General features: G+C 41.0%; 12 protein-coding genes, 1 long non-coding RNA gene and 2 pseudogenes across 92 annotated transcripts; 8 read left to right on the top strand and 7 right to left on the bottom strand.

The window, feature by feature from the left end:
• Window positions 1–31,753: 31,753 nt before the first annotated feature.
• Window positions 31,754–95,414, top strand: SYT6 (synaptotagmin 6). 5 transcript variants are annotated; one of them, XR_010117513.1, is made up of 8 exons: window positions 31,770–32,013; window positions 45,998–46,346; window positions 47,903–48,461; window positions 82,192–82,312; window positions 86,649–86,820; window positions 88,037–88,187; window positions 92,113–92,181; window positions 93,844–93,925. XR_010117513.1 is itself a non-coding variant. In XM_063625836.1 (7 exons), the coding sequence occupies exons 1-7, from the start codon at window positions 31,851–31,853 to the stop codon at window positions 93,913–93,915; spliced, it is 1,587 nt and encodes a 528-aa protein (XP_063481906.1). In that variant the 5' UTR covers window positions 31,754–31,850; the 3' UTR covers window positions 93,916–95,414. The 5 variants fall into 5 exon arrangements, 4 of the variants coding, with proteins under 4 accessions (XP_063481906.1, XP_063481907.1, XP_063481908.1 ...); XM_063625836.1 differs by lacking the exon at window positions 92,113–92,181 and having other exon boundaries at window positions 31,754–32,013; window positions 93,844–95,414; XM_063625837.1 differs by lacking the exon at window positions 92,113–92,181 and having other exon boundaries at window positions 88,037–88,166; window positions 93,844–93,915.
• An 18,164-nt stretch (window positions 95,415–113,578) lies between these two features.
• Window positions 113,579–182,225, top strand: LOC134734843 (uncharacterized; annotated as a pseudogene).
• A 20,568-nt stretch (window positions 182,226–202,793) lies between these two features.
• Window positions 202,794–205,619, bottom strand: OLFML3 (olfactomedin like 3). Of its 2 annotated transcripts, none has more exons than XM_063624638.1 (3): window positions 205,402–205,619; window positions 204,411–204,696; window positions 202,794–204,084 (listed from the first exon to the last, which is right to left on the bottom strand). In XM_063624638.1, exons 1-3 carry the CDS (start codon window positions 205,513–205,515, stop codon window positions 203,264–203,266), a joined length of 1,221 nt encoding a protein of 406 aa, XP_063480708.1. In that variant the 5' UTR covers window positions 205,516–205,619; the 3' UTR covers window positions 202,794–203,263. The 2 variants fall into 2 exon arrangements, with proteins under 2 accessions (XP_063480708.1, XP_063480707.1); XM_063624637.1 differs by lacking the exon at window positions 205,402–205,619 and adding an exon at window positions 204,904–204,994.
• Window positions 205,620–207,359: 1,740 nt separating this feature from the next.
• On the bottom strand, window positions 207,360–257,105 carry HIPK1 (homeodomain interacting protein kinase 1). 7 transcript variants are annotated; one of them, XM_063625792.1, is made up of 17 exons: window positions 256,983–257,105; window positions 244,702–245,779; window positions 232,567–232,690; window positions 230,686–230,805; window positions 229,800–229,886; window positions 228,626–228,810; window positions 228,151–228,313; window positions 227,154–227,379; window positions 223,037–223,158; window positions 221,958–222,092; window positions 219,214–219,356; window positions 217,232–217,414; window positions 216,535–216,741; window positions 215,000–215,241; window positions 213,228–213,358; window positions 211,667–212,158; window positions 207,360–211,432 (listed from the first exon to the last, which is right to left on the bottom strand). In XM_063625792.1, the coding sequence occupies exons 2-16, from the start codon at window positions 245,775–245,777 to the stop codon at window positions 211,670–211,672; spliced, it is 3,633 nt and encodes a 1,210-aa protein (XP_063481862.1). In that variant the 5' UTR covers window positions 245,778–245,779; window positions 256,983–257,105; the 3' UTR covers window positions 207,360–211,432; window positions 211,667–211,669. The 7 variants fall into 7 exon arrangements, with proteins under 7 accessions (XP_063481862.1, XP_063481863.1, XP_063481867.1 ...); XM_063625793.1 differs by lacking the exon at window positions 256,983–257,105 and adding exons at window positions 246,691–246,789; window positions 256,576–256,682 and having other exon boundaries at window positions 207,360–212,158; XM_063625797.1 differs by lacking the exon at window positions 256,983–257,105 and adding an exon at window positions 256,576–256,715 and having other exon boundaries at window positions 207,360–212,158; window positions 213,228–213,283.
• A 53-nt stretch (window positions 257,106–257,158) lies between these two features.
• Window positions 257,159–292,471, top strand: AP4B1 (adaptor related protein complex 4 subunit beta 1). 8 transcript variants are annotated; one of them, XM_063625799.1, is made up of 11 exons: window positions 257,159–257,289; window positions 282,794–282,982; window positions 284,709–284,933; window positions 285,689–285,819; window positions 286,192–286,339; window positions 287,174–287,670; window positions 288,725–288,808; window positions 289,584–289,687; window positions 291,062–291,269; window positions 291,489–291,770; window positions 292,035–292,471. In XM_063625799.1, the coding sequence occupies exons 1-11, from the start codon at window positions 257,225–257,227 to the stop codon at window positions 292,460–292,462; spliced, it is 2,361 nt and encodes a 786-aa protein (XP_063481869.1). In that variant the 5' UTR covers window positions 257,159–257,224; the 3' UTR covers window positions 292,463–292,471. The 8 variants fall into 8 exon arrangements, with proteins under 8 accessions (XP_063481869.1, XP_063481874.1, XP_063481875.1 ...); XM_063625801.1 differs by lacking the exon at window positions 257,159–257,289 and adding an exon at window positions 282,416–282,555; XM_063625802.1 differs by lacking the exon at window positions 257,159–257,289 and adding an exon at window positions 282,446–282,598.
• On the bottom strand, window positions 272,876–282,450 carry DCLRE1B (DNA cross-link repair 1B). Of its 3 annotated transcripts, XM_063625808.1 has the most exons (5): window positions 281,813–282,438; window positions 280,448–280,613; window positions 279,435–279,617; window positions 275,134–275,841; window positions 272,876–274,840 (listed from the first exon to the last, which is right to left on the bottom strand). In XM_063625808.1, exons 1-5 carry the CDS (start codon window positions 281,999–282,001, stop codon window positions 274,815–274,817), a joined length of 1,272 nt encoding a protein of 423 aa, XP_063481878.1. In that variant the 5' UTR covers window positions 282,002–282,438; the 3' UTR covers window positions 272,876–274,814. The 3 variants fall into 3 exon arrangements, with proteins under 3 accessions (XP_063481878.1, XP_063481877.1, XP_063481879.1); XM_063625807.1 differs by having other exon boundaries at window positions 272,876–275,841; window positions 281,813–282,450; XM_063625809.1 differs by lacking the exon at window positions 280,448–280,613 and having other exon boundaries at window positions 272,876–275,841; window positions 281,813–281,930.
• Window positions 292,472–300,538: 8,067 nt separating the features above from the next.
• On the top strand, window positions 300,539–318,731 carry BCL2L15 (BCL2 like 15). The gene is made up of 4 exons (XM_063625791.1): window positions 300,539–300,872; window positions 301,463–301,584; window positions 313,561–313,785; window positions 314,420–318,731. The coding sequence occupies exons 1-4, from the start codon at window positions 300,746–300,748 to the stop codon at window positions 314,435–314,437; spliced, it is 492 nt and encodes a 163-aa protein (XP_063481861.1). The 5' UTR covers window positions 300,539–300,745; the 3' UTR covers window positions 314,438–318,731.
• Window positions 318,732–324,198: 5,467 nt separating this feature from the next.
• Window positions 324,199–382,877, top strand: PTPN22 (protein tyrosine phosphatase non-receptor type 22). Of its 35 annotated transcripts, none has more exons than XM_063625734.1 (21): window positions 324,199–324,600; window positions 338,378–338,486; window positions 338,760–338,836; window positions 339,259–339,354; window positions 340,058–340,096; window positions 341,230–341,301; window positions 341,408–341,467; window positions 342,788–342,930; window positions 343,300–343,366; window positions 345,741–345,818; window positions 349,110–349,196; window positions 358,185–358,261; window positions 358,398–359,215; window positions 361,799–361,882; window positions 362,357–362,487; window positions 363,648–363,675; window positions 366,736–366,816; window positions 367,061–367,176; window positions 371,414–371,444; window positions 377,018–377,095; window positions 381,722–382,877. In XM_063625734.1, the coding sequence occupies exons 1-21, from the start codon at window positions 324,514–324,516 to the stop codon at window positions 381,784–381,786; spliced, it is 2,424 nt and encodes an 807-aa protein (XP_063481804.1). In that variant the 5' UTR covers window positions 324,199–324,513; the 3' UTR covers window positions 381,787–382,877. The 35 variants fall into 35 exon arrangements, with proteins under 35 accessions (XP_063481804.1, XP_063481816.1, XP_063481808.1 ...); XM_063625737.1 differs by having other exon boundaries at window positions 324,300–324,600; window positions 343,261–343,366; window positions 362,357–362,403; XM_063625749.1 differs by having other exon boundaries at window positions 324,301–324,600; window positions 342,809–342,930; window positions 362,357–362,403.
• Window positions 382,878–384,260: 1,383 nt separating this feature from the next.
• Window positions 384,261–435,329, top strand: RSBN1 (round spermatid basic protein 1). Its single transcript, XM_063625769.1, has 7 exons — window positions 384,261–384,963; window positions 398,618–399,291; window positions 419,426–419,563; window positions 419,879–420,021; window positions 428,765–428,932; window positions 429,952–430,060; window positions 430,699–435,329. The coding sequence occupies exons 1-7, from the start codon at window positions 384,261–384,263 to the stop codon at window positions 431,170–431,172; spliced, it is 2,409 nt and encodes an 802-aa protein (XP_063481839.1). The 3' UTR covers window positions 431,173–435,329.
• A 1,795-nt stretch (window positions 435,330–437,124) lies between these two features.
• Window positions 437,125–500,364, top strand: PHTF1 (putative homeodomain transcription factor 1). 20 transcript variants are annotated; one of them, XM_063625771.1, is made up of 19 exons: window positions 437,248–438,137; window positions 438,426–438,500; window positions 439,443–439,499; window positions 458,646–458,715; window positions 459,170–459,328; window positions 470,772–470,928; window positions 472,461–472,595; window positions 484,177–484,336; window positions 485,213–485,386; window positions 485,491–485,580; window positions 486,854–487,075; window positions 490,617–490,745; window positions 491,480–491,752; window positions 492,841–492,972; window positions 493,468–493,554; window positions 496,678–496,833; window positions 497,821–497,916; window positions 499,199–499,324; window positions 499,848–500,364. In XM_063625771.1, the coding sequence occupies exons 2-19, from the start codon at window positions 438,456–438,458 to the stop codon at window positions 499,866–499,868; spliced, it is 2,289 nt and encodes a 762-aa protein (XP_063481841.1). In that variant the 5' UTR covers window positions 437,248–438,137; window positions 438,426–438,455; the 3' UTR covers window positions 499,869–500,364. The 20 variants fall into 20 exon arrangements, 18 of the variants coding, with proteins under 18 accessions (XP_063481857.1, XP_063481851.1, XP_063481852.1 ...); XM_063625770.1 differs by having other exon boundaries at window positions 438,311–438,500; XM_063625772.1 differs by adding an exon at window positions 454,084–454,212 and having other exon boundaries at window positions 437,248–438,500.
• An 11,210-nt stretch (window positions 500,365–511,574) lies between these two features.
• On the bottom strand, window positions 511,575–792,433 carry MAGI3 (membrane associated guanylate kinase, WW and PDZ domain containing 3). 5 transcript variants are annotated; one of them, XM_063625726.1, is made up of 22 exons: window positions 792,103–792,433; window positions 639,210–639,326; window positions 611,438–611,557; window positions 606,498–606,707; window positions 601,444–601,618; window positions 598,181–598,260; window positions 575,960–576,017; window positions 570,797–570,891; window positions 567,636–567,824; window positions 554,696–555,301; window positions 553,437–553,468; window positions 550,563–550,719; window positions 547,871–547,962; window positions 545,987–546,179; window positions 543,148–543,336; window positions 537,892–538,077; window positions 525,670–525,772; window positions 524,768–524,894; window positions 524,042–524,185; window positions 516,181–516,319; window positions 515,207–515,325; window positions 514,502–514,612 (listed from the first exon to the last, which is right to left on the bottom strand). In XM_063625726.1, exons 1-21 carry the CDS (start codon window positions 792,416–792,418, stop codon window positions 515,216–515,218), a joined length of 3,438 nt encoding a protein of 1,145 aa, XP_063481796.1. In that variant the 5' UTR covers window positions 792,419–792,433; the 3' UTR covers window positions 514,502–514,612; window positions 515,207–515,215. The 5 variants fall into 5 exon arrangements, with proteins under 5 accessions (XP_063481795.1, XP_063481797.1, XP_063481794.1 ...); XM_063625725.1 differs by having other exon boundaries at window positions 511,575–515,325; XM_063625727.1 differs by having other exon boundaries at window positions 511,575–515,297.
• Window positions 792,434–974,460: 182,027 nt separating this feature from the next.
• On the top strand, window positions 974,461–984,925 carry LOC134734174 (uncharacterized). The gene is made up of 4 exons (XR_010117511.1): window positions 974,461–974,652; window positions 978,875–978,944; window positions 981,978–982,068; window positions 984,748–984,925. It is a non-coding gene; the product is annotated as an uncharacterized lncRNA (long non-coding RNA).
• On the bottom strand, window positions 981,407–981,843 carry LOC134734172 (small ribosomal subunit protein uS19-like; annotated as a pseudogene).
• A 26,106-nt stretch (window positions 984,926–1,011,031) lies between the features above and the next one.
• Window positions 1,011,032–1,013,835, bottom strand: LOC134734657 (small ribosomal subunit protein eS19-like). The gene has a single exon (XM_063628032.1). The coding sequence runs from the start codon at window positions 1,012,156–1,012,158 to the stop codon at window positions 1,011,736–1,011,738; it is 423 nt and encodes a 140-aa protein (XP_063484102.1). The 5' UTR covers window positions 1,012,159–1,013,835; the 3' UTR covers window positions 1,011,032–1,011,735.
• Window positions 1,013,836–1,057,268: 43,433 nt separating this feature from the next.
• Window positions 1,057,269–1,128,897, bottom strand: LRIG2 (leucine rich repeats and immunoglobulin like domains 2). 3 transcript variants are annotated; one of them, XM_063625729.1, is made up of 18 exons: window positions 1,128,423–1,128,897; window positions 1,102,116–1,102,181; window positions 1,100,212–1,100,286; window positions 1,099,922–1,100,056; window positions 1,098,915–1,099,058; window positions 1,098,642–1,098,785; window positions 1,097,381–1,097,524; window positions 1,097,034–1,097,177; window positions 1,094,017–1,094,097; window positions 1,092,524–1,092,595; window positions 1,092,318–1,092,386; window positions 1,085,034–1,085,197; window positions 1,082,239–1,082,559; window positions 1,080,045–1,080,326; window positions 1,077,925–1,078,374; window positions 1,076,373–1,076,522; window positions 1,073,279–1,073,569; window positions 1,057,269–1,065,291 (listed from the first exon to the last, which is right to left on the bottom strand). In XM_063625729.1, exons 1-18 carry the CDS (start codon window positions 1,128,659–1,128,661, stop codon window positions 1,065,065–1,065,067), a joined length of 3,198 nt encoding a protein of 1,065 aa, XP_063481799.1. In that variant the 5' UTR covers window positions 1,128,662–1,128,897; the 3' UTR covers window positions 1,057,269–1,065,064. The 3 variants fall into 3 exon arrangements, with proteins under 3 accessions (XP_063481799.1, XP_063481800.1, XP_063481801.1); XM_063625730.1 differs by lacking the exon at window positions 1,128,423–1,128,897 and adding an exon at window positions 1,109,410–1,109,463; XM_063625731.1 differs by lacking the exons at window positions 1,102,116–1,102,181; window positions 1,128,423–1,128,897 and adding an exon at window positions 1,101,267–1,102,094.
• Window positions 1,128,898–1,153,433: the final 24,536 nt, after the last annotated feature.

Here is a 1,153,433-nt window from a genome sequence, read left to right as displayed (position 1 = left end):
TTGAAGTTCAAATGGAACCAAAAAAGAGCCCACATTGCCAAGTCAATCCTAAGCCAATAGAACAAAGCTGGAGGCATCACGCTACCTGACTTCAAACTATACTACAAGGCTACAGTAACCAAAACAGCATGGTACTGGTACCAAAACAGAGATATAGACCAATGGAACAGAACAGAGCCCTCAGAAATAATACCACACATCTACAACTATCTGATCTTTGACAAACCTGACAAAAACAAGAAATGGGGAAAGGATTCCCTATTTAACAAATGGTGCTGGGAAAATGGCTAGCCATATGTAGAAAGCTGAAACTGGATCCCTTCCTTACAACTTATACAAAAATTAATTCAAGATGGGTTAAAGACTTAAATGTTAGACCTAAAACCATAAAAACCCTAGAAGAAAACCTAGGTAATACCATTCTAGACATACGCATGGGCAAGGACTTCATGTCTAAAACACCAAAAGCAATGGCAACAAAAGCCAAAATTGACAAAAGGAATCTAATTAAACTAAAGAGCTTCTGCACAGTAAAAGAAACTACCATCAGAGTGAACAGGCAACCTACAGAATGGGAGAAAATTTTTGCAATCTACTCATCTGACAAATGGCTAATATCCAGAATCTACAAAGAACTCAAACAAATTTACAAGAAAAAAATCAAACAACCCCATCAACAAGTGGGTGAAGGATATGCACAGACAGTTCTCAAAAGAAGACATTTATGCAGCCAAAAGACACATGAAAAAATGCTCATCATCACTGGCCATCAGAGAAATGCAAATCAAAACCACAATGAGATACCATCTCATACCAGTTAGAATGGCCATCATTAAAAAGTCAGGAAACAACAGGTGCTGGAGAGGATGTGGAGAAATAAGAACACTTTTACACTGTTGGTGGGACTGTAAACTGGTTCAACCATTGTGGAAGACAGTGTGGCGATTCCTCAGGGATCTAGAACTAGAAATACCATTTGACCCAGCCATCCCATTACTGGGTATATACCCAAAGGATTATAAATCATGCTGCTATAAAGACACATGCACATGTATCTTTATTGTGGCACCATTCACAGTAGCAAAGACCTGGAGCCAACCCAAATGTCCAACAATGATAGACTGGATTAAGGAAATGTGGCACATATACACTATGCAGCCATAAAAAATGATGAGTTCATGTCCTTTGTAGGGACATAGATGAAGCTGGGAACCAGCATTCTCAGCAAACTATCGCAAGGATAAAAAAACAAACATCGCATGTTCTCACTCATAGATGGGAACTGAACAATGAGAACACTTGGACACAGGAAGGGGACATCACACACCAGGGCCTGTTGTGGGGTGGGGGGAGGGGGGAGGGATAGTATTAGGAGATATACCTGATGTAAATGACTAGTTAATGGGTGCAGCACACCAACATGGCACATATATACATATGTAACAAACCTGCACATTGTGCACATGTACCCTAGAACTTAAAGTATAATAAAAATATATATATTATTCCAAAAATAAATAAATAAATAAACCTAGCCTGCATTAAAAGAGCTGTAGGCTTCTATGTAATTAAAGCCTTTAATAAATCAATTATTCTTTCTGAAAAAAAGAAAAAAAAAGAAATGTTTACTCATTGAATCCTCATAACAAGCAATGAGGTAGTTGCTATTATTATGCCTATTTTATAGATGATAAAACAAAGGCACAGAGAAGCTAGGCAACTTGTCCAAGGTCACACAGCTTGTAAGCAGCAGGGCCAGAATTCAAACCCACCAATCTTGTCATAGATTCTGAGCTCTTAACCACTATGCCATACCATATCTACCATAGCACCTAATGTTTTATAAAATACTCCTTTTATAAATTTTTCTCCCTCACAACCCATGAGTTCTGTGAGGGCTGGATTCAGTACCAAGTGCACAATAGATGCTCCAAAGCTTCTGGGAATAGCATGCCCCATGTGAAGTCCTACCCTGAGTCAGGAAGGAGCACACACCAGCCGGTTGTTTTCCCTTGGCACCAAGAAGGGAGCTATTATGGATTGAACTGTATCTCCCCAAAATTCATGTGTTGAAATTCCAAGCCCTGGTACCTTAGAATGTGGCCTTACTTGCAGACAAGGCTTTTATAAAACTAATAAAGTTAACTGAGATCATTATTGTGAGCTCTAATCAAATATGATCTGTCTTTATAAAAAGAGAAAATTTGGACACAGACAGACACACATAGAGGAAAGTTGATGTGAAGGCACACAGGGAGAAGATGGCCATCTACAAGCCAAAGAGAGAGGTCTGAAACAGATCATTCCTCACAGGCCCCAGCAGGAATCTTCCAACACCTCAATTTTGGACATCTAGCCTTCAGAACTATGAAACAATAAATTTCAGTTGTTTAAGCCACCAAGTTTGTGTGGTACTTTGTTACTGCAGCCTTAGCAAACTAATACAAGGACTGAAAATCAGTAGAGGGGCGGTAGCCTCAGGTCAGGATCAGCAAGGTTGCCTGGTGGTACGAACTGTCCTCCTTGTCTTGTGCTGACTTGCCTGGCTCCTGCCTGCTGCCCTCTCCCCTCCCCCATCTGTAAGCTCAGCCCCATTCCTGTCTTGGGAAGAGAGAACACAGGGACTCCTGAGCTGGCCTCTCAACAGTGCTGCTGCTGGGCTTTCTCTGTCTATGTGCCTCCATCACAGGCACCGGACTCTTGCCAGATGATGTGTTGTCCTTCAAAGAATACCAGCTTCCAACCACCCTGGGTTCAAACCGCAGGGCCGGCACTTACTGTCTATGCAAACACGGGGTAAGTTTTCGGGTCAGCCTGAGCCTCAGTTTCTTTTTTGATAAATGAGCGTAACTCTACTTGCTCATAATGGACAGGTGCTGTTTCTCAACTGCCCATTCCCATCAGCAGTTGCAATTCCTTTGGAGACACCACCTCTTTCCTATTGGAAACATTTTTGACAGGGTTATAAATGAAGGTGACCTGTCCTCCCCCAGCCAAAGGGGCCATGAACCTTAAGTTAGGTCAACTGGACTCCGTTTTCCTGGACTTTGAATCTGGACTACAGTCACACATGGATGGAAATGACCAATGGATGGTGGCGGGTGGGTGCATGCCTGCTCCCTTTTGCGTGATCTGAGCCCTGCCTGGATGTGTGGACTCTGTGAACGCCTTCTTCTCCCTGCCCAGTCGTCACCTCTGGACTTTGACCCAAGCCTACTTGGCACTGGGCCTCTTTGGTCTGGTTAGGTCTGATACCTTGCCTCCCATGAACTTGTACCACTTTTCATCTATACCACCAACCCCAAGGAGTGACCCTTACTGCGGATCCCTCTGCTCCCTGACCTGCTCTTGCTCCAGACCTCCAGTAGCCAGCATCCTGTTTTCTAGGCCTTCTCTATCCTCTTTTCCAGGAAGAGTGTCGTGCTGTGTTCTCTGAGTTCAAGGATACATGCACTGAGGGGCCCAGGGGTCAGGGGAGAGGCTGAGCAGAGGAAAACTGTTGGTGCCACTATTATGTGTCTTATACATTCAAAGAAAATATAACTTAAAAGGAAAAAAGCTCCCCTACATTAAAAAAAAGTTTGAAACTGTCATCTTGGACGTTTCCGAAGTCATCAGATTGTTTCTGTAGCCCTCTAGCATTCAAGAGTTCTGGTTTGTTCAGAAATCAGTTTACTTAGTACTTCCTTAGTGCCTACTCTGGAAACTTTAAGCCCTACTACCTTGCAATGTGGCCTTACTTGAAGATAAGTCTTCTGTGCCAGGCACTGTGTGGGGTGCTGGGGATTCCAGATAAGGAAACCGAACTTCTGTCCTCAAAATGCTCAGGAGCTAGCATATTGCTCCCGAAATTTAGTGTGCATACAAATCACCCAGGGATCTTTTTAAAATGCAGATTTGTGTTGTGCAGATCTGAGTTATGGCCTGAAATTCTGCATTTCTAACAAGCTCTTAGATGATGCTATTGCAAGGTTTTATAGTATTGTTCTCAAATGGAATCAGGAGCCCCAGGCTATTTCTGCCCATGCTTCAAACAATCGCAGTGCCTAGGCCATGATAAAATCAGAGTCTCTCCTGGAAGGATCCAAGAATCTGTAATTTTAAAATAATCCTAATGATTCCAATTAAGAACAGATTCTCAATCTGTAGCCAAGATTCAGAACCACTGACCTATAGGAAGAGACAGACTATATTAGTTTTCCATAGATAAAGTGACAAATTGCCACAAACGTAGTGACTTGAAACACCACAAATTTATTATGTTATAGTTCTGGAGCTCAGCAGTTCAGAATGGGTCTCACTAATTCACCCTCATTAAAATCAAGGTGTTAGCAGGTCTGCATTCCCTTCTGAAGTCTCTATGGGAGAACCCATTTTCTTGCCTTTTTCAGCTTCTAGAGGCTACTGCATTCTTGGCTCGTGGCCTCTTCCATCTACTCTGGTGGAGCCTTTATCACATTGCATCACTCTGACTCTCCCACCTTTCTTTTTGATTTATAAGGACCGTGGTGATTACATTCGAACCACCCAGATAATACAGGATAATCTCTGATCTGAAGATCAGCTGATCAGTAATGTAGCATAGCATGTTTACACATTCTGGGGATTAGGATGGCGACATCTTTGGTGGGGGTGGGGGCTATTCTGCTTACCACACAGATACTGAATAAGTAGCACAATGTGGTTCTGCCTTGAAGAAGATATGCACAGGTGCTGTGGCTCTCCCCCAATACTGGAAAAGGGAGAGGAAGAGGGATGCGGAAGGACTTTCTGGAGGGCATGCGGTGATGGACATACTGGCTCTAGAGAACTGGTTGTCAAATTTCCAGGAATGCTACCTAAAATAACCATTTGTGGTTTGAAATCAGCCATGGGAGGAAGATTTATGGCATGGAAATTGACAAATGTGACAAATCAGGGTTTTTTCTTTTTTCTTTCCCAGAGAGCCAGTTGTTAAAAATTTATCAGCACACCACTGACAAGGTGGCCCCAGAGCTGAGTCCTAAAAGAGTAAACATTAGCCAGGTGGATAAGCCATTCACCTCTGAAATATGTGTGCCAGCAACAAATATAATGTAAGCTGCCACTGGACATATTCCAAATTTCAATATCTCTAACGCAGGGCTTTTCAGACCTTAATGGGCACATGAATTACCTGGAGATCTTGTTAAAATGCAGATCTGATTCAGGAGGTCTGGGGCGGGGTCTGGTAATCACAAACTCCAAGGTGAAGCCCATGATGCTGGTCCAAATACCACATTTGCTTGGAGCAGCAAGGCTCTAGAGCACTGGTCTCTAAAAGTGATCACAAAACAATCCATTTGGATCAAGATGAGAAGATTCTAAAATTTTTATTTACCATATTTTATCTACCAAAAATGCCACTAATTACCATTTTTTAATGTACATTAGGAAAAATGTTTAAAAGCTCTCAATTAAACTATGTCATGCTATGGTTGAAAAATGCATTCTAATTTCAGAGGTATTAAAACATAAAGAAAAGAATGTCTTCAAATCAATAAAATTCAATGTTTATATTTTTATAATTACAAAAAATAAGAAAGAAATTGTACTTACCAATATTTAATATATGATCTGACACCTGAGCCCCTGCTTGTTCTATGTGTCGGATGGTTCCCAACCATGTATGATCTAGAGAGACACAGAGGCAAAAGTGGGAGACCCACACCCAGAAGGGTTAATATAGTGCTCTTTTCCATCAATGCATTTTTTCGTATTCCTGTAATTTTTAATTTTTATTGAGTTAGAGATTATGTAATTTAGCTGTAACTAAACTACTCTTCATAAAATGGAAAAATGGCTTAAAAGAATCCCTGTTGTTTGAGCTTAACACCAATAATAATAAGCCTGAGTGAACAATAGGAAAGAGGTAGAACTGACATTTCTACCCCGATATGAGCTCAGCATCTGTCACATTATCCAGCAAAAAAATGACAATCCAATCAAATCTGACAAGACATTGGCCAAAAAAAAAATTAGAAATTATCAAAAACACCTTTTGAAATGTGAGTTTATTTTTCTTAGAGATGAATGTCACCCAAAGGACCTTGAAGAATGAGTTAATTATGGCAGTGCATGTATGTAGTTTATAAATAAATAAACACACTTTGGGGAGCGGGTCTGCTCATCGTAGTCACCCTGGGGCCCATGGTAAGATGCTCGTGGAGCTGCCACCCACTCGATGCTCTCACACCAGCAATTAAATGCTCCAGTCTGAAAGTGTCACTTTTGTTTGTTTGTTTGTTTGCTTACAAGTTATTGGCCCAAACTAAATATATGGGCCCAAACACAAGGAGAACAGGAGTTGCCATCTTGGCAAACAGTATTAATAACCACGACTCCTGATTCTCACCAGGTCCCCTTTCTCCACCAATCGTGCTGTCTTCTGCCCATTTGGGGTCACGATTGTTGCAAAGCACAGACAGCCCTTGATTCTCCATGCCAGAGGAAGCTGCCTGGGTAAGCCTGTTTGGCCCAGAAAAATCTTGTCCAGGCTTTGAAATGCATTAAAATCTGAAGATTTCTAATATTCAGAGAAATTGCTAAGCTCTAACCAGATAATAAAGCCAAACTATGAAGAAATAATCTACAAGGGTTTGAACATTTGCCTAACTCTCCCAGGTCAGCAGGTCAGCTCTATTCTGTGCTAGGAAATGTCAACATCCTCTGCTAACCTTATGCCAAGAACTGAACTAAGGAGGTCTTTTCTCATCCTTCCCATCCTGGCTGTAGTGAGCATGAAGAGTAAACAAAGCTGGTCATTATCACATGGAAGGATTGTGACAAGGAAAACCTGGAAAACAAGAACCTGAAAGTAAGGCTCATTCAGAAGAATTCCCAGTGCTGATCATGCATCTGAAGAGAATCCAGAGTTACAGAGAACATTTTCCACCTACCAAGGTTATGTATAATCCTGATTTTTTAAAAGAGCACCAAGTGGTATAATAAGCACGATGAGAGAAAGGATTCCTTGCTGACTCCGTAGGAATGTGTCTGAGCTGACTTTTGCATGATGCAAAACTCATTCACATCTAATACTGAATAAATGAATGGAAAACAAAAGGCAGTGTTTAATTAGGGTGTAATTATTCATCTTTAGTGGGCTCCCAGCACCATGTCCTGTTTTCATTACAGGAACATCATCTCTTCATTAGCAGCAGGAGCTGTGTCCCAATTTTACCTGCCTGGGGGCCAGTACAGTTTAGAAGGATCAGCAGCTGTGGGAAATCACCACCATATGTCCCAGGGAGGAGATAGCGGGATGGGCAAGGAGAGGTGGGTTCTTGGAGTATTTACAGTGAGGCTGCAGGATGGGCAAGGAGAGGTGGGTTCTTGGAGTATTTACAGCGAGGCTACAGGGTGGCAGCCTCCGCAGCAGATGGACAAGGAAGTCTTTGCTGTGAGGAGTTGTGCTGTGCTGAGAATGCACCCAATTTGGCCTGTTGAATTAGTACCACATCTGGTATTTTAAAATATTTTTAAAATCTAATATGAAACCTTTTCAGGGCTTAGCAACCTCCACCGAAAAGTCCTCCTAGAAACCCCTAAGGCTGAGTTAGGTGTCTCACTCCCGCACATGCCGTGTCCTCATCCCTATTATAGCACTGTCATTGTAAGAGTGTTTGTGTAAGCATAGTTGCTCCTGCTGTCTGCCCTAGGCCACGAGCTCCCTGAGAATGGAGACTGTGTCTTGTTCAGTGCCATACCCTTGGTGTGTGAGACATATAATACATACTTGGTATATTTGATTGAAAGGAGGGGTGAATTAAGTGAGTCATTTTAAGCCCTCAATTGAAAACCCTTTGAAATACCATGGAGGACATAGTGCTGGGCTGTGTAGGCTTTGTTTATAGCAGGGATTCTTAGTTTGGATCCTTTGCACCCTGCGGAAGGGGAATGCAGTTCATGAATGGGATTCAGGGTGGGATGTCTAAATTTGATGAAGTCAAATACAATATTTTATGTGTTTGTTCATATTTCTGAAGAGGGCACCCATAGCTTTTATCAGCTTTTCAAAATGATTCATGATCCCCAAAGCATAAGAAATTCATATGCTTGGGTAATGTTTGGGCCTTGGCCCTGGTGGAAGAAAAGGAATGGGAGTAAATTCTCGTTTTGCAGGGCAGCATCAACCATCTGCTGGAGAGACTGGGTGGTAGATAGTCACTCCCAATCCCTTAGCCTCTGCAGATCATGTGTCACTCTGCTCAATGTTTCCTAAACACAATGAGATAAAAGTATGTCTGAATTTGAGTAACAGCCTTGAAGTATGACCATGTTGGATTTTAGAAGGCGATTTGGCTGGAAAAGAGACATCTGAATGCAACAATTCCAAAGAAGCAATCAGGGATGTTGAGCCCAAGGCAGACAGGAACATTGTCTTGTGAGACATTAAGAATTGTGTGCAGGAGTCTCTGGAGGGTAGAACTGGGATCAATAGATGAACGTTTCCGGGAGTCAATTTCTACTCTTACAGAGAAAGAAATTTTTTCCAGCTAGATTGCTTTAAAATGCAATTGTGTATCTTAGGAAGTAGTGAGTTCCTTGTCACTAGGGAAATTCAAGCAAAGGCTGAATGAACAGACATCGGGGATACAGTGTGGGTAAAAATTCTAACATTTTGAGTTTTCATCTCAGTTTCTGCTTTTCAAGTAATTCAGTTCATTTTGAAAGGCAGTTCGCATTTATTAATTTTGTCCTGTAAGAGATCCCCTTTCACCAACCTCACCCATAGTTTCTACCCTTTTGTCTCCAAGTTGAAATCAAGAGCTTCTGTAGGCAAGCGGACTCAAAACACACTGATGAGATTCTGAGCAAAATCCCTCTGGATAATGTAGTGAAATATATTCTTCTAAAATATAAAACAGATAAAGCAAAATAGCTTTTATTCTTTGTTTTCTCAAACATCCCAGAAGCAACCACTCTCAAAGATTGAGCTGTCGGAGTCAAAGGCTCTGAAATTAATGGAATGCAATTTTCTGCCATTTGTGATAAATTTCTGGCCTTTTATGCATATGAAAGTCAGGCATGAACAGAAGCAAAACTACTAAACAGGAGGTTATTTTGACAAGCTTCCTCCAGCCATCCCTCTATTGTCTTTTTCCGATCGCAGCTTTTTGTTTTGCACTGAATAACAATAAAATAAAAAACGAGAACAAGTGAGAGAGGAAACCAATGATGCAATTTTAATGTTCAGCCAACTTTGCAAACAGAATAAAAATGTTCTTCGATTTGAGACAAAGGAAGAATAATTTGGTTAAGCGCAAAAAGTATTGTAGCACTTTATAGAAAGCAGGTATTGGGAATACTGTAACTTTTCTGAGCCACACAAAGGGATTCATCTAGAATGTTACTTTCACTTCCCATACCTCCTTAGGCATTGTGGACTAACAAGTCTGGTTCAGATTCTAGTTTCTTGGAGGCTTTGTTGAGCGAATTTCTCTTTCAGACTGGAGCGCTGTCCCTTAAGCCTAGAGGAATCCTATTCTTGCTTTTGAACTTGGCTTTATACTTCCTTTTCCCTCCGCCTGGGACTTCTGACTCCCACTCCCATCTTGTTCAGACCACCTGAACGAAAGCAGCCCACCCCCACTCTCATGGCCAGATACCATCAAGAACATCACTTTTTCATTTTCTTCATAACACTTTTCATTATCTGATACTATCTTGTGTACTTATTTATTTACTTCCTTAATTGAAATGTGATCTCCATAAAATCAGGGTCCTTGTCTGTCCAGTTCATAACTCACTCCCAGCACCAGGAATCACACACTACTTAACTTTCCTTGGACCTGGAGCTAGGGTTAGTGCTCTCATGCCTCTTTGCCACTCTCAGCCTATTTTTCTCCTCCTGCCCTGCAAGAATTGTTCAACTGCTTTGAAGCACAGGCTATCAGATTAGACACCCGGTGTCCTCCCTTTTTGCGATTATCTACAATCCTCCCAGACACCACCACTTGCTGATTATTTCATCACCTGGTTTACCTGTCATGGATCTTGGTGACTTCTATAGCCATCTAAGCATCCCTGGCCTTTCAGTCCCTTGGCCTGCTCACTGTCCAGTACTGTCCTCCTCCTCCTTAGCTGCTGACTTCCATTCAGCATTGCCTACGGTGTCATTATGCCCACAATCAGCATCTCCAAGCCACTCATTGTTACCCATTCACTCTCCATTCCTCTGCTCATGCCCACCTCCCTCTTTACCCAGCATAGGTTCCCACATCCATCAATATAATCACTGCCCTGCATCATTATCATCAACTCTGTTGCCCCTGTCTCATTCTTGGCAAAATTCCAATCCCGATTAAATCTAACTCTCCGCCTGCTCTTCACCTACAATCATGGCTGGAAAAAATACACACCCACATTGATTTGTCTCACTTTAAATTCATGACCACAGACCGCAAGTGAGCCCTTGGTGCTGTCGGGCAATGCTCCTACATTCACTCAGTTAATTCACTCTCCTGCTCTCCAAGAGGACTATTGCTTACTTTCTCCTCTCTCCTTAAACCCCCATACCTGTGATGCTCTCTCCACTCTCAGCTGATGGTCTAGCATATTATTTCACTGAGAAAATAGAAACTCCCACTGCCATATCCATCAATCTGCTGATACGCTGAATCCACACAGGCTGCCTTCCTCTCGTTGCAAGGAACAAAGTGTCCATGTCTCCATCAAAGGCCAAAACCTTCACCTGGGCAACGGATCTCTCCCTTCTCCTATTCAAGGCCATTGATCCTGAACTAACTCCTCTTTCTTTTGCCTCATTACTTTGCCCTTCCTGTTGGATCACCCTTATCAGCATACAAACATGCTGTATCATCTGCCATATTAAAAACAAAGTTATCCCTAGACCCCAAAATTGTCTCCAGTAACTGCCTGGCGGCACTGAGAGCTGCCCCTTTATAGCAAAACTCCTTGAAAAACTTGACCTTATGCTTGCTGTCTCTACAACCTCACCTACTGCTCTCTCTTGCATGCTCTCTAGTCACATTTTTCTCCCAATCTCTCCATGGATAGAGTCATCATCAAGGTTCCCCCATGATCTCTATGTTGCCATATTCAGTGGTTAACTCTCAGGTTCCCTGTTACTAAACCTCTTAGCTGCTTTGGGTATGGCTGGTCCTTCTTGAAACAATCATTCTACTTGGCTGCCATACACCAAACTCTCCTGCTCTCCCACCTAGTGGGCTGCTCCTTCATAGTTATTTTGTGGATCCTCTTCTCCAGCATCTAAATGGTGCCAGTACCAGGCTCTGTTTGTAGACCTTTTCTTCCCTCTTCTCTCTCTCTCTCTCTCTCTCTCTCTCTGTGTGTGTGTGTGTGTGTGTGTGTGTGTGTGTGTGTGTGTCTCAGTCCTTTTGGGCTACTATAACAGAACATCATTAACTAGATAGCTTATAAACAACAATAATTTGTTTCTCATAGTTCTAGAGGCTGGGAAGTCCAAGATCATGGGCTGGCAGATTCAGTGCTGGATGAGGGCTGATTTTTCATAGATGGCACCTTCTTGCTACATCCTAATATGATAAAAAGGTCTAGCTCTCTGGGACCTTTCCTATAAGGGCACTAATTCCATTCATGAAAGTGAAGCCCTTAAGACCTCATCGCCTCTCAAAGGCCCCATCTCATCACCATGGGGTTAGGATTTCAACATATGAATTTGGTGCATGGTGGGAGGAGACATAAACATTCAGACCATAGCACCCTGGATGAGCTCATTCAGTCTTACAGATTTAAAGATCACCTCCCAGATTTTTGGCTTCAGCCCTGACCTCTCCCCTGAATACCAAACTTGAATATAACTTGTATCTCTGCATGGATGTCTAATAGACACCTCACATTTGACACATACAAACTGAATGCATGATTTCCATGCTACCTTCACTCCCACCATAACCTCTCTTCCTCAGCAATCTCCAGCTCAGTGATTGGTGCCACACAATTCATCCACTTTCTCAGATCAAAAACCTGTGAGTCATTGTTGATTCCTTTGTCTCACATACACCCCACATCTAACCTATTGGCAAATTCTTTTCAGTTCTATCTTTAGAATATACCCTCAAATCCACTAAATCTCACCACCTCTACCACCACCATCTCATCCTGGCCACTATCATCTGTCTTGGATTATTGTAGCACTCTCCTAGTTGGTTTCTTCACTCCCACCCTTGGCCCCCTAAACAGTATTCTCCACACAGCCAGAACGATCCTTTAAAATGTAAATCAGACCCCTCCCAGAGTTTTCCATCACTCTTAGAATAAAATCCTAAGTCCTCACTGAGGTCTACAAGGCTCTATACCAACTCTGTCCAATACAGCTTTCTGCAGTGGCATCCAATATCTGTGCTGTCCAATATGGTAGCCACTGGCCATGTGTGGCTATGAGCACTTGAAATGAGGCTACACCAACTGAGAAATTAAATTTCAAATTGCAACCCATTCTAATTAATTTAAATTTAAATAGTCATGTGTGGCAACTCCCACACTGGACAACACAGCCTACATAACCTCTCCGACTTTGCCTTCTACCCCTTTCCCTTCTCTCACTTGGCTCAAGCCACATTGGTCATCCAGATGCTCCTTGAACATTTCAAGCACATTCTCATCTCATAGCCTTTGCATTTGTTCTTCTCTCTATCTAGAATTCACTTCCTCTAGGTATTCAAATGTCTCAGTCCTTCACTTTATTCTGGTCAAGGGCCAAAAATTTTGCCCTGTCTCTGTCTCAGGGAATGTTGCCAATGATACCAATAAAGGCATCACCTGTTACTCTCTCTTTGCTTATGTTTTTGTTGTTGTGACAGTTATTGCTACCTGATTGATATGGTTTGGCTCTGTGTCCCCACCCAAATCTCATCTTGAATTGTAATCCCTACATGTCAAGGGAGGAACCTGTAATCCCCATGTGTTGAGGGAGGGAGGTGATTGGATCATGGGGGCGATATCCCCCATGCTGTTCTTGTGATAGTGAGTGAGTTCTCTCGAAATCTCTTGGTTTTACAAGTGTTTGACAGTTCCTCCTTCACACACTCACGCTTTCTCACCACCTTGTGAAGAAGGTGCCTGCTTCCCCTTCTGCCACGATTGTAAGTTTACTGAGACCTCTAAAGCCATGTGGAACTGTGAGTCAATTAAACCTCCTTTGTTTATCAATTACCCATTCTCGGGTAGTATCTTTATAGCAGTGTGAGAATGAACTAATACACTGACATCATATTACACACTTGTTTATTTGTTCATTATCCACCTCTGTCATTGGTTTATAAGCTTCATGAGGATGGGGAGCCTGTTTTTGCTCAGTGCTATATCTCCTGTGATTAGCTGGTGATTTAGTTATTAGTTGAATGAATGAATTAATGAGACAGGCTCTGGTCAAGGGTAAACACCTTTGCAAAGCACTGTGGGGTTACAAAAGAAACCCCAGGGCAGGGACAGCCATCCAGAAGTTCACAAGAGATGACTTAACATTAGCAACAAGAATTTATGTCATGTGAAAAGGTCTGTGTGAAAGGCTAGGGGCTCAATGCCAGGAGATCAAGTGTGTGGTCAGGGGGTAGACTTTGAGAGTGGTGTGGATGAGCAGGTCTGCAAAGGTTGACATTGGAGAACAAGAGGTAATGAAAGAGAAGACTTCCTGAAGAAGAGCAGGTGAGGGACATGATTTGGCTGAAGAGATTTGAGCAGGGTCCCCAGGCCAGGAGAACACCTTGAGCAAGGACTTGGAGGCCACAGACTGAACAGGAAGCCTTCTTCTCTACATACATGAGGCCTCCCTGAACAGACCCACAGATTCTCCTGGCTTACTTCGTAACACTCTCCAGCGTCCACACTAGTGAAGGTTTGACCTGTTCGCATAACATTTTACAAATGGTGTGGTATTTGTTTAAAGTTTCTTGTGGGCCAGTCACGTTGGCTCACACCTGTAATCTCAGCACTTTGGGAGACCAAAGCAGGCAGATCACCTCAGGTCAGGAGTTTGAGACCAGCCTGGCTAACATGGTGAAACCCTGTCTCTACTAAAAATATAAAAATTGGCTGAGTGTGGTGGCATGCACCTGTAATCCCAGCTACTCGGGAGGCTGAGGCAGGAGAATGGCTTGAACCTGGGAGGCAGAGGTTGCAGTGAACCAAGATTGCACCACTGCACTCCAGTTTGGGTAACAGAGCAAGAATCTGCCTCAAAATAAGTAAATAAATAAATGAATAAATAAACTTTCATTGTTTTGGCTGCATCCCCATCCCTTCTCCCATGGCTTTTAATTTAACATCACCCCTGACTGATGAGGAGCAGGGAGCTGTTTTGGGCCTTGGATCTAAGTTGTTTTCCCCAATTCAGCAGATCTTTTATCTCATTTTTATTTCCGTGTCTGCTTCTGCTTTAGATTGGGAGATGTGACTCATTGGCCCCCTCAGCAACCTCAACACCCCCAAAATCAGTTCAAAATGTCACGTTTTCTGAAGTCTTCCTTGATTCTCAGCATATTCATGGGTTCCTCCTCTGGCTTCTGCAGCTCTTTGCACACACTTGACATGGGCTTAAGGCACTGTCTCTGGACTGTCATGGTACCAGACAGGAAACTTGTAGCATCTGACCTGTCTGTTCCTTGCTGGCTCCCCCAACTCTCAGCACAGAACAGGTGCCTAATAAGCGTTTAGTCAATCCATGACGAACAGATAGCCACGGCTACTGAGACAGGGGTAGCAGAAAGGCATTGGCAGAGCCCCAAGCCAGTTTGGTAGTGATCATGAGAGGCCTATCCCACAGGATGGCTGTTATAATATCCCAAAGGGATATCTCTGTACCCAAGGCTCCAAGCCACATCTCCAAGAAGCCCGAGCTTAAAACAGAATTTTCTGGGGCCCAGGCCCTGTCTTGGGAAAATGTAGGTTTTTCCCTCATGTCCCCATCCCCACTCTAATGACTGCCCATGCCTGACTGCTGTCTAGGTTATCCCATTCAGTTATCAACTTTGGAGAGCGGAAATCAGAAGCTGCTATTAAAAACCGACCACATTAGATCCTAATAAAAAAAATGTGCCCACTATAAAAAAATTCTCAAATAACTGCACAACTTCAGTGTGGACAGGGTAATGTTAGAGAATTATTGTTTTGCTGGTTTTGTCAGGGGTGATGAGTACTTGTTTATAGGTAAGGCCGTGGATATTTAGAGTCACACATTTAAAGTTTTTATCAGAAGTATGTGCAGAAGAATAGACAAGCGAAGTGATATAATGTCTGGAATCTGTTTTAAAATACTTTAGGAAAATAAAGAGGTCAGAAAGACATGAAACAAGATTGGGATAATGTTTACAATTTTTGAATCTAAGTGACAGGTATGTGGGATTTCATTTTATTATTCTCTCTGTGTATATTTGAAAATATTTTATTAAAAAAAAAAGTCATCCTCTTGGTCTCTCCCATCTCGAGGCTGTAAACAAACAGCAGCCTCTCAGGCCCCAGGGGGTCACCTCCTCATGGAGTGCCCTGTGTTCTTTTTGTCTGAATGTGATTGTTTCTATGTATCAGTTCAATTAGAAGCCACAGATCTACTAGTGTGACAGCTTTATTAATACAGTCAGATTCAGCTTTAAAAAAAAAAGGATGGATGGTGTCAACAAGCTTAGAAGAAGATAAGGTGGTTCTGCAAAGTCAAAGGGATTAGGGGAGCCCATAGCAGGCCTGCCGCTAGACTAGAGCATGACCTTCATCACAGTGAGAAAATTTTCCTGCCACAGAAATAGCCACACGAACCAGGGGCGATGAAAGCAAAAGCACCAGGCCCTGGGCTTTCCCAGCTGTGAGCAGAATTTGCCCCCCACCGGGGCTAGTGCCAGAGCACAGACCACCCAGCAGTGGGAGTAATTAAAGCAGCAAAGGTCACCGATTCATAATTTATGTCCCAAGGGCTCAGTTTAACCATCAGCCCCTCCTCGCCCACTAGGGCCCACCTCAGCTTTGAAGTGAAGGGGACCATCTGAAGGTTTCTAGGGCACAGCGACACCTGTTTACCTTACCTGGAGGCAGACTGCTGTCTGGAGCTGAGGGCAATTTCTGTTCTCTTGTGTTTCAGTTGGTGACCCGTAATGGGGGATTTTATTAAGGTCATACTTTTAGATTAGAGGCCACTCAGTAAGGACTTATCAAGTTCAAATAATAATAATAGAGCTTTCAGTTATTGAGCATTTACTGTATGCTAGGCCTTTTTGCAAGTACTATCACATTCAATTCTCCTGGCAATTCTAACAGGTGCTTGTATTATCCGCATTCTACAGTTGACGAAATGGAGGTTTGGAAGTACTGTATACAGAGAGAGAGAATAAGTTACACAGACACGATTTACATCCACCTTTTTCTAACTCCAAGACCCATGCTCTTAACTTTCTCTGTGTCTTGCCAATTGGAATTGTGTTGGGCTAAAAATGAGGGTCATCCAACTTTCTGAGTGACAGTTGACTGTGGTCTTAAGTTTAAAGACTAGCTGTGGCTAGAAAGAAGGGAAGCTCTCTGCCTTGCCCCCAAATCCTTTACTCTTGCTCAAGCCACTCAGCCACAGAGCACACCAGAAACATCCCCCTAAACGTAAGCACTGAACATCCACAAGTGTCTGTGGTGGTTGCCCTGGGACCTGACCAGCTTTGTGTTGACCCCACCCCTAGCTGTCCCTGACATTCTGGGTCTGCAGATGGAGCCTCAGCTCCTGTCTCTGGTGCAGGTGGCCTTTAGCTTTTGTTTCTCTGGTATTGCACAGGTGACCTCTTGGCTGCTACTGCAGAGCTTGTGGTAAATGTCAGGATGCCTCGTTCCTGCTGCTAGTTGGGGAGCTCTGAGAACTAGCTCCAACCCCCCGCAACAGGGCCAGGACCCAGGCAAGATGCCTGAGATGTGGCACCTGCTCTTTCTGTCTAGAGTGTGACGACTCTTGGATATCCAAAAACTATTTATATGAAAGGTAATTCCTTCCTCAGTCATTCTTAAGGTTCTTTTTCAATTGCCAGGCTGCCATGGCATCCTGAGGAGAAACGAGGAAGAGGATTCTGTCTTCACTTGGGTGGGAGCAGCAAGAGAGGGAGCAATGCCCTGGAAGAACATGGAGGAGGCAGCAGGAGTGGTCAGCTGCTCCCCAGTGAAGGAGAGGGAGCGAGGCCACTGGTTCAAGGAAGAGGATTTCCAGAGCATGGAGTCAGTCAGGCAGCACCTGCCTGGAGGTTCTCTGGAGGCACCGAGTACCAGCACCGCAGAGGTCAGAGAAAGGAGAGCAAGAGGTCAGAGAAAGGAGAGCAAGGCCTCCCAGGAGGGTGGCCCCTGGTGGAGGAGATTGAGCTCTACGAGAAGATCTTGAAGCTTTACCTGGTAGATATTTATAGCAGTTGTTCTCACCCTGCGGCCCAGGTTTTAGGAATTCCAGGTGAGAAGGAAGACATGCCCCTCTCCTCCTCTGTGGTCAGCAAACCTTCTCTTTGCTTTTAGACACTTTGTGGTTTTTCCCTCCTCTCCTTGGCAAGCAGGAATTGATCTACCTAAAAATGACTCCCCAGCTCCCAAACTTCGAAACTCCTATCTCAGCTAATTCACCCAGTTAAATTTTCTTGAGCACCTACTAGATAACAGACAATATAGCAAGGGCTGGGAATACCAAAGTGAACAAAACAGAACTTGTGGTCTAGTCCCTGACGTATCTCTCTAGGAGATGGAGAAGTAAATTAGCAATTACCGTAAAATCTGAGGGCAGTGACAGCAGCAGAAATGGAGGGCTCAGAGGGCATCTAACCCAGATTAGGAAGATGGGACCCTCTCCCAAAGGAGATGCTCAAAACAAGGCACGGCTCAATGTTGGTATCTCTGGGCCTGGCCTGTGTGGGAACGAGAGGTTCTTCAGAATTGAGGGAGGTCACCGAGTACTTTCTTGTCTGCGTGAGGGTGACAGAGGAAAGCATTGTCGAAGTTCCGCTCACAAACCCAAAGGTAGAGTGAAGCCACCGTGAGCCTCCCAGGACCCCTCACTCACCAGCTCAGTTAACAATTAGAATGGCTTTCAGAGAAAACAGTGGACCTTCCATTCGTTGTGCTGTTTGGCTCTAACAGTTTAATCCAATGAATAATGAAAAGCCTTTGCCATCCTCCCTACCGCCCCCCACCCTAGGTTAGCACAGCTGTGAGGAAAGTGATTGGTTTTTGTCAATTTTCATGCGCAAGAATCATAAAGAATTGGATGAGAGGCAGGCCAGGCCGTCCAATCCAGTCCCCATTGGGGCTGAGGCATTCGTGCTCTGTGCTGTCCGTGGCTTCCCTGAGCCATGCAGCTGTGACCCTGCGGTCATGCCCATGCCTATTCTCCTTGCAAGCATCCTCTGCATCCAAGCCCTGCTGCAGCAACCTCCTGCCCCTGAGCCCTCCTCCTGAAGCCACAGGCTTCACTATTGCCCCTCTTTGCTTGTCCTCCTTCCCTCATGGGCCTCTTCTGCCCACTCTCTTCCCCAGGCTGGGGAGGTTGGGCTCCATCAGCCACAGCTGACTTCTGCTCACCAGGTCAGTGGGCAACTCTACAGCCCACCATGGAGATGCCTACTCAGGAACAGAGGCCTCAGTGAGCTCCCAGCCTCCCCTACATAATTTTCTCGCAGTTTTTAAACTCTCCATCTTATAAAGGCTGCTGAGGTTTCCTAAAAGCTCAACAGCCACCTGGGAGGAGGAGAGCCTGTCAGAGAACCTGTCAGGTGCTTCCAGGAGCAAGGCTGAAAAATCCCCCTGGGGGTGTGTGTCTGAATGTGGTCTATGTATGTGTATCTAAGAGTGTGTGTGTAGGGAAAATAATTACTCAGAATGAAAGAAAATATGTTCCCATCAAGCTTAGCTGCTGTTCCCACCAGCAGCCTAAACAAACACAGCATCACCCACCCACAGCTCTGTTACCTAGCCCTGGCACTGGGCTGTCTCCTCACTGCTGGAGAAAATTCTACTATTACCAGGGCATTAGACAAAGTCTCTAGGGTGACAGATCACTGCTGCATACCCTGAAGGGTAAGTTGCCACCCCGCACCTCCCCTGGCTACTGCTGCTGCCCTTATTTAACTTTCTTTCTTTCTTTCTTCTTATTTTTTTAGAGACAGGTCTTGCTCTGTCACTCAGGCTAGAGTACAGTGGAGAGATCATAGCTCATTGCAAGCTTGAACTCCTGACCTCAGGTGATCCTCCTGCCTTAGCCTCTCAAAGCGCTGGGATTACAGGCAGGAGCCACCGCTCCCAGCCCCTTGTTAACTTCCTGGTGCCCAGCTCAAGGCCAGCCTCTCCCTCCTCTTCATTGGCACCCCTTGGTTCTCTGCCCTCTCCCAGCTACCTGGGCACTTTGCTAATTTGAGAGACTTGAGAGTCAAAATCCAATGTCTGACAGCCTCACCTGGGGCCCTCCTGTCTCCCACTACCAGCTCTGTGGTTGGGAGGGAGGAGTGTGAGAAGAATGTGTGTGAATTGGGGAGAAAAGAGCAGAGAGAGGTAGAAAGGGCGGGGGAAGGAGTGGGAAGCAAACTTTGCCTACCTCATTAGCAGCACTAATTGTGCAGTAATGACTTGGTGTTATTATCAGAAATTTATCCTGGAAAACAGTCAGCTGCCCCAGCAGACACACGCGTGCTTCACAGCGATGGCTTGACATGAGAAAAATCAGCAATTTCTTTTAAAAAAATTTATGAATTTATTTTTCTCCTCAATCAACACTTTTGGTAAGCAATTTATTCTAAAAAAGAAATTTTCATGACCCCAACTCTGGAGTGCTTGCAGAGGAGTATTGACTGGGTGCCTCCCGGCTTCCTGTGGCTTCACTGGAATCTCCTTGAGGGCTGGGGTTGGGCCTCCCTCTGCCTTGGCCTCTGAGGCTGGAACAAGCCCAGCTCTTGATAACAACCCAGCTGAGTAAGATGAGCATCAGAGCAGTGAACTGGGATTCCTGAGGGTCCAGGGTCCTCTCTCACTTCTTGTCCTTTGCTCACTCCTTCCTGTGAAAGGTTTATTTTTGCCTGAGCTCCCTGTGTCACAGGTGTCCTGCAGCCTAGAATGAATGTGCTCCCCCATTCCTTCCAGTTCCAGACAAACTACTCTGCTCAAAACTCTACTCTTCCAAGAAGCCTTCCCTGGCTTGGCCCGTGGAACTGTCCTCTGGGATTCCTCCTGCACTCACACACTCACTTTGCATTGCATTACACTCACACATTCAGCCTTCTTCAAAGTGATAGGCATTTGCTATGTGTGGATCAGGTGTGAGGCGCTGAGGGTGTAAAGATCAATGAGAGATAGATGCAGCTCAGCAGCTCATGGCCTAGTAATAGTCAACAGTATGGTTTGTTAAACTCTGTGACAAAGAAAACCATTGGGTGCCATGGGCTGTCAAGAAAGGGAATATCTGAGTCAGCTCTAGAAGTCAAAGAACGGGATATTCTGAGTGCTTCGTTCATATCAACTCATTTAAACCACCCAGTAAACTAATGAGAGAGGTATTACTATTATCATCTCCATTTTATGGACAAGAAAACAGAGGCACAGAGAGGTTTAGTAACTTGCCCAAGGTCACAGAGCTACTATGTCATTCATTCAATTGGATGGCAGATCCAAAATTTGAACCAAGCAATCTAGCCTACACATTTTTTTTATTAATTTTTTTGCACACAAAACAATAAACATTTTCTAAAAATACATACAAACAAAAAGATGCGTATCAAACATATTAGGAAGGTTGCACATGGGAAGCTGGGGAATAGAAATGGGGAGTGGGAATTAAAGAAAATAAATGAGAGAGGGACTTTGTATGGATCAATGATAATAACTCAATCCTCTATTTGACAAAGAAGAAGGAGAAGGAAGAGGAAGAAAAAGAAAGTGGGATAAAGGATCAGAAAGGGAGGAAAATAGAAAAAATTAGAGTATGACTCCAGGGTAGACCTGTTTTGCTGTCACTGGTTGGTTGGTTGGTTTGTCTGTTGTATTTTTCATATGTTTCGCCATGTTGGCCAGGCTGGTCTCGAACTCCTAGCCTGAAGTGCTCAACCCGCCTCGGCCTCCCAGATTGCTGGGACTACAGGCGTGAGCCACCACGTCCAGCCCCCACATTGCTTCTGGCCTCCGTGGTAGACCTCCCAGCCAGGGCCGTCGGGCAGACGTGCTCCTCACTTCCCAGATGGGGCGGCCGGGCAGAGGCGCTCCTCACTTCCCAGACGGGGCAGCCGGGCAGAGGCGCTCCTCACTTCCCAGACGATGGGTGGCCGGGCAGAGGCACTCCTCACTTCTTCCCAGACGGGGTGGCCGGGCAGAGGCGCTCCTCACTTCCCAGACGGGGCTGCCGGGCAGAGGCGCTCCTCACTTCTTCCCAGACGGGGCGGCCGGGCAGAGGCGCTCCTCACTTCCCAGAAGGGGCGGCCGGGCAGAGGCGCTCCTCACTTCCCAGACGATGGGTGGCAGGGCAGAGGCGCTCCTCACTTCCCAGACGGGGCGGCCGGGCTGAGACACTCCCCACCACCCAGACGGGGCGGGGGCCGGGAAGGGGCTGCAATCCCAGCAGCCTGGGAGGCCCAGGCAGGCGGCTGGGAGGCGGAGGCTGCAGCGAGCCAAGACCACACCACCGCACTCCAGCCCGGGCAACACCGAGCACCGAGTGAGCAAGACTCCGTCTGCAGTCCCAGCACCTCGAGAGGCCGAGGCGGGCAGAGCAGTCGGGGTCAGGAGCTGGAGACCAGCCTGGCCAAGTTGGCGAAACCGTGCCTGCAGCCAAAGGAGAAGAAGCAGGCAGCGGTGGTGGCGCGCACCGGCAATCCCAGGCAGCCCGCAGGCCGGGGCAGGAGAATCACGGGAGCCGCAGGCAGGGAGTCTGCAGCGAGGGAAGAAAAGAGAAAAAAAGGAGAAGAAAGGAGAGGAAAGGAGAGGAAAGGAGAGGAAAGGAGAGGAAAGGAGAGGAAAGGAAAGAAAGGAAAGGAAAGGAAAGAAAGGAAAGGAAAGGAAAGGAAAGGAAAGGAAAGGAAAGGAAAGGAAAGGAAAGGAAAGGAAAGGAAAGGAAAGGAAAGGAAAGGAAAGGAAAGAAGGAAAGGAAAGGAAAGGAAAGGAAAGGAAAAAGGAAAGGAAAGGACTACACATTTTTTTTCCTCCAACTTTTAGGTTCAAGGGGTGCATACACAGGTTTATTGCATGGGTAAATTGAGTGGCTCAGGGGTTTAGTGTACAGATGATTTTATCACCCAGTTAATCAGCATAATACCCGATGTGTTGTTTTTCAATTGTCACCCTCCTCCCACTCTTTACCCTCAAATAGACCCCAGTGACTATTGTTCCCTTCTTTGTGCCCATGTGTACTCGGTGTTCAGTTTCCACTTATAAGTGAGAACACGTGGTATTTGGTTTTCTGTTCCTGTGTTAATTTGCTTAGGATTATAGCCTCCAGTTCCATCCATGTTGCTACAAAGGCCATGATCTCATTTTGTATAGCTGTGTAGTATTCCATGGTATATATGTTCCATATTTTCTTTATCCAGTCCACTGTTGATGGGAATCTAGGTTGATTCCATGTCTTCGCTATTGTGAATAGTGCATACACATGCATGTGTCTTTATAGTAGAACAATTTATATTTCTTTGGGTATATACCCAGTAATGGAATTGCTGAGTCAAATGGCAGTTCTATTTTAAGTTCTTCGAGAAATCTCCAGACTGTTTTCCACAGTGGCTAAAGTAATTTCTATTCCTTCCAGCAGTGTATAAATGTTCCCTTTTTTCTGCAACCTCACCAGCATCTGTTACTTTTTGACTTTTTAATGGTAGTCATTCTGACTCACATGAGATGGTATCTCATTGTGGTTTTTATTTGCATTTCCCTAATGATTAGTAATATTGAGTACTTTTTTCATATGCTTGTTGGCCACCTGTATGTCTTTTGAGAAGTGTCTGTTCATATTCTTTGCCCATTTTTTAATGAGGTCGTTTTTTGCTTGTTGATTTATTTGAATTCCTTATGAATTCTGGATACTAGACCTTTGTCAGATGCATAATTTGCAAATATTTTCTCCCATTCTGTAGGTTGTCTGCTTATTCTATTGATAGTTTATTTTACTGTGCAGAAACTCTTTAGTTTAATTAGGGTCCCAGTTGCCAATTTTTGTTTTTGTTGCAATTGCTTCTGGAGTATTTGTCATGAAGTGTTTGCCAGGGCCAATGTCTAGAATGGGTATTGCCTAGACTTTCTTTTGGGTCTTTACAGTTTTAGGTTTTACATTTAATTCTTTAATCTACCTTGAGTTGATTTTTGTATATGGTGAAAGAGAAGGGTCCAGTTTCAATCTTCTGCATAAAGCTAGCCAGTTATCCCAGTACCATTTATTGAATAGGGGGTCCTTTCCCCATTGCTTGTTTATCCTGGCTTTGTCAAAGATCACATGGTTGTAGGTGTGCAGCTTTATTTCTGGGTTCTCTAACCTGATCCGTTGGTCTTTGTGTCTGTTTTTGTACCAGTACCATGCTGTTTTAATTACTGTAGCCTTGTAGTATAGCTTCAAGTTGGGCAGTGTGATGCCTCCAGCTTTGTACTTTTTGCTTATGATTGCTCTGGCTATTCAGGCTCTTTTTTTGGTTCCAGATGAATTTTATATATATTTTTAATTCTGTGAGAAATGTCATTAGTAGTTTGATAGGAATAGCATTGAATCTGTAAATGGCTTTAGGCAGTGTGACCATTTTAACAATATTAATTCTTCCTATCCAGGAGCATGAAATGTTTTTCCATTTGTTTGTGTCAATTCTGATTTCTTTGTGCAGTATTTTGTAGTTCTCCTTGTAAAGATCTTTCACCTCCCTGGTTAGCTGTATTCCTAGGTATTTTACTATTTTTATGGCCATTGTGAATGTGATTGCATTCCTGATTTGACTCTCTGGTTAGATGTTATTGGTGTATAGAAATGGTACTAATTTTTGTACATTGATTTTGTATCCTGAAACTTTGCTAAAATTGTTTATCAGATATAGGCCCCTTTGGGCAGAGATTATGGGCTTTTTTAGGTATTGTATCATATTGTCTGTGAAGAGAGATAGTTTGACTTCCCATCTTTTTATTTTGATGCCTTTTATTTCACTCTCTTGCCTGATTGTTCTGGCTAGGACTTCCAGTACCATGTTGAATAAGAGTGATGTGTATGGGCATCCTTGTCTTGTTCTGGTTCTCAACGGGAATGCTTCCAGCTTTTGCCCATTCAGTATAATGTTCAAAGCCTACAGTCTTAACCTGCATGTGCCACTGCATCCAGTAGGAACAAGCTGGGTGATGAGAAAAAGAGGGAAGGTGTTTGGAGCGGAGGGACAAGCAGTCACAAAGTTCTAGACTCTAGAATGGAAGAGAAGAGGAACTGCAGGAACAAAATGAGCAAAAGTGCAGATGGTGGGGTGGAGAGTGAGGACAAGGGACAGGGATTACCACTCTGTGACCACAGCATAGGTGGCCCGCAGAGGATACCCAGGAGTGTCTAGAGAGAAGGCTACATAGGTGGACAAAGGCCAGATCTGGAAGGGCTTTGTTTGCCATACTGGAGGGTTTCAACTTCATCTCAAAGGCCCCAAAAATTCTATGAAGGATTTCAAAGGGGAGGGTGACATAATCATATTATCCCATAACGTAACTGCCATGATCTGGAAGAGGGATGTTGGGTGCTGGAGCTAGGGTAAGGACAGTGAATCCAAGGATGAGGTGGACAAGGGTTCAAAACACTTGAGAAATAGAAACAGCAGAATTCAGTCATGGATGAATGCAGATGAATAAGGGAGAGGGACGCATCAAAGAAGCCTCTGAGATTTTTAGTTTAAGCCACTAATTTGGTTTGATTATAGCCTTCTTTAAGGAGGGAGGTGGAGCAGGTTTGCGAAGGAAAATATAATTTCTGTCTTATGTGTATTGGATTCAGAAGGTCTAGGGTCAAGTTGTTCAGAACAGGAATTTATAAATGCACATGGAGAAGCAAGGAGAGATAGATGAGTCAGAGATACAGAATTGGAAATCCTTAGGGTGGGCGCTGGAGTGAGACTGCTTGGGTTGAAATTCTGGCTCTATCATTTGGTACCTGCAAATTGCAGGCAATAATAGGATTGTTTTGAGGATAAAATTATGCAATCCATATTAAGCAAGCAGCATGGAGCCTGGAAAAGAGCAAGTGCTCAGTAAATGTTTACCATTACTATTAATGTTGGCATTGTTTGGTATCTGAAGACCTATAAATGGATAAGACCATTCAGAGAGCACTGAGATAGAAGAAAGAAAAGCTGAGAGCTGAACCCTGGAGAAAGCAGAGGGTTGACAGGAGGCAAAGGAGAGAGTAAAACAAACAGAAAGGGAGGGAAATCCAGAGGGAATCATGTCAGAATAGAATTTCACAGTTCATGTGGGTTGTGCAACTGTGCATCAAGGAGGTCAAAGAACTCATTTTCAATCAATTTCACACACAGCCTCTTTACACAACTGATGGTGTGCACTCCCCAGGACAGAGCCCATATGCTCAGGGCTCTGTATGCGGTGTGGCTGAAGGCCATTGTATACAGGAAACAGCACAGGATTGCATCCCATGTGCCTGGCACAGACTGGGTCTTAGTAGGACCTCAATAAATGTTGAATGAGTGAATGAGTGGCATGAAAAGACAGACTTGAGCTCTGGCTCGGCCACTCGCTAGCTGTGAATCCTGAGCCAGTTATTTCTAGCCTCTCTGGGACCTCACCAGTGAAATGAGAATAATAATGTCCAATCTTGGGGTTGTTGTATGCAATGAGATAACATACAGAAGACTGTTGTGTAAACTGTGCCACGCTTTACAAAGGTATAGAAGTATTAAAAGTTGGGGGCTGACTCATTAAAACCATTACTGTGGCTCTAGCAAACAGCAGAAATGTATATAAGGCTTGGGGGCTGGGATAGAAAAGGATTTTTATTCTACCAAATGGATGGAAGCTGGAATTTGGTAAACAGATTTGTTCTCTCCGGGGACTCCAACACCTCAGTTCTGCAGGGGTCTTCAGTCCACTGACACAAAGCATGCTCTGTTGATTCTTCCTACCTGAATTCTGTTGAAATCAAGAATTAAGACTTCCTAGTTTTGACAGGGACTTTTCGGGTTTGTTGTTTTAATTAGTTTTGGCATTTTATCTGGTTTCCTTTCATTAGTGGAACAGCCAGAGACCTAAGATTACAAACTCTCTCCAGGCTCCTTGGTGAGAGCTCCAATCTTTGGGGTCCCGGTCTTACAAGAATCTTGGCTTGGCCCTTTCCTGGAAGCAGGGCTCTGACCACAGGACACGGTCCAGGCACAGAGACACCCCAAACTGCTCTCTGAGGAGTCCTACCTCTGTCAAGAGTGAAGCAACCAAGCACATCTGGAGCCATGAAGCTGTCTGGCCCCAAACCCGTATTTTATCAATGACACCATCTTTCCTCTAGACCAGTAACTGGGTCCAAGAGGCAACTGAAATGGCTAAGGTCAAAGAGCCAAGAGCATTGCAAAGAGGCACAGGAAAAAATCTTTCACTGCATTGCAATTTATTTCTAAAATTTTATTTATTATAAAGGCAATTTAAAAATATTGTAACCTTTTGTAAGAAAATAAGAAAAAGTATTCACATCCCCACCATCTTTCTGAAGCATGGTGAAGAAGGAAGGAGCACTGATCTGCTGTCTGAAGGCCTGAATTCCAGTTCTCTGCCATCTCCTCGCTTGTGGACTAGGAACCAGTCACTTAATCTCCTCATCTACTAGATGGACCATTAGGATCCACCCATTCTGCCTCTCAGTGTTTTTGTAAGAATTAAATGAGATAAATTCCTTCTGGACAATTTGCAGAGACTTGCCCCATGGAAGAATACAGGTTAACCTCTGAATAGTACACCTGCTAAATTTTCCTCTACATTCTGAAAAAAGGAAGAAAGGGAACAGGAACCGTCATTTGTTTAACACTTGCCATGGATCAGTCACAGTACCTTTACCATTTAACACAACTTATGTAATCCTTGCCTTGTACACTGTGAAGCAGGCCCTATATGTCCCATTTTACAAATGAGGAAGCTGAAGTTCAGAGAGCTAAAGTATAGCACCTAAAGCAATCCAGTTGGTAAATAACAGACCCAGGATTTGAACACAGATCTGTCCAACTCCAAAGTCATGCTGTTTCTTCTGCACAAGGTCAGTGAGAAGACGACTATTTGGCTCCCTTCCTAGCCCTTCCACTCTGACATCATCTTCACTTCTCAGTAATGAAGACAGACCTCGACCCACCATGGTTAGGCCTAGCTCTAAAGTTGTTTGAAGGATGATACTGCCTTCTAACCTTCAACCTCTCTCTGCTTCCCCAAACTCCAGCCTGCTTTTGTCCACAAAGCCAGGCTGGATGCAGAAAACATTGCCCAGTCTTCCCAAGTCTGATGTGGAATATTGTGTGCTTGAGCAGAGAGCACAGAACAGAGACGAGACTGCTGAAATAGTGGAGGAACGGGAGAGAGGCAAATATACCCTGGTTCAGGATGTTTGAACTGCCAAGCATATTTCTTGGAATAAAAGCAAGAATGTACTCTTTCAAAAAGCACCTAGGCATTGACTTTGAGCTCTGCAATGTCTTCTGCATCTTCTCAGGTAAGTAGGAATCCCTGAAAACTCTGATGATGGCTTGAGACGGCATGATTTGCAGAAGTCCCCCAGCTTTGGCTAGATTTGCTATCTTGGTATAGGGACTAGGGGAGAGAGTGGCATCTGCAGGAAATACTGATAAAGCTGTTCTGGCTGAAACCCCATAGGGAATCCATAGTACCGTTTATTCCATATAATGATATGAAGTTACACCCTCAAATACAGGACCTCAACTTGATTCTCCTTTGGCAGTAGACTAGGTTCAACTGATGTCTGTTTTCTTGAGTAAATTAACACTTCTGCAGAAGGCAGCTACATGCCTCAGTAAGCAGAGGATGGGGGCGGTGGGGAGAAGAGACCAGGGGCCCTCGGGGTTGGGTCAGAGCCTCCTTAGCTTCTATCCACGTGGCAAAGCTGTAGGAGTGCTTGTGTGTCTATTCCTCTGTGTCTCTCCCTGCACGTCAGACAATCCAGCTACAATCGTCAGATTGCTCCCTTTACATTTCTGCTGGGGACTTGGAGGGAGGAGGGAATGGGGAAAGGGCTCCGTATTTAGAAATTGCATTGAGATGGAAAGACAATATGACACATCGGCTCATGTCAAAGGAGCTCATTCTTCCCGCCTACAGCATTAGCAATTTCCTACCAAGGTTCAATTTTTTGAAAGAAATTATTATTTGGTTTTAATTTATTTTATTTGCAACATAACTCAACAAGACATTGCTGCTCAGAGCAGAGTGGGAGCCTGCCCAAGGGCAGAGACTTAAGTTGGGGGCAGGGGATGAGCACATTGGCTATTTCTGAAGAGAGGAGGGCACAGGAGTGGGAGGCCTCTTGTTTCTGTCTCAAACCTCCTCTCATTCTGCCTCCCATTCCACCCCAGCTCCTCTTCCTGCATCTGAGAAGTCTGGCCTGGAGGTGCCCAGACTTGGGATGCTCCATCCCTGGCTTAGGTGCAATGAGAATGATGGGGGAGGGGGGGCTGAAAGTGAGTTGGCCTCTGTAAAACCACCCTCAGCTTCAGAGCCAGGAAAGGCTGCCTCCCTTCTCCCTTCGCCCCAGCCTACTTTCTCCCTCATGTAAAATCCTGGAGTGCTGTTGCTGGAAGGAGCCTCAAAGAGCTCCTAACCCAACTTCAGATAGGCACACTGAGCCCCAGATAGGGGATGTGACAGCCTCATGGCTGCTTTGGTGCACCAGCCCTGAATCCCAGCCCTCCCAGGCCCTGTCCAATGTACTTATTTGCCACCACTCCAAGCTTACTGTCTCTGCTCCTGCTTCTCTCCTCCCCACCCCTAAACCCAAACTCAGAATGGGATTTCTCTGAGAGATAGGATTGAAGGGCAACAATTCCACTTCTTTCCACCTCTTTCCCTCTCTGGGTTTGAGTGGGATCCTGGATCCTCCCTCCCAGGTCTTGGTGGGACCCTGGGACTCTGAATTTTATCTCTTCATATGGGAAGAAGCAAAGGCATGTTTTGGGGTTGGGTTTGCAGGGCAAAGGCGTTTGAGAGACAAAAAAGTTTCCATCGTTACATGAAGAATTTTTTCTGCTTTGTGGCTGGTTATGTGACCACAGTGGTATCAGCAATTGATCTGGGGGCAGGGGGAGGTAGCAGGCTAAAGAGGACAACTAGGGTGAGGCTTTATCTTAATGTTAAAAAATACTTTTTAAATGTCTCCTTCTGAATGTGTGTTTCTTTACCTGTACATCTGTCTCCCTGTCTGTTTCTCTGTTCTCTATTTCCTATAACTGTCTCTCTGTAGCTCTGTCTCATTCTCTGTCTCTCTCATTTGTATATGTCTCTTGCCTCTATCTCTGTCTCTGTTTCTTTCTCTCTGTCTCTCTCATCTCTGTCTCTCTCACACACCCTAACTCCTACAATCCAACTTCAATAGCTATTGACTGAACCAGGGGCCCTAACCTGTTTCTGCAGCCCTATCAGGGCAGCAGCTCCTTCACACTGTCAGATTGAGAAATGCCAGGTCCGGAGCTGCTGCCGGGGCGCCAGAGACGCTGCAGAACCGCCTGCCGAGTGTGGAGGCTGAATCCGGGAACAATGAGAAATTATGTTAATTCTCGGCTCCTGCCACCTGCTCTGCTCCAAACAAGCTCCTTTGCCTTCAGTTTAGATGCAAATTCCCCCACTTGATGTAAGCAAAATATTGATTTCCCTGCATCACAGGTCTGGACCCTTGGAACGGTCCCGTGTTTTTTCATTCTCTGCAAAGGCAAAACAAGGCGCTTTGTTCTGTGAATTTCCCCAGGAACTCGCGAGGGGGAGCGAGAAATAGCAGCGGAGTGACAGAGTTGCCATAAACACGGGCAAAGAGCAGTTCTCCATTTGTATTTTACACAAACACAAACCTGCCACTTGGGAAACTGCTAATAAGCGTGTAACCAGAGGCTCTTCTGGGTGCTGAGATCTGCATTGGGTGATGGAAAAGAAGTTAATGGGGCCTCTAGTCTCCTCAGGTGGGTTTTCAGAAGCACCAGGAAGGTGAATAGGGATGCCAGAGCCCCACCTGTTCTTGGAACAGCAACCAAACACCTCCCGCAGGAAGGCAGCCCGGATTGCACAGTATCGCCTGCGTCGTGTCTGCTTGGTCCCTGCCTGAGTTCCTAGCCTTCTGCTATCACAGGCACAGGGGTCAGGGTGGAAGCTGCGAACCTTCAACAATTGCCTCTCTCTCGTCCCCTAAACTTATGCCCACGCAATGGTAACACCAACTGGGTCTTCAGCACCGTGGACAGAGCCAGGGAGCGCCTCACGGTGGAAAAGCCGCCTGGCTGGGCCAGGGTCCTCACAGGCCTCGCCTTAGCCCTTGGTGCCCAAGGGACTAGCTGCTAGGGGATCGCAAGTCCAAGGGCCGGTTGGCACAGATGACGCGCAGTGGAGACCGCCAGGAGCTAAGGCTCCAAATCTCCTCCCTCCGGAACGTGAGTCACTGCCCGAGTCACTTCCAATAAGCGTGTTAATTAAGAGGCAAGACCCTTCTCCCTCGCCAGCCACTCGGGCATACACCAACCCAGCGGTTTCCAGGGGCTGCAGCTAAAGTTTCCTTCCCAGCTCCGGGAGAGCAAACGGACCTGAGTCTGGGGCTTCAGGCGAGCCCCACACAGAAGGGGCCCCATCGCCGACAGGTGTAGATCAAGAGACTCCCGTGATAGGCCCTGCAGGGCGCTGGTCCCCAGGCCTCCCTGACCATGGCTCACAGACTTCCAGCGCTGAGTGAGGCGGCTTGAAGCCCCTCAGCCAATCTGTTCCTGGGCCTCACTCCACAGTTTCTGAGGGGATCTCTACTTTAAGTCTAGCCTCAATCCTCCAGTTGAGCTTTCTTTCTTTCTTTCCTGTTATGCTTAGCAGAAAGATACATGATCTCTGGTGCGATTTCACCGAAGCAAGGAGGTGGGTCGGCGGAACTGAGCGCCTTGCGCTCCCTTGAAATGACCCCCCATTCCTGTTCGCCTGAAACTTTCCCCTCCCGTTGCCATGGAGAGAGACGGCCGCTGCCTCCTGTCGCCATAGCAACATGCGGGTACCGCGGACCGCAGGATTGCGGAGCTCGGAAAGTCTTGCAGTTCGCATCGCCCGCCTGTCTTGGGGTCTTCTACCTCCGAAGCTGGGACTCGGGGGCCAGTCTAAATGCTCCCGTCAGGAACCTCGGCCAAGGTCCTCCCAGCCCCTGCCTGACCGTCGCTCTTTCTGTTACGGGGTTGTCTATTTCCCTATCATTCGTGTGGCATGTAGTAGTTTACCCAGTGTTTTCACGAACACCATCTTTCTATCCCCAGGGAGTCCGTGAAGTACTTAAAATCATTACATCTCCTTTACCGAGAGGAAAATTGAGGCTCAGAGATGTCCAAGGTCACACCAGGCAGTGAATGCGGAGCGGGAGCCAGGATTCTTTCCTGGCCTTGCACCTTCCGAGATTAGGGACAACCCGGCTCCCTGCCTCGAAACCCCCAGCCCCCGGACTCAGGCCAGTCCCTGAGTGTAGAGGGGGCGGCCGCGAGGCGCCAGACTTGCCAGCTGCCGCGGGATGCCACGTGAGGGGCGGGTACCCTGCGGGGAAGTGATTAAAAGCAGAGCAGAGCCGCAGGGGGCCGCTGCAGGGAGGGTCTTCTTGGGGCCGTCGTGCCCCGCCCCAGTCCGGCCGCGGCGCGGGTTCGAGCTGCTGCTCGGCAGGCCTGGGTGTCTGGGGCATGAGCGGAGTGTGGGGGGCCGGCGGGCCTCGGTGCCAGGAGGCGCTCGCGGTCCTCGCCTCGCTGTGCCGGGCCCGGCCGCCCCCTCTCGGGCTGGACGTGGAGGCTTGTCGGAGCTTCGAGCTGCAGCCCCCCGAGCGGAGTCCCAGCGCGACAGGCGCAGGTAACGGGAGACCCAGGGCCCCCTCCCTTCCTGAATATCCGTCCTGCGGTCTCCCTTCCCCAAAGCCCCGGTCCCAGGAGCCCCAGAACCTAGAAAGAACTCTCCAGCTCGGGATTCTGGATTGGGAGCCAGCCTCATCCAGCCCCCTGGCCCATCGATTGCACAGCCAGGAGAGACCCGAAGGGGACCGGGGGTGGGGGTAGAACCCCTCCTGGCCCTCCTGTAGTACTACTGCGGACTGCGGGGGACCCCGCAGACAGCCAGGCTCCCAGGACGGGGCACCCTCGGGGCTTCAGTTTCCCTCGCATCTCCAAGCTCGCTCTGCGGGCGATTTGCCAGGAGAGGGGTCCATGGAGAGAGCGGGAGACGAGGGGCGCCCGGTGAGGAATAGAGCTCGCCTCCTAGCGAGTGTCGAGGTCCCCGGGTCCGCGCGTCGGTCTGTCCGTCCGTTTGTGTGTTCTCGCGGTGAACGCGGGCGGACCCCCGGTCTCTCCGGGAGAAACTTGGGTCTGCGGCTGGCACGAGGTCTTTGTGTCCGGGTGTCTCTCCGGCTGCGAGTGGTTTTCCGCGTCTCCGCTGGGGGGCGGGGGACAGGGGGCGGGGTGGGGGAGGGTATGAGGGTGTTGCGGCGTCCTTCCCCCACCCCCCTCGCCCCTATAACTCGCTCCCTCCGTCCCTCTCGGACTCGGACTCCGGGCGGGTGCGCGACTAAGCTGGCGCCTCCAGCCGACTTTGCCAAGAGGGCGCCTCCTGCCCGAGCCGCACGGACCCTGCGCCGGACGCAGCCCCAGGCGGCCGCCTAGCCGAGGCGGGAGCCCGAGCTGAGTCGAGCTCGCCGGAGCGGGTGAGTCTCCAGCCGGATCCCCGCCGGGCTGCACCCCGGCGCGCAGCTGCGGCGTCTCCGGGGAGTTGCGACAGGGGGAATGGCGTGTCGCGCCCTGGCGGCGGGAGCTGCGGGAGGGTCTGCGAAGTGGCGGCCGGCCCCGGGTATTTACCTGCTGCACCAGTGCCCTGCAGCCACGCTCGCCGGCTGCCGCGGGGCTTCTTTGTCCCGACGTCTGGAGGGTCCGGGGCGGCAGGGAGTACTGGGTCGCGTCCCCTCGGTGGGGGAGGGGCTGGGGGAGTGAGAGGCCTGGAGATAATGCGGAGTGGGGGTGGGGAGATCCTGCAGGGACCAGGGCGCCGGGGTTCCAGGAGGCTCTGCAGGCTCCATCCCTCCTTGTTCCCCCACCCCGACCCCAGTAGCTCTGGGCCTAGGAGTACTCCGGAGTTGCTCAGCGGCTCCGCACCGCTGGCGCGGGAAGGGGAGAAAGGGGCTGCCAGAGGCGGGAATTTGGTCCCCACGCGCTGCTCCAGGGAAGAGAAACCAGAGACCAGCGGTTCTGGGAGCAGGTACAAGTGGGGTAAACTCCCCAGCGGCTGCAGGTCCCAGGGTCCTATTTTCTTTCACTTGAGGTTAAAGGTCGTATATAGAGGTAGATACCTGTGAGGAACAGTTCGGGGGAGGGGGCAGTGGGCCAAGGGGAGGCTTGTGTGAGGGAGCTGTATCCAGCCTTAGGGTGAGCGGAGCCCACCTGAGCCCTGTGAGGGTCGTAGGAGGCGCTGCTGTCCCTAGTTGTGGCAATGTTTAGTCAATGGTTTGATCACTGCAGCAGAAGAGACTGAGGTTAGACATAAAGAACTTTTAGAGGGTGGTACAGAGATGGAAGTTGGAGAAGTTGATTTCCTGCCTTGGAGATTCGCAGAACACATTAGGCCTAGCAAGTTATTATTATAAGACTCTGGTTCTCTGGTGCCATCCCCTCCTACACGACGCATATCCACCAGACACAGAATTTTCCCTATTAGGGAGTCTCTTCCTGCCTCTCCCTACTCCCCAGCTCCCTTCCAACTTTTCCACCAATGATCCATCTCCAGTGGAGCCTTAATGCTGTTCCTGACCCTCAGAGCCTAGAGGGTGAGAACATACCTGTGGAGTTCCATCTGGGATGGAAGCTGACTCTCCTGTCTGTTCAGGGCAGAAATGCTGGGGGTGAGGGTGGAAGTTGCTGGAAGTGGGGCAGGGCTGTATGTGCACAGCACACCTTGGTAGGGGGAGGCACAGGTGTTCTGACTCCACAGGGATACCCATAATCTGGAATGACAGGTGCCTGGATGGCCAGGTTGAGGGTGAGAAAAGCCTGAGGGGTGAGAGTCAGCAGGCCCATATGAATTACTATGCCTTCCATGCAGGCTGCATCAGAAGATGAGTTCGAGTTGTTAGCTCAGGAAGACTTTAACTTTGGCTGCTGAGTCACAAGTCCCAGGAAGCCCAGGGTCCAAGCTGGGAGGCTGAAAGGGATGTGGGGAGGCAGGAGCAGACCCTTTGATCACAGCAAGAGAAAGATAGTGGGTGAGAGTGGCCTTGGGATTTTGAGAATTTAGGTGACCAGAGGGTCTGGGGAGATGCCATGGAGTTCAGGACCAGGCCCCAGCTGTTCCACCTCCCGGCCTGCAATCTGGGTCCAGATTCTCCAGCCAGCAGAATGCTAGAGCTTTTCATTTGTTGCAGTTTTATGAAAAATGCAAGTGGCTAGAGCATGCCCAGCTCTGTTTACCATTTTATGTTTTCCCTTGACTTCTTCCTGTTCTAAGTCTCTAGCTTACAGATTTCTAGTAACACCCTGAGATTCGACAATTGAGATTCAGACTCCACTGTCATTTGCTGAGACTCCTCTATAGGCTAGAGTCTGTGCTAGGAATTGCACAGGAAGTCTCAGTTAATCAGACCCTAACTTGGAAACACCTGTACACAAACTGTCCAAACTAAAAGCAAGTTTCCCCGTTATCTTTAAAAACTCTGAAGCCATAGGCCTGCTATTCTCCTTAATACACCCCAAGTGAACACTAACAAGCAGCTCTCCACCTTTCATTGTGTCATTTGCCTTGTGGAAATGAATGAACTTTTTCCATAAGCCAAGTTGCAGAGGTTTGGGTATGGTCAGCATGGGTTCTGGACTTAAGGTAGCAAGCAGAGGTCCAGAAGTGCTCCAGAAAATGCAAAAACTTGACAGGAGACCTCAAGCTTCCCTGTTTTTCTTAGGCTGGCAGCCGGGAGTGGTTAACTCCAGTTTACTTGTGGCCATGAAATTTATGTGATGTTTGTCCTTCTCACTGGAAGGATGGAATTCTGCAGATTTTGCCCTTTTTTGAAGAAAGGTACAATGCACAATCCTTTAGAACCCAAGGAGATGATATTCTGACTAGTGTGTTTTGAGCTTTAGAGTTCTAGAAGCAGGGTCCAGTATCTAGGAGTTGTAGAGCCCTTAGATTTACAGTTCTAGAAGTTTTCTTCTCCCTCTGACTTTGATGAGAATGTCAAGTAGGGATGGTGGTTTCAGTATGTGTCATCCCTCTAAGCTCTGTACAAAAGACATGTTCTCTTTTAACTGTCTGAAGTTTATCTTCCCTGTCCACAGAGTTGGGGTGTAACATGTGGCTGCAAATAGTGAGGAGTGGCATTGAGGCATCTGGATCAAACCAGGTTTCTTCATGGTCTGTATAGGGTTGTCTGGAGTGGGAAAAGCATGCTAAGACAAAGTCCCGACTAAACTGGGTGGCACCCTTTCTAGTCTTGCTTAGGAAAAGAAGCCTCTAAGGACTGAGTCACACTTACGAACTGAAGTCAGAGGAGTCTCTGAAAGTAGAAATAAACAGGGGCATCCGGATCTGGACCTTCCAAGTATAATGACACAACCTCATCCTCCCTTCTTTCTTCTAGGAGCACTGAACTCTTTCTTGCTCCCCGAGGACCCAGGCAGACCCCTCCTCTCACTAGTTGCAGGTACAAACAGAGAGAGGAGCATAGAGGGAAAAGAATTTCTGGCTGTCTGCCCCCCACCTCCATCACTCCAGCCTTGATCCCACATTCAGAAGGGCCACACGCCCTGACCCCTCCAGCAGAAAGGTACAGTTACCATCCACCAAAATAATAATATTAATAATTGTTAAATTAGTGCCAATGTTCTATTAGCTATAACACTCCACATTAGTCTCCGATTTAGCTCTGAATCCCCTAATGATGGTGGAAGTGAGCGCCCAGTCATAAAGCTTGGTGCGGCCGTAATTAGCTTGGCATTATCTCTCCGCATCACAGCTTTTTCAAGAGCACTAATTCCTTCTCTGTTTGGACTCTGCTAATTATCCCCATTGGTAGCTCAGGCTGGATCTCTGAAAGAAAGAAAGGAAGCAAAAGCCCTCTGCTCGCCTCCCCCCAGCCCTGAATTTTAATTACACCGGTTCTCCTAATAAACTTACAAGCCCTGGCAGAGCTTATTATTAATGGGCCACGTCTGAGCCTCAGTACAGAATAGCTCTGTTCTCCCAACACACACACACACACACACACACACACACACACACACACACACAATCTCTCTCTCTCTGTCTCAGATATTCCTCAGGTACACCTTTTCCAGAGGCCACTGGTTACTTGCCTGGTGGCTGGTGGGCAACCTGAAGTCTCAGCTTTCCAGGGAAGAAGTAAGATGGGGCAGGTGGTGACCAGCCTGGTCATAATCCGAGTCTCTGGGGCTCTGTCCAGGTTCATAGGGTCAGGCCAAAAAGTGGGAGTATCCCTCCCATCCTCTCCTGAGTACAACTAAGAAATGCCTGCCCCCACTCCAACTTCTCTGTCCAGCCTGGAACTCCACAGCTCAATCTGTAGTCCTCCCAGATATCTGATTCAAGAGCCCAGATTTGGGCATCAGAAGGTCCTAACTTCGAATCCCAGCTCTTCTCCTTAATGCACTGTACCCTTGAACAAGTTACATGGTTAACATATCTACGCTTAGTTTATTTATCTTTAAGGGTGTATACCAATTTCTTAGGGAGGCTAGAAAGGTTAAATTAGATAATGGAAAGGGCATAATGCTCACTATGTATCAATAAATAAATAAATGATATTATTAGTATTTTATGAGTGGTTCTGCCCAGAATCTCTTCCCTTCCCAGGCTAAACGCTCTTCTTCCAAGCTCCTGGGCCTCTGCGTCACTTGCTCCCTGGCCTCTGGGCTGTGCTTTGTCTATGTCTCTGTCTGTGTCTACACCAGAGCTCTTGGCCGAGGCAGCTCCTGCTCTCCCCAGCCTGAGCACTGACCATTTCTGAGGGTCCACCACCAATTCCAGGCTCTGAAGCCAGCCTTCTCTGGCTTTGGGGTGAGTGGGGAAAATGGTTCTTTCTTTTTTCTTCCTCTTCCCAGTTTATCTCTTCAATTACAATGTGTTAGCAAGAACGCCTGTTACTGTTACAAAATGGATTTTTCTGACGTGGGAGCCCATTAGAAAAATGGGAACAATAGCAAGCAATAAGAATTGCTGGTGAATTCTAACACTATGGGTGGAGAAGAGGGGAGGGGGCACTAGGGCTGTCTTTGGAGAAAGAAGTGTCAGTGGGGGAAGATACGAAAGCCCTGAGCTGCTAATTAATAACCCAGCATTTTCTGGAAGAGGAGGGAGACCATGGGCCATCACCCCAACAAGACAGTCTCATTTAAGGTGACAAGCAGATCCTACCCTGATGGCCTTGAAGGGGATCTCAACTTCCAGGAGAGAAGAGGGGCCTGATGTCCCTCGGATGCTTTGTCCTCTGATCTGGTGTCTCCCTTCCCTGCCTCAAAGACTTAGCTTAGCTTTGTGTCTGTTCTGTATACACAGTCAACTGTTATCCTCCACCAAAAAACAAAACATGAAGAATAACAGCAGCTTACATTTTGGTGACATTCACCGTGTACCAGGACCTGTGCTCAAAGTCTTAGCTTATTTAATATTCACAATGATTCTGCAAGGTAGGAATAATTCGAATCCTGACTAAATAAAAGAAAACTAAGATTTGGACAGGTTAAATAACTTGCTCAAGGTCACGCAATTAGAAAGCAATGAAGATGGTACATGCTGTGCTGTCGGTCATTCTGGCACTGCCACCCACCTGAGATGTCCATCCTGTGTCTGCACACCTGTGAGTTCAGTTTCACAGCCAGGGCTAGAAGCCACATGCCCCTGTACAAGGCTGTGTCACTGGGGTGTGATCCCAAAGCCTAGTTCCATAGCTGTTTTCTCTCCCATGGGACTACTGGATAGTTGGCTACTATGGTTTACCAAATCAGGTGCCCATGAAATACTAGAGCTCCTCTGATGCCTGAATGAAAACATTTCACAATGAATATTGAGCAATAGGCTTCTTTTCCCCAAATTTCAAGAAATTTCTCAAGAACATAGGATGTTCTCAATTATAGGTTTTTCTTCCATGATCTTCTTACTTCTTTGGAATTCATTCCTGTTCACCAGCTGGCTGGTGATGGTAACAACAAAACAACTGAGGAGGCAGCAAGCAAATGAGTATTAGCAGGAAAAGCCTGGAGATGTGTGATCTGAACCATAGTTTCTGTTACGTCTCAAGATACAGACAGACCTGGCTATGTCCAAAACCGTTATATTATTTCTGCTAGTAAGATTGTTCTTGGTTTGTAAAGACAAGGTTAAAGCTATCTCTGTTGATTCATGTTCAATGGTTTGCAGGTTTTCTGCCCACTAAACAAATTTCAAAACGAAGGACTGTTTCAAATTGGGCTGGGCATAACTAATTCTAATAAAAATAAGTAATATTTATTATATTGCTTATTATATCTTAGGCACTATCCTCAACACTTTTGGTCTCATTTAAACCTCACAATGACCCCATAAGATAGATACTATTATTACCCCCAATTTATAGACGAGGAAACTGAGGCTGAGAAGTGTACATAGTTTGCCAAAGTCACACAATTTAAAACTAGTAGAGGTAGACTGTGAGTGAGGCCAGTCTGACTTCAGGGCAATGCTTCCTTCTCTCTAAGCTGAAGAGGAAGTAAAGAAGAAGACAGGGAAGAAGAATCCAAATACTTAGGAAGTACTTTCTCTTTTTCAGTGCCAGGCTGAGCCCTCTCTCCTTTACTGGAGGCTTACTTCTCGCTTTTCCTGAAGTGAGTGCGTGGTGTAAATTGGAAGAGCACTGGATCAGGACTCAGAAACTGGCAGAGTTGCCCATCAAAGTTCTAGCTGCCTCAAGGGATCAAAGTTCAAACAAGATGTGAATGGGAAAAGGGTTTTGAAGGCTATTTGTGCACCTGTGATTTCCTAGGGGACACGTCCCAGTGGGTTGGCCCCAGGAAGCCCAGAGTGGGAAGGCACACAGCTTAGGTTATCTGGGCCTTTGTGCAGCCCTTAGGCTGTACAGAAGCCTACAGCCCTTTCTAATCTCAATGTCACTTAAACTAGGATATGAGTTCAAGGCCACATATAGTGGTTTTAAATGAGCTAAATCTTCTACAATCACCTCTTCCCTGCTGTCTGCTTCTGGTCTTACTAGCCTTGCTCACCAACCTTGCTCTCCAACCTTGCATCTCCTGTGAAGATGAACCCACTCAGTGTTTGAGACCTAATTCTCCTTGCACTGCCTGCCAGTGAGATGTCAAAAGCCCAGGCTCCTCTAGTCCTGGAATAAGATTCTTCAGGCATAGGACGGGCCTCCTGGTCTCATATAACCAGTATTGAGCACTGGGTGCTGATTCCAATAAACCAAGCCCTCTGCCTCCCGTAATCACAGCTCTGAGGGAACAGCAGCTGGGGGTCACATGGAGAGGCAATCTAAATAGCAACCACACTGAGGAAAACCTCATTCTCCTGCCCCACCCCCTTCTCCTACCTCTCTTTTCATTTACGAATTCAATTATTTGTCAGGCTGAACATTTAAATGCACTCTATGCTCTCTAGATTCCCCCTACTCCCCTTCTCATTAAAATTCTAATTATTACCAGAACAAGTAAGATGTATGATCAAAGGAAAGCAAAGCCCTAGAAACACCTTTTGTTTTGAGGTGACTCATATTACAGAGAATGCATCCAGAACAGCTGTAACAGAGAACAGATGTGAAGGGCTAGAGATGCCCAGATACGTAGAATAAGGACACATATAGCTGTGGTGACTTTCCTGGTGAGCCCACTAGGATAAAGACCTGAAGAAAGAGTCTCCAAATTATTTAGATCATGAACTCATAACAGGTAAAAAAAAAAAACCAACTTAGTACCTCCAATATATGTTTTTTTGTTCCCAAGTTACATACATGTTCCACAGAGGTGATAGTTCAGAACCAGACTGGCTGGGTTGTAGCCCAGTTTCACCACTCACTAGTTGTGTGACCTGGGTAATCTATTTAACCTGTGCCTCAGTTTCCACATCTGCAAAATGAGGATGATAATCATACCTTTTTCATTGGAGAGGAATAAATGAGTGAATAGATATAAAGCTCTTTGAACCTTAGACATAGTAATGTTGAATAAATTGCCTAAATCTAATAACATGCTATTATTCCTATCAACCTGTAAATTAAAAATTTGATTTCTTTGGCCGGGCGCGGTGGCTCACTCTTGTAATCCCAGCACTTTGGGAGGCCGAGGCGGGCGGATCACGAGGTCAGGAGATTGAGACCACAGTGAAACCCCATCTCTACTAAAAATACAAAAAAACTTAGCCGGGCGTGGTGGTGGGCGCCTGTAGTCCCAGCTACTCGGAGAGGCTGAGGCAGGAGAATGGCATGAACCCGGGAGGCGGAGCTTGCAGTGAGCCGAGATTGCGCCACTGCACTCCAGCCTGGGCGACAGAGAGACTCCATCTCAAAAAAAAAAAAAAAAAAAAAAAAAATTTGATTTCTTTTAAAGATTATAAATATTAAAATGGCTTGGTTTTTTTCTCTTGTGTCCCTCTGCCCCGGAGGTTCACCCCATTGGAGACACCACCACATTGGAGACCTTTAGTATAGAAGTGGACTTAGAATGAGCCTTCCCGGTGTCTGGCGGTCTCTAGGTGAAGGACTACCTCCAGCTCCTTAGGCCAGGGAAAAGCTCTAATGTTTCTGTGCAGGGAGCCAGGCGTTGGGAAGGCTTGGGAAGGGGGTGGTGGCAGGTGGCTCAGGACTTGAGGATTCTCTGCTATTATTCCCTATTCTCGGAGGTGATAACTGACCTAGGCAAGTAACTTGCAGCAAAGGAATCAAAAGGCAGTGCTGGCTTCCCAGAGAGAGTGGCTGACATCCTCACCTCCTTCTTGGCCCCTCTGATGTGGGATCTCTTTCCCTGGAGCCTATGTGCTGTGGGAGTACCTAGATCCCCTTAGCAGAGGCCTGGGCATTCAAGCCTAGCTCAGAACTTGGCACATGGCAAGTACTCAGTAAATGTTGCTTGAACTTAATTGAAATGAGAGCTAATTACAGCCTTCTTATACATCATTCTTTCAGTCCCTCATTCATTCCATGTGCCAGTTTCTATGTGAGTCCCTGAATCAGACAAAGAGGAAAAACACGTGTCATAGTAGCCTACAGTTTAACCAGAGACAGACAGGCCAAGGCAGAGGAAGGAGTGCCAGGCTGGGTGGTGGACATCTGGACCCTAGTCCAGGTTCTGTGTCTGACCAACCTGTGACTCCAAGCAAGTCCCTTCTGTGGACCACTGCTGCCATCTTTAAAGGCACAGCCTGGCCTCAGTACTTGTGGGGTCATTTCTTACCTTAAATAGTAAGATTTCTAAGGCATTTGGACAGGCTAATACAGAGGCTGCAAACTTACAAGCTTTCAGGGGCCAGACAGGGAACAGGGAGTGGAGGGTTGAGCTGGTGAGGACATACCCTTACAAAGAGAGTCACCAGTTCCCACCATGTGGGAGCCCATGTTCAATTACCAAGTCATTGGTTTTTTCCAGTGAATTCAGAAGTCTGAAGTGATGATGATGATGAAATTTCTTAAGGTTTCAATCATTAAGCAAGCCAAACAAAACTCTTCTGCTAGCTTGTCCACAGTAACCTTTTTGCAAACCCTGCAGGGTATGCCCTTGGTTCAGAGCCTTCTAACTTCTCTATTCCAAGCAAGAAGAGGCCCTGGGCTCAAAGGTTCATTCCCAAATTTGGAGAGGGAAGTGGGATGGGAGGTCTGCTTAATAATTTCTCACAAAGAGAGGCATCCCTCATAGGGGCATACCCCTTTCTTGGGATAATGGGCATCCCTGGGATCAGGGGTGGGCTGGGGGTGGGGGAGTGAGAGCCCACCTCCAAACCAATCACAACATTTAAAATACCAGTTTTACAGCAAAGCTCTTGAATAGCCACCAGAATGGAAGAGGACAGCTCTAGGAATCATTTGTACATGAATACCTTGGAGATATTGTAGGTTCAGTTACAGACCACTGCAATAAAGCACATATCAAAATAAAGCAAGTCACAAATTTTTTGGTTTCCCAGTGCATATAAAAGTTATATATATATATATATATACGTATATATCTATATATACGTATATATATATACATATATACACACACACGCACATAAGTTATATATAACTTATATATGTATATATACATATATAAGTTATATATAACATACATATATACATATGTATGTATGTATATATAGATATATATAACTTTTAAACTATACTACTTTTATACTATATATGTATATATACACACATAACTAATACTATACTACTTTTATACTATATAGACTTATATGTATATAAAACTTTTATGCATATAAGTATATGTAATTTATGAATGTACACATGTAAACATATATATAACCTTGTGTAACTCTATTGTACACTTAATAGACTACAATATATTTTATAAAAATAAGTAGAATTATTAGAATAGCACAATAGAATTAAATAAAATATATATACAGTATAAAGTATACTGTAGTCTATTAAGTGTATACAGTATATACATTTATGTATATATAAATATATGTGAATATATACATATACACACAGTATAAAATATACTGCAATATACTGTAAATATAATGGCATCAAGAACGGTGAATCCTATTCATATGGTTTTCAATTTACTGTGCCCAGATCCATTAGAGGAATCACTATCCATGGCAGCTAAAGCCTTACAAAATGTATACATTGTAATATATATACCTATATATATACACATATACAGTGTAAAATATACTGTAGCCTATTAAGTGTGCAATAGAATTACACCCAAAAACAATATATACACCTTAATTTTAAAAGCTTGATTGCTAAAAAATGCTAACAGTCTGAGCTTTCAGTGAGTCTTAATCTGTTTTTGCTGGTGGATGGTCTTGCTTTGATGTTGATGGCTGCTGACTGATCAGTTTGGTGGTTGCTGGTGGCTGGAGTGGCTGTGGCAATTTCTTAAAATAAGACAACGGTGAGTTCGCTGCGTCAATGGACTTTTCCTTTCACTAAAGATATCTCTGTAGCATGCACCCCTGTCTGATAGCATTTTATCCATAGTAGAACTTCTTTCAAAATTGGAGTCAATCTTCTCAACCCCTGCCACTGCTTTATCAACTAAGGTTATGTAATATTCTAAGTCCTTTGTGGTCATTTCGGCAATGTTCACAGCATCTTTACCTGGAGTATATTTCATCTCAAGAAACTATTTACTCATCCACAAGAAGCAACTCCTCATCCATTCTTTAGGCTCCACTTCTAATTCTGGTTCTCTTGCTATTTCCACCACATCTGCAGTTACTTCCTTCACTGAGGTCTTGAACCCCTCAAAGCCATTCACGATGTTTGGAATCAACTTCTTTTAAATTTCGGTTAATGTTGATATTTTGACCTTTTTCCCTGAATTAGGAATGTTCTTAATGGCATCAAGAATGGTGAATCCTATTCAGATGGTTTTCAATCTACTTTGCCCAGATCCATCAGAGGAATCACTATCTATGACAGCTAAAGCCTAAGATTTGAAAGTTGAAATTACTCCTTGATCCATGGGCTGCAGAATGGATGTTGTTTTAGCTGGCATGAAAACAACATTTATCTCCCTGTACATCTGCATCAGAGCCTTTGGGTGACTAGGTGCATAGTCAATGAACAGTAATATTTTGAAAGGAATCATTTCTTCTGAGCGGTAAGTCTCAACAGTGGGCTTAAAATATTCAGTAAACCATTCTTAAACAGATGTGCTATTATCCAGGTTTTGTTTTTCCATTTTTAGAGCATAGGCAGAGTAGATTGAGGATAATTCTTAAGGGCCATAGGATTTTTGGAATGATAAATAAGCATTGGGTTCATCTTAAAGTCATCAGCTGTGTTAGCCCCTAAAAAGAGAGTCAGCCTGTCCTTTGAAACTTTGAAGCCAGGCATTGACTTCCCCTTTCTAGCTATGAAAGCCCTAGATGGCGTCTTCTTCCAATATAAGGCTATTTCTTCTACTCTGAAAATCTGTTGTTCAGTGTAGTCACCTTCATCAATTATCTTAGTTAGATCTTCTGAATCACTTATTGCAGTTTCTACATCAGCACTTGCTGCTTCATCTTTGAACTTTTGCATTATGGAGAGGACTTCTTTCCTTAAACCTCAAGAACCAACCTCTGCTAGATTCAAACTTTTCTTCTGCAGCTTCCTCTCCTCTTTCAGCCTTCATAGAATGAAAGAAAGGTACTGTCTTGCTCTGGATTAGGCTTTGGCTTAAGGGAATGTTGGCAAATGTTGGGATTGGTTTGATCTTCTGTCCAGACCACTAAAGCTCTCTCCACATCAGCAATAAGACTGTTTTGCTTTCTTATCATTTGTGTGTTTGCTGGAGTAACGCTTCTGATTTCCTTTAAGATCTTTTTCTTTGCATTCACAACTTGGCTGCGAGGCACAAAATGCCTCACTTTTGGCCTGTCTTGGCTTTTGATATGCCATCCTCACTAAGCTTCATTATTTCTAGCTTTTGATTTAAAATGAGAGTCATGTGACACTTTCTTTGACCTGAACACTTAGAAGTCAAAGTAAGGTTATTAATTGGCCTAATTTCAATATTGTTGTGCCTCAGCAAATAGAGAGGCCCAAGGAGAGGAATGGCCAGCCAGGGGAGCAGCCAGAACACACACAACATTTATCAATTAGGTTGGCCATCTTACATGGATGCAGCTCAGGATGCCTCAAAACAATGACGATAGGAATATCCAAGATCACAGATCATAGATCACAGATCACTGATCACAGATCATAGATCACCGTAACAACCATAATAGTAATTTAAAAGTTTGAAATAATGTGACAATTACCAAAACGTGACACAAAGACACAAAATGTGCACATGCTGTTGGAAAACTGGCACCGAAAGACTTGTTCAAGGCAGGGTTGCCACAAACCTTCAATTTGTAAAAAACACAGTATCTGTGAAGCACGATAAAGTGAAGCACAGCAAAATGAAGTGTACCTGTATTTAGCTTTGAAGTGCACTGTGTAGATCAGATTCCAACTTAATAGAAGTATTTATTGAGCCTACTATGCACAGAGTTCTGGGAGTACAGAAGAACATAATCCTTGCCCTTAAAGAGATTATGCTCAATCTCATTCACTTGAAGTCAACTCAATGTTTATTGAGTTCCTGTCCTGGGCTCAGTGGGGATGGGATAAAGAAGAAAAAAGGATGAGTTAGCCAACCTATGCCCCCCTCCAAGGTATCACAGCCTGTTAAGGAAGTAGGCTGTAGACAAAAATGACTCTAAGTCTGGCCATAGTAGCAGCTTTCATAGAAATTCAAACAGCATCTGAACATGAATGCTTCACGAATTTGCACATTTGCTTAGGCTGCTATTTAAATTATTTTCCTTTCCCTGTCCACATGCCAATAGCCAGTAGAGACGACAGCCCAGGTGCTCCCCAAGCTGGCTGGGGGGATGGGGGAGGGCAGGAGAGAAGATGATGCTGGAAGAATCAGACTGAGGTGAACACAAGGCTGTAGATATTCCACCAAGTGGACAATCAAGAGTCAACCCTGAAACCACCTCTCCCTCTGACCTAGCAGCTTTCTCATGACCATTCTTCTCTCTTCTTCCGTCTTTGTCCCTTCTGTGTGCCCCCTCCTCCAACACCCTCACCCGCTTCTCCCCGCCTCTGTCTGTCTGTCCCTCCCTGCCTGGCTCATGCCGGGGGCAGGCACCTCTGTCAGCCTCCTCGCAGTTGTAGTTATTGTGTGTGGCGTGGCCCTGGTGGCAGTTTTTCTCTTTCTCTTTTGGAAGCTGTGCTGGATGCCCTGGAGGAACAAGGAGGCCTCCAGTCCCTCTTCTGCTAATCCCCCCTTGGAAGCCCTCCAGAGCCCCAGCTTCAGAGGCAACATGGCGGACAAGCTGAAGGACCCCAGCACCCTGGGCTTCCTGGAGGCGGCTGTGAAGATCAGCCACACCTCCCCAGATATCCCAGCTGAGGTGCAGATGTCGGTCAAGGAGCACATCATGCGTCACACGCGGCTGCAGCGGCAAACTACAGAGCCAGCGTCATCCACCAGGTGAGGAGTGGACCGCTCCCTTCCCTGACCCCCACACCTCCACACTCCCTTAATACATATATGGGATCCCAGCCTGTGAGGATCACAGACCAGAAATAATAATACATATCCTTTGATTGAGAAATATGTCAGATGATGTGATCCATGATGGGTGATCAATGAGGAGGTGGGCACCAGGAAAGACTTCATGAAAGGGAAACCTTTGAGGCAGGTTGCTGTATATGTGGTGTGCACTTGGGGTGTGTGTGGGTGTGAGGGGAACGGAATAGTGGAATAGGGGAGTGTTGGATGTTTGGAAGGAAAGGCTTCAGGCAGAAGAGAACAGTAAAGGCCTAAAGATGTAAGAGTTCATGGTGTGTTTAGGGATATGTCAGTAAAGCCTGATAGCTACAGTCTGCAGTGCATGGCAGATAAGGCAAAGGAGTCTTAATAGTTTGAGAATCAGGATTCCTTTAAAGCCTTTCAGAGTTCCCTGCATGAAAACAATTGTAAATACATACAGCATCCTTTAACTGAAAATAGCAACAAGAAACACATAACGACAAAAACCTACCCTAAATTCAGAAGCGCTTTTAAAAGATGTGGTGCAAGCATGCGTAAGGCATTGTATTTACTCAAAACTTAGGGCTCTGATGGACTCCTAGATCCCTGCAATGGTTCTCCAGGCCCTCAGGGGACCAACTAAAGAGAACGAGGCCTGGTCTTCAGACTGGAGGCCAGGAATGAACATGCTGGGGGTCACACTGACAGTTTGTCATATGGCCTTGGGCAAGTTCCTCACCTTCCCTTAGCCTCACTTTTTCCAACTGTAAAATAAGGCTGATGACTTTTATATGGCAGTTGTGAGGAGCCAATGGAAGAATCAATGTGATCGATAAGGAGAGCTAACACATATATTGCTTATGACTATGCTTGGCTCTGTTCTAAGCACTTCATATGTAATCAATTCATTTCACAGCAATCCTATGCAGTTGTTACTTTTATTTTCCTCATTTTTATGGCACAGAGAGGTTAAATAACTTTCCCAAGATCTCAGCTAGAAAGTGACAGAGGCAAAATTAACCTATGCAGTCCAACTCCAAAGCCCATGCTTTAACCACTCTGCTGCCTGCCATATAGCAAATGCTTGACAAATGGTGATGGTGATGATGGTGATGAAGTGGGTGCCACATTGAGGATAAGAAGGGATGGTCCTTCTCTTAAGGGATCTCATGATTTAATAAGGAAACCAGAGTCATGTCCACTAGGAAGTAAACCTAGAAAGCAGGTAACAGAAAAGCAGGAAAAAGTGATTATGATAGAAATGGCTAACATTTATTGAGCTTACTATATATCAGGCACCATTCCAGCTACTTTACATATATTAAGACATGTAATGCTCACCACAACCTTGCACACAAAGTGTGTGCAGAGGAAAAGTGGGGTCAAGAAGAGGAAGGAAAAGGGGGCTCAACAAGGGATACGATGAGCCAGGGCCTCCAGGCTCATGTTTGCCTTCATCTCCCTTCCCCTGAGCCCTGACCACACTCCCTGTGCCCCCTCCTGCCCTCTACCAGGCACACGTCCTTCAAGCGCCACCTGCCAAGGCAGATGCATGTCTCCAGTGTAGACTATGGCAATGAGCTTCCACCAGCAGCAGAGCAGCCCACCAGCATTGGCCGCATCAAGCCTGAGCTCTACAAGCAGAAGTCGGTGGATGGGGATGATGCCAAGTCTGAGGCCACCAAGAGCTGCGGGAAGATCAACTTCAGCCTACGCTACGATTACGAGACCGAGACCCTGATTGTGCGTATCCTGAAGGCTTTTGACCTCCCTGCCAAGGACTTTTGTGGAAGCTCTGACCCTTATGTCAAGATCTACCTCCTGCCTGACCGCAAATGCAAGCTGCAGACCCGGGTGCACCGCAAGACCCTGAACCCCACCTTTGATGAGAACTTCCACTTCCCTGTGCCCTATGAGGAGCTGGCTGACCGCAAGCTGCATCTCAGTGTCTTCGACTTTGACCGCTTCTCCCGCCATGACATGATTGGTGAGGTCATCCTGGACAACCTCTTTGAGGCCTCTGACCTGTCTCAGGAAACCTCCATCTGGAAGGACATCCAATATGCCACAAGTGTAAGTACAGCCCTGTTCCTTGGCTTCTTGAGGATTTGTGGTTCTGGGTTGGGTGGGACATGTCCCCAACCCCTCACTTCCTAGAGACAAATGGGCTTTTGCTATTTGGGATATGAAGAGGGACTCTGGAAACTGCCCAGTGGCCCAGTCTACCCTTGCACTCTGCCCCAGGTTGGGATGGCAGACAGCAGAGTCCCCATGTAGCTAGGAAGGGAAGGGAGTTTTTATCTATGGCTTCTGGTTGCATGTTCTGGGGTGGTTCTTTCTACTGAGAGTACTGATGTGCATTAGAAACTTGGCATACGCAATCGAAATAGGCCATATCAATCAGGCTGAACTAGGCTATGCTGCAGCAGCAAACAGTCCGAGGATTTTGTGGCTTTAGACAACCAAAGTTTATGCCTTGTTCATGTTTCATGTGCTTTGCAGCTGGACTGGGGACTGTACTCCACCTTGTTACCTGGGGACCCAAGCCAACAGAGGCTGCATTTAGACACGGGCCCCCACAGTTAAACATCAGGAGGAAGAGGAAGTGGCAAATCATGCACCGTTTATTAAAACTTCCACACAGAAGTGATACATGTCACTTCCACTCCCATTAGAACAAGACACAAGGTAACTCCTAATATCAAGGGAGAAGGGGCAAAGTAATCCTACCCAGTGCCCAGAAGGAGAGTTGGACATACGTAATGAACAGCACGAATGACGACACACAGCAGAGTCCCTTCACCTTGGGCATTGCTTTCCCAGTCAGGTATGGGAGATGGGGGAGGCCAGCCCAAAAGGAGACCTGACTAACCCCTACACAGGAGGTGGGTGCTGGGCTGTTTGCAACCAGCTGGAATTAACCAGGGAAGGTTTCAAGGAGCTGGGGCTCAAGTTGGCTTTTAAGAGAAGGGAGCACAGGTTTGGCATAGAGAACTGGAGAGGGCACATCTGGAGCCCTTCGGTCTTGCATAGCCCTTCGCTCCAGTACCCTGGGTTGAGGAAGCTGTGTAGCTGCATCCTGCAGGTATAGCTAGTGTCCTCTCTCTAAGCCCCCCAGGCAGCTGAGAGCTCAGCGGGGGCGTTCCCTCCAAGCTCCAGTGGCCTTGCATCTGCTGTCTTGAGTGCTAACAGGTTGAGCGGCAACCTGGATATTTCCTTCACCATATCTCTGAGGAGGGGCGACCCCACTCTGTCTGCAGACTCCCGCTTGGATAGTCAATACTCAATATCTCTGTGTTGAGCCTGTGAAGAGAGGGGCTGGGAAAATCAGCCCTGCTCTGGTGTGCAAAGGTCATAAATCTTGATTTGTTCAAAGAGGGAAAGCTTAGGGGGCTCTACTTACTTGAAGGGTCTGGGGGACACCCTATTCTCATAGCTTGTACTGACTTTGACCAGTCCAGCCCAATGGCTCAGTACCTCCCCCACCTTTGCTTTCCTGAAATGTCATCCCTAAGAAGAACATAAGTAGCCGGCTGGCCAGCAGGCAGACGGGGCGGGCAGACAGGGCGGGTTGGAACAGCAGCTGTGTGGCAGCCCCAGGCCCGAGCGCTCCACTCCATAAATCACTCTGAAGTTTACATTTGGTGCAGCTCTTCCCTGTGGTCTCCTTAGGCTGTGGCTTCATTGTGGTAACTGGACAGGCAGAGAAAAGCAGCTCAGTCCTCCTCACAGTGAGGTTGCCACCCAGGGAGGGGGGTGAGGGCCAGGGGCTGCAGGAAGCAGAGCTCAGCTCAGCCCTTCTAGAAGCCTCCTTTTCTCCTTGCCAGAGCCCACCATCTGGTGTCTTTGGCTCCAGGCATGAATGGAAGCCTCATGCCTGGGGTAGGCAGTCTGTGCCCAAGCACACCCGTCACCTGGATGTACCTTTCCATATCCGAGAACCCCGTGGCTGTCCTGCCCTTGTCCCATCCCCACTTCCCCAGCCTGGCTTCTGAAAAGGGCAGATCAACCAAAGAGCATAGGACAAATCACCATCATCCTCATCATCCTCAAATAGTATCATTATAGCCCTCCTCCATCTCCTCCTCCTAAGAACACTGTGCCAGGCATGGCAGTGAGGGTGGGGCTGGGGTAGAAAACAGCCTCTTTGACCCACAGAAACTTGTCATCTAATTACAGAGACAGGAAAAGTCCATGCAGTAGCTGGCAGTGCAAAGCAGCAAATACGATCCTCTGTGTACGGTTGCAGGATCCTTAGAGTTAGGACAGCTGGTGAAGGTCTCCTGGATGAGGAGAACTAAATCAGGCGAGGAAGGACAGTTATAAATAACTCAACAGGACAAGAGGAAGGGGGAGCATTCCAGCCAGTTGCAGAGGGAGTCCAGGTGCAGGAGTTTCCCAAGCTGCAGAGCCCCACCCATGCTCAGACGGCCTGTCTTACAGTCCGTCTGAGCTGGCTGTTCCTTCTCAAGTGAGCCCCCTGCCACCCTCCAACCCACAGCCCCACCAGCAGGTAGAGTTCTCAGGAGCAGGCTCATCACCCTGCCAGGTAAGGACTCAAGCAAAAGGGGGGGAAGAGGTGCAAGAAGGCTGATGCTTGTACCTGTTTGTGGTGCTGTCAAATTTTAATTATTTGGGGGCCAAGGAGACCCAAGTCATCACAGTCACCAGGAATGACAGGGCACTGGGTGTATATGAATTCCCATACCAGCACAATGAGGGACAGTAGTGACGAGCCGAGCGCAGCCAACAGCCAGCTCCCATCTCTCCCATGTGTCTGATTCCATTCCCAGAGCTGCCCTTTGGACCTGAGCTCAGGAATCCGGCAGCTTCTGAAAAACACCTGACACTTCTGCCTCTTGCCTTTGCCAACAAGGTTCTCCATGTCAGGCAGATCTGTTCCCACCTCTCTGCCTGGTGCAAACCAATCCACCTTTCAGAGCCTACCTGCCGTCATCCTCCACGTGGCCTCCTGGTCTCACAGCAGCTGCCTCTCCCATGTGTTCTCTGTATCCTCAAGTTATATCCTGAGTCACATTCTATCTTGTAAAGTCCTCCCAATGGCTCAGGAATGGCTTGTGACACACATTTGACTTTCTCTTGTATTTTCCCTCAGGGCTGAGTGTAAGAACCCAGTACTTTCTTGTTAAATGGCCAGTGGCTTACTTAATTCAATTAAAACAATATATGGGTGTCCAAGGAAAAGACTATTAAAGAAGCAGTTGGAATTGAATGGGGTTAACCTGGGAAGGCTTCTTGGAGGAGAAGCAGCTCAAGTAGTATTTAGAAAATGGCTTAGAGCCAGGCCTGGTGGGGAGAGACCCAGCCTGTGCACGCGTTCAGAGGTGAATGGGATGGTTTGTGTATGGGGTAACCAGCAAGATCGGGTAGTCTGGACGAAAGCAGAGAGCCTGTGACCCACATGCTGAGCAGAAGGAAAGGCACCATGAGAAAGGGGACTTGGAGGCTGCTCTGTGCTCACCAAAGTGATGTGAATGCTGCCTGTGCTGCTCCTTGAGTTTGTGCAGGAGAGTCGAATTTGGCCCTGGCAGGTGGCACCAGGCAGTCCCTTGTTCCCGCCCCCGCCCTGGTGCTTGACTTGAAGTACCGAAGCCCGAAACATTTGCATTGTTTTCTCACAGCCACAGAACCCTGAGCTCAAGGCTAGTGAGGGGGAGGTACACATCCAGGGAGTCTAGCTCTTTGTTAATTGCAAATCTTAAGCCTTAAGGGACACTCACCTCCCCAGCCCAGATTGTTCCAGAGGGAAGTCTGGGCAGCACAGCAGCTAATATGCCCCACTGGCTGGAGAGCCAGAGCAAATCGGGCCTGCAGGGCAGTCGGAGGCCTCTTGCATTGCATGGAATTAAGAAACTCAGGCCTGGGATGGAAATTTTGGGAGTTCACTGCACCCATATCAGCCCTGGGAAGCACTGGCCTACTGTTTCCCCCATCTCTCCTCCTGCCTGGCTTTCCCAAGGGCCCCTGATAGTCTTCTGGGCATTCCCAGAGGTTTGCCACTGTCTCTCCAACCAGAGCTTCAATTGGCTAAAATCACCATGCTCTTCCCTCCTAGCGTCTTCTGCCCCCAGTCTCATTATTTCTAAATAAAGCTGTAGATTTATCATTATAATAGAGCTGCCGTCACCCAGGTTTGCTAACATCTCTAATCTTGTAGTTGTTGCTACAGAGGACTCAGACCCCACCGCACACAACTATTCCTGTCGCTATTCCCTCTCCTTCACTGTGGCGGGAGATGAAGGCTGTAATTGGGGCCATAAATATGTGCTGTGCTTGGTGGTGCTAATGGATTCGGCCATCTTCCTGCCTTACCAGGTCCCTACTAGTTTAACGTATGCGTGTGTGTGTGTGCATGTGTGTTGTTTTTGGACTAGGATAGAGTGTGTGTGTGCATGTGCATGCATGTGTATGTGTGTGGGCATGCATTTGTGTGTGTGTGTGTTTTAGGGGTGATGAAGTGTTCCATATACTTCCAGAGAGCCTGGACTGAGGGTATGCAGGTAGAAAGGGAGGCCTTAAATGGTAGAATAGCCTCTGGCTTGGAAATGAGCAGAGTTGTGCAGAAGGAGTGCAGGCTTTATTGTCAGCCCAACCTGAATTGCATTCTCGCTTCCTTACTTTCTAGCTTTAAAACCTTGGGACATTATCTAAACTGTGCCTCAGGTTTGACATCAGCAAGATGGGGATAATAATGGCTTCTAGTCTTATTGTTATTATATGTAGTAAATGAAACAGAGTACACAGCCACCCAGGACAGCACTGCCACAGAGCAGCTTGTTGAGCCCTATTCCTCTGGTGCCCTTCCTGCTGGCTTAGCCCATGTTTCACTTCTGTACCATTCCCAGGCCTGACCTTCCCCTTCAGCCCAGGTCACCTGTCCTGACTGGTTGTTGGATATTATTATTCATTTTTTATTTCTTGTCTTGGCTATGCCATGTGTTTTCTGTGTGACCTTGAAAAAGTGATTTTCCATCTCTGGGCTGCATTTTCCTCAGTATTAAACCATCTCTAGAGTCCTGTGATTCTCAGCTTCTCCCACAGAGAAGTTCTTGGCTCTCATGCTTTCACAGAACAGGGCTACCCATTCTCCGGGAGTGTGGTCTCCATAGCAGAGGCCGAAACCCCACAGTGATAAGCCACTGGGCAGAATTTCCAGACATCCCCATTCTTCCGTTAAATGTCAGTAAGAGTCAGGCCTCTCTTCAAGCCTGTGGGAATGTCCTCTAGGAGGTTTCTGCCACAGGGGAGGCCCCGTCAACAACTCTTCCTCCTTTTTTTCCCATGAGCCACATTCCAATGCCGGCACTCAGCTCCCTCCCTCCCGTCTCCTTTCTGATCCCCATTTACTGGGATGTGCTGGTCATTACTTATTGAGCTCCTGCTAGCTACCAAGGGCACAACCTGCTTTGCCATGTTTCATCCTCACCACAACTCTTATGGTCATCCCCTATATGTAAATAAACAAATGAGGTTTGAGGTTAAGTGACTTACCCATTGTCACCCAAACAGAAATAATAAAGCCAAGATTTGAACTCATGATCCTTGCACCGCCAGAGGGAAGCGTGGTTACATTGTTTCTTGGGACAGAAAATAAACACTGAAATTGTGCAGCTCATCAGGGCATCCAGAAGAGTTTTGTTCTGTTTTTTCTTTGTGGGCTGGTTAGGTTCTCTCACTCATCTCAAAATCTGGTCATTTTGGGGAGTGGGTTCGGTGCTGACATTGGATTCCTTTACCCTTTCCCCCATTTCCTTTCTGTGAGCAGTGGGTTTGACATTGTTTCTCTTTAGTTTAATAGCTATTCATTGAATGCCGACTATGTGCTGGTCAGTGCATCATTGGGCACTTGTTGAATGCAGAGCCATAGGCTGGGCTATGGAAAGGAAGGCAAAGCAAGAGCCCTCCATATCAGGGTGCCCAGGCTGACAGGAACTGTAGGAGATGCCCTGTGCCCCCAAGTCCCCAAGCCCCTCATACACAAGGCACACACCTGGGGACAGACCAGGATGCTTACAACACAATTATGCAAGCTGCTGCACTGCAAGCCATGTGCAGAGGTGTTAGGAGACATGAAGAAAAGAAATCAGAGTCAGATGAGATTGCTCTGGAAAAGCTGCTTCTAGAAAAGAAAAGTTTTAGGCCAGGCTGTGTTGATGACAGTGAAGGACAGAGCATGATAAAAGAGGAAGTCAGAGGAAGGCGAGTATGTTCCTCTGTTCTCTTTGGACTTGGGGAAGGATCTAGAGAGAATTTCTCTCACATAAGATTGGGTTTCTTTTCTTTGTATAATAACTACTTGCAGAGTAATTACTATGTACCAGGCACAAGGCTGGGAATATGACTTCAACTCCAGTCCTGCCCTCAAGACCTTGCAGTCTGATGGGGGAGGCAGGAAATCAGTTCTGTTGTCTTGGGGACATGCAGGTCCCTCACTGGCCCAGCATGCTGGGGGAAGGCAGGCCTCCTGAAATGAAACTGCTTGCTTGCCTGAAAAAAATTTCGTTGCATCCTCTTCTCACACCCACACACTCAAGTCAAATGAGATCCCATAGTGGCCACAAAAGGCTTTTTCAAGTAGAGCAAAAGAATCAGCTAATTGATCCACTGTGACTCATTAAATCACCCGGGGGTGAAGCCTCCCAAAGCCTCATTGACCAGTAGTTTGATGCAATGCCTTCAAAGTGTCCATCTTGGATCTCAGGTTTCTAGGTCTGTCCTGGGCAGGAGACGGGCAGGAGTAAGAGGTAAGCGTATTGAATCTTCATCCACTAAACAGGTCTTCAATGAGCCCTCAAAGAACATACCTGGGTCCTAGAACAACCAACTGGATATTGAAGGGACAAACATAGTCCTTGCTTTCAAGGAACTCACAGTTGAACCGAGGTTTCAGAGCAAGTAAAAATCTAATGAAAGGAACACAATTATTTACATTACATTAAAAGGAAAAAGGGGGAGATAGAGGTGAGTATTGAAGCGAGGAGAGTGAGTGAGTGGGATGAGGGATACAGATGGCAGAAGGAGAATTCAGGAACAAGAACTAAGCTTTGGAGAACGCCCACAGCCAGGATGAAGGAGAAAGAGGGTCAGGCAGCAAAGAGCACCTAGCAGGAGGAGATCAAGAGAAAGGGAACAGAGGAAGTCAAAGGAGGAATTACTCGGGAATTATTCATTCAGCAATGACCTGTTTGAGCATCTGCTGAGTGCCAAGCATGGTCCTAGATGCTGAGGATGCAGCAGTCAACAAAGTCCCTGCTCTCGTGGAGCTTATGCTCTAGTGGAGGAAGGCAAATGACTAAGATAAATAGTATGTCTGAGAGTCATAAATGGCATGGAGTAAACGAAGCAGGGAAGTGTGATAGGAAAGTTGGGTTGGGGAGGGTGGGTTGAAGGGAGGACGGCAGGGCAAAACACGGTGGGCAGGGGAGACCTCCCTAAGAGGGTGCCCTTTGAGTAGACCTGAAATTTGGGAGAGAACGCTGCAGATATTTGCAGGAAGAGAGGTCCAAGCAGAGAGAAAAGACCCTGCAGTGGGATGGCATCTGGCATGATCAAAGAACAGGAAAGAGGCCAGGCACAGTGGCTCACTCCTGTACTCCTAGCACTTTGGGAGGCTGAGGCGGGAGGATCATGTGAGGCCAGGATTTTGAGACCAGCCCCCGGCAAAACAAGGAGACCTTGTCTGTACAAAAAATTAATTAAAAAAAAAGCCAGGTGTGGTGGTGCATGCCTGTAATCCCAGCAACTCAGAGGCTGAGGTGGGACAATTGCTTGAGCCTGGGAGATCAAGGCTGCAGTGAGCCATGATCACAGCACTGTGATCCATCAGACTGGCCAACAGAGCAAGAGTCTGTCAAGAAAGAAAGAAAAAGAAGAGAGAGAGAGAGAAAGAAAGAAAGAAAGAAAGAAAGAAAGAAAGAAAGAAAGAAAGAAGAAAGAAAGAAAGAAAGAAAGAAAGAAAGAAAGAAAGAAAGAAAGAAAAGAAAGAAAGAAAGAGAAAGGAAGAAAGAAAGAAAGAAGAAAAGGAGAGAGAGAAAGAAAGGAAGGAAGGAAGGAAGGAAGGAAGGAAGGAAGGAAAGAAAGAAAGAAAGAAGAAAGAAAAGGAGAGAGAGAAAGAAAAGGAAGGAAGGAAAGAAAGAAAGAAAAAGAAAGAAAGAAAGAAAGAAAAAGAAAGAGAAAGAAAGAAGAAAGAAAGAAAGGGAGAGAAACAAGAAAGAAAAAGAAAGAAAGAAAGAAGAAAGAAAGAAAGAAGAAGGGTCTAAGGTGTAGAGAAAGAGAAGAATCAAGATTTTCAGTCCGAGCAACTTGGGATGCTGAGTTGGGAAATCTTGGAGGAAGAACTCATATGGGGAGGAAGATTAGGAGCTCAGATTTGGACATGTCATATTTGAGATACCTTTTGGACATCCAAGTGGCGATGCTACGTAGGAAGCTGGATATAAAGTCTGGAGTCCAGGAGTGAGGTCTTGGCTAAAGAAACAGATTTAGGAGATGTCAGCATATAAATGGTGTCAAGAGCCATGAAACTAATTAAGATCCCAGTGGAATAAGTTTAGATAGAAGAGAGGAAAGGAACAGGATTTAACCATGAGGTACTCTAACAATTATGTGGGGCTATGAAGAAAACCCAGCAAAGGAGACTAGCAGCAGGGGAAAAGAAGGAAAGCCAGGAGGGTACAGTGTCTCAGGAAACAAAGGAAGTGTTTCCAGAAGGATGGGGGTAAGGCTCAGCTGTATTAGATGCTATGACCAATCAAGTAAGATGCAGACTGGGAACTGGCCAGTTTGTTCAGCATCAAGGAGCTTATCATTGGCCTTGACAAGGGCTGCTTTGGTGGAACCTGAGTGGGGAAGATCAACTGTGGAATGGGGACACGGGTCTTGTTATTCTGGGGAAATTTTCTGGAGGGTGCAGCTCTTGAAATGGGTTTTTAAAGGTCCAGGAGGGTTGGTTTGGCAGTATGCCAACAGACTGGTTCCATATATGGGCCATAGCTTAGGGAAAAGCTGGGGCCGGGACAGAGAGGTAGAGTGAGCAGCCCTGACTGAGAGCACCACAGAACAATTCAGGCCAAGACCACCCTTTTCATCAGAAATTTGCAGAAAGGCTCAGTATCCCTAGAATTCTGCCTTAAATTCCCAAGTGTCTGGACTCCTGCCTGCAGGTCCAAGCCAGGATGGAAGCAGAGAGAGAGAGTTTTCTGAAAGAGGCCAGCAGGGCAAATCAGGGTTACACAGAAGCCCCAGTAGGTGTAAAGGTGTGCCTCAGCCTGGGGGCCTGGGTGGCCTGCCCAAACCCATGAAGACTGCTCCCCAGGCCGAACCCTGCAGCCAGAGCACTCTGAATAATGCATGAAGATGGCCAGTCCTGCGGCCCTCTTTGAGCAGTCCAAATGAGCCCAGCAGTGGCCCTCCCAGCTGCCTGGCCCCCACCCGCCTGAGTCAGAAGCCACCGGGTCCTTGGTAGGGCTGCAAGGCTCCCTTGTGTGTTTGCTGCTCAGCGGGAGCTGTGCAGCTCCCCGGTTGTCTTTGGTGGATGTTCATCCGTCCCACGCGCCCCTGGGCCTGGTCTCATCATCTTTGTTGTTCTCTGGCACCCCCTCTCTTGGGCCAATGGCTGGAAATGTCCAGTGCATCCTACTCACAGTTTATTCCTTCCACTCCTGCCAATGCAGAGATGGGTGGGACCTCTCCTTTGTACCTCTTACCAAAGAGGGGAGGAGGTGAAGAGCCTGGTTGCCTCCCTGGAAGGATTTCTTGGTCAGATGGGAACATCAAGCAAGGAGCAGCTTTTCCTGCTCCAGAATAGTAACAGCAGCCCTAACCTCAGACCTAATGTCCTATAGTGACTAGGAGGAAATTGGGGGTTGGAGGGTGCAGGGAGGGGTCCCTCCATGCTCAAAGCTCAGATCCTGAGAATGTGCCTCACTGTGTCCAGCCCCAGGTTCTAAAGCCAACAGGACCTTGACTTTTCTGGGACTGCCCAAGGGGCCAAGGCTCCTCTAGAGAAGGATTGCTGAAAATCCACCAAGAACCCAGAAAGGAAAGAGGAGAGGTGTGGGTTCCACCCTCCATCCCATGGGCAGCCTTCACTAGGGCCTCCGTGGTCAATCCAGGAGTCAGGTCACACACTTCCACAGCTGAGCAGCAGCAGGCCCCTTCCACCACAGGTGAGGACTCCAAGTCCACAAACTGTTCCTGCTGCCGAGGTGATGGATGTGCCCCTACCCTTCCACACACTGTCACTTGAGCCAAAATTAGGACCTGTAGCTGTTCTTGGCTCCAGGGGGCTAAAGGTTTCCCATGTGATGCTGGAAAACAAAGCTAATGGTCCAGACAGGGCTCTGACCTGCAGTAAGCAGAGCTACTCAGCTCTGCTGGCCTTGGGTGTTCTTATTTAAGTTGTTTCTAAACTTGGCCTTTCACAAAAGGTCCTACTCTGCTGCTTCAGAAGAAATGGCCTTACAAAGCTGCTGGAGGCCCAGACAGTGGAGACAGTTCCACTTTCACTCTTGATGAGTTCCCTAGCCTCCAGACAGCCCCACTGCCCACTCAGGCCAGCTTCCTGTAGGGTACGGCTCGCACTGGCAACCAAACTACAGCCCTGTCTTCCCTCCCTCCCTCTGCTCGCAGCCTGCTTCAGCACAGAGCTGGTGGGCAAGCCGACCCTGCCCCCGGCCCAATGTGCCCCTCATTAGTATGCTGTGCCTCTGGATGGAATAAATATCTAATCTTTCCCTTACAAGAGGATGAATGGGAAATCATTAGGCAACAAGCTCATGCATCAACAAAAAGCGATTTCTCCAACACAGATGTACTTCCCATGCTTCCCCCCACCTTGCTCCCAGAGCATATGCACCTGCTTAGTGCTTCCACCACCTAATAACACACAGTGACATTTTCTCCTGGAGAGAGACTATTTGGTCGCAAGGAAAACAACAGCCAAACATCCCCTCTGGGCACTGTCACAGACTTTTGAACTCCAGGATTCATCCAGGAGGAAGGGAATGCAGTTTTCTAGATCAGCAGCAATTTGGAGAGACTAGGGTCATGGGGTGTAACTATGACCAGAATAGCAACCAACTCGGGAGAATTGGAGCAGTCCCTGAGGGGCTTCACATTTTCCTGCGGACCATGGTGTTATGACTCCATATTTTCATGGACTTGGGGGTGGTCAGAGCTAGAAAGAGCCTCGGAGATGACCTGGCTCAACCTCCTCCTGCCATAGATGAGCAATTTCAGACCAGAGAAGTCTCACACCTTGCTTGGGGTGGTTGGGAATCAATGCAAATCTGGGCTCCAAACCAGGTCTCATGAGACCCCGCCCATGCCCTTCCTACCGCCTTCCTAGTCTCTGGGTTTTTATAAGAAATTCTCTTGCCTTGTTTGTACTCTTTCCTTCCCAGGCCCCTGCCCACTCACTGCCTTCATCCTGTGCCTATGAGCCTCTCTATACTGTAGGGAAAAGGTGAAAGAGAGAATTTGGAGTTAAAGGCATTAAATGTCAAAGGGCACAGAGCAAAGACCCCCCTCGCCTCTCCCAAAAGTCAGTCTTTTCCATGCAAGGAAGATCTAAGACCAGAAATAGGCAAACCAACAAGCAACATCAGCAGGAAAACCAAGGAAAAAAGAGGCCATTTATCAAAGTGTTTCGATCCTGAGCCAATTAACCCCCACCCAAAATCTCCCCATGGTACGTAAATATTTCTATCTTAGAGGAGGTAGGAGACAAGGTGAGCTGTAGAGTATAGGTCAGCCTTGTCCAGTTGCTAGCATATTTTTATGGTGTTTTAGTGTCAGCAGCAATACAGAAAAATGTGGTCTCTACAGCAGCCATCCGCCTCCTCCCTCCAGCCCCCACGCCCCTGCCAACCCTGAGCCCATCTGGCCCTCATTCATCCTCATCAGCCATCCACTGTAGCCACATTTTCCTCTCATGTCTGAATTGACACCTACTTATTCTCCATGAATATTTAATATCTTCCTTTCTGGACAAAGTCCCTGAGACCTTGAGGGCCTCTCTAGGGCTGCACTGAAATCTGGGTAGAGAGCTTTCCATGGAGTCCACTTGGCCTTGGGATGAGGAAATTAGAGTAGAGAGTCAGCCCCCGGGACAGGGTGAGCCAGGGCAAGATGTTCACCCATGTCTGGCCAGCACAGGCTGGCATTGCCCTCCATCTTGATGGCCTGAAAAACACCAATAATTGCTTCAAAAGACTGTCATTTTAGAGTCCTACCCTGCTGATCGTCTGGATTTGACACTACTTGGAGTTCACCAACATCCTTGACCATGGGTCGGGTTTCCCTAGGAGCTATTTTATGTTTTCTTCACAAAACCTGTGTCTGATATACTTGAGGTAGGAGGGAATGGAGGTGAGATCAGGAATGGGTGCAAAAACAAGCCTCAGATGACAATTTATGTGCAGAATTCCAACTGCACGTCAAGCAGGGTGTCCGCCAGAGCTTCTTGGCCTCCTGTGTGCCAGGCTGTAAGTGCCATCGTTTATTCATTCCTCACCCCTGCCTTGCAGGGTAGGTACTGGTGTTATCCCCAGTCTCCAGATGAAGCAACTCAGGCAATCCGCTCAAGGTCACCAGGCCAGTGAGAGGCAGGAGTCCACCTGGGCCAGCCGGCTGCATGTCCTCCAAGCCCTCCCCCATCTTGCCACTCAGGAACTGGCTAACAGGGCCTCTCTCCATGCGTCCTGCCTCTTCCTGGGGTGGGGAGAGCATATATGATCATAGTCCCTTCTGCCACCAACGTTTCACCTCTTCTGAAATGTCATCCTCCTCTTGGTCTCCGATGGCTCTTCCTTCATTGACCCAGTGATGGAACATGGGCCTAGCTCCACCACACTCCAAGCAACACAAAGTGAGGAGCAGCACTTAACTGCAGGTCTCTTGTGATGGAAAGTGCCACTTCCCAGTGGCACAGCAGACTGCTGGTGGGCACCTGCCCCCAGCTCCCCACCGCTCCCATCATTCTATCGTCTTCCCTCTCCCTTCCCAACAAGTTCCAGGCCTCAAATCCAAACAACCACACGTCCCTCTTTAAATTGCCTGACTTCTGTCCAGCCCCAGCCCCATCCCCAGGTGTAGCTCAGTTCCGGCCCCTCTTCTCACATTTAAAACCCAACAAGATTTCTAACTGAATAACTGGCCATCATTTCCAGGAGCAGTGGGGACCCTAAGATTGTTAGATTACCAGGCTCCACCCTCTATAGAAGGCTTTTATGGCTTCAAATGGCATTTGCTTTCTCTGTTTCCTAAGAATTGCTAGGGCCATTGGCATCTCTGTGGGGCTTGTAAAGCCATTTTCCTATATATGCAGAGAGAGGCCCCTCCTTAGGGCTTGGGTGGAGTTGCCACCTGAGATAGGAAGGGGAAGCCACTTCTATCTCAACCCTCCCAGTTCTGCAAGTCTCCTGAGAATGAACCAGTCCTTCCATTCAAAATGAGGCCTGAGAAGGAGGCCCCAGCCAGGTGGAAGAATTGGATGGGGTCTCAGCCAGAAAAGAGACAGAGTGTTAGAGGTAAATGTCCATAAAAGAGAGGATGCCACTCCACGGGGACAGGCAGAGAGCTGCCAGGGAAAGAGCAGGGGAGGGGCCTGTGCAAGTGTCCTGGCCACCTGGGGCTGGAGACCCTGAGGCAGTGTTGTTTGCTTTGTCTGTGGTTATTTCCTTTTGTTCACCCTTAGTATTTGAAGAAATTCTTTTTTATATTACCAGGCTCTTTCAGGGACGTGATGGGAACCAGGAGCAGGGTTGCGTCTACACTTGAGTTGGAGCTTTAAAGAGAATTCAGGGACAGAACATGAAGGAGTACGTAGAACCAGAAAGAAAACCCAAAAGGAAAGACGGGGAATGTCCAGGGGGAGAGACAGAGGGTCCAGCTTCAGCCACCCTGGCCACCTGACAGCCTTCTCCAGAGCTCCTGTCTGCTGCCCCCAAAAGGCTTTGCACTTTGTTTGAATAAAAGAGGTCACCGCTTTGTAGAAGGAGAGGGGAGAGGACAGCCTCTCGCGCCACCCCTGCACCCACACGCACGGGAACAGCACTGGCCTGGGGCTCTTTCCCAGGGTGAGTCCGTCCCTCCTCAAGCCTTTGGTTGACTCACATCTCTGTAGTGACACATTGGACCATGTGCTAGGAACAGTCCAACTTCCAGAGAGAAAAAAACAGCTCTGGTGGTGTGTCATGACAACATGATAAGCATTTCCCTTCTTGAGAAGTTGGGGACAGGGCTAGTTTTGTGACTTGAGGCATCTGCTTGAAAATGCCTCCTCCACATTGTCAGAGCCATCTCCAGCTGAGTCACTCCTGCAGGGCCCTGTGAGACACTGCCGGGAGCCCTGCCCAGCCCCACTCAGGATCAATACATCAGAGGAACTAGCTGAAAGTCAGCTGGAAGCAAAAAGGCAGGAAGGAGGGCACGCGGAACAGCCAAGCTCAGAGTGCCTCGTGGGCCCTGGAGAAAAGGAGGTGTGAGTCAGGATTCTAACGCTGACAAGCTGTGCTGGGCGGGCAGGGCCCGGACAGGCATTTTGAAAGTGGGGGATTAGGGCTCAAGGTGACTTTTATGGGGGAAATTATGAGAACCAACCTTTCTTGGGCCTTTTTGGTAGGTTTGTGGAGAAAAAGAGGCCGGGGGAAAGGCTGGCAGTGAAGGCCTTTGTAACTCCAACTCCTGCTGACAGGGCGTTTTTAGTGAATCCTATCCAAGTGCAGGCAGCCATCCAGCTCTTTTTAGGGAGTGGGTGTTCCCTAGGAAAGTATTCCCCCAACCCTACTTGGAGAATTTTTACCAGAGAAAGTCTGGCTGCGCTCCTCTCTGCCTCGTGCAAGAGATAGGGAAGTAGAATCTCAGCAGAGCCCTCTGCCGCCCACCCTGAGTCTGGCCAGACCCCAGGCAGCCCCATGCGTGTGTGTGCATATGCTCATGTGCGTGCACACACACACACACACACATGAATGCCCATGCTGTGTCCATCACACGCCAGGGAAGCAGCAAGGGGCTCATTCCTGTTCCATCTTGTTTGATTGGCTTTCTGTCACCCCTCCTCCCTCTAGAGGACTCCTGTCCCCGAGAAAGGGACATTTTTTAGTTCCGCTAAGAAATTCTGTTTGGAAAAGAATTTCGAGGAGACCTCGCAGCCTGAAGATGATGCGGCTTAGGAATAACCTTAAGGGTGATTATAATAAAACCCAAACCACTTTCATGTCAGGTTGCGTCTCTCATGTGTTGAGAAGGGAGGACAAAGATTTCACTCACAGGGAAGCTGAGGCCCTGATAATGGTGTAGCACCTTCAAGGCCACGCAGTCAGCTCTGGGCTTTCAGTCAGGATCCATGAGACCCTGAAAGGGGCATGGATCCAATGGCAGACTTGGTGCCAGGCCCCAAGAGCCTGCAGGTAAGCAAGAGTTGGAGTCAGGAGGCTGGGGCTTGAAGGTGGCTCCGCTGTGTGGCCTGTCAAACCACTTCACCTCTCTCTTTCCCCCTTAGCCAAATGTGGACAAGAATCTCTACCACAGGGCTGTGACTAGGGTGCAATACAATTTCAATGAGACAAGGGCCTTCCTAGGTTCTTGCCATGGTTTATTGCTCTTGAATCTAACAACAGTAACTAATGTGTTTATAAATAAATTTCCAAAGACATGTTCTCATTTAACCTCAATATAGGAAGATACCAGTATTTCCATTTTATAGATGGGGAAACCGAGGTAATTCCCTGCAGTCACACAGTTTTAAAATGATAGAGCAGAGAACCAAAACTGATATCATTTTCCTTAAACACTATATAACTAATATATTTTACCCTTCTTTGCCTCAAGGTAAAGTATTACATTCTTATTTTAGATATTTTAGAAAATACAGAAAGCCACAAAAAATACATTTCACTATAAGCCCATACTCCCAAGAATACTGCAACTCGCATTTCGATGAGCCCCAGAGTCCTCCTGTTGCTTAGAAAACAATGTGAATGCAGTGAAGGGAGAGGATTACCATGGAGGCTGTGAGGGGTTGATGCACTGGCTGGGTTGGGCCTGCACATGTTCAGGATTAAGGAATTTTGGAGGAATGCTGGAAAGAAGGGAAGATGTGGAGTGAAGAACAGGAGGGAGGAGAGTGCGAGGTGTGCAGGGCCAAGGCTCCAAGGAGGGATAGTGAGGACAGGCCTGAAGATCTGGCAGGCCCCAAGCCAGCCTTCTCACCAAAGACCAAGGCCACTGCCCATCTTGTATCAGCAAGTCCCTGAGCATTCTGAGATGTTAGGAGTAGGAGGGGCTGTGGTCTTCTCAGATGATGAGGTTGAGATCCTAGAAGACTCTCTGGAGAGTCCTACAACCTCACAGGGACTGCCAACCTCCCCCTGGGGGCCTTGGTGGCTATGGAGACATCGCCTGTCCCTCTCTGGCCAGTTAGCTGCCCAGTGGGCAGGGCAGTAGGGACAGCTTCAACGAAGGCCCTGCCTCTAGGCAGGGACAGCGTGAGTTTTGATGCAGCTCTGTTCTCCAGCCAGGGCAGCATCAGCAGCTCCTTCAAGCCACACAACCCTGGGTGTCTTCCCAGTGACGTAGGATGGGGTCCTAGCCAGCCACACCCTCTTCACCAATCCCTGAGTGCAGGTGCCCCAGGGGCAGGGACCCCATCTTGTTACTAATAACAACAATATTAGTAACAAGTCACCTTGCCTTTATATAGCACTATTGAATTTACAGAGCCTTTTTGCACACATTGTCTCATTTAATCCTCAGCAGGTAGGAGGAATTATCCTAATTCTGTAGACAGAGAAAATTAAGCTAAGAGAGACTAAGTGAATTATCTGAGGTTGCACAGCAAGTAATAAAAACATTTATTTTTTGCTTGCCACTTTGTGTTGCTCTAGAAAAGATTTAACTAGCTCATAGGACATGCAACAAGATTAAAAATAAGTTTAAAACATCATTAAAGAGTAGCAAAAAAAATAAGTGAAAGAATGTAAAATTCTGGAACCCAGCAAGTCCCCTACACAATGTGCACGCCCTGCCCTCCAAACCTGCCACACAATTGACTTGAAGCATTCTGGCAGATAACACAATAAGGGAAAGATAGTCACAGAATTCAGTGTCCATTAAGTAAAGACAAACCAGAGGCTTAGGAAACACAAAGCTATTCCTGGTTCTAGGACAAGAGGAAATTTTCTACCGAGGGCATCACATAGTGAACACCATCACAGGGACAGATCATAGTGTGGTCTTTGAATTCTGAGACCTCATCAACACCTCTATGCCTTCGGTTCTTCAACTGCAAAGCGGGGGTAATTATAAAACCTAGCTCACAAATTTGTTGTGACAAATACATGAGAATCTTTAAAAGAGATTTTTTTTTTTTTTTTTTTTTTTTTTTTGAGACAGAGGCTTGCTCTGTCGCCCAGGCTGGAGTGCAGTGGTGCGATCTCGGCTCGCTGTAAGTTCCGCCTCCTGGGTTCACGCCGTTCTCCTGCCTCAGCCTCCCGAGTAGCTGGGACTACAGGTGCCCACCACCACACCTGGCTAATTTTTTTGTATTTTTAGTAGAGATAGCGTTCCACTGTGCTAGCCAGGATGGTCTCGATCTCCTGACCTCGTGATCCTCCTGCCTCTGCCTCCCAAAGTGCTGGGATTGCAGGCGTAAGCCACCGTGCCCGGCCTAAAAGAGGTTTTTAAAAACAAGTTACTGAGAGAATGTGTGAAGCCCCATCAAACCCTGCTCAGTCAGAGCTCCAGAAGCATTGGGTGAACAATTCTCAGGGACAACCTTTCAGAAAACCAAGTGGGCTTGGCAAGTGGCTGAGGTAGACCCTGGGGTCTGGCTGCCTGGGTTCAAGCCATATCTCCCCACTCTTTAACGTAACTAACATCTCCATGCTTGTTCTCTCATCTGTAAAGTGTGAGTAAAAATAACCCTTTTCCATAAGGTTGTTGTGAGGATTAAAGAGGAGAATTCACACAAATCTCAGCCAAGTGCCCGTCGGCACACAGCAAGTGCTCAATGAATGCCAGCTATGTGTAGTATCTTTAAAGTTCTTCCTTATCGTCATCCAGTGTTAGAGATAGGCAGTTCCTGGAATTTGGGACTGTCCATGTGCCCTGGAGCCCTGAACCCTGGCCTTGCATCCAGTAGGTACTCAATTTATACTTGTGGGATGGAATTGGAAAGTAAGAGAAAGGGATTCCAGCTTAGCCTAGGAGCTGGAAAACTCCAAGTAGAATCACCAGGGGCACACAGCCCTTCCAAGCCTCTGTTTTCTGATATGTGAAATGAACAGGGGCCTTTGTAATCTCTTGGGACCCTTGAGCTCTCACAGTGATCACCAGAGAGGTCTTTACACTTCAACTACTAACTGCAGAAGGGGCTTGGTTGGGAATTCTTTAAAGAGAAGCATCAGGCCGACCCATTTCCCACCTTTATCTCTAGGAAGGACTGAGCTGGGACTGAGTTGTTGGATGCCCTGCAGAACCATGGTGTGCGCGGAGGGCAGTGATCACAGAGACATAGGAGCCACCCCAGGTCCAGGAATCTGTGATTTCCCGCTGCTGGACCTGGAAGAAAGGGGCCTGGGTATGCCTGGGAATGGGCTATTTCCACTCCCGTTTAGGACCCTGCCCCCTTGAGGAAGCGTTGCCTCAGCTGACACCGACAGGAGATGGCTCTGTCTGGTGTGAGAGGAGAGGCAGATGGGGGTGGGGGAGGATGGAAGAGGTGAGAGAGGAAATGCTGACTGCTGTGTGGGAAGCCAGAGAAAGCCGGGCATCGCCTGGGAGAAGGAACCCGAGCCGTGGGGACAGCCGGGGAGCAGCAGACCCCTCTGCAGCAGCAGCAGGAGCCCCAGGGACACCCCGCTGGAGGGCCTGGCATAGCCTGTGGGCTGTGGCCTCCCCTGGATGCCAGGCAGTGCCATTCCTGAGCAGGGAGGTCTCCAGGTTCATACAGGGCAAAGAGGCAGTTTCTCTAAGCCAAAGGGAGGATCTGCCAACTTCTGCTGTGGTGCTCAGGCGACCCCTGGCACCAGGGCCGTCCAGTGCCTCGGCTTCTCCCTGGGCCTCCCTCCTCCCAGCCTGAGCCTCACTCTGTTTCTTCCACTCTGCGCTTGGTGCCTGGAAGGGAGGAAATAACTATTAGTGTCACCTGCTTACCAATGGGAGACATTAGCTGGCTCTGGCAGAACATGCGGCCTATAATTTTTGGAGGAGTTACAATAATGGAGCTAATTTGGCACTTCATCATCGTGCTCCTGGGTGAGCAGGGGGAAGGGAGGCCTGGGGCCTGGTTTAGAGCAACCTCCCAGCAAAGAGCTCTGTACTTCCTGGGGAATCTCTGGGATCCTGGCCCCATGCTCCCTCCTTCCGGTCCCCCTCTCCCACACCGCTTGCTTCTCCTTCCAGTGAGGCATTGTCAGGATGTAGTTTGGAGATGGCTGGAGCCAACCCACTAGCGGCCAGAGGCAGCTCCACAGCGGGATGGAACAGGAAGGGTCCCAAAAGTGTCTGAAGACTTTGCTCTGCACTAGATCCCTGCGAGGTGTCTTCAGTGCATACACTCATTGGGCTTCACGGTTCACCCTATTTTACTAATGGGGAGGCGAGGTCATCTGGTACAATGCGCTCATTTTACAGCTGAGGATGCACAGCTCAGGGAGGCACAGTGGCTTGCCCCATATCATTCTACTGATTCGCAGAACTGGGATTTGAACCCAGGCCTCCGGGAGCCAGCTTAATTTTTCCCTTAAGTTCCCTTACTGGGAACATCTGAACTGGAGCCTGAGAAGACACAGGATGCCCTCCCCAGTCCTACTGATTGAAGGTGCTGCTGGATAGGGAAGCCCAGGGCTGGGAGGGAAGAAAGAGCCAGCAAATCAGCTCAGCTTCCATGGGGCCCTGCAGGCAGGAGCTGGGGCCTCTGAAATCCAGGCTAGAAGATGTGTCATTCCCACCCTCTACCCAGGAACAACTCCAAGGCAGCTGCCTCTTCCTCCAACTTTTGCTGACTTAGACATCCATGGGGCACACCTGGCCCCTCAGCCCACCAGGCAGGCAGTGGGGACAGCACACCCAGTGGGCTTAGTGCCACCACCCACCTCCATGTGGCAGGAGAATGAAAGGCATACAAACAGATTGTATTCTTGCTATATGCACGTCTTGGTTTTCCTACTAGCAGCTGGCCACGCTCACCCCATGGTTTCCTCTTATGCCTGTAAATCAGGGTGAAAGGCACCTGCCTCACAGGTAGCCACCTCAAGCATGACAATACTGCCCATCATCAGAAAGGGTTAGAGACATTCAGTGAGTTTTACAGTCACACAGCTGGAAAGCAGCAAGGCAGGAATTTGAACCCCAGGTTCTGCGCCCAACTCCATGCATTGCTCCTTGGAGCTGTTTGTACTAAAACTCCTGTAGCAGAGTCATGGTTCTTCCCTTCTGGAATCATGAATCAGGAGTTCTTCGTTGATGATTAGTCATGGGTCTAGAGGAAGGCCACCAAAATGCCTAAAACATTATGAGGCCAAGGAAAGGTTGTTGGTTTTGGTGAAGAGAAGGTGGAGTCAAAACTGATACAGTCTTAGAAGGCATAACCTCTAAATTATGATGTAATAGTAGGTGGGAACTAGGAGGGAAGGTATAGATGCCCCAGGAACTGGGTCAGCCATTTGGGAGGACTTCCTGAATTCCGGGCAGGGGTGGAACACTGGAAAAGAGGCATTGATTGTTAAGCTGAATGTGGTCTTGCTGGGAAGCTGGGACTGGATAAGTTGGCTGATCACTTGGGGCCTCATGCTTCCTAGTGACATGTGATTGGAGTTGCTTTGCTCTGATCCTTAAATATCCCGCACCAAGGGAATGAATTCTGAGATCTGACACCTTCAACTCTCCCAAGAAGCCTGTAGAGATCACAGACCATCTCCTCACCCCTCCTCAAGACCTAAGGAAGCAAGGAGATAACAGTGAGGAATATAACTACACCTTTACAGGAGACAGGGGAAACACTTCACTAGCTCAAAACTTTTCCATATATGGGTTTCCTCCTCCCAGTCCTGGTGGCTGCTCCCCAGAGACCTCAGGTACAAAGATCTGTGCAGAGAGGGCCCAGGGTTCTTCCACTGAGCTGCTACGTTGCGGACAAGAGTTTTGGCCCAGGGGTTCTGCCCCTGCTGGCCTAGCTTCTCCCTCTCCCTCCTTCCCCTGAGGCAGTGTCTGCTGCAGCAGTTTGCCATTTGGTGAGACAATGACATAACAGGTGACTTTCGTGAGAAATGGTGGGCTGAGGCCAGGGTGCGGCACTAGCAGGTTTAAGTGAGCAGGATGGATCCTCTCATAGTCTGTAATGCAGGGTGACACCATCCATTCATCTTCTTTCAAGAGAGGCAGGTGGGGGCAGGCAGAAGGGAGGTAAATATTCTAAGTCTCAGAGCTTCCTCTCTCATGCTTCCTGCTTCCAGAACACCAAGAAATTTCACCTACAAAACCTACACAGTCCTCGGCAGCCCTAACCCTCAATAACCAGGGACAGAAGGTGGGATGGAGTGGGGTGGAGCATGAACAATCCCAGAGGAGGCTGGGTGGGATAGAGGAGAAGAGCGACACCTTCAGAGTCAACACACCTGCGTCCAAAGCCAAGCTTAGCACATGAGACCCTAGGCAAGTTACTTAACCTCTATGAGTTTCAGTACAATGTAGAGATAATTATACGTTCCTCCCAGGCATAGAATATGAGTAAAATGAATGTAATATGTGTTAAGGGCTGTGTGCAGTGGCTCATGCCTGTAATCCCAGCACTTTGGGAGGCTGAGGTGGGCAGATCATGAAGTCAGGAGTTTGAGAACAGCCTGGCCAACATGACGAAACCCCGTCTCTACTAAAAATACAAAAATTAGCCAGGCATGGTGGCATGCACCTGTAATCCCAGCTACTCGGGAGGCTGAGGCAGGAGAATTGCTTGAACACAGGAAGCCGAGGTTGCAGTGAGCTGAGATCGCACCACTGCACTCCAGCCTGGGAGACAGAGCAAGACTCTCAAAAAAAAAAAAAAAAAAAAAAGCGTTAAGTACCCAACGTAGTCCCTATAAACTAGTAGATGCTCCATAACTGTTAGTCTCCTCCTCTCTTGACTTTGGCTTTAATCACCAAAATAAGTAGATTCAAAGAAGTGGAAGAACCTTCAAAATCCTGTCCAGAGTATGTGTGTTCAATTGGTTCTTCCAACTAGACAAAAGCAATGGTTGTCAGTTCCTGAGACTTCCCTGGGGCTTGTTAAACACAGATTATTGGGCCCTGCCTTCTGGTGAGGGTAAGGCCCAAGAATTTGTGTTTCTGATTAGTTCCAAGTGATGCTGATCTTATTGGTCAGGAAAACATCCTTGGAGATCTATGGCAATAAGGAATATTTACAGAATGGTGTCAGATATCTTTGAAACACTGTCTTTGCTTAATACCTAATTTTCTTAAACCCTGTAAACTTGGATAAGGCAGCTTCTTACTAAAATATAGCTAGCCAGTGTGCCTTGTGGCGCACAGGAAAAAGGCAAAGGGAAGTGGTGAGGGCCAGGACCAGTCCAGTAGCCCACATGGCTTCAATCCTTCAGAACCCTTGCTTATGCCTAAAAAAAGAGAAGAGGCCTTTTTATGCCTTAACTTTTGCTTGGCAGCTCTGATATTTAGTGACTTCAGTTGCATTAGGACATGTTCCATGTCACAGAGATTCTAATAGGGTCTGACCTGGGGCAACCTCAGAATCTCGCCTTATATCACGAACTGAGGCTATGTAACACTCACCTGGGAAGCCTGTCAATAATGCAAACATCCAGGCCCCCCCCCTCCAGAGATGATGACTCAGTAGATCTTGGGTGCAGCTCAGGAATCAAGTCTCCACCTCCCAAGCTTCTAATGCAGGGAATATTCAGCCCATCCCCTGAGGAACACCCGTGAGGCTCCACCCTGACACCATCTCAATAACCACAGCAACCCTCCTGGGGAGACCAGAGGCTGAGGTTAAGCAAGGGCCTACTCTTGTCACCCATTCATTTTGCCACCTTAACCAGGTGAGCCCCACAAAGCTGAGTTGCTCATTAATTCAACAAACACTTGTCAGCATCTGTTATACACCAGGCACTGTGCTCAGTACTGAGAATATAGTGGTGAGTAAAATAAGGGGTTGAGATTAGGGTGAGGCGAGTGAAGTACCCAGGGGGCAGAATGGAAGGGGGCACTCACTCTTGGATACATGCATGAACCTGACAGTGAGCACCTCCTTCACTTTTGTACCTGGGCACCTGCTTTGCCTCACTCTTGTCCTGGCCCTGGCAAAACAGACCCAGATCTGTCCTTCGGGAACACAGCTGGCAGCAGAGGGAGACGCTGGAGGAAGTGGCCTGAGATGAGTGGGTCTCTGCCATGCGAAGAGCTGGGGAAAGAACGGTCAATCAGAGGAAGAGAAAGTGAAAGTCATGGGGCAGGAAGAGCCTGGGGCATTTGAGGAAGCCTGTGAGAAGAGCCCTGGCACAGGGGAGGCTGAAGAGTCAGCCCCGTTCGTGGAGGGCCCTGTAGATCTTGATAAGTGCTTTTGTTTTTATTCCTAGTGAAAGGGGATGCCATTGGAGGTTTTAAACAAGGAGTGGTACAATCCATTTTCCATCTGGGGAAGAGCACTCTGGCTGCTGTGTGGAGAATGGGGCGGGAGAGCAAGGGAAGCAGGGAGGGCAGTTAGGAGGCTGCTGTATGCGGGCAGGGGGGTAGGCTTTGGCCACCGTGTGGCACTGGAGATGGAGAGAGGTGGGTGGACTTGAGATGGAATTTGGAGTTAGAATTATCAGGGCTTGATGATGATCTAAATCCAAAAGAGGAAGGCAGATGTCCACAAAGATGTCTCATTTCTGGCTTGAGCAACTAGGTGAATGGAAGGGCCAGGTTGGGGAAAATTAGAGGAGAATGTAAACAGAAAAGGGCAACTTTGAGCCTCTGAGAAGTTCTAGATTTCCAGCCACATGGCCATGTCATTTTGGATATATGACTCTGGAGTCTAGAAGAGATGTCTGCGGAAGGGCCACAAACTCGGGAGCCATGAGTGGGGAGATGGATATTAACATTATGGCTGAGTGAGGAGAGGAGAAGCTTGACAAATGTCACTGTTTAGAGGCAGGGATGGGAGAAGAGGCTGGCACAGGAGACCTGAAAGAGGCAGCCAGAGAGGTGGGAGAAGAACCAGAAGGAAATGGAGTTGTCAAGAGCAGGGCAGTCAACTCTGTGAAAGGCTGGAAAGAGCTTCTCTACAGAGCATCTTGCCATGGCAAGACCCAGAGATTCTCGAGTGTGGGGAGCAGGAGGTGGGGAAAGACCTTAATCTTCAGGGTGACTGTCCCCAAAGAGATGATGAAGCTAAAGCCACTGTCACGCAGTGCAGGCATGTGCCTTTGGCTGAGACCAAAGCCCTGCCTATTTGGCACCCCCCTCAGGGCACTTGTTTGCAAGAAACATTCCTCAGCTGCCGCAGGAGACTCCTCAGGAAACCAGGACCAAGGTATCTTCCCTCCTGCTGAGAGTCCCAGCCCCCACAGCCCTGCGAGGGGCAGAGAGCAGGTCTCTCACCACGGAGATGCCTGCCCTCTCCCCAGGAGAAACTGGCAGCTGTTTGACAGCCACTCGGCAAGACAACTTGTGACAAGAAATTAAGATGGATTCTCACCATTAACTTCATTAATGTACCATTTACTACCCCCATCGCCCCTGTGGTTAATGAAGATGACAGTGGAAGGACCAGATCTGAAGTGAGGTGCTCGGCTCTGGGCTCTCAGGCACAAGCACCCTACGGCACAGACTTCCTGGCTTGACCAGGCATTGCTGCCATCTCTTCTAAAACTTCTCCACACTCCACTCCCCTCAAGCTCCTTTCCACCCTCTCATAGCCCCTCTTCTTCTCCACCCACCTTTTAAAAAGTCATTAGGAAGAGATCTGCACCTCCCAGTGTGTTCTCACTCACGGATATTTGCCCAAAAGTAATGGTGCATGTGAAATACTAAGCCTCTTTTCAAGGGCAAGTTCACGAAGGGGAGGCTGACAAAAAGTTTCCTAAATAAGACCATCTGTTTCTCTGAAGATGCTCAGATGCTGAAACATTTGCTTCCCGCCGATGTGCTTTAGTCTCAATGGGTCCCTAGGACAAACTCAGACTCAAGGATCTCACTCACGTCCTCCGTGCACCACTGCTCCACACCAGCTTGGGGGTGCCTGCTCCTCCATGGGGCAGTCCTTAGCTCTGTGTCCACACTGCAAGGTGAAGCTGGTGTATACTGAGTTCGCATAAGGAGCCTCAATTCTGGTTGATCATTTATTCATAATGCTGCAAGGCCCTTGGGGCAGAGCAGCACTTGAGAGTAAAAGCAGGCATGGAACCCAGAACAAACAGAACCTGCTCCAGCACCCAGCAGGAAGCCCCAAGCATCACAACAGACACATCCCACCCTTCCACCCCAGACACCCCCAGCATTCTTGCTGAAGCCCTAGGAGCCCGGGCCTGAGGAGCAGCAGGGAATCAACTGATGTCACCCAGGCCGGTGTTCACAGCAGGGGCCCCCTCTGGGCACCCTAGGAAGGAATGCCCACTCCCACAGCTCCTCCCTCCCAGGTGAGAGCTGAGCCAGCCATGGGGACATGGGGCAGGCAGAGCGTCAGTCTCCAATCTCCTCCTGCAGCCCCTCACCCGGCAGTTTAGCACATCCTGCCGGGTTCCTCTCAGAAGTCCCGACTTTGCCTTGGGGCAGTTGTAAGATTTCTCCCTTGGCCTTTACCACCCAAGGGCAATGGGAGCACAACCCCAGGCCAGACCAAGGGAGTCAGAGGAGGTGACCCAAGAGGGGGTGACAGGACAGCTGGCCTGGAAAGATAAGAGTTGTCCAGGATGGTCAGAGGGATAGAGAGGTTATTTCAGGCAGTAGAAAGAACAAGACGAAGGCATGAAGGTGGGACAGATCTTGGAGCATTTAGTGGACAGGTGTCATCAAGAGGCAGGATGGTGTAGTGGCTGAAAGTGGGAGCTCTCAAGCTTCTGTCCACATCCTGGCTGTGCCATTTAGTAGCTGTGTGCCCTTGGGCCACTTGCATAACCTCTCCGTACGTCAGTGTCCCCAGGTAAAAAGTGGGGATAATAATAGTAGCCATCTCGTAAGGCTTTTGTGAAGATTATATGACATCATACATATAAGCACTTAGGGCAGGATGGCACATAGTAAACACTCAATGTTATGGTTATTATGGCTGGAGTGTAGGGCACCTGGGGCAGAATAGTGGAAAGTGAGGCTGGCTAGAAAGGCGAGGGCCACCCCGTGAAGAAGCTTGAATGCCTTGTGATTGTGTGGATTAGTGATTTTTCATGCCAACTCCTAAAAGTTCCAAGGAGGGAGCCCAAGGGGTTGAAGGTACTCTGGGTGCCCTGTTTTTGAGCCACTCTTCAGCTGCTGTATATGATTGGATGATACTTCATTTGAAGAAGAGGCTTTCCAACTACAAAACAAGTGTGAAATGAGAAGCCACTGAAGAATTCTGAGCAGGAGACCAACCTCCTGGTTACAGCAAGGAGGATGGATTGGAGGGGGTGGGCAGGGGGAGTTGGAAAACTGCAGGGATCTGGCAGAGATGGTGCAGGCCAGAGCTGAGGTAGTGCAGGGGGGATGGGAGGAGAGGGCCTCAGAGTTTGGGGACACTCACAAGGGAGAAGCTGTGCAGCTTGGGAACTGAGTAGCTGTGGAGGCCGTAGCATCTGAGCTCATGCTCACTTTCTCCTGGCCCCTGCCACCCATTCTTTACAAGCTGCTGAAGTCCCAGACTGCTGCAAGTCCTCCGAGGGCTCTGCTTTTCACAGGAAGCAAAATCCAAGCACTTCCAAGTCCTCCCTTAACCTCCCTCTTACCCTTTGCTTACTCTGGCATCACAGCCACCATCCGCTTCCCCCAGCCAGACCCACAGCACTCTTTGCTAGCCTCTCTGCTGAGAGCTCTCCTTCCACTCTTGGCTGCTCCTCCCCATCTTTCAGGACCACTATGAGTAAAGCGGCCGCACACCCACTCACTACCCTTGGTCAGGTCCCTGGCTCCCTCGCTGCCCTTGGGTACCATCTTGCTTAGTGTACTTTTGTCTTCCTCTCTTAGAATACAAGTTCCTGGAGGGCTGGGACTTTGTCTTATCATTACTGCCTCTCCAGATCCTCCAACATTTAGTGGGTGTGTGACAAATGAATGACACACATGAAAATGGTCTCTGGTGTGGGTGTCTGGGTTGAAGGTGACACAGTGGACTGAGTAGGAAGTAGAGAAGGAAGGGCAGGGGTAGAGCCAGTCTCCCATTGTCTGCAGAATCAAGGACAAACTCCCAAGTATGGGCTACTAGGCAGGCAAGGCTGGCCCTTGCCTGGGGCCCTGTTTCTAGTCTCATCTGGGAGCTGTCCCCCGCTGTCATCACCATGCTCTCAGCCACAGGGAAACGCTCATGCGCCCTGAACACTCCCTGCCCCTTCTGCGTCTTTAGGCACTGTTGGTCCCTCTCCAGAGAAAAAAAGCAAAAGCGCTTGCTTGCTTTTTTCTGCCAGAAATCTACTTTTACTCACCTTTCTAGATCCTATCAAATATCACCCTCTTTGGGAAGCCTAGTTTGAAATCTGGGGCTGAGTTCCTTCTTCCTTGCTCTGCAGGCCCACATCTTGTCCACACCTCTATTACTGCACTGATCAAACCAAACAGTACTACCTACTGACGTGCCCCTGTCATGCCCAAACAGTACTTCTCTTCCCTGCCCCTGTTCCAAGACCGTGAGCTCTTTATAATAGTAGTAATAATTATAATAGTAGCCAATACTTACTAAGCACCTACTCTGTGCCAGCCACTGTGCTAAGTAAGCACTTTGCACAAGTTACCTCATTTAATCTCTGCAGCAACCCTAAGAGGTGGGTCCTATATTCATCCCACTGTACAGGTTGGGAAACCAAGATTATGAAAGGTTAAGTAAGCATACTACTCTCTTAGGACTACTTAACCTTTCATAGTCTTGAGAGCTGGAAGCTGGATCTGCCTGACCCCAAATCCACATTCTCAACCATTTGTTCATTAGCCAGTTCATTAGCTGAGCACTTACTACACATCAGGCACTGGGCTACACATGAGAGGTATAAGGATGAATAAAACCAGACCCCATTCGTGCCTTCAAAGAGCATACAATCTGGTGAGACACACAGTCATTCATCGTGTAATCCCCAGATCAACATAAAAGTTAGAGTTGCAGTGTGTGCTACGAAGACAAGGCCTGTGTTGCAATGGGAGGAGATATCACAGGGGCTGGCTCAGCTCCAGGTATCTGGCTTCCACATCTGACTCATCTCTGTACCACCAATACAAAGCCCCAGGCCTACAATGCGGGGTTGCTCAGTGAATGTTTCTTTAGCCATTGGAGTCCAATTGGCTTCTACCCCATCTCTCTTCCAGTCCCCCTACCGTCCCACAGCCCCTGGGGAACTTAACAGCACTTCCTGCCCAGTGCTTCTGAGATCTTTTTAGGTCTCCTATGGCTTTCCTGAAAGTGTAGCGGATGCTTCTCTGCTGATGATGAGAGATTCAGACAAGCCACTTAACGGCTAAGAGACTAGAAGTGTTCTGTAAGAAATGGGGAAGCATTGTTCTTGCTTTGCTTAGCCTGCATTCCCAAGATGGACTTAGAGGCACTGATGCCACTCACTGCTTATTCAGGAGGAAACATGGCTGGCCTTGGAGAAGAACAAAACATTTGAGGGGCAATGGGAACTAAAAAAATGGGAGCATTTGCATTTCAAAACGAATTTCTAGATTCCTTGAGGCAGGCGATAGACACCACTTAAGCATCTTTGGGTTATCTCAGCTGGTGATGCCTGACAGATTTTCCAGTTGGAATCTTGGGTTCTCATGGCTGGCAGGGACCTTGAGGATAGAGCATCTCATCTAGAACAACCCCTTCATTTTATAGCCCAAGGACCAGAGATGGGAAATGATTTGCTCAAGGTCTCACAGCTAATTGGGGGCAGAGGGTCTAAAGTCCAGGTCTCCTGATTCATGGTTCACTGCTCTTTCATGGGCAGCCCACAAATAGGATCTCTTTTTCTATGCCCAGGACTACGTGACTGCATCAAGGAGAGAGAAGTGCTTTAATCAGTTGTTGCAGATGGGCCTCTGGGAAGCCAGGGAGCGCAGTGTTGTGCTATAGATAGGTGAGCCTTTAAGAATCTTACTGTCCAGACGCCCTGGGCACTGCAGCCAAGGAGAATGCTACTAATATGGGCAGCGACATCAGGTGGACAAGTTGCACTAAAGGACAGATTTCTCCAGAAGCCAACATCCTGGCTTCCCCTCCCCTGCCAGCAGGTCCACCTCCTGCAAGCACTAGCCAAGACTTTCAGCCAGCTGCTACTGAGCTCAGACCTACCCTATCAGCTCCTAGGTTAGAAGTCTAGAGGGCTACGCTGGTTTCTGCTGCTTTCTGGACAGCAGTGACCTCTTCTGCACCAGAGAGCTCATTACCAGTCAGGGGCCCTAAGGCAGCCTCTCCTAACAGCAGGTGAAGATGAAAGCAATAATGTGCTAGCTGTTCTGAAGCCCCTGGTCACCCCTGGTTTTATTGAAGTCCAGTCTCAAACACCTGTAATGAGGATAAAAGGCTGGTAAGCCATGTGGGATCTGACTGAAACCTCCTGAGAGAGGGTAGTGCAGAGAGAGGACCTGGTGAGGGCCGAACTGGGGCCTGGCTTTCCAGGGAGAGAGAGTGACTACCAGGAGATGCTGACCCTCTCTGTCTGCTTAGCTCTCATCTCTTATTTACTCAAAATTAACCTGTTTATTTTCCCTTATTAAATAATCCAGTCCTCTGCTGCTTGTGTGTGCAGGGGAACAGTGAACCAAGAGCTGCTGACTTGCCTCCAGGCACAGTGAGGGCCAGCCACCCTCACCCCCATGCGAAGCCCGGAGCCAGGCTGTTGTCTTCTGGCCCTGGTTTCCTCTCTGCCTCCAGGTCTTAGTGGGATCTTGAGCGAGTCCTTTCACCTGGCTGCGCCCATGGATGGAGGGTGCAGTTCACTTTTGGGTGCAGGGGCCACACCACAATGCAGACTCAGCACCTGCATGTTGCCAGCTGCCGCAGTCCTATGAGAAAGAGCAGGGGTCCTGCAAAAACCAGGGAGGTCTGTGGGTCACTGCTGCCTTGGAGGGAGCCATCCTTGACAGCAGTTCAAAGAGCCTGGGGCAATGCTGTTTACCCCGAGGGACCCCTCACATCCCCAGGCAAGCCTCCCAGGTCCATAACAAATCAACTCAGACTCCCCTAAAAGAGACAGCCTGTGAAAGCGCAGGCAACTCCGCATCTGTAGGACATGGTGGTGGGGAAATGGTGATAGCGGCCTTTTGTTCGCTCCCTCTCAGAGGGGCTACAGGAGCTTCCAGAGTTCTTCCCAGGGCCCTAACTTGATCACAACACCGCGCGAAAAACCACTCCTTCCAGAGTTCTTTTACTAAAATGTAAGCGCCCCTTTCTGCAAGCATTTCTGTAGCTGCTTTTGTGTCCTGCTGGGCATGCTGAAGCACAAGCAGGTGCAAGGCAAGGACCCTGTCCCAAAAGGGGCTCTCGTCACTAGATGCTGGGGGGACACAGCTGCCGGGCAAAGGGGACTTGGTGACTCCTGTGAGCTGTGCGAGGACAGGAAGCCCTGCAGGAGTACTGGGGAGAGATGCTTACTGTGGGCTGGACCCTGGGGAAGGGTCCATGGTGGTGTGGTGTGGGGCCGTGATGTAGGTATAGGAGTATCCACGCAAAGAGAAGGGGAGGCATTTTGGCAAAAAGGACCAACAATATACCAGCCATGTGGAGCGGAGGGTTGGCATAGAGAAGGGAGAGAGCAGCAGGTGAGGAGGTTAAGACAGGGCCCAGTTGCTGAAAGCCCCAAGTGCAAGCTAAGAAGATGAGCCTTGATCCCAGAAGCCAAACAAGGGCAACCACTTAAGGTGTTTGAGCAGTGGCACTGATATATGAAAATCTGGCACCAAAGCACTCACTAGTCTAGTCGCACAGCCTTGGGCCAGTTATTTAACTTCACCAAACACTAATTTTCTCCTGTGTGCAATAGGGATGATGAGAGAGACAGCACCAACCTCATAGGGCTGAGGTAAGACTCACCGAGATAATCTAGCAAAGTACTTAGCAGAGGCCTGGCACACAGTCCATGGGCAATGGGTTGGTTCCTAGTACTGTGCTCACTGAATCTAAAGAGTTTCAGTAACTTGGGGCTTAAAGGGTTATTAAGGGAAATAAAGGGGCTTCTCTTTATACCTTAGTGCCTCTGTGAGACATGGAATATTTAGCCAGATGTGATGCTGATCTGCCCCCTGCCGCAGGACCCATGCCAGGGCACAGCGCTTGCTATGTGTCTCTCTCGACTAGAGGACTAGGGAGCCAGGAGATGCACCTGAGCGAGACGGGGACTCCAGCACCTTCTTTTAACTGGTTACGCCCCACTAGACCATCTGCATGTCGAGGGTGGGGACTGCATACTCTCCACAAAGCATGGTGCCTCTGGCAAGCACTCTGTAAATACGAATGGAAACACAAATGAACAAGTGGATGGAGTGTAAGCCAAGGTGCAGAAGGGTGAGGGTTCCCTTGAGCAGCTTCCTAGGTGAGCTGGAAGGGCATTGCTCAAAAGCGGAGTGCACGGACCACTCTCTCTTGAATCACGAGCCCAAGCAGCTGGCAAGGCTTCTAAACCTGAGCAAGTTCTTCATCTGTGAAATGGAGGGGAAAACGCCAACAAGCCTGCCTCGCAGAGTTGCTGAGAGCCTCACAGCTGGAAGTGATCTTCATGGAGGCGCTCCACAGGGGCTGGTGTGGGATGGCTGGCTCTGTGGAGGCCACGGGGTTCTGTGTGCAGGAGGGGTGGCTGTCTCCACAGTGTGCCCAGCCCTGGCCCCAGCCAGGCCCTTCCTGGGAAGCTGGGGGTATTCACTTTCTGCTATTCCTAGAAGAATTTGATTTGGGGGGTGACTTTATTTCGGGGGTCTGGACAAAAAGACAAATCTAGGGCTAGGAAAGGCGGGGGTGGGTGTCAGGGCCGCCTAGAGGAGAGTGTGGTGAGCGCAGGCTCTGGAGGTAGGGGGAGGCAGGGCCTTGGCTTATGCTCCAGGGGGGACCAGGGCTGTAGGCGTCTCCAGGGGAGGGTGGCTCTTTGCAAGGAGAATGGACAAAAACCCTGGTGTCACCCTCGACTCTTCTCTTTCCCAGAAGTCATTATCTCCTTAGAGAGGCCTTCTCTAGCTAAACATTCAACAACTATAGCCTCCTTCTGGTCATTTTATATCCCACTTCTCTGCCTTTTGTTCTCCTTGATACTTTTGACTATCTAATTTATATACTTACCTCTTTTATTGTCCTTTGCCCTAATAAAATGTAAGCTCCACTCGTAAAGATGGCAACAATAGACACTGGGGACTACTAGAGTCAGGAGGGAGGGAGGGAGGGGGCAAGGTTTGAAAAACTAACTGTTGGGTGCTATGCTCACTACCTGGGTGGCAGGATCATCTGTAGCCCAAACCTCAGCATCACGCAATATACCCATGTTACAAACCTCTATATGTACCCTCTGAATCTGAACCTAAAATAAAAGTGGAATTTTTTTTAAGTTGAAATTTATTTTTTAAGTTCCATGAAGCTAGGGATTTTTGTCTGTTTTGTTCTCTCCTATATCCTTAGCACTTAGATCAACACTTAGCACATAGCAGGTGCTCAATAAATAGTTGTTGACTGACTGAATTACTGAATGGATGGATGGATAGAGGGCCTCATCTGAAATCACCCTAAACTCTGACCTCTTCCTCCTCAAACCTGACTCTGGGAGCCCTATGGGAGGAAACGTCTCCATATCTTGGAGTCCCTCCTTAAACCTGCGGGAGGAGGCTTCACCATGACAGCGCACTCCTTCATCAAATGGAGGAAGCAACCTGGCAAGGCACTGTTTAATGCCACAGATGGGTGTGCTTATTGCCTTTGAGGTTTTCCTATTCTTTCAGAAACTCCCAGGAATCCCTGGCCATGACAATTCTGGGTCTGGAGAGGCAGCAGAGCGTGTGCTCTGTGCTGGGTTTGTTTTTAAAGGATGACCACATTTAAGGAGAAGAAAGTGGACCTGAGGCCTGGCATCAAACACTTGCTATCAGATCGGATGGCAAGTGTTTGCCTCCTTGGTTGGCTGTGATTGACAAAGAACAACTGCACTGAGGGCAGACGCAGAAAAGAATCATGGACCTGCTGGGAGAGGGGACACCTGAAGGCTAGAGCATGTGTCTTGCCCAGGACGCTGTCATGACCACATGCCTGGATGGGCAGGAAGTCAAGGGGGTCAGCGACTGAGAAGGGTGAGGTGGAGGAGAATAGGAAGAGGCCACAAAGGGGCTGGTGGTTTGAGGCTGCAGCCAAGGGGCACATGGAGAGCAAGTCAGGCCAAAAGCAGAACAGCAAGGACCAGGATCAGAATGTGGTTGACATTGAGAGGGAATATTGGAAGGGGCAAATGGTACTGAAGAGGCAATATTGTTTCCATTGCCTTTTATACCCGGTTACTCGCAGCATGGAGGCCAGTCCCTTAGTCTTAAAAAACCAACACTGTGTCTCCAAGAGCCTCCTCCTGACCCCAGAGAGCCCCAACAGATGCTGCACAGGACATGAGGCCCATGGTCTGCAAGCCCTTCATCTGCCCTCTTGTCTGCTTCTTTGCAGGAAAGCGTGGACTTGGGAGAGATCATGTTCTCCCTTTGCTACCTGCCCACAGCAGGCAGGCTCACCCTCACAGTGATTAAGTGTCGGAACCTCAAGGCGATGGACATCACAGGCTATTCAGGTACCTCTCTTAACCCGAGTGGCCTGCCAGCAGCCCAGACATTAGGATTTGGAAGGGTGTTTGGGGAGAAGGAGAAAGAATTGTCAGCATTCTTAGAATAGAAGCACCAGCTCTGGACGCAAACTGCCTGGATTCGAACTCCAGTTCTGCCACTTCTTTGCCGTGTAAATGATTTGGTTTTCTAGTCTGAAAAGTGGGAGTAATAATATCTTACATGGGTTGCTTTCAGGAGAAATGAGTTAATTCATGCAAATGTTCAGAATGGTGCCTTACACATATAAGCACTCAGTAGATATCATCTGTTGCTGTCATTCTTTTTCTTAGAAGAGGGAGATAACAAGAAGTAAATATATAGGATTTAAAAATTAAGGATAAGTTTTCTTATTTACATGAGGCCCCAGGACTTCCTGAAGGGTTATGTCAAGTTTGTGTAAATGTTTGCCGGTCTATGCAGGCTTATGGCAGCAATTCTGTGCACTGAGCCAAGGAAACAAATCCACTGAAAAGCAAAATGCCTTTGTATTTGAGGCTTTGCTGCAGGCCTCCTGGCCTCAGCCTCAGCACCAAGAGAGCTGCTAAGTACAGCAGGAACAGAAATATAGTCTTATTCTAGCGACAGAGGAAATGCTTGTTTGGGGGCAGCTGCACAGAGACCTGCAGGATGGACGTAGTGTCAGAGGTTTGAGTCTTTCCCCACAATTCTGCAAGTTGTGGAAGGAGGTATTTGAGTTTGGAAATAACAGAGGAGTAGCTTGAGTCTTGAGAGCCTCCTTCCCTCATCAGCTCAGACTGCTCTGAGGAGTGAAATGGGGTGAAGCCTCTCAATCTGGGCTGCACTCAGAATTGCAAATGTGGAAAAAAGCTCAGTTTGTTTCCCTAGATCCCCTGTCCTCCTGCTCAAGAGACTCTCGATGATTCAGATTACCAACATAAAACCACTCAGGAGGTGCTTCTGAACTTAGCTGGGAATATATTAAAGATTTTTCCTCATATTTGCTTTGTATTCTTTATTTATTTGCTGGAAACCCCCTAAGTTGTGGAAGAAGGTATTTGAGTTTGGAAATAACAGAGGGGTAACTTGAGTCTTGGGTATAATCAGTTGCTGGAAAGAGGTGATGGCCCAGCCAAAAACACCTGGGCTCAGGTGTGACCTGGTGCAGCTGGAAGAAGAGGAGGTATCAGGCCTTGAAAACTGAAGTTTCAGGACAAGGTGGTCAGGAAACCCTAGAGTAACATGTGTTTGTTGCAGCTCTGAGTCCCTCAGAGCTACCCACACACATCGGGACATGGGGAAGAGATTAACGGACCTCTTCTGGCCTGGGAAAAGCTTAGGCAGCAGCAAGTCAGCTTCCCCTAAAATACAGCCAATGTAGATTTCATTTTAATACCAAAATAAGTGCATAACAGGGAAGCAAATTCACTGAAGACTCTCAAGTCTGCTGAGGGAAATAGGATTTTGCTGCCTAAGTCCCCACACTATCTTCTCTGGTGTAATTAAATTGATGTGCTGGAGAGAAAGCCTATGGTGAAGCTGCTGAGGTCATCACAAAAGCTGCTCTGAGTCAGAGGGTTTGGGGTGTAAGTTTTTTTCATGCTGAGTTCTAACCTCCCTTTCACAATTGCCCCTCTTTTTGACCTGGGTTTGGAACCTGTTATTAAACCTTGGCTTGATTCCGAAGATCCAGGGGTCCTCTTTTCATTACAGGTTTCTGTCTATTTTGTTCATTGATGTAAGCAAGTATCTGGAACAGTGGATAAAACACAGTAAGCATTCAATAAATAGATATTGAATGAATGGATGGTTGAATTTACAGCATGAGGAACCTGGCCCAAGGGTGAAGCAGTGGGGGTGTACTTGCTAGGAGCCTCTCGAACTAGATCTCCTGTTCTTGAGGATGAGTTTGAGGTTTCCCTCAGCCCAGACTTATTTGATGTTGGACTAAGCTGGGGAGTGAATGGAGCTTATTAATTGCCTATTCTTGAATTGTGTGGTATTGACGTCTAAAACCCAGGATCTTCCTATTCTCCATGATCTAAACTAGCCCTGAATTAATTCTCTAAGCCTATCTGCTAGAACCGTGACACTAAAAATAGCACAAAATAATAATAAGGACCAGTATGCTACAAAGGGGTGGTGAGCGCATTCTAAATGCTGGATTTTGATGGCTCCCATGACAATGAGGCTGCAATACACTGCTGGTCTTTGTGTCCCCTCCCTCAGCTGCGTAGAGCATCATAGGCTGTTAGAGAGGAAAGGACCTCCAAGATCACTGGGGCCAGCATTCCACTAGAAACCACAGACTTTTGCCCCAGAAAAGCCTAGGGAATGGTCATCTGTCTGCTTGGCTTCATGGATGCTGGTGAAAGTGTTGGTTCCTGCAAGGGAAATATGTCCACTGAATTTTATAAATTTCATATCAGCCAGGCACAGCGGCTCATGCCTGTAATCCCAGCTACTCGGGAGGCTGAGGTGGAAGAATCACTTGAGCCCAGGAGTTCAAGACCAGACTGGGCAAAACAGCAAGACCTTGTCTCTTAAAAAAACGGATATGCCTTGTAGGGGTGAACAGAGCTGGGGAAGGTTGCTAAGACATTTGCTCAGTGGCCCATGGGACAAGTGGCTCTGCCTCTATTTTTCCAAGCCTCATGATATGGAAATCTGCCCTGATGTGGGAGTGTATGGAAGTAGATACAGCAGGGGAATGAGGCAGCACCTGAGCAACCTCAAGGCTGGAGCCACTTTGCAAGGCAAGGTACATCCTTATGGATTTTGTAAGCTGCTGTGTTAAAGACAGGTCTTGGGGCTAGCTCTGCCCATCTGTCTACCTGAACCTGAATAATGTCCTGGGGCATATCCATAGAGAATGGAATCTGTGGAAACTAGAGCCTCATGCCGGTTCTCAAAACTCTGACTTCCTTTTTACTGAAAATCCCTGAGAGAGGGTCCTTTCAAATGTGTAGTTAGAGACAGCAGGTTGATTAAACACCTCATGGTCTCTCCATAAACACAAACTCATGTCCCATAGTTAAGACATAGCTACTGCTGCCACATGGATTAGTCGGCAGCTCATTTAGGTGTCTACAAAAATGCCTTTCAGGCTCGGGGTTTCTGATCAAGTGTCACAGTTCTCTCTAGTTGCCACCATGGATGTGTGCCTCATCTGCCATCTGAATGATGCCAGGGAGTACAGGGCCCTAGTGGGTGCTCAATGTCCAGGAGATAGAACCATATGCCTATGAATCACAGAGCTGGGGAGCAGCTGCTTGGCTGGCACCTCCTGACAGATCCACAGGAGCCCTGGTTTCTGGGCAACAAGGTGTCTCAGCACATCAGCGTCTCGAAAGCTATTATTACCTGTGAGCCACCCTCCCATTTCTTGAGCTGTGCAGCATAAATAACAATTATGATGGTGACCGAGACACCTGTTCTAGGAGATACAATAGGTTTCACTTCACTTAGATGAGTACAAAATTTCAGGGTAGAAAGATGACCATGAAATACCCATTCAGAAAACTAAAGAAAACAAAAGGATGTGAGGCACATGGAAGTTCAATAAAAGCATCTTTTTGCAGGATGGAGAGAAACCAAGATCCCAATGAGAAAGGAAATGTCAACCAGCTGCCCTGAGTCTCCCCGGGCCGCAGCTCCCTCATCCTCCACTGCCCAGAAGTGGGCAGGAAACAGCTTCCAGGGAAGCAGAGCAGGGCCACTTCATGCCTTCTAGATGCCAAATGGAAATGAGATTATTGAGACAATGGGACCCAAAATTATGTTGTCAGGTGGGGAGGACATGAACAGCATTGTGATTGTTGCTGTTCATTTCACTCTGACACATTGTATCTCCTCGGCCATTGTTGAGTCCTATTTTTACCCCACCCCAAAACCTTTATCCTTTGGTTTATAATTCTGGTAAAACCAAAAAGCCATTCAAAGAAAAGCACTCCCCATAGGTAAAAGAAATAGTGTCATTGTTCAGCCTCATCACCTTTTTGAGTCAGCCAGCGATTGATGAGCTGAGATTTAGGGCTGTGAACTGCACACCCATCGGCAGGTATCATGTCTGATTTGGGGCCAGCTTCCCCATTAGTAAAAGTCCATTAGGCGCTCTCCCAAGAATACTGAGGTAGCTAAAGACTCTGCATTTATTAAGCACAGAGTGTCCTCAGAGACAGGTGTGCTACATAAATACAAGGTGGTTTAATTATTTTAACAACCCACTGATACCATCTGATGAGCAGCAGTAGGTCTAGGGCTTCGGTCCCTTTGCTGCAAATGATGTTTGCAGACATCTCTTTAACATACTCCATTCCCTTTTCTCTGTCCCCATTGCCACAGATCCCTACGTGAAAGTGTCCCTGCTTTGTGATGGGCGGAGGCTGAAGAAGAAGAAAACCACCATTAAGAAAAACACTCTCAATCCTGTCTACAATGAGGCCATCATCTTTGACATTCCCCCGGAAAACATGGATCAAGTCAGTCTGCTCATCTCAGTCATGGACTATGATCGGTAGGTAGGCGTCCTAGAGGGACATAATTCCACCCCTCACTCCCACTCCAGCACCAGCACAGAGCTCCTTGACCTTAGACCTTATGATTCAGGGCTCAGCTTTAGGGTTCAGGCCTCAAATCTATCTGTACCCAAGAAGGGTACAGGAGTTTGAGGAAGAGCATAGATTCTCCCTTAGCAAAGGTTCAAAGTTCTTTTCCCGACTGGCCTATTTCCATCAGGGGCGGCTCTATCCATCAGTTTCCCTGAATTCACCCCTTGCTATTCCCATTCTTCCATCTGGCACCAAATCCTATTATCTGGCCTTTGAAATGCCCCTCTAGCCTCTCTATTTCTGCTGTTGCTACTACTGTCACCCTGGGATGGCTGTGCAGCCTCCTAGCTGACCCCTGCCTCCATCAATTCCTGCCCCAATGCAGTCAACATACTAAAGACACATCTTCCTAAATGACAGCTTTCTTCCTGGACCTGCCCTTCTCAAGAATCATCAATGGCTCCTGTGATCCAGGCTTTTCCCTTGGACTCTGACGGGCTTCCTTAATCTGGACCCAGCATATCCATCCAATCGGATCTCCCCTTCCTCAGATATTTTTCGTCTCTTCCACACATCCTGCTCTTCCATCTAGGCTGGCTCAAAAATATTTTTCAACTACTCCATTCCCCAAAACTTCTTCTCTCCACTTGTCACTTTAGCTAAAGGAGAAAGAAACCATGCAATAAAGCCTCAATACAGGACTTTTAGCCCAAGTTCTCAGGCATAGTATTGATGAACATACTTAAGGGATAATTGATGTTCTTACTGAGTGAATAAATCACATTCCAGCCACTGGGATTTTGGAGAAATGGTGCTCAGAGACTGTCGATTTATGTGCAAATACTGATGTCTCAGTGAGGTGGTAATGTGTTGGCGGGGTCAAATAAGTGAAGAGACTTAGACTGTCTCACCTCCCATACTCAGGCTATCTGCCCACCTCTTCTTGAGATTCCAAACAAGTTTATAACCTTTGCTTATCTGCCTGTGTCCAGTGTCCACTGAAGGGGACTAAGCAAAGGCTTCACCACCACTGACACCCAGAAGCCCTGCCAAGCATCTGTTTTCAGAGCTCAGAGTTCTGAGTTAGACCCATCGGGCAGAGTCCTACCACTCCCCGCACTGGACCTCCTTTTCTGAGGGCATGTCTGGTAGCCAGTGCTGGGACTTTTGTTTCTCCCTCAGAGTGGGCCACAATGAGATCATAGGAGTCTGTCGTGTGGGGATCACTGCCGAAGGCCTGGGCAGGGACCACTGGAACGAGATGCTGGCATACCCCCGGAAGCCCATCGCACACTGGCACTCCTTGGTGGAGGTAAAGAAATCCTTCAAAGAGGTGGGTGAGGTCACCTGGCCCTTGGCATGTTTGCTGCATGGCAGTGTGGGCTGCAGAATGGCAGTCGGCTGCGGTGACACCCTCGGCCTTTTGTGGAAAGGTGGGCATGAGGGCCACATGCTTCTTCCCCAGTGTATAATAGGCCAAAAGGAAATGGAGGAAGAAGGTGGAGGCTGCCAACACAAAGCCCCTGGTGTTGGGCATTTTAAAAGCAACACTGAGTTCTTAATGAAAAGCAAGAACTTTGAAGAAGACTTCCCAGCAGACCACTGTGCCAGGTCTGAAATGCTTTCACAAAGCCCTTGGCCAAGTCTGTCCTTTAGGAGAAAGCCCCAAGGGGGTGAGATCAGAGCTTGGCAAGACATTCTACCCCTGTCAGAACAGTAAGGTCCCTGAGGCTCAAGCAAGGCAGTCACTTGGCAGTTTTCACTGCTTGGATAGAGATGCCAAAGAGCAGATTCCTCCTCTTATGAATGTTGGTTCTCGCCCTTGTTGGGGAAGGGAGCATGGCCTCAAGCTGTCACGCTTTCTGGCTAAAGCTGCGGAGCTGGGTTGCGTTGGGTTCTAACAGAGACGTAATGGAGAGAGCACTGGGCTGGGAGTCCCAAGACTTGGGCTCCAATCTTGGCCCCTCCTGACTCGCTGTATAATCTTGACCCTGTCACTTGTCCCTCAACTGCAAAGAAAATATCCCTTTGAGTAATATCTGCAAACTTCTCCACCCTCCACTGAATCCCACCGACTTAGGATCCTGTATTCTATCACCCTGGTGGTCCCCAGGCCTGCTTTTTCTCAAATGGATTGGAAGTATGGGCGACCAAACAAGGCTTAAATCTCACTCACAATATCTCATACCTTGGTCTGTATCCTAGAAAGCTGGGTGAATATTCTGTCATCTTAACAGGCTTCAAACCTAATAAGTCTAGACAGCTGTATAAATTGGAAATTCTACTAATACAAAATAAAGCTTTATCCCTTTCACTGCATGGCCCCTTGTCTTAAAATTGGAGTCACCTTCAAAACGGAGTCATCCCCTCCCCACACTCTATGATGCAGAGAAGTCAGGTCTGCAAACCCATAGAACCCGCCGGCTCCCTGTCCTCTCATGGAGGACAAGCCCATTTGCACCTGTTTCTGGCAGGCTGAGGTGTCTCAGGAGAGCCTGAGTGCCAAGGGGATTGGACCCGTGGAAACACAGGTGATAAGGACCTCAGTTGTGGGGGGATGGGGGACAGGCTAATTGAATCACCTCCCCAGACAGGAAGCATGTGCTCTGTGCAGCTTCTGTCCTGTGACCTTTGGGGCAGCATCAAGAGATAAAAAGAAGCAAAGTTTCTGGCAGTTGAGGCTTCATATTTCTGTCTTGTGGGTGCCTTGATTGTCCCATAGCTGTGGAGCTTTAATGAGTGAGGCCAGTCCCTCATCTCTCAGCTCCCCCAGGGGAGACCCTGTCCCTCTTTTCCCGAAAGCCCTTTCTACAGAGTGTGGGTGATGAACCCACAATACAGGAGGCGCTGCTGGGCAGAACGCTAGACAAGCTGCAGACAGCATCCAGCAACTCACTGAAGGCTGTGTTGGTTCAACCCAGGGAGAGGTCATGACAGCCCCATCCACCCCACCACCCCTCCTCCCCCGCTTATCATCCTTTGAAGATATTTAAGAGTAGAACAAGTATACTAAACTGTTTAGGATGGCTTAGCGGGAGGGCATGGAATGAGAGCTAAGAGGCCTCTGGTCAGCTGTACGGCCTTAGAAAACTCACTGCCCGGTCGGGCACGGTGGCTCATGCCTGTAATCCCAGCACTTTGGGAGGCCGAGGCGGGTGGATCATGAGGTCATGAGATTGAGACCACCCTGGCTAACACGGTGAAACCCCGTCTCTACTAAAAATACAAAAAATTAGCCGGGTGTGGTGGCGGGTGCCTGTAGTCCCAGCTACTCGGGAGGCTGAGGCAGGAGAATGGTGTGAACCCGGGAAGCAGAGCTTGCAGTGAGCTGAGATCACACCACTGCCCTCCAGCCTGGGTGACAGAGCGAGACTCTGTCTCAAAAAAAAAAAAAAAGAAAAAGAAAACTCACTGCCCCACTCTGGTCTTTGGGTCCCTTGGTAAAATGAGGGGATAAGCCCTTCCCATCTTTGCTTTTCTAGGAAACTCTAACCCTAAACAATGGCTGGGCCCATGAGCCCCCATCTTGTGCTGTGACTGCCTTTCTAATCTTGAATCTGCAATAACCCATCCCTGTTACCAGGCTGGGCCTGCCTGTGGAAAATGGAAAGTGACAGAGCAGCGGCTACAGCTGGGGGTGGGGTGTTGAGTACCACGGACGGGCCAGGACTTGGCCCCAGAATCACTCTCCTTCATGATGAATACAACCTAATTAAGCCAAATAATTGATTCCAAGTCCCTGTTTCTTTGAGAATTCTAACTCACTGGTTCAGACTACAAAAGAAAGCTAAAATAGAATCAAGCCCTTGAAAATGAATATTTGATGAAACAGTAAAGGGAAAGTAACAGTATATGGAAAACAAAAAGAGAATAAATTGATATCTTTTGGGTTTACTTTTTTCCTGACCTCGCAGGCCAAGCTCCCAGGAATGCCCCCTCCCCCACGCACGATCCTGCCATTTTCTGCTCAGCTGATCATTCTCTATATCAAGAAGCTGAAAATGACACTCATCTCGGCAACCTGGGATTTCCATAGTTCACGTTTATTTAAAATTGTCGCTGACACATTTAGCGCCCACAGCTTAAATATCTTTATTAAAATGCATGTAAACCCCCACAGGGCTGACATTAAGTAAGCACCTTGTGTCCACGCGATGCATTTTGCTTGGAGGCAAACCTTCCGCTCATCCTCAGAGCTCACATCCTACCTTCTTTTCATTCCTGTTCTGGATATTGAGCAAGCACTTTGCTCCTGAAACTTGTATCTCCCATTTGTATAATCATAAAGAAATTTCCTCCAGCTCCTGGGAAGATAAATGGCATCATATCTGCAAAGCGCTCTGTATTTATCTTGCACCTTTCTTAAGGGATTTTCAAGTGCTGTGATCATTTCTTTTTTATTAATGAGAACAGAGGGCATTATATTTGCTCACTTGTTTGGGGCTGAAAATAAGGCTGAGGGGAACAAATTAACTGAAAAGGTGTCTTTCCCTGCTGGGATTCTTTCATGAATAAAAATTCATTGAGCCATCACAAGTGGCCTTTCCCAGCTGCGGCACCAGCCCCCTTCCCTCTCAGCGCAGAGCCACATGTCTTCATTGTTACCACACACAGGGTTGACCAGCGCTCTTCTCCAAGGCATTTTATTACGGGGGCCAGGTTCAGATCATCTGCCAGAGATGTTAATCTCTGTTGGAACGTGACCCATTTCAGAGCCACAAAAGACCTTACTGGAACACAGGCATTCTGAAACAATAATCTCCCTGTGTGCTGGGGACAGGTATGCTGCTATTTCAGAGCCACTGTAAGCCTCCTGGAATCATTCGCCTTTCCATTGTCCACAAACCCCATCTCCTCCGTTTGTTTATCTTCATAGGAAAACTCGGACTAGCAGGGGAGCCAGTGTTCCTTCTTCATTTGTTCTGGATAAACAGTTATGTTCCTTGCACTACTCTTTGGGCTGTTACATAAAGGAAGAAAGACACTCTGTGTAGCCCTTTTAAGTTTTCTCCTCTGACCTGGCCTATCAGTCAGGTTGTTTAAGTGGCATGCTTCCTCGGGGAAGAAGCCAGTGATTATAATGTACCTTTCACCAACAGTAAAGGTTGTAACAGAAAAGTAGAACTCCTAAAATGAAGGTCTGTTAAATGAGAGCATTAGTAATCATCCGTTGTCACCTTCGGGTTAAGAAACACTTGAGTCAGAAGCCACAGTGGCCTCAACAACCAGGCATTTATTTATCTAAAATATTTCACCAGGGAAACCCTCGGTTGTGATTTCATTCACGTGGATGCTGCAAGCAGAGAGACTGCCACCTGGAGTTAGGAGTAAGTACCTGGTGTGGACCCAAAGACGTTAGGTTGCTTATTACCTTTTGTCTCCTTCTTCCCCTCGTGTGGCCAAATGCTGAGATAGCAGCAGGATGGAGTGGAAAAAACACTTGGTTGGGTGTTAGAAGACCTGGTTTCGGGTCCTGGCTCTGCCCCTAGCTAGCTGTGTCTTGACTTCTCTGTCTTCGTTTTCTCATTTGCACGAACAAGAAGGTTAGACTGGATCAGCTTCCAAGCCTGCCTCCAGTGCTGACATGCTAAGATTGCTTAGGGCTAGGTCACATAATGGTGGTCATCGGTACCTGATTGTCTGGCTTTTGGTTAGTCATAAAGATCTTCAGCTGGCCTGCACAGGGAGTCCTAAGAAGCCCATGAAGAACCGAGCCCAGAGAAGGGTAACAGAAGCTTTCCTTAGAATTGAAAGCGTTAAGGTAGTTTAGTAGGTCTGGGTCCTTCCTGAACTTTGTGGGTTTCCCATCTACTCCACAGGTGATGCTGGATAGAAAGTGATCTATTCCTCAGGTGGCTCAGCCCTTCTAAAAATGGCTGTATTGAGGGAGAACCACAACCTCCCCCAACCCCGAACCTCCATGTATGCACAGATGCATAGTTGCAGCTTCTACTCAGCCCCCTCACTCCACAGTGGAGACCCTCAACGCTCATGAGAAGCAGAAGGGGCTGCACTTCCAGATCAAGAAGGCCATCTTGACCACCTACCTACCTCTTATCTCTGGAGCTCTGTCCTGCAGACACCCAGGAGAGTACTGGGTCTCTTCAGCCCACTCCAAGGATGGGTGAGCAGTGGACACTGACTCACTTTGAAGTTATTAACATAAAGCCCCCAGGCAGGTCAAGAATATTCATGGGGTCAGATCCTTGCTCAGTAAACATTGCTGTGGCTATGACTGCTGCAGCGATGACTGGTTAAAGAAGGATTGAATGGCTCAAGTCCACCCAGCCTCAGCCCTCTCCTTCACTCCATTACGCCTCATTACATCACTCCTTTCACAGAAGGGTTAGAGTTGGGCTGATAGGAGGCAGTCTGTGAGCTAGGAGAACTGGGGAGGAGAAAGGGGTTGCAGAAGCCCAGAAGGGTCTGCTCACACCTCTCCTCTCCACAAGTCAGGTGCAAATGCCCATAGGAAGAATGAAGAGCAAAGGAGACAGCTCAAAGCTAAAGCAGTATCAGATTTTTAGCTGTACTATCAGCTCCCAGACAAATTGCTAATAATGCATGACCATGGGCTCTTGGCAGTAAGGACATATTCTGCACACTGCCTCTTTCGCTGCTAACATAATATGATTTTCAGTGTGAAAAATGGCTGAAGCACACAGAAATGGCCCAGTCAGAGCACCTCATTCACACACACAAACACACACACACACACACATACACACATATACACACAGAGAGAGAGAGAGAGAGAGAGTTAAGAAAGCTTTAATTATCTCTGCAGTAGGTCTTTTTGAAAATCAGGTATTCCAAACTAGAAACTCTAAGCTGTTTCCCTTATGTTTTCGCACGGCTGACAGCAAAATTCAAGAAAGCTTATGAGAAGCTGGGAAAGGTGAATTCAGTGCATTGGGCCAGTTCAGTTTTGCAAGTTGAAATGTAAATTCCTTTAGCAATTAATAAACAGATTGTTCTCCTCTTTGCAGTGGCAGGGCCGAGCTGCTAGCTTCGACAGTGAGAGCTCGTGCTCATCTCCAAAACCACCTCCGACACCATGAGATGTGCGGCCAAATAACACTAATGGGACTCAGCAATGTTCTCTTTGCACTTGTTCAACCGTCTAAACAGTGTTGTGCAGTTGCAGCGGCGGCAGCAGCGGCAGCCGTCCATCACTCCAGAGTCTTACCTGCTCCTGTGTAGGTCAAGGCTGAGACACTTGTCGTGTGGTCAGATCTGTCTTAGTCTTTTCTGTCTCCCAAGGTGATGTTTTTGTGGTTTTTCACTTTTTATGGGTCTGCTGGTAAGAAAAGAAAAAAAAAAAGAGTAGGAAAAGACAAAGGGTGGAAAGCCCAGAAGTTGGTTCTAGAAAATACAAGGTACAGTTTTTTGGAAAGAGGTGGATTGAGTTTCTGAAATGCTGTGTCTCCAGCAAGCTCCACAACCCTGGAAAAGGAGGAGGCGCGGTGGGACTGCAGCTGCATTTTCAGTGCCCTGCAGGAATGGGGTGAATCCATGGAAGAGCCTTTGTGAGGTGAATTACTAGTCTTTGAAGCTCTTCACTGGCGAGACATAAACCACGTTGGGACCCTCAGTCCCGTGTTGAAATCACAAGACCTCTGAGGCGCTTGTGAGCCTTCAGCTGATATGCAGGATTCCTCACTCCCCTTCCTCACTGGCTTTCCCCATGAATTGAAAATGTCTTGATTCCTCATGGGAACTTAGTCACTTTCTTTAGGAATGATTCCACCGAAACTAACCACGCCATATGTTTTCTGATGTGCCAGTTAATGATCATATTTGTTTGAAAACAGAATCTTTGTCCTCAGAAATAACCTTCATTGTAAAGTAAGAGAGAAACATATGTTCTGGAATGACTTCTGCGTTATACATAGCTTTATAATTCCATGAAATATCAAGCTGCTGTTTAAAATGCCTAAACAGATTAAAGAAAAACCTAGATTAAATGTTCTTTTCCAAATGGGGAGTTTTGAAATCCAAGTAGCAGTTTGAGTCCATCTTTCTATGAAGAGTATCTTTTTGATTGAAACCGAGTCAGCATAAGCCTATTTCAGCCCCTTTGGCTCTTTGACAATATTCATCTTAAACTTTAGTTCCATAAATTACTAAGTACTTCAGTGTTGTTTGTTTCAGTGGTTGTGAGGGTTTCTTGTTTCCTTGAGATCTTTACCTTAGGCCAAACTCAGTTTAGGAAAAAAAAAAATTGTTTGAACTATTCTGTGTTGTAATAGCACATTTCTGTTGAGTTAATAGTGGTCTTCCCACCAACCCCTAAAACCAGGTTGATTTGCTCAATCTCAGTTTGTATAACCCCAGTAAGCGCATTTAGGTGAGTTTCTACTTCGACTTGTGGTGACACAATGCCAGTTTCCAGAGCTGTGTGTACTACTTGCAAAAGGCAAGTCCGCTGAAGAACCCCTTCTTTTAACAGTGGAAAATCAAGAACAGAAAATCTGTTCACACACCTGTGTCTTATTCTTTATACATGTTACATGGTAGAGGAGCAGCGACCAATAAAGTATCCCTCATTTTAAACCAAGTTGTCAGATTTCTCTGCTGATAGAACTCTGCATGGTATCTTCTAGCCCTGAAAATGACCAGGTTGGGCATGAGTTAACAGGATATTGTGGCAAAAGGAGTTTTCTGCTTAGAAAAGTAAATGTAGATAAACCTAAACTCCACCCTGTACTGAGCCTTAGGCTAGGGACTCATGTGTAAAGATGACTTTTCTCCCAAGATATCTTGTCATTGGCAGGCCTTCCTAGTTCGGTAGTCCTGCATTTGGGTGTTCTCCTGAGAGTGAGAAAAAATTCAAGGTCATGACGAGATTCCTAGCAGGCAACAGACTTCATTATGATTCTGACTCTAGACTGACCCCATCAAGATAGTCATTTCCATCAGTGAACAGATGCTGTAGGCCTTGCAATTACAAAGGAGACAACTGGGTTTCTTGGGTCATAAGGAGTCCAGAAATTAGTGTGAGAAGGTCCTTCTGGAAGCGAACTCAAAACACATGTCCAGATGTCATCGTTAAACCCTTAGGCAGGTGAGGATAACCCATTCTAACCTCTTGGAGAAGGGAGTGTGATCAATGTGAATCACAATAGTATTGCTCATCTGAGACATTCCTCTTATATCCAAGCAGCTATCTCCCCTGAGTGAACATCCCAGTGGTTTCAGAAAATCATTTCCTGAACAGATTCTAGCCAGCCCCCACACCACCCTGGCCAACTGCAACCACTGCTGCTCTAGCAGTCTGGGTCAATTCCTACAGGCTTGGGAGCCCACCCCAGGGAGGCTTTTAGCTCCTGCAGCCTCATCCCCAGCACCCTCAAGGTAGACTAGTCCTCAGCCTGAATCATGAATGAAACCTGAACATCTGCCAACTTCATTATCTAGCCCAGTATCTCTTCCCTCACAGAGAAGAGAAAAATGAAATACAAAGTTGATCCATTTGTTGGCTTTCTCTGGCCAGAGAAACCTCTCGGGTTGTTGCTGTGAGCTTTGATGAAGTCGTGATAACCAGGGCCATTTGCACATAGGTTTTTTTTAAAAACATGAAAAGTTCCCTTCTCCTTTATTTAGCAGTGTTTCTGGGCTGAAAGATGCCCTCCTCTCCCTCTGCGCTTACCCAGGATGTTAATTAATTGCATTGTCATTTAAAATATTATGTTGTTAATTACTCCTTCGTGTCTTCCCACCCCTGTCACAGCCTGGAGTTTTTATTCAATTAAATCTCTGTCTCTTGCCCATTTCTCTTGTCATTTTATGTTCCTGGGGTTTAGCAGTCAACACACGCACAGGACATCTCAAAGCTTTTCTTTTCAATCTTTGCTTCACATGGATAACCACTTCCCTTCTATCAGAGGTAGAGCAGAAGGGCTTGTTTGTTTTTTGTTCTGTCCAAGGAATACCTGTGTACCTCATCAGGCTGGAATCCACCTGTGTTTTGTCAGGCTTGTGGCTCGGAATCATTTGGCGCACAGGGCTCTGCTGTTCCCTCAGCTGTTCAGCTCAACAAGCAGCCCCTGCAGATGCTGAAGCTCCCCTAGGGAAGTGGGCCACACACTCATATCTGGGAAGTACGATGCTGTAACCCACCAGTAAAGGAATCCTGCTAACCATCGTAAAACACAATTTGGCAAAGCCATGGGAAAATACTATTGCAGCCTCAAAAATTTAAAAAAAAAAAAAGAACACTCTAATGTAATAGAATATCTCTCTGCTCACCTGCAGCTTTTAATTAATTTAGAGAGCAGTCCGTAGAGAGGGGAGTGGAAGGGACCATCCATTTCTGCACATCTGCATCTAAATGAGGGGTGCTCCACCATGAGAGGCCCAGTGAGCTGAACTGCTGAGAGCAGCACTCTCCTGCCTGAAGAGGCAGCCTCCCCTTGCCAGTGGCTTCCCATCAGGTCACGCAGCAGCCAGCAGGATGCGGCAATGTACTGGTCACATCTAGAGCTGATAAACCAAAGGGGTCATCGTGTCTGTTAGTACGGGCTGGGCTATGCTGCAATTACAATCTGCAGATTGCAGTAGCTGAAAACCACAAAAGCCTATTTCTCATCCATGATAGGCGCCCATCACAGGTCAGCTAGGAGCTTTGCTCAGCTATCACAGGTCAGCTAGGAGCTTTGCTCATCGTATTTATTCAGGGGGACTCAGGCGGACAGAGCAGCTGACATCTCAAACACTGCTAGTTGCCACCCATGAGGGAAAAGAGCACTTGGAAGGGTCTCCTACTGGCCTAAATGCTCTAGTAACACGTCACTTTTCTTCACAGTCCATTGCCAGAACTACTGATAAGAGTCTCACAAAACATAAGAGGCTCGAGTTCCCCAGGGAAAGAAGAACTGGAAATACTGAGTTAGCAGCACCTGGGAAGACCCACAGTGAACGTAAACAGGCCTATGGAGGCTGACAGCTACTGAACGGTGGATTCAGAAACACTAACACAGGCATCCATGTGTTCTATTCATCGTCCAATGACTTGCCCACAGAAAGCTTTTAGTCTAGTACAATGGCACTGAGTAACAATAGTTCAAGGTAGAAAATGGAAGCGCAGTTAGGGAGGTGAAGTAAAAGGCTATGGAGGTCCAAGAAAGAACATCCCAGCTCAGCAGAATGAGTGGCAGCTTCAGGTGCGAAGTGGCTCTGATCTAGGCGTTGAGGCTGAGCGGGATTTGGAAGTGTGGAAATTGCAGGGAGGAGGCATACTGCAAACTGAGGGGCCCACACAAGTGAAGGTCCAGAGCCGGAATTCCTAGGCCTGCCACTACCCTGAATCTAGGGGAGACAGTGAACCCCCTGAGTTCAAGTGCTACCCTGCTTGTACTGGTCAGCCCAGGCAGAGTGCAGGACTTCTGCCTATGGAGCCCTGCTGTTCCCAGCCCTGGCCCCACCCCACCAGACTCTAGAGCTGGCCCCTGTGTAGCTCTTGCCAACTGCCTCCACTGGGAACTGGACCTGCTGCCCCACCCTCCATTGGTGGCTTGGCACCTGCTCCTCTGACTTTGAGACTCAGTCTAGCGGCCTCATCCCATCCACTTAACCAGCCTTTCTTCCCTGGACTATTTATCAGCCAGAAGCCACTTGGGACTTTATGATCTGTGCCACATCCTGCTCTCCTTCAGGGTGAGCTCTATCCAGAGGTCTGATTCCTTAGTAGAAGGAACAGGACCAGCCTCTCCCCAGCTTTCCCTTGGCTGGTTCATAGCAGCAAGCCCATGTGGAGAGACTGGAGGTGAAGAGACGGGCAGGCAGTTGTGGCCGTCCACTCAAGAGGGAGTGTAGGGCTAACCCAGACACAGGCAGAGCACCTGTACAACATGCGGTGGTCACAGCCAGATGTGGCGGTTCACGCCTGTAATCCCAGCACTTTCAGAAGCCGAGGTAGGAGGATCGCTTGAGCCCAGGAGTTTGAGGCCAGCCTGGGCAACATAGCGAGACCCCATCTCTATTTTTAAAAAATTTGATGGTCACAGAGGGAAAATGCAACACCACTGACAGCTGAGCTCATCTGAAAGACAGGGAGAGGAAAGGGGGTTTCCCGAGAGTTGTATGTTTTTATACCTTGGAAACTAAGTGTTCTATGCCTTCCACAGAAACTAGAAATTCAGCAGAGCAAGAAAAAGTGATGAGGCCCGTTTGGGCCAAACTGAGTTTGAGATGCTGGAGGGATGTCTAGCAGACAGCTGCAGCTCAAGACGCAGCCTGGCAGCGAGGTCAGGTGTGAGATGTTAGTTTATAGAAAGCTTACACCACAAAGCGATGTGAAGACAGGAGGCTGACGCTGCCAAGCGCGTACAACTAAGAGAGTACAACTAGACGAGGGAGCCTAAAAAGAGGTTCTTCAGGAACCATCAGCATTTAGAGGTCAAGGGAAAAGAAAGTGACGTGAATCATGATGGAGAGGTGCCCAAGCAGGGTGATTGATGCAAATGCTGATGAACAAAAACAGATCAATCAAGGGCTTCCTAAAATGATTCTTCATAACAAGCGAATCCAAGTTGCTTCAGTATAACTCGATTCACAAAAGTCCATTTTCACCTATGTTTGCAGGGCCTCAACTCTTTTTTTGTCTCCCATCAGCTCGGCTCTTGATGTTTTAAAAAGAACTATGTAAAATATACATAACATAAAATTTACCATTTTTAATTGTATGGTTCAGAGGCATTAAGTACATTCACATTGTTGTGCTAACATCAACATCATCCATCCACAAAGGTCTTTTCATCTTGCAAAACTAAAACTCTCTACCAATTAAACACTAACACCCCATTCCTCCCTTCCCCCTGCCCCTGGCCACCACCATCCTACTTTCTGTCTTTATGAATTTGACTACTCTAAGTACTTCATATGAGTGGAATACACAGGCTTTTTCTTTCGTGGCTGGCTTATTTTACTTAGCATCATGTCCTCAACAGATGTTGTAGTATATGTCAGAATTTCCTTCTGTTCTAAGGCAGAATAATATACCATTGTATGGATATGCCACATGTTTATCCATTCACTCACCAATGGCTATTTGGGTGGGTTCCATGTTTTAGCTTTTATGAATGATGCCACTATTGTACACTGTAGGTGTACAAACATCTCTTTGAGACCCTGCTTTCAATTCTTTTAGGTATATACCCAGAAACAGAATTGCTGGACTATACAGTAATTCTGTTTTTAATTTTTTTGAGGAACCATCATACTGTTTTCCATAGCAGCTGCACTATTTTATTACATTCCCATCAGCACTGCACAAGAATTCCAGTATCTCCACATCTTCACCAACCCTTGCTTTTATGATGGTAGCCATCCTAATGGGTGTGAAGTAGTATCTCATTGTGGTTTTGACTTGCATTTTCCTAATGGTTAGTGATGTTGACCATCTTTTCATGTGCTTAGTGGCCATTTGTGTGTCTTCTTTGGAAAAAATGTCGACTTAAGCCCTTTACCCATTTCGAACTGGGTTGTTTTTGCTGTTATTGTTGAGTTGTAGGAGTTCTCTGTATATTCTGGACATTAATCTTTTATCAGATATGTGATTTGAAAACATTATCTCCTATTCTATGGGCTGCACTTTAACGCTGTTGACCATGTCCTTTGAGGCACAAAAGCTTTTAATTCTGATGAAGTCCAATTTGTCTTTTTTCTTCTGTTGCTTGTGCCTTTGTATCCAGTAAATCATCACCAAATTCAATGTCATGAAGATTTCCTCTGTTTTCTTCTAAGAGTTGTATAGGTTTAGCTCTTTACATTTAGGCCTTTGATCCATTTTGAGTTAATTTTTCCATATACTGTAAGGTAAGGGTCCAACTTTATTTTTTTGCTTGTGGGTATCCAGTTTTCCCATCATCATTTGTTGAAAAGACTGTCCTTTCCCCCATTGAATGGTCCTGATACTCTTGTCAAAAACCATTTGACCATATATGCAAGGGTTTATTACTAAGCTGTCTGTTCTAATTATTTGGTCTACATGTTTGCCTTTATTCCAGTTCCATACTGTTTTGATTACTGTTGCTTTGAAGTAAGCTTTGAAATCAGGAAGAATGAGTCCTTCAACTTTGTTCTTTTCCAAAATTGTTTTGGCCATGTAGGGTTCCCTGAGATTCCATATGAATTTTGGGATGAATTTTTCAATTTCTTCAAAAAACATCATTGGGATTTTCAAATTGCCTTGAATCTGTAGGTCACTTTGGGTAATATTGGCAGGAACTCTTGAAGACACTATAATCACTCCACAAGGTGCCATTTGCTGACATTCTGTCCATAAATCCACCTCTGCTCTGAGAACCCTCCTGATATACACATGTTGTGATCCTTGGTACAGAACCAAGTACATGTGGAAGTCAAACCTAGCTAACCAGACCTTTTACACTAAACTCAACTGTTACCAATTCCCTGTGAAAGTCATTTCCTACAACTGCAAATGTCCTGGCCCAATTCCCAACCCAACAACAGAACTCAATCCTGAAGCCCAGTTTCTCTCTCCTGCCCTACCTCAGCCCCAGAATGCTCAAGAACTTCAACTGGGCTTACTCACATTATGGCAGGCTCACCTCTTTTTCTACATACACATGGGTATTTACTCATCTATTCACTCAAAACACATGTGTTGAGCATCTAATGTATATCAGGTATCATGTAAGCGATGAGGACATGAAAATTTAATAATAATAATAACATACACTAAGCAGTTACTATATGCTAGGCATTGTTCTAAGTGCTTTACACACAAAATCTCATCTAATTCTCCCTCCAGCCCTAAGAGGGTAAAGAGCTTGCCCAAGATCATGAAACTGAACCCGGGTAATTAAATCCCAGAGCTCACATGCTTAAGCATGATGCTAAGCTGCCTTCTAATAAAACATAGCTCTTTAAGGAGCTCACAATTCAGAGGAGGAGACAAACGAAGAAATAGAAAATTACTCTGTAATACAGTAAGAGCAAAGCTTGAGAAATACCAGAGATTTAAGACATCCTAGAGAAGGATTACCTAACCCAGACAACTATGCATATCCCTTCATGGTGTACCCCTAAATGTACCTTCTGAAACCCCAGCCTCATCCCTTCCAGGAGAGGGTCCCGTGATGGCCTCTTTGAGAACCATCAGTCATGCATACTAATTTGATCCCCTATAACAGTTACTCCTCCAGGAGCAGCTGAAGAGTTGTGGGATCTGTCTATCAAACCCAACCCTAGCCAGTAACCCCAAATGACAATGATGCAAATGATGGACAATGCAAGGAAGAATGAAGCCGGTATAACTTCACAGCTCTACTGAAAAGCAGTGTTGAGCTTCAAAAAGGCAGGAGAGCTCATCACGCTGTTACAATATGCAGCTCCAGACAAAACCTGAGCCATGAGATTTGACAAAAAGGGAAATTTGGTGATGAGCTGAAGAGCTGCCACAGGAGAGGGCAGACAATACGGAGGGTTCAGAGGAACCCTGCAAACTCAGGCACTCCCACAGGCTAGCTCAGCTCTCCTGCCTCCTTGCATCTCTTTCCTTTCAGTAACAGAGTGGTGAATCACCTCCTGCAGCAATCTCAGCTGAGGGCGACCAACTCACAGTAAATTAGTACTGGGGGAAGGAATGGAGGAGATATGTGACTCTTTTCCCTGAGGTGGCTCTTTTTTCCACACACTTTGGGGAAGTTTGGTGACACATCAGAGATTATCCAGAGATACACAGAGCACCAACGTGGGCAGATGCCCTAGGCTTTCGTGAGCCATGTAGCATTTCTGCTTTTCTCTGTGGCTTCACCTTGCAGTCTGTACCTAGGCTAGGTCTGTGGGAACATTTCAGGCTGGAGCAATAAGGAATGAAACCTGGGGCTAGACATTCTGTTTGTGGAAATGTGAGTCCCTGAGATGACAGAGGACTTGCTAATCACAGTTGAAAGGGCTATGGCCCTTTGTACCATGGTCTTTCATCTCCCTGGAAAAATTACCAACAATGACACACAGCAGTTAAAATGGATTGTGAAATCAAAGAGCCAGACAAACTTCACACATTGTCTTCCTTAAATTACTAAGAACTTTCTTTGCCGAATGATCCAAATGTAACTGACTTATTGTGCAGAGAGATTCTTCAACTGCCTCCTGGATGCTAACCTGTAGCTGTCCTCCTGCTCCTGGCTCTCCCTCTCCCTGACAAGGAAGTAGGGGCGAGAGGGGGGTGTGAAATTGTATTCTTCAGTTTATTTAATCCCCGTGGCTACCTAGCATGTGAAGATAGATTTGCCTCTTTGACACCAATACATTTGGTAAGCTCAAGAGCCTAGAGGCAGAAGACCTGGGTTAAATTCTGGCTCCTCGAGCCTCCCCAGTCTGCCCTGGATGCATCACTTATGCTCTCTGAGCCTCAATTCCCTCATCTGTAAAACAAGGGGATGACAACTTTCATGGCAGTGGTCAGGATCGGCTTCTGACTCCATTGTGAGAACATCCTGCAGCCTAGCTGCCTGGACAGTCTCCTCTTTCTCTGAGGGCCCCTGCTCAGCCTTTACAACCGGGTAACTTGGGCTGCTCTTAAGCCTGGAGAGGGTGGCAGGAAGCAGAGAGGGGGGTGTAAGGAATAAATCAAGTGGCTGGGTAATTAATTTAGCATAACTTAAGCACTGAACGTCGAAGAGAAACAAAAGTGATGACATTTAATGAATGTGTCAGTTGACATCTCACTCATTCCAGCTGTCTTTTAAAATGTCAAATATCCCATTCCTTTTCCTTGCAGCTGGAAGTTACGTGCTAAAAACAACAATTCTGTCCCAGTAGGTTAGCACAGGCACATAATTCAGAAGCAGGAGGTCCTAGAGGCTGCAGGAACAGGAGACAATGCCCATCACCCTAGACAGGTGGACGCTGCAGCTGCTCCTTGCGCCCCGCACCGGGCCATTCTCCTAGCTCTTCAGCTACCTTCTTGCTATCAACCATAAAAAAAACACACAAGACGTCGATGCCAAGAGAAAGACAGTCATTGTGCTTTAGGGTCCTTTCCCCTGTTTGTGTCTCTTCAAACTTCTCGGGGCTTTAAAGTTTTCGAGAGAAAACCTTAGCTGAACTCTAGGGAGAGAAAGCCAGGAGACGGTTGCTCCAGAGAACTCCAGGCTCAGGCATTTCCATTCTGAGCTGATTGGCCCTTGGCTCAGTCTTCTATAAATACCAGATACTGCTTCAGAGACAAACCAGGGGAACGAACCAGCTGGATTTTCACTTTGGGGGAAAATGTGAAGCCAAGCGGCACCAAACAGTTTTCATCTCAAACTCCAACCCTTACCCCCTAAAGGGAGCTTCCTCACTTTCAGCCACAGCTGAGCAGCGGCCTCTTCAACCTCACAGGGTGCTGAGCTACAAGGAGGAGGAGCCGCTAAAGAGCAAGCAAAAAACTGGCGAGTGGTCAGACAACCGGGAAGCGGAAGTGACCTCGGCAGTCCGAAAAGTTCCAGCAACCCCAGCTTATTGATCCGAGCGCAGCTCCTGGCTTGAGGAGCAGAGAGGGCCGTGGTCTTCTAGGCCATCTGGGGAGAAGCGCAGAGTGAGCTAGTGTGGGACAACTATGAACAGCTCAGCTTTGGCCAAGCACAGCCGTTCAGGGAAGACACAGTGACAGGTCAGAGCAGAGGCCACCCTTCCACTGTCCAGTTTAGAGCCAGGTTGTGCCGGGAGTCCATACCAGCCCCTCAGGCGAAGCCGGAGCTCCACTGCCGCAGTGCTCCCTTACTGAAGGAGCAGAGCCCAACCACGCCGACGCTCACCCCTGCTGACCTGCTCACCAATGCTCAAAGTCAATGGCTTATTAAAGGACGTGTTTCCAACCCATGTTGTCCTCGGCTGCCAAAGTGCCTCCGGCAGCCAATCAGCCCCTCCCTCCTGGAGGTTCTCTCCTTTTCTGACTCTGGGATCCTGCATGAGATCCAGCTTTGCTGCCATCCTGACTCTTCTGCACACCTCCTCGCAGTGAGAAGGCTCCTCCAGCCCTCCACCCTCTCCCTGCACACTCTTACCCACCTCACCTCCACCTCCACTTCACCTACCGCCTCCACGCCAGGGCTGATCTGCGTCCCCAGCTACCGTTATTCTTCTGAGCACCAGGCCCAAATTGTCACCTGCCGTTAGACAAGGCCCTGAGATATCCTGCCACAACCTAAACCCAACATATCCTTCAGAGCCGCCCCTCAGCCTCTGCAGACTTCAGCAGCATTGTCCCATCGGTTTAACCCTTGACTCCCCTCTCTCCCTCAATCCGCCAGCGTGTCCTATTTACTTATTTTGTGTTGTCTCCTTCTTTCTTATCTCACTGCCCCACTCTCTCTGGGCCCTCACTACTTCCCACTACTGTTATCTCTCCTACTGGAATTTCAACTTCTCACCCTCCTGTATGCCAATTGAGAGATTAAAAACTCTAATACCTTCTGGGGCTAAGCAGGTGTAAATGCTGTAAAACAAATGTAGAGTTGTAGGTTGTGGGAACTGGAAGGTAAAAGCTCTATTTAAAGACATTCAAATGCAAATTAAAAAAAAAAAAAAAAAAAAAAAGGCTGGGCACAGTGGCTCATGCCTGTAATCCCAGTACTTTGGGAGGCCAAGGCGGGTGGATCACTTGAGGTCAGGAGTTCGAGATCAGCCTGACCAACATGGTGAGATCACGTCTCTACTAAAAATTTTAAAAAAAAAGCTGGTTGTGGTGGCGGGCGCCTGTAGTCCCAACTACTTGGGAGGCTGAGGCAGGAGAATCGCTTGAACCCAGGAGGTGGAGGTTACAATGAGCCAAGATCGCGCCATTGCACTCCAGCCTGGGCAACAAGAGCAAAACTCCATCTGAAAAAGAAATTTTTTAATTTAAAAAAATTTTTTGAAAAGCTAACACTGTTGGGCAAACTATTCAGATTCAGCCCCTGGACAACTACTTCTGAACCCCTAAAAAGCTGTTCTCCACTTCCCTAGTAATTTATTCATCCTAAAATCTTTGCCAGGCATCCCACTATTACTCATAATTTTTTACTAACTCCCCTTTTGCCCACAGAAGGAGAAAGGAATGATTAATGTTTGCATAGAGCTTTAAAAATTACCAAGCACTTTGCCTTAGATGAAACTGACAATGCATTAATCTGGTGTTCAAAACACTGGGTCTTCAGCACGTGTTTCTATGGCCAAATGCAACGCCCTCCTCTCACCCTGCTTTGTTTATACTCTGTATCTTCAGGATGCCCTCCCTAGTCTCAGGAAATCTAATCCCACTTATTCTTGGGGCCTAACTCCAGCCTCTCCAGAAAAGCCTTCCAGAAGAGCCCCGCAGGGGATACTGCTTTTCCCTCCCATACCTTGAGCTGGTGCTGGGCACACTCCCTTATTAGAAGCTGGTGTCCTATTTCTTTCCTGCCCTTTCTCGCCTGGGTCCCTCCTGCTGCCCTGCACATCCAGGTGCCCCATCATGGGGAGCCTGTCAGAGAGGAGGCACCTACAGCCAAGAGGGGAGGACACATGAGCCAAAACCAGAGTCAAGTACCCAGATTCAGAATATCCAGCATTGGATTCAGAAAACAGTTAACAGAGTAACCCCACAAACGTGGTCTATGATGGACAATGCAAGGAAGAAGTCTTGGTGTGATTTAACAGAGGATGCTCTCCATCAGCGACTCAAACTTTACTGTGCATTTGAGCCACCTAGAAAGCTTGTTAAAAATATAAATTGCTACCCACAGAAGTTCTGATGCACTAGATTAGAGCCTAGAAATCTGCACTTCAACAAGCTGGCTGGTGATTCTGATGCATAACAAAGTCCAGGCACATGCGTCAAGGAACATTAAGCCCAGAATTAGAGATTTGGCTTTACCTGGCATGGGATGGTTGTTCCTAAGTTGAGAAGACCCTGACCCAGACAGAGCTCACAGGGGGATTGTGTTCCCCTGTGATGGGACTTGTGTGTCTACTTAGGTCTGTTCATGAACAGTTTGGGGGTGTGACTATTTCACCCTCTGGCATTTGGCTGGCAGCCCTATGAGCAACACACTGCCAGACTTGCACAGGAGGGGGTGTTAGCAAAGGCACCCCCTCTACGAGCCTTGCCCAGTGCCCTGAAGGTCACCCCATACCAATGTCACTGTAATTCAGTCCCCACTACAGCAGGGTGAAACATCTGCTTCCCATGACCACAGAGCAAAAGCAGAAGCAGACAGGTTGATCATGACTGAGAGCATCTGTTTTAAACCAGGCTAACTGCAGGTTGGGCAGAAGCAGGGCAGGAGGCAGTGGTGGAGCGCTGCCCTGGCCTGGGCACCTCTTCACACCCCTCTCCCTAACCCAGTCTTTTCTTTCCTGTAGTCAGCAACCCTTGCTTAAGCACTGAAAGACAGATACAGGAGAATGTTAGGAAGTAGACTCTAGATTATTGGGGTCTCATCAGGGCAGAAGGTAAGAGTAAAGGTGGGTGACTCAGGGGGCACTAGTCCTAGCCATTGGGTCTGAGGATGGAAGATTAAGTGAGCCTCAGTTTCGCTGCCCATGAGAAAATGTCTTGAGTTGCCCCACAGCGGTGTCCTTTCTCCCAAGCTCCCAACTTCCTGCTGAAGAACTCCATGTAGAAGACTGCAGTGAGCTCACAATCAGTGCATCCGCTATCAACTGACACTCCTTCCTTCTGGTCACCAGTCCCCTCCGGATCCCCTCTCATTAATATTCTTATCCCCAGGCCCAGAGGCTCTGACTCATTTTTTCTTCCTTCCTTCTTCCTTTCCTTTCCTTTCTCTTTCTCTTTTTATTTTTTTGAGACAGGATCTGGCTCTGTTGCCCAGTCTGGAGTGCAGTAGCAAGGACATGGCCCACTGCAGCCTCTACCTCCTGGGCTCAAGCTATCCTCCCACCTCAGCTTCCTGAGTAGCTTGGACCACAGGTGTCCACCACTGTGCCCAGCTAATTTTTTAAAACAATTTTGTTGAGATGGGGGTCTCACTATGTTACCCAGGCTGGTCTCGAACTCCCCTGCTCAAGTGATCCTCCCACCTTGGCCTCCCAAAGTGCTGGGATTACAGGCATAAGCCACCATGCCCAACCTTGATTCATTTTTCTATTCCTTCCTCACTTCATCCCCAATCACTCACCGAGTTCTGTCCATTTCACCCACAGAACATCTCATACCTGTCCCCACCTTTCAGAAACCACACCTGCCTTAGTTCAGGACTTCGCTTCTGTCCCAGGCATCCAGGAGTTTACTAAGGGGTCTTCAGACATCTGCTCTTCTACCTCCCTAGCCCTTTGGTTCCCGGCCTGGCACTCTTAAATATCTAGGGGTCTTCAGTATTTAAAAGAACTACTGGAAACTATACATTTACCCCAATAAAGCACACAGACTATTGATAAATGTAATGTGTTAAATGTCCAAAATCAAACTGCCAGATCTATGGGGGTAAATTAATGAAAGGGATTTCCTGGTAATGAACGGTTAGGATCCACTGCCAATCTACTTCACACAGCCCCAGTTAGCTATCTCTCTGAAACAAAGGTCTAATGTCACCTCTCTTAAGACCTCAGTTCCTTCAAATTCCCTACTGTGGCATTTGAGTCCAGCCATCATTGGGCCCTACATGGTCACTTTCTCTCTCTACCCAGGCTACATTTTCCAAATACCCATGCACTTTCACTTTTCCATGACTTTGCTAATGCCTCTCCCTCATCCTAGAATGCTCTTCCCTCCCTCCTTTGCTCCTTGAAATCTTTCTTATCCTTCACATTCTTGCTCAAATATCCCTTCTCTGTCTTTCCTGAGTTCTGCGTCTCTCAGGTCATAACTATGAGCTCCTTCTTGTTTGTCCTTGTAAGTCCAGTGTTTGTATCTTCTTTCTAGCACATATTTTATTCTGATGTATGTTATAGTAGGATCTCCCTCATCAGAGTAGAGGCTGCCTGAGAGCTGATGCCCATGGATGGCCCCACTTTGTCCACACTTTGCGTAGTCCCTGACACATAGTAAGTGCTTGATAAGTGTTTGTTGGATAAACAGACATGTGAGTGAATGAGTAGACAGGTTCTTTTACAGGATAAAATCCATATCATCACAATGACCCACAATGCTCCCACTGCCCCTGTGGTTTCAAGTGGCCACATAGGACCAGAATGGTCACTATCTTCCAGTAATACTAATCACAGCAGCTGTCATCTGTTACATGATTATGATATGCCAGTCACCATGCCAAATTCTTTACATACATTATCTAATTTAGTTCTGACATCAACCTTTTGAGGTAGGTAATATTAGTATCACCTCATTATATGGAAGAGGACAGAAGGAAGAGAAGTAAAGTAACTTGCCCAAGGCCAAGGGAAGGAACTGAGAGTCAAGCCTAGATGAGGCTGGTGTTATTTGCTTTATTTTGCCTGTGAAGGGCATGGGCACCACCTCAGCCTGTGCCCACTGACTAAGCCAACAGCACAGATGACAGGTTTCTCTCTTGCCAGGGAGACTGTGAGTTCCACAGGGCAGATTGGGCCCAGGCCACAAAGGACAGACCACTGACTGGGCTTGCCCTGCCCTGGCCAAACTGCAGGTGCTACCCAGGCCTGTGCCACTGACTGTCTCCAGACCGCAAGTGCTTCCTCTGCCCTACACCAGCCTTCCTCCCTCTGCGAGGCAGTACCTGGTGTCGAGCACCTCTGATGATGGATGCTTTCAATATTTTGGTCAGTCCCACTAAGAAGATTTGAATATAAACTGGGCTAGCAGGAAAAGGTAATTAGGCAGTGCTTTCCTGATGAGGGAAGAGGATCAGCAGGTGTCAGATCAGGGATCAGAGTCCTGGCGTGCATTTAATCAAGTATCGCTGTTCTGTTCACATGCTGGATGGCAAAGCTTGAAAAAGTCTTAACCCACCTCTTTCTTCCTAACTCCCAGTAGAGGTGGAGGAAGGAGCCCAACGGTGCCCTACCCCCAAAATCAGCAAAACAAAACCAAACTGAAGCAAAAAACAGAGCTGTCAGCATCCCATGCCTCCTTCTTCTGCATTCTCAGCCCTTGATTATGCAAAAAATAACCAAAAAAGAACAGAGAGAACCCTGGGGACAAGGCTCTAGACAGACCCATGGCAGACAAAAGGATTGGAGGAAAGGGAAGGAATGCTTAAAAAGCAGTCAGGCAGTAGCTTGGAGTCATCTTATTTAAATTCTAAACAAGACCAGTATTCTGAGATAACAAAAGCCACTGTGTTTAATTAAGGGCATAAATGGTAGAAATATGAGACAGGAGCTTTTACGAGCTGTTAATGAGGTGGATGAGAAACCTCTAAAAATAAACCACAGCAAGTTTAAAGGGTAATTAGGGGTTCAAAAATAAACAGAGGGTGTCAATTTAAGAGAAGTTCCCTGCGAAGGCTCCTCCAATGAGTCCTCAGTAGGTAAGGCAGACCAAAAAGAGAGCCCCCCAAGGAGTCAGGAGGCAGGTATACTCTTCTAACTTGGCCTTTGCTCCTTCCTAAACTTTTAAGAATCCTAATGAGCTCCCCGGCCCCACCACCACCCACAACAAGCAAATAAAGCCACTGTGAGGCAGCCTATGCCTTATTTAACATGCAGTCCCAAAAGAGGCCTGAGCAAATATTAGGGGATGAGAAACCTTAAGAGCAAAGTTATAAAAATCAATCCAGTTCTTGCATTTGAGTTGATAGCCAAGATTTGTGCCTACGTGTGTGGGTGCATGGGCACACAAACACACAAACCACACACTCACACACACAAACAAACTCCCACTTATAAATTGAGAGCTCCACTCAAGGCCATTGCACATGAATAGGGAGTAGGTGTTTGCTAACCCTTGAGGTGAAGTTCTTGTATGCCTCCCACCTCCTGCCTCCCACCTCCACAATCTTTTTCCCCTTCCCCACTACTGCTTAAAATGCTAGCACATTAGGAAGCTGTTCTGTGGTCGGATAAGTTGGGGAAGTTCTTCCCATAATATGCCCTTCTAGGAGATGCATGTTCATACATTTAATGGTCTAAGAACTGTGATCAGGAAATCTCTTTTTGTTTGTTTAACTCAGCATTTCCCAAATCCTTTGCTGATGTAATCCTTTTCCCACAAAGTACCATTTACCATCCCTCTCCACTACCTACCCACAAGTGGCAAAATTTGGGAGCATTAAACACTCCTCCAAAGGACCAGGAATTGGCCATAGGGAGGGATAACCGCAGCACAGGCCTCTTGCTTCTCCATGGATGGGGCAGGTCAGTGGTCTCCCTCAAAGGGGCTAGAGAGCAGCAGGGCTAGTCATTGGGTGAGGGAAAAGGAGACCCACAAAGGGAAACAAGGAGTTCTGGAATAAGCATCCTTCCTTTAATTCATTTAGTCTCCTGCCAACTTCTCTGCAAATATCAGCTAATATTGGTCTTTATGATTACAAAGTGGTACCCACCTCTGGAGAGAATTCTGGTCCAGATTCTGGTCCAGTGCATATAGCTCTGCCCTGTGAATTCTGAGTCTTTTCTCCTCCTAATGGGAGCTGAAAAGTGAACTCAGTCAGAAGACCTGTGCAACCCAGGCAAAGTATTAATAACTGAACCCGTTTTTATCACCTTTGTTCGTTTGTAAAATTAGGACAATAATAACAGCTACTTTACAAAGTTGTTTAGAAGAGTAAATAATATATGCAAACATTTAATATCTTGTGGTATACTATGCAATATGAGGTATTTGTAATGATCAGAATACAATATTTTCTCTTTCCCTCTACATCTCGTTGGGTGATTTCCTCCACTTCCAGGTCGTGATTCCACGGAAATGTGGATGGATCTGAAAAACATATTTCCACCTAGATCTGTCCCCTGAATGCTAGATTTCTGCCACAGATTGGGATGTATTGTAAGAAAGCAGAAATCCAGTGAAATCCAAGAACAGAAAAGTAAAATATTGCCAGATATGAGAGGTTCTAAAATCAGGAGAAACCCATTAAGAACAGAAGCAGCAACTCTATCTCTCCCTCTCAGGAGTCACCAGTCTCCAGGTGTCTGCTCCATTCTCCCCTGGCACCCCATCTCATTCCTGTCTACTCATCATGCCCCTAACTGAAGAGCTCACTGCAAGTGATAATAGACCCAATGTCTCCTTGTTCAAAATTCGGGAGAAAGAGTCTGCTTTGATGAGCCTATCCATTCAACCCTGACAATGTAAGTCATAGGATTTGATGCCCTGGGTTAGGTGTCCATCCCAAGTCCATGTGGCATATAATGCTGTCCCTTCCAGCATCACTGAACAAGACAAATAATGAAAGCCTGTCAGTTTCATTCTATTGCTTGCCTGGCGCACACAACCTTTTCCTTATTCGGACATTTTCAAAGGTGCTTTCGTCTAATTGATCACATTTACAACTGTAAATTATACATCCTGTCCCCATAGGAAATAACTTGAAGTCATATTCTGCTCCTCATTCAGAGGCAGTGAGTGTTTCAAGGCCATCTCAAAGGTTGCCTGCCTGCCTCAGAATCCACAATATTCAGGTTATATCCATTCCTCTCCTAGTTCTGTGAGACCCTGTCCAAAGGTGATGTCTCATCTTCCTACAATCTATGAACTAAATGGTAAACTTAACCTCTGCCATACCCCAATATTCAACAATGGAACAAAAATGGGAAGATAGCAGAAAACAATCATTTACTTAGAAAAACAGAGGAAAGAAAGAGATCTCTAGGATAAGAGCCATACAGTGGCTACTTGTCTAAGCAAATATTTAATCCTGAAGCTACAGGGAAGCCTGACTGACACTGTAAGGCCAATGTCCTTGGAAGCCTGCATATTCTTAATAGTTGAAATAAGCCCTGAGGACCAGGCCCATCAATTTTCTGTTGCTCAGAACCCAGGATTAGGTTATTCAATCTGACTGTCCTCTTAATGGCTGATGCCACTTAGTACAAAAGGGATGCAGGCAAAAAGTGCTAGCTATTTCTCTCCTAGTCTGTCTTTCCTTATTCATACTTCAGTCCTAGCTGTTAGACTTGCCTCCCAGTGGGAAGGGATCTTCTTGTTTTGTAGGGAAGGCAGAGTAAAAAATGCCTTGGAGGAGCTTGTGGGAGTGTCATGTTCCCCAGCAACTCCTTCTAGATAATCTTTTTCCAATGGCCTAAATATTCATCTTTGTCAATCACAGCTTTAGCTTTGGCACTAGAAACTCAATGAGACAGAAAATTAGGACTAGACCACAGTTTGGCAAGGCCCATTAGTTTCTGGATTTGAATCTAAGTAATCAGAGAGCTCCAGCTACAGACAAAATGGGCTTCCTGCCCCAGGATTACATAATCACCTTGCTTTTCTTATTTGCTGATAGACAGGCATTCTGGATAGAAACGTGTCTCTTTTGCTGCTGGCCTTAATCTAAGATTCTAAGCAATAAATAATCTGCTTCATTATTCTTACATTCAGTCATCAAGCCTCCCAGAGCTCCACCTTTTGTATGGTTATGTCCTGGGTCTCAATGGATTGCAGGTGACACTTAACTAGTTTTTCACCAAAAATCACAGGCTGCAAAATTCTCATCTTGTAATTTATTTTTAGATTATATCCCCTCCCAATGATACCATAACTGTCCCATATTTTAAGGCTCTGTCACTTGAAACCCCACTCCTGGTACCAATTTCTATTCTAATTGCAGGCTTTCTGGTCATATACTAAAAAGGATTAAAGTTTAAAATTTAAATATTTAACATTTAAACACACACACACAAAGAGAGAGAATGCACAAGAAACAAGAACAGCCAGGCTCAAGGAAATTAGAGCTGAAAGTCAGAACATAAACCAGGCATCTTCTCTTTCTCTGTCTCTTTCTCAGAGGTAGTGACATATTCTCTCAGTTCTTCATCAATTTGTGTCTGTTCCATTCTTTTCTCTTTTCAGGTCTTTCAGGAAGACAGTGGCCCTTTCAGCAACTTACATATGGGCCCAATGGCTATCACAGCCCCTGAGTTTGTAAGACCTTCCAATACCAATGTCCATCGGTTACTGGCAGTAGTCAGTGGCTTGGTTGGTTGAAACCCTCCAAAAACAAAATCTGATTGACATAACTCATTTGTTTGAGCCACATGTGATGGTTAATATTGAGTGTCAACTTGATTGGATTGAAGAATACAAAGTATTGGTCCTGGGTGTATCTGTGAGGGTGTTGCCAAAAGAGATTAACATTTGAGTCACTGGGCTGGGGAAGGCAGATCCACCTTTAATCTGGTGAGCACAATCTAATCATCTGCCAGTGAATATAAAGCAGGCAGAAAACCATGAAAAGGAGAGACTGGCCTAGGCTCCCAGCCTACGTCTTTCTCCCATGCTGGATACCTCCTGCCCTCAAACATCAGACTCCAAGTTCTTTGGTTTTGGGACTCAGACTGGCTCTCCTTGCTCCTCAGCTTACAGACAGCCTATTGTGGGACCTCGTGATCATGTAAGTTAATACTTAATAAACTGCACACACACATATATACATATCATATGTATCATATATATCCTATTAGTTTATACTTATATATAAACTAATTTTATATATATCCTATTAGTTCTGTCCCTGTAAGAGAACCCTGACTAATAGAGATTTTGGTACTGGGAGTGGTTCTAGAGGAACAGAATATTAAGGATGGAGTTCTTTCATTGATTTTGGGGTTTCTGGAGTCAGCTGCTTAATATATTAGACCCAAAAATGCTAAGGACTCTACTTCTAATAGTACGGAAAACACTGATAGTCCTTGGCATGAACTATTTAGACAGTTATGCAAAATGAATGCATTTGACACTCCTGATTCACTGCTCATGAGAGGCTAGTTTAGTAACTCTATACATAATACCTTTGACCATATGTGGAGAACCAAGGAACATAATGAAGCTGGTTGGTTGCTTCTAAGTTCAGTGGGCAAAGTGATAAAAGAAAGTGATGAACTCAGGGATTCTGTCGCCTGGATTCAGAAGCAGATACTGAGCCTCAAATCTGCCAAGATTGCCCTTAGTGAGAGTCTTATATCCTATAGAGAAAGAGCTGAAATTGTGGAAAAACAGACACAAACTCTTATCATGCGAGTGGCTGACCTGCAACAAAAAGTGCATGCACAGCCTCACCAGGTGTCTACTGTTAAAGTGAGGGCATTGATTGGAAAAGAATGGGACCCTGCAACTTGGAATGGGGATGTGTGGGAGGACCCTGATGAAGCTGGGGACACTGAGTTTGTAAACTCTGATGAAACTTTTTTGCCAAAAGGAACAGCTTCCCCATCCCCAGTAGTGGCAACATCCCCTCTCCCTGACCCATGCTGCCATCAGCCTTTCCACCTCTGTCTGAGGAGACAAACCCTGTGCTGCCAGAGGCAACAGTGATGGCCTCCCCTGAGGCAGTTGCCAGGCAAGATAATGTTGATTCTCCTCAGGAGCCACCCCCAACACACCTGTTTCCTTCTAGACCCATAACTAAAGTCTCAGTGGGCCACTAGATGTGAAGTTGATAGTGTGACCTATGAGGAGGTGCACTACACTTGAAAAGAACTGCTTAAGTTCTCTAATCTCTATAAACAGAAATCCGGAGAACAGGCATGAGAATGGACATTAAGGGTGTGGGACAATGGTGGAAGGAACATAGAGTTGGATCAGGCTTCATTTATTGATTTGGGCCTAGTAAGTAGGGACTCTGCTTTTAATGCTGCAGCTCCGGGAGTTAAAAAAGGTTCTAATAGTTTATTTGCTTGGTTAGCTGAAATATGGATTAAATGATGGCCCAGTGTGAGTGAGCTGGAACTGCCTGATCTTTCTTGGTTTAATGTACAGGGAGGGATCCCAAGGCTTAGTAACACTGGGATGGTGGAGTGGATTAGCCACTTTAGTCCTACTCATCCCAGCTGGGAGGGTCCAGAAGATATACCCTTGACCAATGCCTTGTGAAATAGATTTGTGAGGGCAGCACCTGGATCTTTGAAGAGCCCTGTAATTGCCCTTCTCTGTATGTCAGATTGAATGGTGGGAACTGCAGTTACCCAGCTACAAAATGTAAATACAAGGGAATAATTGGATCCTGAGGTGGCAGGAGCCAAGTGGCAGCACTCAACCATAAAAGGCAAGGTGGGCGTAGCTACCATAATGGACAGCAGAGGCAAAGTGGCAATCAGAATAGTCTGACTCATGTAGAGCTCTAGCATTGGCTAATTAACAACTGTGTTCCTATAGGTGAAATTGATAGGAAGCCTACTGCATTCCTACTTAATTTATACAAGCAGAAAACTTCTAGGTCAAATGGATAAAAGAATAACATGAATTATAAAAACAGAATCTTGGCCTCTCAATCAATTTCCAGACTTTCCAGCCAGTTTACAGACCCAGAACCCCTTGAATGAAAGGGAGGCCAGGTCCCCTTGAGGACAATTTATACAGTGAATGTCTCTCCCATCCTTCCCCAAGGAGACCTCCAGCCTTTTACCAGAATAACTGTGCAATGGGGAAAGAGAAATTATCAGACATTTTGGGGACTACTGGACACTGGCTCTGAGTTGGTGTTGATTCCAGGGGACCAAAAATGTCATTGTGGTCCTCCTGTTAAAGTAGGGGCTTATGGAGGTCAGGTAATTAATGGAGTTTTAGCTCATGTCCAACTTACAGTGGGTCCAGTGGGTCCCCGGATTCATCCTGTGGTCATTTCCCCAGTGCCAGAATGCATAATTGGCATAGACATACTTAGCAGCTGGCAGAACCCCCACGTTGGCTCCCTGACTGGTAGGGTGAGGGCTAGTATGGTGAGAAAGATCAAATGGAATCCATTAAAGCTGCCTCTACCTAGAAAAATAGTAAATCAAAAACAATATCACATCCCTGGAGGGATTGCAGAGATCAGTGCCACCATCAAGGACGTGAAAGACACACAGGTGGTGATTCCCACTACATCCCTGTTCATCTCTCCCATTCAGCCTGTGCAGGAGACAGATGGATCTTGGAGAATGACAGTAGATTGTTGTAAGCTTAACCAAGTGATGACTCCAATTGCAGCTGCTGTACCAGATGTACACATCTCCTGGTACCTGGTATATAGCCATTGACTTGGCAAATGCCTTTTTCTCCATTCCTGCCCATAAGGCCCACCAGAAGCAATTTGCCTTCAGCTGGCAAGGCCAGCAATACACCTTTACTGGCCTACCTCAGGAATATGTCAACTCTCCAGCTTTGTGTCATAATCTTATTCGGAGAGACCTTGATTGCTTTTCGCTTCTGCAAGATATCACACTGGTCCATTACATTGATGACATTATGCTGATTGGATCCAGTGAGCAAGAAGTAGCAAACACACTGGACTTATTTGTGAGACATTTGCATGCCAGAGGATGGGATAAATCTGACTAAAATTCAGGGACCTTTTACCTCAGTAAAATTTCTAGGGGTCCAGTGGTGTGGGGCCTGTGGAGATATTCCTTCTAAGGTGAAAGGTAAGTTGCCGCATTCGGCCCCTCCTACAACCAGGAAAGAGGCACAACGCCTAGTGGGCCTATTTAGATTTTGGAGGCAACACATTCCTCATTTGGGTGTGTTACTCTAGCCCATTTATCAAGTGACCCAAAAGGCTGCCTGTTTTGAGTGGGGTCCAGAACAGGAGAAGGCTCTGCAACAGGTCCAGGCTGCTGTCCAAGCTGCTCTGCAACTTGGGCCATACGACCCAGCAGATCCAATGGTGCTTGAGGTGTCAGTGGCAGATAGGGATGCTGTTTGGAGCCTTTGACAGACCCCCATAGGTGAATCACTGCGGGGGCCTCTAGGATTTTGGAGCAAGGCCCTGCTATCTTCTGTAGATAACTACTCTCCTTTTGAGACAGCTCTTGACCTGTTACTGGGCTTTGGTGGAAACTGAACATTTGACTATGGGTCAAGTCACCATGCGACCTGAACTTCCTATCATGAACTGGGTGCTTTCTGACCCATCTAGCCATAAAGTGGGTCATGCACAGCAGCACTCCATCATCAAATGGAAGTGGTTTATACATGAATAGGTTTAAGCAGGTCCTGAAGGCATAAGTAGGTTACATGAGGAAGTGGCTCAAATGCCCATGGTCTCCACTCCTGCCACCCTGCCTTCTCTTCCCTAGCCTACACCAATGGCCTCATGGGGAGTTCCCTATGATCAGTGGACAGAGGAAGAGAACATTAGGGCCTGGTTCACAGATGGTTCTTCATGATATGCAGGCACCACCCAAAAGTGGACAGCTGCAGCAGTACAGCCCCTTTCTAGGACATCCCTGAAGCACAGCGGTGAAGGGAAATATTCCCAGTGGGCAGAACTTCAATCAGTGCACCTGGTTGTGCACATTGCAAGGAAGGAGAAATGGCCAGATGTGCGACTGTATACGAATTCACAGGTTGTAGCCAATGGTTTGGCTGGATGGTCAGGGACTTGGAAGAAGCATAATTGGAAAATTGGTGACAAAGAAATTTGGGGGAGAGATATGTGGATGGACCTCTTTGAGTGGTCAAAAACCGTGAAGATATTTGTATCCCATGTGAGTGCTCACGAATGGGTAACCTTAGCAGAGGAAGATTTTAATAATCAAGTGGATAGGATGACCCATTCTGTGGACACCACTCAGCCGCTTTCCCCAGCCACACCTGTCATTGCCCAATGGGCCCATGAACAAAGTGGCCATGGTGACAGGGATGGAGGTTACACACAGGCTGAGCAGCATGGACTTCCACTCACCAAGGCTGACCTGGCTACGGCCACTGCTGAGTGCCCAATTTGCCAGCAGCAAAGACCAACACTGAGCCCTCAATATGGCACCATTTCTTGGGGTGATCAGCCAGCTACCTTGTGGCAGGTTGATTATATTGGACCTCTTCCATCATGGAAAGGGCAGAGGTTTGTCCTCACTGGAAGAGACACTTACTCTGGATATGGGTTTGCCTATCCTGCACGCCATGTTTCTGCCAAGACTATCATCTGTGGACTCACGGAATGCCTTATCCACCATCATGGTATTCCACACAGCATTGCCTCTGACCAAGGCACTCACTTTATGGCTAAAGAAGTGCAGCAGTGGGCTCATGCTCATGGAATTCACTGTTCATACCATGTTCCCCATCATCCTGAAGCAGCTGGATTGATAGAATGGTGGAATGGCCTTTTGAAGTCACAATTACAATGCCAACTAGGTGACAATACTTTTCAGGGCTGGGGCAAAGTTCTCTAGAAGGCTGTGTCTGCTCTGAATCAGCATCCAATATGTGGTACTTCTTCTCCCATAGCCAGGATTCACAGGTCCAGAAATCAAGGGTTGGTAGTGGAAGTGGCACCACTCACCATCACCCCTAGTGATCCAGTAGTAAAATTTTTGCTTCCTGTTTCTGCAACGTTTAGTTCTGCTGGCCTAGAGCTCTTAGTTCCAGAGGGAGGAACGCTGCCACCAGGACTCACAACAATTCCATTAAACTGGAAGTTAAGATTGCCACCTGAGGCCGGGCGCAGTGGCTCATTCCTGTAATCCTAGCACTTTGGGAGGCCGAGACGGGTGGATCACGAGGTCAGGAGATCGAGACCATCCTGGCTAACACGGTGAAACCCTGTCTCTACTAAAAATACAAACAAATTAGCCAGGTGTGGGGTGAGTGCCTGTAGTCCCAGCTACTCGGGTGGCTGAGGCAGGAGAATGGTGTGAACCCGGAGGGCAGAACTTGCAGTGAGTCGAGATCGTGCCACTGCACTCCAGCCTGGGTGACAGAGAGCGAGACTCCATCTAAAAAAAAAAAAAAGATTGCCACCTGAACACTTTGGGCTCCTCCTACCTTTAAGTTAACAGGCTAAGAAGGGTGCTGGCTGGTGTGATTGACCCGGACTATCAAGATGAAATCAGTCTACTACTCCACAACAGAGGTAAGGAAGAGTATGTATGGAATACAGCAGATCCATTAGGGCGTCTATTAGTATTACCATGCACTGTGATTAAGGTCAATGGGAAACTACAACAGCCCAATCCAGACAGGACTACAAATGGCCCAGACCCCTCAGGAATGAAGGTTTGGGTCACTCCATCGGGAAAAAAACCATGACCTGCCGAGGTGATTGCTGAAGGCAAAGGGAATACAGAATGGGTAGTAGAAGAAGGTAGTCAGTAATGACAGCTATGACCACGTGACAGCTGCAGAAATAGGGACTGTGATTGTCATGAGTATTTCCTCCTTCTTTTGCTAAAAACATGTTTGTGCATGTATACACTTGTGCTAAGAAAATATCTTTATTTTATTTCCTTTTCCTTTTTCATGTGACATAAGATTTATTGACTTCATATCAGCATTTAAGTATTGTTAACTTCATGTAATAGTATTTGGGTTGGGGACTGGTGCATTTCTGGTTGTAAAAAGGATACTTGTATTAAGTTAGATGCAATTATGACATTATTGTCTTTATTTGCAGATTATGAATGATCTCAGGAGATGTGTATGTGTTCAAGTTGACAAGAGGTGAACTTGTGATGGTTAATACTGAGTGTTAGCTTGAATGGATTGAAGGATACAAAGTATTGGTCCTGGGTGTATCTGTTAGGGTGTTGCCAAAGGAGATTAACATTTGAATCAGTGGGCTGGGGAAGGTAGACCCATCCTTAATCTGGTGGGCACAATCTAATCAGCTGCCAGCAAACATAAAGCAGGCAGAAAACCATAAAAAGGAGAGACTGGCCTAGCCTCCCAGCCTACATCTTTCTCCCGTGCTGGATGCTTCCTGCCCTTGAACATCAGACTCCAAGTTCTTCAATTTTGGGACTCAGACTGGCTCTCCTTGCTCCTCAGCTTACAGTCTATTGTGGAACCTTGTGATCACGTAAGTTAATACTTAATAAACTCCTATATATATCCTACTAATTCTGTCTCTCTAGAAAACCCTGACTAATACACCATATCACACATGAAAAATTACTGGCTAGCCAGTGTATTCACTGCCATTGTGTCTGACATTGATTCCATGTCCAGTCAGCATCTGCGGACATGTAAGAACCATGCAGTCTGTAATTCTGTCCCTTCCTAGAGTTATGAGCAGCCAAGCATCCTGAAACATACATAGCAGAATATCCATATATTATACATATCTCCACTTGGAATCCATAGTCCCTGAAAAAGAGTCACAACCCAAACTGAGATTATAATCTTTCCATATCCCAACTCTTCTCCTTCCATGATCCCAATCTCAGTGAGTGGCATCACCATCCATATGGTTCTCCAAACTAGAAATGAGGGTGCTACCCTCCACTATGTTTTCTACTCTATTCCGCACATCTAATTAAACATCAAAGTTTATTGATTTTTACCGCCAAATATCTCTTGAATTCATCCACCTCTCTTGAAACCACCAGAATTAGATTATGCTATTATAATCTCAACGCTAGTTAATCCCAATAGCCTTCTAACCGATCTCCCTCATTCCATCTTCCCTCCTCCCAAAACATTCCCCATATGGTATTCAGACACATCTGATCATGTCTCTCTCTGCTTAAAACCTTTCAGTAGTGTTCCAATGTTCAAAACCCTCCATAATTTAGCCTTCATTTACCTCTCCAGTCTTTCCACTTAACTTCACTCTGAGATAGAGCTAGGCTGAGCAATTTACAGTTCCCAGAAGCCACATTTTCCAGTTTTTCTTTCAGCTCACCTTTGTTCGTGCTCTGCACCTCTCAGGAAGCCTTCCCTGACCTCTCTTAGTCTACGTTATATGTGTTTTCTGTGCACTCTCATAAGGGATTTAACATTATCATAGTTCTTATCACTGTGTATTGTAAGTGCCTATTTCTTTATCTGTATATACCCCAAGACATTAAATTTCTTAAAGGCAGGGACTGAGTCTTTTTGATCATTGTACTTGACACACATTCAATACAGGTTTGTTGAATAAAAGAGACACATTTATCTGTAGGCACTTCTTTGTTATTACAATAATTGCTAGCTTTTGTGCAGGGTCTTCTATTTTGTAAGGGATATTCACAAGTCATGTCTCATTGGATCATCCCAGCAAACCTGACATAAAGTCTTCCCAGCTCAGACACAATGCCAAGAAAGGAAGAAAGAGGAGCCTGGGCGCGGTGGCTAACGCTTGTAATCCCAGCACTTTGGGAGGCCGAGGCGGGTGGATCACGAGGTCAGGAGATCGAGACCATGGTGAAACCCCGTCTCTACAAAAAATACAAAAAAAAATTAGCCGGGCGTGGTGGCAGGCGCCTGTAGTCCCAGCTACTCGGAGAGGCTGGGGCAGGAGAATGGCGTGAACCCGGGAGGCAGAGCTTGCAGTGAGCCGAGATTGCACCACTGCACTCCAGCCTGGGCGACAAAGCGAGACTCCGTCTCAAAAAAAAAAAAAAAAGAAAGAAAGAGGAATGTCACTCTTATTTACCTAAGAAGGAAATGTAATTCAAATATGTTAAATGACTTGCCTGTTGGCAAGTGTCTAGTACTGACTCCTATTGGGGAAATCCATAAGCAACACAGCTGGGGAGCAGGTATCTATCTCTGTCAGAAGAGAAATCACAAGAATGAGCATGTTCTAAAGAAAAATGTGCTATGAGTAGTGGCATTTGAGACAGGAGATGCTGAAGCTGATAGGAAGACAATGAGGAATCTATCCCAGGAGTTTGCAACTGCCACTTAGATACAAGGGAATGGATGACTTGGTGCTCTGGCAAGTAGAGTGGATATTATGATCCCTAAATGATGATTTATGATGTTCCCTAATGGCAGTGCATATGGCTGGGCTAGGCAAGGATTAGATACAACACAACGGGCTCAGTAAGCTGCTAAATATTGGCCAAGGAAAAGGTACGGGGTGACCTGATTTTCCATAGAACAACATGATGAGGTAGGCCAAGTAGAAATCAAGGGTCAAGGAGGGTGTAGAACACAGAATGGGCTTAGCTGCTGCTGCCTATGAGGGATGAGGTCTGCCACTCCATATGGCCCTGTTCCAGCTGTATTCCAATTACCATTCAGAGCCTACTCTCTTGATGATCAATAAGAGCACTATTTGTTACTGTTGTCATTTTTATTATTATTTTAGTACTAGGACATTAGAGCACTTTAACAACAACAACAAAATGCTTCACATGTAGGGAAAAAACTTAGGAAAAAAAGACCTGGCTCCATTAAATAAGATTATGTCCAGAAAACCTAAGCCATTGACAGATCCACAGTAACAGATGCACATCTCCATTTGTATTACCAGTCATACAGAAAGGAAAAGAAAAAAGTGACACAAAAAACAAATAGCTACAACAAACAGCTTTGCCTCTGGGCAGATCTCAGACAGTCAGGAGTTCCTTTGCTGGATCCAGTACTTGTAGTTGAATTAAAGCTCCCTAAATGCTGACAAAGTCATTCTAGCAGCTAAACACGTGTTTGCATAATTGATCTAACCAAAAGTAAATTAAGGATCTGTGTTTCTAGGATCCACTGTTGAAATGCACTGTGGTATGGCCTAGTGTGAAAAAAAATCATTAATCCCAGGAGCTGATAAGACAAGGGTTTTACCTGATGACTGAGAACTACAATTTTTAACAGGAAGTAATTTCTTCCAGCTGTCTGCCTTGTAGAGTTACAGAATTTCCAGCTATTTCAAACGTCTTAGCCCTTGCCCTGCTAAATTGGGCTCAGCCCAGCCCCAATTCCAAGAATGTAAATTTAATTTAAGACATACATGATTTGAAGATGGCTGGGTGCAGTGGTGCATGCCTGAAATCCCAGCACTTTGGAGGCGGAGGCAGGGAGATCGCTTGAGCTCAGAAATTTGAGACCAACCTGGGCAACACGGCAAAACCCTGGCTCTACAAAAAATTAACTATGTGGGTGTGGTGGCATGCACCTGTAGTCCCAGCTACTCTGGAGTCTAAGGTGGGAGGATCAACTTGAACCCCGGAAGTAGAGGTTGCAGTGAGCTGAGATTGCACCACTGCACTCCAGCCTAGGCAACAGAGCAAGACTCTCTCTCTCTCTCTCTCTCTCTCTCTCTCTCTCTCTCTATATATATATATATATATATATATATGTATGTATGTATGTATTAGTTCCCCATTTTCCCATCATCCTTTAATCTGGTGGGGATTAATTTGAGAATGCAAGCCCTAGTGTGGAAAAATGGGCCTCACATTGTGCTCAAAGTCACTTTCATTTTAGTCTTACCTGGGCCACTATTATATCCCTCACATCCAATCTACAAGTGCTGTTGGCTCTATCTCTAAACTCTCTCCATTTCCAGCTCCAACCCAACTCCTACCATTGCAGGGTTCTTGGGGTGTCACTCTTCTGGCCGGAAACCTCTGTGACCAGTGTTACCTTTGCCCAAGTTTTGCTCAGGCCCACTGGACTCATTCCACCCACTCAGCCTGGCACACTGCACTCAGCTCATGCTACCAGCCTGTATCCCACAACTGCCAAGGGGGAGCCACGCATAGAGCGGCGAGGAGTATGTAAGTAAGCAAGCATGGGGTCTGGCACTGCACACAATCAGGCATGCCAGCTGCTACAGGGGGACAGGCATCTCCAGGTGCTAGTATGGGTGCAGACTCTCTGCAGGGCTGCAGCTGGATCAGGTGCACAGCAAGCAGCTTCCACAACTGCCACTGGGGAACACAGTGGCACCCAGAAGCTTGGAGATGCCAGGAACCACAGGGCCCCAAAGAGTGAGTCACAGCTCTGGCTCGCAGCGTTTCCATGTCTGGGCTCCCCAAAGGGCTGCAGCTCTTCTCTCCTTCTCTTTACCTGCAATGTGGTGAGCAAGGGGCATGTTTCAGCCCTGTTTGTGTTATAGCCCTTTCAGCCTTGCCATTCAGCAGGTCCCAAGTTCTTGTCTTGAGTCCAGGAAGAATGAGGTACATGGACAAGTGGACGGTGAGCAAAGCAAAGAGAAGCTCTATTGAGTGACAGAATGGTTCAGAGGAGGCCCCAGAGTGGTAGCTCCTCTCTGCAGCTGGTCATCCTGACATCTGCTCAGCTTTGGCTGAGCCCAGGGCTTTTATGAGCCTCAGTGGGGGAGGAAGTGCATGCTGATTCGTCCCTGGGCAGCCATGGGCAGGCCCAGAAGAGGCACCACAAGCTCCCACTCTGGTCTGTGGGACTGGCAGCCTGGCCCCCAGCCTTCGGCCCTCTCTGGCCTGAAGGGGCAGGGCTCCCACTTGTCCCCAGCTCCTGCTAGCTCCATGGAGTGGGCAGCCCCAGCCACACCTCCCTGCTGCAGCCAGCATGATGGCAGTGGCAACTCCAGATGGGCTGCCACTGCCATGACTACCACTTTAAGTCACCATCATCTCTTCCCTCTCTTTGGCTTATTGTAAGGGCTCCTAACTGGTCTCTGCTTCCACTCTTTCCCCTGCAGGGCATTCTCCACACAACAGACAGATCCTTTCCTTTGTAATTTTTAATATGCATTTTAAAAATATATATAAAAGTATAGTATAATAAAGCCCCAATTATTTAATTATTTTCTGAAATAAAGCAAATCCTAGTGATCATAACACATCACCCATTGCCACTTCCACATTATGCATCTCAAATTAATAGACTTTCTTATTTCTTATTTTTCTTTTTGTCACTCTCAGTATATGCTTAACAGACTTTCTTTTAGCCCCAAAGCATGCTATTGTCACACTTAACAAAATAAATAATAATTATATAATATAATCTATCTAATACCAAGCCCATATTCAAATTTCCTAGGTTGTCTCAAAGATCTCTTTTTACAATTAGTTTGTTTCAATAAGGATCCAAACTAAATCTAAACATACTGTTTGCTTATGTCCATTAAGCCTCTTTCATTCAATACTAGTCCTCCCTTCTTTCTTTTCATGTCATTGATTATCCTCTTTAAAATATAAATCAATCAGGTCATTCCCTGTTTCAACCCTCCTGCCCCCCAACAGCTTGCCTTTGCAGTTAGAATAAAACCCAAAACCCTTACCATGCTGATATTATTTGGCTCTGTGTCCCACCCAAATCTTATCTTGAATTGTTATCCCCAGGTATTGAGGGGAGACCTGGTGGGAGGTGTTGGGTCATGGGGGCAGTTCCCCCAATGCTGTTCTTGTGATAGTGAGTTCTTACACCATCTGATGGTTTTATAAGTGTTTGGTACTTCCTCTTGCTCGCTTCTTCTCTCTCCTGCTGCCATGTGAAGAGATCCCTTCCACCATGAAGAAATTTCTGAAGAAAAGAAGTTTAATTGACTAACAGTTTCACAGGCTATACAGGTAGCATGGCTGGGGAGACCTCAGGAAACTTACAATCACAGCAGAAGGCCAACGGGAAGCAGGCAAGTCTCATGTGGCCACCAGGAGAAAGAGCAAAGAGAGAAGTGCTACACACTTTTAAGCAACCAGATGTCATGAGAACTTACTATCACAATAACAGCGAGGAGGAAATCTGCCCCCATGATCAAATCACCTCCCACCAGGCCCCTCCTCCACCACTGGGGATTAAAATTCAATGTGAGATTTGGGTGGGGACACAGAGCGAAATCATATCAATGTGCATACATGGGAGCCTTCAGGATGGAGGATTTCTTTGGAAGGAGTTATTGCTATCTTATGAGAGTCAACTTCTTCTACCCAAGGGGAAGGGTTAAAAATGGAGAAGGAGGGTGCTACCTCCTTCAATCCTGGAGTGAGAGGGCTTTAGAGGACCATTTAGAGAGCATCCTGTGTGTTCTCTCAAGTTGGTGAGATGGGAGGAGTGTTAGATATTGAACTTGGGCTTGACTCACTGAAAAAACTTAAGTGGTTAGTCTGGGAAAACAGGAAAGAGGGTGTTATATTGGTTCCAGTCTGCATTTTCAGAGCCTGTTATGAAGAGAGATGCTTGAATATATTCTATGGACTAATATGGACCATGCAAGAAAAATCAGAGAGCCGTTGTCTTGGGTTCTGCTCCATGTGGGCGCCTAGAAGATGCAGTAATTCCAGCAAGAAGAAGCTGAAAGTAGAGGCCTATTCTTCCTAGGGGCTAACAAAGAATAGCAAATAAACTCTCACAGTTAAGATGCATCCACCTGGCTTTAACCATCTACCAGGCCCAAAGAACACAAAATCTCCCAGGCCAGCCTAGCAAGGACTGCCCCATCCCCTTACCACCACCAGCACCCCCTCACACACACTACCTGTTTGAAAGAAGCAATATATCAGCCAGGAAGAGGGAAGATGGGAGAGAAGATAAAATAAGAGAGAAAAAAAAACTATCTTCGCTTCCTAGAGTCGGGATGCCATCAACTATAGGCCATAATTCAAAGGTGCTAACTCAACTTTTGGATAAAATAGAAGCACTTAATCGTTGTTTTCCATCAGACATTCCAGTTTTTAAACTGAGGCTGTTTTTACAACTTAAAGTGATCAAAGGATTGTCTATCACCTAGGAGTGGGCAGAACAATCATGGAATCTACCCACATTTCCATTATAGGAACAGATCACAACCACTGAGTATACTTCAAATAGACAGCGGATAACAAAATAAATTATACTTTGAGCCTACAAATCATGCATTTAGCGTGTCAGCTTGTTATCTGTCTCCTTTCACTGGCAGGCAAGCCTCACAACAGTGTGGACTTTGTCATCCTAACACTGTATCCTTAGAACCAAGAAGAAAGTCTGGCAGGTATTAGTAATAAATATTATCTAAGATTGATCAATTAGCTCATCTTTAGGTTCTCCAAGTTTCATGTCTCCAAATAACTGACCTTCTGCTTTGGGGCTCATTTAAAGTGTCTAAGATAGCTGTATTAGATAGGATAAGCTAACTGTCATGACAACAACTCAAAATATCACTGGGTTAACAGAAAACAAGTTTATTTCTTGCTCATGAAAAGTCTAATGAGAATATTTCTGGGCAACTCTCCTCCAACCAGTGACTCAGGGATCCAGGCTCCTTCCATCTTGTAATGCTATCATTTTTAACATGCAGTCTCTAAGTCTTGGAAGGGGAAAAGAGTGGAGTAAGGCACAGCTGATAATTCATCTCCTCAGCTTATAAATGGCACACATTATTTCTGCTTACATTCTTTTGCCCGGTGCTAGTCCTATGGGTGCAGCTGAAGACAGTGGATTGAGGAGCATGGTATATAACTAGACAACTGCATCCTAACAATACCTCTACACTGTGGGAGGAGAGCTTGCATCTTTGGTGGTCAGCTACCACTGCTGCCAGAGTAGCCACCTGGAAGGACTGATTAAAGGCTTGCCTTACTTGTATAAATGAGCCCTCCTCCCGCATAATGGAGCCCAGACCATGAAGCCTTGCTAGATATCTGGGCTTGACTAACCCCAGAATCACCTCTCTGGTGCCAGCTGTTACTTAGTCCAGCTTCCTCTCAGCTCTACTATCTGTTGAAATCCTGCTATTTCATCAGGAATCTTAGAACTGAATATCTGCCTGCCACATCAGTAATGACATCCATACCTAGTTCTGTGGGCGTAAAAAGGCCACATCCACCCCCCATAGCTGGGTCAGCTGCCAAGCACCAGTTCCATCCAATGAGGCCCCTCTGCTCTTGCCCATGTTGCTGTGAGGAAACACCCAAAACTCTAAGAGCCCTAAATACCTCCTTCTCTTTACAGATGGAGAACTGGCACCTGGAGCTGGTGGTTGGTGGACGTCCAAGGTCACACTGTCAGTGGCAGAGCTAGAATCAGAGCCCACACTTCTGGCCACACTTCACATCACACTACACATCGAAAGCTGCCACCTCCTCAATCCCCCAATCACTTGCTGTTTTACTCAAACTGAGCTTCCATTGTCCTCATATCCTTAGAGCCTTCCCAGGCCTTCTACTCAGCCTTACCTCCTTCACTTGACCCCCAAGACACGCCTTCCCTGGCAGTCTTCTCCTACCGGCTGGGATGGTACCCAATCCACCCTTTCTCCTTGGGTCTCATTTGGATGTTTTGTTCCATGCTGAGCATCTCCCTGGCCTCACCTTTATGGGTGAGGAAAGTTAACACACAGAAGGCTGAGGTGACCTGCGGAGCTCACACTGCCGGTTGTGCAGTTTGAAGAAGGCGCATCCACACACACCTCTTTTGCATCTCCCAGACACTCTTGGCCTTACCTCCCCCTTTTCATGCAGCCATCAGTCCTCAGTGAGCTGAGACCATCTTCAGCTCAAACCTGATCCCCATCACCCCAGCCCTGCTCTCTTCCCATCCAGGGCTCCTACCTGTGTCGAGGGGAACCTGGAAATGCCCGGGAGTTAACATTGGTCAGTTTGTGGAGGGACAAACCTCAACCAAAGAGGGATGGGAACTAACTGAATGCTTCTTTCTTTCCTGCAGATAGACAATTCTGAGAGCTTGTCAAATGGCTTCTCAGGCAGTCCTATGCAACCAGGCAATCAGCAAGTAGCTCACTTGCCAGTGTGTCTTTGAATGAGCTCTCTCTCCATCCTGCTTCACTCCCTCTGACTCTCACTCATGCAGTCTCCCAGGAAATCCTCACATTTCAGCCTTTGTCTCAGGCTTTTCTGTCCAGGGACCCCAGCCTCACACAGAGACAGAGCAGGGGAGCCACAGGAATGCCTGGCTGCCCAGTTGGGTCCCATGAGAGGGTGTTTGTCTTGGTTAATTTACCATCCCCTACATCTTGTCTTTAGTCTTGTTGGTTCAGAAACTTAACTTTTTCAGAAGCAAAAAGGGGTAGCTCCTGTTACCCAAGCCACAGGATACCAGTCTGTTTAGTTACCCTAAAAAACAGCTGTCAAACAAGACAGAGTCTTCTTGAGTGCACCTAATGGGGCATCTTCTCTCTGTAGCTGAGAAACTCAACAGGCCACATGGGCAGAATGTGCCTTGGTGAGCAGTGAAGCTCTAGCAGTTCTAGGGGATTTTCATCATCCTGGGACACCTCTCGGCTGAGGCCCTCTTAGTGCATCAGAAGAGCCTTGTGGAGGAGAGAGTGATGAGTTGGCTTGGCCAAGAGCTCTCCATGTTTGCCCTGTCACAGTCCTATTTTTCTGCTTCTATGTCATTACTATTGTTTTTATTATTATTGTAAAGAGGGCACTATTTGGAAAAATTATTAATGTGTTTTCCTCTTTTGCCTTTCAGAGAATATGACCTTTTCTCTCAATTGGCCCCAAGCATTCCTCTGCCTTGGGAGAGATTAAATTGCATATGCAGAATAATGCAAAAAGAAATAAAGAGCTAATATTCTGCTATTGACATGTAAAATGAGATTCCTCTGCAAGGCACTAATTTTTAGATTCAGGCTATTGTCTTGAGAGAGGTGGAATTACCAATTGACTAAAATGAGAAAATTAGAGGCAAAATATATCTGGGCTGAGTCCAGGTTCTGCCATTTACCAGTTGTGTGACCTTGAACAAGTTACTGAATTTCTCTAGGACTTAGTCTCCTTATCTGTAAAATGGGGTAATAATAGCACTGACCTCTGGGGATTGCTGTGAGAAGTTAATGAGCTAATACATGCAAAACATAATATTATTGAATTCTTTCTAGATGTCAAGCACTATAACACTTAGAAGCAGTTAGGAAGTATCAGGAACATAGCAAGTATTCCATAAACACAGGCTATCATCTTCGAAACTCCTTTATCTTCCCCTTTAGTGTTGCAGGAACCAGCTTTTAGAGTCCCCTTGCACCATGAAGCTCTCTCTATGGTAGGTGGAGGATAGAACCCAGTGAGGAAAGCCTTCTTTCAGTCCTGAGGGATAATGGGGAAAGGAGGTGAGAAAAAGAGAGGGAAAAGAAAACAGTCCCCCATCACACACGATCACACGCACCACACATACACACACCACACATACACAATATATGCCACATATCCACCACACCACACTACACATACCACCTACTACACGCACCATATATGTACCACACATCACATACTACACATACACACCATATACCACACATACACACACTGCACATACACACCATATACTATACATACAAATGCCATATACACCACACATGCACACACCACACACCACACATACACACATACCACACATACTGCACACTTACTACATATCACACACACCATATACCACATATATACGACACACCACACACACACATCATACACATACATACATGTACATACACACCACATATATATTATACACACACACACACCTCTCAAGCCACCTACCACACACACACACACACCACAGTTGGAACTGAGCTTCTGAAATATCCAGGAAATGAAAAGGGCTAAGCACACAGAGACCTCATGTGGCAGAGCACAGATATGAGGGCCCAGTAGCCTGTTAGGCAGAACCAGGCTGTAATTTGCTTCTCTCAGTTCCAGAGGCTTTGCCTTCCTGGAGTTCCACCACAGAGAAGACCATGAGCAGACCACTAGGGTTAGGGAGCTCAGCCCCACCGAGAACGCTAATGGACAGCTGAGTCTGCCAGGGAAGAATGTGGGGTCCCAGCCAGGCTGAGAGTCCAAATCACAAATCCCTCTAGCTGCCAGCTTCAGCCATGCAAGCAGTGACAGGGCTAGGGACAAGAGACAGAGCCCTGGAGACTCCAGGAACCAGTGGCACCATCACATGCTTCCAAGGGGGCAGTAGGGAATGGGGGGTGAGGGGCCAGAAGACTTTGAAAGCTGGGAGACCACATATTTTTACACAGAGAGACTGAATACTTCCTAGATGTATTGTTTACATTGTCTTGAATTGAACTGAATCTAGAGTTTTCTTCAAGCTACCCAAAGGCTGGAGACAAAAATAAGGATTCTAATCTCAGCCACTTGGAAGGCTGAGGCCTGAGGATCTCTTGAGGCTAGGAGTTCAAGAGCCAGCATCTCTAAAAATGAAAAATAAAAATAAATAGATCACAATTCCCTCTGGAAGGCCAAGGTATGGTATAAGTTTTGTGACCTTGACACTGTATTTATTGTTGTTGTTACTTATGGATATTATCACTCACTTCTAGGAATTGCCCTCTCCACCCACAGGGCAGTCCCAAAAAACAAAACATCTTTTTATTAAGAGGTCCTGCCACCTCTCTTCTCTACTCTCCCAACCCCAAAGAGGATTGGTCTGGAGTGGACGCCTGGCTCAAGCTGGATCCCTAAGAATCTCAGCCTTGGGAATTGGAGATTTTGATCTGAGGAAGATGAGCTGTTAGTTGCTCAGACAAGCTCATGGAAAATTTCCAGAGCAGTGATTCCCAAATTACTACAGGAACTTCCCAGTGAGCTTCAAACTAATCCAAAATGCAAATCCTCGTATGAAAATTATCATGTGCAAATGATTTTTATACATAGTCATAAATTTTTATATATCATGAGGGACTATTTCCTAATAATATACTAAATGGTCATTAGGGGTTTCTAAAATCTATAATTCATGAATTAAAATGATTGTTATAAGAGTGTCCTGATGCAAAGGAGTAAGAATGATACAACGGACTTTGGAGACTTGGGGGAAAGGGTGGGAGGTGGGTGAGGAATAAAAGACTTCACATTGGGCACAGTGTACACTGCTCGGGTGACGGGTGCACCAAAATCTCAGAAATCACCACTAAAGAACTTACTCGTGTAACAAAACACCACCTGTTCCCTAAAAACCTATTGAAATTTTTTTTAATGAAAAAAAAATAGAGTGTCCGGAGAACTCTAACTCTGTATTCTGCTATGGATGCTGCCTGCCAGTCCAAGGCCCTCAACGTCAGGGTGCTCTCACAGTGCACAGGCACACGGGGAGCTGGAATTCCTGCAATCAGGGGTAAAAACAGGACTTCATTGTCAGTGCTTCACCATTGTTGCTTTGAATTGGCATGGGTTTTGATAGCTTGGTTACACTGGTCATTAATTATAAATTATTATAAGTTTGGTTTCATGCTTATTCAGCTTCAGAATTACCAGTTTGTTGTGCATAGTGATCTTTTGGGCCTACAATTTTTCAATAATTAGACTTTGAAACTATCCATTACAGTTCAAATAACAATCATCACACCCTTTACATGCATATGTATGCATATTCCCCCTTGCAACTTAGTACAGTGATCATTCGTGTAATAGGACTTTATCTTCTGGAAATTGGAAGTAATTAAAAGTTTGGGACCTTTATCCTAGAAGGAGGACCCACAAATATCTCATGTTAAGCCCGTAAAGATGCCCTGATTCTTGCCCTTTCAGACAGCTTAGTCAAGCTCTTTTTTATTCCATGAATATATACAATAAATTGTTCTTTTGACTTTAAAGAGCTTGAGTTGATTTTGGATATTCATAACAAAAGAACCTCAACTAATAAAGTTCTTATATTTTAGGTAAGGACAAAAATATGAATGTCTTTAGTCTTTCCCCTTCCCTCTGCATTCTAAAGAAAATTCCTTGACTCTCTATTTTTGGGATTAGGCTATGAGTGAAATGGAGAGGGTAAAAGCTAATCAGGTTAACGTTACAAGACACATGGCAACGAGGGAAAAAGAGACTCAGAAGGCAAGAGGAGTTGAACTAGAGAGGAGTGTAAAAGGAGCCAGGTGGGTTGGAGTATTCTGGAAAGAGAGTGAGGAGAGCTTTGGGGGGAACAACTGCCATAATGAGCGGGGTGATAGATAGGTACAGAGGACTTTGAGAATGTTTTCCTGTGTGCAGAGACCAGCCCAAAGTGGCCAGCACTGCTCAGGTTTGAACCCGACCCATCTTCTTCAGTGTACACATATTTTTCCTATACAGGTGTAATGATTAGAACCTAATCACTAGATTACTACTCACCAAACTACAGTCACATTTTAGTCCTACCTCCTTGAGAGTCCACTTAAGGTGTTTTGGGTATTCCCAAATTCTTAAATCTCAGATTACAGACAATCTCTTGGTTTATTCCCATGGACATATGATTACATCTGCTGAAAGGTTTTTTTTGGTTTGTTTGTTTGTTTGTTTGTTTGAGAGACAGAGTCTCACTCTGTCGCCCAGGCTGGAGTGCAGTGGCACAATCTCAGCTCACTGCAACCTCCGCCTCCTGGGTTCAAGCAATTCTCCTGCCTCAGCCTCCTAAGTATCTGGGATTACAGGCACACACCACCCCACCTGGCTAATTTTTTGTATTTTAGTACAGATGGGGTTTCACCATGTTGCCCAGGCTGGTCTCAAACTCCTGAGCTCAGCCAATCAGCCCACCTTGGCCTCCCAAAGTGCTGGGATTACAGGCGTGAGCCACTGCGCCTGGCTAAAAGTCGTTTTTATTAGTTTATCTCTAAGGCAACCTTAGTTCCAAACTCTTAGAGGGTTTGCTCAGCCGATGCTAGCCCTCTTTTTTCTGACTCTAGGCCTCACTATACGGCCTCTGAGCCTGGTGCTCTTTTCACTACCCATGGGACCTCCCTACATTTCTGCTAATTACCTGATTGTCTGTGTTATCCATCCACTCAAATAGACAGCACCAGGAGGTTAAGACTTATTAGTTCAAATACTCTTGTCATGGTGGTGAATCAAAATAAACCAGGGAGCTTTTATAAAGTGTGGGTTCCTAGGGTTCCAACTCAAACCTACCAAATATGAATTTCCCTGGGAGAAGCTCAGTCATTTGGGGGAAAAAAAGAAAACGCTCCCCTGGTGGTACTGATAGGTACTTCCGATTTCAAAACACTGCTGAAGTGTGTATATTTTTTAAGGATAGTTCAATGTCTATGATGTTGTATATCCTACCCATAAATCCTGGAGTGTTAGGCACGTTAAAGATTAAAAATCAGTAAAATAAATTCCTGCCTGTTTGACTAAATAGCCTGTAAGTTAATAAACACTCTTTTGACTTAGTAAATATTTGTTTACCACATTACCTAGAGAAGTAGAGGCCCCTGTGAAAGTGAAGTTCTTGCAGGATTGTCCTATTAACAAAGATTTACAATGGCATCATAAGGGACACAAAAGAGACAAAAATCAGTGTTGTTAGTTGCAGACAACAGAATCCACTCTAACTAGTTTAAACAAAAGGAAGCTATTAAAAAGATTAGATGATTCAAAGATTCTCTAGAAGAGCCAGAGAGTGGGCTCAGAGGCTGCACAATTAAGAACAATCCTCCCAAACACTCTGCAGGGGCTCCTAAAAAGACATCACTGGCCAGATGCAGAGGCTCACCCCTGTAATCCCAGCACTTTGGGAGACTGAGGCGGGTGGATTGCTTGAGCCCAGGAGTTTGAGACCAGCCTGGACAATGTGGCAAAACCCCATCTCTACAAAAAATACAAAAATTAGCCAGGTGTGATGGCACATGCCTGTAGTCCCAGCTACCTGGGAGGATGAGGCAAGAGGGTCACTTGAGCCTGGGAGGTTGAGGCTGTCGTGAGCCAAGATCACACCACTGCACTCCAGCCTGGGCAACAAAGTGAGACGCTGCTGTCTCAAATTAAAAAAAAAAAAAAAAAAAAAAAGACAAAAGATATCACTGTCCCTGCCACTCGTCACACACACGGCAGCGCTCACTGAGGACTGGATGCAAACAGCTCCACCACCACTGTCTCTGAAAAGCTGAAACCTCCATCACCACACTCATCACAAAGTAGATGCTGCTTTCCCCTATCATTCACATCTAAACTAAAGCCTCATGTGAGTCCAGCTGTTGGCAGATTCACATGTCTGTGCCTAAGTTACAAGGGCTGCTGAAAGGGGGCATTGAATTCCTGGCTTCTGCCTTGGAGAGTCAGTTGATAAAGGGCTTACTCTTCCTTCTCCTACTCTTCTTCCTCTTCTCTTACCTTCCTGAACAATTCCATTCAAAAGCCATTAGATAGGGCCAAATTAGACCTCTGCACTGGGGAAAGGGAGGTAGTTGTTGTGTCCCAGAGTAGGCTGTCAGAGCCGGACTGAAGTGAGTTGTCTTCACAAGGGAAGAGAGGGCAGGTCCAGTGCAGAATATAAGAGCCTGAGTGGGGTGGGGAGAGCATAGGGTAATGGAGCCTGCGCAGGGTGAGGAGAGATGGTGTCCACACAGGAGGAAATGTCAGAATCCAAAAGAGTGAGGAAGACAGAGACTAAATATTTGCATCCATCAAAATTTATGTGTTAAAGTTTAAGTCCCCAGTGTGACGGCATTGGAGGTGGGGATTCTGGGAGATAATTAGGTCATGACAGTGGATCCTTCATGAATGGGATAGTGCCCTTATGAAAAAAGGAGGAAGCCAGGTGCCGTGGTTCATGCCTGTAATCCCAGCACTTTGGGAGGCTGGAGCTGGCAGATTGCTTGAGCTCAGGAGTTTGAGACCAGCCTGGGCAACATGGCAAAACCCTGTCTCTACAACAACACAAAAATCAGTCAGGTATATTGGCTCACACCTGTAGTCCCAGCTACTCAAGAGCCTGAGGTGGGAGAATTGCTTGTACCCAGGTAGTTGAGGCTACAGTGAGCCGTGATCATGCCACTGCACTGTAGCCTGGGTGACAGAGCAAGAGCCAGTCTCAAAAAAAAAAAAAAAAAAAAAAAAAAATCTGGTTCAAAAGTTTAAAAAAGAAAAGAGGAAGACATGGGATTGCTCTGTCTGCTTTCTGCCATGTAAGGATGCAAGTAAGACACAGCCACCTGCAAACCAAGAAGATCATCCTCACCAGACACCAGATCTGCAGGTGCCTTGATCTTGGACTTCCAAGCCTTCGGAACTGTGATCAATAAATTTCTGTTGTTCAAGCCACCCCATCTGCAGTATTCAGTTGAATCAGTTGAAGCAGGCTGTGATAGTCAATTTTGTGTGTTAACATTACTGGGCTAGGGGATACCCAGATTGCTGGTAAAACATGATTTCTGGGTGTGTCTGTTAGGGTGTGTCTGAAAGATATTAGCATGTGAATCAGTAGACTGAATAAAGAAGATCTGTCTTCCCCAGTGTGAGCAGGCACTGTCTAATCTGTTGAGGCCCCAGATAGAACAAAGTGGTAGAGGAAGAGCAAATTCTCTCTCCCTCCTTGAGCTGGGACATCCATCTTCTCCTGCCCTTGAACATCAGAGCTCTTAGCTCTTGGGCCTATGGACTCTGAAGCTGACACCAGAACCTCTCCCCACCAGATCCCAGGCTTTTGGCCTCAAACTAAGAGTTATACCATTGGCTCCCCTGGTTCTCAGGCCTTGGACTCTGAATGACACCACCAGCTTTCCTGACTCCAGCTTATAGATGGCATACTGTGGGACTTCTCAGCCTTCTGAGTCACATGAGCCTCACATGAGCCAATTCTCATCATATTGGTTCTGTTTCTCTAGATAAGCCTGACTAATATACAGCCCAAACTAAGACAGCACGCAAGTGGGGGTACAGCCCAGTGCAGGGTATTAAAACCTGAGAAGACTAAAGGGGGCATTTGCATAAAAAAGTGACCTGGAGCAGGGTGTCACAGCCTGAGAGGAATGAGAAGGATGTTTACATGGGAGTGGAACATTGCTGTATGGGTGTTGGAGCTTGAGAGGAAGAGGAGGATTTTGGTAGAGGGAGCAGCCTGATGCAGAGTTCTGGAGTCCAGGCAAGGTGAAGAGAGCATCATCACAGGCGGCAGTTGCAGTAGCTCCGTTGGGTAGAAGAGCTCAAAAAGGGTGAGAAGGGGATCCTTGCAGCAGAGGGGTGGCAATGGGAGGTGGCAACATATAGAGAAGTTGAACAAATAATACATTAAGAATAATAGAGCTAGGTTTCTTACTGTTAGACGTGGGAGTTACAAATATGGAAAGGGAGAAAACTAGAATGAACACTGTGGTTTGGGACTAGAATTGGAATTGGAGGTAGTGGAGTGGATTTGTGGTTTTTAATATAGATAAATAGATATAAAAATAAATACATATATATATACACACACTTGCATGTACATATATTCTCTATCTCTACCTCCCAAGAAAGCAGCAACATCTCCATTGTAATGAGTACATGCAGCACCCAGATTGTGGCTTCTAAATACCATTCTCAAGTAAAAGGAACTAGGGTATCTTGGAGAAATGATTAATTCCACGTGGGCATGATGGCTTACACCTGTAATCCCAGCACATTGCAAGGCTGAGGCAGGTGGATCACCTGAGGTCAGGAGTTCGAGACCAGCCCGGCCAACATGGTGAAATTCTGTCTCTACTAAAAATACAAAAAAAAAATTAGCTGGGCATGGTGGCACACACCTGTGGTCCCAGCTACTCAGGAACCTGAGGCATGAGAATTGCTTGAACCTGGGAGGCTGGGGGTGCAATGAGCGGAGATCACACCACTACACTCCAGCGTGGGCAACAGAGCAAGACTCTGCCTCAAAAAAAAAAAAAGAAAAAGAAAAAAAGAAAGAAAAGATAAAAGAAAAAGAAAAATGGCTAATTCCATGATGCCTTAGTGTGCTGGGGCTGCCATACAAAATGCTACAGACTAGGTGTACTAAGAAACAGACATTTATTTCTCACAGCTCTGAAGGCTGGGAAATCCAAGATCGAGATGCCAGTGATTCCATTCTTGAGGGTGCTGTCTTCCTGGATTGCAGATGGCTGACTTCTCACTGTGTCCTTGCATAGTGGGGGAGAGAGAAAGAAAAGAAGCTTTCTCTAGTCTCTTCTGAAGACACTAATCCTATTAAATCAAGGCCCTGCCTACATGACCTCATTTAACCTTAATTACCTCCTTATAGGCCCTATCTCCAAATATAGTCATACTGGGGGTTAGGGCTTCAACATATAAATTTTGAGGAGACACAATTCTGTCCATAGCACATGACTGGGGCAGGGAAAGTACAGAATGAGCCTATGACATCCTGTTTTGCCAAAAAGTAAGAAAATGTTCAAAGAATGACAAAAGATGTATCGAAAAAGACCCAAAAGCCAGCTTAAAGGGGATTCCAATGGTTAAATCTGGTGGAGAAATCATGAAAATAAATGATATTAGTAACATTATAACCCTGTGAATAAAATAGAAACCATGAGTCACTACTGATATAAATAAATAAAGGAATAAATTGATAAAAAAGAGGTATGTACATAATGACTAAGTACCTCCTCACAAAATGCTTATTAATTACAAAGGGAAAAAAGAATAACTTATAGGGGAGAGGTCAGGTAGATATCACTTTAATTAAATCATCAAAGTTAACATCATCAGTAATGGAACAAACAGAAATCATGCACCATCTGATAGGATGCAGTGAGAACACAGCATCACTCCTGTGATATTTGTACCCAAGGTGTATAACCTACTTATAATCATGAAGAAGCAACAGACAAGCCCACGGTGAAGAAGATTCTACAAAATAACTGGCCCATTATCTTCAAGGGAAAGATTGAAAGAGACATGACAAATAACGCAATGTGTAATCATAAGTTGAATCCTTTTGCTATATAATTAACATTGTTGGAACAATCAGTGAAACTTGAATACAGCCTGCGAATAGATGGTAGCAATGTAAAGAAGCCAGGAAACCATAATCAGACATATGGGCACTCTACCTCCTATATCATCACTTTGCTTTCAGACTTAGCCAACAACCTTACCTCCTCCTCAGCAGAGAATATAGAGGTCATCGAGATTGGATTGACTACCTCCACCTCCTGCATGACACCCATGCAACTTACCTTTCTTCATTTCCATCTTTACCGCTTTCCCTCTGGCCTCGGTGAAAGCAATGTCCCTCCACCTGTCCAAGTCCAGCCCTTCTGCCCTAGATTCCGCATCTCCTACCTCCTTCTCCTCAAGAACGTGGCTGCATCAATCAGTCATGCTCAGTGTGTGGTCTCCACCCTATCTTTCTGTTGGTTCTTTCCCTCAGCCATGCTCAACGATCTTCTATTATCAAACATTTTTCCAAAGCCCTCTCTTTTTCTCCACAATTACTATTTCAGACCTTCATCACTTTACTCAGGCTCACCATTTCATCAGAGAATCTAAATTTTATACAACAGAATCCATTCTAGTAGTTAACTAGAAAAAAAATTGTTATCAGATATTATTAGGTTACTCACAGTATCCCTGGAAGTACTAGAAATTTGGACTCCAAAGGCATGTGACTGAAAACAACAACTCCTGCATTTCTTTCTTACTAGCCCCTCTTCTTCACTTCACAACCAAACTTTGTGCAAAATAAGTCTACACTTACTGTCTCCACTGCCTTCCTTCCCCTTCACTGTCTGTCCCACATTCCACTGAAACTGTCCTCATTAAAATCACTTCTGACCTCCTAGTTGCCAAGTACATGGACTCTATTCCCCCCTGAAATCTCTACAGCACTTGAGACTATTGCTCTCGTCCCCTTCCTGACACTCTCCTGGTGTCCATGCTTTTGAGTAATTCCTTCCCTATGAATGCAGGTAGAACCTGTTAGTTGCTTCTAACCAACGGAATATGGGAAAAATGATGGGCTGTCCCTCTCTTAAGTTGTATTATATGGCAAAGGTGAGGGTATGTCATTCCCATGGGTGCCTTACCTTATGTAAGACTCTGCCATGGCAGGCTGGATCAAGAGATTCCTCTTGCTGGCTTGATGAAGTAAGCAGGCATGTTGAGGGAGCCCACAAGGCAGGGAACTGCAGAAGGGACCTGAGGGTGACCTCCAGCCACTAGCCAGCAAAGCCAGGCTCTCAGTCATTCAACCTCAAGTAAATGAATTCTGCCAACAACCTGAATGAACAACAACAAAAAGCTAATTCTTCCCTTGTCAAGTTTCCAGATGAAAATGCAGCCTGGCTGACACATGATTATAGCTTTAGGAGACCCCGCACAGAGGGTTCAGCGAGACCATGCCCGGACTCTTGACTCACAGAAACTCTGTGATAATATTTGCATGTTATTTTAGGCTGTTGATTTTTTTGTCATTTGTTACACAGCATTAGAAAACTAATACAGCCTTCCTGAGGCAGGTAGATCCCACAGTGAAAGAAGGCAAGTAGATTAGCCATTCATGCTCATTCCATCTCCTAAACTTGACACTCAAATCATTGAGGGCGGCCAGGACTGTTCATCTGATGGTGGTGCCTGCACATGGAAACATGAAGGCAACGGGAAGGAAAATCTCTCCCTTCACCAACACCTCTGCCTCAATACAAAGCAAGAGTGGAAGGAGAAAGAGAGAACTGTCAGGAGGATACAACCATAGTTCAGATAAAAGATGACAATGGCTTGAGTGGTACAGTGGCCAGGATGAGAAGTCAACAGATCTGAGACATATTTGAAAGGTATAAGTTGCCAGACTTGCTAATTGATTGGATACAGAGGGTGAGAGAGAAAAGATCAAGAACAACTTGTAGGTTTCTGGCTTGAACAACTGGGTATAGTGGTGCCACTTACCAAGCAAGGAAACACTGACAGAGAAACGGTTTGGGGAAAGAGTGAAAAATTGAGTTCATTCTGGACATGTTAAGTTTCAGTGCCTGTGAGACATCCAAGTAGAGATGTCAGTTAGGGGGCTGGATATGCCAATCTGGAGCTCAGAAGAGAAGTTGGGGCTGGAGATACGAATGTGTGAGTCACCAGCATAAAGATGTTATTGAAAGCTGTGGAGAGGGGTAGAAGCACCTTGGGAGGGAATGTAATCGTGCCCTTCCAGGCTCTCCCCCACGCCGCCCTCCACACTACTTACTGGTCGTTCTAAAATGCAAATCCCAATGTCAGTGCTAAGAATTATGCAATTGCAGTCAAAGGGATTTTTTCCCCTTCTTTTAAGTTTCAATTTTGCAGGAATTTTGTTTAAACTGTAAAAGGAAAGCTATGTTAACATATTGTACATTGACCTAGTTTCACAGAAGAAATTATATAGCACTGATTAAAAGCCAGTACAATATTTGGAAAGTGGAAGAGAAACAGAGAACACAAAGAAAATATAATGAAGGCAAGTGAATAATTAAATTATAGCAAGTGTGTTGCCTTTAACACTGCTTTCCCAGAGTAACTAAGATAATTTATAGAGCCAGCCAAAGATTTTAATTGCCTAAAAGGACACTCTTCAGCTGTGTGACCTTGGAAACTGCTTTGACCTTTCCATGTCTCTTCGCTTTTTCTGTAAGGTGGGGATAATGATGTTTGCACTGCTTTCCTGGAAAGGTCGCTGAGAAGGCCAGATGAGATAATGGAAATAAAAACACTTTGAAAAGTTTACAGGAGGAGGAGGTCATAAGCTCCTTGAGTTCAGGGACTGCGACATATTGTGCTTATATCCTCTCCACCCAGCAGAGCACCTAGAGTTCATCATAGGATTATTATCAGAAAGGGAAAAAATGCTTCCTGGGCTCCCTCTTGCCTTCAGAATAAATCTCAGTTGGGTTCCCTGAGAGCAGTCTAAGATTAAGACCTGGATGCAGATCATTTATGGGGTTGTCTGGGTTGTCCCCGGAGTGAGGGTGCAGGAACAGAGACCAACAGAACATGCCGGTGTGTGGCACAACAGGGACACCACTGTGGAAGGCAGTAGGGACTCAGTTCTGCAAAGGTGCCGAGATGCTTCCTGAATCACTTCCGGGACTGTCCACCTGAAAGGCGGGAGTCTATAACAGTGACCCACCACTCCAGCCCCTCCACTGCATGAGGTTGTCCTGGAGTATGTCAGCCATCGATCCTGTTCAAGGGAAGCCCTGTGGCCTCAGAGACTCCTGGGGCAGAAGGTGGAGTGTGCTTGTGGTAAAACTTCTCATTGAGCAGTTGGCTTGGGCTTGCATAGAACCCTCCACCACTGCAGCAACTAAAGCCAGAGGTAGGCCAAGGGAATGTGATGCTGGGCACCAAAAGCTGTCTGCTACCAGATCCAAAACCTTCTGCCTGCCATTTGTCCTCCTATAGCTCATAGCCCCACTTAAGGGGATTTTCCTGCTGTCAGACTGCTGCACAGGCAGCCCTAGGGGGCTATTTTGTACCTCATATCCCTGACCTCCCTGTGCCACAGCTGATTGGATCAAGGACAGGCACCTGTCCTGAAGGCAGCCAGACTTTAGGCACACTAGTAACCCATAATTAGATAAAACCAATCAATCAGATTCTCTCCCTGGGGAATTCAAACTGGGAAAGCCAAGAACGTGAGTCCATCAGCAGTAGGTGTTGAAACCAACAGGATGAAAGGTAAGGATAGGGCTGTAAGAATAGGTTGAGTCTACCAGGGGCAGACTGATCTAGAAAATTTATCATAAAAGAGATGATTCTTGATCTGAATCTTATAAGGTGATGATGTGTTAACCAGACAGGCAGATAAAATGAACCAAAGTATGAGCAGACCAAGATTATAGAAATTAAAAGGTAAGGTAGAGAAAAGGCGAGTGAGGATAAGAATAAGCCAGCTGGTGTTGGGTCAGGTGGAGATGCCTAAAGGGGGACTGGATTTCCTTAAAACACAGAACTACCTTGAAGATGTTCCTGCTGCTCCTGAGGCCAGGTCATGCAGCTTCCTTACACCTGTGTCTTCTGACCACCCCACACTCCTTCAAATAAAGAGAATAATGGATTCCAGGCACCCACAATGTAGCCACTCTCCATATACTCCATACTTTCTCAGGCCAGCCCTGCCTCAAATTCCTGGGTAACTCTGTTTATTCTTTAAAACTCAGCTTGGACATCAGATCCTTTCTTGAGTCCACTATACTCCTATAGCCCTGAATCACATGCCTTTCCTCTGTCCTCCAGATACCCATATCCATCTCTACTGTAGCATTCTTTGAGTTCCAATTATTGGTATTCTTATCTGTTACCATTACACTGAGAACTCTCTGAAGATTGGGAAAAAAATTAATTATCCATTCATTTAACAGATATATGTTGAGTGTTATGTGCCACACATTGTTCTGGACATTGGAGACATAAAAATGAATAAGAAAGACAGAGTTCTTGCTCTCATGGAGCATTTGTTGGATGGATGGATGGATGGATGGATGGATGGATGGATGGATGGATGGATGGATGGATGTATAGATGGATGGATGGATGGATGGATGGATGGATGGATGGATGGATGGTTTGGTAGTTGGGCGTGTGGATGGAAGGATGAGAGGGTGGAAAATGGATGGATGGAGAGATGGATGGATAGATGCATGTATGAGTAAATACATGGATGAAGCTTTGATGTGTAAAAGTCTACTATAAAGGAATAAAAGGTTTTGTCTTTGGTTAAACATTTACAGTCACCTCTTAGTCCAGACCTATCTGTATTCCTGTGTTAATTATCTATCACCATGTAACAAATTGCCCCATGACTGAGTGGCTTAAAATAATTATTATTTCACAGTTGTTGTGTGTCATAAATTGAGACAAAGCACAACAGGAACCCCACTCACATGGTCAGGGCAAGTTGGTTACTGCTGATGAGTGCCTCTCCATGGAGCTGCGTGAGTGTCCTCATGACATGGCAGTTGGCTTGTCCCTGAGTGAACAGTCCAGGAGGGAGCAGGGCAGAAGCAGCAATGCCTGCTATGACGTAGCCTCAAAAGCCACAGACCATCACTCTTACCACATTCTAGTCATTAGAAGCAAATTACTCAGACTGGTGCACATTCAAGGCAATAGGAATTACACTCCACCTTTGAAATTGTCTTCACAGCATTCACAAGAATCACATACTGGGTTCTGGGTAGAAACATAGTTATAATCAAGTATTAATCAGCTGCACTTTGGCCACATCCTTGTAACTAAAAGTCAGGTAACACTAGATACTGACTATTCACATCCCCCTTGCTCCCATTAGGCAGGATTTCTGACCTTAGAATCATAAGGCTTTTGGTTAAGAATTGCTTAAGATGTTCTTCAGATCCTGAATTCCAGTGGAAGTACTGAAACCAACCAGTTTGAAGACTCACCACAGGGGAACCAAACCTGAATGAGAATGCAGTTGCTTCATCTCCTTGACCCATGACTTCACCCTGCACTCTTCAACCAGTCAATGATCCCCACACCTTGGCCCACTCCAAACCCCTCAAAATCCCCAGCTCCAAATTCCCTGGGAGGTGGATTTGAGATTTCTTCCTGTCTCCTCGTTTGGCTGCCCTACAATGATTAAACTCTTTGTCTGCTGCAGTGCCTGGTATCTCAGTATATTGACTTGCTGCACATTGGGCAAATGAAGCTATTAAGATTATGATTACACTTTTGAAGGGAGTAGTGCCCAAGAAGTTGTGGACATATGTTAAAATAACACAATCCCTCTTCCTCAGGCCTGCAAATTAATTTGTTTTCTTTTTTCAAGCCATCATCAATTCCTATCAGACTCCTCCCTCCACAAAATCCCCACTCAACAGTACTCAGTCTTCCCAATTTAATTCCTACCAGACTTCTCTAAACAAGAATAACCTTTGCATCTTAAGGGTTTTACCACTAATCCTTACAGAAAAGAAAAGAAAACTGGCCAGGCGTGATGGTTCACGACTATAATCCCAACACTTTGGGAGGCCAAGGCAGGCGGATCACGAGGTCAGGAGATCAAGACCATCCTGGCTAACACGGTGAAACCCTGTCTGTACTAAAAATACAAAAAAAAAAATTAGCCAGATGTGGTGGCAGGTGCCTGTAGTCCCAGCTACTCAAGAGGCTGAGACAGGAGAATGGCATGAACCCGGGAGGCGGAGCTTGCAGTGAGCTGAGATCTTGCCACTGCACTACAGCCTGGGTGACAGTGCGACCCCATCTCAAAAAAAAAAAAAAATGTTTTGTAGAGACAGGCTCTATGTTGCCCAGGGTGGTCTCAAACTACTGGGCTCAAGTGATTCTCCTCCCTCAGCCTCCCAAAGTGCTGGTACCACAGGCATGAGCCACTGCTCCCAGCCTGACACTCCTTCAAAAAGTCTACAAGGCTATTCGTGATGTTGCTTTGGCTCACCTTCCCTGACATCCACTTTTGACCAGAAGGAACTAGGTTCACCATCAAGATCTGTCTCACCTGTGGGCCTTTATACAAGCTGTTTGCTCCACCTGGAAAGTTTGCCTCCCCAACCACCAACCCTCACCCTGAGACTGCCTCACTCCTACTCACTTTCAGGTGTCAGTTTGGATGCCTTCTTTTCCAGGAGTGTATGCCTGACTTCACCTCACCCCAAGCTAACATACTGGGCTTGCTCTCACTTTCCACATGCAATTATAGCTTTATTATTTATCTATCTATGCTGTTGACAAAAAGGGCCAAACTCTGTAAACTATTTGAAGAGATATGTTCTGAGCCAAATATGAGTGACCCATAATGGCCCATGACACAGCCCCAGGAGATTCTTGAGAACATGTGCCCAAGGTGGTTGGGCTACAGCTTGGTTTTATACATCTTAGGGGGACATAAGACATCAATCGATACATGTAAGCTGTACATTGGTTCAGTTCAGGAAGGTGAGATGGGGCAGGGGCCTGCTTTCAGGTCACAGGTAGATTCAAAGGTTTTCTGGCAATTGGTTGAAAAAGTTTATATAAAGACCTGGAATCAATAAAAGAAGTATCTGGCTTAAGATAAGGAGCTGTGGAGACCACAGTTCTTATGCAGATGAAACCTCCAGGTAGCAGGCTTCAGAGAGAATAGATTGTAAATGTTTCATATCAGACTTAAGATAAGGAGCTGTGGAGACCACAGTTCTTATGCAGTTGAAACCTCCAAGTGGCAGGCTTCAGAGAGAATAGATTGTAAAGGTTTCATATCAGACTTAAAGAGTCTGTTTTCTCGGTTTTAAGGTCTCTGTTTTAATGTTAATGCTGGTCAGCTATGCCTGAATTCCAACAGGAGGAAGGTACAATGAGGCATGTCCCCCACCTCCCATCATGGCCTGAATAGTTTTTCAGGTTAATTTTGGAATGCCCTTGGCTGAAGGGAGGGTCCATCAGCCAGTTGAGAGCTTAGTGTTTTATTTTCGGTGTACAATACTGTTAAAACCTGAAGGCATAAAACAGGTGCTCTATCCTCACCACCTAACACCATGCCTGACTCATAGTACTTGCTCAGTGACATTTGCTGATTGAATTGAGGAAAGAAAAATAGCTCAGAGCAGTCTGAGGTATGTAAGGTCTACAAAATTTATCAGGTCTAGAGAGACATGAGTATGGGAATTCAGTTAGGTGAGGAGGGTACCCACACACCCACACCTGCCTGGGGGCAATTGTTTAAAGGCATTTTGCTCCCGACTAGCTGCCTCACCCATTATCTTCATGTTTTTGTGTTCTTTGTATCACAAATTCCATTTAAAGGAATTCCATTTAAATTACATTCCATTTAAAGGAATGGAATTTGTGATACAAAGAATGACACATAGCCAATCAATCAATCAATCAATAAAGAAGAGGCAGTTCCTAAGTTGTTTACCAAGAATTTTTTAATGTAAATTCTGCCTCTTCTTTTTTTTGGAAACCTACTTGTAACTACCACTAGTTTGAGTGTATATTCATGGCAACTTGAATCTCTGCTGCCAGGTTGCAATCCTCAAGCTTGGCCAAATAACCTCTCAACTTGTATTAATTTTGCCTCAGCTTCTTCCTTTTAGGTCATCATGTTACAGTAGGTAGCTAGTCAGACATGAGCAGGGCGGGAGAGAGGCCCCCCAACCAGAAACATCAGGCAACCATCAGGTGATGGTCAGGTGGTTGTTACACTGTTTGTCTAAAATAATAATTGATCGCAGCCAGTGCCAGGGAAAGGCAGTCTCCCAACAGATAGAAAAAATCTGAAATGTGTGATCAGCATCTTCCCAATAAGATCTCGGGAGTTGGGCAAGTGTGCTCAACCATGTGCACTAAGAGGCAAAATGGCAGAGTTTAACTGGTATATAAACTTCTAGAAACATTTGACTGGCAAGAGAAGAATGCCTCAAGTGAGCATGTGTACAACTGCAGTAAACACACCACACATGTGGCCCCTCCCAAGTGCTGGCAGGCCACTGCGCATGTGGACAGCCCACCCCAAGGGAAGAATCAAGGGAGAAGGGATGCAAGACCCCAAAATATGCCAACATATAAAACCTTAAGTCAAAGGTCAAACTGTGCACTGGATCTTTTAAGTTGCCTGCTTGCCCTTCTTCCAAGCATACTTTACTTCCTTTCATTCCTGTTCTAAAGCTTTTTAATAAAGTTTCACTGCTTCTCTAAAACTTGCCTTGGTCTCTTACTCTGCCTTATGCCCGTCAGTTGAATTCTTTTTTCTGAGGAGGCAAGAATTGAGGTTGCTGCAAACCCATATGGATTTGCCACCGGTAATAAATATATTGAACAATTGATCGGAGGCCCTTCATTGCCCTCCTCCAGGTGTCCACATCTCTGTTCTCTGGAAGGCCTGCCTGGGCCCAGGCCTGTTTCTGTCACATGCACTTGCCTGAAGAGCCCTGACTTAGTAGACAGGTGGGTGGCTGTTAAGGTGGGTTTAGCTCTTCTGTGACTTTTTCTGTCCTGAGCCTCTATTGGAGCTAAGCCTCATTCACCGCCACGTGATGTGGCAGACTGGCACCACCCTCACCAGAGTTCCAACCTTGTAATCCATGTGACAGAGCCCTCCTTCCTCCAAATCTCCAAATAGCAGGGAAATTACTTGTCATTTGGTCATCCTCTGTGCCCAGGTAATCAAAGCTGTCACCTGGGGTGTGTCAGATGACCCCTGATTATGGAATCTCCCCTTTCCTAACACAGCCTAGCCAGTCTTCGCCAGACTGTATAGTCATTTTATTTATTTTCACCTTTTTCATTTTTTCATTTTTACGCCTCTGTTCTGGGCAAACACAAACTATAGTAATATCTCTGATGGCATTTGAAGCAATTCTTTATCAAAGTTCTCCAAAGCTAGAAAGACCTGGAGCACTGAAGGTTGTGATCATTTAGTCTCCATTTCTGAACTAGTGCAGTGTGTGGTTTGAGAGACTGAGTTCTAGAGCCACACTGCCTCAGACAGATCCTAGTTCCACCACTCGCTAGGGGAATGACCTTGGGCAAGTCACATGAACTTGTAATTGAAGTTTGTCCAACCTGCAGCCTATGGGCCGTATGCAGCCCAGGAAGGCTTTAAATATGGCCCAACACAAATTCATAAGCTTTCTTAAAATATTACGAGTTTTTTTGTAATTTTTTTTTTAGCTCATCAGCTATTGTTAGTGTTACTATATTTTATGTGTGGCCTAAGACAATTCTTCCTCCAATGCGGCCCAGGGAAGCCAAATGATTGCACACGCCTGTTTTAATCCTTTGGTTCCTCATCTATGAAATGGAAGTAGAAAATAATAGTGTCTTTTCTTAGTATTACTGTGAGGATTAAACAAGACCATCCAGGTAAAAGAGCTTAGAACAGAGTAGTTCCTCAAATAAAGGATAGCTATGATTAACTTTACATAAGGGAAGGCAACACCTTGGGCAGAATGTTCCCCATTCTCTAACTCCCTTCCTCATCCCACTCCATCCCATTCACAGTCCCCACTTTAAATCCTTCCTCAGTCAGGATATTCTTCCTCTCCTATAGGATGAGGCAAACCTCAGCCCACTCTCTTCTTGGTCCTGTCATTTCCTCAGGCGGGTGTCAGTATGGTCTTCCTCCATCCAAGGCTTTGCTAATCAGCTGAGAACTATGCATGTGACATGTATGTCAGGGTAGCGATGATGAGCAGAAATGGTGGATGTTTCACCTCCATTTCAGCTCCTCTCTATGAGCAAATGCTGCAGTCTGCTTTCCCTGAATGACCTAAAAGCAAATACCCCTTTGCAATTCATTTTCTTACAAAGACCTCAGTCTAGCATATGTAATGCATGCATATTCTTCCCATTAACACAGCTTTGACCCTACTCTTAAGGAAGTAATTATCCTGGCCTTATTATGCTAAAGAACCATTTGCCTACGTTCTGGCCTGGTTTTTATTACAAAGTATCTCCTCGTTAACTGCAAAGGCTTCCGTCTGAATTGGGAGATTAATGGTACCCTCTCCTTGGCATAATTTCTCTGATCCCCAAATTCCTCTTTTAATGATAGCTGTTTTTCTTGCTGCTCATTTTGCTGTTCACTTCCATCTTCCTATTTCGAAGCTCCAACCCCTTGTGGGAACTCCCACTCAGCAGCAGTTTCCAGCTGGATGGGCACCTCTTGGTCCCAGCCCACTGCAGAGATGCCTAACCCATCCTAAACTCAAAGATGAATCACTCAGATTACCAGCTCCCACCAATTTTTCACAGACCCCGTTACCTCCTAGGGTGCCTATCCCATCCCACCCTGTCCTCCTGGAACAGTGGTTCTCACCTTTGTCCACTCATCCTGCACACACTTGTGCTCACATTCCTAGCACCAGTGTTATGGGAGAGGGGTCCCAATCCAGACCCCAAAAGAGGGTTCTTAGATCTTGCACAAGAAGGAATTCCAGGTAAGTCCACAGAGTAAAGTGAAAGCAAGTTTATTAAGAAAGTAAAGGAATGAAAGAATCGTTGCTCTATGGACTGAGCAGGGCATTTCTGAAAGCAGGAGGAGTAAGGCACCCACCTTATCAGATGCAATGCGTGCTTATATATGAGATAACAAGGCAAAAAATCATGAGAAGGATGTGATCTGTTACAAAGATTCATGACAAAGGATTGTTAATCCTGTGTAACTACTGACTTTTGCAAGCATCTATATTACTATCTTTAAAGCAAAATTTAACACTAAACAAAGAATGCTTTTGTGCTTAAGATAGCAGGACGTCAAGACATTTCTTGGGTCTGTTAAGTCCTGGGTCTGCTTGGTTAACATTATTAACCTGTTCCCTTAACCGTAAACATCCTGTGACTGAGAATCCCTAACCTCCTGGGAATGCAGCCCAGCAGGTCTCAGCCTCATTTTACCCAGCACCTATTCAACATGATTCCAATGCTTCTGACACTAAGACACCCCTGGATTTTCTTTTTTTCTTTTTTTTTTTAAACTTTGTGTTTTGTGGCATTAATAAAACAGTCCTCAGGTAATGCTCAATCCCCAGTCCCAACTATTATTACAAATCTTCCCACAACCGAGCAACACTCCACCATATCCCGTTAAAAACCTGCATTCTCTACCTATTGTATTCCAGAGCTACAATTTCTAGAAGCTCCTTAAACATGCAATAACAACAAACACAATTCCTTCTAAGGGAAAAGAAGGTCCACCCCCATTCCAAAATTCCCCAAGAAACAGGTGAGTGTTAATTCCACCTAAATCCCAAGCAGGCAATAACCCAGTGCCCATAATGGGCTCTGCAGATCACCCCACCCCACCCTTTGCCCCAATTTCCAAAATCTGCTCAGCAACCAAAGCCATTAAATCCAGAAACTAATTTGTAAGGAAAACAATGAAAAGAGTAATAATCTCTCCGTAGGATGCCAACGGAAGGTCCCACGGGGACTGGTGCACTGTAGAGAAAGGAGAAGGGTACCTGGAAAGAAATGCCTATTAACATTCAAAGCCCCCTAGTGGAATGGAAGCTGACCTGCTGCAGAATGAAAATGCCCCAGCCCACAGGAGCCTGCACTCAGGTTCGCTTTATTTATCCTGCAAACAGGAGTTGCTAATAGCAAACAATCTTGGGCCTGCTCCCCACAGCTCAGGGGTAGCTCGCAGCGCTGTCCCCAGGACACGTGCCTGGGTTGCTTTGGAGCAATGCTATTTGCAAAAGGAGAAAAAGAAAAATAAGGCAGGGATGTGGAAGCGGGAGAAAGAGCCAGAAAGGCTGAAGAGTAAGCTGGCAGAGAGGCCAGTCTGGTGGTCTTTGCACAGTTGCTGCAGCGGAGGCCAACCTTGCTGAAGGGAAATACTGATGTGATCTTCTGTTCTTCATGGATGGGGGCCAGATACTCAGAAATGGGGAGAGAATCACCTTGAGTCATCCAGTGAGTCACAGACAGGAGGCAGAAATAGATCTTATGACCCACTGTTCCCTGTCAAAGACATCTTGTAGCATCTGTAACCAGGATTCCTGAGTGGGGATGGATTCAGGTGCTCCTTGCATTCAGATTGGTTCATTTGATGAGATGTCTGTTCTCTTCCATTCCAAAGGCAAGTGATTTAAAGTCAAGGCAGACCAGGATCTTCAAACAAACTTTCCTGGCCAAGGCTACCTCTCTACTCACATTAAGTATGTCTGTTTCCCATTGTTGGCAAGGTAGAACTCATTTGCTTCCTATCTCTCCTTTGCCCAACTGCCATCTTGCTTCCACAACACCAAGTCCATCTAGGACTTTTAGATCTCACTGGGGTCTCATGCATTCCAGAAAGCCTTTCTTGATTAGAGTGCCCCAGTTTTGTTCTTTTCTCTTACTTGTATTTTATTAGGGCTTGTGACAGACAGTGGGAACTGCCTACCCAACATCCAAGGTCCCTTCAGCTCCTATGTTGTCAGAAGTCAGATTCAGTTCTGATATTCACCATCCCCCTGTGCTCAAGGAGGGTGTTCCTTGTCACACACATCCGTATGAAGAGACCACCAAACAGGCTTTGTGTGAGCAACAAGGCTGTTTATTTCACCTGGGTGCAGGTGGGCTAAGTCCGAAAAGAGAGTCAGTGAAGGGAGATAGGGGTGGGGCTGAGATAGGGAAGTGGAGATAGGGGTGGGGCCTGACATTACTGTCTTCTTATATTAATAAGAAAAATAAAATGAAATAGTGGTAAAGTGTTGGGGCGGTGAAAATTTTGGGGGGTGGTATGGAGAGATAATGGGCGATGTTTCTCAGGGCTGCGTCGAGTGGGATTAGGGGCGGCGTGGGAAGCTAGAGTAGGAGAAATTAAGCTGAAGGAAGATTTTGTGGTAAGGGGTGACATTGTGAGGTTGTTAGAAGAAACATTTTTCGTATAGAATGACTGGTAATGACCTGGATACAGTTTTGGATGAATTGAGAAACTAAACGGAAGACACAAGGTCTGAATAAGAGAAGGAGAAAAACAGATATTAAAGGGCTAAGAATTGGGAGGGCCCAGGACATCCAGACATGCAGGACATTAGAGAGGGCCTCCGGGGATTCAGCGTAATTACTTGCTTGGCCCCAAGTTTAGGCTCTATCCTTGAGTTTTTTTATGTTGTCACATACCAAGTCAGATTGACTTAGGTAAAAACAACACTTTTGATTTAAAAAGATACAGAGTCTTTTTTTTTTTTTTTCAGTGTGTAAGTTGAGGCCTCAGTGATTTTGGAGGAAAGAGAAATGCAAAGCCAGCAATTGTTTGTTAAAGAAGGATTAGAAATGGCTAGGAGAGGGTGAGAGAGATTGAAAGTGTGGTGGAGAGAGCTGGGGAGAGAGGTAGAGAGTGGCATAAGAAGGAGAACGAGAATAAGAGTGAGTATAAAAGTAAAGAATAGGACTTCATCAGGGTGAAAGTATTGGAGCGTACCCTGTCAGCAAAGATTATCTATCCACTTTAAGAGAGACTTAAGGGTGGTGGTTTGAGGTAAAACCAGGAGATATCAGTTATGATGGTTCGAAGGAAAAGTGTAAATCGGCAATCCAAACAAGAGCAGAGCATTTATGAGTAGTTGAGAATGGCGAATAGGAGTATGACTAGACAGAAGACAGTAGGGATGACAAGTTTTTGGGGTGCAGTTCAAGTTGGGCTGGTGTCTGGAATGAGACCAGGGCCTAATAAAAAGGAGCATCCATACAGGAGCACAAATGGGCTGTACCCTGTAGCAATCCGAATTCTGAGAAGGGAAAGTGGTACAAGTACTGTCCAGTCTTTTTTAAGTTGGGGGCTGAGCTTGGTGAGGTGTGTTTTTAAAAGACCATTAGTCAGTTCTACCTTTCCTGAAGATTGAGGACGGTAAGGGGTATGAAGTTTCCACTGAATACCAAGAGCCTGAGAAACTGCTTGGGTGACCTGACTAGTAAAGGCCTGTCCATTATTGGACTGTATAGAGGTGAGAAAGCCAAACCGAGGAATTATGTCTGACAGAAGGGAACAAATGATCGTAGTGGCCTTCTCAGACTGTGTGGGAAAGGCCTCTACCTATCCGGTGAAAGTGTCTACCTAGACCAAGAGGTATTTTAGTTTCCTGACTCGGGGCATGTAAGTAAAATTAATTTGCCAGCCCTGGGCAGGGGCAAATCCCTGAGCTTGATGTGTAGGGAAGGGAGGTCACAGGGCCTGAACAATCCCTGAGGAGTAGTAGAATAGCAGATGGAACACTGAGAAGTGATTTTCTTGAGGACAGATTTCCACGATGGAAAGGAAATGAGAAGTTCTAAGAGATGTGCTAGCGGCTTGTAACCCACATGGAAGAGGTTATGAAATGACAACAGAATAGAATGGGCCTGTGAGGCTGGAAGGAGATATTTTCTTTGGTCTGAGAACCATTTGCCATGTGTGGGAAGAGATTGATAGGTGGAAGTTTCAGTGGGGGAGTAGGTGGGAGTGACCGATGAGAAGGAGAAAAAGTAGCAGTGAGGGATAGAAGTTGGAACACTAGTTGCTTCTTTAGCTACCTTATCAGCATAAGTGTTGCCCTGAGCAATGGGATCTGATGCCTTTTGATGGCCCTTGCAGTGAATGACTCCAGCTTCGTTTGGAAGTAAAGTGGCCTTGAGAAGAGTGTTTATTAAAGAGGCATTAATGACAGAGGACACTTGCATAGTGAGGAAACCTCTTTCAGCCCATATAACAGCATGGTGGTGCAGGATATGGAAGGCATATTTAGAGTCAGTATAAATATTGATGCGTAGTCCCTTTGCAAGAGTGAGGGCTCGAGTTAAGGTAATGAGTCTGGCTTGCTGAGAGGTAGTGGGGCGGGGCAGAAAGTACATGCATCAGGTATGAGGAAGAAAATAGATTTTGGAAGTTATGAGAACTGTAGAGAGTGAGTTGAACACAGTTTGTGATTTTGAGGGCCTCTAAAAGTATTATGGCGGCAACAGCCACCACACGGAGACATGATGGCCAGTCTAAAACAGTAAGGTCAAGTTGTTTGGACAAAAAGGCTACAGGGCGCAGTCCAGCTCTTGTGTAAGAACTCTGACCACACCGCCCCACACTTTGGCTGTATGTGATGAAAAGGGAGTGATGAGTTAAGGAGAGCCAGTGTGGGCACCACATGACAGTGAGGCAGAGTTAGCAGGCTTAGGATCAGCTAATTTCAATACTTTCAGTGGGCTCTGGGGCATAGGGACCATCCTTAGTTGCCTGGCACCTGACCCGGGGGTGATCAGGGCAGGTGGATAGTGGCCCAGAGTGTGAGAGCCCTGCGAGTGCCTCATAAAGGAGGTGGTTGGGGTGTGGGGTCTGGATAGGTTGGTTTGTATCTGAAAGTCACACTTCTGGGCAAGTGATTTACTGTCTCCAGGAATTGACTAGCCCAGAGAGGGACAGTTTCTCAAGGGTCAGCAAGGCCCTCAGAGGTCAAAGTATCAGAAATATGGCAAATAGAAAGGCATGATTAATACAATTACCCTTGGAGCTGCTGCCAACAGAATTCCTGAGAAGATACTCCAGGCTCCTTGAATTTGTTGAACTACCCTGAATTCTCTAACTTTAATGTTCTTATTATATGACATATCAAATCCCTTACTGTTTTAGCCATGTTATTCAGCTGTTAAGTTACTTGCAGCTGAAAGCATCCTAACTGATATGGTATTTAAGCTTTCAGTTTACTCCAAAGGTAAAAATCCTAACTCCAACTTGTTTTGTTGCACTAGAATTGCTTTTTCAAAAAATAATAATAATAAGTTGCTGGCCAGGTGTGGTGGCTCACACCTGTAATCCCAGCACTTTGGGAGGCCAAGGTGGGTGGATCACCTGAAGTCAGGAGCTCCAGGCTGGGTGAAACCCTGTTGTTACTAAAAATGCAAAAATTAGCCAGTTGTGGTAGTGTGCACGTGTAGTCCCAGCTACTCAGGAGGCAGAGGTAAGAGAATCACCTGAACCTGGGAGGCGAAGGTTGCAATGAGCCAAGATCATGCCACCTCACTGCAGCCTGGGCAGGAGAGTGAGACTCTGTCTCAAAAAATAAGAAGAATAAAAAATACAAAAAAAAATGAGTTGCTTGAAATAACATCATTCCCAGGCTACAGGAACTACAGATGAAGTCACAACAACTGGTCACATTTGTTTAGAGTTTTTTTTTTTTAATTTTTAATTGTTTTGTAGAGACGGGATTTCACCACATTGTCCAAGCTGGTCTCAAACTTCAGGGCTCAAGCGATCTGCCCACCTTGGCCTCCCAAAGTGCTGGAATTACAGGCATGACCCACCACACCCAGCCTAGAGTTTCATATTTTTCAGCCTCTCTCAGTTGCTGCATAACCTCTCCAGAGTTAAATAGGAAGTGTTCTGAATCGAGCTGAAGAAGGAGAGAGGTATCTTGTGTTCATCTTTTTCCCCTCCTGATTCCTGAATCTTCTTGTCTGACATTTCGTCTTGAAAATATGTTTGAACTTTAAGCAGGCGAGACGATTGGAAGGGGAGTTGTGATTAGGAAGGGAAGAAGGTAATGAAATTTGATGTTATTAGACTGTAGGACCAAATAAGCAAAATGGGGGGAAACATTCTCAAGCCTTAAGTTTACTCCAAAGGTAAAAATCCTAACTCCGACTTGTTCTGTTGCAGTAAAATTGCTTTTTCAAGCAATAACCTTAGAAGAAATAAGCTTTCAAGAAATAACCTTAGAAGACAAGGTTTCTATACTGGCTTGGGTGCTATATAGATATGTGTCCTCTGCCAAATCACATCACATTTCTAGGCTTAAGTTTTCTTAATCATAAAATGAGGTAATTGGACTAAATTAATCCTGGTCACTGCAAACCTACTAAAAATTCCATAATTATAAATATAAACAGATCATCTCAATCTTCTTTCTGCTAAAACGCCAACCACATACAATCAAGTTCTTTATTAGAGACAAAGACTGTTACATGAATTGAAAGGACTGGCTGTAAATGGTTCTGTTTGGCAGGGCCCTCTACCAAGATATGGAAATAAGTATTATCCATGCTAATACTAATACTGCTATTATGTGTCAAATTGTGTTCCTACTTTCCAATGCCACAGAATGTGATCTTATTTGGAAATAGGGTCCTTGCAGATGGAATTGGTTATGGTGAGGTCATATTGAAGTTGGGTGGGACCTTACTCTAAAATAATTGGTGTCCTTACGAGAAGAGGAGATATACAGAGAATACCATGTGAAGACACAAAGACACACAAAGAGAGTCAGCCTGGCATGGTGGCTCACGCCTGTAATCCCAGCACTTTGGGAGGCTGAGGCAGGTGGATCACCTGAGGTTGGGAGTTCAAGGCCAGCCTGACCAACATGGAGAAACCCCATCTCCACTAAAAATACAAAAAATTAGCTGGGCATGGTGGCATATGCCTGTAATCCCAGCTACTTGGGAGGCTGAGGCAGGAGAATAGCTTGAACTTGGGAGGTGGAGGGTGCGGTGAGCCGAGATCGCACCATTGCACTCCAGCCTGCGCAGCAAGAGTGAAACTCTGTCTTAAAAAAAAAAAAAAACACACTCATAACTAGAAAACAGCCATAAGATGACAGAGGCGGGAGATTACAGTGATGCATCTGCAAATCAAGGAATGCCGAAGATTGCCAGCAAACCCAAAGAACTAGAAAAGGCAAAGGAGGATTCTCCCCTACAGGTTTCAGAGACAGCACGGCCCTGCCAATACCCCAGTTTCAGACTTCCAGACTCCAGAACTGTGAGACAATAAACTTGTGTTATTTTAAACCACCCAGTTGACAGTATTCTGTTACAGCAGTCTTAGGAAATGAATACAACTACCAATAGTTCACATTCATTGAATACCAACAGCTAATATTCATTGAATATTAATATATTACTGTGGGCCAGTGCTAAGTATTCTATGTACAGAACCTCTTTCAACCGTCACAACAGGCTTACGAAGTTAATACTATTTTTATCTGTATTTTACAGGTGAGGAATGTAAGATTTGGGGAGTTAAGATCATGTCCACAGTCATCTAGGTAAGTGATGAAGTTGGAGCTTTGAGCTGCAGGATCCTTTGCTGTAAGGATTTAAGGGGATTTCATATACAATATTTGAGGCCTCTGTGGATACCAGGCTTTTTATAATATTCACTTTGTTCTGCCTGTTTATAATTTGTTTGTTCAACCAAATTGAATGAATAAAGCACTGCAAATTTAACATGTCCTATATGGTATTCTTCATTTTTCTCTTCCAAGCCTCTTCTTCAATTTCCCATTAAAACACCTCCTTCAGGTTGGGCATAATGACTCATGTTTGTAATCCCAGCATTTTTGAGGGATGGGCCACATAGTGAGACCCCACATCTCTACAAAAATCTAACAAATTAGCTGGCATGTGCCTGTGATCACAGCTACTTGGAATATTGAAGCAAGAGGATCACTTGAGCCCCGGGGTTCAAGGCTGTAGTGAGAGCTACGATCACGCCACTGTACTCCAGCCTGGGAGACTGTGTGAAACCCTATCTCAAAAACAAAAACAAAATCTCCTTCCCCCAGTCTCAGTTGGAGACTGCATTTGTTCAAGCCACAATCCTGAATCATCCTCACTTTCTCCACTCATCCCACCCACAGGAAAAACCAGCAGGTCCTGGCCCCTCGGACTGTGTATTAAATCAGATCCCATCTCATCATCCCCACTGCTGTCTGTCCATCCTAGCCCCCAGCCTTCCTCCTTTGAGTTTACTGCTATCAACAGAAAGAGTCAAACTCTGTAAAATATTTGAAGAGATTTATTCTAAGTCAAATAGGAGCGACCAGTGGTCTGTGACATAGCCCTCAGGAGATCCTGAGAACGTGTGCCCAAGGTGGTCTGGGCGCAGCCTGGTTTTTTGTTTGTTTGTGTGTTTTTTGAGACAGGGTCTCACTCTGTTGCCCTGGCTGGAGTGCAGTGGTGTGATATCGCTCACTGCAGCCTCAACCTACCAGACTCAAGCAATCCTCCCACCTAAGCCTCCAGAGTAGCTGGGACTACAGGCACACACCACCACACCTAGTTAATTTTTGTATTTTTTGTAGAGATGGGGTTTCACCACATTGCCCAGGCTAGTCTCTATCTCCTGAGCTTGAGTAATCCTCCCGCCTCAGCCTCCCAAAGTACTGGGATTACAGGTTTGAACAACTGCACTGGGCCACAGCCTAGTTCTATACATTTTAGGGATACATTAGACATCAATCAAATATATGTAAGATGTACGCTGGTTCGGTTCAGAAAGGCGGGACAACTCGAAGGGGTGAGGATGGGGCCTCCAGGTTATAGGTAGATTTAGAAATTTTCTGATTGGCATTCGGTTGAAAGAGTTAAGTTATTATTTAAAGACCTGGAATCAATAGAAAGGAATGTCTGGGTTATGATGATAAGGGGTTGTGGAAACCAAAGTTTTATTATGCAGACGAAACCTCCAGGTAGCAGGCTTCAGAGAGAATAGATTGTAAATGTTTCTTATCAGACTTAAGGTCTGTGTTGATGTTAAAGCTGATCAGCTTTTCCTGAATTCCAAAAGAAAGGAGGATATAATGAGGCATGTCTGACCCCCTCTCCCATCATGGGATCCCATTTGGGCACCCCTAACTCTCCCGCAAGAGAGAGAGCTGTTCTCCGTTCTTTCTTTTGCCTATTAAGCCTCTGCTCCTAAATCCGCTTCTTGTGTCTGCGTCCTCAATTCCCTTGGTGTGAGACGACGAACCCCGGGTATTTACCCCAGACAATGATGCCACTTCAAAGAGAGATGAAAAATAAGCAAAAAAAAAGCGCTAATTAAAATATATGTAGGCTGATGTTGCTATACTACACGTAGGCACATAACCCCAACCTATATAAGCATTAAGAAAATTGTAACACTTTGAGTTGGTCTGGTGGAATTATCTCTGACCTTCTCTCTGTATCTAGTTACAGCAATAATTCCTAGTTTATCTGCTTCTTGTTATTGGGCCATGAGAAAACGCAGCCAGACCCGGCTTGGTTCCGGGAACAGGATTACAGGAGTGAGCCTGTATGTAGGCTAACTCTGGAATGCCCTTGGCCAAGAGGAGGGTCCATTCAGGTGGTCAGTGAGGCCTTAGAATTCTACTTTTGGTTTAGACTGCAATCCTAACCAGGCTCCCTGCTGGTAGCTTCCACTGTGGCTCCATCCCCCACAAAGCAGCTGGCGTGGGCTTTTGCAGTTTCAATCAGCTCATATTACTCTCCTGCTTATAAACCCTGCCGAGGCTTGTTGTTAGGCTTTGAATGAAAGCAACTCCTTCCCTGGTCCACAGGCTCCTACGGTCTGGCCCTTGCCCTCCTCCCTCACCTCATTCTCACTCTCTAACCATACTGCTGCCGTCCTCTTTGTGATCCTCAAACATTCCTCAGGGCGTCTGTACTAAAATACATTCCCCCTAGAGCTTCACCTGGTGGCCTCTTCTCATTATTCAGGTCTCAGGGCCCTTCCCTGATCCCCAGATTTAAAACAACCCCAGTTCCTAGTGCCACTCTATCTCATTACTCTCCTTTATTTCCTTCATTCTCTGAAAATTAGCCTATATATATTTTAATCAGCTTTTTTTTTTTTTTTTTTTTTGCTTATTTTTCATCTCTCTCTGAAATGGCATCATTGTCTGGGGTAAATACCCGGGGTTCGTCGTCTCACACCAAGGGAGTTGAGGACGCAGACACAAGAAGTGGATTTAGGAGCAGAGGCTTAATAGGCAAAAGAAAGAAAGGAAAGCAGCTCTCTCTCTTGCAGGAGAGTGAGGGGTGCCCAAATGGGACTTGCGGCCTGCAGCAGAGTGCACTGGAGTTCACCGGATTTTATAGGCAGGCTTGAGGAGATGGTGTCTGATTTACATAGGGCCCACAGACTGGTTGCATCAGGTGTGAGGTTTACATAGCAGGAGGGGACGCTGGCCACCCCACCCTACCCTAATCTTATTATGCAAATGGGCTTTCCACTTGGCTGGTGCCATGTTGTCTGCTCCTTACTGCACACATGGCTGGAAAGGAAAAGGGAAGATGGAGCCGCCATGTTGGACATGTCTAGCCCCAGGTAGCCTATTGGCACAACTGCCGGCACTCACCTGTGCAAGTTTCTAGTCGGCCTTTCTATGTCTGCAGCTCAATTTTACAGGCTGCTCTTTGTCAGAAAAGAAAATGATTTGAGGGCTGCTTTTCATTAAAAGGAAAACCTTACCGAGGACTTCCTTACCCTATCTGCCTAAATAATTCATGCATCTCCATTAGGATTGAAACTTCATGGGAGCAGGGGCCTCCTCTATCCTTGTTTACTGCTTCATTCCAATGCCCAGAATAGTGTCTGACACATAACAGGTGCTTCATAAAGGCTGCATGAGTGAAACATAAAGGTTCTCACCCTGGGGTCCATGCTTTTGGTGTCTCTCATGTCTTTTGCTGCTGCTAGTTCAGTGGTGTGGCCCAAACAAGTGTTCATCGAATGCTTACTGGCTAGATGACCAGAGAATTCTTTCTTCTGGAATTTCTGATCTTCTCAAATATAAAATTTTCTGGGTGGTCCCAGTATTTCACATTCAGAAATCCATCACAGTGCACATAGATGAGACTCAGACATTTGTTTTCCGTTTTTTCTATAGAGGGTATCTCTGTGCAGCAAGACAAGGTCATCCTTCACATGCATGAAGGTTTGACCTGCCCCAAACTTGGGGCCTAACTGTGCAGCTGAGCTCATATATGTAAGTACTTCCTGGATTTTTAATTACTTCCAGAATAGAGCACACATTTGGAGCCCCTTCCCAGTCATTCTGCATGTCTTACCACTCCAGCCAAACTGCTTGGTATCTTGAGTTTTTCTGTCACAGGGGACAAAGAAGAAAACTAAGAACTATATATATTTTTTAATTAAGTCCATATTTGATGCTATCCTCAGATGTGTTGAATCTATTTGCAATAGATGAATGTGGATTTGTATTTCTTAAAAATTGATTTATCCACCGTGTACAGAGGCTCATAACTGTAATCCCATTCCCGGAACCAAGCCGGGTCTGGCTGCATTTTCTCATGGCCCAATAACAAGAAGCAGATAAACTAGAACCTTATTGCTGTAACTGGATACAGAGAAAAGGTCGGAGATAATTCCACCAGACAAACTCAAAGTGTTACAATTTTCTTAGTGCTAATATAGGTTGGGGTTATGTGCCTACGTGTAGTATAGCATTCACCTAAGTCTACTGGTAACTAATTTCATTTCAGCTAGAAGGTCAGAGGCAGAAAAATGCTTGCTAAGTCCAATTAAGCTGTGAGGGCCCTACTCCCTAGTACCTTCAAGGCCTGTCTGCTGTGGTACCAGAGTGATTATTTCTGTCTTATCTCCTTTACAGCTTGGTCTGGAGAGCTGCCTCAGACTCTCCAATGGATCTATTCAAACAGCTGCCTCTGTTACCTTGACTCGTCTCAGATTTTGTCAACCTGAGACAGGCCCTGGCACTAGGAATGTAAGGCCGTCTCTATTATTTTGATTTGCTCCAACAAGGGAGAAGCCCATGCAAGGCTCCTACAGACCATATGTTTCATTTCTAGCTTTGATGTCTGGACATCGATTTCCCTAGGTTTAACTGTTTGCTCAACGTTAAGGCAGCTCTGTGGAAATTTGTCTGTGTAACTGGAGTGCTATGCAGGCCTGTCTGTGTGGCTGTCTGTCATGCAGGCCTGTCTGTGTGATTGTCAGGGAGAAATGGCCTGCCACAGTCCCAGCACTTTGGGAGGCTGAGGCGGGTGGATCACATGAGACCAGGAGTTCAAGACCAGCCTGGCCAACATGGCAAAACCCCGTCTCTACTAAAAATACAAAAAAATTAGCCGGGCATGGCGGCACATGCCTGTAATTCCAGCTACTTGGGGGCTGAGGCATGAGAATTGCTTGAACTTAGGAGGTGGAGGTTGCAGTGAGCTGAAATCACACCACTGCACTCCAGCCTGGGTGACAGAGAAAAAACTCTGTCCTCCCCTAAAAAAATGATTTCTCCATTTCCCTCAATAGTCTTTTTTGCTGGCTGTATTAGTCCATGTTTACACTGCTGATAAAGACATACCCGAGACTGGGAAGACAAAGAGGTTTAATTGGACTTACAGTTCCACATGGCTGGGGAGGCCTCAGAACCACGGTGGGAGGTCAAAGGCACTTCTAACATGGCAGCAGCAAGGGAAAATGAGGAAGACGCAAAAGTGGAAACCCCTGATAAACCCATCAGATCTCATGAGACTTATTCACTACTACAAGAACAGTATGGGGGAAACCGCCCTCATGATTTGAGTTATCTCGCACTGGTTCCCTCCCACAACACGTGGGAATTATGGGAGTACAACTCAAGATGAGATTTGGGTGGGGACACAGCCAAACCATATCATTCCACCCCTGACCCCTCTAAATCTCATGTCCTCACATTTCAAAGCCAATCATGCCTTCTAACAGTCCCCCAAAGTCTTAACTCATTTCAACATTAACCCAAAAGTCCACAGTCCAAAGTCTCATCTGAGATAAGGCAAGTCTCTTCCACCTATGAGCCCATAAAACCAAAAACAAGCTAATTACTTCCTAGATACAACGGGGGTACAGGTATTGAGTAAATACACCCATTCCAAATGGGAGAAATTGGCCAAAACAAAGGGGTAACAGGGCCCATGGAAGTCTGAAATCCAGCAGGGCAGTCAAATTTCAAAGCTCCAAAATGATCTCCTTTGATTCTATGTCTCACATCCAGGCCACGCTGATCCAAGGGGTAGGTTCCCATGGTCTTGGGCAGCTCCACCCCTGTGGCTTTGCAGGGTATAGCTCCCCATTCCTGGCTGCTTTCTCAGGCTGGCGTTGAGTGCCTGCAGCTGTTCCAGGTGCACAGTGCAAGCTGTCAGTGGATTCTGAGGTCTGGAAGACAGTGGCCCTCCTCTCACAGCTCCACTAGGTGGTGCCCTCATAGAGACTCTGTGTGGGGTCTCTGACCCCACATTTCCCTTCCGCACTGCCCTAGCAGAGGTTCTCCATGAGGGCCCTGCCCTGCAGCAAACTTTTGCCTGGGCATCCAGACATTTCCTTACATCTTCTGAAATCTAGCTGGATGTTCCAAATCCTCAGTTCTTGACTTCTGCGCATCCACAGGCTCACCACCACATGGAAGCTGCCAAGGTCTGGGGCTTGCACCCTTTGAAACATTGGGCTGAGCTATACCTTGGCCCTTTTTAGCAAGGGCTAGGGCAGCTGGGATGCAGGGCACCAAGTCCCTAGGCTGCATACAGCATGGGGACCCTGGGCCCAGCCCATGAAACCATTTTTTCCTCCTAGGCTTCTGGATCTGTGATGGGAGAGGCTGCCATGAAGACCTATGACATGCCCTGGAGATATTTTCCCCATTGTCTGGAGGATTAACATTCAGCTCCTTGTTACTTATGCAAATTTCTGCCACCAGCTTGAATTTCTCCTCAAAAACTGGGTTTATCTTTTCTACTGCATCGTCAGGCTGCAAATTTTCTGAATTTTTATGCTTTGTTTCCCTTTTAAAACAGAATCCTTCTAACAGCACCCATGTCACCTCTTGAATGCTTTGCTGCTTAGAAATCTCTTCTACCAGATACCCTAAATCATCTCTCTTGAGTTCAAAGTTCCACAAATATCTAGGGCAGGAGCAAAATGCTGCCAGTTGCTTTGCTAAAACATAACAAGAGTCGCCTTTGTTTCAGTTCCCAATAAGTTTCTCATCTCCATCTAAGACCACCTCAGCCTGGACCTTATTGTTCATATCACCATCAGCATTTTTGTCAAAGCCATTCAACAAGTCTCTAGGAGGTTCCAAATTTTCCCACATTTTCCTGTCTTCTTCGGAGCCCTCCAAACTGTTCTAACCTCTGCCTGATACCCAGTTCCAAAGTTGCTTCCACATTTTTGGGTGTCATTTCAACAACACTCCACTCTACTGGTACCAATTTACTGTATTAGTCTGTTTTCATGCTGCTGATAAAGACATACCCAAGACTAGGAAGAAAAAGAGGTTTAGTTGGACTTACAGTTCCACTTGGCTTACGAGGCCTCAGAATCATGGTGGGGGGTGAAAGGCACTTGTTACATGGTGGCAGCAAGGAAAAATGAGGAAGATGCAAAAGCAGAAATCCCTGATAAAACCATCAGATCTCGTGAGGCTTATTCACTACCATAAGAACAGTATGGGGGAAACCACCCCCATGATTCAAATGATCTCCCACTGTGTCCCTCCCACAACACATGGGAATTATGGGAGTACAATTCAAGATGAGATTTGGATGGCGACACAGAGACAAACCATATAACCCATTAACTTTTAGGCTCTAAGAGTGGTTCTCAACTCAAAATCCAAGGCAGGGGTGGTGGAAGAGGGAGTCTCTCCAGGTCCCACAGTAAGAACTGCAGCAGTAGGGTTCCTGAAGCCCTTGAAAAGTCTGCAGAAGCAGAGATAGCTGAGGGAAGATCGAGCCTTAGATGGCAAGCCCCGGACTCAGTTGCTGCTATTATGAGAAAAGAACATCACACAGGACATAAAGTCTGCAGTGTAGCAGTTTGTATCCTGGCCCTGCCCTGCTGTCACCACAGTCACCCATCTCCATTCAGCATAATTACTCCAAACCAGAAAGGAGAAGGAGGAAAATGATTTAAATAGAATTAAGTAAACTTATTTATGGTATTTGCTTGTAAGAAGGAAGCAGCAGTATATTTTGAGCAAAGTTACCTTCCAACAAAACTATCCAAATTCTTCCTCTTTTAATCAAAGGTGTTGAGAAAGCAATCTGATTAAGCATTGTGTTTTGGCTAAGATTCTTTTGGTTAGGCCAGGTGCAGTAGCTCATGCCTGTAATCCCAGCCCTTTGAGAAGTCAAGGTAAACGGATTGCTTGAGTCTAGGAGTTCAAGAGCAGCCTGGGCAAAATAGCAAGACTCTGTCTCTACAAAAAATACAAAAAAAATAGCCGGATGTGGTGGCGTGTGCTGGTAGTCCCAGCTACTTGGGAGGCGGACGTAGGAGAATCACCTGAGCCCAGGAACTCAAAGCTGCAGTGAGCCATTATTGCACCACCGTACTCCATCCTGGGTGACAGAGCGAGACTCTATCAAAAAAAAAAAAAAGATTCTTTGGTTGTGAATAACAAAAATCCATTTGAGCTAGGCTAAACAAAATAGGAGAATGAATGATATGGATATACGAGTATCTTACACAACCCAAGATCAGGGAGAAGGTATGTCAGGAGAGAGTTAAACCAGGAGCTGGAAAACCTACAGAAACCACATCAGCCGTTTCTTGTTTTTCTCTCACTCTGGGTTCACAAAGACTCTCACCTCTGCTTCCCTCTGCATCCCTCTTCCACTCTTCTCTCTCCACAGACGGGCTTTCTCTGCTTCTCTCTAATGAGTAGATAGTGTGAGGCAGGGAGGATTCTCAAAGGTATTACTGAGGGCTAGGCATCAGTCCCCCAAAATATCTAATCCATGTCATTACCCCATAATATGGCCCCATGATACATATGGCCACCTTTTCATTCTGTCACTCTTGCTGCTCTGTTCCCTTAACTCCTGTGACCTCAGGTTGTTAAAAATGACTATAATCTGGCCCTTTATTCATAGCTTTTCTTATCTGAGAAAGTATCATTTGTTAGTAGAACTTTCTAACAAATACTAAAATCATTTTTCCAGAGTTGTTATTTTCATCTTCCCAGATGCCTGAACAGGTGTCTCCAAACTCCTAATGCATATTCACTCTCAACCTTGGGAACTGAGTCAGTGGTCCTGGGGCCATTTTAGTTAAGGCTAAGATATTAATGTAATAATAATAATAATAATGGGAAAAGGGAAGGAAAGAAGAAGAGGAAGTGGACATGGAAGAGGAGCTAGCAATTAATGAACATTTACAACTGCCGGGGATTGTAGCAAACATATTAGGGACTCAGTGGCCAGTCCCTTCCTCCAGCAATTTAGACACATTGATAGCTATAACTGTATTACACACCCACATTCAGGATCACTGTTTTCCCCTAGAAGTCTCTGAAGTGCTTGGTTTGATTGCACAAAATATTTCTGATTATTTTCATTTACACAAATAGCTTTCATTTGTACTTAATCACTATGAAGCACAAAGATGATTATGTGTTGACTAACTTTGCTTTAAGATTAATTTCAACATTAAACTCTGCCCATTATTTTAGGCTTCTTAATTTGTTGTGTGTATAGAATTGATTGTATATTCAAACTTAAAAACAATTAGGGGACACATCATATCCTGGAATATTAGGATACAATACAGAGGGCACACAAGTCCTTCCCCAAGCAGTAGAGATAATAGGATATTCTGAACAATTAACCTTAAGATATCTGAATATCTTTTTTTTTTTTCTTTTTGAGACAGGGTCTCGCTGTCACCCAGGCTGGAGTGCCATAGCATCATCTGTGCTCACTGCAGCTTCTGCCCCGCCAGGCTGAAGCATCAATCTTCCTACCTCAGCCTCCTGAGTAGCTGGCACCACAGGCACAAACCACCACACCCGACTATTTTGTTTGTATTTTTAGTAGAGATGGAGTCTCTGCCTTACTTCCCAAGCTGGCCTCAAACTCCTGATCTCAAGTGATCCTCCGAACCTCGGCCTCCCAAAGTGCTGATATACAGGCATGAGCCACAGAACCCAGCCCTGAATATCATTTTGAATTTTAGAGTCATGGAGGTATACAATATGGTCTAGTTGTATTTTTAAGGTGCTAAACAGAGAGGTGGGCAGTAAGATACTGTGGAGGAGTACTGGTACTAACGTCAAATACCATGGCCAGCCTGCCTGCAACATTACTATCTATGTTACCTTAGGGAAGTGGGGATGTGGGACTGTGTAGGGGAAACTAATATTTGTTGAATATATACTATTATAAGTACTAGCACTGTCAGATGCTTTAGGAATAGTAGTGGTAGTAATGAGAACAATCATACAGAAACCCAGATAGCTAGCATTTATTAAGGTCTTTGTGTAGGCCATTGATATGGTTTGGGTGTATGTCCCTGCCCAAATCTCATGTCAAATTGTAATCCCCAATGTTGGAGGTGGGGCCTGGTGGGAAGTGATTGGATCATGGAGGCGGATTTCACCTTTGATAAAGACTCTCACCTCTGCTAGTTCTTGTGATAGTGAGTGAGTTATCACGAGATCTGGTTGTTTAAAAGTGTGTAGCACCTCCCCCTCTGTCTTCCTCTTGCTCTGGCCATGTAAGGCATGTCTGCTTCCCTTTTGCCTTCCACCATGATTGAAAGTTTCCTGAGGCCTTCCCAGCCATGCTTCCTGTACAGCCTGGAGAACCATGAGCCAATTAAACCTCTTTATAAATTACCCAGTATCAGATATTTCTTTATAGCAATGTGAGAACAGACTTGTACAGCCAGGCAATATCCTATTTAATCCTCAAAATAACCCTAAGGGATTGGAGCTGTCACGATCCTCATTTTACAGAAGAGGAAACCAAAGCTCCAAGATGCTAAGTAACTTGACTAAGGTCACGTTGATAAATCATAGATAGTCTAGATTTGAATCCAAATCTGTTGGGCATCAAAACTTTAGTCTTTCCAGTTTTTCTAGATTATCTCCAAGGTTAAGTAATCCCTAACCTCCCAGAATCGGTTTCCTCATTTATAAAGTTGTATAAAAAATCTCACTTAAAAGATCTTTTTGTGGCTCAACAAGATCACATACCTGAAATAGCATATATTGTAAAATACAATAGAAAATGTAAACTTGCTAGAGACTTAGAAAAGTTACCTGTTTTCCTTAAGGCAAATAGGTACATGTTCCTCCCTTCCTCTTTTCCTCTCTCCCTTCCTTCCTGACATCCTGCATTCCTGCCTTCCTGCCTTCCTTTCTTTGCCTTTTGTTCTCCCCCTTCCATTCCTTTTGACCCCCTTTTTGTTCTCCTCTGCTTTCTTTCCATCCTACAACAACTTCATCCCCACCCCGACCCCTGCCTGGTTTGGGAAAGAATTAACCAGAGAGCCCGGGAGAGTGTGCATTTTAATTAGTCATCTATGATTCACTGGGAAATGGCTTTGTTACTCTGAAGAGAGAAGGAGACATGGATTTTCTCACTTACACAGAGCTGGTTGCACATGCAGCAGGGGCTCCAGGCACAGTTGCTAAATGATGAATGATAGCATACCCAGGTAGGTTACTCACTGGATAAATATGAGCAATTTCTTTTTATGGGATCATCTTCATGCTGAGTCTTGGACACCAACCTGAATTCTCCTACAGAGAAACTGGACATCTGCCCTTGATAGGGTGTAGTGGATAAGGCATAGCACCTGTGATCAGGAGATCTAGATCTGAGTCTCAGTTGTGACACTTTTTTGCTGTGTTACCTTGGGAAAGTTATTTACCCTCTCTGAGCCTCAATTTCCTCACTAAAAGGGGATGATGGTACCAACGTGTGTTAAATGAGTATTAAATGAGATAATGAGTACTTTGTAAACAATGTGTTTGTAATTAATCATGAATCTTAGGTTGATTATAATTATGTATTTTTTCCAGTAATGGAAAGAGGGCAGGGATAAAAGGCAGTGAGTGGCCTGAGCTTCTAAAAACTCTCATGAGTAGGATTCATAGAGGGTTCACCTGGTTCCTTCTAGGAGTTCACTCACAGCCTTATAATTTTCATTATTTAGAAAAACAAGCACAGATGTCATGTATCACAACTTGCAGAGAACACACCTGCCCCTGAGACAGAGCAATCATGATGATGGTGAGCAGATGGGGTAAATTCTGGGGAACTGGGATTCCTTGTGGGAATGGAGGCCATTTCCCCATGGGTGACTCACAATGGCTGAAGAAGGGAGAGGCAAGTATCTATTATACACATTTAGCAATCACCCCACAACCCTGGCTCACGTGAACCCCACCACCCCCAAAGCTATTGCCTTTTGCATAGTCCTCCACCCCACCTCCATTCTCAACTTCCCAGACACTCATTTTAACGTGCTTTCAGGAGGCAGGAACGCTGGTAGGAGGGAGATATCTCACGAGGTTTGCCCTGAGACACTCCTGCCCCTGACCATGAGGGCAGGCTCCTATCTCCTCCTCCTTGGGTCCAGGTCTGGCCACACCCACATGAGAAGGGAGTGTGATCCCTGAGCATGCCCTGAATGTGGTGTTAGATGATGGGACCCACATGAAGATTCTGCCACAAAAGTGCTGTAGAACTCAGGGCAAATCACTCACTCTCTCTGAGCTTCAGCTTCCTCTGCAGTAAAATGGAGATACTAATACTTGCCCTGACTTCCTCACATTGCTGATGTGAACATCAAATTTAAAAACCAAAACAATAAAACAAACAAACAAAAATCATGAGGACTAAAATACTGTTTAAATGTTTAGCTTTAGGAGAACAATGAAACAGTTAAGAGCAATAAGCCAGAAGTACACATAGCAATGTGGCTGAATCTTAAAACCATGGTCCTGAATAGAAGACAAGAAACATAATGAGCTATATCACAACCTATTCACATAAATTAAAAATCCGCGGCCACAAAACAATGATATGTGCTTTTTGAGATTCAACATTAAACAAATTAAAACAGTGATGGGATATAGGGGATGGGGATAAAAGGAATGAATGAATTAATTAATTAATTAATGGCAGAGTTCTTGCATGGACGAATGACGACACTGTGAGATGAGATGAAGGGCGGAATAATCCTGTGTACCTGAGATCCGAGAAAAATGTTTGTTATTATTAAGCATCAGCTTTGTGAAGTAAGGGAATTGACAACACTTTCTTCTGCAGTCTAGTCATTCTTTGATTCATTTATTCAACAAAAGTTGGTTGGGTCCTGACACAGTGACTCATGCCTGTAATCCTAGCACTTTGGGAGGCCAAGGCAGGAGGATTGCTTGAGCCCAGGAGTTTGAGACCAACCTGGGCAACATAGAGAGACCCCTCTCTACAAAAAGTGAAAGAATTAGCCAGACATGGCAGCTTGCGCCTGTGATCTCAGCTGCTCGGGAGGCTGAAGCAGGAAGATCACTTGAGCTCAGGAGTTTGAGGTTGCAGTGAGCCATGATCGCACCACTGCACTCCAGCCCGAGTGACAGAGGGAGTCCCTGTCTCTAAAAATATAAATAAATAAACATTGGTTGAATATCTACAACAGGCCAAACTGTGCAGAGTACCAGTATTATAAGCTTCCCCCTACCCCAAAAAAAGTCCTTCCTTTGTTTACAGACAAGAAAGCAAATGATCACAGTATGGTATGATAGTGTCTGACAGAGGTAAGGACAAAGGAACCCAGAGGAAAGGTCCCTCACCCAGCCTGGGGGAGAGGGAGGAGGCTGCATCAGCGAAGGCTGGAAGAAGGATGCTTGAGCTGTGCTGAAGTATGTGTATGGGTCAATCTGGTGAAGAAGGTAGGGATGTATTTTAGGTATAGGAAATAGCAAGTTCAACAGCACTGACACATAAAGCAGCAAGCAGCTCAGTACAGGCTAGCATGGACTGTCCCACAGCAGGGACCTGGGGAGGCTGAGGCCAAAGATGCAGCCCACTCTGAAAGGCCTTCAAGACCAAGACAGGGACTTCAGAGATTCCCTAAATGCACGGGAGCCAATGTGGTTTTTACCCAGGAGAACATCACACCCAGATATGTGTCTTTAACAGCCACCATGGCCACAATGTGGAGATGGGTTAATGGAGAGAATCTTGGTGTGGGGGAGGCCATTCAGGAGGTTGCATGAGCACTGGAGGCCTGAACGAAGGCAGTGGCTGTGGGGATGGAGAGAAGAGACTGAGGCTGTGAGACGGTAAGAAGTAGAGTCCAGGGTTATGTTGACTGGTGTCTGACTGGACATGGAGTAGAGAAGGGGTAAGAGACGGTCAGAGATAATGTCCAGGTTCCTGATTCAGAAATCAAAGCAGCTGACTATGCCATTCTCCAGAAAATGACATCCAGGAGGAAGGACAGCCTTGGGTAAAGGGTCAGAGGTGCAGAAGGTGGTTATGCACACAAACACAACTCGGTAGAGGGCCCTGGTCAGAAATATCTGTATTTGGCAGCACTGCCGTATAAAGCCACAGGAAGAGATGATACATCTGGAAACATTTAGAGGATGAAAAGAGAAGAGGATCAAGAATGAACCATGCATTTAAGGGATGGGCAAAGGAATTGTAACCTGCAGAAAAAAAGGAAAGAAAAGACCAGAAGAGATGAAATTACGAATAAGTGAGACCACTGTGGTGGCTCATACCTGTAATCCCAGGGCTGTGGGAGGCCAAGGCAGAAGGATTGCTTGAGGCCAGGAGTTTGAGACCAGCCTAGGAACCATAACAAGATTCTATCTCTGCAATATGTATGTGTGTGTGTGTGTGTGTATATATATATATATTTTTTTTTTTTTTTTTAATTAGCCAGGTGTGGTGGCACACACCTGCAGTCCCAGCTACTCAGGAGGCTCGCCTGAGCCCAAGGGTTCAAGGCAGCAGTGAGCTATTGCCTTTTGCATAGATCATACCACTGCACTCCAGTATGAGTGACAGAGTGAGACACTGTCTCAAAAAACAAGAAGTGAATCATGGAAATCAAAGAGAAGAACCATTTCAAGAAGGAGGAAGCAGGGGTCAACAGAGTGCAAATAAGTAACATCAAGACTGAATTGAGTAGAGCAACCAAAAGGCTACTGGTAACAGCAGGGAGCGTACCCACACCACCGTGGAGTGAGAAACAGAGAAAGGAGAAGCTGCAGGTGCAGAGAACTTTCAGGAGAGCTGTCTGTAAAAGGAAGGAAGAAGACAGAACTAGAGAAATCAAGGAAGAAATTGTCAAAGGATGAGAACAACTTGAGTAGATATGGAGGAAAGGATTTAGGAGAGAGGAAGAGATTGAAGATGTAGAAGAGAAGGGAAATTTGATGGAAGGGGGTCCTAGCAAAGGAGAGATATGAGGATGGAGGGAAGTGCACAGCTGAAGGAATTCACATGGACTGAAGAAGGGACACCTCCTCCCCTGGGTGCAATGAGTTTTCTAGCTTTCTTAAAATAATATGCCATACATAGCTCTATGCTCCCTGTAAAATGAGACTGGCATCTGTTAATGAGATTACTGTAAAGCTAATTTCACTTCATTCTTTACCTCATTTCCTCTCTCCTTAACTACCTCCATTAATGACAAGAGCAGTGAGGTGCCCAGAGCCAGCAAGGGTGGGGAGAGGAAAAAGGAGTCCAGCCTATGGTGGGACATGAGTGGCTTCAACACCCCTCAGAACCCAATGCCTCCGCTGAACCATGAAAGCAAGCTGAGAAGCCCCGCCAGCTTATGGGGAAACTGCTGGCTTCCCTAGAGTCTAAACCTGTTCTAACTTTCCCCTGGTTCCAGCTCTGGATCCACCTCTACATTTTTAACTCACACTTGCTCCCTTGGTTTGTGGGATTTTTTCTTTCATTGCTGACTTCTGATTCTTGGCTTCTCAAGAGTTTTGCCTTGTGTTCAATTCCTTGATATGCCAGCTTTTGACTACCTTGGCTAAAACTCATGTACTTATGCTCCTCCTCATTCAAAAGTGGATTCGAGGGTTGACAAGGGGGTCATAAAGATAAAAAGGGATTACGTCATTGTGCACACATCACAGAGTGTACTTACAGAAACCTAGATGGTACAGCCTACCACACACCTAGGCTACAAACCTGTACTGCATGTTGCCATACCGAGTGCTGCAGGCAATTGTACCACTATGGTATTTGGGGATCCAAACATATCTAAATGTAGAAACTGTAAAGTGAAGGTATGGCATAAAAGATAAAAACTGTACACCTGCATAGGGCCCTTACCATGACTGGAGCTTGCAGGACTGGAAGTTGCTCTGGGTCAGTGTGTGAGCAGTGAGAGAATGTGAAGACCTAGGACATTACTGTACCCTACAAGGATTAGAAACACTGTATGCTTAGGCTATGCCAAATTTATTTTAAAATTTTCCTTCTTCAATAATAAATTACCCTTAGCTTACTGTAAGTTTTTACTTTATACACTTTTTAAATTTTTTTAACTTTTTGACTCTTTTGAAATAACAGCTTAAAACAAACATATTGCACAGCTGTACAAAATGTTCCCTTTATATTCTTACTCTATAAGCTTTCTTCTACTTAAAAAAACTCTAAATATTTTTACTTTGTCAACTTTTTTTTTTTTAATTAGACACAAACACATTAGCCTAGGTCTACACAGGGTCTAGATCATCAATATCACTGTCTTCCTCCTGCACATCTTCTCCCGCTGGAAGGGCTTTAGGAAGAATGGCACACACAGAGCTGTCATCTCCTACAATACCAAAGCCTTCTTCTGGAATACCTCCCGAAGGACCTGTCTGCAGTGACGCTGTTTTACTGTTAACTTTTTTTTAATAGGTAGAAGGAGTATACTCTAAAACAATGATTAAAAGCGTAGTAAATACATAAGCCAGTAACACAGTTATTTACTATCACTATCAAGTATTACATACTGTACGTAATTGTATGTGCTAGACTTTTACATGCCTGGCAGTGCAGTAGGTTTGTTTACACCACATCACCACAAACACATGAGTAATGCATTGTACTCTGACCTCATTAGGCAATAGGAATTTTTCAGCTTCATTACAATCTTATGGGACCACTGTGGTCTGTGTGGTTCATCACTGACCAAAACATTGTTATGTGGCATGTGACTGTATATCAGTATATATGTTGATCAGATTTACACTATAATATATTGAGAGGAGATGAAGAAAGTGACTGTGAGAGATAATAAATGTTTATTGTTTTAACCTACCAAGTTTTATGGTAATTTGTGTTTCTCACTATAAAAATGGAAAAGTGGAAAATAAATAGACAATGTCTAAAACAGAAAAAAGTAGCAATATAAGCTTGTTATTTAGAGATATGAAAGTGACATCCCAAAAAAGCTGACAACAGTTGGAGCTGGAGGATGTACTTCTAAGATGGCTCACTCACACAGCTGGCAAGTTATTGCTGGCTGTTAGCAGGTGGCCTCAGTTCTTCACCACATGGACCTCTCCATTGTGCTGTTTGAGTGTCTTCACAACATGGCAGCTGACTTCCTCCTGAGCGGGCAGTACAGGAAAGGACATGGTGGAAGCCACAATTCCTTTCATGACCTAGATTGAGAAGTCACATTCCATCATGTCTGGTATATCTTATAGCTCCGCAGGTCAGCCCTGTTCTATATGGGAGGTGACTACACAAAGGCATGACTTACTAACAGGCAAGGATTGCTGGGGGCTATCTGGGAGGTTGCCACACAAGTATTCAAAAAGTGGAAATTTGCCTGACACACTGAACCTCATCCTTAATTCTCTTAATGATAAGTACATAAAGAGGGAGGCCAGTGGCCTAACTGCTCAGCCTTGTTCAATAGAGCTAGCCAGCCAGAGGCCAAAACCATATGTTCAGGTCTCCGAAGGTCTGACTTATCTGTGAATAAGACTAATGGAATCGAGAGGAATGGTGGGAATGCATGTCTTTTATCTCTATTAATGCTATTTTTTGCAACCAAGCATTTGATAAATTTTGAGCTGCAGGGAGTTCAGTGTTACGCTGACGAGTACATGGGGTTCAGCTCCTCCCTGTTACCAATTAAGGGCAGCCTTATTCTTTAATAGGCTGGGCTGGAGATGGGCTGTCAGCCTCCTGTGAAAGTGCAGGAGCTTGGCTAGGGCACATGCTTGGCTGGAAGGCGAGCCTCTTGCATGTAATACCTGTCCTAGATGCAGACAGTCTTGGCATTTAGGGCACTCCAACTTTAAATCCATGCCCCTCCTCCTTGCCCAAGATCAGAAAAATAATTTATTTCTTCTTTGTAATTCTATCAACCCTTCAAAGTCTAGCTCAAAAGTCCCCCCACCTCCCACCCCCCACATCCAGCCTCCCTCACTGCCTTCATACCTGCTCTTCTGCCCCCTCCAGACCAGTATCCAGGCCTCTTGGGCCTCTTTCCTGCTCCCCTGTGCAACCTGACTGATACGGAGGGAATTAACCAAGACTGCCAAGGAAAGTGGGTACAAAGCGGGACTCATAAGCACACAGATGTGGACATACTGACTCCAACAAACACCACTGTCTCATTCAGATATGGGACAAACCCAGATACCCCTGTCAGCTTGTACCTTCCCAGACCTCAGGTTTGCTCGGAAGCCCTCTCACCTTTACAAAGTGTGCCTTTAGAAAGGGATGATTCCAGTGGCACAGAGACACCCAGAAATGATACTCAAAATTATGTGTTTGTTCAGACACTTCTTTTTCCTAGAAAATGCCTGAACATTTTCATCAGATTCTCAAGGCCCAAAGAAGTTAAGATTCCTTGTCAGTGGACACAAACCACGGCGTGCAGGCCAGATGGGGCCCTGTGAGGTTACTGGTTTGGACCACATAGGGTTTGGGGAGTTTTGGCAACGTTTAAAAGTCAGATGATTTTGCGCAAAAATCCAGATTTCTGGCTTTTAAAAAATTTTGAAAAATGAAGCAACTTTGAGCCCACATCCCCTGGTGGCAAAAACTGGCTGGCCCAAGGCAGCAGCTGCCCTTCAGATGGGGCAGAGGCTCCCCACAGTCCCCAGTGGACACATTTCTTTTTGATGATTTTGCCTGCCATCTCCTATTTAGGTCCTTTGTTTAAGATCTTCAGAAACTGGTGAGTGTTTCTCCCAGCAGTTGGTTTTTATTGGTTTCAAGCCACTGTTCTCCATCTTGGGTAACTCTCCCCACCCAGCACCACACTTTCAACAGGAGCACACCCTCATGCACACCTGGGGCGGCGGGGAGCTCTTCTTTCTGCTGTGACATTTCATTACCTGTCAGAAAGGCCTACCTGAGCAGGGTGCTCTTGCTGGAGTCCACCTGGCTGGAAACCAGACAGGCACCAACCCTGAGAGCCTGTTCACCTTGGTTTCTGCGATGGACATTAACAACCTAATTTGCTCTAGATGTGACAGCTGTTGATATGGTTTGGCTCTGTGTCCCTACACAAATCTCATCTAGAATTGTAATCCTCAGGTGTTGAGGGAGGGACCTGGTGGGAGGTGATTGGATTATAGGGGTGGTTTCCCCTATCCTGTTCTTGTGATAGTGAGTTCTTGCGAGATTTTATGGTCTTAAAAGTAGCACTTCCCCTTCACTCTCTGTCTCTGTCCAGCAGCCATGTAAGACATGCCTGGCTTCCCCTTCTCCTTCTGCCATGATTGTAAGTTTCCTGAGGCCTCCCCAGCCATGCAGAACTGTGAGTCCATTAAACCTCCTTTTTAATAAATTACCCAGTCTCAGGTAATATCTTTATGGCGGTGTGAAAACTGAGTGACACTGCTATCTTCAGTAATAAGGGTGATACTCTGTTGTCCACCAGATCTCACATTGTCTATTTTCTCTCTTTAGCCTGTGGATTCAGGAATTGCATTGCTCTTCACTTACTAATTCTGTGACCTTAGAAAAGTCACTTAATCTCTCTTCTGCCTCAGCTTCCTGGACCATAGAAAGAGGATAATAGTGTCACCCTTATAGAACTGTCATAAAGAGGAAACGAGAAGATCTAGTTTTAAATGCTTAGCCTAATATCCAGAACATTGTAAGAACACAATAACTATAAGTTATTATAATTTCTGATCTCAGTGACTTAAAAATTAAACCAAACCAAAACAAGAAAATCAAAAACAAAATAAATACTGATTTTCTCTGACTGGAGCCTGGTTCCTCAGTTCGGCCCTTCTTCCCTTTGATAGTTCCCCAAAGCGGCTCTGGGAAATTCCCAGGGATCCTCCAGACATCATAGTTTGTTTTAATGTTTTTGGTTTTGTTGAGACAGGATCTCACTTTTTTTTTTTTTTTTTTTTCGATCCTGGTCTCACGTAGGCTGGAGTGCAGTGATACGATCATAGTTCACTGCAGTGTCAATCTCTTAAGCTCAAGCAATCCTCCCACATCAGCCTCCTGAGTAGCTGGGACTACAGGTGCATATCACCATGCCTGGCTATTTTTTTTTAACTAGAGATGCAGTCTCACTATGTTGCCCAGGCTGGCTTTGAACTCCTGAGCTCAAACAATGTTTCTACCTCAGCCTCCCAAAGTGCTGGGATTACATGCAAGAGACACCTCACCCAGCTGCACATAGTTCAAATCAGTCTCCTAGCTGCTGAAATGGCCCCCAACTGACCCTATGCTGGAGCTCAGACACCTAAGAGTAGCCCTTTACTCCTCTCTCCCTTCCCCCCACATTCAGCAATCCCAGGTCCTGTTCTCCACAATCCCTCCTAAATTTCTCCCTACCTCTTCACTGTTCCCAACCCCACTGCTACTACCCCTGCCTTTGTGGATTTTTTCTTTCACCTGTGAAATTCAATAATTCACTCATTTAGCCAATATTTATAGCCAGGCTGAAGGCACCCGGTAAGACAGCAGTGAGCAAGACAGACACATACCTGCCCTCAAGGGGCTTCCATTCTATTGGAAGGAGACAGAAAATAAAACAGAGAAGTAAAACTATAGTGAGGTAGATGGAGAAAACTACAACATGGAAATGGAACAGGGAATTGAGGGTAGGGGACTACTTTAAATAAAATGGCTAGGAAGCCTTCCCTGGAAAGGACACATTCCAGAGAGAGGCACAAAGGCCCTGAGGTCGACATGGCTGGCATGTTTAAGGATCAGTGTGGCTGAGCCAGAGAAGACTAGCTGGAGATAACGGGTCAGCCTGTGTGGCGCCTGATAGGTCCTTGGAATGGCTCTGGGCCTTTACCGTGAGTGCAATAAGAAGCCTTAAATAAGATCTCCCCATTTCTCACCTGCATTACCGCAAGAGCCTCCTATCTGGCCTCCCTGAGGTGTCTGCCCAGTCTGTTAACTTTTTATAATTCCTATTCTTAACACCTTCAACAGGTCGCCAGAAACTGCCTATTTCCCCGTTAAAGCTTCAAAACTTTGTGATTTGCACTTAAGCCTATCTCCTTCACTCTTCTACAGCCACTATCCAAGCAACACCCCCTGCCCTGGGTAATGTAGGACTGATTCTAATTCCCTGTGCAGCCCACAGCCTCTCACTCCCTTTTTGTTCCAGCTGTTTCCTCTGCGCTCAGCATATATCCCCTTTCCCCTCTGATATGGTTTGGATCTGTGTCCCCGGTAAATCTCATGTTGAAATGTAATTCCCAGTGTTGGAGGTGGGGCCTGGTAGGAGGTGTTTGGATCACGGGGTCAGATCCCTCATGAATGGCTTAACACCGCCCCCTTGGTGAGGAGTGAGTTCACACAAGATCTGGTCGTTTAAAAGTATGCGGCACCTCCCCACTTCACACTCTCTCTTGTTCCGATTATTACTATGTAAGATGCCAGCTCCCCCTTTGTCTTCTGCCATGATCGAAAACTTCCTGAGGCCTCACCCGAAGCTGAGCAGATGCCAGTGCCATGCTTCCTGTACAGCCTGCAAAATTGTGAGCCAATTAAACCTTTTTTCTTTGTACATATCCAGCCTTAGGTATTTCTTTATAGCCATGCGAGAATGAACTAATACACCTTCCCTCTCTGCTACTGCTCAAGTGCTTCCCTAACCACCCTGAGGTGGAGAGAAGAACATCCCCTGCCAGGAGGTTCCCCATCCTGTGCATATGTCATTGTCCATTCATTCATCTGTCTGCCCTAGTAGAGCTCTTTGAAGGCAGGACAGTGCTCAGCACAATTCCTTGCACAAAATAGAAGCTCAATCAAATCTCGGTTTAAAAATGAGTGATCCTACCCTCTTTGAATGCAATCCATTAAGCTAAAACATGTCTTTTCCTCTGTTCCTAAGCACTTCCTAGCACTTGGTTTCTAGCAGTAGTCACAGTCCAGTCTTTATTAGTTACATGTATATATGTGTTATATCCTCTTGTGGGTTACAAGCTAACTGACCGGGAATATTGGAGTTAATTTTTACAACCACATTCCACTCTCATCCCTGCACTGTCTAGAACAATGCCTCCCACAGGGAGAGCCTTATAAAATTAAGAGTATGGGCTTTGGTATCAGACTGGCATTTGCATCTTGGCCTCCTGGCCTGTGTGGCACTGGCCAGCCATTTTGTCTCTTAGCTTTGCTCTCCTTTTTTTGGAAAATGGGGATGCCTAGCTACTGGAGGAGTGAAAGGAGCCACTGCACAGGGTTTACCATTGATTACGGGCTCAACAAAGGCTGTTGTTATCATTGGAGGCACTGTGCGGTATTTCTCAAACTTGTCTAAAATTCAGTCCCTTTTAAAGGAGAAAAATTTTCACAGGATCCCAGGGAACATATATGCAAAAACACAGACTTAAGTTTTGTCTTTATAAATGGTATGAGTTTCTGTAAAGTTTATCGTAAAATTGAAAAGTCGAAATTCCAGCAATACTTGGAGAACTAGCAGAACATAAGACTGCATCCACAGACTCCAATCTAAGTTTTTGTTTACTAAGTTGACTTGGGGCAGAACCATAGGCAGAGGAAGGCAGGAGGCCACTTCCTTTGCTGGCAGTGTGGCTTCCCTTCGGATGACATTCTTCACAGTGGGCTGTGGAGACCAGAGATTTTTGTTCTTCCCATGGGGATTGGGGTAGGGGAAGTGGGAGGGGAACATGTGAGGAGGAGCCAAAAGGCCAGTGGTTTGTCCCTGGTGGCTCCAGCCTGGTGTGGGTCCAACCTGTGTGTGTGCGAGACCTCCCACACTAGCCCTGGAGCCAGCAGTGCCTTGCATAAGATGGAGGGGAGTGGGACTGTAGCAAGAGGAGGGCTAATGAGCAGAGGCAGAAAGAAGTTCAAGGAAAACTCAGAAATTATGTATCTCTAGCAGATGGGAAATTCACCACATCAAGAGAAGGTCATCCAAAGCAAAGAAGAACCGGGGCAGCTAAATGTAAAGAGAACCCCTGGCCCTCCTCCTTCCCTGCCCCAGACCCACAGGGTCAAAGGAAGCCTTGCAGGGGCTGAGGATCCCTTGGGGTCGGCTGCACAGCTGGTCTGTAAATGCCACTTCTCAACCCAGCCTCCCCCAACACACTCCTCCCCTCTCCTCTCCCCACTAGCACAAGCCAGTCTCTGGGAGTCACCCTGGCCACAGACCCAGAGTAGAAACATGCAGAGATTTTGCAACTTGGGTTTCAAAGAGATCTGTAGCTCCTCCCACAGAGACAGGCCAAGGCCTCCGTAGTAAACAGACCAACTGGTCACATCGCCCCTCACAAAAGCCTAAATAAAGGCCTAAATGATCATGACAGCCACTAGCAGACTCATTCTGTGAACGCAGGGATCGTGGACATTCAGAATGAATCTGGGAGACAGCAGCAGCTGCCCAGGAGCAAGGGCCTCCTCTGCAGCTCTCTTACCTCATTAGAGACCCCCACTAGAAACTATCACGCTTGGAATGCTATTTTTCTCCCCTCAGGAGACTTTGGAAAGAGCACAGTGACATTAAACCAAGCCCAGCACACTAAAATGTTCCCAGTGGCAACTTTGCAGGGGCATCAGTGCTGTGATCCCGCAGCGACTGAATGTGAAGCCGCTCCTGGGAGCTCCCCCGACCACCCGCCTCAGCGCTGATGGGGACAGGAGAGCGCCAGGGACACACTACTTCCACGAAAGAGTTTCGGATTGTGGAAGAGCGAGTTCTGCTCTAAATCACTGCAGTGCACCCCGACCAGTACTGAAAGAAAGAGAAAGTCGACTGTTGCCCACAGAGCCCAAAGCACCAAGCAGAACTCCTTTTCCTCCATGTCTCCTTCGCCCACCTCCTTCCTTCCGTAGCCACTGTAAATTGGAAGGGTTTTCCAGAGGGCAATTGGCAATGTATGTCTAAGGCCTTACTTCTAGGAATTCAACACCCCCAAAATAATCTGTTTTGTTTCCCCAAGCGGCTGTCGAAGATGGCGTAGGGGTGGGGGGCAGGTCCTGGCGCTTGAGGCCGACGCCACCTCTGGGGACGCGGGAGCCATCATGGCTAAGCAGGCACTGCTGGGCCGGAGGATGGGGGTCGTGCACAGTGAGGGCATCAGCATTTCTGACAATTTCTTTTTCTTTTTTCTATTTTTTTTTTTTTTCTTTTTTTTTGAGACGGAGTTTCGCTCTGTCACCCAGGCTGGAGTGCAGTGGCGCGGCACGATCTCAGCTCACTGCAACCTCCACCTCCCAGGTTCAAGCAATTCTCCTGCCTCAACCTCGCGAGTAGCTGAGACTACAGGCACGCACCACCACACCCAGCTAATTTTTGTGTTTTTAGTAGAGACAGGGTTTCACCATGTTGGCCCATTTCTGGCAATTTCTACAGAAACAAGGTGAAGTACCTGGCCTTCTTCCACAGGTGGATGAAGACCAACCCTTCCCGGGCCCCCACCCTTCCCAGGCCCCCATCTACCTGGTTTGGACCGCGGGAGGCCTCCCAGGACCGCCTCAAGGTGTGTGCTAGGATCCCAAGGCCCTGCGAGGAGAAACAGCTGAGGGTTGTTCCTGCCGCCCTCCAGGTGGTATGTCTGAAGCCTACAAGAAAGTTTGCCTGCCTGGGGCGCCTGACTCACGAAGCTGGCTAGAAGTAGCAGGCAGTGACAGCCACCTGCAGGAGGAGAGGAAGGAAAAGGCCAGGATTTACTGAGGGAAGGAAAAACAGCTCTTAAGGCCACAGAAACAGGCAGCAAAGAACGTGGAGAAAACTGACAGATACGCAGAGGTCCTCAAGACCCATGGACTCCTGGTCTGAGCCCAATAAACACTGCTTATTCCACAAAAAATAAATAATAAAATAAATAAACAACTAAATAAATCATATTTATTTAACATATATGTGTTATCTTTAGAGTGTTATTTGTAGTAAACATAAATGGCCCTAAAAGAAGGGATCATGTGAGTTAATGATGGCATTTTTGTGTAGTGGAATGCTATGTAGCTAACAACAAAAAAACTTTTGAAGAAAAGATATGGGGGAAATTCTCATGCTACGTTAGTAATCTTTAAAAAGCATTTTCCCAAACATTATTTCTGATATTTCCAATGATGTAAAGCCAGAACAAAACAGAAGTATGTATTAAAAGTCTAGAAAGCTACATCATTGTGTGGTGGGTGAATGGATAATTTTTTGCTTCTTCGTGCTTTTCAGATTTCCTACAATTTACCTGTATTACTTCTCTAAATGGGGTATAAAAAGCAACAGATTGTCTTCCTAAAAGATAGACACATACTTTTACATGATACGTATGCTTTTAGAGCAAACATCACTTTGCCCCTGAGAAAAGGCCAGAGTTGGGAAAGGGCAGATGAACGCAAGACAGAGCCATTGACAATGAAAAATCAACTGTCAGGGCCGGCTACATAATTCCCAGGCCCTGTGCAAAATGGAAATAAGGAGTCCCTTTTTCAAAAATTAAGAAATTCAAGACAGCAACAGCAGAACATTAAACTAAGCTCAGCCTCTTCTAAGTGCAGGGTTCTGTGCACCTACATAGGCCACATGCCCAGGAAGCTGGCCCTGGTCACTAGTTTGGAGCAAGACACCCTGACCCAGCAGGTGAGGGTTTATAAACAGGTACACACCTGGATTAGTTGACAGGAAGTCCCTCTGCCTCCTCACCTGTCACTGAGCAGAGTTTCATTCTTCATGAATTCAGCTTCCTGGCAATCAACCTTGAGAACAGGGGCATACTTTATTACATATATATGCAAATCAGAAACCAGCCCAGATTACTCAAACCCTAGATCAAAACCTCTTATTTTTTTTAAGGTGGCTGCCTATTTATTCTATTTTAAGAATACCGGAAAGATGCCAATCTTCCACCCTGAAATTAATGACAATCCCTAACTAGAACGGAATATGGGATTTAAAAAGAAAAAAGATTTCTGATTATTCTCTCTCCAGAATCATCAAGAATCCTGACTTGCAGAGAATTATGGTCTTTCTCTGGTCCAACATCCTCTTTTTCCAGTTTCTTCTTTTTGGGAGCAGAAAGAAAATTCATTAACAAATTCACTACAGAGCATTATTCATTTCTCTTGTCTCACTCAGAGGTTTTTAATATCAGGAGGTACAGTAAATCACCCCTAAGTAGTGATCACATGCATCGGAGATCTAACAAGGTCCACACAGCAGCCCTCCTGCTAATAAGCAAGCACAGATAAGATTGGAAGAAGCATGTTGATTGCCCTCATCTAAGGGGGAGCAAACTCATTACCTAACCCTTGGATTAAATTAGGTGCAAAGCAAATCTCTCCCTTTGTAACCAGTCACAGCAGCTGCCTGCCACAGAAATGCAAACAAATCAGATTCAAACCATAGCCAGCCACCTGACTGAGCCTGAGTTGGTGAAAAATGGATGCAGAATTGCTTAGGCAGAAACGTGCACACTAAACTTCTGCCTCTAACTTCTCCAGGAGACTTCACCGGAAGCCAAGTTGGGGTGGGCGGAATGAGGCAGAGCCTCACTTCTACTCTTCATCCCGATGGCCAGAAGAACCCCTCTCCTTTTCTAAATGCAGCGTGTGGAAGATTGCCACATGGCCAGCCATTCCAGCGTCTTTGAACCTCTTCCCTTTTTGACCTGACCTCTTTTTTATATTGCTAAAAAATGGAACAAAATTTGAATGTTGGAAAATATCAAGAAGGGCATCTAGTTCTACTCCTCATCTAATGCTTGCATTCTCTGTACAGCTTTGCCCAACATTCATTCAGCCTTTGCTTGAACACCTCCGATAACAGGGAACTCACTACCACCAAAGGTAACACAAAACATTTTGTCATATGGCTGACTGTTCTTCCTTTTGTTAAATGGAACTTCTTTTTGTGTGATTTACATCCATTGAGCCTATTTCTACCTTTTATGGCCAGATCAAACGAGTACTGTCCCTTTGCCTTATGATGCCTTTCTGCTACTTGAAGATACCACTCTTATTCCTTGGGTCTTTCTTTAGTAGGTGTTATTTTTCTCCTTTCTCTAAGGACATTGGCATGTAACTGAAACTCTTGGAGGCTAAGTTTTCTTATTTATAAAATGAAGATCATATTATCTACCTCTTGGGATTGTTTTGGGGATTAAAAAGAATGCATGCAAGCATCTCACGGGAGCTGGCACATAGTAGGTGCCTAATGAATAGTAGCAGTTATGATTATCACCCTTACCTAGGACAGAAAAGAACACTGCTTCTTTGGCCTGACCAGAGCAGAATAACACAGGACTGTTTGCTCTCCTTCACACTAATGTGCTCCTACTAACGTAGCCTAAAGAGTATCATCATTTTGAGCAGCCACACCACATGGTACCTACTTATAGGAAACTTACATCAACCAACATCCTTAACTCTTTTTTTGCTTCAAACCTATCATACGAGTAGTTGTGAATTGGGAAGATATCTATCAAGTGCACATAGTAAGGGCTCAAAAAAAAAAAAAAATAAGCAGCTGCTAGTTGTTAGTAGTTGACAAATATTGTCCAGAAGGAAGAGGAAACGGAGATGCTGGCAATGAGAAGACTGGCTATGGGTGCACTGCAGATTCCAGTGGCTCCTCGCCTCCTCTCTGCCATATTTCAATGATCTCTTGCTGGCTTCATGCCAAATTCACATCCTGCTCTTCTCTCTTCAGACTCTGAACCACTTCCCATCCTCTTCCCCTCTGCAGGTCATTTACTAGTCCCTTCTCGACAAGATTGGGATTCGTTCTGACATAAACTCCATTTCCACTTGCTATCTGTCCCCTTGCTCTGAGCTCTGAGAAGCATTGTCCCTTCTCCTTCCTCCTCTTCCTCCCTCCTCCTAAGCAAGCTCGTTTCATTCTCCTCTTTCTCTATTCCATCTTTAGTCTCTGCCTAGCTCCTACCTTTTCCCTTCAAAAAAAAATAAGTTTTCTTTTTTTGTTATATTATTGTCTGGTGTTGGTATCAGAGTTATGCTAGCCTCATAGAATGATTAGGAAGAATTCTGGCTGTTTCAATTTTTGGAATAACTTGAGAATTGGTATTAATTCTTCTTTAAAGTTTCAATAGAATTCAGTGGTGCAGCCATCCAGTCCTGGACTTTTCTTTCTTGGGAGGCTTTTTAATTACTGATTTAATCTCGTTACTTGTTATTGGTCTGTTCGAGTTTTCTGTTTCTTCTTGGTTCAATCTGAGTAGGTTTTATGTGTCCAGGAATTTATCCATTTCCTCTAGGTTTTTTTATTGGTGTGTAGCTATTCATAATAACCTCTAATGATCCTTTGTATTTCTGTGGTATCTGTTGCGACATCTCCTTTTTCATTTTTCATTATATTTATTTGGGTCTTCTCTTTTTTTCCCTTAGTCTAGCTAATGGTTTGTCTGTTTTGTTTATCTTTTTTTAAAAAGAAACCCTTTTTTTTTTTGAAATAGGGTTTCACTGTATTGCCCAGGCTGGTCTTGAACTCCTGGCCTCAAGTGATCCTCTCACCTTAGCCTCCCAAGTGGAGAGGGATTACAGGCATGAGCCACCATGCCCAGCTAAAGCCAACTTTTTGTTATGTTGAACAAAAATTTTTTTAGTCTCAATTTTATTTATTCCTGCATTGATCATTATTATTTCTTTTTTTAAATTTTTTTTAGACAGAGTCTCACTCTGTAGCCCAGGCTGGAGTGCAGTGGAGCGATCTCAGCTCACTGCAACCTCTGCATCCTAGGTTCAGAAGATTCTTGTGCCTCAATCTCCCAAGTAGCTGGGATTACAGGCGTGTGCCACCACACTTGGCTAATTTTTGTATTTTTAATAGAGACGAGGTTTCACCATGTTGGCCAGGTTGGTTTCAAACTCCTGACCTCAGGAGATCCACCCACCTTGGCCTCCCAAAGTGCTGGGATTACAGGCGTGAGCCACCATGCCCAGTCTATTATTTCTTTTCTTCTACTAATTATGAGTTTGGTTTGTTCTTGCTTTCCTAGTTCCTTGAGGTGCATTCTTAGATTGCTTATCTGAAATTTTTCTAGTTTTTTAACGTAGGTATTTATTGCTATAAACTTGCCTCTTATTGCTTTTGTGTGTCCCGTAGGTTTTGGTATATTGTGTTTTGATATTCATTTGTTTCAAGGAATTTTCAAATTTCATTTTTATTTCTTCATTCATTTCAGGAACATGTACTTTAATTTCCATATATTTGCATAGTTTCGAATGTTCCTCTTGCTATCGATGTCTAGTTTTATTCCATTGTGGTAAGATAAGATAGTTGATATGATTTCAATTTTTAAAAAATGTTTGAGACTTGTTTTGTGTCCTAACATATGGTCAGTCCTGGAGAATGTTCTGTGTGCTGATGAAAAGAATATTTATTCAGCAGCTGTTGAGAGAAATATCCTGTAAATGTCTGTTAGGTCCATTTTGTCTATGGTGAAGTTTAAATCCAATGTTTCTTCATTGACTTTTTGTCTAGATAATTTGTCTTTTGCTGAGAGTGGGGCGTTGAAGTCCCCAGCTATTACTGTATTGAGCTTTAGCTCTCTCTTTAGGTTTAATAACATTTGCTTTATATATCTGAGTGCTCTGCTGTTGGATGCATGTATAGTAATTTTTATATTCGCTTGCTGAATTGATCCCTTTAGTATTATTTGCCCCTTTTTACAGCTTTTGACTTGAAACTTGTTTTGTCTGATATAATTATAGCTATTTCTGCTTGGTTTTGGTTTCTAGTTTACAGAATACCTTTTTTCCATCTCTTCACTTTCAGTCTCTGTGTGTGTTCACAGGTGAGGTGAGTTTCTTGTTAGCAGAATATAGTTGGGTGTTGCTTTTTAAAATTTATTCAACTAATCCATATCTTTTAAATAGGGAATTTAATCCAGATACATTCAAAGTTAGTATTGATAGGTGATGACTTACTCCTGTCATTTTATTGATTGTTTTCTGGTTATTTTTTGTAACCTTTTTTCCTTATTTCCTGTCTTCTTATTTATTTTTACAATTGGATGGTTTTCTATAGTGATAAGGGTTTTGTTATTTTTGTTTCTTTGTTTTTGAGACAGGGTCTTGCTATGTTGCCCAGGCTGGAGTGCAGTGGCACAATCATGGCTCACTGCAACCTGCACTCCCTGGGCTCAAACAATCCTCTCACCTCAGCCTCCTGAGTACTTGGGACCACAGGTGTGTGCCACCATGCCTGCCTAATTTTTTCTTTCTTTTTCTTTATTTTTTTTTGTTAAGACAGTGTCTTACTATATTGCCCAAGTTGGTCTTGAACTCCTGGACTCAAGCAATCCTCCTGCCTCAGCCTCCCAAAGTGCTGGGATTACAAATGTGAGCCATCGTGCTTGGCCAGTAGTGATAAGGTTTGATTCCATTCTTTCTCTTTTGTGTATCAGCTCTACCAGTGAGTTTAGAATTTCACATGTTCTCATGATGGTGGTTATCATCTTTTCACTTGATGTAAGACTCCCTTGAGCATTTCTTATAAGGCCAATCTAGTGGTGATGACTTCTCTTAGTTTTTGCTTATCTGTGAAAGATTTTATTTCTCCTTCATTTCCAAAGAATAGCTTTGCTGGGTATGATATTCTTGGCTGTCTAGTTCTTTTCTCTTAGTACTTTGAATATATCATCCCATTCTCTCTTGGCCTGTAAGGTTTCTACTGAGAAATCTACTGTTAGTCCAATGGGGATTCTTTTATAACTGACTTGATGCTTTTCTCTTAGTGCTTTTAGAATTCTTTCTTTGTTTTTAACTTTCAACAATTTGACTATAATGTGCCTTGGAGAGGACCCGTTTGGGTTGAATCTATTTGGGGGTTCTTTGAGATTTCTGGACTTGGATGTCCATCTCTCTCCCAAGACTTGGAAAATTTTCTGCTATGATTTCATTAAATATGTTTTCCTCACCCTTTCCTTTCTCTTCTCCTTCTGGAACACCCATTACATAAAATTTTGTTTGCTTAGCGATGTCCTGTAAGCTTTCTTCATTCTATTTTTTTTTTTTTTTTTGAGACTGAAGTCTCACTCTAACACCCAGGCAAGAGTGCAGGCTCACTGAAACCTCTGCCTCCCAGGTTCAAGCAATCCTCATGCCTCAGCCTCCCGAGTACCTGGGATTACGGCATGTACTGCCACACCTGGCTGCTTTGTGTATTTATAGTAGAGATGGGGTTTCACCATGTTGGCCAGGCTGGTCTTGAACTTCTGACCTCAAGTGATCCACCCACCTAGGCTTCCCAAAGTGCTGGGATTACAGGTGTGAGCCACCACACCCAGCCTCTTCATTCTTTTTAATTCATTATTCTTTTCTGTTCCATCTGCCTGTGTTATTTCAAAAGGCCTGCCTTCAAGTTCAGACATACGTTCTTCTGCTTGGTCTAGTCTGTTTTTGAAACTCTCAACTGTATTTTTTATTTCACTTATTGAATTATTCTAGAATTTCCATTTGATTCATTTTATATCTGTCTCTGTTAAATTTCTCAAATTATGAATTGTTTTCCTGATTTCATTAAATTGTGTATCTGAATCCTGTATCTCATTGAGTTTCCTTAAGATGATTATTTTGAATGCTTTTTCTAGCATTTCATATATTTCCTTATGATTGGGATTTTTACTGGAGAATTATTATTTTCCTTTGGAGGTGTCATGTTTCCTTTCTTTTTTATATTGAATGTGCCCCTACATTGATTTCTATGCATTTGGTGGAAAAGTTGCCTCTTTCAATTTTATGGAGTAGGTTCTGTGGGGAAAGACTTATTCATAAGAATGGGTCTTGGGGTGTCAGTTCAGTGTAGTATGTTGGCCTTGGTTCTAGGTGGATGCAGTAGTGTAGATTCCATGCAGTTTCTTCAGCTGTAATTCACACTATGGTGTTTGCAAGTTGCTCAGTGGCCTAAGCTGCAATGGTGGTGCAGCTTTGCCACAGGTGGTCTTGCCAGGCTGTTTCTCAAGTTAAGGGTGCATGTGTGCACATGGTGGGTTGGCCAACTTGAGGTCTGGCTCACTGAGGTTTGGGCCATTGAGCTGTTACTCTGGCTGGAAGCACAGGCACATAGTTGCTCAGCCAGCCTGGGGTCGTGTTTGCCAGGAGCAGCCTGCTGGGCTGTTTCTCAGGCCCAGAACACAGCTGCACAGCTTCTTGGTTGGCCTGGGGGGATGTTTGCTGGGGACAACTCACAGAGCTGTTTATTAGGCTCAGGATGCAGGTGCACAGCTGCTCAGCTAGCCTGGGGGTATGCCTGCTAGAGGCAGCCCACAGGGCTATTTCTCAAGCCCAGGTCACGGTCACGTCTTCTCAGCTTGCCTGGATGCACGTCTGCTGGGGGTGACCTGTGGCACTGTTTCTCAGGTCCATGGTGTGAGCTCGTGGGTGTTTGGCTAGCCTGGGGATGTGCACACCAGGGGCAGCCTGTAAGACTGTTTCTCAGGCCCTTACTGGGGGCACAGGACCATTGGGCAGCTGAGGAACATATCTGCATGTGGTGGGGGGCTCTGCGGGGCTGATTCTCAGGCCTTGTGCATGGGTGTGTAGCCACTCTGCTGGTCCAGGGGTCTATCAGTTTCTTGGAGGCTTGGAGGCCTCTTCTGCTTAAGGGAGGGCATGCAGCAGCTTGGCTAGTTCAAGGGGGATTTATCCCTGAGCAGGATTGCCAGACTGTTCCTCCAGCTGGAAATGGGGCTGAGGGTCTGGTTTCCCTGCTGTGCAGGACCAGCATCACAGCCCAGGCTCCACGCAGCTAGTGCTGTGCCATTTAGCCAACCATGTGGGCTTGGTGGAATGAAGATGGAGCCCCAGTGCTGGGCAGGTGCAGTGGCTTTCGGCCCCTAGAGGAGGATGTACTCTAAAGGTTGGCTGCAGTCTCAAGATGGCACTGTGCTGCAGCAGCTTGTCTCACAGACGGTGGTGGGTGAGGGGTGGGAAGTGTATACCTTGTGCTCCTAATCTTGGGTGATACAGCCGCCTGAGTTCCTGACAGTTCTGCAAACCAGGTCTAGGGCTTGTGAGGACTGTGGGATTCTCCTGCAGTACGGATTATAAATGTTTGTAGCAGCAACAGGGGCTGGTGGAGACCTTCTGCTTCACCTTTCCTCATAATGGAAAGTCTTGCCTGACTCCGGACAGATCTGATTCAGATGCAGAATGTGAGGCTACAGAGGCAGGGTGCCTCCATGCTGCCCTCCTAGATTTCCCCTCACCACAGGTGCATCTTCACTTGCACACTGCACTACAGCTCTCCACTCTCTTCAACATTCCAGTCAGATCTTAGCTGTTTATTCATTGTGTTGGTCCTTTTGTGTGCCGGGGATGAATGCTAGGCATCACTAGCCAGCCATCTTACTGGTATCACTCCCAGAAAAAAAATTAAAATGTTTCCCTTTACCCTAAAAATTCTTTCACGTGATCGTTAATATAATAATAAGACACCACATTACACTCATCAAGCTGGCAAAAATCAACATGTGGTAACACTGGGTGTTAGTAGGCCACGAGGAATCAGGGATACAGAGTGGCACATTCACTTCGGAAAGTCTTAGAGCAATGTCCAGTAAAACTGAGGACAGACACACCAGTGACACAGCAGTAGCTTCCACTTCTAGGGATCCCCTAAAGGGACTCTCTCACATGGGCATGGGAAACACGGACTAGGTCATTTGCTCAGCACTACTATTTCAAGCAGTGAGAGATGGCAACAACCAAAACGACCAGCAGCAGGGAAGTAGGCTTATTCATATACAGATGGTTGAAATAGTGAGCCAGAGCAGTATGTGTCATCCTGGGCAAGCTCAAAAATAATGTGGCAATTTTTATTGCATGAATGATGTGAATTTTTTAAACATACAAAACAATTATATACATTATATTGGTAAAGATATACACAACAAACATGTTTTTTTAAGTCACGGGGGCTGAGCCTGGTGGCTCATGCTTGTAATGCCAGCACTTTGGGAGGCTGAAGGGGATTGCTTGAGTCAGGAGTTCGAGACCAGCCTGGGCAACATAGAGAGGCCCTGTCTTAAATAAAAAATAAAATAAATAAAAAATAAAATAAATAAAATAAAAAACAGTCATGGGAATAATATTAACTTAAGGATGGTGTTTACCTGTGAGAAAGGAGAAAGACTTTTCTTTTGCACACATCTTTCTGCTCTTCCTTGCCAGACAGGCTGCTGGCCAGTCCCATTCCTTGGCTGCCCAAAACTCAGCAGAGACACTAGACACTCAATGCTAGGTATTAAATCAATAATGAGAGCAGCTGGCATTTGGGTAGCTTATGATTTACAAACCACATTCACATGCATCATCTCATTTAGTCATCACACCACCCCGTGAGGGAGATATTAATATCATTGCTATCTTACAGATGAGGAAACTGAGATCACACAAGCAGAAAATAGCTTAACTGCAACTTGAACCTTGGACCTCTGCTCCATGCCCTTCAACAACATGGCCCTCAGAGAGACCGTAAGCCAGCCAGATCCTTTCCAGACCATGAATCAATAAGAGCATTTCTCTGCCTCATTTGCCCTCATTAAAAACCCACAGGACATAAATCACAATTGATGGCTAATAAATCTGAAATTTACAGGCTTTTGAGTGCATATTGAAGTTTGGTTTAAATGGAATTAATCTTATCTCAACTTGAAATCCAGTGATAGAATTACCATTTCTCTCTGTCACCCCTCCTCTACTTAATTATACTTGAGTGTTTTCAGTTTACGTTTTTAGAGTTTCCCCTAGATCTCTAATATATGGCCGTAAAAAAATATTTCACTTCAATCAGGACTAAAAAGGGCTAGAGAGAACATGGAGGAGAAAAGGAGGGAAGTTGCTAGGTCATTATTAGCAATCAGAGGAGAAACTCACATCTATGTATGTTTATCTCCTCCGTGCTGAGAGGAAAATTGCTTAAGAATCCAGATCAGTGGGTAGAAATTCCAAGGAGTGGAGCCATGACTTTCTCAACCATTACCCGCATAAAACATGCACCTGCTTCATAAGTCACTGAGTAAACTAACACCATGCATAGAAGGAACTGGACAGGGGCATGAGTTAGGAATATAGTTGCATGACTTAAAGAGGTCAGACCAGATGACCGTGAGGCCTCTTCCAGCTTAAAATAGTCAATGCTTCTAGTCTGTGGTCTGCTCCACCATAATCCTTGTGACTCCAATAAAGGTACCTGCTATGTGCGCCAAACTTTAAATCTTTCAAAGTCCTTTTACTCCTATTCTGCCCCAGACTACACTGGACAGCCCATTCAAAACAGAGACAGAGATTTCTTAAAGTGGATCCAGTGGCTACAGGGAGAACTGACAGCTGACAGTGAGGGAGAAGAGAGCAGGAAACATAAGTAGAAAAGCATAACGGCCACATTCTATATAGCATAATTGGTTCCAAAGCCAACCTGGCAGTGAGAGGTGACAGCGTGCTGGCAGCCCTCACAGCCCTCACTGGCTCTCGCCACCTTCTTGGCCTTGGCGCCCACTATGGCCGCACTTGAGGAGCCCTTCAGCCCACCGCTGCACTTTGGGAGCCCCTTCCTGGGCTGGCGGAGGCCGCAGCCAGCTCCCTCAGCTTGTGGGGAGGTGTGGAGGGAGAGGCGAGGGTGGGAACCGGGGCTGCACAGTGCTTGCGGGCCAGCGCGAGCTCCGGGTAGTTGTGGGCTCAGCGGGCCGCACTCGGAGCGGCCGGCCGGCCCGCAAGCCCCCGGCAGTGAGGGGCTTAGCACCTGGGCCAGCAGCTGCTATGCTCAATTTCTCACCAGGCCTTACCTGCCTCCCTGAGGGGCAGGGCTGGGGACCTGCAGCCCGCCATGCCTGAGCCTCCTCTTTCCCTCCGTGGGCTCCTGTGCAGCCGGAGCCTCCCTGACAAGCGCCGCGCCCTGCTCCATGGCGCCCAGTCCCATTGACCAGAGGAGCGCGAGCGCACGGCGCAGGAATGGCAGGCAGCTCTACCTGCGGCCCTGGTGCGGGATCCACTGGGTGAAGCCAGCTGGGCTCCTAAGTCTGGTGGGGACTTGGAGAACCTTTATGTCTAGCTAAGGGATTGTAAATACACCAATTGGCACTCTGTATCTAGCTCAAGGTTTGTAAACACACCAATCAGCACCCTGTGTCTAGCTCAGGGTTTGTGAGTGCACCAATCGACACTCTGTATCTAGCTACTCTGGTGGGAACTTGGAGAACTTTTGTGTGTACACTCTGTATCTAGCTAATCTAGTGCAGAGGTGGAGAACTTTTGTGTCTAGCTCAGGGATTGTAAACGCACCAATCAGCACCCTGTCAAAACAGACCAATCAGCTCTCTGTAAAACAGACCAATCAGCTCCCTGTAAAATGGACCAATCAGCAGGATGTGGGTGGAGCCAGATAAGGGAATAAAAGCAGGCTGCCCAAGCCAGCAGTGGCAACCTGCTCAGGTCCCCTTGCACGTTGCTGAAGGTTTGTTCTTTAGCTCTTTGCAATAAATCTTGCTGCTGCTCACTCTTTGGGTTCACACTACCTTTATGAGCTGTAACACTCACCGCCAAGGTCTGCAGCTTCATTCCTGAAGCCAGCAAGACCATGAACCCACTGGGAGGAACAAACAACTCCAGATGCGCCACTTTAAGAGCTGTAACACTCACTGCAAAGATCTGCAGCTTCACTCCTGAGCCAGTGAGACCAGGAACCCACCAGCAGGAACAAACTCCGAACGCATCTGAACATCAGAAGAAACAAACTCCGGACATGCCGCCTTTAAGAACTGTAACACTCACCGCAAGTGTCCGCGGCTTCATTCTTGAAGTCAGTGAGACCAAGAACCCACCAATTCCAGACACAGCAGGACGCACAGTATAGTGATTGATGTGGATAATCACTCTGAGTCATCAAGAGGGGCTAAATCACAGATACATCACTGGGAGCTGGTCACACAACTCATTTACAAAATATCTGTTGGACACCCAGTATGCACCTGACTGTGTCTGGATCCCGGGGATAGAAAGATGGATAAGGCATGGTCCCTGCCCTCAAAACGCTCTCTGAGCTTTAGTTTCTCCCATTATAAGAAGAGGAAGCCAAAGGACATGCTTCCTAAGAGTCCTTGATGGAAGTTCTGAATGCTTTATGCATTAGGGCTTGAACTGCAATGATCCCGGGCGATGATAATCCAGATAATATAATCCTGTTTTGCAAATGAGCAAACTGAGGCACAGAGGGATTAGCACCTGATTCAAGGTCACACAGTCAATGAGGAGCAGAGCCAGGACACTCAGCACGTGGACCAATTACGTAGGAATAGAAAGTTCATCTTACTCCCACCCGTACTCTTTCCACACTATCTTCCTTCCCCATAAAGGACAATAAGAATAGATAAAGAACAGCTCATGCATTTGACAACTGCATGGATTTAAAGATCTGGAACACAAAATTCACCAGCTACAAAACCAAAATTATGTGAAATTGGACAGTAATAATATCCATAAGATGAAGTGCACCAAAATGGCACCAAAGGATCTGCCAAAATCCACAGCAAGGTAAGTCCAAAAAGTTAGTAATGATGAATTCTAGGGACACAGGCTGAACAACTAAAATATCTTTGAGAGAAAATGTGATCGAAGGAAAAATGCAGCTTTGGAGCAGCACAATGTCTGTCTGTCTGTCTGTCTGTCTCTCTCTCTTTTTACACATACACACACATCATTGCTGGGAGAGGCGGTCCAGGCACAGAGAAAAGGAGGATGTTTCGGTGCACCTTACTTTCTTCCCTCATGGCTAGTGCAAGGCACCTGTCAATCCTGCTGTTACTGATAACACAGAGATCTGTGGTGGGAAAAAGGTGCCAGGTCTTCCTACAGAACAGTGTACAAATGGAGAAGGAAGGAGCAGCAGGGCCACTGGGTCAAGATAAATGGTTTATAATGCCTAGCAGAGATGATCACTGGCATGCTGTTCCACATCAAGATAGCAAAAGTCAAATTAGCCAGGTGTGGTGGCGTGTGCCTATGGTCCCAGCTGAGGTGGGAGGATCACTTGAGCTTGGGAGACAGAGGTTGCAGTGACCTGAGATCTCACTCCAACCTGGGTGACAGAGTGAGAACCTGTCCCTCTGCCCCAAAAAAATAAAATAGTAAGAGTCATGGGCCTAGGACTGAACATTTATTGAACATCTATTCTTCTAGATGCTCTGCTAGATATTTTATAAACACTAGCTGATATGGTTTGGCTCTGGTCCATACCCAAATCTCATGTTGAATTGTAATCCCCAGTGTTGGGGTAAGACCTGGTGGGAGGTGACTGGATCATGGGGGCAGATTTCCTCCTTGCTATTCTCGTGAGAGTGAGTTGTCATGAGATCTGGTTGTTTAAAAATGTGTAGCACATCCCCCTTGGCTCTCTCTTCCTCTTGCGAGCCATGTGAGACTTGCCTGCTTTCCCCTTCACCCTTCTGCCATGATTGTAAGTTTCTGGAGGCCTCCTAGTCATGCTTCCTGTACAGCCTGGGGAACTGTGAGTCAATTAAACCTCCTTTCTTCAATTGCCAGTCTCAGGTAGTTCTTTATAGCAGTATAAGAACGGCCTAATACACCAGCTTACCCATTCCTCACAAGTCTCTGAGATAGGGCATGGTTGCCCAGGATTACATTGCCAGCAAGTGGCAGAGTGAGGATTTGAAGGCAACTTGAGTTCAGAGCTCCAGCTCTTCACATCCCTCCACACGGCCTCCGTAGCATAGGTTCCAGCTCCAATACTTATCAGTTATGTGGCCTTAAAGGAATCATTTCATCTCTATAATCCTCAGGTTTCTGACACCTGCTTATCTCATGGGATTATTGTGCAGATCAAAGGAGAGAAAATATATGAGAGCACTTTGCTAACTGAAAAGACTTATGCAATGATGATGACATTAGTAACAATAAGAATAATAATATAGGCCGGGCGCAGTGGCTCATGCCTGTAATCCCAGCACCTTGGGAGGCGAAGGCGAGTGGATCACGAGGTCAAGAGATCGAGACCATCCTGGCTAATATGGTGAAACCCTGTCTCTACTAAAAAAAACAACAAAAATTAGCCAGGCATGGTGGCGGGTGCCTGTAGTCCCAGGTACTCGGGAAGCTGAAGCAGGAGAATGGCATGAACCTGGGAGGTGGAGCTTGTAGTAAGCCGAGATGGCACCACTGCACTCCAGCCTGGGCGACAGAGCGAGACTCCGTCTCAAAATAATAATAACAATAATATATATTGAGCACCTAGTGTGTGCCAGATACTGGGCTCACTGCTTTATAGAGATTGTTTCATTTAATGCTCACAGCAATCTGTGAAGTGAGTACTATTAAATCCATTTCATAGGTGAAGAAACCAGGCTCGAAGAGGTGGAGTAACTTGCACCACATCACACTCTGGCAAGTGGCCAGGCTGCGGTGCGAACACAGTTTCAACTACTCCAGGACCCTTGCTATGAACGTGTTCTGAACACCTAGGTCTTCCCCTACCTCCTGCAGCTTTGTTACCCTCCTCCCCTGTGGCCTCAGGGCATAAAGGTGCTGACCTAGCTTGAGTTTCCCCTTAGATGTTTGAACTGGAATCATGTGGGAAGGCCAATGCCTTCTGCAATTGAAAGGCGACTGTTTTCAGTTTTTATCTGTAGCTTGTCTTTGTCCAACTGATATGGTTTGGCTGTGTCCCCACCCAAATCTCATCTTGAATTGTAATAATCCCCACGTGTCAAGGGTGGGGCCAGGTGGAGATAATTGAATCATGGGAGTGATTTCCCCCATACTGTTCTTGTGGGAATGAGTAAGTCTCATGAGATCTGATGGTTTTATAAATGTGAGTTCCCGTGCACAAATTTCTTGCCTGCCTCCATGTAAGACATGCCTTGCTCTTCTGCCATGATTGTGAGCCCTCCTCAGCCCTGTGGAACTGTGAGTCAATTAAACCCCCTTCCTTTATAAATTACCCACTCTCAGGTATGTCTTTATTAGCAGCATGAGAACAGACTAATACACCAACTGACTTGAAAAATGCCACCAAGAACATGTACTGCTTGCCAGCAATGTGCCACTCCCAAGCTAGGTCCTGAGTTAGGGGACAAACATGCTCAGGGTTCCCAGGGTTCACAGCCTGATGGAGGAGCATGGATATATATAGCGTTTATACATTCAACGAGTAGTTATGAGTCAGGCTCTGTGTTAAACCCTGGGGACACAAACATGAGCAAACAGCACAGCACATTACAGGCTCCAAGTGGGCTATGCCCAGAGGGGAACAGGGGCCCATAGCAAAGGGTCCTGACACGTGTGGTTGGGAGTAGAAAGGGCCAGAAAATCCTCTCAAAGGAAGTGGGGTTTCAGAGCTACCACACACTGATTGCGTGCACTACTAAAGAATCTGCATATTTCATCCTTAATCCTCACAGCAACAATCCTATTGGGTAGATATTTTATAGATGAGGCCTTAAGTAACTTTGGTAAGTGGCAAAGCCAGACTCTGATCCCAGGGGCTCTGACCCCAAAGTTGATGCTCTTTCTAATACATAAGTTTGCCTCTGAGAACACTGTGCTACCAGCTCTAATGCGGGGAGATGGCAGACTATGAATGAACAGAACAGGAATGTGGAACTGACCAGGTCATCTGGAATGTGTCGTGGAAGAGGTGCGACTTGAGTGAGCCTCGGTAGAATGATTTGGGCCAGGCTTTGGGGAGATTCTTTCATTATTTTAGTGAGTCTTCTGGGTCATGTGCAGGGAAGAACACTCTACGGGCAAGCTTGTCTAACCCCCAGCCCGTGGGCCACATGTGGCCCAGGATGGCTTTGAATGAAGCCCAACATAAATTGGTAAACTTTCTTAAAACATCATGAGGTTTTTTTTGCGATTTTTTTTTTAGGTCATCAGCTATCCTTAGTGTATTTTGTGTGTGATCCAAGACAACTTTTCTTCCAGTGTGACCCAGGGAAGCCAAAAGATTGGATACCCCTGACTACGGGGCCAAGGCCATTTGCCTAGCAGTCCAGTGGACAGGGGATTTTTTTGGTGGGAAGGTAAAGATGAGGAGCTGCCTTTGGGTTTTGGGAAACAGAAGTCCACTCATATTAACTTACAGGCACTTTGCAGAACCCAAGAGCTAGAAGTGTGCCATGACCTCAGGATTGATGGCTGGGGACAGGGCGGGAACACAGGCCCGGGTCAGCTGCTTCCTCCCTTCTGCCCTGGCTTCTCCCTGGGGTCCACCTCGTCCTTTCCCCTCCAGTGGGCTTTCACTGCCTCTGGGTAGCAGGGCAAAGATGCCTCCAAACACTTCCTAAGGTCTAATATCTCTGACCTGCAATTCTAACTCCCCAGGAGGGAGTCTGATGTGTTCCCCTCTGGGCATACCGCTATGGCCAGGGAGTAAAGTTGTCTCATCTCAGAGAAGGGGGAATGTAAGCTGGGTAGACCCCCAGAGGTCATGCAGGAGTGTCCTGTGTTGGGAACAGGCCCCCCAAAATCTGGCCATAAACTGGCCCCAAAACTGGCCATAAACAAAATCTCTGCAGCACTGTGACATGTTCGTGATGGCCATGACGCCCACGCTGGAAGGTTGTGAGTTTACCAGAATGAGGGCAAGGAACACCTGGCCCACCCAGGGTGGAAAACCGCTTAAAGGCCTTCTTAAACCACAAACAATAGCATGAGTGATCTGTGCCTTAAGGACATGCTCCTGCTGCAGATAACTAGCCCAACCCATCCTTTTATTTCTACCTATCCCTTTGTTTCCCATAAGGAATACTTTTAGTTCATCTATTATCTATAGAAACAATGCTTATCACTGGCTTGCTGTTAATAAATACGTGGGTAAATCTCTGTTCGAGGCTCTCAGCTCTGAAGGCTGTGAGACCCCTGATTTCCCACTCCACACCTCTATATTTCTCTGTGTGTGTGTCTTTAATTCCTCTAGCGCCACTGGGTTAGGGTCTCCCCAACCAAGCTGGTCTTGGCAGTTCTGGAGAGGTATCCAGCTACAGGCATGGTCAGAACCCAAGTTCTGGGGAGATGGTGCTGAGAGTTTTGCATTTTCACTTTCTCACTCTGCCCTTTAAAGTAATACATTGGCTTCCACATTTATAATTCTATGGAGTTATTAAATCCAGAAATAAAGATTTACTCATTTAAGCTCTGCATTGTAAAAGCAGAAGTTAAAGACCAGGCAAAGGAAAGCTCACCAGCCAGGCTGAGGGGTCCACAGGGCCTGTGGAGGCCACAGCTGCCAAAAGGAGCTAAGGCCACAGGACGGACCCTGCTCTCCAGCTGGAGAAATAGAAAAGTTCTCCTGGACCAGAGACCACATTACACTGCAAAGGCAGACACAGAGAGGCTGGGTGGCAGGCCCTGAAGAGACCTATCCTGAAGGCCTGAGAAATACCAGAACAGTCTCAGCAGCTCTCAAAATGGGCATGCTTTCCTCTAAACCAGGTAGAGGAGGGGGGAGCAGTGAAAGGGGATGCCCCCAGGAGCCTCGGGGAAGGGGTGCCTGTTCAAGGAGAGATGAGAAGAGGCACAGAAGATCTGAGACTGGAGGAGGAGGAAAAGGAGGGCTTGGTTTCTGTTTAGCTCAGAGCCCATCCCAGAGGAAACATTGACAGCTGAATCAACAACTTCATCCTGTCCATCTCTGCGCTGTCCCTCTCCACCATCCAAGGCGCTCACAACACTGGCTCAGCTTCCTTGATTAAAATGAACAAGACAAACACTTTGGATTCTCTGGCAGGCAGATACTAAGACCAGCACTGGAGAAGAGAGGATATTGAGAACAAAGAGGGGAGCTTAGGAGGTAATGCAGGAAACCCTGAGGCCCAGTGTGGCGGAGAGGGGAGCCCTCTCAATACTGCCTTGTGATGGAGAAGCAACATCTGGACCTAAGACCTAGCAGACAGCTGCCTCCACCACAGCAGCCCCTCCTGGTTCTTGGTGCCCTTCCCACATCCCCATCCTTGGGTGTTTACTGTACCACCCAGTGGCCAGGCACTGGGGCATATGTGGGACTTCTCTTTGGGCTTTTAACCCCTCTCTCCTCTACTAGGCCCTTTGCCTTCCACTGTCTTTTGTTCAACCGAATCAGAAGTCATAACCTATTTCTGCCAAGTGATGGGTTTTGGAGGGTCTGAGGGGAGTCTGAGGCTACTTGTGGATGATAGGATTTAGCTACTGGTGCTGTCTCCTGGAGCAGCAGATAATTTAGTTTAATGAATTTGGACAGTTCACTGGATCTGCACACACAGTTCTACTCACCTTCCATAATGCTTCCAAAATAGCACTAGCTGTTGCACAGGAGCCAGAAAGAGAGAAGAGAAAAGTAATAAACGACAAGGCCCCAGAGATTTCTGCCCTTTCAGAAAAGCCTGAATGAACTTTTCCAGAGAAATTGCAAGCCAAAAAAAAGATGCTTTTTTTCTTTCTCATGGAGGAGGAATCAGGCAAAGATAGATGCCACAAAGAAGAGCACACACATGTAACGCAGAAGAACCTGGTTACCTGATTTTCATGGAAGTAACAAGGCATTAAGAATGTACTTCAAATACACATGCCTTGGCGTCACTTATACACACGGAGTCTCAGGTTATGCTCTCATCAAGGGCATCAGAGCCGCTCCTGGTGTTTGGTGCTCTAACAAGGTAACCCCAGAGACACAGCCTGACCCTACAGCCTCCTATCACACACTCATACAGCCACACAAGCTAGCAGACAAGCTCCCCTGCCACATGCGGGCACACATACACATACACACACACGCAGTCACACTAGGGAGACGACAAGCACCTCTGCCACACACAGGCACCTCCCACCCCCAACACACACACACACAGTCACGCCGGGGAGCAGACAAGCTCCCCTTCCACATGGGGCACCCACAGTCCCCACGCTGCACTGCCAGCCCTGTGGCCCAGACCCCATTCTCCAGGCCTGTGCTGAGAATGCCCTTCCCCCTCAACCCCTCCCTGTGCACCACGTGTGCCGCAGCCAGCTGTTCCGTGGGCAGACCCTTCCGTGGGCTGACAGGTGGTGATTACTGTTGCCAGCCCCACATTAGGAGAGAATTCAATGGGATAGAGCCCCTGTCCGCCCTGGGCTCCCTATAATAGCGCCTTTGTGAGGTGCTTCACTGTCTTTCTTTCCCCATCCTCATCAACCTACGTCTGGAGCAGCTCTGCCTGAGGAGAAAAGAAAAGAAGACAAAGGGAGGCTCACAGGGCCCTGACTGAGCCACCCCACCTGGGGCGGGAAGGAGGTCTGTGCTTTGGGGAGAAGGCTGTGCCCCTTTCCCATACTTGGCTAGGGCAAATAACCAAGAGGACCCCAGGGATGCCTGAGGTGGACTCCTCATGAAAGCAGTGGATCCTGCCCATCAGCCAGCCTTGCCCCTGCGAGCTGAGCACGCAGCAGTGAGGGTGAGGCTGGGGTGGGGGCCTGGTGCAGAAATCAGCAGATTCCTGGAGACTGGAGTCCAAAGCCTGGAGCCTTCCTCCTCCTCTCCCTTCTCCCTTCCCCACATTACCCACTGCAATCCAACGCCAGAGGCCAGGGTATGGGCCAGACAGGGTTAAGTTTCCAGAAGTCCTGATGGGCTTCAGCCAGGTTCAGGGCTGGAGTGGGTAGGTGAGGGTGATGATGGTGGAGAAGAGGAAAGCACGAATAGGCTGCGGACCAGGTAAGGCCAACATCTGGGACACGGTCACTGCCCCTCCTCCCTGCACAAACCGCAGACGCTGTGGCAGCAGGAAAATCAGAGCGGTTCAGACCAAGAATGATTGTGCAACCCTGGCCCTGCAGGAGCGCAACACTGGAGATGGGAGTGGAGGTCTGGGGTGCGGGGCAGAGTCCACTTTACAGGGGAGACTTCAGTTCTTACTAAAAACACAGGCATTCAGGGCTCTGGTTTCCACACTAGACTGCAATACAACTAACATGCATTTTGTAGTTCAAAATCCTCTGAGAATTGGAATTGGAATCTCTGCCCTGGGCCGCAGTGTCTCACAGCCAGAGGCACGGTGCCACGGAGGTTCTAGGATGGCTGCTGTGGATTGGCTGCTGTGGATGGCGGTGGGTGTGGAAGGAGGCTTTTCGTCCAGCCTCCTAAAGTGGCGGGATTCTGCCACTTCCCCCAGGCGCCTCACAGTAAACTCTTCCTCAGCAAAGGGAGCCCCGCCAAGTCTTTAATATGGCCCAAGGAGTGGGGATGGGTTGGGAGGGAGAAAATGGATGGTCAGAGGGAAGTTTGATCTGAGGGCTACCCCAAACAAACACAGGAGAGGAGTAGTGGATTTTCCTTTTAATGCAAAATGTTGCAATACAAAACAATGTGGAGAAAGTCCTGTTCCTCAGGACACTGAAGGGAGGAGTGAGGAAGAGAGGGCAGAGCTGGACGTCTCCTCCTATTTCTCCCTCCCCAAGTCACTCTGAGGGCAAGAACGCTGCTGCCTGCTCCCTGGGCCTGCCGGCATACAAGGTTAGCGCCCTGGGTCTGGGTCATCCTTAGCCTGAAATTTGTTGACATGGGGCAGGAGAGCAGGAGGGAACATTGAGGGTTTTGACTGAGCTCTAAAAGGATTACTCAGGATCTGGAGTTCTGTATAAAACAAAGGAGCTGAAATAATTTGATTGCCATTGGCTAAAAATATAGAGGATTTGAGCCACATTTGAAGAATGAGGAACAGGAAATTTAGTGGGGATATAATATAAATGTATGGGAGTGAGAAAGATGCAAAAAACAAGGCTAGCTCCTCAAACCTCCTCCTCTTTCTTCCTCATCTCCAGCTTATAGACAATCTGGTAGCCATCATCCCAGGCATAGAGCTGGCGTTCTCGGGGGTTATAGCGGAGGCTGGCATGGGCACCATATCTGCGGGGAAAATAAGGGAGTGCTGCCCGTTCAGGGGTCAGGGTGCCGCTGGCATCAAAGGAGCACTGGATGCGGGCCCGACTGGCAGGACGGGTGTTATAGACGACATAGAGGGTCCCACAGATGACAAAGGCAGCCTCAGCATTCTCTCTGGGACATGGCGTGTCCCACTGCTGCTCTGTGTCCAGTGTCTGTGGATCTAACTTGGCCAGACACAAGTGCCTGTCATCCTCCTGGGTGGCATAGACAGCCCAAAGACCTTCCTCATCAGCTGCCAGGTCGATGTAGGTGTCTGTTGTCAAGCCGTAGGGGGGGATCAACCCCTCTGCTGGGAATACTGAGCTGTCCACCACTGTTCGGTTTGCCAGGTGGAATTTGATGAGCTGCAAAGTGTTCTCCATCTCACCACCCCCGCCAGGTCTTCCAGGAGGCCTCCGGGCAAAATAAAGAAAGCCACCATATACCAGCTGCCCTGTGCCTACCCAGGGGAAGGGCACCCGGACTCGGGAAGCTTTCCGGGCAGCCATGGCAAGGGTGAAGTCACGCAGCCTTGGGAAGACAAAGGCTGTGTCATTCTGTGTCCCATCTAACACGTAGATCTTCTCTGTTTGCCCCAGTGGATCCTTGGTCCATAGACCAGCTGGGCCACCAAATCGCTTCAGAATCTTCATTGATCTCACTTGAGAGATTGTGTAGCCACAGTCTGATGAGAAAAGCACAGGAAAAGGAAATAGAGGCAAGAATTAGATGCCTCCAGCAGGAACTCCCCCAAGGTGGGTGATCTGGAGAATAGTGAGCATTTGCCCAGTGGATGCCTCCACTCTTAGGGAGAATTGAGAAAGAGTGGGTACCATAGCAGCCTGGATCCCCAGAACCTCTCCTTAATAGACCTGGCTTTACAGAGGTTTCCCTAAAACAGATTCCAGAAGACAGAGCCACAATGGACTGGGACAAAGCGAAAAAAAGAGTAAGAAGCAAGGAAGAATATCGGTTCTGAGAGAGTCAGGGGCCTGCTTTCAGATCATTTACCTGTCACCATATCGTACTTCTCATTCCTTCTTCCCTTGCCTTTGGTTCCAGGGCCTCCAGTCACCTTCTCATCAAACTCTACACAGGGCAGAGCTGGGTTCTGGGTCTCCAGATAGTCCACCTCCCGCTCCAGACGATCCACTCTCCCGGAGATGGTGTCGGCCTCAGTTCTGAGCGCCTCCCGCTCCTTCTCTGCCACCTCCAGCAGTGGCAGCATCTTGTTCTTGAAGTCCCGTAGCTCAGCAGCATGCCGACTGCTCTGGTCCTGGCACTGGGCCAACCGTTCCTGAAGGGATGGGGGATCAGGAGGGAGGCTGCAGGGTTACAACTCCCAGGCAGGGAGAGGCCCAACTCGGGAGTCAGGAATGGGAAAAAAAAAAAGCAAACTCAGTCAGGCTTCAATATCCCCTTCCACTCCTGCAGAAAAGGAAACCAGATGTGCAGAGGTGCTAAATGTGCAAAAAGCCTAGCTGAGATTCACCTAGGCCCCTACCCCGACTTCATGTCCTCCAGCCTGTGTTCTCTGTGAGCAGTGCCACTGAGCCATCTGAGCCTCTAGGCAGGTCTAAGCGCATGAAGGTGTGAAGAGGTCTCTGCTCCCTTAGCAATTATCCTCTCGGACACTAAAATGCTACAGATCTCTCAGCCTGTTAAAAAGACAGGAAGTTATAGATTCCCTGGGAACCTCCAACTTCAACAGAATCATCACCTCCTCTGGAGATGCAGCCCCACAATGTTGGCTCTCGTTTCCACTCTATCCCCTTATTCTATCTAATCCCAGAGGTAAAACGCAAAAGTCTATTTGCTTTGGAATCGTTCTATGTGGGGTAAGAGGAGGGCTTGTCATTCTGAAGGTCCTCTTATTAAGAGCGAATTTTCTGTAGACTCTTACAGAGCCCTTTCTTGTTATCCCCAGATCCCTAACAAACTGGTTGAACCAATAGACCTGGAATCCTTCTAGGCTGGGCTAGAAGAGAAAGGGGTCCCTCACCTCTAAAGCAGCTAGTCGGCGTTCCATGTACTCCACAAGGTGGTGCTGCTGTCCCTGAAGGGGTCCCGACCACGACAAAAGGAACAAGATGAGGAGAGGGGTGCTGGGCCCCATGGCAGCCAGGAGAGTGGTGCCAGAGTAGAAGGAACGTACAGTCAGCCTCTTCCCCTCAAGCCTGAGGGTTAGCTTTGGAGGCGGAGTGGGGGCGGTGCCTTCTCTCCTTCTGATCTCTGGGTCTCTCTCACTACTCTGGAATGCTTTCAGTCTCTTTACAACCCCCACCCCCTCCTTTCCGCCAGGATTGATCAAACACAGATGGCCCCATTGCACAGCAGCCAGAAGCCTTAACCACCTCCCGCCTAGGCTGTAGGCTCCTCTGGAGGAGAAAGAGATGGAAACCCGAAGGCAGAGGCCTTCTGGGCAGTCAAGCAGGGAAGCTAGCTGCAGGAAGCAGAGACCCCAGAGAAAACTCAGCAAACGCCATTCCTGTTTCAGGAAAGTTTCACCAGTGCTGACTTCTTAAGAAACTGACATTTTTCATTAATCCTTCCCTTTCCCTGCAATAGAGTGGGTTGTTTTCAGCCTTGTTCAGTAGAAGCTGGGAGCTGGGGAGGTGAGGCTTGAGGGGAGGAAGCAGGAAAAAAATGGCCCAAGTGGTCAAGCCCAACTTATTCTAAAGCTCATTGGCGCCACCTTGTGCTAAGCACCTGGTGTCATCTCTCATGATTAGTATAGAAACTAAGGCTTAGACTTCACCCCATGAGGAAAATTTTCCACAAAAGCCAAATATATTGAATTTAAAGGGGTTTTCACCACTAAAATGCATATTTCCCCCAAGACTATCCAATTACTACTTTGGGGGCTATGCAAATATCTCTCTGATTTAGCCCAAGAAGAAAATATAACTGAGATTAAAAAAAAAAAACACAAACAGGTCACTGAGAAGTTAGTAGATTAACTCGATTGTCTGGAAGGCTGACAGCAGTGCTGTTTTATATGGCTTTCCTTTGCCTGAAAGAGACCAGATACATTCTCTCACCAAAACTGAGGACTGTTCAGTGAGTTCACACTAATTTACTATACATTCATTTATTGCAGGGGGGGCCGGAATCTGATATATCTGAGACATATATATATATTTTTAAATTCAGTAATAAATTTTTAAAATATTTTTTGCAATTCCTACATGCACTTATTATATGTCTTAATAAGAGAGCATATAATATATATAATATATATATATTATATATATTATGTTGTTGCAGTCTAAATCAATGTATTCTGACCTCCTTACCACTGGGAGAAAAGACTATTGGTTATTTCTCTTGGTTGTGGTCCAAAAGGGTATTTCTGAGTGTTTCTCATTTCTGTATCCCAACTAAGGCTGCAGGAGCCCAAAATGAATTAATGGCCACCATAAGGTAGACTTGGCCTGACACACGGGCCAAAAAAAAAATCAAATAGAGCATTTACTCAGAGACCTGCAGTCATTAATCCAAACAAACTCCTATTTCTTTATCGGGAGAAATTCTATTCACTTTAGAATCAACAGAATCTGATTAGATGTTCCTTCTCTAAAAAGGACCATGACTCTAACAGTACAGCTTGAAAGGAGGGGAAAAATAGCAGCCTCCTGTGGTTACTCATCTTTTCATTCTGCTACTGCTACTTGGCAAAATACATGAGGAAATAAAGCTTAATTAGCCTGTCTCAGAAGTCTTCTACCTCTTTCAAAGGGTCAGATCCAGACGATGTGAAGTAAGGACCCTGGACACTGCATTCTTGGGAAGTATTCCCTGCCAAACCCTATTCATTTCCAGTATGGACATTTGTATGAAGAATGAAATTGTCTCTAGTACTCTACTGATGTTCAAATACAATATGCTTAGCCACTTTCAAAGATGTCATTTATTGATCCCCTTTATATCCTGTAACAGAAGTCAAAAACAGCCACATAATTCAGAAAATTTACCCATTTTATTGATGCATTGCAATTGCTCTACATTTTACCATATTATGTAGAAAATACTGAAAATACAAGCTACTTTGTAAAACCAAAGACAAACATTGAATCCAAAGATAAACTATGTTTTACACAATGGACCCTTTTCCCATAGTTAGTATTAAATTTTAAATATCTATTTCTTTTGTTAAAATGATTATTTTACATACTCCCTAAGTACATCTGCATTACAAACATAGCTCAGTAATTCTCAGAAACTATCTGTTTCTAGAGGCTTGTTGTAAAAGAAAGCGCACAACCAAAAAAAGGGAGAAAGCAAAAAAAGTTTAAATCGCACACAATAACTAGCATATCAAATACATTTAATAAAGTAGGAATTCCATTGCAATATCAAGGATTCAAAGCAGAAATACTAACATTACATATAATGTACATATAATGTACTGCTACATGTAGTGAGATTATTTTTCAAGCTGAATTGAAACCACACATTATATAAAGTTTAGCAACAAACAACCATGTAGACATGCTGCACCATCTATCAGTTTAAAAAAAAAAATCAAAATAGGAAGCAGGCTCGGGCCACTCCTGTCACTGAGAGGCAATTTCATTTCCTATCCTAAAACAAACCATCTCAACTAGTGAATTTTTGCATAATAATGCTGAATAAAACACATTACTGTGCTTGCCTGGCTAAGGGCAGTCAAGCTTAGCCCCTCTAGTGGAGGACAATGGATGAGCAATCACAAAAGCAGGCTCAGAATGGCCAGAACTGTTTGAAATGGAGTTCTTATTCCTGGGGTTGGTATTTCAGCTGAGCACTGAAAATAGTATCACCTCCTGGGAGCTATTAAAAACTCTGGAGTGACCAAGTGTCCCTATGAGCCCAGAGTGGCTACACTGAACCCTTCCCCGCTTCTTCTCTCACCCGGAAAGGAAGAAGCTGGAAATGCAAGTTCTGAGAGAGGACTTAAAGCCTTAAGCTGGTTTGAGGTCAGGTCACTGTGACCCAGGCCAGCTGCTCACTAAATTCACCAGGCTTCCTCCCTTCCTGTCGGGGCTAACAGGGCTAACCCCAGGGACAGAATCTAAAGCCACAGTGAGCACATACATACACATTCAGCAGACACAGGTAGATTTTTATGTTGGAAAATCAGAAATGCCAGTTTGCAGACTAAGACTGAAAAATCTCTAAGTTTTTAAAGCCACACACTGCTAGTCAAGTGATTAAGGTAACAATACAAGCTCTCGGTATTATCCTTTTCTGTGGAGTTTAGACTCCTATCTTAAGTGGTATCTGCTTATTGGACTGGGGTGCAGGAATGGGATTTGGTTTTGTTTCCTGCATCTCATTTTTTACAAAAACAACAAATCTTGTCCCTTACAGAACAAAAGACAAGGAACAAAAAATTTGTCCTTTAGACACTAGACCTGTGTTCCAACAAGAAAATCAGAATGTGGTTGGCAAAAAGGAGACACAAAGATCACACATGTTGACCAGAAAACTGTATGACACTAGTGACAGAAATTATACAAACTGCTTGTCTATCTTGACCAATATAGTGCTGAAAACACAACTCAATATAATGATTTTAAAAAATAAAGAATACACAACATGTTCCTAGTAGGCTGTACTGACTACCTGCCCCGTCTTGGAAGCCCTTACTCCTTACAATGAAGAAACTCCAAATACTTTGACAGCTCCTTGGTGTTCAACCTGGTACAGAGCTGGCTGACCAGGCTCCATGAAATCTCCCATCTCCATCCTGCACCTCCTTGACACCATCTCTATCGACATAGAACCAGTCCTAAAATTATATCTCAAATATATCATTTTCAATTCAGATGGAACACACCTGTATTTTAGGATTAACCTTCTTTCCCCAAATCCTTTATGGGCGGGAATGTCCCCATCCCCAGTACCTTCTACTTGACCCAGATCCATGCAGGAGCTGAGAGTACAAGGACAATTTCACAGCTTGAAGGGCCCCAAGACTATACAAGCTGTTAAAAAAGAAACCTCAAAAGCCTCAATGACTCAACAGGCTTTGGGTCCTTCTCTATATTCTTCACCAGCTAAGAAACCTTTCTGTGAGTTCCTTGTCACCAGTGGCACCACAAAACTCCTCATAGTATGGGGACATGGTAAGCAATACAACAGGCTCTTTGGTATAAACACATCTGTTACATGTTTTTTTCAACAAGCAAATATTTTACTAGGAATGTCAACTATGTGCAGGAAGGACTGCCACATGGGAAAAGGAAAAAAAAAATTCATTCTAAAATTGATTGCACATACTTTAAAAGAATGCATATTTAATATTGGCTTGACTCCTCTCACCTGCTTCCTGAATTCTCACAGAAGGTAGCAACGCACAGTGAGAGAGCCACATGGGGAAAATGCTTCTGTGAGAACTCAGCTGAGAATCCAAAATGGAAAGGGGTAGAGGTGGTGGTAAAGGAGAAAAGCTGCTGTTTTTATTTTTCAATGTTGGCGGGGAAACTGAGGACAATGCATTTACACAACACAGCTACTAATCCTGTTCTGATAAATCCCAGTGAACAACTTAGGGTCCACGGGGGCTTGCTGGTCCATCCTAAGGCAAGCTCACTGTAAACTCTATTAACCACTACATTATCATATAAGGCACTACAATAAGGGAATGAGGAAGAAAGGGAAGGAAGAGACACACACTGAAAAACTCCTCACCAGACACACCTGTGCAAAACAATTCCAAGGGTCTCCTCTCTTTGCAGGCAATGCCCCTGCTCATTCAGCACTACAGTAATATGCTCTAATATAATTGCAATTAGTTCACATACATTCCAACAAGTATCAGTTCATTTTGGTTTAAATACAATGGAGACATCAATCCATCTCCGGGATAACACTGGAGGATCACATACACACTAAGTACACAATTCAAGTGTAATCACTACACATTTGATTACAAATAACATTTTGGGTTAGCAGGAAAAATTGCTTGTTATATTTTTCTAATCAATATGTACATATTTAATTATGTAAAATATTAAAACACCACCATTACAAAACTTCTAAAATATTTTTAAATTCAGTAATAAATTTTTAAAATATTTTTTGCAATTCCTACATGCACTTATTATATAAGTCTTAATAAGAGAGCATTCAATTTGCTGCTGGCATACAAAGGAAGCTACTTTAAAATATAAAAGCTATACACAAGAAATGTTCTTATCTGGTTTCAGGTTTTTTTAGCTTTCTCCCCAAACAAATCACATAAAACAGAAGGGAGAGATGAGCAAAACAGAGGTGTATTATTGAAAATTCATACTAATCTTTAGGCAAAGCTCATCAATGCCAGTATCTCATAATAGACAGATTTTGCATATAATAAAACCACCACCACCATATAATAATAACCACCTTAATGGCTTTTTCAATAAAAAAATTTAAGCTGAATCAGAGAGAGAAAGACTTTTAAAAAATAATTTAAAAAAGAATTCATGGTGCTTCATTTAAAAAGAATACTTGGTGTTTTCACGTAGATATAGATTCTCTCACATTAAGTTACCAGCAAATGGTGAGCTGCCTTTCAAACACTACTTTATAACAAACACAGGAGCAATTGAGAGAATCCCAATAGTAACAGAGTAATACGTAGCCAGCTTTGCAAAAGTAACAATTGCCCATTAAGTATGACATTAAAACAAAACTGAAACTCTGTAAGTTTAAATGTCCAAAAAACAAATGTGAGATTTTGAGGAGAAATGCCTGATAGTAAAAATACAGACTTATGTAAGCCGCTTTTAAAATAAAATAGGCAAGTCTGAGTTTATAAACAAACAAAAAGTAATGATTTTTCTTTTCTTGTCATCAGATTTCAACTCCTTCTATCAGCATTTTTCCTGACCAGCAATCACAATAACACAAAATGAAATAAAGAGGGGCTTCATTTGTTTTTAAAAGCATTTATAGAAATCAAGTCAGAGAGACAAAATATTTTTCAGAGGGTAACTTCAGAACAATCTCTCTTCCTTGGTAACTGCAGAAGATGGGCATCTGAACTCTTCCAAGTACCAAAATTGCTGTCACAAAAATAAAGAATTTAAAAATAGGGCAAACTTTGGGAAGACTACAACAATGCAGTCAACACTGAGACAGGTTCCCCTAGAGAAAAACCTTCTGCTTCAGTGGGCCCCTGCAGAACAAGTTGCTGGCTAAGAAATTTCAAGAGGGTAAAGGAGGATCTCACCATAGCCCAATATTAAGAACTCAGGGCCAGGAGAAGGTAGCCATGACTCCTCCTCCCTCATGCTCACCAACTATAAGTAGGAATACTGGCTGATCTTGGTAGGACTCAGCGGGTATCCAGTGTAAATTGTTGAGCCTCGGGAAGACCCAATGTAGGATTGGGTGGCAAACTGGTGTTGGTACTGAGCAGGGGCCACGCTGGCAGAAGTGAGGAGGCTGGGCCCAACACTGACAGGGACCTGGTGCACCAAAGTGCTAGGGTGAGTGGTATAGGCTGCAGCATGCCTTGAGGAACCCTGTGGGGAGAAAAGATGAGCAATGGAGCTGGTTGAGCCCAGTGCAGCAGCAGAAGTCGGGGCAGCATACGTATACAGATGAGCCTGGCTTGGCAGGTGAGCAGGGGCTGGGGCAAGGTGTGGGTGTCCTGTCGAGTGTAGAGGGCTGCCATGCTGGAAGGCGTACGGGGCTTGGGAGAGAGGGGCCACAAACGCCTGCTGCCTGCGGGGAGCTGGGTTGCTGCTTCTCTCCTGAGAGGTTGGAGCCGCCGATGACTGCTGGTTCTGGAAGAAAGAAGGAGGAAGTGAGGAATCTTGAGGTCACTCCGGCTCAGGGCACCAAAGGCCAAGTTAAGAGCTCAGGTCCTGACTTGTACTGTTTCCGAATGGGTATAGCACATAATCTCCCAGACTGGCATTGAATGCTGTCAGAAATCAGCCACCCCTCCCTCTGCCTCTTAGCAATACAGATCCTAACCTGGGTCAAGTAACAGCAGTTTGCTTATAAGCATGACAGGAGGAGGGAGAATCAAGAGATCATAGGGTTCCCCACTCCTGCAAGTTAGTAACTGGTGACTCAACTCACCCTGTTCTGACGTCAGTAAATTTGAATTTTTCCTGACCTTTATTTCTTACCATTGCTTTCTTTTGTTCTCGTCCTCTAAGTTCTTCATACCCCTCTTGAAATGTGGAGCCTAAAATACATGCACTAACTCAAACTTACATTTTCACTCGCACGTGCTCTCTCTCACACACCCTCATATTGACACCTTCTCACTACTAGTGGACATCATACAAGCACTGGAATTTTAGCTTCTAAGAGTGAACACAAATAGAATAAAGTAATGAGAGAAGCAGAAGGGTGGGTTGGGGCTGGGGGTGTTCGGAGAGTAGGGAAGTCCCAAATCCCAGACTCCAGCAACAAGTAGGACCTAGAACCAGTTGAACTTGGTGGCCAATGAGCTTTTCACAATCTCTTGACTCAAGTAACCAATGTAAGGATCAGCTTACTTATGGCCTGGGGGATAAAGAGAATCTGGTCTCAAAGCATATGCCTATCACAGACATGGTTAAAGCATTCCAGGCTCTTACTAAATCCCAGACGTTTCTCTAACCTTCCAGGGTAGACTTAGGAAGGTCTGATGAAAAACCTAGAATGTACATCCCAAACACACTTTCAGAGTGAATGAAGAGATACAGTATATGCAGTACGACGTAAGCCATAGAACACAAAATTGTTTGACACAAAAGGGGCTTCATTTGGCTTTATTCAGCATCCAGCCAGAAGCAGGGTTCTCCAGAGAGTAACAATAGTGCAGGGACCAAACAGAAGGCAGTAGCCCGTAGCGCTTACCTGGCTAAGGTTGAGTGGTTGTGCTGCACTGGTCCCCCCGCGTTGAGCTCGATACCCTGTGGGGGTGATACAGCATCCAGATGACTGCCCACTTACTGAAGCTACTGGCTTGGTCTTATTGCTCAGGAGACCTAAAAAAGCATCAGGCTTAATAGTTATGAGTAGACATCACTGAGCTAACCTCAGATAGCATCATATTAATTAGCCCACATCTGTATGTAGTTTGCAAGCGTTAAGGTCTTATGTATGTCTTACTTCCTCAATTCTATTTACACCAGAAGAAAATAACCTGTTATCACCCATTTCTTTTCCGTCTTGGCACAAATCTCCATATGGGATCCTCAAAATGTTCACTTAAATAAATATTCTAAATATTTTAACTATAATCTCTTGTTATATACAAGGAACGACTGGAAATACAAATATGCTAAGACACCATCTCTCTCTCCAAGAGTTTACAGTTTTATGTAGGAAGGGATTAAACAAGCACAGAAATGATAATGTGAAGCTGAGAAAGCTATTGATAATTCTTAGGATATTAAAGTGTCAAGAGGGTTTAAAAGAAGGCAAAATTCTATCTTGTTGGGCATTTACTGTCTTCAAATTCTAAGAAATTACAGGACAGCTGAATGTGAAATTTTGCTTGCTTCTGTGTTCCCATTAGGAAAACCAGAGCATTTATTCAGTGTCTCATGTGATAGCCTATATTCCCTGGATCCAAGAGCGCACGGAGGTCCTAATAATTCTATTCAGTAGCCTAGCATCAGGAAGCTCTCTCCCTTGTCTGCAATGGGACAACTGTCTACTTCTGAAAAGAATCACACAGAGGCATAACACAATACCCTCAAATTACAACCCTGTTTATGTCTATGGCAGTAAGATAATACATAATAAAACATAACTTATACAAGTATGGCCCAGGTTTATGTTGACACCTAAACTTCACCAACCCCTTCCTTGGTATGAAGTTGTCACTGAAAAGCAGCTGCCTTGACAAGACTACATTGCCTGGGCTCCCTTGCATCTAGGTGGGGCCGTGTGAGAAGTATTCACTATTTCCACTTATTTCCAGCCTAAAGAGGTTAAGACATGTGTGTGCCTCCTTCAAACTTACTTTCTCCTTCTGACTGGATGCTCAGGAATCAAACACTTGTACCAAGAAATTATATGAGAGAGAAGTAAAATTCTACTATGTTACGCTACAAAAATCTAGGACTTGTTACTGTAGCTACTATTACTCAACTAACACAATAACTGAATCAGGGAGCCTAGAGTATCTAACAGAGCAAAGAAGATGGAAGTAATTGGGTTGGTAATAAAACCATCAAAAGCATCACTGCTATGACACTGGGTGAGAAAAAAAATCTAAAGAATATAGCTGTTTTCCAAAACACTTTTGCAGTCATTTTCAATATTATCAAGTCCTGTCTACATCTCGATTGCCAAATTCAAATCATCTGTGGCAAACCTAATTACCTGCTAATTCTTCTTGCAATATCACACATCTTGTCTGCTTTCTCCCATCAGCATTGAATGTGTTTCTGAGACTACAATCTCATTTGTATATTAATCCAAGCAAAATAAACACAGGAAGATAAAGTGACGGCCAAAAATAATTTCACATTGTGCAGGGAACTGATTTCTGAATTAAGGACTCTTTAAGAATGTCTACACCACTGGTCTGTACCACAGACATAAGTGGATTATGGCAAAATATTTAAGCATACACACATCAAAGGAGAATTCAACTCAAGCTGTGAAGATACACTCACCCGAGGCCTGGGTTGCTACAGTGCAGTCACCAAGCTGAGTTTTCAGTGGAGGCACAATAATGGTGCGGGTGCCAGTACCATCTGCCACAACTCTGCCAGGCCCCTCCAAAACGGGTCCACTATTGCCTCGGAGAGCACTCAGGGTATCAGTGGAATAAGGGCTGCTCAAAGAAGAGTCAGAGTCTGGAGAATCATTGACAGTGACATAACTGATGACATTAGACCTTGGCTTCAGGCCAGAGCTGAGGAAAAGAAAAATACATGAAAATTGAATTGTTCTTTTGTGTGTGTGTGACAGGGTCTTGTTCTGTCACCCAGGCGGGAGTGCAGTGGAGTGATCACAGCTCGCTGCAACCTCAACCTCCTGGGCTCAAGCTATCCTCCCATCTTAGCCTCCCAAGTAGCTGAGACTACAGGTGTGTACCACCATGCCCAACTGTTTTTATCTTTTGTAGCAATGAGATGTCACTATGTTTCCCAGGCTGGTCTCAAATTCCTGGGCTCAAGTGATCTTCCTGCTTTGGCCTCCCAAAGTTCTAGGATTACAGGCATGAGCCACCATGCCAAGCTTCAACTGCCCTTTTAAGCAATGTTTCTTAGATGATCTGTCTCTGGTTCTCCCATGATAACAATGATAAAGATGGTAATAATAATGGTAATACTAGCAGCAGGGTACTTATGTATCAGGCACTACTCTCATGCTCTACATACATCTCACTGAATCCTTACAACAACCCTATGAAGTAGGTACTACTAACCCCATTTTGCAGATGAGGAAACTAAGGAATAGGGAGATGAGGAACTTGCCCAGGGTCACACAAGAAGTGATGAGTGGTAAAGACAGGATTCAGACCCAGGACAGAGTGACTTCAGAGTCCACACCTCTAACACCTCCTGTATGTTGCCTCTACCATCTTACAATTGGTCCTTTTGAACTAACAGGCTCTAAATTCATTCTAAATTTTCTCTTCCAAGTTCACTTGAACTTCATTTCTGTATGACTCTGTAAAGTCTCCTAAGTAACTTTCATGTGTGAATCCTACCTTCTCAGGTAAAAGCAAGAGGTCATTCCCTCTTCTGTATGCCCAACACCAAAAGCCCCATCAAAGGCTATGCTTCCAAAATGCCTTTTTCTTCGGCCCTTTTTTTTGGGTGGAGGCAGGAGGGGATGCAGTCTTGCTCTGTCTCTCAGGCTGGAGTGCAGTGGCACGATCTCAGCTCACTGCAACCTCCGCCTCCTGGGTTCAAGTGATTCTCCTGTCTCAGCCTCCCGAGTGGCTGGGATACAAACATGTGCCACCACGCCCCGCTACTTTTTGTATTTTAGTAGAGACAGTGTTGTGCCATGTTGGCCAGGCTGGTCTCGAACTCCCCACCTCAGGTGATCTGCTGGCCTCAACCTCCCAAAGTGCTGGGATTACAGGCGTGAGCCACCATGCCCCGCCGGTCCTTTCTTTCACAGGCCAAACTGGGCCCACTTGCCTGAAGCCAACAGTCGAAAACCAACAGAGCCAGGAACCATTCACTTATCTTACCTACTGGGCTTGTATTTGTTGTCCTCTTCCTCATCAGTGTCACTTCGGATAGTGATGACACTCACAGGAGGGCTGGGAGTATCTGGAATGATGATGGGCTGATGCTGATCTTGGACAGGGACTAAGGAATTATAAGAAGATGTGGTGCGGAGGGGACTGCTCCCAACCAGAGAATAGACTTGGGAAGGCAGAACATCTAGAGAGGACCTGTAGGAAAAGTTCACATGGAAAGATGATTCAGTCCTTGGCCTTCCAAATTGTGTATCTTTTCCCCAGACTGCTTTCCAATTTACTCATTGATTCCTTTTTACATAATCATTAAGCAAATACATTTAACTATACAAGTTCCAGGGAAAATATGCACCATGCTGGCAAGAGTTTCCAGGGACAAGAGCACCAAAATACAAAAGACATTTTACTTTTATAAGCCCTTTATCCCAGGATTAAATTTCACTCTGTAAAGTAAAATAAAAACGTCATAAAATGCCCTAGATTCAAAATGGCAGCAGAGAGAAAGGACCATCATAACCAGGACACACCTGGTGTACATGCCCAGATGAAATGATTTGCTCTTCCTCAATTTGGCAGCTACTTGCTGCTTCAGAGCTATATTATATGTCTATACATTGTTCCAAATGCAAGGCAACTATCTCTCAAACTGGCACAGTTTTAACTACCAGCTGTAACACAGACTCACTTGGAAGAGACTGGAGCTGACTGCTTATTCTTCTTCGAAGGGAGGGAACTGGATTGTTGTTGTCTGACAACATGGGCAACACCAACATTCAGAGGCTGAGCAGTGGCCAATGTCACATGGTTAGTCAGCAAGGATGGCTGCTGCATGATAGTGCTGTACTGGTTGCCATGAGAGTGGGCATTCCTGTACCAACAGAAAGAAAGAGAGAAGAGTGAATTCCAAAACCACTGAAGAATCAGGACCAAACAGACATCAAAAGCAATTAGCCAAAATGCAGCTGCATTTTATTTTTTTAAAGTTGAGCACCTACCATCTGATAAGAGATTAATAACCAGAATATGTAAGCAGCTCAAACAACTCTATGGAAAAAAATCTAATAATATGATCAAAAAATGGGCAAAAGATTTGAATAGACATTTTCCAAAAGATGACTTACAAATGACAAACAGGCATATGAAAAGGTGCTCAACATCTCTGATCATTAGAGAAATGCAGATCAAAACCGCAATGAGATATTATCTCACCCCAGTTAAAATGGCTTATATCCAAAAGACAAGCAATAATAAGCGCTGCCAAGGATATGGAGAAAAGGGAACAACTGTACACTGTTGGTAGGAATGTAAGTTAGTAAAACTGTTATGGAGAACAGTTTGGAGGTTCCTGTGAAAACTAAAAATTGAGCTACCATATGATCCAGCAATCCCACTGCTGGGTATATACCCAAAAGAAAGGAAATCAGTATATCAAAGAGATATCTGCACTCCTATGTTGCAGCACTGTTCACAGTAAGATTTGGAAGCAGCCTAAGTGTCCATCAACAGATGAATGGATAAAGAAAATATGGTACATATACACAATGGAGTGCTACTCAGCCACAAAAAGAATAAGATCCTGTCATTTGCAACAACATGGATGGAACTCAAGACCATTATATTAAGTGAAATAAGCCAGACACACAAAGACAAACCACATGTTCTCACTTATTTATGGAATCTAAAAATCAAAACCATTTAATTCATGGACATAGAGAGTAGGATGGTTACCAGAGGCTAGTAAGAGTAGTGGAGGGCTAGTGGGGCGGTAGGGATGGTTAACGGGTACAAAAAAAAAAAAAAGAATAAGAAGTACTATTTGATAGCACAATAGGTGATTATAGTCAGTAATAACTTAATTGTACATTTTTAAATGACTTAAAGAGTGTAATTGGATTGTTTGTAACTCAAAGGATAAATGCTTGAGGGGATGGACACCCCCTTTTCCATGATGTGCTTATTTCACATTACATGCCTGTGTCAAAACATCTCATGTATCCCATAAATATATATACCTAGTAGGTAATTACAAAAATTAAACATTAAAAAAAAGAAAAAAGAACTTTCATTATAAAAGATAAAGTTGGGGACCTAGATTACCAGGCTTTAGGATCTCAGTGTATGGTTTCTAATCACTTAAGATCCTCTTTAAAAAATCTAGAAGAGCCGGGCGCGGTGGCTCACGCCTGTAATCCCAGCACTGTGGGAGGCCAAGGTGGGCGGATCACGAGGTCAGGAGATCGAGACCATGGTGAAACCCCGTCTCTACTAAAAATACAAAAAATTAGCCAGGCGTGGTGGCGGGCGCCTGTAGTCCCAGCTACTCGGGAGGCTGAGGCAGGAGAATGGCGTGAACCCGGGAGGCGGAGCTTGCAGTGAGCCGAGATTGCGCCACTGTGCTCCAGCCTGGGTGACAGAGCGAGACTCCGTCTCAAAAAAAAAAAAAAAAAAAATCTAGAAGAAATGATTCCTGACCTTCAGAACCTATTGCTTTCCTATATTCAAAGTTTTCTTATAACACCATCTCCTAGCCTGATATGGGTTCTTAAAGGATTCCACAAGTGTCAAATTTTCCTTTATTTTCTTACTAGTCTCTCTCCTTATTATCAAGTGCTCCCACCCTATGGGATCTGCCCTTACAAATCTCCTAGAGTAACATAGGACACTTGCCTCCAGTCGGCTAGCTGCTGTCCACTCCCCATGGCCTCTGGAATCATTGCTGTGGGCTGGACAGAGTTGTGTAGAGCTACCCCAGGCAACTGTTGCCAAGTTGAAGGCAGGAGAATTTGCTGAGTCCCTCCAGGCCACGCCTGCTGTAAGGAAACACACACAAAAAACATCCAGACTTGATTCATTCTTGGCTTTTTCTTCTGTTTTTCTAAAGAAAGAAAAATTCATATCTTAAAAGAAATTCCTTGTAGATTGTTAACTTGCAGAGATTAAAAAAGAAAGGTCAGAGGGACTCAAGCTACAAGTCTTATGAATGGGGAAAGAAAACATACTGCTTTCTCTTGCCCACCCCCATAACCTGACCACCCGGGTATTAAAGAAAAGAAGATCCCTGCAGTTAAGAGCTTCTATTATACTGTAGAGAAAAGGAGTCTGAGAGTTCAGAGATAAGAGCTGGTTAAATTTTTGCAACAATTCTAAAATATATTCCTAGAAAGAGTTAAGAGGACTCCCTGGAGATTAAAAATTTTTTAATCTGACTGCCACTCAGATAAGATATCAGATCAATTCAACCCATAAAACAAAGGGCAGAGCTGTTCCCTTTTTTAAAAGGGTAGTACTTGGAAAATGGAGCCAGAAGACGATGACCAAAGGCCTAATCCTTTTGGGAAAAAAATCTTATGCCAACAAGAAAAAGCTAACTTCATCATTTATAGCCACATAATGGAATTTCAAAATAAGACAAAAGTAAGATGTTTATGAAATAGAAGCAGAAAGCATCATACTTTGTTTCTAATAGTTACCTAAAATATGTTTTTATGTATCATTTGCAGGAATATTTCCACATAAAAACTAATCACTACAAGAAAATACATGATTTCTAGTTTTAAAAAAGCCATGTCACTTGCAATAAACTGAGCAACAAATGTTTTCTGTACTTCTTCCTCACAGAAATTCTGGCATTTTTTGAAAAAAAAAAATGAGAACAGATTTGGAAGTTTCCTTTTTAAACTTGAATTCTGCAGTATGATTACCTACAATGCTTGGGTACATATGGTTCTGTTTCTTGAATTTCAAATTGCAAGGCCATCAACACACTGTTTTAAAAATATTTCTGCAAGTAACAAATCCACTTGTTACAAATACTGGTTCCAAACAAGAAGCCTTCAAAGCAGAGAAACTGCAAACACGTCTGCTACCATAAACAGAATTTAAAACAAAACAAAACAAAACAAAAAATAAAAGAAGTATGTTAAGTCACACCATGCGTCTTTCCATAAGCCAACACCTGCACAAGACAAAGCATGTAGTTTAATACAAAGCAAGAAATAACATTCCAATGTGAGGCAGAAATCTGGCGTTCCAAGCGACGAACTGTTTTGACAGAGGAAGAACAAAAATATGCAAAGCTTAGCAAATGGCTAGTGCAAACTTAAGAGAAGCAGCAAAGGAGAAGTGTCAACTAACATTCCAACCTCGAAACTACAGATGAGTGAGTTAAAACCAGTGGCTTGGATCAATAAAGTTGGAAATATATCTGACTCCCTCACACTCAGGTTTTATGCTTACAAGAAAATTAATCTGGAAATGACAAAGACTTTTAAACTGAAAACCAAATTCCAACCAAAGTATGTTTCTGGAAGTGTTTTCACTCACATGAATACTTAAGAAACAACAAAAGAAATTTAAAGCAACTTTGAAAACAGAAATAACAGGATTCAATAGTGCCTTTCAGGTTTTTGGATGCTTACCTAATTTTAAATTTCAAATGATAAAATGCTCGATATCCAATAAACAATTCTAACTCCCCATATAAACCAAAACACATCCAAAAAATCACTCTTAAGTTTACAAATCCTGAAACACACCTCAAAGTCTTGTTTGTTTTTTCTATCTCTAAGCCCAATACTACAATTGGAGCTATATTAAGTAACTATTCCCCATGACTTTTAATAACAAAGATATTGTATTTGCATAGTTTGTTGGCCATACTTTCAACCTTTGTATAAAGACCTATTTGTAAAATAATTAATTCCTCCCAAAACTCCTAAAAATGTGTTCACTTTTAATTTCAACCAACAATATGACCTACAATATGATCTACATTCTAAAGGGAATATCTTTAAATGTAAGATATAAGCTGCCACTGATCATGAGTGGCAAAAAGAGCTATCTTCATGTGTCCATAGAAGGATGGTTAATATTAACTGACAAAGCAATAAATTACGAGCATCTTAAGCATTTCCACATGCAGAAAAGTTTTAGAACCTTAAAACAGCAAAAAAAGGAGAAAGCTATCTTGCCAAGGAGTTCAATTTTGGCCATCCGGGTACCTGTAGCTGAGCCAATTTAAGGCCATTTCCTTCATTCTCAAGGATCAGAGGGTAAAAGGCAGAAACAAGTAACAGTGTTGAAGCTCTTCTGAGGCTACATCGAGAGCTTTTATCACACTAGGCTGGCAAAGAAGAATCAAGGGATCTGGCTCCTTACAGAGCCGCATAACCATCAGTCAGACAGTGCTACAGCAAATGTTGGGGAGGAAAACAATGAGACATTAAAAGATGTAGCAAGAACACAGCCACAAGATGGCACATGCTTCCATGCCCTCTGCAAAGACTAAGCTAAAAAATTTTTTTGAAAAATAAACCAGAAAAAAAAACAGAACAAAAACAAACAGGAAAAAACAAAAAAGAAAGAAACCAAAGAAAACTCCGTTAGTAACACAATCAAGTGAGGGGAATTACCAGTACAGCGGCAGTCTGTTCAACCAGCGCCGGCCGGCCGGCTGCGCAGCTCAGAGTAAAGGGCACCGCATACTGCGGTGTGATGGTGGCTACTTGAGGGTGGAGAGTTGCTACCATTAGTGGTGTACAGCTTCCCTGAAACGTAGATTAGGCAGGTGAGTGAAACAAACACGGAGGCAGGATATCTGGATTCAGAAGGGTTCTCATTCCCCCCAAGTTATTACTGACAATGAACAGTAATTTGATAGCACCTAAAATGCATATACCAAACACAACCTTTCCCCTTCAACTTTGTACAGCATTGGCCCACAAAGTCAAATGCCAATGGCCTAAAACAAAGAAGTATAGGAATCCTCCTTGGGCTAGATTCAGGGGATCAGTTCTATGAAACAAAGACATTTATTAAGAATTCTTCCTCCTGTTCACAAAATAGGGTTTTTGGATTTGAGAATTTCCTATGTGTCATAGGCCACAAACATTTATATATAAAATATAAAATATGCTGTTTGTTGCTATTTAAATACTTTACAATTTTCTCTATCATCTTAGTCGAATGTTCCATAGCAAGTATAAAGTTTTAAAGCTTTCTACAATCTGGTTAAACACAAGGAATGAAGGAATGTAATACATGAAGAGGCATCCTGATGTGATCCAGCCTCTCAACTGTGATGAAATTTTAAAAGAGTGAGCAAAAGGGACACAAAGGGTGCAAAAGTGGAACCTTGTATTTTAGAATCAAAATGCTGCATATATACTTATCTTTACATGAGCTCCAACATTTAAAAAACAAACAACAACAAAAAATGCTGCATCCCGCAAACTTAGAGTAAATTTACTCAGAAGACCATTTCTCAAGAATGTCTGGATATTTTTCCCTGCAAATCTAAGGAAGACAATGGCAGAGTTGCAATAGTGTCAGGAATGAGTATATTGTTCCATAGAGATGTTTCATTTTAAGTCCACTGAATCATGACCAAGAAAGATCTTAGAGTCAAAGGAAATACCATTTTCTAGGACAAAATATCTGAATCTCAATAGTGTTTAGCAATATTGAGTATCCACATTGCTCCAGCTTTTACCTGCGTAAGAACTCCTGACTGAATCTGTAGTGGCTGAGCAGCTGGTGCCTGGGGTACAATTGGTACAGCATTATCCATCCTCACAGGGAATCCAGAATGCTTTGTTGTTGCTTGTAGTCCAGCTATTGAAAACAGCATCACAATTAAATAGTTTTGCAAGGTCTGGGAGTACTGTTTTAAGATTATTTTGTTTTCAGCTTTTCTGTTCAAATAATCCACTGTTCAGGTTTTAATCCTAGACACTTAAGACAAAGAAGTTTCATTCATAGAAGTCTTGGAAGTTAAGAAAAGGGAGACTTCCCCTCAGATTAGGTTAATGGAAAGATGTCTGATATAGCGAGGGTTGGTTTAAAGGAATTCTAAATTTTTTTATGCTACAAAATTTAAAACACAATATTCATCCCATCTCCATTAAGAGTACAGGCAAAAACAAAAAAATCTTCACTTTGGAAATTAAATTCACTTTTCTTTTTTTTTTTTTTTTGAGATGGAGTCTCGCTCTGTCACCCAGGCTGGAGTGCAGTGGCGCTATCTGGGCTCACTGCAACCTCTGCCTCCCAGGTTCAAGCGATTCTTCTGCCACAGCCTCCCAAGTAGCTGGGACTACAGGAGTGCGCCACCACACCCGTCTAATTTTTGTATTTTTAGTAGAGACAGGGTTTCACCATGTTGGCCAGGCTGGTCTCGAACTCCTGACCTCGTGATCTGCCCACCTTGGCCTCCCAAAGTGCTGGGATTACAGGCGTGAGCCACTATGCCCGGCATTATTCACTTTTTAATCCACTAGGGGAAAAAAAACTTGTTTTTAAAACTCTAATTTTTAAAAGCAAAGGCTTAAGTATAACTTTTAGTGAATTAGATAAGAAAGATTATGAAAAGCTCAATAATTTATAATCTAAGTTACCTTTTTATTCAGAACGTTTTTCCCCATTCCTCAAAAAATATAACCTAGTCCATAAATCAGTCATATATTTTATCCTTAACCAGGCATGAACTGAAAAAATTATGCCTAGGATAAGAATATTTTAAAAGCAGACATTCTGGTTTATAGAAACTTTCTTCAACTTATTTTAGAAATCTACTGTCATTGACATCTAATAGGGCTCTTTTGTAGTTAATGGACAGCTAGGAAAATCAAGAATTCTTCTTTGTAACAGTGCCTTTATAACAATAACCATGTCTTCTTTATCTTTTTATTAACAAATGTTGAATAAATCTTTCCTACAAATAGACTTCCTTCTGGGGAAAAGCGCAACTAAAGACAATTCTTTTTGTCAAGACTTGAGAGCCTTCAGTTGCTTCTGTACTTTATCAAAACTTGCAACATAAAGAATTTAAGTTTCTATTATATTTCCAATTCACTAATGTCTGCAATTTTGTTAAGTGAGGATATAAAGATTTTAATTAAAGACTCCTTCAGTGACATCTTCTCAACTATCACCAACTAATTTCTCTTAATATTACTATAGAGGTATCAAATGAGCATAACTCATAGACCTAATAGTCAGTCTTCTAATTTTCCACTTCAGTAATTTATGAGTAATTTAATAACAAGTTGTCATGAAGAAAAATACAATCCAGCAACATACAAAATAAGAGGGCAAAGTAAAATCACAATTAAAACACTAACAATCTTTTAAGTTCTACTTATATAAAAATAAAAAGTAACAAATTCATATATCAAGATTAAAAAGTTGCCAGCCATGCTTCCGTAGGCAATGTTATCTAATAAGAAGGCTAAGCCACACAAAATTCTTGCCTATAGTAGGACATGGATACATGCCTAACTACAAGACATTGGTATTGTATAATAATAGCCTCCTACAAATTGGTAAAATTTAGGAGGAAATGTTCACTTCCGAAGCTCATCTATAGCCCCCAGGGTGATAAAGCAAAAGGTGACAAAATTACAGAATAATAGTTACCACTAAGCAAAATGTGTATCTATTTTGGCCAACCAGGATAGTATGGAAAGTAGTATTTATAGTACTGACCTACAATTGTGACTCTAATGTATTAGATAGCTATCGTACTTTAGGCTGAGCCCAAAAGTGGAAAAAAAGAATTAACAAAAGGCAACACTGTTGGAAGGTTCTCCCTGGCTCCTGACCTAAAAGGGATTATAGTTTCATTTTTTGTTATTATTTTGTTTTATTGAACATAGTCCTTTAAATAAAGAATCAGGTAAGTATGGAAAGAATAAATTGCCTAACTGATGAGGATCTATCCTCCTGTAAGTATAGGCATCTTGTAAAAGAACAGATGGTCCAAGAAAAGTGGGCAACCTGGAATAGACCACTGTTGCACAGAAATGAGCAACTAGTGGTGGCTGGCAACTGAAGGGCAATAAGGAATAATACTTCAAAATACAGAAGCTATGAAGTCCCCTGCCTGGGTTCAAATCATGGTTCTGCAACAATTAGTTATAGGACTTTGGGCATATGAAGGAACCATGCTCAAAATTCTCATCTATAAATTGGGGATAATGACATTACCCTACCTGCTAGAATTGTTAGTGAAGATAAATTAATACATGTAAAAGCATTTGGAACATTATCTGGCATATAGTAATATGTATCAGGCATCATCATCATCACCTTAATTTTAAAACTCCCTTTTCATTTGGAAAATTTTAAATATGCTCTAATAGCTCCTTAGGTTATTTATACTTCCTAGATAGGAAAAATTTCAAAGCTTATACTTACCTAATTATACTAAAAAGGGTTATCCCACTTTTCCCCTCTAACTTCTTTAGTTTACATTTTGTTTTGTTAAAGGAACTCAAAAGTTCTTCTGTTTCATCTCGTATCATCTGAGAAGCAGCAGAAAACTTTAGGGTCCCACATCTGAAAACTGTTCCAATGAAACTCTTTGGAAAAAGTGGTGAAAAAAGTGGCTCATCTGCTAAGCTCAGTGGAAGAATCACTCAACATACGACAATCCCAACTACAGAATTTACTATTATGAAGCATATGCAGAAAATAATTTGGTAAGTTAGGCTAAATGTGCATTTACGGATTTTGAATCTGTTCCTCCGCTCTCCCTGTGGTTTCTCCCTGGTTTATATCGCTATTGCTTTCCTGTCCTCCTGGTAATCTCTCAAACTCCCCTAGCCCCTCTTTTCCTTCTGCTTGCTCCGACTCTGTCAGAAACCAAACAAATAAAGAGAGTCACGGTCAGTAAGTAATTGACGTAAAAAGGCAAAAATGCTACCTGCTTCTATGTAAAGTGTTATATGAGATACCTGAATCCTGGCTTATTCTCACAGGGTACTGACACTGACCTTCTCTTGGGAAAGTCAAATGTGTCATTGGATTTTAGCCTTAAAGTAACATTCTTCTAAATGGCTTACCAAATGATTAAACACACATTTCCCATATACAGAAAAAAGAAACTGGACAGACTAGATTACAGAACAACAATGTGAAAATTAAGAAGGATGGGAATGTGAAAATTAAAATCTTATTGCAACACAGGGACTCAGCCTCCTCCTTCAGCTATTCTGTTCCTCTGTTGACAGGAGTTTTGCAGGAACTATATGATTCATAAGCTGAAGAAGATAATCTTAATGCCTGCCCCACACAAGCACCTCAGCCTGTAGGATTTTTTAGTTCAATAAATAATGATTTTTCTTTCCTTAAGTAATTTAAGACGTTTCCACATTCTTAAACATGATTTTTACATTTTAGAATAAAATCACTTTTTATTGGGAACATAATTTTTATAACAGAATGATATAGGAAATAAGATCCAATATTTAGCAATTCTGCTTACAACAAATTTTTTCAAGTTGTATAGATTTTGCATATTGACAGATACATGCTTATACAAGACGTATGACATTGACACATGGACTCAATGGGCAAGAAGACTGGTATCAGGCAATTCAATTAAGGAAACATAAAGTGAGCTCTTATAATGCATCAGATAGCATCATAATTAGATAAATAGCCTATGTAAAAAGAGAAAATCTATTTTGTGATATTACCCAATTTTAGTTACCTTCTTCATCAGAGACAGAGTTTAAACTTGTAAAGATCAGAACTAAACAACTAGAGCTGCCTAAAGCAGGTTGGTCTGATACAATACCATATGATACAGGAGTTTCCCCACTTACTTTGAAACGCAGGTGGACATACTATAAATGTCTGTTGGAATGGATCTGTCTGAGTGCAAATCTGGGTGGTTCCAGGCTGCAAGGAAACACCCTGCTGGGCAACTCCAGGAACTGGTGCAGCAGATGATGGGTACAAAGCTGACTGGTAGTTTAGTAGTGAGACATCTGAATTAGCCAGAGAAAGAGTAGCAGCTGCTGCAGTAGAACTGGAAGCTAGAACACTGGCCTAAAAACAAAAGGATTATATTTGTACACTTGTATTAAGTAGAGACACACAATAATTTTATATATACAGAATTTATCCAGAAAAATTTAGAATAATGTTTTAAAATGTAATGTTAACTGCCTCTGAAATAACTCTGCTTAAGAAACTTTCCTAGTCCCTAAATCGAAGCCATATTATAAGGTCAAATAAGCAAATAAAAAAAAGAATGGTCCTATGTTGGCTGTGGCTACACAAACCCCAACTACTTCTGCACAAAAAATTACTGGATGGAAGATCCCACCAAATCTCACAGGCTCTTCCATTAAAAAAGTAGACCCAGCCAAGAAACTGGGAAGCTTACATCTTCAGAAATAAACCCAAATGCAAATATCACTGGCTAGCAAACAAATGCAAAACCACCCTTAAAGTTAATGACTGGAAACCTTTCAATACAGTAACAAGAGATACAAAATCCTTCTCCTAACAGGGAGAAAGTCATTTGGCTAAAGTTAGTACAACTAACAGCAGTAAGTAGCACAATAGTCAGACCCCATTTATTTGATGATGCTGAACATATGAGGGCATGGGTTAGGCCTTTATATTTAACTTTAGTTAGCCTGTGCCTGGTAAGTATTATTAGTCTACCCTGTTTTCCATCAACTTTTGTCAAGTGGAGAATTTCTAAGAAGCAACAAGACCACCAAAACAAAAATTGGTTCTTTACCTTGCCCCGTATTCTTACTAGTTTCTATCCCACTTAAGCTTGAATTTCCAAACTTATTTATTGAATACCTGATTGTGCACTGTATTGAGCTGATTGCTGAAGCTCATGGTTAGATTTGTGCTTGTATTTGGGGCAACATGTGTAGTGAAGGGACTCTTGATCTGACTCACTGTATCATACATGTGAACCCTCCGCTTGCAGATCTCCATGTTCTGAAAACAAGACTTAACACTGAAAAAGAGATTAAAGATTCATTAAATGAATGCTGAGATTTAAACAGACAGCAAATAACTCAAGATGAACATGGATCAAAGTTTTTCTTCCCAATCACTTTCAGATAAAATAAATCAAGAATCTGTATAATCATAGGGAAGAAAAATACACATCTAATTTTTATCTTACGATGTTTCAATGAGAAAGAAAAGCACTGCTGAGCCAGATTTATAAGCACCAAAGTGCCTGACTCATTTGATAGTGCCATTGATAAGGCTGTAACTCAACAAAGAACCACATGGCAAAAGCCCCAGAATATTCCATACTCACTGATTGCTATGTGGAAAATCCAAAAGGTGAGTCATTGTCACAAACTGATGGTTAAGAGTTTTTAGAGGGGTAATTCTCTTATCTGCATCAATTGTGAGCATTTTCTTTAACAGATCAATGTATTCTCTTCGGTCTGCCTTCTCTGCCAACATGTCTGTTCCCTCTAGGTCTGTAGACATATTCACCTTCCAAAGAAAATTCAGAATTATACTTCTTCAATTAACCTTTAGCACTGACACTACATAGCTGCTTTCCCTCCAAACTATGTGTGTATATATCTATGTAATGATCAAAAGAGAAACCTGGGGAAATTCTTTTTATGAAAATGTAATCATTTTCACAGGAGGAGGCTCTTTTATGCTGCTTAATTAAAATCTTCATCTAAATTTAGTGGTAGAAGAAAGCTAAACAATTCCTTGTCATAAAAAATTTGGGGGCTGGGCACAATGGCTCATGCTTGTAATCCCAGCATTTTGGGAAGCCAAGGCAGGTGGATCACCTGAGGTCAGGAGTTTGAGACCCAGCCTGGCCAACATGGTAAAACCCCATCTCTACTAAAAAAATACAAAAATTAGCCGGGCATGGTGGCACGTGCCTGTAATCCCAGCTACTTGGGAGGCTGAGGCAAGAGAATCGCTTGAACCCGGGAGGCAGAGGTTGCAGTGAGCTGAGATTACACCACTGCACTCCAGCCTTGGCAATAGAGTGAGACTCTGTCTCAAAAAAAAAAAAAAAAAAAAAAAAAAAAATGGAACAAGTAGCTAAGCAATAGTGATTGTTACTACCTTAATATAAAAGTTTCTACTGTTGAAAAAATTAAATGACATAAGTGTGAAGTGTTCAGTTTGTAACATAATAGGCGCTCAATAAATATAATTCTTAAGTATTTATTTAATAGAGAAAATGGGACAAGAAACTTTCATAAGTAATATTTTAAAACACTGCTATGTAACAAGACCAGTTAAGTAAATCAAGAGAGAAATATGTAATTCTAAAAATATACTTGGTTAGGATTTAAATGTTCCTTTAATACATGGTAGAATATTAATGCATTTTTTATAAAAACTGAAAACAAATACTAGAAAGATAACATTAAATTTGTCTTTAGTATAATCAACAGAAGTGTCTCTGATTAAAAATAAATGTCTGACTTTCTGAAACTTTCTGTACTCACCTGAGCCATGTCATCTAAGCAATTAAAAATGTACTTCCGAGCTTCTTTTGATTTTATTCCAGTCTCCAGTTCATGTTCTTCAGGTGTCTATAAAATAAAGATTTTCCTCCTTAAATTCCATCTGTATGTTATTTTCACATTTTATTCAAAACTAAAGCCAGAATACAAGAGACAAGTGTGGGCACCTTGCCAACCATAGATGGCAAACATGAAAGTAATTCACAACCAGAAAATCTTCCAGTGGAGAGATGTGACCTTGATATCTAGCTACCCTTTCAACAGTGATAAAATAAACATGCAAGTAATGATACAGCACAGTTCCTAAAGAATGTCACGTAAAAAAGGACACTACCATTGTTCTCTTAAAGCTACTTTGAAATGAATTGATATCTCAAATGCTAACTGTTCAACAGACTCAGATGCACAGTCACAGGGTTAGTCAAATTACTCAGATATTTCTGAACCTGACAGAGTAGGCTCAGAAGTAAAAAGCAGGTATTTGTTTCGAGAAAAAATACAGAAGTCCTGAATGTGGGCAGTTAGAAAATTACGTGATTTTATCATGTTCATTGAGAATTCTCTAAAAATCAGTCATTATTAAATGTCTCTAGTTCTATCGCTTAATGGTGAGGCACCACTCTCCAAACTTCCTATCAGCTGTGGATTGAACATATACAAAATAACCTCAGCCAACTGAACTAGCAATTAATGTTTTGTTTTTCAACTGAGGATAAGGCCAAACAGGTACAAAGAAATAATTTTTCAAAATGTTTCCCCCTCTCCTTTCCCTTCTCTACCTGAATAATTTAATAACTAAACTTTGAATTCAAAGTTGGGGAGTGAGGGGTGGAGTACAGGAATCGGAAGCATAGTAGGGAAGACAGACCTTAAGCCTCCACAGTGGGTACCCCAAATTAGGATCTCTGTTGAAAAACCTGGTTGTTTTTGTTCCGGCACTGAGAAGATATTCAGCTGGCAAGCCTTGTGTTTGTGAAATATAACGAATCTGAAACATCAAAACCATCAAACAACTATTTGGAGTGAAAAGGGAAATTATTAAAGACTTTTACACTAGAACATCATTAACTTTAGGCAAAGGAAGAAATCAAATGTTTAATCAATACTACTGAAATTTATCTGTAAATACCTATATATACTAATCCATCCACAGCTACTGTATCTATTATTTACAAGGAAATTCAGTTTTGAAAATTTTGGCTATAATCTTTTTTGCTTTTCCTGTTGACTTCTAACACTTCAAATCTGTGGAATCTACTACAACTCAGATAACTTCCTTTCTAATCCTGTAACTGGAAACCAAAATACCATGCAGACATTGTAAATGACAAGGTAGAAGTGTATTTATGGACAAGTAAAGATATTTGACAATATAGGCCAGGCATGGTGGCTCACACCTGTAATCCCAGTACTTTGGGAGGCCAAGGCAGGAGGATAGCTTGAGCCCGGGAGTTTGAGACCACCCTAGGCTGATATAGCAAGATCTCTGACTACAAAAAATAAAAGAATTAGCCAGGCAAGGTGGCATGCACCTATAGTCCCATCTACCTGGGAGGCTGAGGTGGGAGGATCACTTAAGCCCTGGAGCTAGAGGCTACAGTAAGCTGTGACCAGGCCTACATGCCAGCCTGGGTGACTGAGCAAGACTCTGTCTCTAAAAAAATAAAAACTTAAAAACCACAACCAAAAAACTGGTGTACTTACTGTGTACCAGACACAGTGTTAGAGCTGAGGATACACCGGTGATGGGAAACAATCTCTACCCTCAAGGAGCTTACATCATAAAGGGTAGAAACATTTTTAAAAAATAACAAGAAGGCCGGGCACAGTGGCTCACACCTGTAATCCCAACACTTTGGGAGGCTGAGGCAGGTGGATCACCTGAAGTCAGGAGTTCGAGACCAGCCTGGCCAACATGGTGAAACCCCGTCTCTACTAAAAAATACAAAAATTAGTTGGTCATGGTGGCAGGCACCTGTAATCCCAGCTACTCAGGAGGCTGAGGCAGGAGAATCGCTTGAACCAGGGAGGCAGAGGTTGCAGTGAGCCGAGATCGTGCCACTGCACTCCAGCCTGGGTGACAGAGCAAGACTCCATCTCAAACAAATAAAAAGAAAAAAGAAAAAATAACAAGAAATGAGAATTCACAATTTACTTCCACAGTAAAACATTTTCTCTTAATGGACCAATTCCTTAGGAAATTATAGCGTATCTCCTAAAGTTTGTCTATTTTGAGATACAGATCATATGTTACTACAACTCAGATGATTTCCTTTCTAAATCCTATCTTAGCGACCCAGTATGTCACAGCTTCTGGGACCTAAAGTGTTTCAGTCTGAACAAAGTACTTCAGTGTGTCATGTGTAAAAGAAAATTATAATAGCTCTGACTAAGTAGAAGTTCTCTTTTAAAATTCCAGTTCCTCATCCTTACTCTACTTTCCTAACTCACAAAGCACATTAGTTAATGAAAGTTAAGTCTCTAATAAATCATTACAGATCTAGCAAAGTATCAACCTTAAGTAATATAAAATAAAATTCTTTTTTTATTATAGAATTGTAAACATACTTTAGCCTAAGAAGCAGGAAGAGAAAATTATACCATTCTTTAAAAAGTTCTTTAGTAGTAATTGGACTACTCTTTCCCTATTATCTAAATACTTCAGTAGTACTTACTACTTCTCTTTCTCCAGAATCGAATTCACAAGTAACTATTTGCATTCTATTTCCATTCAAATAAACACTTTTACCTGATCATATTCTGAAGCACCAGGATAAAGAGGCCATCCAAGGAACAGCTCAGCTATCACACAGCCCAGTGACCACATATCAATAGCTTCACAAAATGGTAACCCAAGAATAATTTCAGGAGCTCTAGCAAAAACAAAAAATATCAGATAAAAAAAAAAAATTATTTGGGAAAATTAACTACATGACTAAGTCCTGTTTTATTATTAGCTAAAGGAACATTTATTCAATGAAATGGAAAAAAAATCTTTGGTATACAATCCATCATCTGAAGCTCAGGGCCAGATGTGTTTTGGAATTCAGAATATTTTGAATTTCAGAAAGGTAATGCAGAACACAAAGTACATATTATATAATAATCCCAGTGAAGTTCAGGGCAGTGCCCTATAATCAAACACATTGATATTGCTGCAACAAAACATGGAACAGTCATACTAAGTTGGCTAAATAAAGACTTCAAATAGCTTTACAATGGTTCAAGTCAGGTCGTGCCAATTAAATGAATTTATACCAAACTTAAAGAAAAATTTTCATTTATGAGAGCTTTCTGAATTTTGCAATCACAGATAAGGGATAATAGATTTTTTTATTATTATTCCTAGCACCTTTTCAATCATTAAAAAAAAAAATTCAATTAAAAGGCCTGGTCAGCTGGGCACAGTGGCTGTAATCCCAGCACTTTGGGAAGCCGAAGCGGGCGGCTCACATGAGGTCAGAAGTTCAAGACCAGCTTGGCCAATATGGTGAAACCCCGAATCTACTAAAAATACAAAAATGAGCCAGGCGTGTTGGTGGGCGCCTGTAATCCCAGCTACTCAGGAGGTTGAGACAAAAGAATCGCTTGAACCCAGGAGGCAGAGGTTGCAGTGAGCCAAGATCACACCACTACACTCCAGCCTAGGCGACCCAAGACAGTCCGAAAAAAAAAAAAAAAGCCCTGGTCAATAAATAACCCTTCATGACAGAAATGCCTTCTGGAGAAAAAAAAAAAAGAAATGCCTTCTGAAGAGACATGGTGTTGACAGCACACTCTCTAGAGCCAGCCTGTCAGGGTTTGAATCCTAGTTCCATCATTTAATAGCTGCAGGTATATTACTTGATCTCTCTGTGCCTCAGGTTCCTTATCTATAAAATGGAGACAGTTAAGAGTTCCTACCACACAGAGTTGTTGTGAAGCTTAAATAAATATATGAAAGCTTTTAGACCAGTGCATGGCACATGGTAAATACTAGTAAGTGTTAGATATAATAACATTATTATATTACCATTATTTTAAAACTTTGAACTCTCAGTGTGCTTTTTAGAAATACTCATTTTCATTAACAGTCCAAGTGAGAAATAAAATGCTAGGGAACCTTAAAGAGATGACTAAGGTAATCCGTAACTCAGACATTTATATATACGAACACATCTAAAATAGAATTATTATCCCCATTATAGAAGAAGAAACTGAGAAAAAGAAAGATTAAGTTATTGGCCTAGAGTCACAGTCAAATAAGTGGCAGAGCTAGGATTTGAATCCCTGCAATCTGGCTCCAGAACTGAGTATATTATATATTACACTGTTTCTCAATAAGTAAAAGTACATACTCATCTATATAAATTTATATTTGACATGGTGGAATACAAGGGCAATTGTCAAACTGTCACTAATTAGGCAATAAGTGGGTTCAAAAAGAAAATAGTAGGTAACACTAATAACAATAATAATAAATGACACATAAATAGTGCCTACTATGTGCCATGCACTAAGTTCTTTATAAATGCTGAGTCACTTAATCCTTACAACAATCTCATCAAAGTATTATTATTATGTCATCAATTCTAAGATACACATCTTTTTACACGTTAGCACCTCTGAAATTAAGAAGATTCTTACAAATGATGGTATATTTTAGTTTAATGGCAGTGCTTTTCCTTTTTTAAGTGGTACAAAAATAATGTATCTTATAATCGATGGCATCTTTGATTCTATGCAATAAAAGTATTACCTCCATTTTACAGATGAAGAAACTGGGCACTAAGAGGTTAAAGTAACTTGCCCAAGGCTACACAACTACTAAAAGATGGTGCCCTTGGCCAGCGCAGTGGCTCACGCCTGTAATCCCAGCACTTTGGGAAGCCAAGGTGAGTGGATTGTTTGAGGTCACGAGTTCGAGAACAGCCTAGTCAACATGGTGAAACTCCATCTCTACTAAAAATACAAAAATTAGCTAGGCATGGTGGCCGGCAGCTGTAATCCCAACTACTCAGAGGCTGAGGCAGGAGAATTACTTAAACTTGGGAGGTGTAAGTTGCAATGAGTTGAGATCTGCCACTGTACTCCAGCCTGGGCGACAGAGCTAGACTCCGTCTCAACAAAAGAAAAAGGATGGTACCCAAGTTATTTGGATCCAAGATTTCAGCTCTTAGGCACTTGATCATCTTCTCCAAATAATTTCCTTTCCTTCTTACAAATCATGGAATTATAATCTATAAGGACACTCCAGATCCAGATCCAGATTCAGATTCCTCATGTTACAGGAGTTAAATGGAAAATAGATCTCTCCATGAAGAACCATCTAACTGGCCATGTCTCCTCACAGAATACCCAGGTTTCTCAAACTACTTTCAAGTGATATGTGCTTATTTTGTGTATATGTGCAGGGGGTTGAGGGAAGGCAAGGATTAAGCAAGGAGAATATAAAGTAATTTCCCTAAATAAGAATATCCCTCCCCATCTAAGCAAACTAGGCATAGAAGGAAAGAAAAAAAATCCTCCCCTAGTATTTATACATAAATAGTAGCCCTTAGAAAACAGTAAATCTGGGGACTCCGCAGGGCCTGAAAGCTTTTCTGATCCTTAAATAGAAATAGCAGTCGACCCAGGCCTCTTCAGGCTTACACTTTTTAACAGCTATGGGTGGAACCACCAATATCATCAGTTTTTGTAGTATTTAATTTGAACTGTGGTTTTGTTTACCAAAGAAATAACTGGCCAGGTGCGCTGGCTCATGCCTGTAACCCAAGCACTTTGGGAGGCCGAGGCGGGTGGATCACCTGAAGTCAGGAGTTTGAGACCAGCCTGGCCAACATGGTGAAACCCCATCTCTACTAAAAATATAAAAAATTAGCCAGGCATGGTGGCGGGCACCTGTAATCCCAGCTACTCAGGAGGCTGAGGCAGGAGAATTGCTTGAACCCAGGAGACGAAGGTTGCAGTGAGCCGACACAGTGCCATGGCACTCCAGCCTGGGTGACAGAATAAGACTCTGTCTCAAAAAAAAAAAAAAAAGAAAGAAAAAAGAAAAAAAAATAAGTAACCCTCAAAAGTGATATTCCTGTTGCAGGTGGCTAGAGGCACATATTACTGATGGAATTTCAGAGTTCAATGAAATCTCAACCATAATGGCATGTTTTTAACACTGCACAAGTTTGACAGGCACATTAATAAGCTAGTAAGACTACCCAGAAACAACATAAAAGCTTTTCTAAAATTGAAAAGGAACAAAATTTTCTACTCCTAGTGAGCAGAATCATTAATTTCCAAGTTCATGACAGTGCCAAAAATAGCTGGCAGGGGGAGCACAACTGGCAATGCACCAAACTAAAAACTGGGTTTAGAACATTCCGAAGCATCAATTGGAGGGCAGCATATTGATTTTGCTATTCCTACCATACTAGAAAGACATTTTTAATGCCAAAAGGTAGGTCACAGAGAATGGCCAGGCCACTCTATAACTTCCTTCTTTAAAAGGTAGCAGTAATAGGCCAGGTGCAGTGGTTCACGCCTATAATTCTAGCACTGTGGGAGGCCGAGGCACGTGGATGGCCTGAGGTCAGGAGTTCAAGTCCAGCCTGGCCAACATGACGAAACCCAGTCTCTACTAAAAATACAAAAATTAGCTGGGCGTGGTGGCAGGCGCCTGTAATCCCAACTACTCCAGAGGCTGAGGCAGGAGAATCGCTTGAACCCGGGGTGGGCAGAGGTTGCAGTGAGCCAAGATTACTTCAATTCACTACAGACTGGGCATAAGAGCGAAACTCCGTCTCGGAAAAAAAAAAAAAGGTAACAATAATATATGATAACTGTCTAGAACTTCAAGTTTTCTGGGAAATTAAGGAAAATATCACTTCCACAGCCCCCAAGTCCCATTTAAAAAAAAAAATAAAAAACTGATGATTAGCTGAAAGTTTTTTCATTTGGTCTCACCCTGCTTTTGGAATGACAAAAGCAGCTAAGGACTTCCAGCAAAAGCTCGGTCAAAACAGCAACTCTACTGTATCTACCTTATAAAAAGGCAAATAGCAAAAGGAAAAACAAAAAAAGGAAAGCAGTTTAAAAATATATATATATATATGGCCAGAAACAGCGGTTCACACCTATAATCCCAGCACTTTGGGAAGCCAAGGCAGGAGGATCACTTGAGCAGGAGGATCACTTGAGCAGGAGTTTGAGACCAGCCTAGGCAACACAGCAAGACCCAATCTCTACCAAAAAAATTTTAAAAATTAGCCAGGTATGGTGGTGTTGGCCTGCAGTTCTAGCTACTCAGGAAGCTGAGGTGAAAGGATCACTTGAGCCCAGGGGGTCAAGGCTGCAGTGAGCCATGATTGCACCACTGCACTCCAGCCTGAGACCCTCTCTTAAAAACAAACAAGCAGTAAGGCTGCTTAGTTCACTGAGGGCTTTGTATTATTTGGGCCTATAAATGTTAGACTTACCCAAACTCTATGAAGCAAAAAGACAAGTTATTTTCTACTTTACTGAACAGTAAGGCATCACTAGAGCAGGTTCATCTCTAAGGACTGAATACTTTAAACTGTGAATCCAGATTATAATTATTAGAATTATTTTCATTACATCTTTCCTCTTGGCCTCATTATTTCTTAATCCTTCAATATAAATTCTATAGACATGTAAAACTCTGGTTCTACCTCCTTTGTATAAGGAAATGGAGTTAGATAATTACTCTTCTACGTTCCTTTCCAGCTGTAACATTCTAACAACTGGGCAGTAAAAAAGGTTATCTACAGAAGCACAGGAAAGTGAAAGAAACTGTTAAAAACTGGCAGTGTTCACTTCAGTAGGAAAATGGCATTAATTGTGCTTTGAACATGGCAAGTCTCCTCTTTGAAGACACATCCCATCCTTGAAAAACACTAAACAGGCTCTGGTTATTACAGCTAAGTGATAGAAACAACAATCCCTGCCTTTTGACTCCCCAACTTCAAACTTCTTTAAGTTGAAAAATTCTTCCAACCAACATTGTTGAGGTTAATTTCACTGGCACCCAGAGCTAGCTAAGGTTAGGATCACTTAACACAAATCACTCTGATTATTTTCATGAACATTCTCGTTTCTTTCTTCCTATCTCAGAGACATCAAACCTACTTACTTACCAATTAGAGAGGTTACATAAAACCTAACTTCCTGCATCAGTGGCTTAGGTGAAACTATAGTTTGACTGTCAGAGGAAATTAGATTATTTGTCTAGGATAAATGGAAGATACCTTTTCCTTCTCTAGACCTTTTCCTTCCATAAGTAACAAAGTGATTCAGCTTGAAATAAAGGCTGGCTAGTTTGTTCAGTAGGGAAAAACATTCAGCTTGTAAGCATGGCAAACCTTTGTCTCTGAAACTCAAGCCCCAAAGACAGGAGCTTTGCTTAGAGTCTGTGCACATTTACAGTGAGCCAGAGAATAAAGTATATTATTTCCACTGCCTGAATCATTTAGCCATGCCCAGGGCCAATGGACACAGCGAGGTGGCAAATTTATGTGAGCTGATAATACTGGCATATTATCAGAAAGACAAAGCAATGTAAACTAAAAAGGAGGGTAAGAGGAGGACTAGCTTTGGAGTCAGAATGCTTCACCAGCCAAACAGATTTCACAAAGGTTTTTTGAAAGACAGAAGGGTGAGGACTTAATGGATTCTAATATGGCAACAAAGCAACATCAAAGAAGCTTAAGAGGACCACTGCGGGTAAAACTAGTGATAAAGAAGGAATGCCTGAGCTGCTATTCCATCTGCCTTAGGCTCATTATCAAGTATTACTGTGACACAACAGAACACTCATGTTAAATCCTAAACACTGTCAAGCCCTGGGTACTGAACTTCAGTATACAGAGTAATTACTCAGTAATACACAGAATGAACTCCTGTTTTTAAGAGACAAACTTAGCTCCACTTAAAATTATAGTCAACAACTATAATGCAGTGAATTTAAAGAAAGCTTTGTTGAAGGGTAACTTTGAAGATTTGAAAATCTTAGTTTCTATAAAAAACAAAACCAAAATGAATCAATTGACAGCTTAAATTAAAAGGATAAAAAAATACAAAGATCAGCAACCTAACACTGAAAATTATTCAAATGAATTACATTACAGAAAGCTAAGCAGCCAAATAATTTGTTTTGTTTTGTATTAACATGCCCCAATTATAACAAAGCCAAATAATTTTTATCTCCTATTGCTCTCCCTTTTTCAATTTAAAAACTACTCTGTTATCACAAGAGAATGAACTTTGTCTTTGACAAGGCAAACAAATAGTTAAAGAACACCTGCAGGCACAGAGTCAAGACAGAAAGGAAGAGCTGATCAGCCCTCCTCCTTCAGCTGTGGTCTGCCTAGTCCCTCCTGAGGACTCAAAACGGGATGCTGCGCTGAACTCTTCAGTGCACCTGTAGAGTATGTTATATATATGTATGTAGGTGTGGCTGGTGATGAGACTGCTGAAAGGAGAGCATTAAAAAGCAAATGTAGTTAGAACCTAAATCTCCCAAGGCATAAATAAATAAATGGAGATGAGATTCTTAAAGTTAGCCAAGGTTGCCTAGGGCAGCATAAAACCAGAAAACGAAGGCTCTAAGAGTTTCTTTACCTCACCTCAAGTAAAAAATACCAGTTTTACAAAACTGTAAAAAGATACAAAGAAATAAGGATGGACTGACTTAATATTAAGCTGTCAATACCACCCAAAGCAATCTACAGATTCATCGCTATCCTTAATAAAAAGCAATTATGGTTTTTGTATAAAATAGAAAAACCCATCCTAAAATTTATATGGATTCTCAAAGACCCCAAATAGCCAAAACAATCTTGAAAAAGAACAAAGTTGGAGGTCTCACACTTCCTGATTTCAAACTTACTACAAAGCTACAATAATCAAAACAGTGTGGTACTGGCATAAAGACATATATAGATTAATGGAATAGAGAGCCCAACATTGAAAATGGGAAAGCAATAGAAGATAAGAATTATTTGTATACATGTTCAAATGATTCCAACAAGGGTGCCCAAACCACCCAATGCAGAAAGGACAATCTTTTCAGCAAATGGTGTTTGAAGAACTGAATAGTCACATGCCAAAGAATTACACTGGATTTGTACCTTGGACCATAGACAAAAATCAACAAAGAATCAAAGACCAAAATATAAGAGCTAAAACTACAAAACTCTTAGCAGAAAACATAGGGGAAAATCTGTATGATTTCGATTTAACAGTGACTTCTTGGATATGTCACCAAAAGCACAAGCAACAAAAAAAAAGTAGACAAACTGCACTTCACCAAAGTTAAAAACTTTTCAGTGTCAAACACTATCAACAGGTAAAAAGGCAACTCAAGGAATAGATGAAAATTTAGTATATAGAGTATACAACTCAACAACAAAAAGCCCAATTCAAGAAATGAGGAAAGGACTTAAATAGACATTTCTCCAAAGAAGATATACAGATGTCAGGCACATAAAAAAAATGCCAGGCTGGGCATGGTGGCTCATGTCTGTAATCCCAGCACTTTGGGTTGCCGAGGCGGGCATATCACTTGAGCCTATGAGTTTGAGACCAGCCTGTGCAACACAGCGAAACCCCATCTCTACTAAAAATACAAAACACTAGTCAGGTATGGGGGTGCATGCCCGTAGTCCCAGGTACCTGAAAGGCTAAGGTGGGAGGACCGCTTGAGCCTGAGAGGTCATGACTGCAGTAAGCCATGATTGCACAACTGCACCCCAGCCTGGGTGACAAAGTGAGACTCTGTCTCAAAACAAAACAAAATAAAACAAATGCTCAACATCATTAATCACTAGGGAAATACAAATCAAAACCACAATGAGATACCACTTCACACCCATAAGAATGGCTATTATTGACCGGGCCCAGTGGCTCATGCCTGTAATCCCAGCACTTCATCACGAGGTCAAGAGATCGAGACCATCTTGGCCAACATGGTGAAACCCTGTCTCTACTAAAAATACAAAAATTAGCTGGGCATGGTGGCACCTGTAGTCCCAGCTACTCAGGAGGCCGAGGCAGGAGAACTGCTTGAACCTGTGAGGCGGAGGCTGCAGTGAGCCGAGATCGTGCCACTGCACTCCAGCCTGGCAACTGAGCAAGACTCCGTCTCAAAAAAAAAGACTATTATTGGCCAGGCACAGTGGCTCACGCCTGTAATCCCAGCACTTTGGGAAGCCAAGGTGGGCAGATCACCTGAGGTCAGGAGTTCGAGACCAGCCTGGCCAACATGGTAAAACCCTGTCTCTACTAAAAATACAAAAATTAGCTGGGTGTGGTGGCAGGCACCTGTAATCTTAGCTACTTGGGAGCCTGAGGCAGGAGGATCCCAGGAGGCAGAGGCTGCAGTGAGCCAAGATCGCACCACTGCACTCCAGCCTAGGCAACAAGAGTGAAACTCCATTTCAAAAAAAAAAAAAACTATGGCTATTATTTAAAAAACAAAACAAGGCCAGCAGTGGTAGTTCATGCCTGTAATCCCAGAACTTTGGGAAACTGACACAGGAGGATGGCTTGAGGCCAGTAGTTTGAGATCAGGTTGGGCAACAAAATGAGACCCTCAAAACCCTGTCTCCACAAAAAATAAAATAATAGTAATTAGCCAGGTATGGTGGGGTGTGACTGCAGTCCTAGCTACTTGGGAGGCTGAAGTGGGAGGATTGCTCAAGCCCAGGAGCTGGAGGCTACAGTGAACTATGATTGTGCCACTGCACTCCAGCATGAGCAATAGAGGCAGCCCCTGTCTCTGTAAAAATAAACAATTTTTTTAAATTAAAAAAAAACAAATGTTAACAAAATGAGGAGAAATTTGGAATGCTCATCCATTGCTGATGGGAATGTAAAATAGTGCAGCCTCTGTGGAAAATAATTTGGTAATTCTGCAAAAAGTTAAACATAGAATTATCATGTGACCCAGCAATTCCACTCCTAGCTATACCCCCAAAAGAACTGAAAATAGGGACTAGGATACTTGTATACCAATGTTCACAGCAGCATTATTCACAACAGCCTAAAGGTAGCAACAACCCAAATATCTATCAACGGATGAATGGATAAACAATATGTGGTATATACAAACAATGGAATATTATACAGCCATAAAAGGAATGAAGTTCTGATACATGTTACAGCATGCATTAGCCTCAAAAGCATTATGCTAAGTGAAATAAACTAGACACAAAAAGACAAATATTGTATGATTCCACTTACATGCAGTATCTAGAACAGGCAAATTCATAGAGACAGAAAGTCAAATCAAGATTACCAGTGGTAAGAAGAAGGGAGAATAGGGAGTTATTGCTTAATGGTTAGAATTTCTGTTTTGGGTGATGAAAACATTTGGAAATAGTGGTGATGGTTACACAACATTGTGAATATACTTAATAGACAGCGGTGACAGTTACAAAACACTGTGAATGTACTTAACACACTGAGTGGTACCAAATGGTTAAAATTGTAAACTTCCTATTATAAAGATCTTACCACCATGTTTTTGAAAAAGGAAACATGCAGATGACATTTTTTCTGAGTTCTTGTATAGGTTAAAATATCTTCACATTATTTTCACACATAATATAAAATTCTTAATTCAGAATTTCTATTTCCTCAAATTTTATTACAGGCATCTGGCATGTATAGCTCCTTATAAACATATTTTATAGGTTATCTATGTTTTTGTTTATTATTTCACTTCTTGATTGGATGCTTACATGATTTGTATTTAATGTATGGCCATTAAAACTAAATATTAGATTCCTTAAAATCAAAACTAGGCAAGTAAGTAAATGGGTGCTGATAAAAAGCACATTTTAAAAGCCTTGGTTATGGTACAGACAAAATTGTATATATCAACATTTACATACTGTCCCAATAATTATTATATATTAAAACGGTAGCTATATGTAAAAGTATCAATCTAGAAATATATATCATTAAAGTATAAGGTACTTGGGTCAAGGCCATTCTAGGATAATCCATTAAGTTCAAAGTATTTAGAGAATGTTAAAACAGGGGGCCGGGCGCAGTGGCTCACGCTTGTAATCCCAGCACTTTGGAGGCCGAGGTGGGCGGATCACGAGGTCAGGAGATCGAGACCACAGTGAAACCCCGTCTCTACTAAAAAATACAAAAAATTAGCCGGGCGTGGTGGCGGGCACCTGTAGTCCCAGCTACTCGGAGAGGCTGAGGCAGGAGAATGGCGTGAACCCGGGAGGCAGAGCTTGCAGTGAGCAGAGATTGTGCCACTGCACTCCAGCCTGGGCAACAGAGCGAGACTCCATCTCAAAAAAAAAAAAAAAAAACTGGAAGAGACTATAGCAATCATCTAATTCAATTCATGCTACTACAGAAGAAAATGTAAAAGAATAAAATGTTACTAGAGTTAAACCTGGAGTTATTCCCAAGTTATTTTACCTGCCAAGATAAGAGCTTCGAAAAAACAGCAACATATGCTCAGATTCATTACAAATAAGTAAATATCTTTGTGTATTTCAAGACTCTTTAAAATGGGAAAATGGTCGGGCGCGGTGGCTCACGCTTGTAATCCCAGCACTTTGGGAGGCCGAGGTGGGCGGATCACGAGGTCAGGAGATCGAGACCACGGTGAAACCCCGTCTCTACTAAAAATACAAAAAAAAAAATTAGCCGGGCGTGGTGGCGGGCGCCTGTAGTCCCAGCTACTCGGAGAGGCTGAGGCAGGAGAATGGCGTGAACCCGGGAGGCGGAGCTTGCAGTGAGCCGAGATTGCGCCACTGCACTCCAGCCTGGGCGACAGAGCGAGACTCCGTCCCAAAAAAAAAATAAAAAAATAAAAAATAAAAAAAAATAAAATGGGAAAATGGCTGGGCATGGTGGCTCACGCCTCTAATCACTTTGGGAGGCCGAGGTGGGCAGATCACCTGAGGTCAGGAGTTCGAAACCAGCCTGGTCAACATGGTGAAATCCCATCTCTATTAAAAACAAAAAAATTAGCCGGGCATGGTAGCAGGTGCTTGTAGTCCCAGCTACTCGGGACAGGAGTAGCAGGAGAAATCGCTTGACCCCAGGAGGTGGAAGCTGCCGTGAGTCGATATCACACCACTGCACTCTAGCCTGGGTGGCGAGTGAAACTCTGTCTCAAAAAAATCAATAAATAGGCCAGGTGCAGTGGCTCACGCCTGTAATCCCAGCGCTTTGGGAGGCCGAGATGGGTGGATCACGAGGTCAGGAGATCGCGACCATCCTGGCTGACACGGTGAAACCCCGTCTCTACTAAAAATACAAAAAAAATTAGCCGGGCGTGATGGCGGGTGCCCGTGGTCCCAGCTACTCAGGAGGCTAAGGCAGGAGAATGGCGTGAACCCAGGAGGCGGGGCTTTCAGTGAGCCGAGATCGTGCCACTGCACTCCAGCCTGGGCAACACAGCGAGATTCTGTCTCTAAATAAATAAATAACATTGCAGATGGATACATATGTAACAAACCTGCACATTGTGCACATGTACCCTAAAACCTAAAGTATAATAAAAAATAAAAAATAATAAATAATAAAAATAAATAATAATAAATAAATACATAAATAAACAAATAAAATCGGAAAATGAGGTATAATGATACTAAAGAAAAGAACCAAGTGCTAGTATAATTCAACTAGTAACAACTTTCAGAATCAGACTGTTATTTTTCCAGTGCTAGATAAAATTTCAGAAATAAGAAAATGTCATATATAGGAATGCCACACACATAGAATGAGCTAAAACATATCCTATTTCTATCTCAGAATCTATAAACAAATTCATTGCTATATGTAGCCTACGGGGTATATGTTAAATATAAGGACAGAACTCTAGCCTAAGATACGATTTTCAGCATTTGCCACTTGCCTGTAGTAACGTGACTGTAAGTAGGTTGAGCACACAGCTTTGGAAACGTGACTAGCAGAACCAAAGTCAATGACCTTCACTCGGTAGGGTTGGCGAACTGGATCAACCAGCATGATGTTTTCAGGCTTAAGGTCAGCGTGGATCAGACCAAGACTCTTGAGCTTCATCAAGGCTGTGGCCACCTGCTGCAAGATTGGTCTGATGTACTTGAGTGGCAGTGGGCTAAATTTGTTTTGCTTTAGAAAATCATATAAGTTCTGCTCCAACATCTCAAAAACAAGGCAGGTGTGATTCTTATGCTGAAAGCACTCGTATGAACGGACAAAATTATACTCATCAGCATTTTCACTGCTTAGGCGGGAAAGGATGCTCACTTCAATCTGTCCTTGTCTGGCATAGGAGGGGTGGTTCTTCAAGATTTTAATAGCCACAATTTCCTTGGTGCTCCTCTTCCAGCACTTAGCCACTTGTCCAAATGTCCCCCGGCCTAGGAACTCCAAGACTTCATAGCTATTGGTCATAGAGCAAAGGATCTCATGCTGGACCAGCTGGTAATCCCCTTCTCCACTGGAACTGCTACTCTTTGTGGTCACAGTGGTGGTTGTGGCAGCAGCACCCACCACAGTCCTGTTTTGCAGCATGAGAGGGGGATGTTCTTCTATGATCTGCACACTACCGTTGCTGTCAACTTCCTCACTTTTTCGTTTCAATCCACATTTTTGATATGGCTCAAGCAAAGAAACGTTGCTTCTGTGAGTCAGGGTCTGGCTGCTTTGGAAGGTTGATGTAGCAGCACTGCCCGAGCTATCAGCGGCTGTTACAACAATATGCTCCACTGCAGGAGCCTGGAGGAGGAGGCCCTGGTCGTAAGCAGGGATGTTGAAATTTGCTACCTGGTGAGAGGAGTTGGCTTGCCCTTGTGTGGCTGGGAGGGTTTTGCTGTGGGTATAATATTTGTCGTTGCTACTCTGTCCTGAAACATCCCAGCCAGAGGGCTCTATTTTCAGTTTCTTCGCACTGCAGAAGGCACTCGACGACACTGATGGGGGCGAAAACACTTGCAGCTGTGATGCCATACCTATATTGAGAGAAAGGAAGAATTAAACCACAAGGGTAAGAGATACAAGGCTTAGATTTAAAACACACACAAACACACACACACACACACTTTACTTGATAAAAGAAAATGTAATAATGTTCTCCTCTTCTCAAAAACTAATTCAATCTTGACCTATATTCATAGAAACAGTGTAAGAACGTGCTGGACAAAGTGAAGATTATCTACTCTGCTCAGGTCATACATAAAATGCATTCAACTGTCTACCACATTTTAAGATAAAAAAGTAACCAGTATGGGCCAGGCACAGTGGCTCAAGCCTTTAATTCTAGCACTTTGGGAGGTCAAGGCAGGAGGATCTCCTGAGCTGAGGAGTTCGAGACCAGCCTGGGCAACATAGTGAGACCCTGTCTCTAAAAATACTAAAATTGAAAAGAAAAAAAAAAAGTAACCAGGATGATGAGAAAGCTGGAGTACATTCTGAAGAACCAAGGAAAGTTAGTAGAAAAATATGAGGAAAGGATGTAAGAACAGTCCAGCTTTCTGTCCCTGAATATCCCACAGACATTTCCAGCTCAATAAGCCCACAGATTAAACTGAAAGCTATTTTTTCAGAATAAAGTCCAAACATCTGACACAGCACACAAGACATTTCATATTTATCTTCTCCATTTTCAACCATCCGATCTCATATGCCTTGGGACTCTATAGTAATCCCTCTTTCCTTGCTCTACCCTTTCCCCCTTTTTAATAATTACTCCTCAAAATTAGTCATCTTCAAAAGACTAAAATCTCTATCTCTAACCCAGAATTCTCTCACTTTGAACTCCAAACCCTATATCCAAATGACTACTTAACACTGCAACTTGGACATTTTACAAACACCTCATATTCAATACATTCAGAATTAAACTTACGAGCCTCCACCCTACCTTCAGTTTTCTATCTTAATTATGAGATGCCATCACACATCCAACGCCTCAAGCCAGAAATCAGGGAGCTCCAGCCTGGGCAGCATGGTGAAACCGTCTCTAAAACAAACAAACAAACAAACAAAAACAGAAAAAAAAGTTAGCCAGGCATGGTGGCACATGCCTGTAGTCCTAGCTACTCAGAAGGCAGAAGTGATCACCTGAGCCCAGAGGTAGAGGCTGCAGTGAGCTGTGATCACGCCACTACACTCCAGCCAGAGTGAAAGAGTGACACCCTGTCTCAAAAAAAAAAAGAAAAAAAATCAGGGATGTCTGTTTCCTCAGCTACACAATGGTGATAGCAATACCTACCTCATGGGGTTGTTCTGAGAATTAAATAATTTAATACATGTAAAGTGATAGTGTCTACCACATATTTAATACTATTATCCTGACTCATTCCTCTCCCTTATTCCTCCACATCTAATCTCTATCTTATCCATTCCATCTCCTATGTGTGTGTGTGTGTGTATATATATATATATATATATATTTTTTTTTTTTTTTTGAAACAGTCTCACTCTGTAGCCCAAGCTGGAGTGCAATGGCACAATCTTGGCTCACTGCAACCTTCGCCTCTGGGGCTCAAGCAATTCTCCTGCCTCAGCCTCCCAAGTAGCTGGGACTAAAGGCGTGAGCGACCACACCCGGTTAATTTCTTTGTATTTTTAGTAGAGACAGGTTTTCACCATGTTGCCTGGGTGGTCTCAAACTCCTGATCTCAAGTGATCCACCCCGCCTCAGCCTCCCAAAGTGCTGGGATTACAGGCCTCAAGTGAGCCACTGCCCCTGGCCTCCTAAGTATATTTCAAATCAGCCCTTTTTCCCCACCCTTATTGGCACCATTCTAGTTCAAACTGCCAGTAGCTTCCAAACTAATCTCCTTAAATCCACTCAATAGATCTTTGCTTTTAAACAATGCAAATCAGATAACTGCTCTCTCTTCTTAACCAACTTGCTTCCCCTTCTCCCAGGGTTTCTCATTGCTTTGAAGATAAAGTCCAAGATTCTCAACTTGGCTGGCCATGGTTGCTCATGCCTGGAATTCCCGCACTTTTTTTTTTTTTTTTTTTTTTTTTTTTTTTTTTTTTTTGAGACAGAGTCTCGCTCTGTCGCCCGGGCTGGAGTGCAGTGGCGCAATCTCGGCTCACTGCAAGCTCCGCCTCCCGGGTTCACGCCATTCTCCTGCCTCAACCTCCGAGTAGCTGGGACTACAGGCGCCCGCCACCGCGCCCGGCTAATTTTTTGTATTTTTTAGTAGAGACGGGGTTTCACCGTGGTCTCGATCTCCTGACCTCGTGATCCGCCCGCCTCGGCCTCCCAAAGTGCTGGGATTACAAGCGTGAGCCACCGCGCCCGGCCAAATTCCCGCACTTTGGGAGGCCCAGGCAGGAGGATCACTTGAGCTCAGGAGTTCAAGATCAGCCTGGGAAGCATTAACAAAAAAAAAAAAAAAAAAAAGAAAGAAAAGAAAAGACAAGAGAAAAGAAAAGAAAAGAAAAAAATTAGGCCAGGCGTGGTGGCTCACGCCTGTAATCCTGGCACTTTATGAACCCAAGGTGGAAGGATCACTTGAGCACAGGAGTTCAAGGACAGCCAGGGCAACATGGGGAGACTCCATCTCTACGGGGGGGGGGAGCCAAGTATAAGTGGCACACACCTGTGGTCCCAGCTACTCAGGACGCTGAAGCAGGAAAATCATCTGAGTCTGGGACACTGAGGCTACAGTGAGTTGTGATTACTCCATTGCACTCTAGCCTGGGCAACAGAGCTAGATCCTATCTCAAAAAAAACCTGTCTCAACCTGCCTTAAAATGCACTCCAAAATCTGCTTGCTGCCTTCCAACATCTCCCCATTTGATTCCTCCCCCAACCCCCACTCTAGCCACACTGCCTTTCTTTAGTTCTTGGAAGGCCACTCACCTCCAGGCCCTCTAAATATGTTGAAGACTTTCTGCTGCAAAAACTGCCCTGACACCTCTGTCACATGCAGAAACGCTCCCTACGATCACCCCCTGCCCCCACCATGCATTCCCACAGCACCCTGTTAACTTGAAAGTATTTCTTTAATGCTACATTCCCAGCTACAGTATAAGCTCCAGCACATGTACCATCTCTGTCTTGCTCTTCTATCACCAAAGCCTTATACAGACTGACAATATATACATACTCAATTATCTGTTGGATGAATTATTTGACCCCTGCCTACCAATCTCATATCTATTAAATACAACTCCCTACCACTCACATTCAACTGTAGTATTTTCAAATGCTCGGTCCTTGATTTTTTTTTTTTAATGTCTTCCTTCCTTTTTATCTGTGTGGTCCTTGAGTCATAGGAGAAGTCTCTACTCCAATCCATATAGTATAACGTTACTAATCATAAGAGAATAAACACACACAACAAGAAAGGAAGGAAACATGACAAAGGATGTTACAGAACATCAAAAGGCAGTATGCACATTTCTTCGTGCCTGAATACAACTAGAAACCACCTGCACTGGACTAGTCAGCTGGAAAGAACAAATCCTCTGCCTTCAATTTCTAAAACCCAGTTGAGATTTACTTTAAGAGTTTCCATAATTTATATAAACTTTGAAGAGAAAAAAAGTACAAATTAAAAGCTAAGGTCAGTACAATTTAACTGTGAGGCTGAATTTACAAATCATAATTGTTCTACCTACTTCACTGAAATACCAAATATAATAAAAGAAAAATCTGAAACCAAGTAGCTCCTTTACAAAATGCACCTATTAAAATATATGTGTAAGTATTTATCATAAAATTAAGCCAACCTGTTGAACAACAAAAGGAAGCAAATTTTCTAAATTTGTTTTCCATTAACAATGTTAATATTGTTCACCTAATTTTAACAATCTATCAAAAAACATAAACACAACTTTGATGTAACAAAGTATTTAGTGAAAGAATCTAAATAGAAAATTTGCAGTTTGCAGCAGCTATCTAGGAATGGGGGGGTTATAAAGTAATACTGAAAAGAATTCATGAAATACCAAATTTTTAAAAATGTATTCATTTTGCGAGGCCAAGGCAGGCAGATCATGAGGTCAGGAGTTCGAGACCAACCTGACCAACATGGTAAAACGCCATCTCTACTAAAAATACAAAAATCAGCTGGGCGTGGTGAGACGCACTTGTAATCCCAGCTACTCAGGAGGCTGAGGCAGGAGAATCACTTGAACCTGGGAGGTGGAGGTTGTAGTGAGCTGAGATCCCGCCATTGCATTCCAGCCTGGGCGACAGAGTGAGACTCCATCTCAAAAAAAAAAAAAAAAGGATTCGTAACTAGATACTCTATAAAATTTTGCATTTAGCAGAGTAACATTATTGCCAACTTTTTACCCAAAAAACATAATAAAAGATTACTTATGATTTCAGATCTTCACATTGGGCACTGAAAAAAGTACAAGTTCTAGGACATTTTTCAGAATGTTTTAATATTAAATGATTATAATTCTTATCCATAAAGACAAATTTAGTTCACCCAAAGGGAAAGGACAACTCAGAAGTCTTTCACTGGTCTTTCCCACAGCAAGGGTGTGATGTACAAAAAGTCAGTATCAGACCACTAGGGCTCTTACAGTGTGGCTGAGACTCATTCTGACCTCAATTAACACAAGGTGAGAAGAAAATACAGAATCACAATGGCCTAGAAAAACCAACAGACTCTTATTTATATTCTACTCTGAAACTCAGCTAAAATAGCAATTTCTAGACACAGGATAAAGATACCATGTTCCATTAAACTTGCCTTTGCAAGTGGGGAGGCAATTGTCTTCCTAGGTGGAGAGCTTTCAAACAACAACAAAAAAAACAGAATTAACATCTGTGGAAAACTTCCTATATATCAGAATCTATGAGGCAAATTACAGATATTTTCAATTCAATGTGAATAGCAACTCAATAAATTAAAAAGCTATTTTTGACACACTTGCAGTCAACAAGCATATGAAAAATTGTTCAACATCACTAATCATTAGAGAAATGCAAATCAAAACTAAAATGAGATACCCTCTCACACCAGTCAGAATGAATATTACTAAGAAGTCAAAAAATAAGATGCTGGCAAGGCTGTGAAGAAAAGGGAACACTTACACTGCTGGAGGGAGTATAAATTAGTTCACCCATTGTGAAAAGCAATGTGGCAATTCCTCAAAGAATTTAAAACAGAATTACTATTAGATCCAGCAATCTCATCACTGGGTATATACCCAAAGGAATATAAATCATTCTACCATAAAGACACAAGCACATGTTCACTGCAGCACTATTCACAATAGCAAAGACATGAAATTCAACCTAAATGCCCATCAATGGTAGACTAAAGAAAATGTGATACATATACACCATGGAATACCATGCAACCATAAAAAAGAACGAGACCATGTCCTTTGCAGCAACAGGCAACATGGATGAAGATGGAGGGCCACTATCCTAAACAAACACAGGAACAGAAAACCAAGTACTGCATGTTCTCACTTATAAGTGTGAGCTAAAGAACAAGAACACATGGATACAAAGAGGCCAACCACAGACACTGGGGCCCACTTCAGGGTGGAGGGTGGGAGAAGGGAGAGGATCAGCAAAAATAAATGTCAGGCCCTATGCTTATTACCTGGATGACAAAATAATCTGTACACCAAACCCCTGTGACATATAGATTACCTATATAACAAACATGCACATGTACCCCTGAACTTAAAATAAAAGTTTAGAAAAAAAAAAAAAGCTATTTCTTTTCTTTCTTTTTTTTTTTGAGACAGGTTCTCGCCACTGTCATTGAGGCTGAAATGCAGTGGTGTGATCACAGCTCACTGTAACCTCGAACTCCTGGGCTCAAGCAACCCTCTGCTTCAGCCATCCAAGTAGCTAGGACTACAGGCACACACCAGGATGCTTGGCTAATTTCTACAGGCACATGCCACATTTGGCTTTTTTTTTTTTTTTTTTTTTTTCAGGGATGAGGTCTTACTATGTTACCCAGGCTGGTGTCAAACTCTTGCTCTAAAGCAATCCTCCTGCCTTGACCTCCCACGATATTGAGATTACAGGCATGAGCCACCGTATCTGGCATAAAAAGCTATTTTTGACTTCCTGAAAATGCTGCGCCTCTTGACCCCGGCAATAAATGAAGTCTTTACATTTCAAATCTGACTTTCCAAGGACTTAACCATCTCAATATAATGACAAATTTGCCCAGTGTATTAATACCAAATTAGCAATGATGGGCAAAAGATCATTGGTACTTGTATTTATTGCTAAAAGATAACTGCTAGAATCCAAGGCTTTCAAAAACAGATAAACAACTTTCCCACTCCCTGGCATGGTCACATCCATTTAACATCATTTACTGGGTGCTCCACACTATAAGCACTATAGGTACATAATCTTATTAAAAGGATCCAAATATTATAACCCTGAATGGAACAGTTGGATATGACAACCAAGGTAATCATTTTCCATTGATTTGTACTTACCCCTCAGTAACCTTTTTCCTGACACACCAGTAATAAATTCCTGTTGCTTTTGCTCAATGTCATCTTTGCCTCTTTCATACAATTTAACAGTTGGTTAGCCAAATGACCTAAAAACTGTACTATATATTGATTTCTTGCTCTAGCACTTATCCTCAGATGACATGAACACAGGTGTACATATTGTCTATCACATACTCTGATACATATTTTTTACAAACGATAAGAGTACATCTTCTGTAAAAACAAAGTGAGACAAGTTTGGGAAGAAAATTCTTTCCAACAGAACACCTAAATCTCTCTCTACTCTCCTAAGTTTTCTCCACCCCTACTGCACAATTCCATATTAACAGCTTAACTGGTTTCCTCCAAATTGTACTCTCAACTTCCCCCCTTTATTTGAGACTCTGTCACCCAGACCAGAGTGCAGTACATGATCATGGTTCGTTCACTGCAGCCTTGACCTCCGGGGCTCAATCCACCCTCCTACCTCAGCCTCCCGAGTAACTGGGACTACCAGCACACGCCACCACACCCAGCTAATTTTTTTGTATTTTTTGTAGAGACAGGGTTTCACCATGTTGCTCAGGCTGGTCTCAAACTCCTAGACTCAAGTGATCCATCTACCTCAGCCTCCAAAAGTGCTGGGATTACAGGTGTGAGCCACGATGCTAGCCTCAAGCCCCTTTTCTAAGCTCCCCTCTCCCAATTCATTATTCACCTCTCAACTGAAGCTTTTAAAAATGCACATCTGAAAAAAAAAAAAATGTGTACCTGTCCCCCACTTAAAACCTTAGGACAAAGACCAAAATTCCTAATTTGGATTACCAGGCCTTGCAAGATCTGGACCATGATCACTTGCATAGCCTTGTTTCATCTGCGCTTTTCCCCAGGCGCTTTCTCTTCCAATACTACCAAGTCTCTCTGAGTTCCCACAACAGACCTTGCCTTCTCTGGCCCTAGTTCCTTTAACATGTTTCCTCTCTGAACTTCATTTTCCCCCTTAGCCTTCTCTTTTCCTAACTTTTACTTACCCTTCTAGTCTCTGCTTAAAGCTCACTTCTTCAGTGTGGCAGAGGCTGTTGCTTTGTATCAAAATCAATAGTTCACTTAGATTTATTTGGAATGACTATTGCAACAGAACAAAAGAAAAGTAAGGGCTTTGTGTTTAGTAAAAAGGTACTACATTTCAGTACCTGCACATGACGGTCTATAGGTCTATAAAGCTTAGAATTAAGAAAACTATATGTTGAGGAGTTTCCAGGATAAGAAAAAGTTAAAATTAACAAAGCAGAGATCAATATGAAACATAAACAATATGCCAGCAAAGGCTGAAGGAAAATGGGACTTAAGTAAGGCAATAGCAGTTTGGAGAATGGAAGATGGAGGAGGCTCTTTCAGAAGAATGAGATGACTTTTGCTATGCTAGTATGCCAAAGGATGTGGAAAAATAAAAAACTGTGTAGAGTAAGGAGATATATTTAACTGGAGCAGAAGACACTAGCAAAAAAGTACTGGAACTCTTACAGATAAAAGAGATCTTAAAAGATTCTAAAACCCCCTAATTCCGAGATGAGAAAAAGGCGATCCAGGCCAGGCATGGTGGCTCACGCGTGTAATCTCAGCACTTTGGGAGGCCGAGGCAGGTGGATCACTTGAGGTCAGGAGTCTGAGACTAGCCTGGCCAACATGGCAAAACCCTATCTCTACTAAAAATACAAATATTAGCCAGGCATGGTGGTGCGTGCCTGTAGTGCCTGTAGTCCTAGCTACTTAGGAGACAGAGGTATGAGAATCACTTGAACCCACCAGTGCACTCTGGCCTGAACCCACCACGGCACTCTGGCCTGGGCGACAGGGCAAGACCCTGTCTCAAATCAAAAAAAAAAAAAAAAAAAAAACAGATCCAAAAAGGCCAAACAAGTTTTACCCAGAGCTAATGAGTAGCAATGCTGGCAAAGGTCTTCTCATTCTTTTTCCTTAAGCACTCTGGGAAAGCACTGTACCAGGTACCCTTAAAGAATCTAAAAGAAATGTAAGTTTCCTTACCTTCAAAGAACTTAAAATGTTGCTGAAATTATAATAACACATGAAAAAGAAAGAAAAATATGAAAACAGGATGTAAATTTTTCAAGTGCCAAATTATGCACTACAGGAATATATTAGGCATTTAGGACCTGGGTTCCAACAACTAAAGGGAAGATCAGGAACAAAAACAAAAGGAACCAAAAGACAAACCAGTGATTGCTGAAGTGGTACTTAAAGGAAAATAATCTTGATGACTTGCGTTCAGAATGGCACAAAGGGAGAGGAAGGGAAGATAACGGCAGGAATAACAGTAAATTTTTTTTTAAAAAGACCTAAAAAAATACAGACTGCTGTTATACACTCATGCAGGTGGCAGATCGAGCAGCTCATGTCTGCAAAATTACTTCAAATTACAAGACCAGTTACAATATATAACTAACAAGCTGCACAAGTTCCAAGTGTAAGAACTTTACAAGGCCGGTATGACTCACTGATTTGTACCAACAAATCATTGATGGAGCTGTGCTTATAAAAACAAAAGCACAGAATGAAAGAAGTCTATTTTCCAAAGAATTGTGAACTTTTGAGATTATCTCTTCTTTTTTTTCTTTTAGAAGGAAGTTCTGGTTTGGTTTGAAGTCTCAAGTTACCAACGAACTTGCTCAAAAAACCACAAAACTACAGTGTCGAGAGACAGGATAAACTATTCATGAAGGTATCACCAGCAAAAGTTCTACTTGCCAACCAGAGCCAGTATATTTATAAGATCTCTTTCACCATTTTATTCTAAGATGCTTTACTGGCTTGGCTGCCTCCAGTTCCAACCGCAAGTACTTTACTAAAATATCCTTCAAGCCAGGAACAGTATCTTAAAGTCAACGACACCCTTCATCATAACAGTATTATAACACAGAACCCTGAGATAATTACATGTAAAGATCCAAAATCACCAGCTGAATAATGAAAATTAGGTCAAATGATTTGTCAGATTTTAAAATGTTTTATAGAAAGTTTTAGGCTTCTATATGAAAAAACCTAGTAATGGTTTGCATTCTCTATAATCTTGCAAAAAAAAAAAAAAAAAAAAAAACCCTACAGACCAGAGATCAAAAATAGCTTTACACAAACAAAAGGAAAATTGTAGGTTTGCTGAGGGCATCAGCCACTTAATTTAACCCCATTTCATCAGGAGCAGGAAGCCACACTGCTGTTTTCACCAGTTACTAAGAAACAAGATAAAGGACAGATTGGGACAGAGAGTCTATAGCTGAAAGTATTATGTTGATGCAATTACTGAGAATTCCCAAAGTGTCACTAATAGACAAGAAAGAGCATCTAGGACTGCCTCTAAATGAGTCTACCTACAACAGAATCAGTGATTAAGTAAAGAAAAGACTTACTGGAGCTTGGGGGTTTTTCCCCCTCTTCCCTGTCCCCATCCTCCCATCCTGAACCCCCCTCCCCAAGTAGGAAAGAAAGCTCGCCCAGCATAAACACAGGCCATTGCTCACAGCTCGTCACCACAACAAACCGGAGGTTAGACCAACGCTCCTGGAGACGGAACTCCACGTCTTGGTTGCTAGGCACAAAAAGGGGACTCTTCCCCACAGACCTGTGAACAGTGTGGGCCTTACCAGAATTTTGGTTGTTTCTCCACCTTCCCCCCTCCCCGCACCTTTTGTTTTAACGAAAGCTTTGAAAGTGGTGGCAGCAAAAGTTTCCCTTTGGGCCAGACCTCCAGATCTGCCTTGTACAGATATACATTAGGTGGGCTGGTCTCACGTAGTCTCCACCGTCATTAAAAATTACAAGCCTAACGACTACAGAACATCAGCGGAGACGACAGAAACGCTTCCACACCCACCCCACTGTCGTGCTCTCCACGCACGGCTTCCTGGTCCCAAACAGCACAAATAACCCAAAACCATGGTGATAAGCGGAGCTGTGAAGTACACACGCACAAGCCACACACTGGGAACCTGCCACGACAGCCGGGGAAAAAACCGGCCGAGTGAGGAGACGCAAGGCGGTCCCCTGTCACTTAAGGACAACACGCCCAGGCGAGAAGTGGCCGGAGGCAGGGGGAGTTGCCCCGAAAACCAGCCCGGAGCCTCCCCACCTTGCTGGGAACTCAATCCCCTCAGCGGCCGTGAGCGGCCAGGCCGCAGGACGCGGTGCCCGGTCCCGGGCAGGGGCCCTCTGAGGAAGGCGCCCCCCGCAGGCTGGGCGCTCCAGGAGAGCCGGCGGCCGGCCCGGCCCCGCCTCGGGGAGCTGAGGGGAAGTCGCTCCCCGCCGAGGCCCCCTCCTGTCCGTCCCTACTCACCGCCGGTGTGTCTGGTTCTCAGCCGCGAGCTGGGGCTGCCGTGAGGAGGCGGCGGAGGAGACGAGATCTGGGGCCCCGCAGCCGGGTCATCATACCCCCCGCGCGAGCCGGCCCGGGCCCCGGCCCCCGCCCCCCGGAGCCGTCCCCGCGCCCGTCCCGCAGGGGGAGCCTCCTCAGCCTCCCGCCCGCTCCACCACCCAGCCCCTTCCCGCCGCCGCCGCCGCCGCCTCAGCCCCGCGCGCTCCCGCCTCGGCCTCCTGCTGCCGTCCGGGGCTACCGCCGGGCCCCTTGCTCCGCAGCCGCCGTTGTCGCCAGACCCGACGAGTGGAATGCCGAGCGGCCGCCCCTCAACGCGGCCGGCCCCGCCTCGCCGGAACTATTCACCCGCCCCGCGCCATGACACCTACTGAGGCGGAAGTGCGGCTGAATGAACTCTCTAGGACGACCGCATAGTACTGATCGCAATGGGAGTGGGTGGGCCTCGAGTGGGTGGGCCTCCGTAGGGAGCCAGCGTGGATCGAGTGCGGGGGCTGGACTTCCCGCCCCCTCTGCACTGTAGACTCCGCGGTGATTTAAAGGTGCCTGGCGGTGGTACGGGATCTAACTGTAAAATGTCATCCCAGCTAATGTGACATCACCACAGTCTAGTATGACACCCCCAGAGCTTGGACAGTGTACTGGAAGACAGTGCCTAGCAGAGGAGCTCCACTGCCGGTGAGGGATTACCTCAGGTTAGGCTTTAATGTTTCGTTGCCCTCTCGAGACGTTCTAGCAATGTGACATCTGTGTACCATATCTGGAAGTCTCCCTGTATGTCAAGAGCCCCTTAGGGGAGTCTCCCATTGCCGCCGTGGGAACCTGTGTTTACATCACGAGGAGAGAGAATAGCTGTACTCTGAACTCAAACGCTCAAAACATGCAGTGAGCGAATGCTAGCATAATTTTCTTGCCTCTACTAGAAGGAAGTAAGGCTGGGTATTTAGGAAACAGAACGCGTTGGGCACAACATTCTGAGAAAATGGACACAGAAAATTAGGTTATCCTAATAGAAAAGCAGTTGCGATCTCCCAAAGTCAAGAGATTCTGTAGGACTTCCGATATATCTCCTGCTGTGTAAAATATTCAGATTCCTGAAGTGGGGGACATTTTTAGGGCAACTGTAATCTCTTCATTTTTTCCATCCCACAAGTGCTGGAGGCAGCAGTGATCTGAGCTCTAGAAAGTGACTGTCCGTCACCATCGGTATTTGCATATACTCTGTGAGGAGAAGGGCAGATGTGGCTAAGACAAAATTCTACTATCAAGTTTTCTTTCTCAAATCTCACTCATTAACATCTTTGATTTCCTTGGATCCCCATAACACACACAGAAAACTATAATTTTTGTAAAATGTGCTGAAGTACCTTTTAAGGGAAGTCATTTGGCTTTCTCTCTAGCTTAACAACACGGGGAGCTGTTCCATTTTATCTGGAACAGGGAAGTTTATTTCCCTAGATTACTAGGGTTACCAAAAATGTTTGACCCCACAAGGGAGTTTTGTTTGCATATTTTCACAGAAACTTCCTTCTACTACTTAAAGAACTTAAAGTCCTCACATTGGGCTGACCTGGGAAACATGAAGACAAAAAGAGTGGGTAAACACGCCTGCTTGATGAGCCAGAAAAAAAGGCAGAAACCTGTGGTCTGGGTAGAACAGATCCTGCTCAGAATGTAAGCTTCAAACACACTGTTTATCATGCCTTGGTTCAGCCTAACTCTCTGACATGTTCCTAAACTCCTGCTCTCTCAAGTTATGTCCCCTTCCTCTTTTCAAATATCTCTCAGAATTCACCCTTTCGGGAACCTTTGCTGATTGACTTCTATTTTATTTGAATTCTGCATCATCATCTGATTACTTAAATTAACCTGTACCTTCTTTATTTATACTTGTTAACCTCTATTTTCATTGCTCTTAGGTCCTCAGTCTTTCTCACTATATGGAGAGCTTCTTAAAGTCTGTATTTTCTCCTCTTTAGTATCATTCACTCATTCATCCAGCAAACTGCTTGTGTGCCTGCTCTGTGCTATACACTCTTCTAGACACTGGGTCAGGTATGAATGAGATAGGTGAATAAGGCATGGTCTTTTCCCTCAGGGACCTTACAGTCTGATGAGGAAAAAACGTGTGCAGACATATATAAGTGAGAGAGTCAGAGAAGAACATCAGAAGTGATATTTGAGCATAGTAAGGTCAAAGAAGTTTCAAAGTTTAGTCATTTGTCCATTCAGTAACTATTTATAGAGCATCTTCTGTGTGCTAGGCACTATATAAGAAATTAAGGGGCTAGGTGTGGTGGCTCATGCCTGTAATCCCAGCACTTTGGGAGGCCGAGGCGGGTGAATCACCTGAGATCAGGAGTTTGAGACCAGCCTGGCCAACATGGTGAAACCCTGTCTCTACTAAAAGTACAAACATTAGCCAAGGTAGTGGCGCATGCCTGTAATCCCAGCTACCCCGGAGGCTAAGGCAGAAGAATCGCTGGAACCCAGGAGAAGGAGGCTGCCTTGAGCCGAGATTGCACCATTGCACTCCAGCCTGGGTGACGGAGTGAGACTCTGTCTCAAAAAAAAAGAAAGAAAGAAAGAAAAAAGAAATTAAGGCTACACAGAAGAAAAGGCATGGTCTGTGCCCTGAAGGAGCTTACAGTTAAGCAGATAAGTTGCACGATATGGAAGTAGTAAGGTAAATTGAGTCAGATTTTGAAAGGCAACGTAGAGCTGTTAGAAGTTCATTCGCACAGGTAGCCAGGCACAGTGGCTCATGCTTGTAATCCCAGCACTTTGGGAAGCCAAGGTGGCAGATCACTGGAGGTCAGGAGTTCGAGACCAGCCTGGCCAACACAGTGAAACCCCATCTCTACTACAAATACAAAAATTAGCCAGATGTGGTGGCGTATGCTTGTAATCCCAGCTACTTGGGAGGCTGAAGCAGGAGAATCACTTAAATCCGGGAGGCAGAGGTTGCAGTGAGCCGAGATGGTGCCACTGCAGTCTAGCTTGGGCAAACAGAGCGAGACTCTGTCTCAAAAAAGAAGTTTATTCAGACAGGTAATGTGAGAGAAAACTAGTGATGATGAAGGAAGAGGGCTGGCTGGAGTGGGTAAAGACTGGAGAAAGGGATCCTAATCAGAAAACTATTATGAGGGTTTGATTACACAGGAAAGAAGGCGAGAAAGGGGCAGATATGTGAAATATATCCTCCTAAACAAAGTCAGAGCAGCTGGAGAGGGAGATGGAGCAGTTAGCAATTGGAAGCATTCAAGTCTCATTCAGGGTATGACATCCTTCTAGGGCCTAGAGCCTAGATTCAGTGTTGCAGCCAAGAAGTCATTTGCCCAAGAGCGGCAGTGCTTAAGGCCAAACAGGAGAAGCTGACGAGAAGGCTGTGTCTTGAGAGAAGCTGAACCAAAAAGCTAGGCAAACTATTCAAACAAATAGTGAATCCTAGGGGCTAGGAAAAAAAGAGAATTTAAATAGAAGTCAACAGGTTGTGAAACTGGGAAAACCAGATTAGAGTGAAGGTCTGCAGTAAAGGATAAAAAGCAGAAAAGTCCCTTGAGCCAACAGGAGGAGAACCTCAATGATTTTTTTTAAATCCAGACCCGAGAATACTTTTTATTTGGAAATAATGTTAAACATACAGATATGTTGCAAGAGTGACAAAAATAGGACCCAGATTATTAACATCTTGCCCCTTTTGCTTTATCATTTGCAATTATAGATAGATAGAGTTATATTACACACATACATGCTTTTTTTTTTTTTTTTTGACAAGAGTCTCACTCTGTCACCTAGGCTGGAGTGCAGTGGCATGATCTCGGCTCACTGCAACCTCCGCCTCCTGGGTTTAAGCGATTCTCCTGTCTCAGCCTCCCGAGTAGCTGGGATTACAGGTGCCCGCTGCCACACCCAGCTAATTTTTTTGTATTTTAGTAGGGATGGGGTTTCACCGTGTTGCCCAGGCTGGTCTCGAACTCCTGAACTCAGGCAATCCACCTGCCTCAGCCTCCCAAAGTGTTAAGATTGTAGGTGTGAGCCACCGTGCCCGGCCTACATACATATTTTTTTTTTTCCGAGCAGTTGAAAGTAAATCGCATGCATCATGCTCCTTTACCACATAATACTTGAATATCCTAATAAGTACATTCTCTTATGTAAACAAAATACATACAATTAACAACTCCAGGAAATTTAACATTACTGTAATACTTTACCATCCATGTTCCAAATGTTGTCAGTTGATCCAATATCATCTTTCTTAGCATTTTTTCATTTTCCAGCACAAGATCCAGTTTAGGATCATATATTACATTTAATTGTCATGTCTCTTTAGTGTTCTTTAATCTGGCACAGTTCCTCAGCTTTTCTTTGTCTTTAATATTTTTGAAGAATACAGGCCTTTTTCTGGTAAAGGGGTAATAAAATGTTCTTCATGGCTGGGTGCGGTGGCTCATGCCTGTAATCCCAGCACTTTGGGAGGCCGAGGTGGGTAGATTGCAAGGTCAGGAGTTCAAGACCAGCCTGGCCAGGATGGTGAAACCCCATCTCTACTAAAAATACAAAAATTAGCCAGGCGTGGTGGCGGGCGCCTGTAATCCCAGCTACTTGGGAGGCTGAGGCAGAGAATTGCTTGAACCCAGGAGGCGGAGGTTTCAGTGAGCCAAGATCAAGCCACTGCATTCCAGCCTGGGCGACAGAGCAAGACTCTGTCCCCCCGACCAAAAAAAAAAGATCTGAGCACTAGGCCCACAATGATTTATTATTGAATGCTTGGATATGAATGTCAGCCCTTCTGTCTCCCTACTTATCCCTTTCCTCAGAGTTGCAAGACTTAGGTATCACCAAGATTTTTCTCTTAAGACTCCTTTTAAGTATCCTTAGCAGAGAAAGCTTGCATAGGGAAATTTGGCAGACACTGTTCATTGCCTATTCAAATGAATAGTTAGGTTTAGCTAACTTCTGTAGTAAACAATCCCCATACCTCAGGGGCTTATGGAAAGGTCACTGCTAGCTGGTCCATGATGGCATGTGCCTATAGGCCCAGCTTCTCAGGAGGCTGAGGCAGGAGGATTGCTTGAGCCCAGGAGTTCAAATCAAGCCTGGGCAACATATTGAGACCCCCATCTCTAAGGTAGATAGATTAGATACATAGATGGATGGATAGATAGATAGATAGATAGATAGATAGATAGATAGATAGATGATAGATAGTAAGATAGATAGATAGATAGATAGATAGATAGATAGATAGATAGTTATTACTGATCTTGGTGAGAGCCACTACTCCCATCTCTGAGATAGATAGATAGATAGATAGATAGATAGATAGATAGATAGATAAGTATTTGATCTTCGAGAGAGTGGGCAGAAGCTGTGTGGTTCCTATATAGGATTACTCATAGCATGAGTGATGACTGACAATCTGGGAAGAATGGCTTGGTCCAACTGAATGATAGAATCTATTCTGGTCAATACCCATATTCAGCTCTCAATATCCAAGGAATCTGCCTGGGTGCACATCAGCTACATCTGAGAAGTCATGAAATGAATCATTTTGACTACATTCTCTATCACTTCTCTTCTCACAGGAATAAACCAGGAAAAGTTGTTCTGGCCCCTCATCTGGTTTCATGAAGGACAATATCTAGCATGACAGTGACAGGGGTTAGAATAATGGACATTTTGGGGACTGGGTCCTAGCAGAAATGATGGAATAATGGAACAGGAGTTTGGATGAAGGGGCATATTATGGGATTAAAGAAGATTTGAATACAAGCTTTCCTAATAAATGAAAGGGGAGGTGAAACCAGAGCATGCTGATGGCTGCACAGCATTGTGAATGCACTGAATGCACTAAATACACTAACTGTCCACTTTAAAATGTTTAGTAATGTGTCGATTTTATCTAAATTAAAAAAAGGAAGCAACATAGTGAGTCCTCGTCTCTACAACAATTTTATTCAGATGTCTTGGAGGATAAAACTTTCTTTTTTTAATTAGCCAGGTATGGTGGCACACACCTGTAGTCTCAGCTATTCAGGAGGGTAAGGTGGGAGGATTGCTTGAGCACGAGAAGTTGAGGCTGCAGTGAGCTATGATCTTGTCACTACACTCCAGCCTGGGCAACGAAGCAAGACCCTGTCTCAAAAAAAAAAAAAAAAAAAAAGTGGGGTGGCAGGGAGGGAAGTTTTCAGGATTTAGAGACAAGGTGCAATTACCCTTAATTTTCCAGGGTCAACCCAGAGACTATTGTGGGGAAAGAACAAATGCCTTGACTCCTTATATAACCCATGTTTATGACTCCTCAGACCCTCCTTCCTCCATAATCATTTCTAATGTCACCCTTTTCTACACATAATGATCTTATTCTTTCTCACTTTTCTCGTATACCAACTGTTTATTTAGCAAAAGCAAAGAATAGTGCTTTTTCTCCCTTTCCTTGGGTCATCATTTCTCATTATTATGCTTCCTCTGTTATGTAGTTTCTAACCTTTTCTTTTTTTAAAAAATCATCCTCCCCACTCTACGATTCTCACCTTTTCTTTGGCCAACTGTTACACAGAATTTAGCATCTGCATTCCATATGTCTTTCCCTATCATCAATTTTAAGCAACATCTAAAACCAAAATAAATGGTTTGGGAAGGCACACAGAGACCCACCTGAAAAGGGCAATGGAGCAGAACAGGAACTTGAAATTTAATAATTGAATATTATTTGTGCTAAGTCATTTTGCACTTCCCACAAACTCAGAAATCAAAAAGCCCCAATGAAATGTCCCCTGCCCAACACAATTCCTTACACATGGTTGGTGCTATAACTGTTTTGATGAGTAAATTACTGAGCGCTTATTCACAGTGCTCAAAGCATCAGGATCAGTTAACTATAGAATAGGGATTAAGAAACTTCAAATGGACTGGGTACAATGGCTCCTACTTGTAATCCTAGCATTTTCAGAGGCTGAGGCAGGAGGATCGCTTGAGTCCAGGAGTTGAAGGACCAGTGTGGGCAACATAGTGAGACCTCATCTTTACAAGAAAAAATTAAAAATTAGCCAGGTGTGGTGGTGTGCACCTGTGGTCCCAGCTACTTGAGAGGGAGGCTGAGGTTGGAGGACTGCTTCAGCATAAGAGACTGAGACTTGTGCCACTGTACTCCAGCCTGAGTGACAAAGCCAGATCCTGTCTCAAAATAAACAAAAAAAAAGAGAGAGAAGGGAGGGAGGAAGGAAGTCAGGGAGGGAGGGAAACTTCATATTGGTCACGCCTGTAATTCCAGAACTTCAGGATTGGGAGGCCAAGGCAGGAGGATTGCTTGAGGACAGGAGTTCAAGACCAGCCTGAGCAACATAACAAGACCTCATCTCTATTGAAAAAAGAAGAAACCTCAAAATAACAATTATCATCATTGACTGTGAATTTAATTTTTTTTATTATTACTTTTGTAAACTCACTTTGATGAAACCTGTAAGCAGTCAACAAGTGGTTCTTTTCACTCAGGGTAGGATAGGGGAATGTGCTCTATGAAAACCCTAGAGGGTAAATTCGCTGATGTGAAATAGGCTTTTACGTGACCAACCTCACTGCTCCTAGGATGTCCAGTATAGAAAAATAGGAGCTTCAGAGCCTGACATCCATAGGAATCCTGACTCTGGTATGTATTAGGGTATGATGGTGGGCATCTTAATGAGCCTCACTTTCCTCATCCTGAAAATGAAGATGATAATACCTTTTCCTTACCTCCCTCATTCCATCCATCAGAAAATGTCTTCAGTGTTATTTCCAAAAGATACCCTGGCCGGGCGCGGTGGCTCAAGCATGTAATCCCAGCACTTTGGGAGGCCGAGGCGGGCAGGTCACCAGAGGTCAGGAGTTCGAGACCAGCCTGACCAACATGGTGAAAACCCGTCTCTACTAAAAATACAAAAATTAGCCGGGTGTGGTGGCAGACGCCTATAGTCCCAGCTACTTGGAAGGCTAAGGCAAGAGAATTGCTTGAACCCAGGAGGCAGAGGTTGCAGTGAGCCGAGATTGTGCCACTGCACCCCAGCCTGGGCAACAACAGCGAGACTCCATCTCAAAAAAAAAAAAAAATCCTGAATTTACTAATATTCATCTCCACTGATACCATCTGTGAAATTGGAAAGTCCATGAGAAGTGAAATATACAATAACAAATATAGATACTTGATACATCTATGTTGTGTGGGAAATATTTAAAAATTAAAAAATATGGCCAGGCGCAGTTGCTCATGCCTGTAATCCTGGCACTTTGGGAGGCCAAGGTGGGCGGATCACCTGAGGTCTTTTTTTTTTTTTGAGACTGAGTCTCACTCTGTTGCCCAGGCTGGAGTGCAGTGGCACGATCCTCGGCTCACTGCAACCTCCACCCGCCGGGTTCAAGTGATTCTCCTGCCTCAGCCTTCCGAGTAGCTGGGACTACAGGCATGCCCATCACACCCGGCTAATTTTTGTATTTTTAGTAGAGATGGGGTTTCACCATCTTGGCCAAGCTGGTCTTGAGCTCCTGACCTCATGATCCACTTGCCTCAGCCTCCCAAAGTGCTGCGGTTACAGGCATGAGCCACCATGCCTGGCCCTATAATAATCTTAATAATTTAAAAATAAAAAGTAAGGGCCGGGCGCGATTGCTCACGCCTGTAATCCCAGCACTTTGGGAGGCCGAGGCAGGCAGATCACCTGAGGTCGGGAGTTCAAGACCAGCCTGACCAACATGGAGAAACCCCGTCTCTACTAAAAATACAAAATTAGCCGGGCATGGTGGCACATGCCTGTAATCCCAGCTGCTCGGGAGGCTGAGGCAGGAGAATCGCTTGACCCAGGAGACGGAGGTTGCAGTGAGCTGAGATCGTGCCATTGCTCTCCAGCCTGGGCAATAAGGGTGAAACTCCATCTCAAAAAATAATAATAATAAATAAAAATTAAAATTAAAAGTAAGCATTGGGTGCGGTGGTTCACACCTGTAATCCCAGCACTTTGGGAGGCTGAGGCAGGCGGATCACTTAAGTTCAGGAGTTTGAGACCACCCTGGCCAACATGGTGAAACCCCATGTCTACTAAAAATACAAAAATTTGCTGAGCATGGTGGTTCATGCCTGTAGTCCCAGCTGCTCGGGAGGCTGAAGCAGGAGAATCACTTGAACCTGAGAGGCGGATGTTGCAGTAAGCTGAGGTCATGCCACTGCACTCCAGCCTGGGTGACAGAGTGAGACTCCGTCTCAAAAAATAAATAAATAAATATAAATAAATAAAAAGTAAGTACTCTCTGATTAATGAAGTTTTTTAATTGAAGATTCTTAGTGTCTCAGGAAATGTAACCTCTAACCCTAAGACTTGTGTTGACTCCAAAGCAAGTAAAACATGCTATTTCTTTTAAGAAGATAGTTACAAAACATGCCTATTATAGGAAATAATGTTAAATTCATAAAATATTCCAATTATTTACTTATAAACTGGCTTACTCATTTCTTCCTGTTTTCTCATTCCCCACAAATATGTGTATTTATATATTATTTGTGTGTATACATATGGTTACAGATACACTTTTTCTTTGTGAAAGCTTTGGTGGAGGAAAAGATATTCTTTTTCACTGTAGCTGCTTGTAATAAAAAGGTACTCTAAAAGATTCCTATCTAGACACAGTGTAAATCCAGCCAGGTGTGGTGACTCATGCCTGTAATCCCAGGACTTTGGGAGGCCCGGGCAAGAGGATCATAAGGCCAGGAGTTCAAGACCAGTCTGGGCAACATAGTGAGACCACATCTCTACTTTAAAAAAAAAAAAAATCAGATAGAATGTAAATCACCTTTCCCCAGCTCAGCTCACCAATATCTCTTATTGCTGTAAGAGCTTCCTAACTGGTATCCTGTTTTCATTTTTGCCCCATTCTCTGTTGTTTTCAAAAATATATAACAGATCATATCACTCCCCTAATTTAAAGCACTCCAATAGCTTATAAGTACACTTAAAATCAAATTTAAACTTCTTACTTTAAACTATTAAGTCACTTCTGATCCAACACCTGCCTCCCTCTCTGACCTCATCTCCTCTTCTTCTCCTTCTGACACACTCTTCTTTGTTTATACATATATATTTCTTTTTTTTTTTCTTTTTATTTTCGGAGACAGAGTCTCTCTCTGTCACCCAGGCTGGAGTGCAGCGGCACAAGCTCGGCTCACTGCAACCTCCACCTCCTAGGTTCAATTCTCCTGCCTCAGCCTCCCGAGTAGCTGGGATTACAGACACGCACCACCACGCCCAACTAATTTCTTGCACTTTTAGTAGAGACAAGGTCTCATCATGTTGACCAGGCTGGTCTCGACCTCCTGACCTCAGGTGATCTGCCCACCTTGGCTTCCAAAGTGCTGGGATTACAAGCATGAGCCACCGTGCCCGGCCCGTGTGTGTGTGTGTGTGTGTGTGTGTGTGTGTGTGTGTGTGAAATATATATATATTTCAACTTTTATTTTAGATTCAGGAGGTACACATAACAGGTTTGTTTCATAGGTATATTGCATAATATTGAGGTTTGGGGTATGATTGATCCCATCACCCAGGTAGTAAGCATAGTACCTAATAGTTTTTCAACCCTTGTCCCCTGCCCAGTTGTCCCCAGTGGCTGTTATTACTATCTTTCTGTCTGTGACCACCCAATGTCTAGCTTCCACTTATAAATGAAAGCATGCAGTATTTGGTTTTCTGTTGCCGTGTTAATTTGCTTAGGATAATGGCCTCCAGCTGCATCATTGTTGCTGTAAAGGACATGATTTCTTTCTTTGTATGGCTGCATAGTATTCCCTGGCATATATGTACCACATAGTCTTTATCCAATCTGCTGGGTTATCTTATTTTTTTATTTTACACATCACAAGTTACCATTAACCAATCCACTGTTGATGGGCACCTAGGTTGCTTCCATGTCTTTGCTATTATGAATAGTGCTGGGATGGACAGATGAGTGCAGGTGTGTTTTTAGTAGGATGATTTATTTTCCTTTGAATATATGCCCAGAATGGGATTGCTGGGTCAAATAGTAGTTCTCTTTTCTTTCAGAAATCTCCAAACTGTTTTCCACAGTAGATGAACTAATTTACATTCCCTCCAACAGTGTATAAGCATTCCCTTTTCTCTGCAGCCTCACCAGCGTCTGTTGTTTTTTGACTTTTTTTTTTTTTTTGAGACGGAGTCTTGCTCTGTTGTCCAGGCTGGAGTGCAGTGGCACGATCTCAGCTCACTGCAACCTCTGCCTCCCGGATTCAAGCAATTCTCCTGCCTCACCCTCCCGAGTAGCTGGGACTACAGGCGCCCGCCACCGTGCCTGGCTATTTTGTGTATTTTTAGTAGAGACGGGGTTTCACTATTTTGGCCAGGCTGGTCTCGAACTCCTAACCTCGTGATCCTTCTGCCTTGGGCTCCCGAAGTGCTGGGATCACAGGTGTGAGCCACCGTACCTGACCATTTTGACTTCTTAATAATAGCCATTCTGACTGGTGTGAGATGGTACCACATTGTGGTTTTGATTTGCATTTCTCTACACTCACTTCTTGATGTTCCTTAGGCACAAAGCTCATTCCCATCCTATCCCAGGGGCTGATTCTGCCTGAACCCTCTAGCTATTCCCTACTCTCAGCAACATAGTGAGACCTCGTCTCTACAAAAACAATTTTTAAATTAGACCTCCCCACCAGGTCTTTACCTGGCTGGCTCATCACTCAGGTCTCATTTTGTTGTCAGTCCCACAGATGTACTTGAGCAAATAAGCCAGGAGAAAAAGTTTAAAATTGGGGTTTCAGATGTAGTACAATTTCTGGTAATGACAGGGTGGTGAGGTAGAGGGAGAATAAGGTCTTTGAAGATGAGGTCAAGGAAGCTGAGTGGCCAGGGTGTTGAAATCATCCAGAATGATGACAGGGTGGTGAAGGAGGAGAAGGCTGTGAGTCAGTGACTCAAGTCTTGATAAGTGAGGATGGGAAGGAGGGGATGGTATAGCTAGATAGTATGCACTTCATGGGAGGAGAGATGCTCACAGGAAGAAATGGCAATAATGGTTAGGAGGCAGCAAGGAGAATAAGGAGAACATGAATGTCACCTTCTTACCTTGAGGTGGGGGGAGAGAAAAAAGAGCCTCTATGTAAGAAGCTGGCTGGAAAGCAGTGTGCTCAGAGGAGAGCCCGTCTTCAATTTAGGCAAGGAGGGTGATGGATACTTTCAGAAAAGATGCTGAGGACATAGAGGAATTTGCTGATCACAGAGCAGGAGACTTGAGAGCCTAGTGAAAGAGGGGAGGGAAGGCTGAGGATCCGGCCTTAAAGACGAACTCCTGACAATGACCGGGGTTTAAACAAGGTATAGGGGGATTCATTCTGCCACCTTTAGGGTGAGGCTGGGTGACCAGACCTGTTCTTATGGTCCAGGGAAGTTGCCCCAGGGTGTTGCAGCTTGGTATCCTTGATGCTCAAAGGTGTCTTCCTAAGGCTTCATATGTTGTAAGAATTTGAGTCATAAAGCTTTGTCATAACCACTGATGTACATGGGAGAGGAGGTGGATCAAGGACATAAAGAGATGAGAAGCAGCTTTGAAAATACCAGAGGCTGAAATCTGTAGTGATAACAGTTGTACGGTTCTTTTCTCCAGTGGCTCTGCCTTCCTTCTGTAGGAGTTGAAAAGGAGAATTCCAGGACTGATCCAAGGTTGTTGGTTTATACAGCTGGTGTGGCAGAAGAATCTAGAACCAGACCAAGCATAGTGTCTGGCCCTTAGTTTACCCACAATGTTTTGAAATGCACACCCAGACTGCTCTGCTCTGCACACCTCTTTGGATTCTCTGAGCCTCTGATTAACTACTTGCTCTTCTGAGGTGTTTTGGCTTTGCCTTAGGATTTTACAGTTAAATCTACTCAGCACAGCATCTGAAGCTTATCATGATTTCACCCTACTCTTTTTCCATCTGTACAAATGCATCCTTGGATGCTTCAGGTAACTGCCCTTCCAGGAAGTACCTTCATCAGCCAATCTCTCAGATTTTTCTGGGCCTGAAAGGTAGGATTAGCCAATGGCACTATCCAGGGCATGCAGTGGACATGTCAGTCACTCCTCTGTAAACAGGATTTAAGGTATGTCATGGAGTTTAAGGCCAAACATTTTCTTTTTCTGCGATAGGATCTTGCTCTGTTGCCCATGCCAGAGTGCAGTGGTGCGATCTCGGCTCACTGCAACCGCCTCCCTGGTTCAAGCGATTCTTCTGCCTCAGCCTCCCAAGTAGCTGGGACGACAGGCACATGCCACCACTCCAGGCTAACTTTTGTATTTTTAGTAGAGACGGGGTTTCACTATATTGGCCACGCTGGTCTTGAACTCCTGACCTCAGGTGATCTGCCCACCTTGGCCTCCCAAAGTGCTGGGATTACAGGCATGAGCCACTGCACCCAGCCAAAGGCAAAAACTTTTTCTTTCTTTCTTTTTTTTTAATGTATTGGATACTCTTGTGAAGTGCTTTAGTTGCTTTATTCTATTTCATTCTCCTCCAAACCCTATGAGGTAGGCATTATTATTCCCACTCTACAAAAAGAAACTTTATGCTGGAAAGCTGAGTAGCTTACTAGAGATTATATACACAGCTAGTAAGTCACAGGATCACTATTCCAACCCAAGACATCTAACTTGAAAATCCATCTTTTCCACTATGGCCTACTGTCGTGCACATTGGGAGAATCCTGGGAGATAAGGCCAGAAGGATAGGTTGGGCTTTGTATCATGTGGACCTAAAATGTTCTGAATAGCTTGGGTTCTTGAATGTGTATGAGCAGAGAAAATGTTCTCAGGAAGAGGTAATTGAAGGATTTTCATCCCACCATTGAATGAGCCTGGAAGATGGGTGGGAATTTGAAGAAATTCAGCTGATCAAAGCTTTCCTTTCCTCCTGAAGACATGTTTTCTCCAAACTTTGTATCCCTGACTCCCTAAACAGCAGGCATCTGCTCTCGCTCTGGTGCTTTGTCTCCACAAAGCCTAATTAGTAGGGTGAGTGAGCTTAACCCAATTTCCTTAGATCCTCAAAAACACACATTTCAATGAGCACATTGAGGATGGAATGGCACAGGGGACAAATTTTTCATCCCACACTCTCCAAAGTTGTTATTAAATTAACCAGAGGAGACAGGACTGGTAAGATAGCCATAATACAATAGTGTAAATAATGTAAGACACAGGCGAACCCAAGGCTAGCCAGAAGTTTTGTGTGATTGAAAGATGATTCAATAAGCTATTTATCCAGAAGAAGAACCAAGCCCAGAATCCTGGGAGCTTTCTGTGATCCAGTAGGTCAAGGCTATGTTCAAAGAAGACAGAGTTACCCAGGAATGAGACAGTCAAGATGGAAGGGTAGAGCTAGATGAAGGGTAGGCATTGTGGTCAAGATAAAGACAAGCTTAACCATTCTGAGAATCCCTCGCAGGCAGCTGTAGACTCAGATGTTTATAAGGGAGAGCAGCATCGTTCTGTTCAGGTATAGGTGGGATCCCCTGGGGAAGAGAAAAGGGAAAGCACCATGAGTCTAAGACAAAACAGCTTGTGGTGGTTGGTGGTGGCTGAGGAGCATGAGGGGTGGGAGGCAGCTAACACACTGACAGGTGCTCACTGATGGTAACATCGAAAATATATGCACATGGGCTGGGCTGGGCACGGTGGCTCACGCCTGTGATCCCTGCACTTTGGGAGGCCGAGGTGGGCGGATCACCTGAGGTCAGCAGTTCAAGACCAGCCTGGCCAACATAGTGAAACCCTATCTCTACTAAAAATACAAAAATTAGCCAGGTGTGGTGGTGCACGCCTGTAATCGCAGCTACTTGGGAGGCTGAGGCAAGAGAATTGAACCCAGGAGGCAGAGGTTGTGGTGAGCCAAGACAGTGCCATTGCATCCAGCCTGGGCAACAGAGTGAGACTCCTTTTCAAAAAAAAAAAAAAGAAAGAAAGAAAAATAAAAGAGAAGAACAAGTGGAGTCACTCATCTGTTTCCTACCACAAAGGGCAATCTGGGTCAAGAGTGAGAGATGGTCTCCCAACACCAGCCAGGCAGATTTTTTTTCTGTAAGGGGACTTAAGCCACTGTCAGTCACCTTGTGGAAAAGTACAAGTTCTCCCACAGATCATCCATTAAATAACTAATGGATCTCTAGGGAACCTCCTTTTTCCCAGCACCTTCAAGCCTAATTGCAAGATCTTCATACATCTATAGGATCATCTTTAGATTCTAAAAATAATTTAAATTGGCTATGTAAAGTATATGCAATGCAGCATTTTTATATGAGGGACTATTGAAAAATCAAACAACTGCTAATCTCTAGTATAAGAAGGCAGACATTTTTCTTTTAGAATAGTATGGAATTTTCCCATTTTGAAAACACAAACATGGCTGGGCACAGGGGCTCATGCCTGCAATCCCAGCACTTTGGGAGGCCAAGGTAGGGGGAATCACTTGAGGCCAGGAGTTCAACACCAAGACCAGCCTGGACAACGTAGTGAAACCTCATCTCCACCAAAAAAAAAAAAAAAAAAAAAAAAAATTAGTTGGGCATGGTGGTGCATGCCTATAGTCCCAGGTACTCAAGAGGCTCAGGTGGGAGAATCTCTTGAGCCTGGGAGGTCGAGGCTGCAGTGGGTTATGGCTGTGCCACTGCACTCCAGCCTGAGTGACAGAGCTAAAAATCTGTCTCCAAAAAAAAGCCAAACAAACAAACAAATGCAAACATGCTACCAACAACTAAATTCCTCAAAGTCTTTTGCTTCCCCTCCCCTATCTGAATGCATATAGAACCCACTTCAAGGAACAGGTGTGACACAGCATGTGCCAAGAGTAGATGGGCTCCCTTGTTGCTAGAAGATAACACCAATATGGGGACCTCTGTACTGAGAACTACCTTATCTCTCCCAGCCACCTTCGGCCGCACAGAAGTGAGACAGCTAGAGAATGCTAGAGGAAGTCTGGCTAAATTTGCCCACACAGTTTAGTAAATATTTATTAAGTTAATACATGAGATGATTTTCCATGTGTTAACATGTACTGTTCTCGTGATCTCATTTAAACTTAATGAGTCCTTCAGGGTATTTTAATGCTATCCTGTCTGCAGAAAAGATGGTCAGGAAACCTTTCTGGAGGGCAATTCAGCACAATTGGTATCAACAACTTAAAACTATAATCTAACTCCAGTAATTTACTTTAAGGAAATAAAAATGCAAAATATATGCATAAGGTTGTTCATTGTAATATATGTAATTAGAAAAACAGTACACAAAATGTTGAATATGGGAATGGCTTAGTTAAGGTATACTCACATGATAGGGTATTATACAAATATTAAAAATGACATTTTTTAATAACATCTAATGAGTGGAGTGCTTAAGATATCAAGAAATTAAAATGTAGGCTATAAAATTATATACAATATTACCTCAACTTTGAAAAACATTTACATATTTAATACATCTACATGCACAGAAAAAAAAAAAACTAAAAGAAAGAAATCAATTAATCTACGAGGAATTGAAATTTTTTCTCTATTTTTTTTGACTTTCAAAGTTTCTTGTATTATATACATATTAATTTCTTTCAAGTACCAGAAGCTAAAGAGAAACAAAATCTGAAAGACCCATCCTGTGGCAGTCACTGAGCTAGGAGAATTTTACCAATTATTTGATCTCCATAGTAATCATGAGAGGTAGGAATCTCAAGTCCATCTTACAGATGAGGAACTAGGCTCCACAATTTAAGTAATTGCTCAAGGTGCCACAGACGCGAGCCTAGGCAGTGCCCATGTTTCCTGCTGCACCAAATGCCTCTCCTGCTGTGGCTCCTAATAGAACGTTGGGAGACTTACAACAAAGGTCATTGACAAAACAGAGCTGTGTACAGCTTTCCCAAGAGCAATTGCTTTCTAAACTCTCCATTTCTCTCTCAAAGCAGAAAACTCTTTTAAATCCCCTGGACAAGAAACAGAACCTTCTTCATTGCTAGGGCTCGAGGTTCCATCCCGAAGCAGTTTTGATCCAGATGCCCAGCTCCACAAGTCTGTGCCCTCTCAGAACCTATTCCCTCCTAGCCGTGGTATCAGCTATCCTGCTTACTAGTTTGGCATTTTGTCAGGTTATGAGCAGAAGGACAGGGCAGACTGCACACCCCCACCCCTTCCCGCCAGCTGGCTCCTTGGTCTCTTCCTTGGATACTAAAACAAACAGGCTGTGTGCTCTGGCTCCCTACACAATCCAAGGGGCGGGGGGAGCAACAAATATCCCAGCTATGTGAACAATTGGAGGAATATCTGACAACACATTTGATATTTTGTAACTGTTTCAGCCAAATAGGGTCTCCAGGCCGGAGAGTCCCTTCACACCCAAAGCCTTGTTGTTCAGCTGGGTTCTAGGTACTGCCTTGGAGAGAGCTGCCCAGCCCCCCAGCTGGCTCTGTTCCACATGGATCCCAGTGATACTGGGATACTGCACATCCTCATGAAGGACATAGAGGTAGAATTTTCACTACTGTTCCAAGACCTCTTCATCGCTTCCTGTTCCCTCCCAGAGGCAGAGACAGGAAATTATTTGGATAGAGGTCACAGCAAGTCAGTGACGTTCAGGATTGAAGCATGCAGCGCCATAGTTCATAATTTTAAAAACAGAACTCCCTAGGGATTTTGAGCTGAGAAGAGGGAGAAGGGGACATGGAGAATGGCTCATGACACCACAAAAACAGCAACAGGAATAACCTTGTCCTTTTTGATTCAGATTCTTTACCTCTTTCTGTACATACATAAGAGGACTGCATGTTCACAAAAGTTTGAGAAATACTGGGTTAAACAAGGTCAAACAGATTAAGTTACTGTAGGACTTCAAAGAACTTTTAATTTGCTCACGCATACTCCAAAGATTTTATAACAAAAAGTATTTCTTAAACATACTCAATTATAAAATGAAGGATTCCATAGGCACGAGGACCCCAGTGAACAAGTTTTGGGAAGTGCTGCTCTGCGGTGGGCCCATCAAGAGTCTTGTAAAGATAGAAAAGCAGGCCCCAAAAACAAACTCTTTCCCACCAGCTATCAGTTACTATCTTCAAAACTGCAGTGTGGGCTCAATGTTGTCATTCTGTACTCTCCTGTCTTCAGCAGGGTTTATGGTATTTTTCCACTTGCTGGTCAAAGCTCCTGGAAGAATACCCTGCCTGGAAAAACTTCACTGGAGTCAGAAGGTATTTGAGTGCTAGACCCCTGAATTCAGTAGCTAGAAGAGGGGTGCCCTTGCTGCTGTGGGACAGGGGAGAACCAAGGCCCATCCAGGCACTTTGATTCCCTGTGGCTTCTGGACCTCCATCATCATCTCCCATGGGTACCAAGGGGGACCCTAAACCAATTTCCTCCCTGGTTTTTAGAGAAACAAACTCCTCATCGGTAGATCTTAAGTGCACTGAAAATCCCAATGGGGCCGTCAACATAGTCACCCTCTTTTGAGACTCACAGAAAGGCACTGCCTTGTTCCATTCTTTGCTATAGTGGTCTGGGAACAACTGCTTCTTGATCCGCAAAGGATGGTGGGAAGGCTTCTTTTCAAGGTCCACAGGCCAGGGAGAAAGTTTCTCTTTCTTGGCCTTCTTTGAGTCTCTGTCAGCTTGAGATTGATCAGCACTTTCCGCAGGGGATTCAAACACAACACCTTGGGTTCTCGGCCTCTTTAGCCTCCTTTCTAACAGCCAGAGAAAGCTTGGTTTTCTAGAGGAAGAACTCATGTATTGCTGTACAGAGTCCGGGATCAGGGGCACGGAGATCCTGGGGCTCAGACTGTCCTGAAAGCCTCCACAGGGCCGCCGACTGACAATGGGCACCACCTGGCAAGGTTTCAGTGCTGCGACAAAGGCACGAAGCTCGGAGTAGGAGGAATGGTCAGAGTAAGGGATGACGTGGATATCAGGGTGAGAGCTGTGGATTTTTCGGCTTGTGGGAAGGATAGCAATGGTAGGGTGGGTCTGGTTCCAACGCAGCATGTTGGAATGGCAGATCTCCATATGGTCTACGGCATGGATGCGGCCAGCCTTCTCCTCCACTGTGAACACATCTGCCAGGCCCAGTAGCTGTACCAACTCCAGGCGCCGAGGACTCAATACCACCCAGGTCTGAAACTCCAGGGCCAGCTGCTCCAGCAGTGATTCCTTTCCCAGGCTGTAGAGTCCTAAATTATGTTCAATGTATTGGGGAAAGTAAGAGAAGGAAGAAAATTAAGCTATTGGAAAATCCTAATAAGTCAACAAAATGTTTAACAAAAACAGATACAATTCATGGAGAAATCCAGGGAGAATATCAAGGAAGAGGTGGCATTTGAGCTAAGACATATGAAGGGGAATGACACAGAATCCACTCATTCATTTAGTTCAACAAAAGAGAGCATCTAGCAAGTTTCAGGCACCATGAAAACTAATAAAGAAAGCTGTCAGCCCTCAAGAAGTACAATCTACAAGGAGACCCAGAAAAACCACAGTTAAGAGCAATGTTAAAGATATGTGTACAGACGAGGCACTGTGGCTCGCATCTGTAAGCCTACCATTTTAGGAGGCTGAGGCAGGAGGATTGCTTGAGCCCAGGAGTTCAAGACCAACCTAGGAAACCTGGCGAGACCCTGTCTCTACAAAAATAAACAAATAGGCATGTTGGTGCACGCCTATAGTTCCTGCTACAAGGGAGGCTGACGCGGGAGATCACTTGAGTCCGGGAGGTCCAGGCTGCAGTGAGCTGTGATCATGCCACTACCCTCCAGCCTGGGCAACAGAGTGAGACCCTGTCTCTTAAAAAAAAAAAAAGTATACAGTATTGTATCTAACAGGTGATGGAGTTAGGGAAAGTTAGGCTAAATCTTAAAGGATGGGCAAGGTTAACCTGGCAAGGAAAGGGTGGAAAGGGTATAGTGGAAAACATTTTAAGAGGGGTCAGTTTGCTGTTACTAAAGTAAAGAAGGAATTGATAAGAAATGATACCAGAGAGGCAAGCAAGGGCCATATAATAGAGGGTCTTATATGTACCGCTAAGAAGCTCGGACTTCATTGTGTAAGTGAAGGCGAGCCACTCAGTCTGAAGCAGGAAAATGGCTAATTCTAATCATAAGAATAATATGCTCAGAGCAGGGCTTTAAAAAGAAAAATATGGTAATAATATTATTTGACTGCCAGGATGAGAAGAAGCTGGAGTGGAAGTTTCAATTGAAGGGCCCAAATAGTACTTACAGAGAAAGAAACGGAGACATTAATTTGGGTAATGGTTATGGTAACAGATATGGGAGATGTTGTTTAATAGCTGTTCTCAGACCTTTTCTGATGAAGTTTCAAATCCACAACCAGATTGTGAACGCCTTAAAAAGAAGTATGTATTATTTATATCCACTTTATTCCTGATTATGGTTCAAAATCTCACTCCTTGGGCAAAATGGAGCTGATTTTTCTTCTCTCTATATATATGTATTCCCACTTCCACCTCCCCACAGGTCCTTCCCTACCAGACTGTGAGCCCTCCGAGTCAGAGACTATATTTTATTCATCTTTATATCCCCACTGCCTATTGGATACTTGGTACTTAGTGGGTAGAGGCTTATTACATGTTTGCAAAATTAATCAAGGCTTACTATAGCATCCTCCTAGCCAGCTTTGCTTTTTTGAGAAAATTCTACATTAAAATATTAAGAATGGTTAGGTCTTTGTAAGTAGTTAAGCAACCCTGAGAGTAGAGGATATTTCTCAATCAATTTGGTAGTCACCCTGGAAGGTATATAATTTTTTCAATGCCTTTGTTTAGTCTCATTTTGAAACTCCTTTCAGAGTTGAGACATGTCCTTTTCAAATATTTATAATGGTGGCAAGTCTTTGTCCTTTTGTAGACTCACAAATTTGGAAACAACCAAAAAAGTAATTTAGAACCAAATCTATTACATTTATTTATTTTATAAAACAAAAATGTATTTTCATAAACTATTCCAAATGGCAACTCCAAGAAAGAGTCCTCGACAATGTTTTATACTATTTATAATCAGTAGAACAAGCACAAACCTGTTTTTTCAGTATACTTAATTTAAAGTACAACGCTCACTTAAATATCTATGTTCTGATAAATTTCATTCATTTGGCCGGGCGCGGTGGCTCACGCTTGTAATCCCAGCACTTTGGGAGGCCGAGGCGGGTGGATCACAAGGTCAGGAGATCGAGACCACGGTGAAACCCCGTCTCTACTAAAAAATACAAAAAATTAGCCGGGCGTGGTGGCGGGCGCCTGTAGTCCCAGCTACTCGGAGAGGCTGAGGCAGGAGAATGGCGTGAACCCGGCAGGCGGAGCTTGCAGTGAGCCGAGATCGCGCCACTGCACTCCAGCCTGGGCGACAGAGCGAGACTCCATCTCAAAAAAAAAAAAAAAAAAAAAAAAAAAAAAAAAAAAAAAAATTTCATTCATTTATATTGAATGCTTTTCTGTGTCAGGCATTAGTGTAGGCATTTGTGATATACCCATAATAAAACAGAGCCTGCCATAGTGGAATTCACATTCTAGCAGGGGGAATCAGACAATAAAAAGTCCAATAAATACATTAATTTTTTTTTTTTTTTTTTTTTTTTGAGACGGAGTCTCGCTCTGTCACCCAGGCTGGAGTGCAGTGGCGCGATCTCGGCTCACTGCAAGCTCCGCCTCCCGGGTTCACGCCATTCTCCTGCCTCAGCCTCTCTGAGTAGCTGGGACTACAGGCGCCCGCCACCACGCCCAGCTAATTTTTTGTATTTTTAGTAGAGACAGGGTTTCACCGTGGTCTTGATCTCCTGAACTCATGATCCGCCCGCCTCGGCCTCCCAAAGTGCTGAGATTACAAGCGTGAGCCACCGCGCCCAGCCCATAAATTATAGAATATATTGCAAGGTGATGAGTGCATATTGTCCCTCTTCTACTTAAAATCCTTCAATAGCTCTTGGTTGGGTTTAGGATCAAGTCCAAAATGGCTTAACAGCACTACAGCCCCTCTTGCCTTTTCAGCCTCCTTGCCCACTGTGTGCCTGTCATACTGGCTGCTGCTTCTCTGTTCCACAAACACACAAAGTCTCTTCCCATTTCCAGTGATGCTCTTAAGGAGTTTATGCTTGTGTGTGTGTGTGTGTGCGTGCGCGCGTATGTGCATGTGCCAGAGGAAGTGGGTGATAGGCAACAAGTAAGCAATAGCATATTTAAAAATGTATATAGTATATGAGTGCTATAAAAAAATGAAAAAAATGAATTGGTATAGGTGATCAGGAGTTGGGAATGGGGAGATGGTGGGCAGGTTGCAGTTTTACTTATTTCATTCATTCATTCATTCATTCATTCATTCATTCATTCATCTATTGAGACAGGGTCTTGCTCTGTCAACCAGGCTGGAGTGCAATGGCACTTACATGGCTCACTGCAACCTTGACCTCTTACTGGACCCAGGCAATCCTCCTGTCTCAGCCTCCTGTGTAGCTGGGACCACAGGCATGCACCATCATGCCCAACTAATTTTTAAATTTTTTGTAGAGACAGGGTCTTGCCATGTTGCCCAAGCTGGTCTCAAACGCCTGGGCTCAAATGACCCTCCTGTCTTGGCCTCCCAAAATGCTGGGATTATAGGCATGAGCCACCACACCTGGCCAAGTTGCAATTTTAAATAAGGTGGTCAGTGTAGGAGAAAGTGAGAACTGCACAAAGATCTGAAAGATGTGAGAACCCTTAAAGAATCTAGTTCACTATCTACAGGTGACAGGAAACTGAAAGGAAACAACTCACCAATCTTTATGTTATGTTGTGGGTGTTTTCGAATGAGCTGGACAATCTGGTGGGCAGCTTCTTGTCGGGAAGGAAGAACCAGGGCTGGGTTGCAATTGGTGTTGTCTAGGTATAAAGTATGGATCTGTTTCCCCAGTGTCAGGGCTGGCTCCTTTAGCATGGATGGTGTGTATCGAAAATCACCTGGAAGAATATGTATATGGGGGCAGAAGGTCAGAGACAAAAGAATAGAAGACAAGCCTCTCCTACCTCCAACAATAGACAGGCATTTGCTTACTAGTCTGTGAAAAAACTATTATGTAGCCTGGCACTGAACTAGGCAGTATAGCTGCATGGTTTCTTTGTTGTAATGTCTCCACCCTACTCCTATTTTTCAATTACTCTTTACAAGGTTCGGACCCTCAAAGAGTGGGAAATCAGCCAGGTGCAGTGGCTTACACCTGTAATCCCAGCACTTTGGGAGGCTGAGCCAGGTGGATCACCTGAGGTCAGGAGTTCGAGACCAGCCTGGCCAACATGGTGAAACCCCGTCTCTACTAAAAATACGAAAATTAGCTGGGCGTGGTGGCGGGCGCCTGCAATCCCAGCTACTTGGGAGGCTGAGGCAAGAGAATCACTTGAACCCAGAAGGCAGAGGTTGCAGTGAGCCACCATCACGCACTGCACTCCAGCCTGGGTGACGAGAGTGAAACTCCATCTCAAAAAGAAAGAAAAAAAAAGAGTGGGAAATCAGTTGAGATGCGGTCACTATGCTCATATGTGATGAAGTTAGAAGGCCTCCAGGGCCTCCAGACTTCTACTGAGTTAAGGCTGCTCAAGAAAAGTCTGCCAGGTGTGGTGGCTTTTGCCAATAATCCTAGCTACTGGGGAGGCTGAAGCGGGAGGATCACTTGAGGTCAGGAGTTTGAGACCAGCCTCTGCAACATTGCGAGGCCCCAGTCTACACATTAAGAAAAAAAAAAAAAAGTAACATCTAGTCTGGAGAAGTCACTGGGATTCCTTGAGAGGCCCACCTGTGTAGAGGATGGTTCCAAAATATCCTTCAAAGAGAAACATGACAGAACCAGGACAGTGATTGGCATCGAGGAGGGTTACGGTCATGGTCTCTTGTCCAATTTCATCTAGGGGTAATACATGGCTCTCACCAACCTCCAGGGCTTGGATCCATTGCTTAGATACCTGAGAAAACAGTTAGTCATCCCAGTGACCACTGACTCCCCTCCCTGTTACCTCCCCAAGTAAGGGACTATCCCTTACATGAATCAGGAAAGCTGACCAAATCCTGAGCCACCGGGAGCAGAAGCTGTAATGGGGATTCCCAAGCAATCTGCCCTTCCTCCTTCCACTCCCCATCCCACCCTTTGTACAACTTAAGAGTTCAGCTGGCCAGGCGTGGTGGCTCACGCCTGTAATCCCAGCACTTTGGGAGGCTGAGGTGGATCACGAGGTCAGGAGATCGAGACCATCCTGGCTAACACGGTGAAACCCCGTATCTACTAAAAAATACAAAAAAAATTAGCCAGGCGTGGTGGCGGGCGCCTGTAGTCCCAGCTACTCGGGAGGCTGAGGCAGGAGAATGGCGTGAACCCCGGAGGTGGAGCTTGCAGTGAGCCGAGTTTGCGCCACTGCACTCCAGCCTGGGCGACAGAGCGAGACTCCATCTCAAAAAAAAAGAGTTCAGCAAACAGTCTAGTCAGCAATTCTCAAACTTACTCCTGATCTTAATCTTTTGGAGACTTAAGGGTGGGATGGGGAGAGAGCTGGAGAAACACCCAGCACATTAGGTAGATTCTTAAGATGAGGCAAGTTTAGGTGGGGCGTGGTGGCTCACACTTGTAATCCCAGCACTTGGGGAGGCTGAGGCGGGCGGATCACTTAAGGTCAGGAGTTCGAGAACAGCCTGGCCAACATGGTGAAACCCCGTCTCCACAAAAAATACAAAAAATTAGCTGGGCGTGGGGGCGTGCGCCTGTAATCTCAGCTACTCAGGAGGCTGAGACAGGAGAATCGCTTGAACCCGGGAGGCGGAGGCTGCAGTGAGCCGATATCGCACCACTGCACTCCAGCCTGGGCAACAGAGCGAGACTCTGTCTCAAAAAAAAAAAAAGGCAAGTTTGGGAAACATCGGCCTAGCTTATGTATAAAGGTAGGAATAGTTTCCTTGGCTGGACTAAAATATCTCCTCAACTTATAGCTAACTATTTCAAGTTGGTCACTTGGAAAACACGTTCCTATTCTGGGTTAAAGATGCATTTTTGGGTTCAAACAACTTCCAAATCAGTCTTCGTGGCCCCCATTCTATGACTCCAAGAATGACACGTTGAAGTCCCAACCCAGATGCCTGGACCAGCTCTCGGAGACCGACTCCAGCTCCATACCTGTAGGTGACGATGCAAGAGGTGGGCTGTAATTGGGGAGCAGTAAAGGGGCCGGGCCCAGGTGCTAGACAGGCCCACGGTGTGATCCGAGTGCATGTGAGACAAGAAGAAGAGCCGTGCGGTGCCAGCCCGGCGCAGGCTCCAGAAGTCCACTGCGATGGGCGTATGGGGGATCAGGACCCCATTCATGGTGGTAGGGTTGGAGTCACCAGTGGGATCTTCTCCACGGGGGCGCGGCTCCTGCGTGAGGCTTCCACAACAGCGTCCCGATAAAAGTCATGCTGGGGCAAGAACAGGGCCAGAGACACTAAGGGAAAGAGCCCAGCAGAGGAATAAGTTACCAGAGTGGGCAGAAAAAGGAAGTGACCGTGCCCGCTGCAGCCTAAATCGCGGAGGGCGCTGGACACTCCCAACCGCGCGGGAGCGGAGGCCGAGCCCGGTACTCAAAGCGCGCGCTGCTGGGAGGAGACAGGCCAAGGTAGCCGATTTCCGATTGCCCGCCGCAGCTCCACCAGAGGGAACCGCGCGGCTGCGCCTGAAGGGTGAGAGGTTGGGGGAAGGGCATCCTAAGGTCGGAGTCGGACTACGCTTAGCGCTCGCTCGCGGGGAGAGCGGCAGCGCGCTTCTGTTTGGTCTCTTGACAAGGGGGCGGGACTTCCGCAGAAAGCAAGATTGGGCCTATCCGCGATGAGAACGGCGTGGAGGCGCAATTAAGGCTGGAACTGGAGAGGGAGGGGTCTACGGTCAGTCGGACGCGACGCTGGAAATCCGGCGGGGGGCCTAGAGGTAGCGGGAGCGATCTGTGGGCGGGGCGAAGGGCCTGCCGGGCGACGGTAGGGCCTGAAGAGCTTAGGGTGGGGCTCGCGGGGTCGCGGAGGGCGTGGAAGTGTGTCAGGGCCAGCTTGCCGGCCCTACGGAAGCCGAGCCTGAGGCGAGATCTCGCTATTAGTATTTTCACTGACTCATATTTCGTTTACTCAGGCTCCCACATCAGGACGAGAAGGAGCCCGCGAGTTACCGTGGGAGCTGTGGGAGCTGCCCTGTGACTGTTAGGAAGATGCCGTACCTTGGCTCCGAGGACGTGGTGAAGGAGCTGAAGAAGGCTCTGTGCAATCCTCACATTCAATCTGATAGGCTGCGCTACCGGAATGTCATCCAGAGAGTGATTAGGTATCACTTAACTCCCTTCGCGTGCTAACTGCCCCATTTGCAATCCCCATCAGGGCTCACTAGCCCCAGTCTCTCTGAAAGGGTAAATTAGCTTTCACGCGTGGCAGTTATATGGTTCGGTCTTCGTCCTGCTGCTTTGGAGTACCATGTCAGTCTCCGCTCTGCAGCATCTTTTACTCAGCTGGGTAGTTTCCTCCATATCACGGGCTTGAACAATTACTGGTGACTCCTGGATCTATAATATAGATGGTACAGACTTCCTTTTTTAGCTTCAGACCCACGTATCCCACTGCCTGCTTGGCATTTCCACGTGCATGGTTTATCAAAAGTATGTCCGAAATAGCACGGACATTCTTCCGTCTTCCTCAAACCTGTTCGGCTTAGATTTGTGTTGATGAATGCCACCAGCAGCCGACTATGCCTGGGAGCCAACCTTGAGGACACCTGATCCCTCACTTCTCATGTCAGATGGTTTGAATTCATAATTCTAAATATCCATCCGTTCTTGTTTATTAGCATTGTTGCTCTGGTCCAGGCCTTCATCAACAAAGCAATTGCAGCAGCTTACTAGTAGGCCACTTTGCCTCATTTGAGACAGAATTTTTCCATCATACATATCTGAACACATAACTCTTGCCTACAGCTATGGTTCACAAACTTTACTATGCACAAAAATCCCTTGGGGTGCTTTTTGTCATCCAGTCCAGGGACTGATTCTGATTTCAGTAGGGTGGGAGGGAACCCAGGAATCTGTATTTTTAATAAACATTTCAGCTGATTCCAGTAGGAGACCAGTTTGAGAAACAATAAAGTCCAAACTTATCACAACTCCCAAGGAACAAGCTGTTAATTCAACTACCTACAGACTCTCAAAAAAATGTGTGCCGCTCCTGCTCATGTCTATGTACCTCATAGCATGTATCTTTACCTTTCTATTACATCTGCCTAGTGAGCTCCTGCTCATTCAGCTAAAGTATTACTTCCTCTGTGAAGAAACATTTTCTGACTTCCTGCCAGTGTCAGACCTCTGAATCCCCTCTGCACCTTGTACAATACTTCTGTTTAAATACTTATCTATCATACTGTAATTAATGGTATTCTCATCTGGCTCATTAGTAGATTTGAAGTTCCTAGAGGTTTGAGACCACACCTTCTTCAAGCTTATGTCCCAAGAGCATATCCCTGGATGTAAAAGTTGAATTTCACCAAAGTACTAGGGATTCAATAAGTGTTTGTTGAGGCTGGGCGCAGTGGCTCACGCTGGTAATCCCAGCACTTAGGATCACCTGCAGTCAGGAGATCGAGACCAGCCTGGCCAACATGGCGAAACCCCGTCTCTACTAAAAATACAAAAATTAGCCGGGCGTGGTGGCACACACCTGTAGTCCCAGCTACTCGGGAAGCTGAGGCAGGAGAATTGCTTGAACCTGGGAGGCGGAGCTTATAATGAGCCGAGATTGTGCCACTGCACTCTAGCTTGGGTAACAGAGCAAGACTCCATCTCAAAAATAATAATGTGTTTGTTGAATGAATAGAAGAATAAATGTTTATTGTAGGCCTATGGTATGAAGTATTGTGTGATATAATAGACAAGGTAATCCTGGCTGCTACCCTCTAAGAGATCACAATCTAGTTGGGTAACCAGGAGGTATGTAAGTAAAACTCCCTCCGTTGTAAGTTGGGGATTTTGCATTTTACTTCTTTCTGTCGTGTGCATTGGTTTCAGGTACATGACTCAAGGCTTGGACATGTCTGGTGTTTTTATGGAAATGGTGAAGGCCAGTGCCACTGTAGATATTGTCCAGAAGAAGTTGGTTTATCTGTACATGTGCACATATGCTCCCCTGAAACCAGATCTGGCTCTCCTGGCCATCAATACCCTGTGCAAAGACTGCTCAGACCCCAATCCAATGGTGCGAGGTCTGGCGTTACGGAGCATGTGTAGCCTCAGGTGAGTACCCTCTTCTCTGTCTGGTCCTAAATGGCTGATGAATTCAAGAGATCACAGGGTAGGTTTTTAAAGAGGATAATTTATTTGAGCTCCTTAATACTGGGGAAAACATTATCGTACCCTGAACTCAGATTTTCAGCCACTGCTTTGGCTTAATAACCTGTATCATATAATTTTATTAGAGGGAGTTTTTGATTCTCACTCTAAGTAAAATAGTCCTCAGTTTTGGTTAAATATCTTTAAACAATTATGTGTATATGTTTTTTTGCTGCCTGTGCATCATTATTCCAAATGAAAAGTCAAATTAGGCTGGGCACAGTGGCTCATGCCTGTAGACCCAGCACTTTGGGAGGCTGAGACAAGAAGATTGCTTGAGCCTAGGAATTTGAGACCAGCTGGGCAAGATGGTGAGAGCCTATATCTACAAAAAATTAAATGAGCATGGTGACACGCACCTGTAGTCTCGGCTACTAGGAAGGCTGAGGCAGGAGGATGGCTTGCGCCTGGGAATTCGAGGCAGCAGTGAGCTATGATCGGGCCACTGGGTGACAAAGTGAGACCCCCATCTTGAAAAAAAAACAAGAAAAAAACAGAAAAGTCAAATTATGGCTTTTTAAGCTTGATAGAGGCTTTCTGCAATTCTTCATGATCTGATGGGTGCAGCATCTACTAAACCGTCTGTTAGGTGAATAGGGGCTGATGTATGTCAAAATTAGTATTTCAGAATCTGGCTAACTCCAGGATGTGTTGCTTAGGATGCCTGGTGTGCAGGAGTATATACAACAGCCTATTCTCAATGGTCTGCGGGATAAGGCTTCATATGTCAGGAGAGTGGCAGTCCTTGGGTGTGCCAAGATGCATAATCTTCATGGAGACTCTGAAGTAGGTAAGTTCAGTGTAATCCATCATGGTCAATGTGCCTCCATTATGTATAACTTTATAAAAGATTAAGTGGCTTTGGTAGAAAATAATAATGTGGCCCCAGTTCTGTACATATCTCTTTAAGTAGGATGCAGGGCTTGGTATCTTCTGGAGATGAGAAGTCCTTTCTCTGGGGCCCCAGTGAGATCCTTTGTATTAGCTGCTTAGAACAGTCTGGACATGGCAATTTTTCTTTTTGCCTTGCACTTTAGTGTGGCCTTTGTCATTTTTGTAGCAGAGAAGTTCAACTTTGTCTACCTGGAGCTATTACTCTGGCTACATCCCTGTTACTCTGAAGCTTTTCTTCTTTATCTAAGAACTTTGTTCTTTTTTATAGATGGTGCCCTGGTAAATGAATTGTACAGTTTGCTGCGTGACCAGGATCCAATTGTAGTTGTGAACTGCTTGAGGTCTCTAGAGGAAATTCTGAAACAGGAAGGAGGCGTTGTCATCAATAAGCCCATTGCTCACCATCTCTTAAATCGGTTTGGATGCCTCAGCACTCTTTATTATGAGATCTGCGACCTTGTGGGATCTTGTTGATGTATTGAAGTATTGAACAGCTTATGTGGGGTAGAAAAGAAAGTTCACCATTATTACTATTATTATTTGAGACGGAGTTTTGCTCTTGTTGTCTAAGCTGGAGTTTAATGGCGCTATCTCGGCTTACCGCAACCTCCGCCTCCTAGGTTCAAGCAATTCTCCTGCCTCAGCCTCCTGAGTAGCTGGGATTATAGGCATGTGCCACCACGCCTGGCTAATTTTGTATTTTTAGTAGAGACAGGGTTTCACCATGTTGGTCAGGATGGTCCCAAACTTCTGACCTCAGGTGATCCGCCCACCTTGGCCTCCCAAAGTGCTGGGATTACAGGCGTGAGCCACCGCACCCGGCCAGTTAACCACTATTAACTCCCTCACATTTCACTGAGAGAATTTCTTTCATTTGCCTTACTTTCCCTTATTGATATAGGGAAATAGAAATATACTGTGGGAATAGGTTCTACCCTTCTCTAGTCATGTCCCCCAAACTAAGCCATTTATAGTGTCTTAAAATGTAAGGAACCTGGACCCAGTGTATGCTGATCATGTCTTTGGTCTTAGATGAGTGTGCATTTGAATTAACAACTCATCTCGGAATTTTAAGCCTCTTTTTGTGTAAACTTTAAATAGTACATGAAAAGTGATTGAATTATGGCACAGCCTATTTTTAAGAATTCTCCCTTTGCTATGATGAACAACCACCTGGTCATATGGCAGTGGCATGGAAATGGTCCTAATTTTGTTGCTAAAATAGCTCTTTTGTTTTCTTTTTTGGATAGAATGTCAAAACTGGACCAATGGGGCCAGGCTGAAGTATTGAACTTTCTGCTACGCTACCAACCCCGCAGTGAGGAAGAACTGTTTGACATTCTCAATCTGTTGGATAGTTTTCTCAAGAGCAGTAGCCCAGGTGTGGTGATGGGAGCTACCAAACTTTTTCTGATCTTGGCAAAAAAGTTTCCCCACGTACAAACTGATGTCCTTGTGCGGGTCAAGGGATCTTTGCTAGCTGCCTGTTCTTCAGAGAGCCGTGAGCTCTGTTTTGTTGCTCTTTGTCATGTACGCCAGATCTTGCATAGTTTGCCAGGTCACTTTAGCAGCCACTACAAAAAGTTTTTTTGCTCCTACTCGGAGCCCCACTACATCAAACTACAGAAAGTGGAGGTGCTGTGTGAGCTGGTGAACGATGAGAATGTGCAGCAGGTGCTAGAGGAGCTTCGAGGGTACTGCACGGATGTGTCTGCGGACTTTGCACAGGCTGCCATCTTTGCCATAGGTAAGTGTCTGCTCCTTTTCCTTCTTGAGAACCTAGACCAGCCAGCAAGAAAGCTGTGGTTGAAGCGAAGTACTATGCACTAAATAATTGGGTCAGTGACTACAAACAAGGGGGAAGAGAGTTTTTTTTTTTTTTTTTTCGGTCAAGATTGGTGTTGCTGTATCTTCCGGGATGGAGAATACAGGTAACACAAACTACAGTACTTAAAATTTTTGTTGTCTTCTATCCAAAGTGCTTTCCTAACATCATCTTACCACAGTATCATGAGACAGTCAGGAAAAGTAGACAAATGTCATTAACTTCATTTTAAAGATGAAGAAACTCAGGCACAAAAACAGTTATCAAATTGCCAAAAGGGCATATAGTTTTAGAAATGGGACTGAAATCCAGCTTTCCTGACTCAAAGTCCTATGTTAATCCACCAGTCGTTTATTGAGCTTCTGCTATGGGCTATGTATTGTGCTGAATGTAGACCAACACAGAATAATTCCTAAATCTTACAGACTTTTTCATAGTACCCTGTCTGGAATTTAAAAGGCTGGAGTGACTCAAAAACTGAAAACAGCTGTTGAGCTAAGTTTTGAAGGATTTCAAGTACAGGAGGAGGAGCAAACCTCATATTTGGAATAAAGCATAGTTATTTTAGGGGCAGAGAAGAGGGAGCAAAGAGGAGACTAGAAATCCTTAGGAGACTGCTGTCAAGTGTCCCCCACAAAAATACTCCATTGCGGGTGTGCTGCAGCAAAAAGGGTGCCTCATATCTGGTTCTCATGTAAATACCTCTGTTACTATAAGTTTTCATCCTTGTTTAATGGGGAATTGTTTTGCTATGAGCTTTCAGTTTTCTAGTAGTCAGTGAGAAAAAATGATTTTTACCAAAGTTCCCTTTATAGCAAACTTATATTCTTAGTTCATCAAGTAAGGAGTGAATTTTTTTTTTTTTTTTTTTTTTAGATAATTCTGTTTCTTTTGTCTTTGACTGGTGGGAGATGATTTTAGATTGAGGTGCTAATATTTCACTTAGCAGTTTTCTCTGCTTTCCCTTCTTTTGTAGGTGGCATTGCCAGGACTTACACAGATCAATGTGTTCAGATTTTAACAGAGTTGCTGGGTCTTCGACAAGAGCACATTACCACAGGTAATGCCTGCCTTTTTAGGATTTTTGTTTTTTTTGTCAAGTGCCTGGCCTATAGTAGTTGCTCAAAACATGTTTGTTGTCGAATGAATAATATAGAGATTTGAACTTTTCCTTGCATCATCATCTGTTGCTGTTAGAGAAGCATAAGGTCTATAGATCTAATAGGATATTGAGTCTTCAGGCTGCCATGAATCTGTAAGGCTGTACTATAGATAATGAAGGCTACTAGGATGACCTTGCTTGATATTTCACCATCTTTACTTCTCTTTTTGTTTTATGGCAGTATGCCATAGGCAGTGGCTTCCAGGGTTGGGACTAGGGTAAGTCAAGCAAGATGCCTAGGATGCAAAATTTAAAAAGGCACTCACTCTTAGGTTCCTGCAAGAGCCAATCCTGCATGTCTTCTTCAATTTTGAACCCTAGGCACCTCACTTGTGTTATCATTTTCCCAGGCCTGGTGGTTCCATTTATACTGTCTTTAGTGTTTCATTCAACAGCAATACTACCCCACATTTGCATATGGCTTTACATTTTACAAAGTGCTTTTTCATACATTAGTTCATTTATCTTCACGTCAATCTGATAAGAGCAATATGCATTCAAGAAATTATTGCTCATTTCATTACATTTCTTAGATAACCATTGACCACACCTCCAAAACCCATTTTACAGAAATCCAGCCAGAACCATGAGTCTGAATACATGACTGTTCTTAAGATTCCTGCCTACCTGGAGGCTCTAATCCTGTGCTCTTGTACCTTGGCCTATACTGTAGTGGTGGTGCAGACTTTCCGAGACCTGGTTTGGTTGTGTCCTCAGTGTACTGAAGCTGTGTGTCAGGCCCTGCCCGGCTGTGAAGAGAACATTCAAGATAGTGAGGTAGACTATACTTCTCCTTTACTTCTAGGTAGAGGGAGAATGCTTGAAACCTTGCCCTTTGAAATAGAATCTAATTATTCTCTCTACCCTGTGTTTGAAGTGGACACTCTTTGAATTGATTGCCACCTTAGATTCTCCTTTGGATATAGATGGCATATAAATTATAAAAACAAGATTTATCTGACGGTTTTTACTACAAAATTCTGATACCATTGTTCTCTTGAACAGTTTTGTTTTGTTTTGCTTTGCTTGAGATAGAGTCGCCCAGGCTAGAGTGCAGTGGCGTGATCTCGGCGCACTAAAACCTCTACCTCCCAAACTCAAGTGATTCTCTTGCCTCAGCCTCCCGAGTAGCTGGGATTACAGGTGTGCACCACCACGCCCAGATAATTTTTGTATTTTTAGTAGAGAGGGTTTTGCTATGTTGTCTAGGCTAGTCTAGAATTCCTAGCCTCAAGTGATCCACCCGCCTCAGCATCCCAAAGAGCTAGGATTACAGGCATAAGCCACTGCACCCCACCTCTCTTGAACAGTTTTGAGTCAGAGATTTAGACCATGGAGTTTTTAGCTAGAATGAGAATTATAATCATTTGTGAAATTTTTACAAAGATTTGGATGTAATCATAGGTCTACTGACTTAAATATTCAGGGGTGGTGGACCTAGACAGATAGCACTTTTTTTTTTTTTTTTTTTTTGAGTCAGAGTGTAGCTCTGTTGCCCGGGCTAGAGTGCAGTAATGCCGTCTTAGCTCACTGCAACTTCCGCCTCCTGGTTTCAAGCAATTCTCCTGCCTCAGCCTCACAAGTAGCTGGAACTACAGGCATGCACCACCACGGCTGGCTAATTTTTGTATTTTTAATAGAGATGGGGTTTCACCATGTTGGCCAGGCTGGTCTCAAACTCCTGACCTCAGGTGATCCACCCTCCTCGGCCTCCCAAAGTGCTTGGATTACAGGCATAAGCCACCGTGCCCGGCTGACAGATACATTTTTAAGAAGCTTCACAGATGACTCTGATGTGCACTCTAGGTTAGTAACCATTTTTGTGAAAAATTTAGAGAAATTCTTTGAGCAGCTTCCACTGAAACACTAAACCCCAATTGGGCCAAAGGCCCCAAACCTGAGGAAACCTTATTTATTGCTTAATCCAACATAGGCTATGAAAGTTTTGAGTTTCCTCTGGTGTATTAGAATTTCATTCCTATTTGTTGTAGAGAGTATAGTAAGGGGAATCAGTAAATTAAATGAAGTAAACTAAAGATTATACCTTTTCTGCTGGCACTAAGCGAAAAGCAAAACCAGTGGCTGTCTATTATCTCCTGTGTTTTAGACAGTCAAGTGTTGAGCATTTGCTCATATTCCTTTATTCTCTAGGGGAAGCAAGCACTTATTTGGCTACTTGGTGTCCATGGGGAAAGAATTCCTAATGCTCCTTATGTGTTAGAGGACTTTGTTGAGAATGTGAAGTCGGAAACATTTCCAGCTGTTAAGATGGAGCTGCTCACTGCTTTGCTGCGCCTTTTCCTCTCCCGACCTGCTGAGTGCCAGGACATGCTGGGACGTTTGTTGTATTACTGCATAGGTGGGTTTTTCAGAAGGAAATAGTATTTGCCATGACCCATAGTAAAAATTCTTAATAGCTTTCATTGTTTAGTGAGTCACGTCTGGGACCCGAGAAGAAAATGTGAATGCTTCCTAGGGTTTCTTCTCTCCTTCATTTTTTTCTCCTATTATGGTTGGCATAAGAGTAGGAGGAAAGTGGTTTTGCTTTTAATGAAGTCAATCTGTTGTTTTACCTCAGAGGAAGAAAAAGATATGGCTGTACGGGACCGAGGTCTCTTCTATCATCGCCTCCTCTTAGTTGGCATTGATGAAGTTAAGCGGATTCTGTGTAGCCCTAAATCTGACCCTACTCTTGGACTTTTGGAGGATCCGGCAGAAAGACCTGTGAATAGCTGGGCCTCAGACTTCAACACACTGGTGCCAGTGTATGGCAAAGCCCACTGGGCAACCATCTCTAAATGCCAGGGGGCAGAGCGTTGTGGACCAGAGCTTCCTAAAACTTCATCCTTTGCCGCATCAGGTAAAAACAGTCCTTACCTTAAATCTTGTCATGATAAATCTTTACCTTTTCAATCATTGGTGGAAAGTAGATTATCCCAGCACTAAACCTCAGACTGTTGCCTGAATTTGAAGCATTTGTGAGCAAGAAAGAGGTTCGTCACTGGTCATTTCAGCCATTTGTCCAAAGATAAAAGTCACATTGTGTACATTTGGGAATTTGGGTAAAAAACTTAGCTTCTACAGATTAAGAACATCTTTCACACAAGTTTTTTGTCTCTTTTAGGACCCTTGATTCCTGAAGAGAACAAGGAGAGGGTACAAGAACTCCCTGATTCTGGAGCCCTCATGCTAGTCCCCAATCACCAGCTTACTGCTGATTATTTTGAGAAAACTTGGCTTAGCCTCAAAGTTGCTCATCAGCAAGTGTTGCCTTGGCGGGGAGAATTCCATCCTGACACCCTCCAGATGGCTCTTCAAGTAGTGAACATCCAGACCATCGCAATGAGTAGGGCTGGGTCTCGGCCATGGAAAGCATACCTCAGCGCTCAGGATGATACTGGCTGTCTGTTCTTAACAGAACTGCTATTGGAGCCTGAAAACTCAGAAATGCAGATCTCTGTGAAACAAAGTGAAGCAAGAACTGAGACGCTGAATAGTTTTATTTCTGTGTTAGAAACTGTGATTGGAACAATTGAAGAAATAAAATCATAATAGAGTCTTGTTGCTTGTCTAGAGTAAGACGAATAACTATTACAGTTTATTAGTCTTTCTTATTGGAGCTGCCAGTAAGTCCAGATAATATCAGATACAAAAGAGAGTGGAAAATCTAGAAATCAGGATTCTTGGCCGGGCGTGGTGGCTCACGCCTGTAATGTCAGCACTTTGGGAGGCTGAGGCGGGCAGATCACGAGGTCAGGAGAGCGAGACCATGGTGAAACCCCGTCTCTACTAAAATACAAAAAAAATTAGCTGGGCGCAGTGGCAGGCACCTGTAGTCCCAGCTACTCGGGAGGCTGAGGCGGGAGAATGGCGTGAACCTGGGAGGCGGAGCTTGTAGTGAGCCGAGATTGTGCCACTGCACTCCAGCCTGGGCGACAGAGCGAGACTCCGTCTCAAAAAAAAAAAGAAATCAGGATTCTTAAGTTTTTGGCCAAAGAACATTGATTCATTCATTTCATTCCTATTGGCAATGGACCCCACTTTTCAATGATGATGTTGTAGAGGTTAATGTTGGTAAGGGCATGGGTTGAGGATGGGATTTGGATGATTTCTTTTTTTTTTTTTTTTTTTTTTTTTTGAGACGGAGTCTCGCTCTGTCACCCAGGCTGGAGTGCAGTGGTGCGATCTCGGCTCACTGCAAGCTCCGTCTCCCGGGTTCATGCCATTCTCCTGCCTCAGCCTCTCTGAGTAGCTGGGACTACAGGTGCCCACCACCATGCCTGGCTAATTTTTTGTATTTTTAGTAGAGACGGGGTTTCACCGTGGTCTTGATCTCCTGACCTCGTGATCCGCCCGCCTCGGCCTCCCAAAGTGCTGGGATTACAAGCCTGAGCCACCGTGCCCGGCCAGGATTTGGATTATTTCCTAATCAATTTTAGGAATTGTGTTAGTAATTAAAGATGGCTGATGTGTGGAAACTGATAGGGGTCATCATTTGTGGGGGTCATCTTTTCTTCCCTGGATTATTATAGTAAATTCCTAACTGTACTCATATTTCCAATCGTGCTTTTTAGGCCAGATTCCAAAGTCCTTAATGTCATCTAAGGTACCTCTTTGGTGTCAAGTCTTGCCACTCCCAAAATGACTTCTTTTCTGGCAAAAGCAAACCATTTGCATTGCAGTTCCCTGTATACACCAGCTTCTTTCACCTCTGTGTTAACTTAAACCTGCTTTTATTTATTGCCTAGAACATTTTCTCACCCTCATATCTTCTTAAATTAACACCTCGTCTTTCAGTGTTCAGCTCACTCATAAGCTCCTTCAGGAAGTTTTCTTTAACCCTCACTGCCTTCATTAGGGGTCTCCCTCAAACTGTCAAAGTAGGCAGAGCATACCTCTAGCAGTAGTACTGTAATTGTTTTCTTGTTGCTTGTCCTCAATTTTTATTCTGTTATCTGACCACATTTTGTACATTGAAGCAACTTATGGCAAGAACAAATCTAATAAAATGATGGTAAAATATAAATAAGACTAGCAAATCCAGAATGGGAAAAATTAAAATACCAGTTAAGACCAGCTATGTTGGGGATGGGGAAATACACAAATGTTCAGGCTGTATGGGCCTATTAGGTGATATAGTTGAGCCTTGATTTGTCTCTATAGGTGATTTAGCAGTCAGAGTTAAGGGAAACAGTTATAATTGTCATCAGAGAGGAAGAAACGATTTCTAAAAGAAATGTACATGTAGTTTCACATAGGTGGTACTAAGATATGTGCAAGATCCTATGAGAAGTTAGTAATGGGTTTCACATGACTTTCTTACAGTATTCTTCAACGAAAGCAGAGAGCATGACTTTAATATAGAGCTTAGACTGGGTGCAGTTGCTCATGCCTGTAACCCAGCACTTTGGGAGGCCAGAGAGGGAGGATTGCTTGAGGCCAGGAGTTCAGGATCAGCCTGGGCAGCATAGTGAGACCCTGTCTGTAAAAAGATTGAGTTAGCCAGGCATGGTGGCACATGCCTGAAATCCCAGCTGCTCAAGAGGCTAAGGCAGGAGGATTGCTTGAGCCCGGGAGTTTGAGGTTACAGAGAGTGGTGATCACACCACTGCGCTCCAGCCTGGGTGACAGGAGACCCTGTCAAAAAAAAAAAAAGAACATACAAAAAAGTAGGCTAGACATGGTGGCTCATGCCTTTAATCTCAGCACTTTGGGAGACCAAGGTGAGTGGATCACTTGAGGCTAGGAGTTTGAGACCAGCCTCAGCAATATAGTGAGATCCCCATCTCTACAAAAGTAAAAAATTAACCAGGTGTGGCAGCGTGTGCTTGTAGTCCCAGCTACTTGGGAGGCTGAGGTGGGAGCATTGCTTGAGCCTAGGAGCTCAAGGCTGCAATAAGCTATGCTCATGCCACCGAACTCCAGCCTGGGCTACAGAGCAAGACCCTGTCTCAATAATAATAATAATAACATTGTGCTTAATGAAGGCATTTCTTCAAGGACTTAAGGTAACATGATCCAAGTATATGTCCTTTATCATCCAGCTTAATTCAAGGATTTCTACTACCTAGATACATAGATGAGCACATACCCTTCAGGTAATTTTTCACCTATCACTTCTCTCAACTAGGCTTTATTTATTTATTTATTTATTTATTTTTTAAATCTGAGACGGAGTCTTGCTGTTCACCCAGGCTGTAGTGCAGTGGTGTGATCTCAGCTCACTGCAACTTCCACATTGCAGATTCAAGCCATCCTCTTGCCTCAGCCTCCCAAGTAGCTGGAACTACAGGCATGCACCACCACGCCTGGCTAATTTTTGTATTTTTAGTAGAGACGGGATTTCGTCATGATGGCCAGGCTGGTCACTCCTGACCTCAGGTGTTACCCAGCCTCAACTAAGCTCTTAATAGGAGTAGATAACAGACAGTATTGAATTTTCTGGTAAGAGCCTGGGTTTTGTGAGTTGCTTATTGAATGGACTTCCCCATTGAACAACCCTTTTTTTTTTTTTAGGTGGAGTTTTGCTCTTGTTGCCCAGGCTGGAGTGCAATGGCGTAGTTTTGGCTCACTGCAACCTCCACCTCCCAGGTTCAAGCAGTTCTCCTGCCTCAGCCTCCCAAGTAGCTGGGATTACAGGTGCCCGCACCACACCCAGCTAATTTTTTGTATTTTTAATAGAGACAGGTTTTCACCATGTTGGTCAGGCTGGTCTCAAATTCCTGACCTCAGTTGATCCACCTGCCTCAGCCTCCCAAATTGCTGGGATTACAGGCATGAGCCACAACTTTTAAGAATGATTATTTCTTTCCTTTTATTTCCATAGTGCCTGCCACATAGTATTACTCAGTAAATCTTTATTGAATGAATGGCTGTATATAATTAGATTCTGATGTGTTTTGGGATTGATATTTGAAATGGGTTTTATGATATTGTATCAACTATATGGAAAATAATGGAATTTATTCTAGACCAGGATTTCTTAAAAGTGGCAATACTGACATTTGAGGCTAGATAATTCTTTGTTGTGAGGGGCTTTCCTCTGCACTGTAGAATGATTATTAGCAGTATCTCTGGCCTCTACCCACTGGATGCCAGTAGAACCCTCAATTGTGACAACTAAAAATGTCTCTAGACATTGTCAAAGGTCCCCTGGGACGGGGCAAAATTGCTGTTACTTGAGAACCACTGATTTAGACCATGGATCCTCAGGGACAGGAAAGGGAGGGATTAGAACAGCTTCGGAATTGCATTTTCTGTATTTTTATGGTTCAGTTAAATGGTGAATGTTTAATTAGGTACTAAGAGAAATAAAATTGAAGTGCTGCCAATTCAAAGTGTAGCAAGGGGCCGGGCGTGGTGGCTCATGCTTGTAATCCCAGCACTTTGGGAGGCCGAGGTGGGTGGATCACAAGGTCAGGAGTTTGAGACCAGCCTGGCCAACATGGTGAAACCCCGTCTCCACTAAAAATACAAAGAATTAGCTGGGTGTAGTGGCAGACACCTGTAATCCCAGCTACTCGAGAGGCTGAGGCAGGAGAATCGCTTGAACTCGGGAGGCAGAGGCTGCAGTGAGCCAAGATTGTGCCTCTGCACTCCAGCCCAGGTGACAGAGTGAGACGCCATCTCAAAAAAAAAAAAAAAAAAAAAAAAAAAAGCGTAGCAAGGGAACACGATGCAGGTGGTAGAAATTGAGTAAACTGATTGACTTTTTAAAATTAAAGACTATAACTGAAATGTTAATCTAAAGAAAATTAGGTATGACTAAGCAACTGAATAAATACTACTACTGAAGTGATCCCAACTATTGGAGCTTTTAGAAGACTATGTTCTACTTGTTTGCTTTTTTATAATGTAAGAGGCATACATAGAATATGAAATTGTTGCTTTTGGAAAATATACTTTTAAGATTATCTCAATGAAGAACTGATTTCTCCTGTAGCCTGGTTTTACTAATTTATAAGCAAAATGACTAAAGCTCAGGTATACTATGAAGTTAATTCTTTAATATTTGCCCCGCTAGGAACTCTGTATAGCTTCTGTAGACATAGGGTTTGATGATGTGATATAAGTAGATGTTTATATTTTATAATCCATGAAGGTAGTCGATACTGTGCTCTTAGAACAGCAGCCATCTAATGTCATTCTTAGTTGACAGGTAAACAGTATGTTATGTATGTAATGAGGTCCCACAGAGACAATAGTGTTTTGGAACACTGCAGAGGCAATAATTTGCATATTACCATCATTTTATAGTTATGAATCAGTGACTGTGATGTGTTTCCATTACCCCTATTTTTGAACAGGCATTCTGTTAAAAGTATTCTATTCCTTTCTTAGATATGGGATGTTTAGGGGAGAGGGGACACATTACTTGTTTTCTTAGTTACAAGTCTCCATGTTGAGAGGAGTTACACTCAAGGATCTTCATCCACATGCACATCTGGTACAGATGACAAGATCCTGGACTTTAAGCCAATGATATAATGAGACAAAGCTTTTTGGGGAAGGATGTAAATTGTGGTCAGAGGGTGGCAAGAGAAACAAGTGATGGTGAAAAAATTCTGGCCTCACCATTTTTCAGTAATAACTAAGAGCACAATATTACAACGGCAAGGGTGAAGGTATGTGGGCTGAGGGAAAGGGATAGTTTTGGAGGGTGCTATATTGAAGGTCCGGAAGAAGTAAACAAACATGGAAAAAATTTACTTCACGTTGCTGACAGCCTGTACTCTGTTTCTATAGCTTTACAACACTGACTATACAAGACAATGCAAAGAGTCAAAATTAGATTTTTTTTTTTTTTGAGACAGAGTCTCCTTTTGTCATCCAGGCTGGAGTGCAATGGTGTGATCATGGCTCAGTGAAGCCTTGATCTGGGCTCAAGTGATCCTCCTGCTTCAGCCTCCTGAGTAGCTGGGACTATAGGTGCGTGCCACCACCCCTCAACTCAAAATTCGATTTCAAAGATGGCATAAGCATATTGATAGTGAAATGAGGAAGGTGGTTTATTACTGTGGGAAAAGCTTGAGTTTAATGTAAGACAGACTTGGTTTAAAATTTCTATTCTGCCACTTACTGATGTGTGAACTTGGACAAGCTATTTAATACCAGCTGGATGGTCTCATAAATATTTTTGTTTTTTATATATTGTTTTGGGAGTATGTCACAAATGTATTTTTTAGAATCCTTCAACTGTCAGTGGCTAGCTCTAATGTGAAAGGAGATTGGCCTAGAATTTTCTCTGAGTGCCCTCCTGATGTTAAAGGTCTGAAGCCTACTTAGTAATAATGGAGGTTTCAGCCCTTTTGCCTCTAGAGAGAATGAGCAACAGATAATGACAAATGAAAATAGCACTTTAGCTACATGGGAACATAATTTTTGTTCTTACTCCAAAAGCAATTTACGATCATTTTTAAAAATTAAGACTTTTTAAGAGAAGTTTTAGCTTCAAAGAAAAATTGAAACAAAGGTACAGAGATTTCCCATATACCCTCTGCCCCAACACAAGCATAGTCTTCTCCGTTATCAACATCCTCAATCACAGTGGTGCAATTTGTTATAACTGACGAACTTACCTCATCAATTATTACCCAAAGTCCAATTACCACCCAAATTCCTCCTCATCTTTTCATGGCCTGATAGCTCTTTTTTTTTTTTTGAGACAGAGTCTCGCTCCGTCACCCAGGTTGGAGTGCCATGGTGCCCTCTCAGCTCACTGCCACCTCTGCCTCCCAGGTTCAAGCAATTCTCCTGCCTCAGCCTCCTGAGTAGCTGGGATTACAGGAGTGAGCCACTGTGCCCAGCCAGCTCATTTCTTTTTAGCACTAAATAATGTCTATTGTCTGTATGTATCACAGTTTATTTATTCATTTACCTACTGAAGGACATATTGGTTGCTTCCAAGTTTGGGCAGTTATGAATAAAGCTGCTATAAACAACCATGTGCAAGTTTTTGTGTAGACAAGTTTTCAGCTCCTTTGGGTAGATACCAAGGAGTATAATTGCTAAATCATATGGTAAGAGGATGTTTAGTTTTGTGAGAAACCGCTAAACTCTTCCAAAGTGGCTGTACCATTTTGCATTCCTACCAGCAATGAATGACAGTTCCTGCCCCACATTGTCACCAGCATTTGGTTTTGCCAGTGTTCCGGATTTTGGCCATTTTAATAGGTGTGTATAGTTGTATGTGTTTTAGAGTGGAACAGAAAACACAAGATTGGCTTTGATATTTTGCAAGACAGAAATTCCATTCTGAACAACTGACTTACTGTTTATGCTTGAATCTTTTTGTTTGTTTGTTTGTTTGGTTTTTTTTGGAGACAAGAGTCTTGCTCTGTCGCCCAGGCTGGAGTGCAGTGGCATAATCTCGGCTCATCGCAACCTCTGTCTCCCAGGTTCAAGCGATTCTCATGCCTCGGCCTCCCGAGTAGCTGGGATTACAGGCACACACCACCACGCCCAGTTCATTTTTGTATTTTTTAGTAGAGATGGGTTTTGCCATGTTGGCCAGGCTGGTCGTGAACTCCTGACCTCAGGTTATCAACCCGCCTTGGCCTCCCAAAAGTGCTGGGATTACAGGTGTGAGCCACCATGGCTGGCCTATGCTTGACTCTTTTATTAGTTGGAGCTGTTAATATTAATAACTTCACCAGGTCAGACAGGTTGAGTGGTAATTTTGCTGATAGGTTTGGTGGCTGCTTCTGAGACCCAGACCCAAAATCTAGGTTTAGCTACATTAAGAAGGCAACCACTACAGACAAGTGTCCAATCATGAGATCTCTTAAAACGATGATGGAGTCTAACCCTGTTAGGAAAATTCTTTTGCTAGAGAGAAAATCTCAGATCTCTTTCCTCTGGGTCATTATGTCTTGGGCTAAGAGGAGGACATTTAACATTCATTATATGCCAAACAGTGCTAGGCCATTCCACATGTTATCTTATTTAATCCTCATAATTTATCTGTGAAATATTTTCTATTGTCCCCATTTATAATTCCAAGTTGTTGGAGTTTTTTTAGCCTTCCCAGACTTTATATCTGCTACCTCTCCACCTAGAATAGTGTTATGCCTCCTTTTTGCATAATGAATGCCTGCTTATTCCTCAGAGCTCATCTCAGATGCTACTATTTTAAGGAAGCCTTCCCAGTCCCCTAGGTTTGTTTCCCTATTAAACTGATCAAAGGATTGATTCCCTATTACACTTCACTGATCAAAGTGCACTGATCTCAATAGCACAAATAACTATGTGATTAGTCATTTAATATCTGTCATTTCTGCTGAAGCGTAAGCTTCATGAGCACAGTAACTGTGCCTGTATCATTTTTCTATGTTACTTGTAGTGCCGACTATAGTTCCTTGTTCAGTAAATAATTATTATATGATTATGGCAAATACATTCCATAAACAGAAGTTGAACTCTGGTCCACTGTAACTTCAAAACCTTCCTTTGAATTATACCATATGCAGGACCTAAGAAGAGAAGGAAGTATTTCTTAATAAAATTACTCCAGAGGCTCTTCCTGAACTCAGTTCTAGATTGGCTACCTAACTATAAAAGTTAAGCATTAATTTTGTGTGGTTAGGGTGTGGTCTGAGATAGAGAACCTAAAGTCTTTAAAGTCTCCCCAGTTCCAAGTAGGTAATCCCTTCCAAGAAGTCCCACCTTTCTGAGCAGCTGTGTTTGAAGAAAGCTAGTGGGAAAAGTTCCAGGATTACATGTCAGGAAACTACAAGAGGTAGAAACATTTGTTGATTTACCAGTGTTTCTAACTTACTGCTGGGCTGAAAACTGCTTGTTTCGTGGAAAAGCAAAACTTGACAGCAAACATCTAAAATGAAGAGCCCCCAAACTTTTGAGGAACAAACGGAATGCATTGTGAACACTCTACTCACGGACTTCTTGAGCCCAACATTGCGGATTGCCAACCGGAACCTATGCTGTGTAGATGAAGTAGATTCAGGTAAGGTTCCTGGCCTAGGTGGTGATTGCAGGTCAGAAGGAGTATGTTTTCAGTTGGTCGCAGTGACTGACTCCCGTAATCCCAGCACTTTGGGAGGCCAAGGCGGGTGGATCACCTGAGGTCAGGGGTTTGAGATCAGCCTGGCCAACATGGTGAAACCCCATCTCTACTAAAAATAGAAAAATTAGCCAGGTGTGGTGGCTCACACCTGCAGTCCCAGCTACATGGGAGACTGAGGCACGAGAATTGCTTGAACCTGGGAGGTGGAGGTTGCAGTGAGCTGAGATCACGCCACTGCACTCCGGTCTGGGGGACAGAGACTCGGTCTCAAAAAAAAAAAAGGAGTATGTTTTATTTATTTCCTTTAAGTTTCAAAAGGCAAACTCTAAGTTTTCAGTAACACCTAAAGGGAAAGAGGTTCTCAATGAAGGGAAACTTTCTGACTATTGGTGTTGACAGAACATTTAAGCTCTTGGGAGATAATGATGTGAAAATTATTTAAAAGACAAGACAAATTTTTCTCATTGCCCAGATTCCTGGGACTTGCCATTGCTTCAAGCATTGTAACAAATGTGTTCCCTCTGTCGTAGGAGAGCCTTGCTCTTTTGATGTGACTATCATTGCTGGTCGCCTTCGGATGTTGGGTGACCAGTTCAACGGAGAATTGGAAGCTTCTGCCAAAAACGTCATTGCAGAAACCATTAAGGGACAGGTCAAGTTTCTACTTCATGCTATTGTTTGCTGCTTTTTTTTCTATTTCAAACTTCCTTTTCTTACTACTCCCACACTATGGTGACTAGGAATGTTCTATGAAAATATTTGGGGGCTTATATTCCAAGGAAGTATAGCAAGAATTCTCCAATTGCTAAAACCTAAGTGGTACAGAGATGGAAAATTTGGGGCATAGGCTGATGAACCTTCAGTTTGTCTCTACTTGGTCTTCATCACAGCTGTGCTTAGTGTGCATAGAGCACATTTATAACACTTTATTCTTGGCAAAGTGTAGTATCTTTTTTTTTTTTCCAGACAGGGTCTTACTGTGTCACCCAGGCTCAAGTGCAGTGGTGTGATCTCAGCTCACTGCAGCCTCCACCTCCTGGGCTCAAGCGATCCTCCCACTGTAGCCTCCTGAGTAGCTGGGACTTCAGGCAAGTGCTACCATGCCCATCTTTTTTTTTATTTTTTATTTTTAGTAGAGATGGGTTTTTGCCATGTTGCCCGGGCTGATCTTGAATGCCTGAGCTCAGGTGATTGCACTCACCTCGGCCTCCCAAAGTGCTGGGATTATAGGCGTGAGCTACCACACCCAGCCTATGCTTTTTTTTTTTTTTTTTTTTTTTTTTTGAGACGGAGTCTCGTTCTGTCACCCAGGCCGGAGTGCAGTGGCATGATCTCGGCTCACTGCAACCTCCACTCCCGGGTTCAAGCAATTTTCCTGCCTCAGCCTCCCAAGTAGCTGGGACTACAGGTGCGCACCGCACCGTCACACCCAGCTAATTATTTTTTGTATTTTATTTTATTATTTATTTATTTATTTATTTATTTTTTTGAGACGGAGTCTTGCTCTCTCCCCCAGGCTGGAGTGCAGTGGCGCGATCTCGGCTCACTGCAAGCTCCGCCTCCCGGGTTCACGCCATTCTCTTGCCTCAGCCTCCCGAGTAGCTGGGAATACAGGCACCCGCCACCGCACCCGGCTAATTTTTTGTATTTTTTTTAGTAGAGACGGGGTTTCACCGTGTTAGACAGGATGGTCTCGATCTCCTGACCTTGTGATCTGCCCGCCTCGGCCTCCCAAAGTGCTGGGATTACAGGCTTGAGCCACCACGCCCGGCCATTTTTTATATTTTAGTAGAGACGGGGTTTCACCCTGTTGCCCAGGCTGGTCTCAAAATTCTGAGCTCAGGCAATCTGCCCGCCTCAGCCTCCCAAAGTGCTGGGATTACAGGTGTGAGCCACCACGCCCGGTCCCAGCCTATGCATATTTTAATACTTATTTTGTTGGGGGTGGGCATCTTTTTTCCCCCAGGGTCCAGCAGTGAAGTATATACAGGAATGACAGACAGTCTACAAGTTTGATGCAATGAGGGATAAACCCTGCAGCAGCTCACTGGCTTTTCATCAGAATGCTGATTACTGGCAGTAGCACTTGGACTCTGTATTAGATGTAAAGACAATAAGGCAGTGTCTAGGAGATGTTGCTGATGTATATAAACAATGACAGCTAATATTAACTTATCACTTACCATGTGTGGTTATTATCTCATTTAATTATTATTCCCCTGTATGAGTTATCATGGAAGCCATTATCGCCACAGCAACCTCTCCCCATCTGCATGTAACACCACAAAAGCAAACATTTAACCTGTTTTGTTCACTGCCATATTCACTCGACCTGTAACAGTGCCTTATATATAATAGGTCCTCAATAAGAATTTCTTTTTTTAATTTTTTTTGGAGACAGACTCACTGCAACCTCTGCCTCCCAGGTTCAAGTGATTCTCCTGCCTCAGCCTCCCAAGTAGCTGGGATTACAGACGCTCGCCACTATGCCCAGCTAATTTTTGTATTTTTAGTAGAGATGGGGTTTCACCATTTTGGCCAGGCTGGTCTGGAACTCCTGACCTCAGGTGATCCACCCGCCTCGGCCTCCCAAAGTGCTGGGATTACAGGGGTGAGCCACCGCACCTGGCCCGTCTGGGCGGATCACCTGAGGTCAGGAGTTCCAGACCAGCCTGGCCAAAATGGTGAAACCCCATCTCTACCTAAAAATACAAAAATTAGCTGGGCGGATCACTTGACGTGAGGAGTTCAACACCAGCCTGGCCAACATGGAGAATCCCTGTCTCTACTAAAAATACAAAAATTAGCTGGGTGTGATGGCCCATGACTGTAATCCCAGCTACTCGAGAGACTGAGGCAGGAGAATCGCTTGAACCCGGGAGGTGGAGGTTGCAGTGAGCTGAGATCATGACACTGCTCTCCAGCCTGGGCGACAGAGCAAGACTCTGTCTCAAAAAAAGAACCACACTCTTAACCGTTATGCTTTATTTGTCCTACTATGCACAGCTTGGGCAGTGTGCCTACACTACATTCAGGCAGAGCTGGACCTGTTACTCCCAGTTGCTTGCCCTGAGGCTGTCCTAGGTAGATGATAGCTGAGTTGACTTTTTTTCTCATTAAACATTTTTTTTTTGGCTGGGTGCTGTGGCTCATGCCTGTAATCCCAGCACTTTGGGAGGCCGAGAGGGGCAGACTCTTTGAGGCCAGGAGTTTGAGACCAGCCTGGCCAATAGAATGAAACCCCGTCTCTACTAATAATACAAAAATTAGTTGGGCATGGTGGCACACACCTGTAATCCCAGCTACTCGGGACGCTGAGGTAGGAGAATCGCTTGAACCCAGGAGGCAGAAGGAGGTTGCAGTGAACTGAGATCTCGCCACTGCACTCCAACCTGGGCAACAGAGCAAGACCCTCTCTCAAAATAAATAAATAAATAAATACAAATACAAAAATTAGCCAGGCATGGTGGCACACAACTGTAATCCCAGCTACTTGAGAGGCTGAGACAGGAGAATTGCTTGAACCAGGGAGGCAGAGTTTGCAGTGAGCTGAGATGGTGCCATTGCACTCCAATCTGGGTGACAGAGCAAGACTCTGTCTCCAAAAAATAATAATAATAATAAACAAATAAATTATTTGACTTGAACTTGTTTTAATAAAAAAAATATATTTTGAAACAGCCCTAAACTCAGGGAAAGGTTGCAAGGATAGTACAAATAATTTCTCTCTTGAATCATTTGACAGTAAGGAGTTGACATGATATTTCATCAACTTCCCTCAAACAAGGACATTCTCTAATGTAATCACAATCTAACCATCAAAACCAGGAAATTAACATTGATTCATTATCATCTAATCCTTAGATCTCATTCAAGTTTTGCCATTTGTCCCGATAATGTAATTTTTAGTAAAAAGTTGTAGGCCAGAGTCACATATTGCATTTAGTTGTGATTTCTCTTTAGTTTCCTTCAATCTGGAATTTTTCCTTAGTCTTTCCTTGATTTTCATGACCTTGACACTTGAAGACTATGGTCTATCTTGTTGAATCTACCTTAACTTGGGTTTGTTTGATGTTTCTTCTTGAATAAATTAAGGATATGTACCTTTGGTAGGAATATCACAGAAGTATTGCTGTGTTCTCAGTGCATTGCATCAATTGGCACAAGATTTTATTTTATCCCAGTATTGATGTTGTTAACTTTAATCACTTAAGATGGTGTCTGTAAGGCTTCTCCTCTATAAAGTTACTCTTTTCCCCTTTGTAATTAATAAGTATTTTATGGAGAGGTACTTTGAAACTATGTAAATATCCCACATCTCATCAAAATTTCATTGCATTCATTTCTTATCAGCATTGGACCCATGAATTCCTACTTTATTCTGTGGATTATAATCTGTTAACATCATTACTAATTTAGATGCTCAAATCATCCTAGTTTTAGCTAGTGGGAGTCCTTTCACTTTAGACTGCATCTCTTTGATGTGTCTCTATTATTATTTGAGTACTTCCTTAATTTCTGACAGAAGATCTTATACTTCCCTAGCCCCAAACTGAAATCAACCATTCTCCAGAGAGCTCTGGTTTATTTTATTTTTTGAGACAGGGTCTCACTCTGTTGCCAGGCTGGAGTGCAGTGGCACGATCTCGGCTCACTGCAACCCCCGCCTCTCGGATTCAAGCAATTCTTCTGCCTCAGCCTCCTGAGTAGCTGGGACTACAGGCACACACTGCTATGCCTGGCTTATTTTTTTTTTTTAATTTTTTTTTTTGTATTTTAGTAGAGACGGGGTTTTACCATGTTGCCCAGGCTGGTTGCGAGCTCCCTAAGCTCAGGCAATCCGCCCACCTCGGCCTCCCAAAGAGCTAGGATTACAGGTGTGAGCCACTGCCTGCCTTTTTTTTTTGAGATGGAGTCTTGTGCCGTCACCCTGGCTGGAGTGCAATGGCGTGATCTTGGCTCACTTCAACCTCTGCCTCCCAGGTTCACGTGATTCTCCTGCCTCAGCCTCCCGAGTAGCTGGGATTACAGGTGCACACCACCACACCCAGCTAATTTTTTGTATTTTTAGTAGAGACGGGATTTCACTATGTTGGCCAGACTGGTCTTGAACTGCTGACCTTGTGATCTGCCTGCCTTGGCCTCCCAAAGTGCTAGGATTACAGGCCTGAGCCACTGCACCCAGCCTCTGGTTTCTTTTAATGGAGAATGATATTTAGAAATCAAGATCTAGGTGCCCTCCCACATGGATGTCCTTTTCAGCTTGTTTGGGCTCTGATATGCAGCTCTGACATGCAGCTCTGATGACCTTGGCCCCCCTAAATCCCCACAGATCTTGCTTGGACCCACCTAATGGCTTTTAGATCCCATTTTTGAAAAGGAAAGAGGAAAAGGAAGAGCTACTCAATATTTTAATTAATTATTATTATTTTATTATTAATTCTAATTAATAACTATTTTTGAGACAGTCTTTCTCTGTCGCCTAGGCTGGAGTGTAGTGGCTCAATGATAGCTCACTGCAGCCTCAATCTCATAGGCTTAAGTGATCCTCCCACCTCAGCCTCATAAGTAGTTGGGACTACAGGCATGTGCCACCATGCCTAGCTACTTTTTAGAATTTTTCATAGAAACAGGTTCTCAATATGTTGCCCAGGCTAGTCTTGAACTCCTGACCTCATGTGATCCTCCCACTTTCGTCTCCCAAAGTGTTGCGATTACAGGTGTGAACCACTGCACTCGGTCTTTTTTTTATTTGAGATGGAGTCTTGCTCTGTCGCCCAGGCTGGAGTGCAGTGGCATGATCTTGGCTCACTTCAACCTTCGCCTCCCAGGTTCAAGTGATTCTGCTGCCTCAGCCTCCTGAGTAGCTGGGATTACAGGCCTGCACCACCATGCTTGGCTAATTTTTATATTTTTAGTAGAGACAGGGTTTCACCATGTTGGCCAGGCTGGTCTTGAACTCCTGACCTCAGGTGATCTGCCAGCCTCAGCCTCCCAAAATGCTGGGATTACAGGCATGAACCACCTTTACTTTAGAGTTTCCCAGACATTTTTTAGTCATTCAAGCAATACCTTTACGATTTAACCAGCTGGACTATCACATACTTAATATTTTTCTTTCAAATTATTTTTCATTCATTTTGTTTAACCTAAGCAATAATACCTGAAATCATGGGTTTGATGGACTACTTATGTATTTTCAAGTGCCCATTAAGATAACAAAATATTAAGATGGCCGAATAGGAACAGCTCCGGTCTACAGCTCCCAGAGTGAGCGATGCAGAAGACGGGTGATTTCTGCATTTCCAACTGAGGTACCGGGTTCATCTCACTGGGGAGTGCTAGACAGTAAGTGCAGGACAGTGGGTGCAGCGCACCATGCGCGAGCCGAAGCAGGGCAAGGCATCACCTCACCTGGGAAGTACAAGGGGTCAGTGAATTCCCTTTCCTAGTCAAAGAAAGGGGTGACAGATGGCACCTGGAAAATTGGGTCACTCCCACCCTAACACTGTGCTTTTCCACGAGCTTAAAAAACGGCACACCAGGAGATTATATCCTGCACCTGACTCGGAGGGTCCTGCGCCCACGGAGTCTCGCTCACTGCTAGCACAGCAGTCCGAGATCAAACTGCAAGGCGGCAGCGAGGGTGGGGGAGGGGCAGTCACCATTGCTGAGTTAGTTGTTTGATTAGGTAAACGAAGCGGCCGGGAAGCTCGAACTGGGTGGAGCCCACCACAGCTCAAGGAGGCCTGCCTGCCTCTGTAAGCTCCACCTCTAGGGGCAGGGCACAGACAAACAAAAAGACAGCAGTAACCTCTGCAGACTTAAATGTCCCTCTCTGACATCTTTGAAAAGAGTAGTGGTTCTAAGAGCACGCCACTTGAGATCTGAGAACGGGCAGACTGCCTCCTCAAGTGGGTCCCTGACCCCCGAGTAGCCTGAGAGGAACCCCCCAGTAGGGGCAGACTGACACCTCACACGGCCGGGTACGCCTCTGAGACAAAACTTCCAGAGGAATGAACAGGCAGCAGCATTTGTGGTTCACCAATATACGCTGTTCTGCAGCCACCGCTGCTGATACCCAGGCAAACAGGGTCTGGAGTGGACCTCTAGCAAACTCCAACAGACCTGCAGCTGAGGGTCCTGTCTGTTAGGAGGAAAACTAACAAACAGAAAGGACATCCACACCAAAAACCCATCTGTATGTCACCATGATCAAAGACCAGAGGTAGATAAAACCACAAAGATGGGAAAAAAACAGAGCAGAAAAACTGGAAACTCTAAAAATTGGAGCGCCTCTCCTCCTCCAAAGGAATGCAGCTCCTCACCAGCAATGGAACAAAGCTGGGTGGAGAATGACTTTGACGAGTTGAGAGAAGAAGGCTTCAGACGATCAAACTGCTCCGAGCTACAGGAGGAAATTCAAACCAATGGCAAAGAAGTTAAAAGCTTTGAAAATAAAATTAGACAAATGGATAACTAGAATAACCAATGCAGAGAAGTCCTTAAAGGACCTGATGGAGCTGAAAACCAAGGCACGAGAGCTACGTGACAAATGCAGAAGCCTCAGTAGCAGATGCGATCAACTGGAAGAAAGTGCATCAGTGATGGAAGATCAAATGAATTAAATGAAGCGAGAAGAGAAGTTTAGAGAAAAAAAATAAAAAGAAATGAACAAAGCCTCCAAGAAATATGGGACTGTGTGAAAAGACCAAATCTACGTCTGATTGGTGTACCTGAAAGTGACAGGGAGAATGGAACCATGCTGGAAAACACTCTGCAGGATATTATCCAGGAGAACTTCCCCAATTTGGCAAGGCAGGCCAACATTCAAATTCAGGAAATACAGAGAACGCCACAAAGATACTCCTCGAGAAGAGCAACTCCCAAGACACACAACTGTCAGATTCACCAAAGTTGAAATGAAGGAAAAAATGTTAAGGGCAGCCAGACAGAAAGGTCGGGTTACCCACAAAGGGAAGCCCATCAGACTAACAGCTGATCTCTCAGCAGAAACTCTACAAGCCAGAAGAGAGTGGGGACCAATATTCAACATTCTTAAAAGAATTTTCAACCCAGAATTTCATATCCAGCCAAACTAAGCTTCATAAGTGAAGGAGAAATAAAATACTTTACAGACAAGCAAATGCTGAGAGACTTTGTCACCACCAGGCCTGCCCTAAAAGAGCTTTTGAAGGAAGCACTAAACATGGAAAGGAACAACTGCTACCAGTCACTGAAAAAACATGCCAAAGTGTAAAGACCATCAAGGCTAGGAAGAAACTGCATCAACTAACGAGCAAAATAACCAGCTAACATCATAATGACAGGATCAAATTCACACATAACAATATTAACTTTAAATGTAAATGGGCTAAATGCTCCAATTAAAAGACACAGACTGGCAAGTTGGATAAAGAGTCAAGACCCATCAGTGTGCTGTATTCAGGAAACCCATCTCACGTGCAGAGACACACATAGGCTCAAAATAAAGGGATGGAGGAAGATCTACCAAGCAAATGGAAAATGAAAAAAGGCAGGGGTTGCAATCCTAGTCTCTGATGAAACAGACTTCAAACCAACAAAGATCAAAAGAGACAAAGAAGGCCATTACATAATGGTAAAGGGATCAATTCAACAAGAAGAGCTAACTATCTTAAACATATATGCACCCAATACAGGAGCACCCAGATTCATAAAGCAAGTCCTTAGTGACTTACAAAGAGACTTAGACTCCCACACAATAATAATGGGAGGCTTTAACACCCCACTGTCAACATTAGACAGATCAGTGAGACAGAAAGTTAACAAGGATACCCAGGAATTGAACTCAGCTCTGCACCAAGCTGACCTAATAGACATCTACCGAACTCTCCACCTCAAATCAACAGAATATACATTCTTTTCAGCACCACACACACCTACTCCAAAATTGACCACATAGTTGGAAGTAAAGCACTCCTCAGCAAATGTAAAAGGACAGAAATTGTAACAAACTGTCTCTCAGATCACAGTGCAATCAAACTGGAACTCAAGATTAAGAAACACTCAAAACCACTCAACTACATGGAAACTGAACAATCTGCTCCTGAATGAATACTGGGTACATAACGAAATGAAGGCAGAAATAAAGATGTTCTTTGACACCAACAAGAACAAAGACACAACATACCAGAGTCTCTGGGACACATTCAAAGCAGTGTGTAGAGGGAAATTTATAGCACTAAATGCCCACAGGAGGAAGCAGGAAAGATCTAAAATTGACACCCTAACATCACAATTAAAAGAACTAGAAAAGCAAGAGCAAACACATTCAAAAGCTAGCAGAAGGCAAGAAATAACTAAGATCAGAGCAGAACTGAAGGAAATAGAGACACAAAAAACCCTTCAAAACATTAATGAATCCAGGAGCTGGTTTTTTGAAAAGATCAACAAAATTGATAGACCACTAGCAAGACTAACAAAGAAGAAAAGAGAGAAGACTCAAATAGACGCACTAAAAAACGATAAAGGGGATATCACCACTGATCCCACAGAAATACAAACTACCATCAGAGAATACTACAAACACCTCTATGCAAATAAACTAGAAAATCTAGAAGAAATGGATAAATTCCTCGACACATACATCCTCCCAAGACTAAACCAGGAAGAAGTTGAATCTCTGAATAGACCAATAATAGGCGCTGAAATTGAGGCAATAATCAATAGCTTACCAACCAAAAAAAGTGCAGGACCAGATGGATTCACAGCCGAATTCTACCAGAGGTTCAAAGAGGAGCTGGTACCATTCCTTCTGAAACTATTCCAATCAATAGAAAAAGCGGGAATCCTCCCTAACTCATTTTATCAGGCCAGCATCATCCTGATACCAAAGCCTGGCAGAGACACAACCAAAAAAGAGAATTTTAGACCAATATCCTTGATGAACATCAATGCAAAAATCCTCAATAAAATACTGGCAAACCAAATCCAGCAGCACATCAAAAAGCTTATCCACCATGATCAAGTGGGCTTCATACCTAGGATGCAAGGCTGGTTTAACATATGCAAATCAATAAATGTAATCCAGCATATAAACAGAACCAAAGATAAAAACCACATGATTATCTCAGATGCAGAAAAGGCCTTTGACAAAATTCGACAACCTTCATGCTAAAAACTCTCAATAAATTAGATATTGATGGGGCATATCTCAAAATAATAAGAGCTATCTATGACAAACCCATAACCAATATCATACTGAATGGGTAAAAACTGGAAGCATTCCCTTTGAAAATGGGCACAAGACAGGGATGCCCTCTCTCACCACTCCTATTCAACATAGTGTTGGAATTTCTGGCCAGGGCAATCAGGCAGGAGAAGGAAATAAAGGGTGTTCAATTAGGAAAAGAGGAAGTCAAATTGTCCCTGTTTGCAGATGACATGATTGTATATCTAGAAAACCCCATCATCTCAGCCCAAAATCTCCTCAAGCTGATAAGCAACTTCAGCAAAGTCTCAGGATACAAAATCAATGTACAAAAATCACAAGCATTCTTATACACCAATAACAGACAAACAGACAACCAAATCATGAGTGAACTCCCATTCACAATTGCTTCAAAGAGAATAAAATACCTAGGAATCTAACTTACAAGGGATGTGAAGGACCTCTTCAAGGAGAACTACAAATGACTGCTCAATGAAATAAAAGAGGATACAAACAAATGGAAGAACATTCCATGCTCATGGGTAGGAAGAATGAATATCGTGAAAATGGCCATACTGCCCAAGGTAATTTATAGATTCAATGCCATCCCCATCAAGCTACCAATGACTTTCTTCACAGAATTGGAAAAAACTACTTTGAAGTTCATATGAAACCAAAAAAGAGCCCGCATCGCCAAGTCAATCCTAAGCCAAAAGAACAAAGCTGGAGGCATCACGCTACCTGACTTCAAACTATACTACAAGGCTACAGTAACCACAGCAGCATGGTACTGGTACCAAAACAGAGATATAGACCAATGGAACAGAACAGAGCCCTCAGAAATAATGCCACATATCTACAACTATCTGATCTTTGACAAACCTGACAAAAACAAGCAATGAGGAAAGGATTCCCTATTTAATAAATGGTGCTGGGAAAACTAGCTAGCCATATGTAGAAAGCTGAAACTGGATCCCTTCCTTACACCTTATACAAAAATTAATTCAAGATGGATTAAAGACTTAAATGTTGGACCTAAAACCATAAAAATCCTAGAAGAAAACCTAGGCAATACCATTCAGGACATAGGCATGGGCAAGGACTTCATGTCTAAAACACCAAAAGCAATGGCAACAAAAGCTAAAATTGACAAATGGGATCTAATTAAACTAAAGAGCTTCTGCACAGCAAAAGAAACTACCATCAGAGTGAACAGGCAACCTACAGAATGGGAGAAAATTTTTGCAACCTACTCATCTGACAAAGGGCTAATATCCAGAATCTACAATGAACTCAAACAAATTTATAAGAAAAAAAAAAACAACCCCATCAAAAAGTGGGCAAAGGATATGAACAGACACTTCTCAAAAGAAGACATTTATGCAGCCAAAAAACACATGAAGAAATGCTCATCATCACTGGCCATCAGAGAAATGCAAATCAAAACCACAGTGAGATACCATCTCACACCAGTTAGAATGGCGATCATTAAAAATTCAGGAAACAACAGGTGCTGGAGAGGATGTGGAGAAATAGGAACACTTTTACACTGTTGGTGGGACTGTAAACTAGTTCAGCCATTGTGGAAGTCAGTGTGGCGATTCCTCAGGGATCTAGAACTAGAAATACCATTTGACCCAGCCATCCCATTACTGGATATATACCCGAAGGATTATAAATCATGCTGCTATGAAGACACATGCACACATATGTTTATAGTGGCAGTATTCATAATAGCAAAGACTTGGAACCAACCTAAATGTCCAACAACGGTAGATTGGATTAAGAAAATGTGGCACATATACACCATGGAATACTATGCAGCCATAAAAAATCATGTCCTTTGTAGGGACATGGATGAAACTGGAAGCCATCATTATCAGCAAACTATCGCTAGGACAAAAAACCAAACAGCGCATGTTCTCACTCATAGGTGGGAATTGAACAATGAGAACACATGGACACAGGAAGGGGAACATCACACTCCGGGGACTGTTGTAGGGTGGGGGGAGAGGGGAGGGAGAGCATTAGGAGATATACCTAATGCTAAATGACAAGTTAATGGGTGCAGCACACCAACATGGCACATGGATACATATGTAACAAACCTGCACGTTGTGCACATGTACCCTAAAACTTAAAGTATAATAATAATAAAATTTAAAAAAAAGACTTTGTGACTTGGTAAATTGGCCAATGCCACTTTTTATAATAAAGATGAACCACTTATCTTGGTTTTTAAAAAACTTAAAAAAAAAAGATAACAAAATATTAAAACGAGAAAAGATTATCCATCCACCCTCTAAGATTTCCTTAGTTACCACCAATTGCACATTTGGCACTCTAAGAAACAATTGCTTTACTGGATTCCTGCACCTGCAGCCTCCTGCACTTTTTGAGTGATACTCTGTTGATGTTTCCTTTGTCTTTCCTCAGGCAGGAGCTATACTCCAGAACACAGTGGAATCTCTCAGCAAGACCTGGTGTGCTCAGGATTCCAGCTTAGCTTATGAGAGAGCCTTTCTAGCAGTGTCTGTGAAACTTCTTGAGTATATGGCTCACATTGCTCCTGAAGTAGTGGGACAGGTGGCTATCCCCATGACGGGTATGATCAATGGGAACCGAGCCATCCGGGAGTTCATCCAGGGCCAGGGAGGTTGGGTAAGTGTGTTGGGGCTCCTGGTTTTGCTAGGTATTTGCACTGTTTTTGTACTAATACCTGGGATTCCAATTCATGACCCTTTTTGTAAATTGGAAACCAACAGGAAAACATGCTTCCCTATTTTGCTGAAAATGCCTAGATTTTCTTGCCATGGAAAAATGGAGCAGACAGAAGCTCAGCCTGTGGATGTTGGACTCCAGAGTCATGCTACCTTAAATATTGACTGCTGACTACTGTAAAGCTAATCTTCATTTCCTACACATAATCATCTATAAAGTATATTCATGGTAGAGTTCTAATTTCAGCCTGGCTTCACCCTGTTCCCTTGTAAATTTCTGGGTCTTTTTTTCCTAACATCTTTATGTGTGTGTTAGGGAAGTTAGAATCACCTTAATAGTATCTAAGAAAAAACAATCTTTGCTGTAGTGGTAACTACAGAAGGTATTCTAAGCCCATGTTTTAGTAATCATCAGAACTTATGCTGTCATAGAGCACTCCTTTCCATTTACAGGGTCAGTGAAAGCCTTAATAAGAGCTACATTTCCTGGAGCTATCTGCAGATCATTTCCTGGTTTCTTAGGAAGTTCCTGAAAGCAATTCCTTTGACTGTAGGATTTTCTCTGTCTTTCCTAGGAAAATCTGGAGAGCTGAAGAGGAGGAGCTATTCACGAGACTGAACATCACTTCCTTGTTGACTGGGTGATTGATTCCTGGGAATTCAAACAAACAAATAAAAAAACACTTTTTTCATTGTATCAGAACTGAACTTAGCTGAATAAGTCATTTTTTACTGATTGTTAAAGTTGGGAGCAGCTGCCAGAGGCCTACAGCGTTGGTTTTTGTTTTGTTTTGTCAACTTAATGCAAACTACAGAGATTTTCTACTTTCTGTTTTCACATGAGTTTTAATGAGGTTCTGTTGAAGCAAAGACCCCCAGACACAAAGTAATGACTTGTTAGTAGTGGAATTATAAGCTACAGGGCAGGCCTTTGCTGGAGGTATTTTGAGAGAAAGGGAGAACAATGGAAACTATTTCTTCAGATGTAGCCATGTCCTTTGGTAAGAATTGTGCCTACTAATTTTGCAATGTAAAGGATTTCAGGAAGCTTTTTGGTTGAAAAATCTTTTTTTTTTTTTTTAGACAGAGTCTCACTCTGTCACCCAGGATGTAGTGCAGTGGTGCGATCTCAGCTCACTGCAAGCTCCACCTCCCCGTTTCACGCCATTCTCCTGCCTCAGCCTCCTGAGTAGCTGGGACTACAGGCACCCGCCACCACTACATGCTACCTTAAATACCTGGCTAATTTTTTGTATTTTTAGTAGAGATGGGGTTTTGCCGTGTTAGCCAGGATGGTCTGGATCTCCTGACCTCATGATTCGCCCCCCTTGGCCTCCCAAAGTGCTAGGATTACAGGCTTGAGCCACCTCGCCCGGCCTAAAATCTTGTTATTTTAAGTTGAGCATTTTCGTTCAAAATCATCCCTAAACTTCATGTTAATTTCACCTGAGAAGGACTATTTTATGCATTTTAGAGGTTGGGAGCAAAAACAAACAAACAAACAAAAACAATTGTTTCTACTAGGAAGGTCAAAGAAAATAAAAGTTACTCCATTTTTACTGCCACAGGATGCAGGAAGTGCTGGCCCACATCTAGGACAGCAAGGCCACCCCAGCTTAGATGAAGCTAGCTGCATAGCACAAAGCTTTAAAAGTGTGGTTCACACACCACTTGTAGACCTTATTAAACTGCTGATTCGCATTCCTAGAGATTCTGATTCTGTAGGGGTAGGCTGGAGCCTAGGAACCTACCTTTTAAACTAGTTCCATAGGTGATTCTGATGTACATATAGAGTGTGACAGCCATCACTATAGAGAATAGATTGACAAATTACAACCCACACGTCAAATCTGGCTTGCTGTCTTATTTTGTAAATAAAGTTTTATTGGAATAGAGCAACATTCACTTGTTTACATATTGTCCATGGTTGCTTTTGTGCTACAATGGCAGAGTTGAATGATTATAGAAGGCCATATGGCTGGTTAAGTCCAAAATATTTACTAGCTGGCCCTTTACAGAAAAAGTTGGCTGACCCCTTCTCTAAATCAACATTTCTCCTTGGTAACTGAAACTCTATTACAGTCCTGACAATTCCAGCAAACACAGCTGTAGATAGGGTTTTAACTCAAAGATATTTAACTGTTCTTTGGGAACTTAGTCTCCATATGTTTGTTAGTTCTTGCATAATCCACAGTTTCTCTGGGTCTTCAACCGATCAGAGAGCTCTGTAGCTCCTGAGTAGTCCATTTCTCTGGCCCTACAAGTGAGAGTGATTGGAAGCAAAGCTTATGATTTGTATCTCAAAATAGTCCTTAATGATCTAATAGATTAGTAGGCAGTCATCAGGTAGAGACTCCAAAAACCAGACTACTTTCCTGAATATTAAGAAGAAAGGCATTGCTACAGTGATTCATGAAAAGCAGCATTAATAACTTTGGCTAAAGTTTAACAAAACTAACCACTTCCCCTCTATCAGCCAGCCATCTATGTATCTCCTCTAAATGCAGAGAAGTAAATATGTAGTGCTGTTAATATATTTTTGCTTTTTAAAGTTATGTTTTGGCCAGGCGTGGTGGCTCATGCCTGTAATCCCAGCACTTTGGGAGGCCAAGGTGGGTGGATCACCTGAGGTTAGGAGTTTGAGACCAGCCTGGCCAACATGGTGAAACCCTGTCTCTACTAAAAATACAAAAAATTAGCCAGGCTTGTTGGCACGTGCCTGTAATCCCAGCTACACAGGAGGCTGAGGCAGGAGAATCCCTTGAACCTGGGAGGCGGAGGTTGCAGTGAACTGAGATCATGCCATTGCACTCCAGCCTGGGCTACAAAAGCGAAACTGTCTCAAAAAAAAAAAAATGAAAACAAAGTTATGCTTTTTCCTCTATTCCTAGTTAAATCACAACAGGTTAATAATCCATAAATGATATGTCCTGTTTCTCTTTAGTAGAAATTATATTTTTGGCTACCAGTTAAGAAACTTGTACTCCTTTGTCCCTTATGTTACTATAAACTCAAGATGATGAGTTTTGTGATATTTGACTTCATAGGCAAAATCAAAATTTTTACTTTGTTACTATTCTGTTTTATGAAATAAACTTCGGTCTATGCATTTGAACTAAGTTTCAGCAAATTCAATCTAAATTGAATAATTCCAGCTCCCAGTTTTATCCTATGTTGCTCATAAAACAGTTCCAAGTATACTGCATTATCTTGAGATTTGAAGATATGGTGCCTACGGGAATTATACTAGGCAAATGCATTAAGCAGCTCTGGCCTAGGTGTTATGTATTTTAGGAGACTCTATCTTAGGAGAGCTTAAGTGATTGGGCTGCAAGAAGAAGACATTGTAACCCAGGAATTAAAAATGGATTCAGATTGCCTGATTTTAACACTTTAGTTTCACCATAGGCTAATTATGTGACACTGGGCAAGAGACATAATTCTTCTGTACCTTAGTTTCTACATTTGTAAAATAGAGATGATTTGGTAACTTATTAATAAGATTATTGTGAGAGATAAATAAAACAAATACACTTTGTAAAGGGTGAGTGCTTGGAATATTTTAAATACTGTGCCATTAGCAATTTGGAATTCTATGTTATGCAGCTCATAAGGTTCTAGCTTGACTTTTTTCTGTCTCCATTAACCCTGTCTCTCACAGATGCATACCACTCTTAATGGCTTTACTTTCACATCAATGTGAGTGATTCCTAAATATGATTGGTTTCCCTTCTCAATTCCATACCCACAGATGCTTATTATTTATATGTACCTTTCTTATCCCAATACTCTCCCTGTTTGCCATACAACTAGCTCAAAACTTCAGTCATTTTTACCTTGTCTCTCTCTTTCCAGTCCAACTCACCCAACTAGTTTCTCTCATTTGTTACTTCCTTTTTGTCCTGGTTCTTCTACCAGATTTATTAGCAACTGCCTGGACTATTAATAAAGCCTCCTACTTAGGCTTTCAATAGATTGTTCTGTTCCTGCTCCATTCCAGTCTGTCCTATATACTGCCATCAGATTGATCAAAGCTGTGGTTTCTTTGTCTATTGTTTTGATTCGTTTTTAGATATGGTGTCATTCATTTTTAAATGTAACATACCAATGAAGATTACAAGACTTAAACATCTTACCAGAAGGGGGCATTTATTTTTTTAAATCAAGAAATAACTTCCCAAAAGCATTGCTTTGAATGCCATTCTCTTAAAGTCCTTCAGTGGAACTTTTGAGTGTGATTAGATATGTTCATTATCTTGATTGTGGTGATTTTATGGGTGATGATTTCACACCAACTTATCAAACTGTATACTTTGAAATGTGTAGTTTATTGTACATCAGCACTACCTTAATAAGGTTGTTTTTAAAAAAACACCTTCAGCGGCTCCCTACTGTTCATCAAATAAAGCCTGACTTTCAGTCTGATATTCAGATTTCCCCAGTATCTGGCCCTAACTGCCCTATATAGACTTAATCAATCATGATTCTCCTCTACAATCCCAATGCTCTAGTAAAATCGAGCCAGTCAGTAAAGCTGCCCTCCTCCTACTGTTCTCTATGTTTCATATTGCTTTTTCTGAGGCTCTACCTGTAGACATCTTCAAGACCCAACCCAGTTGTCACTTTCTCCATGAAGGCTATCCGTATAACCAGAACAAGAAGTGCTCTTTGCCTCCTTGAACTTTTGTTTGTACCACTTTTATGTTTCTTATCCAAAAAATGGCCTTAAGTTGTAATTATCTGTATAGTCATCTTCCCCACTAGGATAAAGGATCGCTGAATGATACAATTTGTTGTATACTTCTGTAACACCCCTCCTCTTCATTATCTGGCATGTACCTCGATATTAAAAATATTCATTAAATGAATGAATAACTGATTGACTCAGATGAGACTTCAAGTTTGATTATATTTGAACAGGATGCTAAGCTTTAAGAGTCCTGATGCTCTTTATTTAAAAAAAAAATGCTTCAGGCTGGGCTCGGTGGCTCACGCCTGTAATCCCAGCACTTTTGGGAGGCCAAGGTGGGTGGATCACCTGAGGTCAGGAGTTCAAGACCAGCTTGGCCAATATGGTGAAACCCCATCTCTACTAGTAATGCCAAAATTAGCTGGGCGTGGTGGCACATGCCTGTCATCCCAGCTACTCAGGAGGCTAACGCAGGAGAATTGCTTGAATCCAGGAGGTGGAGGTTGCAGTGAGCTGAGATAGCGCCATTGCACACCAGCCTGGGTGACAACAGCAAAACTCTGTCTCCAAAAAAAAAAAAAAGCTTCAATTGCAAGTTATTGGTTGACCTTTGCTTCTTGAGGATTCTGAAACCAAAGGCAGAGTATGCTTCCCTGTGTAGTGGGAGGTTGACTATGAAGTCTGCAGCAGGTGAACTGAAGGACTTAGTGAAGTCTCAGAATGCAGAAGTGACAAACAGTAGATTGGAAGATGGGTAGGGGGACTTTTCCTACCGGGAATGATGAGAAAACATGAGAAAATCAAACAAGCTTCATTAAAGGTATTTTATAAGCCTCTTCTGTGTTCATTTATAAAAGGAAAAACAAGCCTACTATAGAGATAAAGGAGGTCATTTATTTCTGGCCATTGCAGTTCTTCAGAGATGGGCTCTGAAGCTCAGTATTGACACCATTCCTTTCCTAATAATAGCCCTGCTGGCTGGGCGCGGTGGCTCACGCTTGTAATCCCAGCACTTTGGGAGGCCGAGGCGGGCGGATCACGAGGTCAGGAGATCGAGACCACAGTGAAACCCCGTCGCTACTAAAAATACAAAAAAATTAGCCGGGTGTGGTGGCAGGCGCCTGTAGTCCCAGCTACTTGGAGAGGCTGAGGCAGGAGAATGGCGTGAACTCAGGAGGTGGAGCTTGCAGTGAGCCGAGATCGTGCCACTGCACTCCAGCCTGGATGACAGAGCGAGACTCCGTCTCAAAAAAAAATAAAATGAAATAAATAAATAAATAATAATAGCCCTGCTGCTTGGGCAGCAGCATTCAGGAAAGTACCCTTTGCCAGGTTCCTGTGCCTCCATGTAGGAAGGCCCATCTGCTCCTGGCATAATGAAAGTGCCTAGCTAGAGACAAGAAACATAGACTGTGCCAGACAAGAGACTTGGAGTAATTGATATAATGAGTAACCAAGTGAGAGTAGATCCCTCACCAAAGCGTAACCACATTAGCTACTTTATCACAACAGACTTATTTTAGATATACTCAGGACGATGGTAAGCACTGTGGGTTACACAAACGCGTAGAATACACTATCATTGCCTTTGATAAATCTGAAAATACAAGGGGCATCTTTTGAATAAACTCTTAAATAAACTTATAGGAGATAAGGAAATTGAATAAATGAAGAAAACTTCTATAGCCGAATATACAGATTTATACTGAAGAGATTCAGACTAAGGGAAGATCATGGTGAAACAGAGTTGGGACAAGATTTTTGAAGAAAAAGTAATTGAGCTTTATGGCTTTATTTTCATTGTGGTGAAACTTAGGGGTAAAGGTGAGAAGTAGAAAAAGAAGTGGTAGTAGGACGAACAAGGTCTGTAGGTGATGTGCTTGGATAGGTTGGGTGGGGATAGTTGACGGCGAGGGGCTTGGTAACAAGCTAAGGAATCTGGACTTGTTCCCATAGACCATCAAGAAGTATTCTGATTCTTTAGCATTAAAGTGCAGTTTTAAGAACTTTCATCCAGCCTTGGTTAACAGGAGATACTAGAATGGAAACATGTAGATAGGAAGATAATTTAAGTTTATTGCTATAGGAATCCAGGTGTGAAAGTGGGAATGGGGCTAAATGGGAATGGAAAAGACAGGTTGAATCTAAAAGACATTGAGGAGAAATTTCCAATAGGCCTTGGTGATCAAGAGAATGCTTACAAAGGACTGAATGTTTCACAGACAGTATATATATCCCATATCAAATCAGTGACCCTGGGATGTAGGAAAAGGCAAGAGTAGTGAAACTAAAACTAAGGTTGGGTAAGTATCTTCTCCAGGGTAAAACATATCTCCTCCTCATCTAAAAGAGAGAAGGATGTTCTGAGAATCCTGAATGTTTTTCCTATTAAATAGTTTATCTTACCCTATAGTCTTCCCTGAAATTCTCCTCGATGAATGTTTATTGTAATCTAATTCCTGACCTCCATGATACTGATATTTCCCCTTAAACTAGCATACTCCCCTCTTGTTGGAACAGGTGACATGGTGACCAGCACTCTTCTCTGTTGTGTTCTTCCTTCTCACCAAACACTACAGCCACATGAGGCAGCAGTGAGATGTGGCCTTGTCACTCCTCTTCAGGTGCTTATCCACAATTTACTTCCCACAATTTACTTGATGGTTCTGGCAAAATGTTTGTGAGTCTTTTTTTATTGCATGGAATTGTGTTCACTTAGGTTTTATGCCAGACTGGTTCAAATGATTCATCATAAATTCTGAAACTCTTTTAGGTATTTGCCAACCTTTACTGCATGTCTTGTTTCTCCTCCCCAGCTCTTTATCTTCCCGCAAGATACAAATGAGTCAACACAATCTAAATCAAAAAGCATTATGCTCTGTAGAAGGAAGTGTGATAAATTAAGTAGTAGCTTATATTTAAAAAAAAAAATAATAGTTCCAGCTACTTGGAAGGCTGAAGTGGGAGGATCACTTGAGGCCAGGAGTTCCAGACTAGCCTGGGTAACATAGCAAGATCCTGTCTCAAAACAAAACAAAAAAAATAATTAACGTTTTTTGTTTTTGTCTTCAGTTTGTTTTTTTGCTTGCTTGAGTGGTCTGCTCAGGAAATGGCTTTGTAGCTAAGTGGGTTTTGGGGGTTTGGTTATTTCACAATGTCTCTGTACCTTTTGGGTTTACAGTAGAATAGAATCTTAAGAATTGCTGCTTGCTTTTTTTAAAAAGTGTGAAGTTCTGCCAAGACACTATTTACAGATTCTTAGATTTTGAGGAAAAGGACTATGGAGGCATCTAAGCAAAATTTTTTTTGTTATCTCTTATTTATTTCTATCTTCTCCCTCATTAAGAAGAAATAAGAAAGTTAGTAAGAGATTGTTCTGAAATATAGGCTTGAGAAAAATAGATTTAAATTTTATTAGGCAGGTTTGCCTAATCAATTAATAAAAATTAATAAAGTTCTAGTTTTGGTGTAATTGAGGACATTCTAAGGGTACAGAGAAATTATAAAACTATATTATCTTCTTTGTCCAAACATAGAAAATCATTTTCCTTTTAGGATTATGCTTTGCTACTCTGCAGTTAAGCAAGTTAGTTTGGAATGTTTTTATTTTTATTTTCTTTCCCAAAGGTACCTAAGGAATGTTTTAATTTTTATCAGTAATCACGTCTATATCTTTAGTTCTGAGTTGCTTTATTAACTGGCTAAGGATTTTTTTTTTTTTTTTTTTTTTTTTTTTTTTACCATATTCTGGCTTTCTCAGTGTTGTATGCCAATCTCCTAAGATAATGTTTAGAATTTAGTGGGTACTCAATAAATTTGTTGAACAACTTAATGGATTTTTAAATGTTTATTTCTAATTTTAAAAACAGTATAATAATTTTAGAAAGCAAACTTTATCCCATCACACTTACACAATTGATTCTTTTTTGCATCTTTTAGTCTTTAGCTATGTACATACTTTTACATGGTTTTAGTTATTATAAACTTGAAATTTTGTATTTTTATAAATCAAAGATTTCCCGGGCCGGGCGCGGTGGCTCACGCTTGTAATCCCAGCACTTTGGGAGGCCGAGGCGGGCGGATCACGAGGTCAGGAGATCGAGACCACGGTGAAACCCTGTCTCTACTACAAATACAAAAAAATTAGCCGGGCGTGGTGGCGAGCGCCTGTAGTCCCAGCTACTCAGAGAGGCTGATGCAGGAGAATGGCGTGAACCCGGGAGGCGGAGCTTGCAGTGAGCCGAGATTGCGCCACTGCACTCCAGCCTGGGCGACAGAGCGAGACTCCGTCTCAAAAAAAAAAAAAAAAACAAAAAAAAAAAAAACAAAGACTTCCCATATTTTATGTTTTAAAATAGCCAAAGTAAACATCACATTATTTAGAGCAGCAAGAAATTCTCTCTTAATTCTAGATGGAGATAATTTGAGAAATGTACTATTCCCAACAAATATTGCTGAAGAATGAGGGTTTATTTTAATTTATGTGTACTAGGATTGAGTTTCTTAATTTGAAATACTGTCTTTAAGTTGTCTATAACCAAGATATCTCAATGATCTTTCTTTTCTTTTTGCAGTACTTAGTAAAGAGCATGCAGTATCTTTAATGTTCAGAATAAACAGTGTTCAGAATCATGATATCCTGAAGGAAGTTTGAATAATGTTGCAAAACAGAAAGGATTGCTAATATCTTAAATAGAGGAAGTCCTAACAACACATTTCCCAGTTTTCTTCAGGATCAAGACTAATTTTGTTAACATTTGTTGAACTTCTGCCTTCAACAAAGATGATATACTGATTCTGGGATGTTCTCACACTGAATTAGGCACTTGGGTAGACTTGTACCCATTGAGAGGTTATGCAAACTGAGATGTGGAAACTTTTTCTAGAAGAGCCTGCCTTTCAGGGCCAAAATGCCACAGGCACAGCATAACTTCCTGAAACAAATTTCCTAAGACATTGGTTGCAGAGTAGAAATGTGTTCTTTAGAAACAGTTCTTCAGGCTTTCTGCCCTAAAAGTTACAATGTTGTTAGCAAGGTGGTTGATTTTACTTTCTTTTTGTTCTATCACAGTTTACCAGCATTACATATGCAGGATATTGTGCTAACTGTCTGGTCAGGTGCTCCTTGAGGGGGCCACTTGCTCTAAATCCTATATAGACCAACACTCTTAGTCTTTATATCCAGAACCCAAGTGAAGCTTCAAAGGCTACTGGGAGGGTTGAAGAGGTGCTGAAATCAACACTTCCCTTAATGGAGGTCAGCACTTCCCCAGTCCTGGGAGAGACACAGACTGTCAGAAGCATCTGACTTTGCTTCCTTCAAAAGGGAGTTTGAGGTATATATAGCAGACTTAAAAGTTATGAATAAAAACACCTTCTGTGATGAACAGAAGTTTCTCATTGGTCACACTGACAAGAAACCTTTCGATGAACAGTCTGGGTAGAAGACATGTCACTCTAAACAGTGTCTGTTTTCTTTCCTGGGCCTAACCGAACTTTGCAGAGTCCATTTGGGACATAAGGAAACAGAAGGTGTCAACTTGGCCCTTGTGCTCACTCGGAAAATGGGGAGAGACAGAACTCATGCAGGAGACCTGTAATTCTGCTCTTTCTCTGGGAGGCAAGAAGAAAGGTGAGTTTTGCATACGGGTGATGGAATGGAATAATCTCAGTTAAACAGACCACACTTTATGTTCTGGTTAGCCTCTTGTTTGTTAAAACTTTGAATTGTAACTAGGTTCCTTTGCTGAGAAGGAAGGCGCTAGGGCCCTGGAGTGAGATGATGGCTGTGTTATGTGACCACAGAAGGTGGTTACGTACTAATTTCCTCTAGGGCTTGTGATGAAGTCAGTAAACCACAGCCTTCAGCATGCTCTGCTCAGGCGGCAGCAGTGGGTTTTTGGAGGTGTCTCGGCCATGACACACATTTGACATGCCCTCCCTCAACCTACTTATAGACTATTTTTCTTGCTCTGCAGCATGGACCAAAGAGAAATTCTGCAGAAGTTCCTGGATGAGGCCCAAAGCAAGAAAATTAACAAAGAGGAGTTTGCCAATGAATTTCTGGTGAGTCCTGTGTGTGACCCTCTCGGGGTAGTTACATACACTATTTAACTGACTATGGGGGTCCAATTTTCCGAGACCAAATTGCTCTTGGGATAAAGTAAATATTGGACCTTGGAGGGGAAGACAGAAAAAAAGGCAACCTAAAGTTTGACTTCTCTGAGTGGTTTGCATGTATTTTAGGTATTCTCTCAAAATTACTGGTTTTAATATTGTTTGCTAGTTCTTTGGAGTTTGGTTAGGAATCCTACAGAAGACATATACAACTCCAGATGTAAAAACACTAATATTAATTGAACATCCAGATTTCCCCAGGTATCTAAGTTGTGGTTTATGCTTTATATTACTAATTTTAATTAATATTAAGAAGAGACCAATGTTAACTTTTCATGCAATATTACATTTTTAGCTTCCCCCCCGGGATTCTATTTGGTTGACAAAGGTTTTTGAAGAGCACCAAAACTACCCACTGCCACAGTTTTTTTTTGTTGTTGTTGTTTGTTTTTTTTAAGATTCGGAATCTTATTCTGTCACCCAGGCTGGAGTGCGGCAGTGCAACCATAGCTCACTGTAGCCTTGAACTCCTGGCCTCAAGTGATTCTCCTGCCTCAGCCTCCTGAGTAGCTGGGGCCACAGGTGTGTATCGCCATGCCTGGCTAATTAAAAACAAAAATTTTTTTTCTTTTTTGTAGAGATGAGCCTTGCTTTGTTGCCCAGGCTGGTCTCGAACTCCTGGCTTCAAGCAACCCTCCCATCTTGCCTCCCAAAGTGCTGGGATTACAGGCATGAACCACTATGTCTGGCCATCATTTTTCTTTTCTTTTTCATATGAAAAATATATTATAACGTGTTTTTTCAATAACAGGGCATCCTTAACTTCTTTTGCTGGGAGAAGTGGAATGGCTAGGATGGAGAGTAGAGACAAGCGTAGGTCAAGGAGAGAAACATGAGTACAGGGTAGCTTCAGGTTGGGTGGATTAGATTACCCAGAAGAACAACCAATCTCCTTTGAGAGAATTGTGATTATTGATGCAATAGCAGCTGGGTAGGCCTCATTCACCCTACAAGCTGAGATATCAGATAACACAGGGTGTCTAATAGTACCTATCATGTATTTTAGAGTACTTACAGCTGGTGTTTCAGAGAAACAAAGAATTTTAAACCTTAGCTCTTCAGTTGTGAAGAAATGGGGGGAAAGGGGGAAACTAAAGTACAAACCTGAAATTAAATCATGATTTTTTTTCACCAAATTATCAAGTATTTGACATGTTCTTAAATCCTCTGTTTTCTAACTTATAAAATGGGGATAATAATTCATGTCCTACCTATCCTCACAGGATTGTTGTGATGATTAAATATCAATAACAATCATTAAATGTGGTCATTCATTGAGTACTATTTATTGAGCACTTAGTATGTACCAAGTTCAGTTCTAAGCACTAAAAATACAGCAGTGAACAAAAAGAACCAAAACCTTTGCCTCCTGGAGCTAACACTCTGGTACCGGATAGTAGATGTGAAAACACTCTGAAAGTCTTGAGTAATTAGATATTATTGAGTGATTAGATATTATGATAGGAACTCCGATGTCAGCTCAACATGAATAATCTTGTGGTACTATGAAAAATGTGCTCTCACTGCCACTGGCTGATCAGTCTGAGCCCCTCTGGTAAAGTACCTGAAAGGAGGTAAGTAGGAAGTTCTAGCACATGTGTTTACATGTCCCTGCCCCTGGACTGTAATTCCTAAGCCAAAGTAACCCAAGGCATAGGTGTAAAAAGTGGGCTGAGGGGCAGTTCCGGCCTCTGTTTTATTTTGGTTGTATTTTTAAAAATAATGTAGACTGGCCAGGGGCAGTGGCTCACGCCTGTAAACCCAGCACTTTGGGAGGCCGAGGCGGGTGGATCACCTGAGGTCAGGAGTTTGAGACCAGCCTGGCCAACATAATGAAACCCCATTTCTACTAAAAATACAAAAATTAGCTGGGCGTGGTGGCGGACACCTGTAATCTTAGCTACTCAAGAGGTTGAGGCAGGAGAATCGCTTAAACTCGGGAGGCAGAGGTTGCAGTGAACCGAGATAGAGCTGTTGCACTCCAGCCTGGACAACAAGAGCGAAACCCTGTCTCAAAAAAAAAAAAAAAAATGTAGACTATATCCCTAATATTTTACCTTTTCTCAGCTAAAGTCATTATAATTTCTCACCAAAATACAGCAGCTACCTCCTAACTGGCTTCTCTGCCTCTAGCCTTGCCCCACCTTCAATCAATTTTCAGTTCAACACCAAGGGATCTTTTAATCATACAAATCTGGTCTTTTTTTGGGGGGCGATGAAGTTTTGCTCTTGTCACCCAGGCTGGAATGCAATGACACGAACTCGGCTCACTGCAGCCTCCACCTCCCTGGTTCAAGCGATTTTCCTGCTTCAGCCTCCCAAGTAGCTGGGATTACAGGCATGAGCCACCACGCCTGGCTAATTTTGTATTTTTAGTAGAGAAAAGGTTTCACCATGTTGGCCAAGCTGGTTTGTCCAACCAAGTAATCCACTCACCTCAGCCTCCCAAAGTACTAGGATTATAGGCATGAGCCACCACGCCCAGCCAAATCTGGTCATTTTTTCCCTGCTTAAAAACATGTTATAGTTTTTTTTTAGCTGCTTAATATTGTGCAATATGATACACATTTAGAAAAGTACATAAAACATTTAAGTATAATTATAAAGCAACCATTAGCAGTGCAACCACCATCCAAGTCAAGAAACTGTCAGACCCCCAAAGCCCCACGCCCCATCAGGCCCTCTACCCCCATCCCACCCTGTCCTGTCCTACCCTGGCCAAGGGAATAGTCACTATCCTGACTTTTATATTAACCACTTCCTTGCTTTTCTAGCTCCTGATTTTAAGGACCTTGTTTTTGGGTAGTGATTAAGTGTAACCTCACTGTTCACTGACTCATGTCCTCCAGTGGAAAAATAGAGTCTTCCTCTCAGCTTCATCTAAAGGTTTCAGATGAGACACCAGATAGAGAGCTTTGGGGGAGTAGAGGAGTAGTGAATGAGGCTAGACTGCTTGCTTGGACAAGGTAAATACTGCCACTAAATTGGAGTTCTTTCCGTCTGGTCATGTTCTGTGTCCCATCTTAAGCCCTTAATGTATTCTCCCAGGATTTTATGTTTCCGAGGTTTGAGGACTGATTCTGTGACACAAGGCCACTGTTCACTTAACTGGTGGTATCTTTAGGGGAATTATCAAAAGTCATCTCTATTTCCAGGTAGATTCCCTGTGCATCCTAACCCCTTTACCCTCTCCCCAGGTCCGTGGTTCAGATTTCAGTCTCCACTTCCTTCTTGGCCATACATCTTTGTACAGAGAACAATACAGATGGCCCTCTGTATCCCCAAGTTCTACATCCTTGGATTCAACCAACTATGGATCAAAAATATTTGAAAAAAATACCAAAAATAACACAACAACAAAAAATAAAAAATATAAAACATAACAGCAATTTATCTAGCATTTACATTGTATTAGGTATTATAAGTAATGTAGAGATGATTTAAAATATACAAGAGAACATGTATAGTATGTGTAAATACTATGCCATTTTATATGAGGGACTTGAGCATCCACAGATTTTGGTATCTTGAAGGGGGTGGTCCTGGAACCAGTCCCCCACAGATACTGTGAGAGGATTGTTTGGATGTGGCAGTCCTGTTAATGGCAGCTGAAGCCAATGCCATGCTGCTTGGTCTTTTGCCTGTGCCAGGACTAAATTCAGTAACTTTTCTGTAGTTGAAACTACCACTGACCACCCATCTAAGGTTTTTATACATTCATATAAACATTCATTGAGTGCTTATTGTGTGCAGAGTAATGCGCTAGATGCTAGGAATGTAGTGCAGTGCACCATGCTTTGGTGGAGCTTATTTTATAAGACAATAGATATGTCTTAGAGAGGCAGACATTAAACAACTAATTGCTATATTAAATACTTAATATAATTGTGATAGTCTGGGTGAGGTGGTCAAGGAAACATCAACATTCATTTTCTTATTTACTACTCCTTAAGAAAACCCTGTGAAATAGCTACAAATGTGATTTCTGACTTACAAATGAGGAAACTGAAGCTCTGAGAAGTTAAATAATTGGCCTAAGCTCACTCAGCTGTTCAGTCATAGAGATGAAATTTAACTCAGATCTGTCTTATTACAGAGCTGTGAAATTAATCCTTATCCAATAGTGTTCTACTTCATCCAATGACACTGAGTCTCTCAAAAGACCTAGTTTTAGGGTAAGTGCATTGTGCATAGTTAGTATAGTTTCTACACAGCAGAAACAGCAGGATGCAACTATACTGTTGAAATTTCTAAAGGTACTTTCAAATATTCCTTATTATTGTTATTCTTATAAAACAATATTATTGAAAGTTAAAAGAAAGTAAACTCACCATAATACCAACATTCTAACAAATCAAAACTTTTTTTATGGATCTTGGCCAGGTGAGGTGGCTCACGCCTGTAATCCCAGCACTTTGAGAGGCTAATGTGAGCAGATGGCTTGAGTCCAGGAGTTCAAGACAAGCCTGGGCAACATGATGAAACCCCATCTCTACTGAAAATAAAAAATTAGCCAGACGTGGTGGCACATGCCTGTAATCCCAGCTACCTGGGAGGCTGAAGTGGGAGGATCGCTTGACCCCAGGGGGTGGAGGTTGTAGTGAGCTGAGATTGCACCACTGCACGCCAGCCAGGGAGACAGAGTGGGACCCTGTCATACACACACATGAGAACCAACAATAGCTTTTTTGTGTGGATCTTCTAGTTCTTGTCCATTTATATAATTTTTTAATATTATTGTAATTATAGCATAGATATAATTTTGTATTCTCATATTTTCACTTACCATTATACCAAAATTATCAGGCTGATTAAAATGTATATAATTTTTAATAGTTGATGATGCAGCATCATCACATGGACATATATTCGTCTATGTGGGTTTGTTGTTGTTGTTGTTGTTGTTTTGAGATAGAGTCTCACTCTGTCACCAGGCTGGAGTGCAGTGGCATGATCTCGGCTCACTGCAACCTCCACCTCCTGGGTTCAAGCTATTCTCCTGCCTCAGCCTCCCGAGTAGCTGGGACTACAGGAGTGTGCCACCACACCCAGCTAATTTTTGTATTTTTAGTAGAGACGGGGTTTCATCATGTTGGCCAGGATGACCTCGATCCCTTGACCTTGTGATCTGCCTGCCTTGGTCTCCCAAAGTACTGGGATTACAGGTGTGTGCCACCGTGCCCAGCCTGTCCATCTGGTTTTATAATGAAAGAATAATAATCATGATAGAGAATGCTTCTATACCTCTTATAGACACTGTTCTAAACACTCATATATCAACTCATTTACTCCATTGAGGAAGGTACTGTTTTCATTTCCATTTTATAGGTGAGGAAACAAACAGAGAGGTCAATTAACTTGCCCAGGGTCACATAGCTAGTAAGTGGTGGAACTGAATTTCAATTTCAGGTAGTCTTGCTTTATAATCTGAAGTCATAAAAACTTTGGAGTCATATAAATCTTGGTTTGAATTTAAGTTATGCCCATGATTAGCTGTGTGACCTTGGATTAAGTCAGTAAGATGTGGGAATAGTATTCACTTTGAAGAATTGCTGTGAAATTAATAAGTATATAAACTTCCTGAGACATAGTAATACCCAAATAATTTATTTCTCCATTGTTAGACATTTGAGTTATTTCTAATTTTTCATGATTATTGATAACACTAATATGAATATATTTTTCCATGTGGTTTTTCCCTTCTTTTGGATTAATCCTTAGGCTAGATCCCCAAAAATGTTATTACTGGGTCAAAGACTATTAGCATCTAATTGGTTAAGTATTACCAAACGTATTTCCAAAGGAGTTTTTCTAATTTGCAATATGTGAATTTATCATATTCTCTACCACCTTGCTAGACTTAATAAATATAAAAGAGAATAAAAGATGAAAACATTTTGCCTACTTACTATGCACTAGGCAATCTGCTAAGTGCTTTGCCGTATATGATCTCATTTAATCATTACAACAACCCCAAGAGGAAAATATTATGTTCATTTTACCCATGAAATGGCAAAGCCTCGATTTGAAACTGGTCTGTTTTTTTTCAAAGCCTCTTAACCTCTGTACTTAAACTGTATCAGGTAAAAATCATGATTTTTTTTCTGATATAACTAGCATAAAATAGTACTTTATTATGTTAATTTCATTCGATTTCTGAGCCTGAAAATGTTCCATGATTATTTTAAACCTGCATTTCCTTATATACGTTTTCTGTTCATCTACTTTCCACAGTAACAACAGCTAATCCATAGAACCGTTTTCCAGACTCTGTGCTAAAAGTGCTTCACAAATAGAACTTCATTTACCTCCCAAAGAACCTTTTAAAACGGCTGTCAATGTCCTACATAATGTCTCTCCAGCTTCTTACAGCATGCTCATTTTCTTGTCCTTGCCATGCTTCCTCTGCCATAAGGCCTTGCACACATGTTTTTTTTTTTTTTTTTTTTTTTTTTTTATTATACTTTAGGGTTTTAGGGTACATGTGCACAATGTGCAGGTTTGTTACATATGTATCCATGTGCCATGTTGATTTCCTGCACCCATTAATTCGTCATTTAGCATTAGGTGTATCTCCTAATGCTGTCCCTCCCCCCTCCCCCCACCCCACAACAGTCCCCGGAGCGTGATGTTCCCCTTCCTGTGTCCATGAGTTCTCATTGTTCAATTCCCACCTATGAGTGAGAACATGCGGTGTTTGGTTTTTTGTCCTTGCGATAGTTTACTGAGAATGATGTTTTCCAGTTTCATCCATGTCCCTACAAAGGACACGAACTCATCATTTTTTATGGCTGCATAGTATTCCATGGTGTATATGTGCCACATTTTCTTAATCCAGTCTATCGTTGTTGGACATTTGGGTTGGTTCCAACTCTTTGCTATTGTGAATAGTGCCGCAATAAACATACGTGTGCATGTGTCTTTATAGCAGCATGATTTACAGTCCTTTGGGTATATACCCAGTAATGGGATGGCTGGGTCAAATGGTATTTCTAGTTCGAGATCCCTGAGGAATCGCCACACTGACTTCCACAATGGTTGAACTAGTTTACAGTCCCACCAACAGTGTAAAAGTGTTCCTGTTTCTCCACATCCTCTCCAGCACCTGTTGTTTCCTGATTTTTTAATGATGGCCATTCTAACTGGTGTGAGATGGTATCTCACTGTGGTTTTGATTTGCATTTCTCTGATGGCCAGTGATGATGAGCATTTCTTCATGTGTTCAACAACCCTTCATGCTAAAAACTCTCAATAAATTAGGTATTGATGGGACGTATCTCAAAATAATAAGAGCTATCTATGACAAACCCACAGCCAATATCATACTGAATGGGCAAAAACTGGAAGCATTCCCTCTGAAAACTGGCACAAGACAGGGATGCCCTCTCTCACCGCTCCTATTCAACATAGTGCTGGAAGTTCTGGCCAGAGCAATCAGGCAGGAGAAGGAAATAAAGGGTATTCAATTAGGAAAAGAGGAAGTCAAATTGTCCCTGTTTGCAGATGACATGATTGTATATCTAGAAAACCCCATTGTCTCAGCCCAAAATCTCCTTAAGCTGATTAGCAACTTCAGCAAAGTCTCAGGATACAAAATTAATGTACAAAAATCACAAGCATTCTTGTACACCAATAACAGACAAACAGAGAGCCAAATCATGAGTGAACTCCCATTCACAATTGCTTCAAAGAGAATAAAATACCTAGGAATCCAACTTACCAGGGATGTGAAGGACCTCTTCAAGGAGAACTACAAACCACTGCTCAATGAAATAAAAGAGGATACAAAAAAATGGAAGAACATTCCATGCTCATGGGTTGGAAGAATCAATATCGTGAAAATGGCCATACTGCCCAAGCTAATTTATAGATTCAATGCCATCCCCATCAAGCTACCAATGACTTTCTTCACAGAATTGGAAAAAACTACTTTAAAGTTCATATGGAACCAAAAAAGAGCCCGCATCGCCAAGTCAATCCTAAGCCAAAAGAACAAAGCTGGAGGCATCACGCTACCTGACTTTAAACTATACTACAAGGCTACAGTAACCAAAACAGCATGGTACTGGTACCACAACAGAGACATAGATCAATGGAACAGAACAGAGCCCTCAGAAATGATGCCGCATAGCTACAACTATCTGATCTTTGACAAACCTGACAAAAACAAGAAATGGGGAAAGGATTCCCTATTTAATAAATGGTGCTGGGAAAACTGGCTAGCCATATGTAGAAAGCTGCAACTGGATCCCTTCCTTACACCTTATACAAAAATTAATTCAAGATGGATTAAAGACTTATATGTTAGACCTAAAACCATTAAAATCCTACAAGAAAACCTAGGCAATACCATTCAGGACATAGGCGTGGGCAAGGACTTCATGTCTAAAACACCAAAAGCAATGGCAACAAAAGCCAAAATCGACAAATGGGATCTCATTAAACTAAAGAGCTTCTGCACAGCAAAAGAAACTATCATCAGAGTGAACAGGCAACCTACACAATGGGAGAAAATTTTTGCAACCTACTCATCTGACAAAGGGCTAATATCCAGAATCTACAATGAACTCAAACAAATTTACAAGAAAAAAACAAACAACCCCATCAAAAAGTGGGCAGAGGACATGAACAGACACTTCTCAAAAGAAGACATTTATGCAGCCAAAAAACACATGTTGTTACCTCTGCCTTGAACATTCCTCATACTCCTCTTTACCTAGATAACATTTAGTAATTTTTTTTTTTTTTTTTTTGAGATGAAGTCTTGCTCTGTCACCCAGGCTGGAGTGCAGTGGCGCGATCTCTGCTCACTGTAACCTCTGCCTCCTGGGTTCAAGCGATTCTCCTGCCTCAGCCTCCTGAGTAGCTGGGACCACAGGTGCATGTCGCCATGCCTGTCTAATTTTTTGTATTTTTAGTAGAGACAAGGTTTCACTGTGTTAACTAGGATGGTCTCTCGATCTCCTGACCTCGTGATCTGCCCACCTTGGCCTCCCAAAGTGATTATAGGCGTGAGCCATCATGCCTGGCCTTTTTTTTTTTTTTTTTTTTTTTTTTTTAGACAGGGCCTCACTTGGTCATCTAGGCTGGAGAGCAGTGGTGTGATCATGGCTCATTGCAGCCTCAACCTCTGGGGTTCCCATCTCAGCCTCCCAAAGTGTTGAGATTACAGGTGTGAGCCACCATGCCTGACTAATAATTCTTTAGATCTCAATTTGGTGGTCAATTCTTCAGAGAAAGCTTTCTTTTCTTTTTTTTCTTTTCTTTTTTTTTGAGACAGGGTCTTGCTCTGTCACCCAGGCTGGAGTGCCGTGGCTTGATCATAGCTCACTGCAGACTTGACTTCCTGGACTCAAGTGATCCTCCAACCTCAGCCTCCCAAAGTGCTGAGATTACAACCATGAGCCACCACACCTGGCCAGAGAAAGCTTTTTGGCTTTGAATAGATCAAATCTTCTATTGTAAGTTCTTATTAGCACCATATGTTATTTTTCGTAGCACTTACCACAGTTTCAGTTTTTTGTTTGTTTGTTTGAGATGGAGTTTTGCTCTTTTTTCCCAGACCAGAGTACAATGGTGCGATCTTGGCTCACCGCAAGTGATTCTCCTGTCTCAGCCTCCCAAGTAGCTGGGATTGCAGGCAAAGTTGCAGTGAGCCGAGATTGCACCACTGCACTCTAGCCTGGATGACAGAGTGAGACCCCATCTCAAAAAAAAAAAAAAGGCATTTATTAAATATAAAGGATTCATTGAATCCTAACAGAAAGAAGATACCTAGTTCTGAAGGCCAGGTTTAAGTGCTAATGGTTTAAAATATACTGGAAGTCAGACTGGTACTATTGCAACTTCTGGAGATTCGTTAGAAGACTAGAGACATATCAAAGATCTGGCTACATCTTGGTTCTATAAAGGAGACATAGATACATCCTGGTTCTGTGTATATTATAGTAATGATACTAACCAAACAGTTATCAACACGGTACATCCTACAGAGCAAGTGCACAGACATCTATGAATTGACACTACTCATTCCTGCGAATCAGCCTATCACTTGAACATATTTATCAGCATTTCTTGACCTTTGTGCACATTAAGGTGCAATTTCTAAAAATGCCATCACCAGAATAAATGTATCACATCACCTCTGAAGCTGATTTCTCTAATACCATCTCCAGCCTCTCACTAGGGACCATCTAGTCCTACATTTTCATTTACTCACAAGACACTTAAAACACATTTCTTGGCTGAGCGCAGTGTCTCACGCCTGTAATCCCCACATTTTGGTAGGATGAGGCAGGCGGATCACTTGAGGCCAAGAGTTCAAGACCAGCCTGGCCAATGTGGTAAAACCCTGTCTCTAATAAAAATACAAAAGTTAGCTGGGCATGGTGGCAGGTGCCTGTAATCCTAGCTACTCAGGAGGCTGAGGTGGGAGGATCACTTGAACCTGGGAGGCAGAGGTTGCGGTGAGCCAAGATTGCGCCACTGCACTCTCTGCTGGGCGACAAGGCAAGATTCTGTCTCAAAAACCAACCAACCAACCAACCAACAAACAAACATACACATTTCTTGCCATTTTCTCACACTTTATGTATCTAAAGTTGAACCTCTTGGTTTACTCACCCCAGTTTAGCTATTGCCTACCCACCTACCCACTTGCCCTGCTATTGCACTGGAAACTAACCTCTATACGTTTGTCAGTCTTGTTGAAGATGATTGCGTTGCACGCTCGTACAATTCAGTCTTGTCCTCCATTCCTACTGGTAGTTCTCCTGATTACTGGATTTAGAAGCCTGAGCTCCTAATGCCATTCCTTACCACTTGCACTTTTTCTGTCCTAATTGAGGCTTGGTATAATACTGACCTATATTTGCAAGGCACTGAGGAACTACCTTGCAGGATTCTGGAGACAGCCAAACTTTGTGTTCTCCCACCTAGCACAGGAGAGCCAAGTTTGATTTTCCTCTCCCTAACATGTCTCTAAAATGCTACATCTTCTATCCAGTAATGTAGTCCTTCAAGGCAAAGATACCGTGGTCTTGTGCTTTCTTTTACTTTCTGTTCTCTTTTGGGAGTGACTTTATTTTATTTACTAGTCTATGAGAATAACATGCAAATGACTCAATCCGAATTTCTAGAATCTAATACTCCTTGTTATACTGGCCAGGATCCCCGTTCTCCCCTCCTTTCTTGAAATGAAAGGGGTAGTATCATCTACAAACCCAATGAACTTACTATTAGCTTATCAAGCACACACAGAATCTGGTTTCTCACACATTCCACTCTATTTCAGGGCCCATGAGGGATGTTGAGCTCTCTCTTCACTTTATTCTCTTTTTTATTTTTATTTTATTTTTTCCACCCTTTAGATCTTATATCTTTTCTTCCCAAACTTAAACCCATCCCCATGACCCTGCTTCCTCTTTTATACCCTTTTGCTTTCCACTCTCAGGGCTCCTCCTTTTCTGGTGTAGTTTATTACTTTTTATGCCCTAATTTTGCCCTAATTTGTTCTTTCTTGGGGTATTGGAGCCCGGGAGTCTGGCAGGAAGAGATGTGGAAGAGAAAAATGAAGCCTTCCGGGCTCGGTGGCTCATGCCTATAATCTCAGCACTTTGGGAGGCCGAGGTGGGGGGATCACTTTAGGTCAGGAGTTGAAGACCAGCCTGGCCAACAGGGAGAAACCCTGTCTCTACTAAAAATACAAAAAATTGGCCAGGTGTGGTGGCGGGTGCCTGTAATCCCAGCTACTTGGGAAGCTGAGGCATGAGAATTGCTTGAACCTGGGCAGCAGAGGTTGCAGTGAACCGAGATCATGCCACTGCACTCCAGCCTGGGCGATAGAGCAAGACTCTGTCTCAAAAACAAAACAAAAACAAACAAACAAACAAAAAACAGAAAGAAAAAGGAAGGCTTCACAGTGTTATGACCTTAAGATAAGATGTTTGAGGGAAAAAAATCAAATCTTTAATACATTACAAATGAATAATTCTGTAGGCATTTCCTGTGTAATGTTTTGTTAAGAGTGTCTGCTTTTGTCATCCAGCTAGATTACTCCAGGGGGAGGAAAGGAGTAGGAAAAATGAAAGCCATTCTGCCTCATTGTTGAAGGTGGCAGTGAAGGCAGCTACACAAATACCTATACACACATACACACACACCCATCACCTTTATCTATAACATTTTGCCAAATTAATTGAAGCATGTCTTACACAAAGGGCTTTGTGTATAGCATTCTCCCTAGAAAGCGTTCCACAAGCAAAATAAAACAAAAATAAATAAAAACAGTATTACAAGGAGTATGCACTGAGCTTAGTTCTGGAGACTCTTAAAAGAAACTGTTCTGGGACTTGAGATCTTTTCAGCAGCCCTGGGATCAACAGCAACCTGAAAATGATCATTCTGAGGTTGCTTAAGAGCAGGGAGATTTGAAAAATTGGTGTAACTTCAGCTGAAATTCAGCATAGTCTTTCATGTGTGCTTAAATTCCCAAATTAGTCCACTTGTATCCATATCCATCTTAAAGTAAACATATGCTATAAAGATAGTTCAGTAGCTTCTTGGGTTTCAAAGTAAAACAAACAAACAAAAAGATATCAGTTCAGTATCTCTAAATCCAGTTCTGAAAATCTAGAGGAATTCAAACTACAGTAGGCTCTCTTTATCTATGGAGGATGTGTTTGAAGACCTACAGTAGATGCCTGAAACTGCAGATAGTACCAAATCTTATGTATACTATGTTGTTTTTACCTATACATACATACATATCTATAATTAAGGTCAATTTATAAATTAGGCACAATAAGAGATTAGCAATAATAGCTAGTAATACAATAGAACAATTATGATAATATACAGTAATAAAAGTTATGTGAGGCCCAGGAAGGTGGATTGCTTGAGCCCAGGAGTTTGAGACCAGCCTGGGCAACATGGTGAAATCCTTTCTCTACTGAAAATACGAGAACTATCCAGGTGTGATGCTCACGCCTGTGGTCCCAGCTTTCAGGAGGTAAGGCTGAGGTGGGAGGTGAAGCTGAGGTGGGAGTTGAGGCTGAGGTGGAAGAATCACCTGAGCCCAGAAAGTTGAGGCTGCATTGATCTGTGATCAAGCCACTGCACTTCAGCCTGGGTGACAGAGTGAAACTTTATCTCAAAAAAAAAAAAAAAAAAAGTGACTGCTTTTGGAATTGAAAACTTTGAAATTTTGCTAGATATAGAGAGATTTTATTCAGCTTAAACTCCACTTCCACTTAGAAAAAACAGCGATCTGAAGTAAAAAGACTAATGGAACTTATTTTCCAGTTGACCATTTAACTAAAAAGCAGTTATAAAGTAAGTAAATTAAACTTTTAATATCTGCCTGTTGGGTGGAGCATATAGCTTGCTTCCAGAAGATATTTGGTTCTTAAAATATTCACAAGTTTCACCTTCAAATTCACGTTATCTATGGCTCAGCTGCAGTAAGTGTGATCTTTTCACTTCTCCAAATGTCACTGAACACAGGTCTCCTTATGCTCTGCAGCTCTGTCCTGAATGGAGTGAGAACCAGAAGATAATAAAAGGGTTGAGGTAGAATGTTTTGCCAGTGGAAAAGGAAAGCTCTTTAGAGATAGCTTCGTACCTCATTTCTCTAGGAAGATTAATTATTCTTGGAATCTTATTACAGAAGCTGAAAAGGCAATCTACCAAGTACAAGGCAGACAAAACCTATCCTACAACTGTGGCTGAGAAGCCCAAGAATATCAAGAAAAACAGATATAAGGATATTTTGCCTTGTAAGTTCCATTTCTCTCTATAAACTCATACTTTCTCCCAAACTCAATCATTACTATCTCTTTGTACCCATTGCTTACTGATCCTGATCTTGGAACATGGCATTGACAACTTAGTTTGTACTATTTATGACTGCAAAAGAATATTCATTCATTCATTCATTCATTCATTCACTTGTTCACTCATGAACATACACTATTCACAGTGTTAGGCCCTGATTTAAATCTGCTGACTAAGCCCTCTTAATTGTACTATGTCTGTCTTTTGTATTATAGATGATTATAGCCGGGTAGAACTATCCCTGATAACCTCTGATGAGGATTCCAGCTACATCAATGCCAACTTCATTAAGGTACAGTGAAAGAAAATAAAACCATTCCACATTTCTCTAGATACCTAAAAAAAGGGGAAGGCTGGCTGGACTCAGTGGCTCATGCTTGTAATCCCAGAACTTTGGGAGGCTGAGGCAGGAAGATCACTTGAACCCAAGAATTGGAGACCAGCCTGGGCAACATATGAGACCCCATCTCAACAAAAAGTTAAAAAATTAGCCAGGTGTGGTGGCATGCGCTTGTAGTCCCAGCTACTGGAGAAGCTGAGGTAAGGGGATTGCTTGAGGCCAGGAGGTCAAGGCTGCAGTGAGCTGTGATTATGCCACTGCACTCCAGCCTGGGTAACACAGTGAGACCATCTCAAAAAAAAAAGGAAGGGGAGGACTAGGTGAGAACAGGGTACTATTTGTAGTCACCCCATGTAATTTCTGTTCCCCTTTAGGGAGTTTATGGACCCAAGGCTTATATTGCCACCCAGGGTCCTTTATCTACAACCCTCCTGGACTTCTGGAGGATGATTTGGGAATATAGTGTCCTTGTAAGTATGATGTTGCTTTTGTTACTTTATTCTCTACTTTATTGAAAACAGTGCTTTTGAAAAATTGGTCAGTGGAACTTCAGGGTTCAGGCATCTTTTAGTCAGAATCACAATGCCATTCTTGTCCAAGGAAATGAAAGTTCTTAGCCAGTTGTACTCTGGGAGGCCAAGAGGGGTGGATAGCTTGAGCCTAGGGGTTCTAGACCAGCCTGGGCAACATGGCAAAATCCTGTCTTTACAAAAAATACAAAAGTTAGCTGGGAGTGGTGGTGTGCGCCTATAGTCCAGCTACTGAGGAAGTTGATGTGGGAGGATCGCTTCAGCCCATGAGGTTGAGACTGCAGTGAGCTGAGATTGTGCCATAGCACTCCAGCCTGGGTGACAGAATGAGACCCTGTCTCAAAAATAAATAAGTTTTAAAAAATAATAAAAATAAATTAAAAAATTAGAAAGTTCTTAACCTTGACAGGCTCATTTGGTAACAAGATTACTGGTCTGAACAGAGAAAGGGGAAGTATTGTCAGAATGAAGGAAGAGTAAGAGCAATATTTTATAAGTCACCAGGATTTATTTTTTGGTTAAAAAAAAAAGCGACAAAACAGAAAAAAGAACGGTTAATACTTTCTGACTCTGGGATCCATGTATTAACTGCTCTTTCTAACTGTATATGAATGTTTAAGTTTCTATCTATTTCATCCCCCAGATCATTGTTATGGCATGCATGGAGTATGAAATGGGAAAGGTAAGTTACTTTCTAGTACCTACTGACCTTAAAACACAGGAAAGAAGAAAAAGGAGAAGGAAATTGGCAGCAGAACTTACCTGAGTGTACCTAGATAAAACTTATGTCATCTTCCTAGTTTTCAGTTTGGGAATGCCACGTGATTCTCAGGGGATTTTTTTTTTTTTTCTCCTAAGAATCCTATTTATTTGTTTTCTCAGTAGACCCTATGTTTTACAGTTTAAAACAAGGTATGCTTTTAAGATTAACAAATCACTTGCCCATTTCTATTAATTAGATATCTTTAACTGCCAGCCGGAGCTTTTAATCCTGTGCTGTCCAGGATTATTATTGCATCCACCAGCCACATACAGCTATTGAGCATTTAATATGGCTAATGTGACTGGGGAACTCAATTAGTTTAATTGATTTAAACTTAAAAACTGACATGCAATTCAGTTATCAGAAAGCTGTTTGAATATGTGAAAATTTTTCAAATGTAAGTTTTATTAAATCTAAATGGAAATAAAGTATTTCCAAAATTTGGCATCCTAATTGAGATTAGCTATAAATATAAAATATACACTGGATTTTGAAGACTTAGTAAAAAATGCCAAATATCTGATAATTATTTTATATTGGTTACGTGTCAAAATGTTTTGATATATTGGGCTATGTTATTAAAATTAATTTCACCTCTTTTCATTTTTTAATGTGTCTATTTGAAAATTTAAAATTACATTTGTGGCTCACATTATATTTTTACTGGATATCACTGTTCTACTGTTGCCATTCTAAGTTGACAATTCTAATCAAAACCAAGGAAACTAGGTATTTCGCTTAGCTTGTGCAGCTGTTTTAGTAGACATATGATTTCTGTTAGTTCTTGTGAAATACTAAAAATAGGTCAAAGATTTCTATTTCTACTTTTTCAGACCCCAGGAAGTCTGTAATTTATATATCCTTTAATGTTTGTTTTCCCATCTTTGGAGATTCCAATAATGTAGGGGTTGAAGCCCAAGGGGGTTAGATGCACCTAACCTAAGGTGAAGGACATATTGCTGAATTTGCTTCCAAATGAGAGAGTGGGTTTTATTCCCCCAGGGGACTAGAATATATGGAGGGAAATCACTGTATTCTGCTTTGTGCAACAGAAAAAGTGTGAGCGCTACTGGGCTGAGCCAGGAGAGATGCAGCTGGAATTTGGCCCTTTCTCCGTATCCTGTGTAAGTGTAATGTCTGTTCTCGTGTCTGAGTAAAGCCTCCAGGGTCTACCTTATAGAGAGCTTGTCTTTGCAATCACTAATACTTGAGTCTTCTTTTTCTTTTTAGGAAGCTGAAAAAAGGAAATCTGATTATATAATCAGGACTCTAAAAGTTAAGTTCAATAGTGTAAGTATAAAATGAGAATGATAAACTCAAAAGCCTATAGAGATCAGGCAAGTAAATATAGACGTGTGCAGCTCAGGCTGGGCATAAGACAATGGGGAGTGGTAGGGTCTTTGATGTCGTGAATGAGTCTTCATATTCAAGAGAACTTTGAGCCTGGCCAACATGGCAAAAACCTGTCTCTACCAAAAATACAAAAAAATTAGCTGGGTGTGGTGGTGCATGCCTGTGGTTCCACCTAGTCAGGAGGCTTAGGCAGGAGAAATCATTTAAGCCCTGGAGGCGGAGTTTGCAGTGAACCGAGATGGTGCCACTACACTGCAGCCTGGATGACAGAGCAAGGCCGTGTCTCAAAGAAGAAGAAAAAAAGAAGAGACCATTGTTATAATATGTCTTCAGTCTATTCTATACCATGGCACACATATAAAATGATAATATTTGTAGGGTGAACAGAAGCTGAACAGTGCATAGAGACTGGGGACCAGTTTGAGAGCTTAGGCTGCCCTAGGCCCTGCCCAGCTTTTCTAAGGCAAAAAGATTTAATATATCAGCATGATTGTGACACATTTGAGGCATACCAGTTGGGAAACACTGGTTTGAACTATTTTCATATCCAGCTATTTCCTCTTGTGAATGGGGCAGATGGGGGCAAACCAATAGTAAGTGACCTGAAATCACTTTTAATGGTTTTCAGAAAGCATCTGGTCACCTGAGATCTATGGAGAAGAAATCGGAATAAATTTCAAAAAGGATACAGATAACAACTTAGTATGCCGGACTGATGTCTGGGTATAATGAGGTGGAGTCCTAACCACGAGTTGTCTTATTATCCTGGCTATTTTTAAAATAATTTCAACTTTTTTTTTTTTTTGAGACAGTCTCGCTCTGTCACCCAGGCTGGAGTGTGGAGTGTGCAGTGGTGCAATCTTGGCTTACTGCAACCTGAGCCTCCTGGGTCCAAGCAACTCTCGTGCCGTGGCCTACCCAGTAGCTGGGACTTCAGGTGCTCACCACCATGCCTTGCTAATTTTTGTATTTTTAATAGAGACAGGGTTTCCGCATGTTGGCCAGGCTGGTCTTGAATTCCTGACCTCAAATAATCTGCCTGCTTTGGCCTCCCAAAGTGCTAGGATTACAGGCATAAGCCACCACACCCAGCCTCAACTTTAATCTTATGAATATAAGACACAAGGGCATAAATGTGCAGGTTTGTTATGTGCATGCCACTGAATAATCCCATCACCCAGGTAGTGAGCATAGTACCCAATAGGTGGTTTTTCAGCCCTTGCCCCTCTTCCCCTCCCATCTGGCTACTTTTTATAGGAAACTCGAACTATCTACCAGTTTCATTACAAGAATTGGCCAGACCATGATGTACCTTCATCTATAGACCCTATTCTTGAGCTCGTCTGGGATGTACGTTGTTACCAAGAGGATGACAGTGTTCCCATATGCATTCACTGCAGGTATGACACTATATATAAACCTTCTACCTAAAATGAACCAAATGTCAAAGTCTGGCCAGGACTCAGTAATTGAAAGGGGAAAAGGTTAATAGCAGAAACAAGTGATAATAAATTCAACCTAAGCATTAAATTCATGTTTTTCTGATAAGTTACTTGTGAGTAGTACAGTTCTAGAGACTCTTGCTCTGAGATGTTGCCTAGGACCTCTTGCATGACAAATGGGCTCTGGGAAATGGTGGGGTTTGGAAAGTTTAATTGTCCCCAGGCATCTTCTTCCTCAAATCTGTTGGTGAAATTTTCTAGCTACTGTCAATGGTCCATTCTCTCTAGGTATACATGCATACATGCTACTGTGATCTTTCATTTCAGCGCTGGCTGTGGAAGGACTGGTGTTATTTGTGCTATTGATTATACATGGATATTGCTAAAAGATGGGGTGAGTTTCTCTCAGCAGGCACTTCCCATTTGCTTAGTCTACTGCTTTCATACTTAGTAATTGTTTGGTTTTTCAAAACATCTATCTTCATGACTCATCTTTTCTAGAAAATGTACTTGTAGACTCACTCTGCCAGATGATTAAATTAGTTCCCAGGTAGGTGGGTCTTAAAGGATGGTCCCCAGACAAGAAGCATCAGCACCACCTGAGAACTTGTTAGAAATACAATATATATTGGGCTAAGATATGTTATTAAAATTAATTTCACCTCTTTTCATTTTTGAATGTGTCTATTTGAAAATTTAGGCTGGGCACGGTGGCTCACGCCTGTAATCCCAGCACTTTGGGAGGCCGAGGCAGGTGGATCACGAGGTCAGGAGATCGAGACCATCCTGGCTAACATGGTGAAACCCTGTCTCTACTAAAAATACAAAAAAATTAGCCAGGCGTGGTAGTGGACACCTGTAGTCCCAGCTACTCAGAAGGCTGAGGCGGGAGAATGGCTTGAACCGAGGAGGTGGAGCTTGCAGTGAGCCAAGATCGCATCACTGCACTCCAGCTTAGGTGACAGAGTGAGACTCTGTCTCAAAAAAAAAAAAAAAAAAAAAAAAGGCAAAAGAAAATTAGCCAGGCTTGGTGGCGTGTGCCTGTAATCCCAGATACTCAGGAGGCTGAGGCAGGAGAATTGCTTGAACTCGGGAGGTGGAGGTTGCAGTGAGCAGAGATTGAGCCACTGTACTCCAGCCTGGGCAACAGAGAGAGACTCCATCTCAAAAAAATAAAAATAAAAATAAAAATAAAAATAAATAAAGGAAAAGAAAGAAATTTTTGGCCGGGCATGGCGGCTCACACTGTAATCCCAGCACTTTGGGAGGCTGAGGCAGGCTGATCACCTAAAGTTGTGAGTTCGAGACCAGCCTGACCAACATGGTGAAACCCTGTCTCTACTAAAAATACAAAATTAGCCAGGTGTGGTGGCGCATGCCTGTAATACCAGCTACTCGGGAGGCTGAGACAGGAGAATCACTTGAACCTGGGAGGTGGAGGTTGCAGTGAGCCAGGATTGTGCCATTGCACTCCAGCTTGGGCAACAAAAGTGAAACTCCTTCTCAAGAAAAAAAAAAAAAGAAAATTTAAAATCACATATGTGGCTCACATTATATTTTACTGGATATCACTGTTCTACTGTTGCCATTCTGAGTTGACAATTCTAATCAAAACCAAGGAAACTTGGCTGATTGCAGTGGCTCATGCCTGTAATCTCAGCACTTTGGGAGGCTGAGGTAGGCAGATCACCTGAGGTTGGGAGTTCAAGACCAGCCTGACCAACATGGAGAAACCCTGTCTCTACTAAAAATACAAAATTAGCCGGGCCTGGTGGCACATGCCTGTTATCCCAGCTACTCAGGAGGCTGAGGCAGGAGAATCGCTTGAACCCAGGAGACAGCGGCTGCAGTGAGCCGAGATCAAGCCGTTGCACTCCAGCCTGGGCAACAAGAGTGAAACTCCGTTTCAAAAACAAAAAAAAAAGACCAAAAAAACAAAAAGCAAAAATCAAAACCCAAGGAAACTAGGTATTTCACTTAGCTTGTGCAGATGTTTTAGTAGACATATAATTTGTTAGTTCTTGTGAAATACTGAAAATAGGTCAAATATTCCTATTTCTACTTTTTCAGACTCCCAGGAAGTCTGTAATTTATATATCCTTTAATGTTTGTTTTCCAATCTTTGAAGATTCCAGTAGTGTAGGGGTTGAACCCCAAGGGGGTTAGGTGCACCTAACGTAAGGTGAAGGCAAATTACTGGGCCCCACCCCATTGAATTGAATAATACCTCTAGAGATGGGGGCCCAGCAAGCTGTCCAGGTGATTGTGATGCATGATAAAGTTTGAGGACCACTGTCCTAAATTATATAGTTACCCTTCCTTTATCCAAACTGCTTTAATAGATGGACTCAACTTACTGCAATCATACTTTGCGTTCCAATCTATATATCGTTTTTTAATGTCTAATAGGAAATGGGAAGTTTAAAATATGGCCTTTAGACCTATGTACCAACCTCTTTTATTTTATACAACTCTCATACTTGTGCATCTACTGAATCCTGTCCCTCGTTATATCTATAGTTTTAGACATTTGGTTACACCGTGTGAAATCATTCTGAAGAGTTTCTTTAGTCTTTTCTAGGGAAAATACTAGACTCTAAATCATGCGGCAAGTGATTAGAAACCTCATTTGTTTTAAAAATGCATCATTTTTCTGATATTACCCCATGTTAGAAGAGCAGATGCCATGGAAGTACAAGACTATGAAAAAGTAGCAATAATTTATTAACAAAATATTGAAAGGAATATTTTCCCCTTTAATTTGATAGATAATTCCTGAGAACTTCAGTGTTTTCAGTTTGATCTGGGAAATGCGGACACAGAGGCCTTCATTAGTTCAAACGCAGGTATGAACTATAGTGAATGGATCAGAACATGTGTCTGAGTCTTGCTCCATCTCTATGTTTAATGATGAGGCGTCCAAAAACAGCTGATGGCTCAGTATAACACTAATTTACCATTACGTGCTCTAGAGTCCATTGCCGTTTTCTCTAACTCTGAATATCCCAATATTTTTCCTGTATCCCTTGTCCTGGGTCAAATTCCTTTCATTCCTTATTTTACTGTCTGTTCAGAAAATATTAAGACGCCAATGTAATATTACTTACTTCCTTACAAAGGATGTTGTAAAAGTATTCAACAAACTGACTTGTGGACTTGAAATAGCTAGGTCATGTTAACTTGACATTTTGTAGTGATAAAATTCATCTCTGAAAGCATAGAAAATCAGGGATTTGTAATTTCTACCTCAGGATGTGGTAACAGAATATGGAGAATTCAGTCTATGTGCTCATTTTAGGAAACACTGAAAAATAAAAATAAAAACCATATTCCTATTACCTAGAGATAGCCACCATCACTATTTTTCTATAGTTTCTCCTGATTCTTATTGCATGCATACTTAAAGAAAAAAACATAATTGGGCCTGTCGTGGTGGCTAACACCTGTAATCCCAGCACTTTGGGAGGCCAAGGTGGGTGGATCACCTGAGGTCAGGAGTTCGAGACCAGCCTGACCAATATGCTGAAACCCTGTCTCTACTAAAAATAAAAAAATTAGCTGGATATGGTGGCAGGCACCTGCTAATCCCAGCTACTCGGGAGGCTGAGGTGGGAGAATTGCTTGAACCTGCAAGATGGAGGTTGCAGTGGGCTGAGATCACGCCACTGCACTCCAGCCTGGGCAACAGAGTGAGACTCTGTCTCAAAAAAAAAAAAAAAAATTACAATCACACTCTATTTATGTATCACAATCTTTTAACCTACCCGAGAATACCCACACTTGTTCACTCCATTAGGAATGCTCTTCCCTTCTCCTAGCCCAAATCTCTCATTGTCTACAATATTAATTTCACCCATATTTCTACACGAATAGTTTTACCCAATAGTTTTAGTTTTCTAAGTGGTCTCCATTTTTAATATAGAATTTAGTATTGACCCATTCATTCATCAAACGTGTATTGATGTTTATTAACAGGCACTTTTGTGTAATTTGTTAGAACTACTTTTAACTACTTAAATAGCAAGACCTTAAAGTGTTTAAAACACAAATGAAGATGCAAATAGTTTTAGAGATAAAACAACTGACAATGGCAATTCAGATATTTTAGTCTAGAAGTTGTGAATTAAAGGGATAAAATAAAGAGCTATTATAATATAAAACTGTTTGGCCTGCACAGATTTTCCACTAATAACTGGTGGAAAAAAATAACTTCCATGTGTTGAGTGTAAGTGTTTTCTATATTCAACCTGTGAGGGAGAAAGCTTATGTGAAATGAAAGCATTAGCTGGTTTAATGCTGTCAGACTTGAAACAAGGCTGATCCATGTAAATGCATAAAGATTCCAGAAGTATGGAACCTAGTTATATAAATAGCAATACTAATTTAATAAAACCATACCCCATTTCAAAAACAAATTCCATTTCAGGCCTACTTTTAAGAGTTGGAAGACAGCTGAAAAAGCCTTCACATTTTGGCATTATCAAACAACTAACTGAACTTGACAGTTGTAGCTGTTTTTTCTGACACTGCTCTAACCAGGAAATGGCACTGTAACCAGATGAGAGCTTCCTGTCTAATTTTTCTTTTTCTTTCTTTCTTTCTTTTTTTTTGAAATGGAGTTTCACTCTGTCACTCAGGCTGGATTGCAATGGTGCGATCTTGGCTCACTGCAACTTCTGCCTGCCGGGTTCAAGCAAGTCTTCTGCCTCAGCCTCCCGAGTGGGTGGGACTACAGGCATGCGTCACCATGCCCAGCTAATTTTTTTGTATTTTTAGTGGAGATGGGGTTTCACCATGCTGGCCAGGCTGGTCTTGAACTCCTGATTTCGTGATCTGCCCGCCTCGGCCTCCCAAAGTGCTGGGATTACAGGCGTGAGCCGCCATGCCCCGCCCTAATTTTTCTTTCTTAAAAAAATTAGCCAGATGTGGTGGCTCACACCTATAATCTCCGCACTTTGGGAGGCTGAGGCAGGTGTATCGCTTGAGCTCAGGAGTTCAAAACCAGCCTGGGCAACATAGTGAGACCCTGTCTCTACAAAAAAATACAAAAATTAGCAGGGTGTAGTGGCAGGTGCCTGCAGTTCCGACTTACTTGGTAGACTGAGGTGGGAGCATCACTTGAGCCTGGGAGGCCGAGGCTGCAGTAAGCTGAGATTGCATCACTGCACTCCAGCCTGGGCAACACAGTGAGACCGTGTCTCAAAAAAAATAAAATAAATAAAGAGCATACTAATGGCTGTGTTGGATGATATAGACTCTGCATTGTTTCCTGCTAAAATTATCTTTGAAAAAAAATTGTTCCTTATTTGTATAGAAATGTGTAAAGTGTCAGGAAAAACCCTGAATAGGCCCTTTCAGATAAAAACTAAGTGTAAAATGAAGTGCTTGAGCAACTACAGGCAAAAACAGAGTAGTAATAACTCATAAACCTTGTAATAGTAGAGGTCTCATTTCTCTATGGTGAAATCCTTTTGTAACCACAAATTTCCAAACCTTATTTAGTGGTTTACCTTACTTTGGTATCTTTACTAGGACAAAATTTTAGCAACTTTATCTAAATGCACTGAACTAAGAGTGTGGAAATTAAGTTTCTAAGCTAAGTCCTGGAAATTCCTTCTGAATTACCTGGGATAAACTGTAAATAGGTATAAATAGCCTATCTACTTTATAGAGCAATTGTGAGGACCAAATTAAAGCATAGACATTGAAGTTATCTATCTATACACCAACCACTATCTCTTTTTCCAGAAAAGATGAAGGTTGCTTACTAAAAATCCATCTAGAATGAAATAATTTTTTTTTAATGTGAGCAAGGGAAACAGAATTAGAGAAATGATGGTGGAGAGAAAGATAAGAAAGTAGGGTTAGAACATAAAAGAAACAAGTCATAAGATTCTTGTACATTAGTTAGAGGTGTATCAAATATTCAGCTATTTTCAGCAGCATAAAAGTGCTTTGAAATCTGAAGTGAACTATGTAAGCATAAGGCAATTAGTAAGTTTAATAATGTGCTGATCGTCCTTTTGGGTCTGCTATATTAGGATTTGATTGGTGTTCATATTCCTAAAATCTCGTCCTGTAGTTCACCACTTTTTTTGTTTTTGTTTTCATTTGTTCTGGGTTGTGATGCTCTTCAGGAACAATATGAACTGGTCTACAATGCTGTATTAGAACTATTTAAGAGACAGATGGATGTTATCAGAGATAAACATTCTGGAACAGAGGTAAAATTTAAACTAGATATTATGTCAAAAAAATTTTCATACTTGCTTTTGGTCAAGGGATGTCAGATTTGTTGCAGGATTTATCTATTGTCACAACTAAATTGAGAGCGTCATGTGTGCATAGGGCTGCACTGAAAATTTCCTGTGGAAAATGACAAATTAATTTGATGTAATTTAACTTAAAAAATTAATCTCACTAAGTCCAGTGGCTCACACCTGTAATCCCAGCATTTTGGGAGCTCGAGGCAGGCAGATCACCTGAGGTCAGGAGTTCAAGACCAGCCTGGCCAACATGGTGAACCCCATCTCCAAAAAAAAAAAAAAAAATTTAGCCAGGAGTGGTGGGGCATACCTGTAGTCCCAGCTACTCCAGAGGCTGAGGCAGGAGGATTGCTTGAACCTGGGAGGTGGAGGTCGCAGTGAGTTGAAATGGCACCACAGCACTCCAACCTGGGCAACAAAGTGAGACCCTGTCTCAAAGAGAAATAAAAATTTAAAAATAATCTCTTGGCTGGGTGAGGTGGTTCATGCCTGTAATCCTAGCACTTTGGAAGGCCAAGGTGGAAGGATTGTTCAAGCCTAGGAGTTTGAGAGCAGCCTTGGCAACATAGCAATTGTCTCTACAAAAAAATTTTTCCAAATGGCTGGGCGCAGTGGTTCACGCCTATAATCCCAGCACTTTGGGAGGCCGAGACGGGGTTTTGCCATATTGACCAGGCTGGTCTTGACCTGGGATCAGGACTTCAAGACCAGCCTGGCCAACATGGTGAAACCCTGTCTCTACTAAAAATACAAAAATTAACTGAGCATGGTGATGTGCACCTGTAACCCCAGCTACTCGGGAGGCTAAGGCATGAGAATCATTTGAACCCAGGAGGCGGAGGTTGCAGTGATCTGAGATTGCACCACTGCACTCCAGCCTAAGTGACAGAGCAACGCTCTGTTAAAAAAAAAAAAAAAAAAAGCCCCAGCAAAAAGAGAAGGCTTAACTAAGATTCGGAGTCTCATAACAATGTGAAAATACCCACATTTCAGTCGAAAATCACTTATTATACCAAGAACCAGGAAGATCTCAAACTGAATTTAAAAAAGGACAATAGGTGACAACACTGAGATGATATAGACGTTGGAATTATCTGACAAGGATTTTAAAGCAGCCAAGATAAAAATGCTTCAATGAGCAATTAAAAACATGGTTAAAACAACAACAACAAAGACAATAAAAAGAATGAAAATATAAAAAAGGAAAAAAGTAAAAACATGCTTAAACCAAATTAAAAAATACAAAGCCTCATCAAAAAAAAAAAAAAGAGTCTCAGCAAAGAAACAAGATATAAAGAGAACCAAATGGAAATTTTAGAACTTAAAAATACAGTAACTGAAGCAAAATAGATGGGTTCAACAGCAAAATAGAGGGTATGGAAAAAAGAATTAATGAATTGAAAAGTAGAACAATAGAAATTGCAAACCTGCACATTGTGCACATGTACCCTAAAACCTAAAGTATAATAATAAAAAAAAAAAGAAATTGTCCAGTCTGAGCAACAGTGTTAAAATAGACTGAAAAAAATAAACAGAGCTGCAGGGAACTAAGGGACAAAAAAAAAAAAAAAAAAAAATCTAGCATTGTGTCATCAAAACCCCAGAAAGAAAAGAAAAAGGGCAGGGCTGAAAAAGTACTGGAAGATACATCATAATTAAATTTCTGAAAACAAAAAACAACAAAAAAGTTTTAGAAATCAGCCAGAAAAAGATGACACCTTAACTGTAGGAGGAAAACAATTAGAATGACAGCAGATTTTGCATTAGGAATCACAGAGGTCAGAAGGAAGTGGCACAATATTTTCCAAGTGCTGAAAGAAAATAACTGTCAATCCAGAGTTTTACACCCAGTGAAAACATCCTTCAGGGCTGAAGGGGAAATCAAGACATTCTCAGATGAAGAAAAACTAAGATAATCTGTTACCAGTAGACCTACCCTAAAAAAAATGGCAATGGAAGCTTTCTAAACCAAAAAGGAATGATGAAAGAAGGAAGAAAGAACATAATAAATGTGGGTAAATATAATAAACTTTCCTTCTCCTCTTGAGTTTTATAAATGGTGTTTTACAATTGAAGCAAAAATATAACACTGACTGATGTTGTTCTAAACATATTAAAGGAAATATTTTAAATGATTATAACAGGAGGATGGTAAGAAACATAAAGGAAGGTAAGGCTTCCACACTTGGACTGGTAAAATGATAACACCAGTACAGTGTGATACCATATATCTATATCTATATCTAGAGCCATGACTAAAAAAGGCTATACAAAGAGATATAATAAAACACACTATAGGTAAATCAAAATGGAATTCTAAAAAATGCAGGAAAGAGAAAACATCAAGAAAAAGAAAAGATCAATGAGAAACACAAAGAATAAAGAGAACAAAAAATAAAATAGCAGAATGAAACCTGACCATATTAATAATTACATTAAACATATAAGCCTAAATACACCAATATTTACTGGTGGTAGAGTGAATTGCCAGATTGGCATAGAGAATTAAAAAACAATTCAACTATATGTTGTCTATGAGAAACTCACTTCAAATATATAAGAGGGCTAAAAACAAAGGAATGGAAAAAAGATATATCATGTAAACATGAATCAAAGGAAAGCAGGAGTGGCTATGTTAATATCAGATAAATTAGACTTCAGAGCAAAGACAATTATCAGAGATAGGGAAAGATAATGATAAAAGGGTCAATCTGCCAGTAAGACATAATAGTCCTAAATGTATATAGACCAAACAATGAAGTTGCAAAATATGTGAAGAAAAACTCATAGAACTTAAAGGAGAGAAACAGATGATTCACAGTCATAGCCAGAGACTTCAATATTCTTCTTTCAACAATTTTGATAGAACTAGACAGAAAACCAGCAAGGATATAGGTGAACTCAACACCACTAACTGACAAAATCTAGTTGACACTTACAGAACACTCTACCTAATAAGAATAAACATTCTTTTAAAGTGCGTATGGAAACTATATATCAAGATAGAGTATATCCTGAGCCATAAAAATCTGAAAAATTTGAAAAATTTTTTTCAATTGAAATTAAGCTGGGAGCGGTGGCTCACACCTGTAATCCCAGCACTTTGGGAGGCCAAGGCAGACAGATCACATGAGGTCAGGAATTTGAGACCAGCCTGGCCAGCCTGGCCAAACCCCATCTCTACTAAATATACAAAAATTAGCCAGGTGTGGTGGTGGGCACCTGTAATCCCAGTTACCTGGGAGGCTGAGGAAGGAGAATCGCTTGAACCTGGTAGGCGGAGGTTGCAGTGAGCCAACATAGCATCACTGCACTCCAGCCTGGCCAACAAAGCGAGACTCTGTCTCAAAACAAACAAACAAAAAAACCAAACCAAACAAAACAAAACAACAACAACAACAAAAAAACAGGCCGGGCGCCGTGGCTCATGCTTGTAATCCCAGCACTTTGGGAGGCCGAGGCGGGCGGATCACGAGGTCAGGAGATCGAGACCACGGTGAAACGCCGTCTCTACTAAAAATACACAAAAAAATTAGCCGGGCGTGGTGGCGGGCGCCTGTAGTCCCAGCTACTCGGGAAGGCTGAGGCAGAATGGCGTGAACCCGGGAGGCGGAACTTGCCGTGAGCCGAGATTGCGCCACTGCACTCCAGCCTGGGCGACAGAGAGAGACGCCGTCTCAAAAACAAAACAAAACAAAAGAAAACAAAACTGAAATTATACAGAATATATTTTCTGACCACAATAGAATCAAATTAGAAATCAGTAACAGAGACCGGGCATGGTGGCTCTTGCCTGTAATCCTAGCACTTTGAGAGGCCAAGGTGGGAGGATTCCTTGAGGCCAGGAGTTCAAAATGATCCTGGGTAACACAGGGGGACCCCCATCTCTACAAAAGTTAAAAACTCAGCCGGGTGTGATGGCATGTGCCTGTAGTCCCAGCTACTCAGGGGGCTGAGGTGGGAGGATTGCTTGAGCCTGGGAGGTCAAGGCTGCAGTCAACTGTGATTGTGCCACTGCACTCCAGCCTGGGTGACAGAGCAAGACCCTGTCTCAAAAATTAATTAATTAATTAATTTAAAAAATCAGTAACAGAAAGGTAACGGAAAAGTATCCAAATCCTTGGAAATCAAACCACACTTTTCTAAATAATCTACTGGGTCAAGGAGAAAGTCTCAAAGGAAATAAACACACTGAATTAAACAAAAATGAAAATACAACATACGAAAATTTATGAGACAGAAGCTATAGCAGTACTGAGAGGGACCTTTATAGCACTAAGTGCATCCATTAGAAAACAGTATAGGTCTCAATAATCTGTCACTCCAAGAATATAGAAAAAGAAATAAAGAGCAGAAATCAATGAAATTGGAAACAATAATAGAGAAAAATCAGAATTGGTTTTTTGTTTGTTTTTGTTTTTTTGAGACAGAGTTTCACTCTATCACCCAGGCTGGAGTGTAGTGGCACGATCTTGGCTCACTGCAACTTCCGCCTCCCAGGTTCAAGCGATTCTCCTGCCTTAGCCTCCCAAATAGCTGGGACTACAGGTATGTGCCAACATGCCCAGCTAATTTTTCTATTTTTGTAGAGGTGGGGTTTTGCCATGTTGGCCAGGCTGGTCTTGAACTCCTGACTATCTGCTTGCCTCAGCCTCCCAAAGTGCTGGGATTACAGGCGTGAGCCAAGGCATCCAGCCTGGTTTTTTTAAAAGATAAAAAAAAAATTTGTTCTTTAACAAGATCTATGAAATTGAAAAACCTTTTTAAAAACTGACACAGATAAAAAGGGAGAAAATAAAAATTACCAATATCAGGAATGAAATAGGCGCTATGTTGCCCAGGCTGGTCTTGAACTCCTGGGCTCAAGGGATTTTCCTGCCTTGGCCCCACAAAGTGCTAGGATTACAGGTGTGAGTCACCACACCCGGCCCAGAATGGATTATTTTCTCAAACACAATCTACCACAATTTACTCCGCATGACATAGATAATTTGAGTAGCCCCTTAGTGATTAGAAAAATTAAATTTGTAATTTTAAAACTCCCAAAAAAGAAATCTCAGGCCCACATAGTTTCACTAGAGAATTCTATCAAATGGTTGAGGAAGAATTAACACCAATTTTATACAGTCTATACTGGAAATAGAAAAGGAAGAGGTACTTTCCAATTAGTATTTTTATTATTGTACAATATATCATTTTAATTTACTATTTTAGCCATTTTTAAGTGTACAATACAGTGGCATTAAGTATATTCACAATGTTGAGTGACTATCACTGTTTCTGGAACTTTCATTATTCTAAACAGACACTCTGTATCCATTAAACAATAACTCCCTATTCTCCCCTCCCACTGGCCCCTGGCAACTATCATTCTACTTTCTGTCTCTATGAATTTGACTACTCTAGGTACCTGATGTGGGTGGAATCATATAGTATTTGTCCTTTTGTGTCTGGCTTATTTCACTTAGCGTAATGTCCTCAAGGTTCATCCATGTTGTAACGTGTCAGAATTTTCTTACTCATTAAGGCTGAATAATATTCCATTGTATATATTTATACACACACACACACCACACACACATGCACACATTTTGTTTATCCATTCATCCATCAATGGATACTTGAGTTCATTCCACCTTTTGGCTGCTGTAATGCTGTGATGACCACAGGTATACAAATATATATTTGTATCTCTGCTTTTAATTACTTTGGGTATAACCCAGAAGTGGAATTACATGTGGTAATTCTATGTTTGGTTTTCTTTTAGAACAGCCATACTGTTTTCCATAGCAGCTGTGCCATTTTACATTCCCACCAACAGTACGCAAGGATTCCAATTTCTCTACATCCTGGCCAACACTTTTTATTTTCTGTTTTTTGTTTGTTTGTTTGTTTGTTTTTTGAACGGAGTCTCGCTGTTGCCAGGCTGGAGTGCAGTGGCGCAATCTCAGCTCAGTGCAACCTCCGCCTCCCAGGTTCAAGTGATTCTCCTGCCTCAGCCTCCTGAGTAGCTGGGATTACAGGCACATGCCACCACGCTCAGATAATTTTTGTATTTTTAGTAGAGACGGGGTTTCACCATGTTGGCCAGGATGGTCTCAATCTCTTGACCTTGTGATCCGCTGGCCTCGGCCTCCCAAAGTGCTGGGATTACAGGCGTGAGCCACCACGCCTGGCCTATTTTGTTTTTTTGATGGCAGCCATCCTAATTAGGTGTGAAGTGGTATCTCATTGTGATTTTGATTTATTTTTTCCTAATGATTAAACACCTTTCTGTGGTCTTATTGGCCATTCGTATATCCTCTTTGGAAAAACGTCTCTTCAAGTCTTGACCTTCCCCCACACACTCCCACTTTTTTTTTAGTCAGGGTCTTGCTCTGTCATTCAGGCTGGAGTCCAGTGGCACCATCATGGCTCACTGAAGCCTCAAACTCCTGGGCCTTAAGTGATCCTCCCACCTCAGCTCCTGAGTAGCTGAAACTATAGGTATGCACTACCACACCAAGCTAATTTTTTTTTTTTAACTTTTTTTTTTAGAGACAGGGTCTCATTATGTTGCCCAGGCTAGTCTTGAACTCCTGGCCTCAAGGACTCCTCCCACCTCAAACTCCCCAGTAGCTGAGACTACAAGCATGAGCCACGGTGCCCAGATTTTGCTCATTTTTTAATTGAGGCTGTATGCGGTGGCTCACGCCTGTAATCCCAGCACTTTGGGAGGCCGAGGCGGGCAGATCACTTGAGGTCAGGAGTTCGAGATCAGCCTGGCCAACATGGTGAAATCCCGTCTCTCCTACAAAGACAAAAATTAGCTGGGTGTGGCATGTGCCTGTAATCCCAGGTACTCGGGAGGCTGATGCAGGAGAATTGCTGGAACCCAGGAGGCAGAGGTTGCAGTGAGCCGAGATCGCACCACTGCACTCTAGCCTGGGTGACAGACTGAGACTCTGTCTCCCTCCACCAAAAAAAAAAAAAAAAAAAAAATTGAGTTGTTTACATGTTGTTGAGTTTTAGGAGTTCTCTATATATTCTGGATATTGATCTCGTATCAGATATGTGATTTGCAAATACTGTCTTCCATTCAGTCAATGGGTTGCCTTTTTGCCTTTGTGTCCTTTGGTGTGTAAAAGTCTTAAATCTCAATGAAGTCCGATTTTCCTATTATTCTTTTGTTGTTTGTGCCTTTGGTGTCCTATCCAATAAATCATTGCCAAATCCAATGTCATGAAGCTTGCCCATTTTCTTATAAGAGTTTTACATTTTACTTCTTATGTTTAGGTATTTGATCAATTTTTGAGTTAATTTCTGTATCATAAGATAAGGGTCCAACTTCATTCTCTCTCTCTTTTTTTTTTTCTTTGAGACGGAGTTTTGTTCTTGCTGCCTAGGGTGGAGTGCAATGGTGTGATGTCGGCTCACTTCAACCTCCGCCTCCTGTGCTCAAGAAAGTCTCCTGCTTCAGCCTCCCAAATAGCTGGGATTACAGGTGTGCACCTCATGCCCGGCTAATTTTTATATTTTTAGTAGAGATGGGCTTTCACCATGTTGGCCAGGCTGGTTTCGAACTCCTGACCTCAAGGGATCCACCCACCTTGGCCTCCTAAAGTGCTGGGATTACAGGCATGAGCCACTGTGTGCAGCCTTTTTTTCCAGTTTGAATGCTTTTTTTTTTCTTGCCTAAGAACAAAACTAATTTAAAAAATTACTTTGGCTAGAACTTTAGTACTATGTTGAATAGAAGTGGTAAAAGTTGGCATTCTTGTCTTGTTTTTGATCTTAGGGGAAAAGCTTTAAGTCTTTCACGTATGGATATGATGTAGTTATGGGTTTTCATATATGGCCTCTATCATGTTGAGAACATTTCCTTATATTCCTATTTTGTTAAGTGATTTTAACATGAATTTTGTCAAATGCTTTTTCTGCATCAATTGAGATGTACAAAATGGATTTTAACATCTCTGAAATGAAGATATATTTTATAATCAATGGTATTCTAAGATTCTATGAACCACAATAACACATTTCATGATATGATAATTGCTATAAAAAATAAGGATTGGGAAGCTGAGGCGAGAGCACTTGAACCCAGGAGGTCGACACTGCAGTGAGCCATGTTTGTGCCACTGCACTCCAGCCTGGATAACAGAATAAGACCCTAACTTAATTAAAAAAAAAAAAAAGGATTGAAGCCAGGCACTGTGGTACACACCTGTAGTGTCCCAGCTACTTGGGAGGCTGAGGTAGGAGGACTGCTTGAGCCCAGGAGTTTGAGGCCAGACTGGGCAATATAGCGAGGCCCTGTCTCTTAAAAAAGAAGAAGATTGAGCGTGACCGGACAGGGGAAGAAGTGTGATTTTAGGCTGGGTAGTCAGGGAAGTTTTCCTTATGCAGATGACAGTTAAGCAGAGATCTAATTACTCAGAAGGAGCCAGCCATGCAAAATTTGGAGCAAAAATATATTAATCAGGGGGAATAGTAAGTGTAAAAGCCTTGACTTGGAAATAAGTTTGGCATGCTAAAGTAATGGCAAGAAAACCAGTATACCTAGAGCATAGCGAGGAGGAAAAGAGTAGAACAAGATGAAATAGGTCCAGAGACCTAATAAGTACCTCTAAAGGGCTGAGATGCTGAAATTTCTAAAGGCAGAGTGTTTTTGAGACTAAAGTTACCCACCAAAGAACATTTTTAAAACTCCCACATTTGAAAAGATGATATAGACAAATCCTTTCTAATTTCTATAACACTATTAATCCTTTATTCTGGCCATCTCAGTATATGAACGAGTTCTTGCTGAGTTCAATATTTTGGAAGCTAATCTAAGCCTTTCATGAATTATTTTAAATCTTTTTATTTCCTGAAAAATTACTTTTCAGCCTTCTAAATGTTAAAGTATCTTATTGACATTGCTTCACTGAAAACCAGCCTCTGACTTATTTCTTTTAATTTAAGAGTCAAGCAAAGTATTCTATTCCTGAGCAACATCACACTCTCCAAGCAGACTCTTATTCTCCTAAATTACCAAAAAGGTGAGTACAATTTTATATATCTAAACGTTGACTAATTGTGTCTGGGAGATGAATCTCATGCTTACACATAATTGTGATGCTAGGAAGAGGCCTGTTTGGGGTATAGTGTCATCATTACGCTTTCTTTTTGTTTTAGTACCATAAAAGCAGCAAAAATGATGAACCAACAAAGGACAAAAATGGAAAACAAAGAATCTTCTTCCTTTGACTTTAGGACTTCTGAAATAAGTGCAAAGGAAGAGCTAGTTTTGCACCCTGCTAAATCAAGCACTTCTTTTGACTTTCTGGAGCTAAATTACGGTTTTGACAAAAATGCTGACACAACCATGAAACGGCAGACAAAGGCATTTCCAACAGTTGGGGAACCTCTTCAGAAGCATAAAAGTTTGGATTTGGGCTCTCTTTTGTTTGAGGGATGTTCTAATTCTAAACCTGTAAATGCAGCAGGAAGATATTTTAATTCAAAGGTGCCAATAACACGGACCAAATCAACTCCTTTTGAATTGATACAGCAGAGAGAAACCAAGGAGGTGGACAGCAAGGAAAACTTTTCTTATTTGGAATCTCAACCACATGATTCTTGTTTTGTAGAGATGCAGGCTCAAAAAGTAATGCATGTTTCTTCAGCAGAACTGAATTATTCACTGCCGTATGACTCTAAACACCAAATATGTAATGCCTCTAATGTAAAGCACCATGACTCTAGTGCTCTTGGTGTATATTCTTACATACCTTTAGTGGAAGATCCTTATTTTTCATCATGGCCTCCAAGTGGTACCAGTTCTAAGATGTCTCTTGATTTACCTGAGAAGCAAGATGGAACTGTTTTTCCTTCTTCTTTGTTGCCAACATCCTCTACATCCCTCTTCTCTTATTACAATTCACATGATTCTTTATCACTGAATTCTCCAACCAATATTTCCCCACTATTGAACCAAGAGTCAGCTGTACTAGGTAAGTTATTTTTTAAAGTTTGCATAGAATTTTAGATTGCACTTTGTTTCTATAGAATATTTGGTTTCTTCTCCTCTTCCCTCTTCTCCTCTGCTTCTTCTCTTTCTTTTTTTTTATTTTTTTTGAGATGGAGTCTCACTCTGTCACCCAGGCTGGAGTACAGTGGTGCAATCTCGGCTCAATGCAACCTCCGCCTCCAGGGTTCAAGCAATTCTCCTGCCTCAGCCTCCCGAGTAGCTGGGATTACAGGAGCGCACCACCATGCCCGGCTAATTTTTGTATTTTTAGCAGAGATGGAGTTTCACCATGTTGGCCAGGATGGTCTTGATCTCTTGACTCCATGATCTGCCTGCCTCGGCCTCCCAAAGTGCTGAGATTACAGGCATGAGCCACCACGCCTAGCCTGCTTCCTTCTCTTTCTTCTTCCTGCTACTCCTCAAATAAATACATTCCAGGAGTGTTTTAATGCTATAATAAGTTGAAAATAGCAACATCAAACATAATATCCCATGAAACAGGCAACAATGGAGGCAATCAAGATCTGGTACAGGATCTGTACCAGCAGGAGTGCTTCTAAAAAAGGCATGTCTCATTTCTAGAATTGTATATCAAAGGCCCACAATATACTGTTTCTTAAAAATATTTTTTGAAACAGAATCTCACTATGTTGCCCATGCTGGAGTGCAGTGGTGTGAACATTGCTCATTGCAGCCTTGATGTCCTGGGCTCAACCGATCCTCCCACATCAGCCTCCCAAGTAGCTGGGACCACAGGGACACGCCCATGCCTGGCTAATTTTTTTTTTTTTTAGAAATGGGGTTTTGCTATGTTGCCCAGCCTGGTCTCGAAAATCTGGCCTCAAGCAATCCTCCCACCTTGGCCTCCAAAAGTGCTGGGATTACAGGTGCAAGCCACCACACCTAGCTTCAGAATTTACTCTTAACATATAGAAGCAGCTTCCAAAGGAAGAGCAGAAAAAAATTTGATCAATAGCATCCAGAATTTTGGTTGCACAATTATGTGGCTAAAATGAGTTGAACATATTGCTAAAAATTCAATTCTCTTCCTGCAGGAGTTGGGAGAACCTGATTTCTTGCTCTTTTGTAGTAATTTCGTAGATGACAATACATGTTTAGTATTTTGTGTAAAAATTTTATCTTATGTATACCTTTATTTTCATGTTTTATCTCTTTTATAATTCTGTATTTTTGCATATAACACATATTGTTCTGTTTTACTGATTAGTTTGAAAGTAGAAATGAGCCTCCTGTTAGAGATGATGACAATAATTTGATGTGGAAGATGATGAGGGAAAGCAAAGAACAAGTTTAACCCTTAGGTATATCATCAAATAATTCATAAAGCACATTCTACATAGATAGGAGGTGGAGAAAACTTTTGCTCTATAACATTATTTATTGTAGAGTTTCTTAATAAATAGTTGTGTAGATCATTTGTAGCTTTGTTGCAAAAATATCTGGATCTAAGAAGTTCCTTCTGTGATTACATTATTTTATACATTTTTAACCATTTAAATGTATTTTCTTTTCTTAGATACTCAAAATACCTTAAACTTCTCTGAGCATCTGCATCATTAAAAAACAGAGCGAGACTCCGTCTCAAAAAAAAATTAATAAATACAAACAAACCCTTATTTTCAGGGATTGTAACAATATCGTCATGTGCCATCTGGTGGCAGTTTCTTGTAATAGCATTTAAAATGTTTAATAAAAACTCTGAATGTTTGTATAGAAATACAGACTATCCTATACTGTTGTTTTGTAAAATGGAAAAATACCCATATTCTTGGATTTTGTATAGAATGAAGAGATACTGAAATCTTTATGATTTTACCTAATGTATAACTGAACCTTTTACATATCAAAGCACTTTATAATGCTTTATTATATAGTCTACGTAAAACAAAAGGAGTTATGTAAAAGATAAGTCAAGTTTCCAAAATTAACATAATATTTTATGTTAACTGATACACCGTGACTCAATCAAAATACTTTTGAGCTTTTATGTATTTATTTTTTATTATTATTATTTTTTGAGACGGAGTCTCCTGCTGCCACCCAGGCTGGAGTGCAGTGGTGCAATCTCGGCTCACTACAAGCTCCGCCTGCCGGGTTCACGCCATTCTCCTGCCTCAGCCTCCCGAGTAGCTGGGACTACAGGCGCCCGCCACCACGCCCGACTAATGTTTTGTATTTTTAGTAGAGACGGGGTTTCACCATGTTAGCCAGGATGGTCTCCATCTCCTGACCTTGTGATCTGCCCGCCTCGGCCTCCCAAAGTGCTGGGATTACAGGCGTGAGCCACCGCGCCCAGCCCTACTTTTGAGCTTTTAAAACAAACAATAAATGTTAAAGAATAAGCAAAAACCTCCTGGGTTTGTACCTTAAGAGAATTTATTTTGCTTTTTCCTTGAATGAACAAGTGCCAACTTTACTGATAATGTTGCTTCAACGGAATTTAAATATAAATTATGGTAAATTTATATTTAATATTAGAGTATAAGAATTTCCTTTGGATTGTTCTAATTAACAATTGTTACAATATTTCTGACATTTTGGATAGCAACTGCTCCAAGAATAGATGATGAAATCCCCCCTCCACTTCCTGTACGGACACCTGAATCATTTATTGTGGTTGAGGAAGTTGGTAAGTACAGTTCAGTAAGTATAAAATAAAGTGTAGGTCGGGCATGGTGGCTCATGCCTTTAATTCCAGCACTTTGGGAGGCTGATGTGTGAGCCTTGAGTTTGAGGAGTTCATTGAGGCCAGGAGTTCAAGACTAGCCTGTGCAACATAGTGAGACCTCATCTCTAAAAAAAAATTTTTGTTTAATTTAGCAGAGCAATGGCAGCATGCATGTGTAGTCCCAACTACTTGGATGGTGGGAGCGAGAAGATCACTTGAGCCCAGGAGTTGGGGGCTGCAGTAAGCCATGATTGTGCCACTGCACTCCAGTCTGGGTGACAGAGCAAGACCCTGTCTCAAAAAATAAAATGAAGTGTGAATTAACTAGATTACTTCTCAGGTCCTTTCAATATTTTATGTACTATTTGCTGAGCAACATTTGATGTCTAAAAGAATACTACTCCTAAGAACTGAACCATATTCACTTTCTTCCAGGAGAATTCTCACCAAATGTTCCCAAATCCTTATCCTCAGCTGTGAAGGTAAAAATTGGAACATCACTGGAATGGGGTGGAACATCTGAACCAAAGAAATTTGATGACTCTGTGAGACTTAGACCAAGCAAGGTCAATAATTTTTTAATGACTCTACTCATTTAGATTCAATAGACTACAGTTCTACTCCTTGTGCTTTTAACACCCATCATTCAATAAATCCTAAGCACATACTAAATATAAAACAATGTGCTAGAGGATGTTGGGATAAAAAGGATGTATAAGACACAATTCTTGCCTGTAAGAAGCTTCTTGTCTAGTAGTAGAGATATAGGATGTGTACAAACCTTTATTTTTGCCTATATTTATTATAACAAAGCAAATATGATCAATGTCATATGAAAGATAAAGAATTTCAAGTGTAGGAGATGCCTCCAGGTTGGAAGTGATCAAGGAAGATTTAGTGAAAGAGGAAACATTTGAGCTGATTCTTGAAGGATAGTTAAGGCAAAAGTAAATGTTTCATACTTAAGTAGGAAGCTTGTTCACTGTAGTCATTTGGTAGTCTGTATCATGTTAGCTGTGATAATACGTTATAGAGAATGACAGGTGTGCATATTACTTAAGATAAACCTTTTGCAACAGTGTGGTTGATGGTAAAGTCAGTGGTGGTGGGGGGGGTTGTGGATTAAACAGAAACTAATTATTGAAAGTAGGTGTGCCCTGCTTCTGGAGGAAAAATAGAAGTGTATCTAAAAATGTTATGCATTTCTATATATTCTGTGAACCAATTCTCTTAAAATTTGAGAGATCGGAAAAATAAACATTTTAAAGTACCTACAATTGGAATGCTGATAGGCAAATATTCTCTGCCTTTTAAATTATAATTCTAATGTACTAGTAATTATTATTGTCATTAATAGGCACATATATTTATCTTAACAACTCCCAGAGGAAAGAACAATCACTCTTTCCAATGTTATGAAGTAACTTCAATTTCTGCAACTTATCTCTAATTAAATTTTCAGGGAAATGTTTCAGGTGGGACAGAAATAAGTCAGAAGGGGATCAATTTAGGACTAATTGCCATGGGATATAAAAATCATTGTAAGAGTGAAAGATGCCATTTCATAATTCAGCACACTTACAAATTAGGAAAAATAGGGTCTACATTTCATAATTATCTCTACAGCTATATTAAATATAATTTCAAAAATGCCATTTTTTGCTTTGAGTTTGTATAATTTGTATGCATATTCTTCTTTCACTTTTCCTTTCTTTTTTTCTTTTAGAGTGTAAAACTCCAAAGTCCTAAATCAGGTAAAAATTTCTCTTGGCTTTAGATGACATTTAGCCCTAAGATTGGAAGAATGGTTCGTTAAGTTTAGAGTAATTCACGTCAGGAAGTTACTTGGTTCCCATAATAACTTCCAGTATTTATTGATTTATTTCTGGCTTTCCCAGACTAGAAATTTTGTTAAGAGCAAGGTGAAGACAGGATTTTAGAATTCTGCTCCTTAATATATAACCATTTAAAAATTATTTCAGAGAGAATCTTTTAAAACTTTGCAGCTTTTCCACTATAGAGATTTTCCCACTGTTAACAGTGTGATTCAAAAAATTATTTCTGGCCACTTAATTCTTTAATTTGCTGTTGCCTCTCGAGTACTTGCCTAAGCTTTGCCTGTTTTATGCATTGAAGGACAAAAACTAACATTTATTGGGCACTTCCAGGTACTTTGTTTACATTATCACAAGTGGTAGTTGCCTTTAACATATTTATTCATATTGTCATATTATTCAAATACATATACCAATAATATAAAGGTTCAAAAACATGGGCTTTGCCAGTAATTTGAGGCTGCAGTGAGCTATAATGGCACCACTGCACCCAGCCTGTATGACAGAGCAAGATGCTGTCTCTAAAAAACATGACAACAAGCCAGGCGCAGTGGCTCATGCCTGTAATCCCAGCACATTGGGAGGCCAAAGCTGGCGGATCACGAGGTCAAAAGACCGAGACCATCCTGGCCAACATGGTGAAACCCTGTCTCTACTAAAAATACAAAAATTAGCTGGGTGTGGTGGTGGGCACCTGCAGTCCCAGCTACTGGGGAGGCTGAGGCAGGAGAATCGCTTGAACCTGGGAGGTGGAGGTTGCAGTGAGCCAAGATCGCACCACTGCACTCCAGCCTGGGTGACAAAGCGAGACTCCATCTCAAAAACAAAACAAAACAAAACATGACAACAAAAACAAGGGCTTTAGAGTCAGATAGGCTTTAAGTCAAATCCCTGGTCTATGAAGAATTATCAACATGCATAAACTTGGTTAAATTACATACTTTCTCCATCTATTTTTCTCATTTATAAAAGGAGAATAATAGAGTCCCTTAGATAATTTTTGAGGATTAAATACGATAATGTCATAAAGCTTTTAGCCCAGTACTTGTCAAATAAGTCCTCATTAAATATTATCAATTATAATTTTTATTAATCATTAAATAAGCATTTTACTAAGGAACTTCTGTGCACCTTACACAGGGTTAGAATAGGCAGGATGTATGAGAAAGAGTACTACTTAATGCTTATATTCAAATAGAGTAGACAAAATTAATATTCACATGGAATCACTAAGTGATAATCTGTGTGGCACTGACTGTAATCACCAGGAGTCTGGGAAAACAGGATGGCATTACTGGAGTGGTTAGGAAAGGTTTCGCTGAGTGGAAGAAAGAACTTTAAATAATTTGTATAGACAGATAGAAAAAAGGAGGGAATTCCAGCAGCAGGGATCAGCCTACCAATGACTCAAAGGTAGAAACGAGCATGATGTGTATGGAGAAATGGTGAGTAGGTTATTTTTTATTGCAATAGATATTCTAGTTTGTGAAATACAGAACAAAAATTTGGGTAAATAAGATGTGGGGCAAGATTCTGAAGGACTTAAAAAAGCTAGTCACATGAAATATCCAGAATAGACAGATCCATAAAGATAGAAGCAGATTAGTGATTGCCAGGGGCTGGGGGAAAGAGGAAAGCAGGGAGTGATGACTTAATGGGTGCAGAGTTTCCTTCTAGGGTGATAAAAATTATTCTGGAACTAAATAGTGGTGATGGTTGTACAATACTGTGAATGTGCTAAATGTCACTAATGGCAAATCTTATGTGTATTTTACCACATACACCCAAAGTTAGGCAGAGGAATTTAGATTTAATGTAGTAAGTAACAGGCATTATGGGTTCTTTGTTAGGGGAGTATTAAGATGAAATGGAATTTTAGGGAAATACTTACTAGAATACTGTTAACGAACAACTTTAGTTTTCAGAGTATTCCCTAACAGCAAACTGGAAGATGATGAACTACTTCAGAGTAGTTATTAAGTATTTATTAAATGCCTACTGTATGCCAGTTATTTTATTAGGTGCTAGAAATAAGTACTACACTTGTGTGTATTACCCAGCATGTAAGAAATAAGACAATTTATTGATAAGACAAATTCTAAGGACTAAACAAACCCAATGACCAATGACATGTAAACCTCTTGTACTTTACTGCATTTTCATTTTCAAAAGGAATTAATAATAATACTCAGCACCATATAATGAAATGCTTATGTCAGTAGAATACCATCTGTATCTTTAGAAATTTACATCATGGGAAAATATGTCCATTACTGAAAATCTTCATCATGGAAAATTTCAAACACACATTTAAAACCTACCTTATCACACCAATAAAATTAATAATAATTCCTTAATAGTAACTAATATCCAGACTGTTCAGTTTTCAATTGTCTGAAAAATGTCTTTTTACAGCTGGCTTATTCAAATCTGGATTCAAACAAAATCTAAACATTTTATTTGGTTTATATGTTTGTCTTCTTAAATCTGTCTTTTGAAATCTGTAACAGTTCTCCCTTTTTTTAATATTTTCTTTTAAAATATATAACCGTTCTCCTTTCTATACTTTTCACATCATTTATTTGTTGAAGAGAGTGGGTCATTTGTCTTAAAAGACTGCTTAACATTCTAGATTTGGCTAATTGTATCACAATGGTTTTATTTAACATGTTCCTCTATCCCCAATATTTCATGCAAAATGGTTGTTAGATCTAGAAGCTTGATTATATTTGGTTTCAGTGTCTTTGGGAGAATACTTCTGAAGTGAGCTATACATTTTTGATGAATTATAGGCTCATTGGCTAACGAGGTAGAAAAACAAAGTTCTTGAGGCTCCAGTCATTTTTCAGATAATATTTTATTTGGTGATTGTCGGTTAAGATTGATTGATTAAAAAATTATACAAAGAGAAAAAGGGTGTTGACTTATGACTTTTAATTGATGGATTTCTCTGGTTTATTGTATACTTTCTTATCACAGAACTACGTCAAGATCGTTCTTCTCCTCCACCTCCTCTCCCAGAAAGAACTCTAGAGTCTTTCTTTCTTGCCGATGAAGATTGTAAGTGGTAGCACTTTCTCTCAAAAAAATCGTAAAAGTGAAAATGTTAAAAGATTAACAATAAAGTAGGACCTAAATGGAAAGGTACAAAAATGATTACACAAAAGAATACATTTTAAAAGCCCTTAATATATAGTCAAAATAATGCCTATAAAAGCCAAGCTAACAATTTATTATATGTAACATGAAGGCTTAAGAAGGTATGCAATGGAACATGTTTTTCTCCTTTTTTTTTTCTTTTAAGGTATGCAGGCCCAATCTATAGAAACATATTCTACTAGCTATCCTGACACCATGGAAAATTCAACATCTTCAAAACAGACACTGAAGACTCCTGGAAAAAGTTTCACAAGGAGTAAGGTAAAGAATATAAGAGTTTTGGGAAACATGCCAGAAGCTTTCCCTTACTGAAAGTTTCCCCCTCCCCAGCATTAAGATGGAAAATTAGATTAAATATATTTACTAAAACTAATTGTTGATATTATAACAGTCAAAATTAATAGAAGGAAACCAAAAAGAAGAAAAAATACAACTTAAAGAGGCATTTGTCAGAGGGAGAGGACCAGAAAAAATACCTATTGGGTACTATGCTTATTACCTGGGTGACAAAATTATCTGTACAGCAAACCCTTGTGACACGCAGTTTAGCTATATAACAAACTGGCACACATACCCCTGAACCTAAAATAAAAATTAAAAAATAAAAATAAAAATAAATGAAGAAAAAAATCCACTTCTCCCTAAGGTTGATTTATAAATGTAAAAGATGCCCAGTGAAACTATCAACTTGTTTATTTCTGGAACTAGATAAACTGAATTCAAAGTTCATATGGGAGTAGGGGGAAGCAGGAATAGTCAGAAACCTGCAAATAAATAATAAATAAAAATAGTTTAGATAAATGTCTTTCTAAAATAATTTTTAAAAATAAAAATAAATAAAAAGAAAAGCAATGAAAGAGAGTCACCTTAGCAGATATTTGAATATGGCAAAGCCTCAATTAAAATGGCATGATAGGCCCGGCATGATGGCTCACGCCTGTAATCCCAGCCTTTGGGAGGCCAAGGCTGGCGGATCACTTGAGCTCAGGATTCGAGACCAGCCTGGGCAACATGGCAAAACCCTGTCTCTACCAAAAATACAAAAAATAAGCTGGGCATGGTGGTGTACGCCTGTGGTCCCAGCTACTCAGAAGGCTGAGGTGGGAGGATTGGTCGAGCCTGGAAGGTGGAGACTGCAGAGATTGTGCCACTGTACTGTACTCCAGCCTGGGTGACAGAGTGAGACATCATCTCAAAAATTTAAATATAAATATAAAATGGCATATTAGTGTATAAAAAGAAACATATACAAGCAGAGTAAAAGGGAAAGTTCTGAAATAGATCCAAATATATGTAGAAATTTAGTATATAATGAAGGTGGTGTCTCAAAATCAGGGGATAAAGATGGATGGTTTAATAACTGTTGTTGGATCAAATAGATAACCACCTGAAGAAAAGCAAGGTCTATTCCTTACATCTATACCAGATAAATTCTAAGTGGCTAAATGATTAAAATGTTAAAAAACAAAAACAAAAACCTCAATCCATAGAAGACCTAAAGAAACTTGGAAAGACTCTTTTATAACCTGGGAGTGTGAATGACCTTTATAACTGACTCAAAATCTGGAGGCCATAAGAAAAGAGATAGATAAATTCAGCTAAATAAAAGAGAAAATTTATGCATGGTAAAACAATCACCTTAAAAATCAAAAGAAAAAGAGCAAATTGGAGGAAAAAAAATCTGCAACTGGCACCACAGCCAAAGGGGTTATTACTCTAATATATAAAGAACTGTTAGAAATTCATAGAAAATAATAACCTCCAAATAAAAATGGGCAAAAATAGGTGATCAGATGGTTTGAAGAAAATAAATGAGCATGGTATGCCCTTTATACATTTGATATGTTCAATCTCATTCATAGTGAAAAAATTACAAATTAAAACCACAGTGACATATTGCTTTTCATCTATCAGAATGGTAAATTCCAAAAGTTTGATTACACTGTCTGTTAGGGAGGCTATGGGGAAATAAGCACACTCAATGTTGTTGGTGAGAATGTCAAGTGGTACAACTTCTTTTTACAATTTTTTTAAAAAAATTAGAGATGGGGTCTCCCTATGTTGCCAACTTCTGGACTCAAGCGATCCTCCTGCCTTGGCCTCCCAAAGTGCTGGGATTACAGGTGTGAGCCACTAGAAGTGAAATTTATCCTACAAATATGCTTGCATACACATGAAATGACATGTATACCAAGTATTCATTGCAGCATTATCTGTAAGAGCAGATGACTGGAAACAACATAATTAATAGCGTTAATTGTTAGGGGAACTGATTAAATAAATTATAAATCATGTTATATCCATACAAATGGAATACTGTTCTGCTAAAAAAGAATTAGGACTTTCTCAATATATTTATGTATAATTTATTAACTTTGACTTAAAAAGGAATATGAAAAAATATGAAAAAGGAATATGAAAAAGGAATATAAAAAATACATATGTGTATTTACTTATATATTCATAAGTAACTCTGAAAGGATACTAACTACAGAGGATAAAAAAATAACAGTGGTTATCTACAGGAGGAGCATTAGAAACTGAGTAGTAGATTGAAGACAAGGATGGGAGCATTTTTACTAGGATTTCCCGACTTGTAAATAAATCATCTATTTAAAAAAAAAACTAAAAATGTTACAAATAAATAATTTATTAAATATCTATTCCATGGAAGAGCACATTTCTGTTAGGTGTTAGGAAAACAGAAATGTCATAAAGGATAACTATTTGCCCTTGAAAATAGTATAGTTAATCTGCTGGAGCAGAACACCTTTGAGAAACATGAAAATTATCAAGAAGAATAAAATGCCATGAAGCAGATTAAAAACATACATGCTGAAGAAATGTGGAGTAAAGAAGAAATTTGGGTAGTTTCCTTGAAGAGATAAATTAGAAACTCCACCATACAAGTGGAGGAAAGAAGTATGGCTAAAAGTATGGAAGCCAGCCTTAGTAAATTGAATATAGAATATGACTGGCAAAAATTCTTGGCTAGAATGGAAATGGCTGTGTATCATGGATCTATTCAGAAGCCATTGTGGATTCTGAAATGTTCCTAATAAAGGAGAGAAGTGGGAATTTCATGCCCTCTACCCCTCTGAGTCCTGTCCCTCCTCTCCCCTCCCCTCCCCCCTCCCCTCCCCCCTCCCATGCCCTTCCCCCTCCCTTCCCCTCTCCCCGCCTCCCCTCCCCTCCCTCCCCTCCCCTCCCTTCCCTTCCCTTCCCTTCCCTTCCCTTCCCTTCCCTTCCCTTTCCTTCCCTTCCCTTCCCTTCCCTTCTCCCTTCACTTCCCTTCCTCTCTCTCTCTTTCTTTCTTTCTTTCTTTTTTAGACAGGGTCTTGCTCTGTTGCCCATGCTAGAGTGCAGTGGCATAAATATGGCTGACTGCAGCCTTGACCTCCTGGGCTCAAGTGATCCTCCTGCATCAGCCTTTCGAGTGACTGGGAACACAGGTCTGCACCACCATGCCTGGCTTTTTAAAAATTTTGGTAGAGATGTGGTCTCACCATGTTGCCCAGTCTGGTCTTGAACTCCCTGGCCTCAAGGGAACCTCCCACTTGAGCCTCCCAAAGTGCTAGAATTACAGGCATGAGCCACCTTGCCAGCATCCCACTGCTCCCCATCAATACTCTGATAGCATAATTTAAAAAAAAATTTATTGGCTGGGCGTGGTGGCTCACGCCTGTAATCCCAGCACTTTGGAAGGCCAAGGCAGGTGGATCACGAGGTCAGGGGTTCGAGACCAGCCTGGCCAATATGGTGAAACCCTGTCTCTACTAAAAATACAAAAAATTAGCCAGGCATGGTGGCAGGTGCCTGTAGTCCCAGCTACTCAGGAGGCTGAGGCAGAAGGATCGCTTGAACCCGGGAGGCGGAGGTTGCAATGAGCTGAGATCACACCACTGCACTCCAGCCTGGGCGACAGAGCAAGACTCCATCTCAACAATAACAACAACAACAAAATTTATTAATCTTTTTTAAAAGACATGTTCTCACTCTGTCGCCCAGGCTGGAACGCAGTGGTGGGATCAGAGCTCACTGTAGCCTTGAACTCCTGGGATCAAGCAGACCTCCTGCCTCAGCCTCCCCAGTAGCTGCTACCACACTCAGCTAATTTTTTTTTTACTTTTTGTAGAGATAGGGGTCTTGCTATGTTGTCCAAGATGGTCCGGAACTCCTGAGCTCAAACAATCCTCCTGCCTTGGCCTCTCAAAGTGCCGGGATTACAGGTGTGAGCCGCTGTGCTCAGCCTCTGATACTATTATTTCAAAATATGTAGTGTGATACTTGTGTGGGTGATATAAACAGCAAGATAAAATCAAGTGGAGGTTTTGCACTGAACTAAAAATGGCAAGATGGAAAAACAACTTTGTACATTTTCATAGCTATTTTTAAGGAAATTAATTCTTTTCACTTAAGTCTATATTTCTACCTGATTAAAGTATTTCAAGTTTCACAGGAAAAAAAACTAACATTTTCTATTTCTTTACTTTTGTAGAGTTTGAAAATTTTGCGAAACATGAAAAAGAGTAAGTTGGTACTTATGTGTAAAAATATCATTTTCTCAACTTTGTAATTTTTCTTTATATAACCAACCAATATTGTGGAAAGATTAACAATATTATTCCTAAACAGAGACTCCCTAGGGTCCTATGAATCAGAACAATCATCCATAGGCCTCCTATTTTTTTTTTTTTTTTTGCTAGGCTTCACAATGCTAATATTGGGCAGGGAATAGGCGATGAGAAGTCTTCTGTTTAATACACAAGAATAATAATTAGTACAATGGCATTTAAAAAAATTTAAATTTTTTTTAAATTTATTTTAATAGCAGAGATGGGGTTTCACCATATTGCCCAGGTTGGTCTCGAACTCCGGGGCTCAAGTGATCCTCCTGCCTTGGCCTCCCAAAGTGCTGGGATTACAAGCATAAGCCACTGCACCCGCCCAATGTTTGGTACTTTCTACCCATCCTAAGATGCTGTCATACAATTAGATTATTTAAAATTTCCAGCAGTCTAACCTCAGATGTATTTTCTTTGAAAATAGTCACAGCAAAGCATATTGTGAACAAATGTGTTGACTTCATGAAATAAGCAAAGCATTGACACATTTCCATTTTTACTAAGTATTATTAGCAATAAAAGTCTGTTGCTTACTATTTTTGCTATATTGTAATGAAAATAAAATCCATTGAGTCCTGAAACTGTGGAAAATTATCTTAGAAATCTTATTTACAAATATAAAATATAAAAACCATGGTGATGGCCGGGCGTGGTGGCTCACGCCTGTAATCCCAGCACTTTGGGAGGCCAAGGCAGGTGGATCACAAGCTCAGAAGTTCGAGACCAGCCTGGCCAACATAGTGTAACCCCGTCTCTACTAAAAATACAAAAATTAGCCGGGTGTGGTGGCGTGCGCCTGTAGTCCCAGCTACTCGGGAGGCTGAGGCAGGAGGATTGCTTGAACTCGGGATGTGGAGGTTGCAGTGAGCCAAGATTGTGCCACTGAACTCCAGCCTGGGCAACAGAGCGAGACTCTGTCTCAAAAAAAAAAAAAAAAAAAAAAAAGAACCATGGTGATATACTTAAAAAAATTTTTGATACATTTGGTTAATCACTGAAAGACCAGTTATTTGACATTAAACTGGTACTATAGGGAGAGACAAAAAGCACTGAGAAAATCTGATTTAAGGTATAGTCTAAGAAAGAAGGTTTCCTTTTGGGTTTTCATTCTCTCTCCCTACCCAAAAGCTCCAGGTTCTTGAGCTAGTTTGCTATCATTGCCATTATAGCTGATCTCTGACATGAACTCATGATGGCTGTAGTTGGAAAATATACCTTTTCTCCTAAAGAGAGCCAAAAGAGAATTTAAACATTTCAAATGGAAATTATGGTAGGAAACAGGGGAAATAAAATAGCCACGTGCAAAGAAATGAGTGACTTAAATGGTCAACCAAAGATTGGTTTGATCCACCTAACTCAGAAAACAGTTTTCTTTCTCTAGCTCTAACTCTGCCTAGAATATCAGATAAAGAAACAGAAACTTCAGGTAGATTTAGGTTGGCACAGCTTTGAAGATACAGTGGAACTTTCAGAGATAGAGTCTCATTTCTAAGTAAGAGCTCCCACTTCACTCTGGATCTAGGCTGTGCTGTATTTTTCAGTTACCTTGATCCTCTGGTCTTTTGCCCTTAAATGAAGAACATCTGGCTCCCAAAATTGATCCTGAAGCTTTAGACTGTACTTTATATGTGTCCTCAGCCCCTTCCAGATGGTTCATGATTCTGGAATTCCATGTGTTCTCCCTGTAGCCTGGATCTCCCACTGGTCTGTAAAGCTGGTCCTACTTTTAATGAAATTAGGATTCTTCGTCTGTTATTTTAAGCTAGTATCTAAGCCTAGTGTCATTCAATCATTCATTCAATGAATATTTGTTGAGTGTCTACTATGTTCCAGGCATTCTGTAAGGCACTTGGTATATGGTGGCGAACAGAACAGATATGGGCTCTGCCTTTGTGGAATGTAAGTTTGGTGAGGGATTCCAACGTTAAACAAACAACATTAAACAAAATTTGGTTGACCATATTCACAAATATATACTTAATAACACATGATAAATACTATGAAGGAAAATAAAAGGGTAACCATGAGAGGATAACAAAGGGGATCCACTTTAGAATGAGTAGTCCAAGAAACCCCCCCTTTTTTTTTTTGAGATGGGGTCTAGCTCTGTCGCCCAGGCTGGAGTGCAACGACGCAATCTCGGCTCACTGCAACCTCCCCCTCCCAGGTTCAAGCGGTTCTCCTGCCTCAGCCTCCCGAGTGCTGGGACGACAGGCACACACCACTATGCCCAGCTAATTTTTGTATTTTTAGTAGAGATGAGGTTTCACCGTGTTGGCCAGGATGGTCTTGATCTCCTGACCTTATGATCCACCCACCTTGGCCTCCCAAAGTGCTGGGTTTACAGGCGTGAGCCACTGCGCCCGGCCCAAGAAATCCTTTTTAAGGAAGTGACAATTGAACCCAAAACATGAAGGAGCAGCCAGCCAGCCAAAGGGTCCAGAGAAGAGTATTTCAGATAGAGGGAACAAAATCTCTGAGGTATGAGATTTTGGTGTATTGTAGAAACTCACAGGGAAGCCATCTTAGATGCAGTGTAGCAAGTAAAGAGGAGACAGGAGTAAGGCGAAGCTGGAAAGATCAGGGAGGAGCAGTTAGATTTTTACGGGTCATGCATGGTAAGTAGTTTAGTTTATTCTAAGTGTAATGGGAATCCATAAAAGGGTTTTAGGCAGAGATGTTACATGCTCTGTTTCCTATTTATTTTTAAACATGCTTCACAGAAAAGTATAAAACGATCATGCTGGCTGCTACATACAGAATGAATTATAGAGTGACAAGAGTGGAAGCTGTCAACTGTTGGTGGGAAACTTTAATTGCTCACAAATCCTTTAGTTACAAGTGACAGAAAACCTAACTTAAGCTGACTTAAGCAGTAAAGGGGAATTTACTGGCTTGTAACAATGGTCCAAATAATGTAATCAGAACCTAAATTCTCATTTCATGTCTCTCAGGTTAGTCTCACTCTGTGTTAACTCATTCATAGGCAGGTTTTTATCATGTGAGTTCAGGCTTATGATGGAAAAAAATAACTCTTTATTGGTTTTCAAGCCACATTGTGATGACTAGTGCCAACTGGGTCTGATTGTCTTGACTTGGTTCGTTTGCCCATACCTGAACCAATTATTGCCAGTATAGTCAATGTTCTGATTAGGCAGGATAGTGTCATGCCCTAATATTTAACACTTAGTACATGTGGACACTGTCCAATCAGGAATGAGGTCAGACCTATACATCTGGTGTGACCATGCCAATATACCAACTGAAAATCAGCCCCAGTTATAGGTCATTTCCTTAATCTAAAGGTACAATCAGCTCTAGTGGAAGCATGGGAACTGAAAACCGGGGAGGGGTAGTTTCCTAAAGGAAAATTCAAGTTCTATTATCAGAAGAGGGAATGAAGGTTAGGCAGGCAGCATAAATATATCCATGATAGGCCGGGTGCAGTGGCTCACGCCTGCATTCCCAACACTTTGGGAGGCCAAGGCAGGCAGATCACGAGGTCAGGACTTCGAGACCAGCCTGGCCAACATGGTGAAACCCCGTCTCTACTAAAAATACAAAAAATTTAGCCAGGCATGTTGGCATGCACCTGTAGTCCCAGCTCCTTGGGAGGCTGAGGCAGGAGAATTGCTTGAACCCGGGAGGCGGTGGTTGTGGTGAGCCGAGATGGTGCCATTGCACTCCAGCCTGGGCGACAGGGTAAGACTCTGTCTCAAAAAAAAAAAAAAAAACAGAACAAACAAACAAAACAAAACAAAACAAAAAAATCCATGATGAGCCAAAATAACAAAATAGCAGTTTCCTCTGACATATATGTGTGGAATCTGTGCCTCCTTTGTAAAAAAACAATATTCTCCTTTGAGACAATTTTGTTTTCTTTCTGAAGGATGTATATAACTTTCAGCTCCTATGCAGTATAGAGATTACTGATATCTCCTGAACTTCCTCACCTTTACTACTTTCTATTCATGTCTCTATCTTCAGTGCCTAGAGCAATGCTTAGCACATAGTATTTAAATATGAATAGTATTTTATACTTATACTTTATATTAAGTATTTTAATATATTAAGTATAATTATATTTACTATAGTAATATATTAAGTATAATTATACTTACTATAGTAATATATTAAGTATAATTATACTTACTATAGTAATATATTAAGTATAATTATACTTACTATAGTACTATAGTAAGTATAAAATAAATATGTATTTTAATTAGATCTGATTGAAATTCAGTGTGTGTTCTAGTGATTCATACTCAGGTACCTCCTCGAAAAGGAAGGTGTTTCTAGAATCCTAGTATTAGGTATGCATGTGCAAACACACATATGCAGTTCACACAGTGCATTCTGAAAATGTTGAAAACAACACAAAAATACTTAACAATATCTTCCCATTTATATGCAATTTGTTAGAAAGTTTATACAAAGGTGAAATTATCTTTTTCCATTGCCAAGATAGAGAATGTGCAAAATGTGGATAAAGTTTTTAAGGGACTGTTTTCAAAACTGCAGAAACTGATACATGAATATATCAATGCACATATATGACCTATAAGTAACTTATAAGTTAACTTATACCTATAAGTAACTAAAATAGCAAAACAAAGCAGCATAACAATGCTTTTGGGAGATTATTGGCCTAAATAATAATAATAATTATTATTTTTTTTTGAGACAGGGTCTTGCTCTGTCACCCAGTCTGGAGTGCAGTGGCACAATCTGGGCTCACCTCATCCCTCTGCCACCCAGGTTGGATCAATTTTTGTGCCTCAGCCTCCCAAGTAGCTGAGATTACAGATGTGCAACACCACGCCTCGCTAATTTTTTTTGTATTTTTAGTAGAGATGGGGTTTCATCATGTTGGACAGGCTGGTCTCGTACTCCTGGCCTCAAGTTATCTGCCTGCCTCAGCCTCCCAAAGTAATGGGATTACAGGTGTGAGTCACCGTGCCCAGTTATGGGCCTAAATTAGAATCACTTATAATTAGAAAAAAATCAGGCTGGAAAGTGGGATAAAAAAAGAGATTCCAGGGTAGAGGATTATATAATACAAATAAAAGACTTGTCATGGATGAATTATTGTGGAGAACAAATGATGTAAAAATGTACTAAGAGTGGTCAGAGGAAAAAGTAATACGAAGTCCAAAGCCAAAATGTGAATTTAAAAAAAAAAAATGCTGATTCATGATATATTGGATCTTATTTCTTTAGCAATTTTCTTTAGTGTTGGGCTTTACTATACAATCTGTTTGCAAAGAAAAGAAACCTTTTAAGAAAAAACCAGAAATACAAATGAGAATATTATAGTGTCAACCCATTTGTAAGCACCTACATTTTGTTAACATTTGACAGTGATATGTTTATTTGGGATTATTAATTACTCTTAACAATTATATGTGATCTGATCAACAGTCATCTGAGTCTGTCTGTAGTCTTTCCCTTATATTTTTTTCTTTTGATTCTAGGTATCTGTAATTCTTGCCCACCAAACAAGCCTGCAGAATCTGTTCAGTCAAATAACTCCAGCTCATTTCTGAATTTTGGTATGTGTGTTATTTTACTGAAGAGTTAAAAAAATTATCTAAATTACTCATTTACAGTATAACTGATACAACTTTAAATATGATTTTAGGTTGCATGTATAGGTCCTTATGTTTATATTCTTTTCCATGCAATTTATCTTTTTATTTTTAACCTTAACTACCTCTTAACATCTCACACAGAACTAAATTATCTAGTATATGTGGAAAATAAAGCTAGGTAACCAAATTATTGTGTTGGCATATAGTAAATAAATATGACTATCTAAATGAAGAAATTGAGATGCTGTGATATTCTGGTTTATATCTAAAGCAAATTTATAAAAAACATAGAAGTATGATAAAAAATAGCAGTTGCCACTATTTAATCTTATATAACTAATTCAATAGTAGGAAATGAAGCACAGTTCTGACGGTTTTAAGGTTTGCTTACCCAATTGCTCCTAAGTATAAGCTATAAACTTAAAACAATAATTTTATATTCTTCTAAGCATTCTATTATTCTATGTGATACATATTTATGTACTATTTAAAGTAGTATCAGGTATAATTTTTTGTAAGAATAGCAATTAGTGGTAGGCTATTACTACTGAAAATTATTATTAACCAACCCCCCTGAAAGAGTGTGAGGCCTCTAGGAGTCCCTGAATCACACTTTGAGAACTGCCACTTAATGGTATTGTCCTTACTTACACAATCAAAATTAGGTTGCTGCCACATGCAGACTGTAGGTGGCAAGAAAAGAGGAAAAAGTGGAGGTGCGGCTTCCTCTTCTTACTCTTCTGGTCTTCAAAGGCACTGGCCTGGAAATGGCCAGATCGTATCAGCTCATATTCCCTTGAAGAGAACTTAGACATGTGCTATAACTAAATTGCAAAAGAGACTGGGAAATGTAATACTGCTGGGCAGGCAGACAAAATTGCCTACATACAATTTTATTTGAGGAAGAAGCAAAGAAGATATTGGTGGATGGGGAGCAATCTCTGCCACGCCTAAGTTAAGAGTCCCTGTGTCATCTTCACAAAATGTTTAACTAAAATCCCTGGATCTGTCTTTTTTTGCCATAAAATTTTGTTTGGATTTCATTAACTCTAAGGTTTAAGAAGTTATAATTTAGGCTGGGAGGGGTGGCTCACATCTGTAATCCCAGCACTTTCGGAGGCTGAGGCGGGCAGATCATGAGGTCAGGAGATAGAGACCATCTTGGCCAACATGGTGAAACCCTGTCTCTACTAAAAATACAAAAATTAGCTGGGCATGGTGGTGCATGCCTCTAATCCCAGCTACTTGGGAGGCAGAGGCAGGAGAATAGCTTGAACCAGGGAGTTGGAGGTTGCAGTGAGCTGAGATTGCGCCACTGCACTCCATCCTGGTGACAGAGTGAGACTCCATCTCAAAAAAAAAAAAAAGTTATAATTTAAAAAATAAGTTATGATTTATATGAAATCATTTAGCTAAAACATTCACACAGAATATTGTAAAAACTATGAAAAAAGCAAGCCAGGCATGGTGGTTCATGCCTATAATCCCAGCACTTTGGGAGGTTGAGGTGGGAGGGTCCCTTGAGCCCAGGAGTTGAAGACCAGTCTGGGCAACATAGTGAGACCATCTCATTTAAAAAAAAAAAGGAAAAAAGAAAAAGAAAAAAGCTCCCAACTTTACCCAGAACATAAATGTTCTCTGCTTTCTTCTTTACTCTAAATCAGTGATACAACTTGAGTAACTCTAGGCCTACCTAGCTTAACAACAGTCTACATAATCTAATATGAGGATAAAATATTAGAGAGCTGCCTCCATGTTGCTTCCTCTCAAATATGCCTAGATTTGAACATTTTACCTACTTAAAAAGCAGCATTTTCATGCCTGTAATTCCAGCACTTTGGGAGGCTGAGGAGGGAGGATTGCTTGAGGCCAGGAGTTTGAGACCAGCCTAAGCAACACAGTGAGAATCTATCTCTACAAAAAAATGTTTTTTTTTTTAAACTAGCCAGGCATGGTGGCATGTGCCTGTAGTCCCAGCTACTCAGGAGGCTGAGGTGGGAGGATCACTTGAGCCCGGGAGGTTGAGGCTGCAGTGGGCCGTGATCATACCACTGCACTCTAGCCTGGGCAACAGTGCAAGACTCTGTCTTGGAAAAAAAAAAACCCCAAAAATCAGCATTTATCTTTTTTAGGCAATATCAATTTAAGTGCATGTTACTCAAAAAAGTACTTACATCTGAACGAAAAAATTTGTGATTCAGGTTTATTTTCCCTGAATTGGCCCACATGCAAAAAAAGGTAGCGCGAAACTGTTGTAAACTACTGAGAATTGACAGTGAAAGAGATCGAATATATACATGTATTCCTAAAATTTTAGGTACTCAGTACTAACATATGTCCTTATCTCTATTCCTAGTCCACTTGGGTTACAATCAAGTGATCTGTACTGACAGGATGATTCTGACCATTGTGTGTGAATCTATTTAACCAAAAGTATTCCTTCCATCTTCTTTCTTACCACTCGGAAGAGTAAAATGTACATCAACTAGGCTGTGTGTCCCCTCCACCAATTTTTTTTTATCATCACCATTAACAAATTTGAATGTGCTTTTTTCTCTTGAATCTTCTTTCCCCTTCCCTACTCTCCTTCTCTTCCAGTTCTGGCATAGTTTTCTAGGTTGGTAATTTTTTTTTTAAATTGAGATGGGGTCTCGCTCTGTCACCCAGGCTGGAGTACAGTGGCACGATCTCAGCTCACTGTAACCTCGGCCTCCTGGGTTCAAGCGATTCTCCTGCCTCAGCCTCCCCAGTAGGTGGCATTACAGGCACCCGCCACCATGCCCAGCTAATTTTTGTATTTTTAGTAGAGACAGGGTTTCATCATGTTGGCCAGGCTGGTCTTGAACTCCTGACCTCAGGTGATCCACTCACCTTGGCCTCCCAAAGTGCTGGGATTACAGGTGTGAGCCACCACACCTGGCTTCTGGGTTGAAATTTATGCAACATTTGAGTAGTTACCATATGCTTGAATTCCTGACCTCAAGCTATCCTCCATACTCACCTCCAAAAGTGCTGGGATTATAGGTTTGAGCCACCATGACTGGCCTGAGCAACATTTGAGTACTTACTATGTGCCAGGCATTGTGCTGGATGGTGTGTTTTTTTTGTTTTTTAAATTCTTTTTTTTTTTTTTTTTCCCTCTGCAGCCTTGACCTCCCTGGGCTCAAATGATTGGCCCACCTCAGCCTCCTGAGTATCTGGGACCAGAGGTGCAAGCCACCATGCCCGGCTAATTTTTTTGTGTTTTTTTGTAGAGACAAGGTTTCACTACGTTGCTCGGGCTGGTCTTGAACTCTTGGGCTCAAGCGATCCACCTGCCTTGGCCTCCCAAAGTGTGGGATTACTCAAAGGCGTGAGCCACTGCACCCTGCCCCATTCGCTTTTTACACAAATATCTCATTTGATCCTTACATCAGTTTTTTAAGGTAGATAATACAATTTGTATGATGATGAAATTAAAGGTTTAGGTATATCTTTGAGTTTTTCATTTTATTATTCCCCTATACTTCAAACATTTCATTTCTCACTTTAAGTCCCTAAAGTTGCTAAGTGTAAGATAACTTAAAAATACACTGCCATTAGGCCTGGCTCAGTGGCTCACACCTGTAATCCCCGCACTTTGGGAGGCCAAGGCGGGTGGATCACTTGAGGTCAGTAGTTTGAGACCAGCCTTTCCAACAGGGTGAAACCCCATCTCTACTAAAAATACAAAAATTACCCAGGCATGTTGGCTGGCACCTGTAATCCCAGCTACTCGGGAGGCTGAGGCAGGAGAATCAATTGAACCCGGGAGGCGGAGGTTGCAGTGGGCCGAGATCACGCCACTGCACTCCAGCCTGGGCGACAGAGCAAGACTCCGTCTCAGACAAAAAACAAACAAACAAAAAGACACTACCATCAAAAAGAAAAGTCATAAAGTCATATGTTGCTGAAATGACAAAGAACCAATATCATCAACCTGCACATCTTTTGAAAGCATCCAGAAATAGCCTTCATTAGTTGTGAAAAATTTTCTCATCCTCCTTCTTTGGGGTGGGGTAGAGGGTACAAGTTTGAAGAAGAAAGATAAATAATAACGATTACTTACCTACTTAGTTTTTCAGGATTGTTTATTTTTTCTAAGATTTTCAAACATAATCTCTTACTAAATTGAAGGATTTCTGGACCGACATAGAGATATAACTAGATGTAATACAATAATGTTATAAGTAACGGTGCTATATTTTTGTGAAATTAAAATTTCCTGACTTCATTTAATGGGATGGAGTGGATGAGAAAAAGTCATAGACAAATGATATTATATAGTAAATTATCAAAGGCTATATATAACCAGGGTCCTACATTCTATTATTACCATTATTAAATTTGTAAGCTCTTCAAATTTAAAGTGTTATTAGTATTCTGTTATCATTTAAGCTTTAGATTACTATAATCCCTTTATAATCTATTACTAAACTGGTCAAGATGCTGCCTAACCTTTAAAAAAGACCATGTATTTGCATATATTATAATATACTCTAAAATCCAAGTATTCATTTCTATACTTAAAACATCTTTCTTTTCATTCAACTTTATTTTTGTTCCCAGGTTTTGCAAACCGTTTTTCAAAACCCAAAGGACCAAGGAATCCACCACCAACTTGGAATATTTAATAAAACTCCAGATTTATAATATGGGCTGCAAGTACACCTGCAAATAAAACTACTAGAATACTGCTAGTTAAAATAAGTGCTCTATATGCATAATATCAAATATGAAGATATGCTAATGTGTTAATAGCTTTTAAAAGAAAAGCAAAATGCCAATAAGTGTCAGTTTTGCATTTTCATATCATTTACATTGAGTTGAAAACTGCAAATAAAAGTTTGTCACTTAAGCTTATGTAGAGAATGCTATATGAGAAACACTTTTAGAATGGATTTACTTTTCATTTTTGCCAGTTATTTTTATTTTCTTTTACTTTTTTACATAAACATAAACTTCAAAATGTTTGTAAGATTTGGGTCTCAACTAATTTCTACATTGCCAGAATGTACTATAAAAAGTTAAAAAAAAAAAAACTTACCTTGTGGGTTGCAATACAAACTGCTCTTGACAATGACTATTCCCTGAGAGTTATTTTTGCCTAAATGGAGTATACCTTGTAAATCTTCCCAAATGTTGTGGAAAACTGGAATATTAAGAAAATGAGAAATTATATTTATTAGAATAAAATGTGCAAATAATGACAATTATTTGAATATAACAACAAGGAGTTCAACTGCATTCCTGATAAGTTTTAACCAAAGTCATTAAATTACCAATTCTAGAAAAGTAATCAGTGAAATATAATAGCTATCTTTTGGTAGCAAAAGATATAAATTGTATATGTTTATACAAGATCTTTCAGATCATGTGCAATTTTTATCTAACCAATCAGAAATACTAGTTTAAAATGAATTTCTATATGAATATGGATCTGCCATAAGAAAATCTATTTCAACTCTAATTTTATGTAGTAAATAAATTGGCAGGTAATTGTTTTTACAAAGAATCCACCTAACACCTAATGCATTAAAAATATTTTTATTTAAATAACTTTATTTATAACTTTTAGAAACATGTAGTATTGTTTAAACATCATTTGTTCTTCAGTATTTTTCATTCGGAAGCCCAATAAGGGCAAATTGAATGAAGTATTATTATCTGTCTCTTGTAGTACAATGTATCCAATAGATAATAAACTTTTTTGTTTTTAAACTGACTTCATTGCAGTAGTGTTTAGGTAATACTTCTCCAGAAACTAGTTAAATCAAACCACAGTAATTTTATCTGCTGAGTATATATCATTGTAATCAATTACTTCCAAATGTCTTTATCAAGAAACATATTAAAAGAATCCTAGGTAACCATGAGTTACTTGGGGCGCCATGAGTGCATCTGTAGACCCAGCTACTCATTCCTTGAGACCAGGAGTTGGGGGCCAGCCTGGTCAACAGAGCGAGACCTTGTCTCTCTTTTTTTTAAGAGTCAGGGTCTGGATCTGTCACCCAGGCCAGAGTGCAGTGGTGCGACCACTCCTCCCACCTTAGCCTCACGAGTACCTGGGACTACAGGCGCGTGCCACGACACCCAGATAATTTAAAAAATATTTTTGTAGGGACAGAGTCTCACTATGTTACCCAGGCCGATCTGGAACTCCTGGCCTCATGCGATCCTCACGCCTCGTCCTCCCAAAGCTCTGGGATTACCAGCCTGAGACACCGAGCCCCGCCCCGCCCGTCTCTAAATAAATACTTAAAAGAACCCCAGGTAAAAGCTAAAGCGAGGATGAAATTCTAAATGAATTTCTGAGCAACAACTATCCGTAGTCAACAGTGATGATTTTTGTGTGTTCCCTGGTAGGCACACTTTTCAAATTTATGCAACCTTAAGATTTGAAAAAAAAAACTTGTAAAAAATCTTAAACATGGTTTTCCATCTACAATTTTTCGCAACTGTAGGGATATATTCAAAATAAATGCTGGACCTTTCCAGGCATTAGAGGGGATGTGGCCCGATGGCGAGGAGGGGCCGTCCTCACCAGGACTCCAAGCAGTTCTCGCACCTGACTTCGTAGGCCTGTAGTTGTAACCATAGCAATGCCCCAGATGCTTGAAAACATTTCTGAATTGCGGCCCTATCATATTTTTACAGCAAAACCACCCTTATTTTACATATTACTAAATCCTCTTTTCACCTTCATTTCATCAAAGTTAAAAGGATGAAGATTCTTTTACCTCACAAAGGTTATGAGAGAAATATTAAATTTAAAAGTCACTGTGGAGACCACCTCCTCCGTGTAAAATGAGGAAGGGTCACAGGAAGATTATAATGGGAACGCACCGCCAGACTCTGAAAGCCATTAACATTGTTTCAGCCGTTAGGGCGGTTGGCGGCAACTCACCGCCCAGCGGCGGTTGCGTCGCAGCCAGAAGCGTGACTTCGTGCACGCTCCCTTTCTGCTCCTCCACTCAGAGCCGGGGACGCGGCGCGGGGCGCGGCGGAACTACAGCTCCCATGACGCTTTGCGCGGCACAGGGTGCTTTACAATAGAAGCTCGGTTGGAGAGGCCTGAGGAGAAAAGCTGGGAACGGCCGCTTCCGGCATGTTCATCTCTGGACGAAGAACGGCCGACAAGTGGAGGGAGGAGGAGAGACTCCAATGCCCAGCGGGCAGTGCGCGGGCGGCGCTTGCGCGATGCGCGGACGGGGGGGCGGTCGGGCCATTTAAATGTGTGTTTGTGGGTGAAATGGCTGCGCAGGTCGGAGCGGTGCGCGTAGTACGGGCGGTGGCGGCGCAGGAGGAGCCGGACAAAGAGGGGAAGGAGAAACCTCATGCTGGGGTCTCCCCGCGGGGAGTGAAACGGCAGCGCCGATCTAGCAGTGGGGGGTCTCAGGAGAAGCGGGGGCGGCCAAGCCAGGAGCCCCCTCTCGCTCCCCCTCACCGGCGGCGTCGCAGCCGCCAACATCCTGGGCCGCTGCCGCCAACGAATGCAGCCCCAACTGTCCCAGGCCCTGTTGAGCCTCTTCTCCTGCCGCCTCCGCCGCCACCTTCGCTGGCACCCGCCGGGCCCGCTGTCGCTGCCCCTCTCCCGGCCCCGAGCACCTCGGCCCTCTTCACCTTCTCGCCTCTGACGGTGAGCGCGGCCGGGCCCAAGCATAAGGGCCACAAGGAGCGGCACAAGCACCATCACCACCGCAGCTCCGATGGTGATCCCAGCTCCTGCGGAACCGATCTCAAGCACAAGGACAAGCAGGAAAACGGCGAGAGGACTGGAGGGGTGCCTCTGATCAAAGCTCCCAAGAGAGGTGAGAGCAGGCAAACTGCCCGGCTTGGGTTCTAGGTCTCTCTCAGTTCCGATATCCCGCATCTTTAGGACTGAAAGACGCCAAACCCCTGCTTACCTCCTGCTGCTGTACTTCCCTAAGCTCACCGGGGTGGACCCTGGATTTCAGATCGTTGACACGGTTTGATCTAACTACTTGAGGCTTCTTGCTCCAAGGCCGAGCTGTCAGTTGCTAATCCCTTTACCAGTCCCCCGGAGCCTCTCAGCATTTGTTTTCAAATTCTGCAAGGTTTCCGCGCCGCGTTAGATTAGTAGGTGGGGTACTAAAAAAATGCCTTTCCAAAGAAAAGGCATGTTGCTAAAATCCCTTCTCCTTGTTTTGCTTGCTGGAGAGCTTTAGTATCTGCTCTCCCTTGCTCCAGAATAGTCAGGGGTATGGTTCCAGTCTTTCAGGAGGGAATTCATATAAAGGTTACACGACTCACTGGTTGACTTAGCTTCTGCAAGGTAAAATATCAGACGCAGTTTATATTGGTTCTTTTTAATCTAGAGGTAAAAATCATTTTAAAGTTTTCATATTAGCTATTTAAATTCTTAGAATAGGCATGTGGAAGGTTTTCTTTACCCTTTGATACTAGGAAATAGGACCAACAGTACCTCTGAAAAGTGGGAATTTGTGCAGTAGGTAGTAAGAGGCCGGAATTTCAGTTGCATTTGATTCTGTCTAGCACACTTTGTGAATCTGTTAATTCCAATAGACCTCAAGAATATTTTACTAGAAAATGTCAGAGTATCCAATTAAATGTGGGTTCTAGAAAAAGTAGATTGGCCAAAACTGATGTCTTCCTGTTCCCAAGTACCTGTAGCATTTATTTCTATTCTTTGTGGAAGAAATGTGATGCTTTTGATTATGCTGTATGTTTGTACTTTATATATTATTTTATATAATTTGCTAGTTGTTTTTCCTCGGGAATATTTGAGATACTCGTTTCTTAGTACTGGGTCAGTTAGGTTATTACATGTTAATGAGCCAATCTTTCAACCTAAAATTTTGTGAGTCTTGCATTCTTTCACGTGTTGAGTCTTAAGGCTAATCATTTTTTTTGGTGGTGCTATTTCCGAATAGTGTAGTTCGTTGCAAATAATCGCTCAATAAGTATTTATTGAATAGCATTAAATTTTTATTCATTTGGTGGCATCCAAATCTTATCCTTGTGAGTAGAACTTGTGGCAACATGACAGGACTGCCAGTTTTCACCACCAATATGCAATGATCTTGCTCTCTTTTTATTTTTACCTTTATTCCCTACTTTCTCATTTCGTGTGTGTGTGTGTGTGTGTGTGTGTTTTAACTGTACAGAACTAGAGGGAATCAGTGATCCTCTGGCTTAAATTTGTATTGTAGAAAAGGAAACTGAGGCCCAAAGTAGTAAAGAGGCCTGTTTAATCAAATCACAGTTAATTCGCACCAAGTGCAAAAAAATTAAATATTTTTTAAAAAGATGAATATTGGCATAACAGGGAGTAGAACCCAGACTCCTGAATCCTGCTTCAAGCTTCATCTCCAAGCTTCATGATGTTGCTTTCTCTTCCTGCTATTCATTTTTTCCACTCCTTTGTTTACCTTTTCCCTGTGCTTTGACATTACAGTGGCTTTATGTCATCGAGGATCTCTGACCTGGCCCCGTTTTATGGGGGATAGTGGCAATAACATGTGTAATAATTTACAATCTGTTTCTCTGAAGATTGCACAGGCCCCATGTTCTTTAAAAAACACACTTCTGACCTAATGCTGACTGATAGAACTTTCTCAGATGATGGAAATGTTCTGTATTTGTGCTGACCAATATGGTAGCCATATGTGGTTCCTGAACAGACTTGAAATGTGGCATGATTGAGGAACTGAAATTTTGATTTTATATAATTGTAATTAATTTATAATAGTCACATATGGCTAGTGGCTACCACATTGGACAACACCACTGTAGGTATCTGTAGTTTGCCAACATGTGAAGAAAAGTGGGTTAAGATAAGTCTATTTAAACATTTTAACTTTTGGTTGAGAAATTGTTGGATTATATACCCAAACTATATTTTGGGTGAAAAAGAATTTTTTGGTCAAATACATTTGAGAAAAACTGTATACTGTAGCCTTCTACATATGTAACATGAATTGGCAAACTGGCATTTTAAAAGTTTTGAAAACCCTACAGAAAATAAACTGGTTTAACTTTGTTTAATCCAGGCTTTTGCACATAGCTTGACTGATACCTTTTTTGTCCTCTGAACATCTTTATTGTTACAGTGGTATGCAGGAGGCATGCCTCTGGTATTAATCTGAGTTTAAATCATGGCTCTAACACTTACTGTGTGAACCTGAACAAATTGCTTTACCCTCTCTCAACTGCACTTTTCCTGTCTGTAAAATGGGGTTGTGGTATTTCATTTATAAGGACCTTGTATGGATTAAATAGGGCATTGTGTGAAAGTACTTAACAACAGTGCCTGGCTCATTGTAGGCACTTAGTTAAAACCAGCCTTTATTATTTTATTATGCATGGTCCTTAAAACAACTCTAAGATTAATAAGGAGAGTGGGCACATTCTTGTTACTTACAAAGCTATGTCCTTCCTTCTTCGCTTATCCTCATATTTTTGGAAACTATTTTAACTGTTTTTTTTTTTTTTTTGAGATAATTAATGATTCACAGGAAATTGCAAACATAGTCAAGTCCTTACCTTTTACCAGTTTCCCTCAGTGGCTACATCTTACATAACTATTGTATAATATCAACACCAGGAAATTGACATTGGTACAATGTATGTGTAGTTATATGCTATTTTATCATATGTAGATTAGTGTAACCACCACTACAATCAAGATACAGAACTATTCCACCACCACAAACCCTTTACAACTTTAGGCACTCCCTCTGTCTCTCTACCATCCCTGTCCCCTGGCAGCCACTAACCTGTTTTTCATCTCTGTAATTTTGTCATTTTGAGACTATTATATAAGTTGAATCATACAGTATGTGATCTTTGGAGATTGCCCTTTTTCACTCAGCGTGATGTCCCTGAGATCCATCCCTCTTTTTCATTGCTGAATAGCGTTCCATGGTATGGATGTACCATGGTTCACCTATTGAATCATTCCCGTATAAGAAAGGACATTTTGATTATTTCTAGTTTTTGGCTATTATAGATAACGCTTCTATGAAAATTGGTGTTCAGGTTTTTGTGTGCATGTAACTTTTCATTTCTTTGGTTGTATGGTGAATACAATTAGCCCTCTGTATCCATGGGTTCCCCATCAATGGATTCAGGCAACCTGGGACTGAAAATATTTTCAAAAAAACATTGTCTGTAGTGGACTTGTACAGACTTTTTTTTTCTTGTCACTGTTCCCTAAACAATACAGTATAACAGTTATTTATATAGCATTTACATTGTATTAGGTATAAATAATCTGGAGATGATTTAAAATATAGGGGAGGATGTGCATAGGTTATAAGCAATTATTATGCCATTTTATATGAAGGACTTGATCATCTTGGATTTTGGTGCCCTGGGGGGCTCTGGAACCAATCCTCCATGCATACCAAGGATGACTATATGTATTTATTTTGTTTGTTTGTTTTTTAAGATATTGCCAAAGTGTTTTCTGGAGTGTCAGTACCATTTTACATTCCTGTCAGCAATGTAAGAGAAATCCAGTTTCTCCACATTCTTGCCAATATCTGGTATTGCCACTATTTTTATTTTAGCAATTTTAATAGACGTGTGGTGATATATCATCATGATCTGAATTTGAATTTCCCAAATGGCTAGTGATATTATACATCTTTTCATATCATCATTTGCCGTCTATATATCCTGGTCAGTAAAATGTCTCTTTATACCTTTTGCCTATTTTCGAATTGAATTTTGTGTGTGTGTGTGTGTGTGTGTGTGTGTGTGTGTATAATTTTTTTTTTTTTTGGAGGCAGAGTTTTGCTCTTGTTGCCCAGGCTGGAGAGCAATGGCGCGATCTCGGCTCACTGCAACCTCTGCCACCTGGGTTCAAGCAATTCTCCTGCCTCAGCCTCCCGAGTCGCTGGGATTACAGGTGCCTGCCACCACGCCCAGCTACTTTTTTATATTTTTAGTAGAGACGGGATTTCACTGTCTTGGCCAGGCTGTTCTCGAACTCCTGACCTCAGGTGATCCACCCGCCTCAGCCTCCCAAAGTGCCAGGATTTCAGGCGTGAGCCACCGCGCCTGGCCCTTGAATTGTATATTTTTTATTGTTGGGTTTTGATAATTTTTTGTAGATTACAGGTGCAGCTTCTTTGTATGGTTTGCACATATTTTCTCCCAATCTGTTGCTTGTCTTTCCATCCTTTTTGTTTGCTTGTTTTTATTTTTGTTATTTTGGTTTTTTTTTTTTTTTTTTTTTTGAGATGGATTCTCACTTTGTCTCCCATCCTGGCTCACTGCAACCTCCACCTCCTGGGTTCAGGCGATTCTCCTATGTCAGCCTCCCGAGTAGCTGTGATTACAGGCATCTGCCACCATGCCTGGCTAATTTTTGTATTTTTTAGTAGAGACGGGGTTTTGCCATGTTGGTCAGGCTGGTCTTGAACTCCTGACCTCAGGTGATCTGCCCGCCTTGGTCTCCTAAAGTGCTGGGATTACAGGCATGAGCCACCATGCCCAGCCTGTTTGTTTTTGTTTTTTTTTGGGAGAGTCTCACTCTGTTACCCAGGCTGCAGCACAGTGATGTGATCATGGCTGCTCACTCTAGCGTCAACCTTTGGGCTCAAGTGATCCTCCCACCTCAACCTCCTGAGTAGCTGAGACCACATGTGTGCACCACCACACCTGGCTAATGTTTTTTTTTTTTGGTAGAGGCAGGGTCTCTCTATGTTGTCCAGGCTGGTCTCAAACACCTGGGCTCAAGTGATCCTCTCGCCTTGGCCTACCAAAGTGTTGGGATTACAGACAGGAGCAACTGTGCCTGGTCCTTTCTACCTTCTCAGTGGGATACTTCATAGAGCAAAAGTTTTAAATTTTATTGATATCCAATTTACTAAGTCTTTTTTTTTTCTTTAATGGATCATGTTTTTGGCATCATATCTAACATACCAAGTCCTAGATCCCAAAGATTTTCTCCTTTGTTTTCTTCTAAAAGTTTTATAATTTTAACTTTCGTATTTTAATTTGTCATCCACTTGAGTTAATTTTGTACAGGTGTGAGGTTTAGGTCGCCATTTTTTTTCTTCTTGCCTAAGGATATCCAGTTGCTCTAGCACCTTTTTGTTGAAAAGATTAATCTTCCATTGAATTGCTTTTGCACTTTTTTCAAAAATCAGTACAACCTGTAATGTAACAATGATTTTTTTTTTTTTTTTTTGTGAGACAGTCTTGCTCTGTGCCAGGCTGGAGTGCAGTAGTGCAATCTCAGCTCAGTGCAACCTCCACCTCCTGCGTTCATGGGATTCTTATGCCTCAACCTCCTGAGTAGCTGGGATTACAGACGCCCACCACCATGCCCGGCTAATTTTGTATTTTTAGTAGAGATGGGGTTTCACCATGTTGGCCAGGCTGGTCTCAATATGCCTCCCACAAGTGCTGGGATTACAGGCATGAGCCACTGCGCCTGGCCTAACAGTGGTTTTTACAATTTAAAATAGTTGGAACGACCTTGTAGCACATGGAAATCATATGAAATTTAAACTATGTCCAGAAATAAAGCTTTATTGGAATATAGCTCTGTTCATTCATATATATTGTCTATGGTAGTTTTTGCACTACAGTAGCAGAATACAGTAATTGAGACAGAGACCATAAGACCTGCAAAGCCTGCTGTTCGGCTCTTTAGAGAAGTTTGCCACCCTTGAGTTCACTTAAGAGACATGTTTCTTCCTGCACAGCAGTTCAACAGTTTAATCTGAATTCATGTGGAGACTAATTACAAATTATTACAATCTCAGACATTTGGAGTTGTTCATAAACAGTTGAAACAAAAATTTAATCTGTAAATGCTACAGTAAACTTGTTTATCTTTAAAACAGAAAGTAAAGTGATTTTCAGAGAGGTGAAGTGAAATGCTTAAAATTTTTTAATTAGTGATAGAGCTGAATACAGAACTCAGTTTTTTTCCCTCATGGCCCAGTTGACCTCTCTTTCTGCTATGCACACTGGGGTTGATTATTTAACAAAGAGATATTTAAATGTTGTTTTTATTTCATATAGGCAATAGGCTTGAGTCTAACTAAACTGGCAGTTACCTATGTGTTTTGAAATCTTAAAATTTTTCTCTCCCTCTTATTGCTCATAAAAACATAAGACAAGCCAGGCGCGGTGGTTCACGCCTGTAATCCCAGGCCAAGGCGGGCAAATCACGAGGTCAGGAGTTTGACACCAGTCTGGTCAACGTGGTGAAACCCTGTCTCTATGAAAAATACAAAAAATTAGCTGGGCTACTTGGGAGGCTGAGGCAGGAGAATCACTTGAACCCGGGAGGCGGAGGTTGCACCGAGCTGAGATTGCGCCACTTGCATTCCAGCCCGGTCGACAGAGTCAGACACCGTTTCAAAAAAAAAAAAAAAAATAAGACAAACATACTTCCTTAAGAAACCATGAAAAGAAGTAATGCTTCTTTTTAATTATTCTTAGTAAATTCATGATTTTAATATGTTGTTAAAAAGGAAAGAAAGGAAGGACAGCCCCCATGGGCTGTCTTCTCCGATGTCATTACATGACCGGATTGCTCATTTGTATGCTCTTCTGAGTCATCTTTCCTTTCTCATTTTTTTTTTTTTTTTTTTTTACTCTTGACCACTTGCCTAACTGCTATCACCGAGTGTAAGTGTTCCTGAGCCAGACGTTTAATGGAAATTTTCTCTCATGTCAAAAAGCAGGGATTTTAAGTCCAGAAACACTTCTTTTTGATGTTAGAAATGGAGAACTATCGGGATTATAAGGGAATTAAAATAAACAGATAATCTTATTTATCAGAACAACAACTGTAGGGACTAATATTTTTCCCTGCTCACCCTGAGAGAGGCAAAAACACCTTTAAGGGCACCAAAAATTTTGGAATGGCACTAAGTATTTGTTGAAGTAATACTCCCTTTCTTCCAAGCTACCTCAGGTCCAGTAATTGTAACCAGATAATCTTAGTTGATCATCTAATGGGAGTGTTGCAGGGAGATGTCTGATAGTGGAGGCAGAAAGGAAGAGAGTGTAGGGTGCAGTATGTTAGAAGAATTTGTTTTGGAGTCAGATAGGTGAGAAGTTTGAATCTTGGCTGTTGTCTACTAGCTTTGTGACCTAATATAAATTACATATCTTGTTTCAGGCTGTTTCTTTCTCCGTACTTCATTGGTTTGAGGATTAAAATAAAATAACATATATGGTTCCTGTTAGACACTTGGCAAATAAGTTTTCTTTCCTCTTTCAGAGATCTTTCTTATGTGTTTCTCTTGATAATCAAGATGATAAGAGACTTACTGTGTGTCACATATGATGAGGGCTTTATAGTCATTGTCTCATTTAATCCTTAAAATAACTCTGTGAGATAGACTCTAGAACTAATAACTTTTTTTTTTTTTTTTCTGAGACAGGGTTGCCCAGGCTGGAGTGTAGTGAAGTGATTATAGCTCACTGTAACCTCAAACTCCTGGGCTCAAGCGATCCTCGCACCTCAGCCTGTAGCTAAGCCTAGCTCACTCCTGCAGCTAGGACTACAGGCATGCACCACTAAGCCCAGCTAATTTTTTATTTTTGTAAAAATGGGGTCCTGCTGTGTTGCTCAGGCTGGTCTTGAATTCCTGGACTCTAGCAGTCTTCCTGCCTCAGTCTCCCAAAGTGCTGGGATTGCAGGCATGAGGCACTGCACCTGGCCTATTATAACATTTTAAGATGAGAAAATTTAGATTTAAAGAGATTTATGAGCTTACCCAGAGACCTTAGTAAACAATAGAGCGGAGACATTGACTTAGGTCTCTCTAACTGTACAGCACCTGTTCTTATCTTAAATAGTACACTCTACTGCCTCTAGAATTCAACTGTCTTTGGCAATAATAGTAGTTAAGATGTATTGAGTATTTATTATGTTCTAGGACTATTATAAGTACTTTACATGCATTTTTCATTTACTCTGCACACATTTTATGACGAGATACTGTTCTTTCCTCCAATTTTACCAATGAGAAGCAGTGCAAAGAATTAACTTGCAAAAAGATATGCTATCTCATTCATTATTATTGGGATTACAAAATGATACAGCCACTTTGGAAGACAGTTTGGCAGTTTCTTAACAAAACTAAACATACTATACAATCCAGCAGTCATACTCTTTGATATTTACCCAGAGGAGCTGAAAATTTATGTCCACACAAAAACCTGTAGATAGGTGTTTATAATAGGTTTATTCATAATTGCCAAAACTTGGAAGCAATCAAAATGTCCTTCAATAGGTAAATGGATAAACTGTGGTACATCCAGACAGTAGAATATTATTCAGTGCTAAAAAGAAATGAGCTATCAAGCCATAAAAAGACATGGAGGAACCTTAAATGCATATTACTAAGTGAAAGAAGCCATTCTGAAAAGGCTGCACATTTTATGATTCCAATTATATGACACTCTGGAAAAGGCAAAACTATCAAGAAAGTTAAAAGATCAGTGGTTGCTAGGGGTTTTAGAGAGGGATGCATGAATAGGCAGAGCACAGAGCATTTTATAGGACAGTGAATGCAACTTAATTAATGGTGGATACATGTCATACATTTATCCAAACCCACAGAATGTACAACACCAAGAGTGAACCTGAATGTAAACCATGGACTGCGGGCAGGCGGATAATGATGTGTCAGTGTAGACTTATCAGTTGTAACAAATATTCCACTCTGGCTGGGGGTGATGATAATCAGGGAGACAGACTATGCATTTGTGGGAGCCAGGTGTGGTTATAGTTCTAGGAACCTGAAACTGTTCTAAAAAAACAAACAAACAAAAAAGTAAAGGCTTAGGGGAAAAAAGTTATACTTCTAGAAAGTATACTAGAAAGTTATAGAATAGGGATTTAAACGCAGACAGTGCTCTTAAAACACCATAATGTAGAGAGATGGTGGGTAAAGTAAGGCAGTGTTAAAAACATACAATGATTCACAAATGTTTGTCTTTTAAAATGAGTAGTTTTTTGTTTTTCCTTTTTGGTCAGGTATTTATATAGAACTTGAAGAACTCTCAAGAAGACTGAAACTAATTTATTTTCAGAAAACAACTTTAGTCCTTTAAAAACTCATGAATAATAAGATGTAAGCAATTACACTTGTTTTGCTTTTGTTCATCTACCATGATTTTTACGAACTGAAGATACTACTTTTTTTTTTCCCCGACTTCTAAGCCATAATTCGAGTATAAGAATTGCTGTTAAGACCTGAAGTTTTGTAGGCTGGGCCTGGTGGCTTATGCCTGTAATCCCAGCACTTTGGGAGACTGAGGCGGATAGATCATTTGAGGTCAGGAGTTTGAGACCAGCCTGGCCAACATAGTGAAACCCTGTCTCTACCAAAAAATACAAGAATTAGCTGGGCATGGTGATGTGCACCTGCAGTCCCAGCTACTTGGGAGGCTGAGGTGGGAGAATCGCTTGAACTTGGGAGGCAGAGGTTGCAGTGAGCCAAGATTGCGCCACTGCCCTCCAGCCTGGGTGACAGTAAAACCGTATTCAAAAAAAAAAAAAAAAAAAGAACTTAATAATGTGGAAAGCTGTTTTTTTGCATTAATGAAAACTTTCAATTGTGTGAAATCAGATGACAATAATTGATAATATTGGTAGTATTAGCACATAGGATCTTATTAATAGTGTCATGTATTAATAATGACCTTTTTAAAGACAGCCAGCAATTTGTTTCTTAAGTGAATGTTTGTATCTTCCTCTGTAGAATTATGTATTTCTCTTTATATTTAATCACACAGTTGGATATGTGAAAGCTTTTCTTAATCACAGGTATAGTGTAGGTTGGCTCTTTTTCTATAAAGAACTGTAGTCAATAAATTTTAGCTTTTGCACTATGGGGAAATACTAAAAATGTGCTGAATAGATTCTCTGTTGGAAAGCTAAAACCAGAAATAGAAAAGTTGTGAAGAAGACTTTGGACCCTGACTTTCAACTAACGTTTTAAATTCAAGGCAGGACAATTGTTATTTTTCTCATAAATCAGCAGTGGCCAGCGTTTGATAATAACATTTAATAACTTGTTTATAAATATGCCATTCTCAATTAGTTGCCACCACGGTAATTCAATAATAAATTTTGTTTACTCATGGAGATTTGTTAGTCAGTATGAAATGGGTAGTCATAAATTTCTCTGTAAAATAAGTCAAGCTTTCTATATCTCAGCCTAAGTTAAATAAAAGTCAAAAGCTGAGGCTGGGTGTGGTGGCTCACGCTTGTAATCCCAGCACTTTGGGAGGCTGAGGCGGGTGGATCACTTGAGGTCAGGAGTTTGAGACCAGCCTGGCCAACATGGTGAAACCCTGTCTCTACTAAAAATACAAAAAATTAGCCGGGTGTGGTGGTACATGCCTGTGATCCCAGCTACTCAGAAAGCTGAGGCAGGAGACTCTCTGGAACGTGGGAGAGAGAAGCTGGAGTGAGCCGAGATCATGCCACTGCACTCCACGCTGGGCAACAGAGAGAGACTCCGTCTCAAAAAAAAAAAAAAAAATTGAAAAACAGGATTAGTGAGAAGATAGATTGAAATTTACTTCATATTTAAAATTTTTGTCATGTTGATTTATGAGATTACAATGTAAGGTTCTTTTCTTTATACAGTGGTTTTCTCTTTTTTTGTTTTTTTTTTTGTTGTTGTTTTTTTGAGATGGGCCATGTTGGACTAATTGAATGGTTTTCATATAAGTGAATTTTGTGAAACCCATGTAAGTGAAACCCACAGAGACTTGGCCATGTTAGAAATATCACTGGAAAGTTGATAGTAATATAGAAAATGTGTTACAGTCAACGCAGTTCTTTCTTGGTGCTAATTTCAGTGGCAGATCTAGGTCGCAATTCATTTTCTGCATACCAAATACCTCTTCTGAAGCTTAAAATAACAAGATCTATTTGGAGATATTTTCTTTTCTTGTTTTCCTGTGAAATTGCTAAAACATTAATGGAAGAGGGTAATTAGATGACTATTTTTAAATTGGTCTAACCTTTATATTGAATGGCATTAACATTTAGTTGCTTGGGAGAATTGCCTAAATTACTGATTTGATATTGAGGAAAGTATGCAGATGAATTTTATTTGGTAAGAAGTATAAATGACTATTACTAAGTGTTTAATTCTCAAATATCTCAAATATTTAGTTGTCTATAGAATAAAAGATGACTTTTTCTCTTGCCAGGTTAGCAGTATTCTGATTATATGTAAATTTTGGTATCTTATCACAGTTTAATTACAACTGATATTTGCAAATAAAGGGTTTTAATTTTATTGTTCTTAGAAGGAAATATTAAATACAATGAAAGTTATTTGGCATTAGTAAAGTCTTTGACTTGCTTTTGTAAGTATTTTCTTTAGAAGGTTTCGTAACCTTTGTAGTAGCTAATTGACTTGAAGTGATTTTATACAGAGTACTGGAACTGTCATATCTTTACATATTGTACCAAGTAAATTCTTAACTCTAAAATTTGTTGAACTTGTTTTTCTAGATGTAATAATAGGATTAATTGGAATATTTGTCTTAACTCCAAATTACTTCAATTATGTTAGAAAAAATGACTGTTTGGTGGGTAAATTCTATACAGTAAATACTAGACCAAACTTGAAAGTTCATCAGGACTGTACCTGGTATTTAATCCTGAAAGTTTCCTGCTAGGTGTATTTTCCAACTAGTAAACAAAAGATGCCATTCCATCTTGGGCTTATCAATCCATGATAATCCTTTAAAACTTAAAAATAAGTTTTTAAATTTTAAAAGTAATATGTTTATTGTAGAAAATTAGAAAATACAGATAAGCAGAAAAGAAGCTAGACATTTAGAATTCTACCACCAATAGATAACTACCATTAATAGCTTGGTATACATTTCTCCAGATATTTTTCTGTGTGTGTGTGTATAAAGCATCTATAGATCAGACAGACTTTTTCATCTCTTTAGGTCCTTCTTTCTGGGAATATTTTCTCCTAGACCTTTACATGCCTGGCTTGTCTTATTCTTTAGGAATCACTCTCAATGTTACCTCCCCAAAAGAGCTTCCCCCATACTTAATGCATCCCACTTATCACTATCTGGTACTTTCTTTTTCTTGTACAATTAGATCATAAGACCCAAGAGATGCCAGGCACCATGGCTCACACCTGTAATCCCAGCACTTAGGGAGGTAGAGGCAGGAGTATAGCTTGAGCCCAGGAGTTTGAGACCTGCCTGGGCAACATATCAAGACTCCATATTACTCAAAAAGCGGGGAGAAAAAGAACCAAGAGATTGGGGATTGTGTATGTCCTAGTCAGCACTATGGTCCTAGTGCTCAGAAGTATACCTAGCACTTAGTAGGTACTTAAATGTTTGGATGAATGAATGTTTATATAAAAATGGGATCAGAATGTACATGTGTTAAGTGCTTAGGAGAGAAAGGTAAGATATACATCCCTGAACTTAGATTGCTGACAGTCTAGGGGAGGGTGTAAATTGTAATGTTAATAATACAGAGTATAAGTGCTGAGATGGGGATGCAAAGCTTAACGGAGCCCGTAGCATGAGTAGCTATCCAGATTGGGTGGGGAAGAAAAGGCTTTCTGAAAGAATGACAATCTAAGCATTTTGTAACCTTCTAATTTTTATGTCAGTTTTTTCATCTATAATATAATTTGTAATGGCTAGGTAGTATTTTATAATATGTAACTACCAGAGTTTAATCAGTCCCCTGTTATTAGACATTTAGAGCATTCCCTGTTGTGTTGTTTTAAATAATACTATCATGGATATCTTTATATAATCTTCAATTATTTTCTTAGATAACTTTTACTTGGAAGTGGAATTTCTAGGTCTGAGGATTAGAAATATTTTTTAAGACTTTTGACACGTATCATGAAATTGCCCTTCAGAAAGTTGTACCAGTTTATACTTCAGCAGCAGTAGTTGAGAATGACCAGAAACCGCAAACTTTGCCAACTTGTTAGGAAAAAATGGTATCTCATGGCTTACTTTGCCTTTGTTGATTTGCCTGTATGTATCATAGTAATTCATAGGCTGACAGCAAAACATGCCTAGCTTAAATTTAAATTTTATGATGATAACTGAACAAAAGGATCTATGTTGTTACATAGATTTCAGAATCATCATATTTAGCTATCGTATAATGTTTCATACCATTGCTATATCATGATTTATTTAACCATTCTCTGTTTTTTGGATGTGTGAATTATTTCCGATTTTTCTCCATTATCAGTAATATACTGCTTTGAAAAATGGATACCTTCAATTTTATTCTTTTCTTCATTCCAGAATATTATTATATTTTAAGATCTCTGTCTCATTTGTTTTCTAAACACGTAAGTTGTAATAGCAAATTCAGAGAAATTGAGGATAGGCTATTTAATGAGATCAAGTACCTTAAGAAGCTTGTATGTTGACACTAGTCCTAGCAACTAACTTCTTTTTAATTATTATGGCCAGAAACACCAGATGAAAATGGTAAAACCCAGAGAGCCGATGATTTTGTCTTGAAGAAAATAAAGAAGAAAAAGAAAAAGAAACACCGAGAAGACATGCGAGGAAGACGCCTTAAAATGTACAATAAGGAAGTACAAACCGTCTGTGCTGGCCTGACCCGCATCAGTAAAGAAATTCTCACCCAAGGACAAATAAATAGCACTTCAGGACTTAATAAGGAGTCCTTCAGGTATCTGAAAGATGAACAGCTGTGCCGATTAAATTTGGGTATGCAAGAATATCGGGTACCCCAGGGAGTACAAACACCTTTTATGACTCACCAGGAACATTCTATTCGTAGAAATTTCTTAAAAACAGGTACTAAATTTAGCAACTTTATTCATGAGGAACACCAGTCCAATGGTGGTGCTCTTGTCCTTCATGCTTACATGGATGAACTCTCATTTTTGTCTCCAATGGAGATGGAGAGATTTTCTGAGGAGTTTCTTGCTTTGACATTCAGTGAAAATGAGAAAAATGCTGCTTACTATGCTTTAGCAATAGTGCATGGAGCGGCTGCTTATCTCCCAGACTTCTTGGACTACTTTGCTTTTAATTTCCCCAACACTCCAGTGAAAATGGAAATTCTGGGCAAGAAAGATATTGAAACAACCACGATTTCAAATTTTCACACTCAGGTAAGATAAAAATTGTTGTTAAAAATTATTTAGTAAATATGATTCTAAACAGAATTAACCTCATTCTGTTGCACAGCACATACCAGCACATTTTTGACAACAAATTTATGGTAATAAAGGTGCTTCAAATTGTTTGTCACTTCCTCTAATTGAAAAATCTTAATTACTGAGTTCGGGTGGGGCTTCTTATTTACTGGAAGGAATGCTTTATACATGTTATGCATCATTACAAATCTTTATGGAAAACTAGCTTGAAAACTTACCTGGTCTTTCACAAATCAGGTAATGTTAGTATGGAGGATGTGATTGAGATCTGTTAGTCTCAGGATAACTTTAGTTAAGATTTGCTTTTATATCATAATAAAACACGTGAGGGCACGGGCCTGTTTATATGCCAGGTTTTTGGAGTTTTTATATCTCTTTCAGTAACTTGTTGGCAGTCCATTCCCAGAAATATACCCCATTTATGTGACTTGGAAGTGTCATTAGGAAGACCGCCATAGCCTCTGCTCCTTCTGCCTATACATTGTTGTAGGTGAAGACATTTTTTGAAGCCTTGCATGGGCAGCTAGGCTTAAGTCAGCAGGGAAACGTCTGCTTCTTAACCAGTAGTTTTAACCAAACATTTTTTTCAGTGAAGCTATTTTAGTGAATAAGAAGTTAATAGTGTGTCCTAGTTTTTTTCTTACTTGCTTTTCTCGTAAGAATTGAATATAAATGGTCAGCTATAAGTTTCTGCAGTATATATTATAAATTCGACTTTAGTGGAGACTTTCACTTTTTAAACTTTTATGATTATATATTCTGTTTTTTCAGGTTGTCTAGTAATTTGCTGCTGTTCTTTTCCCTTAATATATATTTTTTTTAGGTAAATAAATGGTTGCCATAATAAGACTCAGCTGCCTCAATTATAGTGGTTTCGAGCCACTTAGATTTATTTGAAACCTCCTCTAACTTGAATCTTTTTAGTGAGTCTTACCATCTTTGCCTCCAATGAGGGGAGTATCCAGTTTAGATTTGTGAGCTTCAGAATTTCTCTAATTGAAGTTCTCTCTGCAGTAGAGAGAGCAGGAGCAGCCAATGTGGAGAGGTCGCAAGATGGGGCTGCCCAAGATGTTGGAACACCATGTGCAATAAAGGGCTTCGTCTTGGATTTTGGCCTTGTTACCACAACCAGGTACCGAAGTGCTGACTTTTGTAGTAGATTTTCTTTTTTCATTTTCTTTTTTTTTTAAGTTTTGCCCTTTGAAGGTCAAGGAATCCGATTTTTATAAATATTGCAGATGAGACTGAAAACATTTCTCCTAATATAGTCCATAATCCCCGTAAGTTCCCTATTTAACAAGGGAAGATATTGCTGAGAGCAGAATCAACATGTTCTATCATTTTTTTAATTTAGAAAAATGCAGCAAATTTTCTCTTTTGATAGACCAACAAGCATTTCTGAGAAATAAGCCAGAAATTTGGGGGAAAACTGTCCCAGTTTTGTAAGGGTGACTTTTTAATATTCATATTAGTTAAAGTGGATCAAATTTGTATGTCAACAGACAGTATCCAGTCTAAATAGTTAATAAAAGAAAATATCTTGAAATATTCCCTGCTGATTTTTGTCCGCCAATTAATTTTTTAAAATGGAGCTGAAATTTAAATGACTGTACCAACAACTTACCTTGATATTTACTTTGAGATTTAAAAACCACTTTTTAAGAACATTTCAGATTATGATTAAATTAGATATTAAACACTTCAACCACATAAGAATATTGAGGACTGTTGAATGAGTCCTGTGCTCTGGTGGTCCTGGAACTTAATTTTATTTATGAATTTTCAGTCATTAGAGAAGAATATGGTGTGGATCTGGGAGGTTGGATTAGCCCACTAAACTTTTAAGTTTGCAACTTTAGCAGATGGTATAGAAGTTAACACAGTAGCTCAAATTTATTTAGCACTTCATGGTTTATAGAAATGCTTTCACATTCATATCTGAATATTTGAAACAACCTAGTGGGTAGGTAGGTAAGCAATTTTATCTCTGTTTCCCATGGAAGAAACTGAGGCTGGGAGATGTTCATTGTTTGTTATCCAAGGTCATATAGCTAGTAAGTAGTAGTCCAGATGCAAACCCAGGCCACCTGAACAATGTTCACATCATTTTACCGTGGAGAAGAGATTAGTGCTTTTATTTGTCTAACACTGTGGTCAGTGAAATTAAAGTATCTTCGTGTGAAACAGCATGCAAAAGGCTTTGTTTCTCATATTTTTAACAAATCCCTTTAGATCGTTGGGAATTAAACAAATACCTAGGGCAGTTTGGACTTACGTGAAGTCTTTTGACATTTTGTGAAGTTCTGTTAAACCTAGAAATAAAGTCAAATAAATTTTTTATTGCTTTAGAGACATAGCTATTGGAAGTTATTTATAGTTTAAATATGTAGCCATATTTATTTTTGACTATATTTCAAGATAGTTTATTCAGCAAGCACTTACTGAGAACTACCATGTACTGGGCACTGTGTTCTTAAAAGGACTAATTGATGAGCTCAGTCTAGTGGGGGAGATGAGTAAACCAGCAATTATAATACAGAGTACTATTTGAGTAGAGGTATGCATAGGGAAAACCCTGTAATAGAGGGAGCACTGTCTCTGTTACCTAATGCAGACTTGAGGTAATTCGAAAAGGCATGTTAAGCCATGTGATGCTTGAGTACAGTCTTGAAAGCATATTAATATTTAACTTGGTAAGAACATTTTAAGCGAATAACAGCCTATGCAAATACACAGAGGCATTTGAGAATGTGGCACTTAGAGGGAGCTACAAATAGGTTAATATGGCAAGAGTATGCACTGACTGTTCAGGGGTGGAAGGAGTTGAGACCAGAGAGAGAGAGACATGATTAGGATTGTGAAGAGCCTTATATGAAATGCTTTTAAAAAGTTAGTACTTTTTCCTAAAGATAATTGGGAGTCATTGGTGAATTTTAATAGGGAAATGCTTGCTATCCATTTATGTTTGCAAAGATTACATAATAGTGTGGAGGATGGAATTGGTGGTGCAGGATATGAGATTGGAAGCAAGAATACCAGTTAGTTACAATAGTAACCACATCATAAATGCTCCACGTCCAAACTGGTACTGACATTAGAGAGAAAAGAAAGAAATTTGAGAAATAATTAGAAGGTCGAGATTTAACTAGTCTTGGTGAGAGAGAGAGATAGTCTTCAGATGTGGTTTGGACAAATGGGTGGATGGCGATGCTGGTCAAAGCCAATACAGGGTTGAAAAAGCTGGTTTCTAGGGCTAGAGGGTGTTGATGAGTTCAGTTTGAGATATTTTGAGTTGAAGGTACCTGTGGGAATTTACGGTTAGAAATAACTGTTAGGAGGCTGGGCATGGTGTCTCACATCTGTAATCCCAGCAGTTTGGAGGCCGAGGTGAACAGATTGCTTGAGATCAGGAGTTTTGAGACCAGCCTGGTCAAAGTGGTGAAACCCCATCTCTACTGAAAATTCAAAAATTAGCTGGACATGGTGGCGGGCGCCTGTAATCCCAGCTGCTCGGGATGCTGGCTTGAACCTGGGAGGTGGAGGTTGCAGTGAGCCAAGATCGTGCCACTCACTCCAGCCTGGGCGACAGAGCAAGTCTCAATAAAGAAAAAAAAAATAACTCTTAGGAATTGAATGTATGGATCCAAGTTTAAGAGATGTGTCTAGGTTGGAGATGCAGAAGTTGAACCCATTAATGCAGGAGATACAGAGATGCAGAAGATGGAACCAGCAATAGCAGTGGAAAAGAGATGAAACTAAGGGTGGAATCTTGTGATGCACCCACAAGTAAGTATGATGAACATGGGAAAAGACCAAAAAGAAAGACAGGCAGAAGAAAGACTAGAAATGTTCTACATTTTAAGAATGAAGTGTTTATTTCATCCATATGAAGGATCCAGTAAGTAAGGATGGGAAAGTGGTAGGTTTATCAATTAGGAATTGAATTGGAGACATTATCAAGATTAGTGCTTTGCAAACCGTGGACAGCTAAATAGTATTGTAAATTATGCCTTTTCTTTAGAACCTTGCTACTAAAAGTGTGCTCTATGTATGAATTTGGCACCACCAGGGAGCTTGCTAGGAATGTAGACTGGGCTCTTACCCAGATTTTCTGAATCAGAATCTGCATTTTTAAAAGGTGATTCATATGCACATTAAACTTTGAGAAGCTTTAGAACTCAGCTCCTCTAAGCAGGAGAAAGTAAAATGTAGATTTTGTGCAAGAAAAATGAAAACTTCTGTTATTTTTATATTTTTAAATTATTGTGATGGCTAAAGCTAGGATCCACATATAGGGTTTTCTTTTAACATTCTAGAAAACTCAAATGTTCTAATACCGGAGCAGAAAAATTTATATGTCCATTGAAACAGTAAGCCGATCCTTGTTTGATTACTTAACTCTCAGCAGTTGATACAGGATAACTTTATAAAGTTGAGTTTCCTTCCTTCCTCCCTTCCCCTTCCACTCCCTTCCCTTCCTTTCTTTCTCCTTTCTTTGATGGGGTCTCGCTCTGTGGCCCAGGCTGAAGTGCGATCATGAAGTGTGATCATGGCTCACTGAGGCCTTGAACTCCTAGGCTCTAGTAGTCTTTCTACTGTTTCTTACTGTACTGTACCCCAGTACATAAACTTCAGGAAGTGGTGGAACTCAACTTGTTCTTTGCTTTCAGGTGCTATTTCCAGTGCCTCAGCCTCCTGAATAGAGTAGCTAGGACTACGGGTGTGTACTACTACAACTGGCTAATTTTAAAATTTTTTTATAGAGCCAGAGTCTCACTATGTCGTCTAGGCTAGTCTTGAGCTCCTGGCCTCAACAGATTCTCCTGCTTTGGCCTCCTAGCGTGTTCGGATTACAGGTGTGAGCACTAGCTTTGCTTATAGTCTGCATTTTCTGGTGATTCTGATGTTGCTAGTAAATGGACCACCAAGGCCATATAGGTCTCAAAATCTATATGTAAATTGCAAACGCAAATAATAACAAACACTAAAAATACAGTGAAGTTAAAAGGGAATTGTTTTCAATATCATCTCTGAGATCTTCTGGCAACTAAGTAATTGAACGATGTACATGGAGAGGAGTGTGTGTTATGTGTTTGCTGGGGGGAGGGGAGATTGGCAAATCTGCATGTTTTAAGTATCTTTTTCAAAAATTTTCATGTATAGTTTTGAGGTTTCACTGAGAATCAAAGCTTTTTAACTTTAGGTAGTTTTATTTCTTGTATTACTTTTATTACTCTATAAAATGATAATGTTCTGTAGCATTGGCGTGTACAATTTTAGTGTCTATGGTTCCAGAGAAAAACAAAAAATGTTATTCCCTCATTGTGTGTTGGGACAAGGCCTTATATGGGCTTGTTATATGCGCTCTGATCATTGATTGATTAACATTTTATAATGAATTGGTAATACTAATAAGAGTAGAACTAGTAGAGTAGTATATAGCTTGGGAAATAGCTGAGAAACCCTTAAGGAACTGTATGCATTATTAGTGTATTATAGAAAAGGAGAAATAAACATTTTAAGTAGCAGGTTTTATAAAATAAAATGGCATAAATAAAAATGGTAGGCTTGATTCTTTTTTTTTTCTCTCATTTTAAGTACTCACTTTGACCTAGTCACACTGTTTTTTCACTATGTATTTTAAAGTAGGAATGCCTTTCTATTCACAAGTCACAAGGTTAGGAAGATTGCTGGCTTTTTCCTTTCTGTGTTTTAAAAAGTCAGCTTGAATAGGCTTCTTCCTGAAACATGAGTTCTGTGGAATAATCCACACCTCCTCTCAACCCCCATACACAGGGTTTTCCACATAGTGCTTTTTTAGCTTGGTGTTCTCCTGAGTTATTAACAGATTTATAATTGTCCTTTGTAGAAGCTTTATGTATTGGGGACACAATTGAGCTTACTTAATTCAGAAATTCATACAGGATAACTGTGAAGTTGAGTTTCTAATTTAAACACTACATATGTATTGACAGCAGTATATATATATTCAAAGATAATTGTTTAACATTTTATAGATATTATAAATATATTAAATTTTATGCAAAACTAACTACTATTTTTTTAATAGGCATATTTCTCTTTGATGCCACATCCTTTTCCCCTCCCCACTTTGCCTTCTGATTTTACCAAAGGCTGCGTTTTTCCTGTTGGCGTTATGTCTCCTGCTTCCATGGCAGCTTTAGTTTTTTCTGTTCTTTGGTCTCGTACTTACCTCCCTCCAGTCCTCCCAGTACTGTTTCTTCCTCCACTGTGCTGCAGTACATAAACTCTGGAAAGTGGTAGCATTCAACTTGTTCTTTTTTTTCAGGTGCTATTTCCAGGCCAGTTTCCCAAACTTGCCAGATCCTAAGAATAATTTGGGGTTGCTAGTTCAAATATACATTAGACTCTCAGGTTCCTCTTCTGGAAATTTTGGTTCATGAGGTCTGGAGTGAGGCATGAAATAAGTACTTTGACTGACTTGATTCCTATGATCAGGCAAGTTTAAGAAACACTGTTTTAAACCATATACCATCTACCATTACTCTAGTTCCTTTCATTTGACCTGTAGATAGCATCTTTTTAGAATTTCAGAGCATCATAAACTAAGAGATAATCTTATCTGACCTCTACAAAGTGCAAATTTTAAAAACTCATGTTTTGATTGGCTGTCACTGGGGACTTTGTCTCTTCATAACATTTTATAATGCTTCCCATTGAGTTGTCAACGTTGCCTGGGAAGTCTAATTCTTTTCTTTGGTTAGCTTGTTTACCTATTCTTCATAAATACTATTTAAACTTTATCCGTATACATCTTTTCCTCATTCTCTCCTGTTACAGTAGAGAAGATATTCTATCTCCTCCTCAAAGGCTAATTTGTCAGGCTAATTTGTCTGCTTGTGTTATGAATACCATCCCTTAGCCTGCTAAGGTTTTTAAAAAACTGTTGTCAAATATACACAAAATTTACCATTTTAACCCATTTAAATTGTATAATTCTGTGGCATTGGGTATATATATTGTTCTATTACCATTACCGTTTCCAGAACTTTTTCCTTATACCAAACAGAAACTCTATACCCATTAGCTTAGGATCTTTGATGTCAGTTACCAGCTACTACCCTTCCAACCTTTCCCTTCTCCATTCCCACTCCCCACATAACTAAAAGTATAAAATATATTAAGTGAATTTCTGCTTGGTGTCTTTCCCCCTTTTTTTTTTTTTTTTTTTAAATTTTTCCTTTCTCCCTAGAAGTAAATCTTTATTCCGAATTTGTGGCTTATCATGTCGTTTTATCTTTTAACATTTTACTAATACCAAATGAACATAAAAACAATATTTGTATCTTTGTATTTTTAAACTATAGTGTATTGTGTGTATCATTCTGCAGGTTATTTTTGTTCAACATTGTTTTTGAAGATTATTTTGATACATCTAACTCTATATTAATTTTAACCATTATATTTGGTGTTTTGTTGGGCAACTGTATCACTGTTTTTTAACACTTTACTTTTCCTCTGCTCTCAAACAACAACAATCAACACAGAAGACTTCTTTGTCCAAATGTGGGAGATTGCTCCCCCACAACAAGCAAGCAATCAGTTCTTCAGCAGACACCACCTGGGTGTCGTCCAATTCAATTCCGACACTACCCAGAATCAGTCTTGGATCCCAGATAGAGGGCTCAGTCCCCAGGATTGACCCCTCCTATCCACCAGTCACAAGTCCAGGCCTCTGGAACTTCTGACCAACTGGCTTCAAGTTGGGGTTCCCACGATCCCCTCTTTGAGTTCAGTGGATTTGCTAGAGTAGCTCAGAGAACTTAGGGAAATACTTAACGTTTATGGGTTTAGTGTGATGGATATGTTAAAGGGTGCAAATAAACAGCCATATGAAGAGATACACAGGGCATGGTCTGGAAGGGTCCCGAGCACAGGAGCTTCTTTCCCCGTAGAGTTGGGGTGTGCCACCCTCCCAGCAAGTGTATGAGTTCCTGTTCATCTTCCTGTCTGCTTCCACATGTTCAGCTATCCAGATGCTCTCTGAACCTGTTCAGTTTTTATGAAGCCTTCATTACGTAGGCTTGATTGATTAAGCCAGTGGCCATTGGTGGTCAGCTTGACCTTTAGCACCCCTCCCTGGAGGTTGGGGGTAGGGCTGAATGTCCCAACCCTCTAATTGTACCTGTATTTTTCAGGTGACCAGCCCCCACCCTAAAGCTGTTAGTCAATGTTAGCATACAAAATTAGAGCTATTTGGAGATAACAAGGAGTTTAGGAGCCCTACCTCAGGAAATAGGGATGAAGACCAGACATATATTGCACAATATCACACTCACTATTTATTCTCCTATTTTTGGACATGAGGTTGTTTACAGTTTTATAATACCATGTTACAGTAAGCATTTGTGTAAATGTCTTTTTTTGGGTCGGGGTGGGGGCAAGGTACAGGGTATTCCTGTGTTTTCCAGGTTGATGTCAATCTCCTGGCCAAGGGATCTTCCTATTTTGACAGGTCTTTTTATCCACGCATGTATCCTGGGGTTTCTATTTGTCCTTTCTCCTGTCTGGCATTCCATGACTCTTGCCTGAATTCAGTAGCTCAATCCTCACATCTGAAAAATTTTTCTTTAACTATAACATTTGATTGATAGGTCATTTTTCTTAGATTTATAAAGGCATTGCTTCAGTGCCTTTAAACTTACAGTATTGCTGTTGAGAAATCCGATGCCATAATGATTCCTGATCTTTTTTAGGTGTTCTGCTTTTTTCTCTCTGGAAGCTTTCAAAATTTCTACTACAGAATGTCTGAGTACCAAGGATAATGTGCCTTGAAATGGATCATTTTTCTTTAAAAAATACTATGAAATATTTCAGACGCAGATATAAAGAATAATAACAATCACTCTGGCCCAAGAAATAAAACATCATCAGTGCAGTTGAACCCTACCCCCCACCACCCTTTTTTATGTGGAAATCTATCCTTTATGAAGTTTTTTCTTGTATTACTTGTTAATTTTCTTTCTCAGTTTTTGTTTTTTTCTGAAACTTTTATTAATTGTATATTAGACCTCCCTACTGAACCTCAGTTTTCTTATCTTTCCTATTATATTTTTCATTGTCTTTTTTCCTGCTTTCTGGGGGTAGATTTAACTAGCTTCTTAATGTTGATTAATGTCAGCTGTAATATTTTCAGTTTGAGAGCTTGTTCTCTGTTCCTTTTTTAATAACTTCCTATTGTTTCATGGATACAATACCCTTTTTCATCTCTCTGATACTAATTATACTTGTTTTTAAGTTTTCTTTTATACTCTCAAGTTGTTAAAGTTCTTTTTTATTTTTATTTTAGTCTTCTGTTTATGTTTTCATCAAACGTGGTGATCTGTTCATATTGAAACATGAGTCGTTATAAAACATTAGAAACTCTGTGAACACATGGGTGGGATTTATCAGTTGAAGATTGGATAGGGAATGTGGTCATATTGTGAGAAAAGCTCTAAATGTTAGTGTTTAAAGATATTGTTTCTTGGGCCTTTAGTTTCTACAGCTAAAAATCTACCACATTTTTGTCAGGGGATGGAGTAGGTTATACACCTGTCTGCTAGAATTCTTGGAAGGAGGTAGGCGATTGCATTGTTAAATAACGGATTTTGCTTAATTCCCTGCTTCCAGTATAATGGTTCTCTCCCATACTTGTGCCTTGTATCCTTGTGTCTGTAGTCATTTGGTTCACTTTCACCACAAATAAGGTGAGGAAAAAGGAGTATGGGATAGGAAGGTAGAATGTAAGTGGAAGGGTCTCACTGACTCAAGCAGATTTTAAACCCACCTTTTTTGTTTTTAGTTGCATGCTTTGTTCTTGCCTTCTATAAAAGTTAGCCGGAGTTCTCAGTCTGCAAATTTCCCTGTGCATTTTTCACCTTCCAAAAACATTTTGATAGCTTGTATCTGTAGTTTTTACTTTTGTTCTCTTTGACTATCTGGGATTTATAGCCTTGCTATTTTATTCTCACTTGAGTGGGATTTTGATAAGGAATAGAAAAAAATCATACATCCAGTCTACCATGTTTAAACAGCAGTCCTCTTCACCTTTTCGTCTTTATCAGATTCTTCCTATTAGTGTTGAAACATGATCACACACAAGAGGACTTAAATGGAAAGATATATTACTGTGTTCCTGGGGAAGAAGAATCAATATCAGAATGACAGTTTCTCCTAGGTTATAAATTGAACACAATCCTAATAAAATAGAAATAGTTGTGTTTTGAGACAACCAAGCAGATATTGAAGTTTATATGCAAAAATAAGTAGGCAAGAACAGCCAGAAAAGAAAAAGTAATGATGGAGGAGTGCCTTACCTGGTACCAATATATTCTAAAGATTTAATTATTAAATCAGTATAATTAGTTTATGAGCTCTGTTCAGCAAGACAGAAAATTTAGAAATAGACTACAGGCACTCACCACCACGCCCGGCTAATTTTTTTTGTTTGTTTGTTTGTTTTTTTTTGAGACAGAGTCTCGCTCTGTCGCCCAGGCTGGAGTGCAGTGGCGCGATCTCGGCTCACTGCAAGCTCCGCCTCCTGGGTTCACGCCATTCTCCTGCCTCAGCCTCTCCGAGTAGCTGGGACTGCAGGCGCCCGCCACCATGCCTGGCTAATTTTTTGTATTTTTAGTAGAGACGGGGTTTCACCGTGGTCTCGATCTCCTGACCTCGTGATCTGCCCGCCTTGGCCTCCCAAAGTGCTGGGATTACAAGCGTGAGCCACCGCGCCCGGCCAACGCCCGGCTAATTTTTTGTATTTTTTTAGTAGAGATAGGGTTTCACCATGTTGCCCAGGCTGGTCTTGAACTCCTGGGCTCAAGTGATCCGCCTGCTTTGGCCTCCCAAAGTGCTGGGATTACAGGTGTGTGCCACTGCACCTGGCCCCCAAACAATGGCTTAAAACAACACAAATTTAGTTTCTTACAGTTCTGAAGGCTCTGAGGGAAAAAAATCAAGTTTTTGCCTTTTTTAGCTTCTTGTGTCTTGTATTTTCTAGCTTGTGGCCCCTTCCTCCATCTTCAAAGTATATTACCCCAGGCTATGCTTCTATCATCACATCGCCTTCTCAAATATCTCTCTGCCTCAGTCTTACAAAGACACGTGTTATTACATTTAAGCCCACCTGGATAATCCAGAATACTCTCCCCATCTCAGGATCCTTAATTTATTCACATCTGCAGAGTCCTTGTCGCCATAAGGTAACATTCACAGATTCTAGGGATTAGGTTCTAGGGGTTAGGTTCTTTGGAAGCCGTTTTTCAACCTATCACATACTTCTAGCTCATCATGTCCAAAACAATGAAATCTGATCCTCCTCCAGAAGAGAGAATAGTTGCTCTGTCAGGTTCCAAAGTACAGAACCTGGTAGTCATCCTTGATACTTCTTTCTCTTGTCTATCATATCCAATCTTTGTCCACATCTTGACAATTTTATCTCCTGTATAATTTTCAGATCTCTTTTTTTTTTCTTTTAAAAATAAGTCCCTATTTAAAATCAAGTTGTTAGCTTAGCCTAACATTTCTTATTTGGCATATTATAGAATACTCCTAGCTGATCTCTTTACTTTTTGTGCCCCTCTGAGAAAACTAAACAAACAAAAAACCAAAGGCAAATTGGGTAAATTTCCTTCTCTTCAGATCCTTTAGTGGCTTTCCAGAATCCTTGATGTGATCTTCTAGGCTCTCCATAATCCAGCCACAGCTGATTTTTCCAGTCTCATCTTTATTTTTCTGCTTTCTGTGTTTATTATCATTAGCTTTCTTTTAGATCTTGGAAAGGGCAATGCTTAAGAGATTTTGTTTCCCTCTGAACTTGTTCTTCAGATTTGAGCTCAATGTTACTTCAAGGAATACTTTATTCCCTGGATCAGGATCCCATGTTCTTTTTCATAGTGTCATACATCTTACATTCTGAAGATCACAGTTTATAATTAAATGTTTATTTAGATTAGTGTCTGCCTCTCCTTACTAGACTGTAAGCTTCAAGTGGCCAGGAATAGGTCTGGTTTGCTATACCTGTGTTGAGGACAGTGGCATAAAATATATGTTTATGTGCTATGTAATGACGTTTCAGTCAATGACAGACTGCATATGTAACGCTGATTCCATAAGATTATAATGGAGCTGAAAAATTCCTATCACTTACTATATTTACTATACCTTTTATCGTTATTTTAGAGCATACTTCTACTTATTAAAAAAAAAAGTTAACTGTAAAACAGCCTCAGACAGATCTTTCAGGAGATATTAACAGAAGAAGGCTTTGTTATCATAGCAGATGATAGCTCCGTGAGTGTTATTGCCTCTGAAGACTTTTCAGCAGGACAAGATGTGGATATGAAAGACAGTGATATTAATCATTCTGACCCTGTTGTAGGCATAGGCCAATGTGTACATTTGTATCTTTGTTTTTAACAAAAAAGGTTTAAAAAAAGTAAAAAAAAAAGTTTTTAAGTAGAAAATACCTTACAGAATAAGGACATAAAGGAAGTATTTTTGTATAGCTGTACAATGTGTTTTAAACTATATGTTATTACAAGTCAAAGAATGAAAAAACTCATAAAGTTTATAAAAATTACAGTAAGCTAAAGTTAATTTATTATTGAAGAAAGAAAAATTTTAAAAATCAGTGTAACCTAAGTGTACACTGTTTAAGTCTACAGTAGTGTACAGCAGTGTCCTAGGCCTTCACATTCACTCACCACTCACTCACTGACCCAGAACAACTTCTCATTCTGCAAGCATGGGAAGTTAAATGTGTTTGGATACATAAAAACTTACCATTGTGTTTCAGTTATCTACAGCAGGGGTCCTCAACTGTACTGGTCCCCCAGTATTGGTCTGTGGCCTGTTAAAAACCTGGCTGCAGCAAGCTATAATAGCATTGCTGCTTGAGCTCCAGCTCCTGTCAGATAACCTGCAGCATTCGATTCTCATAGGAGTGTGAACTCTGTTGTGAATTGTGCATGTGAGGGATCTAGGTTGCACACTTCTTGTGAGAATATGACTAATGCCTGATGATCTGAGGTGGGTCAGTTTCATCCAGAACCATGCCCGCCAACCCCCCACCCTTTTCCGTGGAAAAATTGTCTTCCACAAAACCGGTCCCTCATGCCAAAAAGCTTGGGGACCACTGGCCTACAGTATTCAGTACAATAACATGCTGTAAGTTTTGTAGCCTAGGAGCAATAGGCTATGTCATATAGCCTAGGTGTGTAGTAGGCTATACCACTTAGATTTGTGTAAGTACAGTCTGTGATGTTCTCAACCACAAATTGCCTAATGACATTTCTCAGACTGTATTTCTGTCATTAGGTGACACATGACTGTACAATAAACTTGTGGTAAATGAATGACACCTGCTTTCCTGTTACTCATGTTATAGGACTCCAAGTATTTGAAGACTGTTGTGTCCCTCCTTTAATCTTTTCAAGTTAAATACTTTTGAAATACTTTTGATTTCTTGCATTCTTCCTCCATTTTGTATGGTTTGCAAGTCCCTAATCACTTTAAATGTTCTATTTTGGGTGTGCCCTAGTTATAGGTATTTTTTAGCCCAGATTGGGAAATCACACCCCAGATGATATCTCTGTGCGATGCAGAATATTGCCTCCCTCATTACAAAGTATACAAGATATAGGCTAAAAAACCATAACAACGAGGACCAATGTGCAGTGGCTAGAACAAAAGTTTGTCTCTTGTTTAGCAGTCCAGAGGTAAGCAACTCTGTTCCTTGTTGTCATCCAGGATCCTAGTTTCCTTCTGTCTTTAATTTTTGTCATTCCTACTGGTGTTGTCACGTGCATGGTTGAGACTAGCTCTTTACCACTCGGTGTTTCAACCCTCAAAAGAGAAAAAGGAAGTGGAGGGCAAGCCACTTCCTTATAAAGGTATGCCCTGAAGATTGCATATGTAACTTATGTGACCGTCTCATTGGCCCAGACTTAGGCACAGGCCGCATTTAGCTGTCAGGGAGCCTAGCTCATTGGCCATATGCCCAGGAAATTTTCTTACTAAAAGGAAGGAATACTTTGCTTATTTGGCATTAGTTTCCTACAGTTGGTGAATGTTTTTTTGTTTTATTTATTTTTTCTTTTTTCTTTTCTTGTCAGCCATTTCAGGTTGAAAATTGGTGCATGTTGAATTTATGGTCATAACTACTGTTCATTATTATGTTGTTAATTATTTAAATGTATCACAAACATTTGCATTTATTAAATTTTTAAATGCAAGTGATAGACTGGTAGTCAGCAGTTCTTCTTCTCCCCCCTCCCTTTTTTTTTTCTTTTTGCCAGAGTTTGTGGTTGATTACTTCATTTCTAGCCTTAACATACAGAAATTCAACAAATATTTATGACTGCATACCAGGCACTTTGTATTACAGATATATAATATTGAATAATACAGATTGTTCTCTTTCACAAAGTTTTTATTCAAACATATTGCTTGATTTCTTTTGTGAGTGGTTTAAATTGGGGGTTGGCAAACTTTTTCCATTAGGGACCAGATAGTATTTTCTGCCCTGTGGCCTAAAATTTATGTAAATAATTCAAACAACCCAATAACAACAACAACGGAATAATCTGATTTAAAAATGGGCAAAAGACCTAAATAGACATTCTGAAATTTGAAGACATACAACAGGTATATGAAAAAATGTTCAACATAATTCATCATCCGGGAAATGGAAGTCAAAACTACAATTAGATATCACCTCACCCCAGTTCTGGCTGTTAACAAAAAGACAAAAAATAAATGCTGGTGAGGATATGGAAAAAGGAGAACTTTTATACAGTTAATGTCAATCTAAATTAGTACAGCCATTATGGTCAACAGTGTGGAGGTTCCTTAAAAAATTAAAAATAGAACGACCACATGACCAAGCAATTCCACTTCTTGGTATATGTCCAACTCAAGGAAATTTAATCAGTATGTTGAAGATCTGCATTTCCATGTTTATTGCAGCACTATTCATAACAGCGTTTGTTTTTCTTAAAAAATAGTTGTCCTTAGCCGGGCGCGGTGGCTCAAGCCTGTAATCCCAGCACTTTGGGAGGCCGAGGTGGGCGGATCACGAGGTCAGGAGATCGAGACCATCCTGGCTAACACGGTGAAACCCCGTCTCTACTAAAAACACAAAAAATTAGCTGGGCGTGTTGGCGGGTGCCTGTATTCCCAGCTACTCGGGAGGCTGAGGCAGGAGAATGGCATGAACCCAGGAGGTGGAGGTTGCGGTGAGCCAAGATTGCGCCACTGCACTCCAGCCTGGGGGACAGAGAAAGACTCCGTCTCAAAAAAAAAAAAAAAAAAAAAAATAGTTGTCCTTGACCATTTTTTGAAACGTTATTCTTACATCATTTTAATTGCATTACTTCTTACCTCATCCTTTCACAATTTATTTAGCTAACTCTTCCTCCTGTCTGTCAAATATCTGTTTTCCTTTAAGTGCAGTTCTTGGTTCTGTCTCTCTCTATTCTTTCTCTCAAGTCTTAGTCACTTAAAAAATTATATGTTATAGACAATTTCCAAATCTATGCATCTATTCCTTACCTTTTTTGATCTAGTTATAACTCCAAATCTAACTTATCTAAAATCTGTAAATGTTATGTACTTTCGTTCTTTGAGCTTGAAACCTTATTTTGAGTCATTTTATACCATCAAGGAAATATAGGAGTTGTAAAGGTGGACAATAACATGTGAAAACTTGTGGAGGCAGCAGAAATTATTTAGAATTTGCGAAATGTATATTTAGAATGTGGCAAATGTGGAGAATGTGGCAAATCTTGGTCTGTTATTCCCTTGGAATAATAGATCAGGAGGGGCTTTGTCTTCCTTAAAAAGGATTTTCTAGTTTGATGCTATAGGTAATATGGAGCTACTAAAGGATTTAAAATGGGAAGGTTGAATGATAAGATGTTTTTTCCTAGATTATTTGTAGCAGTATGTAGGATGGCTCTTGGGGATAGGAATCCTGAAGCAAGGATACTGGTTAAGAAGTTTTACAATTAGGTGAGAAATAATAATTTCCTGAATTAAGGCAGTGATACTGCAGATTTAGTTAGAAGGATAGATTTTGCTTTAAGTGATGATGAAGAGGGATTTATCAATTCCTGATTTAGGACCTGAGAAAGTGAATATTATTAACTGGCGAAGTACATACAGAAGGAGAAAAAGAAGGTTTGGGAGGGGAAGGGAACCTTACAAAAAAATGAGCTCTGTTCTGTAGGTATTAAATTTGAGGGTGTCTGTGGGCTGCCCAGGACGCATTTGTATGTTAAGATCTGAATCTGACGCACAGTTTTAAGTTAGAGATGTAGATATGGAATGTAGTAGGGTACAGGTGGTAGTTAAATCTGTAGTATAATTGAAACCACCCACAGATAATATGTTGAATGAAAACTGGGCCAACTCTGCAACAACCACGTTTTGGAGAGGAGGAAGCCTGGAAAGGGAAATCAAGAAAGCAGGTGATTGAAAAGCATTCCTTGAATTTGGCTGTGAAGAGGTCATTAGTGATTTGTTTCAGGGGAGTGGTATGGGCAGAAGCCTGATTGCAATGATGTGAGATGTGAATAAAAGGTGAGGTGAGGTAGTAGAGACAGGTAATACAGACTAGTATTACAGAAGTAGGATTCTTATGTGAAAAAAGATATATATATCTTGGTGCTTTTGATGGCAAGTTGCAGGATAGTCAATTTTAAAATGGGCTTAAATGATGAAAGAGATTTATTGGCCTATGGAATGGAAAAGTCCAGAGGTGGGATTGATAGTTTGAATGTTTCAGGCCTGGGGTTTGCAGGCAGAGCTGGTGGAAGGACTGGGATAGAGAATGAGAGTGTGTTTATGAGAGAGGGATAAACCTTGAGGTTTAGACTAGATATGGAAGCAGCTGAAAGAAGGAGGGGACTGATACTGAGAAAAAAACGTAGGTCACAGAAAGCTAGAGGTCTAATTTCATGTAAGTAAAGGAATGAAAACAGGAAGGTTGTGGTTTACTAATAAGGGCTTTCTCTAGCGAGGCTAAGTTAGCTACAGTTATCCAAATAGGCTTCATACATTGCAGCTTTCAAAATCCAGTCTTAGTATTTTGTAGCATAGTTGTTTACTTGATGGCTCTTCTGCCAGGAAATAAAAATTGAACATCGTTAATTCTTTGTCAGTCATGGATACAACATTGGTACTCACACAAAGGTGTGAACTTGAATATCCTCATAAGATGAGAAGCTTTTCTTTGTGTATATATGAAAATAAACATGTTGGTCTTGGCGAAATTATGAGGTCACTGTATTTTGTGGTCATACCCTCTCTTTGTCTTCTGTTGCTCCCGCCTTCCTCTTTTTTAGGTTTACTTTTTATTCTCTTCACAAATAGGAAAAGATGCTTCATATTTATTCATGTCACATGTTGATTATTCTAGGTGTTTACCTTTCTAAGTTGTCTTCAAGTTCAGTGCTGTTGAGTTCAGTGGTATTTGAATTAGGTAAACTTGGAGTGGTATGATATAAGAATATTAATTCAGTCTCACTTTGTGTGTAAAATTTAAAGTAATATGAATTCCTTCAAATTAATAATGCATTGAGTTGTATAATCTCAGGCCAAGTAAATTGAAAACTGCCACATGGCAGTGTACTTCTTTAGGATTGGTCTTGAGTTTTGGCTGCTTTAAATTATGATAGGTCTTAAGAGTCATTTCTGGCTGGGAAAAAGATTTTAAAAAGATTATGATAGGTCTTTAGGACATTTGTCCCATAAAATGCCTGTATAGAGTGAAAGCCTTTCTTAGTAAAGCAATTTCTGAGACTGGGAATAGTTGGGAGAGGTGTTTGGGGGAGACTGATATTTCTTTCTTTTTTTTTTTGAGATGGAGTCTTGCCCTGTCGCCCAGGCTGGAGTGCAAGTGGCACGATCTTGGCTCACTGCAAACTCCGCCTCCCGTGTTCAAGCAGTTCTGTGCCTCAGCCTCCCGAGTAGCTGGGACTACAGGCATGCACCACCACGCCTGGCTAATTTTTGTATTTTTAGTAGAGACGGGATTTCACTATCTTGGCCAGGCTGGTCTTGAACTACTGACCTCATGATACACCTGGTTCGGCCTCCCAAAGTGCTGGGATTACAGGCATGCCCCATCGTGCCTGGCCGAGACTGATATTTCTTATTACCCCTAAAAGCATATGATTCCTAGAAATGTTGCTGAAGGTTAAATCTACTTTAGTTGTTTTAGAGTGCTTAGAAAGGTTAGAATAATGATTTAAAAAGACTTACCTTTCTTCCCCTTCCTTACCTCTGTATCCCATGATGAGCCTTTGTTCCATGCTTCCACCCCTGGCTTTTTATGGCATGATGATCATACGAAACTTATGGAAAGTAATTCATATGAATATATATAAAGTAATTCTGGCCTGGGTGGCTGCTGCTTAAGAATCATCTAAAGTGATCTTGGGGGGAGGATTTGTAAGGGATTCCTTACAAATCCCTACCCCTGCTATTTGAGAACAAGATCTATGGCCTTTTTTTCCTGTGTATATATGTGTGGGTGATGTTAAATTGTCTATGGAAAAAAGTTGATTCTAAAAATGCTGCTAAAGAACAAATGGTGAAGAATTGTGGTAAGATATCCTAGATGGTCATTTATGTAGACTGTTTCCTATTAAGGCAAAATAGGTGGTATTTAAAACATGACAGTAGATTCTTTAAATTTTTTTAATGTTCAATAAAAAGCCATTTTATATAAAGGTACAGCTATATATTAGGCTTTTAAATTTAATCTGCATTTTAACAGAGGTAGAAAATGCTAGGTAACTGATCTGAAGTGGAAATTCTGGTTAAATACAGCATTTCTAGTCTAGTCCATTGCTATGTACAGGATCCACCTCTCTATCCTTGAGAAACTCTAAATTGGAGATTACGTAAGATAAGAACATACATGAAATGACTAGAGGAATAGTATCAGATTGTATGGAATTAATGATAGATTCCATTCAAATGCTAGATAGGATGCTCTGGGCTACATATTTATAGAGGATATGTCCTAAATTCACTGGAGAGTTGATATAGAGAAAATGTATGTTGCTCATAGGTAACATTAGACTTCAGAGAAGGGAGAGATCGTGGAGTGTGACCAGAAAGACTTCTGGAAAAAAAGAGCTTTTGAACTGCTCTTTGAAAGATGGATATTTGGGTTGACAGAAAAGAGGACATTCCAGATTGGGCAGATTCAAGAGAAAAATCACTGGAGGTAGAAATAAGTTTGTCATAAGTTGAGTAGAGAAAAAGATTGGGGCCGGGCTTGGTGGCTCACACCTGTACTCCTAAAACTTTGGGAGGCCAAGGCGGGTGGATCACTTGAGGTCAGGAGTTCAAGACCAGCCTGGCCAATGTGTTGAAACCCCATCTCTACTAAAAAAAATACAAAAATTAGCCAGGCGCGGTGGCACACACCTGTAATTCCAGCTACTTGGGAGGCTGAGGGAGGAGAATTGCTTGAATTGGGAAGTGGAGGTTGCAGTGAGCTGAGATCATGCCATTGCACTCCAGCCTGTGGGACAAAGAGTGAAACTCCATGTCAGAAAAAAAAAAAAAAAAAAAGATTGGCCTGTCTGGGTAACAGTGAGCCTGGTATACTGGTATCTGGGCTAAAGTGAAGACTTTGAAGCTAGGGAGTACAAAATGAACATGGAAGATTAATATGACCATGGTCTTTTTTTCTCCCTGCCCTGATGATTTTACTTTTATATGTTTTTTTCTTAAAGATCACACTCTAAAATATTACAAAGTTAAAAAAATCATTTTTAGAGAAGTTTAAGTATTAAATAGATATTAATGTCTTCAGTATTTCTTTGAGATGTTCAGGTTAACACTCACACAATGAAATTTGCTTGTGGCATATGTATTAGTGTATTTGTCAGTGTGCTTGGGTGCCTCTCTGACTTTATTCAAGGTATTGACCACTCAGTTCTTAGTTTGTAGAAGAAATGGCAACATTGGAAACAATAACCTATTTTAATTCTTTAATTATATTATAGTTGTACCTCAGTACATTTTTCCCTCTTTTGTTTTATCTTAGGTCAACAGGACATACTGCTGTGGCACCTACCGAGCAGGTCCTATGCGGCAGATAAGTCTCGTTGGAGCAGTAGATGAAGAAGTTGGTGATTATTTCCCAGAGTTCCTTGATATGTTAGAAGAATCACCATTTCTGAAAGTGAGTGTTAATTGAGATTATTAAAGTTTTGATCTTTACTTAAGTGGGCACTTTATATGTTGAAGAGTATTTAGCTAATATTGCCTATTGAAATTAAATTTATCCAGTGTTTTGCACAGAAATGTTTAGATATAATAATAGTACAAAGTACTTAAATTCAATTATTCTTTTTAATATAAATTACTATGTAAATAGCATTTATTTCTTTATATACAGTTGTAAAAAAGCCTTCTTAGAACTTTTATTTGGGTGGGAGGATTAACTTATAAATCATTGAAACAAATTTTTAATGTGACTAATCCATCTGATTTCTAGATGACTTTGCCCTGGGGTACACTTTCCAGCCTCCGACTCCAGTGTAGGTCCCAGAGTGATGATGGGCCTATAATGTGGGTAAGGCCAGGAGAACAGATGATCCCTACAGCAGATATGCCAAAGTCACCCTTCAAAAGACGACGGTAAATATTTCTTTTTCTCAAATAAGCAAAACTACTTTTTTTTAGTTGGTTGCTTATAAAAATGAGCACAGTTTGAAAACCATTTGTCTTGGGTTCCCTTAAGTAAATAAATGTTTTAGTTGTCAGTTCCTCGTTTCAGTCCAATCATCACAGTTATCACAGTGAGGCATTTTTCTAAAACACAAATTTAATTTTTACTTATTTTTTAAAAACCTGTGCCCTGACTGCCTGCAGGATAAAAGATCAAACCCCTTAGTGTGGTTTACAAGGAACTTTCATAATCTGGTCAACTGTACCTCTTCTAGAAGTATCTGTGTTTATCTTCTCCGGCCATACTGAATTCACTTTCCAAACCATTGTCTATCGTAACTCTTTGCTTTTGTCTCACTCTGTTGCCCCGAGCTAGAGTGCAGTGGTACAATCATAGTTCACTGTATTCTTGAACTTTTGGGCTCAGAAGAGCCTCCCAAGTAACTGTGGCTATAGGTGTGCACCACCATGCCCATCTGATTAAAAAAATTGTTTTGCGTATTTTATTTTTGTAGAGATGGGGTCTCACCATATTGCCCAGGGTGGCTTTGAACTCCTGGCCTCAAATGATCCTGCCTCAGCCTCCCAAAGTGCTGGGGTTACTGTCCCACAGCAAACTTAATACATTTTCAAAACTTAGCTTGAGCTGGGCACAGTGGCATATGCCTTTAGTCCTAGCTACCTGGTAGGCTGAAGTAGGAGGATCACTTGAGCCCAGGACCCCATGACAAGATCCTGTCTCAAACCAAAACCAAAACCAAACAAAACTTAACTTGGACGTCACCTCCTTTGTGAAATTTTTCTTTCCTTCCTTAGGTAATTAATTGTTCCCTTTTCTGTGCTACAATTTTCTGTTCATTAAAGTTCTGTTTACATGTTTTTATTTTTTACTAACATTTCAGGTGTGCTTTGGGAAGACAGGGACAATTTTATTCATCTTTGTCCTCATGACGTATACTAGGTAACAGTATTTGCTACATGAAACCAATAATGTACTATAGGACCGAGCCTCAGTAATTCATATTGTGCTAACATGTTCTGTGTTTCAGACTCTTAAGACAAATGTAGATTAACTCACTCTCTAGTACTTTGAAAAATCTAATTTAATGAGATTGAAAATGATTTATACCTGCTTAGACTATGAAAATAGCAATTCAAAATAAGTGCCCAGAAGTGAGTTTTAATGGACTAAGGCTCATAGGAGAATGATACTTGAGCTAAATATGGAATAATCTTAGGTACTTGAAATGTATGAAAATACTTTGAAAAAATTATGTATGAATGCAGGGTGATGGCATGGTAAAAACCGAGGAGTCATTTGAAAGTTCTGCACATTGTTAGATTATAGCAGTTTTTGTTGCAGGATGATGACGAATCTTGAAATCTTATTAAATTGTTAAATACTGTAAACATTTTTTGTTCTGTAATCTTTCCTCAAAAAATGACCATCATTTGTTTCCTGATTTTTATAAACTTAAGAAAAAAGTAATAGGAAAGAGTAAAAAGAGGGCGGGCACAGTGGCTCACACCTGTAATCCCAGAACTTTGGGAGGCTGAGGCAGGCAGATTGCTTGAGTCCAGGAGTTTTAAGACCAGCCTGGGCAACATGACAAAACCCTGTCTCCAGTAAAAATACAAAAATTAGCGTGGTGGCACACTCCTGTAATCCTAGTTACTGAGGTGGTTGAGGCATGAGAATTGCTTGAACTCAGGAGGCCGAGGTTGCAGTGAGCTGAGATGGTATCTCTGCACTCCAGCCTGGACGACAGAGTGAGACTCCATCTCAAAAAGAAAAAAAAAAAGAGTAGAAAGAAGGCAGGCTGGGTGTGGTGGCTCATACCTGTAATCCCAGCACTTTGGGAGGCCAAGGCAGGCGGATCAACTGAGGTCAGGAGTTCGAGATCAGCCTGGCCAACATGGTGAAACCCCATCTCTATCAAAAATACAAAAATTAGCTGGGCATGGTGGCAGCCATCTGTAATCCCAGCTACTCGGGAGGCTGAGGCAGGAGAATTGCTTGAACCCGGGAGGCGGAGGTTGCAGTGAGCCGAGATTGTGCCACTCCACTCAAGCCTGAGGGATAAGAGCAAGACTTCATCTCCAAAAAAAAAAAAAAAAAAAAAAGCAGAAAGCCACCATTTAGGCATATTAACCTTTCAAATTATATATACCCATAAATAATCTTTTTACAAAATCCATTCTTTGTGTGATGTTTACTTTAAAACTTGGGAATTTTTACTGTATGATTGTATCAAGATTTATTGAACCAATTCTTGGTTTTGTTTTTGTTTTTTCTTTGAAACAGGGTCTTACTCTGTCACCTAGGCTGGAGTGCAGTGGCATGATCAGGGCTCACTGTAGCCTACCTCCTGGGCTTAAGTGATCCTCCCACTTCAGCCCCACCAAGTATCTGGGACTACAGGTGCCTGCCACCATGCCTGGCTAGTTGTTTTTTGTTGTTGTTGTTGTTGTTGTTGTTTTTGAGACGGACTCCGTCACCCAGGCTGGAGTGCAGTGGCGCGATCTGAGCTCACTGCAAGCTCCTCCTCTCTGTTTCACGCCATTCTCCTGCCTCAGCCTCCCGAGCAGCTGGGACTACAGGCGCCCGCCATGATGCCCGGCTAATTTTTTTTTTGTATTTTTAGTAGGGATGGGGTTTCACCGTGTTAGTCAGGATGGTCTCGATCTCCTGACCTTGTGATCCACCCGCCTCAGCCTCCCAAAGTGCTGGGATTACAGGCGTGAGCCACCGTGCCCGGCCTGTTGTTGTTTTTTTTTTTTAAATTTAATTAAAAAAGAGTTGGCCCTTACCAACTCTTTATTAGTGTCATTTTTTTCCAGGTTTTCAATGTAAACAGTATTTTGAAAACATAATACTGGTGTGCTGGAGCCAGTTTGTACCTGTTCACAAAGACCATCATTAGCATCACTTTCTAATTCCACATTGCCTGATGTCACGTTAGTAACTGGAAATCATTCGTGTTAGGTGTATTTATACCATAGAAATCAGCAAATCAGCTAAAATCAGCCACCTCCCCTGACCCTCAAGTCAGATGTAAAATATATAGAGCATACCACTGATTGTATATGGATGGAAGTTTGGTAGATATGTATGTTTGTGCATATGCGTGTTTGTTTTCTTTTTTTAAATATTTTTTGAGACAGAGTCTCACTCTGTTGCCAGGCTGGGGTGCAGTGGCGCTATCTCAGCTTACTGCAACCTCTGCCTCCCGGGTTCAAATGATTCTCCTGCCTCAGCCTCCTGAGTAGCTAGGACTACAGGCATGCACCACCACGCCCAGCTAATTTTTGTATTTTTAGTAGAGACGGGGTTTCACCATGTTGGCTAGGATGGTCTCGATCTCTTGACCTTGTGATGCCTCTGCCTCAGCCTCCCCAAGTGCTGGGATTACAGGTGTGAGCCACTGCACCCGGCCATGCGTGTTTATATTCTTAGTAAAAATTCCTAAAGTCTCAAAGTATACACATTTCTAATGGGCTTCCAGAAATATACCAATTTATATACCCACTCATATAATACAGTTCCCTTTTTCTCATATTCTCCACTAACATTTTTAACTATATTGATCTGATTGGATAAAAATATCTCATTTTATTTTATTTTAAAAAATTGTTTTAGACAGAGTCTTGCTCTGTCACCCAGGCTGGAGTGTAGTGGTGCGATCTTGGCTCACTGCAACCTCTGCCTCCCGGGTTCAAGTGATTCTCATGCCTCAGCCTCCCAAGTAGCTGGGATTACTGGTGTGCACCACCACGACTGGCTAATTTTTGTATTTTTAGTAAAGAGGGGTTTCGCCATATTGGCCAGGCTTGTCCCAAACACCTGGCCTCGAGGGATCCAGCCACTTCGGCCTGCCAAAGTGCTGGGATTTCAGGCCTGAGCCACCACGCCCAACCCAAAAATGTCTCATTTTAATTTGCTATTTTTTGAGGAGTTTCTTATTTTGTCTTTGGTGATTTCCTTTTAATTTCCTTTATACATATTTCTATTTTGGTGTTTTTCTTTTGTAAAAATCCCATATATATTATGACTATTAAGCTTTTTTTCCCTTCTGTTCCAAGTTTTTCTTTTTTTGTCTTTCAGCTTCAGTGTTTTTTTCTTTACTCACAGAAGTTGTTGTTTATATGATCTATCTTTTCTTTTGAGGTTTCTCCTTTAGCAATAGGCTTAGAAGAGCCTTCTCTTATTCAGTGTTATAAAATACTCACCTACATTTTCTCTTAGTACTTCTGTTATTTCAGTATTTACATATTTAATCCACCTGGAATTGGCTTCAGTATAGAGGAAGAGATTTACATTTTTTTCCAGGTAGTTAGGCAGCTGTACCAATATCATTTATTTAATAATGCATCTGAGGTGCCATCAAATTTTATTTCTGTTGGGATTAAATATTCTTAAGTGAGGCATTCAGAAGCATTTTGAATTAGAATTGAATGAATCAAAGTGTAAATACTAATGTCCATCTTTTTGTGTTAGTGAAAACTTGTTGTGGAAAATGGTGGAATAAATGTGAGAAGCTGTTCAGTTACCAATGACACTGCTACTGAAGCTGATCTTTGGATTTACGAACTCTAGAATTAAAGAAATATGTGTACCGAGTTTTTTAAAAATCAAATAATACAGCAAGACTTAGAATGGAAAATCCTGCCCACTTTTCCTTCCCAGAGGCAAATATATTTTTAAGAGAGGCAAAACCCATTTGTTTATAATACTTTTTTAAAAAGGCTTTGGCAGGGTTTTTTTTTAATTAAAAAAATTTCTTAATCTTTTGTATATAATAGTTGTATATATGTATGATATACATGTCATGTTTTTATACAGGTTTTGATTTTTTGGTATGATAGCAGGTATTCCTTCCTCTTACCTGTTCTCTGAATAGTTAGATGACCCCTACTTTATCCTCTTCCTCCTCATTTCTTCTTTCAGTCAGCTGTCCCTACACATTGCTGGGGTTAATTCATATTCTGTTTTAGAATTATCATTAGGTCTTACATGCCTTGTCAATAAGTGGATTCTAAAATTTTATGGCTAGCTATGTTTACTGCAGACCCAGCTAGTAAGTTATTAATTCATATTCTAAGGTTTCAATGTTACGTCATCACTCAAAGGAAGAATATGCAAAAGCATCTTTCTTTTCTATATTTCACCTACGTACTTAAAACCATGTCACATTTTTTGAAAGTTTTATATTTGATATCATAACTTCTTTAAAAAAAAAGTCTTCTGTTTTTCCTGCAGTTTCTGATTGCCCTGTTTTTTGAGGTAGGAACATAAAAAAGTGTTCTGTTTTTCCTGCAGTTTCTGATTACCCTCTTTTTTTTTTTTTTTTTTGAGGTAGGAACATAAACTTTTCTTGACCATCCTAAATGTCTTCTGTTCTCTTTATTGCTCCCCATCTTTTTATTTATTGCTTCCATTCTCCTTACTGCTTATAGGGTTAGAGTTAAGGTACATTACTTTCTTCCAGAACCATGCTGACTTTCTCATCTGTTTGACTATGGCTTTCTTTTATAACCCTTTTTTTTTTTTTCTTTTAAGAGGGCATGGCTGTTGGTAGTTACCTAGCTTTCTATTCTTTTATCATATCCTCATGCCTTTTAGAATTTTTTTCATACTGTTTGCTGTAACATATCAGTTTTTTTATGTGGATATCTTTTGGAACTCTGTGTTCTGCCTATAGAAGGCTTATTTCAGTTATCCACCTAGGACTTCCTATTTAATGCTTTTCTGCATTAACCTATGGTTGTTGTTTTCCTAGATTTATTTCCTTCTCTTGCTTAAACACATTCTCAAGGAATAGTCTAAGAAAAAGGAGGTATTCTGAGTTATTATATATCTGAAAATTTCTTTTTCTGTTAATAAACATGATTTATAATTTAGCTGAAGTCCAGAAGTTGTGTTGTCTCTTAGTATTTTTAGCAGTGCTCTATTGTCTTCTGGCATCTAATATTATTTATGAGAAGTCCCAATGCTAGTGTAATTTTATTCTTTTGTAGATAGTCTATTTTTTTCTTGTCTGCAAGCTTATAGCATCCTCTATCATCAGCAGTCTGAAATTTCACAATGATATGTCTTGAGTCTTTCATTCTTATTTTTTTAATTATACTATTTGTTGTTTAGTAGTCACCTTAAATTGAAAGATTCATGTCTCCTTTCCTTTCTGATAATTTTTCTTACTTAATTGGTTTGGTAATTTCTTCTTCATTTTCTCATTTCTTTCTGAAACTACTATTGGTTGAGTAATAGATCTCCTGGTTTGATTGTCCTCATATTTCCTATTATCTTTTTGCTTTTGATTCTGAGACATTTACCAGACTTTTGTCTTCTAACCTTTCTTTGGTGTTTTAAAATTTTAGCATTGTTCATTTTGGTTTTTCTCTATCAGGCTGCTATCTTCAGATAGCTGGTGATTTTCGGTTGACCCATTCATATTTTAAAATAAAGCATTGGGTTTATTGCGAGTTCTATTTATATTTTGGTGAGTCTTGTCAACAGGTAGACAATTGTCAGTTGTCAACTTAGAGTGAACAGGCATAGAAATGGACACTAAATGACGTGCCCAAATTTCAGAGGATTATGTTCTATTTTTGTGGCAATTTCTATGTGTTTAGAGAATGTGCAGTTTTTCTGGCTGAAAGTTTATCAGGATGTTTTTGGCTATAAGCAACAAAAATTTTGATTCAAACTTGTCTATAAAATAAAATGTGTGTCTTGTATATTGAGAAGTCCAGAGAGGTTGGTTCTAGGCACCATATGGTCAGTGTGTCAATGCTGTTATCAAGGGACCAGATTCTTTCCTTTTCTCTGTTCTAACATTCTCTTGGGTTAGGCTTTGTACTTACACTAGCTCCCTTTATAGTTGCTAGATGGCTGAGGCAGTTCTAGACATCACATCTTGATCTGGCTATATCTAATAGAAGAAGATAGTATCTTTTCTTGTACTTCTTTCTTAGGAGCTAGGAAACTTCCCAGAAGTCTCTTCAGCATATTTCCTTTCATACTATTAGACAGAATCAGTTCATGTCTATTCCTAAATCAGTCACTGTCAGGGGAAATGAGCTTACCATAATTTACCAGGACTCATCAGAAATTAACTCTGGAGCTTGTGAATGAGGTCACATACAGGGCAGGATGAGATGCCTAATGAAAATTAGGGTTCTGGCAGGGAATTAAAAGGGGAGGAATGGATGCTGGGTGGGTAGCCATAGTCTACTCCAGGTGGGGCTAAATGACTGTCTACATTTCTACCTGCAGGGATGACTTGTTTATTTGCAGAATTTCACTTTAATTCCCCTTTTCTCGGCCTCACTTCATTTCTGTTCATCATTATTATGCCTGGCTTCTTTTTGGACTCAGGCTTTTCCAAGGTCTGTTGGGCAGGTCTGCTGCCTTTTTGGCTGCTGATCCCTTCTTGTGTATTCTATGCCTATGGCTTTCTCTGCTCAGTTTTATTAGTCTCAGGTACTATGATCATTTTCCATCTTGCAAAAGTTTGTTGATATTGCTCATTCATTAATTCATTTCCTTTGTTGCTTCTTATTCACTATCATCTTTAGATTATTATATTTAGAAATTCTTGAGCACATAAAAAAGCAGAAAACAATATAATAAACTGCTGTGTGTTTAATATACAATCAACAGCTGTCAACTCATGGCTAATTCTGTTTCATCTGTACTCTAATCCATTCTCCCATCTAATCCCCACTTCCCCTATTATTGGCTTGAAGACTTTTACTTTCATTTTAATGTAGAAGGAGATAACATGTATGCCTGGTTTGCAATCTTGAATCAGAACTCTAGTTTAACTATAAATAGGGTCATTGCCTGATGCACATGGCAAGTCAGTATACCAAAACAGCAGATTGCAACAGAGAAAGTTTAATTGTAGGGCCACTAAAGGAGGAGATGGGAGGAAATCTCAAATCTGTCTCCCTGAGGAGTTTGGGGGTTAGGGTTTTTAAAGGTTTTGGAATGGGCTGATGTGTGGAGATGTTCATTGGTCCGAGAGTACAAAGTGAAGTCATGGACAAAGAGATGAATAAACTATTCTCATGCTGATTAGGTTTTTCTGTGGGGGTCTTTAAATTGGTTGGAATTCTTTTTTTAAAAAAGTATATATATATATTTTTTTTGTTTGTTTGTTTGTTTTGTTTTGTTTTGTTTCCACAAAAGGGTTTTCCCACTTCAAGAAATTCTATCTGTAGGAACAATGGGAATGCAAATGATCAGTATCTAGTGTTACCTGACTTTTAGTTATAAGAAAGTGGGTCTAAGTGCAGCCTGATTAATGCTTAATTATAGCTGTATTTCCATCCAGAATTTTTGTTAACTGTGTGAGGGCAGCCTCACTAGTAGCATATTTCGAGAGTTGGAAATAAGATGAATGAGGGTAAAGAAGCCTTAAACTTTGACTTTTATTTTCTGTTGCTAGAACAGAAGCACTACATTTGAGCCTAATCTAAGATATATTTTCAGCTTTATTATGGCACACAGGGAGAGGAAGGTAATTACATTAAGCATTATAATATAGTGTGTTAAATGCTAATGATCATAATCATTGAACCCTTCTCAGTCCTCATCTTATTTAAATCTGGTATTTTAGCAGGCTTTTTTGCCTTACTGCTATTAATTAATTTTTTTGGTCTCTTTCTTCCTTGCTTACCCTTTGTTTAACAACCAAATCAACTCTAGATCAATGAATGAAATAAAAAATCTCCAGTACCTACCTCGGACCAGTGAACCCCGCGAAGTCCTCTTTGAAGATAGGACTAGAGCTCATGCTGATCATGTAGGTCAGGGGTTTGACTGGCAGAGTACGGCTGCTGTTGGAGTTTTAAAAGCTGTACAATTTGGTGAATGGTGAGTTAATCGAACTCAACTGCAAGGTTGGTTAATACTGTGTAAGACAATGTGGACTCTATTTAAAAGGTTTAGGACCAGTTTTTTAAATTGTGGTAAAATACACATAAAGTTTGCCATCTTAACCATTTTTAAATATACATTTGGTAGAGTTAAGCATATTTACATTGTTACGAAACAGAGCTCCAGAACCTTTTCATCTTGCAAGGCTGTAACTCTATACTCACTGAACAACAATTCCTCTTTTACTCTCACCCCCAGGCTCTGGTAACCATCATTCTACTTTCTGTTTCTATGAATTTGACTACTTTACATATTTCATATAGATGGAATCATATAGTGTTTATCTTTTTGTGACTGGCTTATTTCTCTTAGCATGTCCTCAAGGTTTATCCGTGTTGTAGCAAGGGTCAGAATCTCCTTCCTTTTTTAGGCTGAATAATAATTCATTGTATGTATATACCACATGTTGTTAATCAGTTTATCCATCAGTGGACACTTGGGTTGCTTCCACCTTTTGGCTTTTGTGAATAATGCTGGTGTGAACATGCGTGTATAAATATCTCTTCATGTCCCTGCGTTCAGTTATTTTGGCTATACACCCAGGAGTGAAGTTGCTGGATTATATGGTAGTTCTATTTGTAATGTTTTGAGAAACTGCCAGACTGTTGTCCATAGTGGCTAAACCATTTTATATTCTGTTGGGGCCCAGTTTTAACAAAGCTCAGGACATGGAGATACAAAGTGGTGAGAGGACTGCAAATGCAACTAGTTTAGAATGAAACTATTCTTTTTAGCCATTTTTGTTTTTAATTTTACAACAGCAAATCTGATTTTTATGGCTTTTTAAGTTTTAGTTTTTTTACAAATTTAAAAAAAAAATTGTATACCTAGTCCTTAGAAACTATGCATCTAGTTCTCTGCTAGTAGAAGCATTTACAAGAACAAAAAAACTGAAATTTGTCATCATTTTTCATTGTGAGATGTTTGTCTCTAAGACTTAATTTTGTTAATCTTAGGAGTGACCAACCTCGCATAACCAAAGATGTGATTTGTTTTCATGCTGAGGATTTTACTGATGTTGTACAAAGACTTCAGTTAGATCTTCATGAACCTCCAGTTTCCCAGGTAATAACTTTTTATTACCATTTGCGACATTGGAGGTAAATATCTATACTCATTTTATTTTGAATTTTATCTTCCAGTCTGATATGTGGGATAGTGAGTTTAATTTTATTACTATTAAAGACTGGGGTGGAGGTGGTGCTGAAAATCATTTAAACAGAGCTTTCCAAGCAGAATGCTTGAAATCCTTTCAATCTTTGGGATACCAGGTGGGCCTGGGATGGTTAGAGGTCCCAGGTAGCTCAGTTATGGCCATGAGCTGTCTCACTTGTTAACCCCATTGCACTGTGTCCCCTCAACTGCAAAAGGCTGAAAGACACACTAAAAGAAAAGAAAACATGTTGCCTTTATGTATGGTAAAGAATATTGATACTTAGCTGTACTTTGAAATATTTAAGTGATTCTCTAGGCCATTCTGATTTTAACCTGTACTTTGTTACTAAAGAGGTAGTAAAATAGGAGGAAAATAATTTCCCAAATATTACAAGAATTTTTAGAAAGTTACCTATCATTTAGTGTTGCTTAATTTTGATTGTTGTTATAACACATTTTGTTTCTACTGTTTTCCTTTGCTAATTATATTTCATTTGACTAAATTATTACATATTTTAAAGTCTCACATAACTTTTTTCTTTCTTCAGTGCGTACAGTGGGTAGATGAAGCTAAACTAAACCAAATGAGGCGGGAAGGCATTCGTTATGCTAGAATTCAGCTTTGCGACAATGATATCTACTTCATCCCTAGAAATGTCATTCATCAGTTCAAAACAGTTTCGGCAGTGTGCAGCTTAGCCTGGCATATAAGGCTTAAACAGTACCACCCTATTGTGGAAGCCACTCAAAACACAGAAAGCAATTCTAACATGGACTGTGGTTTAACTGGAAAGCGAGAATTAGAAGTTGACTCCCAATGTGTGAGGATAAAAACTGAATCTGAAGAAACATGCACAGAGATTCAGCTGTTGACAACTGCTTCATCATCCTTCCCACCTGCATCAGAACTTAATCTACAGCAAGATCAGAAGACTCAGCCTATTCCAGTTTTAAAAGTGGAAAGTAGACTGGACTCTGACCAGCAACACAATCTGCAAGAACATTCAACCACTTCTGTGTGATATGTACATATTCAAACACATTTTTTAACTTTTTTAAATTTTGATGTGAAGTTATAGTTTTATAACTGGCTTAAGTTAAGTTTTATTGGAGAAATCTTGCCTATAATTCTATAAAGAGAAATGACATTCCACAAATGTCAAGCATATCTTTTTTACACAGATTATGCAAAGTTAAGAGTTGTATCTTATCCCGTTAGTACAGTATGTAATAGTGGGTCTGCTGCTACTTTCTGTTTTAAGGTGTGAGGTAACAATTCAATCTCTTCTTCAAATCAAAATGAGAATTCTCTGGAATAACAGATTCTTATTTGGTAAATTATTCACTTCCCTTGATTTTATCTTGCCTTGTCTCTTGCCATATTTGCTGTTTTTATGGATAAATAAGATTTATGGTTTAGTACTTGTGTCTTTATGGCACAGGTTCAATTTCTACAGTAAAATGGCATAGGTTGCAGGAAAGAATTTCTGCATCTGGTACATGGGCAAGTAAGTTACTTAGTTCTAACCACAAATAACAAGTAGTTTCCAAGGAAATTTCAGCGGCTCTCTGGTTTCTTAACAAAAGAGAAAGCACAGCACTTTCTGATCCAAACTGTCTTTTTTTTTGTATCTGTTATTTAAAGCCCAGTGGATATTTCAATTAAAAAAAAAAATCTAAAGATGAATAGTCCTTGGTCATTCATTATCTATGGCTCATTAATCTCTTCTAGAATATATGCTAACTATGGAAGATATTTTGGGTAAAAGAGATAATGTTGACATGATACTCTATTGTTCTGCTTCCTGGCATCCTCACATTTTGTGGGGATAATTTTGCTTCCTAAACTGATCACAACTATTAAACTTAGAGAATAATAATAGTCTTTCTAATGAGGCTGCCATATTTTGAGCATCAATCTTATGATAAGCTGATAAACTATTCTTGTCACTTGGCATCAACCTCTTCATGATAAATATCTACTACTGAGACACTTCAATTCACAGTTTTAACTGGTGAATACCTGGGTTTATTTACTATTACTCTGTGTTGCTATTTTCTAAGAAAGAATACAGCACTAGACTTCATCCTAGAGTTTCAGGTAGGCTAATGCTTAGTGCCTGAGTATTTAAATTTTCTTTTCAAACAGGCACAGTTCACATTGCTAGTATGGTCCTTTCTGTTATTTTAGAATGTTAACATGATTCACATTATACTTTCTCTTAGTTAATAATACAGTAGGCCTTTTGTTTATTAATGGAAGAGTACTCCCCACACCTAAGACCAGATTCTTGTATCTCCCTGGTTATAGTGCAATTTGGAGATTTTTTTTTTTTTTCCCTGGATGGTAAGATTTGAAATATTTACATTAACATAGGCAAAAAAAAAAAAAAAATACAAGATGCTGCTTTATTATGTCTGTCACCATGAAAACTTAGCTGCATCTTTTGAAATATCAAATATGAATTTTCTCTAAAATATTCTGAAATAGGTTAAATCTTATATAAATATTACTTTGTGCAATATTGTTGTGTAGTTAAATGCATATTAGCAAAGTATAGAGGTCACTGTGTAAACCGATAGAAAAGTAACCATCAGCAAATACTGCAGTGATTAGTTAGAATCTGTATTATTCCTTATATATATGTATATGTATGTATTCTCTGTTACAAAGGATGAAGACAAATAGGGATACATTTCAATGTAAACCATTTATGAATTGGAAGTGATGTTGGCTTTAGTTATCTTTGTAAATAAGGTAATTAGAATGGTATGAAAGGTAATGTGATTATTGCAGGGGTGTTTTTAAATCTTGGGTATAAATTCTAGGGTAAATTCCAGTTTATCCAGACTAGTTTTTAACAGGACCTGCCTTTGAGGGTGTTTTTTGTTATTTTGTTGGGGAGGGGTTTAATCACAAAGTGTGTGTGGGGTTTGGGTTATTTCTTGTTTTTATTTTTCTGTCCAGAAGAGCTTTACCAGGCTGTGCAAAGTAAAATTCTTCTCAGGCAACATTTGCTTTTAAAAATAATCATGAAGAGAAGGCTGTTAAAGCAAAATTTTTTTTTTTAATTTTTTCTTGTCTTCCAAGATCCGATTTCCCCATCTCCCACTTGCCATCCAGCAGATGCCATCTGTCATCCAAGCTGGTCATTGCTAATAAACAAGGAGACTGTCTCCTGACAGCCAGCACTGTGTATTATCACTCAGGAACCAGCGGATCTGCAAAGACCTACAATCAAAAGCAAATCCCCATTTTCCTTTTATAAAACATTCTACCCTCACCTCCAATATAAACACATTAAAAGAGTACAATAAAAATGTTTAAAATCATGTACTAATAAATTCATTGTATGTTAGAATTGCAATAGAATGAAGAGAAACATTTAGCTAGTAACGTATCTGAAAACCGAATGTCCTATGTGAGTATTAGATTTTAATAGCATGCTTTAAAGACTGATGAGTATAAAAGCAGAAGTTTTGCATTTTTTACTGCTTTCAAAGCTGTATCCTAGTTTAGTGATACAAATGATTGCAATTTTTCTAAATCATTAAATTATTTGGTTTGGTGGAGTGAGGCATGGAGCAGTCTGGCGTCTTCTGATTTGTTAAAGTAGTGATGGCGGTGAAGTTGTAACTGAAATTTAAGCTTATCTTCCTTTTTGGTATATTATTCGTTGTGCCATCTCTTGAGATTACTTGCACAATGTGGCTATAAGTTTTAATATTTTGTGGAGCAGAGGGATGGTTTTTAAATGTGCTTATGGAAAGGGCCCAATAAATGAATATTCCTAACTTAGTAAAGTAGAATAATTTCATGGTATTCATTAAAAAGGATAAAAGTCTTCCTCTTGCCCCAGAAGTAATTCTCTATACCAAGATATGCTAGGAGTAGGATGATGATTCAAAGCGGTAACCCAAATTCATAAAGCAATAATAATAAAAACCTACATAGTATGTTCTCTCCTCCAAAGTTTTAACTCTAAAAATTGATTCCTACGTTTAATTGTACCTTTAATTTGCTTATTCAGTACTTAGAATTTGTTTAACTGGTACTTTTATTATTTTTTAGTGAAAGACTTTTGAAAAGTGCCCTTTCCCCTTAAGAGACAGTTGGAATACCAGTTGACTAATATTACAAGCTTTTGTAGGGGGAAAAAGGAGCTTATTAAAGTTCTTTACTAAACTTTGGGAAAAGATGTCTTGCATCAGTCTTACTAGGCATAAAAGTCACACTTAATGACTGGAAAAAACTTGCTTATTGCCTTTCCCTATATAAATATTAATTGTCTAGAATGAAAGCTAATATAGGAAAAAGACTCCCAAATCCATGAAAACCCTTAGTGAATATATTCTTAATCATTAATATTAGCCCATTATATTTTCATCTGTATTTGCCATAAAAAATTTATTTGCATTTATGCCTTCAGGATAATTTTGTATCTTTCTAATCTGTTTTATCATTGCTACAGGTTTTTAAAAAAACCTTTCACTAGCTAGCACATGCCAGAGGTTCACATCTGTGCTGTTTTGTTTTTCAAACAGGTTGTAGCTGTATTTATTGGCCATGCAAGTAGAGGAAATGCACAGTACAAATGTTTTTCTTTAACACGTAAGGGACCTATCCTTGTCTTGAAAGTTTGTTGCTTTAAAAGCAAGTATCTCTCCATAAATATTATGGCCTTCCATTTTCTTCATACATTTTTTAGGATCCACTTGTGCATGTAGTTGAGACCACTGTCTCTTAAAATATAGCACTTTTCAATTCTCTCTAAAGAAATACTTATGTACTACTATCACATGTTGTAAATTTTCATGTAATAGTGTTTTCTGTGACTAAACTCCATTTTGATTGGCAGCTAAGACTTTTTTTCCTGTGGCTTTTATTTATCTAAGAGGTCTTTGCATATAGATGAAATGTATATTTGCCTGGCGGACTATTTGCGTTGTGTGGCCTTAGTTTGTTTATTGACATTAACGAGTGTTTTAAAAAGGTTTTTAATGAATAGTCTTAAATCTAAATTTGTGTGAATAATCCTTTTAACACAGTGCTTTTTTGTAGCTGTCTAAGTGTGTTAAATTGTTAAGCTATTTCTTTGTAAAATAGGACAATGGAATGCATAGTTTTTTTTTTCCTGTAAAGTATTTTTTTAATAAAAAAAGTATGATTTGTCCTTTACTGGTGTTTCATTACAAAATGCATAGCATGTGTGAGTTCTAAATACCTGGAACCTGTTTTTAGAGGATGAATCCCTCACCTACTGTATCCCCTACTACTTCAAAAACAATTTTTGGAAAATCTTATGACTTTTCTTTCCTAAAGATGTCTGGGAAAATTCCATCCATATTGAAATGCAATTAGTTTGGGGGAAGAAGAAAAAATACACTTGACATTTGTTGTAGTTATGCCTCTTAATTGCTTAAATTGGTGTGTATCTACTTAAAAGAGGACAGTCTTAAATTTTTATTCTGGTGATGTGGATTTTCTTGAAAGTGCATTGAGTATTAATGAAGATGGTGTATAGACTTTTATGTCATTGATGTATTAATGCGACACAACAAAATGGATTTCTTTCCTCATCGGTTTTTGTGTGAACTTATCTTTAATTGAGGTACCTGTCCTAAGCACTGATAGCCTTTGGTTCTGTCTAGGAAAGGAAAAGAAAGGGACTTCACATTTTTTGAGTAACTGCCATGGGCCAGGCAGTTTATATGAGGGTTTCTCATTTAATCCTCACACCCTTAAGAAGGTAACTATCTCCATAATACAGGTGAGAAAACAGGCTTGTTAGTTGAATAAATTGCTTAAGATCACAGATTATTCGTTGGGAGCAAGGATTCAGACCTTGTTGACTGGTAGCCTTAGGAAGCACTGAATAGTTTCCAACAGGGCACCTGAAAAATGGTTTGCTACTTACCACTATTCTCTAATACTGCTTACCTGATTCAATTCCTCCACACACTCCCCAAAAATCTTGTGTGCCAAACAATGAAGTAAAGTACTTTTGCTATTAATGTAATTGAGGTTAAATACGTGTGCAAAATTCGACGTTTTTCACTTGTCATTTATCTATTTTTTCAAGTTGGCCATTTGTCTTGAAGCCCAACAGAATTGTAATGTTTAGCACTAAGGAAAGGAAAAGCTGTCAAGGAGCAAAAGCAGAAGGAAACCACTGCCAATGTGTGCAATATAAAAATAAGGGTAAAATAATTTTTACTTTATTTGAGACAGGTCTCTGTTGCCTAGGCTGAAGTGCAGTGGTGCAATCATAGCTCACTACAGCCTCGAACTTGTGGATTCAGACGATCCTCCCTCAGTCTTCGAAGTAGCTGGGACTACAGGTGCGCGCCACCACTCCTGGCTATTTTTTTTTTTTTTTTTAAAGAGACGGGGTCTGGCCATGTTGCTAAGGCTGGTCCCAAACTCCTGTGCTCAAGCTACGTTTCCGCCTCGGCCTCCCAAAGCGCCCAGATTGCAGGCGTGAGCCACTGCGCCCAGGCTGGGTGAAATAATTTGTAAAACTTAGTCCTGTGGGAGTTATTTTAGCTTAGTCGATTTTCCTCATCCGTGAAATGGGATAACTTCCACCTGGCGCCCACTTAATAGATGATAAGAAATTCCTGCAAAACCTTGAGTACCGCGCCTCTTAGGCTTTAAGTGGAAACTATCATCTGTCATTAGCTTTCTCTGACCCAGATGCTACACGCTGTGGGCCAGCAAGAACACGGCTTCAAATAAGGTGGGGAGAATGGCTGTAAGGGGACAGTGTTACATTAATGCCCCCCCCCCAAAAAAAAAGCAGCCTAAAAATCCTTTTAACGTATCCTTAAATATTCACTTTAGGGTTCAACCTTTCCTTTCTCCTGACCTCTATCAGCCCTAATTAACCTGTTCCTGCCGCCATCTAACTTTACCCTAATTTGGAAAAAGCTGTGACTGCCCAATACTTGTTCCTCTTTTCCCCCTACACCTTTGAGCACTAGAAAGCTCCAGACCCAGAGCTGCTGAGGGGCGGGAGAGGAAGGGAGTCACTAAGCCGCAGCCTGGCCCTTCCTCCCAGGGCAGCATAAATTCACGCAAACATTCGTTCGTTCGCTCAACAAACATTGGGAACCTAAGTGCCAGGCTTGTGCCAGGCCCCAGTCTCTGACCTCATGGAGCCCGCAGCCCACTGGGGAACAGATTAAGCCATGAAACACGAAGATGAGTGCCACAAAGACGTGAGGCGGGAGCTACTAGAGTATCAGGACCGACCTCCTTTAGACAGCTAGATGGGAGAGTCGTTTGTGAAGAAGTGACTTTTAAGCCGAGGCCTGAAGGGTGATCTGAGGGAGCTGCTCTTGGCCATCGATCGACGCGCGACTCCCCCAGGCCCTCGGACCCGGAGCCTGGACAGAGGCTGGGCGGGAAGGCCTGGGCCAGGGGCGGAGCCACCTCGGCGGCGAAAGCCGGAAAGCGGAAGCCGAAGGCTGCTGCCCGGTGGTCGGCTGAGCGGCTCTAGCCCAGATCGCAGACGGCTGAGTCACTGCAGCCCGGCGCGGCCCGGAGGAGACGAGCGCCGCCACCGCCGCCGCCTCTCGGGCTCCCGGGCTGTCGGGGTCCGGGGCCTTTGCACCTGTCTTTTCCAGCTGGGCACAAAGCCTTTTGCTGTCGCCGTGGCGACTGGAGGCCTAGCGAAGACCTCCTTCACTTTTAATCCCCCGCATTTTCTAGTTCATTCTCTGCTTATTTTCTGGTCAGTCCGTGACCCTGTAGGCGGGCTCGGACCGGCGATCGATTTTCCGCCCTCAGGGCGCTGGGCGGCCGGCTGCCTCCGAGGCTGGGGCGGCCTCTGCGGTCTCCATGGTAACGGCCTCGCCGGCGTCTCCGCCTAGAGGGGAAGATGCGGCCTGCCTGGCCCGCCGCCTCGCCCCCGGCCTCACGGTGGGACCCCGGGCACTGAGGACGAAGGTCCCGGGTGCCGGCCCGCGGGGCAACGGGCACTAGGTGAGAGCCGGACGCCGGCGAGCGAAGGAGGCGGGTGCCGGGCGACTCCAGCGGCCGCCCCTGCCCCTCCCCCGCACCCACGAACACGCTCGCCCGAAATACTGCAGAGGCTTCTCCGGTCGCCGCTGCGCCAGTTTTTTTTGTTTGTTTGTTGTGTTTTCCCTGGCAAACAGCTGGAGAAAGAGCAGCTCATGGAGAGGCTGAGAGAAGCGGTTTTCGCGTCCTACCCAAACTGGGAGAGTAACCTTCAGCAGCTGGACTCACCGATTGGTTTTCCTTCATTTTCAGTGAAATCCCATTCTCTGACTGGAGACACAGATGGCCTCAAATGAGAGAGATGCTATATCGTGGTACCAAAAGAAGGTAATACCAATATATATATATTTTTATTTATAAAGCGTTCTTCCTGCAAAAAGCTCCCACAAATAATATTACTTTCCCCCGAGTTTGGTAGTGCCAGGTGTTCATGTATACTTCAACATAAATGAAAAAAAAAAAAAGATGTACAAGGTCATTATGTCTTTTAAACCGGTTTCAGGTCCCAGAATAAGGTTTACAAGCCTCCTCCCTTCAGGCTGCATACACAATGCCACCGCAATGCTTTGAAAGTTTGCTTCTGATCAAACTGCTTAAAAACAAAAAAGACATGAAACCTGTATCTGCACAGCTCAGATTGATACTATCAACAATCTTATTGAGCTGTTCGTTATCTTTTATTCCTCTCTAGTTTTTCTATTGCTCTTTTCCTTAAGAAGTGGATTTTTTTTTTTTTTTTTTTTGAGACAGATTTTCACTCTTGCTGCCCAGGCTGGAGGGCAATGGCGCGACCTCGGCTCACTGCAAGCTCCGCCTCCCGGGCTCAGCCTCTGGAGTAGCTGGGATCACAGGCGCCCACCACCACGCCCGGCTAATTTTTTGTATTTTTAGTAGAGACGGGGTTTCACCATGTTGGTCAGGCTGGTCTCGAACTCCTGACCTCAGGTGATCCACCCACATCCACCTCCCAAAGTACTAGGATTACAGGCGTGAGCCACCATGCCCGCCCAAGAAGTGGAAATATCTTTTAAGGTAATATTTAATTTGAAATATTTTGGGCATTGCTTTTGGACTTACTTTTAGGTCCAGCTATTTTAGATTTTTGAAGGAAACAGTCCTTCGAAGTATTAATTTATTCTAACTCTTCAGAAGCACATTTTCCACATAGCATATTGATACTTAATAGGCTCATGACTTTTGTGAGGCTTGACTTAATAATGTAAGGATTTCCTTTGCATCGTTTAACTAATAGACTACTTCCTCTTTCAGATTGGAGCCTACGATCAGCAGATATGGGAAAAGTCAATAGAACAGACTCAGATTAAGGTAAATTGGTTTCTTTGATTCCGCCTATGTTTCACTGCATTAATATGAAGAGTGGAATTGTACTTACCTGGTAAACTCTGCATTTAACTACCACTATGGCATTCTTTAATCTTTGAAGGTTATGAGAAAAGCAGTGCAAGCATAATGAGAAGTGACACTTGATTTTTGGCCTCTATCAGGAAAACAGAAAGGAGTGAGTTGGTCTATAATGAATTAGACAGCAAATGTCCCATATAAATAGGGCTGGGGTTACTTAGCTCTGGCTAGTTTTTACTACATGGCAGTGCAAGTCCAAGTATTGCCAGAGTTTCAGATTTTTCAAGAGAAGCTGGAAATACACATTTTTATATGAAATATATTGTGCATTTTATGTGGGATTTTTAAGAGACTCTTCCTTCTCTTCCTCCTCCTCCTCTGCAAGCCAAATAAAATCCATTTGTGGCCTGAATCCAGCCTGTGGTCCCCCATTTTATTCAATCACTGGCTTAGAGTATGGGTTTTTGCTTGTTTGTTTGTTTTGTTTTGTTTTTGAGACAGAGTCTCACTCTGTCGCCCAGGCTGGAGTGCAGTGGCGTGATCTCGGCCCACTGCAAGCTCCGCCTCCCGGGTTCACGCCATTTTCCTGCCTCAATCTCCAGAGTAGCTGGGACTACAGGCGCCCACCGCCACACCTGGCTAATTTTTTGTATTTTTAGTAGAGACGGGGTTTCACCATGTTAGCCAGGATGGTCTCGATCTCCTGACCTTGAGATCTGCCCACCTCCGACTCCCAAAGTGCTGGGATTACAGGCGTGAGCCACCGCGCCTGGCCTAGAGTATGGTTTTAAGTTTTTTAGGTTCTTAAACTTTTTTTCTACACAGCTCTTAGAACTGAGAGGATTCTTATTTTATACTAAGTGACCAAAAACTGTTATGTAATTCAGAATGCCAGTTTACTAACTTATAATAGGGGAGGAGAGGGTTAAATTATCTTCTAATATTCCAAAGTCAGAGTTGTGGGGTTAAGCCATTTGGGGATGCTGGTACAAATTCGTCATGGAATGGTTGCTTGGTAACCAAATGTAATTGGATAGTCTTGAGATGTGGAAAAGCCTACAAGAACCATCCTTGGCCCTCAAAAGAATGTAACTCTCTGCGACTTTAATACTTATTAAATCTTATGGATTCAGGGCCTCACTTCCTTGGAAAGTGCTGATAAATGCCAGCTGATTCTTGTTTTCGGATTATCTTTCAAAAAGTCTTGCAGCAGACCCTTCATTAATATTTTAAAAAACTGGGTGACTACAACTTAATATTATCTGTTCTGTTAAATAGGCCAATCAACAGAAAGCTACTTGAACGACAAGTAGCCGACTAACTTTTCACAATTTGGTATAGTCCTTGATTATTTATATTAGTGGGAGATGGGGTTAGGATAAATAAGTCCCCAGATTTTATTTTGTGATTCTCTAAAGCCTGTCCTGTTATTTTTTTTGTGAGCTGCTAAACATCACTGATAGTAAGTATGGTATAATGGAAACAGCATAGAAGTGGAGTTTGATCTTGTTTTGTGATCTCTAGCCTTGTTATCTAACCTTCTTCCCCTAGCCAATTTAAAGATTTCCTTCACACCCCCCCTTTTTTTTTTTTTTTTTTGAGACAGAGTCTCACTCTGTCACCCTGGCTGGAGTGCAGTGGAGCGATCTCGGCTCACTGCCAGCTCCACCTCCTGGGTTCACGCCATTCTCCTGCCTCAGCCTCCCGAGTAGTTGGGACTACAGGGGCCCGCCACCATGCCCAGCTAATTTTTTGTATTTTTTTTTAGTAGAGACAGGGTTTCACCATGTTAGCCAGGATGGTCTCGATATCCTGACCTCGTGATCCACCCACCTCAGCCTCCCAAAGTGCTGGGATTATAGGCATGAGGCATGAGCCGCCGTGCCCTGCCTGATTTCCTTCACTCTTTTCCATGCCATTTAATACATACCTTCCTTTTAGTGCACCATATCAAAGTTATTTGTTAACCTGTGTGTGTTCATAGGCCTCAAGGGTAGGAAGTGTGTTTGTTTCCTACTCTTAGAACATCTTGATTCATACTAGGAACTCTTGTCTGTTGCTATAGTTAATTGAACCCCATTCATCATGCATATTTTTACTCATTGTTCTCTCATAGGGTAATCTACCTAACCACGCCTTAATGTATGCTTTTAAATTTAGCAGCAGTGGAAAGAATGAAATGTAAAATAACTATAAACATTTACTGAACTTTCAGTGTGATAGTAGAAAGCTGAAAAAAAAAATTACTCAACTAATGTGCCACTCTTGTACTAGGTACTGAGAATACAGTGAAAAAGATAGATGTGATTGTTGCCTTCGTGGGTTTCACAGTCTGATAGTGATGGGAGAAAAGCCCAGATATCTTTTTAATACGCTTAAGTCTTAAAAAATGACCAAAGTGTAGCATACAAAAAAATTAATGCTAAATTTAAAAATACATTAACACAAATACAATTTTTTGAAAACAAAAAGTAAAAACAATATAAAATAAAAAAGCAAAAAAAAATTTAAAATGAAAATATTAACATATCACAGTACTGTTATATAATTTAAAATTATATATGTAAAAGTATAATTCTGAGTTATAAAAGATAAATTTTGAAAATCTTAACTTGGGTCATGAAAAATGGTATGAACTCTTCAATAAGCATTTATTGAACTACAATGTTTAAGGCATTTTGTTGGGTGCTGAGCACAAGAGGAAAAGTATTAACAAACAGAAGTATAAGACTTGTTTAGAGGAAGAGCAAGTAAGTAGTCCAATATGATTGGAGAATAAGGTACATAGATGGAGTGATAGGCCATAAATCTATTTGGAGGTTACTTGACTGCTTTACTAAGAACTTTATATACTATTCTGTAGAAAATTGAAAGGTTTTAATGGTTTTTGAGTAGAGGAGTCACATCATATTTGTGTTTTTGAAAGATAGAAATAGATAGAAATAAAAATATAGACATTATAATAAAATCTATGGAATATTTCCAGAGTAGTACTTATTATTCTCAATGTCTATATTAACAAAAAATGTCTAGTTTGACTAGGAAGGTTTACAATGAATCATATTAATATTGAAGAATCTAGAGAAAGAAAATAGTAATCAACCAAAGTAAAATGGGGAAAGAAATACCAAAAATAAAATGAAAGCATCCATTACATATTTATTCAACAAATATTTGTTGACTGCTTACCTACCATGTGTCAGGCACTACCTATGCCTACATAATGGTGAGTAAAAACATTCAATCATTTTTTTTTTTTTTCGAGACAGGGTCTGGCCCTGTCGCCCAAGTTGGAGTGCAGTGGCATGAACACAGCTCACTGCAGCCTCAACCTCCTGGGCTCAAGTGATTCTCCCACCTTAGCCTCCTGAGTAACTGGGACCACAGGCATGCACCAATAGGCTTGGATAATTTTTAAATTTTTTGTAGAGACAGGGTCTTGCCATGTTGTCCAGGCTGGTCTCGAATTCCTGAGCTCAAGCAATGCTTCCGCCTTGGCCTCTCAAAGTGCTGGGATTATAGGCCTGAGACACTCTGCCCAGCCATATTCAATATTTTTATTTTCATGGAATTTATGACAAAGTGGGTGAGAATAATCAAAAGAATCTTTCTAATAAATGCAAATTACTTTGTGGCAAATACTGAGAAGAGGGCTGTTTACAAGCTTCTATACTTATAATAGGGGAAATAAATGAGCCTAGTTGCTGGGCATGGTGGCTCATGCCTGTAATCCTAGCACTTTGGGAGGCCAAAGTGGGAGGATTGTTTGAGGCCAGGGATTTGACACTAGCCCGGGCAACATAGGGAGACTCTGTCTCTACAAAAAATAAATTAGCTGGCCATGATGGCATCTGCCTGTGGTCCCAGCTACTCAGGTGACTGAGGTGAGAGGATTGCTTAAGCCTGGAGGTCAAGATGACAGAGACCCTGCCTTTAAAAAAAAAGGCTGAGCACTGTGGCTCATGCCTGTAATCCTAGCAGGGAGGCCGAGGCAGGCAGATTGCATGAGCTCAGGAGTTCAAGACTAGCCTGGGCAACATGGTGAAACCCCTTCTCTGCTAAAAATTAGCTGGGCATGGTGACACGCGCCTGTAGTCCCACCTACTTGGGGCTGAGGCAGGAGAATCGCTTGAGTGTGGGAGGCGGAGGTTGCAGTGAGCTGAGATCATGCGTTGCACTCCAGCCTGGGCAACAAAAGCGAGACTCTGTCTCAAAAAAAAAAAAGAAGAACCTAGTTAAGAAGGTCAGATAAGCTTTTGCTAAAGAATTGATTAAAATGAGATCTGAAGCATGAGTAGCAGTTAATTAGGTCAAGAACAAATATACTAATTCTACACACTTTTTCAGAAAACAGAGAAGGAAATATACTTCTCAGCTCATTCTATGAGACTAGTATTACCCTGAAACCTAAACCAGACAAAGACATCATAAGAACATTCGTTATGAATGTATGTGTGAAAATCTTTAACAAGATATTAACAAAACGAATTCAACAACACATAAAATGGCTCATCTACTGTGACCAGGTGGGAGTTATCCCAGGAATGCATTAATTTGAAAACAAAGTAATGTAATATACCTTATTAATAGGATAAAGGACAATCATATGATCTTCTCAGTAAATACAGAAAGAGCATTTAACAAAATTCAATTCCCATTAACGATAAGCTAGGTTCTTAGGGGAACTTCTTCAACGTAGTAAAGGTTGTCTAGGAAAAGCCTGCAACAAACTTCACACTTAGTGGTTAAAGACTGAATGTTTTCCCCTAAAATCAGGAACAAAGCAAGGAAATCTGCTCTTACCATTTTTATTTAACATTGTACTGGGAGTCCTAGCCAATGTAATAAGCAAAGGAAAAGAGATGAAAGGCATTGAGATGGAAAGGAATATGAAAACTGCCTTTACTCATGACATCATAATCCCATATTTAGAAAATCTAAGAATATATATAAAAAATTACAGTAACAAATGAATGTGGCAAGGTCTTCAAATACAAGATCAGTATACAAAAATCAGTTGTATTTCTATATACCAACAATGAGTAATTCAAAAATAAAATTAAGAAAACAATTTTATAATAGCAACAAAGAATAAAACACTTAGGAATGTTTGACGTAAGAAGTGTAAGATTCATACACGGAAAACTATAAAACATTGCCTAGAGAAATTAAAGAAGGTCTAAATAAATGGAATAGCGTTTCATGTTCATGTTCTGGAAGATTCAATATTGTTAAAATGTCAGTTTTCTACAAATGTATCTATATATTCAATGTATTCCCTTCGAAATTCCGGCAGAATTTTGTTTTTGGTAGAGATTGATGAGCTAATTCTCAAATGTATGTATGTAATACAAAGGATGTAGAATATTCAAAACAAATTTAAAAAGAATAGTGTTGGAAGATTTACATTACTGCATTTCTAATGCATCTGTTAGAACAAAATTAAAAAGATTGATGATACCACATGTTGGCAAGGTGATGGAGGAACTACAACTCTTCTACACTGCTGGTGGGCATGGAAAATGGAAAATAGTTTGGTGGTTTCTTAAAATGTTAAATATATACTTCTCACATGACCCAACATTTCCACTCCTAGGGTATCTACCTATATTTAGGGTATCTACTATATTTAACATTTTCTATCCAAGAGAAGTGAAAACATAAATACATGCAAATGTTCATAGCAGCACTATTCTTAATAGTCAGAAGTAAGAAAAATCCACGTGTCCATCAACTGGTAAATCAATTGGTATAAATAAATGTGTTATAGTCATACAATGAAATAAAATTCAGCAATAAAAACTGTTAATACATACTGCATCATAGATGAATATAAAAAATGTTATGCTAAGTACAACATATTGTGTGATTGTTTATATGAAATTTCTAGAAATCTATAGAAATAGAAAACAGATCAAAGATTGCCTATGGATTGAGGGGAACAGGGCTTTCCTGCAAACAGGCAGAAAGGAACTTTTTGGGGTGATGGAAATGTTCTAAAACTTGAGTGTGATAATGATTGCACAACTCTACAAATTTACTAAAAATCTAAATTATTTACTAAATCTGTAAAAATGGGTTAGTTTAATAGTATGTAAATTACACCTCAATAAAGCTACTTTAAAAATTATACCAATAGAAAAAAGTAGGGAAAATCATAATATAGTACACCAAAAATGTAAATGTATACATATTCACAATTAAAATTGTTTTCTAAATTTTTAAAAAATATTTTATATTTTGTAGAGACAGGGTCTCACCACATTGCCTAGGCTGGTCTTGAACTCCTGGGCTTAAGCAGTTCTCCCTCCCTGGCCTCCCAAAGTGCTGGGATTACAGCCCTAAATTTTTTTAATTGAGAGAATATATTAAATTCACACACCCAGCCCTAAAATTTTTTAACTGAGAGAATATATTAAATCTAATGTCTAACATTATTTTCAGTGATGGAGCGTAACTTAGTCCTCCAAAATAAGCCTAAAATAAGAATTTCCCCTTTTACTACTCTTTTTTTTTTTTTGGAGACGGAGTCCTGCTCTGTTGCCCAGGCTGGAGTGCAGTGCTCACAGCAACTTCCGCCTCCCAGGTTCAAGCGATTCTCCTGCCTGAGCCTCCCGAGTGGCTGGGATTACAGGCGCATGCCATCATACCCAGCTAATTTTTGTATTTTTGGTAGAGGTGGGGTTTCACCATGTTGGCCAGGATGGCTCGATCTCTTGACTTCGTGATCTGCCCACCTCGGCCTCCCAAAGTGCTGGGATTACAGGCGTGAGCCACCACGCCCGGCCCCTTTTACTATTTAGCGTACTGTTTGAGATACATTTGCTAAGATGAGCAAAACATTCTAATTAATATTAATTAATATTATCTTTTCTTTTTTGTATGTTTTATTTTTAAAAATTAATATTAGAGTGAACAAAAATCACTGTTTGAAGATAGCATGGTTTTGTATTTAGAGAATAAAAAAGGCTAATCAGAAGCACAGAGACTACTTCAGCTGTATTTATAATGTTTTATTTAAGCAGGATGGTGGCCATATGATAGATGACACTGACACTCCTCATTAAAGATGACAGTTTGAGGCCAGGCGTGGTCGCTCACGCCTATAATCCCAGCACTCTGGGAAGCTGAGGTTTTTGCTTGAGGCCAGGAGTTTGGGACCAGCCTGGGCAACATAGCTTTACAAAAAGATAAAAAAATTAGCTGGGTGTGGTGGGCATGTGCCTATAGTCCCAGATACTGGGGAAGCTGGGTCGGGGGGATCACCTGAGCCCAGGAGTTTGAGGCAGTGGTGTGCTATGATTGTGCCACTGCCCTCTAGACTGGGTGATAGAGCAAGACCCTGTCCTGAAAAAAAAAAAAAAGCCCAAAATGGTAGTTCAGATACATGAACTAATCTCTCCTAAAACCTCCTTAAAAGTACAATAAATAAGAAAAAATCATGGCAGCCCGCAAGGACTAAAAGAATGGAAGAAGAGGCTACAGTAAATGAGAGCTATCAATACAATTTCGAAGGTTGGAAAATGAAGAAAGTAAAACTCCTAAGTGTCTGCAATAGGGAAAGCCAATAGGAAACAAGTAAAACCCCTGTGATTAACATCTGAAAGACTCAGGAATTAGATGTATCAGGTATATCTGTAGGAGTGAGGAAGAACTAAAGACCGGATTGTTTGAGCATGTGTGTAAGGGATAATAGACCTACCCCCAGATCTTCCTTATTCCATGTAGCCACATAGTTACCCTTATCTTCCTCTGACAGAAGACCGGATTGAAGCTTGCTCTCTGGAGAGGCTGAGCCAGAGAAGTTCTGGATTCTGGAAGACCAGAAACAAATCAGAGTCTGGTGAGATGCTGTACTAATAATGGGGATTAAGTGAAAGTCTGGTCGTCAGATTTATAATCTGCAAACAGAAGACTGGAATTTCTTTTCGTCAAAACTGAGTAACCAAAGAGAACCTAAGGATACTGAAAAGTGAAATGACTGGCCACGCCTCTATAGTGAGGTCCACTATTCAAAATGCTTCACTCATTGCACACTGAGCTTGCATTCAGTGTGTTAGGACTGTTAGTTATAAATGGATAATTAAAGATCATCAAATATTTAAGACCTAAAGACAAAGAAGAAAACAGAAAAGAAGCAATGCAGGAATCATAAAAACAGTGTTTTTAAAGATATAATTACTACCTTTAAAGAACTGGATACTATAAAAAGACTGAGATATCTTCAGGAGATCTATTGTATAACATTGGTGACTATAGTTAGTATGTTGTATTCTTGAAAAATGCTAAGAGAGTGGATATTAAGTGTTCTCACCACACAAATAATAACCATGTGAGGTAATGTATATATTAATTTAGTCATTCTACAGTGTATATCTACTTCAGAATATGTTGTACACATTAAATACATAGACTATTATCTGTCAATTTAAAAATTAAGAATGCTTAAAAAATAGACTATAGATTAGAAAGTAGGAAGACTAGAAAATAAAAATAATCAGAATAAATTCAGTGGTGGCTGGGTACAGTGGCTCATGCCTGTAATCCCAGCACTTTGGGAGGCCGAGGCTGATCGCTTGAGCCCAGGACTTCAAGATTAGCTTGGGCAACATGGTGAAACCCTGTCTCTACAAAAAATACAAAAAGATTAGCTGGGCTTGGCGTTGCGTGCCTGTAGTCCCAGCTACTTAGGAGGCTGAAGTGGGAGATCATCTGAGCCTGGGAAGTCGAAGCTGCAGTGAGCCGTGATTGCACCACTGCACTCCAGCCTGGGCGACAGAGTGGGACCCTGTCTCAAAAATAAACACATAAATAAATAAAAATTAAAATAAATTCAGTGGAAAAGTTAGAAGATAAATTTGAGTCCATTTCCCAGAAAAGTAGTATAAAAATGAACGACAAAAAAGAAAATAGCAAAGTGAGTGCAGTTCATGCAGGAAATGTAATATCCAACTAATAAATGTTCCAGAAAAAGGAAATACGTGGAGAAGAAATTAATAAATAATTCAAAAAGAATTGCCCCAGAAATGCAGTACTGTGTATGTATTTCCAGATTAGAAGGATCTATTGGTTGGGCATGGTGGCTCACGCCTGTAATCCTAGCACTTTGGGAGGCTGAGGCAAGAGGATCCCTTGAACCCAGGAGTTTGAGACCAGCCAGGGCAACAAAGTGAGATCCCATCTCTACAATAAAATTAAAAAATCAGCTGGATATAGTGGTGTGTGCCTGTAGTCGCAGCTACTCAGAAGGCTGAGGTGAAAGGATCCTTTGAGCCTGGAAGTTCAAAGGTGCAGAGAGCTGTGAATGCAACACTGCACTCTAGCCTGGGCGACAAGCGAGATTCTGTCTCGAAAGAAAAAGGAAAATAAAAGGATCTTTTGAGTCATCAGCACTGAGAAACATTATCATGAAATTTCAGAACATTTGGAATTAGAGCTTGGGTTAAGCATGGAGTAGAGTGAAGGATCAAAACGGATCATGTAGACAAAAATTGGGAGTCAGAGATACTGCCCCTCAGCAGCAACTTCTAGCTCATTTGGAAGCTAAAAGATAATGGAATGTTCAGTGGAAGGTGAGGGACAATGGCACATGAGAGAAAGTGATTTTCAACCTGAAGTTTTATGCCCAGCCTAATTATTAATCAAGTGCAAAGGCACCACTGATATATTTTGAACTTCGAGTCTCAAAATTCATATCCCATACTCCCTCTCTCAGAAAGCTGTGGGAGGACATGTACTGTATTATAATCCATGAATAAGCCAGAAAGGAATTCATAGTATCAGAAAACAGGATAGCCAACACAGAGAAGTAAAAAGAATTCCAGGATAATTGCAAATGTCTCAGGATGATAGCTTATATCTGACCTAGAAAACAACCAGTCCAGAATGGAGTATGAGGACAGAAAATTGGTATAGACATCTTGAAGGGGAAAACTAAACTGATATATGTTGTGTTTGAGCATATTGGAAGCAGATATGTAACAGAGGGAGTTTAAAGATGAATTAGTAATAGAAGATTAAGTGAATGAAAAAAATGAGGCAATTATGGTTCTAGGACAAGCAAAAAATTTATGAGAGGAAAATATAATGGTTCACTACTTGGCTTAGCTGTGAACAATATTTATGTAATTATAACCCTCTGAACATTGATTTAACAAAAATTTGTGATAAAACTCTATTGGGGGAAAAAACTATAGTTTAGGAGGGCGTGCGTGTTTGGTGATGTTGTAATCATTAATAGTGTGTGGTATGTCTTGCATTGTTTTAAGCAGCACACACAATTGATCCTCATGATAATCTTATGAGGTATGTGCTATTATCTTTCCTTTTTTATAGGTGAAGGAATTGAGGCATAGAAAGGCTAAATAAGAGTTATTTCCTCATCTTCAACAGTAAGAAATGAATGGATAACATCTGAAATTGATGAAAGCACTGTAAACTTTTTTTTAGAAGTAAAGAGAAGAAATAGCTAGGATGTATGAATCAAGGGTAAGGAAGGGTGAGACTGGAATGTTATTTTTTCTTAGCCTTGTAATATGAGTATTATTTTAGTACAAATAAAGATTTAATTTTAAAACATTTTTCCTCCAAAACCAAATAATATATTAAATGATGTTACCTGAGTAATAGGATATACGTATATTTCCATATGCGATAGGTAGATTTAGAGGTATGTATTTACGTATATTGGCTATACCAATACGCTTTATTTATACCGGTGCCAAAACCAACAAATCTCCTTAGCATTTAGGCAAGAGCTTTAGAGTCAGATGGACTGAACTGTATATTATAGTAATTTTCCTAATTATTCACTACCTGTAGTTATTCTTACCTGTAAGAAGATTATATGGCTGCACTTACTGTCATGTGAGTTGCAGTGCCTTCCTATAAGAGAAGAATTCTTCCTGGCCCCACAGACTTCCACCTTGGTCATGGGATTTGCTTGGCCAGTGGAATGTGAGCTGAATGTGACCTTCCTCCCATGACCCAATACTTTTCGTTTTCTTACCTTTCCTATTCAGTGAATTGCTAAAGTACTAAAGTCAGGGTTTAGAGTTCTTCACCTTCTTTTTTTTTTTTTTTTTTTTGGGACAGAGTCTCGCTCTGTTGCCCAGGCTGGAGTGCAGTGGCGCAATCTCGGCTCACTGCAAGCTCCGCCTCCCGAGTTCACACCATTCTCCTGCCTCAGCCTCTCCAAGTAGCTGGGACTTCAGGCGCCCGCCACCATGCCCGGCTAATTTTTTGTATTTTTAGTAGAGACGGGGTTTCACTGTGGTCTCGATCTCCTGACCTCGTGATCCACTCGCCTCGGCCTCCCAAAGTGCTGGGATTACAAGCGTGAGCCACCGCGCCCGGCCGAGTTCTTCACCTTCACACTAATCTCACATTTTCAGTTACCAATACTTCTGGATTATACCTGCTAAATATCTTTTGAGTATGAGTACTCTTCCCGGTTCACGCTTCTAATTACCTGGTCTAACCTATTGTCTACTCATCTGGTTGGCAAACTATTGCTTATGTGCAAATCTAGCTGAAACACAGCCGGGTTTAGTGCTTTACATATTTATATTCAATGTCTGTGTCTGCTTTAGTGCCACAGTGGCTGAGTGGTTGTGACAGAGATTGTATAGTCCAGCAGTCCCCAACCTTTTTGGCACCAGAGACCAGTTTCATGGAAGACAGTTTTTCCATGGACTGGTGTGGGGGGATGGTTTTACAATGATTCAAGCACATTACATTTATTATACACTTTATTTCTATTATTATTACCTTATAATATGTAATGAAATAATTATACAGCTCACCATAATGTAGAATCAGTGGGAGCCCTTAGCTTGTTTTTCTGCAACTAGACAGTCCCATCTGGTGGTGATGGGAGACAGTGACAGATCATCAGGCATTAGATTCTCATAAAGAGCACACAACCTAGATCCCTCGAATGTGCAGTTCACAGTGGGGTTTGCACTCCTGTGAGAATCTAATGCCGCCATTGATCTGACAGGAGGTAGGGCTCAGGTGGTAATTTGAGCAGTGAGGAGTGGCTGTAAATACAGATAAAGCTTCCCTTGTTCTCTCACCTGCCCCTCACCTCCTCCTGTGCAACCCTGTTCCTAACAGGCCATGGACCACTATTCCATGCCCTGGGGGTTGGGGACCCCTGATACAGTCCATAAAGCCTAAAATGCCATCTGGCCCTTTATAGAAAAATTTTGTCCACTCCTGATTAGATTACTGGAGTAGGTTTTTTAACTTTCTTACTGCTTTCTCTTGCTTCCTATCTCTCTTTACCTTCCATCTGTTCTTTATAACAAAGCCAGGTTGTTGTTTTTTGGTTTCTGTTTTAACACAAATTTGATTGTTTTTCTCATATTTAAAACTGTTTCCTGACTTCCTAGTACCCTTACAATAAAATCATACTCCTAGCATGGTTATAGTTTTCACATTATGGCTTCTGCTCGTCTCACAAGTTCACCTCTCTCCCCTATGTCTTGACCTCTTTTCACTTCCACTATGTGCTTTAGGCTTTCTCAAACTTACTTTAGTTTTACCATGCTCTCTCTTATTCCTGGGTCCTCTCATATGCTTTTCTTTCTTTCTTGCCCTGCCCTGCCCTGCCCTGCCCTCCCTTCCCCTCCGCTCTCCAGCTCCCCTCCCCTTCTCTTCCATTCCCTTCTTTCAGGACAGAGTCTTGCTCTGTCACCCAGGCTAGAGTGCAGTGGCATGATCTTGTCTCACTGCAGCTTCCACCTCCCCGGTTCAAGGAATTCTCCTGCCTCAGCCTCCCGAGTAGCTGGGACTACAGGCTCATAGCCACTACTCCTGGCTAATTTTTGGCATTTTAGTAGAGACAGGGTTTTACTATGTTGCCCAGGCTGGTCGCCCTGAGCTCAGGGAATCTGCCTGCCTCAGCCTCCCAAAGTGCTGGAATTACAGGTGTGATCGTATGTGTTTCTTGATTCCTCATTTTGCTATATCCCATGTGCAACTTTACAAATTCTTATATATCCTTCAGGTATCAGGTTAGATACTATTTTTCTTTGTGGAAATCTTTCTTGGACTTCTTAAATGTGAATAAGGTGTCCTTTATGGATGTTCCTGTAGTGCTATACTTGCCTTGTAATTGTTATTTTGTTGTTCATCATATGCACCAAATCAGGGGTAACTTCCCTCTCTGTACCGACTGTATAGATAACTCAATTCTTTTGATGGCAATAAAATAGAAAATTTCAGCACAGTAGGAAATAGAGATTTGTCACAGGGTTTCACTTGTTTTTTATTCCTTGTTTAATACAAAGTCCAATTATATTGCATCAATACCTCCAGTGTTTTTGTTCCTCTTCCAAAAAGTGGGGACTTCATTTGTCAAGTGGTTCTGAGCTTGTGATGATGTTGCACAGTTATGTTGGGGGCAAACAATAGAGAGGGCTGCGTACAGCCTACAGCTGGGGATCTGCAGAGTTTCCAGACCGCTACTCTGGCAACTAGTGATTATTCTGATTCTCTCCTACAATCTTTTCCTGGGCTGCTGAGGTAGAGGTTGTGGCCAATAAGGAAATCCACTCATAATGCCCATTGAACCTCAAAGTTAAGCAGTCTTGTTTGATTTAAACAAAACCTCTCTCTACTTTGATTAGGGATGCATTTTATGTCATATAGCGAAAGGCAGGATAGTGTAGTGGTTAGAGTACAGACTTTGGAATGAGAATGACAGGGTTGGAATCTCTGCCTTGGTTGCCTTATCTGTAAAGTGAGGATAATAAAGGTACCAATCTCATAGGACATTTATGAGGACTAAATAAGTTAACTTAAGTACAGTCATGTGCCACATAATGATGTTTCTGTCATCAATGGACCTCATATACAACAATGGTCCCATAAGATTATAATGGAGCTGAGAAGTTCCTATTGCCTAGTGATTTTGTAGCCATCCTAAAGTCATAGCACGACACATTACTCATGTGTTTGGAGTGATGCTGGAGTAAACAAACCAAATGCACTGTCAGTCATAAAAAGTATAGCATACAGTTATGTATGGTACCTAACACTCGATAATGATAATAAATGACTATATTACTGGTTTATATATTTATTATACTATACTTTTAATTGTTTAATTTTAGAGTGGACTCCTTCTATTTATTAAAAAAAAATCAGTTAACTGTAAAACAGTCTCGGGCAGGTCCTTCAGGAGGTATTCCAGAAGAAGGCATTGTTATCATAGGAGATGACAGCTCCCTGTGTGTTATTGCCCCTGAAGACCCTACAGTAGGACAAGTTGTGGAGGTGGGAGACAATGATATTGATGATCCTGATCCTATGTAGGCCTTGGCTGTGTGTGCGTGTGTTTTAGTTTTTATTTAAAAAGTAAAAAAAAAAAAAAAAAAAATCTTATGAAGATATAAAGAAAATGTGTGTTTCTAAACTGTTATTACAAAAGAGTAAAAAAGTTAAAAAATTATAAAGCTTATAAAGTAAAAGCATTACAGTAAGCTAAGGTTAAGTTATCATAGAACAGACTGGGTGAGGTGGCTCATGCCTGTAATTCTAGCACTCTGAGAAGCCACAGCAGGAGGATCACTTGAGACCAGGAGTTTGAGACCAGCCTGGGTGACAAAGCAAGACCCCTTCTCTACAAAAACAAACAACAACAACAACAAAAACTCCTTGGGAGGCTGAGGTAGGAGGATTGCTTGAGCCCAGGAGGATGAGATTGTGGTGAGCTGTGATCGTGCCATTGCACTATATCATGGGCAACAGAGCAAGACTCTGTCTCAGAGAAAAAAAAGTTATTATTGTAGAAAGGAAGATTTTAAAAAATGTGTAGCCTATGTTTACAGTGTTTATAAAGGCTACAATAGTGTACTACAGCAGTGTCCTAGGCTTTCACTTTCACTGACCACTCACTCACTGACTCACTCAGCAACTCCCAATCCTGAGAGCACTATTCATGATAAGTGCCCTATACAGGTGTACCATTTTTTATCTTTTTTTTTTTTCTTTATTGAGACAGAGTTTCACTCTTCGCCTAGGCTGGAGTGCAATGGCGTGATCTTGGCTCACTGCAACCTCAGCTTCCCAGGCTCAAGCGATCCTGCCTCAGCCTCCTGAGTAGCTGGAATTACAGGTGCCCACCACCACGCCCAGCTAATTTTGTATTTTTAGTAGAGACGGGGGTTTCATCATGTTGGCCAGGGTGGTCTTGAACCCTGACCTCAGGTGATCCTCCTGCCTCGGCCTCCTGAAGTGCTGGGATTACAGGTGTGAGCCACCACACCCAGCCCCATTTTTTATACCATTTTTTTACTATACCTTTTTTAGGTTTAGACACAAATACCACTGTGTTTAAAATTGCCTAAATATTCTGCATAGTAATATGCTGGGCAGATTTGTAGCCTCGGAGCAATAGGCTGCCATATAGCCTAGGTGTGTAGCAAGCTATATCATCGAGATTTGTGTAAGTACACTGTATGATGTTCAGGCAACAGTGAAATCACTTAAAGATGAATTTCTTAGAATGTATCCCTGACATTAAGTGATGCATGACTATATGTAAAAGTGCTTAGGATAGTGCCTGGCATGTACTTCCTCTTATTATACATACATGCATGGTGGAAGATAAAGCAGAAGGATTCTAAAGTATGGAATGTGTTTTTTACTCTCCCTCAGTGCAAAATATACAACAGTATATGGTGACTTTTTTAATCTCCCTTAAGATCAGTAGTCATAAATTTATTAATGATTTCTATCCCTTTAGGAAATAAAAAAACGGGATTCAGAGGGCATTTTCCTGAGAAACCCTTGTACATTTGGCCTTATTGTTTGTCTTCCCTTCTGTACTGTACATTCTTTGAAGATAGAGCCATGTTTTGACTTATTTATACCTAGCTCAAGCAGATTATCTGATATATAGAAGATACTTGTCGAATATTTGTTGACTGAGTGAATAAATGTGTTTCGATTGCTAAGGGAGCTTTGGATAATTTTACCTCTAGTTAATGCTAATTCTAACTCTGTAACATTGTTGGAGAAAAGTCTAGAAAGCAAAGAAAGTAGAAAAATTATTTTGGCTCTAAAGTGATGGGGAATAGCACTGGTACAAATGTCCAGAAAGCTTAGCACTGGGACAAATGTCCAAAAAGGTAAAAAGTAATATTTTTACCTTTAAATTTTTAATTTCTGATTTTGAATATAGTACACAAGATAATTGTTATTCTCATGAAAATTATTCATGTTTCAAAAATTAGTGTACATGTTTCTTCAAAGGATTTTTTCCTTGAGTTGCCTCATTTTCTTTTTTTTTTTTTTTTGAGACGGAGTCTCACTCTGTCGCCCAGGCTGTAGTGCAGTGGCATGATCTCGGCTCACTGCAGCCTCCGCCTCTTGGGTTCAAGCAATTCTCTGCCTCAGCCTCCTGAATAGCTGGGATTGCAGGCGCCCACCACCACGCCCGACTAATTTTTTTGTATTTTTAGTAGAGACGGGGTTTCACCATCTTGGCCAGGTTGGTATTGAACTCCTGACCTTGTGATCCACCTGCCTCGGCCTCCCAAACTGCTAGGATTACAGGCGTGAGCCACCGCGCCCAGCAAAGTTGCCTTATTTTCAAATTTTGATTCCTTCTTTAATTTTATTACATTTAAGGTTTTAGAACATTTTTCTGTAAAATCTACAGCTTATGCTGAGTTGAATATATAAGATCCACAAGAGAAATTGACTGCATCTGTTTAAACAAAGCTAAAGATAAATACTGGTTCAATGTCCATAATAGGTAAACAGCAAATTACGGTAACCTTTAATTTTGGCATTAATTTTAATGATTGAATATCTAATTTTTAAGACGTAATTAAGAATTAGCATGTGCAAATTATTTTATTTTTATTTTTTAAATTAAGGGACAGGGTCTTGCTCTGTCACCCAGATGAGAGTGTAGTGGTGTGATCTCAGCTCACTGCAACCTCCACGTTCCCAGTTCAAGTGCTTCTCCTGCCTCACTCAGCCTCCTGAGTAGCTGGGATTACAGGCGCCCACCACCATGCCCAGCCACTTTTTGTATTTTTAGTAGAGACAGAGTTTCAGCATGTTGTCCAGGCTGGTCTCAAACTCTTGACCTCAAGTATCCTCCCACCTTGGCTGCTCCCAAAGTGCTGGGATTATAGGGGTGAGCCACTGCGCCTGGCCACTATTTCTCACCATATACAAAAATCAAGCCAAAATAGATTAATGATTTAAATGTAAGACCTGAAACTGCTAGAAGAAAACAGGGGAAATGCTTCAGAACATTGGTCTGGGTAAAGATTTTATGGAGAAGACCTCAGAAGCACAGGTAACAAACAAAAATAGATAAATAGGATTGTATCAAACTAGAAAGCTTCTGCACAGCAAAGGAAACAATCAAGATTGAAGAGACAACCTACAGAATGAGAGAAAACGTTTGCAAACTTTTCATCTGAAAAGGGATTAATATATATAAGGAACTCAATAGCAAAAATCCAGATACTTCAATTTTAAAATGGATGAATGAGCTGAATAGACATCTCTCAAAAGAAGACAATACAGATGGCCAACAGGTATATGAAAAAATGCTCGATATCACCAATCATCAGGGAAACGCAAATCAAAACCGCAATGAGATACCACGTCAACCTAATTAGAATGGCTATTATCAAAAAGACAAAAAAAAAATGCTGGCAAGGATGCAGAGAAAGGGGAATTCTTATATACTGGTGGTGTGAATGTAAATCAGTACAGCCATTATGAAAAACAGTCTTGTGGTTCCTCAAAAAACTAGAAATAGAACTACCATATGATCCAGCAGTCTCAGTATATATCCAAAGGAAAGATAATCTGTGTGTTGAAGGGATATCTGCATTCCTATGTTTATTGCAGCACTGTTCACAATAGTCATGACATGGAATTCAACGTACATGTCCATCAACAGATGAATGGACAAAGAAAATGTGGTATATATACACAATGGAATACTATTTAGCTGTAAGAAAGAATGAAGTTGTGTCATTCATGGCAACATGAATGAAAATGGAGAACATTATGCAAAGTGAAATAAGCCAGGCACAGAAAGATAAATACTTCGTGTTCTCACACATACATGGAAGCTAAAAAGTTGATCTCATAGAAGTAGAGAGTAGAATAGTAGTTATAGAGGTGGGGAAGTGTAAGAGGGAGGGAATGACAGATAGCCAACGGTTGGTTAACAAATACAAAAGTACAGCTAGATAGGAATAAGGTTTAGTGTTCTGTAGCACTGTAAGGTGGCTATAATTAACAACAATTTATTATATGTTTTCAGATACCTAGCAGGATGGATTTTGAATGAACCCAACACAAAGAAATGATAAATGTTCAAAGTGATAGATATAGTTTGATCATTACACATTGTATACATGTATTGAAATATCACATTCTACCCCATAAATATGCACAATTATAACGTGTCAAAAATAGTAGAAGCAAAAAAAAGATGAAAGTTATTTGTTTTTGAGGAGTGAAATTCAGAGGAGAGGAGAGATGGCTCAGGGGACTCTATGTTTTTCACATATTGATCTGTTGGCACTGTTTGAATATTTTAAAAAGTGATATTGATGCATTAGTGGAGAGGATTAAAAACTAAAACAAAATATGTATTAATGGCAAGTTCCTTTAAGAAGCTTTAGGATTAATGTGTCCCCAGTAAAAGGGAATCAGATATAGAGAAAAAGAAATGTAAGTTTATTTTTTGTATTTAAAAGGGCTTTTCTGGCTGGGCGCAGAGGCTCACACCTATAATCCCAGACTTTTGGGAGGCCAAGGCGGGTAGATCACCTGAGGTCAGGAGTTTGAGACCAGCCTGGCCAACATGGTGAAACCCCATCTCTACTAAAAATACAAAAAATTAGCTGGGCTTAATGGTGGGCACCTGCAATTCCAGCTACTTACAAGGCTGAGGCAGGAGAATCACTTGAACCCGGGAGGCAGAGGTTGCAGTGAGCCAAGATCGCACTATTGCACTCCAGCCTGGGCTACAAGAGCGAAACTGCGTCTCAAAAAAATAAATAAATAAATAAAAGGGCTTTTCTTTATTTCTGGTTTTGTTTTTGTTTTGTTTTATCCTAGGGTTTGAAAAACAAACCGAAAAAGATGGGCCACATAAAGCCAGACTTGATTGACGTTGACTTAATCAGAGGTTAGTCTTAAAATTGTTTTTTATGTACATTATTATTTCACAGGGATGCTTAATTTTCAATATCTTCTCTATGTGATGGTATACTTTAATTTCTAAACGTAACACTTTTATCATTCAGGCTTTAGCACTTTTTCCACCTCTGCCTTAGTACTGTGTGGCTCTATAAATTACATGCATACATGTAAAAGAGGGATGAACGTAGAGACTTGCTGTTGTGTAATTAAGATAAATATGTTGTTTAACATTCAAGTAAGCCTGACTTATTTTGAGCTTCTGTCCTAGTGATTGAGGCAAGAAGTGATTACATTTAACAAACATCTAAGAGGGTTTTTTTTTTAACTGAACAGGTTGTGTGCTGATTTTTGCACTCACCTGTTTTTAATGTGGTGCTACAGGTGGCCTTCAATACAGTGTATATAAATGTTTGATGTTTTGTTTTATTGTATGTTTAAAGGGTCAACATTTGCCAAAGCAAAACCTGAAATTCCATGGACATCTCTGACTCGGAAGGGGCTTGTTCGAGTTGTGTTTTTTCCATTGTTCAGCAATTGGTGGATTCAGGTTACCTCTTTAAGAATCTTTGTTTGGCTGTTACTACTTTATTTCATGCAAGGTAATTGGAGGAATTGGAATAAGCAATGACAGTTTCTTTTTACTGCTTTTGCTATTAAATAATGAAGACCTACTGTTTTTACATTTACCCTTTCATTTGACAGTTTAAAGTACACAGGAATGAAGAGACATATGCCATTCGGGGTTCATTATTAAAATTATCTGCTACAAGAGAGCAAACATACTTGTGTAACTCTTTCTCCTCACTTGACTTTGTTTCTACCTGTCTCACTGGCCAGGCCTTCTCAGTCTTTTCTTGTGTTTGACCTTTGAGCCTTTGAAATTGGGTATGTGTGTTTTTTGTTTTTGTTTTTGAGACGGGGTCTCTCTCTGTCACCCAGGGTGGAGTGCAGTGGCATGATCACAGCTCACTGCAGCCTTGACCTCCCAGACTCAAGCAATCCTTCCACCTCAGCCACCCAAGTAGCTGGCACTACAGGTGTATGCCACTGTGCCTGGCTAATTTTTGTATTTTTTTGTAGAGACAAGATGTTGTCATGCTGCCCAGGCTGGTCTTGAATTCTTAGGCTTGAAAGTGTTGGGATTACAGGTGTGAGCCACCACGTTTAGCCTGAATATTGGATTACCTAAAGTTTGCACCCTAGGTTCTGTTCTCTAAGTAGTCTCATTAAGGCCTATTGCTTTAAATACAATTGATATAGAGGTGATTCCCAAATCTATATCTTCAGGCCAGATCTCTCTGCTGAAATCTAATTGCCTGCTTTGACATTTCCATATGGAGATTTAATTGGTATCTTGAAGTTAATTATATAAAAAATGGAACTCTTGTGTGTGTGTGCACTGCACACATGTGCATGTGTGTGTAAACCTGTTCCTCTTTATGTCTCCAATTCATTAAATGATACTATCACTCACCCAGTATTCAGGTGAAAAATTAAATCTTCCTACTCTACCCTACCACCAACTCTCACACGTAATATGTCACCAAGTCTGTGAGTTCTTCCTCCAAATCTTTCACTCTGTTTATCCCAGTCTCTACTGCCATGATCATTGTCCACAGCACCAGCATTTCTTTGCTTAGACCACTAGAATAACATCTACTCTGAGCCTTCTTTCTACCAATCATTCTTTACATAGCAATTAGCAAAATCTTTTAAAAACAGAAGCCATATAATGTCATTTTCCTTCTTAAAACCCTGTAGTGACTTCTGTTGACCTTAGAATAAAAACCCAAAGTTCTTACCATGGCCTATAATGCCCTACAGGACCTGGTCCCTGCTCTCCTCTCAGACATCGTCTCCTACTATTTCTTACCACTCTGCTTGTGCTGGCTGTAGGCATAATGCCCTTTTTTTTGTTCTTCACACAGGGCTGTTTTGTTTTGTTTGAAGCATTTGGAGTTTGGTTCTTTTTTCCCAGGCTGGAGTGCAGTGATGCGATCTCAGCTCACTGCAACCTCTGCCTCCTAGGCTTAAGTGATTCTCGTGCCTCAGCCTCCCAAGTAGCTGGGATACAGGTGTGCGCCACCACGTCCAGCTAATTTTTTGTATTTTTAGTAGAGATGGGGTTTCACCATGTTGGCTAGGCTGGTCTCGAACTCCTGACCTCCGGTGATCCACCCGCCTCAGCCTCCCAAAGTGCTGGGATTACAGGTGTGAGCCACTGTGCCCGGCCGTTTGAAGCATTCTTAAGGCTTTTAAATGGCTGGCTTTTTTCTCACCTTTAAATCTCAACTGGGATGTAACTTTCATAAAGAGGCCATTCCTATCTATATATCTTTTTTTTTTTTTTTTTTTTTTTGAAGCGGAGTCTCACTCTGTTGCCCAGGCTGGAGTGCAGTGGCGCAATCTCGGCTCACTGCAAGCTCCGCCTCCCGGGTTCACGCCATTCCCCTGCCTCAGCCTCCCGAGTAGCTGGGACTACAGGTGCCCGCCACCACACCCAGCTAATTTTTTGTATTTTTAGTAGAGACAGGGTTTCACCATGTTAGCCAGGATGGTCTCGATCTCCTGACCTCATGATCTGCCCGCCTCAGCCTTCCAAAGTGCTGGGATTACAGGCGTGAGCCACCGCGCCTGGCCTCCTCTCTGTATTTCTAAGTAGTCCTAATACCCTCTAGTCACTATCACAAGAATCAATTTTAATTTCTGGGTTACACATCACTACCTGATGTTTTCTGTGTGCAGGGACCCAATATATTCTCTTTACGACTGTATCCCCATTGTCTACCAAAGAAGTAGGCAGTATATACTATGGTTACACCTGTGCAAAAAGACATGATTAGAACAAAGAGTAGGAGAAAGTTGGGTTAAGGTGAAAGAATTATGGGTTCTTTTCTTTTATTTGTGTCAGTTAAAAAATTTTTTAAGTTATAGAGTGAAAAATATATGTATAAATTTACAAATCTATAGGTTTAATTTTTTTAAAGTTGTGCAAGTGTCACCTATTAGAATATCTGTAATGGAAATATTCCGCATCTGTGCTGCCCATTATAGTAGCTACTTAGCCATATGTGGCTATTGAGTATTCAAAATGTAGTTAGTGTCAGTAAGAGACTGAATTTTAAATTTTATTTGATTTAAATTAAGTCTTCATAACGGTCATTTTAATGGCTGCATGATAATTCATCATATGGGCATACCATCATTTAAAACTATCATTTTAATGTCTGTACAGTCTGTCATATGTAGAGTCATATGTAGAGTCTATCATATGGATTTATCATAAATATCTTTATATAGCTGCCTTTTTTTTGAGACAGAGTCTCATTCTGTTGTCCAGGCTAGAGTATAGTGGTGGTGGTCTTGGCTCATTGCAACCACTGCCTCCCAGGTTCAAGTGATTCTCTTGCCTCAGCCTCCCAGGTAACTGGGACTACAGAGACACACTACCATGCCTGGCTAATTTTTGTATTTTTAGTAGAGACAGGGTTTCACTATGTTGGCTAGGCTGGTCTTGAACTCCTGACCCCAGGTGATCCTTCTGCTTTAGCCTCCCAGAGTTCTGGGATTACAGGTGTGAGCCACCACACCTGGCCTATATAGCTTTTAATAGTCCATTATGTAAGAGTACTGTAATTTACATAACCTTTCTGTGTGAGTCTGTTCAGGCTGCTATAAGAAAAATACCATAGACTGGGTGGCTTATCAGCAACACAAATTTATTTCTGACAGTTTTGGAGGCTGTGAAGTCCAGGATCAAGGTGCCAGAAGATGTGGTATCTGGTGAGGGCCTGCTTTCTGATTCACAGGTGTCAGTCATCTTGCTGTGTCCTTACATGGTGGAAGGGGCAAGGGAGCTCTTAGGAGTCAGTTTATAAGGCCACTTCTATAAGGGCACTTATCCCCAAACTATAACCAACTGGTTATATGTGACTGGGGACCTCTCTAACATGCTTTCTCACTTTTTACAATGTGGATAGGCTGAGAACTTTTCAAATCTTTAAGTTATGCTTCCTTTTTGCTTAACAATTCTGTCTTTTAAGTCATTTCTCTCTTCTCACATTTTACTATAAGCACATAGGAAGAGCCAAGCTGCACCTTTAACACTTTGCTTAGAAATAGCTCCAGCTAAATATGCAATTTCATCACTTGCAGGTTTCACTTTCCACAGAATCCTAGACCACAAATACAGTTCAACAAGTTCTTTACCACTCTGTAACAAGGATTGTTTTTCCTTCAGTTTCTAGTAACATATTATTTCTCATTTTTATCTGAGACCTCATCAGAATGGACTTTACCTCATATTTTACCAATATTCTGTTCATAGTTACTTAGGTATTCTTTAAGAAGATTGAAGCTTTTTCTCTAGCTCCCCTCTTTTCTTTCTTTGTTTTTGTTTGTTTTATTTTGTTTTTCAAGACAGAGTCTTTCTCTATTGCCCAGGCTGGAGTGCAGTGGCATGATATTGGCTCACTGCAACCTCCACCTCCCGAGTTCAAGTGATTCTCCTGCCTCAGCCTCCCGAGTCGTGGGGATTACAGGCACCTGCCACCATGTCTGACTAATTTTTGTATTTTCAGTAGAGATAGGGTTTCACCATGTTGACCAGGCTGGTCTCAAACTCCTGACCTCAGATGATCCACCCGACTTGGCCTCCCAAAGTGCTGGGATTACAGGTGTGAACCACTACACCCGGCCTCCTCTTTTCTTTCTGATTCCTCACCAGAATCTCTTTTAAAACTGTTTAAGGCAAGCTAGGCTTTTTCTACTATGTACCTCAGTATTCTTCTAGTCTCTACCCATTACCTACTTATAAAGCTGCTTCCACATTTTTAGGTATTTGTTATAGTAGGACCCCCATTCTCAGTACCAATTTCTGTCTTATGCCACTTGGGCTGGCACAACAAAAATATCATGGCCTAGGTGCCTTATGAATAACAAAAAGTTATTTCTCACAGTTCTGAGAAGTTCAGATCAGAGCACTAGCAGATTCAGTGTCTAGTGAGGGTCTGCTTCTCTCTGGGTCTTCATGTTGCTGAAGGGGCACAGGAGCTCTCTGGAGTCTCGTTAATAAGGTTACTAATCTCATTCATGAGAGCTCTGCCCTCATGACCTAATCAGCTACCAAAGGCCGCATCTCCTGATATGATCACATTAAGGATTAGGATTTCAATATGAATTTTGTTGGGGACATACTTTATAGCATCTTCCCATATTGTGGGCATTTAGGTGGTTTCTATGTTTTTTCTATTAATAATGCCACCAGGAACAAAGTTTTCCTTATTTTATATTATTTCTTTGGGATTTGTTCTTTGAAATAGAATTAACAGATCAAAGAATGTGGACATTTAAGGCTTTTAGTACATATAATGAAATTGCTGGTGGCACAGTCCTTTTGGAAAGCAATAGATGAGAGTACCTGTTTTACCATGGTCTTACCAGCATTATTATAATTTTAAAAATTGTTATCTAGGTGGGGGGCAGTAGCTCAAGCCTGTAATTCCAGCACTTTGGGAAGCTGAGGTGGGAAGACTTGAGGCCAGGAGTTTGAGACCAGCCTGGGAAACATAGCGAGATCCCATTTCTTAAAAAAAAAAAAAAAAAAAAAAAATTAGCCAGGCATGGTGCAAGCCTGTAGTTCCGGCTACCTATGAGGCTGAGGTGGGAGGATCACTTGAGCCCAGGAGTTCGAGGTTACAGTGAGCTATGATTCATCACTGTACTCTAGCCTGGCTGACAGAGTAAGACCCTGACTGCATCTCTGCCTGCCCCCTCAATAAAAGATTGTTACCTAATTTGACATGCAAAAAATATTTTGCTTGTTGAATATGCATTTCCTTGGTCACTTGTAAGGGTGAAATTAAGTATTTTTTCCACACATTTATTATTAAATTATTTATTCCTTCCTTGTTGATAGATACTGCATCATATCGAGAGAAAATTTCCATATATGCCATGGTCTGTTTCTGGACTGCATATTCTGTACCATCAGTTTTGGTTATTCTCATACCTATGCCATATATTAAATTTTCATATTTGCCACAGTATGTTTCTGGACTACATACTCTGTACCATTAATTTCTGGTTATTCTCATATCTATGCCACACTGCTTTCATTACTACAGCTGTTTAATATAGATTAACATTGAGCAGGAAAAAAATGTTTTTTCTTTTGAGATGGAGTCTCACTCTGTTGCCCAGGCTGGAGTGCAATGGTGTGATCTCGGCTCACTGCAACCTCTGCCTCCTGGGCTCAAGCAATTCTCCTGCCTCAGCCTCCCAAGTAGCTGGGATTACAGGAGTATGCCACTATGCCCAACAAATTTTAGTATTTTTAGTAGAGATGGGGTTTCCCCATGTTGACCATGCTGGTCTCGAACTCTTGACCTCGTGATACACCTGCCTCGGCCTCCCAAAGTGCTGGGATTATAGGCCTGAGCCACCACCCCTGGCCAAGTATTTCTTCATTATTCTGCTTTCCCACATTTTCTCTCATGCTTTCTTGTTTATCCTTTCCAAAATAGGTTGGCATTATTTTATCGTGATTAAAACCAAAAGACCCCCCAGAACCAACAATATAGGAATTTGGATTGGAATTCTCTGATTATCCCCTTTCTGCAGCGCACATACACAAATATAGATGTATACATATATTTTTGGAGGATGGACAGAAAATTTGACTTCTTTACAATATTCTCTTTGCTATACAGAAATATGATATTGCTCTCCTTTTAATCAGGACTTCCTTTTTTTTGATTGAGACGGAGTCTCGCTCTGTTGCCCAGGCTGGAGTGCAGTGGCTTGACCTCGGCTCACTGCAACCTCTGCCACCCAGGTTCAAGTGATTCTCATGCCTCAGCCTCCTGAGTAGCTGAGACTACAGGTGCGCGCCACCATGCCTGGCTAATTTTTTTGTATTTTTAGTAGAGATGGGGTTTTGCCACGTTGGCCAGGCTGGTCTCGAACTCCTGACCTTAGGTGATCCTTCCGCCTCGGCCTTCCAAGGTGCTGGGATTACAAGTGTGAGCCACAGCCGCTGGTCTTAATCAGGACTTCTGTTTATCCCTCAGTAAAGCTTTGCAGGATTTTTTCTTTCTTTTTTTTTTTCTTTTTAAATAGAGACAGGGTCTCACTCTTACTCCCAGGCTGGAGTGCGATGGCGTGATGGTATTTCACTACAGCCTTGAGCCCAGGCAATCCTGCTGCCTCAGCCTGTTGAGTAGCTGGGACTATAGGTGTGTGCCACCATGCTCAGCTGGTATTTTTTATTTTTTAGAGATGGGCTCTCGCTATATTGCCCAGGCTGGTCTTTGAACTCCTGGCATCAAGTGATCAAATGATCTTCCTGCCTCAACCTCCCAAAGTGTTGGAGTTACACATGTGAGCCACCACACCCAGCCCTGGATTTTTTTCTTATAAGGCCTGCTTAGATATTGTTAAATTCAATTTTTTTTTATTGTGGTAACATATACACAACATGAAATTCACCATCTTAACCATTTCTCAGTGTAGAGTTTAGTGGCATTAAGTATACTGATACTGGAATACAACCATCACACACCGTTTATTTCCAGAAATTTTTTCATCTTCTCAAACTGAAACTCCATACCCATTAAACTCCTTATTTCCCCTACCCATAGTCCCTGGCAACCACCATTCTACCTCGTCTCTATGATTTTGACTACTCTGGGAACATCATATAAGCAGAATTATATAATAGTTGTCCTTTTGCAACTGGCTTATTTCACTTAGCATAATATCCTCAAGGTCGCCCATGTAGAATGTTTCAGAATTCTTCCTTTTTAAGGCTGAATTGTATTCCATTGTATGTAGATACCATGTTTAGTTTATACATTCATCTTCTGAGAGATATTTAGAGATTTCCACCTGAAATTAAAATATTTTGTCTTTCTTGCTGCTGCTGAAAATACATGACTTTTTAAGTCTATGTTTACAAATTTTAAGTGGTTTTTGCTGTCACATTTGAAAGCTATTGATTTATAATTAAAATTGTTATAACCAGCCGCTTTATTAAACTCTTTGTCATCAATTCTAATAGTTTTTCAGTGCTTGTATTAGATTTTATAATGATACAACCATATGGTTGGCAAATAATGACAATTTGGTTTTCTCCTTTCACATACATTTCATTTACTTTCACCGAATCAGTCAACATTTCAGAGTATTGTTAAATGATAACAGTGAGTGGTCATCCTTGTTTTGTTCCTGATTCAGAATATCTTCACTAACATATAATATGTATTGATTTTACTTATATATTCTTTAGCATGTTAAGGAAATATTTTTATTCTTAATAGTTTAGAAAATATGGGCATTTGAGATGAATTACAAATCAAGAAGAAATGTATGTATGTGTTTTTTTAAATACAATGCTTTTTATTTTACTGTTACCTGGAGTTGGGCCAGACTTCACAGGTTTAGGGCACAATCCTCTACAAGACTGCTCTCCCTTCAGATATCAGCCTCCAGTTTGGGGGTCCCCAGGATCACTCTCACTTCTGACCAGGTTGCTATAGTTTTGGGTTGATTGGATGGAATGACTCTCAGAACTTCAGAAAGTGCTAAACTTACAATTATAGTTTCATTATAGCAACAGAATATAAATGAGAGGAGAGGTATAGGAGTGTTTGGGATGGTTCCAAACAGGATGCTTCCATTGTCCTCAGGTAGCAATATGCAAAATATTGCCACCCAGGGAAGCTCCCTGAAGCTTTGGTATGTAGAGTTTTTATTGAGACTTTATTATTTAGGCCTGATTGATGGAATCATTGACATGTGGTTGAATGCAGTCTCCATCACCCTTCACTCCTCAGAGGTCTCCTACTATGGCTCAAAGACCCAAGCCTTTAATCACATAGTTGGTCTTTTTGGGGTGGCCAGCAGCCGTCCTTAGGTACCTGGTTAGCATAAACTATCAGGCCTGTCACAAGGGGCCGACAATGAATAGCAAAGGTACTTCTGTCACTTAGGAAATTCAAGGGCTTAGAGGTCACCTCCCAGGAACTGGGATCAAATGCCAACCAAATTCTTTTTTTTTTAACTTTTTAATTTTTGTGGGTATATAGTAGGTATATATATTTATAAGGTAGATGAGATACTTTGATACAGGCATGCAATGCATAATACATCATGGCAAGTAGGGTATTCATCTTCTCAAGCATTTATCCTTTGTGTTACAAACAATCCACTTATACTCTTTTAGTTAATTTTAAATGTACAACTAAATTATTGACTATAGGTCACCTTGTTGTACTATCAAATACTAGGTACTTTTCATTCTGTCCCATGAACCATCCCCACATCCCCTACTCCACCCCCACTACCCTTCTCAGCCTCAGAGCCTTCTACTCTCTGTCTCCTTGAGTTCAGTCATTTTAATTTTTAGCTCCCACAAATAAATGAGAACATGTGAAGTTTGTCTTTCTGTGCCTGGTTTATATCACTTAACATAATGTCCTCTAGTTCCATCCGTGTTGTTGGAAATGACAGAATCTTATTCCTTTTTATGGCTGAATAGTACTTCATTGTGTATGTGTACCACATTTTCTTTATCCGTTCATCTGCTGATGGACACTTAGGTTGCTTCCAAATCTTGGCTGTCGTGACAGTGCTACAACAAATGTGGGAGTGACTCTGATGTACTGATTTCCTTTCTTTCTTTTGTTCTTTTTTGTTTGTTTGTTTGTTTTGAGACAGAGTCTCATTCTGTCACCCAGGGACTGCAGTGCAGTGGCATAATCTCAGCTCACTGCAACCCTCTGCCTCCTGGGTTCAAGTGATTCTCCTGCCGCAGCCTCCCGAGTAGCTGGGACTACAGGTTCCTGCCACCATGCCTGGCAAATTTTTATATTTTTAGTAGAGACAGGGTTTCACCATGTTGCCCAGGCTGATCTTGAACTTCTCACCTCAAGTGATCTGCCCACTTTGGCCTCGCAAAGTGCTGGGATTACAGGCATAAGCCACAGTACCCAACCACCATTTTCCTTTCTTTTGGGCATATATCCAGCAGTGAGATTGCTGGATCATATGGTAGTTCTATTTTTCTTTATTTGAGGAAACTCCAAGCTGTTCTTCATAGTGGTTGTACTACTTTACATTCCCACCAACAGTGTACGGGGGTTCCCTTTTCTCAATATCCTCTCCAGCATTTATTATTGCCAATCTTTTGGATAAAAGCCATTTTAACTGGAGTGAGATGATATCTCATTGTGGTTTTGATTTGCATTTCTGTGATCAATGATATGAGCACATTTTCACATGCCTGTTTGCCATTTGTATGTCTTCTTTTGAGAAATGTCTATTCAGATCTTTTGCCCATTTTAAAATCAGATTATTAGGTTATTTCCCATAGAGTTGTTTGAGCTCCTTTTATCTTCTGGTTATTAATCCCTTGTCAGATGGATAATTTGCAAAGACTTTCTCTTATTCTGTGAGTTGTCTCTTCTCTTGATTGTTTCCTTTGCTATGTAGAAGCTTCCCCCGGCCCAGCCCCCCGCCCCTCCATCCCTGAGACAGAGTCTTGCTCTGTCGCCCAGGCTGGAGTGCAGTGTTGTGATCTTGGTTTAACTTGATGTGACCCCATTTGTCCATTTTTGCTTCACCAACCAAATTTTATTTTTTTTTTGAGGCCAGGTCTCACTCTGTTGCCCAGTCTGGAGTGCAGTGGTGCGATCTTGGCTCACTACAGCCTCGACTTCCTGGGCTCAAGTGATCCTCCCACCTCAGCCTCTAGAGTAGGCTGGGAGTGGGACTGCAAGTGCGTGCCACCATGTTCGGCTAATTTTTTTGGAGTTTTGTAGAGATGGGGTTTTGTCGTATTGCCCAGGCTAGTCTTGAATTTCTGGGCTCAAGTGATCTACCCACCAGGCCTCAAAAAGTGCTGGGATTACAGGTGTGAGCCACCATGTCCAGCCGCCAACCAAATTCTTTATTACATAACTGTCAGTTGAGATGATTTGTATTGTATAGATGTGATCAAAATTACATTGTATGAAATTATTACATTAATTCAGTTGAGTCAACAAATACTTAAGCCTACTGTGTCTGTGCCAAATTTTCTTCTAGTTGCTGAGATACATTTTCCACTTTTAAATGTCAAATTCACTTTGATAGTATTTCAATCATTTATCCAACAAATATTGAGTGTCTATTCTGTGCTCCAAGTACTGGTTTCCAACAAATGTTGAGTGTCTATTCTGTGCTCCAGGTACTAGTTTTAGATATAGCAGTGAACAAACCAGACAAAACTCCTTGTCTTCATGGTGCTTACTTTTTAGTGGCAAATTTATATTTACATTCTCAAGTCAACAAGATCTGTAGTTTATTGTCTGGGTACTTTCATTATTGTGTTTGAGTACTGGGATTTTATTAGGGCATGGAATAGGTAACTTTCTTTTTCTCCGCACAGGAATAGTTTGTATAGCACAAGAATTACTATTTATGTGAAAATCTGAAATATGTTAAAATATGGAGATACTTTTTGATATTTTTCTATTTCATTTACTTCTTTAAACATTTTATATATATGCTTTGATTTGCATTTCATATATATATACACATATATGTATATTTCTTTTTCATTATATATGAAATGAAAAGGCAACACAGCATAGTAGTTAAGAGTGAGGACTCTGGAGCCTGACTACCTGGGTTCAGTCCCCATCTTTGCTGTTTGCTTTCTGTGTAGCCTTGGAAAATACTCTTCCTTTGAGCAACACAGCACTTCAAAATGTGTGTTGTATACAGCATCTAGTTGTTTTTGTGGTGGAAACCCTTTCAAAATACCTAAATTATCATGCTCCTAGAAAGGTAAATCCTTTTAACAGAGTATTCTTCACTTGCCGAGGGATCTAGGGCTTCAGTTTTTCACTCGGCTAATGTGCAGCTGGATGGGTATTGTAGGAAACTGTTTATTTGTGTACTTTTTTAAATGATGGATTTTTATAGGAACAGTTGGTATAGTTTTTAGAATTAATTTTAAAGATGAGCGCTAATGTTTTACATCTTAAAACCTCTTTTCAGTTATAGCAATTGTCTTATATTTGATGATGCCTATTGTGAACATAAGTGAAGTACTTGGACCCTTGTGCCTTATGCTACTCATGGGAACTGTCCACTGTCAAATTGTGTCTACTCAGATAACAAGACCATCAGGAAACAATGGAAATCGAAGAAGAAGGTAAGATGAGAAATTACACTGTAGTTGTATATTTTCTGGGAGAGGTGTTGTAGAGATTTATACAATCTTTGATTAATTTAAAATCTCCCTCTTTTGTGTTTTTCATTATTTTTTGGCTTAGAAAATGAATGCATTACTTTGCACTTTTCTCCTTGATGCTGAGAAACCTCGTTATAAACTTTCAGTTCCAGTTTGGGATTTTTGTCATTCAGTACAGTTGTTTAAAAGGAAAATTTCTATACTATATTATTCTTTATAAAATTTATCATATATTGGCTTTGAAGAAAACATTCTCTTTGAAATTCAGTCTTAATCAAAATTTGGTGAAAATTCACTGTAAACAAGGATCTTGGTACATTTGGTTAGTGCTACCAAAATTTTACCTTTTTTCAAAGATGTGTAATAAGAATTGATTTCTAAGTGGTCTAAACTTTTTTTTTTTTTCTTTTTGAGACAGAGTTTCGCTCTTGTTGCCCAGGCTGGAGTGCAATGACGCAGTCTTGGCTCACTGCAACCTTCACCTCCCGAGTTCAAGCGATTCTCCCGCCGCAGTCTCCTAAGTAGCTGGGATTACAAGCGTATACCACCACGCCCGGCTAATTTTTTTTTTTGAATTTAGTAGAGACGGGGTTTCACCATGTTGATCAGGCTGATCTAGAACTCCTGACCTCAGGCGATCCACCCGCCTCAGCCTCCCAAAGGGCTGAGATTACAGGCGTGAGCCACTGCGCCCAGCCATCTAAACTTTTAATAAGTATTTATTTGGCTTTTCATTACATATTGAATTCATGTTATATTTTAATCGATTATATGGTATATGTGAGTTTTGGAACTGTTGAAATGTTCTTAGCTCTATGCAGTGTTATTTTCTAAAAGTTATGTTATCTTCCCTCAGAATATCTGTAGATTTTTGCCTGTGTAAACAATTACTAAATAAGAATTTTCCATTAGGTGCAATGAATTTCAACATATTCTTATTTTTGAATGTTATTTTATAAACTTTTTGAAAAAGATTTCTTGTAAATTCAGTTAAATTGATGGAATGTTTTCTAAGGACATAAAATGCTATGCTATGTCTTATTGATATCTATAGTATATATCTTTTAATTGTCTAGGATATCAATAAAAAGTGATCAGTTGCTACTATTCTATGTTACCCTTATAAAATGTGCCATAAGAGGTAGATTCCTAACGTCCATATTTAAAGAAATTTCTCCTTCTGCTAGTGGTATTGAATGTGCCTGAACAGACTCTTGGTCATACAAGTGGACATATTTTTTTTTAGTAGATTCTGAATAGTGGTTCTATTTCTTTAATGACTGAACAACATTGTAGCATAGGACTTTGGTTTGGAATCTAGTTTTGCCCTCAAATCAGAAAGCTCTTGCATAATTTATCCTCAGAATATGAAGTTAAACTATACTCGATTTTAGGTAGTAATTTGTCAGTATAATTTTCTGTAGGGATATTTTTGGCAGAAATAGAAAGGGTCTTGAATAATCTGAAGTTACTGAAATTTTTTTTTTTTGTAGAAAATTACGAAAAACTGTAAATGGTGATGGGAGCCGAGAAAATGGAAATAACTCCTCTGATAAAGTCAGAGGAATAGAAACTTTGGAATCTGTACCCATTATTGGTGGTTTTTGGGAGACTATCTTTGGCAACAGGTGGGAGTCTTTTTTACTTGATTTTGTATTCACATGGTGTTTACAGAATGTATAGTATCATCAGGCCATAGGAGTAAGTAGTATAGACTTATCTTGGTGTGATTTTTAAGGGTTATCAGAGGGCTTGCTTACTCAAAATGTTGTCTTCACTGTCTGTTTTGTTACCTGTGAATGCAGTAATCTATCATGGAAGTATTCTGTTTTTTTTTTTTTTTTTTTTTTTTGAAACGGAGTCCTATTCTCTCACCCAGGCTGGAGTGCAGTGGCACGATCTTGGCTCACTGCAACCTCTGCCTCTTGAGTTCAAGCGATTCTCCTGCCTCAGCCTTCTGAGTAGCTGGGATTACAGGTGCCTGCCGCCACACCCAGCTGATTTTTGTATTTTATTAGAGACAGGGTTTCACCATGTTGCCCAGGCTGATATCGAATTCCTGACCTCAGGCCTCGGGCATGAGCCATCACACCTGGCCTGATTTCCTTTCTTTTGGTTATATACCTAGCAGTGGGGTTGCTGGATCACATGGTAGTTCTATTTTTCTTAATTTGAGGAAACTCCAAGCTGTTCTTCATAGTGGTTGTACTACTTTACATTTCCCCCAACAGTGTACGGGGGTTCCCTTTTCTCCATATCCTCTCCAGCATTTGTTATCGTCTGTCTTTTGCATAAAAGCCATTTTAACTGGAGTGAGATGATATCTCATTGTGGTTTTGATTTGCATTTCTGTGATCAATGATATGAGTACCTTTTCGTATACCTGTTTGCCATTTGTATGTCTTCCTTTGAGAAATGTCTATTCAGATCTTTTGCCCATTTTAAAATCAGATTATTAGATTTTTCTATAGAGTTGTTCGAGCTCCTTATATATTCTGGTTATTGATCCCTTGTCAGATGGATAATTTGAGACTTTCTCTCATTCTCTGAGTTGTCTTTTCACATGGTTGATTGTTTCCTGTGCTATATGGAAGCTTTTTAACTTGATGTGATCTCATTTGTCCATTTTGCTTTGGTTGCCTGTGCTTGTGGAGTATTATTTAAGAAATCTTTGCCCAGACCAATATCTGGAGAGTTTCCCTAATGTTTTCTTTTAGTCATTTCATAGTTTGGGGTCCTAGATTTAGTTCTTTAATTAACTTTTATTTGATTTTTGCATATGGTGAGAGATAAGGGTCTAGTCTCATTCTTCTGCTTGTGGATATTCAGTTTTTCCAGCACCATTTATTGAAGAGATTGTCCTTTCTCTAATATATGTTCTTGGCATCTTTGTCAAAACTGAGTTCACTGTTGGCCAGGCACTGTGGCTCATGCCTGTAATCCCAGCACTTTGGGAGGCTGAGGCGGGGGGATCATTTGAGGTCAGGAGTTCAAGACCAGCCTGGCCAAACCTTGTCTCTACTAAAAATACAAGAATTATCCGGGCATGGTGGTGGGCACCTGTAATCCCAGCTACTCGCGAGATGGAAGCGGGAGAATCACTTGAACCTGGGAGGCAGAGGTTGCAGTGAGCCAGGATCTCACCACTTTACTCCAGCCTAGGTGACAGAGTGTGACCCTGTCTCAAAAAAAAAAAAAACAAAAATGAGTTCACTGTAGATGTATGGATTTATTTCTGGGTTCTCAATTCTGTTCCATTGGCTGATGTGTTTTTATGCCACTACCGTGCTCCTTTGGTTACTATAGTGCTGTAGTACAATTTGAAGTCAGGTAATGTGATTCCTTCAGTTTTGTTATTTTTACTTAGGATAGCTTTGGTTATTTTGGGTCTTTTGTGATTCCATATAATTTTTATTTATTTATTTATTTTTTTGAGACGGAGTCTTCCTCTCTTGCCCAGGCTGGAGTGCAATGGCGTGATCTCGGCTCACTGCAACCTCCGCCTCCCAGGTTCAAGGAATTCTCCTGCCTCAGCCTCCCAAGTAGCTGGGATTACAGGCGCCCGCCACCACGCCTGGCTAATTTTTTTTTATTATTATTTTTAGTAGAGACAGGGTTTTACCATGTTGGCCAGGCTGGTCTCGAACTCCTGACCTCAGGTGATCTGCCCATCTCGGCCTCCCAAAGTGCTGGGATTACAGGCGTGAGCCACCACACCTGGCTGATTCCATATAAATTTTAGGATTTTTTTTTCTATTTCTGTGAAGAATGTCATTGTTATTTTTATAGGGATTGCATTGAATCTGTAGATTGCTTTGGTTAATATGGATATTTTTCACAATAGTCATTCTTCCAGTTCATAAACTATGGAATATCTTTCCATATTTTTTGCGTTCTCTTCAATTTCTTTTCTTTTTTTTTTTTTTTTTGAGACAGAGTCTCGCTCTATCGCTGAGGCTGGAGTGTGGTGGCATGATCTCGGCTCACTGCAGGCTCCACCTCCTGGGTTCACGCCATTCTCCTGCCTCAGCCTCCCAAGTAGCTGGGACTACACGCACCCGCCACCGTGCCCGGATCATTTTTTGTATTTTTAGTAGAGACGGGGTTTCACCATGGTCTCGATCTCCTGACCTTGTGATCCGCCCATCTTTGTTTCCCAAAGTGCTGGGATTACAGGCGTGACCCACCGCGCCCAGCTGCGTTCTCTTCAATTTCTTACATCTATGTTTTATAGTTTTCATTATAGGGATCTTTCACTTCTTTGGTTAATTGCTAGGTGTTTAATTTTATTTGTAACTATTAGAAATCGTGTAACTTTCTTAATTTTTTTGGATTGTTTGCTGTTGGCATATAGAAATGCTATTGATTTTTGGCTGGGCACAGTGGCTCACGCCTGTAATCCCAGCACTTTGGGAGGCCGAGGCGGGCAGATCACGAGGTCAGGAGATCGAGACCATACTGGTTAACATAACATGGTAAAACCTTGTCTCTACTAAAAATACACACACACAAAAAAATTAGCTGGGTGTGGTGGCAGGCGCCTGTAGTCCCAGCTACTCGGGAGGCTGAGACAGGAGAATGATGTGAATCCGGGAGGTGGAGCTTGCAGTGAGCCGAGATCACGCCACTGCACTCCAGCCTGGGCGACAGAGCAAGACTCCATCTCAAAAAAAAAAAAAAAAAAAGAAATGCTATCGATTTTTTTATGTCAATTTTGTATCCTGCAACTTTAATGAATTTGTTTATCAGTTCTGATAGTTTTTTGGTGGAATCTTTAGGTTTTTCCAAATATGAGATCTTATTATCTGTAAACAAAGGTAATTTGAATTCTTCTTTTCCAATTTGTAGGCCTTTCATTTCTGTCCCTTGTCTGATTGCTCTAGCTAGGAGTTCCAGTACTATACTGAATAACAGTGATGAAAGTGGGCATCTTTGTCATTTTCCAGATCTTAGAGGAAAGGCTTTCAGTTTTTCCTCATTCAGTATGATACCAGCTGTGGGTCTGTCATGTGACTTTTATTCTTTTGAGGTATGTTCCTTCTATACCCTGATTTTTGAGAATTATTATCATGCAGGGATATTGAATTTTATCAAATGCTTTTTCATCATCATTTGAAATGATTATATGTTTTTTTTCCTTCATTCTTTTGGTATGATGTGTCACATTAATTGATTTGTATGTATGTTGAACCATCCTTGCATCCCTGGTATAACCCTACTTGGTCATGATGAATGATCTTTTTATTTATTTATTTTGTCTTATTGTTATTCATATTTGAGACAGAGCCTCACTCTGTTGCCCAGGCTTGAGTGCAGTGGTGTGATCTTGGCTCACTGCAACCTCTGCTTCCCAGTTCAAGTGATTCTTGTGTGTGAGCCCCCCATGTAGCTGGGACCACAGGCATGTGCCACCACATCCCTCCCTAATTTTTTGTATTTTTTGTAGAGGTGCACAGAAGTCAAGTATTGAGATTTGAGAACCTCCGCCTAGATTTCACAGGATGTATGGAAATGCTTGGATGTCCAGGTAGAAGTTTGCTGCCGGGGCAGGGCACTCATGGTGAAACTTTGCTAGGGCAGTGTGGAAGGGAAATGTGGGGTGGGCACCCCCACATAGAGTTCTCACTGGAGCACTGCCTAGTGGACCTGTGAGAAGAGGGCCACTGTCCTCAAGACCCCAGAATGGTAGATCCACCGATAGCTTGCATTGTGCGCCTGGAAAAGCCATAGACACTCAACACCAGCCCATGAAAGCAGCCAGGAGGGAGGCTGTACCCTCCTGGTGATACTTGATATCATTTTAATTTTCTGGAATGTTTTAAGACTTGTTTTGTGGCTATAATATGGTATATCCCTGAAAATGATTCATGCACTGAGGAGAAAAATGTGTATTCTATAGCCAGTAGGTAAAATGTTCAGTAAATGTCTGTCAGGTCTATTTGGTCTGTAGTGTAGGTTAAGTCCAATTTTTTTTTGTTGATTTTTCTATTTGGATGATCTGTCTAATGCTGAAAATGAGGTTGAAGTCTCCAGCTATTATTGTATTGGAGTCTATCTCTCTCTTTAATAATATTTGCTTTATGTATCTGGGTGCTTCAGTTTTGTGTGCATATATATTTACAATTGTTATGTCCTCTTGCTGCATTGACCCCTTTATCATTATATAATGACCATCTTTAACTCTTTTTATAGTTAAAGTCTATTTTGACCAATATAAATATAGCTACTTGATATGGTTTGGCTGTGTCCCCACTCAAATATCAACTTGAATTGTATCTCCCAGAATTCCCACGTATTGCGGGAAGGAGCCAGGGGGAGGTAATTGAGTCATGGGGGCTGGTCTTTCCTGTACTAGTCTCGTGATAGTGAATAAGCCTCACAAGATCTGATGGGTTTATCAGGAGTTTCCGCTTTTGCTTCTTCCTTATTTTCTCTTGCTGCTGCCATGTAAGAAGTGCCTTTCGGCCAGGCGCGGTGGCTCATGCTTGTAATCCCAGCACTTTGGGAGGCCGAGGCGGGCGGATCACGAGGTCAGGAGATTGAGATCACGGTGAAACCCCATCTCTACTAAAAATACAAAAATTAGCCAGGCGTGGTGGCAGTCGCCTGTAGTCCCAGCTACTCGGAGAGGCTGAGGCAGGAGAATGGCGTGAACCCGGGAGGCGGAGCTTGCAGTGAGCCAAGATTGCGCCACTGCACTCCAGCCTGGGCGACAGAGCGAGACTCTGTCTCAAAAAAAAAAAGAAGTGCCTTTCACCTCCTGCTGTGATTCTGAAGCCTCCCCAGCCTCGTGGAACTATAAGTCTAATTAAACCTCTTCTTCTTCGCAGTCTCAGGTATGTCTTTGTCAGCAGCATGACAATAATACAGTAAATTGGTACCAGTAGAGTAGGGCATTGCTGAAAAGATACCTGAAAATATGAAAACAACTTTGGAACTGGGTAACAGGCAGAGGTTGGAACAGTTTGGAGCGCTCAGAAGAAGACAGGAAAATGTGGGAAGTTTGGAACCTCCTAGAGATTTGTTGAATGGCTTTGACAGCAATGCTGGTAGTGATACGAACAATAAGGTCCAGGCTGAGGTGGTAACAGATGGAGATGAGGAATTTCTTGAGAACTGAAGCAAAGGTGACTCTTGTTATGTTTTAGCAAAGAGACTGGTGGCATTTTGCCCCTGCCTTAGAGATTTGTAGAACTTTGAACTTAAGAGAGATGATTTAGGGTATCTGGTGGAAAAAATTTCTAAGTAGCAAAGCATTAAAGAGGTGATTTGGGTGTAGTTAAAGGCAATCGGTTTTATAAGGGAAGCAGAGCATAAAAGTTTGGAAAATTTGCACCCTGACTATGCGATAGAAAAGAAAAACCCAGGCCGGGTGTGGTGGCTCACGCCTGTAATCCCAGCACTTTGGGAGGCCAAGGTGGGTGGATCACCTGAGGTCAGGAGTTCAAGACCAACCTGGCCAACATGGTGAAACCCCATCTCTACTAAAAAAATACAAAAATTAGCCAGGCATGATGGTGGGTACCTGTAATCCTAGCTACCTGGGAGGCTGAGGCAGGGGAATTGCTTGAACCCAAGAGATGGCATTTGCAGTGAGCTGAGATCACGTCACTGCACTCCAGCCTGGGTGACAGAACGAGACTCTGTCTCAAAAAAGAAAAAAAAAAAAGAAGAAAAGAAAAACCCATTTTCTGTGGAGAAATTCAAACTGGCTACAGAAATTTGCATAAGTAGCAAGGAGCCTAACATTAATACCCAAGCAATGGGGAAAATGTTTCCAGGCCATTTCAGACACTTTTATGGCAGCCCCTCCCATCACAGGCCTGGAGGCCTAGGAGGAAAAAGTGGTTTCGTGGGCTGGACCCAGGGTCCCCATGCTGTGTGCAGCCTTGGGACTTGGTGTCCCATGTCCCAGTTGCTCCAGCCATGGCTGAAAGGGGCCAATGTACAGCTCAGGCTGTGGCTTCAGAGGGTAGAAGCTCCAAACCTTGGCAGCTTCCACATGGTATCGAGCCTGCAGGTGCACAGAAGCCAAGAATTGAGGTTTGGGAACCTCTGCCTAGATTTCAGAAGATGGATGCCCAGGCAATAGTTTGCTGCAGGGGCAGGGCACTCATGGAGAACCTCCGTGAGGTAGTGTGGAAGGGGAAAGGTGGGGTCGGAGCCCCCACACAGAGTCCCTACTGGGGCACCGCCTAGTGGAGCTGTGAGAAGAAGGCCACCATCCTCCAGACCCCAGAATGGTAGATACACCAACAGCTTGCACTGTGCTCCTGGAAAAGCCTCAGACACTCAACACCAGCCTGTGAAAGCAGCCAGGAGGGAGGCTTTACCCTGCAAAGCCACAAGGACAGAGCTGCCCAAGACCATGTGAACCCACCTTTTGCATCAGTGTGACCTGGATGTGTGAGACCTGGAATCAAGGGAGATCATTTTGGAGCTTTAAAATTTGACTCCCCCACTGGATTTCGGACTTGCAAGGGCCCTGTAACCCCTTTGTTTTGGCCAATTTCTCCCATTTTGAACGTCTGTATTTACCCAATACTTGTATCCTCATTGTGTCTAGGAAGTAACTAGCTTGCTTTTGATTTTACAGGCTCATAGGTAGAAGGGACTTGCCTTGTTTCAGATGAGATTTTGGACGCTGGACTTTTGGGTTAATGTTGAAATAAGACTTTGGGGGAGTATTGGGAAGGCATGATTGGTTTTGAAATGTGAGGACATGAGGTTTGTAGAGGCAAGGAGCAGAATGATGTGGTTTGGCTGTGTCCCCACCCAAATCTCAACTTGAATTGTATCTCCCAGAATTCCAGTGGGTTGTGGGAGGGGCCCAGGGGGAGGTCGTTGAATCATGGGGGCTTGTCTTTCCCATGCAATTCTTGTGATAGTGAATAAGTCTCATGAGATCTGATGGGTTTATCAGGGGTTTCCGCTTTTGCTTCTTCCTCATTTTCTCTTGCCGCCACCATGTAAGAAGTGCCTTTCACCTCCCACCATGATTTTGAGGGGCCTCCCCAGCCACGTGGAACTGTAAGTCTGGTTAAATCTCTTTATCTTCCCAGTCTCAGGTATGTCTTCATCAGCAGCATGAAAACGAACTAATACACTACTCCTGCTAATTTTTCTATTGGCATGGAATGTCTTTTTCCATCCCCTTATTTTCAGCCTGTGTGTATCTTTATAGGTAAAGTTTGTTTCTTGTAGGTAACAGATCATGGATTTTGTTTTTTTAATTCATTAAGCCACTCTATGTCTTTTGATTAGAAAGTTTAGCTCATTTACATTCCATGCCTTTATTGATAAATAAGGACTTACTCCTGCCACTTTGTTAGTTGTTTTCTGGTTCATTTGTGATCTTCTCTTCTTTCTTTCCTTCCTGTCTTCCTCTTAGTGAAGGTAATTTTCTCTAGTGGTATTTTTAAATTTATTTATTTTTATTTTTTATGTGTGTGTTATTATTTTTTTAATTTGGGGTTACATTGAGGCTTGCAAATAATATTTTATAACCTATTATTTTTAAACTGATAACACTGCATAAACAAGCAAACTCATAAACCAGCAAAGAGAAAAGTAATAAAAATTGTACATTTTCACTCTGTCCCCTTGCTTTTTAACTTTTTGTTGTTTGTATTTATATCTTATTGTACTGTCTATGTCTTGAAATGTTGTATTCTTTTAAATTGGTTCATCTTTTAGTCTTTCTGTTGAAGATATGAGTCGTTTACACACAACAATTACAGGGTTATAATATTCTGTCTTTTTTGTGTATTTACTGTTACTAATGAGTTTTGTACCTTCAGATGATTGCTTATTGCTCATTAATGTCATTTCTTTCAATTTGAAGAAGTCTCTTGCATTTCTTGTAGGCAGGTCTGTTGCTGATGAAATCCTTCAGCTTTTGTTTTTTTCTGGGGATATCTTTATTTTTCTTTCTTATTTGAAGTTTATTTTTGCTGGGTATAGTATTCTAGGATAAAAAGGTTTTTCATTTAGCAGTTTAAATATGTCAGACCAGCTGGACATAGTGGCTCGTGCCTATAATCCCAGCATTTTGGGAGGTCAAGATGGGAGGATTGCTTGAGGCCAGACGTTCAAGACCAACCTGGGCAACATTAGGGAGACCCAGTCTCTACAAAAATAAAAATAAGAAATCAGCTGGATGTGGTGACATGTGCCTGTGGTTCCAGCTATGCTGGAGGTTGAGACAAGAAGATCACCTGAGCCCAGGACATCGAGGCAGTAGTGAGCTGTAATTGTAACAGTGAACTCCAGCCTGGGCAACTGAGATCCCCATCTCAAAAAAAAAAAAAAAAAGGGAAAAATAAGTAAGTAAATAAATATGTCATACCACTCTCTCCTAACCTGTAAAGTTTGCACTCAGAAGTCTGCTGCCAGACATATTGGAGCATCTTTGTATGCTATTTGTTTCTTTTCTCTTGCTGCTTTTAGGATCCTTTCTTTATCTTTGATCTTTGAGGGTTTGATTGTTAAATGCCTTGAGGTATTCTTCTTTGTGTTAAATCTGTTTGGTATTGTATGACCTTCTTGTACTTGAATATTGGTATCTTACTCTAGATTTGGGAAGTTTCCTGTTATTATTCCTTTGAATAAACTTTATACTCCTATCTCTATCTCTACCTCCTCTTTAAGGTCAGTAACTCTTAGATTTGCTGTTTTGAGGCTATTTTCCAGATCTTTTAGGTGTGTTTCATTCTTTTTTATTCTTTTTCTTTTGTCTCCTCTGTGTCTTTTTAAATAGACTGTCTTCAAGCTCACTAATTCTTCTCCTGCTTGATCAATTCTGCTGTTAAGAGACTCTGATGCATTTCTTCAGCATGTCAGTTGCATTTTTCAGCTCCAGAATTTGTTTGATTTTTTTTTTAGTTATTTCACTCTCTGTTAAATTTATCTGATAGGATTCTGAATTCCTTCTGTGTATTCTTGAATTTGTTTGAGTTTCCTCAAAATAGCTTTTTTGTTTTTCTTTTTGAGACAGGGTTTCACTGTCATTGCTCAGGTTGAAGTGCAATGGTACAATCTTGGCTCACTGCAAACTCCACCTCCTAGGCTGAAGTGATCCTCCTGCCTCAGCCTCCCAAGTAGCTGGGACTACAGGCACATGCTATTGCACCCAGCTAATTTTTGTATTTTTTGTAAAGACGAGGTTTTGCCATGTTGCCCAGGCTGGTTTTGAACTCCTTAGCTCAAGTGATCCACCTGTCCCTTGGCCTCCCAAACTGCTGGAATTACAGGCCTAAGCCACTGTGCCTGGCTAAAAATAGCTATTTTGAATTTTCTGTCTCTAAGGTTGTATATTTCTGTCTCTCTGGAATTGGTCACTGGTATCTTATTAGATATTGGTGAGGTCATGTTTTCTTCGATGGTCTTGATGCTTGTGGATGTTCATTAGTGTCTGTGCATTGAATGGTTAGATGTTTATTGTAGTCTTCACAGTCTGGGCTTCTTTGTACCTGTCCTTCTTGGGAAGGCTTTCCAAGTATTTGAGGGGAATTGGGTGTTGTGATCTAAGTCTTTGGTCACTGCAGCTGTATCTGCATTAGGGGGCACCCTAAGCCCAGTAATATTGTGGCTCCTGCAGACTTGTAGAGGTTACTGCCTTGGTGGTCTTGGGTCAGATCTGGGAGAATTCTCTGGATTACCAGGGAGAGACTCTTGTTCTCTTCCCTAACTTTCTCCCAAACAAATGGAGTCTCTTTCTCTCTGTGTTGAGCTGCTTGGAGCCAGGAGGGGTGACACAGTACCCCTGTGGCCATTAATACTGGGACTGGCCTGGGTCAGGCCTGAAGCCAGCACAGCACTGGGTCTTGCCCAGGGTCCACATGGTGACCACTTGCCTGTCTACCACCCATGTTTACTCAAAGCCCAAGGGCACTACAATCAGCAGGTGGCAAATCCAGCCAGGCTTATGTCCTTCCTTTTAGGGCAGCAAGTTACCCCTGGCTCTAGGCAGATCCGGAGATGCTGTCAGGGCCTGGCGTTGAGAACCTTAGGAATCTACCTGTCATTCTATTCTACAGCAGCTGAGCTCACACCTAAACCAAAAGACAAACTCCTTCTCATTCTTCTCTCCCATTTCCTCAAGCAGAGGAATCTCTCCCCATGGCCACCGCTGCCCCAGGCCTGCAGCAAGTACTGCAAGGCTGTTGCCGATATTCACTCAAGGTCCAAGGGCTCTTTGGTCAGCTTGCGGTCAATGCTGATAGGCCTGGCTATCTCCCTTCAGGGCAATGGGCTCCCCTCTGGCCCAGAGTGGGTCCAGAAATACCATCCAGGAGCCAAGGCCTAGAATCAGGGACCTCAAGAGCACACTTCGTGTTCTACCCCACTGTGGTTGAGCTTGTACCCTGCCTGTAAGACAGAGTCCCCTTTACTCTTCCCTCTCTTTTCCTCAAGCAGAAAGAGTCTCTCCCTGTAGCCACCACAGCTGGGAATATACTGGGTCACTCCTGAGGCCAGCATGGCTCTGAGTCTCACCCAATGCCCACAGTGAGTACTGCCTGGCTACCACTGTTGATTATACAGAGCCCAAGGGCTCTTTGGTCAGCAGGTGATGACTCCTGCCAGGACTGGATCCTTCCCTTCAAATGTGCCGGTTCCATTTCGGTCCAAGGCATGTCTAGAAATGTCATCCATAAGCTAGGTCCTGGAATGGGGGCTTCAGGACTCTGGTCCCTTGTTCTACTGTGGCTGAGCTGGTATCCAAGTTGCAAGACAAAGTCCTTTTACTCTTCTGTCTCTTCCTGGGCTGTGAATATCACTGCCTGGCTTTGCAGTAAGGGTGGCAAAAACACACTCCCTGGCCACCCAGCTGGTGTCTCAGTAGGTCATGTGCACCCTAAGTCTACTGGGCTAGTGGAGTGGCAGTAACAGACGATATAAGGTAGGAGTTGCATCGTGTCTGAGAAGATGTGGAGAGGACTGTGAACCTACTTTTGTGCAACACTGAAAAGTATATGCTTCCTTTCAGTTAATTGACATGAGTCTTTAAAGAATAGACTCACATTCTGAGTCTGTGATTAAATATTTTGTCATTCTACACCCTTACTTAGCAAGCTAAAGTCCTGAAAAATATGATTCCTGAATTTTCTTGATTTCCAGAATAATATAGCGTATTCGTTAAAGGAAAGTGGTTTCATGAAAGATGTTACTTTCAAAAAACTAATCTTCTTTTCCTTTTTAAAAAAATAGGATTAAAAGAGTAAAATTAATATCTAACAAAGGGACTGAAACTGACAATGACCCAAGTTGTGTCCATCCTATCATTAAGAAGAGACAATATCGACCAGAGATTAGAATGTGGCCAACAAGAGAGAAAGCAAAATTTTCAGATGGAGAAAAGTGCCGTAGGGTAAGATTTAGATGGATTTAACACGGGGTTTTTTTCCCCATGTAACATTTTCCTATTAAGATTCTGTTAGAGATATAAAATAGGTACTAGTGGGTTTATAAATTTGTCCTAACAAGTAAAGCCACAGGATATGAAAAGAAGATACCACATGAAGACTGGAACTTAGTCTTAAAATTTCTAGTACTAGACTTGTTATTAATTTTGCGAGTTATCCAGCCTTAGCAGTAGGCTGGTAGATTTAATAAACAGATTAGTGAAGAGGGTGCTGGGTCATATTCCAGAGAAGCAGTGATAGTATAGTAAGAGTTTGAGAAATTATTTTGTAGGTTTAAGTAGAGATGGTCTGCTCTGTGTCTAAAATACTAGCTACACACTTTTACTTTATAGTCTTAAACTATTTTCTTATTGGTTAAATTGTGGCATTTAGTCTAATAATTATTGAGTCGTTACTATAACCAGGCATTGTTCTGAGTACTTTACGTATACTAACTTATCTCAGTTATTTTCAACAAACCTGTGAAATACATGCTTTTATTATCATTTCTTTTCAGATGAGGGAACTCAGCTCCAAACAGATATAGTAAATTGCTCAAGGTTATGTATCTAGTAAGTAGAAGAGCTATGCTTCAGGCATAGAGTTTGACTTGAGTCTTGGTTTTTGAATACTACATAACACTGCCTCTTCATTTAGGATATTTAGTTTCAACTTAGTATTTTTCTTAATTGAGATTAAGTAATATATGGATTTGTTCAGGTTTGGGTTAGTTTACTTTTGCTGCTTGGTAGTTTTTGTATTTTTTTTTTTGTGTTTACACATGCAGCTTATTAGAATATTTTGGGCTGTCCCCTGTGAAGGTATTGCTGTTCTCTTTGTAGGAGGCTTTTAGGCGTTTGGGTAATGGGGTGTCTGATGACCTGTCAAGTGAAGAAGATGGTGAAGCACGGACACAGATGATATTATTGCGTAGGAGTGTGGAAGGGGCCTCAAGTGACAATGGTTGTGAAGTTAAGAATAGAAAACCAATACTTTCAAGGCACCTAAACTCTCAGGTAATTTCTATTTTAGTATATGAAAGTATAGGACTGAATCATTTAAGTTAGTAACAAAGCATTTAACATATTTTCCTATTGCTTGTTGGTTTGATTTTTGGCAGGTAAAGAAAACCACTACAAGGTGGTGTCATATTGTGCGGGATTCAGATAGTCTGGCTGAATCAGAATTTGAATCAGCAGCCTTCAGCCAGGTAAAGTATCCCTTTGAGAAATCAAGGTATATTTTTGAGTGTAATAACTTTATCCATTCCTTTTTTTTATTGGTTGCCCTAAAGTAGCGTTTACATTAATATTTGCCAGCCCTTCCGTTGTCTCCAATTATCCATCTCCTTATCTAGCAGCTTTTAATGACTACACACATAGAAAGAATATTTTCCTACATTGACCCTAAGCTTAAAAGTATCACAGATGATGCCCAGCGGGAGGTTACTTAATCCCTAAATAATGAGATTATTAAATATTCACTTGGAATATGAAGTTTATTTTTAAACATCATAAATTGGATTGACACTGATGAAGACAGATTTTTGAGAAAGGAGTTCTGAAAGATGGGAGTAGTAGATCTCATCATGAGAGCTAAAGGGCATATTATATTATTTGGAAAATTGTTACTCAGAGGTGAGCAGAGTAGATGGTGGTGGTGTGGTTTTTTCTTTTATTTTGATTAACAAGGCAATTGTGGTCATGGAATAACTTTCGTATTTATGTTTGTACTTTTCTTTGCCTGATTATCCTTTAACATTTTGGAGCTGAGTCCTGTTCACGAGTAGGTCTGTAGTCAATTTCACAATATTTAGAGTTGGGGTCACTTTGTGTGTGTCAAAAAGCTCAGCTAAGCCAGTTGAGTGGGTCATCTTGGTGTGCTTACAGGAATCACTCCCCTCCCAGAACACCTTAGTTGATCAGTTCCATAACTTGGCAATAGCTTCTTAGAGGGAGTCCTGCTTGCTAGAGACATCAGTTTAACATTTAAATATTAAAATGTATTATTGGCTGGACATGGTGGCTCACGACTGTAATCCCAGCACTTTGAGAGGTTGAGATGGGCGGATAGCTTGAGACTAGGAGTTGGAGACCAGCCTGGACAACAAAATGAGACCCTATCTTTACAAAAAAAAAAAAATATATATATATATATATATATATATGCGGGTGTGATGGTATGCATCTGTAGTGCCAGCTACTCAGGAGGCTGAGGTAGGAGGATCATTTGAGCCTGAGTTTGAGGTTGCAGTGGGCTGTGATCATGCCACTGCACTCCAGCCTGGGTGATAGAGCGTGACCCTGTATCAAAAAATAAAAAAGCATTATTGTTACGTGAAGCCCTGTGAAAAAATGAATTCATGGTGATTGACTTTTGAAGGCTTTCAAGCCATTGCTGTAGATAACTTGTTTTAATTTTATTTCACATGTAATTATTTTTAAAGATGAATAACACTTTTTGCTTTTTGTTTTCCTTTAAAGGGCTCTAGATTGGGTGAGAGTGGTGGCTCTCGAAGCCTCAACATGTCAAGAAGAGACTCAGAAAGCACCCGCCATGACTCGGAGACTGAGGATATGTTATGGGACGACCTGCTACATGGCCCAGAGTGCCGGTCATCTGTCACCAGTGACAGTGAGGGGGCCCATGTGAATACCCTTCACTCAGGGACCAAACGTGACCCCAAAGAGGATGTTTTTCAGCAGGTCTGTGCAGGCATGATAAGAATAGCTAGTATTTATTGTGTTCTTACTGTATGTCAGGCACTCTGTCATCTCATTTAACTTTACAATAATCCTGTAGGGTAGATACTATTATTATCCCCAGTTTAGAGGTGAGGAAACTGAGCCTAGCCTATAAGTGAAGATGTTGGGATTAGAACTCAGGGAGAAGTAATCTAGAGTTGCCCTAACCTAAATTTTTCTGTATATTACTTTTTCTTATTATTTTCCTTAGAATGGTCCTTAATGTGTATTTTATATTTTGTATGAGTAGAGTTTGCATGTAGAGAATATACCTTATATTTTCATGAACATCACAGTGTTACATATGAATAACTAGGAAATGGTATTGCTTGCTTTTTGAATATGCATGAAATAAATAATGCTTTTAATTTCAAGTTTTATATTAATATCATAAAATCAGATAGCCATTAGAAGGTATTTCAACCTTCCAATCAATGTAGAGATTCATTCTACATCTGTAAATATTTTACCATCTGTTATGTGGTGATAATAGTTCCTACTTCTTAGGAATAGTGTGAAATAGCTAATGAGATAATATAAAGTACATAGCATAATACCTGGCAAGAGTAAATACCCAATAAATGTTAGCATTATTATTAATATCTCCATCAGATGATCAATTGGCCTCTTAAATACTTCTGGAGCTGGAGTGCTTGTTATTTAATGATACAGCTTATTCCACTTCTGGATAGATTGAATGATGAAGAAATAGTTCTCATATCAACCTTTCAGTTGCTTAATGTCAATGATTGTTATGATTCTTAGTTTTTTGTTCTTTAGGCTAAATATTTCCACATTGGCTTGCAAATAGTGGATGATGGATATATATTTGTTTAATTATCAAATATTCTCGATTCAAAGATACCATTTATTTAGATTATACATTTTCATTTAAAAAATCACTTCATTAAATGTATATAATTTTTAAAAAATGAACAAGAAATAGTGTAAATTTTCTCATTAAAGTTTTCTTTTTTGGGACAGAGCTCACTCTGTTGCCCAGGCTGGAGTGCAGTGGTGCAATCATGACTCACGGCAGCCTTAACCTCCCCAGCTCAAGTGATCCTCCCACCTCAGCCTCCTGATTAGCCACCATGGTTGGCTAATTTTTAATTTTTTTGTAGAGACAGGGTCACACTATGTTGCTTAGGGTGGTCTTAACTCCTGGGTTCAAACAGTCCTCCCACCTTAGCCTCCCAAAGTGTTGGGATTACAGGGGTGAGCCACCATACCTGGCTCTCATTAAAATTTTTGCTACTTTTTCTGATTTTGCAGTGAGGCTACATATTTTTTGCATTCAGTCTGAAGATTCATCTAAATTACATTAGCTTTCAGTAGTTATGCATAGTATCATGATGATCTTGATCTTCTTAGCACTCCCCTCCTTTGAGATTTGCAATATAATTTTAAGACATATATAAGAATAATTGAGTGTGGTAAACTCACCATGTCAAATGCAATAAATCATTTTCCAATCCTGTTCACCTAGCCTATTCTTCTTTTATTCCCTGTATTTCTTAATACCACATTACCCACCCAAGTCAAAAAGCTTGAAGTCATTCTTGACCCCATTTTTTTTTTTTTTAGATGGAGTCTTACTCTGTCACCCAGGCTGGAGTACAGTGGCACAATTTTAGCTCATTGCAACCTCCGCCTTCCAGGCTCAAGTGATTCTCCTGCCTCAGCCTCCTGAGTAGCTAGGATTACAGGCGCCTGCCGCCTGCCACCACACCTGGCTAATTTTTGTATTTTTAGTAGAGACGGGGTTTCGCCATGTTGGCCAGGCTGGTCTCAAACTCCTGACCTCAAGTGATCCACTCGCCTTGGCCTCCGAAAGTACTGGGACTACAGGCGTGAGCCACCGCGCCCAGCTGGCCCCATTCTTTCCACCCTTAACCACTTATGTTCTTTTGATTCAGCTGTCTAAATACCTGCATCTCTCTGTTTGTGGTCCCCTGCTTGGTGCAGGCCATCATCTTATCTCAATTGGATCATTACAATAGCTTCTGTAGGGTTGCCTCTGTTCCTTTCATTTTCCTTGCTACAGCCAGAGTGATACTTCTAAAACACAAATCTGATAATGCCACTTCCTTTAAAATCCTTTTTTCTTCTTTCTGGATTGCTTGCTTCTGTTCCTTTATTTGTTCTAATACAGTCTCATCTCTGACCATTCCCTCCCTGCTCCTCACATGGTGAACTTCGACTCGACTAACTTTCTTTGTTTCTGATATGTACCAGGCCTCATGTGCCTCTGGGCCCTTACACATACAGGTTTCTTTGCCTGGGACATAATTTTCTCTAATGCCAATTCTTCGGGTTCATTCCTTTTTATTTCCAGGCAGGTCTTGGCTTGAGTGATGCTGCCTTCAGGAAGCCTTTCCTATATACTCCTAAAGCACTCTTGCCTTTCCTTACCATGCTGTATAGTAACTTCCTTCAGAAGTCTATAAGCTCCTTGATAGCAAGGACATCTATCTTGTTCTCTGTTTTATCCACAGGCATGATACATAGTAGGTGCTTAATATGAGTTGTATAAGTCAGTGAATCAATCAAATCAGTGATTCAAATCAATAAATGCTTGTTGGCATTTTGCTAAGCATTGTGGTAGAAAGAGAAAAAATATGCCAGATGGTCCTTTTCTAGAAGGTTATCTTTTAGTTTGGGAACAAGATAATTATATAGGAAATAAATAGAGGACGACATAAAAGCACCATATAATAAGATGCTAATTTGTCTGATACAGACTGTAAAAGTTTTTCATTTCAGAGAAGGGCAAAGTTAGTAAGGCTGAGGCTGTCAGAGAGGACCATGTTGGTGAAGTGGGACTTGAGCTAGTATTTAAAGAATAAGACATGATATGGCAGAGGAGGAGAGGGAGCTGTTTTCATTGTGACTGTCTCTACTTGAGCTTTTCTAAGCCTCACTAATTTTCTGTGTCCTGGTTAGACCAGAAACAGACTTAACTCCTCAGTCATTCATGTGATCTATAAGGCCTTTTAGTATCTTTCTTCCTTTACTTTCTATTACTCTCAGTGTAATCTCGTAGCTCTAGAAATTCTTTCTTAATAGCCCATGACTACACTAAGCTTATCCTCACTTCCATACCTTTAGAGAGGGAAGCAACCTTGGAGATCATGGACTGCTATCTCTCCTCATAACAGAAGACATTTAGTCTCTCTCTAGGTGAGAGAATGGCTTAGTAAAGAAAAATGGACCTAGCGAGCCATGGTGGTATGTGACCATGGTCCTTGCTACACAGAAGGCTGTATAGAGGGAGGCAGATGGGAGGATTGCTTGGGCCCAGGAGTTTGAGACCAGCCTGGGCAACATAGTGACACCCTGTCTCAAAAAAAAAAAAAAAAAAAAAGAGAAAGAAAAAAAGAAAGGACCAGCATTATAGAGTTGGTTATTAGAGTGTTGGCAAATGAATGGAGCCTGGGAAAGAAAAACCAATGGAGGCAAGAAAGCATGGATAGAAACAATTTTATATTTTTCTTCTCAGAATCATTTATTCTGGCTTCAGAATTCAAGTCCTTCCTCTGATCGTGTTAGTGCAATAATCTGGGAGGGGAATGAGTGCAAAAAGATGGATATGTCTGTGTTGGAAATAAGTGGCATCATCATGAGCAGGGTAAGACTGAGTATGTTTTCAGATTTTTCAAAAAATATACTAAGTGATCAGGAGCTATTTTATAATAATCTCTTAGTGATTAAAACAGTATGACTCTGCTTTTGAAGCACATATATATATCATATATATAATAACATTATTAACATATATATGTAATTTTGTAGTCAGAGTCTTTACATGGTAGTATATACATTATTTGTTATACCTGGTCTCTATTAACATAATCAACTGTTCAGGTATGCTCTACAGATATTCCTTATCTCATTGAATCCCAATTTTTTTTTTTTTTTTTTTTTTTTGAGACGGAGTCTCGCTCTGTCTCCCAGGCTGGAGTGCAGTGGTGCGATCTTGGCTCACTGCAAGCTCCGCCTCCCGGGTTCACGCCATTCCCCTGCCTCAGCCTCTCCGAGTAGCTGGGACTACAGGCGCCCGCCACCACGCCCGGCTAATTTTTTTGTATTTTTAGTAGAGACGGGGTTTCACTGTGGTCTCGATCTCCTGACCTCGTGATCCGCCCGCCTCGGCCTCCCAAAGTGCTGGGATTACAAGCGTGAGCCACTGCGCCCGGCCGAATCCCAATTTTTAATAAGATTAAAAAGTCATAAATCTGTATGTCATTTGTATTTATACTTTTAGAATGTGTTTTTAATAGTCTAAATAGTGCTTGATAAATACTGCTTTGTAACTCCATTTAGCTAACACAATAATGGTGGAAATTTTAAATTAATTCACAGGTCAATGCCTATCATCAAGGAGCAGGTTATCAGATGCTAGGAAATGTTGTCACTATTGGATTAGCATTTTTTCCATTCTTACATCGACTTTTCCGTGAGAAGAGCCTTGACCAACTAAAGTCCATTTCAGCTGAGGAGATCTTGACTCTCTTTTGTGGGGCACCACCTGTTACACCTATTATTGTTTTGTCCATAATTAATTTTTTTGAAAGATTGTGTCTTACTTGGATGTTTTTTTTCATGATGTGTGTGGCAGAGAGAACATATAAACAGGTCAGTGGAGAAATAAGTAAAATTTTTTACCTGTTTTCGTATATGATATTCCATTGAGTTGTTTTTGTTCTCTTGATTTGGTCTCTCCTTAAGTTGATGTGGGCAATAAAGGATTGATAAGTGGTCTTTTGATATTTGTGGATTTATTGTTTGTGTTACTATTTACATATTACACGTTGTAATCTGAAATTTTGCCAGGCCCCATGTGTAGAATAAGTGGCTTAGCCAGTGAGTAAGCCTAGCTGACTGCTTAGCATCTGCACCTCAGTGTCCCTTTTTTGTTTTTTATCTATAGAATAAAATAATTATCTACATGTGATAATGTTTTTGTGAAAAATAGCCAAGTGAGAAATAAATTTATTAAAATTTGATAAAAATTATGGATGGAGGGTTTAAAATATTGGTGATATGCAGAAGAAGTGTGATTTATTTTATTTTATTTTTTGAGACTGGGTCTTGCTCTGCTGCCCAGGTTGGAGTGCAGTGGTGTGATCACAGCTCACTCCAGCCTTGACCTCCTGAGGATCAAGCAGTCCTTTCAGCTCAGCCTCCGCAGTAGCTGGGACTACAGGCCTGCGCCACCACACCCGACTAATTTTTTGTATTTTTGTGGAGGTGAAGTCTTACTTTGTTGCCCAGGCTTGTCTCAAAGTCCAGGGCTCAAGTGATCCGCCTGTCTTTCCTCCCAAAGTGCTGGGATTACAGGGCATGAGCCACCATGCCCAGCCCCAGAATTATGATTTTGAATGGAAATTTAATTTGAGAATAAGCCAGAATCATGTATAAACATTTGAGTTTGTGAAGTAGTGGATCCACAAACGCCAACCATTCTTTGGGGGTCTCCAAAGAATATTCCTTGCAAATGTTGAGTGTACCACATTGTGAAGAAGTATATTACTATGTAATGTGCTTTGGAAACAACAGGGTAATGAGCTATTAGTGAAAATTTTCACTGCCCATCTTAGTGATCACTGATGAGAACTTCGTTCTTTTTAACATTTTTGTATTCTGGGAATATCATTGGCAATTATATGAATACACAGACACATACATACATTTCACTGTGATGTTTTTTAAACCTCTTCTAGAGATTTTTATTTGCAAAACTCTTCAGCCATATTACTTCTGCCAGGAAAGCTAGGAAATATGAAATACCTCATTTCAGACTTAAGAAGGTGGAGAATATTAAAATATGGTTATCACTGCGTTCCTATCTAAAGGTGAGTTTTATCTGATTAACAGTAGAGTATGTGCAAGAATGTGCTCACTGAAGCTCCTGGCAGCAGTTACTCAGTAGACAGTGTAGTTCTCGGTGTCAGGCAGATTATATCAGCAGCTGACAGACTTGCTGGACAGCAAGTTGGATGTCATCTCTCTGCAAAGCTGGTAGGGGTAGGTAAAGAAGAGCTTAGAAAGGGAAAAGAAAATCTAAATTTCCTAGGGCAAAATGATAATTAAATAGTGCATATTTTTCTGACTTTTTTGGGAAATACTCCAGCTGAAAGTATGTCAATGAATCAGTCACCCTTAATTTGGAAATGCATGGATTTCAGTACTTAAAGTTGATGATGTCCAAAATATGTTAAAATCCTATCTCAGAAAATTCTTATAAACATTATTTTCACACGAATGTAGTACAGTTCAGTGTTAATAATGTGAGGGCAGTTGCTGTCTGCCAGTAACTAAAACATTAACACATGTGTCTCACTCCACAGAGACGGGGGCCACAGCGTTCAGTTGATGTGGTTGTATCTTCGGTCTTCCTACTGACACTTTCGATTGCTTTCATTTGTTGTGCTCAGGTAAAAGTTTCACATCTGCTTTAAGGAAAAATGAAAATTCTATTATAGAGTTCACTTTCTGTTTTAGACTTAGGTCACTGTCTTTAAGTATGTATTTTTAATGCATCTACATTTTTTACTATTTTGGATGTTTGGTAATTTTTCTAACTTTTCAAAATGGGAATACAAGTAATTCTGAAGTCCTTTCAAACTGTAAGATTGCTCTAATTTTAGTTGGTAATTATTAATTGATAATAAAACTATCATATGATTGCAAAATACTGATTTTCTGACTACATTATTCCTTCTGTATTTATTAGTTGTCACTCCAAGGTAGATCTTTCATTTCTTTCCCTCTCATTTATTCATTCATTTATTTATTATACTGTGGAATCATGTATTCTCATTTTTATACAGTGGGTTAAAATCTATTACTATAGGCTGGGCATAGCAGCTTAACACCTGTAATCCCAGCACTTTGGGAGGCTAATGTGGGAGGATTGTGTGAGGCCAGGAGTTGAAGACCAACCTGGGCAACATAATGAGGACCCATCTCTACAAAAAAAAAAAAAAAAAAAAAAAAAAAAAAAAAAAATCTGTTACTATATTTGCTTTGATGCCTACATTGTCCCAAATTTGGCCAGTGGGAGCCCCTAGAAACCCCCTCCTGTATCCGTTTGACAGGGTCTGCTTTTTGTAAAGCACTTCTGTGCTTTCTGCATTAAAAGAAGTTACAGGTTTATCTTATAGTTTTTGAATTTTATTGAATTTTAACGTAATTCTGTGGTCAAAGCATACTCTGAATATTTTCAGTCCTTTGAAATATGTAGAGGTTTACTTTATTATCCAGCATATATTCAGTTTTATTAAATTTTCCATTAGCACACTGACAAGATTTGTATCCTGTCATTGTTGAGAGCAGTGTCCTTTATGTGTCAAATTACCTACATCCTTACTGAATTTTTTGGTCTGCTTATTCTGTCAGCCATTGGTAGAGGTGTGTTTATGTCTGATTGTGGATTTGTCTGTGTTTCCTCTTCTGTCAGTTTTTGCTTTATGTGTAACTGGGTACATCCAGATTTAGCTTTGTTATCCATCTTTTTGGGCAATTGACTTTTATGTCCTTTATAGTGATTTATTTTTTTTTCTGAATCCAGGATCCAATTCAGAATTACATATTGCATATAATTGTCATGTTGCTTTAGTCTCCTTTAATCTGGAAAAATGTCAGGCTTTGCCTTTCATGACCCTATAAAATGTCTCCATTTGTAATGTTTCTTACTGATTTGATGTTAATTTCATTGCACCAGCTGTCTTGATTCATTTCTACATGTTATATCTTTGTCTACCTGTTTTTATTCTTTTGTTCTCATATTTTAGGTGTGTCTCTCATAATCAGCATTTCCTCTTATGGTTGCTTGGTGTTTGTTCGTTCTTCTTCTTCTTTTTTTTTTTTTGGTAGCTGGGACTAGAAGCACATGCCACCTAGCCTGGCTAATTTTTAAATTTTTTGTAGAAGTGGAGTTTGGCTTTGTTCTCCAGGCTGGCCTCGAACTCCTGGCTTCAAGGGATCCGCCTGCTTCGGCGTCCAAGAGTGCTGGGATTACAGGCATGAGACACTGTGCCCAGTTGGTTGCTTGTTTTTTAATACATCCTTACAGTCTTAGATTTTGGAGTGTCTGGCCCATTTAAACTTAATGTTGTTTCTGTAACCACAAATATATTTGGTTCTTACTTTTTCTAACTGCTAATTTTCCTTTTTCACTCCTCTCGTCATCTTTTTATTAACCAAATATTTTTAAATATTCCACTTAATCCTATTAACTTGTTATATATTCTTTTACTGTTGTTTTAAGTAGTAAAGAGATTACAACATGCATGCTTAATTTTTTATAGTCTAATAAAATGATTAATTTATCACTGTCTTGATAATGCTAGGCCCTTAGAACAGTTTATCCCATTTACCTCTTCACCTTTTGTATTATTGTCCTTCACCTTAATTTTACATATATTTTAAAACCACAGATGTAATTATTATTACTTTGTGTAATTAATCATATTTACTCACATATTTACCTTTTCCATTGCTTTTTATTTCCTGAATTTCTGTGTTTCTCTCTGGGATTATTTTCTTCCTACCTGAGTAACTCCTTTAGTATTTATTTTAGTGCCAGTCTGCTGATGATGAATTCCCTCAGTTTTTGTTTGTTTGAAAATATATTTTATCACTTTCACTTTTGAATGATTTTTTTTTTTTTTTTTTTTTTTACCAGGAATTGAATTCCAGGTTGCCAGTTATTTCCTTTCAGCACTTTTAGGATTCTATTGCTTTCTGATTTCCACATTTTATCTTGAGAAGTCTGCTGCTAGGGTGCCATGACAAGCCAAAGCTAATATGAGTCAAACTCAGTGGGGAGGCAGAAAACAAAGGTCTTGTAAGGCAATGGAGCTGGCTAAGAGGAGTGGAGATGGGAGCCTACGTAGCCCTGGGGGAAGCGAGATGGAGAGGGCAGCTGCTTGGTGACTTCCTGTTTTTCACAAGGTTTCTGTGAGCATTATCTGTATGTTTTTCAGTAAATTCCATCTTACTTTGGGCTTGAGTAAATTTCTTTACTTTTAAATCAACAAATTTAAAAACAAAAACAAAAACCTTTTACCAGAAAATTTGACACATAATAGGCACTCAATAAATGGTAGTTGCTGCTGCTATTGTTATTTGGAGCCTAAAACAGAATAAAGAACTGATCCTTAGGATTTTCTAGTCATACTAGTGGAATGAGCCACATGTTTTAGGGAGCTCAGTTGACATAATGCAAAGTTATTACTTTGAATAATGGTTGCCATATAGTTGTGAGCGGACACACTGATAGTTAAAGTAGCTGCAAATGCATTTGTCTTATTTTATTTGTGTATTTTCCTTCTTTGTTACTTCTAGACCCTTGCTAAAGGAGAAAATCTAGAAAACTTAGAGAAATATATAGAGATTAAATAAATAGGTAATACTTTATGAGTATTAAAGCTCTTCTGCTTTGAGTATTGAAATATTGGATTTTTGGAAATGTTCTTAAATTGACAGAGTAAAAGAGTAATTACATGATTTTAAGGTAAATGAAAAACTTAACTTTTTTTTGATCCTTTGTATAGGTTCTCCAAGGACATAAAACTTTCCTGAATGATGCTTATAACTGGGAGTTTTTGATCTGGGAAACAGCTTTACTACTTTTCTTATTGCGTCTGGCCTCATTGGGGTCTGAAACCAATAAGAAATACAGCAATGTTTCGATATTACTTACAGAACAGGTATTGATCAGTCCTGTCAATTGGGTTTAGTGGTTAGGGGTAGCGTAATATGCTGTAAGTTTCCTGCAGAGGATTCAGGGTTTAATCACTGTCTAGCTGTCACTTTCTAGCTACAGGACCTCACGAGTCACTTTGCTGCTCTGTAGTTGCTTATCCCTAATAAAATGGATGTAATATCTCCTCCTGCTCTGTGAGAATTAAGATCTAATGGATTGAAAAGACTTTGTATACTATAGAGAGATTTTTATTGGTGGTAATGGAGCATGCTTTTAATCTCATATTCTATGTCAAGTATTAGATCTTTAGAGTACTTGTCATTTAGCATGTATAATAAGCTTCTTGAATTCTGTATCAGACATAGAATACATTATTCAGTGTTTGGAAAATACTTGTTTTCAGTATGTGAATAGACACTAAGATTGAGAAATATCTCTTGTAAATACAGAGTAGTATAAAGTTTTTTTAATTTTGTTTTAAATTTCAAGTTTTTCCATAAACTTTGAATAAAAACATTTATCATTCTTTTTTTTTTGTCTTAGAATCATAATGGAGAATTCTTCCTACAAGGCAAAATATAAGGAATTAGTAAAGTAAAAGGAGCTATCTTCTTCCATTCCATAAATGTTTAATGAGGATGTTAGATTATCTAGGGGGATAGTGAGATGAATAAGATAGAGGTTTTGAAGTCAAGGTGCTTACACGCTAATTATGTTATGTTGCAAATAATATTAAAATTTTTCATTGTTTTGATATTTAAATTGCTTCATCATTAATTACTTGTTCATCACTAAGTAGTTTTTCTTTGCCAGAGGGAGACTGATCAGGGATGGGGGCTAGAGTACATGACGTATGTTCTCTGTAGCAATAGCTATTGGAATTTCAAAATTTATTTTACTTGAAAACATGACCTTTGAAATATGCCAGATTTTATGCAGTATATATATTTTTTTCTAAGAAATTTACCTTAATTTCTATTCCTTCCCTTAGATTAATTTATATCTTAAGATGGAAAAAAAGCCAAATAAGAAAGAACAGCTTACTCTAGTAAACAATGTATTAAAGCTGTCCACCAAGTTGTTGAAAGTAAGTCATAGGCTGTGATACACTTTTACTATCATTTGAGTTAAATCAGTCTCTTCTCTGAGAAAACATTAAATGGCAGATGATACCTTGGGTTGGGAGGGGTCCTGGAAGTGGACTCTTCCACAGTGGCATCAGGAGTAGGGGTCACAGTGGTGGTTAGGACCAGAGCTGAGGTCACAGAGCTCAGGAGGCAAGGTTAAGGACAAAGAGTGGCTCCCCATCACCAAGTTGGGCCATCTGGTCAAGGACATGAAGATCAAGTCCCTGGAGGAGATCTGCCTCTTCTCTGTGCATCAAGGACCAGGTTCAAGGCATTTGTCACCATTGAGGACTACAACGGCTGTGTTGGTCTGGGTGTTAGTGCTCCAAGGAGGTAGCCAGCACCATCCATGGGGCTATAATCATGGTCAAGCTCTTTATCCTCCCTGTGTGGGGAGACTACTGGGGGAACAAGATTGGCAAGCCCCACACTCACACTACCCTTGCAAGGTGACTGGCAGCCTGCATCTCTGTGCTGGTGGCCTCATCACTGCCTCCAGAGGCATTGGTATTGTCTTGGCCCCTGTGCCCAAGAACCTGCTGCTGATGGTGGATACCCACCACTGCTACACTTTGACTGGGGACTGCGCTGCTACCCTGGCCAATTTTGCCAAGGGCACTTTTGATGCCGTCTCCAAGACCTACAGCTATTTCACCCCCAACCTCTGGTAAGAGACATGTTGACCAAGTTTCCCTATCAGGAATTTAGTGACCACGGCCTAAAGACCCATACCAGAGTCTCCATGTAGAGGACCCAGGCTCTAGCTATGGCCACCATGTGGTGGTTTTATACCGGAAAAATAAAGTGAGTTAGCCTGTTTTAAATACATTAATTAATGTTTTACTTCTCAGAACCCAGTAAGAGATAGATGCTAGGCTGTGTAGATTCAAAATGCTGACCTGATGGTTTTAGGTTAATAACTACTATGAAAAAATTTACGATTTTGTTACCCAGGTTCTGATGATTGCTGATGTCTGTCATATTTTATATATGTGTGTGTGTGTGTGTGTGTGTGTGTGTATTTTAAACTACAAATGACATATTGCTCAAATCCACCTAAAAAAAATCTTAGTAGAAAAGTACGTGAGAACACGTTATGGATTTTTTGAAGGTAGCTCTTTGAATATTAAGGAAAGACAGCCTTAAGCATTCATCTATACCCAAGACAAAACACAGCAAGAAGTCACTGAGTAGCTATGAGAAAACACATATCTCATTTCAATTCTTTGATGTTTTTTGTAGGAGCTGGACACCCCATTTAGACTCTATGGACTGACAATGAATCCCTTAATCTACAATATCACAAGAGTAGTTATCCTTTCTGCTGTCTCAGGTGTTATAAGTGATCTTCTAGGATTTAATATAAGAGTAAGTATCCCCACCACTCTGTAGCATCCTAGTCTTAAAAATTACTATGTACAGAAATCTCTGTTCTTCACACGTGTGTGTGTGTGTGGGTGTGTTTCTAGCATGGAAATAACTCTTGAGGTAAAGAAATAGGCATTTTGATTGGTGGTCCACAGGCTTTTCAGCTTCGGTTTTCTCATTTTACACAAATATAACAGACAGTGCTCTTGAATGGAACAAAAAAAAATCAAGTTTGAATTTCATATCAGTTTAATAGCCTGAGCTGGGAAATGGTCTTACTCTGATTCTGGGGAATGTACAGATGTAGAATGAATGAAAACCAGTACATGAACTGCATTGTATTATTTTTGATCCTGGAAGTTTTAAATGTTTTTTCTCTATGATGTTCTATGGTTGCTATTGCCAGACTTGATAAATTTTCTTCTTTTATAAAGGATTCTTTGTTTATAGTCATGTAAGTGTACCTATAAATCCCACCTGGTTTTCCTAGAACAAACTTATTTTGGTGATTTTGTTTTCTTAGCTGTGGAAAATTAAATCATAAGCTGAGTTAAATGCCTGGACTCTCCCCTGGCTGGTATCAAAACTTACCTATCAAGGAAAGAGATGACTGCAGAAACCAGTGAGATACCCACCTGCTTGTTCACATGCACAGGTGCTCTCAGCTCTGCCAAAGCGAATGAATGGTGTTTCCGGAGGAACAAGTCCTTCTCCAACTGGGTGTGCATGCTAAAAACCTGTATTTTCATGCTTTTCAAACAACATGAATAGTCAGCCGACTAAAGACTGTGTGTGTTGTGGTAACACAAGGACAATTTTGTAAGTTTGCGCTTCAGTACTGTGACAGTTATGTTTACTGGACATAGTCTTTTGGGCAACTATGGTAGATGCCCAAAGCATGAAGCAAATATCTTTTATTGGAAATATGCAAATTCAATACTTTTCCATTATAGTCCATAGAACTGGAGATTTCTTTCTCTGTCAAAGAGAGATCAAGCAAACTATTTTAGGTTAAATCCGAATAAAAGAACTTTACTGGAGACTTTCAGTTTCTAGGTTTTCTTTGTTGTTGAAGGAAGAAAATTAACTTTTAAACTGTGAGTTTCTGTTAAACTGTGGAGAAATGTTTTGTTCGTTTACAATTTTGAGTTAATAACTGTATAGTTGTTGGCAAACAATGCATGCATACAATATGCCATGTAATTCAGCATGAAAAATTTAAGTATATGCCTACTCATCCATTTCCATCATACAACATGGTTTCCATGTTCTGTGTGGAAGCCATGGAAGCATGGTTTCCATATAGATCATCTGAGTTGTGGTTCCTAACACAGTGCTATGTGTCCTATCACAAGCATCATTGATAGTTTATCTGTTGTGCAACTTAATGTATTAAACCCTACATATATTTTCAGGTCCTCGGTGTCTATAACCGGCCATGCCATGCCTCTGATGATATAGGTTCTGTAATGCAGCATCCTGTTATACACATGCATATACATATGTTAATGAAAGCTCTAATAGTCTACTTATAATTCTTGCTCATTAAGTTACCTGCTTTGAAGAATCTTTTTTTTTTTTTTTTTTTTTTTTGAGGCAGAGTCTCGCTCTGTTGCCCAGGCTGGAGTGCAGTGGCACCATTTTGGCTCACTGCAACCTCTGCCTCTTGGGTTCAAGTGATTCTCCTGCCTCAGCCTCCCGAGTAGCTGGGATTACAGGTGCCCGCCACCACACCTGGCTAATTTGCAAGAATCTCTTGAGGCAAATTGAAAGCTTGAACATTTTAATGATAAGATTTTGTGAAGTTTTAAATAAACATAATTTAGAAACTTGGTTATTACATGTAAAGCATGTATTCATTCAAAATCAGAGGATCAGTTGCACATTTTCTAACAAGCAGGAATATTTGTGAGATTTAGAGGTGGATTTCTGAAGAGTCCAGAGATTGAGGTCAGACCTTTCTGGGTTCAAATCTTTGGCCCTGCCACATATTAGCTCTTTATATATCAATGTCCTCACTTGTTAACCCATTTATGGGGATAATAACTACATAATAGGGTTGTTAGGATTAAATGAGGTTGTCATGTAAGGTACTTGCATAGTGTAAAGTATTTAGTACTTAGCAAATCTACAATAAATGTGTTACTACTATTTAAAGTCCTTAAAAAAATCTCACTGATAATTCCTAACTGTGAAGATAGAAATGTAGAAAGCAAGGTTGCTGAACTAGAAGTTGGTTAACAAAAATATGCAGCCTTTTATACATGAGTTATAATTTTTTAAATGGTAAAACTCCATTATAGTGATCTACCTTTAGAAGGAAGTGTTCTGTAGCAGCACTTCAGCATCTCAACAGATGGTTCATAGAAACCATGCTTTTACTGTTTCCATAGGGAACAGTAGCAGCGATCTCAGATCCAAAATTGAGCTCACTGCAGATTTCAAATGAAAACTGATGCCTTCATCTTTTTCTTCTACAAAAATGCTGTTCTATTTTTATGTACAACTTTTACACAGTTAATCCTTAGTTTAAAAGCAGTATTTAGAGTATATTAATTCAATTGTGTGGATTGCTTCAGTTGTGGTTTTTATGGTGTATATTGGTTTAAATTATTTTTGAAGTGGGTAAAATTATATGTAAGTATAGTTAATCATATCAGAAACTTAGCAATGATTCTTGACTCATTTTTCTTCCTCATACCTCACATCCAATCAATCACCGAGTCTTTGAATAATTGTCTTCTAGATATCTTTCTAATCAGTCCATTCTTCTTCCTCCCCACTGCCACTGCTCTTATTTAAGTCAGCATCCTTTGTTTTTTGAGCAAGTTTCTGCTATCTCTGCTCTTATGTATGCTTGACTCCTCTTTCCCCCACACCTAACCCACTCATCTCAAAAATATGTCTTTTCTAGAATGTAAGTCTCATCATTTAGAATCCATTAGTGGCTTACTAGCACTTTGAAGATGAAAATCCAAAATCCTTTTAGCAAGGTGTATAGGTCTACCCTATTGAGAAAGATTTTAAATCTTTATGTTTGAAAGATACTTTTGCTGGGTATAAAATTCTAGGTTTAAAGATGTGGTTGTGCTGTTACCTCCTGGGTTGTTGCATTGTTTCTGACAAGAAGTCTACAGTCACTCTAATCTTTGCTCTTCTATATGTTGTGTCTTTTTTTTTCTTTTTTCTTTTTTTAAATCTGGCTACTTTTAAGATTTTTCTCTTTACCATTGAATTTGTGCAATTCGATTATAGTGTACATTGGTTTAGCTTTCTTCATGTGTTCTGTGCTTGGGGTTTGTTGAACTTACTGGATCTGTGGGTTTGTAATCATATTATTTTATATGTAGTTTTCTATTTTCACATACAGTTTGGAAAAATTTTTGCTATTCCTTAAAATAAATTTTCTATAGTCTACTCTTCTTCCTTCTGGGACTCAAATTTACATGTATATTAGACTGCTTGGAGTTGTTCCTCAACTAACTGATGCTTTATACATTTTTCCAGCCTTCTCTTTGTTTTAATTTTGGATGGTTTCTTTTGCTGTGCCTTCAAGTTCGCTTTTTTTGCACTAATTTGCTGTTGATCCCATCCTATGCATTTTTCATCTCTAGAAGTTTGATTTTGGTCTTTTTTATATCTTCCATATCTATCTTTAACATGTGTATTCTTTTCTCTACCTCATTTAACATAATACATTTATAATAGGAATAGTATATAAAGATATTAAAACAGTTATTGGGGTCATTTTCCCCCCTCATTTTGGGTCATTGTACTGCTGTTTTGCATGCCTGGTAATTTTTTATTGGCTATGAATTTTATACTGTTGGTTTTTGTGTGTATGTGTGTATTCTTGGTAGTCTTTTAAGTATTCTTGAGAGCTTTGTTTTGGAACACTGTAAAGTTATTGGAAACAGTCTGATTATTTCAAGGCTTTCTTTTAAGCTTTGTTAGGTGGGCAAGAGCAGCCTTTAGTTTTTCTCCATTTACTGAAGCAATATCCTTCTGAGTACTCTACCTGATGCTCTGTTCATTATGAGGTTTTTTCTTTGGCTGTAGTAGCATGAACTATTCCCAGACTTGTGTGAATTTTGGAATTTTTCTGCCTGCTTCTTGGAAGTTCTTAACCTGTTCTTGGGTATTCCCTCACATGCTTGTGCTGATCAATATTCAGCCAGAGACTTGAGCCCTCTGCATGTCTCTGGAGCCCTTCCCTCTCTGTGCAGCTGCATTCTCTCTGGTACTCCTACCTAAAATTCTAGACCCCCGGCCTTCCCCAAACTCTCAATTCTGTCTCCTCAACTCAGCAAGACTGCCTGGTTCTTTTTGGGTTCTCCCTTCTTGCACCACAGCCTAGAAACTGCCTCATTGTAAAACTGCCTGTATGCAATAATCTTGGAGCAATCATGGGACTCACCTTGTTTAATTCTACTGTCCTGTGCTGCCTGGTGTCTAATATCTAAAATCCATTTTTTCATATTTTTAAAATTGTTTTTCAGTTGTTTGAAAGTTGAAGAGTAAAACAACTCATCATTACCTTAGTAAATGAGTTTCTCCAATTGCTTAGGCCGAAAGCTCCATATCTAATCTACTATCATGTCATGCCAGTTCTACATTTCCATGGCTACTAGGTTAAACGTCCTTCACTCTCACCTGGACTACTGTGTGACCCACTGGTCTGTTTCCATTCTTGTCTCCTACAGTTAGTTGGTTTTTCATAGCCACATGAATGAGCTTCAAAATTTGGAAACTAACATTGTTCCTACTTAAACCTTTCCTGGCTTTCTCTTTGGTGGCCTCCAAGGCCCTTCATTGTCATGCTTACCTTGCCTTCCAGCTTCACCTCCTTTACTTTACAGCCTCACTCCTTTACCTCACCACCACACTGACCTCCCTCTGCCCTTCTGTTATTCCAAGTTCTTTCTCATATCAGGCTTGTGCAAGCTTGTTTCATCTGCCTGGAATATATTTTCTTAGGTTCATCTCTGGCTGGCTGCTGCTTATCTCTCAGCTGTCAGCTGTCAGTTCCTTAGAGGGCCTTCTTTGATGACCCTAGTTAAAGTAGTTACTCATTTTATCCATTATCAGTTATATCGCCTTATTGATTTCCTTCATGGCACTTACCACAATTTTATCGTGTTTATTTTTTGACTGTCTGTCATTTCCTTTCTCGCTAGAGTATAAGTCCCTTGAAGGCAGAGATGACTTCTTGTCCCCAGAACATATAATAGGTGTTCAATAAAAATCTGTTGAATGAAGAATAGACCTCAAGTAATTTACCATTTGTGTAGTTTTTTTTCTGTTAGGATAGAAGGGTCATACATTTGATTCTTGAACAATGCAGGGGTTGGGGCACCATCCTCCTTTCCTGTCAAAAATTCATGTGTAACTTTGATGTCCCCAAAACTTAATAGCTTACAGTTGACTGGGAGTCTTGCCAGTAACACAAACAATCAACATATTTTGTATGTTATTTGTATTATATACCGTATTCTTAAAGTGAGCTAGACAAAAGACAAACGTTATAAAGAAAATCCTAAGGAACAGAAAACATATTTCCTATTCATTAAGTAGAAGTGGATCATCATAAAAGTCTTCCTCTTTGTCATCTTCACATTGAGTAGACTGAGGAGGAAGAGGAGGGGTTGGTCTTGCTGACTCAGGGGTGGCAGAGGTGGAAGGGGAGGCACAAGAGGCAGTCACACTTGGTCTAACTTTACAGAAATACATTGTAATTGGACTTCTTGCTTTTTTCATTTCTCTAAAAATGTTTCTATATGGTACCAATCGTTCTTCTACTGTTTAATTTAGTTTCAGTGTCCATATCATAGAAGAGTCCATGTTGTAAAAGAAGTCAGAAGCAGCCTTGAATAATTGGAACCCTTCTGCCACATTGTCTTACATCAGCTTGTTCTTTGGCGTTGCTTCCAAGTTTTCTTCCTCATCATCTTGCACTGGTTTGGAAGCACTCATCTCCATCAACAAGTCATCTGTTAATTCCTATGATGTGGTGTTTATTAGCTCCTGAATTTCTCTTGAAACCCTTCATACCCCACCTTTTTTGCCACATCCACAATCTCTTTCACGATTTCCTTGACTGACTCTTTTGTAAATCCTATGAAGTTATGCACATCTGCACAGGTTTCTCCAGCCAGAATTTATTGTTTTGGGCTTGTTGGCTTTCACAGCTTTTTCTGTAACAATGATGGCATTTTCAGTGGCATGGCATAATCATTCCTTCCAGACTTTCATAATGTTCTCTCTCGGAGTTCTCTTTCACAGTATTGACAGTCCTTTCCAGAGTACTGTGTGTAATGGATCTAAAAAGCCCTTGTGACCCCCTTATTACTGAATTAAAGATGTTGTGTTTGGGAGCATGGAGACCACTTCATCGCTTTGGTGTTGAATTTATGGGGTTTTAGGTGGCCAGGGGCATTGTCCAGTATCAAAAGAACTGTAAAAGGTAGTGTCTTACTAGCAAGGTACTTCCTGACTTTAGGGGCAAAGCATTGACAGAACCAATCCAGAAAAAGAGTTCTCATTGTCTAGGACTTCTTGGTATACAACCAAAAGACTGTCAGCTGGTGTTTTTTTTTTTTTTTCTTCAAGGCTTGGGGGTTAGCAGCTTTACAGATATGTGTAGTCCTGATTGTAAACACAACTGCATTTGCACAGTGTTAGCTTATCCTTTCCTGCCTAAATCATGGTGCTTGCTTCTCTTTCTAATAAATTTCCTTTGTGGCATTATTTCCCAGAATAGGCACTTTCTTCTGCATTAAAAACCTGTTAAGGCAGATATCTTTTCTTCTCAGTTATCTTCTGAATGGCATCTGTGAACTCGTCTGCTGCTTCTTCATCAGCAAATCTACTTTCCTTTTGCTTTAAGTTGTCATATAACTTTGCTTTTTCTTGAATCACATTGGAATCTATAGATATGCCTTAGAGCACTCCCGTACTCACATGAAGCTGCATTTTAAATGCAAGTTAAAAGCTAATTTCACAAAAAGTACAAGGTTTTCGTGCCTGGTGGCATAACTGCAGCAAAAGCTTCATGAGTTTTTTTCTTTTCTCCCTTCCTTCCTTCCTTCCTTCCTTCCTTCCTTCCTTCCTTCCTTCCTTCCTTCTTCCTTCCTTCTTTCCTTGCTTCCTTCATTCCTTCTTCTCTTTCCTTCCTTCCTTCTTCTCTTTCCTTCTTTCTTTTTTTTTTACAATGGTCCTTATGCTGGACTCATTGATCTTGAAATGGTGGGCAAACACAGACCCCAATCTATGGTATCAAGCAATTGAACTTTTTCTTGTAATGTCATGACTCTTCTGTGCTTCTTGGGAGCACTTCTATGACTGGTGGTACTCATATGGGTCCTGCAGTTTTTATGTCCTCAAGGTTTACAGTGTTGCAGTAACCATGAAAAATATGCAAGAACCGCAAGGGATCACTTTCTACTGTGATCCACGGTTTATGGAGAGATGAACTGCTCACACAGGGATGATTAGCATCACATGGTGTTTTAAACAGATCTTTTGACACTTGAGTTCACCACAATAGCAACAGGAGGTAACTACAAAATAATTATAGTAGCTCAGTATGTACTACAGTTAATTTTATGCAGTTATGATTTAATACTGTATCTTTGTTTACATTTCTCTCAACTGTGAATGGTGCCATGTACAGTTTGTTTGTTTTTATAAATTTTAACTTTTTATAATAGATTTGTGTGTATTTTATAGTAAATGATAAAATAGGCTAGTATCTACATAACTTTTTAATTTTTCTATATTTCTAGGCTAAATGGTTTGTTTTTTCAAATTGCCACAAATCTCAAAAAAATTTTCCAATATACTTACAGAAAAAAACCTGTATATAAGTGGACCCACACCGTTCAAACCCATGTTGTTCAAGGATCAACTGTAATTTCATGGTTCTCCCACCTTCAGTGCTTCATTTATCCCTGTATAATAATTTCTAGGAACTTGGGCTTTTGTTTTGATTTCAAAAAGGAATGAGATTTTGGTGATAATTACTTGTTACTGAGAAATTAAACCAAGATGTAAAAACAGATTAGGCCATTCATACATTTAGTTGGAATAGTAATAACCATAGAAGGGTAAGAAAAATACCTGTTGACTTAATTTTATAATCTGCAGTTATATTGGGAAAAATTATCTCTCCTAAAGTTGCTATGGGTGTATAATATACAGCAGGGGTCCCCAGCCACCCACACTCATGCTGAACAGCAGGAGGTGAGCTGCAGGTGAGAGTGAAGCTTCATATGTATTTACAGCTGCTCACACTGCTTGCATTACTGCCTGAGCTCCACCTCTGTCAGGTCAGCAGCAGCATTGGATTCTTAGAGGAGCGTGAACCCTGTTGTGGACTGTGCATGCGAGGATCTAGGTCGTGTGCTCCTTATGAGAATCTAATGCCTGATGATCTGTCACTGTCTCCCGTCACTTCCAGATGGGACATCTAGTTGCAAGAAAACAAGCTCGGGGCTCCCACTGATTCTACATTATGGTGAGTTTTATAATTATTTCATTATATATTACAATGAAATGATAATAAAGTGCATAGTAAATGTAATGCACTTGAATCATCCTGAAACCATCCCCTCCCTGCATCCCTTCTCCCTGCCCCCAGGTCCGTGGAAAAATTGCCTTCCATGAAATCAGTCTCTGGTGCCAAAAAGGTTGGGGACTGCTGATCTACAGACTTTCTAAATATGTACAATATGGCTCATGTATAATATAAACACTTTGAGAAGTTGAATAACCAAATACTTGCCTCATTGGAGTATGGTTCTGACTTTCAGAGACAGGTAGAAAAATTCTAAATACCAGGATGTCTCACAAAGTATAAGTTTGTTTTTATTTTAGGTTCATTTTATTTAGAGGCAAGTGGACCTATGCAGTATAAAAATAACCTTTCAAATTAATGAAATTTATGTGTGAAAACTTTTAGATCTACACACTCATAATAGGCTAGATGAGTCTCTCTCCCAAATACAGTGTGTCACTTGGGAGTTAATTCATTAAACCTATTCATGTACTGGCTAGTTTAGTAATCCTTTGCTCCCTGCTGTTATTGGGGCCCAGATTGAATAGTGAAGTGTGAGTTTCACAAATGTGCAATAATTCTATACCTTTCCTGCAGCATATCCTGAGCCTATAAGGTATAATAGGGTATTACTCTAGTTAATAAATGGTTGTCTTTTATTTTTCTTTTTTTTTTTTTAATTTTTTTGAGATGGAGTCTTGCTCTGTCACCCAAGCTGGAGTGCAGTGGTGCGATCTTGGCTCATTGCAACCTCCGCCTCCCAGGTTCAAGCAATTCTCCTGCCTCAGCCTCCTGAGTAGCTGGGACTACAGGCATGTGCAACCACGTCCGGCTAATTTTTTGTATTTTTAGTAGAGACAGGGTTTCACCATGTTAGCCAGGATGGTCTCGATCTCCTGACCTCGTTATCCACCTGCCTCGGCCTCCCAAAGTGTTGGGAATACAGGTGTAAGCCACTGCGCCCAGCCGGTTATTAAGGACAAAATATGTCTCGATTTGTGTATTTGCTAATTGTTAGACTTGACTTGAATGCAATATTGCAAAATACCCACAGGATTATTTGTCAAGATATAGGTTTAGGCTAAATTAAAGCTCTTGGCTATGTTTTCCTATTTTAATGTATAAATGAGAAAGGTTCAGAGTTTTCTATTAAATAGAATTATTATTATTTTTTTTGAGACAGAGTCTTGCTCTGTCACCAGGCTGGAGTGCAGTGGCACGATCTCAGCTCACTGCAACCTCTGCCTCCTAGGTTCAAGTGATTCCCCTGCCTCAGCCTCCCATGTAGCTGAGACTAGTCATGCGCCACCACACCCAGCTAATTTTTTGTATTTTAGTAGAAATGGGTCTCACCATGTTGGCCAAGATGGTCTTGATCTCCTGACCTCCTGATCCACCTGCCTCGGCCTCCCAAAGTGCTGGAATTACAGGTGTGAGTCACCGCGCCCAGCCAGAATTCTAACTCTTTATAAGCCTTCATACTCCCTTACTATACTAATTAAAAAAAAATTTTTTTTTTTTGGCTGGGCGCAGTGGCTCACACCTGTAATCCCTGTGCTTTGGGAAGCTGAGGTGGGCAGATCACCTGAGATCAGGGGTTTGAGACCAGCCTGGCCAACATGGTGAAACCCCATCTCTACCAAGAAGTACACAAATTAGCCGGGTGTGGTAGTGCGCGCCTGTAGTCCTAGCTACTGGGGAGGCTGAGGTGGGAGAATTGCTTGAACCCAGGAGGCAGAGGTTGCAGTGAGCCAGGATCGCATCACTGCACTCCAGCCTGGGTGGTAGAGTGAGACCCTATCTCAAGGGAAAAAAAAAAAAGATTTATTTTTGAGATGGGGTCTCGCTGTGTCATCCAGGCTGGACTCAAACTCCTGGGCTCAAGTGATCCTCCCAGCTCAGCCTCCTGAGTAGTTTGGACTACAGGTGTATACTACCATGCCTGGCTTTATAATTCTTAAGGCTACTTGCCTAGCAATGTTGAAAAAATATCCAACTTAGTTGATATATTAATTCAGCTAGCTAAAAGCAAAGATTATAGATTCCATGTAATAATGACATGCTTTAAACAAGTCATATTCCCGATAAACTCTAATAGAACCAGAAAAGAGCCACCTGAATAAATAAATGTTATTGTTTCAAAAGCAAATAGTTTTTAGGCCTTGGAGCATGCCATGATGATATAAAAAGCTGCTCTGATGTATTCCTCATACCAGACTGAAATGTCACATTTTGTAACAAGTTTATTTATATCAATGTTCCTTAGCTCCACTGTGGACTAAGCTTCAACTTAAATACAGCTTTCTGGAAGTCATTAGTGAGACTGTTATACAGTTTAATCTGAATACTCCTTGCCTTATAAATCCTTACTCTGAATGGTGGACATATTAAACATAAAATTCTTTGTCTACATGTTTAAAAGCATTTGGTTTTACTTCTACATGATTACTTTTATCTCTCTTTTAAATCTTGCTATTAAAAAGGGAAGTAACAAGGTATTCTCATGTAGAATAAAAAGCCAAGTGCCTTTCTGGATCCAAGACTTCTGAAATAAGAGTTGACCCTGTTCAAAAGCTGCCTGGTCCAAGACTGATGTAACTAAAGACAGTATCATAGGATCTTAGCCTTCTAATCTCACTAGTGAGACAATGTAATAATATCTCAAAGCTTTTCTCCCTGTTGTGACCAGAAAGAAAATATGTTCACTAAAACAACAAAACGATTTTACTGCCAGTTTCCGCAGCCTCTGCTATGGCACATCTTCACTGTGGGGTCTGGGAACTAGAAGTTTGGGTTTACTTTTTTTTTTTTTTTTTGAGACGGAGTCTCATCTGTCAGCCAGACTGGAGTGCAGTGGTGTGATCTCAGTTCACTGCAACCTCCGCCTCCCAGGTTCAAGCGATTCTCCTGCCTCAGCCTCCTGAGTAGCTGGGATTACGGCACCCGCCGCCACGCCTGGCTAATTTTTGTATTTTTAGTAGAGACAGTGTTTCACCATGTTGGCCAGGCTGGTCTCGAACTTCTGACCTCAAATGATCCGCCTGCATTGGCCTCCCAAAGTGTTGGGATTACAGGCATGAGCCACTGCACCCGACCGTGGGTTTACTTTTAGTATGAGTTCTTGCAATGGTAAGTGGGAATTTATATTTCACCTTAAGAATATAAAATTAACCATGGTCTTGAAGTAGGTTTTAGGCACTTTTCATACTGAGTGAGTTAAATCAAAACATTCTAAAAGTAAGTATAAAACTAAATAAATGATCTTTAAAGATAATGTGAATCATTAGTCTGATGAAATGGGATTTTATGATCTTGTGGTAACTGGACTTATGTTACTATATCCATTATAAATGTCTAGTAGCTGAATTTCCAATAAGAAACTTTCTTCTCTCCCCAACAGTGTAAGAAAGGATTTTTAGTAGCAAATTATTTATCCAAAGCTATGTTCTTTACAACGAAAGATGAAAAATGGGTATAATGATATTCAACTCTAAACAATTTCAAACTCTATGTATAAATAAAAGTATAGCTATAGAGGTAAAATCATTATTATAAGAATCTTCCTGATTTTAGGACTTGGAAAGTTTGTTACTTGGAGGGACAAAATCTATTTGAGGACTCAGACTATGATGGGACCTAGCTCCACCATTAGAAAGCAACATTAAACCAATGTGACAGTAAAAGAAATGCAGGCCGTAAACTTTTTTTTTTAATATCTATATAAAAAATAACGAGCAATTTACAGATCTTTCTCTAATCAGAACCTCAAGTGTATATATAAAGGTACTGTACAATATATAAACATTTACAACCAGTACATCCACATTTTGCTCAGCATTCCAAGGCCACATTGCTAAGTCAGTATATAATCAGTACAGAGGTTACTTAGAAAGAAAGGAAGAACCACATAGGACAACATATGACATCAAAGTTATGTCACAGTTAACAAAAATAGGATTTGTTATCACTAATTGTGGACTACAGGGAAAATAATAAATAATTTCTGTGGTACTAAATTCTTAGTATTTATCAAGCCTCCTAATTTTGCTCTATTTGAATAGTTAGTTACAATAGGTGGTGGATAAATATAGTTCTGGATGAAAAGGGGATTTCAAAAATCTCACTCTGGGAAGCATATCTTATCTACAGGGGCTAATACAGTTGTTGGGTTAAAGAGTTTCACAGTCAGACTCCCAGAGGGAAGGACCTGGACATAATGTGCTTCACAACAAGATGAACCCAGGTGACAGAACAGGTGTGTTCACACACTCCATAAAATAATAGTTTTATTCTCAGAAGGTGCCTTTATTTATATAGATGCTACTGAATGCTGCTTCAGGGAACTGAAAAACCTGGATCTATTTTATGGAAGTTAACAGTCTCCAACTTCTAAGAAACATCTTTAACTAGACTTTTAAAAAGAATTCTGAAAATGTGTACAAGCTAAGCAGATGTTTAGTCTCCCTTTCTTGTTTTTAAATAAGAAAGTTAATGTAGCTAAAAGTTAATTAAGATCCAGTAAGTACTGTCTACACATTTGTCCTCACTTGCTGGGTATACCCTACACAGGTTGTTTCTAAACACCCAAGCTTGTACACCTGCTACCAGAAGAGTTGGTACTTGGACTGTGAAACTAGTTTCATGATTAAGTCCCTCATATAATCTATATAATACTTTTACTTTTCAAATATGTATTATGTATTAAGAGACTAATGACTTTAGTAGTAGGTACAGCCAAAATATCCAGAAATGGTGGTTTTTCTTCAAAGAGCAATAAACACTGTTTCCACATGCTTCTTTATGGTTTCATAATTAAATAACTGAAATAAAAAGGGTGACCTGAGATGCTGTAAGTATACATCGAGGTTGGATAACACAGCAGGAGATGAACTCTATTGCTTAAAGTACTAGCTCATTTCGAACATTCAATTGTAAGTAATACCTTTAACAGTTATTTGAAACAACTTATCCAGCCAAATTAAAATAAAAAGCCGTAAGAAAGCATCAATATTGGACTACATTTTTTTTTTCCTTAAAGTAGTGATGTTTGGGGTTTTGTTTTTAAAGTGGGACATCATCAGTAGCTGTTAGGAGAGACAATGGCCATCTTTAACGATGAGTTAACAGTCTCTTCTTCTGCAAAGACTCACATATTTCTCTCTGTAAACATGCAACATGCTATTGAGAACATCAACTTCCAAGCCAAACCTAACTTTTTCATTACTGTGGAAACAGCTGAACGAGAAGGATAAAAACAGGACATGATACAGTAGATAACTTGGCACAAATACAAAGTGAGTTGTGACCACATTGTTAATATCAACATATGTCATTTGTTCAGACACTCATGAAGACGAGCTGGGCAGCCTGAGCAGGGCGGGTCAGATGAGCGTGTGGATGCAGCTCCTTCCTGAGTGCGAGGGAGGGCAGCTGGCCAGGGGGACAGTTGGTTCTTAGCAATCCTAAAGGCCCTTCATGCAGCCTAGGTAACTTGATGCTCACATTAACATGTACTTATCTGTTTCAGAATATCTGAAAAAAAAAAAAGGCTTTTTCTGGAAAAATGGTGCTGTAAGAAAAGATTACAACTTGTTTTTCTTTGTTTTATACTAAAGGTTACTGCCGTTTCTCAGCCATACCAATAGTGCCTGTGACTTTATTTCCACTTGGCACCTTCCAGGGCCCTGGAGTTATCGGTGTTTTCTTAACTGGAGAACTACTTTCAGGTTTGAACCTTCCAGTCTCTTTGTTTTTGTCAACTGCCTCTTGTTCTTTCCCTTTGTGATCTTCTGTTTTGTTTGAAACTACCTTTTCTTCAGGTTCTTGCTTCAGCCTCTTTTCTGATAGCTGGACATGTTCTCCTATTTTATCGTTACTAGAACTTGTTTCTCCTGTGGTTACTTTCTTTCCTTTTTCATTTTCAGATGCTCCTTTACTTGTAGTCTTATTAGTCATTTTGGATGGAAGAGATTTATCAACCATTCTTTTGCTTTTTTTCTCTGGAGACCTTGTTCTGCTTTTTTCCAACTGATTCTGCTTTGCATCTTTCCTGATGACGTCTGATTTTTCCTGCCCATCTGGGATCTGCTCAGCATTACTGCCTGTATAGCCTGCTATTCTTCGACTCTTACCCTCTAATAATTTGGCTTCAGCATTTGATGGAGCTTTGCTTCCTTCAATTTTTTGCTGCTTTTTTGGGCTGGCCGACCGACCTCTGCTTTTTCTGCACTGATCTTGTCCAGAACCCCTCCTGGTGCTGACCTGACAACTTTTATTTTCCCCTTTGCTGGGGCTGAGGGATCGATCTCTGGGTCTTCTTTTGGGGTTATTTTTTAGAGGACGAGGAATCTTATCCAAATGTTCCTCTGAATGTTGACTGGCTGGCTTTTTGGGACTAACCGATCTACCTCTTCGTGTAACACCATTTTCTACTTTTAATAGATTTTTCTTGTTACTGTGCCCATGACTGCTGGGTGGATCCCTCTTACTCACATTTTTCTGGAGAAGAGACTGATGCTTTATCTCAGGCTGATTTTCATTTAAAGTGCTTTTCTTTTCAGGCACAATGTCCTTTAATTCTTCTGCCTTTTCACATATCTGAACTCTCAAAGATTCTTCAATTACTGGCATGTGAGACTCTTCAAATATGGAAGCAGAATGTGAAGATGGGGGTAATGGTGACTGTTCATCATAAATCACATTTGAAGATGAAGAATTATTAATATCCCAATCACCTAAAAAAGTGATTTGAATGGAACATTATTAAATTTTAGAATTACAAATAGGAACAATACATTTTGAACTTTGACAGCCATTTGAATTGTACTAACTGCTTAAAAAGCCTATGAGTATTTTATACAGTTTGTATATGTTTACAACATATCTCTCTATAAAGGCAGATGTGTACAGACATCTGTTCATACATGAAGAATGGGTTGTTTATATACATAAAATATTCATTTTTTCCAATTACATATAATTAGTGAGATAATATATGATCTGTAAATTCTCTATTAGTAAAGCCCAATTAGAACTTACAAGTTATAAAGTTGAACCAAATTACGTGGCCCAAGAAGCTCACTAATTATTATAAATTGATATAGTTTAGGATATGGCAAAATCACTAATTAATAAAGGAAACCAAACTGTGGTAACCAGAATGAGGCTCATGGGCATTTGTAAATAATTCTCTTGCATTAAGCTGTCAAATTTAATGTCAAAAGAAGACTGAAAAGTGCAGAAGATAGAAATAGATGTATTTAATAGCATCCTTTTTAATTTAAAAGAAAACAAAAGAAGAAAGTGATTTACAAGACATGCAAATTTACCAAGTCTTTTTAAGGAAAGACCAAGAAAAGCCCTGAAAGCCTTAATGTTGCTCGGGTTTCACGTAGGAGCACAGACCGGAAGGAGCCAAACCTGAAGAGGGAAGAGAAAAAGCCTAGGACTATGTGAAAAAAAAAAAAAAAAAAATCAGTGCAGTTAGCAAAGATGTCACTGGGAACGTATGATTTACAAGCAGATGGTGGAAGATAATACAGTCAGAGAATCATAAGCTGGAAGGGTACTGTAGGAGGTTATGTCTACACTTATCCCTCAAAAGCGGTGGGGTGGGGTGGGGTGGGGTAGGGCAGGGGGTGGGGAGCTAGATGAGGCAAGTACTGCGTGGGTGTGGTACTGCCTTTATTTCTAGAATAGTGCACTCAAAAAACAGTGACTTTCAAATACCATGATATTTCAAAACATGGAATGGAAACCCAGGAAGTTTAACATTAATACAGGACAGACATGGTCTCAGGTCCAACTCTCTGTCTCCAGGTAGGGTGATAGCAACTTGTTTTTGCCGAGTCCAGAAAAGCCTAAGTTTTCATGCTACGCATTCATTATAATATAAACTTACTTATCTTGCTTTACAGAAATAAAAATATTGGTTGGTAATGTGTAATTAGCTAAGTAAGAGAAAAAGCTAGGATATTTTGAAGAGATTTAAAATGTTTTTTATGATATTTAAATTGTTTGCCTCTAATACACTTCTTTTATAGGCACATTTCTCTACAAAAACAACTATGTTTTTTCTGATTAAATTTAAAATACATTCTATTCCAACGAAAGTCTTGCCTAAGTCACTTGTTTTCTAATACTATTTATGATAACTCTGCTATGTAACTAGCTTTTCATGGTTCTAGCATTCACCTCTGAATTAACTAGTAAAATATCTATCCTCTCCAAATATATATGCCTTTTTCTTCTGCCCCCTCCCTAATATACAACTATTCAGCTACTACTGGGCTACTTTACTTACCATGGTCAGGTATCAAGCCAGTTCCTGGCCTCAAAAGAAGAAGAACTTTATTTCCACCAGCCTGAATGAGCTCAATTGCTCGAGTATGTGTGATTCCTTGTGTAGGTTCCCCATTGATTTCAACAATCTGGTCACCAACCTAGACAGAGAACATTCGCAGGAACAACATGAAACTATGCATCCTTTGTAAAATTCTGCTTTTGTCAGCTCTTGCGCCATTCAACCTTGCTAAGTGATTCTTCGTTTGTAAAATACCTAATGTGTACCCAGTACTGCCATGTGAGAGTTGATGAGAGGACAGATGACAACAAACAACAGGAAGCGGCAATGTCCAGGTTTACTCACAAAAATCCTACACAAGAAAGTTTTATATGGCTAGTAACTAAGATCTGGACATCTTGAAATCAAGAATCAAATTCTAGAATCAGATTTGGAATTTTCTAAATTTATAGAAATCAAATTTAGAATGTTAATCAAATTCTAGAATTTGGTTCTTGATTTGAAGATGCCCAGATCTTTAATAGCCATATAAAACTTTTCCTGTGTAGGATTTTTTGTTTGTTTTGTTTTGCTTTTTGAGACAGAGTCTTGCTCTGTCACCCAGGCTGGAGTGCAGTGGCGCGATTGCGGCTCACTGCAAGCTCCGCCTCCTGAGTAGCTGGGACTACAGGCGCCCGCCACCACGCCTGGCTAATTTTTTGTGTTTTTAGTAGAGACGGGGTTTCATCATGTTAGCCAGGATGGTCTCGATTTCCTGACCTCGTGATCCGCCCGCCTCGGCCTCCTAAAGTGCTGGGATTACAGGCGTGAGCCACCGCGCCTGGCCCTGTGTAGGATTTTCATAAGTGAACCTGGGCACTTCCTGTGTAGGGTTTTTATGCGTAAGTAAACCTGGACATTGTCTCTTCCTGTTTCTGCCATCTGTCCTCTTATCAACTCTCACACGAGAGCACTGGGTACACGTTAGACATTTTACAAACAACAATCCAAATGATACTACAGAGCTATGTCTGAATGTGAAGAAGGGTACTTTCAAACTTGAGGTGAATTTTAAATGTATCTCCTAAAACCTGGGCAAAGGGCTCCTTATCTTTGAAGTCTTTCCTGGCCCTCAGGGAGAACTGCTCATTCCTTTGAGCTGCTGCTATGTCCTGTACATACATGAGGTATTTGAATAAATGACATCTTTATAGATTAAAATTCTTAAAAACTTAAGCTTGGAGAATAGATTAATATGAACACTTATTTAAAACCAGTAACTGGCATAAACTTAGTGATGTTAATGTAAAATCATTTCTCAGGGCCGGGGCGGTGGCTCACACCTGTAATCCCAGCACTCTGGGAGGCTGAGGCTGGTGGATCACCTGAGGTCGGGAGTTCGAGACCAGTCTGACCAACATGGAGAAACCCTGTCTCTACTAAAAATACAAAATTGGCCAGGTGTGGTGGCACACGCCTGTAATCCCAGCTACTCGGGAGGCTGAGGCAAGAGAATCACTTGAACCTGGGAGGCAGAGGTTGCAGTGAGCCGAGATTGCGCCACTGCACTCCAGTCTGGGCAACGAGTGAAACTCCGTCTCAAAAAAAAAAAAAAATCATTTCTCAGGAAAATAAACATAAAACTAGGGATCAGAATAAGATATACCTTAGTATCATTGTGATTTACTAGAAATGTCTGTGTTATTTTAAAAGAAAAAGGGAAAATATGTAAAAGTCAAGTATAACTTTGGAACAGACCTAATTAAACATAATGATGGTACTGATTTTAAATCTATTTCAAGCAAACACATGTTGATGAATGCGCATTGGATAAAGAAAATGTGGTGCATACACACCATAGAATACTATGCAGCCATGAAAAGGGCAAAATCATGTCCCCTTACAGCAACATGGATGGAGCTGGAGGCCATTATCCTAAGCAAACTAATGCAGAAACAGAAAACCAAATACCTCAGGTTCTCGAGTGTAATTAGGAGCTAAACACTGAGTACACATGGACACAAAGATGAGAACAACAGACATGGGAATCCAAGATGGGGGAGGGAAGGAGAGGGTCAAGGGCTAAACAACTGCCTATTGGGTACTATGCCCACTACCTGGGAGATGGAAACTCATTCATATTCTAAGCCTCAGAATCATGCAATATACCTGTGTAACAAACCTGTACATGTGCCCCACTGAACTTATAAAAAAAAAAAGTTGAAAAAAATCTATTTCAAGGTGACATGTAAAATGAAGGATACTGGCTTCAAAACAGAAAAATTAAACAATGGCATATTACTGAAATTCCAAAATGCAAATACTCAAATGTTTGTAAGCGCTTACTAAAACAATCCAGAAGTTCCTTTGAGTTGAAGCTAGCTGCAAGGTGACTAAAGAATAGAAATAATAATAAGCCAATCCAGAAGTAACAAAACAGAAGGACTCAATATTTAACAAAGGTCAGTGGGCCAACTCTTTCTACAGATCCAGCACGGCACAGGCAGTCAGGAGGCTGTGGTTCACATCTTGTGCTCCACCTTTCTAGTGTTGTGGTCTCATTTTTTTCATCTGTTAAATGAGGATAATATTAGTACCTACTTCGTGGGATTCTGGGAGGACTTAAGATAAAACATGATTATATACCAAGTGCAAATATTAGTTTTCAAGCTATTTTAAAGTGTATCATGAAGATTTAACTGTAGACTGCTCTCCATTCTATACAATGCAAAAAAATTCAACTATGAAATAGACTAAAGGTCTTATTGCATACTTATTTTAAACAAGGGAGGCTTACTCTTGAACAAATGGAGGATACCAGAAACAAGATTGATGGATTTAATATGTAAGATGAAAACACCTTAATAAAACCAAAGTAAGACAACAGGATGGAGAACAATTTAGAAACCCCTTACTATCCAGAATATATAAGTGAAACAAAAGCCAATACTTAGATTTCCCTTGATAAATGATGGAAGAAGAATCATTTTCATGAGGCAATGTAGGTAATAAATTAGCACTAGATATATAATCTTGCTGATAAAGAAAATTAAGTAAATATTATTTGGGCACTGCTTTGGGCATATCTTGTAAAACATGTCTGAGGTTATAATTTATTTCAATCAATCACATTCTTTAGCTTAAGCTCTCCAACCCAGAACACTTTTTATTCTTCTACTGCAATAAACTGCAAAAAAAAAAAAAAAAAAAAAAAAAAAAAATTGTAATTGAACAGACTTGCCACCAGGTGTCATTTCTGTTTAACTTTAAAACTGAATGGGGGGAAGGAGGGGGAGCCATTGCTTTAAGATTTATGGTAGACAGGCCCTCAGAGCGGGAGAAATTCTGCAGAGACCTACATACACAAAACTACAGATGAAAAAGACTCTTCTGAGAGGGAAATTCAGAGGAGTAAATTCACCCAGTAAACATCCTTTTAACATTTTAAGTCACTTTAAAAATGTGATAAAAAATAATTTGGAGAAAACATCTTTTGATAAATAGAACAAAGATTCAAGTTCAGTTTTGTATTATTGAAAAATAATTATGGGGACAGAGAAGAGAGAGGAAAGAAAAGAGAAAAGAAAAAGGAGAACCAAAAGAAAAGAAGTAGGAAGAATAGAGAAAAAGAATGTTCCCTTTTTTAAACAAATCACCATTTTTTTAGGCAGTCTTGTCGTTTTAAAAACAACATCCACTACAAATGTATTAAAATGACAAAATATTTCTACCACATGGCTTATATTATCTCACAACCTGTTAAGAAACTGTCTGCCTATCAATGAAATCCATTCCAAACTGGACTCAAGCCAAGACCCGACATAGCAGAAAGCACATGGACCAAGCTTCGAGGACGACGGACTACGGTCACACCTGGGTCACACTGTGGCCTGCACAGGCTGAGTGATCTCTGCAAGTGACTAAGTCTCCTTGAGCCTCAGTTTTAAATCTGTAAGTGGGGAAAATGTCACCTATCTCAAGAGTTTCTGAGAGACTAAAACTAATATAAGTAAAAACACATGTTGTGTAGGAAAATACATGTTGCCTCAAAGACAGCAAACACTTAATATTTTCTAAATCTGATTCTGTTCTACATTAAATATTTAAGTTTGACACTATTCCCTAATATGAACCTTTTCCATTCAGCTATTTCTCAGTTCCTTATCCCAGAACACTTTTTTCTCCCTTCTCTCTAAATCTTAACCAGACTGAAAGGAAGAACCTCTCAATGATTCTCAATACCCTTCCATCTATGTTACAAATTAACATTTCTTGTTTTCTTAATGACACTAAGATTGTTGCTAATTACTTCATATATCCCCAGTCATGTTCACCCAGTAATAAGTGCTGGGAACTGATCTTAAAAATAAAACACACACACACACACACACACAATTCTTTCAGTATCTAGAATTATTATCCATACATTTTACTCTTTCAACAAATATCTATGGAGCACCTGATATGAATATTCAAGGCACTGTATCAGGTGCTGGAGATATGGAATAATAGGTATAGGACACAAAGTACAGCTGTCAACCTAATAAAGGGAGAAGAGGGGAGGCAAGCGGGGGAGGCAGAGGGGGGACTCAGGTGGCTCCGTGGTGCGAGTGTCAGCTGGAGATAAACTCTTATCATTTGGACAGTGGCCACCAGAGAAAGTTGTCATCAATAACATTTTATTGAGCACTAGTTATATGCAAAGCCCTCATGAGCTTTATCAAGTCAAGATTTTGATAATTTAATAGCCCAAAAAGTGACTTCTCTGAAAAGCTGACATTTTCTTACAGGTTAGAGCACACTGGGGTCTAACAGTTAATTGCTCATTTGCTTTTGTTTTCAGAGTTTATTCTTGAAATAAAAGCTGATTTCATCGTTAGATTCTAAAGTTTCTGCTCATTCATAAAGCATGTCATGTCGTTTTTTAACTGAGGATGTTTGCTGTATTGCCCAGATTGGTCTTGAACTCCTGGGCTCAAGTGACCCTCCTACCTCAGCCTCCCAAGTAGCTGGGATTACAAGCATGTGCCACCACTCCTGGCTAAGAATGACATGTTTAGAACTAGACTTTGTCTGCTTTAAGGCCTGTTTGCCTTTTGTTTACTGAGATTAGTGGATCTGAGGGTTATATTTGGAACCAACATTTAAAACAATTATATCCTAATTTATCATTTAATTGGATTTTTGTGACACTATATACAATAGAAGAGTTGAAACAGATGTAAAGTAACTGAATAGGTTGTGTGTGTGTGTGTGTGAGAGAGAGAGAGACAGAGAGAGAGAGAAACAAGAGAGAGAGAAGAGAAGATAGGAGGGGAGGGGAGGGGAGGGGAAAGGACCAAGAAAACCAGGAATAAATATGCCATCCTCCGTAAACAGTGTCTCAAGATGCCCTTATTAGGACTTTAAGAAGTTTACTTGGACCATGTATTTTACATATGGTTCTGCATTTTGCAGATGAGGAAACTCAGGAGAATGTCCTGTCTGATTTCCAAACCCATGTTCTTGTCACCGTATGAAATTGTCTCTATGAGAAAGTATATTCAGCAGTTCTTGACGAGCTGTACTAAGCATTTGGCCATCGGTCCCTCTTTGTCATAAACACTCTGCAGCTTTGGCTCTGTGGCTCTGCATGCTGCACCTTCCCATTTTCTTTATTTTATCTAGTCCACTAATTACATGCCTTGCTCAGAGCTCTGCCCTTGGCTGAGTACTCTCTAAATACTCTTCCTTAGTGATCTTATCTACCACAAAGGTTTCAATCATCACTTCTCAGTAATGTCGCAATCTGGGCTTCTACCACTAGTAGTAATTGCCTGCTAAACATTTACACCTGCTCTACTAGCTGTTCCCTTCACCTCAACATGACTCCAACTTACTATACCATCAGTCTTTGCCATATCCTTCCTCCCCTTGGCCTCCCTGATGGTTTTCATAGTACAGATGGGGCAAGCCTTCTGAGTCATCCTTTACTCTTCCTTTTCCTTCATCCCTCATTTAAAGGATACTTGTTGGTCATCTAGTCTGGTCCTTTCTTCACTGACAGTTGAACTTATATGCATCTCTTATCTTCCATCCAAAGCGTTACCATTCAAGTTATACTCCCACCACTACCACTGTATGCATAAATTACAGCTACCTAGATTCCCTTCATCCAGCCCGCACACCACTAGCAGATTTTTATCAGCAGATTGCTCTGAGGGGAAATTCCTGGCTAAAAAGCCTCCCATGGCTTCCCACTGTCTAGGACCTTTATGCTTGTGACCCATCTGCTTTTATATTCTCATTTCCTCTATTCGTCTACGTATTTTCTAAATAAAATCTAAGTAAACTCAACCATTTGAAGTTCCCTGTACATGACTTATACTTCGTTAGTTTTACCCCATTGCTCATTTATTCAGCCTGGAATGTTTTCTCTCCTTAATTTCTCCCTATTGAAATCCCATGCACTTGTCAATGCCACCTATTCTGTGAAATCTTCTCTATTCACCCCTTTGAACTTGTGCATGTGTCTGGTCATTTTGAGGCAGGATAATATCTTATTTGTTTTGAGTCACTCTCCCAACTCATTCAGTAGCATGCATAAAGCTTTGGGTAATGCAAACACTCAATATGTGTTTATGAAATGACTAATGGGAGTGAAATGAAAAATTCAAAACTGCAATCACCCAGAAGTACCTTTTCTAATAATTACTAGAATACATGATCTAATAATTACCAGGATCATTTGCCTTTCTAATTGAATTACTTAGTTTAAAATTATAAAAAAAAAAAAAAAGTTCCTTTTCCCTGATGCCTACTGGTGGCAGGGAAAGGAAATCCAAAATTCTTTTGAGTAGTAGGGGGAAGGGTGTCCAGAAATTAAAATTTTTTAATGTATCACCTAACTGAATACCAGTGAGTTAAGTATTTTTTTTTTTAAATTGAAGACAGAAAATGTCTTTTTTTTTTTTTTTTTTTAGATGGAGTTTCGCTCTTGTTGCCCGGACTAGACTACAATGGTGTGATCTCGGCTCACTGCGACCTCTGCCTCCCGGGTACAAGCGATTCTCCTGCCTCAGTCTCCCAAGTAGCTGGGATTACAGGCATGCACCACCATGCCCGGCTAATTTTTATATTTTTAGTAGAGACAGGGTTTCTCCATGTTGGTCAGGCTGGTCTCGAACTCCCAACCTCAGGCGATCCGCCTGCCTCGGCCTCCCAAAGTGCTGGGATTACAGGTGTGAGCCACTGCACCCAGCAGCAAATGTCTTCTATATATGATTCCTCTTTAACATCCAGAGAAGAAGGAAAAACTATCTTATGCAGATCTATAAACAATTTGGTCTGCAGTGCCCTATACGAAGTCACAGTGTTTCAGAGTTGAGAACATCTATGATGGAATACTACTGATAGGAATTCTAGTCCTTCAAACAATAAGAAATGTTGAGAGCCACGCTTTCCAGCCTCTAGTTACCTCTCCAAGTAGCTAAGAGTGGGGAAAAAAAATCCTGGGCCTATTGCCTCCTGGAAAAAGTTAAAGATTCTATTTGATCCTCACTTTCTCAAGACTCTTATTAAGATGAAAAGTGTATTTATTAATTCGTTTACCCTCAGATGTTGACTATGTGAATAAGAAATGAATTTTCTTATTGACCAAGGTCAAGAAGGCAAAAGTAGCATAACTGCAATATGGTTTAGCACACTGAAGAGAAGAAATGAAATCATCAGGGCGTTAGAAAAGCAAAATGACAAGCATTTGCCTTTTTCAGCTACCAGTGATGACAAATCCTGCTTTTTAGATTTAGGAGGTTCCTGCATTCCCTTTAAATCAATTATTAATATCTTTTGAAGTTTCTAGTCTAGAGCCTGAACCTAAGGTTACAGACAGAAACCAACTCACATGAATTCTGCCATCTTTGATGGCAGGACCATCTTCAGCAAGACGAAGGATGAACAGCCCCATGTTGTACTCCTTCCCCCCTCGGAGGCTGAATCCAAAGCCCCGGGGGCCTCTCTCCAGCTCTACTGGGTAACAACCAAGGCTCTAGAGAGAAAGAAGTATAAGAAAAGCAAGTTCTCACGGACTGTTTATTTACATTTTGAAGAAAGATTACTTCTATAGCTGGGAGAAATGATTTATACTCTCAATGTGCATTTCTATATTGTAAAGAAGGAATGTAGGTTTTGGTTAAAAGGCTACTTAATGTTTATAAATGCAGCCTAAATTAATCTGAAGGTTACATGTCTTTTCTAGTTGGTCAATGTGCAATGGAACAATCAGAGAACAGAATTTTGGAAAGTGCTTCCTTTAAGTAGCGTTTGACTAATTTTCCTGAAAAACAAACAAGTAACAAACAAAAAAAACCCCAATTTGATTATCTAAAATACTATTTACTTCTAAGCACTTAACCAAGGGTTCAAAGTTCTCCTGCTGTAGGAGAAACTTTTCTTTCACTCCTGACATTCTCCTATGGATGCCAGCAGAATGCCAAACACATGGCAGGTCTTCGAGAATTATTAGTTTTGGAAACAAATTTATCTGAACTGATTTGCAATAAAAATTCACCAATGCCAGTGGTATAGTAACTCAAAATATCACTCCCCATCTGGGGAAATGTTTGTTTACCTGATTGTGCCGACTGCCTACAACTGAAATTACTGCGGTGTCAGGCTGTGCAAGGTGCTTGTGGTCTGACCAAGAATGTCTGTAAGAAGTGGAGACATCTTTTCCAATTTCACCTTCTAGGGCACTTCTACAAGACAGAGAAATCAAGTCACTCTCTGAACTGAGAAAATGAAAAACAGTCTAAAGGCAGATTAATTTCTTTTGTTTTAAAAGCTCAACCTTGCCATTTTCCCTCTGACAAACCACTATGAAGACAGACTATATCTAAAATCAGAGGGGTGCTAGGAGAAACCTGGTCATTAATTCCAACATACCTTGAAGTCTGTCAACATCCACAATTTTTTAAGGACATCTCAGAGCAGTTTATGTCAAAGAAAACTGCAATCAAATAACTATACCAGAGGGCAGTTAAGCTGACCCTGTCACAGTGAAAAATGGCTCTCCTGCAGCACCAATGCCCGTGAAGATGCTGGATTTCTGGAAATCTAGTTTTTGTTTCATGGCTAATATTTTCAATGAAAGAAGACAGAAATACACACAAAACCTGCTCTGCTCAGGTGGTCTGATAAGACAGCAATCCGTATGGGTCTGCGGCTTCCCTATGAAAACTACGAGGACCAAGAGTAGCAGAGTCAGATGCTACTGTCATTTCTTTCTAATCCTCGCATGTCAGGCAAGATTGGCTGTGCCTGGGATGGAGGCTGGAAGAGGGACGAAGGTACTGAATGGGTGGAGGTGATGGGGATGGTATTTGAGGAACAGGCAAGAGTTGTCATTTTGACCTCAACAGCTGGCATCTGCATTACTGTATGGGGGTGGATGATGGGGAGTGGGGTTATGAATAGCAGAGCAATAGGAGAGAATAAGAAAAAAACAAAATCAAAACCTGAGAATAGCCCCACCTGTCCCCAGGTATATGGTTGGCCTGTGACTGTCCCATGGGCCTGTGCTGCAGGGCTGGGCTTTGCCTGGCTGAGTTTGTTCCTGATGGTGGACCATGATGCTCTGTTCAAATGAGAAAACAATAGAAATAAGAATTTGTACATAAAAATGTGAAGGCCAAGTGGATCTGTGAAGGTGAGACAATAACAGATGGCTATTGCTGTACTGACTTTAGTGGCTTCAGCATGAACAGCACTATTGTCAGCTGTCTGGAACTGGCACATTAACATCTTTTTCCCTGTGGCTTTTGATTAATGTTTATGTCTCAGGAGAACAGGAATCATATTATGTCCCCATTTTCACCTGTGTTTTAGTCATCCATATAACATAAAATTCAGAAATGAACATAATATTTACCTAGAAGACAGAACTATTCTGTGGGTTTCCAGAGCACACACCTAATAATTGGTAACCCATTCTAGATAACAAAGCCGGGTCTCAGGAATGCTGGAACACGGAGGCCAGTCTGCAAACCACACTCACACCTTTGAACCTGCATCTTCAATATAGGAGCAGTTATTTTGCCTGACACTGAGAACCAAAGACAAACTTATAGAATCCTGAGTGCTAACAAATGTTTATAAATATCCTACTGCTTCTATTTTCTCAGAACACAAATATAGGTGAAAAACATTACATTTGTTTCTGTATCATTCCCAACAGCTCTGGACTCCCTGCTGTTCCTTGAAGGTAGCTTCCATAGCTAAGCATACTGACTGCCTACACCTAGAACTAGATGGCAAGGAGGGGACAATTAAACAAGATGCCTAACGCTGGCACTCATATTTTTGAAGTTGAAACTTTTGAAACATTTTATTATGTTTAAATATAAAAGCATAGGATATTTAAAGTATCAGAGAGAGGGAGCACAGCTTAATGATTAAGACCATGAACTCTGAGCAAGATGGACAGAGTTTAAGCCTGACCGCATCATTTACTAGCTGTGTGTTCTTAAGCAAATCTGTTATGTTCTCTGTGCTTTGAATTGTCTTGTCTGTAAAAGGGGAAATACAGTTATCTCATTAGGTTATAGTATCAAAGGAGCTTATAAATATACATGCTTAGAATAGTGCCTGGCATATAATCGTCACAATATAACAGTTTCTATTATAACTATCATCATTTTCATCATCACCATCATCTTCATCAAAATGATATCTCTCACTTGGGGTTGCATTTCTCCTTAAACATATATGCTGAAATCTTTACCTTGCTTTATGAAAATGTTAAATGTAGAGGATATTTTAAGTTAGAAAAACATGTGGAAGCTGACATAACCTGAATCTTAGAATACAATAGCGAAAATCTCATGTTAAAGATGAGAGATATGAATATTAAGATGCAGTCTCCATTGAGAAAGCTGAAACTTCAGGCTTTACTCTAATACATGCATCACTATTTTATTGCTTGGGTTAAGTTGTTACTTTCCAAAGTTCTGTGAGACTAAAAACACAGATAAATCGCTTATTTTTATTGAAAAATTTCTTGTATCTAGAAGCTAGAGAGTATTCTAAAAACACAGGCCAGAGAGTAGAAAGTGGCAGGAGGAAGAAATGGTATATGGCCAAGCCAGGTGGCCCCTGAGGGTTTCTACGCCCTCTGGCTACTGGCTTGGGTGTGAACATGGATTTAACAATGTGTACTAGACCTGGAGATGCAGAACCAACCTCTGGGCCGAACTTACCCAGAGGGTTGTGTTTCCTCTTTAAGTTCAAGTATTCCAGGAAGGGAGGGTGGGAGTACAGTGGGCTATGAACTTTTATTTATTATTTTTTTTTGGAGACCTGGAAATCTGTTGCTCTTTTATATTGCTATCATGAATTTTATTTTTCCTGAGTAACTTTAACAAGTTGCTTATACTGACCTCCTAACTGCTCTCTTTGCCATCTTAGACTCCAGTTTTAACACATAAGTTGAAACATGCCACTGCCTTGTGTAAAAAACCTATGGTGGGCTGGGCGCGGTGGCTCATGCCTGTAATCCCAGCACTTTGGGAAGCCGAGGCAGGCGGATCACCTGAGGTCAGGAGTTCGAGACCAGCCTGGCCAACATGGTGAAACCCCGTCTCTACTAAAAATACAAAAATTAGCTGGGTGTGGTGGCATGTGCCTGTAGTCCCAGCTACTTGGGAGGCTGAGGCAGGAGAATCGTTTGAACCCAGGAAGTGGAGGTTGCAATGAGCCAAGATCATGCCACTGTACTCCAGCCTGGGCGACACAGCAAGACTCTATCTCAAACAAACGAACAAAAACAACCTATGGTGACGTTTTCTTGCTTATAAGATACTTGTTACCTGGGCACTCCTGCCTTTCCATTTCACCTTATGTTCAAAATGTCACCTCCTCTGTGAAATCCTACCTGGCTCCTTAAGCACACTGTGATCACAATGTTCTCACAGCATTTCCCACATTGTGTCAGAGCTGGCAGAACACCTGTCTCTCCTACTAGTCTCTGAACTCCTTGATTGCAAGAATCACACCTCAGTTATCTCGATATTCCTGTACTCACTAGAAATTTCCAGAAGTTCTTCCACATTTGCTTCCTGGGTATGTCAATTTCAAGTTACCTGTCTCTAAACTTTACTGCCCAGTATAGAGTTGGATTCTCTTCAGTCACTGTAAATTCATGGTTACTATTAAGGGGATAGAAAATGATGGGGAAAATTCCATTTGCCAACGAGATGACTGGGAGATACTTGTACCTTTGCATGTGGTCAAGAGAGATAATTCATCGGCGTTACTAGCTTGGCTATTGTAATGAGTGTATAACATCAGAGCAGGACAATAGAAGTAATCTGATCAATTTCAAGTTTTCCTCTACCTTCTATTCTAGATGAGACATTTCAGTTCTAGGCAAAATGTACCACAAATTGGTGCTTACTTTTAAAGTTACATGTTTTTTGTTGTCTTCATCAAATTTAAGAAAAAATTCCTATCACTGGGATTCTTTTCATTTTTAGTCCTTCAACCCGTGCTACATGCTACACGGCTTCTCCATTTTTTTTCTGTTATAAGCTATTTTACTTCACAAAGTCAAATATTTATTCCATAATGTCAAATAGGCCTATCTTCTCTCTGAATTTTATTTGAAAATTCTTAAAATAGTAAAGCAATGGGTTAAGTATAGCTCTCCTTCGATGAGAATTACATTTTTGCTGGGCTTTCTGTCTGTAAGTATAGGTATGCCTTATTTTAGTACACTTCACTTTATTGCATTTTTTGTAAATTGAAGGTTTATGGCAACCCTGCATTGGGCAAGTCTATTAGTGCCATTTTTCCAACAGCATGTGCTCACTTTCATGTCTCTGTGTCACATTTTGGTAATTTTTCCAATATTTCTAACTTTTTCATTATTATTATATCTGTTATGGTGATCTGTGGTCAGTGATCTTTGATATGTATATTCTTGTACCATCTGGAAATTCCCAGGTTTTCCACCTTTGCTTACTGGGTATGTCAATTTCAAGTTACTTGTCTGTAATTGTTTTTGGGTGCCACTAATCACACCCATATAAAATGGCAAACATAATCGATAAATATGTGTGTGCTGACTGCTCCATCAACTAGCCTTTCCCCATCTTTCTCCCTCTCCTCAGGCCCCTCTATTCCCTGAGACACACAATATTGAAATCATGCCAATTAATAACCCTACAATGACCTCTATGTATTCAAGTGAAAGAAAGAGTTGCATATCTCTCACTTTACATCAAAAGCTAGACTTGATTAAGCTTAGTGAGGAAGGCATGTTGAGACCTGAGACAGGCTGAAAGCTAGGCCTCTTGTACCAGTTAGCCAAGTTGTGAATGCGAAAGAAAAGTTCTTGAAGAAAATTGTAAATATTACTCCAGTGAACAAATGAATGATAAGAAAATGAAACAGCCTTATTGCTGGATATGGAGAAAATTTTAGTGGTCTGGATAGAAGATCAAACTAGCCACAGTATTTCCATAAGCAAAAGCCTAATCCAGAGCAAGGCCCTAACTTTCTTCCATTCTGAGAGCTGAGGAAGCTGCAGAAGAAAAGTGTGAAGCTAGAAGAAGCTGGTTCATGAAGTTTGAGGAAAGAAGTCATCTCTGTAACATAAAACTGCAAGGTGAAGCAGCAAGTGCTGATACAGAAGCTGCAGCAACTTTTCCAGAAGATTCAACTAATATCATTGGTGAAGGTGGCTACACTAAACAACAGATTTTCAAGGTAGACAAAATAGCCTCTTATTAGAAGAAGATGCCATCTAGGACTTTCATAGCTAGAAAGGAGAAGTCAATGCCTGGCTTCAAAGCTTCAAAGGCAGCTGACTCTCTTGTTAGGGGCTAATGCAGCTGGTGAATTCACGTGCTCATTTACACTCCAAAAATCTTAGGGCCCTTAAGAATTATGCTAAATCTACTCTGCCTATGCTCTAAAAATGGAACAATAAAGACTGGATGACAGCACATCTGTTTACAGCATGATTTACTGAATAATTTAATCCCACTGTTGAGACCTACTGCTCAGAAAAAAAGATTCCTTTCAAAATATTACTACTTACTGACAATGCACCTAGTCACTCAAGAGCTCTGATGGAGAAATACAAGGAGACAAATATTGTTTTCATGAGTTCCAATACAACATCCATTCTGTAGCCCATGGATCAAGGAGTAATTTTGACTTTCAAGTCTTAGTATTTTAAGAAATATATTTGGTAAGTCTATAGCTGCCACAGATAGTGATTTTTCTACGGGTCTGGGCAAAGCAAACTGAAAACCTGGGAAGGATTCTAGATGACATTAAGAACATTCGTGATTCATGGGGAAGAGGTCAAAAATATCAACATTAACAGGAATTTGGAATAATTTGATTCTAGTTCCCATGGATGACTTTGAGAGGTTCAAGACTTCAGTGGAGGAAGTAACTGCAGATGTGGTAGAAACAGCAAGGAACAGAATTAGAAGTAGAACCTGAAGTTGGGACTGAATTGCTGTAATCTCATGACAAAACTTGAACAGGTGAGGATTTGCTTCCTACGGATGAGCAAAGAAGTGGTTTCCTGAGACGGAATCTACTCCTGGTGAAGATGCTGTGAACACTGTTGAAATGACCATAAAGGATTTAGAATAGTACATAACCTTAGTTGATAAAGTAGTGGCAAAGTTTGAGAGGACAAAGTCCAATTTTGAAAGAAGTTTTACTGTGGGTAAAATGCTATCAAACAGCATCACATGCTACAGAGAGATCTTTAGTGAAGGAAAGAGTCAATGTGGCAGATTTTATTATTGTCTTATTTTAACAAATTGCTACAGCCACCTCAACCTTCAGCAACTACCACCCAAATCAGTCAGCAACCATCAACATCAAGGCAAGACCCTCCATCAGCATAAAGAGTAGGACTTACTAAAGGCCCAGATGATCATTAGCATTTCTTAGCAATAATGTATATTTTAATTAAGGTATGTATATTGTTTTTTAAGACATACTGCTATTGCACACTTAAAAGACTACAGTATAGTGTAAATATAACTTCTATATGCACTAGAAAACCAAAAAGTTCATGTGATTCACTTTATTGCAATATTCACTACCTAATGGCAGTGGCCTATAACTGAACCTGCAGTATCTCCAAGGTATGCCTATAATAATACACTTAAAAGAAAGTGTATTTTCAAAAGATAAAAACAAAATCCACAGGTAAACTACAGCAATAAACATTATAATCTATTGAGAATCGCCTTACCAAGAGTAAATAAGAACCCTATGAGAGAACATTCTAGAACTCTAAAACTCTATTAAAGGACATAAATGATGATCTGAATAATTGGAAATACAGTCCATGATCTTTGGTGAGATGACTTAATATGTAAAGATATTCTCCCCCCCAAAATATATATACACACACACATATATATTTATATACACGTATACACAATATATCCCCAAAAAACTGCACTTTGATTTTTTTGGAGGAGCTTAATAATTTGCTCTAAAATTTTATATAGAAAAGTTCCATGAATATATAGTCAATTTCAAGAAACAGGGAGACAGATAGGTTTGCCCTAATAAGCAGATATATTAGGATGTATCACAAACTTATAGATAAAAAAAATAAAAAAAACACACACACATATATCATCAGTCCAAGAACAAATAAACTAATAGGACAGAATAGAGAACTTGGAGACTCATGTTTAAAGGGGAAGTTGATATATAGGAGAGATGGCATCACAAATAAATAAGGCAAAGAAGTGCTGGCTAATAGCTGGTGTTGGGAAATCTGGCTCATCTTAAGAATAAAAAATAAAACTACATCCCTCCTAAAACTACATACAAAGGTAGGCTCCAGATGGATTAAAGACCTAAGTACAAAAATCAAAATTACAAATCTGGTATTACATCATATAAAAGAAAAATCTCTGATGTGGGGAAAAAATGACTTAAATAAAACCTCAAGAGTTTAAGCTGTAGGTAAAAAGTGACAAATTTGATTACATCTAAATTAAGAATTTCTGTATAATAAATGGTACCATGGTCAAAGAACATACAGATGGCAGAAAAAGATATTTACAGTCTCTAAAACAAAATTGTACTACTGAAGTCCATACAATTCATGAGCATCCACTAAATTTCAACAACACAGAAATCCCACAAGAAAAAAACTCAAGCATATGAAGAGATGCTGAAATTCATGGGCAATCAGAGAAATGCAAATTAAATAATGAGACAACACCTTCATCCTTTAGGCTGGCAAATTCAAAAGCTGATAATACCAAGTACTGGTGGGGAAGTAAAGTATAAGAATCCTCAATGTTTTGCTGGTGGGAGTAGATGGATGCAACAATCTGACAATATTAAATCAAGCACCTGTATACCCTCTGATCAAGTAATTTCACTTCCAGAAATTCTCACACTGTTTTTTTTATTTTTTAAGAGATAAGGTCTTGCTATGTTATCTAGGCTGGCCTAAACTTCTGGGCTCAAGTGATCCTCCTGTGTAGCTGGGACTACAAGCATGTGCCAACAACGCCTGGCTTCTCACACTGTTTTGTAACATAGATATGTGAAGACGTGTATTATAGAATTGTTTGTAATACTGCAGTGTTGTAGGCAATGTGACTGTCTATAGGGAAGTAGACAGGTTATTTGTGGTAAATACTCATGGAAAACAGTCAAGCAGTTAAAAGCAATCAATTATGTTCACCCAGCAATGCAGATAAATCTTAAAAACATATGATGCTATGATACCAAAGCACAAGCACCGCCCCTGCAAATAGAGGAATTAGATTTCTTCAACACTGAAACTTTGTGCATCAAAGGATAGTATCAAGAAAGTAAAAAGACAAATGGAGAATGGGAGAAAAATACTTGCAAACCATGTATCTGATAAAGGTCTAGTATTCAGAAAACAATTCAACAATAAAAAAGACAAATAACTGAGTTATAAATGGCAAAGGATTTAAATAGATGTTTCTCTATGTAAAGAAGATTTACAAATAGTCAATAAGCACATGAAAAGATGTTCAACATCATTACTCATCAGCAAAATGCCAATCAAAACCACAATGAAATACCATTTCATACCCACTAGAATGGCTAGAAAACAAACCCCTGAAACAGAAAATAAGTGTTGGCAAAGATATGGGGAAATGGAAGCCTCATACATTGCTGGTGGGAATATAAAAGGGTGCAGCTGCTGTGGAAAACAGTTTTGAAGTTCTTCAAAAAGCTAAACATAGTTACCATGTAACCCAACAATTCCAATCCTAGGTATACGACCAGGAAAAATGAAATCATACAACGACACAAAAACCTATCAAACAGCGTTTGTAGTGGCATTATTCACAGTAGTAGAAACAACTCAAATGTCTATCAAATGCTTAATAGGTAAGCAAAATATATGTATGCATAATGAAATATTATTCATTAGTCATAAAAAGGAATGCAGTACTGATGCATGCTACAACTAGGACGTACCTTGAAAACATTTTGCCAAATGAAAGAAGCCAGACACAAAAGGCCACATATTGTATGATTCTATTTATATGAAATACCCAGCAAATCCACAGAGACAGAAAGTGGATAAGTGGTTGCCTAGGGATGGGGGTTTCAAGAGAATGGGAAGTGATTTCTAATGGGTATGAACTTTCTTTTTGGAGCAATAAAATGTGGAACTAGTGGTAATGATTGCAAAACCCTGTGAATATACTAAAAACCACTGAATTGCACATATATATATATATATATATATATATATATATCTTTTTTTGAGATGGAGTTTCGCTCTTGTTGCCCAGGCTGGAGTGCAATGGCGCAATCTCAGTTCACTGCAACCTCTGCCTCCTGGATTCAAGTGATTCTCCTGCCTCAGCCTCCTGAGTAGCTGGGATTACAGGCACGCGCCATCACGCCCAGCTAATTTTGTATTTTTAGTAGAGGTGGGGTTTCTCCATGTTGGTCAGGTTGGTCTCGAACTTCCGACCTCAGGTGATCCGCCTGCCTTGGTCTCCCAAAGTGCTGGGATTACAGGTGTGAGCCACGGCGCCAGGCCGAATTGTATGTTTTAGAATAATTAATTTTATAGTATATGAATTCTATCCCAATTAAAAAGAAAAAAAAAGACACAACAGCTAAATATCATGAGGAATACTGGATTGGATCCTAGAACAGTAAAATGGCATTAAAAGAAAACAACAACAACATGGTTCTGAGAAAAACCCAGTGTAAAATCTATAACATTTACATAACTCAAAAATAAATGCCAACACACAACAAAAAATGTATTTTAAAAGACGTACAAATAAAATGCAGTACATAAAACATACTAGAATGTTTGCCAATGGGAGCAGTGAGAGAAATGAGAGTGGAAAATGGAGACAAATGGGAATAAACAGATAAATCAATTGAAAACAAAACAAAAGTATTGCAACACTACCAGAATCAATTCCAACAGGAGTGCTTGGTAGCCTTTGGTAAGTTATGTTCACTCTTAAAATTAACAAGGCCTGACAAAAAATTTGAAATTAATTTTGAAAAATTATATAATTTAAGTTTCTTTTTACAGTAAGCAGGAACTACCAGATATAGTAAATTTATGTTCCATATTTAAAAAGAAGATACCATAGCGGAGGAAGAGGCGGTAGTGTTGTGGGGAATGCCATATGATAGAGAACAGTTTCAAGTCCTGGCTACAGTTTGGAAGTCTTTTATGAAACACGACACTTGCCTTACCATATCCTTGGCAACATAGGCACAAATATTAAACAGCATCTAGCAAATGGGGAAAAAAGGATGGAGGGACCAAGAGTTGTTCATTTTCTAGGTAACTGTCTTTTACCTGTCAATGGGGAATGGCTGATGGAGAGAAGGGGAGAAGTATCAGATGGGAAGCTCTGCTGCTCTGAGGTATTGATCTGAATGTGTGGTTTCTGAAAATAGCTTTAGAGTTATAAATATTCATTTGACTCGTTAGTGCAGTTGATAGATTTTATACTGAATTTTATAAGAACCTGGAAGACTTACAAACTCCATGAATGAGATCTTTATGGACAGAAGGAAGATTTTCTGTTTTTTCCTAAGAAAAATAAGAGATTCTGAATGTTTTCACAGTTTAAAAAAACCTAGAGCATAATAAAATAGTGTGTGATCACTGAAATGTGATTTAACATATAAAATGTGACTGTATTTTAAGAGGCTGTGGCTGCATACGAAATATACTTTAAGTATATATCTTCTAGGGAGCTTCCCTCCACCCTTCTCTTTTCTCTGAACACGAACTGACATTATACAGGAAATCTTAAGTGTCTGTCCACAAGTGTTTGGGCCAGAATGTGAAAGGGAACTTTTATTCTAAGAAAAATTCTGAACAATCTTGGATAATCTCTTAGAGAAAATACCATCAACATTAAACTAATTTTGGGGGAAAAGTTTCTGGAGAAAGAAGTAGTTTTTTTTCCTAACAATCTATCCCAAGGCTACCCAAAGTGTGGTTCACAGACGAGATACACAGATATTGAGAGTAAGCATTTAGAACATTTTTTAACCACAGGCAATTCATCTAACTGCTCTGTGACTCAGTTTCCTCATCTATAAGAATTGGAAAACCATAGTGCCTGCCTAGGATTATTGTATTAGTTAATATATGTAAAGCATTTAGGACAGTGCCTGTCACATAGTACACACTTACTAAATACTATTATTATTTCCTTGGGAAGTGAGATTAAACAGAGACCTGAATGAGGGAGCCAGTCATGTAGGTAAAATAATGATATTAGATGAGCACCGTAGGGTATTTATGCAGTTTATGTATATTTTCACCTTTAACCCCTGATGATAATCCTGAAATAGATATTACTACTCCAGTTCTACAGTTAAAAAAGTGAAGATTAGAAATATCATGTAGCTTTTTTTGTCATGTAACTAGCTAATGGGTATGTGTGGCCTTTGTCAAAAGCCTTACTTCTTTTATTGGGTTTAAATCGCCTCTGCTTAGGTAATGCGACAGAAGGCCTCAGAACTAACATCTCCTAACTTTTACTTTGTTCACTCATTCGTTTACTCATTCCTTCATTCAAAAAATATTTGCTGGCCAGGCACGGTGGCTCATGCCTGTAATACTAGCACTGTGGGAGGCTGAGGCAGGAAGATCGCTTGAGCCCAGGAGTTCGAGACAGGCAACACAGTGAGACCCCATCTCGAAAAAAAAAAAAAAATTAAAAATTATGTAGTCCTAGCTACTCAGGACGCTGAGGTCAGAGGATCACTTGAGCCCAGGAGGTTGAGACTGCAGCGAGCCATGACTGTGCCACTGCACTCCAGCCTGGGCAACAGAGTGAGACCCTGTCTCAAAAAAAAAAAAAATGCTGAGCATCTAGTATCATTGTCAAACAATATGTTTTTTTGTTTACAAAGAGCAGACCATTTAAATAGGGATAGAGTTATGTAAGAATGATGTCCAGTGAAGTGCAGAGATAGGAGGTGCTATGGGAGTTGGGGTTGGGGTGAAGGCCATGTACATAGAGGCCAGTGAGGCCCAGCTTAGAGAGGGTATGGAGAGAATACTGAGAAGTACATTTAAAAGGCAGGCTGAGAGCAAAATCACAGAAGACTTTCTGGGCAGAGAGTGGGGAAGCAGTGGAGGTTCTACAAGGGATTATTTTAGAAAAGAATCAGCAGAGTCTGAGAAGAGTATAGGAATGGAATGCAGAAGGGAAAGAACAAAGGCAGGGATGTCACAGCATCTTGGAATCCTGCCCAGAATTCGACAGGGCCTAAGGGAGCAGTGAAGTCAATTCATGTCCATGCAGAAATAACCCCTACAGCATCTTGAACAGATTTATGTAATACCTTAGAAATAAATGGACGAGAGTGGTGTGGTAGGAACAGAAACAAAAGGTACAACCAGGAAGTATAAAAGACTTGGAAACCAACTAGATTAGAGAGTCATGGGAGAAAATGGAACATGAATACACATTACAGTATGAGGAATTTTAATATCAAAGACTGACCCTTCATAATTCTGTTTTTGGCTTCTCCTTGTTAGTTTTGCAAAATCAGGAAAAATGAGAGCAGTACATAGTGGTTATGTTGTAATTCACAAAGAATATGGACTGGCTAAAGATGGTTCCTAATTAGAAATTCTTAATGATCAAAAGGCAGCTTTACAGCAAGGCAAGACATTAAACATGTTTGTAAGACTCCAGGGCTGCCAGTATGTGTTTTATGCCCCACTTACTAGCCATTCCCACACACTCCTTTACCCTGTTTACGAAGCAGCTGCCCAGAACAAAGCCCTGCCCCCAAGGAAAGGCACACTGTGGCATGGGCCTGACATAAAAGACTTGATATCACCAGTGACTTTCTTTGAACTGTTTAAAGGATTTTCTCTCACTGAAGCCAAGACTTAAGACATTATTTTAAGAAAATAAGATCTGAAAAGTACTACCCCTCTCTTTCACTTCTGGGTGTTTGCTTCTCTAGCACATAAATAAATGGTCCACACTCACTAGCTGGATTATTTTTCTTGAGCTGCTGGCAATTTTATAATAAGTTGTCTTTTAAGTTCATTAAATCGAAAAGGGGAAGAATGAGACTCTAGCATGCATACACAGTTCTATCCCTGCAGTGATTCTGGTAGTGCTGGAGGAGGCCACTGCCTCCCACAGGCTTTGTGCCTCTCGGATCAGCTTGGGGCAGGAGGGTCTACTGGCTCCTTACCTTCTTCAGCAATGACCGTTAGTGTGACGGTTACACCAGCATCTTTGATCAGCTGAACAATGTTATCATGAGACAGTTCAACAATGGACTGCCCATTCACTGCAGAGATATGATCTCCAACTTTCAGTTTTCCACAGCGGTCAGCCGGACTTCCTTCTATGACTCGGCCAATTTTATGAGGAATAACTATGGGAAAAAAACCCCCAGGTTTTTCAATTATTTAAGATTTCTGCTAGTGTTAGATTTATAATCAATGTCATTTAAAAATTCAACATAACATCAAAGAAAATTATTTAAAAACATAACAGAAAAGTACCACACGTCATCATCCCATCCAAACGGAACTATTTTCATACTTCTCACTTTTGCCCACATGCATAAATACTCTTTACACAGTTGTAATCATAGCATATAAACCTCTTTGCTATTTTCTACCTACCAGAAACCTTTTTCTAATTTTTACATTCTCATCCCAATTGTTCTGTTTAAGAGCTACTAATCTCACTGATACCACCTGACTGATCAGATGTCTCATTGTTTATTGTTGGCCATTTAAGCTGCAACAAGTTTTTAGCTATTTTAAAAACTGCTACAATAAGACTATCTTTGCTTCTGTTAAAGGGGCACTTGCTCCCATAAGGAACCTTGTAAATAAATGCAGGTCAAACTCAGGTTTAGCACTTGGTAGTTATTGGTCAGAAATTCAGGTACAGTGAAATGACTGACACTTAAAATGAATCATACTTAATTCCACATGTAAATTAATTCCTCTTATTTACGCCTTGGGCTCTTTTTAAAATTTGAAAAGCTGAGTGTGGAATTGGAACATTAAATGTTAACTGTTAAGACTACTTGACTCATGGATCAAATTCTAAACCAAATACACAAAGCTGAGTCTAATACAATTGCAAAGATGCTCTGTGTAGCTCTACTGTATCTCTAGCTTATAATGCTAAGGGCCTTCCTGGACTAACTATTAAGACACTCTGCTATTATTATAGCTTGAAATGAGTTCTCTTATATTCAGGAAATCTTGTCAAACAAAATATTTTCCACCATGCAACCGGCAGCATTTGTATTAGGAAACAAACGTTCCTTCTATGTTCTCCGAGAATTTCCTAGCCTAGGTCAGTAAACTTTAAACTTATCAGGTATGTGGGCTCCTGCTGACTACTGACTGATTTGAATAGGGATAATTCATATTTTTGAATGGCACTGTGAATGATGTTTAATTTCCACAGTAAAACCTGCTCCTTACTAGTATTTCTGAATCATATCTAGGAGTATGTAAGAGACATTTAAATAGACCTTCGTTTGGAGTAGAAAAGTTATTCTTTATGATGATTTATTTCCCTACAGGCAGTGCCCTGGCTCTTCTAGGAATACACAGTGGCAGATTTTATCTTAAAATAGTACATCAATGTTGGAAGGAAGTGCCTTTTAGCTCTGAATTATGTCAAGCACTTATTATTCTATTTTCCTTACAAACAATGTAATTAGAGAAATGCCAGTGCAGAAAGGGCCATGTCATATCAGGCATTATGAGTTGATTCACTAATTCTACAACAGGTGGCACACCAGAAACATATGGCAGGTCATACGGTGGCCCTGTGGTGACCTTCTAAATCATTATCTCAGTTATTCTCCTTCTTACAAAAGATTGACTCAAACATAGTGTTCTTTCTAGAGCCCCTGAGAAGAAAACCATTCAGTTCCTTGGCTCACTAAAAGGCGCTTGTTCAGACTTGGGAAAGCATTAAATAGAATTAATCTCTGAAATCTTAGTGGTCCCCTTTCTCAGCCTGCGAGCGATGTGGTAAAAAGAATTGGCGCATGGTGGTATACAGCTTCCTAAAGGGCTGGTTGTCTGGGTGAGGGAAGGTAAAAGTAGTCAGATTGTTCCTGTCTTAGTATTTATAGCAGTGTCACTAGAACAGTTAAAAATAGCAAACAGACCAGTAGAAAGGTAGCTTCTGAACATTTTCTAAACGGACTGGGAAACTGTTCAAGGTAACCCCTTAGAGTTCACATAGCTAGGGAAAAGCCTTCAGTCCTGCCTTGTTTTTGTTGATACACAAAGTCTACAGGCATTTGCCATAAAGCCAACTTATCCATCTTCATTCATCTTTGGCCTAAATCTGTCTCATAGCCTGGCTTGTCCAGATCCTGAGATCACTTTAGTGCTCTCAAAACATTTCTTTTCAGGAAACAAAGAACAGTAACTGGAAATGTTCCCTTTTCAAAGAAATCCTTTGCAACCAGAACTGAAAACTATATGATAAGAAGGAATAACACTAAAAGCTCTGAAGTACTGGTAAAGCAAAAACTAGCCAAGTCTTTTTAATCTTAAATAGAGGCCTTTTCTAAGTACTCCATTCATTCAGCACTTAGACAAATTGTGAGGATGCTAGACCTGGATCCCTGATCTTTGAAAAAGTCAACAGTAGAGAAACTCAGAATTCCATAACTGGTACCACAGATGCTAGTAGGAACTCTTCTTGAGACATAAGTCATCAGAAAATACCTGAGATGAGGTCCATAAAGAATGATCTGGCTGGGCACGGTGGCTCACGCCTATAATCCCAGCACTTTGGGAGGCCAAGGTGGGTGGATCGCCTGAGGTCAGGAGTTCGAGACTAGCCTGGCCAACATGGCAAAACTCCGTCTCTACTAAAAATACAAAAAAAAATTAGCCAGGTATGTTGGTACATGCCTGTAATCCCAGCTAATCGGGAGGCTGAGGCACGAGAATCACTTGAACCTGGGAGGCAGAGGTTGCAGTGAACCGAGATCACGCCACTCCACTCCTGCCTGGGCAACAGAGTAAGACTGTCTCAACAAACAAACAAACAAACAAACGAACAAACAACAAAAAAGAAAAGAATGATCTATTCTGACAGACAGGTTTCCTGCCTTTCCACCTGTGCTAACTCCTTTCTGAACCAAACCTTCTCTGTCATACAGTTTGCAGCAAGTGTTCAGTCTCTCTGAGTGAAAGCTCCTCATTGGAGCTTTCCCAGGACCCTTTTTCTGTCTATATGTGAAAAATAAAATTCTAGCAAGAATACTCTCAGGCCTCAACATTTTATGAGATTATTAACTAGCATTTCAGTGTGGTTTTACACCATGACTGAAAATCTCAAGTACTTTACATAAAACTCATCAACAACCTGAGCCTAATTTACCATTCAGCCTGATAATTAATGAGCTGCAAATACTCATCTCCTGCCACACGTTAGCTGCTGCCTCAATCTTACATTTTAATTGGGCTTTCTTTCCTATCTCATTATTAAGTATTGACGAACTTTTAAAAGTTTTTTTTAAAAGAAAAGTTAAGAGACGGTGACAATTTTCTAAATAATGATGATGATAACAATGGCAGCAGAAGCTACAACAAGCAACAGCAGCTAACATTTACTGAAAGCCTTGGCTAAGGGCTTCACATACCCTGTCTCCTTTAATCCTCACATTCGTGAGACAGGGAGTGTCTCTATCATCCTCATTTTATGGAAGAAACTGGAGCTCTTGGAGGGAAAGTAATTTGCCCAAGATCAGACAGCTATTAAAAGATATAAGCAGGACTTGAATCCAAGTTTGTTGGATTACAAGACACAACACTTAATGACACTATCTTAAAGAGATGAAGTACCTCCATAGGTAAAACCATCACAATAGTAAAAAATGATTGAAACAAGGAAATATAAAACTACTTAAAGATTTTTAAATTTTTAAAAATTTACCAATATATACAAATAAAAATACTTAATATATTAAAATTTAATATAACATGTTAAATATAAACAAATGTAAAAATATGCTTAAACATATTTAAGCAATGAAACTTATTTTACTGAATTCCTCTATATAGCTTAGTTTTATGGTGAACACCAAACTTTCCCCAAATTTCTGTAGTGCCAGAAAGGGAATATCTTCAGTATAGAAAGTGGTTAGCATCTATCTGCTAGAGTAATAGTCTTTCACTGTTTTAGTTAATCTGAATGCCTGGTGTTATTGTATGTTACGAGAATGACAATATCATTATCCTAAATGGTTATCTGTTTTTGGAAATACTGATTCCAATGATACAACATGAAAACCACCTAAAAGCTGCTTTCCTTTCATTTTTCTGACACAGGCCATATTATCATCCTCACAGCATCAGTGACAGTTCCAGTTCCAAGTGTTTCCATGGCAACTGCTTTGGGAAGATGGAAACTAGTATCAGTGAGCAGTGACCTAATACTATAGCAATAACTCATCCATGTCATGGACTCTTTTTCCCATATACACTTCCATTAATTTTAGCAAGATTTTTGCAAATTGATTTGGCTCACAACACTTTCCTAAAAGTGTTTTCTTTTTTTTAAACTAAGGTTTTAGCAACCACTTGGTCTAAAAGGATCTCATTATTCAAAATATAATCAAACTGACTTGTAAAGGCAAGGGCATATTTTCATGTGGTCAAAGATTTTTATTATTTGACTTGGAGCTGGTTCTCATATTCAACTGGATTTTATATTTATATTAAAAATTATTATTTTATAGAAACATCAAGACAAATATTTCATTTGCTGGATCGTAACAGCCCTGAATATATCAGATGTAATTCCTCCTTTGATCATGGAACTGATATAAATACGTCCATCTTCTGGATTAGAATATTCTGTTAAACTTGGTTCAAGATATTTAGATCCATTTTCCAATTGTTGACAAAATTTTTACCTTTCAATGAAACATTTATAAAAGGTATGCCTCTTATCATTCAACAAGGGTAATTTATAGCTGGACTACAGCAATTATTATTAAATAATAACATAAAATATCTACGACATATTTGGGTCAAGATTTTTCTATTAATCTGCTTTGCTTCTTCTCAATTGCTTCTAGTCTCTATTTTCTACATACACGATTTATCCTAATTTTCAAAACCTATATCCCCATTTTCTTAAAAGTCAGCATTATACCTTTCATTAAATCCGTATCTATGACATACTGTCTCCAGTATAACCTTGATGCAAATGGAGCTACTGAGACTTATTAAATATTTTATAGAATGTGAGATAATAGATAAACTTGAAGCCTGGAAGGTTCGGTTCAAATCACCAAATTTTGAAAATAAGGAAAGTATTCACCATTCTTAAAAAGATAAGTACCGAAGGCATTTTATACATAGTTCCTAATTATTTCATAAACTCCAGTGGGAGCCTCAGAAAACTGGACTTGCAGGGAGAGACAATAAGATACAATAGCCCTTACCTCCTGGAGGTGGTTTGTTTTTGGAGGTAAGGATGACAAAGCCAAATCCTTCATTTTCTTTTCGTTGCAAGACAACATCATAGGGCTCCTGGGGTGCAGGCCTGGCTGGGACCTCTGTCCGGTTCAGGCGGGGAGATCCATTCTGTGTTGAAATGAAGGCCTGAGAGCTGTCGTCCTCAGGTTGTTTTTCTATAATAAACATGATCAGTTTTGATATTTCTGGAACATCATAATTTCTGGTGACTAAAGCGTTTTTATGCTAAGCCTCTCACAGAAAAATTCAGTTTCTAATAACATAAAGAATAGAAAAGCAGCCCCACATGTGAGCTTCGGGTATAATCTGAGTGCAGATGTAAGCAACAGCAGTCCATCTGACTTCCCAAATCCTCAGAGTGGATTACTGAAAAATACATACAATCTCATGTTATCTCATTTTTTTTTTTTTCCCGAGATGGCGTCTTGCTCTGTCACCTAGGCTGGAGTGCAGTGGCGCGATCTCGGCTCACTGCAACCTCTGCTTCCTGGGTTCACACCATTCTTCTGCCTCAGCCTCCTGAGTAGCTGGGATTACAGGTGCCCACCACCATGCCTGGCTAATTTTTGTATTTTTAGAAGAGATGGGGTTTCACCATATTCGCCAGGCTGGTCTTGAACTCCTGACCTCATGATCTCATTTTAAAGGAAGCTTTTCAAAGTTTCTGTGAGATCTGATAGTAAAAAAATTCTTCCTAAAACTGTTTTAGTTCCATCAAGGTTTATAATATGGACCAATAATTTTAACGAAACACATAATGAGGAATGACACATGAACTTCCTTTTAAAATCAATTATAAATATAATTTAGTTCAGTGACTGATATTCATTGATGTCTGTCTTAGAGGTTAAAGCATCAGGGCAGAAATGCTGTCCCATTATAACAGTTTGATACCTGTACAGGATTTGTCTTATATGATACGTTTTGCAACTGCAGTTTCCTGAGTGATGATATGAGTTCATCATTAGCAGTTCTCAGCCTTCCACCTCCCCAACCTCCACCCCGCAACTTGCTGGGACACATAACAAGCTGTCCACATGAACAGCAAACACTTCTGGGCATAGACAGGGTCATATGAAATTGCTGATAAATGGCCAATTAACCTACACCTTTTTCTGCTCTTCAAGGATGACATCAGAACTTGAGAATGACACAAAGTCCTAACTGATTTTTTAAAAAGGCCATATTTTTTGCCATAATTTGGTACAAACCATCGTTAATAATAACCACAACACACTGCAGTCATGTCCATATTTATAAGGTCTCTTTTTGGCTGAAAATTCACATGGTTTTAAGAATATGTTTTTTTCTTTTTTTTTTTCAAAATGCATAGTTAGAATGTATTAGCTAAAATGTCTCCAATAATACCAAACTACTATGAAACTTCTTCATGATTCTTTCCAGGGAAGAGCATAGGTTGTATAACATCACAATTTTACTGTAAGTAGTTACGTTTGGCCTCCAACACAACCAAATTGAGGCAGTACTGCATTACAATCTACATGCATTCTAAATGCCTGGTATTTACCAAAGGAGGCAGGCCTTTACTTTGAATGTTGCAATAAAAAATACGGTGCCTCATTTTTAAGAGTGATGTAAATATTCATCCAATTAACAACATTTATTAATGTCCACTTTGTATCAGACTGGCACTCTTTTAGGTGCTGAGCTTACGGCAGATAACTGAACAAATAAAAATTCATACCTTCATGAGGCTTATATTCTTGTGCTACAGAGTTGTATTTTTTTAATTTTAAAGTGGAAAGAATTCACTTATAAGAATTCCTATTTAATTATTCATAAAGCTACTGATGAGAAACTATAAGAGATATTCATATCCTAATGCTATGGTTTAAACCCTGATCTCTGAATTAAACTGCAAGTTTTAATCCAGGCCCTACCTCTTACCAGTTATTTGTTTCTCAGCCTTTCTCTGAGTAATCATAGAACTAGATAATGACCTCATAGTGTTGTGAAGATTAAATAAAATAATCCATGCATCTAGGACATAGTAAGCACTCAATAAATGTTAAATTATACTAAAACTTCTCAAGTAGAAACATCCTACTTTCCTTTAGTAGTTCAGATTTCACTGGGATCCAAAAATCTTTGTATATTCAGCTAGTGGGATATCTTGGTATGACTCAATAATTGTGTATTTGTTATTAAAAAAACAAAACAAAACAAATTTAGGCTGGGCACAGTGGCTCATGCCTGTAATTCCAGCACTTTGGGAGGCTGAGACGGGTGGATCGCTTGAAGTCAAGAGTTCGAGACCAGCCTGGCCAATGTGGTGAAGCCCCGTCTCTACTAAAAATACAAAAATTAGCCATGTGGTGATGTGTGCCTGTAATCCCAGCTACTCAGGAGGCTGAGGCAGGAGAATCGCTTGAACCCAGGAGGTGGAGGTTGCAGTGAGCTGAGCTCATACCACTGCACTCTAGCCCGGGTGACGAGTGAGACTCTACCTCAACTCAACAAAACAAAACAAAACAAAACAAAACAAAACAAAACAAAACAAAACCGGATTTAAATCAATACTCCCACCTATAATACGTCTGCAAAATGCATCAATATATGAAAATAATCTTAATATAGAAGCCCAAAATTTATTTTTTTATAGTAGTATTATTTCTGAATCCTTTTATCTTTGCATAGCCTTCCACAGTGAGGCCCTGGATCACACCAAATGGGTTATCTTAGATACTACTGAATGTAATAAAATAACCTGCAAAACTACACAGGAAGTAGACTAGTATCTTTGTTTCTTTTTTAACTTTTCAGAGCAGGAACAAGTTCACATACCTCCATAGAAGATCTTTCGTCTGACAGTTAGTAACACATGGCCATTTCGAGCAGCAGTTGTCATGAGGTCCAAGACTTGTTTGTGTGATTTCCCTTTAACAGGAATTCCATCAATGCACATTAGTTCATCAGCTGCACGGAGCCGACCATCTTTCTCAGCTGCTCCCAGGGGAATAATAGCCCCAATATATATCTGATAAGATAACAAAGTATAGTTTGGTCCACAGTGTAAAGTTTAGCTGAAGAGTTAAGGAATTCCTAACTTAGCATTGTGCAAACCAACAGATTTTTGCAGTTCAACTATGAAAACAGTCATATTTTAGAAAGGTATTATCTGAGAAAGTGCCCATTCTCCAAAATGGCACTTCAAATAACCACATTGTATTATGTAATCCCTTATAGATCTTCAGGGCTATGTACAAAGAAAATAGAAAATACAAAGTTGTTCGATAACTCAAAAAGCACCACCATTATCCCCATCATTACAATGAAACAAAACACTAAACTCAGAAAATATAAGTCTGCAGAGTAGCTATTAAAAGTCTGTTCAATGTCATCAGGCAAGATTTTCTATATACTGTTCACAGCAACTGGGATCATTCTCAACGGTACTCCCATCACATATGACTAACAGTACAAGTTCAATATACACAGCACAGAGACATTTCTTGTTTCTAAATCTCAACAGGAACAGAGTGGCCTGAAGCTTCACTTGCATCTAGGTGAACAAATCTGGTTCATTTTGCTCACCAGCATTAGAATCCTATAATTAGGCAATCCTGAATGTTTGGGCTAGTTTCAGAGCTGCTAAAATCTGACATTTAAGAGAAAAGAAAGGTTTCTTCTAAGTTGTTTGAGACAAATTCTTAAAATGTCTAAGTGAACATTATAAGTATCAACAAAATAGGAAGCAATAAAATAAAAATACAAATACCACCAAGAACAATTAAAGTATCTAGTATTTGTTTTACATAGGGCAACCTGCCTTAAGTTTTATGTGTTTCCAATGACTGTTGTAACTGTAACCAATATGACCAATTAGAACAAATTTATACTACATAAATCAAATGTTCTATTCAGAAATAAGAAGCCTGTAATTTTTAAAGATTATTGTTCTTCACCTAACTTCCAACCATATTTTTTGATATATAATATATTGATATTATATAAAATAAAATGCAAATATGTTCTTAAAAATTCTACAGAACACATTACTTCTTTGTTATTCAAACCAAGAGCAAAACTTAGAAACAAAACCCACTACATTTGTTCTCTAAAACAAGTTTATGTAAGAATCATGTGTAAACAAAATCCTAGACTTCAAATGCTTTGCAAATATAACCCTTATGCCTCTGGACAAAAATATTAATTATTTTATATTCCTCTAGTTTCAAAGGTACAGATGAAATGACATGCAAAGTACTGACCATGAAAATGCCAACCTATTAATAAGACGAGGTGAAACAATATGCACAGGCTCATGCCAATCATTTATGGAGCATCCAGAAGATAGAGTCATAGTGGGAAAGACGACATGGGATTATAGGTTTCTTAGAGAAGGAAAATGTCTTACTTAGACTCTGTTTAATGAGGGCAAAGGAAAATATAAACTTAAAATGAGTTTTATGTAGTTATTCACACAGAGAAGTAAATAAATTAATCACTGTCTAATTTGCAGCTGACATATTCAGTTTTTACCCACAGTTTTTAGCCTCAGCTACACCACAATAACTGAGGGATTATGATACTAATAGAAATGCAGTTATTCTTCATATTAATGAAACTGTTAGAGAAAAAAAAACGTAAAACACACCATAATCCACCAAATCATCACTCAAAACGTTTGAACAGGAAACAGCCATGTTCCAAAGAAGTGACACTTACAGACTGGTCAGGTCCATCTCCTCCTAGCACCCTGAAGCCAAACCCTGACTCTTGTTTTCGAAGAAAAACATCCAAATCTTTGGTGTTTGGTGCTAAGGAAAATCAGAAAATATAAATACTATGATTTATTTTAAAAGGATTAAAACAAAGTCCAATATTTAGTAGGATATTATAGAGTAACTCAATAAACTACAATCTCAGAACTTTTTAATATGGCAAATTTGCACAAGAGTGTAACACACACACAATTCAACTATAAATCCTTGTTTTGAGCTCTAAAGGAAACTGTATGAAGACTGTTTAGAAACATTTACTCTCACTTCCATATACTCAGTATTACACTGCCATTAACTTCTAATGCTGTCCAATCAATATAACAATGTTGAATTCAGAATGATCAAACTTGAGTTTGATATTTGACAGGTGCAAATGACCTAAGTTAACACTTGGGTAAGGCACATTAAATCCTGTACATTAAATCTGTATAGGCACTCCTGTACAGAGTGCCTGTAAAATACCTTATTCCTGCTCTCAAGCTAATACCTTTCTCTCAGAAAAGTATTCCATATGAACTACTTACCTAGCCTAGTTTTGCAAAATGATAGCATTTTAAAGGAGAATAATTAAGAGCTAACATTTATTATTAGCCCCATTTTCTAGGTGCGAAAACTGAGGGTCTAGGTAAGTTGGCCATTGTCACCTAGCAAGTGGCGAAGCTAAGATTTAAATCCAGGTTGATTTCCAGGGTCTAACCTCCTAACCTATACTGTCCTACCCTCAAAGGGTAGGTTGTATTCCTTAGAATATTAAGCAGGAGGATTGCTTGAACCTGGGAGGCAGAGGTTGCAGTGAACTGAGATCGTGCCACTGCATTCCAGCCTCGGCAACAGAGCAAGACTCCATCTCAAAGAAAAAAAAAAAAAAAAGAATATTAAGTCACAAAAATCTATTTCATGACTAAAATTTTTTCTTTGGGAAAATATTAATGTTATTTACAGGTAAGAAGTATTTACTGTAAAGACAGAAGAAAACATGTCAGGGAACTATATAAAAAGTGAGATTAGTAAATTCCTGATAATATTCTACAGAAGCAATATCTTTTGATATATACTTCCTATTAAAATTGTAGAACTTTAGAGATTAAAAGAGTCCACTTTGGGAGGCCGAGATGGGCGGATCACGAGGTCAGGAGTTTGAGACCAGCTTGACTAACATGGTGAAACCCTGTCTCTACTAAAAATGCAAAAATTAGCCAGGCATGGTGGCATATGCCTGTAGTCCCAGCTACTCAGGAGGCTGAGGCAGGAGAATTGCTTGAACCTAGGAGGTAGAGGTTGCAGTGAGTTGAGATCGTGCCACTGCACTCCAGCTCTGGGTGACAGAGCAAGACTCTGTCTAGGGGGAAAAAAAAAAAGAGTCATCAGTTCAACTGACTTATTTTATGGACAAAGCCTGATGGGACTGCAGAGTTTATACCAGTATTAATAATGTATCAGGCTATGAATGGAAAGTATGAAGAAAGGGATTCTACATAGTTATGCTAATTTAAATTATTGCTTTGCTATGCATACAACTGGTTTTCATCTTTCCGAATATGGCTTGGGATTATTAAGATGTAGTTCTGCAACTAGTTAAATAAGCATTGAGTCAACTACACATATATTCCACTTGTACATATCTTTTCCAAGGTAGATTTACATCTATTTCTAAGAACAAATAAATTTTAAAAAATTATACCTATTTAAATCTGCAATTTTACTTTGGAAAAGATTTATCATTAGTAAGTGAATTAGTAGGAACATGCATGAATTTCTGCTTATGCAGTCTCTCTTTTTATCTCTCAGCTGGACTCCTTTAAGAAGTCAACTCTTTAGTTTCTTCTTCAAATTGCACACCCTTCCTCAAACTGCATACACCTCTGATTCATCCTTCATACTCCTGCCAGAGAAACCTTTCTAAAACATAAAACTATGCCTTCCTTATAGTTAAAGGCATTCTGTGGTTCTCTGTTATTTATATGACCAACTCCAGCTCCCTTGGAAGGGCATCATTGGCCTTCCTCAATCTGTTCCTGCTCTCCTCTGTGACTTTCCTTGCCAATTGCACCCAGTGAACGTGAACTACTTGCAGAACCCAAGTCATGCAAGGCCAGTGTGCACGTGCTATTCCTTCTATCTTTCCCTTTTATCTTCCTCATAGACACTTTTTTATCCCTGATGACTTAGTTAAAGCTTTGCTTCGAGTATGAAGCTTTTCCTGACACTTTCTACTGCCCCCGCTGATAAAACTGAATATTCCTTCTTTGGATCCTAATTTATCCATTTCATCTTTCTATCACTGTACCTGTTAGGCTTATTACATGTATTTATTTGTATACTATTTGATTACATATTTGTCTTTTTCCATTTAGTTCTAATAATATTTTTGGGTGCAGGTCCTATGTAACCTATTTATCTCTGTATTCTGGTTACCTAGTATGGCATCTGGTAGATAACTACCACTTAAAACATGATTTTGAAAAAAATGAATGTGTGAATGTTGAATATACATGGAAGAAGTCCAGAGTTCTATTAAAATGGTAATGAAGGAATAACTTTTCAATATGCTTCTGAAAGATGGGAAGGTCCTAGTCTAAAATAAATCCGAATTTATCTTGTTATATGCTCTCCTGAAATATTCCACAACTACTTACGTTTATCTTCATATAAAGTCTTAGATTTCAGGTAGACCTCAGAAGGATCCAATTTTGGGGATCCTGATCTGATAATGCTGGGTGGAAAAGGCATAGGCTGGGGAATAGGCTCATTTATGGCCTCCAAACTTCCTGAATTTTCCTTTTTATCTGTTTTCTGAAATGGAAAAGAGCCTTACTTAGTATTTTTAAAAAATCCGATGGTTGATTAATTCATAAAACTGATATCTGAAATGGATATGTCAACTGATTATAGTTGTATAGGTGGCAGGATCAAAGACACAGCAGATTTACAGTTACAGGAATTCATTTTCATAGCAATGTGTATTTGGTTGAAACATATTTAACTTAAATTAGAAAAAAGTTTATAGTAATATCAACTGAAGAGCCTTAGTTAGTCCTATGTTTAAACAATTTTGCCCTTTTCTCCACCACCAAGACACAAATTGACTTTGAGATGAAGATAAATAGAAATACAACACAAGGCAGCACTTCTAAGTAAAGTAAGAGGGAGATTCAGAGAATATCTTCATAAAATTCTTGGCACGGCCCACCTCCCATTCACTGAGTTTAATTTCTAAGGAAGATGTTTAAGATAATACTCTTTCTAAGAAAACAGAAGAGGTTAACTCTAATTTAGGTTATAAAGATGGCACTGTGAAAACCATGCCTGGCCAATTCACATATATTAACAGAAAATGTACCATGCATGACAATTAGATAAGGGAAAGCATAGTAGCATATTTTGTTATTTTTCCTATTCAGATAGAACTTTCCCAAGATAACAGCCAAGCAAAATGACTTATTTAATAAAATGTTAACAATGAAATCCAATAAATGGCCTAAGAAATATGGTTTTGAGAGCAGCTTGTTTTCCTGGATTATTGTTAGGAGAGGGAGATTATGGATGTTTGTGATCATTAACAATGACTAGAATGCAGGGGCACCAGTTTGTCAGGGAGTAATCAGGGTTCAGCCACTACAAAGTGTTGTGCTAGAGGGGACCCTTCAATCACCCAGACCCAATGACAAGGCAGAGAAGCTAACAGTAGTCTCCTACCCTTTCCCCACACATCTTAGCATTCTGTCAGAGACAGTTAAAGTTCATCAGACCCTTCCATCAATTATAAAGCATCACGGCCACTGCGGCTGCAGTGGCATCCATTATGAAATAGATATGGTAGCACAGGAGTTAAAAATGATTACTAGAGGAACAGAGAAATGTAGAATACAGTGCAATTTGAACTGAATGGACAAAAACAATTTCTGTTCACACTGGAACCAAGTAGTATAAGCAGTCAATGAAAAGGGCAGAAGCTGGCCGGGCACAGTGGCTCATGCCTATAATCCCAGCACTTTGGGAGGCCGAGGTGGGCAGATCACCTGAGGTCAGGAATTTGACACCAGCCTAGTCAATGTAGTGAAACTCCATCTCTACCAAAAATATAAAAATTAGCTGTATGTGGTGGCGTGCACCTGTAATTCCAGCTACTGGGAGGCTAAGGCACAAGAATTGCTCGAACCTAGGCGGCAGAGGCTGCAGTGAGCCAAAATCACACCACTGCATTCCAGCCTGGGTGATGGAGTGAGACTTTGTCTCAAAAAAAAAAAAAAAAAAAAAAAAGGCCAAAAGCTGAGTGATTCTTTTTAATCCATAAAACAGCAAATTTGCAGAGGATTCCTACTTGGTGGGCTAGAAAGAACTAATTCATTTAATATAACCGTCTATAGTTTATGGTTATGGAAGGCCATCTTTCGATTTTGAGATAAAAGATTCCAAATCAGCAAACTAGAACTAAATTACAATTTTAAATAAAATTGTCTTTATATCCAAAACATTGTGGATACTTAAATAGCTACAAATGTGCACCTCGTAGAGTTTCTTCCACAATAGCAGTATTTGATGCACTCCTTTTTAAAGTTCTTATTCTCTGCACAGGTCGTTAAACAGGCTACGTGATTATTTATAAGAATGCCAAAGAAGACACTGTTTCAGGTCTTTCACTTTGACAACAAGCAAATTTAGCACAGAAGGCCACAATTACTCTAGAAAGTCTTGTTTAGTCAGCTGGACATGGTAGTTCACGCCTGTTTTCCCAGCACTTTGGGAGGCCGAGGTGGGCAGATCATGAGGTCAAGAGATCGAGACCATCCTAGCCAACATGGTGAAACCCTGTCTCTACTAAAAATACAAAAAATTAGCTGGGTGTGGTGGTGTGCACCTGTAGTCCCAGCTACTTGGGAGGCTGAGGCAGGAGAATCACTTGAACCCGGGAGGCGGAGGTTGCAGTGAGCCAAGATAGCTCCACTGCACTCCAGCCTGGGTGACAGAGCAAGACTCCGTCTCAAAAAATAAATAAATAAATAAAAAATAAATAATAAAAAAAAGCTTAATTTAGTCTTAAAAGTAAGAAGATTATCTAAAGGGGCCTGCATATTTATAGTCCCCACAAAATTATGTGAATTAGTACATCTTCTCTTCGGGCAGAGGCAAGACGATGCAACAGTTTATCATCTGTCTTAACATTTAGGTCCTTCCTACCTTGTTTCTCTGAAACACAAAAGTAAAAAGACCTCTAGGTTGGTTCTTTAATGTGTTCACATTTTATAACTTAGAGAACAGGATTATTGGTACAATACTAAAGGCCTTTAGTAGTCCTCCAGTTGCAATACTTAACCAGTGGAGCACATCTCCTCACTAGGGGGATTTTTCAAACGCTTCCCTAGTTTCTAATATATACAAGCCAAGAGCAGCACGCCTCCTAACTTCTCCCAGTCGATAATCATCCCCACAGTGAGCTCCTCTTACAGAGGGGAGTGTGGCATCTCTCTCAGTGTGTTGGGGAAAAGATTTGAGCACCAGTATATACTCACCATTTTGGCAGTTTTGGTTGGTGAAGGAGGACCTTAAAAAAAAATGAGCCAAAGTTTAAAACCAGAGGATGCATTCCCAGATCACAAATACTGCTAATGTTTATGATAAAACTAGCTTCAATTTTTAGTAGGCTAGTAAATTCTGTGTCTAACCTCCTATGTACCAAGCATTATACATATATTATCTCATTTCATTTTTATAACATCTGAAGGCACAAATGTTATGACCATCTCACAGAGAAGGTAAACTAAGATTCTTTCCTATACCAAAGAACCAGTAAGTGGCAAGGCAGGAAACTGACATCAAACCTGTGTGACATTGAACTTTGGTGTCTTTGTTATACTTGTTGAAGCCCTGGATTACTCTCAAGCACTCACAAAGAGATTTCTACCTTACTCAGAGCACATTCCATCATCACTGAGAGAAGAAACCCATATGAATCAAAGAAACGAGAATAAGAAAAAACTCCCAAAGAAGCTGAAGTGCTCATTTGCCTCAATAGTGAAAAGTAAAATCCAGAGAGATAAAAGAGTAAGTGGCTACATTTTATTCTTTAAGATACTAGTCACTTATAAGTATGGATTTAAGGAAGCATATTAAAATTAAACTTTGTGATTATTCCTTGGAACTGAATTTGTAAATGTCTGGGAGGAGTTCATGTCAGCTGATGACCTTGGAAAATAAAAATTATATTTCTCTCACATAAGCACTTTGTGGTTTAATTAACATTTACAGGCAGATACTAGAGCTTAAGATAAAAACTTTATGAGCACACGCTATCATGATTGCCTCTGCAGAACAGATTAACACACCATCCAACATTTTACTTATCCACAGAGATGCTAGCTCTTTCAAAACATCTTTGGTGTATTACAGAGGTCCAGATGACGCACCACTGGTTGAAAGAGTCAATTTCTATTACTGTCATCAACAGAAAAATGAAATTAAGATGATGTATTTCATTTGAGGTATCACAATGCTGTGACTCTCTCTAATCATTAAAGCCATGAATCAGATTTTCAAAAGAATACAGAGGGAAATAAATCCATAATGGACGTGAATGAAATCACTAATAACTTTTTAAAAACTGCTGAAAAAGATACTGCTTATGGAAACAATTAGACAGAACCTTAAGGAAAATGCGCACTATTACTAGTTAAGCCTACTGGGAAAACACATTCTAAACTGTAAGGAAAGACAATCAGTAGATATAAATGCTTGAATATTGAAACTTTTTCTATGTTGTGCTTTTACTTACCTCCTCTTAAGATAAGCAATGGTACATCGGCACCTACTGGAAACTGCTTTAGCACCTCTACCACTTGGAGATGTGTTAAATTCTGCACATTTTGATGGTAAATTTCCTTAATTATATCTCCTTTCTGAAGGCCTTGACACCACTGACTATCCAGTATCATTTTCACCTTCTGTCCAGTAGGGCTGTCAGCAATTGCAAACCCAAACCCTTTAGGGCCCTTAATCAAAGGGATAGTCACTAATTCAGGCTGGGAGCTGCCTGACGATGCCATGGATACTCTCTGCTCACTTGTATCTGATGGTCCATTGAGACCATCACCAGTCAAAGTGTGTCCCGATTTTCCATTCTGCTCCAGAACCATTGCTCCTGGCTTAAAATCCTGAGGATTCATGCAAGTCTCTCCCTTGGTTAGTGACTGTCCATTGATGACAGGGGTAGCAGCAACAATGTCCACAACAGGATCTTCACTGTCATCAGGAAGTGGATAACCACGACATAAAGTGAGGTTTACATACTGATTGACAGGTACCAATTGAAACATCTGGACAACATCTGCATGAGTGTGACCGAGGACACAGTTGCCATTGATGTCTACAATAACATCACCTGGAAAAACATAATCATGTTAAAAATATTAAAATCAACAAATAAGTTAATTTTTTGCTAGAGGGGCAAAAATAACTACAATTTAGCCACTAAATTTGAATTTTGGAAACCTCTATTAACTGCTGAAAGATAGATTTCTAACACAGACATTCTCCCTTTTCTAACTCCTCTCTAAAAAGTATGTATAAATGTCTAAAATCCTACTTATTTCAGTAGCAAAGAATTTTCACTTCAAGCTCAAGTGAATCATTAAAAAAAAAAAAACTCTGATAATTTATATTATCATTGTTAGTATACCCTCTGAGTCATATCTAAGTAGCCATGCAAAGCTAGGCACATTGTAGTAGGTATTTAGTACAGGAGCAAATAACTCCACTGACTACTTGTACAAACTGTATTATATTTTTTGAATAAATTAATTTTATTTATATATGTGTATGTATGTATATATACACACACTGAAAAAGACGCTGTCCTTAACCAAACTCTAGACAGGTTCCTCTGAGATCTTTTTTCAGTAGGCCTCATCCTTGGCATGTCCTCCAGAGCCCAGCTTTAGCAAGAATCCTGCTAAGTTGGTTTAGCCAGAATCACCCACTCTTGATATATGATCTAAGTCCTCATTCCCCCACCATTCTCCAGGTGATTATCTGATCACCTCAGCCTGTATTCAGCAAGAATCCTGTCAAGTCCCTATAGCCCCTATAGCCAGAAATTCTCCTCCACTCCTTATATATATATATTTATATATATATATCATATATAATCATATATATTTAAATATATATATCATATATAATATATATATTTAAATATATATTATATATGTCATATATAAATATATATTTATATATATATCATATATATAATCATATATATTTAAATATATATATTTAAATTTTACTTTAAGTTCCAGGATACAAGTTTAGAATATGTAGATATGTTACATAGGTATACGTGTGCCATGGTGGTTTGCTGCACCTATCAACCCATCATCTAGGTTTTAAGCCCCACATGCATTAGCTATTTGTCCTAATGCTCTCCCTCTCCTCGTCCCCCAACCCCTGACTGTTTGTTGTTCACGGCCCCGTGTCCATGTGTTCTCATTGTTCAACTCCCACTTATGAGAACATGCAGCGTTTGGTTTTCTGTTCCTGTGTTAGTTTACTGAGGAAGATGGCTTCCAGCTTCATCCATGGCCCTGCAAAGGACATGATCTCATTCCTTTTTATGGCTGCATAGTATTCCATAGTGTATATATACCACATTTTCCTTATTCATTCTATCATTGACGGGCATTTGGGTTGGTTCCTGTCTTTGCTATTGTAAATAGTGCTGCCATAAACATACGTGTGCATGTGTCTTTATAGTAGAATGATTTATATTCCTTTGGGTATATATCCAGTAATGGGGTTGCTGGGTCAAATGGTATTTCTGGTTCTAGATCCTTAAGGAATTGCTACACTGTCTTCCACATTAATTGAACTAATTTACACTCCCACCAACAGTGTAAAAGCGTTCCTGTTTCTCCACAGCCTTGCCAGCATCTATTGTTTCTTGACTTTTTAATAATCACCATTCTGACTGGCATGAGATGATATCTCACTGTGGTTTCGATTTGCATTTCTTTAATAATCAGTGATGTTGAGCTTTTTTTCATATGTTAGCCGCATAAATGTCTTTTTTTGAGAAGTATCTGTTCATATCCTTTGTCCACTTTTTGATGGGGTCAGTCTATCTTTAAATACCACCTTATTTCTTGAGTTTAAGAAGCCATTGGCTGGGCGTGGTGGCTCAGGCCAGGTGCAGTGGCTCACACCTGTAATCCCAGCACTTTGGGAGGCCAAGGAGAGTGGATCACCTGAGGTCAGGAATTCGACACCAGCCTGGCTAACATGGCGAAACCCCATCTCTACTAAAATATAAAAAAATTAGGCCAGACGCAGTGGCTCATGCCTGTAATCCCCGCACTTTGGGAGGCTGAGGCAGGTGGATCACCCGAAGTCAGGAGTTCAAGACCAGCCTGGCCAACATGATGAAACCCTGTCTCTACTAAAAATACAAAAAATTAGCTGGGTGTGGTGGTATGTGCTATAATCCCAGCTACTCAGGTGGCTGAGGAAGGTGAATTGCTTGAACCCAGGAGGCAGAGGTTGCAGTGAGCCGAGATCGCACCACTGCACTCCAGCCTGGGCAACAAGAGTAAAACTCCATCTCAAAAAAAAAAAAAAAAAAAAAAAAAAATTAGCCAGGCGTGGTGGCATGCACCTGTAATCCCAGCTACTTGGGAAGCTGAGGCAGGAGAATCGCTTGAACTCAGGAGGCGGAGGTTGCAACGAGCTGAGATTCCGCCATCGCACTCCAGCCTGGACGACAAGAGTGAGACTTGGTCTCAAAAAAAGAGAAAAAAAAAAAAAAAACTAAACAAAACAAAAGCCATTGCTAACAATATACTTTAAAATTCATTCTAGTTTGAGAAATACTGAACTGAATTTATAAATGTATTTTCTTGTAGTATCCTTCTTTTTGCAGCAATTTTGAATTTGATGTATAAATCAGATTTCAAAAGGTGAAACAAGCAACAAAAAATTCAACAGAAGCAAACAATGCATTATTGAAGACACTGAAAAGTCAGCTTAATAAATCCCTCTAAAAGTTTGTTTTTGCTTTCCTGATTTGACATTAGTAAGACTATTTTGGTTGTAGAATCATTACCAGCTGACGGTCATCAGTTGGGTATTTTTTAATACAGCCTTGACTTAAAATTTGGCCCCTGTTGTCTCATCAATTTGCTTTTATTTGAATATGATTATTTAAAAGGTTATTGCCAAACAAAGGTGCTTTAATTTGTTCTGATGGCTTTTAAAAAATTCAGTCTGGTATTAAAGCTCCCAGAATTTTCATGGAAATATTGTATTGCCATGCAAATTAGATAAGCATATTAGGCAAATATGAAACTATATTTTGAAATCCTGGCAGCATACACAATAGCTAAGACATGTGTTTCATGGATAAAATGTTGAAAAGGTCAAAACTGAAAACAAAAGAACCTTACTATTAATTTTAATCTCTAAAGTTTGTTAACTTTATAAAGTAATAAAGTAGAAAAAAAAATAATTTTCTTTACAAGTATAACTTTTGATTATTTTAAGTTTTCTTGTTTTAAGTTTTTGTTACCTCAATGGGAAAGCATAATATGAGAGACCAAAAAATACTATGACAATTCAACTATCCGAATGTTGGTCCATATTTTCATGGTATGTGAAATAACAGAGGATTAGAAAAGTCTAGCAAACACTGCAAAAAGCAACCTCAGTATTAATACTAAAATCTTTCTGGAAAACAATGCTTAAACTCCCCCTGCAATCAGAAACTAGTCTTCAACCTTCTCCAAGTTACTGAACCACAAACACTGCCAGCCATATTAAAATACCCAGCAATTACCAAGTAAAGGCTTTAGGAAACTATAGAAAAGACAAGTTTACACTACTTTGTAAAAATGGTAATGTTACGTCTACAATTCTTAACATAGAAGTTCAATTTAATAACCAGTAAGATTAAGGAAGCAAATAAACTTGGGAAAAACGGCAAGATTTAACAATTTGATACCATGATAAACACCACATAGGACCTTTTTTCAAATAAGATTATAGATAAATGTTTGCTCCAAAAGTATCCTTTATAATTCAAGAAAATCAAACAGTTTTCTGAGATGATTAATAAATCTTTAGTTTTATACAGCAAAAGGACTATCTCAAAGTTATATAAAATATTTCAAAATATTAATAAATTTAATGTTTTCTCCAACAGCTTTCATCTGTTTGTAAAATGGCCCACCATCAAAGATAATATGCATTTAGTTTAGAGAATAGATGGTGACGTAGGGCAGAGCAAAGTGGCGGGATAGAAGCCTACACTACTCATCCCCTTACCTCCGCAGAAACACCAAATTTTAACAACTAACTACACACTAAAAGTACCATTACAAGAGACAAAAAGCAGGTGAGCAATCATAGTGCCTGGTTTGGACTTCATATCACTGAAAGAGCCACTGAAGAAGATAGGAAAGGCAGTCTGGAATTGCCAGTGCTACCCCTCCCCTATCCTCCCTGCAGTGGTGGTGAGAATCTGCATGCTTGGGAGAGGGTGAGCACAGCGATTGTCAGGATTTGCATTGAACTCAGTGCTCCCCTGTCACAAGGGAAAGCAGAACCAGGCTGTACTCAGCTGATATATGCCAACAAAGGGAGTATTTGGGTCGGCCCTAGCCATAGGAGAATTGCCCATCCCAGTGGTTGGAAACTGAGTTCCAGCAAGCCTCACCACTGGGGGCTGGAGTGCTCTGGGGCCCTCAGTGAAATGAGGGGCAGTCTAGGCCACAAGGATTGCAATTTCTAGACAAGTCCTAGTGCTGGGCTGGGATCAGAGACACCTGACTGCAACCTATGAGATACCAGCCAGGGCAGCTAAGGGAGTGCTTATGCCACCTCTCCCTTAGCTCCCAGCAGCAGCCACTTGGTGTGGAGAAATCTATGTGCTTGTGAGAGGGACAGCACAGTGGCTGACGGACTTTTCATTGAACTCAGTGCTGCCCTGTCACAGTAGAGACCTGGCAGGTTTCATCACCTGCCTGCTCAAGAGCCCCTGGGCCCTGAATAACCAATAGCAATACCCAGGTAATAAATACACCACGGATACTGGGCTCTGAGACATGATGGCTTTAGGCGTGACCCAGCACATTCCCTGCTGTGGTAACTAAGGTGAAAGACTGCTGCTTGAGAAAAGTAGGGGGAAAGGTGAAGGTGACTGTGTCTTGCAGCTTAGATACCAGCTCAGCCACAGTACGGTAGCTCTTAGGGTCCCTGGGTCCAGGCCTAGGCTCTTGGTCAGCATTTCTGGACCTTGCCTGGATCAGAGGAGAGCCCACTGTCCTGCAGGGTGAGTCCCAGGCCTGACAGCATTCATCACAAGCTGACTGAAGAGCCCTTGTGCTTTAGGTGAGCATTAGCAGTGGCCTGGCAACACCCCCACACACTCACATGGGCCAGTGTTGGTGGCCACAGGGAGAGGTTCCTCTGTCTGTGGAAGATGAAGAATGCGAAGAATTCTGTCTGTCTTGTGGTTTGAATGCCAGCTTAGCCAGAGTAGAATAGAATACCAGGTAAATTTCTAAGGTTTTTTACTTCAATCCCTGGCTCCCAGACAATATCTCTGAATCCACCCGGGGCTTGGGGAAACTCACTATCCTGAAGAGAGGGACACGAACCTAGCTCACTTTGCCACCTGCTGGTCATAAGGCTTCAGGGCCCTAAGTTAATTTAAGTGGCAGCCAGGCAGTGGTTACAGCTGGCTGTGGGCAAGATCCAGTGCTGTGCTGGTTTCATGTCTCACCCAGCACAGTCCCAGTGGTGGTGGCCACAGGGATGTTTATGTCCCCCAACCCCTAGTTCCAAGAGGCTCAGCACAGAGAGAGAGAAAGAGAGAGACAGAGAGTGAGGGAGAGAGAGGGAGAGAGAGAGAGAGAGAGAGAGAGAGAGAGACTGACTTTGTTTGGAAGAATGTAAGGGAAAAGAGCAAGAGTCTCTGCCTATTAATCCAGATAATTCTTCTGAATCATATCCAAGAATACCAAGGTGGTACTTATTGTTATTGGGTTTAGGACCTAGGTCCCTTCAAATACCTGGAAAGCCTTCCCAACAACGATGGGCACAAAGAAGCCCAGCCTGCAAAGACTACAATAAATGCCTAACTCTTCAATGCCCAGACAGCAACAGACATCTATAAGGACCAAGACCATCCAGGAAAACATGACCTCACCAAATGAACTAAATAAAGCACTAGGGACCAATCCTGGAGAAATAGAGATATGTGACCTTTCAGATAGAAAATTAAAAATAGTTATTTTGAGAAAACAACAACAAAAAAAAATCAAGATAACAGAGAGAAGAAATGCAGAATCCTGTCACATAAATTTAACAGACTGAAATAATTAAAAAGAATCAAACAGAAATCTAGAGTTGAAAAATACAACTGACATGCTAAACAATGCATCAGAGTCTCTTAACAGCAGAATCGATCAAGCAGAAGAAAGAATTAGTGAGCTTGAAGACAGCCTATTCGAAAATACACAGTCAGAGGAGACAAAAAAAACCAGAATAAAGAACAATGAGCACACCTACAGTATCTAGAAAACAGCCTCAAAAGGGCAATTCTAAGAGTTATTGGCCCAAAAGAGGAGGTACAGAAAAAATGAGGTAAAAAGTTTATTCAAAAGGATAGTATCAGAGAACTTCCCAAACCTAGAGAAAGATACCAATATTCAGGCACATGAAGGTTACAGAGCAACAAGCAGATTTAACCCAAAGGAGACTACCTCAAGGCATTTAAAAATCAAACTCCCAAAGGTCAAAGATAAAGAAAGGATCCTAAGAGCAGCAAGAGAAAAGAAACAAGTAACATACAAAGGAGCTCCAATATGTCTAAGAGCAGACTTTCCAGTGGAAACCTTACAGGGCAGGAGAGAGTGGCATGACATATTTAAAGTGCTTAGGGAAAAAACCTTTTACTCTATAATAGTATATCTGGCAAAAATATCCTTTAAGCATGAAGGAGAAATAAAGACCTTCCAGACAACAAAAGCTAAGGGATTTCATGAACACTAGATCTGTCCTACAAGAAATGCTAAAGGGGATTCTTCAATGTGAAAGAAAAGGACATTAATGAGCAATAAGAAATCATCTGAAGGTACAAAACTCACTGGTAATAGCACACAGAAAAACACAGAATATTAAACTGTAACTGTGGTGTGTAAAATACTCTTAAGTAGAAAGACTAAACAATGAACCAATCAAAATAATAACTAGAACAAATCTTCAAGACAAAGACAGTACAATAAGACATAAAGAGAAACAACAAAAAATTTAAAAGGAAGGGATGAAGTTAAATTGTACAATTTTTATTCTTTTCTTTTTGCGTGTTTGCTTCTTGGTTTATATAACCAGTGTTAATTTGTCATTAGTTTATAATTATGAGTTATAATATAGTATTTTCAAGCCTCCTGGTAAACTCAAATAAAAAAATACAATGGATACACAAGAAAATAAAAAGCAAGAAATTAAATCATACCAGAGATAAAATCACCTTCACTAAAAGGAAGACAGGAAGGAAGGAAAGAAGGAAGAGACGATCACAAAACAATCAGAAAACAAATAACAAAATGGCAGGAGTAAGTCTTTACTGATGGTTAATAACACTCAATCCATATGGACTAAACTCTCCAATCAAAAGACATAAGAGAGGATGAGTGAATAAAAAAAGCAAGACCTGATGATCTATTGCCTAGAAGAAACATATGTCACCTGTAAAGGTACACACAGAATGGAAATAAAGGACTGGAAAAAGACATTCCATGCCAGTGAAAACCAAAAAACAGTAGCAGTAGCTACATTTATATCAGACAAAATAGATTATAAGACAAAAACTGCAAGAAGAGACAAAAAGGTCATTATATAATAATAAAGGGGTCAATTCAGCAAGAGGATATAACAATTATAAATGTATATGCATCCAACACTGGAGTACCCAGATACATAAAGCAAGTGTTATTTGCTTTACTAGAGCTAAAGAGAGAGGTTTTTTATCATATATTACAATTATATATTTTATATATATAATTATTATATAATATATGATATATATTATTAGAGCTAAGGAGAGAGAAATAGACCTCAATACAATAATAGCAGGAGACTTCAACATCCCACTTTCAGCATTAGATCTTCCAGACAGAAAATCAACAAGGAAACATCAGACCTAATCTGCACTATAGACTAAATGGACCTAATAGATATTTATAGAACATTTCATCCAATGGCTGCAGAATATATATTCTCCTCAGCACAGCATCATTCAAGGATAGACCATATGTTAGGTTACAGAACAAGTCTTAAAACATTCCAAAAAATTAAAATTATATCAAGTATCTTCTTGACTGCTATGGAATAAAATCAGAAATTAATAACAAGGGGAATTTTGGAAACTATACAAACACATGGAAATTAAACAATAGTTTCCTGAATGACCAGTGACTCAATAAAGGAATTAAGAAGGAAATTGGAAAAATTTCTTGAAACAAATAATAATGGAAACAAAACACACCAAAACCTATGGGATACAGGAAAAGCAGTACTAAGAGGGAAATTTATAGCTGTAAGTGCCTATATATATAAAAAAAGAAAAACTTCAAATAAATAACCTAATGATGCATCTTAAAGAACTAGAAAAGAGCAAATTAAACTCTAGATTAATAGAAGAAAAGCAGAAAGAGTAGAAATAAATGAATTTGAAATGAAGAAAACAACACAAAAGATGGAACAAAAAGTTGGTTTTTTGAAAAGATACAATTAACAAACCTTAAAAAAAGAGAGAAGATCCAAGTAAATAAAATCAGAGATGAAACAGGAGACATTACAACTGATACTGCAGAAATTCAAAGGATTGTTAGAGACTATTAGGAGCAACTATATGCCAACAAATTGGAAAACCTAGAATAAATGGATAAATTCCTAGACACACACAACTTACCAAGATCAAACCACAAAGAAATCTAAAACCTGAACAGACCAATGACAAGCAACAAGATTGAAGCCATAATAGTCTCCCAGGATCTGATGGCTTTTGTTCCAGGATCTGATGGCTTTACTGCTGAATTCTACCAAGCATTTAAAGAAGGAGTAATACAATTCCTACTCAAACTATTCTGAAAAATAGAGGGAAGAATACTTCCAAACTCATTCTATGATGCCACTATTACCCTGATATCCAAACCAAAGACATATCAAAAAAAGAAAACTACAGGCCAGTATTTCTGATAAGTACTGATGTAAAACTCCTCAACAAAATATTAGCAAGTCAAATTTGACAATACATTAAAAAGATCATTCATAATGACCATATGGGATTTATCCCAGGAATGCAAGGATGGTACAATATATGCAAATAATCAGTGTGATACATGGTATCAACAGAATGAAGGATAAAAACTATAATCATTTGAAGCGAGTGGATCACCTGAGGTCAAGAGTTTGAGACCAGCCTAGCTAACATGGTGAAACCCTATCTCTACTAAAAATACAAAATTAGCCAGGCGTGCTGGTGAATGCCTGTAATCCCAGCTACTCCAGAGGCTGAAGCAGGAGAATCACTTGAACCCAGGAGGTGGGGGTTGCAGTGAGCTGAGATCACGCCACTGCCCTCCAGCCTGGGTAATAGAGACTCGGTCTAAAAAACAAAACAAAACAAAACAAACAAAACAAAAACAAAAAAACTATAATCATTTCAACTGATGCTCAAAAAATTTGATAAAATTCAACACCCCTTTATAATAAAACCCTAAAAAACCTGGGTATATAAGAAACATACCTCAATATAATAAAAGCCATATATACAACAGAGCCACAGCTAGTATCATACTGAATGAGGGAAAAACTGAAAGTCCTTCCTTTGAGATCTGGAAAATGAAGATGCCAACTTTCACCACTGTTACTCAACACAGGACTGGAAGTTCTAGCTAAAGCAATCAGCAGGAGAAAGAAATAACAGGCATACAAATCAGAAAGGGAGCAGTCAAATTATCCTTGTTTGCAGATGATGGGATCTTATATTTGGAAAAACTTAACAACTCCACACATAAAAAAACTATTAGAACTGATAAACAAATTCAGTAAAGTTGCAGGATACAAAATCGACATACAAAAATCAGTAGCATTTCTATATGCCAGTGAACAATCTGAAAAAGAAAAAAAAAGTAATCTCATTCACAATAGCCACAAATAAGATTAAATACCTAGGAATTAACCAAAGAAGCGAAAGATCTCTACATTAAAAATTATAAAATGCTGATGCAAGAAACTGAAGAGGACACAAAAAATGAAAAGATATTTCATGTTCATAGTTGGAAGAATCAATATTCTTCTCAATACTATGCAAAGCAATATAGAGATTCAATGCAATCTCTATCAAATCTCTATCAAAATACCAATGACATTCTTCACAGAAATAGAAAAAACAATCCTGAAATTTATATGGAACCACGAAAGACCCAGAATAGCCAAAGCTAGCCTGAGGAAAAAGAACACAACTGGAAGAATCACATTACCTGACTTCAAATTATACTACAGAGCTATAGTAACTAAAGGAAGATGGTATTGGCATAAAAACAGACACATAGACCAGTGAAACAGAATAGAGAAATCCATACACCTACAATGAACTCATTTTCAAGAAAGGTGCCAAGAACACACATTGGAGAAAAGACAGTCTCTTCAATGGTTCTAGGAAAACTGGATATCCACATGTAGACGAATGAAACTTGACTTCTATCTCTCACTGTATACAAAAATCAAATCAAGGTGAATTAGACTTAAATCTAAGACTTCAAACTATAAAACTAAAAAAAGAAAACACTGGGGAAACTCTCCAGGACATTGGTCTGGGCAAAAATTTCTTCAGTGATACTCCACAAGCCTAGGCAACTAAAGCAAAAATGGACAAATGGGATCACATCAAGTTAAAAAGCTTCTGCACAGCAAAGGAAACAATTAGTCAAGTGAAGAGACAATCCGCAGAATGGGAGAGAATCTTTGCAAACTATCCATCTCACAAGAGATTATGAACCAGAATACAGAAGAAGCTCAAACAACTCTTTAGGAAAAATCTAATAATCTGATTAAAAAACGGGCAAAACATTGGAATAGACATTTCTCATGAAGAAGACATAGAAGACATAGAAACAGGTATATGAATAAGTGCTCAGGACATTGATCATCAGATAAATACAAATCAAAAGTACAATGAGGTATCTTCTTGCCCTAGTTAAAAATGGCTTTTATCCAAAAGACAGGGAATAACAAATGCTGGAGAGGGTGTGGTGAAAAGGGAACCCTCATACACTGTTGTTGGGAATGTAAATTTGTACAACCACTATGGAAAACAATTTGGAGGATTCTCAAAACACTAAAAATAGAGATACCATACAGTCTAGCAATCCCACTGCTGAGTATATACCCAAAAGAAAGGAAATCAGTATATTGAAGAGATATCTGCACTCCCATGTTTGTTACAGCACTTTTCACAATAGCCAAGATTTAGAAGCCACCTAAATGTCCATCAACAGATAATCAGATAAAGAAAACATGGTACATATGCACAATGGAGTACCATTCAGCCATAAAAAGAATGAGATCTTATCATTTGCAATGACACAGATGGAACTGAAGATCATTATGTTAAGTGAAATAAGTCAGGCAAAGAAACACAAACTTTGAATGTTCTCATTTCTTTGTGGATGCTAAAAATTAAAACAACTGAACTAATGGAGATAGAGAGTAGAAGGATGATTACCAGAGGCTGGGAAGGGTAATTGGGGTTGGGGGGGTGGTGAGAGGGAAGTGGAGATGGTTAAGGAATATAAAAAATATATAGCTAGAAAGGCTGGGTGTGGTGGCTCATGTCTGTAATCCCAGCACTTTGGGAGGCCGAGGCAGGCGGACCACGAGGTCAGGAGATCCAGACCATCCTGGCAAACATGGTGAAACCTCGTCTCTACTAAAATTACAAAAACTTAGCAGGGCGTGGTGGCGGGCACCTGTAGTCCCAGCTACTCAGGAGGCTGAGGCAGGAGAATGGCGTGAACCTGGGAGACAGAGATTGCAGTGAGCCGAGATTGCGCCACTGCACTCCAGCCTGGGCAACAGAGCAAGACTCCGTCTCAAAAAAAAAAAATATATATATATATGTGTGTGTGTGTGTGTGTGTGTGTATATATATGTGTGTGTGTATATATATGTGTGCATATATATGTGTGTGTATATATATGTGTATATATGTGTGTATATATGTGTGTGTGTGTGTGTATATATATATATATAGCTAGAAGGAATGAATAAGACCTAGTTTTTGACAACACAATAGGGTGGCTACAGTCAGCAATAATTTAATTGTACATTTTATAACTAAAAGAGTATAACGGGTTGTTTGTAACACAACAGATAAATGCTTGAGGAGATGTATACCCCATTTTCTATGATGTGATTATTACTTATTGCATGCCTGTATCACAGTATAATATCTCATGTATCCCACAAATATATATACCTACTGTATACCCATACAACTTTTTTTTTTTTAATTAAAGGATAAGCTATTTTAATACTGGAATCTCTCTCTTTAGTTATATAATTTAATTCTTTCTCTCTCTCTATGTATATAAAATCTCTGCACTATAATTTTTGTTATAGTATCACTACTCTTCAAATAATTACGAAAAATTTGTCACCTGGTGCAATTTTCCCATCCTGAGCTGCGGGACCATCTTTCAGCACATTTTTCACTTGTAGGAATTCATCAGGTCTATCTCCGCCAATAATGGTAAAACCAAATCCCATTGCGCTTTTTTTCAGTGATGCTCGAACAAGGACACCTTTAAGCTGGGATGGATCTCTTGTGAAGTGTGATTTTTCCATATCTGTGCCAAAATGAGAAGTGGGTTTGAGAACAAAAATAATTACAATGAATATAGCACTCAAAGTCAATCTTTTATACGACTTTTTAATGTTATTCTCAACTTTATCTCTTTCTCATTGCCTTGTCTGCACTTACTTTTTCAACCCAGAGTCCATTATATGAAGTCAAAATGATACAACCTTTAGTACTAAATTCCTGAAAGTTTGGATACTATTCAACTGTACTATAAAACTCAGCATCTACTGAGTTTTATGTGCAAAATACTATACCAGGAAGATGAAGTCAAGTGTCACAAACTTATGAAAGGAGTATATTGAGAATTTTTATAATTCACAGCTCGGGCTTTCTGCAGTCTTTAATTTATAACTGATGGAAGGAGTGAATCTTTTTACTATCAGTAAATATCTTCATATTTCTATCCCTTTCACTCATGTTTAGTGGATAATTTAGGAAGAAAAATACATAGTTCTTTTGAAATGCCCATTTTTAGGGGTTAGATGACCCTAGTGATTCACATCTGCAAATAACAACTTCCTTCCAGAACCTCTTCTCTCTTCTCCTCAACCATGCCTGCCATTAGGGAAGTGACAAAAACTGAGAATCAAATTGTGCAGGTTTATAATTTACAAAGTATTAAATTAACTGTAAAAAAAGATTTTAAATGTTCTGCCATTATCTATTTTTTAACAAATTTATTGAGATATAATTCACATACCGTAGAATTGAGCCCTTTGAAGTGTACAATTCAATGTCATGTGACTATCAGCATACTCTAATTTTAGAACATTTTCTTCCCTCCTCAAAGGAAATCCCCATGCCCATTAGCAGTCATTATCCAATTTCTCCCCAACCCACATCCATATCCTAGCCTCAGGAAACCACGAATCTACTATCCACGTATAGACGTGCCCAATATAGGCATTTCATATAAATGGAATCAGACGATATGTAGTTTTTTGAATGGTTTCTTTCACTTGACAGTGTTTTTGAAGTTCATCTGTATTGTAGCATATGTCAGTACTTTATTGCTTTTTATTAATATATAATAAATATTAAATTAAATATGTACTTACTAAAGATAAAATATATTTATTATATTATTGCCAAATAATATGCCACTGTATGGATAAACATCACATTTTGTTTATACATTCATTAGTTGATGGACATTTAGGTTATTTCCACTTTTTGGCTATTATGAATAATGTTGATAAGAACACTCACAAGTTTCTGTGTGGACATATTTTCATTCATCTTGGGTATACACTGAGTGGAATTCCAGCAGTTACTACACATATATGGTAATTATGTTTATTATTTTGCCAACAGTTGTACTGTCTGACCTTCCATACCCTCTTCATTCTATTGCAATTTTACTTCACTCTCTACTTGCTCTTGCTGGAGTGACTAATGACCTCCCTACTGTCAAATCCAATATATATTTTTCAATCTTCAACTTCCTTGACATTCCAGCAACATGTGACATACTCAACCTCTTCTCATGGCTGTCTATCCCTACAACCTCATCGCTTGTTACTGCCGTACAAATACCCTACGCTGTAACCACACTTACTTGCCTTCTGGCCTTTCAGCACACCATTTCGTGCTTCTGTGATTTTAAACATTCTGTTCCTTCTACTTGGTATGCTTTCTTGCTCCTTTAAAATTTTTGTCTGCCTGCTTTAACTTTTCCTGACTTTTCAAGACCTAGTTCCTATCTCTTCTGCTTTGAAATTTCTCCTGCCCCCTTGACATTCTCCACCAAAGCAGAGTTGGGTACTCCCTTCTTTATGCCACCATTGTAACTTGTACATGTCTATTAATAACAATGAAACTATCATTTATTAGTCAACATGTGCTTAATACCATTGTAGGCACTTTACATCTGTTAATTTACATACTCATAACCACCTTAAAAGGTGGGTACCATTATTATTCCTATTTTATATATGTAGAAATAGGAGCATTTAGAGATTTAGGAAACGTACCCAAGATTACACAGCTGGGATTCAAACCTGCTCCTCAGCTTACCATTATAACTACTATTCTATGATGGCACCTATTTCCCTATATTATAACCATCAGTTTCCTGTATTAGACTGTGAACTCTTGACGGCAAGCCCTGTCTTACTCTTAGTCATTTTTGAATACCTAGTGCCTAGCAAAGCACTGGGGATATAGTCAGTGCTCAAAAGTATTTGTTACACTCAAAATGTTTGCTAAACGAAATGCAAAACTTTAGGAGGAGGATGATGTTTTTGAAGAGTAACTATAAGAAAGAACTATTTCTCTCATAGGTAACCGAAGTGGAGAATCTACTGGATTACTACAATATGGCCATATATACCCCTGGTTATTAATGACAAGTGAGTGCTGGAAAGGGACGGGGAGGGATAAGTAGAATGTAAGAACTTCCTGAGCAGTGTTTTCAAAATACACATGACTAGATTCATCGAAATTTCTGGATCTATATTTTTAAAAAAATGCTCCCTAAATGAGTCTGATGTTACTAATACCTACCATCCCACTTGAGACTCAATGATATAGGTAAATCATTTGATATATTTATTATTTATTAATATTGGTTAATGAAGAATCCTCAGTGGTTACAGATACCATACTTAAGCAACTAACTTGGGAAAAGCTAATGATGAACTAGAGACCTAATATTGGTCTAGCCTTAAACATATAAGGAAGCATTCCAATCTTCAAAACAAAATCTCAAATTCATAAAAAAGCTGCCCAAATCCCTTCTCCCAACAACTTCATGCTTTTTGTATACTCCTGAGAAAAATCTCAGTATTCTCATAATGTTCAGATGTTTTATTAAGATTATTCATATCTTTACAGTAACAACTAGACACTCTTTAGTGTCAAAGCCATAGAAATAAAAAGTTCAAACTCACCTTTATTAACTCAGCATACAAATTTCACAAGTTACTCTTAGAAGAAAAGATTGAGAAGAATGCTTACCTGGTTTTGAAGACCCAATTTCAGCCTGTCCTAACTGCTTTTTCCTTTTGGCTTCCTCCACTGGATTTTCAAACTGGGTTTTCTGGTTAAGGTGACTGTAGAATGCAGAAAAATATACATTTCAGTTTAAAATAAAACAGTAACATATTCTTAAATAGTCTATCATACTATTCCATCATCATCGATTAGGGGACAAATATGTATCTTTAGGCTACGGAACATGGAGAGACTGACAGATGATAGCAGAGGGGCTTTCTGTCGCTAAATAAATTCCTGCAGAAGATGCCAAGCTGTGAAGGTTTTGATATTATATTTACTATAGCTTCTTCATAAACCTACCCAACATAGCCAATAATGGTTTTCAAAACTATAGCCTTCTTATCTGATGTAATCAGAAGTACTTGTTCTTGGTAATTTAATTTTTTTAGAAAAAGGCAGTTAATGATAGAAGGGTTTTAATTTAAGTTTCTCCAAAATGAAGCAAGCTGTAAAGGCACTTTCAAAGAAATTTGTGTACAGAATCCTTTTTAAATTATATTACTATTACTTTTCCACTGACTCACCTATATCCGTTCAGTAGCAACTAAGAAAATGACTTGCTTTTATCAATTACAGTATAGAATAACTCTTTCACACTTAAATTTCTTCATAATTATATCATAATTAAATGAATAATTATAACATAGGTTCAACTGGCATTTATGATTTGGGAACATTCACTACAGACTCTTGGAATGCATACAACTCTGTGAGAGAAAGCAGGAAGCCTGGGGAGACTAGCCGCTAGGAGATTAGCCAAAACTATTCAACACGCTATGGGCAATAGTATGTTTTACAGAAGAAAAAGGGCACTATTCTTCTGGCAAGCCAGTTAAGTGAAAGTTGGTTAAGAAAGCAAATGCTGTAAAAAAGATGTTTAGGACCTCGAATAGGTCTAATTCAGAAGCAATGGAAATCATATTCTAACACTTCCATAGTACAAATATATTTCAGCATATGCCACAGTTTTCCACTTTAATTAAAGAAGTGAGGCCAGGCGTGGTGGCTCATGCCTGTAATCTCAGCACTTTAGGAGGCCAAGGCAGGCAGATCACGAGGACAAGAGATAGAGACCATCCTGGCCAACACGGTGAAACCCTGTCTCTACTAAAAATACAAAAATAAGCTGGGCGTGGTGGCACATGCCTGTAATCCCAGCTACTCAGGAGGCTGAGGTAGGAGACTCACTTGAACCCAGGAGTTGGAGGTTGCAGTGAGCCGAGATCATGCCATTGCACTCCAGCTTGTGTGACAAGAGTGAAACTCCCATCGCAAAAAAAATAAAAAAAAATAAAAAAAAAGAGGTGACATGAGTGAACACCAACAATTAAATACCAAATCATGAGAATTTCAGAACATGATTGCCTTTAGGTAGGCTGAATATTACAAAATGTACATATAAATAGTCACACAAGTTGAACATTTACTTTGCCTTTTTATTTATTTATTTTATTTTTTTGGAGACAGGCGCTCGTTCTGTCACCCAGGCTGGAATGCAGTGTCCAATCACAGCTCACTGCAGCCTCAACCTCTCAGGCTCAAGCAATATTCCCACCTCAGCCTCCTGAGTAGCTGTGACCACAGGTGTGTGCCACCATGCCCAGCTAATTAAAAAAAAAATTTTTTTTTTTGTAGAGATGGGGTCTTACTATGTTGTCCACACTGGAGCTTTGCCATTTGCAAACATTAAGAGTGGTGGTAGAGAAATGGGCAGCAGGGACTAAAATAAAAATTTAAAAATTTAAAAAACCACTTTCAAAAAAAGGAATGTTAGCTTTCTCCATGTCACTCAGGCTACTAGTGCATACCAGTTCCACAACAGACGTGGTTACTTATTAAATAGTTTAAGAGTTCTAAATATGGTAAGTGCCACTGGACATTCTTTGGGTTCTGATTTCACTAACACTTAAGTATGCTTCTGCTTCATAACATAAGGGGGACACCCTGTCCATTGAGTTAACTGTTTAACTCTGTGAAAATAAAAATCCTAGGAACTACTTTAAAAAATGTATTTAGGCACTGATTTTTACATATTCTTTTGAAAAACAACTAAAAATTAACACTCAGAAAAGAATAAACCTGTTCAGAAAGAACCTTGGCTCACTTTCACTTTAATGTCATTGGCTAGAATGACTCACTTTGCCACCCAGGCATTAGAACATAAAAAGTAGTAATTTGTATTTATACCCTTTGTAATGTGTGGGAGAGGAGAGTAGAAGTATGCAAATGAGTAATCCTTTTCCTAAAAATTTGACAAAAGAATATAAGATTTACTGAAGGAAGTTATTGTCTTCATTATCTTAGACTATCTAGACTAAAATGCTACTCAAAAAAAATCAAAAAATAAAAAAGTGAAAATACTGTCCTTTTCATTTAGTTACTTATACCTACACTATTATTAAGACACAACAAATTTTGTTTTCCAAATAACTAGCTATGGGAAATAAGAGAGAATATTACAGATTATCAGAAAGAAACAAAGCAAACAAGAATGATTAAATAGTAGTACACAATTTGGCACACTATCTGTATTAAAATTTGATGTCTAATATCTGGATTTAAAAATTTATCTCAACAAAATATTCTTTCATAAAGAGTTTTAGATGGCTGGGCACGGTAGCTCACGCCTGCGATCCCAGCATTTTGGGAGGCCGAGGCGGGTGGATCACTTGAGGTCAGGAGTTTAAGACCAGCCTGGCCAACATGGTGAAACCCCATCTCTACTAAAAATACAAAATTAGGTGGGTGTGGTGGCGCATGCCTATAATCTCAGCTACTCGGGGGCTGAGGTACGAGAATCACTTGAACCTGGGAGGCGGAGGTTGCAGTGAGCCAAGATCGTGCTGCTGCACTCTAGCCTGGGCAAGAATAAAATTCCATCTCCAAAAAAAAAAAAAGTTTTAGTTGTGAAAGCAAGTATATATTTTGACTTTGTCACCTAGGTGCATCAAGACATTTAATGCTTATTACCCTGATCTAATCACTATATATTATGTGTACTGAAACATCACTATGTACCCCCAAAATGTGTATAATTATATGTTAATTTAAAAAAGACATGTAATGCAATATAATCAAGACTGCATTTCTAAATATATAAGCAAATTTATAGATTATGCATATTTATATTTATGCATATTATAAGCATATTACATTTTTGGAACAATTTTATTTTAAAAAATAAATTCATCCATTTCAGAATCCCATCCTCTAAAATAAATACAAAGAAAAACTACCACTGCAGTTGGTGTTACTACTACAAGGCTCCTGCCAAGAGCAATCATCGTGCCATCTGGTTTGAAAAACTAAGAGAGCCAAAGAGTAGCCATTCAAGTAACAGCTTTTTATCTCCATCAGTAAACTCACTGCAGATTACTATGGTTGAGATTCAAAACCTAACTAATCTGGGAATCAAGCCACACTCCACAGCTCAGCTGACTCCATACTAATGTGCATCTTGAGTACAGTCTGCTCCTTCTTAATCTAATACAAAACCCTCCTGTAAAATGAGCTCATTCTGGGAATAATCATACAAAATCATGTCGCTGCTGCTGTTGCTTCTAATTCAGGCTATTTCATGTACCTCCCTGACAACTAGGAGCAGGTCGCTTCAGGATTTGCCCTAAAGTTGCTTTAATATTATATCTTTGCATAATGGGGACCAGATCATTCAGCTCAAGGTTTTGTAACAGGCAAATGACTTTCACCTTTTGACCATGTATTCAAATCCACTTGGAATGGATAATAAAGAGAATGAGAATCATTATCTCAGAAATGTTCAGCAGTGTCAATGGCAAATAGCTGATTAGAGCCCAATTTAAATAGACTAAACTTTGAGGGGAAGAAAAATATCCTGCAAAACCTTTTCAGTTGGCCCCCAAATACTCCTTTGATGTGAAAAATGGTTGTTTCTTCCTTTAACAAAATATGACTTAGGAAAAAATAATAATAAAAGACCTGCTGTATACTTTTTACATCACAGTATCAGCAAGACATTAAGTAACACAATAGAAACAAAATTAGCATAGCTTTCAAAGAAACCAAGATATTGAAATTCTGAAGTTATATACTTAAGTGTCAACTAACTGAGTCATTTCCTTAGGAGACACATTTAATTTTAAGAAGTCATTCCAAAAATCCCTCTAACCACAGTGACTCAGGTAACAACCTGCACAATAGAATAAAGATTACAGTTGCAACAGGAGTCAGAGATGCTTACTTTAGGGATAATTACCAGGAAATGGCATCGGTTTATGCCTATAAGTGTTGAAACATTAAGAAACAATCATAAAATTAAAGATGATTGTGTTTGTTACTTTTTCAGGTAATAATAACATTTTGTCTTTGCTACCTAGGCAGCAGGTTTAACTCCTAGTCTCCAGGTGAATAGTAATGTTTCTGATACAAGTATTTGCCTGCTGCTAGACGCTTGAGGTCAAATTCAATGTTTAGCATCTGGAAAGAAATCACTCCCAATGGTCATAACAATGTAGCAATTAGATAAAGAAAAGAGAAGGCAAAATTAGACATTGATATTAGCTTAATTTCTCTGGCTAACACAGGCAGGTGTCTGGCACTCCTCTCCAATATATATTTATGTTTAAATTTAACTGTAACAGCTGCCTAAGAAGCAACTTTCACCCCTAAAAAGAATACTAAGTTTTCCTTGAAAAACTCCTTAAAAGAGAGCATACCTTTAGGTGTATGCTTCAAAATTTTGGATAATTATGTTATAATGCCCTAAAGATCTTCCACTGCTTTCAGAAGCATACAGTGGTAGTGTTGGAAATGACCTTGATAATTCATCTAGTCCGTTGCCCTCATTTCAGTTTTCTATCAACTGACTTTCTCTTTAGAGGCTGTAGTAGTAACAATACCATCTCCAGCTATTAATCCTCTAGGCAACTTCCCCCTTATTCTCTATATTTAGAAATTCAAAGCCAACTTCTGGGAAGCCCAAGGTCAATGAAAGTAAATGCTCCCTGCCCCTGCCTTTTCATTCCCCTAGTTGAAAAACTCAACAGCTGGATCACGGAAGCATAAAGTGCTGTATCCAGTATTCTCTAAAGCTATATGCTGAAAGGAAAACATTTGGGAGAATATTAACTGAGGTAACAAACTTACTCAACATAGTATGTCCCATACTGAGGGTCCTCTATTTTCTCCCAGCCGTAAGGAAGCTCTGCAAATAAAGAAAATTGAGTGAAATGCCAGATTCAAAACTGACAGAAAGGAATTCACCAGTGAGTGAATTTATTATTTCATTATACTAATATTTGGGAGTCAGAAAGCTGAGGGCTCACTTTCAAGGAACAAACACGATTTAAGTCTGACTGGCTTCTTCACCAGCCAGTGAGAATTTCAGAAAGCAATTAGAAGCCCAGAACAGAAGATGGCATTAAACAAAAAGGTGTTCATGTGAACCACAAGCCATAAAAATGCTAATAAAAATTACTGTATATTTCATTCATTTAAAAACTTTGATCATGCTGACATGAGACATTTACCCTGTAGTCCAATACAAGAGGCAGGTACCTGTTCAATCTTTTACTATTATACATAATCATTTTTGATGTTATGTTCAGACCCACTTCTCCTCAAAGGAAACCCTAGCCCTGGACTTTTGTCATTTCAAGTGAGCAATCTAGATTTGCTTAAAACCTACAAAAGTACCTGCTTTCTCTTGGTGAACAAGATCTGAGTATCTGAAGGAACACTAATCTAACTACCACAGTGCTTTGTGTAATCTGTATTTGTGAATGATAACAAATAAATACCTTACATCGCATTTTTATATATTACTAATTCTCAGTAAGTGACCAATAAAATATAACCAGAAATACTGAAGGTAGTTGAATTTCTGAAAGTTAAAACAAATCTCTAGCCTTTTCAACATGAACTGACGTGAGCTTTCCAATGTGAATGTGAATCTTTTCCCTCCCACTTTGTCTGCATTCCTTGTAAAGTTAAGGTTTCTTAAGCACCATCTTATTAGTAAAACATGGATAAGTTGGGAGGAATGTTCCTAGCAGGTGGTTCTAGTCCTGTCCATTTTAGATAGCAGTTGAGCAAAAAAGAATTTTTTTAAAAGTCCACTGTTGTGCACTATGATGTCCCATGCTTTTATTTTCAATTTCTCTTAAGAGTGCTTCTGCTCTGCTGAAAGACACACACACAAAAAGTACGCTGGACAGCAAACAGGTTTAGAAAGCATCACAAGACTTATTAGTTTTATATCATTTAGCCTCAGTTATGACATACCAACTTTGTAAGTAAAAATTATATTATAATAAACTTGACAAGCTATACTGTTTTACTCTAAGAAAAATTATTGTTCTGCATTCAGAATATAAGAAAAGAACAGATGACTAGCCTCTTGGTGAAAACCTCTGAATTACCCCTACCCCATTTCTCCACCATACTTTTCTGCATATATATTGATTGGTGGTTTCAAAGTTTGATGAGTTTTTGTGTTTTTCCTTTGAAGGACCTGGTTGAAATGTCTCAGGTGGGAAAGATGAGAACAAATGAAATATTAAAATAGTTGAAATATGTGAGAAGAGAACAAAACATTAAAAAGAACTGAGATGTACTGTAGTTCACTTTAATCCTCCTTAGCTATGAAGCAAATCTATCAAATAGATATAATATTTTATCGCCAAACAACTGTTACATGGATAAGAGTATATTTTTGGAATATATCTGTAAAACTGCACTATAGCAGTTACGGATCTTCCATGAAAAATATATTTTTCTTTAATAGAAATTTTCTTGAAATAGCATGGGAACTGAATAGAGCTGAGTAAGGAAGAATTCTACAAATGTACCACAATTAGATTTATGTTTTGTCTTTAGAGAAGTTTGGAGAAATTAAGGACTATAGAAATAGCTGAAATAGTCCATTTGATATCTGAAAAATTCACTAAAAGGGATGTACTAACAGTAAGGATAAAAGATCAACATAAATATATTTTAATGTTAACTTGAAAGTTGATTTAGCATTTTAGTTAGCACTCAAGTTAATTAGCAACTAAGAGATTAGCAGTCCTTTCTTTAGGAGGACAAACAAATGCAGCCATTTATCTTCTGGGTTACTTTATTAATTTTAAACCTTTACCACTGATACCATTAGCAAGTTTTTTTTGTTTTGTTTTGTTTTCATGCAGGGCAAATTAATACCGATAAAGAAGTGGTTATTATTTGCTCATTTAAAATGAAGGTAATAAAAATCAAGACTAAAATACCTAGCAATTTTATACACTATTTAGTGGATCAATTCATTTATTCATTTTCTTTCTTTTTTCCTTCCTCCCTTCTCATCCTCCTCTCCCCATCATCCTTATGCAGAAATAAAAATTAGAAATACAACCCAATTCTTGACTTCAAGGAGTTTATAGTCTAGACAGGAAGACAGAACAGATAAATGATAAGATAAAGATAAACATATCTTTTTTGGGGAGTGCAGAGGAATAGCAATTGCCTGGTAAGATTGCTATCAGGAAAGCCTTCTAAAAGGTGATGTTTAAGCAGTCTTTAAAGATAAGCTGGCTCACGCCTGTAATCCCAGCACTTTGGGAGGCCGAGGCGGGTGGATCATGAGGTCAAGAGATCGAGACCATCCTGGCCAACATTGTGAAACCCCGTCTCTACTAAAAATACAAAAATTAGCTGGGTGTGGTGGTGCATGCCTATAGTCCCAGCTACTCAGGAGGCTGAGGCAGGAGAATCACTTGAACCCAGGAGGCGGAGGTTGCAGTGAGCCGAGATCGTGCCACTGCATTCCAGCCTGGTGATAGACCGAGTCAAAAAAATAAATAAATAAAATAAAAAGTTGGGATTAGGGAGAGGGAGATGATACCAGATAAAGGGCATTGAGGTATTAAGAATGCTTGGTATTTTCCATAATTACAAATAATTTGGTAACCTAGAATGAAAGTTGTATGCAAAGAGAAATGAATTTTATGAACAAGCACAAAATTACAACATTCTTAGAGTGCTGTATTGAGAAGTTTGATCTTTATTTTGATGATGATAGAGAATTAAGATGAACTGTGACATGATTTAATTTATATTTGAAAAAGATTATGGGCAGCAGTAATAAAGGATGAAATAGATGGTGTGCAATGAGAATAAAGGCAGACAAATAAGATAAACACTAATAGACTGCATAAGAACTTGTGAAGACTGGAACTAAGGCAGGGGTAGTAGAATGGATAATAAAACAAAGAAGGTAAAGTAACAGAACTTAATGACTACCATGAGGATTGAGGAAGGGAAGGGAGGAAAGAGGCAAAGATGATTCCCAGGTTTCTGGCTCTTGTGGCATAAAAGTGATACATTATCAAATATTTATTGAATAATTATGAAAATGGGCCAGCACAGTGACTTACACCTGTAATCCCAGCACTTTGGGAGGCCAATGTGGGCGGATCATTTGAGGTCAGGAGTTGGAGACCAGCCTGAGCAACATGGTGAAACCCCCATCTCTACTAAAAATACAAAAATTAGCTGGGCATGGTGGTGGGTTCCTATAATCTCAGCTACTCAGGAGGCTGAGGCAGGAGAATTGCTCAAACCTAGGAAGTGGAGGTTGCAGTGAGCTGAGATCTCATCACTGCACTCCAGCCTGGGCAACAGAGTGAGAGTCTGTCTCAAAAAAAAAAAAAAAAAAAAAAAAAAAGGAATAATTATGAAAATGGTTGTGGGAATAGAAATAAGAAATTAATGTGGATTTAGAGGAATTTAGGAGACAGATGATGTATTAAAAGTGCCTAGTAATGTGCCTACCACCAATGGACACTCAAGAAATGGCAGGTTTTTATTTTTTATTTTTTTTGAGATGGACTCTTGCTCTGTCGCCATGCTGGAGTGCAATGGCATGATCTCGGCTCACTGCAACCTCCGCCTCCCCAGTTCAAGTGATTCCCCTGCCTCAGTCTCCCGGGTAGCTAGGACTAAAGGCGGGTGCCACCATGTCCAGCTAATTTTTTGTATTTTAGTAGAGACAGGGTTTTACCATGTTGGCCAGGATGGTCTTGGTCTCCTGACCTCGTGATCCACCTGAATGGCAGGTTTTTAAAAGTTAGAATTGATAGAACTTGGTAGTTAACCGCAACAGAGAGGAGAAAGTGAGGAAAAGGCGAGGATGACAACCAGTTTTTGGCTCAAGCAGCTGGGGGGATGTCATATCTGTTGAAGGCAGGAAGGAAAGGTGTTACATTTGAGTGATCTGTAGAACATCCTGGTAGAGATAAATAACAAGCTCTTGGCCGTATGAACCCGGTACTCCAAAGAGAAATATAAGATAAAGATTTGAGAGACATTGTAGTTAAAGCTATGACAGCAGACATGATAACCTAGATAAACTGAGCAGAGAAAGGTGAAGAACAGAACCTTAGGAGCACTGACATTTTAAGGGGCAGATGGAGAAAGTAAGAATCATCAGGGGGAATGGTGTAAAAGAAGACAGAAGAGGAAGGGCATGGTCAGCATTAAAAAACGCTTTGTTCCGGAGGCTGAGGCAGGAGAATGGCGTGAACCCAGGAGGCAGAGCTTGCAGTGAGCTGGGATCGTGCCACTGCACTCTAGCCTGGGCAACAGTGCAAGACTCCATCTCAAAAAAAAAAAAAAAAAAAAAAAAAAAAAAAAAAAAAAAAACCACTTTGTAAAGCTGTTAAAGATAAGGGCTAAAAAGAGTCTATAAGATCAGGAGGTTTCTGGTAACCCTGAAAACGTAGGAGGCAAAAGTCAGAATATTGTAGTAACTGAAGAGAAAAATACGAGGTAGAGTCCTTAAGAATAGATGACTTAAAACAAAAATTTGCTTATGAAAAAGATAGTATAAAAACTATGGGGAGGGTTAGGGCCAAGAGAAAATGTGTTTGTTTATTTTTGATACAGGAAAAGACCTAACCTAACCATCTTTTCCTGTGTATGAAGCCAAAGTATTCCCCTAAAAAGCTATTTCAAGACAAAACTATTTTGGGCATAACAAGCAGCTGGTTGGTTCTAAATCCCATGAATTCATCTTTCTTTCCTCTTCCCAAAATAGGATTTTTCTTGTTTAAATGTAAGAATTACAATTGTTTTCTCATGGTGGAGCTCTATTAAGTTGATAATTTTTTTAATCATTCTCTAAGCTCTGAAATATCAACATTCAATATATTTGTAAGCTGCCTTTAGCAAAAAATTTAATCTTTCTTTCATCATAAGAGAAATGGGATGGGTTGTGGGTAAAATGAATTTCTAATGTTGTATTTTCAAGACAACTACCTAACCAAAACACTATTTTATTTGAATAGAAGATAAAATGTACATCAATTAAACCAAGCTGTTCAAGCTGTGTCCTTACACTGTATTTGAATACACAGCTGGGTTCAGAATATCAGAAGACTGGGAAGAAAAGGGCATGTTTTAGAAACTGTAAGGTCTTTCTAGAAGATCTTAAATGTTCAGCAGAATGTAAACAATATCTTAAACTATAAAACCTACATTTAAAATATTATTCTTCTCATTTCAGCATCTACTCTGTGCAAAGCACTGCAGAGAATACTAATGTGAATCACATATAGTTCATCCTGAAAATAGTCTTCCGTGGGGCTATTACGTGGGGAGACAAAGAGGAAAGTGGTAAAGGCTGGCTGAGCATAAAACAAATAGACTCAGTGTTCTAAATTGTACGCTCCCCCCAAGATAAGTACAGGCAATGTTACAAAGGTGTACCCAGTTGTGTAAATGGGAGAGTAGCCCATATTAAAGAGTTTCAAACATTCCCAGAATACTGAATGCAATTTTGATCATTCTATTTTAAGAAACATATACTTAGGATGATCATAAAATGTACTGTCCCCTTTTGAGAATAAAAGGGGATACTATTAATAATTATGCTGGGGCAACAGGAATAAGATGGATCAGTCCTGGGCCAACCAAGACGTATGTTCAGCCTTAATGTAAAGAGCATTAGGGGGAAATGTTCATCCAATTCTTCAAATTCCTTAAAGAATAAAGAATGGGAGGAACATTTCCAGTTTCTCGGAGCCCCTTCACTTTCTTCCCCAAGGAAGAAAGAATGTCTTATCTGACTGGGGAGTTTTACACAATGAACTCAATATGCTTGGCTCAGGGACTCTTGAGTTCTCTCACTGTTTTGGTTAACAGCCTGCCTGCAGAGGCGTATTCTGGTCTGTTCTCTGCCATGTCTGCCCGTTGGGAGGAGGCTTGCAGTTAAACACAGAGGCCAAAGACTAAGTACTTAGGTCTCCCTCCTGCAGGGGTAAAATAACAGCAAGGCCATGTACACGCAGGGCTAACATTCATTCGCTGACATTCTGACTTCATCTGTCTGTCTCTGGTGTCTTATTTCTCTATTGACTACAATCTAGTGAATGAAGACGGGCTTATTATTTATTGGCCCCTCAGAGCCTTATAGAGATTGAAAAGTATTTCCAAAAGGGCGACCAAAATAATCTGGAGGATAGAGTAGCTTCTTTCTTTTTTTCCCTTTCTTTCTCTTCCTTTTCCCTTCTTCCCTCCCTCCCTCTCTTCCCTCTTTCCCTCTTTTCAAACACTGAAGTCTCTACTGAAAGGATATACAGATGAATGTGTCAAAAATCACTGCTCTGAGTGTGTTATCTAGTTACAATGCAATATAAGTGCTACAAGAGAGACATGTCATATGGTACTACTGAGCACAGGGGAGAGAACATCTACTTCTGACTTGCAAGAAAAGGACAGAAGGGGCTACAAAGAAATTATACTTTAGATTGGAGCTTAGAAGGATAATAGGTATGAGCCAGGTAGACACAGGAAGCAAGACTGGTTCCTGGCAGAAGAAATGGGTATATGGCAAAGACAAAAAACATGTCAGATTTATGACATGAGAATACTTTGAAAAATATAGAATATGATTCAATTATAAAAAATCTTTAGTACTTAACCAAGGAGTCTGGACTTTATTCTGCTGACAATGGACAGCAAGGGAGAGACAGTTAGAAAGTTAGTTTTAGGATTCTTTACAGACAAGCAAACGCTGAGTGATTTTGTCACCACCAGGCCTGCCCTAAAAGAGCTCCTGAAGGAAGCACTAAACATGGAAAGGAACAACCGGTACCAGCCCCTGCAAAAACATGCCAAATTGTAAAGACCATCGAGGCTAGGAAGAAACTATAGCAACTAACGAGCAAAATAACCAACTAACATCATAATGACAGGATCAGATTCACACATAACAATATTCACGTTAAATGTAAATGGGCTAAATGCTCCAATCAAAAGACACAGACTGGCAAACTGGATAAGGAGTCAGGACCCATCAGTGTGCTGTATTCAGGAAACCCATCTCACGTGCAGAGACACACATAGACTCAAAATAAAGGGATGGAGGAAGATCTATCAAGCAACTGGAAAACAAAAAAAGGCAGGGGTTGCAATCCTAGTCTCTGATAAAATAAGACTTTAAACCAACAAAGATCAAAAGAGACAAAGAAGGCCATTACATAATGGTAAAGGGATCAATTCAACAAGAAGAGCTAACTATCCTAAATATATATGCACCCAACACAGGAGCACCCAGATTCATAAAGCAAGTCCTCAGTGACCTACAAAGGGACTTAAACTCCCACACAATAATAATGGGAGATTTTAACACCCCACTGTCAGCATTAGACAGATCAACGAGACAGAAAGTTAACAAGGATATCCAGGAATTGAACTCAGCTCTACATAAAGTGGACCTAATAGACATCTACAGAACTCTCCACCCCAAATCAACAGAATATACATTTTTTTCAGCACCACACCACACCTATTCCAAAATTGACCACATAGTTGGAAGTAAAGCTCTTCTCAGCAAATGTAAAAGAACAGAGATTATAACAAACTGTCTCTCAGACCACAGTGCAATCAAACTAGAACTCAGGATTAAGAAACTCAGTCAAAACCGCTCAACTACATGGAAACTGAACAACCTGCTCCTGAATGACTATTGGGTACATAATGAAATGAAGGCAGAAATAAAGATGTTCTTTGAAACCAACGAGAACAAAGACACAACATACCAGAATCTCTGGGACACGTTCAAAGCAGTGTGTAGAGGGAAATTTATAGCACTAAATGCCCACAAGAGAAAGCAGGAAAGATCCAAAATTGACACCCTAACATCACAATTAAAAGAACTAGAAAAGCAAGAGCAAACACATTCAAAAGCTAGCAGAAGGCTAGAAATAACTAAAATCAGAGCAGAACTGAAGGAAATAGAGACACAAAAAACCCTTCAAAAAATTAATGAATCCAGGAGCTGGTTTTTTGAAAAGATCAACAAAATTGATGGACCGCTAGCAAGACTAATAAAGAAGAAAACAGAGAAGAATCAAATAGATGCAATAAAAAACGAAAAAGGGGATATCACCACCGATCCCACAGAAATACAATCTACCATCAGAGAATACTACAAACACCTCTATGCAAATAAACTAGAAAATCTAGAAGAAATGGATAAATTCCTCGACAAATACACCCTCCCAAGACTAAACCAGGAAGAAGTTGAATCTCTGAATAGACCAATAACAGGTTCTGAAATTGTGGCAATAATCAATAGCTTACCAACCAAAAAGAGTCCAGGACCTGATGGATTCACAGCTGAATTCTACCAGAGGTACAAGGAGGAACTGGTACCATTCCTTCTGAAACTATTCCAATCGATAGAAAAAGAGGGAATCCTCCCTAACACATTTTATGAAGCCAGCATCGTCCTGATACCAAAACCTGGCAGAGACATAACCAAAAAAGAGAATTTCAGACCAATATCCTTGATGAACATTGATGCAAAAATCCTCAATAAAATACTGGCAAACCGAATCCAGCAGCACATCAAAAAGCTTATCCACCATGATCAAGTGGGCTTCATCCCTGGGATGCAAGGCTGGTTCAACATACGCAAATCAATAAATGTAATCCAGCATATAAACAGAACCAAAGACAAAAACCACATGATTATCTCAATAGATGCAGAAAAGGCCTTTGACAAAATTCAACAACCCTTCATGCTAAAAACTCTCAATAAATTAGGTATTGATGGGACGTATCTCAAAATAATAAGAGCTATCTACAACAAACCCACAGCCAATATCATACTGAATGGGCAAAAACTGGAAGCATTCCCTCTGAAAACTGGCACAAGACAGGGATGCCCTCTCTCACCGCTCCTATTCAACATAGTGCTGGAAGTTCTGGCCAGAGCAATCAGGCAGGAGAAGGAAATAAAGGGTATTCAATTAGGAAAAGAGGAAGTCAAATTGTCCCTGTTTGCAGATGACATGATTGTATATCTAGAAAACCCCATTGTCTCAGCCCAAAATCTCCTTAAGCTGATTAGCAGCTTCAGCAAAGTCTCAGGATACAAAATTAATGTACAAAAATCACAAGCATTCTTGTACACCAATAACAGACAAACAGAGAGCCAAATCATGAGTGAACTCCCATTCACAATTGCTTCAAAGAGAATAAAATACCTAGGAATCCAACTTACCAGGGATGTGAAGGACCTCTTCAAGGAGAACTACAAACCACTGCTCAATGAAATAAAAGAGGATACAAAAAAATGGAAGAACATTCCATGCTCATGGGTTGGAAGAATCAATATCGTGAAAATGGCCATACTGCCCAAGCTAATTTATAGATTCAATGCCATCCCCATCAAGCTACCAATGACTTTCTTCACAGAATTGGAAAAAACTACTTTAAAGTTCATATGGAACCAAAAAAGAGCCCACATCGCCAAGTCAATCCTAAGCCAAAAGAACAAAGCTGGAGGCATCACGCTACCTGACTTTAAACTATACTACAAGGCTACAGTAAGCAAAACAGCATGGTACTGGTACCACAACAGAGACATAGATCAATGGAACAGAACAGAGCCCTCAGAAATGATGCCGCATAGCTACAACTATCTGATCTTTGACAAACCTGACAAAAACAAGAAATGGGGAAAGGATTCCCTATTTAATAAATGGTGCTGGGAAAACTGGCTAGCCATATGTAGAAAGCTGAAACTGGATCCCTTCCTTACACCTTATACAAAAATTAATTCAAGATGGATTAAAGACTTATATGTTAGACCTAAAACCATTAAAATCCTACAAGAAAACCTAGGCAATACCATTCAGGACATAGGCATGGGCAAGGACTTCATGTCTAAAACACCAAAAGCAATGGCAACAAAAGCCAAAATCGACAAATGGGATCTCATTAAACTACAGAGCTTCTGCACAGCAAAAGAAACTATCATCAGAGTGAACAGGCAACCTACACAATGGGAGAAAATTTTTGCAACCTACTCATCTGACAAAGGGCTAATATCCAGAATCTACAATGAACTCAAACAAATTTACAAGAAAAAAACAAACAACCCCATCAAAAAGTGGGCAGAGGACATGAACAGACACTTCTCAAAAGAAGACATTTATGCAGCCAAAAAACACATGAAGAAATGCTCCTCATCACTGGCCATCAGAGAAATGCAAATCAAAACCACAGTGAGATACCATCTCACACCAGTTAGAATGGCCATCATTAAAAAATCAGGAAACAACAGGTGCTGGAGAGGATGTGGAGAAATAGGAACACTTTTACACTGTTGGTGGGACTGTAAACTAGTTCAACCATTGTGGAAGTCAGTGTGGCGATTCCTCAGGGATCTAGAACTAGAAATACCATTTGACCCAGCCATCCCATTACTGGGTATATACCCAAAGGACTATAAATCATGCTGCTATAAAGACACATGCACACGTATGTTTATTGCGGCACTATTCACAATAGCAAAGAGTTGGAACCAACCCAAATGTCCAACAACGATAGACTGGATTAAGAAAATGTGGCACATATACACCATGGAATACTATGCAGCCATAAAAAATGATGAGTTCGTGTCCTTTGTAGGGACATGGATGAAACTGGAAAACATCATTCTCAGTAAACTATCGCAAGGACAAAAAACCAAACACCGCATGTTCTCACTCATAGGTGGGAATTGATCAATGAGAACTCATGGACACAGGAAGGGGAACATCACGCTCCGGGGACTGTTGTGGGGTGGGGGGAGGGGGGAGGGACAGCATTAGGAGATACACCTAATGCTAAATGACGAGTTAATGGGTGCAGGAAATCAACATGGCACATGGATACATATGTAACGAACCTGCACATTGTGCACATGTACCCTAAAACCCTAAAGTATAATAAAAAAAAAAAAAAAAAGAATAATATAAAAAAAAAAAAAAAAGAAAGTTAGTTTTAGGAACATTAATTTGGTCTTACATAATTATCGCCAAGGTTTTTTGATCATGTAGCCTTTTTAGTAAAAAAATCTGACATCTGCCCCTCTTCTAATATGTATATAATAAAACATATACAAAAATAGATGTTTTTAAAAGAGGTGATTAAATAAACAATTATCATGATTTTACCTTGATGAAGTTGAAAAAAGCTTATATATGGTCATATGATACACAAACAGTATCAGCTCTTCCATTTTCTTGCTATTAGTCTGGGTTTGCATATTTGTATTATCTGCAATCAGTAGTGTTTTTGTAGAAATCTTTTAAAGTGACATTTCCATTTTATGTGAGGTTAGTTTAAAAACTATATAACTAGTCTATAAATCCACTTAACTGGGCACAAATCAACTGTAAAATTTCACAGTGTCCTTGGAAAAAGAGCAAAGATGTCTCACCCATTCCTCCCTCAAGGCACTCTGGTTAGAGTATGTGATAATCCGACATACAGAATCAGTAAGAATGCCATTACCAATCTGTATATAAAATAGTAGTGAAGCTTAGTTTGTTTCTTTTTCTTTCAGTAACAACATTATGAAAAATTAGTTCTAATATTTTCTACTGGGTACCAGTAGATAGTTTGAGTATGATCATTTTGGAAACCACTGGCATAAAAGATATATTATAGAGAGAGAAATAACTGGATGAAGAAAGACCAAGAATAATCCAAGTGTGTAGTGATTAGGAGAATGGAAAGGAATACATAACATAAAAGAAAAATCACAGATAGAGAAAGAATAAATGAATAATCATGTAAAGAAGCAAATATAGCAAAATGTTAATTGTAATATCCTAGTGGTGGGCATATGTATGTTCACTGTATGATTCTTTTCATTTTCCTATATGTTGAAACTTTTGCATAATAATATATTGGCAAAAAGAGAAAAAAAAAGCAACAGGACATGAAAACTAAATCAGGAAGTAGAGCAAGAAGAGAGGAACAGGCAAACATAATTGCAAAGATTTTGGCATAGATGATTATGAGAATGGTACCTATATGACAGAAAGAGGGACGGGGTTGTGTTAGGAGAAAGATGTCAATTTAGTTTTAAATAAGCTTATTTGAAGTCTTAGTAGAAAATCAAAACAAAGACTCAAAAGCAAGAGGAAACAGAAATATAATTCAGAACAAAGGACGATACTAGAGATTTTGATAATGGGGCAGGCTATAGTAAACTGATAAAGCTATGGGAATAAATACTTTCCACAAAAGAAAACAAGAAAAGGCAGAAAACTGAAATGAAACAATTAGGGACCAGGAAAAAGAATGGAAGCCAGTGAAAGCGACATGCTCTAGAAGACAAATACCATGTTCACAATCAAAAAAGTCAAATTCTATAGTATTATATATTCTAGTTTGCCTTTAGAATGGCTGATTTCACCATAAGAAGGAACTTACTATGGAAAGCTTTATAAACAACTATGGTATAAAAATTATTTTAAAAATTATTTCTTGGGCTGGGCATGGTGGCTCACGCTTGTAATCCCAGCACTTTGGGAGCCCGAGGTGGGTGGATCACTTGAGGTCAGGAGTTCGAGACCAGCCGGGCCAACATGGTGAAACCCCATCTCTACCAAAAAATACAAAAATTAGCCAGGCATGGTGGCATGAGCCTGTAGTCCCAGTTACTGGGGAGGCTGAGGCACGAGAGTCACTTGGACTCGGGAGGAGGAGGCTGCAGTGAGCGGAGATTGCACCACTGCACTCCAACCTTGGTGACAGAGAGAGACTCTGTCTCAAAAAAATAATAATAATTGAGGTATAATTTACAAACAATAAAATGTACAACTCTTAAGTGCCCTTTTAATGGTAAAAAAAAAAAAAAATCTGGCTGGGTGCAGTGGCTCACACCTGTAATCTTAGCACTTTAGGAGGCCGAGGCAGGCAGATCACGAGGTCAGGAGTTCGAGACCAGCCTCGCCAATATGGTAAAACCCCGTCTCTACTAGAAATACAAAAATTAGCTGGGCATGGTGGCATGTGCCAGTAGTCCCAACTACTTGGGAGGCTGAGGCAGAAGAATCGCTTGAACCCAGGACAGAGGTTGCAGTGATCCAAGATCGTGCCACTGCACTCCAGCCTGTGCAACAGAGCACGACTCTGTCTCGGGGAAAAAAAAAATCGAGTGCTTGTTCAATTATAAAAAGTGGGTTTTGGCAACTGGATGTGCCTGTGTCACTGTCACCTCAATTGAGATGGAGAATATAGCATTCCAGGGAATTATCTCACTTTACCCCACTTCTACTCTCCCCAGTCATTTTCTGATTTCTATTACCACACAGGAGTTTTGCCTGTTCTCAAGCTTTAAATAATGAGTAATTGAGAACCTACTCTTTGGTATCTGGCTTCTTTTACAACATGTTTCTGAGACTCATCCATGTTGTTGAGTGTTATCAACACTTTTTTCTTTTTACTCATGAGTAGTATTTTCTTGCATGAATATAACACAAATGGTTTATCCATTCTCTTCTTGATAGATATTTGGGATGTTTCCAGGTTTGAGCTATTAAGAGAAAGGCTGTCATAATCATTCTAGTTAAGTCTTTTGGGGAACATATGGTTTCATTTCTCTTTAGATATTACCTCATAGGAAACTGTCAAAAGTTCTAAAAAATGTTCAGGTAATTTTGTGTCCTCACAATAAATGAAAATGCTAGTTGCTCTAAAATCTCATTAATCTTTGGTATTGTCAGTATATTTTATTTTACTATATATAAAAATAATATTACATATATTATATATTATATATGTATATTTATATTGGGGTATAAGTGGTTTTTGGTTACACAGATGAACTGTATAGTGGTGAAGTCTGAGATTTTAGTGCACCCATCACCCAAGTAGTGTACATTATACCCAATATGTAGTTTTTATCCCTTCCCCCATCCGACCCTCCTCCCTTCTGAATCTTCAATGTCTATTATACCACTTTGTTTGTCTTTGTGTACCCATAGCTTAGCTCCCACTTATAAGTGAGAACACTGACTATTTGGTTTTCCACTCGTGAGTCACTTATAATAACGGCCTCCAGCTCCATCCAAGTTGCTGCATAAGACATTATTTCATTCTTTTTCATGGCTGAGTAGTATTCCATGGTATGTATATACCACATTTTCTTTCTTTTCTTTTCTTTTCCTTTTTTTTTTTATTATACTTTAGGTTTTAGGGTACATGTGCACAATGTGCAGGTTTGTTACATATGTATCCATGTGCCGTGTTGGTTTGCTGCACCCATTAACTCGTCATTTAGCATTAGGTATATCTCCTAATGCTGTCCCTCCCCCCTGCCCCCAACCCACAACAGTCCCCGGAGTGTGATGTTCCCCTTCCTGTGTCCATGAGTTCTCATTGTTCAATTCCCACCTATGAGTGAGAACATGCGGTGTTTGGTTTTCTGTCCTTGCGATAGTTTACTGAGAGTGATGGTTTCCAGTTTCATCCATGTCCCTACAAAGGACATGAACTCATCATTTTTTATGGCTGCATAGTATTCCACGGTGTACATGTGCCACATTTTCTTAATCCAGTCTATCGTTGTTGGACATTTGGGTTGGTTCCAACTCTTTGCTATTGTGAATAGTGCTGCAACAAACATACATGTGCATGTGTCTTTATAGCAGCATGATTTATAGTCCTTTGGGTATATACCCAGTAATGGGATGGCTGGGTCAAATGGTATTTCCAGTTCTAGATCCCTGAGGAATCGCCACACTGACTTCCACAATGGTTGAACTACTTTACAGTCCCACCAACAGTGTAAAAGTGTTCCTATTTCTCCACATCCTCTCCAGCACCTGTTGTTTCCTGATTTTTTAATGATCGCCATTCTAACTGGTGTGAGATGGTATCTCACTGTGGTTTTGATTTGCATTTCTCTAATGGCCAGTGATGATGAGCATTTTTTCATGTGTTTTTTGGCTGCATAAATGTCTTCTTTCGAGAAGTGTCTGTTCATGTCCTTTGCCCACTTTTTGATGGGGTTGTTTTTTTCTTGTAAATTTGTTTGAGTTCATTGTAGATTCTGGATATTAGCCCTTTGTCAGATGAGTAGGTTGCAAAAATTTTCTCCCATTGTGTAGGTTGCCTGTTCACTCTGATGGTAGTTTCTTTTGCTGTGCAGAAGCTCTTTAGTTTAATTAGATCCCATTTGTCAATTTTGGCTTTTGTTGCCATTGCTTTTGGTGTTTTAGACATGAAGTCCTTGCCCACGCCTATATCCTGAATGGTATTGCCTAGGCTTTCTTGTAGGGTTTTTATGGTTTTAGGTCTAACATGTAAGTCTTTAATCCATCTTGAATTAATTTTTGTATAAGGTGTAAGGAAGGGATCCAGTTTCAGCTTTCTACATATGGCTAGCCAGTTTTCCCAGCACCATTTATTAAATAGGGAATCCTTGAGATGGAGTCTCACTCTGTCACCAGGCTGGAGTGCAGTGGCATGATCTTGGCTCACCACAACCTCCGCCTCCTGGGTTTAAGCGATTCTCCTGCCTCAGCCTCCCAAGTAGCTGGGATTACAGGTGCATGCCACCATGCCCAGCTAATTTTTGTATTTTTAGTAGAGATGGGGTTTTACCATATTGGCCAGGATGGTCTTCATCTCTTGACCTTGTGATCTGCCTGCCTCAGCCTCCCAAAGTGTTGGGATTACAGGCATGAGCCAATGCACCTGGCAATACCACATTTTATTTAACCACTCATCATTTGATGGGTACTTAGGTTGATTCCTAAGTTGGTTCCATACATTTGCAATTATGAATTATGCTATGATAGACATACATAAGCAGGTGTCTTTTTGATATAATGACTTTTTTTTCTTTGGATAGGTGCCCAGGAGTAGGATTCCTAGATCAAATGGTAGATCTAATTTTAGTTCTTTAAGAATGCTCCATACTGTTTTCCATAGAGGCTGTACCAATTTACATTCCAACCAGCAGTGTGTAAGTGTTCTCTTTTCACCACACCCATGCCAACATCTATTGCTTTTCGACTTTTTAATAATAGCCACTCTGGCTGGAATAAGGTGGTATCTCATTGTGGTTTTAATTTACACATCCCTGACAATGAGCATTTTTTTCATGTTTGTTGGCCATTTCTATATCTTCTTTTGAGATATGCCAATTCATGTAATTTGTCCACTTTTTACTTTTTGGTGGCATTATTTGGTGGGTTTTATTTATTTATTTTTCTGATTTGTTTGAGTTCCTTGTAGATTCTGGATATTGGTCCTTTGTCAGATGCATAATTTGCAAATATTTTCTCCCATTCTGAAGGTTGTCAGTTTACTCTTATGATTATTTCTTTTGCTGTGTAGAAGCTTTTTTGTTTAATTAGGTCCCATTTATTTTTGTTTTTGTTGCATTTGCTTTTGGGGTCTTTCTATGTTCATCAGGGATACTGGTCTGTAGTTTTATTTTTTTGTTATGTCCTTTCCTGGTTTTGGTATCAGGGTGATACTGGCTTCATAGAAAGAGTTAGAGGGGATTCCCTCTTTATCAATCTTTTGGAATAGTTTCAGTAGGAATGATACCAATTATTCTTTGAATGTCTGGTAGAATTTGGCTGTAAATCCATTTGGCCTCGGGCTTTTTGTTGTTGTTGTTGTTGGCAATTTTAAAATTACTGATTCAATCTCACTGCTAGTTATTGGTTCAGGATTTCTATTTATTCCTGATTTAAGCTAGGAGGGTTGTGTGTTTCCATGAATTTATCCAGTCCTCTAGATTTTCTACTTTGTGTGCACAGAGGTATTCATAGTAGCCTCAAATTATCTTTTGTATTTCTGTGGTGTTTGTTGTAATGTCTCCATTTTCATTTCTAATTGGGCTTATTTGAATTTTTTCTCTTCTTGGTTAATCTAGCTAATGGTCTATAAATTTTGTATATCTTTTTCAAATAACCAGCTTTTTGTCTCTTTGATCTCCTGTGTATGTGTACATGTATATATATGTGAAGACATACACACACACACACACACACACACTTTGACTTTTTTTTATTTTTTGAGACAATCTCGTTCTGTTTCGCAGACTGGAGTGCAATGGGACAGTCTCGTCTAACTGCAACCTCTGCCTCCTGGGCTCAAGTAATCCTCCCACCTCAGCCTCTGGAGCAGCTGGGACCACAGGTGGGCACCACCATACCTGGTTAATTTGTGTGTTTTTTGTAGAAATAGGGTTTCACCATGTTGCTTAGGCTGGTCTCAAATTCCCAAGCAATCCGCCTGCCTTGGCCTCCTAAAGCTCTGGGATTATAGGCATGAGCCACTGTATCTGGCCTGTTTTTGTTTGTTTCAGTTTCATTTAATTCTGCTCTGATCTTCTGTTATTTCTTTTATTCCACTAACTGTGGGTTTGTTCTTGTTTCTCTAGTTCCTTGAGGAGTGACATTACATTGTCAATTTGTGACCTTTCAGACTTTTTGATGTAGCAATTTAGTGCTAAAAACTTTCCTCTCAGCACTGTTTTGCTGTATCTCAGAGGTTTTGATAACTTATGTCACTATTATCATTCATTTCAAATAATTTTAACACTTCCATCTTGATTTCGTTCTTAACCCAAAAATCACTTAGGAGCAGACTTTAATTTCCATGCATTTGTATAGTTTTTAGGGTTCCTTTAGGAGTTGATTTCTAGTTTTATTCCACTGTGGTCTGAGAAGATACTTGATATTACTTTGAGTTTTAAAAATTTATTGAGACTTGTTTTGTGGCCTATCATATGGTCTACTTTGCAGAATGTTCCATGTGCTGATGAGAATAATGTATATTCTGCAGTTCTTGGGTAGAATGTTCTGTAAATATCTGTCAGGTTTATTTGTTCTAGAGTGTCGTTTAAGTCCAGTGTTTGCTGATTTTCTGCTCCAATGATCTATCTAGTGCTGTCAGTGGAGTGTTGAAGTCCCCTTCTATTATTGTGTTGATATCTCCTTTCTTAGATCTAATAGTAGTGGTTTCATGAATCTGGGGGCTCTAGAGTTAGGTGTATATTTAGTATTGCAATATCTTCTTGTTGAATTGATCATTTTATCATTGTATAATGACCTTCTTTGTCTTTTTTAACTGTTGTTGCTTTAAAATCTGTTTTGTCTGACATAACAATAGCTACTCCTGCTCACTTTGGGTTGCCATTTGTGTGAAATATCTTTTTCCACTCTTTTACCTTGAGTCTATAGGAATCCTTATGTGTTAGATGAATCTCTTGAAGACAGCAGATATTTGGTTTGTGAATTTTTATCCATTCTGCCAATCTTTTTCTTTCAAGTGAGCATTTAGACCATTTACATTCAACATTAATATTGAGATATAAGGTACTATTCCAGTCATCATGTTGATTGTTACCTAGTACTTTGTTTTCTTCACTGTGTTATTGCTTTTTTTGGGGCGGTGGGGGCTGGGGGGTGGCAGGCAGAGTCTTGCTCTGTCACTTAGGCTGGAGTACAGTGGTGCAATCTCAGCTAACTGCAACCTCCATCTCCTGGGTTTAAGCAATTCTCCTGCCTCAGCCTCCTGAGTAGCTGGGATTACAGGCACCCACCACCATGTCTGGCTAATTTTTGTATTTTTAGTAGAGACCGGGTTTCACCATGTTGGTCAGACTGGTCTTGAACTCCTGACCTCATTATCCACCCACCACGGCCTCCCCAAGTGCTGGGATTACAGGCATGAGCCACTGTGCCTGGCAGTCCTGTAAGTTTCATGCTTTCAAGAGGTTCTATTCTGGTGCATATCAACTTTTTGTTTGAAGATTTAGAACTCCTTTTACCATACCTTGTAGGGCTGATCTGGTAGTGTCAAATTCCCTCAACATTTACTTGCCTGAAAAACACTTTATTTCTTCTTCTTTTATGAAACTTAGTATTGCTGGATACAAAATTCTTGGCTGACACTTATTCTGTTTAAGGTGGTTAAAGACAGAACTCCAATCCCTCTGGCATGTAAGGTTTCTGCTGAGCATCAGTGTACTTTAGTCCTTCTAAAGGATGTAGATGGTATCTCTAGCCCTTGTAGTGAGTGTTGATGGTATCTCATTGTAGTGATAACTAATGATAAGCACCTCTTCATGTTCTTCTTGACTCTTCTTTTATCTTCTTTTGTGAAGTGCATAAGTCCTTTGGCCATTTTAAAAACAACTTTATTGAGGTATAATTTACATATACATCTGTTTAAGTATACAGTTCAATAGTTTTTAATAATTTACTGAATTATACAACCATCACCACAATGCAGTTTTAAAATGTCTTCGTAACTCCAATAAGATTCCTCATGCTGTTAACAGTTATACTCTATTCTTATCCTTAGCCCAAGGCAACCAGTAACCTATTTTCTGTTTCCACAGATTTGCCTATTCTGGACATTTCATACAAATAGAACCATATAGTATCTGGCCTATTATGTCTAATTTCTTTCACTTAGCATGTTTTTGAGGTTCATACATATAGCATGTACTGTATTTTGTTCCTTTTTATTGCTCAATAGTATTCCATTGTAGGTTATAGCACATTTTATTTATCTACTCATTGGTTAATGGACAGTTGGGTTGTTTCCACTTTTTGGCTATTATGAATAGTGCTGCTATGAATATTTGCATGCAAGTCTTTATGAGGACTTTTATTTTCATTCCTCTTGGGTAGATACCTAGGAGAAAAATTACTAGGTCATATGGTAAATTTATATTTAACCTTTTAAGAAACTGCCATTTTCCAATGGCACAGCAATGTACAAGGGTTACCGTTTCTCCCTATCCTCCCCAAGATTACTTACCATCTGTTTTTTTTTTGTTATACTCATTCTAGTGGGTGTAAAGTAGCAGATCACTGTGGTTTTAATTTGCAAAGCACCTAATGATTAATAATTTTAAATATCATGTTTTTATGTGCTGCTTGTATATTTTCTTTGGTGAAATGTTTATTAAAGTATTTTGCCCATTTTAAAATTTGGCAATATTATTGAGTTGTAAACAGTTCTTATAGATTCTGAATTTAATTCCTTTGGCAAATATATATTGCAAAGTCTGTGACTTTGTCTATTCATTTTTCAATGGTGTCTTCTGATAAAGAGAATTTTAAAATTTCTATCACATGCAAAATATTAACTTTTTCTTCTATGGTTCATATTTTTTGTGGCCTGTTTAAGAAATCTTTGCCAATTCTGACATCATGAATATACTCTCCTATATTTTCTTCCAAAAGCTTTGTGGTTCTAGCTTTTATGCTTAGGTCTTTGATTCATCTGAAATTAACTGTTTGTATGAAATGAGGTATAGTTGAGGTTCATTTTTCCATAACAGTTGGCACTTTGGTTGAAAATAAAGTGACTACATAGATGTGTATTGATTTCTAGACTCTCTATTTTGTTCCACTGATCTATTTATCTATCCTTATGCCAATACCAAACTGTCTTTATCACTGTAGCTCTAAAATAAGTCTTCAATTCTGGTACCCTATGTCTTCCAACTTTGTCTTTTTTTTTTTTTAAGGTTCTTTGGCTAATGAACATAATATATCTTGTCAATTATTATTATTATTAGTAGTAGTAGTATTTTGAGACAGGGTCTCACTCTGTCACCCAGGCTGGAGTGCAGTGGCGTGATCATGGTTCACCGCAGCCTCAACCTCCTGGGCTCAAGCGATCTTCTTACCTCAGCCTCCTGAGTAGCTGGGACTATAGGCACATGTTACTACATCCAGTGAGTTTCTGTATTTTTAGTAGAGACAGGGTTTCACCCTGTTGCCCAGGCTGGTCTTGAACTCCTGGGCTCAAGTGATCCATCCACCTTGGCTGTGATTACAGGCATGAGCCACCATGCCCAGCCTCTTGTCAATTATTTTAAGTCTTCCTTAATGTCTTTCAATTATGTTTTGTAGTTCTTAGTGTGGAGAACTTGCACATTGTTCAGAAGATTTGTTCCAAGCTATCTAACTTTTTTGGTGCCATTGTAGAGAGAATTTTAAACAATTCCATTTTCCGATTGCTTCTTCCTAGAAAACTCTTAATATTATTTTATAATCATGCTGAACAATATATGTGGAAATTCTGTTTAATTTCTTTTTACAGATTGGACTTCAATACAAGGAGGACTACTATGAACCTCATTTTATGCCACTTATTTTTTAAAACTAATTAATACATAGTTTCTGATTAGTAATGCAAAAATGCAAATTTTATTCATCTGCAAAGGTAAAGACATAGCAAACAATTTTGGATGGAATAAATTCTATACTTATTTACAAAACTCTACTCTTTTTAACAATTTGTTTATTTATTAGTTTTTAGAGACTGGGTCTCTCTCTGTTGCCCAGGCTGGAGTGCAGTAGCATGACCACAGCTCACTGTGATCTGAAACTCTTGAGCTCAAGCAATCCTCCCATTTCAGCTCCCCATATAGCTTTAGGACTACAGGTATGTGCCACCACACCCAGCTCAAAACTATACGGTTAAATATAACCTATAATATATAAGACAGATAAGTGCTATTATCTGATGATTTTTAGAGAAATAATTTTTCCTTTAAGCAGCAAAAAGTAAGTGTGTATATGTGTAGGGGCCTATATTAAAGACTTTCATTGAATTTCTACTGCTGCTGTAAATGGCTAAGGAATAGCTATAGATACTTGCATATCTACTGTAATGTATACTAAATTAAATATACTTTAAAAACTTCAAAAGACATGATAAACCTAGCTTATGGTTGAGGATGTGCCTAATTTTTAAATATTTATTTAGAATTTTAAAAGTCTGTCTTCAGGACAGATATCAACAAAAGGGCAAATGTATTTTATTGTTGTTATTGTTTTTTATAGAGTTATGTAATCCTGAAAAAGAAATGAAATCTCTCATAAAGTTAGATTTAATGATATAATTACCACAGTCCATTGATTATGATATCCACCCACTGCTTTTTCGCTTGTGTACACTATGGTTTGTTTAGGGTTTTGGAAAACCCATTATCTGAGCAAAAAGAGCAAGAAAGGATTAAGAGAATAAGTATGATAGAATAAGTTTCTGAATCTCTACCTCCATCTTCACAGTCTTCAGGGGCTTTGGCTTTCTTACAAAGACGAGGATCCAACCAGGTGGTTGTCTTGGTATTGTGGCTGTAGAATAAAGATTTTAATTAGAAACAGTAAAATAAAGGAGGAGAAAATTATTTCAAAAGTAAAGATTAAAAGTGACTAAAAGGCATATGATGTTTGAACATTAATCTCCGACAGGCTCCATTTGTATTCCTCAGATTCATTCATTAACCCTATTGTTCTCAGTCTACTTCAAAATTTCCATAAAGGAATGGTAATGCTAGAGGCACTAACTTGAGAATCAAGAGACTTTAAAGAAGGCCTAGAATGCCAAGTATGGAATAACAGACACTATTTAAGCAGTTAAAAATGTTTCAAAAGGTGGGCACATAGCCACATACTGTGCATTATCTAGCCAACAATACTGCACTGAAAACCTTGTTTGCTCACTGGCTGAACTCCTTCCTCCTTCCCTTCAAAATTACTATGTTTCTTGTGTGCCTGTGATACATAGGTACTGTGCGGGGAGCTGGAATATAAAGACAAATAAACATCAGATAGAGCTCCTGCCCTCAGGGACTCTTTAAAATAAAATAGAATAAAATAAAACAAAGAGTTTTAAAGTGGCTGTTTCTGCCACATGCAAGTAAAAGCAACAGGTATAGTTAAACTCTGCTCTGCAAAACTAAGTTTTCATCAGCTTGATCCACACAGGAAAAAAGGGAGGAATAAAAATATCCTGCCCCTGCTTCATTTTATGATATAGGCCAAAGATGATTTTAGAGAGCAGTATCTGTTTAATTTCATTATATGTCATAGTCAGTTATTTCAGACCAGGTCACCATGCAGCAGATACTAATGTCCAAACGAAACTATCTCACTGCTTAGTGGACAAACAGTGTTAGTTTAAATATCTGAAATACAAGGATATTAAAGAAAGAAAAAGTCATGGAAGAAAATACATAGGAAAGGAATAAAATGTAAATTAAAGTTATTGTTATTATTATTATTTTGAGACAGAGTCTTGCTCTGTTGCACAAGTTGGAGTGCAGTGGCATGATCACAGCTCACTGCAGCCTTGACTTCCTGGGCTCAAGTGATCCTCCTGCTTCAGGCTCCCAAGTAGCTGTGACTACAGGCATGTGCCACCATGCCTAACAACTGAAAAAATTTTTTTTGTAGAGAGAGGCCTGGCTATGTTGCCTAGGCTGGTCTTGAACTCCTGGGCTCAAGTGATTCTCTTGCCTAAAGTTATTATTGGAATACCATGTCATACTTAACTGAAGTAATTAACTGTTATTAATTAGTAACAATGAATGTAAACAAGTTATATTTCCTGAGTGTGTTTAACATGAAATAAACTCACTAATCTGTACCTTGACCACTCTTAGAAAATGAAGCCAATAAGGTTTCAGGGAATTACTCACACATCTTCTATACTTTTTGTAACTGCTGAGCTACTTGCAGAGCTATGCAGCCATTGCCAGGTATAATACTAGCTGGTAGAATGTGTGATAGAAACACTTTTTTTTGTTTTTGTTTTTGTTTTTTTTTTTTGAGACGGAGTCTCGCTCTGTCACAGAGGCTGGAGTGCAGCGGACCGATCTCGGCTCACTGCAAGCTCCGCCTCTCAGGTTCACGCCATTCTCCTGCCTCAGCCTCCCAAGTAGCTGGGACTACAGATGCCCGCCACCACACCCGACTAATTTTTTGCATTTTTAGTAGAGACGGAGTTTCACCGTGTTAGCCAGGATGGTCTCGCTCTCCTGACCTCATGATCCACCCGCCTCGGCCTCCCAAAGTGCTGGGATTACAGGTGTGAGCCACCGCGCCCGGCCAAAACGCTTTTTAATATGCTGAATAATAGCTAATTTCTGTAGAAAAAATTGAGATTATTTCTAGAAAGTCTATATTACTCATGTATTAGAGAAATAATCTCCCCAAACTTAAAAGATTTTGCTTAAAAAAAAATTTTAGAAAATGAAAGGGATGAGAACTCAGGGACCTGGGAGCCACATAGATTGTTAGGAAACAACAATAACAACAACAACAACATGAAAAAACCTTGCTAAACCCAACTAAAAACTGCTACTTGAGAAAAGCTTAACTTAGGTTCCCATGATCCAAAAGTTTATTGCTAAATCAGCAGATGTAGGCAATTTGCTACAATTTTACCCAACATTTGGTATAACCAATATGGTTGATCTGTATTACTGCTGCTGTTGAAAAATGCAACTGTAAGAAAATAATGTTCATATAGGTCTATAGACTTTAGTTCTTATGTTCTGGGAATAGCCCCTATGGATATTTCTTTTCATTGGAAAAAGAACACTACACATCCAAAGATCCATGTCTTTTAAAAACTAGAATCCTATTTGGTATAGCAAGACGCTCACTCTTTTGGAAGGGTATGGAATTGGGACCATCTGAGGAAACAGATTCAAGACCCCCACTCCAAATTCATTTCTGAGTATATGTTCTTTGAGTATAGCGCCTAGACCCAAATATTTTAACCATTATTTAATTGTTATATTCTGTAACTTTACTATATTAATATTCTACCTTTGGGCAAATTACTTTATGATGAGAATTACGGTTACATGAGAATATAAAAGTTCTTCATGATAAAACTTCCAATAATTATTTGCATAATATTATTCTCTAGTACAAACAACATACAATTTTAGGTTGATCTAATAAATATGGTAATCAGTATCTCTATATATTATATTAATAGTGCTTTTCCATAAAAATAGTGTTTTTTGTGAACTTAAATTGGTACCAATTACTCTGATAATCAGTGATATTTTCTTCCTACATCATTCAACTATATTGCCTGAACACATCAAACTCAAATTCTAGGACTGAAAATATTTAATTCGGATAATAATATGCTCCTACTCATGATGACAATTCTTGAAATCCTCATTAAGCTGGACAATCTACCTAAAAGCTTTTTAAAAAGCAAAGCAAAATACCCTTTATTCTTTACATTTTTCCCCATTTGTGAACTGTTTTTAATCCTCCTGCTCTTATAAAACCAGAAGTCAAATACACTATACCTTTATCCAAGTCAAATAAAAATGAAGCGTCAGATTAAATCTGATTAAAAATCAACTGTCAGTTTTATGAAAAATATTTTTAAAGAAAGAAAAAAAAATGAGTCTTCTGAAAAAGGTATGTGTCCAAAATGAGGTTTAAAAAAATCTTAGACAATCCTCAAGGTGTTAGCGCACATGAGAAGAGATAGAGACGTTTGCTTACTCAATGAAGTAGATCATCCCTGTGTCAGTGTAGGCCATTTCCCAGTTTTTAGGCAGTGGTTCCAGAGTCTCATCTCTCATCATATAATTTCTAAAGTCCATGGAGCTATTTGTTTGGTTGTAACTTGGAACAGTCTTCATCCAGTCAGATGACTCAGAATGCCTTTCTCTGTTTTCTGCCATTGTTCAAAACAGAACAGTGTGAAAAGTAGGTAAAGTTATATTCTTCTTCAAACAGCACCTTTCATTTCTAAAAAAATTCCAAATACATAAATATTGCAAATTTCTTGTCTATTATGTCCACATTCTGCTATAAATTTTAAAATAACCAACATATTCAACTCTTTTCCCCTAGTAGTTGACAATTAACTCTGTATAGCACCTCTGATGCTAGTCTGGGAAAGAAGCAAAAAACAACACTAGAATTAATTCAGTATAAATCCTAATAAGCCACAGCAGCTACAGCAGCACTAATGTAGTCCTTTTATGTGTCAGGCTCTGTTTTAAATGCTTTCTATATGTTAACTCATAATCATCACAGCAACCCTGTGAGTATCTATTATTAATCTCCCTGTTTTATAGACTGAGAAAACTAAGGCACAGAGAGGTTAAGTTAACTTAGTCAAAATTACACTGCCAATAAACAGCAAAGCCATGAATTGAATCTAAGTGGTCCATGCTCTTACCTGCTATACTAAGCTGCCTTGTAGACATTTAACACTGGCCTTTAAATAATAGTAATTTTTAAAAATTACACTCAATAGCGTACCTGTTGTTAAATATAATTCTGTTTAGTAATATTAAAATCCTTTTTAGAGTCCCAAAGCCCATAATGTAGGTAAGAATACTAAAATTTGGGTTCTGTCTAGGGAGTTCACAATTCGTGTACTTAAAACTTGTTTCTAAAACTTAAACGACGCTATGTAATATCGCTATAACAACTTCAAATTGCAGGCAATGGCTCAGATTCAGAGAATCTGAGAGAGATCTTATATATCCTTAGATATCCTTCTCTATAGTATTTCAACTCCAACCATTCTTTATCTAACCATGCCCTACTATTTACTACCTTTCACTATTCTTTATCCTCTACCCATTTCCCCATTGCCCTGCTAACCCAACTTAAATTCCATGATGAACCACTATAATTATTCCCTTGTAAATATTCCTGATTCCTTTGCCCTAACCTTACTTTATAACACTGCCTGGCTAAATCAGAACTCTGCTTAAATCCTACTCTCCACCTACTCCATGTCAGCACATGCAGTTGAGTACAGGCAATGTTGACAAGTTTACTTTAAGTTCATGATCATTAACCTTAAGTGGGCATTTAACGATACATGATGATCACAGCACATTTCTTTAGTTGATTCACTCTGACATTCTACAAGATAATTATTTCATACCTTCTTTCTCTTTAAACCATCCACTACTTTTCCCTTATCCCTCATCTCATTTGATGACCTTGTGTCTTATTTCACTAACAAAATAGAATCAAGCAGAAGAAAACTTCCACAAACTCCCACCATCACATCTACACAGCAACTGTGCCCATTGACTCCACCATCTGTTACTATGGAAGAACTGTTTGTACTCCTAGCTAGGGCTAACCCTCCAATTATAAATTATATCCCATCCTCTCTTGCCTACAGCAACTCTTTCACTCTCCTTCCTGCATCACCAATCTTCTCTATCTATTAGATCATATCCATCCACATAAAAACATGTTCCCAGTTCAGTAAAAAGAAAATAATTCTCTTTACCCCTTGGCAGCCAACCTACTTCTCTCCTCTTTACACCAAACCACCTTGAAACAGTTTATATTTGCTACCTCCAGTTCCAGTCTTCCAGTTCTCTCTGGCCCTTACTCCAACAAGGCTTTTGAATTCCTATCATTAAACTATTCTTATCGAGGTCATCAATAACCTCTACATTGCTAAATCCAATGATCATTTCTCAGTTCCATCCTACTTGAGTTAGCAGCAGCATCTGATCACTTTCTTCCTTGCACATTCAATAACCTCCTAACTGGTGTCCCTATTTTGCCCATGTCCTCCTTTTGCCTATTCGCAATACAGTAGTCAGAATAAGCCTGTTAAAAACTGTTGTACCATGTTACTCTTTGAATCAAAACCCCATAATCGTTTCTCATTTCAGAATAAAAACCAAAATTCTTCCAATGACCTACAAGATGCTCTATTATATGCATTCTTCCCTCCTCATACCCATCATTATCTAAATGATCTTATTGGTTACTATTCTATTCTATTGCCTTCCATCACTCTGCTCCAACCACATAGAATGCATTGTCCACATTGTATCCAACCACTCTGGTTTCCTTGCTATTGCCTGAATATTCTAGGTATGTTCCCATCTCTGGGCATTTGTACCTCCAGTTCTGTCTGTCTAGAATGCTCTTCTCCCAGATATCCTGAGTTTACTCACTCAATTTTTTCAAGTCTTTTCTTCCACACTATCTAAAATTGCAAACCTTGACCACCACATCTTACCACCTCCTGCTCTGCTTTGTTTTTCTCTGTAGCACCATCTAACACACCATGTATGTTATTCATTTAAGTTGGCCACTTCTGTCTCTCCCACCAGAAAGTATAGTTCATGACAGGTTTTTGTCCGTTTTGTTCACTGCTTTATTTCTAACATTTAGCACAATGGCATTTAGTATTCTAGTAAGTGCTCACTACATATCTGTTGAATAAATAAATGAATCAAACACATGATTTATTTTGTATGCAGAAAAAATGATAGAAATGAAAAGGTACCTAATGTACAAATCAATCTGGAAAGGAGTTACATTCTTGGGAAATAACCATGTTGGAGAAAAGTAAAACCAAGTACATAATCTATAATACTTTTCTTAATATAGTTCCAAGCAATTGAATAAAGGAGTTTGCTTAATAGCCAAGGACTTGGGAAGATGTTCTTTATATAAAACCATTTCTTAGAAAAAAATATAATTATTACATAACATATGTTATTGTACATGGCCATTTTAACATTCTTTTGGGTTATTTCTTCAGCAAGATATAAAATAATAAACATACTGGTGTGCACAAATAAACCTCTACCTATCCTCTCCTCATATCCACTCCTGAACAATTTTCTGACATTTCAAGGCAGGGATTCAAAAGCGGTACACAGGCCGGGCACGGTGGCTCACGCCTGTAATCCCAGCACTCTGGGAGGTCAAAGCAGGCAGATCACCAGAGGCCAGGAGTTTGAGACCAGCCTGGCCAGCATGGTGAAACCCTGTCTCTACTAAAAATACAAAAATTATCTGGGCAGGGTGGCACATGCCTGTAATCCCAGCTACTTAGGAGGCTGAGACATGAGAATTGCGTGAGCCCAGGAGACAGAGATTGCAGTGAGCCAAGATCGCACCACTGCACCCCTGCTTGAGCAACAGAGGGAGACTCTGTCTCAAAACAAACAAACAAACAAAAAACAACAAAAGCAACATACAAAGCATATTTCCCCAACTTTGATTGGTTAACTAACAACTACAGTTCATACTTATTCAGAAGGTGAATTCTGTTTGTAGGCAGGTGCTTTGTATTTTTTCACTTAAATGTCCTGTATATTTCCTATTACAAAGAAATATGTAATTCAATGTAAGTGTCCTATGGTATCTATACATAAGAGGTAGTATACGAACTGCCTCCCACACACCCTTGGATATATTCACTTTAAATATTAACATCAAAGAGTATATAACATCAGTTTAACAACTAACTTACATGAAGCATAAACTATAGAGATTACAAACAAGTTTACCTCTAAAAGAACTGCAGTGATCACTTAAAGGCTCTGTATTAGGAAGTAAAAAAAGCACATTTTCTTTTCCCTTAAATCAAGAACATATAAATTCCCATATTGGGAAAGATTCATGGTCTCCAATCCTACTGTTTAGCATTTTTAAATGTTAACAGACTTAATTTTGTGGGATAGCAAAGCTGATATCAACATTAAAAGGCTCTACGGTGTGATGATTTCCCTTAGGAACTCCTAAAAATTAGATGTGAATTCACCTAAACCTTTTAAAACCTGTTTTTAGTATTTACATTTAAATACATTGGGGTAATCCATTTAACATTAAACATATTATGTGAAAGATAGGACTATAAAACAGAACTCACACTCTGGAGTGGGACATAAACAATGAATGTATTAACTCAATAAATATACATATCAAATTTTAATAATTGATGAAGAAAAAGATTAGGGTGCTTTGGAAAAATTATACGGAAATGTGTTCTGCAAATTTGAGGATTTTAGTTCCTATTACATGCCAGGCACTGTTTTTGATGGAAGGGATAGAACAGTAAACAAAAAAAGCAAAACTCCAGCCCTATGAAATTTACATTCTAGTGTTCTGAATGGAATTTTTGCAATGAATATCATTGAATAAGCTCAGCTGTGATTCTATGGTTTCCTAGTTATACTCTCAGTTATAAGTCTAATAACCCTCTAAGCAATCACCACATTAATTAGGGCTACTCAAAAGAAGCAGACTCTTCACCACTGAATTTCTGTTGGTTTTATATTTAATGAAGGGTCTCATATTTGAAATTTTTCTTAGAGTGAATCCAAAATTTAAATTCAAAATATTATAAACCAATCTTTCAGATAATTTTTATCAGCATACTTTCAAACCCTATTTACTTTGTTCAGGCTGAAGTCTACATTCTAAAACATCCATATATTGTTTACATCCTGTAAAGTAAGACATAGGCCAACAAGACTCCCATATTGCAACATCAGAGGCAAATCTCAAATATTTTAAACAGCAGGGTAATGGCATATATTTTATTACTAATGATAGCTTATCACTGATTTATCCAAATTGGAACAACTCACTTTAGCTTATAGGATGGTCTACAGAAATACACTTTGCTCCACATACAACCTTTACAAAAAAATTAAAATCCCATCACTTGCTCTCCATATGCTTTGTAAAAAACTTTAGTGCTTTTAATTCAACGTAATAGTAAAATCAATCTAGAAGATCAGTTAGAAGTTGTTCATCTATTTACAAACCTGCGTTTCCACTGCCATTAATAGCTTCCTTGTCCTCATCTTCTTCCTCTTCAGGAAGAGAGCTATCCATTCTTTCCATCTTGCTGACAGACGTAGTTCGTTTTCTTTGAGATTCTGCATCAAACTCATTATCAAAGAGGACTTGATCAACTGGATCTGGCTGAAAAGGGCTGGGTTCTGCTGGAGGCTTGGGAGTTCCATAGAAGTTTCCTGACGTGAATAAAATAGCAGCTGAAATTACTAATGTTGGAGTGAGAGTCAGAGCAATTTGACCTAGTGTATGTCTCTGCCCTGTTTTTCACAAAGAAGTTTTGAAATATCTACCATAGGGGTGGGCATGGTGGCTCACACTTGTAATCCCAGCACTTCGGGAGGTCGAGATGGGCGAATCATCTGAGGTCAGGAGTTTGAGATCAGCTTGGCCAACATGGCGAAACCCATCTCTACTAAAAATACAAAAATTAGCCAGGTATGGTGGCACATGCCTGTGAATCTCAGTTACTCGGGAGACTGAGGCAGGAAAATCACTTGAATCTAGGAGACAGAGGTGCCAATGAGCTGTGATTGTGCCACTACACTCCAGCCTGGGCGACAAGAGTGAGACTCTGCCCCCCAAAAAAAAAAAAAAAAAAAAATTGAAATATCTACCATTGGCCAAAAGGAGGCCAAAGCACTCAAAGCACTCATCTTAGGAGGAGAGCAAAAATAGGGGAAAGAACTAATTTCTCAAGTGCTCTTCACCATATATTATCTAATATCTTAATACTATTTGTTTAAGGCCAGGAGGTTGACTGTGTGTAAGTAGATTATTCATTCCTACAGGGATTGCCTTACATGGGTTCTGAATTAGGTCATAATTTGTGAATTTAAATGCATTGATGCTGTCATGTAAGACTAATTGGCATAAAAGGTGGGGGTAAATGAGGATAAAACTAACTGAAATAATTTTGTTCTAATGTGTAACATAATGAACTATTTTGGTAAAATGAGGAAGTATGTGGGTAAAGGTTAAGTTAAGAACTAACCAGATCGTATAAAAATGTAGGCTGTTTATGTAAGGATAATTTTTAAAAGTTTTTCTGAGCATTCTATTATTTTATCTGACAATTTATTGAACAAATAGAGACATTAGCAGGATAATTCAGTATTGGCTTACTCTCAGGAAAGCAAGAAATACTTCAATTTTCTCTTGAGAATCTGTAATTTTTGCAGTAAAAATAAATGTTCCAGAAAAGAATGAAAACAATTGAGTATCTTCTCAATTTGTCATGCAGTTCCCACTAGGCCGCCAAATAATATGGGAAAGCACTCAACACGTCTAGCCACATTAACAGTTTGTGGTTCCTACTACTTTTGACATTCTATTAATCATTATGCTAATGTTAGAAAAATATATATATGATTAGAGAGTAAAATACTCATGATTTTTCTAAAATCATACTTTCTAATCAAATTCCTTAGCTCCTAAGGAAGTAATTAAGATGCTCATTCACCTAAGGTAAATTAATGAGGTAGATAATTGACTGTTTTTTCCTAGATGGAAAATAGCATAGGTTCTTCCCCATAATGCTGAGACAAATCTAGATATTACATAGTTTACCTTAAATTGTTCATGTTTTGAGGGGGAAAACATTTAACATGAATTCTTTGGAAGTTTGACTTTCAGCAGTAATTGTCATTAAAATAATGAAGACAAAACAATAAAATCAAACTAAAAAACTTTTCAATGACATCTCTCCCTACTCACCTACTCCCTTGTTTCCAAATCCATATTTGAAATGGAGTTACTCCAGTCGTACAGATGGATGCAAAGATTTGTATGAAAACAGACTAAACTTTCTGCAAACTTTCTAGCTCAGAAGTAAAGCAAAGAACCAATGAAAAAGCCAGTCACGCTTTTCTGGGGCAGCCGGCACAGAAATACACCAAACAGAGATTTGGCTGGAGATTAGGCGGTTCGAGGGTCTCTATTTTTCCTGAATTATGCCCATTAATCACAGTATCAAGGAAACTGGATATACCATGACAGAAATAAAAAGTCCACTTTTTCTAAATAAGGTAGTAGTACTACTAGAAACACATCTTACTGAGAATTCTTGGTAATTATTATCTAACTCGAGAAAGTTTAACCTTTTTCTAACGGGAAAATATAAAAATGCAGGATATGATGACTGCCATCCATAATCACGGAAAAGATTTTAGGACTTCATAATAATTTTGGGCAGTTTCCTTGTTTAAAAAGATAATTATGGGGCTTAGATTAAAAAAAAACTAGCATTGTTTATAAATAAATTAGATCTGGGGGGAGGGATAGCATTAGGAGATATACCTAATGTAAATGATGAGTTAATGGGTGCAGCACACCAACATGGCACTTGTATACATATGTAACAAACCTGCATGTTGTGCACATGTACCCTAGAACTTAAAGTATAATAATAATAAAAATAAATAAATAAATAAAATAAATTAGATCTATTTTTTCTTGAGATGTTGGTAAATACCAAGTTTTCAGATACAGCATACAATTCCAAGGTTTGTGAACCCTAACTATAGTTACTGACAAAGTTTTTCATTGTTTTAGAGCTGTTTTGAAGTTTTTTTTATTTCCTGAAGGCTTTTTCATTTTGACAGAACTGCCAACTATTCAATATTTCAAACATATATAAAATTACAGACTGCAGTATCAGAATAGTATTAGAAATATCTATTTATAAAATTTACTTATATAAGTGTATGTACATGTATTTATTTATATACACATCATCTAGATATTATTGCTAGATTGCTTTCAAATCTCCCTTCTTTTTCTCTTTAAGGATATATACGTATATGGTCACAACTACAATTAAAGCCCTAACTTCCTGTCCCTATAGCCACTCCCTCCCTGACTGTCCTGAAGTTGATATGTGTCTTTCCTCCTGAATATACATCTAGGATATGTATATATGCATCTATACCACGTAAATACTATTGTTTTCATAAAAGCTTCACAGAGTATTTTCCTAATATTTCACATATTTTTTCATAAATGGTATAATGTACATATCCTTTTGTAACTTTCTTTTTATACAATTTTATACCTTTATATAATTTTATACTTTTTATGTCTCTTAAGACTTATTAATGTTGATACCTATAAATCTAGTACATTGAACTGCTGTATAGCAGACCATTTTTATGAACAAATTAAAATGTATGTTATTCATTCTACTAAAGGAGAGTTGTTTCCATTCTGTCACTGTTTCACACTATAACAAATATTCCCATATGTGTCTACATATGCATATGGGCAACAGTTTTTCTTGGGTAGATGTCTAGAGAGGGGCACTGCTAGATCAGAGTTATGTATATCTTCAAATTTACCAGCCACTGCCACAATGCTCTCCAAAAAGACTATACCATTTTATACTCTTGCCAGCAGTGTATGGAAATTTCCATTTCTTGCAATTATCAGACTGTAAAATTGTTGCCAATCTATGGATGTGAAATAATGTATAACTATTTTAATTTGCATTTTCTTTGAACTGAGCACACAGCAATTAATAATATGTAATATGCCACTTCGTCCATACCAAGCTCTTACATTTAATGGAAGAAAATGTAGAGTATCTTCATCATTTAAGGGGAGAGGGCTTCTTAAAAACAAAACAAAACAAAACAGAACAAAAAAACTTCAAAAGCACTTTAATCTTGTTCATTACAGTATTCCGAGATTCTCTTTTAGTGCTTGGCACATAGTAGGTACTTAATAAATGGTTGTTTAATGAATGAAACAGGATAAAACGAATGAACAAATGAATAAGTCATGGGCGCTAAGCCCAGAAAAGGTAGTTAGGTTAAACTTAGCAGATGAAAGGAAATCATTGAAAGTTCTGAATAGGAGAGAGACATGATAAAGCTGCTCTTGAAGAAGACTAGCATGGTAGCATTGAGCAGGGTGGAAGAAATTGGAACAAATGAGATCAGCAGCAATAGTCCACACATGAGCTCTTCTAGTGGGCCTATAATGAGGTGGTGAAAGTGAAAGAAGGGTATTGTGAATGCAGCTACAAAAGAAGAAATGATGAGATTTGGCAAATGGATGTGAAATGTGAGAAAAAGGAGAAAGTAAATAATGATTTCACTGTTCTGAGATCACGGTGCTGCTAAAGAGAGAAATGATGAAGAATTTCTCTTTTGGATAGAACACAAATGCATATTTAGATATGCTGAATTCCAGGTTAGATATTTATTGAACACTATCTTTAGGCACTGAAGATAATATCAAGTAAGAAAGACATGACCATTACTATCACAGAGCTTGTAAACAGGGAACTATAAAAGTATGAAAAAGCAATAATGGACCATAGCGTAGGGTGCTGTGGAAGTGGATGACCTTGCCAGGGAAGGGTATGTTACATAAGGGGAAAAATAGATCTAACAGAGTCATTTAAAAATGGAAATTGATCTCAAATATCAAATATCAATGGAATCAAGTGGGTAGAGGAAACAGAAATGAAAAGAAAACCAATTATTCTGTTTTTGTTGTTTTCTCCCCAAATTTTATATTCTCTTTTTTCCAGGATAGTCAAGGTACATACAAGTTTTTTAGAGTACAGATTTTGAATTCCTAACCACAAATAGAATGCAATCAACAAATACTCACTGAGTTCACATGATGAATGTGAATTACTATGAAATATATAAACTGGCCAGTTTGGCTGATTTTTAGTATATTGTTCACAATCAACTTTAAAATATGATGGATTTTTTTGCTTATTATTTAATCCCATTTTAATTAATAAATTACAAATCTCCCCATCAAAAGAAAATTTTCTCAAAAACAGAGAGAAAAAAGGTTTTTCAAAAAGTGGTACTTTACTAGTCAAATTCTCTCTGAAATAATTCCAGTCGTTCAGAAGTTTTTTGGGTGGTAGTGATGTTATTTGGGGACATACCATCATATGTCCCACTTTCTAACAATGCTCCACTCTCTTCCAGTGCTTTGAACTGTTCAACGGAAATGAAATTATAATCCACTCCTGGTACTTCCCCATCCCTGGGGGCCCTTGTAGTGCCTAAGAAAAAAGAAAAAAAAAGTAGGTTGTAAAGTACTTTTAAACTTACAAAATATTCAAAGTAATAGAATATTCAGTTTGTAAAGAACACATAAGAGATATTTCATTCCCCTGCCCCAACTTTATTAAGGTAAAATTCACAGATAAAATTGTATATATTTATAGCATACAACATGATGTTTTGATATATGTGCATACCTGGTGAAAGACAGACTTATTTTAAAGTAGTTATCCTACTTATTTTTTTCATTTCTAGCATAAATGTAAACATTCTACTTACTAGAGTCATGAAAGACAAAAAATAATATTTTTTATAAGTTATTTTAATGAACTTTATTTTTAAAAGTTGGACAAACACTGGTTACAAAGTTACTTTATACGTTAATAAAACGCTTAAGATAGGTATTCACATATGGCTTCTTAGCCATTATTCTCTTCAAGTAATTTTTAAAAATTAAGCAGTAAGTAAATTGTTTCATAAAATTAACTACAGTAACAGTAAGTAAATTGTTTCATAAAATTAACTACAGTAACAGATCACTAAATGCTAAAGTACAATCTTTGTTTCAGCTTCAAGGTATAAATTCAGGTTATGGCAGCATCGCTATATTTGACTGAATTTTACTAAACAAGAGTCACTTTTACAAAATGTCATTTCAAATACTACATAATACAAAGAGATCCAGGATTTTCACTGGGAATTGGTTGCAAGTCTAGGAAAAGAACACTTTCCTTCTCAAACCTGTTCCTCCACTTAGGCCCCTATTCAGTAATAGCGCTCCAGGTAGGAAATCTGAGAGTCAGTTGTCTTGGGCTCCTCCCTCTACTCCACATCCAGTCACCAAATCTACCTCATAAGTATCTCTAAATACTTCTTTTCATTCCCATAATCACTGAATTCATATCATTATCTAGGACTGGTATTGTTGGTACCCCGAGGTCAACCTTTACCTCTTCCCAGCTACACTCCTCCTAGTCACTGCAGTCAGTGACTTTTCTAAAACACAGTCTGAGGAAACAAACAAAATCTCTCTCTAAACCTATCAATAGCTTCCCATGATCCTTGGTATAAAATCCAGATTCTATAACAACACATTTTAAAAAGCCCTTTGCGATCTGGCCCCTGGAAACCTCCCTAACTTCTTTCTTGCCTCATTCCTTTCACATTAGGCTTTAGTATACTATACATATTTTTCAATTATTTTAATGTTCCTTTCACTCACATACTTTCAAAGCCGTTGTCATGTCCCCAGAGGACTTTCTACTCCCTTTCCCACTCTCACCTCAGCTAACTTCTACTCATCCTTCAGGTCCTGGCTTAGAAAGTTCCTTTAGAGAACCTTCCCTGATTTCTATCTAGGGTATGGCAACATGCAGAAACCATGTCGATTTAATTCAGAGTAATAGCCCCAAGTCTTGACACAGTGCAAAGATCACAGTAGGTGCTGAATATACATAGCTGTCAAATAAATTAAGTGAAATTGTAAACAAATGCATTTAGGACAGTGCCTGGCAATATGCTCTTATTATTATTGTAAGTTAATTCATGGGAAACTCTTAATTGCTCCTACTGTTTTTAGTCACATTACATTCTATTATATTCTGTAACATGCAAAAAAACAAAGATTATGATAACAAATTAACAGTAACAATCTGAGAAAATAATGATTATGTCAACATTCTGTGCAACAAAGATGAATTTTTCTCCCCCATTTTTTAGCCCAATTTTTTTTCTAAAAATAAGCATTTCTTTACCTGTTTTACATCATAGAGGATATAAAATCTGGAAAACAGCTTTTTTCCTTTAATTTTTAATACTTTTTTTATTTTCAAATTTTTATATTTCTCATATATTGACCAAAACTACATTGTTAGATTCTCTGAATCAACAGCTTCTTAGCTCCATATTAAATAAAACTTAACATTAGACATTAACTCAAGCCTGGGCAACATAGTAAGACCTTGTCTCTATAAAAAAATTTTAAAAATTAGCCAGGTGTAGTGGTGCACACCAGTAGTCCTAGCTACTCGTGAGGCTGAGGTGGGAAGATAAATTTGAGACCAGGAGTTCAAGGATGCAGTGATGCAGTGGGTTATCATTGCAGCACCACTGCACTCCAGCCTTGATGACAGGGTGAGAGCCTGTCTCTTAAAAAAAAAAGTAAATTCAATGATTAAAATTATACTTTGTAATTATCTATGACAGATGGAAAAAATATGATGACGATATTTTGCACCTCCTAAGAAGTGGGGCCTGTTGCCTCATCCCTTGAATTTGGACTGGACTGATGATATGCTTTGATGAATTTAATGTGAAGGCTGTGATGTTGTCCAAGTTTGGGGATCTAGACTTCCATCTTCACCCTCTTGGAATGCTCCTGCTACCATGCAAGGAAGTCCACGCTAGACTACTGAGTGATAAAGAGAGCCCAAGCCAACAAAAAGCAGCAAGGCCCCAGACACATGAATGAGACCATCTTAGCCCCTCCAGCTCCAGTTGAGCTGTCAATGACTACAGCCACATGAATGGTCCCAACTGAGCCCAACTCATGAAATCATGAGAAATACGCATCACTATTTTAAGCCACTAAGTTTTGGGGTAGTCTGTTATGCAGCAAAAGCTAATTGAGATATCCAAATACACTCCACTATAAAACATAATGACTAAAAAAAATTTAAAAGCAAGCCATATTATAGATAATACTATAAAAACAGCACTGATTGAAAGGGCAGGAGGAACTCTGTTTTGGTCTGCGATTATTATTAACGGCACAATTTAGACAACTACTTAATCTCTTTTGGCTTTCTCTTTCTGCAAGGTGGTGTTGAGCAGGATGTTGTCCATGATTCTTTTCATTGACAGATACGAATGTTATGTGTAACTCTACCACATATTTCTAAGACTAGAAAATAGTTTTAATGTTAATTCTCTTTACAAAGTATTATAAATTTTCACTCTCCCCACAAAACCATACAACCCAAAACACATAAAGTTATCTTCCTTCCTTCACCCCATTGCTTTTCGCATTCCATAAAATTTATTTTTATATTCTCCTGTCTACTTTATATAAAGCTTTCTACATCCCCCCTCACGCCCAGTTCTCACCACATTTCTCCTTTATACATAAAAATTCCTCCAAAGAGTTCTTTGGAGCCATACAGTCTCCAATTTTCCTCTCACTGTCTCCTGAGCCTATTCAAGTAAGATCTTTTCCCCAACCATTCACTGAGACAATGTGCTATGTTTCAACAATAGTCTCCACTTCGCTGAACTCAATGGCCAAGTCTTACCCTCATCTTAACTGACCTATGAATAACATTTGACATAACTGATCATTTACCCTTTCTGTTTAGTTATAAGCAAATCAACCCAAGCAAAAAACAGAACATTACCAGAACCTCAAAAACCTTCTTGTGTGTCTCTGATGATAAACCTCTCCCTCTCTCCATCCTCAAAAGTGACTACCATCTTGACATCTATGATGATGATTTCCTTTCCTTTTTAATGATTGTACCAACTAAATAATGCATTTTTTAGCAACATAGTTTAGTTTTGCCACTTTTGCAACCTCATATGAATGAAATCACATAACATGCATCCTCTTCTGTCCACACCAATACTTGTCATGAGGCTTCTAAGATTTTTCCAATATCCTGGGTGTGTAAAGTCACCTCACTGTGTATTTAATCCCATGCTTTCTTTAAAGCCATACTATTCATATGCTCCGGATGTATCATCCACAACCTCAACAATGAACAAGACATCCGAAAAATAGGAAGGCTACTCAAGATTTTACCCCGTACTTCAACCTCACAAAGCAACTGCTTTATGAGATTAAACATTCTTTTTAATACATTTAGAAGGCATATAGATTTCCTCTGTTGTGAAGTGGTTATTCAAGTCTTTCCCCATTTCTCTGTTGGGTTTGTGTCTTTAAAATTGATTTGTGGGAGCTGGCAAGATGCCCAAATAGGAAAAGCTCTGGTCTGCAGCTCCCAGCAAGACCAACACAGAAGGTGGGTGGTTTCTGCATTTCCAACTGAGGTACCCAGTTAATCTCGTTGGGACTGGTTAGACAGTGGGTGCAGCCCACGGAAGGTGAGTAGAAGCAGGGTGGGGCAGCGCCTCACCTGGGAAGCACAAGGGGCCAGGGAACTCCCTCCCCTAGCCAAGGGAAGCCATGAGGGACTGTGCTATCTGGCCCAAATACTATGCTTTTCCCACAGTTTTTCCGACCTGCAGACCAGGAGATTCCCTCGTGTGCCTACACCACTAGGGCCCTGGGTTTCAAGCACAAAACTAGGTGGCTGTTTGGGCAGACACTGAGCTAGCTGCAGGAGTTTTTTTCTTGTACTCCAGAGAGACAGAACTGTTCACTTCCCCGCAAAGGGGGCTGAAGCCAGGGAGCGAAGTGGTCTTGGTCAGTGGGTCCCACTCCCACAGAGCCCAGTAAGAACCACTGGCTTGAAATTCTCAATGCCAGCACAGCAGTCTGAAGTTGACCTGGGATGATCGAGCTTGGTGGGGGGAGGGGCGTCCACCATTGCCGAGACTTGGGTACGTGGTTTTCCCCTCACAGTGTTAAGGAAGCTGCCAGGAAGTTCGGACTGTGCGGAACTCACTGCAGCGCAGAAAAATGGCTGTGGCCAGACTGCTTCTCTAGATTCCTCCTCACTGGGCAGGCCATCTCTGAAAGAAAGGCAGAAGCCCCAGTCAGGGGCTTATAGATAAAACTCCCATCTCCCTGGGACAGAGCACCTGGGGGAAGGGACAGCTGTGGGTGCAGCTTCAGCAGACTTAAATGTTCCTGCCTGCCAACTCTGAAGAAAGCAGCAGATCTCCCAGCACAGTGCTCAAGCTCTGCTTAGGGACAGACTGCCTCCTCAAGTGGGTCCCTGACCCCCGTGCCTTCTGACTGGGAGACACCTCCCAGCAGGAGTCAACAGACACCTCATACAGGAGAGCTCTGGCTGCCATCAGATGGGTGCCCCTCTGGGACGAAGTTTCCAGAGGAAGGAGCAGGCAGCAATCTTTGCTGTTCTGCAGCATCTGCTGGTGATACCAGGCAAACAGGGTCTGGAGAGGACCTCTAGCAAACTCCAGCAGACCTGCAGAAGAGGGGCCTGACTTTTAGAAGGAAAACTAACAAACAGAAAGCAATAACATCAACATTAACCAAAAGGATGCTCACACAAAAACCCCATCCAAAGGCCATCAGCATCAAAGATCAAAGGTAGATAAATCCACAGAGATGAGGAAAAACCAGCGCAAAAATGCTGAAAATTCCAAAAACCAGAATGCTTCTTCTCCTCCAGATAATCACAACTCCTCTCTGACAAGGGCACAAAACTGGACAGAGAATGAGTTTGCTGAATTGACAGAAGTAGGCTTCAGGAGGTGGGTAATAACAAACTCCTCTGAGCTAAAGGACCATGTTCTAACCCAATGCAAGGAAGCTAAGAACATTGATAAAAGGTTACACGAACTGCTAACTAGAATAACCAGTTTAGAGAAAAACATAAATGACCTGATGGAGCTGAAAAACACAGCACGAAAACTTCATGAAGTATATGCAAGTATCAATAGCCAAATCAATCAAGTGGAAGAAAGGATATCAGAGACTGAAGATCAACTTAATGAAATAAAGCACAAAGCCAAAATTAGAGAAAAAAGAATGAAAGGGAACAAACAAAGCTTCCAAGAAATATGAGACTATGTGAAAAGGCCAAACCTATGATTGATTGGTGTACCTGAGAGTGACAGGGAGAATGGGACCAAGTTGGAAAACACACTTCGGGATATCATCCAGGAGAACCTCCCCAACCTAGCAAGACAGGCCAACTTTCAAATTCAGGAAATATAGAGAACACCATTAAGATACTCCTTGGGAAAAGCAATCATAAGACACATGATCATCAGATTCTCCAAGGTTGAAATGAAGGAAAAAATGTTAAGGGCAGCCAGAGAGAAAGGTCAGACTACCTACAAAGGGAAGCCCATCAGACTCACAGCAGATCTCTGCAGAAACTCTACAAGCCAGAAGAGAGTAGGCGGCCAATATTCAACATTCTTAAAGAAAAGGATTTTCAATCCAGAATTTCAAATCTATCCAAACTAAGCTTCAGAAGCAAGGGAGAAATAAAAGCCTTTACAGACAAGCAAATGCTGAGGGATTTTGTCACTAATAGGCCTGCCTTACTCCTGAAGGAAGCACTAAATATGGAAAGGAAAAACTGGTACCAGCCACTGCAAAGACATACCAAAATATAAAGACCAACAACCCTATGAAGAAACTGCATCAACTAATGTGCAAAATAACCAGCTAGCATCATGATGACAGGATACAATTAATACATAACAATATTAACCTTAAATGTAAATGGGCTGAATACCCCAATTAAAAGACACAGACTGGCAAATTGGATAAAGGAGTCAAGACCTTTTGGTGTGCTGTATTCAGGAGACCCATCTCATGTGCAAAGACACACATAGGCTCAAAATAAACGGATGGAGGAATATTCACCAAGCAAATGGAAAGCCAAAAAAAAAAAAAAAAAAAAAAGCAGGGTTGCAATCCTAGTCTCTGATAAAACAGACTTTAAACCAACAAAGATCAAAAGAGACAAAGAAGGGCATTACATAATGGTAAAGGGATCCATGCAACAAGAGCTAACTATCCCAAATATATATGCACCCAATACAGGAGCACCCAGATTCATAAAGCAAGTTCTTAGAGACCTACAAAGAGACTTAGATTCCCACACAATAATAGTGGGAGACTTTAACACCCCACTGTCAGTATTAGACAGATCAACAAGACAGAAAATTAACAAGGATATTTAGGATTTGAACTCAGCTCTGGACCAAGCAGACCTAATAGACATCTACTGAACTCTTCACCCCAAATCAACAGAATATACATTCTTCTCAGCACCACATCACACTTACTCTAAAATCAACTACATAATTGGAAGTAAAACACTCCTCAGCAAATGCAAATGAACAGAAATCATAACAAACGCTCTCTCAGACCACAGTGCAATCAAATTGGAACTCAGGATTAAGAAACTCACCCAAAACCGCACAACTACTTAGAAACTGAAAAACCTGCTCCTGAATGACTACTGGGTAAATAACGAAATTAAGGAAGAAATAAAGATGTTCTTTGAAACCAATGAGAACAAAGACAAAATGTACCAGAATCTCTGGGACACAGCTAAAGCAGTGTTTAGACGGAAGCTTATAGCACTGAATGCCCACATCAGAAAACCGGAAAGATCTAAAATAGACACCCTAACATCACAATTAAAAGAACTAGAGAAGCAAGAGCAAACAAATTCAAAAGCTAGCAGGACAGGGCTGGTGCAGTGGCTCACGCCTGTAATCCCAGCACTTTGGGAGGCTGAGGCGGGCAGATCACGAGGTCAGGAGATCGAGACCATCCTGGCTAACATGGTGAAACCCCATCTCTACTAAAAATACAAAAAATTAGCAGGGTGTAGTGGCGGGCACCTGTAGTCCCAGCTACTTGGGAGGCTGAGGCAGGAGAATGGTGTGAACCCGGGAGGCGGAGCTTGCAGTGAGCCGAGATTGTGCCACTGCACTCCAGCCTGGGTGACAGAGCGAGACTCCGTCTCAAAAAAAAAGCTAGCAGAACAGAAGAAATAACCAAGATCAAAGCAGAACTGAAGATGATAGAGACATGAAATACCCTCCAAAAAAATCAATGAATCCAGGAGCTGGTTTTTTGAAAAGACTAACAAAACAGACCACTAGCCAGAATAAAAAAGAAGAAAAGAGAGAAGAATCAAATAAATGCAATAAAAAATGATAAAGGGGATATCACCACTGATCCCACAGAAATACAAACTACCATCAGAGAATACTACAAATGCCTCTATACAAATAAACTAGAAAATCTAGAAGAAACGGATAAATTCCTGGACACATACATCCTCCCAAGACTAAACCACGAAGAAGTCAGACTCCTGAATAGACCAGTAACAAGTTCTGAAATTGAGGCAGTAATTAATAGCCTACCAACCAAAAAAAGCACAGGATCAGAGGGATTCACAGCCAAATTCTACCAGAGGTACAAAGGGGAGCTGGTACCATTCCTTTAGAAACTATTCCAAACAATAGAAAAAGAGGGACTCCTCCCTAACTCATTTAATGAGGCCAGCATCATCCTGATACCAAAACCTGGCAGAGACACAACACAAAAAGAAAGTTTCAGGCCAATATCCCTAATGAACATCGATGCGAAAAACCTCAATAAAATACCGGCAAACTGAATCCAGCAGTACATCGAAAAGCTTATCCACCACGATCCAGTTGGCTTCATCCCTGGGATGCAATGCTGGTTCAACATATGCAAATCAATAAATGTAATCCATCACATAAACAGAACAAATGACAAAAACCACATGATTATCTCAATAGACGCAGAAAAGGCCTTCAATAATATTCAACACACCTTCATGCTAAAAACTCTCAATAAACTGGGCATTGATGGAACATATCTCAAAATAGTAAGAGCTATTTATGACAAACCCACAGCCAATATCATACTGAATGGACAAAAGCCGGAAGCATTCCCTTTGAAAACTGGCACAAGACAAGGATCCCCTCTCTCACCACTCCTATTCAACGTAGTATTGGAAGTTCTGGCCAGGGCAATTAGGCAAGAGAAAGAAATAAAGGTATTCAAATAGGAAGAGAGGAAGTCAATTTTTCTCTGTTTGCAGATGACATGGTTGTATATTTAGAAAACCCCATCTTCTCAGCCCAAAAACTCCTTAAGCTGATAAGCAACTTCAGGAAAGTCTCAGGATACAAAATCAACGTGCAAAAATCACAAGCATTCCTGTACACCAATGATAGGCAGAGAGCCAAATCATGAGTGAACTCCCATGCACAATTGCTACAAAGAGAATAAAATATCTAGGAATCCAACTTAGAAGGGACATGAAGGACCTCTTCAAGGAGAACTACAAACCACTGCTCAAGGAAATACGAGAGGACACAAACAAATGGAAAAACATTCCATGCTCATGAATAGGAAAAACCAATATTGTGAAAATGGCCATACTACCCAAAGTAATTTATAGACTCAATGCTATGCCCATCAAGCTACCATTAACTTTCTTCACATAACTAGAAAAAACTACTTTAAATTTCATATGGAAACAAAAAGACCTCATATAGCCAAGACAATCCTAAGCAAAAGGAACAAAGCTGGAGGCATCACACCACCTGTCTTCAAACTATACTACAAGGGTACAGTAACCAAAACAATATGGTACTGGTACCAAAACCGATACATAGAACAATGGAATAGAAAAGAGGCCTCAGACATGACACCACATATCTATAACCATCTCATCTTCAACAAACCTGACAAAAACAAGCAATGGGGAAAGGATTCCCTATTTAATAAATGGTGTTGTGAAAACTGGCTAGCCATAAGGAGAAAACTGAAACTGGACTCCTTCCTTACACCTTACACAAAAATTAATTCAAGATGGATTAAAGACTTAAATGTAAAACCTAAAACCACAAAAACCCTAGAAGAAAACCTAGGCAATACCATTCAGGACGTAGGCATGGGCAAAGACTTCATGACTAAAACACCAAAAACAATAGCAACAAAAGCCAATACTGACAAATAAGATCTAATTAAACTAAAGAGCTTCTGCACAGCAAAAGAAACTATCATCAGAGTGAACAGGCAACCTATAGAATGGGAGAAAATTTTTGCAATCTATACATCTGGCAAAGGTATGATATCCAGAATCTACAAGGAACTTAAACAAATTTACATGAAAAAAACAAACTACCCCATCAAAAATTGGGTGAAGGATATGAACAGACACTTCTCAAAAGAAGACATTTATGTGGCCAACAAACATATGAAAAAAAGCTCATCATCACTAGTCATTACAGAAATGCAAATCAAAACCACAACAAGATACCATCTCACATCAGTTAGAATGGCGATTATTAAAAAGTCAGGAAACGACAGATGCTGGAGAGGATATGGAGAAATAGGAACGTCTTTACACTGTTAGTGGGAGTGTAAATTAGTTCAACCATTGTGGAAGACAGTGTGGCGATTTCTCAAGGATCTAGAACTAGAAATGCCATTTGACCCAGCAATTCCATTACTGGGTATATACTCAAAAGATTATAAATCCTTCTACTATAAAGACACACATGCACATGTATGTTTATTGCAGCACTATTCACAATAGCAAAGACTTGGAACCAACCCAAATGCCCATCAATGATAGAATGGATAAAGAAAATGTGGCACATGGACACCATGGAATACTATCCAGCCATAAAAAGGAATGAGTTCATGTCCTTTGCACGGACATGGGTGAAGCTGGAAACCATCATTCTCAGCAAACTAACACAGGAACGGAAAACCAAACACCACGTTCTCACTCATAAGTGGGAGTTGAACAATGAGAATACATGGACACAGGGAGGGCAACATCACACACTGGGGTCTGTTGGGGTGTGGGGGGCAAGGGGTGAAAGAGCACTAGGACAAATACCTAATGCATGTGAGGCTTAAAACCTAGATGATGGGTTGATGGGTGCAGCAAACCACCATGGCACATGCATACCTATGCAACAAACCTGCACATTCTGCACATGTATTCCAGAACTTAAAGTATAACAAAAAATAAAATAAAATTGATTTATAATTCTTTATATTCTGAATATTACAGTAAATCATCAAATCTAAGTAACCAACCCCTTCTAAACTGCATCATTATTTTATCTCTAAGAAAGAAAAAACCCTGGCAATTATAATTGAAAGATTTCATCTATTCTAAGATGCATCCCAACTGTAGAGATGTTAAAATGTGAGATAACTGTCTTAGTATTGATGAAGTACTATGATCCATTGTCAGACATATGTATTGCAAATGGGGGATTTCTGTGAAATATGTTTTCTTGAAACAGCACTTTCTGAAAAATCATGCACCCAAAATAATAGAGATTATGGAGAAAACAATGTCATGGTTGACTTCTCGAAACCTTTGCAACTTTGTAACCAGAACACTAACAAAATAAATAATGGTCCTAATTTAAAATATTAATACAGTTTAAAAGACATGTTAAATTCCCAATTAAAAATAATAGAGTAAATAAAATACTGTGTCTTTTAAGAAAATGAAAGGAATGAAAAAAGGTGGCTTGACAGAAAGGGGTATAAGAAAGGGTTAGGCTACTAAATAACGAAGATAGGGCAAATAGTGCAATAAAGATTTTTAAAACAGAACACATGGTCAAACAGAAAAGAGGGTAAATTGAAGTGTATAGGTATCATATACACTGCCATGTTCTTCCTCAGCTGCAATATTCAGTTGTGTTATTTTACTTACTTGTGGCTATTTGATGATAAAAAACATTAGCTTGCTGAGGAAAATGGCGTAGAAACTAGTATAACCTCAGTTAAATTCATGTCATTTTCTACATATGTGCCAATCACATGTAAACTTTTTTGTACTGCAGAAATAAATGTAGAGGAACAGAGAGTATCTTGTCACATTCTGATTTTTTCACCTTTTAAATAAATTGTATTTTGATGACAGAAGCTCTTAATTTTAATATAGTCAAATGTATAAATCTTTTCCTTTACAGCTAATGGTTTTTGTGTCTAGTTGAAAAAAATCCTTTCCTAAGGCTATGGAGATATTCTATATTCTTTTTAAAAAGCACTACAGGTTTGCCTTTCACACCGAGGACTTTAACACAAAAAGCAGATGGTGGGGATGGGGGAGCTGGTGAGAAGTACCAGTCCAATTTCCTTTTTTTCCAAATGACTACTCAAAATAATTTATTGAAAGTCATTAATTTCCCTTCTGATCAGCCGCAGCACTTCTTTCATGGAAATGTCTATATAAGCTTGGGTGTTTACTACTAGGCTTTCTATATACTGACCATTCCTGTATCATTATCAGTGTTATAATTATTCTATTTTCCTAATAAATCTTGATATATAGTATAGCAAGTCCACCTATCTTGCTTTTTGTATTCAAAGCCTGTCCATATACATTCTAGAATCAGATAAACAGGCTAAAAAGGCTGAAATTGTTATGGAATTACATTGAATCTATCAGTCAATTTGAGCAGAACTGATATCTTTGCCATACTGCCTTTAATTCATGAATAAGAAATCTCCGTCAGCATATTTAGATCTTCTTTAGCATCCCTCAGTTTCACACTATAGAGGTCTTATGTTTCATTAGAGGTTAATTTCTACATATTTTAAAAAAACTTATATGCTATGGTAATATTTTCATAAACTTTCATTTTCTAAATATTGATGGTATGAAAGAAATAATTTACCTACAATAGAATGCACTAATTCTAACAGTACAATTATGTGAACTTTGGAAACCATTATCCCCCAAAGTTTCCTTGGGCCTCTTTGCAGTCCTCCACTCTGGGCAGTTACTGACCTACTTTCAGTATAGTTTTGCCTTTAATATAATTTAATACAAATGGAATCATATGTTAATTTGATTCCAGTAGTTTTCTGGTTTCTTTTACTTAGCATAATGCTTTTGAGATTCACCCATGTTGCTCAAATTCTTTTTCCATTTAAGATGTTATCTGCAAGGAGAGATCTTTTAAGTCTTTTCTAAGTTGAATGCCTTTTATTTCTTTTTCCTGTCTTATTACTCTGGCTAGAATTTCCAGTACTATGTTGAATAGTAATGGCAAGACCGGGCATCCTTGCTTTATTGCAGGATCTCACAGGAAAAGCCTTCTGTCTTTCTCTGTTAAGCATAATGTTAGCTTTTATTATGTTGAGGTAGTTTCCCTTCTACTCCTAATTTGTTGAGTATTTTTAAAAATCCTGACAGGGTACTGAATTTTGCTTTTCTGTATTGAGATGTTAATGTGGTATAATATATTGACTGATTCTTATATGTTGAACCATCCTTGCATTCCAGGCATAAATTTTAGCTGGTCAAGATGTATGATTTTTTTAATGTGCAATATAATTTGGTTTGCTAGTATTTTCTTTAGAATTTTTGTGTCAAATATCCATCAGGGTTATTGGCCTGTAGTTCTCCTTCATTGTGTCTTTGTCTGGTTTCGTTATCAGGGTAATGAGTTTAAATGAGTCTGGGAGTGTCCCTTTCTCTTCCGTTCATTGTAAGAATTTGAGAAGGACTGGTATTAACTGTTTGGTAGAATTCTCCAGGGGACCCACCTGGTCCTGGGCTTTTCTTTGTTGGGAAGTTTTTGATTACTGCTTTAATCTCCACACTCATTATAGGTCTTTTCAGATTTTTTATTTCTTTATGATTCAGTCTTGGTAGGTTTATATTTCTAAAACTTTATCCATTTCTTCTAGATCATCCAATTTGTGGGTATCTAACTTTTCACTACAGCAGTCTTTATAATTCTTTCCATTTCTGTGACATCAGTTATAATATCCCCTCTTTCATTTTTAATTTTAGAAATTTAAGTCTTTCTTAATCTAAGTAAGGGTTTATCAATTTTAGTGATTTTCTTTTTTTAAAAAAACAACTCCTGGTTTGGTTGATTTCTTTGTTTTTTAATGTTTTCTATTTAGTTTATCTCTGCTCTAGTCTTTATTATTTTCTTCTTTGTGCTGACTTTGGATTTAGTTCATTCTTATTTGTCTATTTCCTTAAGGTATAAGATTAGGTTGGTGACTTGAGATTTTTCTTCTCTTTTAATCTGTTTACTGCTATAAACTTCCCTCTTAATACTGCTTTTACTATATTCCATAAGTTTTAGTATGTTGTATCTTTTCAAAAAATTTATCTCCAGGTATTTCCTAAATTCTCTCATGATCCACTGGTTGTTTAAGAACACACTGTTTACTTTCCATGTATCTGCAATTTTTCCTGTTTTCTTTCTGCTAATTAATTTTAGTTTCATTCCATTATGGTCAGAGAAGATACTTTGCATAATTTAAATCTTAGTATTTATTAAGACTTGTTTTGTGGTCTAATGTGGTTTATCATAGAGAATCTTCCATGCATGCTTGATAAGAGTGTATATTCTGCTGTTATTGGATGAAATATTCTGTATGTCCATTAGGTCCATTTGGTCTTGTATTGTTCAAGTCCTCTGTTTCCTCATTGATCTTTTGTCTTGTTTTATTCAATTGGTATTCCACTGTATGGATATACCAAAATTAATTATCCATTCACCAATGATAGAAATTCGTGTAGTTTCCACATTTGGGCTGTAATAAATAAAGATGCTATTAACTTACATGACTTTGGGTAGACATATATTTAAATGTATGTTGAGTTAATACCTAGGAGTGAAATTACTAGGTATTATGGTAAGTGTATGTTTAATTTGATAAGAAAACATAACATTATTTTCCAAAGTAGATGTCTTTGTATTCCCACCTGCAATATATGAGAGCTGCAGTTGATTTATGTTACTGTTTCTAAGTAGGAATTCTTTCTGGAGTTTCTTGGGTAATTAATTTTCTCTAAATCTTACAACAAATCAGTTGACAGGAAAAACGACAAAAAAAGTTCTAATTCTCCTGCACAAACTAAAGTTTAACAGTTTGATATAGAGACATCTGGCTTAAAGAAATCAGCTGATATCAACTGAAAGCAAGAGAAGGAAACACTGAAAGGCAGAATCAAAGGTTAAGGTTGGTATTTTCAGGAACCAGGACAGACGCATGTGGGAGAGTAGCAGTCACAATATACTCAAGTCAGTCTTACTTGCAGCTGTTACCACAAGTGTGTGCTCATGGCCATATCTGCTAGTGGTGGGCCTTTCTTACATAATACAATACTAATAAGATGATATGTATATTATACTTCGTATAAATCCTACGAGTTGTGTTCCAAGAAATAACAAGTTTGGAGGCTAAGTAAGTCCTTAAATTGGCAGTTTCAACACACAACTCTGTGTAATGCTGTTAACCATGCTCGGAAATCTAAATGTTAGGTTATTTGAATACCATCCAAATATTTTCTGGCATTTTTCACTGATTATTTGTTACAAGCTTCAGTGCTTTGTAAATATTTAACAGAAAAAATGCAAAGAGAGAAAGTGAATGCTGTTGTAGAACATTCCAACATGAAATAAGAAACGGATCTAAAATCTGAAATAAAAGCAATATATTTAATAGATTTCAATGGCAAAATCAAAATCAGGAGAAGCAGACAAAATGCTTTCACAATTAAAAAAGAAAATGAGATTATATGAAACAACATACTTTGTAATGCCCGATATGGGATGTTTTTGGATACATTCTTAATAATTTGATGAATGTCAGTGCAAAATGAAATATATTTCTTTTTCTGGCATATTTATCACCAAACAAAGATCAAGACCATCAGATAAAACAATTGATACTTTCTGCTTTAAAATTTCATTTTAGGGTTGGGCTCGGTGGCTCACATCTGTAATCCCAGCACTTTGGGAGGCTGAGGTGGGCGGATCACCTGAGGTCAGGAGTTTGAGAGCAGCCTGGCCAACATGGTGAAACCCCATCTCTACTAAAAATAAAAAAATTTGCAGGGCATGCCTGTAATCCCAGCTACGCAGGAGGCTGAGTCAGGAGAATCACTTGAACCTGGGAGGTGGAGGTTGCAGTGAGCTGAGATCACGCCACTGTACTCTAGCCTGGGCAACAGAGCAAGACTCTGTCTCAAAAATAAATAAATAAATCAAAAATAAATAAATAAATAAATACAATTTTAGGTATGAAAAATTCAAATACTAAATATGTATGTGATTATCTTTCAAATTTTAAATGATTTTTATTTGGTATTTATTTTGTGTTAATGCTTCCATTTATTCATTCATTCATTTTAGAGATGCAGTCTTGCTATGTTGCCCAGGCTGAGCTTGAACTCCTGGCTTCAAGAGTTCCTTCCGCCTCAGCCTCCCAAAGTGCTGGGACTACATTTGTGAGCCACCATGCCCAACCAATGTCTCCTTCTTTTTTCTGTTATCAAACATCTGTATCAAGTAGAGATCATTGAAAAACAGTAACAAAATCTTATTTTATTAGTTCATAATAATAATAACAATAGTAAACCATTTGATTTTATCTTGCCAGGTTCTCTCTGTAAGCACTTGCCACACAGGAGAATCCATCCTAAACTACAGTGTTCGTAGCCATAACTACTGCCATAACAGTCAAGTGCAGCAGTCATTTGGGCTCTCAAGGTACTGGGTTCATTTGTCATTTCTTCACAATCAACCATAAGTGATACTGTAATTAAATTGTGATGCCATGGCTTCTGATGAATTATCAACATCCCACCTCTCGTTGGAAGAAACTTAGCACTCCACGTAAGATCGGCCAAGACAACCAAAACCAATTCTGAAATCCCTTCTTAGAGGTTCTGTCTCCTGGGAGCACTACTAGTACTAATTCTGTATCAAGATCCAGAGAAGAGAGAGAAATCACATGGCATTCTGAACAGAGACAGTTTAATATATAGAATTGTTAACTGTTTACAAGGAATTAACTAAGTAGGAATAAACGAGGACTCTAAAGAATATCACCCTAAAGCTGAGGGAGAATATTTAAATAAGGAACAAACTTGAAAGGGAGTGACTTTCCCAAGGTCTGGGATTCAGACCTCATTGAAGAGAGTATGGTAACAGACCACCGGATGGTGCGGAATTTTCCTGGGTTGCCTGAGGACAGAGCTAGTTCACAGTTAGTGGGTCAGGGATTTAACAGGCAGGAAACTGCATGGGGTATCAGTGAAATTCACCAGCAAGCTACCTATGGTGGTGAGTGAGATTTGTAAATAGAAAACCAGCTAAGACACTGGCTAGACTTGCCAGAAACCAATAGGAAAACTGGTTCTCAGAGGATGTTGCTGAAAACTGGGGGACCAAATGGGATGTCACAGAACTCACCAGGAAACTGCTAAGTCAGCTGGTGCACTGCTGGTACTCATGAAATCACCTATGAGGGTGTTGCTGAACTTGCTATAAGGAAGTCTCCTGCAGGTGTGCCACTGAACTTGTCACTGGGAAGCTGACTGCTAGGGTACTGCTGAAACTTGCTGGGTGTCTTTTTGGATAGCAGGAGCAAAAAGAAAAAGATACACTGGAACCAGGAAAAGAACTCTTCTTTCTCCAGTATCCTTTCTGTGCCCTCTATTGAAAGCTTAACGCTGTGCCAATGGACAGGAGACAAATGTTACAGTATCACAAGCAGGCAAAAAAGTAGATTTATAGCCAAGAGGCAATGGGTAATAAATGGCAGAGTAGTTTTCTGAGAGATTCTATCATAAATGGGAGTTGAATTTTGCCAAATAATTTTTCTGCATCTATTGAAAAGATTAATTGGTTTTTATTTTCTAATATTACTATATTAATTTTCAAATGTTATACCAACTTGGCATTCCTGAAACAAACTCCACTTGATCACAATGTATTATCCTTTTATATATTGCTATATATATTGACTTGCTAAAATACTGTTAAGAATTTTTGAGTCTACATTCAAGAAAAATTTTAGCCTAACATTTTCTTTTAATATTTTTGTCTGATTTTAGAATCAGAATCATGTTCACAACACAGAATGAGTTGGGAAATGTTCCCTCCTATATTTTCTAGAAGAGTTTGTGTAGAATTGGTATTATTTCTTTCTTAAATGTTCAGAACAATTTACCAGTATCACCTGGGCCTAAAGTTTTCTTTTTTCCAACTTTTAAGTTCAGGGGTACATGCACAGGTTGTGCAGGTTTGTTACATAAATGTGTGCCATGGTAATTAGCTGCACAGATCATTCTATCACCTACATATTAAGCCCAGCATTCATTAGCTATTCTTACTGATGCTGTCCTTCCTCCCACCCCCCACCCTCCAACAGGTCCCAGTGTGTGTTGTTCCCCACCATGTGTCCATATGTTCTCATCATTCAGCTCTCAATTATAAGTGAGAACATTTGATTTTCTGTTCCAAATGAATTTTAAAATAGTTTTTTTCTTATTCTGTGAAGAATGTCAATGATAGTTTAATGGGAATAGCACTGAATCTATAAATTACTTTGGGCAGTATGGCCATTTTGATGATACTGATTCTTCCTATTCATAAGTACGGAATGTTTTTCCATTTGTTTGTGTCATCATCTCTGATTTCTTTTTTTTGAGATGGAGTCTCACAGTCTCCCAGGCTGGAGTGCAGTGGGGTGATCTCGGCTCACTACAAGCTCCACCTCCCGGGTTCACGCCATTCTGCTGCCTCAGCCTCCTGAGTAGCTGGGACTATAGGCGCCCACTCCCGCCACCGTGCCTGGCTAATTTTTTTGTTTTAGTAGAGATGGGGTTTCACCGTGTTAGCCAGGATGGTCTCGATCTCCTGACCTCGTGATCTGCCCATCTTGGCCTCCCAAAGTGCTGGGATTACAGGCATGAGCCACCACGCCCGGCCATCATCTCTGATTTCTTTCAGCAGTCGTTTGTAGTTCTCCTTGAAGAGGTAATTCACTTCCCTTGTTAGTTGTATTCCTAGGTATTTTATTCTTTTTTGTGGCAATTGTGAATGGGAGTTCATTCTGGATTTTGGCTCTCAGCTTGCCTGTTCTTGATCTATAGGAATGCTAGCAATTTTTGCACATTGATTTTGTACCCTGAGATTTTGCTGAAGTTGCCTATCAGTTTAAGAAGCTTTTGGGCAGAAACGGTGGAATTTTCTAGATATAGGAAATCGTGTCATTGGCAAACAGGGATAGTTTGACTTCCTCTTCCTATTTGAATATGCTTTCTTTCTTTCTTTTTCTTGATCGCCCTGGTCAGAACTTCCAGAACTATACTGAATAGCAGTGGTGAAAGAGGGCATCCTTGTCTTGTACTGGTTTTCAAGGGGAATGGTTCCAGCTTTTGCCCATTCAGTATGATATTGGCTGTGGGTCTGTCATAAATGGCTCTTATTATTTTGAGATATGTTCCTTCAATATCTAGTTTATTGAGAATTTTTAACATGAAGCGTTGTTGAATTTTATCGAAGGCCTTTTCTGCATCTATTGAGATAATCATGTGGTTTTTGTCTTTAGTTCTATTTATGTGGTGAATTACGTTTATTGATTTGTGTATGTTGAACCAGCCTTGCATCCTGGGGATGAAGCTGACTTGATTGTGGTGGATAAGCTTTTTGATGTGCTGTTGGATTTGGTTTGCCAGTATTTTACTGAGGGTTTTTGCATTGATGTTCATTAGGGATACTGGCCTGAAGTTTTCTTTTTTTGTTGTATCTCTGCCAGGTTTTGGTATCAGGATGATGCTGGCCTCATAAAATGGTTAGGGAGGAGTCCCTCCTTTTCAGTTGTTTGGAATAGCTTCAGAAGAAATGGTACCAGCTCCTCTTTGTACCTCTGGTAGAATTCAGCTGTAAATCCATCTGGTCCTGGGCTTTTTTGGGTTGGTAGGCTATTTATTACTGCCTCAATTTCAGAATTGGCTGTTGGTCTCTTCAGGGAATCAACTTCTTCCTGGTTCAGCCTTGACACGGTGTATATGTCCAGGAATTTATCCATTTTCTTCTAGATTTTCTAGTTTATTTGCACAGAGGTGTTTATAGTATTCTCTGATGGTTGTTTGTATTTCTGTGGGGTCAGTGGTGGTACTTCCCCCTTATCATTTCTGATTGTGTTTGAATCTTCTCTCTTTTCTTCTTTATTAATCTAGCTAGCAGTCTATTTTATTATTTTTTTCAAGAACCCAGCTCCTGGATTTGCTGAGTTTTTGAAGGGCTTTTCATGTCTCTATCTCCTTCAGTCTAGCTCTGATCTTGGTTATTTCTTGTCTCCTTCTAGCTTTGGGGTTTGTTTGCACTTGGTTCTCTAGTTCTTTTAGTTGTGATGTTAGGTTGTTAACTTGAGATCTTTCTAGCCTTTTGATGTGGGCATTTAGTACTATAAATTTCCCTCTTAACACTGCTTTAGCTGTATCTCAGAAATTCTGATATGTTGTCTTTTTGTTCTCATTGGTTTCAAAGAACTTCTTGATTTCTGTCTTAATTTCATTATTTACCCAAGAATCATGCAAGAACAGGTTGTTCAATTTCCATGTAGTTGTATGGTTTTAAGTGAACTTCTTTCTTTCCTTTTTTTTTTTGTTTTATTGTTTGTTTTGGTTTTTTTTGTTTTTGTTTTTGTTTTTTTTAAGATGGAATCTCGCTCTGTAACTCAGGCAGGAGTGCAGTGATGCATCTCAGCTCACTGCAACCTCTGCCTTCCAGGTTCAAGCGATTTTCCTGCCTCAGCCCCCTGAGTAGCTAGGACTACAGGCATGTGCCACCATACTCAACTAATTTTTGAGTGAATTTCTTAATCTTGATTTCTAATTTGATTGCACTGTGGTCTGAGAGATTGTGATTTCAGTTCTTTTGCATTTGCTGAGGAGTGTTTTACTTCCGATTATGTGATCAGTTTTAGACTAAGTGCCATGCAGTGATGAGAAGAACATATATTCTGTTGTTTTGGGGTGGAGAGTTCTGTAGATATCTATCAGGTCCTCTTGATCCAGAGCTGAGTTCAGGTCCTTAATATCTTTGTTAATTTTCCATCTCAATGATCTACCTACTATTGTCAGTGGGTGTTAAAGTCTCCCATGATTATTGTGTGGGAGTCTCTCTTTGAAGGTCCCTAAGAACTTGCTCTATGGCCAGGTACAGTGGCTCATGCCTGTAATCACAGGGCTTTGGGAGACCGAGATGAGTAGACCACTTGAGGTCAGGAATTCGAGACCAGCCTGGCCAACATGGTGAAACTCTGCCTCCACTAAAAAAACACAAAAAATTAGCCAGGTATGGTGGTGGGCACCTACAGTCCCAGCTATTCGGGAGGCTGAGGCAGGAGAATTGCTTGAACCCAGGAGGCAGAGGCTGCAGTGAGCCAAGATCGCACCACTGCACTTCAGCCTGGGTGACAGAGTGAGAATCCGTCTCAAAAAAAAAAAGAACTTTATGAATTTGGGTGCTCCTGTATTGGGAGCATATATATTTAGGGTAGTTGGCTCTTATTGTTGAATTGAACCCTTTACCATTATGTAATGCCCTTCTTTGACTTGTTTGATCTGTGTTAGTTTAAAGTCTATTTTAAAGTCTGTTGGTTAAAGTCTATTTTGTCTGAAACTAGAATTGCTTTTTTCCATTGGCTTGATAAATTTTCCTCCATCCCTTTCTTTTGAGCCTATGTGTGTCTTTGCATGTGAGATGGGTCTCTTGAAGACAGTATATTGATGGATCTTGACTCTTTAAACAGCTTGCTATTCTGTGTCTTTTAATTGGGGCATTTAGCCCATTTATATTTAAGGATAGCATGGTTATGTGTGGATTTGATCCTGTCATCATGATGCTAGCTGGTTATTTTGCAGACTTGTTTATGGTGGTTGCTTCATAATGTCACTGGTCTGTGCACCACAGTGTGTTTTTGTAGTGGCTGGTAATGATGGTTTTTCCTTTTCATATTTAGTGTTTCCTTCAGGTGCTTTTGCAAGGCAGGTCTAGTGGTAATGAAGTCCCTTAGCATTTGCTTGTCTGTAAAGGATATTAATTCTCCTTTGCTTATGAAGCTTGGTTTAGCCAGATATGAAATTCTGGGTTGGTAACGTTGACTACTGGGCCCAGTCTCTTCTGGCTTGCAGGGTTTCTGCTGAGAGGTCCACTGTTTTTATCTGGTGGCTTCCCTTTGTATGTGACCTGGCCTTTCTCTCTGGCTGTGCTTAACATTTTTTCTTTCATTTCAACCTTAGAGAATCTGATTATTAATTGTCTTGGGGATGATCTTCTCATGGAGTATCTTACTGGGGTTCTTTGCATTTCCTGAATTTGAACATTGGCTTGGCCTGTCTTGCTAGGTTGGGGAAGTTCTCCTCGATGATATCCTGAAGTATGTTTTCCAACTTGGTTCCATTCTCCCCATCATTTTCAGGTACCCCCATCAGTCGTAGATTTGGTCTCTTTATATAATTCCCTATTTCTCAGAGGTTTTGTTCATTCATTTTCATTCTTTTTTCTTTATTCTTGTCTGCCTGTCTTAATTCAGAAAGCCAGTCTTCCAGCTCTTAGATTCTTTTCCCCGCTTGGTTTATTCTGCTATTAATACTTGTGATTGCATTGTGAAGTTCTTGTAGTGTGTTTTCAGCTATAACAGGGGGTTATGTTCCTCTCTAAAATAGCTTTGGCTGTCAGCTCCTGTACTGTTCTATGATGATTCTTAGCTTCTTTGCATTGGGTTACAATGTGCTCCTTTAGCTCAATGAAATTCATTATTACCCATCTTCTAAAGCCTACTTCTGTCATTTCAGCCATCTCAGCCTTAGCCTGGTTCTGAGACCTTGCTGGAGAAGTGTTGTGGTCATTTGGAGGAGACGGGGAACTCTAACTTTTTGAGTTTTCAGCTTTTTTTGCATTGATTCTTTCTCATCATTGTGGGCTTATGTACCTTTGATCTTTGAGGTTGCTGATCTTTGGACGGGGTTTTTGTGGTTTTTCTTTGTTGTTGTTTTCTGTTTGTTTGTTTTTAACAGTCTGGTCACTCTTCTGCAGGGCTGCTGCAGTGTGCTGGGGGTCTGCTCCAGACCCTAGTTGCCTTGGTTCTTCCTGTACCTGGAGGTATCGCCAGTGAAAGCTGCAAAACAGCAAAGATGGCAGCTTGCTGCTTCCTCTGGAAGCTCTGTCCCAGGTGGGTACTGACCTACTGCCAGCCTGAACGTACCTGTAGGAGGTGGCTGGATACTCCAGTTAGGAGGTCTCACCCAGTCGGGACGAATGGCATCAGTGTGGCTGCTTTTTGGTAAAGGAGTTGTGTTGTGTTGGGCATCCCTTCAGCCCCCTATTGGTCTGGGCTCTCCAAGGCCTACAGGATGGACCCATTGACGAGCCCAAACGGCCAAGGTGAAGGCTTGCCCACCCCTCAGGCACTCTGTCCCAGGGAGAAATTGGAGCTCTGTCAGTTCCATAGAACATGGGTGGTGGCTGGAGGCCCAGGCTGGGAAGAGCCAGCTGGGAGGATCAGCTGAGATGAGGAGTGGATCGGAGTCCCGCTTAAAGAAACAGTCTGGCCACGCCTCCACAAAACAGCTGTGTCTTGGTGGAGAACCGCTTCTCTCCGTCAGCTTGGACTCTCCAAAGCCTGCAGGCTGGAACGGTTGAGTCATCCATCCAACCCAGGTGGCAGCCCTCCCCTCCCCGGGGCACTCCATCCCAGCGAGAGATCAGAGCTCTGTCCATAGTATGTGCCAGTGGGCATGGCGGGAGGGCCCAGCTGGGAGGTCCTGCCCAGTGAGGAGGAAGTGATCCAGGCTGCTTAAAGCAGCAGTCTGGTCATGATCTGGCAAAGCCACTGTGTTGTGCTGCTGGGGGGACCCTCCCTTGTCTGGAACTTTTGGACTCTCCAAAGCCCGCATGCTGGAATGGCTGAGTCGACCAAACAGCAGAGATGGTGCCTACCCCTCTCCCCTAAAGTTTTCTTTACAGGAAAGTTAAAAACTAAAATTCAATTTCTTTAATAGATAGAGGATTTTTCAGCTCACCTATTTCTTCATGAGTGAGCATTGGTAGTTTTTGTCTTCTAAAGAATTTGTCCATTTCATCTAAGTTGTTGAGTTTATTGGCATAAAGTTATTCAGAATATTCCTTATTAGGTCGGGTGTGGGGTCTCACGTCCGTAATTCCAACACTTTGGGAGACCAAGGCCAGAGGATCGCTTGAGCTCAATAGTTTGAGACCAGCCTAGGCAACATAGCCAAGACCTCGTCTCTAATAAAAATAAAAATAAAAAAATTAACTGCGCATGGTGGCACACACCTGTAGTTCCAGTAACTGAGGAGGTTGAGGCAAGAGGATAACTTGAGCCCAGGAGATGGAAGAAATGGAAGTTGAGCTATAATCACATCAATGAATTCCAGGACCTGGGTGACAGAGTGAGGCTATGTCTCAAAAAAAAAAAAAAAAATTCTTTATCATACACTTTTACACACTTAACATCTATAGGATTTTCAGTGAAGTCACCTCTCTCATTCCTGATATTGTTTTCTTTTGTAGTGACAGAGTCTCACTATTTGCCCAGGCTTGTCTCAAACTCCTGGACTCAAGCAATCCTCCTGCCTCAGCCTCCCAAAGCACTGGGATTACAGGCATGAGCCACTGCACCCAGCCTCCGGATAGCATTAATTTGTGCTTAATTTCTTCCTAAGCAGTCTAGCTAGAGGTTTATCACCTTTATTGATCTCAAAGAATGTGCTTTGGGTTTCATTGATTTTTTTCTATTTTCTATTGCACTGGTTTCTACTCTTTATTATTTTCTTCCTTCTACTTAAAATAAGTATTTTCCTCCTTCTTTTTAAGATTCTTAAGGTAGAAGTTTAGATCACTAATTTGAAATCTTCATTATTTTTTAATATAAGTATTTAATACTGTAAATTTCCATTTAAATACTACTCTAGCTACAACCTACAAATTTTCATATATTGTGTTTGATACGTTTGAATTTGTTGGTTGATATGTGTAATATGTTGTAATCTCCTTTGTGATTTATTCAACTCACAGTTTATTTAGAAGTGTGCTATTAATTATTAATTTCTGAATATCTTTCTGTTAGTAATTTCTTTTTCTCTATTTTTTTTTAAGAGACAGGGTCTCACTCCTGACATGATTATAGCTCCCTATAGCCTCAAACTCCTGGGCTCAAGGGATCCTCCTGCCTCAGCCTCTCGAGTAGCTAGGACTACAGGTATGTGCCACCTTGTCTGCCTCATTAAAACAAATTTTTTTTGTAGAGATGGGGTCCTGGTATGTTGCCCAGGCTGGTCTCAAACTCCTAGCCTCAAGCAATCCTCCCACCATCGTTAATAATTTCTAATTTAATTTCATGATGGCCAGATAACATGTTTTATATGATTTAAGTCTAAATCCTCTTAAATTTATCAGTTCTTGTTTTGTGGTGCAGAATATGGTCTATATTTGTAAATGTATCATCTGCACTAGAAAAGCATGTGTATTCTGCTGCTGTTGGGTGGCATCTTCTAATAAATAGTAACTAGGCTAAGCTGGTTGAAAATGCTGTTCATGTTTTCTATTACCTTACTGATTTTTTGCTTAATTTTAAAATTAATTACTAAAAGGGGATGTTGAAATCTTGAACTGTAATTATAAAGTTGTCTATTTTCCTTTCAGTTCTATTGCTCTGGTATCATTTCCCTTCTACCTGAAGAATTTCCTTTAACATTTCATTCTGTTTGTTGTCTGCGCATTTTGTCCAAACTTTAATATTTCTTACAGTGTACATCTGCTGCTGAAAACTTCTTTCATCTTTTTTTTGTCTGAAAATTCTTTATTTCTCTTTCATTTTTGAAGGATATTTTTGTTGTACATAGAAATCCAGGTTGGCATTTTTTTTCCTTGCAGCATGTTAAAGATGTTATTTGATGGACTCGCTTATACTGTTTCTGTGGATACTGGAGTACTGCAGTCCTTCTTTGTTCCCTTGCATATAATTTATCTTTTTTTTCTGTATTTTGCATTTTCTTTTTCAAAAATTTTTATTTGATTTCACTTTATTTAGAGATGGGGTCTCACTATGTTGCCCAGGCTGGATTTGAACTCCTGGGCTCAAGTGATCCTCCCACCTCAGCTTCCTGCTGAGTTGAGATTACAGGCACATGCTAGCATGCCCAGCATCATTTTCTTTTTATCAATGGTTTTTTATAATCCAATTATGATGTCCTTTGATATGGTTTTCTTCATGTTTCTTCTGCTTGGGATCTATTGAGCTTCTTAGATCTGTGTGCTTATTATTTTCATGAAATTTGGAAAAATTTCAGTCACTATGTCTTTTTTTTCTCCTTCCTCCACTTTGGCTTGATAGTTTGCCATGGGTAAATATAAATGCATCATAGTCCTGTTCTGCCTGTATTTCAATGTCTGAAAACAGCTGTTACATATTCCTCGTCCAATTTCTAGTTCTTTATTACAAGAGGGTAAATCTAGTACTAGTTATGGTGCTGGTACTTCATTGCAGAAGTAGAAATCTCTCCTCTCCCCATTGTCATCTGGTTGCTCAAAAAAAAAAAAAGTTCACTTTTTCAGTCATTTTCTTCTCTGTGCTTCAGTTTCATTAGTTTATATTGCTATGTGTTCAGGTTCACTGATCTTTTCTTCTCCAGTTTTGAATCTCCTGTTGAGTCCATTCAGTGAATTTTTAAGGTTCCACTTCATTCATATATATATATATATATACACACACACACACACACACACACACACACGAATATTTATATATAATTTTTCTCTTCATTATGTTGATACTGTTCTTTAAATCCTTGAGCATATTTCTAATAACTAAAACTCCTGGTATAGTAATGCCATCATGTGTCATTTCTGTTTCTTTTTTCTATCAGCTGACTTTTCTTTTGATTATGGGTCACATTTTCCTGCTTTTTGCAGGTCTAGTAATTTTATATTAGATGCTGGACATTTTGAATATTTTGTTACACAATGTTTCCATTTTGTTGTCTATTTTTTTGTTTGTTTGAGACAGAGTCTCGCTCTGTCACCAGCCTGGAGTGCAGTGGCACGATCTCGGCTCACTGCAACCTCCACTTCCCAGGTTCAAGCAATTCTCCTGCCACAGCCTCCCAAGTAGCTGGGACTACAGGCATGCTTGGCTAATTTTTGTATTTCTAGTAGAGATGGGCTTCTACTAGAAATGTAGTTGGCCAGGCTAGTCTCAAACCCCTGACCTCAGGTAATCTTCCCACTGCAGCCTCCCAAAGTGCTGGGATTATATAATCTTAAATTCTAGTCTTCACTTTTTAAAAGTCAAAATATAGAATCTTCCAGTTTTTCTACTTTCTACTTTTTTTTTTTTTTTTTTTTGAGACGTAATCTCACTCTTTCACCCAGGCCAGACTGCAGTGGCGCTATCTCAGCTCACTGCAAGCTCCGCCTCCTGGGTTCCTGCCATTCTCCTGCCTCAGCCTCCTGAGTAGCTGGGATTATAGGCGCCTGCCACCGCGCCCGACTAATTTTTTTTTTGTATTTTTAGTAGAGATGGAGTTTCACCATGTTAGCCAAGATGGTCTCGATCTCCTGACCTCGTGATCTGCCCGCCTCGGCCTCCCAAAGTGCTGGGATTACAGGCGTGAGCCACTGCGTCTGGCCTTTTTTTTGACAGAGTCTCGCTCTGTCACCCAGGCTGGAGTGCAGTAGCATGACCTCGGCTCACTGCAACCTCCTCTTCCTGGGTTCAAGCGATTCTCCTGCTTCAGCCTCCCCAGTAGCTGGGATTACAGGGGTGTGCCACCACGCCCAGCTAATCTTTGTATTTTTAGTAGAGACGAGGTTTCACCATGTTGGCCAGGCTGGTCTCGAACTCCTGACCTCATGTTCACCCACCTCAGCCTCCCAAAGTGCTGGGATTATAGGTGTGAACCACTGCACCTGGCCCAGTTTTTCCATTTTTCTACTTTTAAAAACAAAACCTCTGAAGTTCTTTGAAAATTTTTCTTCTTATCCAATTTTTGTTTCATTCTTGTTCCCAACTTAGTCTTCACAATTTCATGTGAAATACTCCATCAAACTATCTGTAGATGTTTAGTTAAGAAAGGACATTTCTGCTTCAGTTCTTTTATTCCATCACATACTTACATGGAATGGTTCTCAAGTAGAGATTATCTCTGATCACTTGCTGCAGTTTGTGGTCAATTGATCCTTTTTGAAACTGAAGACTTAGGTAATGCCGCAAATCTTTATTAATGACTTTGCCTGGAGCAAAGACAAAAAAACAGAAAATAAATGCATAATTTTTAGACATTCACTTAAATATAGAAGCTAGTAACTAAATACTCTTAAACCAGTTAGCTATAAACAGGATAAAGAAATCAGAGAATTTTACTAAAAAGAAAATAACACCAAATTATTTATAGGTACTATAATTAAAATATGTACCTGCAATATAATGTGGGAATAATTTTACATGGTTAGGGAGGGAGAAGGTACAGGTCAGAGAAGGTGACAAAAATATTCAGAATAATTTCATTTAGTCCCATGGCTTTAAATACTATCTATATAATGATAACTTCCACATTCATATCATGTATCCATCCTTGATCTACCTCTGCCAAGCTCTGAACTCATCAAACTGATGCATATATACTGCAGATACATTTGGAAGTCAAATAAACACCTCAAGTTTCAGATAGCCAAAACAGAACTTTTAATTCCATCTGCCCCCAATGTTTCCTCCCCAACATTTTCCCTATTGTAGAAGGCACCATCAACTTGCAAAACAATCTCGAAATCTAGAAGTCATTCTTGATTTCTCCTTTTCACTTCTACCCATCCAGATCCAACCCATTAGCAACTTTTGTCAGTTCTACTTCCAAGACATATTTGACCTTTCTTCATTTCCTTTGCCACCACCCTAATCTAAGCCACCACTGATTCCTCATCTGGAATTCTGTCCCAGCCTTCTAATCGGCATCTATTCTTGTCTCCCTCCTGCCGCCCACCACTTAGAAGCCAGAGTGAGATTTAAAACATAAATCTGATAATTACTACTCTGTTTAGGGTCCCCCAAGATATCTTGTACTTGCAACAAAATCTAAAATCCTGAACAGGGACTAGAAGGCCCTACATGTTCTGGCTCCAGCCATCTCTGATCCTAATTTGGTCACTCTTCCCACTGTCAAACACTGCTCCACCTATTCTTGGCCATCTTTCTGATCTTCAAAAAGGCCAAACTGGCCCTACGTTAGGGTCTTCCACCTATCACTAGATTGAACAGGCATTTTCTGTCCACTTGCTTGACTCCTAGATACAATGTGAATAATTAAGAAAGTCAAAAATGTTCTATTATTTGTGGGGAAAATGAGAAATAAACAGAGAGATATAAGGGCTCTCAAAGAAATATTAAGCAGAAAAAACAGGATTGCAGAAATATGATAGCAATGAATTTATAGTAAGGGTTGAACTTAAAATGAAACTCCAAGCAGTCCAAACCATTGTTCATTAGACAAGGCTTCAGATAATTAGAAAAAATCAATGCTAAGGCAAAATAGATTATTTTACTGAATAAGAACAGTTGATTAAAGTATACTCTTTTATTTAGAGCAACGCACTTATGACAAGTTTAGATAAACCAAATACTATAGATCAGCTAATTTTTTAAACTATTATTCCACAATATTACATTTCTAATTCCCTCTTTTTCTCTTCTCATATGTATAAATTAACATAACCTATGCAAGACGGTGTTAATATAAGCAGGAAATCAGTGTGGGTCAAAAGTTCAGCAAACATATTCAGACCCTAAACTAATAAACACAAACCAGAAAAAGTCCTTCTTTTGTCTTGCCAAAAATAGATGCTGAGGCAAGGGGGAGCCTCTGTGATTTTAATAAACCTGAAAGATATTTACCAGGATGAACACAGAAGAATCTCTGGTCCCAGAGGTTGTTTCTATTAAGCATTTAGGGATCCCACTAACCCAAGCCTTATTTAGATAAAAATAATATTATTTCATTTTTTAAATTTATAATACAGAATAATACAGTATACTATTCATCACTGGATAGAATAAAATGCTAATTTATAATCAATACTGTATAGTCTCATTGCTTATTGAACAAAAATATACCAAATAATGAATTCATTAAGTATTTTTAAAATCAAGTAAGAGATGTCTCAAATGTTTTGTAAATGTTATACAAAAGTTTTGGCAGATCGCTATATAGTTGTCTAAAAGTGTTTTTGTGATATTTGGGGAAGTTTGGTTAGGGTTTTTGAATGGACAGAGAATGCATCACTGTTTTTCCCCCCACTTAAAAATAACATAATGTAGGCTCCGACATCTAAAAATCTGCTATACAACATATTTTCAGAAAAAGACTTAATTTGGATAAAAGATAATACATGAATAATTTAAAAAGACAATCTGACTCAATACTTTGTTTTATTAACTCACAATTTCCTTTTATTTTAAATTTGAAGCTTTACTGTCAGATATGGTATAACTTACAAAGATAACTATAAAATGCTAAAAACTCAGACTGCATTTTAATCTATAAAATAACAACCATTAAATTAGATATAATTAAGGACAAAGCCACAATAAAATCATAAATACAGCATAATGGGTCTCTTAAGGCAAAATAATTGAAACAACGCAATTCTTGCTTTTTTTTTTTTTTTTTTTTTTTTTTAGATGGAGTCTCACTCTGTCACCCAGGCTGGAGTGCAGTGGCACAATCCTGGCTCACTGCAAGCTCCACCTCCTGGGTTCACGCCATTCTCCTGCCTCAGCCTCCTGAGTAGCTGGGACTACAGGCGCCCGCCACCATGCGTGGCTAATTTTTTGTATTTTTTAGTAGAGACGGGGCTTCACCGTATTAGCCAGGTTGGTCTCGATCTCCTGACCTCGTGATCCGCCCACCTCGGCCTCCCAAAGTGCTAGGATTACAGGCATGAGCCACCGCGCCTGGCCTTAATTCTTGTTTTAAGGGCCTACAAGATCTTAAGACTGAGAGGCCAAGGCTGGAATTGCACTCTTTCTCACCCTTCATTTCTACTGGGATTCTGGATGTAACACCAAGATGTAACACCAAGTTGCAAAGAAAAGTGTGAGGGACAATTTTGTAAGTGTGATATTTTGGCTGGGTGCGGTGGCTCATGCCTGTAATCCGAGCACTTTGGGAGGCCGAGGCAGATGGATTACTTGAGGTCAGGAGATCGAGACCAGCCTAGCCAACATGATTAAACCCCATCTCTACTAAAAATACAAAAATTAGCAGGGTGTGGTGGTGAGTGCCTATAATCCCAGCTACTCCAGAGGCTGAGGCAGGAGAATTGCTTGAACCTGGGAGGCAGAGGTCGCAGTGAGAAAAGATCATGCCGCTGCACTTCAGCCTGGGCAACAGAGTGAGACTCTGTCTCAAAAATAAACAAATAAATAAATAATTGTTATATTTTATGTAAACATCTGCAAGTATTCAAAAAAGTCATCACACTTTTTTGAGGCTAGAGACAAAATATTACAAGCATCAAAGAAATATCAATAATGAAAGTTAAATAAGTTAACCACGGGCTTGCATTCTCTAAAAGTAACAATTAATTAAAATATATATTGGATGTAGCAGTCATCATGGACTGCCAAAAGAACTTCCTAAGGGGACAAAATATATGGTTCTCTCTCTGATATGATTCCAGGGAATTTGTATTTTTTTAAAAAATATGTAAATATCTTGAACAGGCAGCTGACTGTGGGATTACCAGAAGGCCAACAGACACGTTAACTCAGAAAGATACCGCTGAATATATCTGTATTATCAAGTTGTATATGAACATCTGCCTTTTGTTTAGGGATAGTTCACAGGAATGACATTTCAAATGTATGAAAAACATCCAAGTGAGCTTAATATAGTTGTTACTGAACAAAGAAAAGATTCTTCATAACGTTAGCATTCTTAACATAGTCAGACTTTGCTCTAAATGCTAATATGACGCCTTGACTTCTAAGTAATTTATAAGTCAAGGTTACCTATGTAAATTAAAAACAGATTTATATATCTTACAAATACAGCTTGGTTGGAAAAAGGTCCCTAACAGAAACCTCAATCATATGAATAAATTCAGGTACTCAAGTTTCAACATACAAATCCTTAAAAAAACTCGTAACTACAAATCCATACTTTCTGAATATATGCAAATTAATGTTCACCACCAGTTCTCTGTGAGGAACCAGTATATAAAGTAACTATTATTTAACTAAACCCTGGGCATGCTGGCATGGGGATGGCAGGCAAGGCTGTAAATCAATCTAATTACAATCTAATTTCATCATGTTTCCACAAGGATAGTTAAGGAAACACTGTCAACCACTTGGCTAAAGTCAAGATACAACATGTCTTTACTATTCTCTAATCCAATAGCAATTATAAAACTCAAAATAAAGCAAACAAAAAAAATGAGGTCAGTTTGGCATGTCTTATTCTTATAAATTCATATTGATTCATGATGATCATCCCATTCTCTTCTAAAGACAATATTTCATTTTTTTACAATCTCTTCAAATTTTACCACAGTTTAAAGTAGGGAATTAGTCTTGGGTTTCTGCAATATACTTTATTCCTTTTTGGAAACTGGGACATTTGTCTCTCTCTTGTCTCCAAGTATTTACCCCATATTCTCAGTAATTTTGTAAAAAAAAAAAAAAAAAAAATACTGACAATAACCCTAAGATTATACCTGAGTCCCGTCAACTCCTGGGAGGCAATACATTTGAGTCTTGAAAATTTAAATTCATTTAAAGTGAATGATATTCCATCTTCTCATATTTTTTGTTTGTTTGTTTAATTTCCTCTGTTTCAGGTTGTTTGTTTTACCTTTTACTATAGGAAAAGGATTTCTGCTATTGCAGGATTATAGAAGCAAAGTAAGAATTGTATAGGTCTGATTTTTACCTGTAAACAGACATTAAGAATATCTTCTACAGACAGTGAACTGTCTCTTCCCTCTTGTTGCTCTTCTCCAAACACAACCTTAAAAGCTCTTTGTGCATTCTGAGGCATCTTAGCTCCTTTTAAATTTTGGCCTTTGAAAAGAAAATTCTTAAATGTCTATTTCTTAAAGTCTTAGCACTGTATAACTGTGTGATGATTGTGTGCTCCTTTCATCTACTAATCATGCACATCCTTTAAGAAACCTGAGCTGTTCAGGGCATTTTGTACACTCATAAGAATTTCTTCTAATAATTTTTCTTTTAGAACTCTCTAGCCTTCAAATCACAGCCATAGATGCTATAATCTTGCAAATATCTGTTTTCCTTAAAGGCAAAGGATGGGCATAACCATGTTTCAGTTCTCTTCTTTACAATGATGTCTGTAAGACAGCTTGGTGACTTTCCCAATAAACTGTTCAATACAACCACATCAACACACAACCAATGTTACAGACTAGTCCTTTTCCATTAGACCAAGACTCAGAAGAGCAGTCCATCTTATTACTTCTTCTACCTCATGAGATCTATAGCAGTAAGGGAAGGCTCCATGAAAGTGGTGAGATTAGCCTAATGCCAGGACTGGCTCCCTGGCTCAAGGAAGGGGATCCCTAAAAAAAAAAAAAAATAAATAAAACTGTCTACTTCTTTGTAAAAATAAAAGCATTTACAATGCTTTTCTAGATAATCAGTATCTATACATTTCATAGTAAAACATTCATTCTATGGCACAAAAGCTGTTCAAAAATATCATATACATTGTTAAACATAAACTGTCAGCTATCTAAAGGCCAAGGCCATGGTTTATTTTTATTGATTTAGTTTAGTTTTTATAGATTTAGTGTGTATCTAGAAAATAGAATAAGTGAATCAGCTTAATTTTTTTTTTTTTTAAGATGGGGTCTCACTCTGTCAACCAGGCTGGAATGCAGAGGTGCGATCTTGGCTCACTGCAACCTCCGCCTCGGGGGCTCCAGCAATCCTCCCACCTCAGTCTCCCAAGTAGCTGGAACCACAGGCACACACCACCAGGCCAGGTTAATTTTTGTATTTTTGGTAGAGATAGGGTTTTGTCATGTTGTCCAGACTGGTGTCAAACTCCTGAGCTCAAGTGATCCGCCTGCCTCAGCCTCCCAAAGTGCTGGCTGGGATTACAGACATGAGCCACCGTGCCTGGCCTTAATTTGTATTTTTAACTATTCATTTGACCCTCTCCATCCTTGAATACATGAAATTTTAGAAGACAGTACTCACTTAACTGATACAGCACTCTTTAATAGTCTATCTACAACTTTATGTTAAACTGTGTTTCTTCAACAATGAAACTGATTATATTTTGGCTCTGTCAAAACACTAAAATAAATTATTCACCAATTTCTTCAATTCTTCATTAAAGCAGGAAGCTCTATGAGTCTTTAAAGTAGGTTTTAATTATAGTTTATATGTCAATTCATCAAATTCTGTTCTTTATTTGTTAACATTTTAAAACATATTCACAAAATGGTATCTGGACTGAAATATAAAATAAGGCTAAACAAACCATTTGAATCTATTTCTTCTGGCACCATTGGGTATAACAAGTCTACAGCACGAAAAGCCAAAAACCCTTCTTTTTGTGGAAGAGGCATAGGAATGAGACAAGAACAAGAAATGGAAACGCTGATGACTAGGGCTGTTATTTTAGAATTATTATCATCATTATATACATATTAATTATATTTATTATAGTATATGCTATATGTTTTAACTCACTCCTCATGATAACCTTTGAAGTAGGTGTTATTATTATTCCCATTTTATAGGTAAGAAGCTAAAGTATTGAGAAGTTAAGTAACTTGGCCAAGGTTACAATGCTAGTAAGTGACAGACCTGGGATGTGAACACAGTCAATCTGTCTTCAGAGCCTACACTGTAAACACTGTAAGCGCTGTCCTAGAATATCCCTGTTTCTTTCCCTCTCTCCCTCTCTCTTTCTCTCTCTGTGTGTGTATGTGTGTGTGTGCACATGCGTATGTATGTGTGTGTGTAAGAGACACGGTCCCTTTTGATGAATTTCTTCTTTTGCATAAGCTTATAGAGTACAGGTTTCCTGTTTCATAAGAGCCTACTTTTCCATGACACAGTCTAGTCATTTTTGAGTTCTGAGGAGTAGGTACTTAGGGCTAAACGCAGTGAATGAGAGTGAGCCCAAAGGGAACTTAAAGTCTTGCAGGGAAGATAAACATTGAAGAGGAAATTTCAAACGTGGAAACATTATAAAAGAGAAGTACAGGAGTTCCTCTTTATCTGACGTTTTGTTTTCCACGGTTTCAGTTACCCACAGTCAGCCTTGGTCTGAAAGTATTAAATGGAAAATTCCAGACATAAACAATTATGAGTTTTAGATTGCACGCCATTCTGAGTGCTGCAATGAACTCCCATACCGTCCTGTTCCATCCCGCCTGGGATGTGAGTCATCCCTTTGTCCTGCTGTATCATCCCTATATCCATGCCATACCTGCTACCCACACATTAGTTACTCAGTAGCTATCTTAGTAGCTGTCTGGGTTATTAGATCAAAAAACATAGTATGTATAGGATCTGGTACAATTCATGGTGTCCGGCGTCCACTGGGGGTCTTAGGACATATCCCCCAAGAATTGGGGGGGACTACTGTACAGAGTATTGTGGGAATTTACAACTTAGATCCTAAATCTGGGGGTTATGGGAAGACTTCACTAAGTGCCATTGTAGCTGAAACCTGAAAGATAAATAGGAGCCAGCAAGGCAAAAAGGGCAGTGGGGGAAATGTTGGTAGAAGAAACAAGACATGCGACAGCACTTACTTGAGCTAGGGAAGAACATAGTGGTTAGAGGAACTGAGAGAAATCCAGTGTTGCTGGCTCTTAGAAAGTGAGGAAGAGTCCACACAATCTGAGATAAGAGGTCCATAGACCAGTAGGTTACGCAGAACCTTGTAACAATAATTTAAAAGAACATCCACTAACTCAGGTCTGACACTAAAACCCTTTGCAATTCCCATAAGCTAACAACTATCAACATATTCTTTCTGGTCACCTCTATATTCCACATCGGTGTTCAAATGCTTTCTCATTATTTCTAGTCTGTCTTCTACTTAAAAGAATATATCCAAGGTTTTAAACTCAGAAGGTTTGTATCTACACATTTCTCTAAGTATGCCACTCTCATTACAGGCAAGCAGGAACTTAATGAATTTTTAAAATAATTTATATAACTAAATTCCTCTCCAGTCCCAAGTGTGAAAAGCATTAAATACTCTGGAGTCTCCTGAGCCATTTCCATTTTTAAAACTAGTCAGTTTTTCAAGTTACAGTTTGAAGAAACAGACTAAAGCAATGAAGCAATGTTATTATCTTCTACATAACAGAGACACCACCTCAGCAGTCACAAGAAAGGCTCCTGCTAACAAAGGTCACATTCTTCGTCTATATTACGAATTATGGCAATAGTAAACGTTAAAATGGGAGTGTCCACTTTCCATAGGTTCCTGAAAGGGGCCATCACAAATATATTGGTCAGATTTCATCTGTTGCCCTGGGTCCTACATATTACTGGCATTTGAAGGTCAAGCCTGCTGGTTACCTTACACATGCCCAGAAAGGTTTTCTTTTCTCACTCCCCTCCTTTCTTATTTCTTACATTCCTCCTCTTCATCCTTCCTTTATTATTTTTAATGCAATTATAATCAGAAGAATTATAATCATAGCTAGAGAAAGAACTCTTTGGCTTAAGTAGCCTGTACATCTGGAAAATCCACGAGCTCTACCAAACTAAAAATATATATTCCTAAAAGTCTAACACTGTTTATCACATGTAGAACTCCATATTAATGCAGCATCAAAACTGCTCCCTTATATTCAAATTATGTATAACTAAAACCCATCATGCTGTGGACATTTTTTTGTTTTTATGATTTTTTATTTGCTTAAAAAAGCAAGTGTTTCTGTGTATGATGTATTTACAAATAGCAATCATTTCTCTAAAAAACTCTCAGATACATGGCCAGGGATCTGAGATGGAAAGAAGAAGAAGTGGTGCCCCAGAGGAAAATGCTATTGCATCTATATCTATATTCTCACTTCTGAGGCAACTACACCAGTCTGTCAACACCCAGCTCTACCCTTTTAACCTCCACATCCAATTGTTTTATCTACTGGTTTCAGCTTTGTGTCTACTCTAGCTAGTGCTCTACAGTGCTGTGTACACATAAATAAGGTTAAAGCAAAAGATCTGCACATTGACCACTTGTCCACCTGCTCTGAAAACAAGACGTGGGCAAAACTCTGGAGTCCACACTAAGAAGGTCCTCTTTTCATCTCTCCTCCCCATTGGTTCTTGCCACAGAACAGTGGGTACGTGTCTGCTTCCCTCACTGGATCTTAAGCATGTGTGAAGTCAGAAACTATGTTTTGTGTGTCTCTGTATCCTCCAAAATACCTAGCATAGTGTTGAATAAACACTTGTCTTAAACATGCAAAAATGACATTTTAAATAATGTGATCGTTATACTGATAGTGTTTCCAATTAATTCATATTAGAAAAATACTTTTACTGTAGCCTTCAAAGACACACAAACCCTTTCACTAAGCAACATCATTAAAAGTAATGTTTTGGCCAGGTGTGGTGGCTCACACCTGTAATTCCAGCACTTTGAGAAGCTGAGATGGGTGGATCGCTTGAGTCCAGGAGTCCGAGACCATCTCTATTTTTTGTAGAGATGGGTAAAATGCTGTCTCTATTTAAAAAATACAAAAAATTAGCTGGGCGTCGTGGTGCACACCTATAGTCTCAGCTACCTGGGAGGCTGAAGAGGGAGGATTACCTAAGCCAGAGAGGTCGAAGCTACAGTGAGCCATGATCGCACTACTGCACTCCAGCATGGGGAATAGAATGAGATCCTATCTCAAAAAAAAAAAAAAAAAAGTAATGCTTCAATACATGACAATGCAGTCCAATGCTCATGATATATTTTAAATGAAACAAAGCAAGTTACAAAATAAAATATTTGGTATGAATCCAAATTAAACATAATTGAAGATATGCAAATAAAAAATGTAAGTGACACACATAAAACAAACTCATACTTAAATACTTAACAGTACTTAAGGTATTATCAAAGGATGTAATTACCTTGTGATTTTGAAAAGCATTTTAAATAAACTTTTTATTTTATTTTTTTTTTTTGAGATGGAGTCTCACTCTGTCGCCAGGCTGGAGTGCAGTGGTGCGGTCTCAGCTCACTGCAACCTCCACCTCCCGGGTTCAAGCAATTCTCCTGCCTCAGCCTCCCGAGCAGCTGGGACTACAGACGCACACCACCATGCCCAGCTAATTTTTGTATTTTTAGTAGAGATGGGGTTTCACCATGTTGGCCAGGATGGTCTCGATCTCTTGACCTCATGATCCACCCGCCCTGGCCTCCCAAAGTGCTGGGATTACAGGAGTGAGGCACCACAACCGGCCTTAAATAAACTTTTTTTCTTTAAAAACATTTTTCTTCATAGTTTTTGTTTTTCAAATCTTCTGCAGTGAAAATATGTTACTATAATGAAAAAAAGAGTTTTACAAACTAGAAACCAAATTTTGAAAAATCATGCCCTTTAAAAGTCATTAATGGAAAAGGAGGCCTAACATAGTGGACCATTACGACAAAAAACTTCTAAGTTCTACATGAAAGCTGAGACTATTTGTGTAGGCTTTTCTTTGGTCAGCTGTCTTCAAAATAAATATTATTTTCACCATTCCTAGGATAAATTACAATCATTTCTCTTTTAACTGAAACTCTCAGTCAACGGATAAACTAAAGAACTAAAACCTATGTTTGAAAAATAAGATGGAAATCATCATTCTAGACAAGACACAACAAAATCACCACAACCTCCCCTTAAAAGGTCATATATCAGGGAGGGCAAAGTAAGATGGGATCTTCCTAGCAGAACAGAGTAGAAAAAGTAAACAAATAAATAATCAAAATTGGGTCCTTTTCTTTTCTAAACTTTTTATGGGATTATGAACATTTAGTACTTAAAGAAAAACAGCATTTTAGAAGTGTTATCCTGAGGCTATTTACAATTTTTTCTTTGTGACGCTCACATCAGGAATCATTAGCAAACCTGTCGTAATGCCAGATAACCAATGCCTGGCTGGCACACCGATAACTCAGTCATATTATATGCTTCATCCTTTTGACAGGAGGGTACAAAACCATCTATTGTGCACTGTCATTTTCACTGAAAACAGAATAACTGGGTTTAGTAGTCTTTACAAATCAAAGTTACCGTGCTTCAACAGAATGTCCAAGACGCGAGGTGGAAGATCTGTTACTGATATTTCATAACAACAGCTAGTAAAGAGATAGCTGAAAGGGAATATTGACCCAAAAAAGATGATAATTAGAGAATTCATAGTGTATTTTAAGAGACTTCATTATTGTAAACAATTTCAACCTCTGGATTCAGGCAGTAGGCTGATATAATTAACCAATATGAAAGGAACAATTTAATAGTCTTCTCTGATAGCTTTTAAAAATATATACTGACCCTCAGAACTTTTCTACAGTAAATGGTTAAAGATCCCCAAAATTCTATTACACATCAAAAGTAATCTGAGTCCAGAGAGAGTCAACATACATTCAACAAACAAAATAAATATTTAAGTATTTCCAATTTCCATTTCTAATCTCTCTTTAATCAATAACACATTTAAAATATTTTTCAAAATGATCCTTCAAAATGTAAAATGTCTGTTCAAGAACTGGAAGAGTCTTCTAGGCAACATGACATTGTAAGTCACTTTTACAAAAAGCCCTCTTTTCAACACAGAAAATGAGAAAAAATAATCAAAAATGAAAGAAAAAATGTATTGTCTCTTAAAAAAGTTATCAACTCCAGAAAATACAAAACAATTTGGACTACACTGAGGGAATGCCAGAAGCTGACAAGCAACTCTCTAGCTCATAAGGACAGTACGTTTTGCAAACTGAGTAGAAAATATCCGCAAGTTCTCCACTGACATCCCCAGTTTACATGAGCTATCAGAAAGCACGGCAGGACTGAAGGTGGAACTCACTGGCCAAACTCATTGGCCATTTTTCTTCTGCACAAGGTTCTTAACTGGGAGGTGTGATGTCAGTAGGCAAACCTACTTCAAAGCTGCAGACGACAGTAACTTGAGAGTGGAATGGTACATGACAAAAGGTGTATGAGCTGCGGCAGAGCACCTTCTAATTCACCATCAGTTCACCCTGAAGCAGAGGGAGCCAAATGAAGCCACCATGCCTACTCCCAACAAGGGAAAGGCAAAAATTCCCAATGCCTAGGAGCAAAAGACAAAAATTCTGAGAGAAACGGAGATAAAGCTACCAAAATGTTCCCTCGGCTCTAGCTCCCTCCTTACCCACTACTACCAATGCAGGCATTTTAGTAGCTAAATAGAGGCTATCTGCTATCTATATCAAGCTGAAGACTTCATGTGCTAATGGTAAGAGCCAAGCAGGACCAAGGTAAACTGAAAAGGTAGTCAAGAAATAGCACTAATGGGCTTTATGTAAAGAAGTAAGAAAATCAGACTGGCATATTAAAAAAGTAACTTTGTGTGGAGAATGTACACAGGGGCAAGAATAGCTATGCGGCATGCAATTAAACAGTGAGGGCCACTGTCCAGGTAACAGATGGTTTTGATTTACAGTGGTAGTGAAGGAGAAAGGAGATGGATTTGAGATTCACTGTACATACCCATATATATGAAGAGTTTTTCAATATCTAAAAACTATCCTTAGAAGAGGAAATCATCTTATATTTGAACCTTACAGTATTTCAGATTACAGACTGACATACAAATTATTTTGTTCTGAAAAATCACAAAGTACTGTCTGAAACAGGCATGTTAGCTTGAACCAACAACAATTGCTTCAAGAGATAATTTGACACGACTGGTAAAAAAAGAAAAAAGTAAGCAAAGTAAGAAGATTTAGTAATTATTCCATGACGTATTACCTCCCTGCTGTGTGTGTTAGATGTCACCATCAAGCAATATTTCAGTGATCATTTGAAAAAAGCGATTCATGTAAATTTGTTTGAGTTCTTTGTAGATTCTGGATATTAGCCCTTTGTCAGATGAGTAGGTTGCAAAAATTTTCTCCCATTGTGTAGGTTGCCTGTTCACTCTGATGATAGTTTCTTTTGCTGTGCAGAAGCTCTTTAGTTTAATGAGATCCCATTTGTCGATTTTGGCTTTTGTTGCCATTGCTTTTGGTGTTTTAGACATGAAGTCCTTGCCCACGCCTATGTCCTGAATGGTATTGCCTAGGTTTTCTTGTAGGATTTTAATGGTTTTAGGTCTAACATATAAGTCTTTAATCCATCTTGAATTAATTTTTGTATAAGGTGTAAGGAAGGGATCCAGTTGCAGCTTTCTACATATGGCTAGCCAGTTTTCCCAGCACCATTTATTAAATAGGGAATCCTTTCCCCATTTCTTGTTTTTGTCAGGTTTGTCAAAGATCAGATAGTTGTAGCTATGCGGCATCATTTCTGAGGGCTCTGTTCTGTTCCATTGATCTATATCTCTGTTGTGGTACCAGTACCATGCTGTTTTGGTTACTGTAGCCTTGTAGTATAGTTTAAAGTCAGGTAGCGTGATGCCTCCAGCTTTGTTCTTTTGGCTTAGGATTGACTTGGCGATGCGGGCTCTTTTTTGGTTCCATATGAACTTTAAAGTATTTTTTTCCAATTCTGTGAAGAAAGTCATTGGTAGCTTGATGGGGATGGCATTGAATCTATAAATTACCTTGGGCAGTATGGCCATTTTCACAATATTGATTCTTCCAACCCATGAGCATGGAATGTTCTTCCATTTGTTTGTATCCTCTTTTATTTCATTGAGCAGTGGTTTGTAGTTCTCCTTGAACCCCATCAAAAAGTGGGCAGAGGACATGAACAGACACTTCTCAAAAGAAGACATTTATGCAGCCAAAAAACACATGAAGAAATGCTCCTCATCACTGGCCATCAGAGAAATGCAAATCAAAACCACAGTGAGATACCATCTCACACCAGTTAGAATGGCCATCATTAAAAAATCAGGAAACAACAGGTGCTGGAGAGGATGTGGAGAAATAGGAACACTTTTACACTGTTGGTGGGACTGTAAACTAGTTCAACCATTGTGGAAGTCAGTGTGGCGATTCCTCAGGGATCTCGAACTAGAAATACCATTTGACCCAGCCATCCCATTACTGGGTATATACCCAAAGGACTATAAATCATGCTGCTATAAAGACACATGCACACGTATGTTTATTGCGGCACTATTCACAATAGCAAAGAGTTGGAACCAACCCAAATGTCCAACAACGATAGACTGGATTAAGAAAATGTGGCACATATACACCATGGAATACTATGCAGCCATAAAAAATGATGAGTTCGTGTCCTTTGTAGGGACATGGATGAAACTGGAAAACATCATTCTCAGTAAACTATCGCAAGGACAAAAAACCAAACACCGCATGTTCTCACTCATAGGTGGGAATTGAACAATGAGAACTCATGGACACAGGAAGGGGAACATCACGCTCCGGGGACTGTTGTGGGGTGGGGGGAGGGGGGAGGGACAGCATTAGGAGATACACCTAATGCTAAATGACGAATTAATGGGTGCAGGAAATCAACATGGCACATGGATACATATGTAACAAACCTGCACATTGTGCACATGTACCCTAAAACCCTAAAGTATAATAAAAAAAAATAAAAAAAAAAATAAAATAAAATAAAAAAGGAAAAAAAAAAACAAAAAAAAAAAAACGAAAAAAAAAAAAAAAAAAGAAAAAAGCGATTCAGTCCATGCTTAGGTAACAGGATCATGAATATATGCCAACAGAAAAAGTAGGGGGAAAAACTCTGCCCTAATTCTACTTGGAACTAAGACAGCATTATACACAGACTCAAAAAATACATTATCTCAAACAACTTAGATGGAAGGGAGGAGGAGATGATCTGGAAAACTGTATTAGATGACTCATTCCAGTGTTGACAAAGCACCAACAAAATTTTTGTATGACACAGTGGCAAACCCCGCATCTCTAAATTGTGAGCTTAAATATATGTATAATTAAATTAAATATTAGAAGTAGAAATTTGATTATATCCCTAACTGTTAGATTCATACTGTCTAGTCAAAATATTTTTTTAAAAAAACACATGTCTTCTAGTAATTGTGGACAGCTTAAGAACAGGCTTTTCTTGTATTTGGCTATACATGGGATTGTGGGTAGAAGCCATAATCCTTGGTGGTACATTTGACAGGAAGATTCAGGGAGAGAGGGAGAGACAAAAAATAATAATGACTCCAGGTTTCTCATTTGAGAAACCAGGTAAATTTAAGTTCTATTTAAAGAAAAATAGAAACGAGAAGAACAGGTTTCAGAATTGAGGCAGGAAATCAGGTTGGTTTGGGGCATGTTGTTTTGATATGTTGGTGAGATGGACACCTTGTAGAACTATCAAGTAGGTTGTTGGATATAACTGTGGAATTCAGAGAAGACATCTGAAGTTACGGCTGGAAATTGGAAGACTTTACCTCACAGAGAGTAACTGACAATAATCTAGCTTTGAAAGAGATGTGCGGTAATAAGTACTTTCATGCACTATTAATGAGGGTATACAGTTGCACAACCTTTCTGAAAGGCATTATGGCAATATCTATTAATATTTACTTGCATATCCTCTTAGAAAAAGATCTACTAAGGTAATAGTCAAATACAAATGTAAAAAAAAACGTGTCCAACTATAGGGAACTGATGAGTACACCATTAATAATGAACGTATCTTCAGCTACTGATTTATAATGTTTAAATATATTGTTGAGTTAAAAAAAGAGGAAGGTGCAGAATAGCATTTAGTATACAATATTTACAAATTGGTACACATTTCTTATATGTGTATGCAAAACCCATTCTAACATGTGCTTATTTCTCAGTGGCAAGACAATGAAGAATTTTTATCCTCCTCTTCATAACTTTCTATTGAGGTTTCTTTTTTAAGCGAACAACAAAAGTATACCAATTTTTAGAAATCTATAAAGCTTCTGTTTTTTCCCCTATTCTTTTAAGTGCTTAAGAATTAGGGCAAATATAATCTTTGAGGCAAACAATAAAAACAAGAGATGAAGACCACCCTGGCCGAGTACAGCTTGCTTTCAAATTTCAGAGCTGCATAACTAGGAACACATTGTCAAAGCTGAGCACCATCCCAGGCTTCAGACCAAACAATTAAGCTAGAGAAGTCAGTCCTGGTTGACCTAAGTCTGTAATTTGGTTACTGAAATGAACACTAACTGAGCCTTTTGCAGGCCACTTACAGAACTGGTTTCTCTACCCTGACCCAGTGATTGAATACCATATGGTGATTTAAGGCAATTTACTGTTAAGACAACATCTTAGGGATTAGTAAATTATGTACAAGAAAACATGGACAGGAGAAAAACAATTAAACAGTCTGATTCCAATAAAAATACTTCCCATAAAAAAGAAAAAAAATCACATGATAGAGGTGATCATTACTTTCTCCCTTAAAATAAATAAAACCAAGAGGACAGAAGGGTAATAAAACAAAATACCAAGCACTATGCTAGGCATGGGGGATATAAAAATCACAAAGTAATACCTGTCTTTGGTGTCATAATGGCCACCCCAGTGTTACAGTATCATAAACCAGTCTAAACAAATAACTACAAAAGCCAGTTAAGAAGCATGTACAAGGTACACAGGAGTATGTACCTAAGAGAAAATAATTGTGACTGGTAGGGGAAGCCAGGCAACACAGACTGGAAGAATGAATGGAGAGGATGGATAGAGGGAGCACAGTGGACATTCCAGGCAGGAGTAAGGGCATGCTGAATGGCATGGAAGGAAAGGCAAGGCTGCAAGGGATTATATGACTAGAGTGATAGGCAGGAGGCTTAGATGAAAGAAGGATCTAATTCATGACCTTAAAGGATTAGAGCATTACTCTGTGGTGAAGTCACTAAATATTTTACCAGGATTCAGCACATAGCCAGACTTGTGTTTTAGATGGATCATTCTGGCAACAATGTGGACTATCGGAAAAGCACAACAGTTGGAGGGCACTAACACCAGCACAGGATAAATTTAGCCACAAACCAATTAATACTGGCAGTAGAAGCAGTATTAGAAGAATCAACGCAGCAGAAAATTGTATTGGTGAAACAGGAGGCAGAGTCAAGAAACATACTAAACATAAGAAATTAGCTGAGATGTGAAGTGACTGAATGCTCACAGATGTGCAGGGGAAGTGCTGTGATTCAAACTTCAAATTATAGGTGTCTCTGCAGGAGAAAAGAGAATGAACTAAATGTTTAATAAACAAGAAGCACAGTTGAAGAAAACTCAAGAATTAAAAAGAAATTACATTTGAAATGAGAAGATTAATATTCACCATGTCCCAAGAAAAGGAAAAAACAACAGCATCATAAAGACAAATTTAAATTCTTTAGCTATGGGGACGGGGAATCTGATTCCAAAAAAAAAAAAAGAAAAGATATTTAAACAGTCCAAAATCAAGGGAGATTGAGACGAAAACTCTGTGATGAAAGACATGATGTGTTATCTGTATTCCGTTCGCTTGGCAACAAGGTCTTTCTGAGTTGTGGTGGTAATGGTGGTTTTAAATTAATAGATATATAGCTAAATTTCATCTATCTTTTTATCTTTATTTTTCAACTTTTACTTTAGGTTCGGGGGACACACGTGCAGGTTTGTTACATGGGTAAATTGAGTGACGCTGGAGTATGGTATACAAATTATCTTGTCACTCAGACAGTGAGCATACTACCCAATAAGTAGTTTTTTGACTCTCACTCTCCTCCCATCCTCCACCCTGAAGGTCTCGAGACCCCAGGGTCTATTGCTCTCCTCTTTCTATCCATGTGTACTCAATGTTTAGCTACCATTTATAAATGAAAATGTGGATTTGGTTATCTGTTCTTGTGTTAATTCATTTAACGTAATGGCCTCCAGCTGCACTGAAGTTGCTGCAAGGGACATGATTTTGTTCATTTTATGGCTGCATAGTATTCCATGGTGTATATGTACCACATTTTCTTTTATTTTTTTCTTCAGAGAGAGATGAAAGGAGTAATCCGGAGCTCTACGACCAAAGCTAAAAGAAAACCATATAACTTAGAGCTGCTGTAGGCAAATATTAATACTACGTTATTTAGCTACTGTGATGAAAAAATAAACAGGTGTCACATGAGAAAAAACAAGGCGCACAGGTAACGAGACCACTAGATACAGGGGAGAGGTACAATCCACACACCATCTTATTTTTCATGGTCAAAATGAATGGATGTCAAAAGTTACTGCTTTCTAGAGAGATGTAAATTAATCACAATTCAGTTGGAAAAAGTCTGTTGTAAGTTCAAGTAAGCACTAACATCAATTCTTTGTAACTCTTCAATAACATGCATCTTCATATATTATATGATTCTATTACCTTGTTTTTGACATGATGAGACAGATTCACAATACACACACTTAAAATTAACATTTCCAAACTCTCTTAACAAATAACTCACAAGTACCTTAACCTCAGTAAACACGAGATACTTTGTTAAATTTTAAATTCAAAATTAAAACCAAGTACACTTTTGTTGCTCTTGAAGAATACTATTGCATTTAAAAGAGGGACCAGTAGGCGGCCGGGTGCGGTGGCTCAAGCCTGTAATCCCAGCACTTTGGGAGGCCGAGGCGGGCGGATCACGAGGTCAGGAGATCGAGACCATCCTGGCTAACACGGTGAAACCCTGTCTCTACTAAAAATACAAAAAAATTAGCCGGGCATGTTGGCGGGCGCCTGTAGTCCCAGCTACTCGGGAGGTTGAGGCAGGAGAATGGCGTGAACCTGGGAGGCGGAGCCTGCAGTGAGCCGAGATGCGCCACTGCACTCCAGCCTGGGGGACAGAGCAAGACTCCGTCTCAAAAAAAAAAAAAAAAAAAAGAGGGACCAGTAGGCAAAAAGCACCACTGAGGGGAAATTATTCTTAGAGATCAGGATTTTTAAAGAAACAGATGTGACAATTTAGAAGAGACCTTAAAAAATAAGACAACTGACAATTAAAAAGCTGTTAGTGATAAGATTATGAGTGGCTAATGCTCTGTCTTTACACTTTTGTCTTAAATGTTGTTACCATTTTTACAACTTAAAAAAAAAAGTAGAAAAGGTCCAATATAAACATGTAGGTAATACTATAAAGACAAAGATAATATATATATAAATACTGACTGAAAGGGAATTTGCAGACATGGAGATAAAATTTAATGTTCAGTTCTGTTTCTGGGAAGTTGTTTATATATAATATAAAAGTTTACTAGAAAATCTAGAAGAAATGGATAAATTCCTCGACAAATACACCCTCCCAAGACTAAACCAGGAAGAAGTTGAATCTCTGAATAGACCAATAACAGGTTCTGAACTTGTGGCAATAATCAATAGCTTACCAACCAAAAAGAGTCCAGGACCTGACGGATTCACAGCTGAATTCTACCAGAGGTACAAGGAGGAACTGGTACCATTCCTTCTGAAACTATTCCAATCGATAGAAAAAGAGGGAATCCTCCCTAACACATTTTATGAAGCCAGCATCGTCCTGATACCAAAACCTGGCAGAGACATAACCAAAAAAGAGAATTTCAGACCAATATCCTTGATGAACATTGATGCAAAAATCCTCAATAAAATACTGGCAAACCGAATCCAGCAGCACATCAAAAAGCTTATCCACCATGATCAAGTGGGCTTCATCCCTGGGATGCAAGGCTGGTTCAACATACGCAAATCAATAAATGTAATCCAGCATATAAACAGAACCAAAGACAAAAACCACATGATTATCTCAATAGATGCAGAAAAGGCCTTTGACAAAATTCAACAACCCTTCATGCTAAAAACTCTCAATAAATTAGGTATTGATGGGACGTATCTCAAAATAATAAGAGCTATCTACGACAAACCCACAGCCAATATCATACTGAATGGGCAAAAACTGGAAGCATTCCCTCTGAAAACTGGCACAAGACAGGGATGCCCTCTCTCACCACTCCTATTCAACATAGTGCTGGAAGTTCTGGCCAGAGCAATCAGGCAGGAGAAGGAAATAAAGGGTATTCAATTAGGAAAAGAGGAAGTCAAATTGTCCCTGTTTGCAGATGACATGATTGTATATCTAGAAAACCCCATTGTCTCAGCCCAAAATCTCCTTAAGCTATTAGCAACTTCAGCAAAGTCTCAGGATACAAAATTAATGTACAAAAATCACAAGCATTCTTGTACACCAATCACAGACAAACAGAGAGCCAAATCATGAGTGAACTCCCATTCACAATTGCTTCAAAGAGAATAAAATACCTAGGAATCCAACTTACAAGGGATGTGAAGGACCTCTTCAAGGAGAACTACAAACCACTGCTCAATGAAATAAAAGAGGATACAAACAAATGGAAGAACATTCCATGCTCATGGGTTGGAAGAATCAATATCGTGAAAATGGCCATACTGCCCAAGGTAATTTATAGATTCAATGCCATCCCCATCAAGCTACCAATGACTTTCTTCACAGAATTGGAAAAAACTACTTTAAAGTTCATATGGAACCAAAAAACAGCCCGCATCGCCAAGTCAATCCTAAGCCAAAAGAACAAAGCTGGAGGCATCACGCTACCTGACTTTAAACTATACTACAAGGCTACAGTAACCAAAACAGCATGGTACTGGTACCACAACAGAGACATAGATCAATGGAACAGAACAGAGCCCTCAGAAATGATGCCACATAGCTACAACTATCTGATCTTTGACAAACCTGACAAAAACAAGAAATGGGGAAAGGATTCCCTATTTAATAAATGGTGCTGGGAAAACTGGCTAGCCATATGTAGAAAGCTGCAACTGGATCCCTTCCTTACACCTGATACAAAAATTAATTCAAGATGGATTAAAGACTTATATGTTAGACCTAAAACCATTAAAATCCTACAAGAAAACCTAGGCAATGCCATTCAGGACATAGGCGTGGGCAAGGACTTCATGTCTAAAACACCAAAAGCAATGGCAACAAAAGCCAAAAATCGACAAATGGGATCTCATTAAACTAAAGAGCTTCTGCACAGCAAAAGAAACTATCATCAGAGTGAACAGGCAACCTACAGAATGGGAGAAAGTTTTTGCAACCTACTCATCTGACAAAGGGCTAATATCCAGAATCTACAATGAACTCAAACAAATTTACAAGAAAAAAACAAACAACCCCATCAAAAAGTGGGCAGAGGATATGAACAGACACTTCTCAAAAGAAGACATTTATGCAGCCAAAAAACACATGAAGAAATGCTCATCATCACTGGCCATCAGAGAAATGCAAATCAAAACCACAGTGAGATACCATCTCACACCAGTTAGAATGGCCATCATTAAAAAATCAGGAAACAACAGGTACGGGAGAGGATGTGGAGAAATAGGAACACTTTTACACTGTTGGTGGGACTGTAAACTAGTTCAACCATTGTGGAAGTCAGTGTGGCGATTCCTCAGGGATCTCGAACTAGAAATACCATTTGACCCAGCCATCCCATTACTGGGTATATACCCAAAGGACTATAAATCATGCTGCTATAAAGACACATGCACACGTATGTTTATTGCGGCACTATTCACAATAGCAAAGAGTTGGAACCAACCCAAATGTCCAACAACGATAGACTGGATTAAGAAAATGTGGCACACATACACCATGGAATACTATGCAGCCATAAAAAATGATGAGTTCGTGTCCTTTGTAGGGACATGGATGAAACTGGAAAACATCATTCTCAGTAAACTATCGCAAGGACAAAAAACCAAACACCGCATGTTCTCACTCATAGGTGGGAACTGAACAATGAGAACTCATGGACACAGGAAGGGGAACATCACACTCCGGGGACTGTTGTGGGGTGGGGGGAGGGGGGTGGGACAGCATTAGGAGATACACCTAATGCTAAATGACGAGTTAATGGGTGCAGGAAATCAACATGGCACATGGATACATATGTAACAAACCTGCACATTGTGCACATGTACCCTAAAACCGTAAAGTATAATAAAAAAAAAAGTTTAATACTGCAATACAAACAGATTCATATTTGACTCTATAAAATGAATATACAATTTTTCTTAGCAAAGTATAAATAATCTTTAAGCAGTAGGGCTATATTTATGTGATAATTATTTTAATTAAATTACCCAACTCAATTCAGTGAAGAAGCCAATTTAACTGATTTTATTGGTTAAATTACTGATTTCTAATTATGTTGCTCTTATTGTATTATGGTATATTATAAAATTTAAAAGAACCACTGATATTTGTTCTCGCTTTATAGCAGTGATTCAAAGAGACTTAAGAACTGAATTATATCTTAAAAGAAACTGTGTAAGAAATTCCAATGTATAAAAACAGATGAAACTGCCAGTCCAATTTGAAAAGCTCTACTTTAGCAGTTTCCTAGGCTTATACATAAGAAGTTGTTCTAGTTCCTTAGCATGGCCGCAGTATGCATAAGCCACCTTAAAGGGAGACATGGTGATTTCTGTTGTGTATCACGTTGAGTACTAAGGTTTCGAGAAAGGTACCCTGTCCCCACCCCAGCCCTCTACCCCCGCCCCCGCCCCCGCCGCCCACAGTACCACTTATGTTCAAACACAGAGTCAAGGAAAAACTACCACCAAAACAAAAGGCAAAATAAATCACTAGGCAGTTTACAGAAAAAGAAATGCATGACCTTTAAACTTATAAAAGCCTTCATTCATAAGATGAATGCTAATTAAAACAATATGATTTCTCACCATCAGACTGATGAAACATTCAACAACACTGTTGGTGAGGGTGGGGAGAAACAGATATTCTCATACTTTGCTAGTGGATACAGTGGCATACCAAAGGTAGGGTGGTAGAAGCAGATCATCCTTGAGGCCCACAACAAGGGGGTGCACTCTACATAGAGAACTTAAAAATTAAACCTAACTAAAAATTGTTCTGCTTTTTATCATCACATGCCAGCAATTCTAAACAATGTCAGTGATAAAAATACTCCCTGAAAAAAAATTTGTGTTCTAAATAATTGTTCCAGTGACTGTTGAGTTTTAATAATCTGTACGTAAGCTTTAAATTAGCAGATTTTTATTGCTTATTTCTCAATAAACACTGATTTATATATGAAAATTAACTTGAAAAAAAAAAGAAAGCGGAGAATTCCCAGTTTAGCCTCTGATACACATGGACTCAGTTACGTTTATTTCAGAAGTTAATTTTGTAATGTTTCAAAATTATTCAAGCTCCCTTTGAGTACAGTTTATGTGTCTAGCCCCTATGATACCATATATTTCTGCATTTAAATAATATATTCCAAATAAATAATGATCAGTGTATGCTGTTTCTCTTTTTCTCTTTTCTTTTCTTTGCTTTTCGTTTTTTGAGACAGGGGCTTGCTCTGCTGCCCAGGCTGGAGTACAGTGGTACAATCATGGCTTACGGCAGCCTCGACCCCCTAGGCTTAAGCAATCCTCCCAACTCAGCTTCATAAGTAGCTGGGACTATAGGTGCACGCCACCAGGGCTTATTTTTGTATTTTTTGTAAACAAAAATTTCTGCAAACTTGGAATGAAACTTGGGTTTCACTATGTTGCCCAGGATGGTCTTGAACTCCTGGGCTCAAGCAATCCTCCTGCCTCCGCCTCCCAAAGTGCTGGGATTACAGGCATAAGGCCACTGCACCTGGCCTTGTTTCTCTTTTCTAAGTTGTCTTTTTTTTTTTTTAACTTTTATTTTAGGTTTCTGGGTACATGTGCAGTATTGTTATATACGTAAACTGCGTGTCATGGGGGCCTGGTGTACAAATTATTTGGTCACCCAGGTAATAAGCATAGTGCCCAACAGATATTTTTTTAAATCCTCTCCCTCCTCCCACCCTCTACCCTCAAATAGGCCCTGGTGTCTGTTGTTCCTGTTTGTGTCCATGTATTCTTGTTTAGCTCCCACTTAGGAGAACATACGACATTCGGTTTTCTGTTGCTGTGTAAGTTGTCTTTTTTTTTTTTTTTTTCCTTTCTGGTAGGAAGTTTTAGATGAGCTAATCAAACACAAAAATGTTTGCAGATAGCCGGAATCAACTTTCAACAATGGACAATAAAACATAAAGCTTTAAAACTGTTATTTAAAGAACAGTACATGGAAACTGTGGCTATGGTCATTACACAAAAATAAAATACGTGGAAATGGACATTTATATTGAGAAAAGAACAAAAATGTGAAGAATGCTAAGGGGAACAACAAAAGATGCTGCTTTTACATTACTAGAAGAAACCAAACGGCACTGTTTATGTGAATGCACTGTTATAAACTAGTGGGTCAAATAGCATCAATGTCCACTATCACACAGTCATTTTCTCTGCATTTTCCAGAAAAAGAAAAACTTTTAGAAGTTTTTTAAAAAACCAAATAGAAAAACTTAAGATGAATTTTCTGGTGAAAATATCTTAATAAACATTTTCTGTACTGTAATATTTATTTTATTTTTAATTTATTTTTATTGGCATGATTATATATTCAACATTCAATAAAATAAAATATTCAATGTTTATATCTCATTTCTACCCATTATTATATTTGTTTTATTTCATGGTTATTTTTGAAAATAATTTTGTCATGTAGGAGAGGTATATATTAAAAAGTTATCTGCTTTAGGCATCAAATATACTAGGCATGCCACTATGGAGTACAAGATGATACATCCAGTATAGAAGAAAAAATAAGGATAGCTAGAGTTGTAGTACTTCCAGAGACTAAATATTTATGTTCCCCCAAAATTCATATGCTGAAACCTAATCCCCAGTGTAATGGTATGAGGAGGTGGGGCCTTTCATAGGTGATTAGATCATGAGGACAGAGCCTGCATCAATGGGAACAGTGTCCAATAAAAGAGAACCCAGAGAGCTCCTTAACCTTCTGCCTCATAAGGACACAGCAAAAAGATGGCCATCTTTGAACTAGGAATTGAGCCCTCATCAGGCATCAAATCTGCTGGCACCTTCAACCTAGTACTTCCCAGCCTCCAGAACTGTGAGAAATAAATGTTTGCTGTTTGAACCACTCAGTTTATGGAATTTTCATTATAGCAACGCTAATTAACAAGGACAGTTACACAGTTATATCACAACACATAGAAACACACAAGGAGGCTAAACTAGAATGAATAAAAATGTTTGCCTATGACAGGGTGGTAAAAGGATGGAGGTAGAGGGTAGATATACAAAATATAAGCTAAACTTCTCCAACTATACTTTATAATACAGTGTGACTTCTCAACCAACAAAAGTTTTATAAATACAAGAGAATAACACTAAATAAAAGATCTAAATAAGCAAACTTTGACTGAAAACAAGTAGAAACAAACGAACTTAATTGTTTGTCAAATTAGTAACATAACCACATGAGAACAAAAAATATTTCAAGTCACTTTTGAACATAGTATTCTGACTTACATTCTTATTGGCATATATTCTAAGGACAATAAAAAATGTTAAAAATATTTAACCTCACATTATGCTTATAGTATTAACATTGGGTTTTGTCATTTTAAACCTATTTTTGTGTACTGTAGGATAAAGCAAATAAGTAATTATGTTGTTCATTTCCAGCTGCAAAATTCTTATTTACCTAAGAATGCCAGCTAACAATGTACAAGGAACGATAGAATTAGCAACTCCCGACGAAATAACTGATTCAGGCAAGAATCATCAATAAATGCTAAGCCATTTAGTATGAAATTATTCCCACCAATTTCCTGCCAATCTCCAAGGGGAAAATTATTTTATTACACAGAAGAGATCAAACTTATTATTGCTAATCTGATAGCCATTTGATACAATACAATATGAAGTTTACAGTGTCATCTATGAAGTCTTTTTGCCAAAACATTTAATCTGAATAGAATCAACTTGGTTTACATTCCAGTTTATAGGAATTACAAAGGATACAGGAAGAAGACAAATGATACCGTAAAGAAGCAATCAGACAAATTTAGAATTCAGAACATTCTGCTCTCTTAAAAAGTCTGTCCTCCTTTAAAAAAAAAAAAAAAAAAAAAACGTTGGGGGAAGTGAAGATTTTCAACCAAAAGAGACTAAAGAGGTATAACACCTAAAGGCAATATGTGAACTTTAGTTGGATCCTGTTTAGCAAGGGAAAAAAAAAAACCATAAAAAATATTTTTGTGATAACTGGGAAATTTTGACTATAAACTGGAGAGTAGCTAATATTAAGATATTACTGTCAATTTTCTTAGATGTGATAGTGGTGTTGTGAGGTATAATATGGAATACATGCTAAATATTTTAGGATTAAAGTGTCATAAAATTTGCAATTTACTTTGAAATGGTTTCACTAAACACACACATGTACACATACACACACATACTTATAGATAGGTGGGTATGGAATCTAGGTGGTGGTTATATGGGTATTCATTGTCCTGTTCTTTCTAATTTTCTGTATGCTTGACAATTTTCATAATAGTAAGTTGAAAAAATATAGAATTCCTTAGTAAATACAATATTAACTAATTCTAGCAATAGGTACTTAAGACAAATAATTTACAGAAAGACTTAAGAACTCATTCCTTGCTATTCTGCCAATTAGGAATCAATCTTTTATGTTTTTTCCTTAAGTCAGATCCAAAACAGAAAATAATCAGCAACATCTTCCTCGTGTTAGTAAAGTGATTTCTCTGCAGTTTCCTCAATAGGCAAATTATTTTTTTTCATCTAGCTGCCCATTTTACTCAGCTCAATATCCTCTGAAGACCAACCTAATTTAAATGAAGCTGTATTGAATGCTGAAAATTTTCTAAACTTTCCATTTGGCACCAAGTTTTATACTTTGGCTTCTGGCCTAAATAATAAATTCTTAAAGATAACACAATCTTTTATACGCCTTTCTCCCTATTTAACTAGTTCTTCATTTGGATGAATTCATTCTATTTCCACAGCTTAATTATCACCTATATTCTAGTAATTTTCAAACTGATATCCTCAACTCTTTCTCCCTACTTCCAAATTCATATGCCTATTGAGTGATGCCAACTGGGAAAGCCTGTCAAACTCAGCAAATCCAAATGTGAATTCATCATACCTCCCCCGCCCACACACACACACACACACAAAATCTGCCATAATTCACCTCTACTGCCATTTTAAAAATCTAGGAGTTAGCCTTGGCTCTTTTTCTCCCCCTCACTGACATATCAAATCAGTAATAATAATATTAACAAATTGCAACAATAACTATTATAGAACTAACACTTACATGATACTTACTATGTATCTGGCACCTGTTCTAAACTCTGTACATATATTAATTCATTTAATTCTCACAACAATCCTATAAAATAAGTATTGTTTTTCTTCCCATTTTACAGATGGGGAAAATGAGGCATAGGGAGGTTTAATAACTGCCCCAAATTTACAAAGCTACTAAGTGACAGACTTAGGACTTGAACCCAGATGTCTGGGCTCTACAATCTTTTTCTTAATTAATACATTATACCTCCTCTTCAATCACCAAATGCTGTTGATACCATCTCCCAAATATTTCTCAAACTCATTCAGTTCTCTCCATTTCAATGACTACTACCTTAATCCAGGTCACCAACATCTTTAGCCTGATTAAGCCAATAGCCTCCTAACTGGACTCCCTGCCACCAGCTTTGTTTTCCAATTTTCCAAAAGTACAAATCTGCTTATATCATACTTCTACTTTTGTACATAACCTTCCAATTGAGCTAAGAATAGCACTCAAATCCCTTAATGTGGTTTATAAGACCTCCGGCATTCCCTTTCAGCCTCTTCTCCTGCCACTCTGTAGTTCCTTCTCCATACTCCAATACCCACTATCATTCTCACATTCCTCAAATATTAGGTTCTCTCTCTCTCATACATAGAGCTTGGGATGTGATGTTCCTTTTCTCTGGAACACTCTTCCCCTAACCCCTTGTCTGGTTGTCTCATAAAACATTTATACGTACAGTAATATGTCTATACACAGATACTATATCTTTGGAGAGGTCTCTCTAATCTCCCAGTTCTAAGTTAGCTGCCCTTCTTATTTGCTCCCCTAGGACCCTGTAATCTCCTCATCACATATACCCACATGCCTTATCACACTGTCCTACACCTTCCTAACAGCTTGCCTCACTCCCTGGATTTCAAACATTAGGAGAACAACTTAGCAAGAGCTCAATAAATATTAAAGAATTAATAAAATGAGACTGAAATACTTTTAAAGCCTTTTTCAAATAAAACAACTTTTTTGGTCTAATTTTTTTTCTTTTAATCTTTTGGAATATTCTACTCAAAATATGTTTGTTTTGTTTTGTTTTGTTTTTATGAGACAGAGTCTCACTCTGTCACCAGGCTAGAGTGCAGTGGCGCAATCTTGGCTCACTGCAATCTCCGCCTCCCGAGTTCAAGCGATTCTCCTGCCTCAGCCTCCTGAGTAAGTTGGATTACAGGCATGCGCCACCACACCCAGCTAATTTTTGTACTTTTAGTAGAGACGGGGTTTCACCATGTTGGCCAGGATGGTCTCAGTCTCCTGACCTCGTGATCTGCCTGCCTCAGCCTCTCGAAGTTCTGAGATTACACACTTGGCCAATATGTATTTTATTTTTAATGATCTTTCACATAACCCAAATTATCTCCATTATTTATCTTCTCAAAACTTTAAAGTTTAATTAATTAAACCACGTTAGTTATTAAATAGTTAAATAATAAAATGTAGCCTTCATTTAATAAATTATTTCATATAATAGTTAAATAATTTAACTATTAAATGAAGGCTACATTTTATCATTTAATTATTTAGTTCAATGAAGAACACAGAGAGGAAATATAATTTAACAAAGTCTGTTATCTTTCAATCTGTATGTGCAGTTTTCAAAAGAACATGTTACAAAGCAAGCTACTGCCCTACAGTCTTCTAAAATGTCAAAGTCACAAGAAGACAGGAAAAAAGGAAGGAATACTGGTCTAAATTAACAGACGGAAGAGTCAGGACAACTAAAGCAAATGTGATTCTTGTTTAGTTCCTAGATGTTTTTAAAGAGAGAGAGAAAGAAAAAAAAGGAAAAAGCTATAAAGGAAATTTTAGGAACTGGGAAATTGTGAACATAGCCTGTGTATTAGTCCGTTTTCACGTTGCTGATAAAGACATACCCAAGACTGGACAATTTACAAAAGAAAGAGGTTTAATGGACTCATAGTTCCACGTGGCTGGGGAGGCCTCACAATCATGGTGGAAGGTGAAAGGCATGTCTCACACAGTGGCAGACAAGAGAAGAGAACTTGTGCAAGAAAACTCCCCTTTATAAAACCATCAGATCTCATGAGACTTACTCACTATCATGAAAATAGCATGGGAAAGACCCACTCCCATGATTCAATTTCCTCCCACAGGGTGTCTCCCACAGCACGTGGGAATTGTGGCAGTTACAATTCAAGATGAGATTTGGGTGGGAACACAGCCAAACCATATCATTCTGCCCCTGGTCCCTCCCAAATCTCATCTCTTCACATTTCAAAACCAATCATGTCTTCTAACAGTCCCCCAAAGTCTTAACTCATTTCAGCATTAACTCAAAAGTTCAGTTAAATGTCTCAACTGAGACAAGGCAAGTCCCTTCTGCCTATGACCCTGTAAAACCAAAAGCAAGTTAGTAACTTCCTAGACACAATGGTGGTACAGGCATTGGATAAATACACCCACTCCAAATCAGAGAAATCGGCTAAACAAAGGGGCTAAAGACCCCATGCGAGTCTGAAATCTAGTAGGGCAGTCAAATCTTAAAGCTCCAAAATTATCCCCTTAAACTCCATGTCTCACATCCAGGTCACACCGATGCAAGAGGTGGGTTCCCATGGTCTTGGGCAGCTCTGTCCCTGTGGCTTTGCAGGGTAGAGCCTCCTTCCTGGCTGTTTTCATGGGCTGGCATTGAGTGTCTGTGGCTTTTCTGGTGCAAGCTGTCTGTGGATCTACCATGCTGGGGTCTGGAGGATGGTGGCCCTCTTCTCACATCTCCACTAGGCAGCACCCCAGTGGGGACTCTGTGTGAGGGTGCCCACCCCACATTTTGCTTTGGCACTGCCTTAGCAAAGGTTCTCCATGAGTGCCCCATCCCTGCAGCAAACTTCTGCCTGGACATCCAAGCATTTCCATAAATCCTCTGAAATCTAGGCAGAGGTTTCCAAATCTCAATTCTTGACTTCTGTGCACCTGCAGGCTCAACACCACATGGAAACTGCCAGGGCTTAGGGCCTGCACCCTCTGAAGCCATGGCCCGAGCTGTACCTTGGCCCCTTTTAGTCACAGCTGGAGTGGCTGGGACACAGGGCACCAAGTCCCTAGACTGCATACAGCAGAGGGATCCCAGGCCCAGCCCACTGAACAATTTTTTCCTCCTAGGTCTCCAGGCCTGTGATGGAAGGGGCTGCTGCAATGGTCTCTGACATGCCCTGGAGACATTTTCCCCACTGACTTGGGGATTAACATTTGGCTCCTTGTTACTTATGCAAATTTCTGCTGCCGGCTTGAATTTCTCCTAAGAAAATGGGATTTTCTTTTCTATCACATTGTCAGGCTGCAAATTTTCCAAACTTTTATGCTCTGTTTCCCTTTTAAAACTGATTGCCTTTAATAGCACCCAAGTCACCCCTTGAATGCTTTACCACTTAGAGAGTTCTTCCACCAGATACCCTAAATCAGCTCTCTTAAGTTCAAAGTTCCACAAATCTCTAGGGCAGGGGCAAAATGCTGCCAGTCTCTTTGCTAAAACATAACAAGAGTCACTTTTGCTCCAGTTCCCAACAAGTTCCTCATCTCCATCTGAGACCACCTCAGCCTGTATTTCAGTGTCATATCATTAACAGCATTTTTGTCAAAGCCATTCAACAAGTCTCTAGGGAGTTTCAAACTTTCCCAGACTTTCCTGTCTCCTTCTGAGCCCTCCAAACTGTTCCAGCCTCTACCCAGTTCCAATGTCACTTCCACATTTTTGGTTGTCTTTTCAGCAGTGCCCCACTCCACCAGTATCAATTTACTGTATTAGTCCATTTTGATGCTCCTGATAAAGACATACCAGAGACTGGGCAATTTACAAAAGAAAGAGATTTAATGGACTTACAGTTCCACGTGGCTGGGAAGGCCTCACAGTCATGGTGGAAGGTGAAAGGCACATCTCACATAGTGGCAGCAAACAAAAGAGAGCTTGTGCAGGGAAACTTTCCTTTATAAAACCATCAGATCTCGTGAGACTTATTCACTATCATGAGAAGAGCATGGGAAAGAACCACTCCCATGATTCAATTTCCTCCCACAACACATGGGAATTGTAGTAGTTACATTTCAAGATGAGATTTTGCTGGGGACAAAGCCAAACCACATCAGACTGCATATTAAATACTTGTATTGTCTCTTTCTTACATTTCCTGGGTGTGCTTGTATAGGAAAATGTCCTTACTCTTAGTAGATATGTGCTGAAGTATCATGATATATGCAGTTTACCTTCAAGTAGTTTTGTTTAAAAAATTACACACACACTTATAGAAAGAAGGCAAATTTGGCATTAAGTAAAAAATTAGTCCAAGCAAAGGGTATGTGGATACTTATTCACTCTTACCATTTTTGAAGGTTTGAATTTTAAAAAAAAGTTGGGGAAGATAACATAACATTTATCAAGTGGGCTGGAGACATCATTCTAAGATATTTACATATATTAACGCAATCCTTACAAGGTCCCTGTGAGGTAAGTATTATTATCTCTGTTTTATGGGTGAGTAGCCAGAGGCATTAAGAGGTTAAGTAACTTACCCAAAGTCACACAGCTGGTTGTATAAATTGTGGTAAAAAAGCATAGCGTCTGAGAGGACAAAAGGCAAAGATATGCACATGAATAATTATAAAAAAGTATATGACTGTCCAGGTGCAATGGCTCACGCCTGTAATCACAGGACTTTGGGAGATTGAGGCGGGCAGGTCACTTGAGGCCAGGAGTTCAAGGCCAGCCTGGCCAACATGGTGAAACCCCATCTCCACTAAAAATACAAAAATTAGCTGGGCATGTGGTGCAGGCCTGTAATCCCAGCTACTTGGGAGCCTGAGGCATAAGACTCACTGGAAACTGGGAGTCAGAGGTTGCAGTGAATTGAGATCGTGCCACTGCACTTGCCTGGGTGACAGAGCGAGACCCTGTCTCAGAAAAGAAGGAAATAAATATACGACAGACCAAAAAATACACGTGTTAGTGTAAAAATTTAAAGCAAAGGGGAAGAAGAGTTAGTAAAGCTCCACACCCAGAGCTCAGGTTCTTGAGTTATTTTGTGGAGCTGTGGGCATGATAGAAGACTCTGATACATGGTTAGAAGATAGACTGAACAACCACCTAAGGCAAATTCCAAGCTCATTATATTAAGGAAGTCGTATCAAAAAGAGAAATGAAAGAAAGCAAAACTGACTAATAATTCAGTTATTTCAGAAGAAGAGGCAGGAATAAAAAGGCAGATTGCATGGGGGAAACAGGAAATGATGATAATTGATTTCTTTTTGTATAAAGCTTTACATAAAATTCAAAATATGACTACTACAAGTACTGGACATTAAGAATAGCACTAACTGTGGCCGGGTGCAGTGGCTCACACCTATAATCCCAGCACTTTGGGAGGCTGAGGTGGGTGGATCACGGGGTCAGGAGATCGAGACCATCCTGGCTAACACGGTGAAACCCCATCTCCACTAAAAATACAAAAAAATTAGCCGGGCGTGGTGGCAGGTGCCTGTAGTCCCAGCTACTCAGGAGGCTGAGGCAGGAGAATGGCATGAACCCGGGAGGCAGAGCTTGCAGTGAGCCGAGATCGCGCCACTGCACTCCAGCCTGGTTGACAGAACAAGGCCCCGTCTTAAAAAAAAACAAAAAACAAAAAACAAAAACAACAACAAAAAAACAGCACTAACTGGCCAGGCGTGGTGGCTCACACCTGTAATCCCAGCACTTTGGGAGGCCTAGCCAGGTGGATCACTTGAGGTCAGAAGTTCAAGACCAGCCTGGCCAACATGGTGAAACCCCGTCTCTACTAAAAATATAAAAATTAGCTGAGTGTGGTGGTGGGCACCTGTAATCCCAGCTACTCAGAGGCTGAGGCAGGAGAATCGCTTGAACCCGGGAGGCAGAGGTTGCAGTGAGCCGAGATTGAGCCACTGCACCCCAGCCTGAGTGATAGAGCGAGACTCTGTCTCAAAAAAAAAAAAAAAGAATAGCACTATTGCAAAATTTTTCTTAAGAGCAGTTGCTAAAATGTTTGTGATGGCTGATGTAGGGAGAGCCTAAATAGGTTCCAGCACAGTGGCTTACTGTGATAAACCACTTTATAATTAAGCATGTCCGCTCTCACTTTCTCTAGCACAAAAATCAAGAGAGTTGAAGAAAACAGGACACTATGCCAGGTGCGATGGCTCACGCCTGTAATCCCAGCACTTTGGGAGGCTGTGGCGGGTGGGTCACCTGAGGTCAGGAGTTCGAGACCAGCCTGGCCAACATGGTGAAACCCCATCTCTACTAAAAAGATAAAAATTAGCCAGGTGTGATGGCTTACACCTGTAATCCCAGCTACTTGGGAGGCTGAGCCAGGAGAATCACTTGAACCGAGGAGATGGAGGTTGTGGTGAGCTGATCACGCCATCGTACTCCAGCCTAGGCAACAGAGTGAGACTCCATCTCATAAAAAAGAAGAAGAAAGAAGAAAGAAGAAAGAAGAAGAAGAAGAAGAAGAGGAAGAAGGAAAGAAAGAGAGAGAGAAAGACAGAAAGAAAGAAAGAGAGAAAGAAAGAGAAAGAAAGAAACAGGACATTAAAGAATGTTTTTTTAAAAAGCCCTAAGATTACATAGCAGTGTCCACAGAATATACACAGACACATAAATAGTAGTATAAGTAAGTTTATTTTAAAATCTCTTAAAAAATACAATTTGACAAACAAAATAATGTTCCTTATACTAATCTATAAACATATATTTATTTACATTCCTGTCATCTTTCTTAGAATACGGGCTTCTTCATGGCAGGAATCATGCCTGGTTCATTTCTATGTCCCTAGTATCTAAAACAGAAATAGGCATACAGTGGCACTCAACTGTTTGCTGAATTTAAACACATTTATGGAACTTACACATGAAGAACTAAAAAAAAAAGTCTCAATATATTCACTCCTATTGTGATCATTTTGTAACATGCAGTTTTTTATTTCTATTTAAAAAAATAGCATCTGTTCCAAAAGTTAACATGCTTGATGTGTTGAAGTCTGAACTGACCGTGTTTATATTTATTTCAAACTATGGATATTAGCCATCACAAACAGGCATGGATGTATGATCACCTTCCAAAGCTGCAGTAATTATGATAGACAACCTTTACCTATAAGCATTCAAGTTACATTGCACATGCAGTGAAAAGACAATAAAACAGGGCTGAGATGCTATCCTTAGAAAAGCTTCCTTGCAAGATTAGCCCTTGGCTACCCCCTGGGATTCTGGATTTTGGGAGAGTTCCTACTATCCCCTGATAAGAATATCTCATTTTGCCTAAATTGTGCAAACAATGTGGTTTACTTTTCCTCTGGGAATCTGGAAATCTGGTATGTACTAGGCTAAGGGTGCCCACGTGACAAGCCTCCATAAAAATCCTGGCCACTGAGTCACTAATGAGCTTCCCTGGCATGTGACATTTCGTATGTGTTGTCACAACTCAATACTGGAGGAGTTAAGGGCATCCTGTGTGACCCCACTGGGAGCTTGAGCCTGGATTCCTTGGTCTTTGCACTGTGTGCCTTTTCCTTTTGTTGCTATAAATCAAAGCTATTAGTAGGACTATGCACTAAGCCCTCTGAGTTATCCTAACAAATCACCACACCTGGAAGTGGTCTTGGAGATCTCTGACATAGTATGCCATATCAGATAATAGTCTCATTATTTTGGGATAATGAAAATTATCAAACATTTAACAGATTTCCATAAAAAGTCATATCAAAAAGAAATTTAATAGGAGTCATTAAGATTTTGACTTTGAACTATGTTTTACAATAATTACTTCTATCCAATAGTTACTATAGACTTCTCTCATGGGGCAAGAAAGCAAAAAGATAATTAATTATGAGAAACCCACTCATACTTTAAAGCTATGAACTAGGTCTCAGCCTCAAAAGTAATGGAATTATTCTTAAGAAATCTCATTTCCACCCCTCTTCCCCCACCCCCAAGTTCACATAAATCCCAGTCAGCATACTTCTAATAACAGGTCTCTGGAGCTCAAATATTACATTTTAATAGCCCAAATTCTTGAGGCTTTGGTTTCTGTTTTCATAGACAGAATTAGGGTGATGTCAGAAAGCATCAGTGCCCCCTTTTATTTCCCTCCTAAAATAATGTGTACTTCGTAGTAATGGGGGAAACAAACTTGTTATTCATTCCTCTGAAGAAATATAACTTGGAGACAATATATATCCAAAAATTGTCTAGCTGCCTCTTGCATTACCTGTTTTCATTTTAAAATAAGCACTGACAAGAACTCTTAAACATTTTCTTAGAATAAGCATATTTTATACAAAATATTAAGTAACATTCTAGATAAATATAATTATTTTAAATTAAATGGATTAAATTTAAGATCCCTATGGAGACAAAACACAATACACATTTTTATCTGTTACAGAAAAATGTATTGACCTAAGGAGCTTCAGTAGCAGCTGCACTTTGGAACAATTCTGTTAGCTATAGAAAGAATAGGCGCATCATTCAAATTTTAAATCACAGTCTGAAAGGAAGCAACTAATAAACGGGAATGAGGATGGAGCAGAAGATCTGTTAATCTAATTATAGTTGAAAGGTTTCAATATCTAATCAAACATCTACATTAAAGATACTAAAAATTATGCTTTTATTGTACTATATGTAGACACAAAAAAACAGTAAGGTTCCTTTCTGATATGATTTTAACTACCTTGCTTTTCCCAACTCCTGAAATGTATATAAGGAATTAAGTATGAGGTAAATCATAATATTCAATGGAAGCCACTGCTAATATAAATCAAAAACATCTCATTACTACTATTGAATTTATAAAGCCATACTCAGAGAAATATCAAAACACAGGAAACCAGTCAAGTTGAACACACTGAATAAAATCTATAACCATAAATCTGAAACCACATTCACTCATTCAGTCATCATAAATGAACCACCATGGGAACACAAAGATAGACTCTTTGCACTCTAGGAGCTTAGGTAGAGTAGAAGGGGAGACAGGTCAGCAATGTCAGTGGTATGTTATTTGTATTACCACAGAAATCACTAAAATAGATTCAGGGGCTCAAAACTGGAAGGGGTCAGTTTTAGAGATATTGAAGTATATGACAGTAGAGAAAAAAGTTTCTTACATACAATGAGGAACCATTATAAGATTAGGAGAAAGGGTATTAGGAGGATGAAATTTCTGTTTTAAACACATAGATGTGGAAGATATAGTGGGAGAAGGAGGGTACAATAATTCAGGCCTTAAGGTAGAGGGAATCTAAGATGACCCCCATATATTCAGCTGGTGGAACAAGACAGAGAATGCAGGAGATATCAGGTTTTGTGACTCAAATCTAGTGAATTTGACACGTTATGCGACATAAAAGTATAGATAGATGCTTACTCTGAAGCCAGACTTAGAAGCTAAGATCAGCCTAAAGATTTTGAATTGGTAGTGTCAACATACAGATGATATGTGAAGCTACAGGCAAAAATGAGGTAATCCAAGACAGCTACCAGAATGAGAAAAGCAAAAATATAAAACCTTCAAGGACACTAAAATTTTAAGGGGGAAGGGGAGAGAGATTAGAAAAGGTAAGTAAATATGTACTTTGCACCTTTGTGCCTACTAGGTATCCTAGGCATTTCCATTAATGTTATTTCTTCACCGGGGACTCAACAGAAACAAAAATGAAATATACTTTTTTTCTCTATGGTATTATCTACAATGGTGATTTTCTCAACTAGGTGAAATTTTGCTCCCTAGGAGATACATGGCAATGTTTTGAGGCATCTTTTTAAAAAATAAATAAATAAAACTTTTATTTTAGAACAGTTTTAGATTTACAGAAAAATCATAAAGATAGTACAGAGAGTTCTCATATACTACACCAATTCCCCCTATTATCAATATATTATATTACTATGGTATATTTGCCACAATTAATGAACCAATATTGATATATTATTGACTAAAGTTCATATTTTATTCAAATTTCCTAATTTTTTACCTAAAGTTTTTTTTCCCCTTTTCCAGGATCGCATCCAGAATACCACATTACATTTACTTGTCTTATTTCCTTAGGCTTCCCTTATCTGTGACAGTTTCTTAGACTTTCCTTGTTTTCGATGATCTTGAAAATTTTAAGGAGTAGTAAACAGGTATTCTGTAGAATATCCTTCAACTGTAGTTTGTCTCATGTTTTTCTCATGATGAGACTGGGGTTACGTGTTTTTGAGAGGAAGACGAGTAAGGTAAAGTCCATTCTTATTACTTCATGTTAAGGATACATACACTATCAATATGATTTATCACTGCTGAAGTTAACTTTGAATACCTGGCTAAGGTAGTATTCATCAGATTTCTCCACTGGAGCATTATTTTTCCCTCTCCTGTACTGATTGTGCTCTTTGGAAGAAAGTCACTATGGGTAGCTCATACCTAAGGAGTGGGGAGTTATGTCCCACACCTTGGGGGCAGGTAGTTACATAAATTATTTGGAATTCCTCACATGAGATTTATCTACTTCACTCCAATTTATTAATTTATGAGATCATTTATTTATATCAATATGGGCTCATGGATATTTGTTTTATACTTTGGGTTATAATCCAATACTATTCTATTTTTTTTTACATAAATTATTCCAGATTTGGCAGTTAAGAGCTCTCCTGTTAGTTTCTGTGTCCCTTTGGCATACCCTTATAATTGTGGGGGATTTTTGTCTTTTTTTGTGTGTGTGTGTGTGAGCACTTCCTTAGTTTCTGGCACTACAAAATGCTCCAGGCTCATCTTGTAGTTTTTTCCAACCCAGTCCTAGAATCTGCCATTTCTAAAAGGAGTCCTGGTTCCTTGTGTTAGAGAGTATTAGAAACCAAGATTTGAATGTAAGGTCTGCTCACTGCTACTGAGCAGTCACTGCTACTGAGCAGTCACTGCTTCTAGACCTTGTCAGCTGACAGAACAAGGAAATATGTGTGTCTATTAATCTATGTACTATATGCATATTGGTAAATATCCCATCTGTACCTATATGAAGTTAAACATGAGTTCATCCTTCTGTTGGAGACAGAAGGATGATGATTTTTCTGAAAGTTGTGACAATTTTTCATTGTCACAAGGGAGTGGTATAGGCATCTAGTGAGTGCAGCCAGAGATGCTGCTAAACATCCTATGGTACACAGGACAGTCCTCCACAACAAATTAATTACCCAGTTCAAAATGTTAACAGTGCTAGACACAATTGATCTATAATAGTACAATTCAACAACCTGCACATGCCTACCTCTAATGGAATGATTTCAATAATCAGTACCACGGATCATCATGATACACAGTCACCACATATACTGTCTTTTAAACTGAAAGGTAAATGTAACTTAAGCCTTAAATAATTCCTTCACTCAAGAACTATGAGTTTGTTTTTGTAATAGTGACTAAGCACACAGACTTTGGAATCAGCCAAAACATGAATTTTCAGTCCTACCTCTGTCATATATTTACCAGAGGAGAAAATGGTCTTGAACAAAATACTTCTCTCTCTGAACCCAATGTTCCTTATCTGTAAATGAAGATAACATCTATTCCATAAGGTTGTTTTAAGGATTAAATGAGATAATCATGTAAAAAGCTGGTGTGCTGACTGGCACAGAATTTGTATTCAAAAAATATTCGATCATTTTTGGAAGTCATATATAAATTAAAAAACTTTAACTTTTTTAATGAAATGAAGTTCTTGACTAATTTTAGACAGACATTTGAGAAGAGATAGTAAAAATTTATTTCCTAGTCTTCATTCTCTCATTCTCTTTAGTCAAAGCTCTACATCAAGCCATGCTACTATTTTACAGATCAGATTCCAATACAACAAATGTCAAATCACAAAAATTCAATAGTCCCAAACATTATAGATTAGTCAACTATCACAACAAAATGGCAAACATCAAAGGCCTTTGAAGTTTGCTGCCATGAGATCAAAAAAAATTTTTTTTTACCATTTTTATTCAAGAAATGGTTTTCTTCTTCTCATATCTTCATTTTGCCACTGTGAGGTTCGTCAGAAGAGAAACTTTTATTCAGAAACCAAAATCAACATCTATTCAAAAAGCTAAATTGTATCCACACAGATTTACTTACAAAGATGCACAATATATGCCTTAAATGTCAGGTTAAGGGTTGGCAATAAGGGCACTGACCCAGAACTACTAGATGTGAGAATTTAGTGAAGTATGAAAATTCCTCTCTTAGTTGTTCTTCAAATTTTACACTGTAATATTATTCTTTGCCATCTTTCATATCCAGCAGTTACATTCTAGGTTTGGAATTTGGATTTGTGGTTTAAGAAAACTAAAAGGGTACAAATGTTTTGCCTCATCAGTCAGCAGACCACTCTGAAGAAGACAGAAAGAAAAGAACAGGCTTTAAAAATCTTAAAATTTATGCCCAAAAACATATTTTTATTTCTCTCCCTCACAAATGCAACAGACTACATGTTGAGGAGAAAGAATAAAAAGAACACAAAGATTTGTAGATGGTTTTGTAGTGACTAGTTCTCCCTCTAATTTTCAAATAGAACACTCCAAAATATTGAGATCTTTAAGTGGTTGCTGCAGCAATAGAGTTAATTATTCTCTCTTCAAGGCCTGCGATTTTACAATTAAAGCCAAGCTAAGAGAGGTCTAACCATTATAATAGAAGATTAATGTGCTTAAACATCTGTCTTTGTATGACTTTGATTTTATAAATCTAGCACTGGACATACAGAAAAAATGTTTTGCTTTATTATGACTCCCATAGTCCTGCAAATATATGAGTCATTTTTACCAATTTTGTCTTGCCCTAAGAATAATTATTTTACTGATTTTAAATGTGAAAAAAATGTTGGCATTTGAACGTTTTCAAACTACTGTCTTTTTCCCCTTAAAGAACTAAATGACCTCTACATTTAAAGAGAAATAAAGAAGATTTAAGAGGAAACCTTTGGTTATGTAAGGGAGTTTGGGGAAGATGTAAATATCATAATCACAATAATGCTATTTAATTTGCCATCCCTGGGAGCAAATGCTCCTGAAAGGTGACTTTTTCCTTCATTAACTCAACTTTCACTGGGTCAAAACCATTTGCGTTATAGCCCAATATCAGCTTCAGTAAATTCATTAAATGTCCTATGTTATAAATTAAATTTTATGGAACTACTATTTATCCAGGCATTTGTAACTATCCAATAAGAAATCTGCCAGATGATTTGACTCAATCTTTTAATTGTACAAGGACCTGTTCAAGGTTGTCTAGAAAGTTAATATATGGAAATTAACTGTATTCAATTTTAAACCTTGGCCAATTAAGTTAGCTTAGATTGTGAGGTCCAACCCCAGCCAACAGGGAAAGGACACAGAAGTGCTAGGAACTTTGTTAGGGATAAAAACCCCTGCCATACCCTGCTCGGTGTGCTCTTGCGACCACACCAGGTATGAGTGGCACCCTTCTGCAGAAGTAAATCGCCTTGCTGAGAAAGCTTTTTGCCAGAGTGCTGATCCTTCTTTGCAGCACGAAGCATTTGTTTCTAACAACCATCTTTTCATTCTTTCCTAACTTGTGTTAGTATAGATAACTCTCTTGGGCTATTTAACTCAGTTTTAAATATTTACTGTCAAGTAAATTATAACAAGATTTTATATTTCATACTTTAAGGTTACCTCCCCCTACCCACAACTAAATTACCAGAATATCCTTAACAGGTCCTACTTTGGAAGAATGTGATGGGGGAAAAAGGTACTATATTCCTTAGACACTTTTACAGTTCAAACAAGTTCTTTCAGAGGGAAAAAGTGTTTAAACCCTGCATCTGTACCCAATGCAATATATAAAGGCATGTCACCTACCGCATGACAAGGCCCCACAATGGGCACAGGATAAGGGATTTACGAAAATATTGGCTAGTTCATGCTTTTAAAGGGTCCCTAGTCTAGTGAGAAAGACATCAACAATTAACTATAATGTAATGTATTAATGTTATAGTGATCTAGGCACAGTGTTATAAGGATGCAGAATCCTAGAGAAATCAAGGGGACATTTGAACAGCAAAATGAGGATACTCAGGGCAAACAGTGCGTGTGAAGATGGATTCATAAAGGCAGGTGTGGAAACAGCATGCAGTTAAATGTGGCTTAATAATACGGTGGTTAGAGGAGGATCACTGGGCAAACTACGAAACTAGTAAAATTAGGCTAAGGACAGATTGTTGATGGCCTCTAAGTTCATGCTAGAGTTTAGAATTTCTCCACTATACAAGATAAGATGTTGGAGATATTTCAGCAGGAATGTGATATGACCTAGATTTTGCCTTTAGAAAGATAACCTGGCAACAGCGTGAAAGAGAAACAGTCTAAGTAGAGAAAAACGTAAGGGAGATATCTCAAAAGTTTATTTTTAGTCTTGATGAAAGATGAAGTTACTAGCAGAAGGGATAGCTACCCAAGAAGAATTACTGAAAAGACCAAGCAGATATTTGGTGCTTTGAATCATGTGCACATTTACACAAGTAAATCCACTTGAAATGCCATAGGAGTAGATAATATTATCCAGAATGTAAAAAAAAAAAAAAAAAAGTCAAGGCCTAGGATTAAATGTATTTTACACTTCTGTTTATCTTAGATGCTTACTGTTCTTATGTATAATGTTTAGAAGCATCTTATCAAATACTTGTAACATTTCTGTTACCTAAGTAGCACTTACAATACCAACAATATGCAGGAGATTATGGTTTACAAATGTTTGATTTTTAAAAATACTTAAAAATTGCATTTTTACGCACTAAAAACAATAGAAACCATAACTCTCGTAAACAATGATACAGAAAACACTACATTGACAATCTTTAAGAATTATTTTTATGGTGTCATGCTCATTCCAATGCCACAGAAACTGCATGTGTATAACAATGACATTATTTCTATGAAAAGATAATTGAATAGTATTCAATAGTGATAAAAAAATAAAACATTATCCTAATTTCAGCTGAGGGAATTCACAAAAAGAAGGTAAAAATAACTATGGAGTCATTCATTTTAGGGTTGTTAGTGGGGTTTTTTAAATAATAATGTTTTAAAATGAGTAAACGATTTTGTTGTTAATTGGGCTGGGAAAAATTTCTAGATCTCAAAATGGTAATTTAAGAACTAAAAAAAAAAAAAAAAACCCTTATATCAAGCTGTTTGGGTAAATATGCAAACAATGTAACAGTAAATTCCCCACAAAGATCCTCTTGCTTAATGTTAGGGTTGCCTAAGTGAAAATGGAATGGTTTCTAAATAATACCACCATTTACTCACTTTGTGTAATTTCTTCCCACACATTTTTAGAAGGAAAAAAATCAAGGAAAATATTTTCTCCAGATAATTTATGCATAATTGTTTTCCTATTTTGCAACAGCAATGGCAACATCCAACAAAGGCTCCTGAAGGTTTTTTTTTAAAAAAAAACAAAACATCAATTTCTCAGCAGAGAGCAGCAATGTAAGATAAGCACAGATCAATAAAGCTTAGATGTTTCCTGTTGCTCTGACTCCATTCTTTCATTAGGGAATACTTCCTGCATAGAGCAAAATGTGCTACAGGTACATTTAAAAGAACAAGGAATAGCACTAGAAGTTTATTAGTGATGGAGGGGAAAGCATATCAGCACTCACATCTCTCCCATTTCCCAAATGGTTCTCTATCCAATTCTGTTCTTTCTCTCACCCTCCATAGCTATCAGAAACAAGCTTGGCTTACTAGGAACTGTGATAACGGCCCCTAAGCAAGTTCAACTACACAAGGTGAGTTGTGATAGCTTCAAAGCACATTTATTTCCACTTCAACGGACCTTTGAGCCCACGAGGAAAACAGTGGAAAAATGAGCCAGGCCTGCAAAAACAACTTGGATTGCAGCCTTTTGACCAAAGGAATTAAAATCTCTGTATGGAAACTTGAAAAGAGAGGTGCCTATTCTTAAGATGTCTATTTTCAATCACTTCACAGAGTTCACCTCTGCTTCTCTTTCCCTTTAACAAAAATACTAAAATGTACATTTCCCATGTTTGCATACCATGTTTCTTTTCTTTTCAACTTGCACTTTTTCATAAATTTATAATTTTCATAAATTTGCAAACAAGAGTTGAGACTTGTCTGGAAATTTAAATTCTATATAATTTTTGTTGTGGATAATTACAGCTGCCATTCTTTGTTTGCTCAAGCTCCACATAGCTTTCCTTTCAGTAATGCAATATACCTCCGTGGCCATTAAAAGGAAAACATGACCTAGGCTTAGCTAGTTGTAATAGCTCACTTTTTTGGCAGTAATGATTGGTCCAAAGGGTAGGCACATGACCCCCAAAAGGGCCAGAGTTCTTCAATAAGGCTGACATGAATACTGGAAGATAGAACCTCTCTCTTTCCACTGGGGTGTCTCATCTGGGGCAGTCAGTGATCATATTTTCCCATCTTAGAAAGCAAACCTGTCTTTCTTTAGTAGGTAAGAATGAGATCACCACATTACACAGAGAAACTGTTCTCTCCATTCAGTCATTCAGTAAACATTCACTAAGCATTTTCTTTGTGCCAAGTGCTGTGTGGGCACTGAGGATACAAAGATAAAGTAATACAATGACCATATTCTGTCAATCAAAAATCGAGACATTATCTGTTGAAAGATTTTTGTGTAACTTCTAGAGGTGAAATGTTATCTGAGAGACACTGTTTAGGTTCAAAAGCAAGGTAATTTTCAAGATATTTGGGTGGTCTAAGAAAAAAATCAACAGGATATTCAAACTTGGAAGTATAAGAGAAAAAGGTTAGATTTACAGATGCCAAAATTTTAAAGCATTATCTATTCCCTCAAATCTTCTCCTTACAGTTTTTCAATACCATGTAAAACAGAAGAATATAAAAGATTAGTGAAATAACATAAATGCTATCCCCTTACAAGTAGTGGAGAGGATACTATAAAATATAATATGCCATGCTGAGCAGGCTTAGGTGCTCAGTTTATCTAATGCCACTTACAGTACATATATACTAGTAGCTTCCTCACATGTAAAACAGCTATAGCAGCTATCTCATAGTGTATCCCAATCTTCCAAAAGATAGTTTAATTATTTTTTCTCTCTCTCTCTTCTTTTATCTTCCCTCCTTTCCCCAACTTTTTACTTAGCTCTATTTTACTTCCTCTTTACCAGACATTTCCTACAGGGCAAGTTCATCTAACTATGTACTTAGAAGCTCCAGAGCAGAACTCTCACCCATCAGGAGGTTGCCTCAAGAGACAACAGTCCATCTACAACCCAAAGCATGCCCACTATGAATCTCTCTCCCATCTGGAGAGTTTTGGGGATGCTTTTTACATCCTAGGCCTGCCCAAGAAGGCACCAGCAGTCACCAGCTCAACTACCCAGTAGATAAGCACCAAAGCTAGTACATCGACTCCCCACCTGCTTGCTTTCTCCCCTGCATGCCATTCATGCCAGTGTGCCAGGCAACCCCTTTAAAAGCACCCTCTTTCTGCTCCAAAAGAGAAGTGGTACCCTTAAGGCAGGAAGCCTATGCTTCTTCCTATAAGCTACCTTTGGAATAAAAAGTAGCTGTCTTTATACCAGACCTTGCTTTTGTTAATTGGACTCTGTGAATGACAAGCTACTGAACTTGGTTTTTGTTACAATAGGGTTGTTTGAGGATAAAAGGATTTAGCACTTAATAGCAAAATAGCAAAATAGCAAAAGCACTTAAACCAATACTTTGCACATGATAAACAATAAGTGGTTTTTGTTACCTTAACTTTCATTATCATTACAACAGAACGACATTGAGGGCCAAAGCAAGTTCTGAGAGAATATGAAATGTAGAACACTGGTGTGATCTACAACCATTAGCAAAAAAAAAAAAGGGGATATGAGGTTTGGAGGGGTCTTGTGATTGCTTTGAGATTTATAGGAAAGAGAAGTTTTAACCACTAACCTCCTTTTAATTTATCTGCTTTGCTTTTAAACAGCCTAAAACATTCTGCATAATTAATGCTGGGGGCACTAAAGTATATTCAAAATTAAAAATAGTTTTGTGTGATTCCAAAGTGGACCCAATTAAAGTATATCAGTCCTTTCTCTCATAATCCTCAAGCACCCTTCCCTTAACCTTCAAACTGTAGCTTAAACCTGACCCCTTTCTCACTACTTCTACTAATTAATAGGGTCACCATCATCTCTTGCCTACTCTAGAGCAATAGTCTTTCTTGCTTCTCCTCTTATACCCTATAATCAATTTTCTACAGAGTAATCAGAGTGAGCTTTCTTAAATCCAAATTAGCACAGCCTCCAATGTCCATAATCTTCCAGTGCTCATAACCCTCCACAACTTCCCATCACAACCAGAATAAAATCCTATCTCTTTACAAGAATGACAACGCCCTACAAGATCAGGCCCTACCTACGTTTTGGAACTCATCTTTTCACACTCTATGTCCCTATGCTTTAGTCACTCTGGTCTTCAAGTTTCTAGAATAAGTCAAGGCCTCAAGGTCTTCTTACTTGTTCTGATTGAAAGGTTCTTCTCCCAGATATACAGTTGGCCTGGTTCTTCATTTCATTCAGATCTTTTGTCAAATTCACCTTCCGAAAGAAAAACTTTTCCTCACTACCCTATCCAAAATAGTTAAACCTCTTCTCCTTTTCCCTTCCCTGCTCTGTTCCTTTTTATCCATTGAAAAAATGCTTTTTCTTCGCAGCTTTTATGTGATCTGACATTATATATTTATTTATTATGTAGGGACCCTGTATGTCTTATTTGTCATTGTAGGATTTGTAACAATGCCTGCCAGAAAGCAGGTGATCAATAAATATTTGTTGAATAAATAAAAGCTGTTACAAGTTTTCAATTAATATGTGTTTATTTGAGCTAGTTAAAGCAGAAAATATTACAAAACCTATTGCTGAGCTTTTGCTGACCAAGGTGAAGCAGAAACTGATTAAAATATAGGACAAAAAATACAGATAGATGTTAAAGGGTTAGCCATTACATCCGGTTTTGTTAGCATCTAATATTGCCTCTATAGTTCACTCTCAAATTTAAATCTTGAGTCTTGACTTGCTCTTTGAGTTCCATTCTCACATCTAATTACCGGGTATGGGCCTACCTCCCTTTTCCTTCCTACTCCTGTTGTATTATTATAACTCTCTAAAAGCATGTTAACCACTGAGTATGAATTCTTCTCTTTTGCTACATACTGCCCTGCCATACAAACATATAAATGTGTAGGTTCACACACTCATACATAAACTCACACACAGGATTTTGGTCACTGTTCTACAAAAGAATTGGATATATTAATACATACTTCTGTATATCTTTCTTTCCTCATTCAATAGCACCTCACAGAAAGTCCCTCTAATTCATATAGTGCTTTTTGTGATAGTAATATAATGATCTGTGCTGCAATATACTATAATTTATTTACCCATCCCATTAATAAGCATTATTTTGTTTGTAATTTTTGATATTATAAACAGTGCTGAAATAAACATCCTTGTACATACCAGTACTTTTATTTCTTAGGGATATATTTCCTGAAGTGGAATTACTGGAGCATAGAGTGTGTGTATTTTCCATTTGGATACATATTGCCAGATTGCCTTCCAAAAAAGAGATAAAATAACTCTCACATTTCCAACAGCAATGTATTCAAATAACTTCCCACATCCCCATGCCAAAGTAAGAAGTGTTTTGACCATTTTAATCTTTGACAACCTTATGCATGTAAAATGATAGTTTGGTGTTATTTTAATTTGCATATCACTAAGTTAATAAGTCTGAGCATCTTTTGAAACATTACTGACCATCTAAATTTGATCTTCCAAAATTGCCTATTCATATCCTTTGCCCATTATCCATTGGGTTGTCTTCTAAACAAATTATAAGAGTTGTTTCCATATTATAGATACAAATTTGTTATCTGGCATCTCTGTTACAAATATTTGATTTTCTGAATTTTATTTGGACTATTAATTTTATGTTCTCTTTTGCAATATAAGTTTTAACTTTCATATAGCCAAATTCTTTTTTTCTTTGTCTAGTTTCTAGATTTCCTGTTTAATCAACAGGGTCCCCTAGAAGATGGTTCCTACTTAAATATCAAAGTTCCTTCTTTCCATGTAAAATATGAGAAATCCTCTTTAGCTGTATTTTGTTAAGAAATCTCCTTTCTAACGTCTGGTTCTTTTTTAGTTTTTTACTCTATGCACTCCAACATCTTAACCTTATTATTAAAGTAAATATACTTTTCATAGAAATTTGAAGATAAAAGATCCTAAAGGTCACTTTGAACTTTCTATCCATTATAGAGACTCTCTGCTTCAACATCAATGTCAAAGAATAACCTAACCTCTGCTTGTTCATTTCCAGTGATGAAATATTTACCACTTCTTTAGACCTTACCATTCCATTTTCCAGAAGTTTCTATTCATGTCATTCCCAGTCACATATATTTTTATATTCTTGTTACAAATAACCAAGCTAAGCAAATATGAGAATGCAAATTAGATTTAATAATAATTTGAGTGTAATGTTCTTAGTATCTGAAGATCATTCATTTCCTTCCTCCTTTACTTCCAATGAATATCAACGTGATGCCAAGTATTGGAAATAAAAAGATAAAGAAAACACAACTTCAAATTCTGACCTTACAGTTATAGAAAAGTAATGCTTGTATAATGTATGTGACTATATAAATATAATATATAGAGAGAAAAATTACCGTACTGTGAAAATGTTACTCAAGATCCATTTTAGGGAATTTTAGTACATGTCAGGTAATAATTGGGGTAATTTCAAATTATAGAAGTTAATGAAGCTGAAGATTGAAAAAGATATTTACAGTATTGAGAAAATTATAATTTAGCACTGTTTTCTTGAATCTGGTTCAATCAATTAAGCTTGCTTTTTTTTTTTTTTTTTTCCTGAGACAGGGTCTCACTTTGACACCCAGACTGGAGTGCAGTGATGTGATCTTAGCTCACTGCAACCTCCACCTCCTGGGCTCAGGTGATCCACGCACCTCAGCCTCCAAGTAGCTGGGACTTACAGGCATGCGCCATCACGCCCAGCTAATTTTTGTATTTTTGTAGAAACAGGCTCTCCCCACGTTGCCCAGGTTGGTCTTGAACACCTGACCTTAAGTGATCTGCCTGCCTTCGCCTCCCAAAGTGCTAGGACTACAGGTGTGAGCCACCACCCATGACCTCAGTTAAGCTTTAATTACATTGCTTTACCTAGATAATATAATATTCAAGTCAGGCAATATAATGCATTTTATAAGAGATCTAAGGAGCCTCAGTCAATAGACAATGTATCTTGAAGGCTAATTTGGCCTAGATAATAATTACTTAAAAAAAATGTATACAGCCTACAAATTTACTTGCTCATTAAAGGTCAGGTTTACCTTTGGTAATCGGTACTATCCCAAAACTGAGCAAAAATTCTGAAAATTACAAACACAAATATTTAAACATCCTGAAAGTTTAAACAATTGAAAATTGGCTCAATGTGGTTTTTTTAAAAAGGTAAAAAAAAAAAAAGTCCAATATAAAATGCAATCATAATTATACTAAGAAATAGATCAATAAGCAGATAAACAAAATGCTAGCAACAAACAAGAAACTGATTATCAAAGTTTGTTCCATCAAGGCAGAGGTTTGCTCCTTTTGTGAAATTCTAAGAGACTCTGCAGATCCTTAGGGTGGGAAAGTAATCTATTTACTGATTTACTTAGTGCTGACAGTCACATTTAACAAATACATATAGGATTTCATAGACAGTGAGCTATCATAAGCATTTATCCATCCATCTATCAATTGGCATTCCCAATTCTTAATTCAAACCTCAAATTCAGAAAACATGCAGCTAATTTTTTGGAGACAAAAACACATGATAATTCTATTTATATTGATGAGAAACCTTACCCTTGGCAAAGAAAAATTTCAGCAAATTTAAAATCTAAGTTGTAATCAATTAAAATATAATATCTACCTGAAAATATGTTCATTTTTCAACAATAAAGTTGAAATATTTGGAAATCATAAAAAGCATTAGCAACAAGCAAAAAAGAAGCAAATTAAACACAGTTCCTTTATCAGACTATCAGGCTAAAAATCAAAGATAAACAAAAAGCTCACAGAAAGATTTCAACCACTAAATGCTTCAAAATCATTAGTCAGGTTTATCTATCATATTAAAGAAAAACTAGGAATTCTTACATATATCACAATCACTTGTCAAAGGAAAAACCTCTTATCAATGATAGCAGGTCTAATGATGTCAGCTGTTTTGATTTATTCAGTCATAATACTGCTCTACTTTAACATGGCAGAGTTAGCTGAGCTGTTGTGCTTCTGTGATATTTTCTATAGTAATTATAGAGTTTACTATAAATATTTGTTTATACTACTCTCTTAGTCTCTAAGATCCTGGGAATAACAGACTTTATATCCCTAATAACGAACATAAACTTTTGTCCTAAATGCATTACTCTGCTTATTTGTTAAATTAATGATGTTGCATAAACACGATGATCTTTAGCAGGTTTAGTTCTTACTATGTATATCTTACCTTTATAGACTTAATGAAGTTAAAAGTTCAAACATGCATTATAAACTGGCATTAAAAGAAAGGTACAGTATCTTCGTACAATGGACTTTGGGGACTCGGGGGAAAGGGTGGAAGGGGAGTTAGAGATAAAAGACTACACATTGAGTACAGTGTACACTGCTCAGGTGATGGGTGCACCAAATTCTCAGAAATCACCACTAAAGTTATTCATGTAACCAAACAAAACCCATTCCCCGAAAACCTACTGAAATAAAAAAAAAAGAGAAAGGTACTTCAAAAACTAAAACAAAATGCCACATTCTTTGGAAGTCTACAAGCTAAAAATCTTCTTGAATTATAGAACAGGATATGTGCTTATTGTTTTAAGTGTTATATTTATATGAGAGCCTGACAAATGGGTTTTTAAAAAAAATTAGATCCTCTATGATTTAGTAGTCCACGTACTTTGCATTACTTCGAATCACTTAGCAGTTAAACTGGTTTCAATTTTGTTGCCTTTCTTGAAGTAAATGGAGCATCTAGCTGCCGACAAGTCTAAAAGGTGCTTTGAAAGAATTAATTCCTATGAAAACCTACAAAAATTAGGGTACTAACAATGAACTAAGAAGATTTTTCCAACATAAATGTATGTTTTGGTTTGTTTTTTTAAATGTGTGCCCCCTTTCTGAGGACATATTTAAATTAGCATAGATCTGGAATTGTTCGTTCTTAAAAATAACAAAAACAAGTAAACAAACAAAATCTAGCTAGTTTAAATCAGTATTAACAAACCTCATTAATCTGAATTAAGTATAGTATATAAAAGTACTCAAATCAGCTATCAACAAAGAACCCTTGGCTGAGCAATCAAAATTCAAAAGGGAAAAGAGCCCTAACTACAACAGAGTTGTTTACAGACACATTGATTGTCAGTGACCCATGCATAATATGTAAACAATACTTATGAATCCTTTGAGGCGGAGCTTGCAGTGAGCCGAGACTGCACCACTGCACTCCAGCCTGGGCGACAGAGCGAGACTCCGTCTCAAAAAAAAAAAAAAAAAAAAAGACTCTACTGGCCGGGCGCGTTGGCTCACGCTTGTAATCCCAGCACTTTGGGAGGCCGAGGCGGGCGCATCACGAGGTCAGGAGATCGAGACCACGGTGAAACCCCATCTCTACTAAAAATTAGCCGGGCGTGGTGGCGGGCGCCTGTAGCCCCAGCTACTCGGAGAGGCTGAGGCAGGAGAATGGCGTGAACCTGGGAGGTGGAGCTTGCAGTGAGCAGAGTTCACGCCACTGCACTCCAGCCTGGGCGACAGAGCGAGACTCCGTCTCAAAAAAAAAAAAAAAAAGACTCTACTACTAGAAAATAATTTCAGTTTCTGCCTAGTTTTATATTTTAAATAAACAGATATTGTGATACATCATTTAGCATGTGGGAACTGTTACTAATTCAGAGATTAAGATTTTTCAATAACCATTTTCACCTTAATAAACTTTTAAAAAATTTAAGTTCAAGGGTACACATGCAGGTTTGTTATATAGTACACTTGTAGCATAGGGGTTTGTTGTACAGATTATTTAGTAACCCCAGTATTAAGCGTAGTACACATAGTTATTTCTCCTGATTCTCTCCCTCTTCCCACCCTTCATCCTCCAATAGCCCCCAGTGTGTGTTGTTCCCCTCCCTGTGTCCACGTGTTCTCATCATTTAGCTCCCACTTGTACATGAGAACATGTGGTATTTGGTTTTCTGTTCCTGTGTTTGTTTGCTAAGGATAATGGCCTCCAGCTCCATCCATGCTCCTGCAAAGGACATGATCGTTCTTCTTGATGGCCACTTAGAATGCCATGGTGTATATTTCCTTTATCCAGTCTATCATTGGGCATCTGGGTTGATTCCATATCTTTGTAAACTATTGTGAATAGTGCTGCAATGAACACATAAGTGCATGTGTCTTTATAATAGAATGATTTATAAATCTTTGGATATATACCCAGTCATGAAATTGATTAGTCAAATGGCATTTCTGTTTTTAGGTCTCTGAGGAATTGCCACATTGTCTTCCACAATGGTTGAACTAATTTACACTCATTCCCATCAACAGCATATAAGTGTTCCCTTTTCTCTCCAACCTCACCAGCATCTGTTGTTTTTTATAATAATAAATAATAATAGCATTCTGACTGGTGTGGGACAGTATCTCACTGTGGTTTTGATTTGCACTTCTCTAATAATTAGTGATATTGAGCCTTTTTTCATGATTCTTGACCGCATGTATGTGTGCTTTTGAAAAGTGTCTGTTCATGCTCTTTGCCCACTTTTTAATGGGGTTGCTTTTTCTTGTAAATTGAAGTTCGTTAGAGATGCTAGATATCTGACCTTTGACAGATGTATCATTTGCAAATATTTTCTACCACTCTGTAGGTTGTCTGTTGATAGTTTCCTTCACTATGCAGAAGTCTTTCGTTTAATTAGATCCCATTTGTCAATTTTTACCTTTATTGCAGCTGCTTTTGGCATCTTTGTCATGAAAATTTGCCCACTCCTATGCCCAGAATGGTACTGCCTACATTGTCTTCCAAGGTTTTTATAGTTTGGGATTTTACATTTAAGTCTTTAATCCAGCTTAATTTTTTTATGTGGTGTAAGGAAGGTGTCCAGTTTCAATTTTCTGCATATCTCTAGTCAGTTATCTAGCACCATTTATTAACTAGGGAATCCTTTCCCCATTGCTTGTTTTTGTCAGGTTTGTTGAAGATCAGATAGTTGTAGGTGTATGGCCTTATTTCTGGGCTCTCTGATCCATTCCATTGGTCTATGTATCTGCTTTTGTACCAGTATCATGCTGTTTTGGTTACTGTAGCCCTGTAGTATGGTTTTAAGTCAGGTAGCATAATGCCTCCAGCTTTGTTCTTTTTGATTAGGATCACCTTGGCTATTTGGGCTCTTTTTTGGTTCCATATAAATTTTAAAATAGTTTTTTCTAGTTCTGTGAAAAATGTAAATGGTAGTATAACAGGAATAGCATTGAATCTATACAATGCTTTGGGCAGTATGGCCATTTTAGCAATATTCTTCCTATCCATGAGCATAAAATGTTTTTCCATTTGTTTGTGTCATCTCTGATTTCTTTAACCAATATTTTTTTTTTTTTTTGAGACGGAGTCTCGCTCTGTCGCCCAGGCTGGAGTGCAGTGGCGCAATCTCGGCTCACCGCAAGCTCCGCCTCCCGGGTTCACGCCATTCTCCCACCTCAGCCTCTCCGAGTAGCTGGGACTACAGGCGCCCGCCACCACGCCCGGCTAATTTTTTTGTATTTTTAGTAGAGACGGGGTTTCACTGTGGTCTCGATCTCTTGACCTCGTGATCCGCTCGCCTCGGCCTCCCAAAGTGCTGGGATTACAAGTGTGAGCCACAGCGCCCGGCCTCTTTAACCAATATTTTATAGTTCTCCTCACAGAGATCTTTCACCTCCCTGGTTAGCTGTATTTCTTTTTGTGGCAATTGTGAATGGGATTACATTCCTGAGTTGGTTCTCAGCTGGACTGTTGTTGGTATATAAGAAAGTTTGATATTTGCACATTGATTTTGTATCCTGAGACCTTGCTGAATTTGTGTATCAGCTGGAGGAGCTTTTGGGCTGGGACTGGGGTGTTTTCTAGGTATAGGATTATGTCATCTGCAAAAAGAGATAATTTAACTTCCTCTCCTCCTATTTGGATGCTCTTTCTTTCTCTTGCCTGATTGCCCTGACCAGGACTTTCAAAACTATGTTGAAAACGAGTGGTATTCTTTTCCAAGAGAATGGAAAAAGGATGCCAAGAGAGGGCATCCTTTTCTTGTGCAAGTTTTCAAGGGGAATGCTTCCAGCTTTTGCCCATTCAGTATGATGTTCCCTATGGGTTTGTCATAGATGGCTCTCACTATTTTGAGGTATGTTCCTTTGATAGCTAGTTTATTGAGAGTTTTTAACACGAAGTAGTATTGAATTTTACAGACAGCCTTTTGTGCATCTGTTCAGATAATCGTGTGGATTTTGTCTTTAGTTGTTTATGTGATGAATCACATTTATTGATTTGCATATGTTACACCAACCTTGCATCTCAGGGATAAAACCTACTTGATCATGGTGGATAAGCTTTTTGATGTTATGCTGGATTTGATTTGCCAGTATTTCCTTGAGGATTTCTGCTTCAGTATTCATCAAGGATATTGGCCTAAAGTTTTCTTTTTATGTTGTGTCTCTGCTAGGTTTTGGTCAGGATGATGCTGGCCTCATAGAATGAGTTAGAGAGAAGTTCCTCCTTCTTAATTCATTGGAATAGTTTCAGAAGGAACGATATCAACTCTTCTTTGTACATCTGGTAGAATTCAGCTGTGAATCTGTCTAGTCCTGGGCTCTTTTTGGTTGGTAGGCTATTTATTACTGAATCAATTTCAGAGCTTGTTATTTGTTCAGGGATTCAATTTCTTCATGGTTCAGTTTTGGGAGGGTATATGTGTCCAGGAAATTAGCCATTTTCTTCTAGATTTTCTAGTTTATGTTCATAGAGGTGCTCATAATATTCTCTGATGGTTATTTATATTTCCATGGGGTAACTGGTAATATCACCCTTATCATTTCTGATTGTTTATTTCAATTTCCTCTTTCCTTCTTTATTAGCCTAGCTAACAGTCTATTTTATTAATTTGTTCAAAAAACCAGCTCCTGGATTCACTGATCTTTTGAATGGTTTTTCATGTCTCAATATCCTTCAGTTCACGCTAATTTTGGTTATTTCTTGTCTCCTGCTAGCTTTGGCATTTCTTTGCTCTTATTTCACTAGTTCTCTTAGTTGTGATTTAGGCTGTCAAGCTGAGACCTTTCTAACTTTTTCATGTGGGCATTTAGTGCTATACATCTCTCTCTTAATACTGCCTTGGCTGTATCCCACAGATTCTGGTATGTTGTCTTTTTGTTCTCATTAGTTTCAAAGAATTTCTTTTATTTCTGCCTTAATTTCATTATTTATCCAAGAGTTTATTCAGGAGCAGGTTATTCAATTGCCATGTAATTGTATGGTTCTGAGTGAATTTCTTATCTTGATTTCTAATTTGATTGTGCTGTGGTCCCAGATATTGTTTGTTATGATTTCAGTTCTTTTGCATTTACTGAGGAGTGTTTTACTTCCAATTATGTGATCAATTTTAGAGTATGTTCCACGTGACAATGATAAGAACGTATATTCTGTTGTTTTGGGGTGGAGAGTTCTGTGGATGTTGATCAGGTCCATTTGATCCTGTGCTGAGTTCAGGTCCTGAATATCTTTGTTAATTTTCTGGCTCAATGATCTAATATTGTCAGTGGGGTATTAAACTTTCCCACTATTATTGTGTGGGAATCTGTCTTTGAAGGTCTCTAAGAAATTGCTTTATGAATCTGAGTGCTCCTGTGCTGGGTGTATATACATATATTTAGGATAGCACTTCTTGTTGAGTTGAACCCTTTATCATTATGTAATGCCCTTCTTTGTCTTTTCTGATCTTTCTGATCTTTGTTGGTTTAAAGTCTGTTTTGCCTGAAACTAGGATTGCAACCCCCATTTTTTTCTGTTTTCCCTTTGCTTGGTAGATTTTTCTCCATCCCTTTGAGCCTATGTGTGTCACTCCATGTGAGATTGGTCTCTTGAAGACAGCATACCAATGGGTCTGATTTTTTAACCAGCTTGCCACTCTCTGCCTTTTAATTGGGGCAGTTAGCTCATTACATTCAAGGTTAGTATTAGTATGTTTGGACTTGACACTGTTACAGACCCTGGTTATTCTTCAGACTTGTTATGTGGTTGCTTTATAATGTCACTGGTCTGTGTACTTCAGTGTGTTTTGTAGTGGCTGGTAACAGTCTTTCCTTTCCATATTTAGTGACTCCTTCAGGGGCTCTTGTAAGGCAGGTCTGGTGGTAGTGAATTCTCTCAGCATTTGCTTGTCTGAAAAGGATCTTATTTCTCTTTCACTTATGAAGCTTAGTTTGGCTGGATATGAAATTCTGGGTTGGGATTTCTTTTAAGAATGTTGAACATTGGCCTCCAATCTCTTCTGGCTTATAAGGTTTCTGCTGAGGGGTCTGTTAGTCTGATGGGCTTCCCTTTGTAGGTGACCTGACCTTTCTCTCTAGCTTCTTTTAACATTTTTTTCATTTATTTTGACCTTGGAGAATCTGATGAGTATGTATCTTGGGGACAATCTTCTTTGTGAAGTATTTTACTTGGGTTCTCTGCAATCCTTGAATTTGAATGTTGTCCTCTCTAGGTAGGTTGGGGAAGTTCTCATGGATGATATCCTGAAATATGTTTTCCAAGTTGGTTCCATTCTCCCCATCTCTTTCAGGAACACCAATGAGTCATAAATTTGGTCTCTTTACATAATTCCATATTTCTTGGAGGTGTTGTTCCTTCCTTTTCATTCTTTTGCCTCTATTCTTATCTGTCTTATTTCAGAAAGCCAGTCTTCTAGCTCTGAGATGCCTTCCTCTGCTTGGTCTATTCTGCTATTAATGGTTGCAATTGCATTATGAAATTCCTGTAGTGTGTTTTTCAGCTCTGTTGGATTGTAACCTTCTTTTCTATACTGGCTATTTTGTCTGTCAGCTTCTGCACTGTTTTATCCTGATTTTTAGCTTCCTTGGATTGGGTTTCAACATACTCATGTATCTCAATGAGCTTTGTTCCTATCCATATTCTGAATCTTATTTCTGTGATTTCAACCATCTTAGCCCGGTTCAGAATCCTTGCTGGAACGGAGATGTGACCATTTGGAGGAAAGAAGGTACTCTGGCTTTTTGAGTTGTCACGGTTCTTGTGCTGATTCTTTCTCATCTTTGTGGGCTTATCTTCCTTCAATCTTCAAGGTTGCTGACCTTTGGTTGTTTGTTTTTTCCTTTTATCCTATTTGATGATCACAAGAGTTTGACTGTGGTATAGGTGAATTCAGCAGACTGGCTTCATTTTTGGAAGGTGTTAGAGGGCCACTGCTCAGCTCTCAACTCCTGGACTGTCTGCTCTAACTCTGGCGGACTTGTATTGGGCTCTTTGTTCTCTGGCTCCTCAAGGTTAGAAATCCACTGTGCTGGGGTGGCGGGGGGAGCCTAAGGTGTTCCCAGACCGCTGGTCACTACACTTTGATAGGTGGTGTGAATGAAAGCATTTCATGGTGCAATGACAGCAGGATCCATCCTCATTTGCACGTGCCAGCAGCAGTGGTAGCAGCAGCTGTGGCAGAGTGCTAGTAGGTGCCAGGGTGCCTGTCTCTGTGTGGGTGTTCACCAGAGTGGTGAAGGGAATGCAGGTGGAGCAGGGCACAGGGGGCCCCTGCTGGTGACTGTGTGCACAGTCATGCTAGAGGTGGTGTTGGCTCAGGGGGGGGTTACTGGCAGATGCAGGTCTGGGTGCCTTCTCTGTGTCCTGCAAGCAGGAGTTGTCACTCAGGGCTGGGGAGGATCTGCTGTTCTCTGTGCCTAGTTTGACTCCCACAGCAGTGTCAGTGCAAGGGCAGGGTGCTGGTTGGGGAAGGCTGGCTGTGTATGCCAAGGCTCTGTCTGCAATGGCAGTTGGCGGGTGGAGGGGGTCGGACTGTACTCCCTCACACTGGTGTGGCAAAGGAAAGCAAAACTCGCCCACACAGATACACGTCAGCTGAGTGAATTGCCATGGGTTAGGGGAAACTGCAACATAGGGAGGGAGTACACAGGCTGGTTCATGCCCATAGAAACCACCCTACTGAAACTCTCTGCTGATCAGGCATGGTCTACCAGCACAGAAGCTATAGTGCAGGCCCCCCAGGGCACCTGAGGCTGCCCTGCAAGCAGGAATGGGGCCTGGGAGGGGTTAGCAGACCAAGGCATGCTCAGGTTGGATCTGCCTCATCTGATGGGCAAGACCGTCCTGCAGAGTTGAGGACTGACAGTTCCCCTAGCACTAAAGTCTTCTATAGGAGCAAGTTGAGCCTATGGGGATGGCTGTCCCCGGCCATGCACCACTACAGATGTTCCTGCACCAAACTCTTTGGGCTCCACATCAGCTGGCTTGATGCTTCTACCACTTCTCTGAGCATATACAGAATAATCTTTCCAAATAGTCAATGAAACACTAAATTTTCTAAACTAGATGTAATGAAAAGTGTAAATAATTTAATAATGGTAAGTTAAAATAGTAGTAAAAAAATAAGCAAGAAAAAAATCATGTAAAATATTTGGTGTATTAAATTGTCAGGATAAAAAATTAAGGTAGATCCTTCCAAGAGATCTTGGAACAAGTTTGTTCTCTATCATAACTTTACCATTTCTACAGTTGCTTGTTCCTACAAAGAATTAATTATTTTGTTAAACAATAGAAAAATGTTTTAGTAAATCATGCCACAACTACTCAATATAATATTATGCAGCCATTAAAAATGATGTTTGCAAAAGTGTGGTACTAAAGTGAAAAAAAAAATTATCAACTAATTTGAAGCAGAATGCAACATCAAATATAAGCATGCGCACAATATAGAAAAAATGAAAAAATACAGAGATGTCAATAGGTATTATCTATGGATGAGGTGGCTATAGATGACATTTTTCTTTTTAATTTCTACTTTACTACACTGAAATTTGTTATAATGTATTATTTTCAATAATTTTTATTTGCAATATATCACAAACACAAGTATTCCCCTATTTTTGGTTCATCTAATTGAATTGTGCATACCTCAGGCTTATTAATACATTTATGTCTAGTGTTCCATTATTGGAACACTAAGCTTGTGGGAGTTATTTTTATCCTACTGCTCAAGGTTATCACCAAGATCTGATTTTTCACAAAAAAAATTTGCAACCTCTGGCATAAATGGGTTAATACAATTAATTCCAGTTAAAATTATTGTATACACAGGAAAATTATAGTAGAGACCCTGGGTTTCTGTTAACAAGTATTTACAATCCAATGAAGCTTATCTGTTCTCTTCTTACCACCTAGCCAACTTTCTTCTGTCTCTGAATTTTCACTGAACTTTGTTAAAATATTTCTTACAACTCTTCATATACAGTTTACTTTCATGCATTTATTTGTATATAATTTCTTAATTCCCTTGAATTCTTGGTGATCAAGGATTATCTACATTTCCTAGAGCACCCAATACAATGTTACACATTTAATAATTTAAATATCTGTTAAATTATTGAAAGCCATAGAATTTTAGAGTTAAAAGAAAACTTAACAAGAAACCTTCCCCTAATTCATACCTCAAGACTTTGTAGGCTGGGGGCAGTGGCTGATGCCTGTAATCCTAGCACTTTGGAAAGTCAAGGCAGGAGGATTGCTTGAGGCCAAGAGTTTGAAACCAGCCTGGACAACATAGCAAGACCCTGTTGCCACACAAAAAAAATAAAAATTAGTCATGTGGTGGCACAACATAGCAAGATCCCGTCTCCACAAAAAAATAAAAAATAAAGCCACGTGGTGGCACATGACTGTAGTCCTAGCCACTCAGGAGGCTGGGATGGGAGGATCACTCAAGCCCAGGAGGTCAGGTTTATAGTGAGCTATGATCATGCCATTACACTCTAGATTGGGTGAAAATGCAAGGCCCTGTCTCAAAAAAAAAAAAAAAAGACTTTGAAGACCCCCTATTTTTGTCTTCACAAGAAAGTATATAAACTATAAGAAAACATCAAAATATACATAGTAAGTCCTCACACCATTTAAAGATAGTTTTTATGCCCAAAAATATATTGAAAATTCACAGCTTGACTGAGAATCAAATCAAGAACTCAACCCCTTTCACAATAGCTGCAAAACAAACAAACAAACAAACAAACTTAGGAATATACCTAACCAAGGAGGTAAAAGACCTCTACAAGGAAAACTACAAAACACTGCTGAAAGAAATCACAGATGACAAAAACAAATGGAAATACATCCCATGCTCATGGATGGGTAGAATTAACATTGTGAAAATGACCATATGGCCAAAAGAAAAGCAATCTACAAATTCAATGCAATTCCCAATATCAAATTGGAATTGCAATTCTCAATATCAATGCAGTATCAAAATACCACCATCATTCTTCACAGAACCATAAAAAACAATCCTAAAATTCATATGGAACCAAAAAGAGCCCACATAGCCAAAGCAAGACTAAGCAAAAAGAACAAATCTGGAGGCATCACATTATCTGACTTCAAAGTACACTATAAGGCCATAGTCATCAAAACAGCATGGTACTGGTATAAAAATAGGCACACAGACCAATGGAACAGAATAGAGAACCCAGAAATAAAGTCAAATATTTAAAGCCAACTGATCTTTGACAAAGCAAACAAAAACACACAGTGGGGAAAGGACACCCTATTCAACAAATAGTACTGGGGTAATTGGCAAGTCACGTGTAGAAAAATGAAACTGAATCCTCATCTCTCACCTTATACAGAAATCAACTCAAGATGGATCAAACACTTAAATCTAAGACCTGAAATCATGAAGATTCTAGAAGATAACATTGGAAAAACCCTTCTAGACATTGGCTTAAGCAAAGACTTCATGACTAAGAACCCGAAAGCAAATGCAACAAAAACAAAGTAGATGAAACTTAATTAAACTATAAAGCTTCTGCAAAGCAAAAGAAATAATCAGCAGAGTTAACAACCCACAGAGTGAGAGAAAGTCTTCACAGTCTGTACATCTGATAAAGGACTAATATCCAGAATCTACAAATAAACAAATTAGCAAGAAAAAAAAACAAACAATCCCATCAAAAAAAGTGGGCTAAGGACATGAATAGACAACTCTCAAAAGAAGATATACAAATGGCCAACAAGCATATGGAAAAATGTTCAACATCACTAAGTATCAGGGAAATGCAAATCAAAACCACAACGCGATATCACTTCATTCCTGAAAGAATGGCCATAATCAAAAAATCAAAAAATAATAGATGTTGGCATGGATACAGTGAAAAAGGAGCACTTTTACATTGTTGGTTGGAATGTAAACAACCACTATGGAAATGAGTGTGAAGATTCCTTAAAGAAGTAAAAGTAGTCCTACCATTTGATCCAGCAATCCCACTACTAGGTATCTATCCAGAGGAAAAGAAGCCATTATAAGAAAAAGATACTTGCACATGCATGTTTATAGCAGCACAATTTGCAGTTGCAGAAATATAGAACTAGCCCAAATGTGCATCACAATGAGTGGATAAAGAAAATATGGTATATATGGGTTAGGCATGGTGGCTCAGACCTGTAATCCCCGCACTTTGGGAGGCCAAAGCCGGCAGATCACAAGGTCAAGAGATCAAGACCACCCTGGCCAACATGGTGAAACCCCATCTCTACTAAAAATACAAAACCAAAAAAAATCAGCTGGGCGTGGTGGTGCATGCCTGTAGTCCCAGCTACCTGGAAGGCTGAGGCCGAAGAATCGCTTGAATCCAGGACGCGGAGGTTGCAGGGAGACAAGATCGCGCTGCTGCACTCCAGCCTGGTGACAGAGCAAGGCTCCATCGAAAGGAATGAATGAAGGAGAGAGAGAGAGAAAGAAAGAAAGAAAGAAAGAAAGAAAGAAAGAAAGAAAGAAAGAAAGAAAGAAAGAAAGAGGAAAGAAAGAAAGAAAGAAAGAAAGAAAGAAAGAAAGAAAGAAAGGGAGGAAGGAATATATATATATATATATAAATATATATATATATATATATATATATATCTCATAGAACACTGCTCAGCCATAAAAAATAATGAAATAAGGGTATTTGCAACAACCTGGACGGAACTGGAGACTATTATTCTAAGTGAAGTAACCCAGGAATGGAAAACGAAACATCGTATGTTCTCACTCAATGTGGGAGCTAAGCTATGAGGATACAAAGGCATAAGAATGATATATTGAATTTTGGGGACTGGAGGTAAAGGGTGAGGGGTGGCAAGGGATAAATGAATACACACTGGGTACAGTGTACACTGCTTGGGTGATGGGTGCACTAAAATCTCAGAAATCACCACTAAAGAACTTACTCATGTAATCAAACACCACCTATTCCCCCAAAATCTACTGAAATAAAAAAATTTAGAAAATAAAACAAAAATTCACAGCTTGAATTCAATCTCGATTAGAATCATACTTCAGGATATTCATTTAAAATTTGCCACAGTTTCCCATATGGTAAATCATCTTTAAAACTCCAGATTTTTCAAAGTGATTTTCAATTTTTCAAAGTAATTATGCCCTTTTAGAAATATTTGCTATTTCTAAATCTGAAAACTGGAGAAACTTGCATATGAACGATATAATACATAATATTGTATCAATGTTAAACTTCCTAAATGGGATACATGCTAAAATATTTGGAGGTAAAATATCTGCAACTCACTCTCAAATGGGTCAGGGAAGAAAACAGATAAATACACACACACACACACACACGCACACACACACAATCACATGAGAGAGAAAAAGTACAAGTGTGCTTTTGCAGCAAAATAATAATTAAGACACACTGGTACTATTGCACTGTATTGTTCTATTCTTGCAACTCTTCTGAGGTATGTAATTTTTCACAATAAAAGTTGGAGAAAAATAAACAAATCCAAACCACCTCATCCTGCCTCAACAATATTCATTTCACACCTTTAGATCTTTTAGATCTAAACAACAGGGCTTTGAGGCACTGGTACTTTTACTTAATAGCACAATAAAATTTAAACATCTCTGTCTTAGTCTGGGCTACTATAACAGAATACCACAGGTTGGGTTGCTTAAACAGAAACTTATTTTTCACAGTTATGGGGGCTGGAAACTTTAAAATCAGTACCAGCATGGTCACATTTGGTGATGACTCTTGCTGGTTTGCTGTCTTCCTGCTGTGCCCTCACAAGCCAGAGGACGGAGAGAGAAATCAAGCTCTCTTGGGTCTCTCTTTACAATGGCACTAAGCCCATCATGAGGGCTTTACCCTCATTACCTGATTACCTCCCAAAGCCTCAATCCCCAAATATCATCATATTGGGGATTAGGTTTCAACATAGGGATTGTGGGGAGACACAAACATTCAGTCCGTAGCAACCTCTAAAAAGAAAGAGCATCAAAAGTCAGTTACTACGGATAGATCCCATATGCAAATATCAGCACCAGTTTGCATTCATATCAAAATGGCATTCACATATGTTAAAATGTTGAGGCATGTTCAAATTTTCCAGTAATCTTTTAAAAGGTAAGAAAAGTATCTGCCTGGGTATATTGGCTCATATCTGTAATCCCAGTATTTTGGGAGGCCGAAGTGGGTGGATCTCTTGAGCTCAGAAATTCGAAACCAGAAAGGGGCAATAAGGTGAAACCCTATCTCTACAAAATACACAAAAAACTAGTTGGGCATGGTAGTGCATGCCTGTGGTCCCAGCTACTCAGGAGGCTGAGGTGGGAGGATGGCTTGAGCCCAGGAGGTCGAGGCTGCAGTTAGCAAAGATCATGCACTGCATTCCAACCCGGGCAACAGAGAGAGATCTTGTCTCAAAAAAAAAAAAAAAAAAAAAAAAAAAAAAAAAGGATCTTAGACATTGTTTCTGATGTTAACAAAGCAATTCCAAAGGGCATCATGCCTTTAACCCTACTGTCAATTCGCAAATGTACTTACATTTTCCATATAAAATTATTAGATTTAGTCAGAAAATAAGATCTCCAGTTGTTTAAAAAAAAAAAAAAGTAGGTTGAGGCCTGGTGCAGTGGCTCACACTTTTAAGCCCAGCACTTTGGAAGGCTGAGGCAAGAGGATTGCTTGAGCTTAGGAGTTCAACAGCCTGGGCAACATAGTGAGACCTCGCCTCTACAAAAAAGTAAAAAAATTAGCCAGGTGTGGTGATGGATACCTGTAGTCCCAGCTACTTAGGAGACTGAGGTGGATCAAGGATCACTTGAGCCTGGCAGATTGAGGCTGTGGCAGCCTGAGTTACAGAGTGAGACCCTGTCTCGATGAAAAAAAAAATAGGCTGAACAAACTGAATTAAATAGGAAACTCTCAAATATCTTAATAACTAAGACAACTATCAAAAGACTACCAGATGACTTTCATGTGTATAAAAGGGAAACTAAGACCCTCAAAGGTTCAACATTATAACAGCCATCACCATCACCATCAACAGTAAAGTCTCTCTCTCCTGTCTTCTGAGTATCACAATTAAAGAAATAATTAGAAAATTGGAATACTGTGAGTTAGATAAAACTCACAGTTTTTATCTTATAGTTATAATCTTAAATATTTAAATTTAATTTTATATTAAGTTTGTTACATAAATTAATGACTATTATATAGTTTAAGTTTGTTTCTTCCTAAATTCTGAACTATGTTTCATGGGATTACAATCACATTCAAAGAGATGAAAAAAAGAGAGAGAATGAAAGAGAAATGAGAAAGAGCTTGTCTAAACCTTGAGCAGGGAAATGAGTTTTCCCCTAATATCTCCAGAAAGGAATATAGCCCTGTGACATCTTGACTTTGGCCCCATGAGATCCATGTTGGACTTCTGACATGCAGAACCATAATTTAAGAAATTTGTGTTGTTCAAGTCACTGAATGTGTGGTGATTTGTTACAGCATCAACTAGAAACAAATACAAAAGTAGAATTAAGTTTATTATGCAGTTGTTTATGGGATTGAATGGTAAACACTGGCTTTGATCTGAAAAAAATAGAATGAGCAATTTGGGTTATAAGATTTAGAAATTTGCCAATATTAATAACAAATTCATGCCACCAGTTATAGTTGCACTAAATTAAAGAATTAAAAATCAAGACAGAAGCTTGCTTCTCTTTTTCAAAAAAGAAAAAAAAAGCTAAAAATCTACCACCCTAATTAGTTCAAAGCTACAAGCTTTATATAGTGAATTAGATAGCTAACATAATTGAATATAGTAACTCTGGTGAAATTCATCCATTTGTTTCTTTCAATGTATGGTGTTCATTATTTCAGAATAAAACCTTTACCTGAACAATCAAAATATATGAAAATAGATTTAGACAATGAACTACAAAGGCAGACCTAACTAGATTTATAAGATTTGGGGTATAAAAGAAATAGAAGTCATGCTAAAAAGTATTTCTGAATCCTCATGTAATCTTTGCTGAGATGCATAATTCTAGAAAAGAAATATGCATTACTAAATGGCAGACAATTTTTGAAGAAAACTAGGAAAATTAGGAACAAAACAAAAAGCAAGCAAGCCTTTAGAAAGAATGCTTCTAGAAAAGGAAAGAAGAGAGATGCATAGTATAAGTAATATGGAGGTAGTGATAATATGAAACAGGAATCTGTAGGCTTTCTAATTCTGACTTTATTAAATAGCAGTATATTGAGAATCAAGTCCCTTCTTCTGGCTTTTGTGGACCAGATACTTCTGACTATCCTTCCAAATTCAAATAAAATAGCTAAACATATCTGTGCTTCTTAGGATGATAAAAGGTTTCCTACTAGCGGATTCAAAAGTCACACTAGAGTGCCATCAGTAAGATGGCAGAATAGGAGCTTCCAGCCCTTGTCCCCTCATAGAAACATCAATTTGAACAACAATCCATGCGCAAAAAAAAACTTTCACAAGAGCTGAGGAATCCAGGTGAGAAAGTATAGCACCTCAGTGAAGCACAGAAATAAGAAGGCACATTGAAGAGGGTAGGAAGGACAGTTTCACATTACCTGTATCATTCATTCCTACCCTGCATAGCACAATGTAAAGAAAAACACCCTTTGTGTGGGGCAAGGAGAGTAAAGTGAGCACATGAGTTCACCACAGACCTTAGCACTAGGTCAATGCCTATAGCCCCAGGCTCCAGGTCCACTCCTACAGAGCTAACATCCAGGTCAACCCCTGTGGACCCAGATTCCAGGGCCATTCCACTGCCACACCAGCTCTCATGGCCCCAGGCTCCCGGCCTGCCCCTGTGGACCCAGGCACTCGGCCAGACAGCCCTTAACTGTAGACTTCCCCTCAGTACCAGGCCAGCCCCCACAGACCCAGGCACTAGGCAAGCCCTCCCTATGGGCCCTGCAAAATGGCCTAATCAGAATCTGTAAATAGTTGACTGTTGCAGGGCATTCCCTGCCAAAGCTAGTCAGTAAAGACTGGAAGAGGTGCCTACTTCTTCAAATGGGCAGACACTAATGCAAGGCAACAAAGATCATGAATCATCAGGGAAATATGACACCACAAAGGCACAAAATGAAGCACCAGTAAATGGCTCTAAAGAAATACAGATCTACAAATTACCTGACAAGGAATTCAAAACAAACAACTTACTGAAGCTCAGTGAGTTACAAGAGAATCCAGACAGAAAATTAAATGAAGTCAGGAAAACAATGCATGAACAAAATAAAAGAAATCAAAAAAGAAACAGAAACTACAAAAAAGAAACAAACAGAAATTCTGGAACTGAAGAATACAATGAATGAACTGAAAAATTCCATAGAGAGCTTTCAACAGCATACTTGATCAAGCAGAAAGAAGAACCAGCAAGCTCTAAGATGGGTCATTTAAAATTACCCAGTCAGAGGAACAAAAAGCAAAGGGAGTTAGAAAGAGTGAAGATAGTCTATGGCACTTATGGAGTATCAAAAGAACCAATATATGTATTACAGAAATAAAAGAGAAAGAGAAAGGGGCATAAAGTTTATTTAAAGAAATAATGATGAAAACCATTCCAAATCTGGAAGAAAAAAATGAACATCCAAATCCATGAAGCCCAAAGAACCTGAAATAGATTAATAATAAAGAGATCTTTACCAAGGCACATTTTAATCAAATTCTCAAATGTCAAAGACAAGGAGAGAATTTTGAAAGCAGCAAATGACTAGTCACATACAAGGGAACCATTTTAAGACTATGAGTATATTTCTCAGCAGAAACTTTGCATGCCAGGAGAGAACGAGATGATATATTTAAAGTACAGGAAGAAGAGGAAGGGAGGGGCGTTCCAAGATGGCCGAATAGGAACAGCTCTGGTCTGCAGCTCCCAGCATGATCAGTGCAGAAGATGGGTGATTTCTGCATTTCCAACTGAGGTACCTGGTTCATCCCACTAGGACTGGTGGAACAGTGGGTGCAGCCCACGGAGAGCGAAATGAAGGAGGGCGAGACATCACCTCACCCGGGAAGCACAAGGGATCAGCAGATTTCCCTTTCCTAGCCAAGGGAAGCCATGACAGACTACCTGGAAAAACAGGACACTCCCACCCAAATACTGTGCTTTTCCCAAGGTCTTAGCAACCAGCAGACAAGGTGATTCTCTCCCATGCCTGGCTCAGCAGCTCCCATGCCCATGGAGCCTTGCTCACTGCTAGCACAGCAGTCTGAGATCTGAGAGACTGCAGCCTGGCTGGGGGAGGGGTGTCTGCCAGTGCTGAGGCTTGAGTAGGTAAACAAAGTGGCTCGGAGAAGCTTGAACTAGGTGAAGCCCACTGCAGCTCAACAAGGCCTACTGGCTCTAGACTCCACCTCTGTGAGCAGGGCATAGCTGAACAAAAGGCAGCAGAAAACTTCTGCAGACTTAAACGTCCCTGTCTGACAGCTCTGAAGAGAGCAGTGGTTCTCCCAGCACAGCGTTTGAGCTCTGAGAACAGTCGACCCTCAAGTGGGTCCCTCACCCCCGTGTAGCCTAACTCGGAGACACCTCCCAGTAGGGGCCGACAGACACCTCATATAGACAGCTGACCCTCTGGGACCAAGCTTCCAGAGGAAGGATCAGGCAGCAATATTGGTTGTTCTGCAATACTTGCTGTTCTGCAATACTTGCTGTTCTACAACCTCTGCTGGTGATACCCAGGCAAACAGGGTCTAGAGTGGAACTCCAGCAAACTCCAACAGATCTGCAGCTGAGGGAACTGACTGTTAGAAGGAAAACTAACAAACAGAAAGGAATAGCATCAACGTCAACAAAAAGGTCATCTACACCAAAACCTCATCTGTAGGTCACCAACATCAAAGACCAAAGGTAGATAAAACCACAAAAATGAGGAGAAACCAGAGTAGAAAAGCTGAAAATTCTAAAAATCAGAGCACCTCATCTCTTCCAAAGGTTTGCAGCTCCTCACCAGCAACTGAACAAAGCTGGACAGGGAATGACTTTGACAAGTTGACAAAAGTAGGTTTCAGAAGGTCGGTAATAACAAACTTCTCCGAGCTAAAGGACGATGTTCGAACCCATCGCAAGGAAGCTAAAAACCTTGAAAAAAGATTAGATGAATGGCTAACTAGAATAAACAATGTAGAGAAGACATTAAATGACGTGATGGAGCTGAAAACCATGGCACGAGAACTTTGTGACGCCTGCACAAGCTGCAACAGCCGATTCGATCAACTGGAATAAAGGGTATCAGTGATTGAAGATCAACTTAATGAAATAAAGCAAGAAAACAAAGTTAGAGAAAAAAGAGTAAAAAGAAATGAACAAAGCCTCCAAGAAATATGGGACTATGTGAAAAGACCAAATCTACATTTGATTGGTTTACCTGAAAGTCATGGAGAGAATGGAACTAAGTTGGCAAACACTCTTCAGGATATTATCCAGGAGAACTTCCCCAACATAGCAAGGCAGGCCAACATTCAAATTCAGGAAATACAGAGAACGCCACAAAGATACTCCTCAAGAAGTGCAACCCCAAGACACATAATTGTCCGATTCACCAAGGTTGAAATGAAGGAAAAAGTGTTAAGGGCAGTCAGAGAGAAAGGTCGAGTTACCCACAAAGAGAAGACCATCAGACTAACAGCGGATCTCTCAGCAGAAACCCTACAAGCCAAAAGAGAGTGGGGGCCGATATTCAACATTCTTAAAGAAAAGAATTTTCAACTCAGAATTTCATATCCAGCTAAAATCAGCTTCGTAAGTGAAGGAGAAATAAAATCCTACACAGACAAGCAAATGCTGCAAGATTTTGTCACCACCAGGCCTGCCTTACAAGAGCTCCTGAAGGAAGCACTAAACATGGAGAGAAACAACCACTACCAGCCACTGCAAAAACAGGCCAAATTGTAAAGACCATCAAGGCTAGGAAGAAACTGCATCAATTAACAGGCAAAAAAACAAGCAAACATCATAATGACAGGATCAAATTCACACATAACAATATTAACCTTAAATGTAAATGGGCTAAATGCCCCAATTAAAAGACACAGAATGGCAAATTGGATAAAGAGTCAAGATCCATCAGTATGCTGTATTCAGGAGACCCATCTCATGTGCAAAGATGCACATAGGCTCAAAACAAAGGGATGGAGGAAGATCTATCAAGCAAATGGAAAGCAAAAAAAAAAGCAGGGGTGCAATCCTAGTCTCTGATAAAACAGACTTTAAATCAACAAAGATCAAAAGACACAAAGAAGGCCATTACATAATGGTAAAGGGATCAATTCAACAAGAGCAAACTATCCTAAATATACATGCACCCAATCCAGGAGACAGATTCATAAAGCAAGTCCTTAGAGACTTACAAAGAGACTTAGACTCCCACACAATAATAATGGGAGACTTTAACACCCCACTGTCAATGATAGAGAGATCAACGAGACAGAAGGTTAACAAGGATATCGAGGACCTGAACTCAGCTCTGCAACAAGCAGACCTAATAGACATCTACAGAACTCTCCACCCCAAATCAACACAATATACATTCTTGTTAGCACCACATCGCACTTATTCTAAAATTGACCACATAATTGGCAGTAAAGCTCTCCTCAGCAAATGTAAAAGAACAGAAATCACAACAAACTGTCTCTCAGACCACAGCACAATCAAATTAGCACTCAGGATTAAGAAACTCACTCAAAACTGCACAACTTCATGGAAACTGAACAACTTGCTCCTGAATGACTACTGGGTAAATAACAAAATGAAGGCAGAAAGAAAGATGTTCTTTGAAACCAATGAGAACAAAGATACAACTTACCAGAATCTCTGGGACACATTTAAAGCAGTGTGTAGAGGGAAATTTATAGCACTAAATGCCCACAAGAGAAAGCAGGAAAGATCTAAAATTGACAGCCTAACATCACAATTAAAAGAACTAGAGAAGCAAGAGCAAACAAATTCAAAGGTAGCAGAAGGCAAGAAATAACTAAGATCAGAGCAGAAGTGAAAGAGATGGAGACACAAAAAATCCTTCAAAAAAATCAATGAATCTAGAAGCTGGTTTTTTGAAAAGATCAGCAAAATAGATAGACCGCTAGCAAGACTAATAAAGAAAAAAAGAAGAATCAAATAGATGCAATAAAAAGTGATAAAGGGGATATCACCACCGATCCCACAGAAATACAAACTACCATCAGAGAATACTATAAACACCTCTACACAAATAAACTAGAAAATCTAGAAGAAATGGATAAATTCCTCGACACATACACCCTCCCAAGACTAAACCAGGAAGAAGGTGAATCTCTGAATAGACCAATAACAGACTCTGAAATTGAGGCAAAAATTAATAGCCTACCAACCAAAATAAGTCCAGGATCAGAGGGATTCACAGCCAAATTCTACCAGAGGTACAAAGAGGAGCTGGTACCATTCCTTCTGAAACTATTCCAATCAATACAAAAAGAGTGAATCCTCCCTAACTCATTTTATGAGGCCAGCATGATCCTAATACCAAAGCCTGGCAGAGACACAACAAAAAAAGAGAATTTTAGACCAATATCCCTGATGAATACTGATGCGAAAATCCTCAATAAAATACTGGCAAACTGAATCCAGCAGCACATCAAAAAGCTTATCCACAACGATCAAGTAAGCTTCATCCCTGGGATTCAAGGCTGGTTCAACATACGCAAATCAATAAATGTAATTCATCATATAAACAGAACCAACGAGAAAAACCACGATTATCTCAATAGATGCAGAAAAGGCCTTCAACAAAATTCAACAGCACTTCATGCTAAAAACTCTCAATAAATTAGGTATTCATGGAACGTATCTCAAAATAATAAGAGCTATTTATAACAAACCCACAGCCAATATCATACTGAATGGGGAAAAACTGGAAGTGTTCCCTTTGAAAACTGGTACAAGACAGGGATGCCCTCTCTCACCACCACTCCTATTCAACACAGTGTTGGAAGTTCTGGCCGAGGCAATCAGGCAAGAGAAAGAAATAAAGGGTATTCAATTAGGAAATGAGGAAGTCAAATTGTCCCTGTTTGCAGATGACATGATTATATATTTAGAAAACCCCATCGTCTCAGCCCAAAATCTTCTTAAGCTGATAAGCAACTTCAGCAAAGTCTCAGGATACAAAATCAATGTGCAAAAATCACAAGCATTCCTATACATCATTAACAGACAAACAGAGCCAAAGCATGAGTGAACTCCCATTCACAATTGCTACAAAGAGAATAAAATACCTAGGAATCCAACTTACAAGGGATGTGAAGGACCTCTTCAAGGAGAACTACAAACCACTGCTCAAGGAAATAAAAGAGGACACAAACAAATGGAAGAATATTCCATGCTCATAGATAGGAAGAATCAATATTGTGAAAATTGCCATACTGCCCAAATAATTTATAGATTCAATGCCATCCCCATCAAGCTACCAATGACTTTCTTCACAGAATTGGAAAAAACTACTTTAAAGTTCATATGGAATCAAAAAAGAGCCCACATTACCAAGACAATCCTAAGCAAAAAGAACAAAGCTGGAGGCATCATGCTACCTGACTTAACCAAAACAGCATGATACTGGTACCAAAACAGATATATAGACCAATGGAACAGAACATAGCCCTCAGAAATAACACCACACATCCACAACCATTTGATCTTTGACAAATCTGACAAAAACAAGAAATGGGGATAGGATTCCCTATGTAATAAATGGTGCTGGGAAAACTGGCTAGCCATATGCAGAAAGGTGAAACTGGATCCCTTCCTTACACCTTATACAAAAATTAATTCAAGATGGATTAAAGACTTAAATGTGAGACCTAAAACCATAAAAACCCTAGAAGAAAACCTAGGCAATATCATTCATAACATAGGCATGGGTAAGGACTTCATGACTAAAACATCAAAAGCAATGGCAACAAAAGCCAAAATTGACAAATGGGATCTAATTAAACTAAAGAGCTTCTGCATGGCAAAAGAAACTACCATCAGAGTGAACAGGCAACCTACAGAATGGGAGAAAATTTTTGCTATCTACCCATCTGACAAATGGCTAATATCCAGAATCTACAAAGAACTCAAACAAATTTAGAAGAAAAAAACAACCCCATCAAAAAGTGGGCAAAGGATATGAACAGACACGTCTCAAAAGAAGACATCTATGCAGCCAACAGACACATGAAAAAATGCTCATCATCACTGGTCATCAGAGAAATGCAAATTAAAATCACAGTGAGATACCATCTCATGCCAGTTAGAATGGCAATCATTAAAAATTCAGGAAACAACAGATCGTAGAGAGGATGTGGAGAAATAGGAATGCTTTTATACTGTTGGTGGGAATGTAAATTAGTTCAACCATTGTGGAAGACAGTGTGGTGATTCCTCAAGGATCTAGAACTAGAATTACCATTTGACTCAGCAATCCCATTACTGGGTATATATCCAAAGGATTATAAATCATGCTGCTATAAAGACACATGCACACGTATGTTTACTGCAGCACTATTCACAATAGCAAAGACTTGGAACCAACTCAAATGTCCATCGATGACAGACTGGATCAAGAAAATGTGGCACATATACACCATGGAATACTACGCAGTCATAAAAAAGGATGAGTTCATGTCCTTTGCAGGGACATGGATGAAGCTGGAAACCATCATTCTCAGGAAACTATCACAAGGACAGAAAAGCAAACACTGCATGTTCTCACTCATAGGTGGGAATTGAACAATCAGACCACTTGGACACGGGGCAGAGAACATCACACACTGGGGCCTGTCAGGGGGTGGGGGGGCTGGGGGAGGGATAGCATTAGGAGAAATACCTAATGTAAATGATGAGTTAGTTGATGGGTGCAGCAAACCAACATGGCACATGTATACCTATGCATCAAACCTGCATGTTATGCTCATGTACCCTAGAACTTAAAGTATAATAAAAAATAAATAAATAAAGTACTGGAAGAAAAAAAAAAAATGTGTCAACCAAGAATACTATACCTAGCAAAGGTGTCCTTCAGAAATAAAGGGGAGATAAAGACTTTCCTAGAAAAACAAAAGCTGAGGGAGTTTGTAATCACTGAACCTGCCTTACAAGAAATGCTAAAGTGAGTTCTTCAACTTAAAATGAAAGAATGCTAATTGACAACATGAAAACACATGAATTTTAAGAAGTTACTATAAATTCAAATTCAGAATATGCTAATACCATAATAGTGGTGTGTAAATCGCTTTCAACTCTACTATAAAAGTTTAAAATGTATTAAAACAACTTAGCTATAATAATTTGTTAATGGATATACAATACAAAAGATGTAAACTGTGACCTCAATTACATAAAATGTGGTGGGAGGAAAAGTTAAAGTGTAAAGTTTTTGTAGGTATTTGAAGTCAAGTTGTTATCAGTTTAAAATAGACTGTTATAAGATGTATTCAGTAAGCCTCATGGTAAATACACACATACACACACATACACACACCTGTAGTAGGTACACAATAACATAAGAAGGAATCAGAGCATATCATTATAAAAAAAAACTATCAAATTCCAAAGGAAAGTAGAGAGGAGGAAACAAACTACAAAACATTTAGAAAAAAATTAACAAAACGGCAATGGTAAGTACTTACCTATCAATAATTATTTTAAATGTAAAAGGATTAAATTCTCCAACTAAAAGACAGAATGGTTGAAGGCTTTAAAAAACAAGATCTCCATCCTGGCTAACACGGTGAAACCCTGTCTCTACTAAAAATACAAAAAATTAGCCGGATATGGTGGTAGGCACCTGTAGTGCCAGCTACTCAGGAGGCTAAGGTGGGAGAATGGCATGAACCCAGGAAGCGGAGCTTGCAGTGAGCTGAGATCATGCCACTGCACTCCAGCCTGGGTGACAGAGCGAGACTCTGTCTCAAAAAAAAAAAAAAAAAAAAAATCTATCTATATGCTGCCTACAAGGAACTTTAGCTTTAAGTAAGCATATAGGCTGAAAGTGAAGAAATGGGAAAAGATATTCCAAGCAAATGGTAACTAAAAGAGAACAAAGGTAGCTATTCTTACATCAGACAAAATAGACTTTCAGTCAAAAACTATCACAAGAGACAAAGGTCATTATGTAATAATAAAGGAGTCAATTCATCAAAAAGATATAACAACTGTAAAAATATATGCACCCAACATATGCACCGGAACATCTAAATATTAATAAACAAAGCACATATTAACAGAAGTGAAAGGAGAAACAGCAATGCAATACAGTCATGAACTGCATAATAATGTTTTGGTCAACAACAGACTACATATACAACAGTGGTCCCATAAGATTATAATGGAGCTGAAGAATTCCTATAGCCTAATGATGTTGTAGACATTGTAATACATTACTAAGGTGTTTGTGGTGATGCTGGTATAAAAAAAACCTAATGTATTGCCAGTCATACAAAAGTATAGCACATACAATTATATTCAGTAAATAATACTTGATAATGATAATAAAAACTATGCTACTGGTTTATGTATCTACTATATTATACTTTTATCATTGTTTTTAGAGTGTACTCCTCCTTGTAAAAAAAAAAAAAAATGGTAACTGTAAAACAGCCTCAAGCAGGTCTTCCTGTAGTCTTTTTTGATGTAGGTGTTTACTGCTATGAGCCTCCCTTTTAGAAAGGCTTCTGCTGAATCCCTTAAGTTTTGGTATGTTGTGTTGCCATTTTCCTTTACAATTTTTAAAAATTTTCATTTTGATTTCTCCATTCACCCACTGGTTGTTCAGGAGTATGTTGTTTAATTTCAACATATTTGTGAGTTTTTCAATTTTCTTCCTGTTAGTGATTCTAGTTTCACACCATAGTGGCTGAAAATATTTGATATGATTTCAATCTTCTTGAATTTGTTAAAACTTGTTTTGTGCCCTAACACACGATCCCTCCTGGAAAATGTTCCATATGCTCTTCAAAAGAATGTATTTTCTGCTGTCAGCTGGAATGTTCTTTATATATCTGGTAGGTCCATTTGGTCTGTAGTATTAGACCCTCATTTCAGACCATAAACAAAAACCAACTCAAATGGACTAAAGACGTAAATGTAAGACCTGTAAGATTACCAGAAGAAAACACAGGGAAAAGCTTTTTTACGTTGGTCTGGGCAATGAGTTTTTTGGATGTGATGCTCAAAGCACACACAACAAAAGCAAAAATGAACAAATAGGTTTGCATCAAACTAAAAGGCTATATACTATGGATTATTATTTGGCTTTTAAAAAGAAGAAATTCCTGTCATTTGAAACAACATGAATGAACCTAGAGGGTATTATACTAAGTGAAATAAGCCTAGCATAGAAATACAAATACTCCATCTCACTTATATATGGAATATTTTCAAACTCAGAAGCAGAGAGTAGAATGGTGGTTGTAAGGGACTGAGTGAGAGCAGGGGATGGGGAAATGGGGAGATGTTGTTTACAGGATTCTAAGTTTCAGTTATACAATGAATAAATTATAGAAATCTAATGGAAAGCATGGTGACCATAGTTAATAATTCTGCATTGTAAACTTAAAATTTGCTAAGTGAGTAGATCTTAAATGTTCTCTATTTTTTTTTAATGTAGTTACCACGTGAGGTGATGGCCTCACTTGCAGATAGATGTGTCCATGTGATTAAGTTCTGGTAAATAGGATATAGCATGAAGTGTTGTGTGTAACTATGAAGTCACATACTTTTTCTAAAGCTGCTTGCTTTCCACTTGTTTTTTTCCCCTTTTCCCACAAACTAGAATGCGAATGTGGTGGTGGTGGCAATTCAGACTCATCTCTGCAGACATGCAACACCTTAGGGAATGGTAGAACAGGAGAGAAGAAACAAAACAAGGTCCCTGGATGGCAGTGTGAAACAGAACTGCCCAATATTCAGAACTGCCTGTCAGCTCAGACTGAGCAAGCAAGAGAGAAGAAAACAAAAAGACCATTTTCTGCATGCAAAATGATAATGCCTGCAAATAAATTCATTTTTCTACCTAGAATCCATCTCAATCTTTTGATGGCATATTTTTTAAGCTAAGTTCTCCTGAATACCCTTACAAATGTGTATGAATTAGCAAAAGATATGTCACTACTGAAAAAAATCATGTGAACAGAAAAAACAGATAAACTTAGCACATATGGGAAATTGTGGCAGCATGTTAAAAATGAAAAAGAATGTATCTTTTCCCTTGAACCTTATACCCTCCTGTTTTATAACTATTCATTTGTAAAAGATTTATTCAGAATAATAGCATACTAGATTTACAATTAGATATGAAATAAAACTTTCTGTGAGAAATGTTAACAGAAAGCTGAAGGGAAATAAACTTACATTCTTGCCTTTTTGCTTCATCCCCAAAAGTAAAGTATTATAAATCTATTACCAAGCAGAAATCTCTCCTATTAATAATATAAGAGATAAGTTGATTCTTGGGACCACTATATAAATAACCATTTCATTTTCCCAAAAGTCAAATGATAATTTTTCTTTCTTTTTTTTTTTTTTTTGAGACGGAGTCTCACTCTGTCGCCCAGGCTGGAGTGCAGTGGCGTGATCTCGGTTCACTGCAAGCTCCGCCTCCTGGGTTCACGCCATTCTCCTGCCTCAGCCTCTCCGAGTAGCTGGGACTACAGGCGCCCGCCACCACGCCCGGCTAATTTTTTTTTTTGTATTTTTAGTAGAGACGGGGTTTCACCGTGGTCTCGATCTCCTGACCTCGTGATCTGCCCGCCTCGGCCTCCTAAAGTGCTGAGATTACAAGCGTGAGCCACCACGCCGGGCCGATAATTTTTCACTCACACTACCAGTGGCAACACTTTCTTTATACTTTTCCCAGAGCTGAAAAAAATATTACTGGAAGTATAAACATAAAAGCTGATGCTGAACAGAAAAAAAAAAAAGACTTTGCTTGCTGAACTTTAATAAATCTTAAAGCAATTAAAAGCAGATTGTAAGGCCTAAGTAAACTTTCTTCATTCCAGGAAAGCAAAAGAGGCATCAAAAAGTCCCCCAAGTCCAAAACTGCCCAGGATTCATTCATACACATCCTTTCACAATTTTGAAAGTGATAATTATGGATGACCAAAATTACATGACATTTCTTTAGCACACTGGTTAAAGGCACAAACTACAAAGCCAGACTGCCTGAATTCAAATTATTTCCATCACTTAATATTTCTGTGTCATTTTTTTACTTAATGGCCCTGTCTCTGTTTCCTGTAAATGAGGAATAGTAATAGAATTTTGCTTAAAGATGCTGTTATGAGAACTTAATTCTTCAATTATTAATAGAATTTGGCTCAAAACAAGTGCTATTACTCTTGTATTCCTAGATGTAGGTTTTTTCCTGTATGTGCAAGCGTGTTTATGTATGTATCTATCATATATATGTTTTAATTCAAAGCCTCAATTCTTCAAAAGGCTTATGGTCACAATTTCTAGAGACTATGTTATTCATTCAACAACTATTAAGTATCTACTATATTAAAGACACAGTAATAGTCAAGATTAAAATGAAAAGGGTCCTTCCCCATGAGGAGCTCACAGTCAGAACAGCACTGTACTATAGAAATATGAGATCTACAAATGTGAGCCACGTGTAGAATTTTAAATTTTCTAGTGGCTACATAAATGTAAAATAAAATAGGTGAAATTATCTTAATAATTTATTAACCAAATATATTCATATTACATCATTGCAATGGGTAATTAATAATTAAAATTATTAATGACAAATTCATTCTTTTTTATATCTTTGAAATTCAGCATGTGTTTTACACTTACGGCATATCTCAATGCAGATGCTACCAGAAATACTCTGATCTACCCAGTTCTTCCCTTCTTCACCTACTGGCACATGACAAAAGTGGTGAGCTGTCCTGTCCAATACAGTATCCACTCATCATGTGTGGCTACTTACATTTAACTTATATTAAATAAAATTAAAACTTCAGTTCTTTGTGATCTAAGATAAGTTGTCATCTCTTTAAAATATCTTGTTATAAGATGTTTTGTGTAAGCCTCATGGTGACCACAATGCAAAAAACCTGTAATCGATTCACCAAAAATAAAAAGCAACGAATTAAAACATACTACCAAAGAAAATAACCACAAAGGAAGACAGTAAAAAAGGAAGAGAGGAATTACAAAACAAGCAACAAAATGGTAGTAGTAAGACCCTACATATTAATAATAACACTGAATGTAAATGAACTCAATTTTCCAATTAAAAGGCAAAGACTGGCTGAACAGATAAAGAAACAAGATTCAACTTTATGCCACCTATAAGAAACTTAGCACCTATAAAGAAACACAAAGACAGAAAGTGGAAGGGTGGAAAAGATATTTCATACAACTGGAAACCAAAATAGAACAAGAATAGCTATACTTATATCAGATACAATAAACTACAAATCAAAGACTATAAAAAGAGACAAGGTCACTATATAATGAGAAAGGTCATTTTAGCAAGAGGATATAGCAATTATAAATATTTATATACAACAGTGGAGCTCTGAAGTATATATGCAAACATTAATAGATCTAGAGGGAAAGATGGACTGCAATACAATAATAGTAGGGGACCAGGTGTGATGGCTCATGCCTGCAATCTCAGCATGTTGGGAGGCCAGGACAGGAGGATTGCTTGAAGCCAGGAGTTCAAGACCAGCCTGGGCAACATAACAAGGCCCTGTCTCTACTTTAAAAATTTAAAAATTAGCCATATGTGGTGGCATGCACCTGTAATCCCAGCTACTTGGGAGGCTGAGGCAGGAGGATCACTCGAACCCAGGAGGTTGAAGCTGCAGAGAGCTATGACCATACCACTGTGCTCCAGCCTGAGTGACAGAGTGAAACACTGTCTCTAAAAAGAAAAAATAGTAGGGAACTTTAACGCCCTACTCTCAGTAACAGATCATTCAGAGAGAAACCAACAAAGAAACATCAGAGTTAAACTACACACTAGGTCTAACTAACAGAACATTTCATCTAACAGAAGCAGAATACATGCTTCTCATCAGCACATGGAACATTCTCCAGAAGAGACCATATCTTAGGCCACAAAACAACTTTGAACAAATTCAGAAAAGTAGAAATCATATCAAGTATCTTTTCTGACCACAATGTAATAAAACTAAAAATCAATAACAAGAGGAACCTCAGAAACTGCACAAACACATGGGAATTAAACAATATGCTCTGGAATGACCAAAGGATCAATGAAGAAATTAAGAAGAAAAAATTTTTAAATTTCTTGAAATAAATAAAATGGAAATACAACGTAACAAAATCTATGGGATACAACAAAAGCAGTATTAAGAGGGAAGTTTATAGCAATAAACGTCTACATCCAAAAAGTAGAGATACTTCAAATAAACAACCTAATGATACATCTTAAGGGACTAGAAAAGCAAAAAGAAATCAAACCCAAAATTAGTATAAGGAAACAAATAATAACGATTAGAGCAGAAATAAATGAATTGAAACTTAAAAAACAATACAGAAGATCAATGAAACAAAAAGTTGGTTTTGTAAAAGATAAACAAAATTGACAAATCTTTAACTAGACTAAGAAAAAAAAGACCCAAATAAAATCAGAAATGAAAAGATGTAACAACTGAGACCACAGAAATAGAATCATTAGAGACTATTACAAACAACTATATGCCAACAAATTGAAAAACCTACAAGAAATGAGTAAATTCTTGCACATATAAAACCTACCAATATTGACCCATGAAGAAATAGAAAACCTCAACAAACCAATAACAAGTAACACGACTGAAGCTGTAATCAAAAGTCTCCCATCAAAGAAAACTGTGGAACCTTATGGCTCTATTGATGATTCTACCAAACATTTAAGGATGAACAAATACCAATTCTGCTCAGAAAATTGAAGTGGAGGGAATATATCCAAACTCCTTTTATGAGGCCAGCATTACCCTGATACCAAAAACAGATAAGGACATAACAAAAAAAGAAGACTACAGGCCAATATCACTGATGAACATAGATGCAAAAATCCTCAACAAAATACTAGCAAACCAAATTCACCAACACATTAAAAAGATCATTCACCATGATTAAGTGGGAGTCATCCCAGGGATGCAAAGATGGTTCAATGTATGCAAATCAATAAATGTGATAATTAACAGAACCAATACAAAAACCCTATGATTATTTCAACAGATAAAATAAGCATTTTGATTATTTCAACAGATAAAATAAGCATTTGATAAAATTCAACATCCCTTTGTGATAAAATCCTCATCACAAAGGGTATAAAAGGAACATACCTCAAAATAATAAAGGCCATATATGACAAACTCCCAGCTAACACTGCACTCAAAGGGGAAATATTGAAAGTCTTTCCTCTAAGATCTGAAACAAGACAAGGATATCCATTTTCACCACTTTTATACCGCTTAATCTTGGAAGTCCTGGCCAAAGCAACTAGGCAAGAGAAATAAAGGACATACATTCAAGTTGGAAAAGAAGTCAAATTAGTCTTGTTTGCAGACAACATGATCTTATACTCAGAAAAACCTAAAGATTCCACCAAAAAAACTATTAGAACAGATAAACAAATTCAGTAAAATTGCAAAATACAAACTCAACACACAAAAATCAGTAGCCTTTATACACACCAACAGCAAAGAAAGTGAAAAAGAAATCAAGAAAGCAATCCCATCTACAATAGCTACAATGAATATAAAATGCTGGGAATCAACCAAAGAACTGAAAGATCTCTATGTTGAAAACCATGTAACACTGATGAAAGATATTGAAGAGGATACCAAAAAAAATTGAAAGATATTCCATGTTTATTGATTAGAAGAATTAATACTGTTACTATGTCCATACTACCCTAAGCAATCTATAGATTCAATGCAATTTCTAACAAAATACCAGTAACACTCTTCACAAAAATAGAAAAAAAAAAATCTTAACATTTATATGGAATCTCAAAAGACCTCAAATAGCCAGAGAAATGCTGGGCAAAAAGAATGAAGCTGGAAGGGTCACACTACCTGACTTCAAACTTTACTACAAGGCTATAGTGACCAAATCAGCATGGTACTGGTATAAAAACAGACACATAGACCAATGGAATAGAATAAAGAACACAGATAAAAATCCATGCATTTGCAGCCAACTCATCTTCAACAAAGGTACCAAGAACATACAATGGGGAAAAGACAGTATTTTCAGTAAATGCTGCTGGGGAAACTGGATTAACTATATGCAGAAGAATGAAACTACACCATCTCTCACCAAACACAAAAATCAAAGCAAAATGGATAAAATACTTAAATCTAAGACCTCAAACAACTGAAGAAAAACTACTAGAAGAAAACACTGGGGAGATGCTCCAGGACACTGATCTGGGCCAAGATTTTCTGTGTAGGATGTCAAAAGCACAGGCCACAAAGCAAAAATAGACAAATGGGATTATAACAAGCTAAAAGCTCTGGACAGCAAAGGAAACAATCACAAAGCAAAGACACAACCCACAGAATGAGAGAAAATCTTTGCAAATTATCCATATGACAAGGGATTAATAATCAGAATATTTATGGAGCGCAAACAACACAACAGCAAAAAGCCAAAGAATCTGATTTAAAAATGGGCAAAAGATCTAAACAGACATTCCTGAAAAAAAAATATACAAATGGCCAACAGGTAAGTGAGCAAATGCTTCTTGTTAGTAATCATCAGAAAAATGCAAATAAAAACCACAATGAGATACCATCTCACCCTAGTTAAAATGGCTTTTATCAAAAAGACAGGCAATAACAATGCTGGTGAGGATGAAAAGAAAGGGGAACCCTTATACATTGTTGGTGGGAATGTAAATAAGTACAATCACTACAGAGAATAGTATGGAAGTTCCTGAAAAAACAAAAAATAGAACTACCATATGATCAAGCAATTCCACTACTGGGTATATATCCAAATGAAAGTAAACCAATATATCAAAGATATATCTGCACTCTCATGTTTACTGCAGCACTATTTACAACTGCCAAGATGTAAATCAACCTAAGTGCTTATTAACAGATGAATGGATAAAGAAAATGTAGTATGTATACACAATGGAATAATGTTCAGCTACAAAAAAGAAGGAAATCCTGTCATTTGTAGCAATGTGGATGAAACTGGAGGTAATTATGTTAAGAAATAATCCAAGCAGTAAAAGACAAATATTGCTTGTTCTCACTCATATGTGGGATCTCATAAAGATACAGTAGATTGGTGGTTAACAGAGGCCCGGAAGTAAATGGGCAAGGAACAGATGAAGAGGAGTTGATTAATAGGTACAAATATATGGTTTGATAGAAGAAATAAGACCTAGTCTTTGATAGATCAGTAGGGTGACTATAGCTTAATCTATTGTACATTTTGAAATAGCTAGCATAATTTGAATGTTTATAGCATAAAGAAAAGACAAATATTTAAGGTGATGAATATCCCAAGAACACTGATTTGATCTCTGTAAGTTACAGGAATATATTTTCACATGTACCCCCAAACTATGTACCTCTATTATACATCCATAAAAGAGAAAAGGAGAGAGAAGAATTGAACAGGGGATGTTCTGCTCTATTCTATACAGTATTAATGTGAGAGTATTAATGTCAAGCCTTAATATGTTAATTTAAGGTACCAATATCTCCCTGATTCACAACCCCAATTCCAGGTACTCTGCCAATTCCTCTCAATCCTCTAAAGTGGGTTAAAAGAAACTCTCACCAACTACCATCTCTCCCCCACCTTCACAGCAAAATCTATCGTAAAATTTGCCTCTATTGCTTATCTCTACTTCCTCATTTTAATCCATCACAAACAGGCTTTCAGCCTCATCACTTCAATGAAACAGCTCTTCTAAAGGTCGTCAAAGATCCCTATCTTTAAAAAAGTCAATGATCAAACTTCTCTGACCTTACTTTTTTAAAAATTACTCTTATCTTTTGATCCAATTGACTTCTCCCCACTTAAAACACTATTCTCCAAGTGATATCACAGGTTTCTACCTCACTGGTTGCACCCTCTCAGTATCTTTCTCCTAAATGAGATTTCTAAAATCTAGTGTGCCACAGGGCTCTATTCTTGGCCCTCTTCTCTTTTCAATTTATCCTCTCTTTCCTGGGTGATCTCGTCCAGATCCAAAGCTTCAAATGGTTGATGACTCTCAGACTGAAACCTCTAGTCTAGACCTCTCTTCTGAGGTCTAGATTTCCGGAGACAACCACTACTCTACATCTCCACTGGGATATTTAATACACACTTCAAACTTATCCCTTGGTATTATCTGGGACCACTAGACTGGAGATTTGTTTTTTAAATTTGTTTCTGGGCAGTTCTATTTGTAAGGATTGATATTTCATGAATTTATTCTTTCTTAGAGGTATTCAAGAGCAAATAAAACTCTTAATTGTTTTTAAAACATCCTCATTTTGTCTTGCAATTACCATATGGGTCCATTGGACTCTTTCATAAATCTAAGATATATTACGGGGCCTCAGGGATCTTATTTTTCCTATATCTTAAATCTTTTCGTAATCCATCATCCTGAAAATTATTTCATCATTATTTATCAGTTATTCCCAACTATATTTTTAAAAATCTAAAATTATAAGAATAATAGAATTGCCTAAAAGGATGCTGTACTAGTATACCCTCCTTCAGTTTTCTTATTGCATTACTCAAAGTATTGCCTTATCTTTTGTTTTTCACCTTTTATTTTAGGTTTGGGGGTACAAGTGAAGGTTTGTTACATAGGTAAATGTGTCAAGGGGGTCTGTTGTACATATTATCTCATCACCCAGGTATTAAGCACAGTTCCCAATAGTTATATTTTCTGCTCCTCTTGCTCCTTTCACCCTCCCTGTCAAGTAGCCCCCAGTGTCTGTTGTTTTCTTCTTTCTGTTTGTAAGTTCTTATCATTTAGCTCCCACTTGTAAGTGTGAACATGCGGTATTTGGTTTTCTGTTCCTGCATTAGTTTAAGGATAATAGCCTCCAGCTCCATCCATGTTCTCACAAAAGACATGATTTCATTCTTTTATGGCTGCAAAGTATTCCATGGTATTTATGTGCCACATTTTCTTTATCCAATCTGTCACTGAGGGCATTTAGGTTGATTCCATGTCTTTGCTATTGTGAATAGTGCGGCAATAAACATTCACATGGATGTGTCTTTACAGTAGAATGATTTATATTGGTCTGGGTATATACCCAGTAACGGGATTGCTGGGTCAAATGGTAGTTCTGCTTTTAGGTCTCTGAGGAATCATCATACAGCTTTCCACAATGATTGAACTAATTTACACTCCCACCAACAGTGTATAAGTGTTTCCTTTTCTCTGCAATCTCACCAGCATGTTATTTTTTGACTAATGATAACCATTCTGACTGGTATGAGATGGTATCTCACTGTGATTTTAATTTGCATTTCTCTAATGATCAGTGATATTAAGATTTTTTTCATATGCTTGTTGGCCTCATGTATGTCTTCTTTTGGGAAGTGTCTGTTCATGTCCTTTGCCCACTTTTTAAATGGGGTTGTTTTTCTCCCCTAAATTTACTTAAGTTCTTTATAGATGCTGGATATTAGACCTTTGTTAGATGCAGTTTGTAAATATTTTCTCCCATTCTGTAGATTGTCTGTTTATTCTGTTGATAGTTTCTTTTGCTATGCAGAAGCTCTTAAGTTTAATTAGATCTCACTTGTCAATTTTTGCTTTTGTTGTGATTGCTTTTGGTGTCTTTGTCATAAAATCTTTGCCAGTTCTATGTCCAGGATGGTATTGCCTTGGTTGTCTTCCAGGGTTTTTATAGTTTTGAGTTTTACATTTAAGCCTTTGATCCATCTTGAGTTGATTTTTACATATGGTGGAAGGAAGGGATCCAGCTTCAATCTTCTGCATATGGCTAGCCAGTTATCCCAGCACCATTTATTGAATAGGGAGTCTTTTCCCCATTGCTTGTTTTTGTCAGCATTGTTGATGATCAGATGTGTGGCCTGATTTCTAGGCTCTCTCTTCTGTTCCATTGGTCTATGTGCCTGTTTTTGTACCTGTACCATGCTGTTTTGGTGACTGTAACCTTGTAGTATAGTTGGAAGTTGGGTAACATGATGCCTCCAGCACTTGTTCTTTTTGCTTAGGATTCCCTTGGCTATTCAGGCTCTTTTTTGGTTCCATAAGGGTTCTAAACTAGTTTTTTCTAGTTCTGTGAATAATGTTGGTAGTTTGATAGAAATAGCATTGAATCTGTACATTGCTTTGGGCAGTATAGCCATTTTAATGATATGGATTCTTCCTACCCATGAGCATGGAATGCTTTTCCATTTGTTTATGTCTTCTCTGATTTCTTTGAGGAGTGTTTTGTAATTCTCATTGTAGAGATCTTTCACCTCCCTGGCTAGCTGTATTCCCAGGTATTTTATTCTTTTTGTGGCAACTGTGAATGTGATTGCCTTTCTGATTTGGCTCTCAGTTTGGCTGTTGTTGGTGTATAGGAATGCTAGTGATTTTTGTACATTGATTTTGTACCCTGCGACTTTGCTGAAGCTGTGTATCAGCTGGAAGAGCTTTCAAGCTGAGACTATGGGGTTTTCTTTTTTTTTTTTCTTTGAGATGGAGTCTCGCTCTGTCCCCCAGGCTGGAGTGCAGTGGCGCAATCTCGGTTTGCTGCAAGCTCCGCCTCCTGGATTCATGCCATTCTCCTGCCTCAGCCTCCCAAGTAGCTGGGACTATAGGCGCCCGCCACCACACCCAGCTAATTTTTTGTATTTTTAGTAGAGATGGGGTTTCACTGTGTTAGCCAGGATGGTCTCGATCTCCTGACTTCATGATCTGCCCACCTCGGCCTCCCAAAGTAGTGGGATTACAGGCGTGAGCCACTGTGCCCGGCCAAGACTATGGGGTTCTCTAGATATACAATCATGTCATCTGCAAACAGAGAAGACTTCCTCTCTTCCTGTCTGGGTGCTCTTTATGTGTCTCTCTTGCATGACTGCTCTGGTAAGGACTTCCAGTACTATGTTGAATTAAAGTGGTAAGAGAGGACATCTTTGTCTCACACTGGTTTTCAAGGGGAATGTTTCCAGCTTTGCCCATTCAGTTCAATGTTGGCTGTGGGTTTGTCATAAATGGCTCTTATTATTTTGAGGTATGTTCCTTCAATACCTAGTTTATTGAGAGTTTTTTTACATTAAGGGATGTTGAATTTTGTTAAAAGCCTTTTCTGCATCTATTGAGATAATCATGTAGTTTTTGGTCTTTAGTTCTGTTTATGTGATGAATCACAATTATTGATTTGTATATGTTGAACCAACCTTGCATCCCAGGGATGAAGCCTACTTGACCATGGTGGATTATCTTTTTCATGTGCTGTTGGATTCAGTTTGCAAGTATTCTGTTGAGGATTTGTATATCAATGTTCATCAAGGATACTGGCCTGAAGTTTTCTTTCTCTGTTGTGTCTCTGCCAGGTTTTGGTATCAAGATGATGCTGGCCTCATAGAATAAGTTGTGGAGGAGTCCTTTCTCTTCAGTTTTTTGGAATAGTTTCTGTAGGAATGGTGCCAGCTCTTGTTTGCACATCTGGTAGAATCTGGCTGTGAATCCCTCAGGTCCCAGGCTTTTTTTGGTTGGTGGTATTGTCTCATCTTTTGAAAAGAAGGCTGGAAATCCCATCTTTGTATTTTTGAGGGTTTCAGTAAACATGGTTGAAAATTCAGAATATTTCATTTTCTAAACATAATGGCAAAGAGAAGAAAACTGACAAAGAAAGATATTTCACAGTTATTAGATGGTGAATGTAAAGAGGCAGGTAGTAGTGAAATCTCAGGTTATGAATCTTCAGATGATGATATCCTAGATAAATTTTCTGAAACTTAAGAAGGAATGAATGTATAACATGATTTTTAAGGACAAGAAGGAACTATAGTACTTTTAGCCAGACAGTCATTCAACAGGAAACTTCATTGTGCAATATGTTATGAGATCCTAGACCATCCCATTTAGTTAAAAGAATATGTGGTAGTATTCATTGCTCTTTTTATGATGTTTATGAAGCTAAATTTACTTGATGAAGTTCATAGGTAGGCAAATGCTGATGATAAGTATCTATATAAAAAGTGTGGAGAAAAATAACTGACGTAGAAATAACAAATTTCATTAAATCGATCATTCTCATTAGTTGATAAATCTAAAAAACAAAAATACTTTTCAATTGAAAGTGTTTATCCTTTCTTCAACAAAATCTTAGCCATCAAAGTTTTCAAAAATACTGCCTTTTGACAATAAAATGCAAAAACCAGAAGTAATGATAAACCCAGAACATATTAAGAGATTCATTTTAAATCTGGAAATCAGTATTTATATAATGTATATGTTACAGGTTTGTATATAGCAATTGATGATTATATTCAAAGGACTTTTTCTCATTTTGAATATGTATGTGTCTTCAAAACCAGGAACTTACAAGATAAAAAAATTGGGTTTGCTATGGTTAAATTCTTATTAAAGTTTCTAATAAGGTTGTTTTTCATTATTCCTGTATGTTTACTTATGTTAATTATTTATAAAATAACTTAGGAAATGAACAGGCACAGTGGCTCACACCTGTAATACCAGCACTTTGGAAGGCCAAGGCAGGAAGTTCACTTGAGCCCAGGAGTTCAAGGCTGCAGTGAGCTATAATTGTGCCACTGCATTCCAGCCTAGGCAACATAGTAAGACTTCGTATCTACAAAACAATAAAAAAATTTAAAACTAGCTGGGTGCAGTGGCACACTCCTGTAGTCCTAGCTGCTACCTGGGAGCCTGGGGTGGAAGGATTACTTGAGCCCAAGAGTTCAAGGCTGCAGTGAGCTATGATCATGCCACTGCATTCCAGTCTGGGCAACAGAGTGAGACACTGTCTCTAAAAAAATATAAAAGTAAAAAACATAAAAATTGAAAGTAAACAGGGTATAATGGATTCAGATGGCAAATGATAATAATGACTTCCTTGGGATACTGAGCGTTAATACAGCCAAAACAGAGAGAATGCTCTCAACTCATAGCTTCACTTCCAATCTCAAGAGTTGCCCATTTCAGCAAACAGCATCATTAAACACTTTATTATTCAGATCAAAAAATTAGGGTCATCCTTGACTCTTTCTTTCATACCACTCCAATCCATCAGTCAAATTCTACTTGCTGCCCTGAATCTCCATTGCACCCACCTGGACCCAAGCCACCAGTACATGCAACGATGTCCTACCTAGTCTTTCTACTTCCACTTTTGTTTTCTTCTTGTCTGTCTTCCACACAGATCATAAACGTCTCACTTTGAAAAACAAACAAACAATCTAAAGGTTTTCCATCACATTTCCAAAAATCCAAACTCCTTCTTATGGCCCACAAGTTCCTAAGTGACCTGGTTTTTAGCTACTTCTCCAGCATTACCTCTTCTTACTCTCCCACTTAGTTCACTGTTCTTCAGCTACATTGGCCTCCTTTCTGTCCCTGAATTTATTGTCACCACATAGTTCTTTATGCTGGGGAATGCTCTTAGAACAGGTGCCCTCAATTCAAATGTCATCTTTTCAGCAAAGACTTCTTTGACTCCATCTAAAAAGTTCTTGCCATACAGTATGCCATTCATAATTGGTCAATACCTATTTTATCTTCTCTATATTTATCAGTATTATCTTATTTATAATTAAATTTATCTTATTTATACACAGCTTATTATCTATCCTCTCTGCAATGTAATCCTCTTAAGAACAGAAAATATCTTCTTCACCACTGCAATCCTACCACCAAGAACAGGAACTAGCACTTAAAAGGTACTCAAATATCGGTCATTTAACTGACAAAAGAAAATCTATGAAAATTACCATGTAGTCCCTGCTGAGGACAAGATGAGAAGTGTATGGGGCAGCACATGACCTCCATTCTCAAACTTAATTCAGTATTTCTTATCGAGTAAGACATAGAAATGTCTGCTTATCAACCTGTTACTGTCGTATAATCTCAAACGCAAATTGACTTTCAGATTAATTGTAAGGGTCAAATGCGAAATCGTAGATTTGTAAAAAAGAGATAATGATGTCTCTGCCCTCCTCCAAATTCCTTTCCTGAAAGAAAAGTCTGTTTACAAATATCAAGCAAATGAAAACCTGCCAAATTTTTATCTCTTTCAACAATCATGTTGGTTTAATTCCATTGAAAAAAAGAAATATGACTCAGAACAATATAGGAGCCAGTCAGGCTCCTTCTCTTCCCCTGACTCATGACTGCATACTAGCAAGCCAACTTTAAGCAAACACAACCTAGTAAAACACAAGGGAGCTTGGAAAGCCTTTGCATGAATCAGCTCAAAAACATGTGTATCCAACCTCAACTCTCATATTAATTCATACCTATTCTTACTAATTCCAATAGTTTTTAATTTTCTCTTTGGTTTCTAGGTATAACCAATCTGCCTGCAAATAAATGGGAACTATATCTCCTTTTTTCCAAAAGCCCTGCTTCTAATTTCTGTTATGTTTTATTGCACTGTCTAGAACTTGGCAAAAAAAAAGGGGGGGGGACTAATGGTGCTGTATCCGCAAGCCTCTTTATTTTATCCTATTTTCACAGAAATGACTCCACCATTTCATTATATAGCAAGATACTGGGATACTGGTTTGGATAGAAGTTCTTCTTTGTTTTTCTTTAACTGAGGAAGTCTTCAAACCATTAAATACTTCATAAAGAATGAATACGGAGTTTTATCAAACTCTTTTGTGGCATTAAGATCACCATGTGGTTTTTCATTTTTAACCTAATATTCACCTACTTTTTAAATTCAATGTATAACTTATGTTATGAAATGTTCTTTTAATATCCTGCCGAATCTGATTTGCTAGAATTTTATATTGACTTTTCCCATCCATATTCATGACTGAACTAGGTCTGTATTACTGCTTTTTGGTACTTTATCAAATTTGAGATTGAAATAAAATGAACTGGATAGCTTTCTATATGTATATGGGTATGTTACAAAACAATTTGATATAGAAAATTATTTCCTAGAAGGCTTACGAGAATGTGTCCATGAAACCACTTAGGTTGTTTTTTGTGTTTGAGAGGGAGAGAGAGAGAGGATGGGTTTCTAAATCTCACTATTAAAGAAAAAATGGGGCCAGGCGTGGTGGCTCACGCCTGTAATCCCAGCACTTTGGGAGGCTGAGGCGGGTGGATCACGAGGTCAGGAGATCAAGAACATCCTGGTTAACACGGTAACATCCTGGTTAACACGGTGAAATCCTGTCTCTACTAAAAATACAAAAAAAAAATTAGCCGGGCATGGTGGCAGGCACCTGTAGTCCCAGCTGAGGGAGGCTGAGGCAGGAGAATGGCGCGAACCCAGGAGGCAGAGCTTGCAATAAGCCAAGATTGCGCCACTGCACTCCAGCCTGGGCGACACAGCAAGACTCCATCTCCAAAAAAAAAAAAAAAAAAAAGAGAGAAAAGAAAAAACGGAAAAGGTTATTTGACTATGCAAGTCCTTATTTAATCAGAAAATACTGAGTACCTCTCTCTGTGCTAGGCAAGAATGAGCAAAACAGCCATCAACTCTACCATCAAAGAAATTATGATATACCTGGGGAGAAAGAGACATAAAGACAGAAATAATTGTTAACAGTGCTAAGTATGAAAACAAAGAATAAGGAGCTATGAGAGCAGATGGCACAGAGACCCAAACCCAGTCTGTGAAGAGTAAGGTTCAGTTTCCCCATGACATGAAACTTGAGTAGAAATCTAAGGATTAATAGAAATTAAGTGTTCAAAACATGCAAAACAAACAGGACGTGCAAAGGTCCTAGTGCAAACGAGAACAGTATTAGATGAACAGAAAGAAGATCAATATGGCCAGAGTGCAGGGGCTCAAGGGAAAAGAACGCCAAGGCCTGGATGGCAAGAAACAGGTCAGATCAGGGAGGACTGGAAGACAAGTTGAAAGTATCTATCTTTATCTTGAGAACAATGGGAAGCTATTTAGGGGAATTTCAAGCAGAAGAATGACATAATCACAGTCTTCTATTTCTCTAGTTGATTTTTATATCTGCTAGGAAATTTTAGATTTCATCAAGATTTCCAAATATATTACTGCAAAACTCTGCATAGCAGTCTCTCACACTGTTTAGGATCTCTTCCTGATCCTCTTTTTAACTTTTTAAACCATTTCCCCCGTTCATTTTTTTTTCCAATTAGATTTGCTGTAGGTTCTCATATATTATTGGGATTTTTCAGAAAGTCCACTCTCAAATTTATCCTACTGTATTTCTATGTCATTTTTGTTATTTCCTTCCTCCAGCTTATTTTTTTTTATTTCCACCCTGACCCACTATTTATCTTTTAATGAACAAGAGGTAACACCCAGAACTATGACAACTATTCTGGACCACACATTAATTTTTCACGTATGCCTTCTCTGGTTCTCCTACTTCTTGTTTATTCTGTACCTAATCTCCAATACTACATACTTCAGATTCATGTTTCTGGCTATATTTTCAACAATAATATCACTATTTCCCTTTTTCAAGGTTGATAAGGATGATGATGACTATCATTTACTGAGCATTTACTATACACCAGGCACTGTTATAAGAACTTCACATGAATCCATTTAATCCTCACTGAAATTCTGTGTAATACAAGAACAGAAAACCAAATACCGCATGTTCTCACTCGTAAGTGGAAGCTGAACAATGAGAACACACAGACACAGGGAGGGGAACCTCACACACACCGGGGACTGTCGGGGGATGGGGGGCTAGGGGAGGGATAGCATTAGGAGAAATACCTAATGTAGAGCTGGGTTGATGGGTGCAGCAAACCACCATGACATGTGTATACCTATATAACAAACCTGCACATTCTGCACATGTATCCCAGAACTTAAAGTATAATAAAATAAATAAATAAATAAATTCTATGTAATAGATACTAATCCCTATTTTATGATGAGGTAACTGAGACAAGAGAGGTTAGGTAACTTGCCCGAGGTCACACAGCTACTAAGTCATACTTGTTAGCTTGACTCCAGAGAGTAAGCTGCACTGCCTCTTATGGGTAAAAAGTAGTTACCCTTTCTTCTCTTGAACTGAATCAGGCTAAAGACTGAGCTAAGCTACCCCTAAAGGAAGAAGACCCTGAAAACGAATTTAAAACAAGCAAAATATGCATCCCAAATAATAATTATCAACTAAATGGCTTTTTCAGTTTTGTTATTTATAATTCTATTTGAATTTCATCTACCTAAATGGCTTGCATAATTCCTGTTCTTACTCATTTAGTGGCATACTGTTATCCTAATAGAAGATCAGTTTTGGTAACTCTTCTAGAGATATCTGAGGTATATGCTCTGTTTTTTGAGAATAATGTTTAATATAGAAAAGGGTCAGCACAATTATATTATTTCCTATGCACCATTTCTTATCTACTTGCTATATTATGGACATAGAGTGGCATGCTAATACTTCCCACAAGGGGAAGCAGTAGATAGCATGATGGTTAAGTGCACCAGCTCTGAAATCAGATGGCCTGCTGCTCTCTTCTAATGCTAATGTGTATATTTAGCTCCTTAACAACTCACTTCACCAAGTATTATTGTTAAAAGTCTTAGCCATAAAGGCCTATCATAGCTAATTATCCCTAAAGAAGAATACAGGCATTAGCTAAATCAAACAGAGCAGAAACTCCCAAAATGGGCTAATCTCCACTATGTAAGGGCTAGCTCTACATTTCCTGTTTAAAACATGCAGCTGCCCACAGGCAAGCTAAATCAAACAGACTACTCCAATAGCAGTATGCCTTCACATAATGTTTTACCAAGTTATGTTCATTCTCACTGCTTTTATGCCAATTTGTGATTATGCAATTTAATAATTAAATATTATGAAATATGAGTACAAAAAGGGTGTTTCTATGAAAACAGATAAATGTTTTGGGAAAACACTGAAAACTTTGGAAAGGTAAATCTCAAAATGTTAGAAAAGAAAAATTGTTATAAAAAATGTAAAAATCAAGTAGGATTCCATACTCAGTTTGCTAAGCTCTTGTTCTACGTTATGGAAATTTTAATTGGAAACAGGAGATAAGCATTATAGGTTGTTTATGCAAGAAATGTGATAGCAGTCTCCAGTCAGTATATGCTTTAAGTTAAAAATCAAATGCTCATGAAAATTTGTATCAATTTATGTAATTCCCTACCTTAATTATCATTTTCAATTGATCAACCATTGGCTCCACTCATATCCTATACATACATATGAGAGAACACTAGGTGGCATTCAGGCTGGGCTGAGCTGGTCTGCTTTCCCATGAAGAACCTATAACATATATGCCTATATAAAGTATATCATACAACTGCTTACTTATAAGGGTCTGACTTTTGTGTGCACAGTGGAATGTATCAATTTGCTGGTCAACTTATTAATTCCACTCTTGCTTGTTGATGGATAATCAAAGTAAGATTTCCTGCTATATTGCTTTGGGGATGGTGAAGGAAGAAAAAACCTCTTTATTTCTTTGAGTAAAATTTCTTCACTGAGTCTTTCTAATCTTGGGTTTTCCTTTGTCATGTTTTCCTTGTTGCTCCCTCATCCTACTTTAATCTCCTTACTTTTTGGCCTTTGCCACTTTGCTGAATGGGCAAATCACCCTGGAGGTTATTTAATCCTATTCAGGTCAACAGAGAAAAAAAGTATACAAAACAACAACTGCATTTGTGGGGTTTTTTCCCCACTATAAAATATTTTAAAGTAGTTGCTTCTAAGAGGCTGTCATGGATCAACCTTTATTGTCAGTGCAAACTCACAGTACTGCATTCCCATCGTAACTTTCCTCAATAGATTATGAAAAGATATCAAATAAAAATTAAAATTTAAGGGAACAATGAGGCTTCTGTGTGTGTGTGTGTGTGTGTGTGTGTGTGTCTATGCACATAAGTTAATCTAACAAAATTAACACATAAATACTTGGCTAAATCTGATGTCCTAATGGAATAGTTACAGTGAAGTCCCATAGAGAGGTCATCAATCTTTAGAACATAATTCAGACTAAAATTCTGCAATGAAGCAGCTTTCAGATCAAAACTCCAAAAATAAATGAATGCCAAATGACTTCACTGAACCTTAATCCTAAACAGAAGACCTTATGGCTACTACATACCTTGACTTACTAAAAATTACTTCCCCTTCCTGAAAGGGGAAATTGGGTGACATAAGCAAGGCCCTTTCTTTGCAGGAAAAAAACAAAAAGGAATCAACAGTTTATCCTGCTTCTGCTCAGGAAAGAAAGATATTGTGATCGCTTGTTCTTTATTAAGCAAAGAATATCCCTCCAGAGCAAAAAGTGGTCATTTCAGCATGTCTGTAACTACCACTTATAATGGAATAGTTCAGAATCCCTTTTGAGAGCTAAGGAAGTAATCATGAAGAAACATTTATTATCCATCCACCCTCATTTACTTAACCAGTTGGGTGATTGCCAATGGAAGGTGGGTAGACAGGAGAAAAAAGGTAATGTGTACAGACACACTGCCATAGCAATTAACATCACATTTATTTCTACTACATGTTTACCTTTTCTAGAAAACATGTACAAAAATAGAAAAGACAATGTTGCAGAATAAAAACCACTGCACAGATGAAATTATTAATAGTTGGGATTATTTTCTCTTCTTAATGCCGTGTTCCCCAGGGAAATATACACATAGTTGCTTGACCGTACTACCCATTTCCACCTCCAAAAAAAAAAAAAAACCCTCCTTAATTGATGTCTATTTCCTTATAAGGAACAAAAATCTCAAAAATAACATTGTTCCAGCAATGATCTTCCTTAGGACATTTTCAAGAACACTTAGCATCAAAAAGTGAGTCTTACGGTGTACCATAAATGAGAAGGGTGATAAAACTGCATATGTAGGGAGTTTTAAAATATATAATATTGTGTACAATTTTAAAGATTTATAAATCTGCAGTTTTGATTATTTTAACATATATAAATTATTAAAACAAATCCCAGATGATGAAGACTATCTGAGGAAACCAGAGAAGAAAAATAGTCAACTATCTATATACTCTCAAAGCTGTTTACGATGAGATCAATTTTACAGGTTAAAGCCTGTAATAAGCCTTATAGAAAGTTTATCAGTCCATTCTTCAGGCTAACATAATCCTGATAACAAACGGAGTAAGGATAGCTTCCTCTAATACATATGATGGACCAATTTCATTTATGCAGATATACTGAAAAATTTTTTAATCAGCAAACTGAATGTTGATAATAAACTCAATCTATTGGGAAAAAAAAAGCATTTGCAGATAATTTATCCAGAATCCCCAGGATCTACTCTGTTCTGGATGGATGTCGTCTCCAACGGTCTGGAAATTTTAACCCCCAAATGTTAAAATGATGAAAAAATATAGATCCAGCCCCAAATCTTCTAAGTGAATTAATTTGTTTCTTCTTAATATTACATGACTTAAGGATTGAAGCCTCTCTGTCTCTGACACACACACACACACACACACACACACCACAAAAGTAAGGCAACACTTATAAAGGATTTATTTGCTGCCTCAAAGTAAGACTAAATGAGGAAATTCACCACTCATGCATTATCTGCTATTCCACTGTGATGTCACTCTCATCGTCAATTACGATCAGCAACTTCTTATCTATTTTGCTTAGACTAGGCATCTATGTCCTCATTAACCTTTTACTATCCAGTATATCACATTATTGCCCCCGATATTGCAAAATATTCTTTTTTTTTTTTTTTTTTTGAAATGAAGTTTTGCTCTTGTTGCCCAGGCTGGAGTGCAATAGCGTGATCTCGGCTCACCGCAACCTCTGCCTCCCAGGTTCAAGCAATTTCCTTGCCTCAGCCTCTCAGGTAGCTGGGATTACAGGCATGTGCCACCACGCCCAGCTAATTTTGTATTTTTAGTAGAGACGGGGTTTCTCCATGTTGGTCAGGCTGCTCTTGAACTCCCAACCTCAGGTGATCTGCCCACCTCGCCTCTCAAAGTGCTGGAATTACAGGCGTGATCCACTGTGCCTGGCCTCTTTTTTAATTTTTTAGCAGCTAATGTAACATTAAAAATGCATCGAGGGCCGGGTATGGTGGCTCATGCTTGTAATCCCAGCACTTTGGGAAGCCAAGGTGAGGCCGGAGGATAGCTTGAGCTCAGCCTGGGCAACATGGTGAGATCCCATCTCTTAAAAAAAAAAAAAAAAGGCGTTTAGATCAAAATACCATAAATCATTGCTTTAAAAGAAATTAGGGTTACCTACAGGAAGAAATCTCACTATTAATCTGAGGAGGCATGTCACAGCAACCAAAGAAATCTAATGTTAGTTTATAGGACAAGAATGTAGAAATACTGCCACACACAAATTATTTATCAATTAAAAAACATTTCGTATCCAATATTTAAGGGAATATCTGACAATTCTGCTCTTATACTGGTGATATAATGTGAAAGGAGAAGGGTAGGTTGAAATTTCCCAGTTACTTCAACTCCCAAACAGTAGCCTCAGTGAAGAAAGGATCTTTATTAGAATAATCGTATCACTCCACTCCAAAGAGAAGGCCTATTCTAATATTATAACCTAAGCCCTGTTGTAACATACATCTTCAAGAAATATTTGAAGAGAATTAGTCAAATTAGCTGTACGTGCTCACATAGAAAGATCACCAAAAAGCCCAGATATGACTTTCAGCCTAGATAATTATTCTATAAACTCTGATAGCCTCCACCATGTACTACTGCCTTGAAAGAAGCTTCTTGGCTCTAAGACAGGTTAAAGAAAATAATTAAAAGCATTATTTGCTCATTATTTACATCTGTCTACTTAAAATATAATGAATATTACCAAAATTAGAATAAGACATTCCTATCACAGCTTCAGCTTTTATTTTTAGTCATTTAGTGGCTGCCAGGGGCTAAGCAGAAAAGTAACAGCTAATGAATATGGGTTTCCTTTGGGGTGATAAAAATGTTCTGGAATTACATACTGATGATAGTTGCATAATTTTTTTTTTTTTTTTGAGACACAGTCTCGTTCTGTCGCCCAGGCTGGAGTGCAGTGGCGTGATCTCGGCTCTATTGCAACGTCCGCCTCCCAGATTCAAGCAATTTTCCTGTCTCTGCCTCCCGAGTAGCTAGAATTACAGGCACATGCCACCACGCACGGCTAATTTTTGTATTTTTAGTAGAGACAGGATTTCACGAATTTGGCCAGGTTGGTCTCCAACTCCTGACCTCAGATGATCCATCCGCCTCAGCCTCCCAAAGTGCTGGGATTACAGGCGTGAGCCACCGCTTCCAGCCACACAATTTTTTTTTAATTTCCCAGTTTTATTGTGATTGCTATGTTTTTAATATTTATCCCCTCCCAAAGTTACGTTGAAGTTTAATTCCCATTGTAATTGTATTAAGAGGTGATATCTTTAAGAGGTGATTAGCCTATGAGGGCTGTGCCCTTATGAGTGATTTAATGCTATTGTCTCAGAAGTAGGTTTCTCATAAAAAATGAGTTTGGTCCCCTTTCCTTTCCCTTGCCCTCTCTTTGCCCTTTTGCCATGGGATGATGCAGCAAGAAGACCATTGCCAGATGCCAGTCCCTGACTTGGACTTCCCAGTTCTAAAACTGTGAGAAATAAATTTCCATTCATTATAAATGACCTAATCTCAGGTTTTCTGTTATAGCAGCACAAAATAGACTGACATAGTTGTAAAATACACATAACATAAAGTTAACATATTAATCATTTTTAAGTGTACAGTTCAGTAGTACTAAATACATTCACACCATCATGCAACCATCATCACTATTCAAAACATTTTTATCACACCAAAATGAAACTGTGTACCCATTAAATACTAATTCTGCATTCTATCCTCCACTGCGCTCCTGGCAACCACCACACTACTTTCTGTCTCTATGATTTTTGACTACACTGTATACAGCATAAGTAGAACCATATAGTATTTGTCTTTCTTTGACAGACTTATCTCAGCATAATGTTCTGAAGATTCATCCATGCTGTGGCATATGACAGATTTTAATTGTTGTATCCTCTTGCTGTATTGAACCATTTATTAATACATAATGTCCTTCTTTCTCTCTTACAACATTTCGATTTAACGTCTATTTTGTCCGGTATCAGTATAGCCACTCTTGCTCTCTTTTGGTTACTACTGCATGGAGTATCTTTTTCAATCCTTTCACTTTCAATCTATTTGTGTCTCTGGATCTAAAGTGAGCCTCCCGTAGACAGGATATAAGTGATGTTTTTCTAATCCATTCTGCCAATCTCTGTCTTTTCGTTGAAGAGTTTAATGCATTTAAGTTTAAAGCATTTATTGATATATACTTTTGTCATTTTGCTATTTGTTTTCTATATGCTTTATACATTTTTGTCCATCATTTCCTGCATTACTGCCTTCTTTGTATTTCACTGACTTTGTTGTAGTAAAATGTTTAAATTCCTTTATTTCCTTTTGTGTATATTCTATAGCTATTTTCTTTGTGGTTACGATGGGGATTACATTTAACATGCTAAAGTTAAAACATTCTAATTTAAATTATTACCAGCTTAACTTCAACAACATACTAAAACTCTGCTCCCGTAACAGCTCCATTTCCTTCCCTTTTGGCTGTTGATGTCACAAAATTACATCTTTAGACATTATGTGCCCAAAAACAAAAACTAATAATTATTTTAAATGTGATAGTTTCTTAAATTATGTAGAAAAAAAATGTGGAGTTACAAACCAAAGTGACAATAATACTAGCTTTTAGACTAATGATTGTTTTTCTTAATGTATTAATCTCTTAAATCATGAAGAAAACAAAAAAAGTGGGGTTACAAACTGTTGTTACAATAATACTTGCTTTCATAATTACCCATGTATATACCTTTATTGAGATCTTTATTTTTTCATACAGCTGTGAGTTACTGTCTAGTCTTCTTTCATTACACTCTGCAGTACTCCCTTAAGCAATTCTTGCAGGACAGATCCAGTGGTAATGAAATCCCTCATCTTTTGTTTATCTGAGAATGTCTTAATTTCTCCCTCACTTTGGTAGGACAGTTTTGCCAGACATAGAATTATTGGCTGATAGTTTATTTCTTTTAGTACTTTGAATATGCCAGCCCACAGCCTTTTGGCCTCCAAAGTTTCTGATGAGAAATCTGCCAATAATAATATTAAGGATCCCTGGTATGTAGTAAGTTGCTTCTCTCACTGCTTTCAAGATTCTCTGTCATTCAAAAATATGATATTTTAAGAGACAGGGTCTTGCTCTGTTGCCCAGGCTGGAGTGTGGTAGCATAATCACAGCAAACTCCTAGGCTCAAGCAATCTCTCATCTCAGCCTCCCAAGTATCCTGAGTAACTGGGACTACAGGTGCATACCAACACACCTGACTCTTTTTTTTATTATTATATTTTAGAGAGGTGGGTTCTCACTATGTTGCCCAGGCTGACCTTGAATTCCTGGCCTCAAATGATCCTCTCACCTCAGCCTTCTGAGTAGCTGGGATTGTAGGCACAAACCACCACACCTGGCTCTCAAAGTATGATTATGTGTCTTGGTATGGGTCTCTTTGGGTTCACACTACTTGGAGTTCTTGAACTTCTTGGATGTTTATATTCATGTATTTCATCAGCTTTGAAAAGTTTTCAGCATTAAGCCTTCAAATATTCCCTCTTCCCCTTTCTCTCCCTCTTCTCCTTGTGGGACTCCAACAATGTATATGTTGGTCCACTTGATAGTGTCACACAGATTCCTTAAGCTCTGTTTATTTTTCTTCAATATTTTTTCTTTCTGTTCCTCAGACTCAATAATTTCCATTATTCTCTCTTCAAGTTTGCAATTCATTCTTCCGCCTGCTCAAATATGCCTTTAAATTCTGCTAATGGATTTTCCATTTTAATTACTGTATTTTCTAGCCCCAGAATTTCTTTTTGGTTTCTTTTTAGGTTTTCTATCTGTTTATTGAGATTTCCACTTTGTTCATACATTACGTTCTTGACTTTCCCCACATCTTCCTTTAGTTCCCTAAGCATCTTTAAGACAGTTGTTCAAAGTCTTTGTCAAGTAGATCTGACATGAGGTCTTTTTCAGGAACAGTTTTCTGTTGATTTGGTTTTTTCCTTGGAATGAGCCCTACTTTTGTTTCTTTGTATGCCTTGTCATTTTTATGTTGAAAACTAGAATCTAATAATATGGTTACTCTGGAAATCAGATTCTCCTCTTTCCTCAGGGTTTGCTGGGTTTTGTTGTTGTTTCTATTTATTGTTTTTGTCTTGATTGGTATAGGCTGTCTTTGTGCCAATGATCAGCCTGAAATGTAAACTTGAGGTTTTCCCAGGTCTTTTCCAAACCTGTGCCTGTCCCTGGGCATGCACAGTCATTTTCTAATTTTTCCTTACATATGCCATTGTTTTTGAATATCCTAGCCTTTCATGTCTGCTCCCAAAAAGAGAAAAATAAGGAGGTAAAGGTGCTAACCCTTTAAATCCCCTGGAAATCACTTCAGCTGAAGGGGGAGGGGACTGCAACAATGGGGGTAGGTATACAACAAAGGCTGCCATCCTCTCTCCGCACCTCTGTGAGCAGAAGTAGCAATCAGAGCACAGATCCCCAATATTTGGAGGACAAGGTGCTTTTTGCCCACTCTAGCTCCCACAAGCTGTGTGAAAACTGTTTCTGGAACACCTGTTGGCACAACTGCCTGCCATGGGGCTGGGGTAGTGGATGGGTAGCTGCTACCATGCAAAGAGTTGAAACTGACCAAAAATAACCACAATTAGATCCAAACCTTCTCCCTGGAAAGTGAAAGCCTTCAGTAGACTCCAGAGATCCAAAATAGTTGTATCAGACAGATTCTGCCAGTGCAATTGTTGTCTAGGTGAGGTAAGAACTTCTGATGTTTCCCACTCCGTCTTACCAAAATCCTCTTCTGATAGTTGCATAACTTTGTGAATACACTAAAAACCACTGAAATGCATACTATAAAAGAGTAAATTTTGCCATATGTAAATTATACCTCAATTTTTACAAAATGAATAAATATACAAAACATACAGTCTGTAAGAAACTTGTTTTCATGATGTAAACACTTTTCTTAAAAAACAATGTCACAACTGGTAACCAACAATTTTTATCACATTTCAATGTATTAATCAAACTTTAGGTTAAAAGGGACTTTAAAAAGAAAAGTTGCAAACTAAAACAAAAACTATGGATGGGATTGTACCAGCTACTCACAATATTCCATTAGGGTAAGTAACGAATCATTGGTACATTCTAAGCATCATAAATGATCTTGGTTAAAGACTTATTTATACAAGGTAAAGATTATAAACTTTTAAAATAAGCTTTATAAACTTCTGATCAAGAGTAAAACTTCTAATGAGGAGTCGTCTGCTAATGTTTACTCTGCACCACAATAAATATCCAAAACCTAGTGTATGCTCTTGTTATTACTCAATTCCATTAATTCCCTTCTAGGAAAAAGAAAGTAATTCTAACCAAAACAAAGCTTCCTGCTAGTCTTCAAGAAGGTAGACATTACTATATTCTGTGCATTAAAAATTTTCTACTCTAATCAGAACTACTGGAACTCAGAACCATTGCACATAATAGCTTAACCTCTTACTAATTCAAATTAACAGAACCAGCGGGCTGTATAAATTACTACTGTAAAATTATGTGTGAATTATTAATATATTAAAATAATGTTATTATTACTACTACACAGAATAATTCGTTTTAATTTGAGCAAGGCATACTGAATTGCTAAGCCAAGAATCTGCCTAGGTCTATCTCATTAAGTCAACAACTATTAGCTGAGTAGTTACTATGTCCACAACATAGTGATGAATAAAAAGATGTTAGGCTCCATTCAAAGAATTTACAATATAATACAAGATGGAAATGCTCAGCTAATATAAACTGAGGGCAAATTATAAATTTTGAGGATCTTATACTTTAACATATATGTTATGAAGAAATCAGTAAACAATCTAAACTACCTACTGTGTCAGACAAAACTAGTAGCTGTGAGGCTAACACAATAGTCAAGATAAGGATGATGAAGAATCTAAACTAAGGCTATGGAGCCAGTTACAGTAGCTTGTAATCCCAGCAACTCGAGAGGCTGAGGTGGGAGGATCCCTTGAGCCCAGGAGTTTTTTATATATATATATATGTATGATATATAATACATATATAAACTCACTGCTATGATCATTATATATACGATCATTGTATACATGACATATAATATGCCTGCATGTTATATATATGAAATACATAATGACCATATATATATATATATATATATACACACATATATATTTTTGAGAATGAAGGCTCTAATGGGTTAACCAATTTTTTTTGCAAGTGACCTTGGTATGACTTATCCACAATAAAATCAATTCTTCAGTAACACATATTGTAGACTAGATACTGCCAATGTTTTATGCTTAGAAAATGCTTTTAATTTTTTTTTTATTTCCCCATGCTGTGTTCACTGCTTTACGTATGTCTCTGACTGCCAAAGAATTGTTAACTAATCGGCATGAGATTCATTTTGTTAGTGCACAGCTGGGTACTTTCATCATACAACATCTGCTTCTCAACATATCTTCTGCCTTTTCTTCATCTATCTCAAAACAGTTTCTAAAAGTTGTCACAGTAAAGTATATATGCTCCCTCTCAAATATTTGGAAGCTGAACCTGATAATCATTATTATGTTTATTACTCTACTAAATTATAAGTGGCTTCTGAATGACTAAAAACCATCTAGTAAATCTAAGGATCTAGAAAATCTGGCACTAACATTGATTTGCATGAGAAAACACTGGAAGAAAATTTTTAAAATACAAAAGTAAACAATTATTCGATTTGTAAAACAATTTAGTTAAGCCAAAGAATGAAACCATGCAATAATCAGATGTTAATTCTCTACACACATAGATCTCTAAGCTCTCTGAGTAAAGACCTAATGGAAAAATAACTGCTTCAACATGTAAATATTAAAAAGAAAATTAATACATACGAAGTAGCCATAGGAAAGAACGTACTTCATTCTGCAACCAAGATAGATTTTCCATGTTCTTAACTTTTTTATTATAGAGGGACTAATCAGGCAACTAATTATCCATGTCCTTAGCTTCTGCCTTTTTACTGGGGATGAGTGTATATTAGTCTAGCATCCTGTCAAGGTACAGAATGGTAAAAACCCAAACATAGGTCATTCAACTTATGATATTAATATATTCTACTCTGAATGTTTGTTTTCAAATTGGTTGGCAGTCAGAAAATATTTCCCTAAAGGAATCATATATAGTGGTATTTTATAGATCTCAGTCCTCAAAAGCCAAAATGTAGTTGAATTAGAGAAGCAATAATAGTACACAACCCAAACATCCATTATACCAGTTTCTATGGCAAAATTCATTCCAGAACCCAAGCAAGCATTGGGTAACATATCCTCCCAATCATTGGCAATGCAGCAAGAGCTTCACAGTTCAGTTTTCCTCTTCTCTCCCAATCAGCCAAAAATCAACAGGGTGAGAAGGCAGAAGGAGATCTAATAATTGTGGAAGGCTCCAATAATAGGAAGCTGAGGGGTAGAAGGCAGAACTATAGCAGATCCCTTTGTTTTCACTGAGTCTGGTAAGAGTGAAAGGGGAAATCCCAACATGAGATATTAGGGGTAGAAAAAGTGGCCTTAAGAATACTATCATCTTCCGGAAGTTGACATTGAAGCTACAGATCTCCAAAAAGAGCAGCAGCCAAGAAACTATCAGAGGGACTCCAGCAATGTTACGGGGTTTCATTGTTGTATATCTGGTAGCGGTGGTTGTCCACTTGGTTTTGTTGTTTGACGTGTGCGTCAGGAGGGTAGGAACAATCAGAAGTAACGGAAGCGGCATTTTTTTTTAAGCATTCTTAAGCTAATGAGATAAGAAAATGCCTGTAAAGCCAATTTTGTAAAATGTTAGCACTTAAATATAAGGACATAGCTGATCTGCTCTTAGTCTTTATGTGATATGGATTAAAACAATGCACAATGCTTACTTATTAACTGCTTCAGACTAATGAAATGATAAGCATACCTTGCAATGGTTTTCAGTGCTATGTCATCACATAGCATCATGATCACCACTACCACCAGAACTGTACAAGACACTTCTGTAACTTTATATGAGGGAGCAATGTGCTCATCCCTAGAAGAATAATCGTTGATCTAATCACAACCAACTTGTTCTCCACTTTTCCAGTGTTTTTCACAGCTTAGATAATGGCAAGACTGGAGTTAGGAGAGCAGCTAAGCTATTACAGTAGTCCATGTAACCAATCCCAGCCAGTGAGATATAAAGGAAACATCTGGAAAGGGTTTTTTCTCTTCTAATAAAAGATATAGACACAGATGATACCATTCCTTTTTCTGCTTTAAATGTAACACCTGCAACTTCACAGATATCCTAAGACTATGAGAAAGAAAGAAAGAAACTTAAGTCATTGAAGACTATCTCCAAACTTTTTATTATGTGAAGCCATTTAAAATTTTTTTTGCTAAGCCACTGTAAGCCACTGTAAGTTTTTCTGTTGCTTGTAGCTATGATTAAGATCAACTACCTGTTGATCAACTTATCTGTTGATCAGATAAGATACAACTACCACCTTATAAAGCATGTATCATGTGCCCAGCACTGCACAAAACCCTCTAATACATTATTTCATTTAATTTTCACAATAATCCTCTAAAGTAATGATAACCACATTTTTTAAAGGGGAGAAACAGAGATTTATAGAGATTAAGACACTTGTCAACGTTAGTTAAATGGTAAACTAGAACTCAAATCCAGGTCTGTATGATGTCCAAGTCCATGTTCTTTACATTACACAAGATCACATAATCAGCTATTACACTAGTAGTAAAGACACAGCACGGTAAAATGAAATAACCAGAGACCGTAGAGTCAAAACAGGCCTTGGTTCAAGTCCTGGCTCTAGTATTTAATAACTGGGGAAAATAATTAATTTCAGTTTTCTGAACTATAAGATGGAGATAATATGTAATAAAAATATATACTAATTATAATATGTTCTTATAAAATTTATTGTGGCAATGAATTTATTCCATTGTGTCTAAAACAACACAATTAAGCACATTCCCTGGCATGTAAGAGACACTCAAACTTTAGTTTCCTTTCTCCTTTCCAGTCTAACAATTGAGTGTTCTGTCCAAATCATGAAGAGAGGTGAAATAATCCATTTATGTTCTCACGGAGCTCAAAGTCAAGGGAGATGACAAAACACTACAGTATATAGTCATCTTAAAGGCATACATCAGATGCTATAGGAGGAATACAGAAAAGGAGGAAGTGTAATAAACTGGCTTCAGGAAATAACCTCTGAGAAGGCTAAAAAGAGCTTGCCAGGTGATGAGAGAGGGAAGAGCAATAGCAGAAATATGCTCTCAGTAGAGGAAACAGTATGTGCAAAGGCACAGAGGGAAAAGAAATCTGGAAATACAGTAGTCCCTGCTTATCCACGATTTTGCTTACCAGTTTGTTATCCTCAAGTCAATATTGGTCCAAAAATATTAAATGGAAAATTCTAGAAATAAACAATGCATACATTTTAACTTGCACACTGCTCAGAGTAGCAATCTCGTGCTGTTCCACTCTATCCCACCCAGGATGTGAATTATCCCTTTGTCTGGCATGTCCATGCTGTATATGCTCCTCACTCATTAGTTACTTAGTAGCCTGCTCTCTTATCAGATAAACTGTCATGGTATCACAGTGCCTGTGTTCAAGTAATCTTCATTTTACTTAATAATGGCCCCAAAGCTCAAGAATAGTGATGCTGGCAATTTGGATATGCCAAAGGGAAGCCATAAAGCACTTCCTCTTAAGTGAAAAGGTAAAAGTTCTCAACGAGGGAAAAAAAAAAATTGAATGCTGAGGCTGCCAAGATCTATAGTAACAATGAATATTCTATCTGTGAGATTGTGAAGAAGGAAAAAGATAATTGTACTAATTCTGCTACTGCACCTGATAGAGTGTAGATGTTTGTCCCCTCCAAATTTCATGTCAAAATGTGACCCTCAATGTGGGAGGTGGAACCTAGTGGGAGGTGATGAGTAAAGAGTGAATTCTCACTGTATTAGTTTATGTAAGAGCTAGTTGCCTTAAAGAGGCTGGCAACTCTTGATCTCTCGCTCACCAGGCAACACACCTGCTCCCCCTTTGCCTTCAACCATAATTGAAAGTTTCCTGAGGTCCTCACCAGAAGCAGGTGCTGGTACCATGCTTGCTGTACAGCCTGCCAAACTGTGAGCCAAATAAAGCCTCTTTCCTTTATAAATTACCCAGCCTCAGGTATTCCTTTATAGCAACACAAAATGGACTAGTATAGCACCTCAAACTGCAAAAGTTACAGCCATAGTATGTGATAAGTGCTTAGTTAAGACAGAAAAGGCATTAAATTCATGGGTAGAAGATGTGAACAGAAACGTGTTCTGATTGCCAGCAATCGAATTCAGTATTATGCCCAGTTTCAGGCATCCAATGGGGGTCTTGGAACATATCCCCTCAGGATACGGGGGGACTACTGTATTTCAGAACTATAAGTAAATAGGAACAGTTGGAGATAGTAATGGGGAGTGATAAGAGAAGGAGGCTTGTTGCTTAAGCCCAGCAACTGGAGGCCAGCCTGGGCAACATAGCAACAACCTTGTCCCCCCAGCCCCAAACAAAAAGATTGCTACATCAGTCTTGCAGAGCCAGGCACAGTGGCTCATGCCTGTAGTTCCAGCTACTCAGGAGGCTCAGGTGAGAGGGTCACTTGAGCACAGGAGTTCAAGGCCAGCCTGGGCAACATAGAGAGATCCCTGTCTCTATATATTAAAAAAAGAAAAGAAGAAGAAGAAGGAAGAAAGAAGAAGAAGGAAGAAAGAAGAAGAAAGAAGGAAGAAGAAAGAAAAATGAAGAAGAAGGAGAAGAAGAAAGGAAGAAGGAAGAAGAAAGAAGGAGAAGGAGGAAGATGAGGAGGAAGAAGAGGAAGAGGAAAAGGAAAAGGAGGAGGAGGATTAATTCTATAAGCTTTTGGACTGATAAGAGTAACTGATATATATAGTTTAAAAATAATGTATTATTCAATATATACAAAGATAGTAGAGAAATATTTTTGCCAGTGGCAAACACAGCTAAATAAGTGAATGAAAAATTATTAAGTAATCCTTATTTATGTTCTACCTTCTTTCCCTTTCTATTATCTAGGGAGAAAAAAACTTAAAAACACAAATAACTCATAAGATAATGAGATGGGCAAGAAAGAAAAAAGGAGGAGAGTAAGGGTCTAGAAAAATAAAGACATTTAATTAGTTATGAATTACTGAAGTAGTAATCAGTTTAAAAATAACACGTACTTGCTCTAATTCCAACTTTACTATTCTCATTTAACATTAATAGATAAAGATGAGTTTAGTTCCAAGCCTGTTTTGGAGGGGGAAGGGGAAAGGAAAAGACTGCAAATAAATATTAAAACTTGTAAAATATTAATATTAAATAAAAGTATGTAAAAACTAGGCTAAGCATGGGAGTGGGGCAGATAATCAAAGAAATAAAGGGAGATAAAAAATATTTTCTAGGCCGGGTGCGGTGGCTCACGCCTGTAATCCCAGCACTTTGGGAGGCCAAGGCAGGTGGATCACAAGCTCAGGAGATCAAGACCATCCTGGCTAACACGGTGAAACCCTGTCTCTACTAAAAATACAAAAAATTAGCTGGGCGTGGTGGCACACGCCTGTAGTCCCAGCTACTCTGGAGGCTGAGGCAGGAGAATTGCTTGAACCTGGGAGGCAGAGGTTGCAGTGAGCCGAGATCAGTGCCACTGCACTCCAGCCTGGGTGAAGGAGCAAGAATCTGTCTCAAAAAAAAAAAAAAAAAAAAAAAGACTGTCTTTAAAATAAAATTTGGAAAAAAAAAAAAAGAAAACAGAATTGTAAGAGTAACTTCACTTTAATATAAGTTGTGCAGCTACAATTCCATTCTCCAAAGTGCTTCGACAGTATTAAAAAAAAAGATGTTTACTCATTAAAGGAGCACGAAAAGAGAAAAAAAAATCATTTTGCATCCTCCGTGAAGTATTAACGTTACCCAGCTCAATGGTTAAATAGCATCCTTTCCATTTTAAGTAAATGAAAAAAATTAAACCCCAAATGTCCTAACTTTTGCTTTTTGAGTACTTTAAACCTCCTCACTGATCTACAGATTCATTTATTATTCATGTTTAAATAAAAACACAGAATAACATTCACTTAGGCATGTAAATATATGAGCTACTATGTATCATCTCCATCATTCTTACAAACCAACTGCCCATTAGAGAAATCTTTGGTTTTTATCTCACTAATGTTTTCATGTCTTAATTTGGTCATCTATATACAAAATATATATATATAGAGAGAGAGAGAGAAGGCAATTATATTATTTCACTCATGGAAAAGTATTTCTTACAAAACACACTGGAACTGTAAAGAGATTAATGGGAGAATGATTGTTATTCAGCCCTTTTCTGAATTATCAAATTATAACATCCCTAAACCTGTAGTCAAGATAATTTACAATATGCTATAATTCTAACAATTATTCATCATTTTGAACTATTCAGGTATTAACTAACTCATCTGACATAACTTTCCTAAGATGCACATGTTTGTATTCATGTTTTTCAATAATCATTATTTCTAAATACTGAATTCAATCCGCACAAACTTACTGCAACGATAGATGACACAAAGATTTAGAGTAATAAGCAGATGCTATAAGCACCTTTAAAAATCTTTCATTTATGAAAGAGCTACAGCCTCATGTTTTCAAACCAAAATATCAGAATATTATTTGCTAAATATATTTTATAGAATGGTCAAGCTGGATGCTAGAAAAGGTTAAGTTCCTTGCAGTTCTTTGCTGTCCCTTTTTCCACCTGATTTATATTCTAGTCTTTTGTAATATTTCAAATCTTACAAAGAGATTTAAATATAAATTAAAGACATCCCTCCACATATCAGCTATGTTTAATTCCTCTTCATAATACTAGCACCTTGCACATATGATAAGGACTGAAACACATTTATTAAATGGATGACTGGCTGAACCAAGAATGAATGCGTAAATAAATAAATGATGCGACTATGATATAACATATTAAGAAGAATCTTACTATTATTTTAAGGTAATAAATCACTTCTCTAAATTTTCCTTAATTTCATTTTTCAAAACACTTCAAGTAGGTTAGCAATTGTGAAACTGACACTTCTAGATTTGCACATTAATATTTTTAAGAGTAAAATGAAGAAGGAAAAGAGAAAGTAGGTATCATTGTGATCCACAATGAAAAAATTTACTTATGCTGAGGGTCAAGAATTCATGTAGCCATTTAAAAGTCAGTCAAAAATAATCATCTTTGGTGAAATTCTATGAAATAGAAAACCAAAGAGGCTATTACTACAAACATACACTTATTAAGTGTCCACTATGTATTTGGCATTGTGCAAAACACTAAAATCTAATTTCCCTTGAGTAAAAGGAATTTGGAATTTCAACTCTGAATCTTAAAATATGTAAGACATACTGCTAACGGGGGACAAAAGTGAATAACCAAGAAAAGAGTTAACTACTAACGAAAATAATATATTAACTTAAACATACTTGGTATGTAAAACATACATATTGCATAACAACTAAATATGTAACTATAAAAATCAAAAGTGATGACTAAAGATAAAAATTTTGCAAGAATATAACATTAAAAGACTCATGGATAAAAAATGGTTTGGGGCCAAAATGAAAAAACAAGGCCTTGCTAAAAAGCAGAGTGATACTAAACTTGCTAAAAAGCAGTATGATTAAAAATACTGCACTTGCAGTAAGTTTCGTGAATGCAAGAACCTTCCTTGTCTGTTCTCTTTACTTCAGCACAGTGACTGAAACAGTAGGCATACAATAAATATTTGTTGAACAGCAAAAGATAAGTAAGAAACTGATCCTTGTCTTCAAACACCCTACTTAGGAGATAAATTTTTAATCACAATTCAACATTAACCAGTGTTATAATACAGTGTGTTATAAAGCATAGACAGGCACAAAGGACAGAGGAGATTCTCTCAATAAAGAGAGCAGCTGTAAAAACTGAATGGTCTTGTTCCATCCCCTGAATTTTGGCTGACCTGATTTGTTTTATTCACTAATTATTTAGTGAATGCTTACTAAGTAACAGGTGTTGTTGTAAGCACTGAAAATAGAGTAGTATAACTAGTATGCTTTTTTTTTTTTCTTTTTTTGTGGTGGTGGTGGAAATAAGGTCTCGCCGTGTTGTCCAGGCTGATCTCAAACTCCTGGGCTCAAGCCATCCTCCCACCTCAGCCTCCCGAAGTGTTGGGATTACAGGCACCAGCCACCTTCCCTGGCCTATCAGTGCGCTTTTAATGATTAACTCACAACCCTCAAATGTAGTGGCAAACAGCAAACACCATTTAGCTCATGTTGACAATTTGTACTAGATTCAGTGAGTGGTTCTTTTGATTTTGGCTGGGTTCATTTATGATGGTATCTTCTGGATAGCACAGTACAGCTACCAGGGTACAGCTCTGATATCACAAATAAGGGCAATGAAGGATGAATTTGGAGCTGAGAGGCAATTAATTGGTAACTGGCACATGCTCCCATTTCATCTCTCAAAAGACTTTAAAGTGGCCACAATTTTTTAAAAAATCACATCCCGGAAAGAAATAAGAATAAAAATAAGAAAATACGTAAGTAATCAAATTAAATCACAAATTGTGACCCAACGTCTGTGTGATTAAATTTCTAAATAATTATGATTACCTGTGGGGTTTTTAATGGGGCATAATAAGAATTTAAAGCTCCTCTTTTAAAATGGGGCTGTTATTCTCAACTACGTACACAAAGGTTACAAAAAAAAAGACAATAAAAGAATATACCGTAAGTGTTGAGTCATAGTTCTGTAAATGGTTTATTATTATCTATGAGTTTGTATTTTCCAAATTTTTTTCACATAATCATTATTACTTCTTAAATTAGGGAAATTTTTAAAAATTGTTTCAAAGTTTAACTGGTCACTAAATATCAATGAATGGGATTAAAGCTGTATAGCCTCTTATGTAACAGGATTCTGAATTCCTTTGAGAGAGCATACATTAGAAGGAAATCATTTCTGCAAAGTAAATCCTGAAGTTTTAGGTTATTTCCTAATAGCTATGGATTTAGAGAGAATAAACCAAATGTTAATCCTTTCAAATGTTATGAACTGCACCAGCAAATTTATAGTGTTCTATTTAATGACTCAGGAGCACAGCTCTAAATGAAAACAAACAAACAAAAAATCTCCTAGAAATAAAAAATCAACCAGAGCAGGAGATCTGATCATAGTTGCTTCTCTGGTTTTATAAAATGCACAGACCCAGTAGTACCTGAAGGTAGAATCACATCACCTCTCACAAGCTCAACATAGTGCCAACCGTCAGCCCCATGTTCCATCTCCTACAGGTTCTTCACTGAAGAAAATATCACAAATGGCCATTAATAGAGGAAATTATGCTTACTCTCACGAAAAATCAAGGGATGCAAGTTAAAACCATACATATACCATTCTATGGCCACCAGGATCAGAATAATAACAATAATAATGTTTATTTATTATTACTATTTGTAGAAATGGAGTCTATGTTCCCTAGGCTGGTCTTGAACTCCTGGCCTCAAGTGATCCCCCTGCCTTGGCCTCCCAAAATGCTAGGATTACAGGCATGAGGCACCGTGCTTGGCAGAAGAATTTTAAAAGTCTAAAATACCAACCGTGCAAGAGGATGTGGAGCAACAGAAACTTATACCTTATTGATATGGTAGAAATTTTACATATTTATGATTACAGGGTATAATCCTGTCTTATTATAAATATTAAAAATATCTTCTCCAAATTTCTGATTTGCCTTTTTTTAATAGTGTCTCCTGATAAATAACTCTTAGAGTTAGCCAAATTTATTTTTTTTCCTTCATGATAAACATAAAATCCTTCCCTTAAAAAAAGAAACAGCCTGTAGTTCCAACTACTTAGGAAAATGACTTGAAGGCAGGGAGTTTCAGTCCTGTCTCGGAAACATATAAAGACCCAATTACTTAAAAAAAAAAAAAAAAAATTAACAAAAATTTAAAACAATCCTTCCCTATCCTACGGTCATAAACAAATGACCTTATATTGAAAATTGTAGTTTCATTCCGCACATTTAAGTGAAAAAGTATAGCATAGTGGTCAAAAACATAGACACTGGAGCCAAACTACCTGGTTAAAATGTGGCTCTGCTACTGCGACCCTAGGCAAATTACTTGACTTCTGTGTGCTTGCCTCAGTTTCCTTATTTTAAAAAATGAAGGTAACTGACATGATAAAAAGAGTAAATGTATATAAAGTGCTAGAACAAGGTCAATAATATGATATGTACAACATAAGTGTTGGCTATTTTTATTAAGCCTTTAATTTGCCTGAAATGGATTTTTATACAGGGTGTGAAGTAGAGATTCCACTCCATTATTTCCTATGTAAATAACCAATTGTCCCAGCAATATATAGTGAACAGTTTATTCTTTTTCCACAAACTTGCAGTGTCACTCTGACATACATTAAGTTTCCATAAAGGTCTGCTTCTGTGCCTATATTCTGCTTCACTGGTCTATTTATCTATCTCTGTGAAGCTACCATTCCATAAAATTATAAATTATTGACATCAGTAATATAATACTACATAGTGTAGATCAAGTGCCTGCCCCCTAACTTGTTCTTCTCCAAGTTTCCAGGATAATTTATCCTCTGCAAATTTTAAAATAAGTTTCCAAATTTCATTTTTAAAAACCACAGGAATTTTGCACAAAATTGCATGAATTTACAAATCATTTTGTGAATAAATGACATAATTATGATATTCAGTCGCCCTATCTGAAAATATTTTTTCTCTCCATTTAAGATTTTTAATTTTCACTCAATAAAATCTTACTACCTTCTCTGAAAAGATCTTACACATGTCTGTTCACACTTACATCTCGATATCCTTCTGTGAAATTATAAATATTATTTTTTAAAATAGATTTTGGTTTTAGGTTTACTTAAATACTATTTATTTTTGATCATTACCTTATATCCAACAACTATACTAAACTATTGATTCTTCTGTAGACTCTTTGGACTTTTCTACGTAGACAATAGTATCATCTACAAATAATACCACCTTGTTTCCTCCTTTCCAACTCTTATACCTTTCATCTCTCTGTCCTGTGTCATTACACTGGCTACAATTTCCAACTGAAAATATATTTTAAGTAACTTACAAGTAAGTTATACATTAATGTCTAATATAAAATAGAAACAGTGAAGGCAAGTATCTGTTACCCAGGCTGTAGTACAGTGGCATGAACATAGCTTACTGTAACTTTGAACTCTTGGGCTCAAGCAATGCTCCAGCTTCAGCCTCCTGAGTAGCTAGCACTATAGGCATACATCACCATGCCAGGTTAATGTTTTTTTATTTTTTTGTAGAGATGAAGTCTCACTCTAACGCCCAGGCCCCAGCCCCTTTTTACTCCAAGTTTCCAGGTTACCTACTAGGTCTGTGTATGTCCCCAGGTTATCCAGTGGTTTCAAAGCTCGCTCGCTTCCCTAGTCTCCTGTTCATTCATTTTTGTAGTTATCTATTCATTTAAAATGACCCTTTGTTGTCATGCCTTTTTTTAAATCAAATGTGTTTTAAATGTTTTATAACTGATTCAGTGAGCCATATTATCAGAAAAATAAATCCAATTAATGCTTTCTTGACTGTTCAACCTAATGCCATAAGTCATATGAAGCTTTTGAACATGTCCTAGCTTAAAACAACTGTTGTAGAAGTTACTTTAGGATAGTCTATTCCAACAGGAAAATTCCTTTAGAACAAGAATTTAATAAGTCAGTTCATTTGGTTGATGAAGAAATCAAAGGCATTTAAATGTAGAGATACTTCTATATCTGGCTGATATCAGATATCAGCCAGATAACTGATCTAGTATGAATACAACTGGAGAACTATTTTAAAAACATAAGATGATTTACTTCAATAGTGTTCTATTTAAATCAGAACAATTCACTTTCCAGTCATATATCATGCATCATGAGTTATACCAAATTATACAGCAATTCTATTGTAATTATGTCCCCACACACCTCTTTTCATATTCTAAAAAAAGTCACAAAGCCAAATGCCATATATTACTTTGTATAATATTACTCAGACATTTCAGCCAAAAAGTCTCAGTTTACAGTAATAGAGGGCCTCACTCGTGAGCTACAAGAACAATGGCCCCACATCTGATCAATGAGTTCTGCTAAGTATAATGCTTCCATTCATTTAGCCAAAGATTTGAATACCTAGTAGGTGCCAGGCCTTGTGCTAAGTACTAGAAATGATAGAGCAGTATGTAATTTCCAAAATCAGTAGCTACTCCAACCTCTTTCCTGGTCCTAACACCTTCACAGACTCCACTCTCTGATAAAATAAGAAGAAAAAAAGAAATGTATTTATTCACTTTTTTTCCTCTTACTTCTATATTATATGTTAAAATCCTACCCTGTGGTTTGCATTTGTGGCCTGAATAACTGATACTCAGAATGATCTGGAAAAGTTTATTTGCAGAGGTGCAGATAAAGGAATGGCAGGAACACTAAGACTAGTGTTTCAGAACCAGTTGTTTAGTTAGGAAAAGAACCAAGTCAACTATCCAATCTTCATGATGAGGCAGGGTAATAGGGTCTGGAGGCAGGGAACCTAAGGCCAATTCATGCTGACTTCCTAGAACTGAATTAAAAGGAAAACTCCACCTCTACACATCCAAGTAACAAAGGGATCAGAGGCCACTCCCTTTGTAATACCCCTACTTTTTCTGCAGTTGCAGATGAAAAATGAAAGTACCTCTGACTGGTCTTTTCCTGCAACCAAACCGGTCACGGGCCCAGTCTTCATTTGCATAGGAGTACAGCTTTGTAACTTCACTTCAACCTCTGGTCACTTTCCGCAACCAATCACACGTTTGCATACGGTGTAACTATGTAACTTCACTTCAGCCTCTGATTGGTCACCTTCACAAGCAATCAGACTGATTGTGGGCCACTACTTCATTTACATAGGGTGTAAACCAAGTTACCAATGGGAAACCTCTAGAGGGTATTTAAACCCCAGAAAATTCTGTAACAGGGGCTCCCGAGCCACCTCCTGGAGCCCACTCCCACTCTGTGGAGTGTACTTTCATTTCAATAACTATATGCTTTCGTTGCTTCTTTCTTCCATTGCTTTGTGCATTTTGTCCAATTCTTTGCTCAAAATGCCAAGAGCCTGGGGCACCCTCCACCGGTAACAATAGCTCAATATCACTTTGGATTTCTTGTTGTCACGTATGCAGCTAACAATGTAAACAGTAGTAAACTGTGATGAAAAAATGCTAGTGGACGTTGACAAGGTGATTCTAAAATGTATATGAAAATTTAAAGGATTAGTAATAGCTGAGGCAATAGCCAAAAACAAAGTTGGAGGACTTATACTACCACTCTGATTTATTATAAAGTGACAGTAATTACAAAAGTATGTTCTACAGTAAAGACTGACAATAGAATAGAATAGAGCTGCACTGTCCAATATAAGAGCCACAAGACACATGTGAGTGCTGAGCACCTAAAATGTAGCTAGTGTAATTAAGGAACTGAATTTGTAATGTTTAAGTTTTTAATTAATTTAAATTCAAGAACTGATAAGTGATTCAGTTATTGGAAAACTCTGAAGTATGATTTGGACAAATTTAGGCATATGAACCTACTTATTCAACTGTGAATTGTATGAAACCTAAATACAGATCAAGTATTTCTGGTGAAAATTTAGAGTCTAATTTGAGATGTGCCACACATGTTAAATTTATGCCCAATTTCAAAGACATAGCACCAAAAAATGTAAAATATCTCATTAATAATTTCCTATTGATTACATGTTAATATTTTCACAGGTAGGTTCAATAAAACATGTTATTAAATAAAATTCATAAATTTCTTTTTACTTTTTAAGATATGGTCATTAGAAAATTTAAAGTTACACATATGGCTCACATTTGTGGCTTGCACTATATTTCTACTGAACACTATAGTGGTTCAGAAAGAGTTGGACCAGTTGCCACTGGTATAGTGAGTCCAGAAAGTTTCACATATGGAGACCTGATTTATAAGAAAGGCAATACTGCAAATGTGGTGAGCGAAGGATGTCTTTTCAATAAATAGAGCTGAATGAATTAAAAATCCATATGGGGAAAAAATGAATCTTGAGCCCTCACATAATAAATAAAAATGCCCAATTCCAGATAGACTGTGTATCTAAACGTGAAAGTCAAAGCAATAAAGCTGTTAGAAGAAAACAAAGAGTATCTTCATTACCTTGGGCTTGCCAGATATTTCTAAGCAGAATTCAGAAAGTATTAATCATTTTTAACAATAAGTTGAACTACACTAAAATTAAGAACTTCTCTTCATCAAAAGATACCTCTAGGAGAGTGAAAAGGCAAGCCAGAGTGGGGAAAAAAGCCATTAGAGCAGACAAAGCACAAAAAAATAGAGAACATGAGGAATGGGGACACACACACACACAGAACACATTCATTGTATATACTTTAATGCCTCAACATTTGACTGTTGTTTTCCTGTTAATATGATCCACTTAAGAAAAAGTTCAAGTAACTAAAGTTTACCCATTCAAGAAACAAAATTTTAGTGTGCCAATTTTGATTCATTTTTAAAATAGTTATATACATATATTTCTTGTTGTTGAGTTATCCTCAAAAAAAAGGCAGTGTTGGAAAAAGTTACCCTCAAATTAAAATTAATAAAATATTTTAAAACATGATTGAGACTTTCAGTCCTGACAAGCTAGCTTTGACTGATTTCTCTTGTTCTTCTCCTGTATGTACAACTATAAACCCAAGAAAACTGTAAGAGACAGCCAAAAGAAAACTTTGGAAGGTAGGATAGTAAGAGGATAGCAAACTGGTTCGGGATTTCAGGACTATATGTGCCCTCTACTCTACAGAAGAAAGACAGCCAGTCTCGGCATGACCCAACCCCCAATTTGGTACAGAAGGCAGTCCAGGTAGGCTCATTCCTCCCCAGGATTGAACAGGAATACTTTCAACAACACCAGGTAAACCTGACAAGTCAAAGGCAAGAAGGTTTATGACTGGGAAGCTTGCTAATAAGAAGCAGCCAGGGGAAGCAATCTCCTTCTCCCACAAGGCCTGAAATTCTCTTGTCCCACAAAGGGAGACTGGGTTAGGGGGCCAGATGGCACTGGCAAGAGGGATTCCTTCAAAAGCATCTCTCCTGAGATGCACCTTTGGCCTCAAAGGCCTGAGACTCCCTTTTCACCCAGAGGTGGCCAAACCCTTCTGGGCAAAACTCTTCTGCCTCCTCTGGCAGTATCAACAGGGAACCATGGGAGCCCCAGTGGTATCAGATAAACTTCATAGATCAAAATAACATTACAAAGACTCTGGGACTTAAACATCATTGAAATCACAGCCCACAAAATGTGGCAGGATTTCATGCTAAACCTAAACAGGGTGACCGTCTGTAACAAGTAATATATGTATATATACACAAATATATAAAGAGAGGGGGGAGAGAGACATATATATGATCATATATATATATATATATATATATATAGAGAGAGAGAGAGAGAGAGACAGAGAGAGAGAGTAATAAAAGGGCAGAGTTAAGCTCTAACATATTAATAATTACCTTAAATGTAAATGGTCTAAATACACTCATTAAAAGACTAAAATTGGCAGCATGCATACAAAAAACATGACCAAACTATAGGCTGTCTACAAGAACTTGGTCCAAATTCAACATTAAGTAAGCTAAAAGTAAAAGGATAAAAAAATTATATTATGTAAACATTTTAAAAAGCTGAATTAGCTAAATCAACATCTGCTAAAGTAGATTTCAGAGCAAAGAAAATTATTAGAGACAAACAAGAATATTACACAGTGATAAAAGGATCAATCTACTAGGAAAACATAATAATTCTAAATGTGTATGTACCAAATAACAGAGCCTCAAAATATACGAAGCAAAACCTGACATATTTGAAAGGAGACACAGACAAGTCCACAATTACAGCTGGGGACTTCAACATGCTGCACTCATCAACTGATAAAACTACTAGAAGGAAAATCAGCAAGGTTATTCTGAACAGCAAAATTAACAAACAATTTAATTGACATAAATAGAACACCCCACCCAACAACAGCAGAATATACCTTTTTTTAAGCACCAATGGAAAACTCATCAAGAAAGGCCATACCTTGGGCCTGAAAACAAACCTCAGCAAATGTTTTAAAATTGAAATCATAGATTGTGTTCTCTGACCATGACGGAATCCAACCAAAAGTCAACGACAGAAAGACTATAGGATAATCTCTAAACATATGCAAATTAATCAACATACTTGCAAATAATCCATATGACAAACAGAAGTCTCAAAGGAAGATTTAAAAATACACATAATTGAATGAAAATAAAAATATAAAATCAAAATATGTGGAATGTAGCTAAAGCAGTGCTGACAGGAAAATTTATAGCATTAAAAATTTATAGTAGAAACAAGAAGAGGTCTTGAATCAATAAGTTATTACCTCAAGAAACTAGAAAAAGAAGAGCTAAATAAACCCAAAAAAGCATAAGAAAGAAAATAAAGATAAAAGCAAAATTAATGATACTGGAAATAAAAATAGAGACAAAAATAGAGAAAATACAAATCACCAATGTCAGGAATGAAACAGGGTCTATTATGATTGATCCTGCAGCCATTTAAAGGATAATAAGGGAATATTATGAACAATTTTATACTCATAAATTCAATAATTTTGAAGAAATGGACAATTCCTCAAAAACCACTCAACCAAGATGAAGAAAATCTGAATAGTCCTATAAACATTTTAAAAACTGAATTTGTAGGCCGGGCGCAGTAGCTCACACCTGTAATCCCAGCACTTTGGGAGGCTGAGATGGGCAGATCACGAGGTCTGGAGATCAAGACCATCCTGGTTAACACGGTGAAATCCCGTCTCTACTGAAAAATACAAAAAAATTAGCCGGGCGTGGTGGCGGGCGCCTGTAGTCCCAGCTATTCAGGAGGCTGAGGCAGGAGAATGGCGTGAACCCAGGAGGCGGACCTTCCGGTGAGCTGAGATCGCACCACTGCACTCTAGCCTGGGCCACAGAGCAAGGCTCTGTCTCAAAAAAAAAAAAAAAAAAATTGAATTTGTAATTTAAAGGCTTTGAAAAAAGAAATCTCCAGGCCTAGACTATTTCACTGGATAATTTTACCAAACATGTAAACAAAAATTAATACCAGTTTTTTGTTTGTTTTGAGACGGAGTTTTGCTCTTGTTGCCCAGGCTGGAGTGCAACAGTGTGATCTCGGCTTACTGCAACCTCCATCTCCCAGGTTCAAGTGATTCTCCTGCCTCAGCCTCCCAAGTAGCTGGGATTACAGGCGCCTGCCACCACACCCGGCTAGTTTTTCATTTATTTATTTAGTTTTTTGTATTTTTAGTAGAGACGGGGTTTCACCACGTTGGTCAGGCTGGTCTTAAACTCCTGACCTCAGGTGATCCACCCACCTCAGCCCCCCAAAGTGCTGGGATTACAGGCGTGAGCCACGCGCCTGGCCCCAGATTTACATAATGTGCTAATCTCTTCTAGAAAATAGAAAAAGAGGGAACATTTCCCAACTCATGAGCCAATATTACCTTTTAATTTATGGTCACATTAAAATCTGTATATGAATGCTCATACCAGTTTTATTCATAATAGCCAAAAACTGGAATCAGTCTATGTCTTTCAACAAGTGAATGTTAAACAAAAATACTACTCAGTAATGAAAAATTGTTATAAATGCTACATGCAACAACTTGGATGAATGTCAAGGAGATAATGCCATTCCCAAAAGGTTATATATCACATAATTCCATTGAGATAACAGTTTTAAAATGACAAAATTATAGAAATAGAAAACAGATTAGTGGTTGTTTTGAGGTGTATTTCTGGGCTGCTCTTGTTGTTGCCCACATAATGTCATTCTTCCTGGATGTGGGGTAGGAAGGAGGGGTGGCAAAGAGGTGGGTATGGTTCTAAAAGAGCAGTAATAAGAGGGACACTTTTGGTGATGGAACTATTCTGTATCTTGTCTGTGGTGCTAGATACACAAACCTACAAAAATGGTAGCATTGTATAGAACTAAATATACATATAATGTCAGTGGCGGCCCATGTGGAGTGGTCACTGCGAGGATGCCAGCTGCAGCCGGGGGCGGGGAGGGAGGAGGGGGGTGGCTGGAGCTGCACACTCCTCGGAGCTGGCAGGGGCTAGGAACAGGTGATCCCAGCAGTAGTCCCGCGCCCTACTGAGTTGGTGAAGTGGGAGCCCGCACTCCCTAGTGCAGGTGCCGCCCAGCAGCAGCTCCAGACTGGTTATCCTTGCACTTTTGCGGGGCGGGAAACCCCCTGCCTCCGCAGGCTCAGAAGTGCCTGCAACTGCTCCCTGGCTTCTCCCTGCCCAGGCTCACAACTAGGCCGGGTGTGCCAGCACTTGGGGTGGTGCTGACACACCAGCCCCTGCCCCCACCCCACCCGCCACCTCAGTCCCCTCCAGAAACTGCTTCTGAGGCTGAAACTTTGGGTGCCGACAAGCATGGAAGGGAGGCTCCTGGCAGACAGATTCCCAGGCGGGAAAGGGACGGTCCCTGGTGAAACCTTACCTTCAAGCAAGGGAAGGCCTGAAGCCTGGAGGCCGGGCTGCCAGTACCGCATAGAGTCTGAGACTAGGAGTGAGAACTTCCTTGATGCCTTTTGGCCAATGGGATGGTGCTTTTTCCAGGCCTATCCATGGCTGCGCATGGACCAATCAGCACACACTTCCTCCCTTCTGTGCCTATAAAAACCCCCAGACTCAGCAGGACCCAGTGGCTCACGCCTGTAATCCCAGCACTTTGGGAGGCTGAGGTGGGCAGATCACGAGGTCAGGGGATCAAGACCACCCTGGCTAACACGGTGAAACCCCGTCTCTACTAAAAATACAAAAAATTAGCAGGGTGTAGTGGCGGGCGCCTGTAGTCCCAGCTACTTGGGAGGCTGAGGCAGGAGAATGGCGTGAACCCGGGAGGCGGAGCTTGCAGTGAGCTGAGATCACGCCACTGCACTCCAGCCTGGGCAAAAGTGCGAGACTACGTCTCAAAAACAAAAACAACCCCCCCCCCCAAAAAAAAACCCGAATACTTACCAGAACAACCTGCCTGCAGATAGGAACTACGCACTTTGGGTCTCTTCTCCACTAAGAGCTGTTCTGTTGCTCAATAAAGCTCTTCTCTGCCTTGCTCATCCTCTAGTTGTCCACATAATCTCATTCTTCCTGGATGTGGGATAAGAACTCAGGACCTACTGAATGGCAGGAGCCAAAGGGGTATGTAACACATTCCTGGTCGGCTCACCAAGCTGTGGGCAGTGACATACTCTCAGACTGCAGGAGTGAAGGGTGGCAACCCTTCTGGGGGCCCAGACCTCAGGATTCCCCAAGCCAGAGTTTCTGTAACACTATAGCCCTCCTGCCCTCCACCAGCACCAGGCAGCCACACATGCAATGGGAAGCAGCAGTGGGGCCGGACCAGCCCAGGAGCTGCAAGCCAGAGCTGGGTAGTGAGACTGAAAGAGCTATAACACAAATGGGCCAAAACACGCCCCCCGAAACACGCCTCCCCCACTCGCCACACTTCGGGCAATGGGGTTCTGTTCTTGGTATCTCCCAGCTTTCAGGCGCCACCACATTCCCTTATCCAGACACCAGTGCCTGCAGCAGAAGCTGCTTGCGGTATGTCTGGTATAGATGCACCCTTGCATAGAGCAGGCGCATGTGCCAGCGCCTGGAGCTGCCTGCCCTGCCACCCCACCCCGCAGCAGCTGGCATGCCTGTCTGTGTGCAGTGGCCACACCCCGCACTCGCTCACTCACACGCCCCTCACTGCTCTGTCCTGGCTCACCCTTGGCACGTATGGGATCCGGGCAGGCATCATGAGCCAAACGCAGCCTGCCAGGCCAAGTGGGCAGAACGAGCCCAGCAGGTGCGAGCAAAACTCAAGTAGAGGCGCCACCGGCACAGAAGTTTCCGGCTAGTGAAGCAACACCCTAAGGATGCTGTCACACATACACATGCACAAATGAATAGAAGTAAAACTAGGAAAATCTGTTAAGATTGGTGGTATCAGTGTCAATATCCTGACTGTGATATTATACTGTAGTTTTGTAAGAATGTTACCATTGGTGCAAACTAAGGGAAAGGTACACAAGATCTCTATTATTTCTTATAACTACATGTGAATTTAGTTATCTCAATAAAAGCTCCAATTAAATAAAAAGCAAGAATTGCTATCTAAGCTTACTCCTTTACAGTCAGTAAAAGGGTAAAGAGAGAGATATGGGCAGGGCATGTTTTACATACTGCTTTAAAGTCAGTTCACACTAATGATAAGAGGTGAAATTCCAAAAACAACATGAATTCTAAGAAAGCACTCAGTCCAGCATCCAGGTCACCAAATTCCACATCAGACAATCAGTAAGCAAAGCCAAATCCAAACACATATAGATTTAAAAAAAAAATCAAGGTGGTTTCAGACATTAGATAGCAAGAATCCAAGAGCAGTCCAGAAATACACCTCAAAGCAAATACAGAAGTAATTACAGAGCCATAGTCCCTTTTATCTGTTTCCTTGTTTTAAGATTGGCTACTTCCTATTGGCTGTAGATAAAACAAAAGATCAAGTTTATGAAGAATCATATATTAAGAGTATGGCCCAAGTACCTGGTACAAGCTTCACATAACATTTATCAAAGTACTGAAGAAAAGGAGGGAATAATTCATGAATGAATAAATAAAAGTTGATGGACCCTCATCCATAAAAAGACACAATCACAGAAATTTTGCATGCAGCTTCAGAGGGTTCTTGAAGGCTCTAAAGCCTGGATTTTATGAAACCTTGGTTTAGAGTCTGCATTTTGAGGAAACTAATGAATTAGGTCATTTGCCTCTTTAAAGCAGAGAGTAAGATGAGACAACTTGTCAAAGCCCTTTCTAATACTATTACTTAATGATTTATACTCTGGTCATATCCTCAAATGGGACTATCTCTTTTTCACTGTCAAATGAATAGCACAAAATTTTTTTGTGACATTGGATTTATCTAAGAGGACCCTTAAGCATATTTACCATGTGGGACAGGCTTGAAGTATAAGGAAGAAGCTACAGAAACCATGGGAACTTTTTGCATATCATTAGTAAGTCATACTTAAATAGAAAACATGAGGCACAACAGCCTCAGGGAAAAAAGGTAAATACCATGATGCTGCACTATGCCAGACTGGTTAGAAAATATGTTCAATTTCACTCTGTTTCAGCAAAAATACCTTTCTAGAAAAAAATACAGTTAGCCCTCTCAAAAAAAAAAGTTTTAATCTATAAGGTCATTAAAAATGTATGGAGAAAACAAATTTGCTACATAATACATTATGAGATGCCTGAAAGTACATAAACTTTTTCAGCTCTCCCAATGCAATATTCACTGACTACCAGCTTATAAAAGCCACTCCCCCCATGTACAGACATTTGACTTGTATGCCCTGAGATACAGAAAAGCTTTTTGAGTCTACCTGAAAGTGAACTACTAACTAGATCTCTCAACTAAAACTACTGAAATTGGTTCAAACTGGTTGGTTATAATCAAAACCATGAAATATTCAACACAGATGAACACATGCTACGTTCCTCACCTAAAGACTTCACATAGGCCTATTAAATTCCAAAAAAATTTTTTTCTCCTATTTGGAAAAGTGTAAGATTAAATATTCAAACTCTTTTCCACATAACTTTTTAGGAATGCCATCCATTCAAATTGTTAAAAAGTCTGAGTATTTTTCACCTGAATGGAAGAATGAGTCATTCAAAACAAGTGAAAATATATTTAACCCAAAAGAAGTTCATCAAACAAAAGTAGGTCTGATTGTCTAAGCAGTAGGTTCCTAAATCTACAGCCCTTGTTTTCAGTCTTTCTTTTAGGCCTTATGTTTACTGCTGTATTGAAAGGGGGACAATAAAGCAATACAGCAACTAATGGAGTAAAAGTTGAATTCCTTAAGGCAGGGATTGTTTCATATCCAAATTATAATAGCACTGAGCTATGCATAGAGAATCATTTGATCTCAGGGTTGGCAAGGGTCTAAGGCTCGTGTGGACCCGCCAATGTTTATAGATCCTATCTACAACAATTCTGGGAAGAGGTTGTTCATCCTGTATTCAACATTGCCAATGTCTAGGACATGCTGCTGCTTTCTGAGACTGCCCACTCCATCCTTACAGCTGATGGTTAGAAAGTTCTCTCTTAATGTGAGTCTCTGTAAGTTCCACCCACAAATTCTAATTCTATCCCTTTGGACTGCACAGTATCATCACAAAGATCCTTCTAAGAGGGTAGTAGGAGGGTCAAAGTGAGAGAAGGAGATGTGACAATGGAAGCAGAGGCTAGACTAATATGCTCTGAAGATGGAAGAAGAGGCCATGAGCCAAGGAATGCAGGCAGGCTCTAGAAACTTAAAAAGGCAAGAAAATGGATTCTTCCCTAGTGCCTCCAGAAGGAATACAGCCCTCCATACCCACTTAGACCTCTGACCTCCAGAACTGTAAGATAATAAATCTATGTTCTTTTATGCCATTAAATTTCTGGGAATCTGTTACAGCAGTAATGGAAACCAATCATTCTCTTTGCAAACCAAAAAGACAAAGATGTTTCCAACCACTCTCCAAAAATACAGGTCTTGCTCTTGGGATATTCCCAATCTTTCTTTTTTTTCTAAAACTCCATGCTTTCTCTTCCTCCTAGCCCTGCACTCTACACCCCAGGCCCAAAAGAGCCTCTTAACACTTTTTCTCCAACAAAGATGCCTAAAGCCCTATGTATCCATTTGGTTTACTTACCCTAACCAAGCATAATCACAAAGTTCACTGCTCAATATCAAGTTGAAATGAAACAACTGTTCAGAACTCTGAACAGTTCTGATCTTCTAAAAGATAAAAAGGTCTTATTCCTCTATTCCTCCCAAACTGAGTAATAAAAATATAAGTTAACCTGTAGAGTCCCCAGGTTTTTCCCATCTATAAGGATTTAAGAGTACAGAATGTAGATTCGATAAATGACTTCTCAATTGAGACTTTCAGTCATATGACTCCTTAATTAATAAAGCTAATGTGGATATTGAAGATAAAAGTAGAAAATCCCTATATAATATGTATGATTAAAATTTCCTAAAAATGGGCCCCCTAAACTCTATATTTACTTTTACTTATCATGTAAACTATTTATGTTATAAGAATTATAAAAATCAAAAATCAATTAAACAAGTACTGTATTAGTTAAGCCAAATGTTTTTACAAAATATTTAGTTATATAATAGCTTTATCTGCCAACATTAATTTCTTCCAGGAAAACAATGATGTAGCAAAAAAATAAGTGTTTGACAAATGTACTGTAATATATATTGTTCCTGTAAAATTCACTTTAAAATCTTTAAAGTTGTTCTAGAACACTTCTGTTGATAGATGCTAAAGTTTAGTGTACTAGTCATTATATTTTGGAATTTTATTAGATATAAAATGATTCACTATCATATTCTCTCATTAAGTTTCTATACATAAGTGCAATGGTGTCTAAATACTCCAATCAAATATATATTTATTGAGGACCACTAGGCACAAGGCCTATGTTAAAGACAGCAGGAGATTCAAGCACATGTAAGAAATGGTCCTCAAACTCCATGTGCTTTCCATCTTGTGTAAGAAGATGGCATATTTATAAATTAAAAAAAAAGAGAATTAAGAAGACTACAAGGCAGTATTACAAATGAATAGCATAGATAGTTAAATCCCCCAAACGAAGTCAAAAGGGAGTGCTCTATGGAACAGAACGGTCAAAGATGTTGAAGGTGGGACTTGATTTGGGTAAGACTCAGAAAGAAATGGAAAAGAAGAACATACCAGATTAGTGAAATAGCACAAGTAATGGCTGGAAAGCAAAAAGCATGTTCAGAGAAAAGTAAGCAACCAAATTAGACACTGTAGAAAATTTTAAGTAGGGAAGTAGAAAAAGATAACAGGAAAAGTGGGTTGGGGACAAATTAACACAGCCTAACAAATCACCCATCACAGTGCATTTGAGGTTATCAGACACTAAAACCTTTTAAATAAATGATAAAGGTCTTGAATGCTAGACACATAAGTTTACATTTTCTGTGGTGAACAACACAGATCCCACTGAGCTTTCTGAATAAGAGAACAATTTACACAAAACTGAAATAGCAGTAGTATACAAGATAAAAAACAAAAACAAAAGATTGAAACCAAGGACCCCAGGTCTTAGGTCGGAAAAGCCCAGACAAGGAAGTGAATATGAAAATAAAAATGAATGGATGAGGATATAAGAAATATTATAAAGAAAGAAAAACTGATAAAACTTGGTAATTAGGTTTTCTTTCTTTTAGGAGGAGGCTTTAAAGAGTCTAATATTATTCTAAAGTATTTGAGTCTAGGTGACAAGAAAAACACATTCAGAAAACATCTATTACCTACTATGCCAATCACTGAGTTAGATGATAGGGATCAAATATGATCAAGACAATGAAGCACCTCAGTGAGACTTACAGACTAACAGGACAGACAAGTAACTTATCAGTTATGATAGTGTGATAAATGCTATGAATGAGGGAAGAAACATATACAGGAGGAATACATAGGCCAACACAGAGATCATAAGAAGAAACTGATTTTAGGAAGAAAATTAAATGGGAAAAAGGATAGGGGAGGAGGGAGTAGGAAATTAAAAGTGTACATTTACATTAAGTCCCGTTCTTAAATTGCTCAGTTAAATACAAGAAATTCAAATTAAGCTATCATGAGCCCAGGAGTTCAAGACTGCAGTGAGCTGTGATGTCACCACTGCACTCCAGCCTGAGTGACAAAGCAAGACCCTGTCTCTGAAAATAAAAATTAATCTATCAGAAATCAATAAATGTGGTCCCCAGTTTAAGACCTGGCTATACTCCAAAATCCACTTCTATAATAATTTGATTGTTTAAAACTGAAAACTTTTATTTCGTTGAAATACATTATAAGGTGAAATTGCATTCTCAAAAGATCACCAATCTACAGGAGTGAATCAGGGAATTTTATGGGGGATTTTTTAAATCTGTATTTTGATTGGGATAGTGATTATGTGATTCTATACATTCATCAAAATTAATAGAACCATATGCCTAAAATAGATGAATTTTATTGTATGTAAATTATACCCCAATAAATCTGACACTTTAAAAAAGGTCTAAACGAACAATGGAGAAGTGAAAAAAAGAAAATAAAATTTTAAAATAAAAGTTTTGTAAAAAATCAATTACTAATTGCTAATTCAATGACAATTAGTCAAAGGTGATTCAATAGTTACTTAATATTATATTAGAAACAAAGTATATGCTAATATCACCCTTACTATTTATAGTACTTTATTTATAACCACTCTCCTAGCAACATATACTTTCTTAATAAATATGCAATTTTGTCATTTTATTTGAATAGAACTCTAAGCATTCCATTCTGAATTTGAGACATAAGTGTTAACGCTCAGGTTCTAATCTGAAGTCCAAATTTATATCATCATTGCAACCAAACCTATTTAAAATTTAAATCATATTCCTCCTTAAAAGCAGCTCTCCTTCATAATCTCCCTTATTCTGTCATTATCTGTATCTCAAGATCTGTTAACTTTGATACCTGATATCTCTTCCTCACCCCAGGCATCGGTTCTACCTATCCTGGGAAATTTGACTCTTCCTTTAATGGTTTCCACGCTAATCTTTAATTCTTCTAGTGTCTCTTACACATCAGTGCCAGATTAATCACATATTCCTTTATTAATTACATATACCCCTGCTCAAAAACATTTGGCTACTTTCGTTAGCTTTAGGATCTGACTAGCTTTCAAATCCTCCATAATCAGACCCAATACTATATATACAGTACGACTTTATAAATATAAAATGCACTCATTTAAAGACTACAAAAGGTGCAGCTATTGGGAGAGGGGGTAAGGAGATAACATACTAAAACTTTTGAAGCTTAAAAAGAAGTACAAAGCATATTCTGGTGAGAAACAAACCAATGTCATTGGTATAGGAGAGAAAAACTGGATGTGAGGCTGGAAGAGTAGGTTGGGTCCACACTTGTAAGATTTGCATGTTAAACTGAAGACTGTAGTTGGCAATAGGAGATATCATCATGGATTTGAAAAAAAAAAAACAGGAACAACTAAACAAAAGTGATGCTCAAGAATCATATTGGGGCTGGAGTATGGGAGGTAATAGGAGGGGAGAAATAGAAAAGTGAGGCAAAGGAAGATCACAGCCATCACAAAGAAATCTAGGCAGAAAGTGATAGGAAAAAAAGGAGAAACTATTCATTCTCAACTATTGCTAGTATACACAAACCTCTGAAAATAGCCAATTAGTGTTAGATGTCCTATCAGGTGTGGGGAATGGGGATGGTTACAAAATTCATCCTCACGGTATCTGAGTAATTTCTGCCAATTTTAATCAGTCTGGAAAGCAATGGCATAGACAATTCAAAAACACCCAACATTCCCACTTTCCTTTAAATGTGAATGAACTTTTGGCAGAAAGACTGCTTGAACTATAATTGCTTACATTATTAGTACTACTTCTGCTACCGGCAAAGCACTTACAAGAAAGCTACTAAAAACATTATAGGGAAGAGGATCTGGGATTTAAAGCTGCTCTAGTTTCCACAAATGCAAAGATTTGACTCAGATTTACACTATTTGGTCTAGTAACACATTTACACAAATACCGTGAAACTTGTAATGATAATAATGTCATCTCATTAGGAAAATTATATACCAAATTTCACATAATAATTGGAATTAGTGTTACAGGTATAAAAGGAACTCTAAAGTCTTTTATAATATCCAGCAGTGTCTTACACATAAGCATTATTTATTTAAATCTGCTTTAGTAATATATGTTAGCTTGGATTGAAATAAATTAACCCACCAAACAGTTTTATTACTAATACTAAATAGTAAATGTAATTATTTTATTTTTTATTTTTATATCATGTTTTGTAATTTTTATAAAACAAAATAGAAGATTCAACATTCTTTAAAAATTAATTTGTATTCCAAACTACCATGAGAGAATACTATAAACACCTCCACGCAAATAAACTAGAAAATCTAGAAAAAATAGATAAATTACTGGACACATACACTCTCCGAAGACTAAACCAGGAAGAAGGTGAATCTCTGAATAGACCAATAACAGACTCTGAAATTGAGGCAATAATTAATAGCCTACCAACAAAAAAAAATCCAGGACCAGATGGATTCACAGCCAAATTCTAACAGAGGTACAAAGAGGAGCTGATACCGTTCCTTCTGAAACTATTCCAGTAGTAGAAAAAGAGGGAGTCCTCCCTAACTCATTTTATGAGGCCAACATCATCCTGATACCAAAGCCTGGCAGAGACACAACAAAAAAAGAGAATTTTAGACCAATATCCCTGATGAACATCGATGCAAAAATCCTCAATAAAATACTGGCAAAACGAATCCAGCAGCACATCAAAAAGCTTATGCACCACGATCAAGTTGGTTTCATCCCTGTGATGCAAGGCTGGTTCAACATACACAAATCAATAAACATAATCCATCACATAAACAGAACCAATTCATCAAAAAACACATGATTATCTCAATAGATGCAGAAAAGGCCTTCAACAAAATTCAACAGCCCTTCATGCTAAATACTCTCAATAAACTAGGTATTCATGGAATGTATCTCAAAATAATAAGAGCTATTTATGACAAACCCACAGCCAATATCATACTGAATGGGCTAAAACTGGAAGCATCCCTTTGAAAACCAGCACAAGACAGGGATGCTCTCTCTCACCACTCCTATTTGACATAGTGTTGGAAGTTCTGGCCAGGACAATCAGGCAAGAGAAAGAAATAAAGGGTATCCAATTAGGAAATGAGGAAGTCAAATTGTCCCTGTTTGCAGATGACATGATTGTATATTTAGAAAACCCCATTGTCTCAGCCCAAAATCTCCTTAAGCTGATAAGCAACTTCGGCAAAGTCGCAGGATACGAAATCAATGTGCAAAAGTCACAGGCATTCCTTTACACCATTAACAGACAAACAGAGAGCCAAATCATGAGTGAACTCCCATTCACAATTGCTACAAAGAGAATAAAATACCTAGGAATCCAAATTACAAGGGAAGTGAAGGACCTCTTCAAGGAGAACTACAAACCACTGCTTGAGGAAATAAAAGAGGACACAAACAAATGGAGGAATATTCCATGCTCATGGATAGGAAGAATCAATATTGTGAAAACGGCCATACTGCCCAAAGTAATTTACAGATTAAATGCCATCCCCATGAAGCTACCAATGACTTTCTTCACCGAATTGGAAAAAACTAAAGTTTATATGGAACCAAAAAAGAGCCCACATTGCCAAAACAATCCTAAGCAAAGAGAACAAAGCTAGAGGCATCACGCTACCTGATTTCAAACTATACTACAAGGCTACGGTGACCAAAACAGCATGGTACTGGTACGAAAACAGATATATAGGCCAATGGAACAGAACAGAGGCCTCAGAAATAACACCACACATCCACAACCATCTGATATTTGACAAACCTGATAAAAACAAGAAATGGGGAAAGGATTCCCTATTTAATAAATGGTGCTGGGAAAACTGGCTAGCCATATGTAGAAAGCTGAAACTGGATCCCTTCCTTACACCTTATACAAAAATTAATTCAAGATGGATTAAAGACTTAAATGTTAGACCTAAAACCATAAAAACCCTAGAAGAAAACCTAGGCAGTACCATTCAGGACATAGGCATGGGCAAGGACTTCATGACTAAAACACCCAAAGCAATGGCAACAAAAGCCAAAATTGACAAATGGGATCTAATTAAATTAAAGAGTTTCTGCAAGGCAAAAGAAACTACCATCAGAGTGAACAGGCAACCTACAGAATGGGAGAAAATTTTTGCAATCTACCCATCTGACAAAGGACTAATATCCAGAATCTACAAAGAACTCAAACAAATTTACAAGAAAAAAAAACCAAACAACCCCACCAAAAAGTGGGCAAAGGATATGAACAGACATGTCTCAAAAGAAGACATCTATGCAGCCAACAGACACATGAAAAAATGCTCATCATCACTGGTCATCAGAGAAATGCAAATCAAAACCAGAATGAGATACCATCTCACACCAGTTAGAATGGCAATCATTAAAAAGGCAGGAAACAACAGGTGCTGGAGAGGATGTGGAGAAATAGGAACGCTTTTACACTATTGGTGGGAGTGTAAATTGGTTCAACCATTGTGGAAGACAGTGTGGCAATTCCTCAAGGATCTAGAACTAGAATTACCATTTGACTCAGCAATCCCATTACTTGGTATATACCCAAAGGATTATAAATCATGCTACTATAAAGAGACATGCACATGTATGCTTATTGCAGCACTATTCACAATAGCAAAGACTGGGAACCAACCCAAATGTCCATCAATGATAGACTGGATTAAGAAAATGTGGCACATGGACACCATGGAATACTACGCAGTCATAAAAAAGGATGCGTTCATGAACTTTGCAGGGACATGGATGAAGCTGGAAACCATCATTCTCAGCAAACTATCATAAGGACAGAAAACCAAACACTGCATGTTCTCACTCATAGGTGGGAATTGAACCATGAGATCACTTGGATACAGGGCGGGGAACATCACACACTGGGGCCTGTCAGGGGGTGGGGAGAGGGGGGAGGGATAGCATTAGGAGAAATACCTAATGTAAATACGAGTTGATGGGTGCAACAAACCAACATGGCACATTTATACCTATATATCAAACCTGCACATTGTGCACATGTACCCTAGAACTTAAAGTATAATAAAATAAATAAATAAGTTATTTCTATGGAATTCTTTCACAAACAAATTGTACATTTTCTGTCTTCTCTCTTTTTAAACAAATCATTCTTAATTGATTTTAACTTTCCTTGCTTTATATTGTGCTATACTGGTCTCCAAGTTCACTTTTATAGAAAAAAAAAATCAATTTGTATTCAAGAGTCAGAGAATAAATCAAGGAATAAATCAATTTCCTTCAAAGAAGCAAGTAAGTTTTGTTTAATTTCCAGCAAAATGTGTAGCTTATTTAATTCAGCAGTTTTTTAAGAATCATCGTGACTTAAAACATATCATTTCTAGATACTCGATGGTTAGAATGGATTATCTGGGAAGTAATCAGTGGCAGTAATTCCCAATATACCAGAATACATATGAAAATCTACCTATATTCACCTTATAAAAACGGCCTAAATTTGCCTTCTGAAAAAAGATACAGTAAGAGATGCCTACTAATACTATCGGAAGTAGTCAGAGAAAATATAAGACTTAAAAACAGTAATTTAACAATAAGGCATTTTATGGATCCTAAGATGATTTGTGTATGTGCCAATTTAAAAGCCTCCTGTTTTCCACTAGATTAAGGTCAGTGTATCCAAACAGCTCAGCTTTATTACTGAAACACTGCCACTCAATAAAGAGATTAAGTTGCTAAGAATAAATTATATATTAATGTTTTACATCTGTCAAGTTTTTAAATACTTTGGTAACTTATTGGTACCTTATCCCAGGTTTGGTTTTGGTTTTGTTTTACTCACCAACTCAAACTTAAGACTGATTCAACTTTTTAAAATGGAAATATCAACAATTCTTGTTCTATAGCCAAGATTACTTCTACTTTTACACAAGATCCATCTGGCTGTCTAGAGGACAGAAACAGGGTAGTGAGTAGTTAAGTTCCTTTTTTACATATAGTACTTTTTTACATATAGAATAAAAGGACGCTATCCTATGTTGATCAAAACAGTTACCTATGGCAAAATTTTAGGTGTAGGAGACAAAACAGAACCAATCACCAATAGCTACTAGGCATCCTCACTGGGCCATGTAACTACTTAGGCAGGGTTAACATAACCTGGGATATCATAATTGTTTATCAACATGACAGTCATTTCTGTGAGATGAGGCCTGGAAGTTTCCTGTATAGTTAACAATCCAGCAAATAATCCAAAATAACAGATGACTATTTGGAACCAAAAGAGGAAAAAAAAATCTTTTTTTGGCTACAAGATCTAACACTGCCTAATAAAATAATAATAATAATAATAAAGCCCCAAAGACTGAGACAATTTAGTATGAAAAATGTATGAGCTCTAGAGCCAGAAAGATACAATGTAACATTATCAAGATCTCCCAAAAAGTTCATAGTTTTTGACCATGTATTCACATGTCTAGGACGGTCATAGCCAAAATAATTTAAAATAGTAAAAGAAAAACAAAATTAATTATTATTATGGCTTCTGGGTGGTAAATGGTTAGTAGCAATTTTTTGTCCTGATTATGGAACTTTTGAATACAGAACTGTGGCAGACCTAGGATTCAAATTTAGGACTAAGAACAAAAATCCAGGCTCTAGACCTTCTTCTAATATAAGAGGCTTCCCAATGCCCCAAAAGAATTGTCACTCAGAAAAGATGAAGCTGACTTATATTTCAGTATATACAAAGAATCTCAAAATGCAGGGTATTCCGTAATTAATTTATTTTGGACAACAAAATACTGTTACAGAGGACTCTGGTAAGAAGACAGAGAAAAACAACACATGGAGAAAGACCATCCTCAGGCAAGAGAAGTGGAGCTGCCTGAAGAAATGTGGTGATAAAAGACGGGGCTAGGAACCACTAACATCTTCCTCATACTTTCCAGAATCAGTTACATTAGGCAGAATATGTTTAACAGTGTGACTTGCAGAAAAGTTCCTACAGCCTTGCTTGAAGTTCTGTTATTTGGGGTCACACAGGAAGTTAAGAGGAAAATATCCCTGAGTAGGTTTAGCAGTGATAATTCCTCACATGAGTATAGTATAAGCTAGTATAGAACAGATTAATCAAATAACTTTCCTGACACCCACCTATTACACAATGGAAAAATGCCAAGTGACAGTGAGTGCCAATAAGAAAGGATGCTGAGACTAGACAGTCAGGAGACAGTGTGCAGACACAGAAAAGTAATACCAAGAAGTAAAAATGAGAGTGGGAAAAGAGAAAAAAAGTAACAAGGTACCAAATGTTAATTTCACTTTACAATCTTACCTATGTTGAACATGACTCACTGGAGCACTGACCTCCTGGGCCCAAGTGATTCTCTTGCCTCAGCCTCTCATATAGCTGAAACCACAGGTATGCACCACCACACCTGGCTAATTTTTTTATTTTTTGTAGAGACAAGGTCTCACCACATTGCCCAGGCTAGTCTCGAACTCCTGGACTCAAGCAATCCTCCTGCTTGCCTCCCAAAGTGCTGGGATTAAAGGTGTGAACCACCACAGCCAAAAAGAGAAGGTTTTTAAAAGTAAACTTCTAGTTGAAAGATACATCCCAAATAAGTTCAAATTGATGTCAATTTTGGTCTCCTCTACCTTTATACTTTGCTAATTCTTACTAACAAGGAACTAAATTCCATTCCATTTCTCTTTTTCCTTGTCAAATTTGGAGGAGTGAACTGGAAAAAAAAAGAAAAAAAAAAAAAAAAGAACAGATCCCCTTTTTAACCCATGTGTGTTCCTCTTGAAACTTTCCACCAAAGAGAAACTCTTCTTGTCAAAGGTATAAAGATGCCTTCCAGTATAGAAAGTGTTTACAGATTAACTTAAATTTGATAAGTTTTTTGCAGCATCAGTAATAGACCAATTTTATCACTATAGTCTGCTGGGTAGGTCTAAATTACTGCACTAAATAGCTATAAAATTAATAATAATATATGGCAAAGTACAGAACTATTTAGGTATCTTCGGGGTGAAAAATACAGAAATAAAAAGTAATAGATTGATCCTAGAAAAACCTCTGAGGGAAATAAATTTAGGACTGGATTTTGAAGATGTGTAACAAATACTTTGGCCGCAACTAAGTATTCATATTGGGTACTAATGGGAAATGAGTTCGGGAAGACATGAGCTGAGAGAGTTGTTGGAGGATATTAAATTTTAGAACAGAGAATGACCACTTCAAGGAAAGAACATAATGCTCTATTGGGTTAATTTCCTTAAAATCCAAATTCTGAGAGCTCAATAGTGAAAATGTTTATTTTACAAGAAAGCATAAAAATAACATCAATATGAGACAATTAGCTTGACTTTTAAAGACAGACAATTAGTTTGACTTTTAAAGACAAACATGTCTCATATTTCTGTACCAACTTAAGTCATTATTAACTTCCAGGTTGGATACTGACTTAACTGATAACCTAGCTAGTTAATTCCATATGATAGAGACTAAAACAGCGTATTTTCACTCCTTGGAAAATAAAGTGCTTACACAAAGCAAATGAAAAATCTGTTTGCCCTTCACACTACTAGCTATTGATTCAATTCTGTAGCCTATGTCAGTCATATGCATATAATTTTACCAAAGAGGCTGAAGTTTTGCCTAGATTGAATAAGCTTCTCTACCTTTTTGAACTTGTTTTTATTATATTTTTAAACAAACATACAGCAAAAAAAGAGAAATTTCAGAAAATTGACACAGACGTCAAAGACTGAATTACTTTGAAGTACGGAACTTGAATCATTCTCTTTTATGATATCTAGGCCTTGTATGGGGCTTAGTGCATAGTAGGTATGCAAGGCACATTTGCTAATTAAAATGCAAATGCCTTGCCAATAAGAGGATTAATGCTTGGAAGAATCCCAAGCTACTTTCCTGAACCAAACATCTGAAAATGTTCCAATTCTCCAACATTAGAAGGTACTTTCCAACAAGTCCTAAGTGCCGTGCTAACACTGTAATCCAGTCAAATGCAACTGTAGTACTACATCTTTTGCATTTTTGTCTTAGAAATTTGGGTCTAAGAGATTTTAGCACATAAACGAGTTCGTGGGAAAACTTGTCCCATTTCCAAATTTCACTTTTATTCTTACAAGTTAAAATATAATCAAATTAGAGTCCTGGAATAATGGTAACCTGCATGCTGATCCTAGATTCACCAGTAACTAGCTATACGACCTTGAGCATATTTTTCTCCAAGCTTTAGTTTTCTCATCTGTAAAATTAGAAAAACTGGGCATTTAAAAGCCTTTCTTGTAGAAATGCATTGCAACTTACATTGAAAGGCATAAAAAAAACAAGATAGATTGATGGATGGAGGAATGGGTTAATGTACAATAGAGCAAGTAGAGTAAAAAGTTAAGAAAATAATCTTGGTGGTAGATATATCTCCTTCACACAAAAAATCTGATCACTCCACCCAACCTCCTGTCTTTCCTATTCCTGGAAATAGTACCACCACCAGTTACTCAAAGCAAAAACCTAGAGGTTCTCCTGAAGTCCTCTTCCTTCCTTACCTGCAATCAATCAGTTAAGTCTTATTTAGTTCCTCTTTCAAAACATATCTCAAATCTATCCACTTCATTTCACTGCCACTATTCTCATTGTAGTCCAAGCCATCATTTATTTTCATCCAAACTAAAGGGTTTCCCTTCTTTCACTCTTGCCCTCCTTCCACATCACAAACAATGACTTTTTGACATACATACCAATCATTCTCCAACTTTATACTTTCCAGTGGCATTAAGAATAAATAAAATCCAAACCCCTTACTGTGGCTAACAGACCTCCACTGGTCCCTGTCTACTTCTTCAATCTGATCCCTCTCACTTTCACCCCTCATTTAGTTGGTGCCAGCCATATCAGCCTTTCTATTCCTATATCGAACCAGGTTCTCATATTTGTGTTTTACAATTCTCTCTGAGTAAAAAATTTTCAGAGGGCAGATGCCTTCCTCCCAGTCATTCAACTCACAATGGACATGTCCCCTCCTCAGGGATGCTTTCCCTGGCCACCCAGTCTAAATAAACTTCACATTAAAAGTGCTAAGGAAATCCTCATCTGCACTGTAACATTTTTCTACCTATCTCCTGTAATCAGAGGAAATTTTTTTTTTATTTACTTGTTTTTAGAGAAGGGTCTCACTATGTTGCTCAGGCTGGTCTTGAACTTAGGCAGTTCACCTGGTCTCAAATCTCATGAGTAGCTGGGACTATAGGCCTCTGCCACCACACTCAGCCGTTAATACTTTAACATTGGATTAACATGCCTCAATTGGATAATTTTTTATACTTCAATAAGAAATCCCAAGAGATTATTTGCTTTTCAAAAATCTATTTTCTTTTTTTTTTTTTCATTTATCATCTTATGAAAGAAGAGGAAAATCCAATTTGAACCAGTATTTTTTTCCTTTTTCTTTTTTCTTAGAGATAGGGTCTTGCTCTGTCACCCAGGCTGGAGTACAGTAGCACGATCATAATTTACTGCAGCCTCCAACTCCTGGGCTAATGTGATCCTCTTATCTTAGCCTCCTGAGTAGCTGGAACTAAAGGCACGTGCCACCACACCTGGCTATTTTTTTTTTTCCTGTAGAGAAAAGGTCGCACTATGTTGCCTAGGCTGGTCTCAAACTCCTGGGCTCAAGCAATCCTCCCACCTCAGTCTCCCAAAGTGCTGGGATTTACAGATGTGAGCCATCATGTCCGGCCCACTATTATTTTTTTAAGATGATTTTTTTAAAGATGGGGTTTGGTTTACTAAATGCAATCCAGTTCAAATCTCTAAAACAAGGGCACCAAATTAAAAGTAAAATATTATCTACCTTGAGGCCAGGCTTCTGGAATATTTTTAAATCTAGAAAGAGAAAAAAACATATATACCGATGTTCTGGGGGTAAAGAGCAGCTCCTGAATATGTAAGCAAAACCAAACACAACAGAAAAGAGAATACCACTTTGGGTTTATACCTAATCCCTCAGACTGAACAACTCACAATGGAGAAGTTAAGAGCACTGCAATCGGCTGACAGGATCTATACAAGGTCAGTTTTTTCTTTGGAAAGCAGAGAACCATGGGAGAAGCAATCAGAGTACAGAGAAAACAAAACTGCAGAGGGAGCAAATCAAAGGCAGCAGAGAAGTTGAGGTTGTGAGCCACAGACACAGACAGTCCAGATCTACAGTCTGCACCTTAGCAGTTACTAAAGGCGTAGGCAGGAGCTACAATAGTAAAGAGACAGATATCACCAATGCCCCAGTATTGTACAAGCAACTACAATAGTCTCCACAATGTTTATACATGAAAAATATTACTGAATTTTTAAAAATGTTATTTATAAGTGGCATTCCTCAAGACAGCTTTCAGTCTTTTTTTTTTTTTTTTTGAGACAGTTTCACTCTGTTGCCCAGGCAGTATGCAGGTGCAAGCATGGCTCACTGCAGCCTCGACCTCCCCGGGCTCAAGTGATCCTCCCACTTTAGCCTCCCAAGTAGCTGGGAATACAGGCACACACCACCATGCCCAGTTACCTTTTATTGTATTTTTTTGTAGAGATGGGGTTTTGCCATGTAGCCCAGGCTGGTCTTGAACTCCTGGGCTCAAGCAATCCACCTGCCTTGGCCTCCCAAAGTGATTTCAGGCGTGAGCCACCACATCTGGCCTTTCAATCTTATTCTAGTGTAAAATGTGTTGGGAGAGGGAACTTGGACTAAATACTTACAAGTTACGAATATCCTGCTCTGGAAATTCTCATATATCACACTTCTCCCTGCCTTCTTCAGCTTATTTATCTACATCAGAAAATCTGAACTCAAACTTCTAACATACTGCCTCTTTTTCATGAGAAGATGGCACATAAGCATAAATAAATAAACAAAATTAAAAGTAAATAAAATTCCACGGTATTCTATTAAAGCTGGCAACACAGAGAAATTCATAATTTCATATAATTCCAAGAGCAAGAAATAAAATAGGGCTGAATCTCATGAAAACTAGGCTTGTAGGATGATTCTAGAATAATTCTAGACCTTGGAGTGAAGAGTTTTGTGGCCCTTCCCTCCAGTGCTCTGCTATTAACACCACTTGGTTCTACATCATGCATTAGGTTTTTCTCATCGTTTTTCACTCATAGTTTCTTCTCCCATAATTTTAGTTTGTACATGGTTTCTCATGGCCTCTCCAACTTTGATTCTCCCTCCCCGCTCCCACAATCAATGTGATATGTTCAGGAAATGCCAACAACTACCACCATAGTCAACTGTGATAACAGTGAAAAGGGAGCTGGGAAGGTATGTACAGTAGCAAACCACTATATAGTGTTTCCACCATACAGATATAGTAGATATAAAGAAATTCAAAAGCATAAATAATTGTAAAATGTGGGCAAATAATTAGGAAATAATTTGTTTTGAGTATTTATTATCTTTGTTTTTATTAAATTATTATGCAACTTAATTCTTAAAAATGGCTGTTTGACAACTCACAAAATTCTTGAAAATTTAACAATTGGTCTTGCAAAAGAATACAGCCAACTCACTTCAAAACCTCTTAGCTGAAGGTCCCACCCTTAATTGGAAATTCTTTCCTTTTTGTCTTAGTTCAAAAGATAATAAGCCCCACTCATCTTTTCAAGCTACAGAAATCACAGGTTGCTGACCAGCCAATAAATTGATTGCTTTGGGCGAGGTGCTCTCCCTGCCTGTGGCTTGCAGGGGAGGTTCACATCAAATGATATCAAACATAGATGTCTCAGCAGCAGTTATAGGAGGTAGGAGAGATACAAGCTAACCTAGGACAAAAAGTTACTACAGATGTTAAAATCCCTTGGCCCTATGATCATTCCAACTACAGGCCATTATGCAAAGAGAAGCTCACAGAAATGACAGTGAGTCATCAAGAATGGGCTAAATTGTAATTAAAATACTATGTTTAAGAAGATGAGTGCCTGGGAAAGGATCAGCTATCACTCAGCGACTTCCTCCTTGTAGTATGCCTTCCTGAAACGCAGAAGTTGGAAAACTAAAAACTGTATTTTCCAGACTCCTTTATAGCTAGTATTGTGGATGCAAATCTGATTCCACCATTAACATGCAGGACACAAGATATGGAAGGCAGAAGTAAAGCAGAGCCCCATTGGCCTGTAGCTTTCAGTGGCTTTCAGCTTGTACACAAGGTCATGAACATGTCAGTATCCAGTCTCCAGCTTTGAACTAAAACAAAAAAGAATTTTCAATTAAGGAGGAGAAGTGTCAGCTAGGAGGTTTTACAGTGATGCAATGGAGTTGGCTGTACTCTCTTGCAAGGCCAATTATTAAATTTTTATGAATTTCACAAATCAGTTGTCAAACACAGCCACTATTAAGAATTTAGTTGCATAAAATTACAATTAAATTATATTAAAAACAGAATTAATCATTTTCTAATTATTTTATAGACAATGGCAGAGGCAGCAGAGACCAGATTCATCATAACAGCATCTAGTCACCAGTTCACCGGCATCAAGGAGAAGCTGTCACAGCAATGGCCAGATCCTACATTCCAGACTTCCAGCAGTTACAATGTTAACAGCAGTGGCTGTCGTGATCACCTGGATCACAGCTATAGTAGCATTTTCTTGCCACTGTTTCAGTAGCAACCTCCTGATTGCCACTTTCCTGACTGTAGCAGAGGCAGCAGCTCCCACTGTGGACTGTTTCAAGGTGTCCTGGAAATCATTCTCAGAGGCTCAGCCTAGAGCCCAGCCCTCCAGCCCTTTCAAAAGATTCCCTAAGCAACTAATTCCCTGCATTATATCCCTTTCTGTTTCCTGCACTGAACCCTGACTGATATTGCAAAGGAGTATGTGGTAAATGGATTGCAGAAAGATTTTTTCATGTCCACACTCATGCTGTTCTTCTACAGACCTAAAGAGCCCAAGCGAGACTCCATCATTCCCATTAGTCTACCTAACAAACATAGTTTCCCCAGAACTGCCACCTCAATCCCCTTTCTTCAGTTTTGCCTCACAGGGAGTACCTTGTCCTCTGCTGTGGCCAGCTTTACGTGGCCTGAGACATCTTCCTGTCCCTCACCCAGCAGGAGCACAATCCCTCTTCTCAGTTATGCCGTCACTGCAGCCGAACAAGCTTGAGGACAGTAAGCCAAAGGTATACTTGACAGTTCATCTCCCACAACCCTGAGTGTCCTCTTGCCCTAAAATTTATCTTCCCCCAATGCATCCCCTAGTCACTCAAGGAAAAAAAATAAAAGCACAGCTGACTCTAAATCAGACTTGTAGCATCAGCCCCACAGAGAGAGCAAGAAACAGTGTTAGCAGTCTACCATATAGCAGGAACTATTCAGAAACATTTTACTGAAAGCATTGTGAAGAATCTCCGATAGGAAAAATGATTCTTCAAAGCTAAAGCTAAAGCAACTAACCAAAATAAATACTTAACTATTCAGCTATTATACCAGCTAACAATTTTGACTGTGTAAATCTTAATCATAAGTTACAGCATTATAAAGGCTTAAAATGCCCTGAAAATCCATGGCATATAATGATTAAAATTCTTTCCTGTGCTGCAAGTTTGGGGTACCACTGCCTCTAACCACATTCATGCACACTGATGGCCTAACAAACTGAGTCTAGCACATTATACTTAGTTCCAAAAGAATGCAGATTTCATAAAGAAACAGAGTATGTTTAACAGGTCCTTTTTTCGCCAATTTTCTACATAAATTCTTATGCCAGAAACTAGAACAATGAAAGGAACCAAACAATCTGAGTTCTAGTCTCTGCTCTACCATGTTTATGCTATGACTTCTGCCATTGCTAAGCCTCAAATTGTTTATCCATACACTAAGATTGGATTGCTGTGTTTCCTTCCACTCAAGTGACTGACTTTAGCCCAGAGAGAAAACATAACAGCGCAAACGCTTAAAGAATAAGAGGTTCCAACAATCCACAACCTGCTTTACCTGCCTCTTCAAAGGATCCATCTTAGGTGTGCAATACTCGAAGCCTAGAAGGAGAAAGGTCTACTTAAATGCAATGAGTTATTCTTTTATCTAGCTTAGCTAAATTTTATTTAAGCAAAGTGTACTTTTGTAAGAAGGGTCTGCATACTTATAAAAGATCCCTAATTCTAAAATACATTCCTTTCTACATTCACCAGAACATTTTCTAGGCTCTGTCTCAGGTAAGTGTGCTAACACCTTCCTGGTGAGTGAATTACAGAGGAAGTAGAAAGGAAACACAAGAACAAAATATTATTTCTAATATACAATTTTCCCAAGCATATTTATCCTAAAATATGTATCTAATATATTTATCTGGGCTTTTATATATTATAGAGAATATTTTCAGTAATAAAAATATTCTGCTGAAAATATTCTCTTACAAATGTAGCAAGAATACTAACTTTCTGCTTGATTAGCAATTCTTGGAAATAACTACTTTATCATACAGCTTAGCTGTACAGATTAAACTGCACTGCCACAAACTCTGTTTTGAAACAGAATCAAGCAGTAAAGCCTTTATTGTAAGTACTTGCCCAGTGTTTTACTGCATTTAACACCCACGCAAACAATTCAGAATTGTGGTTTTTCCTTTTACTAGAGAAAGGAAGACAGGTTTTTTGGATATAATGAACTAATATTCTATCCAGAAGGTAAAGAAAGACTCAACGCTGTTTCAGTTCATAATTCTTCCTGTGAGTCTGTGTGAACTTTCAAGTGTTAATCTCTCTCTTAAACTCAATTTTCTCATGTGTAAAGGGAGATGATAATATCTGACTCATAGAGAATAAAAATACATAAAGTTCTTTATAAGAAAACATTAATGCTAATATATACATCCTTATAAACCAAATGAGACAGGTATAAAATGCCCTGACACAGAAGTTATTACTCTAAATGACAGCTAATACATTGTAATCAGTCCCCAATATTCCTATTAGAGTAAGGTTGTCTGAACTTAGGGTTGTCACCCAAAGGAGGCTGAAGTGTCATTTCAGTCATCAGCATTACATTGTGAGATTGCTCTAGTTAGCAAATCTAATTCTATTCAAAGGAAATTAAAATTTTCATTAGCATGTGCATTCTAACTTAAACACTGAAATTAGTGAATAGAATTCTTAGCTAAAATTAATAATATTTTGACAAAGTATTCTGCTGAAAGCTACCAAGTTGGATTAAGATACAATTCTGTGAACAGAGGTAATAAAGACTATTATCATTTTACTAGATTTCATGGCTTAATTAATCAATATATGGAATTAATATTGGAGAACTCTAATTATTACAGGTTTTTGAAGTAGAAGCAGTAATTTTCCAAATATGGTCTAAAGTCATCCGAAGGGTGCCCAAACCAATCTAACAATACAAAGTACTTGCTATGATGATTCTTGTTGGCAAATCACACCCAGTTCTATGAATGTTCATTTTTATGTACAATAAGTACATTCACCAATAATCTACCAACATTTAATATTCACTAAAGATCCAACTACCAGATGACACTTGGCAAAACTACAAAACTCCTACTGTGTATGGCATATATAAACTCAAAGTTATTACTAAAATTATTATTTTTATGGCACCAAAGCTGAAGACACTGATATAGTAATAGAATATAAAAATAGTATGAAATGTTATTTGGAGCACCCACCCCTCTCTTTCAACTGTCTACCCCTGCTCTGAGTACCTCTGTTCTCCCAGTGGAGGCTGTAAAAAACTTTAAAAAGGGGATCAGATTTTATCCTGCAATATCTGCCAAATAACATTTTTGGTAATTAAACAGGTACCACATAACACCATACTTAAGTAATGTTTCAAAACTCTTATATACCCATTTTATATAAGAGTCAGTGAAGCAGTTCCTTTCACATAATTTCCACGAAATCATCATGGTTAAAAAGTATTATTAGGGAGCCCTCAGAAATACTACAATAATGATGTCTCAATTTGTGTTTAAAAAGACCATTGTTTTAAAAGCAAAACCCCTTGGAAAGTAATTCGTTTAGAATTTCATTTTCAAAATGGTAGAATAAAATTGTTTTAAAAACGTAATTGTTTAACTAGGCTAATAATATTTTTCTCAATGCCAAAGACTGTTAATCTTCCAAAGTATTCCATCTCCCTAAAAATCAACAGCATTGATTTAGAGAATCTTATTCGATTTTTTTCAAAGAAAATTAAATAAAAATTCCAAGAAATACTTTTAAATTGTGCACATTAAGGTATCAGTATTTCAATTTTTTAAAGAAATAACTTTTAAATAAAAGCAATTTTTTATTTAAAAAATTAAATATGATAATATTTGAGTAAAAGCAGTGCCTAGAAATCAAATCAGTTTTGGTTTACAGCCAATATCTGTTTTTCTAAAAATGATAGTTTTATGACAACTGTGTACTACTGCTGGCCTCAAAGTTAAGAGAGATTGAATGTTTTAAAAGAGATCATTTCCTGTAGTATTGATTCCTCGGCATCCCACCCTTTCAAGAGCTCCCCCTCTCTTATGTTTTGGGGTTCTGCTACAGTTATTAATCATATTATGTTATTTATACCCAGCTGCAAGGGTAGACATGTCCCCACGCCTGACCAATCATGGCACTTCATTGTCCTCTCCTCTCTCTACAGTAATTGGTCCAAGAGATGGGCACAGGGCCAAAGTCCCTGCATGAGATTTGTTATTAGACTCCAAAAAGATGAGAAGCTTTAAGGACCCTGTATGACTTGGGGGTTCAGAGCTACCTTCACTGCTATACTGACAGAGTCTAGCTGAGAAAAAATCCAACCCGGAAGAAAAGAGAACCAAATAATAATTCTAATGACCAACACTTGAGAACATGAAGTTAGCTGTTACTGATCTATGCCTGGATTTTAATGTACGTAAGTCAATAAATTTCTTCTTAGCCTACATTAATCTCAATAGCATTTCTGTCACTTGCTACAGAATTCTTACAAATACAGAAACTGATATGTAAATTAAGATTTTTTTCTTTCCTGCTGAGATCTAAGCTATATATCACAAGATACTTGCTGCAAACTAGATAACCATATCCAAAGAGTAATATATCTCTAGAACAACTCCATTAAAGTGAATTTTTAAAAGTCATTTTATTGGAGGAAAAAGCAAAGCCAATTTAGCTTAATTCTATTTAAGTTCAGAAAATGAAGCATTAATAAATACTTGTTTTTTTCCTACCTTGTAGGATATTTTCCTTTCATAAAACTACTTCTGTTAAATGCCATTACGTATAGTAAAATCCCATTTTTCATAGTCATGTGTAATTCCCAATCAGAACAACAATGAGATACAGGCTTGCCTCTCACAAACTCCCCTGAAGCCAGAAAACAATAATTATGTGTTTCAAATTCTGTGCAAAAAAACAGCACAAGCAAAGAGGTTAAAATGCCAGAAAGTTTTAATTAAGTAGATCGGTCATCGTTCACATTGTATACCCAAGACAATAAAAAGGGAAGCCTCCAAATAGAAAAGATCTTAATTATTAATAAATTTGAAACAGAATTTTTTCCAATTACCACTGCATGATATTTTTTAAAACCAAACCCTAAACTCCAAATAAATTACGGCAAAAAAGTTTAACCCTTTATAACCCATACAGAGTCTCTAAAACAATATCTCTCAGTATGTGTTAATAAAACAAGTACCTAATCACCTATAAGGAAAGCGTGTCCTTTCTCAGGTATTTAGATATGTCATAAGTCAAATTATGGTCCTCAAAATGCAATCTATGTTCCCCCGGCCATGTTGGGATGACCGAAATGGGTAGGGGCTGCAGCTAAGTGGGTTGCTGCTCCTGGGAACCACTGCAATGCAGCTGAGTGGCTGCATCAGGATAAACTGCTAGGGTTCAGGGAAGAATGGAGATATAACGATGCCACCCTTCTCACTGGAAGCCAATCGGCTGTGACTGTAACAAAAGAGAAGGCAGGATTAAGATGAAAATATATTTTTCAATTCCCTTTTTCCTAGGCTAGCAAATTGTGTTTTCCCATAAAACTGGCTAGACTTCCAAAACAACCCAAATAGGGCTATTAACCATAAGGAACAGAACTAATGGTACATTAAGGGTTAAATAAAAATATTCATAGTATTACATTATGAGTGGAATGAGGCTGAAGGCAGAAATAGCATTAAGCACCTTAGAGCATTATTTCGAGGAGATAACACATTTCAAAAAAACTTACATGAGACTATTCATAATGGAACTACCTACACATTTAAACAATTAATATGACCTTCCCTCTATTTTCCAATTATTCTATAACGTGGATTTTGTGCCCTTGTACAAAATAATTACCAATTATTCTATAATGTGGATTTTGTGCCCTTGTACACAAACACACACAAAATTATTGAGATGGACCACACTGTAAACCTTTCTGTATGGAACGTTTTTGCCCTGTGTTTTTTTCCTCCTCTGCTTCTTACCTACTACTGGAAAGACCCTAATTCCACTCAACCAAAACCTGTCATCTTTCAAAACCAAAACAAGTTCAAAATTATTCACAATTCATTCCTCAACCACTCAAGTCAGAAAACAAGGGCAGATGGCGTGGATCCTACCAAGACATTAAAAAGAAAAAAAGAAAAGAAATCATTCTTTCACTTCATGTACACATTTAACTTCCATAAATTCACTATACATACCTAGACGAGGATAATTTCTTAGAATTAAAAGTTTTTTGTAAAACATATCTTTTAATGCAAGCAAATTACTTCATCTGGTATTCGACCAAAAAACTGCAATTGGTTCCAACATGGGTGGAAAAGTGGCATGTAGGACTCATCCTACAAACAGTACAATATAGTATTTTATGCACAATTTAAGGGCTTTTTGAAAAGACAGTTTTGCTTATATTTGATTTCCCCCTTTTTGTAATGACTTGAGAACCCAAATCCTTTCTAAAATGCAGCTCCACAACTTTTTCGAATAGCACACTATGCAGCCAATTAGTCTCATTTTCACCAAAATTCATACTAAGACCTACCTAAAGAGTTTTAAACACTGGCAGAAAAGTGAAAAAGGCAAAACCCTTACTACAGGTATTCCTTACCAATGAGTCATTAAGCTCCTACTAAATTGCCAGCTTCTTGAAGACACACAATTTCTGACTCATGTTTATATCGCCAGTGCTAGCTCCATGCTGGCACTTGGTGGGTGCACCACTAAGTGTTTGCTGAGGGAACGAATGCGTGCCAGTAATAGGACTTCTTATTTTTTCTGTATTAAATAAAATATGCATCTTTTCTTGGAAAACATTCTGAATAATAGTTGCTCTTCAAAAACAAAATATTAGCAAGATATTTTGTTAGCAAAATTAGCTAAAAGAGCAATGAATGGATTTGCCTCTTTGCCTACAAACATGTCTCATAACACCAGCTTCTAAGTTTCTGAAACTCTTACTTTAGACAATAGTTTTAAATTCAGGGCATTCACTCTGTCTACCAAAATGTAGTATTTCAAGAAAATTATTGCTCAAAATTTCAGAAGACAAAAAATAATTTATTAAAGGTGAAACAGTTCTAGTCTTCAGTACCAAAACACTTATCTTTTGTCAAATCACACACACACACACACAACCCTGACATTCACAGATTTTGAAATTGTTAAATAATATTGAAGTAATCCATAAAAACAAGATTCTCTTTCAACGTACTCCCAAAACACTGAGTCCCCCCAGTAATTACAAAGCACTTACGGGTTACATAGTAAAGACTCTGTATGAAACTATCACTTGAGAAGATTAGGCACTGACTTCATAAGTCAGACACTTGAATGAATTTAGAAGATTTGTTTTGCCGCCAGTTTACATAAATTAGCAAAAAAAAAATCACAAACATTTGTCTCTCATAACAAAAGGTTTTATAAAGTATATCCCAGGATCTCAGAGGAAAAATAATGTATACGTCCCAGGAACACAGAGTTATGTTACATGAAAATCAGTTTTAGCAAAAAACTGAATAAAATTTAAAATCATCTAAAAATCAAATGGCCAAATGTTAAGTATTTGTTTGTACCAGTAAGATAGCAAGAAATTAAAGAATTGTTAAAATGCCTCAACCTAGGAAAATAAAGTTTTACAAACTAAATTACAAAAGTCTGGGGGTGAGGGCAGGATCAATAAAATACCCAAAATGATATACTAGAAAATGATATATGAGAAAAGTTAACAAAAGTATGTGTGTGTGTATATTCATATACATATATACATATAATATATATACACACATATATACATATACACATACTGAGATATTTGGATATAGTACTCTTAGAAAATGATGGAGAGAAAATATTTTTTAAGTACAAAGATGTTAATGATATAATAAGAGTCATCAAATATCATGCAAGCAAATCCGCTTGCAATCGCTAAGGTGTAAGCCCATTACTCATATGAATTGAAGGTGTCAATGAACAGAATCCGAAACCTGAACCCCTGAGTTATTAAGAGCTTTAGGGAAAAAAGAAAAAAAAACTACCAAAATTTGAAATAGTAGGAAATTTTCAACTTCAAGGTTTATCAAAATGTAATGCTACTTTCCCTAGCAAAGGGGCTTGGCTTGCTTCTTTTTCTATTATTTCTAAAATAATCTCTAGGTCTCTAGATTTTCTTGTTTTAAAAAAGGTATGAAGAAATGTATTGTAAACCTGGGAGGCTAACAGTCAACTCTAAATTCTCTTACCTTTCCCCTCCTCATATATTACAACCACCTAAACAAAACTCATCAAAAATCCCAAATTACCCACTAAAAAAAAAAAAGATTCAAGAGATAAGAAAGGCACAGCATTATTTTTATTTGAGTAACATAAATATTTCTTATTTTAAAGCATCCAGTAATGTTTCTTCACCAACAGGAAGTGTATTTCTAGGAATTAGCCCATTTTAACAAAACTCCCTTACAAATTGGATGTCCCAAAGAGTCAGCAGTGAAGACTTTTACCTACATTTAACATTACCCAGGAACTGTTTCAACTTGGTTTTTATTTAAACAAACTATAACACTGTTTCCTATGATTTCCATCCCTGGATACACTACTTGCTTAGGGTAGTTGAATGTAATGTGTGCATGATATGGCAGTAGACAATGATTTCATGTATTTATTGTACTGATACTTAATCTCTGGAATAAAATACACATAATTTACTGAAACTTACTGAAAGCAAACTGCTGAAATATGAGCTTAAAGGTGTATGAAGAAGCATAAAACTCTGCACAATTAGAGTCTGGGGAATTTTAGAACAAAATTCACTACTTGTATATTAATCAGAATAGAAATGGTTTAAGAATATATACTCTGTAGTAAAATCAAAGAAACTAAACCTAGTCATAGTACTGTATCACGAAACAATTTCACCGGAGGTCCAAAGTTCAACTTTACTACTGGGAAAAGACAAAGTTCAAACTGAAATGACAACTTTTCTCTTTGCAGAAAAATAAACAACAGGGTCATAATTAAGAAACAGGTAACTAATTGAGCCAAGCAATAGGTGAAACCAAAGATTCTTCTATAAGCGGGCAAAGTACTGACTACTAAGTACTACACTAATACTAAAACAATAAGAAATTACCTAATTGATTCAGGAAAAGCTTCAGATTAGAAACCGTATTTTAAAGAGTAACTTTCAATTCTCTATTAAAGATTATAACAACAAAAAAAGGGGAAAAAAGTCAAAGCTAAAGACAGTAGCTGCCAGAAAGATGTTAAGTCACCTGGCTGATGGTACTGGCTTTGGGAGGGCGACCCTCAGCACCTAAGTGAAAAGAAGGCTAGGAAGAATCGGTGCTACAAAAGCCATGTCCTACAACCCAGCTTATCCTTCTGCCATGGACTTTGTCAGAAGACAATACGAGAACATTTCCGATTAGTATTACATCTTACAGAAATGGTTAAATTCTACTCTTTCACTGTGCTAGTCTCTAAATGTCATGTTATGAATATGGTTTAATAAAAAGCAACTAGTCAAGAGAGTGCTAAGTACACTTTACAATACCTTATTAAATTGAAAAATCAATTTCTGTCACAAAGTTTAGATAAAAGCAAAAAATAAAACAATGTTTATGGAAAGTTTCTTTTTAAATTCCCTTACTCTATTTTCATCCTTTCCAAAATGAATCACAATAATCTTTGTCTCTTCTGAAAATATTTGTTTTTAATCAAACTCAAAGTTCTACAGATAACCTCTTCAAATTCTTAATTTCTAGTATTTAAAGTCTTGTGTTTAACCTGCAAAAATCTTGCTGTTTTATAACAAATGTTGCTTTTAAGCAAAGCCATTTAAGAAAGCCATTTAATATAATACCTAACATGAGGCTATTAAGAAGCTAAGAATACTATTTTTAAAAGAGATTAAAAATTTTAAATTACAACCTGCTTAGAAACAATATTAATCTCAACACAGACATAATGGTATCTTGAGAAATTTCTGACACAAAGTGTCTCTTCAAAAAATAAGTGTAGTATTCAGAACTTTATTACTAATGACTACAAAATGTTCTGTGGCCATTAATATGTTATTCCCTTTTTTTTTGGCTAAATCTTTAAAATAGAACAGTGTCTGTGGCTGTCAAGAGGGCAAAACTGTATTACTCTAATAATGTCAACTACATACTGGGGCATAGGATGTTTATTCAACACAGTTAATATTACTAATGCTCTAAATCTTGAATTACTGTTAAATATAATACAGAGGTTGAGAAAAATGTATAACAGGTAGATTAAACTAATGTTATGAAATAGCCATCTCTTCAGTCTTCTAAAAAAATCACAATAATTTAGAATACACCAGCTTGCATGTCAATATATCAACTTTAAAATTTCTAAAAATAAGTTATATTCTCATCTGTGCCTTAACTAATCAAAACAAAACACAAAGCAATGATGCAGATGTTCTCATTATTCACTAACTCATGGGATGTGAACTAAGATTTGGCACCTAGACTAGTAAATGCTGTCTATATAGCCTTTTGCATATTACAGACAGTGCCTGACTAGCTGAATTACAGCCCCAAGTCTTTCTTCTGCCTTTCACACATCGCTGTGTAAGTTAGAGTTAAGAAAAAATTTTACAAATTCTCAAAACTATACAGAAAAAGCTGTTTAAAGTCTGCCAAAGTTTTAAAAAATTAACAACAATAAAAAGAAAACCTCACCACATAAATCCATACACTTAAAATGAATACGATGGAATAGGCTATAGGAAGAAAATCTTAATTATGACCTTAGGAGCATGTGAGTCTGTGTGTATACATATCCACAATACACAGACATATGTAAACTGCACCACAAACCATCAAGCCCCATTAAACTCAAGGACTATTAAAGATATATTAATATTTCCAAAGCGAGCTGCTGAGAAATGAGAAGGAGATAACATATGAAATGTTTACCCAGAATTTTCTAGCATTTTGCCATCAAGGGATGGACTGTTACCTAGCCCAGGCAACAATTAAGCAGCCCCATTATATTTTGATGCACCGTATACTCAGTAGAGCACATTCAGGAAAAACAGTTTGGTTTCTAATAATGTTACAATCACAATTCTCTCTCCCACAAACATCTAAGACGACAGAACCACATTCTATCTATGCTGAAACAAAACCAACAATGCTGTCTATAACAAATTCATAAGAACTACTACATACTATCAGATCTCACGGTATGCTGTCTCTGATCAATGCTTTGAAACTGACGAGTATGCCATAAACAACGTGCTTTGCAGCAAATTTTACTAGCATAAAAGATACCAGGGCAACAGAGGCTTCTTTAACCTACCACTTCAACAAAATTCTGTAAAATCAAAAGCGTTACAGAAGCTTTCACTTCGCTAGGCACCTAGGTCTTCCTTCAAAACCCAGACTCCATTCAACAGCTCCCTGCAAGAACACACCAGTCTGCCACACATCACATATTCCACCCTCATCGGTACTCAGACACCTGAACCACCTGGACTGACAGAGTTAGGCTGTCAGCTCTGAGGTGTCTGCTAGAGTGCAAGAAACACTGAAGCAGCTAAGCCCTTCCAGGTACACTAGGTGGTAACCTTGGCACCAAGTGCGTCTATAGTAAAGTCCCTTTTTCCCTGTTAGAAGATGCGTAAGATCGTTCCAAAGAAAATGCTACAATCCTAAGGGCCTTTTTGCACAACAGAGAGCGGAAAAGGCTGGCTTTCTCTAGTCAAAAACTCTTGTCTGCGGGGGGAGATGGAGCTACAAATTTAGGAAACCCAGCTTCTAGTCGCAATTCTGTGACAACTAGCACAGCTAGCAGAGCAACCGCGCCAAGCCAGAGCTCAGTTTTCCCATCGGCAAAATGGGACTCACCAACGCCACCCCTCCCCCTCGTCAATGAGTCAGGCACACCCTAGAGGTCTAAGATTACCCGGGACAATACGCGGTGGGGAGATGCTGCCGCTCCCAGGACGCCCACCCTGAAGCCCCTCTCCCCAACACCCCGAGACAGATACGCAGGGCCGGCGTACCTGGTTTCACAGTCTTGAGACGGATGGGCTCGCGGAAGTGGCGGATGACAGCTAGGGTGTCCCGGTTGGTGAGCCCGCTGACAGGCGTCCCGTTTACCTCCAGCAGCACATCGCCTGGGCTGGGCGCCTTGCCCGAGACGACGCAGCAGGTGCCCCCGCCGGGCTCCTCGCGGAGCCGCCCCAGGTAGGGGAACTCGCCACGCTCCGCGCCACCGCGGATCTCCGCGCCGAAGTCGCCCGGGGGCCCGGCCCAGGACACGGCGCACTCCTGCACCTTGCTGAGCCAGTGCTTCTTCTTCTTCAGCGTCTTCGACATCCCGAACCCCGCTGCACCATGGGGGAGACCCCGCGCGGGCCGCCGGGGCGCCGCTCCGGCCCCGTCTCAGCCCGGGGGCCCTGGGCGGCCCGCGAAGCCCGGTAAGGGGGGCCTCGCCGCTCCGGCCCCCACCCCGCGACCACAGCCCGCTGGGCGCCCGGCCGCTCCCAGACCCGAGACGCCCCTTGGACGCCCCTCCCGGCTGCGCTCCCCGGGGCTGACCGGACTCCGCTAGGGCACACCGCGGGTTAGGCTGAAGAAAGGAAAAGGGAATTGTCCCCAGGCGGTTCCAGAAGGGGCTTCGGGCGGGGTCACTGCCGCCGGCTGGTCCCCGGGCTCAGCGCCCGAGCGGCGGGAAAGGCTGAGGCGGGGGGGCGGTGAGGTGAAGGGGGAAGAGCCGGGAACGGGAAAAATCCGTCGGGGGCGCGCAGAAGCGCGCGTAGATCCGTCGCGGGATCGATCGTGGCCGCTGCGGAGCTGTAGCGCGGAGACCAACGCCTGCCCAAGCTGCCAGGAAACTGCCGCTTTCAAACCAGCCGCAACCTCCTCCTCCTCCCTCTTCCCTTCCCCCTGCCCTCGCCCATCCCTCATCCAGAGCCCCGCCCCCTCCCGCCGCGCGGCGCCCGGCGCGCTGCCGTCACAGGCTGGGCGCTTGGGAACGAGCCCCGGCACCGGACTCTCGCGCCAGGGATTGGCCCCCGGCGGGCAGGAGGCGGACCGCCAACGAGAATGAGGACCACTGGTTGGTCGGTGCGAGTGGAGGAGGCGGGCACTAGAATGACTGAAGTTTAGAGAGGGTGGAAAAAAGAAGTTTGGAGAGTGAGGGAGGGCGCAGAGGAGGGGCAGGGGAGTGGAACGGGCTGTAGGTCGCAGGGCCGGGAGAGGCCCTCCGCGCGGCAGCTGGAGCCGAGGAAAACTCGAATCCGAGAGGGACCGAGCTCCCCGAAGTGGGGGCGTGGCCGGCGAGTTAGGCGGAGACGCGGGCGGAGCCTCTGAGCCCGTGCGGGGCGCAGAGAGGGGCTGGTGTGCTTAGATTGGAAGACAACGTGCGGAGTCCTGAGCCGGCCGAGGTTCCGGGGCCTTTAGGGTGGCCTGTTACAGCCGATAGCTTGCATTGAGTGGATATTGCTTGTTCATTCGTTCATTCAACAAATGTTACTGAACGCCCATTGAGGCAGGGCTTCGGAGTCCGGTTGATGAAAGATATTATAAAATAGAGTCCGGCACTGCTGTGTGACCTAAGACAAATTAGACAACCTCTCTGAGCCGCAGCGTCCTCAATGAAAAGTGAAGATTACAGAAGATGTACAAAATAACTGCATAATGCCTGACAGCGGGTGGATGCCTCTTAAAGTTTGGTAGCTGCTGCTGGTGATGATGATGATGATGACGATGACGATTTTGTGTTAGATATTGTGCTAGGTACTAGGATTCAAGGGTGAAGAAAACAGAAGCCCCGCTACTGAGGAGGTTACAGTCTAGTGGGAGAGACTGAGAAGTACGCAGACTGCCTGAGGTGAGGGAGTGGGGTGGAGGTAGAAGGTGGATTATCAAGAACTAGCCTGGTAGCCAGCAGACCTGGTTGGAGTCCTGACATGCTACTTACTTGCTGTTTGACCTTGGCCAAATCTCAGTTAAAGGAGGTGAAGGGAGAACGAACATTAAATAAAAGATATTGTAGATCCCTTCCAGCTCTTAATTTTTCAGAAATTTCACTTGAGCTTTCTCTCTTCCCCGGCTTGACTTACACTCTTCCCTGTCTTTGGAATGCCCTTCATCTCATCTCTTTTAAAACTCCTATCCGTCCTCATCCCAAATGCCAGCTCTTCCAGGTAGCTTTCTCTGATTTCTTGCCCTCAAGTGGACAGTGTTTTCTCTGAGCTATGATCTTTGTTTCACTTTTGCAGCATGACATTTATTTGTATAGTCTCCTGTCTCCCTTTAATAGTAGGTGAAAGCCCTTATTTAACTCCACAGAATCTCACCACACCTCAGATAGACTGGACCAAGCTTCAATAGCTGCAGTGATTTCGTTAACACCATTGTATCAGTCAGGGTACTGGCAGGAAACAAATGGCATTTTGCAAAGATGTGGGCAGGGTGTGGGAAACCACAAGAGAAGCTGGAACCCTGAGGCTACAGCTCCTAGATCTGTCCAATCAGGGGAAAGAACAGTTACCGAAAAATCTAGACACAGAGGGCCACCTGACAGGAGTCTGTGACCTTCAGTCAACGGATGCAGTCAGCCTAAGTAAACACCCAGCAAAGGACGTGGGGGATTTATATCTAACTCACCACCCTCCTCCAGTCTCCTGCTGGTGCATGTCAATGACCAAGTCCAACCAGAAGCCAGAGGGCAAGGGAGGCTTTTGATGTAGTTCATATCAGTCCGTTTCAGAAAAGGAAACAGTGCATCTGAGGGGAAAATATTCAGCACGGACACCATGTGGGTGGCTCAGATTTACCCATATCTGAGACAAAGCTTGGAGTATTTTTTTTCTAAACTACTACCTATACTAATGGATTCCTGGATAAAATCTTCATGACCTACACATCATCTGTTTTTGCTGGAACTCTGGGAAAACATCTTTCTCTGTCTAGATTGAGCTTGCAGTGAGCCGAGATTGCGCCACTGCACTCCAGCCTGGGCGACAGAGCGAGACTCCGTCTCAAAAAAAAAAAAAAAAAGAATGCCTTTGGCCTCAAGGAACAGAATATTTGGCAGTAGCTTAAAGCATGAGGTCATTTACTATATCTTTAATAAAAATTTCAAGTGCAGATAGTTTCAGGGTTAGTCGAGCAGCACAATCATGTCATCAAGGACCCAAGCTCTTTTTTGTGTTTGTTCTCTGCCATCACATGCATGTGAGCTTTTGTCTCCAGGTTTGTCACCTCTTAATTGCAATGTGGCTGCCATAGCTCCAGACATCACATCCACAGAGGTCACTGCACAGGGCAGGAAGGGAAGAAAAGGAAGTGCTGTCCCCCATTTTTATGAAAGAGAAAAATATTTCCCAGACTTTAGAATCTTCCTTATTGTCCAGAAAATGGTCACATGCCACATCAGACCAGTCACTGGCAAAAAGAGATAGGATTTGCCACAGTTCATTAAATTGATCACAAGTCACCCCTAAACAAAATGAGTGTTCTGATTGAGAGCAGAAAAGGGGAAATAGTTGCTAAGTCGGCATCCAACAGTATTTGCCACATGCCTCAACCATGAATAAGTTATATTCATTCTTGGGCAGAAAACTGCAGTGGTTCAGAGCTTGAGCGAATCAGACTGCAAGTCCCAGCTTTTCTACTTAGTAGCTCTGTGATCTTGAGCAAGCTATTTAACCTTGCCTATCCTCAATTTCCTCATCCACAAAATGGGTTTGATGACAGTGTTTACCTGAGTTGTTGTGAGAACTGTATGAAGCTATTTGAGTCAAGTAATTTGAGTCAAGCTATTTGATAACATAGGGTGAAGCATAGAGCAAACAGTAAATTTTTATTTTAGTTTGTGCTAAATTGTACTATCTTTGACAAAGCTAAAAACATTGTATTAAATTCACCCATCTTAGTAAGCTTTGGTTCACTTTTTTAAATATTCTAGAAATAAGCTACCCATGCTATTGAATTAATTCTGGTAGGATATTATTTTGGCAATTATTACATAAAGGGGTCATATTATAAGCTTCTATCTCTAAAATGACACCTAATTAAATAATCATATTGTATTCATATTTATCGCGACTTTCCAAAAATAATAGTTGGTTTAATAGTTGTGATTTCCATTGGGGAATATTAATAAACCAAACAACATGGAACAAAAATAATAAAAATAAATGAGGCAATTGAATTTGGTGATCTCCAAGGTTTCTTTGGTCTATCTCTATCTAATCTATAGAGCTAGAGATAGCTATGTGTGTTAGGCCATTTTTGTGTCATTATAAAGAAATACCTGAGGCTGGGTAATTTATAAAGAAAAGAGGTTTAGTTGACTCACAGTTCTGCAGGCTGTACAAGCATGGCGCTGGTATCTGCTTGGCTTCCTGGTGAGGCCTCAGGTAGGATTGAGTCATGGTGAAAGGTGCAGCAGTGGCAGGCACATCACATGGTGAAAGTGGGAACAAGAGAGGGTGGAGGTGCCACACACTTTTAAACAACCAGGTCAGGTGTGAACTCACTCATCACCAAGAAGGTGGCACTAAGCCATTCGTGAGGGATCCGACCTGTCCCCATGATCCAAACACCTCCCACCAGGCCCCACCTCCGACACTGGGGATCACATTTCAACATGAGATTTGGAGGGGACAAATATCCAAAACATATCAATATGTTTCACTATGGAAACTTTACAAGTTCAGTCCCAAGATGGCTGCAGAGGCTCCAAGTATCACATCCACACACAATAATGGCTAAAGACTGAAAGGAGGGAAGAGGATATTTCCTTTCCTCATTTCCTTTTTGTAGATCAAGGAAGCCTTTTCCCAAAAGGCCTCCAGCAAGACTTCTCCTCTAGCTTCTTGGCCACAGTTTCCCAAATTTCCTTTACTAAATGAATCTTTGCCAAGGGTAATGAAATATCCTATTACTTATCCAGTGTCACCTCTGGTACTCTGAAGGGGGCCCTGCCTCTTTGGCTGCACAACATAGGGACAATACTTGGTGGGGAGGGGGTCTCTTAGTAAATACAGGGAGAGGAGATTAGCTTTTGGGTAAGCAACTCACAGTGTCTGCCACGTGTACACTGCATTGATTTGCCTCTAATATTTTTTTTTTAAGCAAGGTGGAAAGTTTTTTTGTTTCATAATATTGTGCCTAATGTTTCTAATGACAGTTAAGTAAACCCACTCCTGACCGTGCACGGAGGCTTAGGCCTGTAATCCCAGCACTTTGGGAGGCCAAGGCAGGCGGATCAGTTGAGGTCAGGAGTTCAAGACCAGCCTGGCCAATATGGTGAAATCCTGTCTCTATTAAAAATACAAAAATTAGCCCGGCATGGTGGCAGGCACCTGTAATCGCAGCTACTCAGGAGGCTGAGGTGGGAGAATCGCTTGAACCGGGGAAGCAGTGGTTGCAGTGAGCCAAGATTGCACCATTGCACTCCAGCCTGGGCGTTGCAGTGAGGCTCTATCTCAAAAAACCCGCTCCTTTAAGTAGAAAACTCCAGAGTGGAAGTATAAATTTCCCATTTTTGGAAGTGACCCATACTTAGTTACTTCTTTGTACAATCAGGGATGCCTCATATGGTGGCGCGATTCAGAGTCTATGTGAGTAGTGCTCTGGAGTTGTTCATGGCTCCGTGCCAAAGCAAGACAAATGGAGGGAAATGTTAGGTTTCTTTTATATTTATATTCTCACTAGTTTCATGGAAACCTGAATTTCTAGTAACAATAAACCAAACCATCATTATTTAGATGAAGTCATTCTCAACTATTGAGGTGGCAGAGGGTGGGGAAAAGGTGGAGTGGACAGCTACAACAAATATGCGCCTTTTATACAGAATATAAGAAAACGTGTCCTTTTTTCCCACAGATAATTATAATAAAATCATCTTGAGTTGTTAAAATTCTGATCCACAAAATCTTTCACTGGCTTAGAAAATATTTATATTTACACATATAATGGAAATAATATATGTAATGTAGTCCAATATTAAGAGCTTAGCCAAATTAAGTATTAATGTTCTATTGTACTTTATATTTTGTTAGTGTTTTTATTTGCCTAGGTTATGGGCCAATTTGTATGTCAATGCTAAAGTATGCTCAATTACAAAAGCAATAACATGGAAATTTTTATTTCAGTTAAATAAACTAATTTATTGTTTAAAATCAGTATTACTGTGTTTCACACATAAACATGCATTTTTGTTTGTTTTTTTGTTTTTTTTTTTTTTTTTTGAGACAGAGTCTCGCTCTGTCGCCCATGCTGGAGTGCAGTGGCGCGATCTCGGCTCACTGCAAGCTCCGCCTCCCGGGTTCACGCCATTCTCCTGCCTCAGCCTCTCCAAGTAGCTGGGACTACAGGCGCCCGCCACCACGCCCGGCTAATTTTTTGTATTTTTAGTAGAGACAGGGTTTCATCGTGGTCTCGATCTCCTGACCTCGTGATCCGCCCGCCTCGGCCTCCCAAAGTGCTGGGATTACAAGCGTGAGCCACCGCGCCCGGCCGCATTTTTACCCATAGGTGCACTTAACCTGCAAATGACCAAATGAATCCAGCCCAAATTCAGAGAACAACAGGAACATTAAAAATCAGTTTCGGCCAGGCACGGTAGCTCACACCTGTAATCCCAGCACTTTGGAAGGCTGAGGTGGGCTGATCACCTTAGGTCAGGAGTTCAAGACCAGCCTGACTAACACGGTGAAACCCTGTCTCTACTAAAAATACAAAAATTAGCCAGACGTAGTAGCAGGCACCTGTAATCCCAGCTACTCGGGAGGCTGAGGCAGGAGAATTGCTTGAACCCAGGAGGCGGAGGTTACAGTGAGCTGAAATCCTGCCATTGCATTCCAGCCTGGGCAACAGAGCAAGACTCCATCTAAAAAAAAAAAAAAAAAAAAGAAAGAAAAATCAGTTTCAGTGCCAACATGTTTTGGAAAGGGGAGTTAGTTAAGCAGTTAGGTGTCAAGTTTGTCTAACAAAACAGGACAAAGAGAACAGTGAAAGAAATAGAAAATGCCAAAATGCCCGTCTTTCTAAAGGCCACCTTTTCCCCAAGGCTGGCCTGGATTTCCTATAGGTGGATGTCATCTCTTCCTTCTCCAGTGTTGTTTCTATCTATGTGTTTTATCTTTTCCAGTAGACCTCAAGATCCCTGAGGGTAAGATCTCTTTTTGTTCATTTGTGTATCTCTCATTGAGCTGGGCGCTTTTTCTTTGGTATAGTTAGCACACATTCATTTACAGCAATGAACAGATTTATAAGGTCCTTCCTTTCATAGGGAAGAAGACAGTAAACCTGAAACGAGTAAATTATCAGGATAATTTCAGGTAGTTGGCCGGGCATGATGGCTCATGCCAAGGCGGGTGGATCACTTGAACCCAGGAGTTTGAGACCAACCTAGGCAAGATGGCAAAATCCCGTCTCTACAAAAAATACAAAAATTAGCCAGGTGTGGTGGCCCATGCCTATGGTCCCAGCTACTCAGGAGGATGAGGTGGGAGGATCACCTGAGCCATGGGAGGTCGAAGCTGCAGTGAGGTGTGATCAGGCCACTCCACTTCAGCCTGAGTGACAGAGTGAAACCCCATCTCAAAAAAAAAAAAGAAAGAAAAGATAATTTCCGGTAGTAATAAATATAAATAAAATAGAATATGAAACAGAATAAATGTAAGTGATTGGATGGTTAAAAGTACACACAGGCTTCATTAGGTAGAGGACTTAGAGAGAGGGCTTCAGGGAAAGTAACAGTCGTGATGAGACTGAATGACAAGGAAAAGTGAGCCATATGAAGATACAAGTCCAGCACGTTCCAGACCTACATGAAGACCTCAGGTAGGCCTTTGTCTGAGTGAATGTAAGGAGCAGAAAGAGTGCTGGAGTGGGGTTATGGAGGACAGAAGGTAGGAAATGAAATCAGAGAGGTAGGCCAGATACATAAAGCTTTTAGGTCAATGTAAGGAATTTGGAACTTATTCTGAGCACAGAAGTTTTATTTTATTTTATTTTTTATTTTTTTATTTTTATTTATTTATTTTTTTGAGACGGAGTCTTGCTCTGTCGCCCAGGCTGGAGTGCAGTGGCGCAATCTTGGCTCACTGCAAGCTCCGCCTCCCGGGTTCACGCCATTCTCCTGCCTCAGCCTCTCCAAGTAGCTGGGACTACAGGCGCCCGCCACCATGCCCGGCTAATTTTTTGTATTTTTAGTAGAGACAGGGTTTCACCGTGGTCTCGATCTCCTGACCTCGTGATCCGCCCGCCTCGGCCTCCCAAAGTGCTGGGATTACAAGCGTGAGCCACCGCGCCCGGCCAGAAGTTTTAAAGAGAGGAATGACATAATCTGGTTTACATTTTGCGTCTGATTGCTATGATTCTGATTGCTGTGTTGAAAAGGATGGGTGGGGGTGACAGTGGAAAGAGAGAAGGCAGATAGAAACCTAGAATGAGAACCCACTGAGAGATGACAGTAGCTTGGACCAGGGTAGAAATAATGCAGATGAAAATTTGTTGAAGGCACTGTGGAAACCAGAAATTATAGCTTTAATTTTCTAGACTGATCATAGCTAAAGAAACATACATTACGATTGTACTTAAATAAGGAATTTTGTGGAGTGTAATTGTTTTGTTGAAATGTCCTTTCCCAGTAAGATAACGAGGAGGACAATAGAAAGTAAAAAAATGAGGAAAAGTTCTTAATTAAGTTTAAATTTATACAGTTTCTTTGTTTTATTATGTTTATTCAGAAGAGCTTCCAGAGAGATGTAATGTTAATTTCAAGGTTTTTGTTTAATCTCTTAAGAAAGTAACATCCACTCAAAGCACATGATGACTTAAAGTTTTTGAAACAACATTTATTCTATAGAATGTGTTATATGAAGTAGAATTTGTTTCTTAAATTATAAACTGACTCGCAAGCCTTGTTTTTTAAAACAGCTCTGACACCATATAAAATCATTTAGGTTATTTGACTAGTTAGAAAACTTCAAATTTTTGAGTCTTATTTTCTCATTGCAGACTGGAAGCCAATAGTGCCTGTGGCAGATTCCAATAGAAAGCACAAACCGAAGCTCCTTTACTTCAACAGAAGGAAAATTCTCATTTACTTGGCTAAACTTAGGTGTAGTGCTTCCAAACACACACTCCCAAAATTTCACAGTAAATATGATTGGAAAAACACCACGTGAGCTTAAAATAAACACACACCATTCAAAGACAGGATACTGTGGTCTTTCTTACACTAACAATTACTGACTTAACAATGGCTCCACGTATGATTTTTCAGCTTTACAGTGATGCAAAAGGACTATGCATTCAGTAGGAACCATAATTCAGGTACCATACAACCATTATATTTTTCACTTTCAGTACAGTATTCAATAAATTACATGAAATATTCAACACTTTATTGTAAAATAGGCTTTGTGTTAGATGATTTTGCCCAACTGTGGGCTAATATAACTGTTCTGAGCATGTTTAAGATAGGGTATGCTAAGCTTATGATGTTTGGTAGGTTCAGTGTATTAAATGCATTTTCAGCTTACCATATTTTCAACTTACAATGGGTTTAACCAGGACGTAACCCCATCACAAGTCAAAGAGCATCTGTACTTACAAAGGAATCAAAGTAAGGTCTATACTGAATTGGCCTTTATTCAAAAATAAAGAGTAATCCAAAAGAAAACACACATGTGCCCAATAGCTATGTGAAAAAATGCTCAACATCATTAATCATCAGAGAAGTGCAAATTAAAATCACAATGAGATAATCACCTCACACCTGTCAGAATGGCTATTATCAAAAAGATGAGGCTGGGTGCAGTGGCTCATGCCCATAATCCCAGCACTTTCAGAGACTGACGTGGGAGGATCACTTGAGCCCAGGAGTTCAAGACCAGCCTGGCAACATAGTTAGACACTGTCTCTACAAAAAACAATTTTAAAAATTAGCCAGGCATGGTGGATGAGCCTGTGGTCCCAGCTACTCAGGAGGCTAAGGTGGGAGGATCACTTGAGCCCAAGAGGTCAAGGCTGCAGTGAGCCATGATTGTGCCACTGCACTCCAGTCTAGGAGACAGAGCGAGATCCTATCTTAAAAAAAAAATAAAAAATGAAAGGTAGTAAGTGTTGGTGGTGAGCATATAAAGAAAACCCTTGTATACTATTGATAGGAATGTAAATTAGTATAGCCACTGTGGAAAACAGTATGGAGGTTCCTCAAAAAAAACAAAAAATAGAATTACCATATGATCCAGCACTCCCACTTCTGAGTGTATATCCAAAGGATTTGAAATATCTGCACTCATGTTTATTACAGCAATGTTCACAATAGTCAAAGATGTGGAATCAACCTACGTGTTCATCAGTAGATGAATGGATAAAGAAAATGTGGTATAGATAGATAGATAGATAGATAGATAGATAGATAGATAGATATAATGAGACAATACTATTCAGCCTTAAAAAAAAAAGATGGAAATTCTGTCCTTTGTGACAACATGGATGAACCTGTAGAACATTATACTAAGTGAAATAAGCCAGGCACAGAAAAACAAATACCACATGTTCTCATTTATATGTGGAATATAAAACAATCAAACTCATAGAGTCAGAAAGCAGAATGATGTTTTCCAAAGTCTGGGGGGTGGGGAGAATGGGGAGATGTTGGCCAAATGATACACTGTTTCAGTTAGGCAGGAAATAAATTATAAGTATTTGAGGTGATGGATATATTAGTTAGGTTGATTCAATCATTCCAGTGTGTGTGGCTGTGTGTGTGTGTTATATACATATTATATATATACATATCATAACATCACTTTGTACCCCATAAATATATACAATTATAACTTGTCGAAATTCAATAATCTCTTTTAATAGAAAGTGATCTTTCTGGGTTTGGGATGAGGGAGGGAGATGAATTTCAGTCCCGAATCAGGGCAACATTCTAGGTAACATGGGTTCTGATGAGGTGCTTCTATGCTTAGAACCCAAAATTAATCTTAGCAGATTTAAATATACAATAACTGTCCAGCCACTGTCTGATAGGCACAACTTGGACAAAGAAAGTGACAGATTATATCAACAGCAAGCCTTCAGAACCATTCATACAAATGATACATGGTTAATTTTCAAGTTTGCCTTTTCAGCCTTGGTGTGTTTGAGAATGTTTAAGAGTTAAGAGATTGAAATTTTCAAGTTGCAAGCTGCTATGGACTGAATTGCATCCTCCCCAGATTCATATGTCAAAAGCCCTGACCTCCAATGTGGAAATAGGTTTTTTGGGAGGTTATTAAGGTTAAATTAGCTGATAAGGGTGGAGCTCTAATCTCATATCTTCCCCCGCTCTCTTCCTCCCACCATGAGAGGCCACAGAGAAAAAGACAGCTGTCTACAAGCCAGGAAGACAGCCATCACCAGAAACTGGCAACACTGCCGCCCTGATCTCAGACTTCCAGCCTCCAAAACTGTGAGAAAATAAATTTCTGTCATGTCAGCCGTTTAGTCCATGGTATTTTGTTATGGCAGCCTGAGCTGACTAAGACACAAGTAGTTAGAGTGATCCTTTCCAAAAAATTAGTGAGATCTTGTCTGTCTTTGCTTAACACAGCATTGTATTACCATTTCACTCTGAGTAAAAGCCTTTGTTCCTACAATGACCAACAGGCCCTACCTGATCTGGATCATTTTCATCCCCAGCCATTATCCATTTATCTCTCTGATTTCATTCATTACTGCCCCCTATTCTCCCACCTGACTCCAGCCCAACTATCCTGGCCTTCTTATAATCCATGCTACATGCAGGTATGCTTCTGCCTAAGCTCTCCCTCTGCCTGGCGTGCTCTTCCCCCAGATATCTGCATGGCCCATTCCCTCACCTCCAAGTCTTTGGTCAGATGTCACTTCTCCATGGCCTGTACTCTGACCTTCCTATTTCAAAATGCAACATTTTCCCAACCCCTAACCCTCCTTATACAGCCCTCTTTAGCTTTTCTTTTCTTTGTCCACAGCATTTATCCCTTTCTAATATACTATATATTTTGTGTGTTACATCTATTATTTTGTCTGTCTCTACTCTAGAATGTAAGTTTCAAGAGGGAAGGAATCTGTGTTTTGTTCACCGGTTTGTTCCTGATGTCTGGAAGAATGCCTAGATCATAGAAGGATCTCAATAAATACTTGTTTACCCAAGTACTTTCAGACATTTTAGCTATACTAGGTAATTGAAACTTCATGATTTTAAATAATTCAATCTATAATCATCCTATGAGGTAATCATTATATGCCTACTTATAGTGGGTCAGAAAGCTTAATATAGTCACTCACAGGTTTCTCAACATTAAGTGTGAATCAAAACTTGAATTCAGATATTTATGCTCCACATCTAGCTTTCTTTCCTATATCATAGTAGCCATTTTAAGACATTTCATAGTGGAACAAAAGGTCAAAATATCCAGGTTAAGAAACAGTGATCACCATTACAACTGCATCAAAATGGTTACAATTTAAAGGACTGACCCTATCAAGTGTTAGCAAAAAATGTAGACTTGGGAAATCCCATACACTGCTAATAAGAATGTAACATGTTTCAACCACTTTGGTAAACTGGTAGATTTCAAAATGCAACATTTTCCCAACCCCTAACCCTCTTTATACAGCCCTCTTTAGCTTTTCTTTTCTTTGTCCACAGCATTTATCCCTTTCTAATATACTATACATTTTATGTGTTACATCTATTATTTTGTCTGTCTCTACTCTAGAATGTAAGTTTCAAGAGGGAAGGGATCTGTGTTTTGTTCATCGGTTTGTTCCTGATGTCTGGAAGAGTGCCTAGATCATAGAAGGATCTCAATAAATGACCCATCAGTTCTATTCCTGGGTATATATCCAACAACAGTAAATACGTATGTATATCCTCCAAAAGATCTATACAAGAATTATTCATAATAGCCTGAACCTGGAAGCAATCCAAGTGTTCATTATGACTAGAATGGTTAAATAAATTTTGGGATATTCTTACAATAGTATATACTATACCGCACAGCAAGGTAAGAAAAAACTAATCTGCACATAATAAAATGGATAAATATCCCAGCACTTTGGGAGGCCAAGGCAGGCAGATCACTTGAGCCCAAGAATTCGAGACCAGACTGAGCAACATGGTAAAACCCCATCTCTACAAAAATACAAAAAATTTGCCGGGCATGGTGGGGCGTGCCTGTAGTCTCAGCTACTTGGGAGGATGAGATTGCCGGATCACCTGAGCCCAGGAGGTTGAGGCTCCAGTGAGCCGTGATCACACTACTGCACTCCAGCCTAGGCTACAGAGTGAGACCCTGTCTCAAAACAAAACAAAAAGATAACTATCACAGGCATAATTTTTAAGCAAAAGAAACCTGACACAAAGATCACTATGTGATTCCATGGATATGAATTTCAAGAATGGGCAAAACTAATATATGGTGACTGAGGTCAGAGTAATGATTTCCTCTGAGGGTGTATTGACTGAAGGGGGCACAAGGGACCTTCCTAGGGTTCTGACAGTGTTCTATATCTGATCTGGGTATGTTTTACAGAGGTATAAACATATGTGGAAATAATCTGATTGTACACTTAAGATTATACATTTTACTATGTAAGATATATGTGTAAATATATATATCAATGGAGAGAGTTTTTAAAATGAATAGTATTTATCAATGAGGAAATAATGGATTAAATGGTTACAGAACCCTGGTTAGCCATGAAAAAAAAATGTTGATCCTTGATTCCTACCATATTCCTTACTTAAAAATAAATTTCATGTGATCAAATATTTAAATATAAAAAACCCAAACAGTACTAGACAAAAGATGCTAAAATTAGTTTGTAATATTGGAGGAAGGAAGTCTTTCTGGTTAAGACACAGAACACAGGATAATCTTAAGAAAAGTTTATTAAATTTGATTACAAAAAATTTAAATGTATATATGACCAAATAATTACCATAAACAAAGTTTAAAAATAAATGACATACCTTTTATTTCTTGGACCTATGAAATAAATAAGTAAAAATGACAATCTTGGAACAAATATTTATAGTATTTGTTGACAGAGGCAATTTTCTTCTTATACAAGGAACCCTTGTAAATCAATAAGCAAGCAAAACAAAATAAATAATCCAGTGGAAAAACAGGCTAAATGAGATTATAGAAAAAAAACGCATTTTAAACATATAAAAAAAGTCAGCCTCATTTTTAAATAATAATAAAATTCCATTTTTTACCTAACAGATTAGCAAGGATCAAAAAGTTTGATAATATGTTGCTGAGATGAGACTATAAATTAGTATAGTTCTTTGGTGGGCAACATGCCAGCATTAAAATTTTTAAATTTTCAGTGCAGTTTCACTACTAGGAATTTTAAAAGACTTATATACTAGTATGCACATTGTACCATTGCATGTAGTAGAGAATGTCTAGAATAGAGGCTGGTTAAATGAATTGTGATGTATACATTCAATAGACTATTACGCAGAATGAAGTAGAGCTTCACATGCTGATGTGGAAAGATTACATAAAATATATTTTAAAGGTACAGAATTTTTTGCCCCTATTTGGAATAAAAAGGAGAAAATAGTGGATATACATATTTGCATGTACATGCCCATGTTCCTCTGAAGGATATATAAGAACTGATGGCTGTAATTGTCTCTGGGCAATGTGACTAGGAGACTGAAAAGGAGAAATGCTTTTTCACAAAATACCCTTTGCACTGTGAATTATTAGTAGTAGTATTAGTAGTAGTATTTTCACTAAGTATATATACATTGCATGAAACTGAAAACATTATGTACAAGAAAGAGGGGGAAGTGGAGTGAAAGGGAGGAGTTGGGGGAGAGGGAAGAGCAAGTGGTAGAGGAAAAAGAAAAATAATCAAGACCTCCACTTCTACATGTCCCCGCATCACCTAGCCCTGTGTCTTACAGATAGCGTACTGAATAAGTAAAACTCTCTACTAGTCTCGAATCTCGTCCAAGCCTTAGTTCAATGTTTTTAACGTAGATTAACCTTTTAAAACCGGACTATTTCGGGTATGAGATACTCAGGCTAGGGAATTTTCTGTTTCTTAAAGGTAGTTTATGCTGGTAAGATATTAGAGTTTACCTCGTGTTATTAGCTTTAGAGAAGATGAAGGATAAATCAACAGTGATGGAAAAACATGACCACACCAAAGCAGCATGCTACCTATCTGAAGCTAAAAATGGACCTGTTCAATTTACTGGAACAAGACCTATTAGCAGAAATTCCATCAACGTTGGTTTTTGGAGAGATTTGGGGTTCAACTGATTTCTAGGTTTCAGGTGGCTTGCAGAGGAGGTTCTAGCCCATGTTTATCTTGATCTAGGAGGTTAATCTGTATCAAAAGGAAGTTGTTTTAATGTGAATCATAACAAAGTTTTACAGAATATTAATAGAGGAACAGCCAATATAAATAGGAAGTAAGACTTGGGAAATTAGCAGGAATTGAGTTTTGAATATATGTGTCAAGTTGGTGGATTTTTAAAGGTTTGGTAAAAATAAACATGAGGAAAATACTCCTCTATCGTGAATAAGATTCCTTCTAGTCGTAAGAGTAGAAAAACAAGAGTACAAAACAATTGACATATAGAATTGTTGAAGTTTAGAAACAACAATGGAGTTACACTTTTTATAACCAAAATCACAACCGTTCCTAGTTGCAGAAGTAGTGTGCAGCGAATGCGGCATAGTTGAACAAGGGACAAGCTTATTTAAGGGGCCAAAATTCCCAGTTCTAGAAGAATGTGATTCCCAGACCTTTGGGGACCTTATACTCCCTGTACTCAGCTAAACCAGAAGCATGCTGTTGCTACTTCCATCACCACCAGAGCAGAAACAAACACTGCGGAAGCACTGTGACCTGTAGAGGCAGATTCTCCCACCTTCTTTTAGTTTTCATGTCATCCCTTAGAGGCAGAAATGCATTCTGTAGATTTCTTTTCATGGATCTCGGCAAAATGCTTATGTAACAGCTTGGCCTTTTCACAAAAATTAAGCTCTGTGCTAGGACAAGTTGCTAGTTGTATAAATAATTCTAAACTTTGAAACCCCAAAATATATTATTTTAAAGGTCTTGAGTGTTCCTTCAGATTATAAATTGTGACATTTATGCAGAAACCAATCTGGATTGAATCCAAGGATATCCAGTGTGGCTGGAGGAGAGAGGTCTATGGAGAGAGAAGGTCATAGAAAGGATTATGAAAAGAAGGTTGGAAGACACTTGGACTATATTTGGTAATTATGGAATGCCCTGGTGCATTATAGAATAGAATAATAATCAAAGTAGTGCTTTTAGACCATGAAAGATATGAGAAATTGAAGGAGAAGAAATCATTTTTTAAGAAATTGTATATGTAATGAATGATGTCAGGAAAGCATTACAGATTATTACCAGTAGTTGAGTAATTATCTCTTGAGCAATAGAATTATCACTGTTTTGTGTTTATCTGTGTTGTCTACTTTCATTGAGAATGTGTGACTTTGTGTTGCTTTGCTTTAAAGAAGCCCTAAATTAGGTAAACATTTATTTTATAATTGAAAAATTCAAACAAATACAAGAGAAAAGAATAAAATGAACCCCATACACCTGTCACCCAGATTAAACAATTACGAAGATTTTGCTATATTTTCTCTCTCTCCTTTTTCTTTCTTTCTTTTTGTTTCTTTACCAATGTCTTGCCCCTGTTCGTTCCTGCATCTTGCTTTTCAGCACAGCAAGATGTCCCAGACTCCTCTTAATTTCCTGCCACAGCCCTGAAATCAGTCCATCTTTCAAGTTGCTCTGTGTCCTTTCAGTGGGTTGAAAATTGTTTTAAGAAACAAAGGTATAAGCTGACAGAAATTTTATACAGAGGTGATTCCTGAACAATTATGGGTGTTATCCTCCTCAGAGTTGTAGAGAAAATAATTAAAATAGCATAAAATAAATGAGTAAATTAACTTTAATAACATACAAACATGAATATGTTTTTAAGACAAGACATTTGTCAGCATTAAAAACTTAACCTGTAGGTAACCCTGCTCCTGAGTTGATTTCTTCAATTTAAGAAATATTTAGCTTCTTTGTGATCTTTTGAATAAAGATTTTAAGCCTGCTCTTGCCAGATAAAATCTAGCATCTTTTAAACAAGCACCTTCATTTCATTTTCATAACTCTTAGCAAAATGCTAAGTAACATCTAATACCTTCTCCTTACTGTTTAGAACAGTTTTCATTCTCTAGTTTAGCCTAAACAGATAAAGCCCAACCCTGTTACCACCCTGGTCTCGGACTTCCAGTCCCCATAACTATAAAAATTGACGTCTGTTTAAGGTAACCAGTGTATGGTATTTGTTATAGCAGCCACAGCTCACTAAGACAATGTATAAACATATATGTTTAAATAGTAATAGCTAAAGCATGAGAAGTATTTACCATGTGCCAGGTGCTATTCTTAAATCCTTTACATATATTAACACTTTTAATCCTGAAAAAAAAAAAACTATGACCAGGCACCGATTACCTTAATTTTTGTAAATAAGGACACTGAGGAATAAAGAGTGAATAAATAGGAAGCCCAAGACCAGTTATCTATGACATGACAGTCAGAATTTGAATCCAGGCAATCTGGCATCAAACTCGCTCAGGGCTCTTTTTTATCCCTAACAAATAGAAAAACCCTGAATCTCAAAACCACAGCTACAGAGAAATTACTGTTCAAGAGTGAAATACCAGAGTCCTTCATTTTAAAAGCAAAAACAAAACAACAAAACAAAAGAACAAAGTGCCCACTATCACCATTGTATTGCCAGGCTAACCCAATCATTCAGTTAACAGTTGTATAGTTTTTACTCAAGAAAGAACTAAAACGTGTTTATTGTTTACAGATGCAGTTTTCACATTGCATTATGTAAGCTCCATGTGGGCAGGAACAATATTTTCATCTTTGTATCTCAATCATTCCTTGCAGATAGGAGGTAAATAACAAGTAAAATGAATACTTTTTGAATGAATTAAAGTTGATAAAGCACTGGATTTTGAAAGTCATGCATATTGCTTCATGATACGTGTGTGCAGATGACCACATGTTGTCTAAATTTGGACACTTAAAATTTTTTTTTGTTTTTGTTATTGTTCCTCAAATTCCTTTTTACCAAAATCTGGACACAAATGAAAGAGGATACTAGTACTAATTACACCAGGATAACAACCCTTCTTATTTGAACAGTTTTGCTGCATAAATCAGAACTGAACAAAACAACTGAGTCCCAAGGTAAGGTAATGTGTGAAGGTGTTATTGTACCGTATTTTTAAAAAATGTTATGCTATTTTATAGTATAAATTTGTCACATATACCTGCAGCTCCTTTCTCATTACCCTTTTTTTTTTGAGACAGTCTCGCTCTGTCGCGTAGGCTGGAGTGCAGTGGCAAGATCAGAGCTCACTGCAACCTCCACTTTCCAGGTTCAAGTGATCCTCCCCCCTCATCCTCCCAAGCACCTAAAACTATAGGAACGTGCCACTATGCCCAGCTAGTTTTTAATATTTTTAGAGAGAGGGTCTTGCCATGCTGCCCAGGCTGGTCTCAAACTCCTAGGCTCAAACAATCTTCCTGCTTTAGCCTCCCAAAGTGCTGCGATTACAGGTGTGAGCCACTGCACCTGGCCTCTTTACCTATTTTTATGACTTACTAGTAAAAACTTTTCCTGCCATCTTTTAAGTCCTTTATTTATGCTGCTGTTTTAAACAACATAAGTATCTGCAGATGTCTACCTAAACATTCAGTCTTTGTTCTTTAGGTAAAATTTTAAAGTAAACTATAAATACCATACAGTATTTTCATAGTCAAACTCTAGAAGCTCTTTTATGTGTAATTCCAATTTTTAAGGTTTTCTAAACTTTGGGATCATCTACATATTTTAGAGGTGGCAAAACTTTGTAGACCAAGCCAGAGAGGTATTCTTTTTAGTAAAAAAACAAAACAAAACATAAAAAAAACAAGGTCTTATCTTTCAATTTTTGTCTCTGATCAAAAGACCAACATTTATGGTTTCTATGAACTCCTTTTTTATTCTAGCATTTTGAAGATAATGTTGACGGTGAAAATTTGGTTGTTTACATCCTTATAAATGATTTAACTTTCCTGTTTTGTCAACTCAGCCTTTTAAGTCTCTTATGAGCCAGAGCAAGGATATAATATCATTTGTGGTATTATTTGCAAACATGAAAGGAAATCACTGTGTGGCTCAGACACCACTTACATTCCATCGTCGACAAGGAAGCAAAAAACATAGCATAGTATATAGATTTAAATGGTTTGCCTGGTGTTCCATAAAACACTTGTTTTCCATTTACCTCTCCAAGTCTGTGCGATTCAGCTCAGCTACTGTGAAGCAGAAAATATTATCAATTAGAGGCACAGTATGTTAGTCCTGAATCACAGGGCTTCAGTACCCTGGTGTGTTATGATATCCAAGCTCTACCCTGCTCCCCGCCCCAGCACACACATCACAGCAGGAAGGATGTGTTCAGAGGCTAGATGTGTACTGAAAATTAATAGAAGAATTGAAAAGACAAAAACTCAAGAAACAAAAGTTTTTAAAAGGTAAAAATGTGGAAAACCATAATACGACCCCCAACTATTGCTTCTTTTAGTATAGTAAGACTAGATCTCTAAATTGACAAAATTAGAAATGACAAACAGGTCACTTAGGCCCTCACCTCAAACTCAATATATCTAAATATATCTAAAATTGAACTTATGCTAATCCTTCCTCTCCCATCTAACTCTAAATTCTCAGTCGATAATGGCAAGACTACCAGCAAAGGCTAGAAACTGAAGTCATCTTAACTGAAGTCCAAGCCTCTTTCATTCCTGTGGCAATCAGTCTGTACGTGCTGTAGGTAATTTTGCTTTGAAGTATTTCTGGAATCTGATGTTTATTCTTCATTTTCATTGCCTCACTCTAATCCAGACCTTCTCTGATTTGTTTCTGGACCATTAGAACAACTTTCCAGCTTGTCCTTCCAGCAGCACATCATCTTCCACTTTTAATCCATCTTATATACTTTGTAAGTGGCAAATTAATCTACCCCAAACACCACTTTCACTTTCCTCTATGGGGAGACTCAACAGCTCATGGACTTCAACGCCCTCCGTGATCTGTTTTCCCTTATGTCCTCCTCAATATACATATTTTTTTTTTCCAAGACAGAGTTTTGCTCTTGTTGCCCAGGCTTGGGGGCAATGGCGCAGTCTCGGCTCACTGCAACCACTGCCACCTGGGTTCAAGCAATTCTCCTGTCTCAGCCTCTCAAGTAGCTGGGATTACAGGCATGCACCACCACGCCCAGCTAATTTTTGTATTTTTAGTAGAAACCGGGTTTCACCATGTTCGCCAGGCTGGTCTCGAACTCCTGACCTCAGGTGATCCACCCGCCTTGGCCTCCCAAAGTGTTGGGATTACAGGCGTGAGCCACTGTGCCTGGCCTCACTTTTATCTCATTGGTTCTGAATATTTATTCTTTGATGTGGTCAAGGCCTTTTCTACACAAGCCCACAAACTATAATCCCTGCTAGCTGTTCCTCGGCCTTCTTGCCTGGCATGCCCTCTTTTCCCCCTCTATCCTTTAAAATTCAGCGACAAGTTCAAACCCTAGCTCCAACCCTTGCTTTCTCTGAATTATCTCGTTTGACCAACATCTGACTCTTTTTTTCAATAAGCAAAGCACTGTGCTATCACAGTGTGTGGTTCATTCAACCCTGAATGAGGGCGAACAAAGATCGTAGTGCTGGAGGGTGGGCTCCCATGTCAGATATCCTCTTTTAAGAATGTGACATTGGGTTAATTATTTAATCTTTCTTAGCCTCAGTTTATTAATCTGTAAAATGGGGATAATAATAGGACCTACTTCACGGAGTAGGTGCTACTATGTTGAGAGATGAAATAAGACAATCCAAATCAAATACTGAACATTATGCCAGATATGGCAGTGCCTGATAAATGTTATCTGTTATAATTCATGAGACATTTGCTAGTCCAGGCTCATGGGCCCCACCTACAGGGGTTCATGATCCAAGGGAAGAGAAAGACTTGATGTGTGTATGTGCATGTGTGCATGTGCAGGGCTGGGGAGGTGGCATTGAGGATGGCACTGAAAGGTAGTGGTGCCTTTAACCAAGGTAACTAAGGAACCCAGGAGGAAGATTGGGTTAATGAAGAAAGGTTGCTGTGGTTGGTTAGGGAGATGTTAAGTTTAAGGTGCTAGCAGGACATCAGTGGAGCCATGCTTGTCACCTATATTCAGTTTTTCCTTCTAGATCTGCTTTCCATCCTTCCCCACTCTGCCCTGGGCCCCAGGAGTACTGATCTGAAGGGCTACAGCCATAGCCTCCTGTGCCCTCTGGCTTCTGTTTGAGTTTAGCCAATGGGGAGCCTAACAGGAAATAAGGACGGGGAAGAATGGACTCTGGGTATTTATTTCTCTGGTTTCTTCCCAGCGAGACCACCGTCAGGCTGGCTGCATCCCCTGAGTGGAAATTACAGTTCTCTCAAAGCAGCCTACTCTTCCCAACTTTCTCTCCTTCTTGGTTCTGGTAATTTCTTCCTCTTCTTATCCTTTCAGATTTAGGGCTAGTAAAATCCCAGCTCACAGTAGCCCCTCATGGTTCTCCTCTCCCCCAAACCCTTGTAAGTAGTCTCTTTGCAAACAAACCCTCTCTGAATTATCCCAATTTAAATGTGCCATCTGTTTCCTACTGAGACTTTGAGTGATATACCACGTTGGTCTGGCCATTTGGATTTCAGGTCTAGAATTTGGAAGACAGATTAGGATTGGAAATACAGATTATGGAGTCCAGGTGAAATAGGGAGAGTGAATGAGATTGCTAACTGAGGGGAAGTAGGTGGGGAATGAGCATTAAAGGCAGACCCTGGGGGACTTCTTTCTACTCCAAACAGTGAGTAAAAGAACACTTCGAGAGTGAAAGTAATAACTTTTCTTATGACTCTGATCCTCCTAACAACCGTCAGGCCCTGTTGACACCGTAAACTCAACATTTTCCTTCCAGAAGATACAGAAATGTTATAATCCTACTGATGGGGCAGTCATTTTGAAACATTGTCAGGGTGCTTGACAACTTGGACTTGTCTTGGAAACAGATTCTGAGTAAATTATGCATACCTATATGTATAGGAACTTAATTTTTCTAATTTTTTAGTTTTATTTTTTAATAGGCAAATACATTGACATAATTCAAAGAGTAAAAATAAAAATAAAAAGATACACATTGAGAGTCTCATTTCCACCTGTCCCATTTACCTTATTTCTCGTCCCCTGCTTTCTATAGTACCATTTTCTATAAATTGCTTGTAAAGTGTACAGGTATATCTTGAATATATTGTGGGTTCAGTTTCAGGCAATCACAATAAAGTGAGTCACACAAGTTTTTTTGTTTCCCAGTACATCTAAAAGTTATGTTTACACTATTCTTTAGTCTATTAAGTGTGCAATAGCATTACATCTTTAAGAACAATATACATACATTATTTTTTAAATACTTTATTGCTAAAATATGCTAACAAACATCTGAGCCTTCAATGAGTCATAATCTTTTTGATGGTGGAGGGTCTTACCTCAATGTGGCTGGTTGCTGACTTAACACAATGGTGGTTGTTGAAGATTGGTGGCTGTAGCAATTTCTTAAAATAAGATAACAGTGAAGTTTGCCACTTTGACTCTTCCTTTCACTAAAGATTTCTCTGTAGCATGTGATGCTGTTTGATGCTTTTGCCCATATTAGAACTTCTTTCAAAATTGGAGTTAATCCTTTCAAACCCTGCCACTGCTTTATCAACTAAGTTTATGTAATACTCTCATAGCATCTACACCAGGAGTAGTTTCTATTCAAGAAATCACTTTCTTTGCTCATCCATAAGAAGGAACTCCTGATCTGTTCAAGTCTTATCATGAGATTGCAGCCATTCAGTCCCATCTTCAGGCTCCACTTCTAATTCTAGTTCTCTTGTTATTTCCATCACATCTGCAGTTGCTGCCTCTAATGAAGTCTTGAGCCTCTCAAAGTCACCCATGAGAGTTGGAATCAAATTCGTCCAAATTCCTATTAATGTTGATATTTTGACTTCTTCCCCATGAATTATGAATGTTCATAATGTCATTTAGAATGGTGAATCTTTTCCAGAAGGTTTTCAATTTGCTTTGCCCAGATCCATAGAAAAATCACTATCTGCGGTAGCTATAGCCTTACCAATGTATTTCTTAAATAATAAGACTTAAAAGCCAAAATTACTCCCCAACCCATGGGCTGAGAATGGATATTGTGTTAGTAGGCATTAAAAAAAACATTGTCTCCTTGTACATCTCCATCAGAGATAATTCTGTAGACCCCAGGATTTTCAGAATGTCAAATAAGTATTGGCTTCAACTGCGGCACTATCACCAGCATTGTCACTAGCTGGATCCCCTAAGAGGAGAGCCAGCCTGTCCTTTGAAGATTTGAAACCAGGCATTGACTTCTCCTCTCTAGCTATGAAAGTCTTAGATGGCACCTTCTTCCAATAGAAGGCTGTTTGGTCTACATTGAAAATCTGTTGTTCAGTGTAGCCACCTTCATCAATTATATTAGCTAGATCTTCTGGATCACCTGAGGCAGCTTCTACATCAGCAGTTGCACTTTTCTGTTTTGGAGATGGCTTCTTTCTGTAAACCTTATGAACCAACCTCTGTTAGCTTCAAACTTTTCTTCTGCAGCTTCCTCACCTCTCTTAGCCTTAATAGAACAAAAGAGAGTTAGGACCTTGCTCTGGATTAGGCTCTGGCTTAAGGGAATGTTGGGGGTGGTTTGATCTTCTGTCCACACCACTAAAGTTTTCTCCACATCAGCAATAAGGCTGTTTGCTTCTTATCATTTATGTGTCCACTGGAGTAATATTTTTAAGAACTTTTCCTTTGCATTCACAAGTTGGCTAACTGGTACAAGAAGCCTAGCTTGTGGCCTGTCTTAGATTTTGACATGCCTTTCTCACTAAGCTTAATCATTTCTAGCTTTTTGAAGTGAGGGACATGAGACTCTTCCTTTGATGTGAATGCTTAGAAGCCATTGCAGGGTTATTAATTGGCCTAGTTTGTTGTGTGTTGAACACATACAGAGGCCCAAGATGAGAGAGAGAGAGCGGGAAGAATGGTCAGTCAATGGAGCAGTCAAAAGACGGCAATTTATTAAATTTTCCTTCTGATATGGGTGTGGTATGCAGCTCCTCCAAACAATAGCAACATAAAGATCACTGATTACAGATCATTATAACAGATATACTAATAATGAAAAACTCTGAAATATTGTGAGAATTACCAAAATGTGACACAGAGACACAAAGTGAGCACATGCTCTTGAAAAATGATACCAAATACACTTGCTTGAGGCAGGGTTGCCACAAATCTTCATTTGTAAAACATGCAATATCTACAAAGGACAATAAAGCAATGTGCTATGAAATGCGGATGCCTGTATTCTTTCCTGTTTCTTCATGTAAATACAAGCTAATATGATATATTCTTATTTTCCCTTTTTCTTACCCAAAAGGTATTATACTAGATGACTACATCTTGCTTTTTTCACTTAACAGTATATCCTGGAGATCATTTCCTCTTTCTTTAGAGTGCTTCCTCATGTTTTATGTAACTGTAGAGATTCCATAGAGAGGAGGTACCATTGTTTATTGACTCAGAAGGTAGAAGAGCTTTGATGAGTGCTCTGCCTACCAACCTCAAGTCCCTAACTACAGCTCTCAAACCTTTTCCCCTCCCTGAAAACGTCAGTGCCCAATTCCTATCCACCTATCTTCAGGGATTTCTCTCCCTCTAAGAAGAAAAAAATTGAGGGCTTTGGAAGGAGCAATATGTTTTTAAAAACCCAATTAATGTAAAAAATCTACATTGAACAAAATATCAAAATTTTAAATGAAAACCAGTGCTATCTGATTCAGATTGGAGCCTAAGGCAAATGGAAAAAGTTATGCCTCTGTATACGTGTTTTTATGTGGTTTTTAATGGTCAATTTGTTCCCTGAACATTAACATAAGTAGAAAAATATTGAAAATTGAACAGTAGGTATATTACCACATTAAGTTTAAATATATTTTATCTGTACCAAAAGGAATTCTGATTTTACTTCAATTTAATTAAAATTTATTTAGATCATCACTTGGTCAAGAAAATTTATTTATTTATTTATTTTTATTTTTATTTATGTATTTTTTTTGAGACAGAGTCTTGCTCTGTCACCCAGGCTGGAGTGCAGTGGCGCAATCTCAGCTCACTGCAACCTCTGCCTCCTGGGTACAAGCAATTCTCCTGCCTCAGCCTCCCAAGTAGCTGGGACTACAGGTGCATGACGCCACACCCGGCTAATTTTTTGTATTTTAGTAGAGATGAGGTTTCACCGTGTTGCCCAGGCTGGTCTCGAACTCCTGAGCTCAGGCAATCTGCCTGCCTCGGCCTCCCAAAGTGCTAGGATTACAGGCATGAGCCACAGCTCTTGGCCGGTCAAGATAAATTTTAAAACAGGGTAATTCTGTTATCTCAGTTGAAAACAAGGTAATCAAAGAAGTAGGTTTGAAAATTTTATTGATGAGTTTGCTCCCATGAAAGCCAGGGGCACATTTTTCCTTTCACCTTAGACATCCATATGACACATCATGGAACTGTTGAAAATAATCGCATTTAATTCTAATTTTTAAAGCAAAGTGCAGACTTTTTGCTACTGTCCCACCAGCATGGTGAGAAATTTAACTTCAGTTATTTTTGAGCTTCCCATCCTAGAGCTGGGCAAAGATCTGGAAGCCATACATATCACCAGGGCCAGTGGCCACAGACTCTCATTATCTGCAGAATACACTCACCCGGATCTACTTGGGGCCTTCAGGCCCAGGAGGTTCTGCTGCAGCTAAGGACTCTGACAGGCCCTAAGATGCTCAGGTTGGGAGCTTGAGCCACCTGTGGATCTTTACAGTTTACCCTGCCTTGGAGCTTCTCTGTGACTTCTTGATATTTATCAAAAATTGCAAGAAGTTTACCTTCAGGATTCTTTTGCTTTAGGCCCTACCAAGACCCCTGAAGCCAGGAATAATAAAACCAGGCTATCAGCTTAAAATGGGAGAAAAGGGAAAAATAAGAGTGAGACAAACGAATAATTAATATTCCATAGACTGTCCTGTCACATGAACCTCTTCTGCAGGCTCATCTTCTTCCCACTGAACAGACAGTGTCGGGGTTCCCTAAGCTCCCGATCTGTTTCCTCCCCAGGCAATTTCATCTGCTTTCCTGGCTGTAGTTGCCATCCATAAGCCTATGACTCCCTAATTTGTTTCTCTGGCCTAGACCCCTACACTGAGCCCCAGAGCAATACGTCCAACAGCTTATTGATACCTCCATTTGGACGTCTCTCATTAACATCAAACTAAATATGCTCAGTGCCACATTTACTATCTTCTCCCTCCAATCCAGTCCTTTCCCAGTGTAGTTAGGGAATGGTAGTCATTCTGTACACCTCCCACTCCCTTCTTTCCTGTTTCCAATTCATCCCTGAATCCTGTCCACTTCCTCTCTTACATAGTTCTCAAATTCGAAATGGCTCCATTTCCACTGCCTCCACTCTAGTCTTACCTACCATCATCTTTTCCCTAGACTGTTGTGAAAACCTTTTAATTCATCTTCTGCTCTCGGCCTGCTTCAATCGTTACCATGCCCTCAGAAACACAGATCTGAACATGTCACCTCTGGCTTCAACTCTTCAAAGGCTTTCTGTTCCTTCTGGAAATAGACCAAAATATGTGATGGCCCTGCTTGTCTGGCCTCCATTCACTTCTCTCACCCCACATCTCACCTTGTTCCATCTTTCTCTCCTTTGCTCCCTAAGCTCCAGCCACACGAGTGGTTCTTTCCTTCAGCACCTGTTTCTCATTTTGTCATGACATACTACTCATTTATATGATTATGTGATTAATGTCTGCCTCTCCCTCTGGACTGTGTGCTCTATGAGAACAGGGGCTGCATGTCCCCAAGGCCTCACACAGAACCTGCGATATTGTAAACAAATACTATGTTTGTGGGAAAAGTAATAAATACATTGCATGTATTTCTTTGAGAATTATGGCCTTCTGAAGTTTAGAAGTATATTTGTAAGGAATTTTTCTTTTTCAATAACATTTATAGAGATTATAGCATTCCAGACACTGTTTTTAAGTGCTTTACTATTAACTTAGTTAACCCTCACTATAAGCCTTGAGGTCAAGGCTATTATTATCTCTATTGTAAAGATGCCGAAACTGAAGCACAGACAGGTCAAGTAACTTGCATGCTCATGGTCTCACAGCTAGTAGGAGATGGAAGGAGGGCTCTAACCCCAAAATGTTGTACTGGACTCTATGTTTATTCAGCAAATACTTAGTGAGCAAAGTGCCAGGCACTGTGACAGGAATGGGCTAGAACATCTCAAAAGAGGAAAGCGTAAAAGAGGAGATTAATGGTGTTTGAGTGTAAAAGATGCTATGCTGAGTATATATCCCATTTTATTGGATCCTCTCAGAACGGAGTAAGCTAAGTATTATTATGCCCATTGTATAGATAAGAAAGATGAGACTAACAGAGTTGGCATAACTGGTTGAAGCTCACATAAGCAGTAATGAGACATAGCTGGAATTCAAACCCAGGTCAGGATGACTCTAAAGCCAGTGCTCTTTCCACCCCATGAAGCTGCCTCCAGAGAAAGCTGTTTGAGACTGTTTCCTTTCCATCAAAGATGGATTAATTGATTTATCTACTGCTTCAGTGTGCATAAGAATCACCTGAAAAGCTTGTTGAAATTAGAGATGCTGAGACCAGCTCAGTCGGGGAGACCCTAACCCAGTGGCCCTAGAGGAATTAAAGACACACACAGAAATATAGAGGTGTGAAGTGGGAAATCAGGGGTCTCACAGCCTTCAGATCTGAGAGCCTTGAACAGAGATTGACCCACGTATTTATTAACAGCAAATCAGTCATTAGCATTGTTTCTATAGATATTAAATTAACTAAAAGTATCCCTTAAGGGAAACGAAGGGATGGGCCAAATTAATTGCAGCAGGAACACACTCTTAAGACACAGATCGCTCATTCTTTTGTTTGTGGCTTAAGAATGCCTTTAAGTGGTTTTCCGCCCTGGGCGGGCCAGGTGTTCCTTGCCCTCATTCCCGTAAATCCACAACCTTCCAGCTTGGGCGTTATGGCCATTATGGACATGTTACATTGCTGCAGAGATTTTATTTATGGCCAGTTTTGGAGCCAGTTTATGGCCAGACTTTGTGGGGCTTGCTCCCAACAAGAGATTTCTGGGTTTCACCCTTAGAAATTTTGGTGTGCAGTAGGGCCCTTTAATCTGCAGTAAGCCCACCCACCTCCCAGGTGACTCTAGTAGTTCCAAAATTTTAGTGGCATGATTCCAAAACTTTAGGACTATCAGAATCAGCCAAAAGGGTGGATAAACCAGAAACTGTTGGGCTCTACTCTGAGAGTTTCTGATTCAGAAGGTCTAGAGTGTCAGAATTTCCATTTCTAAGTTCCTGAGCAAGGCAGGGACCAGCTTTTGAGATCCACCATGTCCTGGGACAAGACTCTAAGAGACACTTCACTGGTTACATAATTCTCCTTGATTCCACCAATTTTGAAGCAATTTCTAAAATATACATGCCTCCACTGTGCCATATCTTCATACCCCTTTCTTTGAGAAATGTGGAGAATGGCAGATTTGGAGACCTAGAGAATACTATCCTTCAGAGCTTGAGATGAAAAATCTACTCTCTTCTTTTCTTTCTTTTTCTTTTTTTGAGACGAAGTTTCACTATTGTCACCCAGACTGGAGTGCAATGGTGCGATCTTGGCTCACTGCAACCTCCACTTCCTAGGTTCAAGCGATTCTCCTGCTTCAACTTCCCGAGTAGCTCAGATTACAGGCCCCCACCACGACACCTGGCTATTTTTTGTATTTTTAGTAGAGGTGGGGTTTCACCATGTTGGCCAGGCTGGTCTCAAACTCCTGACCTCAGGTGATCCACCCGCGTTGGCCTCCCAAAGTGCTGGGATTACAGGTGTGAGCCACTGCACCCGGTCTTTTTTTGTTATTGTTGTTGAGACAAGGTCTTACTCTGTCACCCAGGCTGGAGTGCATTTTGTTTCGAGACAAGGTCTTGCTCTGTTACCCAGACTGGAGTGCAGTGGCACAAACATGGCTCACTGCAGCCTTGACCTCCTGGGCTCAAGGAATCCTACCACCTCAGCCTCCCAGGTAGCTGAAACTATAGGCATGTACCAGCAAGCCTGGCTTATTATTTATTTATTTATTATTATTATTATTTTGATAGACAGGAGGTCTCATTATGTTTCTCAAGCTGGTCTTAAAATTCTGGGCTCAAGGGATCGTCCCATCTCAGCCTCAAAGTGCTGGGATTACAGGTGTTAGCCACTGTGCACAGCCAGAAAATCTACTTTCAAAATGGTGCAGTGTTTGTATAAAACTTCAAAGTATTAGAAGCCCCAAAATAAGACTGATTCTAGACAAGAAATAGCAAAAGCAGTGCTTTTTTTCTCCTGCCTATACTGCTTTAAGATTTAAAAAGCAGGGAAATTTATTTTTTGTTACAAATATGTATATTTGTGACAACTATAGTATATCCACTTGTGAGTTTTTCAATAAAATATAATTTGTATTTAAAGTCATTTAGCTTTTGGCAAACTGGAGGACACCATGTCAGACATATTTAATTTCATATGGGGGGATATTTTAAATTGAAAATAAAAATAGGATTAAAAATCTTAATCATACTGTTCCTCTGGGAAAATCATTTTGTCTTAGATTTCTTAATACTGCTTAAGATGCAGAAAGATAAAGTGTGTGTGTGTGTGTAAGAGAGACGGGGGGGAGAGAGAGAGAGTGAGTGTGTGTGTGTGTGTGTGTGTGTGTGTAAGGCTTGCTTGGTTTCATGGTTCAAACTCATGAAAGTGCACAAGGTAACCAAACAGCATAAAGGATGACGATTCCATGATTCAGGGCCCATTCACTTGATGAATTTTTGAGATATGTTAGGTAATCTTTTCAGTGTATGTGATCTATGAAGATATTTTCCATAAAGGCATTTGGCAAATTAGTTTCTGATGAAATGTACTTCTAGACTTCAGTATCTTCAGAAACAATCCAGTCCTTTCAGATTTTGGAATTACATAAAAGATTTATGTTTCTTATAGGCATCCATGAGGAGAGTTGTCAACATCTCATCTGGGAAAAACCTTCGTAAACATCACTGTCTCCATAAAGCTTCCTTTTCTTGCCCATGAGCACCTCACTCTCAGCAATGGACTCACACCCTCCCTTGAATCCCACTTCGCTGTTATAATGAACAGACATCTGACTTTATTGACTGAAATTGATTGGCTTTACTGACTGAAAATCAGCTCAACTTTATTCATTATCCTTTTTTTCTTTTACTACTTTCAGCTTAAATGCAAATAAAGAACTCCTCTTTCCTACAGCTATCTACAGGAAGTGAGTATTTTTAAATTACCAATCAAATGTCTTGGTGTGTAGGGAATTATATTTTTGCAGACTCTTGATGATTAAGTCTTCTGAGAATGCCAATGGGCATGAAAAGTTTTTCCTTTTCTCTATTAAAATAGACCCCACTTAAGGCAAATTTTTAGATAGATAGCAGAGAGATGCACTCTCTTAAGTATAAGGCTGGTCTAACTCAATTGTCTTACACATGGACGATGTGTTTGAGGACACAGTTGCCAGGCATATAGGCTCTGGAACCAGACTGCATGAGTTCAATTCTGGTTCCTACAGTTACTAGCTGTGTGACATTGTGCAAGTTACTTGCCTTCTCTGTCTCATCTGTGACATTAGATTCTAATAGTACCTACTTCAAAGAGTTATGAAGATTATATGTAAAAGGCACTTAGAACAATGCCTTAAATATAATAAATGTTCAGTAAGTATTAGCTGTGGTCGTGTTGTTGTTATAATTGCTCCTGAAAGTTTATATCATGTTAACAAAGAATGAGGAGCAATTTGATTCTAAAGGGGTAAGTATTAACAATGGTTTGTTTACTATAAAATGGCATGAATGCCTATTTAGGGGAAAATAGAATAATTATTAGTTTACCTGATCCCAAATTAAAATGAGAAAGCTCCTTTCTGTAAAAGCTTTGCTACTTATTGCCAAGAAATATAACAAATGTTACAAAATGTATAACAAACACAATATAGCTTAAAAACATCCCTTAAAAAAACAACCTGGATTTTAGTTACGAACAGATGCCATTACATTATTACCTTGAGACATTTGCAGAGAGGGAAGCACAATTATATAATCAAGCATAATGAATGCGTATTCATTTATTTATACTGAAACTTATTCCAGAAAGGAATAGAGGCTGCTATAACTAGTGAATCATAAGAGAAACATAAAAAATCTTCTAATGCAGTGGGCTAGCTCTCAATGCATATAAAACACATTGTAAAAAATATTGCAAAGAAATATAAATAAATAAGAACAGAAAATGCTCCTTCTACATTTTTATTAGTGGCACAACATTTCCTTTCTTGAAGTATCAGTGTTTCATTTGAATCTTTCCCATCCCTCATTCCTCATATTCAGTTGGTAGCCATGACCTGTTAGTTTCACCATAGCCTTATTTCTTGGATCCAGATCTTTTATCTGTTTCTACTGCCAATACCCTACTTCACATTACCTCTTTAATATTAATAGTTTTTCATTCGCCTCTTTTCCCTCTCTCCTCTTTCCATCCTCCTTGCCTTCTCTTCTACCACCATAATCTACCCAACACCGTGCTACAGGATTAATTTTTCTAAAGTACACCTCTGGTCTTGTCATTTGCCTGCTAAAAAACCTTTAGTGGCTTCTTATTACTTTATATTTTTGATACATTTTATTTGTACCTCTTTTTTGTCAATGTTTTCTACTTCATGGTATAATCAATTTTGTATATATTTGAGCATCTCTACTAGTAAGTAAGTTCCTTGCATTGCTTTTTTCCACAGAACCTAGCAATTCTCCTAAGGTATCAATGAATGTTGAACAATAAGAAGTAAGTAGGCCAGGTACAGTGGCTTGTGTCTATAATCCTAGCACTTTGGGAGGCTGAGGAGGGAGGATGGCTTGAGGCCAGGAGTTCAAGACCAGCCTGGGCAACATAGCAAGACCCTGTCTCTACAAAAAAAAATAAAAGAAAAAACAAAGATTAACTGGGCTTGATGGGTGTGCACCTGAAGTCTTAGCTACTTGGGAGGCAGAAGTGGGAGGGTCATTTGAGCCTAGGAGGTTGAAGCTGCAGTGAGACCAGGCTGGACTGCACCACCACACTCCAGCCTGGGGGCAACAGATTGAGATTTCATCTCAAAAAAAATAAAAATAAAAAACATAAATAAATAAATAAATAAATAAATAAATAAAATCTTAGAAGAAAATAATCTTGCTAGGCATTTAGTATTTCTTTTTCTTCTTTTTTCTTTTCTGAGACAGGGTCTCACTTTGTCACCCAGGCTGGAGTGCAGTGGCGCTATCATGGCTCAATGCAGCCTCAACCTCCAAGGCTCAAGCAATGCTTCTGCCTCAGCACCCCCAAATAGCCAGAACTACAGGCACGCACCACCACACTAGCTAATTTTTTATATTTTTAGAGACTGGGTTGCGCCATGTTGCCCAGGCTGGTCTTAAAATCCTGAGTTCAAGTGATCCTCCTGCCTCAGCCTCCAAAAGTGCTGGGATTATAGGCATGAGCCACCACGCCTGACCTTGACAGGCATTTCTAACTACTACAACAACTATTTCTTTATGATGACATAATTTGATCAGGGCAAAGAGAGATGTGAATCACCAAATTAAGAAAGTGTAACTAATCAAGACCTTAATTACAGATCTGCAACATAGTTACTTAATTTCTCTAAATTGATAAGAACATATTTTTATCTTGTTGCCTGCTATGTAAGTTATGCCAAATAAAATGTTAAGCAAAATTTAAAGAAAGTCAGTAGAATGAAAAAACAAAAAATCTAATTGAAAATAACAAAATGTAAAAAGGTACCATGACACTAGAGATTCTAATGAAAATGATGAACTGAAATGTCCTTACATGTAAGGTAGCAAGCTATTTACTAATTTGAAAGCCTTTGAGAAAATTTATAATCACATGACCATTGTAAGAGTAATTCATTTGTGCATTTATGATTCTGAAGACAACAGTATTCTTGGCAATGTGCATTTAAATGTTGTGTGACCCCAGAGTACAACTATATGAAGATGAATTTTTAGCTTGTATACAATTTAAATTGTAGCATGTTCAGTCTCAGAAGAAAATTCATCCAGGGATTTCATCAGATGTTAAAAACAGCTTAGAAAAATAAGCAATCATTTTAATGACAACTCAGGTAAGGTAAAGATAACCATCTCTTAGACTCTGAGTATCTATAATCATTGTAAGGATTAAGGTTTGTGTCTTTCCATATGATAGTAATACACACAGACACTTCTAGAGATTACAACTGTTGCACAACAAATCTCCAAAATATTTCTCTTCATGATAACCTAAAAGTTTATTGAACTGAATTTGTATGGAAGACAGGAGCTTTATTATACATTCACATTTTGCATAGTAGTTATCTTAAAAGCAAGTCACCCCTTTCACCCCTTGAGTGTGGGCTAGGCTCAATGACTCACCTCCAAAGAATAGAATATGGGAAGGGAAAAACAGTAACCTTACAATGAAGAAACTGGCACACACCACTTTATCCAAGTGATGAAGGTTAACATCACTGGTGATGTCATGTGCATATTATGTCCCTCTGATGTGTGAGAGGAGAGGGACACCTCACCTCTGTGGCATTCTTTCCAAAAACCGATAATCCCAGCTCATCATGAGAAAAACTTAAGACAAACCGAAACTGAGGGACACTCTACAAAATACCTGGCCAAACTCTTCAAAATTGTCAAGGTCATGAAAAACAAGGGAAGACTGTGAAATTGTCACAACCAGAGGACATTAAGGAGACATAACAACTAAATGCAATGTGGTACCCTGGATTGGACCCTGAATCAGAAAGAGGATATTATTGGGGAAAGCTGTGAAGTCCAAATAAAGTCTGGAGTTTAGTTAATAGTTATATGCCAATGTTGGTTTCTTAGTTTTAATAAATGTACTATGGTAATGTAAGATGTTAACAATAGGTGAAACTGGGTGACAGTATGAGAACTCTGGGTAGTACCTTTTCAACTTTTTGGTAAATCTAAAATTATTACAAAATTAAAGTTTACTTAAAAAGAAACATCATACAGCAGGCATATGCCCACTGTCTGCCATTGTTAAAAGCTATATTATCATTCCAGGAGCACTTGGTTGACAATGGTGTTGAGTGAAATGGATAAGAAAGTGGATAGGAGAAAGCAATTTAAAGAAAGGACATGGGAAAGCTTAAAGAAAATCAAAGAGCTTTGGAAACAATGTATAATATTACATTTAAAAAAAAAAAAAGAATGTGTTTTACTTTTTACGTACAACCACAAAAGAGCCAAGGTAATAAAAACTCACTTCCACTGTATTGTGATTCCATTGAAATACAAGTAATCTCTATGTTTATGCTTTTCTGAGAAAAGGCTCTGTCCTTCTGTTATCGCGGCATAGACTTCTAAGCTGCTATTACTGTCAGGGGAGAGCTATCTTTTGTTGGATTGGGTGTAACAACGTTGCAGCCTATATGCACCCCCTGAGAGAATATCTGAGCATTTCAAATTCTTAATAATAATTTTAAAAACCCTAGAATTTGGCTGCTGGCTTTCTTTAAATGTGAACAAAGGGAAATGCCATTTTTAAAACTCATATAAGCCTAAAATTGACGAAAGTGGACCAGGACATAGCATTTGTTGCCCCACTTTTGTTCCGTCCGTGGCAGATTATCATTGCTGAATATTCATGATGACCATGCCTAGCTATTCTTAAATACACTAGTCCCCCTTTGTCTTTGGGGTAAACGTTCCAAGACCCCCGGTGGATGACTGAAGCTGTAAGTAACACCAAACCCTATGTAAACTGTACTTTGTTTTTTTCTACACATACATACTAGTGATAAAGTTTAATTTATAAATTAGATACAATAGGAGATTAACAATAACTAATAATAAAATAGAAAAATTATAGATAAATAGAAACATTTTTAAATTATGAATTGTTCATTTCTAGAATTTCACATTCAATATTTTTGGACTGCAGTTGTCCATAAGTAAGTGAAGCCATAGAAAGCAAAACTGTAGCTAAGGAGAGATTATTGTATTTACAATAATATAATTTTATTATTGGCTTGGGAGGCTAGTTTATATTGTCATTATAAAATTTACTCGATCTAAATAAGCAATTTTTGCTTATTATCATCAGTTTACCTTTTACCACACTCTTAATAGATTTTAATTCTTGTCATACATTGCAAATGCTAACTAACATCATTGGTTAACCCATATGTTCCTTCCAAAGGGAATATTACAAGAACTACTGTATTTTCTGCCTATGCATCTAGGCAAATGCCTTCATATCAAATCCATTATTGAAAAATTCATTCTTCACCGTGCTGAGAAGATTATAGATATCTGCTATAATTTAGAAACTGTGTTCTGGTAGAGTTTGCCATTAGGTAAAACGTTGCATATCAAGTCTTATTTTCCTGTGAATTCCAGTAATAAATGTTACGTGCTTTTCAGTGTAGAAATAGAATGAAAGAGCAAAGTATCTTTGGAATAGGAAGGGCAATGACAATGAGATAGGAGTACAGAATGTCACGACATCAGGATTCCATGTCCCTGACTCCTGGTGATGGGGAGGTGCAGAAAGACTGTGGCTGTGTTTGCTTTCCCAGGGCTTTCTTCCTGAGTCCTTAAGTTCAATGGGACCTTGGTGGGAGAGGGAGACCACTTCTGAAGAGCAGGGAGAAAGGAAGAAAGCCTACCATCTTTCCTTAATTTTCTTCTCTCCCTCTCCTGTGCCCTGGACATCAAGGCGAGACGGCTCAGAAGGCTGACCTCAAAGACTTGAACTCATTGGTATTGCTGGCTCTGCTCTTTGGAATGGCCTCTAGAACGTCTGTGGTACTTAATACAGGGAATTGCAGTATTTGCATTGTTACAGTATACAGGAAAAGAATGTTATATATTCCAATGTTTCAGTTATTGAAATGCCAAATAGTTTCTGTCTCCAACAAGATGTGCATGATTTTCCTTACATTAAAAAACATTTGTGTCACTTAAAAAGCAACTTTCCATGTAGATAATTTTCTTTACATTAAAAACATTTCTGTTTCTAAGAAAGCAGTTTTACTTTACTGTGAAGCTAGCATTCTTTGAGCTGTATTTGATTCAGGGCGTGGACCTTCATAGGAGCCATATTTTTCAGTAGTCTTCTTTCTGATGCTTTTATCTATTTTTGCCCATATTTGACCGTGCTGCATTTTCTGCCCTGGCTAAGCATTTGCCAAGGAAGCCCACCAGAATGGAAACTGCTAAGAGTGGAGACTGCTTCTTACCTACTAATATTTGTATCTCTAGGGCCTAGCACAGTGCTTGGCACATAAAATATGTTTCATTCTTGCTATTTAAAATGTAGAAAAAATCATTTTCTTCTTTCTTTCTACTGGTGGGTGTCCCCACAGTGTGCACCAGAATTGAAGGTTCACCCTTTGAATCAATTGTGTGGGTGTCAAGGATACTGCATCATTCATAGGTTCTCCAAAGTTGTGAGCAAACTTCCCCAATATTTTGTCCTGTTGGGTTGACATGCATGGGTTCTTACAAATGACCCGATTCTACACCAAATATCTATGACCTTTGGTGTCTGTTATCCACTGTCCAATTTTTCTGAGGACGATTTCTTTTCTGACTTCTTATGTTATTGAGGTATTTAGTTGCTTCTATTCCTGACCTCACTTGCAGGAGAAGAACAATTTAGAAAACCGATGGCCATTTTTAGAGAGTTGAAAGGAGTTAGACCAGTGCAGCAAAGATACTACCAGACAAAATTGTGAACCAACTATTAGGTCATGTATACCATTCACCTCCATGGAAGGAATTCTATAGGTACAAATAAACCAGTTGGAATCTTAAGACCGGTTAGTAGCAAACTTCTCTATTAACTGAATTCCACTATGTAAACAGTAACCCTTCCCAGTCCTAACATACCTTTTCCAATAATCTTCTTGGTGTTGATGTTTGTGCTTCACTTTTGTAGAACACAACCCCTCCTCATTTTCCCTTCTACTAACTTATCCATTTCCAGTTCAGCACTGTGTCCAGGTTCCTTGCACTTGCTCCCTTCTCCCCCACCCCCAATACTTTTCACTGTGGGTTTTTTTTTTTTTTTCCTGCTTTTTTTGTTTGCAACCAACACTGTTTTGTGGAAAAATCTACTTGGTCTTATATTTCAAGGCTTCCCTTTCAATTCTTTGTGATGATAATGCTCCTTTTCTAACTCCTGCTGATGCACCGGGCTGAGAAGAGAGGTCCATGTACTCCACTCCCCATGTCCTTTTCTAGACCATTGTTCATCCAACTTGTGCCTCATCATGCTCAGTGTTTCAAAGGCTCGAAAGCAACTCTTTTTCTATGTCAGTCTATGGATTATGCCTCTATGGGCCTCTATAGCTCTTTTCCTTTCTCATTGCTACCATGAACACTCAAAAACTACCCAAACTAGGCTGGGCATGGTGGCTCACACCTGTATGTAATCCCAGCACTTTGGGAGGCCGAGGTGGGCGGATCATGAGGTCAGGAGATTGAGACCATCCTGGCTAACATGGTGAAACCCCGTCTCTACTAAAAATACAAAAATTAGCTGGGCCTGATGGCGGGCTCCTGTAATCCCAGCTACTCGGGAGGCTGAGGCAGGAGAACGGCGTGAACACGGGAGGTGGAGCTTGCAGTGAGCCGAGATCATGCCACTGCACTCCAGCCTGGGTGATAGAGTGAGACTCCATCTCAAAAAAAAAAAAAAAAAAAAAAAAAACCCAAACTATTCTTATGACATTCCAACTAGTCACTTTGATGCCAGCCTCGCCTTCTACTCTTAACCTATTGTCCATCCAACATGTTGTTTATTTACACTAAAATGTTAATTCTGATCTAGTTTTCTAAAAAAAAAATCAAAGATTTGTTTGCTTATTGAATAAAGCCCAGACTCCTCAGTGTGGCATCCAAGACTCCCTACAATATGGCTCCAACATTTAACTCCGGCTTTACCTTTCAGTGTCCTCCTCTTCAACTGACCTATCCTGTGTGTTTTTCCTGCCCTGTGGGATTTTCTGCTTTTCATAATGGTAGTAATAATTGCAATTTAATCCAGCATGATATTCCAGACATTGCAATTAAGCACTTCATATTTAATCAACTTAGCAACGTGTAAGGTAGCAACTATTATCCCATTTTAACAGATGAAAACATTGTTACAGGGAGTTACGGAAACTCCCCAAATCACATATTTAGAAAATGGCAGATCCAGGTTTGAACCCCATCTGTCTCCAAAGCCCATACTCCCTTCTTTGTTTGAAATGTACTACTCTTTATTCATCAAAATTAATCATAATCCCCAAAACCATCTCAAATGCACTTTCCTTTATGAAACCATTTTTCATCCCTCTGACCAAATGGCATCACTCCTTCTCTATACTCTTACAGTATTATAGATACTTTGCTTCAGCTTTTCAAAAGCCAAATTAACAATAGAATATGGTTGCTGCCCTACTGAAGCTTACCTACCACATGTTACTTACTGCCTTTTGTATTACCTTTGGACATAGTAGGCATTTATTACATGGTTATTGCACTGAGTTAATATATATCCATCCATCCATCCATCCATCCATCCATCCATCCATCCATCCATTATCCACTAATAACACTGGGTTATTTGTATGGAAGAAACTGACAAAATCCTTTCTGAGATCACCTTTCTCAGAATGCTGTAGTCACAATGGCATCTGAACCTCATTTTTACAGTTGCTATTTGTGTACAAACTATATGCTCTCTACTCAAGAAATTTTTTGTTCACTAAAATAATAAACTATTTCCTTACATATAATCAAAAGATTCATGTCACCAGTAGCTTTTTTAAAGTCTCACTTCTTATAAAATCTAATGTGAAGAGAAATGCAAATCAAAACCACAGTGAGATACCATCTCACACCAGTTAGAATGGCCATGATTAAAAAGTCAGGAAACAACAGGTGCTGGAGAGGATATGGAGAAATAGGAACACTTTTACACTGTTGGTGGGACTGTAAACTAGTTCAACCATTGTGGAAGTCAGTGTGGCGATTCCTCAGGGATCTAGAACTAGAAATACCATCTGACCCAGCCATCCCATTAGTGGGTATATACCCAAAGGACTATAAATCATGCTGCTATCGAGACACATGCACACGTATGTTTATTGTGGCACTATTCACAATAGTAAAGAGTTGGAACCAACCCAAATGTCCAACAACGATAGACTGGATTAAGAAAATGTGGCACATATACACCATGGAATACTATGCAGCCATAAAAAATGATGAGTTCATGTCCTTTGTAGGGACATGGATGAAACTGGAAAACATCATTCTCAGTAAACTGTCGCAAGGACAAAAAACCAAACACCGCATGTTCTCACTCATAGGTGGGAATTGAACAATGAGAACTCATGGACACAGGAAGGGGAACATCACACTCCGGGGACTGTTGTGGGTTGGGGGGAGGGGGAAGGGAAAGCATTAGGAGATATACCTAATGCTAAATGACGAGTTAATGGGTGCAGCAAAACAACATGGCACATGGATACATATGTAACAAACCTGCACATTGTGCACATGTACCCTAAAACCTAAAGTATAATAATTAAAAAAAAAAAAACTAATGTGAAGACAGCTTGTTTCTCACTCAACAGCACCAGGGAAAAACCAGGCATGAGGAATGAGAGGCGAAAGTGACAGTAAGTGGCAGAATCAGGATTTAAATCAAGGTGTACTTGATGCAAATGCCATAGTTCTTAACCAGTATGCTACATTGTATCACAAAATCATTGTCTAGCCATTTTGTTGCCTACAAATACAGTCATGCTGTTTTGACAATACTTTCTAGCCACTGGGATTAGAATTTGTGTTTCTCCAAAACAATTTAGCTGCTTATTGGTAATTTAAGATTTTTTCCCTTGTTTTGTTTTTGACATAAATAAAATATCCTACCATTTCTCCAAGGGGAATATCTTTTAACTGCGCTTAGATAGTACCTTTGATAAGGATTAATACAAACAGTTGATCTTATTTGTCATTTTCCCTATTACATTTCAGAAGGCAAGTTCAAGCTTGGAGGTTACCTTGCAGTCATCACTCTTGTGTCATCATGTGCCTATTTGTATAAAACTGAAGTTAAGCTGGGCATGGTGGCTCTCACCTGTAATCCCAACACTTTGGGAGGCAGAAGGCTGGAGGGTTGTTTGAGCCCAGGAGTTGGAGACCAGCCTGTGTGACAAAGATGGACCCCATCTCTACAAAAAAAATTTTTTAAAAATTAGCTGGGTGTGGTGGTACACACCTGTGGCCCCAGCTACTTGGGAGGCTGAAGTGGGAGGACTGCTTCAGCCTGGGAGTTCAAGGATGCAATGAACCATGATCATGCCACTGTACTCCAGCCTGGACAACAGAGCAAGATACTGTATCAAAACATTAAAAATAAAAAAACCTGAAGTTAAGTGTAACTTAAAGAAGGAAGAATAATATTTAACTGCCTTCTTGGTGGCTCATGCCTGTAATCCCAGCACTTTGGGAGGCCAAGGAGGGCAGATCACGAGGTCAGGAGTTCAAGACCAGCCTGGCCAACATGGTGAAACCTCATCATGTGGTGGCAGGTGCCTGTAATCCCAGCTACTCGGGAGGCTGAGGCAGGAGAATCTTTTGAATCCAGGAGACGGAGGTTGCAGTGAGCCGAGATCATGCCATTGCATTCCAGCCTGGGTGACAGGGTGAGACTCCATCTCAAAAAAAAAAAAAAAGGATTTTCTGAACCCAGAGATCTGGTTTGCAACCAGAGATAAAAGATAAATTTACAATTTCCTGATAAAAAAAGTTAATTAAAATAGACCTTACAATATTGCTTTTAGAATAGCAAGCAAATTTCTTCAGAAGGTGCATACTGTTGTTCTTTATAAAATGGTTCTTCTTTATCACTCTAGTCTCTTTTCTCACCATTTTCTCCTCTCACTTCGATTATAGACAAACTAAACTTCTTTCCCAAAGACAAGATCATTCTCACCTCTGCAACTGCACATGTTGATTCTTCCTTATCTTTTTTTTCTTTTTTCTTTTATTATTATACTTTAAGTTCTAGGGTACACGTGCACAATGTGTAGATTTGTTACATATGTACACATGTGCCATGTTGGTGTGCTGCACCCATTAATTCATCATTTACATTAGGTATTTCTCCCAATGCTATCCTTCTCCCCTCCCCCCATCCCATGACAGGCCCCGGTGTGTGATGTTCCCCACCCTGTGTCCAAGTGTTCTCATTGTTCAATTCCCACTTATGAGTGAGAACATGCGGTGTTTGGTTTTCTGTCCTTGTGATAGTTTGCTGAGAATGATGGTTTCCAGCTTCATCCATGTCCCTACAAAGGACATGAACTCATCATTTTTTACGGCTGCATAGTATTCCATAGTGTATATGTGCCACATTTTCTTAATCCAGTCTATCATTGATGGACATTTGGGTTGGTTCCCAGTCTTTGCTATGGTGAATAGTGCCACAATAAACATATGTGTGCATGTGTCTTTATAGCAGCATGATTTATAATCCTTTGGGTATATATCCAGTAATGGGATGGCTGGGTCAGATGGTATTTCTAGTTTTAGATCCCTGAGGAATTGCCACACTGTCTTCCACAATGGTTGAACTAGTTTACAGTCCCACCAACAGTGTAAAAGTGTTCCTATTTCTCTACATCCTCTCCAGCACCTGCTGTTTCCTGACTTTTTAATGATCACCATTCTAACTGGTGTGAGATGATATATAATTGTGGATTTGATTTGCATTTCTCTAAAGGCCAGTGATGATGAGCATGTTTTCATGTGTCTGTGGGCTGCATAAATATCTTATTTTGAGAAGTGTCTGTTCATATCCTTTGCCCACTTTTTGATGGGGTTGTTTGACTTTTTCTTGTAAATTTGTTTAAGTTCTTTGTAGATTCTGGATATTTGTCAGATGGGTAGATGGCAAAAATTTTCTCCCATTCTGTAGGTTGTCTGTTCACTCTGATGGTAATTTCTTTTGCTGTGCAGAAGCTCTTTAGTTTAATGAGATCCCATTTGTCAATTTTGGCTTTTGTTGCCGTTGCTTTTGGTGTTTTAGACATGAAGTCCTTGCTCATGCCTATGTCCTGAATGGTATTGCCTAGGTTTTCTTCTAGGGTTTTTATGGTTTTAGGTCTCACATTTAAGTCTTTAATCCATCTTGAATTAATTTTTGTATAAGGTGTTAGGAAGGGATCCAGTTTCAGCTTTCTACATATGGCTAGCCAGTTTTCCCAGCACCATTTATTAAATAGGGAATCCTTTCCCCATTTCTTGTTTTTGTCAGGTTTGTCAAAGATCAGATGGTTGTAGATGTGTGGTATTATTTCTGAGGGCTGTGTTCTGTTCCATTGGTCTATATCTCTGTTTTGGTACCAGTACCATGCTGTTTTGGTTACTGTAGCCTTGTAGTATAGTTTGAAGTCAGGTAGTGTGATGCCTCCAGCTTTGTTCTTTTGGCTTAGGATTGTCTTGGCAATGCAGGCTCTTTTTTGGTTCCATATAAACTTTAAAGTAGTTTTTTCCAGTTCTGTGAAGAAAGTCATTGGTAGCTTGATGGGGATGGCATTGAATCTATAAATTACCTTGGGCAGTATGACCATTTTCACAATATTGATTCTTCCTATTCATGAGCATGGAATCCTCCTCCATTTGTTTGTGTCCTCTTTTATTTTGTTGAGCAGTGGTTTGTAGTTCTCCTTGAAGAGGTCCTTCACATCCCTTGTAAGTTGGATTCCTAGGTATTTTATTCTCTTTGAAGCAATTGTGAATGGGAGTTCACTCATGATTTGGCTGTCTGTTTGTCAGTTATTGGTGTATAAGAATGCTTGTGATTTTTGCACATTGATTTTGTATCCTGAGACTTTGCTGAAGTTGCTTATCAGCTTAAGGAGGTTTTGGGCTGAGACAATGGGGTTTTCTAAATATACAATCATGTCATCTGCAAACAGGGACAATTTGACTTCCTCTTTCCCTAATTGAATACCCTTTATTTCTTTCTCCTGCCTGATTGCCCTGGCCAGAACTTCCAACACTATGTCGAATAGGAGTGGTGAGAGAGGGCATCCCTGTCTTGTGCTGGTTTTCAAAGGGATGCTTCTAGATTTAGCCCATTCAGTATGATATTGGCTGTGGGTTTGTCATAAATAGCTCTTATTATTTTGAGATACGTTCCATGAATACCTAGTTTATTGTGAGTATTTAGCATGAAGGGCTGTTGAATTTTGTCGAAGGCCTTTTCTGCATCTATTGAGATAATCATGTGGTTTTTGTCATTGGTTCTGTTTATGTGATGGATTATGTTTATTGATTTGTGTATGTTGAACCAGCCTTGCATCACAGGGATGAAGCCAACTTGACCGTGGTGCATAAGCTTTTTGATGTGCTGCTGGATTCGTTTTGCCAGTATTTTATTGAGGATTTTCGCATTGATGTTCACCAGGGATATTGGTCTAAAATTCTCTTTTTTTGTTGTGTCTCTGCCAGGCTTTGGTATCAGGATGATGTTGGCCTCATAAAATGAGTTAGGGAAGACTCCCTCTTTTTCTACTATTGGAATAGTTTCAGAAGGAACGGTATTAGCTCCTCTTTGTACCTCTGTTAGAATTTGGCTGTGAAACCATCTGGTCCTGGATTTTTTTTTGTTGGTAGGCTATTAATTATTACCTCAATTTCAGAGTCTGTTATTGGTCTTTTCAGAGATTCACCTTCTTCCTGGTTTAGTCTTGGAAGGGTGTATGTGTCAAGAAATTTATCCATTTCTTCTAGATTTTCTAGTTTATTTGCGTAGAGGTGTTTGTAGTATTCTCTGATGGTAGTTTGTATTTCTGTGGGATCGGTGGTGATATCCCCTTTATCATTTTTTATTGCATCTATTTGATTCTTCTCTCTTTTCTTCTTTATTAGTCTTGCTAGTGGTCTATCTATTTTGTTGATCTTTTCAAGAAACCAGCTCCTGGATTCCTTGATTTTTTGAAGGGTTTTTTGTGTCTCTATCTCCTTCAGTTCTGCTCTGATCTTAGTTATTTCTTGCCTTCTGCTAGCTTTTGAATGTGTTTGCTCTTGCTTCTCTAGTTCTTTTAATTGTGATGTTAGGAGGTCAATTTTAGATCTTTCCTGCTTTCTCTTGTGGGCATTTAGTGCTATAAATTTCCCTCTACACACTGCTTTAAATGTGTCCCAGAGATTCTGGTATGTTGTGTCTTTGTTCTCGTTGATTTCAAAGAACATCTTTATTTCTGCCTTCATTTTGTTATGTAACCAGTAGTCATTCAGGAGCAGGTTGTTCAGTTTCCAAGTAGTTGAGCCGTTTTGAGTGAGTTTCTTAATCCTGAGTTCTAGTTTGATTGCACTGTGGTCTGAGAGACAGTTTGTTATAATTTCTGTTCTTTTACATTTGCTGAGGAGTGCTTTACTTCCAACTATGTGTTCAATTTTGGAATAAGTGCAATGTGGTATTGAGAAGAATGTATATTCTGTTGATTTGGGGTGGAGAGTTCTGTAGATGTCTATTAGGTCTGCTTGGTGCAGAGCTGAGTTCAATTCCTGGATATCCTTGTTAACTTTCTGTCTCATTGATCTGTCTAATGTTGACAGTGGGGTGTTAAAGTCTCCCATTATTATTGTATGGGAGTTTGAGTCTCTTTGTAGGTCTCTAAGGACTTGCTTTATGAATCTGGGTGCTCCTGTATTGGGGTGCATATATATTTAGGATAGTTAGCTCTTCTTGTTGAATTGATCCCTTTACTATTATGTAATCACCTTCTTTGTCTCTTTTGATCTTTGTTGGTTTAAAGTCTGTTTTATTAGAGACCAGGATTGCAACCCCTGAATTTTTTTTTTGTTTTCCATTTGCTTGATAGATCTTCCTCCATCCCTTTATTTTGAGCCTATGTGTGTCTCTGCACCTGAGATGGGTCTCCTGAATACAGCACACTTATGGGTCTTGACTCTTTATCCAATTTGCCATTCTGTGTCTTTTAAGTGGGGCATTTAGCTGATTTACATTTAAGGTTAATATTGTTATGTGTGAATTTGATCCTGTCATTATGATGTTAGCTGGTTATTTTGCTCATTAGTTGATGCAGTTTCCTCCTAGCATCAGTGGTCTTTACAATTTGGCATGTTTTTGCAGTGGCTGGTACCAGTTGTTCCTTTCCATGTTTAGTGCTTCCTTCATTCTTCCTTACCTATTGGTTCTTCAGGACTACTCTCATGCTGCATCTCTTTCTTGCCTCCCAAACTCCCCCAGTGTCAGGAACCCTTTTTATATCTACCTGCTTATTTCCCATTGGTAGCACATGTCATACTGGTTTGTGATGGCCTTGTAACTTGCCTGTCTTCCCAATCAGCTTATAAACTTGCTGAGGGCAGAAACTCTGTCTTGCCCACAGATAGATTCCAAGGACCTTGGATGGTATTTGGACTATAGTAGGCACTCCTAAGAAGACACAGTCATTCTAGGCAGTTAGCTTTGTATCTTTTCGCACTAAATATTGTTTCTCATGACCTATTCCCTGACAAATTTGAAAGACTGATTTATAGTAGGTAGGTAGCATCCAAATTGTTAAAATACTTGGGCAACTGCCAGATTCCTTTTTACCATATGCATACTTTGCATCTGGATATTTTATTTGCACAGGGATAATTCTCCTGGGAAGTAATATAGGCATTCCTAGGGAGTACACCATCAAAAGAGATGGATCAGCCTAAATTAATCTGAGAAACTAAATATAACTGAGTGGAAAAAATAATGCTTACTGTTACTAAGAGGGAAAGCACATACTATATTTTGTTCTGTAATCAATTGCAAATTTACATTTGATAACTCTGGTTGTTGTTTAATCAAAAATGATTATCTTCCTTGATTACGAGTATTTTTTAAGGAAAAGGAATTGCTAATTAGTTTGCTAACGCTCTGTTGAAGGTGTTTGCAATTAAATTGAGGAGGTAAAGAAAGCTGCAAATGATCCAAGTGCTGAAAAGTAGTTACTAAATATTGAAGGAGTTCCTCTTTCAAACTATGTGAAACTCTAAACTTTTAAAAAAAAACTTTAGTATCTCAAATGCTGTCCCTATGTGAAAAAAAATCTATGAGATCTTGGAAGAGACTAAAGAGGCTGATTGTTAAATACTTTTATTACATGTAAACCTAAAAAGGAAAGCAAATTGCTATTGTGTATTTGGCTACAGTTAGATAAAGTCATGATATTAGACCATTTCGAGGTTGTTCATTCTCTTCATTAATATGGCATTGACTATGAATAACAGCTACTTCCTATTAGGTCACTTCAGACCTGGTATATGAGTCTCCCAAAAGCTCTGAGGTTCACACATCATATGACTTTTATTTCTGTTATTCCTTGCACCTGGAGACACTACCAAAGGCATAATCTGTAATGATGCATTGGTTTCTTCAATAATAACATTTGAAGATGTCTGTGTGTTGAAAAATCAAATTGCCTAAGATTGATTTTTGCAATCTTAACCCTTTTTCAGTATACTGTTCAGTAGTGTCAACTACATGCACATTGTTGTGCAATAGATCCCTGGGAACTTTTCATCTTGCAAAACTAAAACTCTGCATCCATTGAACTTCCCACTTCCTCCCCTGGCAATGTCCATTCTACTTTCTAAGAATTTGACTTTTTTACATATTCCATGCAAGCAGATTCTCTTTTTGCAACTGGCTTGTTTCACTTAGCACAATGTCCTCAAGGTTCATCCATGTTGTAGCATGTGAAAGGACTTCCTTCTTTTCCAAAGCTAATATTCCATCGTATGTACATACCACATCATCTTTATTCATTCATCCACCGATGGACATTCAGCTTGCTTCCACCTCTTGGCTATTGTGAACAATTTTACAATGAACATGGGTGTGCAAATATATCTCTTTGGGATCTTGCTTTCAGTTTTTTGGGTTTATATCCAGAGGTGAAATTGCTGGATCATGCAGTAATTCTATTTTTAATTTTTTGAGGAAATTTTATACTGTTTGTTGTAGTAGCAACACCATTTTATATTCCCACTGACAGTGCACAAGAGTTCCAATTTCTCCACATCCTTCCCAACACTTGTTATTTTCTGTTTGTCTTTTTCAAAATAGTAGGTATCCTAGTGGGTGTGAGGAGATATCTTATTGCAGCTTTGATTTGCATTTCCCTGATTATTAGAGATGTTGAGCATCTTTTCATCCACTTATGGCCATATGTATATTTTCTTTTCTTTAGAGAAATGCCTATTCTAGTCTTTTGCTCATTTTAAAATTGGGTTTTTTTGTTGTTGTTGAGTCGTAGTAGTTCTTCATATATCCTGGATATTAACCTCTTATCAGATACAGGATTTGTCTCTTTGTTTTTGAGACACGGTCTTGTCTCAAAAGCACTCCAGGCTGGAGTGCATACTTTTAAAAAACATATACCTGTTCAACCAACCCAGGTGTTTATTCATTAAACTTTTACTTGTCATCTATCATGTGCCAGGCACTATGCTTGGTGCTTATGATACAGATGATGTGAACACACACACACACACACACACCCACACACTCCTGTGTCTTCCTCCAAGGAATCCATATTTATGTGCTTTAGTAACAAATATAAAAGATTGTAAAATGCTTCACTGAAATTCAGAAACACTGATCCATCATGTCAAACACAATAACTATTGGACAGCAAAGGTGAAATTCGTTTTCACTTCAAACCCAGGATGATCAACTTCTTTTTTCTAGAACTGTTGTTTCAATATTCCTATAAATACATTTAATTTCACTTTACATTTTCATGGCCTGGCTTGCCTTAAACAATTTTTTGAATTCTAACCAATTGTTAAACAATTTTTATGCTGAACTTAAATATTCAGTAAAGATTCTATTTGGTTTGAATATGTATGATTCATTAAACCCATGGTCTTCATTACAGTAATATTTAGAAGACTAATTATCTCTGAGTAATCATAGAGTATGAAGCAATTTAAATGTCATTCCCAGCACAGGTTAGAAGCAAATTTACTTATTAAATTATTAATGTTTTACTTTAAACTGGCTGTTGAATAATTAAAAATGAACATGACACTTAATTTCAAAGATGTTAAAAAAAGAAATACAATGGCAATAGCTGTACATCAACTCAAAACAGTCTGACCTGAGGTTAATAAAAAACCTCCATTGTGTTTTGATTATTTTGGAGTCACAGTTTTCAAATATGATTTTGAAGTAATTAATTTCACTAACAATTTTCCAAAAGTTAGACTTATTTTGAAGCTTAAAGGACATTTTAGAATAGGAGCTAGCAACTTTTATTCCAAAACAGATTCATTTTGTTAGTTGAACAATGATAATAAACTATTAGAATGAAGTATACATTGCAATTTCTGTAGGTCAAAGATGATTGACCTACATGAAACTGACAATTTCATACAGTTGAATTTAATGAATATACTTCAGCGTATGACAGGTCTTCAAAAGTGGAAATTAATCTTTAAAAATTATAGAGGCCGGGTGCGGTGGCTCATGCCTGTAATCCCAGCACTTTGAGAGGCTGAGGCAGGTGGATCACCTGAGATCAGGAGTTCAAGACCAGCCTGACCAACATGGAGAAACCCCGTCTCTACTAAAAAAAATACAAGATTGGCTAGGCATGGTGGTGCATGCCTGTAATCCCAGCTACTAGAGAGGCTGAGGCAGGAGAATTGCTTGAACCCGGGAGGCAGAGGTTGTGGTGAGTCAAGATCACGCCATTGCATTCCAGCCTAGGCAACAAGAGTGAATATCTGTCTCAGAAAAAAAAATTATAAATAAAATTTAAACATACATGAGATTTGAAAAGAAAAATCCGTAATCTCACCACACAAATATAAATTCTGTAACAATTTCTGTACTTTCTGTTCTATTATTTTCTCTTGTGCATAGTTTTACATGGTGTATTCAGAGCATGCATAAATATTTGCATACATAAAATGAAAAACTTTACATTACAGGCATACCTTGTTGTATAGCACTTCATTTTATTTAGCTTCACAGAGACTGCATTGTTTACAAATTGAAGTATTGTGGCAACCTTGCATCAAGCCAAGTCTATTGGCATCATTTTTCCAGCAGCGTGTGCTCACTTCATGTCTCTGTGTGAGATTTTGGTAATTCTCACAATATTTCAAACATTTTCATTATTATTATATCTGTTATGGTGATCTGCAATTAGTGATCTTTGATGTTACTATTGTCATTGTTTTTGGGTGCCATGAATTGTACTCATGTAAGATGGTGAACTTAATAAATGTATGTGTTCCAACTGCTCCACTGACCAGCCATTCCCTGTCTCTCTCCCTCTCCTTGAGCCTTCCTGTTTCCTGAGACAGAACAATATTGAAATTAGGGCAGTTAACAACCCTACAATGGCCTCTACGTGTTCAAGTGAAAGAAAGAGTTACATGGCTCTATAAATTAAAAGTTAGAAATGATTAAACTTAGTGAAGAAGGTAGGTCGAAAGCCAAAGGAGGCAAAAAGCAAAGCATCTTGTGCCAAGCAGTGAGCCAAGTTGTGAATGCAAAGGAAAAGTGCTTGAAGGAAATTAAAAGTGCTATTCCAGTGAACACACAAATGACAAGAAAGCAAAACAGCCTTATTGCCGATGTGGAGAAAGCTTTAGTGGTCTGGATAAAAGATCAAACCAGCCCCAACATTCCCTTAAGCTAAAGCCTAATCCAGAGCAAGGCCCAAACTTTCTTTCCATTCTGTGAAGGCTGAGAGAAGTGAGGAAGCTGTCAAAGAAAAAGTTTGAAGCTAGCAGAGGTTGGTTCATGAGGTTTAGGGAAAGATGCCATCTCCATAACATAAAAGTGCAAGATAAAGCAGCAAGTACTGAAGTAGAAGCTGCAGCAAGTTATCCAGAAGATCTGGCTAAAATCATTGATTAAGGTACCTGCATAAACAACAGATTTTCAACATAGATGAAACAGCCTTATGTTGGAAGAAGATACCATCTAAGACTTTCATAGTTAGAGAGAAGAAGTCAATGCCTGGCTTCAGGTCATCAAAGGACAGTCTGAATCTCCTGTTAGGTGCTCAAGCAACTGGTGACTTTAAGGTGAAGCCAATACTCACTTACCCTTCTGAAAATCCTAGAGCCCTTAAGAGTTATGCTAAATTTACTCTCCCTGTGCTCCATAAATGGAAGAACAAAGCCTGGATGACCAAATATCTGTTTATAGCATGGTTTACTAAATATTTTAAGCTCGCTGTTGAGACCTACTGCTCAAAAAAAAAAAAAAAAAAAGATTCTTTTCAAAATATTACTGCTCATTGTCAATGCACCTAGTTACCCAGGAACTCTGATGGAGATGTACAAGAAGATGAATGTTATTTCCATGCCTGCTAACACAGTATCCATTCCATAGCCCATGGATTAAGGAGTAATTTGGCCTTCCAGGTCTTATTATTCAAGAAATACACTTCGTAAGCCTATGGCTACCATAGATGGCAATTCCTCTGATGGATCTGGGCAAAATAAATTGAAAATCTTTCTGAAAAGTATTCATCATTGTAGATGGCATTAAGAACACTTGTGGCCAGGTATGGTGGCTCATGTCTGTAATCCCAGCACTTTGGGAGGCAGAGGTGGGCGGATCACCTGAAGTCGGGAGTTTGAGACCAGCCTGACCAACATGGAGAAACCCTGTCTCTACTAAAAATACAAAATTATCTGGGCGTGGTGGCGCATGCCTGTAATCCCAGCTACTCAGGAGGCTGAGGCAGGAGAATCGCTTGAACCTGGGAGGCTGAAGTTGCAGTGAGCCGAGATCGCGCCATTGCACTTCAGCCTGGGCAACAAGAGTGAAACTCTGTCTCAAAAACAAACAAACAAAAAAACTTGTGATTCCTGGGAGGAAGTTCAAATAGCAACATTAACAAGAGTTTGGAAGAAGTTGATTCCAACCCTCATGGATATATTTGAGAGGTTCAAGGCTTCAGGGGAGGAAGTAACTGCAGATGTGGTGGAAATAGCAAGAGAACAGAATTAGAAGTAGAGCCTGAAGACAGGACTGAATGGCTGCAATCTCATGACAAAACTTGAACAGATAAGTTGCTTCTTATGGATCAGCAAAGAAAGTGTTTTCTTGAGACTTAAACTACTGGTGTAGATACTGTGAATATTGTTGAAATGACAACAAAGGATTTAGATTATTAAATAAACTTAATAAAGTGGCAGCAGGGTTTGAGAGGATTGAGTCCAATTGCGAAAGAAGTTCCATTGTGGGTAAAAAACAGTATCACATGTTACTGAAATTATTTTGTGAAAGGAAAAGTCAATCAATGTGGCAAACTTCATTGCTGTCTTTTTTAATTGCCACAGCCACTTCAGCCTTCAACAACCACCACTGTCGTCAGTCAGCAGCCATTAACATTGAGGCAAGACTCTCCACCAGCCGAATGACTATGATTTGCTGAAGGCTGAATCAATCGTTAGCATTTTTTACCAATGAAGTATTTTAAAATTAAGATACGTACTTTTTTTAATACATAATGCTATTGTACACTTAACAGACAACAGTATAACGTAAACATAGCTTTTATATGCACTGGGAAACCAAAAAATTTGTGTGACTCGCTTTCTTGGGGTACCTGCTTCATTGTAGCAATCTTGAATTGAAACACAGTATCTCTGAGGTATGCCTGTACTTACATTTTTCAATCTGACATATGTTATATTTATAACTTTCAATAATTGCATAATCTACCATTTGGATGTACTGTAATTACTTACTCATTCTCATGTTGCTGAACATTTAGGTTGCTTCTAGTTTTTTGATATTACAAATGTGTTATGATAAGCATCTTTTGAATTGCTAAGAAAAAGCTGGCTTATATTTATATAATACCATTTCAAAAATCTGTGTCTCTGTATTTTTCCACTGTTTGGGTTTTTTAATCAAGTAAATTATGATGAATACTCTTAGTACATCAGGTGATAGGAAGCAGTTCCATAAGTTTTTTTCTGTAATTTACCATTAGCATTCAAAACTGATTTCTTTTATAGTCATTAATTTGTAATGACAACATAATAATGATTTTCAAAGCCCACAGACTACTAGAAAACTTTCTACTGAGCTTGTAATTAAAATGTCAGAATTCGTTCTCGTCCTTGAAAACAATTTTTTTTTTTTTTTGCTTTTGATGATTGATTCAAAACTGTGTTCTATAGATCTTAATTTTCACATCTTCTACTTCGGCAGCAAAATGAATACTCAAGGTGAAAAACAAAATAAGAGCTTAGAATTTAAAACCTGTTCTTAGTAGCTTGATATAGACAACAGGGTCAGATGCTGCTGCTTTCAACTTTTTTTTGCACACTTAAAAATAAAAATATGAATCGTTATGCAACTAAGAGTTTAAACTTTTCTATTGGACTATTGATAAGTTATAGTTTGTGAGTTTTAAAAACTTTTACTTCTGTATATTTTAAAGAGAATGTGTTCAGTTTATTCTCAAGTCAGACTTATACATCTTGGTTCTGACCCAGATTTTATATTCTCATATATAAGGGTGAAAAAGACTGCCAAAGTACAGTGTTAACTTCAGGTATTCACCAGTCTAACCTGTTACCCACCTTGGGGTCTTACTTTCTTACATGACTGCAGTCAACAAGTTAACTGGAGCTCTAGTGCTTGTGATTCATTTGAAAGTCTATTCACTATTATTTCACCTCCAAAGGGCTGTAACAACAAATATTAGAAAGTGGGTAATATACAGGCCTCTTTGTTTTGATTATTTAATCCAGAAGAGGTAGATGTAGAAATACATGACATCATCCTCACTCACTTCCTTTAATCATTTTTGATGATGATACTCATTAGTTGTCAATACCTAGATAGTTCACAAGGAAAAGCTATGTAATTAGAATGAACCACTAATATCAAGAATGTGACAACCTGCTTCTGCCCAACATCATACATTATATAAGGAGAGAACATTCAATCTGATAAATATTTGAGTGCCTTATCTGTATTGGGTAAGAAGTGTATCAAGGAAAGCTGTGCCCTTGGTTTTTACATTTTTCCTCGTCTAGCAAAGGGCTACATTCTTCCAAAAACACATCCTGTGGCTGAAAATGTTTTTGTTAGCAGTTATGCAACTTTATGAAAAAGCATGGTCTTCTCCAAATTGGATATACTATAAATTGAAGACATTAGTCATAGCTGCTGGATTTTTCCCCCATTTGAAACACATGCTTTAATACTTTCTTTTTTAGGTTGGATTTTAAGTGGTGTATTGAAATGTTGGAGAAAAAAATACTATATGTGAAAAAAAACACGTTGGATAGATAATATTTTAAAAAGCAATCTGCATTAGGAGGAAAAATAGCAGTGTCATTTTCTCACATTTCAACTCCCAGGCATACACATATAATTTAACAAAATGCAATATGATGCAGTACTCATTCACACACTTAGCATGTGATTATTGAACACTTGTCATGGGTGTCACACTGCAATCATCTCCGTGGGGGATACGAAGAAAAGAAGGCCCTGCCCTTGCTCCCAAGCAGCTCACAGCACCTTTGGAGAAACAAGACAAGCATGAAAAATTTAATGACAGTGTAGGGTACTGAATCTATAACCAGACAATAGTGCTTTGAGAAAACATGAGAGAACGTGTTCTGTTGGGAGGACTATAAAGAAGCAGGTAGGCTATATAAAAATCACAAGCATTCTTGTACACCAATCACAGACAAACAGAGAGCCAAATCATGAGTGAACTCCCATTCACAATTGCTTCAAAGAGAATAAAATACCTAGGAATCCAACTTACAAGGGATGTGAAGGACCTCTTCAAGGAGAACTACAAACCACTGCTCAATGAAATAAGAGGATACAAACAAATGGAAGAACATTCCATACTCATGGGTTGGAAGAATCAATATCGTGAAAATGGCCATACTGCCCAAAGTAATTTATAGATTCAATGCCATCCCCATCAAGCTACCAACGACTTTCTTCACAGAATTGGAAAAAACTACTTTAAAGTTCATATGGAACCAAAAAAGAGCCTGCATCACCAAGTCAATCCTAAGCCAAAAGAACAAAGCTGGAGGCATCACGCTACCTGACTTCAAACTATATTACAAGGCTACAGTAACCAAAACAGCATGGTACTGGTACCACAACAGAGATATAGATCAATGGAACAGAACAGAGCCCTCAGAAATGATGCCACATATCTACAACTATCTGATCTTTGACAAACCTGACAAAAAAGAAATGGGGAAAGGATTCCCTATTTAATAAATGGTGCTGGGAAAACTGGCTAGCCATATGTAGAAAGCTAAAACTGGATCCCTTCCTTACACCTTATACAAAAATTAATTCAAGATGGATTAAAGACTTAAATGTTAGACCTAAAACCATTAAAATCCTACAAGAAAACCTAGGCAATACCATTCAGGCCATAGGCGTGGGCAAGGACTTCATGTCTAAAACACCAAAAGCAATGGCAACAAAAGCCAAAATTGACAAATGGGATCTCATTAAACTAAAGAGCTTCTGCACAGCAAAAGAAACTACCATCAGAGTGAACAGGCAACCTACAGAATGGGAGAAAATTTTTGCAACCTACTCATCTGACAAAGGGCTAATATCCAGAATCTACAATGAACTCAAACAAATTTACAAGAAAAAAACAAACAACCCCATCAAAAAGTGGGCAAAGGACATGAACAGACACTTCTCAAAAGAAGACATTTATGCAGCCAAAAAACACATGAAGAAATGCTCATCATCACTGGCCATCAGAGAAATGCAAATCAAAACCACAGTGAGATACCATCTCACACCAGTTAGAATGGCCATCATTAAAAAAGCAGGAAACAACAGGTGCTGGAGAGGATGTGGAGAAATAGGAACACTTTTACACTGTTGGTGGGACTGTAAACTAGTTCAACCATTGTGGAAGTCAGTGTGGCGATTCCTCAGGGATCTAGAACTAGAAATACCATTTGACCCAGCCATCCCATTACTGGGTATATACCCAAAGGTCTATAAATCATGCTGCTATAAAGACACATGCACATGTATGTTTATTGCGGCACTATTCACAATAGCAAAGAGTTGGAACCAACCCAAATGTCCAACAACGATAGACTGGATTAAGAAAATGTGGCACATATACACCATGGAATACTATGCAGCCATAAAAAATGATGAGTTCGTGTCCTTTGTAGGGACATGGATGAAACTGGAAAACATCATTCTCAGTAAACTATCGCAAGGACAAAAAACCAAACACCGCATGTTCTCACTCATAGGTGGGAATTGAACAATGAGAACTCATGGACACAGGAAGGGGAACATCACTTTCCGGGGACTGTTTTGGGGTCGGGGGAGGGGGGAGGGACAGCATTAGGAGATATACCTAATGCTAAACGACGAGTTAATGGGTGCAGGAAATCAACATGTCACATGGATACATACGTAACAAACCTGCACATTGTGCACATGTACCCTAAAACCTAAAGTATAATAAATAAATAAATAAATAAATAAATATAAATTAAAAAAAAATAAAAAAATAAAAATAAAAAAAAGAAGCAGGTAGGCTTGAGCTGGGTCTTGGATGGTGAGAAAGATTTAGCTAGATTGGGGAACAATAGGGAGGAGGGCCCTCTAGACCAAGGGGAATGTTTAAGAAAAGGAAGGATTGTGTAACCATGTCCAGCAGGTGATAAGTAGACAGCCTGGCTGACCTAGAGGGTCTATGTCTTAGAAAATTATGTTGGAGCTAGAATTGGTGGGAGAGACAGGAAAGGCAACTGACTCTTATTGCTACCCACTGTATGCGAGGCCCTTTACTTACCTATGGAATACTTCCAACAACCCTGCTATTTCCCAGGTCTACAGGTGAGAAAAGTGAGTCTCAGACAGATTATGTGATTTGTCTAAAGTTGTAAGGCTAGTTGTTGACAGCACCAGGATGCAAACCCACATCTGTCAGCACATCCTTCCTCTTTCTACTGTACCAGCTCCTTTAAGTGCCTTGCAGAGGGACTTGAACTGGTTCTTTATGAAATAGAGAATAGCTGAAAATACTTTGATCCAAAAAGTCTTTAAGAAAATTATTTTCGTGGTGTGTCAGCATGCAGTATGGATTAGAAGGACCTATGAGTGGTGAGCATTTTGGACATATTTTTTTTCCACTCTGTCGCCCCGGCTGGAGTGCAATGGTGCAGTCTCGGCTCACTGCAGCCTCTGCCTCCTGGGCTCAAGCAATTCTCCTGCCTCAGCCTCCCTACTAGCTGGGATTACAGGCTTACGCCACCACACCCAGCTAATATTTTGTGTTTTCAGTAGAGATGGGGTTTCACCATGTTGCCAGGCTGGTCTCGAACTCCTGACCTCAAGTGATCTGCCAGTCTTGGCCTCCCAAAGTGCTGGGATTACAGGCGTGAGCCACTGCGCCTGGCCTGGAAATAATTTTAAAAAGGGCCTTTAGAATTCGATATTCCCTTGGAATCCAGGACGTTGTCTTGCACATAGTTGCAGCTCAGTAAATATTTGTTTAGCTAGAAAAGACCACAGAACTAGTATTCAGAAGATGTGTGTTCTAGTCCTGACTTGACACCAATGAGTTTTGTGGGCATGGGCAAATGGGGTAAGAGCTCTGTGATCTTGAGCACATTCCCCAACCTCTCTAAGGCTTAGTTTCCTTATCAGTGAATATAAGGTTCATAGGCTTATTACGGGGTTTACACGGAGATGATAGATACAATATGATTGAACAATGCCTGGCATAGTAAACCTTCGTTATTATTATTAAGGGGGAAATCCTTTAATTATTTTAATTAATTCATAAGGCCTAATGGAAATAACAGTTTCCCATATTAAGCCTACATTTAGTAAATGGGTTTTGGTAGATAAACATTTCTAAAGCATGAGAGTTGAAGGGAGGGGAAGGGAATTAAAAGGATTTTAGGTGATGGGAGTGATGAGCACACTGGCTTGAATGGTCCCCAGGAAATGTCTAACAGCACAAATGCTATGTGAGAATGGGACTGAAGGAAGACATAACCAACCTGGTGACTAGTCCTATTAGTGCCTTAATCTCTAGAGGCCCAAGATCCTAAACAAAGAAAAAATAGAGGTATAGAGTTGACCCTCCACATGTCTGAGTTCTGCATCTGTGTATTCAACCAAATACAGATGAAAATACTTTAAAAAATTTAAAGTAACAATAAATTAAAAAAATTTAAAAATACTATATAACAACTATTTACATAGCATGCCTATGGTATTAAGTATTATAAGTAATCTATTTATTTATTTATTTAGAGACAAAGTCTCCCTCTGTTGTCTAGGCTAGAGTGTAATGATACGATTATGGCTCACTGCAGCCTCAACCTTCCTGACTCAGGTGATCTTCCAACTTCAGCCTCCTGAGTAGCTGGGACTACAGGCATGCATCAACATGCTTGGCTAATTTTTGTATTTTTATAGATTTAGGGTCTCACCACGTTGCCCAGGCTGTTCTTGAACTCCTGGGCTCAAGCAATCCTCCCACCTTGTCCTTCCAAGGCCAAGTGCCGGAATTACAAGTGTAAGCCACCCTGCCTGGCCTCAGTAATCTAGAGATTATTTAAAGTGTATGTGAAGATGTATGTATGTTATATGCAAATATCGTGCCATTTTACATCAGGGACTTGAGCATCCACATATTTTGATAACTATGGGGGTCCTGGAGCCAATCCCCCAAATACCAAGGGACAACTGTACTAAATGCCCTAACTTTTTTGGAAGGCCAGAAAACTCATGTTGGTGATGGTGGAAAATTCACATTGGAGTTCAAGGCGCTTGGGTTTTATATATTATGTAATTTAATGTAAGCTTTCAGTTTTATAAAATATAGTTCTAGTTAAATCCTGTTCCAAAAAATTTTCAGGTTTTGTCTGAAATTATACTGCCTAAACTTTATGCCAATAAATTTTCCAGGGGAGGATGAATAACGGATTTGTTGTCTGATTATCGTATTTACAAGCATCATCTGGTTTTAGTTGCTGAAGACTGGTATTTTGAAACCACATGACAAGAGAGGTTCATTTCTTTACGGTAGGAAGACAACAAAAATCCCCATTATGTCTACAGCACTTTCCCACTGTTCCTTCTTTGTTGTACATTAGAACAGCTGCAATGCACTGCACATAAAAAAGGAATCTGTGATGGTTAAATATTCATGGCCATTTGCTATTCAGTGTGTGTTTTTATTATTTTTAGCAAATAACAAGACTATCTAATGATTCACTTAACCCAGTTTATGAACTTTCCGTATCTAATTTTTATCTATCACTGAAAGATTTCTGTTCTTTCTTAAAAAGAATGCATTAGTCTTGCTTTTATGTGGACTCCCAGCCTAGAAAAGCCCATTTGATGGTCCCACATGCTTAGTTTGTAGGATCTTAGGTCTCAGAGTTGATAAAGTACGTTGATGAAGACCCAAGAGAGTATGGAGGCAGAATCTTTCCTCCCTGGGAGCATAGAACCTCCAAAATGTAAACGAGAGTTAACTGGGAATAGAAAGGTCAGGAGGAAATTCTGCTCATCTTCTTTTTGTTTTATTGTTATAAAAAGGATGGCATTTCCCAGAGATTATTGCCTTAGCAAAGCAAAGAGAAAATGAAGCAGAGAAAGAGGAGGAAAGGTTTCCTAAGATGTATTTGTTTACATTTCAGCCTAACAAGGCTGGCTTTCTAGGTGTGTAACCTGTGTGGGTCTTAGAAGCAACTCAGGAGGCCCTCATGCTTGAATTAATAATGCTCTACTGTCACCATCTAAAAGTTGTTCGTATTTTTTGAGCCAGGGGCCTCACATTTTCATTCTGTGCTAGGCCCACAAATTACATAGCTGGTTTCATGACTTGGTGAAATATATGATGAAGAAGATGCTTTTGTTTAAAGCAAAAGGGTTATATCAAGCCGACTGAAGAAAGAAGGCAATACCAGGAACCAAAAGAGGTAGAGGAAGGTGAGAACAGAGGAATAGCTTCAATGGTAATGTCCCTTTTCATGACTAACAGTGATACATATGCAACTTGTTCTCAAGGAAAAAAGAGGAATATGATTGGAAAGATAAATTACATATTTGATACCTCTTCCAATATGGCTACTTTTTATACAAATTACTCATTTCTGTTTTTCACCCTCCCTGCACCTGCCCTGCTCTGTTCTAATAGTCATTTGGCCTCTGTTTATATAATTCACAATTGCTACTGATATCAAAGGTAAAGTATCTTATGTTGACACTTTAATACCAAGAGTCTTCCCATAATTTCCAGAATAATAAAAAGCTCTTCATTTATTTCTCAAGTGCCGAAATAAACAAAGATCAACCAAACGAGAAAAGCAAAGGCTATTTATTGTGAGTTTGCAATGGAGTCAGCCACCATCATTTGCATTTTGACAGAGATTCAAAGGCAGGTAGGAGAGAGGAGGTGGAGCAAGATAGCTGAACAGAAGCCTCCACCAATCATCCTCCCCACAGGAACACAAAATTTAACAACTACACAAAAGTCTCCTTCATAAGAACCAATAATCAGGTGAGCAATCACACAGTACCTGGTTTTAACTTCATATCTCTGAAAGAGGCACCGAAGAGGAGGAAAGATAGTCTTGAATTGCCAACACCACCCCTCCCCCATCTCCCTGGCAGTGGATGGCCAAATGGCATGGTGAGAGAATTATATGTTCTTAGGAGAGGGAGAGTGTAGTAATTGTGGGAATTTGCACTGGAACGCAGTGCTGCCAACCCAGGCAGAACTCAGCTGGCACTCACAAGAGGGAGCATTTAGACCAACCCTTGCCAGAGAAGAATTGCCCATCCTGACAGTTGGAACTTAGGTTTCAACAAGCCTCACCCACAGGCTAAAGTGCTGTCGGGTTCTAAATAAACTTGAAGGGCACCCTAGGCCACAAGGACTGCAACTTCTAGGCAAGACCTAGGGCTGTGCAGGGCTTAGATCCAGTGTACTTTGTGGGTGCATGACCTAATGAGACACCGGCTGGGCAGGGCTAAGAAATCGCTTACACCACCTCTCCCACAACCCCAGGCAGTGCAGCTCACAGCTCCAAAAGAGACCCCTTCCTTCTGCTTGAGGAGAGCAGAGAAAAGAGTAAAGATGACTTAGTCTTGCAATGTGGATGCCCGTTCAGCCAGTGTAGGACAGGGCACTGGACAGAGTCATAAGGCCACAATTCTAGGCCCTAGCTCCTGAACAACATTTCTAGACAATGCTGAGCCAGAAGGGAACGTGCTGCCTTGAAGGGGAGAACCCAATCCTGGCAGAATTCCTCAACCGCTGACTAAAAAGCTCAGCAGCAGTAACCAGGTAGTAGACACCATGTGCCTTGGATGAGACTCAGAGATGTGCTGGCTTCAGGTGTGACCCAGCACATTCATAGCAGTGGTGGCTATGAGGAGAGACCCCTTCTTCCCAAGAAGAGGGAAGAGTAAAGGAGACTTTGACGTGGGCTTAGGTACCAGCTTTGCCAAAGTGGAAAAGTGCAGCAAGCAGACTCTTGGGGTCCCTGATTCCAGGCCTTGGTTCCTCGACAGCATCTCTGGACCTACCCTGGGCCAGAGGGGAGCCCACTTACCTGAAGAGTGAGTCCCAGGCCTGGCAGCATTTACCAAAAGCTAACTGAAGAGCCCTTGGGCCTTAAGTGAACATTCGTGGTACCCTGGCTGTACGCTCCACGAACTTATGGTGGTGGCGGACATGGGGAGAGACTCCTCTGCCTGGGAAAAGGGGAGGGAAGAGTGAGAAGGACTTTTTCTGGTGGTTTTGGTGACAGCTCAGCCACATTAGACTAGAGCATCAGGTCGACTTCTACGGCTTCTGCCTCCAGGCCCTGGCTCCAGGACAGCATCTCTGGACCTGCCTGGGGGCCAGAGGAATTGCTGCCCTTAAGGAAGGGACACAAGCATGGCTGGCTTCACCACCTGCTGATTGTAGAGCCCCAGGGCCTTGATTGAACATAGACAGTAGCCAGGGAGTAGTTATAGCAGGCCTGGGCAGGACCCAGTGCTTTGCTGGCTTCAGGTCTGACCCAGTGCAGTCTCAGAGGTGCTGGTCACAGGGATGCTTGTGTCACCCCTCCCTCAGCTCCAGGCAGCTCAACACACACAGAGAGACTCCATTTGTTTGGGAGAAAGCAAGAAAAGAAAACAAGAGTCTTTGCCTGGTAATCCAGAGAATTCTCCCAGATCTTATCCAAGACCCCATGGGAGTACCTCTATGAGTCTGCAAGAACCAGTGTTACTGGGCTTGGAGTACTTCCTAAAGCAGATATGGCTGCAGTGATCAAAAACTTAGGTCACCAAACCCAAGTCCCTTCAAATACCTGGAAAGCCTTTCCAAGAAGGACAGGTACAAACAAGCCCAGATTATGAATAACTCTTCAAAGCCCAGGCACCAACAAATATCCATAAGCATTAAGACCATTCAAAAAAGCATGGCCTCACCAAACAAACTAAATAAGGCACCAGGCAACAACCCCAGAGAGACAGAGATATGTGACCTTTCAGACAGAGAATTTCAAATAGCTGTTTGAACAAAACTCAAAGAAATTCGAGACAACACAGAAAAAGAATTAAGAATTCTATCCGATAAATTTAACAAAGAAATTGAAATAATTAAAAAGAATCAGGAAGAAGTTCTGCAGTTGAAAAAGGCAACTGACATACTGAAAAATGTCAAGATTCTCTATCAGCTAGATTCCCCTTCTCCTGAACAGCTCCTCAGCCTCTCTAGGTTCACCTCTCTAATCTTAGCAGCTCAAAAAGCAAGCATGAAAGGAAATAAAACAAACAAAAACCAAACGTTGTATTTAAGGTCAAGTATACCAGGTATACCTGGGTACCAGTCCTGGCTCTGCCCTGTGAGCCACATGATTGCAACCAAGTATGTTGTCTGAATCTTACCTTTCTTATCTGTAAAATGTGGATAATGTGTTTCTTGCCATTTTCACGGGGTTATTACGAGGGCTAGATGTGTTATTCTATATGCAAATGCTCTGAAAACATAACAAGCAGTATTGGTTTGTTCACTTTTGCAGCCTGGTGGTCAGAGAAGTCTTCCTGGAGGAGCAGATGTTGGGCCTGAGGCATGAGGAAGGCAGAGATTTAGCAAATGAAGAAGGTTCTAGATTGAAGCAATGGTATGAACAAAGCCAAGGAGTTGTAAAGTGGCAGGGTGAGCTCAAAGAACGATGAGCACCTCTGTATTCTCAGCTGAAGTGAGATGGGGAGATGCAAACAGGGCTTGGGTCAGGAGAGTCTGGTAGGTTCACCAAGAACCCTGTGGCCCTGGGGCCATAAGAGCTATGGGAAGGTTTTGGTAAATGAATAATGTGGTATAACAGTGTTGTAAAAAGACTGCTGTCATGGCAGAGTGGAGGGTGAAATGGAGGGAAACCAGAATGAAGCTGGAGGTGCGGTCAGGATAAAGGCCTTAACCAGTGCAAAAAGTGAGGATAGAGAGGAGGAGTGAGGTCAATAAATATTTAGAAGACAAAATTAGCAGCACTTGGTGATGAGTAATTAGTGTCTTTGGATAATAAAAATTGGCAAGTTTGATGATTGATCCTTGGCAAAATGCTGTAGCCAATTTTTAGAAACAGTAAATGAACATTTCATTTAGAAATTAAAATGGTAGATTAATTTAGCATCAGAACACATTGACTATGAGCACATCATACCAAATATGTCTCATTTCCTCTTTACAGAATAGTTATTTTTCCAATATAAAATAATAAATGCTTATTTTAGAAAACTTGGAAATTATAGAAAGCTAGGATAAGAAAAAGTTCTGCTACCCACTAATTAACATTCCTGTCAGTATTTTTCTAAGATCCTTTAACATGGTTGTGATCATTCTGTCCATTAAGTCTAACAGTGTGTGATATTTTTTTCTCTTAACATGACACCTCAAACGTATTTATTTTGTAACAAAATCTTTGTAAATATTATTTTAAATAGTTAGATAATATTGACTGTCTATGGATGTGCTTTAATTCGTATTTTATGGGATATTTGTTTCTAATGTTGGGATATTTAAAATAATAATTTCATTGATATCTTTATATATAAAATGCTTTCCATATATGGGACAGATTTCCTTAAGACAGATTTCTTAAAAATGTTTACAGTATCAAAATATACAAATGGTTAAAACCTTTTGTTACATGTTATCAAACCTCTTTCAAAAAAGGATTGCAATAATTTATAATACCACTGGTATTGTAAGGTTATCCATTTCACAATATCTCTTCCTGCAGAAAATCATCATTAAAAACAACTAAACAAAACCAAAACCCTTTGCTAACTTGATTAGTAAAAATGCCAACTCATGGCCAAGCATGTGTGACTCACACCTGTAATCCTGGCACTTTGGGAGAGCCGGACAGGAGGATTGCTCCAGCCCAGGAGATTGAGACCAGCCTGGGCAACAACACTTTGTCTCTACAAATAATTTTGTCCCTACAGATAATTTTGTCCCTACAGATAATTTGAAAGATTAGCTGGGCATGGTGGCATGGGCCTGTAGTCCCAGCTGGCCTTAACCAGTGCAAAAAGTGAGGATAGAGAGGAGGGGTGAGGTCAATAAATATTTAGAAGACAAAATTAGCAGCACCGGGAGGCTGAGGTGGAAATATTCCCTCGACTGGGAGGTTGAGGCTGTAGTGAGCTGTGATCACACCCCTGCACTCCAGTCTGGATGACAGAGTAGGGGGATAAAAGTCAACTCATTTCATTTTCTTTGTTTTTACAAATATGAATAATACACACATACAGGAGAAAGTAAAATAGTATAGAAAGGCATAAAATGAGAAAGCAAAAATCTCCCCGCTTCCACAACCCCAAACCTACCCCCTTCCCCAAAGCAACCACTGCAAAAAAACTTACTTGTGAATACCTTTCTGAAAAAATTGTTTATTAGAGTTTCTAAAATAGTACTAGGTACTATTTATATCCGAGGGTTCTGGGTCTGGAAACCTTTCCATGTCAATGCATATAGTTCTACTCTATGAATATATAAAAATGTATTTATCCAGTTCCCTATGGATTGATATTTTCTTTATTTTCAATATTTTGCTATTGCAAAGAATCCTGCAATGAACATCTTTGAATTAAGATCTCAGTGTATTTGTGCAGCATAATTCCTGGATATGAAATTATTTTCAATCTTATATTTTAAAATGTTTGCAGCAATTTATGATCTCACCAACAATGTGTAAACGTTTATTCCCTCACACTCTCACAGATAAGCCTTTTTTATCAATCTGATAGATGAAAAAATGTCATCTCCAGGCAGGCACGGTGCCTCATGCCTATAATCCCAGCACTTTGGGAGGCCGAGGAGGGTGGATCACCTGAGGTCAGGAGTTCAAGACCATCCTGGCCAACATGGTGAAACCCCGTCTCTACTAAAAATACAAAAATTAGCAGGGTGTGGTGGCACATGTCTGCAGTCCCAGCTACCTGGAAGGCTGAGGCAGGAGAATCACTGGAATCCGGGAGGCAGAGGCTGCAGTGAGCCAAGATAATGCCACTGCACTTTAGCCTGGGTGACAGAACAAGACTCCCTCTCAATTAAAAAAAAAAAAAAAAAGTCATCTCAGCGCACACTCATTCATAAATGTTTATTGAGCTCCTACTTTGTGCCAGGCCCTGCTCTAGATGCTTGGGACACATAACTGAACAAAACAAAGATTCCTGCCCCTATGGAGCTAACATTCTAATACAATTAACAATAAACATAATACACAATAAATCATAGTACACAAGTAAGTCAGAAGAAGATAAGCTCTGGATGCACTAGAACCTCTGCTTTTGCTGCCTCTGAAACAGAACGTCATGGCTGCGTTTGTCACAGTACCACCAGAAGAGATTTTGGTCAGTTGCTGCTTCTTAACCTCACTGGTTCTTACCACAAAATTTAGGACTAGAGTATCTGATTGGTGAAGGCTAGATCATGTGACAGCACTCTTGCTGTAAGGGTGGTTAGGAAAATGAATATATGGAAATTTCAGATTCTTTGCTGAATAGAGGTCTTTGTCTCATAAGGTGGGGAGGAGATTCCTCAAACCCAAGGGGAAGTTCCGTTGCTGAGCAGCTAAAAGGAATGACAAATGTCTACACACTAGTGTTTGATTCCCTTACACAAGTGCCTGGGCAAACCTTAGGGAGTAGAGGTCCCAAAAGTCAAACTAGATCTGGTAAAGTAGGTACCCAGGGTGACCAGGGGCAAATGTAATCTGATGAGCAAGTGTAGGTAGAAGCCTAAGGTCAAAACTTAAGGAGCATGACCAGTTATTGGGCCTAAAGGAATAATGCAAATATTACAGGAGTGGAAGCTACATATCCCTGGATACTAGGAGATTTAGGAAGAATATAGAGCTTGCCTTCATGTGTAGAAGTGTTGTCATATGGAAGAGTGATCATATGTATTTTTGGAAACTGCACTGGGCAAAGCCACATTTATCATGTATCCAGCAAATATCTAGTAAGTAACTGATATACACTAGTTCCTGCTCTAGGCAGTGGAAATACAACAGTGAACAAGGCACATAAATTCCTACTGATGTAAAACTGGCATGAGTTGGGGGAGTAAATTATAAAAAGAATCACACATACATATGTATAATATAATGTTAGCGTTAGGTGATATGAAATAAAATAGAGCAGGGTAAAATATACAGTCGAGCATGGAGCAGGCTAGATAATGCAGCTGGAGAAGGCCTCTCTGAGATGGTAGCATTTGAGCAGAGACTTGAATGAAAAGAAGGAGCAAGCTCTGCAAGCATTTGGGAGAAGAAATTCCAGACAAATAAAAACCAGTACAAACGCCCTGAGATGAGAATGCGCATAGTATGCTGGAAAACACTGAGAAGCTAGTGCGGCCAGAGAGCAGTGAGTAGTAGGAAATGAGATCAGAGGAACAGTCCTGAAACCAGCTATTTCAGGCCTATAATTACAGGCTGAGGTAAAGCATTTTGATGTATTGTAAATGTTATAGAAAACTATCAGAGGACCTTGAGCCGGAGAATGACATGATTTGGCTTACATTTTATAAGGACTAGTTAAGGGGCTTCTATGGAGAATTAATTGTAGGAAGGACAAGGTAGAACCAGAGAGATGAGTTAGGAGGCTACTATCATGGTCTAGTTCAGAGACAGTGGTGGTAACAGTGGGTGAGGGTTTCAGAGAGACACGGTGTAACTTTGTATAAGGAAAACCTCCAGTTATTACAACTGTCCAAATATAGAATGGTCTGGGTGCTAGAGATGAGATTTCTGTATTGGGAGGGGTTTGGTCTAGAATAGGAATCAGCAATCTATGATCCAAAGCTGGCCCACCATCTGTTTTTATAAAGTTTTATTGAAATACAATTATACTCATTATTGTCTGTGGCTACGTTTGTACTACAAAGCAGAGCTGAATAGTTGCAGCAAAGAACATATGGCCTGCAAAGCCTAAAATATCTGTTTTCTGGCTCTTTACAAGAAGAGTTTGTTGATCCTTGATCTGGAAGACTCCTCTGGTTCTTCCTCCCTTCCAGAGTTCCTAGAATTCCATATGTAATTGTTCACTTGACATTTTTATGTTATCTTTGTTCCATGTGGGTAGTAAAGGCTTCACAGATGGGAAGCTTGCTTTCTACTTCTCAAATAGGTCTTTCTATTGCCTAATTATGAACATTTAGCAGTTTCCTTAAACTACACTCTTAATTGGGAGGTCAAGTATAGAGGTCATTATCACTTTGTAAAGAAAAAAATTGTTCCAAGTTTCTGAGTACATTACTATCTAATATTTTCCTATAGATAAAGAGTGTATGCCATTGGCAATACCTAAGAGTTAGCTTAGCAGTTGCTTAACAAAGTCATCTTGATAATTTTAAGAATGATATATGGGGTTAAGAATCAAATGTTTGAAGCTCAAGAGGAAGAACTTGTTCCTGGCAATACACGTGGGCCAAGGGTAATAGAAACAAGTACAGTAACCTAGCAGCCAACAGAGGTCGATCCAGCTCTCTGGCTGCTTCTGAAGAGGCAAACAGGTCATATGTTTGGAGAAGTGAAGGAATTGCATACCTAAATAGACTATTACATTTCTTTTAATGAATGAGAAGAATGTTTGTACAAGATACAAACCAATCTTAGTTATCCAACAAAAGGCAGCAAGAGCTTCAAGTCTACCATGCAAATGCCTGGAATTTGATTTGCAAATAATTCTTATTCTCTCACACGAGGGCATTGGAAGAACAACAGTGCTGAGAAAGAGCAGAAATTCTTCCTAAGAACTCTAAGAAAGAGAGAAAAGGGGGTTTCTTACGTAACAATAGGTGTGAGATCCTGAAGATAACGAGCGAGAACAGAGAAAAGGGGGCAAGAGGGTCACGGTTCGCACCACTGATACTTATGGTGAGCTAATGCCACGCTGCTAGCTTTCTGGAAAGCAGAGACTCCCTTTCCCTGTGCCTCTACTAACAACAACATCAGATGAACTATTTTGAAAAATGCTATCATTAGGCATTGGGACCAATTATGAGGAATGGATTTTTAAAAATTGAAATTCATTTTCATCTCTGAATCTACACACAGACACACACACACACACACAAACACACACAAGCAGCTTAGACAATTATTCAGACAATTCAAACAAAAATCTCAAAATCTGTTACTTGTGAAGTTCTTTATCTCCTCTAGTTATCAATACTGATCATATCAACTAGACAGGCCACTGCTCTCCTCTCTTCTCTCTATTTTGTGTTCTTTGTGTAGATGCATAATATTAATAAATAGATTGAAATCCTAAAGCAGTATTCACTGTTTGCTTCAGGGGTTGCCTGGGGTCATCATTGGGGCAATACTCCAAAATTATTAGTTCCCTCTGGATTTTTAGTGATATAGCAACCTAATAAATTTTAAATAGTTTTATAGAATATTAATATCAGTGTTGCATAAAAACCTTTACTTCTGAAGCTTAGCTTTTAAAAATTCTTCCTAGAGCACCCTTCTTCAAACATACGTAGGCTAAAAGCTATTTGGTATATGACTGATCATTTATGTATACACACCCATGTTTACCCAGTGCTTCTGAATCACTTACGACTAATTAATTAATCTAGTTAACCATTACAGGCTGCATAGCAAGTGATAATACAAATACCACCTTGTATTTTTTTACATAACAGAGGCAGAGCACTGGCAAAGGAGTTGTAAAAAACACTTCACCAAGCAACCTGGGACAGGCTGCTGGACGTCTCTGAGCTTCTGTTTTTTTCTATCTACAAAATGGAAATACGTGTGTATTTCCATTCTATCTAACTATATGTTTGTACCATTAACCTTCCCCACTCCCTCCCTACACTATTCTTTCCAGCCTCTGGTAACCATCATTCTACTCTCCATCTCCAGGAGTTCAATAGTTTTAATTTCTAGCTCCCACAAATAAGTGAGAACATGCAAAGTTTGTCTTTCTGTGCCTGGTTTATTTCACTTAACATAATGACCTCCAGTTCCAACCATATTGTTGAAAATGACAGGATAAATATGTATGTGTTTCCATTTTATAGATACATATATATGTATTTCAATTTTATAAATATATAAATACATATGTAATATATATATATCCTACTAGATGAAATTATTTTAAGATCATGATTCTGGATGGACTAATTACAAATGGATAGCACAGACAGGATTATTATTATACTATTATAGAATATCTTGCTTTATATTAGGCCCTAGACTTCCTTGGAACAATTCTACGTCTGGCAAAAAGTGTGGTCATTACTCAGTAATGGTCTTAGTAAGAAAATATTGAGTCAATAATTATGAATACCAAGATTCCATTTTTTAAAAAACTTTTTATTTTTAACTTTTCTGCTTACATAGTAGGTATATATATTTATGGGGTACATGAGATATTTTGATACAGGCATACAATGCATAATAATCACATCAGGGTAAATGGAATATCCATCATCTCAAGCATTTATCCCTTCTTTGTAACAATCCATTTATAGTCTTTTAGTTATTCAAAAATATACAATAAATTATTGTTGACTGTAGTTATTCTATTGTGCTATCAAATACTAGATCTTATTCATTCTATCTAACTACATTTTTGTACCCACTATCCTTCCCCCTTCCCTCCCCCGACTACCCTTCCCAGCTTCTGGTAACCACCATTCTACCCTCTATCTCCAGGAGTCCAATGGTTTTTATTTTTTGCTCCCACAAATAGGTGAGAACTTGCAAAGCTTGTATTTCTGTGCCTGGCTTATTTCACTTAACATAAGACTTCCGGTTCCATCCATGTTGTTGCAAATGACACGACGTCATCCTTTTTTATCACTGAATAGTACTCCATTTTGTGTAAGTACCATATTTTTTTATTATACTTTAAGTTCTAGGGTACATGTGCACAATGTGCAGGTTTGTTACATAGGTATACATGTGCCATGTTGGTTTGCTGCACCCATCAACTCATCATTTACATCAGGTATTTCTCCTAACGCTATCCCTCCCCCAGCCCCCCAGCCCCCAACAGGCCCTGGTGTGTGATGTTCCCCTCCCTGTGTCCATGTGTTCTCATTGTTCAACTCCCACTTATGAGTGAGAACATGCGGTCTTTGGCTTGCTGTCCTTGTGATATTTTGTTGAGAATTATGGTTTTCAGCTTCATCCATGTCACTGCAAAGGGCATGAACTCATCCTTTTTTATGGCTGTATAGTATTTCATGGTGTATGTGTGCCACAATTTCTTTATCCAGTCTATTATTGATGGACATTTGGGTTGGTTCCAAGTCTTTGCTATTGTGAATACTGCCGCAATAAATATATGTGTGCATGTCTCTTTCTAGTAGCATGATTTATAATCCTTTGGGTATATGCCCAGTAATGGTATTGCTGGGTCAAATGGTATTTCTAGTTCTAGATCCTTGAGGGACCGCCACACTGTCTTCCACAATGGTTGAACTAATTTACACTCCCATCAACAGTGTAAAAGTGTTCCTATTTCTCCACATCCTCTCCAGCATCTGTTGTTTCCTGACTTTTGAATGACTGCCATTCTAATGGGCATGAGATGGTATCTCATTGTGGTTTTGATTTGCACTTCTCTGATGACCAGTGATGATGAGCATTTTTGCATATGTCTGTTGACTGCGTAAATGTCTTCTTTTAAGAAGTGCCTGTTCATATCCTTTGCCCACTTTTTGATGGTTTTTTATCTTGTAAATTTGTTTAAGTTCTTTGTAGATTCTGGATATTAGCCCTTCGTCAGATGGGTAGATTGCAAAAATTTTCTACCATTCTGTAAGTTGCCTGTTCACTCTGATAATGGTTTCTTTTGCTGTGCAGAAGCGCTTTAGTTTAATTAGATCCCATTTGTCTATTTTGGCTTTTGTTGCCATTGCTTTTGGTGTTATAGTCATGACATCTTTGCCCATGCCTATGTCCTGAATCATATTGCCTAGGTTTTCTTCTAGGGTTTTTATGGTTTTAGGTCTAACATTTAAGTCTTTAATCCATCTTGAGTTAATTTTTGTGGTGTAAGGAAGGGATCCAGTTTCAGCTTTCTATATATGGCTAGCCAGTTTTCCTAGCACCATTTATTAAATAGGGAATCCTTTCCCCATTGCTTGTTTTTGTCAGGTTTGTCAAATAGCAGATGGTTGTGGATGTGTGGTGTTATTTCTGAGGTCTCTGTTCTGTTGCATTGGTCTATATATCTGTTTTGGTACAAGTACCATGCTGTTTTGGTTACTGTAGCCTTGTAGTATAGTTTGAAGTCAGGTAGCATGATGCCTCCAGCTTTGTTCTTTTTGCTTAGGATTGTCTTGGCTATGTGGGCTCTTTTTGGGTTCCATATGAAATTTAAAGTAGTTTTTCCCAATACTGTGAAGAAAGTCAGTGGAAGTACTACATTTTCTTGAGATACTCATCTGCTGATGGACACTTGGGTTGCTTCCCAATATTGGGTATTGTGAATAGTGCTGCAATAAACATGGCACTGCAGATGTCTCTTTATATACTAATTTGCTTTCTTTGGGGTATATACCTAGCAGTGGGATTGCTGGATCATGTGGTAACTCTATTTTTAGTTTCTTGAGGAACCTGCAAACTGTTTTACATAGTGGTTGTACTAATTTACATTCCCAACAATGGTGTATATTCTCTTTGTATGTATGGTTCTCTTTTCTCCACCTTCTCTCCAGCATTTGCTATTGCCTGTCTTTTGGATAAAAGCCATTTTAATGGCTGAGAGTATATCTCATTGTAGTTTTGATTTGCATTCCTCTGATGCTCAATGATTTTTAGCACCTTTTCATATACCTGTTTGCCATTTGTATGGCTTCTTTTGAGAAATGTCTATTCAAATATTTTGCCCATTTTTAAATTGGATTGTTAGATTGTTTTTCTTTATAGAGCTCTTTTAGCTCCTTATATATTCTGGTTATTATTAATCCCTTGTGAGATCAATCATTTGCAAAGATTTTCTCCCATTCTGTGGGTGTATTTCATTTCATTTATTGTTTCCTTTGCTGTACAGAAGCTTTTTAACCTGAAGTAATCCTGTTTGTCTATTTTTGCTGTTGTTGCCTATGCTTGTGGGGTATTGCTCAATAAATTTTTGCCCAGACCAATGTCCTGGAGATTTTCTCCAATGTTTCCTTGTAGTAGTTTCATAGTTTGAGGTATTAGATTTAATTCTTTAATTAATTTTGATTTGGCTTTTGTATATGGTGAGAGATAGAAGTCTAGTTTCATCCTTCTGTATAATGGATATCCAGTTTTCCCAGCACCATTTATTGAAGACACTGTCCCTTTCCGCAAAGTATGTTCTTGGCACTTTTGTTGAAAATGAGTTCACTGTAGATGTCTGGATTTGTTTCTGGGTTCTCAATTCTGTTCCATTGGTCTATGTGTCTGTTTCTATGCCACTACCATGTTATTTTGGTTAGTATAGCTCTGTAGTATAATTTGAAGTCAGGCAATGTAATTCTTTCAGTTTTTATTTTCGCTCTGGCTATTCTGGGTCTTTTGTGGCTTCATATAAATTTCGGGATTTTTTTTCTATTTGTGTAAAGAATGTTATTAGTATTTTGATAGATTGTTTTGAATCTGTAATTGCTTTGGGTAGCATGGACATTTTAACAATATTAATTCTTCCAATTCATGAACACGAAATATCTGTCCATTTTTTATGTCCTCCTCAATTTCTTGCATCAATGCTTTATATTTTTTATTGTAGAGATCTTTCACTTCTTTGGTTAATTCCTAGGTATTTAATTTCATTTGTAGCTATTAAAAATGAGATTACTTTCTTGATTTCTTTTCAGATTGTTTGCTGTTGGCATATAGAAATGCTACTGATTTTTGTATGTTGATTTAGTATTCTGCAACTTTACCAAATTTGTTAATCCGTTATAAGAGTTTTATAGTGGCCCATATGCTGAGGAGAAGAATGTGTATTCTGTAGCCATTGGACAAAATGTCTGTAAATATAAAATCCATTTGATCTGTGATGCAGTCCAGTGTTTCTTTGTTGATTTTCTGTCTGGGTGATCTTTCCAATGCTCAAAATGAGGTTGAGGTCTTCAGCTCTAATTGTATTGGGGTCTATCCCTCTCGTTAGCTCTAGTAATATTTTCTTTATATTTCTGGGTGCTTCAGTGTTGGGTACATATATACTTATAATTGTTATATCCTCTTGGTGAATTGATCACTTTATCATTATGTAATGATCATCTTTGTCTCTTTTTATAGTTTTTGTCTTGAAATCTATTTTGACTTATATAAATATAACTACTTCTGCTGTTTTTTTGGTTTCCTTTGAATACAGTCTTTTTCCATCCCTTTGTTTTCAGTCTATTTAGGTCTTTACAGATGACATGTGTTTCTTGTAGGCAACAGATCATTGAGTCTTGTTTTTTAAATCCATTCAGATTTAAATCCACTTGTTTTTAAAATCCACTCTATGTCTTTTGATTGGAGAGTTTAGTCCATTTACTTTTAATTTTATTATTGATAATTAAAGACTTTCTCCTGCGATTTTGTTTTTTGTTTTCTGTCTGTTTTGTGGTCTTCTCTTCCTTCTTTCCTTCCTTCCTGTCTTCCTTTTAGTGAAGGTAATTTTCTCTGGTGGTATGCTTTAGTTTCTTGCTTCTTATTTTTTGTATAACCATTGTATGTTTTTCATTGTATATCTTCCTTTTAGTGAAAGTGATTTTCTCTGGTGGTATGCTTTAGCTTTTTGCTTCATGGTTTTTTTGTACCCTTTGTATGTTTTTTTATTTGAGTTACCATGAGGCTTGTAAATAACGTCTTATAACCTATTATTTTAAACTGATGACAACTCTGATAGCATAAAAAAACTGAGAAACAAGCAAAAAGAAAACTAATAAAAACTCTACGTTTTAACTTTTTTTTTTTTTTTTGAGATGGAGTTTCGCTGTTGTTGCCTAGGCTGGAGTGCAATGGTGCAATCTTGGCTCACTGCAATCTCCGTTTCCCGGGTTCAAGAGGTTCTCCTGTCTCAGCCTCTCAAGTAGCTGGGATTACATGCATGCACCACCATGCCCAGTTAATTTTGTATTTTTAGTAGAGACAGGGTTTGACCATGTTGGTCAGGCTGGTCTCAAACTCCTGACCTCAGATGATTCACCCACTTTGGCCTCCCAAAGTGCTGGGATTATAGGTGTGAGCCACCATGCCTGGCCCTACACTTTAACTTTGTCTGCCCATGGTTTTACTTTTTCTTGTTTTTATTTATATCTTTTCATACTGTCTGGTTTTGTTTTTGCTTTTGTTTTTGTTTTTTTCCTCAAGATGGAATCTTGCTCTGTTGCCCAGTCTAGAGTGTGGTGGCAGCATGATCTGGGCTCACTGCAACCTCCACCTCACAGGTTCAAGCAATTCTCCTGCCTCAGCCTCCTGAGTAGCTGAGATTACAGGCACACGCCACCATGCCCAGCTAATTTTTATATTTTTAGTAGAGACGGGGTTTCACCATGTTGGCCAGGCTGGTCTCGAATTCCGGATCTCATGATCTGCCTGTCTTGGCCTCCCAAAGTGCTGGGATTACAGGTGTGAGCCACCGTGCCTGGCCATCTTATCATACTGTCTAAGTCTTGAAAAGTTGTTTTTTATTATCTTTCTGTCTTTCTACTTAAGATATGAGTAGTTTACACACCACAATTATAGTGTTATAATAGTCTGTGTTTTTCCATGTACTTAAAATTACCAGTGAGTTTTGTGCCTTCGATGATTTCTTATTGCTCACTAAAGTTGTGTTCTTTCTGATTGAAGAACACCCTTTAGCATTTCTTGTGGGACAGTTCTGGTATTAATGAAATTCCTCAGCTTTTGTTTGTGTGGGAAAGCCTGTATTTCTCCTTTATATTTGAAGGATATTTTTGCCAGGTATACTATTCTGGGGTTAAAGTTTTTTCCCCTTAGCACTTTAAATATGTCATGCCACTCTCCCCTGGCCTGCAAGGCTTCTACTGAAAAGTGTGCTGCAGGATGTATTGGAGCTCCATTGTATATTATTTGTTTCTTTTCTCTTGTTTCTTTTAGAATCCTTTCTTTATGCTTGACCTTTGGGAATTTGATTATTAAATGCCTTGAGGTGGCCTTCTTTGAGTTTAATCTGCTTGGTTTTCTATAACCTTCCTCTACTTGAATATTAAGATTTCTAGGTTTGGGATAACCTCTCTGTTATCCTTTCAGTAAGCTTTCTACCCCTATCTCTCTCTCTCTACCTCTTCTTTAAGGTCAATACCTCTTAGATTTGCCTTTTTGAGGCTGTTTTCTAGATCTTGTAGACATGCTTCATTCTTTTTTCCTTTGTCTCCTCTGACTGTATTTTCAAATAGCCTGTCTTCAAGCTCACTAATTCTTTCTTCTGCTTGATCAATTCTGCTCTTTAACAGGCTCTGATGCATTTTTCAGTACGTTGATTGCATTTTTTCAACTCCAGAATTTCCTCTTGATTCTTTTTGTTTCCATTTCTTTGTTAAATTTATCTGATAGGATTCTGAATTCCTTTTCTGTGTTATCTTGAATTTCTTTGAGTTTTGTCAAAACAACTATTTGGCATTCTCTGTCTGAAAGGTCACATATCTCTGTCTCTCTGGGATTGGTCTCTGTGGCCTTATTTAGTTTGTTTGGTGAGGTCGTGTTTTCTTGGATGGTTTTGATGCTTACGGATGCTTGTCAATGTCCAGGCTTTGAAGAATTAGGTAGTTATTGCAGTCTTTGCAATCTGGGCTTGTTTGTACCCATCCTTCTTGGAAAGGCTTTCCAGGTATTTGAACGGACTTCGGTTTGCTGATCTAAGTTTTTGATCACTATAGCCGTATCTGCATTAGAAGGTACCCCAAGCCCAGTAACACTGTGGTTCTTGCAGACTCATAGAGGTCCTGCCTTGGTGATCTTGGATAAGATCTTGAAGAATTCTCTGAATTACCAGGCAGAGACTCCTCCCTTACTTTCTCCCAAACAAATGAGTATCTCTCTGTGCTGAGCTGCCTGAAGCTGTGGGAGGGGTGACACAAGCACTCCTGTGGCCACAACCACTGAGCCTGTGTTAGGTCACACCTGAAGCTAGCACAGCACTAGGTCTCACTGAAAGACCACCGTAACTACTGCCTGACTACTACCCACATTCACTCAAGGCCCTAGGACTCTACAGTCAGCAGGTAGTGAAATCAACCAGGCTTGTGTCCTTCCCTTCAGGATGGTGAGTTTCTCATGCTCCAGACTGGTGCAGAGACACTGTATGGAGGCCAGGGCTTAGAGTTGGAAACCTTAGGGATCTACCTAGTACTCTATTGTTCTGTGGCTGAGCTGGCACCCAAGCCATAAGGCAAGCCCTTCCCTCTTTTTTTTTTTTTTTTTTTTTGAGACACAGTCTCACTCTGTAGCCCAGGCTGGAGTGCAGTGGCATGATCTCGGCTCACTGCAACCTCCACCTCCTGGGCTCAAGCAATTCTTCTGCCTCAGCCTCCCAAGTAGGTGGGATTACAGGCTCCCACCACCACGCCCAGCTAATTTTTGTATTTTTAGTAGAGATGGGGTTTTATCATGTTGGCCAGGCTGGTCTCGAACTCCTGACCTTAGGTAATCCCCTCACCTCGGCCTCCCAAAGTGCTGGGATTACAGGCGTTCTTCCCCCTCTTAGCTCCCATTTCCACAAGCAGAAGAGTCTCCCCCCATGGCTACTGCTGCCCCAGGCCTGTGGCAAATGCTGCCTAGCTACCACTGATGCTCACTCAAGGCCCAAGGGCTCTTCAGGCAGCTTTTGGTAAATGCCACCAGGCCTAGGACTCTCCCTTCAGGGCAATGGGCTCCCGTGTGGCCCAGGGAAAGTCCACAACTGCCATCCTAGAGCCAAGGCCTGGAATTGGGGGCCGTAAGAGCCTGCTTGGTGCCCTTCCCCACTGTGACCAAGCTGATACCTAAGCTCAAGTCAAAGACTCCTCTACTCTTTCCTCTGCTTTTTTTTCAAGCAGAAGGAGTCCTTCCATGTAGCCCTTAGGTCTGTAAGTGTGCTGGGTCACACCTGAAGCTAGCACGTCTCTGAGTCTCACCCAAGGCTCATGACAAATGCTGCCTTACTACCCCCTGCTGATTATTCAGGGCCCAAGGGTTCTTTAGTCAGCAGTTAATAAATTCTGCCAGGACTGGGTCCTTCCCTTCAAGGCAGCAGGTCTCCTCCTGGCCCAGGGTGTGTCTAGAAATATCTGGGCAGCAAGGCTTGAAATGAGCACTGTAACGACTCTGCCTGGTGTCCTATCCTATTGTGGCTGAGCTGGTATCCATGTTGCAAGACAAAGTCTTCTTTATTCTTCCTTCTCCTCTCCTCAAGTAGAAAGAAGGAGTCTCTTTCAGAGTTGTGAGCTGAGCTGCCTGGGGTTGGGGTGGGCATGGCACAACCATTCTCTTGGCCACCCCACGTTGTGTCTCACTAGGTCACATGCACCCCAAGTCCACACGGCACCAGGACTTGCCCAGGAATTGCAGTTCTTGCGGCCTAGAGTGACTTTTGAGTTTATTTAGAACTCCATAACACTTCAGCCCATGGTATCAAGGGTGGCTGGAATTCAAGTTCCAACTTCTCGGATGCACAATTCCCCTGAGGTTAGGGCTGGTTGAAACCTTCCCTCCATGGGTGCCAGCTGAGATCCACCTGGTGTTTTGTTTGTTTGTTTCCGTGACAGGGAAGCACTGAGTTCCAACACAAAGTCTGACAATCCCTGTGCTCTCCCTTCCCCAAGTACCCAGATTTTCTCCCTGTGCCATGAGGCTGCTGCCAGGGGATTGGGGGGTGGCACTGGCATTTCAAAACTGTCTTTCCTACTCTCTTTAGTGCCTCTTTCAGTGATACGAATTTAAAACCAGGTACTGTGATGCTCACCTGATTTTTGGTTCTTATGAAGGTGCTTTTGTGTGTTGATAATTGTTCAACTCGGTGTTCCTGCAGGGAGGATGATCAGTGGAGGCTTCTATTTGGTCATCTTGCTCTGCCTCCTGATCCCTAGATTCTGTTACTATTATGGAAGAACCTATCGTAGGTCGCGGCTATTTTCTTACAGCAGTTTGCATTCTCCAAGCTCCTCTAATTATGCCCCTTTAAAGACTTGAGATTCTGTTGGTCACATTTTCTAGACACCAAACAAGGATATACAGCATGACCTGGGATTTTTGTCTTGTAATCAACAATAAGAGATATTTTGTGTGATGTATTGTGGACACCACATTACTAACATTTCTGTGACATTCTTACTATAGGAAAAAAAAATCAAAATATTTGAAATGTAGAAAGTCCGAGATAAACAAGGGTTTATGGATATGATAGTTATGATAGATAGCCCACAAATGCCCAATTTTGAGAAGTAGAGTCCAACTTCAAATGCAGAAAATAATATCTAACTTGATTATTAGTGAAAACACAACTTTTAATGGGCAAATGTGCTGTTTACTAAATTAAAATGAGAAAAAAAAAGGCTGAAAAGGAAACACCCCTTTAACATCAAGGGAATCTCTTAGAATTTCCCTCAAAGTAACCCTTCTGAATCCGATGGTCCAAAGAAGGCATTACATCTTCTGACTTGTTGTAGTTTTAAAAAAGAGATGTGGGGCCAGGTGCAGTGGCTCATCCCCCCAGCACTTTGGGAGGCCGAGATGGGTGGATCACCAGAGGTTAGGAGTTGGAGACTAGCCTGGCCAACATGGTGAAACCCCATCTCTACTAAAACACAAAAATTAGCTAGGCATGATGGTGCACACCTGTAGTCCCAGGTACTTGGGAGGCTGAGGCAGGAGAATTGCTTGAACCTGGGAGGTGGAGGTTGCAGTGAGCCCAGATGGTGCCACTGCACTCCCACCTGGACAACACAGTGAGACTGCATCTCAAGGAAAAAAAAAAAAAAAAAAGAGGTGTGGGATGGAAGGGGATGGGGCAGGTATTATGAAAAGGTAAGAAGGCCGTACTGCAAACTACACATTAACATTATAGAACATTTTATGAGTGGTTACTGTTAATTTGTTATAAACTGTGCAAATTTTGGTTTTCAGTAACATTCAGATCTATCAGATTTACTCAAAAACAGGGAAGGGAAAGAGAGTTGAAAATTATATTTTAGCAAAAACATGGGAAAAAAAGCTATAGTGTTTGTACACAAAAGTTAGCCTCCTAGTAACCAAGGCAAAGAGGAAAATATGATGAGTGATATAACTTATTTTTATATAAGTTATATAACTTATTTTTTCAATAGAAGCAAACAGTCCAATTATTCATGAGAAACAACCCCTTTCTGACACTGGACTCTGAGAATAATTTGTCACAAGGGTTTTTTAATAGAGGAAGAGAAATTTTTAAATAAAGGACCTTGAGCAATTTAACGGCAATAAATTTAATTTATTTTCTAGTTAAGAGATTTTACATATATATGAGAGCAGAGCTGTTAAAGAAACGTGTTTCATGCAGGGTAGGAAAGACAGAATCTCTCTCTCTCTCTCTCACTCTCTCTCTCTCATACACACACACACACACACACACACACACACACACCCAACACCTACATCCTTGTCCATGTACACATACCTTCAAAGGGTATGTGGCCCAGATGGGGTATGGCCATAAAGAAACCACAACAATTACATCATTACTCACTCACGGTTCTTCAGCAAGGTAAGAAGAGATATGTTCCCTTTGAAGCGGGCATAATCATTCTTTCCATGCCAGACGCCTATGTATGGGGAGTGGGATTTGTAGCAGTTGACACATTTTGCCACCTGTTCTGCCACTCTTTCTTCTATTGAGGTGTAAGGAAGAGTAATAGGTAGGGAGAAAGGTGTTCACCACATCATCTCTTCCACGCAGCAAGTTTTGTGGCTAGAGTCCTTCCTGGCTGGAGGGAAAGATCTGAATCTCTATGCTGTGATCCTAAAAGAGCAGGAAAGTAAGCTAAAGATGATATATGCTGGCAGGTATAGATGAAAATGGTAGTTTCACTGTGCTCTCCATGTTATAAAACATGACACCTTCATAGAGAAAGATTAGAGGAATAGCATAGGGAAATGTGTTTTTCAGAATGCTACTTTCAATGCTTGACTGCTTGTTAAAGACCTATCAAAACAAACCCGAACAGGCTACTATGTGGTGCTTTGGTGGATTAACACTGGACTGGCTCTTACATTCTGAGATTTCAAAGTTCCTTTGAAGTTAGTGTATTAGGAAATCACTTTGCAAGTCACACCACTGTAAGCTTTAGATGTTTCCTAATAACTCTGTGATGGAATAAGAGTTGACTAACTCTTCAGGATTTAACAAGGAAGATAAATTTTTTCTTGGCAAACATGAAAATAACATCCCTTAACCAGTGAAAAAAGAACATGGAAGTCATATCGCATTTGCCAAAGGTGATCTTTTCTTCTAAAAAGTCATTTTCCTTCAGAATTTTGTAACAGTTCTGTTCCCTTAATGTGGCCCTACATCTTAATCTTAATATTAGGGTAATTTCTTTAAAATATTAAAGTTTGACTTGTCATTAAAATAACCATTATGATCCTCGATTTTGTTAATATTACTTTAGTGACCTTTCAGTCTGAGGAACATAAAGTCCTTCATAGGAGAATTAGTCTTCTACTTCCCCTTAGGATCACTTGGGTTGAATTGGTGATCAGGGTGTGTGAGCCTGGAAGGTGAGAAGACAGTTCATCTCAAGTACCTCAGGGATCAGGTTCTGACTCCTGATACAAGCTAGAAGTTCCAGAAGTCCCCGCTTACCCCACAGTTGTGTGCTCAGTGGTTTTAGTTACAGGTGGTCAACCACATTCCAAAAATAGGTAAGTACAGAACAAGAAGATAATTTGAGAGAGATCGCATTCCCATAACTTTTTTGACATATATTCTTATACTCATTCTTATTGTTGTAACTTTCTTACAGGGCCTAATTTAGAAATTAAACTTTATTATATGTATGTACGTATAGGAAAAATGATAGTATATAGAAGGTTTGGTACTATCTGAGGTTTCAGGCAACCACTGGGGGCTTGGAAGGTATTCCCTGCAGATAAGGGAAGAATATTACTATACTGCTTTTCCACATACTGAGTGCTTTTACAACATCAGTGCCTCTTAGAAAAGCTAAAAACAAATCACACAAAAATAAATAAAGAAATAAAAACACACCACACTGATTAAAGAGTAATGTAACAGAAATGCTCTGCTATTTTAAGGTAGCTGCGGCATTTGGATGTTAATCTAATGACTTTCTTGTTATCACATCTGTGTATATTTATAAACAGCGTAGAAACGTGCGTCACAACTGATCCCTTGAAGGTAGTTGAGGTTATGGTGTGGGGGATGAACATGAAATTTAACTACAAGATCAAGCTTCTTAAAAGGTCAGTGGGGTGGAGAATAGCAATTGTTCCAGCTGAGCTACTTTTCACACTACATTTTTGGTGAAATGACTAATTGTTGTGATTATTTTCACCAGCAAAGTTTTCTTTAAACATATTTATTTTCTCTTTTCATCCCTAAAACGTTTTTCAAGCTTTGGAGGAATTCCATATGTTTTTTACCTATACTGAAGCAGTGTGCTCTCATATGTTTCCACAAATGGTGAACCACCTTTTTCCCATTGCTCTTCTGTCTGTGACACATATTTCTCTTTTGTATCTGCTCAAGAAAGCCAGCTGGGGCTTAATGAGAATAGTCAGCTCCCATGTCTATAATATTCTCACCTGACCTTTTGAGGACCCCTGTTCAATAACTGTGCATATAGCCAGTGGCCAATAAGCTAGAATTTAATATAATGAGCTGACACATCATTTCAATAGAAGGAGATAGTAGGTGTAGAAATTGCAGGTTTAAAAAAAAATTATCTGTAGTACCTGAAAAATTACTGTCTACAGTTTTTCGGTTTAATATCAAATGTGGCCCCTTTACTGAGCTTTTATCCGAAGAAGTTGCAGAAGAGAGTTATTGGAGCTGCCACACCCACAGTAGTAGAAAGAATGAGAGATTAGCAGAATTCGATATCTCATTTATAATATAATAATAACTCCTTAAATTCCTATAATTCTTCATACTTTTCAAAGAGCTTTCACACACCCACATTCTTGTTTGCTCTTCACAGGATCTGGGAGTGATCATACCAGTTGGACTTGAGACCAAATGAGCATAGCTGGAAATCACGTTGCTCAAGATGTGACTAGTGGGCCGGGCGCGATGGCTCACGCTTGTAATCCCAGCACTTTGGGAGGCCGATGCGGGCGGATCACGAGGTCAGGAGATCGAGACCACGGTGAAACCCCGTCTCTACTAAAAATACAAAAAAAATTAGCCGGGCGTGGTGGCGGGCACCTGTAGTCCCAGCTACTCGGAGAGGCTGAGGCAGGAGAATGGCGTGAACCCAGGAGGCAGAGCTTGCAGTGAGCCGAGATCGCGCAACTGCACTTCAGCCTGGGCAACAGAGCGAGACTCCGTCTGGAAAAAAAAAAAAAAAAAAAAAGATGTGTCTAGTGAAGAACAGTCCAGTTTTCCAAATTTTGAATTGTTCGCACCACCGTAAAACAAACACTAGCATAAGGTCTTCAGGAGCAAAATGAAGCAGAGAACTGGGGACATATTAACCAGATTATCACATTCTGTCTATTTCTCCCCCAAACTGATAATACAAAGGGAAAGAGTATCTTGGCCTGTGTGTTATTTGAATTCACATTGTTGTTAACTTTATCTGTGTTATGAAATTCATAATATAATTGTCAGTTATTTGCTTGGTTAACTGTGTGGTTAATTTGATTTTTCAGTCTTTGAACAAAATCTTTGGTAGTTTAAAATGCCTGATGAGTGAAAGATATTGGTACCATGCTTCCTTCCACATGAATGAATGATTTCTGAAAATGATCATGCACAGGAATTAAACTTCATTTCAATTTTCTAGAGCCAAGTTAAGTAAATCTAACCAGTATACATTCATTTGGTCAACAACTTTAAAATTTAGAATCTCAGAATTTTATAACATTGAAACAGGGCAAGAAATCATTAACAGAGGGATGTTGATATCTGTTTATTACATACAAAAATAAGAGACTAGCCAGAGAATTTACGAGTATAGATTTCAGAAAGTTTGGTTTAAAATGGCACTGGCGGCACCATTCACAATAGCAAAGACTAGGAACCAACCCAAATGTCCAACAATGATAGACTGGATTAAGAAAATGTGGCACATGTACACCATGGAATGCTATGCAGCCATAAAAAGTGATGAGTCCATGTCCTTTGTAGGGACATGGATGAAGCTGGAATCCATCATTCTCTGCAAACTATCACAGACAGAAAACCAAACACCGCATGTTCTCACTCATAGGTGGGAATTGAACAATAAGAACACATGGACACAGGACGTGGAACATCACACACCGGGGCCTGTTGTGCGGTGGCGGGAGTGGGGAGGGATAGCATTAGGAGATATACCTAATGTTAAATGACGAGTTAATGGGTGCAGCACACCAACATGGCACATGTATACATATGTAACAAACCTGCACGTTGTACACATGTACCCTAAAACTTAAAGTGTAATAAAAAATAAAATAAAATAAAATAAAATGGCACTGGCGCATGCTAATATCTTAGAAGACTGTAAATGTCAGCGTATTTCATACTGTCTTTACTCATGATGGCTCCCCTTTTACTCAGATTATGGCTATTTCTTACTAAAATTGTAGTTTTTTAGTATCTTCAGTATTATCTAGAGATGTAACAAAAACACACCACAGAAGTTTTTCTTTCAGGCATTTTGGAAACAAGCCAAAAATAGACTCTTCATCTTTGCCTACATAGCATGTCTTAATAAAATAGTTATAACGGTAATTATTCACGTTCATTATATTTTTCTTAAAGATGCCTTAAAATATATATTTCACATTTCATTACTCTGTGTCATAATGCAGCATCATAAACTTAAATATCAAACCACTTCTTGTTACAGCACAAGTACTAAATATCTCTAAAAATGTGAAATCCTCTTTAAATGGTACTTTCTCAAAAACTATTTTCCTGCACCTCTCTAGGTATTGCATTTCATAACTTGATTCTTCTCATTTTAAGAGTAATTGGCTTTTCATAAAATCTTGAAGTTGGGAGGTATATTAGGATTGCATTCAGCTGCCAGCAGCAGAAAACTTGACAGACAACAGCTTAAGTAAGAGGTTTAATGGGCCCTGACTACTTCTGTTCATCCTCCTCAGCAAATGGCCTTTGTCTTCACAATCATAACATGGCCACTGCACTTCAGCTCTTCCATCTGCATTTCAGCAAGGAAAATAAGGTTATGGGTAAAGGGCAATGCAAGAGCAATTACTGTTAGGCCAGCTGAATCTGTCTCTTTAAAAAATTGAGACATAATTCCCATACCATAAAATTCACCTCTTATGCTCACAAGGTGGTGCAATCATTACCACTGTCTAATTCCAGAACATTTCCATCATCCCCAAAATAAATCTGTACCCATTAGCAGCTGGCACTCATTCCGCCTTTCCCCCTCCCCAAACCCTGGCAACCACTAATCTACTTTCTGTCTCTATGGATTTGCCGATTCTGAACATTTCGTATGTATGGAATCATACAATATGTGGCCTGTTGTGTCTTTCCCTTTGCACGATGTTTTTAAGGTTCATCCATTGAATGGAAGTCTCAGTGCTGCATCCTTTTTATGGCTGAATAATATTCCCTTATCACACTGGTAAATGAATATTTGTGCTGTTTCCACTTTTTGGTTATTAAGAATAATGCTGCTATGAATCGTTGTGTATGAGTCTTTATGTAGACATACGTTTTCACTACTCTTGGGTATATAGCTATGAGTGTGCTCAGTCATATGGTAACTCTATGTTTTGGCTTTTTGAGGAACTGCCAACCTTTGTCGAAAGCAGCTGCACCATTTTGCAATCCTGCCAGCAGCGTAAGACGGTTCCAATGCGTCTGTCTCTTCTAAAAGCTTTTCGCAAAAGCCTCCCTCACTCCGCCCCAGGACTCCTGCTAACATCTCATTGGCCAGAACAGGGTCACGTGGCCACTCCCACCTACAGTTGAGTCTGGGAAAGTGAGTATTTTAGAATTTAAACCTCTGTTGTAGAAGAAGAAAAAGGAGGTTTGCATCTTTGTGTGCTGAAGAAGTGATTCTGGTCATCTTTTCTGATAGAAATCCCCTCTTCAAAACTCCTGCTGGGGGGCATCCTGCTTCTGCATGAACACTGCCAGTGATAAGACTCTTATCTCTGAAGGGAGGCCCCATTCCACATTTGAATGGTTCTTATTGTTTGTGTGTTCTGTATACTGAGTAACATATCGAATATTTTCCCTTCAGAAATAATAAAGGGAATATGGCTATGGAAATGAAATAGAGTCATTAATAATGTAAATGTGATGTTCCAGCTATTATTGCCTAGCTCACAGGAGGGCTCAGTAATTGTTTCTCTCCCTTCTGCCCCCTCCCCTTCATCTTTCCCTTCTTTTCTCTGTAATGGGATGGCAAGGAGAATACATTTTGTTGTTCTGTTAAATTATACATCTCTAGGACATCAGGGATGGTGTTGTCTAATTGACTTTGGTCCACACCTGCTGCAACTTAAACATATGCAAGCATTAATGAATTTTTTTCCTAAAGTAGAGGGAAGAAAGCTGGTGATAGAGGAAACCATTCACAGGCCACACCATTGGATTATAAGCATGCTGGGTGCCTAATGAGTTGCTGAATAATATAACACTTCTTTAGTTCTTTGGCTGCCTCATGATTAAATGCTATAAATATTTATGATTTATTACTGATGCTTTGGATAGGGTAGGCTTTGGAAGGCTCATGGATCACAGTGATTCTAAAGGAAAATAAGAAAATACAACTATATAAAGCTGCTTATTTATAATGCTGCTCGAACGGGCAGAAGCTGGTGGAGGTAAATCTATTTAGAGGCGATGCCATTTAAATAGTTTCTTTTAACATTGATTACATAATTTTCATTAGCATATACTTATAATAAACAGGAATTAAAATTATCACTTTCTACTAGTAACACACTCACCTTTGAAGGTTTCAGTTAGGTTGCAAAATCAAAGAGCTCTGCATAATGTTTACTGCAACTGCCGTCATGCTATACATGGCAACCAGGGACCTATAATATATGGGGCTTTTTCTCCCCAAATCAGAATACTTGTCTCAGGGAACCAAGGCTGACAGTGTCTGCAGCATAAACCCCAGCTGCATCTAATACCCCACTTGCAAAACTTTCTGCTCCCTGTTTCTTTGGTTCTACTGGTTTAGAGGTTGAGTCCCCCACAGAGTTAACACTTGCATGAGGGGCGTGGAAGCACTGCAGGGTCAGCTGTAGTGCGGGTTATTGATTCAGATAACTAGGTTTGATTCCTAACTCCATCAAGATGCATGACCCTTAGCAAGTTATTTAACCTCTCTGAGCTTCAGTTCCTTCATGGAGCTACTATGAGAATTGAGTGAATTTCACATGCGAAGTACTTGCCAATAGCAAGTGCTTAATTAAATATTAGATATTATCTCCATTAAAATGAATCATAAGCAAATATTTTGACCTGCAATACACCTTAGAATACAATGGACATTTATGAACAGTGTACTAGATAGCTTATTGCTCAGACATAAGAAAAATTTAGTGTATACAGAAAAACAGAAGGATTAATTTTTTTTTTCCCTGAAATTAATGCTGTCCCCTAAAGTATGTGTGGAGAACAAAATTATTGAGTCTGGCCTTTTCACATATCTCATTGAATCTTTATATCCACCTTTTGAGATTATTATTATTATTGTCTTCATTTTACTAATGAGGAAACTAAGACTTTGAGAGATGAAATGATTTGCCCAAGAGACAAAACTACTAAGTGGCAGAGCCAAGAATTGAACCCAGGTCTTCTAACCAATCTATAGATACACAAAGTGATCTATATGCTTTATATAGCTGTTGTAAGAAATGGAAAGGCAGTTTAGGGGTGAGGTAGAGGAGGAACAGAAAACAACCCACCTTCCTATAATTCTCCATGAAGGAATAGAATGGGTTCTCCTTGAAAAAGGTCAACCCATCTCTCCTGTCATGCAGATAGCCATCACATGGTTGCAAAACAGATCTCCTGTTTCTTGGGTTTCCAAGCTGGATGGCTTTTAAATATAAAGTTTCACTGATTTTTTTTAAATCACAAAGGCAGGGCATTCAAATGAAATTATAGTTTCTTTTTAACTATAGGCGTAGCCTGGTCAGGGTCTAAGAAGCCTTTGCATTATAGACTGAAGTTTTTTACTATTGCATTGACTGACAGCATTCAAGTGGAAGATAAAAATTTCACAATTTCTAATGTGGTAATGCCAATGAAGAAAGCAAAAGACTGCTAAAAATTTGTGACTGACAGCTCAGTGTTCTCAGGAAGATAATGAAGTCTCTCCCGAATGCAGAGCCACCTTGTGTACCAAGACTGAGGTCATATATTCATGCCACTGAGGGAATTTCATCTGTTTCCTTATTTGAAAAAGGATTCTTAATAACTCCTCACTTCTATATTTCCCTAGTTTTACTTCAGACAAAAAGAATTAGATAATCATGTCACATACCAAGAGGAGAACATTTATAATACCCATGAGAGTAAAACCTTTCAGGGCTGAATGGAAGGTTACTCAGTCTCCCTGAAACATAAAGTCCTGACAAGAGGAAACAAAAAAGCTAGCAAAACCAACCTGGATAGCTGTGTCATGCTAAGGTCCCTGGGTGAAGGCTGTAATTGCTCCAGTGGATGAAGTCTACATCATATAGTAGCAATGAATAGCATCTATTAAATACTTCATATCTGCCAGACATGCTACTAAACACTGTATCTGATTTACCCCTGCAAACACTACCATGAGGCAGGAACTATTATCTTCATATTAGAAACAGAGAAACCAAGGTTTAGAAAAGATCTGAAACTTAACCAGATACTAAATGGCATAGCAGGAACTCTGTTATCCATGTCTATGCTCGTTTCCATTTCATAAAACATTTCCTTTCTTAGGAATGTGACTCCACTTTTATCAATAAACAATGTATTAGTTAGCTATTGCTCCATAACAAATTGCCACAAACTTAGTGGCTTAAAAAATGCTAACTTATTATCTGTAGGACATGAATCTGGGCACAACTCAGCTGGATCATCTGCTTCAGAGTCTCTCAAAAGATTGCAGTCAAGGTGTCAGCCAGCGTTGGGGTCTTCTCTGAAGCTCGACTGGGGAAGGATTGGCTTCCACACTCGCATGGTTGTTGGCAGCGTTTCATTCCTTGCAGGTTGCTGAACTGAAGGCCTTAGTTTCTTGCTGTCTGTCACCTGGAGGACACCCTTGGTTCCTTGCTTTGTGGGCATCTCTACATGGTAGCTTATTTCATCAAAGCCATCAGGGGAGAGAGTCTGCTAGCAAGATGGACGTTACGATGTTATATAACATAATCATGACAGTGACAAGTGACATTCTACCACCTTTACAGTCTTCTTTCTATTGCTTAGAGGCAAGTCACCAGTCCTGCCCACACTTGAGAGGTAAAGATTGTATAAAGATGTGGATTGTATAAAGATGTGGATAATAGGAGATGGGGGGGTGGACATCTTAGGGTCTATATGCCACAGGGAGTTATGTCAAATATTCCATGTTTTTCCTTTATATTTCTTCTAATTCCATAAACTTATCCTAAAGCTCCTTGTCCAGGAAGAGAGAAAGGTTCATAATTATTTTTCAAAATATTTTAAAATCCCACTGGGATGTTTATCTTATAGTAGTTTCTTAAAATATTATTTACTATTTCTTAAGACTTGAACCCTAATTCTTATTAGTTGCATGATCCCCTTGTTTCTGGAAATAAGCTCATTGCATATAGGACCCCAGGGAGGTGAATATTTAATGAAGTTAGCAGGGACATGAAATAAATAGATGGCATGAATTCCACACCCTGTGAATGAGCTCTAGCGGCCTTTCAAGCAAGACTCTCCTGGGTCAAACAGAGGTTCCCTTTGGGGGAAGTGCAAACTGTTTTCTGTGTCCTACAGAAACTCCTAGCACAAGGCTTCTGGCAGTGCAGGCTTACAGCAGACAGAACAGAACACTGACAATGAGAAATTGGTTTTAGAGGTTATCATTTTTATTGCTTTTTAGTGTCTCAAACCCCACTGCACCAGTGGAATGTAGCCTGCCTGAATTATAGCAGCTTAAAAAATCTTTTCATCACTATCACCACATACATATGTCTGTGTGTATATATATATATATGTATGCATGACACCCAAAATTTAGCACCGTGAATTCTCACTGCTGCAAAAAATTGTGTTCCTTCTCAACCCTCTTGACGTACACTGCATCCAAAAAAAGATTTTGGAAATCTTCCAGAGCCCAGTTACACTGGGGGGATGCAAACCCACCCATCTTCCATCTCCCTATAATTTCTTCAATAACTTCAGCATAGAGTGACATTGGTTTACCAAGGAAAAGCTAACAGATTTTTTTCTATAAATAACTGGTTGGCAGTGCTGTGGTGACAATTTATATAATAGAACTCATGCTTAAATAATAAGGTAACAGCTTTGGACTGAGAATTTTAAAATGTTTTATTGAAATGTAGACTGATTAACAGGCAAGATTCTTCTAATTATTTTAATTATAGGCTCTTAATGACAAGAAGCTGTAGAAATAAAAACACATTAAAATTACATTTTTAATGAAGTGGCACCTGGAAACCTCAACGTCTCTGAAGCAAGTGAGGGTACTCTATTGTTACCTAGAAACAATGCACACGTATGGAGAGGTTAAGATGTTTGTCTAAGGGACAGATTTATGACCTTGTTTCTCTCTGAATGCAGGTAGGATACAGGAGACATGAAGTATGGTAGGAAGAACACTAGGCTCAGAGTCAAGAGACCGATTTCTGGTCCTGGCTCTGTTACATCGCTTGACTGTGTATCCACTTCACCTTTCTTGGCCTCAGTTTTTCACAGGTAAAATGTAGAAGGTGAAGTTAATAAGCTCTAAACACCCCTTTTAACTTTATAATTCCATGATTTCATTCTTCTATTATAAAGAATGATAAACTTTTGGGGGAAATAGGTTGAGCACATCTGTCATTAAGTATTAATTCATATGCACATGTAGTAATGGCAACTTTTAGGACATAGATCGAGATTTTCATTGAATTTAGCAGAACTAAATTAGACGTATATCCATGTACTCACCACTGTACCAGATATGTGAGGCTGGGTGAGGTTTTGAGATAGAGAAAGGATAGTATGCTTCTATCCACCCATTCAGTCATTCATTTCCTAAGCAAATATTTATTTGTTTATATCACAGGGAAGAGTTCACCAATTAGGTCACATTTGAAGAGAAATCTAAAAAAAAAAAAAAAAAAAAAAAGGAGAGAGCAAGGCATACAGATTATCCTGGGGAAGAACATTTCAACAGAGAAAGAGGAAGTGCAAAGGCTCTGAGGTAGGAGTGCCTTGTTTTGTTCAAGGACTAGCAAGGAGGCCAGGATGGCTAATCAATGAGAGAGAGGAGCAAAGAGGTAGAGATGATGTCATGGAGGTAGGCAGAGCCAGGGCACCTAAGTCATTTTAAAAAATGTCTCCTGCTCAGCACAAGTTGTATACTTTTATCTGTCTTCAAGTCCAGAACATTCTCGGCCATCATCTCTACAAATTTATCTGCTACTGTCTCTGTTCTCTTTAAAACAGAGAATTCCTGTAAGAACCATGCTGGAGTCATTCCATCTATTTTCTGTATTTTCTACCTGACATTTGATAGTTTTAATCTCTATCATTCTGTGCTGCATTCTGGGTGAGTTTCTCAATATTATTTTCCAATTCTTTAATTATCTGTCCAATATGTCTGTTCTAGAGCTTATCCTATTCATTATGGTTTTTATTTCAGTGATTGCATTTTTTACATTCCTAGGATTTTCAATTGGTTATGTTTTATATCTGCTTGTTCTTGTCTCATTTGACTATTTTGTTTCAGAATTCTTTTTAATAAGTGATGGACCTTCCTTTATCTCTTTGAGGATCTTAAACACACCTATTTTAAAGACATTTTCATATTAATCTATTATTTTGATTTCTCGGTTATCAATATATCTCCTACTTATTTATCTCTGTTGTCTTAGTTTTCTCCATGCGTTTTGTAATTTTGGTTTGAAGGCTCATTGTGAATAGGAGGCTTTATTTTTTTCTCTCTCTTTGTTCCCTCAGACTCTGACAATTTTGCGGTTGTTTTATTCTGGCCCCTCGGGTCCCAGCGTGTAGATACGTGTAGATACTAGCTTTTTACCCCCAGCAGTTCAGAAGCTCCTGTCCTACTGCAATTGAAAAAGGTATGGGTTACTAACCCAGTGGGCTGCTTGGCCCATATTCTTGCTTCAAGATAAGATCCATTATTTCCTATCTTTCAAGATACTCAGCTTCATATACTCCATTGCTCCAGATAAGGACCCATTGCCACTTTTTTTCATCCTCCTTTCATGGGTGAGAGAGTCTGCAAAAGTACTGGTTTCACTCAATGAAATTGGCTCTCTCTGACCTGCTTTGCATAACCAGATATTACCATTTCACAGCCTGTGCCTCCTTTCATCCCTAGTAGCCTTGCTTATAGTACTGAGTTTTTGCTTTGTTTCTGGTCCATAAAAAAATTTTTTTGGCCATTTGTATTTAGAGTTCTTTTAAAATATTTTTATCTACCATTGTTATGTGTTTGGAGCTGAGGGACAGGGTGCGGACCTAAATGTGTAAATCTGTATGCCATCTTGAACAGAAGTATCTTTAAGCAGAATTTGAGACACAGGCTAGGTCTTAAAGAATTAATAGGTCCTGAGTAGGCTGGCTGAAACTATAATCCCAGAGCCGAAGTCAAGAATACGTAGGACGTGTGCAAGAATATGGGAGAAAACCAATCTGGCTAAGGAGAACCACGGCAGTTGAGACTAGGGGATTCCCAAGCCAGTGTTAAATGCCCCTCGCATGTGTTTCTGGAACAGTCTACACATCCCTTCTCATCACATCCATCCTCCCTTTGCAATTGCCTGAAAGCAGAACCCTGTATATCTTTAAAACAAAAATGTTACAATTTGTGTTTTAACATTTGGTTAAGGTGTACAGCATGATGTTTTGGTACATAGTGAAACGGTTACTATAGTCAAGCAAATTAGCATATTCATCACCTCACATAGTTATTCCTACAATCTACTCTCTTAGCAAATATCCAGTATACAATACAATGTTATAATTATAGTACTCATGTTGCACGTTAGATCTCTATATAAAAAGGACTTTTTATTGCTTTTAAAACTTTTCGTCTGGGTGGGGCATGGTAGCTCACGCCTATAATCCTAGCACTTTTGGAGGCCAAAGCAGGTGGATCACCTGACGTCAGGAGTTCAAGACCAGCCTGGCCAACATGGTAAAACTAAAAATGCAAAAACTAGCCAGGTCTGGTGGTGCACGCCTGTAATCCCAGCTACTGGGGAGGCTGAGGCGGGAGAATCACTTGAACCTGGAAGGCAGAGGTTGCAGCAAGCCGAGATCTCACCACTGCACTCCAGCCTGGGCAATAGAGTGAGAATCTGCCTCAAGAAAAATAAGCGAAACTTTTGGTCTGCTCAAAAATCTTATTTTTTAAAATTGACTGATAAAATTATATGTATTTATTGTATATAACATGATGTTTTGTGGAATGACTAAATCTACCTAATGAACATATGTATTACCTCACATGGTTATCATTTGTGTGGTGAGTACACTGAACATTCACTCTCCTAGCATTTTTCAAAAATACAACACGTTGTTATTAACTATAATCACCATGTTATACAATAGAGCTCTTGAACTTATTCCTCCTAAATGAAATTTTTGTATCCTTCGACCAATGTCTCTTTACTCCAAGCCCTGCCCCTGAGAACCATGTATATCTTGTTTAGCACTGTATCCCCTACTCTTTGTACCGGGCCCAGACAGAGTAAGTCCTCAACAAATTATACGTAGAATAAATGAATAAATATTGGGCACACAAATTAAGGTGTGAAAAAAATACACTGATCACATGTGACTTCACTCCAACAAACACTAAGCATTAGTCTTTTTTTCTTCAGCTGATCAAAAACCCAGTTCCTACCATCTTCTTTTCACCCATGTTTCATAATCAGTCATCCACTCTCAAAACTACACTAAAAGTGCTCCACTTAAAAGTCTCAGCAAGTCCCCCACGCATAAAATACAGCTATCTATTTTCAATTCTTGCCTTATAAACCTCCCTGCAGTACACCTCTGACCTTGGCTTTGGTCGTGCCACACTGTCTTGTCTTGGAGAACTCGTGACGGCTACTAGGTTGGACAGCTGAAAACACAGGTATCTGGTGATAAGCAAGCATTTGGCCAAGATCCTGAACAGGAAGTGACCTGACAAAAAGTGTGTTTTAGGAAATCCGATCTGAATGTGAGAGGCAGGGCAGAGGGGAAAGGGGCAAGATTGGAGGCAGCGAAAGTTCTATGCTATCTTCATGTGTCTGTCTTATGTCTTTCTTCTCTGGGAGGCATTTCCTGATCTACAGGTCTTCTTCTTCCTTTATTCCCCACCCCTCTAGGACAGGGTCTCACTCTGTCACCCAGGCTGGAGTGCAGTGGCGTGATCTCGGCTCACCACAACCTCCGCCTCCTGGGTTCAAGTCATTCTCCTGCCTCAGCCTCCCAGGTAGCTGGGATTGCAGGCATGCGCCACTACTGCCTAGCTAATTTTTGTATTTTTAGTAGAGACAGGGTTTCACCATGTTGGCCAGGCTGGTCTCGAACTCCTGACCTCAAATAATCCACCTGCCTCAGCCTCCCAAAGTGCTGGGATTACAGGCGTGAGCCACCGTGCCTGGCCCTGATCTACAGGTCTTCTTAGCGCTCAGCTGTGCTGCCTAGGATATCAGCTCCTCTTCCTAGGACAAGAACCCACTGACTGCCACTTTGTAGAGTCTTTCCAGACTGGTGCCCTGGGACTAGTTTTTGTCTCCGAGATCCAGCCTGCTGTCTAGGGTACTCCTGCATGTGAGTAAAACTTCCAAGAATGCCACCTCCCTACATATCTCCCCTACACTGCTCTCCTCCTGCATTCCTTGTGATTCTAAAGTGAGGCCTAAGGCCCTGATCAGATCACCCAGCTTCCCTCCACACACTCCATGCTTTCCTCTGCCCCACCCTGATGAGATGAGGTGATTCTTTCCCTGGTGAGGGAGAGTCTGGCAGCTGTTGCCTGGTTCCTCCTCCCAGGTGATTCTGTCCCGGTTGCTGAGGACCATAAGGCCTTGCACTGTATGCCTGTTTGTGATTGGGGCTTGTTAGGCCCCAGTCCTAGTAAAAGTAGTAGGCAAGTTATCTAAACATGATCTCAGACAGAGCGTCCTCAAGATAGAAGCCCACTGGCAATCCTGGGGTACAAGGAGATGGTGAGTGTTGTGATTGTTACAGAAAGCTAGTTATCCAACTGGGGCCACAGACCAGGGCTGGATTTCTAGTTGGGTGAACTGATGGTTTGCTCCATAAGACTGAGTTGTAGCTCCAGAAATTCCTACTGTTTGAAGTCCAGACTGGTCATAAAAATGAGAGCAAGGTTTAGTTTACAGGTAGGTATCCAAATGGCCTAGCTATCTGGATAGAGACCAGCAGAAGAGGTAGGAACCAGGCACAGACTATAGAGTGCCGTGGGTATACCAGTATGCGCGCGTGTGTGTGTGTGTGTGTGTGTGTGTGTGTGGAGAAAGAGGGAGAAATTTAGCTCATATATAGTGAGTAATTTTTATATATCAAATTGTGTTAAAGGTACAAACACTGTGACTCAGAATCTAAAGATCGCTTCTCTCTCTGTTGGTGCTTTCTTATTCTAAAATTGTTGTCCTGGAGTATTTGTGTGTTTTTTCCAGCTACCTGAATTGCTCAAGAACTTTTTTCCTAAGGGATAGCTAGGAATATTATGAACTGCCTTTGACTGGCATTGGCTTAGGGACAGTCAATAAATAACCGGCATGAAGTTGTTTGTTTTTTCAGCAGCCCATCTAGTTGGAAGCTCCAACTAACTATACTCAAATTGTTCCTTATTAGTTCCATTTCTTCCTTCCTTTTGTGTCTTAGGTTGCCTTGTCTAACCCCTGGTTACTTAAGTGAACCTTTTCCTTCTCAGTTTCTCCCTGCCATCTCTTTTCTTATTGTTATTCCCAAGGGCATTGAGGTATTTGCCCCAACAGCCTACTGTAGGCACTGCTTGGAGTTCACCGTGGGAGTGAACAGCTTGTAAGCTCTGGACTCGGTCTAAGAGACCAACATCAGGAGAATTGCTCAACCCGCTTTGCAGGAGACACCTGACAGTATTTTTTTGCTGTTTCTGTTGTTCCCAGGTGCATTAATGGAGTTTAGGCATTTTTATCTCATTGAGGTAATTGATTCATCACCTGGTTCAAGTCCCCCAGGTTGATGATATAAGTGATTAAAAAAGCCAGGAAGCTGGCTCTGCTACAAGAAATTGACAGTTATGTTACGTTCTTTTAGACTTAGCTCATCGTGAACTCTGAGTCCAAAGTCACTGCCACTCTTCCTGGCTTTGGGTTTCACCTGCCTTACTTTATTTCCCTTTGAATCTGATTGAGTTGGTTGAATCATATGCTCATACAGAACATTTTCTCCTTGGAATTGGCCTGTATGGCCTGAAAGAGAGAGAAACTTTTTTTCCTTCTCTCCCTTTTCCCCTCCTCCCCCTCCGCCCTTTCCTCTCTCTACTCCTCATTGCCCAGTTAGCACAGTCTTCCAGAGACATGTTGTCTATTTTAGGAACTGCTATTCTTACAAACCAAAGTGGTTTGGTTGCTTTAGCAAGGGTAAAAGAGCTATAAAATGATTCATTGACTCCTCTTCAGCTGTTTCCTCCTACGAGTGTGCCAGGCACTGTGCTAGGTACTGGAATTATTTATAAACACCCAAGGGTAAGTTAAACCCCCTTTTATAACTTGTGTAAGTTAGGGTGAAATTTTCAAAGCCTCCTGTACTAACTTTCTCCATTTGGTACCCTGCAACCATTCATTGTACCTGTAATTAATTAACGATGGCCACAACAGAGCCCTTTATCGGAAACCTGGTAACTGGGACAAGCAGTATGTGGAAAAATCCCATAACAGTACTGTGCAAGTGCAGCATGGAGCAAAGAATTCATGTGAATTTTCCACAGAGTGTCCTTTTTGAGTAACTAAATTCTTCCCCCTGGTCTCTCTGAAGCTGTCGTTACTTCCCGGTTCACTTCTGTTTCTTTATATAATCTGTGAGGAACGTTTTCCTTCTGACTTGTCAGGGCCCCTTGCATGCCCATCTTCATGTCAGTCTCAGCTTCAGCTCTTATCTTCTTTCTTCCTCTTTGCAGTCTGTAAACAGCCCCATCCGTCCCCAGCCCTGAGGTTTCTGTGCCTTTCACGGGATTTTTCTTATCTCTGATTACTTTGTGTGCTCCTTTATTCATCTCCTGTGTCGCAGCACACAAAACCCTCCAGAAGAGTCTGTGGAGTGTTTTCCTGCTTCTTCACGTTGTGTGGGTTTGGGTTTCTTTATTTCACTTTGTTTTTCAAGTGCTTGGGAACGTGGCTGGTTGAATTACTAAGGAAGCTGAATGGGCTTCATGGGAGCTTACCCTTTTCCTCTGAAGGAGCCCCAGCACTGGAGTGTGCCCTCTCCTGTCTGTTTCCTTGGGCCATCGTCTTCCCACTGAGGCCAAGTGGCCCTGTATCTCATCTCCACAGGCCACTTGTGCTTCCCAAAACATACCACGGGACAATTTTAACTTGAGTTGAATGCCAACTCGTATTGATGCCAGGCCCTGCTCTAGGTGCTGGTGATACAAAGATAAATAAGACTCAGTCCTTAACCTCAAGGAGCTTCCAACCTTGTATGGAAAATATGCACACAGATGCAACAACTATAAACCTGTAATTGCTAAGGGTATGCCAGCTGCATACACAGGGGGGTATGGGAGCACATAGAAAAACAGATGATTCTCCAGTAAAAAACATGTGAAATTGAAGTTAAAATTTAAAAACAATGCTTTTAAGTTTGATGTATTATAAGCTTTGGTGTGTAAGAGAAGGGAGGGGAAGAAGCAGCTTCCCAGAGAATGTGCTAATTGAGCTATATCTTGAAGATTGAATAATGGAGGATGCACTTAACACCACTCCTAACAAATAGGAATTTTCCAGCCGAATGAGGCAGGAAAGGTTTTTATTGGCAGAGGAAAAACCAAATTGCAAAGGCACACAGGCATGAGAGGGTGCTAACTGTGCGGGGAAGCTGCTGCTTCATTGTGACAGGGTCTGTTGGGAAGTAGAGGGTGATGTGGGTAGGGAGGCTGGTGAGGGCAGGTGAGACAGGGCAGGCCCTGGGGAAAGCTGCCTATGGGGGCCATCATGGGTTGGGTGTGAGGACAGGCAGATTGGGGCAGTATTTACGCAGAGTAGCCAGAAGTAATGTCCTAAAGCAGTGTGTTTTCAAACATTTTTTTTTATCATGGCCAGCAGAAAAAATATACACATATTGCATAGCAAACCAATGCACACACATTGAAAATTTACTACCTAGAATTCACTCTGATATTTTTCTATTTTATCCTGCCTGTTTCTTTTTTTTTTTCAATGTCATCTAAAAAAAAATGCTAGTCATAACTCTCTAAGCTTATCTCATAACCCAGTGGATCAACTCAAAGTTTGGAAAACACCTTGATTTATAGGGTGAGTGGAAGTTATAGTCAAAAAGGGAATCTAAGATCAACTCAGTTTGAGCAGCAATCTAAGCAGGGGAAACCAGGAACTGTTCAGTAAAGAGAGAACCAGGCAAGGGTGTTGGGAACCTGTTCTTACAATGATAGCTGCACATCACTGGAAAGGGCTGGTTACCTAAAGTTATGGAGCTCAGCAAGATGATGAAAGACCTTCTATGTTATTAAGTTAAGGAGTTTGGGCCTTTTGCAGAGGCAATTAAAGGCATTGAAGAGTTTAAAGTAGGTGTATCAGTTAGCTACTGCTGAATAACAAGCCACACCAAAAGTTAGAAACTTAAAATGACAATCTTCAATTGCTTTTCACAAATCTACTGGTTGGCTAGACAGTTCTGCTTCTCTGGTTTAGACACATTATGCATTTTCAGGCAGCTAGCAGGTTGGCTGGGACCTGTCTCATCTAGGACAGCCTCGACTGGGACAACTCACCTCTCCTCCATGTGTTGTGGGCATGTTCTTGTGGCACTAGTGGGGACCGAAGAGAGGAGGAAGCATGAAAGTGCTTTTTCAAGCCTCTTCTGGGTCAAGTTTTCTATTATTCCCTTAGCTGAAGCAATTCACATGCTTGAGCCTAGAATTGGTGTGGGAAGGCACTACCTTGGGTGGGGGTACAGAGAGGCATGAAAGATTGGGCCATTCATGCCATTAATCTTCACAGTTAGAGAAGAAATAAGACCAGATTTTTGTTTTAAGAAGATCATATTGGCTGCTCTGTGTTGGAAGAAGATGATGCTGGAGGCAGCAGGGCTATGTAGGAGGATGTTTTCGTGATCCAGATGAGAGACAATGAGGGTTCAAACTAATGACCTAGGGTTGGGGAGAAAGGGATTTCTAGAAATCTAGGGAGTCAGCCCAAACTCTTAGGACCCTCTTATTCCCCCTCTCCCAGCCTAGGCCTTGGGACAGCCCTGTAGAGTAGATATTGTCACTCAGGATTAGTGCTTCCCACTGGTGGATGACAGAGTAGAAAGAAAAGGAGATGAAATCTTGTAGTCTTTAATAGATTGGCTCCACCCAGCCAAGAGATTCACCTGTCGATGGGAAGTAAGTGAAGAGGGGAGCGGAGGGCCAGGAATGACATGCTAGGGCAGGAGTCACAAACATTTCCCATAAAAAGCCAGAAAATAAGAATTGTGTCCTATGCAGGCCACTGGGTCTCTGTCACACTACACAGTCCTGCCATTGTAGTGCAAGAGCAGCCATAAGCAGAACATATATGAATGAATGTGACTGTGTTCCAATAAAACTTTATTTATGAATGCTGAAATTGGAATTTTCATGTTCCACAAAATATCCTACTTATGACTGATTTTCAAACATTTAAAAACATTAAAAATCATTTTTTAGCTCATGGGCTGTCCAAAATCAAGTGGTGGCTAGATTTGGTTTGCAGATCCCTGCTCTAGTGGAAGCTGTTTCATAAGAAAATATGAAGTCGAGAGAAAGGAGTTCCTCCAGCGTAATTGTAGCCTAGTGAGGGTACTTTTTCAGGCCAGTGTTGTTGCTGCTTCATAGGAAATGACTTCTATGATGAGAGCATCAAGTGAAATCACAGGGGTGAGGTGAGGGGGCTGGGAGATGGGAAAGAAAGGGAAACTGTTAACATTTATTAGTGTCTCTTCTGTGCAATACACTTTGCCTTATGGTATTAATCTTTTCCAAAACCATCTGAGACAGTTTTCACGCCCCCTAATCTGCCAGTGAGGAAGCAGAATTTCAGAGAGGTTAATTAACTTGCCCAAGGCCACAGAGCAAGTAGGGGCAGAGTTAGTTTTAAAATCTAAGGTCTTTTCCCCAGTTCACTGGTATTTTGGTCACTTCTGTGGTCCCCAACTCTCACCAGGTAGACAAATACATTTCCAGTGGACCTACTCTTCATGGGACTTATGTTCTAACCCAGAATGGCCAGACAACAGCAGAGTTTTCAAAATACCAGATGTCCACTAGTAAGACAAAAACAGAACTGAGATACTCAGGTACTTCAAGCCCCCAAATGCTCCCCACCTTCCATGTGCAAGCCTTCTTTTCTTCAGAGATGACAGGCAAAGATTCCCAAGGAAATGGGGTTCTTCCTTTCTCCTTTTGTGCCTCTTCACAGCACATTTTTGAAATATTGAGGTGACATTCATATAACATAAAATTAACCATTTTAAAGTATAGAATTCAGCGGCATTTAGCACATTCATAATGTACAACCAACTCCTCTACCAAGATCCAAACTTACAGCACATTTTGCCTCCCATTTGATAGATGTTTGTTTGTCTATCACACTGGACAGTTCATTTCTTGAAGCCAACATCTATGTCAATTTCATCTACATACTTGTAAACATTCTAATGCCCAGGAAATTCTAGTTGAATGGGATTCCAGTTTCCCTATTCCCTATTTCTTCTTCTGAGCAGCACTTGAATGGCTGGATTTGGGATCAGAGTCAATGCCTTCTTCCTGCAGTGTACCTTCATTATATCATAGAGTCAAAACAACAAGCTTCACAAGGAAACAGATTCTCTGTCCTATCTTCTTTGAAGACATTCTTCTCATCTCTTTTTCATCTGACTGCACACTGCTCATGTGGACATTAATTTGTGTCAAGCTACGCTTAAATTTTGAATGTGCCTCCAAATTTATATTCTATTTCTAAGTGAAAACTCACAAATCTGAATATTGAAACTCACTAAATAATTAATTTTTCCAGGATTTCTTCCATTTTGAGAACAGCAAACTTTATAAATACATAAATATGAACTGAAGCTTGGAAATTGAGGCAGAGAATATGTGTAAACTTCTGTGCAGAATTAGGGAAAAACCAATGCATTATGTTTTTAAAATAAAAATGAACTAGTCAAGAGGTTTACTTGAAAACAACAACATAAAAAAAAGACCTTAACCTATTTTGTGTTTTCCACAAATTGTAAAATGGAAAGTGAATCTTCCAGTTATTATTTCAGAATGTTTTAGTCCCTAGAAATAGCTACAAATTAGACCCATTCACCACTGGAAAGCTCTGAGTTTTCTGCACTGCAATTCTATATAATTTATATGCTATGCAAATCATGCTCCACTGAATACCATCTAATGCATTTATTCTTCTTCAAAATTAGCTAAACACTGCCTTCTCTTCTGCTAAATCAATCCGCCTGAAAAGGCAGTTGTAAGGATATTTGTCTGACACGTGCTATTGCTTCTTAGCTTCTCTTTGCCAAAAGGTATATGACTGGACAATGGTAAAAAATCTGTGGGGCCTCATTTCACAAAACCTAATTTAAAATCTGTATGATGCTAAAGGTGTGTAGAAGGAAACATGAAAGAATGGAGGCCAAGTTTCCTGGAGGTAGAGGTAGAGACTTGGGAATAGACCACAAAAGTACAGAGCCTAAATTTACTTATGATTTTACGAAAATGTTTATGAGAAAATTGACTTAATCCAGAATAGTATTTCTCATCCCTCATTACATTCTAATCATCATCTGTAGTTATCGATATTATTGGAATAACTCCATTAAGATGTGTTGGAGGGCAGTCATTCTAAATCTCTGATTTTCAATAATGCTATTTGATGAGAAGGTGCTGGCATAAACAGAGGATCATTTACATCTTTAAGCCCAGATATGCTAGGCTCAGCAGCTACCTCACTGAGAAACATAAGGGATCCCAGTATAAGCCAAGTAGGAAACAATCAACCCTATCATCAATTCTTATGTTGTATGGAAGCCATTTCCCTCCCTCAGGCCCTCTGGGACTTCCTGTTTATGACTTGGAAGTCCAGAGGTCTTACCAGAAGGAAAGCATTCCGTGAAGGAGCAACATGCAACAGGACCATACATTTGAAGTGCTGGGCCTGGGAGAGACTCATTTCATGGACTCCATCCATTTGTCCCATGTGATGGAGTAAGTAGCATGACTTAGTGGACAATTACTGAGGCTCTACAGACAGAGTTCAAGTCACCACCTTTCTCTTTAGGCTGTGTGTGCTTGGGTAAGTTAAACTTTCTAGACCTCAGTTTCCACATTTGTAGAATGGACATAAGATTACTACCCACATCACAGAACTGTTCAAGGCTTAAAGAAAGTAAACCACACACAGTGGCTGAGAATCAGTGTTCAGGAAATGCTAGTTACTATTAACTGTCAGAGTTGCCTTATTCTCTCCCTATTACCAGAGCTGGGATGACTAATTTGATTTATCTAACCCAATGAATGTCTCACCTTCCCCTATTTAGAAGTCCTTTGAAAGGACCTTAAATGCAATTGTATATTAAATATCTAAGCAGAATCAATATACAGGCCTAGACTTCTGTTTTTTTACGTTTTTTTGTTTGTATTGTTTTGTATTGTTTTGGTTTTTTTTGTTTTGTTTTGTTTTTGAGATTGAGTCTTGCTCTTGTTGCCCAGGCTGGAGTGCAATGGCAGGATCTTGGCTCACTGCAACCTCCACCTCCCGGGTTCAAGTGATTCTCCTGCCTCAGCCTCTCAAGTAGTTGGGATTACAGGTGCCCGCCACCACACTCAGCTAATTTTTGTATTTCTAGTAGAGACGGGGTTTCACCATGTTGGCCAGGCTGGTTTTGAACTCCTGACCTCAAATGATCCACCTGCCTCGGCCTCCCAAAGTGCTGGGATTATAGGCATGAGCCACTGCACCCAGCATTAAGTATATTTTTAAATTTTGGTTTTTTGGAGATAGGGTATCACTTTGTTGTCCAGGCTAGAATGTAGTGGTGCCAACATGGCTCACTGCAGCCTCGACCTCCTGGGCTCAAGTGATTGTCCTGCCTTCTGAGTAGCTGGAACCACAGATACATGCCACCATGCCTTGCTAATTTTACAATTTTTTGTAGAAATAGGGCCCATCATGTTGCCCAGGCTGGTCTCAAACTCCTGGGCTCAAGCGATCCTCCCACCTCAGCCTCCCAAACTGCTGGGATTACAGGCACGAGCCACTGTGCAAGGCCTATACTCCTGTTTTTGAAGTGGATTTGGTTTTACAGTTGGGGTAATACCTCAGTGCACAGATTATGCTTCATTGGTGCTAATAAATCTATAAAAGGTTTATATCTCTGCTCTGTATCTGTAAATCTCTGACAGATGTTCTTCCTGGTAATGAGTTTGCCTTGACATCTTCCCAAGTAAATCTCATTTTTAAGGAAAGAAATGATGTAGATGTTTAACTTAATGTGATAGATTTTTATAGTAATGGTTGTCAATGGATTCCACCACCTCAAACCCATGCATTTGAGTAGTGCCCTCCCACACTGACTTGCTTTGGCTGATGGGACATTAGCAAATTTGACAGAGGCAGAGGCTTGAAGCATGCTTGCCCATTGGGCTTGACTCTCTCTCTTGTTGCCAAGAATTTTTCTGGGACCATATGAAGAAACCCAAGCCAGCCTGCTGGAAACAATGACCTAGCCAACAGCCAGCATCAACCCCCATCCATATGAGTCAGGCCATCTCGGATCATCTGATCCCATCTGATCCCATCTGACTTGTTAGATGATTGCAACTGCATTAATGGCTTCAGGTGAAAATAGCCCCAGAAGCGATCAGCAGAGACCAGCTGAGTTCAGCCCCAACTGTTGACCTACAGAATAATGAACATATAAAATAGTTGTTGTTTTAAGACATTAAATGGTGGGATGGTCAAAGCAATAGATAACTAATACAATTAAAATTAAAATTTACAGAAACATTGGCAGTTATTTTTGTCTTCCCCTTTTCTGTGTTTCCAGCAAAGGCATTTTACTGCATAAAAGAATGAGGTTCATTTGTGGCAAATCCAGAAAGCCCACTTATTCATTTTAGTTGATTTTGGATAAATGAGAAGTGAAGTGGAGTCTGTGCAATTTTCAAAAAAGTGTGGCAACAGAACCTTCACCTGAACAAAGTGAGAATTTCTGAATGGCAGGAGAGAGATTTGCTGGCAGCAAGGACATGTGTGCTCCTAGGAATAACTCTCTGACATCATCTTGTGTGTTGCAGCACCAATTCTTCCTCCTGACACTTAGCATGCATGACTATACTGGCATTTTCAGCAGTTTTTGAAGAACATAGATTTTCATCTGGCAAATGGATGCAGCCAAGTGGTCAAGTAAAATCTGGGGGACACAGTTAAAAAGAAAATGCCTGCACAATGTATATTTACGACAAGGAAGTGAATGGAAAATGAACTCTGAAAGAATCTGAAGGGTTCAAAATAATAATGAGAAACAAAAGAAATGGATGCATTCAGAGCAGAGGGATGATACTAAAGCCTCTGACTTCTATGTGGTTCTGGCCCACATCCAGGGCCTTTGACCCATCCAGGTCCAAATAAACAGCTGTTAATACTCGTTAACTTCCCCAAACAAACAAAATGCAAGCGGACTTGGAAGATTAGGTTGGGTTCTTAGATTAAGGTGACACCAAAACTGTCAGAATTGTGGGTGGGGAAGGTGGGGACATACACTAAAATTTTCAGGATCCAGTGGAGAAGCCCAGACTCAATTAACATTTCTTACAGGAATCAGAAATGAATATTTGTTGAATACTTTGTTCTGGAGGAGAAGACACTCTGGGGATTCTGACTGATGCTGGTGGTAACAAAGAGAAGAAGGAAGGTAAAGGAAGAGACACAAATGCGAGAAACAGCTTCGTTCAGCTGTCCTCAAAAAATATATATATATATATGTATATATATATATATATTTTTTTTTTTTCCTCCCCTAACGGGGACTCTTCTTTGAGATGGAGGAAGATTTTACCTTGGGATGCAAAGGCTGTTTTTAAATCTTAATTTAAATATTACATAAGGTTGCAAGGTCATTTATTGGTTCCCCACTCCAGGATTCACTCTCCCTTCTCATGGTGTTGTAGTGTACTTCAATTCTGCACAGAGACAGCTCCCCCTCCTCTCCAGGAAACCAGTGCACTTACAGCGAGATGCTGGTTCCCCCGCGCAGGCACAAGACCTAGATTAAGCCGCCACCGGCACCTTTTAGTTGCCCAAGGAGGGGCACGTGACCCCACTGGAGCCAATGAAATGCTATAGGCTTCTGGGACTGAGGCAGACACTTCTGCTCTACCGGAAGGTGAGGGCTGGCACCGCCATTTTCTACCAGGGGTACTTAGATTCTGGGATGAAAGCCAAAAATATGGTGAAAGACAGACATATAGGGTGAAACATAGAGCTCTGAATCCAGCCACATCTTAAACTATGCTTACGCCCTGGACGTTTCATCTACACAGGCCGATAAATTTAATTTTTTTGCTTAAATTTATTGGTGTTATGTTTTCTGTCACGTGCTACCAAGAGAGTACTAACTATGCGTGCTTATCACATTTTTCATCTGTGAAAATGGGGGAATTCTGCTGGAAGATATCATAAATCCACAGCCTATAATTCTGACTTTAAGAGAAGAATGGGGGAGGAAGAGCCTTGTAGTATTCTGAAGCAAAACAGTTGTTTCCAGAGAAACTGCCTCCCATGTTTGCAATCAGTTCAAAACAATTTATTGAGTGCCAACTGTACTTTAAGCACATATTATTTCTTTCTTTCTGCATCACCATGAAAGGTAAATGTGTATTATCACACTGACTGCCATTTGATATCATGGGTAGAAACGTGCCCTTGAGCATGATATTGCTATTGTGATTAGAATCTAGTAGCAGAAAAAGCAATTAAAATGAGACAAGTGCATTATCATCTTTTACATAGCATTTGTTGGACTTGTGTGAACATTGTCTATACCTTTTATAAATATTGCCTAATACTGTGTTTTTAACTAGAGTTATGCAGGTATAAAATATCCTTGGTTTGCAAATTTTCTATTAACTTGAACATACTGGGAATGCTTAGCAGCAATGAAGTGCTGAAAATGCCAAAGAAATTAATGGCTTTGTGCTGTACTACTGAAACATGCCCACTAATATTTAAAATTCCATGTCCCAGGACATCACTTATAACTGCTGACTGAAGCCGAATGGCCTGGAATCTGCTGGGTGCATCAGGCCATTTCTCAAGTCTCTCTCTGTTGGTCTTTTGTTTCCCTCTCTCTTCCATTTCTATTTTCCCTCTCTCCATCCTTTTTCCCTAGCTCACCCCCATTTTTCTGGGATTAATTGAGAATGTTATTTATAAGAGACTAGAAAAGGGTTATACACATGGAATAGGATATGATTTATCAGGATTTATTTCAGATTTGTTAAGTTTAAAAAAGTACTAAATATCCATGTCTCATTTTAAATATTCGTATGAAGTCAACATTTATGGACCTTGAAATCCATTGTTTTCTGTGTCCTTGAGAGAAATTTTACAGGCCTTGTGCAAGGTTTGTGTGTTCATACATCAATGTCACTGTCACTGTACTCTGAGGTTCCCTGGTTCATGCTGTCCCTCAGATGATATCTGCCAGAGAAGGCAGAGTGTCTGTGCTAACCAGGCCATGACATTGACCTACTTGAGGACTCTCAGTGTGACTTTTGTGTGATCTCTCATCACTAGAAGAACTAATACATATTATATTCATTGCCCTGAAAATAAGGGTATGATTTTACATGGGTAGTCAATTCATGTATTCCTTACATGCCTAGTCTGGGTGGTTCTCATTTGGTTTCTCCACAAACATTTGTTAAGTACCTACTCTGTGCCAGGCTCTGAGACAGGCACAAGAAATTTACCTGCTACTCAACATCTCCTTGTCAATGGTCTACAAGTGCCTTTAACTTAACACATCTGCCACTAACCTCATTACTTACCCCACCCAAACAATAGAAATGACAACAACAGCAGCAATAGCCAAAACGACCCAGTCTTTCACCTCTGTATTTTCTGCCTCGATGAATAGGGTCATGCGTACACTACTAGTCTCTTAACCTAAAAACCTTAGTGATCCACAGTCTCCCATTCTCTCCCTCACTCACCATATCCAGTGGTAGACTAAGTCTATTTATGCTCCCCCTTAACATACCTCAGGTAAACAGACCTCTCTATCCCCATTAGCCTAGCCTTTGTCCAGACCCCTAAACTCTCTTGGTGTCTCTCCCTCAAGTGTCTCCAGCTGCGATTTATTTACATGTGCTACCAGAGTTAATTTTCTAAAATACAAATCTGACCATGTCCCTTACTTACAACCCCCCCTTGGCTTCCTACCTACCTTGTAGGATCAATTCCCATATTCTTTGCATGAAAAGGTGCTTATAATCTGGAAGCTGCCTATTTTTCCAGGCTCCTCTCCTGGTGTTCTTTCCCACATTTTGCTCTTATCTCACCAGGCTTCACACATACCATACATGCCTCTGGACCTTTGAACATGGTGTTCTCTGTTCCTCAAAGGCTCTTCTCTACTTCTCTACCTAAAGAGCTTTTATTTTCTACTCAACCTTCAAGAGTCAGCTCAAAGTTCCTTTGTGAAGCCTTCCCCGATTTCTCTAGTTGCTTGTCATTGCTCTTCTCTGTATTCCCAGAGTCCTCGAGGCATATCTTTACTAGCTGTTTCATACCCAACTGTGACTATTTGTCTACATGTTGATCTATACTATTAGCCTGTGAGCTCCTTAATGTATCTTGTTCTTCTCAGTATCCCCAGTGTGCAATGTAGCACTTGGCTTTACAGTAGATACTCACTTGGTGTTGTGTGGAAGGTAAAGAAATATAAGGCACATTTCCTATCCTCCCCCTCCCATCGGAAAGGTAAGATAAGATAAACACATTATTTGTGAAAAATTAACTAGCAACGGGTAGTAGTAAACAGGTTGGTGAGTGGTATAGTCTTACTGATTTGGGAGAAAATATTTGGGAATGGCAAAGTCAACAAAGGATTTGATTTGGATTTCGAGAGTTTGCAATTCAATAGGTAGAGAAGGGGAGGAGGAAGGAGAAGAGAAACATTATTAACTATAGTGCAAAGGCAAGAAAGTGCAGGGCATGCTCAGGGCTGGAAGATGGGGTGGGACCAGGCTGTGGAGGGCCAAGAATGTCAGAACGTGGACTTTCTCCCATAGGCAACTGAAAGTTTTTGATCAAGGAGGTAACTGTTGAAAATGATATTTTAGGATTAATTAGCAGGTAGTATACAGGATAAACTAAAGGTAGAAAAACAAGTTAGGAAGTTATTGCACAATCCATGTTTGGGGGGATGCGCTCTCATCCATGGTGGTGACAAAAGGAATTAGAGGGAATGGGTAGGGTGCTGTCTCAAGAGTGAAATTGAATAACCAGCGCGACTCCTCAGCTAAAAAGAGAGAGACACAGAGATGACCCAGAGATTTCAACCCAGGGAGGAAAAAAAAAAAAAGGCAACTTTTGCAAATAAGAAAGTCAGTGAAAAGACTATAATTTGAGAGGAGATAGTGAATTTTGTTTGAGACTGGTTACATTTGAGAGAACTGCAGGATATCTGAAAGGAAATGTCCAGCAGGGAACTGGAGATTATAGACAATATTGTGTGGTGGTTAAGAACATGGGTCTAACCAGACTGGGTGTGAATCCTGGTTACACCAGTTATTAGACAGGTGATTTTAGGCCTCTGTTGCTGCATCTGTAAGAGGGGCATAATTACAGTCCCTATCTCATAGTGTTGTGGAGATGATAAAGGAGATAATGCACATAAAAGCATACCTCACACACAGTGTCTGGCACATGGTAAGGGCTCAATAAATATTGGCCATTATTATTAACTAAAACTGATAACAATTTTTAGAGTGCCGAAAATATTTTCATTTAATTTTTCCAACAATTATGTAATGCAAGTAATGCTATTACCATTCCATTTTAGAGTGAGGAAACCATAGCTCAATAAGGTTAATTGATCACATAACAAGTAGGAAGCAGAACCAAAATTCAAATCCAGGTTTTCCAAGCCAAATCTTCCATGTTATTCTTTTTAGCTTGCTGAGTCTGATTTAGTTTGGAGGATAAGGGGTGTCTGTCATACAACCTTCTAGCACCACCAAATTTTGGGACTGGGTTTTGACATAAGGTTCTTATTGTCACAATGATAATCTTACCTGAAATATACCAAAGCTATCAAGTTCAGCAAAGAACAAGAACTTTTTAGAGGAGGGAGTCATTAGAGGTTATTTAGATTCTGCCAAGTTTTTGTTGAGCGTAGGCACTTCAATGCCCACTGCATCCCTACCAACCTTCCAAGGCTCTAGTGTATATTCAGAGACAAATCGTCTCCTTTAATTTAGAACACAAGATGCTAATAACAGTCTGATACCTGTCTGCAAGACTCTCACCCGGCTGGAACAGCTGCCCATAAATCTCACATTTCAAGTGATTCTTCCAACATTAAAAAGATGAGGAAATTTTGTTGAAGATGAAATTGATGATGAGTTTCTGCCTGGGTAGCTGTGAAAATGGTTATTGCTGACCCCTTTCTGTCTTTGAATTATTGCTTAGCTTTCTGTCTGGACATATAGAAGGAAGAAATCTTTGGGGTTGTTGCCAGATAAAGCTGGCTTACTTTGGATTCCTGAACAAACAGTATGTCTAAGAATAGACTCCAAGGTGAGACACAAGGGAGCTCTGTGGAACCATAAGAATTGGGCATATTGTTCACTTTTTCCAGTAATGCCTTTGATTTAAGAAGTGAATAAAGTTATGGCACAGCGCCATGGAGAATAGGAAAGAGCACTGGAGAGGTAATAGGCACTTTTGAGAAAGTTCTTTTCTTAAAAGAATTTAAAGAATGAGTTGGCCAAATCACGTTCTTCCACCAAGGCATCAGAACAGGAGACTGGTCTGTTGGTTTTATCATGAAAGGTGGAGACAGAAAATTTTGAATTCTAATCCTACCTTGGAATGCTGATTCCATCATGGCCAAGGGCATTTTCTATTATTTCCATGCCACTTTTCCCACATCCATAAAAAGGAGTTAATCAAAGGTGTTGCTAAGATTTAATTAATTAATACTGTAAAGTGCTTTGAAGATGAAAAGATTATAAATATCTGCAGTTAACTGCTCTTTTATAGTTAAAGTTAACAGTAAACCAATCACATGGTCCCCAAAATAGCTTAGGGCAAATGAAAGTGGCTTAGCTTTGACAGGTACCTTTCCCTGACATTACATTACAGTTATTATAGTTAGGGGGAATAGTTACAGATATTACAGTTAGGGGGAAATTGCTGGGGCCCTCTTCTTGGTCTTTTTGGGATTTTTTATTGTTATTGAGAGGAATAGAAGTAAAATAGTTTGTCTCCATCAGGATAAGAAAATCAGGAATTGGGAAGCCAAGGCAGGAGGATCACGTGAAGCCAGGAGTTCAAGACCAACCTGGGCAACATGGCAAGACCCCATCTCTACAAAAAAAAAAAAATTAGCCAGGCATGGTGGTGTGCTCCTGTAATCCCAGCTACTCAGGAGGCTGAGGTGGGAGGATCGCTTGAACCCAGAAGTTTGAGGTTACAGTGAGCCATAACCATGCTGCTGCACTCCAGACAAAAAAAAAAAAAAAAAAAAATCAGGAAACCTAGAGAAAAATAAAAACAGATTCAAGTATTCATATCTTCCCCATCAGGATAATTTGACCACAAATTCACAATGGCAGTGGGGAGAAGAGAGAGAGCACGCTCACAAGCGTGCCCCTGGGCCTTCCCAGCCACACACACAAAAAATAGCTTTCCTCAGATCAGAGTTTTGTGTGTGGTGTTGTTAAACAGATAACAGAGAGAAGTGGAAAGAGGCTGTGGTATTAATTAGACTGATTCCAGGCGTACTTCAACACTTTCCAGCTGTGTGACGCTGAGCAAGTTACTTTTCCTCTTGGAACCTTGGTTTCTTCCTCTGTGAAACGGGGATCACTCCTGCCTCCTAGGATGGTGAGGAAAACAGAAATAATTGGTGTGAAGTAACTGGCAGATAGTTCTTCCCCCACTTCTTACCATTATTTTCATCCTATTTCTTTTCTTCCTTCAGCCTAGATTTTCTTTCTCATAAACTCCAGAAATACCAACACATTGAATTATTGTTTCCAATTCAGAGCTGTTGGGATTGTCCTATTTGCTTTCCATGTTTTCAGTGAAGAATCATAAGGGCTGCATCCCACCTATGAAACAACATTCCATGAGAGGAGGCCTTATTTTCAAAAGCCAAGGTTTCTCAGGGGGAAACTCAAATTTAAACAAAAAAAAGAGAGAGAGAGAAAAAGACCTTAGATTATTTTTCAAACCCCAGATTTCAATGCAGCTGTCTTTCTATTCCACCATCTTGCAATTGACATCCTGCGTTTAAATTTCTGAGAAGGATAGTGATCTAAAAACATAACTACTGTAAAGGAGAAAAGCCTGAAACTGCTGGGTGTGTGCTTTTTCAACTGCTATCAAAATGACCAAGGACCTCTCCTTTGAAGTGAAGGAGCTGCAACAGGCATCCCTGGAGGCTTTTGTGAGATAACATTATGTTTCCGAAAGTTCCCAGAAAAAGCCGTCACTGAGATTCACGGATTCTGAGAATGGTTAGAGCTGGGGAAGCTGGAGGAGTGCGGGGGTGAGTTTAGAGATTCTGCAGTGTTCCCCTGCCCTAGCCTATTTCACTGATAGATACATTGAGTTCCAGATTCCCAAGAGACATACATGCAAAATGTGTTAGAATCATCCACCAGGCAGGTAAATATCACTCAGCAATCTGCCCACTAAAGAGCCAGTCTATCGTTGTGTGACCATTGCCACAGGAAAAAAAAAAAAAATCACCAGATAAACAGTTACAGCTACTTGGATGTCTAAAAAGCATAGAAAGGGCAACTTTAAGAATAAAACTTTAAAAAAAATCACGTTCAAATCGGGGACAGTGGATTGGGTGAATCCTGAAGATTTTTTAAAGGTAGATGAGACAAGGAGGTCAGGAAAGGACTATTGATTCTAACATGTGGAATGTTGAGAGTTGATCCACCTTTTCCTCTCCTGGCTCTCTTCATTATCATCCTGAATGCTGTCACCTTTGACATCTCTGAGTACAGAGGACAAAGACATGAAATGAGCAGAGATAGATACTGTATATATTTAATACTTTGAATATACTCTTTATGTTTGGCCATATAGAATAACAAGCTTGGGTCAGTGTAGTTTTTGTTTTTGTTTTTGTTTTTGCCAATGTGAACCTGCTGCACCTTGATTTATAAAGGAATTAATTTAGAGGAAAGAGGGAATGCTGACATCTTTGGTGTCAGGCTACCTATTTGAGCTTCAGGCTACAAGCAGAAAGAAAGCAAGCAGGCAAGGATGTCATGCCCCTCAGATGTCCTGCCTTCTCTGGAATGTTTCACCATGGAAAGAGGATTGAGACAGCCTAGCTCCTTAGTCTCAGCTGTCACCAGAGAAAGAGCATGTTTGCCACTCATTGCACTTATGAAGATCAGCAGCCTCTAGGGTTCTTCAGCCTGAGTTCAAGGCAGGTGTGTAGCCAAGAGTAGGAACATTCGAGAAGAAACCCATAGCCAGATTCCATCTCACCTTCCCATTATCCATCTTCCAGTCTATCCCAAATCCCTTAACCATGAGAGAAAGAGAAGGCCATGCAGCAGAGCCTATTGCTGTGATTTTAGCAAGATCTTTCGGGGCTTTTCAGCCCTTGACCCCCTTGACTAAGGTGGGGTGTGGGGGTGCATGCAGAAGTGGGTTGTTCCTGGGCAATAAGTCTCCCTTGGGCTTGTTACTCCACAGATGAAAAACACAGACCCTGACCAGATCCTTGATGTAGAATAACTTCCTGTTTTGCTTCAATATCTTTAGTTTTTGTATTTTCAGAAACAAAATGAGTTTTTTCATTATCTCATTTCCCATCCCTGCTCCAGCTACACTGCTCCCACCAGGCACCATCTTGACTCTGTGCTTTTATGCACATGCTCCTCCTGCCTGGGACTTCCTCTCCCACCTCTGCACTTAGCCAGTTCCTGCTCATTCTTTGGGTCCAACTGAAATATTACCTCCTCTAAGAAGCCTGCCCAGTTATATTTCCTTTTTCTGTGTCCCACGGAATTCCATATCTATTCCTTTTGAAATAGGCATAATGAAAACATTTTTTTATGTGTGTGTGTTTCTCACTAAATTCTAAATTCCCTGAGGATGTGAACTTTGATTTTCAATTAAAAAAAAATTCCATTACTAGCACACTCTTTGGCATATAAAATACATCCAATAAGTGCTTCTAGAATAAAGAAATGAGTGAAAAAAATCTCACAGCCAAAATGATGGGAACTGACCAACAAAGAAAAATATTTTCTACAAATACAGGAAAAGAATAATTACTATGCATAATATATAAAGTTTTTTTTCAAATTAATAAGAAAAAGATGAACATACCAATGAAAACCAGGCCAAGGGCAAACACTGACAATGAAGGAAGAAATACAAATAGATAAGAAAATTTATGAACAGATTTCAACTTCATTTACTAACAAACGATGCAAATTAATTTCTCTATCAACTTGGCAAAGATAAAAAGATTAAAAACAAAAATTAAAAAGACTGAAGCAAAGTTGAAAAACGTTTACTGTTATTGAGGATCTGGTGAGATATGCACTCTGGTGAGTAAAAAATGTAATCTTCCTGGAAAGCACTTTGGACAAGTGTATGTATGTGCCAAAAGTCTTAAAAATGTTTATATGCTTTGACCTATAATCCCAGTTATACAATCTATTATAAAGAACTAACTAGAGATGTAAGTTAAAATCCATGTATATGTATGACATTCAAAGAAATATTTATAATATCAAAATTGAAAATAACATAAATGTCCAAAAATAATAGTTAAAAATTAGCCCCATAAAATAGAGTGTCACACAGCCATTGAAAACATGTTTTCGGCCGGGTGCGGTGGCTCACGCCTGTAATCCCAGCACTTTGGGAGGCTGAGGCAGGTGGATCACGAGGTCAGGAGATCCAGACCATCCTGGCTAACACGGTGAAACCCCATCTCTACTAAAATTACAAAAAAAAAGTAGCCGGGCATGGTGGTGGGCGCCTGTAGTCCCAGCTACTCGGGAGGCTGAGGCAGGAGAATGGTGTGAACCCGGGAGGCAGAGCTTGGAGTGAGCCGAGATCGTGCCACTGCACTCCAGCCTGGGCAACAGAGTGAGACGCCATCTGAAAAAAAAAAAAAAGAAGTTTTCAAACAATATTCCAGAGGATACATAAGAATATTCCCCACATAACATTATGAGAAAGGATAGAATGCAAAATCGTATCTTATGTTTCTAGTTTTATCAAATGTAAATAGCTAGATGAATAGATAAGTCTGCAGAAAGTGCTAGAAAAATATATACTAACATATTAACTGTAGTTACATCTGAATGAAGAGAATTATGGATGATTTTTATTTTGCTTTTTATGATTGTCTTGTTATCCATGTTTTTTATAATAAGCTTTTCTATTAGGACGAAAGTGAGCTTTTATACTAAAACTAAAAAAGAACTACAACAAGATATCACTACACACCTACCAAAATAGCTAAACTAAAAAATACTAAAACCAAATGCTGGTAAGGATGCAGAGAAACTGAATCACTCGTCCACTACTAGTGGGAATGTAAAATGGTACACCCATTCAGAAGAGAATATGGCAATTTCTTACAACATATGTACTTATCAAACAACCCAGCAACTGCACTCTTGGGCATTTATCCCAGAGAAATAATAACTTATGTTCACACAAGAACCTATGCATGAATGTTCATAGCAGCTTTGTTAATAATAGCCCCAAACTGGAAACAATCTAGATGTCCTTCAGTGAGTGAATGGTTGACTGTTTAACTGTGATACATCTATTCCGTGGAATACTACTTAGCAATCAAATGGAACAAGCTATTAATACATGCTATAACTTGGATAGATCTCAGGGAATTATGCTGAGTGAAGAAGGTCCATCTTGAAAGATTATGTCCTGCATGATTCCATGTATATAACATTCTTGAAATGACAAAATTATAGAGATGGGGAACAGGTGAATGGGTTAGGAAGGAGAGGCAGGAAGAAGGTGCCTGTGCAGGAGGGACATTTGTGATGGAACTGTTCTGTATCTTGACTGTGGTAGTGGTCACACAAATCTGCACATGATTAGAAATGCACAGAACTAAACACACATACAAATTAGCATGTGTAGAACTGTTGAAATGTGAGTAAGGTTGGTAGATTGTATCAATGTCAATTTCCTGGTTGTGATATTGTACTTCTTTTAGGCAAGGTATTAACATTGAGAGAAACCAGGTGAAAGGCATAGGGATCTCTCTGCATTAGTTTTTACAACTGCATATGAACCTACAATTATCTCAGAGTTAAAAAATAAAAGAAATAGAAAAGATTGCAATATGTGCATCTTATTGGGATCCTGATTCAAACTACAAAAACACACAACACTACAGATTTGAACACTGGCTAAATAGTTGATGCTATTAAGAAATTGTAGGATTGTAGGTTTTTTTTTTTTTAGATGTGATGATGTAGGTTATTGTGGGCATTTTTAAAAATCTGTCCTTATCTTTTAGAGACCCAAACCAAAATATTTAGGGATGAAGTCATATGATATCTGTAAGTGCCTCAAAACAGTGTGAACAGACCAGGCACAGTGGCTAATCATGCCTGTAATCCCACCACTTTGGGAGGCCAAGGTGGGAGAATCACTTAAGGCCAGGAGTTAGAGACCAGCCTGAGAAACATGGCAAGACTCCATCTGTGCAAAAAATAAAGTTAAAACAACAACAACAACAACAACAAAAAACTAGCTGGGCGTAATGGTGCATCCCTGTAGTCCCAGCTACTAAGGAGGCTGATGCAGGAGGATCACTTGAGCCCAGAAGGTAGAGGCTGCAGTGAGCTGTGATTGTGCCACTGCACTCTAGCCTGGGTGACAGAGTGAGACCCTGTTTCAAAAAAATAAAAAGAAAAGGCAATGAGAGGCAATTCACAATTGCAAAATTGTGGAACCAACCCAAATGCCCATCAATCAATGAGTAGATAAAGAAACTATGAAAAATATATATGATTGAATACTACTCAGCCATATAAAGGAATGAATTAACAGCATTTGCAATGACCTGGATGAGATTAGAGACTATTATTCTAAGTGAAGTAACTCAGGGATGGAAAGCCAAACATTGTATGTTCTCACTGATATGTGGGAGCTAAGCTGTGAGGACACATAGGTATAAAAATGATACAGTGGACTTTGTGGACTTGGGAAGAGTGGGAGGGGGTCGAGGGATAAAAGACTACAAATATAGTGCAGTGTATACTGCTCGGGTGATGGGTGCACCAAAATCTCACAAATCACCGCTAAAGAACTTATGTAAGCAAATACCACCTGTACCCCCAATAACTTATGGGGAAAAAAGCAACGTGAGGGAGGAAGGAGATGGGGTGTGGATTGGTTAGGCTTAGCCTGAGTTGATGTGTAAAATGGCATATATTATAATAATCTAGTTTGTGTATTTTCAAAAATCTCCATAATAAAAAAGCTTTATCTCTCTCTCTCTTTTTTTTTTTTTTTTGAGACGAAGTCTCGCTCTGTCGCCCAGTCTGGAGTGCAGTGGCGCAATCTCAGCTCACTGCAACCTCCGCCTCCTGGGTTCAAGCTATTCTTCTGCCTCAGCCTCCTGAGTAGCTAGGATTACAGGCACCTGCCACCACACCCAGCTAATTTTTGTATTTTTAGTAGAGATGGGGTTTCACCATCTTGGCCAAGCTGGTCTCGAACTCCTGACCTCGTGATCCCCCTCGGCCTCCCAAAGTGCTGGGATTACAGGCGTGAGCCACCAGGCCCAGCCAAAGCTTTCTCTTAATGAGGAAAAAATGTAAAAGAAGGTTAAATCTTCTAGGAAACCCTGCTGAGTTACTTATCTGCTCATCAATAAAACATGTGGCTTCTGTGTGAGCACCTTGTATACCAGGCTTTAAACTAGGCCATAAAGTTATGGTCAGTGGGGGTATCAAAGGTTAGTGGGAGCAGAAAGACTGCAAAAACAAATGAGTACCATTTGAGATGGTAAGTGCTAATAAGCATAGTGGAAGAACTGACTGTCATCTGCACTATGAATGGTGTCTGGACCAAGTCTTCAAGCATGTGCTCAGCCTAAGTCTGTTGCAGTGGGGAGGAGGGTTCTTTAAACCTGAACCTGATTCCTAAACAGGACTTAGGATCACCTGTTTTCACATCAATGCTTTTCATTTAGGATCCCATTCCAGCCCAAACTGCATTACATTCTCATTGTCAACTGACTCTACTGTCACCTTCAGAGAACAGCTAAAACAAAGCTAATGATGTTTACTGAAGTCTTCCCGTTCTCGTCATAGGTTGATGTGAGCTTAGATTCAATCTCTTTCATCACCAACCACCATCTCCAAGGTCCTTGAGCCTTTCAGCTCTGGCTTCATTATTTGGATATTGAGTCAGAGGAAAACTATTAAATGAGACTTTTAGAGGGAAGAAAATTTGGTTATATGTCTTAGAGAAAAAAACAACATATTGGCTGAGCAGGGTGGCTCATGCATGTAATCCCAGCACTTTGGGAGGCTAAGGCGGGTGGATTGGTGGAGCTCAGGAACTCAAGACCAGCCTGGGCAACATGGTAAAACCCTGTTTCTACAAAAGTATACAGAAAAATTAGCCAAGTATGGTGGTACACACCTGAGCCCAGGAGGTAGTGGCTGCAGTGAGCTGTGATCACATCACTGCACTCCAGCTTGGGTGACAGAATGAGACCCTGCCTAAAAAAAAAAAAAAAGAACATAATCGCATTTGAGGAGGCCAGTGATCATTTTGCCTTGATAAAAGGGAAACTCAAATGAGAATAAGTTATTCCGATTGGGTGCGGTGGCTCACGCCTATAATCAATCCCAACACTTTGGGAGGCTGAAACGGGAGGATCACCTGAGGTCAGGAGTTTGAAACCAGCCTGACCGACATGGAGAAACCCCATCTATACTAAAAATACAAAATTAGCCAGGCCTGTGGCGCATGCCTGTAATCCCAGCTACTCGGGAGGCTGAGGCAGGAGAATTCCCTGAACCCGAGGGGCGGAGGTTGCTGTGAGCGCCATTGCACTCCAGCCTGGGCAACAAGAGCGAAACTCTGTCTCAAAAAAAAAAAAAGTTATTCCATTCACACACACACACACACACACACACACACACACACACACCATATTTATGTGTATATATATTTTAAATTTATATATATTTAAGTTATATATTTTAAAATTTATATATATGTTATATATATTTTAAATTTATATATAGTTTCATTACGGCTACTGCCTAATCAGTTGTAATAATATAAAAGATGCCATGCGGTTAACAGTATTAAGGTCATAAATTACATTTCATAGAGTGTGGTTTCTCCAGAAAGCCACTAGGCATGCTGTGATTAATGTCACACCAGGGAGGCATGACAGAGGTGAGATGGCGGGGGGAGGGATGGCGGGGAGAAGTGGCAGCAAATGAGACACAGGGACAATGGTGACAGCAGCCTCTGCAGTACTGGCCCTGAGGAGCCAGGACCCTCAGACTTCAGGACTGGTGGACAACAACTGCTTTGCTTATTTTTTAAAAAGACCCATCCAACACTTCAGAAAAGTGTTAACCTCTATTCTGAATATTGTTGACATATATTATTGATCAGTCTCATGTTCCGTTATTTGTAAATAGAGAATCAGTGGATTAAAACATAAAAGACCTACAGAAATAACAATAACCAAATAAAGCTAAATCTCCTATTAGGACTTACCATGACGCCTGGCCACTGCAGCAAAGCATTTGTTTCCGGCCTCGCCATTTGTCACTATGGATTCTGCCTGTGAAAGAGGACGAGCTCCACTGCCTTGACAAAGAATGATTTATCCTTCCTCACAATACAATTTGCAACCTTCAGTCTTATTTGAATCCTTACCTCTAGAGTCTTTATTATGATAGGAGAAACCGTAAAGGAATTAGGTTTTTGTCCGAAAGTCTGCCTATAATTACTTTTAGTATCAAATAGCTCGAAGAGCTGGAACATAATGATTTTAAGGGATACAAAGCTTGGCCATAGATAATAGGTTTAAATATAGTATGCAATTGGCTGTGCCTGGAAGCAGAGAAAGGAAAGTCCATGATGATACAAATAAGAGAAAGAGAAATGCCCTCACCTGAGTCCACCCTTGAGCTTTGTATGTTTCCGAGGAGTTGCTCATTTATTACCTCTAAATGGTTTAATCGCCTGGTCTTCTAGTTAGGAAAGACCATTCTTTGAAAAATGGTTTAATTATGCAAGCTGTCTTTTATTTTGATAATAAGGAAAAACAAGTCATTCTTAGCAAGTCACACTGGTGAGATAAAAAAAATTTCTCCAATATAATTCAACAAACGCCTGTCAAGCTTCTGTTGAACACCACCACTAGGCACTAGGAGATGCATGTTCATTCACCATATATTTGCTGAGTGTCTGCCCTTTGTCAGGCAGTAGGCTAGGTGCTAGATGAGATGATCCCTTCCCTCATAGAACTTGTAGCCTGTAAGGGAGACAGTCATTACGCAAATAATCACACAATTAAGTAATTCATTGATATTGTGTAAATTGATGGAGATGTCCAGGTGCTATGAGAAAGTGTGGTGAGGGTCTGGTCTGAGCACTTGAAGAAGGCTTCCCTGAGGAAGTAATGTTGAAGGTGAGAACCAAAGGATAATTCAAGTTAGCTAAGTGAGGATGGGATTGCACTGGGAGGTGGGAGGCAGCTCTGGTCTCTCCCTCCAAATGCTCCCACTAGAGCAGGGAGCCAGAAATACAAATGAGTTGTTCTGATCCTAGCTAGATGGGGATGTGCTATAATGGAGACAATGTGTTGTGGGACTGTGGATGGATTCCAGCAGGGTGAGCCTTCTCAAGCCTGACCCTGAGCACCTGGCTGCAGTGTAGGGAAAAGCAAAACTGAGCAAGGCAATGACATGGAGCAAAAGAGAATCATTCTTCTTGACTTGTCTGCGGAGAGGGGTGTCACTGCTCAGTAAACAGAAAATAATATGATCATCCTTGTTATTCCTCTCTTAAACAAGATTTTAGTTTTTCATCTCTCTTTTGAAAGGTGAAAATGAGGACTTGGGAAAGATGCAACATATTTTAGATCTGAAAATTTAAAAATTCTTCTTTAGCTCAAGTGCAGCAAAATATGCCAAGGTGAATTTTATGAGCAAAGCATGATGGTTTTACGAGGTGACGCCATGTGTGACTGAAAGTAGGCCAAATGTGTGAACTGATTCTGTGAACTTTTCATGCATTAATTTGACAACTATTTATTGAGCATCTGCTACTTGCCTGGCCTACAGCAGCAAGCGAAGCAGACAATGTCCTCATGGAGCTTGCACTCTAATAGGAGAGATAGATAATAAACACATATAATTTTAGGTAGTTGTAAGTGCTTTAGGAAAATAAAGTGGATTCAGGTGGAAAAGATAAGAGTGAGGATATAGAGATCCTGTTAGGATATAGTGGTCAAAAGGTCCCATCTGCAGGGCCAGCTTCATGAGTGTGTGTATGACCAGTGCAGTTGCACAAGCCACCACATTCAGAAGGTAGCCTTGTGATTGGGGTTTAATGCTCTACAGTCATCATCTTCAAATTTTCTGAGTCTGTGATTTGTAAGTGAAGCCTGATGGGCCAGGAGCTTGGAGCCTCAGCGTGTATGTGGTTCCACTTCCACTGGGCCCTTGGCTGGCTGCTCCCAGACCACTCAAGCAATTTCTGCCACTTAGCCCCAGTAGGGGTCTGGGTGTGGGCATAGGGAGAGTCAGGGTGGGATGCGTGCACCCTGTGGGTCAAATCCCATTGTGGGGGCATCTATGAAGGTCTGCACTTACGAGTATCCCTGTGCCCAAGGGGGCATGACATAAAATGACAAATAAGACACACTGTTATGGATGGAGAGAGACCACAGAAGAAAGGAAAAAGCTTTTCTTCCTGCCTTTTGAACAAGGGGTCTTGCCCTGCATTTTCACTGTGCACTGGGCTCTGCAAACTTTGCAGCCGGCCCTGCCCCTCTAAGGAGGGGACATTTGAGCACAGATCTGAATGGAGGGAAGATGTGGGTGTCAGCACACCAAGCAGAGGAAACATTAAGTGCTGAGGCCTTCAGGCTGGAACATGCTTGACGTGTTGGAGGAGCAGCAGGAAGGCTGCTGCAGCTGAAGCGTGGCCAGCAAGTGGGAGGTGGTGGGAGAGGAGGCTGGAGCTGGAGCCAGGGGCAGGATCACGCGGGGCTTTATAGGTCACGAAATGGAGGTTTGCTTCCAGCCTAGATGGAAGCTGTGTACAGTTTTAGGTAGAAAAATATACCATCAGATTTATATTTTCAAAGGCTAATTTTTTGGAGATGGTGAGACTTATTTTCAGTTTATTAATGTATTAACTCATCCCATCTTGTTGTCGAAGGGGTTGGGTGGCCCCTAATGAAGGCAGTGACAGGCTTGAATGCTGGGGCTATAAGAAGGGAAGAGGCAAGAATGCTGTGAGCCCAAGTGGAGAGGTGAGCCGTCAACCACTGAGACTTCAGGAGAAGCTGGGCGTGGTGGGAAGCAAGAAGGAGTGAGCTGAGAGGGAAGAGTTCAAGACCGTCATCATCCTCAGTGCAGTGAGAAACAAAGTAATGTGCTAAGAATGAGGGATGGCTGGGCAAGGGGATCTGAGGAGAGAAGAGAAGGTTTAGAACATCTTTTGAGAGGAACAGGATGGAGAGTTGCCTTGGGACAAGAACAGAGAAGGATTCTGGCAGCACAGATGGCCCAGCTTTGGTGGGAAACCCTTCTCCTTTCTAAAAGTAACCTCTGCAGTTAAGTTGTGGGCCCCATTTTTTACCATTTCCTGAAGGATCTGCCACACTGAACCCCACTCTCCTTCCTGTTCTCCTTAAATATACACAGATCTCCAATTTTAAACCACAAAATGCTGTGTGATGCAACTGTTCCAGCCATTTTCCTATGTCTCTTCTCCTATATATACCTTTCAACGAGCGCCACTTTCTGCATCTGTTCGTCCATATTCTCACCACGTGTTCCCTCCCAAATGTCTTGCCATATGATTTCTGTTCCATCACATTATTGAAATTTCCCTTAAAGGTCACCCATCATTTCTGCCCTATCCTTCTTGTTAGAATCTCTGTGTGTGTGCATATGTAGCCTGTAAGAGCTTCTTCTTTAGCTTGCCTTCACCTCTCATTTGAAACTCTCGTTCTGAATTTGCTGAACACTGAGGGCCCATGAGTCTCTTTCTATCTCTGTGGCCACCATGCTCTTTCCCTTCTCTGCAGCTCTTTCTTCTTCTCTCAGTCCCTCATCGTGAGCACTGAGACTCAGCTCCTGCTTGCTGCCTGGCCTGGTACTCAGGGAGCTTGTCTACTTTTCCAGCTGTCAACTATTCCCAAATTTATGTGGTCTTCCAGCTCAAATCTCAACTATCAGTTTATGACTCCCAAGTCACACCTTTAGCCCAAACTTCTCTCCTCAGACTCTGTTGTCATATTTCCAACCTAAAATCATCCATGTCCAAAAACAAGCTCAAAAATTTTTCTGCAACGACCCCTTCTCAGGTTCCAAACTTCTGTGAGTATTACCATTCTTGAGTCCACCATAATTCCAACTGTGGAGTTAATTTTTCTTATCCTTGGCTCTCAGCCTCCTCCTATAATATGTCATCACCTTTTTAGTGATGAGCTTATCTCACTTACAGTCCTTCTTCATTCCTGTTGACTCATCCACCCAAGATACAGACTTTGACGTGACCTCCAAGGTCTAGCCTCATCTTCTGATGACTAGAATTCCCTCTCCAATGACCCTAGCCAAGATCATTCAATCACTTATTCATTCAACAAATATTTACTGAGTACCTATTAAGTATATTGGAAATACAGTGCTGGACAAAGAAGACAAAGTCCTTGCTCTTATAAAGTGAATATTATACTCAGACAGACAACAAATATGAAAATAAATAAAATAATTTCAGATAGTAAAAACTGGCAGGCACAACATATGATAATGTCATAGAAAGAGATGGTTGAGGAGGTAGGATGGAATCTTCGTTAAATTGAATAGTCAGAGAAGTTCTTTCTGAGAAAGTGACATTTTAGCTCAGACCCAGATGAACAGAAGGACACAATCATGCCAAGCTCCAAGGGTAACCCAGGCAAGGGACATCTGGTGTGAAGGACCTTATGTGGAAATGAACCTGGCTTTATTTGGGAAATCAAGAAAGACTTGTGTGTTATGAATGCAGTAAGCTAAGGGGAGAACACTAAAAGATGGGTTTCCAGAGGCAGCTGTGGCCAAACCACATGGGGCTTTTTCGGCTAGGCTGAGGGATAAGAATTTTATCCTAAGTTCAAAGAGAAGCCATAGGAGGGTTTTAAGCAAGACAGTGATATGATTTGCTTTGCATTTTCCTTTTCTTTTTTTTTTTTTTTTTTGAGATGGAGTTTCACTCTTGTCAGCCAGGCTGAAGTGCAATGGCCTGACGTCGGCTCACTGAAACCTTCATTTCCCAGGTTCAAGCGATTCTCCTGCCTCAGCCTCCTGAGTAGCTGGGATTACAGGCGCCCGCCACTATGCCTGGCTGATTTTTGTATTTTCAGTAGATACCGGGTTTCACCACATTGGCCAGGCTGGTCTCGAATTCCTGACCTCAAGTGATCCGCCTGCCTCAGCCTCCCAAAGTGCTGGGATTACAGGCCTGAGCCACCTCGCCTGGCCTGCTTTGCATTTTCATGAGATCACTCTAGCTTGCTTAGTGCATGGAGAATGGATCATGCAGCTCATGAGAAGATGCAGGGAGGGCAGGTAGGGGTCCAGCTGAGGGGTGATGGCGGCCTGGATGGCGAAGGACAGTGTAAGTGGAGACAAATGGACAAATGTATGTTAAAATATTTTTGACGTATAAATGATAGGATTTGTTGATGGATTGGACATGAGGATAAAGGAAAAAGAGGAATTAAGAATGACTCCTGGGTTTTGGCTCAAGCAATGGGTGGATAGTGATGTTATTTCCTGAGGTGGAGCAGTATGGGGTGGGATAGGTTGTTGGGTGTAGAAAATCAAATCTCTGCTTGCACACTTTTAATGATGGGACACTCACTACAAAGACAGGCTATGATGCCATTGATATCAGAAAAGTCTTGCATTGAATTCAAATCTGTTGCTGTCCAAATTTACCCAATTGTCTTAATTCCTCCTCTTCAACAAAATGAATTGTCTTTCCTCCTTCCTACATGACTGTCATTTTCTGTACCTATGTTGAGATTACTATGCCCCTCTAAGTATTCTTTTCTGGGTGAAATATCCCTAATCTACACAAATTTTGTCTTATTTCTGGATCCCAGCAGATTCAAACTGGTCTTCCTTCTACCACACACCCATCTATCATATGAACTTGAGCTAGAGCCATCTTCCTAGTGCACCAGTCACTACTCACCAAGGGCTAGGCACTGTGCTGTGTACTGGAGAAAGATACGTTAATAGGGTTCTAAAATTAGACTCTTCTATCTCCGTTTTGCTAAAACAAGAAGACAATAGGTGCTACATTTTAAAAACACTACAATGCAAAAATTTCAAAGTCAGTGGCCAAGGAGATCCTTAAATGCCCAAATAAGATCCCACTGTAATATAAAAGACCTGAGACTGGAGATGGTGAGATGTGAGCAAAGATAATGTGTGACCCTGCTGTGAATGCCATTCCTCCCAAGTGTAGGGGAGGGCTGCTTCCCTTTTCTCCTCAAGTCAATAGAGATGGGTTTCAGGGGGATCATTTGGGGAGCTTGATGTGTGGCACCAGCAGTTGGGGAGACCTCACAGACTGGTGTCTGACTCTGGACTAGAAAATCCAAAAGGTAAAGATGGGCTGGCTAGTTGTTCTGATGGCCAGGGTGGAGGAGCACTGCTTGCACTGGGCAGCCTACACATGCAGTTTGTGGAGACAAAAAATGTGATGATAATTCTCATGGAATGGATGTGGATCGTGTCAGGATGAGAGCTGGCCTGGAGCCATTTTGAAGTCAGCCTGACAGAACCACCTGGAGGGCTCCTGCCTAGAGAGGGCTGCTGCCTAGAGAGGGCTGCTGCCTAGAGAGGGCTGCTGGGAAACTGGGGCTGAGGAGGGTGTCATTCAGAGGAAACTGCATCACAGGAAATGCTGCTGAAAGTTCCCAATGGAGCCTCCCAAGAACCCACAAAAAAGCCTGTAAGTCAGCTTTAGAACAGGTGTCCAAATTGTGAAGCACTATTGGGATAGTACTAGTCAAATAAGAACTTCCCTGCTTTCTTCCTTTCCCCCTCTTCAGCCACAGAGAGGCCAGAAATCCCCGTTGGTTAGAAGGCTGAGGAGAAGGGATGTGCCAGTCAAGTGAAAGAGAAGCTGCAGCCTGCCTTTTCCTCCCACCTGCAGAAGGACCTAACAGAGAATAGAATAAAGTTTAGCTTTCCATTTCTTTTATTTTTTTGAGAGAATCTCACCTTGTCATCCAGACTGTAGTGCAGTGGTGTGATCTCAGCTCACTGCTACCTCCACCTCCCAGGTTCAATTGACTCTCTGCCTCAGCCTCCAAATTAGTTGGGACTACAGGCATGCACCACCACACCCAGCTAATTTTTGTGTTTTTTGTAGAGACGGGGTTTTGGCGTGTTGGCCAAACTGGTCTCAAACTCCTGAGCTCAAGTGATCCACCTCCTTCAGCCTCCCAAAGTGCTACGATGATAGGCCTGAGCCACCGTGCACGGCCTAGCTTTGAATTCTGATCATTATGTTGGCCCTGCGCACTATTAACTATTGAATTAAAACTATGAGCAGGGAAAGAACTTGCCCTATTTTAGACGCAGTGGAAGTCCAAAATAAAGTCTCTTTCTGGTTACATTTCAAGAGTCCTCCTCGTTCAGCATTCTGGTTACACACAGAGGAAGACACCTTCACTTTGTCAGCCTCTTGCTTTAAAAGCTCCCTTCAGTGCCTCTTTCTTCACTTTTAGATGAAATCCAGACTCCTCAGCATAGAGTTTGATGTCCTCTGTTATCTGACCTCGTCTATATTTTTCAACAGAACCTCCCACAATTCCAAAAAGAGAACATTTGACTCCAGTCAGGTGGTCCTCTGTTTTTGTGCTAAGCATTTTTTTTTTTTTCATTTAATCCTCAGAACAACCTTTTGAGATTGGTACTATTATTACCCTCATTTTACAGATGCAGAGTCTGAAACCAGCTAATAAAACAGAGAGGCTGTGATTGGAACCCAGGAAGTCTGACTCCAGAGCAAAGCGTACTGCTTCCTCTCCTTATATTAATATATTCTTTGTTCTCAGCCTACTTTTGGCATGTCTTCCTGCCTCCCTTTCTTCTGCTTATGCCATCCCAGATATCTTTCAAATCTGCTCAGATGGCTCCTCCTCCATGAAGCCTTCCCTAATTTCTTTTCTTTTTTTTGAGACAAAGTCTCGCTCTGTCGCCCAGGCTGGAGTGCAGTGGCGCGATCTCGGCTTACTGCAAGCTCCGCCTCCCAGGTTCACGCCATTCTCTTGCCTCAGCCTCCCAAGTAGCTGGGACTACAGGCGCCCTCGAACACACCCGGCTAATATTTTGTATTTTTTAGTAGAGACGGGGTTTCACCGTGTTAGTCAGGATGGTCTCGATCTCCTGACCTCGTGATCCGCCCGCTTCAGCCTCCCAAAGTGCTGGGATTACAGGCGTGAGCCACCACGCCCGGCCGGAAGCCTTCCCTAATTTCTACACAGTTATCTCTATTCCCTGAACTCAAAACATTTCATCTGTGTCGAGGACTTCAAAAGTTAAAGTCATGATGTTTGTTTCTCTATTGTCGTTTTGGGCATGTCATTTGGGCAAGCCCATGTATGTTCCTTCCAGAATAAGGGTCTATCTTCCATGCTCTTCTTATATTCACCGGGGCAGTGGCTCTCAAACTTTAGTGCACATAGGTAGAAACAGACAGTATGCAAAATAAGAACTGTACATGATGTTTAAATGTTCTAAAAGATGCTAGACCTCATTAGAATAAGAGACATGCACCATCTCACTGATTGTCACCACCTAGATAAGCAAAAATCTGAAAAAAACATTCTGATGACAAAGCTATAGGGAAAAGGGACCTCTCATACATTGCTGGTGAGAATGCAAAAAGATATATCCCTTAAGGAAGGGAATTTGGCAGCATCTAGCAGTATTGTATGTACGCTCTTTTTGACCCAGTAGTCTCAGTTTGGGGAATCTATCCTGAAGATACTCAGGCAAAAATCTGAAATGCTGTGTGTTCAAAGCTATTCTTTACTATTTTTACTATTTATAAAAGTGAAAGACTGGAAAATATGTCAATGTCAATCAGTAGAGGCCTGGTTTACTGTGGTACATCCATATAAAAGAGGATGGTGCAGGGATGAGGAAGGCTCACTACAGGATATTCTGGATGATCTCCAGGATCTATTGGTAAGTAAACACAGCGAGGTGAAGAGAAACGTGTGTGATATGCTACAATTTATGTTACAATTTATGCAAGAAAGGAGGCAATATGACTATTTATACATTTGCTTGTGTTTTCCAAAGGAAATAATGGAAGATTAAATTGAAAACCAACAAAAATTGCTATCTATGACGGAGGGGAAATCAGTGGGGAGGGAACTGGGGTCAAAGATGGACCTCCCTGAAAGTATCTTGGTTTATGTTTTGACTTTGGAACCAAGCATTTTACATAATTCAAAAACAAAATTAACCAAAAGAAAACATTAAAAACAAATGGAAATAGTTATGTATGTATGCTGGAATTAAACAATTAAGTAAATGGTTGGCAGCCAGGTTTCTACTGTTGGGGTGGGAGCTTTCAGATAAGCAAGGGGAAGAAGCCAGAATGAGCCACACAGCAATGGATTAGAGTTGGAGACATTAGTATGAAATCATGTCTAGCTGAATTTAGACACAGATGCTTACACATAGAAATACTTAGAGATATGCATATATGCACAGGTTAGTCTACATGTGTATATTTCCTTGGCCTGTCAGCTGAGAGGAGCTAGAAGCAATGACACCCCAGTAGCAACAAACATATCTAGCGCCCAGATCTTAGTTTCTGAACCATTATCCAACGAGGGGAACCAGAGCTCCCTGTAGAAATGGCTGATATTAGGATTGGGTCAGGAAAACTACAAGATAAGCCTGGAGCATCTTGTAGTACCAGAAAGTAAGAAAGTGCTCAAAAAGAAAAAAAAAATTAAGGGGTCACGTCTAAAGAACACAAAAGTCAATTGAAGTGCTCCCAATGGCTAATGCTGAACCAATTTGAGCAATAAAATAAATAAAATAGGATTGGGTTATAACTCAAAGTATTCAGTAAATATCTGAGTCCATACTGATATAAATAAATTTTTAAATAAATAATAAGAGACAAATCTCACATGCAAAAGAATTCCAAATAATGTATGGAAATATCCACCTTCAAGGAGATGGAGCATAATTCCCTATTCTTTATGTGTGCGCTGTGCATAGTGACTTTCTTCCCCCCCTCCCCAAAAAAATACAGAAAGGGTGGGGAAAAAAGTAACTTTACAGTGGAGAAACCTGACCGACGCTACCTCAGCCAGGTGATCAAGGTCAACAGCAACAGTGATAAGTCGTCATGTTGATACTATGTACCTTTGATATGTTATGAAAATAGCACTTTATCTCTGTTATCTTCCTCCCAAAACCACATAATTCCAGTCTCATCATGAGAAAAATATCAGATAAATCCCAATTGAGGGACATTTGACAAAATACCAAACCAATATTCCTCAAACTGTCAAGGTTATCAAAAACAAAGTCTGAGAAACCGTCACAGCCAAGGAAAGCCTAAGCAGACATGATTTCCAAATGTCCTGAAACAGAAAAAGGACATTAGGTAAAAACTTTAAAAATCTGAATAAAGTGTGGACTTCAGTAATGTATCAATATTGGTTCATTAATTGTGGCAGAACCACCACATTCATATAAAATATAAATAATAGGGTAAACTGGGTGTGAGAGAGATGGGAACTCTTTGTATTATCCTCATCATTTTTCTGTACATCTGAAACATACGAAATAAAAAGTTTACTTGAAAATCTGAAACAAATAAATCTAGCTATATACCAAGTTGATTCTATAAACATGAAGAGAATTATTTTAAGTGATTTTGAAACAAATATACACGCATATATTTTGAGGACAAATATACACACAAAGAAATTTGTATTGCCTTCAGTATTATTATGCTAGTTGCAATATTGGTATTTTGTACCAATTTGGAGAAAGAGAAAGAGAGAAAATATATAACTATGTTAATATCATTAGGAGCCAAGCTTTTCAGCATAAGAGAGAAGGAATAAAAATATAAAACCGAAGTATATAAAAATATAATTTTTATTTGAATTGGAAATATAAGTATAAATTCATAATTTACTTTTTCTCTTTTAAAATAGTGCATATTTCCTAGCTCTAGCCAAAGAAAATGGCCAGGATTGACGAGCAATGGGCACCCCTAGAGCCCAGATTATAATCTCAAAGGACCATTACCCACTAAACAGAATCAGGGTTCCTTGGAGAAATGGCTACTTACAGATCTGCAATAGATGAGCCTGGGACATCTTGCCATAACTGAAAGCAAGAAAATCATGGAGATTACGAGTTCATGTCAAGAAGACAAACAGAGAAGCCAACTTGAAGTGGTCCCCATTGGCCAAGGAGGGACAGTTTGAACATGAAAAAAAGTAATGACTGAGATAGATTGAAACACATCAAGTATGTTAAAATCTATGAGCTCATAATGTCCCTCCCTTATAAGAAAGAAAACTTCATCAGTCATCTTTGGGGAATACTAGGGCATCAATCATTCGGATAAATATGAAAATGATAAATAAAAGGAAAGAATAAGGCTTTTATCTTGCCTTTCCTGTACAGACTGAGTTTCTTGGCAACCAAATATTTTATAAAGGAAATTTCTTCTCTCTAGAAGAATCATAGCTAATAAATGCAGGAGGAAAGACAGAACTAGAAAATCACTGAAATAGTAGAACCAGGCAGCGATCAAATTGCCTGCCAGAGCCATTAAATAAAATGTTAATGGAGAACTTTATAGTGGATGGATCAGGCTGACCACACTTGAACCCACTGATCAACCTTAACTAAAAGTGAAACAGCCAGGCGTAATGTTCCTCCACCTGTGGAATATTCTTGCAAAAAAAAAATTGAATCTAATCAAACTTCTAACCATCAGCTTACAGGAAATAAGAGAGGAAACATGTTAAAAACAGCACTGCGAAGATATAATCAGTCAAATCCAGAAAGTGGGAAATTCTGCAGGAGGAATGATACAGTTTCCTCAACAAATAAATGACACTAAAATAACGGAGGGAGCTACTGTAAATTAAAAGAGGCATCCCAACCAAACACAATGTATGGATCATTTTGAATCCTGATTTGAATAAACCAAATGCAAAAAGACATTTTGAGGCTACTGTGGAAAACTGATCACAGACTGAGAATTTGATAATTAATTTTGTTTTTTTTTTTTTTTTTTTTTGAGACAGAGTCTCGCTCTGTATGATGCTGGCATTGTGATTATGTTAAAAAAAAAGTCTTTATCTGCTACAGAAATGCACTGAAGAACTAATGGATGAAAGAGTAAGAGGATAAGAGTCTGGAATTCACTTTAAAGTACTCCAGTACTTTTGCCTCCAAAAAAGTGGTACAGCTGGGTAGAATTGAAACAAGAATAACGGGATGTTGATAGTTATGGAAGCTGAACGATGGGTGCATGAGATTCTTTATACTATTCTCTCTGATAGATAATATACTATTCTCTCTAATGTTTAAACATGTTCATGATAAATAGTAAAAAACTTTGTTTTAATTTTAAAAAATTGGTACAATTCCAGGCACAGTGGCTCATGCCTGTAATCCCAGCACTTTGGGAGGCCAAGGCAGGCAGATCGCTTGAGCCCAGGAGTTCGAAACCAGCCTGGGCAACATAGTGAAACCCCATCTCTACATAAAATACAGAAAATTAGCTGGGCATGTTGGCATGCACCTGTAGTCCCAACTACTCAGGAGGCTGAGGTGGGAGAATCACCTGAGCTCGGGGAGGTCGAGGTTGCAGTGAGTTGTGATCACACCACTACCCTCCAGCTTGGGAGACAGAGTGAGACTCTATCTCAAAAAAAAAAAAAGATTAGCACAAGTGTTTTGGGTACCAAGGAGATTTTAATTCTAGGTTGGGGGTCTTTTAAGCAAGCAGCCCAGGTGGCTTAATTCAGCCCTGGACTCAGATAGTCCAGGACCAGACTGAGAGAATCTGCCCTAGTTGAGCAGTGCTCTGGGTAGGAGGCAAGCTCTTCATAGGGATTTATTGAATGAAGATTAAGTCTGTATTTCGGTCAGGAGTTGAAGTTGGAAAATTCTGTCCATATGGAAGAAATATGGGAAAAAGGAAACATGATAAAAACAGGCAAAGAGAATATTTCATGGGCCTGACCAGGATGCCCAACCCCTAGGGTTGCATAACATCATCTTTCTGTGAGAGCCCATTTCAGAACAGGGTATTCCGGATTCTCTGAACTCATTAACTGAAGGATCAGTTGGATTCTCAAAGACTTGCTAAGTAGATGCCAGTTCTGAAATTATTTCCTCCAGCTGTCGGGCTGTGCATGTATACAGTTGCTTTAGTCTGGTTTATTGCAGGATCCAGCAGTCTCCCTCTGTCTTCTACCCAGAGGCCAAGAAAAGTATGTTTTCTGAGGCTGGTGACCCTCCCATCTTCTTAATTTGCTTATATGCATATTTTAGCTCAGTTGCCCACAATAACGAAGAAGGAAATCATCAGAGTCTGTGCTTCTGTACGGTAGTCTCCTAAGATCTCTGAGAAAGCAGGTCTGTTTAGGTAAACCAGAAGTAAGAATCCTCCCGAGGTATCTGAGCTACTGAGTTTAATTGGGCTGCAGCTGCTTTTCCTCCTCCCGCACTCCTTCCTGGTTCAGCTTGCAGACCACAGGGATTTACCAGTTAATTGGCTGTTTCTACGATTGTCATTCACTTAGGCATTCTTCCCTCTTCTTTGTTACCACAAAATGCTTCTCTTAAAATTATTTGCCTTCCTATGAATCCTGAAGACAAATGCGTGACACATATCTTTAGGATTTGTTAAAGAGAGGGAAATCTGTATGGGGAGGTGGTGTGTATGGTAGGATTTGGGGTGTTGCTGTGAACAGAGTCGGAGTACAGCTGGAACTCTTGTCCTGGGTTGTATGTTATATAAAGGTACTGGACCTGTTTCAAGTCTCAGAACCAGTTGGGCAGGTTAAGGGAGTTCCTTTTTATTTCTTACCACTCAGTTGAACAGAGGAAACTTTCAACTTCATTAGGTAAATGGTTTACTTGGGATTGTTGAGAAAGATTAGCAACCTGGGCGTAGGTTTCATGGCTCTAGCATTTTTTCAGCTAGACATGAGGCCCCCAAAACAGATGCAAGGCTACAGAATTGAGCAGAGGCCCACCGGACCCCAGCTCTCAGTTCAGCTTTCGACCTAGGCTGCCAGTGGTTTTTCAACTTGGCTGGCTTCTGACAAAAAGTAATGAGAACCACTGCCAAAATCGATACATCATGTTTGTATGTCTGCCTGTCGCAGGTTTGACACTCCGTCTCCTCCCCTAATTGCTTTGTGTCAAACTGCTGCCTTACTTTCTACCAAAGTGTCCCAGAGCCTCGCTCCTTTGCCAATTTAGTGGAAACTTTCGGGGGTAATTCTAAGAGTGTGCCTCTTCAGAGGGCTTTGTCATTTTTTTTTTTTAATGGGAGTTTTGCCATTTAAGGATCCTAATTGGTTCCTAGGAGATGAGATGATTCTTTTGGCTCCCACAACCTCTATATTTCTGCAAGGCCATTTTCTGTTTACCAAATAAATATACCAGTCCAGGAGCCAAATGGAAATCTGTTCCCAGCCCTCTCCACTAAAGAAGAAAAGAATGCTATATGTTGTAAATTAAAAAGAAAGTCTAGGGGTTGAATTTGAAAAAGAGGCTCTTTTAATTCAGAAGTTCATGCCAGTGGTAGGTGAGGTCAAATGGATTACAGTAAATACCTTGCAAATGTGTAGTATGTGTCTTGCAACTCAGTTGCCTTTTCTGCTCCCTCTAGTACCCAGAGCAGGTGGGGTGCAGGGGGTGGTGGGGAGGGAGGAGTGTTTTAAAAATCTCAGTATCGGCTAGGCGCAGTGGCTCATGTCTGTAACCGTAGCACTCTGGGAGGCCAAGGCTGGTAGATCACTTGACCCAGGAGTTTGAGATCAGTCTGGGCAACAAGGTGAAATTCCATCTCTACAAAAAAATACAAAAATTAGTCAGATGTGGTGGCATGTGCCTGTAGTCTCAGCTACTCAGGAGGCTGAAGCAGGAGGATCACTTAAGCCAGGGAGGTCAAGGCTGTGGTGAGCCGTGAACCCACCACTGCACCCCAGCCTGGGCAACAGATGGAACCTCTGTCACACACACACACACACACACACACACACACAAAATCCCAATGCCCAGACAGCTCCCCAGATCAGTTTAATCTCCATCTCTGTGGAAGGCTTTTGCTTGTGTCTTCATTTGCTTTAATTTCCCTGCTGATGCCAGTATGCTACACAGTCAAGAACCACCTCTCTAGTGGAAAGACCAAAGCGCTGGGAATAAAATTAGCAATTTTCAAATCCTCCCTTTGCCATTAATAAATTTGTTGGACTAAAAATCATGAGTGACTCTATTCTAAGATGATTTGAGCTCTAAAATTCTATGATTCTCTTTCAACTGGTCTCTCTCCTGGAAACAAAGAACACAGCAGGGCCAGCTGTTTTTCTGTAACACCTGGCACTTCTCTAAAGCTATCTACCCTGTAAAAAGATCTGTCTAATCGGGTCACTGTGTTGGTTAAGTCCAGATTGACTTACCAGGCTTAAGTAAACAAGTAGTGTTTGTTTACAAAGGGAAAACACAAGCTACACGGTGCTGCTGATACTTATGGGCCTACCAGCTAGTTTCAAATGAGTAGTGGAATTTTTCTTAATGCATATTTAAGTCCTCTAGTTGTGCTAGTTTCCAATTCCTCCCATGCTCAGTTAATTGGAAATACATCCTTCTCAGGAATGCCTTACAATATAAATGGATCCCCTACCTCTCCCCGACTGGTGGAAATTTAAATACTTAGAAAGCTAAGGAGACTGTGTTATCCAAAATGGGCATTTTTGTCTGGCCTGGACTTTAAATAGATATTATTGTAGTTGCCTAAATGGATAGAGAGAAGCTTTAACTCCTGAACTAAGGTGCAATTAGTCGGGCATAAAGGAACTCTAAAGGGATACTAATTACTTTTTAAAAGATAAATTGAATTGAACCAGAGAAGCAGAAAATTACCTTTGTTGAGAATAATCTTGGTTGTTTAAGAAAGGGAGGGCTTGTGGAAATAGGAACGACTAAATGAGGATGGCTAAGAGGAGGCCCTTACCACTTTCTTGGCCAAACAGAAATCCCAAGGTGGAAACTTTAAACTTGAATGCCACCGGATTAAGGCAAGGCTGTCTTTCCAGACTCTGGTAACCTACATGCACACCTTAAACCCCAGCCAGCAATTGTTTTGACATCTTACAGCAAGGAGTCCCAGTGTTATGTGTAAATGTTATCTCAAAGGGTGTGTGATGAAACTGCCTAAATGAAGCTAATTTAAATGCAGTTTCATTTTTTTAATGGACCTGCAGGGCAGGGGTGAGGCAGTGCTCCTCTCTGTGAACTCCACAGCCCTTTAGGGTGCTTTATGTGGAGAGTGAGTTCAGTGTGTTTGTGGAAACAGTTGCATTTATAGCTCTGTGAGTCAAGCTTGGGAGACAGCAAAATCAAACTCAACATGGAGTGTCACAGCTGCAAAAACACTGGGAGCTGGTGACCAGAGGCAAATCCAGAGATGCTCTTTTGAGAAGAAGCCATTCAGAAAAGTCACCTTCCTGCCCCTAAAACGTCTGAAAGAGGGCTGAGGATATGTCTGGTTTTATTCTGTACTGTATGCAAATAAATGGTCCTTGGTGTTTTCCTCATGTAACTGAGCACAGAAAATAACAAAGTTCAGAAATGTTAAGTTAATGAAGTCCATTGGTAACCACTGGACACTTCTCTGCCCTCACCCTCCTCTACCTCTCAACAGCATTTGCAAGGCTGGCCAGCCCTGCCTTCACCTTCCTCCTCTCTGGGTTTCTCTTCCCACCTGCAACCTCCTTTATCTAGTCTCCTTTGCTGGCCCTTACTAGCCACCTGACTGGTGCTGGAAAGCCCTGTGCTTGGCCTTGCACCCCGTCCTCTCTGTCTCACTCTGCCTCTCAGGGATCGCATCGATGGCTGTGGCTTTAAACACCACCTGTACACTGATAACTCTCTTGCTACTGGGCTGCACACTCAAAAACACCCAACCACCTGCTCACACCTCCCCTTGGGAGTCTAACAGGCATCTGAATCCTAACAAATCTAGAAAAGGCCGGGCGTGGTGGCTCACGCTTGTAATCCCAGCACTTTGGGAGGCCGAGGAGGGTGGATCACGAGGTCAGAAGATCGAGACCACGGTGAAACCCCGTCTCTACTAAAAACACAAAAAAAATTAGCCGGCGTGGTGGCAGGCGCCTGTAGTCCCAGCTACTCGGAGAGGCTGAGGCAGGAGAATGGCGTGAACCCGGGAGGCGGAGCTTGCAGTGAGCCGAGAGTGTGCCATTGCACTCCAACCTGGGGCGACAGAGCAAGACTCTGTCTCAAAAAAAAAAAAAAAAAAAAGAAAAGGACCTTCATTCCTACCCTCCCTGCTTTGACTCTCCCTGTGCTCTCCATTAAGAAAAGTGGGACCACCTCGCTGCTCCACCAAAACCTAATCGTCATTCTCAGCTCTTCCCTTTTCCTCTAATCCATCTGTGAGCTCGGTCAGTTTTGTCTCCAAAATATCTTCCTAATCCTCCCACTTATCTCCATTACCACTTTCCCATCCTCTCTGGCCCAGACGATTGTCCTAGCTGCCTGGCTAATCTCCCTTCCTTCACCCTCGCTCCCCACAATGCATTCTCCATACAGCAGCCACTGTGAACTTGTTAGAACGAAAATTAGATCATGTTAATCACCTGATGAAAACCCTGAACTGTTATCCCAGGAACGCCAGCATATCTAGTTCTGCAAAACACCATGCTAACAGATTAAAGGAGAAGAAGCGCCTGAGCATCTCAGCTGATGCAGAGAAAGCATTCAACAAAACTCAAACTTTTTCCATGATAAAAATTAAAAATAGAAGAGAACTTCCTTAACCTGAAAAAAGTGATAAAATGCATTTTAAAAAAAAGAGCAGAAGTAAAAGAGATTGTGGTGCTGAGGAAGCTGAGTTCTGGATTGCAGTGTTAAATTGAGTGGTCAGAGTAGGCCATGCTGAGAAGGAAAAACATAAGAAGTTGGAGAATGGGAAGAAATAGGTTGGAGGGTGGGGAATGAGTCAGACAGGGAATGCAGGGAGCTTTAATTGCATCATAAGGTTGTCTTTATTATACTTGGTAGTAGGTTCATTTATTACCTGCATCCTTTGGTTTGCCTGAAATATTTCATCATTATATATATATATATACATTTTTTTTTTTTTTTTTGAGATGGAGTCTCACTCTGTCGCCCAGGCTGGAGTGCAGAGGCGCGATCTCGGCTCACTGCAAGCTCCGCCTCCTGGGTTCACACCATTCTCCTGCCTCAGCCTCCCAAGTAGATGGGATTACAGGTGTGAGCTACCGCGCCTGGCCCATATTTTCTTAAAGAGTGGATTAGAAGCCTCAGTGGCTGGACACCAGCTAGGCCAGTGGGGAGAGGCTGAGCTAAGACAGTAGCAGTGAGGATGAGGAGGGTCTGTGTATACCCACCATACCAGGGACAGGGATCCTTAGGGGGTTATGACTGGCTGAGCATGGGAGGAGAGAAGAGAGACGTTGAGGATGACTTGCTGGTCACTGCACGAGTGACTGGAGAAGGGTGGTGCTGTGCCTGGGACATATGAAGAGAAGCAGACCTAGGGGTGAGCAGTGAGCAGGGCGAGGGGCCCTGAGCCCAGTTTTGGACCAAGATGTCTCTGAGGTACTGGCTGATGTTCAAGAGCAAAAAAGAGGAAAGAAATGAAAGTGTGTTTCCCATCTATGGCTCTGTGACGCAAAGGTTGCCAGCTTTCTAGCCAGACACGAAGGTCAAGACCCAGGCTCAAGCTGAAATTCTATTCCCCCAAAGCATCTAGGTGCTCAGGTGCAGCTCACACCCCTGGATTCCATGCTCAGAAACTCTGGAAACCCCCCTCTCCCCTAGGGCCCCAGCCCAAGCCACTGCACAGACTACTCAGGGATTGTCAGAGCTGGGAAGGACCTCAGAGGTCAACTAGTCAGTAGCACCCCCTTCTTTTAATAGTTCTAAATTTTAAAATTGATTTACATTCACAGAAAAATTGCAAAGAGAGCACAGAGTTCCCATATCCCCAACGCTCATCTTCTCCTACGATTACCGTCTTACACTGGTATATTTATCATAATTAATGAACCGATTTTGATACATTATTGACTAAGGGCCACATTCAGGCATCATGTCTCATTAGGCTCCTCAGGCTTTCCTTGTTTTGGATGACCTTGACAGTTTCGGGGCGTGCTGGCCAAGTATTCTGTATGATGTTCCTTCCTCACCTCCGTTGGGATTTGTCTGAGGTTCTCTCCTTCCCTTCCTTTTAAAAGTAGCAGAAGTGCGAGACTCCGTCTCAAAAAAAAATAAAAATAAAAAAATAAAAAAAAAAGCAGAGGTGGCCTCCTTCCCCCTCAAACAGAAAGAGGGAATAGCTATGGTTAAAGCCTGAGGTAATGGCAGAAGAGCCTCAGCCTCAAGGCATCTCTGCAGACTCTGTGAGGCTCTCGGAAACCTAGTCTAGAACAATCCCTCATTTATAGACCAGGAAGCTGCTCTCCCCAGCCTCCACTCCCCTTTTCTGGGCAGGAACATCCCCATCACCCACCCACTTCAGTTGCATACGTCTCCTTCCCACATGAATTTCCTGTCCCACAGGGACCTACAAATAGACAATCTCTCTTATTGTACTGATCTCCAACAGCCAGCCCCCTCCCAACCTTACACATACTTGAATTGATCATTGCTGCCAAAACGTACAGTCGTCCCTCGATACCAGTGGGGGAACTGGTTCCAGGACTTCCAATGTGGATACCAAAATCCATGAATGTTCAAGTCCCTGATATAAAATGGTGTAGTATTTGCATATTACTAATGTACAGCCACCCCTATACTTCCAATCATCTCTAGATTAGTTATACCACCTAATGCATGTAAATGCTATGTAAATAGCTGTTATACTATATTGTTTAGGGAATGATGACAAGAAAAAAAGTCTGCACATGTTCAGTCCAAACACAATTTTTTATCAAATATTTTCTATCTGTGGTTGGTTGAATTCACAGATGCAGAACCCGTGGATACAAACAGCTGACTGTAATTATATTCAGATCATTTAGCTCAGCCAGATGGGTCAGTGAGTCAAGGACTGCTTTGAGAGGTTAGCCGGAAAAATGTGCATTCAAAGTCTTGTTTCACCATTTCAAGGGCTCATGAAACTTCTGGGAATGAAACAGATTCCAACGAGGAATCCCTGAGACAGGACAACATATGGAATACACACACTCTATGTGAAATTAGAGGTGACCAATCTCCCCAGCACCTTTAGACCACGGAGTATACCCAGAACACTCAGGTTTGTCAAGACCCAGGCTCTGGTGTCCAGCAGACCTGGGCGAATCCCAGCCTGTTGTCCTGCTAGTACCTACCTGGGTGAATCCTCTGCACCTCCCTTCGACACTCTGTAAAATGGGGATAATGTTGAACTCAGAGGTTGTGGTGCGGACTGAGTGAGACAAAGCCCAGCACAGTGTCTGGCCAAGCTCGATAGCTGTTGGTATTATCATTGCCGTTGTTATCACCAGACACTGACAACATGGCCTGCTCCTTTTCCCTCTGCCATTCTCACTTGCCAGCAGACTGTGGGTGGAACAACACACAGACCTAACACTCTTCTAGGATCCATACTCTTTAAGGCAGTTACCAAAAGGGAACATTTCTAAGTCAACTGAAGCCCAGGAAGCAGCTCAAAACTCAAAATAACCTTTAGGATAGGGGGCGCTTTTGACTTCATCTGGATTGCCTTGGCTGGAGACAAGTACTCTTAGGGAAGGTCTCTGCATGTTCTTCCGCTAAGCAGTGCTTTTCCAACTGTAGGTTGCACCCCATTACTTGGATATTGAAATCAGTTTGGTGGGCTGTGACCAGGAAAGAAGAAAAGAAGGAATGAAGGAAGGAGGGAAGGAAGGAGGGAGGAAGGGAGGGAGGGAGGGAGGGAGGGAAAGACAGGACTAAAATATCAGAGGGCATCATTTGTAGAAAGTATAATATTATTTCAGGAAATTTGTTTTACATGTGTGTGTGCTGGGTCATGATGTAAAATGTCTTTCTTTCTGTGGTTAGTGGTCAAAGAAGTATGTGAGCCACTACTCAAGTGTAGGGGAGAGTGAGGTATAAGGAGTGTTTATTAAGCCCATCCAAAGAACAAAACATAACAGAGTACTTTTATGACCAAGGGAGTCAGGACTAAGGATAGAGACTGAATGGAAGGTACTGGAAGGTGCTGGAACCTTTCCCACTCCACCACAGGCCCCACCTATACCTCAGGTTATTATGGTATCCATTTCTGGCGCCTTTCAGGGATTAGCAGTTTAAAAAATAAACACCAACCCCTGAAATCATAAGGGCTTGTGTCCTCGTTGGCAGGGGCAGAGGGAGAAAGGAGGGTTCTGTCCTATTATCAGTGCCATGGGAGCAGGCCTGAGGATGAGGGCCTTCACAGGAACCCTGAGTTCCATCTTGGACCAGCTGTTTTTGAGGTGCTGGTTGAAGTTCAATGGCAAAAAAGAGAAATGAGACCAAAGTGTGTGTCATATTTATGGTTCTGTAATGCTCAGACTCAAAAAAGCCCTAAGGGATACAGTAGGAGGTGGCAGCATTAACAAGCCCAGGGCAACTGGAGCGAGAGAGCTGCCCGGGCCTGAGAGAGACCATTTGATCCAGCCCCCACTTCCATGGCTTCCCCCACCCTCAGGGTAGAGTGGAGTCTCTTTAACCCTGCTCACAAGGGCCCCTCATCTCCCTGGCCCTCTGGATCTGCCCAGCCTCATCACTCCCTCCAGGGACTCCAGAGTCCACACATCCTAAAAAGCTTGCAGTTCCCACACCGTCCTCTCTTTCTTCTGGCCTTGAATGTTTTACTCAGACTTTTCTTTTTCCTGGAACATGTCAGGCCTTGTTCCTCAGGCCTCATCTTAGCAGTCACCTCCTTCCTGCTAACACCAGGGGTGATTGTTTCTCTGTGACTTCCCTGTGGAGGCATTTCTGTGTGTAGCTGCTGCCCCTCTAAGACTGAGCTCCTGAGGCAGGAACTGGGTCTAGCTATACTCCCACAACTTTCTGGAGCACTCCATGGCACAGCATGGGTGCTGGATTGATTGTTTATTGAATGAGTAGGTAGAAAGAGTGAGCACTCTCCTGGGGTCAGATCTGGCAGGCTTTGTATCAGGAATTTCTAGGAGTCTGAGCCATTAGGGAGTCTCTGGGAGCAGCAGGATTTGAAGTCTAGGGACAGATCTCAGTCAGAGAGGCCAAGAGACCACACCAAGTCAGAAGCCTGCATTGCCCAGAGTCACAGAAAGATGGGTGGGGCCAGCCAGGACTGTGCTACAGAACAGGTTATGGCTGTTCCCTTAATTTTTATTGCCCTGGCTGTGAGTGGACTGTGGGGCCCAGCTCCTGTCCCCAGGGCACCTTAAAAGAACTTTAGGACCTTTGACTCCAAGTTCAAATGTGGGAAAGCCACAAGGTGTGTTTGGGGCGTGGGAAAAAGAGCAGAATGGCTGGGACAGTGTCACTCCAAAGCCAGGTGGGGAAGAGGCAGAGCAGCAAGGAATAGATTTTATTTGAGGAAATGGGAGACCACCAGAGCGGGGCTGGGCTAAACCACTGGCCCCTATAATTGAATGCAAATTTGGGTGTGTTTTTCTAGGAAGACCATAGCTTTCATCAGATTCTCAAAAATGTTGTGACCACCAACAGTAAGCAAACACTGCATGAAAGGCTCTTGAGCAGGTTTTGGGAATATTGCTCTGGCAACAGCACATGGTAGAATGGAGTTTCACCAGTTTCCCTGGTGGAAAAACATGTTCCATGGCAAGATAGTGTGTAAATATTTGAGATCTGACATTTGGTTGTTTGATAAGATTGTCTGCCTCTCTGCATATGAGTTAGAAATTTTTCTTTTCTAATAAAGGTTGCCCCCTACTTTATATGCCGGTTACCGTCATGGGAACTAGCTGCTCAGCTGTGTGGCCTCAGCCGTCTCCAACAGTGAGGTTTTTCCCTTTGTTCCTTACCTGACAGCTAACTTTCAGTCTGCCTGGGGCTCCCACCCTTCGGTCCTGCTTCTCATCTCATTCTAGATTGGTCTGGTGCTGGGTCATTTATTCATTAAACAAATTTCTTTTGAGTGCTGACTATGTGCTAAGCATTGTGCTAAGTGGTGCAAAAGTCCTGTTCCTTGACTTCAATAAACTACAATGCAGTGGGAGAGGCACCTAAGGAGTCAGGCAGTGACAGCGTGTGATAAAGGAAACCGGCATAGGGTTCTACTCCAGCAGAGGGGAGGGAACTAGTGGGGCCTGGGTCACCTGAGACAGGACCTGTGATAGCGAGGGGGGAGGGGAAGGCCGCCAAGTTGAGGCCTCATCTTGTTTCTGTGCCAAAAATGCCTTGAAGCCTCACTGAGTTTGAACTTTCCTCAAATATTCAGATGAATCTCACTGTAGCCCTCTGTATAGTCTAAGACCAACTACTGTTAGCTTCGTGTGTTTTTTCCTTTTTCTTACAGGTTCTGGGAGGTTGTCTTAGTCTGGTCTATTTTTTGCCACTATAACAGAATACTACAGACTGGGTAAATTATAATGAGCAGAAATGTATTTAGTTCTGGAGGTTAGGAAGTCCAAGAGCATGGGGTTGGCATCTGATAAGGGCCTTTGTGCTGCATCGTCCCATGGCAGAAGGCAGAAGAACAAGAGAGTGCTTGAGAGCAAGATAGGAAGGGGGGCCAAACTCACTTTATAACCACCCTACTTTTCTGATTACTAACCTACTCCTGTGACAACAACATTAATCCATTCATGAAGTCTAGAGCCCTCATGACTAATCACCTCTTACTAGGCTCCGCTTCCAAACGCAATTGCATTGGGGATTAAATTTCCAACACATGAACTTTGAGGGACACATTCAAACCATAGCAGAGGTGGAAGCAAAAAGGAAGTAAACTAGCTTCAGGAGAAACTCAAAATGTGTTATTAATATAGTCAGGTTTGTTATTTTTGAGAATGAGGACATTTGTCTCCCCTTATCCCAGGGATGGCCCCCGAATCATCCACCTGGCAGGTGCCTCTTCTGCCACTCATGTCTCTGCCCACATCTGTGCCTAGATCTCCTGGGCAGAGACACCTTGAGAGGATATCTCTCCCTCTCCCAGTTCAGTGGGTGATGGGAGGCAGGCTGCCCTTCCCTTTCTGGCCTGTTCCTTAATGCTCCACCCTACCACCATAACTGCACAAAGGGTACTTGATGTCAGACCTACCTAAATGGGGGAATTGTGACATCAGAGAGAAATACAGAGAATGTGGAGAATGTGGAGAAAGAGAGAGGGAGAGAGGGACTTTAAGGAATCGGCTCACATGATTGCGGAGGCTTCGTGCAAGCCTAAAATCTGCAGGGTAGCCCAGCAGGCTGGAGACCCAGGGAAGAATCCAAAGTCAGTCTGGTGGCAGAGCTCTCTTGAGAGATAAGGAATTCCACCTGAATGACTGACTTCGGACTCCGTTCCATCGAATGGATGAGGCCTACCCACAGTATAGAAGGCAAACTGCTTCACTCAAAGTCTACTGATTTAAATCTTAATCCCATCCAAAAATACCTTCACAGAAATATATTGGATAATATTTAAGTAGCTATCTGGGTACTGTGGCCTCACCAAGTTGGCACATGTGATTAACTATCACCAGCCTCCCTCAACTGTAGTTCTCTAACCTCCCCATTATAAGGCAAGGCTGTTGTCACTGCAAAAGAGACAGAAGGCAGAAGCATCACATAACCCAGGAATGAGATAGTGTGCTCCTTCTACCCACGTGCACCCTACCCTGAGTGTTAACATCTCATTTCTTTCCTCTTGCTTCTTGCTGTAAGTTTTAAATGGATTTAATAAACCCTGTTATTGAAGCATCTTAATTTGACCTATGAGTCTTTCTCTTCTGTGACCTTTGGAATAGCTTACCTGGTAGTGTACTTGAAGAGTACCATTACATAAGGGAATTTCCACACTACAATGCCTAAAAACTTGGCATCAGCTTTGCAATGACACTTTCCTGAACCTTAGGCCACCTCTTGCTTCTTCTCAGTAGGCGGCAGGTAATGGAGACAACGAGGATCAAAATCCACCCCATCCCTGGGTTGGTAAAATAGCTTTCCACAAATATTTGTATTTTTCAGGAACTAGAGAACTGGGAGAAACTGTGAAGTTACCTTCTGTTCTGCAGTAGTTGGTTACTAGGAAGGACAGGAACACTAGTCAGAGGCCCTGACAAACAACAGAAAATAAAAGCAGAAGTCCCCAGATCCATCTCCCTCGCTCCTTCCTCCTGTAAGAGCTCCAACCGTTCAGGCTGTCTTGGAGGTCACCTCCAGGTTTGAAAGGGAGTTTGTTTTCTCCTGATGTGTACACGATCTGTACAAGAGAGAAGAATGGCACAGGCTGGCAGTTCAGCCTCTTAAAAACAGGAATACATTTTTTTTAGCCCCCAACACCTACAGCCTGCCTGGCACATTATTTTTTTCAGGTAAAGCTTGCTGAATTAAAGAGAAGTTGGAGAGAATGCCTGCTGACTGGCCTGCAGGGAGCACTGGCCTGCCATGAGCACTGGCTGCAATGAGCATGGGCTGCAGGCCAGTCAGCAAGTTCTCTCTCCAACTTCTGGCATCCCATGTTAGAAATCTGAACGCGACTGTCCTAAGAAGCACCGTAGGACATGGTGATTATGTTCTTTAGAACCATGGCACTGCACCAAAGGAGTTAAGTAGGATTTTTCTCAACTGGTCTAGGGGCATAGCTAGCATATTATAACATTACTTTCCTATGCAAAATGCATTACTGATTTCAACTAATCTACTTTCAGAATCCACTTATCTATAAACCGAGAACTGCCTGTACATGCCATCCCTATTGCCACTCAATCTTGAAATTCAAACAAGTTCAAATACCCGTGAGTCTACAGGAAAGGGTTTGGTTTCCACCCAAGGTGCATGCAGTGATTCTGCACTCTACCCTGCACCTTGTAGCTTAAATGTTGTAACACCCCAGTGCAGAAATTGTTCCTTGTTTTCACACCTTCTCAGTGTTCACTCTCAGCCCCTAGCAAATTGTGAAGGCAAGAAATAAAGTGATCACCACACTGCTTTTTATTTCCACTCACACCTTCTCCCTGGAAAGTGGGAGGGATAGGTTGTGACGGGTGGGTGATGGGGAAGAGTGTATGCAGCTGCAACTCTCCCCAACAGCACACCCACGCATTCTCAGGTAGGATAAGCCAAGACATTAATATCCTCATTATTCTTTCACTTAAATTATTCTGCCTGACTTAATCCTCCAGTCTTATCAGTAGAGGAGGGGCTTCTGCCCTTCAGAATGAATGTCGTTAACAGGAAAAAGACTCAGTTTACTAGAGACTTAATATCTTGAATGAACGCCACATGTTAAATGATTATGAACTATAGAGGTTCCTATAGCATCAGGCAATGCAAACTTTCAAAAAAATATATTATGCAAACCTCTTAAGAGTGTCCTAGGAAACAAATTTTGGAGAATATATTTGCAGCCTCATATATCAGCAATTCTCAGCTGAAGAAGATTTTGCACCCCAGGGGACATTTGGCAATGTTTGAAGACATTTTCAGTTTCCACGACTTGGGGGAAGGGATACAAACCAGAGATGCTGCTAAATGTCCTGCAATAACATAGGACAGCCCCAGACAACAAAGAATCATAGTGTCAAGGTTGAGAAACCCTAAGTTAGATGGATATGTCTGGTCTCTCACCATTATGATGTTATCTAGGGAAACAAACCATTAGCAAAACCTCATATTTGCAAAGATTAAAATGAATATAAAGGCAAATGACTTTCTTCTGAATTTTATTTCCTCATCGGTGGTTTACTATACAGATTTTCATACCATAATTTAAGAATTTTGAACTTTTCCTTGAAGTTTGATTTTGATTTCTTACTGTTAACCATTTTTCACACAAAAATCAAGTTTTTATTACTCTAGGCAAGTAATTGTTGTGGGAACAGAAAAAACTACAAAGTGTATTGAAATGAAATGACTGGCTCATTCACCCAATGACTGTGGCAGATTGTATTTTCTGAAAGTGACTACATCAATATCCTCCTCCTCCACACTCTTCTTATAGAATGTGACTTTGGCATTCCTCCCATTGAAGGGTGGGGCCTATGTTCCCTCCAGTTGAATCTAGGAGGCTTTTATGACCATGGCACACTATGTGACTTCTGAGGTGAGGTCACAAAAGGCATACAGCTTCCTCTTCCTTATGCTTTTCTTGGAACATCGGGAAGCACAAGCAGCTGCACGCAGGTGTTCTGGCCAAAGTCCCCGGTAGGGCGTCGAAGTCCCACCATTAGGTCCTCAGTGTTAATTGCCAGACATGTGAGTAGTGACCAGCTTTTAGATGGCTCTGCCCTCAGCCATTGCTCAAGACCTGCAGCCTCTGAGTCTTTTTAACAAAGGCCCCAGACTTTGTGAAGCAGAGACAAGCTGTCCTCACCTTGCTCTTTCCAGATTTCTGACCTACAGAATCTGTAAGTGTAATAAAATTATTGGCATTAGGAGAAATACCTAATGTAGATGACAGGTTGATGGGTGCAGCAAACCACCATGGCACGTGTATACCTATGTAACAAACCTGCACGTTCTGCACGTGTATCCCAGGACTTAAAGTATAATAAAATAAATAAATTTTTTAAAATGTTATTGTTTTAAGCAACACAATTTGGAGTAATTTTTATGCATCAAGATATACATGGAATAGGAACTCTCCCTCAAATATATATACATACCTATCACATTTATCTGTTATATATATTATATATATGTTAAATGTATATAACATATACATATGTTATATATATATTATATATAAAAATAAACATTTATCTGCAATAAAACTTCCAAATTACATCATGGACTTTCATTTTTTTTTTTTTGACTTTAAATTTTTTTTTATTATACTTTAAGTTTTGGGATACATGTGCAGAACGTGCAGGTTTGTTACATAAGTATGCACGTGCCATGGTGGTTTGCTGCACCCATCAACCCATCATCTACATTAGGTATTTCTCCTAATGCTATCCCTCCCCTAGCCCCCCCACCTCCCCGACAGGCCCTGGTGTGTGATGTTCCCCTCCCTGTGCCCATACATCATGGACTTTCAGGACAGCTGAAAAGTGGTCAAAACCACAAAGTCTAAATTTTTCAGTGTCAAAGATCTTCTGTCAAAATGATAAGTAAGTGGCAAACATGCATGACTCTCCTACTCTGCACCTAAGGCAGACATTACTCATCATAGAACTTTTCCTAATGAGCAGGAATCCAGCCTTAAAATGCTTCTCAATAAAGCTCCCAGCAAAACACGAAAACCAAGTGATCAGGGCTGGTGCATCCCCAGGGTTCTTTGTAAGAGTTGAGGCTGGTTTTCACTGGCTCATCCCCAGACAGAAGGATTTAACTATTGTTTAATCAGGTGCACACAAAAGAATGTATGGCTTTGCAGAACTGTTTGCAAAAATTTTGTTATATTAGCTTCGTACATGAACATGGTGGACACGCTTTTATCATGGTTTTTGAGAATTTGGCCATAAAACAACGATAGCAATCTGTAGATGCCAAGAACCACTTTTATTAAAAACAAATAAACCCAAATCCCTGGTACATAAGAAAAATATTTAACCCCGGAAAAAAAAAACCAGGGAAGAACCTCTAAAAAAAAAAAGATAAATATGATGAGATGAACCCATAGTCTAGTCAGTGATTGAAGATTGCTAGCTTTGTGGGATAGTTCAGAGGCAGGGTCTTTGCTTTTGGTTTAATGAGGTGAGCACACAGTGAAAGGGCACATTGGTACATGTATTATTATTATTATTCTTTTTCTTCTTCTTGAGATGGAGTCTCACTCTGTCACCCAGGCTGGAGTACAATGGCGTGGTCTCGGCTCACTGTAACCTCCGCCTCCTGGGTTCAAGCAATTCTCCCGCCTCAGCCTCCCAAAGAGCTGGGACTACAGGTTGCGTGCCACCACGCCCAGCTAATTTTTGTATTTTTAGTAGAGACGGGGTTTCACCATGTTGGTCAGGATGGTCGCCACCTCTTGACCTCATGATCTGCCTTGGCCTCCCAAAGTGCCGGGATTACAGAAGTGAGCCACTGTGCCCAGCCGTATTATTATTATTATTTTTTTTTTTTTTTTTGAGACGGAGTCTCACTCTGTCGCCCAGGCTGGAGTGCAGTGGCACAATCTCGGCTCACTGCAAGCTCCGCCTCCCGGGTTCACGCCATTCTCCTGCCTCAGACTCTCCGAGTAGCTGGGACTACAGGCGCCCGCCACCACGCCCGGCTAATTTTTTTTGTATTTTTAGTAGAGACGGGGTTTCACCGTGGTCTCGATCTCCTGACCTCGTGATCCTCCCGCCTCGGCCTCCCAAAGTGCTGGGATTACAAGCGTGAGCCACCGCGCCCGGCCCACAGCCGTATTATTTTTGATGTTTGTTCAATGCACATTATTTTAACAGGTCTAGGGAAGAGCATGAAGTGAATATGCCCTCTCTTTTTCAATTTTCTGTTTGTGAATTTGATGTCTTCACCTACAACTGACAGCTAAATTTCCTCTCTCATCTATCAGAGATTCTGGGAAGCCTAAAGTTGTTTATTTTTAAAAGGAATGTAATAACGGTTATTTGGAGAAAATGACTGAGGTGATTGAATTCCTGGGCAGGCAGGCGGACCACGTGACTGAGATAGTTTTTAACCCAAGACTGCAAGGATTCTGCAGACCTCACACTCATCTATCTTATTCTTTCATGGTGGCCTTTTCAGCTTTCAAGCAAATTACCTATAGAAAAGGAGTGGGGTGGAGAGAGAAAAAAAGTCACAGTGACTGAAATTCTCTAATTGTCTTTTTGAGAACATTTTAAAATCATAGTTAACCAAGGAATAATTCTGACAATGTTGTAGAGGTAACTACAATTATCCTCTGCACCTCTCTGCTTGCTGTCCTGTGGCCCCTTCTGCCTTTCAAACACCCCACTCTCCTCTCATCTCCTTTCCCTGCAAACAACCCTTTGTCTTCATGTGTAGACACTGAAGCCATCCTTTTCCTCCCCAGTCCCTTCTAGGACTTCTCTATCCCGCCCTTCTAGAAAAACTGCTTGACTCCTTGGCTAATCTGATAAACTGATTCAAGCTGAGGTGTTATTTTAATCTTTTCCTACTAGGAGCCACTGCCCCATAGGAAAAAAATAATAATTGAGAACCATATAAATTCAAAGCCAGTGGATTACATCGTTTTGTTTATTTAGAAGACTACATAAAAATTAAAAATTCCAAATCAGGTAAAAAAAAAATCTATGGATAGTAAGTTCTCACAACTCTGTATGATACATATTATTGTGTCCATTTTCCTGATGTGGAAATGAAGGCTTAGGCCTGTCAAGAGACTGCTCAGGATCCCAGGATTCAAACCCCGACTGACTTGACTGCAGAGCACATGCTCTCAACTGCCATGCCTCTCTGTCTCCTGAGAGAAGTTTGGGAGATTTCATAGGGTAATCTTCCCTGGGCGGCTTGAAGGAGCAAGGACATTTTACCACCCTGGTTCCTGATAGCCAACATTAAAACTCAGAGCACGTGGTTATGACTGTGGCTATTCTGGAACACTTAGCAAATGACTTGCTTTGGAAAGCTTAGGGTTTACTCATTAAAACACCAATTTTTAAATGTGCATGGAAATTTTTCTTAAGTGTATTATGTAATTTTTTTGCCTTCTTAAGCTGGATATTCTAAACATAATTTAGCCTCTAGCCTTTCCTTATATACTCAAGGTTCACCAACATGAACATCAGCTACAGTTAACGAGGCTGTAAGACAGCAATGCCTTCAGGGACTGTTGAAGTACATAGGGCTGTTTTTAACCTACATTTTAAGTGGTCCCAGACTACTGTGCTATTTGAGTTCTTGTGTCTGCCTCTCATAGATTTTCTGCCATGCTGTCAGCCCCTCAGTTATTGACTCTCAATGCTATTAGTGTCTGTCTGTATTAGTCCTTCTTTGCCCCCTTAGTTTTGCTACTTATAATCTGTGGTGGGTGTGAAACTCAGATATTTAGGCATATTTTGCCTGAAAAAAGAGTAAATACTCATCAAATGGCTGAGAGGATTTCTTGTGAGAAGGAAACATGGGTTTTTGTGAATGGAATGTATAACATCCATTTTAACTTTCTGATTCTCTGGGCCAATCGTTAATGAGATTGTTAGTTAACCAGTGCACTAGCAATATCAATTGGTACCTGCCTGCCCACAACCCCCTTGGAGGGAAACTGGCTAGCTACCACAGCCCCTGCTTCTTTGGTGGCCATGTTTTGCCCTGTTTAACCACAATCTCCCCACATCACACACACTATGTGTGGTAGAATGAGTGCGGCACCTGACCCCAGGCCAACCAGACTGGCCAGTGACCATGATAAAAAGACAAGCTGCACTTAGCTGATCCTAACTCTGGAGAATGTGAATTGGGAAACAAGGCAAAGTGGTTAGGGGTGGTTTTGAAACAGAATGTCCACAAGTAGAATTGAATTGTGTCCCATGAGGCCACGATGTAGTATGGGCCATCTGAAGTGCTGAAGAAGCAGACTTTCTAAGAAAGCTGGTAGAAGAAAGAGAAGGAAGCAAACGCACAGAGAGAGGCAGCAATGCTCTGAGGCAGAGATAGACATGGAGAGGAGAGAATGCTGAGATTTGTCCATGTGCATCTTCACTCTAGACACCATTTTTCTTGAGGCAACTTGAGTGAGCCTCTGTGTCCCCCATGGGAAAGAAGCTAACTATAAAAATTAATTTTTTGAGAGCTGAGTTGTTAGTGTAACTTCCTATATTTTCTGGACCCTATGAAAGCAAAAAACCACCAGGAATTTAACTATACAAGAGATATAATAGATATTGAAACGAAGACACCTAGACTCGCAATTAACACAAAAGATAAGTGTGCATGAGAAAAAGGACAATAGCTGATAGTGATGCTGAAATACAGGACCCACATCCTATTACAGCTTCAGTAATCAATCCACCAACACAGAAGCAAAGATGAAGAATCCACTCAATGAAAATGTAAAACAATCAGAAGAAAGCCCTTGAGTCCTGCTAAGTTTCCTTTTTAATTAAGCAATTACAACAGGCATACAACTTCCCGTTACGTGAGTGTGTATGTGTGTGTGTATGTGTGTGTGTGTGTGTGTGAGATCATCCTGGGGAGCGGGATGGAATCATTCCCATGAAGTCCTACAACAGCCTGATGAAGAGGCACAGCTAGACAGGTGCTCCCATGGGAGCTAGAGGCAGTAACAGAAATTAGCCAAACAAGAGACCAAGACTCATTTCTTATCCATTCTTGATGGCTCTGGAGAATGCAGCTCCACTGATGCCTTGTTTCTGCTACAGAGGTGAGGACGCCCACTGGAGGACCTCTGAACACTGTTTCGCACCATCAGGGACTCCACCTAAGGTCAGAAAATGGTGAAAACACACCTTCCCTATGCACCACACATCACTCAAAAATCTCTGGCCTCCAGGGATTTCTCAGCAATTGTCCTGGCCTCACACCTAAGGCTGGGGAGAGGCAGGTGGAGCTGCCATCCATCCAGCTGATGGCCCACGTTCCAAAGGCGTAATTGCTGGAACAGAGAGGCAGAGGCAGGCCAGTCTGAAAGGAAGCCTTTGTTATCACAGGCAACAAAAGAGAATGGATCAAATCCAAAGGGTTGGGGAAGATGATAAACAAAAACAAGTAGCAAGGCTGATGGCTAGGAGAGGTGAGTCACACATCATGCTGGGTATCCAGGGCCGGATTCTTCAGGGAGTACCTAGAATACAGAAAGCCCATGCTGGGAGGCTGCCGCCCTGGCTCACCCAGAGGAGCCAGGCAGAGGGGTGTGAAAACCAATAACTTCCAGACACCATATTCTCTGCCTACAGTAGGTAGTTAGGGGAGAAAGATAAAAGGGGAAGGGGAAAGGGAAGAGGATGTGGAATGGGTGAGACAAAGGTGGGCAGAGGGACAGGGAGAGCAAGAGATCATTTAAGGGTACAACTAGGGTTGACAAACTGTGGCCCGAGCAGTTAATATCTTCCCCAGAAAACTTCCTTCATACTTATGGCAAAACCAAATCACTACTAAAACCTAAAAAATGATTGAGGTGATATTTGTGAAACAACAAGAAGATTTCATGAGATCATAATTAAAAAGTCAGTAACCTTTGGTCTAGATTCTGGAAACTAAGTTTGCATCATGCTGGTAGCTTCACTAATTCCCCCTTGAACGCTGTGTCAACAAATCTTTTAAAACTGAACCCTGGCACAGCATAAATTAGAAAGGGAAGCAGAATAACCTCCCCACCTGCCTCAGAGGCTCTGAGTCCTGCTTGCAAAATTGCTAATGTTCCAGAGTAACCAAGGATGAAGCTGGGACACTCAGTGAGGAGACCAAGGGGATCCCTGGCCCAGTAGCATTTCCTGGGCGGCAGGGAGCACACCCTGAAGTGAGAGAGGCCAGAGGGATGTGGGTCCCTCCCTGGAGACACTGGGTGACAGGCTCAGTGCTGGGCACCTGACTCATCAGCAGCATCTGATCCACCTGGCCACACCCTCCTTCTAGAGGCATTTCTTTCCTTGCATCCCGGGATATGACACTTGCCTAGTTTTCCCCTCTTCTTTCATTATAGCTGCTCTTTCTGAGAGTCCTTAAAAAAATGTATCATGGAAAACTCCAAACATTCATAAAAGCAGAGAAAATAGTACAATGAAGGCCTACGTATCCATCCCTAAGCTCCGACAATGATCAACTTGTGGCCTATCTCAATTGCACTAGACATCCCCTATCCCCCACTTCCCTGCTCCCAGAGGATTGTAAAGTAAATCCCAGTCATCGTTTCAGCAGTTAGAATTTCATTGTGGTTTCTGCAAGACTCCATCTATAAAATCAGAACCTCAATTTACCCAACCACACTCCCTCAGTACAACTCTTTAATAGCATCAAATACCTAATCAATGTTCACACATCCCCAATTGTCTGATAATAAATAGCTTTTAAAAATAGTTTGTTTCATTCAGGCTCTAAATGAAGTTCATACGTTGCTACTGCTTAATATATCTCTAAAGTGTCTTTCAACTTATAGATTCTCCCTCCCTTTTTCTCTTTTTCCTGCCATTTTTCTGTTGAAGAAACTGGACTGTTTACCCTATAGAATTTTCCACATTTTAGATTTTGCTGATTTCATCCCATAGTTTCTTTACCATGTTATTCTGTCCCTTTTATTTCCTATACGTTGGTAATCAGATCTAAATGTTTGATCTGGTTCAGGGTCTGCTTTTATAATGTTAAAAACGATTCATGATAATTGCTTAGTGATTGTTTCCACTCATCCAGTAGGGAGTTGCAAAATGGTGATATCGTTCCTCTTTCATGTACTAGCTGCAATACTCCTATGAAGGGAAACTTCTTTTGTCAGCTCCTTGGTGACCCTGAAGTTCATGTAGGAAAGTCAGCCTGCCCGGCTGACCCCAAGAGCACCATCAGCTGGTTGTGCGACTATGGGCAAATCATCCAACCCTTCTGAATTTGTTTTCCCATTTATACAATAGGAATGGTCATATGACCCAACTCCGAATTGTTATAAAGATTAAAGGAAATAACACAAGTCAGGGGCCTGACATGTAAGCCTTTCAGGGAGGTGAACTGGCATCCTTATTTTCATTGTTAGAGTGAGGATTTTTGAACCAGCGCCCAGAGAAAACATCACAAGGATGCTGAGCAGGGTTTGGCTTTTTATCACTTGTCATTACTACAGGCTTATTGCAGCCATCAGTTTAGCTGTTCCCAGAAAAGAGAGTCATCCCTCTGCATAGAGCTTTTATCTGATGCTTATGACAGTAATCAACAATCTGCTCTGCAGAGAGGGCCCCCGGAAGACCCACAGGGGTCAGCCATGGGAGTCACAGCAAGGCAAGTGCCAGAGGCCTGTGGAGGCCTGGGCAGTCCCATCCTCCCAGGGAAGAGTGTTGGACACAGAAAGGATTCAGTGGTGCCCTTTGAGCAACAGCTCTGGTCCAAGATGTCCCTTCTTTGGAAACTCCTATTAGATATGTATTTACTCTTCCTCTGGTTTTGGCAAGTCAGTAAATTAATTTAACCCTATTGTCAGAACAGTTGGTTGCTCATTTACAACGAACATAATTTTATAAGGCTTTATAAAAATCACTCAGGCATATTTAGGGCCTAAAGGCATTCATCTCAAAATTGGCTCTCAGTTTGATTTCTGTATTTCTGTGCATATTAAATCTTTAAATTGTCACTCACATTCTCTTAATGGTCTCCACTGAGTGGAAGATACTGAAGTCTCTGGTAGAAGTTATAAAAACAAGAAGCCAGTTGTAAGTTAATCTAATTCCGTTTTAAAGGTAAATCTTATTTGAGTGGCTTAACACCAGCAGTTGAGTTTCTGAGTATTTAGCAAGAGTCTGTGCTCTTCAGCCTTTCTTTAAAAGAGGGGTTGGACAGCTAGTGTGGCCTGTAGGGAGACGACATTCATGAGTGACTCAGCCTGTGGCTTTTCTGCCTTTGAGGCCTACGAATAAAACAAATAAAATGGTGTCCTGTTTGCTCAGCACGTGTGCATGTTAAGAGCTTAGGCAGTGGATCAGGATCAACCTGGTACCTGCTTAACACTGAGAAAGTGCTTAAACTCTGTGAGCCTCAGTTTCCTTATCAATAAAATGAGATAATGAAAGTTGATGTGGTGGGGATTGAATGAGATAGGGTAGGGAAAGCACCAAACACAGTGTCTGGCAAATCTTAAGGACTCAAGAATTGTTAACTGCTATCATTATTAGAGCTATGACTAGATTCTGGTTGTGGTTGGCCATGTGTTGTATTTCAATTTTTGTTTAAAAGAATATTTAGTTGGAATATCACTCAACAATAAAAAGGAAGAAACTTGATGTAAGCAACAGCTAGGTGGATCTCAATGGAATTGTGCTGAGTGAAAAAAAAATCTCAGGCTGGGCATGTTGGCTCACACCTGTAATCCCAGCACTTTGGGAGGCTGAGGTGGGCGGATCACCTGAGGTTGGGAGTTCAAGACCAGCCTGACCAACATGGAGAAACCCCATCTCTACAAAAATACAAAACTAGCCGGGCGTGGTGGCACATGCCTGTAATCCCAGCAACTCGGGAGGCTGAGGCAGGAGAATCACTTGAACCCGAGAGGCAGAGGTTGCGGTGAGCCAAGATCGTGCCATTGCACTCCAGCATAGGCAACAAGAGTGAAACTCCATCTCAAAAAAAAAAAAAAACTCAAAGGGCCATGTTATTTATGAATCCATTTATATAACATTCTTGAAATGACAAAATTAGAGAGATGAAGAACAGATTAGTTGTTGCCAGGGTAACATTAGAGATGGTGGAGAAGAGCGTGTGACTGTAAGGGAGTAGCACAAGGGACATCTTTGTGGTGATGGAATGGTTCTGCCTTGACGGTCGTGGTCACATGGATCAACACATGTGATAAAATGGCATAGAACTATGCACACATTGTACCAGTGTCAATTTCCTGCTTGGTATTTTTTTGTAGGTATGTAAGATGTAACCACTGGGGTAAAGATACATGGGACCTCTCTGTACCATCTTTGCAACTTCCCGTGAATCTATAATTATTTCAAAACAAACATTTTAAAAAGCCAATATTTGGTGTTTACATTATGAAGTTGAAAAACAGCTTGCAGCTGAGCCACATCGAGTATTATCATCACATTTCCTTTCTTGTGTGACATTTTTCCCTTACATTTAAAAATTCCCTCACATTTTATTTGCTTTGGTTTGCTTTTTACCTAGTATCAGTTCTTTCCAACAATGTCAGAACTATAAATTCCTTCTCAATGCAGTTGACTGCATTAGGAAACTCATCAGTTACTTTTTTTTTAAGTGACATCCCTGCTAGAACTCTGCCCTCCAGCTCCAATCTGTACTTGCTGTTCTCTAGGCTGATTCTGTACCCATTTGCATAGGAAAGATCTACTAATCTACACACGTCTTACATTGTGTTTTTTTTACAGGATACTGAGATTTCAGAATATGGTTTATTGTTGTTGTTGCTCACCTGTGTTTTCTGACTTTGCTGCAGGTAACTTGTATTACTTGTGTTATGCCATCATTACTATATCCTTTATTATGGAAAGAGAGAGAAGGGCATACAGTTCAGAAAAGAAAAATAAAAGGTCTCACTTTTAGCTGCTTGGGCATATACATGGAATCCTGGGGAACATAGTCAGGCCTGTGCACCTCTCCAGCTGACACAGTCTGTACAGGTGGTACTGGGGGCCTTATAGTGGCTTCTGTGCATCTTAATCTGGGCCCTCCCTTTGTGCACAGGGGCAGGACTCCAGTCCTATACTCTTGGTGGACACCACAGGGTCATCCCTTATTCATAGCCACACCCTTTCATTACCACTTTCTTACCTTTCCCTCTTCCAAACCCTTAGATATTTGTAGCCCCTTGGTCTCCCGCCCCCACCCAGGCTCTAGCCCCAGTTATTAGCATTTTTGACAAATTCTAATCCTGCAGCTGGATGGGGAGGGGGATGTAAGGAAGCTTCAGATCCTGAAGCTGGAAGCAGGCAGAGTAGAGGCCATCACAGAGATCTGGCTCCAGAATGGAGTATTTAAAAGACAAACAAACCGAACTCATTGTTAAGTCTAACCTCATTCTGATTCTTTCAAACCTTACTAGACCAAAGAGGCTCTAATCTCCTTCCCAGATGTGTGGTAGTTTACAAAAAGCAACCTCCTCTTAGGTACCAGGAAAAGAGAGGGGAGGAAGTTCTACCAAACTGTGTAAAAGGGATTAAAGAAGCAATGTTTGGGGGTGGAAGGGAGGAGAGCTCTCACATCTGCAGAAGGGGCAGCTGGCAGTGCACCCCTGTCTCCTGAGGTAAAGCAGGACCCTGTGCGGGCCACCTTCGGGGTCAGAGGAGCGGTGAAGTGCGCGCCCACCATCCCCCCAGCTCACCGGCAGGGCCCTGGCTCCCACCTTGCACGCGCATGCGAGTGTGTCTGTGCAATAAATTCTGAAGAGAAGAGCTTTAAAATCCAGCGTATTGGCTGGCAATAAACCTCATCACCTCAGAAATTCTGAGGCAAAAACACACGAAGTAAACCACAGAGCATTCTCAGTGATTTTCTGTTGCAGATTTTCTGTGAGTGGATTTTCTGCCTCCTGGTAAAACACAAACATGTTTAACGGGCCCCCAAATTCCCCTGGCTGGATTTGTTTTACATTCAAGAGCAAAGCCATTAACGCAATTTCAGGTAAGCCTCGCATTCTCTATCTTCGATAATCTCTCAAGGTTCTTGAGTATATTAAAACACTTCCCAAGAACATTATAAGAAAAATGATCTTCTAAAGTACAGCTCGGCATATAATAGGATTTTTTCTTCTATATCTGTCCCATAGTTCCTCTTAACAAAATGTCATGATTCAAGTACAGAAGTCCCTGGGAATCCTTTGGCATAATAAAGCATTTTAAATTTGTTAATTTGATTTAAGAAATAGCCTGGGTAACCTATGTAGAAGACATATCAAACCTCCACTTAATAGGTGGTATATTTCCTTAAGTACATAAAAGACCTTGGAAATGCTTGATTTAATCAAGATTATTCACCTTGGCACAATACGCTGTGCGGATAGCCAGTGCACAGATGAAAGCAAATCTATCTGCATAAGGCAAGAAGAGCTGTGATTTTACTGTGGAGGCAGAACATGGGCTGGATACAATTCCAAAATTTAATTATTAGAAATAGAGACAGCACAATTTTTTACCATAAATTGAAAATTTTTAAAAAGCATGTTAGGATCTCTCTGTCTCTCTCCCTGTGACATTAGCCACTTACACAGACAAATCGTTAACAAAGTACATGGTTCTACTGAAACATTCAGAGTTTTTATTAAAATCCCAGGAAAAGACAGTGCGGTGGCTCACACCTGTAATCCCAGCACTTTGGGAAGCTGAGACGGGAGGATCACTTGAGGCCAGGAGTTGGAGACTAGCCTGAGCAACATAGTGTGACCCCTATCTCTACAAAAAATAAAATAATTAGCCAGGAGTGGTGGCACGCACCTATAGTACCAGCTGCTTGGGAGTCTGACTCAGGAGGATCGTCGAGCCCAGGTGTTTGAGGCTGCAGTGAGCTATGATCTTGCCACTGAGCGACAGAGTGAGACCCTGTTTCTAAAAAGCAAACAAACAAACAAAAAATCTGAGGCAGTTACAGCCTAATGAGAAAATATATGAATCATAGGGAAGAGATGAACTACTCATTGTTTCCTTAATTTTATTTTTGTGCCAAAAGTTGTTTTATTAATGATAGAACCATGTTGTTAAATTAAGAGACCTTAGGCCCTTTTATGCTAGCCAACATCTTTAAAGATAACGCAATTCATTTCCTCCCTCCTTTTCCTCCCCTGCCTACTCTTCCTCTGTGCTTAGGAGCCTCTTGGATTCTCCAGGGAAGTGTTCATCTCCTCTCCTTTTTCTGAGTTTTAGCAAAATTGTCGTCTCCTGGTCTTCAACTCACCTCGTTTTGTTTTTCTTTCTATTTGCTTTCATTATATTTTTTATGACTTTTTTTCTGTAAGGATATACAAAGCAACTCTAAACTGGGGTTATCTCTGTGGAGGTAGGGGTGAGCAGGAGGGGACCTTTAACTTTGCTTTCTTCAGCACTATTAAAATTTTCTTTTAAGCATAAGTTACTGTTGTAATTTTTAAAATATTTTTTTCTGATTACCAGTAGCATATGTTTATTGTAGACAATTTGAAAAACAAGGAAAATGAAAAAAAAGGAAAAACTCAGAAGACATTCCTGTGCTTGGCAATGCCTAGTGAGCCATGCTCCATGGTGTGGCCGCCACATACACCCCCAGAGAGGGACCCTCCAGGCTCCTGCAGGGTGGAAGAGTGAGGAAGTAAGGGACCCATGGCTGGGGAAAGGTATCTTGAGGTCTAGATGCTTCTCACAGTCTCTCAAGCAATCCACTCTTTTTAGCCTTGCCTGTTCCTACCCTATCTTCCTGAGACTTTCTAGGCTTCTGAGGAGCAAACTGGCTGGCCTCCTAGTTCCCCAACTGCCCCCTGCCCCTCAGGCATTTAGAAGTCACATTCTTTTTTTTTTGGAAAGAGTCAGGGGTCTCACTGTGTTGCTCAGGCTGGACTTGAACTCCTAGGCTCAAGCGATTTTCCCACATCAGCCTCTTGAGTAGCTGGGACTACAGGCTTGTGCCACCATGCCTCAGTGGTCATCTTTTGGTGCATCAAGTTGGTGAATGCTCATTTGTTTGCTTTCAAGCTTCTAAAATTTTGTTGACATATCTAATATGCTGCTGTCTGCACTCCTGTTCTTTAAGCCTTAGGAGCTTTCTCCTTTGTGATCCTGTTAATGTAATTTTGTAGGGTTTTCCTAGCAGGCAGAGGTAAATATATGTATTCAACTTGCCATCTTTGACAAGGAGTGCCCATATACCTGCTCATACACTCTCTGAAATATTTTACAATATTCTTAATGATTGCATAGTAACTCTTCTCCTCCTCCTCCTCCTCTTCTTCCTCCTTCTCTTTCTTCTTTAGAGACAGGGTCTTGCTGTGTCACCCAGGCTGGAGTGCTGTGGCACAATCATAGCTCACTGTAACCTCAAACTCCTAAGTTCAAGCAATCCTCCCACCTTGGCCTGCCAAAGTGCTAGAATTACAGGCATGAGCCACTGTGCCCGGCATGAACTCGTGTATATGGATGTGCCATGATTTATCTAGCCTTATTGTATAGGTATGTTTTGCCTATATTGTTTATTTCCTTAAGATAAAACATTAAATACAGACTTGCTGGACCTAAGAATATGAACAATTTAAAGACTCTTTGTAGGTACTTGTACAAATTGAAAGGTCGTCCATCTTATGTCACCCCAGACAGTTATGGGGGTGTACCCGTCCCTCTCCCCATGAGTCTGCCATCCCCCTGATGCTCCCCTTTCTTTTAGGTCATTTCTCCTTGAAGAGTCATCCTCAATTCTGTTTGATTTTGCTTCTCTTTGGCTGCTGTTTCTCACACAGCTCCTCTAGGCTTTGGGGAATCAGCTTCTTGCTCTGAGCTCACCTCACCAGGATCAAAATGTACTCTGAAACACTTTTCAGGGCCCCTTTCCAAAAATGTTTTGCATTTTGCATTAGCCTGAATTTCCATTTTGGCTCTTCTGAATAGGAACCGCCATCGGGATGCTAGTCCTTTGCTTTTTAGCCGTTACCTCTGCAGCTTAGGCTGTGATCTTTTCTCTGTTCATCTACTTGTTGGTAGAGTGAAGATTTGTGCCTTGAGTCTTATTTGTCTGTATCTCAGAATCTCTTAGGCAATTGCATGACTAAATCTGCCTATGATTTCACTGGCCTGCTCTCAATAAAAAGAGAGCTTGACAAGTTCAAAATCCAGACAAGTTCTGTGGATTTTTTGCAGCATTTTGCGATAAATACTCTTATTTTTCAAGCTGCTAAATTTTTCAGTCTAAATTTATTGGCTTGAGTGTATTTTGGCGATGAGGGAGGAGGTTCTTGGGCAGTTTGGGCTCACCCTCTCCTAGTTTCAGACAGCATGAAGAATTCCTGAGGACATTCTAGCATACCCTGACTACAGATAAGGGCCTGAGTGTCTTCCCAAGAGCAGGGGTTCCTTCTTGATTCCATTTATTCTTCTAGCAAAGAATGCACTGCCAATACTGTACCCCATAATGCCTGAAGTCACAAAACACAAAGCACTAATTTTATTTTTTAATGATAACATCAGAGAAGCCAAAAGATGAGATTAGATTCCATGAAATTCACTCAGTGTCTTTTCCTTGCTGTATGTTTGTGTGAGTGTTTCTGTCTTTTTATATTTTCTTTCTGTGCCTATTTTTGGATATGCGTCAGCTTGTCCATTTCTATTGTTCACTCGATGTATCTCTTTCTCATTGTTTTCTCTCATTGTTTTTCTACCCTTTCTTTCTCTCTTCTTTAACAAGGCTATATTACAGACTACCATTTACATTTTTGCTCTGTATTTTGAATAGTTGTTCATTCCCAGTCTTATTGTATTCAATAGTTTTCTGTTCTCAATTTTAAAGAAAGATGACTGATGTCTTTTTTGTCTTTGTCCTTAAAATATACATTACTTTTGAATTATTTGTCTCTTGGCTGAATTTTTGTCCCTCTGTAGGTCTGTATCACCGGGTGGCAAGGTTTCTTGATACAGCTAAGCATTCCTTGACCAACGTTTCCAACAAACTGTGCTGTGGTGATTCTGCTACTGATGCCAGGCATTTCTATATATCCATGTACTCTTTTTCTTCTTGGTCATTCAAAATGTTTTCTTATTAATATAAAAATAAGATATAGTTCAAACATAGATAATAAAAAAAACTAACATTTTTTGAGTGCCAGGCACTCTTCTAGGAGCTTTGCAGTAAATATTACCTCCTTCAAGCTTTACTCAGATGTCATAATGTCATCTTCTCAATGAGGCCTTCCCTGGCCACCCTCCCTAAAATGCCAGCCTCTTTGACCCATCTTAACTTTGCTTTATTTTTTCTCCTTATTGTTCATCTCTATCTAACATTCTGTTTTTCATTATCTAGCTTCTTATTGCTGTCTCTCCAGAATATATGCTCTTTCAGAACAGATCTTTGTGTGCTTTGATCATTGCTATATCCCTGGCACCTAGGACAGTACCTGGTACATAGTGGCCCTCAGGAATACTTATGGAATGAATAAGTGAGGTCATTTGATCTTTACCATAGCCCCATATAATATCTTCTATTATTATTCCCATTTTAAAGATGAGAAAATTGAGGCACAGAGTTCGGTAATTTGCTAAGGTTATACAACTTGTAAATAGCAGAGCTGGTATCCTAACCCTAGCAGTGTGGTTCCGTAGTCCTTGCTCTTCACAACCAACAATGCCCAGGTACCCACTACTACCTGCATTTACTTTTTAAAGAAAACAAAATTTTTATTAAATATTAAGAAGTTGAATTGGCTGGGCATGGTGGCGCATGCCTATAATCCCAGCTACTCGGGAGGCTGAGGCAGGAGAATCGCTTGAACCCAGGAGGTGGAGGTTGCAGTGAGCCAAGATTGTGCCATTGCACTCCAGCCTGGGCAACAAGAGTGAAACTCTGTCTGAAAAAAAAAAAAAAAATTAAGAAGTTGAAACCCCCTTTTAAGCTCTTCTTGTTTCTGATCCCTTCCAACTCTCCCCAGAGACACCCACTGTCTGGAAGCTGGCATATGACCTTCCCACCTTCACCTTCTGGTGTGTGTTTTACACGCAGGCCTTTACTGTCTGGAGCTGTCTTCCCTGGAGCTTCTGAGCCATAGGCAAGAATGGTGTCTGGAGATAGATAGGATCTACATAATTGAAAACTCCCCAAATCCATCTCTCATGTGAAGTATCGACTGTTTTTGTTCCTTTCACTTTCCTATTATTTTTTTTCCTTTTCTACTTACGGAGACTCATTTTTCTAACTGAAAATAGAAAACTTTATCAGATTGGAATAACAGTCCCTTTTGCTGTAGTTTTTTTCCCCAAAGACTGGATGAATTTGGGCCTCGTCAGAAAGCCATCTGCTGTGTACGAACAGACCTATTCAGAGCCAGGAAAAGAAAACGAAGGAGGGGGAAAGCCCTGGCTTACTCATTTTAAAACAAAGAGCTGCGGCTTGCGAACTCCACCACGCCTTTGACAAAAGCTGACCGTGGGCAGCGGGCGCTGACTGGGAACGGAGGACGTGAAGAGTTCTGCATTGCACACGGTGACCTTGCAGAACTTTGCTACCGATAAAGAAAAGACGTTTACTGAACAGGGAAGGAGGCTCCCAGTCATTCCCTCTAAGTTGGCACCAGTTCTCCATGGAAAATGGCCATTTGGTTTGTGTTCCATTGCCTGCTTCATCAATGCCCTCTCCTTACTGGCTCTATTTAACTTCTTGTTATTTCTGCTGTGTCAGGCCTCACCAGTCTTGGTTCAGGACTATGTGGAAAGATGTCATGAGGTTTTCAGTGGACACTTCAATCCACAGGGCTACCCTTGCTGCTTAAGGGAAGACTCACATTTGCTATTGTAGACGAGCAGATCTTAAACTATGGGCTGCCCACTCATGGTTCCTGCTGAAATGCTTCATTTTACCTTCCTCAAGTCACTACAGCAAAAAAATAAATTACAACATGAAAGTCCAGGTTCAAAATCAAATAGTTTCAGTCCAGATATGGTGGCTTATGCCTGTCATTCCAGCAAGTTGGGAGGCTGAGGTGGGAGGATCCCTTGAGCTCAGGAATTTGAGACCAGCCTGGGCAACACAGACCTCATCTCTACAAAAAAAATTGTTTTTGAGACAGAGTTTTGCTCTTGTTGCCCAGGCTGGAGTGCAATGATGCGATCTTGGCTCACTGCAACCTCCGCCTCCTGGATTCAAGCAATTCTCCTGCCTCAGCCTCCTGAGTCACTAGGATTACAGGCGCCCGCCACCACGCCCGGCTAATTTTTGTTATTTTTAGTAGAAACGGCGTTTCACCATGTTGGCTAGGCTGGTCTCGAACTCCTGACCTCAGGTGATCCACCTGCCTCGGCCTCCCACAGTGCTGGGATTACAGGCGTGAGCCACCGAGCCTGGTTGAAAAAATTTTTTTAATTTTCCAGGTGTGGTGGTGCATGCCTGTAGTCCCAGCTGCTTGGGAGGCTGAGGTGGGAGGATCACTTGAGCCCGGGAGGTCAAGGCTGCAGTGAGCAGAGACTGTGTCACTACACTCCAGCATGGGCAATAGAGCAAGACGCTGTCTCAAAAACAAAACAAAACAAAACATCAAAATCCAATAGTTTCAAGGCCAGGCATGGTGGCTCACGCCTGTAATCCCAGCACTTTGGGTGGCCGAGGCAGGTGGATCACGAGGTCAGGAGTTCGAGACCAGCCTGGCCAACATGGTGAAACCCCGTCTCTACTAAAAATGCAAAAATCAGCCAGGCATGGCGGCACGTGCCTGTAGTCCCAGCTACTCGGGAGGCTGAGGCAGAGAATTGCTTGAACCTGAGAGGCAGAGGTTGCAGTGAGCTGAGATCGCACCACTGCACTCCAGCCTGGGCAACAGAGTGAGACTCCATCTCAAAAAAAAAAAAAAGAAAGAAAAAAAATCCAATAGTTTCATATTCTTAAGAACCTGTAAACTCTTCTTAAAAATTAACTTAATTTTTGATGTCTTTTTTTTAATAAGTACAAAAGTAGTATACTCTGGTTGTAAAACATTTAAATAATACATAAATATATACCTGAGAAAGCTAAAGGCCTTTGTTATTCTACCTCATAGATAGTTGTTAAGAGTTTGTTGTCTATTCATGTAGAACTTTTTGCCATTTGCACGCTTTTGATTTCTATAAAATTGTATGCTTTCCAAGGATCTTGTACCTCCCTCAGTAATTCAGCTCCCATCTCAGCTCCAGTTACTCACTTACCAACTGTCTTTCCTACTAGCCTGTCGTGTCCACGAGGGTGTAGACACGGGTCTTTAGAGTTCAAATGGGAAGCTCTTTCCATCAGCACATCTTCCCCTTAACAACTGCCAGGGGATCATGAGCATGTCCCCAACAAGAGACCTCATTTGCATCCAAACACCCCCTATGAAGCCTTCCCATTTCACACAGAGGGAAAATGTTGCATTCAGTTTTGACTCTTTTTTTTTTTTTTTTTTTTTGAGACAGAGTCTTGCTCTGTCGCCCAGGCTGGAGTGCATGGCATGATCTCGGCTCACTGCAACCTCTGCCTCCCAGGTTCCAGCGATTCTTTGCCTCAGCCTCCTGAGTAGCTGAGATTACAGGCGCATGCCACCACACCTGGCTAATTTTTGTATTTTTAGTAGAGACAGGGTTTCACTATATCGGCCAGGCTGGTCTCAAACTCCTGACCTCATAATCTGCCCACCTCGGCCTCCCAAAGTGTTGGGATTACAGGCGTGAGCCGCCGCGCCAGGCCCAGTTTTGACATTTTTGAGTTAGAAGTAAATGAGTTAGAGAGGAAAGATTATCATTCATTATTTGAGAAGATAAAATAGCATTCAAGGTTGATTTGGGAGATTGCTTGCTGAGTTAATTATTCAAATAGGAGTTCAATGCTGTCTGGCCACACTAAAAGACCTGCAGGCCTCTCTTAACTCTTGGCTGTTTCCCACAACTCGGGGGTCAGCTTCTAGGAGCTTGCGCAAGCTCAGGTCTCCCTGGTGTGGGCTGGAGGTGACCCGTTCCACGTGGGCCCTGCAGTGCTGTGAGGCTTTCCACAGGCAGCTGCACAGAATGAGATTTCCGTTCACACATCCAGGGCTGGGCAAGGAGCAATAGAAGTGCCATCAGTCCAGAGATTTCTGGGTGTGAGACCCCAGGAAAGAGACTGACCTCTTAAATGACTTTCCTTTGTGGTGTAATCTTATTTATTTATCTTCCACTCTTACAGAGGCTTGGATCCTTCATTTTCAGAGATGACAATTTTCTTCTGGAAAGAATTGTGGTAATTTCTCAATGTTATATTTCAACTTACACGACTTTTGTCTTTCTTCCCTTGTTTTGATTTTGCTTTGAGCTGGTTTCGTTTAGTAATTCTGATATAGAATAGCTAAAGGCAGTCTTTTCAACATTCATTGCTTTAATCATACAAAAAGAAATATTCTTTCTCCTTTCCCCCTTTTTATTCTCTCCCTTCTTTCTCCCTTCCTTTCTCTTCCCTTTCTTTTCCCTCCTTCCTCCCTCCCTTCCTCTCTTCCTTCTTTCTTCCTCCCTCTCTCCCTCTCTCTCTTTCTTCATGTATACAGTATTTGATTTTTAAATATTTTTTGGTATTATAAACCAGCTTTATTGAGGTAAATTTACTTACCACAAATTTATCACTTTTTACATGTACAATTCAATAATTTTAGTAAATTCACACAGTTTTCCCATTACCTCAATCCGATTTTAGAATGTTCATATCATCCCAAAAGGATTTCCTTTCCACTATGGTTGGACTAATTTACACTCCCACCAACAGTGTGTAAGTGTATAAGTGTTTCTTTTTCTTCACAACCTCACAAGCATCTGTTATTTTTGACTTTTTAAATATTGTTTTATAAAGTGCTTTGTTCATTAAAGATGTTGATTTTTCCCAAAAAATAGTATGCACAACTGTCTTATCAGATATTTAAAATGTCTTAAAAACTCCTAGTCACTAAAGCAATGAAATTAGATGAACAGATCATGGAAGAGACTGTAACACTCATATAGTGCCAAGTATAGGTACATTAGAGAAGTAACATCTCAAATCAGTACAGAAACGTAGGCAATTCAAGAAATGATGGTGAAAAACACTGGCTAGCCATTTGGAAGAAGTAAGCCTGGATCCAAGCCTTAATTTTTATATCAAAGTAAAATCCAGAATTATCACCAAAAGTGTATGTAAAAATGAAACTGTGAAAGTAGTAGAAAAATAAGTGAAATTTTTCATAATTTTTGGATGGAAAAACCTTTCTAACAAAAAAATTTAGATAGAAAGTACTGGTAAAGTCTGGGCGCGGTGGCTGGCTCACGCCTGTAATTCCAACACTTTGGGAGGCTGAGGCGGGCAGATCACTTGAGGTCAGTCGTTCAAGACCAGCCTGGGCAACATAGCAAAACCCTGTCTCTACTAAAAATACAAAAATTAGTGGGGCGCGGTGGCACACACCTGTAATCCTAGCTACTTGGAAGGCTGAGGTGGGAGGATCTCCTGAGCCTGGGAGGCAGAGGTTGCAGTGAGTCCTCATCATGCCACCACACTTCAACTTGGGTGACAGAGAAAGACACTGTCTCAAAAAAAAAAAAAAAGAAAAAGAAAGAAATTATTGGTACATCTTGCGATATAAAAATTAAATCTTCTCACCAAAAAACTATGTACCATTTAAAAGTTTGAATAATAGAGGACACATTATGAATATACATATATGTGCACACACACACACATATATATATAAAACCTGCATATGGTTAATATCCTCAATATACAAAAAGCTTTTACAAATTTATAAAATTTGGCAATCACTGAGTAGTAGAATTTGGGACAATTTTACTTTCTTCTTTATAGTTTTCTATAATTTTTATCTTTTTACAGTAAGTGTTTTTAATACATTAAATTCATTGTCAGTTTTTAAAAACCTGCTTTTTAAAAAATGTGGATGGGCATCTTTTTTTAGTGCTTAAAATCTAAAGCCCAAAATAACGTTTCCAGAATTGTCCACTGATTCTACTTTGTAGTATTTATCATTATACATAGCCTTTAATGTATTCATGTAGTAAGACAAGACCAACTAAAAAAGTAAGATGCATGAGAAATAGCAGGAAAAAAAATCACAAGTCAAAAAGAATGGATTTTAATTTGAAAGGGCAAACTTCACATGGAGGCCTTCTGTTTTTTCGAAGCCTGATTTGAATCTAAATCTTTGGATTAAAAGTTGACATTTTTTTAAAAAAAGATAAGAGTCCATTTAACAAAAGCTCTTTCACCCCTGGAATAGCTATTTTTAGTGCCAAGGTCTTTTCTTTCTAACATAGGTTTTTTCTTTCCTCTCTCTCCTTCCCCCTTACCCCCCCCCAGGCATCTAAGTTGTGCCATTAAATAAAATGTATGATTTAAATTTCAATTTTACTGAAGCTGCAGGTAGGATTAAAGGGATCATACAGATGAGTGATTTCACTGAATGTCACTTCACATAAATTTACATAAAGCTTCAAAAAGCCTACACAGCCTCTAAAAATTCTTCTGAAGGAGAAGGGAGGAAAACGTATATTTATTGAACACCTATGGTTTGTCAAGCCTCATACTGGACTGCCTTATTTATGTCACTTTGTTTCATCCTTAGAGCCAACAGGTGAAGTCAACATTATTATGCTCCTTTTATAGGTGAGAGAACAGACTCAGATTCAGTGATCTACTGGAAATCACTCCCACCTGATTCAAGCAGCCTTACATGACCTTTCCCCTACACCTACAAGCTTTCTCCAATACATACATCTTTGATTATAGGAGGGCTTAGACAGCATAAGTTCCCATGCGGTCCTGGAAGTCCTTTGGTGGTGTCTCAAATGGCCTGCAGACTGCAGGTGCAGATGCTTCCTCTCGGCTGCTGTGAGGCATCTGCATGGTCCCTTATCCATGCTTAGATGAACTGTGGGGAGCACCTGGTTATTGCTGCCAGTGCTCAGAGGCCAGGGTGGTCACCTTTTGCCTTGAGCAAGGCTACCAGAGTCCTGATTTCTTCCCTCACTGCAAAACCTGACCACTAGAAGCTACTGGCTTCAGTGACACTCATGTTTTGTGTTTTGTTTCTTTACATTTTATTATTTTTATTTTTTGAGACGGGGCTCACTCTATCTCCCAAGCTGGAGTGCAGTGTCGTGATCACAGCTCACTGCAGCCTCGATCTCTTGGGCTTAAGCAATCCTCCTACATCAGCCTCCTGAGTAGCTAGGACCACAGGTGTGCACCACCACACCCAGCTAATTTTTGTATTTTTAGTAGAGACAGGGTTTCACCACATTCCTGGTCTCAAACTCTGGGGCTCAAGTGATCCGCCTGCCTTGGCCTCCCAAAGTGCTGGAATTATAGGAATGAGCCACCGCACCTGGCCAGTTTCTTTATATTTTATTTTCCCGTACTCATGTCTACTGATGCTTGGAGTCTGGCAGAGGGGGGCAGGCAGTGACCTGGCTCTGCACAAGCAGCTTAACCCCTCTAAGCTTGTCTTCTTATCTGAAAAAGGGAGATCTCACCAGTCCATAGCTGGCAGGGTTACCGATTTAATGACTGAGTACATGAAGAGTGCCCAGCACAGCGCTGACGCCGAGTGCTGCATGCGTGCTTCATAAACGTGAGCTATTGCTGTGGCTGCTCTTGCCTGCTCTTTTGACTGCAGCCCCTCAGCTGGCCTCAGAGGCCCACCTAAGGGAAGATGTCAAAATCACCCTCTCCTGCTGACTAGGCCATTGTGTCTGGACCAACTGGTGTGCCTTTGAGGCACATTTTCCCCAGCCAGCTCCATAAGCCTGGTAGGCCCACCTCCCACCAGGCCTGTGGTCACTCTGGGCCTGGATTCTAGGATGGCCCCAATTTAGGCACAAATTTAATCAGGGGTTTGAGCCGGGTGTCCTCTAGAACCAAAAAAAAAAAAAAAAAAAAAGACAACCACAGGGCTGACATGCTCATGTAATAAATGTCAAATTAAATTTTTTCCTGAGGACAATTCTGCCAGAAACTTGTCCCAACAGAGTAACGGAGTGGCTGGCAGAGGAGTGAGCATTGCCTAGGTGGGTTGTCAGTGGCTGATGGTGTCTCCCCCTGCAGGTCCAACTCCCAGCACCGTTGTCCTCCTGGGGCAAAACAGAGCTACTGTGAAGCACCCTCTTCCCGGGCTCCTTTTTGCCTCCCTCGCGCCCACCTGCTTTTCTGACCTTCCTAGCAGATCACTGCTGAGTGGACAGATGCCAAGGGCTCACTTTTTCATTGCCAGTGGCCTGACTGACAGAAGCATGGACAATTCAGGTGCAAACTCAGTCCACATCTGTTACCGGTATGAACCCCAAAAATCTGAGGCATGTGTCAGTTAATTTAGAAAGTTTATTTTGCCAAAGTTGAGGACACGTGCCCATGGCACAGCCTCAGGAGGTCCTGATGGCATGTGCCAAGGTGGTCAGAGCACAGTTTGGTTTTATACATCGTAGGGAGACATGAGATCAATCAACATACATAAGATGAGCATTGGCTCGGTCTGGAAAGGCGGGACAACTTGAAGCAAAGGTGGGGAGGGGGCTTCCAGGTCATAGGTAGATAAGAGACAAATGGTTACCTTCTTTTGAGTTTCTGATTAGCCTCTCCAAAGGAGGCAATCAGATATGCATTTATCTCAGTGAGCATAGGGGTGACTTTGAATAGAATGGGAGGCAGGTTGGCTCTAAGCGGTTCCCAGTTTGACTTTTCCCTTTAGCTTAGTGATTTGGGGACCCCAGGATTTATTTTCCTTTCACACTGGCTAGGATTCTAAGAGACAGAGAGAGGACCCAGGTACAAGCACTGGGTGCTTCCTGCAAAGCCCAGCCTCACTTGATTATTCTGTTCCCTTTAATGCATCTGCACGCCCTTGTTTCCAAACGATCGCTCATGCTGTTCCCTGCGCATGAAATGCCTTCCCCCATTTCTGTGTGTAGAAGTCGTTAACGGCTCCTCCATAAAGTTTTCAGACACCCCCTGACCATTATGATCTGCTCATACCTCTAAATTAGCAATAATACGTCCCTCCATGTGTGCATGAGACCTCGTGTGCTCCATTTGAGTTGGTTTCATTTGTGATCTCATTTCATTTCACACATTTAAAAACATTATTCTGAGAAGGGGTCTACACTTCTGATTTCCAATGACACCAAAAAGATTAAGAATCCCTGACCTAGCTTGTGTTTAATATTTCAGGAGGGTGGAGACCATGTTATAGTCCCTTTTCACCCTCTACCTTTAACACTGCCTAGCATAGTTTGTTGACTTGAACTTGCCAGTGTGGGGGACGGTCCCCACAACCAGCTGTGACAGCGAGTCCCACGGATCCGGCTGCTCATGGCTGGTAGAGTCCAATTAATAAGGAGTTCTGGTGGAAAGAAAGTGACTTTTATTCCAGAGCTTAGCTGAGAGGAAGAAGTACAGGCTCCTGCCTTAAGGGTATTACTTCAGGTTTCAGGGCAGAAAGCAGGGACTTTTAAAGGGGGACGTGGGGTGAACCTCATGTAGGAGGTGGGGGAGGAGGTGTGGGGCCCACGTGACTTGCTTCCTATGTCTTATCTATCAAGTGGTCTGGCTAGCACCATTGTGGGCAGAGCCCTGTTGTAAATTGACAATTTTAATTTTATCTAGGGCAGAATTTAGGTTGTAAATTAACTGTTATCTTGAGGCAATCTCCTGGCGAGAGAGAGTTCCAGAAGTGCCTGCTGTGTTTCAAGGTTCAGCCTCCAGAACTTCTAAGTAAACACATAGTTAGATAAGCTTGCCGTGTAGGGAGTGTCTGGTGGAGAGAAGGTAAAGGTTATAATTGCATTCCTAAAGAGCTAAGTAGGAGGTGGAGGAAAAGGAAAAAGGTTAAGAAAATTCATTTTTTTCTTTTAAAAATGTGGTAGTCAGTTACACTCATGCAGCATGCACTACTCAGGAAGGCAGCGTGTCCCTCATCAAGGCCCAGGGTCACTTTGATTTTGCATGTGCTGCTCTGTTGACCAGGCTCTGGACTGGCCTTGAGCCTCCTATGCTCCTGACCCAGCCATGGCCACATCATGCTGGGATCCAGCAGTGAGCATGCACGCAGCTCCTCAAGGTCACACAGAGGCTCCGTCTCGGGGCTTAGGATCTCAAATACTAAATACAGTTTCAGCTGAATTTCCTTTTGGCTAATTTGTCTTCTTTAGTATCCAAAGAGGAAAATCAGGCCCATTGTTCTGCTCTTAATAAAATAAAATTCAATCTGCAGAAGCAGAAGAAAGCTGGTGGTGTCTGCTCAGATATGCAAGCCTGCTTTTCTCTGAAATTGATTGATAGTTACACATACAAACATGATATCGCTTTTATGTCCCTAGAAATTCCTATTATCCATTTTACCCCTCCTTGAGGGTTTTTAGTAGTTGATGGTTTGCAGTCAGAGATGTTCTAGGAAAACCACAGAGATCTGACTAATGAAATGCAGGAAGACAGAGCCAAGAGGGAAGGGGAAGGGGACAACTGTTTTTCAGCAATTGCTGTGATTCAGACCCTGCATTAGGTATGCTACAAAACTTCTTTCATTTTTTCTCCTAACAACCCTCTGGGTTGGGTATGATGATCTTCACTTTACAAATGGTAAAGCTATGCTTCAGAAAGGGTAATGAATGTCCATGGCCACACAGCTAGAGGAGCAGGGCCAGGTTTGAACTCAGCTTTGTCTCACTAGAAAGCCTGTGCAGTTCCCAATCTTCAGGCAGCCACAGGTGAGGCCAGCTTGGAGCTTGACCTCCATCTCTGGAGTGACGATGTTTGGCTCTTGCAGCTGAGGGTGTCTGTCTGTCTGTAGCCCCTGATGCTGCCCAACCTAGCACAGTCCTTGATAACTGGTGAAATGTCCAGCTACTTTGCTGATAGTAAATGAGCAAACAGGCAAAGCAAATGCCAAGAAACTCCAGAGCAGGCAGCAGGGCTCAGCAGCACCTCCACAATTATAAAGGACGGGGTGTCAGAGTTTCTGAAATCCCCAAATTATTGTTTGTTTTTGCTCCTTGGTCCTACTGTTCCCCTTTCACCACCGTCTTCTCTACCCTCTCCTCTGAACATCCTCATAGTGGCTTCCTCTTCTTTTGTTCTCATATAAGCCTGTCCCCAGCAGAGGACTGCATACACCAATTCTCCCTGACTCTCATAAGACCTAGACCATCCCTTACAGAGATTCTCTATTTTCCAAGAGCCAAAGAGTCTTATGCCTAAGGAATAACTTTGTGACTGTGGAATTCTTTGAAGGTAATGGGGTAGGTCATCTGAAGGAAGGTATGGGAAAAGGAGAGGGTTGGAATGTCTTCCCCATGAAGCCACCAAAATTCCACTGGATGGACAGTTGCTAATATAGCTTGGATATTTGTCCCCACCCAAATCTCATGTTGAATTGTAATCCCCAATGCTGGAGGTGGGGCCTGGTGGGAGGTGTTCGGGTCATGGAGGTGGATTCCTCATGACTTGGTGCTGTCTTCATGATAGTGAGCTCTCATGAGATTTGGTCATTTAAAAGTGTATGGCACCTCCCCGTCACTCTGTGTTGCTTACTCCTGCTTTTGTCATGTGACGTGCCTGTTCCCCCTTCGCCATGACTGTAAGCTTCCTGAGGCCTCCCTATAAGCTAAGTCAGCACCATGCTTCCTGTAAAGCCTGCAGAGCTGTGAGCCAATTAAACCTCTTTTCTTTATAAATTAGCCAGTCTCAGATAGTTCTTCATAGCAATGCAAGAATGGACTAATACAGAAAACTGGTACTGAGGGGTGGGGCATTGCCATACAGATATCAGAAAATGTGGAAGCAGCTTTGGAACTGGGTAACGGACAGAGGTTGGAAGAGTTTGGAAGGCTCAGAAGACAGGAAGATGAGGGAAAGTTTGAAACTTCTTAGAGACTGGTTAAATGGTTGTGACCAAAATGCTGATAGTGATATGGACAGTGAAGTCCAGGCTTTGAGGCCTCAGATGAAAATGAGGAACTTATTGGGAACTGTAGCAAAAGCTCATGTATTATGCTTTAGCAAAGAGCTTGGCTGCATTCTGTTTATGTCCTAAGGATCTGTGGAAGTTTGAACTAAAGAGTGATGATCTAGAGTATCTGGCAGAAGAAATGTCTAAGCAGCAAAGTGTTCAAGAATTGGCATAGCTGCTTCTAACAGCCTACACTTTGAAAAAAATGACTTAAAGTTGGAAATTAAATAGGAAGCAGAGTGTAAAAGTTTAGAAAATTATCTGGCCATGTAGCAGAGAAAGAAAAAGCTTTTTTGGGAGAGGAATTCAAGCTGGCTGTGGAGCAACCACTCGCTAGAGAGATTTGCATAACTAGAAAGGAGCTAAGTGCTAATAATCGAAGACAATGGGGAAACGCCCACAGAGGCATTTCAGAGACCTTCATGGCAGCCTCTCCCATCACAGGCCCAGAGGCCTAGGGGGAAAGGATGGTTGTGGGTACAAGGCCCAGGGCCCCAATGCCTGAGGCAGCCTTAGGATGACCTGGGCAGCCTTGGGACACTGCTGCCTGCATCACCCACTCCAGCTCCAGCTTTGCTCAAAGGGCCCCAGATACAGCTCAGGCTGCTGCTTCAGAGGACACAAGCTATAAGCCTTGGCAGCTTCCATGTAGTGTTAAGCCTGCAGGCACACAGAATGCAAAAGTGAAGGAGGTGTGAGAGCCTACACCTAGATTTCAGAGGACATACGGAAAAGACTGGGTGCTCAGGCAGAACCCTGCTGCAGGGGCAGAGACCTCACAGAGAGCCTCTACTAGGGCAGTGTGGAGGGGAAATGTGGGGTTGGAGGCTCTACACAGATTCCCCACTGGGTCAGTGCCTAGTGGAGCTGTGAAAAGGGGGCCACCATCCTCCAGATCCAAGAATAGTAGATCCACTGGTAGCTTGTACCTGCACCTTGAAAAGAAGCAGTCATTCAACTCCAGCCTGTGAGAGCAGCTGCAGGGCCTGAACTCTACAAAGCCACAGGAGCAGAGCTGCCAGAGGCCTTGCACCTGTGTGCCCTGAATGTTGGGCACAGAGTCAAAGGAGATTATTTTGGACATTTAAAATTTAATGACTGCCCTGCTGAATTTTGAACTTGCATAGGGCCTGTAGTCCCTTTCTTTCTGGCAATTTCTCACGTTTGGAATGGCAATATTTACCCAATGCCTGTACCCTCATTGTATCTTGGAAGTAACTAACTTGTTTTTTATTTTACAGGCTCATAGGTGGAAGGGTTTGCCTTGTTTCAGATGTGACTTTGGACTTTTGAATTAATGTGGAATGAGTAAAGACTTTGTGAGACTGTTGGGAAGGCATGATTGTATGTAAGAAGAATACGATATTTGGGAGGATCTGGGATGGAATTATATAGTTTGGATATTTGTTCCTGCTCAAATCTGATGTGGAATTGCAATCCCCAATGCTAGAGGTAGGGCCTGGTGGGAGGTGTTTGGATCATGGAGGTGGGTCCCTCATGGCTTGATGCTGTCTTTGTGATAGTGAGTTCTTATAAGATCTGGTCATTTAAGATCAGACCGCTTGCTTGCTCCTGCTTTCACTATGTGGCGTCCTGCTCACCTTCACCTTCCATCATGATTGTAAGCTCTCTGAGGCTTCCCTAAAAGCTGAGCAGATGACAGCACCATGCTTCTTGCAAAGCCAGCAGAACTGTGAGCCAATTATACCCTTTTTTCTTTATACATTACCCAGTCTCAGGTATTTCTTTATAGCAATGCAAGAATGGGCTAATAGAGTTGCCAAGAGTGAAATTATGCCATTTTTTTAAAGGCAGCATCTGGATGAGAATCCTGGGCCTGGTTCTGAGCTACTGAAGCAGTCTTTCCTGAAACCTTTTCCTGTATCCTTTTAAATTCCTTGCAAGATTTGCACGGGGCCATTATTTTTCCCTTTGTTTCTGATCTTCACCTCTTTGCAATGATGCTGCTTCTTTAGCTGTCGACTTGGCTAAATTGTCTGAAAATGTATCATGGTACTAGGGTAAGAGTGGTCGTCTGGTGAGCTGGTACAGGCCTGTGACTGCTGGTCTTAGTGAGGGTTGGCTGAGTCAGGCTGGAGCCTTCAGGGCAACACAGAGGCCAAAACTCTGCCCCTGCCCAGGAGGAGCTTAGTGTGGTAGGGACTTGTGGTGACTTTACAATACTGTGGGTACCTAGAAATGGGGTGCTGCCATAACAAAAACCTAAAATGTGGGAATGGTTTTGGAAATGGGCCTGTTAAGTGAACAAATGGATGAGTGAATGGATGGCTAAAAATAAATTGAAAAGAACAGGGCATGTTCTGAGAACTGAAGTTATTTTGGAATTACTAGAGCAGAGAGTCCATTTTTGTGAGAGTGGCCGGAACTTTCTTCATTCAAAAACTATTTATTGCAAACTTTGTTCCTGATAGTGCATGACCAGCTGACTCTTGCAGTGATGGGCTGGACACACACTGCTGTGAAGCTGGACAGGTAAGCTGGCTGGAAGCTGGATGCGGATGCACAAGCTCCTGTCTTTGCAGAGACTCCTCTTTCTCCCCGCCTCTCAGCCTTCAGTGTTTCACAGGGACTTCACTTCAGCCTCTTTCCCTCACACTCTACCTCCTCACTCACTCCCTTGGCCCCCAAATCTGCATTCCTAGATGCTGCCTGAGCTTCAGATCCGTTGGTGGTGGGATGAATTAAGTACCCCAAAGAGAAGGCTCCAAGACACTGCTGAATGCCAGGCTTTTGTTATGCTCCCAGGGGCGTGCAGGCCAAGAGTCAAAGATGAACAGTTCAGTTAATGGAGAGTTTAGAGATCACATGGGGAAAGAGAATGAGAAGAGCCAAGCTGGCTGGCAGGAGAGAAGACATATTTAGGTTTCTGCTATCTGCTGGGCAATATCATTATTATTCCCAAACTCCCCTCGAGAACTGCAGCATATTACCTGTTATCTATACATCTCTATATAATGCACATTTATTATTATAATATATTCTATATTAATATAATTAACACATTGTCGATCCTGTATTAATTAACATTAATATGAGATTTATCATTGATAAATATTTATTGAGCACTTCCTATGTGACAGGCACAATTCACTGATGCATTGTGGATATTAGCTTTGTTTTAGGGTTGGGGGTGGCAGGGTGTGCAATAAAATGCTAACTAAGCACAGCATCAAGATGAATGTGGGCAACCAGTGAGGACTTCCACAGGGGTGCCTCCACATCCGAGCTACGCACCCACTCCACAAATATGTACTGAGCACCTCATGTGTGCCAGGCACTCTTGCATGTCCTCGGGATGCGGTATTAGATGGAGTAGGCTGAAAGCCCTGTCGCCCTGGAGCTTGCCTTCCAGTGGCTTATCTATCTACCGGTCATCAGTCGGTGTCATTCCACCCCGGATGCAACATGTCTAATGTTGGGCTCATATTCTTACATCCACCACACTTGCTTCTTTCATGTTCTTTATCCCAGTTTGTGGCAACTGTTTTCATATCTTAGCCCGGAGCACTCTCATTCATACAGTCGCTTCAAACAGAAATATGGTGCCATCCTGCACTTTTCCCCATTATTAACCCCTAAGCCCACTCTGTGCTGCTGTAACATCATCCATCAGAGCCCAGCAAGCAGCAATCATTGCTTTCAGTGTTTGTGTTCCCCACTGGATTGTGTGCTCATCTCTCTGTCACAGTACCCGGCATAGAGAAGAAGCTCGATAAACGTGTACTGAATGGAGGAGGTAATAAATTGTAATAGAGTGAGCATGAGTAAAACTGAATCCCTCAGACCTTGGAAATGTTATTATGCTCCTCTCCCTTCCCTTCTCTTCTCCCTGCTTCCTCTCCTGTCTTCTCCCCTCCCTGTCCTCTCTCTCTTCTCCTCCTCTTCTCTTCTTTCCTCTGTCCTGCTCTGCTTTCCTCTCTTATCTTCTTCCTGCCATCGGCTCTGACCAGTTAATGACAGCTTTTGCTGTCTGTTTCAGCTGCCATCTGACAGCATCAAATCACATCACTGTTTCTACTCCAGAATCGTTCCATCTGCGCCTCTCAAAATCCACACTGATTCCTGCCTGTGCCTAGACTCACCCTCACTCCCCAGTAGTGGCTGCAGTTTCCATTCAGCTCACCCCGCAAAGCATATCTGTATTTCAAAAGAAGTGTGGGACCCCACCTGGTACCACCCTGTCAAGTTAACAGTGGGGGAATAGCCTATTCAGCTATATCGCATTAATACTTAATTCATTTTACACCTGCCTTGCCCCCAAAAGGCTCTGCAGCCTACCTTTGTAGTATAAGGTAAGAAAATGATGAGCATTAACAGGGCTACCACATTCAGCTATGCAGCGTTCACTGCACAAGAATACTCACTGAGGGGAAAATTGGGGGCCCAAGTCCAGCCTATCATCTGCCCACCCAGCCATGCAGCCTGGTACAGGCTACACCTGACAAGAGAGGTGTTCTTTTTCCAGTTTGCATAAGGTCTCCTGTGGGTTAGGGTGAGAGTTAAGAGTAGAATGAAAAGATGGCCAGACGCAGTGGCTCACGCCTGTAATCCCACCACTTTGGGAGGCCGAGGGGGGCCTCTTGAGGCCACTTAATGTCAGGAGCTCGAGACCAGCCTGGCCAGCATGGTGAAACCCCGTCTCTACTAAAAATACAAAAAAAAAAAAAAAAAAAAAAAAAAAAAATTAGCTGGGTGTGGTGATGCATGCCTGTAGTCCCAGCTACTTGGGAGGCTGAGGCAGGAAAATTGCTTGAATCCAGGACGTGGAGGCTGCAGTGAGCCAAGATCGTGCCGCTGCACTCCAGCCTGGGCAACAGAGCAAGGCTTCGCCTCAAAAAAAAGAAAAAGAGTAGAATGAAAAGAAAAAGAGAAACAAGGCAAAGCACAAAAGGCGACAAGGTCCTTAGGATGGAAAAGCCCCTGGGCGCAGACGTATTCAAATCTTTGCCCACGTGTGTCCCTCAGGAGAAAGAGAACCCTAAGTGACTTCCAAGATGAGACCCACCTTTAGGCTAAAGCAAAGAAAAAGGGGAACCATTGTTGCTCTATGGGGAAAGATAAGGAGGTCTTTCCAGAAGACATGCCACACCCACAGTTTTGCAGTCTGGCTGCAGTTAGTCTCATTCCTCACCACACTGTACCTGGAGAGTCTAATCAGTTGAAGCAAATGCTTATGGAGGTAAAGGTGGCACCCATCTCCTCCTCCCATGCTTCAAAGTCAACACCACTAGCTGACTCGAATATATTTACACTGGCCAATGATTGTACCTGGGCACCAGCCTTGCCCTACCAGGTAAGCCTGGAACAGCCTGTTTCCTCAGATATTTCCCTTTGCACATTCCTGTTTCTGACTCTGATATAAATTCTGTGGGCGAAAATGAGAAATGGATTCCACAACGCTACAAGACTCTCAAAACTGAAAAATAAAGATTAGTGGCAATCTCTAACCCTCTCAAACCTGGTCTCTACTTACTGGCTTCCCTACGCTGAGCAAAAACAATTAAAACATGTTTCTGCTTTAGGATCCGACAGTCAATACTGCAACAGCATGTCCCCCTGGCTGACTGACATGTTATTGACATATTGATAATTCACAGCCATTCCAGAATTTAACTCACCAGTGGGACTAGGAAAAGATTGTGACCTCTGCTTACTAACCCAAGGAGCTCAGATTGAGAGCTTGGTGAATATTTTGCTTTGTTTAGCATGTGTAATGCCCAGGAGTAACTATTACAATAAGACAAATGAGTGTTACCTCAGGCCCACTTCTTTTAACACCCATGAGCACAAGATTATATTAACAAACGGAATCAAGAAAACCTACAAAATTTAACATCAACTAGGCAGCTGTTTCTGTAAGGTGATCTATGCCCCTCTCTCACCCCACTGCGGGGTGCATCTAGCTTTGCGCTTGAGCTGCCTCTCCCAGGAGCACTGGGGACTAGAGAGGTTCTCACACAGGCCACCTTCCTAGAGCCTGTCCCAAGGCCTCTGTTTCTAACTCCTCGGGGTCTGCAGGCCACCCCACAGCTCTCACCTGGGTGCTAGCCACCTGCCAGCACTCAAAAGCCCAGGGTCACCTCTGGCTGCATGACAGCCTTTTAACTTCTTCAGGTATTTTCTCAACATCTTTGAGTTTGTTTATGTATAAAATGGGAATCATATTCTCTACCTCATAAAATTCTTTTAAGGTTTAGATAACATATGTCAAGCACTTAAAGTATCTGGCACATTAACAGAACCTCAAATAGTGATAAGCATTGTTAATCTTAGGAGAAATAAAAGGGTGGCATGTGGGGGTTACGAGTCTAGGTCCTCTCCTTGGCGTTCCTTCTCTGGGTCCACTAGAATCCCAAATAATAAAGCAGAAAGTGAGCCTCTTCCTTCTGCATGCCATCCACTGCTCTTGGCTTATGGCCTGTGTGCTGAACACCTGCAAGGAAGACTGCTTTGTATTCACATCACTGTGGGGCTAGAGGCTGATCACAGACTGGAGAAAGGTTTCCAGCTCTTGACCTGGTTAAATAGGTGAGTTTCCTGGAATAGTGTATCTTTATCAATAATGAAAGGCATTTTATACAGATAGGGCATAAGACACACAGCCACTTTTTTTTTCCTGCTCCTAAGAAAGGACAGGAAGCAACCTTTAAGAAGACACAATTTGACAGTAACACAACAAAAACATTAAAGGGTAATAGTTAAACTTCTGTCCAAACCTTCATGCTGTGTCACATAGCAGAGAGAGAAACCAAAGCTGCTGCAATTACTTAGAGGAGGAGAAACGACACAAGTACCCTGTGCAAAAGGAAGCAGAGGATACCGTCGATCAAATGTTCAGGTTGAGTCTATTGTTACCTCTGAAAATTGAGTTAGAAAGGCTTTATAAGACTTTGGAGTCGGAGTCGGAATATGTACTCATTGGCAAACAAAAGTAAATACTGGAAGAGAAGCCACGCCCCTCAGTGGATCTTGACCCTCAGTCCCAAACCAAACCCACATGTAAACTGCTATGGTTGGCCGGGTGCGTTGGCTCACGCCTGTAATCCCAGCACTTTGGGAGGCCGAGGGGGGTGGATCACAAGGTCAGGAGTTTGAGACCAGCCTGGCCAAAATAGTGAAATGCCATCTCTACTAAAAATGCAAAAAATTAGCCAGGTGTGGTGGCGGGCACCTGTAATCCCAGCTACGGAGGCTGAGGCAGGAGAATCGCTTGAACCCGGGAGGCAGAGGTTGTAGTGAGCCGACATCGCGTCATTGCTCACCAGCCCGGGCAACAGTGTGAGACTCTGTCTCAAAACAAGCAAACAAACAAACAAACTGCTATGGTCGCGGGCAAGATAATCCAGTAGACTCCCTCAAGTTTAGATTCATACAGGCAATAAGACATTAGGGGAAGGGAACTAGCATGTTCTGAGGCTAGAATGATGTGCATATAAAATGGCCAGTGGACCACAGGGTAATTTGGAGACATGGGGCGAGTTTGACAGTAACGTGAATTGAGGAACTCACAATGGCAGAGGAAGGCAGACAGGTTACACTGCCTCAAAGCCAGAGATCTTCATTCCATCTGACCCCACCACCCATGCTCATGCGTGCAGTGCAGTACTCCTCTGCAGTCCAAAGAACCATAGGAAACCTGTCATGCATGGTAAATACCTTCCTGCATTTGATATGGAGCCTGGGATGTTCCTGAGACCCCTCCCCAAGGGGTGATTTGAAAATACACACTCAGGCCAGGCGCGGTGGCTCACACGTGTAATCCCAGTATTTTGGGACGCCGAGGTGGGCGGATCACGAGGTCAGGAGATCGAGACCACGGTGAAACCCCGTCTCTACTAAAAATACAAAAAAATTAGCTGGGCGTGGTGTCGGGCGCCTGTGTCCCAGCTACTCGGAGAGGCTGAGGCAGGAGAATGGCGTGAACCTGGGAGGCGGAGCTTGCAGTGAGCCGAGACTGCGCCACTGCACTCCAGCCTGGGCGACAGAGCAAGACTCCGTCTCAAAAAAAAAAAAAAAAAAAAAAATGAAAATACACACTGAGAAAGTAAAGAATAGAAACCAGAGTTTAAAGGCCAAAGACATAGAGGGAAGGGTTTAAGTATGAAACGACTCTCTAGTCCACAGCTTACTTCCAAGCGGAGTGGTCCTCAGCAGTAATTTCTGCATAAAGTTGCAATGCTTTGTGCCCTGATCTCTGAGTGAATGTATTCCCCATACTCTGCCCGTAATTAGTTTAATGAGAATCAGGGCTCCAGCCAAGGGTAAACACCATGGGCCGAGCATGAGAAATGCTGACTGTCTCTGAGGAGGCTCAGTACAAAACCCTGTTGCTGCAAGTCAGTTTTCCAATCCCAGTGACAGAAACCCAGCTCAAAAGAGTATAAGCAACATAGGAAATGTATTAGCTCCTGAGAAGAGATGGATCCAGAGGCTCAAACATTGTCTTTAAGGTTGCCTTTAGCTTTCCATCTCTCTGTGATTTCTCTTTGTACATTGGCTTCATTTTCTCCAGATGATGAAAGTGTCCTCCGTGCCCCTGTACCACTGGAGAAGATGGCTGCAAGCAGTTCCAAGCCATCCTTAGAGCATGTTATGCAAGAGGAGGGCAGAACTGCTCTCCTCTGGCTGCCACATCAATGCCTGAAGCAGGCTCTGATTGGCTGTGCTTGAGTCATATGCCCAGCTCTGTGCCAATCACTGTGACAAGGGCTAGAGGGCTACTCCTATTGGCTAGGCTAAGGACAGGGCACCTTCCCTGCATTGGGGGAGGTGAGGTCAGCCCCACCTTAACCACATAGAATGGGTTCCAGGAAGGAAAGTGTAGTTTTATTTCCAAGAGAAGTGGGAGGTAAGCTGGGCAGGCAAAAACAACAAATGTCCCTTGCTTCTGGCAGATAGCAGAGCTCCGTTTTGGAGAGGGGTAAATTGACACAGCTAGATCCTCTGCTAGGATAAATTCTAGACATTCAGAAAGAGGGCAAATCTATTGGCCTTAAGTTGAAATCCAGATTCCATGAACCCTCTCCTCACCCCCACCACCTTGGAAGCGCTGGGACGCAGCAATGTTGAGAGGATGGGATTCTGTGCTACTGAGGGATGGCTCGCAGGTAATGTGGGCATGTCTCTTCCTTACATCCGTAAAGAGGCAAAATAAAAAATAACATAGCAGCACCAAATAACCTATCTTCCTGACCAGGGCCCTCCTCTATTCTGCTGGCATAAGTGCATTCCCAGCTCCTGAACCCACGGGCTCTCTCTCCTCCTTGTTGGTTGAGCAATGTCTGTATTTACTAAACAGGCCCAGTGAAGCAGTACATTCCTTCCAGACCCAGCACAGCCTCAGGCACAAAAGAGGCCCTTGATAAATGTTTGTTGAGGCCTTTTCCCACCAGATGAAAGTAAATACTTTGGGAAGACTTTGGAAGAAAAGTGACCTGGCCTCCCCGTTGGTAGTTTTTCCTTTAGCTGGTGAAAGCTCCTTAAAGGGCCTGGATGGGCTGTTCCAGAAGACACTCACAAATGTAAACAGAGACAAATGCCCACAGCCCATGCACACCTGTTTCCCCCTGTTAATACTTAACAGTTAGTAGCTGTTAAGTATTTGATTACTCCTTTCCTACAAAAAAAGCATTTCAAACCCAAAGGGAATATGGCTCATTTATTTGCTGAGTGGGACTGGAGGCCCATAGCCGCAGAAGATCCTGGCCCCACAGCAGCAGAGAGTAAGCTCAGAATGCTGTCAGGTCTCTCCTGCTGCCTCTCACCACGATGATGTAGTGGAAAAATGGTCAACAAAGCTGTTTCCTACTGTGTCCTAAATGCCCATCATGGGAAGTCCCAGGTAAGTCCAGAAAAATATTTATATTGCGTTGTTATGGCTGAATTGTGTCTCCAAATTCATATGTTGAAGTCCTAAACCCCAATACCTCAGAATGTGACTGAACAGGCATACCTTGGAAATATTGTTGGTTGAGATTCAGCCACTGAAATAAAACAAATATCACAATAAAGCCAGTCACGCACATTTTGTTTTGGTTTTGCAGTGCGTATAAAGGTTATGTTTATACTATGCTGTAGTTTACTATGTGTGCAACAGCATTATATCTAGAAAAAAATGAACATAACTTAATTAAAAGATGCTTTATGACTAAAAAGCGCTAATGATCATCTGAGCTGTCAGGGAGTTGTAATCTTTCTGCTGGTGGAGGATCTTGCCACAATATTGATGACTGCTGACTGACCACAGTCGTAGTTGCTGAAAGCTGGGGTGGCTGTAGCAATTTCTTAAAATAAGACAATGAAATTTGTCTCATTGATTGACTCTTCCTTTCACGAAAGTTTTCTCTGTAGCATGAGATGCTGTTTGATACCATTTTATTTTATTTTATTTTATTTTATTTTATTTTTTGGAGACAGAGTCTCACTCTGTCGCCCAGGTTGGAGTGCAATGGCATGATCTCGGCTCACTGTAACCTCCACTTCCCAGGTTCAGGTGATTCTCCTTCCTCAGCCTCCGGAGTAGCTGAGACTACAGGCACGCGCCAGCACACCCGGCTAATTTTTGTATTTTTAGTAGAGACAGGGTTTTGCTATGTTGGCCAGGCTGGTCTCGATCTCCTGACCTTGTGATCCGCCCAGCTCGGCCTCCCAAAGTGCTGGGATTACAGGCATGAGCCACTGTGCCCGGCTTTGATACCATTTTAACCAGAATGTCTTTCAAAATTGGTCTCAATTGAAAGAAATTGAAGAAGACACCAAAAAATGGAAAAATATTCCACGTTCATGGATTGGAAGACTCCATCTTGTTAAAATGTCCATACTACCCCGAAAAATCTACAATTCAATGCAATTCCTACCAAAATACCAATGGCATTCTTTACAGAAATAGAAAAAAAAATCCTAAATATATTGAACCACAAAATACCCAGAATAGCCAAAGCTATCCTAAGCAAAAAGAATAAAACTGCAGGAATCACATTACCTGACTTCAAATTATACTACAGAGCTATAGTAACCAAAACAGCAAGGTACTGGCATAAAAAGAGACACATAGACCAATGGAACAGAATAGAGAACCCAGAAACAAATCCACACACCTACAGTGAACTCATTTTTGACAAGACGCCAAGAACATATACTGGGGAAAAGACAGGCTTTTCCATAAATGATGCTGCAAAAACTAGATATCCATATGCAGAGGAATGAAACTAGACCCCTATCTCTCACCATATCCACAAATCAAATCAAAATGGATTAAAGATTTAAATTTAAGACCTCAAACTGTGAAACTACTATAGGAAAACATTGGGGAAAATCTCCAGGGCATTGGTCTGAGCAAAAATTCCTTGAGCAATATCCCACAAACACAGGCAACCAAAGCAAAAATGGACAAGTAGGATCACATCAAGTTAAAAAGCTTCTGCAGAGAAAATACAGTCAACAAAGTGAAGAGACAACCCACAGAATGGGAGAAAATATTTGCAAACTACCCATCCCACAAGGGATTAATAACCAGAATACATAAGGAGCTCAAATAACTCTATAGGGAAAAAAATTTAATAATCCAATAAAAAATTAGCAAAAGATCTCAATAGACATTTCTCAAAAGAAGACACGCAAATGGCAAACAGGTATATGAAAAGGTACTCAACATCACTGAGTATCAGAGAAATGCAAATCAAAATTGCAATGAGATATCCTCTCACCCCAGTTAAAATGGTTTATGTCCAAAAGAAGGCAATAACAAATGCTGGCAAGGACATGGAGAAAAGGGAACCCTATATGCTGTTGGTGGAAATGTAAGTTAGTACAACCACCATGGAGAACAGTTTGGAGGTTCCTGAAAAAACTAAAAGTTTAGCTGCCGTATGATCCAACAATCCTACTGAAAGTAAACCCAAAAGAAAGGAAATCAGTACGTCGAAGAGATATCTGCACTCCTATGTTTGTTGCAGCACTGTTTATAATAGCTAAGATTTAGAAGCAACCTAAGTGTCCATCAACAGATGAATGAATAAAGAAAATGTGGGGCTAGGCACAGTGGCTCACGCCTGTAATCCCAGCACTTTGGGAGGCCAAGGCAGGTGGATCATGGGGTCAGGAGTTCAAGACCAGCCTGAGCAAGATAGTGAAACCCTGTCAGTACTAAAAATACAAAAAAATTAGCCAGGCACGGTGACGGATGCCTGTAATCCCAGCTACTTGGAAGGCTGAGGCAGAGAATTACTTGAACCCAGGAGGCGGAGGTTTCAGTGAGCCAAGATCGCGCCACTGCACTCCAGCCTGGGCGACAGAGAAAGACTCCATCTCAAAAAAATAAATAAATAAATAAATAATAAATGTGGTACATACACATATGGAGTACTATTTAGCCATAAAAGAAAAGAGTGAGATCCACTAGTTTGCAATAATATGGATAGAACTGGAGATTATTATGTTAAGTGAAATCAGCCAGGCACAGAAAGACAAACATTGTATGTTCTCACTTATTTGTGGGGTCTAAAAATCAAAACAATTGAACTCATGGACACAGAGAGTAGAATGATGGTTACTAGCTGGGAAGGGTATTAGGAAACTCGGGGGGAGGTGTGGATAGTTGATAAGTATTTAATACAAAAAACAGAATGAGTAAGACCTACTATTTTATAGCACCATAGGATGAGTATAGTCAATAATAACTTAATTGTACATTTTTATTTTATTTTTTATTTTTTTGAGACAGAGTTTCACTCTTGTTGCCCAGGCTGGAGTGCAATGGTGCAATCTTGGCTCACTGCAACCTCCGCCTCCCGGGTTCAAGTGATTCTCCTGCCTCAGCCTCCCAAGTAGCTGGGATTACAGGCATGCACCACCATGCCCAGCCAATTTTGTGTTTTTAGTAAAGACAGGGTTTCTCCATGTTGGTCAGGCTGGTCTCAAACTCCTGACCTCAGGTGATCTGCCTGCCTCAGCCTCCCAAAGTGCTGGGATTATAGGCGTGAACCACCGTGCCTGGCCGAATAGTACATTTTTAAATAATGTAAAGAGTGTAATTGGATTGTTTTTATAACTCAAAGGATAAATTCTTGAAGGGATGTGTTAGGAATAAGGCTCAAAATCCTAAGGAAATTGAACACCCAAAGGATTCTTAGCAAAGCAATTTCACTTCTGTGCAGAGGGGTGCCTCCTTGGCCAGTCGCCATGAGAGCACACCTGAACAAAGGGGCATGAGAGCCTTTATTCCTGACGCAAGTCCTGCCCCTGTACCCTTTCCTCATTGGCCGGGGTCAGGTCGTACAATCTAAACTAATCCCGGTTGGCTAAACATTTGATTTTTTTAGATAGGGTGGGCACGTAAAAGAAAGTGGAGAGGAAGGGGAAAGGGTGTCTGTAATGAGCTAGAAAGTTAGTCCTCTTTCCAAATAAGGAAAGGAATGTGAGCTGGTACTCATAATGCTTGGTACTGTGGCGTGCCTGTGCACCTAACAAAGGCAAAAAGGAAAAAAAGGAGAAAAAAGGAGAAAAAAAGGGGGTGGGTAACTATGAATTAAAGAATAACAGATTGATCAGATTATTTGAAGAGAAACCTCATCATATCCCACAGATGGAAAAAAATTGGACATAATCCTCTCAAACCCTGTCACTGCTTTAGGCTTCTGTAATATTCTAAAACCTTTGTGGTCATTTTAACGATGGTCACAGCATCTTCACCAGGAGTGGATTTCATCTAAAAAAAAACAAAACAAAACAAAACAAAAAAACACTTTCTTGGCTCATCCATGATAAGCAACTCCTCATCCATTCAAGTTTTATCATAAAACTGCAGCAATTCAAAATGTCAACCTGGAGGAAAAAACAGAGACAAAATTAGTGTAAGTAGAGAGTTTATTTGGGTCAAGTTTGAGGACTGCAACATAGGAGCATAGAATGAAATTGCCCTGAACATATGCTCTAATTAGCAGCAGGTATAAGTGGGTTTTTAAAGGAAAAAAGAGCAAGTTCTGAAGGTGTTTACCAAGAATTTACATTAAAATAACATAAGCTATTCATTGGCTATACATTGTCCTTTGTATCACAAATTCCAGGAACAAGAAGATCATGGGTGAGGCAGCTGCTCAGAAACAAATGTCTTTCAACAATTACCCCCAGGCACGGGTAGGTGTAAGTCTTTCTGGTCTGAGCTGTTTTTCTTTTCTCAAGTTACATCTTCAGGTTCCACTTCTAATTCTAGTTTTCTTGCTATTTCTATCATATCTGCAATTACTTCCTCCACTGAAGTCTTAAGGTCCTCGTCAATCATGAGGGTTGGAATCAACTTCTTCCAAACTCCTGCTAATGTTGATATTTTGACCTCCTCCCATGAATCGTAGATGTTCTTAGTGACATCTAGAATGGCGAATCCTTTTCAGAAGATTTTTAATTTTACTTTGCCCAGCTCCATCAGAGGAATCACTGTCTGTGGCAGCTATAGCCTTACAAAATGTATTTCTTAAATTACAAGACTTGAAAGTCAAAATTACTCCTTGATCAATGGGCTGCAGAATGGATGTTGTGTTAGCAGACATAAAAACATTAGTCTCCTTGTACATCTCTATCAGAGATCTTGGATGACAAAGTACATTGTCAATGAACAGTAATATTTGGAAAGAAATCTTTTTTTCTGAGCAGTAGGTCACAACAGTGGGCTTAAAATACAATTGACCCTTGAACAACACAGGTTTGAACTATGCAGGTCCACTTATCCATGGATTTCTGCTCAGGGAGAGGGAGAGATTGGGGAACAGTCAATCAGTGGAGCAATCAGAACACACAAATTCATCAATTATGTTTGCCGTTTTATATAGGTACAGTCCATGGCACCCCAAAACAATTATAATAGTAACATCAAGTATCACTTATCACAGATTATCATAACAGAAATAATAATGAACAGGTCTGAAATATTATGAGAATTACCAAAATGTGACACAAAGCCATGAAGTGAGCACGTGTATTTGGAAAAATGATGCCAATAGACTTGCTCAATGCTGGGTTGCCACAAACCCTCAATTTGTGAAAAAAGCAGTTTCCGTGAAGCATAAAAAAGCGAAGTACAATAAAACAGATAAAGTATGTCTGTATTTGGAGATAGGGTCTTCTAAGAGGTAATGAAGTTAAAATGAGGTCATTTGGGTGGGCCCTAATTCCATATGACTGGTGTCCTTATATGAAGAGGAGACTAGGACATGGACACACATCGAGAAAGATCATGGGAAGACACAGAGAGAAGGCAGCCGTCTGTAAGCCAAGGAGAGAGGCCTCACAAGAAACCAACCCTGCTGACACCTTAATCTCAGGCTTCTGGCCTCACGAATTGTGAAAAAAAAAATTAATTTCTGTTGTTTAAACCACACAGTCTGTGGAATTTTATTATGGCAACCCTAAAAACTAATACATGTGCTTTACAATTTACAAAGCTTTTTCTCATAAACTAACTTAAATGTCAAAACAATCCAGTTGTGCAGAATATTATCCCCATTTTACTGAGGAAACAGACTCAGAAACTAATAGCCTAACGTCCCAGTGTTCATGCGTGGCAGATTTTGGCTTGGATCCAGACTTTCTGACTCCAGATCCCAGGTTCTTTCAAATGGACTGTTTCCTTTTTGCAAAGTGCTCAGCACCATCGTTTTCATGTTTTTCTGTCCATCAGCCATTTACAGGCAGGCTACAATCTGTTCCCTTAGTCTGGAGAGTGGCTAAGTGATGTGCTTAGGCTTACACAATGAGCTGGTGGCAGGAAGGGTATTAAAGTGGCTCCTGAAATTCTAGGTCATTTTAAAGTGATGATTTCTTAATTTTCCTGTTCACTCAGCCAAATTCAAAGAGTCAAGGATTTTTGAGTAGCTTTGTTCCTGGTGCAGAACAGCCCCATCTCTAATGTCTACTTCAGGTGAGCCTGCCGCAGGTGATCCAGGAATTCAAACGCTGAGCACCTGAAGAATCTAAGTTATTTACAGGCCTCACTGCAGGGTTTGGCCCTTAAGGAGCTGCTTTTGGCCCTTAAGGAGCTGCTTTTAACTGTCACCACCTACTGGGAGGATAATTGACCAGGGAACTGAGTTGTCTGTGGTTTGCTTTCAACTTAAAATAGTCATATCTTTTCCTGAGAATATTGATTGAAAAACTGATATCAAAATAAGCAAAGGAGCTACACTAGCAAATTTCAGTGAATGAGGCTTTTTCCTCTTTGGGAGAAGGTGAAAGTGCATGATAGGTTAGTGAGCAAGATTTTAAAATGATTTTCTTACTTAGTGCACCAACAGCAGGAAAAGATACCAGAATACATGAAAGGGGAAATTGTACCCACCATCCTGCCACCCCATTTTTTCTCTTTTTTGGTGTGTTTTTCTTTATCCAGATGTACATATAGTTTTTACCACTGCACTCATGGCAGAGATGAGATTTTATATTTTCACTGAACATCATAATATAACCACATTTCCAAGTCACCACATAATCCTCATGATTTTGTATATATATATATATCTCCTCATGATTATATCTATCCTCATTTTATATATATATATATATATATTTTCTTTTTTGAGACAGGTGTGCCTTTATTAGCTGAGCCACTACTTGAGGTGGATGAAGCAGGAGGAGTGGGTGGCCCTGAAGCCGGCTGTGCCTCACGGGCTTGTAGGTGATGGAGAACTCGCCCAGGTAGTGACTGATCATCTCCGACTCGACCTCCACCTGGTTGAAGGTCTTGCCGTTGTAGACGCCCACCATGCTGCCCACCATCTCGGGCAGGATGATCATGTCCCGCAGGTGAGTCTTCACCACTTCCGGCTTCTCCATGGGCGGCATCTCCTTCTTGGCCTTGCGCAGGCGCTTCAGCAGCGAGTACTGCTTCCGCCGCAGGCCCCAGTTCAGCCGCCGTCGCTGGCGCGCACTGTACAGCTATATCAGCTTCTCGGAGGACATGTCCAGCAGCTGCTCGAGGTCCACGCCGCGGTAGGTGAACTTGCGGAAGGAAGGTCCGCTTCTTCTTCTGCTCTACCTCTGCCATCTTGCCAGATCCTCAGAAAAATGATTTATATTTTTTAATGGCCACATAATATTACTTGAAATGATGGAACCGTCGTTTGTGCAACCAGTCCATTTTCCTTAGTCATTTAGGTTGTTTCCAATTTTTCGCTTCAGGTGATACATCCTCTTCGCAGACTGCAGAAAAACAACAGATTTGTGATTTAACTAGGAGTTTTCTGGGATCAAACAGTGGCTTCGTTTACAGGTGGGTTGCCGAGCGGCCATGGTAACTGATGGAGCAGTCACTATGGCAGTCAGTAGGGCTGAGTGGGAAGGGTGCCTTGGGAGCCTGGAAGTCTGGGAGCCAGCAGGGCCGCAATCGTCCATTTCCCACCCAGTCTTTCCTGTCTCTCAGGGACCCCTGGCAGTTGCTCAGCTGATGCTGAATTGAGAAGCAGCCTGTGAACATTGAAGGGTATATGGCAGGGAATCCCAATTTGGCTTCTGCAAGAAGTAGAACCAACAATGAGCTACCTGGGGAGGCCCTGGGCCTCCGACTCTTGCTACTCCTTGGAGCCTCAGGTCTCCGAGAATAAACACCTGGTATACTCTAGGGACCTAACTGCTAATCCCAGGAGCCCGAGCTAAAGAGAAATAGTGTGTTTTGCTTGTTTCATCAAGCTGAAGTCTGGCTCACCTGATCCTGGCTTATTTTCTGCTTCTCTGCAACTTCTGCCTGAGGGGACAGGCAATCCCAGCCTATACACAGCCTGGGCACAGCCCTCCAGGTCCTGCTGGGGCCAGAAATTCCTTCTGGCTTTAGGACTTCTCATCCTGGTGCTTCTTGCCTGAGCCCTTTGGGAAAGGCACCCTGTGGATGAGAATTGCTGACAGTTTAGGGGAGTGAAAACATGCAGGAAGGCAGATGTTCCCGTTGCGTTTAAGATCAGCTGTATTTGGAGAGAATTCAAAATGCAAGCGTACTAATACAGTCATTGGAGGCCAAGTTAATTTATTGCCTCCTGGTTACAGCATCAGTCCCGCCCCTTAGAACGAGCTGAATTTTGGAGTCTGGTGGCCAGGCAGAATCCTATGGAACCTTCTCCAGCGTCCTCTTCATGGTTGATCTCAAGGTCACTCAGGGCTTGTCTTGACTAGTAATAATAGAAGAAGCCATCACTTATAGTCTTTCTTGCTTAGTACTCTACAAAATGCTTTACATACGATATCTCAGTCCTCACGAGAACCCTATAAAGAAAGAATTATTGCTGCCTCCATTCTATAAATGAAAAAACTAAGATTCAGAAAGGTCAAGTAACAAACCCCGTCACCGAGCTGGTAAGTGGCACAAAAAAGAAACTCAGATTCGGGCAGGCTTGTGTGTACACTCTCCCTGTGAGCGATACTGCCTCCTGCCAGCCTAGCCACAACCACAGGAAAATAATAATAGCTCAACCCTTCATCAATGTAAGGCACTTTGCTAAGGTGTTTGCTTGCATTCTTCTAACTCTTGAATGAGGAAACTGAGAATCAGATTAATTCATTTCCCCAAAGTCACACAGCTGGTATGACAGAAACTATTTTTCTCTAAAATCTAATTTCTCCTTCTTGTACAGTAGTAGACCCTCATTTTTAGCTGAGCATGTGGCCTTCTAGAGTTATGACTACATTCTCCAGACTCTGTTGAAGCTAGGTGTCCGTGTGATTAAATTGTGGGCAGTAGGATATAAGCAAAAGCGGTATGTGCAACTTCTTGGAACTCTCAGCCTTCTCTCCGCTGCTGAAGTGCAGACGTGACAGCTTGAGCCAGAGGGTGCCAGCCAGTGCCATGATGTGACCAAGGCCATCAACAGTAGAGCCACAAGGGAGCAGGAGCCTTGGTCCCTGAGGACATGCTGGAGCTAACTTGGGAATCCTGAGTGGCCACCTCCAAAATTTTACATGAAAGAGAAAAGTAAACATCTAACTTGCTTAAGCTGCTATTGTTTTGGGGTTTGTCATTTACAGCCAAACCTAATCCTCATTAAAATAGTGGTAGAACTGAAATTTGAACCAGTTTACTCCCAAGACCAAACTTAACCTCTTTGACATATTATTTCTACTGTAAAACTCTACGCCCACACCGGTTCATCTTTAAAAAAAAAATTTTTATTTTCTCACATTTCTAGAGGTTAGATCCAATATCAGTGCGCCACCAGGGTTGGTTTCTGATGAGGGCTCTCTTCCCTCATGGTGGGTGGCTGCCTTCTGGCTGTGTCTTCATATGGCCTCTTGGCTATGCTTGTGTGGAGAGAAGGTTCCCTGGTGTCTCATCTTCTCATGAGGATAACAGTCCTATGGGATAAGGCCTTGCCCTTATGACCTCACTTAACCCTATTACTTTCTTATAGACCTTATGTTTACTGGTTTATTATAAAGGATACGGATGAAGAGACACATAGAGCATGGTTTGGGGATAGGAGTGTGGAGCTTCTGTGTCCTCTCTGGGTGCACCACCCTCCATGTGTTCAGCTATCTGGAAGCTCCTGGTTCATCTTATTACCAGTGTCTTCCATTCCCTTCCTTTGAGGAGTCAGTCAATATGTACCAAGTGCTAGGCTCTGTGCTAGGGAATAAATCAAAAATATAAATATGAATGAGGCTTGGTTAGTGCCCTCGAGGAGCTGGCAGTCCATCTTGGAAGACAGATGGCTAAGCTAATAAATGAAAGACAATGCAGTGAGTCGTGTAATAAAGACATGGGCCCAATGTTGTGGGAGCCTAGAGGAGTGGCTCACTGCCCGGGTCTGGGAAGGTTTTGCCGAGAGTGCAGCAGACAAGGTGGACATGCCAAGTGGCTGCTAGCGTATGAAGTGTATTTGCTTCTCAGTCACCAGTACATTTAAACCACGGTCCTCCAAAGACTCTTGCTTGTCTAGAACATAGCCTACTCTCCTTACCCTAGAATTTTAGACTCTAATTCTTCAGCACCGGAGACCCCTAGAGTCAGCCCCTTAGGAATCCAGACTTTTTCTTCTTGCTGGACCCAAGGCCATGAAGAAAAATGTGTGTTGGACCCTGAAGTTCAGCTAACTCATGACAAGGAAGAAAATGGAAGCAGGAAGCCGGAAGGCCACTATCAGCAGGGCTAGACAAATAAAGATTCCTCAGCATAGCTGTGAAAGCCAGAATGAGTTGTAATTACTCTGTGCTTGGAAATGGTGTCTCCACTGTGACCTTTCTACCTGCTCTTCTAATGGTGGAGCTGCTGTCATTGTTTATAAAGCCCAGACCTGGCTTTCCCTGATTGGAGCCAATTAGAATAACCCCAAGAGGGCAGCCAGGACCGCTTCACTGCTAATGAGGGCAGCTGACGTGTTGGCGTAGGCTTATTTGCCCAGTGATGAGCAGATGGGAAAGCTTATCCCGCCAAGCGGTCCCTTTCTTTCCCCTCCCAGTGCCTCCAATAAGTCTATCAACTATTCTGAGCACCTGCTTTCAAAAAAGGGATGACATCTACTGAGAGAAGAGATTATTTCCTGGGTAATGAGGCCAAGCAACACTTTTCCTTACTCAGCATATATTTATTAAGCAACTACTATGTGCCAGGCGCAGTGCCAGAGGTCACACATAATAATACGATATAGGCAGAGGCAAATTTACCATGAAGTTAATGAAACTTAAGCTTTAGGGCTGCCCATTAGGACAAGTTCTGAAGGGGACCCTAGTAATGTGTTCATGGCGGTCACGTTTTGTGAAACTTGCCAAAGTCAGCTATTTGAACCACACTCAGTTAAGACTGCTATCTCGGCCGGGCGCGGTGGCTCACGCCTGTAATCCCAGCACTTTGGGAGGCCAAGGCGGGTGGATCACGAGGTCAGGAGATCGAGACCACGGTGAAACCCCGTCTCTACTAAAAATACAAATAATTAGCTGGGCGCGGTGGTGGGCGCCTGTAGTCCCAGCTACTCGGGAGGCTGAGGCAGGAGAATGGCGTGAACCCGGGAGGCGGAGCTTGCAGTGAGCCGAGATCCCGCCACTGCACTCCAGCCTGGGCGACAGCGAGACTCCGCCTCAAAAAAAGACTGCTATCTCTTTCCACTCAGACTTCCCCTGTCACACTCCCCCTCATGTTGCCCAGAACTGAAGTGGCCATGGACATTTTTGCGATCTGGCTAGGGGAAGTTAAGTTGGGGATACAGTTGTTTTATGGGACATATCTAGGTGGTTTGCAGTCACTGTTGTATAGAGTTGGTTTTCGCTAGCCATCTCAGTGCAGAAATGGCTCCCAGAAACACGCTTACTGCCCATGGTGCCAACTTACCTGGCATTATGACACTCAAATGCCGGACCAAAGACCATATGAGATTTGCGAGTGTCCTATACAACCTGGCCCTGGAAGCATGTGGGTAATGGAGGAGAAACAAGATTTGAACTGTATAGAGCCAAAAGCTAGTCTGTAGGAAATTCTTCCAATCATCAGATGTGTAAGATTGTAAGTGCAGAATCCAGTTCTCACTGATACCTAGTCATATACATTAGGCATATATATATTGAGTAATGAGGCGATACAATTACATGCTTTCCTTTTTTTCCCCTTTTTAAAATGCCAAATATAATTTATCAGAATTCCTGTGTTCGTAGGATACAAACTGTAGCAGTCCTACAAACAAGTATGTCTGGCTGTGGTCGCATGTGTTTATGCATCCCATCAATCATAAATATAATTTTTATTATGCTGGAGGACTTAATTCTCATTCCATTCTCTATATGGAAAATATTACAAAATTGTTACCTATGAAGAGGCAATAAGAGTATTATTCAGCCAAAAAATGTGGAGAAAGACTTATTGCAGTGTGCTAGGCAGTTAACTAACAAAAACATGATATCAGTTTTCTATATTTTGTGATATTTGAAGTATTTTTCCACTTTAAAAGCTTTACAATTTATTTCTTTTCCCAGTCTACATAAAGGTCCACTTTCCTGCCTAATTTTGTTTCTGTAATTTTGTGTTTTTCTTAAAGAGAACCCTCGGCCGGGTGTGGTGGCTCATGCCTGTAATCCCAGCACTTTGGGAGGCCAAGGCGGGTGGATCACGAGGTCAGGAGTTCAAGACCTGCCTGGCCAAGATGGTGAAACCCCATCTCTACTAAAAACACAAAAAAATTAGCCAGGCACGGTGGCAGATGCCTGTAATCCCAGTTACTCGGGAGAGTGAGGCAGGAGAATCGCTTGAACTCAGAGGGTGGAGGTTGCAGTGAGCCGAGATCGCGCCACTGCACTTCAGCCTGGTGACAGAGTGAGACTCCGTCTCAAAAAAAAGAAAACCTCAAATTATCTAAGCTTCAGGCCCCACAAAACCTGAGTTCACCCTTGGAACATACAATTCTTTATTCCTTGTCATGGTCTAGTGGGAGAACCCTATTGCCTCCCTCCTTTACCACATATGTAACCAGTGCCTGCTGCATGCCAGATTCTGAGCTAGGGATGGGCACAATATCATGGATAAAACAGACCTGGCCCCTTCCCACATGGAGAGAAGCAGACAGACATCAAATAAACGAAGTCATATAGGATGCTGTGGGAGAGAAAAGGGGTGGGGACCTCCTGCAGGAAATAATGTTTCAGCAGAGACTCAAAGAATATATAAGAGTTACCCAGATGAAGAGTAAAAGGATGGACGTGCAAGTGGAAAGAATGGCATGAGAGAAGGCCTTGAGGTGCGAAGGGCTTGGTACATTACAGGTACTCAGTGAATATCTATTGAATTAATTTTTTTAAATTATGATTTGGGCAGGGCCAGGGTGCTATGGGAGCATATAAGAATGGCACAGAACTCTTGTCTAGCCCAACCAGCAACAAAGGAATGAGGAATGAGAAAGAGTTAGGTTAGAATTGACTTCCTGACTTTCAGGAGGAGAAATAGCATGTGTAAAGGCCCTGGGGCCAGAGAGAGATCAGAGAGCAGTTCTGTATGGCTGGACCATAGTGGGATGGATTTGAGGAGGGACATTTGTTGAGGGGAGAATGAGAATTGGCAAGAAATGAGGCTGGAAATGTAAACTGGAGCCAGACCATGAAGGGCCTCATAAGCCATGGTAAGCTGTGTGGATTTCATTTGGATGCTGTGGTGAGGTGGTGTTAGGGAAGGAAATGATAGGCTCAGGCCAGCACGTTGGAAAGCTCTGGCTGCATGGTCAAGAGAGGACTGGATGGGCCAGGTGCGGTGGCTTATGCCTGTAATCCCAGCACTTTGGGAGGCTAAGGCAGGCAGATCATGAGGCCAGGAGATCGAGACCATCCTGGCTAACATGGTGAAACCCCGTCTCTATTAAAAATATAAAAAATTAGCCAGGCGTGGTGGTGGGCCCCTGCAATCCCAGCTACTCAGGAGGCTGAGGCAGGAGAAAGGCGTGAATCCAGGAGGCAGAGCTTGCAGTGAGCCGAGATTGCACCACTGCACTCTAGCCTGGGTGACAGAGCAAGACTCCATCTCAAAAAAAAAAAAAAAAAAGAGGACTGGATGAGACGGCAAAGCTGTTAGAGAAATTCAGGCAAGTGAGGGTGGTGGCCACAGGTAGTGTGGCATGGGGAGAAAGAAGTAGACATCTCCAAAAGGGAACATTGTGTACCTGATGGAGTTAGGTAGGCAAGATAAGAGTCACCTCAGGGCAGATGCCAGGCTGGTGCATAGTTCCTCTTTCTTCCTGAAGCTAGCTAACCTCATGGGAGACAGGGTTTCTGGTTTACAATGGAGGGTGTTACAGGACTGCCTACATCCTTGGCTACTGGTCACCATGCCCTGCTTATTTTCTGCTCACTCTGTCCTCTGCCTTTTCACTGGGTTTGGCCAATGGAGAGCCCACAAATACTGCACAGCAGAGGAACAGAGTCCCCCATAAAGACCTTGCCTCCCCATGAGGAGGCCCAAGGCTGGCTGTGCCCCTCAGTCTCTCTCAAGGTAACCTTGTCATCTCTACCTTCCTCTACATGATTTTTTTACTTCCTGGTTTCAATGTCCACTCCCTCCCCTTTCACTTGGGCCTGGGGTGGTTACAGCTCAGCTTACGGGCTGCAGAAACACTCCAACATCCCTTCTGGTTCCCACCACGTCACCCACACCTTTGTTAAATTCACCCTCCTTGAGTTACTCTAATGAGTGTGACATCTGTTTCCTGTTGGGACTCTGAGTCACACACTTCTGACACCAGGCTGAATTGTTCATAAAATAATTCCCAGTTCCTTTAAATCAGACCACACCCCCGCAAGCCCAACAGCCAATAAGGCAAGAACACATGCTCCAACCGTTTACCTGGTGAGCAATCAGGATCTTCGTACGCCTCCTCCCCCTGGTCAAGTTCTGCTCCTAGCCACCCAGATTTGAGTGGGGCTCAGATTCCCCAGCTGTGACCCTGGGGATTTTCCTAGCGTTGGGCACCACCCACCACACTGCCCCACACAGGATGCCGCTGCCAGGTTCGGCGCCTTGGGCTAGGACAGGGTATGCAGGGACAAGGGAAGGGAGGTAGCCTCAAGGTTCCTTTCCACCAACCCTGCTGAGACCTGGGGATCCCATCATCAAGTGGCCACTGACCTCCCCTGAGAGGGCTGGAAAAACTTGCAAAATGGTTCTGACTCACTGTTCTCTAGGCTTTCTGCTGACCTGTGATCATCTGCATGTCTATCTGGGTGTGTATAAATGGGTCTGTGTCTGTGGTATTTTTGTCTGTTTTCCCCTCCCCCACCCCAGAATGTAAACACACTGAAGGGAGGGACTTGTTCTCCACTGTATCCCAGTGCCCAGCCCAGTGCCTGGAACACAGTAGTTAGTGGATAAGTGTTTGTTGACCAACAGACCAGTGACTGGTCTCTCATCATCTGTTTACGGTCTTCCCCCAGACAACGCAGAGCTCCACCGATTAGATTTCCTAATTACACTCCTTTTCAGTCTTGCCTCCCTGAGATGAGCCTCGTCAGCATCGTGAATATTTCCAGCAACTCCTCAATCACACATTTATAGCTTTTTTATGGGATACTCCTACAACCTGATTAATGTCTTTATTGCCCTAAGCACTGACAAGTTTACAGGGACTCGCACATGAAATTCAAAATAAAATTTTATTTTTTGGTTTAACAAAGTTTATGCTAAAATTTTAAAAAGCAACCTTCTAGATTTTCTGCCTGCAAAATTGTGAATAAGCTCATTACAGCTGAACTTACCTTTCTTTCTCTGTCAGTTCGCTGGTGCCCTAGGCAACTGTTTGGTTTGTCTATCGGGCATTAGTTATTTTCATATACGGGTAATTCCATTACTAGTTTTTCACAAGCCAGAATGGAGTTCTTGGGAGCATGGAGACGACAGGGTAGAGTCAATGTCCCATTACCCCACATGTGTTGTTTTTCAACCTAGACACTACTGGCTGGACATGGGACTAACCCGCTCATTGCAGGACATTTATCATTTCTGAGTTCCAGGCGCTAAATGCTGCTAGCATCCCCCAGTCATTGTAACAATTAACAACAAAAGGGCCTTCAAAATCTCCCTAAGGGATCATTTCTACCTCAGGTCAAGAAGCATCATGCCCAGTGTGGCTGAATGTAGGTTAAAAGGACGTTCTTTGAAAGGTCCTTCCTGACCCTGCATGTCTGGAATGAACACCCCTTTCTGTTCCTCCTCACTGATGGGACCCAGATTCTATAAGGCCATTCCCGGGCAGTGGAGCCCACAGTTCTCTCTACTGTGAGTAAGAACAGTGTGATCAGTGCCGCTCCTTAACATTTTGTCACGTGGCGTGACTCTCATTATAACATCACCTTTCATGTTAATTAGCTCTCAGAATATTTCAAAATCCGCATGTGTGTCTCTCTGACTAAATTATGAGCTCCCGGGGGCAGAAGCCGTGTTTTATACCTCTTCACGTAGGAGAGAAGGTTGGTTTTAGGGGTGAAGTGACTCAGGAAGAGGTGTCTAGAAAGCAACTTGGAATTAGGGTCTGAAATCCAAGGGGAGGTTAGAGCTAGACACAGACTCGGGATGCAGCTGCCCACAGGGAGAGCTGAAATTGTGGTAGCAGAAGGGATGACATCAGTTCAAGGACATCACTTTGAGAAATGACCACCTTTAGGATGTGGGAGGAAAATAAAATCCAATAAAGGAAAAGGCAGAATGGTAGGGTTGTGGGAAGTGATGGGATGTTGCTGCATCTCAGAAGGTGACAGGGAGGGGACTGGTTATCAGGACCAGAAGGAGGCAGGACTGAGGAGAGCCTGCCCTGTCTGCCAGATGAGAAGCCAATGGCAACCTTTGGGACTCTCTCAGTAGAGTGGTAAGAATGGACAAGGCTGTGAAGGACTAAGAAGTGGGGAAGCTATGGCAGAGAGCGCAGGTTTTGAGAATTCCAGAAGCGAAGAGAAGACGGCAGTCATGTGAAAGGGCGACTTGGCACATAGGAGGCGTTCCTAAATAGATCTCTTTGTATAAATGTGTTCTTGATACAAATATTTATTTTTATAAATATATTTTAATATTATAGGAGAGGTGGAAACAGTGTTTGGGGACAGTGGGGGATGAGGGAAGGGAGAAGCCACATTTACAATGGAGTTCTTAACAACAGAGATGGGCCAGGTCTGGGTAGCAGAGGACGGGTTCCCAGTCCAGGTGGAGGCCTTAGACTTGGAAGGAGAAAGGAAATTCCTGAGAGATGGGAATAAAGGCATGCAGGGAGGGTAAAGAAAAATGGATACTGGGGTGAAAGAATTGCTTCCTTGGCAATTTTACCAGAAACACAAAATGACTTTGGCCCTTCCACATTTATGCATTTAGGTGGCTTCCAGCAGCTCCTGAGCCTCATACAGATTGCAGAAATTTCTGTTACTGGATTAAAAAAGGCCTTCCCCTATCATGTTATAGCTCTAGCCTGGACAGGGGGTTTGATGGCAGGCCCAGAAAAAGGGGGTGACACTACCAAAGTCTCCAGAAAACCAAAATGCCTTCTTCATTCCAAGCACAAAGGTCAGTAATAATCCACAGCCTGAATGCTAAGGGTAGATGGAAAAAAAAAAAAAAGCAACCTTAAACTATACTATGTGCGCTCTTCCATTTTACAGCTCTGGCAAAAGCAAGCAGGAGACAAATCCCATTTACAAGGACAGCAAAAGCTTGGTCTCCTACTTGACCCAAGCTCTCTCCATGCATCATAAATATTTCCATAGTCATAAATATTACTGATGAGGAAGCAGAAGGCTCTTAATTGGCTCCAAGTCATTTCATGGTGGAGGAAGCTGGGGAAATGCACTGAATAAAAATAAGACAAAGTGAGGGATTTCCCTGGAGGAAATGAAAATCTGATCTATCTCTGATCATGCTATGTCTAAAGAACTAACTGAAGATCTTACAGTATAAGGAGCGTCCTCTCCCACCAGCTCAGTGTTTTTTCTCAGGGGTGCCAATTCCCTTCTGGTTGAGTTTCATGGCAGTTGATATTGTTCATGATGATCCACTACAAGGAAAGAAGGAAGGTAACCAGTATTTATGAAAAATGAATAGCAAGATAATGGCCAAACAAATGGTGGTATGTTCATACAATAGAATACTAATCAGCAATAAAAAAAAATGGACCACTAATCACATGAGTTTCAAAAACATGCTGAGTGAAAGGAGCCTTAGATGAGAGTACAGACTATATCATGAGAAGCAAGTTCACTGCACACTGCTTATCTGAGTCTGGTAAGACAGAAGAGCCACACATACTTGTTACATGAAGTGGGTTTATTCCTTACAGATAAGTAGCAAGGGATAACAGAAGCCTAGGATTCGTTGTGACCCCGTCCCGCAAGGCTCAGAAAACTGCCTGGGGTGGATGAGTTTGACTGTGAATGCCTCACTTGCACTGCAGCTGAAGGCAGCAAGCAGCGTGCTCTGGGTTTTAGACCCAGGGGTACTGTGACACCCTGGGCTAGAGTATTGAAGGAATCCTATTTCTGGGTAGTGGGGAACAGGCACAAAGCCCAGGTTGTTCTGGCCAGCTTCCCCTTATCTCAAGATGTTGCATTTCCAGCATATTCTACAGTTGTCCTTGAGCACTACAAGCAAGAAAAGGGGAATAACTGGCTCAGTCTGAGGCCACCTGAACAACTGTCCTGCATGTGATCCTACTTATATGACATTCTATAATAAGTACTTTATAGAGGGAAAAAAAATCGGAACAATGGTCACTTCTAGGGTGAAAGAGGAAAGGACTGGGAAGGATCATGAGGGAACGTTCTTTCTTTTTTCCTTTTTACCCAGTCTAGGATATCTTGCTATAGCAGCATGAGGGAATTTTTGGTGGTGATACAAATGTTGTATACATCTCGATGGGTGTTTGGATTACACAGGTGTTTACACTTGTCAAAACTCAGCAAATGTATTCTTAAGATTCATGCATTTCATTGTATCTAAATTTTACATCAAAGGAGAAAGCTAACCAAATACTGAACTCTAGTTAATGATATGCATGCTGAAGTATTTAGGGGAAAATGTACTGATGCCTGCAATCTACTTTAAAATGAATCACTAAAATAAGATAGATTAATGGGTAGATAGAAGAATGGAGAGATGGACAGATAAGTGAAGAAGCAATTTTAGTAAAAAGCTAATGGTAGAATCTAGGTGGTTAGTATGCAGCTATTCATGGTAAAATTCTTTCTACTTTGCTGTGTGTTTGAAAATTTTTACAATAAAATGGAAACAAATGAGTGATGTGATTTTTGAAAAATAGCAACCATTTATTGGGTGCCTATATATACCAAATGCCTTACATACATTTTCCCAATCCTTGTATTTTCCTGATTTTACAGACCAGAAGGTCAACATTCAGAGATACTAAGTGACTTGCTCAGAGATGCACTGCTGTAAACACCAAAGCTAGACTTGCTTGGTTTGTTGTATGAATAGAATGGGTAATGATCAAGTCAGGGCATTTGGGATATCCATCACCTTGAGGATTAATCCTTTTTTTTTAATTTAATTTTTTTTTTTTTAAGACTTGTCGCCCAGGTTGGGGTGCAGTGGTGTGATCTTGGCTCACTGCAACCTCCGCCTCCCGGATTCAAGCCCGATTCTGCTGCCTCAGCCTCCCAAGAAGCTGGGATTTCAGGTGTGTGCCATCACACCCAGCTAATTTTTGTATTTTTTGTAGTAGAGACACAGGGTTTCACCATGTTGGCCAGGCTGATCTGGAACGCCTGACTTCAGGTGATCCGCCCACCTTGGCCTCCCAATATACTGGGATCACAGGCATGAGCCACCGTGCCCGGCCTGGCATTAATCATTTCTATGCCTTAAGAACATTTCAAGTCCTCTCTTCTAGCTACTTTCAAATATTTAATATATAATACATTGTTGCTAATTACTCTCCTCTGTTGTGGAACATTATAACTTATAACTTCTATCTAATGGTATGTTTGTATCCTTTAACCAACCTCTCTTCTTACCCTTCTCCCACCCGCATGCCCTTCCTTGCCTCTAGTATCCATCATTCTGCCTTCCACCTCCATGAGATCAACTTTTTTAGCTCCCACATGAGTCAGAACATATGATATCTGTCTTTTTGTGCCTGGCTTATTTCATGTAACATCATGACCTCTAGTTCCATCCATGTTGCTGCAAATGACAGGATTTCATTCTTTTTATGGCTGAGTAGTATTCCACTGTGTATATATACCACATTTTCTTTATCCGTTCGTCTGCTGATGGACACTTAGGTTGATTCCATATCTATGCTATTGTGAATAGTGCTGCAATAAACATGTTTGTGCAGGTAACCCTCTGATACACTGATTTATTTTCTTTTGGATTAATACCCAGTAATGGGATTGCTGGATCATATGGTAGTTCTACTTTTAGTTTTTTAATTTAATTTAACTTAATTTTTTTTGTAGTGACAGGGTCTCCCTATGTTGCCCAGGCTGGTCTCCAACTCTTGGACTCAAGTGATCCTCCCACTTCAGCCTCCCAAAGTGCTGGGATTATAGGCCTGATTATAGGCCATCACACCCAGCCCATTTCTAGTTTTTTGAGACATATCAATACTGTTTCTCATAATGACTATACTAATTTACATTCCTACCAACAGTGTATAAGAGTTCTCTTTTCTCCACATCCTCAGCAGCATCTGCTACTTTTTCTCTTTCTAATAATAGCCATTCTAACTGGGGTGAGATGATATCTCACTGTGGTTTGATTTGCATTTCTCTGATGATTAGTAATGTTGAGCATCTTTTCATATACCTGTTGGCCCCTTGTACATCTTCTTTTGAGAAATGTCTATTCATGTCTTTGCCTACCTTTTAATGAGATTATTTGTTTTTGTTTTTACTGTTGAGTTGTTTGAGTTCCTTGTATATTCTGGATATTAGTCTCTCGCTGGATGAATAGCTTGCAAATATGTTCTCCCATTCAACAGGTGGTCTCTTCACACTGTTGATGGTTTCCTTTGCTGTGCAGAATCTCTTTGGTTTAACATAGTCCCATTTGTATATTTTGTCTGTGCTTTTGAGGTCTTGGCCATAAAATCTTTGCTAGACCAACATCCTGAAGTATTTTCCCTGTATTTTCTTCTGATAGTTTTATAATTTGAGGTCTTACATTGAAGTCTTTAATTTTTGTATATGGTGAGAGGAGTGAAATTTCATTCTTTTGCATATAAATATCCAATTTTCTGAGCATCATTTATTGAAGAGGGTGTCCTTTCCCCAGTGTATATTATTGGCACTTTTGTCAAAAATCAGTTGACTGTAAATACATGAATGTATTTCTGGATTCTCTGTTCTGTTCCATTGTCTACGTGTCTCTTTTTATACTAATACCATGCTGTTTTGGTTATTATAGCCTTGTGATAGATTTTGAAGTCAGATACTATGATGCCTCCAGTTTTGTTCTTTTTGCTCAGGATTGCTTTGGCTATTCAGGCTTTTTTTTTTTTTTTTTTTTGGTTCCATATGAATTTTAGGATTGTTCATTCTAATTCTGGAAAATTGATGTTGGTATTTTGACAAGAATTGCAGTGAATCTGTAGATTTCCTTGGTAAGTATGGTCATTTTAGTGATATTAATTCTTCCAATCCATGCACATGGGATGTCTTACCCTTTGTGTGCTTTTTAATTTCTTTTTTGTTTTTGGCTTTTTTCTCAACTTTTATATATGGGGGTCCATGTGCGGGTTTGTTACAAAGCTATATTGTGTGCTGCTGAGGTTTGGAGGACGATTGAAACTTGTCACCCAGGTATCAGGCATATTACTCAATAGGTAGTTTTTCAGCCTTTGCCTCCCTCCCTCTCTCCCCCATCTAGTAGTCCCCAGTGTCTATTGTTCCCATGTTTATGTCTATGTGTACCCAGTGTTTAGCTCCCACTTATAGACAAGAACATGCAGTATTTGATTTTCTCTTTCTGCATTAGTTCACTCAGGATAATGGCCTCCAGCTCCATCCATCTTGCTACAAAAGACATAATTTTGTTATTTCTTCTTTTTCTTTTGTTTACCTCTTTTTTACATTTTTTTATTTTTAATTTTTGTGATACATAGTAGGCATATATATTTATGGGGTACATAGATATTTTGGTACAGGCATGCAATACATAATAATCACATCACCGAAAATTTGGTATCTGTCCCCTCAAGCATTTATCCTTTGTGTTACAAACAATCCAGTTACACTCTTTTATTTTCAAGTGTATAAGTAAATTATTATTGACTAATAGTTCACTTATTGTGCTATCAAATCATTCTTTCTTGTGGCTGTGTAGTATTCCACAGTGTATATGTACCACATTTTCTTTAACCAGTCCACCATTGATGGACATCTGGGTTGATTCCATGTCTTTGCTATTATGAATATGTCTGCAGTGAACATATGCGTGCATGTGTCTTTTTGGTAGAACTATTTATTTTCCCTTGGGTATGTACCCAGTAATGAGATTGCTGGATTCAATAGTAGTTCTATTTTTAATTCTTTGAGAAATCTCCAAACTTCTTTCCACAGTGACTGAACTAATTTACATTCCTACCAACATGTACAAGCATTCCCTTTTCTCTGCAGCACCACCAAAATCTGTTATTTTTTTTTACTTTTTAATAAAAGCCACTCTGACTGATGTGAGATGGTATATCATTGCGGCTTTGATTTGCAGTTCTCTGATGATTAGTGATGATGAGCATTTTTTAATATGTCTGTTGGCCAGGTGTTTGTCTTCTTTTGAGAAGCGCCTGTTCATGTCCTTTGCCCACTTCTTAATGGGGTTATTTGCTTTTTGCTTGTTGATTTGTTTAAGTTCCCATTCGATTCTGGATATTAGACTTTTGTTGGTTGCATAGTTTGCAAATAATTTCTCTTATTCTGTAGGTTGTCTGTTTACTCTGTTGAAAGTTTCTTTTGCTGTGCAGATGCTCTTTAACTAGGTCCCACTTATCAATTTTTGTTTTTGTTGCGATTGCTTTTGAGGACTTAGCCATACATTATTTGCCAAGACCAATGTTGAGAAGGATATTTCCTAGGTTTCCTTCTAGGATTTTTATAGTTTGAGGTCTCACATTTAAGTCTTTAATCCATCATAAGTTAATTTTTGTATATGGTGATGGGTAGAGGTCCAGTTTCATTCTTCTGCATATGGATAGCCAGTTATCCCAGCACCATTTATTGAATAGGGAGTCCTTTCCCCATTGCTTATTTTTGTTGACTTTGTTGAAGATCTGATGGCTGTAGGTGTGCAGCTTTATTTCTGGGTTCTCTATTCTGTTCCATTGGTCTATGTATCTGTTTTTGTACCAGTACCATGCTGTTTTGGTTACTGTAGCCTTGTAGTATATTACCTTGAAGTCAGGTAACATGATGCCTCTGGGTTTGTTCCTTTTGCTTTGGATTGCTTTGGCTATTCAGGCTCTTTTTTTGGTTCCATATGAATGTTAGAATACTTTTTTCTAATTCTGTGAAAAATGATATTGGTAGTTTGATAGGAATAGTGTTGAATCCATTAATTGCTTTGGGCAGTATGACCATTTTAATGATCTTGATTCTTCCAATCCATGAGCATGAAATGTTTTTGTGTTTGTTTGTATCATCTCTGATTTCTTTCAACAGTGTTTAATAGCTCTCTTTGTAAAGATCTTTCACCTCCTTGCCTAGATATATTTTGGGGTATTTTTTGTGGCTGTTGTAAATAGGATTGCACTCTTGATTTGGCTCTTAGCTTAAACATTATTGGTATATAGAGTACTACTGATTTTTAGGCCAGGTGCAGTGGCTCACGCCTGTAATCTCAGCACTTCGGGAGGCCAAGATGGGTGAATCACTTGAGGTCAAGAGCTTGAGACCAGCTTGGCCAACATGGCGAAACCCTGTCTCTACAAAAAATACAAAAATTAGCTGGTCATGGTGCTGGGCACCTTTAATCTCAGTTTCTCAGGAGGCTGAGGCAGGAGAATCACCTGAACCTTGGGGGCAGAGGTTGCAGTAAGCCGAGATCACACCACTGCACTCCAACCTGGGTGACAGAGTGAGACTCCATCAAAAAAATAATAATAATACTGATCTTTTTGGTACATTGATTTAAAGTATCCTAAAACTTTACCGAAGAGGTTTATTAGTTCTAGGAGCCTTTTGGTGGGGCCTTTAGGGTTTTCTAGGTATAAGATCATATCATCGGTAAAGAGAGATGGGTTGGATTTCTTTTCCTAGTTGGATGCCTTTTCTTTCTTTCTCTTGCCTGATTGGTCTGGTTAGGACGTTCAGTACTATGTGGTGAGAGTGGGCATCTTTGTCTTGTTCCAGTTCTCAAGGGGAATGCTTCCAGCTTTTGTGCATTCAGTATGATGTTGACCATGGGTTTGTCGTAAATGGCTCTTATTATCTTGTGGTGTGTTCCTTCAATGCCTAGTTTGTTGAGAGTTTTTATCATAAAAGGGTGCTGGATTTTTATCAAAAGCTTTTTGTGTCTACTGAGATGATCATATGGTTTTTGTTTTTAATTCTGTTTATGTGGTGGATCACATTTATTGATTTGTGTATATTGAACCAAACTTGCATCACAGGAATAAAACCTATTTGATTGTGATGAATTAACTTTTTGATGTGCTGCTGGATTCGGTTTGCTAGTATTTTGTTAAGGATTTTTGAATCTGTGTTCATCAGGGATATTGGCCTGTAGTTTTATTTTCTCATTGTGTCATTGCCAGATTTTGGTATCAGGATGATGCTGGCTTCATAGAATGAGTTAGGGAGGAGTCCCTCCTCCTTGATTTTTTGGAATAGTTTCTGTAGGATTGGTACCAGCTCTTCTTTGTATGTCTGGTAGAATTCAGCTGTGAATCCATCTGGTGCAGGGCTTTTTTTGGTTGGTAGGTTTTTTATTACTGCTTCAATTTTGGAACTCAGTATTGGCCTGTTCCAGTTTCTTCCTGGTTCAATCTTGGGAGGTTGTGTATTTCCAGGAATTTATTCATTTCTTCTATATTTTCTAGATTGTTTGCATAGAGGTGTTCAAATAGTCTCTGAGAATCTTTTGTATTTCTGTGGGATTGGTTGTAATGTCATCTTTGTAATTTCTGATTTTGCTTATTTGAATCTTGTCTCTTTTTTTTCGTTGTTAATCTAGCTGGTGGTCTATCAATCTTGTTTATCCTTTCAAAAAACAAACTTTTGGTTTTGTTGGTCATTTGTATGAATTTTTTTTCACCTCAGTTTCATTCAGTTCTGCTCTGGTTTAGTTCTGTCTTTTCTTCCGTCTGCTTTGGGGTTAGTTGTTCTTGTTTTCTAGTTCCTCTAGGTACAATATTAGACTGTTAACCTGAGATCTTTCTAACTTCTTGATGTAGTCATTTAGTGTTATAAACTTTCCTTTTAACACTACTTTTACTGCATCTCAGCGACTTTGGTGTGTTATGTCTCTGTTTTTATTAATTTCAAAGAATTTTTTTATTTCTGCCTTGATTTCATTATGTCATTCAGGAGTAAGTTGTTTAATTTCCATGTGATTGTGTGGTTCTGAGATATCTTCTTGGCATTGATTTCTATTTTTATTCTACCATGGTTCGAGAGTATGCTTGGTATGATTTACATTTCTTAAAATTTATTGAGACTTGCTTTATGGCTGACCATGTGGTCAGTCTTAGAGTATGTTTGGTGTGCATAAGAGAAGAATGTATATTCTATGGTTGTTGGTGGAGTATTCTATAGATGTCTGTTAGGTTGAATTGATCAAGAGTTGAGTTTAAATCCAGAATTTCTTTGTTAGTTTTCTACTTCAGTGATCTGTCTAATGCTGTCAGTGGGGTGTTGAAGTCCCCCACCATTATTATCTGACTGTCTAAGTCTTTTTGTAGGTTTAGAAGTACTTGTTTTATGAATCTGGGTGCTCCAATGTTGGGTGCATATACATTTAGGATAGTTAAGTTTTCTTGTTGAATTAAACTTTTTATCATTATGTAATGCCCTTCTTTGTCTCTTTAACTGTTGTTGATTTAAAGTCTGTTTTATATGATATAAGAATAGTGACCCCTGTTGTTTTTGTTTTCTGTTTGTGTGATAGATCCCTTTACTTTGATCCTGCGGGTGTCATTACATATGAGACACCCTCTTGAAGACAGCAGACAGTTGAGTCTTGTTTTTTTTATCCAACTTGCCACTCCATGCCTTTTAAGTGGGGTGTTTAGACCATTTGCTTTCAATATTAATGTTGATATGTGAGGTTTTGATCCTGTCTTCATGCTGTTAGCTGTTGTTTGGTAAACTTGATCGTGTAGTTAATTGCTTTATAGGGTCTATGGGCTATGTATTTAAGTGTGCTTTGTGGTAATAGGTATCATTCTTTCATTTCCATGTTTAGAACTCCTTTAAAGACCTAAAATTCCTTTAATGTTTGCTTCTCTGGAAAATATTTTATTTCTCCTTTGCTTATGAAGCTTAGATTGGCAGAATATAAAATTCTTGATGGGAATTTCTTTAAGGATGCTGAAAATAGGCCCCCAATTTCTTTTCACTTGCAAGGTTTCTGCTGAGAAGTTCATTGTTAGCCTGTTAGCATTCCCTTTGTACATGATCTGCCCCTTCTCTATAGCTGCCTTTAAGGTATTTTTTTTCTTTTTCTTTTTCTGTTTTTTTTTTTTTTTTTTTTGAGAAGGAGCCTTGCTCTGTAACCCAGGCTGGAGTGCAGTGGCACGATCTTGGCTCACTGCAAGCTCTGCCTCCCGGGTTCATGCCATTCTCCTGCGTCAGCCTTCATAGTAGCTGGGACTACAGGCACCCGCCACCACACCTGGCTAATTTTTTGTATTTTTAGTAGAGACAGGGTTTCACCGTGTTACCCAGGATGGTCTCGATCTGAACTCGTGATCCGCCCGCCTCGGCCTCCCAAAATGCTGGGATTATAGGCGTGAGCCACCGTGCCCGGCCTAAGGTATTTTTCTTTCACATTGGAAAGTGCAATGACTATGTGTCTTAGGGATGGTCATCTTGCATAGTATCTCACAGGGGTTCTCTGAATTTCTTGAATTTCACGTCAACCTCTCTAGCAAGGCTGGGGAGGGAAATTTTCATGGACCGTATCCTCAAACGTTTTTTGAGTTGCTTATTCTCTCTTTTTCTCTCTCAGAAATGCCAATGAGTTGTAGGTTTGGTCTCTTTACATAATCTAATGTTTCTCAGTTGTTTTGTTCATTTTGTAAAATTATTTTTGCTTTATTTTTGTCTGACTGGGTTGATCCAAAGTGCTGATCCTCAAGCTCTGAGATCCTTTCCTCAGCTTGGTCTAATCTGTTGTTCATGCTTCCAGCTGAATATTGAAATTCCTATAGTGAATTTTTCTATTCCAGAAGTTCAGTTTGGTTCTTTCTTAAAATGGCTATTTCAACTCTTGTATCACTTTACTGGCTTCATTGGATTGGGTTTCAACTTTCTCCTGAATACCACTGAGTTTCTTTGCCATCCAGGTTCTGAATTCTGTATCTGTCAATTCAGCCACATTTCAATCTGGTTAGGGTTCATTGCTGGGGAGCCAGTGCAACAATTTGGAGGTAAGGAAACACTCCTTCTTCTTGATTGCTGAAGTTCTTGTGTTGGTTTTTTCTTATCTGAGAGAGCTGGTGTTTATCCTTTTGAAGTTGCTGTTATTTGGATGGGGCTTTTTGTTTTTATATGCTTTTGTTCTCTTGAGGCTTTGACTGTGGTGTGTATTGTGTATAGTTGATTGGCTTCATTTCTGGGTGTTTTCAGAGGGCCAAGGCTCTGTATGGGTTATTGAGTTGTGGCTAGATTCCTGTACTGGGTTTCACAGTCAATGTGTGCTAAAGGAATTTTTGATTGGTGGTATAATTCAGGCTGCATTCCAGTAGATGGAGCTTAACAGTAAGGGCCAGCAAATAGGCTGTCACTCAACTATGTGCCGCTTTTATATTTCAGGGCATTCACAGCAGTGCTCTGTGGAGGGAGAGATGTCGGGCATGAGAGATGACCCCAAGTTTGTTCCTAGGCCTTGGAGGAGTACCCTCTAATCATTGGCATCATGCCTGCATTTCCTTAGCCCCAAGACGGCCCCTGGGAGGCTATACTCCCACCTCCCCTGGGTGGCCAGAGTCAATGGTTAGGTTGCCAGGAGACCCACAGCTCCCCCGAGATCCACTGGTCCTCTGTGTTTGACATAGTCAGAGTGGGTTATGGAGTATGTCTGCGGATGGTCTGTAGATGCAGTGGGTCAAGACTGGAGGATCCTCAGGCAGGGCGGTGTTGTCATGGGTGCACAGCTGGTGCAGCATCCATGACTGGGAGGTTTTGCTCAGCAGAAAACTCTGGGGACTACCCAGCTTGTGCTCCCCTGACTGAATCTCCTTCCGGTGTCTGCCCCCATAGCAGGCTCAAACAGCTAGTTTTGTTCCAAGCCTTCTGTGCCCAGATTGCTGGGCTGTTAGGTGTTCTGGGCTGAGGGGCTATTAAACAGGATACACCCTTCCCAGACTGATTTTTGTGGAGGGAGGCATGCCCAAATCCCACACTAGTACATAAACCTGCACCTCACTCTTCTGAGGTGTTCTGAGAGTGGGGGCTCCTCACCTGCTTGAGCTCAGGCCACAGATCTGAGCTCGATATCCCTGAGCTATATGCTCAAACCCTGGCGAGTTGGGACCTGCCCCATGGCTTTGTCCTTTGGCCCCTTGGGGTTGAGCACTGGCTGTGCTGAGGAATGGGGGAGGCTAAATCGTTCCCAGGCCACCAGCAAAGCAATCAGGTGGGGCAGTGGAGGGTGTGCTGTGTGCACGCTCTTGCGCAAGCAGCCAGGCAGGGGCCTTAGGAGGAGCCAGTGGATAGGGGGGTGTGCAGATCAGATGCACCCTAGTACTGCAGGAAAGACAGCTCTGCTCTCTCCCAGCCTGGCAGTCAGCAAGGGCTAGAGTCACTCAGAGCAAAATGGAGAGCCTTGGAGGATGGACACCTATGGTCACCTTTTGCTGCAGTTGTCCCCCATGCAAAACCTTTTGGGCTTAGCACAGGTTCGAGTTCTGCCTCTGCCTACTTTCCAGGCAGTTCCCCTGCAAATTCAAATGTCTATGGGGATCATGGGATCTCTTGTAGCTGAATCTCTTCCTTAGGACCTGCTTAGGGCCAGGAGCTGGTCCTGGTGCTCAGCAACTCTGTGAAGTATTCCCAGCTTCCTCCCTCTTCAACCTTAGTGTCTGTGTTGCCTCTCTATTGACTTTCTGTATTTTCTCTCAAAAGATCTGTTTGAAGTGTGATGGATTAGTCAATTTTCGGTTTCTGTCAGTGGGAGAGGCATTTCCTGGCTGCATCTAGTCAGCTATCTTGTTCTTCTCAATCCTCTTCAATTTCTTTTATCAGTATTTTGTAGTTTTCCTTGTAGAGATCTTTCACTTTCTTGGTTAAATGTATTTCTAGGTATTTTATTTATTTATTTTTGTAGCTATCGTAAATAGAATTGCCTTCTTGATTTCTTCCTTGGCTAGTTCATTAATGTTGTATAGAAATGCTGCTGATTCGCCGGGCGCGGTGGCTCAAGCCTGTAATCCCAGCACTTTGGGAGGCCGAGGTGGGCGGATCACGAGGTCAGGAGATCGAGACCATCCTGGCTAACACGGTGAAACCCCATCTCTACTAAAAAATATACAAAAAATTAGCCGGGCGTGGTGGCGGGCGCCTGTAATCCCAGCTACTCGGGAGGCTGAGGCAGGAGAATGGCGTGAACCCGGGAGGCGGAGCTTGCAGTGAGCCGAGATCGCGCCAGTGCACTCTAGCCTGGGGGACAGAGAGAGACTCCGTCTCAAAAAAAAAAAAAAAAAGAAATGCTGCTGATTCTTGTGTGTTGATATTGTATCCTGCAACTTTACTGAATTTATTTATCATATCTAAGAGTTTTTTGATGGAGTCTTTATGTTTTTCTAGGTACAAGATCATATCATTAGAAAAGAGGGACAATTTGACTTCCCTTTTCCAATTTGGGTGCCTTTTATGTCTTTCTCTTGCCTGATTGCTCTGGCTAGGACTTTCACTCCTATGCTGAATAGGAGTGGTGAGAGTGGGCATCCTCGTCTTGTTCCAGTTCCTAGAGGAAAGGCCTTCAGCTTTTCCCCATTCTGTATAATGTTAGCTGTGAGTTTGTCATATATGGCCTTTAATTTGTTGCGGCATGTTCCTTTTGTGCCTATTTTGTTGAGAGCTTTTATCATGAAAGGATGTTGAATTTTTATCAAATGCTTTTTCTGCATCTATTGAGATGGTCATATGGCTTTTGTCCTTCACTCTGTTGATATGATGTATCACATTTATTGATTTGCATTTGTTGAACCATACTTGCATGCCTGGGATAAATCCCACTTTGTTATGGTGGGTTTTTAAAATGCGCTTTTGGATTCAATTTGCTAATAGTTTGTTGAGGATTTTTGCATCTGTATTCATCAGATATATTGGTCCAGAATTTCCTTTCTTTCTTTTATTTTGTTTCATCTTTGTCTGGTTTTGGTAACAGGGTAATAATGCTGGATTCATAGAATTAGTTGGGAGAGGTTTCTCCTTTTCAATTTTCTGAAATAGTTTGGAGAATTGGTGTTAATTTCTTTTCAAAGGTTTAGTAGAATTCAGCAGTGAAGTCATTCAGTCCAGGGCTTTTTCTTTTGTTGGGAGAGTTTTTATTACTGCTTTGACTTCATTACTTGTTATTAATCTTTTCAGGATTTTCTATTTCTTCCTGTTAAAGCAAACTGTGGCCTGAGAAGGACTCCATACTTCCATATTTCAGTTCTTATGGATGAACTGTGACCTAGCTTAATAGGCAGACAAGATTGAAAACCTAACTTAGGAGTATGAGCCTGGAACAATAGCTGAGTCTTGGCCAATCCCAGTGGCCATATTTCAACCACTCATAGACTGCTAAGTGTTCATACTGTGTTCAAATAGGGCAAATGCCAACCTTTAACCAATCCAGTTGTTTCTGTACCTCACTTCCGATTTCTGTACGTCATTTCCCTTTTTGTGTCTGTAAGGTTTTTGGTTTGTTTGTTTGTTTGTTTGTTTGAAACATAGTCTCGCTCTGTTGCCCAGGCTGGAATGCAGTGGCACAATCTCGGCTCACTGCAACCTCTGCCTCCTGGGTTCAAGTGGTTCTCCTGCCTCAGCCTCCTGAGTAGCTGGGATTACAGGTGCCCACCACCACGCCCAGCTAATTTTTTTTTTATTTTTAGTAGAGATGGGGTTTCACCATGTTGGTCAGGCTGGTCTCAATCTCCTGACCTCAAATGATCCTCCCACAGTGCTAGGATTACAGACATGAGCCACTGTGCCTGCTCTGTCTATAAATTTGTTCTGACCACAAGGCATCCCTGGAGTCTCCTGAATCTGCTGTGATTATGGAGGCTGCCTGATTCGCAAATCGTTCATTGTTCAATTAAACTCCTTTAAATTTAATTTGGCTGAAGTTTCTCTTTTAACATTTCTGATTCAATCTTGGTAGGCTATATGTTTCCCAGGAATATGTCCATTTACTCTCGCTTTTCCAGTTTGATAGTGTATCATTATTCATAAAGTCTCTGATTATCTTTTGTATTTCCATCTTATCAGTTGTAATGTCTTCTTTTTCATTTCTGATTTTGTCTATTTGGGTCTTCTGTCTTTTTTCTTGGTTAGTCCAGCAAGTGATTTATCAATTTTGTTTATATTTTTAAAAACACAACTTTTGTTTCATTGATCCTTTGGTGTTTTGGGTTTTTTTTTTTCTTTTTAGTCTCTATTGTGTTTACTTCTGCTTTGATCTTTATTATTTATTTCCTTCTACTAATTTTGGATTTTGTTTGTCCTTGCTTTTCTAGTTTGAGGTGCATCATAAAATTGTTTATTTGAAATCTTTCTACTTATTTGCTGTAGGCACTTATTTGCTATGAACTTCCCTCTTAGCATTGCTTTTGCTGTATCCCACAGATTTTGGTATATTGTGTGTGTTTCTATTTTCATTTGTTTCAAGAAATTTTTGTATTTCTTCCCTGGCCCAGTTGTCATTCAGGGGCATATTGTTTAATTTCCATATATTTGTTCAGTTTCCAAAGTTCCTCTTGTTATTAATTTCTACTTTTATTCCATTGTGGTGTGAGAAGACACTTCATATAATTTCAATGTTTAAAAATTTTTCGATACTTGTTTTGTGTCTTAACATATCATGTATCCTGAAAGAATGTTCTGTGTGCTGATGAGAAGAATATGTATTCCATAGCTATTGGGGGAAATGGTCTGTAAATATCTGGCAGTCCATTTGGTCTAGTATGTAGTTTAAATTTTTTTTTTTCTGTTAATTGTCTGTCTAGATGATCTGTTTAATGCTGAGAATGAAGTGTTGAAATCCCCAACTATCATTGTATTGGAATCTATCTCTCCCTTTAAATCTAATAATGTTTGCTTTTATATCTGAGTGCTCCAGCGTTGGGTGCATATATGTTTAGAATTGTTATATATCTTCTTGCTTAACTGATCCCTTTATTATTATAGAGTGATCTTCTTTGTCTTTATTGACTGTTTTTGACTTAAAGTCTGTTTATCTGATATAAGTATAGCTACTTCCGCTCACTTTTGGTTTCCATTTGTATAGGATATCTTTTTTCATTCCTTTACTTTTAGTCTACATGTGTCTATGTGTGAGATGAATTTCTTTTAGGCAGCATTTAGTTGGGTCATGTTTTTTTCTTTTTTTTTTTTTTTTTTTTTTTTTTGAGACGGAGTCTCGCTCTGTCGCCCAGGCTGGAGTGCAGTGGCGCGATCTCGGCTCACTGCAAGCTCTGCCTCCTGGGTTCACGCCATTCTCCTGCCTCAGCCTCTCCGAGTAGCTGGGACTACAGGCGCCTGCCACCACGCCCGGCTAATTTTTTTTGTATTTTTAGTAGAGACGGGGTTTCACAGTGGTCTCGATCTCCTGACCTCGTGATCCGCCCGCCTCGGCCTCCCAAAGTACTGGGATTACAAGCGTGAGCCACCGCGCCCGGCCTGGGTCATGTTTTTTTCTCCATTCAGTTAGTCTATATCTTTTCAGTGGAAAGTTTAATTCATTTACATTCAAGGTTATTATTGATATGTGGGGACTTTTTTCTGTCATTTTATTAATATGTTTCTGGTTATTTTTTGTATCCTTTGTTCCTTTGTTTCTGTTTTATTGTTTATCACTGTGGTTTGGTGGTTTTCCGTAGTGATAACGTTCGAGTGTTTTTCTTGTTTTTGAGTTTACTCTATCTGTGGGTTTTATATCTGTATGTGTTTTCATGATGATAGATATATTTCTTTTACTACTGAGTGTAGAATTTCTTAAGCATTTCTTGTATGACTGATCTAGTTGTGATGAATTCTCTAAACTTTTGCTTGTCTGGGAAAGACTTTATTTCTCCTTCACTTATGAAGGATAACTGTGCTGGTTATAGTATCCTTCACTGACCATTTTTTTTTTCTTTCAGCACTTTAACTATATCATCCCATTCTCTCCTGGACTATAAGGTTTTTGCCAAAAATCTGCGGTTAGTCTGATGGGAGTTCCTTTATAAGTGACTGCTGAGACCAGCTCGGTTGGGGAGACCCTAACTCAGCAGCGCTAGAGGAATTAAAGACACACATGCAGAAATATAGAGGTGTGGAGTGGGAAACCAGGGGTCTCACAGCCTTCAGAGATGACAGCCTCGAACAGAGATTTACCCACATATTTATTAACAGCAAGCCAGTGATAAGCATTGTTTCTGTAGATTATAGATGAACTAAAAGTATTCCTTATGGGAAACAAAGGGATGAGCCGAAATAAAGGGATGGGTTTGGCTAGTCGTCTGCAGCAGGAGCATGTCCTTAAGGCACAGATCGCTCATGCTATTGTTTGTGGTTTAAGAACACCTTTAAGTGGTTTTCTGCCCTGGGTGGGCCAGGTGTTCCTTGCCCTCATTTTGGTAAACCCACAACCTTCCAGTGTGGACGTCATGGCCATCACGAACATGTCATGGTGCTGCAGAGATTTTGTTTTGGCCAGTTTGGGGGCCAGTTTATGGCCAGATTTTGGGGGGCCTGTTCCCAACAAGTGACTAGATGCTTTTGCTGTTTTTAGAATTCTTTGTCTTTAACTTTTGACAGTTTAACTGTAATGTGCTATGGAGAATACCTTTTTGCATTGTATCTATTTGGGAATTTCTCAGGCTCTTGTATCTGGATGTTTAGCTTTCTTGCTAGACTTGGACAGTTTTCATCTATTATTTTGTTAAATAACTTTCATTTTGTCTTCACCTTCTAGGACTCTGAAATTTTGAATATTTGGTCACCTTATGGTGTCCTATATGTCATGTAAGCTTTGCTCATGTTTTAAAATTCTTACTTCTTTATTTTTGTCTGACTGGTTTATTTCAAAAGACCTGTCTTCAAATTTGAAGCTCTTTTCTTCTCCCTGATGTAGTCTATTGTTGAAGTTTTCAACTGTAGTTTGTATTTCATTCAATGAATTCTGTAGTTTCATAATTTCTGGTTGGTTCTTTTTATGATAACTATCTCTTTGGTAAATTTCTCATTCATACCTTGAATTGTTTTTCTGATTTCTTTGTATTTTTCAGTATTCTCTTGTATCTCACTGAGCCTCTTTAAAATCAGTATTTTGAATTCTTTTTTTAGGATTTTATAAATTTTTTTTTTTTTTTAGTTATGTTACTGGAGAATTATTATGTTCCTTTGGAAGTGTCATACTTCCTTGCTGTTTCATGTTTCCTATGTACTTATATTGACATTTGTGCGTTTGGTATAACAGTTGCTTCTTCCAGTTTTTGAATTTGCTTTCGTAGGGGAGGACTTTTTCCTGAAGATGTATCTATGGTATTGTTTTTGTAGGGAACTTTGGCCTTGATTCTGGGTGTGTACAGTAATGTAGTCTATGATTTCTATGGCTATAGGCAGTGTTAGTGATGTCTGTGATATCTTCAATGGCTTAGGATGAGGTCATTAGTGGAGGCTGTGGTGAAGTATTGCTAGGGACTGGGACACCAGGTGGGCCAGTCTTTGGGACCTAATGGTGACAGTGGTAGGCTGAATGTGTCTGTCCTTAGGCCCCAGGGTGGCATATGCTGACACCAGTGTTAGCAGGTCCAAGCATGCTGATTCTTGGGCTTCCAGGTGGCTTGTTCATATGTTGGTGGCAGTGGTTGGCTGGCAGGTGGGCAGCTTCTCAGGAACCTGGACAGTAGGCATGTTGTGAGTGATGGCAGTGGCAGTGGTGAGACAATTCTCTGGGTCCCAAGCCGTATGCAGTGGTGTTGGCAGTGGCTGCAATGGGCTGGGCCGTCTAGTCTCCAGGTCTGCAGGTGTTGTGTGCAAGTAGGTGCCAGCTGTGGTGGTAGTGGAAGAATGGGTGGGGCCAACCTCAGGCCCCCAGGAGGAGTGTTCAGGTGCTGACACTAGTGGACTGGGCTGGATGAACCTCAGGCCCACAGACTGTGTGCTCTAGCATGGATTAGGGGAAAGCTAGCCTGAGCAGGCTTGTAGTCAGCTCCCCCCAACAATGGTGCATACTGGCACTGGCTGTGGTAGGCAGAAACAGAGTGATCCCCAGGCCCCCAGCAGAATGCTTAGGGGGGTGGCAGCAGCAACTGCATTATGGCCCTGCTCCTGGGGAGGGTGAAGTTGCTTTCAGTGGCAGCAGTTATATGTAGGCGAGCTTGGTTTATGCTTCAGACCTAATGGCAGCAGCCCTTTCACTCACACTTTAGCCCCAGCAGCATAGTAACAACAGCTATGGGCAGAGGATTCTGTCTGGGTGTGTGAAAATGTGCAGTGGCTCTGCTTCTGGAGGGAGTGGGGTCAGTGGCCAGCACTTCAGCCTCAGTGGCAGCAGCCAGCTGTGGTGGTAGCTGCAGGTGGGGAATCTCAGTGGGTGCCAGGGCCATGGAGATGTAGGCACTGCTGGGCCCCAGGGAGAGTGCCGTTTGCATGGTGTTGGGCTCTCAAAATAGCACCTTACAGGAGCTGCTGATGCCTTATGGATATGTGGGATCCAGTGTGAACTCCCTCTCTGGGGCAGTGCCATTGTGTGGTCTCCAGGAAGTTCTCTGTTTTCGTCTCAGGGCCCCCGCGGGTCAGGGGCTCTACCATGGCTAGGACTGCAGGAGTCCACGGTGAGAATGTGGACCATGAGGCGTCTCTCACTTCCCTTTTCCCCACAATGGGGAGTCTCTACAGACTCCTAGCTGGTCCTGGCTGAGCAGGCTGCCTTACTTCCCTTTTATTCCTTGCCTTAGGTGTTTTCTGACACTTCTGCATTGAATTCTAGTGTTCTTTTTTGGATGACCTATTTGAAATGTGACTATCTACTCACTATTTAGGTTCTTCTTTGTGGAGGAGGCAAGTACCAACCATCTTTAAGCCCCTCTGACTTGAACTTCTGAGAACCAGAATCTTCCTAGAGGCCTTAAGTACATGAGATGGTATCTGAGGAAGATGAATCTGTTTATTTGCAGTAGTGGAAGAAAACAGTAGCATAAGTAATCACAAATAGCAGATTATTATAAAATGATGTAGCAGGTGCCATAATATCCTCAAGCTGTTGTTTTCAAGCTATGAGTTTCAGAATGCTAGGGCTCCTGGGAAAGGCCTTGGGGATACTAAGTGGGGTGAGTGGATGAGGCAAAGCTGAGGGGAAGCGGGACTCAGCACCCCTCTCCCATTCCCACCTTAACTGGAACAGCACTGCTTTTATTGTTTTAACACATGGAGTTCCAGATAACATTTATTTTCAGACAAGAATTTAATAGATCTTAACTGAACAACATCAATTAATTACACAAATACATAGCCAGACAAATGTGCCAGGAGGGGGTTGTTTGAGGATAAATACTTTGCTGGGCATTCACCTCCCAGAGCTGTTGGAGATTACTTCACATTTTCACCTGTGAGGTACCAGCTCTGACAAGGGGAAGATTCTCCCGTAGAAGACAGATTTGGAAGGCTGCGGATATGCCTATGCCCCAGGAAAAGACTGAACCCGGCTCACTTTATTCAACACACTGTGCAGTGGCCTTTCAACTCTTAGCCCTGGGGCCTGTCTCAGGACCAGTCAGGCTCTCTGTCTTCAACTTGATTCCCTCAGCAAGGCCCAAGGCCTGCTTTCCTCTTCCGGTAGCTACCCTCTGAGGCAGATTTGAAGTGGGGCAATTCCTCTCTCCCAAACCCTCTTCCCTTCTCTTTGTTACCCCAGACAAATATTCAAGAGCTTTTCACCCTGGATAACTAGACCAGGGTAACAAAAACAACAAACCTAGGGAAGTTACACAGGTTCTAGTTTCTTATAAATATATTTTGAATCGCCTGGCTTTTGTCTCCTTCACAAGAGATAATAATGGATAAATTCTGCCCTCCACATTTATTTATTTATTTTTATTTATTTTTACGAACGAGGCAATTTATTAACCTAGCATGGTTTGTTCTAATGCTTCTTGTTGTCAGCTGCCACCTCTCCGGTGATTCTGTCCACATCTCTCTGTCCCTGAGGTGTCAGTTTGTGGCCCCTATCTTGGCCCTTTTCCACCATTTTCAGCCCCTCTAGGGCTTGGAGGACCCGGCGGGCCACACTCTTGGAGCCTCGACTGAAGTGGCTGGGCATGACGCCATTTCTTTGATGTCCCCCATCAATCTTGGTCATGGAGCCAACCCCAGCGCCACCCCGGAGGTACAGGTGCCACGCTGTGGAAGCAGCTCGTGTGTAGAACCAGTTCTCATCACAGGGAGCAAGCTCTTTATGCTTGGCCACGCATTTGGGGACTTTCAGCTGCCCGGACTTTTTGAGAAAGGCTGCCAGAGCTCTGACGAACTCCTGCTGGTCCACGTCTTTTACAGTAACTACAGGCATCCTGCGGCTTCTGCGCTGCCAGCCAGGGGAAAGGGCCACATTTATTTTTAAGTGACCTCACCAATGATCTTTCATTCAGACCTGACTCTTAGATGTCCCCAAGGAATGATGTGAGCCCGCCCCTTGTCTTAGGAGTTCTCTGATCTTCTGTCCCACATGAAAAGGATCCCCTTTAAGCAGTTTCTCATAGTCATGCTTTCATCCCATTACTTCATACATGACCTTATACTATGTGTTCTGGGTTGTTAAGGATGTGTAACAAATCACCCAAAATTTAATGGCCTAAAATAATAATGATTTACTGTCTCTCATGGTTTCCTCTGGTTAGGAATTTAAGGAGGTCTCCGCTGGGCAGTTCTGGCTCAAGGTCTGTCATACGCTTGTAATAATGTGTCAGCTGAGGCTACAATCATCTGAAGGCTTTACTAGGATAGGAGGATCCACTTTCAAGGTGGCTCATACATATGAATGGCAAATTGGTTGCTGGCTGTTGTCCAGGGATTCAGTTCCTCTCCATGTGGGCCCCTCCACATTGCTGCTTGAGTGTTCCCATGGCAGCTGGCCTCCCCCAGAGCAAGAAATCCAAGAGACCGGCTGGGCGCGGTGGCTCATGCTTGTAATCCCAGCACTTTGGGAGGCCGAGGCGGGTGGATCACGAGGTCAGGAGATCGAGACCACAGTGAAACCCCGTCTTTACTAAAAATACAAAAAATTAGCCGGGTGTGGTGGCGGGCGCCTGTAGTCCCAGCTACTTGGAAAGGCTGAGGCAGGAGAATGGCGTGAACCCGGGAGGCGGAGCTTTCAGTGAGCTGAGATCGCACCACTGCACTCCAGCCTGGGCAACAGAGCGAGACTCCGTCTCCAAAAAAAAAACAAAATCCAAGAGACCAAGATGGGTGCTGGAATGACTTTTATAACCTAGCCTTGAACATCATACACTATCAATTCTACCCTCTTTTACTGGCCACAAAGGTCCAACCCTGAATCAATGTGAAAGGGGATTACAAAAGGAGGCAAGGGTCATTGGAAGTCATCTTGGAGGCTGGCTCACCATACTATAGAAGGGCCAGAAGAAGACCAGGCTCAAAGAAAAAGAAAAGGCAGCTAGTAGATGCCCTGGAATGCAAACTATGTATTGAGTGAGTAAGAGAGAGTCTCTGCCCTCTTGAAACTTGTAATCTAGTGGGAATGACAAGTTTCATATGAATAATTGCACTTGGAATAAAACCCAATATCCTGAACCTTGCCCCTACCTATTCTTTTCTTCTCCTCATCTCCTTTCTCACTGAGCGCCAGCCACACTTCATTGCTTCAAAAGGCTGAGCTCTTACCTTCCTTAGGGCCTTTGTACTTGCTATTCTCACCATTCAGGTCTCTGACTTAAATGCTACCTGATATTTTCTTGGGTATTTGTTGTCTGCCTCCCCCTACTAGAAAGTAAGCCACATGACAACAGAGACTTGTTAAGTCTCCTTCACTGCTACCTCCCCAGACATGAAATGGCACTTGTTACATATTAAGTGATGAATATATAGCCTAATGGGCAAATGAAATACCCACTTTCTGACCAAATTGTATAAAATTTTCCTTCTAGAATATTGTAAACTCAAGCTCTATCCCTATTTCTTGGCCATCTTGCAATCCAAAGGTTGGTGAATTACAGACTTATTCTACGATCTAACCTTGCAAATTCCTTGCCGCTGAGCAAATGGGTACCTCTGCCACGCCTGATTTCTAGATCCAGTTACTTCTTCCCAGGCCAACTATATTATTGTATTTTTCCACTGGACTGAGTCCTCCATTTCTGATTGCCTTTCCTTGGTTTCCTGTCCCAACTTTCCACCCTCCTCCAAAGGAAGGGCAATTCCAGCCTTGTTTTGCTGCATTTGTGTTTTCAGCTTTCTTGGGCTAAAATATTGAAAGCATTGCTCATTAGCATCCCAGATTTCCTGCTTTTCAGGGGAAACGACATGATGAGCAGGGCCCCATGTGTATTTATTTTGAAAATATGTTTTTTAATTTGAAAGCAAATGGATGCTGCAGGTCTGCAGGTCATTTCACCTGCTGTGGCCTGTGATTAGTGAGGCCTTTTCTCTCTGGGTGGTGGTGCCAGCTAATGGACTCATGCTCCCTATGTATGTTTATCTTCAGTTAATTAAAATTTTGCCAAATCTTCCTCACAGCCCTTGTTCACAGCAAGGCCAAGCCTTGACTGGTGGCACTGATCCGGGCTGGCAGGGTGGATGGGGGTGGTCATCCTATTAAATATTAATCTAAGAAGGCAATCAAGCCTGTGGGCTTCCACCCCTGAGGTTCTCCCGCTGGGAAGTCACAAATCGATGCCAGAGCTCCGTGCTTGTGGCAACTCTTCCTGCCAGACCTGAGTCAGCAAAAGACGCAGTTTTACTGAACAGTTATTTGACAATAAATCTGAGTAGAATTCTGGGAGATCTCTCTTAAATACTGGAATGAATTACACACACATCTACCTGGAAAGGGAATGTTAACTAGCTGGTGAAACTGCACCTCATGAATGATGAATGGGCCACTTTGCCAGGATTTATTTTGAAGTTAAGGTCAGATGAAGACGCTATAGCAAGTATCCTATACTTCAGATGGCAGTTTCGAAAATCTGCCTATGCCAGGGAGGGGGGAGGAGATTAAAGATTCATTTGGCTCCCAAAGCCTGCATTGCCCGATTTTCAGAAATGTGGACATTGCCTCCTCACAAGTTCACCTTCCTTCAATCACTTCAGTCACCTTCCTTCTGTCCTAGCTGCCAAATCATTTCGGCAGATTCTTCTGCTGACAAACATGAAAGATAGAGCACTCTATTGTGGGCAGAATTTTGTTCCCCAAAAAGATACATTAAAGTCCTAACCCCTAGGACTGTGAATGGGGCTTTAATTGGAAATAGGATCTTTGCAGATGTAATTAATTAAGATGGGTGGGCCCTGATCCAATGATGGATGTCCTTATAAGAAGAGATAACAGACACACGCAGGAAGACAGCCATGTGACAAGGGAGGCAGAGATGGGGGTCGGGGGTCAGGCATCTATAAGCCAAAGAATGCCAAGGAATGTCAGCAGCCATAAGAAGCTAGGAAGAAGCACATACGGATCTCCTAGAGCCTTCAGAGAGAGCACGGCCCTGCCACCATATTGATTTCAGACTTCCAGCCTCCAGAATTGTGAAAGAGTACATTTCTGTTGTTTTAACGCAGCAAGTTTGTGGTACTTTGCTATGGCAGCTCTAGGAAACTAACACGCACTCTACTGCTAACCCTGATGCTGACTGTCATGGCTGTTTGCCTCGTCTGCAGACCTCGTTGATAGGCTCAGTCACCCTGATCTCCTTCCCTTCCTGGGAGGAAGTGGGAAACTAGGCTAGGAAGAAAGCCTCATCACATCTCAAGTCTTGCCCATGATTTTTGAAACATCTCTGCCCACATTCTTGCCTAAGTAGGGGTCAGTGAACATAATAATATCTCTTTAATGAGGGAGAATGTCACTCTGCTTCAGGTGTCATCACTCTAAATTCAAGTCTCATGGGCTGGCATCACAGATACAGAGAGAATAAGAGGGATACATTTGTACTGACTCTGACACATGTGCTAGAAATCAAATTTTTATTTTCACATTCCTGGCTAATTCTTTGTCTCTTCCAAAAGTTGAATGTTACAGGCCGAGCTTGGTGGATCACCTGAGGTCAGGAGTTCGACACCAGCCTGGCCAACATGGCAAAATCCCATCTCTACTAAAAATACAAAAATGGCTCACACCTGTTATCCCAGCACTTTGGGAGGCCGAGGCGGGCGGATCACCTGAGGTTCGGAGTTTGAGACCAGCCTGACCAACATGGAGAAACCTGTCTCTACTAAAAATACAAAATTAGCTGGGCGTGGCAGCACATGCCTGTAATCCCAGCTACTCAGGAGGCTGAAGCAGGAGAATCGCTTGAACTCGGGAGGCAGAGGTTGTGGTGGGCAGAGATCATGCCATTGCGCTCCAGCCTGGGCAACAAGAACGAAACTCCATCTCAAAAAAAAGAAAAAAATTAGCTGGGTGTGGTGGCATGTGCCTGTAGTCCCAGCTGCTTGGGGGGCTGAGGCAGGAGAATCACTTGAACCCAGGAGGCGGGGGTCGTAGTGAGACAAGATCACGCCACTGCACTCCAGCCTGGGCAACAGAGTGAGACTGTGTCTCAAAAGAAAAAAAAAAAAAGTTGAATGTTACAAAAATCCAGTTAAATGGAGCATTTGAGCTGGGGAAATCTCTGAGAATAAAGGGTGTACAATATTTTGTTGTCTTGAGATAGCTAAGGAAAGGGACATTGAACTTGAGGTCAGAAAACTTAGGCCTGAATTCTAGTTCTGTTCATCCTCACAACATCCTTACAGGGTACATATAAGTAGCTCTGTGTACATGTGGCCAGATGAACTGAGGCTTCTCCTTGTCCCACCTCAAAACAGACATACTTACAGGAACTGGGAAGGTGACTTCTGCTTGGTCTTTGTTTTGCTGAGTGGGACACACAAGCTGAGGGTAGAGGTGAACTGCCCTGGACAACAGAATGAGTTTTAAGAAGTTGTAGAGGTAAAAAAGAGAAACAAAATTATTGGCAGGGAAAAAAAAATGTGTGAGGCAAGATGAAGAGGAGTGGCTGATGAAGAATTTGGTTTAGTTTCTACTGTGTGGTATGCAATAAGTATCTTCTTCCCTATGTCTCCAAAAGATCTAATTAATATGTTATGGATTGGAACTGATTTTGGAAGTGGACATCTGATGAGGAACAGTTGTCCAAGGAGATCTAACTATCCCAGGGCTACAGAGAAGCTGATGTCCAGAGAAGTTCAGCTAACCATAGGACTATAGAGTGCTGCTTCTTTCCACAGATCTGACTACCACATTACTAGAGGCCTGTTTACTGCAGTTCCTTTTAACTAGCACATCATGTCGACCTTTCAGCAGAAAATTACAAAGCATACTAAAAGACAAAAAACACAGTTTGAAAAGATAGAGCAAGCATCAGAACCAGAGTCAGATATGGCAGGAACATTGGAACTCTCAGAACAGGAATATTTAACACTATGATTAATATACTAAGGGCTTTAATGGAAAAAATAAATAACATGCAAGAACAGATGGGTAGTGTGAACAGAGAGATGGAAACCCTAAGAATAAGAAGGAATAGCTAGAAATTTAAAAAAAAAAGTAACAGAAATGAATACCTTTGATGGGCTCACCAGTAGACTGGACACAGCTAAGGAAAAAATTTCTGAGCTTGAGGATATGACAGTAGAAACTCCCTAAATGAAAAGCAATCAGAAAAAAAAGATTTTGAAAAACCCAAAAAAGGATATCGGGAACCATGGGACAAATACAAACGGGGTAGCATAGGTAGAGTGGAAATGCCAGCCACAAATCCAGAAATCTCAGAAAACAGCAAGAAGAATAAATGCCAAAAACAAAACAAAACTATACCTGGGCATATCATATTCAAAATTCAGAAAATTAAAGATTAAAAGTAAATCTTAATAGAAGCCGGAAGGAGGAAAATAAACACCTATAGAGGAGCAAAGATAACAATTATATCAAACTCTTGCCAGGTGCGGTGGCTCACACCTGTGATCCCTGCACTTTGGAGAAGCTGAGGCAGGTGGATCACTTGAGGCCAGAAGTTCGAGACCAGCCTGGCCAACACAGAGAAACCCCATCTCTACCAAAAAATACAAAAATTAGTCGGGCATAGTGGCACACACCTGCAGTCCCAGCTACTCAGGAGGCTGAGGCAGGAGAATTGCTGAAACCGGGGTGCGGAAGTTGCAGTAAGCCCAGATTGCACCACTGCACTCCAGCCTGGGTGACAGAGCGAGATTCCGTCTCAAAAAAAAAAAAAAAGAATTATGTCGAACTCTGACTTCTCACAAGAAACCATGCAAGCATGAAGAGAGTGAAGTGAAATATTTAGAGTACTGAGAGAAAAAATCCACCAACTTAGAATTCTGTACCCTGTGAAAGGAGTACAAGTACACTTCAAGAGTGAAGAAGAAATAAACTTTCTCAGACAAACAAAAATTGAGGGAATTTGTTGCTGGTTGGTCTGCCTTACAAGAAATATTGGCTGGGCACGGTGGCTCATGCCTATAATCTCAGCACTTTGGGACGCTGAGGCGGGTGGATTACCTGAGTTCAGGAGTTCAAGACCAGCCTGGCCAACAAGGTGAAACCCCGTCTCTACTAAAAATACAAAAATTAGCTGGGCGTGGTGGCACACCCCTGTAATCCCAGCTACTCGGGAGGCTGAGGCAGGAGAATTGCTTGAGCCTGGGAGGCAGAGGTTGCAGTGAGTCGAGATCGTGCCACTACACTCCAGCATGGCTGACAGAGCAAGACTCTGTCTCAAAAAAAAAAAAAAAAAAGAAAAGAAATATTAAAGGAAGTTCTTCAGAGGAAGGGACAATTATGTAGGTCAGAAACTCAGATCTATACAAAGAAAACAAGAGTATCAGACAATGAATAGGTGAAGATAAAAATAAAAACTTTTATTTCCTTACTCTTAATTGGCCTAACAGAGAAGTTTAGTAAAAATTATAATAGCAACAGTGTATTTGATTATGCCTATATTATGCACATATGTCAAATACATAGGCACACATAAATGAATACATATTATTTATTATATATGCTTATGTATAAGTAAAATGAATAACAGAAATGATATGAGGGATGGAAGAGAGGAATTAGGAATATTCCATTATTATAAGATACTTGCAAGCAAACCACCATGGCACATGTATACCTATGTAACAAACCTGCACATCCTGCACATGTATCCCAGAACTTAAAGTAAGATTTTTAAAAAAAGAAACATTATTTCTATTTTTTATACAGAGGGAAAAAAAAAAGATACTTGCCCCACTCATTTTATTTGAAATTAGACTTGGATTAGTTATAAATAGATATTCCAAACTCTAAGGCAACCAGTAAAACAAGTTAAAAAAGAAGTACAACTGACATGCCAAGAGAGGAGAGAAAATGGAATCACATAAAATGCTCTGTTATAACTACAAAAGAGCCTGGGCAACATAACAAGACCTCATCTCTACCAAAAAAAAAAAAAAAAGCCGAGTGTTGTGGTACATGCCTAGAGTCTCAGCTACTCAGGAGGCTGAGGCAGGAGGATGGCTTGAGCCCAGGAGATTGAGGCTACAGTGAGCTACAATCATGCCACTGCACTCCAGCCAGGGAAACAGAGCAAGACCCTATCTCAAAAGAAAAAACAAAAGCCAGAAAAAGTGGAAGACACAAATAGGAACAAAGAAGGGCACCCTTCTACTAGAAATGGACAAATCCAGCAGGCAGAAAATCAGTAAGGACACAGATGAGCTCAACAACACCATCAACCAACTGGATATAATTGACATCTGTAGACTACTTTATCTAACAACAGCAGATTACACATTCTTCTCAAGCTCACATGGAACATTCATCAAGATAGACCACATTCTGAACCATAAAACACATCTTAACAAATATAAAATAATAGAAATTATGCTTGCTGTCAGACCACAATAAACTTAAATTAGAAATTAATAACAAAGATAGCTGGAAAATACCAAAATGCGTGGAGAGTAAGCAACACATTTCAAAATAACACGTGGGTTAGAGAATAAATCTCAAAAGAAATTAAAAAATATTTTAAGCCAAATGAAAGTACAACTTATCAAAATTTGTAAGATGTAGCATAAGCACTGCTTGGGGAAAATTTATAGCATTGAATGCATGTATTACCAAAAAAGAAGTATCTAAAATCAATAATCTAAGTGTCCTCCGCCTGGGTGACAGACTGTGTCTCAAAAAAAAATTTAAAAAAAACTAAGTGTCCACTTTTGGAAACTAGGAAAAGAGCAAATTAAGTCCAAAGGAAGCAGAAAAAAAAGAAATAATAAAAATTAGAGCAAAAATTAAAGAAATTGAAAACAGAAAAGCAATAGAGAAAATAAAGCTAGAAGCTGGTTGTTTTTGTTTTTGTTTTTTGAGACAGTCTTGCTTTGTCGCCCAGGCTGGAGTGAGGTGGCATGATCTCGGCTCACTTCAACCTCCGCCTCCCATGTTCAAGTGGTTTTCTTGCCTCAGCCTCCTGAGTAGCTGGGACTACAGGCACGTGCCACTGCACCTGGCTAATTTTTATATTTGCAGTAGAGACAGGGTTTCACCATGTTGGCCAGGCTGGTCTTGAACTCCTGACCTCGAGTGATCTGCCTGCCTTGGCCTCCCAAAGTGTTGGGATTACAGATGTGAGCCGCCCCACCCGGCCTGAAGCTGGTTCTTTGAAATTATCAATAAAATCAGTAAGTATCTAGCCAGACTAAGTAAAAGAGAAGATACAAACTATAAACAGCAGAAACTGAAGAGGAAACACCACTAGAGATCCCATGGACATTAAAAGAATAATAAAAGAATAATATGAACAATTCTACACCCACAAATCTGATAACCTAGATGAAATGGACCAATTTCTTGAAAGAGATAATCTGCCAAAACTTACACTGGAAAAAATAGGCAAACTGAATATATCTATTAAAGAAGTTGAATAAATAATTAATAACCTTCTGAAACAAAACATGACATGCCCAGATGGGTTAATTGGTGAGTTCTACCATACATTTAAGGAAAATTTATACCATTTCTCTACAGTCTCTTTCAAAAGACAGAAGTAGAGAGAATGCTTGCTAACTCATTCAATGAGGCCATTACCCTGATAATCAAAACCATCACAAGAAAAAAAAAAACCTTGGACCAATATTTCTCATGAACATAGATACAAACATTCTCAATAATAATTAGCAAATCAAATCCAACAATGTATAAAACTAATTACACACCATGACTATCTTAGTGCATTCAGGCTGCTATAACGAAATAACATAAACTGGGTGGCTTAAACATTTATTCTTACAGTTCTGGAATTTGGGAAGTCCAAAATCAAAATAACAGCAGATTTGGTGCCTAGTGAGAGCCAGCTTCCTGGTTCACAGATGGCCATCTTTTTGCTACATCCTCACATGGCAGAAGAGACAAACCTCTGGGGTTTCTGTTTTAGGGGCACTAATCCCATTCATGGGGGTTCTGCCCACATGCCCTAATCACTTCCCAAAGCCCCACTTCCAAATCCCTTCACATTGAGGATGAGGTTTCAACATAGGAATTTTAGGGAACACAAACATTCAGTCTATAGCCATGACCAAGTGGGATTTATTCCATGTATTCAAAGCTGGTTTAACATTCAAAAATTAATTAATGTAATCCATCACATCAACTGGCTAAAGGAGAAAAATCACATGATCATATCAATAGATGCAGAAAAAGCATTTGACAAAATCCAATGTCCATGCATGATTAAAAAAATAATAAACCCAGCGCAAACTAGAAATAAAGGGTAATTTCCTCAACTTGATAAACATCTATAAAAAACCTATAGTTAACATCATACTTAACGGTGAAAAACTTAAAGCTGTCCTGCTAAGATCAGGAAGAAGGCAAGAGTGTCCCCTCTCACCATTGTGTTTCAGCTCACACAATGTCACAGGAGCTAACCAGTCATGGGAGCTCTCCATGCATTTGGTATTTTTATCGGGCGGGGGGCGGGTGTGCACATTGCGAAACGCTGGCCCTGGAGCACCCTATGTCTCAGTATCTGTCTTTGATTCCTGCCCCATTCCATTGTACTGGAAGTCCTAACTAATATAATGAGACAATAAAAATAAGTAAAACATATGCAGATTGGGAAAAAAAAACTGCCCACGTTCACAGATGACATGATTGTCTATGTAAGAAATCTGAAAGAATTGACCAAAAAAAAAAGTCTCCTGGAACTAATAATAGAGTATAACAAGGCTCCAGGATATAAGGTTAATATACAAAAGTCAGTCACTTTTCTATATACCAGCTATTGCTGATATGACAAGTAAAATTTGAAATTAAAAACACATTACCATTTCATTAGCACTCCCCCCAAGAGACCCTTAGATATAAAAATGCTTATGTATAAATTGTATATGTAGGTATTAAAAAATGAAATCAGTATAAATTGTATTCAAAATCTACAGCGGAAAACAATGAAATTCTGATGAAAAGCATCAAAAAAATTAATGGAAAGATAGACTATGTTCATAGATAAGAAGACTTAATATTGTCAACATGTCAGTTTTTTACAATTTAATTTATGGAGTCAACACAATCCAATCAAAATACCAGGAAGTTATTTTGTGGATGTAGACAAACTGAGTCTAAAGTTTATATGGGGAGGCAAAAGACACAGAATTACCAAGTCAATATTTAAATAAAAATAAAAGTCGGCCAGGCACAGTGGCTTACACCTATAATCCCAGCACTTTGGGAGTCCGAAGCAGGCAGATCACTTGAGGTTAGGAGTTCAAGACCAGCCTGGCCAACATGGTGAAAACCCATCTCTACTAAAAATACAAAAATTAGCCAGGTGTGGTGGTGGGCGCCTGTAATCCCAGCTACTCAGGAGGCTGAGGCACGAGAATCACTTGAACTCGGGGCAGCGGTTGCAGTGAGCCGAGATCCGCCACTGCACTCCAGCCTGGGTGATAGAGTGAGACTCAGTCTCAAAAAGAAAAAAGAAAAAAAGAAAAAATCAAAGTCAGGGGACTGGCACAACCGAACTTCAAGACATACTACAAAACTACAGTTGTCAAGACATTGTGGTATTGGTGAAAGACTAGACAAATAGATCAATGGAACAGAAAGACAGCCCAGAAATAAACTCACATAAATGTAGTCAACTGATCTTTGACAAAAGAGCAAAGGCAATACAATAGGGCAGAGACAATCTTTGAAAAATATGTCAGAACAAATGAACATATATGTACAAAAAAAAAAAAAAAGAATCCATTTTTATTTTTTGAGACAGAGTCTTGCTTAGTTGCCCAGGCTGGAGTGTAGTGGCATGATCGTGGCTCACTGCAGCCTTGACCTCCCAGGCTCAAGCAATCCTCCCAATCCAGCCCTCCAAGTAGCTGGGACTATAGGCATGCACCACCATGCCCAGCTAGTTCTTTAATTTTTTATAGAGACAGGGTCTCCCTATGTTGTCCAGGCTAAAAAAAAAAAAAGAATCTAGACACAGCTTACATCTTTCACAGCGATTAACTGTAATAGATAATAGACCTAAATGTAAAACACAAAACTATAAATCTCTTAGAAGATAAAAGAGAAAAACCTAGATGACCTTGGGTATGGTGATGACTTTTAAAATACGACACAAAAGACATAATCTATGAAAGAAATAATTGATAAGTTGGACTTTATTAAAATTAAAGACATCTTTGAAAGACAATATCAAGAGAATGAGGGGCTGGGCATGGTGGCTCACACTGTAATCCTAGCACTTTGGGAGGCTAAGGCAGGCAGATCACCTGAGGTCAGGAGTTTGAGACCAGCTTGGCCAACATGGCGAAACCCTGTCTGTACTAAAAATACAAAAATTGGCTAAGTGTAGTGGTGCGCACCTGAAATCCCAGTTACTTGGGGCACTGAGGCAGGAGAATTGCTCAAACCTGGGAGGCAGAGGTTGTAGTGAGCCAAGATCGCACCACTGCACTCCAGCCTGGGTGACAGAGCAAGACTCTGTCTTGAAAAAATAAAAAAACAAAAACAGAGTAAGGAAAAAAGTCATAGACTGGGAGAAAATATTTGCAAAAGACACGTCAGATAAAAGAACATAATTCAAAACTTACAAAGAACACTTAAAACTCAACAATTAAAAAAAAAACAATTTAAACATGGGCAACAGACCTGAACAGACACTTTACCAAAGAAGATATACAGGTGGAGGCCAGGCGCAGTGGCTCACGCCTGTAATCCCAGCACTTTGGGAGGCTGAGGTGGGTGGATCATGAGGTCAAGAGATTGAGACCATCCTGGCCAACATGGTGAAACCCCATCTCTACTAAAAAATACCAAAAATTAGCCGGGCGTGGTAGCAGGCGCCTGTAGTCCCAGCTACTTGGGAGGCTGAGGCAGGAGAATGGCGTGAACCCGGGAGGCAGAGCTTGCAGTGAGCCGAGGTCCCGCCACTGCACTCCAGCCTGGGTGACAGAGTGAGACTCCGTCTCAAAAGAAAAAAAAAAAGATATACAGGTGGCAAGTAAGCATATAAAAAATGCTCAAACCAGGTGTAGTGGCACATGCTGATATAGTTTGGATATTTGTCCCCACCTAGATCTCATGTTGAATTGTAATCCCCAGTGCTGGAGGTGGGGCCTGGTGGGAGGTGTTTGGATCATAGGGGTGGATCCCTCTTGGCTTGGTGCTGTCTTTGTGATAGTGAGTTCTCATAAGATCTGGTCATTTAAAAATGTGTGGCACCTCCCCAATCACTCACTCTCTCTTGCTCCTGCTCTGGCCATGTGATGTGCCTGGTCCCCCTTTACCTTTCACCATGATTGTAAACTTCTTGAGGCCTCCCCAGATGCTGAGCAGATGCCAGCACTGTGCTTCCTGTAAAGCTTGTAGAACTGTGAGCCAATTAAACCTCTTATCTTTATAAATTACCTAGCCTCAGGTATTTCTTTATAGCAATGCAAGAATGGCCTAACACGTGTGTCTATAGTTCCAGCTACTCAGAGGCTGAGGCAGGAGGATTGCTTGAGGCCAGGAGCTCAAGGCTACAGTGCACTGTGATTGTACCTGTGAATACTGTGAATAGCCACTGCACTACAGCCTGGGCAACACAATGATATTCTGTCTCTAAAGAAAAAAGGGAAGGAAGATGCTCAACAAGGGCATATTTTCATATGCCATTCAAAAATTACAAATTTTTTTTTTTTTTTTTTTTTTTGAGACGGAGTCTCGCTCTGTCGCCCAGGGTGGAGTGCGGTGGCGCAATCTCGGCTCACTGCAAGCTCCGCCTCCCGGGTTCACGCCATTCTCCTGCCTCAGCCTCTCCGAGCAGCTGGGACTACAGGCGCCCGCCACCACGCCCGGCTAATTTTTTTGCATTTTTAGTAGAGACGGGGTTTCACCGTGGTCTCGATCTGCTGACCTCGTGATCCGCCCGCCTCGGCCTCCCAAAGTGCTGGGATTACAAGCGTGAGCCACTGCGCCCGGCCTCAAAAATTACAAATTAAAACATAAATAGATAGCATTACAAACTTATTAGAATGGCCAACCAAAACACTGACAACATGAAATGCTTATGGGAATGTAAAATGGTGCAGCCACTTTGAAAGACAGTTTGGGCTGGGCACAGTGGCTGTAATCCCAGCACTTTGGGAGGCTGAGGCGAGAGGATCACCTGAGGTCAGGAGTTCAAGACCAGCCTGGCCAACACGGTGAAACCCCGTCTCTACTGAAAATACAAAAATGTGCTGGGCGTGGTAGTACATGCCTGCAATCCCAGCTACTTGGGAGGCTGAGACAGGAGAATCGCTTGAACCCAGGAGGCAGAGGTTGCAGTGAGCCAAGATCGTGCCACTGTACTCCAGCCCAAAAAGAAAGACAGTTTGGCAGTTTTGTACAAAACTAAACATAGTCTTACCATATGATCCAGCATTTTGTACTCTGTGATATTTACCCAAAGGAGTTGAAAACTTAAGTACACACAAAACATGCACACAGGTATTTATAGCAGCTTTATTCATGATTGTCAAAACTTGGAACCATCTAAGATGTTCTTCAGTAGGTGAATGGATAAACTGTGGTACATCCAAACAATGGAATAAATATTACTCAGCATTAAAAAGAAATGAACTATCAAGCCATGAAAGGACATGAAGGAAAGTTAAATGCATATTACTAGATGAAACAAGCCAATCTGAAAAGGCTACATTCTCTATTATTCCAACTATATGACGTTCTGTAAAAGGCAAAACTATGGAGACAATAAAAAGATTAGTGGCTGCCAGAGGTGAGAGGAAGGAGGAATGAACAGACAGAGCATAGAGGATTCTTAGGGCAGAGAAACGGCTCTGTATGATAACACAATGGTGGATACATGTCGTTACACTTTCGTCAAAACCCACAGAGTGTACAACACCAAGAGTGAACCCTAATGTAAACTATGAACCTTGGTTGATAATGATGTGCCAATGTAGGTTCATAGATTGTAACAAATGGACCACCCTGGGGCAGAATGTTGATAGTGGGGGAGGTTGTCCATGTGTGGGGATGGGGGACATGGGACATTTCTGTACTTTCCATTTAATTTTGCTGTGATGTAAAAACTGCTCTAAAAATGTTTATTAATTGAAAGAAATGAAGGAAAAGGCCAACAATGAAAAGAAAGTTTTTCTCTTCCCTATCCCCAAGTGACCCATTTTCTTCTCCTGCCACCCTCAAGTCACCCACTGTGACCAGTTTCTTGAGTATTCTTTAAAGATATCCTTGGTATTTACACATATGGCCATGTACTTTTGATACCACAGTTGCCTCCCTTAGGGAAAAAGAATGTTTGGAGTTAACCTGAGGGAACAATTCCTTCCCTCAACCCTCTGTACGCTTCATTAAATTTTTGAAGCTCAGATACCAAATGGAATATAATGGAGTATGTTTTTATGTTTCCTGGGAGTTGGTGAGGTGTACTGAAAAGAGCCTGGCATCTAACATCTGTTGAGACTAAGTTCAAATTCATGCCTACAGTGGGTGACTCCACCTTTCTGAACCATTTCCACCTCTGAAAAATGGAGGTAATCATCCCTACCTCCACAGGCTGCCGTAAGGATAAAATAAGAGAATGAAGGGAAAACATCTGCCACCCTCCTTCCTTCCGCTCCTACAGTTTCTCCAATGCTTTTTAAAAATAGAGAGAAAAGGAAAAGCAAATTCCCAAAATCTACACACTGTGTAATGATCAGCTTTGACCTAATTCTACTTCAGAATGTTTCCTTCTCTTACCCCCCAACTACCTCCCACCCAGATGCCTAGTATAAAGAACTCATGAAAACTTAGGCCAAATGGGAACCTGGAATATTAAAGCCTTTGAGAAAACATCTGTTTGTTCATTTATTACCATGTTTTTGCTTCTGTCTTGTTTGGTTATAAGAGCCTATGGGGAAGTCCTTTGCACTTTAGTCTATACAGGGCTCTTATATCCCTCATTTCACTTTGCAACTCTGTGAAAAAAGGAGAAAACTGAGGTTCAGAAATCAAATGCCTCGGCTAAGAGGCATCTGGCAGAAACGGGGCTAGACCCAAGTTCTTCTCACTGGTTTCCTTGCCTTTTTCTATCTCTAGTTGGCTTTCATGTGTAATCGCTACTGCATCAGTTAGGATGCATTTGGCTGTAAGCAAGAGAAAATCCAAGTCACCCTGGCTCATGTAACTGGAAATCCACAGGTTTTGTGGCTTCAGAATGAGCTTAAGGCAGTGGCTCTGCTCTCTTCCTCTGCTCCTCCCTTGCTTTCTCCCTCCTCTCTGTGTTAGCTTTTTCCCCCTCATCATCTGGCCCTGCTGTATAACATTTGTCTTTTTGTTAGGTATCCAGCATTCCCCCGAATTCCAACTTCAAATTGTTGCCTTAATTTCTCTTTTGGAGAAATTGTCACTTGTGTAATGCCTCCCTTATGCTGTGGGGCTGAAGTGGTCAGATCATTCGTCTCCCTGGCCCCCAGCTTGTGGGGAGAAGGGGAGTGATTCACAGCCTTCGCCAATTGGAGGCTCTCTGCTAGACTTTGAATCTTGGACAAGAGCCAGAAGGGCGGGCTGCAACAGTGCCCAGGCCCAGGCATTTCTATGGGGTGGTGCTGCTTGCAGCTCCATTGCCTGACCACTGAAGTCCTTCTGGCTCTTGCCCCATTTTCCAGGCCCAGCTCTTCAGCTTCTCCCTTGTGGATTCTGGAAGCCTCCACTATTCTGCTAGTAAATTTCCTCTTTGTTCAAGAGGGCCAGAGACATTTTCTATTGTTTGCCATCAAGAACCCCAACATACCATGTACCCAGCAATTCCACTCCTAGGTAGGTACCCGACAGAAATGACAGCATATCTCCATATAAAGTTTTGTACACCAGGGTTCATAGCAGCATTCTTCATGATGACAAAAACAAACAAACCACGTGTCCATTAACTGATACATGGGTAAATAAAATGTGGTAGGCTGTGGGTGGTGGCTCATGCCTATAATCCCAGCACTTTGGGAGGCCGAGGCAGGCAGATCACCTGAGGTGGGGAGTTCAAGACCAGCCTGACCAAAATGGAGAAACCCTGTCTCTACTAAAAGTACAAAATTAGCCAGGCGTAGTGGCGCATGCCTGAAATCCCAGCTATTTGAGAGGCTGAGGCAGGAGACTTGCTTGAACCCGGGAGGCGGGGGTTGCAGTGAGCCGAGATCACACCATTGCACTCCAGCCTGGGCAACAAGAGTGAAACTCCATCTCAAAAAAAAAAAAAAAAAAATTTAAATTAAATGTGCTATATTCATACAGTGGAATATTATTCTTCCATAATTAAGAAATGAAGTACTGGCTGGGCGTGGTGGCTCACGCCTGTAATCCCAGCACTTTGGGAGGCTGAGGCGGGCGGATCACGAGGTCAGGAGATCGAGACCATCCTGGCTAACACGGTGAAACCCTGTCTCTACTAAAAATACAAAAATTAGCCGGGCCTGGTGGCAGGCGCCTGTAGTCCCAGCTACTCGGGAGGCTGAGGCAGGAGAATGGCGTGAACCCGGGAGGCGGGGCTTGCAGTGAGCCGAGATCGTGCCACTGCACTCCAGCCTGGGCAACAGAGCAAGACTCTGTCTCAAAAAAAAAAAAAAAAAAAAAAAAAGAAGTACTGATACATGCTGCAACATGGATGAACTTTGAAAGCATTAAGCTAAATTAAAGAAGCCAGATACAGAAGACCATATATTATTTCATTCACATGAAAATGTCCAGAATAGGAAAATCCATAGGGACACAAAATAGATTAATTTTTGCTAGGGGTTTGGCAGGAAGGGGAAGTGATTACTAATTGATATGGGACTTGTTTTGAGGCTGATAAAATGTTCTAAAATTGTGGTTGCCCCACTCCAAATCTATTAAAGCCCACTGAATTGTACACTTTAAAAGGGTGAATTTTATGATATTTGAATTATATATCAATAAAGCTGTTATTTTAAAATAAAAGATCCCTTCTAGTGTAGAGAGCTGAATGGAGAGGCAGCCTGTGTGCTGGGAAGAACACCACCACTGGAGTTCCAGAAGATTTAGTTGTAATCCCAGGTTTATTTCTTGCCAACCTTAATTTCACCATTTTGGTCCTTGATTTCTTTATTGCTAGCATGAAGAGACTTAGTAAATCAGTGTTTCTAAAACTACAGTCATTTGTGTGCCACCTTCATGATTTTTGTCACATCATTGTGCCAACTGAATGGTTATTTACCTGGTTTTTTTTTTTTTTTTTTTTTGAGATGGACTTTTTCTCTTGTCCAGGCTGGAGTGCAGTGGCACGATCTCAGCTCACTGCAACCTCTGCCTCCCAGGTTCAAGTGATTCTCCTGCCTCGGCCTCCTGAGTAGCTGGGATTACAGGCATGCACCACCACACCTGGCTAATTTTGTATTTTTAGTAGAGATGGAGTTTCTCCATGTTGGTCAGGCTGGTCTCGAACTCCCAACCTCAGATGATCTGCCCACCTTGGCCTTCCAAAGTGCTGGGATTACAGGCATAAGCCACCGCACCCAGCCCACCTGGTTATTTCTTTAAATTAGTTCACCTTTTGTAAAACTTTTATTTTAGGTTCAGGGGTACATGTGCAGTTTTGCTCTACAGGTAAACTCGTGTCACAGGAGTTTGTTGTACAGATTATTTGATCACCCAGGTATTAAGCCTAGTACCCATTAGTTATTTTTCTAGATCCTCTTCCCTCCTCCCACCCTCCACCCTCCAATAGGCCCCAGTGTGTGTTGTTCCCCTCTGTGTGTCCATGTGTTCTCATCATTTAGCTCCCACTTATAAGTGAGAACATGTGGTATTTGGTTTTCTGTTCCTGCGTTAGTTTGCTAAGGATAATGGCCTCTAGCTCCGTCTATATTCCTGCAAAGGACATGCTCTCATTTTTTTTTTATAACTACATAATATTCCATGGTGTGTATGTACCACATTTTCATTATCCAGTCTACCATTGATGGGCATTTAGGCCGATTCCATGTCTTGGCTATTGCAAATAGTGCTGCAGTAAACATGTGTGTGCATGTGTCTTTATGACAGAACAATTTATATTCCTTTGTAATAGGATTGGTGGCTTGAATGGCATTTCTATTATCAGGTCTTTGAGGAATCGCCACACTGTTTTCCACAATGGTTGAACTGATTTACACTCCCACCAACAGTGTATAAGCATTCCTTTTTCTCCACAACCTCACCAGCATCTGGTTGTTGTTGGTTTTTTTACTTTTTTTTTTTTTTTTAATTATTATACTTCAGGTTTTAGGGTACATGTGCACAATGTGCAGGTTTGTTACATATGTATCCATGTGCCATGTTGTTTTGCTACACCCATTAACTCGTCATTTAGCATTAGGTATATCTCCTAATGCTGTCTCTCCGCCCTCCCCCCACCCCACAACAGTCCCTGGAGTGTGATGTTCCCCTTCCTGTGTCCATGAGTTCTCATTGTTCAATTCCCACCTATGAGTGAGAACATGCGCTGTTTGGTTTTTTGTCCTTGCGATAGTTTACTGAGAATGATGGTTTCCAGTTTCATCCATGTCCCTAAAAAGGACATGAACTCATCATTTTTTATGGCTGCATAGTATTCCATGGTGTATATGTGCCACATTTTCTTAATCCAGTCTATCATTGTTGGACACTTGGGTTGGTTCCAACTCTTTGCTATTGTGAATAGTGCCGCAATAAACATACGTGTGCATGTGTCTTTATAGCAGCATGATTTATAGTCCTTTGGGTATATACCCAGTAATGGGATGGCTGGGTCAAATGGTATTTCTAGTTCTAGATCCCTAAGGAATCACCACACTGACTTCCACAATGGTTGAACTAGTTTACAGTCCCACCAACAGTGTAAAAGTATTCCTATTTCTCCGCATCCTCTCCAGCACCTGTTGTTTCCTGACTTTTTAATGATGGCCATTCTAACTGGTGTGAGATGGTATCTCATTGTGGTTTTGATTTGCATTTCTCTGATGGCCAGTGATGATGAGCATTTTTTCATGTGTTTTTTGGCTGCATAAATGTCTTCTTTTGAGAAGTGTCTGTTCATGTCCTTTGCCCACTTTTTGGTGGGGTTGTTTGTTTTTTTCTTGTAAATTTGTTTGAGTTCATTGTAGATTCTGGATATTAGCCCTTTGTCAGATGAGTAGGTTGCAAAAATTTTCTCCCATTCTGTAGGTTGCCTGTTCACTCTGATGGTAGTTTCTTTTGCTGTGCAGAAGCTCTTTAGTTTAATGAGATCCCATTTGTCAATTTTGGCTTTTGTTGCCATTGCTTTTGGTGTTTTAGACATGAAGTCCTTGCCCACACCTATGTCCTGAATGGTATTGCCTAGGTTTTCTTGTAGGGTTTTAATGGTTTTAGGTCTAACATTTAAGTCTTTAATCCATCTTGAATTAATTTTTGTATAAGGTGTAAGGAAGGGATCCAGTTGCAGCTTTCTACATATGGCTAGCCAGTTTTCCCAGCACCATTTATTAAATAGGGAATCCTTTCCCCATTTCTTGTTTTTGTCAGGTTTGTCAAAGATCAGATAGTTGTAGATATGCGGCATTATTTTTGAGGGCTCTGTTCTGTTCCATTGATCTATGTCTCTGTTGTGGTACCAGTACCATGCTGTTTTGGTTACTGTAGCCTTGTAGTATAGTTTGAAGTCAGGTAGTGTGATGCCTCCAGCTTTGTTCTTTTGGCTTAGGATTGACTTGGCGATGTGGGCTCTTTTTTGGTTCCATATGAACTTTAAAGTAGTTTTTTCCAATTCTGTGAAGAAAGTCATTGGTAGCTTGATGGGGATGGCATTGAATCTATAAATTACCTTGGGCAGTATGGCCATTTTCACGATATTGATTCTTCCAACCCATGAGCATGGAATGTTCTTCCATTTGTTTGTATCTTTTATTTCACTGAGCAGTGGTTTGTAGTTCTCCTTGAAGAGGTCCTTCACATCCCTTGTAAGTTGGATTCCTAGGTATTTTATTCTCTTTGAAGCAATTGTGAATGGGAGTTCACTCATGATTTGGCTCTCTGTCTGTCTGTGATTGGTGTACAAGAATGCTTGTGATTTTTGTACATTGATTTTGTATCCTGAGACTTTGCTGAAGTTGCTAATCAGCTTAAGGAGATTTTGGGCTGAGACAATGGGGTTTTCTAGATATACAATCATGTCATCTGCAAACAGGGACAATTTGACTTCCTCTTTTCCTAATTGAATACCCTTTATTTCCTTCTCCTGCCTGATTGCCCTGGCCAGAACTTCCAGCACTATGTTGAATAGGAGTGGTGAGAGAGGGCATCCCTGTCTTGTGCCCGTTTTCAAAGGGAATGCTTCCAGTTTTTGCCCATTCAGTATGATATTGGCTGTGGGTTTGTCATAGATAGCTCTTATTATTTTGAGATACATCCCATCAATACCTAATTTATTGAGAGTTTTTAGCATGAAGGTTGTTGAATTTTGTCAAAGGCCTTTTCTGCATCTATTGAGATAATCATGTGGTTTTTGTCTTTGGTTCTGTTTATATGCTGGATTACATTTATTGATTTGCGTATGTTGAACCAGCCTTGCATCCCAGGGATGAAGCCCACTTGATCATGGTGGATAAGCTTTTTGATGTGCTGCTGGATTCGGTTTGCCAGTATCTTGTTGAGGATTTTTGCATCAATGTTCATCAAGTATATTGGTCTGAAATTCCCTTTTTTGGTTATGTCTCTGCCAGGCTTTGGTATCAGGACGATGCTGGCCTCATAAAATGTGTTAGGGAGGATTCCCTCTTTTTCTATCGATTGGAATAGTTTCAGAAGGAATGGTACCAGTTCCTCCCTGTACCTCTGGTAGAATTCGGCTGTAAATCCATCAGGTCCTGGAATCTTTTTGGTTGGTAGGCTATTGATTATTGCCACAATTTCAGAGCCTGTTATTGGTCTATTCAGAGATTCAACTTCTTCCTGGTTTAGTCTTGGGAGGGTGTATTTGTCGAGGAATTTATCCATTTCTTCTAGATTTTCTAGTTTATTTGCATAGAGGTGTTTGTAGTATTCTCTGATGGTAGATTGTGTTTCTGTGGGATCGGTGGTGATATCCCCTTTCTCATTTTTTATTGCATCTATTTGATTCTTCTCTCTTTTCTTCTTTATTAGTCTTGCTAGTGGTCTATCAATTTTGTTGATCTTTTCAAAAAACCAGCTCCTGGATTCATTAATTTTTTGAAGGGTTTTTTGTGTCTCTATTTCCTTCAGTTCTGCTCTGATTTTAGTTATTTCTAGCCTTCTGCTAGCTTTTGAATGTGTTTGCTCTTGCTTTTCTAGTTCTTTTAATTGTGATGTTAGGGTGTCCATTTTGGATCTTTCCTGCTTTCTCTTGTGAGCATTTAGTGCTATAAATTTCCCTCTACACACTGCTTTGAATGTGTCCCAGAGATTCTGGTATGTTGTGTCTTTGTTCTCGTTGGTTTCAAAGAACATCTTTATTTCTGCCTTCATTTCATTATGTACCCAACAGTCATTCAGGAGCAGGTTGTTCAGTTTCCATGTAGTTGAGCGGTTTTGAGTGAGTTTCTTAATCCTGAGTTCTAGTTTGATTGCACTGTGGTCGGAGAGACAGTTTGTTATAATTTCTGTTCTTTTACATTTGCTGAGGAGAGCTTTACTTCCAACTATGTGGTCAATTTTGGAATAGGTGTGGTGTAGTGCTGAAAAAAATGTATATCTGTTGATTTGGGGTGGAGAGTTCTGTAGATGTCTATTAGGTCCACTTTGTGCAGAGCTGAGTTCAATTCCTGGATATGCTTGTTAACTTTCTGTCTCGTTGATCTGTCTAATGTTGACAGTGGGGTGTTAAAATCTCCCATTATTATTGTGTGGGAGTTTAAGTCCCTTTGTAGGTCACTCAGGACTTGCTTTACGAATCTGGGTGCTCTTGTATTGGGTGCATATATATTTAGGATAGTTAGCTCTTCTTGTTGAATTGATCCCTTTACCATTATGTAATGGCCTTCTTTGTCTCTTTTGATCTTTGTTGGTTTAAAGTCTATTTTATCAGAGACTAGGATTGCAACCCCTGCCTTTTTTTGTTTTCCATTTGCTTGATAGATCTTTCTCCATCCGTTTATTTTGAGTCTATGTGTGTCTCTGCATGTGAGATGGGTTTCCTGAATACAGCACACTGATGGGTCTTGACTCCTTATCCAGTTTGCCAGTCTGTGTCTTTTAATTGGAGCATTTAGCCCATTTACATTTAAAGTTAATATTGTTATGTGTGAATCTGATCCTGTCATTATGATGTTAGTTGGTTATTTTGCTCGTTAGTTGATGCAGTTTCTTCCTAGCCTCGATGGTCTTTACAATTTGGCATGTTTTTGCAGTGGCTGGTACTGGTTGTTCCTTTCCATGTTTAGTGCTTCCTTCAGGAGCTCTTTTAGGGCAGGCCTGGTAGTGACAGAATCACTCAGCATTTGCTTGTCTGTAAAGTATTTTATTTCTCCTTCACTTATGAAGCTTAGTTTGGCTGGATATGAAATTCTGGGTTGAAAATTCTTTTCTTTAAGAATGTTGAATATCGGCCCCCACTCTCTTCTGGCTTGTAGAGTTTCTGCCGAGAGATCAGCTGTTAGTCTGATGGGCTTCCCTTTGTGGGTAACCCGACCTTTCTCTCTGGCCGCCCTTAACATTTTTTCCTTCATTTCAACTTTGGTGAATCTGACAGTTATGTGTCTTGGAGTTGCTCTTCTCGAGGAGTATCTTTGTGGCATTCTCTGTATTTCCTGAATCTGAATGTTGGCCTGCTTTGCTAGATTGGGGAAGTTCTCCTGGATAATATCTTGCAGAGTGTTTTCCAACTTGGTTCCATTCTCCCCGTCATTTTCAGGTACACCAATCAGACGTAGGTTTGGTCTTTTCACATAGTCCCAAATTTCTTGGAGGCTTTGTTCATTTCTTTTTATTCTTTTTTCTCTAAACTTCCCTTCTCGCTTCATTTCATTCATTTCATCTTCCATCAGTGATACCCTTTCTTCCAGTTGATCGCATCAGCTGCCGAGACTTCTGCAATCTTCGCGTAGTTCTCGATACTTGGCTTTCAGCTCCATCAGCTCCTTTAAGCCCTTCTCTCTATTGGTTATTCTAGTTATCCATTCGTCTAATTTTTTTCAAAGTTTTTAACTTCTTTGCTATTGTTTTGAATTTCCTCCAGTAGCTTGGAGTAGTTGGATCGTCTGAAGCCTTCTTCTCTCAACTCGTCAAAGTCATTCTCCGTCCAGCTTTGTTCCATTGCTGGTGAGGAACTGCGTTCCTTTGGAGGAGGAGAGGTGCTCTGCTTTTTAGAGTTTCCAGTTTTTCTGCTCTGTTTTTTCCCCATCTTTATGGTTTTATCTACTTTTGGTGTTTGATGATGGTGATGTACAGATGGGTTTTTGGTGTGGATGTCCTTTCTGTTTGTTAGTTTTCCTTCTACCAGACAGGACCCTCAGCTGCAGGTCTGTTGGAGTTTGCTAGAGGTCCACTCCAGACCCTGTTTGGCTGGGTGTCAGCAGTGGTGGCTGCAGAACAGCGGATTTTTGTGAGACCACAAATTCAGCTGTCTGATAGTTCCTCTGGAAGTTTTGTCTCAGAGGAGTACCTGGCAGAGTGAGGTGTCAGTCTGTCCCTACTGGGGGGTGCCTCCCAGTTAGGCTGCTCGGGGGTCAGGGACCCAGTTTAGGAGGCAGTCTGTCCATTCTCAGATCTCCAGCTGCATGCTGGGAGAACCACTACTCTCTTCAGAGCTGTCAGTCAGACAGGGACATTTAAGTCTGCAGAGGTTCCTGTTGAATTTTTGTTTGTCTGTGCCCTGCCCCCAGAGGTGGAGCCTACAGAGGCAGGCAGGCCTCCTTGAGCTGTGGTGGGCTCCACCTAGTTCGAGCTTCCTGGCTCCTTTGTTTACCTAAGCAAGCCTGGGCAATGGTGGGCACCCCTCCCCCAGCCTCGCTGCTGCCTTGCACTTTGATCTCAGACTGCTGTGCTAGCAATCAGTGAGACTCTGTGGGCATAGGACCCTCCGAGCCAGGTGCGGGACACAATCTCCTGGTGTGCCGTTTTCCAGGCCCGTTGGAAAAGCACAGTATTAGGGTGGGACTGACCCGATTTTCCAGGTGCTGTCTGTTACCCCTTTCTTTGACTAGGAAAGGGAACTCCCCGACCCCTTGCACTTGCCGAGTGAGGCAATGCCTCGCACTGCTTCGGCTCGCACACAGTGCGCTGTACCGACTGTCCTACACCCACTGTTTGGCACTCCCTAGTGAGATGAACCCGGTACCTCAAACGGAAATGCAGAAATCACCTGTCTTCTGTGTCGCTCAGGCTGGGAGCTGTAGACCGGAGCTGTTCCTATTCGGCCATCTTGGCTCGAAACTCGGTTTTTTTTACTTTTTAATAGCCATTCTAACAGCCATTCTGACTGGTATGAAATGGTATCTCATTGTGGTTTTGATTTGCATTTCTCTGATGATCAATGATGTTGAGCTTTGTTTCATACACCTGTTGGCCGCATGTATGTCTTCTTTCAAAAAGTGTCTTTTCATATCCTTTGCCCACTTTTTTACAGGGTTATTTTCCTGTTAAATTTGTTTAAGTTCCTTAATAGATGCTGGATATTAGACTTACACCATATACAACAATCTACTTAAGATGAATTACAAACTTAAATGTAAAACCCCAAACTATAAAAACCATGAAAGACAACCTAGGCAATACCATTCTGGACATAGGAATGAGCAAAGATTTCATGGCGATGGCACCAAAAGCAATTGCAACAAAAGCAAAAATTGACAAATGAGATCTAATGTGACTAAAGACCTGCAACAGCAAAACAGAGTAAACAGACAACCTACAGAATAGGAGAAAACTTTTGCAAGCTATGCATCTGACAAAGGTACACTTTTTTTTTGTTTTGTTTTGTTTTTTTGAAACAGAGTCTCACTGTGTTGCCCAGGCTAGAGTGCAGTGACAATCTCAACTCACTGCAACCTCTGCCTCCCAGGTTCAAGCAATTCTCCTGCCTCAGCCTCCCAAGTAGCTGGGATTACAGGCATGTACCACCACGTCCGGCTAATTTTTGTATTTTTAGTAGAGCTGGGGTTTCTGCATGTTGGCCAGGCTGGTCTCGAACTCCTGACCTCAAGTGATCTGCCCACCTCGGCCTCCCAAAGTGCTGGGATTACAGACGTGAGCCACCTCGCCTGGCCTCCACCCTTTTTTTTTTTTAACTTAGCATCATTCTAAACAAAAATATTTGTAGACTCATGGGTTTGCTGTGCTAGTTGTATTTTCCCCAAACATAAAATAAGCCCTGGACAGTAAAATTTAAAATGTCCACCATCCCCCATGTCACCATTTCTGTTCCTACCGTTTGGGAACCCTGTACTTGAAGATTCCATTCCAAGCACAAGCTTGTGCTACAAACTAGCCTAGAGGGTAGGGGCAAAAGTCTTCCCTTATTTCTTCCTTCAACTGTCACAGATATTTTAATCACAGGCCTCATGTGGCCTTGCCCTGCTCTGAGGGTGGGATTTCTGGTCTGCTAAAAGAGGAGGGCTTGGCCGGGCACAGTGGCTCATGCCTGTAATCCCAGCACTTTGGGAGGCCGAGGCGGGCAGCTCAGAAGTTCAGGAATTCAAGACCAGCCTGACCAAGATGGTGAAATCCCATCTCTACTGAAAATACAAAAATTAGCTGGACGTGGTGGCACGTGCCTGTAATCCTAGCTACTCAGGAGGTTGAGGCAGGAGAATCGCTTGAACCCTGGAGGCAGAGGCAGTGAGCTGAGATCACGCCACTGTACTCCAGCCTGGGCCACAGAGTACCCAAAAAGAAAGAGGGCTGCCACATGGCCAGCTCCATTCAGTAACCAGATGGGTGCCTCCTGGGATGCTGGGGATGGTCATTGTTATTCTAATTTTGCTGAGGAGATTGTCTGAGAAACATTAACTAATATACCACAAGAAAACAAACAGATCTTTTGACAATTCCAGTGCTCTTTTAACTAGTGGGTTGGTGCAAAAGTAATTGCAGCATTTTGCCATCACTTTAATGGCAAAATACTGCAATTACTGTAAAATAATGGCATTTTGCCATTACTTTAATGGCAAAAACTACAGTTACTTTTGCACCAACCTAATATATCATAGTAGGCCCTGAATTTGGACATTTTGGGGTGAATGTAGTTGTGGTCTTTATCAAACCAGGCTATACACATGACTGCCACATTTGCCTGTGGGTAGGATCAGCATTGAAGAATGAGACACAAGTGTGGCTCTTTTTAGGGGTAGAAAGGGTATAATACCTTTCCTTCATCATAAGGGTCATGGCTAAGACTCCTATAATGAAAGACAGGTTAACAAGGGAAAAATATAACTGATTTATGTAATCAAAGTTTTACCTGAAGCCTGGGCATGGTGGCTCACGCCTATAATCCCAGCATTTTGGGAGGTGGGCGGCTCATGAGGTCAGGAGATCAAGACCATCCTTGCTAACACGGCGAAACCCCGTCTCTACTAAAAATACAAAAAAAAAATTAGCCGGGTGTGGTAGCGGGCGCCTGTAGTCCCAACTACTCGAGAGGCTGAGGCAGGAGAATGGCGTGAACCCAGGAGGCAGAGCTTGCAGTGAGCTGATATCGCACCACTGCACTCCAGCCTGGGCGACAGTGAGAGACTCTGTCTAAAAAAAAAAATAAAAAAAAAAAAAAGTTTTACCTGATACAGGAGGCTTCAGAAATGAAGACCAAAGGGAAAACTGTCCACTTTTTCGATTTGATGAAGGGTGGACAGCTATGTAGAAATGTGACTGCACAAAAAGAATGATGTGATAGTAATCGAGTGGGAAACCCGGCAAGGCTGTCTGTTCAGGTTCTTCTTGGTCTCTCTGTGTGGCATTCCTTCCTCCCAGATATGAAGCAGGATCCTTTTTGGAATGAGGATCTTATTACCTACTACTGAACAAAGTTAGGGCTGATAATTTCTTTATGACCAGCTCCTACACAGAAAGGTGGGGGAAGGTGAAAGTAATATTTCTAGGTTGTATAGTTTGCCCTGGGGGAAAGGGGCTCTAGTCTCTGTGACCTGCCCTGGGGAGGGACATTCAGGGTTCTGTGACTTGCCTCAGGGGAGAATGAAGGGGAGAGACAGGAGGGCAGGAGAAAGTCAGAGAGCTTGGTTCTGAGGCTGCTTTCGAGGCCTTCCACTGTCCTTTAATTCAAAGTACTCAGCATGCCAAAGCGTTAGGGTATTTTTCGGAAACAGCTTCCATGATGAAAATTCCATCCATTGAATTTCTGCCATTTCCATGTATCAGTGATAAACAGTAACAAACTCCCCTGTTACTTCTTTCATCACACTATCCCACTTAGAGTTATTAGCTCAAAATCTCTATTCTCCGCTAGTCAGAAATCATGTCTTTCTTATTGGTTGCTGTGTCTGCAACTAATAAGAAGCAGGCATTTAGAAGCAGTCCAGTATTTGCCACATAGTAGGCCCATAAGAAATCTCAGTTTAATTAACTAATGGTCCCTTGCCTCAAGGATGACATAGACCAGAGTGTGTGTGGCTGGGAGGTAGAATGGGGTAGGCTGAGACAAGCTTACAGTCAAAGGGCAGATTTACTACTGTGCGCAGGTGCCTGCACAGTGGGCAGGGGGCTGGTGAGCCCTTCAGCCCTGTGTCCTACATCTTCTGCATGGAGCAGGCTGTTGCCACCACTTGGGTCCATTGGTAAGGGTGGTTTCCATCTGTCTAGATAGGAGACCAGAGCAGAGCAGTGATGCATTTATTTCATCCAACAAATAGCTGTTGACAGCCAGCCCCATGCAGAGTCCCCTGCCAGGCACCACAGAGAAGACAAATGTAACTCAGCCCTGAACTGAGTCCTGTGCAGGACTCCTGAGTACACCCATTCACCAGCCCAGGCCTGCCAATTCCTCGCTCAGTGTTCTTTCTACAACAGCACTGCCTTCCAAAAGTGATCCCCTAGCTGCCAGATTTAGGAGGATTCTTCTAGCAGTGTGCATGTGGAAGCTGTACATAGAGTTTTCTACTGAGATGTACTAACACAGGTGCCTGCAGTGTGCTCAGTGCTAGGGTACAATGGAAGTAAGACTCATCTTTGCCCCAGGGAGCTTTCAGTGGTAGCTGTGTCTGTAGTCCAGGTCAGATGGAGGAGATAAGAGGGGCCTGCTCTCAGTCAGTAGTCTAGACAGGATGTGGGGTTAGTGTCTGGGAAGCTGAGAACAGAGAAGCCATGGGCAGAGGGAGGGAGGAGCGGGTGTGCAGGAGCACATGAAGCACTCAGGATCTGGGGCTTCAGTAACCTATGGCTGTCTGGGTGGTTCTAGTCGTGGCATGAGGCACTTACCCTAATGTAACAAGCCCACATGTTCCTTCAGCATCCCCTGCCCTTCTTTGGACCAGCGATCACAATGGGCATGAAAGCTTTCCGCTTTTTGCTTCCTACTTTCAGCAGTCTTTTCCCATTAGGTTTCCGCTCTTCAGGCTGCATGAGCACCAAGGCCTGTTTTCTGAAATGTGTGTGCTCACTTACATTGGGTGGACCAGTGTAGACACAATTGCCTGAACGATTCTGAGGCATGTCCAGTTGTCCAGGCAGATCAAGGACAGAGAAACAGACTAAAGAGCTTTTGTGAAGCCTAAAGTGATGATATAATAGTTGGTGTACAGCAGAGTTTCTGAACTTCAGCACTATTGACATTTTGGGCCAGATAATTCTTAGTTATGAGGGGCTGACTTGTGCATTGCAGGGTTTAGCGGCATCCCTGCCCTACACTCAGTACATAATAGTGAGCAACTCCCAAGCTGTCACAACCATAAATACCTCCAGAAACTTCCCGTGTTCCCAGGGTGTGTGTGTAAAATCATCCCCTGTTAAGAACCACCGGTGTACAGGCTTTGAGTCTGAGTCCTGGTTCTACCGTTTGCCAGCTGTATGAACACAGGCAGCTTATTTAACTGACCTGTGGCTCAGTTTCTTTATCTGTAAAATGGGAATAATAATAATATCTACCTCATAGGATTGTCATGAAATGAGTTAATATGTGTAAAGAACAGTGTCTAGCATATAGCAAGCACTCGATAAGTACTAGCTATTTTTCTTATCACAGAAATAAAATGTAGATAAAATGGATGGTCAGAAAGACTCCTCCATAATTACTCATTGTAGCACAGAAATAAGAAATTTAATTAATTTATTTTCTGCCGTGCTTACTTCTGATAAACCATTTAAGGTAGCTTAAAATAAGGCCACGCACACTACTGGGCAATTTAAAGCTGAGTCAGATTAATAACCATTAAAATTGGAGGAAAAACTGAAGAGGAGAAAGTTAATTCTGCCAAGAACTCAAAATCAGATGGAGTGTTCATTTTAGCAACAAATAGAATCCCGAGCTTCCTAGCAGCCACTGCAAAATAAAGACGCAGCCAAGGGAACTCACCACCAGAACCTCTAAGAGAGATCAGCTTTTTTGACTAAATCCAAAGGAGCTTTTTGTCAGGTGAGTCCTAACACAAGGTCCTTGAGTAACAAAATGGATGATATTTCAATAGCAATTCTAGAGACAATGTTACATGTACCTTGATATGATTTGGCTGTGCCCCCAGCCAAATCTCATCTTGAATTCCTATGTGTTGTAGGAGGGACCCAGTGGGAGGTAATTGAATGATGAGGGCAGGCCTTTCTTGTGCTGTTCTCGTGACAGTGAATAAGTCTCATGAGATCAGATGGTTTTAAAAAGGGGAGAGTTCCTGCACAAACTTTCCTTGTCTGCCGCCATGTGAGATGTGCCTCTCATCTTCCACCATGATTGTGAGGCCTTCCCGGCCATGTGGAACTGTAAGTCCAGTTAAACCTCTTTCTTTGTAAATTGCCCAGTCCTGGGTATGTCTTTATCAGCAGCATGAAAACAGACTAATACATACCTCGTCTATGTTCACTAGCAATAAAGGCTTATTTAAAGCACCGCAACCCTGCAGCTCTGCTGTGGCCAAGAATGTGCCTTAAAAAAGGAACTCCCAACCCTATCACCAAAGAATGAATTGCCTGGAAAATCCCACCTCTCTAGTAGCAAGCTGGGGTTGGCAAGAGAAGCAACCTCTCTCTCCTGGCTGCTTGGCTGAGCTGCAGGTCGTGTTCTAGGCTAACTGGCAGGGCTGGTCACTATTGCACACTGCCAGCTGCCTCAGCAGTCCAGTCTCGCTCTCAGGTTTTAGCCCCTCAGTAAAGGAGGCCCACCATGGGGTGTGGCACTGGGACTCTGGAGCCACACTCTTCCACTGCTCAGTTCTGAATGGCTCTCTGAGGAGAAGTAAAAAGAGAAAGAGGCCAGCACTGAGTGTGTGAAATAAAGGGAGTGACAACAGATGGAGGCTGAGTGCCCCAGGCCAGAGGAAAACAGTTGTCAGGACATGATGTATGGTGAGAGCAGCATCTTGCCTTCTTAACTTCACTGTGCCTCAGTTTCCTCTTATGTAAAATGGGGATAAAATTGATCTTATGGAGTTATTGTGCAGATTAAGAGTTTTATGTAAAGTGCCTAGAGCAATGCCTGACACACAGCAAACACGAACTATTGTTATGGTTAATAATAACACTCAGCCTCTCTTGTGTACATCCTATACTGAAGCAACACATCTCCTTGAGCGTAGAGGGTAACAGTAAAGGTTTCTGAACCTTTTAGTCACTGTCTAACCCTCAGCCTAGACCAAGCAATGGGACCAAGCATTCGTTTATGATCTATTGGGGGAACCCTAAGCATGGGACACTAGTGTCTACTCTGCCACCAGATGATGCCCTTGCCCGTGTGGACTTGGGCAAGTCCTTGCTCCTCTCTGGCCCCAGGCCACTCATCTATAAAATGAATTGGTGGGTCTAAATAATTCCTAAATTTGGCCGGGCACAGTGGCTCACACTTGTAATCCCAGCACTTTGGGAGGCCGAGGCGGACGGATCACCTGAGGTCAAGAGTTCGAGACCAGCCTGGCCAACATGGTGAAACCCCATCTCTATTAAAAAATACAAAAATTAGCCAGGCGTGGTGGCAGGCGACTTAATCCCAGCTACGTGGCAGAGGCAGGAGAATCATTGGAACCCGGGAGGCGGAGGTTGCAGTGAGCCGAGATCGAGCCATTGCACTCAAACCTGGGGGATAAGAGCAAGACTTCTCTTAAAAAATAATAATAATTTCTAAATTTGATTATACATTATAATCACTTGAAGACATAAAATGCAGATTCCCGGACTCTGCCAATCAAATCCAAGTTTCTGGAAATGGAGGCTGAGAATCTGCATTTTACTAAACTCCTTAGAGGATCGTGATGTTAGCCAGGCGTGGTGGCTCACACCTGTAATCCCAGCACTTTTGGGAGGCTGAGGCCTATGGATCACCTGAGGTCAGGAGTTTGAGACCAGCCTGGTCAACATAGTGAAACCCCATCTCTACTAAAGATACAAAAAATTACCTGGGCGTGGTGGCAGGCACCTGTAATCCCAGCTACTAGGGAGGCTGAGGCAGGAGAATCACTTGAACCTGGGAGGTGGAGGTTGCAGTGAGCCGAGATTGCGCCATTGCACTCCAGCCTGGGCAACAAGCGAAACACCATCTCAAAAAAAAAAAAACAAAAAACAAAAGTGGATCGTAATGTTCAGTCAGGTTTGAAAGCCACTGACTAGATCAGCTGTAAGGCCCCTTCCAATATTCAGATTCCTAAGATACATTAATTACAGACTCGTGGAGCAGAAAGGAGCTTTGAGTGGTCATGTGCCTTAGAGGACCAGGGCAGATGGCTGCTTTCCTGTGAGAAAGCTATGCTAGTGCTCTGGTGGCTCTTCCAGGGTTTAATTATCCCTAGCATTAGGAAGATACACTTTCTATCTAATCAAATGCTTCATCTTAGCAATTTACCTCCCACTCTGCTGGCTTTGTACTTAAGGGTGTAGAGAAGGGCTGGTCAGTTCCCTGTAGTGTAGCCCTTCATGTACTTGAGTGCTGTTGGAAGTCAGACTAGACCTGACATTATTACTGGTGAAAATGTCTCTTGACTTTGGGCCTTCCTGTCCATTCCCATTGCAACTGCCCAAGTTTAGGCTGCTAGCATGTCTTGTTTGGACCATATAACACCTTTCTAACTAGTCTTCTGCCCTCCAGTCTCTTCTCTATTCAATCTTCATGGTACCAACAGTTATTTTCCTAACGCCCAGCCCTGAATGTATCACTTCTCCTTCCCATAAATCCTCCATGTCTCCCAATCAAAACGAAAGCCCTCATCCTGTCATTCAAGGCCTTTCAGAGCCTGACCCCACCTATACTTTTGCTTTCTTAGCTTATTACATCTCTCTTCCATAACTCCCTCAGGCCAAGAGCCACCTTGGGCTACAATTAGCTTTGCTGAATTTTTTTGACAGGTTTCCCAAACTTGAATAACCATGGAAGTCCCCTCCCCATCACTGCCTATGTTTCATGGCAAAATACTTACAACATCTCATGGATACTAAGTGATTCACGGTACTCAGTTTGGGAAACACTCTCTCTGCCCTTCCTTCTGGTTGCCAGCGGCTTAACTATCTATTTCAGGAGCTTCCCAGGTCTTGAACTGCAACTCAGAATAACCATCTAATGTTGTCATACCTGCTACCTCTCAATCTGATTTTATTTTATTTATTTATTTATTTTGAGATGGAGTCTCGCTCTGTCGCCCAGGCTGCATCTCAGCTCACTGTAACCTCCCCCTCCCACGTTCAAGCAATTCTCCTGCCTCAGCCTCCCGAGTTGCTGGGATTACAGGTGCCTGCCACCATGCCTAGCTAATTTTTGTATTTTTAGTAGAGATGGGGTTTTGCCATGTTGGCCAGGGTGGTCTCGAACTCCTGACCTCAGGTGATCCATCTGCCTTGGCCTCCCAAAGTGCTGGGATTACAGGTGTGAGCCATTGTGCCCAGTCCAATCTGACTGTTTTTAAATACTGAGAAAGATCTACAGAGCTATGGAACTGGAACACTCCACTATCCCCACTCTTACTCCTTTTTCTTCTTTCCTGAGCTGATACCACATTTTCCTCAAGAGTTGAATTGCTCAAGGTCTATCATGATTTAATTAAATGAGCATAGTTGACCATTCAACCATCTTTGTTTTCCTAACTCCAAATAGCCTCCTGGAGCAGGTATGTATCTATGCCTCCTGGGGCTACTCCCTACTCCTGCACTTGTGACAGACATTGTTGGTGAATTACAGCACTTGCCTCTGGGACCTAGAGGTGATGATGGAGACTCAGAATCCAACTCAATACAATTCCCCAGGCAGGCTTTATCCATCAATCAGAGTTGGCATGCAGTTGAGACAGTCCTTACCATCAGTGACCTAGTTGATTAGCTAATGTGTTCACTAGAAAAGCTCTGTTTCAATTTCAGCTCCCTTATAGAACATAGAGTAGTTTCTAGTTGCATTCTGTCTACTCTAAGCCTTTCAGGCTAGAGGATTTGGGTTGTGGGTGAGGATCTATTATTAGTCTAATTTGGCATGAAAATTGGAGTAAGACTGCCAAGGTCAGAAAAGTTTCTCCTAAGAACCGCCCTAGAGCATTGTCTGCCTCCCATCTCTGTTTCCTGCCAAAACCCACAGAAATGTCTGGTGAGCTAGCTGGTCTTTAGCCATAAGAAAGAGTACCATAGAGGCTACAAAACAAGTGACAAACTACCCCTGGAAGGATGAAACTCTGGGGCAGGCAGCAATTGGAGATGCCTTGGATGTCCCAGAGCAGCGGCAAGGTTTTCCACTTGGCCTGGGCTGATGGAACCATTTGCAATGGAAAGCCTGATATCTTTGGTCAGGTAACAAGCTGCTCCAGTTTCTTCTCTCTCCTCCTCCCCCTCCTTCTCCTCTGAGTTGATCACATTTCCTTGGTGATTTTCATGCTTAGTCAGTAGATCTTAGGGAACAAGTGTATACCCCATTGGGACCTGGTCCGTGTAAACTACTACGTACTAATTAATGTTTTCCTCCGTACTGCATCTTCCTTCCTCCCTTTCTGGCACAAGCATTTATTTAATACCTACTGTGTGCTAAGTGGTAAGCACTGCCGTAGAGAAAAAAGCCCTTGAATTCTGTCTGGAGCCACCTGGGGATGCTGTATATGAAACAGAAATGCCACAGCCCTCATTAGCAGAAAAATACACTTCAAGCTGCTTCCTCTCTTCTTTAGGCCTCAAGAAAGCTGTAACTGAGTGGGAAAATGTTGAAAGCCTCACAGCTAAAATGACAGCATTCCAGGGAATTCTACAAAATCATGAAGTGCCTCCATCAGATGAACACAAACCAGTTCTCAGACCCAGGAAACCGTAACGAGAGATTGGGTGAACACTTCCTAGCTCTGACTTATTGCCAGGCATTGTTCTCATTGTTTTCTATATATTAACTCCCTAAATCCCCACAGTAATGTTATGAGTTAAATACTCTTATCATTTAAAAGATGAGAAATAGAGGCACAAAGAGGTTAAATGACCTACCCAAGCCCCAACAGCTAGGCAGTGGTAGAGCTAGGATTTGAACCTATATAGTCTCATCGCAGAGTCCTAAACTGCCTGGAATATGTACATTCAAGCAAAAAACAAAAAGTGCTGATTCATGGATTGGAATGGAATGGGATGAGTAATAACTGGGTGGTGCTTTTTATCTCAATACGTTAGATCAGCTAAAGACAGAAGGGTTTTGATAGCTGAGGAGCTCAGAGTGTCTATCCCATACTTTAAGGAAGGCCTCAGAAAGGGCAGCTGCTCCCCTAGATCCACCCAGAGCTCCTAGTGTCCCCTGACAGACAGCAGACTGGTGCCAGAGTAGTTGCATGTGGTTGAGAGCCAGATATGCAAACAGATCTGCAGGGGTCCCTTTATGTACTTACATACTGTATTTTTTACTAGAAAACGGTGACATATTTAGTACCTAGTGCAGCAATGTCTCAGGTCCTACAAGTATGAAGCCTAACTTCTAGAATGGACTCTACCACCTACTGTCCCTTGATTCAGTTCTTTGCAACCATAAATATTTATTCATTCAGTAAATAATTTTGAGACCTCCTCCATGCCAAGCAACATGCACTAATTTGAATTCAAGAGTTGCCCCAAGGTACTCACTATTTGCTCGTGGTGACAGTCAGATAAAGGGATCTTTATAAGCACTTATTTTTTTTTTTTTTTTTTTTTTTTTTTGAGACGGAGTCTCGCTCTGTCGCCCAGGCTGGAGTGCAGTGGCGCGATCTCGGCTCACTGCAAGCTCCGCCTCCCGGGTTCACGCCATTCTCCTGCCTCAGCCTCTCCAAGTAGCTGGGACTACAGGCGCCCGCCACCACGCCCGGCTAATTTTTTTGTATTTTTAGTAGAGACGGGGTTTCACCGTGGTCTCGATCTCCTGACCTCGTGATCCGCCCGCCTCGGCCTCCCAAAGTGCTGGGATTACAAGCGTGAGCCACCGTGCCCGGCCTTTATAAGCACTTCTGCACTGTGTCCTCAAAGTGTGCCAGGGAGTGAGGGAGGGCTCAACCTGTCCCTCTTCCCTAGGAGTCTGTGAGCAGCAAATGAGATCACACAGGGGAAAGCACTTTGTAAATAGCAGAAGGTGAGAATGGGGTGTGTGAGGAGGTGGGGAAGAGGGGGAAGAAGGAGGAAGCAGAGGGAATGGGAGGCAGAAGGGAAGGAGGGGTGAAGGAGAAGAGAGGGAGTGGGGAGCAGGGGGAAGGAAGGGGAAGTAAAGTGGGAGGACTTCAACTAGGGGCTGTCTGCCTTTTCTGGAGACCTCGGGCAGGCAGCCGCCAAGCTGAGTGCTCCATCAGGGGCTGTGAGCCTGAGCGAGGCCTCACAGGAGTGAGGGAACCAAGCCTGAAGCTTAGGGCTCACTCTCCCAGCAGGCCAAGCCCAAACCTTGCAACCGTTATCAAACTACTCTGGACTCCGTGGGAGCCTTAAACTCGTGTTATATTGCTTGAGACTAGGTGCTTTCGCAGCTCCCCATGCACCCCAACCTCTTCAGGATCCCAGCTTGAACAGTGACAAAGGCCAAGCTGTCCCTCTATTGTGACGCCCGATTTCTCATGAATCTCCTTATATAATGTTATCTCTGAGAAATGGTGGCTGGAGGTGATGCCAGCCACCACCATTCCCTGTACTGAATCGCCACCTAGAGGCCAGTTCTAGCCCAAACCAATGTGTAAGCCAAGTTTTCAGTTTTGCCTCAAGATAGAAAACAAAACAAAAAAAGAGTTATCTTTGAACAAAAGATAAAAAGGCAAGAAAATGGCACAAGACCTTTAAAAGGACTCCATCAGTCCCTTCACCAACCCTGTGGTTTGCTGATGAGATATGCAAGGGCTGAAATGTCTCCACTTCTCAATGGGGCAGGATTTCCTCCATGGCTTGGGACCAATGTGAGAATGTCACTATTTCTCACATATTCTAAAGTCTAGATTTGAAGAACAAATATGCCAAGAAAACCCTCCAGTTTGCCCTGCATGTCAGACCCCAACCCATCTGCTCCTCTTCTTTCATGCCCAAATTCAGACGCACTGGCTAGCTTGGGAAGACAGCTTAGCAGAAGATAGGATGTCCTTTTTAGGAGAGTTTGCTGATTTGGCTTACATTTCTGGAATCAGCTGCCCTATACTGAACATGAATACCCATTAATCCTGGCCCATTTATTGAGAAGTAGTTGGATGAGTCTACAAAGGCATCAAAGGTAAGTTGATAGTTCAAAATGAGCATCGAGGCCAGGCATGGTGGCTCAACGCCTGTAATCCCAGCACTTTGGGAGGCCAAAGCAGGCAGATCACCTGAGGTCAGGAGCTCAAAACTAGCCTGGCCAACATGGCAAAACTCCGTCTGTCTACTAAAAATACAAAAATTAGCTGGGTGTGGTGGCAGGTGCCTGTAATCCCAGCTACTTGGGAGGCTGAGGCATGAGAATCACTTGAACCCGGGAGGCAGAGGCTGCAGTGAGCCGAGATCGCACCACTGCACTCCAGCCTGGGCATCAGAGTGAGACTCCGTCTCAAAAAAAAAAAAGAGCATCGAGGTATTTTGGTCTGAAGAAAATCCAAGCTACATGGTTCTGGATCTTCAGTGCCCCAGCTTGAACAGTGTCAGGGACAGCAGAGTACTAAGGAAAGTAAGCCAGGCTCCCAAACTGAGCAAGGGCAGTTTTTTTAATCCTCTTTTTAAATTTTTTCGGTTTTTCTGTTCATTCCTTTGCCAGTCTAGTAATTCAGCTTCCTACTACTCAGCTTATTGAATTCTTTTTTTTTTTTTTTGAGACGGAGTCCCCCTGTGTCCCCCAGGCTGGAATGCCGTGGCGCGATCTCAGCTCACTGCAAGCTCCGTCTCCTGGGTTCACGCCATTCTCCTGCCTCAGCCTCCCGAGTAGCTGGGACTACAGGCGCCCGCCAACATGCCCGGCTAATTTTTTGTATTTTTAGTAGAAACGGGGTTTCACCGTGTTAGCCAAGATGGTCTCGATCTCCTGACCTCGTGATCCGCCCGTCTCGGCCTCCCAAAGTGCTGGGATTACAGGCGTGAGCCACCGCGCCCGGCTCTTGAATTCTTAAGTATAATTGGAAAACAAAATACATAAAATGTTCAAACTCTCATTGTCAAAGCATCCTAGTTTGTGACTGCTTGGGGATAGCAGTGTGTGCAGTGTCCAGGGAATGCCCACAGAGGCTGCGATACATTTTTGCAGGCAAGCAGCTGCTGGTCCCTCTTCAGACCAACAACAATTCAAACAAGGGGCTCCCTTTAGAGTAAACCTGGAGGAGCCTTGGGAAAATTAGAGGGATGTTTGAATTTATGAAAAAGCCACAGCTGTTCCCCAAGAATAAAGTGCAGTCCATTGATTGGCCAAAGGGCCCAGAGAAAATGAAGTTGCCATTTCCTTTACCCATCCACCCAAATAAGTTAGACTCCTAAAAACTGAAGTGTTTCCTTCTCTCCAGCAGAAATGGTTCCACTTGGTGCTCACGGTAATCTTGTGAAGTAAGTACTATCGTTGCTGTCATGCAGAGAAGGAAACAGAGGCTAAAAGAAATTTAGTAATTTGCCTGTAAGAGGAGTAGTCAAGATTTGCACTCAAGTGCTCTGCTTCCAGAACATCTGCAGTTTTCCCAATACTGCCATTCCCCTTGGCATGAAGCCAACATACTAAGTCCTAAAGAGAATTTGCTGAGAAGTAATTCAGTTTGCCATAGATTGTTGCATGAATTCCTACACAACCACTGGAACTATACTATAGGCGGAATCAGTGGGCCAAGGACAACCCTCATTCAGGAATGATGCTCATTGTTGGTCAGTTAACACTATATACTTTCTGGGAGTGTCAAAACTTCTCAATCAAACAAAAAGATTTCTCTTGACTGTTTCCTACTTCATTCTCTTCGTTTAAGCGAGACAGGCTCTTTGTCCCCTATAAAATCTCCTACAAGACTTTGTCATTATTGTTCTCCAGATAAACGGAGTCCTCTCCTGGGAAAGTTAAAAAGAACCACCATAAACCAATTGGAAGAAACAAAGACACAATGGGGACAGTGATGGGGAGACATCAGGTGACATTGACTTCTCAGGATCACACAGTCAGTGAGGGGCAGAACTGCTCAGAATCCAAGTCCAATGGACTCTAGCTGAGTGAAGTTTTCTTTCTTTCTTTTTTTTTTTTTTGAGACGGAGTCTTGCTCTGTTGCCCAGGCTGGAGTGCAGTGGCGTGATCTTGGCTCACTGCAACCTCCGCCTCCTGGGTTCAAGTGATTCTTCTGTCTCAGCCCCCCGAGTAGCTGGGACTACAGGCACAAACCACCATGCCTGGCTAATTTTTGTATTTTTAGTAGAGACGGGGTTTCACCATGTTGGTCAAGCTGGTCTTGAACTCCAGACCTGAGGTGATCTACCCGCCTTGGCCTCCCAAAGTGCTGGGATTACAGGCGTGAGCCACCATGCCTGGCCTGCACTTTTCATTTAATCATAGTTTCAGGACATTGTATGTTGTTTCTAAGCAAAATCCAACTAGGAGTCCCAATCTCTAGGGCTAGCCCTAAAATAGCTCACTGGGGTTACTTCTCGCTACTAACATTCCCCATGCCCCATATTGAACTGTCCCAGATAGAGAAGGGAGTGGGAAGAGGGTGCTCCATTCTGAGTGCCCATAACAATAGCTAATAGCAGCCAAAATGTATTGAGCACTGTGCTGGGCACTGTGCTTATTACTTTATATGCATCAGCTCATCTAATTATCTCAACAAACATATAAGGTAAGCATGACTATTTCCATTTTACAGATAAGGGGAACGAGGCACAAAGCTTCTAAGAAACTGGCTTAAGCTCCCACAACTGATTAAGAGGTGGGAGTAGGATTGGAGTCCAGCGCTGTTCACCGTCAAAGGCAGTGCTCTGAATCACTCACTTTTAAAAACCATATAGTAAATGCAGGGTGCAAGGACTTTGGCTTACCACAAGGAATCTTCATATATGTAGCCAGCTGTCTCTGCAGGAAATTGGCAGCCCCTGCCTAGCCATGGAACTCCCACCATGGATGGCAAACTGGAGACTTGGGAGTTTAGTTTCTAGTTCTTTTGCCCAAGCTCTTTTATTGGGGGTTGGAAGAAAGGTAGGAAGAGCAATGAGGAAGGAAACGTTCTGGCTTAATGGGGAGAGAAAGAAAACAGAACAGGTTTGTTTCTGTAACCAAAGACCTTCTAAAAGCCACACCCCTGCATTCAAGAGCTGCAGAAGAAATGCTGTTCTTAAATTCTTCCACCAGCCTCAGTAACCATTTCACTAACAAGTCTTACATCAGATAGAACTTAAATTAGACACAAGAAAGGACTTCTGGTCAAAACGAACAGTCATTCCTGTAAATTGGGATTTATCTTTACAAAATCCCTTCCCTGAACTAAGAAAAGTCTTAGGGCCTTCTCTAAATAAAGGCTGCCCAAACGCAGAAATACTGCAGCTTTCAACAGGGGAAGACATGAGGTAGTTTTCAAACTTCTCCTCTCCTCCCTGGGTTTTATAGTCTTTTGCACTCAGGGGCACTTCGGGAAATGGTACACATTTGGCAGGTGAGACAAGTGACTGAGGTCTGGAAAAGGTGTGAGAAAGCTGGTGCACGTGCAGGAGCGGGGTCCAAAAGGTAATGCGCCTGCCAACATGATGCACTGCTTTCCCCCAGACCTGCAACTGATGATGATTCTGTGCTTCTCCGAAAGTCAAAACACTCAACCTCACACACCTAAAAAAGAACTTAACCTTAAGTTCCTTTTTAGTAAGAGCCTGTGTAGTCCCTGAGCCACCCCCAGGTTACATGTATAAAGAACAAAACCATGGAGGTAGCAATAATTCACTGTTTGATGACAATTGTTTGTTTCTGCACTAGCTGTCTCTGGCATGGAACATATACCCGAGTGCTTGCCTCTGGAGCTTGCCCAGAATAAATAATTCAAACTAGCCTCTATAACTGCTGACCTTAAACCACATACCTACTGTTTTCAAGACAAAGAAATTCACATTGGCTTTGATGGAGCATTTAGAAAAGAGACAAAATTAAACTACTTGATTCTGAGTATAACTCAAGAGCAGCCAGTCATTCCACATATGAGATTCTACATATTGATTTCAAAATCCAGTTTGTCCTTGGGAAGAAAGAATAAGACAGGAGCTTAGAGCATTTACTCTTGAAAGCTCCAAATAACTTGCTTCTTTGTCCCCAGATGCACTCATTTATCTAAAGACATTCCAATTTCTTATTTTGTGGCAAGTATAGTTCAGTGCCGCAGATGCCTTTTGTTTGAACTTCGCTGGGGATGTGCAGTGCATCAGAACTGCTAGCATGCTAGCCAGTGTGTTCGTCAGTTTCACTTCCAATTTCTCCTCAGAATGTCTAGAAGAAAATTAAGTCTCAGGCCCAGGGTGATGGCTCACCCCTGTAATCCCAGCACTTTGGGAGGCCAAGGCAGGCAGATCACCTGAGATCGGGAGTTCGAGACCAGCCTGACCAACATGGAGAAACCCCGTCTCTACTAAAAATTCAAAATTAGCCAGGCATGGTGGCACATGCCTGTAGTCCCAGCTACTCGGGAGGCTGAGGCAAGAGAATCGCTTGAACCCGGGAGGTAGAGGTTGCAGTGAGCTGAGATTGTGCCATTGCACTCCAGCCTGGGCAACAGAGCAAAACTCTGTCAAAAAAGAAAAAAAAAAAGAATATTAAGTGTCTACAGCGGATTTCAGTATACAAAGAACCAGCTGGGGTCTGAGGACAGGGTGGCTCAGTAGAAAGAGCAGGGGCTTTGGAGCACATGACCTCTGGCAAATCACATAGCTTGAGACAATATTCTTATTTGCAAAATTTGAAGAAAATCCTACCAGCCTGGCTGGGTTGCTGAAGGACCATATTAGTTTGCCTGGGCTACCATAACAAAATTCCACAGACCAGATGGCTTTAAACAATTGATTTTCTCACAGCTCTGGAAGCTAGAAGTCTAAGATCAGTATGTCAGCAAGCTTGGTTTCTTCTGAGAGCTCTCTCTGTGGTTTCCTTCTTGATGAATCCATACATGGTCTTTGGTTTTTGCTCTGTGCTCATTTTAACTTAATTACCTCTTTAAAGACCTTATCTGCAAATATGATTATACTCTGAGGTATTGAGGGATAGGACTTCGATGTATTGAATTTTGGAGGGTGGAAAGGACAACAGTTTAGCCAGTAACAAAGACTAAATGACAAAGGAGTTTCATAAAAGCTCACTTTTTCCCTTTCTTAGGCACAGGGAAGGAATGTGTGCTTTGAAATAATGAAGATATAATTTCAACTCCTAGTTGTACTGCTTGCTAGTTATGTGAATGTGGGCAACTTGCTTACCCAGGATCATCCTCTGTACAATGGGGATGATAGAATTTGGATATTTGTCATCACTCAAATCTCATGTTGAAATGTAATCCCAGTGTTGTGGATGGGGCCTGGTGGGAAGTGATTGCATCGTGGGGGTACAGTTCTTATGAATCAAGTGAGTTCTCCCAAGATCTGGTTGTTTAAAGGTGTGTGGGACCTCCCCACCAATTTCTGTCTTGTTCCTGCTTTCTCCATGTGATACGCCTCCTCCCGCTTTGCCTTCCATGATTTTAAGCTCCCTGAGGCCTCCCCAGAAGCTGAACAGATGTTGGTACCATGCTTCCTGTAAAGCCTGCAGAACTGTGAGCCAATTAAACCTCTTTTCTTTATAAATTACCCAGTCCCAGGCATTTCTTCATAGCAATGCAAGAACAACGTAATATAGGAGAAAAGAATATCTCCCTCAAAGGGATTTTTGTAAGTAAATGTTAAGTATGTAAAATGCTTCACAGTATCTGAAAGGAGTAAGCAGAATGTATTTGCTGTTAGTTACATCATTTCTTCCCAGCAGTAACTGTGATTAAAACTTCCTATTTGCCTCTTTTTGTCAGTGCTTTGACGACTGGCCTTGGGGAGGGTCTGAGAACTAAATGAACAGGGACAAATCTCTATCCTAGAGATTTCAAGAAACATTTCTTGACTGGCTGAACAAAGCAGTAGAGGTGGTGAATGAAACAGCCCAAATGCGTCGTGGCGGGCACCTGTAATCCCAGCTATTTGGGAGGCTGAAGCAGGAGAATCGCTTAAACCCGGGAGGCAGAGGTTGCAGTGATCTGAGATCATGCCATTCCACTTCAGCCTGGGCAACGAGAGCAAAACTCTGTCTCAAAAAAAAAAGAAAAAAAAAAAAAAGAAAGAAACAGCCCAAATGGAGCATTACTCTAGTGATCATCCACAAGTCCACATCAGACTACATAGCATCAGACCACCTTCCTCCCAGTATAATGACCCATGTACTTCCTTTTCCCTTTCCTTCCCTTGTGATAGAATTTCCCTTATAACAAGTCACAGGCAGCCCATCCCTGAGAGCATTGGCCAGAAAGGCAGCAAGCCTGGAAAACAAATAGCACGCTACAAATGCTCTACCCAGCAAGTGAGAAGCTGAAGAACAGGAGGAAGTCAGTGAGCTGAAAAGGTGTTTTAATTGTTGCTTCTAGTCAGAGAGACCTCTAGACAAAAGTCCAGTCCTCAGTTTCAATCATTATCATACCAGCAAGACTAAAAGGAATCCCCAAAATAAGTAAAACCGATTCCCATCCTGACACATAAATGCACTGTTACACAGTTACAGCGACACTACTACAGAAGTCATCTGCAGACTTGTGCCAATCCACAAACTATTTGCTCTTTGTCCACGATAAACTACAGAAACCGAGAATAAGCATTTAGAAATTTTAATTGCAATTTGATAGTAATTTTGTGTTGAATGTGTAATAAAAATTTTGTTTGTATTTTGTCTTAATTTTTCTAGAAATTCATTCTTACTGCATTTTGCAAAAGTATTGATCCATGGCAACTAGTTCTTTAGCACAGATAGCTTAAGCACTGTCACAAACCTCTAAATATCTACAAGTGTGAACAAATATCTTTCATAACTCAGCAGGATGCTACCATATAGGCCCTAGCATGTCCCACTCCAAAACAAAAAATACAATTAACACTAAGGCATTTTTTTTTCTGCATGTCACCTTAAAAGATAAAAAAAAAAAAGTCTAATTTTTCTATTAGAAATTTAGTAAAAAGCATTTTTTACTAGGGTAAATTCCAGTCTAAACTTTCAGACTGGAGTGATCAGTGTCCGGAGGGTTTTACCGAAGTGTTATGCAGACTATCGTGAAGATACTCTGCTTGAATTGGAAGGTATCATAGTGGGGAAAACCCTGAATCTGAGTCAGAAAACCTGGATTCAAATTCTGCTGCCTTTCTGGCCAATGCTCTCAGGGATGGGCTGCCCGGGGCTTGGTGAAATTATGGCTTACCTAATATCAAAAGTTTTTAAACAAAGAAGAGGAAGTGGGTGAGCTGAAATAAAAACTTTTGATATTGGGTAAGTGATACTGTCACCAAGCCAGTTTCCATAACTATAAAATGTGGAAAGTAAAATTGTCTACCCAATCTATATCATGAGTGTTGTGAAATTCAAGTGAGATGTCTGTGGAAAGTGCCTCCTAAAGAATAAAGCGCTTGGCCGGGCGCGGTAGCTCACGCCTGTAATCCCAGCACTTTGGGAGGTCGAGGTGGGTGGATGACAAGGTCAGGAGTTCGAGACCAGCCTAGCCAATATGGTGAAACCCCATCTCTACTAAAAATACAAAAAAAATTAGCCGGGCGTGGTGGCACATGCCTGGAATCCCAGCTACTCGGGAGGCTGAGGCAGGAGAATTGCTTGAATCTGGGAGACAGAGGTTGCAGTGAGCCGAGATTGCACCACTGCACTCCAGCCTGGGTGACAGAGCGAGACTCCGTCTCAAAAAATATAAAAAATAAAAAATAAAGTGCAGTAGAAGTACATAATGGGGTAAATATGAGCTTTCAAAGAGTTGGTAGCCTCAAAGATGGCCCCTATGATATAGTATAGTAACAAAGTTGACCAGAATATTGACATTCTTCAAATATCCTGTTAATCAAAGATTTACCAAATTAGAAAATGCTGCCTTCATATCCTTCCCTGTGCAGAAAACACTCTTATTTTCTAATGAATTATGAAGTGTATTTGTTTCCATACCTGCTAGGCATCCAGCACCGTGGTGGATACCACCAGGGTGGAGGAAGCAGGAGAGCACACAGTGCCTGTCCTCACAACTCACAGCTGCAGGGGCGGCCAGGGGCAGGCTCAAGGCAATATGTGACTTGGCAAGAACTGAAGGAAAACAATTCTGCCCTGTTCTCACTTGTACAGCTACTTGAAGACCCCCCTCAAAAGGATGCAAACTCATAAATATACCATTTCACTGCTGTACATTAGGCAAAAGAAGACCAGAAAATCAGAATGTTTTTAGCTTTATTAAAGACATATTAGACAAACAAGTAGACAAACACATGCTCTATAAAATATACATTCTGATGTGTGACAAAATACAAACAGATACTAAGAAATGACTACACTGAACAATGACTTGGCTTATATCTCTTTTTAGGTACATCTAGTATTAGGGCTGCTCAGACTGGCATTATCCAATAGGGGAAAAAAATAATAGTGGAAAGTAGAGGGTAGAAATAAGTCTCACCATTGTAAAGAGGCCACAGTAAACAGCAAAGAGACATTCCAAGAGTACTTGACCATCTGATGATCAATTTCTCTTTCAAGATAGTTACAGTTTGTAGAAGATCACTTTACTCCTTTATCTGAAAACAGGCACAAGTCAAGCTGTTTCTTCACCTTCACCCTATTCTATCTTCACACACACACACACACACACACACACACACACACACACACAACCTACCTTACTACTAACAAAACCTTCAGATGATTCTTGGGTTTTCAGGTGGTGGTAAGTGCAGCTTGTAACATATCTGTTAGTTCCAAACCTGTTACTTTTGTCAATGAACCAGACAGTTGTCCAAAAAACAAAGAAAATCAAGGCTAACTGATGTTGGTTTAGACTGTACTCCAAACAAAAAAGTTTAAGGTAGAAAAAGGGGGAAAAAACATCTGCCAACTGTATGGGGAAAGAGATCATGTAATAGAAAAATGAAACATTACTTGCAGGTTGCATCAAAAAGAATCTTAGCTCAATCTTCTAAGGTTCAACTGTCTTCACAATTACCTCTATAATCTGTATCAAGAAGCAAAGAAAAGAGGATGTGGCATAAAATGACAGCAAATTTACCTCTGTTATTCCTTTATGCTTCTGGCATTTCTGGGGATATTAAAATGATTAGAAAGGGCCATGACACACTTGGGTAAAATATTGGTATAAAACTGAACACCACAATCTCAACCCCATTCTAATTGGAGTCCCACAGATAAGAAGAAACAAGAATAAAAATTATCAAGAGGGCTGGGCACAGTGGCTCATACCTGTAATCCCAGCACTTTGGGAGGCCAAGGTGGGCGGATCACTTGAGGTCACGAGTTCAAGACCAGTCTGGGCAACATGGTGAAACCCCATCTCTACTAAAAATACAAAAATTAGCCGGGCATGGTGGTGGGCGTCTGTAATTAATTCCAGCTACTTGGGAGGCTGAGGCAGGAGAATCGCTTGAAGCTGGGAGGCGGAGATTGCAGTGAGCTGAGACCATGCCACTGCACTCCAGCCTGGGCAATAGAGCGAGACTCTGTCTTAAAAAAAAAAAAAAAGCGAGTAAAATTTTAATACATTATAGGCTTTTAAATTTGTTAGTATAGTAATGCCATTTATGCTAGTAACTACTTATAGATTTCTTCAGAAGATTAAACCCAGAATTTCATGTTTCATGTTCCCAGCTATGAACACAGGTCAGACCCCTTTTGTCAACCAAGGTCCAAAATTCTCTAGTTTCCTGAAGAGCTCTAAAATGAATACAAAGGACTTAGAAAGGACAAAGTTTTAACACTATCAGATTGCTTCTGGGGATTTCCAATGATAAAAGTGAAAAAGACCTTAAAGGTCATCTTGCCCATATTCCATGTGAATGAAGAAATTTCTTAAACACTATTAACAGATGATGATTTAGCTTCTGTATGTACCTTTCCACCAAAAAGGCTGATTATTCCATTATCAGATAAATTTATTAAAGAGCCAACACAAAATTTATTAGCAAGTATATAATACACCTCCCTGTGTATAACTCTGTCTTCTGGAATAGAATTCTTATTTTTCATGATGACCCTTTAAGTAGTTAAAGACTTTTAACACATCTCTTTTCATAGGGAAATGGGTAACAGAATCTAAATTGCTTGACATCTTAATCTTTTACAACCTCACAATGGGCAATGTGAAGACAGCTGTTTTTAAACATGAAAGTTATTCTGAGGTGGCTCTTTAGGGGAACTTGCACGTTGGAATGGGTTCCTGCTATGTTTTTCAAGAGAGTAGCTTGTATTCTAGGGAAAGTACTGCGGGGTGCGGTGGCTTATGCCTATAATCCCCGCACTTTGGGAGGCCTAAGCGGGGAGATTGCTTGAGCCCAGGAGTTTGTGATCAGCCTGGGCAACAAGGTGAAACCCCATCTCTACAAAAAATACAAAAATTAGCCGGGTGTGGTGGCACAGCTACTCAGGTGGTTGAGGTGGGAGGATCGCTTGGGCTTGAGATATCAAGGCTGCAGTGATGACAGTGAGCCACGATCACACCATTGCACTCCAGCCTGGGTGACAGGGTGAAACCCTGTCTCAAAAAAAAAAAGTAGAAGTTGCGGAGCGACAGAAAGCGAATGGCGTAAGTGTAGATCCTGTCCCAGTAGGGCATGGAGTTCAAGGAATATTGTCTTTTCTTCCAGGTAGAAGTGGAGAATCAGCCTGAAAGGGGACAAACAAATCAAGAGAATGTATGTATTCCTACTGAAAGTGGTCACTAGGGGGCAGTGGGGAAAGGAGGTATTTCTCTCAGCATTTCAGTTTACCTTGCTTTGCAACATTCCTGATTAGCATTAGGCAGACGTGATTCTGCTGGAAGAAATACTCATGGGACACTAATCCTACTTAGAGGGTTAATATATTGCTTGATCAGAAACATACGCAATAATGAAAAGTGTCAGGAATTCCTTTTCCTAAGGGGTGTGTGTGTGTGCGTTTATTTAAAGACCAGAGGTAGGCTCTTCACATTTAAATAGATTGCTGACTAGTTATTTAGGCAAGCTAGGAATATCTAAGAAGGACATATCAACCATCTGAGTTGACATAATGGAAAATGACCTGGCTCTTTAGGAGACCAGACTCTGACAGCACTGTCAGTAGAAGGACCACTGCTAGAGCAGAGAGGCAGTACTCCTACATGGTTTTTTTTTTTTTTTTTTTTGAGACGGATTCTCACTCTGTCACCAGACTGGAGTGCAGTGGCGCAATCTCGGCTCACTGCAACCTCTGCCTCCCAGGTTCAAGTGATTCTCCTGCCTTAGCCTCCTGAGCAGCTGGGACTACAGGTGCACACCACCACGCCCAGCTAATTTTTGTATTTTTAGTAGAGATGGAATTTCACCATGCTGGCCAGGATGGTCTCGATCTCTCTCGTGATCCGTCCACCTCGGCCTCCCAAAGTGCTGGGATTACAGGCGTGACCCACCGTGCCCGGCCTCCTACATGAAGTTTTCTAGAGCACTGGCTCACAGGCTATCTTCTGCCCGCTCACACATGGCAGGTGATGCTCATTGGCACAGTCTCTGGCAGCCTGGCCCTAACTCCACCTATTCCATTCAGGAAATCTATCAGAATTTGAGCGAGAGTAATATAATTATAGGGATAACTTCGAATACATTAGAAAGGTGAGTCACAAACTAGTTACAAATTAGTTGTGGTACACCTGTCAACTCATTCTGATACTCTAGTGTGCTATAAAACCAGCATTCAGACATTCTGCTCTAGAGAGCAATGGGTGGTTTTTCAACTGAGTCAAGATTCTTTGTTTACTAATACTGTTTAGAAGCAGAATTTTTTTCTCCTAATGAGTATTTCTTAGACCATTACTCCTGCTATAAAGGAAATACATCTGGCTCAAGTCAGAATGAGCAGCATCACTCTTGTTCTACTCGAACAAATGTCACCAAAGCAGCTTTTTATTAAAGTAGCATAATCCTCCTTAGCTCCTGGAGGGAATTACAGATTCACAGAATGTTACAGCTGGAAAGGGCTTTACAGCATCTAGAAAAATGTCCTCATTTCATAAATGAGAAAATCTAGCCTAGAGAAGTAAAAAGACTTACCCTTGATTACAAAGCCAGTACGAGGTCTTAAATTCTGAGTCAGTCTAGTACAAACTACACCATAATCTAGTAAGAAAGGAAGAAGAGAGATCACAGATTGAAGGGATAGGAAATTGTGATCTTTAGGAAGTTCAAAGTGAAAATGATCAGAGGCTGACATATTAAGAAAGAAAAAGGTGGGCAGTACTAAACAGCTCAAGAAGTGCTGCTGCCCATGGGAGAACACTTAGGATTGAAAATAAGTATGAATAAATGCTCAACTTTCTGGCAAAAAGTTGAGAAATTATTTGAGTTTGGAACCCTTGAACAAGGACTTAAAAATAGATATGTGAGTAATATTGGATTTAGAGGAGAGAACTGGACAGGAAGTGTAAGGAAATCTGAAAGCATAAAGAAAGAATTACGTTGCATTAGAGTGTGAAGTTCTTTATTTACCTAAAGCTCTTTGGTATCAGAAATCCAAGAAAACTTTTTGGCTTAATCGCTTGTATAAGATGAGGACCACTCCAAGGCTTTACAGTATAAGAATTTGGGGGCCAGGTGAGTGGCTCATGCCTGTAATCCTAGCACTTTGGGAGGCCAAGGCAAGCAGATCACCTGAGGTCAGGAGTTCAAGACCAGCATGGCCAACATGGTGAAACCCCATCTCTACTAAAAATACCAAAAAAAAAAAACAAAAAAAAAACCAGAAATCGTGGTGTGACTGTAATCCCAGCTACTTGGGAGGCTGAGGCAAGAGAATTGCTCGAACCTGGGAGGCGGAGGTTGCAGTAAGCCGAGATCATGCCACTGCACTCTAGCCTGGGTGACCGAGAGGGATTCCATCTCAAATAATAATAATAATAAAAGAATGTTTGCAGGTTCTTCTACTCCCAAGAGCACTCTTCCCTTCTTAAGATATACTGCGCATTGGTAAAAGATTAAAAACAAAACAAACTCGGAAAAGAAGCAATCTTTGGTTTCCTGGTCAATGAAGAACTTTGCTGAAAGAAGATATTCCCATTCAGAGAAAGCACAAAGTGAACACAACTAGAAACAACTAAAACTCAGTCTGGTATTTCAATACTGTGTCATAACAGCCAGACAACTTTCCAGCTGTTCTTCAAGACAGAAAACTCAGATTCTGACAATGAAGAAGATGGATGTGGCCCAGTGCAGAAGTCAGATGGACCAATTGGTTCCAGAAGCTTTCTACTTGCAAATAACCTGAGTGATGAAGATTACAGGCTTATGAGTGATAACACTTGCTAGGCACTATAGGTGAAGTACAGAAGAGTTGCTGAGAAGGTTACAACAAATTAAAAGAGGATTCCCCACAAGAATCGGGTGAAAATAGAGGTGGATGATGTCTAGTACTAGTAATGGATCTGTAATAAAGTGGCTTACCTCTTTTGGACGAACTGAAAATATGACAGGAAGTAAGCAAAGAGAAAACCAAGCTTGGACAGCAGTGAGCCAGAGTAATCCATATATTAGTAATTTCAGATTCAATGTAGGGATCAATTTTATCCTTAATAATGGAAGGCTGAATACAGAAAATGAATATGCATCATTTGCAAGACTTCCCAGGGGAGAAAATAGGGGAAACAGAGGAAAGTGGAAAGTCCACAATCTGAGTCAACATTTGCAAGGCCACCTAGGTCAGGTACAAAGTGCGACAGAAGTATTAATGAAAGTTCCACTTACCAGAGGTCAGAGAAGACTGAGAAGCAGGAGCCCAGACCAATGGAGAACCAGAGCAAGAAACAAAAGTAGGTTGCCTCCAAATTCATGGTGAGAAGCTCCACAAATATTTCATGATAATACACATCTCAGACTTTTGAATGACCCCTGGTAAATGAGACAGAGATTTTCTAGAACTCAGCAACATGAGACATTGAGAGAGCAAATAACTGACCCATAGTTGCAAAGTGGCATGTTTTTGCAGCTTTTGGAACATGGAATGCCTTTCCAGGAGAACATTCTCCAGACACAATCAGAAATGGTGAATCTGGGGCACAGAGACTGAGAAATCCAGTCATAGTCCTGATTGTGATAGTAGGAAGAGTTCATCATGGGGAATATTTGCCAAGATACAGCACACCTAATAGAACCCAGTTAACATCTCCAACACCAAACAACAGTCACTTTAGAAAGTGAACAAAGAGAACTCAGAAATAATATTTTCACATTGTGAGCAAGCAGGTGTGAGAATCTATTTCACTACCAACAGAATTCCTGTTCACAGAATTTCAAAAACTCACTTAACTAATACACCTGTTGCAACTCAAAGAGCATTAAAGCAGACAATGACAAGATTTGCAGACTCAAATATGGACAGTGATAGTGATTTATATCCTAGCGGCACACCTCAGTCAGAACATGGCAAGAGCAAAGTCACAGAACAAAAGAGATGGTTCTGATATCAGCAACTGTTCTGGCTCCAATTCATGTCACAGTACTGCTTATGATTCTGACTCAAGTTCTGCAATCTTTAAATCAGCCTCCAGTTTTTGAAGCGTTCATTATACATAAACTAACAACCCGATCTAACTCATTGGTTCCTGAAGGAATGACTGAACCTTCCTGACTCAATTTCTGTTTCAGTAAAAAGGGAAGGAGGGAGGGAGAGGGGGAGGAAAGGAAAGGAATTTCCAAACAAGTTTTCCTCTAGGTGCATACAGCTGTGACAGGACTGCCAGGCTCTGAAAGAACAAGCTTTTTATGTTAGAAAGGGAGTATCACCTAGCACTTTTGAACAGATGGCAAATGACCAGAAGTATGAACCTCTAGGCATGAAGAAGGCGGTTAATTACACCAAGACTGTGTTTATGTGTATACAGTCACTAAGTAGCTGCCTCCATAGATACACTTTTTAACAATTAAGTTTTTAAAACTTTTTATTTATTTTTGAGCCAGGGCCTCGCTCTGTCACCCAGGCTGGGGTGCAGTGGCTTCACACAGCTCACTGCAGCCTTGATTTCCCGGGCTCAAGTGACCCTCCCACCTCATCCTCCCAAGTAGCTAGGGGTACAGCAGCATGCCACAATGTCCAGCTATTTTTTTAATTTATTTTTTGCAGAGACAGGGTCTCACCATGTTGCCCAGCCTGGTCTCAAATTCCTGGCCTCAAGCAATCCTCCCACCTTAGCCTCTCAAAATGCTGGGATTACAGGTGTGAGCCACAGTTTTTATACTTTAAATAAAATGTTTAGATCTCACTAAATCGAGTTATTTAAAATCTGTGATCTGAGAAGCTACTTGTCAATATTATAACTGGATATTATATATAATTTTGGCATATCAAAAATATTTACATTGCAGCCAACACATATGGTCAATGAATACAAAAATTATTTATAAATGCACATATATTTACAATGACATCCCGGGACAAAAAAAAAAAATTCACAAGAATAAAAAACCTTTGACCTGGTACCAGTTGGTCAAGCCTGGGATTCTTGCCAAAGACCTTGAATATCAAAGCCCCAGTCTCAACTATCTGCCTGAAACCACTGAAGAATCCCAGGCACACTTCCCAGAAGGCTCCAGAGTTATTTTTGCTCCTTGGAAGGCAAAGTAGAACATCAAAGTAGTGATGTTTTCTCAGGACCATTCTGAAGACTAGGGCAATCCAGGATGTTAAGCAGCAATGTGACTCTTCCTGACAGGCAGATGCACACCAGGGCACATCCCCATGGAACCATCAGGAAGCACATTTGCCCCGTATCTTCCCTCTGCCGGTGCTGCACATTTTTGATGAGCTGTACCCATTTCTGTCAGCTGTTGCCATTTCTTCATCAGGTATAAGACCAAACAACGCATGGCCCACCTTGGTGCAGTCAGATGTAATCATAAAGAAAGAGTAAAGCAAATGCTGACTTCGGAGTTTCTTCTGAGCTCTGAGGTAGTAAATGCAAAATTAATGAGTCTCTGCCCAGATTTCATACTGAAGTGAGTTTCATGTGCCCTCACTACCATCTTGAATGTTCCGAGTCCTACTAAAATCAAAAGCATGATCCTGTAACCTGTGGCAGGACATGGAAGAAGCGGAACAGTCTGGCTCTCTCCCTGCCAGGCCCTCATTTTGATGAAGTTGTGGTGACTCATGGACTGGCTGCTGGGAAAAAGGAGGATGAGGCAGGCCTAGTTCTCTGTTTATGTTCCACACGGGCCACTGCAATGTTTCTGAAAATGAAAGACAAGAATTATCAGTAGTGACTGGGAAAACTTAATATCCTTTTAGCCAAATCCTCAAAGAAATACAGATGTTCAATATTCCTGAATAGGGACACTGAAATCAAACACATACACACACACAAAAAAAACACCACCAGAAAGAACATGGTCTTTCAAATCCCTCCACTTCACAAACCTAACCAATTATTTACTGAGATCATACTATATATCATCTACTGTCACCTGTTATTTTAGCGATTCTGTTGCTACAAAATTTTTTATTTTTATTTATTTATTTATTTTTTTGAGATGGAGTTTCGCTCTTGTTGCCTGGGCTGGAGTGCAATGGCGTCATCTCGGCTCACCGCAACCTCCGCCTCCCAGGTTCACGCAATTCTACTGCGTCAGCCTCCCGAGTAGCTGGGATTACAGGCATGTGCCACCATGCCCGGCTAATTTTGTATCTTTTTAGAGACAGGGGTTTCTCCATGTTGGCCAGGCTGGTCTCGAACTCCCAACCTCAGATGATCAGCCCGCTTCAGCCTCCCAAAGTGCTGGGATTACGGGCTTCAGCCACCGTGCCCGGCCACAAAATTTTTAAATAAAACTCTTTAGACACATGGAAAAGAACTAAAAGACAAAATGGTATCCATATTGTAATGAAAAGTTTCATGATAGATAATAATCATTGATTCAGTGCAGCCATTATATCTTTAAATATGTCACAAAATTGTTTTAAAAATAAACAGCCATTCCCTTCCAACTCCTAGCATGTCAACAATTCTAACAACAAATGATAGTCAAAAGGAGCTATATTAAATCAGATTATCTGCACACTGGTTTCAAATATGCATTTCTCATTCTTCTTTATTACAATGGTGAACTATTTTCCCAAAGACTTTACTGAAAGTTATATTAACTTCATAAGGTGCATTTTAGAAAAAGCTAGCCAAACATTATAAAAACAAATACCCAGAAATAAAAATAAAATCCATGTGAAAAGTAAGCTAGAGCAGGGTTTCTCAAGTTTTAATTAATACGCACACAAATAACTTGAGGATCTTGTTAAAATGTAGACTCTGATTTGCTAGGTCTGCGCTGGGATCATTACTCTGCATTTCTAACAAGCTCTTAGGTAATGGTGATGCTGATAGTCAATAGACCAGACTTCGAGTAAGAAGAAGCTAGGATACCCCACATAAAAAATCGCCAATGTGACAAAGCACTCTCATTTGCTGATTTCCTTACTTACGGACCAGATTAAAAATTAAGGCATCCCCAAAGTTAGTTAGAAAAAAGATGGGACTACATTTCTGGTCCTTCTTAAACCCTTTTGGTATGAACTCTTCTAAGACACCCAACAGTAAAAGTGGATTTACTGTTGGTGCATTTCTTTCATGAACACTTAATGTAAAGATAAGAGATTAACTTCAATAATAGTGCTTTCCTCTGACCTGTAACCTCTTTAGAAGTCTTTAATCTCTTAAGAACAAGAGGCTGGGTGCAGTGGCTCATGCCTGTAATCCCAACACTTTGGGAGGCTGAGGTGGGTGGATCACCTGAGCTCAGGAGTTCGAGACCAGCCTGGCCAACATGGTGAAACCCTGTCTCTACTAAAAAATACAAAAAATTAGCCAAGCGTGGTGGTGGGCACCTGTAATCCCAGCTACGCAGGAGGCTGAGGCAGGAGACCCGGAAAGCGGAGGTTGCGGTGAGCCGAGATCGTGCCACTGCACTCCAGCCTGGGCGACAGAGCAAGGCTCTGTATCTCAAAAAAAAAAAAAAAAAAAAAAAAAAGCGTAACTCAGATACTTGCAGGGATGGTTCTGGCAGGAGTAAATGATCTAATGTGGGACATGAAGTAGTAAATGCAAAATTAATAAGTCTCTGCCCAGATTTCATCCTGAAGAGAGTTTCATGTGCCCTCACTACCATCTTGAATGTTCCAAGTCCTACTAATATTAAAATCAAAAGCATGATCCTGTAACCTGTGGGACATAATCTAACATGGGACATTAGATCATTCACTCCTGCCAGAACCATCCCCGGGAGTATCACAGTATACTTTGCCTTCCTCTGTAAACCTGTAGTTCTCACCTCCTACCCTATCCTTTTTTGAGACGGAGTCTCACCCTGATGTCCAGGCTGGAGTGCAATCACTCAATCTCGGCTCACTGCAACCTCCGCCTCCCGGGTTCAAGCAATTCTCCTGCCTCAGCCTCCCAAGTAGCTGGGATTACAGGCGCCCACCACCACGCCCAGCTAATTTTTAATTTTTTTAGTAGAGATGGGGTTTCACCATGTTGGCCAGGCTGGTCTCGAATTCCTGACCTTGTGATCCACCCGCCTCAGCCTCCCAAAGTGCTGGCATTACAGGCGTGAGCCACCGTGCCCAGCCTGACCTCCTACCCTATTCCAGTGCTCTTCCATGTCAGGCTGACAGAAGGATGAAAGCTGATGAAATGCTTGGATGGACAGGAAGACATACATGCTCAGCATTACTCTTCATAATCTAGAAAGAGTTTTGTTTCAAATGCCAAGTGGTTATCAAATGCCTAATCTATACAATATAATGTATATTTCTTTTCCTGGGCCATGTTTGGGGACACAAGCCCAAAACTGCGTTCTCACTTATGACCTTGATCATACCTCATGGAGAAAAACATCCGCCAAGTGAAGCTGAGATTAAATGTTTACCTGCTAGAACAGCAACAAAACAAAACATTTAAAACTCTTCTCGAGTGAGGAGCGCCTCTGCCCGGCAGCCTCGTCTGGGAAGTGAGCGCCTCTGCCCGGCCGCCCCGTCTGGGAAGTGAGGAGCGCCTCTGCCCGGCCGCCCCGTCTGGGAAGTGAGGAGCGCCTCCGCCCGGCCGCCCCGTCTGGGAAGTGAGGAGCGCCTCTGCCCGGCCACCCATCGTCTGGGAAGTGAGGAGCGCCTCTGCCCGGCCGCCCCGTCTGGGAAGTGAGGAGCGCCTCTGCCCGGCCGCCCCATCTGGGAAGTGAGGAGCGCCTCTGCCCGGCCACCCATCGTCTGGGAAGTGAGGAGCGCCTCTGCCCGGCCACCCATCGTCTGGGAAGTGAGGAGCGCCTCTGCCCGGCCACCCATCGTCTGGGAAGTGAGGAGCGCCTCTGCCCGGCCACCCATCATCTGGGAAGTGAGGAGCGCCTCTGCCCAGCCACCCATCGTCTGGGAAGTGAGGAGCGCCTCTGCCCGGCCGCCCCGTCTGGGAAGAAGTGAGCGCCTCTGCCCAGCCACCCATCGTCTGGGAAGTGAGGAGCGCCTCTGCCCGGCCGCCCCATCTGGGAAGTGAGGAGCGCCTCTGCCCGGCCACCCATCGTCTGGGAAGTGAGGAGCGCCTCTGCCCGGCCGCCCCATCTGGGAAGTGAGGAGCGCCTCTGCCCGGCCGCCCCATCTGGGAAGTGAGGAGCGCCTCTGCCCGGCCACCCATCGTCTGGGAAGTGAGGAGAGTCTCTGCCCGGCCACCCATCGTCTGGGAAGTGAGAAGCGCCTCGGCCTGGCCGCCCCGTCTGGGAAGTGAGGAGCGCCTCTGCCCGGCCGCCCTGTCTGGGAAGTGAGGAGCGCCTCTGCCCGGCCACCCATCGTCTGGGAAGTGAGGAGCGCCTCTGCCCGGCCACCCATCGTCTGGGAAGTGAGGAGCGCCTCTGCCCGGCCACCCATCATCTGGGAAGTGAGGAGCGCCTCTGCCCAGCCACCCATCGTCTGGGAAGTGAGGAGCGCCTCTGCCCGGCCGCCCCGTCTGGGAAGAAGTGAGCGCCTCTGCCCGGCCGCCCCATCTGGGAAGAAGTGAGGAGCGCCTCTGCCTGGCTGCCCCGTCTGGGAAGAAGTGAGGAGCGCCTCTGCCCGGCCGCCCCGTCTGGGAAATGAGCGCCTCTGCCTGGCCGCCTCGTCTGGGAAGTGAGGAGCGCATCTGCCCGGCCGCCCCGTCCGGGAAGAAGTGAGGAGCACCTCTGCCTGGCCGCCCCGTCCGGGAAGAAGTGAGCGCCTCTGCCCGGCCACCCCGTCTGGGAAGTGAGGAGCGCATATGCCCGGCCGCCCCATCTGGGAAGTGAGGAGTGCCTCTGCCCGGCCAGCCATCGTCTGGGAAGTGAGGAGCGCCTCTGCCCGGCCACCCATCGTCTGGGAAGTGAGGAGCATCTCTGCCCGGCCACCCATTGTCTGGGAAGTGAGGAGAGTCTCTGCTCGGCCACCCATCGTCTGGGAAGTGAGGAGCGCCTCTGCCCGGCCGCCCTGTCTGGGAAGTGAGGAGCGCCTCTGCCCGGCCACCCATCGTCTGGGAAGTGAGGAGCGCCTCTGCCCGGCCGCCCCGTCTGGGAAGAAGTGAGGAGCGCCGCTGCCCGGCCGCCCAGTCTGGGAAGAAGTGAGCGCCTCTGCCCGGCCGCCCCGTCTGGGAAGAAGTGAGGAGCACCTCTGCCCGGCCGCCCCGTCTGGGAAGAAGTGAGGAGCGCCTCTGCCCGGCCGCCCCATCTGGGAAGTGAGGAGCGCCTCTGCCCGGCCAGCCATCGTCTGGGAAGTGAGGAGCGCCTCTGCCCGGCCACCCATCGTCTGGGAAGTGAGGAGCATCTCTGCCTGGCCACCCATTGTCTGGGAAGTGAGGAGAGTCTCTGCTCGGCCACCCATCGTCTGGGAAGTGAGGAGCGCCTCTGCCCGGCCGCCCTGTCTGGGAAGTGAGGAGCGCCTCTGCCCGGCCACCCATCGTCTGGGAAGTGAGGAGCGCCTCTGCCCGGCCGCCCCGTCTGGGAAGAAGTGAGGAGCGCCTCTGCCCGGCCGCCCAGTCTGGGAAGAAGTGAGCGCCTCTGCCCGGCCGCCCCGTCTGGGAAGAAGTGAGGAGCACCTCTGCCCGGCCGCCCCGTCTGGGAAGAAGTGAGGAGCGCCTCTGCCCGGCCGCCCCGTCTGGGAAGTGAGGAGCGCCTCTGCCTGGCCACCCATCGTCTGGGAAGTGAGGAGCGCCTCTGCCCGGCCACCCATCGTCTGGGAAGTGAGGAGAGTCTCTGCCCGGCCACCCATCGTCTGGGAAGTGAGGAGCGCATCTGCCCGGCCGCCCCGTCTGGGAAGTAAGGAGCACCTCTGCCCGGCCGCCCCGTCTGGGAAGTGAGGAGCGCCTCTGCCCGGCCACCCATCGTCTGGGAAGTGAGGAGCGCCTCTGCCCGGCCACCCATCGTCTGGGAAGTGAGGAGCACTTCTGCCCGGCCACCCATCGTATGGGAAGTGAGGAGCGCCTCTGCCCGGCCACCCATCGTCTGGGAAGTGAGGAGCACTTCTGCCCGGCCACCCATCGTCTGGGAAGTGAGGAGCGCCTATGCCCGGCCACCCATCGTCTGGGAAGTCAGGAGCGCCTCTGCCCGGCCGCCCCGTCTGGGAAGAAATGAAGAGCACCTCTGCCCGGCCGCCCCGTCGGGGAAGAAGTGAGGAGCACCTCTGCCCGGCCGCCCCATCTGGGAAGAAGTGAGGAGCGTCTCTGCCTGGCTGCCCCATCTGGGAAGTGAGGAGCGCCTCTGTCCGGCCGCCCCGTCTGGGATGTGGGGAGTGCCTCTGCCCGACTGCCCCGTCTGGGAGGTCTACCACGGAGGCCAGAAGCAATGTGGGGGCTGGACGTGGTGGCTCACGCCTGTGGTCCCGGCACTCTGGGGGACCAAGGCGGGTTGATCACTTCAGGCTAGGAGTTCGAGACCAGTCTGGCCAACATGGCGAAACATATGAAAAATACAACAGACAAACCAACCAACCAACTCAGTGACAACAAAACAGGTCTACCCTGGAGTCATACTCTAATTTTTTCTATTTTCCTCCCTTTCTGATCCTTTATCCCACTTTCTTTTTCTTCCTCTTCCTTCTCCTTCTTCTTTGTCAAATAGAGGATTGAGTTATTATCACTGATCCATATAAAGTCCCTCTCTTTTATTTTAATTCCCACTCCCCATTTCTATTCCCTGACTTCCCATGTGCAACCTTCCTAATATGTTTGATACGCATCTTTTTGTTTGTATGTATTTTTAGAAAATGTTTGTTTTGTGTGCAAAAAAAAATTAATAAAAATAAATAAATAAATAAAAATAAAATAAAATAAAACTCTTCTCGGCCGGGTGCGGTGGTTCACGCTTGTAATCCCAGCACTTTGGGAGGCCGAGGCAGGCAGATCACGAGGTCAGGAGATCGAGACCACGGTGAAACCCCGTCTCTACTAAAAATACAAAAAAATTAGCCAGGCGTGGTGGCGGGCGCCTGTAGTCCCAGCTACTCAGAGAGGCTGAGGCAGGAGAATGGCGTGAACCCGGGAGGTGGAGCTTGCAGTGAGCCAAGATTGCGCCACTGCACTCCAGCCTCGGTGACAGAGCGAGACTCCGTCTTAAAAAAAATAAAAATAAAAAATAAAACTCTTCTCAGCCAGGCATGGTGGCTCACGCCTGTAATCCCAGCACTTTGGGAGGCCGAGGCAGGCAGATCACGAGGTCAGGAGTTCGAGACCAGCCTGGACAACATGGTGAAACCCCATCTTATAAAGATAACAAAAAATTAGCCGGTCGTGGTGGCACATGCCTGTAATCCCAGCTACTCAGGAGGCTGAGGCAGGAAAATTGCTTGAACCTGGGAGGCAGAGGTTGCAGTGAGCCGAGATCACGCCACTGGACTCCAGCCTGGCGACAGGACTAGACTCCATCTCAAATAAAAAAAAAAAAAATCTTCTCGGTAGGCCGGGCACGGTGGCTCATGCCTGTAATCCCAGCACTTTGGGAGGCCAAGGTGGGTGGATCACCTGAGGTCGGGAGTTTGAGACCAGCCTGACCAACATGGAGAAACCCCATCTCTACTAAAAATAGAAAATCAGCTGGGCATGGTGGCACATGCCTGTAATCCCAGCTACTCAGGAGGCTGAGGCAGGAGAATTGCTTGAACCCGGGAGGCGGAAGTCGTGGTGAGCCGAGATCACATCATTGCACTCTAGCTCGGGAAACAAGAGCGAACCTCCATTTCCCCAAAACAAAACAAAACAAAAAAATCTTCTCAGTAAAAACCATCACCAAATTATGCCCAAATTTTATTATTACCATTTTTTGGAGACAGAGTTTCACTCTGTTGCCCAGGCTGGAGTGCAGTGGCACGATCTCAGCTCACTGCAACCTCCATCTCTTGAGCTTAAGTGATTCTCGCGCCTCAGCTTCCCGAGTAGGTGGGACTACAGGCGTGCACCACCATGTCAGGCTAATTTTTGTATTTTTAGTGGCAACAGGGTTTCACTATGTTGTGCAAGCTGGTCTCAAACTCCTGACCTCAAATGATCCACCCGCTTTGGCCTCCCAAAGTGCTAAGATTACAGGCGTAAGCCACTGTGCCCGGCCCCCCATATTTTATTATTTTATTTAAATAAAGATGGGAGAAAAATTAATACCCTATATGATACCGGGTGTGGTGGCTCACACTTGTAATCCCAGCACTTTGGGAGGCCAAGGCAGGCAATCACATGAGGTCAGGAGTTCATGACCAGCCTGGCCAACATGGTTAAACCCTATCTCTACTAAAAATACAAAAATTAGCTGGGTGTGGTGGTGCAAGCCTGTAGTCCCAGCTTCTTGGGAGGCTGAGGCATGAGAATTGCTTGAACCAGGGAGGCAGAGGTTGGAGTGAGCCAAGATTGCGCCACTACATTCCAACTTGGGTGACACAGCGATACTCTGTCTCAAATAAATAAATAGCCTGTATGAAACCCTTTAAAAGCTTTTTGTGTATGGCCTCTGAATTTTCAGTCGTGTGATCCTGTTACCCCCACAAAAGTTGTTTCCATCCTGTAGATGAAGACTTCTTTGTAACTCTAGTATGCAGAAATCTCTGGTTACAGTTTACACCATTTAACAATGGCCAGTTACTACTATATACCAGTCTGTTTGCTTCCTGTCAAATGAGAGGACTACCTATATGATAAAAGGAAGAGTCAATTAGACGAAAGTAAAAACAAAATAACAACAAAAATGCATCCTTTACCACCGCTCATCTGTGTGGAGGGAAGTTTCTTCTCACTTATCCTCTCATGGTTGGTGGGAAAGGCAGATGGCTCTCTGTTGGCTGACGATATCAGGCTCTCTAGGGCAGTAGTATCCTGGGCAGGATGTGCTAAATATGTCTCTTTAGGCATTTGGACCATGAGGCTGGACAGTGTCTGATCAAGAACGTCCTCCTCAGCAATATAGGTGTATGGACAGTATTCTCGGGTCCTGGAGTAGATGTTGGCATTGTCATAACAATCTGAGCAAATCACCCGGGTACCAGTGCCACCTAATAACAAGAAAAAGCATCTAAATATCTTTCTGTTAAGGAATTATTTTTTGCCAATCATCAGTTTTCTTCAACGGTTGTCATCATCATTGCTAGCATGTATTGAGCACTTACTTTATAAAGTAGGTGAAGTTTCAAGCCATTTCTGTGAATTGATTCATTAATCCTCACAACATCCTTATGAGGTATTATTATTATCCCCACTTTACAGATAGGGTAAACTACAGCACAAAGAAGTTAAGTAACTTAACCAAAGTCATACCGCTGCTGGGCACGGTGGCTCACGCCTGTAATCCCAGCACTTTGGGAGGCCGAGGCAGGCAGATCACAAGGTAAGGAGATCTAGACCATCCTGGCTAACACGGTGAAACCCTGTCTCTACTAAAAATACAGAACATTAGCCAAGTGTGGCTGCATGCGCCTGTAGTCCCAGCTACCCAGGAGGCTGAGGCAGGAGGATGGTGTGAACCCAGGAGGCGGAGCTTGCAGTGAGCTGAGATCACGCCACTGCACTCCAGCCTGGGCGACAGAGTGAGACTCTTTCTGTCTCAAAAAAAAAACAAAACAAAAAAAAAAAAAAACAAAGTCATACTGCCAGAGTGAGGAGCAGAAACAGCCATTCTGGCTCCAGAGCCCATGCTCTTGAAAACTACACTGAATCATCTCTGTCTATTGTGGATAGATCATGCCCAGATCAGAGGAGCAAGGTAAGGCTGGTACTGTGCTACAAGACACATGCTTGGCTTAAGCAAACTAAGTCAGAGAATAAGGAGTTCTGATGACTTCACTTCATGAAGAACCATGTTACTTTCATAAGTCAAGAGGTTAAGTAACACCAATTGCTACAAGCATCCCTAGAGAAAGCTTCTGACAATGAGGAGTCCTGCCTGACAAGTACATAGTTGACAGAAGTATAGGTTTAACAATGAACTCCCTGGATTATTATGTGCTTTGAAAACTGAATGATGAAGGAGAGAAGAGAGAGTGAGAAATAAAGAGTGAGTTACTTATTCAAAATCATGTAACAGGCCAGGAGCAGTGGCTCACGCCTGTAATCCCAGCACTTGGGGAGGCCGAGGCAGGCGGATCACCTGAGGTCCAAACTTTGAGACCAGCCTGGCCAATATGGTGAAACCCCGTCTCTATTAAAAATACAAAATAAGCCGGGAATGGTGATGGGTGCCTGTAATCCCAGCTACTCGGGAGGCTGAGGCAGGAGAATCGCTTGAACCCAGGAGCAAAGGTTACAGTGAGCTGAGATGGTGCCATTGCACTCCAGCCTGGGTGACAAGAATGAAACTCGGTCTCAAAAAAACCAAAAAACAAAGAAAAAAAAAAATCATCCAACAGAATGTCAGAACTGGAAGAGAATGAAAGGTAATTTAGTTTAACCCAGAAAGCAGTGTTATTTCCCACATATTGCAAAGAATAGACTTTTAAGTATTCTTTTAAAAGTCAGAAATGCCAGCCAGGTGTGGTGGCTCATGTCTGTAATCCCAGCACTTTGGGAGGCTGAGGCAGGCAGATCACAAGGTCAGCCGTTCAAGACCAGCCTGACCAACATGGTGAAACCCCTGTCTCTACTAAAAATACAAAAATTAGCCAGGTATGGTGGCGCGCACCTGTAATCCCAGCTACTTAAGAGGCTGAGGCAGAGGAATCGCTTGAACCTGGGAGGTGGAGGTTGCAGTGAGCTGAGATCGTGCTACTGCACTCCAGCCTGGGTAACAGAGTGAGACGCTTTCTCAAAAACAAACAAAAAAAAGAGTCAAAACTACTATATTTTTCATGAAAAGCCAAAATCCAATTTATCAATTAGATAAAGTTCTGTTGACACCCAGCCTAAAAAAGTCTCTGAAGAAATGGAATAAATCTTTCATTTGTATAGTATTTGAAGTACCACACAGATTTGTTGAAAAGATCTGTGAGAATCTTGGGGGAAGTGCTTTACAAATTATTGTCTCTTTATTTAAAAATTAGAAAAGTAAAGCTCAGATCTTAAGTAACTAGTTCATGGTCACAGAGCTGGAAAAAGGAAGAAGTATCAATCAAACCCAATTCTTCTGTCCCTTAATTCATTCAGTTTTGTCACTCCCTATGGGAGCAAGGGTGGAGGGAGAAGAGCTCTGTATGGGTAAGCATCTCTATATGTTGGGATGTCACGTTCATTTAATTAGAGAACTCTTTACATCTCTCTTACGTTCTCCAATATATGCTGAGAACCATTGCTACCCTTTGTTGATTTCTTTTAGAGGTGGGGAGTCTTGCTATGTTGTCCAGGCTAGAGTATAGTGGCTATACATAGGTGCGCTCACAGCACAATACAGCCTCGAACTCCTGGCCTCAAGTAATCCTACTTCAGCCTCATGGGTAGATGGGACTACAGGCATGCCACCATGCCTGGCTCCTAGCTACCCTTTAAACTTTACTGAATGTCTACCTGTCAGGAACAGAAACCAGCCTCCCTTGGATGTGGTCTGAAGGATGCCCGCGCCTGAAAAGGGTAAGAAAGAGATACCTGAAAAAAGTTTGCAGAACATCCCTTTTCTATAATTACACAAGTATGGGAACCTCTGCTATGTACTCTGATCTCTTGTTTAATGTGTTTCTCCACTCTGCAAGATGATTTTCTTATCCTTTTAAGACTTTAGTCAATTTTCATCCTATTTTGCATGTTGCTAAATGCTTTCATTAGGTATCTTACTTTAAAATATTGCTTCAGATTAATGGAGAAACTACACACTGAAAAGTAAACTCAAATAGAATAGGCTGAAATTGTAACCATAAACAACAGAGTCATTACCTTCAGTGCCTTTGTGTATATATCCATTGGCAGGAGGCATAAGTTGCTGATGACTGCCTGCCTCAGAGTTGCTGTAGCCTTCTTGTGGCTCAGATAGCGTTCCTTGGGAAGACAAGTAGCTGGGAATGTCTGCAGGCAGATTGAGCTCCTCTGTAAAAGAGACATTTTTAACTCTCAAAGGTAGGCAGTTGAAGCCAACACTCAGAAGACTATTTTGCAAATGTGTTCCACTTTGATACTATTAGCAAGAAAAACTGTATGTACCTAGGACCGCAACAGCTCTTGGTACTTCCCCTAAAACTATTTCTCGCTAGAATTCTTCTCAAAGCTTCACTTTAAAAGTTTCACCAAAAGAAACAAATCCTAAAGGTTGAAATCTTATCTACTGCCACACTTTCATAATCTATCTTTTCTTGCAAGATTTCAGGGTAAGAGGTGTAAAAGACTGACCTCAATGATCCAGTTTGATATTCAAGGGAAAAAAAAAGAGACTGATCTCAATCACAAGGGCTCCACTCTTCCTTACAGCAAAATTATGATGAAAAGGAGCCTTAGACATTAAAGAGAATGCATCTGTAATGCGTTTTTAAGAGTAAAGTTTGGCTGGGCGTGGTGGCTCACGCTTGTAATCCCAGCCCTCTGGGAGGCCAAGGTGGGCAGATCACGAGGTCAAAAGATTGAGACCATCCTGGTCAACATGGTGAAACCCCGTCTCAACTAAAAATACAAAAATTAGCTGGGCATGATGGCACGCGCCTGTAGTCCCAGCTACTCGGGAGGCTGAGTCAGAAGAAACGCTTGAACCTGACAAGTGGAAGTTGCACTGAGCTGAGATCATGCCGCTGCACTCCAGCCTGGCAACAGAGCGAGATTCTATCTCAAAAAAAAAAAAAAAAAGTATTTACAAATTCTTAAAATTGGTCAGACGCAGTGGCTCATGCCTGTAATCCCAGCACTTTGAGAGGCCAAGGCAGACAAATTGCTTGAGCCCAGGAGTTTGGGACCAGCTTGGGCAACATGGCAAAACCCGACTCTACTAAAAATATAAAAAATTAGTTAGGCGCGGTGGTACATGCCTATAGTCCCCACTTCTCAGAAGGCCGAGATGGGAGAATCACCTGAGCCCGGGAAGTCAACGCTGCAGTGAGCCATGAATGTACCGATACACTCTGACCTAGGTGTTAGAGTAACACCCTATCTCAAATAAACAAAATTCTTTCCTCAAAGAGGTTCTGTTATGAACCTATTCCTCAAAGAGGTTCTGTTCTATCAAAGAAGTTGAACATTTTAACAACAAAAACTCCCTTCTATCACATATCAGGTAATGCATCACAGCCCTTCAGTTTTTTGAGGGGGAAGATGAGGTCTCGCTATGTTGCCCAGGTGGGCCTTGAACTCCTGGGCTCAAGCAGTCCTCCCACCTCATCCTCCTGAGTAGCTGGGACTACAGGCATGTGCTACTATGACCAGCTCTCGGTTTTTTATATTGTACAATTAATCCTATACTCTTGACTCAAGTACAAGCCATAGGTGTCATGTGGGTACGACTTACCTGTGTTTGTGATACTATAGTCTTCATTTTTCCTTCTCATGTGGTAAATAACAATGACCCAGATCAAAGAAGTGCCAACAACACAGCAGACCACAACAATGATGACAATGCCAACTGTGGTCCAGCCATCATCTTCATGCCCAATGCTACTCTGGGAAGAGTCACAGTTGGGGGATGAAATGACATTTAGGTAAATGTGGCCACGTTCTGTCCCAAGGGTGTTAGACATAATGCAGGTATATTTCCCAGCATCTTCTAGCCCGGCATCTACAATGATGAGAAGCTGATTGGCTGCAGCAAAGAAATGTCGTTCTGTCACCAGCAAAGGCCCATCATCTTTAGTCCAGTTGAGACGAGGGGCAGGACTCCCTCCAGCTATGCACTGTAACACCGCAGTTTCACCTCGGGTTACTGTCTTATCCTCCAGGGGTCTAATAAATGAGGGTGTCTCTAAAAGGAAAACATTTAAAAAAAAAAATGAAAAGTTAGGCAATTTTATTCCCTAATTCCTACTGAATTAGACCAATGGGGGCATAATAAAATGAGTAATTTTATATACTCATGGGAGGATTAGAAGTTGTTTCAGAACAAAATCCTGAAAAAAGCCTCAATCTTTTCTCAGTAATTCCAGCTTTGGCAAGCTATCCTAAGAAAGAAGTTCAGGGCAGCTGCAATAGCTGGAGGGGGTGAGCAGGGGTGACCCATTAAAAAAGATTAAAAACAACTTAAAAAAAAAATTCAAAGATTTATATGCAAAGATGTTTAATACAAAATTTGTAACTTTAAAGAATAAAGAAAAATATTTTAAAATCTAGCAGAAAAATTATTAAGTAAATTATAGTATAGTCACATGATGTTTTACAAAGACTTTAATAACAAGGTAACTTGTGGTACAGTATTAAATGAAAAAAATGTAGGTATATTTAACTACATAAAAGTGAGAGGAGAAAGTCTAGAATATGCTAAAATCCTTAAGTATTTGAGTGACTTTCCTCCCCTTTTCCTAATTTTCTGTATATCTTAACATTTTAAAACAGTAAATGACTTATTTTTCTAAGGCTAAGGCGGGGCGGATCACGAGGTCAGGAGTTCGAGACCAGCCTGACCAACACGGTGAAACCCCGTCTCTAAAAAAAAATACAAAAATTAGCTGGGCACAGCGGTACATGCCTGTAGTACCAGCTACTCAGGAGGCTGAGGCAGGAGAATCGCTTGAACCCGGGAAGTGGAGGTTGCTCTGAGCTGAGATTGTGCTACTGCATTCCAGCCTGGGCAACAGAATGAGACTCCGTCTCAAAATAAATAAAATAAATATAAATAAATAAATAAATAAATAAATAAATAAATAAATAAATAACTTCTTATTTTTCTGGTTATATAAGTAAACAATACAAACCAACAAACTTAAAAAAAAATAATAATAACTGACATCTAGGAAAATAGAGAACTGGAAAGTAGAATTTACCCTGGATTTGAGTTCCACGAAGAAAAGTATTGTAATAAGGAAGAAAAACAAAACAAACAAACAACAACAACAACAACAAAAACCCAGGCTAGCCGGGGGAAATTTTTAGGAAAAAAGGCATTTTACCAGAAATAGGGTTAAGAAGAACACACTGAAAAGGAAAGCAGAAACTCTAACCAGAAAACACATCTTTTTTTTTTTTTTGTATTAAATTTTTTTTGAAAATGAACTAGGAGCAAACAGTTAAATAGTCTTAGGTTCCTATCAAGTAATAAGTGAAGCAGCATCAAATGGCTGGGATACTCCTAAAAGAACAGTGGAACTCTCAATGCAAACTCACTGAATAGTAAACACACCTACATGAAATAGAAACCTTACAGAGAGGGACTTAAAAAGATAAGTTGATAAAGGAATTTGAACTTTCAATTATTGTGATAAGGATGCCTACCTAATTTTGCCCTATGTATTTTCCCACATTTCAGTTATCTGACCCACTAATTCCTAGACTGACATAACCTTGCATAAAATTGTGAAATAAGGTAAAGATCTAAGAATCACAGAGGTAATCTCAAACTTATTCTTCTTGCTCATTAAGACCAAGAGTAGCTCCCAAAGACTCCAACAAAAGCAGGGACCCATGGAGCAGTAAACATACCTAACACTGTTAGGGAAGCATTTGCTGAGAGACCTCCTGCTGTATTTTGTGCCATGCAGCTATAGATTCCCATATCTTCTATTTTCACATTGGCAATAAAGAAGACGTCATCCTCGGGCATGACGTGCATGCGTCTTTCTCGAGCCGCAGGAAAGTCAGTACCACCATCTTTCTGCCAGGAAATCTGAGGTGCAGGGTGTCCCTCTGCAGCACATTCTAATCTGGCCATGGCACCAGTGCGAATAGTCAGATCCATTGGCGTTTTCAGAAAAGATGGCATCTCTGTTTCCAGAAAGATCACCAAGAAAAAGTGGGCAAGGGAACAAAGACACATATATGCATACAAATAGGCATGAAAGAGTCTGGTAGGCAAAACACCCCCTAATGTTCCATTTCTTTGTGAAGACAGGCTCTCTGATTGAGAGTGAATATAGTTTTATAAATTTAAAAAAACAAAAACAAACTTTAGAGATAGGGTCTTGCTCTGCTGTCCAGGCGGGAGTATAGTGGTGCGATCATAGCTCACTGCAGCTTTAAATTCCTGGCCTCAAGCTATCCTCCCACCTTGGCCTCCCAAAGTGCTGGGACTACAAGCCTGAGCCACAGCACCCAGCCAAGAGTGAATATGGTTTTGAGAACATCTTTTCTTCCAGAACCTCAGAGTATTTGGAGCACACTGATGACTGTGTCTTCTAGGATGCATGATACACTTAATCATCAGCTGGAACTAGGGAAAGCAGAAGGCCACAAACCTTCTTTGAACTTCATATTTTAGAACCTGATATTTACTATGACTCTCTCACTTATGAAGCTAAATGATGCTTCCCTGGGAGGCTGAGGCAGAAGAATCACTTGAAACCAGGAGGCGAAGGTTGCAGTGAGCCGAGATCACACCACTGCACTCCAGCCTGCATGACAGAGTGAGACTCCATCTCAAAAATGTTCCCAAACCAACATCTACAAAGCTATCAAGGAAACTGCATGCTAAAAAAAATTTATGCCTTCAAAAGCATCATTAAAAAACACAGAAGCGAAACATAAGTACATCTTTTGGTTGTACAAACCCTAAAATGTTGTAGTTATTCAATTTGATAGGCAATAGATAAATCAAGCTGTTTTTGAGAAACTTTTGCAGGAAAGAAGAGTATTCATTTTTAAAATGATCCTGTGTGGAGTGGAAAACCAAACACCATATGTTCTCACTTATAAGTGGGAGCTAAGTATGAGTACACAAAGGCATACAGAGTGGTATCATGGACTTTAGAGATTCAGAATGGAGAGGGTGAGCGGGGGCTGGGGATAAAAAACTACACATTAGATACTATGTACGCTACTCGGTGATGGGTGCACTAAATTCTCAGAATGCACCACTATAATTCATCCATGGGAAAAAAAACTCACTTGTACCCCAAAAGGTACTGAAATAAGGCTGGGTGCAGTGGTTCATGACTGTAATCCCAATACTTTGGGAGGCCGAGGCAGGCGGATCACTTGCACTCAGGAGTTTGAGACCAACCTGGCCAAAATGGTGAAACCTCGTCTCTACTAAAAATACAAAAATTAGATGGGCCTGGTGGCACACATCTGTAATTCCAGCTACTCAAATTACAGGAGACAGGAGAATCACTTGAACCTGGGAGGCGGAAGTTGCAGTGAGCCGAGATCATGCCACTGCACTCCATCCTGGGCGACAGAGTGAGACTCCATCTCAAAAAAAAAAAAACAAGAGAAATTAAAATAAATAAAAATACACACACACACACACAAATGATCCTGTGTAACTACATTTAGACAATGATAATGACCATTAGACCCAATAATGTCCTAAATATTCCCAGTTATTAGAAGGCCCATCAAGAATAAATTTCATAGTTATCAAGAGAGATTTATGGTTCTGGAATGAAAACTGAGAATTTCATAAGAATGTCTTCAAAAGCATAAACAGCAGTGAAAGTAGCACATTTCCTAGGACCACAGCATTTACCCTTCAACCAAAGACCAATTAGAGACCATAAGTGGGCAGACTGACTAATCCAAAAATCCCACCCACCTGATAAGTTATCACAACTCAAAAGACAATAAGAGTAAGAGTCCTACTTAAATGTCAGGTTTAGCCTAATTCTCTCAAGCAATTCAAAACTGAACATGAAAAATCCTTCTAAACTAAAATAAAACAAGGAGCATAATTCCTTACCATTTACAGTCAGTTTGGCTTTCTGAGAATAATTAGAACCAAAGTGATTAGTAACAATACACTGATATTTTCCTTCCTCTGTGAAATTCACATTGAAAAGATGTAAGATACTAGTATATTCCAGAGCTTCTCCAGCTTGCTGCCGAGAACGAACAAAATTCTCAATATCCACGTCATACAGGATTTCACTGTCTTTGCGCCACACAGTGGACATGGGTGAATCACTGCTGCTCACTGCAGTGCACGTCAGAGTCACATTCATGCCTCTTAGAGCAATTATGGTTTCAGGATGTGTCCTTATCTGTGGCTTGAGAAAATCATCTAAGGGGAAAAAAATGCATCCATAGCCAAGTCAGTTATTTATTTTTGCTTTAGATTCAACTTTAAAACAAATACTACAAAATTGTGTGTTCTGTTTACAAAGTGGCATATTAAAGTTCAAAGAGACTACAGAGCTGGAGTCCAATTCCCCTGTTTTAATGGGGGAAATGAGGCCCAGAAAATTCAAATGACTTGCTCAAAGACATGTCAGTCAGTGGCAGAGCCTGGACTGGAACTCAGGTTTCCTGACTTCAGGATCCAGCACTTTCCCTTACTGTCACCTGTGTGCTCAGAATGTATTTCTCAAGCATTATCAGTTATTGGGGAAAAACAGAAACCTTTTATTAGGATTTCAAGACAAGTTCTACTTCTGTTACACCTTGTATATATGTATGTGATAGATAAACATGTATATGGCCAGGTGCAGTGGCTCACGCCTGTAATCCTAGCACTTTCGGAGGTCGAAGTGGGTGGATCAACTCAGGTCAGGAGTTCGAGACCAGCCTGACCAACATGGCGAAACCCCGTCGCTTCTAAAAACACAAAAATTATCCAGGCGAGGTGGCGGCCGCCTGTAATCCCAGCTACTTGAGAAGCTGAGGAAAGAGAATCACTTGAACCCGGGGGGTAGAGATTGCAGTAAGCCAAGATCACGCCACTTCACTCCAGCCTGGGCAAAAGAGCAAGACTCTGTCTCAAAAAATATATGTATATATGTAACCATTATCCTTTCTGTGCCAATATAAAATGGGGGGATTATGAATGATTTCTATTTCACAGAGAATACCTAATAAAACAAATTATTTGAAAGCATTTTGTATGTGCACAGGTTTCACCTGAAGTAGTGAAAAAATCCAAATAGGTCAAATGTCCAACTGAAGATTGGCTTAGGACTGGCTAATAAAATATGGATTCATAATTAATAATGTTATTGGACTGATTGAGAGAAGCAGGTATATAAATTCTTAACCAGTATCTCCACTGGATAACATTTCATTGTGCCATAAAAGCAGTAAGTGGAAGGGGAGGAAAAAATATATGGTATGTCTATATTTAAAACTAAGTAAAAAGGGAGTGTGTGGCAATGTCAGCAGAATTTAACCTTTACTAGATTCTGTTTTCTTCTTTAAACTTTGTAAAAAACAATGGATGTATTTTGTGAGCCTGAACTTCCAAGTGTGTGTTCTGTTCCAACCATCTTTAAGTACACTGTGAAAACAGATTTGGCAATATATAGGTACTCAAATGATCAGAGATACTAGGGATATGCAACATAGATACACTGATCTAAAAGTTCTCCTATGTAAAGCTAAGAATCAGTCATTCCACTTTAAAGAAAAAAAATTTTTTTTTTGAGACAGAGTCTCACTCTGTTGCCCAGACTGGAATGCAGTGGCACAATCTTGCCTCACTGCAACCTCCAACTCTCGGTTTAAGTGATTCTCCTGCCTCAGCCTCCCGAGAAGCTGGGATAACAGGCGTGTGCCACCATGCCCAGCTAATTGTTGTATTTTTAGTAGAGTCGGGGTTTCGCCATGCTGGCCAGGCTGGTCTCGAACTCCAGACCCCAGGTGACCCACCTGCCTCGGCCTCCCAAAGTGCTGGGATTACACGTGTGAGCCACCGTGCCCGGCCTAAAGGAAATTTAAGTGTAAAGGAAAATTTTCCAAATTGAGAAAGAATAATATAGAAGTATACTTGAAATTGGCTGGGCACGGTGGCTCACACCTGTAATCCCAGCACTTTGGGAGGCAGAAGCAGGCAGATCACCTGAGGTCAGGAGTTCAAGACCAGCCTGGCCAACATGGCAAAACCCCGTCTCTACTAAAAATACAAAAATTAGCCGGGTATGGTGGCACACGCCTGTAATCCCAGCTACTCAGGAGGCTGAGACAGGAGAATCGCTTGAACTCAGGAGGCAGAGGTTGCAGTGAGCTAAGATCACACCACTGCACTCCAGCCTGGGTGACACAGCAAGACTCCATCTCAAAAAAAAAAAAAAAAAGTATATTTGAAATTGTAAGTGCTAGAATCAGGACAACTTGTCTATGACTATCTCTCTCCCCTCAAGGAAAAAAACAAAACTCTGCCACTTTAATGTTATGAAACCGCATAAAAAATATGAAACACACAGAATCAGTATATTCTTACATTGCTGGTGACAACTTTAAACTAGTGCTATCTTTTTGGAAAGTACCTGGTGGCACTTTTCAAGATCTACTAAAAATATTCATATAAAAAAACCCATACTGCTTGATTCAGGAATCTGACTACCAAATACCTAACCTAAGGTTAACAATCCCCCTAAAAGAGAAAAGCCTTCATTCATTAAAATGCCTGTGATCATTTTTAATGGCAATTAAAACTGTATGATTACAAAAATTCCTAGTGGAAAACTATTCTGGTTTAATTTTTTTAATTCTGTTAAGATTATAAGTGTGTAATATATAAAATTTTAAAACAAAAATACAAACCACAGACAAAATCTTTCAGATCCACATTCAGGATGCTTTGTCCTGCTAGCCATTCAGGGTGTGCACAGCTTACATTCACAGACTGTTGAAAGTTATTATCAACCAACCATTGAAGTAGCCACTTCAAATGGCAGTCACAGAGCAAACTGCTTGTGTTCAGAATCCTGCAGGAAAGAAAAGAGGAAAAGCATCCTTTGTTTTCCTTTTCATTCTAAATGTCTTCAGTATTAAAACCTTACCGCACACCTATCCATTATTCTTGCCAAAAACATTTAACATAAATCTAATCATGAGAAAACAAATTGAGACTGTCACCCAAATTCTTTAAATATATCAACCTCATGAAAGGCACTAAAAAAAGAGAGGGGAAGAAGGGTGGCCAGGGGTCTATTTTGAAGATGATTAAAGAATCATTACAATAAAATGCAATGTGTGATTCTTGATTGAAAAAAACCATCTGCAAAGGACTTTTTTTAACATTGGGGAAATTTGAGTATGGACTGTGTATTAGTTAATATTATCTTATCAATGTTAATTTCTTTGGGTGTGGTAATAGTGATGTCTTCGTTAGAAAATGTACTTGTTCTTAAAAAATACATGCTGAGATATTTAGAGGTGAAGTGTCATCATGGCTGCAACTTTTAAATGGTCAGCAAAAAAACTGTGTGTATGTGTATATATATAGTTGTGTGTATGTGGAGAGAGAGCAAGAGATAAAATGAGAGAGGAGGAGGGAGGGAAATAGAACAAATTTAGCAAAAAGTTAACAACTGGTGAATCTAGATAAAGGGTATAGGGGTGTTAATTGTACCTTCCTTTAAATTTTTGAGGTTTAAATATTTCCCATGAAAGTATGCGGAAACACTTACTATATATTGGAGCATTGAGAGATCTTTGTTGTAGACAACATATTACTATTGTCAAATTATTTCATCAACACTAAAAACACTTCAGCACTAGGCCAGGCTCAGTGGCTCACACCTGTAATCCTAGCACTTTGGGAAGCAGAGGCGGGCAGATCACCTGTGGTCAGGAGTTCGAGACCAGCCTGGCCAACATGGCGAAACCCTGTCTCTACTAAAAATACAAAAATTAGCTGGGTGTGGTGGTGGGCACCTGTAATCCCAGCTACTTGGGAGGCGGAGGCAGGAGAACTGCTTGAACCCGGGAGGCAAAAGTTGCAGTGAGCCGAGATCACGCCACTGCACATCAGCCTGGGCAACAGAGTGAGACTGTCTCCCAAAAACAAAACAAAAAAAAAGAAAACCCACTTCAGCACCATGCAATGTGTAATGCAATCTAAACTAAGAGCCCTGAAAAAGTATTTGTCGTTTATAACCCTGTAAAACATATCTGAAAAATCAGTATTTTCTCTCAATGACCCCTTAAATGTCCCATCCACTTAGAAGCAGGGAAAGTAAATTATTTTGAGAACTTGTTTTATGTGCATGATCAAATCCTTATCAAGTTTAATGTTTTGCATAAAGTATCTAAGATCTGATTCCACAAGTTTCAATTTTAACTCTTTTTTTTTTTTGAGACAGAGTCTCGCTCTGTTGCCCAGGTGGAGTGCAGTGGCGCAATCTCAGCTCACTGCAACCTCCGCCTCCTGGGTTCAAGCAATTCTCCTGCCTCAACCTCCCAAGTAGCTGGGACTACAGGTGTGTGCAACCATGCCCCGCTAATTTTTGTATTTTTAGTAGAGACGGGGTGTCACTATGTTGGCCAGGATGGTCTTGATCTCTTGACCTCATGATCCACCTACCTTGGCCTCCCAGAGTGCTGGGATTACAGGCGTGAGCCACCACGCCTGGCAAAGTTTCAATTTTAAGAATGAAAAAAATTGACTTACATTGTTCAACTGTTCAAAGTTGACTTATATTGTTATTAAACAAGAGAGGCACTGGCAAAGATTACTATGCTTTTATAATGCTTTAACAAGTTTCATTGAGTAATTTTTTCTCTAACAGTTGGTTTGAACAAACTGCTATTGCAGAAACTTTAATGCAACCGTGTTTTGAGACGGAACTCGCTGTGTTGCCCAGACTGGTCTCTAACTCCTGGACTCAGAGGATCCTCCCACCTGAGCCTTCTGAGTATCTGGCATTACAAGCATGAGCCACCACACCTGGCTCTAATGCAACTTTTTTACTGAGAATTGTTGGTTGCTTTTGGTTACTTTAAAAGTCATATTTATAATACTTTTTAGGTCAACATTTATTAAAATCTCTTTTTATACTTTTTGGTATTCCCCACAAGGCTTTGCATCAATAATAGGAGGTGTATGAAAAAGTTGCATATAAATTTTAAAATACTTTCCATTAAAATTATATAATTATAGTAGCAAATTAGAAAGTACCACTAAACAAAGAGGGAGAGAAAGCCCCCCAAATCCTCACTACTCAAAGACAACCACTAGCAATATTTTAGTATAATCTATCCACACACTTGTTGAGAGAATACCATATACTCTGTTAAGTACTTGTGGTCAGGATTTGGTTAGTATATGAAGAATGGAAAGAAGCAAAAGAAATAAAGTGAAGGGAGCTACTGTGAATTAAGTTTTGTCTGTGGCCAGGCACTGGGCTAAATACTTTATTTATTTATTTATTTTTTTGAGACAGAGTCTTGCTCTGTCACCCAGGCTGGAGTGCAGTGGTGAGATCTCAGCTCACCGCAACCTCCACCTCCCGGGTTCAAGCAATTCTCCTGCCTCAGCCACCTGAGTAGCTGGGATTACAGGCACATGCCACCATGCCTGGTTAATTTTTGTATTTTTAGTAGAGACAGTTTCACCATATTGGCCAGGCTGGTATTGAACTCCTGACCTCGTTCGTGATCTGCCCGCCTCGGCCTCCCAAAGTGCTAGGATTACAGACACGAGCCACTGCGCCCGGCTGAGGTAGGCATTTTCAATTCCATTTTCTAGAAATGGAAACTGAGATTTTGGAGGCATTCAGTATCATGTCTAAAATAAATAGTAGAGTTAGGATATGAGCCCAGGTCTTTTTGAGTCCAGCTTATATTATACCTAAGAAAACATAAATTGGACGAGGTCACTTCTCTTTTCTAAAGATACAAAAATTAGCTGAGTGTGGTGGTGGGCGCCTGTAATTCCAGCTATTCAGGAGGCTGAGGCAGGAGAACTGCTTGAACCCAGAAGGCAGAGGCTGCAGCGAACTGAGATCGTGCTACTGCACTCCAGCCTACGTGACAGAGGGAGACTCCATCTCAAAAAAAAAAAAAAACCAAAGACTTTTATTTTGCCATGATTTGTAATCTTATGGAGGCTGAAGAGACATCTAGGGGCTCTGTCTGGATATCTCCAAAGTCCATCTGAGTGTAGATAAAATACTTAGTCTATTTCCAATTATTCTTTTTCCTTTTCAACCTCAAGTCATTGCTTTTGGGAGTCCCCAAGTCCCCTGAGAGATCCCCAGGAAGGGCGGGGCGCCTACAGTCCCAGTGACTAAGAGCCCAGAGTGGGAAGGAAAAAGTCTAGCAATGGGTGGACAGATGGATGGAGGATGTAAGAATTTGAAGGGAGTCATATCAAAGGGCTCAAGGGAACTGGCGGGAACATTAAAGGTGGTAAGAGGAGGAATAAGGAGCAGTAGCAATGGGAAGAAAGACAGCTTACAAGATGCGGTCTGGGGAGATCTCAAGTATCCCAAACAGGCCAATAAAGGTCCAACAAGGAGGAGGTGGACAGAACCAGTGGTGGCGCAATATAGTTAGCAGGGGCTCAAACAGAGGGGATTCAGATGCCAGAGAAATTGCCATGGGAGAAGTAGGATCCATTAGAGAGAACAGAGTAGCCTGACAGAGTTCCAAAGACTTTTAGTCCAGGGAGTCAGGGAATAAACCCCACTCAGGAAAGAGAGCCAGGAAGAAGACCTTCAAGTCCAGGAGGTACCTTTCAAAAGAAGTCTGGCTGCTAGCCCAACTCCAGAGAATATATTCACAATCTTGAGAATCGAAATCTTTCCTTACCAGCTTCAACAGATGTTTGTCCGGAGCAATGGTTCATTAGCCTGACTCACCATTGGATCCCCGATCTATCAGTCAGGAGTGAAGACAATGGCTTCAAAGGTGCACACTTGGGGTCCTGGGTGAGAGGTCTGGGGGTCCAATGATGAATCTGATCCTATCGGAGTCACAGCACCATAACTGTTAAATAAAAAATTACTCAGTGATACTTGTTAAAGCATGGTAAGGTAGACGTTATTCAGGATCATCTCAATAGATATAGGGACCACAGCAATGTGATGTTGCAGTTGGGGAGAGAGACTGGGTTCAACTCAGTGAGGGAGAGACAGTAGGGAAACAGCAAGGGCAAGTATAGCCAAGGAGCAAGGTGGGTTTGCTTTCATCCCATTCAGTGGATGTGAAATTACTAAAAAATAACATCCAGAGTAAGGAAGACTCTGGCTAAACCCTAACAGGATTCTTGCTGAAGACAGGCCAGGGTGATCAGACATCACCTGGGAATGGTCTACAATGTGGAAGAGTTCTTGCTAAACTGGTTTTACAGGGTTTGTGCTAAAATTGGATTTTACACAGCTAGGCCTAGGAGAAGGTTTAAGGGCTTGCCTACGGGTTGGTTAAGCAAAGAATCTTTGTCACAACTCCCAAATTACTAAATGACCCTCTGAAGATTGAGACTGCAATATTTGCTTTGACCTACTGTTTAAATTTTATGTTAAAATGAGTTCTCGTAAGAGTTAAAACTTTCTTGTTAGCTCTGAGGTTATCACTGGCAAAAAAAAAAGGGGGGGGCGGAGTATACTAATTTGTAGTAAGTCACAACTCATAATTAAACTAAGCCTATGAGAAATAACTCAAAATATCTCAACAGATCAAAATATCTACTTTAAAAATCTGGCAGAAAACTAATGATGATTTTCATAACATTTTAATTTTAGTTTTTATTGTTAACATTACTCAACTTCTACTCTGTGCCAAGCTCTGTGCTGAGCATTTTCTCAAAACCCTCCAGTTTCCTAATGCATCCAAGAAAGCAAAAATCCTAATTCCTCATGGTCTATTATGATCTGCCTCCTAACTCTCTCTTTAAAAAGAAAAATATGAACATAATTTTATTGTTGGACCTATTAAAACTGTAAATTCGATATGCTTTTCAAGAACAACAAAAAAGGTAAGTTAGAACAGAGCAGTTTGGGGTAAAAAAAAAAAAAAAAAATATCTTGACAGGCCAGGCGCGGTGGCCCATGCCTGTAATCCCAGCACTTTGGGAGGCTGAGGCGGGCGGATCATGAGGTCAGGAGATCGAGACCATCCTGGCTAACACAGTGAAACCTCATCTCTACTAAAAATACAAAAAAATTAACCGCATGTGGTAGCGGGCGCCTGTAGTCCCAGCTACTCAGGGGGCTGAGGCAGGAGAATCACTTGAACCCGGGAGGCAGAGGTTGCAGTGAGCTGAGATGGTGCCACTGGACTCCTGCCTGGGCAAGAGTGAGATTCCATCTCAAAAAAAATAAATTAATTAAAAAAGAAAACACTGGAACAAATGAAGAGAACGACTAATGAGAAATAAGATGATTAATATGAAAAAAATTATAGATATTTAATTATTCTACTCTGCTTAACTCTCTAAACTCATTTTACTTCCTAGTCCTTGTGCCTGGGAAGCCATTCACCCAGTGTTCACATGGTTTGCCATTTCATTAAGGTCCTGGTTCAAATGCTGTATCATCAAAAGAGTTTCCCCTCACTGTTTTATCTAAAATAGCAATCCCCATCACTCTTCATACCTTTGACCTAGTTTTATTTTTCTTCAGTTGTTACCTGATGAGATATTATATATCTACTGGTCTATTATTTATCTTCCTCACTAGGATTTACTGTGATATGCTATGAGTACAGAGACTCTGTCTTGTGCACTACTGTTTTCATCATCCAGAACAGTATTCTACATAGCAGATGATGAATAAATATTTGAGTAAACAAGTTGTCTCATTTTATCTTCACATAACCCTGAGGGAGGTGCTATTCCCATTCTGGGAACAGAAACTGTGTTGTAGGCTAACAGTTTGCCCATTGTCACACAGTTGTAAGGAACGGAGTAAGGATTTGAACCTAGGCAGTTTGAAAACTCACACATTTCCAGTGCATCTCAAATTATCCATAGTAAGGACTAGTCTTTCAAATTTCCAATCCACTGCAGACCAATACTTTTATAAACTACAACAAAAGTGTCACAGTAATGTCAAATTGTTCTAAAAGTTTCTAAAGGCTTATTCTGCATTTCTATCCTTACCTTCTCATCAACCAGTTCTGCTCCACAGAGTATCCTTTGAGTAGCTTCTCAGGCAAGGCAAAATAATTTCTATCATCTAGTGGTTCTTACCCCTGACTGCATATTTGAATCAATAGAGTTTAAAAATAATACCAGGCGGGACCGGTGGCTCACGCCTGTAATCCCAGCACTTTGGGAGGCTGAAGCAGACAGATCACCTGAGGTCAGAATTTCAAGACCAGCTGGCCAACATGGCGAAATCCTGTCTCTACTAAAAATACAAAAATTAGCTGGGCGTGGTGGCAGGCGCCTGTAATACCAGCTACTCGGGAGGCTGAGGTGAGAATCGCTTGAACCCAGGAGGCAGAGGTTGCAGTGGGCCGAGATCGCACTACTGCACTCCAGCCTGGGGGATAGAGCAAGACTGTCTCCAAAAAAAAATATATATATATAAATAATACCAATGCCCAACTAACCTCCAATCCCCTAGGGAAATCCCGAAACCAGTAAGAGCAATTTTTAAAACTCATCAATGAAAAAGAGTATAAAATGATACACACACTTGTCTATTTTGACATTTTAGTAGTTTGAACAGGTTAGAGAATCTTCTCTGACGATTATACTAACTGTTAAATCACCTCGGAAACTATAAAACAAAATCACATAATACCTTTATTGTAACCCACACAAGGTGTTAAGAACTGGTAACACATGTTTCTGATAATCCAAAAAGGAACAGTAGGGTATACATAAAGCATAAGGAGCAGTACTGAGGTCTCCTAATTATAAGCATTGGTAGAATGGGCAAAACAGAAGGTCTTGGTGCCACACACTCTGGGCTTTTCAATGTTGGCTATTTCAAAATTACCTCTAGCCACTTAAATAACTGAGTATTAATACTTTCTCTTTTCCTGCCTGAACTGTGTGCTTTTGGAAATAACTTGGGTCACTGCCATCACACTTTAAGCACAACAGTCAGGAACAATGATCAACTGGTGATTTTAAAAAGACAAGTTACTTACAGTTCTTTCAAATGAGTCTGAGAAAAAGCATTTTCTTGGATAGACATTATAGCATTATTGTTCAAATCTCTGAAATAAAGAGAAATGAAACATTATCAGTCACCATTTCTGTATCAAGTTACATAAACACTTTACATGGTCATGAAAACCTCTGCTAATAGCAAAGATTATTTATAGAGTAAGCAAAATGTATGCAAAATACTTACAGATGCTCAAGGGATTCAAGACCAATGAATGCTTTCTTTGTAATTGACTTAATCTGGTTTCCTTGTAAGATTCTGAAATATAAACAGACCTTTCTAAGAAAGCTCTCCACTAAACAAAATTAAATTAATTAAACATTTACCTATAAAAAGTGAAAATAAGCTTAGCGTACATTTTTATATACTTAACAGCTTTACTGAGGTACAGTTGATATACAAAAAACTACACATATTTAATGTGTACAATTTGATGAGAACGTGCATTTTTAAGAAAGTTATGAAATTTATTAATCAATGCAAAACATAGCATAAAAGTGTCTATCAAGATGTTAAAGCTCAATGAGGTGAACAACCATCTTGACCACTGATAAACTGGTAATTTTCAGATGCTAAATTCATTATATTCCTCATGTCTCCATTCATAGCAAAAGATTGTCAGATCAAAGAAATTCAGACAAGTGTGAACCTTTGGAGAAATTCTTCTCATGGGAAAAGATATAAAATCTTATGTGAGAAAATGCTCTACTTCTGCTAGATAAATTACTCATAAATCTCCTACAATTAAACAAACTACAAATTAAACAGATTACCAACACATTACTCTACTTTCTCAATGCATTCCTTTTACTTGAATAGAAATTCTACTTCCATAAATAACTTCTCTTCAAGTGTCCATAGGAATGCTTTTTCAATAAAAAGTGCCCCGACAACAACAACAACAAAATCACAAAAACAAAAAAACTAGCTGGGCATGATGGCTCATGCCTATAATCCCAGCACTTTGGGAGGCCAAGGTGGGAGGATCACTTGAGCCCAGGAGTTCAAGACCAGCCTGGGCAATATAGTGAGACTCTGTCTCTACAAAAAAAATTTTTTTAATTAGCTAGGCATGGTGATACACACCTTTAGTCCTAGCTCCTTAGGAGGCCAAGGTGGGAGATCACTTGAGCCCAGAAGGTTGAGGCTGCCGTGAGCTGTGATTGCACCATAGCACTCCAGCCTGGGTGACAGAGCAAGACCCTGTCTCAAAAAAAAAAAAAAAAGAAAAAAACCAGTCAGGTTCAGTGGCTCATACCTATAATCCCAGCACTTTGGGAGGCTGAGGCAAGCAGATCATGAGATCAGGAGTTCAAGACCAGCCTGGCCAAGATGGTGAAACCCTGTCTCTACTAAAAATACAAAAATTAGCTAGGCATGGCGGCACGCGCCTGTAATCCAAGCTACCAAGGAGGCTGAGGCAGGAGAATTGCTTGAACTGGGACCTAGGAGGCAGAGGCTGTAGTGAGCCGAGATCGCGCCACTGCATCCCAGCCTGGGATAGAGTGAAACTTGGTCTCAAAAAAATGAACAAACAGACAAAGAAACCCCACAGAGCTCCTAGAGTGTCAGAAAGCTCAGACTTTGTAGCCATATGAAATAAACATAATTCAATCATATTTACAGCCGGTTCTTGAAAACACGCCTATGTAGATATACATAAATATTATAACACATACAATTTAGTGAGACTTGTGAGTCCAGCAAAGGCTTCACTAGCATCTTCTATGGCCCATGAAATTTCATTGTTTCTTAAGTCTCTACAAAAACATCAGAGAAAGACAGGTTCTATTAGTCAATACAACCATCACAACATTGAGCAACATCCTGGCATGGTGATGTCAAGGTGTACCTGCTAATTCTGATCCTTACTTTAACAGTTATTTATGATGAAGGCTCAACTCTGCTTCTTTAGAAATATCTGTAATAAGGCCGGGCGCCGTGGCTCACGCCTGTAATCCCAGCACTTTGGGAGGCCGAGGCGGGCGGATCACGAGGTCAGGAGATCAAGACCACCCTGGCTAACACGGTGAAACCCCGTCTCTACTAAAAATACAAAAAATTAGCCGGGCGCCGTGGCGGGTGCCTGTAGTCCCAGCTACTTGGGGGGCTGAGGCAGGAGGATGGCGTGAACCTGGGAGGCGGAGCTTGCAGTGAGCCGAGATCGCGCCACTGCACTCTGGCCTGGGCGAAAGAGCAAGACTCCGTCTCAAAAAAAAAAAAAAAAAAAAAAAGAAATATCTGTAATAAACATGTAAGAACTGATTCTTATAAGCTAAGAATTAAGCTGGCCTTGATAAATAAAGCAACCTGCTAAAAGTATTACTCTTCCGAGCTAAGAGCCCCTCATTATGTTAGCATATTAAAAATTATAGACAGGGTCCTGAAAAGAGCAGGAGGGTTTCAAGATGCAGGGTACATGGCTTATAAATCTGATTTCAGACTAACGGGATTTCTGGGTGACCCAAGCCTTCCTCTGGGACCTTGAACTTACAATGGCTGACAAAGAGTAATATCAATACAGAGCTTCACTGCTCAAGAGCAATTAAAGATGCCCCATGGGAAGCAAAAATGATAAACCCATGTGTTAGAGTGTCATCAGATTTTCTTTCAAAGGGAAAGTATGGATCTTCTAAAATTCACTGTTCCATTCTCAGAGGAAATGCAATTGTACCACATCATGTTACGATAAAAGAATTATTTCCATATAATTAAAAATATTTAATCACTTTTGCTTCCTTAAGTCATCTCATGATAAAGCACAAAGCTTTCTACTTTATAAGGGACATGTAGAGTTGTGTGACTAGCAGTAAAGAGGAGATCCCTGTTTTCACTTAGCTTTCTTTAAGTGAAAAGCTAATAAAGCTCATTTTATTTTACTAAGGAATAAATAATGAAAGAACCAATGGCTCAACTCTTCAGGACCTTCCCCCTCCTCCACAGCACAGCATAAATAGAAACCATTCAACAAATTAGGAACTGTATCTACCCTGGCAAGAGCATGAGGCTAAAGCCAGAATTCCCCAGATTTGATCCTAACTCTGTCTTAACTATCTCTGTGGCATTACACAACCATTTACTTGTGCTATTACTTCCCTAAACTTTAATTCTAAAAGTAATAATCAGTGGTATACTAAAATAACCTATTTGCCATCCTTTCAACTGCCAAAAGGCTACAGCTACATCTAAGTTTCTGAGATTGCATTGATCCAGTTTCACTTCTGATAATACAGGAAAAGGACAAATACAATCACTTAATTTTTCAAGGCCAAATCTAAAGGAAGTTAAAAAAAATCAAATACACACCTGTGCATGTATATACCCTTCACAAAATTATCTTGCTTTCCCTCTCATTGATGGTTAGGTCTCCAAGTTGGGAACCTGCCTCTTCTCTGAACCATTTCAACTCAAAACCTAATGACCACAAAGTCCCCTATTCAGGAAACTTAAGAATCTACAAATTCTACTAATTACTCTTTGTTTTCTTTTATTCTGCTCTGTGTTTGAGATTACTACATTTCATTAAATTACCTCTTCATTTAATAAAATTATATTCTAAAATTAGATATATTTATATATAAATATATAAAGTTCATAAAAACACATTCTTATATTCTGTAAATTGAATAACTTACAGAACCACAGAATTTTAGCATGGAAACTGCTTTTAGCAACCATCTAATCCTATATCCTTCCTTCACCGTATAAAAGAGAAAAAAAAAATGATGCCCAGGAAAAGCTAAGTGATTTTGTTCTTCTGGTGGTATGATAAAATGGACATGAGCTTTAGCATCAAACAGACCTGGGATCTGATTCTGGCCCAACATTTACAAGCTATGTGACTTTGAGAAAATTATTTAAATTTCTCTGAACCTCAGCCTCCTAATATGGAAAACAGCAGTATCATCCTAGTATTTGAAAGTACCTGGTACATATCAGATAATAAGTATTAGTTTCTTCTGTCCAAAGTCATGTAGCAAACCAGTAACAGTGAACTGGTCTCCTACCACGGCAGTTCCCACTACACATCCTGCATCCTTTTGAATGAGAACTAGTAGCTCTGGTGTATTGTCAAAGTCAAAGGAACAAGAAAATGACTGCATTCCTGACACTAGCAACTGTGTTTTATTCCATAGCAACTAACACAATAAGACATGCTTTGACGCTTATGGGATTAACTCAGAATTAAACTACAAACTGAATTGCCTATGACAGGCTTGGGATTTTTACGGGGATGGAGACAAATAAGACTGTCTTGCGGCCGGGCGCAGTGGCTCACGCTTGTAATCCCAGCACTTTGGGAGGCCGAGGCGGGCGGATCACAAGGTCAGGAGATCGAGACCACGGTGAAACCCCGTCTCTACTAAAAATATAAAAAATTAGCCGGGCGTGGTGGCGGGCGCCTGTAGTCCCAGCTACTTGGAGAGGCTGAGGCAGGAGAATGGCGTGAACCCGGGAGGCGGAGCTTGCAGTGAGCCGAGATTGTGCCACTGAACTCCAGCCTGGGCAACAGAGCGAGACTCTGTCTCAAAAAAAAAAAAAAAAAAAAGACTGTCTGGCTCTGAGGCATAGGACAGAAGAACCACAAAATATTAGCATACATAATTTGCAGACTGATTAGTTGTTTTAATTAATTTGCTTTATTGTACTAAAAAAATCAGTAACAACAACCAAAAAAGAGAATGGATATACTTACAATGTCTGAAGATTGGAAAGAAATCTAAATACGCCATCAGCAATATGAGTGACTCTGTTGTCTCCTAAATTCAATCTCTCCAATAAGCTCAGACCCACAAAGGCAGATTCATCCAGGCGGGTCAGCTGGTTATAGGACAAATCACTGAAAACAAGAAATGTGGAAGGTAAGGAATTCATTGTATTTGGTTCAACTTACAATTCTTATTATATCTACATGGTAAATTTAGAGTTTTCTACAAATTTCTAGTAAAAAGGGATGTTACATCTCATTGCTGCCCATGGGAATGATTTATTCCAATCTGCTCTAGTCTCACTGCCTCCAGTGAAATGCTATCCAACACTTACAGTTCGGATAGTCTTTGGCAGAACTCCCATGCATCAGGGCTGATTCTTTCAATAGCATTCTGGCTCACATAGAGCTGCTGTAACATTCGCAAGCCATACAACCACCCCTTGTTCACTCGTGTAAGGTTGTTGTGTTCCAGTTCTCTGTACAATTAGAGAAAGAGAAGAAAATACGTTCCAAAACAAGGCAGTTCAGTAACTAGCTTTAAATCTTAAGTTTTTCCCAGAGAAGCATGTACCTTTGTTCAACCCAACTGAGCTGACCAATTCTATTCAATAAAAATGTATATCTTATTTAAGATTTAGTGCTTGGCGGGGCGCAGTGGCTCACGCCTGTAATCCCAGCACTTTGGGATGCTGAGGTGGGCGGATCACAAGGTCAAAAGATCGAGACCATCCTGACCAACATGGTAAAATCCCGTCTCTACTAAAAATACAAAAATTAACTGGGCACGGCGGCGCACACCTGTAGTCCCAACTACTCGGGAGGCTGAGGCAGGAGAATCACTTGAACCCATGAGGCAGAGGTTGCAGTGAGCCGAGATTGCGCCACTGCACTCCAGCCTGGCAACAGAGCAAGACTCTATCTCAAAAAAAAAAAAAAAAAAAAAGATTTAGTGATAGAAGGTAGTAAGACTGTCTAAAATAGGAGCTCTACAAATCCAACAGGCCAAGTGGTATAGTATACCTGTTTGGATAAATTCTGATAATTTTCATTAGCCAAAACATTAAGAATATAAACTTTTTGACCGGGCACGGTGGCTCATGCCTGTAATCCCAGCACTTTGGGAGGCCAAGGTGGGTGGATCACGAGGTCAGGAGTTCAAGACCAGCCTGACCAACATGGTGAAACCCCGTCTCTACTAAAAATACAAAAATCAGCCGGGCCTGCTGGCGCACACCTGTAATCCCAGCTACTCAGGAGGCTGAGACAGGAGAGTCACTTGAACTTGGGAGGCAGAGGTTGCAGGAGCCGAGATCACGCCATTGCACTCCAGCCTGGGCAACAGAGTGAGACTCCGTCTCAAAAAAAAAAAAAAAGAATATAAACTTTTTAGATGAGAAGCTTGTAAGAATTATTTCAAAATTGATCAGTTAGCTAACAAAACTTCAAAGGTTTTATGTACACTTATTTCACATCAGTGAACAGGGAATCAATGAATGTATCTCTATAATCAGAACAACCACCCTAGCCATTTGACATTGAAAAGTCCCAGACAGACTACTTTCCTAATAATCACCTCTAGTCCCGAGTACTTACAGTTCTTCCATGTTATTCAAGCCAAAAAATGCTCCATCCTTAAGTTTGCTAATTCCATTCCGCTGCATTTTCAAAGATCTTAAGGAGTCAAGCCCTTGGAATGTAAGACCTTCCACAATTTTAATTCTGTTTCTTTTAAGTTCCCTTTAACAAAAATAGTTTTACAGTCAGGAAATTGGTTTGCTAAAATGCTCTAACAGTAATTAAATTAAAAAGAAAAAGACCCTGTAAGAAAAAACTATCTTCTTATAATCCATCTATTTCGTTACTCACAAGAATTGGAGGTGAGGCAGCTTGAAGATCTTAGGTGGAATCATGCTAATTCGGTTACGGTTTAACTTTACCACTAATAAGGAACTTGATAAATTATCGAAGCAACCAGCCTCCAAGGTGGTTATTCTGTTATTACTTAAATTCCTAAAATAAACAAGATAATAGCAAAAGAAAAAATTTAGTGAAATAAAAATTCTACCACTAGAAAGCTGCCAAAAATCTATGTCTAAGCCCCAGCTCTATCACTTAATGCCTATCCACAACTTTATAAATCATTTAAGTGCTCTGTTTCTTCATCTACAAAATTAGGAGGCTACCTACTTCATTTAGGTTGTTACAAAACAGCATGTGTGAATATGCTTTGTAAACTGGAAAACACTGGCACACATGCTAATTATCATTATATACGGTAAGCCATTGTTTAACAAATCTCTATTTACCTTTTAGAAAGCTTGGTTCAAATAAAAAACAAAATTGAATCTCAAAATTACTTTTGATATCTACCAATATTTTCTGACAATAGTGCGATCTTTCTTTAGGGGGCTTGTGGGGTGAGTGGGCAAAGCCAACCACCCAATACACCAACTCTAGGTTTGTCTCACATATGCATACAAAAAGCACAATAAGGGCCGGGCGCGGTGGCTCACACTTGTAATCCCAGCACTTTGGGAGGCCGAGGCGGGCGGATCACGAGGTCAGGAGATCGAGACCACGGTGAAACCCCGTCTCTACTAAAAATACAAAAAATTAGCTGGGCATGGTGGTGGGCGCCTGTAGTCCCAGCTACTCGGAGAGGCTGAGGCAGGAGAACAGCGTGAACCCGGGAGGTGGAGCTTGCAGTGAGCCGAGATTGCGCCACTGCACTCCAGCCTGGGCGACAGAGCGAGACTCCGTCTCAAAAAAAAAAAAAAAAAGCACAATAAATAACCAAATATTTTTGAAAAGATAGGTACTGATGAATAATAAACGTGCTTTAAAGTAAATCTAATTTAATCTGTGTTACTTACAGGTATTTAAGCTGCATGCGAGGAAATGAAGACGTCTTGATTTCTGATATTATATTTGAGCTGAGGTCTAAACTCTCCAGAGCAGGGTAAAACTGGAGCGCCTGTGCATTTATTTCTGGGATTATATTATGGACTCTGTGAAACAAAGATTATAATGAAGCTGCTGCCACTGATCCACCCCAGGCCACAAAAATGTTAAATAATTAGAATCAACAATATATGTGCTTTAAAAAAAAAAACTGTATACTTTTCATAATTTAAGTAAAAAACCTGAAAACTTATTAACTTACAATGAAAGTAGAGTAATATTAGATGTTGGTTCTCCAAAATACGGGATTTCTGTTAGTTCATTGTAATTCATTTTCCTAGGCAAGAGGAAAAACAGATTTAAATGTTTAGTGAGGGAAATATTACCTCTTGGATTCTACCTTCTGGCTAACACATATTCTTTAGAATAGGTGCCAAATTTGAAAAAGAATTATGACTCAGAATGAGTTAGACTAAAATGTATTTATTGAGAAATTAGCGGTTTTAATGAGAAATGTATTATCTTTTTTTTTCTTCTTTTTGAGACAAGAGTTTCATTCTTTTTGCCCAGGCTGGAGTGCAATGGTGCAATCTCGGCTCACTGCAACCTCTGCCTCCTGGGTTCAAGTGATTCTCCTGCCTCAGTCTCCTGAGTATCTGGGATTACAGGCATGCACCACCATGCTCGGCTAATTTTGTATTTTTAGTAGAGACAGGTTTCACCATGTTGGCCAAGCTGATCTCAAACTCCTGACCTCAGGTGATCTGCCCATCTTGGCCTCCCAAAGTACTGGGATTACCGGCGTGAGCCACCATGCCTGGCCAAGAAATGTGTTTTCATAGTGTTGATCTACTATTGATATTAATATCAGAAAGGCTACAAAGTATTTTGCACATTAAATATTGTTAGTTCAAGCAAAGTTCTTTGAATAAGTTGGGTTTATGACAGCTAATTTGAGTCCTTAAACAAAGAAGGCATAATCAGTCCATCCAGATCTCTCTTTCTCTAAATATATATAAACACACACATACAAATGTATATATTTTTTTCTAAAGCTATACAAATGTTAGAGAGTGTTACTTGAGACTACAGATGAAATTTATCAGCCCACCCAGAGATGGAACCTATAACTAATTTTACAGATAACATAACATGTTGCGTCTGATCCCAGCAGCCCTTTAAACAGTTTGTCTCAAATGTTTTAGTAGCAAATCTAATACAATCACATTTCATTAACCTGGTTTTTAGTCACTGAACAACCTCAACAATCTAGAACACAGAAAAGAAACCAGAAGTAAAGACCTTCAGGAAACCAACCAAAGTTACAAAGTCCATGCAATAAAGCTCATGCACTTCCCACTGAAGCATTTTCAGGCCTTTCCTCCGTGCCTACTCTTTCAGCTAACAAACTTGTCAACTGTGTACTCATCCACAACACATTAGAAGCAGTGAATCTGGGGGCAGAAGGAGAGAATGCAGAAACAATAAGCAGGAAGAAGTTATCCCTGTCAGCAAAGAATTAAAAAGGAAAGTAAATCTCAGGGTTCCGAGGGTGTTAAGTGCAGAGGCAAATAGGCCTATCTACCTTAATGGTTGTGCCTCTAGGAATCTAACAATGCTCTAGGAATGTAACAATGCAAAAACTAATATTAATAATATCTTAGAAAACTCCCTCCAAAATTACATAATACATCTCAGTATTAAAGGAAAAACTTTAGTTAAGAGAAAAACTTAATTCTGTCAACCATTACGTTCTCATATGATATCAAGAATACTCTATTTCATATAAATCTACTTTAGACATGATGCTCCCAATCTTAGATAACATGTCAAGACATCTAAAAAGGTTATACAACAGAGTTTCACTGGCTGAAAACTTGGCCAAAATCAAAACATATTTACTCTGAAGAGGCATAAATCTTACTTTTAGCCCCGGGAGGGTAAAATATTTCCCCCACAGCCTGTAACTTGAAATCACCAACGCAATGCCAAGACAGTCTGATAATATAACAAAGCCAAAGAAAACATTGTGGGTTTTCAAATAATTTAACTAATTTTTTCCTTCAATTTTTTTATGGCATCTCTGGAATGAACATCCCACAAATCACAATTTATTAAGTTCCCTCAGGAATTTAACATAACTTTAAATAAATAAAAATAACTTACACTTCCTGTAATGTTTGTAATTTCAAGCTGATGTTCCAGTCAGACAACCGATTATGACTCAAATCCCTGAAAGAGGACAAAATATCATTCTTAGTTTAGTGCTGGAAAGTAGACCTAAAGAAATAAAAAGAAACTAAATAGAAATACTAAAAGTCCTCTTGGCCAGGTACAGTGGCTCATGCCTGTAATCCTGGCACTTGGGGAGGCTGAGGCAGGCGGATCACCTGAGGTCAAGAGTTCAAGACTCACCTGGCAAACACCATCTCTACTAAAAATACAAATATTAGCCAGGTGTGGCGGATCACCTGAGGTCAGGAGTTCAAGACTCACCTGGTGAAACCCCATCTCTACCTCCCAAAGTGCTGGGTATACAGGCGTGAGACACCACACCCAGCCAAAAAAAATTTTTTAATAAAAAAATAAAAATAAAAGTTCTCTTAAATGTCAATTTGAGTAGTACAGACAAACAAGAATGTTTATAAAGGATGAATAAAAATGTATCTGAATTTCAAAATAGCTATTTTACTTTACGTGTGTGTGTATTTATGTATGTGTGTGTAGCTTCCGAGTTTGGGAATACATTCACATGGTCCGATAATCAAAAAGTGTAAAAAGTCTCCCACTTTTGTCTCCAGCCACCCAATTCCCCTTCCCAGTAACAACAAATGAAAATATGCCATTTCTTGTGCAGACTTGTGGATATTTTATGCATGTACAGCAAATTTGCACAGAAATGACACAACAATTTACACATTATTTTGCCCCTTGCTTTTTTCATTCAATAATACATCTTAGATCATTCCATAGCAGTATTTAAAGAGTTTCTTTATTCCCTGTAGTGATTATGTATTATGCCTTAACTATAAATACATTTGAAGATATATTTCGCAAGTCAAAATGGTGAGCTTCTAAATTAAAATTGAAGTTGACCACATCCTTGATAGGGATGTGGTCTTCCTTTAAAAAAAAAAAGGGGGGGGGGCCAGGCATGGTGGCTCATGCCTGTAATCCCAGCACTTTGGGAGGCCAAGGCGGGTGGATCACCTGAGGTCAGGAGTTCAAGACCAGCCTGGCCAATATAGTGAAATCCGTCTCTACTAAAAATACAAAAAAAATTAGCCAGGCGTGGTGGCACGCACGTGTAATCCCAGCTACTTGGGAGGCTGAGGCAGGAGAACTGCTTGAACCCTTGAGGCGGAGTTGTAGTGAGCCAAGATCGCACCACTGCACTCCAGCCTCGGTGACAAAGCAAGACTCTGTCTCCAAAAAAAAAAAAAAAAAATCCACCTTCAGGAAGAGGAAGTTAATCTCACCCCAAATTATGGTAATAATAATGATGGCATTGGTGGCTAGCATTTATTAAGGCAGGCATTCTTCTGTGCACTTGACACACATTAACTGGATAAATCCACACAACAATCTTATGAGGCAAATACTTTTAAAATACTCACTTTCCTAATATGGAAACAGGCATAGAAAGATTACTGATCGGCCAATCTAAGGTCACGCAACTAATAAAAGTTATAAATTTGAAATTTCATCTCACTTCTAGCAAGTACTTTATTAGATACAGTAGAGATTTCACTGAAATTAGTCAAGTCTAAATAGTTAAATAGGCTTTAAAAAGTCACCCTGATGCTTCTGGCATCTTTATAAGGCTAAGGTGGAATGCAGCCCACACAAGCTGTCTGCCTAAAAGATGTACTATATGTTACAATATGGCTAGCAACAGGGACACATTACAGAAACATTACAGATCACTTTATCTCACTATGCCACTATAGGCAGTTAACAGATGCATGCAGGTTTGAATAATGTCTCTATCACATTAGAACAATTTGTTCTCAGCTAGATTCATGCCGGCCCATCTGTAAAAGCTAGCCACTTTCATTTAAGAGCTTAATTTATACCATGACATAACTAAAGCTTTGTGTTAAACCATCACTTTTCCACAACAGTTCTAAAATATTCCAAGATGTCTGGCACAAGGTATCAGCTCAAGGACACTCATGAATGGAGGAGGGTGTCAGAAAATATAAAAGATAAAAATATGAATTCACTACACATAAAAAATCTCATATTCAGATACTTCATCCAATTCACACTTGCTACTAAACAACAAACACACTTGTATAAAAATATAAGTGAAAAGACGTTTTTTGTTGTTGTTTTGTGGTGTTTTGACTCAAGGAGAAATTCAACTGTTCTAATTTAAGTTAGATATTCTATATTCTACTCCAAGCTGGTTTGTCTGGCAAATGAAGAGCTAATATCATCTGTGTAGCAAGCTAGCATAATATGATCTAATTTTGTATCTGGTGACTACTATAACTTAGCAGGTTTCCCCTTCCAGATTAAGGGCTTTCATTTTAATCCTAACAGTGTTCATAATGCCTTTCCCAAACCTAAATCTTCCTGGCAATGTAACTCTTGACTGTATTCATCCCCTAGAGTTCTCCTATGAATGTCAATAATCATTGACCCACATAATCATTTTTAAAGAAAATAATTATTAAAGAAATCAAAAGCAATAAAATTAAACTCAATTTATACGTTACAAATAACTTAGTATTCGGTATTAGTGAAAACTGTCCAGTGTCCTCTGTTTTGGGAAAGAGTAATTTTCTCCTATCTTTGAAGTACCTATAGGCTTTCCAATGCAACCCAAAGGATACCTGAAATACTTTGCAGCCTCTGGACCAGATAATGTTGTTGAAAGGATATATGCTTTCAAACAGCCTCATAGGTCAGAGCCCCATATAATGAGGCTCTCTAGACCCTTCTAAAACAAACCCACATTTAGTAAGATTAAAAAACACTAAAGGTGAACTGAAATATATTCCCAAAGCAGTACTATCATAGAAAGCAACTAATATACATCAACATCGGTATAGCTGTTTTAAGTTATCAAGTGTCTAACTAGAATTATATGGATTGATCTGATCAGCCATGCATACAATAAACACTTATTGGACCATGTGCCAGGCAGTAGACTAAGTGCTAGGGTTATAAGCACTGTCAACTTTAGTAATCTTTTTCTTTTTCCGAAAGTAACACTTAACAATTCTCAGAGGTACAGTCACTCCAAATCTGTAAGAAAATTCAACATCAACTCTACTATTCTCCTTTACTGCAAATGGGTAAATTAGCTTTTACGCCTAATTTCACTCTGGAATTTAATCAAATGACATGTGCACACAGGAATGCACAGGCATACTCTTGTTCCCCATAAGCATGCCTTTCCTATTTCTTTTTTTAAAAGTACTTCCCAAAAGACAGAAGACTAAAATATGAAGACTTCAGGGCCAGGTGTGGTGGCTCACACCTGTAATCCCAGCACTTTGGGAGGCCAAGACGGGTGATCACCTGAGGTCAGGAGTTCGAGACAAGCCTGGCCAACATGGTGAAACCCCATCTCTACTAAAAATACAAAAATTAGCCGGGCGTGGTGGCAGGCACCTGTAATCCCAGCTACTCGGGAGGCTGAGGCAGGAGAATCGCTTGAACCCAGGAGATGGAGGTTGCAGTGAGCTGTGATCGTGCCACTGCACTCCAGCCTGGGTGACTGAGCTAGACTCCACCCCCCAAAAATTTAAAAGTTAAAAATAAATAAATAAATGAAGACTTCAAATATCAGATTTAAACCTCTTGGAACACGGATTTGGATGATTTTGAAAATTGAAGTCTCTCACTATTCTTCCCAATGTCCATTAATTCCAGGTGGTTTGCATAAATTTTTTTTAAAAAGCAGGAGTCCTGAAATGGAGAACTCTCTTTCAAATATCTCTAAAATGTACTTAAGAACTTGAAGTAATCTAAAGCTCTGTCGCCTAGGCTGAAATGCAGTGGTGAGATCACACCTCACTGCAGCCTTGACCTCCCAGGCTCAAGCAATGCTCCTACCTCAGTCTCCTTACAGCTGGGACCACACGCAAATGCCACCAAGCCCAGCTAATTTATTCTGTTTTGTAGAAATGGGGTCTCCCTATGTTGCCCAGGCTATAAACCTAATGCTTAATAAACTTAACCTAAAGTGTAGCTTTGTAACAGTCTTTCCTTTATTTTCTAACACCACTAATATCTGAATATTTATAGGTATGACGACAGAGGAGTAAAGGTCTCTCAGAGGGCCTGATCTTAATGTTGTAAACTCGGTTCCCACTCATGCTAATCTACAGGGATGTAGCTGTAATAAATGATGAATTATTAATGTCCTTGATATCATGTGGAGCCAGAGGTGCCATTAAGGTAGTCGTTTAGTACCATCAGGGGTAAATTATTTATAGGATGTACAGAGCAATCACAACAGTTTGAAGAAAAAATCAAGTTCAGCAAGCTAATTGCAACGAAGTCCTACAGCAACAGAAATGGAGGGGTTTTCTTCTGCACAGTCACACATACATCTGAATCATCAACAATTTTGTTTTCAAGAATATGCAGCAATAATAGGCTGAACCAGGAACTTCAGCAACTTCTGACAAAGAGGCCCTTTGTAAAAGTTAAAGCATAAGAAAATACTGTATCTAATATTTTGGGTATGACAGTGCTTCATTTAGCCTGCATAATTTACACTTCCTTTTGTGAATGGAAATCCTTGCCTTGTTAAGAGCGTATCTAGCATAATTTAGTTTTAAAAATAATACTCGGCCGGGCACGGTGGCTCACACCTGTGATCACAGCACTTTGGGATGCCGAGGCGGGTGGATCACCTGAGGTCAGGAGTTCAAGACAAGCCTGGCCAACATGGTAAAACCCCATCTCTACTAAAACTACAAAAAATTAGCCAGGTGTGGTGGTGCGTGGCTGTAATCCCAGCAACTCAGAGGCTGAGACAGGAGAATCGCTTGAACAGGAGGCAGAGGTTGCAGTGAGCCAAGATGGTGCCACTGCACACCAGCCTGAGCAACAAGAGTTAAACTGTCTCAAAAAAAAAAAAAAAAAAAAAAAAACTCGGGGTTGCCATTATAATCAATTACCATATTGTGATTTAACATGCTTATGATCTTGAGTATTCTTGGAGTAAACTGAACTACACACAGGAATTCTAAAACAACTCTGAAAATTGTCTGCTCTTGTAAGTTGGCTTTTCCTCTACAACTAACAGCTTTACATTAAAAGCTCTCACTTCTTGGAACTTTCAGTCTTCCTTTCTGTAACATGCTACTTAACTTTTTACAAAATTTGTTTCTAATCAATTGTCATAGGCTAGGAGACCCCAGCTCCTGTTAGAACTATCTGAATTAGGAGTAAATGGGATCTGAGTCTTTTCTGTGAATAAATGCTTCCATTTTTGCTTTGTGGTTGAACTAGAAATGGCTAGCTATATTGGATAAACATTAGGTAAAGATCTTCAGGAGGGCCGGGCGCGGTGGCTCACGCTTGTAATCCCAGCACTTTGGGAGGCCGAGGCGGGCGGATCACGAGGTCAGGAGATCGAGACCACGGTGAAACCCCGTCTCTACTAAAAAAAATACAAAAAAATTAGCCGGGCGCGGTGGCGGGCGCCTGTAGTCCCAGCTACTCGGAGGCTGAGGCAGGAGAATGGCGTGAACCCGGGAGGCAGAGCTTGCAGTGAGCCGAGATTGCGCCACTGCACTCCAGCCCGGGCGACAGAGCGAGACTCTGTCTCAAAAAAAAAAAAAAAAAAAAAAAAAAAAAGATCTTCAGGATAGGCCGGGCACAGTGGTTCATACCTGTAATCCCAGCACTTTGGGAGGCCGAGGCAGGCGGACCACGAGGTCAGGAGATCGAGACCATCCTGGAAGACGGTGAAACCCTGTCTCTACCAAAAATACAAAAAATTAGCCGGCGTGGTGGCAGGCACCTGCAGTCCCAGCTACTTGGGAGGCTGAGGCAGGAGAATGGCACGAACCCGGGAGGCAGAGCTTGCAGTGAGCGGAGATCGGGCCACTACACTCCAGTCTGGGCGACAGAGCGAGACTCCGTCTCAAAAAAAAAAAAAAAAAGATCTTCAGGATAAATAAGATTATATATTATAGCTTGAGGCATAAAGCTGTTGCAAATTAAACTTTCTGTATTTCATTTGCACTGCTTATTTGTAATACATCATACAATACTTTTTATATGAATTTTAAGTCAGAGGTGCTGGACATGGTGGCCCACACCTGTAATCCCAGCACTTTGGGAGACCAAGATGGGAGGATCACTTGAGGCCAGGAGGAGTTCAAGGCCAGCTTGGGCAACCTAGTGAGACCTCATCTCAATAAAAAATAAAAATTAGGTGGCCATGGTGGCACACACCTGTAGTCCCAGCTAATCAGGAGGCCGAGAGGGGAGGATCACTTGAGCCCAGGAGTTTAAGGTTACAGTGAGCTATGCTCACCAGCCTTGGTGACAGAGGGAGACCTTGTCTCCAAAAAAACAAAAAGAGAAAACAAGTTAGAAGTAGTATGAAGATAGGAACATTCATTTCAAGAATAAGGGGCATGTTTTATTTTCTTCCTTTATCTTTCCTTGAGGTTTTTTTTTATTTTATTTATTTATTTATTTTTTTTGAGACGGAATTTTGCTCTTGTTGCCCAGGCTGGAGTGCAGTGGCGCGATCCCGGCTCACTGCAACCTCTGCCTCCCGGGTTCAAGCGATTCTTCTGCCTCAGCCTCCCGAGTAGCTGGGATTACAGGCATGCTCCACCACGTCCAGCTAATTTTGCATTTTTAGTAGAGCTGGCATTTCACCATGTTGGTCAGGCTGGTCTCGAACTCCTGACCTGTGATCCACCTGCCTCAGCCTCCCAAATTGCTGGGATTATAGGCATCAGCCACCACGCCCAGCTCCTTGAGTTCTTAATAATAAAAAATATTGTTTCACTAGGGAATGTAACAACAATAAAAAGTGAAAAAATATTAATTCTACAGATACATTTAAGAATACAATCTTAGCATGCCCAGTTTTGGGACATTGGGCAAGTCACTGAATCTCAACTTCAGGCTCTTCTACAGTAAAATAAAAGTATTAGTACCACCCTTATCAGATTGCTTAGAAGATTAAAAGAATATAAAATCTTAATTGGGACTACTCCCCTAATTAACTTATTGAAATAGTAATCTAAATATTGCTTCTGAATCCTAAATTTATGAGAGATGCCAGTAACAAGTCAGCTCACCAAAGATTTGGTCAAATTACTGGAGTATGTATATACATCATAAGATTTGATGTTTCAGAATTACCCAGTGACACCATTTCTAAGAATCTACTCTGTATATATACCTATAGTTATGAAAAGATATCTACCAGGAAATTACTATAATAACAAAATCATAAAAAGAAACTTACATGCTTATCAAGATGAGATCAGTTAAATAATTTACGCAAGTCCCATACAATGGAATTATCTGCGGTCAATAAAAACAGTAATATAGAGAGTTACACACATAGTATGGTTTTGTGTGCTTTTAAAGAAAAGGAAAAAAAGATAGATGTATGTGTAAAACTTTGGAAGCAACCCAGGAAACAATTAACAGTGAATTTTCTTTAGGTAAGACAAAGGAACTTGTTACTGTTCTACTTTAAATGTTTTGTACCATTTTAATAGTTTATCATGGGCTCCATCCTGGCCAACATGGTGAAATCCTGTCTCTACTGAAAATACAAAAATTAGCTGGACACGGTGGTACATGTCTGTAATCCCAGCTACTTGGGAGGCTGAGGCAGGGGAATTGCTTGAACCTGGGAGACAGAGGTTGCAGTGAGCTGAGATCACGCCACTGCACTCTAGCCTGGGTAACAGAGTGAGACTCAATCTCAAAAAAAAAAAAAGGCCAGGTGTGGTGGCTCACACCTGTAGTCCCAGCACTTTGGGAAGCCGAGGCGGGCGGATCACCAGGTCAGGAGTTCAAGACCAGCCTGGCCAAGATGGTGAAACCTCGTCTCTACTAAAAATACAGAAATTAGCTGGGTGTGGTGGCAGACACCTGTAATCCCAGCTACTCAGGAGGCTGAGGAAGGAGAATTGCTTGAACCCGGGGAGCTGAGGTTGCAGTGAGCCGAGATTGTGCCACTGCACTCCAGCCTGGGCAGCAGAGTGAGGCTCTGTCTCCAAAAAAAAAAAAAAAAGTTTACCATAGGTATTAATTTATTTAAATATATCTTTAACCTAGAATGTACTAGGAAATAAGATTTTATTTTTCAAGACAGGGTCTCACTCTGTTGCCCAGGCTGAGTGCAGTGGCTTGATCATGGCTCACCTTAACTCCCAGGCTCAAACAATTCTGCCACTTCAGCTTCCCAAGTATCTGGGACTACAGCCATGTGCCACTGCACCCAGCTAATTTTTTATTTCTTTTTATTTATTTATTTATTTTGAGACAGAGTCTCACTCTGTTGCCCAGGCTGGAGTGCAGTGGTGCGATCTTGGCTCACTGCAAGCTCTGCCTCCTGGGTTCACGCCACTCTCCTGCCTCAGCCTCCTGAGTAGCTGGGACTACAGGCGCCCGCCACCAAGCCCGGCTAATTTTTTTTTTTTTTTTTGTATTTTTAGTAGAGATGGGGTTTCACCGTGTTAGCCAGGATGATTTTTTTATTTCTTGTAGAGACAGGGTCTCGTTATGTTGCCCAGGCTGGTTCCAAAATCCTGGACTCAAGCATTCCTCCTTCCTCAGCTTCCCAAAGTGCTGGGATTACAGGCATGAGCCACCACACACAACCAGAAGTAAGATTTTAATTTTGTTACTTTTCTGAGATTGGAATTCTTCCTACCAAATGTTTTCAGAATACCATAAATTGACCAAATCAGGTTAATTATGACACTTGACGAGGAACAAGAAAAACTTATCAACTCCATGTCCTTTTGCCTTCCTAATCAGTAAGATACCTCAGAAAGATAGTGAAAAATACAAATATACTAGACTGTTTTTTTAGACTGATGTATGAAATCGTAAATTCCACTTTAGAACCTAGTGTCTGGCTTTCAAATTTCAAATGAACAGAGCTGAATTTTTAGTGAGCAGTACAAAACCATGGAATACCACTCCTATCCATGTTTTTAATATCTGTCTTTCCTGCCCCCATTTAGAATAATAGTTCAGTAATAGTGGAACAGAGGTTCCTGCTTATATATGAAAATATGCAGAAAGCTGGCTGGGCAGGGTGGCTCACGCCTGTAATCACAGCACTGTGGGAGGCCCAGGCGGGCAGATCACCTGAGGTCAGGAGTTCAAGACCAGCCTGGCCAACATGGTGAAACCCTATCTCTACTAAAAATACCAAAAATTAGCTGGGCATAGTGGCGGGCACGTGTAATCCCTGCTACTCAGGAGGCTGAGACAGGAGAATTGCTTGAACCCGGGAGGTGGTGGTTGCAGTGAGCTGAGATCGTGCCATTGCACTCCAGCCTGGGCAACAAGAGTGAAACTGTCTCAAAAAAAAAAAAATCAAGAAAATATGCAGAAAGCTATGACATTTTCCCTCACTATTAGTGAGCACTTTTTAGGTACCAGCATTTTCTAGGTTCATTATCGTTGTATCAAACTACTTATATCTTACAATTATTAAGTTATTGTAAAGATTTTTTTTTTTTTTTTTTGAGACAAAGTTTCGCTCTTTCGCCCAGGCTAGAGTACAGTGGCGCAATCTCGGCTCACTGCAACCTCCACCTCCTGGGTTCGAGCGATTCTCCTGCCTCAGCCTCCTACTGGGATTATAGGCACCCGCCACCACACCCAGCTAATTTTTTTGTATTCTTGTTTTAGTAGAGACAGGGTTTCACCACGTTGGCCAGGCTGGTCTCGAACTCCTGACCTCAGGTGATCCACCCACCTTGGCCTCCCAAAGTACTGGGATTAACAGGCGTGAGCCCCCACGCCTGGCCTATTGTAAAGATTTTTAGAAGTTATTCAAGAATAAAACAAGTCATCTTATCACTTATATTATTGGTAAAGAAGGTTTAATCAAAGCCAAGCATCAGTTGGGTTTCTTATTATTAATGTAATCACCATTCCTTAATGCCTATGTAGTTTAACCTGGCACCAAGTCTAATATCTCCTCAAATAAACACACTATGCTCAGGGTTGGCTATGCTTTTCCTGCTGCAACCTACCAAGATTTTGATTACATAAGCAAGTTCTTACAGTGATTCTGAAATAGATATGCAAAAAATATGTAAGAGAAGCCCAAAATTAAGAAACATTTAGCTGGGCGCAGTGGGGCTCACACCTGTAATCCCAGCACTTTGGGAGGCCAAGGCAGGCGGATCATCTGAGGTCAGAAGTTCGGGACCAGCTTGACCAACATGGAGAAACCCCGTCTCTACTAAAAACACAAAATTAGCCAGGCATGGTGGCGCATGCCTGTAATCCCAGGTACTTGGGAGGCCGAAGCAGGAGAATCACTTGAACCCAGGAGGCAGAGGGTGTGGTGAGCCGAGATCCCACCATTGCACTCCAGCCTGGGAAACAAGAATGAAACTCTGTCTCAAAAAAACAAACAAAAAAACAAGAATTTAGTTACAAGTTGATTTACACCACACTTCACTAGTGTTCCTCGGTTAATGGTTTAACTGTAAAACTGCTAATCACCGCTAGTTATTCTGGCAATTATTCTGCCAGTTATTTCTTACAAATAACATAATTACAGTCTTTTTTGGGAAAGGCTGAGGAAGGGCAAAAGGAGAAGAGATAAAGAACACAAATACCTTAAAAAACTGGTTTACAACAAAGTAAAGTTCAATTAACTATTCCATTCTCCAGGTTTTTCTGCCAAACATGAAATCAATAATTTGGATAGGGTGTAATTACTTTTATTTTTTATTTGCACCAACTGAATATTGTAACATTTTTCATGACTGAAATAATACAGAATAAATGTGTTGAGTCATTTTCTCTAGCATAGGGAATATAAGAATGCTTTCAGAGTATTTCTAAAAAACATTTTGCTAAGCCTTTACTTAATATGATGTGATCTTTTCTCAACTGGTTAAATGCCAGTTTTCCATTAGGATTGAAAGACCTTTAAAGAATAAAGCATATAAAATGTCATGGATCTAAGATGAAGGAAATGTATTTTCTAGCATTAGGAAACCAAGTGATTATCTTAATATACAAGTAATCCTTTGATTACTCGTGCTGATTTTATTTGTTTTACGTTGGAAAATGCAAAACATTTTTAATATAATGAAACATAATTAGGACATTAATCTCTATAAAAATAAACGGGTCCTTCAAAGCAGAAAATAATTTTAAAGAATTAAGTATGCCAGGCGCCGTGGCTCACGCCTGTAATCCCAGCACTTTGGGAGGCCGAGGCGGGTGGATCACAAGGTCAGGAGATCGAGACCATCCTGGCTAACACGGTGAAACCCCGTCTCTACTAAAAATATAAAAAATTAGCCGGGCATGGTGGCGGGTGCCTGTAGTCCCAGCTACTCAGGAAGCTGAGGCAGGAGAATGGTGTGAACCCGGGAGGCAGAGGTTGCAGTGAGCCGAGATTGCACCACTGCACTCTAGCCTGGGTGACAGAACGAGACTCTGTCTCAGGAAAAAAAAAAAAAAAAAAAAACAGAATTAAGTAAAGCACAGACTTCCTCAACTAACATTCAATAAGCAAAAATTGCCTATGTTTCAGTGGTTCTCCATCATGGCTCCACATTAGCCTTACTAGGGAAGATTAATATTGATAGTTAAGTCCCACCCCAGACCAAACAAATCAGAGAATCACCGGGATAAGGCCAACGTTTTTATTATTATTATTATTATAAGTTCTAGGGTACATGTGCACAACGTGCAGGTTTGTTACATATGTATACATGTGCCATGTTGGTGTGCTGCATCCATTAACTCGTCATTTACATTAGGTATATCTCCTAATGCTATCCCTCCCCCTCCCGCCACCCCACAATAGGCCCTGGTGTGTGATGTTCCCCATCCTGTGTCCAAGTGTTCCCAACAATGGTATTTTGTAAAAGCTCTCCAAGTAACAGTCTAACATACAGGTGAGGCTGAGAATATTACCAGTCCAGAAATCCATTTAATAACCCAAAGCCTGATGGGCAGAGGATATTCTGAGTTCACATGAGATCTAGTGGCTTAAAAGTGTGCAGCTGGCCGGGCACAGTAGCTTATGCCTGTAATCCCAGCACTTTGGAAAGCCAAGGCAGGTGGATCACCTGAGGCCTGGAGTTCGAGATCAGCCTGGCCAACATGGAGAAACCCCGTCCCTACTAAAAATACAAAAATTATCCAGGTGTGGTGGCACGTGCCTGTAATCCCAGCTACTCGGGAGGCTAAGGCAGGAGAATCACTTAAACCCAGGAGGCAGAGGTTGCAGTGAGCCAAGATGGCGCCACTGCACTCGAGCCTGGCCAACAGAGCAAGACTCCGTCTCAAAAAAAAAAAAAAAAAAAAAAAAAAAAAGGTGAGCAGCCAGGCGCGGTGGCTCATGCCTATAATCCCAGGTCTTTGGGAGGCCGAGGTGGGCAGATTACTAGAGTTCAGGAGTTCCAGACCTGGGAGACTCCATATCAAAAAAAAAAAGTGTGCAGTAGCCAGGCATGGTGCTTCATATCTATAATGCCAGTAATTAGAAGGCTGAAACAGGCAGACTGCTTGAGTCCCAGAGTTCAAGACCAGCCTGGGCAACATGGCGAGACCCTGTCTCTACAAAAACTACACAAAATTAGCCAGGCATGGTGGCACACATCTGTAGTCCCAGCTACTTGGAAGGCTGAGGTGGGAGGATCCTCTAAGCCCAGGGAGGTTGAGGCTGCAGTCAGCCATGACTGCACCACTGAACTCGAGCCTGGGCATGGTAGCTCATATCTGTAATCCCATCACTTTGGGAAGCCAAGGTGGGTGGATCACCTGAGGTCAGGAGTTTGAGACCAGTCTGGCCAACGTGGCAAAACCCCATCTCTACTAAAAATATAAAATCATTAGCCAGGCATGGTGGCAGGCACCTGTAATCCCAGCTACTCAGCAGGCTGAGGCAGGAGAATTGCTTGAAACTGGGAGGTGGAGGTTGCAGTGAGCCAAGATCTCACCACTGCACTCCAGCCTGGGCAACAGAGAGAGACTCTGTCTCAAATAAATAAATAAATAAATAAGAGAGAGAGAGAGAGAGAGACCCTGTCTCTAAATGAATAAATAGCATGACACCTCCCCTACACAACTCTCTCTCACTCCTGCTTTTGCCATGTGAAGTGCCCGCTCCCGCTTCGCCTTTTGCCACAAGTAAAAGCTCCGAGGCCTCACCAGAAGCCAAGCTGATGCCAGTGCCACACTTCCTGTACAGCCTACAGAACTGTGAGCCAGCTAAACTTCTTTTCTTTATAAATTACCCAGTCTCATTTAATTGTATATAGCAGTGCAAGAGACTAATACACCAGGGTATAATTGTGTAACAACCAAGCCCAAGTGATCTGTATCAGATCTGTATTAGATCAGATTTCTTAAGGCTCTCTTGTTGCAGATTTTCTTGTTCAGATATCTTGTAAACTAACAAAAATGTCTTGAAGATATCACTGGATTTTAAAGGCTCACATTTGCTGTTTACCACTTCCCTAGATATACCAGGATAAAGAAGATAAAATATGTTAAAATCCTTAATACAGTGAAAGCATCGTATATGCTTTGAAATGACTGTTGCAAGTGAAATAGTTCATTGTAACAGTATCATGCAAGCCAGGGGCAAAGTATATTGGATTGTGGAAACATAGCAGCTTTTCCCATGCCTCATCCCCAGTTTGGTTTAGGGATTTACTACGTCTTTTATTTACTTAATTTTTTTACTTGGCCACTAATATCCAGTTAAAGTGTTTCTTTTGCAAACTAAAACTGCTGTTTCTGCTACTGTCTAAAAAAGATAATCTTTCTATTACATGAGATTATGTGAGAGACATCCATAATACTTTTGAAGTATCTCAACTTTAGAAATGGGTGGCTGGCGGCCGGGCGCGGTGGCTCACGCTTGTAATCCCAGCACTTTGGGAGGCCGAGGCGGGCGGATCACGAGGTCAGGAGATCGAGACCATGGTGAAACACCGTCTCTACTAAAAAAATACAAAAAATTAGCCGGGCGTGGTGGCGGGCGCCTGTAGTCCCAGCTACTCGGAGAGGCTGAGGCAGGAGAATGGCGTGAAACCGGGAGGCGGAGCTTGCAGTGAGCCGAGATTGCGCCACTGCACTCCAGCCTGGGTGACAGAGTGAGACTCTGTCTCAAAAAAAAAAAAAAAAAAAAAAAAAAAAAAGAAATGGGTGGCTGGAGGCCGAGCACGGTGGCTCACGCCTGTAATCCAGCACTTAGGGAGGCTGAGGTGGGCGGATCACCTGAGGTCAGGAGTTTGAGACCAGCCTGGCCAACATGGTAAAAACCCATCTCTACTAAAAATACAAAAATCAGCCAGGCGCCGTGGCAGGTCCCTGTAATCCCAGCTACTTGGGAGGCTGAGGCAGGAGAATTGCTTGAACCCAGGAGGCAGAGGCTGCACTGAGCTGAAATCACCCCACTGCATTCCAGCCAATCACGAGGTCAAGAGATAGAGACTATCCTGGCCAATATGGTGAAACCCTGTCTCTACTGAAAATACAAAAATTAGCTGGGTATGGTGGCGCGTGCCTGTAGTCCCAGCTACTTGGGTGACAGAGCAGGACTCTGTCCCAAAAAATTAAAAAAAAAAAATAAAAATGGGTGACTGGTATACAGTTTCAGACCACTAAAAACACCTCCATCTACAGCTGTCAGCCCTAATGACACTGCATGCAACTACTTATTCATTAATATTTAATAACTATCTAATGGATGCTGCAAGGCTCTATAAAAACAAAGATAAGTTGGCCAGGCTGGTCTTGAACTCCCGACCTCAGGTGATCCACCCGCCTAAGCCTCCCAACGTGCTGGGATGAAGGGCATAAGCCACCGCACCCGGCCTCCCCTGCTTTCTGTGACCTGACCAAGAATCACAAAGTACAGCTGGGCATGTGGCTCACGCCTGTCATCCCAGCACTTTGGGAGGTTGAGGCAGGAGGATTGTTTGAGCCTAGGAATTCAAGACCAGCCTGCGTAAGATGGTAAGGCCCTATCTCTAATTTTTAAAAAATTACATTAAAAAATTCTAGGCTGGCCTGCCTTCCTTCTTCCTTTCCTTTTTCCTTTCCTTTCCTTTTTCCTTTCCTTTTTCCTTTCCTTTTTCCTTTCCTTTCCTTTTTCCTTTCCTTTCCTTTTTCCTTTCCTTTCCTTTTTCCTTTCCTTTCCTTTTTCCTTTCCTTTCCTTTCCTTTCCTTTTTCCTTTCCTTTTTCCTTTCCCCCTTCCCTTCCCTTCCCTTCCCTTCCCTTCCCTTCCCTTCCCTTCCCTTCCCCTCCCTTCCCCTCCCTTCCCCTCCCTTCCCCTCCCTTCCCCTCCCTTCCCCTCCCTTCCCTTCCCTTCCCTTCCCTTCCCTTCCCTTCCCTCTCTGGCCCAGGCTACAATCTACTCGGCTTGCTCCTGCCCGCGCCGCGGACTGCCTGGGAGTGCCGGCGCGCGCCACCGCTGCCTGCCTTTTCTCCTTTGGATGCAGGCACGCGTTCGCCATCTTGGCCACGCTGGTCGCCAGCTCCTGACGCCGAGTGCTCTGCCCGCCTCAGCCTCCCGAGGTAGTGGGACTACAGACGGAGTCTCGCTCACCCAGTGCTAGGTGTTGCCCGGGCTGGAGTGCGGTGGCGTGGTCTGGCCTCGCGGCAGCCTCTACCACCCGGCCGCCTGCCTTGGCCTGCCAGGGTGCTGGGATTGCAGCCCCTGCCCGGCCGCCGCCCCATCTGGAAGGTGGGGAGCGCCTCTGCCCGGCCGCCCCGTCTGGGAGGTGAGGAGCACCTCTGCCTGGCCGCCCCGTCTGGGAAGTGAGGAGCGCCTCTGCCCGGCCGCCCCGTCTGGGAAGAGAGGAGCGCCTCTGCCCGGCCACCCACCGTCTGGGAAGTGAGGAGCGCCTCTGCCCGGCCACCCACCGTCTGGGAAGTGAGGAGCGCCTCTGCCCGGCCACCCACCGTCTGGGAAGTGAGGAGCGCCTCTGCCCGGCCACCCACCGTCTGGGAAGTGAGGAGCGCCTCTGCCCGGCCACCCACCGTCTGGGAAGTGAGGAGCGCCTCTGCCCGGCCGCCCCGTCTGGGAAGTGAGGAGCGCCTCTGCCCGACCACCCATCGTCTGGGAAGTGAGGAGCGCCTCTGCCCGGCCTCCCATCGTCTGGGAGGTGAGGAGCGCCTCTGCCCGGCCGCCCCGTCCGGGAGGAAGTGAGGAGCGCCTCTGCCCGGCCGCCCCGTCCGGGAAGAAGTGAGGAGCGCCTCTGCCCGGCCACCCATCGTCTGGGAAGTGAGGAGCGCCTCTGCCCGGCCTCCCATCGTCTGGGAGGTGAGGAGCGCCTCTGCCCGGCCGCCCCGTCCGGGAGGAAGTGAGGAGCGCCTCTGCCCGGCCGCCCCGTCCGGGAAGAAGTGAGGAGCGCCTCTGCCCGGCCGCCCCGTCCGGGAAGAAGTGAGGAGCGCCTCTGCCCGGCCGCCCCGTCCGGGAAGAAGTGAGGAGCGCCTCTGCCCGGCCGCCCCCGTCCGGGAAGAAGTGAGGAGCGCCTCTGCCCAGCCGCCCACCGTCTGGGAAGTGAGGAGCGCCTCTGCCCGGCCGCCCCGTCCGGGAAGAAGTGAGGAGCGCCTCTGCCCGGCCACCCACCGTCTGGGAAGTGAGGAGCGCCTCTGCCCGGCCGCCCCGTCCGGGAAGAAATGAGGAGCGCCTCTGCCCGGGCGCCCCATCCGGGAAGAAGTGAGGAGCGCCTCTCCCCGGCCGCCCCATCCAGGAAGAAGTGAGGAGCGCCTCTGCCCGGCCACCCACCGTCTGGGAAGTGAGGAGCGCCTCTGCCCAGCCGCCCCGTCTGGGAAGTGAGCAGCGCCTCTGCCCGGCCGCCCCGTCCGGGAAGAAGTGAGGAGCGCCTCTGCCCGGCCGCCCCGTCCGGGAAGAAGTGAGGAGCGCCTCTGCCCGGCCGCCCCGTCCGGGAAGAAGTGAGGAGCGCCTCTGCCCGGCCGCCCCGTCCGGGAAGAAATGAGGAGCGCCTCTGCCCGGCCGCCCCGTCCGGGAAGAAGTGAGGAGCGCCTCTGCCCGGCCACACATCGTCTGGGAAGTGAGGAGCGCCTCTGCCCGGCCACCCACCGTCTGGGAAGTGAGGAGCGCCTCTGCCCGGCCGCCCCGTCTGGGAAGTGAGGAGCGCCTCTGCCCGGCCACCCACCGTCTGGGAAGTGAGGAGCGCCTCTGCCCGGCCGCCCCGTCTGGGAAGTGAGGAGCGCCTCTGCCCGGCCACCCACCGTCTGGGAAGTGAGGAGCGCCTCTGCCCGGCCACCCACCGTCTGGGAAGTGAGGAGCGCCTCTGCCCGGCCACCCACCGTCTGGGAAGTGAGGAGCGCCTCTGCCCGGCCACCCACCGTCTGGGAAGTGAGGAGCGCCTCTGCCCGGCCACCCACCGTCTGGGAAGTGAGGAGCGCCTCTGCCCGGCCACCCACCGTCTGGGAAGTGAGGAGCGCCTCTGCCCGGCCGCCCCGTCTGGGAAGTGAGGAGCGCCTCTGCCCGGCCACCCATCGTCTGGGAAGTGAGGAGCGCCTCTGCCCGGCCACCCATCGTCTGGGAAGTGAGGAGCACCTCTGCCCGGCCTCCCATCGTCTGGGAGGTGAGGAGCGCCTCTGCCCGGCCGCCCCGTCCGGGAGGAAGTGAGGAGCGCCTCTGCCCGGCCGCCCCGTCCGGGAAGAAGTGAGGAGCGCCTCTGCCCGGCTGCCCCGTCCGGGAAGAAGTGAGGAGCGCCTCTGCCCGGCCGCCCCGTCCGGGAAGAAGTGAGGAGCGCCTCTGCCCGGCCGCCCCGTCTGGGAGGTGAGGAGCGCCTCTGCCCGGCCACCCATCGTCTGGGAGGTGAAGAGCGCCTCTGCCCGGCCACCCGTCGTCTGGAAAGTGAGGAGCGCCTCTGCCCGGCTGCCCCATCTGGGAAGTGAGGAGTGCCTCTGCCCGGCCACCCATCATCTGGGAGGTGAGGAGCGCCTCTGCCCGGCCACCCATCGTCTGGGAAGTGGGGAGCGCCTCTGCCCGACCTCCCATCGTCTGGGAAGTGAGGAGCGCCTCTGCCCGGCCACCTATCGTCTGGGAAGAAGTGAGGAGCGTCTCTGCCTGGCCGCCCCGTCTGGGAAGTGAGGAGCCCCTCTGCCCGGCCGCCCCGTGTCTGGGTAGAAGTGAGGAGCTCCTCTGCCTGGCCGCTCCGTCTGGGAGGTCTACCACGGAGGCCAGAAGCAATGTGGGGGCTGGACGTGGTGGCTCACGCCTGTGGTCCCAGCACTCTGGGGGGTGAGGCGGGTTGATCACTTCGGGCTAGGAGTTCGAGACCAGTCTGGCCAACTTGGCGAAACATGAAGAATACAACAGACAAACCAACCAACCAACTCAATGACAACAAAACAGGTCTACCCTGGAGTCATACTCTAATTTTTTCTATTTTCCTCCCTTTCTGATCCTTTATCTCACTTTCTTTTTCTTCCTCTTCCTTCTCCCTCTTCTTTGTCAAATAGAGGATTGAGTTATTATCACTGATCCATATAAAGTCCCTCTCTCATTTATTTTAACTCCCACCCCCATTTCTATTCCCCGACTTCCCATGTGCAACCTTCCTAATATGTTTGATACGCATCTTTTTGTTTGTATGTATTTTTAGAAAATGCTTATTGTTTTTGTATGCAAAAAAAATTAAAAAAAAAAAAACAAAGATAAGAAAAAAATGAAAGATTACTTGTGGATACGTTTTTCCGAATTTTGAGGCAATTAGACGAAACATCCCATCCCAGCGTCACATGGGAACCAGAGTTAGTAATAACTTTTTGGGCCGGGTGCGGTGGCTCATGCCTGTAATCCCAGCACTTTGGGAGGCCAAGGTAGGCAGGTCACGAGATCAGGAGTTTGAGGCCAGCCTGGCCAACATGGTGAAACCTCGCCTCTAGTAAAAATACAAAAATTAGCCAGGCGTGTGGTGCATGCCTGTAATTCCAGCTACTCAGGAGGCTGAGGCAGAAGAATCCCTTGAACCCAGGAAGCGGAGGTTGCAGTGAGCCAACATTGCACCACTGCACTCCAGCCTGGGCAACAAGAGCAAAATTCCGTCTCAAAAAAAAAAAAAAAAACTTTTAGTGTTCCCATATTTAGAATTTTTCTTTGTTTAAAAAGATGATTTTGAAATAATTAGCTAAGATAATGCCCTGATTCATTCACAACATTTACTATGGATAATGAGGTACCTTGAAAAGAAACCATATAGTAAGATATTTAAAAGACCAGAAGCAGGCCGGGCACAGTGGCTCACACCTGTAATCCCAGCACTTTGGGAGGCCGAGACGGGTGGATCATGAGGTCAGGAGATCAAGACCATCCTGGCTAACACGGTGAAACCCCATCTCTACTGAAAATACAAAAAATTAGCCGGGCGTGGTGGTGGGTGCCTGTAGTCCCAGCTACTCTGGAGGCTGAAGCAGGAGAACGGCGTGAACCTGGAAGGCAGACCTTGCAGTGAGCCGAGATTGCACCACTGCACTCCAGCCTGGGCAACAGAGCGAGACTCCGTCTCCAAAAACAATAAAAAAAAAGACTAGAAGCAAATGAGAATGGGTTGCCTTAACTTGTTTTAAAATTTCTCCTGATAGGCTGGGGGCAGTGGCTCACACCTGTAATCCCAGCACTGGGGGAGGCCAAAGTGGGTCAATCATGAGGTCAAGAGATCGAGACCATCCTGGCCAACATGGTGAAACTCTATCTCTACTAAAAATACAAAAATTAGCTCGGTGAAAATACAAAAACTAGCTGGGTGAGGTGGTACGTGCCTGTAGTCCCAGCTACTTGGGAGGCTGAGGCAAGAGAATCGCTTGAACCTGGGAGGCAGAGGTTGCAGTGAGCCGAGATTGTGCCACTGCACTCCAGCCTGGTGACAGAGCAAGACTCCGTCTCAAAAAAAAAAAAAAAAAAAAAAAATTCAGGCCAGGTGCAGTGGCTCACACCTGTAATCCCAGCACTTTGGGAGACTGAGGCAGGCGGATCACAAGGTCAGGAGTTCGAAATCAGTCTGGCTAACATGGTGAAGCCCTGTCTCGACTAAAAATACAAAAATTAGCTAGGCATGGTGGTGGGCGCCTGTAATCCCAGCTATTTGGGAGGCAGAAGCAGAATCGCTTGAACTCGGGCGGCAGTGAGCTGAGATTGTGCCACTCCACTCTAGCCTGGGCAACAGAGCGGGACTCCACCTCAAAAAAATAAAAAAAAAATTTCTCCTGATTTCCCTCAAAAGGTATAACCTTTCTTTTTTTTGAGATGGAGCCTTGCTCTCTTGCTAGGATGCAGTGATCTCAGCTCACTACAACCTCCGCCTCCCAGGCTCAAGCGATTCTCCTGCCTCAGCCTCCAGAGTAACTGGGATTACAGGCGCCTGCCACCGCGGCTAATTTTTGTATTTTTAGTAGAGATGGGGTTTCACCATCTTAGCCAGGCTGATCTCGAACTCCTGACCTCGTGATGTACCTGCCTCTGCCTCCCAAAGTGCTGGGATTACAGGCGTGAGCACTGCGCCTGGCCATCTGTACCTTTTTTAAAGGGGCTCATTTTCTTTCTCTTTTCTTTTTGTTTTAAAAAAATAGGATCTTGCTCTGTCTCCCAGGCTGGAGTGCAGAGGCATGATTTCGGCTCATTACAACCTCTGCCTCCCAGGCTCAAGCAATCCTCCTACCTCAGCCCCCCAAGTAACTGGGACTAGAGGTGTGTACCAGGGTACCTGGCTAACTGTTGCACTTTTTTTGACAGAGAGCAGGTTTTGCCACATTGCCCAGGCTAATCTTGAACTCCTAGGTTCCAGTCATCAGCCAGCCTCAGCTTCCGAAAGTGCTGGGATTACAGGCGTGGGCCACTGCACCAGGTCACGGGTCTCATTTTCAATTTACCCCCTTGTGGTTTAAAGCTATTAAAGTAGATTACTTTCACATTTCAGCTACATTATCCAACTGCAAGTTATAAAGTTATCTCAAAAAACATTGCCTCCTCTGGCTGGTTGTGGTGGCTCACAAACTGTAATCCCAACACTTTGGGAGGCCGAGGTGGGTGGATCACCTGAGGTTGGGAGTTCGAGACCAGCCTGACCAACATGGAGAAACCCCATCTCTACTAAAAATACAAAATTAGCTGGGCATGGTGGCACATGCCTGTAATCCCAGCTCCTCGGGAGGCTGAGGCAGGAGAAGCGTTTGAACCTGGGAGGCGGAGGTTGCAGTGAGCTGAGATCGGACCATTGCACTCCAGCCTGGGCAACAAGAACGAAACTATTCCATCTCAAAAAAAAAAAAAAAATGTAGAAAGGAACTGCAAATGATCTGCCCCTTTAGGAAGGAAATATGAAATACAGGCAAAGCTACGAAGTTTTTGCTTGACATCACACAAGTCATTGCTGGTGAGCTCATACTCTTTTAAGGGATCAAGACTAAATCCATGGGAGGCCGAGGTGGGTGGATCACCTGAGGTCAGGTGTTCAAGACCAGCCTGGCCAACATGGTGAAACCTCGTCTCTACTAAAAATACAAAAATTAGCCTGGCATGGTGGTGGGCACCTGTAATCCCAGCTACTTGGGAGACTAAGGCAGGAGAATCACTTAAACCCAGGAGGCGGGGGCTGCAGTGAACCAAGATCCCACCACTGCACTCCAACCTGGGCAACACAGCAAGACTCCATCTGAAAAAAAAAAAGACTAAATCCACATGTTAATAGTGAAAACATAAAGACACATGCACACGTATGTTTACTGTGGCACTATTCACAATAGCAAAGACTTGGAACCAACCCAAATGTCCATCAATGATAGACTGAATTAAGAAAATGTGGCACATATACACCATGGAATACTATGCAGCCATAAAAAAGGATGAGTTCATATCCTTTGTAGGGACATGGATAAAGCTGGAAACCACCATTCTCAGCAAACTATTGCAAGGACAAAAAACCAAACACCGCATGTTCTCACTCATAGGTGGGAACTGAACAATGAGAACACCTGGACACAGGAAGGGGAACATCACACATTGGGGCCTGTCATGGGGTGGGGGGAGGGGGGAGGGAAAGCATTAGGAGATATACCTAATGTAAATGACCAGTTAATGGGTGCAGCACACCAACATGGCACATGTATACATATGTAACAAACCTGCAAGTTGCGCACATGTACCCTAGAACTTAAAGTATAATAAATAAATTTAAAAAAAATAGTGAAAACATTTTGCCAGGGTTACTAAAATAGCTAGAGGTTGAAGCTCAAGTCACACATGGAAAGACTTCCCTAGAGCTATCCAACATAAGCTTATGTCCTCTCTATATGCTAAAAAACGAATCTGTTCACAACTATTATAAAGAAACAAATGCAAACAAATTTTAAACAATTACAATGAAAATAGAAAGAACTAAAAAACTATAGGCAACTAAATATATATATAATTCAGTAAATTAATCAAGTACAGCACTGGTTCCCAATACTGATCCATGACAAAATTTTTAGCAGTTGGCCAGGCACAATGGCTCACGCCTGTAATCCTAGCGCTTTGGAAGGCCAAGGTGGGCGGATCACCTGAGGTCAGGAGTTCAAGACCAGCCTGGCCAACATGGCAAAACCCCTTCTCTACTAAAAATACAAAAATTAGCTGGGCATGGTGGAGGGTGCCTATAATCCCTACTCGGGAAGCTGAGGCAGGAGAATCACTTGAACCCGGGCAACAGAGGTTGCAGTGAGCCAAGATCAGGCTGCTTCACTCCAGCCTGGGCGAAAGTGAGAAACTCCATCTCAAAAAAAAAAAAGAAAAAAAATTTAACAGTCTACAAAGAAATAAAACAGTAAGGAAAAGGTTACTTTTTTTCATAAAGCTAAATCTATATAATCTATAGAAGCAACCTTAACCCTAAAAATACATACTTCTTAATGTTTTGGTACTATCATGAAATGACCAAGACAACACATCATTAGGGGAAAGGGGTTCTAACAAAGTTACTTTGCAAAATAAGAAGTTGAGTGATAAACCTAGTCTTTCAATGCTGTGTATATGTGTGTGTAATCAGAACAACGTGAAACAGAGCTCTATACCCACAGAGAACCCAGTCAAGCTCTGAATGACTAAATAATATTCTAGAGAGTTTCTCATACAGAGAAGCATAAAGACAGTATCTGAGTAGGTTTCCAAAAACCAGTATTAATGAATTTTGTCCACAATCATTTTGATGGTCCCAAGTTTGAGCATATATTTGAATCCCTAACGTATTTAAAGCATTACATGTATTTCAACATTCAAAATTACATAAAGAAACCCAAATGTACTTGGTGGTTTTATAGCTAAAGGCAACTGCTGAAGAATGTTTCATTTCTCAATTTAAAATAGTATGGTACTATCTTTTAATACTCTAAGAGTTCTACCAATGTAAGACTTCCATCCAATTACATTTCTACAACTGAATTGTTCTCTAAGGCATTTCACTTCAACTGAAAATGTCATTTCATTATAGGACATTAAAAATTCTGAATGTCACTTGGCTCTAGGCAAGGTCTTGATTAAACAAAAATCAAACCTTAACACAAAAATATATCTTACATAAAATTACTTCTAAATGTTTACCAACCAATGGAGAATCTTAAATGTAGGCCTGGCTATGGCCGGGCGCAGTGGCTCGTGCCTGTAATCCTAGCACTTTGGGAGGCCAAGGCGGGCAGATCACCTGAGGTCAGGAGTTCAAGACCAGCCTGGCCAACATGGTGAAACCCCGTCTCTACCGAAAATACAAAAATTAGGCGGGCATACTGGCTCAAGTCTGTAATCCCAGCTACCTGTGAATCTGAGGCAGGAGAATCACTGGGACCCGGGAGGCAGAGGCTGCAGTGAGCCGAGATCGTGCCACTGCACTCCAGCCTGGGTGACAGAGCAAGACTCTCTATTTAAAAAAAAAAAAAAAAAAAAAAGGCCAGGCCGGGCTTGGTGGCTCATGCTTGTACCCCAGCGCTTTGGGAGGCTGAGGTGGGTGGATCACCTGACATCAGGAGTTTAAGACCAGACTGGCCAACATGGTGAAACCCCATCTCTACTAAAAATACAAAAAATTAGCCAGGCATGGTAGCGCACGCCTGTAATCCCAGCTACTTGGGAGGCTGAGGCAGGAGAATAGCTTGAACCTGGGAAGCAGAGGTTGCAGTGAGCCGAGGTCGCACCATTGCACTCCAGCCTGGGCAACAAGAGCAAAGCTCCATCTCAAAAAAAAAAAAAAAAAAGTAGGCCACATTCATTTCAATTACAGCTAAATGAAGTTGTTTTGTCAAATCTGTGCCAGACTTATTGTTATAATCAGGTAGCTCTTCCAAGAACGTCTTAGAAAAAGGCACTTGCTGCATAACAAAGAGGCTGTGCTAGGTTTAACTGAGACTACACTGCACACTGATATGAGTTTTTAAATTTGGGTCAATAAAACCAGAACTGACTACAGGTGTCACTACCATAAAAGAGAAAGCATCTTACTACGCTACAGTTCTATGTTTACTAAAACATTTGATTATTTGTTAATTTTCTCAATGACTACATGAGGTAGCTTTCTTTCCTATCTGTGCTAATCTATTTGCAAATATATAAATACTTCTTAACCTCCACAACACCTCGTATTTGTATTCTATTTCCAATAAAAATCCAAGCAGCCTCTCATATTTTAATTGCACTTCAACCTATTTTTTTAGTGATGACTCTTTTTTTTTTTTTGAGATGGAGTTTTGCTCTTGTTGCCCAGGCAGGAGTGCAATGGCACGATCTCGGCTCACCCCAACCTCAGCCTCCCGGATTCAAGTGATTCTCCTGCCTCAGGGTGTAGCTAGTATTACAGGCATGCGCCACCATGCCCAGCTAACTTTGCGTTTTTAGTAGAGATGGGGTTTCTCCATATTGGTCAGGTTGGTCTCGAACTCCCAACCTTAGGTGATCCACCGGCCTCAGCCTCCCAGGGTGCTAGGATTACAAGCCTGAGCCACCGCACCTGGCCCCTCTTCCTCCCCGCCCCCCCCGCCCCCCCACGACGGAGTCTGCTCTGTTTCCAGGCTGGAGTGCAGTGGCGTGATCTCAGCTCACTGCAACCTCCACCTCCAGGGTTCAAGCGATTCTCCTGCCTCAGCCTCCCGAGTAGCTGGGACTACAGGCGCGCACCACCACACCCAGCTAATTTTTTTGTATTTTTAGTAGAGATGGTGTTTCACCAAGTTGGCCAGGATGGTCTCGATCTCTTGACCTCGTGATCCGCCCGCCTCGGCCTCCCAAAGTGCTGGGATTACAGGCGTGAGCCACTGCGCCTGGCCCAGTGATGACTCTTTCTTAACGACTCCATCAGAAATCTGTCAGTTAATAAACGCGCTGCTCAGTTAGTGACGAGAAATAACTGTATGTCAGTGGTTAAGAAGCCCCGTAATTGCAGCATTTAATACCTGCTGTTGTTCCTAATACCACCAGGCTGACTCAGATTAAGGAGCCCTCCAAGTTCCACTGTCTAATAAAGACCTGTCAAAATGAAAACTCAGCAGAGGAGACTCCAGAATTCATTCAACCGTTGTATCTGCTTTACATACATAAATAAGCAGAACTGATTTTTGGGTTCTTTGCCACAAGAAGATGTGCTGAAAACAAAGCATCAAATGGTTTTGGAAAAAATACTCCTCTTTACAGTGAAGTTTAAATTAAATCAAGAATGCTACTTACAAAGATATTCTGAATTACAGGATCTCCTGATTCATCATAATGAACTTTACAACCCTGTTAAGTATCAAAACTGCAGCACAAAATCAGCCAACATGCGAACTAAGGACAAAAGACAGTTCATAGGTCTTTGGCGATTGTGATTATAAAATCACGTGCCTGAGGACCACTAAGTCTGAGGTACACACCAAATAATGCAGCTCAAAATAAGCAGAAAGCACTGTTCCGTGCTCAACCCACCCCCCGACCCCTCAACCATCCAAAGTCAATGCTGGTGCCCAGGACCCATGAGTCCTTATCATTAAATATGCACGCCCCAATTCCTCCCCAGTTGAGGAAATCACAGACTTCTTGGCCCCAAGAATCTTAACCCTGGTCTTCATCATACAAGTCTCCAGAAACCTTAACATCGGCTTTTTCAGGCTCCCACCACCTAAAACAAAGTTCATAAAATCCTGACGGCAGTTTCCTTCAGAGCTTAGGCTCTCGACCGCGCCCTCCGACCAGGCCTGTCTCCCTCCTGCCTGCCCCCTGTGGAGGGAAGGCTCCCCCTCCTTTTTGGTCACTGCCTGGCCGCTCTACTCACAGGATAGCAGTGTCGGGGGGCAGCAGGCCCGACAGCGCCCTCCAGCTCGGTGCGGGCAATTTCCTGCGACTGCAGTCCAGGTGAGGAATGCGGCAGGAGCAGGGCGCGGGGCAGAGACCTGCTCCGGCGGCGGGCAACAGGAGGAGAGCGGTCTGGGCAATGAAGAGTAACCGAGAAAGCAATCCAGATCGACACCCCAGCAACTGCTCCTCTGGGACGCCTAGGGGCGCCGGCGCCATTTTCCCCCTCGATCTGGACGTGGCCTGGAAGAGCTGCCTGCTAGAAAAGGAGGATCGGCGGAGAAGCTCAGCAGAGATGCTCGGCGGCTGCGCTGTCTCCCGAAGCCCCGGCTGAGGGCTGTACCATCTAAAGGCATGCAAGGAGCAGATGCAGAGCCACAGCGGGGGCGACGGCCTGGGACACACGGCCTGACGGACACCGCTCGTCCGCCCCGCCCCACGGCGCAACGTCCTCACGCACAGGGGCCAGCCAATCCGTGCCATAAGATGAGGTTGCGTCTGGGGCGGAACTCAGTGAGGGGCGGGGCCAGACGCAGCCGAGTATCTTTAGGAGAAGGACTTCAAAGCGTTCAGGGATTGTAGGTGCCGCTGTGGAGTTCCGCAGCTGTTCTTTCGCTGCAGGGTGCAGTAGTTCCTTAAGAGGGAACGGTGCGGGGAATAGCTGTGAGTTCAAAGTCCTGACTACAGGTATATCTACTGTAGTAGAAAAGGATCTTTTATTTGCTCTGGGCTTTAAGAAAGGGGAGTGGCAGAAGGGCCGCCTTCCAAGTCGCACACACGAATGGGTCACGGGAGCTTCTATCCTGGCTTTGGCCAGATCGGCCTCCAGAGCCGAGTTCGAGCCTCTTCTGCCCCCTGCTGCTTGACTGTAGCCCCTGCTCTTCTGCAAGTAGGCGGTAACTCCCACTTGCATAAGATCAGTATCACTCTGTTAATGGCCTTGTAAGCTCCTGAAGGCAGAGGCCCTGTTTCTTCGTCGGTGCACCTCCACCTTTTGTTCTAGCTTGGAGTTCAATACATGTTGGTGGGACTGCACCTGCATGTCTATATAAGGGAAAGACCCTTCTCTTTGGAGGGATGCTGTCAAGGTCACTCTGAGAAAAGCAAGCGAGACAAGTAAAGAGGGTGTTGAGCAGTCAACAAAGCAAAGACTGGATGTGAGGAAATGTATTTCTCCTAAAGCAGAGGCTATGGAAAACTTAGTAGGAACAGTGAAGTCTGGCCACCTTATGCTCATTCAGCCATCCAAGGTTGTAAATAATACTTTGAGAATAATAGTGATGGTTCACTTATATGTACTGAACTTTTCAAAGGGCGTTTACGTCTGTTACCTTGTTTGCCCCTTCAGTGACTGTGACATTGGCAAGATAATTATTGCTGATGATGAAACAAGCCCCAAGAGGTTAAACCAGGTTACTCTGAGGCAGGGGCAGGTTCGACATTAACATGGGTTTTCTGACATAAATTGAAAATCTGAGCAGGTTAAAAAGAATGATAATGCCTAGATTAGGGTTCTCATCGAAAGTAACTGAAAGCAATCTTTCCCATGGCAGATTATAGAGTCATAATTATGTTTTTAAAAACCTTTTTGTTTTTTTTAATATTGAAGTATCTATTGGAAACAAGGCCGTATCCAATGCTACAGTCCAAACCAAACTTTTAAAGCCAAGACAGCAGAATGAAACTTACTCTTAGCCTCCTTCCCCTAGCTGTTGAGCAGACTTAACAAACTGGTAAGAAATCTGGCATAGGCAGGAGCCTTACAAAAAAAAAAAAAAAGGAGGCAGTTTAGTTCCTTTCTACATTATAGTTTCAGAGCTTTCCTATGAAACTATACCAAATGGGGCCATTAGAAATTAATGCTCTGTAACCTGTATCCTCCCCAATAAGTGGCTCATTGCAATCTCCACCTCCCGTATTCAAGCGATTCTCCTGCCTCAGCCTGCCGAGTAGCTGGGACTACAGGTGTGCACCACCATGCCCGGCTAATTTTTGTATTTTTAATAGAGATGGGGTTTCACCTTTTTGGCCAGGATGGTCTCGAACTCCTGACCTCAGGTGATCCACCCACCCCAGCCTCTCAAAGTGCTGGGATTACAGGCGTGAGCCACTGTGACTGGCCACAAATACATGTTTTTGTTGGGTTTTTTTTTTTTTTTTGAGACGAAGTTTCATTATTGTTGCCCAGGCTGGAGTGCAATGGCACGATCTCAGCTCACCGCAACCTCCGCCTCCTGGGTTCAAGCGATTCTCTTGCCTTAGCCTCCTGAGTAGCTGGGATTACAGTCATGCACCACCACACCCGGCTAATTTTGTATTTTTAGTAGAGACAGGGTTTCTCCATGTTGGTCAGGCTGGTCTCAAACTCCCAACCTTAGGTGATCCGCCCGTCTCGGCCTCCCAGAGTGCTGGGATTTCAAGCATGAGCCACCACGCCCACCCGCAAATACATGTTTTTAACAGAATTTAATGATTCATTTCTGATTAACAATGGAATATAGAGGTTTTATATTCATTGACCTAAATTGTCTAATTAATTCGTGGGTGCTAAAGTACCTGGGCCGAGATTTTAGAGTTCGGTGGAATCCATAAGCACAGAATACCCCAGCTCCAGATTACTTAAAAAAAAAAAAAAAAAAAAACTACTCACTTGATATCCCTTGTTCCACACCTTAGCATAAACCCCAATCCCTTGCAATTTAGCTGCCCTATATCTCCTTACCTCAGGACTTTACTCTTTGCAAAGTCATAGCCAACTAACCTGATCAATTCTATTCTTTCAAACTAGAAGTCTCAGCATTGCCTGTGCTTTCCCCCCGTTCTTCCTGTCACATCTAATCACTAGACTTTCTTGATTCCCCCTCAGGAATGTCTCAGATCTTTCCCCAGCTCTCCATACCCACTGCTACTTAGTTCAGACCTTCATCTCATATGACTACTATTCAAATAACCTTTGAACCCATCTCATGTCCTCCAGTCTCTCCTGTCTCCAAGTCTCTAAGCTGTCACTAGAATTATCTTTCCAAAGCATAATGTTACAGATATGTTTTCTCATTTTATATCTCCATTGCTAAGAGCAGTGTCTGGAATATAGACAATGCTGAATAAATATTTATTGTTGACTAAATTACTGTTAATTTGGCCGGATGCAGTGGCTCATGCCTGTAATCCCAGCACTTTTGGAGGCCGAGGCGGGCAGATTACTTGAACTCAGGAGTTCGAGACAAGCCTGGCTAACATGGCAAAATCCTGTCTTTACTAAAAATACAAAAATTAGGCTTGGTGCTGCACGCCTGTAATCCCAGCTACTGGGGAGGCTGAGGCACGAGGATTGCTTGAACCTGAGAGGCGGAGGTTGCAGTGAGCCGAGATTGCACCATTGCACTCCAGCATGGGCAACAGAGAAAGACTCCATTTCAAAAAAAAAAAAAAATTACTGTTAATTTCACTGCTTCTCTGTAAATATGCCCAAATCTAGTGAGAATGCATTTTTGTCTCCTTCCATCTCTTCCTTCCCCTATCTCCTTTTCCCACTAAAGCAAAGAAGGAATAATGATAACAATTGTAACTACTATTTATTGAAGTGAAACCTAAAGCCAGAAAAAATAGATAAATTGTACTTCATGAAAATTAAAAACGGTTCATTAAAGGACACTATCTACAGAGTGAAAAGGTATTCCATGTGATGGAAGAAAAGATTTGCAAGTCATATATCAGATAAGGGATTAGTATCCAGAAAAACATAAAGAACTCCTACGACTTAACAACAAAAAAGCAACCTAATGTAAAAATAGGCAGAGGACTTGAATTCTTCCAAAGATACACAAATGACCAATAAGCACAAGTGAAAGATGCTCAAGATCACTAATCATTAAGGAAATCCAAATTAAAACCACAATGTGATACTACTTCACATCTAGTAGGATGGCTATTATATATATATTATATGTATTTGTATGGAAACCAGAAAATAACAAGTTTGGTGAGGATGTGGAGAAACTGTAATTCTTGTACATTCCTGGTAGAAATATAAAATGGTGTAGCTGGCTGGGTATGGTGGATCACACCTGTAATCCCAGCACTTTGGGAGGCCAAGGTGGCAGATCACCTGAGGTCAGGAGTTTGAGAACAGCCTGGTCAACATGGTGAAACCCCGTCACTGCTAAAAATACAAAAATTAGCTGGGCCTCCTGGTGCATGCCTATAATCCCAGCTACTCAGGAGGCTGAGGCAGAAGAATTGCTTGAACTCAGGAGGCGGAGGTTGCAGTGAGCTGAGATCGCACCATTGCACTTCAGCCTGGGCAACAGAGCAAGACTCCATCTCAAAAAGAAAGGAGAGGGGCGTGGAGGGGAAGGGAGGGGAGGGGAAGCTGTTGAAAATGGTACAGCATTTCCTCAAAAAATTAAAATAATTGAAACGACTTGAAGAAATATGGGTATACCCATGTTCCATAGCAGTATTATTCACAATAGCCAAAACGTGGAAGCAACCCAAGTGTCTTATCAATGGATGAATAAACAAGCAAAATTTGGTATATATATATATATATATATATATATATATATATATGATTCAGACTTTGAAAGGAAGGGAATCCTGGCCAGGCACGGGTGGCTCACACCTGTAATCCCAGCGCTTTGGGAGGATGAGGTGGATGGATCACTTGAGGTCAGGAGTTCGAGACCAGCCTGGCCAACATGGTGAAACCCTGTCTCTACTAAAAATACAAAAAAATTAGCCGGGCGTGGTGGCGCACACCTGTAATCCCAGCTATTCGGGAGGCTGAGGCAGGAGAATCGCTTGAACCCAGGAAGTGGAGTTTCCAGTAAGCCGAGATTGCGCCATTGCACTCCAGCCTGGGCAACAAGAGCGAAACTCCGTCTCAAAAAAAAAAAAAAAAAGGAAGGGAATCCTGATGCTTGCTACAACATAAATAAACCTTGAAAACATTATGCTAAGTGAAATAAGTCATTATAAAAGGACAAATAGTGTGATTGCACTTATATGAGGTACTTAGAGTAGTCAAATTCATACAGACAGAAAATAGATTGGTGATTGTCTGGGCTAGGAGGGGCTAGGAGGAGGAGAGAATGGGGAGTTATTGTTTAATGCATAGTGAGTTTCAGTTTGGGAAAATGAAAAAAGTTCTGGAGATAGATGGTGGCAACGGTTGCACAACAGTGTGAATGTACTTACTACCACAGAACTGTATACTTAAAAATAGTTCCAAATTGTTACATTTTATGTTGTATATTTTTTACCACAATTTTTAAAGAAAAATCTCCAGAAATTTAGAACTCATCTATGAGTCTTTTCTTTCCTTTCCCTTTATTCTCCATCTACTCCTTACCTTACTCCAACCCATCAGCAAATCCAAAATATATTTTTAAACTGACTACTTCTTTCCATCTGTCTTACCACCACACCAATCCAAGACACAATAATCTCTCATCTATACAACCTTAGTAGCCTCGTAACTGAACTCTTCTTTCGACTTGTTCCCATCAAAACCACCCACACAGCAAACAGGCCTATAAATGGCCTCTTTAATAGGTAAACTAGAAAGTGCTAGCAATCCACTACATTATCAGAGTAAAGGAGAAAAAAACATAACTATTTTAGTATATGAAAAAATACGACTTTTTATATGATATATGTGATATGTCATATATATAGCATATATTTGTACATCCTGAAATAGTATAGTTTTTCCTCTTTAACACATAGGTACTATTTGATATATAATATATATCACATATATATATAGAAAATAAGTATATATATAATGTATGATATATAATATTTCACCAAGATTTGGCCGGGCATGGTGACTCACACCTGTAATCCCAGCACTTTGGGAGGCCGAGGCAGGTGGATCACCTGAGGTCGGGAGTTCAAGACCAGCCTGGCCAACATGGTGAAACCCCATCTCTACTACAAATACAAAAATTAGCTGGGTGTGGTGGCAGGCATCTGTAATCCCAGCTATTCAGGAGGCTGAGGCGGGAGAATCATTTGAACCTGGGAGGCGGAGGTTGCATTGAGCCGAGATCGCACCATTGCATTCCAGCCTGGGCAACAGGGTGAGACTCCATCTCAAAAACAAACAAACAAACAAAAACTCTTAGCCAACTTGGAATAGAATGAACTTCTTCTTGCTAATAAAAGGTGTTTACCAAAACCTATAGCAACTTTTACTTAACAGTGAAACATTTAAAAAACTCCTTTTACATTAGGATCAAGACAATGATGCCTATCATTGCTTCTACTGGACACTATTCTAGAGGTCCTAACCAGTACAAGATAAGAAAAATATATTAAAGATATAAAATGATAAGGGAGCAAACAAAACTGCCCTTACTTACACAGGATATGATTCTCTGCAGAAAAAAATCCAAAAGAATCTCAAGTAAACTATTTAAACTAACAAAAAATTTCAACAAGGATGTGACTACAAGATCAATATACTAAAATCAATTTTATCATAATAAATCAGCAATTATAAAATATTTTTAAGATGGCATATGCAATAGCAATAAAAACTAAAAGACACCTAGATCAAACAAAGAAATACAAGAGAAAAAGTATATACAGAACATTATAAAACTTTATTGGAAAGTATAAAAGAGGATCTAAATAGATGGAGAAAAATACTATGCTCTCAGACTGAAAGAATCAATATTATAATCCAGGCAAAATGGCTCATGCCTGTCATCCCAGCACTTTGGGAGGCTGAAGTGGGTAGATTACTTGATGTCAGCAGTTCAACACCAGCTTGGCCAACATGGTGAAATCTTGTCTCTACTAAAAATGCAAAAATTGGCTGAGTGTGGTGGCAGGTCCCTGTAATCCCAGCTACTCCGGAGGCTGAGGCAGGAGAATCAATTAAACCCAGGAGGCATACATTGCAGCAAGCCAAGACTGTGCCACTGCACTCCAGCGTGGGCAACAGAGCAAGACTCTGTCTCAAAAAAAAAAAAAAAAATTCACTATTATAAAGATGATGACCAGGTGTTGTGGTGTGGTCCTGTAATCTCAATTATTTGGAAGGCTGAGGCAGGGGGATTGCTTGAGCCCAGGAGTTCAAGGCCAGCTTAAGCAACATAGCAAGGCCCTTTCTCTAAAAATAAAAATAAAAACAAATAAAAGATGTCAATTCTCGGCCGGGCGCGGTGGCTCACGCTTGTAATCCCAGCACTTTGGGAGGCCTAGGCGGGCGGATCACGAGGTCAGGAGATCGAGACCACGGTGAAACCCCGTCTCTACTAAAAAAAAAATACAAAAAATTAGCCGGCTTGGTGGCAGGCGCCTGTAGTCCCAGCTACTCGGGAGGCTGAGGCAGGAGAATGGCGTGAACCCGGGAGGCGGAGCTTGCAGTGAGCCGAGATCGCGCCACTGCACTCCAGTCCGGGAGACAGAGCAAGACTCCGTCTCAAAAAAAAAAAAAAAAAAAAAAGATGTCAATTCTCTCAGACTGATTTATAGATTGAATGCATTCCCAGTAAAAATCCCAAATGTGCATGGTGTTCTAAGGTGAAAATAATCACAAAGACACTCTCAGGGTTAAAAAAGTAGAACTGGCCAGGTGCGGTGGCTCACGCCTGTAATCCCAGCACTTTGGGAGGCCGAGGTGGGCAGATCATGAGGTCAGGAGTTCTAGACCAGCCCAGCCAATGTGGTGAAACCCCATCTCTACTAAAAATACAAAAATCAGCTGGTGTGGTGGCGCAGGCTTGTAATCCCAGCTACTTGGGAGGCTGAAGCAGGAGAATTGCTTGAAATTGGGAGGCGGAGATTGCAATGAGCTGAGAGCATGCCACTGCACTCCAGCCTGGGCAACAGAGCAAGAAGCCATCTCAAAAAAAAAAAAAAAGGTAGATGTAATAGGATCACAGATAAATCTAAAAACAGTGGCAAATGGAAAAAAAAGCAAACTGCTAACAAATATGCACAATATACTAAAATGTACAATGTTCAAAATATGTGGAAAATACTAGGTAGAGCCGGGCATGATGGCTCACGCCTGTAATCCCAGCACTTTGGGAGGCTGAGGCGGGCGGATCACCTGAGGTCACGAGTTCCAGACCAGCCTGACCAACATGGAGAAACCTCGTCTCTACTAAAAATACAAAATTAGCCAGGCATGGTGGTGCTTGCCTGTCATCCCAGCTACTAAGGAGGCTGAGGCAGGAGAATCGCTTGAATGTGGGAGGCAGAGGTTGCGGTGAGCCAAGATCGCGCCATTGCACTCCAGCCTGGGCAACAAGAGGGAAACTCTGTCTCAAAGAAAAAAAAAAAAGAAACGAAAATACTATGTAGGAAATATGTAGTAAAAACATGCACAGGAATGACAAATACCAAATTCAAAAATGTTGTGACCTCTGTGGAGAAAAGGTGAAGAATGAGTTCATGTGTGAATGTATGGGTACATGCTTTCTATTAACTTAGTAGGAGAAAAAAAATCAACCTCTACCACGTGGACCTCCAGAGAGGGAAGCAAAACCCCATGAAAGACGCTTTTTATATTCCTGTAGGCTTTTGTTTTGTTTGTTTGTCTGAGATGGAGTCTCGCTCTGTCGCCCAGGCTGGAGTGCAGTGGCACAATCTCGGCTCACTGCAACCTCCACCTCCTGGGTTCAAGCGATTCTCCTGCCTCAGCCTCCCGAGTAGCTGGGACTACAGGTGCATGCCACCATGCCCGGCTAATTTTTTGTATTTTTAGTAGAGACGGGGTTTCACCGTGTTAGCCAGGATAGTCTCAATCTCCTGACCTCATGATCCACCTGCCTCAGCCTCCCAAAGTGCTGCGATTACAGGCGTGAGCCACCGCACCCAGCTGCTCCTGTAGGCTTTTAAACAGTTCTGTTTACAATTCAGTTTTGGCCTGGCAGGTTGGCTAGTGCCTATAATCCCAGCACTTTGGGAGGCTGAGGCAGGTGGATCACCTGAGGTCAAGAGTTCGTAACCAGCCTGACCAACATGGTGAAACCCCGTCTCTACTAAATACAAAAAAAAATTAGCCGAGCGTGGTGGCCTATGCCTATAGTCCCAGCTACTTGGGAGGGTGAGGCAGGAGAATCGCTTGAATCCAGGAGGCAGAGATTGCAATGAGCCAAGTGTGAGCCATTGCTCTCCAGCCTGGGCAACAAGAGTGAAACTCCATCTCAAAAAAAAAAAAAGAAAAGAAAAAAAATCAGTTTTAAGTTTCCTTCCTTACATTGTAACTTTTTTTCAAGTCACCCTTAAACATACAGCAGAAAGTTCTTAAACTTCATCAAGTATCAGAATCACTTGGAGGGCTTGCGAAGGGTGCAGTGGCACATGCCTGTGGCTCACGCCCGTAATCCTAGCACTTTGGGAGGTCGAGATGGGTGGATCACTTGAGCTTAGGAGTTCAAGACCAGCCTGGGCAACATGGTGAAACCCTGCCTGTACTAAAATACAGAAAATTAGCCAAGTGTGGTGGTGCATGCCTGTAGTGTCAGCTACTCAGGAGGCTAAGGCAGGAGAATCACTTGAACCCGAAAAATGGAGGTTGCAGTGAGTCAAGATCGCACCACTGCACTCCAGCCTGGGTGATAGAGCCAGACTCTGTCTCAAAATAATAATAATAATAATAATGATAATAACCATAAAAGAATCACTCGGAGGGCTTGTTAATATACGGATTGTTGAGCTGGCCCCCAGACTTTCTGATTCAGTAAGTGTAGAGTGGGACCTGATAATTTGCATTTCTAACAAGTTCCCAGGTGTTGCTGAAGTGGCTGGTCCATGGATTATGCTTAAAAACCACACTGTGAGACCTACAGTAAAGGCTGTCTACATAACACAGGTGTTTTTGTGGTTGTGAGGAATTAAGAGGCAAACAGTGAATGAAAGCGTGCCATTTTCTACATTCTCTTTGGGCTGAGGCCAGCACAGAAGCTCATTAGGTAGTGAATAGGAGTATTGACAGTGCAGCAGGTAGGAGCCAGATGTCAGGAAAATTAGTGTGATACGAACCCCCTTTCTTCCAAATACATGCCTGAAGAAGTAAGTACAATGTAACTGGTTGAGAAAATCAAACCATGCCCCTCATGCCCCAACCCTAGTCCCCATCCTCAGCACAAACTTGATTCATACCCTGAAGGTGTGGGGAGGAAGGGATTGAAAATGCTGACCTCCATCCCATACCGAGCAAACCATCCTGTCCCTGGGCTGCTTGAGCTTCTGAGCTAACCTGCAGTGAGGCCCATTTTTGTGTTTTCAGCTAGCTGGGCTACTCCCCAGACCTGCCCCTTTATCCTTCCAACGTTGGGAGGAAACCTTGCTGTCACTCTGGATGAGACACTTGTATTGGTTTAACGGGCTCTTGGTGGGAACTTCAGAGTTTGATTATTCTCAGCAATCAGCAGAGGCAGTCATGCGTTTCTGGGCCCTCCAGCCTCACTCTGTTCACCAGCTTTCCAGGCTGGGAATGTACCCACAAACCCTTGAGCTGACTGAAAGCCCAGGGAACTTGTGTGCGTGCCTGCATGAATGCGTATGTGTGCATGCCCAAGAGGGAGCTGAAGGCCAGGACACAGAAGGCCAGAGGCCCCAGGCTGGTCATTATCTCCAAGCCAGAACCTTCCTGTCCCTAAATGGGACCCTGGCACAATGCCAAACAGCCAGACTCTCACCCTATATAATGAAGTTCTCACTGATTATCCTGATGATGGCCCAGGAGACCTGGACCCAGGGAGGTTCATCTGCTGCCAACCTTGGTTCCTATTTCCACTCCACTGTGGAAATTAGGATGTCCCTGCAGCTCCCCCACCATCTCGCTTCCCCAGCATAATGCCTATCCCCAAGGGACCCTGATCCTGGAGCTGAACTGAAATGACAGCAACAGTTTATTAACTGGACTAATGAGAGGCCTGGGCAGGGAGAGAAAGAGAAGCTGGAAGAGTGAGAAGGAAAGGGATGAAGAGAAGAACATTGTAAAGCACAGGAAGACAGTACTAGATTTAAGACCAGAGCCAGCGGCTCACTTTCTGAGTGTTTGGGGAGAGGCCAGGGAGGGACTTAGAAGATGGTTTTACAAACTTCATATTCTATATCGTAAACATGCTATGTTTTCATCAGCAGCAAATTAGAACAGCCTCACTTCCTGATTGCCTGTGTTCCAGGCACTTTACTGTTTTACACGTACTCAGTTAATCTTCATAAGATTCCTATGAGATGAGAATATTCATTTTACTGATGAAAAAGCTGAGGCCCAAAGAGCTTTGCCCAAAATCATACTCATAATAAGGAATAGGCCAGGCACGGTGGCTCACGCCTGTAATCCCAGCACTTTGGGAGGCCAAGGCGGGCAGATCACGAGGTCAGGAGTTCGAGACCAGCCTGGCCAACATGATGAAACCCTGTCTCTACTAAAGATACAAAAAAGTAGCTGGGCATGGTGACATGCGCCTGTAATCCCAGCTACTCGGAGGCTGAGGCAGGAGAATCTCTTGAATCCGGCCGGGAGGCAGGGGTTTCAGTGAGCCAAAATCACACCATTGCACTCCAGCCTGGGTGACAGGGCAAGACTCCATCTCAAAATAAATAAATAAATAAAATAAGTAATAGAGCTAGGATTTGAACCTAGACAATGTGATTCCAGAGCCCAAACTCTTTTTTTTTGAGACAAAGTCTTGTTCTGTCGCCCAGGCTGGAGTAAAGTGGCGCGATCTCGGCTCACTGCAAGCTCCGCCTCCTGGGTTCACGCCATTCTCCTGCCTCAGCCTCTCCCAGTAGCTGGGACTACAGGTGCCCGCCACCACGCCTGGCTAATTTTTTGTATTTTTAGTAGAGACAGGGTTTCACCGTGGTCTCAATCTGACCTTGTGATCCGCCCACCTTGGCCTCCCAAAGTGCTGGGATTATAAGCGTGAGCCACCGCACCCGGCCCAGAGCCCAAACTCTTAACCACTGCCATCGTGGGGAGTGATAGGAAATGAGGCTCAATGCATAAATAAATATAGCACTTGCATTCCTCTACGTCCAACCCTATGAGGCAGGTATATTTATTTTCCCTATTTTACAGATGAGGAAACTTAGTCTAAGAGAGGTGAAGTCATTTGCCTAAAGTCACATGATTAGAAAGTGTCAGAGTGGAGATATGATATCCATCTACCTGCACTTCATCCACTACAGCTGCACTTCTTACCTTGATTCTCTTATAAGGAATTTCCCTTTACTCTGAGCTCCTGCAGGCATCCTGCATAAGAGAAGGCTAGCTGCAGGAATGGTGAGACGTTTTATTTTTCCATGGAGGAAGCTTTAGTTTGACATAGGGGGATAAGGATTGCCATAGGATTTAGCCTGTGGAACGTAACCCCTAACCAAGTGTTGGGGGCAAGTTGCTAGGACGTGGAGCTGGAAGTTTGTTACATGCAACTGCGAGGATTCCTTAAGCAACCCAAATCCAGTTCACTGCCTGATCTAGGCAGAGGCATGAGGGAATTGTTAATAGCATGACATTTTCCTCAACATTTTAAGGTTTAAATTTTTTTTCCTGTCAATAGGACTAACAGGGTAATCTGCACTGGCAGCTGCATCCTTCCTGTTTGTCCTCCTGAAGCAGTTCCAGCTGACCAGCCACTGGGAACCTGCTGCTTAAGCAGCTGGTAATGAACTGCAAAACAGAACAAGAAGAACCAGGCAGGCAGGGGTCAGCACCCTCCCGGGGCAGTAAACTGGCCTTGCAGAGAAGAGCCAAGAAAGAAGAACACAGGAGTACAGCTGATGTATGCATATCTAGCTGTTCTCTGCTCTGGGCTTATTTCACTTTTGCAAAAAATAGTAAATGATTGTAAACAAACTATACAGAAGAATATTAAATAAAAAGTGAAACTTCCCCTCCCAGACACCCCACCCATGAGGGATAGCCATGGTTGATTTAACCATTTGTTTATCTTTTTGTACCTTCTCTGTGTAAATCTTGGTATAAATGTGAGCTTAATTTTTTGTTTTTTATTATCTAATACATAGTGGGATTTATATGTTGATCTTCAATTTGATAACTAGCTCTTTAAATTTTTTTTTTTTTTTTGAAGATAGGGTCTCACTGTGTCACTTAGGCTGGAGTACAGTGGCATGATCATAGTTCATTGCAGCCTTGACCTCCAGAGCTCAAGCGATTCTCCCACCTCAGCTTCCCAAGTAGCTGGGACTACAGGCCTGAGACTACAGGCACATCCCACTACACCTGGATACTTTTTTTTGTTTGTTTTTAATTTTTAGTAGAGTCTTGCTATTTTTTTAGTAGAGTTTTGTTGTTCTTGCTGTGTTGCCCAGGTGGTCTTGAACTTCTGGCTTTAAGTGATCCTCCCATCTCAGCCTCCCAAAGTGCTGGAATTACAGGCATAAGCCGCATCACCCAACCCCGCTTCAAAATTTTTAGCAATTTACACCTCCAACAACAGTGTATAAACCTAGCCAACAGTGACTCGTTTTTTAGTTAAAAACAAAACAAAACATGCTAGTATGTCAATTGAACAAATATTTCTCTCACTCCTTTTCCTTCTGTCCTTTCTTCTGTTTTCTATTACATTTCCAACCTCTGACCCATGCTTATTACACAGAATTCCAGAAATTTGTCAGTAGGTGAGAAACAGGGGAGGGAGAGTTTATGGCTAATCAACAAAGATACACAAAGGTGCAATATTACTCTATAAAAGGTGATAGCAGCTTTTACATATGTATTTACAAGAGTTCATAGGTACAGCTCGTTAGCTGGCAAATAAAAATGTACAAGCAAGACACCTTGCTAGGTGTGGGATCTCATTTGATCCTTAGATAATAGTGCAATTAGGAAAAGCACGCATTATCTCCCCATTTTACATATGATTAAAAAGAAATTCAACAAATGTGCCTGTAAGGTCACAATGCTAATCAAATATGAAACTCTGAGTCAATATTCTCTTCCCTACATTATATTCACCATTTTTATATGTGTGTAAAATATAAGTGTGCATATAAACTCTAAAGTGCACAATATGTAATCCGTAAGCACATTTGCCACACCCTTTTTTATACCTGTGGCTATATACTAAATGTAATCTGGGTGTGTGCAATACAGTATATATAAAACATGGAAGATGGGCCGGGCGTGGTGGCTCACGCTTGTAATCCCAGCACTTTGGGAGGCGGAGGCGGGTGGATCACGAGGTCAGGAGATCAAGACCATGGTGAAACCCCATCTCCACTAAAAATACAAAAAAATTAGCTGGGCGTGGTGGCGGGCGCCTGTAGTCCCAGCTACTCGGAGAGGCTGAGGCAGGAGAATGGCGTGAATCCGGGAGGCGAAGCTTGCAGTGAGCCGAGATTGTGCCACTGCACTCCAGCCTGGGCGACAGAGTGAGACTCCGTATCAAAAAAAAAAAAAAAAGAAAGAAAGAAAAACATGGAAGATGGTGCAGGAGGCACTAAGAGATAGTCAAAAAAAAAAAAAAAAAAACCACCTAAATGTGACCTGGCAGGCCCTGGCAAATACACAGGTGGGTCAGGGACTAAAGAGCGCTGGGAAATTGTTGAATTCTAAATGAGATCTCTTCTAGTCATGGTTCTGGAACAAACAATGTATAACGGGTTAAGTGCATGGAGTTTTGAAGTCAGGTACATATGGGTTCAAGTTCTGTCTTAGCCACATACTAGATACGTGATCTTGGACAACTAAGTTAAGTTCTCTGGGCTTCAAAGGAATAGGCTGGGCGCAATGGCTCATGCCTGTAATCCCAGCACTTTGGGAGGCCGAGGCAGTCGGATCACGAGGTCAGGAGTTCGAGACCAGCCTGGCTAACATGGTGAAACCCCGTCTCTACTAAAAATACAAAAATTAGCTGGGCGTGGTGGCACACACCTGTAATCCCAGCTACTCAGGAGGCTGAAACAGGAGAATCACTTGAACAGAGGAGTCGGAGGTTGCCATGGCTGAGATTGCACCACTGCACTCCAGCCTGGGTGACAAAGTGAGACTCTGTCTCAAAAAAAAAATAATAATATTCTGTGTTTCACAAGATGAAATGAGACAATGTATGTAAAACATCTTGCAATATGCTTGAAACATACAATTCTCAATAAGAGTTATTGTATTTTATGTTTGACTTTATCATTCTTATTTGTTTAGTTTCAACATAGTTCAGCTGTACATAAAACTAATCATATGACTGCAGAAGTGGCAATCATAAAAGATTAATGCAGTGGTTCTCAGCTCTGTCTGCTCATTAGAATCACCTGACCAGCTCAAAACAAAATGCTTATATCTAGGCCAGTGCAATCAGAATCTCTGAAGGTGTTGAGAATCAATGGATTAAACAGAGGCTTTGAGTGTGAAGTTTCCAGGGCTACTAAAAATCAGTAAGATTATGTGAAAATCAAGGCTTTTAGTGAGTCCTCTGAATTTTCATTATGACTGTAGAGGAGGGTCGTTGGTTGATCCCTTTCCACTTTCCCAGGAGTCCTGTTTTACATTTGGACATCTTGAGTCCTGGAAAAGTTGATTCTTTCCCTGATTTCAGGGGTCAAGGAAGAAATCCCTAAAGGCAAAGGTAATATTGCATTTTATCCACTGCTATTATGATTGGTGCATATGGCCAAAGCTTTGTAATCAGGGTGATTCTCAGGACTGTTGGAACACTGGGACAAAAATGCTGTCTTTCTTGTTGAGCATAAAGAGAAGGCAGGTAGGTAGCCCATCTTGGGATTGCAAAGGAGGTCAGCTTTAGTATAAAGACAGCAGAGAAGAAAGACACTGTTTTAGGGCTACATCAAGCCTCATCTAAAGCTACTTGCCTCTGGACTTTCCAGCATAATGAGGTGACAAATTCCTTATTCAAGTGTATTTTTCTGTTAGTTGAAACTGAAAGCATCCAAACAGAGTAATAACCTTCCTTATATAGGTTGTAAGAACAATGAAGAGGGAAGCACGCCTGGTGTTTCTATTTTACTAGAAAATAGCAAGCATTTTGCTGGAGCCTCTTTCTGCCCCTTCTAAAACCAGTAGCCCAAGCAAATAAAGCAAAAGCAAATAATAAACAAACAGAGCGGTAACTCCTCTTCTTTCAAAGTCATAACCAGTTTGAGCTCAGAGTCTCTTTGGACTTGTCGTGAAAGTCTCAGGTTCTCCATGTTAAGCTGATAAGGTGGAGTCACACCAGCATCCTCACCACAGCTCTGACCCTGTCTTTCTGTTCATACACTTTCCATGGCTCCTGAACAGCCGTCAAGGCCTCTCACAATCCGGCTCCGTCCTCACCTCCCACTGTAACACCCTATTCTCCCTTCACATGATTTGCTTTTCTCCAAAATATGAAATGCTTTCATGTTTCATTCTCCAGTGCCATTTGTACATGCAGTTCCCTTTGCCTGCTATATCCTTTCCCCCTTCTCTATGTGGCAATCTCACCTATCCTGCAACGTCTAGCTCAAATGCCACTTTCTCTGCTTTCCTCAGGCAGGGCTAGGGGGACTTTCTTGGTCCTTTCTTTTTTCTTTTTTCAGACGGAGTCTCACTCTGTTGCCCAGGCTGAAGTACATTAGCATGATCATGGCTCACTGCAGCCTTGACCTCCCCGGGCTCACAGGATACTCCCACCTCAGCCTCCCGAGTAGCTGGGACTACAGGTGCACACCACCATGCCCGGCTAATTTTTTCTTTTTTTTTTTGTAGAGACAAGGTTTCAGTATGTTGCCCAGGCTGGTCTCAAACTCCTGGGCTTAAGCGATCCATCCACCTTGGCCTCCCAAAGTGCTAGGATTATAGGTGTGAGCCACCACACCTGGCCTCCTTGGTCCTCTTACGGTACTTTGTACACACCTTGTGGTAGGGTCAGTGTGTTTTGGTACCCATCTCCCCACCAGACCATGAATGCCTCAACAGCAGGGCCTCTATCTTTTTCATTTCAGTACCCTAGAGAGGCAGTATAAAGTGGTGGTTAAGTAAACTGGTTCTGGAAGAGCCTAGAATAAAATTCCAACTCTATCACTTATTAACTCTGTAACTTAAGGTAAAATACTTCTCTTTGCCTCAATTTCTTCATCTGTAAAATGAAGATTAAAAATAATAGCTGGCCGGGCACGGTGATTCATGCCTGTAATTCCAGCACTTTGGGAGGCCAAGGCAGGCAGATCACCTGAGGTCGGGAGTTCGAGACCAGCCTGACCAATGTGGAGAAACCCTGTCTCTACTAAAAATACAAAATTAGCCGGGCATGGTGGCGCATGCCTGTAATCCCAGCAACTCAGGAGGCTGAGGCAGGAGAATCGCTTGAACCTGGGAGGTGAAGATTGCAGTGAGCGGAGATCCCGCCATTGCACTCCAGCCTGGGCAACAAGAGCGAAACTCCATCTCAATAATAATAATAATAGTGTACATGACTGTTAGAATTAAACAAACAATATACTCCATGTAAAGACGTCTAACTGAGTGCCTTGTACAGGTTAACTATGGTGATGATGATAATGAAGATTACAGTGACAATTACTATGAAGACAACCATTCGTTTCCATTCCAGTGCCAGATTTCTTTTTTCTTTCTTTTTCTTTTTTTTTTTTTTTGAGACGGAGTCTCGCTCTGTCGCCCAGGCTGGAGTGCAGTGGTGTGATCTTGGCTCACTGCAAGCTCCGCCTCCCGGGTTCACGCCATTCTCCTGCCTCAACCTCCCGAGTAGCTGGGACTACAGGCGCCCACCACCACACCTGGCTAATTTTTTGTATTTTTAGTAGAGACGGGGTTTCACTGTGTTAGCCAGGATGGTCTCGATCTCCTGACTGCCCACCTTGGCCTCCCAAAGTGCTGGGATTACAAGCGTGAGCCATCTCGCCCGTCCCCTTTTTTCTTTTTTGAGACGGAGTCTCACTTGGTTGCCCAGGCTGGAGTGCAGTGGTGCCATCTTGGCTCACTGCAGCCTTCGCCTCCTGGGTTCAAGCAATTATCCTGCCTCAGCCTCTTGAGTAGCTGGGATTACAGGTATGCGCCATCATGCCCGACTAATTTTTGTATTTTTAGTAGAGACAAGGTTTCCCCACGTTGGCCAGGATGATCTCAAACTCCTGACCTCAAGTGATCTCCCCGCCTTGGCCTCCCAAAGTGCTGGGTTACAGGCATGAGCCATCGCACGAAGCCTATCATTTTTTCCTTTTTTTTTTTTTTTTTTTGAGATGGAGCCTTGCTCTGTCGCCCAGACTGGAGTGCAATGGCGCGATCTCTGCTCACTGCAACCTCTGCCTCCTGGGTTCAAGTGATTCTCCTGCTTCAGCCTCCTGAGTAGCTGGGACTACAGGCACACACGCCACCATGCCCGGCTAACTTTTTGTATTTTTAGTAGAGACAGTGTTTCACCATATTGGCTAGGCTGGTCTTGAACCCCTGACCTCGTGATCTGACCGCCTTGGCCTCCCAAAGTCTTGAGATTACAGGCATGAGCCACTGCGCCCAGCCCTCTTTTTTTTTTTTTTTTGACAGAGTCTCACTCCCTTGCCCAGGCTGGAGTGCAATGGTGTGATCTCGGTTCACTGCAACCTCCACCTCCTGGGTTCAAGCAATTCTCCTGCCTCAGCCTCCCAAGTAGCTGGGATTACAGGCACCCACCACCATGACCAACTAATTTTTTGTATTTTTTTTAGTAGAGACGGGGTTTCTCCATGTTGGCCAGGCTGGTCTCGAACTCCTGACCTCAGGTGATCCACCCACCTTGGCCTCCCAAAGTCGTGAGATTACAGGCGTGAGCCACTGCCCCCAGCCGCCTGGCCCGCATTTTTTATAACAGATTTAAACAGCACAAAAAAGGAAAATTAAGTCATCCCTTTCACAGTCCTAACTTCAAAGGTTACTGCTTAGAATTTCCTGTATTTCCTTTCACACATTTTCTTTTTCTTTAATTTCAGCTTTATTGAAGTGTAATTGACATACCATAAACTGCCTATATTTAAAATGTACAACTTGGTGAGTTTCAACATATGTATATACTTGTGAAACCATAACCACAGTCAAGATTAAAAATGCACTATCCGCCCGGTGCGGTGGCTCATGCCTGTAATCCCAGCACTTTGGGAGGCCGAGGCGGGCAGATCACGAGGTCAGGAGTTTGAGAGCAGCCTGGCCAATATGATGAAACCCCATCTCTACTAAAAATACAAAAATTAGCTGGACATGGTGTCAGGTCCCTGTAATCCCAGCTACTCTGGAGGCTGAGGCAGAAGAATCGCTTGAACCAGGGAGGCAGAGGTTGCAGTGAGCCGAGGTTGCACCATTGCACTCCAGCCTGCGCAACAAGAGCAAGACTCTGTCTCAAAAAAAAAAAAAAAATAAAAAAAAAAAAAAAAAATAAATGCACTATCCATCACCCATCATTCCTCATGCTCCTCTGTAATCCATCCCTCACTCCCCCACCCACCAACCCTGTCTGCAGACAACCACTGATCTGCCTTGTCACTATAGATTAGTTTATACATTAAACTCTTATATAAATAAAATAGTACAGCATGTACTCTTTTTTCTTGGCTTCTTCCATACAGTATAATGTTTCTGAGATCTGTCTACATTGTTATGTGTATCAATAGTTGATTCCTTTTCATACTTTTGTATTTCTGTGGTATGGATGTACCTTAATTTGTCTATCCATGCATTATTGATGGACATTTGAGTCATTTCCAGTTGTTTATGACAAATAAAACTGTTCTGAATGTTTATGTACAAGTCTGTGTACACATACAAACAAATCTGATATGAATAATTGTTAAAACAACAATAGCAACAGCTCTGAGTGACTGAGGAGAGGATCTGAGTAGAGTGGTAGTGACAACATGGGAGCTGTTTCCTTTTCAATGTGTGAGTAGCAAACATTTTAATAAAGTTGTAAACATCCAGTTATCCAAATGTTTACAAATAGGAATTATTGCTGAGTGTGGTGGCTCACGCCTGTAATCCCAGCTCTTAGGGCGGTAGAGGCGGGAGGATAGCTTGAGCCCAGGAATTCGAGACCTGCCTGGGCAATATAGTGAGACCCTGTTCTCCACAAAAAGGAAAAAAAAAGAGACAAATAGGAATTACTGAGTTCATTGCAAACTTAGATTTCACCAGTCAAAGTGCCCATCTAGTATAGGCCCAATGTGTATGACACCACTTCTGGAAGGAATCTGGAGAGGCCACCAGCCATATTTTCCTTGCAAACTTAGAAACATTGGAAATAGCCGGGCACGGTAGCTCACGCCTGTAATCCCAACACTTTGGGAGGCCGAGGCAGGCGGATCACCTGAGGTCGGGAGTTCGAGATCAGCCTGACCAACATGGAGAAACCCCATCTCTACTAAAAACACAAAAAAATTAGCTGGGCGTGGTGGCGCATGCCTGTAATCCCAGCTACTAGGGAGGCTGAGGCAGGAGAATCACTTGAACCTGGGAGGTGGAGGTTGTGAGCCGAGATTGTGCCATTGCACTCCAGCCTGGGCAACAAGAGCGAAATTCTGTCTCAAAAAAAAAAAAAAAAGAAAAGAAAAGAAAAAGAAAAAGAAACACTGGAAATAAACTCCCTGAGGACAGGATCTTAGGTCACTGCTCTATCCCAGTACCTAGTGACCTGACACATGTACACACAAATTATTCTTTTCTAAGCAGTTAATTCCCTTTTTGGACAGTTCCAATGATTATAAACTTACATGAAGCAGATAAGTGATCTATCTTTTTGCCCTAATTATGCCCTCAGGAACCATAGTTTCTAAATAAGACTTAAAAAATATTTTAAAATGGCTCCACTCTCTTTACTTCTCTAAGTTAAACAGACCCAGAGTCTTTAACCGTTTGTGTTAAGGCAGCGTTTAACTTAGGAAAGTACTGACGAGGTCTTCTTTCTTCTGAAAGGCAGTGTGCTTAGTGACTAAGCATATGAGTGGAAAAGTCTGCCAGATCTGTGTTCAAATCCTGAGTATTGTGGTATGGTTTGTGGCAAATTCTTAATTTTATTATGCCTTAGTTTCTTTGTTTGTGGAGTGAGGATAGTAACAGCTACCATACAAGATTGTTGCTAGAGTTAAATGAGAACATTGTTGTTGTTGTCGTTGTTGTTGTTGTTTGAGACGGAGTCTCGCTTTGTCACCAGGTTCAAGTGCAGTGGTGCGATCTTGGCTCACTGCAACCTCCGCTTCCCAGGTTCAAGTGATTCTCCTGCCTCAGCCTCCCGAGTAGCTGAGACTACAGCATGCATCACCATGCCCAGCTAATTTTTGTATTTTTAGTAGAGACGGGGTTTCACCATGTTGGCCAGGATGGTCTCGATCTACTGATTTTGTGATCCGCCTGCCTTGGCCTCCCAAAGTGCTGGGATTATGGGCGTGAGACACCGCCTCCGGCCTAAGAAAATGTATTTAAAGCCTCCCGCACAGTGTTCTTAGCATTAAATATCTCCCAGGTTTTTTTCATTTGTATAAATTTAAGAAATACAGTTTAAGGAGTGTGGTTTTGTTACATGGTTATGTTTTGTAGTGGTGAAGCCTGGGCTTTTTTTTTTTTTTGACAGAGTTTTGCTCTTGTTGCCCAGGCTGGAGTGCAATGGCGCGATCTTGGCTCACCGCAACCTCTGCTTCCTGGGTTCAAGCGATTCTCCTGCCTCAGCCTCCTGAGTAGCTGGGATTACAGGCATGTGCCACCAAGCCCAGGTAATTTTGTATTTGTAGTAGAGATGGGGTTTCTCCATGTTAGTCTTGAAGACTGGTCTTGAACTCCCGATTAGGGAGTTGAAAACTGGTTAGGCTGGTCTTGAACTCCCGATCTCAAGTGATCTGCCTGCCTTGGCCTCTCAAAGTGCTGGGATTACAGGGGTGAGCCACTGTGCCCAGCCAAAGTCTGGGCTTTTAGTGTATCTATCACCTGAATAATGTGTACATTGTACCCATTAAGTAATTTCTCAACCCTCAGCCCCTCCCACCATTCTGAAGCTCCGTCATTTCACACTCCATGTATAGGTGTACACATTATTTAGCTCCCACTTGTAAGTGAGAATATGTATTATTTGACTTTCTGTGTGTGAGTTGTTTTACTTAAGATAATGGCATCCAGCTCCATCTACGTTGCTGCAAAAGACATGATTTCATTCGTTTTTATGGCTGAATAGTATCCCGTTGAGTATATATACCATAGTTTCTTTATCCAATTATGGTTGATGGATACTTAGGTTGATTCCATATGTTTAATATTGTGAATAGTGCTGAGATAATCATATGAGTGCAGGTGTCCTTTTGATATAATGATTTATGTTCCCTTGGGTAGATACCCAGTAGCGGGATTGCTGGATAGAATGGTAGTTATTTTTAGTTTTTTGAGAAATCTCCATACTGTTTTCCATAGAGGATGTAGTAATTTACATTCTCAGCAATGGTTTTTAACCTATTCGATTACTGACATTTAAATAAATAATAGCATGTTAATATCTAGTGAGGTTTCAAAATATTAACTGAGTGTTCATAGGCAAATTACTCACCCTCTCTGTGCCTCATTTTCTTCATCTATGAAAATGGAATAATAACAGTACCAACTTCATAAGATTATGAGAAATAAGTTCATGTATGTAAAATACATAGAACAGTATGGTACATGCAAATGTTATGTAATTACTTGTTTTATTAGTTATTAGCCAAAGGTATTAGTGTGTATATCAGACCCTGGAGAGGGAGGGGGTTTACGTTATAGAGACGGAAACACTGCAAAAGTGAATCTGACCATCATTTCTTTCCCAATGCCTCCTTGCTAATTCCATTTTCTGGCACCTCTTCCTTTTCGCTTGGCCTCCCCAGAAACTCAATTCCCCTCGATTCTGTTACACGAACAACTGACCTCTCTACCCCCTATTCAACCCCAGGCCTTCTTTGCAGAGCTAGCTTTGTGACTGTGCCCTGCTATCCTGTGAGCATTTTCCGCAGATCCAACCCCTCAGGACCACTTTGAGCTCTCTTTTCCTTTTGCCTCCCCCAATAGCTTCTGGGAAGAGCAGGGAATAAGATAGAGATTTATCTCCCCATGAAACAGAATTTTGTCATCTCTCTTAGAAGAAGAAGAAGCGGGCCGGGCGCGGTGGCTCAAGCCTGTAATCCCAGCACTTTGGGAGGCCGAGGCGGGTGGATCACGAGGTCAGGAGATCGAGACCATCCTGGCTAACACAGTGAAACTCCGTCTCTACTAAAAAATACAAAAAATTAGCGGGGCGTGTTGGCGGGCGCCTGTGGTCCCAGCTACTCGGGAGGCTGAGGCAGGAGAATGGCGTGAACCCAGGAGGTGGAGGTTGTGGTGAGCCGAGATCGCGCCACTGCACTCCAGCCTGGGGGACAGAGAAAGACTCCGTCTAAAAAAAAAAAAAAAAAAAAAAAAAAAAAAAAAAAAAAGAAGAAGAAGCAACAATCAATTCTTATGTTAAATGGCAATTTTAATTATTTTGACTCATAAACATTTTAAAAACATATTTTAACCACAGTTAAAAATACATATTTTAAACATATTTAAACATATTCTCCATATTGTGAAATTTCACTGGTGTGTTACCTAGGTCTTGATGTTTTAATGAGTGAAGTCTGTGAAAATGAGGTTCTAAATGCTAATCAGGGTTTCCTAATTCTGAGAAAGAAGTCAAGAAGGATGTTGTTAGCTCATCTGACCACAAATATAACACTGATTCTGCCTAGGAGAGGAAGAAAATAAAGCAAAACGTTAGCAGTGCTGCTTTCTCAGCCTCAATTAACACCAGAACACCATCTCCTCCACTCTCTCCCAAGGACCTGACAAGACAGGCAGAAGCCCTTGTTCTTGAACAATTCAGAGGGTTGGTAGGAAGCTCTCCAGGGAGATACTGGACCTCCTGCCACTAAATGTAGTTGGGGTCTCAAGTGATTAATGGAAAAATAAAAGATGAGACTATATTTATATCTCAAACTGTGGAGTATGTCATACCAGTTACACCTGATTATACAGCTAAGTGTTCCAAAACTTCATCAGCCTGAGACTACAGAATCAGGTTACATTTTCTCTTCTTTCTTTTTTTTTTTTTTATTTTTTTTTTTATTTTTTTTTTATTTTTATTTTTTATTTTTTATTTTTTTATTTTTATTTTTTTTTTTTTTGAGACGGAGTCTTGCTGTCGCCCAGGCGAGAGTGCAGTGGCGCGATCTTGGCTCACTGCAAGCTCCGCCTCCCGGGTTCACGCCATTCTCCTGCCTCAGCCTCCGGAGTAGCTGGGACTACAGGCGCCCGCCACCACGCCCGGCTAATTTTTTCTATTTTTAGTAGAGACGGGGTTTCACCGTGGTCTCGATCTCCTGACCTCGTGATCCACCCGCCTCGGCCTCCCAAAGTGCTGGGATTACAGGCGTGAGCCACTGCACCCGGCCCTTTTTTTTTTTTTTTTTTAAAGACAGAGTCTTGTTCTGTCTCCCAGTCTGGATGGAGTGCAGTGGCGCCATCTTGGCTCACTGCAACCTCTGCCTCCTGGGTTCAAGCCATTCTCTTGCCTCAGCCTCCCAAGTAGCTGGGATTATAGGCATGAGCCACCATGTCCGGCTAATTTTTGTGTTTTTTTGTTTTGTTTTGTTTTGTTTTGTTTTAGTAGAGACAGGGTTTCACTGTGTTGGCCAGGCTGGTCTCGATCCACCCACCTAGGCCACCCACCTAGGCCTCCCACCTAGGCTTCCCAAAGTGTTGGGATTACAGGCGTGAGTCACTGTGCCCGGCCACATTTTCTTTTTTTTTTTTTTTTTTTTTTTTTGAGACGGAGTCTTGCTCTGTCACCCAGGCTAGAGTGCAGTGGTGCCATCTCGACTTACTGCAACCTCTGCCTCCTAGGTTCAAGCGATTCTCCTGCCTCAGCCTCCCGAGTAGCTGGGACTACAGGCGTGTACCACTATGCCCAGCTAATTTTTTGTATTTTTAGTAGAGATGGGGTTTCACCGTATTAGCCAGGATGGTCTCGATCTCCTGACCTCGTGACCACCCGCCTCGGCC

This window comes from Symphalangus syndactylus, chromosome 12 (genome assembly GCF_028878055.3).
Source record: "Symphalangus syndactylus isolate Jambi chromosome 12, NHGRI_mSymSyn1-v2.1_pri, whole genome shotgun sequence".
In the NCBI taxonomy this organism is placed as follows: domain Eukaryota; kingdom Metazoa; phylum Chordata; class Mammalia; order Primates; family Hylobatidae; genus Symphalangus; species Symphalangus syndactylus.
This window is presented reverse-complemented; position numbering and strand designations above follow the sequence as displayed.

What these genes read in the sequence shown, in the direction of transcription:
- PTPN22 (XM_063625732.1), top strand. Translation starts at nt 324,514, where the DNA reads ATGGACCAAAGAGAAATTCTGCAGAAGTTCCTGGATGAGGCCCAAAGC. An exon ending in ATAAACATTCTGGAACAGAG is followed by an intron (nt 349,197 to 358,184) that starts GTAAAATTTAAA and finishes TTTTAATTTAAG; the next exon opens with AGTCAAGCAAAGTATTCTAT. An exon ending in CCAAGAGTCAGCTGTACTAG is followed by an intron (nt 359,216 to 361,798) that starts GTAAGTTATTTT and finishes CATTTTGGATAG; the next exon opens with CAACTGCTCCAAGAATAGAT.
- RSBN1 (XM_063625769.1), top strand. Translation starts at nt 384,261, where the DNA reads ATGTTCATCTCTGGACGAAGAACGGCCGACAAGTGGAGGGAGGAGGAG. An exon ending in TTTCAAATTTTCACACTCAG is followed by an intron (nt 399,292 to 419,425) that starts GTAAGATAAAAA and finishes GTTTTATCTTAG; the next exon opens with GTCAACAGGACATACTGCTG. An exon ending in AAGAATCACCATTTCTGAAA is followed by an intron (nt 419,564 to 419,878) that starts GTGAGTGTTAAT and finishes TCTGATTTCTAG; the next exon opens with ATGACTTTGCCCTGGGGTAC.
- MAGI3 (XM_063625724.1), bottom strand. Translation starts at nt 792,418, where the DNA reads ATGTCGAAGACGCTGAAGAAGAAGAAGCACTGGCTCAGCAAGGTGCAG. An exon ending in ATTGCTTATCTTAAGAGGAG is followed by an intron (nt 553,469 to 554,695) that starts GTAAGTAAAAGC and finishes TTTTTTTTTAAG; the next exon opens with GTCCTCCTTCACCAACCAAA. An exon ending in AACCATATACCTGGGGACAG is followed by an intron (nt 524,895 to 525,669) that starts GTGGGGCTATTC and finishes TCTGTCTTGTAG; the next exon opens with AAGTGCCCTAGAAGGTGAAA.
- LRIG2 (XM_063625729.1), bottom strand. Translation starts at nt 1,128,661, where the DNA reads ATGGCGCCGGCGCCCCTAGGCGTCCCAGAGGAGCAGTTGCTGGGGTGT. An exon ending in AATATTACTCTACTTTCATT is followed by an intron (nt 1,100,057 to 1,100,211) that starts GTAAGTTAATAA and finishes TTTGTTTCACAG; the next exon opens with AGTCCATAATATAATCCCAG. An exon ending in TGCCAAAGACTATCCGAACT is followed by an intron (nt 1,097,178 to 1,097,380) that starts GTAAGTGTTGGA and finishes TCTTGTTTTCAG; the next exon opens with TGATTTGTCCTATAACCAGC.
- BCL2L15 (XM_063625791.1), top strand. Translation starts at nt 300,746, where the DNA reads ATGAAGAGCCCCCAAACTTTTGAGGAACAAACGGAATGCATTGTGAAC. An exon ending in TGTAGATGAAGTAGATTCAG is followed by an intron (nt 300,873 to 301,462) that starts GTAAGGTTCCTG and finishes CCTCTGTCGTAG; the next exon opens with GAGAGCCTTGCTCTTTTGAT. An exon ending in CAGAAACCATTAAGGGACAG is followed by an intron (nt 301,585 to 313,560) that starts GTCAAGTTTCTA and finishes GTCTTTCCTCAG; the next exon opens with GCAGGAGCTATACTCCAGAA.
- LOC134734657 (XM_063628032.1), bottom strand. Translation starts at nt 1,012,158, where the DNA reads ATGCCTGTAGTTACTGTAAAAGACGTGGACCAGCAGGAGTTCGTCAGA.
- AP4B1 (XM_063625799.1), top strand. Translation starts at nt 257,225, where the DNA reads ATGACACCCCCAGAGCTTGGACAGTGTACTGGAAGACAGTGCCTAGCA. An exon ending in GCAGAGGAGCTCCACTGCCG is followed by an intron (nt 257,290 to 282,793) that starts GTGAGGGATTAC and finishes TCGTTTACTCAG; the next exon opens with GCTCCCACATCAGGACGAGA. An exon ending in GCTCACCATCTCTTAAATCG is followed by an intron (nt 286,340 to 287,173) that starts GTTTGGATGCCT and finishes TTTTTTGGATAG; the next exon opens with AATGTCAAAACTGGACCAAT.
- PHTF1 (XM_063625771.1), top strand. Translation starts at nt 438,456, where the DNA reads ATGGCCTCAAATGAGAGAGATGCTATATCGTGGTACCAAAAGAAG. An exon ending in CAAGGCACCTAAACTCTCAG is followed by an intron (nt 485,387 to 485,490) that starts GTAATTTCTATT and finishes GATTTTTGGCAG; the next exon opens with GTAAAGAAAACCACTACAAG. An exon ending in AAGAGGATGTTTTTCAGCAG is followed by an intron (nt 487,076 to 490,616) that starts GTCTGTGCAGGC and finishes TTTTCTTCTCAG; the next exon opens with AATCATTTATTCTGGCTTCA.
- SYT6 (XM_063625836.1), top strand. Translation starts at nt 31,851, where the DNA reads ATGAGCGGAGTGTGGGGGGCCGGCGGGCCTCGGTGCCAGGAGGCGCTC. An exon ending in GGACATCACAGGCTATTCAG is followed by an intron (nt 82,313 to 86,648) that starts GTACCTCTCTTA and finishes CCATTGCCACAG; the next exon opens with ATCCCTACGTGAAAGTGTCC. An exon ending in TCAGTCATGGACTATGATCG is followed by an intron (nt 86,821 to 88,036) that starts GTAGGTAGGCGT and finishes TTTCTCCCTCAG; the next exon opens with AGTGGGCCACAATGAGATCA.
- DCLRE1B (XM_063625807.1), bottom strand. Translation starts at nt 282,001, where the DNA reads ATGAATGGGGTCCTGATCCCCCATACGCCCATCGCAGTGGACTTCTGG. An exon ending in TGGAACCATCCTCTACACAG is followed by an intron (nt 279,618 to 280,447) that starts GTGGGCCTCTCA and finishes ATATTCTTCCAG; the next exon opens with GTGATTTTCGATACACACCA. An exon ending in ACAACATAACATAAAGATTG is followed by an intron (nt 275,842 to 279,434) that starts GTGAGTTGTTTC and finishes AACATAATTTAG; the next exon opens with GACTCTACAGCCTGGGAAAG.
- HIPK1 (XM_063625792.1), bottom strand. Translation starts at nt 245,777, where the DNA reads ATGGCATCACAGCTGCAAGTGTTTTCGCCCCCATCAGTGTCGTCGAGT. An exon ending in ACCCACTGTGGAGGCTTAAG is followed by an intron (nt 229,887 to 230,685) that starts GTCTGTCTTCCC and finishes TTTATTTTATAG; the next exon opens with ACACCTGAAGAACATGAACT. An exon ending in AGTCAGGAGTTCTTACGCAG is followed by an intron (nt 222,093 to 223,036) that starts GTAAAAGCTGGA and finishes TCTACGTTTCAG; the next exon opens with GGAAGCTGTACACCACTAAT.
- OLFML3 (XM_063624638.1), bottom strand. Translation starts at nt 205,515, where the DNA reads ATGGGGCCCAGCACCCCTCTCCTCATCTTGTTCCTTTTGTCGTGGTCG. An exon ending in GCCGACTAGCTGCTTTAGAG is followed by an intron (nt 204,697 to 205,401) that starts GTGAGGGACCCC and finishes CCATCCCTTCAG; the next exon opens with GAACGGTTGGCCCAGTGCCA. An exon ending in GAAGTACGATATGGTGACAG is followed by an intron (nt 204,085 to 204,410) that starts GTAAATGATCTG and finishes TTTTCTCATCAG; the next exon opens with ACTGTGGCTACACAATCTCT.